The sequence below is a fragment of the Scyliorhinus torazame genome, chromosome 10 (genome assembly GCF_047496885.1).
Source record: "Scyliorhinus torazame isolate Kashiwa2021f chromosome 10, sScyTor2.1, whole genome shotgun sequence".
Taxonomy (NCBI): Eukaryota; Metazoa; Chordata; class Chondrichthyes; order Carcharhiniformes; family Scyliorhinidae; genus Scyliorhinus; species Scyliorhinus torazame.
Genome location: NC_092716.1, coordinates 83,870,982 through 84,936,010, shown reverse-complemented (window position 1 = coordinate 84,936,010; position 1,065,029 = coordinate 83,870,982). Strand labels below are relative to the sequence as shown.

The 1,065,029-nt window shown below is 47.2% G+C and overlaps 8 protein-coding genes across 32 annotated transcripts; 3 read left to right on the top strand and 5 right to left on the bottom strand.

Moving 5' to 3' along the window:
• Positions 1 to 33,643: 33,643 nt before the first annotated feature.
• LOC140430694 (nuclear transport factor 2) lies at positions 33,644 to 98,153 on the bottom strand. Of its 17 annotated transcripts, none has more exons than XM_072518344.1 (9): positions 98,067 to 98,153; positions 97,174 to 97,294; positions 93,350 to 93,434; positions 80,124 to 80,242; positions 79,289 to 79,360; positions 68,037 to 68,135; positions 62,828 to 62,922; positions 54,102 to 54,170; positions 33,644 to 38,112 (listed from the first exon to the last, which is right to left on the bottom strand). In XM_072518344.1, exons 4-9 carry the CDS (start codon positions 80,220 to 80,222, stop codon positions 38,067 to 38,069), a joined length of 480 nt encoding a protein of 159 aa, XP_072374445.1. In that variant the 5' UTR covers positions 80,223 to 80,242; positions 93,350 to 93,434; positions 97,174 to 97,294; positions 98,067 to 98,153; the 3' UTR covers positions 33,644 to 38,066. The 17 variants fall into 17 exon arrangements, 16 of the variants coding, with proteins under 16 accessions (XP_072374445.1, XP_072374447.1, XP_072374441.1 ...); XM_072518346.1 differs by having other exon boundaries at positions 93,355 to 93,434; XR_011949506.1 differs by lacking the exons at positions 54,102 to 54,170; positions 93,350 to 93,434 and adding an exon at positions 54,172 to 54,325.
• Positions 98,154 to 145,684: 47,531 nt separating this feature from the next.
• Positions 145,685 to 146,575, bottom strand: nop10 (NOP10 ribonucleoprotein homolog (yeast)). The gene has a single exon (XM_072518339.1). The coding sequence runs from the start codon at positions 146,470 to 146,472 to the stop codon at positions 146,278 to 146,280; it is 195 nt and encodes a 64-aa protein (XP_072374440.1). The 5' UTR covers positions 146,473 to 146,575; the 3' UTR covers positions 145,685 to 146,277.
• Positions 146,576 to 185,621: 39,046 nt separating this feature from the next.
• Positions 185,622 to 188,618, bottom strand: thap11 (THAP domain containing 11). Its single transcript, XM_072518338.1, has one exon. It carries the CDS (start codon positions 188,508 to 188,510, stop codon positions 187,815 to 187,817), a length of 696 nt encoding a protein of 231 aa, XP_072374439.1. The 5' UTR covers positions 188,511 to 188,618; the 3' UTR covers positions 185,622 to 187,814.
• A 6,691-nt stretch (positions 188,619 to 195,309) lies between these two features.
• On the top strand, positions 195,310 to 303,305 carry cenpt (centromere protein T). Its single transcript, XM_072518337.1, has 21 exons — positions 195,310 to 195,418; positions 198,948 to 199,063; positions 204,581 to 204,707; positions 223,972 to 224,113; positions 224,710 to 224,803; positions 226,247 to 226,368; positions 230,531 to 230,603; positions 237,356 to 237,483; positions 238,562 to 238,634; positions 250,200 to 250,327; positions 265,839 to 266,222; positions 277,486 to 277,626; positions 280,867 to 281,127; positions 281,353 to 281,459; positions 281,721 to 281,849; positions 281,892 to 282,306; positions 282,520 to 282,607; positions 286,916 to 287,071; positions 297,206 to 297,310; positions 300,683 to 300,813; positions 302,269 to 303,305. The coding sequence occupies exons 2-20, from the start codon at positions 198,966 to 198,968 to the stop codon at positions 300,804 to 300,806; spliced, it is 2,895 nt and encodes a 964-aa protein (XP_072374438.1). The 5' UTR covers positions 195,310 to 195,418; positions 198,948 to 198,965; the 3' UTR covers positions 300,807 to 300,813; positions 302,269 to 303,305.
• Positions 303,306 to 303,920: 615 nt separating this feature from the next.
• tsnaxip1 (translin-associated factor X interacting protein 1) lies at positions 303,921 to 461,810 on the bottom strand. Of its 3 annotated transcripts, none has more exons than XM_072518335.1 (16): positions 461,522 to 461,810; positions 447,202 to 447,307; positions 446,501 to 446,613; positions 441,432 to 441,558; positions 433,915 to 434,008; positions 419,857 to 420,053; positions 415,611 to 415,749; positions 402,503 to 402,672; positions 352,428 to 352,560; positions 333,171 to 333,238; positions 330,042 to 330,170; positions 327,109 to 327,267; positions 316,225 to 316,334; positions 308,274 to 308,394; positions 307,048 to 307,154; positions 303,921 to 305,040 (listed from the first exon to the last, which is right to left on the bottom strand). In XM_072518335.1, exons 2-16 carry the CDS (start codon positions 447,232 to 447,234, stop codon positions 304,842 to 304,844), a joined length of 1,899 nt encoding a protein of 632 aa, XP_072374436.1. In that variant the 5' UTR covers positions 447,235 to 447,307; positions 461,522 to 461,810; the 3' UTR covers positions 303,921 to 304,841. The 3 variants fall into 3 exon arrangements, with proteins under 3 accessions (XP_072374436.1, XP_072374435.1, XP_072374437.1); XM_072518334.1 differs by lacking the exon at positions 461,522 to 461,810 and adding an exon at positions 461,174 to 461,284; XM_072518336.1 differs by lacking the exons at positions 308,274 to 308,394; positions 461,522 to 461,810 and adding an exon at positions 461,174 to 461,284 and having other exon boundaries at positions 304,882 to 305,040.
• A 297-nt stretch (positions 461,811 to 462,107) lies between these two features.
• ranbp10 (RAN binding protein 10) lies at positions 462,108 to 679,368 on the top strand. Of its 3 annotated transcripts, none has more exons than XM_072518333.1 (14): positions 462,108 to 462,333; positions 463,004 to 463,115; positions 463,208 to 463,260; positions 594,713 to 594,772; positions 619,431 to 619,453; positions 622,108 to 622,292; positions 622,366 to 622,505; positions 630,632 to 630,740; positions 631,505 to 631,653; positions 640,400 to 640,598; positions 643,085 to 643,209; positions 668,555 to 668,700; positions 670,733 to 670,844; positions 672,044 to 679,368. In XM_072518333.1, exons 1-14 carry the CDS (start codon positions 462,141 to 462,143, stop codon positions 672,172 to 672,174), a joined length of 1,737 nt encoding a protein of 578 aa, XP_072374434.1. In that variant the 5' UTR covers positions 462,108 to 462,140; the 3' UTR covers positions 672,175 to 679,368. The 3 variants fall into 3 exon arrangements, with proteins under 3 accessions (XP_072374434.1, XP_072374432.1, XP_072374433.1); XM_072518331.1 differs by having other exon boundaries at positions 462,110 to 462,333; positions 594,713 to 594,880; XM_072518332.1 differs by having other exon boundaries at positions 462,112 to 462,333; positions 594,713 to 594,880; positions 622,393 to 622,505.
• A 54,693-nt stretch (positions 679,369 to 734,061) lies between these two features.
• On the top strand, positions 734,062 to 809,508 carry LOC140430687 (glucose-fructose oxidoreductase domain-containing protein 2-like). 4 transcript variants are annotated; one of them, XM_072518327.1, is made up of 3 exons: positions 734,062 to 734,302; positions 751,282 to 751,632; positions 806,372 to 809,508. In XM_072518327.1, the coding sequence occupies exons 2-3, from the start codon at positions 751,380 to 751,382 to the stop codon at positions 807,271 to 807,273; spliced, it is 1,155 nt and encodes a 384-aa protein (XP_072374428.1). In that variant the 5' UTR covers positions 734,062 to 734,302; positions 751,282 to 751,379; the 3' UTR covers positions 807,274 to 809,508. The 4 variants fall into 4 exon arrangements, with proteins under 4 accessions (XP_072374428.1, XP_072374430.1, XP_072374429.1 ...); XM_072518329.1 differs by lacking the exons at positions 734,062 to 734,302; positions 751,282 to 751,632 and adding an exon at positions 770,833 to 770,993; XM_072518328.1 differs by lacking the exons at positions 734,062 to 734,302; positions 751,282 to 751,632 and adding an exon at positions 788,800 to 788,873.
• Positions 809,509 to 838,479: 28,971 nt separating this feature from the next.
• Positions 838,480 to 896,257, bottom strand: LOC140384837 (uncharacterized). Of its 2 annotated transcripts, XM_072466796.1 has the most exons (5): positions 896,037 to 896,257; positions 854,206 to 854,363; positions 848,385 to 848,608; positions 845,772 to 845,945; positions 838,480 to 838,838 (listed from the first exon to the last, which is right to left on the bottom strand). In XM_072466796.1, the coding sequence occupies exons 1-5, from the start codon at positions 896,175 to 896,177 to the stop codon at positions 838,666 to 838,668; spliced, it is 870 nt and encodes a 289-aa protein (XP_072322897.1). In that variant the 5' UTR covers positions 896,178 to 896,257; the 3' UTR covers positions 838,480 to 838,665. The 2 variants fall into 2 exon arrangements, 1 of the variants encoding a protein (XP_072322897.1); XR_011933165.1 differs by lacking the exons at positions 838,480 to 838,838; positions 845,772 to 845,945; positions 854,206 to 854,363 and having other exon boundaries at positions 848,473 to 848,608.
• Positions 896,258 to 1,065,029: the final 168,772 nt, after the last annotated feature.

Below are 1,065,029 nucleotides of genomic sequence, written 5' to 3'. Positions count from 1 at the left end.
TTAGAAAACCAGCCACTAAGTTTTGCATAGCAAGTTCCCCACAACCAGCAACATGATAATGACCAGAAAGTCTGTCCACTGAGGGATAAATGTTGGCCTGGATACCAGCGATCACTTTCCTGCTCTGTGAAAATGTCACATGATCTTTCACATCTCTCACCTGAGGGGCCAAGGGGTCTCATTTTAACGTCACATGGGAAATACAGCATCTTCAACAGTGCAGAGCTAACTCAGTATTGTGGTATAATGGTGTTTAGGTTAGTGAGGGTTAATGTAGGACTGGAGAAACAGAACCACCCACATTTTGATGTAGAGAGTCTCATGATACGGTAGAGCATGAAGATAGCACCTAGTTAGTGATACCATGGAAATAGGTGTATAACCGAAGAAAGGCAGCACAGTGGTTCGCACTGCTGCTTCATGGCGTTGAGGACCCAGGTTCGATCCTGGCCCAGGTCACCGTCCGTGTGGAGTTTACACATTCTTTACACAGGTCTACAAAATTGAAAGGCATCAACAGAGTGGATAGTCGGAGACTTTTTCCCAGGGTAGAGGTGTCAATTACTAGGGGGCATAGGTTTAAGGTGCGAGGGGCAAGGTTTAGAGGAGATGTGCGAGGCAAGTTTTTTTTACACAGAGGGTAGTGGGTGCCTGGAACTCAATGCCGGAGGTGGTGGTGGCAGCTGGGACGATAGTGACATTTAAGGGGCACCTTGACAAATACATGAATAGGATGGGAATCGAGGGATACGGACCCTGGAAGTGTTGAAGATTTTAGTTTAGCCGGGCAGCATGGTCGGTGCAGGCTTGGATGGCTGAAGGGCCTGTTCCTGTGCTGTACTTTTCTTTGTTCTCCCCGTGCCTCACCCCCACAACCCAAAACGATGTGCAGGGAGGTGAATTGGCCATGCTAAATTGTCCCTTAATTGGGAAAAAAAATTGGGTACTCCTAAATTTATTTTAAAAATAAATAAGAGACCTTGGAACATGATGGCTGCTGGTGAGGAATCACAAAAATCCATGAAAAAAATAAACAAATTACAGTCTGACCTGAGACAAGTGTACCTAAATTAAAGTCTCAGCTGGAGGTTGCTTAAGAAAGCCCCATTGCAGGTCTGGAAGCTGAAGGGCAGAAGTAAAATCCAATGAGCAGCTGGAAATATCCTCCACCAGAGCTCGTGGTGGTCCATTGCTAGACCTGATCGGATGTTGAGGCAAGGAACCTAGTCAGATCACAAAAGGATGAGTAAAATTCACTAAAAGCCTGAACTAACCTTTGAAAAATAATCAGGACACTAATCTGGCGGAACATACCAATTGTTCAACGTGCACAGCTGGAAGAACACAGCAATCGGGTCCGGAGTCAGTGTCAGCATGTGGCGGCCGAGCTCAAATGAATGAAAACAAAATTGAAACAGAAAGCAGAAAGAAAATCACCTTCAAATCAATTTCCCAAGCTCAGACAGGAAAATTGCTGGCCAAAATTATAAATTTAATAGATTTCCTGCAGAATTGATAGGTTTTGTAGATAAATCGGAGATAACAATGGGAGCGCACTGAAACCTGGAGGAAGAAGTAGAGGAAGAGAGAAAGAAACAGTTACAGCAATACCATCTTGAAAAAAAAATAAAACTATCCTCCCCTGTAAAGAAAAACACCCATGGATAGCAAATCAAAACTACCAGACAAATTTAAGCTCGTGCAAGGGCCAAGCCAGAAGCAAAATTGTCGTCATGGAGAAGAAAATGTTTAGAATACAGGAGTGCATCAGGATTCAATACGAAATCTGACAAAGTGCAAGTTAATACTTTCTTGTACTCATTTGATTCTTGTTCTTATTTGATGAAGTTGTCGAAAAGGTCATCCTAAGATGAGATCTAGACGAATCTTCAACCACACTTGGTGAGGGATTAAAAGCCTCTGACAAGTATTTTAAACTCTGTTATGGAGACCGCATACCTTAAAAAAGGTATAGAACACACACAGTAAAATACCAGAAGGGCAAGAAACCCTTGGGTGAAAAACTTTCTGCTTTCTGTCCGTTAGCCAATTTCATATGCACGCTGTCACAGTCACTTTAATTCTCTGTGCTTTATGGGTACTTGGTCAAACGCCGTTTGAAAATCCTTATACGAGCTTCTTTTTAAAGAAAATGAATTTAGAGTATCCAATTTTTTTTTTTCCAAATCAAGGGACAATTTAGCATGGCCAATCCACCTACCTGCACATCTTTGGGTTGTGGGGGTGAGATCCACGCAAACACGGGGAGAATGTGCAAACTCCACATGGACAGTGACCCAGGGCCAGCTTATATGAGCCTCTAAGTTTGGGGCCAGGACCACACTTGAGGGAGGCAGCACCGAGTGGTTTTTCACATTGTCTGACCGCGATGCACTCCAATAATGGAAATATTGAACATGGAATGTACTGAACAAGGGCATCCCACAGCATACCCCATTTGTGAGACAATTTCCCTCATGCTTCAGCTTGAAGTGTTTTGCCCTGAAAATTGCTGGAAGTGAAAGCCGATAATGGAGCATCTGAGACCTTGGGGAATGGCAGGAAAACAGACCATCTCCTTAACCAATGAGATTGAAGGATTGAGAAACAAACAAAGCAACAACAGAGAAGGAAATAGGACGGATTTCAGTCGAATTACGTACGTAAGTAAACAATAGGGACCGAGCGATTGAATTCTGAGAAAAAAAAAGACAGAAATTAAAAGCAGGAAACAAATATAAAAATTGCAAATATAAATGTTTTAAACACTAAGAACAATTTTATAATAATAAACTTAATTATTGCCACAAGTAGGCTTACATTAACACCGTAATGAAGTTACTGTGAAAATCCCCTAGTCGCCACATTCCATCGCCTGTTCAGGTACACAGAATTCAGAATGTCCAATTCACCTAACAGCACGTCTTTCGGGACTTGCGGGAGGAAACTGGAGCACCTGGAGGAAACCCACGCAGACACAGGGAGAACGTGCAGACTCCGCACAGTGACCCAAGCCAGGAATCAAACCTGGGACCCTGGCGCTGTGAAGCAACGGTGCTACCCACTATTTTATATCCACATAAGAATACCATGCCGCCCGTACAAGAATGAGACTCCACAGATCAGTAACCAAACATGTCAAAGAGAAAGAGGAATAGAGACCTATTGTATCAGGTCCCTGTCCCAATGACACTGCCCTGAGATTTCCAGCGTTTTGCCAAATGGTGTGGTTGGGTCTGTGTTGGTGGGCACTGCAGTCCCAGCATTAAGCTGCAGATGATGTAGAAAAGGTTTCAGTGGCCCTGCCATCTCACTTCTCTCTGGCTTCATCTATGGAATGTCCAAATGAGGGGCACTTAAAAAGCTGGCAGTGGCGTTTTCACCAGGATCCACAGCACAAGAGAGTTTCCACAGAGGGCCTGCCAAAGATCCATCAAGGCAGAAGCCCAGACAAGGTTAGTTAGTGATTTCCTGCCCCCAGCACTACATCCAGCCATCAGCTTCAGCCAGAGGATCCCAATGCCAGTGACCAGTATAGCAGTCACAGGCCAGCCACAATGCTCCTCTTTCTGCCCCAGCTCATCTGACTTGCCAGGGGGCAGACTGCACCAAGAGGCTGCATGGCCGTGGAAATTGCCCTTGACAGGGATATCGTCTCACATGTAGCTTGAGGGAAGATTTGATTCAAGTGTACAATATTAGGACAGGTTTAGATAAGGTAGACAAGAAAGGCAGTCCATCAAGGATGATACAAGGACTAGGCAATACAGGTTTCAGGTTTTGAGCAGGAGATAAAGGGAAGGTATGAGGAAGAACGTTTTTCCATAGTTAGCAGTAATGGGCTGGAATTCACTCCCAGTGAGGGTCATTGAAGCAAAGGTGATGAATGGTTTCAGCAAAGAAGCATGGTGGCACAGTGGTCAGTACTGCTGCCTCACAGCACCAGAGACCCAGGTTTGATTCCAACCTTGGGTTGGACTTTGCACGTTCTCCCCGTATCTACATGGGTTTCCTCCGGGTGCTCCGGTTTCCTCCCACAGTCCAAAGATTTGCAAGTTAGGTGGAATGGCCACCTAAAATTGTCCCTTCGTGTCCAAAGGATGTGCAAGTGAAGTGGAGTTGCAGGAATAGGACGGGGGAGTGAACCTAGTTGAGGTGCGCTTTCGGAGGGTTGGTGCAGAATCGAGGGGCCGAATGGCTTTCTCCTGCATTGTAGGGATACTGTGGAAGGAAATTGGATGAGTATTTGCCAGGCTACAGGGATAATATGGTGAAATGGGTCTGGATTGCTTTACAGAGAACCAGCATGGACTTGATGGGCCTTCCTCTGTGCCATTATGACTCTGTAATTCTAAGTATCTGCATTTCACTGTACGTACCTGGCTCCTAGAACAGTTCAAAATGGAAAATTTGTCTCCAGTCCCCATTTCAAAACTGGCTAAGGATTGGTAGCTTCCATCTCCATTTAGCCATTTCTCCTTATTTCGTGACTAGCTATAAAATAGTGACAAAATGGATCACACGAGTCAGCATACTTACTGCTCATATTCGCAAAATTGTAGAAACTTTCCTCGGATGAATGCCGACAAGTTTGACCATGTGTTAGATTGGTTGCACAGCCATGAGATCACAGGGATAAATGTAATACCTGTAGCTCATTGAGCAAGCCAAAGTGGGACATCTGATTCTACTGTTGTAAATAAATATTGGGAGCAGATTCGCTGGTGGGCCAATTTTGTGACACTTTAAATTTGGCCCACCTAAGTCACGTCCAGTGAGCTGCCCAAATCTCTTACCTGATGTCAGAATCTCATCTCGGTTCCAGTGCAGCAAGTGGCTGAGCAAAATGGTTCAAACACCCGTCGGGTAGCTCAACAAGCAATCAAATCATAGAATCATAGAATCCCTGCAGTGCAGAAGGAGGCCATTCAGTCACGAGTCTGCACCGACCCTCTAAAAGAGCACCTTACCCAGGCCCGAGGCCCACCCCCTGCTCTATCCCTGTAATCCCACCTAACCTTCAGAGACCAAGGGGAATTTAGCATGGCCAATCCACCTAACCTGCGCATCTTTGGACTGTGGGAGGAAACCAGAGCACCGAAGGAAACCCACGCACACACGGGGAGAACGCAGACAGTCACCCAAGTTTGAAATTGAACCAGAGTTCCTGGCAGTGTGAGGCAGCAGTGCTAACCACTGTGCCAACATGCCGCCTGTTGATCTGCTGATTCGCTTTTGCCATTAAGTCCAAATCATTTTAGGCCAAAATATTGATAATTAGGTTTTGGTGCTCAGTAAATTAATTTCTTCCAAAATTTGGAGCGTTATTGTTTTCAAGGAACTCTGAAAGAAGCTCCTGCTAATGTGGGCAAGTATAACACTACTGGCATGAATGAGATAGTATTGTGCATTGTAACCCATTTACCCCAGCTCCATATGTTGATACTGCCAAGGAAGATTGAGTGAAAGAAAACTGGGTGATGCAATGTTGTGAGAAATTGTACCAACCAAGTGGGCAGCACAGTGGCTCAGTGGGAGCAAGCTGCCTCATGGCGCCAAGGTCCCAAGATCGATCCCAGCTCTGGGTCACTGTCCGTGTGGAATTTGCACATTCTCCCAGTGTTTGCGTGGGTTTCACCCCCACAACCCAAAGATGTGCAGGGTAGGTGGATTGGCCATGCTAAATTGCCTCTTAATTGGAAAAAATGAATTGGGTACTCTAAAAAAAATTTTAAAGATTAGAAAATAGTAATTAAAAAAAATTTGTAATTAAGCTTGACTACACTAATATTTCAGAAGAATTATTATTGCAGAGACTCCAGGTATTGCATCACAGTACAAGCTTAATTAATCAATTCATACTTAGATGGTAAAAATATTATTATGCACACATCTCCACCAAGTCCTAGCTTCCACAAAACAATCAAACTTCAGAGTGTTTTTAGGTACCTTCCAAATGATTCCTTAGCTTCAACTTAACCTTATCTAATGCAGACTGGTTGTATGAGGAAACCCCTGCACTACAACTCCCATCATTAAACACTGTTTACACAGATAGTGCGCAGAAAAGTATTAATGCAATGACATTTGAGGTAACATTTGAGGGGCTGTTTAGCACAGGGCAAAATTGCTGGTTTTGAAAGCAGACCAAGACATGCCAGCAGCACGGTTCAATTCCCGTAACAGCCTCCCTGAACAGGCGCCGAAATGTGGCGACTAGGGGCTTTTCACAGTAACTTCATTTGAAGCCTACTTGTGACAATAAGCAATTTTTATTTCATTTTCATTTCATTTCAAGACACGTTTTGGAGAAAGCAGTGAAGCGAGGCATGAGTTTTCTGAGTGCTGTTGAAACACAAATTTACTGCATGTACTACATCCTTCTGCTCTTTCTTGTCCAAATCAGCAACAGTCTACACTGCTTTAAACCCTGAATAATATGTAGATTATTGCTATTTTACTTGAGTGTATTTTGTCAGTTATTAAAGACCAAGTACAAGTGTACCATCAACTACAATTAAGTGATTACAGAAATCGACTCCATTACTGATTGGAAAATTATATTGTTCCTTTCATGCATTACTGATCCAAACCTTTGACCTATTACAGTCTAAGCCATTTCGATTTGTTTCTGCTTTGCTAATTGTGCGGAAACTGTCCTTATCGTGTTTTGGTTTTGTTTACCCAAGATGTTTTCTCTCAACCTCTTTTCTTGATCCAATATAATAATCTTGGAACTCTAATTGTTACCAGGAACATAAAACGAGAAGTTTTACGGTGATCTTGAAGAAAAATGAGCTGGAACCCTATTCTCAGTCTGCCATCTAGTGAGAGGAGATAGGAGCTCACTATGAAGGTCATTGAAGTACAGATGATCAATGGTTTCAGAAGGATGGGCACTTGCCGGGCGACAAGCTGAGAGCGGTGGAATGGCAATGGACCTCTCCACAGAGAACCAGCATTGACTCAATGGGCCCAATAGCCATAATGCCTTTATGACTCCGGTTGTTTGGCTTATGGGCCACTGAAAATAAATTCCAAGCATTTTGAAAAAAAATACATATGTTGTTTGCCAATGCAATTACATGTTACACATAAATCTAAGGCATATCTCACATTCCATCCCCCAAATGAATATAACTGAATTGAATGATAATGAGGTTTGAATAACAGTAATCTTCCAAGATTAGACTTTATGAAGAAATAGCTGATTTCTGACACCCCATGTTTTCTTGTCCTCCACTGTTGCATTACACTGGGCATAGATCTTCAACATTATATTTTCGAGAAGTTACCTCTTATGTTCACCTGGGTTCAATTAACAAAATTGTGTCCACTGCTAGCAGATGCCCGTTAACATCTGTTAGTTCAGCCAAGGGGAACTATCTGAATGTGGAAGTGGGTTGGACCATGCACAATCTCTCTCCCTGAGCGAGAAGATATGGGCCCTGAAATTTCTGGGCTGGGAGAGGGTTTAAGTCAGGATGTGCAACTTCGTCCTGTGTTGGTAATTTGGGACAGATCTCTGATCCACCCCAAAGGCCCTTAATAAATTCTGTCAGCTTTCAAAGTGGGCTGAAAAGTGGCAAATATATGCCCTATTCCAATTCATGTAAACGTTTACTGATTGTACCATTTTGTACACCAAGTTTCACTTCTCCATTACTCCTTTCTTCACTGATTTACATTGGCTCACAGTCCTCTGCCTCAAAGTTGTAATTTGTACCTTTGCTTGTAAATCTTCCTGTAGCTGTGACTATCTCTGTCCTTGTAACACACCTCTAAATCCATCTTTTTGAGTATGCCCCCTCCCCCCCTCTTCATCTCACCATATAGCTCATTTATTATGGAACTCCATTTCCCAACTTGGCCTCCCCATCGTTTTCTCTCTCTCTCTCTCTCTCCTCCTTGAGGTACACTTCTGATCAAGTTTTCAGTCATCATTTTTAATCTCTCTTTCTTTGGCTAGGGATCATCCTTTTTCTTCCCTTATGTTCGCATGTTTCCCCTTCATTAAAGGGTCCGATATAAATACAAGCAGCAGTTGTATTGGTGCTATTTTCTGATGGACACTTGTAGCTTGATGGGACAGTGCAGACAATAAAAGAATGACATTGCAAACATATTTGGTTTGGCACATCTAGAGAGGTTACAAAAAATTGAATTTTGTTTAGGTAGGAAGCCAATTTGACATCATTTCAAGTAACCATGATGACTGTCAGGGAATCTCTTAAAAATACACTAGTTGGCATAACCAATCTTGAGGTGTTGTTCCACTTCATGATCAAAACACGTGATTTGTAAGGGGGATCCAAGATAGAGTAGTGTCTAGAGAATGGGTGCGGGAGGGAAGTGTCCCGGATATTTATAAGGAGCTCATGGGGGCGGAAGAGACACAGACCAAGGAGCTGAGGCATAAATGGGAGGAGGAGTTGGGAGGGGAGATTGAGGAAGGCCTGTGGGCGGACACGCTGAGCAGGGTTAATGGGACTGCAACATGTGCCAGGCTCAGCCTGATTCAATTTAAGGTCGTCCACCGGGCCTACATGACAGTGTCCTGGATGAGCAGATTCTTTGGCGTAGAGAACAGGTGTGTAAAGTGTCTGAGAGGACTGGCAGACCATGTCCACATGTTTTGGGCGTGTCCAAAACTTAGGAGATACTGGCAGGGGTTTGAGGACGTCATGTCTAGAGTATTGAACATAAGGGTGGCAACGAGTCCAGAGGTGGCGATGTTTGGGGTTTCAGAGGCCCCGGAAGTCCAGGGGGAGAAAGAGGCCGATGTTTTGGCCTTTGCTTCCCTGGTAGCCCGGAGACGGATACTTCTAGCTTGGAGGGACTCAAAGCCCCTGAAGTCGGACGCCTGGCTGTCAGACATGGTGAGTTTCCTGGGCTTGGATAAAATCAAGTTCGCCTTGAGAGGGGCGTTGTTAGGGTTCGCCCGGAGGTGGCAACCATTCATTTACTTCTTTGCGGAGAATTAATCATCAGCGGAGGGGGGGCGGTTAGGGGAACGTAGTATAGGCAGGTCTGGGGGGGGGGGAAGGGTTACGGCAATTGCACTATGTACTTTGTTTATTGTACAGTCCTTTTGTTTTCTCATTCTGTAATTCTGCTGTTTACAATGCCAAAAAATACCTAATTATAATTGTTTATCAAAAAAACCCACGTGATTTGTACATAATGCCAATGATGCACATTGAAGCGTTAGCGAATCAGAATAAAGATGACATTAAAATCTTTGAAGCATGTTAGGACACAAGAAGTTTGCGGAATAGTCAAAAATTGGTTGGGTGATAAATCGTGAGGAAGATTGCCTGAGATTGCAGGAGGATATCAATGAACTGGTCAGGTGGGTAGAGCAGTGGCAAATGGAATTCAATCTGGAAAATGTGAGAAAATGTACTTGGGGAGGGCTAACAAGTCAAAGGATTAAATTATGAATGGTAGGACCCTGGAAAATACTGACGATTAGCATGACCTTGGAATGCATAGCCATAGATCTCTGAAGGCAGCAGGACAGGTAAATAAGATGGTTAAGAAGGCATATGGGGTACTTGCCTTTTTTAGCTGAGGCATAGAATACCTCATAGAATACTGTATAAATCACTGGTTAGATTACAACTGAAGTACTGTGTGCAGTTCTGGTCACCACATTGTAGGAAGGATGTGACTGTACTGGAGAAGGTGCAGAGGAGATTTATCAGTGTGCTGGATGATCTGAGCTATGAGGAAGGATTTGATAAGCTGGGCTGTTTTCCTTGGAACAGCAAAGGATGAGGGAGGATCTGATAGAGCTGTATAAGATGAGAGGCATAGATAGTATGGATAAGAGGGCATTTTTCCCATTAGCAGAGGGGTCAATAACCAGGGGGCATAGATTTAAGGTAAGAGGTGGAAGGTTGAGAGGGGAGTTGGAAGAATAAATCTTTCACTCTGAAAGTGGTGGGAGTCTGGAGCTCACTGCCTGAAAGGGCGGTTGAGTCAGAAACTCTCGCAACATTTACAAGTGTTCAGGTATACGGGCAGCACGGCGGCGCAGTGGTTAGCCCTGCTGTCTCAGGGTACCGAGGTCCCAGGTTCGATCCCGGCTCTGGGTCACTGTCCACGTGGAGTTTGCACATTCTCCCCGTGTTTTCGTGGGTTTCGCCCCCACAACCCAAAGATGTGCAGGCTAGGATTGGGCACGCTAAATTGCCCCTTAATTGGAAAAAATGAATTGGGAACACTAAATTTTTTTTTTTTTTTTTTTTTTAAAGTGTTCAGGTATTCACTTGCACTGCCATCACTTCCAAGGCTATGGGATTAGTGTAGTCAGATCTTTGTTGACCCGATGGGCCAAATGGCCTCCTTCTGTGCTGTAAAAGTCTATGAATCTATGATACATTGTTCACGATCCCATGTAGAAAAACAAAAATGGAAACACAGAGGGTGCAATTCTCCCAAAAGATTTTGAAGTGTGATCTCTGGCGGGACACACAGTGAGATTCCTGTTGGGTGGATCATAATCGCAATCCACCAACACTTCAAAATTTCTTTGGAGGGTGCAAAGTTTTACACTGGCACGGAGAGGGGCAGGGCCTAAACACATCAGCAAGTCCGGCTTCACAGAGATCGGATCTCAAAGTGTCAGTAAAGGTCCATCCCCACCACCATCACCGGCATCAGGAATTAATCGCTTCATTGCATGCCTGCCACCCCCACCCCCCCCCCCCCCCCCCCCCGACCCCCGACCCCCAACCATCCACGACAGCATCAACCTCCACTTATCGTCGGCATTCGGGCCCTCTCAATGGGTCTCCCTTCAGGCCCCACTCTTCCCCCCCCCCCCCCCAGCATCAGGCCACCCACCCCCCAAAATGCCAATACCAGCACTCCCCACTCCCAGTTGAGGGAAATGCCGTTGACCCTGTAATCCGCATTCTAAGTTTTTCTACCAAAATGAATCACCTCATACTTATCAGGGTTAAACTCCATCTGCCATTTTTCGGCCCAGCTCTGCATCCTATCAATGTCTCTTTGCAGCTTACAACAGCCCTACACCTCATCCACTACTGCACCAATCTTGGTGTCATCAGCAAATTTACTGACCCAGCCTTCAGCCCCCTCCTCCAAGTCATTGATAAAAATCACAAATAGCAGAGGACCCAGCACTGATCCCTGTGGTACACCGCTAGTAACTGGTCTCCAGTCTGAAAATTTTCCATCCACCACCACCCTCTGTCTTCTATGTGATAGCCAGTTATTTATCCAATTGGCCAAATTTCCCTCTATCCCACACCTCCTTACTTTCTTCATGAACCGACCATGGGAAACCTTATCAAACGCCTTACTAAAATCCATGTATACGACATCAACTGCTCTACCTTCATCTACAACTTAGTCACCTCCTCAAAGAATTCAATCAAATTTGTGAGGCAAGACCTACCCTTCGCAAATCCGTGTTGACTATCCCGGATTAAGCTGCATCTTTCCAAATGGTCATAAATCCTATCCTTCAGGACCTTTTCCATTATCTTCCCAACCACCGAAGTAAGACTAACTGGCCTATAATTACCAGGGTCATTCCTATTCCCTTTCTTGAATAGAGGAACAACATTCGCCACTCTCCAGTCCTCTGGCACTACCCCCGTGGACAGCGGGGACCCAAAGATCAAAGCCAAAGGCTCTGCAATCTCATCCCTTGCCTCCCAAAGAATCCTTGGGTATATCCCATCTGGCCCAGGGGACTTGTCGACCCTCAGTATTTTCAAAATTGCTAATACATCCTTCCTCAGAACATCTACTTCCTCCAGCCTACCCGTCTGAATCACTCTCATATCCTAAAAAACATGGCCCCTCTCCTTTGTTAACACTGAAGAAAAGTATTCATTCAATGCCTCTCCTATTTCTTCTGACTCCATGCACAAGTTCCCACTACTGTCCTTCACCGGCCCTACCCTCACCCTGGTCATTCTTTTATTTCTCACATAAGAGAAAACCTTGGGGTTTTCCTTGATCCGACCCGCCAAGGACTTCTCATGCCCCCTCCTAGCTCTCCCATGCCCTTTTTTCAGCTCATTCCTTGCTACCTTGTAACCCTCAAGCGACCCTACTGAACCTTGTTTTCTCATCCTTACATACTCTTCCTTTTTCCTCGTGACAGGACATTCAACCTCTTTTGTGAACCATGGTTCCCTCACACGGCCATTTCCTCCCTGCCTGACAGGGGCATGCCTATCAAGGACACGCAGTATTTGTTCCTTGAACAAGCTCCATTTTTCATTTGTGCCTTTCCCTGACAGTTTCTGTTCCCATCTTATGCTCCCTAATTCTTGCCTAATCGCATCATAATGACCCCTCCACCAATTATAAACCTTGCCCTGCCGTATGGCCCTATCCCTCTCCATTGCAATAGTGAAAGACACCGAATTGTGGTCACTATCTCCAAAGTGCTCTCCCACAAACAAATCTAACACTTGGCCCAGTTCATTACCTAGTACCAAATCCAATGTGGCCCCCCCTCTTGTCGGCCTATCCACATATTGTGTCAGGAAACCCTCCTGCACACACTGTAGAAAAACTGCCCCATCCGAACTGTTCGACCTATCGAGGTTCCAATCAATATTTGGAAAGTCACCCATGACAACTATCCTGAGACCTCCATACCTATCCAGAATCTGTTTTGCAATTTCTTCCTCCACATCTCTATTACTATTTGGGGGCCTATAGAAAACTCCTAACAATGTGACCGCTCCTTTCCTATTTCTAACTTCGGCCCATATTACCTCAGTAGGCAGATCCCCTACAAACTGCCTTTCTGTCCCCAGAGCCCCCAGCATGGTCATCTCTGGTGGTGAAGACCAGTAATGATTCCCGCTCACTTCACACCGTGCCAGCAGGAGGGAGAACACCAAGAGCCGGGAGGATCCTGCTTCAAATTGTCCCGGGATATTTAATTGGTGATTTAAATATGCTAATCTGGTTGAGACCCAGCAAGAGCATGAACCAGATTACATCAGCTGCAATAGGCTGGGAGCATCACACACTATTCGATGCTCGACGCAAATTCCATTTACAGACTCTCCCGCTATTCTCCCGACACAGCAGGGTTTGCACCGGAGAATCGACACCGTGTCAAAAACAGCAACCTCGGGACCGAGGCTGTACCGGATATCAGATCTTGCTGGATTTTCGGGTTGGTGGGATTGGGCTGTGGGCTCTTCAGGCCTTGCCAGGTTTGTTGGGGTCAAGGTTGTTTGGATTACAGGAAGAGGCCAGCACGCAAGTGGTGAAGCCACACCACGCCAATGCAGCAGCTAGCGAAGTTTTATTTTACTCAATTAAAATTGATACATGGCAGATTCTAAAGATGTCTGGTTTTTGTATAGCCAGATTTGAGACACTGTCTCTGGAGCAAGTGGGATTTTAAATGAAGGGAGCACAAAGTTGAGCGATACATAAAACAATAATTGGAGGATACATTTGTCATGCTGGCAGTATGTCCCTAGAAGACATTTGGTTGATTGTAGGAGAAAAAATACCAACTAAGAAATCTGCTGATAAAAGGGATCAGTTGGATGCATGGGGGTGGAGACACCTTCTCAACATGGTGACCTGATCGCTTCTCGGCCTTTTGGCCAAGATGAGCGTGAGGTCAGGTGTAATGCCTGGATCTGGAATGTCTCTCTTGTGGGGACCATGAATTGGATTCAATTTGAATTTGAATTGTTTTTTGGAGCAGGCAAGGAGCTGGATTAGGGGTTTTCCCCTGTCCACACTCTGAGCTCTGGCTTTGTAACTCTGATAAAGTAATATAAATAAAAAACATGGTGACCTGATCCTTGAGCAGGCTGTCGACCCGGCGCTTTTTCAGGCAAATGATGACTGCAAGTATTATCAGAATAATAGATGACAAACTTGGCTTGTTGATAGAGAAGATAAGTGCCCTTGAGACGGAGCTGCAGAATACAAATAAAGGGTGTGGTGAAATGGAGGAAAGAATCCTGAACATCAAAAATGTTGCTTCCTCAGCCGTAGCTCACATTTAATCCTTGGCTGGCCAGATGCGTGGTATGTCTGACATCCTGGAGGATCTGGAGAACCGAGGTCGGAGGAAGAATGTCCCGGTTATTAGTCTGCCAGGAGTAGAGGGTAAGATCCCGGTTAAGTTTTTGAGTGCCGGCTACCATGTCTCCTTAAGCTGGATGTGAAGGCTGGGTGCTTCAAGTTGGAAAGGGCGCATCGTATCCTGTCTTTAAGGCCTAGGGACAATGAACACCTCCGGCCCATAATCATTCGCTTTCACAACTTCAAAGATCGCCAGAAGGTTCTGGAGGTGGCAAAACACGGCGGGACCTGGCTCCATGAGGGGAGGGCGAGGATCTCATTTTTCCAGGACTTCTGGGTAATGACACAGCTGAAGTGTAGGAGGCTTCAAAAAAGTTAGGAAACAGTTCAAGGCAGTAAGAATGAATTATGCCCGGTTTTATCCTACAATATTGATAGTGATATCCAGCAACTCGGTTTTTTTTTTACAATCTGGCGAGTAAAGTCCCCAGAAGGCAAGGATTTGAATTGAGAGTCTGCAGCTCGTTGAAATATTCTCCGTTATAATGCCTTTTGTCTGATCTCATATTGTCATATATCATGTTTATTGGGAGATATTAACAATTGAGGGCTACACTGAAAGTTTTATCCTGAAGTAATTCAGGGTCCTTCATTTATGGTAGCCGTGCCGTGTGTCAGTTATCTGTCATTTTCTCTTCTTATCCATATCGTTATGATGGTAAGACTGACTGTTTGGTATCCTTTCGTTAATCATGACAGAATCGACCAATACCATCGCTGGAAGATAGGTGAAAGCTCATGGCTGGGCCCAAAATGAGGGAGGAACCTTTGGCTTCCATTCTCCTTTTGGCTTATCTCTTCTCCTTTTCAAGGAGTATGTCTTCTGCTGATAATGATCGTTTGGCCATAAGGTTAGCCTTATGGGTCCTCACTTGAGGAATATCCCTCAGAACTATTATGGTTGTGATTTTTTTTTGTTGTATTTTTGTGTTGAGGTTTGTAAGGTGTTGATTGGATCTTGGAATGGTCCAGACAGGTCACTTATCCAAGAAAATAATACGATAAGGACTTTGTGTGTTTCTGGTGTGAATTGAAATGGGGAGGTGTGTTTTGGTGCACACCCAAATGTGGCGTGAAAATTGTATCCTATATTTCTTCTGGTGGATTGTGCAATGGCGGTAGTTAATTTAAAACTATTTAAAACTCGTTGTGGGGAATTAGTCATCCTATTAAAAGGAAAAAGATCTTATCCTTCCTTCAAAGGAAAATGGATATAGCCTTGTTCCAGGAAACTCATTTGAATGACGGAGCACTTAAAGTTAAAGTGGGAATGGGTGGGGCAGGTTTTCTTTGCCTCGTTCTCGACCAGTAGTCGGGAAGTAGCAAGTTTGGTCAATAAAAATGTTCCCTTCAAGGTGGAAAATTGTATGAAGGGTAAGGGTCTTGTATATGGAGAATCTATTTCGATAACGAATGATATGGCCCTCCAAATCATTCCCCAGGGTTTGTCACTAAAGTCTTCATGGACATTGCAGAGTTGGCCTCAGCTAATTCTTTTGTGGGCGGGGACTTTAATTGCCACTTAAACCTCTCACTGGATAAGCTCCCAGTAACCAGAAATCCTCCAACCCTTCAGGCAAGGTCATTGGTGTCAGTGTTTGAGAAGGTAGGATATTTAGATGTCTGGAGAATACTACATCCTAGAGATAAAGAATTCGCATTTTTCTCAACTCTTCATCAATATCATACTAGAACTGACTATTTCTTCATACCTACAGCAATCCTACATTTGGAATCTTCCTGCTTTATTGGTAGCATTTGATCTCTGACCCCATGCTCTTGTTTTCCTTGAGATTTTACTCAAAGGCCTCCACCCCCAATCTAGGCCATGGCGTTTCAACGCATCCTTGCTTAAGGATAAATCCTTTACTACGTATTTAATGGAGTTTGAGCATTTTTACTCAGCCAACTCCCTTTCTCATGTTACCCCCTCCATTTTGTGGGAGAGTTGCAAGGGGGCTGGTTGTTTCCTGTAGTCACCAAAAGGCATAGAATGTTGGAAAATCAGCGCTGGTTGAATGTTAGATTGGCCGAAGCGAAGGAGTATGGGAGGAACCCCAACCGGCAAAAATTGAGGGAGATTAAGACGGCTTGGGTGGCGCTTGATTCCTTGCTGACCCAGCAGACTGAGAGGAATTAAGTTGCGAAGCAAAAGTTGTATGAGTTCGGGAACAAGCAGAGTAAATACTTGGCTTTCTTGACGAAGAGGGCTGCTTCTAGGGCCATCCCCTCTGTATGTGATTCTAGGGGTAATAGATTAATTAAAACTGTGGACAGAAGGCATTTTGGAATTTAAATAAATAATCTTTATTGTCACAAGTAGGCTTACATTAACACTGCAATGAAGTTACTGTGAAAAGCCCCGAGTCGCCACATGTATTTTTATGCTAAGCTACATAAGACAGGCCAGTCTGGAGATGTATTGACATGTATGGAGCAATTATTTACTTCCCTTGAGCTTCCAACAGCATCGGAGGACCATTAGCTGTTCCTAGAAGGAACCTCTCTAGAAGGGAGGTGGTTGTGGCCATTAGGATGCTCCAACCAGATAAGGCTCCTGGGCTAGGTGGTTCTGGGTGTGAGCTTTACTGAGAATTTAAGGACTTGCTGATAGGTCATTAATTGGTATGTACTGCTATTCATTTGAAGCATATTTGCTACCACCAACACTCTGATCTTTCTTCAACCAAGTTCACAAGAGGAGACGGCAAGGTGCATATCAGGTGCAGAGTTCAGCCGGTTCCTTTCTGCCGTCTTCATCTTTGTGAGAATGGAAAATCCAAACTTGCCCATGTAGGTTAACGTGACAGGCAATAACCAGCAAAATGCTCATTTTACACAGCACTGGATACTCCTCAACGATGCTACTCCAGAATGCTGACAATCGCATGGGCTTGTGGCGTGTTTTTAATGTGCTATCACATGTCAGACGGAGAAGTTCAGTTTCCTCATTTGGAATCAACTGTAAGTTAATAATTAACTCTGGGGTCTCAAACTCAAAGGGGTCTTTCACCCACCTCTTTTTCAAAATCTGAAACTTCTCCTCTACAAACTAGTGACAAAAACTGTTGATTAGTGTAGCCAGATGCAACTGAATAAGGCTTGACAGTTCCCTTACTAACACTAATTTCTTCGATTAAGCATAGCAGTATGGGGAACATGTACTGGTTTTGGCTTTTTTTTGCACTTACCAAACTGTCAATGGCTTTTGAAAAGCATCTATTTCTTCACAGTGCCAAAAGCAAACATCATCCTTGCCTTGCAATTTGAGGTTCAGCTTATTTAGAATTGAAAAGATGTCTGCAAGGTAAGACATAGTTAGCATCCAAGATTCATCATCAAATGAATCAGCCAGGGGGGGGAAGATGCTCTTTTTTTTGTTTTTTTAAATAAATTTAAGAGTACCCAATTTATTTATTTTTCCAATTAAGGGAATTTTAGAGTGGTCAATCCACCTAAGCTGCACATCTTTGGGTTCTGGGGGTGAGACCCACGCAAAAGGGATGAATTCTCAAGGAGGAACGGGTGGATTTCATACCTCTCTCGTAAACTCTGACAAGCACCCGATCCCTTGAACACCAACATACTTGCGTGTGGAACAATAAATGTGTGTGCTCGGCCCCCACAGCAAAACACAGCCTCAAAAAGGCTTGTACTGAATGCGCTGCGTTTAATGAAATAACCACTGCCACCCTACTATTCTTTATTACACTTCCCCCAAACCCAATAGTTTTCTTTCCTCAGTGAAGGAGTAATTAGGCCCCCTCCTTCTGATTGCAAAGTCATGCTATATTTTTTTAAAGTCCCAGCTTAAGACATACCAGCTAACTTCTTACTGTCAAGTACTTGTAGGACAACTTCTTTTAAAGCAGAGAGGTCAAAATAATTGTTAGTGCTAATAAATAATTATCTGTGAACTAGTTCATAAGAAATGGGCACCGGGAACAAAGCATGGTTAAAACTATGTTGAGGAAAATGAATCTGTGTGGGACTGAGATCTTAGGATACCATGATGGTAGAGGAACTGTGTTAAAAAAAATGTAACTTTTGAAATTTGAAGCTGTAGCAGATCATGAAAAGTGTCTCCGAAACAGTTATGCTGCCTCAGTTTGCTACTGAATCTTTCTAGAGCATTGTCTATTGAAATGTCTTTCCTTTCATTTCTTAAATTTTGTTATCCTGCATGGATTAGATTGAAAATATGTTGTGGATGTTCCTTGCTGCTAAGAAAGGAGATACTAGAGTACAGTTCTTAAATCCTTTCCTTAATAATGAAAATTAGTGGTTCGGTGGTTCAAGATGAACAGATGTTGACCTGGTTGAAACTATTTTCAAGATATGATATTAAGGTAAATAAAGTTGCATTCATCAAATGTAGTAATTGTCTGAACTATAGATATTTTGAGTCGGGAATTTCTCCACTCTTCTTAGATTGTACATTTTGTATATTTGCTTTCTAATGTATGCTATATGCATGTCAACCATACATTGCTAAGAGAAGCAGTACACAATTTTATTAAAAATCCTTAGAATCCCTACAGTGCAGGAGGCAGCCATTTAGCCCATCAAATCTGCACCTCCTAAAGAGCACCCTTCCTAGGCCCAGTTCCCAGTCCTATCCCTGTAACCCCACCTAACCCGCACATTTTGGGAAACCCAAAGGGTAATTTAGCATGGCCAATCCATCTATTAATTTAGGAAGAGAATCCACTCACCAATCTAGGAAGAGAATTTGGTGAATGCAAATAATAAATCAAAGTGCAAATACATAAAGATATTATTTAAAGTGTTACATTTCCTGTAAAGACTGATAACTTTTGAAAATAGATTTGAATTTTCAATGACTGACTGAAAGATCACACAACAAAGTTCATGCTTAAGATTGACAAAAATCAACATCAACCAAACATGACTTAGTGAGCACCGAACACATCCTTATTGAACCTCCAAAACAGAAAATCTCACACCACATTTATAGATTACACTGCACTCTCCACAAAATTATAGACTTTACAGGAACCAGTCTGCAGTTACTCCCAGCTTTCAATAGGCTCGCTTCTCCCAATTTCACGGCGTCGTAACATCCAGGGTCCAATAAATATTGTTTCTCTCAGTTTTCTGTGGTTCCCCAATTTGACTTCCAGCATGATTTCCTTCCAGTCAGGGTAAAAATTTCCAGTGTAGTTAAATCACTGTAGGTCCCAGCTCTTCAACCAGGGAATGGACTGTCACCCATATTCTGCCAAGTGGCCAGAGAACAGCCATTTGTTCTGCTGTTTACAGCAGCTGCTGATTTGCTCTTTCTCTATCTATCCAGGGGCTCTGATTAAGTCTACCCAAAGTAAAGCTCCCTTTCTTGGTGCTCAGATATAAAATCTGAGTTTGATAGAATTTGCTTCGAGCCTCCAGTCCCATGGCAGCCAGGACACATTGGCTTATTGCTGGGCAGATTTAGGAGGAGGTTAAATGCTCCATTTTACCTTGAATTATAAGAGACAGTTTAGAACTTAACAATTTTATATAGCCTCACAGGTAGAATTAATAGGCTGACAGGAAATGTTAAATCAGAACAAGCATTAGGAACTGGTCTCTAAGGTGATTCGCTATTGAAAGTCATTTTCTACTTAAATTAGATGCAAATATAAACGATTAGATTCCATGTTGTTATATTAAATGAGAAAAAGGATATTAGCTGGGAACACGGTTTTGTGTAAAAGGAGATGATTTGGATTGGAGTCTTTTTGCTAGGAAGCCTCACTGCGAGACATTAAACTGATGGGAGTATTTCAAGTGGAAACAAAATGTTTGTTGGAGGATGATAATCATGAGCAAATAATGAACTACCTGAAGATATTAATGAGAGGAACAGAAGGGTTCTGGATCGCACCAGCCACTGTTCCAGAGTATCAGGTATCTGCCTGATATCATGTGCTTTTATTCTGGGTGAAGGATTTTCTAACTGTACTACATCCAATCACCTTTATAAAGAGAATAATATTTGGTACAAGAATAAAACATAATACTGTTAGGAAATGGAAATAGATATAGTTTTAAGTCATTTATATTTGTGTGTTATAACCCATGGCTTCAAGTTTACTTTATATTTCTGCAGTTGTGTGTTAAGAGATCGGGTCGAAACAAAAAATAAAATTTGAGATCTATCAAGTCAGGTTCCACTCTAGGACCTGATTTGTCCAATAGTATCAGCTGGAATCTTAACAATGCAAAAAGGCATTAGAAAACTTGCCAACTGCAGTTAAATAGCAAATTAAATGATGCATTTTGGTAGGGAACAAAAAAAGAAACATTGCTTAAACTTTAAAAAATAAGCAACTTATGGGGTTGAAGAGCAAAGGGATCTAGGGATACTTGCCTTGCCTTTCATCCTCCTTGTTTGGAGAATTGGCCACTATGAACAATGTTTCTCCACTGCCCTCACTTCTTGTGTTACGATCCCAGCTTATGATCCTGAACAAGCTCCCATTTCTCATCAAGTCTGCTCCCCACAGCTTTCTCTCTAACATGGAGCCAATTGCTCTGCTCTTTACTTTTAACTGTCTATAACAGGACCTGTTTCAGATTCCTGTCTTTGTCTCCTGGACTTCCTTTTGGGATCTTTTCCCGGTCACCCTCCTGTGTACTGCTCCTTGAGACTCTTCTCAAATGGTATTCCTCGTCAAGTTATCTGACCTAGTTTGATGCTGTTTCACTTTTCTTCCTTTCTGCACAGGGCCAGTTCCCAATCTGAAGCAATTAAAAAAATTAACTGTATATGTGCATAGGGCTGTTTCACAGCCTGAAGATGTGAAAGTCAACATATTGCACTTGTGCAGTTATTCTCCAGCCGGCACATACGCAGAAACACGGAGAATGAAAAAACACAAACTGCGCATGTGCAATCATTCTACAGCTAGTGCATGCGCAGAAACCCTAAGACCTTCTGGGAACTGGAGTTACCAGCCTCTGATGGGCGTCACAGTGGTTAGTACTGTTGCTTCACAGCACCACGGTCCCAGGTTTGATTCCCAGCTGGGTCACCGTCTGTGTGGAGTCTGCACATTCTCCCCATGTCTGCGTGGGTTTCCTCCGGGTGCTCCGGTTTCCTCCCACAAGTCCCGACAGATGTGCTGTTAGATGAATTGAACATTCTGAATTCTCCCTTTGTGTATCTGAACAGACGCCGGAATGTGGCGACTAGGGGCTTTTCACAGTAACTTCATTGCAGTGTTAATGTAAGCTACTTGTGACAATAAAGATTACTATTATTTTTTTAAATTTAGAGTACCCAATTATTTTTTTCCAATTAAGGGGCAATTTAGTGTGGCCAATCCACTTCACCTGTACATCTTTAGGTTATGGGGGGTAAAACTCACACAGACACAAGGAGAATGTGCAAACTCCACATGGACAGTGACCCAGGGCCGGGATCAAACCCAGATCCTCAGCACTGTGGGGCAGCAGTGCTAACCACTGCACCACCGTGCAGCCCCTAAAAAAAAAATTATTGACCACCAATTTAAATTTAACTATTTTTCTTTTCTTTGCGGTTCGTCATACTTGCCCCATTGAGGCCAGTACATATTCTGATATTATCCATCCATGTCACCGTGGTTCTTGCTTGGACATTTCCCAGGTGTTTTGTCGTGCACTTCCTCTTTTGCCAAACACTTTTCCCTCCTGTTCACATCACATGTCCAAATAATGTGAACTTTTGATATCATGGTCTCACATAAGTTCCTCTTTATAACAGCTTTCTCGAACACCCCCTATTTCTAAATACAAGTGAAGAAAAATCAGAAATACCAATAAATGGTTAAAAAAAAAGCACTGGGATTTATTTAGAGAGCATCATAATTCCGTTGTGTATGGGATCTAGGTTAGGGCACACTGAAGTGTACTGAAGCAGTTCTGGTCTCCATACCAGGAAAAGAGGACATCAAAGCACTAAAGAAAATGCATACAAAACAGAACCTTAAGATTACAGCTACTAGGAAAGTTTAAATAAGAAAATGATTGCATTTATATAGCACCTTTCATGACCAAAAGGCATCTTAAAGCATTTTACAGCCAACTGAGTCATTTTGAAGTACAGTCGCTGTTGAATGTGGTGCTATTTTCTTAACAAGAGGGGAAAGATATCTTTTTGATATGGGTATGCAAAGACGAGCGGCAAAATGGTAAGAAACTGAGTATAACCACCAGAAATGTTCCCTTTTAAGTTGCACATGTGAACAGCCATGCAGCATATGCGACAATATTAGGACGACCTCTCACAAGCTGTCCCCATTAAGACATCCTATGTGCAGGATTGTGCAAAAACAGTTTAAAGGCACCATGCATTGAAATAAACAAATTGCACACAAAGACAATTTAGAGCGATCATTTGACAGCAGCAGATTAGTTGGGCTGAATGGCTGGTTTTTGTGCAGTATATTCCATAAAAGTATATGACTATAGGCCACCATGGTTATCAAGTTGTCATTTGGTGTTTTATAGGACATATCTCAGTTCCACGACTCCTGTTCACAACAGTTCACATGATATAATAAAGCAGTAAAGTCAATTTATATGACCATAGACATTTAAAGATCATGAGCTCTCCTCAACAGAGTGTAGTCAGGGTTAAAATAAACAATGAAGCTAATCAGAGAAGTGAGGGGCATATTATTTATTTGTGTGGCTACTGCTTTGTAACATTGTGTCAAAAAATTAACACAAATGCACATTGCAACCACATTTAGTTTGTCAGATTCAAATTTTCTTACTTTTATTGTAGTTTTTGGCATTTGGATGAAAATAATTTTTCATAGTCAAACTGAGTATTGTATCTTACTTCAAGTTAACTTTCAAGTAAAGCTTGTGGTGATATGCATCACTGTAAATACACAAGGGGTTACTGTGAACACACTACACCTAGCTAGACACCAGAGGGAGCACCAGAGACATCATGTCACAGACATTCAACCAATAGGTCAGTAAGATAGGACACGACCAATGGGCAGTCAGGACACACCCAAACGTGACACTACCACAGGAGGGCATTACACCAACCCATATAAAAGGACACAGCACACATGCTCAGTGTTTTTTTTAATAAAATATATTTATTCAAATTTTCAACGATTTTCAACAAAACACTCCAACCAGAAAAAAACCAGAATAAAGCACAAAACAAACAAAAATTATACATGAGATTTCCAACAAAATACAATAACCCCCATTCAACAAATAAACACGCCAGTAAGGAAAAACGCCCCACTCTAACCTAAACAAAACAGAAAAACCAAACCCCCCCCCTCCCCCACCCCTGGGTTGCTGCTGCTGTTGTCCTCCACCTAACGTTCCGCGAGAAAGTCGAGGAACGGCTGCCACTGCCTGGAGAACCCTTGCACAGACCCTCGCAAGGCAAACTTTATCCTTTCCAGCTTGATGAACCCTGCCATATCGTTAATCCAAGCTTCATCGCTTGGGGGCTTCGCATCCCTCCACATTAGTAGGATCCTTCGCCGGGCTACCAGGGACACAAAGGCCAGAACACCGGCCTCTTTCGGCTCCTGCACTCCCAGCCCGTCCAATACCCCAAATAATGCTATCTCCCAGCTCGGCTTGACCCGGGTGTTCACCACTTTGGACATGGTCCTCGCAAAGCCCCTCCAGAACCCCTCCAGCGCCGGGCATGTCCAGAACATGTGGGCGTGATTTGCCGGGCTCCCCGAGCACCTCACACTCCTGTCCTCCACCTCCTCCTGATCTTCATCCAGCTCCTCCCCCAGCTCCTCCTCCCACTAACCCTTTAACTCCTCCACCGAGGCCTCCTCCGCCTCCTGCAGCTCCTGATAGATCGCCAAGACCTTGCTTTCTCCAACCCATACACCCAAAATCACCCTGTCCTGAATCCTTCGTGCTGGGAGCAGCGGACATTCCCTCACATGCGTCTCACAAAGGCCCTCACTTGCGTGTACCTAAAAGCATTCCCGGGAGGTAACCCAAATTTCTCCTCTAGCGCCCCTAGGCTCGCAAAAGTCCCATCGATGAATAGGTCCCCCATTCTTTTAATCCCAGCCCGATTGCAGCTCAGAAACCCCCCCCCCATCCATCCTACCCGGAACAAACCTGATTCTCTCGTATCGGGGCCCCCATGTCGCCTCCACTGCCCCCAGATCTTCAGAATAGCCGCCACCACCGGACTCGTGGCGTACCTTGTCGGCGGAAGCGGCACCGGTGCTGTCACCAGCGCCCCCAGACTCGTACCCACACAAGTCGCCACCTCTGGCCTCTTCCACGCCGCCCCCTCTCCCTCCATTACCCACTTACGGATCATCGCCACATTAGCTGCCCAATAGTAGCCACATAGATTCGGCAAGCCCAGCCTCCCCCTGTCCCTGCTACGCTCCAAAAACACCCTTGGGGCCTTATTCGCTCATACGAATCCCATAATACTCCTGCTTACCAGTTTTTTAAAAAAGCCTTGGGGACTAGGATGGGCAGGCACTGGAACACAAACAGAAACCTCGGGAGGACCGTCATCTTGACCGCCTGCACCCTACCTGCCAGGGAGAGTGGCAGCATATCCCATCTCTTGAAGTCCTCCTCCATCTGCTCCACCAACCGTGTCAAATTGAGCTTGTGCAGGGCCCCCCAGCTCCTAGCTACCTGGGTCCCCAGGTATCGGAAGCTCCTCTCCGCCCTCTTCAGCGCTAGCTCGTCTATCCCCCTTCCCTGGTCCTTCCACTGGGTCTGCAACATAGAACAACAGGTCATCAGCATATAACGACACCCGGTGTTCCTCCCCCCCCCAGACCAATCCCCTCCAGTTCCTAGACTCCCTCAGTGCCATGGTCAGCGGCTCAATTTCCAGTGCAAACAACAAGGGGGATAAGGGACACCCCTGCCTCGTCCCACGATACAACCTAAAGTACTCCGACCTCCGCCGGTTCGTTGCCACACTCGCCATTGGGGCCCTATATAACCTGACCCATCTTATGAACCCTTCCCCGAACCCAAACCTCCCAAGCACTTCCCAGAGATACTCCCACTCCACCTCATCAAAGGCCTTCTCCGCCACTACCTTCACTTCCCCCTCCACCGAGGGGCATCATAATCACATTTAAGAGCCTCCGCACATTCGTGTTTAACTGCCTGCCCCTCACAAACCCTGTCTGGTCCCCATGGATCATCCCTGGGACACAGTCCTCAATCCTCGTAGCCAGCACCTTCACCAACAACTTAGTGTCTACATTGAGGAGCGAAATCAGCCTATACGATCCACATTGCAATGGATCCTTATCCCGCTTCAAAATCAACAAGATCAGCGCCCGGGACATTTTCGGGGGCAGGGTCCCCTCCTCCCTCGCCTCATTGAAAGTTCTCACCAGCAGCAGGCCCAGCAGGTCCACATACTTTCTGTAAAATTCAACCGGGAACCCGTCCGGTCCCGGGGCCTTCCCTGCCTGCAAGCTCCCCAATCCTTCAACCAGCTCCTCCAACCCAATCGGCGCCCCCAAACCAGCCACTTGCTCCTCCTCCACCCTCGGGAACCTCAGTTGGTCCAAGAATCGCCGCATCCCCTCCCCCACCTCCGCGGGCTCAGACCTATACAGATCCCCATAGAAGTCCCTAAATACCTCATTTATTCTCACCGCACTCTGCACCGTATTCCCCCCTCTATCTCTAATTCCACCAATCTCCCTCGCTGCCTCCCTCTTATGAAGCTGATGTCACCCCCTGCATTTTCCTCTACTGCGCCCCTGCTTTTCCCGTGGTCAATAGATCAAATGCCATTTGGAGGTTTCGTCGCTCCCTAAGCAGCCCCTCCTCGGGGGCCTCTGCATAGCTCCCGTCCACCCTTAATATCTCCCCCACCAATCTCTCCCTATCCCTCCTCTCTCTTCTCCCTATGGGCCGTGATGGAAATGAGCTCTCCCCTAACCACCGCCTTCAGAGCCTCCCAGACAACCCCCACCCACACCTCCCCATTGTCGTTGGCTTCCATACATCTTTGAATAGACCCCCGCATCCGCCCACACACCTCATCTGCCAACAGTCCCACATCGAGGCACCACAACGGGCGCTGGTCCCACTTCTCCCCAACTCCAGCTCCACCCAATGCGTGGCGTGATCCAAGATGGCTATAGCCGAATATTCCGTTCCCCCCACTTTCAGGATTAATGCCCTACTCATTATAAAGAAATCTATCCAAGAATAGGCTTTATGGACGTGGGAGAAAAAAGAAAATTCTCTGGCCCGGTACCGGCCTGGCAAACCTCCATGGATCCACTCCCCCCATCTGATCCATAAACCCCCTAAGCACCTTGGCCGCAGCCGGGCTCTTACCCGTCCTGGACCTGGAACGGTCCAGTGCTGGGTCCAGCAGCGTGTTGAAGTCCCCCCCCCCCCATTATCAAGCTCCCTGCTTCCAGATCTGGGATCCGACCCAACATACGTTTCATAAATCCGGTATCATCCCAATTCAGGGCATATACGTTCATAAGTACCACCCGCGTCCCCTGCAACCTACCACTCACCATCACGTATCGACCTCCATTATCCACCACAATATTCATCACCTCAAATGACACCCGCTTCCCCACCAGTATCGCAACCCCTCTATTCTTCGCATCCCTTTCTCAGCCTGACCTGATTTGCCACCTTCAAGTGTGTCTCCTAGAGCATGACCATGTCTGCCTTCTGTCCCTTTAAGTGCGCCAACACCCGGGCCCTCTTGACCGGCCCATTCTGGCCCCTCACATTCCATGTTATTAGCCGGATCAGGGGGCTACCCCCCCCCCCCCCCCCCCAACCGACTAGCCATCCCTTTTTAGGCCAGCCACGTGCCCGCGTCTCCCGCACCCTCCAGTCCCCCAGGCGGCGGACCCCCGCCCCGACTCCTTCTACCTCCAGCTCCCCTTTGGCCAATACAGCAGCAACCCACTGCCCCCCCCCCCCCCCCCATCCAGCCATTTTGCTCCCCCCATTACACTCCCGTAAGTCAGTTGACTCCTGCTGACCCCAGCCGCCCCCACCATTCCAACGACCCCCCAGTGTGGGAATCCCCCACCTCCCCCCGTCGATCAATAAGCGCTCTCCTCCAGCACCGCCCCTCCCTTAGCACGGGTGAAAGCCCGCGCTTTCCATCCAAGCCGGCCCCGCCTCCCATGGCGCAGCTCCTTTTTGCTGCGACCTCGCCCCAGCTCCCCATCCCCGGGCTTCCAACCCCCCTTTCGTCAGCGGGGACCTGCCCCTACAGTACCGGTGCCCACACTCACACACAGCCCCCACATCATATCCACTCACCCCTTCCCATTTCCCCTCTTCCCAACCTGAAATCAGAAGAACACCCCCAAAATACAGTAAACACCCCCCCCCCCCCCCCCCCCCACCGCACAGCAAACCCTCAGTTCAAGTCCAGCTTTTCAGTCTGAATAAAGGTCCACACCTCGCGTCTCAAAATAGTGGTGACGGTCCTGAAACGCGACCCACAATCGCGCTGCTGCAGCATTCCAAACTTCACCCCCTTCCGATGGAGAACTGCCTTGGCCCGATTAAAACCAGCCCTCTTCTTGGCCACCTCCGCACTCCAGTCCTGGTAGACACCGATCACCGTATTCTCCCACCTGCTGCCCAGTTCTTTCTTCGCCCATCTCAGGACGCACTCTCTGTCCATAAAGCGGTGGAATCTCACCACTACAGCCCTTGGCAGCTCGTTGGCTTTAGGCCTCCTTGCCAGGACTCGATAAGCCCCATCCAGCTCCAGGGTCCTCGGGAAAGTTCCCGCGCCCATCAGCGTGTTGAGCATTGTAGCTACATATGCCGCAGTGTCGGACCCCTCCCCTCCTTCAGGGAGACCCAGAATCCGAAGATTCTTCCTCCTCGACCTGTTGTCCAGGTCCTCAAACTTCTCCTGCCACTTCTTGTGAAGCACCTCGTGCGCCTCCACCTTCACCGCCAGGCCCAAAACCTCGTCCTCTGAGGCCTTATGTCGCACCTCCTGAATCCCCCCCCCCCCCCCCCCCCCCCCTGTGGACCTTCTGGGTCTCCACCAGCCTTTCCATCAATGCCTTCATTGGCGCCAGCATTTCTGCTCTCAGCTCCGCAAAGCAGTTTTTAAGGAACTCTTGCTGCTCCCACGATCACTGCGCCCACGCTGCTTGATCTCCACCGCCGCCATCTTGCTTTTCCTCACCCTGCTCTCTTCGCTGCTCCGAAACCACTTTTTTGATCACTCCACTCCTGGTCCACTCCATACAGTGCTAGGGAAACCTTACTATCACCTTCCCACACTGGGAACCGTCGTACAAGTGCCGCTGGGGCTCCTCAAAAGGGCCCAAAAGTCCGTTCTTGGCGGGAGCTGCCGAACGTGCGACCTACCTCGGCATAGCCGCAACTGGACGTAGAGTACAGACAGGGTTGATTGAAACACATCACACCCACCACGTGGATTGTAGCAGACTGGTTTGTTAGTCTGAGTAGCTATAGCAAGATTAACAGGAGAGTCGAATCCAAGTAGGAGAATTGTTAACAGTTTAATAACTGTGTTAAAGCTATCTCCAAGTCTGAACTTTCCTTTGTCAGAGTGCACATCAAGGAAGCAGCTTATGCTACGTCAAGAGCAAAACAAAACATGGTACAAGGAGTGACTGTTTAAATCCATATAGTTTCTACTCAGCAAACCGTAACAACCAGCAAAAGCACCCAGGCAAGATGTTCGCGATTCCGGTTCCACAACGGCTCAGGTGCCACGGCCATCTCAGTGCAAACTGGCGTGCATTCAGGCAAAGGTTTGAGATCTTCCTGGTAGCAGCTGACCTACAAGACGTGGCCGATGCTTAAAAGACAGAGCTTCTACTCACCATCGCGGGTGCAAGAGCAGAAGGAATCTTCAAAACATTCAAGTTCTCCAAAGGGCAAGACAAGACTGAATTCCAGACAGGCCTGGACAAGTTCGAACGATACTGCGAGGAAAAGACAAAGAAACCAACAGAAAACGGTAAAAGAGACGCCAATACTAACCACAAGGCCGGGGTGGGCGAGCAGCGAATGACAATTTTGTTTGGTGGCCATCTTGGAAAAGGTGCCACACATGCGCAGTTGAAAGAGATGCGCAAAATAAAGGAACAGCGAACTGTGCATGCTCAATCGCTTCCTACGTTCTTTGTCACAAGCGTCGTGACGTCAGAGGCCCCAGACCACACCCACTTAAAGGGGAAATGTCCAAAAACCAGAAAAAAAAATGTTAAGCCTCAAAACAAGATTCTTTCACCTAGAACGACAGCACAATGTCTGAACTGCGACCTCCTCAGAGCAACCAGCAGCAGACGATGCAGGTCTGCCATGCTCAAGTAACAACAGAAAGACTATGACAGTCTGCCATGCTCAAGTGAACGACAAGACGACACTGAGGCTCTACCCACTGTATGTGCGACAAGTGACGGCGGCATCCCGCTTCTCATACCAGATGTGCAACGTGACAGACCTCAGCTAGAATGTACAGAGGCACTCGACAATCAGAGTGAGACTACTGGTGACTCCGGTGACACCACGTTACTTCAAACCTCATTCGCACGAGCCTCTCCACAAGCAAATGCATTCCTGAATGTTTTGAGTCTGGACAGGGAGCATCACGAAACTTCAGATGATTCAAGTGAACCTGAAATGACTCCGGACGGGAAGCATCAAGAAATCTCAGCTGGCTCAAGTGAACCTGCAATGTCTCCGGACGGGGAGCATCAAGAAACCAAAGCGGATTCAGGTGAATGAGAAAGGGCTCCAGATGGTGAGCATCGACAAGCCAAAACTGACTCAGGTGAAACAGACGAGACTCCAGACGGGGAGCATCGACAAGCCAAAGCTGATTCAAGTAAGCCGGACATGATTCCAGATGGGGAGCGCCGCGAACTCGGTGACGGCACGCTCAAGGAAACAGCAGATGCCACAATGGACGTTGACACGAGTAACTGTGTGAAGGACTCGTATTATCCACAGGGTGTGGTCCTTGAGCGCAGCAAACACAACAACACAACCAACCAACACAACACAACCTATGAAAACCACATCAAAGTCAATAACAAGAAGCGTACCAGAGGCAACAACGTCGACAAAAGCATGACAAAAACAACACCAATGGAACTATGACTGGTAAGACATGGTACAACTCTGGAAATGCAGGACACTGTTACTGCTCAGCTCAGTACAATGACATACCATGGCAGGACGACACAGATTGCATACATCACTACCACAAGCATCGAAAGAAAAAAGAGAGTCCACATCAGATAACAAAGTGACTTGACCACTTCTTGGTTCCTTCAGCACGGGGACACTGATGGCATTTACAATGCAATGCCACCATCAACATCACCAACTCACCAACCAAACAAGAAAGCCACTCGATCATAATTACTGAACTTTGGGCTTGTACATACGAGTTGGACTTAGTGTAATCATCACTCATCATGATTTGTACATGTCATCACTTATCTACCTATTTTGTTCAATTTTCTTTAAAACTGTACAGAAAATATGTAACACGAAAAAAGGGGATGTGGTGATAGGCATCACTGTCAATACACAAGGGGTTAATGTGAACACACTACACCTAGCTAGACACCAGAGGGAGCACCAGAGACATCATGTCACAGACATTCAACCAATAGGTCAGTAAGATAGGACATGACCAATGGGCAGTCACGACACACCCAGATGTGACACTACCACAGGAGGGCATTACACCAACCCATATAAAAGGACACAGCACACATGCTCAGTCTCTTTCCCGTGGAGACACTTAGTGAGTACAGACAAGGTTGATTGAAACACATCACACCCACCACGTGGATTGTAGCAGACAGTTAGTCAGAGTAGCTATAGCAGGATTAACAGGAGAGTCGAATCCAAGTAGGAGTATTGATAATAGTTTAATAACTGTGTTAAAGCTATCTCCAAGTCTGAACTTTCCTTTGTCAGAGTGCACATCAAGGAAGCAGCTTATGCTACGTCAAGAGCATAACAAAGCTAATTCAAATTTACTTGGGAAATTATGCCAATGTCTGCTGGGACATTGGGCAGCACGGTAGCACAAGTGATTAACACTGTGCCTTCACAGCGCCAGGGTCCCAGGTTCGATTCCCTGCTGGGTCACTGTCTGTGCGGAGTCTGCACGTTTAACATAGAATTTACAGTGCAGGAGGCCATTCGGCCCATCGAGGCTGCACCGGCTCTTGGAAAGAGCACCCTACCCAAGGTCAACACCTCCACCTGATCCCCATAACCCAGTAACCCCACCCAACACTAAGGGCAATTTTGGACACTAAGGGCAATTTATCACGGCCAATCCACCTAAACCTGCACATCTTTGGACTGTGGGAGGAAACCGGAGCACCCGGAGGAAACCCACGCACACACGGGGAGGATGTGCAGACTCCGTACAGACAGTGACCCAAGTCGGAATCGAACCTGGGACCCTGGAGCTGTGAAGCAATTGTGCTATCCACAATGCTACCGTGCTGCCCCAATAACTGTGTCTCCCAGTGTCTGCGTGGGTTTCCTCCGGGTGCTCTGGTTTCCTCCCACAGTCCAATGATGTGTGGGTTAGGTGGATTGGCCATGATAAATTGCCCTACGTGATCAAAAAAGGTTAGAAGGGGTTATCGAGCTACGGGGATAGGGTGTAAGTGAGGGCTTAAGTGGGTCGGTGCAGACTCGATGGGCCGAATGGCCTCCTTCTGCACTGTATGTTCTATGTCTATGTCAACACCCGAGAAATGCAAGGTGCTCTGGGGATTGGAGCGGGGGAGGTTGGCAGAAGATGTCACCCATTCACCCTTAGCTGTCAGTTCCATAATTGCCCCTCCGAAGGGATTATATGAGTCCAATCAGGCAAACTCCAGATTCCACTCCACTATTCTGCCTATCTGTAGATACCCCTCTACGCAAGTGCCAGAGAGCAGGATCTTCACTCCACTCCTGCCAAACACCGAACATCTGAGTGTATGACCAAAGCACAGATTCAGACCTTCCTTTCTTTCACCCTCCAACAGTGCTGCCTTACCCCACTCTCTCAGGCACAAACAGCTAAATATCAAGTACCTACCCCCAATTGATGCACCTTGCTGCGAATGCTCTGCTTAAAAACATTACAGTATAAAATAGAAAATACATAAGGAATACACCTCTTCCCGCAAGCTACTGAAAATAATGCAGGATTATGGAGTTCAATCAAAAAATTTTAAAACATTTTTTAAAAATAGAGAATTTGATTTACTCAGTCACCCTAAATTAGTTGTCCCAAAGTTGTGTCACATATGGAGTATCATCGATTATAAAACATATATCTTCTGACTTATTGAGCAACATTACCACTTAGGGTGGCATAGTGAGCCAGAAATATTTTGGCAATACAATAAATTTCTACCCTGCAACACACTTTGTAATAATAATATGGACAGATGCTTACAATTAAATTGAAATGCATAAGGCACCTGGACATCAGAATTAAACTATAAATAGAATGATCATAGTTCAGAATGATCATGGAATTTTGCCCAGAAGATAAACCTATGCAACTCAGTTATGATTGAATTATGCTTCTCACTTTTGGAATACGCTGCATGTTTAACAGTTAGCAAGCTCTTTACACAGAGCAATTTTACAAAAATACACAATGTTAGTGAGATAGTCGGAGCTGAATACATACAACACTTATGATCAGAATACTTTCAGGAAGGGAATAAAGCAAGATTACTCTAGTGGGAATGGCAGAGACAAAGAAAGCCCTAATTCATCTGCTTTAAATCAAATAGAACTATTCAGTTTCACTCTTCATTCCAATTGCATCCTATCCTCCATTGTACATGTTAAGTATTACCACCATTCTGATTTTGCATATTTGGAAAGGTAGTTCAGATTTCTTCCCCTTTTAAAAAAATTCCTTTCCTGTGGGTGCTCACTGGGCTTTTGTTCTTTGGCACCATGGGTAATTCTAATTCATGTGTATGTTTGAACAATAAGTTTCAATAGGCTACTCACCCTTGGGGAGAATAACCTGGGTCACTGGAGAGCAATATTTCCATTATCCAGACATTGTATATCACAACCAAACAATTGAGCACGCATATTTGAAGAAAATACACATCACGTTATGCTTCAGATAAACAAAACGTTTGCAATTACTTTGAAATCCGTGTGAATTCTTGTAAACTTGATTTAATCTAAACTGTACCACTGTACCACAAATTCTAGCCACTTGGTCAAACAAATTATCGTAATGCAATGTATACTATAATTAAAATGAAATAATGGTACTTTCACCATCAGTTTTGCACATTTACTTATTTGATTAGGACAAATGACAGCTTTTACAAAACTGAAAGTATGGATTATGAGAAAATTTACAGAACCCATGAAGTATCAACTGATGAATGGGAAATCTTCAAATGTCGTCAATATTCACTATGTCAATGCTCTAGCCTGAAACCACATACCACAATGCCTTAATCCACTTTTCAGCTGAAGCAATAACGTTAAGTACAATGAGAAAGCTGTTTGATAAAGTTTATTTTAGAAACCAACAAAACAATGATTTTACACTGCAATAAAATCAATGTGTACCAGTTATTACTGAAACCAGAGCTTTCACTTTCCAAAAATAGGTCATCAGAAGTTTGATTCTGCATACATAAGCCTGAAAAAGCATCACAGCTTCAGGAACATCAAATGGCCCAAGATTGTTATGTCTGGGACTGCGAGAGCACCTGAAAACTGTGCTCTTGTCAACCTTCACCATACAGCAAAGGAAAAAAAGACTAAATTGATATCTAAGAAAATAGTTTTAGATCAAGATTTTTTTTTAAAACAGCAAAATGTCTAAGGCAAAACAACATATCCTTAGTATGGCACAAAGTAACATATTTAAATAATTTCCAAATGTAGTCCTTTGACACAAATTCACAGTACAATAGGTGTACGTTGCACATGGTGCTTTACAGTTGCTAAGAATTCTGCTGAAAGCAGCTTTCAGTTACATCCATATGAAAGGCAATATCAATTAATTCACCCAAATATCCACTTTTCTGCACGTTTGCTTTTGATGTACCTTTCTTTAATTTATTTTTCAGCAACTCCAAAACACTCCAAAATATACACCGTTGATGTATTTCAACATTAAGCTTCATGTTTTGCAGTTCATTAAATTTTACAATGTAGTTATAATTCCACAACAGTATCCTTATAAATTACCAATTTGATTGGCAACTGGTTTTTCTCTCATTAAATGCTTACACTTAAATTGTTAGCTTTTTATGCGTCATTGCAGTAATATTTCCAAAAATTGGTTGAAATGAGGAGTTATTTTGTTATATGATACAAAGGTTACACACCTTTATGTATTCTTAAATTTGCTTAAGTACAACAATGAAAAAGACCAGAAAGGAAACAAAACTTACACTAAAGAATAATACAAACTAAAACCTAGGTAAACCTTTTCTTCAAACTGACTGATTACATTCCATAGCCAGATTGGAAATTAATAACTTTCAATCATGTTTTAATTCAAACAGGAGCTTAATGGGAGTTCTCGACTCTGAATATAGATTCATATTAAGTATAGCAGAGATTATGGCTAGTATTTCAACTTCATAGGCCAAGTCACAAATGCTGATATAGAAGCGCCAATGGTTAAGCCACCAGCAATCTCCCAAGAAGCTTTTTTAAAAAATCAGATAGTCCAGCAGCGCAGCAGCAACCACGCTCAAAGTTCTTAAGTAAGCCACTTGAATCTGTCAACCTTAATTGTGGGGAAATTCTCGGTCAAATTGTCACATACAAGAAGAAACTGTATTGTTGCTTCGGCACTGGGCAGGTTATATGTACCACCAGCAAATCATGGAGTCATTTTTGTTTTGATCATTGTAAAATTAATTACCTCATTGCACTCCTATAGCTGAAACAGAATGGGTGTGGAAAAGCCAACAGAATGCAAAATAAACTAATACAACTCTTCTCTTTCCAGTTCCTCAAGCGGAAAAGGATCCTACGAATTAGAGAAAAACATGGTTACATCAGAATATGTTTGTAAAAAGGAATTAGATGATTCCTGGATTTACTTGAAGGCTGAGTTACTTTTTAATAGTAGTGTGCTATAGTGTTCTTTTAAATTTACATCAGATATTATTCCACCATAGAATGAACTGTGTGACTACAATGAATATTTTACGATATAAATAATGCTTCTATGGAACATATGTCCCATGTTCTGACCATTTAAGAAATGTATAGTAACAAAATGTAAATAGACACCATTGCATCACAAGTAGATTACAAAAGAAACTGCTCCTTGATAAATGGTGACTCAATTACACCACTGTACATATGCCTTTAAAAAACTGCTTTTACAATACTGAGACACAAAATTCTCACTTGAATTGGACAAATTTGCTTTGCCCCAAACTTTCCTCAGTACTCAACATGGTAATTTCAGCTTGCGCATTCATTATTGCAACATATACCCAAATTGGTTCAACGTAGGGCAAGGCACAGAGAAGAGTTTTAAACTGTGATAGCCATCACCTTTAATTGGAATAAAAGGTCAATGAACTAGAATCTATCAAATTAGAATTAACTGACTTTATTCATATTTTAGAAACTTTACATGCAGTTAGGAAAACAAAACTTCTTATGGGACACCAAAGACATTAAATTATTGTCCACAAAATATTAGATACCGCTGGATATCTAAATTTAGAATTATGTTTGGGACAGTCCCCAATATACTTCATTATGTATTATATCAGATTCAAATTTTAAAATTCGAATTCAGCACGTTCCTCAGTATAACATATTTAGTTAATGTAACTGCATTTTCTAACTGTGTCAAGACTCAGATTTAACTGTCCAAACATTTTCCTGACAGTGAGCTCATAAAACAGCTGCTTTATGTTTTCAGTTCTGGATAACTATACTTAAAAAATGGCACCATCTAACAGGATTTTGCACCCCTTTGAATTTATTAGAGATTTATTAGAGATTAATCCTATAGGTTCAGGAGAAAATATGTTGCCTCCAAAACAAACGTGCATTCCCACTTTTAAGAAGAACCCATTCTCAGAGAAACTGTATTGTTAAAATCAAGATGATGTTTCCCAATTTGAGATTCTGTATCTGTGCAAATGGCCTCACACAAATGCAGTTCCCATAAAATCCATAATGTAAATGAATCCAGTGTCAAAAGTTATTTTATAAATATTGTATTTAAAAGAAAAGCTTTCATTATGAAACATACAGACCTAAAAGGTTGCATGCTCAAACCATGGCATGACAGAATGGAAAATCCTACTCCTTATAGCGATTCAATTACTGGTTTTGGAAATGAACTATTTCTAGAATTTAGACAGGAGCTACTTGGTGAGATGCCAGATGGCCCGGTGATCAAGAAACTGCACTTACAACATGCATCACCAGTCAAGAAAAGAAAACCCCCAAATCTGCAACATAAACCTATGCATACTAAATATATTAGGAGAAAAAAATCCAGCATTCTTAAAGACACTGTATCAGTAACATTCACATAATTCTTTAAGATAAATGCTAGTTTTTATTTTGTTCACAAATGCTTATTGCATTACTAGTTGTTTTTTTTTGCATTATACAGTAATCCATAGCTCTGGTACCAAGTGATACAGTCCAATATGAATGAATGGCCTCCATTTTCCTTATTACATTGTGATAATTTATTGGATCTATTTCAATCATAAATTTCATAAAAGAAATAGATGATGCAGAACACAAGTTTTCCAATTTTGTGGTCATAAGCTTAAATGTTGGAGGACCATGGTACTAGAATCCACAACGGTGAAGAATTTCCAGACTCGGAAAACTGACATTCTTAATCCACTTCTAGCTCAACCGACAACTGACCAGAGTGCAACACTGGCAGCAGCAGCCATTGAAAAGGCCAGTTAACACTGCTTCATCTTTCAAGCTGACGAAAATCACATGGTTAGAATAGCAAATGAGGGAGAATTGAAAAAAGAGTATCCACAATAAGTACAACCTAATATTCCAATTACTAGTTTGTTTCACTGAAACCTTCAAAATTTGAAACGTTAAAGCAATGTAACTTTCAAGTTCAAATACAGAAATGTGTTGCTTTAAACCAATTCAATGTTTACACGGCATGTTGAATATTGTACATCACAGCTATAAAAGACTTATGTCACTATTTTACTCTTTTATAGCCTCAATTTGCAGTCAAAAATAGTCTTCAGTTGAACCGAAACAAGTTAGATCATGATATACAAGGTGGAACCCAAATAACAATGTTCGAGTTCACTTGTGTTATATCTGTCCTTTGATAAGGTAAGTGACTAAAATCTTTGCACCAGCACAAAACACCCAATTGCAATTTTTTTCCTTCAACCGGATTATATGGTCAAATACATTTTTTAAATAAAAGAAATGTCCTTAAACCTGCTAGTAAACTAAATGAAACAATTTCCATCTTAAGAAAAGTACATGGTTTATTGTATCATGAGTCAACAAAAGGTATGAACAATTCAAAAAGTTGGACAGGTAGTTGCTGTTATTTATTTTGATTCTTTGGATTGCTATAGCAACTGACCGGTACACAGAGGAAGAAAGAAAGTGTGGTATGACTTATCTTCTGAGGCATGCTGGTACAACACACACTGGGGTACTGTCTTGCCCATGTCAGCTAAAGTAACATTTTCCCAAACATCATGCACAAATGTCTAAATTCAAGCAAACTGTGATTAGATACTACGCATGTTGCAGATTTTACTGTTGCGTACACGCTTGTGTATGATATTTGGAATCCAGTTATTGTGATTAATAGCAGATTAGAAGAGTGGATGTAAGGATGTGCTTGAGGCAGAAGTCTCAGCCAAAGTTATGCAGTGCTAGCCTGAAGACATCGTTGGTGCAGACCCAAGCGTCGTTGATGTTTTTCAGTAGAAATATCTGGTGAAATCCCATAACAGGGTCTTCATCAGCCTGAAAGGAAACAAAACAGATTTAGGTTCTGAAGAAACAAATGTTTCCTTTATTTGTTTGAACTTGCAGTGTGAACAGCTAAAATTGTTAGCATAAAGCTCCTAATATCACAATTGAGTCACGTGAGTAAATTCAATATATTGGTCCTTTGAAGTTCCTGGTTGAGCCTACCAGAAAACATAAGGGACCCATTTAGAAGCCTTCAAGTTGATTCTGGACTCTTCTGGTTGGTTTTGCAAAGAAGCAGAGCTTACATAATCAGCTTCAAGGGCAAAGACATCCAATAGTGAGACTTCCCAAGGCTAATAACCTCAATGCTGACACAAAGGAGTCATATGGGAGTGTCAGTGAGAAGTAGCAGCCTGGACTCCAGAAAGCTATCTTGTCAAATATGCTTCACCCTTCATTACAGGCAGATATCAGAGTTGTGATTGTAGTGCTACACGAGGGTACAAGACCATATCAATTAAGAAATCTCCTGCAGACTCCACTGAAATTGTGGCCTGCAGATCTTTGGTCACCTATCTTACTTAAATTGTTGAGATGCTTAGAGGTGCAAGGCAAGGCTTAGCAAGTACTTTGCATCTTTGTGTATACAAAGTAAGAGGATGCTGACAAAATATCAGCAGGAGCAGAGACAGTAGAGATAATGGATAGAGTGAAAATTAATTGGCCGAATGTACTGGAAAGACTGCCTAAGCTTAGAGTGGATAAATTGCACTGTTCAAATAGCTTATGCCCCAGATTGCTAAAGGAAATGGGGGAGATATAGCAGAAGGGCTCATCATAATTTTCCAATCCTCCCTAGATACGGGACAAGTGACAGAGCGAAGGAAAGTGGCAATGTGTCACTCTTGTTAAAGAAAGGGTATAACAATAATCTTACAAGCCATTCAGTCTAACATCAGTAAGGTTCTAGAGACAATGAGGAAAAGAACAACAGGCGCTTGAGAGGTTTGAGCTAACCAAGGAGAGCTAACACAGATTTGCAAATGGCAGATTGGGTTTGTCCATCGAGTGTGCACCGACCCACTTAAGCCCTCACTTCCACCCTATCCCCGCAACCCAGTAACCTCTCCTAACCATTTTGGTCACTAAGGGCAATTTATCATGGCCAATCTACCTAACCTGCACGTCTTTGGACTGTGGGAGGAAACCGGAGCACCTGGAGGAAACCCAAGCAGACACGAGGAGAACGTGCAGACTCCGCACAGACAATGACCCAACGGGGAATCGAACCTGGGACTCTGGCGCTGTGAAGCCACAGTGCTAGCCACTTGTGCTATCGTGCTGCCCATTAGTTGAAACAATAGAGAAGGTTAATGAAGGGAATGCACTGGATGTTGTAGATATGCATTTTAAGAAAGCATTTGACCAAGTACAACAAAAAAGGCTGGTTAACAGCAAGTGGTTGTTTCAGACTGAAGGATGGTTAGGTTTTTTTAAAACACCTGTATAGATATTGGAATACAGAGTAAAATTTCAAAATTTGTCAGTTATACCAAACTTGGAGTTGTGACAAAGTAAGGATGATACAAATTAACTTCAACAAGACATAGGCTAGCAAAATGGGCAGACAAGTGGCTGATGCAATTTAATGCAGAAAGGTGTGAGGTGTTGTAATTTGGCAGAAGGGATAGGGAAATGCAATATATACTTAATGTCATAGTTCTAAAGTGTGCAGCATCAGTGGGACTTGGGCTGCATATGCATAGATCTTTGAAAGCAGCAGGACATATTGAGAGAGCAGTTCATAAAACATATAGGATTTTGGGCACTGAATATAAAATTTGTTTACCTTCTATTACCGTCAAGATCATGGACCAATGCATTTGTTATCAAATCACCAAAGCGACCTCAGAATTTCAACATTTTATGAAGTATGGGCATAAAGTACAGGATGATATCCATACTAACAGAACATGACCTTGCTGGATTATGCATATGTGAAGCGAAGCAAAGGACTATGGTAGTGCTTTAGAAACAGTGCTTTAATAAAAAAAGAAATAAAAAAAACGATTTTCCAATGTTACGGCATTTTAACTCACCACCACCGTCTCGAGGACAATTAGACATGGACAACAAATGCTGACCTTGCATCATTACAGGACATCCCACAGACGAATATATAAAAAAAACTCTTGGAAATTAACACCAGCCCAGACACCAGTAAAACCAAAATAGCACTAAAGCAGCATAGTAATATTAAGTATATAATTATCACATATTATAGACCATATAATACATAATATAAATATGAAAATCTGTTTCTAACGTACTTGCCAAATTATGATTTTACACGTATACAGGTTTCCGCCAAGCTCTCCATATTCCCTGGTTAAAGATTTAGTGAAGTCCCTCTCCCCCATCACATATACATAGTAATTAGGCCCCCAATCCCCACAACCCCCCCCCAAACCCTTTTACCCCAACCCTCGCACTCACTCTGCGACCCCTCTTCCCAATACCCCCTCCTTCACACTCGCAGCCTTGCTTTTCAAATATTACCCCCCCGCCCCCCCCCCCCCCACAAACTCACGCAGCAGCTTTCCCTTTCCAACAGTCTTATAGCAACAGTGAGTAGCTCTGGAGTCCCAGGCCCTTTCATGGCCAGATATCGACTGACAAATGGTGTAGCCAGACTCTGCAGCATCACCTGTGTAGCTAGTTGTACTGTGTCAAAGCACATTGCTTAACATGTCAATTTTATCCTATTTTAATTCTCATTGGACTTGATTCAACAAAGAACTCAATTTATCAACAAGAAATTATAAATTAACAGCGGAGCAAGTTGCCAAATTAGTTCTAGAATACTAATTAATCAAAACAAAGTTGTTTCTAATCTAGTTCTTAAAAGAACTTTGGTTAATGAATAATTCTTCACAATGACTGCATGTATGATTCTCAATATGACGTTGCATTAAGGTACATTCTTCCACTTCCGGTGGCAGTCATGGAGTGAGTGGTCACACACAGGGCAGCTCCAGCTCGAAGGCGATGGTTTAACCTGAAAATGGGGTAGTTTCGACAGGAAAGTGTAGCAGGTGTGGAGATCCTTCCTCCTCCTCCCCCCCCCCCTCCGCCCCGAGAGTGGCATGTCTACTGAATACCAGACACGCCAAAAAAACAATTAAGGGCCTGGCCGAGGAACTGGAGGAGACCTGTGGCGGAGGGGAAAGGAGGGCGCAAGTGGGAAAGCCCCAGATGGAGCAGTTGATGGCATTTATCAGAGCAGAGTTCCGCCAGCAAAATAGGTGATGCATGAGGACCGGTCAAAGGCCAGTGAGGGAGCAGTAGCACCCCTGAAAGGAACAATGGAGTGAGTGGAGAAATGCCTCGAGGCATAGGGGTCGCAGATATGGGAGGTGAAGAAGGTGGTGTCCGATTATAGGGATCGAGTGGTGTCATTGGAGGCGGAGGTGGGGATCCTGGGGGCCTTTGCAAGTCGCTGAGGACAAAGGTAGAGGAACAGGAGAACAGGTCCCAAAAGACAGAATCTACATATCGTTGGCCTGCCAGAGGTGTGTCAAGGTACCAGCGCCACAAAATACATTGCGAGGATGCTGGAAGATAGAGCACGTGCAGGACCTGGCCCGAGGTGGATAGGGCGCACAGGTCCCTAAGGCAGAAGCCAAGAGTGGGGGAGGCCCGTGGGCGGTGATTGTGAAGCCCCACAAGTTTGTGGAGAAGGAAAAAATCCTGCGGTGGGTCAGGGAGAAGCAGAACTGTGAATAGGAGGGTACTGGGTCCAAGATATTGGCACGGAGCTGGCAAAGAGGCGTGCCGGATTTAACAAGGCCAGGGCAGTGTTATGGAAGGCAGATTCGTTTCAGAGTACTGTACCCGGCGAAACTGTGGGTCACTTACGACATTTGGGAGTGCTATTTTGAAACGTTAGAAGAGGTCAGTGACTTCATAAGAGACCATAAATTGGGGGAGAAAACCGGCACAGATATGGACTGAATGGTTACAATACAGAAAGAAGACAATCTATGATATGATGATTACAGCAATGGCTATCTTTCAGAAGTACTTCATCGGCTTTAAAGTGTTTTGAGATGTCCGATGGTGAAGAAAAGTGCTATATCAATGCATGCATGTCTTTCTTTCTTATTTTATTCGAGAATGTTAAAACTTGGGACACTATTTGTCGGATTATATTTAATGCATTAATTTTGGAAAGCATGCCCTGTAGTCATATTCCATATACTTATAATCCAATAAACAGTTTTACTGTTCTGTTTCCATTGATTACATTGAAGATAAATACAATTATGGATATGAAGTAGTCAGGAGTACATTACTTTGAAGAAGGGTCTGCACGGTCTTCACTGCCTTCTTCTGACTGAAGAACAAATTACTTTGTATTAATATAATCTTGTATGCTCTCAGGGGTTGCTGAAGACTGTCTGTGTGAACTGTGCACGTTCTCCCAGTGTCTGCATGGATTTCCTCCGGGTGCTCCGGTTTCCTCCCAGCCCAAAGATGTACAGGTTAGGTGGATTGGCCATGCAAAATTTCCCCCTTGGTGTCCAAATGTTTAGGTGGGCTTACGGGGATAGGATGGGGGTGGACCTAGGTAGGGTGCACCTTCGGACGGTCGGGGCAGATGGGCCGAACGGCCTCCTCCAGCACTGTAGGGATTCTATGATACTAAAATCACAACAACCAGTGAACCATTTTTAAAGTGCCATCATTGTCGTCATATTCCCAAATAGTAGCCAATTTGTACGCAGCAAAATCCAAATGGCAAAGAGATAAATTATCAGTTACTCTATTTTGTGATCTTAATTGAAGGATAAATGCTGGCCATAACATTTGGACAATGACGCTGCTCTTCTTCCAATAGTGCCATGGGATCTTGTGTCCACAACAGACTTCAGAAGCTTGGTATGATATTGGTACAGACTAAATCTCACATGCAGACCAGCAAAGATGGCAGGATATTTACTCTATAAACTTTCAGCTTGGGAGGCAGATTTACTCCTCTTTGTTCCTGCACTGATGCTGGAAGTCAACAAAGATTACACTTGCTTCAGCAATTCTCATGTATCTCGTCGTCAATATGAACAGCACAAGAGAACAGCTTTGGCCGTATGATCAGCACAAAGAAAACGGGAGTAATATATCAGCCTGCTCCAGAAAAGCTCTATCACAAGCCCGAGGTGTCAGTCCATGACCAAACTTGCCAGCGGTAGATAAGTTCGGGCGGCACGGTGGTGCAGTGGTTAGCACTGCTGCTTAAGGAGCTGAGGACCCGGGTTCGATCCCTGCTCTGGATCACTATCCGTGTGGAGTTTGCACATTCTCGCCGTGTCTGCGTGGGTTTCACCCCACAGCCCAAAGATGTGCAGGGTAGGTGGATTGGTCACGCTAATTTGCCCCTTAATTGGAAAAAAAAAAAATTGGGTTATTCAAAATTATTTTAAAAATCTATAAACGCTACAATCTGCTTGAATAGCCATGTCAATTTTCAAATGGTTTGGGGGAACCACAGATTTGAGCCAGGGAGGTGGGATGGAAGTTTTCGGAAATGGGAAGAGAGGGGGGATTAAGACGCTAAAAGATTTGTTTCTCTGGGGTCAGTTTGCAGGATTGAAGGAGCTGGAAGCGAAGTATGGGCTAGAGCAGGGAGAAGTGTTTAGGTACATGCAGGTTCAGGATTTTGCCAGGAAGGAGATACAGAGCTTCCCAGAGGAACCGGCCTCCACATTGCTGGAGGAGGTGTTGACGACAAGGGGGACTGGAGAAGGGGGCAGTGGCAGCAGGGTACGGAGCTATTTTGGAAACAGGATAAGGCACCACTGGAAGGGATCAAAGCACAGTGGGAGGAAGAGCTGGGAGAGGTTATAGAGGAGGGGGGTCTGGTGTGAGGTGCTCCGGAGAGTGAATGCCTCCACCTCATGTGCGAGGTTGGGGCTGATACAGCTGAAGGTGGTATATAGAATGCAGAAAGATTTAGACAGTTTAGGAGAGTGGTCCAAGAAATGGCTGATGAAATTCAACGTGGGCAAGTGCGAGGTCTTGCACTTTGGAAAAAAGAATAGAGGCATGGACTATTTTCTAAACGGTGACAAAATTCATAATGCTGCAAGTGCAAAGGGACTTGGGAGTCCTAGTCCAGGATTCTCTAAAGGTAAACTTGCAGGTTGAGTCCGTAATTAAGAAAGCAAATGCAATGTTGTCATTCATCTCAAGAGGCTTGGAATATAAAAGCAGGGATGTACTTCTGAAGCTTTATAAAGCATTAGTTAGGCCCCCATTTAGAATACTGTGAGCAATTTTGGGCCCACACCTCAGGAAGGACATACTGGCACTGGAGCGGGTCCAGCAGGGATTCACACGGATGATCCGAGGAATGGTAGGCCTAACATACGATGAACGTCTGAGGATCCTGGGATTATATTCATTGGAGTTTAGGAGGTTAAGGGGAGATCTAATAGAAACTTACAAGATAATGAATGGCTTAGATAGGGTGGGATGTAGGGAAGTTGTTTCCATTAGCAGGAGGGGAGACTAGGACCCAGGGGCACAGCCTTAGAATAAAAGGGAGTCACTTTAGAACAGAGATGAGGAGAAATTTCTTCAGCCAGAGAGTGGTGGGTCTGTGGAATTCATTGCCACAGAGGGCGGTGGAGGCCGGGATGTTGAGTGTCTTTAAGACAGAAGTTGATAAATTCTTGATTTCTCGAGGAATTAAGGGCTATGGAGAGAGAGCGGGTAAATGGAGTTGAAATCAGCCATGATTGAATGGTGGAGTGGACTCGATGGGCCGAATGGTCTTGCTTCCGCTCCTATGTCTTATGGTTTTATAGAGCGCACCTCACAAGGGCGAGGATGAGCCGATTTTTTGAAGGGGTAGAGGATGTGTGTGAGTGTTGCCGGGGGGGGGGGGGGGGGGGGGTGGGGGGGGGGGGTCGCTAATCACGTTCATATGTTTTGGTCCTGTCCAAAGCTAGGGGAGTACTGGAAGGAGGTGTTTAGGGTAATTTCCAAGGTGGTGCGTGTGAAACTGGACCCGGGTTCCCGGGAGGCCATATTCGGGGTGTCGGACCAGCCAGGGTTAGAAACGAGTGCGGAGGCAGATATCATAGCCTTCGCCTCATTGATCGCCCGAAGGCAGATCCTGCTGGAATGGAGAGCAGCCTCTCCACCCAGTGCCCTGGCATGGCGGGGGGACCTGTTGGAATACTTGACCCTTGAGAGCAGCACGGTAGCATTGTGGATAGCACAATTGCTTCACAGCTCCAGGGTCCCAGGTTCAATTCCAGCTTGGGTCACTGTCTGTGCGGAGTCTGCACATCCTCCCCGTGTGTGCGTGGGTTTCCTCCGGGTGCTCCGGTTTCCTCCCACAGTCCAAAGATGTGCAGGTTAGGTGGATTGGCCATGCTAAATTGCCCTTAGTGTCCAAAATTGCCCTTAGTGTTGGGTGGGGTTGCTGGGTTGTGGGGATAGGGTGGAGGTGTTGACCTTGGGTAGGGTGCTCTTTCCAAGAGCGGTGCAGACTCGATGGGCCGAATGGCCTCCTTCTGCACTGTAAATTCTATGATAATCTATGATCTATGAGAAGGTTAAATTCGAACTGAGGGGAAGCTCGGAGGGGTTCTACAAGTCATGGGCACTATTTATTATGCACTTTCAAGAACTGGATAACATTGAACATTAGTTGCGGGGCGGGGGGGGGGGGGGGGGGGGGGGGCTGTGTAGGCTGTGTAGACTAAGGGTGACTATGGGTAATCCCGGATTCCTTTTTGTCATTTGTTTATGTAAACATGCGGGCTGATGTTTGGGGGTTGGTGGGCGGATGGGATCGTTGTTACTGTTATGGGGATTGACATTTGTTGCTGATTATTGTTGATGGGTGTAAATGCGGGAGGAAAATGTGAAAAAGGAGAATTATTTTTTTTTTAATTCAAATGGTTTAGGTGCTTTGAAAAAGGTCAATAAAATTAAGACATGATATTGAAGGGAATGTGACAATATTGCATAGAGTTTGTTCAAAGGTCACAAAACTGTGGTAGATATGGGATGTTTTAACAATGTTGGGACGATTGCTCTTCTTTATATATGCTAATGATTAGGATGCGGTCATTTGCAAGAGGGATGGTTAGAGACTCCAGGAGAACAGACGTCAGGGAAATTCCAAGTTGAGAAATTAGATTATGAATGTGGGGGAAGGAGAGGATGGAATAAATGCACTAAATAGTGAAACTTTAAAAGGAGGAATAGATATTTAAGAGTTCAGATGTACAGAGTTTTCAGAAAATGAAGGCCAAATTAAGAAAGTTATAAAATCAACATAAAAATTTGAGCTTACATAGGTTGGAAAATATATAATTCAGAAGCAAAGCAGGATTGTTCGCCTCTCTTATCATCATTGGTTACGCAAGTTAAATTTGTCCCCAGATTTAGATGCCAATTGGGACAGACATCAAGGGCATGGAGAATAGACTCACTGAGATATCAATTCATCACGAAAAGCAACCATCACTACTTGCTTTCCATGATGTGGAGATGCCGGCATTGGACTGCGGTGAGCACAGTAAGAAGTCTTACAACACCAGGTTAAAGTCCAACAGGTTTGTTTCAAATCACTAGCTTTCGGAGCACTGCTCCTTCCTCAGGTGAATGAAAAGGTAGGTTCAAGAAACATAGATATATATATATAAAAATATATATATATATATATATATATATATATATATATATATATAGACAAAGTCAAAGATGCAAGATGATGCTTTGAATGAGAGCATTTGCAGGTAATTAAGTCTTTACAGATCCAGAGAGAGGAGTAATCCCAGGTTAAAGAGGTGTGAATTGTCTCAAGCCAGGAAAGTTGGGAAGATTTTGCAAGCCCAGGCCAGATGGTGGGGGGTGAATGTAATGCGACATAAATCCAAGGTCCCGGTTGGGGCCTTACTCTTGTGTGCGGAACTTGGCTATAAAGTTTCTGTTCGGTGATTCTGCGTTGTCGCGCGTCCTGAAGGCCGCCTTGGAGAACGTTTACCCGGAGATCAGAGGCTGAATGCCCTTGACTGCTGAAGTGTTTCCCGACTGGAAGGGAACATTCCTGCCTGGCGATTGTCGTGCGATGTCTGTTCATCCGTTGTCGCAGCGTCTGCATGGTCTCACCAATGTACCGCGCTTCGGGACATCCTTTCCAGGAACGTATGAGGTAGACAACGCTGGCCGAGTCGCACGATTATGTACCGCGTACCTGATGGGTGGTGGTCTCACGTGTAATGGTGGTACCCATGTCGATGATCTGGCACGTCTTGCAGAGATTGCCATGGCAGGGTTGTGTGGTGTCGTGGTCACTGTTCTGAAGGCTGGGTAGTTTGCTACAAACAATGGTTTGTTTGAGGTTGCGCGGTTGTTTGAAGGCAAGTAGTAGGGGTGTGGGGATGACCTTGGCAAGATGTTCATCTTCATCGATGACACGTTGAAGGCTGTGAAGAAGATGTTGTAGTTTCTCCGCTCCGGGAAAGTACTGGACGATGAAGGGTATTCTGTCGGTTGTGTCCCATGTTTGTCTTCTGAGGAGGTCGGTGCAGTTTTTTGCTGTGGAGCGTTGCAACTGTCGATCGATGAGACGAGCGTCATATCCCGTTCATACGAGAGAATCTTTCAATGTCTGTGGATGTCTGTTACGCTCCTCCTCGTCTGAGCAGATCCTGTGTATACGGAGGATCTGTCCATAGGGGATGGCTTCTTTCATGTGTTTAGGGTGGAAGCTGGAGAAGTGGAGCATCAGGAGGTTATCCATGGACCAGTTGAACCAGGAACATTCCTCGTCACAATGGACATCTCGGCACTCTACACCAGCATTCCCTATGACGACGACATTGCTGCAACAGCCTCAGTACGCAACACCGACAACTGCCAATCTCCAGACACAATTCTGTAACTCATCCGCTTCATTCTGGATTACAACGTCTTCACCTTCGACAACAAGTTCTTCATCCAGACACACGGAACAGCCATGGGGACCAAATTCGCACCCCAATACGCCAACATCTTCATGCACAAGTTTGAACAAGACCTCCTCACCGCACAGGACCTTCAACCGATGTTATACACCAGATACAGATTACATTTTTTTCCTTTGGACCCACGTCGAAGAATCACTGAAACGACTACACGATGACATCAATAAGTTCCATCCCACCATCAGACTCACCATGGACTACTCTCCAAAATCAGTTTCATTCTTGGACACACTCATCTCCATTATGGACAGTCACCTCAGCACTTCGCATTACCGCAAGCCCATGGATAACCTCAAAATGATCCACTTCTCCAGCTTCCACCCTAAACACATTAATGAAGCCATCCCCTATGGACAGATCCTCCGTATACACAGGATCTGCTCAGACGAGGAGGAGCGTAACAGACATCTACAGAAGCTTAAAGATGCCCTCATACGAACGGGATATGGCGCTCGACTCATCGATCGACAGTTCCAACGCGCCACAGCAAATAACCGCACCTACCTCCTCAGAAAACAAACACGGGACATAACCGACAGAGTAACCTTCCCCGTCCAGTACTTCCCCGGAGAAACTACGACATCTTCTTCGCAGCTTTCAACACGTCATCGATGAAGATGAACATCTTGCCACGGTCATCCCCACACCCCCACTACTTGCCTTCAAACAACCGCGCAACCTGAAACAAACCATTGTTTGCAGCAAACTACCCAGCACCCAGCCTTCAGAGCAACGACCACGACACCACACAACCCCGCCATGGCAATCTCTGCAAGACTTGCCAGATCATCGACATGGATACCACCATTACACGCGAGAACACCACTCACCAGGTACACGGTACATAATCGTGCGACTCGGCCAACGTTGTCTACCTCATACGCTGCAGGAAAGGATGTCCCAAAGCGTGGTACGTTGGCGAAACCATGCAGACGCTGCGACAACGGATGAACAGACATCGCGCGACAATCGCCAGGCAGGGATGTTCCCTTCCAGTCGGGGAACACTTCAGCAGTCAAGGGCATTGAGCCTCTGATCTCCGGGTAAGCGTCCTCCAAGGCAGCCTTCAGGACCCGCGACAACGCACAATCGCCCAACACAAACCTATAGCCAAGATCCGCCTCAACCGGGACCTTGGATTCATGTCGCATTACATTAACCGCCCCCCCCCCCCACCACACCACCATTTGGCCTGGGTTTGCAAAATCTTACCAACTGTCCTGGCTTGGGGCTGGTTTAGCACAGGGCTAAATAGTTGGCTTTTAAAGCAGACCAAGGTGTGACAATAAGCGATTTTCATTTCATTTTCATTTCTCTTTGAGACAATTCACACCTCTAACCTGGGATTACCCCTCTCACTGGATCTGTAAAGACTTAATTACCTGCAAATGCTCACATTCAAAGCATCTTGCATCTTTGACTTTGTCTATATATATATATATGTATATGTTTCTGGAACCTACCTCTTCATTCGCCGGAGGAACGAGCAGTGCTCCGAAAGCTAGTGATTTGAAACAAACCGATTGGACTTCAACCTGGTGTTGTAAGGCTTCTTATTGTACTTGCTTTTCATAATTGTACAGGATTTGATTGATCCTTAATGTTCTTTGAAAAGCTCCACTTAAGAATATTTCCATAACAAAAACCTTACTTTCTGGTATAATTTTAATGAATATTTACTTACCATTTGTACAGTCCCAATTTACAGTGAGTACTGAAGAATCACAGCACAGATAGAGGTCATTTGACCCATCAAGTCAGCGTGGCTCTTTAAATGAGCAATTGGTCTCACCCTCCTCCATACCCCTGTAATTTTTTCTCCTTCGAAGTAGTTATCCAATTCCCTTTTGAAGGCTAAAGAATCTATAGAATCCCAGCAGTGCAGAAGGAGGCTATTTGACCCATCGAGTTTGCACCAACCTCCCAAAAGAGTACTCTACCTAGGCCCAGTTCCCTACCGTAACCCCGCGCATTGATGATAGCAATCCACCTAACCTGCACATCTGTGGACTCAGAGGAAACCGGAGCACCCAGAAGAAATCCACGCTACTGTTAGATCTATATCCAACACCCTATCACACAGTGCATTCCAAATCCTAACTGTTAGTTCTGCTAAAATGCCTTTCCATGTTACTTACTGCAAGCCATATTCAATCCGTGGCCTAAATATTTGATGCAAGTTCAACAAAAGGCAGGGGAGTGACACTAACTCAGTTGCTCTTCTAGGGAGCCGTCACAGACGCAACAGGTGATGGGGCCTCGTTCTGTGATTTAACCAATCTATAAAAGTAAAGAAGTCTTATTACAATTGTACTGGGGATTTGTGAGGCCACACATGGAGTGCCATGATCAGTTTTGGTCTTTTTATCTAAAGGAGGACATCATTTCCCAAGATGGAGAACCGTGTTCAGTTTTGGTCTTTTTATCTAAAGGAGATCATTTCCCTACAGCAAATATAACTTTTCCACGAGACTGGGATAAGGGATTGATTCGAGTAGGCCTATTTTCCATTCTTTACTGTTATACTCAAATTTTTTTTTGTGATGTGAAAGAACAAAGACTATGAAGTTAATTCACTGGGGTACATGGAACAAGTGGAGCTTGGAAAGCACAGGGACAATAGGAATACTGTATCCAATAAATGTGTAATGCATGGAGTATAGAGAAAATGGTTAAGAGTGCATAGGGTAAGTCAATCCTCAAGGGAGAAAACACAGGGATGATAGGAATGTTGAAAACACCATCCAGTCTGCCTGACCCATCAACTCCCAGCAGTTCCTTACTTCCTTATGTACAACGTTTATTACAAATCCTGTTCAACTTGAAAAACGTGCATTTTGGTCAGTGTCAATTCAGCCCGCTTTGCTCAACCATGGCTCTCACTCCATCATCCTGCACTATCCTCAAGACGGATGGTCTCATAAATCAGTCACCTAATTCAATTTTAAGACTCATAATTGAAAAGCTATCCTTCAGTATGTTATGGGAGAACACCAGGCACCCATGGCAACATTACCCTGGATAATCTGAAGCAGCGAGGAGAGATAACTGAAGAAAACCAGATGAACTTTGAGCAACAAGTCTGAATACACTTGACCAACTGGTTCTGAAGCCATTAATATAAATAAGTCATTGTCGTTGGTACATATGTTAAGTTTTGTAACAGCTGGTATGCACTCTGTCAAGATAGAATTACTGTTGCCACTGCAAATTGCTGGTTGATATTGTGTTTCATTTACATAGTTAATGTTTTCCAGTGTTTCCAAATGGGTATTTGGTTTCCATGGATGACAAACATTTCTACTTCGGACAGAAATGCATAAGTTAAATCTGCATTGATGTTATTATACTGATCTGGTGTTTCCTCTTCATTCTTGCCCAGATCCACAAATAAATAAAAACGGGGGACCAAATTTCAGGATAAGGGTTAGACTGTTTAAGACTGAGACGAGGAGGCGTTTCTTCACTCAGAGGGTGTGAGTCTTTGGAATTCTCTATCCCAGTGGGCTGTGTAAGTTCAAGACAGAAATCGACAGATTTCTGGAGAGTGACATCAAGGGATATGGGGATAGTGGCTTTGAGGTAGATGATCAGCCACGGGGAGGCGGTAGCATAGTGGTATTGTCGCTGAGTTAGTAATCCAGAGACTCAGGATAATGATCTGGGGACCCGGGTTTGAATCCCACCGGCAGGTGATGGAATTTAACTCAATAAAATATCTGGAATTAAGAGTCCAATGATGACCATGAAATCATTGTCAATTGTCGTAAAAACCTATCAGGTTCACTAATGGCCTACATGTGACTCCACAGTAATGTGCTTGACTCTTAACTGCCCCCTCAAGGGCAATTAGGGATGCATAATAAATGCTGGCATAACGGTCCCATGAACAATTTTTTTTAAAATCTAAATGAATGACAGAACAGGCTCGACAAGCTGAATGGTCTTCTCCTATGTTCCTATAAATTGGGTGCAAGATAATTAAGTGGCTTGAAAGATCATGGAACTTTGGCCAATATGGATATGTCTCTCAAGTCTTTTATGCCCATCATCTGAACAAATCTCTATCTACTAAACTGGCCATGTCCCAGTCTAAGATAGGAGAAAATGTGCTTTTTTGGGCAATAGTTTCAACAGAGACTAGATTTTTAGGCATGGCAAAAAAAAGTCATTTAATTTTGTCTTTTAATTGTAATTTTCAAAGCATTTTAATAAAATATATCCTCACCTCAGTCACACTCTATTTATTTTAATGTTCTGTTATGACAACGAGCAAATCAAATTAAAAATTGAAAAGCTCCCATCAGGCTCTTATATATGTTGTGACTGTTGTTCATGAGTGACGGTTGAATGAGTTGAAATGTTTTAAGAACCAGACTCCAAAGTCTGATAAAGTTTAATCACCTCATAGAACACAGAACATACAGTGCAGAAGGAGGCCATTCGGCCCATCGAGTCTGCACTGACCCACTTAAGCTCTCACTTCCACCCTGTCCCCATAACCCAATAACCCCCCCAGACCTTTTAGACACTAAGGGCAATTTAGAATGGCCAATCCACCTAACCTGCACGTCTTTGGACTCGACCTCGACCTGACTTTCAATGGCATCACCCTCACCAACATCCACTCAACCATAAATATTATGGTTACAAGAGTAGACGTAGGCTAAGTATTTCACAGGCAGAGACTCACTTCCAAACTCCCCAAAGCCTTCACACAACTTACAAGGGCAAAGTCAGGAGTACATTGGAATTCTCTCCACTTGCCTGGATGAGTGCATCTCCAAAAACATGCAAGAAGCTCAACACCAGCAGTCCATTCAGTTTGCACCCCATCCTCACCTTGAACATTCAATTCCTCTACCACTAGCGCACCATGTTTGTACTGTGTATCACCAACAAGATGCACGGTGTGAGACTCATCCAAGGCTGCTTAGAAAGCACCTCTCTAATCTGCACCCACTGCCTCCTTGATGGACAAGGGTAGCAGGTTCTTAAGAACACAATCACTAACTTCCTGCCCAATTCTCATACCATCATGGTATGGAAATATATCACCCTTCCTTCATCACATAGCATCAAATTCCACTCTACTGCAGTGGTTCACTATTACCTCCAGGACAATTAGGGATGGCAATAAATGTGGGGTTTGCCAACAACCTTTGACTAAAAAGGTGTGGCTGGCAATTCTGATTTATGCAAATTCAATGTTTGAGTATATTCTGATGAGGTTGAGAGAATACTTTGGCGCTCCTTGGCATCAACAAAATGGGTCAAATTTTAGGTTGCACCCAAAGAGACAAACTTCAACTCATTGTGGACAATATCTGACACTCTACAAACAGCACAGCTTTTACTGGTTATTTTTGTTTTTCATTAGTCAACAATTGGTCTCTTTTATATATGATTCATATTAAATCGCTGCAAACCTGCAAAATCTCACACTCTCCATGAAAAAAGTATACTTACACAGCAGTTTATTAAAGATCAAGGTTTAGGTTCGTGCAAAATTAATGCACCATTGTAATTATCAATAAACAGTTAACACGGTCAGCAGCCATACACAAATAACACGTGCAAATTAGCCAATGGTACTGATGCAATGCATGGTATTAAACTGACATGGGTTTTATATACTTTTTTTCTTTTATTGTAATTTAGAGCATCCAATTCATTTTTTCCCAATTAAGGGGCAATTTAGCGTGGCCAAATCACCTGCCCTGCACATCTTTTTGGGTTGTGAGGGTGAGACCCTGCGAAGACAAGGGGAGAATGTGCAAACTCCACAGACAGTGACCCAGGGCCGGGATCGAACCCGGGTCCTAGGCGCTGTGAGGCAGCAATACTAACCACTGCGTTACCGTGCCGCCTGGCACAGGATGGTATACATCCAAAGCTTATGTTTTGCACATTGGACGTGCAAATTATATTCAGTTATATTCACAAACTATGAAATTATTAAAATTCAATGCAATATTCAAGATAAGAAAAACTCACATGGGCAAGATCACGATGCAATGTCCTGCAAAGGCCACACACATGCAAAACTGGAAAAAGTAATGCTTACTGGCAAGGAGGAAAGACAAACAGAGGAGAGAGATGTTCATTTATTAAAAGTTGTGAAGTGCTAGCCTGAAGACCTCATTGGTACACACCCAGGTATCACTAAGACATTTCAACAAAAATGTTTGTTGAAAGCCTATAACTTGGTCGTCATCTGCCTGAGCAAAAGATGAAATAACAAATGGTTACCAAGTTTCATTTCATATTCCTGCATTCTTAAATTACTATCTATTAGAAGATTCCATTTCAAAAGCTAACAGGTTTAAAATTTTTCCCTCTATAAACCCCAGAATGTATTTTTCTTGACAATAATCCAAAGAAGAAACAAATGAGGAAGAGTAAAACCTACAGGTGATCAGTTTGAAGATGTGAATCATGATGATTTCCAAAGTCGACCTGACCCCCAAATCAGTCCCAATTCCAGTACATTTCAGCCAACATATTCACACAAAACTAGTACAAATGATCCATGGATTTGATTCTCATGCATACAATTTTTAGAAACTGGCAGGGAGTCAAGAGTGAATTACCCCTGCTGCACTTGGTCAATTCTCTCACTTTGCCCAGGATTCTTGCTATCTTCTACAATTCCAGCTGTTTTAATTGAAAAAGTCACGTAATTTTTCTGTGGTGGTTAACAAGCACATGGCAAAATTAGATTAAAATTTCAAGTGAGTAGCTGACTTACTGCAAACATCAAGTCAAAGTCAGACAACATCATTCATTCAATCTATGTAAATTTGTGACAGAGTGCAAGTGAAGAATCTATAGGTTTAAATGCATAATTTATTGTTTTTTAATTTAAAGTGCCCAATTCTTTTTTCCCCCCACCTTAACCATTAGCACATATAAAGAGCAATCGTCCCAACATTGTTAAAATATCCATTTAGCTATCAGTCTTGTGACCTTTGACCAAACTCTTAGCAATATTGCCACATTCCCTTCAATACCATGTGTCTTAATTTTATTGATTTTTTTCTAAGCACCTAACTCATTTCAAAATGAACATGGCTATTCAAGCAGAGATTGTAACATTTATGGTTTTTTTTTTAAAATAAATGTAAATAACCCAATTTTTTTTCCAATCAAGGGGCAATTTAGCACGGCCAATCCACCTACCCTGCACACCTTTGGATTGTGGGGGTGAGACCCATGCAGGCACGGGGAGAATGTGCAAACTCCACGCAGACAGTGACCCGGATCCGGGATCGAACCTGGGTCCTCGGCGCTGTAGGGCAGCAGTGCTAACCACCGTGCCGCCCAGATTCATAGATTTTTAGAAAGGTGGCAAAGATAAAAAGACAAAATAGTTTGTGTTTTCCATTTAGGTGTATTGAATATAAATGGAAATGATATTGCATTTCTAGAAGACATTGGTTTAACAACAGTTGGGAATAGTGTGTGCAGCGCTGGGCATCCCATTACAAGGACATTCCTGACAAGGAAAGAGTGCAGTGAAGATTTATCAGAATAATACTAGCAATGCTTCGGGTTGGGGGCAGGGTCAAGGGAAATGCAGATTCAGGGGAACCATAGATTTGCTTTGGGTTGGGGGCAGGGTCGAAGGAGGTGCTGACGACAGGGGGACTGGAGAAGGGGGTAGTATCGGCGGTTCACGGGGCTATTTTGGAGGAGAAGGCACCGCTTGAAGGGATCAAGGCAAAGTGGGAGGAAGAGTTGGGAGAGGGGATGGAGGGGGGGGGGTTCTGGTGTGAGGTGCTCCGGAGGGTGAACGCCTCCACCTCCTGTGCGAGGTTGGGGCTGATACAGCTGACGGTGGTGTATAGAACACCTTACAAGGGCGAAGATGAGCCAGCTCTTTGAGGGGGTAGACGATATGTGTGAACGTTGCCGGGGGGGGGGGGGGGGAGAAAGAGAGAGAGAGAGAGGAGAGAACCACGTTCATATGTTTTGGTCCTGTCCAAAGCTGGAGGATTACTGGAAGGAGGTTTTTAGGGTACTCTCAAAAGTGGTGCACGTGAAACTGGACCCTGGCCCTCGGGAGGCCATATTCGGGGTGTCGGACCAGCCAGGGCTGGAAACGGGCACAGAGGCAGATGTTGTAGCCTTCGCCTCGTTGATCACCCAAAGGCGGATCTTGTTAGGGTGGAGATCAACCTCTCCACCCTGTGCCCTGGCGTGGCGGGGGGACCTGCTGGAATTCCTGACACTTGAAAAGGTCAAATTTAAGCTGAGGGGAAAGATGGAGGGGCTCTACAATTCATGGGCATTATTCATTATGCACTTTCGAGAATTGGATCACATCGAACATTAGGGGGGGGTCGGGGACTGGGAGCGTTGGGGGTCGGGGGACTGTATGTGTTAATGGTGACTATGGGTGATTCCTGATTAGTTTTTGTCATTTGTTTATGTTAACATGCGGGCTAATGTCTGGGGTTTGGTGGGAGGATTGGACCGTTGTTGTTGATTATGGGGATTGACATTACATTCGTTACTGATTATTGTTGGATGTAAATTTGGGAGAAAATGTGAAATTTGGGAGAAAATGTTAAAAAGGAGAATATTTTTAAAGAAAAGAATAATACTAGCAATGAAAGATTATAGACTTGAAGAAAGAATTGAGAAGTTGAGGCTTGTTGGGAACAGTGTATGCAGCTCTTGGGAATCCCATTACAATGAAATTCCTGCCAAGGAATGAGTGCAGTGAAGGTTCATCAGAATAATAGCAGGAGAGAAAGATTATAATCCTGAAGAAAGACTCGAGAAGTTGGGGCTTGTTTTACAATTAGAAGTTTATAATAACCCTAATAAATGTTTCACATATGAATTACGTGATTTTGAAATGTTTGTGATGCTATACAGCAAAGAAGGTTTCTACTGGTCAGAAATTAAATAACAGGGAAAATAGACTCATTATTCACAATCATTAAGAGGTAAATTCAGAACTCTTATCTCACAGGGAATTATTAAACATGATTTTTAAAATTCTTTCACAAGATGTGGATGTCACTGGCTCAGACAGCATTTATTGCCCATCCCTAACTGCCCTCAAGGTGGTGGTGGCGAGCTACCTTCTTTTTTTTGACATGAACTGCCACTTTTATTTTTTTTAAACAATTTTAATTAGGTTTTTTTTGGCATTACAAACAACATCAGTATAAAAACAGTGTACAAAGAAAAGTAAACATAGTGCAAACACTGACACCCGTCCCTCCAAGACCCGCCTATTTAACCCCCTACTCGACACTATCCTAGCAGCACACTCCCCCGCTGATTAATTCTCCGCAAAGAAGTCAAATAATGGTTGCCACCTCCGGGCGAACCCTGACACTGACCCTCTCAAGGCGAACTTAATCTTCTCCAGGCCGAGAAAGCTCGCCATGTCAGTTAACCAGGCCTCTGACTTCGGGGGCTTTGAGTCCCTTCAAGCTAATAATGTGTCGCCGGGCTACCAGGGAGGCAAAGGCCAGAACATCTACCTCTTTCTCCTCCTGGACTCCCGGACCTTCCGACACCCCAAAAATCGCCACCTCTGGACTCATTGCCACCCTTGTTTTCAATACCCTTGTTTTCAATACTCTGGACATGACGTTCCGCAAACCCCTGCCAATATCCCTGAAGTTTTGGACATGTCCAGAACATGTGGACATGTTTCGCCGGTCCTCCCCGCACATTTTACACACCCGTCCTCCACCCCAAAGAATCTACTCATCCGGGCCACTGTCATATGGGCCCGGTGTACCACCTTGAATTGGATCAAGCTGAGCCTTGCGCATGTAGCAGTTACGTTGACTCTGCTCAACGCATCCGCCCATAAGCCGTCCTCCACCTCTCCCCCCAAGCTCCTTCTCACGCTTCAGCTCCTCGGTCTGCGTCTCCTCTGCCCCCATTAGTTCTTTGTCGATGTCCGAGACACTCCCCTCCCCGAGACACTACCTTATCCTGGATGCCCCTTAGTGGCAGGAGTGGGAAGGATGATACCTGCCTGCGCAGAAAGTCCCGCACCTGTAAATATCTGAAGTTGTTCCCTCTTGCCAACCCAAACTTCTCCTCCAGCGCCCTCAAGCTAGGGAGGCTCCCTTCCAGGAACAGGTCCCCCATCCTCTCAATTCCCGCCCATCGCCATACTTGAAACCCCCCCCATCCAGGCTCCCTGGGGAAAACCGGTGGTCGTCACATATTGAGGACCAAACCGATGCTCCCACTGCTCCAACGTACCTCCTCCACTGTCCCCAGATCCTCAAGGCCGCCACCACCACGGGACTAGTGGAATATCTTGCCGATGGAACGGCAGAGGTGCCGTTATCAACGCCCCCAAGCTGGTGCCCCTACATGAAGCTGCCTCCATCCGCCCCCAAACCGAACCCGCCCCCACCACCCACTTACTTATCAGAGCAATATTGGCCGCCCAGTAGTAATTACTGAAGTTTGGCAGGGCAAGCCCCCCCCTCCCCCCGATTCCTCTCGAGCATCGCCTTCTTCACCCGCGGGGACTTACCCACCCAGACAAAGCCCAAAATGATTTTATTAATCCTCTTAAAAAAGGACCGCGGGATGAAAATTGGGAGGCATTGGAATACAAATAAAAATCTCGGTAGGACCATCATCTTAACCGTCTGCACCCTCGCAGCCAGCGACAGCGGTAACGCATCCCATCTCCGAAACTCGCCCCTCATCTGCTCGACCAACCTGGACAAGTTCAGCTGGTGTAACCAGCCCCAATCACGCGCCACTTGTATCCCTAGGTACCTAAAACTGTCCCCCACTAACCAAAACGGTAGCTCCCCAGCCGACCCTCCTGACCTCTTGCCTGGACTACAAACATCTCGGTCTTTGTCATGTTCAGTTTATATCCCGAAAACCGGCCAAATTCCCCCAAAGTCGCCTTGATTTCACCCATCCCTGCCCCTGGATCTGCTACATATAAGAGCAGGTTGTCCGCGTACAGAGAGACCCTATGTTCCACCCCCCACCAAACCAGCCCCTTGAAGCTCTCAGAGCAATTGCCAGCGGCTCTATAGCTAATGCAAACAGCAATGGAGAGAGGAGGCATCCCTGTCTTGTCCCCCGGTGCAGTCTAAAATAGTCCGAGGTCACCTATTCGTCCTTACACTAGCCTCCGGGGCCTGGTACAACAGCCTAACCCAGTCGATAAAGCCCCTACCGAACCCAAACCGTCCCAGCACCTCCCATAAATAGTCCCACTCCACCCGGTCGAACACCTTTTCCGCATCTATTGCCACAACTACCTCAACCTCCCTACTCTCCGGGGGCATCATAATCACGTTGAGCAGCCTTCTTATATTGGCCACCAACTGCCTGCCCTTGACAAACCCGGTTTGATCCTCCATAATCACATCCGGCACACAATCTGCAATCCTGGAGGCCAAAACTTTGGCCAGTAACTTAGCATCCACATTAAGCAGGGAGATCGGCCTATATGACCCACACAGCTCCGGGTTCTTGTCCCGCTTCAATATTAACAAAATAGTGGCCTGTGACATCATCGGGGGCAGCACCCCTCTAGCCCTCGCCTCATTGAAAACCTTGACCAACAATGGCCCTAATATCCCCGAGAATTTCTTGTAGAATTCCACCGGATACCCGTCCGGCCCCGGGGCCTTACCCGACTGCATTGCCTTCAAGCCCTCAGCTATTTCTTCGGCCCTGATCGGGGCCCCCAACCCATCCACCAGCTCCCTGCCCACCCTTTAGAAGGTCAGTCCGTCCAAATAGCACCTCATTCCCTCGGGCCCCGTGGGGGTTTCCTAGCGATAGAGCCTGCTGTAAAAGTCCCTGAACGCCCTGTTTAGCCCAGCCGAGTCCCCTACCAAATTCCCATCGACCACCTTTTCTATTTCCCTGGCCGCCTCCCTCTTCCTAAGCTACTGTGCCAGCATTCTGCTGGCCTTCTCCCCATGTTCATAAAATGCCCCCCTCGCCTTTCTAAGCTGCTCCACTGCCTTGCCTGTGGACAACACCCGGAACTAAGCCTGCAGCCTCCGACATTCCCTTAACAGCTCCACCCCTGGGGTCGCCACATACCTCCTATCTATCTGTAGGATCTCCTCAAACACTCGTTCCCTCTCTGCCCTATCCGTCCTGTCCCTATGAGCCCGGATCAAAATCAGCTTGCCTCTCACCACTGCTTTCAGCGCCTCCCAGACCACCGCTGCTGAGACTTCCCCCGTATCCTTGACCTGCAGGTAGTTCTGCATGCACTTCCTCACCCTCTCGCACACCGCCTCGTCCGCCAACAAGCTCACATCCAGTCTCCATTGCGGGCGCTGGAAGCTCTCCTCACTAACCTGCAGTTCCACCCAGTGTGGGGCATGATCCGAAATAGTGATGGCTCAGTACCCCGTGTCCACCACCCCCGCCAGCAAATCCCTGCTCAGAATGAAAAAATCAATCCGGGAGTAAACCTGATGCACTTGCGAATAAAAAGAAAACTCCCTCCCCGTCGCTGCCTAAACCTCCATGGGTCAACCCCCCCATCTGCTCCATGAACCCTATCAGTTCCTTTGACATTGCTGGCACCCTCCCCATTTTCGAACACGACCGGTCCAGGCCAGGGTCGATGACCGTATTAAAATCCCCTCCCATCACCAACTTGTGCGAGTCATGGTCAGGTATCTTCCCCAGTACCCTCTTTATGAATTCTACATGGTCCCAGTTTGGCATGTACACGTTATCCAAGACTACCTTCCTCCCCTCCAGCTTGCTGCTCACCATGACATAATGGCCCCCACCGTCCGAGGCTATATTGCCCACCTGGAATTGCACCCGCTTATTGATTAAAATCGCCACCTCTCTAGTCTTGGTGTCCAGCCCGAATGAAAGACCTGACTGACCCAACCCTTCCTTAGCCTGACTTTATCCGCCACTTTCAGGTGTGTCTCTGCAACATCACCACGTCCACCTTCAGAGCCCTCAGATGCGCGAACACACGTGCCCTCTTGACCGGCCCATTCAGCCCTCTAACATTCCAGGTGATCAGCCTGGTTGGGGGGCACCGCCCCAACGCATGCGCCGCGCCTCCATCGGCCCGCCTCTTGGCAACCCCCACCCCCGACCTCCTCTCTGTCCCAAAACCTAAGTCCCTCCCTCGTCAGCAGAGTAACTCTCCCCCTCCCCACACCACTTTGTAACCTAACCCCTGCCATATATTAATCATATGCACATCTCCCACTGTGCTTCCGTAGACAACAAACCCAGCTAGCCTGGTGAGCGAGCTACCTTCTTGAACTGCTGCAATTCATCTGGTGCAGATACACTCAGTGTCATTAGGAAGGGAGTTCCAGGATTTTGGCCCAGTAACAGTGAAGGAACGGCAATATAATTCCAACCGAGGATGGTGTGGGGCTTGGAGGGAAAGTTGTATGGGAAACGGTGGGATTCCCAAGCACCTGCTGCTCTGGTCATAGAATCCCTACAGTGCAGAAGGAGGCCATTCGGCACATCGAGTCTGCACCGACCCTCTGAAAGAGCACCCTACCCAGGACCAACCCCCAATCCTATCCACATAATCCCCACCTAGAGGCAATTCAGCTTAGTCAATCCACTTAACCTGCACATCTTTGGGCTGTGGGAGGAAACCGGAGCACCCGGAGGAAACCCAGGCAGATACAGGAAGAATGTGCAAACTCCAGTCTCCCGAGGTCGGAATCCAACCCGGGTCCCTGGCGCTGTGAGGCAGCAGTGCTAACCACCGTGCACTGTATCCGTATTGGTGGCAGACATTGCGGGTTTGGAAGGTGCTTTTGAAGGAGCCTCGAGTTGCTGCAACGCATCTTGTAGATGGTACACACTGCTGCTACTGCGCATCGGCGGTGAAGGGAGTGAATATTTAAGATGGTGGATTTGCCAATCAAGCTGGCTGCTTTGACCCGGATGGTGTCAAACTTCTTGCATATTGTTGGAGCTGCACTCATCGAAGCAAGTGGTGAGTATTCCATTACACTCCTGACTTGTGCCTTGTAGATGCTTCGGCAGTCACTTGCCACAAAATTCCCACCCTCTGACATGCTCTTGTACCCACAGTATTTATTTAGCTGGTCCAAACTCCCATGGTGTTGATAGTGGGGGAATTGAACATTGGCAATTCCACTGAACCATCATGGGGAGATTCTCTATAAAAGCAAATTACTGCGGATGCTGGAATCTGAAACGAAAGAGAAAATGCTGGAAAATCTCAGCAGGTCTGGCAGCATCTGTAGGGAGAGAAAAGAGCTAACGTTTCGATCCGATGACTCTTTGTCAAAACTAACAAACAGAGAAAGTGGAAATATTTACACTGTGGAGTGAAAATGAAAGATCTGAAGGTTATCCAGTCTTGCGGCATATGTAGATGGACTGCTTCAGTATCTGAGGAGTCGTGAATGGTACTGAACATTATACAATCATCAGCAAACATTCCCATTTCTCACCTTATGATGGAGGGAAAAGCATTAATAAAGGAGCCAAAGATGGTTGGGCCTGGGACACTATCCCAAGAAATTCCTGCAGTGATATCCCCGGAACTGAGATGATTGACACCCAACAGCTACACCATTCTGTGCTAGGTATGAGTCCAACCAGTAGGGAGTTCCCCTTCCCCTCATCACCGATTCCTATTGACTGCAGCTAGGACTCATTGGTGCCACCACAAATTATGTCAAATGTTTTCTTGATGTCAAGGGCAGTCACTCTCACCTCACCTCGTGTTCAGCTCTTTTGTCCATGTTTGGACTAAGGCTGTAATGGTGTCAGGAGCTTTCAGGCTCTGGTGGAACGGAGGGTGTACCATGAACATCTAATGAGACAGAGATTGGAGTAGCATTATAATAATTATTTGAAAAAGGAAGAACATAAAAAAGATACAAGGACAAGGAAACATGATTGGGGAGATTACAGTCGTTAAAATGATAAGGAATCATCAGTCACTCCAAATGGCTCCTGTTCTTAAAGTTCTATGATCACGTACCTATGGAGTTCAATTACAGTCCATGGCCAGGAGGCCGTGGCATAACTTTACTTAACACAATAAAAATAAACTCTTATGACAAAAAGTGACCCAGAAAGAAACTACTTGAACAGCATAGTTTGCTATTTTAACCAAGGAACACAAAACTGAAACAGTCCATCAATGGTTATTTCTGTTTAAGTTTTCTACACAACTTAAAAGCTTCACTAGTCAGATCAAAAAATGTACCACAACATAAGCCCTTCAGTTGGCACATGTTAATCCCTCAAGGTATGATCATAATTATTTCCATTATGTAACTGTTAGCTGCCTTTGTCAGTGATGTGGAGATGCCGGCGTTGGACTGGGGTGAGCACAGTACGAAGTCTTACAACACCAGGTTAAAGTCCAACAAGTTTGTTTCGATGTCACTAGCTTTCGGAGCGCTGCTCCTTCCTCAGGTGAATGAAGAGGTATGTTCCAGAAACATATATATAGACAGATTCAAAGATGCCAGACAATGCTTGGAATGCGACCATTCGCAGGTGATTAAATCTTTACAGATCCAGAGATGGGGTAACCCCAGGTTAAAGAGGTGTGAATTGTCTTAAGCCAGGACAGTTGGTAGGATTTTGCAGACCAGGTGGTGGGGGATGAATGTAATGCAACATGAATCCCAGGTCCCGGTTGAGGCCACACTCATGTGTGCGGAACTTGGCTATAAGCTTCTGCTCGGCGATTCTGCGTTGTCGCGTGTCCTGAAGGCCACCTTGGAGAACGCTTACCCGGAGATCAGAGGTGAATGTCCTTGACTGCTGAAGTGTTCCCCGACTGGAAGGGAACATTCCTGCCTGGTGATTGTCGCGCGATGTCCGTTCATTCGTTGTCGCAGCGTCTGCATGGTCTCACCAATGTACCACGCTTCGGGACATCCTTTCCTGCAGCATATGAGGTAGACAGCGTTGGCCGAGTCGCACGAGTATGTACCGTGTACCTGGTGGGTGGTGTTCTCACGTGTAATGGTGGTATCCATGTCGATGATCTGGCATGTCTTGCAGAGATTGCCATGGCAGGGTTGTGTGGTGTCGTGGTCACTGTTCTGAAGACTGGGTAGTTTGCTGCAAACAATGGTTTGTTTGAGGTTGCGCGGTTGTTTGAAGGCAAGTAGGGGAGGGGGGGGGGGGGGATGACCTTGGCAAGATGTTCATCTTCATCAATGACGTGTTGAAGGCTGTGAAGAAGATGACGTAGTTTCTCCGCTCCGGGGAAGTACTGGACGATGAAGGGTATTCTGTCGGTTGTGTCCCATGTTTGTCTTCTGAGGAGGTCGGTGCGGTTTTTCGCTGTGGCGCGTTGGAACTGCGCGTTGGATCACAACGACTTCACCTTCGACAACAAGTTCTTCATCCAGACACACGGAACAGCCATGGGGACCAAATTCGCACCCCAATACGCCAACATCTTCATGCACAAGTTTGAACAGGACCTACTCACTGCACAGGACCTTCAACCGACGTTATACACCAGATACATCGATGACATTTTTTCCTTTGGACCCACGGCGAAGAATCACTGAAACGACTGCACGATGACATCAATAAGTTCCATCCAACCATCAGACTCACCATGGACTACTCTCCAAAATCAGTTGCATTCTTGGACACACTCGTCTCCATCAAGGACGGTCACCTCAGCACTTCGCTTTACCGCAAACTCATGGATAACCTCACGATGCTCCATTTCTCCAGCTTCCACCCTAAACACATTAAAGAAGCCATCCCTTATGGACAAGCTCTCCGTATACACAGGATCTGCTCAGACGAGGAGGAGCGTAACAGACATCTACAGACGTTGAAAGATGCCCTCGTACGAACGGGATATGGCACTCGACTCATTGATCGACAGTTCCAACGCGCCACTGTGAAAAACCGCACCGACCTCCTTAGAAGACAAACATGGGACACAACCGACAGAATACCCTTCGTCGTCCAGTACTTCCCCGGAGCGGAGAAACTACGTCATCTTCTTCACAGCCTTCAACACGTCATTGATGAAGATGAACATCTTGCCAAGGTCATCCCCACACCCCCCCTACTTGCCTTCAAACAACCGCGCAACCTCAAACAAACCATTGTTTGCAGCAAACTACCCAGTCTTCAGAACAGTGACCACGACACCACACAACCCTGCCATGGCAATCTCTGCAAGACGTGCCATATCACCGACATGGATACCACCATTACATGCGAGAACACCACCCACCAGGTACGCGGTACATACTCGTGCGACTCGGCCAACGTTGTCTACCTCATACGCTGCAGGAAAGGATGTCCCGAAGTGTGGTACATTGTCGAGACCATGCAGACGCTGCGACAAAGAATGAACGGACATCACGCGACAATCACCAGGCAGGAATGTTCCCTTCCAGTCGGGGAACACTTCAGCAGTCAAGGGCATTCAGCCTCTGATCTCCGGGTAAGCGTTCTCCAAGGCGGCCTTCAGGACACGCGACAACGCAGAATCGCCGAGCAGAAACTTATAGCCAGGTTCCGCACACATGAGTGCGGCCTCAACCGGGACCTGGGATTCATGTCGCATTACATTCATCCCCCACCATCTGGCCTGCAAAATCCTACCAACTGTCCTGGCTTGACACAATTCACACCTCTTTAAGCTGGGGTTACCCCATCTCTGGATCTGTAAAGATTTAATCACCAGCTAATGGTCGCATTCCAAGCATTGTCTGGCATCTTTGAATTTGTCTATATATATGTTTCTGGAACATACCTCTTCATTCACCCGAGGAAGGAGCAGCGCTCCGAAAGCTAGTGACATCGAAACAAACCTGTTGGACTTTAACCTGGTGTTGTAAGAATTCGTACTGTGCCTTTGTCAGTGACATAGCAATTATGTAAATATAACTGAGCCACAAAATTATAACACAAATTATTCCTCTGAGATATTAAAAAAGAAAAAGTTACATTAAGCAAATTGTATCTACAGCAAACCAAAACACTTTTCACAATTCATCTCATTGGTTATTCAGATGTTACATTATCCATCAATCATTAAGGCAAACACATCGCTAATTAGAAGAGAACAGCTAAGCATGGTCAGTAAAGATGGCAGTATCTAACTCACTCTAAGCTTACAGAGAATCATTCTATTCATGCAACTGAACTGAAAATAGCCACTGCTGCCTACTTCTCAAATTCACTCTCACAACAAATTTCTCCTTGCCCTCAGATCTACACCATGCAAATTTACTTACTACGACAGATTTCCTCAGTTTTGTAGTTGCAAACCATCCGGTGCTTTGTCCTCTGGTTACTCTAACTACAATTTTCCTTTTATTTTTCTGTTTTTTTTCTTCTTGCATTTTTGTGGAGTATTAAGTTGGGTTATTTCTGACTCGTGGCAAGTTCTGCTCCATGAACTGACAGGCTATCCGCCCCTACTTGGTTGAACTCAGTTGGATTCATCTAGAATTTTTGTTTTCAACTCAGTCCTTTCTGTGACCTTATCTGTAATTCTTCTGCTCCAGTGTGATATGGCTTTTTTGATGCACATTCTACAGTCATTGCACAGCTCACTTTAAAGCCTTTGGTAAAATATATTCTTCTATACTGCCCGTTTCATTGTGGTTTTCATTATATTTTGAAAATGAGACAACGAGCGGACAGCTGTTCAAAGGCCTATGACAATGGCATATGAGTGGAACAGAGGAATGCACCGGACTATGAAAGACTAACTGCATTCCGCAGAATTGTTACAGCACAGAAGGAGCTCATTCAGCCCATTGTGCCTGCAACAGCTCTCCGAATGAGCAATTCACTGGTGGCATTTTCCCATCTTCTCCCTGCGATCATGCACATTCTTCCATTTCAGGCGACAGTCTAGTTCCCCTTTGAATAAACCTGTCTCCATCACACTCTCAGGCAATGAATTCCAGATGTTAACTACTCGTTCAGTCAAAAATAATTCTATCATTTTTGCTTTTTTTGTCAATTATGTTCAATCTGTGTCCTCTTACTCTCAATCATTTCACAAGTGGGAACACTTTTTCCTGATCTTCTCCGTCTAAACTCCTCTTTATTTTGAACAGTATCTCACTGGATTCAGTAGAAATACCTTCAGAGCATCAGCTGTCATATAAAAAGAAACGGCCTAGTGGTGATTCTGACAAAAGTAAATTCCACAACCATGATATTTTGTAGTAGAACAGGTCCATCATAGTACTCACAGCTACCGATCCTTTCATACATGAAGAAACTCTGCAACTTCTTTAGAGTTACTCATTTTTTTTAAATACAGCTACATATCCAACTATGGTGCAGAGCAAGTTAATGCAGGCCAGGCCACCCCATCTGTCACATCTAAACATCTTATCTTGCTTGTGCAGAAACATTTGTCACACAAATAAGGAGCTGTAACTTGAGTTGCAATCTTCCACTAAACTTTGCTAGATTGAAACCTGTTGCCGTACTAAATACTCGACTTAGACTCACATTTCTGCGAGATCATGTTTCCTCAAAGTGGAAACGGTAAAGTAGAGTTCCAAAATGGCAATGGCAAAGATTTGAAGCAGGCTGTCCATCAGGGACAAATAACACAAAGCAAGAGAATTATTAAACTTATTTTAAAAGATATTTTAATGACTAACAATTAACTATCATGAATTACCATTAGTTATTTATGGCATTTAATTCAAAGATTGGATGCAGGTATTAATATCATGCTTTTAGACCATACTGCTATTGAAGAACGTATTCAGAAAACTCGTTTGAATTTCTTACTGTGAATCCACGCAGATGAATAGAAACTTTATTTTATAAAAAAGGTTTGGACACCATTCTCTTTGCACAATAGGAAACTGAGAAAAAGGCTTAATAAACACTAACTGAACATCAATGTGGGTTAAAGATTTAAACAAAACTCAAGATCATCAACAGAAGCACTCTTACCTGAAGTTGTCCTACTACCATACTCAGGATGCAACTATCTGGAGTGGGTTGGTGGTCTTGTGCAGTTATGCTGTGTTGTATTTTACGAAATGGAAGGCCCTGTGTTTAAAATGATAAACCTAATGAGAAGAACGACTCCAATTTTATTAGCGGAGAAAACATCATGGTGCACTGCAAATTATGAATACGTGTCTAATAGTACTACTCCTTCAAACTAGACATTATGTTTAAAATGCAAAAAAACTCAGCAGCAATGTATTACTTTGTTTTGTCAACAATTTAATGCATACAAACAAAAAGTGCTTGGCAATTACTCACTGTTTGCAACCTTATGGACAGTACTATTTAAACTACAGCAAAAGTATATTTGATGAAACAAACATGTATATATCCAAAATTGAGAGATACTATACAGGGTTGTATTTAAGAACATTTTCAGAAGAGTCTTCAGGTATGTGCTGTATATGATAAGACTTCAGGTTCTGTATAATACATAAACACGAAAATTATATTCAAATGAAAGATCGAACTGATGACACCATTCTAACGCTCAAATTTATTTTTAAAACGCAAACTGGTTGCTACTGTCACGTTCAATTAAAAGGATATTAGCGGGTTCAGCCTTTTGTTTTGTGTTGCAACAACGGCTGTACAAACTATTAAAGAATGTATGTAAAGGAGTACTTTCTGCTAAAAAAGGGATAATTCTTAGAAAAAATAATTATGATCTTAACAGATTCTTTTGACCTTGTTTTTGAAAAGTAAATGTTCTGCAAATTTGTGGAAGCGTCACCTTTCCATCCACTACACTGCTGCTGTTAAATGAATTACAATAGGTATCGCACAACATTCCAAGCAGAATCAATGCAGTCTCTCGTCCCTGGAAAGCCTTGAATAGTTATCAAACTAATACACCTCAAAATTACATTTTAAACATTTTTTTTTTTTTTTAAAACCTTGAAGTATCCATCCTCCCATTCAGGGAGTGAGATGGTCATGACTCTATAGTCATAGAGGTCTACAGCATAGTTAAGGTCCTTTGGCCCATCGTGCCTGCGTTGGTCAAAAACAACCATCAAGTATTCTAATCCCATTTTCCAGCACTTGGCCCATAGCTGTGTATGCCTTGGGGTCGCAAGTGCACACCTAAATACTTCTTAAATGTTATAAGGGTCTCTACTTCAACCGCCCTTTCAGACAGTGAGTTCCAGACTCCCACCACCCTCTGGAAGAAACGTTTCTCCTCACATCCGCTCTAAACCTCCCATCCCTTACCTTAAGTCCAGCTGCCCGGTCATTGATCCCTCCACCAAGGGCAAAAGTTTCTTCCTATCTACTCTATCAATGCCCCTCACAATTTACATATCTCAATCGTGTCTCCCCCTCAGTCTCCTCTGCTCCAAGGAAAACAACCCCAGTCTATCCAATCTACCATCATAGCTTAAACTCTCCAGCCCAGGCAACGTCCTGGTAAATCTCCTCTGCACCCCTTCCAGTGCTGCCACATCCCCCCCTATAATGTGGATTCCAGAACTGCACATAATGCTCTAGCTGTGGCCTAGCCAGCATTCTATATTGTTCCAGCAAAACCTCTCTGCTCCTAAACTCTAATCCTCGGCTAATAAAGGCAAGTTATAAATACATCATTTATAAACACCATTTATAAGATGATCAGATTTTGTTATTTGCCTCAGCCAATAGAAACCCTGTCCTGCTCACATATTTTATCCATGGACAGTTGGGGCATGAAGTTGTGGTAGGGAGTCATGACATTTCAGCATGCGGCCATAGAAACCTAAAGAGATAATGACAGTCAGCTTCACCGCTTCTCAAGAGTTAAGTTTCTAAAAGAAAAGATCCATTTGTTTCCTTTTTAACATTTTATACTCATTAATGGGATGTGGCCATCTCCGGCTAGGCCAGCATTTATTGCCCATCCCTATTTGCCCGAGAGAAGGTGGTGGTGAGCTGCCTTCTTGAACTGCTGCAAACCCTATGGCGTTGGTACATCCACAGTGCTGTAAAAGAGGGAGTTCAGGAGTTTGACCCAGCACAGTGAAGGAACAGTGATATATTTCCAAGCCAGGATGGTGAGCAACTTGGATGGGAGCATTCAGGTGGTGCTGCTCCCTCATGTCTGCTGTCCTTGACCTTCCAGATGGTAGCGGCTGTGGGTTTGGAGACTTGGTGAGTTACTGCAGTGCATTTTGCAGATGGTACACACTGCTGCCACTGGTCGTCGTTGGTGGAGGAAATTAATATTTGTGGAAAGGGTGCCAATTAACAAGGCTTCTTTGTCCTAGTTAGTGTTGAGCATCTCGTGTGTTGTTGGAGCTGCATCAATCAGGCAAGTGGAGACTACCTTCACACTCTGGACTTGTTCCTTGCAGAGGGCGGACAGGTTTTGGAGGCGAGTTACTCGCAGCAGAACCCTAGCCTCTGACCTGTAATGCAGCCACAGTATTTATATGGCTAGTTCAGTTCAGTTTCTGGTCAATGGTAACCCCCAGGATGTTGATAGTGGGGTTTCAATGATGGTAATGACATTGAATGTCATGGGTCGATGGTTTGATTCTCACTTGCTGGAGATGGTCATTGTCTAGTACTTTTGTGGCACTAATATTAGGACTCCTTCATGCCACATTCAGTCAGATGCTGCCTTGATGTCAAGGGCAGTCACTTTCACCTCAACTCAGAATTATGGGGTATGGCTGTAATGAGGTCAGGAGCTGAGTGACCCTTTCAGGACCCAAACTGAACACTATTAACAGGTTATTGCCAAGCAGGTGCTGCTTGGTAGCATTGCTGATGACCCCTTATGTCACTTTATTAAAGATGGAGTGTAGACTGGGGCGTTAATTGGCTGGGTTGGATCTCTCCTGTTTTTTGTGTACAGAACATACCTGGGCAATTATCCACATTGCCAGGTAGATGCCAGCTTTGTAGCTGTACTGGAACAGCTTGGCTAGGGGCATGGCAAGTTCTAGAGCACAGGTTTTCAGTACCATTGCTGGAATATTGTCAGCACCCATACACTTTGCCGCACCCAGTGCCTTCAGCCATTTCTTGATATCACATGGAGTGAACTGAATTGTTTGAAGACTGGCATCTGAGATGGAGACCTCTGAGGAGGCCAAGATGAATCATCCACTCATTGAAGATCGTTGCGAATGCTTCAGCCTCATCTTTTGCACTGCTGTGCTGGGCTGCTTCATCATTGAGGATGGGGATAATTGTAAAGCCTCCTTCTCCAGTGAATTGTTTAATTGTCCACCACCATCCACAACTGGAAGTGGTAGGACTGCAGAGCTTAGATCTGATCCGTTGGTTGTGGGATAGTTTAGTTCTGTCTATTACTGTCTGCTTCTGTTTTTTGGCACAAAAGTAGTCCTGTATTTTGAAGCTTCACACCTCAATTTTATGTATGCATGGTGCTGCTCCTGGCATGCCCTCCTGAACTCTTCAATGAACCAGGATTATTCCCTGGCTTTATGGTAATGGTAGAGTGGCGGATATGCCGGGTGGAGATTAAAGATTGTACTGGAGTACAATTCTGCTGCTGCTGATGGCCCACAACACCTCATAAATAGAGTTGCTCGATCTGTTCAAAATCTATCCCATTTAGCACAGTGGTAGTGCCACACAACACAATGGAGGGTATCCTCAATGTGAAGACAAGGACTGAGCGGTGGTCACTTCTATCGACACTGGCATGGACAGATGCATCTGCAGCAGGCAGGTTGGTGAGGATGTGGTAGAGTTTGTTTTCCCTCTCGTTGCTTCTCTCAGCACCTGTCGCAGACCCAGTTTAGCAGTTATGTCCTTTAGGATCCGGCCAGCTCTGTCTGTGGGGGTGCTACCACACCACTGTTGGTGATAGACATTGAAGTATCCCACCCAGAGTTCAATCTGTATCCTTGCCACCCTTGGTAATCATTAGGAGATTTCCTTGCCCACGTTTGATCTAATATCATGAGACTTTGTGGGATCCAGAATCAATGTTGAGGATTCCCAAGGCAGCTCCCTACCGACTGTATACCACTGTGCTTCCACCTCTTGTGAGTCTGCCCTGATGGTGGGACAGGAGATACCCAGGGGTGGTGGTATGTGGGACATTGTCTGTAAAGTATTATTTGATATATTCCTCAGACAACATGACTTCTGCAGCAATTTTACTTTCTTTTTTAATTATCTTTTCAGATAAATTATAGTTCAACGGCTATACAGCCAGGAAGTGGAATTGAAACTGATGTACTCCGCTGATAACATCAGGTAGGGGATCTTCACAGCTTGGGAACATTCCTTAAGGGTTCCCCCATTAGCACGTAGTACCCTCACTTCTATTTAATTGAAATGCATCTCTTTTGATATTAAACCTTCAAATAGGAAAGATGGAAAAGTAAAAAGCTGTTCACTTAATATGGATCATATAAGGGATAAAAAGATTGCCCTTATTTCTTTAAAATGTCATTAATCAATTGCTTCTAAACAATGATCAATTTACATAGAATTATCTTTTAAACAAAACAAAACATTTGCCATCACAAATTTCAGGCACCTGTTATTTTAAGTCAGCAGAATCAGGCACTCTTGTAATGTCAACCCAGTGGCTCCTCTGTTCAGTTTAACTTTACTTCCCAACGTATGGACATAATGGAACACAGGGATAGGGATCGGGTTACTGAACTTTTTCATTGTGCAAACTAGATAGTAAACAGAAAATGACTAGTTTGTCCATAATTTTAATCTATCTCATAAAGCTCATGACATAGAAAAATAAAGCATGCCATATTATCGAACAGCAGGATAAATTTACACCTCTGATCATCAATTTGCCAAATAGTTTACACTAATCATAAGGTTAACTCTCACTCACTAACTGACTTTTATTCCAGATTACTACAAACTGGTCAGTTTTTTCCACCTTGACAGGAAGCTGAAGATTTGACCACTGATCTTCCTCCAACTCTTCATATTCAGGATTGGTCAATTAATCAAATAAACTAGATGTGGGTTGTACTGGAAGATTTCTCATTTCCTCCTCCTCTTGGGGGCGGCACAGTGTCACAGTGGTTAGCACTGCTCCTTACAGCACGAGGAACCCAGGGTGACTGTTTGAAGTTTGCACATTCTCCCAGTGTCTGCAGGGGTTTCCTCCAGGTGCTCCGGTTTCTTCCCACAGTGCAAAGATGTGCAGGTGAGGTGTATTGGCCATACTAAATTGTCCCATAGTATCCAAAGATGCGCAGGCTAGGTGGGGTTGCGGGATAAGGTTGGGGAGTGGGTCTAAGGGGTGCTCTTTCAGAGGATCGGTGCAGATTCAATGGGCCGAATAGCCTCCTTCTGCACTATAGGAAATCTATGAATCAATTCTTTGTACCCCTGCACCCCACTCAGTCCACGACATTCAGGTGAATTCTAACACTTACAAAGCAATTTTCTCTCTGGAATGTGATAAATTATCAAATTGAAGAAAAATAAGATACATTGGGAACTCATTTCAATTTCAGAAAGTAATTAACCCTTGAGCTGAATAAACCTTAATACCAACATTTGAACAAAAAGTACCACTCCAATGATCATTTATTTTACTCTCTAGAACTTTCCTGTAAAGTTGGGTTCACCTAAAAATGTATACATGTTATTCACAGCACAAATTAATTGTTTGTTGTTGACGATCTGAAGCTGCTGTTGCATACTTAAAGAGCACAAGAGAACCAAGCTGCCTAAAATTCCAACTATTCAATATTTTAAGCAACATTGTGACAAGTGTTTTCAAGCCATTGTCCTAAATTATCGCCCTAAAGAAGCAATTATTCCCCATCGTCACTAAGTTTAATAGTTCAGGCAGGGAAATTATATCTATGGGATACATTCAAGTGATACTAATGTTGTTCATATACCTTCACAAATCCTACTTAAGAGTCACAACGTCATAGATGTTTACAGTATGGAAACGGGCCCTTTGGCCCAGCTTGTCCATGCCGCCCAGTTTCTATCACAAAGCTAGTCCCACTTGCCTGCATTTGGCCCATATCCCTCTATACCCACCCTGCCCATGTAACTGTCTAACTGCTTTTTAAAGGACAAAGGTGTACCCGCCCCTGCCACGCCTCTCGTAGCTCATTCCAGATGCTCACCACCCTGTGTGAAACCATTTTCCCTCTGGTCTCTTTTGTATCTCTCCCCTCTCACTTTAAACCTATGCCATCTGGTTCTAGACTCCTCTATCTTTGTGAAAAGATGTTGACTATCTAACTTATCTATGCTCCTCATTATTTTATAGACCTCTATACGATCACCCCTAAAGCCCCCTACGCTCCAGGGCAAAAAGTCCCAGCCTAGCCAGCCTCTCCTTATAACTCAGACCATCAAGTCCTGGTAACATCCTCTGAAGTCTCTTCTGCACTCTTTCTACTTTAACAATATCCTTCCTATAATAGGGTGACCAGAACTGAATACAGTATTCCATGTGTGGTCTGACCAATGTCTTGTACAACTTCAACAAGACCTCCCAACTCCTGTATTCAATATTCTGACCAATAAAACATAGCATGCCGAGTGCCTTCTTCACCACCCTGTCCACCTGTGACTCCACCTTCAAGGAGCTATGAACCTGCACCCCCAGATCTCTTTGTTCTGTAACTCTCCCCAACTCCCTACCATTAACTGAGTAGGTCCTCACCCTGGATTCCATGAGATTTAACCTTTTGCAACAACCTACCATGCGGTACCTTGTCAAAGGCCTTACTAAAGTCCATATAGACAATGTCGACAGCACTGCCCTCATCGACCTTCTTGGTTACCTGTTCAAAAAACTCAATCAAATTCATGAGGCATGACTTTCCCTTTCCAAAGCCATGCTGACTCGCCCTAATTAGCCCTTGCCTGTCTAAATGCCTGTAGATCCTGTCCCTCAGAACACCTTCTAACAATTGACCCACTACAGAAGTAAGGCTAACCGGTCTGTAGTTCGCAGGCTTATCCCTACAGCCCTTCTTAAACAACACAACATTTGCTACCCTCCAATCTTCAGGCGCCTCTCCTGTGGCTGTCGATGACTCAAATATCTCAGTTAGGGGGGTGGCAATTTCCTCCCTAGCCTCCCACAACGTCCTGGGATACATTTCATCAGGTCCCAGGGATTTATCTATCTTGATGCGCTTCAATACCTCCAGCACCACCTCCTCTGTAATATGTACACTCCTCAAGACATCACTTTTTATTTCCCCAATTTCGCTAACATTCGACGAGAAATATTCATTTAGGATCTCTCCCATCCCTTGTGGATCTGCACATAGATGATCTTGTTTATCCTGAAGAGGCCTTATCCTCTCCCGTCACCCTTTTACCATTTATGTATCTGTAAAAGCTCTTTGGATCTTTCTTTGCCTTATCTTCCAAGACAATCTCATGTACCCTTTTTGCCCGCCTGATTTCTCTCTTAACTCTACTCTGACAAGCCCTATACTCTTGATCCCAGCTGCCTATGCAAGTAATATGCCTCCTTCTTCCTTTTGACCATGGCCTCAATATCCTGGGTCAACCAAGGTTCCCTCCTTCTACCAGCCTTACCTTTCACTCCAAGAGGAATGTACTCACCCTGAACCCTAGTTAACACACTTTTGAAAGACTCCCACTTACCAACTGTCCACTTGCCTGCAAACAGGCACCCTCAATCAACTTTTGAAAGTTCACACCTAATACCCTCGAAATCGGCCTGGCCCCAATTTAGAATTTTACCTTTTGGGCCAGAACTATCATTCTCCATAGCTATCTAAAAACCAATGGAATTATGGTCACTAGTCCCAAAGTGATCCCTCATCAACATTTCTGTCACCTGCCCTTCCTTAGTCCCCAAGCGGACGTCAGGTTTTGCCCCCTCTCTAGTCGGGCCATCCACATATTGAATGAGGAATTCTTCCTGAACACACTCAACAAATTTCTCTCCATCCAAACCCCTAGTGCTATGGCTGTCCCAGTTAATGTTGGGAAAGTTAAAGTCCCTAACTATTACCGCCCTATTTTTCCGGCAGCTGTCTGAAATCTCTTTACATATTTGCTCCCCAATATCTCGTTGGCTATTTGAGGCCTATAGTACAGTCCTATCAAAGTGGTCTCACCCTTCTTATTTTTCAGTTCTACCCATATAGACTCAGTGGGTGAACCTTCGGATATATCCTCTCTCTGTACTGCGGTGAGGCTGTCCCGAATCAGAAATGCAACTCCCCCTCCTCTCCTATCTCCTGGTCTATCTTTCCTATAGCATCTGTGCCATAGAACATTGGGCTGCCAGTCCTGCCCCTTCTTTAGTCATGTTTCAGTAATAGCTATAATATCCCTGTCCCATGTACCTATCCATGCCCTGTGTTCAACTGCCTTGCCCTTCAGGCCTCTTGCATTGAAATAAATACAGTTCAATCTGTATTGCATGGTAGCATTGTGGATAGCACAATTGCTTCACAGCTCCAGGGTCCCAGGTTCGATTCCAGCTTGGGTCACTGCGGAGTCTGCATGTCCTCCCAGTGTGTGCGTGGGTTTCCTCCGGGTGCTCCGGTTTCCTCCCACAGTCCAAAGATGTGCAGGTTAGGTGGATTGGCCGTGATAAATTGCCCTTAGTGTCCAAAATTGCCCTTAGTGTTGGGTGGGGTTGCTGGGTTGTGGGGATAGGGTGGAGGTGTTGACCTTTGGTAGGGTGCAGTTTCCAAGAGCCGGTGCAGACTCGATGGGCCGAATGGCCTCCTTCTGCACTGTAAATTCTATGATAATCTGTTTCTCAGCCTTCCATTTTTCGCCTTACTGACTTTTGTTTCTATCCTCTCTTTATTACCCTCCAACTTCCTGCATTGGTTCCCATCCCCCTGCCACATTAGTTTAAACCTTCCCCAACAACACTAGCAAACAACCCCCCTAGGATATTGATTTCAGTCCTGCCCAGGTGTAGACCATCCAATTTGTAATGGTCCCACCTCTCCCAGAGCCGGTTCCAATGTCCCAAAAATCTGAATCCCTCCCTCCTGCACCATCTCTCAAGCTGCGCATTCATCCTGTCTATCTGTCATTCCTACTCTGACTAGCACGTGGCTCTGGTAGCAATCCCGAGATTACTACCTTTGAGGTCCTACTTTTTAAGTTTAGCTCCCAACTCCCTAAATTCATGTAGATGCTCATCCTGTTTTTACCTCTATCATCAGTACCTATATGCACCACGACAGCTGGCTGTTCACCCTCCCCCTTTAGAATGTCCTGCCGCCGCTCTGAGACATCCAGGACCCTTGCACCCGGGAGGCAACATACCTTCCTGGAGTCTCGTTTGCGTCCGCAGAAATGCCTGTCTACTCCCCTTACAATTGAATCCCCCATCACTATAGCTCTACCACTCTTTTTCCTGCCCTCCTGCAAAGCAGAGCCAGCCACGGTGCCATGGACTTGGCTACTGCTGCCTTCCCCTGGTGAGCCATCTCCCTCAACAGGATCCAAAACGGTATACCTGTTTTGCAGGGAGAAGACCGCAGGGGACCCTGCACTTCCTTCCTACTCTTCCTCTGTCTGATGGTCACCCATTTCCTATCCCCCTCAGTAGTCTTTATCTGCAGTGTGACCAACTCGCTAAATGTGCTATCCGTGACTTCCTCAGCATCGTGGATGCTCCAAAGTGAGTCAATTCGCAGCTCCAGAGCCGTCAAGCGGTCTAACGGGAGCTGCAGCTGGACACAAGTGCACGTGAAGGAGCCAGGGACAGTGAACATGTCCCTGAACTCTCACATCGCACAAGTGGAGCATGACACATGTCTGGGATCTCCTACCGTGTCTTAAACCTCAGGTTAACTTGTACAACTACAATGCCAAAAAAAAAAACTTATATCACTGGGCCATAATTTTCTGCCAAAGTAACAGTGAGGCTAATGATGCTGGCCTTTATCTATGTGCAAGTGGTACAGCAAATTCAGGTAAGGCAGTTGAGAGGTTTTACATGGAAATTCAAAGTTGCTGGGGCAGGTGTTTTGCTCCAGCATTAACTTCACAAATCGGGTATCGCGCAGTCTGGCTCACCATTGAAGTATACACAAGGATTTTCTAGGAGGAATCAAACTGGTAACCTGGCCATGGGGGTACGAAGTTCAATTACATGTCAACATGATGGCTGCGTCATGCCGATACCTGATGAGAAATCGTAGAATTTACAGTGCCGAAGGACGCCATTCGGTCCACCGAGTCTGCACCGGCCCTTGGAATAGGCACCCCAATTAAGCCCACACCTCCACCCTGTCCCCATAACCCAGTAACCCCACCTAACCTTTATTTTGGACACTAAGGGCAATTTAGCATGGCCAATCCACCTAACTTGCACATTTTTGGACTGTGGGAGGAAACCCGGGGGGAACGTGCAAACTCCGCACAGACAGTGACCCAAGCTGGGAATCGAACCTGGGACCCTGGTGCTGTGAAGCAACAGTGCTAACCACTGTGCTACTGTGCCGCCCCATTTTGCTCTTGTGATCTATACAATACAGTTCAACACCAAGAATCGTCTGCAACCATTCGTCATCCGTATGTTAAAAGTATTTTCAGTGAAAAATACATAATAATAATCTTTAATTTGGGAGAAAATGTGAAAAAGGAGACTAAAAATATATATTTTTTATAAGAACAATAATCTTCATTATTGTCACAAGTAAGCTTACATTAACACTGAAATGAAGTTACTGTGAAAAGCCCTTAGTTGCCATTCTCAGGTGCCTGTTCGGGTACACTGAGTGAGAATTCAGAATGTCCAATTCACCTAACAGCATGTCTTTCGGGACTTGTGGGAGGAAACTGGAGCAGCCGGAGGACACCCGTGCAGACACAGGGAGAACGTGCAAACTCCGCACGGACAGTGACCCAAGGCGGAAATCGAACCTGGTACCCTGGTGCTGTGAAGCAACAGTACTAACCGCTGTGCTACTGTGCCGCCCCATTTTGCTCTCCCAGAGGTTTTGAATAAAATTCTACAAAAAAATTGTTAAAAACTAAAACTCACCCCTATTATTTTCAGAACTATGCCACAGCGTATTGTTCAATTATCAGTTTTAATATCAAAGTAGTAACTCAACAATATACCATAAGAAATGAATTAAATGTGGGGTTTGGCACTTATACTGAAGGAGAAAAATTGAATTTGGTTTAATTCAAATTTACAGGTGTCCATATGAGAGTCTATTCAAACATTATTACTGCTCTGAACAGTTACTGTATTCCAAAATACTTACAATTATTTTTTCCACAATGGCTGTTTTACCTTGGAACTGCTGTCCTTCCCAACTTAGGCATGATGCGTCAATCTACAGCAAAAATACATGTAAGCAATTAAATCGGTTTATGAATTATCTCCCAAGAAGTATGCAAAGTAACAATTGCTCCCTCAGGGCAAACTTGTATATTGCAAGTAGAGAAACTACCTTTTTGTTGGAAGGAGGCACTATGGTTAAATTTAGAGTTTAAGTTTAGAAAATAAATGCTCTGCTTGTCACCCAAGGGTCAACGCTGAACATGCCTAGATTAACCGCAAAATAAACTAAATATAGAATAAAGCTTTCTGTATAATTTGCCAACAATGCACCTTAACCGGAATCTCATTAAGTGCATAGGTCCAGCTGATGTCCAGTGACAAAAAAAGTCTTACTTTCCCGTATAAAAATATTCTACTCTTAATTAAAGTTGCTTAATTCAAATTATCTGACCATTATAGCACTGTGCTAGTCGTTACATTATTTACTGTACCATCCCAAAACACCAAAAATGGCATATAATTATCAGGAATACACTACTATTCATTAAGATCAGAAACACAGAAGTATATCTTATGGAAATAGGACAGGAATAGAGTGTTGTGATTGAAATTATCTGCAAAGGAATGAGGGTTGACTTAAAATTAAATTCAATCAATAAAATCCTTTAATGTAGCAGTTTTAATTCTTAGTAGCAAAGCAATACTTAGTTTCCAAGCATCTCTACAGAAGAGTTACATGTAAAAATTCCTTCATTTTCTTGAATCAAGTCACATTAAAGAAACAAAAAAGTAGGCAGGACCCAGTTCATACTTACATATAATGATCCTAGTTGGCTCCTGTCTGCATCAAAAACTTGATAGTAATGTTGTACAAAGCCACTTCCAATCTGCTCCCAGAGAGGCTTGTCACCCATTCTGATCACAGCCACAGGCACTAAAAATAGAGCAGAACAAAGATTCAGTATGTCACAAACTTAAAATGACTAATGTTCATTTGTTACTGCATTTCCTTTTTTTAATCCAAGAAAACATGAAAACTATAGGTTGCAGGGTTTTCCACTGTTTTCATTAATGTAATGCAGTAGTCGCCTGAAAAGATCCATGTATATCCATAGATCCCGACAGTGCAGAAGGAAGACATTCAGCCCATCGCGTCTGCACTGACCCTCCCAAACTCACTTAATCTGCAAATCTTTGGACAATAAGGGACAATTCTAGCATGGCCAATTCACCTAACCTGTGCATTTTTGGACCGTGGGAGGAAACTGGAGCACCTGAGGAAACCCACGCAGGCACGGCAAGAATGTGCAAAATACACAGTCACCCAAGGTCAGAATTGAACCCGGGCTCCTGGTGCTGTGATGCAGCAATGCCACCCTATGGACCCAGATGGACTGGAAAATCCACCCTAACAGTCTTCCCTTCACATATGTATAATTTTGAATCCATCCTGCTGCAAATAGGACAGGTAACTTGAAATTGCAATTTAACACTGGGATCTGAACGTGATTCCCAAATCTGGGAATGGAAAGATGAATCCCTAGGATTAAATACTCCACCCGGAATTTAATGTTCTACTAACAGAACAAATGCAGACTCAAAAGAGTTGTCAATTTTTTTTTAATTATAAATTTGGAGTACTCAATTCTTTTCTTCCAATTAGGTGGCAATTTAGCGTAGCCAATTCACCAACCCTGCCCTTTTTTGGGGGTTGTGGGGGCGAGACCCACGCAGCCATGGGCAGAATGTGCAAACTCCAAATAGACAGTGACCCAGGGCCGGGATAGAAACAGATCCTTGGAGATGAGGCAGCAGTGCTAACCACTACACCACAGTGCTGCCCAGAGTTGTCAAATTAAGACATTTACAAATAAAAATTAAATTAAAAGAATACAAATGTGCACAAATAAAATGTCTCACAGCCAGCAAAGAGCAAAACCATTTGAGCTTCAAGGAAAATCTAAATTTACTGACCAAGGTGGGTTCGGGCAATAAGCAGATAGGAGGAACAGCTGTACAGAAAAATAAAGCATGGTTCTGCTAGTTTGCCTTCTACTATCAAGTTGCATGATACAATGATAACAAACTTGCTGACTAATCAGAACGGTCAATCTCTATCAACCAATCTACAACATATCCAGAGAGGGGGGTGAAAAAATTATCAGCAGTGGAAACCAATTGGAACCATTGGTCCAACAACTTGTTACGGTATTTGGAGTGGATTTATATGTTGCCTTTAACTTAGTGCAACATCCCTATGTGCTTCACAACAACTTTGTCAAATATTTGACACCAAGTCACACAAGAGAATATTAGGACCAGAAACCTAGTTAGATGTCGGCTTAAAAGCAGCATCTGAAATAGAGAGTGCAGTTGAGGGAGACAGGGAGAGAATTTCAGTGCATAGAGCCAAAAGAGATGCTCTGCTGCTGACATCACCAAATCCCATGAATAAACATTGGAAAAAAGGCAATAAAATCAGTGTTCCAAGCATGTTGCGATGAACTTACTGTATTAAATAGTACAGGAACAGTGTTGTGACTGAAACTATCTGCAAAAGGAATGATGGTTGACTTGAAATTAAATTCAATCCACTCAATAAAATCCTTCAATACAGTAGTTTTAATTCTTAGTAGCAAAACAACACTTACTTTCCAAAGTGATGGAAGGAGTTATCAACATGCTATTAGCGGTACCTACTCAGCAATAACCTGCTCACGGACGCTCAGTTTGGGTTCCGCTAGGGTCACTCAGCTCCTGACCTCATTACAGCCTTGGTTCAAACATGGACAAAAGAGTTGAATGCCAGATGTGAGGTGAGAGTGACTGCCCTTGACATCAAGGCAGCATTTGACTGAGTATGGCATCAAGGAGCCCTAGCAAAACTGAGTCAATGGGAATCAGGGGGGAAACTCTCTGCTGGTTGGAGTCAAACCTGGCACAAAGGAAGATGGTTGTAGTGTTGGAGGTCAATCATCACAACTCAAGGACATCACTGCAGAAGTCCTAGGCCCAACCATCTTCAGCTGTTTCATCAATGACCCCCCTTCCATCATAAGGTCAGAAGTGGGGATGTTTGCGGATGACTACACAATGTTCAGCACCATTCGCAACTCCTAAGATAATGAAGCAGTCCATGTCCAAATGCAGCAAGACTTGGACAATATTCAGGCTTGGGCTGACAAGTGGCAAGTTATATTCGCGGCACACATGTACCAGGCAATGACCATCTCCTACAAGAGAGGATCTAACCACCACCCCTTGACATTACCATCGCTGAATCAACATCCTGGGGGTTACCATCAATCAGAAACTGAACTGGAATAGCCACATTAATGCTGTGGCTACCAGGGCAGGTCAAAGGCTAGGAATCCTATGGAGAGTAATTTACCTCCTGACACCTCCCCAAAGCCTGTCCACCATCTGCAAGGCACAAGTTAGAACGTAAGGGAATACTCTCCACTTGCCTGGATGGTTGCATCTCAAGAAGCTCGACACCATCCAGGGCAAAGCAGCCCGCTTGATTGCTACCCCTTCCACAAACATTCAGACCCTCCTCCACTGCCGAACAGTGGCAGCCGTGTGTATTTTGTACAAGATGCACTGCAGTAACTCACCAAGTTTCCTTACACAACACCTTCCAAACCCACGACCATTACCATCTAGAAGAACAAGAGCAGCAGATACCTGGGAACTCCACCACCTGGAGGCTCCCCTCCAAATCACTCACCACCCTGACTTGGAAATATATCGCTGCTTCTTCACTGTCGCTGGAGCAACTTGCTGGAACTCCCACCCTAATAGCACAGTGGGTGTACCTACACCACAATGACTGCAGCGGTTCAAGAAGGCAACTCACCACCACCTTCAGAAGGGCAACTAGGTTTGGGCAACATATGCTGGCCTAACCAGCGACGCCCACATCCCGTAAATGAATTTTTTTAACGACCAAACAAATGGAAAACACTTGGGATAAGATTACATGCTGCAGGAACAAATTTGCTCTTTAAGATCAATTCAGAGGGCAGCACGGTGGGGCAGTGGGTTAGTACTGTGGCCTCACGGCGCCGAGGTCCCAGGTTCGATCCTGGCTCTGGGTCACTATCCGTGTGGAGTTTGCACATTCTCCCCGTATTTGCGTGGGTTTCACCTCCACAACCCAAAAATGTGCAAACTAGGTGGATTGGCCACGCTAAATTGCCCCTTAATTGGAAAAAATGAATTGGGTACTCCAATTTTTTTTATTTTTTTTTAAAAGATCAGTTCAGCTTCTGTTGTATTGAAGTGGCAAGTAAGTGGGGCTTCAGTTCCAATTTCAAAAACTTCAAACCTTCCAAAAAATTTCAAACATTTCCAAAAGCTAAAATCAGATTTGAAGCAAACCATTTCAAAGTAAAAGAAACTGATCACTGAAGTTACAGGAGATGTAGCCCTCAACATTAACCTAATGTATCTTCATTAGTAATTTTTATTCTTACTCATTTTCTCTCCTTCTGAGAAGAATTATTCCACTCACACCTTCCCCGAGTGGCCATTACTGCGAGCCCTGACATTACTGGCCGAAAACATGGGGGAGGGAGACGACAACAGCTGAACTGGATTCCACCTCCAACTGTGCAATTCAAGCTCCTGAATGATGACCACAAGTTAAGACATGAATGTTTTTCTTTCGCAATTTTGGGACGCAGAAACTAATTCCAGAACCACGACCACCCCAGTGGACGTCAGCAGATACAAACTGAATATGGGACCCCACTGGCTCAGATATTCATAACATGCATAACCTCGAAATCTTGGGAAAGCTGGACCCTATCTGGTCCTTCCTTATCTCTGGTCATCTGCACTCAATGACAAAAGATAGCCAGACATTTGTTTCCTGGTTAAGATTGTCAATTTTGTGGCAAATCATGGGTACTATGCTACATGAAGCTTATTTTTGTACACCCTAGGAAGCTATTGATTTGAAATGAAATGAAAATCGCTTATTGTCACAAGTAGGCTTCAAATGAAGTTACTGTGAAAAGCCCCTTGAGATGAAAAGAGAGAATGCTGGAAATGGTGGTTTCTCTCACTGCAGATGGTGCCAGGCCTGCTGGGTGTTTCCAGCGCTCTCGGTTTTTGTTCCAGATTCTAGCATCTGCAGCATTTTGCTTTTATATTACTGTCGATTTGGGAGAACTGAAAGCCAAATTTTATGGCAGAAAAGACATTTTACCAATACAATACACCCAAGTTTAGGCTCCAAGCTTGATCAATAGGTCATATTGTGAACACAGGAATAACTTCACCAAACATTTTTGTACTTAGGATTTAAAGGCAGCTGTTCAGTTTCTAGACAATTGTAACAAAAATACTCCTCTTGCTGCTCAGTGTCTGTATAGGTTTTACCCCCACAACCTAAAGATGTGCAGGTTAGGTGGATTGGCCACTTTTTTGTTTTTAAAAAGGACCCCCCCCCCCCGAAAAAAAAAAGCTCTTTGCACCTAATGAAATGCTTCTAAAGTTCAGTCATTATTGTAATATGGAAATCCCAGCAGAAGATTTTTGTGTAGGAAGCACCACCCACAAACAAAAATATGATATATGACCGAAGGATAAATATTGGCTTTGACACCAGGATAATGCCCCTACTCTTCTTTGAGACAGTGCGATCAAGAACAAAGAAAAGTACAGCACAGGAACAGGCCCTTCGGCCCTCCAAGCCTGTGCCGATCATGCTGCCCGTCTAAACTAAAATCTTCTACACTTCCGGGATCCGTATCCCTCTATTCCCATTCTATTCATGTATTTGTCAAGTTGCCCCTTAAACGTCACTATCATCCCTGCTTCCACCACCTCCTCCGGCTGCGAGTTCCAGGCACCCACTACCCTGTGTATAAAAAAGCTGCCTCGTACATCTTCTCTAAACCTTTCCCCCCTCGCACCTTAAACCTATGCCCCCTAGTAATTGACCCCTCTACCCTGGAAAAAAGTCTCTCACTATCCACTCTGTCTATGCCCTTCATAATTTAGTAGACCTCTATCAGGTCACCCCTCAACCTCCGTCGTTCCAGTGAGAACAAGCCGAGTTTACTCAACGTCTCATCATAGCTAAAAATCGATCGCTTACGTACGCTTGAAGGGGCAGACGAGGCCTTGTTTTAACATCACATCCTTAAGATTGCACCTTCCACAGTGCAACCCTCCCTTGATATTGTACTGGATTGTCAGCCTAGATATTTGCGCTCAAATCTCTGCTGTTACATTCACTCCCAACTTTTTTTAAAATAAATTTAGAGTACCCAATTCATCTTTTCCAATTAAGGGGCAATTTTAGCGTGGCCAATCCACCTAGCCTGCACATCTTTGTGTTGCGAGGGCGAAACCCACGCAAACACGGGGAGTATGTGCAAACTCCACACGAACAGTGACCCAGAGCCGGGATCAAACCTGGGACCTCGGCAACGTGAGGCAGCAATGCTAACCACTGTGCCACAGTGCTGTCCTCACTCCCAACTTTTTGACAGAAACTAGCAGGTTACCACTGAGCCATGGTTAACAGCAGCAGAATGCTGAAGCACAAGTGGTAGTACATAGAAATTCACTTGAAAATAAAGATAATGATATTGAGAATTTTATTTTCAGAGTACAGTGGCATGTGTGTTTAAATCAAAACCTCTTTTGTCAGTTGATTCTGGATTTGTACAAATAACCCTTCATTGAATTCGCAATCTCAGCCATTTCGTTGAGAGATAGTGCAGACACTTTCCAGGAAAGATGAAACAGTTAATCATATTAGCTTAATTTTGGGGGGAGATTCACGTCACAGGGATTATATTTTTAACAGAAATCAACGCTAGGTCATGCAGGACCTTCATTCTCAAGACATTGGATAGAAGGGAGGAAACAGAGTAAGCGTGATAAGCAGTTTCTCAAATTGGATGAAGGCCGGTAGCGATTTGTCAATGGACTCCGAGAACAGTTCTGTTCACTGCATACGTCAACAATTTCAATATTAGCTAGAGGGATTAGTCTTCAAATGTTTAAGACAATAATAAAAGAGACACAAATAATTTTGAGGATCAAAGGAAGCTGCTTGGGATGATGGGATGGTGGAATGGGCAAAACGTGGCACATCAAATCCAATGTCAGTTAATGAGAATGGTATAATTTTGAATTGGGGAAGGATGGACAAAGTGGTAAAATTGTAAGATTTAGGAATTCAGGTTTACAAAGTATTAGTAGCAGCATCAAAATACTGCCACAAGGACGAGATTTAGCGCAAGTGATTTGTTTAAACATTGGATTTGGAATGTATGACTAGAGTTAGTGATTGTATATGAGACCATATCAACACTGAAGAATAGGCAAGTGGTTGAAGGAAAGAAGAGCAAAAGAATACGGGAACATGGAAAGCATACAGGGCAAGGACTACAGGTTTACACCAGCAGGAGCTGCTTGGGCCATATGGCCTGTTTTAATTTTGTAATTTCCATGCAATTCAAATAATTAAATGACTGATGCAGCAATGACTATGTAAGATAGGCTGCAACGGGACTTCCAGTGGCGGCTATGAGGGAATAAGTCGCGCTTTTGGTGGCTCTCTCTCCGTCAGACTTTTAGACCTTTTCCCCCCGACTTTTTCGAACTTTTGAGCGCTGGAGGGAAAACAACAGCACTGTAGATCTGGATCCATACAGAGTTGTATGGACTTAAGGAGTAGAAGAGAGCAAAAACAGACGAAGAAGGGGCTGAACAAAGGTGGTGTGGAAGTTCAAGTGGGAGGAAAGATGGCCGACAAACGGGCCACGGAACGGACGGTCCAGACAGCACTGGACAACATGGTGAAGATCATGAAGGAAAGCTTTGCAGCACTGAAGCGGGATAATTTGGAACCGCTTCAGAAAGCGGTGGAGAGTCTGGCCCAAAGGCTGGACGCCCAGGATAAGAAGGTCCAGGCACTGGAGAAGACAGTGGAGGAGCAGGCGGATTTCCAAACGATAGCGGTCGTGGAAATTAGAAAGTTGAAGGAGCAACAATCAAGGCTGATGGACAGGCTGAAGGACCTGGAAAATAGGTCTCGCCAGCAGAATCTGAGAATCACTGGGCTCCCGGAGGGGGCCAAGGGAGTGGATGCCACGGCATATGTGGCAGACATGCTGCAGAAGGTGGTGGTGGATGATTTCTTCCCACGTCCGTTGGGGCTGGACAGGGCACACAGAGTGCAGGCGAGGCAGCCGCGAGGGGGGGGCGGGCGATGGTGGTCAGGTTCCATAGGTTCGTGGACAAGGAGCAGGTCCTACAGTGGGCAAAGAACACGAAGAGCTGCTTATGGAACAACAGTGTCCTGCGCATCTATCAGGATCTGAGCCGGGGGTGGCCAGAAGGGCAGCCTACAGACAAATTAAAGGGACCCTGTTTAAAAAGGTCAAGTTCGGGCTACTTTTTCCGGCGCGGCTTTGGGTCACATACCGAGAACAGCAACATTATTTTGACGACCCGGAGGAAGCGATGGACTTCGCTAAGGGGCATGGACTGGTGCCGAACTGAGGACCCATGGACTCACGTTAAAGTTTTTCAAGGGATGTTTGCATTTGTTTGTGGATCGCCCTTCGTGTTAGCGATGTCGTTCGGCATGTTCTTTGACTTAAAATTTGGGGTGTTCTTGTGTTTGATTTTGCCTGTTTGAAAGTTTTAAAGTTAAAGCCAAAGTCATAGTTAAAGGTTAAGTTGTTGGGTGCTGGGGGGCTGTACGGGTTCTTTTTGCTATTTTTCTGGTAATGTTGGGGGGGGGGGGGGTGTGGTAGCGCCCACCTCATTATACAGTTTGAATTGCACTATTGTGGGAGCGAGCTTTGTTCTTGGTTTGTTTTCTCTCTGTTTCGGTCCCAGAGTAATTGCTCGATGGGTGTGGGGGGGGGAAGAGAGAGGACACGACACACAATAGGTGGAAGACATGGTGGCGCCAGGGTTGAGAGTCACCAGGCTAGCTGCTTTGAGCTAGTCAACGGGAGCGAGGTTGGGGGCCACAGAACCGTTGGCAATTGCTCTGAGAGCGGCATGGGGATGGAAGGGAATGGTCCGGGGGGGGGGGGGGGGGGGGGGGGGGGGGGGGGGGTAGAACACAAGGTCTCGCTCTATGCGGATGACCTGCTTTTGTACATGTCGGATCCAGTGGCAGGGATGGACGGGATTATGGAAATCCTTGGGGAATTTGGCCAGTTTTCAGGGTACAAGTTGAACATGGCAAAGAGCAAGATGTTTGTGATGCAGGCGAGAGGTCAGGAGAATAGGCTGAGGGAGCTACCGTTTAAGCTGGTTGGGGAAAGTTTTAGGTATTTAGGGATACAAGTGGCGCGGGACTGGGGCAGGATGCATAGGTTGAACTTGTCGAGGCTGGTGGAGCAAATGAGGAGCGAGTTCCGGAGGTGGGATGCGCTCCCGCTGTCACTAGCGGGGAGAGTACAGAGGGTGACGATGACGATCCTCCCAAGATTGCTGTTTATTTTTCAGTGTCTCCCTATTTACATTCCGTGGTCCTTTTTTAAAAGGATCAATAAAATCATCCTGGGATTTGTTTGGGCGGGGACGTCCCCGCAAGTAAAGAGGGGGATGCTGGAACGGAACTGTAGCGAGGGGGGACTGGCGTTGCCAAACCTCAGCAACTAATACTGGGCGGCTAAAATAGCCATGATAAGGGAATGGATGGTGGGTACGGGGTCGGTTTGGGAGAGGATGGAGGCTGCTTCGTGCAGGGGCACCAGCTTGGCAGCCCTGGTCACGGCTCCTCTGCTGCTCCCACCGGCCAGGTATTCCACCAGCCCTATAGTGGTGGCGGCTCTGCGGATTTGGGGCCAATGGAGGAAGCGCGCGGGGGAAGTGGGAGCGTCGGTCTGGTCCCCAATATGTAACAACCACCGATTTGGCCCGGGAAAGATGGACGGCGGGTTTCGAGCGTGGCGGAGGTGGGAAGGATGGGTGTCTTGTTCCTGGAAGGGAGCTTCGCGAGCATGACGGCGCTGGAGAAGTTCGGGCTGGCAAGGGGAAATGACTTTTGGTACTTGCAGTTGAGGGATTTTGTACGTAGACAGGTCCCGTCCTTTCCACACCTTTCACCAAGCGGGATCCAGGACAGAGTAGTTTCGAGGGGGGAGGTAGGAGAGGGGAGAGTCTCGGATATTTATAAGGAGCTTATGGGAGCGGAGGACACAGGGACCGAGGAACTGAAACTCAAGTGGGAGGAGGAGCTTGGTAGGGAGCTGGAGGGAGGCGTATGGGCAGACGCTCTGAGGAGGGTAAACGCAACCGCAACATGTGCCAGGCTCGGTCTGATTCAGTTCAAGGTACATCACCGGGCCCACATGACGGTGGCCCGGATGAGTAAATTCTTTGGGCTGGAGGACAAGTGTGCTAGATGTACGGGAGGACCAGCGAACCGTGTCCACATGTTCTGGGCGTGCCCAGAACTCAGGGGGTACTGGCAGGGATTTGTGGACGTCATGTCCCGGGTACTGAAAACAGGGGTGGCGATGAGTCCAAAGGTGGTGATTTTTGGGGTGCCGGAGGACCCGGGAGTCCAGGAGGGGATATAGGCCGACGTTGTGGCCTTTGCTTCCCTGGTAGCCCGGCGACGAATACTGTTGGCCTGGAGGGACTCAAAGCCCCCAAAGGCCGAAGTATGGCTGTCGGACATGGCAAGTTTTCTCGGCTTGGAAAAAAAATCAAGTTCGCCTTACGAGGATCACTATCGGGATTCGCCCAGAGGTGGCAACCATTCATCGACTTCTTCGCGGGGAACTAATCGTGGTTGGGGGGGGGGTAGAATAGTGTAGAGTAGGGGGGGAAGAATAGGCGGGTCTATTTGTGAGAGAGGAACTGTTATTTGTACTATGTTTTTGTAATTGATATTTGCACACTAATGTATATTGTTACTGTTTACAATGTCAAAAATACCTCAATAAAATTGTTTGTTTAAAAAAAAGATAGGCTGCAACCCTGCAGGATATGTAGTCTCCCAGAATAGAAAATTAATGGCAGCACAGTAGCAGTGGGTAGCAGTGTTGCTTCATAGCGCCAGAGTCCCAGGTTCAATACCCGGCTTGGGTCAGTTTGTGCGGAGTCTGCACGTTCTCCCCGTGTCTGCATGGGTTTCCTCCCGGTGATCCGGTTTCCTCCCACAAGTCCCGAAAGACGTGCTGTTAGATAATTTGGACATTCTGAATTCTCCCTGTGGACCCGAGCAGGTGCATGTGGCGACTAGGGGCTTTTCACAGTAACGTCATTGCAGTGTTAATGTAAGCCTACTTGTGACAATAACGATTACTATATCCTGGGCACTGTCATTGACAAACCAGGAGATAATTCTGCAGTTGACACTTGCATGCCTCCAGGTGTCTCATGCAAGAGATACTCGTGCACCAGCTGAAATGCTTCCAGCCCGAGAGTGTTGCCGCAGCACTGCTTGCAGCTGTCTATCTAGACTCCTACCTATTCCCCATCTACCATTTTAATAAACAGGCTGGATTTCTTGATGGTTGGTCATGCACAGCTGTGGTAACCTCAGCCCCAGCAAAGTTATGAAGGCAGACAGAGTTGAACCAGTTAGCCACAAGAAAATTGCTATTAAACTGTGAAATTAAATTATTAAATGAAATCAAACCACGCAATTAAATTATCAAAAGTGCAGCCTGAAAGTTCTGAAACTGCTAAGCAATTTAACTGAAGCTTGGAGGTGACTAGCCTCTTTATTATGCAAGATCTGACAACTGTGGATATAGCACTGCTCATTCTTCTTAAATGAACAGTCCAGGGTGCCAGGCAGATTTCTTCTTTAGTTCATTATACTTTTTGTCCCCTGTCCAACCCCACCTCAAAAATGTTGAAAACGTGTAACTTGAATTTAAAAATAATTTTTACATTTCACAACGATGCTCTCAAAGATATGCTTGTACGGCCAAATTAAATGAGTTACAAGTGTCTACGATTAAAGGGTTGCCAACTCTCACAGCCTGTCCGGCATGAAACTGTGAGCAAAGATACTCAACTGCAGGAATCTAAATCTTTATGATGTAAATACAAAAATATTTACAAGTTACAGACAATTTCCACACAATCAGATGGCACATGATCAAATGTCACACGATTAACAACCTCCAGAGTCATTAACCCTACATGTAGTACATAATGACTTTCAAAGTTTGAATGAAAAAATATTAGCGTTTACTTGTTTGTGACAATTTGATGTCAAATTCTATTCATTCAAATAAGACATCATTGGCTTCAAATAGCAATGGATGTTGAATGATGAAGATAGAGTGAACGATTATGGAGATTGACAGATACTCCAGCACTGAAAACTATGGAGATGCTTCCCTCTCCCATGTAAAATGCAAATTTAGTATATAATTGGTATCAAATGAAACGAACATGTCTCAGCTTCCTCCCAAGTGTTAGGATATCTGCATTTCAATTGTTGTACACAACAAATTGGTTGCTGGCATTGTACAGCTAAGGCCTTCATCTGCTCTGTCAGGTCCCATACATCAAAAGTATCAGTCATCTTTTGTTGAATGTTTTGCCGAGTGAACTCTTCATCGCCTAATCCTGACTAACCAGAAGCTGTATGAGCTCCATATTATCAACTTTGGCACGGAGAAAATTGCTACACTGATCAAAAGCACTCATTGCTACTCGTTTATGCAAACATTAGTTTGCAAAAATCACAAGAAAAGTATAAACTGAGCAGCAAATATTAAAAGTTCTAACTGATTTTTTAAAAATACATTTTGAAAACATGGAGACAGGAAAATTATATGATTAAAAGTAAAAGAAAAGATAGAACAGCAAAGGGAGAATAGGGTTATCCCAAGCATAGGTTCAAGAAAGGATGGAAAACACACATTTTCCATTACAGAAACCCATGAGCTGCTGAGCTTTTACATTCACAACAAGATAACGCATGATCAGAAATGGGCAAACCAAACAAATTTCAAATTGTCAGATTAGGTGGTATAATAGTGATATTAACAGACAGTGAAAGATGCATTTGTTACAAGCTCCAATTATTCCTTGCTTGATGCACTTTGCAATGACAGAACTACTGTCATGGATCTTATAAATTTCTCCATCGTGTTTTCTGACCCTTGTTATTCTTAATCTCCATTTATCTATAAAGCATTCATCTATATTTGTACCGCTATTCATCTATGTTACTGCAAAAGCTATGCACAATTTTTAAAAAATATTATGTGTACAGACCTGATGCACAACTACTTTAAACTTTATCCCTACCTGTCCCATTCAGCTTGCATTTACCCAAATTGCTATACCATTCTATTGTCTTGACTTTTTGATTGAGATTTCTAAATCTCACTTTACCTGAATCTTCCCCACTCCTTTTTCATGTACAGCCATACCATAGTCCTCGCAATACAATTCACCAGAACCCTGACCCCAGCCAGTTTTAAGTAGAGCCCATCCCTTCCGGAACAGCTCCCTCTTACCCCAGTATTGGTATCAGTGCACCATGAATCAAAATCCCATCGTCCTTCATTACTCTTTGAGTCGCATGTTTAACCGTCTTATCTGCTTGACCATTGGTGTATGCCTCAGTTTACCAGGAAGGAGCAAAGACATAGAGGTCCATTTGTCTGCTATATCCCCTTAAGCTTTTCTTTATTAACCATTATTTATAATTTAACTTTTCTGAATGCTCCACTAAGTTCAGCAACAATCCGTTCTTGAAGAAAGTGTTGCAAATTCTGATAATTGCATGAAAATCTTCTTCTAACTCATGAGCCACTAGAACAATCCAATGCCCTCGGTGTCCTCAGATCACTATCCAATGATTCCTACTGGAAAAACAAGATGACAGATAAAGACATGACTATGGTTAGGTGCAACGTCCCCCATGGTAAAATAGCTTGTGCAACATACACTGCTGGGTTCACATGAAAAGAGCAAAGCACTAATGTCCTGCATTGCCTGTGAAACCCTTCAGATGATATTGGTAAAATGTTATGGGCCAGGGCTTAGAAACTCCAAAGTGTATTATGAAGCTCACCTGACCTATAACTTTTATGTTGAATTTGCCTGGGATGAGCACGAGAGCCTTCACTTCAGGTGTGATTCATCAGACTTCCTAGGCACTTTTATCAAAAGAAAATTTATTATAAGAATGTAGTTAATATATGTAAAACACTTATCAAGAATTTGTTATCAATTGGGTTTCGTCCCTACAGCCCAAAAGATGTGCAGGGAAGTGGATTGGCATTGCTAAATTGCCCCTTAATTGGAAAAAATGAATTGAGTACTCTAAACATTTTTTTAAATTATCAATTACAAACAAGAAAAAACACACAACAGCTACAGTAATCTATGTACATAATTCTTAATGAATCCCTCTTAGTAGCTGTTCCAATTCAATACAAAATCCAATAAACCAAAACCCCTTTCAGGGTCATGGCCCAACACACTGTAATCTCACTTGAATGGGACTGGTCCTTTCCCTGAGATTCTGGTTCAGCCTCCAACGAGCAGATTCAAAACTCCTTCCGGAAAGTATCTCTATCTTTAAAGTTACCACGGCAATTTGCCATACCCAATGTGCTTTCAGTTCACTGGAACAGCTTTCAAATAAAAACAGAGAAAACAGGGAAGCTGAAACCCAAACATTAAACCCCTTCTCTTCTGACAGCCACAGCCCAGCTCCACCCACAAATGACATCACTGAAGTCGTGCTACAAGCCATGTGGTAAAAACAAAATCTTTCTTAAAGGGACACTCCTATAATAAAAGGGAAGATGCGAGGAGTTTTTAGACCCTAATTTTCACCCCCCCCCCCCCCCAATCATTACCATTATCTACCCCATACAACCAGAGATCCTGTACTTTCAGTAAAGGCCCTAATCCAACTTAAAGGCGGAGACAAAACATGCAACTTGAATTTTTTGAAAAGCAATTCAGTGACAAGACAAAAAAAAAATGAAATTTTTTTGAAGAATATAAGAAGTGTTATATTGTCTGGATGAAATGTGTAGAATCCCTCTTGTGCAGAAGGCCATTCAAGCCATCAAGTCTGCATCTACCCTCCAAAAGAGCGACTACCTAGGCCCACTCAACCGCCCTATTCCCATAACCTAACCTGCATATTTTTGGACTATGGGAGGAAACCGGAGCACCCAGAGGAAACCTATGCAGACATGGGGAGAATGAGCAAACTCCACACAACCTTGGGTAACAAGGTTGGAATCAAACCCAGGTCCCTGGTGCTGCGAGGCAGTAGCGCTGACCACTGTACTGGAAATGTACATCATTTAATTATTTTCTTTAAAAAGACCTTCAATGCAGTCGACGAAGTTGAGGCGATACCACCGCTGGATTAGAAACAAGCTAATTCCATATCTATATTCAGGACATGGACAAAATCTAATTCAAGACAGTCAAATCCATCAGATTATCAAATAAGGGTACAATGCCTTGGACAGGATGTACTGACTTATGGTCAGATTTGATCACCTAGGAGGAAAACATTCAAACAATCTAAGTGGTGCAGAGAAATGTCACACAACCGCTGACATGTGTGAAAGGATTCAATTACATAAAAGGACTTGAGAAATTGAGGCCTGTATAATCTTGAAAGGAGAGTAAATGTGATCTCAAAAATTAACAAGATGTTAGAGGTCTGGCCAGGGCATCCACAATGCAGAACATAATTTTCTCTTACTTAACTGGTTTATGGTGCATTTATCAACTGAATTCTACCTCCAATCCCTTTCATCAGTAATTAGCCACTTTGCCTGCCTTAAAAGTACCCCTTTCCCATTCAACTAAACCAAGCCCAATACAGTAGAGTTTGCACTAGACTTTTGTACGGTCATTAATTAGATCAGCAGAACAATGACACAAATATGAATCCTCGAGTACTACTTCAAGGTATTCCATGATCATGAAATTATTCGAACACAGGCTATTCGACCCATTGTGCCTGTGTCGGTTCTTTGGTGGAGCAGTTCATTCAATTTCATCTCCCTCTCTCCCTTTAGTCCTGTAAATATGGTATTTATCCAGTTCTCTTTTGAATGTTACGACAGAATCTGCTTCCACCATTCGTTTCGGCAGATAAGAGATAAATTTCAGATCACAACTCACGGTATTAAAAAGGTTTCATGTTGCCTGTGGCTCTGGTTTAGCACAGTGGGCTAAACAGCTGACTTGTAATGCAGAACAAGACCAACAGCAAGGGTTCAATTCCCGTATCGGCCTCCCCAAATAGAATGGGCTTTTCACAGTAACTTCATTGAAGCCTACTTGTGATAATAAGCGATTATTATTTTTTTGCCACTGGGAACACACTGGGGGGGGGGGGGGGGGGGGGTGTCCCACCCTCAACTACATCACCTCTCTCCAGTACTGTAAATTCCTTGGATTATTTCTGCCATCAACCATGCCACCTTTTATTCCTTCCATATCTTGCTTGAATGCCAGGAATATTAAGGTCCTCTAAGACCTCTCTATCATAGGCACATGTGTTGACTCGTGCTGGTAGTTCTTCAACGATAATGATCACATTCCTGCATTTCTAATAATCTTCATTAATGTCACAAGTAGGCTTATATTAACACTGCAATGAAGTTACTGTGAAAATCCCCTCGTCACCACTCCAGTGCCTGTTCGGGTACACTGAGGGAGAATTCAGAATGTCCAATTCACCAAACAAGTCTTTCAGGACTTGTGGGAGGAAACCGGAGTACCCGGAGGAAACCCACGCAGACACAGGAGAACGTGCAGAGAATGTGGGGAGACCACACTGTGGGCAGCAAACACAGTAGACTAAATTGAAAGAAGTGCAAGCAAATTGCTGGTACACCTGGAAGGAATGTTTGATGCCTTGGGCAGTGAGGATGGAGAAGGTTAAAAAGGAAGTAATTGAGCAGTGGACGAGGGTGTTGCAGAGCGAACAGTCTCTTCGGAATTCTGACCGGGTTAGGGAGGCAAAGATATGTTTGGTGGTGGGATCATGCTGCAGTTGGCAGAATATAATCCTTTGAATACAGAAGCTGGTGGGGTGGAAAGTGAGGACGAGGGGAACCCTATCGATGTATGTTCCTCTCTCCACACTACTACCAGACCAGCCGAGCTTTTCTAGCACTGTTTTTATTTAAACCTTAATGCTAACTGGTTAAGTTCACTGATAGCACAAAGTTATATTGGTGTATTAAGGTAAAGCGGCAGAGTACTTACAAAATATAATATACCTAATACACCCTGTCACTAGCTATTGTCATAACAATAAATGCAACAACATGCAGGGGTTGTTTAGCACAGGGCTAAATCGCTGGCTTTGAAAGCAGACCAAGGCAGGCCAGCAGCACGGTTCAATTCCCGTATCAGGCGCCGGAATGTGGCGACTAGGGGCTTTTCACAGTAACCTCATTGCAGTGTTAATGTAAGCCTACTTGTGACAATAAGCGATTTTCATTTTCATTTCACATTTTGATTCTAATAAAGTTTGGTGATCAAATACAAGTTTCTTCAATGAACTACATATACAAAGGAGTAAACAATTTTTCAATGTATTACATGTAAAGACCCATACCAAACTTAAAATAAAGAAATAAGTAGATTGTCGTCCTTTAAAAAGATTCACGTTTATTGGCTGGAAGGGTTCTCTTCTAATACGCAAGGGTAGGCATCAAACCCAACCCTCAGAAAGACATTACGTTGAGTGGCATAAAACGCCCGAATAAGATCAAGGGGGAGGTGCAGCTACAGAAATTCAAACATGTATCGTTTATTCAAAGTCGACTGCAAACCGCCACTGAAGTGCCAAGAACTGAAAAAATATAAAACGTGCAAAACAGAACAAAGTACACACAACGAACGTACTTCAATACTTGAAAAGGACGGATTATGGTCGATCCGACACAAAGCGAAAATCCATCGGTGAATGAATGACCACTTATGGTTGCGAAGTGATCACGGTAACTCGAGGAAAAACCAAGTCTTCCTACACAAAAAAAAAATCAGCGGGTTCTTGTTGCGGGTGTGTCAACATGGGACGCTTAAATTTTAATTATTCTGAAACAAACAGCGGCCTTTTAACAGGAGCCTGGGGTTGGGGAGGAGGTTCACTAATGTACCGGTGGAGACACACACTGGACTGGGCTAATACTTCTAGCAAAATAATAGATTGGTTCCTCTTGAACAGAGAGGGAGAAATATGGCATTGTAGTGAAGGGGTGGGGTAGATTGAGGACTGAAGTGACTCGAGCTTTGAGCGGGCGGGGAATCTCCCCCTCTCTCACACTATGGGGAGGCGCGAGAAGCCACTCGCTCACCTCCAGCCGTTTACTTTTTTTTAAATAGATGATTCAAACTTAACGGTGAAGCGTCATTACCGCCGGCAACAGCCTTACTGCCGGCCGCTCAGACTCGCCCGCTCTTCTCTCAGCCCAACGGAGCCAATCCTGAAGCTAGATCACTGCAAGTGTAGACTGGCAACCGAGGGACAGGCCGCCATCATTCAACCTAAAAATATCTCCGCTCTCTCTCTCTCCACCACCCGCCCCTTGACCAAGCCAGGCCCGACCCCCGCCGCCAGTGTCGGCACGTCGGCCGCCTCACACCGCATTGTCATGTGCGCAGCGCGCCCAATAAACCCGCCCGCTCGCCTCTCATTACCGACCCCCATCCCCCTCCCTTCGCGGCCATTTCAGACCCTGACCATCGCAACACCTCGGCGGACTACGAAGAGAAAGGCGAAATAGGCAGACGCTTACCCCAGCGCCCCAAACTCCGGCCGATCGCAGTATGGCGACCAACGGCACCAGGCCCCTCCCAGCCCCTGCGTGTTTGGGGGGGGGGGGGGGGGGGGAGCAGAGAAGGAGGAGGCAACTTCTCGGCCGTTGGGGCACGGCGCATGCTCGAGGCAGCGCGGTGCACCTCGGGACTTGTTGTTCAGTCAACCAGCCCACAGCCGAGAGCGGGAGAGGGAGGAAACTACAATACCCAGGCTGCAATGTGAGCTCAACGTGTGCGGGGGCAAATCTCGAAAGTGGGGACAAATTTGGATGGTGCAAGTGTTAAATTGGGAATAGACATGTTTTTATCGAATAAGATAGGCACTTGAAATACTGTATCATCAAACTTGTGTTTAACTTTTACTGTTCTGTTTTTCCCCTCGCCCACCAATTCCTAATCCAGCATTTCAAACGGGGGTAGACTTTCAGAGTTAACAATAACTGGCCTCTCGTGTAACACCTAAATATCTACTCTTTCTGTCTGATTGTGTACAGGGGACATTTTACCTTCAACTTCCCTTGTGTTTTTCTATTTTCCCTATGCTTAATTGAAGTTTGTGAATCCCAACCGAGGAGTTAAAAAATGATAGTTGTGATCCGTTCATCTAGTTGTAATTCCGAGCTGCTGTCTCTGATATCCCAATGGGCGTTCAGTTACAGTGTTGAAGATTTGAGGACGCTTTTCAGTGCCTCGGTTCAGTCTTCTCCAACTTTGTATGAAATCCTTTAATGGGTTAATAACTAACTGCAATGTTTAGATCATACAGATCAGACAAATTGGAAGTTTGGTACCTGGTTTATTTATACTAGATTAATGTACACCTGGATTCCTGCTGTGGAATAGGATTATTTTTGATTGCTGAATGACTTCTTGTTTGAATAGTTTACTGTTGAGTGTGATGTATGAAAGAATAAGCACTTCACCAAGGTACTGAAATACAAAACAAACATCTGAAAACGTCTGAAAATAAATGTGTATTGCTACAATGTCCAATAAATAAATATTCATACATGATGACAGCACAATTTCGGTCTATGTATAAATTTTTGCTCCTGAGTTCAAGTGCCTACTTCTCCCAAAAAAAAACAAATATGGAGCAGTAAAACTTGCAATATGAAAAGAAAGACTTGCATTTACATGAGGTTTTCCACAACCTTATCACACTTCTGGCTATAAAGGAACAGATCAGCTTAAACATCATTCCATTTTACAACAGTAACTTGTACTCATATAGTACCTTTAAAGTACATCAACAGCCCATGATGCTTCATAGGAATGTTATCAAACAAACATGGACACTGAGCCACATATGAAAATATTCAGACAGGTGACCAAAAGCTTGCTCCAAAGAGCTGTGTTGTCAGGAACATCTTAAAGGTGGAGAGCGAAGTTTGAGAAAGGAATTCCAGAATTTAGGGCTGAGGGAGCTGACGGTATGTCTGTTATAGTGCAACCAATAAAATCTGGAATACACACGAGACCAGAGCTGGAGGAGCACAGTGAGCTTGTGGGAGGTTTCAGAAATCAAGAGGGACAAGGCAAGGGGGGATTTGAAAACAAATTTCAGCGGCTGGACACTCCGTTACTGATACTAAGTGTTGACACCAGGGCAGGATTCGTGGACTTGCTGGGGTGGAGATCGGGTGAGGAAGTGAAACTCTGCTTAGTTGTGGTTCCCTGTGCCACTTGTGTCAACTGGCCCCCAACACCACACCCACCACCCTCGCCCCCACACCACCCTCACCCCCATGGCTCACAGTCTATTCATGTGTCTTGCAGGACCTGCTGGTGATGGTGTCCCCCAGCCACTACCACAACCAGAACCTCCCACCATGTGGCGAACAGCAACAGCCACACCAACATGGAGTTGAAGCAGATGCCTGAAACCCAGGACACCACGCAGCTCGATTCCGATGTGGACACAGATTTCAGATTTCCCGTCACAGCTCTCTCCAACACCCTCCACCATCCCAGAGACACTCACCTCGGTTGGGCACTTTAGTGAAGATGCTCCTGGGACACTCTGATGTACACAGCTGCTCTGGTATATTTGGTGGAGATAGAAACTCCCAAGGGGGCGGACGGTTGGAGGGTGGACGTCCCCAGGAACAAGCTGCCATCCAGACAGGTTTCGGGATTCTGGAGCAGCCAGTCTCATGTACAATGGAGATGCAGTCGCAGAGCCAATGAGGGGTTGTTGGCGAGCATCCAGCACTTTCAGGTGCAGGTGGAGGAACAGGAGCAAGAGCAGGAGGTGTGCCGACCATGTGTGCCACCGAGGCCAACACTGCATGGGTGGCCTTGGGGGTTTGGGCTTTGGCAATGGATCAGCATGTCCAAGGTCTGGAGCAATCTGTGCACATGGTGGCCGAGGCCAAGGACAGGGCTGCCCTCTCACAGGCAACGATGTGACAGAGCCACATTGCAGCGGCGTTTCTGAACATGGCCCAGTCACAGTGGGCCATGGCTGAGAGTGTCGGCAGCATTGCCCAGGTGCTGGCCAACGTGGCGCAGAGGGAAATGGAGCAGTCACTGGCTGATGTGGCACAGACCCTGAAGGTCGTGGCGCAGTCCCAGGCAGAGGTGATCCACTCCCTGTGCTCCATGGCCTCAAGCAGGCAGACACTGGCCAAGATGAGAGCAGACCTCCGGGACTGGTGGCGGGTGCCTCAGGGGTTAGCTCTGCTTGTACCCCTGTCCCAAGGAGTAGCCCGGGGTCCACCAGGCACCCCAAGGGAGGAGGAGGTGATGGAGCCCATGCTGGTGACTCCCGCAGGGGAGGTGCAGGAACACAGCACCTCGGACGTCCCCCATCCCTGGTGCATCTGATGGTCAGCAAGCAGAACAAGTTGGCACCATGTCACCTGGGACACCCGAGCAGCAGCCAGGCCCATCCAAGCCTGGTCGCCCATAAGACAGCCACCAACGGGTCCCAGGTCGCAGGGAATTGCAGCAGGCCACCTCCACTCCAGATGTACCATCTGGAGATCCACCCAGATATAGCATTAGGGCCCGTAAGGCCAGAAAGTTAGACACCAGTTAAGTTGGCACGGGTGCAAGGCACAGTGTAGTGATAGGGGCCAACATGTATATAATTGTTGTGTGGGCCCTGGGTTGGCAGTAACATCGGGTCTGGTCCATGGGATGGAGGTAGATGGCAACCCGCTCTGCTATAAGCTCCGGTGCTCCACATCGTTTGACAACGACTGGCTCCTGCCCACGGTAGCACTTTCCGCCATCCATCTGAGTGATTCCTGCGTGCAAGCTAGCTATTCCATCACACGGTGCCATCGGATCTCTGGGATGGCAGTGGTGGGGACAGTCAAAGGGGAGGGTGGGTAGCCCATCCCACCCCACCCACAACTTTTGTCCATTCTCCCGCCCCCCTTTTTGGCCGGCCCAGACCAGCCCACCTCTCACAGCCTTCTGACAGAGCATCGAGGCAGGTTGTAACATTGTGCACAGGTATTTAATGTTGGGACGTCTCAAAGAGGCTGGGAATCGTCAAGTGTGCCAGGATGAAGGCGTATGCACATTGCCCGGGTATCGGGCACAGATGTGCATGATGCACTGCTGATGGTCACATATCAACTGCACGTTCATCGAGTGGAACCCTTTTTGGTTTGTATAGAGTGGCCTGTCATCTGCAGGTGCTCGAAGGGCAACATGCATTTTGTCGATCAACCCCTGGACCCAGGGCATATCGGCGATGTCGGCGAACCCCGTTGCCCGGGCATCCTGGTTGGCCCGGTCCACATTGAATGCTGTATTGTGCCGACTGGGTCTATAGGGTCTCCATGATGGCGCGCATGCACCATGCACCGAGTTCTGAGATTCTGGACAGGTCCCCAGTCGGCACCTGGAAGGAACCCGTGGCATAAAGGTTCAGGACTACCATCACCTTTACAGCCACCGAAGGTGGGTGTCCGCCCCCATTCCCCCACGGTGTCGGGTGCGCCATGATCAGGCAGATATTTCGCACTGTCCCCCTCCTCAGCTGGAGTCTTCGAAGGCACGCCCGGTCCGGTAGGTCCTCGAATGACAGGTGCCGCCGGGACACGCAAGGCCTCATGCGGCGCCTCCTTTGCACCTCCTCCTCAGCTTGTTGGGCGGCTGGTTCTCCATCCTTTTTTTTTTATAAATTAAGAGTGCCCAATTTTTTTCCCCCCCCAATTAAAGGGCAATTTAGAGTGGCCAATCCACCTACCCTGCACATCTTTTTGGGTTTTGGGGTGAGACCCGCGCAGACACGGGGAGAAACTACACATGGACAGTGACCCGGCCCAGAATCGAACCCGGGTCCTCAGCGCTGTGAGGCTGTAGTGCTAACCACTGTGTTACTCTGCTGCCCTCCGGCTCCCCATCCTTAGTGGCTGCCTCATGTTCTGCTGCTGCATGCTCCACTACTGCTTCCTCCTCCACGAGCCGCTCCAGCTCTTATAGCCGCAGGGCATCCCCCAGACTACAACAAATAGGAGGGAGGCCACCATTGCTGGTTGTATTCCAACATCCATTGTCTGCAGGGGGTGAAAGGTATGGTGTGTACCCCCGTGCCCAACCAGGTCCAACGGGCTACATGGTGCCCCTGGTTGGCACTGCGGACCCTATTCCCGCATGTCACCCTATCCCTGCACCTCTGGCCCCGTCAGTGCCAGGCACCATGGGGGACTCTGCTCCTGGTGCCCGGCCTTGCTGTCAGGGGTACCATCGGCTGCTGCTGCCCTTGCCAGCGGTACGCTCCATGGCACCCGTCCGGCACTCCCCATAGGGGCTACAGTGGGCGTTGCCCTGGGTGGGCCACCTGATGCCCGGCCTGCGGTTAGCAGCTGGTTGGGGAGGGGGAGGGTTTGGCAAAGGGTAGGGTGCGGGGGGCTGGGGTGCGGGGTTGTTGGGGTGGGAGAGTGGGGACTGGGGTGCGGGGGTGGTGAGGTGAGGGCACCCATACGGCCGGTGTGACTTTGCAGAACCACGGCAATGGCGGTCCATGCCTGGACATCGCCCCAAGTCCTATGGGGGGGGTCACCCCGGCCACCCGACCTGTTCCTCCCTATCCCCCACCCCAGCCAGCCCCACCTATGTCCTGCCCGGCAGCCCACAGTTGTGCCTCTCTATGTCCTACCTCATCTCTCTCCCTCATCAGCCACGGCATCAGTTTCATCATTTTTAAAAGCACAAGCCCTCGGGAATTCGCTCCGGTGAAGGCGGAGAATCGCGGAGGCCCCGGTGAATACCGGTCAGTCCTGCTAATAATATGCCAACGGCGTTTACTGCACGTGCGTTCAGGAATGCATTGACGCTCCAGTCGAGGCGACGGAAAATTGTGATTTGGCACAAAAGAGGCGCCCACCACGATTTTGGCATCGGAACAGATTCTCCGCCCAATCATGTTTCCCAATTCCTTCGTCAGTCGACGGAGAACCCCGCCTTAGAATTTTTAAATCAAAGTGTTGCTGATATAAGTGCCAATGAAGACAGCAAGCACAAGGTTGATGGGACTTGGTGTAAGTTCACAATAGGCAACAGAGTTTAGCTTAGCTCAAGTTTATGGAATGTGGAAGAATGGAGGGCATTCAGGAAAGTAGAGTCATAGAATTTATAGTGCAGAAGGAGGCCATTCAGCCCATCGAGTCTCCATCGGCCCTTGGAAAGAACACCCTACCCAAGCTCATGCCTCCACCCTAACCCAGTAACACGACCTAACCTTTTGGACACTAAGGGACAACTTAGCATGGCCAATCCACCTAACCTGGAGTTCTTTGGACAGTGGGAGGATGCCGGAGCACCCAGAGGAAACCCACGCTGACACAGGGAGAAAATGCAAACTCCACACACACATCCGAGGCTGGAATTGAACTTGGGACCCTGGAGCTGTGAGGGAGCAGTACTAAGCACTGTGCCACCATGCCGCCCATATTGAGAGCATTGGAATAGTTTTATAAATTCTTTAATGGAATGTGGGCATCACTGACCAGCCAGCATTTGTTTCCCATCCTTAATTGCCCTTGAACTGAGGGTCTCACTCGGCCATTTCAGAGGGCAATTAAGAGTCAACCACATTTCTGTGGGCCTGGAGTCACATGTAGGCCAGACCAGGTAAGGACGGCATATTTCCTTCCCTAAAGGACATTAGCGAATCAGATGACTTTTGAGGACAATCGAAAATGGTTTCATTCTCATCATTGGACTTTTACTTCCAAATTTCAATCGAATTCAACTCCCGCAATCTGCCATGGTGGGATTCGAAGCCAGATCCCCAGAGCATTATCCTGAGTCTCTGGATTACTCGTCCAGTGACAATACCACTATGCCACCGCCTCCCCAGTAATCAACCTCAAGGCAATTATGTCACGGATAAGGGTTTGGCAGTAGATTAGTTGAGCAAGGGGTCAGGTGAGTGATGTTACAGAGGTTCAAGTAAATAGTGTTGGTGATAGATGGAAATGTGGTCTGAAGCTCACCTTAGCCAAACACAACAAGGTTGCGAACAAATTGGTTCAGCCTCACACAGTTGCTAGGCAGAGGAAGTGAGTCAGTGGTTAAAGGACAGAATCTTTGGTAGGGACCAAAAAAAATAGCTTCAGTCTTCCCACCTTTTAGCTGGAGAAGATTTGTGATCATACAGTATTGACTGTCAGATAGAGGCATCACAAGAGAGGTTGTGGTGAGATACAGCCTGGGTGTCAGCATACGTGTGGAACCTGTTATCGTGTTTTTGGATGGTATCACTTAGAGGCACAGGTAAACGGGAAATAGAAGGGACCCAAGGATAGATCCTTTGGGAACTTCAGAGGTAATGGTGGCACCATATCGTGGAAGAGAAGCCATTGCCAATGATTCTCTATCAATGACAGGTTAAATCGTAATGTAACCAGGCAAGGGCAGCTTGACAAAGGTGGAGAGGCACAGAAAGAAGATGGTGTGGTCAGTAATGTCAAAGGCTCCAGGTGGGTCAAAAAAGATGAATAGGGATAGCTTAGCATAGCAATGGTTATATTTGTGACCTTGATTAGGGATGTTTTAATACTATAGTAGGGTGGAAATCTATTTTAAAGAAATCAAACATTGGAGTTTCTGGAAAGCTAACATGGATTTGGGAGGTGACAATGCAGTCTCTGGGGCGGAAAAGAAAGTTGGAAATGAGGCAGTAGTTTGCAAGCATAGAACAATCAAGGTGGAATTTCTTTTGACAAGAGTGGGTAATAACAGCGGATTAGAAGGAGGAGTAACTGTTATCACTGGGATGTGGAAGGGATGTTGGGTGGTCAAAAACATTGGTGAGAATAGGGAATTCAAGTAGAGTACTATATTGTGTACTTTTAAATTTGTTTATAGAATGTGGGCATCCCTGACATGCCACAGCATTTATTATCCATTCCTAATTGCCCTTGAGAAAGTGATGATGAGCAGGCGTCCTGACCCGCTGCAATCCATGTGGTGTAGGTACAATAACACTGCTGTTAATGAGGAAGAGACAGGATTTTGACCCAGTGAGAGTGAAAGAATAGTGATATAATTACAAGTCAGGATGTTGTGCAACTTTGAGATAAACCTGAAGGTGGTTGTGTGTGCAAGTGCCTGCTTTCCCATTTCTTCCAGTGGTAGAATTTAGAAGTTTGGAAAATGCTATTATACGAGCCTTGCAAGTTGCTGCATTGCATTTTGTAGATGGTACAGCAAACACTGCAACCACTGTATGCCAGTGATGGAAAGTCTGAATGTTTGAAGTCATTGATTGGGTGCAAATCAAGTGGGCTGTTTTGTTTTGGATATGTTGAGCTTCTTGAGTGTTTTTAGAGCTGTACTCACTCAGCCAAGCAGAGAGTATTCTATCACATCTTTGGCTTATGCCTTATAGATAGTAGTCAGGCTTTGGGGAATAAGGAGTTAAGTTGTTCGCCACATAATCCCCAGCCTCTGATTTGTTCTTGTAGCCATAATATTTAGATGGCTGGTCCAGTGAAGTTTCAGTTCAATCATAATCACCTTGCTATGATCCTGAGGGAACCCAGTAAATTTTAAAAGTAACATCAAATTCCCAATTGTTAACTGAAATGATTATGCCACAAGATTTCATATTTTATATGTGCAAGAGTTAAACAAAGCAAGTACTGCTAACCTAACACTAGATTTCACAAACAAAGGCTGAAAATGTTAACAGGACATTCCCTGCTTTATTTTTATTTCCACCCAAGAGTTCCCCAATACTTTACAGGCTCTTTTGAGGGTTCCTTCACTTCTGGGACAAAATCAATGCATGCCACAGCTCTCAGGCATTCATCTTGATTCTCCTTAGCATTCCTGTTATTCTCTGAGGTATGACTTTTCTTGAGGTTCTTCTACTACCACCCAGCAAGGTGACCCCCAGCTCTCTTCACGTATTTCACTATAGTGGACACACCAACCCCAGTATGGGCGTCACTGCTTTCTTGCTCAGTTATTCCAAAATTAGAAAAAAAAACCTGTGTTTCTGAAAGCAGTTTGCTGCGGGTCCACACCTTTTGGCTGATTTCTCTCTCTGCTTGAGTCCAAACTGCAACTGTTTCTGTGAAAAATCCCAGCAATGAACCCAAAACAAAAGTTACTTACAGTCGTCTTACAGTACAAAACTCAAGTATTGCTGAAAAAAGACTTTTTGTCAAAACCTTTTGTCCCACGCTCACCAGGACAATATTTGCAGCTTCTAGTACTCGCAAACTATGACCCGACTGATAACCTTAAATTGTCAGCATTAGTCTTAGAACACTGAAAATTTATTTAGCACATGTTGTCCAATCGAAGAAGCACATCTAATGTTGGATACTGTTTAATTTGATTTGATTTATTGTCACATGTACCGAAGTACAGTGAAAAGTATTTTTCTGCGGCTGAGGGAACGTACACAGTACATACATAGTAGACAAAGAGAATAATCAACAGAGAACATTGACAAATGGTACATCGACAAACAGTGATTGGTTACAGTGCGGAACAAGGGGCTAAACAAAGCAAATACATGAGCATGAGCAGCATAGTGTTCTTATAGGGATTAGTGTTCTTACAGTCCGAGGGCGAGTCGTTGAGGAGTCTTGTAGCTGTGGGGAAGAAACTTTTCCTATGTCTGGATGTGCGGGTCTTCAGACTCCTGTACGTTCTGCCTGATGGAAGGGTCTGGAAGAAGGCAATGCCTGGGTGGGAGGGGTCTCTGATAATGCTGTCTGCCTTCCTGAGGCTGCGGGAGCTGTATACAGAATCAATGTGGGGGTGGCAAGCTTGTGTGATGCGCTGGGCTCTGCAGTTTCTTGCGTTCTTGGACTGAGAAGTTGCCATACCAGGCTGTGATGCAGCCGGATAGGATGCTCTCTATCGCACATCTGTAGAAGTTTATGATAGAGTTGATGTAGATATGCCAAATTTCTTCCGTAAATGCTTTGCGTTTTGCAAGAACAGGCTGGTTGGGTACAATCTGCACCTTGTCCATTGAGAACACGGAAGGGACAAATGTTTGACATAATCCATCACTCTTTGGTACATACAGCCAACATACCTAGCATCACACTGGCATTGAAATTCACATACCACACAAGTTATTTGTGTGGCAGGCAGAACTTATTTTTGGCTTCATGGCAGCAGCCTGTTTGTGGTGAATACCACTTGTATTGCTACTGCATTGTTTCCATTTTGGTGTACTTTCATCCTAAATCATACGGGAAGCGGTATTTTCTGAGTTCGAATTCCTCTATTCCCAACCATCCTACCATCCACAAACCAGCATCCACTGAAAAGTCTGCACCCTTGAAAGCACACCTAGCTGACCTAGCACAGGCGTTTTGCAGGATCCCGAATGGGCTGTCTGCTTTCCACATGCAATGCAAATGCCACAAGGCATAAGACCAACCCAGACCTACACAGCTTTAAAACTGACAAAAAGATGAGAATAGACATCGTTAACAAGTGTGAATGTACACCATTCCTAGTGACAAGCCCAAATTCATATCCACTGCATCTGCCACTGAACAAGACTGGGCTACCTTGCTCAAAAGTAAGCTTAAAAAAATGCCTGGTGAACTTGTGTAAGAGCAATGAACTGTCGCGCAACATGTAAGACAGGGTTCGCCCTACGGCTCTCTGCATCCGCATATATATGGGCTGCCCAAAACACACAAAAGTGATATCTCTTCACATCCTATCTTGTCTATTACCGGTTCTGCACAACATGAAGTGATCAAACCATTGGGCAAATTTTTACAACCAGCTTTGAACAAGTTTTCCACTTACACAGTGAAGGATTCCTTTGCATTTGTGAAGACCATAAAAGACTTGCATATCCAAAGCAATGCTGTGTTCATGGCTGATTTTCCCCTTTCACACTGCTAGTCTATTCACCAATGTTCCTCTTAAGGAGCCACTATATCATGGTGATCTAGACCCAGTACCATTGCGTGAATCAGTATTCATTGAACTTATGAACTTGCCAACTCAGGCAGTTGAGCTCAGTTTTAATGGCACCATGTGTGTCCAAATAGATGGTGTTGCCGTGGAGTCCTCTCTAGGCCGGGCTCTCGCAAACATCTTTGTTGGGTTCCAGGAGAAACATATCTTTGATGGAATGACACCTAATCTCCTAACCCCTGCATATTTCCGATATGTGGACGATACGTTTGCTATATTTAAATCTGCAGCTGCAGGTAATAATTTCCTTACATGTTTTAATGGGTTCCTTCTTGCACTCAAATTTATCTTTGAAGTGAAGCAGTCAAATTAACTCAGTTTCCTTGAAGTACTAGTTGAAAAATCTACCAAGGGGTTCTCTACCAAGGTCTACCGCAAGCATACATTAATTGGTCAAAATACACGTTGGGATTCTTGCAGTTCCACACGGTATAAGATTAGCCTTATCGGCAACCTTGTAAATAAGGCATCAAACCTGCTCACCATGCAAAGTGCCTGTTTCAGCTAAACAAGATAAGTGACAGTGTTCATTGATACATTCTTCAGGGTAATGCCATGATCAATCAGAGACAAGAGGCCTGGTTTTTTTGTAAATGTTTTTTTTGGGGTTTTTGCTTATTTTAAATTTCAAAAAATGCCTGGCAGGTAACTGTCAGTCACCATCAATTGGTGCATTTTCCATGGCAATTCCTCTACCAATCAGAGTCCACCTGCCAACCAATCAGCAATCTCTTCTCAGACAGTATAAATTTGTTAGTTCCCTTACATTGATATTCTTGCGAATTGTCCTGGTGTGTGCACGATGAAAAGTTTGACAAAAATGTCTGTTTTTCCAGCAAATGATCTTCTAGCATTTATTGTTTTCCCACTTCCAACTCTGCAATTACTTTAGGTCTGTTTACCAGGCTTCCAAACCAGCTGTTTTCATTGCCCGATCTTGTAAAAAATTCAATCTCCACAAAACATATAAGTCATGAAACAACATTTTTGCACAACCTGAATGTTGATGGTAAAGGATTCAGCGATGGTAATGCCATTGAGAATGACAAGGGAAAATGGTTAGATTCTCTCCCATGCAAATTATCATTGCCTGGAACTTTTGTGGCACTATTGTTACTTGCCACTTCTCAGCCCAAGGCTGAAAGTTGCGCTGGTCTTGCTGTATGCAATCATTTATTATTCTAGTTGCTCACATGAAGATGAGGTTATATATCAAAAGAGCCAGCTAAATGGTGGAGATGATTGGCTAGTTGAACAGTTCTGCATTCTGAGTAGACCAGATGGTGATTTTGATGTGTTTGTGTTAAGCACTATGATAAACACCCTAAAGTAGAGATGCAACTCCCCAAGGCTTGTTTGGCAGCACCTTCCAAACCCCCAACCTCTACTGCCCAGAAGGACAAGGGTGGCAGAGGCTTGAGAATACCACCACTTGCAAGTTTCCCTCCAATCTACACACCAACCTGAGTCAGAGGACAGGAGGGAGATAGAGAACCTAGTGGTATGGTGCAACATCAACAATCTCTCCCTCAATGTCAGCAAAACTAAGGAGCTGGTCATCAACTTCAGGAAGCGAAGTGTCATACATGCCCCATTTGCATCAATGGTACTGTGGTGGAGATGGTTGACAGTTTAAAATTCCTAGGTGTACCCATCACCAACAATCTGTCCTGGTCCACCCACGTTGGCGCTGTGACCAAGAAAGCACAACAGCGCCTACGTTTCCTCAGAAAACTAAGAAATTCGGCATATCAGATGCATCATAAAAAGTACCCTATCCGGTTTCATCGCAGCCTGGTATGGCAACTGCTCGGCCCGAGACCGTAAGAAACTTCAGAGAGTTGTGAACACCGCCAGTCAATCAAGCGAACCCTTCTACTCATCCGTTGACTCTGACTACACCTTCCGCTGCCTTGGAAAAACGGGCAGCATAATCAAAGACAGCTTCTTCCCTGCTGTTGCCAGACTCCTAAACGATTCTCTTCTGGACTGAACTGATCTCTCTACACATCTTCTCTAGTGTTGTAGCACTATACTCTGTATGCTTCACCCGATGTCTATGTCTGTGCATTTACCTTGTGTATTTATCGTATGTCCTATGTTTTTCATGTATGGAATAATCTGCCTGGACTGTACGCAGAACGATTCTTTTCACTGTAACTAGGTACATGTGACAATAAATCTCAATCGCAATCTAAATCTTGGAACTTCACTATCACTGGGTCAAAACCCTGGAACTCCCTTCTTTTTTTTAAAAATATATTTTATTCAAAATTTTTGGCCAACCATAACAGTACATTGTGTATCCTTTACACAGTAATGTAACAATATAAATAACAATGGCCAGTTTTTTAAACAAGAAATAAATAATATATAAACAACATCAAAATTAAAAAACAAAATTAAATGGCAACTGCCTTGTCCCAAATAAATACTCTCTAAAAATACAATTCAACAGTCCAATATACAATTACCTATAACAACAACCTATACATATTATGCTTATACACTAACATCCCTGAGAGTCCTTCTGGTCTCCACACCCGGGGGCTTGGCTTCCTTCCACATCAACAGTATCCTGCGCCGGGCTACTAGGGACGCAAAGGCCAAAACATCAGCCTCTCTCGCCTCCTGCACTCCCGGCTCTTGTGCAACCCCAGCTTGGTTCGACCTGGACCCCCACTACCTTCGAAAGCACCTTTGTCACCCCCACCCAAAACCCCTGTAGTGCCGGGCATGACCAGAACATGTGGGTGTGATTCGCTGGGCTTCTCGAGCATCTCGCACACCTATCCTCTACTCCAAAAAATTTGCCGAGCCGTGCTCCAGTCATATGCGCCCTGTGTAACACCTTAAATTGTATCAGGCTTAGCCTGGCACACGAGGACGATGAGTTTACCCTACTTAGGGCATCAGCCCACAGCCCCTCCTCAATCTCCTCCCCCAGCTCTTCTTCCCATTTCCCTTTCAGCTCATCTACCATAATCTCCCCCTCGTCCCTCATTTCCCTATATATGTCTGATACCTTACCGTCCCCCACCCATGTCTTTGAGATCACTCTGTCCTGCACCTCCTGCGTCGGGAGCTGCGGGAATTCCCTCACCTGTTGCCTCGCAAAAGCCCTCAGTTGCATATACCGGAATGCATTCCCTTGGGGCAACCCATATTTTTCGGTCAGCGCTCCCAGACTTGCAAACGTCCCATCTACAAACAGATCTCTCAATTGTGTTACTACTGCTCTTTGCCATGTTCCAAATCCCCCATCCATTCTCCCCGGAGCAAACCTATGGTTATTTCTTATCGGGGACCACACCGAGGCTCCCGTCTTACCCCTATGCCGTCTCCACTGCCCCCAAATTTTCAGAGTAGCCACCACCACCGGGCTTGTGGTGTATTTCTTTGGTGAGAACGGCAACGGCGCCGTCACCATAGCTTGTAGGCTAGTCCCCCTGCAGGACGCCCTCTCCAATCTCTTCCACGCCGCTCCCTCCTCTTCTCCCATCCACTTACATACCATTGAGATATTGGCGGCCCAGTAGTACTCACTTAGGCTCGGTAGTGCCAGCCCCCCCCTATCCCTACTATGCTGCAAAAATCCCTTCCTCACTCTTGGGGTCTTCCCGGCCCACACAAAACTCATGATACTCTTCTCAATCCTTTTGAAAAAAGCCTTCGTGATCACCACCGGGAGGCACTGAAACACAAAGAGGAATCTCGGGAGGACCACCATTTTAACCGCCTGCACCCTCCCTGCCAGCGACAGGGATACCATGTCCCATCTCTTGAAGTCCTCCTCCATCTGTTCCACCAACCGTGTTAAATTTAACCTATGCAATGTACCCCAATTCTTGGCTATCTGGATCCCCAAGTAGCGAAAGTCCCTTGTTACCTTCCTCAGCGGTAAGTCCTCTATTTCTCTGCTCTGCTCCCCTGGATGCACCACAAACAACTCACTTTTCCCCATGTTCAGTTTATATCCTGAGAATTCTCCAAACTCCCGAAGTATCCGCATTATCTCTGGCATCCCCTCCGCCGGGTCCGCCACATACAACAACAGATCGTCCGCATACAGAGATACCCAGTGTTCTTCTCCTCCCCTGAGTACTCCCCTCCACTTCCTGGAACCCCTCAATGCTATTGCCAGGGGCTCAATCACCAGTGCAAACAATAATGGGGACAGAGGACATCCTGCCTCGTCCCTCTATGGAGCCGAACGTACGCAGACCCCCGTCCATTCGTGACCACGCTCGCCATCGGGGCCCTATACAACAGCTGTACCCATCTAATATACTCATCTCCAAAACCAAATCTCCTCAACACCTCCCACAAATAACCCCACTCCACTCTATCAAATGCTTTCTCGGCATCCATCGCCACCACTATCTCCGCTTCCCCCTCTGGTGGGGGCATCATCATTACCCCTAGCAGCCTCCGTATATTCGTATTCAGCTGTCTCCCCTTCACAAACCCAGTTTGGTCCTCATGGACCACCCGCGGGACACAGTCCTCTATCCTCATTGCCATTACCTTGGCCAGAATCTTAGCGTCTACGTTCAGGAGGGAAATAGGTCTATAGGACCCGCATTGCAGCGGGTCTTTTTCCTTCTTTAGGAGAAGCGATATCGTTGCCTCTGACATAGTCGGGGGCAGCTGTCCCCTTTCCCTCGCCTCATTAAAGGTTCTCATCAGGAGCGGGGCGAGCAAGTCCACATATTTCCTGTAAAATTCAACTGGGAATCCATCCGGTCCCGGAGCCTTCCCCGCCTGCATGCTCCTAATTCCTTTCACTACTTCCTCCATTTCGATCTGTGCTCCCAGTCCCACCCTCTCCTGCTCCTCCACCTTAGGAAATTCCAGCTGGTCCAGAAAACATATCATTCTCTCCTTCCCATCCGGGGGCTGAGCTTCATATAATCTTTCATAAAATGCCTTGAATACTCCATTCACTCTCTCCGCTCCCCGCTCCATCTCTCCCTCCTCTTCCCTCACTCCCCCTATTTCCCTCGCTGCTCCCCTTTTCCTCAATTGGTGGGCCAGCAACCTGCTCGCCTTCTCCCCATATTCGTACTGTACACCCTGTGCCTTCCTCCACTGTGCCTCTGCAGTACCCGTTGTCAGCAAATCAAATTCTACGTGTAGCCTTTGCCTTTCCCTGTACAGTCCCTCCTCCGGTGCCTCCGCATATTGCCTGTCCACCCTCAGAAGTTCTTGCAGCAACCGCTCCCGTTCCCTACTCTCCTGCTTTCCTTTATGTGCCCTTACTGATATCAGCTCCCCTCTAACCACTGCCTTCAGCGCCTCCCAGACCACTCCCACCTGGACCTCCCCATTATCATTGAGTTCCAATTACTTTTCAATGCACCCCCTCACCCTTAGACACACCCCCTCATCCGCCATTAGTCCCATGTCCATTCTCCAGGGTGGACGCCGTTCTTTTTCCTCCCCTATCTCCAAGTCCACCCAATGTGGAGCTTGATCCGAAATGGCTATAGCCGTATAATCCGTCCCCCTCACCTTCGGGATCAACGCCCTTCCCAAAACAAAAAAGTCTATTCGCGAATAAACTTTGTGGACATAGGAGAAAAACGAAAAATCTTTACTCCTAGGTCTGCTAAATCTCCATGGGTCTACTCCTCCCATCTGCTCCATAAAGTCTTTAAGCACCTTGGCTGCTGCCGGCCTCCTTCCAGTCCTGGACCTCGATCTGTCCAGCCCTGGTTCCAGCACCGTGTTAAAATCTCCACCCATTACCAACTTCCCCACCTCTAGGTCCGGGATACGTCCTAACATGCGCCTCATAAAATTGGCATCATCCCAGTTCGGGGCATATACGTTCACCAAGACCACCGCCTCCCCCTGTAATTTGCCACTCACCATCACGTATCTGCCCCCACTATCCGCCACTATGGTCTTTGCCTCAAACATTACCCGCTTCCCCACTAGTATAGCCACCCCCCTGTTTTTCGCATCTAGCCCCGAATGAAACACCTGCCCCACCCATCCCTTGCGTAGTCTAACCTGGTCTATCAGTTTCAAATGCGTCTCCTATAACATAACCACATCTGCCTTAAGTTTCTTAAGGTGTGCGAGTACCCGTGCCCTTTTTATCGGCCCGTTCAGCCCTCTCACATTCCACGTGATCAACCGGGTTGGGGGGCTCTTTACCCCCCCCCCTTGTCGATTAGCCATCCCCTTTTATCCAGCTCCTCACCCGGTTCCCACGCAGCTGTGTCCCCCCCAGGCGGTGCACCCCCGCCCACCCCACCCCATACCAGCTCCCCCCTCTCCCCAGCAGCAGCAACCCAGTAAATCCCTCTCCCACCCCCCCCCCCCCCCCCCGCTAGATCCCCCACTAGCGTAGTTACACCCCCCATGTTGCTCCCAGAAGTCAGCAAACTCTGGCCGACCTCGGCTTCCCCCCGTGACCTCGGCTCCCACCGTGCGACGCCCCCTCCTTCCTGCTTCCCTATTCCCGCCATAATTATCATGGCGCGGGAACAAAGCCCGCGCTTCCCTTTTGGCCCTGCCCCCAAGGGCCAACGCCCCATCTCCTCCACCTCCCTTCCTCCCTCCCCCACAACCTGTGGAAGAGAGAAAAGTTACCGGGTCGCAGGATTAACAACATAAAACTCATCTTTCCCCCCTTTTTCCCCCCTCTTCGCCCCCCATATTCGCCCCACCACTTTGTTTCAAACGTTCTTTTTTAATAACCCGCTTATTCCAATTTCTCCTCAACAATAAATGTCCACGCCTCATCTGCCGTCTCAAAGTAGTGGTGCTTCCCTTGATATGTGACGCACAGTCTTGCTGGCTGCAGCATTCCAAATTTAATCTTCTTTTTATGAAGCACCGCCTTGGCCCGATTAAAGCTCGCCCTCCTTCTCGCCACCTCCGCACTCCAGTCTTGATATACGCGGATCACCGCGTTCTCCCACCTACTGCTCCGAGTTTTCTTTGCCCATCTGAGGACCATCTCTTTGTCCTTAAAACGGAGGAATCTCACCACTATGGCTCTGGGAATTTCTCCTGCTCTCGGTCCTCGCGCCATCACTCGGTATGCTCCCTCCACCTCCAACGGACCCGTCGGGGCCTCCGCTCCCATTAACGAGTGCAGCATCGTGCTCACATATGCCCCGACGTCCGCCCCTTCTGCACCTTCAGGAAGGCCAAGAATCCTTAAATTATTCCTCCTCGCACTATTCTCCAGCACCTCCAGCCTTTCCACACATCGTTTATGGTGTGCCTCATGTATCTCCGTCTTCACCACCAGGCCCTGTATAACGAGGATGTATATCGTCCTCGTTCTCGGCAGCCTTTGCCTTCACGACCCGAAGCTCCCGCTCCTGGGTCTTTTGCTCATCTTTTAGCCCTTCAATCGCCTGTAATATCGGGGCCAACAGCTCCTTCTTCATCTCCTTTTTAAGCTCTTCCACGCAGCGTTTCAAAAACTCATGTTGTTCAGGGCCCCATATTAAACTGCCACCTTCCGACGCCATCTTGGTTTTTGCTTGCCTTCCTTGCCACTGCTCTAAAGGATCCACCGCAATCCGGCCACTTTCCTCTCCTTTTTCCATCCGTATCCAGGGGGGATTCCCTTCTGGTTTACCGCACAGTACTTTTAGCCGTTAAAATTGCCGTTGGGGCTCTTATTAAGAGCCCAAAAGTCCGTTCCACCGGGAGCTGCCGAAACGTGCGACTTAGCTGGTCATCGCCGCACCCGGAAGTCGGAACTCCCTTCTTTTTTTTTTCTAGTTTATAAATGTTTTACTGAAAATTTTTTCCCAAACAACAATTTTTCCCCTCTTACAAAGCAAACGCAACAATAACAATACAGAAATTTTAAACAATACACAAGTAACAAAACCCCTTTATCTTTGACCTAAACTAACCCCCCCCCCCCCCCCCCCCCCCCTCCCCCTGGGTTGCTGCTGCTGGTCATCTGTCTTCCCTCTAACGTTCCCCTAGGTAGTCGAGAAATGGCTGCCACCGCCTGGTGAACCCTTGAGCCGATCCTCTCAGGGCAAACTTTATCTGCTCCAGTTTAATGAACCCCGCCATATCATTTACCCAGGCCTCCAGTCCGGGGGGTTTCGCCTCCTTCCACATGAGTAGGATCCTGCGCCGGGCTACTAGGGACGCAAAGGCCACAACGTCGGCCTCTTTCGCCTCCTGCACTCCCGGCTCTTCCGCAACTGGTTTGACCCGGGCCTTCACCACCCGCGAAATCACTCCCGTCACTCCCTTCCAATACCCTTCCAGTGCCGGGCATGCCCAAAACATATGTGTGTGGTTTGCCGGGCTCCCGCCACACCTCCCACATTTGTCCTCCACTCCAAAGAACCTGCTCAATCTTGCTCCCGTTATGTGTGCTCTATGTAGCACCTTAAATTGAATCAGGCTAAGCCTGGCGCATGAGGAAGAGGAATTTACCCTGCTTAGGGCATCAGCCCACATACCCTCCTCTATCTCCTCCCCTAGTTCTTCTTCCCACTTTCCTTTTAGTTCGCCCACCGACTCCTCCCCCTCTTCCCTCATCTCTCGGTAAATCTCTGACACCTTGCCCTCTCCGACCCACACCCCTGAAAGCATCCTGTCCTGTATCCCCTGTGTCGGGAGCAACGGAAATTCCCTCACCTGTTGTCTAGTAAATGCCCTCACCTGCATATATCTCAAGAAATTTCCCCGGGGCAACTTATACTTTTCCTCCAATGCTCCCAAGCTCGCAAAAGTCCCATCTATAAATAAATCTCCCACCCTCCTAATTCCCAACTGGAACCAGCTCTGAAATCCTCCATCCATTCTTCCTGGGGCGAACCTATGGTTGTTCCTGATTGGGGACCCCACCAGGGCTCCCCGCACCCCTCTCTGTCGCCTCCACTGTCCCCAGATATTCAATGTTGCCGCCACCACCGGGTTCGTGGTAAACTTTTTAGGTGAGATCGGTAGCGGCGCCGTCACCAGCGCCTCTAAACTCGTCCCTTTACAGGACTTTCTCTCCAGTCTTTCCCACGCCGCTCCCTCACCCTCCAGCATCCATTTACGTATTATTGCCACATTGGCAGCCCAATAGTAATCGCCCAAGTTCGGTAGTGCCAATCCTCCTCTGTCCCTACTACGCTGAAGGAACCCCCTCCTTACTCTCGGAACTTTCCCTGCCCACACGAAGCTCGTGATGCTCCTGTCTATTTTATTAAAAAAGGTCTTAGTGATTAGTATAGGGAGACATTGAAATACAAATAAGAACCTCGGGAGGACCATCATCTTAATTGCTTGCACCCTGCCCGCCAGCGATAGAGGCTGCATGTCCCACCTCTTGAAGTCCTCCTCCATTTGTTCTACCAACCGTGTCAGATTAAGTCTGTGCAAGGTTCCCCAGCTCCTAGCGATCTGAATCCCCAGGTATCGGAAGTTTCTTTCCACTTTCCTTAGAGGCAAGCCTTCTATCTCTCTACGCTGGTCCCCTGGATGTATCACAAATAATTCACTCTTCCCCATGTTTAGCCTATACCCCGAGAAATCCCCGAACCCCCTCAAAATTCGCATAACCTCTATCATTCCCCCCGCTGGGTCCGACACGTATAACAATAGGTCATCCGCATATAACGAGACTCGGTGTTCTTCTCCCCCTCTAATCACCCCTCTCCATTTCCTGGAGTCTCTCAACGCCATGGCCAGAGGTTCAATTGCCAACGCGAACAGCAATGGAGACAGCGGGCATCCCTGTCTTGTTCCCCTATATAGTCGGAAATACTCCGATCTATGTCGACCTGTAACTACGCTTGCCGTTGGAGCCCCATAAAGAAGTCTAACCCAGCTAATAAACCCGTTCCCAAACCCAAACCTCCTTAACACTTCCCATAAATACTCCCACTCCACCCTATCAAATGCCTTCTCTGCGTCCATTGCCGCCACTATCTCTGCCTCCCCCTCCACTGGGGGCATCATTATCACCCCTAATAGTCGTCGCACGTTAACATTCAGTTGTCTCCCTTTTACGAACCCTGTCTGGTCTTCGTGCACCACCCCCGGGACACAGTCCTCTATCCTCGATGCCAGTACCTTTGCCAACAATTTGGTGTCCACGTTCAACAATGAAATGGGTCTATAGGACCCGCACTGCAACGGATCTTTATCCCTCTTCAAAATTAACGATATCGTTGCCTCCGACATCGTCGGGGGTAGAGTCCCCCCTTTCCTGGCCTCATTGAACGTCCTCACCATCAACGGGGCCAACAAGTCCACATATTTTCTGTAATACTCCACCGGGAACCCGTCTAGTCCTGGGGCCTTCCCTGCTTGCATGCTTCCCAGTCCCTTAATAACCTCGTCCACCCCAATCGGTGCCCCCAGGCCTACCACCCCCCGCTCCTCCACTTTCGGGAACCTCAATTGGTCCAGGAACTGCCGCATCCCCTCCTCTCCCTCTGGGGGTTGAGACCTATACAGTTCCTCATAGAAGGTCTTGAACACCTCATTTATCTTTCCTGCCCTTCGCACCGTGTCTCCCCTTTCGTCTCTAATTCCTCCTATCTCCCTCGCTGCTGCCCTCTTTCGCAATTGATGAGCCAACAGGCGACTCGCCTTTTCCCCATATTCATACCTCCTCCCCTGTGCCTTCCTCCACAGTACCTCCGCCTTTCTGGTGGTCAGAAGGTCAAATTCCGTCTGGAGTCGTCTCCTCTCCCTGTACAATTCCTCCTCCGGGGTCTCTGCAAATTCCCTATCCACCCTTAAAATCTCCCCCAGTAATCTTTCCCTTTCCTTGGCCTCTGTTTTCCTTTTGTGGGCCCCAATGGAGATCAGCTCTCCTCTGACCACCGCTTTTAGTGCTTCCCATACCACTCCCACAGGGACCTCGCCGTCGTCATTGACCTCCAGATATCTCTCAATACACCCCCGCACTCTTGCACACACTCCCTCATCCGCCATCAGTCCCACATCTAATCGCCAGAGTGTTCTCTGCTCCCTTTCCTCTCCTAATTCCAGGTCCACCCAATGTGGGGCATGGTCCGAAACCGCTATGGCTGAGTACTCAGCTTCTTCCACCCTAGAGATCAACGACCTTCCCAAAACAAAAAAATCTATCCGGGAGTACACTTTATGGACATGGGAGAAGAAGGAAAACTCCCTAGCCCTAGGTCTAAGAAATCGCCATGGATCCACTCCCCCCATTTGGTCCATAAACCCCTTAAGTACCTTGGCCGCTGCCGGCCTTCTTCCGGTCCTTGAGCTGGATCTATCTAGCCCCGGGTCCAGCACCGTATTAAAGTCCCCTCCTAAAATCAAGTTTCCTACCTCCAGGTCCGGTATACGCCCCAGCATCCGTCTCATAAATCCCGCATCGTCCCAGTTTGGGGCATACACGTTAACCAACATGACCTCCATTCCCTCCAGCCTGCCACTCACCATTACATATCTACCTCCGCTATCTGCTACGATGTTCTTTGCTTCAAATGCGACCTGTTTCCCCACCAAAATGGCCACCCCTCTATTCTTTGCGTCCAGTCCTGAGTGGAACACCTGTCCCACCCATCCTTTCCTTAGCCTAACTTGGTCCGCCACCTTTAGGTGCGTCTCTTGGAGCATAACCACGTCTGCCCTTAGTCCTTTCAAATGCGCGAGCACTCTGGCCCTTTTTATCGGTCCGTTCAGGCCTCTCACGTTCCACGTGATCAGCCTCACTCGGGGGCTACCTGCCCCCCTCCCGTGTCGACTAGCCATTACCTTCTCTAGGCCAGTCCCATATCCCGCCTCCGCGCTCCCGCTCGCTCCCCCAGCGTCGCACACCATCCCCGCCCACCCACTCTTTAGCCATTTCCTTTTGGATTTCCGCAGCAGCAACCCAGTTGTCCCCCCCCCCTCCCCCTCCCTCCCCCCCTCCCCGCTAGATCTCTTTCTAGCATGATTGCTCCCCCCATATTACTTCCGTAAGTCAGCTGACTTCAACTGACCCCGGCTACTCCTGCTCACTCCTCGACCCCCCCCATGTGGGGAACTCCCATCCGCCTTGCGCCTGTCTTCCCGCCTTATTCTTTCTGGTGCGGGAACATCCCTTTACCTGACCCGCCTCTTATGGCGCAGCTCCCTTTCCCCTCCCCCTCCCCTTCCCCATTCTCCAACTATGTCCCATCTTTCCCCCCTCACCGGCGCCCACATTTCCCCAATGTCTCCCCCCTTCCCTGTTTACTTCTCAATTAACTTCCACCATAACATTAACAATAACATTTCCTGCAGCATCAGTCCCTCAGTTCCGATCCAATTTCTCTTCTTTGATGAAGGTCCATGCTTCCTCCGCCGTCTCGAAATAATGGTGTCTCTCCTGATACGTGACCCATAGTCTTGCCGGCTGCAGCATCCCGAACTTCACCTTCCTTTTATGCAACACCTCTTTGGCTCGGTTGAAGCTCGCCCTCCTTCTCGCCACCTCCGCACTCCAATCCTGGTATACCCGTACCACTGCATTCTCCCATCTGCTACTCCGCACCTTTTTAGCCCATCTCAGGACCTCTTCTCTATCCTTAAGGCGGTAAAATCGCACGATTATCGCCCTGGGTGGTTCTCCCGCTTTTGGTCTTCTCGCCGGAATCCGATTTGCCCACTCCACCTCCAAGGGGCCCGTAGGGGCCTCAGCACCCATCAGTGAGCTCAGCATCGTACTTGCGTACGCTCCACAGTCCACTCCTTCCACACCCTCAGGGAGACCCAGTATCCGAAGGTTCTTCCTTCGCGCTCCATTTTCTAGGGCTTCGATCCTTTCAGTACACTTTTTATGAAGTGCCTCGTGCGTCTGTGTCTTAACCGCCAGGCCCAGGATCTCGTCCTCAATATCTGTCAACTTCTGCTCCACCACACGGAGCTCTGTCTCCTGGGTCTTTAATGTCTCCTTGAGCCCCTCAATTGCCTGTAGCAACGGGGTCAGCACCTCCCTCTTCAGCAGCTCCACGCACCGTCTCACAATTTCATGCTCAGGCCCCCATGTCGCCTGCGCTTTCTCCGCCGCCATCTTGTACTTCTCTCTTTCTGACCCTTTGGTCGACGATTCCTCGCGCTGCAGCCGCCGCCGCCGTTTTTTTCATCCTTCGTTTGGGGGGGACTCCCTTCTCACACGCCCCACACCGGGTTGCGTCGTCGAAAAATTCCCCGTTGGGGCTCTTAAAAGAGCCCGAAGGTCCGTCGGAGCTGGAGCCGCCGAAGCGTGCGGCTAGCTCAGCCTCACCGCAACCGGAAGTCCCTTCAGTGGCCTTGATGAGGTCTTTTCACAGTTGTTCCCTCTGCTGCTAGAATTCACTTTTGATACAGGCCCTCAGGTCAGCTTGCAGCTTTAAGCTTGCCCTTCCCCCGCCTGCATGCTGGAAGAGGCCCTGTTTATCCTGCAGTTGCAGCCAAATCTTTTACTGTTTCTGCGTGTGTCTGGCAACCAAGAGACATACCCTTCCTGGGGGACACTGTCGGGGGAATATTGCCGCCTTCTTCCCACACCGGGAAATGTCAAACAAATGCCGTGGGGGCCCTGTAAAAGAGCCCAAAAGTCCGTTCCAAGCAGGAGCTGCCGAATATGCGACCTAGCTCTGCATAGCCGCACCCGGAAGTGACCCGGAACTCCCTTCTTAACAGCACTGTGATGTGCCTACGCCAGATAGATTTCAGCGGTTCAAGAAGGCGGCTCACCATCACCTTCGTAAGGACAATTAGGGATGAGCAACAGATCCTGGTCTTGCCAACGTTGCTCACAGATGAAAGAATTTTCAAAATGTTTTAAAGGTAAATAAAACATTCAAAAATCAAATATGTATGATTAAGCATTCAAGCTCCCATCCTTCGATGATTCAAAGAGCATAAGGCTAGTCATTTTTAATGATACTTCACTTTCTAATGTTCCTGATGGGTTTTTTAGTGCAACTGATTTCATAATAACGCTGATGGGTGAGAATGGGAAATGTTCTTTAGCTTGAGAAGCTAAGAAAATAAAAAGATGTTGTTAAAATTACTCTGACTGCTGAAACACGAGTTCTCGTGGAGGCAGTGGAAATGGGCTTTGTCAAACCTTTTTAGGAAGATTCTATATAATGGATGTGCCAAAGATTGTAAATCCATCGAATATTATGTAGGTAATTATTCCTGTGAGATAATGCGGACATACATACAAACATACAAATTAGGAGCAAGAGTAGGCCATCTATCCCCACATGACTATTCTGCCATTCAATAAGATCTTGGCTCATTTTATTTTAGCCTCAACTCCACATTCTACATACATCTGATAACCTTTGACTCACTTGTTAAGAATCTGCCTACCTCTGCATTAAAAAAATTCAATGAGGGGACGGACGGTCAGAAAGCAGCCCGACACCAGGAACTCGCTGCCGTCCATAAGGGTTTTGGCTTAGTGGTGGCCAGTCCCAGAGGGAGATGGCAGCATGGTAGCACAAGTGGATAGCACTGTGGCTTCACAGCGCCAGGGTCCCAGGTTCAATTAACCCGCTGGGTCACTGTCTGTGCAGAGTCTGCACGTTCTCCCCATGTCTGCATGGGTTTCCTCCGGGTGCTCTGGTTTCCTCCCACAGTCCAAAGACGTGCAGGTTAGGTGGATTGGCCATAATAAATTGCCCTTAGTGACCAAAAAGGTTAGGAGGGGTTATTGGGTTACGGGGATAGGGTGGAAGTGAGGGCTTAAGTGGATCGGTGCAGACACGATGGGCCGAATGGCCTCCTTCTGCACTGTATGTATGTTCTATGTGGCACAGATTCAAAAGTGGTTCACACTGCTGCCTCACAGCTCCAGGGCTCGGGTTCAATTCCGGCCTTGGGTCTGTGCGGAGTTTGCACTTTCTCCCCTTGCCTGCGGTGGTTTCCTCCGGGTGCTCCAATTTCCTCCCAGAGTCCAAAGATGTGCAGGTTAGGTGGAATGGCCATCCTAAATTGTCCCTTAGTGTTCAGGGACGTGTAGGTTAGGTTAAGAGGTTATTGGGATAGGGCGAGGAAGTTGGCTTGGGTAGAGTGCTCTTTCAGAGGATCAGTGCAGACTTGATGGGCCAAATGGTCTCCTTCTGCACTGTAGGGATTCTGTGATGTCAGCTCTCCAGAAAGATAAAGGCCTGAATGCGAACCTCAAGCTGAAGACCCAGTTTGATGAGAAATAAGGGGCGGGTTATTCCGTCCCCAGGACGCCCAAAATGTGTTCCCTGATGGGACAGAGAATCGAGCATCGTGCTAAAATCGAGATTGGTGCCAGGCAATGACCCGAACGCCATGCTCCAACCCTTTCCTGGTGGCATGAATGAGTTCTACACCACACACCAGCATTACGGGGGTTCTACACCGCACACCAGCCTGGAAATAAATGCAAATGTGTCATAATGACCACATCAAAGGGGGGTAGGTGCAGTGAAATCACATGTTTGAGTGATTAGAATGCATTAGTGCACTTTAATCTCTTTGATGTGGGCAATGTTTACACAAATTTGGGTTTCACCACTTAGGCCACTGTAGCATGAAGGGATATGAATGGATTAAAGCTGCAGATGGTTTTTACGAGCCATGAATGGATTGCAAATAGTGGATGTGTAGGAACCAGAGACAGGCACAGCTGTTCTTCTTCAAAGTAAGGACATGTGGAGCTGCAAGTATCACAGCTGTAATGCCATCCAAAGTTCCTGTCTGGACTGCTCTTCAGCTTCCAAACAGGGCACCCTTTTCTGGAGGGGAGGGTCTGTGTATGGGAGCAATTTATGGTGTGTGTTCCTTTAGGCTGGGGCTCCCTCGGGGTCAATGTGGTGGGGTCCCCCTATTACATGGATCCCTGAGGGGGTCCCCCTATTACAGAGGTCAATGTGGGGCGCCCCCATATTACAGGGGTTCCTGAGGGGGTCCTCCTATTACAGGGATCAATGTGGGGTTTCCCCCATTACAAGAATCCCTGGGGGGTTGTGTCACCCCTGTACTTGGAGATGGGGGGCACCCAAGCAGTGCAGGGGTGGGGGGCGTGTTGGATCGATTTGCAGTGTGGGGGTGGGGGAAGCGGTGCTGACCTGCGGTGTGGGGGGCAGGGCCAACTTGCACGGTGGGGGGTAGCCAGCCGCGGAACTCTGAAATGAGGCCGCCTGCTCAAGGTGGCTGCTAAATTTCGGGATTCCTCCAGGAATCTCTCGTATTCACCCGGGAATCTTTTGTATTCCACGGTATGCATAAATTTACATGATGTGGAACACTGAATTGCACCTCGCTTTACGACCGCAAGGGGATCATAAAACTAGTGCAATTCAGCTCCAATGGCAGAACAGTCTCCTAAACAGAGAATCCAGCCAAAAGTATCTCTCCAGAAAGCTTGCTGCCTGTGAGTACTGCATTTTGCAAACTACAGGGACCCTGAATGAATGACTGTACAAAGAAGACTATTACCGGCTGAAAACCAGACACTTTGATCAGCAAGCATGCTGTGAAGAAAGTGCGCTAAAGAACACTATCTGAAGCAAAGACTCTTATCTTTTGACCTTCATCCTTATTATTTTTTACCCCTTTCCATCCCTTTGTGTGTGTTTGACGTGTGTGTCTGAGTAGAGGGTGGGACAGTTAAGGTGGGTAGTAGGAATTAGCTTGTTGTTGACCAGTTGTATTTACTGCATATTTCATGATAGTCCTTGTTATAAATAACCAGTAATCATGTTTATATTTACAAACCTGATTACTGGAATTATTGCATAGCCTGGGCCATTAGAGAATGATTGATTAATTCACTTGTGTTATGACTCCAGGGCACATGGGGCTGGAATTGACTGCGCACTAGCTCAGGGTGCTGTAACAGAGAAGATTTTTAAAAATAAATTTAGCATACCCAATTCATTTTTTCCAATTAAGGAGCAACTTAGCGTGGCCAATCCACCTACCCTGTCCATCTTTGGGTTGTGGGGGCAAAACCCACGCAAAACGGGGAAAATGTGCAAACTCCACACGGACAGTGACCCAGAGCCGGGATCGAACCTGGGACCTCAGCGCCATGAGGCAGCATTGCTAACCATTCCACGAAGGCGCGATGGGCCCCTTGAGGGAGGCAATGGACAACATGGAGCAGAGGCTAGAGGCCCAAATAAGACGGTTCAGGACCTCGAAAAATCAGCCACGGACCAAGGGGACCAGATCGCGGCACTCGAGGCCGAGGTAGCAAGCCTGGCCAAGACCCAGAGGGGTTGAAGATAAAGTCGATGACCTGGAGAACCAATCGCGTCAGCAAAACCCGAGAATCATGGGACTGCCGGAAGAAACGGAGGGGAGAAACCCCGCAGAATATGTAGCAGCGATGCTCGGGAAGCTAGTCGGCGAGGAGGGTATCGCCAAGCCCTCGGAGGTCACTTCGGCAAAGCCCAATGCGGGGAAACCACTGCGGGTGGTAATCATGAGGCTCCACAGGTACCAGGACAAAGTTTGGATCCTGAGGTGGGCAAAGAGTGTGAGCGGGTGCAAGTGGGAAGTACCAGGACATTGGTGCTGACCTGGCCAAGTGCCAGGCAGAATTCAACGGTGCGAAAGCCACACTATACAGAAGAGTGGTGCGGTTTGGTATGCTCCACCTTGCAAAACTTTGGGTCACATACCAGGGTAAAGAACACTACGTTGGGCACCACGGTGACACAGTGGTTAGTATTGCTGCCTACGCGCTGAGGAACTGGGTTCGAATCCCAGCCCTGGGTCACTGTCCGTGTGGAGTTTGCACATTACATTTTTTAAAAAAGGAACACTACTTTGATGCCCCCGAGGAAGCCAACAAGTTTATCCAGAAAAATGGACTGAGCAACCACGATAGAGGACAATGGTCAGAACGCGAGCTGCAAGAATTCGAGAGGGGCAGATGCGACCACAGGCAGAGGCACAGAGAGAAGAGGGAAGGGGGGAGAGAGAGCTCAAGAACTGGCTTTTAAGGCAGACCCAGGCAGGCTACAGCACGGGTTCAATTCCCATACCAGCCTCCCCGAACAGGCGCCGGAATATGGCGACTAGGGGCATTTCACAGTCCAATGTTGTGGGGGTTAAGGTGGATCCGTGCCCATCTATGGTAGTCTTCAGGGTGTCAGAGCATTCAGAGCTCTGGACAGGGAAGAGGGTGTTTGCCCTGACCTTCGCCCCACTGATCACCAAGAAGAGACTTCTGCTAGGCTGGAAGTCAGCAGCAGCACCACACAGGGCCTCGGAGTGGCTCTCAGACCTGGCCGAGCTCCTGAAACTAGAAAAATTAAAATTTTCAATAAGAGGATTTGAGGAGAGATTCCATGACACGTGGAAGAAGTTTACAAATCTCTTTGCAGACCTGTCCTCAACTAACAACTAACTAGGGGGAGGGGGGGAAGTAGATAGGAAGGGGAGGGATCGGAACAGGGGTAGGGAGGCAGGCATCATCGCCTGGATGAAAGGGAGCTCACGTGTAGCAGAGAAGGAACGGGGAGGAAGGCTATTCGCAGGACAGGACATGGATCCCTCCCACATATGCCAAACTGAGAAGGCAGACCATCCAAACCCCTCTTGAGAACTCAAGGAGGAGCAGGACCCCCCCCCCACCCCCTCAGCAAAATAAATTTAATTATAAACAATGTAAAGAGTCCTGGCAGTAATTGTCAATACATATGTAAAGTTTCTAATAACTAAACGTTAAAAATCCAATTAAGAACACTTCTTAAAAACTGTATGATATTGTTGCTCTCTTTGGTTGGCTCTGAATATGGCGGTCAGTATGGTCGCCTTCCTTAATTCTAATTACGTTTGCTCTAGAGTCACCAGGTATCTTTCGATACTGCCACAAGGTTCAAAACCGAATACTGATCAAAGACTCGGTACACCAGTTAGTTAGTTCAAAGTCAATGCTTATTTATTTACACACACAGTTAAATCTACTCATGCACGAAATACTACAGGCTAAACTATCACTACTGCTAAAGCCTATACTTAGCTTCGGGCGCCCACTCAGTCAGAGGAACAATGGTCCTTGTTCGGATCTGAGGCTGCTGGGGTCGAAGTGGTAGAGGGGAAACAGCTAGGGTCATCCGTCTGGTAGCGAGCGTTGACCTTGGACTTACTTGCTTCTGGTGCAGCTGGTGGATGGGTCTCTCCGCTGTGAGAGCCAAGTCCAAGAGAGCGATTCTCTCTCGGGGCCTTCTTCTTATACCCAAAGGGGCTTTGCGCTCTTTTGGGCGGGCCTTAACTTGCCCCCAATCAAATGGGCCATTTCTTGATCATTCCTATTGATTTCATCCAAAAAAGGGGTGGGTGCCCTGATGGCTGGGCGTGTCCTAGGTGGCCGTTGGCCTGCTTTGTTTCGGTCTCCTCTGGCACCGGGGTGTCTGCCTTAGTATCCGTTACTCAAATGTTACTCTTTTGTTCCTGGAGATGGGCCATTAGTATGCTAATGGGCCTACAGTTTTGGTCTTGTCTGGGAGTTGTGTCTCCAATATACAGACAAGCTCTTAACCTGCTTGTTTTCTCAGCATTGTCCATTTTCCCTGCAATCTTTGCAACGTGTCCATTTTGTAATCGGGAAGTGGCCATCTCAGATGGCTACAATATACACTAATATAAATAATGTAGGGAAATGAGAGTAATGGGACTACTGTCACAGATGTGGTGGCAGCATGTGATACTTGCGTTGGTGTTATTGTTTGGTTATTATTATTGTTTCTATATTGTTCTGCAAAGTTTTGATATTAAGTGCAAAAATTCCAATAAAAATATTTTTAAAAAAAAGATTATCTGGGAATTTGAGATGAAAGTAAAATAACAGAAAAGTAACAAGATTAGCAGGAGTCTCGAGACATGGCCATATCAGAAACATTATTTACCAGGGGCTATAGAAATAGTAACTTGTAAAAGCATGGGGCAAGTTTCTCCCTCATCTGGTGCGGCACGCCGTCGGGATTCTCTGTTTCGCCAGTTGGTCAATGGGGTTTTCCATTGTGGGGCAGCCCCATGCCGTCGGGAAACCCCCGGGCTGCCTGCAAAATGGAGAATCCCGATGGCGGAGAATTCAGCCCAAGAAATTGAGCAAGGTGGACAGCTGAATCCACAGAGTGGAATATCAAAGAGATTGAACAATGCAACTGCTAGCACCCTCACTGGGAAGGCAAGCTAGTCCTCCATCCTGCAATCAGGCCGGTCAGTTCCATCCATGATCCAAGCCACAGAGACCTGTTCCATCCAACATTTAGAGCCATGGCAGATTACAGATATTCTCCTCTAAAAGGTACAATTTCATACCTTCGCCGAACCAGGAAGAGACATTTTCCCAGACTTGGTCACCCAAGTGTTATTGTGTAGTAACTATTACCTGCATTTGACCGATAGAGTTAATAAAATTGGATGTTGATTGGGAAAAGAGGTGTCCCAAGTGAGTGGTTTAGCTCAGTTGGCTGGACAGCTGATTTGTAATGCAGAATGAGGCCAAGAGTGTGGGTTCAATTCCCATACCGGCTGAAGTTATTCATGAAGGCCTTATCCCTTGCCTGAAGTGTGATGATCCTCAGGTTTAATCGACCCAAGTCAGCTCTCCCCCTCAAAGGGGAAATAAGCCTATGTTTCATAGTGTATACTAATCTTTTGTTGTGTGTTTTTTTCTTTTTGTTACTTTAATAAATATTCTTTATTCATTGTTTACCCAACGACTGGACTGGTTCCTCACTGGGTTGTTTCTGGTTCCTCACATTATTCCAAACAAAAATATAGCACCAAGAACCAGTGTTTCAAGTTATCCTTCAGGGTTTTAAAACACTCTTGCAGGTAACATCAGTGGGATTCTTAGCAAAAACTTGGGGCTCTTGGTTGGGATTTTAAAAAAGGTGTCGGGGGTTTCTGACATTTTAAACGTACAGTGAGGAAATGTGGCAACAAGTGACAATGTGTTACTTGAATTAAGGACAGTAAGAAGTCTTACAACACCAGGTTAAAGTCCAACAGGTTTGTTTCGATGTCACTAGCTTTCGGAGCGCTACTCCTCTGCAAAGATGGCTCTTGTTCTAGCCAAGGCTTATTTGGAAGTAGACAATATAACCTCAGCAAATTTGAAAAATGTACCGGAAATTCAATTAATGGAAATAGCAGATAAATTGGAATTGGGAATATCTACAGCAGCTAAGATTGCTGAGGTAATTGAAAGCATAGTAACCCATTTAAATATACAGGCAGTGTCAGACAGACCAGTACTTTGAGAAATGGGGAAATTGAATTAGCTAAAATTCAATTACGAAGAGAAACAGAAATGAAGAAATTAGAACTGCAAAAAAAGAGAGAAGTTTCCAAAGGGAATTGGAAGTGCAGAATTTAACAATGGCAGAAAGGAAAGAGAGAGAACACCAAATAAAAATGCAGGGAATTGCAGCCGAAACAACAGAGCTGGATGAAAAAGAAAATAATCTAGACATGAACCTTGTGGAAAGATGTTCAGATTAGGACAGGTGCTACCGAGATTTGTTGAAAGGGATTTTTTAATGCCTTTGAGAAAATAGCCAAACAGATGAAATGGTCATAAGAGTTTTAGACATTGGTCTTACAAAGTAAACTTGTAATTAGGGCTCGTGAAATCTGTGTCATTATCAGAGGAAAGAACTGGGGAATAGGAGAGTGTGAAGAGAGCTACAATGAGTGCTTATGAGCTAGTATTAAGGCTTACAGACAAAAGTTTTGAAATATAAAAAAACAGCCTGGACAAACTGATGTTGAACTTAATAATAATCTTTATTATTGTCACAAGTAGGCTTACATTAACACTGCAATTAAGTTACTGTGAAAATCCCCTCGTCGGCACATTCTGGCACCTGTTCGGTACACAGGAAGAATTCAGAATGCCAATTCACCTAACAGCACGTCTTTCGGGATTTCCTCTGGGGCAGGCTCCGCTGCTGCGTGGTCCTCCTCCTTGAGCAGTTCCAGCTCGTACAGTCGCAGTGCATCCCCCAGGGCTGCAGAGACTGGGAGGAAAGCCACCATAGCTGGTTGAATTCCAATATCCATTGTTTGTAGGGGGTGAAAGGCCGACAAGTTAGCATGGTGCATACACCCATGCCCAACCAGGTCCAAAAGGCTACATTGTGGTCCCAGCTGGCACTGCAGCGCCTGCCCCCCACCATGGGGGCCTCTGGCCCTCGCACCTATCCCTGCTGCTAGGGGTACATTTGGCTGGCGCTTCCCTTCTAAACCCCCCCCCCCCGATTTTTAAAGGCACAAGTGAACCTCGCCTAGCGGAGAGGGACCATCGCGGTAGTCCTGGAGAATTGCGATTTGGCGTGAACCCAGCGCCGCCCACAATTCTGGCGTCAAGACTGATTCTCTGCCCAATCGCCTTTCCAGATTTCGACGTTGGCCAACGGAGAATCCCGCCCCACATTTTGTTCAATGGAGATCTTAAACTATTGATTTAAGCTACAACCAGGTACAAATTAAAACACAAAGACAAGTGCACTTGCAGTCTTTTGCATTATGTGACGATACCGAGCCTCTAAATAAATGCGATTATGTAATTATATAATCAGCCCTCTGAACAAATTCATTTGCAACCTTTTGCCTCTCCTCACAATGCATAAAATAAAACTCCACTTTGGCATGATATTAGTGCTATCCAACAATTATTTTTAAAATGCAACACGATAATAAGAGCACAGAAACAACAGCAATTACATTTTTACTTGGAAAAATACATTTTCAAGCTGAAAGGTTGTTACATGGGCATGAGTGAAGATCCTTGAATAGAAGGTTTAACATGATGTAGTTAGGTAGGCAGATATTCTTTATATCACATATATTCAAATATGATCAATTTATATATCCCAGCAATAAGGAAACACAGGCGAGCAATGGTCTTCTCAATAATTTTGCGGCTTGAAATCTAGAATACAAAATTATGGTTAGAGTGGCAGAATACAATAGGTGCCCCGAATGATTCTTGTGGATTAATTGGCTGCTCCTATTATCTATATCATCAGTGACTGCTTTGCAAAAGTAATTAAGTGAGGTATTTGGAGATTTGTTGAGGACATTAAAGAATTTTTCTTTCGTGCCACCAGTTGAGCACTCTTGCATCACAAGGCATTTATTTAGTTTGTGTGATCTGGGTGAAACTTGAGAACAGTAATTTGTAATTAAGGTTGTGAATTGAATGGCAGCACGGTGGCACAGTGGTTAGCACTGCTGCCTCAAGGTGCCGAGGTTCGATCCCGGCTCTGGGTCACTGTCCGTACGGAGTTTGCACATTCTCTCGTGTTTGCGTGGGTTTTGCCCCCACAACCCAAAGATGTGCAGGCTAGGTCGATTGGCCACGCTAAAATTGCCCCTTAACTGGAAAAAATTAATTTGGTACTCTAGGTTTTTTTTTTAAAGATGGTGAATTGCATTTGGGGCCTTTTGGATAGGATTCTGCAAATCTCAATGTTGGAGTCAGAAGGAAATTTTATTAAAGCTCATTCATAAACAAAACTAATGAATGTACACTTGGTTAAGTTACAGTTTCTGGGGCAGCACGGTGGCAGAGAGGTTAGCACTGCTGCCTCACAGTGCTGAGGACCCGGGATCGATCCCGGCCCCAGGTCACTGTCCATGTGGAGTTTGCACATTATCCCCGTGTTTGCATGGGTCTCACCCCCACAACCCAAAAGATGTGTAGGCTAGGTGGCTTAGCCCCTTAATTGGAAAAAAAAGAAACGGGTACTCTAAATTTTAAAAAAAGTTACAGTTGCGACAGTGATTGCCAGATCATTGGTTGGAATTATAATTTGCCAACTCGGGTATTTGATTTGCAACTTCAAGTGTAGCTTCAATCTTTTTTCTTGCTTGTATTCTCGCAGTTAATCTAGCTGTTTGCAGATTTCTACACAGTCACTATAAAAGTTACTTCATTTGTATAAGGACTCGACTCCTGCAGTGTCAACTCCATTATATATGCTATGGTGAGCCTTAAACATGTTAGATAGTGTTACAATTGGGATAGATCATAGAATTTACAGTGCAGAAGGAGGCCATTCAGCCCATCGAATCTGCACCTGCTCTTGGAAAGAGCACCCTACTTAAACCCACAAATCCATCCTATCCCCGTAATCCAGTAACCCCACCTCACCTTTTTTGGACACTATGGGCAATTTATCATGGCCAATCCACCTAACCTGCACATCTTTGGACTATGGAAGGAAACCGGAGCATGCGGAGGAAACCCACGCAGACACGGGGAGAACGTGCAGACTCCGCACAGACAGTGACCGAAGCCGGGAATCAAACCTGGGACCCTGGAGCTGTGAAGCAACTGTGCTAACCACTGTCTACCGTGCTGGCCACCAACTTGCCAGATATGTTTTGAAGCCAGTACAAAGGAGCATTGCCACACATGAGTTCACATTTTGTATATAAAGGGAGGAACTTTTGCAAATTGGTCAATGTTATAATCCCCATGGAGGCCACAGGGTGTGGACCATTCGGTTCCCCTTAGCCTCCACAGAATAAGAACTTCCCCGATAATGGGGTGGGGCTTCCCCTTTACCGAGGGAGACCTCACAGTATGAAAACTTTTGTGCAGGTAGGGAGGAGACCCTTCAGGGAGAGGAGTATTTGTGTACAGTTAAGAAAAGAGTATAGTTTGCATCTCACTTCCCGTTTCATGCGTATTCTCTCGGCATGGACATTACAATCATTGTAATTAAGGCAAAAGGAACAGCCAATTCATCTAAAAGTTGGTCGGCGCACCAGGAAAACACCCGTGCTGTGTTCTGCCATGGGATCTTTTACATTCACCCAAACACACAATTTTAGATGAGCATCTCGATCAAAAGATGGCACCACTGGATTATGTGTTCAAGTGTCTGGGTTAGGTTTTGAACCTACCATCCTTGAGCTCAGGTGTGAAAAAGCTACAACTGAACTAAGGCTGACTCTATAAAAATGAATGGAAACATGAATTTAGGCGTAAAGTAAATGGTACAAGTCCAAATGTATTCTGTGGTGACTTTGATGGGAAGAATACATTTCACGTTGACTAGCTAACATGAATTAAAAACTACAAATCAAATTTATTAAGAAGTAATTAGTAGAGGGCAGCACGGTGGCGCAGTGGTTAGCACTGCTGCCTCACAGCGCAGAGGTTCCCAGGTTCGATCCCAGCTCTGGGTCACTGTCCATGTGGAGTTTGCACATTCTCCCCGTGTTTGCGTGAGTTTCGCCCCCAGGAGCCAAAGATGTGCAGGTTAGGTGGATTGGCCACGCTAAATTGGAAAAAAAAAATGGGGTACTCTATAAATTTTCTTTTTAAAAGAATTAGTAGAATGAACAACAACAGATTTCCATAGAATCCAAAAATCGCTAGAGCCCCTACAGTGCCAAAGGAGGTCATTTGGCCCATGGAGTTTGCACTGACCCTCCGAATGAGCACACTATTTAGGCTCACTCTCTGCCCTATCCCTGTAACCCCACCTAAGCTTTGGACACTAAGGGGCAATTTATCATGGCCAATCCACCTAACCTGCACACCTTTGTACTGCGGGAGGAAACTGAAGCACCGGAGGAAACCCACGCAGACACGAGGAGAAACTCCACATAGACGGTCACCCAAGGCTGGAATCGATGCCGGGTCACTGGCGCTGTGAGGCAGCAGTGCTAATCACTATATGCCATGCCATTTTAAATTTAGATTTCTCCAACTTATTTTTTTTGACCAAGAACTCATATATATTCCAAAGGCAAAAATGCTTTGCATGTCTAATCTGTGACCATGCATACTTTCCTCATGGGCAGCACGGTGGCTTAGTGGTTAGCACTGCAGTCTCACGGTGCCGAGGTCCCAGGTTCAATCCCGGCTCTGGGTCACTGTCCATGTGGAGTTTGCACATTCTCCTCGTGTTTGCGTAGGTTTCGCCCCCACAATCCAAAGATGTGCATGGTGAGGTGGATTGAACACGTTAAATTGCCCCTTAATCGGAAAATATTAATTGGGTACTCTAAATTTATTTTTTAAAAACATACTTTCCTCAGATTTAATTATAAACAATAGAAAAATGTCATGTTCCAATATATGAACATTCATACAACACTTTAAAATTTTGAACATAAACAGCTTGTTAAAATGGTAACTGAAAATCATGTGACCTTTGGTACAATTAGCTCCAGACAGTCCTGAGACTCAAAGCAAATACGTAATTGGACATTCACAGCTATCTAGGAAATTCACACATCCCTTTAATTGAGGATGGAACATTGTTAAAAGGACTATAGCATTCCAGCCGAATAGTCTTTCAGGTTCATCATGGACAAAAGACGCACTGAAACTCAATGTTTGTTAGACAAACCTGAATGGGTCCCCATTGGCCTTTTATTGTATTCTGATGGTCTCTCTCATCTGAACCCAGATTGTGCAAATTGCAAAATGTCAAATGACAAACACAGGATATTTATTGACCTGACCACCCTCCTAATTTGGAAAAGTCTTTGGACTTGTGATAGGTCACATAGTTGGGCAAGCCCTGTTCATTGCCTTTTAAAACAGCAAAAAATCAGCTGAGACACTAGAAAGCCATCAAAACAGTTGCAGTCAAAACAGTTGCAGTCTATTAAGCAGCCACGGTAATAAGCAGCAATACTTTAAAAGTGGGAGAAAGCCTCTCCTCAACCAGTTCCAACTTCAAATTCATTTGAGTACCAATCTCCACAAAATTACATTTGATCAGGAATTTTCTTTTTTCTCCCATGTACACAAAGTGTACTCCTGGATTGATTTTTTTCGTTTTGAACAGGGCTTTGTTGGCGGGGATGGTGGATGCCGGGTATTCGGCGATTGTAGTGTCGGACCATGCCCCACACTGGGTGGATTTATGGGTGAGCATGGGGAGAAGGCCAGTAGGATGCTAGCACTCCAGCTCAAGAAAAGGGAGGTGGCCAGGGAGATAGGAAGAGTGAAGGACAGAGCTGGGAACATGGTCTTGGACCCAGCGGGGCTGTACAAGGAATGTTACTGTCGGTTGTATGAATCGGAGCCCCCAGCTGGTGTAGCGGGCATAAGGCAGTTCTTGGAGGGGTTGGAGTTTCCGAAGGTGGAGGAAGGGTTGGTGGAGGGGCTGGGAGCCCCGATCGGGATTGTAGAAGTAGTAGAGGGATTGGAGGCCATGCATTCGAGTAAGGCCCCGGGACCGGACGGCTACCCAGTGGAATTTTATAAGAAGTTTTCTGGGTTTCTGGATTCACTGCTGGTAAGGGCATTTAATGAGGCAAGGGAGCAGGGTGTCCTTCCCCCAACAATGTCACAGGCTCCGATCTCATTGATCCTGAAGCGGGAGAAGGACCCAGAACAATGCGGGTCATACAGACCAATCTCCCCACTAAAATGGGCTGGTTTAGCACAGTGGGCTAAACAGCTAGCTTGTACTGCAGAACAAGGCCAGCAGCGTGAGTTAAATTCCCGTACCGGCCTTCCCGAACAGGTGCTGGAATGTGGTGCAAGGGGCTTTTCACAATAATTTCATTGAAGCCTACTTGTGGCAATAAACGATTATTATTATTATTAAATGTGGATCCCAAATTGCTGGCCAAGGTTTTGGCCTTGAGAATAGAGGATTGTATACCGGGGGTGATAGAGGAGGACCAGATGGGACTTGTCAAAGGCAAGCAGTTAACGGCCAACGTTCGAAGGCTCTTGAATGTAATCATTATTATTTTTTAAAATAAATTTACAGTACCCAATTCATTTTTTCCAATTAAGGGGCAATTTAGCATGGCCAATCCACCAACCCTGCACATCTTTCGGGTTGTGGGGGCGAAACCCACGCAAACACGGGGAGAATGTGTAAACTCCACACGGACAGTGACCCAGAGCTGGGATCGCATCTGGGACCACGGCGCCATGAGGCAGCAGTGCTAATCACTGCGCCACCGTGCTGCCCCTTCTTGAATGTAATCATGATGCCCTCCGAGGGGAGGGAGGTAGAGGTAGTGGTCGCTATGGACGCGGAGAAGGCCTTTGACCGTGTGGAGTGGAATTATTTGTGGGAGACCCTGGGCCGGTTTGGGTTTGGGAAGGGCTTTGTTGACTGGGTCCAGTTACTGTACCAGGCGAGTGCGTGGACGAACCGGGTGAGTTCGGACTACTTTAGGCTGCATCGGGGGACAAGGCAGGGGTGTCCACTCTCCTCCCTGTTGTTTGCCTTGGCTACAGAGCCATTGGCGATGGTGCTGAGAGTGTCAAAGGACTGGAAGGGGCAAGTCCGGGTTGGGGGGGGGGGGGGGGGGGGGGGTGGAGCACAGGGTCTTGTTGTATGCGGACAACCTACTCTTGTATATTTCTGACCCGTTAGAGGGGATGGGAGAGATTATGCAGATCCTGGGGGAATTTGGCCGGGGTACAAATTGAACATGGGTAAGAGCGAGGTTTTTGTGATCCAGGCGAGGGGACAGGACAGGAGGCTGGGGTAGTTGCGTTTGAAGTGGTGGGAGGGAGTTTTTGATACTTGGGAATCCAGGTGGCACGGGGATGGGAGCAGTTGCATAAATTAAATCTGGCTCGGTTAGTTGAGCAAATGAAGGAGGATTTTAGGAGGTGGGACATGCTCCTGTTGTCACTGTCGGGAAGGGTACAGGCCGTAAAGATGACGGTTCTCCCGAGACCTTTGTTTGTGTTCCAGTGTCTCCTTATTTTCATACCAAAGGCCCTTTTTTAAGCTGGTTAATGTGTTGATCTCTGGGTTTGTGTGGGCGGTTAAAGCCCCATGAGTAAGGAAATTGCGGCAGGAGCGGAGCCGGTGGGGGGGGCGCTGGTCTGGGTGGAAGATTGGCCCTGCCGAACTTTAGGAACTATTACTGAGCGGCAAACATAGCCATGATCAGGAAGTGGGTAGTGGGGGAGGGGTCGATGTGGGAGCGGATAGGGGCGGCATCATGTAGGGGCACAAGTTTAGGAGCACTGGTTACTGCACCTCTGCCGTTCTCGCTGGCCCAGTCTCGATGTGGGCTCCAATTTGTGGCAATCACCGGTCTGTCCCGGGGAGGTTAGATGGGGGGGTTTCGGAGGTGGCAGAGAGCAGGTATTGAGAGGCTGGGAGATCTGTTTATTGATGGGAGTTTTCCTTGTTTGGAGGATCTGGAGGAGGAGTTTGAATTTCCGGATGGGAATGGGTTTCGTTATCTGCAAGTGAGGGATTCTATGTGAAGGCAGGTTTCAACCTTTCTGCTTCTTCCCCCACAGGGGATACAGGACAAGGTAGTTTCTAGAACGGGGGTTGGGGAGGGGAAGGTCTCGGAAATCTATAAAGAACTTATGGAATGGAAGGGAACCCAGATAGGGGAGTTAAAGCGTAAATGGGAGGATGAGTTAATAACCTTTTATTGTCACAAGTATGAAGTTACTGTGAAAAGTTCCTAGTTGCCACATTCCGGCGCCTGTTCAGGTAAGCTGGTACGGGAATTGAACCCAGGCTGCTGGCCTTGTTCTGCATCACAAAACCAGCTGTCTAGCCCACTGAGCTAAAGTTAGAGGCAGGTCTGTGGGAGGATGCCGTGAGCAGAGTCAACACGTCCTCATCATGTGCCAGGGACAGCCTGATACAATATAAGGTGGTTCACCAAGCACACATGACGGTGGCTAGGGTAAGCAGGTTTTTTTGGGTAGAGGACAGGTGTGTGAGGTGTGCAGGAGGGCCCACAAATCATGTCCACATGTTTTGGGCATGTCTGAAGCTTAGGGGGTTCTGGAAGGGATTTGCAGATGTCATGTCCACGGTACTAAAAACGAAGGTGGCACCGAGTCCAGAGGTACCGATTTTTGGACTGTCAGAAGACCGGGGAGTCCAGGGGGCAAGAGAGGCTGACGTTTTGGCCTTTGCCTCCTTGGTAGCCCGGAGTCAGATCTTATTGGCGTGGTGGGACTTGGAGCCCCCGGAATCGGGGTTAGTGACGTGGCTTGGTTTTTCAGGCTTGAGAAAATCAAGTTCTCCCTAAGGGGATCAGTGTTGGAGATCGTTCGGAGGTGGCAGCCGTTTATCGACTTCTTCGGGGAAAACTAAACTGTTAGCAGATACAACAAGGGAGGGGAGTTAGGGAATAAGGGGGTAGGGGGAAGTTAGTTTAGTTTAGGCAGGAACAGCAAAAAGGGATGGAGGCACTTGGGCAGTGTATGTATAGGCCAATTTGGCGGGGTATGGTTGTTGATTGGGGGGTGTTACGCACTGAATTATGTTTACATTTGTATCTTTTGTTGTTATAAAAACATAAATGCCTTAATAAAATAATTTTTTAAAAAGAAATTACATATGATCATAAAAATTAGGAGCAGGAGTAGGCCCCTCGAGCCTGCTCTGCCATTCAATAAGATCATGGCTGATCTGATTATTCCTGCCTACCCCTGTTAACCTTTTAAAAACCATCAAAAGAGGTCTCGCAAATTACTGAAAAACCTCTGCTTACAAGGCCTTTACTGCAACCAAATAATAAACTCATCTAAGAAACTACAGGCCTGCTATGAAAGAGACTTCAATAATCACAAGTTGCAACAATATTTTTTCCTTCAACAGTATTTAGTCTTGGTGTGTGTGATTATGTGAATGAGTGTGACATTTGGGGCAAGTGTATGATAATAAATAGCCTTTATTTCAAAACTCACAAAAAAGCTTGCTGCTAGCAATATTTAAATTGGGCCAATCACTCTCATGGGAAGAAAATACACATACCTCACATACAAAGCACATTGATTACAGACAGTAAGAAAACACATGAATTTGTCTGTGACAAAAGAAAACTAATTTTCTACTTACACGCCACAGATGTGCATTTTACAATGGACAAAATATGGTCAGTCTACAATAAGAGTGTAACCAAGATTACATAGAGAAATATTTAAAAGTAACATTCTGTCTGAAAAGAAATAAGACAAACTTATTCTCTCAAAGGTATATCTACTTAGTGTTAATATTGTGACTGCTCAACAAAGCATGACTCAATACTTCCATTTTCAGTGCACTTTATTAGCTTAAGAATGTAAAAACATTGACAAAGATGGATGTGCTTATAGAGTCACACCACCTCTAAGTATTTTGTGTAGGTTTATAATTTGTTTATGCATTGAATATACACCTTTAATATACTGTCACAGTTCAGGATTATTTTTGTCATTTTTTTCTGCAGAAAGGATTTTGGAAAAAAAGTTACTTTTAATATGTTTTTCAAATATATATTAATTCAAAATTCACCAAGTGCAACATATTTAATGTGATGGTTAAAGTTGTTTTCCCCTCAAAGAGGGAAAAAGACCTTTAGTCATCATTTTATTTTAAAGAGGATTCATTTTCTCTCAAACATCCTCAAGTCACAGATCATTACAGCAATTTCAGATTCTGAGTTTCTTGGACGAGCCTAAAAAAAGCAAATCACACAAAGTGGTCCATCAAATCAGAATCAGGCTGCCAACCATAACCAATACGAAAAGGGCGGGAAAATGCCACCAAACCCATGAAGCCAAACTCATGACAATAGACATGAGTGATCTAATTCAAACTTCACCAAACTGAGGGAGGTTGCGGGGAGTGTGTGTGATGGGGAGGGGCGGGGGGGGGGAGCAAAAAGACAACCAAAACCTACACCCCAGCCAGATAAATTGCTGGAAAATTTCAATAGCAAAAGTTCCAAGAAAATGGTGTGTGGACATAATCCCAGCAAACTCACGATTTGCTGGAAGTCTCATCTTCACTCAGTGTGGTGGCTCAAGGCAATACTGCAAAGGTGCCTTGTATAAACAAAAGAGGTTTAACTGAGAACAAGCAGAGGTTAATTATATACAGGCACAAAGATCTCTGAAACAGGTCTTTACTCTACCATTCCTGGGTCCACACTACCTGCTCCCAGGGCCCCACACTTGTTCCCCATTGATCGGGATTCACAAGCTTGCGCACCATAGGCCCCAAGCCGGTCACATGGACCATGAGGGATTGCACCCTCTTAAAGGGGCTGCGCTACCACACTCTGGAATTTAAATTCCTCTTTAAAGGTTCTCACAAATCTTTAAGCACCAAGGGCTAGGTTTTTGTCTTCACTCCCAAGGTAGTAATCTAATAGAATGGGTTGTCCACACAATTTTTATTCTTTTTTAAAATAGATTTAGAGCATCCAAGTTTTGTTCCATTAAGGGGCAATTTAGTGTGGCCACTTAGCCTGCACATCTTTGGGGGTCAAACTCACACAAACATAGGGAGAATATGCAAACTCCACATGGACAGTGATCCGGGGCGAGGATCAAACCCAGGTTCTCAGTGCCGTGAGGCAGCAGTGCTAACCACTGCGCCACCGTGCCGCCCGCACAACTTTTATTCTATTGCGATTCAATAAAATTAAATGGGTAAAGTAATGAAGGGTAGACAATCAACTCTGCTAGATGAGGACAGCACGGTGGCGCAATGGTTAGCACTGCTGTCTCACGACGCCGAGCTCAATCCCAGCCCAGGGTCACTGTCCATGTGGAGTTTGCACACTCTCCGCATGTCTGCATGGGTCTCACCCCCACAACACAAAAGATGTGCAGGGTAGGTGGATTGGTCATGCTAAATTGCCCCTAAACGAAATCCTGCTAGATTATCTCTCAAGCAGTGAAGATGAAAATTTACCACACATGTTCATTGTCTGTTGTAGGCATGAATGAGTCTAGAAATAAATTGTTTTAACATTCATAGAACATAACAGCGCAGTACAGGCCCTTCGGCCCTCGATGTTGCGCCGACCTGTGGAACTACTCTAAAGCCCATCTACACTATTCCCTTATCGTCCATATGTCTATCCAATGACCATTTGAATGTCCTTAGTGTTGGCGAGTCCACTGCTGTTGCAGGCAGGGCATTCCACGCCCTTACTGCTCTCCGAGTAAAGAACCTACCTCTGACATCTGTCCTATATCTATCTCCCCTCAATTTAAAGCTATGTCCCCTCATGCTAGACATCACCATCCGAGGAAGAAGGCTCTCATTGTCCACCCTATCCAATCCTCTGATCATCTTGTATGCCTCAATTAAGTCACCTCTTAACCTTCTCTCGAACGAAAACAGCCTCAAGTCCCTCAGCCTTTCCTCACAAGATCTTCCCTCCATACCAGGCAACATTCTGGTAAATCTCCTCTGCACCCTTTCCAATGTTTCAACATCCTTCCTATAATGCGGCGACCAGAATTGCACGCAGTACTCCAAATGCGGCCACACCAGACTTTTGTACAGCTGCAACATGACCTCATGGCTCCGAAACTCAATCCCTCTACCAATAAAAGCTAACACACCGTACGCCTTAACAACCCTCTCAACCTGGGTGGCAACTTTCAGGGATCTATGTACATGGACACCGAGATCTCTCTGCTCATCCACACTGCCAAGAATCTTACCATTAGCCCAGTACTCTGTCTTCCTGTTATTCCTTCCAAAATGAATCACCTCACACTTTTCTGCATTAAACTCCATTTGCCACCTCTCAGTCCAGCGCTGCAGCTTATCTATGTCCCTCTGTAACTTGTAATATCCGACCGCACTGTCCACAACTCCACCGACTTTAGTGTCATCTGCAAATTTACTCACCCATCCTTCTACGCCCTCCTCCAGGTGTTTTATAAAAATGACAAACAGCAGTGGCCCCAAAACAGATCCTTGTGGTACACCACTAGTAACTGGACTCCAGTCTGAACATTTCCCATCAACCACCACCCTTTGTCTTCTTCCAGCTAGCCAATTTCTGATCCAAACTGCTAAATCACCCTGAATCCCATGCCTCCATATTTTCTGCAGTAGCCGACCGTGGGGAACCTTATCAAACGCTTTACTGAAATCCATATACACCACATCAACTGCTTTACCCTTATCCACCTGTTTGGTCACCTTCTCAAAGAACTCAATAAGGTTTGTGAGGCACGCCCTACCCTTCACAAAACCGTGTTGACTATCTCTAATCAAATTATTCCTTTCCAGATGATTATACATCCTATCTCTTATAAACCTCTCCAAGATTTTGCCCACAACAGAAGTAAGGCTCACTGGCCTATAGTTACCAGAGTTGTCTCTACTCCCCTTCTTGAACAAGGGGACAACATTTGCTATCCTCCAGTCTTCTGGCACTATTACTGTAAACAAAGATGACTTAAAGATCAAAGCCAAAGGCTCAGCAATCTCCTCCCTAGCTTCCCAGAGAATCCTAGGATAAATCCCATCCGGCCAAGGGGACTTATCTATTTTCGCAATTTCCAGAATTGCTAACACCCCCTCCTTATGAACCTCAAGCCCTTCTAGTCTAATAGCCTGAATCTCAGTATTCTCCTCGACATCATTGTCTTTTTCCTGTGTAAATACTGACGAAAAATATTCATTTAGCACCTCTCCTAGCTCCTCGGACTCCAAGCACAACTTCCCACTACTGTCCCTGACTGGCCCTACTCTTACCCTAGTCATTTGTTTATTCCGGACATATCTATAGAAAGCTTTAGGGTTATCCTTGATCCTACCTGCCAAAGACTTCTCATGTCCCCTCCTGGCTCTTCTTAGCTCTCTCTTTAGGTCCTTCCTAGCTAACTTGTAACTCTCGAGCGCCCTAACTGAACCTTCATGTCTCATCTTTACATAAGCCTCCTTCTTCCTCTTGACAAGTGTTTCGACTGCTTTAGTAAACCACGGTTCTCTTGATTGACCACTTCCTCCCTGCCTGACAGGTACATACTTATCAAGGACACGCAGTAGCTGTTCCTTGAACAAGCTCCACATTTCCATTGTGCCCATCCCCTGCAGTTTTCCTCTCCATCCGATGCATCCTAAGTCTTGCCTCAACGCATCATAATTGTCTTTCCCCCAGATATAACTCTTGCCCTGCGGCATATACCTATCCCTTTCCATCACTAAAGTAAACGTAATAGAATTGTGCTCACCAAAGTGCTCACCTACTCCAAATCTAACACCTGTCCTGGTTCATTACCCAGTACCAAATCCAATATGGCCTCACCTCTCATTGGCCTATCCACATACTGTCAGGAAACCCTCCTGCACACATTGGACAAAAACAGACAAAATACAGGCTCCCACAAAACTGCAGGTTTAACACACCTCCTGAACTTCCATCTCTACTTAACTTTGTTTGTTACATAAAATTCCTATTCCTACATTTCTACCAGTGTTAATGGGGAAAAAACACCTCCAGTCCCTCTGCACAACTTCCCATTGTCACCAAATTCTCAACCTCCCACCCTGTTCATAATGCACTCAGTCTTGTTGGAATCAGTTGCAATGTGTTTTAGGAGGCACTTTCTACTTTTATGCACTGTTGATGGCCTCTGTTGCAGACAAATACTGATTCTCACTGCAAGTTTGATTTATGCAGCTTTTATTATTTAACTCAGACTTCAGCTATGTGTTCATTTAAACGGTTACATAAAAGTTTCAAGACTCACAACTGGAACAAAAATACTACACGTTTAGAGAGAACTTGGTCAGGCTCGCTCTGGAGGGTGTACACTGTGAGCTTCCAAACTCAGGATCTTGTCTTGCGAATGTTGTTCCCAGGGTTTTCACCCTTGAAATCGCAAGGCTACTGCTTTTTATAAGGCTTTAAGTTGAACAATCCTGTATTTTCTAGGCATCATCTGACCTTGAGAGCCTTGTTCTCAATATTCCAAAACAAAGTGTTATCAGTGAAATATCCAGTAGCTAGCCATCGTTCCGTCTGTTCCCATGAAATTCATTCTGCAGAGGCAATTTTTCACAGACAAATCTGTTGGCCTCTTTTACCATCATGCCTCACTGCATAACGTTGGCCATCTTTCCCATCAGCACTTTCTGTCATAACTAAATGATATAAGTTAAGACTATGGCCAGAATCTTATGCTGCCACTTTGAGGTGAGAAAGGTATTTACTTCAGTGGGATGGTGGCATAACGGAAGCTCCCCACCTTCCTGTCTCTGCCAGAATTAAGTTCTGGGCAGTTACACCCATGGTTGTCCTTCCCAACCTGTTGTTTATTGAAGTCCTTAAGTGGTCAGTGATGGCCACTTAAGGGCCTCAACCCACCACCGTTGGTACTAAACCAGCTACAATCAGGCCTGTCTCCAATGGTGTGCATGACAGGTAAAACTGTCTGGTCAGCTTGTCACCTTTGGGGTTTAGTATAAAGGTGTAACATATGGGATATGTTAATGCATGTCATAGATAATGAGGTATCATTGACATCAGTCAATCTGTATTAGACTCTTGAGAGAAACATAGAAAATAGTTGCAGGAGTCAGCCATTTGGCCCTTCGAGCCTGCTCCACCATTCAATACGATCATGGCTGATCTCAATACCATACTCCAGCTCTCTTCCCCCCTGCCCCTTGATGCCTTTGGAGTCTAGAATTCAAATGATTCCTTCTTAAATATGTTCACAGTGACTGGGCATCCACAGCTTCCTGTGCTCGATAAGTCCACAGATTCACCACCCTCTTGAGTGAAAATATTTCTCCTCATCTCAGTCCTCAATGGCTTTCCCCATAACCTGAGACTGAGCAAGGTTGGAATCATGGCTAGGAGCAACATGCCCACTCTGTAACCAGTTTAGATGTAGTACCAATGAACAAGTATTAAGCAGATACCAGACAATGTCAGGGTGGCACAGTGGTTAGCACTGCTGCCTCATGGCACCGTGGTTAGCACTGCTGCCTCATGGCACCAAGGACCCGGGTTCGAACCCAGCCCCAGGTCAATGTCCATGTGGCGTTTGCACAATCTCCCCATGTCTGCGTGGGTCTCACCCCCACAACTCATGATGTGCAAGGTAGGTGGATTAGCCACACTAAACTGCACCCAAATTTTTTTTTTGGGGGGGCAAAAAAAGAATTGGGTACTGTAATTTTTTTAAAAACATATTAATGTCCACTGTCTGAATAAGAACTAAGCCCTATGCTTAAAATGCAAGATAGAAGGAGCCACCTCGGAACAAAAAACGGGGTGATGCCCCTCGATCAAAGGCCCTCAGCGATTGAGGGACTGCATGTCAGAAAGGGGTTGGCATGCCCTGCCTGCTGACCCCTCTACACTCCTCCCCCAGCAACCCTCATCTTGTGAAGCTCCCCTGAACCATCCCACAGCTGCAACACTGCGCATACACACAACTATACTCTGGAAGTACAACCATGTATCGTTTCTTTAAAATACTGAGCACAAACAAACAAAGAACAGATTGCAGAGATGGGCGTTGGAGAATAGGTTTTATTAAATAAAGTATAAAGTCTGTAAGGATTCAACACCGTCAATCGGGAGCGCCCTCATCCCAGGAGATGTCTACAGGTTTTCACCAATGGAGTTTTGGTATAGCGGAGAATATAGAGCTGGAGCGATTATTCCGGTCTCAGTTTTGCAGGTTCCAAATGCAGACAAGTTATATTCAGGTGAGGATTCTCTGGCTGCAAGTTTTTAACCACACAATTTCAGGCAAGGCAGGGAGAAATTTTGGGCAGCCTTCCTTCATGGATGATTCCCAAAACTGAATTCAAAATCAATAGGTTCAAAGCTTAAGTTTGTTCATGTTAGGTAATTTCCAGGACACCGCCAGAGGCCTTTGACTTTAAACCAACCCCCCCCCCCCCCCCCATGATTAAATTAATTGTAGTTCAAACCGGTTTTCCTTTTTAAAAAATTTATAAAACACGAAGCACTGAGAGAAACCGAGCCTCTTCCTCTCTCCCTGGATTGGAGTCCCCCGGGTTGGCAGCCTGGAGTCGGAGTGATAGAATGACGGCCGCGCGGAGCGCATCGCCGAGGGCGTCCGGCAGACTCTCGAGTCTCGGCTCACAGGATAGGTGGCGGCTGCTGGGTCATTAGCAGGTTGAAGCGTTTCTTGATGGTCACACGGTGTCGGGAATACTTGTCGTCCGGAGAGAAGCGGGCAGGGTGCGCGCTGGAAGTGGAACGTCCCATCGGATCCAACTTCTTTAGGGTGTAAACCCTGTCCCCATTACTGTCCAGGTAAACCTGCAGGAACATGACTTCGTTGAGCTGGGCTGAGTTGCTGCTCCAGGTGATCCAGATGCTGCTGCTCCACGTGGTCGGCAGTGGCTGAGAGTGGGACACTTCCGGGTGACACTCTTCCGGTCCTGAACGCCACGTCCGGTGGGTGGTCAGGTCCTGTCCAGCCCCGCCCCGCCCCAATCCGGCGCCTGCGCAGTGGGGGAGTGCCGGGACTAGCACCTGCGCGGTGGGCAGGCAGTGACGCAATGCCGGACCCTGCGCCTGCGCGGTTATCTGCCCCGCCTCCCCGCCATGCCGGCAGTGCTGAGCCGGGCACCTGCGCGCTGGGGCCGCCCCCGCGCGACAGTGTGGCTCGCGCCGGTGGCGGTTGGTCCGCCAATGGAGGGAGGTATCGGCGGCGATTAGTGAGCAATTGCCGGGCCGCTCGGAGAGGCGGGGGATCGGGCCGGGTACCGGTGCGGAACCGACGGAGGCCGATAATCCATTCCCTTTTCAAGGGTCATGCTGATCAGATCGTTGAAATCTTGTGATTCCCGATAAAAGGCGTGCTTGTTGACAGGCCACACTTAACTTATGACCTTTAAAAAAAAATCCAAATGTCCAAATAATGCAATGTTCTTCCAAATTTTTAAATAAATTCAGTTTGTGAAGGTATGTGGTGGAATTCTCTGTTGCTGAGACGTTGACGCCGGTCGGTGCACGATACATGGACTTCCACAACAGGAAAACTGGGACCGCACCTGGACCGATTCAGCGACTAAAGGCGCTAACACCAGCACCAACGTGGAACACAGTCGATTCCAATGAGAAACGGGGCAGGATTTGCCAGTGATTGACACTCAAGAGGCTGACAAGCTGCAGCCACATATGCACACTTCACCCCCCACACACACTCATCCCAGCCAACAAGATGCCACTGGTTGCGCTGGAGCACGTCCATCCCACTGATGGGTCGGTTGCGGCCAGAGGGCATCTAGGAGGTTGCCCTGGGTGGGAGACCCATGCAACCTGTGGCATGCGCAGCTGCATGCCTGCCTTAAGACCATAAGACATAGGAGCGGAAGTAAGGCCATTCGGCCCATCTCAGCAGTCCCTTATTTTACTCAGCAGTCTCCCGTGAGGCACCTTATCAAAGGCCTTTTGGAAGTCAAGATAGATAACATCCATTGGCTCTCCTTGGTCTAACCTATTTGTTATCTCTTCAAAGAACTCTCACAGGTTTGTCAGGCACGACCTCCCCTTACTAAATCCATGCTGACTTGTCCTAATCCGACCCTGCACTTCCAAGAATTTAGAAATCTCATCTTTAACAATGGATTCTAGAATCTTGCGAACAACCGAGGTTAGGCTAATTGGCCTATAATTTTCCATCTTCCTTGTTCCCTTCTTGAACAGGGGGGTTACAACAGCGATTTTCCAATCCTCCAGGACTTTCCCTGACTCCAGTGACTTTTGAAAGTTCATAACTAACGCCTCCACTATTTCTTCAGCTATCTCCTTTAGAACTCTAGGATGTAGCCCATCTGGGCCCGGAGATTTATCAATTTTTAGACCTCTTAGTTTCTCTAGCACTTTCTCCTTTGTGATGGCTACCATATTCAACTCTGCCCCCTGACTCTCCGGAATTGTTGGGATATTACTCATGTCTTCTACTGTGAAGACTGACGCAAAGTACTTATTCAGTTCCTCAGCTATTTCCTTGTCTCCCATCACTAGATTACCAGCGTCATTTTGGAGCGGCCCAATGTCAACTTTTGTCTCCCGTTTGTTTTTAATGTATTTAAAGAACCTTTTACTCTCATTCCTAATGTTACTGGCTAGCCTACCTTCATAATTGATCCTCTCTTTCCTTATTTCTCTCTTTCTTATCCTCTGTTTTTGTAGCCTTCCCAATCTTCTGACTTCCCACTACTCTTTGCCACATTATAGGCTTTCTCTTTTGCTTTGATGCATTCCCTAACTTCCTTTGTCAGCCATGGCTGCCTAATCCCCCCTCTGATAACCTTTCTTTTCTTTGGGATGAACCTCTGTACTGTGTCCTCAATTACTCCCAGAAACTCCTGCCATTGCTGTTCTACTGTCTTTCCCACTAGGCTCTGCTCCCAGTCGATTTTCGTCAGTTCCTCCCTCATGCCCCTGCAGTTACCTTTATTTAACTGTCACACCTTTACATCTGATTCTACCTTCTTTCTTTCAAATTGGAGATTGAATTCTACCATATTATGATCACTGCCTCCTAAGTGTTCCCTTACTTTAAGATCTTTAATCAAGTCTGGCTCATTACATAACACTAAGTCCAGAATGGCCTGTTCCCTGGTGGGCTCCATCACAAGCTGTTCCAAAAAGCCCTCCTGTAAACATTAAATGAATTCCCTTTCCTTGGGTCCACTGGCAGCATTATTTACCCAGTCCACCTGCATATTAAAGTCCCCCATGATCACTGTGACCTTGCCTTTCTGACATGCACTTTCTATTTCGTGGTGCATTTTGTGCCCCCGGTCCTGACCACTGTTAGGAGGCCTTACATAACTCCCATTATGTTTTTTTTGCCTTTGTGGTTCCTCAACTCTACCCACACAGACTCCACATCATCTGACCCTATGTCGTTTAGTGCTATTGATTTAATTTCATTCCTAATTAACAAGGCAACCCGCCCCCTCTGCCCACCTCTCTGTCTTTTCGATAGGTTGTGAATCCCTGGATGTTTAAATGCCAGTCCTGAACCCCCTGCAACCACGTCTCTGTGATGCCTACCACATCATACCTGCCAGTCACAATCTGGGCCACAAGCTCACCTACCTTGTTCCGTACACTGCGCACATTTAAATATAGCACCTTTAATTCTCTATTGACCGTCCCTTTTTGTTTTCTTAGTGTGGTGGACCTTGGTTTACTGAGCCTTTCTCACTGTGTCATATTTTGTGGGATGGGGACTATCGTAACCTCTCCTGAGTTTTGTCTTTTTGTGCTTTTTTGTATTCCCAAGCAGCTACGCTTCCCACTGATTACTTCACCTCTTGGTTCCCTGACTTTCCCTTCCCCCCAAATCTCTAGTTTAAAGTCCTATTGACCACCCTATTTACTCTTTTCGCCAGAACACTGGTCCCAGCTCGGTTCAGGTGGAGACCATCCCAACGGTATAGGTCCCCCCTGTCCCAAAACTGATGCCAGTGTCCCATGAAAAGGAACCCCTCTTTCCCACACCACTCTTTCAGCCACGTGTTAACTTCCCTTATTCTTGCCTCCCTATGACAATTTGCACGTGGCTCGGGCAGTAATCCGGAGATTATGACCCTTGAGGACCTGTTTTTTAATTTGAATCCTAGCTCTTTATAATCTCTAAACAGGTCCTCTTTTCTAGACTTGCCTATGTTGTTGGTACCGACATGGACCACAACAACTCGATCCTCCCCCTCCCTCTCCAGTATCCTTTCAAGACGGTCAGCGATGTCCCGCACCCTAGCACCGGGCAGGCAACATACCATGCGGGACTCTTTATCCTGCTCACAAAGGATACTATCTATCCCCCTGATAATAGAATCCCCAACAACTACAACTTGCCTATTTACTCCCCTTGAATGGCCTGCTGAACCATAGTGCCTTGGTCAGCTGACTCATCCTTCCTGCAGCCCTGTTCGCCATCCACACAGGGAGCAAGTGCCTCATACCTGTTGGACAGGGTCAAGGGCTGAGGCTCCTGAGTTCCTGACTGCTGGTTTCCTTTATCTGCCTGACTTGCAGTCACACCCTGCTGTCCCTGGCCACTGGCAGGATTTAAACTACTTTGACAGGTGTGACTGCCTCCTGAAACACAGTGTCCAGGTAAGTCTCCCCCTCCCGGATGTGCCTCAGTGTTTGAAGCTCAGACTCCAGCTCATCAACTCTGAGCCGGAGCTCTTCGAGCAGCCAACACTTACTGCAGATGTGGTCGCTGCAGCTCGCAATGGGATCTGCCAGCTCCCACATCAAGCAGCTCAAGCACATCACCTGACCAGCCATCACTAATTAATTAATTAGTTTAATTTAAGTTTAAGAGTTTAGCTGTGTTTTATTTTTAAATTTGGGGCAGATTTGCTATCAACCAATCAGATCACAGCTTCCCTCTGACGTCACTTTTGGGGGGAAAAAATGGAAAACAGGAAGTTACTGTTAGGTTTTTTATACTCACAGAGACTGCTCCTCCTCCGAACGGCTCCCAAAATTAGGCACGAAGAAAGAGAGAGAACAAAACAATCGGGAAAAAGCACCTTCTCCCACTCTTCACCGAATTACCTCACTGCACCAAATTACCAAATTCTCACTCTGTCTGTGTCTCACTCACTCAGGCTGTGTCTCCTTGACCAGCGCAATGCTTACTAAGTGCGCTTTCTGTCTGTCTTTTATACAGACTTTAGGATGACTCACACTAAAACTTCAAAGAGAAGAATACAATGTGTACCTTTGCGCCCCTTAACAGGCCTCAGGTGACTGCCAGATAACTGCCTCTCAGCAATTAGGGTGGGAGCAGCTTCAGCCAATCAGACACTAATCTACACTGCACTTTTAACTGAAAAACAGCAAAATTAGATTAACCACTTACCTTTCCTGGTTACCTCACTGCACCAAATTACCAAATTCTCACTCTGTCTGTGTCTCACTCACTCAGGCTGTGTCTCCTTGACCAGCGCAATGCTTACTAAGTGCGCTTTCTGTCTGTCTTTTATACAGACTTTAGAATGACTCACACTAAAACTTCAAAGAGAAGAATACAATGTGTACCTTTGCGCCCCTTAACAGGCCTCAGGTGACTGCCAGATAACTGCCTCTCAGCAATTAGGGTGGGGGCAGCTTCAGCCAATCAGACACTAATCTACACTGCACTTTTAACTGAAAAACAGTAAAATTAGATTAACCACTTACCTTTCCTGGTTACCTCACTGCACCAAATTACCAAATTCTCACTCTGTCTGTGTCTCACTCACTCAGGCTGTGTCTCCTTGACCTGCGCAATGCTTGGCCAACCCCCCGGCCCTGGCAGAAGGCCCCGGCAAGCGACATGACAGTCAGTGATATGCCATCAATGAACACACGACGATTGGTGAACATAACTGAGGCTTTAATAAACGAAACAGAAAGCCTCCTGGCCTCGGATCCCGAACTGGGGCAGCGGCGGAGCCTAGCCACCTTTATACCGAGCCCGGGGAAGGCGGAGCCAGCAGGCAGTAGTTTACCACATTGCATATAATACAGTGGCAGTTTACCACAATACACAGATAATATACTACAGTGGTTCGGACCCAGCAGGGACAAGCCCAGGCATGTAACAGTACAATACAATACAGTGGCTTACCACATTCACCCCCTGTTAAAAAGAGTCCAGTGGGGGTTAAGTGGACTTAAAGATCAAGTCTGTCGGGGGCCTTGAGGGGCAGCACGGTAGCATTGTGGATAGCACAATTGCTTCACAGCTCCAGGGTCCCAGGTTCGATTCCGGCTTGGGTCACTGTCTGTGCGGAGTCTGCACATCCTCCCCGTGTGTGCGTGGGTTTCCTCCGGGTATTCCGGTTTCCTCCCACAGTCCAAAGATGTGCGGGTTAGGTGGATTGGCCATGATAAATTGCCCTTAGTGTCCAAAATTGCCCTTAGTGTTGGGTGGAGTTACTGGGTTATGGGGATAGGGTGAAGGCGTTGACCTTGGGTAGGGTGCTCTTTCCAAGAGCCGGTGCAGACTCGAGGGGCCGAATGGCCTCCTTCTGCACTGTAAATTATATTCTATTCTATTCTTTCCGCTGTGATCGCCTCAGTCCCGGCTGTGGTGTGGGCACCGGTGTCGAGACCTGCGCGTCCGGGAGCATGTCGTCCTCTTCTTCACCCAGTAGTTGAGTCGGTGGAGAGGAGGGCGGGGGTGGTGATGATGGCCGCCGGTGGACCTGCGGGTGCGAGACCTTGAAGTAGCTGGGTAGTGGTGGAGGGAGATGGTGTAGGATCGGGGGGCGGTGGTGATGGTCGCTGGGGAACCTGTAGGTGCCAAATCCCAGAGGGAGACTGTGTCCTGTCGCCCGTCATGATGTGCCACGTAGGCATATTGTGGATTGGCATGGAGGAGCATGACCTTCTCGATGAGGGGATCTGCTTAATGGCTACTCGCATGCTTCCGGAGGTGGACGGGCTCTGGGACTGTCAGCCAGGAAGGGAGCGAGACCCCGGAGGTGGACTTCCTGGGGAAGGCAAACATACGCTCGTGAGGGGTCTCGTTGGTGGCAGTGCACAGGAGCCACCGGATGGAGTGGAGCGCATCGGAGAGGACCTCCTGTCAGCGAGGGACTGGGAGACCTCTAGACCGTAGGGCCAGGAGGACGGCCTTCCAGACCATCGCATTCTCCCTCTCCACCTGTCCGTTGCCCCGGGGGTTGTAGCTGGTCGTCCTGCTGGATGCCCTTGCTGAGCAGGAACTGACGCAACTCGTTGCTCATGAAGGAGGAACCCCAATCGCTATGGATGTAGGTGGGGAACCCGAACAAGGTGAAAAGACGGTGCAGGGCCTTGATGACGGTGGCAGAGGTCATGTCAGAGCAGGGCATAGCAAAGGGAAATCTTGAGTATTCGTCAACAATGTTGAGGAAGTACACCTTACGGTCAGTGGAGGGGAGGGGACATTTGAAATCGATGCTGAGGCGCTCAAAGGGGCGAGAGGCCTTTACCAGATGTGCTCTGGCCGATAGAAGTGCGGTTTGCACTCCGCGCAGACCTGGCAGTCCCTGGTCACGGTCCTGACCTCCTCGATGGTTGCGAGCCTTGATAAAGTGGAAAAAACGGGTGATCCCCTAGTGACAGAGGTAATTGTGGAGGGCCCGGAGTCGGTCTACTTGTGCGCTGGCACATGTACCTCGGGATAGGGCATCTGGGGGCTCATTGAGCTTCCCAGGTCGATAAAAGATATCGTAGTTGTCGGTGGAGAGCTCGCTCCTCCACCTCAGAATCTTGTCGTTCTTGATTTTGCCCTGCTGTATATTGTTAAACATGAAGGCAACCGACCGTTGGTCAGGAGGGGAGTGAATCGCCTGCCAGCCGGGTAATGCCTCCGATGTCGCACAGCTTCTACAATGGCTTGGGCTTCCTTTTCGACGGAGGAGTGTTGAATTTCGGAGGCATGGAGGGTACGGGAGAAGAAAGCCACGGGCCTGCCCGCCTGGTTGAGGGTAGCAGCCAGAGCAAAGTCCGACGCATCACTTTCCACCAGGAATGAAATAGACTCGTCTACAGCGTGCATCGTGGCTTTGGCAATATCTGCCTTGATGCAGTTGAAGGCCAGGTGGGCCTCAGCCGTCAGGGGAAAAATGGTGGATTTAATAAGTGGAGGGGCCTTGTCCGCATAATTGGGGACCCACTGGGCATAGTAAGAGAAGAACCCCAGGCATCTCTTCAGGGCCCTGGGGCAGTGGGGGAGGGGAGTTCCAGGAGGGGGCGCATATGGTCGGGGTCGGGCCCTAGTACTCCGTTTTCCACAACGTAGCCAAGGATGGCTTGGCGGGTTGTGCGGAAAATGGATTTTTCCTTAATATAGGTGAGGTTCAGGAGTTTAGCAGTGTGGAGGAAGTGGCGGAGGTTTTCGTCATGGTCCTGCTGGTCATGGCTGCAGATGGTGACATTATCTAAGTATGGGAATGTGGCCTGCAGCCCGTACTGGTCAACCATTCGGTCCATTTCTCGTTGGAAGACCGAGACCCCATTGGTAATGCCGAAGGGAACCCTGAGGAAGTGGTAGAGGCGGCCATCTGTCTCGAAGGCAGTGTATTGGCGGTCCTCCAGGCGGATAGGGAGCTGGTGGTACGCGGACTTTAAGTCAACTGTGGAGAAGACTCGATACTGCGCAATCTGATTGACCATGTCAGATATGCAGGGGAGGGGGTACACATCGAGCTGCGTGTACCGGTTGATGGTCTGACTAGTCGATGACCATCCAGTTCTTCTCCCCAGTCTTGACCACCACCACTTGGGCTCTCCAGGGGCTCGTGCTAGCCTCAATGATCCCCTCTTGTAGGAGTCGCTGGACCTCCGACCTGATAAAGACCCTGTCCCGGGCACTGGATCGTCTGCTCCTAGTAGCAACGGGCTTACAGTCTGGGGTGAGGTTGGCGAAGAGCGAGGGTGGGGCGACCTTAAGGGTCGCGAGGCTACAGATGGTGAGGGGGGGGCAAGGGTCCACCGAACCTTAAGGTAAGGCTTTGGAGATGGCACTGAAAGTCGAGTGTTGCTCTGTTTCTCTGGTTCTAAATATGGCGGTCAATATGGTCGCCTTCCTTAATCCTAATTATGTTTGCTTTAGAGTCGCCAGGTATCTCTCGATACCGCCACAAGGTTCAAACCCGAATACTGATCAAAGAGCCAATACACCAGTTAGTTCAAAGTCAATACTATTTATTTACACACACAGTAATACCTATTCATGCACAAAGTACTACAAACTAAACTATCTCTAACGCTAACGCCTATACTTAGCTTCGGGCGCCCACTCAGTCAGAGGAACAATGGCCGTTGTTCGGATCTGAGGTTGCTGGGTTCGAAGTGGTACAGGAGAACAGGTAAGGTCGTCCGTCTGGTAGCGAGCGTTGACCTTGGACTTACTTACTTCTGGTGCAGCTGGTGGACGGGTCTCTCCGCTTTGAGAGCCAAATCCAAGAGAGCGATTCGCGGGGGTTTCTTCTTATACCCGGAGGGGCTTCGCGCGCCTTTGGGTGGGCCTTGAACTTGCCCCAATTAATTGGGCCGTATCTTGATCACTGGTATTGATCTTGACCAATAAAGGGGTGGGTGCTCTGATGGCTGGGCGTGTCTTAGGTGGCCGTTGGCCTTGCTTTGTTTGTGCTTTCGGTTTGGGGAACAGGCGCCGGGATGTCTGGAGCTGTATCGGTTGCTTGAGTGTCTTTCCTTTGTTCCCAGAGATGGGCCATCAATATGTTAATTGACCTACAGTTTCAGTCCCGTTTGGGAGCTGCCTTCCCAATACGCATACAGGCTCTGTGCCTGCTTGCTTTCCTAACATAGTTCCCTACATTCATTGCGAGCATCCATTTTGTATTCTGGAAGTGGCCATCCCAGATGGCTACACGAGCCCCAATAATAGGGCAGGGCAGAGATGGGGAAGGATGTAGATCGTAAAGTTAGTGTACTCTACGCCTTGTACAGTAAGGGTCGCGACACAGTACCCCCAGATTGCTACTGAATGTGATCCGGAAGCCAGGGAGATTTTCTGTGTCGCGGGTAAAATTGGGAGGGAGCAGCGCCTTAGCGTATCTGGGTGTATGAAGCTGTCTGTGCTCCCAGAGTCGAAAAGGCAGGCTGTCTCGTGCCCGTTGATCCGGACGATCATCGTAGATAGAGGTGATGAGGCCAAGATTGGTCGAGCGTGATGGAGGCGAGCTTCGGAAGATGATGGGTAGGCCGGTTGGAGGTAGCGGCGGCCAGCGTACGACCGGGTGAGCAGGGCTATGACATAAATTATAGGTAGCTCTGTAACTACATTTGTGCTCCTCCATTACTTTTGAATAGTTCTGATGAGACAAAAGGTACTCATTGGCTTAGATGCTTGTTTAGAAGAGGCAATTTGTAGAAATAGATAATGTATACACAATGTTTGTTAATATCAAAAAGGACGGGACTTCCGGTGGAGTGGGCAAGCAGGGCGGCCGCAGCAACAAGAGCTCCCGCCAGTGGCCGCGATTCTCGGCGATTTTGGGGAAATCCCCGAGTCTTCATGCACCCCCTGACTATTGTTGGCCTTTGGGACCATGACGAGCAGCCAGCGGGGCCGGTTTAAAAACTGGTGAAGAACACCGCCCGGGTGTCGGGCGGCGGGGCTGAGGTGCTAGGCCCAGCGCGGCGTCGAGGTCAGAGCAGCGGGGGCGGAGCTACGAGGAGGCCGATGCGACAGGCCCGAGGCCCGGGCACTATGTAAGGAGGGTGATCCACGTTGGATGGCTCCCACCTAGGAGGAAGAAAGAAGGCTGAAGCCTGGTCCCAGGGGAGCTCTGGGTTAATGTAGAGGAGAAAGAAAGAAGATTTAAGGAAGTTTGGGGAAAGTTTTTTTTTTCTCTCCACTTTTTTTTTACAAAAAAAAGAATAAGTCAGATTGATGAAGGACAGGAGGGTGAAGGGGGAGAGAGGAGAAAAGAAAGAAAATAAAAAACAATAAGCTGCGAAAGGATGCGAAGAGCAGCGTCGAAGAAAGGAGGAAAGGCGGGTTCGCCGCTGAAGGAGAAGACGAGCAAAAGTGTTGACAGGATGGCGGAAGCTGAACTGCAAGGCGGGGCCGCACTACTTACGGTGGAGAAGATGACCGAGGTGATGGCAGTGGAGTTGGAAAAACAGTTTGCGAGGCACATGGAGGCCTTGAGGAAGGAGACGGTGGTCGCATTGAAGTCATTGGTGGAGGAGCCAATCAGCCCGGTGAGGGTGGCGGTGGCAAAGGCATCAGCCAAGGTGGGAGAGCAGGGCGAGAAGATGAAGGAGGTGGAGGAGGCCGTGTCACGACACAGCGACCAGGTCACCTCGATGGGGACGAGCTGCGGAGGGTGGTGGAGGTTAACAGAGGACTCCGAGCAAAGCTGCAAGACTTGGAAAACCGCTCAAGGCGGCACAATTTGAGAATTGTGGGCTTGCCCGAAGGGACAGAGGGCCCAAGGCCAACGCAATACTTCGCTAAGAAGTTGGCGGAGCTGATGGGGGAGGGTGAGAGCCCCCCCCCCCTGTACGAGCTAGACCGAGCTCATCGGTCATTAAGGCCGAAGCCCAAAGTGAACGAGCCGCCAAGGGCAGTAATTATCTGCTTCGATAAGTTTTGCATGAAGGAGAAGGTATTAAGCTGGGCGAAGCAGAAGCGTGAGGTGCTGTGGGATGGTACTGTGGTTCAGATCTACCAGGACTTTACGGTGGAGTTGGCAAAAAGACGAGCGGCGTTTGGGAGAGTGAAGGCGGCTTTGTACAAGAAGGGGGTGCGATTTGGTGTGGTGTACCCGGCGAAGTTGAGAGTAACATATAACGCCAAAGACTTTTATTTTGAGACAGCGGAGGCGGCTGAGGCGTTCGTGAGGGCAGAAGGCTTGGGACAGACGTGAAGAGCGGAACTGGAAGAGAGACTGTGGACTGTGTTTGAGCAGCTGGAAAATGTATAAATGTTACAACTTTCTTTTTACTGATTTGTATTGCAATTTACTTCTGTTTGCATTGTTACAGAGTTCAAGTTAATGGTGGGTTGATTGGCGTTCTGTGTTGCGACGGTTAAATGTTATGTTAGTGAATTGTAGGGGTTGGATTGTTGGGTTTGTTTTGGTGTTTCTTTCTCTGGGACTGGGTGGAAGGGGGCGAGATGTCTTGGTGGGGGGAGCCACCCGCGCTAGCTAACTAAAGTCAGCTAGTGAACGGGGGTGAGGTGAGAGGAGGGCTGCGGACGTTGGAGCCTGGATAGCAGGCTTCAATGGGCCTACGAGGCGAGCGAGAGGGGGAAAAGGGATGGATGTTGGGGGATGTTTTTGTAGGGGGGGGTTCTTGGGAGGGGGGGAAGGGGTTCGATGTTAACAATGGACAGGGCCGGGTCAGGCTTATGGGGCAGGGCCCGGTGGTATGATGATGGTGGATAAGAAAGATATGGGGTGGGGTGGGGTGAGAGACCACCAGTAAGGATAGTCACGTGGAACGTGAGAGGGCTAGGAGGTCCGGTCAAGAGGTCAAGGGTGCTTGTGCATCTTAAAAGTTTGAAAGCCGATGTAGCAATGCTGCAGGAGACTCACTTGAGGGTGAAGGACCAGGAGGTGAGACTTAAAAAGGGCTGGGTTAGCCAAGTGTTTCACTCCGGATTTGATGGAAGGGCTCGAGGGGTAGCGGTGTTGGTCAGCAAAAGGGTACGCTTCCAGATGGAGAAGGTGGTGGCTGATCAGGGGGGTAGATATGTGATTGTGGCAGGGGCGCTGGAGGAGAGATTAGTGGCGCTGTTAAGTGTATACGGTCCCAATTGGGACGATGTGGGATTCGCGAGGAAGGTGTTTGGGGCCATTCCCGACTTGGACACACATGAGCTGATTGTGGGGGGGGACTGGAACTTGGTGCAGGAGCCAAGGTTGGACAGATCACGGCCGCGCTGTAGCCACCTAAAATGGCTGATTCCCTATTAATTTGGCCAAAACCCGATTTAAAATGGCTAACCGAAAAGGCTGATGGGAAAAGCAGCCAACAGGACACAAACGGACAGCTGCAGACAGAATAGCGTATTCGGCTCTGGGGAAGTCGGCCCAGATCGATACTTAAGACTATTAGCAGCACATCAACACAGACATCTGATGTTTAATCGGCTATCCCCGGGAACAATTGCAACATATTAGCAATTGAATGCCGGGCCAGACCTCTCGGCGCCAGCAGTGGCCGAAACAAAGACAGGTGAACGACCACCCCCCCCCCCCCCGATCGAGGAATCGCCCCATTATTGGAGCATATCGAACCCAGTGATTGGGAACAAGTCCAATCACTTGGGACTCAGGGTCAAGGGTCGCCCCGAGAGGCGGGAAGCCCCTGGGCCCTATAAATTGAGGGGCCAAGTTCAGATCTCTCTCTCTCTCCCTTCTTCTCCTGCTCACAACCTTCGCAAGAAACATCAACAAGAAACCGTAAGTTTGACTCCAGCGATCGCTACCCGATAGAGACTCCTAGCCATCGACCCGTATCAGCCTTTTGAATCCCGCAGGCCAGATCCAATTCGATAAACCATTCGTTTCCCTGACCTGGTGGGCCATCCCCAAAAGTTAAGTATTGGCCAGTAGTGGTAGGTTTTGATATAGATAGTAGGATTATTGTGTAAGTATCTATTGCTGTACATAATAAATGACCGTTGAGTTCAATCTTACTAAGCGGTGTGCTGTCTTATTAATCATAACTCGAGCTTGAACCACGTGGCGGTATCAGAAAGATACCTGGCGACTCGTGAGCAAAGGTGACATAATTAGAGCTAATAAAACTAAGGCTAATAAGAGCAACAGCGCTCACCGGTCCCATCAGGGGGGGCGAAGGCGCTGGCTGGGCTAATGGTGGAAATGGGAGGGGTGGACCCTTGGAGGTTCCTACACCCAAGGGAACGGGAGTACTCGTTTTTCTCAGCGGTCCATAAGGTATACTCGCGGCTCAACGTTTTTGTGGTGGGAAATGCTTTACTGGCTGGAGTCAAGGGGTCGGAATACTCTGTAATTGCAGTGTCAGATCACGCTCCACATTGGGTGGATATGGTGCTGGAGAAGGGGGTAGCGCAGAGACCGGGGTGGAAACTGGATGTAGGGCTTTTGGGGAACCAAGTGTTCTGTGAGAAAATTGAAAAGGTAATTAAGGAATATGTAGGTTTCAATTGTACGGGTGAGGTGTCAAAGGCAGTCATCTGGGAGGCTCTAAAGGCGGTGGTGAGTGGTGAGGTAATTTCGTTTAAGGCAGGGTGGACAAAGAGGAAAGGTTGGAGCGGCAGAGGGTAATAGATGAGATGTTGGAGGTAGATAGGAGGTATGCAGAAGATGGGGACCCAGCGAAGCTGGAAATGAGGAAGGAACTACAGGCAAGCTTCGACCGACTGTCCACCAGGAAGGCGGTGCGCCAACTGAGACGAGCAAGGGGTGCAGTTTATGAACACGGAGATAAGGCAGGTCAGCTCCAGAGGGAGGCAGCGGCAAGGGAAATTCTTCAGGTGAGGGATAGGCAGGGAAGGTGGTGGTGGCTCCAGTGCTGATTAACAAGGTTTTTGAGGAGTTTTATGAGAGGTTGTACAAGTCAGAGCCACCCGGGGGAGACCGTGAGATGCAGGAATTTCTAGATGGGTTGGAGTCCCGAGGCTAGGGGAGGGGGACAGGGCTACATTAGAAGGAGCAATAGTGGAGCAGGAGATAAAGGATGCGATTGGGAGGATGCAGTCGGGGAAGGTGGCAGGGCCGGATGGGTTTCCGGTGGAATATTATTAAAAATTCAAGGACAGGTTGGCACCCATGATGGTGGGGATGTTTGAAGAGGCGATAGGGAAGGGGGTGTTGCCATAAACCTTGGGGAGACATCAATTACACTGTTGCTAAAAAAAGATAAGGATCCGATGGAGTGTGGGTCGTACAGGCCCTTATCACTTCTGAATGTGGACACAAAAGTATTGGCGAAGGTACTGGCGGGTAGGCTGGAGGAGTGCCTTCCGAAGGTGATAGGGGAGGATCAGACGGGGTTCGTGAAAGGGAGGCAGCTGTTTTCGAACATTAGGAGGGTTTTGAACGTCGTTATGGCACCGGCGGAAGGGAAGGAAACAGAGGTGGTTGTGGCATTAGACGCCGAGAAGGTGTTTGATCGGGTAGAATGGGGGTACCTGATGGCAGTGCTGGAGCGGTTTGGGATTGGACCAAGGTTTGTGAACTGGGTAAAGCTATTATATAAGGAGCCGAAGGCGAGTGTCCGCACAAACAATATCAGTTCGAGATACTTTTCTCACCACCGTGGGACGAGGCAGGGATGTCCTATGTCCCCCCTGCTGTTTGCACTTGCGATTGAGCCGTTGCCCATCGCATTGAGAAGTTCGGGAGCATGGAACGGAATAGTGCGGGGGGGGATAGAGCATAGGGTGTCCTTATATGCCGACGACTTGCTGTTTTATATGTCGGAACCGAGTGCGTCGATAGGAGGAATATTGGAGCTACTGCGGGTATTTGGGTCTTTCTCGGGGTACAAGCTGAATCTGGACAAGAATGAGTATTTTGTGGTGTCTCGGCCGGGGGTGGGGGCAGGGGTGGGGGGGCTGCCATTCCGTAGGGCAGGGACTCACTTTAGGTATCTGGGGGTGCAGGTTGCCCGGGAGTGGGGGAGGCTTCGCAGGTACAACATCACTAGTTTGGTGGGGAGAGTGAAAGCCGATCTGGCAAGGTGGGATGGTCTTCCTCTGTCACTGGCGGGTCAGGTACAGGCGGTTAAAATGAATGTGTTGCCGTGATTTCTGTTTATTTTTCAATGCCTACCGATTTTCCTGCCAAAGTCTTTTTTCAGGAAGATTGAGGGAAGGATTCCATCGTTCATATGGGGAGGGAAGGTGGCCAGAGTAAGAAAGGTGCTGCTACTGAGGGGAAGGCAGGCAGGGGGTTAGGGTCTCCCGAACCTGATGTACTACTACTGGGCGGCGAATGTGGAGAAGGTGCAGAGCTGGGTCAGAGGGGTTGATTCTCAGTGGGTCAGAATGGAGGAGAGTTTGTGCAGGGGGTCGGGGCTGAAAGCACTAGCAACAGCGCCGCTCCCGATAGCTCCGGGGAAATACTCAGGGAGTCTGGTAATAATAGCTTCATTGAAAATCTGGAGGCTGTTTCGCCAACACTTCGGGTTGGGGGCAGGGTCAAGGGAAATGCCGATTCGGGGGAACCACAGATTTGAGCCAGGGAGGTGGGATGGAAGTTTTCGGAAATGGGAAGAGAGGGGGATTAAGACGCTAAAAGATTTGTTTCTTTGGGGTCGGTTTGCAGTATTGAGGGAGCTGGAAGCGAAGTATGGGCTGGAGCAGGGAGAAGTGTTTAGGTACATGCAGGTTCAGGATTTTGCCAGGAAGGAGATACAGAGCTTCCCAGAGGAACCGGCCTCCACATTGCTGGAGGAGGTGCTGACGACAAGGGGACTGGAGAAGGGGGCAGTGTCAGCGGTGTACGGAGCGATTTTGGAAGAGGATCAGGCACCACTGGAAGGGATCAAAGCAAAGTGTGAGGAAGAGCTGGGAGAGGTTATAGAGGAGGGGGTCTGGTGTTAGGTGCTCCGGAGAGTGAATGCCTCCACCTCATGTGCGAGGTTGGAGCTGATACAGCTGAAGGTGGTATCCAGAGCACACCTCACGAGTGCGAGGATGAACCGATTTTTTGAAGGAGTACAGGATGTGTGTGAGCGTTGCGGGGGGTCCCCACTAATCATGTTCATATGTTTTGGTCCTGTCCAAAGCTAGGGGAGTACTGGAAGGAGGTGTTTAGGGTAATTTCCAAGGTGGTGCGTATGAAACTGGACCCGGGTCCCCGGGAGGCCAGATTCGGGGTGTCGGACCAGCCAGGGTTGGAAACGGGTGCGGAGGCAGATATCATAGCCTTCGCCTCGTTGATCACCCGAAGGCGGATCCTGCTGGGATGGAGAGCAGCCTCTCCACCCAGTGCCCTGGCATGGTGGGGGGACCTGTTGGAATACTTGACCCTTGAGAAGGTTAAGTTCGAATTGAGGGGAAGCTCGGAGGGGTTCTACAAGTCATGGGCACTATTTATTATGCACTTTCAAGAACTGGATAACATTGAACATTAGTTGGGGGGGGGGGGGGATGGGTGGGAGGGTTGGGGGGGAGGGGGGCTGTGTATATTAAGGGTGGCTATGGGTAATCCCTGATTCCTTTTTGTCATTTGTTTATGTAAACATGCGGGCTGATGTTTGTGGGTTGGTGGGAGGATGGGAGCGTTGTTACTGTTATGGGGATTGACATATCTGTTGCTGATTATTGTTTATTGTTGATGGGTGTAAATGCGGGAGAAAATGTGAAAAAGGAGGAGAATAAAAATATTTTTAAAAACATATATCAGAAAGGACACAAAATGGCTGTTAGCTATTAAAGCAATAATAAAGACACAAAATGGCCGAACTAGTCACTTTCCTGAACAATAAATTACAAACTGTGTAAACTACCTCATGAGAACCAAGCGTGGGTACTTATAGGGAGTATCTCAACAGCTGCTGGTAACAGCTTCACAGAACAAGGAATGCAATGTATCCATAATAGATCAAAGTCCCCAGCTGTAGACAGGACATATCCTTGTGTTAGTTTTGAATGATGTCTGTATGAAGTTAGTTAACCATATATGTGATAACTGGGATGCTAAGAAAATTGATTGACTGCATGTAATGAATTGTGACACAAATATAGTTGATTGATTGTATGTAAATGAGAATACAACTAATTCCGCCCCTTGAATTTGTATATGAACCCATGTGAGCCTTAGCCCAAGTGAGAAAGAGTGCTGACCAGAAGGCTGCGGAGCCTCAGGCCTTTCTCCCAGAATTCTGATATACTAAACTGCTTCTTTACTCATCCTCAGGCCTTCGTGTGAATATTTTCACATCTAACAAGTCCACGAATTCTGCGTTGGTATCAACACTTAGTCTCAGAAATGGAGAATCCCGCCCAATTTATTTTTCTCTACCGCTGACTACTTCCCAAATTCCCTCTTATCTTAACAACTGTGAGAAGCTCAGGGATTTCTTCACCATAGAGATAGCAACAATCCATTTAGTTGCTTTTGTTGTTTCCCGTTTTCACTTGCCCACAAGTGCAATATCTCTTCCATTCTCGCACTGAACTTCTCTGCAGTTTTTCCCCATTTTGTTCCCAACCCTCTCCAAACTCATCTCATTCATTATGGTTCCTACTTTCTGTTTCCTTGTCCTACCCCCAATCCACTCCCTCCTTGAATTGTAACTGTTGAATTGTGAGTACAATAAAATATTTCCACCCCCTCCCCCTCATTCTCACTACATTTCTGACCTGCCAACCTATTTTCCTTAGCCTCAAGCTAACTGCAACCAACCCGACATCACGTTGATATGCTGCATGAAGAAAGAGAGAAAAAATAACATTGAAGTACCTTTAAAAGAGAGTAAGGTGGGTTCCTGGCTGGGTCACAGGTCTTGCTGTGCAGGCAATGGGTGTCAGGTATCATAGAACCATAGAATGATACAACATAGAAAGTGGCCATTCAGTTGATCAGGCCAGTGCATACACTTCGGTAAAGCTATTCAATTCATCCCATCCCACAGTTGTGTATTTTATTACTTTCCAGTGTTTACCAGGCTTGCTTTTGAAAGATACTATTGAATCTACTTCCACCATTCTTTCAGGCAGTGCATTCCAGATCATGACAACTCACTTGTGTAAAAACATTTCCTCAGATTGCCTCTGCTCTTCTGTCAATAATCACCGTAAGTCTGTGTCCTTTGTTAACTTGTCTTTTTTCCACTGGAGAAAGTAATGCAAGTCATTGCCAATGTGGTCTCCTGGACTTTTCTTCCTCTTTATTCAATCATGGGATGTGTGCACCATTGGCTCAGCCAGAATTTATTGCCTATCACTAATTACCCTCGAGAAGGGGGTGGTGAGCTGCCTTCTTGAACCGCCTCAGTGCATGTGATGACCCACGGTGCTCTTAGAAGGGAGTTCCAGGATTTTGACGCAGTAACAGTGAAGGAATGGCGATATAGTTCTAAGCAAGGATGTTTTTGGACTGGAGGAGAACTTTATGGTGGTAGTGTTTCTATGTGCCTGCTTCTTCCCCATGACCTTCTATGTGGCAGAGGTTGCAGATTTGGAAGGGGCCGTTGAATGAGCCTTGGTGTGTTGCTGCAGTGCAGCTTGTAGATAATACACAAATACAACTATGATGCACCAATGGTAGGGGGTGGTTAATGTTGCAGGTGGTGGATGGGGTGCCAATCAAGGGGGCTGGTTTGGATGGTGTTGAGCATCTTGAGTATTTCTGGAGCTGGATTCATCCAGGCAAGTGGAGAGTATCCATCATACTCCTGACTTGTGCCTTGTCAATGGTGAACAGGCTTCAAGGAGTCAGGAGGTGAGTTCCATGTCTCTGAACTGCTCTTGTAGCCACTAGTTTCTCCTGAACTAGGTTTCCTCTGGAAGGTTTAGAGAGGAAGTGGCCAGTTTTCTTTTCTCCCCTTGAAGATTACATACTCCTGTATCAACTGGTCATTCCCCACCCATTATTTTCACACAGATGTTCATGGAGGACAAAGAAAGTTTCTGTAGAGCCATTGGTGGCCAGGTCAGAAGGACACAAACCAGGCTTTTTCACGCAGGAATGCCATTATTCTGTGTGAAATGAGAGAGACTAAGAGCAACACCAACCTTCCCATTCACAAAGATTTGAAAAACCTCCAAGAAAGAGTTTAAAACTACTCTGGCTATTCTGGGAAGCAGTAGCTAATATTCTTGCAGCTGGTATCAATCCACTATCAAGATGGATGTAAGCATGGCGCACGTCCCGCCATCATATCTGGGTGCCATATTTAAAAAGTGCCCAGCATCACAGATACATCATTGAAGAAAGAAGATGGACCTCTTGAAAAAGAAGATGGGTCTCCAGGATCACTGATGCTGGAAGGTGGGCCTCCTCAGAACACTGAAACTCAAAGATGATCTGGAGATTCTCCGTCCACTCAGTGCTGTGATGTTCCAGAGCCCACGGTTGCTGGAGGCCTCCATCTTGAACTCCAGAGGCAGCCCCAGGCTTTGTTCAGGTGCTGTTATAACCTGGCTGAATACTATTGGTTGAGGACTATTGGGTATCCCATAATATATTTTAGTTTATTGACAACTCAACAATACAAAAAAGAGTCAGCAACATACAAATACAACATAGTCACGAAAAACAGTAATATGCTAAAGGCATTTACAAGATATAAAAACCACCAGCTCTCAAGCTAGCATATATACACACACACACAACCATTCCCTGTCCCCAGCGGTAGTCCCACATCAGTGGAAAGGTGCCCAACGAGCAGCACAGACCATTGGAAAAGGACACACCAACATCCTGCCCTAATGGCAGCCCCACATCAGCGAAAAGGCACCCAATCGAGCAGCCCAGACCACCGGAAAAGGACACACCAATACATGGCATACGGCATGGCAGAAGAGAGGGAGAGAGAGAGGGAGAGAGAGAGGGATCTCCCTTCACAAAAACAAATACAGAACAACCACAAGTAACCTCACAAACAATTAAATACAAGTCAAAGCTGCCAGCACTCAAGCCAGCGCACATGCCCCTCCCCCGCCTCCAGCAACAGCCCCACGTCGGTGAAGAGGTGCCCGCAAGCAGCTCAGTTCATCGGAAAAGTGCACGCAGCGCGTGGTTGAGGAGAGAGAGAGAGAGAGAACACCCCTCCCCCTCACTAGCAGCAGGAAGGACCCCTCAACCCCCAGTGCACAGAAGCAGGAGGGCCGCAACTGGCGAGCACTCAGCGCAAAGCCCAAAATAACAATACACAACGAAAATACAATAATAACCATACAATCCTCCAACAATACCAAACTCCTAAACGTCCCACTTATGGACTGACCTGATTAACACTACAACCCTGTATGTATGTATGCTTCACTCTATGTATTTACATTGTGTACCTTGTGTTGCCCTATTATGTATTTTCTTTTCTTTTCTTTTCATGTACTTGATGCTCTGTTGGGCTGCTCGCAGAAAAATACTTTTCACTCTACCTCGGTACACATGACAAGAAACAAAATCCAATCCAAGAAAACACAACCATCATCAGTACAAACAGTACACACAGTCAATTGGGCCACCGTCCTACTGCTCTGAGTTCCAACATCCGGTCTCCAGACATCATCCAGTCCAAAACTGCAAAAGCGAGTGCATTCCAACCAAGATCCGCTCCTCGCTCCACTCCAAGCCGAGAAGCAGAAAGGCAGCCAATAACAAGTATGAGTCCCAGGCATGGCAATTGCAGGCAGGCATTCTCCTCTCTCTCCCCTTGTGATGACTATCACGTTCGCCGCAGGATTCGGTTTGAAATAAGGCAACAGAAATTAATACGACCAGTATTTTAATTCAAAATGGAATAAAACCACTTCAGCTAAAGATCGTCCAGAAGTCACCATTTCCTGGGAGAAACTCCTAGCTAACTTCAACGATCATTAATACATTCCAAACAAATACAGGATAAGGAAAACCTTGCATTGACACCGTAAATTCTCTAGATCACTCCGCTACACCTATAATTATTCAAATCATGAGGACAGGAGGTCTAAAAGGGGTCACAAAAAGTCATTGGCAAATAGGGTTAAGGAAAATTCCAAGGATTTTTACACGTACATAAAAAGCAAGAGGGTAGCCAGAGAAAGGGTTGGCCCACTGAAGGACAGGCAAGTGAATCTATGTGTGGAGCCAGAGGAAATGGGCGAGGTACTAAATGATTACTTTGCATCAGTATTTACCAAAGAGAAGGAATTGGTAGATGTTGAGTCTGGAGAAGGGTGTGTAGATAGCCTGGGTCACATTGAGATCCAAAAAGATGAGGTGTTGGGCGTCTTGAAAAATATTAAGGTAGATAAGTCCCCAGGGCCTGATGGGATCTACCCCAGAATACTGAAGGAGGCTACAGAGGAAATTGCTGAGGCCTTGACAGAAATCTTTGGATCCTCACTGTCTTCAGGCAATGTCCCAGAGGACTGGAGAATAGCCAATGTTGTTCCTTTGTTTAAGAACGGCAGCAAGGATAATCCGGGGAACGACAGGCTGGTTTTCCTTACATTAGTGGTAGGGAAATTACTGGAGAGAATTCTTCGAGACAGGATCTACTCCCATTTGGAAGCAAATAGACGTATTAGTGAGAGGCAGCATGGTTTTGTGAAGGGGAGGTCGTGTCTCAGTAACTTGATAGAGTTTTTCGAAGTGGTCACAAAGATGATTGATGCAGGTAGGGCAGTGGATGTTGTTTATATGGACTTCAGTAAGGCCTTTGACAAGGTCCCTCATGGCAGATTGGTACAAAAGGTGAAGTCACACGGGATCAGGGTGAGCTGGCAAGATGGATACAGAACTTGCTATGTCATAGAAGCCAGAGAGTAGCAATGGAAGGGTGCTTTTCTGATTGGAGGGCTGTGACTAGTGGTGTTCCACAGGGATCAGTGCTGGGACCTTTGCTGTTTGTAGTATATATAAATGATTTGGAGGAAAATGTAACTGGTCTGATTAGTAAGTTTGCAGACGATACAAAGGTTGGTGGAATTGCGGATAGCGATGAGGACTGTCAGAGGATACAGCAGGATTTAGATCATTTGGAGACTTGGGCGGAGAGATGGCAGATGGAGTTTAATCCAGACAAATGTGAGGTAATGGATTTTGGAAGGTCTAATGCACATAGGGAATATACAGTGAATGGTAGAACCCTCAAGAGTATTGACAGTCAGAGAGATCTAGGTGTATAGGTCCACAGGTCACTGAAAGGAACAACACAGGTGGAGAAGGTAGTCAAGAAGGCACACGGCATGCTTGCCTTCATTGGCCGGGGCATTGAGTATAAGAATTGGCAAGTCATGTTGCAGCTGTATAAAACCTTAGTTAGGCCACACTTGGAGTATAGTGTTCAATTCTGGTCGCCACACTACCAGAAGGACGTGGAGGCTTTAGAGAGGGTGCAGAAGAGATTTACCAGGATGTTGCCTGGTATGGAGGGCATTAGCTTTGAGGAGCGGTTGAATAAACTCGGTTTGTTCTCACTGGAACGAAGGAGGTTGAGGGGTGACCTGATAGAGGTCTACAAAATTATGAGGGGCATAGGCAGAGTGGATAGTCAGAGGCTTTTTCCCAGGGTAGAGGGTTCAATTACTAGGGGGCATAGGTTTAAGGTGCGAGAGGAAAGGTTTAGAGGAGATGTACGAGGCAAGTTTTTTACACAGAAGGTAGTGGGTGTCTGGAACTCGCTGCCGGAGCAGGTGGTGGAAGCAGGAATGATAGTGACATTTAAGGGGCATCTTGACAAATACATGAATAGGATAGGAATAGAGGGATACGGACCCAGGAAGTGTAGAAGATTGTAGTTTAGTCAGGCAGCATGGTCGGCACAGGCTTGGAGGGCCGAAGGGCCTGTTTCTGTGCTGTACTTTTCTTTGTTCTCTGTTCTTTGTTCTTTGACAGAACATTCTTCAGATAAACAATACACAAATTCTTCCTTAACTATATAATTCTTGACACTTAGAATAACACCCTCAAAGAACTGTCTGTTTGACAATCTATATATCTAAGAAACATGGCAACACTGTAAAGAGACAGATCTGTATACGAGTCCGTCTTCGCAAATAAATCTTAAGACACCTCACGTTCACGCAGACACTAAGATCATTAAAACATATATGATGATAATACATCAAATTCGCCATTTGGCTATCGGCAATTAACCAACAATAAGTGATAAGATAACAGAAACAGTCCTTGAACGATTAAAAGATTTTATGTATAAAAAGAGGGGCATTTTTGGCAAAGAGGTACCTTCTCACTCCCCTGCGGGAGTGTGGGTCAAAGCTCTGTTCTTCAAGCTTGCCTCATCAAACAAAGACCATCATGGTTTTGTAAGTATGTTTCTATTAAACCTCTTAGAAATGTATTAGAAATTGATAAGAGATACTTTAGGATTTTCCATGTTTTAGATATCTCATTCTCTTAAGAGAAGTTAGTGAGTCGGCAGATATCAAAGGATTGTTAACGGGTTTTATATTATTAGCGGATAACGAAGGACTGTTTTTTAAAAAATATATATATTTTATTCAAGTTTTTTGGCCAAACATAACAATACGTAGTGTTTCTTTTACACAACAATAAAGCAATATAAATAACCGTGGCCAGTTTTAAACAAATAAATAAGTAATATATATAAACAAAAACAAAAAACAAAACTAAATGGCAACTGCCTTGTCCAAAATAAATACTCTCCAAAAATACAATCCAACAATCCAATATACAATTACATATACCAAATACCTATACATATACATTAACATCCCTGAGAGTCCGTCCGATTCCCCCCCCCCCCCCCCCCCCCCGGGTTGCTGCTGTTATCTACTTCTTTTCCATTCCCTCTATCTTTCTGTGAGGTAGTCGACGAACGGTTGCCACCGCCTGGTGAACCCCTGAGCCGAACCCCTGAACACGAACTTAATCCGTTCTAACTTTATGAACCCTGCCATATCGTTTATCCAGGTCTCCACACCCGGGGGTTTGGCTTCCTTCCACATTAACAATATCCTGCACCGGGCTACAAGGGACGCAAAGGCCAACACGTCAGCTTCTCTCGCCTCCTGCACTCCTGGCTCTTCTGCAACCCCAAACATAGCCAACCCCCAGCTTGGTTCGACCTGGACCCCCACCACCTTCGAAAGCACCTTTGCCACCCCCACCCAGAACCCCTGTAGTGCCAGGCATGACCAGAACATGTGAGTGTGATTCGCTGGGCCTCTCGAGCATCTCGCACACCTATCCTTTACCCCAAAAAATTTACTAAGCCGTGCTCCAGTCATATGCGCCCTGTGTAGCACCTTAAATTGTATCAGGCTTAGCCTGGCACACGAGGACGATAAGTTTACCCTACGTAGGGCATCAACCCACAGCCCCTCCTCAATCTCCTCCCCCAGTTCTTCTTCCCATTTCCCTTTCAGCTCATCTACCATGATCTCCCCCTCGTCCCTCATCTCCCTGTATATGTCCGCCACCTTACCGTCCCCCACCCATGTATCTGAGATCACTCTATCCTGCACTTCCTGCGTCGGGAGCTGCGGGAATTCCCTCACCTGTTGCCTCACAAAAGCCCTCAGTTGCATATGCCGAAATGCATTCCCTTGGGGCAACCCATATTTCTCCGTCAGCGCTCCCAGACTCGCAAACGTCCCATCTACAAATAGATCTCTTAATTGTACAAACCGAGCTCTTTATAACGAAGGACTGTTAACGGGTTTTTCTATTGTTAACAGATAACTAAAGACTGTTAATCAATTTATATATTTAACTCTGCAATTCTGTATTAATTGAAAGTATTTTTACAATTGAAATACTTTTATTAAAAATTATATTGTGTTGACTTACTCTCAAAGTTTAAAATACTAGACACTCATTTAGGAAGTCTTAAATGACTAGGACCCACAACGACAGAGGTAACGATTTAGTTATGAATGACGAATCTGAACTTTTCCCATAAAAAGTAACTGAGATCCTGTTTAACTGTCTGAGACCCGGAAAAGCATTCTTTCTTCGTGAGATCTATTTTGAGTCTTAGCAGAGAAACGGATTTCCCTCTTTTGGTGGGTTAACCTAAATCATAGGTTAGTCATCAAGTATTATCAGGTCCGGAATAACCTAAATCCTTTTAACCCTGCTAGCAACAGCAACAGGCTCCCCTTTCGCACCATTCAACCGGTTGTAGTACCGTTCCCCCTTGCTGTAGTCCAGGCGCCAAAGTCCAGTAAAGGCAGCCAGCACACAGAGTAGCACACCAAGTCCAGAAGCATTGTTACAGACAGAGGCAGCAGGAGCTCAGGAGACAGATTCCCCTCCTGCACCTCAGAGCATTAGCTACTCAGGTGGAGTGTGTGCTCCCCCAATGAGGGAAATCATTAGTAGTTTCACCTGCATAAACAGAGCTGGCCAGTGTGGTACTAGCTTGTGTAGGAAGCAGTGGTGAACTGTTACTATTTCTGTATATGTATTATTGTAAATAAAGTTTATTTTCTTTTGGCTCTACAAATTCGTGCTGGATTCTTTGTGGATCTCACAAAAGGTACGTACCGACTTTTGCACGCCATGTTATTCCAGATGTATTCTGGACCAACATATTTTCCTCACTGGCGTCACGGAGAATCAGGCATGGTAGGGGGAGGGAGGGGTGAGTCTCTGGTTGGGCCTTCATCTGTGTCTCATTAGCGGAATGCAAATGAGTTTCACATCGACCTCCAGCGGGTTTCCCGATCCACCATGGTGGACAGCATCGAAGATCACGCTGTAAATTCACGCTAGCGTGAAACTGATTTTGGAGCTTCCTGCTGAATTCTCCCCCCTGCCCACGATTTATCCTGATGGCACGGGCATGGGAGAATTCTGTCCCTCAATTCCCTAATGAATTGCAAAGCTTTTCCCATTGTGCACAGGTTGTAGCAGTATTTGGGAATTAAAACAGAAACATTTTGAAAACACACAGGAGGTCAATCAGTACCTGTGAAGAGAACAGACAAGTTGAGGTCTTGGGTGTGAAAACCTGTCTGTGCATTTCACAGATGAGGCTGGATGTTTACGATATTTTCTGTTTCGAGCATTTTCCGTTTTTGTTTCAGATTTCCAACACCTGCCTGTATTTTACTTTTTCTTCAGGAATTGTACTGAGTAACAAGTTTCCATAACGAAGAAAACACAACAAAGGGTCAAATCCTGTAAAATGGAAATCCTTATTAAAAGTGCCATCGAGATGCGCTAATGGCTGATACAAAGCTAACAGAGGTATGGACACAATTAACACAGGTAACTTGGTTGGACACATTAATTTTAATCATGTGCTTGACTTGGTTGGTGAGCTTTCTAAATTGTTACGCAAGAGATAATGCGACTGTAATTTGACCAAAGAAAGAACTGCTTACATTATTTGGGCTAAGTAGGAATGAAACTAAGAGGTGAACCAAGGAAGAGACGCAGTGGAGGAAGATGGGAGGGTCAATTGTGTCAAAGGTTGCAAAGGGGTCGAGGAGGTCAAAAAGGGCTGACACATCATGGTCCACGTCATGGACACCATGGTCACACAGAACGCCCTTGGTGACTTTCAGCGGCAGTCTCAGTGCTGTGAGTGGAACAGAAGACCGATCAGAGGTGAATGATGTAGACACAGAAGTGGATGACAATGATGGGTTGTAAAATCTGAGAGGAAAGAAACATTGGAAATGGACTGCCACTAAGACAGAGAACTAAATGTTCCAGTGGAGGCTTGGGGTTGTTACACCAGTTTTTAAAATTGTGAGGGAACAATTCCTGTGGAAAAGGAAACAGTTGCTGATGCTAAAATTGGAGCGGCACATTTATGAATAGGCTCAAAATGTCGAACAAGAAAATAGGGGCGTCATTCTCCGACCCCCCAGAGGATCGGAGAATGGCCGTTGGCCACCGTGAATCCCGCCCCCGCCGGTTGCCGATGTCTCCGAAGGGAGAAAAGTCGGCGGGGCGTTAATGGCGCCGCTGCCGCGGAGAATGTCACGGGTCTGCGCAAGGCAGCCGATTTTCGGCCTGCCAATATTCTCCCTTCCGGATGGCCGAAGTCCCGTCGACGTGATGACCGTTCACGTCGATGTGAATCAAACCTCCTTTTCATTGGCGTGACCCGGTGCTCCAGGCTCACACGACCAGCGTGGAGGTGAGTGACGGCCTGGGGGGTTGGCTCTGGGCAGGCGATGGCGTGGCCGCAGTCTGAATGCGTGAGGAGAGGTGTGTCTCGGGTTGTGTGTGTGTGTGTGTGTGCGGCGGGGGGGGGGGGGGGGGGGTGTGGTTAGAGTAGGCTGGGCTCTGGGGGAGTGCCGGGAGGGGGTCCGTGCCGGGGTGGAGGTTGGGGGGGGTCCGTGCCGTGCCGGGGTGGAGGTTGGGGGGGGGGGGTCCGTGCTGGGGTGGAGGTTGGGGGGGGGGGGTCCGTGCCGGGGTGGAGGTTGGGGGGGGGGGGTCCGTGCCGGGGTGGAGGTTGGGGGGGGGTCCGTGCTGGGGTGGAGGTTGGGGGGGGGTCCGTGCCGGGGTGGAGGTTGGGGGGGGGGGGTCCGTGCTGGGGTGGAGGTTGGGGGGGGGTCCGTGCCGGGGTGGAGGTTGGGGGGGGGTCCGTGCTGGGGTGGAGGTTGGGGGGGGTCCGTGCTGGGGTGGAGGTTGGGGGGGGGGTCCGTGCCGTGCCGGGGTGGAGGTTGGGGGGGGGGGTCCGTGCCGTGCTGGGGTGGAGGTTGGGGAGGGGTCCGTGCCGTGCCGGGGTGGAGGTTGGGGGGGGGTCCGTGCCGTGCCGGGGTGGAGGTTGGGGGGGGGGGTCCGTGCTGGGGTGGAGGTTGGGGGGGACCCGTGCCGGGGTGGAGGTTCGGGGGGGGTCCGTGCTGGGGTGGAGGTTTGGGGGGGTCCGTGCTGGGGTGGAGGTTGGGGGGGGGTCCATGCTGGGGTGGAGGTTGGGGGGGGGTTCCGTGCGGGGTGGAGGTTGGGGGTTAGGGGGGGGTCTGTGCCGAGGAGGGGGATGGGAGGGCAAGTGAGTTGGTCCAGCTGGCCAGGTGCCAGCGTCCAACAGTTGGACCCATGCGGTCCATGCCACCTGGCTGGGGGGAGGAGGGGATATGGGCAATGATGACATGTCGTCGTTCCCCTCCCCCCCACCAGGCCGTCATGTTTTCAGATCATCCAGCGATGTTGGCCGCCGTGGTGGCAGCCGCTCATGTCTATGTTGCCCTGGATGAGGAGGAGGAGGCGGAGCGTGCCAGAGAGGCGGCGCAGGCTGCCGCAGAGGGGCAGGCGGCAGCCGCCCAGGCTGGAGGGACACCTGACCGACAGGACGAGGAGGGGGAGGAGGACGTCGCGGCTCCACGGCAACGGAGGCACCCGAGGGCGCCCCGTGTGTACCGGCCCCGGCAGTCATACCAGGACCTCACGGACCGGGAATGCAGGAGGAGACTCCGGATGAGGCGGGAAACCGTGGCACACATCTGCCACCTGCTGGCACACCTGTCACCGCGTGGCACTGGCGGGGGACACCCTCTCCACGTGTCCGTCAAGGTTACGGTGGCCCTGAACTTTTATGCAACGGGGTCATTCCTGGCACCGAGTGGGGACCTGTCCGGCATATCGCAGACATCGGTGCACCGGTGCATCCGGGCAGTGACAGATGCCCTATATGCCATGGCGCACCGCTACATCCGCTTCCCCGTGGACCGGGCCAGCCAAGCTGCCCGGGCCGTGGGCTTCTCTGCCGTGGCCGGGTTCCCCATGGTCCAGGGCGCGATTGATGGGATGCACGTTGCCGTGCGGCCACCTGCAGATAACAGGGCCGTGTTCACTAATAGGAAGGGGACCTATTCGATGAACGTACAGGTGGTCTGCGACCACCGCATGATGATCCTGCACGTCTGCGCCCGTCACCCAGGCAGTGTACACGACTCATTCGTGTTGTCGCAGTCATCCATCCCCGGCATGTACGAGGGACGCCATCCCCGACTGAGGGGCTGGTTGCTGGGCGACAGGGGCTACCCATTGCGATCGTGGCTGATGACGCCTATACGGAGGCCACGCAATGAGGCGGAGAACCGCTACAATGATGCCCATGTAGCGACAAGGGGAGTGATCGAGAGGTGCTTTGGCGTGCTGAAGATGCATATCAGGTGCCTGGACCTCTCTGGGGGCGCCCTCCAGTATCGGTCAGATAGGGTCGGCCGCATCATAGTGGTGTGCTGCGTCCTGCACAACATAGCCCAGCAGAGGGACGATGTGCCGCAGGCAGAGGAGGGCGGAGTGGAGGAGCAGCAGGAAGAGGCCCAGTCCTCCCCAGATGAGGGGGATGGGGGCAATGGTCAGGGCAGACGGGGTAGACACAGGCGGGTGGCTGTCCACCGTTACCGGCTGGCCCAGCGGGCACGGGACAGGCTAATAGACGCCCGCTTCACTGACTAGATGGGCGTGGGAATCGGGTAGTATGGCCACAGACCGCACACCATGGCAACAGCCGACCACCCACACTCCCCACCCATCCACCCACCCAGCACCCTCACCCCCCTCCCCAACCCCACCCACCCGCATGCACAACACCCCCCCCCCATTGCCGATCCACCTGCGGCACAACGGGCCGGGCTCACACAGTTGCGGGTGGACGCGTGTCTATCGCAGGCCATGGAGGATGATGACAACCCGCCCTGCGATGAGCTCCTGGCTCTACATCGTTGGACTATGTCTGACCCATGGCCACAGTACCACCATCCACCCGGACCATCCCTGCATGTGGCTGTGACACTGCAGCGCACGGTCCCGTCCTCTGCCCGGGGGATGTTGATGGCGGCCCAGGGGGAAGGGGGCAGACTCACCTGGGGCTGAGGTAAGACCACCCCTCACACACACACTTGCGCTCAACGTACATGACACGCCCGCACACTTTGGACAGAGCACAAAGGCAGCTTCGGTAGGTGTAACATTGACTTTAATAACCAAAGGAGTTCATGCACGTGCCCAACCCCTAAAACTCATCTGTGCCCTGCACCCGTGCCAACTTACTCAGTGTCTAATTGTTTGGCCTTACGGGCCCTTTGACTACGTCTACGTGGTTCCCCAGACGGTACAGCAGAACTGGAGGTGGACTCCTGTGATTCCTGCCCTCTGACACTGGATCCCTTTGGCGGCCGTTTCCTGGGGCGTCCTGGCCAGGCTGCGGCCCGGGCCAGGGGTCTGCAGGGGTCTGCAGGTTTGCAGCCATGGAGCCCAGGGGGTTGGCAAACCCTGTCTGTGACAGTGCGACGCCGGCTCGCACATGGCCACTGGCGCCGATGCCCTCAGCGATGGCCTGCAGAGACTGGGCCATGGCCTGCTGAGACTGGGCCATGGCCTGCAGAGCCTGGGCCATGCCCTGCTGAGACTGGGCTATGGCGTTGAGCGCCTCTGCCATCTGGCGCTGGCACTGGCTCATGGCCTCCTGTGAGAGGGCAGCCATTTCTTGGCCCACAGACGCCGCCTGCACGGAAGGCCCCAGGCCTCGCAAACCGTTCCCCATGTCTGACACCGTCGCACCCATTGCCTCCACCGCGGATGCCACCCGTGCGGTGTCAGCCTGGGTGGCACGCATGACCGGCACCACTGGGGTGGGGTGGGTGGGGTTGGGGAGGGGGGTGAGGGTGCTGGGTGGGTGGATGGGTGGGGGGGTGTGGGTGGTCGGCTGTTGCCATGGTGTGCGGTCTGTGGCTATACTACCCGATTCCCACGCCCATCTAGTCAGTGAAGCGGGCGTCTATCAGTCTGTCCCGTGCCCGCTAGATGGGCCAGGCTAGATGGGCCAGGCTGCGGCCCGGGCGACTGGGATGGCGAGCTGCCAGCCTGTCCTGCCCGTTGCCCACCCGATGCACCTGGGACGGAAGGGGGGGAGTCCGAGGTGTCGCGGTGTACAGGGACCTCCCCTACAGAGGGAGCCGGGACGGACCACACCACCTCCTCCTCCCTCGGGGTGCCCGATGGCCCCCAGGCCTCTACATGGGTGGGGGATGCGAACGGACTGGCCATCCGACGCCCCCTCGACATCTGGCGCTGCCAGTCCTGGAGGCCCGTGCTGGTATCGACAGGGGTCTGCAGGTTTGCAGCCATGGAGCCCAGGGGGTTGGCAAACCCTGTCTGTGACAGTGCGACGCCGGCTCGCACATGGCCACTGGCGCCGATGCCCTCAGCGATGGCCTGCAGAGACTGGGCCATAGCCTGCTGAGACTGGGCCATGGCCTGCAGAGACTGGGCCATGGCCTGCTGAGACTGGGCTATGGCGTTGAGCACCTCTGCCATCTGGCGCTGGCACTGGCTCATGGCCTCCTGTGAGAGGGCAGCCATTTCCTGGGCCACAGACGCCGCCTGCACGGAAGGCCCCAGGCCTCGCAAACCGTTCCCCATGTCTGACACCGTCGCACCCATTGCCTCCACCGCGGACGCCACCCGTGCGGTGTCAGCCTGGGTGGCACACATGACCGGCACCACTCCCAGCTCCTGGACGCGGGTGGACTCCTCCACCTGCGACCGCAGCCGCCCGTCACCCTCTTCGCTCGTCTCCGGGTCGGTGGTTGCATCGGATCTATGTGTGGGTGTGGTAACTGCAGGAACCCGGGATCCATCTGGGCGGCAGATGTTCGCTTGGGCTGGGCTGCCCTCCGACCGCCCGGTCCCTCTGCTGCTCCTACCTCCACCTGCTGTACCGGGACGGCTGTGTTGTGCGCACCAGTGAGTGTACCAGACGCCTCATCACTAAAGTACCCAACCGTGGTGAGTGTTTCTGCGATGGTGGAGGGTGTTGGTGACAGCAGTGGCGTTGTGTCGTGCTCTTCGTCCCACTCTGAGTCCATGGCACTTTGGGGTGGGGGTTCGTCTCCACCCATCCACTCTGAGTCACTGTCCGGTATTTCGTCTTCCTGGGTAGTGCTGTCCCGGGTAGGGGTGTCCTGGGTAGTGCTGTCCCGGGTAGGGGTGTCCCGGGTAGGGGTGTACTGGGTAGGGGTGTCCTGGGTAGCGGTGTCCTGGGTAGTGGTGTCCTGGGTAGTGGTGTCCTGGCTCGGATGTGACGGGGGCCTGTGGCTGCCCCCCTCGTCGCTGGGTGGTCGCTCCCGCACGTGACGGGGGTGTCGTCTCCCTGTTGCTCCAGGTCTCTCCGTCTCCCGTGGTGTGCGAGGGGCATCCTGCGGGCGTCGCATGCTGGAGGGTCCGGGTCTCTCCGTCTCCCGTGGTCTCCGAGGGGCATCCTGCGGGCGTCGCATGCTGGAGGGTCCGGGTCTCTCCGTCTCCCGTGGTCTCCGAGGGGCATCCTGCGGGCGTCGCATGCTGGAGGGTCCGGGTCTCTCCGTCTCCCGTGGTGTGCGAGGGGCATCCTGCGGGCGTCGCATGCTGGAGGGTCCGGGTCTCTCCGTCTCCCGTGGTCTCCGAGGGGCATCCTGCAGGCGTCGCATGCTGGAGGGTGCGGGTCTCTCCGTCTCCCTTGGTCTCCGAGGGGCATCCTGCGGGCGGTCTGCATCTGCGGGGATGGGTGCCTGGACGTTTGGTCCTGCGATACACAATGAAGCATGCATGGTTAGACATCAGGCAGTGATCAGGTGATACGGGGAGGGGGATATAGGGGAGGGGGGATATGGGGACGGGCTGTCGGTGGCTCACTCGCTAGTACGCCCCCGACCTCTGCATCAGCAACCTCCCGGTCCTCAGGTCCGCCAGCCAGTTCCAGGGCCCTTTCCTCGTGTACGGTCAGTGGCCTCTCATCAGCGGGCCCTCCTCCAGTCCTCACATGCTCCCTATTGTTGTGTGCGCGCTTCTCCTGTGGGTGGGGGGGCAGGGGTAAAAGGCAACAGTGTTAGGCAGGTATATGAATGCACGCCATCGGTTGCGCGTGCATTGCAGAGGTTAAGGTTAGGGCTGGATTCACTTGGGGATATGGGGAGGGGGGATATGGGGGAGGGGGATATGGGGGAGGGGGATATGGGGAGGGGGGATATGGGGGAGGAGGGATATGGGGAGGGGGGGATATGGGGGAGGCTCACCCTGCCTGCTCTGACGAGGTCGTTCACCTTCTTGTGGCACTGGGTGCCTGTCCGTGGTGTCAGGGCCACAGCGGTGACGGCCTCTGCCACTTCCCTCCACAGACGCCGGCTGTGGCGTGGGGCAGCTCTGCGGCCGTGCCCGGGATACAGGGCGTCCCTCCTCTGCTCCACCGCGTCCAGGAGCGCCTCCACATCGCGTGACTCGAACCTCGGGGCTGAGCGACGGCCAGCTATCCAGTCGGGTGTTGCGGTCGGGTGTTCCGGTCGGGTGGGGGGGAGCAGCGCGGCCTTATGAGCCGTCACGCCGTGCAGCACGTATGACGCTGCACGGCGTGAACCACTGCGCAAGCGCGAATCCCGTTACGTCGCTGCTAGCCCATTTCAGGCCGGAGACTATCGACTCATTTTTCCGACGTGACACAAGTCGGATTTGCGCCGTTTTTTGCGCCGATCGGCGGACTTTCCGCCGATAACGGAGAATTTCGCCCTAGATATGGCATTGCTATCAATATGCAGCCATGGATAGTCTGTGCAAAGCTTTTCTTTTAATTTAGTGTAGCCAATTATTTTTCTTTTCCAATTAAGGGACAATTTTAGCGTGGCCAATCCACCTAACCAGTACATCTTTGGGTTGTGGGGATGAAACTCACGCAGACATGGGGAGAATGTGCAAATTCCACAAGGACAGTAACCCGGGCCCTCAGCGCCACAGTCCCAGTGCTAACCACTGTGCCACATGCCGCCCTCGTCTGTGCAAAGCTGAAGGAATCCTTCACTGTGTATGTGGAAAATTCATTCAGAACTGTTATGTTCTTGTGCAGAGATAATTACTGAGTTGGCGTACTAAAGAACATCTAGTTCAAGACTAGTTAATTTTATTATAGTATAATAAACAGTGGGTATGAAACTAATGCTGTAAAACTGGAACTAATACAAACCTTTTTGACCAAGATGGTTTCTCCTCAAAACTCCCCCAGGCTACAGTGTCACGTGCTATTACTTGCCTGACACTTACTGGTCGGAGGTTATACATATTTACACATACACGTGTTAATGCATATCACTCCATCCCCTTACCGTGAGATTTTTGAAAACATGTAATACATTATTTCAATAAATATTACATATGATATGCATAACAATGTATTTTACATCATGTACAGTTATATTATATTATATATACAGTTATATAAAAAAGTAAAGTTGTGATCTTAGCCAGGGTTACATTCTGGATTTTTTCCATCCTGTAGTAACACCAACTGGAATCGTAACAAACCGGAATCCTTCACCCCGGAACCATTCTCGTAAATCAAAGCCACCTCATCATCTGCTGCCATTTCCCTTTGCTACTTGTCACTTATACTATCTGCCTCATCAAATATCCCCTTCTCAAAAGTCTAAATTAGATCCCTCCGAGGATATTTTTGTTCTGGAGTTTGAACACTGTGCCACCGTGTTGCCCTCTCCACCTTTATGACTCAACGCAAGCACATTAACTCTCCAGGGACTTCCCCAGTCGAGCCACAGTGCATTAATCTAGACTGAAAATCACATTCCTCTGGTCAATTTCATCTTCTGGCTCCTAAAAGCTCACAGGCCCTGTGAAACAAAATCCTCTTTGAAAACATGACCACTGCAGCCAAACACACTATAACTCCAGGTTTTTAACCCTGAAATTGCCCCAATATTTAGAAGCCAATATTCCTAAAATCCTCCATTTGTCACAAAACTTAGACATAAAGCCGTTAGCTAAGGTACTTGGGTGCAGCTTGTGGGGGCGAAAGCCACGCAAACACAGGGAGAATGCAGAAACTCCACACGGACAGTGACCCAGAGCCGGGATCGAACCTGGGACCACGGCGCCGTGTGGCAGCAGGGCTAACCCACTGCGCCATCGTGCTGCCCTGTTTTTTTATATTTAGATGTGAACATAATGCATTTTGTTGAAACTCTTCAAAGAACAAATCTTGTGAGCATGGTCGCCAAAGTTGAAGTGGTAGGGCGGCACGGTGGTGCAGTGGTTAGCATTGCTGCCTCACAATGCTGAGGAGCCGGGTTTGATCCCGGCCCTGGGTCACTGTCCATCTGAAGTTTGCACATTCTCCCCGTATCTGTGTGGGTCTCACCCCCACAACCCAAAATGATGTGCAGGGTAGGTGAATTGGCCATGCTAAATTGCCCCTTAATTGGAAAAAGAGAATTTTAAAAACAAAGTTAAAGTGGATTTGCGGCACTGGGAAAGTTTGCCTCTTTCCCTAGCTGGCAGAATTCAATCCAAAAACGTGAACTTTCTGCCCAGATCCTTGCATCTTTTCCAATGCCTCCCTGTTTTTCTACCAAAATCATTTTTTGTTATGGTAAACAAGCTGATATGAACATTTCTGTGGCAGGCAGAAGTCCGAGAGTCAGTAGAGTGATACTTCAAAGAGGGAGATGGTTTGGTGAGCTCGCTCTTCCTAATCTACTGTGCTATTATTGGGCGGCCAACATTCAAAAGATATTAACATTGTGACATAATCCAAGTTTAAACTGATGTCAAGAGGGTGAGCACTGCTACTGCTCACCCTCTCTTCCTGCCTTCATTTGTGCCACGCTAGCCTTTTCCCCCTCTAAACACGTCAAACCCCTTTGTGATTTCTACTTTACAAAATATAGAAACAATCTCGTCAGCATTTTACACTTTCCACTCCTTCACTATTCGATCCTATTTGTAATAACCATTTATTCTTGCCCTCCATGCTTGACTCGACATTTGCCTTGTGGAGGAAGATGGGACTTTGCTGACCTGTTTGTGGATGGGAACTTTGCCAGCCTTAGCGAGCTTGCAGCCAAATTTAATTTTCCTCAATCTAATCTTCACCGTTATTTTCAAGCCTGTGGTTTTGTTCGCTCGCACTGTCCATCCTTTCATTTTAAAAAAAATAAATTTTAGTGTACCCAATTAATTTTTTTTCCAATTAAGAGGTAATTTAGTGCACTCAATCCACCTACCTTGCACATCTTTGGGTTGTGGGGGCGGAACCCACGCAAACACGGGGAGAATGTGCAAACTCCACACAGTGACCCAGAGCCAGGATCAAACCTGGGACCTTGGCGCCATGAGGCAGCAGGATTAACCCACTGCGCCACCGTGCTGCCCCTTGTCCATCCTTTCATTAACAACCTCCTAATACATTGTCCATAAAGTAAGAAATGATTGGGAAGCGGAGCTTGACTCAACCTTACAGGTGACTGGTGGGAGGAAGCCCTTTTTAGGGTCAGCCCCACATCCTCCCGGGCTCGGTTAAGTTTAATTCAGTTTAAAGGCCGACACAGAATTCACTTTGCCAAGGCCAGGATTTTCACGTTTTTCTCCAACACAAGCAACAGGTGCGATAGGTGCTCACTCGCCCCTGCAGACCACATGTTCATGCCCGAAGCTGGCAGGTTTTTGGTCATCCTTCTTTGACAGTCTTTCCAAAGTTCTAGGTATTGACTTTGTCCTTTGATAGTCACATTTTGAGTCTCATCTGCACTAGTCAGTTTAACTAAGATTGAGGCAGACGTCATTGCATTTGCTTCTTTTAATAGCTGCAGGTGGATTTGAATTATCCTGGAAGTCCCCCGGGCCACTCAATGCTTCATCCTGGTTGGGAGATTTAGTGACTGAAATTCTCCAGCCATTGGGATTCTCTTTTCCCGCCGGCAGCGCTCCCCTGTCCGTGGGTATCCAGGCACGACGGGTGCCTTCAATGGGAAATTCCATTGACAAGCGGGGGCGTGGAGAGAATCCCGTCGCCAGCGAATGGCGTGCCACCTAGAAACGTGGGTCTGGGGAACCGGAGAACCCCTCTCAATGTCTTTTCTATATTTGGAGAAGTGTCATAAGTGTTTTTGTAGATGGCAACCATCAGTCTCTTTCTTTAAATAGTGAATTACTGTCCACTATTTTACTGTTTTTTTGTACTGCTTTATTTGTTTCTCTGTTTAGGGGGGGGGTTGCATTATGGTATTGAATTGTACTTTTTTTAACCTGCCCCTTTTGGAAATCAATGAAAAAAAATATTGCAAGAAGTAACTAGTCTTTGAATAAAGGAGAAAGAGCATAAATTTAAACAAATCGCTTCTAATTGGTGATTCGGACCCCGTCGCTCCGCGACAGTTGCGTGCAGTGAAGCTACTTTTGTTGCTCTCGTTGCCGGAAATATGCAGCTTATTGTGCATTAACCAACATTTCAATAAGATTTTTTTTTCATTCTTGCTGTGTCCACAGTAAAGATGCAGCGTTTTAAATTAATGATAAATCATGCAATCACTTTAAATCAGAATGTTATAGTTTTCCTCTCATCCATAAAGCTTCAAAGAAAATATTTTTTTGCTGCTCAAAGGCACTTGACTTAGATGATTGATGTCTGAATGGTCCTTGACGAATGTTACTGCTCTCCGAATTGTATACGGCGCTCAGTCATTCTGTTGAGTACATTGGTCTGAGTTCAGCGACCACGGAGTTCTGCACTTGTATGTGCAGAGTCCACTCTGTAATGGGTGTTTTTCAATATTAGCAACAGGGAGTCTGCGCTCCCTGGCCTCACTATGTTGAAAACTAAATTCCTGGTACGCAGGAAGTCCAATAGCCTGCTGGGGCATTTTAAAAACAAAATGCAACTTCCCGCCAATTTTACAGCTCCACTGTTGTCACTGTGAATCGTAAACACTCAGACTGTATCTGCAAATGCATTTGAAAATTAGGTCATTGACTGCATTAATACACACCAGCCTGAAAGTAAAATTATAATTTTATCATCAAGAGATGGTTAAAGGATCTCCATTTAAGTTCTGTTTTAGATCAAAAACTTTGCAATTGGCCCCAGTTTACCAACATTTGGGATGTTATCCACTTTCCATCTGGTAGGACAGTTTTAAAAATTGTAATCAGCAAAGTTCACTCATTTGCTGGAGGTACTTGCTTCTTGCAGATTAAAATCTGTTTGCAGGGGAGAAGGGTAAAAAGTTGTGCAGAATAGGGAATAAATGTGATTGAGATTGCTGTTCTGAACCTGCTGCCGACATCGATAATCAAATACCAAGGGCTGAATTTTTCTAACTCCGGGCTGGCTTGGGGATGGAGGATACAGGGGTGGTTTGGAAAAGAGCAGCAAGTCCCACAGTTAAGGCTCATTTGGAAGCCTTTTCCGCTGGAAAAGTTTTGTTTGTCCATTGATGGTGGGCAGGTGGTGCCAATGATGGTGGGAGGTGGGCAGCCAATTTGCGTTATTAAAGGATCCAATTGATTGTGATTCAGAGGGTTCGCCAGCAGAATCCCCACCCCCACCCAACCCACCAACTCCAGGTAGCTTCCCTGCAACAAAGGCAGCTGCTTTCCCTGCATAGAGGGACCTGTCTAGATGGCCTCTCCGAATTTTTACTTTACATTTATACCTGAGTGCACCTCCAATTTGAGGTGCCCTCTCAACAGTTCCCATCTCTCTCGGTGGGGCTGCTAAGACTCTAGAAGAGCTGCTGCTCCTAAGATTCGGTCTACAGCATTGGGGGCCGCTAGATAGGATGAACAAGCATGGAGGCAACCAATTGCCGGTTGCCTCTGGGAAAGACAGTTTTCCCAGTCAGCTTAAATCAAATTGTAAGGGTGGCTTGGTGGCGCAGTGGTCAGCACTGCTGCCTCACGGCGTCGAGGACCCAGGTTCAATCAAATTTTCATTTTTCAATCCCGGCCGGGTCACTGTCCCTTTGGAGTTTGCACATTGTGTGAGTCACACCTCCACAACCCAAAGATGTGCAGTTAGGTGGATTGGTGATGCTAAATTGCCCCTTAAATGGAAAAAAAAGAGAATCGGGCACTTCAAATTTATTTTTAAAATTAAAGTTGTGAGCCACTTTACTGCTGTCTTCATAACCACAGAAACAAGTAGTGAAGGTTAATCCAAACACTACCTGTTCATTGTGACCACACCAAACAGAGAAGTGAACCTTAAAAAGTCTTCTACGCCTACTTAGATTCACCATATTAATGCTGTGCTTGTTGTATGAAATAAATGGTCAATAAGAACCCCAATTACCAACGTGTTTCATGCTATTGATATTTGAGAATGTTTCACTGACAGCTCAATATTTGTGACAATATTGCTACAAGCTTTCTGAAGAAGTCACAAGCTGTTAATTACAGGGATGTTCTGCTCCCAGAATACATGTAGTTATTATTCTCCTGTCACCATTAAATGGCATTAATATATTTTTGCACATGTTACCAGTACAAATGAATAATATTGGTTGTCAAAACTTGAATTCCAAATAGAATAAGAGCAGCAAAACTGTAAGAGCTGTCTGTTTTATGGACATAATCAAAGAGAGATAACAGTGAAATAAGAGACTTTATTTCATTTGAACATGACTTAATTACAGCAAATCTTGAGTCGTTTGTTAACATTAGAGGCACTGTCAGTTTGAATTGAACTGACTGGCAGCAATTGGTTATTTTAAATGATATATGTTCAATTTATCACTGTTGCTGACATGGTAGAATGAATTTGCATTAATGTAGCACCTTAACATGTGCTTTGGAAATCCCAAAGCATTTTACAACCGATGATGAATACTTTGGGAATTAAGACACAGTACAATATAGGTAAAAAGGTAATAAAGTTGATTGTAATGGTTATACTCATGGCATATGGCACACCATGAAACATACAATTCCCAAGTAATCAACTACAGATTATTTCAGAGTAAAGCTGCAGTAATCATGTCACAACCATTAATCCTTCAGTTTGAGCATCCACACATAACAATTATTTTAAGTAATCAAAAGAAAAAAAAAACAGAAAATGCTCAGAATATGAAGCAGGTCTGAATGCAACTGTGGAGAGGGAAAGTAGATTCTGACATTTCAGATAGATGTCCTTTTTCTGAAGTGATAACACCATCACAAATGAGAAACGCCACCGATAACAGGCTGAAAGAGACCAACGAAATTCCCCAGTAATGGGCAGAACTGCTTCAAAACTGGCATTTCTGAAAGAAGTGTGTCAATAATCTTCAGCATTTGCTTTTAAAAATACAAATATTTGTAGCGAAAACTATTGATGTCATAAATCAAACCTTGAAACTAATAGTTTTTTAAAACTCTGCTTCTATCACTAGTTTGTGTCTAATACAATTGCACGGACCAGAATATGGCAATAAACTGTTTGAATTTTGTTTGTGGCTAAAATATCACCAAGAATAATGTTTTGTGCTCACCAGCAGATCTCTTTAATTTTACATACAGCATAGGGCTATCAAAATAATTATTTAAAATTTTACAATAATTGTTTCATGCAAGGTGCTCACTCTGAATATTAAATAATGCACTATTATAACATTTGAAACTCATTTAAGATCCTGTGTTGTCGGTTGCAGAATTGTTTTCATGCTTCTTTCAACATGTCAGATGGGCATCAAACAATGGTCGCATTACTTGGCCTATGTTAATAAAGCTGGTACATTCTCATGAATTTCATGATAGCTTTCTGCAGTGATTAAATTATAAATGGCGCTTCCAAATTGCCTTCAAAAAACACATATTTTAACTAATAGCACTGTGTTTTTGTCAAATTTAATTTTAAAATATTTTGAACAGTAAATGACTGAGTTTCCATGCATTATCAAATCATGGGCAGATCTCGATCAGACTATAGATTTACTGATCTGAAAAATGTCCCAAATCACTTTATCGGAAATGTCATAGACATATGGACACATAGCCAAATAACATATTAAAAGGGACGACTTATAGCTTTGTCAGAGTTGTGATTTAAGGAGAATCGAAATGAGGAGAGTCAGACGGAGAGGTTTACAAAGGGAAAAACCAACACCAGTCTAACCCAGCTACTGTTTGAGTATTTAAGTATTGTTCTATCTCTTTGCCTGTTCAATGTTTATAGTCTCACAATCCTATCAAAAACACTAAAAATTCGAAAAGTAAAAATCTTATTAAACCAATTTACAAAGTATTTATTATACTTGTATGGTTATTGTTATACAGGAACTTCATGGAGAGGGCAATATACAAAATCATGTGGAGCTACGAAATTTATAGCATCATTATAATGAAACAAAAACATTGATTCATAACATATATGTATTCGATATGAAATGTTTGCGCATCATTGTTGTGATATACTTGGTTTCCTTATGTGAAGTCATATGAGGCTGACACTCGGGTGGGAAATGAATCCTTTTTTCGGAATCTTGTTGCTTCACTACTACTTCCAATGTTAATTTTCGCCCTGCAACATGCAGAATGCACCTGGACTCTGCCCTGTCGTGTGAAGCAACCATCAACCACAGATGTATCTCTTCTGAGACGTCTGGCACACACAGGTTAAGCAAGTGGTGCCACACTATTTGATCACATCTCAAGTTTCACACGAATAGAAGTACTAATATGCCATGCCATGACGGGACATGATCCTTGTTTGTTCCTTTTGTTTTTAATTTCTCTCCCTCCTTGGGTCGGGCAGCTGCAAAGTGTCCATGTAATATATATATATATATAAACAAGCCGTCACATGCCATGTTTCTTCCTGATGACCGACATGGACAGCAATTTCTCCTTGTTCCTCAGCTCCTCCCGCAGGATGGCCTCGTTGACCTTCAGCTGCCGGATGGTGCCTTTCATCTCCTTGATCTTCACGTCCATCAGGGCGATAATGTCCTTCTGCTCATTGAGCTTCCTGAGCAGCTCCTCGGAGGTGGTGGTGGAGGAGAGCGAGTAGGAGTGATCCAGGCACTCGGGCGCCTCGGGGCGAGGGACAGCGGTGGTGGTGGCAGCGGTGGCGCCGGCGGCCGGGAGGGAGGGCGAGGAGGAGGAGGACGAGGAGGAGAAGAAGTAGGGTCCGGACAGGTCGATGGGCTTGACGTCCTCGGGCCCGGGGCCGGCGGCGGCCGAAGAGGCGGCGGTGGTGGCCGGCGGCTTCTTGCGCGAGCGCCTGATCTTCCTCTCGTTGACCCCTCGGAGCGGGAAGATGGTGGGCACGTTGACCGAGTAGGTCTTCCTGCCGCCGGGGAAGTGGGCGCTGCACACCCGGTGCCCGGTGGTGGGGTAAAAGGTGCTGAAGCAGCCCGTCACCCCGGTGCGGGAGATGTTCTGCAGCCAGATCCGGCGCTGCTCCTCGTCCTTGGGGAAAGTGTAGAAGCGCAGCTCCCTGTCCCGGTGCGAGTTGTTGTAGCAGCCGGGCACGCAGCAGGTGAAGCCGGGCATCCTCCCGCCGCGATCCCGGGGGCCGGCGCCGCCCCAGAGGCCTCCTTATCCCAGGCCCGGCTCCCCGGACTCTCCTGTTCTCACGGTGCCCTCTCTCCCCCCTCCACTCCCCCCGGGTTTATTTATTTTTCCCCCCAAACGCCGACTTGGCTGCAAAGCCCAGGCCGCGCGGCGGAACTACATCTCCCAGAGTGCAGCGCGCCCCGCACGGCTACTTCCGGTCAAAGAGAACACTGCTGCTGCAAAAAAAGTTTCGAATTAAAAAAGTAAACTTTTCCCTCCAAACATACAAGCCCCGCTTACAACTTCTTATTGTGCTTGTGCAACTTTTACTTTCATCCTCATCACACTGAGTATTACTGCTGCAAATTCCTCATTCATTTGTGCTTGCATTGTCATTACACAATACTTTTTCTGGAAATAATAAAAACAGAAAAGGCTGGAAACCTCTTTTTCTGCACCTATTAGCTGTTCGTTCCAAAAGAAAAACTACACCCCGAACGTGTGATATTAAAGCATTTATGCTGGGGTGAAAGTTTACTACAAAACACAGTCCAGGGAAATTACTATTAAGATTGCATTTCAAAAAATAAATCCTTGCTGCATTGTTTGTAGGATGTGCATGACTGTTTCAGAATAGATCACTCGTTTCACTAATCTGTAGCAATAAATTATTTTGTTAAAAAAATATAATATTTAAAATCCCCAATAAAGTTGCAAAGAAGGGATGACCACCCGAATCCCCCCAACTACTCTTAACCCCCCCCCCCCCGACTGACCACCTGAATCCCCCTGACTACTCCCACCCCAAAACTGACCACTCAAACTCTCCTAATGCATTCTACCCTCCCGACCCACCCTACCCTTACACGACCATTGCCCAACCTCACATCTGACCCATTTACCTCATATCCTTACCTTCTCAGGCTTCACAAGGTGCATATAAACACAGGGACCGTTAAACTTACCCAATTGACAGCAGCTAGTGTCATAATACGGGGGCATCGTTTCACTTCCCCAAACAATGCTGCACTGCGTCGTGCAACATGTCGAGCTCATATTTCTCAACAGGCCCAAGTCGGACAATCGGATGAGAAGTATGCAGCTTCCGACCTGGGTCAGTAAAAAGGAGCGGAGTGGCAACCTGACTGTGATTGGATGTCCATGGATGTTCTGGCCCAATATCCCACCTGAATGACAGCAACTCCCAGAATGCATCACTCTGACAACAGCCGAGGTTACACACTCAAGTTTTCTGATTTCTGTCACTAATGTGTCTGAGGTGTGGGGGTAGTTCAAGGTCCGGAGGTGGTGACATTTGTGAGTCGGAGGATTTGGGAGTATAGGGGGAGGGGGGGCGGGGAGAGAGGCCGATGTATTGGCCTTTGCCCCCCTGATAGCCCGGAGACGGATTTTGTTGGGCTGGAGGGACTCGGAGCCGCTGAATGTGTGGGTGAGCGACCTGGCAGAATTCCTGAGTTTGGAAAAGGTCAAGTTCGCTCTGCGGGGGTCGGTAGAAGGGTTCACCCGGATGTGGAAACCATTCATCGATTTCTTCAAGGAGAATTGAGGTGTCAGCAAGGGGGAGTTGTGGGGGTAAGAGAGTTAAAGTGGGGAAAGTGAGACGTGCCAGGATGTTGGTGTCAGGCGGGTTGGAGGGTTGTGATTGTTTATTGGGTTGATGTGTCATTCTTCTGATATTCTGTATTTTATGTATATGTGTTAAATGCCTTGAATAAAACTTTTTTAAAAAGTAATGTGTCTGAGGGACAGGGTCAGGCATGCAACACACTATACTACATTATTATTCATAGAATCCCTACCATGCAGAAGGAGACCTTTGGCCCATCGAATCTACACCAACCCCCTGAAAAAGCACCCTACCTAGGTCCACTCCCCCGCCCTATCCCTGTAACCCTACCTAACCATCACACCTTTGGACACTAAAGGGAAATTTAGGGAACCTGCACATGATGGGTGGCACGGTAGCATAGTGGTTAGCACTGATATTCACAACACCAGGCACCCAAGTTTGATTCCTGGCTTGGGTCACTGTCTGTGCAGAGTTTGCATGTTCTCCCCGTATCTGCAGGGGGTTTCCTCCACGAGCTCCAGTTTCCTCCCACAAGTCGCAAAAGACGTGCTTGATAGACAAATTGGACATTCTAAATTCTCCCTCAGTGTACCCGAACAGGTGCCATAGTGTGGCGACTAGGGCATTTTCACAGTAACTTCATTGCAGTGTTAATGTAAGCTTACTTGTGACACTAATAAAGATTATTTTTATCTTTGAACTGTGGGAGGAAACTGGAGCACCTGGAGGAAACCCACGCCAACACGAGGAGAAAATGCACTCCAAACAGTCACCCAAGGCCAGAATTGAACCCGGGTCGCTGGCACGGTGAGGCAGCAGCACTAATCACTGTGCCGTCATGCCGCCCAAGAATATAAACACAGAATTGGCTAAATTGAACTGGGAAATTTGTGTAATTGGTAGGACAGTAGAGGAGCCATAACAGACATTTAAGATGATATTTCATAACTTTTAGCAAAGATATATTCCTTTAAGAAAGAAAGACCCTATGAGAAGGATGCACCATCCGTGGCTAACAAAGGAAGTTAAGGATAATAGCAAATTACTGCGGATGCTGGAATCTGAAACCAAAGTTAAGGAAAGGATGATGTCAAGTTGCAAGAACAAATATACAATACTGTGAAGATTAGTGGTAAGTCATAAGATTGGACAGATTCTAGAAACTAACAAAATATGACGAAAAAAAATGAAGAAGTGTAGTAGAGAAAGCTAGCAAGAAACATAAAAACGAATAATAAGACTTCCTATAATTATTTTAAGAGGAAATCTAGCCAAAGTGAGTTGTCCGTTAGAGGGTAAGATTGGGAAATTAATGGGAAACAAGGAAATGGCAGAAATGCTGAATGATTATTTGGTGTCTTCACTGTGGAAGATGAAAATCATCCCAAGGATAGTAGAATATCAAGAAGGAAAATCATGAGAGAAACTTAAAACAATCACAATCTTTGGGAAAAGGTACTAGAAAAACAATTGAACAAAAATTTGATGTCCCTTGGACCTGATGGTCTCAAGAGAAGTGGCTGCAGAGATAGTAAGTGAGTAGGTACATTGATTGTCATCTTTCAAAGATCCTTGGATTCTGGAAAGGTCTAAGCAGATTGGAAAATCACAAATGTGACAATTAAAAATTTTTTTTTTTACAGTATCCAATTCATTTTTTCCAATTAAGGGGCAATTTAGCATGGCCAATTCACCTACCCTGAATATCTTTGGGTTGTGGGAGCGAACCCATGCAACACGGGGAGAATGTGCAAACTCCACATGGACAGTGACCCAGAACCGAGATCAAACCTGGGACCTTGGCACCCTAAGGCAGCAGCACTAACCACTGCACCCACCTTGCTGCCCACAAATGTGACAACTTTATTCAAGAAAGGAGGGAGACAGAAAGTAGGAGACTAAAGGCCAGTTAGCTTAATATCTGTGATGGAAAAAGGAGAACCCATTATTGAGGAGGTAATTTTGAGGTGGACATTTTGAAAATCATAATGCAATCAGGCAGAGTCAACATGGTTTAGTGAAAGGGAAATAATGTTTGTCTAATTTATGAGAGTTCTTTGAGGAAGTGACAGCAAGGCAGGTAAAAGGGAACCTGTAGATGTGGTGTACTTAAATTCCAAAAGGCAATTTATAAGGTGCCGCATCAAAGGTTACTTCACAAAATAAGAGCACATGTTGTCGCGGTAACAAATTAGCACTGATTAAGAATTGGTTAGCTAACTGAAAGCAGAAAGTAGAGATGTTTTGGTTGGCAAGCGGTAACTAGGGAAGTGCCGCACGGATCAGTGCTGGGGCTTCAAATATTTATGATCTACATTAACGACTTGAATGATGGGACTGATTATATGGTAGCTAAATTTGCTGATGACACAAAGATAGATAGGAAAGTGGGCGATCAAGAGAACATAAAAAGTCTACAAAGGGATTTAGATAGGTTCTGTGCATCGGCAAAAACTTGGTAGATAATCTTTAAAAAATAAATTTAGAGTATCCAATTATTTTCTTTTTCCAATTAAGGAGCAATTTAGTGTGGCCAATCAACCTACCTGCACATCTTTGGGCTGTGGGGGTGAGACCCACGCAGACAGGGGAGAATGTGCAAACTCCACACAGACAGTGCCTTGGGGCCGGGATCAAACCTGGGTCCTCGCTGCCATGAGGCAGCAGTGCTAACCACTGCACCACCGCGCCGCCCAATTTGGTAGATAATGTGGGAAAATGTGAACTTGTCCACTTGGGCAGGAAGAGTAGAAATGCAGCATATTATTTAAATGGAGAGGTATTGCATAATTCTATATTACAGAGGGTTCTGGGTGTCCTGATACATGAATCACAAGAAGGTAGGATGCAGGTAAAGCAGAATTTTAGGTAGGTAAATGGGATATTAGCATTTATTGCAAAGGAAATTGAGTATAAAAATAAGGAAGTAATACTGCGGCTGTACAGTGCCTTAGTGATACTGCATCTAGACATTTTTGATCTCCTTAATTAAGGAAGAGTATTATCACATTAGATGCAGTTCAGAGAAGGTTCACTCAACCAAATCCTTTTGTAAAAAATAAATTTAGCTTACCCAGTTATTTTTTATCCAATTAAGGGGCAATTTAGCGTGGCCAATTCACCTACCATGCACATCTTTTTGGGTTGTGAGTGTGAGACCCATACAGGCATGGGGAGAATGTGCAAACTCCACTGGACAGTGACCCGGGGCTGGGATCAAACCCGGATACTTGGCGGTGTGAGGCAGCAGTGATAGCCACTGCGCCACTGTGCATCCCTCTCACTCAACCAAAACCTGGGACAGAGGAGTTAGATTATGAGGAAGGGTTGAGAAAGTTGGGCCCATACCCATTAGAGTTCAGAAGGATGAGATGTGTTCTTATTGAATCATATAATATCCTGAAGGGACATGGCAGGGTTGATGCTGCGAGGGTGTTTCCCCTTGTGAGGAAATCTAGAATTGGGGGGCACAGTTTAAAAAAAATCAGGGGTCTCCCATTTAAGACTGAGATGAGAATTATTTTTCTTTTCGTGGGTCGTTATTCTGTGGAATTCTCATGTCCAGAGAGCAGTGGAGGCAGGGTCATTGATTAAATGCAAGGTTGAATTAGATAGATTTTTGATCAACATGGGGCAGGCAGGAAAGTGGAGTTGAGGTCACAATCCGAACAGCCATATTGTTATTGAATGGTGGAGCAGGCCCAAGGGCTGAATGACTTACTCCTACTCCTAATTCTTGTGTTTTGTATTATCAGTTATCCTGTTGCATTCCGTACATCGTTAGTCAAGGATGCAGCTGAAAATATGAAATGAATGTGACATGCGGATGAAAGGGTTGGTTTTAAACTGAGATCATGACATTTCTAAATCCTTTCCTGTACCAAAATGGAAAAAAAGATGAAAATAAATTGGCACAGAACTGCACCCCTTGACATGGCATCTTGCAACTGGAATGCACTATGCCATTGTGCTGCTTGGAAAACAACTTTCATCAGGCCATTTGATGAGTTTTGGATTAAGGCATGAATGTTGGAGCAGCACTTCTGCCAGATAAGGGTGTCCAGATTAGAGGAAAATAAAGCATGTTTATTGAGTTGCATCTGGTCTAGATTTGATGATCTCGGTTATACCCACATGAAATCATATTAATGACCTCGGTTATACCCACATTAAATCATATGTCTGTCCCCTTTTCACAATCTCAATAATCAATCATCATCAGAGTGAAATTGTACAGTGTTGCCATCTCTTCAGGATTGTCAATCTCGGGGAACTAAAGATTAATATCCTCAATACTGCTGTAATCAAGGTGGAAGAAAAGGTCGTAGTGGTTTTAACACTTTATTGCTTTCTTTGAACACTTTTGTTAATTACAGTAAGAAGTCTTACAACACCAGATTAAAGTCCAACAGGTTTGTTTCGAATCACTAGCTTTCGGAGCGCTACTCCTTCCTCAGATGAATCGTTAATTAGTTAAAGATGGTGGGAAAGGACTGCTTGATTGAATGGGGCAATTTGAAGTGAGAGCTTCTGGGGTGATTTTTCTTGGAATATGCCCATCGAGAGTGTTTCTTTAAAGTGGAGTATAGAAGCTGAAGGAGTGACCCGATAGATTTTTTTTAATTGTGAAGGGTTGTGAAAAAAACAACCACATACAATAGGAAGAATGTGTTCTTTCTCACAGGCATAATCTCCACATCCTTTAAATGGATTTAGGTAGTTGCTCGAATATTACAGTGGAGGCAGCAGGGCAGTGTTCAGCTAAATAGCCGGTGTGAACAATAAACAATTATGGAACAGCCATAACCAGTGTCTTTGCTGTAATATTCAAAATGTGACTTCAACATAGTGTTTTTATAAGAGTTCCAACTAATGTGTCAATCGCTCGCTCATTAATAAACGTAGAACTTTCTCAGGGCCTGTTACAGCTCTGCATATTGAAATTAGGTTTCCAACATATATCACAGCTGTTCCACTAAACTAGCCAGCCAGCCAGCCACAGAAGGTTTATAGAAGGTAAAATAAATCTGAACACTTAAATAAAATCTGTACTGAACAAACATAAAGGAAACGGGGTCGCTAATGGAGGACAATTATGAAATTCGCCAGCTGCTGCATCCCAGGAAGGAGCGGCAGAAAACAAACTACATCTCCCAGAGCCCATTGCGGGATTGATGCAGTCATGACCTCGCACTTCCGGCTGCAGCTTCTCGCGAGAACCAGTTGAATTGTGAGGAAGGCGCGAGCGGAGCATTAACGAACTCGATTCGCCGAGCATATTGGAGCGGGCGCCACACTCAAACAGCCCGGACTGGTGAGCAGGTCAACTAACCGTAAGGGTCCGAGTGTCACTCAAACTCCTTACACAGAGTTCAAATACGAGTAGGTATGGAACCCAACACCCGGCGCAGTGTACACTGACCCGGTAACCAGTGCACCCACCCAGGGAACTGACCCGGTAACCAATGCACCTACTCCGGTAAATGACTCGGTAACCAATGCACTTACCCAGGTAATTGACCCGGTAACCAGTGCACCCACCCAGGGAACTGACCCGGTAACCAATGCACCTACCCAGGTAAATGGCCCGGTAACCAGTGCACCTGCTCAGGTAAATGGCCCAGTAACCAGTGCACCTACCCAGGTAAATGACCCGGTAACCAGTGCACCTACCCAGGGAACTGACCCGTTAACCAGGGCACCTACCCAGGGAACAGATCCGGTAACCAGTGCACCTACCCAGGGAACTGACCCAATAACCAGAGCGCCTACCCAAGGAACTGACCTGGTAACCAGGGCACCTACCCAGGTAAATGACCCGGTAAACAGTGCACCTACTCTGGTAAATGAGCTGGTAACCACGGCACCTATCCAGGTCAATGACCTGGTAACCAGTGCACCTACCCAGGGAACTGACCCTGTAACCAGTGCACCTACCCAGGGAACTGACCCTGTAACCAGTGCACCTACCCAGGGAACTGACCCTGTAACCAGTGCACCTACCCAGGGAACTGACCCTGTAACCAGTGCACCTACCCAGGGAACTGACCCTGTAACCAGTGCACCTACCCAGGGAACTGACCCTGTAACCAGTGCACCTACCCAGGGAACTGACCCTGTAACCAGTGCACCTACCCAGGGAACTGACCCTGTAACCAGTGCACCTACCCAGGGAACTGACCCTGTAACCAGTGCACCTACCCAGGGAACTGACCCTGTAACCAGTGCACCTACCCAGGGAACTGGCCCTGTAACCAGTGCACCTACCCAGGGAACTGACCCTGTAACCAGTGCACCTACCCAGGGAACTGACCCTGTAACCAGTGCACCTACCCAGGGAACCGACCCGGTAACCAGTGCACCTACCTAGGGAACCGACCCGCTAACCAGTGCACATACCCAAGGAACAAACCCGGTAACGGGAACTGTACTGGTAACATGGACCCTGACCCAGTAATGACCTGGTAACTAAGAAACTAACTAAGGTAACTGACCTGGTAAGGAGGATGCACCTAGGGAATCAACCTGGTGCAGAAGACACAAATCCTGTATACATGCATTAAAAGAGTTGCCAAGGAACTGACCCCATAACCAGACACGTAACCAGGGAACTGTCCCTGGAAACTAACCTGGTGTGGGTACATAGAATCCCTACTGTATGGAAGGAAGCCATTTGGTCCATCGGTCTGCACTGACCATTTGAAAGAGCACTCTACCTAGGCCCACTCCTCTCCCCTATCCCCATAACCCCGTGCCTTGGTCATGGCCAATCCTAATCTGCACATTGAATTGTGGGAGAAAACCCATGCAGACACTAGGAAAACATGCAAACTCCACACAGACAATCACCCAAGGCTGGAACCGAACGCAGGTCCCAGACAATGTTCGGCAGCAATGCTAACCACTGCTGCCCTTACTCAGGAGATTTAACTAGGAATTTGACTCTGAACTGAGCAGATAACCAAGATGCTAACCTAGGGAACTGATCTGTGAAACTGACCTAGGGCAAGTATATGTAATCTAAAATAATAAGAATGATCTTCATTGTCACAAGTGGGCTTACATTACACTGCAATTAAGTTACTGTGAAAAGCCCCTAGTCGCCACATTCTGGCGCATGTTCGGGTACACAGAGGGAGAATTCAGTATGTCCAATTCACCTAACAGCGGGACTTGTGGGAGGAAACTGGAGCACCCAGAGGGAGCCCATGCAGACACAGGAAAAACATGCAGACTCGGCACAGACAGTGAACGAAGCCGGGAATCAAACCAAGGACCCTGGCGCTGTGAAGCAACAGTGATAACCGCTGTGCTAATCTGGGCAACTGACTAAGATAACTGACCTGGTCACTAGACATAACCCAGAGAACTGACCTGGTAGCCAGGAATTGATCCTGTAACAGGATTGCTGATTTAGGGAATGAACCATCGCACTGACTCAGAGAACTGACCTTGTAACCAGGGTGCTAAGCCTGTCATTTTTGAAGCCATCCAAGGAATTGAGTAGGTAGCTAGCGAACCAACTGCAATCGGGGGAGGACATTGAATCTGTAATCAGGGCACAAGGTGTAACAATCCCATAACCCAAAGAACCTGTGCATTGACTATTATCCTGGCGCTGATTCTATGATCCAGCACCATGTACATTTTCAGGACAGTTGTTCAAGGAACTGACTGCATATTTGTGGCTGAGATCTGAAATTAAATTGTAACCTGAACTTTGACCAATCCTACGAACCACAAAAGAGAATGGTCTTTCATCTCACTGATGCGTGGTCTGGCTTTTCATAAACTGATTTCTACTTTTATCATCATTTGCTGCACCTCAAAAGTAATGCTGGACAAATTTCAAACCTTTTTTCTGATAAGGCATGGGATCATTGGAAATCTTTTCAATAAAGCCACAGTGACACTTCCCGGTCTTAATCACGTAGATAATTACCTGAAAATAGCTGTGTGTTCTTTGGCGAGTATTGCTGTATTAAATTCCAGATCTATTATTGTAGAAAATTCCTGTTTAAAGGCTATACTGCAAAGGGAAAATAACTTCAATATGAAGTAAATATTCTCTTGATGAATATTGAATGAAAACTCTGGCATTGGAATATGAATTTTCAGACTTTAAGGTAGTGATATCAATATTCCTTTTCTCTGGGTTTACAGGTTTATTTTGTTAGAATACTGCTTCCACAGCAACAATCTTTTGCCTGTCCAATCAGGTTACCTATTATCAGATGCAGATTCATGAGTGCTGATATGTTTTCTGTGTTCATCCAGCTGTCTAGTCACATTTGAGCAAGAAAAATAGAATGATGGTGGATATTCAACTCTTAAGGGGATCTCAGCTGAACTGTTCCAATTTTCATGCAATAGCACTTTTAACACTCACCACTGGATAGTGCTGAGCAGTGGAGGAACCAGCAGTATTTTTCCACCCCTTCAACCGGGTGTATTTATCTTTACTGTATAAAATGATCAGATAAATATTTTTGAGTGGGGAACCAAAGCACTTCAGGTTTATTTTGGAGTGTGCAGAGACAATCTGGACAATTTGAAAATTAAGGAGAGTTTAGCATTGAAATAACAGTGTATTCCTGGATTGCGTTTATTTTTGTGTTTTGTTGCTTTTCACAGTCCAGACAATTTACTCATCAGTGAATACATGGCAGGATAGAACATAGAATGTTTCCTAATCAGCAACTTAAACAAATGGGATGCACAGCTTTTAAATTCAATCTGCTTTTAAATTCCAAGAAAATATGAAGGATTTCCAGACTTTCTGGGTTAACTATAGATGACTGGGTGGAACAAACTACTTGCGTTGACTGATTTTGTTTCTGCAGATTTTTCTCATCAAAAAGATGGATTCTTCACCTGAAGATATGACGATGCGCACCCTAATTAAGGGTATGATTGCTGATGAAGTTGCACAGAGTATAGTACGTCAAGGAAGAAAGAGGTAGGAATGTTACCGTCCCTATTAGTTACCTGTCTACCTCTCCAACTCCACTGACATGAGTAACCATTTCCAAGGCATTACCTTTTTTGAGACACACAACATTAATGCCACCTCAGTCACACAGAGGGGTTAGCATTCTAAGGCTCCAGGTTCCAATCTCTGTGGGTGCATGATTTAAAATCTTCCCTCTGTCAGAATTTTACAGCTGCGATGGCTGAGAGGTGAAGAGCAAAGAACAATATAGCACAGGAACAGGCCCTTCGGCCCTCCAAGCATGTACCGGTCATGACCCTCAACAGTTCCTTGTGCCATATTCCCGCTATACCCATCCTATCCATGTATTTGTCAAGATGCCTTTTGAACGCCGTTAATGTATCTACTTCCACAACCTCCCTTGGCAATGCGTTCCAGGCACTCACCACCCTCTGCGTAAAAAACCTGCCTCGCACATCCCCTCTAAACTTTGCCCCATGGACCTTAAACCTATGCCTCCTGGTGACTGACCCCTCCACCCTGGGAAAACGTGCCTGCCCATCCACTCTATCCATGCCCCTCCTAATCTTGTAGACCTCTATCAGGTCACCCCTCAACCTCCGTTGTTCTAATGAAAACAGTCAGAGTCTATTCAGCCTCTCCGCATAGATAATACCCACCAGACCAGGCAACATCCTGGTAAATCTCCTCTGCACCATCTCCAAAGCCTCCGCATCCTTCTGGTAGTGTGGCAATCAGAATTGTGCGCAATATCCTAAGTGCGGCTATACCAAGGTTCGATACAACTGTAGCATGACTTGCCAGTTTTTATACTCTATGCCCTGTCCAATGAAGGCAAGCATTCCTTATGCTTTCTTGACTACCATGTCCATTGTGTTGCCACTTTCAGAGATCTGTGGACCTGCATGCCCAGATCTCTCTGACTTTCTATATTTCTAAGAGTTTGCCATTTACGGTATATTTCCCCTCTATGTTAGACCTACCAAAATGCATTACCTCACATTTTTCTGGATTAAACTCCATTTTCCATTTCTCTGCGCAAGTCTCCAACCTATCTATGTCTTGTTGTATCCTCTGACAATCCTCAACACTATCTGCCACTCTACCAACCTTGGTGTCATCCGCGAACTGGCTAATCAGACCAGCTACATCTTCCTCCAAATCATTTATGTATACTACAGACAACAAGAGGCCCCAACACAGATCCTTGTGGAACACCACTAGTCACAAACTTCCATTCAGAAAAAAACCCTTCTACTGCTACCTTTTGCCTTCTGTGACCGAGCCAGTTCTGTATCCTATGCCTCCTGGTTTTGTATTCTATTAAGGTATTGGTTTTAAAATCCAATGAAATTTCACTGTACAGATTCAAATCTCTCAATGCTATTGTATAACGCTTGAGCTATTTTTCATCACTTGGATCACTTGTGGTCTGGGATAGTGTTACGGATGCTTGGTCAGCTCTCAGCAGTGGCTATGAGACAGCACCAGAACCATAACATTTTTAAGTTTTAAGATAGTGTGGAAAGATTGATTCGTGCCAGGAGTTATATTATCAGAAGTAGGGCGTGGTTATTTTATAAACAAACTTTATTAAAATAAAATAATCTTTACTATTATTATTATACCGGGCAGCACGGTAGCATTGCGGATAGCACAATTGCTTCACAGCTCCAGGGTCCCAGGTTCGATTCCGGCTTGGGTCACTGTCTGTGTGGAGTCTGCACATCCTCCCTGTGTGTGCGTGGGTTTCCTCCGGGTGCTCCGGTTTCCTCCCACAGTCCAAAGATGTGCAGGTTAGGTGGATTGGCCATGATAAATGATAAATTGCCCTTAGTGTCCAAAATTGCCCTTGGTGTTGGGTGGGGTTACTGGGTTATGGGGATAGGGTGGGGGTGTTGACCTTGGGTAGGGTGCTCTTTCCAAGAGCCGGTGCAGACTCGATGGGCCGAATGGCCTCCTTCTGCACTGTAAATTCTATGATCTATGAAAAGAAAATAACATTTAAACTTCAACCCTAACAATAACAGATTGCATTTAGTTTCTTAACCTTAACACTAGTTCCCATTAAACAGCATTCTTAACAGAACATGCAGCTCTTATGTCACTTACACAGGCCAACAAAGGCATTACTTGCATTCAAGAAGCAATTTTTCTGTTCGTGACATTTGCTCAGAAGTCTCCCCCCCCCCATTCATATTTTAGGTGTTTCTTTGGGGTCTTGTACTTTGTGGCCTTGCACTTGGCCTCCTGTTGTCTATTCCTGCCTCCTGTTGTCTGAACCCCCCCCCCCCTTACCTGTTCCCTGCTGCCTTGTTGGCTCCTGTGTGGTCTCCCCGCACAACTCGCTCTGATGGCTTTAAACAGGTCCTGGAAGAAGTTGGTGAATGGACTCCATGTTTTGTGGAAGACCTCATCTGACCCTTGGATGGCAAATTTGATATTCTCCAGGTGGACACACTCTGATAGATCTGCCAGCCAGTCTGCAGCTTTGGGTGGTGCTGCTGATCGCCAGCCGAGCAGGATTCTTCAGCAGGCGATTAGGGAAGTAAAGACAAGGGGGTCAGCCCCTTCCCTATAAATAGCTCTGGCTCGTTCGATACCTCGAAGACTGCCACTTTGGAGCACGGCTCCACCCTCACCCCCATAATCTTGGGCATTGCTTCAAAGAAAGCTGTCCTGAACCCGTTAAGTCTGGGGCATGCCCAGAACATGTGGGTGTGGTTAGCCGGGCTTCCCTGGCAGTGTTCACATTGTCCTCCACCTCTGGGAAGAACCTGCTCATTCACAATCTTTTCAGGTGTGATCTGTGCTGCATGAGGCTTAGCGTGGCAAGTGGAGTTGGACCTGTTCAGTGTTTTGCTTCTGAGTCTCCACCCTATTTCTATCCCTAGTTCTTCCTCCCACTTTTCTCGTGTCTCGTTCAGTGGGGAGCATGCCCTTTCTAATAGTTGTCCGTACGGGTCCCCGCTGTCCCCCCCCCCCCTCCTCGGTTACCTGCGTCCATTAGTACTCTAGTGTTGTGTATCTCTGGTCTGTGGGTATGTTGATTTCTCCTTGCGGAGAAAGTTCTTTCCCTGTAGGTGTCGCAGTTTGTTCCTGTTGGGTAGTTGTAGTTTTTCTGTCAGTTCCTTTAAGGTTGTGAGGTTGTCCTCTATTTAGAAGTCCCTAACAGTCAGTGCCCCCATTCCTGTCTCCACCCACTAAAGGTGGCGTCTAGCATGGCTGGCGCAAACCTGTGGTTGTCGCAGATGGGGGCTGTAGTGGACATTTTGGTTTAGCCGAAGTGTTGCCTCATTTGATTCCAGGTTCGGAGAGTGGCTACCACCACTGGGCTTGTTGAGTGGTTGGTTGGTGGGGATAGGAGTGCTGCCATGACGAGGGCTCAGAGGGTTGTTCTTGTGCAGGAGCTCTCCTCCATCTTTGCCCATTCCATCACTGCCTGCTTTATTGACTTCCCGCCTCTCTCTGCCCTCTTCATTGACGTGCTGCCCCGCTCTCTGCCCTCCCTATTGACGTTCCGCCCCTCTCTCTGCCCTCTTTATTGACGCCCCATCTCTGCCCTTTTTATTGACATCCCGCCCCTCTCTCTGCCCTCTTTATTGACACCCCATCTCTGCCCTCTTTATTGACGCCCTGCCCTCTGCCCTCTTTATTGACATCCCGCCCCTCTCTCTGCCCTCTTTATTGACGTTCCCCCTCTCTCTGCCCTCTTTATTGACATCCCGCCCCTCTCTCTGCCCTCTTTATTGACGTTCCCCCTCTCTCTGCCCTCTTTATTGACATCCCGCCCCTCTCTCTGCCCTCCTTATTTTTTTTGTAATATAAATTTAGAGTACCAAATTAATTTTTTCCAATTAAGGAGCAATTTAGCGTGGCCAATCCACCTAACCACATCTTTGGGTTGTCAGGGGTGAAACCTGCGCAAACACGGGGAGAATGTGCAAACTCCACACGGACAGTGACCCAGAGCCGGGTTCGAACCTGGGACCTCGGCACCATGACGCAACAGAGCTAACCCAATGCACCACCGTGCTGCCCTTTCTGCCCTCTTTATTGACGTCCCGCCCCTCTCTCTGCCCGCTTTATTACCGTCCTGCCCCTCTCTCTGCCCTTTTAATGACATCCCGCCCCTCTCTCTGCCCTCTTTCTAGACATCCCGCTCCCCTCTCTGCCCTCTTTATTGACGCCCTGCCCTCTTTCTGCCCTCTTTATTGATGTCCCGCCCCTCTCTGCCCTCTTTATTGACACCCTGCCCTCTCTCTGTCCTCTTTATTGACGTCCCGCCCCTCTCTCTGCCCTTTTTATTGACATCCCGCCCCTCTCTCTGCCCTCTTTATAGACATCTCGCTCCTCTCTCTGCCCTCTTTATTGACGTCCTGCCCATCTCTGTGCCCTCTTTATTGACACCTCGCACCTCTCTGCCCTCTTTATTGATGTCCCACCCCTCTCTCTGCCCTCTTTATTGACATCCCGCCCTTCTCTCTGCCCTCTTTATTGACGTCCTGCCCCTCTCTCAGCTCTCTTTATTGACACCCTGCGCTCTCTTCTGACCTCTTTATTGACACCTCTCCCCTCTCTGCTCTCTTTATTGACGTCCCGCTCCTCTCTCTGCTCTCTTTATTGACATCCCGCCCTTCTCTCTGCCCTTTTTATTGACGTCCCGCTCCTCTCTCTGCCCTTTTTATTGACATCCCGCTCCTCTCTCTCTGCCCTCTTTATTGACACCCGCTCCTCTCTTCCCTCCTTATTTACCTCCCACCCATCTCTCTGCCCTCTTTATTGACGTCCTGCCCCTCTCTCTGCCCTCTTTATTGAAGCCCTGCGCTCTCTCTGACCACTTTATTGATGTCGCGCTTCTCTCTCCCCCCCCTCTTTATTGACATCCCGCCCTTCTCTCTGCCTTCTCTATTGAGGTTCTGCTCCCTGCCCTCTTTTTTGACGTCCTGCCCCTCTCTCAGCCATCTTTATTGACACCCTGCGCTCTCTTCTGACCTCTTTATTGACACCTCTCCCCTCTCTGCCCTCTTTATTGACATCCCGCTCCTCTCTCTCTGCCCTCTTTATTGACCTCTCTGCCCTCTTTATTGACATCCCGCCCCTCTCTGCCCTCCGTATTTACGTCGCGCCCCTCTCTCTGCCCTTTTTATTGACGTCCTGCCCCTCTCCCTGCCTTCTTTATTGATGTCCGCGCTCCTCTTTGGCCTTTTTATTGATGTCCAGCCCCTCCCTCTCTCTGCGCTCTTTATAGTTGGCTGCAAAGTTGTCATGCCGTTTTAGTGCTGAACTCAAGTGTTGAGTTGTTGATCTATGAATGCTTTGTCGTACTGTTTGACATTTTATTCAGAGGGCGATGTAGTGAATGGCGTAATCAGGACCAAAGGTGTACCAACAATCTTCTTTCTACACAGCTTAACAAATATTTTAACCAGATATAATTTGATCCACAGTTAGTGATTTATGACACCTACTAATTATTCATTGCCAATTTTGTAGAATTTAATTATTTTTCTCTTCCAACAGTACATTACAGAAAAAGGCAAGTACTCCTAAAAAGCTCATTAATATCCCTATACAGAAGTCTCCAACTATGGTTCTTCGCAGCCAAGAGAAAGGAAGACGGAGCTATTCTCTGAGAAATAATACCACTGTGAGTAATCATTTTTTCTGATATTTCATCCCAACCAACATTAGTTGATTTTAATCTAGTATAGTGAAGGGTTTAGAAACATAGGAGCAGCAATAAACCATCAAGCCTGCTCCATAATTCAGCTAGGTCATGGCTGATTGTCTACCTCAATGCTATTTTCCCATAACCCTCAATGTCATTAAGTATCTTGTATTATGATCCAGGCCCAGACCCCAACATTTGCTCGGATACCGGACTGAAACCCCAATATTTTGTTTAAATTTGTAAGACTGGCAGGGTGACATGGCGGCGCAGTGGTTAGCACTGCTGCCTACGGCACTTAAACCGGGTTCGATCCTGGCCCCGGGTCACTGTCTCTGTGGACTTTACACATTCTCCCCGTGCCTGTGGGTCTCCTCCCCACACTCCAAAGATGTGCAGGGTAGGTGGATTGACCCTTAATTGGAAAAATAATTGGATACTCTAAAATTAAAAAAAAGAATTGTAAGTATGTGAGGAAAGGGTACTTCGCTCGGGAGTGATATCTTGCACAAATAGGGATATGGCATATTAAGACAAACTGTATTGCGAACACAGTATTACTACCTTAACATCATAAAGACAATAGTGACTTCAGGTGGGAGCCATGAACTAAATGGTCATGCACAGGGTGGCTCCCACTTATAGAGCGGAGCAGAACTGGCGCGTGCACGGACCTTCATGAATAATCTCAGCCGAGGGGCGGCATGTGGCGCAATGGTTAGCACTGCGGCGTTGAGGACCCGGGTTCAAATCCCGGCCCTGGGTCATTGTCCGTGTGGAGTTTGCACATTCTCCCCACGTCTGCATGGGTTTCACCCCCACAACCTAAAGATGTGCTGGTTAGGTTAATTGGCCACGCTAAATTGCCCCTTAATTGGAAAGCACGGTAGCACAAGTGGCTAGCACTGTGGATTCACAGCACCAGCTCTCTGTCTCTGTTGTTGAGTGCTGTTTCTAGTGCTGGCTGTTGCTGACTTGCCTGCAGGAAGGAGAGAGAGAGAGGGGAAGGAGGAGAGGGGGAACAACAACAGGAAGGTGGCTACAAAAACAAGGTAGTAAAGCCCTTTGTACTGTTTGTTTGTGGGCCCCTCCCTGGCTGAGGGCCCGGCCCTGCCCTGCCCTCCTAACTGTCAGGCCTTCCTCATTCCATCTACTGAGCTTGTTCCGGGTCGGGGATATCGAGTGGTTGCTGAGCCCACTCCCGGGCTGAGGATCCCACACACCAGCAGGGAGGAGATCGGTTCCATTGGGTGGTCGTTCCAGGGTGGAGCACAGACTGTATTTTACTGAGCCCTACGTGGGACGAAGACTTCTTTAAACTAGCGTCACTTACCTCAGTGTGGTGACCTAGGGTGGGAGCACGGACTGTTTTTTTTTTTTTTTTTTGCTGGGCCCCCTCCGGCGGCTGAAGATCCCCAATCCTCCCACCCTCCAGCTTCACCCAGAGTGACAGGAGTCTCTCACCTCGGACACCCCATCTATGGTGTCCCACCCTCCTGTGTTGCTGACCTCCTCCAACAGTGCTCCTTGTTCTCTCTTATCTTCCCTTCCCTGCTTTGCTCCCCCGTATACCTTCCAAGGGGGAGAATACGTCATTCCACCTCGCCTTTCCCCTGACAATCCCCTTCCCACTATCTATTTTGTCAATTAAATTCCAACGCGACAAAGCCCACATTGGGGTGGGCATAGCACTTGCCCTGATGGCCACTCCACCTACGCCAGCGGCGGGGCCGACCAGAGCCGCCTATGCGGGAGTGCTGCCCTCTTCGGCCTCCACTGCTCCTGTAGCCCCACCACCTTTCCGGTTACTGGCGCAAAAGCTGGACGTAAAGTGCTACGCTCACCCCACCGTCACCATAGAGGCATGCATTCGCGCGATGGCCTGGGTCGTCGGCCCCTCGGCCATTGTGGCCGCCTCTCGAATGTAGGGGAAAGTCGTGTTCTTCCTGAGGGCTGAGAGGGCGGTTCACCTCATCCTTGAAAAGGGGCTTGCGGTGGGCGGGACCTACGTGGCAGTGGACCCTCTTGAGGCCACTGCCGAGCAGGTCATATTGTCCAATGTCCCGCCTTACCTCCTCACCGAGCTCCTCCTCCCCCACCTCCAACAACTGGGGAGGTTCGTTCTGAGGTAGCGCCGTCCCCTTTCGGCCTGAAGGACGCCCCCCTCGGGCTTTCATCCTCTTGGCCCGGGAGGATGTGTTAGAGGGGGGATTCAAGGTCTCCCATCCAGGGGAGACCTTCCGCATCTTCTGGTCTGCAGATGGCGTGCGGTGCCACGCCTGCAAGAAGGTGGGGCACGTGCGGAAGAACTGCCCCGCTTCCAAAGCCACCACTGACGCCAAGGTGGCTGCGAGTGGCACCGCCGGCCCCTCCCCCTCCATTGCCATTACCACCCCGACCCTACAGGGGGACACCGTGCTGGCGCAGACTGGCCGGTCGGCTGCCAGAGTGGATGAGGGGGGCATCCACCAGGCCGCAAGGCCCGAAAGAAGGCAAGGCGGGGATCGGCTGCAAATACCCCCGACCCCATTAGCCTAGAGACCACTGCGCCCCGGAACTCTGGCCTGGGGGCCACCATGGACACTCAAGCTCATCCCTGGCCCATTGACGCCTTAGCGTCGGGTACTGGGCCCTTCGTCGTTTTGGCGCGGGTCAGCAAGGTGGTGATGCGCGTGTTCCCAGGCCGGCGCAGAAGAAGGCAACATCTCAAACCCGGGGGCAAAGTGTTGAGGGAAGGGGGGGCGTTGCGAGAATGGAGATTTCTTCGGCGCAGGACCCCCCCCCCCCGCAAGCGGCGCCACTCCTTGGAGGGGGGGGGGGGGGGGGGGGGGGGGGGGAAGAGAAACATCATGAGCCCCCTGCAATGGAGCGGGTGGCGCCCCGAACCCTGCCCCTTGACGTTACACCGCGCACCCGGAAGAGATTAGACAATGTCCATCATCTGTCAACCACTGAGCTGTCGCAGCCCCCCGAGCAGGACATCTCGGTGCCAGGTGCGAGTGAGACCCCCGAGGGCCCGTACCGCCCGGGTCAATTTTGCACCCCAGAGACGTTCCTTTTTACATCGCCGGAGGGCTCTGACGGCTCCCTGACCTCAGGGTCATTGGGTGGTGGTGACGAGGAGCGCCTCCCCTCTCCATCCCAGCCTCTGACGCCGGCAGTCCCTATCTTCACCCCGGAGCTTTTTCCTGAACTGTTCCCAGATCTATCTGGTGGCCCGGCATCGCTAGAGGAGGGGGGATCTGAGCCGCCACCTCCCTCTGGCCTGATACAATTAGAGGAGTCTGCGAGGAACCCGTCTGTCGACGATCCGTGAGGTGGGATCGAGGCAGACCCAGGGCTGGTTGGTGGGACCGTGCCTTCCGCCATAGTCAATGTGGCGGAGGACTCGGTCCCAGGTGGCGACTGCCCGGAAGAGGACAGTTGCTCGGTGGGAGGCACGGGGGATGATTTTGGATCCATCAGCAGCGAGATGGTGGACTCCCTCGTGGCTGACACCGAGTCGCCCCTCATCCCCCGACGGGATCTCCGGGATTTTCTGCGTGCAACCCGCGGTCACCAAAACCGAGTGCAGCTAGCCCTCGACCGGTGGTCGGACTTGGCGCTGCTCATCCGGTCTTCCCGCGCTTACGTTAAAGAGGCGGGGCACCTGGATGCTTCTGAGCAGCGCTGGCAGAAGTCTTTCCTTGCTGGACTCCTGAGGGAGCAGAGGGGCCTGTGCTCCTGAAAAGGTGAAGGTAGCACTTGACTACAGACATGGAGGTGACCTTAGCCAGCCTCAACATTAACGGCAGCAGGGACGTGCTCCGCAGGTTCCAGAACTTCTCGGTCCTCCGGGACGGGAAGTATGCGCCGTGCTTCCTGCAAGAAACGCACACTGCTCCGGGAGACAAAGCCACATGGCTCCTGGAATGGCAAGGGGGGATCTACATGAGTCACCTAACCTCACGTTTAGACGGGGTGGCTATCTTTTTGGCCCCACATTTTCAGCCGGAGATCTTTGGGGTTAAGGAGTGCCTGGCCGGTTGCTGCACTTGACGGTCCGCGTGGGGGTCGAGGTACTTCACTTTGTGAATGTCTACTCTCCCCAGGCTGGCCAGCTGCAGACGACTTTCTTCGAACAAGTGTCCACTCATCTTAGCACCATCGCCGCGGGCGAGTGCATCGTACTGGGGGGTGCTTTTAATTGCACCCTCGGGACAAAGGACAGCCTTGGTACTCAGTGCAGCTCTCGTGCGGTGGTGAAGTTAAGGAACCTGGTCGGGTTCTTTGACTTGGTGGACGTCTGGAGGACTCTCCATCCTGACTCCAGTGTCTTCACTTTTGTGAGACCTGGGGTTGGAACGTCCAGAATCAACCGCCTCTACATTTCAAGGGCATACCTGCCCCGTGTCCCGACGGCCTCTGTGCAGTAGGTGCCGTGCTTGGACCACTGTCTCGTGTGGGCGGGGCTCGCCCGATCTCGCGCTCAGTCACGATCCGCGTACTGGCATTTTAACAACCTGCTGCTGGAGGACAAACGGTTCCTGGGCTCGTTTCGTCACTTCTGGACCGGCTGGAGAAGGAAGCAGGGAGGCTTCCCCTCCTGAGGCTGTGGTGGGACGTGGGCAAGACTCACGTGCGTACCTTCTGTCAGGAGTATGCGAGGAGGTCGACAAAGAGGCGGAAATCCAGGGTCAAGGAGTTGGAAAAGGGGGTGCTCGACCTGGAGTCCCGTTTCGGTCAGCCCGATGAAGACCCGGCCCTGCGGCTGGTGTACAGGGAGAAGAAGGGCGCGCTGCGGGACCAGCAACTTGTCGGGTACCGGGGCACGTATGTGAGGTTGCGGACCCAGATCCTTACAGACATGGACCGCGGCTCCCCCTTCTACTCGCTGGAAAAAAGGCATGGGGTCCGTCAGCAGCTCCTTATGCTGCTGGCTGATGACGAGTACCTCATCTAGGATCCAGAGGAGGTTTGGGCCTAAATCCAAAGCTTCCACAGCGCTCTCTTCTCTCCGGATCCATCCAGCGAGGATGCTTGCAGAGTTTTGTCATAGGACCTGCCGCAGGTCGGCATGGAGGGCGCCGGTCGGCTTGATGCCCCTCTCAGCCTGGAGCCTGGGGGAGCTGACCGGCACCCTCTACAGCCTGTCCAGGGGCCAAACCCCAGGGCAGGTTGGGCTGACCATGGAGTTCTTCATGGCGTTCTGGGGAGCGACTATGCGGGGGTCCTGGTGGAAAGTATTGCAACTGGAGAGATGCCCCTCTCATTAAAAAAAATTATACATTGGATTTCTTCCCCCCCCCCTGCTGCTGCTGACCTCCTACTGCTCGGCAAGATGGTCTAGGAACGGTTGCCACCGCCTGGAGAACCCTTGCACTGACCCTCGCAAGGCAAACTTTATCCTCTCCAGCTTAATGAACCCTGTCATGTCATTGATCCAAGCTTCCACACTAGGGGGCTTTGCATCTTTCCATAGTAGCAAAATCCTCCGCCGGGCTACCAGGGACGCAAAGGCCAGAATACCGGCCTCTTTTGCCTCCACTCCCGGCTCGTCCGATACCACAAATAATGCCAATCCCCAGCTTGGCTTGACCCGGGCGTTCACCACCTTGGACATAGTCCTCGCAAAACACCTCCAAAACCCATCCAGCGCGGGGCACGACCAGAACATATGGACGTGATTTGCTGGGCTCCCTGAGCTCCTCCCACATCTGTCCTCCACCCCAAAGAACCTACTCTACCTCGCCCCTGTCATGTGCGCTCTGTGAGTAACTTTGAACTGTATTAGGCTGAGCCTGGTGCAAGAGGAGGAAGAATTAACCCTACTCAGGGCATCAGCCCACATACCCTCATCTATCTCCTCCCCAAGCTCTTCCTCCCACTTGCCCTTTAGCTCCTCCACTGAGGCCGCCTCTTCTTCCTTCAGCTCCTGGTAAATCGCTGAAACCTTGCCTTCTCCAACCCAAAATCATCCTGTCCTGAATGCCACGTGCTGGAAGCAGTGGGAATTCCCTCACCTGCCGCCTCACAAACGCCCTCACTTGCATGTACCTGAAAGCGTTTCCCGGGGGTATTTCCCGGGGGTAGCCCAAACTTCCCCTCCAGCGCCCCTCCAACGTCCCATCGATGAACAGGTCCCCCATTTTTCTAATCCCTGCCCGATGCCAGCTCTGAAACCCCCCATCCATCCTTCCCGGGACGAACCGATGATTCTCCCGAATCGGTGACCAAACCGAGGCTCCCACCTCGCCCCGTGTCGCCTCCACTGCCCCCAGATCTTCAGCGTCGCTGCCACCACCAGACTCGTAGTGTACCTTGTCGGCGAGAGCAATAACGGTGCCGTCACCAGCGCCCTCAGGCTCGTGCCCACACAGGGCGCCATCTCTAGCCTCTTCCACGCCGCCCCCTCTCCCTCCATTACCCACTTATGGATCATCGCCACATTGGCAGCCCAATAATAGCCACACATATTCGGCAGCGCCAGCCCCCCCCTGTCCCTGCTACGCTCCAGAAACACTCTCTTCCCCCTCGGGGTCTTATTCGCCCACACAAATCCCATGATGCTCCTGCTTACCCGTTTGAAAAAGGCCTTGGGGATCAAAATGGGAAGGCACTGGAACACAAAAGAAATCTCGGGAGGGCCATCATTTTGACCTATTGCACCCTACCCGCTAGTGAGAGTGGCAGCATATCCCATCTTTTAAAATCCTCCTCCATCTGCTCCACCAACTGTGTCAAATTGAGCTTGTGCAGGGCCCCCCAACTCCTAGCTACTTGGATCCCTAGGTACCGAAAGCTGCTTTCCGCTCTCTTCAGCGGTAGCTCGTCTATCCCCCTTCCCTGGTCACCTGAGTGCACCACAAAGAGCTCACTCTTCCGTACGTTGAGTTTCTACCCCAAAATGTCCCCAAACTCCCTAAGGATCCTCATGACCTCCGCCATCCCCTCCACTGGATCTGCAACATACAACAACAGGTCATCGGCGTACAACGACACCCGGTGTTCCTCTCTCACAAACGCCCTCACTCTGTATCCCCCCCCCGGACCAATCCCCTCCATTTCCTGGACTCCCTCAGTGCCATGGCCAGCGGCTCAATTGCCAGTGCAAACAACAAGGGGGATAAGGGGCACCTCTGCCTCGTCCCCCGGTACAGCCGAAAGTACTCCGACCTCCGCCGGTTCGTGGCCACACTCGCCACCGGGGCTCTATATAGCAGCGTGACCCAACTGATGAACCCCTCCCCGAACCCAAACCTCCACAACACTTCCCAAAGATACTCCCACTCCACCCGACCAAAGGCCTTCTCCGCGTCCATAGCTGCCACTACCGCCGCTTCCCCCTCCACCATAATCACATTGAGGATCCTCCGCACATTTGTATTGAGCTGCCTACCCTTCACAAATCCCGTCTTGTCCTCATGAATCACCCCCGGGACACAGTCCTCAATTCTCGTAGCCAGCACCTTCGCCAGCAACTTAGCGTCAACATTGAGGAGCAAGATCGGTCTATACGGCCCACATTGCAATGGATCCTTGTCCCGCTTCAAGATCAAAGAGATCAGCGCCCTGGACATTGTCGGGGGCAAGGTCCCCCCCCCCTCGCCTTATTAAAAGTTCTCACTAGCAACGGGCCCAGCAGGTCCACGTATATCCTGTAAAATTCAACCGGGAACCCATCCGGCCCCGGGGCCTTCCCCGCCTGCATGCTCCCCAATCCTTTAACCAGCTCCTCCAGCCCAATCGGCGCCCCCAAACCAGCCACCTCCTCCTCCTCCACCCTCGGGAACCTCAGCTGATCCAGGAATTGTCGCATCCCCCGCTGGGGACTCAGACCTGTACAGATCCCCATAGAAGTCCCTAAATACCTTGTTTATTCTCACCGCACTCCACACCGTATTCCCCCTTTTTTCCTTGACTCCACCAATCTCCCTCGCTGCCTCCCTCTTACGAAGCTGATGTGCCAGCATCCGACTCGCCTTCTCCCTATACTCACACGCCGCCCCCTGCGTTTTCCTCCACTGTGCCTCTGCTTTCCCCGTGGTCAACAGGTCGAATTCCGTCTGGAGGTTCTGTCGCTCCCTAAGTAGCCCCTCCTCGGGGGGCCTCTGCATTCCTCCTGTCCACCCTTAAAATCTCCCCCACCAACCTCTCCCTCTCCCTCCCCTCTCTCTTCTCCCTGTGGGCCCTAATGGAGATTAGCTCTCTCCTACCCACCGCCTTCGGCGCCTCCCAGACTACCCCCACCTGCACCTCCCCGTTGTTGTTGGCCTCCAAGTATCTTTCAATACAGCCCCGCACCTGCCCGCACACCCCCTCATCCGCCAACAGTCCCACATCGAGGCGCCACGCGGGCGCTGGTCCCTCTCCTCCCCGAACTCCAGCTCCATCCAATGCGGCGTGTGGTCAGAGATGGCTATGGCCGAATATTCCGTTCCCTCCACTTTCGGGATTAGCGCCCTACTCAAAATGAAAAGGTCTATCCGGGAGTAGGCTCTATGGACGTGCGAAAAGAAGGAGAATTCCCTGGCCAGCGGCCTGATGAGCCTCCCTGGATCCACTCCCCCCACCTGGTCCATAAACCCCCTGAGCACCTTGGCCGCAGCCGGCCTCTTACCCTCCTGGACCTAGAACGTCCAGTGCTGGGACCAGCACCGTGTTGAAGTCTCCCCCCCCCCCCCCCCCCATTATTAAGCTTCCTACCTCCCGATCCGGAATCCGACCCAGCATGCTTTTCATAAATCCGGCATCATCCCAATTCGGGGCATACATGTTCACCAGTACCACCCGCACCCCCTGCAACCTACCACTCACCATCACATCATAGAATTTACAGTGCAGAAGGAGGCCATTCGGCCCATCGTGTCTGCACCGGCTCTTGGAAAGAGCACCGTACCCAAGGTCAACACCTCCACCCTATCCCCATAACCCACTAACCCCATCCAACACTAAGGGCAATTTTGGACTCTAAGGGCAATTTATCATGGCCAATCCACCTAACCTGCACATCTTTGGACTGTGGGAGGTAACCGGAGCACCTGGAGGAAACCCACGTACCCACGGGGAGGATGTGCAGACTCCGCACAGACAGTGACCCAAGCTGGTATCGAACCTGGGACCCTGGAGCTGTGAAGCAATTGTGCTATCCACAATGCTACCGTGCTGCCCTCCATTATCCACTACAATATTCATTGCCTCGAACGACACCCGCTTCCCCACCAGTATTGCAACCCGTCTGTTCTTCGCATCCAGCCCTGAATGAAAGACCTGTCCTACCCATCCCTTTGTTAGCCTAACCTGATCTGCCACCTCTAGATGTGTCTCCTGGAGCATAACCACGTCTGCCTTCAGTCCCTTTAAGTGCCCGCACCTCCCGCACCCTCCAGTCCCCCAGGCGGCGGACCCCCGCCCCGACTACCTCTCCCACTTCCAGCTCCCCTTTGGCCAATGCAGCAGCAACCCAGGCCCCCCGCTAGATCCTCATCCCCGGCCCCACCCCTATCCTTCCCTAACACGGGAAAAAAGCCCGCGCTTTCCTGAGCTGGCCCCGCCCCCTCTGGCACAGCTCCTTTTTGCGGCCTCACTCCCCATCCCCGGGCCTCCACCCCCCTCTTTCTCCGCGGGGCCCTGCCCCTCCAACACCGACGCCCACACTCTCCCACAGCCCCCACATCAAATCCATTCACCCAGCACCAAAACAAAAAGAACATTCCCCAAACGCAGTAAACACCCCCCCACGACAAACCCTCAGTTTGAGTCCAACTTTTCAGTCTGTATAAAGATCCATGCCTCATCGGGCCTTTCAAAATAGTGGTGCCGATCTTGGAACGTGAGCCACAATCGCGCTGGCTGCAGCATCCCGAACTTCACCCCCTTCCGATGGAGCACCACGTTAGCCCGGTTAAAACCAGCCCTCTTCTTGGCCACCGCACTCCAGTCCTGGTAAATTCGGATCTCCGTGTTCTCCCACCTGCTGCTCTGCTCTTTTTTGGCCCATCTCAGGACACACTCTCTGTCCATAAAGCAGTGGAACCTCACCACTACAGCCCTTGGCGGCTCGTTGGCTTTGGGTCTCCTTGCCAGGACCTGATGAGCCCCATCCAGCTCCAGGGGCCTCGGGAAAGCTCCTGCGCCCATCAGCGAATTGAGCATCGTGCTCATGTATGCCCCGGCATCGGGCCCCTCCACTCCTTCAGGGAGACCCAGAATCCGAAGATTCTTCCTCCTCGACCAATTTTCCAGGTCCTCAAATTTTTCCGCCCACCTCTTGTGAAGCCTCCACCTTCGCCGCCAGGCACAAGATCTCGTCCTCGTTCTCCGAGGCTTTTTGCCGCATCTCTTGGATCGCCGCCCCTTGGGCCTTCTGGGATTCCACAAGCTTCTCAATCGCCGCCTTCATTGGCGCCAGCATTTCTGTCCTCAGCTCCTCAAAGCAGCGTTTAAGAAACTCCTGCGACCACTGCGCCCACGCTGCTTGGTCTCCACCCGCCGCCATCTTGCTTTTCCTCCCTCGCACTTTCCGCTGCACCAGGATCACTTTTTTAACCGCTCCACTCCTGGTCCAATGCATATACTGTCGGGGGGACCTTGCTGTCACCTTCGCACACTGGAAGCCGTCGAACAATTGCCATTGGCGCCCCTCTGAAGAGCCCAAAAGTCTGTTCCCGGCGGGAGCTACCTAGGCATAGCCGCAACCGGAAGTCGAGATGCCCTCTCATGGCGCAGAGCCACCATTACCTTGCTGCCAAAGAGGGGGGATCTCCGACACCTTAAAAACTGGCTTCCAGTCTCCCACCTCAGCACGGATTACAAGATTTCCGCCAAAGCAATGATTTTGCGCCTTGGCACCGCGCTGGACCACATGATCCACCCTGATAGTCCTACACGGTCCCGGGCCGCACAATCCACGACAACATCCATCTGGTCCGAGACCTGGTCCATCATTCCCAGAGGGCTGGTATGTCGAACGCCTTCCTGTCCCTTGATCAGGAGAAGGCGTTCGACAGGGTGGATCACGAATATTTATTCGGGACTCTGTAAGCATTCGGGTTCGGGAAGCAATTGTCTCCTGGATCCGACTTCTGTACACTGCTGCAGAGTGTCTCGTTAAGGTTAACGGGTCCTTGACGGCGCCCTTTTGCTTTGAGAGAGGAGTGCGTCAGGGCTGCCCTTTGTCTGACCAACTTTATTCTATTTGTGTGGAGCCTTTCCTGTGGAGGAGGCTGTTGGGACTGCTTCTGCGCGGGCTGGGCATTGGGGTGGTCCTTTCGGCTTACGCTAATGACGTGCTCCTCCTGTTCACTGACCCTGCTGACCTGCGGAGGAGGCGAGAGTGCCAGGCTGTGTATGCCGACGCATTCTCTGCCAGGATCAACTGGGCAAATGTTCCGGACTCCTGGTCGGTCCGTGGCAGACGGCTCCCCTCCCAGAGGAGCTCAGGCCTTTCACCTGGAGCAGGACCAGCCTCCTCTCTTTGGGAGTCCATCTTTGCCCGGCTGAGGAATCCTGGCCGGCTAACTGGCAGGAGCTGGAGACCAAGGCCACCGCTCGTTTGAGACGCTGGACAGGACTGCTCTGAGTGCTGTCTTACAGGGGTCGAGTTCTCGTCATAAACCAGCTGATAGCCTCTATGTTGTGGTATCGGCTGGTCACTTTGACCCCTCCCCTGACTTTGTCAAGAAGATCCAGAGAATGCTTGTAGAGTTCTTCTGGGACAAGAGACTGCACTGGGTCACTGCTGAGGTTCTGAGTCTCCCGCTTAGGGAGGGCGGCCAGGCGCTGGTGTGCCTTCGCACCCAGGTGGCGACCTTCCGCCTTCAGACCCTGCAACGATACCTTTACGTTGAGCCCCCTCCACGATGGTGTGCCCTGGCGACGCATTTCTTTCGCCAGGTGCACGGCCTGAATTATGACGTGCAGCTCCTGTTCATAGATCTGCAGGGTCTTCGTTACCCTCTGCAGGCGCTGCCCGTCTTTTACCAGGACCTGCTCAAAGTCTGGAACATGGTCGCCTCGTACCGCAGCTCCCCCCCCCGTCAGGAGTGATGGCTGTCGTCAGGGAGCCGCTGCTCAGGAATCAGCACACCCATCAATACCATTTCGAGTGGCTGGCGGAGGAGCGAGCTGTGGCTGCCGGGGTGACCAGGATCGGGGACGTGCTGGGTGGCGGAGGAGTGGGCTGGATAACATCCCATGAGTTAGCACAACGTGCAGCGGTGGATGTCCGGCTCGCAGCCAATGCCCCCCGAGACCTCAAGACGGTCGTGCTCGGATCCGATGGCCCTCGTGGTTTGGAGGACGCGCAGGTGTGTGGTGGTATCCCGTCTGGCTGAACCCCTGCCCGGACGGAATTCCACATTGGCCCCAGGCCCCGAAACCTCCCTCAGGAGCTGGTACCCCACAATCCTAACCGCCTTGCGGAAATACTCTTTGTGCCTTTTCGCACTGCGCAGAGGGGTTTCCTGTATGGGCTACTGCTGCATACCCTTCACCCCCTTAGCCTCGCCTGTCGTCCGGACATGCCGTGGCGTGTCTTGTAGCCGTCCGGCAGCGGAAATCCCCACAGGAGGTCCCTCTATGGAGGAGTCCCCCCACTCAATCCTGGGGACCTGGGGTGGAGAGTGTTGCATGCAGCAGTGCCGTTCAATCACCGATTGCACCGGTTCACAGACTCCCAAGAAGCCTGCCATTTTTGCGGCCTTGTGGAGTCCGTAGACTATGTCTATGTTACATGTTTTAGGCTGCACTCCCTTTTTAGTTTTCTAACCAATCTTTTGCTGGAGTTTTGTTTGCACTTCAGTCCCACGCTTCTAATCTACAGGCACCCGGTGCGGAGAGAGGCGGGGAAGGCGGAGGACTTCCTTGTGAACCTGCTCCTGGGCCTGGCGAAGCGCGCCATTTATAGGTGCAGGCAGCGGGCAACCGAGGGGGTCGTCCGGCCAGACTGTCTGCCCCTCTTCCGCGGCTACATTTGTGGCCGGGTGTCCCTGGAAAGGGAGCATGTGATGTCCACGGGCACCATCGAAGCCTTCTGTGCCCGGTGGGTACCGCAGGGGTTGTGGTGCCTTATTGACCCCTTTAACTGCACTCTTATTTGATGTTTTTTAAGTTTCCGTTGATCTTTGGTATGTTCGGGCAGTGCCCCTAACAGGAGCGGCCCTTTTTTGCTTTGTCCCTCAGTTTGTTTTCCTTTCTTCTGTTTTGTTGGTGGACCTCAAAAGAGTGGCCAATCCACCTAATCTTTGGATTGTGGGGGTGAAACCCACGCAGACACGGGGAGAATGTGCAAACTCCACACAGATGGTGACCCAGGGCTGGGATTTGAACCCGGGTCCTCAGTGCCGTAAACTGCAGTGCTAACCACTGTGCCACGTGCCACCCCCCAAATTGGTCCCAGTTCTAATAGTTGATGCATTACATGCAGCCTTTACTTTCTGGATCATTTAGACACGTGTCGATGCCTCTTCTGGTCGGACTTCTTCCTTTTTCTCCTCTGACCTTTTTCCTGTGAACCTCCATAACTTGGTGCTGGACTCTTTCAGAGAACCCTTTTAATTCCTCTCTGGCTCTGACTTCCAAGATTCCTCCAACCACATTTGTTAAAACAATTGACTTGCACCATTTGTAATTCGATTAGTTTGGTGAATGCACCATTCAGTTATACGAATAGGCCATTGATAACACCATTCACAGCTACAATAGGCAACCAAGACACAATCTATAGCCGTGTCTTGAACTACAATTAATGAAGTCTAAGGCATGCAGACAATTTGGAGTCTAAATTGTTCATTGGTAACACTTTTGGTAACACAATTATAATCAGAGTTTAGCAATGCAATCAAAAATATCCAAACTACCGTGTAATTTTAAATTGTCCTTTTCCTGTCTCTTACTGTTAAACTATATATTTCCTAGATGGACTCAATCATTTTAAACTGTTACAATTTCCTCAATTCTTTAACTTAATCATTATGAATTGTTCTAACTTCTTACCCTTTGTCTCTGTACATATCCAGTTTCATACAACGTTATCCCTAACTATCCTTTGTTAATGCCTAACCTAATCAATGCAAGTAGCAATCTCTCATGAGAACACTATCTAATGGTTAATAAATTGCTTACCAAAAGTCTGCACAAATATTTAAAAAGTACAGTACTTAAAATTTCATAATACAAGGAAAAATATATGAAAACCCGTATTTTGACTTCCGGTTGCGGCTATGCGGAGCTAAGCCGCACGAATCGGCAGCTCCCGCGAAGACGGACTTTCGGGCTCGATAGAAGAGCCCCAACAGGATTTTTTACACAGCCAACCCGTGGGGAAGAGAGGAGAGAGGTCCCCCACTAACCTGTATGGACCGGACCCGCAGCGAAACGGCCAAAAAAAGGCACTGGACCAGCGGGAGGAGAAGGGTAGAATAAACAAAATGGTGGCGGCCGGGGACAAAGAAGAGATGCAAGAATTCATTAAGCGCTGCTTCGAGGAGCTGCGCAAGGAGATGGTGGCGCCGATGCTGGCATTAATTGAAGGACTTGGTGCAACCCAGAAAGCCCACGAGGTGAAGATCCAGGAGATCCAGGACAAAGTGAGTGAGAATGAGGACGCGCTCTTGGGCCTGGCGGTGAGAGTGGAGCGGCACGAGGCGCTACACAAGACGTGGGCGGGAAGACTCGAAGTCCTGGAGAACAGGTCGAGGAGAAACAATTTGAGGATCCTGGGTCTCCCAGAAGGAGTGGAGGGGGCCGACGCCGCAGCATATGCAGGCACGATGATCGGGGCGCTGATTGGCGCGGAGGCCCCCCCAGGGTTGCTGGAGCTGGAAGGGGCGCACCGGGTGCTGGCGAGGAAGCCCAAGGCAAATGAGCCGCCAAGAGCGATGGTGGTGAGATTTCAACGGTTCACAGATAGAGAGAGGGTCCTGAAATGGGCCAAGAAGGAGCGGAGCAGCAAGTGGGACAATGCTGAGATTAGAATATACCTGGACTGGAGCACGGAGGTCGCTAAGCGGAGAGCGGGTTTCAACCGGGCCAAAGCGGTGCTGCATCGGAAAGGAGTAAATTTGGAATGTTACAGCCAGCGCGACTGTGGGTCACATATAACGGCCAACACCACTACTTCGAAACGCCTGAAGAGGCGTGGACCTTTATATTAACTGAAAAGTTGGACTCTAATTGAGGGTTTGCGAGGGTGGGGGGGTATTTGAGGGTTGAAGTATGATGGCGGTTGTATATAGGGGGGTAAGCACGCGCAGGGAAGGTTATATAGGCTGGGGACGAGAGACTTGGCCGCAACAGAAGCTGCGTCGGGGGGTGCGGGGTAGGCTCTGGAAAGCGCGGGGTTTTTCTCATGGAGGTTCGCAAGACCGCGGGCCAGGGAATTTTCTTTCTTCTCCCACGTGCACAAGGCGTACTCCCGGATAGACTTCTTTGTGCTGGGCAGGGCGCTCATCCCGAGGGTGGAGGGGACGGAGTATTCGGCCATAGCCGTTTCGGACCATGCCCCGCACTGGGTGGAAGTGGGGCTGGGAGAGGAGAGGGACCAACGCCCGCTGTGGCGGATGGATGTGGGACTGTTGGCAGATGAGGTGGTGTGTGGTAAGGTAAGGGGGTGTATTGAAAGGTACTTGGAGGCCAACGACAACGGGGAGGTGCGAGGGGGGTTGGTATGGGAGGCTTTGAAGGCGGTGATCAGGGAAGAGCTAATCTCCAACAGGGCTCATAGGGAGAAGACAGAGGGCATGGAAAGGGAGAGGTTAGTGGGGGAGATTTTGCGAGTGGACAGGAGATACGCAGAGGCCTCGGAGGAAAGATTACTTGGGGAAAGGCGACGGCTCCAGACGGAGTTTGACCTGTTGGCCACGGGGAAGGCGGAGGCACAGTGGAGGAAGGCGCAGGGGGCGACCTACGAGTCCAGGGGAAAAGGCCAGTCGGATGCTGGCACACTAGCTCCATAAGAGGGCGGCAGAGAGGGAAATAGAGGGAGTCAAAGATGGTGGGGGAGCTATGGTCCAGAGTGCAACGGAAATAAATAAGGTATTTAAGGCCTTCTACGAAGAGCTGTACAGATCCCAGCCCCCAGGGGGAGAAGAGGGGATGGGAAGATTCCTGGACCAACTGCAGTTCCCGAGGGTGGAGAACCAAGAGGTGGCTGGTTTGGGGGCACCAATCGGGTTGGAGGAGCTGAGTAAGGGTTTGGGGAGCATGCAGGCGGGGAAGGCCCCGGGGCCGGACGGGTTCCCGGTGGAGTTTTATAGAAAGTATGCGGACCTGTTGGCCCCGTTACTAGTGAGGACCTTTAACGAGGCAAGAGAGGAGGGGTCCCTGCCCCCGACAATGTCGGAGGCGCAATTTCCTTGATCCTGAAGCGAGACAAGGACCCACTGCAATGTGGATCGTACAGGCCGATTTCGCTCCTAAATGTGGACGCTAAGCTATTGGCAAAAGTGCTGGCCACGAGGATTGAGGACTGTGTCCCGGGGGTGATACATGAGGACCAGACTGGATTTGTAAAGGGCAGGCAATTAAATACGAATGTGCGGCGGCTCTTAAACGTGATAATGATGCCATCGGAGGAGGGAGAGGCGGAGATAGTGGCAGCCACGGACGCAGAAAAGGCCTTTGACCTAGTTGAGTGGGAGTACCTCTGGGAGGTGTTGCGTAGGTTTGGGTTCGGGGGAGGGTTTATTAGCTGGGTTAAGCTCCTCTACAGCGCCCCAGTGGTGAGTGTGGTGACGAACCGGCGGAGGTTGGAGTACTTTCGGCTGTACCGAGGAACGAGGCAGGGGTGCCCTTTGTCCCCCCTGTTGTTTGCATTGGCGATCGAACCCTTGGCCATATCACTGAGGGAGTCTAATAAATGGAGGGGGGTGGTCCGCGGGGGGGGGGGGGGGGGAGCATCGGGTGTCGCTATACGCGGACGACCTGCTGCTGTATGTGGCGGACCCAATGGAGGGGATGGTGGAGGTCATGCAGACTTTGAGGGAGTTTAGGGAGTTCTCGGGCTATAAGCTCAATGTAGGGAAGAGCGAGCTTTTTGTACTACAGGCAGGGGACCAAGCAAGAGGAATAGGGGACCTACCGCTGAGGAGGGCGGAGGGGAGTTTTCGGTATCTAGGGATCCAGATAGCCAGGAGCTGGGGACCCTACACAAACTGAATCTGACGAGGTTGGTGGACCAAATGGAGGGGGACTTCAAAAGATGGGACATGTTGCCGCTCTCGTTGGCGGGTAGAGTGCAGTCGGTAAAAATGATGGTCCTTCCGAGGTTTTTGTTTGTGTTCCAGTGCCTCCCCATCGTGATCACCAAAGGCTTGTTCAAGAGAGTAGGTAGGAGTATTATGGGGTTTGTGTGGGCGAACAAAACCCCAAGGGTAAGGAGAGGGTACTTGGAGCGCAGTAGGGTCCGAGGAGGGCTGGCGCTGCCAAACCTAGGGAGCTACTACTGGGCAGCAAACGTGGTGATGATCCGTAAGTGGGTTATGGAGAGGGAGGGGGCGGCATGGAAGAGGATGGAGATGGCGTCCTGCAAAGGAACGAGCTTGGGGGCGCTGGTGACGGCGCCGTTGCCGCTCTCGCCATCAAAGTACACCACGAGCCCGGTGGTGGCGGCAACGTTAAGGATCTGGGGCCAGTGGAGATGGCATAGGGATGCAGTGGGAGCCTCGATGTGGTCCCCGATCAGGGGTAACCACCGGTTTGTCCAGGGGAAGATGGACGGGGGTTCCAGGGCTGGCACCGGGCGGGGATTAGAAGAATGGGGGACCTGTTCATCGACGGGACATTTGCGAGCCTAGGGGCACTGGAGGAGAAGTTTGAGCTACCCCCGGGAAATGCATTCAGATATATGCAGGTGAGGGTTTTTGTGAGGCGACAGGTCAGGGAATTCCCGCTGCTCCCGACACAGGAAATTCAAGACAGGGTGATCTCAGGTGTATGGGTCGGGGAGGGCAAGGTTTCGGCAATCCACCAAGAGATGAAAGAAGAGTTGAAGGGTAAATGGGAGGAGCAGTTGGTGGAGGACCCTGGTTAGGGTCAATTCCTCCTCCTCATGTGCCAGGCTCAGCCTGATACAATTTAAGGTGGTTCACAGAGCGCACTTGACGGGGACGAGGTTGAGTAGGTTCTTTGGGGTAGAGGACAGATGTGGAAGGTGTTCAGGGAGTCTGGCGAACCATGTCCATATGTTTTGGTCATGGCTGGCACTGGAGGGGTTCTGGAGAGGAGTGGCGGGAGCAATATCTCAGGTGGTGAAAGTCCGGGTCAAGCCAAGCTGGGGGCTAGCAATATTTGGAGTAGTGGACGAGCCGGGAGTGCAGGAGGCGAAAGAGGCCGGCATTCTGGCCTTTGCGTCCCTAGTAGCCTGGCGAAGGATCTTGCTAATGTGGAAGGAGGCGAAGCCCCCTCGCGTGGAGGCCTGGACAAACGACATGGCTGGGTTCATAAAGTTGGAAAGGATTAAGTTTGCCTTAAGGGGGTATGCGCAGGGGTTCTACAGGTGGTGGCAACCGTTCCTAGACTACCTCGCGGAGCGCTAGAGGAAGGTCTGTGAGCAGCAGCAGCAACCCTGGGGGGGGGAACGAGATTGTTTGAGGGGACGGACGAGCGGGGGATAACATGGAGGGTGGGGGAAACTGGCACGAACGGGCAAGAGCCAGTGTATAAATCTCTGTAAATATTTCATCTTACCATGTATATATCTTGCTCAGGGCGATTTTGCGTTATTTTGTTACGGGGGGAGGGGGGGTGGGTTCATTGTTTGTAAGGGGAAAAAATTGTTTTGTTTTGTTAAAAAACTTTAATAAATATATTTTCAAAAAAAAAGAAAACCCATATTTCTTGCAGGTCTTCCCTGACCATACAACACTTATGTAAAATGCTTTGGGACATCCTGAGGTTATGAAAGTTGTTTTCCTTAATAACCATGATTCATAATTTGTAGCCTAAATGGATATAGTCTGATGGTGTTCATCCTCCCACTAACTGTCGGGTCATTAGAGATGGGCAACAAATGCTGGCCTCGCCAGCAGTAGCCACATCCTGTGAAAAAATAATTTTAAGAAGGTGAGCACAGTACAAATGTGATTGTGCCAATTGCAGTGACTAATTATAGTAATATGGATTCTGTCCAAAACTATGCAATGTTACATTGAACCTGCATATAAAGTTGCATTTGGAATGCCCGTTAATACCGATAATGAGAAAAATATCTGGTCAATCTCCAAGTTCTTTTTCATTAATAAGGAAACTTTCTTTTTGGGTGAAGGAGACTGCTGGATCATCTAAAATTCATTCAACTGGAAAGAATTCTCCGGCACCAAAGAAAGCAAAAACTGTAGAAGCAATCCCGCCGGAGGCTTTCGACGATTACACACCAAGAAATCTTCTGAAGAAATTCATGCAGACTGGTGGGTAGCAATAACACATTCTTACAGTTATATTTATAGACGGCATATATATTTCCATGCACTGTTCAATGTAAGGATGCTATACGTAAATGAGTAAAGTGGAAAAATAACTAGAAATCTTATTACAAATAGTTGTAATTTGATAAGTTTGTATCGCAGCTTGAATGTGTTTGGAAGGAAGGAGCTGTGCACGGGTACAGTCGGTTTTCAGCATCTAACCTAAGCGGCAATTAGTGTGTTAACTGAAATGTTGAATATTGGCTAATTGTTTAACTATGGTGGGATATTGGAGTCAAGTGTCATCATGTCCTGACTTCATGTCCACAGATGCCCATCTAAGGCCACTGGATAGGATTGAGAGGAGGAAGTCTTGCAGATTTACCAAATCCAATAGCTCAGAGAATTGTTATAATTCTCAGATTTGCTAACTCTGTACATCCAATCTGGTCTGTCTGATTCAGTTACTGGTTATATCAGCTAAATTATTGGAGGAGAGACCAAATCACCCATCACAGCATTACTTGCTCACAGCTATTTCATACTTTAGTACAATTACGCTTCTAAATTCTTGAACAAACTTTCTGCTTTCTTAACAGAGCTGGAATCCTCCTTGGTTAAGGTTGTGAATCCAAAAATGAAAACACCCATGCAAAAGAAACCTCGGCCCACGAAAAAATTGTCATCTGGCAGGTATATAATTTTTTTATTATAAATTTAGAGTACCCAATCAATTGTTTCCAATTAAGGGGCAATTTAGCATGGCCAATCCACCTGGCCTGCAGGCAGGTATATAAATTAATGAAGTAAGAATATGTAGAGCCTAACACTTGATATGGATTGTCAGAAAAGCAGGGCAGCACGGTGGCGCAGTGGTTGGCACTGCTGCCTCACGGCGCCGAGGTACAGGTTCGATCCCGGCTCTGGGTCATTGTCCGTGTGGAGTTAGCATATTCTCCCCGTGTTTGCGTGGGTTTCGCCCCCACAATACAAAGATGTGCGGGGTAAGTGGATTGGCCATGCTAAATTGTCCCTTAATTGGAAAAAATGAATTGGGTACTCTAAATTTTTTTATTTTTAAATGGATTGTCAGAAAATGAAATTATCCTGCCTCTGCTTCTCCCCAAGCCACAGTGCTAAATTGCCAGCTGGGAGACACCATTGCCCCTGAATTCAAAGGTTGCAGAGTCAAGTCCCACTCCAGGAGTTGAGTACAAAAATCAAGGCTGATGCTCCAGCCCAAGTGCTGCGTTGTTGGATGCGATAGTAAGCTGAGGCTCCTGCTGTCCAAAGGTGCCATAAAAGATCCCATTTGAAAGAAGAGCAATGGAATTATCCTTGGTATTATCAATGTTTACTCCTCAATCAATACATGAAAACAGATGATATTGCTGTCAGCAGGGGCTTGTCCTCGGTGGGATCTTGCTATTGTCTCCACATTTCCTACATTACAACTACACTTCAACAGTAATTTGTTGGCTGTAAAGCAATTTGGGACATCCTGTGGTCATGATATAAATGGAAGTGTTTCCCCACAGAATAATGTTTTTAAAGGTATAGGCATCACTTAAATTGTCTTCATTCATATGTGGTCCTTTGCATTAGTTTTTGCAAGCTATTTAACCGTATGAAGCACCACAGGCAAACCTGCTCATGCTTTCATCTCTCGTTTACCTGTACACACTTTTAAATAAGGATCACTGGATAGGGATAAGGAGTGAAAACCATGGTAATTATTTTACTTAGACTGGAAGTCTAAGGGGCATCTTGACAAATACATGAATAGGATGGGAATAGAGGGATACGGACCCAGGAAGTGTAGACGATTGTAATTTAGTCGGGCAGCATGGTCGGCACGGGCTTGGAGGGCCGAAGGGCCTGTTCCTGTGCTGTACTTTTCTTTGTTCTTTGGAAGCACCCCAGATGAGCATAGGCTGAGAATCATGGTACTTTTCAGTTCTGTTCTAGGTGGCTCAATTCCACACTGGTTGCGCTGGATTGTCATTGATGGTGCTCAATAACAATCAGAATTTTAAATGTCATTCTGCAGAAAGGTTAAAATGTGTGCAACAGACTGTTAACGCATCTTGTATAAATGACTCATGTTTTCTTCACTAATGACAGCTTTGGTTTAAGTTTGCCAGCAGAAGATGCCACAGAGGAAAAGTTGTCCAGCGACCGCAAAGTTCGCAAACTGAAGAAGATAAGTATTTCAGAGTTTGAAAAGGCAAGACAACAAAGACTCGAACATTCAGCAGGTATGTGTACGTATGGACTCCGCTAGATGTGATCAAATTGTTGAGAATTTGTTGGGTCAAGAATATTTCCTCTAAAGAGTCACAAGGACATTCCAGTACAGAAGGAGGTCATTCAGCCCTTCAAATCATGTCCATTCTCTTCAAAGCAGTTCAGTCATTCATTTCTCTACCCCATACCCATGCAGGTTTATTCCCTCAAGGGCTTATCATAGAATCATAGAATTTACAGTGCAGAAGGAGGGCATTTGGCCCATCGAGTCTACACCGGCCCTTGAAAGAGCACCTTACTTAAGCTCACACCTCCACCCTATCCCTGTAACACAGTAACCTCACCTAACCTTTTTGGACACTAAGGGGCAATTTAGCAAGGCCAATCCACCTAACCTGCACATCTTTGGACTGTGGGAGGAAGCTGGAGCACCCGAAGGAAACCCACGCAGACATGGGGAGAAAGTGCAAACTCCACACAGTCACTCGAGACCGGAATTGAACCCGGGTCCCTGCTGTGAGGCACCAGTATTAACCACTGTCATCATGCCGGGCATTTTCCTTTTGAAATTATTATTTGCCGGATGACTTCCAGTGACTGGGATGTGCCGAGTAGTCACACATCAGGTGGCTCTCCTCTGAAGTAGAATAATAGGCATTTTTATCCCATGAAACCGGACTAAAACATCCCCTCACCCTTACCAACAAGAAATACAGCAAGAATACCAGGAAGCAGCAGCTCAAGTGGCCGCATGGACACCAGAAATTGTGGCAAGGGACAGGAGTGGCAAGCAAACAGTTCAGCAGACCCATGAGGCGAGGAGTCCCCGGCCACCCCCGAGAGAGGAAGACTGGCAACCCGAAAAGCATCCCCCCACTATGAGGCTCCATAAGTTTGTGGAGAAGGAAAAGATCCTGTGATAGGCCAGGGAGAAGCGAAACTGCGAGAGGGAGGGGAACAGGGTCTGAATCTATCAATATAGCGGAGTGGAGCTGGCGAAGAGACAAACCAGGTTTAACAAGGTCGAAATGGTTTTAATACAAAGGCAGATCCGGTTTGGGGTACTGTACCCAGCGAAACTGTGGGTGACTTTTGAAGGCCAGGAGTATTATTTTGAAACCCCAGAGGAGGCCAATGACTTGATCAGAGATCATAAGTTGAGGGACAATTGAATGTTGATGGGAGACGGAGGAGCTGGAACAATAGAGATCTGAAGATGCGGGTATTTTGGGGGGTGGAGGGTGGGGGGCCGGGTTCAGGGCTAAATAAAAGGAGGTAGAATTGGAAAGGAATGATGGCGGACGATAGGGGGGAGCGGAGGCGCAAGCCTCCGGTAAGGTTCGTAATGTGGAATGTAGGGGACTGAACGAGCCAGTGAAGAGGTCTCGGGTCTTCGCGCACTTGAGCTTGAAGGTGGAGGTGGTGTTTCTGCAGGAGACGCACCTCCAGGTTAAGGATCAGGTCAGGATGGGTGGGCCAGGTATTCCACTCGGGGTTTGATTCAAAGTTGCGGGATGTGGCCATCTTGCTGAACAAAAGGACGGGGTTTGTAGGGGCCAAGGAAGTGCGGGACCTGGGTGGTAGGTATGAGATAGTGAGCGGAGTGCTGGAGGGGATGCCGATGGTGCTAATGAACGTTTATGTGCCGAATTGGGACGACATGGGGTTTGTGAAGGGGTTGCTGGGATCGATTCCAGACCTAGACATGCATGAGTTGATTATGGGGTGTGATTTTAACTGTGTGCTGGAACCGTGGGTGGTTAGGCCGAGCCCTAAGTCAATGGGAAGGTTGAGAATGGTGAACGTGTTGGGAGGGTTTATGGGAAGGATGGGAATGGTGGATCCGTGGAGGTTTAGGAACCTGGGGGAGAGGGCGTACTTCTCGCATGTACACTGTAGAACTGACTTTTTCGTAGGGAGTCGAGTGGTGTTGGTGGGGGTGGGGGCAGACTATGCTAGATTTGTGATCTCAGACCATGCGCCGCACAGGTTGGAGATTAGACCCACATTGAGGCAGGAGCAGAGGCTGGATCCTGTGAGAAGGTGCGGTCGGTGATCAGAGACTAGAGACTGTGGAGTTGAATCAATGGCCACATTTTGGGAGGTGTTTAAGGCGGTGGTTTAGGGGAAGTTATTTCGTTGAAGGTGCACTGGGAAAGGAGGAGGAGTGAGGAGCATGGACAGTTGTTGGATGAGATAGTCGAGGTGGACAGGAAGTGTTCAAGTGCCCAAGGATGGGTTGGCGGAGAGAGAGATTACGGGGCAGTTTGGATAGGTTGATGATGGGGAAGGCAGTGGGCATGTACGGAGGGCGAGGGGGGATGCAGTATGAATATGGAGAGAAGACGAGCTGTATGCTAGCCCATCAGCTACGGAGACGGGCTGTGTCCAGGGAAATTTACAAAAAACATTTTTAAAAAAAAATTTAGAGTACACAATTCATTTTTTCCAATTAAGGGGCAATTTAACATGGACAATCCACCTACCCTGCACATCTTTGGGTTGTGGGGGCGAAACCCATGCAAGCACAGGGAGAATGTGCAAACTCCACACGGATAGTGACCCAGAGACGGGATCAAACCTGGAACCTCAGTGCGGTGAGGCAGCAGTGCTAACCACTGTGCCACCGTGCTGCCAGTGGTCTAGGGAAATTGAGGATGGGAACAGAGAAGGGGAGGTAGTGTCGTAGCTGCGGATAATTAATGAGGAGTATTACGAGAAGTTATATAGGGCTGAGCCAAGTGGTGAGAAGGGGGGTGTGGGGCGGTTCCTGGATGAGCTGGAATTCTCAAGGCTGGATGAGGAGAGGAGGCAGACGCTGGAGGAACCGCTCGGTTTGAGAGACGTGATGGATAGTATACAAAGGAAAAAAGTCGGAGAAGGCCCCGGGGCCAGACAACTTTTGGCGGAGGTCCACCTCGTGGGTGGTGTTCTCGCGTGTAATGGTGGTATCCATGCCACAGCAAAAAACCGCACCGACCTCCTCAGAAGACAAACATGGGACACAACCGACAGAATACCCTTCGTCGTCCAGTACTTTCCCGGAGCGGAGAAATTATGACATCTTCGCAGCCTTCAACACGTCATTGATGAAGATGAACATCTTGCCAAGGTCACCCCCACACCCCACTACTTGCCTTCAAACAACTGCGCAACCTCAAACAAACCATTGTTTGCAGCAAACTACCCAGCCTTCAAAACAGCGACCATGACACCACACAACCCTGCCATGGCAATCTTTGCAAGACGTGCCAGATCATCGACATGGATACCACCATTACATGTGAGAACACCACCCACCAGGTACGTGGTACATACTCGTGCGACTCGGCCAACGTTGTCTACCTCATACGCTGCAGGAAAGGATGTCCCGAAACGTGGTACATTGGCGAGACCATGCAGACGCTGCTACAACGAATGAACAGACATCGTGCGACAATCACCAGGCAGGAATGTTCCCTTCCAGCCGGGGAACACTTCAGCAGTCAAGGGCATTCAGCCTCTGATCTCCGGGTAAGCTTTCTCCAAGGCGGCCTTGAGGACGCGCGACAACGCAGAATCGCCGAGCAGAAACTTATAGCCAAGTTCCGCACACATGAGTGCGGCCTCAACCGGGACCTGGGATTCATGTTGCATTACATTCATCCCCCACCATCTGGCTTGCAAAATCCTACCAACTGTCCTGGCTTGAGACAATTCACACCTCTTTAACCTGGGGTTACCCTTATCTCTGGATCTGTAAACACTTAATTAACTGCAAATGCTCGCATTCTAAGCATTGTCTTGCATCTTTGAATTTGTCTATATATATGTTCACCTGAGGAAGGAGCAGTGCTCCGAAAGCTAGTGTTTGAAACAAACCTGTTGGACTTTAACCTGGTGTTGTAAGACTTCTTACTGTGCTCACCCCAGTTCAACGCCGGCATCGCCACATCATGGCTACCCTTTGTGCAGTTGAATAGCTGTGATTCTCCTCTTGTGTATTGAATAACCAATCTATAATCACTTCTCAGGTTCATGTCTAAATAATTGTTAGCTGTGTAAGATTCCAATGGGAAATTGCTTGTAACTGCTTTAGAAAGGCCACATTGTCTTCAGGAGAATATGAGGGAAAAATGTGAATAAAATAGGCAAGTTGTATTTGTGAGCTAAAGTGTCTGTTTTAATTCCTAGAAACTCAAGAACATGAACAAGTGGAACTACATGAAAAGAGCACAAGACTTCCAGATATCTCCACAATAGTTGGGTAATAATTATATAATAAGCTCAAATTGATGTTGGCATTACTTGATAGTTATTTTAAGGCATTTTGGTGTACTCGCCATATAAATATTGAAAAGTTACTTGCACAATAGTCTTGCATTGACCTAGGAACTTCACCATTTAAAGGTTTATGTCTCATTTTATGGGTGTGATCTATTAATACTCAGTGAAAAAAAAATCCAATGACCAGGTGGAATTGGAATTAAGTTTCTAGCATTAATGTTGCTGAACCTACTTCATAGAATTTACAGTGCAGAAGGAGGCCATTCGGCCCATCGAGTCTGCACCGGCTCTTGGAAAGAGCATCCTGCCCAAGTCACAACCTCCACCCTATCCCCATAACCCAGTAACCCCACCCAACACTAAGGGCAATTTTGGACACTAAGGGCAATTTATCATGGCCAATCCACCTAACCTGCACATCTTTGGACTGTGGGAGGAAACCGGAGCACCCGGAGAAAACCCACGCACACACGGGGAGGATGTGCAGACTCCGCACAGACAGTGACCCAAGCCGGGAATCGAACCTGGGACCCTGGAGCTGTGAAGCAATTGTGCTATCCACAATGCTATCATGCTGCCCTTGGTACTTGTTGGTCCACATTACAATGTTAGTGTAATTACATATTTCTGCTGTGTGTTGTGTCACCACCCAGTTTTGATAGAGCAATAAGTTCTGGAACTGAGTATTAAAAGAGCATTATGTTATAATGGAACCCAATTATTGAACTTGATGCCTGCAGCCCCTTTTGCTTAATTATGCAATTTAATTATTGCAGGCTAACTAATGTAAAATTTGGCTTATGATTAGATAGCTTCAAAGACTTGGGATTTGGAAGTTAAATTAAATGTAACCTTTGTATTGCTTTTAATTCTCGGGATGTAGTTTGGATAGATTGATTGTCTACCCCTAGTTGCCTTGAGGTGGCGGGGGGGGGGGGGGGGGGGGGGGGGGGGGGGGAGGAGGAGAGAGACTGGGACTGTCTTCTTGAACAGCTGGTTATATTTGATAGAGCTTGGTGCCTAGCTGGGCCACTTCAATGGGCTGTCTAAGTGATGGCAGTTAAACAGTTATGTCTATGGCAATCTGACAGCTTCATGGTCATTTTTGGTGATACCAGCTTTTTATTTCTTGGTTTTTAAATCTTTAAAATGGATAAACATGCTGAGAATATAATTAGATAATGGTTAAATTCTAGATTGATGCTTAGTGGTTAACTCTCAAATGAAAATTGCCAGTTGAGTTTACTAGTACAATGAGCAATAAAATATTTACTGTGGAAGACAACAGTTCTCGTTGTAACCCGTTCTATGCACACTTCTGAGAAGAGGGAGATAGCATGAATGGCGCTGCACATCCTTATTGAGGAAACTCCTGAAGAATGAACCCTTCTCATTTCTACATTGTTTACCTTGTGTATTATAATGTGTATGCACTCCATGCCACCCCAAAAACCAGGTGATGATTGCATTGGGACAGTAGAATAAAAGTCTTGCAGGGGAAATATAAATAGTTGAGTGCTATTTTCTGTACTCTATTTCATGTCGCCACACCTTTCCTAAATTTGGTGCCCAGAACTGAACGCAATATTCCAGCTGAGGCTGAAGCAGTATTTTGTACACTTTTATCGTATCTCACTCGCTTTTGTATTTTATGCCCTTTTTAAAGCCCTGGATCTCATATGCTTTAACAGCTCTCACAAACAGTCCTACAGCCTTCAATAATTTGTGTACATATGCCCTTGGGTTGCTCTGCTCCTGCACCCCCTTTGTATCTACTCTTTCTACCACATTGTGTTTCATCTGCCACTTGTCCACTTATTCCACCAACCTGTCTGTGACTGTTTGAAGTTTGACACCATACCCCTCGCAGTTCACAATCTAGCTTTATGTCATCTGCAGATTTTGAAATAGTGCGCTGCACACCAAAGTCTAGGTCATTACTGTAGATCAAGGTGAAAGGAAGTCCTAATACCTATCTGGGGAACCCTGCTATAAACCTTCCTCCAGTTTGAAAAACAATCAGTCACCACCAATCTCTGTTTCCTGTCACTCTGCTAATTCTGTATCTGTGTTGCTACTATCCCTTTTAATCCATGAGCTCTCTTTGCTCACAAGTCTGTTGTGCAGCACTTTAACAAATGTCTTCTGGAAGTCTAGGTACATCACATCAATAGCATTACCTTCAACTACCCTCTCTTTAAACTCCTCAAAAGATCTGTGACAGATCTGTGCTGGCTTTCCTTAATTAACCAGTACTTGCCCAAGTGACTTAATTTAGATCTGAATGATCACATCTAGAAGCGTGAGGCTGAACCTACTGGCCTGCAGCGTTTGTCTTATCCTTACCTCTGCAAATTCCATCCTTGCTTCCATTTGTATCCTTGCGTGCACCTCATCTGGTCCTAGAGACTTAAAGATTTTTCAGTGCAGTTAACCTAATACCACATTTAAAAAAAAAATCCATCAAGTGTTTCGACTATCTCCGTTCATTGTGACTTCAACCACACCGTCCTTCGTTCAAGTTCATAGGAGATGTTAAAAATCTGTTACAATATTGGGAGTGCATTTTGAATACTAAATAGTGGGGGTGGGGAGAAATGAGGAGAGGTTTGTACTAGCAGCACTGTTTTAATTCTTCTGCAGTTCTGGTGAGGGTGCTTTATGGCCTAAGATTGGCTAAGATAGGACAAGATTCTTATTAGAAATGGGGATGGGTTCTTGGCATGCAACCAAGATTTTGTCAAGGCAAACCCCGGTGGAAGAGCAAAAGGGCAATTGGGAGGACAAGCTAGATGGAGAGTTAGAGGCAGGTCTATGGGCGGTCGCCCTAAGCAGGGTCAACTCCTCCTCTTCATGTGCCAGGCTTAGCCTAATACAATTTAAGGTGGTCCACCGGGCACATGAAATGAAATGAAAATCGCTTATTGTCACAAGTAGGCTTCAAATGAAGTTACTGTGAAAAGCCCCTAGTCGCCACATTCCGGCGCCTGTTCGGGGAGGCTGGTACGGGAATTGAACTGTGCTGCTGGCCTGCCTTGGTCTGCTTTCAAAGCCAGCGATTTAGACCTGTGCTAAACCAGCCCCTGACATCGTCGACGTCACATATGACGGTGGCGAGGATGAGCAAGTTTTTTGGGTAGAAGATAGATGTGTGAGGTGTGTGGGAACCCCAACAAACTCTGTCCACATGTTCTGGGAATGCCCGAAGCTCAGAGGGCTTTGGCAGGGGTTTGCAAAGGCAATGTCCCTGGTGCCAAGTACCCGGGTGGCGCCGAGTCCAGAGGTAGCGATCTTTGGAGTGTCAGAAGATCCGGGAGCTCGGGGAGTGAAAGAGGGCCTGTGTCAGCCCACAGGCCCTCACTGTCCTGGCCTTTGCCTCCCTGGTAGGCCAGAGACGGATCCTTTTAATGTGGAGGGACTTGAAGCCCCCCGAGTGTCGAGACCTGGGTTAGTGACATGGCTGGGTTTCTCAGGCTTGAGAAAATAAAGTTTGCTTTAAGAGGGTCAATGTTGGGGTTCTCTCGGAGGTGGCAGCCGTTCGTCGATTTTCTCAGGGAAAATTAAAATGTCAGCTGAAGCAGTATTCCAAGGGGGAGGAGGGGGGTGGATGGATGCTAGATGATTGTGGTGTGTAAAGATTGGGTCGGGTCGGGAAATGTTTATTTTACCATGTCATTGTTATTGTTTTTGTTATTGTTATAAAAATTTGCAAATACTTTAATAAAAATATTTTAAAAATAAAAAAAAGATTTTGTCAAGGCAAAGTATTTGTGGATTTAGAGGAGGTGCAAGCAGAACATCCAGAATGATAACCAAGCATTTGTTGCTTTGGATTGGCTTTAATAGTTTGGATTATATACTTTAAAGAGACATAGGAGAGTCACTGCAGTTACATAGGTTAGCTGATATTGATTGCGATGCTAGCACCAGAGGGTACAAGTAAAAATCCTTAAGCAAAGACATGGGTTAGATTCCAGGAAGTATTTGTTTTCATTCGGTCATCGCCCTTTGGAACAACATACCAAAGCATGATGGATGTGGATTTGCAGGTGCCCTGTTAACGGGACCTTAATTTCTTGAGATAAGAAAATGTTTCAAGTGAATTGTAGGATAATGTAGTCCCTTGTTTTGCTTAATTGTCTTGAGGCACAGGAGAGTAACTTAAACCAGCGTTTTTCCTGAAATGACCATAGTTTTGTTTCTGTGCTTTTGATTTAAAAGAAAATGTATTTATTCAAAGTTTTTCAATAATTTTACAAAACACTCCAAAAAGGAAAATAATACAAAGAAAGAAGGACAACATGCCAACAAAACAAAACAACTGGAGAACCCCTGCAAGGACCCTCGCAAGGCAAACTTTATCTTCTCCAGCCTGAGAAACCCCGCCATGTCATTGACCCAAGCCTCTACGCTTGGGGGCTTTGCGTCCCTCCACATTAAAAAGAGTCTTCTCCGGGCTACCAAGGAGGAAAATGCCTCTTTCGACTCCTGCACTCCTGGATCATCCGTTAACCCAAATATTGCTATCCCCTCGCTCGGTTTTACCCGAGTATCCAAGACCTTGGACGTAACCTTTGCAAAGCCCCTCCAAAACTCCACAAGCGCCGGGCACGCCTGGAACATATGGGCGTGGTTTGCTGGGCTCCCCGAACACCTCACACACCTGTCCTCCACCGCAAAAAACGTACTCATCCTTGCCCCTGTCATGTGCGTCCGGTGCACCACATTCCACCGGATCAGGCTGAGCCTTGTGCAAGATGAGGAGGAATTGACCCTGCCCAAGGCGTCAGCCCACAGGCCCTCATCCAGCTCCTCACCCAGCTCCTCCTCCCACTTGCCCTTCAGCTCCTCCACCGAGGCCTCCTCCTCCTCCTGCAGCTCCTGGTATATCTCCGAGACCGTACCCTCTCCGACCCACATGCCTAAAATCATCATCTCATAGATTATCATAGAATTTACAGTGTAGAAGGAGACCATTCGGCCCATCGAGTCTGCACCGGCTCTTGGAAAGAGCACCCTACCCAAGGTCAACACCTCCACCCTATCCCCATAACCCAGTAACCCCACCCAACACTAAGGGCAATTTATCATGGCCAATCCACCTAACCTGCACATCTTTGGACTGTGGGAGGAAACCGGAGCACCCGGAGGAAACCCACGCACACACGGGGAGGATGTGCAGACTCTGCACAGATAGTGACCCAAGCCGGAATCGAACCTGGGACCCTGGAGCTGTGAAGCAATTGTGCTACCACAATGCTACAGTGCTGCCCTATCCTGCATCACCTGAAATCACCCTATCCTGTATCCTCCGGGCAGGCAGCAGCGGGAATTCCCCTACCTGCCTCCTCACGAACGCCCGAACCTGCATATACCTAAAGGCATTTCCCGGGGGTAACCTAAATTTCCTCTCCACCGCCCACAGACTGGCAAAAGTCCCGTCGATGAATAAATCCCCCATCCTTCTAATTCCCGCCAGGTGCCAGCTTAGAAACCCACCATCTATCCTGCTCGGAGCAAACCTATGGTTGTTCCGTATCTGGGACCAGACTGAGGCCCCATCTCCCCCTGTGCCATCTCCACTGCCCCCAAATCCTCAGTGTCGCCGCCACCACCGGGCTCATGGTATACCGCGCCGTGCACGCTCCCCCCCCCCCCCCCCCCCCCCCCCCCCCCCCACCCGACTGCGCTCCAAGAACAGACTCTTAACCTTCGGGGTCTTATTTGCCCACACAAATCAAACAATACTCTTGCTCACCCGCTTGAAAAAGGCCTTGGGGATGAGAATAGGCAGGCACTGAAACACAAACAAGAACCTAGGGAGGACCGTCATCTCAACGGACTGCATCCTGCCCGCCAGGGAGAGTGACAGCATGTCCCACCTCCTGTAGTCCTCCATCTGGTCCATCAACAGCGCCAGATTGAGCTTAGGCAAGACCCCCCAACTCTTGGCCACCTGGATACCCAAATACCGAAAACTCCTCTCCACCATCTTAAGCGGCAGCTCCTCCAACCTCTCTTCCTGGCCTCTCGCATGCACCACAAAGAGCTCGCTCTTCCCAACGTTGAGCTTGTATCCCGAGAAATTTCCAAACTCCCTAAGGGTCTGCATGACCTCCCCCATCCCCTCCACCGGATCCGCGATGTACAAAAGCAAGTCATCCACGATCCACGTATAGCGAGACCCCCCCGCCCCCTTCCCTGGACCAAACCCCTCCAGTTTCTGGACTCCCTCAGCGCCATGGCCAGCGGCTTAATCCCCCCCATCATAATCACATTCAGGAGCCTCCGCACATTTGCATTTAGCTGCCTGCCCTTCACAAACCCGTCTGATCCTCATGTATCATTCCCGGGACACAATCTTGCCATCCACATTGAGGAGCGAAATCGGCCTATACGAGCCACACTGCAGTGGGTCCTTGTCCCAAAGGATAAGCGAAATCAGAGCCTGCGAGTTTCTGTGCTTTTGTGCTGAGGAAATTGCATAGTTCGAGAGTGAGTCAGTGGTGTACATGGTAACACTGGCTGACTGTGAGGATGTTAATGGACCTGATAATTTTGCTTGTTCCTTTGTTAATTCCTGGCCCACTCAGCTAAGTCCAGAATGCACTTGAAGTTGCAATTCGAAAAGTGTATGACACAGATTATAACATACTGAATTGAAGGTGGAAATGTAATGGTGTTTCAAACAGAGGATATAATATGGTCCATATGATTGTATATTTATTTCAGTTTTGTTAATCCTGAATTTGAAGAGTCCACAACAAAACCAATTCTTTGTAGAAGACCATTAAAACGCAAAGTTATAAATGAGGATGACTTTGAAGAGGGAATGCTCAATTATCTGGAACAAGAAAAAGGTATAAAATTGTTAACATTTTTGGACATCTATAGTTTGTTAACCAATATTACTTTACATTAAAGCATGAATGGCCTGGGGTGACTTGTCACCCAGTTTTGGTTTTGCCACTTTATATTTCAGGAATGAATCGTTATCATGTTGCAAGGTAATGTAGATGTTAATTGGAAAGGCATCCAGTATAAAGCAATGCACAGCTTTTTGCCTCACATATATTTGTAAATTGCAGATAAGTGAAGATAGTCTAATTATAAACTATATAACAAATAAAACCGTTGATGCTTTCTGTGATCTTTCACCTGAATTAGGAAAAGTTAGAAATGTAATATGTTTTGAGCAAGTGAAAAGTAGGAGAGCGAGAAAAAGAACAAGCGAAGATCTCTGATAGGGTGGAAGACATGAAAGATGACATGACAAAAAGGTTCATGGTGCAAGGCAAAAGGGCAGTGATGGGACAAGTAAAACAAAAGGTGTGATCATGAAAAGCAGCCACCTGAAAGCAAAGAGAAAGGAACAAAAGAGAAACGAGAAAAAAGAAACCAGCAAAGAAAAAGGAAATAAAATGAGGACATGGGTTACAATCTGAAATCGTCGAACTCAGTGTTGAGTTCAGAGGCTGTAAAATGCCCAATCAAAAGGTGAAACATTGCTCTTTGAACTTGAATTCAGCTTCTTTGGAACATTGTAGAAGGCCAACGACATATGGGTCAGAGTCGGAGCAAGATGGAGTATTAAATTGATAGCTGACTACAAGCTCAGGGCTATGCTTGCAGACTGAATAGAGATGTTCCTCAAAACAATTACCAGTCTTCCTTTGGTCTCCCCAATGTAGAGCAGCAGACTGCATTGATACAAGGATAGGTGTTACATCTCTTGTATCTATTTTGTTTTTTCTGGTTTATGCTACTCAACACAATATAGTTATATTTGCTCAAAGGAAGTTCACCATGTATGAAATATCTCTGGAAAGTCAAATGTACAATATGTATAAACACTTAGGGGGACAAAATTGGTAAATCACAGGTGTCCCAATGTTCAGTTGCTTCTCTGCTAAAGTGCTTGTTTGTTTTTTTCCAAAGAACCTGAAGAAATTGAAAGATCTGGACCGTTTGAAAAGACTTCAGGCCTGACCGACATTTCAAGAATAGTTGGGTAATAACAAACAAACAATGAATGCTCTTTTTAAATGTTGAAAAGTCAAATTCAGTTCATTATATGGTTTATTATATATCTATAATTATTGATGATTTGGAAATCTGGTTCCATGATTATCCATTTTTCTTTTTTTTAAATGTAAATTTAGAGTACCCAATTCTTTTTTCCAATTAAGGGGCAATTTATCATGGTCAATCCACCTACCCGCCACATTGGTCGTGGGGGTAAGACTCACACAGACATGGGGAGAAAGTGCAAACTCCATACAGACAATGACCCAGGGCCAGGATCGAACACGGGTCCTTGGCAGCAGTGCTAACCACTGCACCACCGTATTGCCCTCAATCATCCATTTTTCTGTGAAAACCAAACATCAGTGATTTGGATGATGCATAAAGCAGAAATTATTTGATATCAGTGAATGTTGCCATTTCTGTGATTTTGTGACTTCCTTTGAACTTGGCCTGGTGCAGTGGGCTTGTTTGTAGACCACATCTTACAGGCCATTCATAATCAAGCATTTTGAAGTCTATAAATATTACAGTAATTGCAAGATTTATTTTATCTTTAGGTGGGGGAGGGAGCAATCAAGTTTACAGGGTAAATGCTGGTGGTGGATTGATACTGTCCTGAATTGATTGTAATTTTCTTGTGTGGATCTGATCTTGGATAATTAGCACTTTTTAAAAGCTCTACATGGCTGAAGTTAGAACAAAACAAAAATAAGTATAATTTTAACATTCCCTGTAATTTCTGTTTGCGCGGACTGTTTAGGATGACATTGTGGTCATGCATGTTTACAATTTATGGCAAGATGTGTGACCATGCACCTGTTTATCTTGGAGGGAACCTTGTATCATTCTCCCAATCTCTCTCAATTTTCTTTCCCTTTTCTCCTTTGTGAAAGCAATGGCACATGCAGGAGTACAACAAGGTGACCAAGCTTCCTGTGTAAGCTTAGATAATGAGTGTTTGATGTTATTTGATAGTGCGGCGGCATCATAGATGAATTTATTCCTTTCTTCTTTTTTTTTTTTTTAATAAACATTTTATTGAGGTATTTTTGGTACAGTAACAACAAAATAAACAATATACATGAAACCATAAACATAGTGCAAAAGCCATTTACCTCCCGTACAGGTCCCACCCTAATTGACCCCCTAATCTAAACTACTTCTCCCCGCCCCCCCCCCCCCCCCCCCCCCCCCCCTGTCTGCCGACGATTAATTTCCCGCAAAGAAGTCGACGAACGGTTGCCACCTTCAGGTGAACCCTAACAGTGACCCTCTCAAGGCGAACTTGATTTTCTCCAAACAGAGAAAGCTAACCATGTCCAATAGCCAGGTCTCCGACTTCGGGGGCTTTGAGTCCCTCCATGCTAATAGTATCCGTCTCCGGGCTACCAGGGAAGCAAAGTCCAGAACATCTGCCTCTTTCTCCTCCCGGATTCCCGGATCGTCCGACACCCCGAAAAGCAGCACGTCTGGACTCAGCGACACCCTTGTTTTTAACACGGTGGACATGACGTCTGCAAACCCCTGCCAAAATCCCCTAAGCTTTGGACATGTCCAAAACATGTGGACATGGTTCGCCGGTCCTCCCGCACATTTTGCGCACCTGTCCTCCACTCCAAAGAATCTGCTCATCCGGGCCACTGCCATGTGAGCCCGGTGAACAACCTTAAATTGTATCAGGCTGAGCCTGGCATATGTTGCCGACGTGTTGACTCTACTCAACGCGTCTGCCCATAGACCATCCTCTAACTCACCTCCTAGCTCCTCCTCCCACTTGTGCTTCAACTCCTCGGTCTGCGTCTCCTCCGACCCCATAAGCTCCTTACAAATGTCCGAGACGCTCCTTTCTCCTACCCATCCTCTGGAAACTACCCTGTCCTGAATCCCCCTTAGCGGTAGGAACGGGAAGGTCGACACCTGTTTACGAAGGAAGTCCCGCACCTGCAGATACCTGAAATGTTTCCCTTCGCCAACCCAACTTCTCCTCCAGCGCCCTCGTACTCGGAAAGCTCCCCTCTATAAACATATCCCCCATCCTCTCAATCCCCGCTCTCCGCCATAACCGGAACCCCCCGTCCATACTCCCCGGGGCAAATCGGCAATTATCACAGATTGGGGCCAGACCGATGCTCCCATGTGCCGCCTCCACTGGCCCCAAACTCTCAGGGCCGCCACCACCACTGGACTGGTGGGGGACCGTGACGGTGGGAACGGCAGAGGCGCAGTTACCAACACCCCCAAACTGGTGCCCTTTCATGAAGCCGCCTCCATGCGCACCCATGCCGACCCCTCCCCCACCACCCACTTCCTGATCATGGCTATATTAGCTGCCCAGTAACAGTTGCTAAAATTTGGCAGAGCCAACCCGCCCTCTCCCCGACTCCGCTCAAGCATTACCTTCCTTACTCGCGGGGTCATGCCCGCCCAGTCAAACCCGTGATCACTCTGTTGACCCGCTTAAAGGACCGCGGAATAAAGATGGGGAGACACTGAAATACAAATAGGAATCTCGGGAGGACCGTCATCTTCACCGTTTGCACCCTCCGAACCAGAGACAATGGAAGCGCGTCCCATCTCCGAAAATCGTACTTCATTTGGTCCACCAGCCAGGCCAGATTAAATTTATGCAGCCGGTCCCATTCCCCCGCCACTTGGATGCCTAGGTACCTAAAGCTTTCCTTTACTAACCTAAACGGCAGCTCTCCCAGTCGCCTCTCCTGTCCCCTTGCCTGGACCGCAAACATCTCACTCATTCCCATATTAAGCTTATACCCCGAAAACCGGCCAAATTCCTCTAGAGTCCTCATGATCTCTTCCATCCCCCCTGTTGGGTCTGAAACGTACCGAAGCAGGTCATCCGCATAGAGCAAAACCCTGTGCTCCACCCACCCCCACCCCCGCCCGCCCGCCCCCCGGACCATTCCTCTCCAGCACCTCGTTGCTCTCAGAGCCATTGCCAATGGCTCTATAGCCAGCGCAAACAACAGTGGGGAGAGGGGGCATCCCTGTCTTGTCCCCCGGTGCAGTCTAAAATAGTCCGATGTTGTCCTATTCGTCTGTACACTTGCCACAGGAGCCTGATACAGTAACCTGACCCAGTCAGTAAAGTCCCGCCCAAATCCGAACCGTCCCACTATCTCCCACAGATAGTCCCATTCTACCCAATCAGAAGCCTTTTCTGCTTCTATTGCGATCATTACCTCCACCTCTCTACCTTCCGGGGGCATCATGATCACATTTAACAGCCTTCTTACATTGGCCACTAACTGCCTGCCCTTAATAAACCCCGTCTGGTCCTCCCCCAAAATGTCCGGTATACAATCCTCGATCCCAGAGGACAAGATTTTGACCAACTTGGCATCTACATTCAACAGGGAGATCGGCCTGTAGGACCCACACAGCTCCGGGTTCTTGTCCCGCTTAAGATTCAGCGAAATCGTTGCCTGTGACATCGTCGAGGAAAACACCCCTCTTTCCCTTCCCTCATTCAACAGCCTCAACAACACCGGCCCCAATATCCCCGAGAACGTTTAATAAAATTCCACTGGGTACCCGTCTGGACCCGGGGCCTTACCCGCCTGCATGGCCTTCAAGTCCTCCACTATCTTCTCCAGCCCGATTGGGGGCCCCCACCCTTCTACCCGCTCCCCGTCCACCTTTGGGAAATTCAGCCCCTCCAAGAAGTGCCTCATCCCTTCCGGCTCTGTAGGGGGTTCCGACCGGTACAGCCTGCTATAGAAATCCCTAAACGCCTTATTCACCACTACTGAATCACCAACCAGGTTCCCATCTCCGTCCTTTACTTTCCCTATCTCCCTAGCTGCCTCCCTCTTCCTAAACTGCTGTGCAAGCATTCTGCTGGCCTTCTCTCCATGTTCATAGATCGCCCCCCTCGTCTTTCTCAGCTGCTCCACCGCTCTCCCTGTGGTCAGCAAGCTAAACTCCGCCTGTAACCTCTGCCGTTCCCTTAGAAGCCCTGCCTCTGAGGTCTCCGCATACCTCCTATCGATCTGTAGTAACTCCTTTACCAGTCGGTCCGTCTCCACCCTGTCCACCTTCTCCCTATGGGCCCGGATTGAGATCAGCTCCCCCCTGACCACCGCATTCAGTGCTTCCCACACCACCGCTGCTCAAATTTCCCCCGTGTCATTGACCTGCAGGTAGCTCTGAATACATTTCCTCAGCCGCTCGCACACCCCTTCATCCGCCAAAAGCCCCACATCCAACCTCCAGTGCGGACGCTGGTTACTGTCTTTACTAACCTGCAGGTCAACCCAGTGCGGAGCATGGTCTGAGATTGTAATCGCCGAGTACCCTGTGTCCACCACCCCAGCCAGCAAAGCCCTGCTCAAAATAAAGAAATCAATCCGGGAATACACTTTATGCACGTGTGAGTAGAAGGAGAACTCCTTCACCCTCGGCTGCCCAAATCTCCATGGATCCACCACCCCCATCAGCTTCATGAACCATCTTACTTCCTTTGCCATTGCTGGCACCCTGCCCGTTTTTGAGCTTGACCGGTCCAAGCCAGGGTCCATAATTGTATTGAAGTCCCCTCCCATGACCAACCTGTGCGAGTCCAGGTCCGGTATCTTCCCCAGCATCCGCTTTATAAACTCCACATCATCCCAATTTGGCGCATACACATTTACTAATACCACCTGCACCCCCTCTAACTTCCCACTGACCATAGTGTACCGACCTCCCAGGTCCAAGACAATTCTACCCGCCTCAAACACCACCCGCTTATTGATCAGGATTGCGACCCCTCTAGTCCCGAGTGAAAGACCTGACTGACCCAGCCTTTCCTCAGTCTAACCTAGTCCGTAACTCTAAGGTGCGTCTTCTGCAACATTACCACATCCGCCTTCAATCCCCTAAAATGCACGAACACAAGTGCCTTTTTGACCGGCCCATTTAACCCTCGAACATTCCAGGTGATCAGCCTAGTTGGGGGGCTCATTGCCCCCCTCTCCGCTGATCAGCCATTCCCTTTTTTAGGCCTGCCTCCAGCCCGTGCTCCGCACCTCCACTGGTCCATCCCCAGGCAGCCCCAGCCCCCAACCTCCTCTCTACTCAGCTCAAGTCCCTCCCTCGTCAGCAGAACAATCACCCCCCCCCCCACCCTCCTAGTAACATCACCCTGTAGCCCAACCCCTTTACTAAACTAAACCAAACATGCACACCCCCCACTGCGCTTCCGAGAGCTAGCTCGCCCAGCTAGCTTGGTGGCCCCCAACCCCGGCGCCAGATAGTCTCCCACCTATTGTTCCCCCCCCCCGCTCATACAAACAAACTCCAACATCAAACAATCTATTGCCCACAGAAAAACACCAAGATCAAAACAAGCACCCCCCCATCCCCCAACAGTGCAAATGAAAACCTTAACTCACTCAGCTCTGCTGCTGGTTCCAAATCAATGCAAATGGCATCACAAACATCTTCCATGAAATGCAAAACGGGAAACTTTTACAAAAACAGAAACAAAAAGAAAAAACAAAAACATGAACGTTGCAGCCAAGTTCAAAAGTTCTCAATCCATCACCAGCCCTTTCTTTTTCGCAAAGTCCAACGCGTCCTCGGGTGACTCGAAGTAGAAGTGCTGATCCTCATGCTGATCCCTATACCCAGAGACGGGCTGGGTATAACAGTCCAAACTTCACCTTTTTCTTAAAAAGGATCGACCTGATCTGGTTGAAGCCTGCTCTCCTCCTGGCCACCTCTACACTCGGGTCCTGGAAACCCGCAGGATGCTTTGGGATGCTATTGTCCCATTTACAGCTCCGTGTCTGCTTGGCCCACTGTAGAATGCGCTCCTTATCTAAGAACCTGTGGAATCTCACCACCATTGCCCTCTGGGGGGTCTCCCATGCGTGGCTTCCTTGCGAGTGCTTTGAGAGTTCTATCCACCTCCAAGGACGGGAGAACGCCCCATCCTCCAGCAGCTTCACAAACATGCCTGCGATGTATGCCCCAGTGTCCGTTCCTTCGGACCCCTCCAGGAGCCCGACGATTCTTAGGTTCTGCCAGCGGGATCTATTTTCTAGGCCCTCCACCTTCTCCAGGAGCTTCTTCTGCTGGTCCCTCAGCATCCCCACCTCCAGCTCCACTGCAGTCTGATGTTCCTCCTGCTCAGTCAGTGCCTTCTCCACCTTCTAGATTGCCTGATCCTGGGCGTCCAATATATGCTCCAACCGCTCAATCGACTCTTTTATCGGGTCCAAGCAGTCCCGTTTCTGCGTAGCAAAGCACTCCTGAATGACTTGCATCAGCTGCTCCATAGACTGCTGGGTCGACAAGCCAGAGGTCCGAACCTCCGCCATGCTGTCTTCTATTGCAGCTACAGCCCAAACCTTCTCTATCTTTTTGTTTCTGCCCTTACGAACACTCCTAGTCCTTCTCTCCATGCACCGAAGTGGGAATTCAGTAAACAATTGCCACTAACGTCCATTTTACACTTTAATAAGTCCGGTAGAAAAACGAGGGAAAGGTCCAAAAGTCCGACCAGAGCGGGAGCCACCAAATGTGCGACTTACTCCTTCATAGCTGCCACCGGAAGCCCTCCTTTCCTCTTTCTATTTGCACAAATGCATAACAATCACTGTGTAGCAATTGGTCACCGGTGCACTCCCAAATGTACTCTTCTTAGCCCAGAGGCACTGAAGCCAATTTTTGGTGGTGTTAAACAAGAATCCAAAGATTCACCCAGATCGAAACATTCGCTCCCTTCTCTCTCCACAGATGCTGTCAGACCTGTTGAAAATTGTCCGGCATTTTCTGTTTTTGTTTAAGAATCCAAATCCTCTACCTTTGCATCATCCCTTGGAGGTGCAACAGCAGAGAAAATTCCAACTGAGGGACAGTGGCTCAGCGGTTAGCACTGCTGCCTCACGGCGCCAAGGACCGGGGTTTGAACCCGGCCCCGGGTCACTGTCCGTGTGGTATCTGCGTGGGTCCCACCCCCACAATTCACAAAGATGTGCTGCGTAGGTGGATTGGCCATGCTAAATTGCCCCTTAATTGGAAAAAAATAATTGAGTACCCTAATTAATTTTTTTAAAATTCCAACCAATGACATTGCTTGTTGGTTCCCTGCGTGACACATTCCTGATTACTGCACAACCACACCCTAGAGGGAAATTGCTGGTGTAAATGGCTTGGTTCTTCAATGGGAAGTGTATTCCCTGACTGAGTCTTTTACAAAAAGACAGCTTTTCTGACAGCTGTCGGGTTTGTAAAAGACTCAGTCAGTGAATACACTTCCCATTGAAGAACCAAGCCATTTACACCAGCAATTTCCCTCTAGGGTGTGGTTGTGCAGTAATCAGGAATGTGTCACGCAGGGAACCAACAAGCAATGTCCCTTCTATCGGCGTGCATACATGGGTGAGTGCCAAGCTTAAAGTGCAACAGACCGGGCGGGCGTCCGGTGGCGGCAATGGAGTGAGTCGTTGCACATTTGGCAGCTCCTGCTCGAGGCCGTTTTTTTTGGTCCTTTCCCTGCTTGTCGGATGGATGTTTGGGAGAAAAGAGGTGCAGAGGTGGTGGAAGAAAGTTACACTCCACTGGTGAGGTCAGTGGATGGATCCGCGGACCAGGTGGGTCGAAAAGGAAGGCGCTGCAAGAGCAAGAAACTCTTTGTGTGACTCAGGGAAAGATGGCAGAGAGTAAGGGATCAGCCCTACCAGCCCAATGGTCGATGGAGCTGTTGGTGGACTTCTGAATAAAAAGTTCAGCCAACAGAGGAGGGAGGCTCAGGAGTACCTGGCAAGGGTGGTAGACCTGCTGAAAGCAGGGATCGACCGTGTGGAGCTGAGGCTGGAGACCCAGGGCCAGGTGATCCAGAGGTGGAGGAGGCAGTGGGGGAGCACAAGGAGCAAGGAGCAGCTTCCCTCATTGGCAGCCAAAACTGGGAAGGTGAGGGATACCCAGAATCAGTTCAAGGAGAAAGTGCTTCCGGAGGCAGAATTTGAGAATAGTGGGGATGCCGGAGGGCATTAAGGGGAGCTCTTATGTGGCCAAAATGTTTGTGCAGCTATTGGGGGAGGGCGTCTTCGACCGGCCCATGGAGGGTGCATAGGGCGCTGATGAGGAGGCCGCAGGCGAATGAGCCACCGAGGGCAGTGAGGCTACACCGGTTTTTGGATAAAGAGAAGATCGTGCAGTGAGCCAGGCAGGTGAGGAGAGGTACCTGGGAAGGTAATAAGCTCTGGGTCTATCAGGACCTGGGCGCGGAACTGCAAAGAGGAGGGCCGGATTCGACTGGGTGATGACTGCCCTCTTTAAGAAGGGGGTGAAGTTCGGGATGCTGTATCTGGCCTGCCTTTGGGTGACCTACAACATCCGCAAGCATTCTTTTGGAATGCCGGAGGAGGCAAGAGGTTTTGAGGGATAATGAACTGGCAGGAGAGGGAGGACATTGAACTTTGGAGGAAGTGTGAGGTGGTGTTGGTTCTCCCTGCCCCTCTTTTTGTTGTATTGTTTTGTGTTCTTTGAGTGATGGACAGGGGAGAACCTCTCATCTCTCAGGGACTGTTTAGCTTTTTTACGGGGTTCTTTGATGGGAGGCCGGAGGACTGTGGCGGGTGAGTGCACCGTTTTTTCTTCTTTTGATTGTTATTGTTGTTTGCACAATGGAAGTGTGCTAGCGACGGCGGGGGTAGGGGAATCAGTGGGAGTAGGATGCTTGGCGCCATGGACAGGGGTTGTCAGGCTGGCTGGGTGAACTAATTCATGGGAGCGCAGTGGGGGATGAACAGGTGGTTAGAGGTTTAGAAAGGGATGGGATTGTTGTTTCGTTTGGAGGGGGCAACTGCTGACTGGGATGGGGCGGTAGATGTGCTTGGCGAGTTGCGGGTCGTGAGCCAGAGGCTGGCCCAAGAAGGGTTATGGTTGATTGGCAGGGGAAGGGAGTGACCTGGTTGGTCACATGGAATGTGAGAGGGCTGAATGGGCCGGTCAACAGGTCGCACACCTAAGGAGCTTAAAGGCGAATGTGGCATTTCTACAGGAAATGCATTTGAAGATTGGGGACCAGATTGGACTGTGGGTAGGGCAGATTGTCACTCGGGGTTGGATATGAAGACGCGGGGAGTGGTGGTGCTGATAAATAAACGGAAATCGTTTGATGTGGGGAATAGAGCAGACTTGGGGGGTGGGGGATTTAAATCGGTTGATGATGATGGGTGTGGGTGGATTTTAATACTGTTATTGAGCCGAGATTGAATCAGTCGAGTCTGCCATCAGAGAGGGTAATGCTGGTGGCGAAGTCGCTAAAGGAGTTCATGGAGCGCATGGGGGAAGTGGATCCGTGAAGATTTGGGAGACTAAGGGTGAAGTGCGGATTGATTACTTCATGGTAGATAAGGCTCTGCTGGCAGGGATGGTCAACTGGGTACTCGGCGGTTGTGGTCTCTGACCACGTGCTGCGTTGGATGGACGTGCAAGTGGACCCAGGAGGGGCCCAGCACCCGCAGTGGAGATTGGATGTGGGGCTGTTGGCAGACGAGGAGGTGTGCGAGCGGATGAGGGCTGCCATTCGGGCTTATGTGTTGAACGACACAGGTGAGGTTTCGACCGCCACACTATGGGATTTGCTTAAGACAGTGGTCAGAGGGGAGTTCAAGCAAGCGTTGTCCTGGTGCCTTCATTTGTGGCGTGATACCCGTGGGACATTGTTGTGTGGACCAATTAATATTGTGTTGCGTTGACTTCTCGCCAGGCCGAGCGGCAGTAAGCTGGCGACAGTTCCCACTCGCTACCACGCGTAGTAATCTTTCCGGAGAATCGTGCCCCTCTGACTCAAGTATGCTAAGATTGTCAGTCAGGCTCACAATGTGGCGCATTTGCCATGTACTGGAAGCTACATACACAATGCACTGTTCTGTCCAAGCAGAAAGAACATGTAAGACCATAAGACATAGGAGCATAATTAGACCACTTGGCCCATCGAGTGTGCTCCGCCATTCAATCATGGCTGATATTTTCTCATCCCCATTCTCCTGCCTTCTCCCCATAACCCCTGATCCCCTTATTAATCAAGAACCTATCTATCTCTGTCTTAAAGACACTCAGTGAATTGGCCTGCACAGCCTTCTGCGGCAAAGAGTTCCACAGATTCACCACCCTCTGGCTGAAAAAATTCCTCCTCATCTAAAGGATCATCCCTTTAATCTGAGATGGTGTCCTCTGTTAGAATGTGCACAGATAAGATATAGTTAGAACATAGAACATACAGTGTAGAAGGAGGCCATTCGGCCCATCGAGTGCACCAACCCACAGGTAGAATGTGCACACATTCTACCTGTTTCAACTAAACAAAATTAATAACCGCCATTTCCTGAATAATTCCCCAAGGCATTTCCTTGATCAGTCAGAGTCAAGCTGCCTGGCTTAAATTTCAAATGATACTTTGCAATTATCTGTCAGTCACCATCAGCTGGTGCATTCTCCACCACCTCTACCAATCAGTGTTCTCCCCTTATTCTGGTATTCTTGCAAAGTTTCCTGATGAGCAGAAGACAAAAAGCTTTGTCATGTCTCTCAAGCAATATTGAAGTTCTGGGCAATGAGTGGGCAGCATGGTTGCACAGTGGTTAGCACTGTGGCTTCACACCGCCAGGGTCCCAGGTTCGATTCCCCGCTGGGTCACTGTCTGTGTGAGTCTGCACGTTCTCCCCGTGTCTGCATGGGTTTCCTCTGGGTGCTCCAGTTTCTTTCCACAGTCCAAAAAAGTGCAGGTTAGGTGGATTGGACATGCTAAATTGCCCTTAATGTCCAAAAAAGGTTAGATGGGGGTTATTGGGTTACAGGATCACAGTATTTACAGTGCAGATGGAGGCCATTCAGCCCATCAAGTCTGCATCATCCCCTGGAAAGAGCACCCCACACCCCCATCCTATCCCTGTAACCACGGATAGGGTGGAAGTGAGGGTTTTAGTGGGTTGGTGCAGACTCGATGGGCCGAATTGCCTCCTTCTACACTGTATGTTCTATGTTCTGACTATATTTTATTTTCATGGACCCTAGTTTTGGTCTCCATATCAAGTATAAACATCTTTACTTCAACTTATTAAACCCCTTTGTAGTTTTAATGATCTCTGTTGGGTCACCCCTCAGCCTTTTTTATAGAGAAAAGAGCTCTGATAGATGATATTGTCTCATTCTGGTGAATCATCTTTGCCTGTTCTCTGGTGTACAAACCAGATCTGTCGAGTATTCTGGATGTGATTTAATCACAATTTTTAGTACAATATATTTTGTATGATGGAATATTAATTGTCAATTGCCTGGGAGTTCTGGCAGTGAATGTTATTCTTGCAACTGACTATGGTTCAGATGGTCAGTTTTACAAAGAACAAAGAAATGTACGATTTTCCTGTCTTACAACTCGTCTTCCAGGTGATGAGTCGAGGATTTCAGCTAAGGTGTAAAGAAAAGTTGAATAGACTTGCCTAGTCTAATGCAAGTGTATATTTGGACAGTAGAACATCAAAGGCCATTTATGATACCTGTGGAAAATGTATTAATAGTATTCTGTCTGTTGCAGATCGATTAATGTTGACATTGATGAATCGGTGACAAAGGCAGTTCTGAGTAGAAGACCAAAAAGAGACAAATTTATCAATGAGGATGATTTTGAAAAAGGTGTACTTTTCTACCTGCAACAAGCAAAAGGTTTAGTAAATGTTTTGCTAAATACCTATCTCCTGCTTTTTGAAGTTTTTTTTTTCTGGGCTCTTCAGTTCCTTTGTGTTAAACTTGTAGACAGGTGAACAGCTTCTCAAACATGGTCACAAACAGACTTCCGGGTGCGGCGATGACCAGCTTAGTCACACGTTTCGGCAGCTCCCGGTGAAACGGACTTTTGAGCTCTTGATAGGAGCCCCAACGGCAATTTTGACGGCTAAAAACACTGCGGTAAACCAGAAGGGAATCCCCCCTGGATACGGATGGAAAAAGGAGGAGAAAGTGGCCGGATTGCAGTGGATCCTTTAGAACAGCGGCAAGGAAGGCAAGCAAAAACCAAGATGGCGTCGGAAGGTGGCAGTTTAACATGGGGCCCTGAACAACAAGAGTTCTTGAAATGCTGTGTGGAAGAGCTCAAAAAGGAAATGAAGAAAGAGCTGTTGGCCCCGATACTACAGGCGATCGAAGGGCTAAAGGAGGAACAAAAGACCCAGGAGCGGGAGCTTCGGGTCGTGAAGGCAAAGGCAGCCGAGAATGAGGACGACATACAGGGCCTGGTGGTGAAGACGGAGACGCATGAGGCACATCAGAAACAATGTGTGGAAAGGTTGGAGGCACTGGAGAACAATGCAAGGAGGAACAACCTGAGGATTCTTGGTCTTCCTGAAGGTGCAGAGGGAGCGGACGTCGGGGCATATGTGAGCACGATGCTGCACTCGTTAATGGGAGCGGAGGCCCCGGCGGGTCCGTTGGAGGTGGAGGGAGCATACCGAGTGATGGCGCGAGGACCGAGAGCAGGAGAAATTCCCAGAGCCATAATGGTGAGATTCCTCCGTTTTAAGGATAGAGAAATGGTCCTTAGATGGGCAAAGAAAACTCGGAGCAGTAAATGGGAGAACGCGGTGATCCGCGTTTATCAAGACTGGAGTGCGGAGGTGGCGAGAAGGAGGGCGAGCTTTAATCGGGCCAAGGCGGTGCTTCATAAAAAGAAGATAAAATTTGGAATGCTGCAACCGGCAAGACTGTGGGTCACATATCGAGGGAGGCACCACTACTTTGAGACGGCGGATGAAGCGTGGACTTTTATTGTGGAAGAAAAACTGGAATGAGCGGGTTATTAAAAAGAACATTTGAACAAAGTGGTGGGGCGAATGTGGGGGGCGAAGAGGGGGGTTAAAAAGGGGGGAAAGAGGAGTTTTATGTACTAATCCTGCGATGTGGTAACTTTTCTCTCTTCCACAGATGGTGATGGGGGGAGGTGGAGGAGATGGGGCGTTGGCCATTGGGGGCGGGGCCAAGGGAGAAGCGTGGGCTTGGTTCCCACGCTATGATAATCATGGCGGGAATAGAGAAGCAGGAAGGAGGGGGCGTCGCACGGTGCGAGCCGAGGTCACGGGGGAAAGCCGAGGTCGGCCAGAGTTTGCTGACTTCTGGGAGCAACATGGGGGGAGTAATTACGCTAGCGGGGGATCTAGCGGGGGGGGGGGTGGGAGGGGGGAATTACTGGGTTGCTGCTGCTGGGGAGAGGGGGGAGCTGGTATGGGAGGGGATGGGCGGGGGGGCACCGCCTGGGGTAGATACAGCTGCGTGGGAACCTGGTGCGGAGCTGGAAAAAGGGGATGGCTAATCGACAAGGTGGGGGGTAGGAAGCCCCCCAACCCGGCTGATCACGTGGAACGTGAGAGGGCTGAACGGGCCGATAAAGAGGGCACGGGTGCTCGCACACCTTAAGAAACTTAAGGCAGATGTGGTTATGTTACAGGAAACGCACCTGAAACTGATAGACCAGGTTAGGCTACGCAAAGGATGGGTGGGGCAGGTGTTCCATTCGGGGCTAGATGCGAAAAACAGGGGGGTGGCTATATTAGTGGGGAAGCGGGTAATGTTCGAGGCAAAGACTATAGTGCCGGATAACGGGGGCAGATACGTGATGGTGAGTGGCAAACTACAGGGGGAGACGGTGGTTTTGGTAAACGTATATGCCCCGAACTGGGATGATGCTAATTTTATGAGGCGGATGCTAGGACACATTCCGGACCTAGAGATGGGAAAGCTGATAATGGGGGGAGATTTTAATACAGTGTTGGAACCAGGGCTGGATAGGTCGAAGTCCAGGACTGGAAGGAGGCCGGCAGCATCCAAGGTACTTAAAGATTTTATGGAGCAGATGGGAGGTGTAGACCCGTGGAGATTTAGCAGACCTAGGAGTAAGGAGTTCTCGTTTTTCTCCTATGTCCATAAAGTCTACTCGCGAATAGACTTTTTTGTGCTGGGAAGGGCGTTGATCCCGAAGGTGAGGGGAACGGAGTATACGGCTATAGCCATTTCGGATCACGCTCCACACTGGGTAGACTTGGAGTTAGGGGAGGAAACAGGAGGGCGCCCACCCTGGAGAATGGACATGGGACTAATGGCAGATGAGGGTGTGTGTCTAAGGGTGAGGGGGTGCATTGAAAAGTACTTGGAACTCAATGATAATGGGGAGGTCCAGGTGGGAGTGGTCTGGGAGGCGCTGAAGGCGGTGGTTAGAGGGGAGCTGATATCAATAAGGGCACATAAAGGGAAGCAGGAGAGTAAGGAACGGGAGCGGTTGCTGCAAGAACTTTTGAGGGTGGACAGACAATATGCGGAAGCACCGGAGGAGGGACTGTACAGGGAAAGGCAAAGGCTACATGTAGAATTTGACTTGCTGACTACGGGCACTGCAGAGGCACAATGGAGGAAGGCACAGGGTGTACAGTACGAATATGGGGAGAAGGCGAGCAGGTTGCTGGCACACCAATTGAGGAAAAGGGGAGCAGCGAGGGAAATAGGGGGAGTGAGGGATGAGGAAGGAGAGATGGAGCGGGGAGCGGAGAGAGTGAATGGAGTGTTCACGACATTTTATAAAAAATTATATGAGGCTCAACCCCCGGATGGGAGGGAGAGAATGATGGGCTTCTTGGATCGGCTGGAATTTCCCAAGGTGGAAGAGCAGGAAAGGGTGGGACTGGGAGCACAGATCGAGGTAGAAGAAGTGGTGAAAGGAATTAGGAGCATGCAGGCGGGAAAGGCCCCAGGACCGGATGGATTCCCAGTCGAATTCTATAGAAAATATGTGGACTTGCTCGCCCCGGTATTGACGAGGACCTTTAATGAGGCAAAGGAAAGGGGACAACTGCCCCCGACTATGTCTGAAGCAACGATATCGCTTCTCTTAAAGAAGGAAAAGGACCCGGTACAATGCGGGTCCTATAGACCTATTTCCCTCCTAAATGTAGATGCCAAGATCCTGGCCAAGGTAATGGCAATGAGAATAGAGGAATGTGTCCCGGGGGTGGTCCACGAGGACCAAACTGGGTTTGTGAAGGGGAGACAGCTGAACACGAATATACGGAGGCTGTTAGGGGTAATGATGATGGTCCCACCAGAGGGGGAAACGGAGATAGTAGTGGCGATGGATGCCGAGAAAGCATTTGATAGAGTGGAGTGGGATTATTTGTGGGAGGTGTTGAGGAGATTTGGTTTTGGAGAGGGGTATGTTAGATGGGTGCAGCTGTTGTATAGGGCCCCAATGGCGAGCGTGGTCACGAATGGACGGGGATCTGCATATTTTCGGCTCCATAGAGGGACAAGGCAGGGATGCCCTCTGTCCCCATTATTGTTTGCACTGGCGATTGAGCCCCTGGCGATAGCGTTGAGGGGTTCCAAGAAGTGGAGGGGAGTACTTAGAGGAGGAGAAGAACACCGGGTATCTTTGTATGCGGACGATTTGCTACTATACGTGGCAGACCCGGCGGAGGGGATGCCAGAAATAATGCGGATACTTGGGGAGTTTGGGGATTTTTCAGGGTATAAATTGAACATGGGGAAAAGTGAGTTGTTTGTGGTGCATCCAGGGGAGCAGAGCAGAGTAGAGAAATGGAGGACCTACCGTTGAGGAAGGTAACAAGGGACTTTTGTTACCTGGGGATCCAGATAGCCAAGAATTGGGGCACATTGCATAGGTTAAATTTAACGCGGTTGGTGGAACAAATGGAGGAGGATTTCAAGAGATGGGATATGGTATCCCTGTCCCTGGCAGGGAGGGTGCAGGCGGTTAAGATGGTGGTCCTCCCGAGATTCCTCTTTGTGTTTCAGTGCCTCCCGGTGGTGATCACGAAGGCTTTTTTTAAAAGGATTGAAAAGAGCATCATGGGTTTTGTGTGGGCCGGGAAGACCCCGAGAGTGAGGAAGGGATTCTTACAGCGTAGCAGGGATAGGGGGGTGCTGGCACTACCGAGCCTAAGTGAGTATTATTGGGCCGCTAATATTTCAATGGTGAGTAAGTGGATGGGAGAGGAGGAGGGAGCGGCGTGGAAGAGATTAGAGAGGGCATCCTGTAGGGGGACTAGCCTACAGGCTATGGTGACAGCCCCATTGCCGTTCTCACCGAGGAACTACACCACAAGCCCGGTGGTGGTGGCTACACTGAAGATTTGGGGACAGTGGAGATGGCATAGGGGAAAGACTGGAGCCTTGGGGGGGTCCCCGATAAGAAACAACCATAGGTTTGCCCCGGGGGGAATGGATGGGGGATATGGAATGTGGCAAAGAGCAGGAATAATGACACTGAAAGATCTGTTTGTGGATGGGAAGTTCGCGAGTCTGGGAGCGCTGACCGAGAAATATGGGTTGCCCCAAGGGAATGCATTCAGGTATATGCAACTGAGGGCTTTTGCGAGGCAACAGGTGAGAGAATTCCCGCAGCTCCAGACACAAGAGGTGCAGGACAGAGTGATCTCAAAGACATGGGTGGGGGATGGTAAGGTGTCAGATATATATAGGGAAATGAGGGACGAAGGGGAGACTATGGTAGATGAACTAAAAGGGAAATGGGAAGAAGAGCTGGGGGAGGAGATCGAGGAGGGGCTGTGGGCAGATGCCCTAAGCAGGGTAAACTCGTCGTCCTCGTGTGCCAGGCTAAGCCTGATTCAGTTTAAGGTATTACACAGGGCACATATGACTGGAGCACGGCTCAGTAAATTTTTTGGGGTGGAGGATAGGTGTGCGAGGTGCTCGAGAAGCCCAGCGAATCATACCCATATGTTTTGGTCATGCCCGGCACTACAAGGGTTTTGGATGGGGGTGACAAAGGTGCTTTCAAAAGTAGTAGGAGTCCGGGTCGAACCAAGCTGGGGGTTGGCTATATTTGGGGTTGCACAAGAGCCGGGAGTGCAGGAGGCGAGAGAGGCCGATGTTTTGGCCTTTGCGTCCCTAGTAGCCCGGCGCAGGATATTGTTAATGTGGAAAGAAGCCAAGCCCCCGGGGGTGGAGACCTGGATAAATGACATGGCAGGGTTTATAAAGCTAGAGCGGATTAAGTTCGTCCTAAGGGGGTCAGCTCAAGGGTTCACCAGGCGGTGGCAACCGTTCGTCGAATACCTCGCAGAAAGATAGATGGAATGGAAAAAAGAAGGCAGCAGCAGCAGCCCAGGATCGGGGGGGGGGGGGGGGGGGGAGGAACCAGAAGGACTCTCAGGGTTGTTAATATATACTGTATAGTATGTATAGGTCGTTGCGACAGATAATTATATATTGGACTGTTAAATTATATTTTTGGAGAGTGTTACTTGTGACACGGCAGTTGCCAATTAGGGCTAGTTTTCATTTTTGTTATTTATTATTTATTCATTTTTTGTTTATAAAATAGGTCATTGTTATTTGTGTTGTTATAATATTGTGTAAAGGATGCACAATGTACTGTGTTGGTTGACCAAAAATTTTCAATAAAATATTTATTTAAAAAAAAACATGGTCACAAACATCCCCACCTTATCTCAAACCCCTCTATAGAAACCCTTAACACGTACTTTCTTCTCCAACCGCAGGGAGTCATAAAGGCCACCCAACCAAGCGGCTACCCCCGGTGGTGATGCCGACCGCCACTCCAGTAAAACTCGTCGCAGTGCAATCAGAGAGGCAAAGGCCACGCCATCGGCCTTCCTCCTCCCCATGAGCTCCGGCTTCTCTGAAACCCCATATATCACCACCAAAGGGTCCGGGTCAACCTCCTTCTCCACTCCCGCCTAGAATTTTTGCAACGCCAAAACATGTGCGCGTGATTTGCTGACCCCACCCCTCACACTCATCTGCTACCTCCTGAAATAACCCACTCATTCTCGCCTGAATCATAAGCATCCTGTGTACTACCTTAAACTGTATCAGGCTCATCCTTGCACAGGAGATGGTCCTGTTTACCCTACGCAGTGCCTCACTCCATACTTTCCTATTGATCTCCTCTCCCAACTCCCCTTCCCATTGCTCCTTGATCTTCACCGCCCGCTCGTCTCCCTGCACCCCCAGCCACAAGGGATATATCCCCAATTCTTCCCTCCCCTTCCACATCCAGAAGCAGCAGTCCCACCAGCAGGATGTAGCCTGGCAACCTAGAGACTCCCTCCAGACCTTTCGCGCAAAGACCCTAACCTGCAGATATCTGAATTCACTTGTCCTCGAGAGCTCCACCCTCTCCTTTAGCTGTTCCAGACTGATAACCCTTCCTCTAAAACTGATCCCTCACCTTGACCAGCCCCACTTCCCTCCACATCCTGTATACACTATCCTGCTCAATCCGATGATTCTCGCACAGCAGCGTTAACATAGACATCCCTTCCACCCTAAAATGCCTCCTCAACTGATTCCTTATCTTCACCGTGGACTGCACCTCCGGGCTCCCTTAATACCTACTCAAGGGGCAGCACGGTGGCGCAGTGGGTTAGTCCTGATGCCTCACGGCGCCGTGGTCCCATGTTTGATCCCGGCTCTGGGTCACTGTCCATATGGAGTTTGCACGTTCTCCCTGTGTTTGCGTGGGTTTCGCCCCCACAACCCACAGATGTGCAGGCTGGGTGGATTGGCCAAGCTAAATTGCCCCTTAATTGGATAAAATTAATTGGGTACTCTAAATTTAAAAAAAAAACCTACTCGAGCCATTGGCAACTCTGCCGTCACCATAGCCCTCAAACTAGACCCCTTACAAGATTCTTCCTGCATCCTAACCCACTCAAACCTGACACTTCTCGCTCATAGGTAGGGATTCAACCCATTGCACCGTCATCTTCAACTACCTATTCAAGGGCGGCTCAGTGGGCAGCATTCCTGCCACATGGCGCCGAGGTCCCAGGTTCGATCCCGGCTCTGGGTCACTGTCTGTGTGGAGTTTGCACATTCTCCCCGTATTTGCGTGGGTTTCGCCCCCACAACCCAAAGATGTGCACGGTAGGTGGATTGGCCATGCTAAATTGCCCTTTAATTGGAAAAAATTAATTGTATACACTAATTTTTTTTAAAAAAAATCTTCAACCACCTGTTCAAATCTGGAAACGTATAGCCCTATATTTTTTGACTTTGTACTTTGATAAGTAGCAGTATCCCAGTGAATTGCAAGTTTTGTGGTATGTTACTCAATGCAAGTTAATATGAACAAATACAATGGTGTATCAATACAGATTATAATCATTACTGTTGAACTGAAAAAGCTTGTTTCGCATTGATAAAATATGGATCTATGGATGAATACTCCATGGAATTAAAGCAAAGTGTAGCTGGCACACGAATAGAGAAATCCATTGAGTAAGTATTGCATCTACTGCGTGCTGTGATTGTGCTGTTTGTGGCTTTACAGTTAAGCTTTACTATTATCATTGATTGTCAGGAAGGGCTGGAGAAGACAGTGAGTCTCTGGCTCAAGAATTAGAATTTTGTGCACCGTTCTGGTTGCCACATTACAAGAAGGACATATTTTTTCTCGAGAGAGTACAAAAGAGATTTACAAGAATGTTGCCAGGACTTGAAAGTTGCAGCTGCGAGGAAAGATTGGGTCGGTTAGTTTTTTTTTCCTTAGACCAGAAACTGAAGGGATTGAGGGATACAAGATTATGAGGGGCCTAGATGAAGTAGACATGAAAGAGCTGTTTGCCCTTACAGTGAGGTAAATTATCAGGGGGCACAGATTTAAGGTGTTTGGTAGAAGTATCAGTGGACATAAGGGAAAATGCCTTCATTCAAGGGCGGTGAATGTCTGGAATTCGCTGTCTGATTTGGTGGTGGAGGCAGAAACTCTCAGTTCATTTAAAAGATACCTGGATCTGCACGCAAAGTGTTGGAACCTGCAATGCTTTGGACCAGTTCCAGAAACGTGGGAATAGAATGGATGGCTAGTTTTTATTTTTCTTTCTTTTTCAGCTGGAGCAAACACGATAGGCTGAATGGCCTCTTTCTGTTCTGTAACTTTTCTTTTTTTATTATTATAAATTTAGAGTACTCAATTTTTTTTCCAATTAAGGGGCAATTTAGTGTGGCCAAACCACCTAACCTGCACATCTTTGGGTTGTGGGGGTGAAACCCACGCAGACATGGGGAGAATGTGCAAACTCGACACGGACAGTGACCCAGGGCCGGGATTCGAACCCGGGTCCTTAGCACCGCAGTCCGAGTGCTAACCACTGAGCCACATGCCCCCCTTTCTGTAACTTTTCTACGGTCCTGTGGCAACTGTTTATAAGACAACAAGTTGAATTAAAAATCAAAGCCAACCCAGCACTGTGTACATGCTGCCACTCGACCAAACCCCTCCGCCGTTATCCTCCTCTTGATCTTAGTGGTCATATACGCTTATCCATTCATCATTTGTAAATTATTTTTCCCTCCGTCTTACGACACTGCATACTGGGTGTTTCCTGCTAGCTAACCTAGTGCTCCTTTTAGATGCTCTCTAAATGGCAGAAGAAAGTGAGGTGGCTTTCCAATGAATGCCACTGGAGTGGACGTGGCTGTCCAGGCCTTGTACTGTTTTTTTTTTTTAAGATGCTGGGTAGCTTCTAAGTCTGTCTGCCTTCTGGCTCAGCTTGAACTATTTGAGTGGAGTAGCTAATTGACTTGTTACATGTTCCTGAGAGACAAAGATCACATCTGTGTCCACTCCTCCATATCCCTTCTGATGGGCACTCTCTTGGCATGATCTGCAATCATGCTGTTAAAACTCTGAATCAGGGTGCTTTCCAGAAGATTCCCAGCAGGATGAATCTAGACCAGACAGTCATGGCCATTGAAGCCGAAAGCCTCCTTAACGTCAAGTTAGAACATTCTGAACAATTAACCAAAGCTGGGAGTAGGACCTCTGCCAAGGAGGGAAATGGGTGGGGTTGGGGGGGCAGTTCGACAATGCTGATGACCCTGAACGTGTCCTGCATTACAACTGAAACAGCAATGTGCTGATATGCTAAATGAGCTCCTTCATACTATTACCTTTTATAGGATGCAAATGAATGTGAATTAACTTAAATGGAAGCAATCCAGGAACTTGATGACTGAAGGTTCCCATGTTGCCTCTGCTTATTTTGCTGATCACCATAAATCTCTGTCCTCGAGTAATCAGCCCTTCAGTCACTGGAAACAGTTTCTCTATTTACTCCATCTAAATCTTTGAGAATTTATATACCTCTATCAAGAATTGCCTCTTGTCTGTTCCGTTCTGAGAATAACCCCAGCTTCTCGAGTATTTACCATGTTAGGAAAACAGAGTTAGTTTTAAGTGATCTATATTTGTATTGTTAAATATTAGAGGTAAGGAATAGATTTAAGTTGGTTTAATTAAGTGTTGCTGTGTAAGGCAGGGTCAACCTATAGTTCGATTCATGCCAGACGAAAGTGTTTGCACTGGGGGATTTTTGGTTTCAGATAAAACTGCTTCTATTATGCTTAGAGAGGGTTACGGCGTGAATAGTACACACGCTTTCAGAAGTATAAAGTTGTTTAGTAACCAGGGGCATAGGGGATGGAATACTTTTTGAGTTTAGTTTTAGCTGAATTCATAACAGTTGATGATAGAGCATCCCTCTCAGGTGTGCCAGAAGAAAAGCCGTACCATGGAGTGATGGTCAAGGAAATGAGTGCAGGAAATCTAAAGAATGGCTAGTTAAGGAAACTAGAGAAATGAAGAGAAGTTGGCAAGAAGTCTGAAGTTAAAGGAGCAAAGAGGAGCCTTGAGACCATGATACTGCTTTGGAAGTCAAAGTCTGACCTGGGAAGAGAAAAGCTGATGAGGGTGGCTACATACAAGTACATAGCTAAAGCAATCGTAAAGTTTGATGTCCTTATTTCCAGTGTTTGAAGCAATAATATTCTGTTGGGTACTGAGTACCTGAGTTTGTGGAGAACTGTGGATGCAGGTTGCAATTCCAGATAAAGGAAGCCTGAAAGGAGAGGTGAAAAGTCTAGTCCTGTATTCCTTGTTAAAAGTGGGGCAGAAGCTTTGTTTGAAAGGATATTTGGAAAACCTGGAGTGAATTTTCAATGCAGCTGATGGAAAACATTGTTTGAAAGAAAGCGTGTCTTTTTGGGAGTGGAGTTTGGAACACTCGTGACAATCATTTGGGTGAATTTGAGGAGAAATCCATGGAAAATTGGTTGAGTGGCACGCCATTTGGTTCAGTTATCTTTGAAAACTAAACATTTGTGAAGCTGAGGAGGGAGTACAGGAGTACACTTGTCATGTTTACTAAGATTTTTCTCCTCTTGCTTGAACTAATTGACAGTCCTGTGACTTCCTCCACATTTTATTAAAAAAGTAAAGTTGTGATCTTAGCCAGGGTTACATTCTGGATTGTTTCCATCCTGTAGTAACACCAACTGGAATCGTAACAAACCGGAATCTCTCACCCCTGGAACCATTCTCGTAAATCAAAGCCACCTCATCATCTGCTGCTACTTCCCTTTGCTACTTGTCAGTTGTACTATCTGCCTCATCAAATATCCCCTTCTCAAATTAAATCCCTCCGAGGGTATTTTTGTGATGCTGTTTGAACAGGTCAAGCGAGTGCCACCGCGTGCTGTTTAATTGTAGATTTAGTAGTCATTAGGGCTAAGGCTGGCAAAATTGCTTGGGAACATCTTTGGAGGCACAAAAGATTCTAATCTGGTGATGTAGGATGTCCTCTGCAAAACCATCTCGAAATGACGCAGCTGCATCAGTTTAACTATTTGGAGAATCATTTCCTCAAAGTGAGTTAGGAGTTTTGGATTAGGAGGTTCCTGCTGGTCACTTGTCTCGCCAATATATTTACCCGTGGAGAAGAAAGACGTCCATACAGAAGGGAGTGCTGTAGGTGTGGGTAAATCCTATTTTTCAAAATAAGTGTGCAATTGGTTGTAGCTTGAAAATTTGTTGTAGCTTGAAAATTATTAGGCTGAAGACGTTTCTTTGGAAAGGTGGACAATGCATGGATTTGGGTTGTTTGGTGATTGTGAGAAAGATCCCAAATAATCATGTCCCATTGGAATTCTTTGAGGTGAAAATCTGCGGTGCAGCTATGTTAATAATATTAAACTCAAAGCAGCTATATTCAGGGTGCATCTAACGTGGCAAACCTCTCCAACATATTGAATTTTTTCTTCAGTTGTTCTGATGATCTCACCAACTGACATTTAGTTGCTGTGTCATGCCTTCACAGGCAGATCAGCTTGAAACCTCTTGAAGGATTTTCCGCTTCTGATTCAAAATCAAATGCCCCTTTTTTTGTTGCATCGTCATCAGCATTATCTTTGGAGTTCTCTCTGAAAAAGGGACAATCTCCTGAAGTGTAGGCCTCTAACATAGTCACTGAAAGAGTTAGTCCACAGGCCTTGTTCAAGTCATAGAATAATACAGCACAGAAAGAAACCATTTGGCCCATTGAGTCTGTGCTGGTTTCTATGCAGATGAATCCAATTGGCACCATGCCCTGATCTTTCCCCATATCCCTGAACATTTTTGTTCAAGTATTTATCCAATTCCCTTTTGAAGTCAATTGAATCTGCCTTGAACACCTTATCAGGCAATGAATTCCAAACCCTTCTGTCTTTGGTACATATGAGCAGGGTAGAGGCCGGATTATCCTACCTCCACCCCTCCTTAGTCAGAGTGAAAAACATAAAAATGATCATCCTAGTATTGACCTCGAGAACAAAAGTAAACTTGACTGATACCTAAATTTAGATATTCAGCAGTGTAAGAATCATAGCGAGAGAGACCCCGAGAATGATCATCGATGTCACAACGTTTTCAGTCCGGGTTCTTGATGAGTTCTTTTTTAAAAAAATATATTTTTTATTAAGGTTTTTTAACAACACAACTTTTTTCCCCTTACAAACAATCACCCCCCCCCCCCCCCCCCCGGGGTAACAAAATAACGCAAATTCTCCCTGAGCAAGATATATACATGGCAAGATGGTATATTTACATAGCTTTATACACTGGCTCTTGGCCGTGCGTACCGTTTCCCCCCACCCTCCATGCTATCTCCCGCTCGTCCATCCCCTCAAACAGCCTCTCGTCTCCCCCACCCCCCCCCAGGGTTGCTGCTGCTGCTGAGCGACCTTCTTCTAACGCTCCGCGAGATATTCTAGGAACGGTTGCCACTGCCTGTAGAACCCCTGTGCAGACCCTCTCAAAGCGAACTTAATTCTCTCCAATTTTATGAACCCTGCCATGTCGTTAATCCAGGCTAGGGGGCTTCGCCTCCTTCCACAATAGCAAGACCCTTCGCCGGGCTACTAGGGACGCAAAGGCCAGAATTCCGGCCTCTTTCGCCTCCTGCACTCCCTGCTCATCCACCACTCCAAATATTGCTAGCCCCCAGCTTGGCTTGACCCGGACTTTCACCACCTGGGATATTACTCCCGCCACACCTCTCCAGAACCCCTCCAATGCCGGGCATGACCAAAACATAGGGACATGGTTCGCTGGGCTCCCTGAACATCGTTCACATCTATCCTCTACCCCAAAGAACCTACTCAGCCTCGCCCTCGTCAGATCCGCTCTGTGAACCACCTTAAATTGTATCAGACTGAGCCTGGCACACGAGGAGGAGGTATTAACCCTACCCAGGGCGTCGGCCCATAGCCCTTCCTCAATCTCCTCCCCCAGCTCCTCCTCCCATCTACCTTTCAGTTCTTCTACTAGCGCTTCCCCCTCTTCTTTAATCTCTTGGTATATTTCCGACACCTTGTCCTCCCCGACCCATACCCCCGAGATCACCCTATCTTGAACTTCTTGTGCCGGGAACAACGGAAATTCCCTCACCTGTCGCCTCATAAAAGCCCTCTCTTGATGAGTTCTGACCTACAAGGTGCAGATTCATGTTCTTTAATTAAGCCAGGGTGTTTATTTGGTATTACAAAGAAATACAAAGTTAATATTTAACAACAGCAACAGATAGAAAATGAGCTCAGCTCCGACGGTTCCTGATTCCGAGCTCTCCGGGGTATAGTCTTTTCTTCTTTGTGTTCTGTTGACCATAGTCTGTCTTCTAGATGTGTGCCAACAATGTCTTGTTTTTTTAAATTTCATCCCCATTGAGGGACCCTTGTCATGCCATATAGGCTGTAGTTTGTCCTCTGCAAACAAATCCTAAGGTCTTCAACTTATCTCTACCATTACTCTTACACGAAGGTAACAGAGTTCAGTATATTGTTGCACATAACATATAATTATAGAATCATAGAATCCCCACAGAGCAGAAGGAGGCTATTCAGCAAATCAAGACTGCACCGACCCTCTGAAAGAGCACCCTACCTAGGTCCAGTCCCCCATCTGTCCCTGTAACCCCAGCAAGTGTCAATTATATTAGTTTAACTCTTGTATCTTTCACAAGCATAAAATATTTGCCCCGGCAATGACCCATAAGAGTTGGTATGCGGGCCGTCTTCCATCTGTAAAGCTTCCCCCTCACAAACATGCATCCTTCAACATTGACAGTTTTCAGTGAAGCTAACCATCATGATTTACAGTCTAGCCTTGACACTACAGTTCCTAAAGAAGAATATTATAGAATTGAGTACTATAGACAGACCATAAAATCTACTAAATCCATCAGTACTGTTGGATTTTAATTCAGGCAATTGTGATGCATGGGCCGCTTTTAGGGATTACTTTTTAGAAGCAACATGTTATAAATTCCAGAAAGCAAATGTCATTGTGGTTGATAATTACCTTGTACATCTTGCTGCTTAACCGTATAGTATTCTGTACTGGGAACTTGGTTCTGTAGCCGTAGAATGTAGTGTACTATGTGGTTAGAAACACCGCACAACAAATGCTCTCCAACAATATATTTTGGTTTGTTAGGTATTCTCTCAGTGTGCCTTTTGAAAAAAAAAAATTAATTCCTAAAATTTAGAGTACCCAATTAATTTTTTCCAATTAAGGGGGAATATAGCGAGGCCAATCCACCTACCCTGCACATCTTTGGGTTGTGGGGGTGAAACCCACGCAAACACAGAATGTGCAAACTCCACACGGACAGTGACCCAGAGCCGGGATCGAACCTAGGACTTCAGTGCTGTGAGGCAGCAGTGCTATCCACTGAGCCACCGTGCTGCCCCTTCTCTCAGTGTACCTGACCCGAGCTTACATTGCAGAGCTCCAATAATAGCTTGGAATTCAGAAAGAGCAGAGGATCATGGACCCACTACCCAATGTTACTGAAGTAAACATCCACACAAATTTATTGCCATTATCCACAGCCATTCAAGACAAATTTATTAGTTGGTTTACTTGCTGAATCTCAGAAGACATTGTTGAGGGCATTATGCAACACACAAAAGTTAAGAGATCTGTCCTGACAGTATATTTGCTGAAAAAAAACAATTATATGAAAAAATGATGGCAGTGGAAAGGTCTCAAAACCAAACTCCAGCAGTAAAAGGTAATTGCCTATTGAAAGAGAAGCATGTACTGAAACTATACTGAAGTTGACGATTTGCAGCTATCTTGATTACCATTTCAAAACAAATGCAAGATCCAAGAAACCTGTCAAAATTTAAAAAAGGTTCAGCATAAAGTTCCTTTTGGGTCCTAGTTACAACAGAATTTAATGATATTTATTTTTACATTGCCTTATTTTTTTCCCCAGAAGGCTTGAGAGGTAGTGGGGGCAAAAAGGATAATCAAATCAGTTCTCGCCTTGTTTTATGTTCACAAGTTCTTCCAATAGATGATGATCAATTTTGGAAAGCTTGGTTGATTAAAGCCCACTACAGCTGTTCGAGGAGCAACCAGGATTTGAATCTGGAATCTTCTAGTCTGCATGGTCCAGCTACAGCCTATTCGAACTGCGCCCTCATGGTTGCCTATCATTTACACTCTTAAATTTAATAAAGGATTTTGCAAAAGAATAGTGTGGGTGACTTGTGAATTTGTTTTCTTAAGATTGCTTTAATCTGTCAACAAACTGGTGACCGCATTGCTAAGACAAAGTGCTCACTTGGTAAAACTGTTGACATGAATTGGCAATTTACCATTAGATTGCTGTGCCTTGTACCCAGATAATTATAACACATGAACTTATGTTAATAGTTTCTGATAAATACAATGAAGTTGGTTGTGATTTCTTTTTAAATAGTTTTGACAAAAAGTAAAATTCATATGGACTTTACTTAACTTCGTAGAATACCTCCAAGCCATAAAGTAATGAGAAAACATTTTTCTTTCATTATCTAGAAAAATCATTCCCTGAGGGAGAGGACGTATCAAGTGACAGCACCAGGAAAGAGAAATCAAGTTCACACACACAGCAGGATGAACTTGCTGCTACTGAACTGTACACTTCACCCTGGCCAACAAAAAGTAATAGGGTGACGGCTGCTTCACCTGGAACTGAAGAAATAAATGAACTTGGTTTGAACGCTGAACTTGACCTAGAAAAAGAAATGGAATTATCAGTGCCAGCTGAAGAAGAAGCTGTAAAGATGGCCTCTGCAGGAAGAGCCAACTCTCACAGTCTCATTCAAGAAAATAATTTGAAAGATACAGACCACCAGATGGATTACACTGCAGAGAAACCTACAGAAGATCTTCAAGTGCATGAAGAATCAGTGAATTATGGTATTGCATTTCAGTCATACTATTGTTCAGTAATGATTGTTGAATTCATGAAATTATGCTGAATGTTAGAATCTCAGTTGAGAACCCAACTATTTGCAATTTGTAAAATTGAGGAAATGTCTGCACTACAGGAGTGGTAACATTGACCAATAGTTATCTTTTATGTTAAAACAAACTTTCATTTGAACACAGAATTAACCACTTCAGCAACAAAGAAATAGCCTTACAGTTAACCGTTAAATAGTTTTTAATTAAAAGAGAAAACCTCCACTTCGTAAACCTGCCACTATATTCCAATTAAGTAAACCAATAAAATTCAAATACCACTTATTAATAAAAGTAACTACCAGGTTTCTACTTGCTTTTCTCTGTGCAGAATCTTTGGAGAGAGAACCTTTCAGCACCAGACTGAAACATTTCTGTTCAGATTAGCGTTCCAGGACCAACTAACTTTTTCAGACAGTCCTGGCTCCACCCATTAACTTCATCTGTACTCAAAGCATAAGGCATTCTTTGGTCTGTTGGCTTGTTTCGCAAGGTCCATACACAATACCTCTCAAATTATCTACACTCCAGGGATGCTTCAAACATGTAAACAAGTAGATCTATCATCTATCAGCAGAACACTTCACCTGCAAATAAATTATTAACTAACTCACTTTTATGACACCTTAATCACGGGTCTTCATGACTATGTATCTTAGGTTTTAATAACTACTGAAAAACAAAAAAATTGACAATTTCTTACTTTCATCACAATTATTTTACATTATTGCAGGGTTTGGCAGGGCAGTTTTCTACGGTTAAAAATATGCCAACTGCCCAACTATTTATTTCAACATTACTTAACCATCTGTTCCATATATATTGGTTCTCCTTGTGAAGATGCAACTGTTTTCTTTGCAACATTTTCAGATAAATATTTTTCTGCTTCCTTTTTGCACTTTTTCCTCTTACCTTCAATGAAATACAGGAATTTGAATTTATGTTTTACACTGGTATTTAATGCAGAATTTGAAATGATATCAAAACTGCAGAACATAAATGGAGGTTGTAACTAATTTTTCCTTCTACAATCCAATCACTAAACATTGAATTTCACACTTTGAGGAAAATGGGGGCTGTATGGAGGGTGAGATACACAATCATAAATTTAGACCTCATAAGGAAATGATAGTTTGATCCATAACACATTCTCTTTGTGACTTCTGCAGAGTGTGAGGAAAGCTCAAGTCATTATTGAATGACAACAGCTTCCATTGTATTCTTTCTGGATTTGAATCCAGCATGGTAAGTTGGGAATGGCCTTCTATCTCCTGACTGTAAAACTGAAAGTGAATCTAATTTGGTTAGCACTAACGCAGTGCCAAGCGAATGCAAATCCACAGTGTGCACAAATTGGAATGAAATGATGTTAAAATAACAGTCCCACCCTGATCACAGGGCAGTTACTTGTGGTAAAATTGACACTGAAGTCTACTTTTAATTTAAAACTACTTAATTCAAACGTGCTCTGTTATTAACATTGCTGAATTTAAGTTATTGGATCAGTAGTAAATTAACTTGTATCAAATTGGTAGTTAAGTAGGTCACAAGTTTGCCTGTGTATGTTATTGATTTTGAGAAATTAATTTCTATGAATTGTTTTGAGTCAGTTCTCAGCTGAGATAACAAATGAAATATTCAAATCTGTTCTTGTTTTTTAATCAAATAACAATGCAAAATTAATTGTGAGGGAAATAAGAAAATAGTGTAAGTGCCGAATGAATATTTAAATAGAATGATTGCTGCTGGTTTTTCCTGAGTGACTTAATGAGTAAATGCACCAATTGGTTTGTCGCTGGGTCACACAGGTCCCCTGTGTGGATATGGCCACTCTCAGCTGTGTAGCTTTAGTGGGGCTTTAGAAAAGACCCTGCCCCTACACCTGCAGAGGGGGAAAAATTAACGTGGGTTCCAGTTCCTCGTTTTGCCATCAGTAACGCATGCTGGAAAATAGAGAGTAGCTGCATGCTTTGAGCGATGGCAGTAATTGATTTGGTTGTGAAGTCCCTCACATTTAAATAGCTTGACAGCATTTATTATCTTGATTCAGCCATAAAAATGGTCTTTTTTTATTTATGTTGCCGGAAGGTAGCTGTGTTGCCATAAGTCTTATCTTCAAAAGCCATTTAATGAAGGATAAATGGGCTATCCTATATCAGAACTTCCCCGGAGTGCTTTCTAAATATTGGATTATTCTTCAAGTACAATCACTGCTATATAGGGAAATGTAACAACAAATTTGTACGTAGCCTGCACATACACCAAATGACAAATAACCAGATAATTCCTCTTTTCCTATGGTTATGTTGGCTGAGGGAGAAATGTTGGTCAGGACACCAGAAGAACTTCTTGCTCTTTAATAATGCTCCAGGAGCCCAGGAGCTGAGCTGGCTAACTGGGCTTCTGTTAATGTCTCATTTGAAAGACAATGGGCTGGATTCTCCACCCCGCCACATTTCTGTTTCACTCAGCTGGCAGGATGCTCCATTATGCCGGCTGGTCAGTGGGGCTTCCCATTGTGGGGCAGCCCCACGCCGTTGGGAAACCCCCGGGCTGCCGGCAAAACGGAGCATCCCACCGGCAGAGAATCCAGCCCAATACCTCCAACATTTGCCCACTACTGCATTGAGCGGCTGACTGACTCATCTTAGAGATGGGTGAGCATGGAGAAACACTTGGGTGCCAAAACTTTGATCAGCAGTGTTAATTCTATATTAACCACATGCGGGTGATGGGCATTAACTGGAGATTCACTTGTGGAGAAATAAAAATAAACAGACTGAAACTGGCTGTTGTGTGAGGAGGTGCATGTTTGTAATATGTATCTCTGTAATCAAATGCTTACTGAAGTGTGTACAAATTGGTTCCAGTGCTATCCAGCACCATGTGGAATTCTGAAATCTAATATGGCAGCAGAGAATAGTTGCCGAAAAGTGATGGTTGGAATCTAGGTAAAAATATTTGGACCGGGGGGTGGCATTTGGAACAGTGGTAGCACTGGGACTACGGCGCTGAGGACCCGGGTTTGATTCCTGGCCCTGGGTCACTGTTGGTGTGGAGCTTGCACATTCTCCCCATGTCTGTGTGGGTTTCACCCCCACAACTCAAAGATGTGCAGGTTAGGTGGATTGGCCATGTTAAATTGCCCCTTAATTGGAAAAAAAAATAATTGGGTACTCTAAATTTATATTTAAAAAAAATAATATTTGGACAGAAAACTAAAATCCTTGTGGCAATTATGGAAAATGGCAGCAAACGGTACAAATTGTCAGGGTACGATTACCCTCCAATGTTCTTGAAGTCTGAACAAGGTAACCAATGGAAGAATAATGGTCCAAACAAAGAGAAAGCAAGGTATGGCCTTGGTGTTATCACTTCTTACTGGAAGTATCATAGATTGACTTCCGGTGGCGGCCATGGTTGCACACGGACAGCTCCGGCTCAAAGGCGTTGGTTTTGGCACTTTTTTACCTGTTAGTGGGGCAGAAAAGTGGAGTGTAAAGTTTAGGCGATTAGGTTCTCTCCAAGAATGGCATGTCCATTGTCTATCATACACGGCAGAAGACAGTTAATGGGTTGGAGGAGACCTGTGGCGCAGCACCAATATTGAGAATGGCGGAGGGGGAAAGGTCGCCATTGGTGGGAAAACCTCAAATGGAGCAGTTGATGAGCTTCATCAAGGAGGAATTTCACCAGCAAAGGAAGGGGTGCACAGCGATTGGTTGAAGGTTATTGAGGGAGCACTGAGGGTTGTTTGATTGGGTGAAGTGCCTCAAGGTGCAAGGGGCGACAATATGTGAGGTGGAGAAGGGGGTGTCCGACTAGAGCAATTGGATTGTGTCGTTGAAGGCAGAGGTGGGGATCCTGGGGGACCTATGCAAATCGCTACGCGTGAAGGTGGGCGAGCAGGAGAACCGGTCCAGACAGCAGAATTGTGTATTGTGGGTCTGCCAGAGGGAGTGAAAGGAATGAGCGCCACGAAGTACGTTGCGAGGATGCTGGCCAGGTTGGTGGAGGAGAAGGTGCAGGACAAGGCCCCAGAGATGGATTGGGCCCACAGGTCCTTGAGGCAGAAGCTGAGAGTAGGGGAGTTGCTGTGGGCGATGATTGTATGGCTGTACCAGTTCGTGGATCAGGAGAAGATCCCGAGGTGGGCCAGGATGAATCGAGCCTGTGAATGGGAGGGTAATCAAGTCTGTATTTACCAGGACATTGGCACGGAGCTGGTGAAGAGGCGTGTGGGATTCAACAAGGCCAAAGCTGTGTTGTACAGATGGAAGATTAGGTTTTGGGATGTTGTACCCGGTGAAACATTGGGTAACATTCAATAGTTAAGAGTACTATTTTGAGAGGAGGCAAACTACTTTATAAGTTGGGGGAAAAACTGAGGGGTGCTGTGGGAAGGAGGGGTTAACTGCACAAAAGTTTGGTGTTATGGCTGTTTTGTGTTGCTGAAGGAGGGGAATTTTTTTGAGAGTTGTAAGTTTGAAAGAGTTAGGATCACTCCTCCCCTCCTGCCTTTTGTCTTGCTTTTGGGAGGAGGTTACTTGTGAATTCGGGTGTTTTCTTTTTCATGTAAGGGATTTGTATGATGGGGCCTTTTATTAGGTGAGATCAATGGTCTTGTTGGTACTCATGCAAACAGAAAATAAGAGTAGCAGGAGGCCATTCGGCCCTTCAAGCCTGCTCCACCATTCATTATGATGGCTGATCATCCAACTCCATAACCGCACCCCCCCCCCCCCCCCCCCCCCCCCCCATATCCTTTGAACCACTTTGCCCCAATAGCGAGATCTAAATGCTTCTTGAAAACATACAATGTATTCAGGGGGGAAGAGGTGGTTTGCGGAGGCCGTGCAAGGAGGTCCTTCGGGAGGGCGTGCAAGGGGGTCCTTCAGGAGGGCGTGCAAGGGGGGCCTTCGGGAGGGTGTTGCCCCACCAGCAAGCAATGCTAGTGAACGGAGGTGAAGTGGAGGAGAAGGTCGCGTGGGGGAGGGGGGATTGCAACGTGGCAGGATGGGAGGTTGAACGTGGTCATGGGTGGAGGGGGAGGCCATTTTGGATGGGTCCAGCTGAGGTTGGGATTAGGTGAGACAGAAATGGTGGAGGATGATGGCAGTCGATAGAGGGGGATGGAAGCATAAGCATGATGTGGATCGTCTGGCGGCTGAATAGACTAGTCAACAGGTCTCAGGTCTTTGCGCAAAAGGGATTTGAGAGCGGAGATGATTTTTTGTTTTGTTTTACAGGAGATGCGTCTCTGGGTGAAGAATCAGGTTAGGCTGAGGAAGGGATGGGTGGGACAAGTATTTACTCCGGAGTTTGTTTTGAAGTCGAGAAGGGTGGCCATTTTGTTGAACAAGAGAACAGAGTTTGTAGGGGCCAGAGAAGTGCGGGACCCAGGAGGAAGGTATGTGATACAGTGGGGTGCTGGAGGTGGTGCCGGGGGTGTTAGCTAATGTATATGCGCCTAACTGGGACAATGCGGGGTTTTTAAAGGGGTTACACTTAAACTGGGACTGATCTCGGACCTGGATGTGCACCAACTGATTATAGGTGGAGACTTTAACTGTATAATGGAGCCAAAGGTGGACAGGTTGAGCCCCAAGTCGATGGGAAGGTTTAGGATGGTGAAGCAGCTGAGAGGGTTTATGGAGCATATGGGGATGGTAGATCCGTGGAGGTTCAGGAGCCGGGAAGGAGAGTGTTCCTCCTTCTCACATGTGTATAAGGTGTATTCTAGAATTGATTTCTTTGTGGTGAGTTGGGCGGTGCTGATGGGGGTGGTGTGGGCGGAGTAAGTGGGAATTGTGATTTCGAACCAGCGGCATGTTGGCTGGAGGTTAGGCTTAGTTCGCGGTAGGTGCAGAGGCTGGTGTGGAGGTTGGATTCGGGTCCTTTGGTGGATAAGGCGGGATTGGCGATTGGGAATTATGCAGAGCTTAATCAGAACAGGGAAGTGTCGACGGAAATGTTGCAGGAGGTGGTTCAAGGGGAGATTATTTTGTTCAAGGCTGAAAGGGATAGAAGGAGGAGGGAGGAGCACAGACGGCTGCTGGACGAGATAGTTGAGGTGGGTAGACGATACTCCGGGCCCCTACGAAGGAGTTGTTGGTGGAGAGGAAGAGGCTGCGGGGCAGTTTGATAGGTTGACGATGGGCAATGTGGTGGGGCAGCTGTGGAGGGTGAGCGGGGTGCAGTAGGAGTATGGAGAAAAGGCGAGCAGAATGTTGGCCCACCAGTTGCGGCGGCAGGTGGCATCTAGGGAAATTAAGGATGCAGGCAGAGAATGGGAAGGTTGTGTCGGAGCCAGGGAGTGTAAACAAGGTATTCCGGGGGTATTGCGAGAAGTTGTACAACGCCGAGCTGGGTGGAGAAGAGTGGGACATGAGACGTTTCGTGGACAAGTTGGAGTTCCCAGATTTGGGGGAAGAGAAGAGGCAAGCATTGGAGGAGCCGCTGTGGCTGAGGGAGGTGATCGATAGCATCAGGGGAATGCAGTCGGGCAAGGCCCTAGGGTCGAATGACTTTCCGGCAGAATTCTTTAAGCTGTTTGCGACAGAGTTTTCCCCCACCTGTTGCGGATGTTTAGTGAGGCAGTTGGGGGTAAGAGAGAGTTGCCAGTGACAGTATCACAGGCGTCACTTACACTGATCCTGAAGAAGTGGAAGGATCCACTGGAGTGTGGGTCATATAGCCCCATTTCATTGTTCAACACTGATGTGAAAGTATCGGTGAAGGTGTCGATGGGTCGGATGGAGAGGTGTGTGCTGGGATGGTCTCTGAGGATTAAACGTGTTTTGTGAAGGGTAGGTAGTTCCCCAGTAACATCAGGAGGTTGTTAAATGTAGTTATGACTTTGTCAGGGGGTGGAGGGCCAGAGGTTATTGCATCTATGGGTAGAGTGGAGGTACTTGTTTGAAATTGGGAAGGTTTGGCTGATGTTTGTGGCGTGGATGTGTCTTTTCTATGCATCCCTGGTGGCAAGCGTGCATACGAACGAGATGAGTTCACCAGGCTTTGGGTTGCACAGTGGAGTGAGGTACGGGTGCGCGCTGTCGCGATTGTTATTCATATTGGCGATTGAACACTTGGTATTGGCCCTTTGGAGGTCTGATGTGTGGTGAGGGATCGTGGGGGAGGGGGTGGGGGGAGCACTGAGTGTCGCTGTATAGAGATCTGTGTTATTTGTGTCGTACCCGCTGGAGAGTATGGGCAGTATCATGGGCCTATTAGAGAGGTTTGGGGCCTTCTCCTGGTATAAGTTGGAAAGAGCGAGGTGTTTTCGGTGAATGTGGCGGGGCGGGAAGCCAATTTACGGGCACTGCTATTTAAGGTAGCTGGAGAGAGGTTTAGGTATTTGGGGATTCAGGTGATGCATGAGTGGGGCACGATGCACGGGTGGAATTTGACAGCGTTAATGGAAGAGGTTAGGGGGGATTTTAAGAGGTGGGACACCCTGCACGTGACATTGGCAGGGAGAGTTCAGGTAGTAAAGATGAATGTAATGTGATGGTTCCTGTTTATTGTTAAGACCCTCCTGATCTTTCTCCCTCAGGTCTTCTGGAGAGTGGAGGCACTGATCTCGGAGTTTGTATGGGTGGGGAAGGGCCAAGGGTGAAGAGGGCTCTATTGCTGAGACAGAGACCGAAAGGGGAGTTGGCATTCCCGAGCCTGGGTGGTGAATGTAGCGAAGGTTGGAAGAGGAGTCCTGCAGGGGGTCCAGTCGGAGGGTCGTAGTGATAGCCCCGTTGCCGTTAGCTCCGGGGATGTATACAGGGAGCCCGTTGCTGCAACCAACGATCAGGGTATGGAACTAGTTGAGAAGGCATTTTAGTTTGGAAAGAATGTCAGTGCTGACGCCATTGTGTGGCAACCAAAGATTCAAGCCGGAGGAGATGGCTAGGATGTATGGGAAGTGGAGGGAGGTGGGGCTGGAGCGAGTTAGGGACATGTTCCTGGAGGGGGTTTGCGGGATTGGATGAGTTGCCGAGGGGTAGTGAGTTCAGGTATATGCAGGTGCGGACTTTGTGCAAAAGGAGTGGAGGACATTCCCCAAGCAACCGGAGTACAGGGCACACATTAACTTGCATGAGCTGAGGGAAAATGTGTCACAGGAGCATAAATCTCTCAAATAAAGAACTAGCAGATGGACCAAAGGCATTCCATGGATATGGAGGGAAGTTTGGAGTCCAAGATGATCGTATGAATAAGTCAGCTGTTGGACACAAATAAATGGGGGGCGTGGCATCAGTGTACATGCTGGGCATGTGACCTGCTCTCTGTCACTCCTTCTGACAGGAAGACTACATTGTTCACATTTTAAAAACGGTCACAGCTGGCATTCTCAACTTAAAGCTGGTTGCGGCCGTTGGGCATTTCTCCCACGCTCTGGAACGCCATGACCGATTGCTCCGCAACTCTCCCGAAACATGCTCGCGACCTACCTGCAGGTTGCGACCCACAGTTTGAAAAACCCTGTATTAAGTCATCACAAAGATTAAGTTGTATCTAAAGAAGAAACAGTGCAATTACAAAGCTTAAATTATTTGTGCACTCAAACTAAACTAGATATTTGTTTTGATGTGTTGAAGTTAAGTACTATGACGTTAAACTTCCTTATGGGCATTCCAGCAGTTTCATATTTCTAATGGGTAAGAATGAGAAATTTTACCCTTTAGCTCAGAATGCTAAGAAAATAAAAAGGGTTAAAAAAGCATTCTGACAGCTGAAACATTGGCTGCTGCTAAGGCAGTGCATACAGAATTCTATTTGTCAAATAATTTAAGTAGGATTCTGTACAATGGATATACTGAAAATAGTATACTACTTGAATGTTATGTGTAGCATTGTCCGATGTGAGATATGTACATAAAGTGAGAGTGAAAAAAGATTGACCTTGCCGTCTTGAAATAAGTGTTGCGGAAAGAATATCTCTCAAATTAAATGGGTGGATGCAAGCCATTAACTATCTGATTGTTTTACAAAAAGATGCATGTGCAAAGAAATTGTTAGGGGTTCTGGAGGAAGGGCGCCACAAGATAACGATTTGTACAGAATATGGAATTTTGATTTCATTTGTTTAAAATTTTTTATTTAAAGAGGAAAAAGGGAATCTGTTAATTTGTGCCCCTATAAAAGGAAACATACATACTTAAAATGTGGTTATTGGATGAGGAGATGCATGTTTGGAATGTGTATCTCTGTAAATAAATGCTTATAAAATGTGTCTGGTTTTGCACCACTGCTATTCTTCCATGACTGCCTTTCTGGACTATGAAGAGCAGTAGTGTGTGAGTGTCTCTTCTATTCTCCAATTTTAGGGTAAGATGGGTGTTCGTAGAGTGCTAAAGGCCCATATATATCTTCGGCTATGTTAGCCCAGAACTCAGAATTGCTAATATTAGAATTTATGTTTATAATTTACATGTGATTCAGGCTTACTAATCCATGTGAAAAGGTGTCCTTCAACCAAGACCATTTGACAAGTATGAACATAGATTAGGTGCTCAACTTCACCATAGAGCATGAACCCCACAATCTCAGACTCTGAGTTAAGACGACCACCAAGTGAATCAAGCCAGTACTGAAGGGGCAAAATGTGTTCAGTTCCTTTTAAGTGAAAACATTGGGAGAAAATTAATGGTACAAAATTTGGGCAAAGGTTTTTGTACAATCAGCCATAATGCAAAACTTGGTTTGTGGTTCACAAGATGTTACATAGAATCATAGAATCCCTATAGTACAAAAGGAGGCCATTTGGCCCATCAAGTCTGCACCAACCCTCCAAAAGACCACCCCACCTAGGCCCAATCTCCTGTCCCATTCCTGCAACCCCACCCTGAGAGGGTGTTGAAAGTGTTGTAAACTGTGCTGCCTGATTTGCTTTTTAAGCTTCCCTGTGTTAATTCAAGTTCACTCCATTTTGTTTATACTTCCAACATTTTTTCAACCTCTAATAGTTTGAGAGGTAACCATTTTCTGTATTGAAGATCAAAGTTGATCTCATTGCTGTTTGTGGAACCTTGCTGTGCACATTCTAGCTTTTGTGTTTGCCAATGTGTCACTGACTATACTTGAAAATAACTCCTTTTCAGTGAAGTACAGAAAGATGGACTTGAAATACTTGCATTTATGCAATACCTATCATGACCTCAAAGCATCGGAAAGTGCTTCACAACCACTGAACTACTTTTGAAATGTCACTGGTGTAATGCATGAAACGCTGCAACTAATTTGCACAAGGCAAGCTCTCACCAACAATAATGTGATTATAAAAATATATATTCATGGGATTTTGGTGTTGCTGGGAAGGTCAGCATTTATTCCACTGAGACTGACTGTTCTCCTGATGCTCTTGAGAATGATGAGTTGGTTTCTTGAACCGCTGCAGTTCATCTGTATGTGAAGGGAGTTCCAAGATTTTAATCCAACGACAGTTAAGGAATGACAATGTAAGTTCTAAATCGGGATGGTGTATTGCTGGGAGGGGAAGTTGGAGATGATATTCCCATGTGTCTGCTGTCCTTTGCCCTTCTACGTTGCAGAGGTTGTGGGTTTGGAAGATGCTGTCAAAGGTGGCAACTTTTCTTTGGTGTCATTGGTGGAGGTGGAATGACCAGATAATGTTTTTGTCAGTTGATTAATACTGATGAGAACACCGGGCCCTTGCTCCTCAAATTGGGTCATTGGATTTTCTGCATTCATCTGAGAGGGAAGAACAGGCTTCAGTTTTAACATCTCACCTGTAAGGCGGCACCTCTGACAGTGCAGCATTTACTCAGTGCTGCACTGGAGTGTCAACCTAGGTTTTTGTGCCCAGGTTTCTGGAGTGGGGCTTGAACCTACAACCTTATTGAGACAAGAGTGCTATTAACTGAGCCATGACTGACTGGTGTGATTGTCCGTGTATTAGAACTTGTGTGCAAGTATATTAGTCCTATACCTTTTCAGTAAAATTTTCTGTTTTTGTTTTGCTAAAACATACATGCCTTAAAAGTCATGCCTTTAGTCAAATTTACAATGCATTTCTGTGAAATGTCTTGTTTGCTGTGTTAATGGTGATATTAATTCAAACAGATTTAATGTCTATTCAAACAGTGGGTAGTTTTTGGACATGAATACCATTCATTCCAAGATATATTATTTTGGAATTTCAGGACAATAGCTCGAAAATTTAAAACGGCATTTTTTAATTTTTGTATATTGTTCCCTTCAGGTATCCAGACAGAAGGGGGTGCCAAGGAGCACCAATCTGAGCATGGAGGATCAGAGTTAGCAGTTGGCATTCGGTATTCTAAAAGAGCCAAAGTGGAAGACGAAACAGCCCAGGATAGTGAATATCAGGCTGACTATAAAGGTAAAAGTGGAGACTTGAGATGAAAATAGTTTGCAACTATTTTGGGGGGGGGGGGGTGGATGGGGGACGGGAAACGGGTCCGGAGGTCAGTCTGAAGGTGCTGCAATCCTCCGTGATCCTCAACGTGCTTGGCCCTCCTAGCTCTACCATTACGTCTAGGTGTTTCCCCAGGATGCACATCTTGAGGTGGAGGCTTCCAGCTGCCTCCCTCGTCCCATGGCCTTCGATCTCCCTGGCGGGTGTCCTCTAGGGCTGGAAGGTCCCCGCTCACATGTCGGTGACACATGCGCAGCTGTGCCGGCGTGTCCCATGTGTTGGCCTCGAGGTGCAGCCTCATCAGAAGGATGGAACTCAGGGGCGCTGGTGGCCACTGTCGCCATTACAAGGGATAGGTCCGGGTTGGCACTCAGCATTCCCTCCTCCCGGTTGGTGCCCATAGGGCCCACCTTGGGAAGGACTGGCAGCTGGTTTGAGTCTCCGCTGCCCCTGCATCACCTGGCTCTGCAGACCTGGCGGTTCCCCATGGTCCACACCATGGTGTCTACGCCCTCAGCAATGCTTCTCAGTGACTGGGCTATGCTCTGCAGCACCTCAGCCATTCCCACCTGGGACAGGCTCCGCAGCGCCTCGGCCATGCCTATCTGAGAGCGGGAGATGTCCCGCAGAATCTCATCAAGGTCAGCCTGGTACTGTGACATCCCCCAGCGAGTCGGACATTCTGCCGAGACCCTCAACCATGGCCGTCACCAACTGTACGATGACTTGGACACCTTCACTCATGGTGCCGAACACGTGCACCAGGCTCTCCACTGCGGTCACCACCCTAGCAGTGTTGGCCTCGGTGTCACGCATTGCCGGCGGCATCTCCTGCGGCGTAGCCTCTGGGACGACTCCTAGCGGCTATGGATCTGCTGGAGTGACACTGACATTCCCCTCTGAATGTCCTGGCCACTGCCTATCATCTCCATCAGCTCCGAGTACCTCTATACCACAGGCTCAGCGTCAGGCTGGGACCCAGCTGAGTCTTGAGATCCAGCATCCCTCCGACCGCTGTCTCGCCTGGGGATTTCCTGCATTCACTGATGTGCATTATTAGCAGTGTGGTGCGCACCAGATTGTGCCCCCGAAGCCTGTCCACTAACTTGTCCCACAAGCTGCGTGTATCTGCGCTGGTGAGGGTGTGGATAACAGACGTGCCGCGACTATAATGGTTGTGCATCCTCGGAGCTCTCCTCCGAGGTGTTCTTCTCAGAGTCAAGAGAGAGGATCCACCTGGGATAGGCCGGCTGGGGGACTTGCGGGAGAATGGACATGTGGTCAGTGAGAGGGATGGGTCAGTCAGTAAGGCAATTACAGCTCGCGTTTGACAGGTCCCCCGGGTGGGGCTCAATGGTTCCTCACCTCTGGCGTCCCACAGCCTCCACGTGGGTGACTGATCTGTCCTCAGTCACCCCAGTCACCTCCAGGGCACGCTTCCCAAAGGAGGTGAAGGTTCTTAAGTCCGGCACCTCTCCACCAGTTTGGGCCTTCTCCCAGCGATTATGGGAGAGCTTTTCCTGAGGAGACGCAGAGAGAGCATCGTTAGCCACACTTGTGGTTCACAGTGATGGGGGGAAGATGGTGAAAGAGGGGTTGGGGGGGGGTTGGTAGAAGGGAGAGCTGGGGTCGCCGGGGGGGGGGGGTGGAGTTTGGGTTTGGTGTCTACTCACTCGTGCTGTCCGGTGTAGGTCGATGACTTTCTTACGGCACTGAAGGCCAACCCCCAGTGGTCACACTCCCCGAGCTGACAGCTGCCGCCACCTCATCCCAGGCAGCACTGGCTGCCTTGTGGCTGACTCTACGGGACTTTTGGGGAACAGGACACCACCACCCCCATCCCCAACAGGATTAATACACTTGCACACATAGAATAAGGCAATGCAGTTTATTAAGAAGCAGCAACAAGTTAACAGATTGCATATAGCAGAACAAAACTGAACTCCAGTACAAGAAGGAAATGTACACTGGAGAAGGTTCCTTGACAGCTCAAGATTAAGCAGACATTGATTCTTCCAACTCCCAAGGGAGAAATGCTGCCTTTAACCAGTGATCTCTGTGATCAAATCAGCTGGAACTGTGATGCTGTCCATAGTCAAAAACCTACTGATATTCACCGTTAAGAATGACAAATGGATGCTTGGGATGGTGCAAAAATATAGCTATTGCAGGTGGAGCCCAACTCAGAAAGGAATTGACAACAGTAAGAGGGGGGAGGAAAGATTAGTTGTGAGAATATTTTCAAAATATCGGAGTTTAGTTCACAATGAGGGTTCATAATTTCTCCAGGGGTCAATGGCTTCCACGCCTTCATGACTCTTTCAACAGCAAGGACTCCATAATTGATCTTTATGAACATAACATTGTCTTATTTAATACCTTTGGTTTGAAATACTTGTAGGTCATTTTCAAAGTGTTTCTTTCAATCTTTAATTTGCATCACATCATAATGTGGGATCTTGCATATCTTAAATTCTAAGCTTTTCTAAATTACTGTATCTAGGTTATTATAGTTGGGTGACCAGTGCATGTCTTTGATCTAAAGTTTGCGATGGGACACGCTACGCAAGGGTACCTTGCACAAGAAGAAAGCACCCATGTTGCAGTAAACAGTGCCAGATTAGTTCGGCAAAGTCTGTGCAAACCATCCAAGGATAAAATGGGCCCCTTGGGATGACTTTGTTTTTGAGAGAGAAGCACTTAACATGTTTCACAATCTCAAAATCCATTCATGGCAGTTAAGTTTCAGCGTTAATCTAATATAAGGAATAGAAGCAGCAGAAGACCATTTGCCCCTTCAGCTTCCTTTGCCATTCAATTAGATCATGATCTGTTTGTAACCTTAACTTCATTTTCCTGTCTGCTCCCCATAACCTTAGATTTTTGATCTACAAAGGAGTCAAACTTAGCCTTGAATATATAGTCACTGTTGCTCTCTGGGGTAATGGAGTCCAAATATTAACGTCCTCAAAGGAATTTGTCTTCATCTCGGTGTTAAATAGGAGACCCCTTAATTTATTATAATAATCTTTATTGTCACAAGTAGGCTTTTATTAACACCGCAATGAAGTTACTGTAAAAAGCCCCTTTTGAAACCGATCTAGATGCCCTCGTCATTTATTATGACAATACCTGAATGGAATGGGGATATTGCTGGTGGAGTTTAAAGAAATTCAATATAGTGACAGTCTTCTTCATCTGCAGAATTGGAGACGGCCAGGAATGTTGAACAGAACTTACCAACGTTAGACGGACAGGACTCGGCTGCATTACAGCACTCTGAAAGAGTGGATGCTGATGAATTGGTGTTAGTTCATGAAATGGGTGATAAAGCAGTGGAAACTGATGACGTGAATGATGGAAGAATGGAAGTTCAAAGCATGGAAGGTGATAAAGTGGATGATGAACGTACGGAAGGTGATGAAATGGAGGAGAAGGACGACGAGAGAGTGGAGGAGAAGGACAGCGGGAGGGCGGAGGAGGACAGCGCGAGGGCGGAGGAGGAGGACAGCGAGAGGGCGGAGAACAAGGACAGCGAGAGGGTGGAGGACAAGGACGACGGGTGGGTGGAGCAGGAGGACAACAAGAGGGTGAAGCAGGAGGACAACAAGAGTGTGGAGGAGAAGGACGACGAGAGGGTGGAGGAGGAGGATAAGAGGGTGGAGGAGGACGAGAAGGTGGAGCAGGCAGAGGACGACGAGAGGGTGGAGGAGGAGGACGATGAGAGGGTGGAGGAGGAGGACGATGAGAGGGTGGAGGAGGAGGACGATGAGAGGGTGGAGGAGGAGGACGAGAGGGTGGAGCAGGAGGAGGACGAGAGGGTGGAGCAGGAGGAGGACGAGAGGGTGGAGCAGGAGGAGGACGAGAGGGTGGAGCAGGAGGAGGACGAGAGGGTGGAGCAGGAGGAGGACGAGAGGGTGGAGGAGCAGGAGGAGGACGAGAGGGTGGAGGAGGAGGACGAGAGGGTGGAGCAGGTGGAGCAGGAGGCGGACAAGAGGGTGGAGCAGGAGGAGGACGAGAGGGTGGAGCAGGAGGAGGACGAGAGGGTGGAGCAGGAGGAGGACGAGAGGGTGGAGCAGGAGGAGGACGAGAGGGTGGAGCAGGAGGAGGACGAGAGGGTGGAGGAGGAGGAGGACGAGAGGGTGGAGGAGGAGGAGGAGGACGAGAGGGTGGAGCAGGAGGAGAGGGTGGAGCAGGAGGAGGAGGATAAGAGGGTGGCGCAGGAGGAGGAGGACGAGAGGGTGGAGCAGGAGGAGGATGACGAGAGGGTGGAGCAGGAAGAGAACGAGAGGGTGGAGGAGAAGGAGGAGGACGAGAGGGTGGAACAGGAGGACGACGACGAGAGGGTGGAGCAGGAGGACGACGACGAGAGGGTGGAGCAGGAGATGGATGAGAAGGTGGAGGAGGAAGAGAGGGTGGAGCAGGAGGACGACGACGAGAGGGTGGAGCAGGAGGACGACGAGAGTGTGGCGGAGGAGGACGACGAGAGAGTGGTAGAGGAGGATGGGAGGGTGGAGGAGGAAGAGGAGGATGGGTGGGTGGAGGACGAAGGAGTGGAAAGCGGTGATGAAAGAATAGAAGACGATGAAGACCGCGATGAAGTGGCCGAGATAGACAACAGTGAATATGAAGATGACAGTAAAGGTAAAATCGTTAAAATTGTGATGCAATCTGAGAAATTGGTGTAACCCAAATGGGAAGCTTTAGAGTCTTTCAGTTTTTGATTGTCTTCAAGTCGTACACAAAATTGATTATTTAAGCTCATTTAATATGTATAAAAGATTATTTGTTTAATATATCTTTTTTTCCTTTCTGAATATAAAAATTTCATCTGGAATCTTGTTTTTTTTAAAAAAGTGAGACCAATTTTCCAGCAGAGTGCGAAGGTATTCAAATCCTCTCCATTACTGACCACACCGCACTTCCTCAAGGTATTGGGTAGCAAGTAAGTAACAAGTGCTTCATCACTGTAAGATATCTAGATATTGCCTAGAAATGATTCTCACATGGAACCAGTTTTGATTACAGAGCTATGCCATTTATCTGTACAGCTTGGAAAACATATGTACAGATATTTCAAATAATTATTCATTTAAATATTAGAATAAATTAAAAATTACTGAAAATCTGACAAGTGAGTTTGCAAGTTTAAGGTATCTTAAGGGGCATTGTTAGGGGCAGCACGGTAGCCTTGTGGATAGCACAATTGCTTCACAGCTCTAGGGTCCCAGGTTCGATTCTGGCTTGGGTCACTGTCTGTGCGGAGTCTGCACATCCTCCCCGTGTGTGCGTGGGTTTCCTCCGGGTGCTCCGGTTTCCTCCCACAGTCCAAAGATGTGCGGGTTAGGTGGATTGGCCATGATAAATTGCCCTTAGTGTCCAAAATTGCCCTTAGTGTTGGGTGGGGTTACTGGTTTATGGGGATAGGGTGGCGGTGTTAACCTTGGGTAGGGTGCTCTTTCCAAGAGCCGGTGCAGACTCGATGGGCTGAATGGCCTCCTTCTGCTCTGTAAATTCTATGATCTCAAATTAGAAAAGTAAGCAAGTAATTCAGCCTGATTATATAGATCCTTCTTTAGAACTTTTTTTAACCTCCATTTTGTTCTCGTGTAAAGTGCAAACTATATTTCTCTAACATAAGGGTGTGATTAAAATATTGAATGGAAAATCGTCCTTAATGTAAAGTACTGAAAGTTCATTCGAGGCGAATACTCAAAATCTCACAACATTCGTATGAACCCAGAGCGCCAACAACTTCCTGGCTACAGTGCTGAAGGCGTTCACAATTATCATTGTGTCATTAAGACTATCAAATGGTTTTTATTCATCAATAACCTGCTCATCGATGCTCACATTGGCTTTCCCCAGGACAACTCCACCCCAGGCCTCATTAAAACTTTGGTGGGTTGGTGAATTGTGAGGAGGATAGCCTTTGATTACAGGAGGATATAGACGGGCTGGTCAGATGCGCTGATCAGTGGCAAATGGAATTCAATCCGAATAAGTGTGAGGTGATGCATTTGGGTAGGACAAACCAGGCAATGCATGATAAACAGCAGGACCCTGGGAAGGATTGGGGATCAGAGGCACCTTGCTGTGCATGTATACTGGTCCCTTAAGGGCAGGTGGATACAGTGGTTCAGAAGGCACATGGTATCCTTGCCATTATTAGCCGAGGCATAGAGTTTTAAGGGCAGGGAGGTTATGCTGGAGCTGTATAAAATGTTGGTTAGGCCACAGCTAGAGTATTATGTGCAGTTCTGGAATCCACACTATAGGAGGGATATGATAACATTTGTCACGTTGCAGAGGAGATTTACCACGATGTTGCCTGGACTGGAGAGTTGAAGAGAGATAGGATAGATTGGGGTTGATTTCCTTGGAGCAGAGGAGACTGAGGGGAACATGATTGAGATGTATAAAATTATGAGGGGCAGAGATGGAGTAGACAGGAAGAAACCTTTCCCCTTGGTGAGGGAAAGGGATCAGTGACCAGGGGAATAGATTTAAGGAAAGGGGCAGGAGGTTTAGAGGTGATGTGGGGGAAAACATTTTCGGCCGGAGGGTGGCAGAAGTATGGAACTCGCTGCCTGAAAGAGTGGTGGAGGCAGAGACCCTCATAACATTTTTAAAAATATTTTTTTTATTAAGGGGCAATTTAACGTGGCCAATCCACCTAGCCTGCACATCTTTGGATTGTGGGTGGGCAGCACGGTGGCGCAGTGGTTAGCATTGCTGCCTCACAGCGGCGAGGTCCCAGGTTCAATCCCGGCCCTCGGTCACTGCCTGTGTGGAGTTTGCACATTCTCCCAGTGTTTGCGTGGGTTTCACCCCACAAACCAAAAAAGTTAGGTGGATTGGCCACGCTGAATTGCCCCTTAATTGGAAATAAATATGAATTGGGTACTCTAAATGTATTTTTTTTTAAATAAAAAAAATCTTTGGGTTGTGGGGGCGAAACCCAAGCAAACACGGGGAGAATGTGCAAACTCCACACGGACAGTGACCCAGAGCTGGGATCGAACTTGGGACCTCGGCACCGTGAGGCAGCAAGGGCTAACCCACTGCACCACCGTGCTGCCTCAACCCTCGTAACATTTAAGAAGTAATTAGATGTGCACTTGCAATGCTACTGCATACAAGGCTTTGGGCCAAGTGCTGAAAAATGGGATTAGTATAGTTAGATGGTTGTTTTTGACAAGTGCAGATGTGGTGGGCCGTAGAGCCTTTTCTGTGCTGCAGTCCTCTGACTCTACGCACAAAGGAACTAAATTCAAGAGGTGAGATGTGTGTGTCTCCCCTTGACACCAAGGTAGCATTTGACCAAGTGTGGCATCAAGAAGCCCTCGTAAAATTGAAGTTGGTGGCAAACAGGCAGAAAATTCTCCACTGGCTTAAGAGTTGTACGTTGCACAAAGGAAAATAGTTGCCGCAGTTGAAAGCCAATCACCTCAGCCTGGGACATCACTGCTGGAGTTCCTCATGCCATGTCTGAGACTCAACCTTTTCAGCTGCTTCATCGATGACCTTCCCTCTATTGTAAAGTCAGAAGTGGGGATGTTCACTAATGATTGCAGCGTTCAGTTCCATTTGCAAGTCCTCGGCTAACAAGATTCAAGCTCAGACTGATAAGTGGCAAGTAACGTTTGATCATACAAGTGCCAGACAGTGACCATCTTCAACAAGAAAAAGTCTAATCACCTCCCCTTGACATTCGGAGCTATTATTACTGCCAAATTTCCCCACTTTCAACATCTTGAGGGTCACCTTTGACAAGAAATTAAACTCGTCAAGCCACATAACTAATGTGGTTACAAGAGCAGTTTAGAGGCTGGATATTCTGTGACAAGTGACTCGCCTTCCGGGAACTCCCCAAAGTCTTTCTGCCATCTACAAGACACCAGTCAGCAATGTGATGGAATGCTCTCGAATTGCTTGGATCAATGCAGCTCAAACAACACTCGAGGTTCAACACCAAAGCAGAGCAGCCCTCTTGATTGACACTGCCTGAAACATTCAGTCCCTCCACTACTGACTCACTATGGCTGCAGTATGTACCGTCTGCAAGATGCATTGCAGTAACTCGTCAATGCTTCTTCGACTGCACATCCAACTCACAATCTCTACCACCTAGAAGGTGCATGGACTGTAGGTGCATGGGAACATTATCACTTCCGAGTTCCCCTCCAGGTCCACCCAACTTGACTTGGAAATATATTGCCATTCCTTATTGTCTTTGGGTCAAAATTCCAACCTAACACTGGGAGTGCATACACCAAGTGATTCAACAAAGTAACCCATCACCAACACCTCAGCGGCAATTAGAGATGGGAAATAAATGCTGACCTTATGGGTGGCACCGTTAGCACTGGTGCCTCAGAGCACCAGGGACCTGGATTCCATTCAATTCTGGCCTTCCGTTTGCACATTCTCCCTCTGTCTGCTTGCATTTCCTCCCACAGTTCAATGATGTGCAGATTAGGTGGATTGGCCATGCTAAAATTGCCTTTTAATCTCCATGGATGCTCAGTTAGGTTACAGCGATTGGACAGGGGAGTGGACCAAAGGAGAGTGCTCTTTTGGAGGGTCGGTGCAAAGTCAATGAGCCGAGCCTCCTGCGCTGTAGGGATTCTATGAATGGCACCCATATCTCATGAACAAATATGTTAAATTCAATTGGGGAGGGGGCTCCTGCTGGTTATCAGGAAAGCTCACAACTATGTTAACAGCTTAACCAGCTATTCCTTGAATAAAGTGAGCCAAAAGACACATCTTTGAATTTGTCTGAGAAAGGAAATACTGTGTAGAAGCTAAGTTGGTCCTCTAACGGAGAGTCTGGCATGCTTGCTACTTGTATGTTTTGTAGGACAATATGGACTAAACTCAAATTCACTGTGAACTTTTTGTCTATTAATATTTTTGTGTAAAAATAAATTGGCATATTGACTTGATGTGTTCACTGGAGTCCGCCTTCTGAAAGGCTGAGGGGAAAATTGAGTTTCTACCACCAGGGGTTTCCCTGATCATAGCTGTTGGGCAGTAAAGGATAGGCATGAATTTAAGGACTCTGTACGCTTAGAAAAGTGATTAGTGACGCTGAATCCAACTGAACAATCTAGTGCCAATCTGAAACACATACATTTGCTTTTGTAATCTAGTTTCCAAGAACCAGATGGTTATAACTATGTTATATAATTAAATCAATGAACTTGTTGCTTGTACCCAACGTAAATATTGTATCCTTTATCAACAGGGCACAAAAACCACTTGTGAAGGTAAAGCAGAATCCAAAGAAACTAACCCCAAAACAAAAGAAACCAATTTTGCCAAGGAGCTTTATAAAGTCTGTGTTTACGCATTATGCCAAAATGAGAGTGAAGAAGGAAACATTTGCAGTGGTTGAACATTGGTAAGTGGTATCAATCATTCAAATTAAAACAAAATTTTGAACAACAAATCTTCACAGCAATCCCCAAAAACTCAGTAATGGAGCAGCACGGCGGTGCAATGGTTAGCACTGCTGCCTCATGGCGCCGAGGTCCCAGGTTCAATCCGGCTCTGGGTCACTGTCCATGTAGAGTTTGCACATTCTCCCTGTGTCTGCGTGGGTTTCGCCCCCACAACCCAAAGATGTGCAGGCTAGGTGGATTGGCCACGTTAAAATGCACCTTAATTGGAAAAAATTAATTGGGTACTCTAAATTTATTTTATTTTTTTAAAAAGAAAAAAAAATTCAGTAATACGATATATGCAATAACAGCTTGTATTTGTATAATGTCTTTATCATAAAATATCCCAAGACGCTTCACAAAAAGCAACAGAAAATAAAATATGACACCGAACCACTTGGAGATATTTGGGAAGCTGATCAAAAGCTTGGTTAAATAGGTGTTTTTTTTAAGGAATGCGTCTTAAAGGAGAAAAGAGGCGAAAAAGGTTTAAGGAGGAAATTTCAAAGAAGGCCAAAAATGGACACTGAAGACACCAGAATTCGAGGTTTATAGGTTACCTTGAATGGTTGTGGGACTGGAGTAGATTAAAGATGGGGAGACCATGGAGGAATTTGGAGACAAAGATAAGAATCTTAAAATCCAGGCGCTGCTTATATAGGAGTCAACATATGTCAGCAAGCACAGGAGCGACAGGTGAACCTGGATTTGATGCGAGTTAGGGCAAGGGCAGCAGACTTTTGGATTACTTCAGGTTTACAGAAGGTTCAATGTGGAGGCCAAACAGGAGTGCATTGGAATAGTCATGTCAAAGGCATGGAGGAGTTGAGTTACGGCAGCAGAGGAACTGAGGCAATGGTGGAGTGAAAATGGGCTGTCTTAGTGATGGTATGGAAATGTATTTGAAAAACACCTGAGGATCAGACACAGTTGTAAAGAGTCTGGTTCAACCTTGGAAGATAACCAGGTAAGATGGATGGAGTCGGCAGCTTGGGAATTGGGTTAATGGCGGAGTACTGAAGACATTAGCTTCAGTCTTTGTGATTTAATTGGTAGAAAGTTTGGTTTCTCTCATCCTAAATGTCAGGCCAGCAGTCTTATAATAATTTAGAAGTCTAACAACACCAGGTTAAAGTTCAACAGGTTTATTTGGAATCACAAGCTCATCAGGTGAGTCAAGGGAGCTACGCTCCAAAAGCGCGTGATTCCAAATAAACCTGTTCGACTGCAGCTTGGTGTTGTACGACTTCTTACGGTGCTCACCCCAGTCCAACGCCCGGTATCTCCCCATCATGATACTATAGAGAAAGGGCAGCATGTGGCGCAGTGGTTAGCACAGGGACAATGGCGCTGAGGACCCGGGTTCGAATCCCGGCCCTAGGTCACTGTCCGTGTGGAGTTTGTACATTCTCCCCGTGTCTGCGTTGGTTTCACCCCCACAACCCAAAGATGTGCTGGTTAGGTGGATTGGCCACTCTAAATTGCCCCTCAATTGGGAAAAAAAATAATTGGGTACTCTAAATTTATTTTTTAAAAATGATACTATAGAGATAGCGGGTGTGCGAGCTCTCTCCGGCGTGTTTGCTCCCTCTCTTGGACGTGTTTGCTCCCTCTCTTGGACGTGTTTGCTCCCTCTCTTGGACGTGTTTGCTCCCTCTCTTAGACAAGTTTGCTCCCTCTCTTGGACGAGTTTGCTCCCTCTCTTGGACGTGTTTGCTCCCTCTCTTGGACGTGTTTGCTCCCTCTCTTGGACGCGTTTGCTCCCTCTCTTGGACGCGTTTGCTCCCTCTCTTGGACGCGTTTGCTCCCTCTCTTGGGCGCGTTTGCTCCCTCTCTTGGGCACGTTTGCTCTCTCGCAGACGCGTTTGCTCTCTCTCTCTCTGAGGTCTTTGCTCTCACTTGGAGGCATTTGCTCTCGAGCACGTTTGCTCTCTCGAGCGCGTGCTCTCTCTTGAGCGCGATTGCGCTCTCGGGCGCATAGGTGCTCTCTTGCACACGTGCATTTGCTCCCTCGCTCTTTCTCGGCGGGCGCATGCGCTCTCTCGTGCTGGTTTAGCACACTGGGCTAAATAGCCGGCTTGTAATGCAGAACAAGGCAGCAGCGCGGATTCAATTCCTGTACCGGCGTCCCCAAACAGGCGCCGGAATGTGGCGACTAGGGGCTTTTCACAGTAACTTCATTGAAGCATACTTGTGACAATAAACGATTATTATTATTATCTCTCTCTCGGGCGCATGCGCTCTCTCTCTGGGGCGCATGCACTCTCTCTCGGGCGCATGCGCTCACTCGCTTTTGGGCGCATGCGCTCTCTCTCTCTCTCTCTCGAGCACCCGCTCTCGTGCTCTTTTGGGTATTGGCACACACTCTCCCGCTCTCTTTCACTCTCACACATAGGGCAAGAAGGTGACATGGTGGTAATCTCAGTGAACCTAATCCAGACTCCCGGGCAAATGCTCTGGGTTCACTGGTTCAAATCCCAACATGACAGCTGGTGGAATTTAAATTTAACAGCGACAATGTCAATTGTGCTGAAAATCCATCTAGTTCACCAATGCCCTTTAGGGAAGAAAATCTACTGTCCTTGCCTGCTGTAGCCAACATGTGACTCTAGACCCACAGCGATGTGGTTGATTCTGAAATGGCCGAGAAAGCTATGCAGTTGTATAACACTATTACAAAGTCTACAAAAAAGAATGAAACCAGATAGATCACCCAGCATCAACATATGCACTGACTATGACAAAGGCAAACCCTGCCGACCTGCACCACCCTCCTTATTAACATCTGGGGACTTGTGCTAAAATTGGGAGAGCTGTTCCACAGACTAGCCAAGCCACAACCTAGCATAATCATACTCAAGGAATCATACCTTACATGTAATGTCCCAGGCACCACCACCACCATCCCAGCAGAGGTGGCAGCACAGTGGTATACGACCAGGATGGGTTTGCCCTGGAAGTCCTCTACATCAACTCTGGACCTCATGATGTCTCATGCCATCAGATCAAACATGGGAAAGAGAACATGCTGATTGCCACCTACTGCGCCCCCCCCTCAGCTCTGTAAACTTCCATGTTGAACATCACGTAGAGGAAGCATTGTGGGTGGCAAGTGCACAGAATTTCCAGTAGCAAGTGTGGCTCAGTAGCACCACTACTGACCATGTCCTAAAGAAAAATATTTAAAAATAAATAAATTTAGAGTACCAAATCTTTTTTTTTTCAATTAAGAGCAATTTGGCGTGGCCAATTCACCTACCCTGCACATCTTTTTGAGTTGTGGGGGTGACATCCGCACAGACATGGGGATCATGTGCAAACTCAGCACGGACAGTGACCCAGGGCTGGAATTGAACCCGGGTCCTCAGTGCCATGAGGCAGAAGTGCTAACCACTGTGCCACCGTGCTGCCCATCCTAAAGGAAAAGCTGCTCGACTAAGTCTATATAGATACATCGAAGTTAGGAGCAGGAGGAGGCCTTTTGGTCCTTCTAGCCTGCTCTGCCATTCATCACGACCATGGCTGATCATCCAACTCAATAGCCTAATCCTGCTTTCCCCCATAGCCTTTGATCCCATTCTCCCCAAGTGCTATATCTAGCTGCCTCTTGAATATATTCAAAGTTTTAGCATCAACTACTTCCTGTGGCAATGAATTCCACATGCTCACCACTCATTGTGTGAAGAAATGTCTCCTTATCTCTGTCCGAAATGGTTTACCCTGAATCCTCAGACTGTGACCCCTGGTTCTGGAAACACCCATCATTGGTAACATCTTCCTTGCATCTACCCTGTCTAGTCCTGTTAGAATTTTATAAGTCTCTATGAGATCCCCCTCATTCTTCTGAACTCCAGCGAGAACAATCCCAACCTATTCAATCTCTCCTCGTATGACAGTCCCGCCATCCCTGGAATCAGTCTGGTAAACCTTCGCTGCACTCCCTCGAGAGCAAGAACATCCTTCCTCCGAGGAGACCAAAACTGCACACAATACTCAAGATGTGGCCTCACCAAAGCCCTGCACAATTGTAACAATGCATCCCTGCTTCTCTACTCAAAACCTCTCGCAATGAAGGCCAACATACCATTAGCCTTCTTTACCGCCTGCTCCACCTGCATTGCTACCTTCAGCGAATGTTGCACAAGGACATCCAGATCCCGCTGCACACTCCCCTCTCCCAATTTACAACCATTAAGGTAGTGATCTGCCTTCCTGTTTTTGCTTCCAAAGTGAATAACCTCACACTTATCTAAATTATACTCCAAATTAAGTCTGCAGCTGGTGGTGAGGGAACCAACAAGAGGGAAGATCCTACTTTAACTCGTCCTCACCAATCTACCAGTCGCAGATGCATCAGTCCACGACAGTATTGGTAGGAGTGACAACAGTTCCTGTGGCAAAGAAGTCCCATATTCACATTAAAGGATATCCTTCATCAGGTTGTGTAACACTATCATCATGCTAAATGGGACAGACTTCGAACAATCTAGCAACTCAAAGCTGGACGTTCATGCGGCACTGTGGGCCACCAGCAGGTGTAGAATTGCAGTCAACCACAATCTGTAACCTCATGGCACAGCATATCCCCTACCTTACCAGTACCATCAACCCCGGTTGAATGAAGAATGTAGGAGGGGATGCCAAGAGCAGCAGCAGGCATACAGGACTCCTTACATGCCAAACCGTGAAACCAGCATGTGATAGATAGACCTAGGAGATCCCATGACTAACCGATCAGATCTAAGCTCTGCTATCTATTTGTTTTTATAAATTTAGAGTACCCAATTAAATTTTTTTCCAATTAAGGGGCAATTTAGTGTGGCAAATCCACCTAATCTGCACATATTTGGGTTGTGGGGGTGAAACCCATGCAGACATGGGGAGAATGTGCAAACACCACACGGACAGTGACCCAGGGCCAGGATTCGAACCCGGGTCCTCAGCGCCGCAGTCCCAGTTCATAACCACTGTGCCACGTGCTGCCTCCTGCCACACCCAGCCTGAATGGTGGTGGCCAATTAGACAACTAATTGATGGAGGAGTATCCACAATTTAAAAAAAGAAATTAATTAATTTAGAGTACCCAATTCTTTTTTTCCGATTGGGGGCAATTTTAGCGTGGCCAATCCACCTAGCCTGCACATCTTTTGGGTTGTGGGGGCGAAACCCACGCAAACACTGGGAGAATGTGCAAACTCCACATGGACAGTAACCCAGAGCCGGGATCGAACCTGGGACCTCGGCGCCGTGAGGTGGCAGTGATAACCACTGCGCCACTGTGCTGCCCCGGAGGATCCACAAATAACCCCACCCTCAATGATGGGGAGCCCAGCACATCAGTGCAAAAGATCACTTTTGAGGCTGAAACACTCGCAACAATCTTCAACCAAAAGTGTTGAGCGGACGATGATCCATCTCTGCCTCCTTCTGAGGTTCCCAGCATCATAAATGCTAGTCTTTAGCCAATTTGATTCACTCCACATGGTATCAAGAAACAGCAGATGCACTGGGTACTGCAAAGACTATGGGTCCTGACTACATTCAGCAACAGTACTGAAGCCACGTGCTCCAGAAGTAGCTGTGTCCTTAAGCAAGCTGTTACAGTGCAGCTACAACACTGGCATTTATTTTTTTTTAAAATAATATTTTATTGAAAATTTTTGGTCAACCAACACAGTACATTGTGCATCCTTTACACAATATTATAACAACACAAATAACAATGACCTATTTTATAAACAAAAAATGAATAAATAATAAATAACAAAAATGAAAACTAGCCCTAATTGGCAACTGCCTTGTCACAAGTAACACTCTCCAAAAATATAATTTAACAGTCCAATATATAATTATCTGTAGCAACGACCTATACATACTATACAGTATATATTAACAACCCTGAGAGTCCTTCTGGTTCCTCCTCCCCCCCCCCCGCCCCCCCCGATCCTGGGCTGCTGCTGCTGCCTTCTTTTTCCCATTCCGTCTATTTTTCTGCGAGGTATTCGACGAACGGTTGCCACCGCCTGGTGAACCCTTGAGCCGACCCCCTTAGGACGAACTTAATCCGCTCTAGTTTTATAAACCCCGCCATGTCATTTATCCAGGTGTTCTTCTCCTCCCCTAAGTATTCCCCTCCATCCCTTGGAACCTCTCAGCGCTATCGCCAGGGGCTCAATCGCCAGTGCAAACAGTAACGGGGACAGAGGACATCTCTGCCTTGTCCCTCTAAGGAGCCGAAAATATGCCGATCCCCGTCCATTCGTGACCACACTCGCCACTGGGGCCCTATACAACAGCTGCACCCATCTAACATACCCCTCTCCGAACCCAAATCTCCTCAACACCTCCCACAGATAATCCCACTCCACTCTATCAAATGCTTTCTCGGCATCCATCGCCACTACTATCTCCGTTTCACTCTCTGGTGGGGCCATCATCATTACCCCTAACAACCTCCGTATGTTCGTGTTCAGCTGTCTCCCCTTCACAAACCCAGTTTGGTCCTCATGAACCACCCCCGGGACACATTCCTCTATTCTCATTGCCATTACCTTGGCATCTACATTGAGGAGGGAGATTGGTCTGTAGGACCCGCATTGTAGCGGATCCTTTTCCTTCTTTAAAAGAAGCGATATCGTTGCTTCTGACATAGTCGGGGGAAGTTGTCCCCTTTCCTTTGCCTCGTTGAAGGTCCTCGTCAGTAGCGGGGCGAGCAAGTCCAAATATTTTCTGTAAAATTCAACTGGGAATCCGTCCGGTCCCGGGGCCTTTCCCGTCTGCATGTTCCTAATTCCTTTCATCACTTCTTCTACCGTGATCTGTGCTCCCAATCCCATCCTTTCCTGCTCTTCCACCTTGGGAATTTCCAGCCGATCCAAAAACTCCATCATTCTCTCCCTCCCATCCGGGGGTTGAGCTTCATACAATTTTTTATAAAATGTCTTAAACACTTCATTCACTCTCTCCGCTCCCCGCTCCGTCTCTCCATCTTCGTCTCTCACCCCCCCTATTTCCCTCGCTGCTCCCCTTTTCCTCAATTGGTGTGCCAGCAATCTGCTCGCCTTCTCTCCATATTCATACTGTACACCCTGCGCCTTCCTCCATTGTGCCTCTGCAGTGCCTGTGGTCAGCAAGTCAAATTCCACATGCAGCCTTTGCCTTTCCCTATACAGTCCCTCCTCCGGTGCTTCCGCATACTGTCTGTCCACCCTCAAAAGTTCTTGCAACAACCGCTCCCGTTCCTTACTCTCCTGCTTCCCTTTATGTGTCCTTATTGATATCAGCTCCCCCCTAACCACCGCCTTCAACGCCTCCCAGACCACTCCCACCTGAACCTCCCCATTGTCATTGAGTTCCAAGTACTTTTCAATGCATCCCCTCACCCTTAAGCACACCCCCTCATCCGCCATTAGTCCCATATCCATTCTCCAGGGTGGACGCCCTCTTGTTTCCTCCCCTATCTCCAAGTCTACCCAGTGTGGGGCATGATCCGAAATGGCTATCGCCGTATATTCCGTTCCCCTCACCCTCGGGATCAATGCCCTACCCAACACAAAAAAGTCTATGCGTGAATAGACTTTATGGACATAGGAGAAAAACGAGAACTCCTTACTCCTAGGTCTACTGAATCTCCACGGGTCCACCCCTCCCATCTGCTCCATAAAATCCTTAAGCACCTTGGCTGCTGCCGGCCTCCTACCAGTCCTGGACTTCGACCTATCCAGCCTTGGTTCCAACACCGTGTTAAAGTCTCCCCCCATTATCAGCTTTCCGGTCTCTAGGTCTGGGATGCGTCCTAGCATTCGCCTCATAAAATTGGCATCGTCCCAATTCGGGGCATACACGTTTACCAACACCACCATCTCTCCCTGTAATTTGCCACTCACCATCACGTATCTGCCCCCGTTATCCGCCACTATAGTCTTTGCCTCGAACATTACCCGCTTCCCCACTAATATAGCCACCCCCCTGTTTTTCGCATCCAGCCCCGAATGGAACACCTGCCCTACCCATCCTTTGCGCAACCTAACCTGATCTATCAGTTTCAGGTGCGTTTCCTGTAACATGACCACATCTGCTTTAAGTTTCTTAAGGTGTGCGAGTACTCGTGCCCTCTTTATCGGCCCGTTAAGCCCCCTCACGTTCCACGTGATCAGCCGAGTTGGGGGGCTTCCCACCCCCCCCTTGCCGGTTAGCCATCATCTTTTTCCAGCTTCTCGCCCAGTTCCCACGCGGCTGTATTTCTCCCAGACGGTGCCCCCCCGCCCATCCTTTCCCGCACCCACTCCCCCCTTTCCCCAGCAGCAGCAACCCAGTAATTCCCCCCTCCCCCCCCCCCCCCCCCCCGCTAGACCCCCCCCGCTAGCGTAATTACTCCCCCCATGTTGCTCCCAGAAGTCAGCAAACTCTGGCTGACCTCGGCTTCCCCCCGTGATCACGGCTCGCCCCGTGCGGCGCCCCCTCCTTCCTGCTTCTCTATTCCCGCCATAATTATCATAGCGCGGGAACCAAGCCCGCGCCTCTCCCTCGGCCCCGCCTCCCATGGCCAACGCCCCATCTCCTCTCCCTCCCCACCTCCCCCATCACCACCTGTGGGAGAAAGAAAAGTGACCATACCGCAGGATTAATCATACAATCCCTCTTCGCCCCCCCCCCCCCCCACTCGTCCCACCACTTTGTCCAAACGTTCATTTTCGTAGTCCAATCATTCCAATTTTTCTTCTACAATAAAAGTCCACGCTTCATCCGCCGTCTCAAAGTAGTGGTGCCTCCCTTGATATGTGACCCACAGTCTTGCCGGTTGCAGCATTCCAAACTTTATCTTTTTTTTGTGAAGTACCGCTTTGGCCCGATTAAAGCTCGCCCTCCTTCTCGCCACCTCCGCACTCCAATCTTGATAGACGCGGATCACCGCGTTCTCCCATTTACTACACCGAGTTTTCTTCGCCCATCTAAGGACCATTTCTCTATCCTTAAAACGGAGAAATCTCACCACTATGGCTCTGGGAGCTTCTCCTGCTCTCGGTCCTTGCACCATAACTCGGTATGCTCCCTCCACCTCCAACGGACCCGTCGGGGCCTCCACTCCCATTAACGAGTGCAGCATCGTGCTCACATATGCCCCGACGTCCGCCCCCTCCACACCTTCAGGAAGGCCAAGAATCCTCAAGTTGTTCCTCCTTGCGTTATTTTCCAGTGCCTCCAACCTCTCCACAGATCGTTTCTGGTGTGCCTCCTGTATCTCCGACTTCACCACCAGGCCCTGTATGTCGTTTTCATTCTCTGCTGCTTTCGCCTTCACGACCCGAAGCTCCTGCTCCTGGGTCTTTTGTTCCTCTTTCAGCCCTTCAATCGCCTGTAATATCGGGGCCAACAACTCTTTCTTCATCTCCTTTTTTATCTCCTCCACGCAGCGTTTCAAAAACTCTTGTTGTTCAGGGCCCCATATGAAACTGCCACCTTCCGACGCCATCTTGGTTTCTGCTTGCCTTCCTTGCCGTTGTTCCAAAGGATCCGCTGCAATCCGGCCACTTTCCTCTCCTTTTTCCATCCGTGTCCAGGGGGAACACCCTTCTGGTTTACCGCACGGTGTTTTCAGCCGTTAAAATTGCCGTTGGGGCTCCTATCAAGAGCCCAAAAGTCCGTTTCACAGGGAGCTGCCGAAACGTGCGACTCAGCTGGTCATCGCCGCACCCGGAAGTCTCCAACACTGGCATTTATCTGGCAGTATGGAAAACTGCCAAGTATATCTTGTCCACAAAAAGCAGGACAAATTCAACCTGGCCAATTACCGCCTCAGCAAAATGATTGAAGGGGTCGTTGAAGCTGCTATGAAGCAGCACTTATTCAAAAATACCATACTCCGAGATGCTCATATGACAAGTTCGAAATAATTTTGAGGTGACTTTTTTCCCAGAGGAAGGTACAGAAGGAAGTAGAGTTTTGAGGAGAAAATGGGATGTGGATGAATGGTGATAAAAGGAAGTGATCAGAGATGGTCTTATCTATGATATAACAAGAGTAACGAGGTCGTGTGAGAATTAAGGTTCTAAATCTGTTGTGGGTATAACAAATGCTACCAACCTTTCTTACAGCTTGGAATTGTATTTCAAACAGCTTTGTGATGATCTTGAAGCTTATTGCAAACATGCTAAACGGAGGACTATTGAAAAAGAAGACTTGGAACTTCTCATGAAAAGGTGAGGGTTCGAATGAAGTCACAAACAATAAGTTCACCAAAGCACAGTGTGTACTTAATATACCTTTAATCAGCAATTGACTCCATTATTTTTAATTAGATAAGTAGGGTTTAGTAGGGTTATTAAGGGTTAGTTTAGACAAGAGACTATAGCATTGTTTGCAACATCAATCTATCTCTTGCGGGTTGCAATACCCATCCTTTTCATATTGATAATTTGGAGAAAATGGTTAGTTAATAATCTGAACATAGGAAGAAGTCTTACACACCAAGTTAAAGTCCAACAGGTTTGTTTCACATCATTAGCTTTCGGAGCACTGCTCCTTCCTCGGGTGAATGAAGAGGTGGGTTCCAGAAACATATATATATAGACAAAGTTAAAGATGCAAGACTATACTTTGAATGCGAGTCTTTGCAGGTAATTAAGTCTTTACAGGTCCAGACGGCGACGGTAGAGTCTCTCAGCGTAGTCTGTTTTTAAAAATCTTTTAAAAAATAATTTTTATTAAAGGTTTTCATAAAATATCAATAACAAAATGAGAAAGAGAAAAGAACCCAACAGGGTTAAGTACAAAACACAATCTAAAAAAACAACCCCCCAAACCCCCCCCCCCCCCGTACCTAAATAATAAATTAACATTAACACCCCGACTTAAGACAACAGATGTATACACCCCCTCAGACCCTCCAGTGTAAATAACATAAACAAAAATAAAGTAACCCCCCCCCGCCCGAGCTGCTGCTGCCATTGACCAATGTCTATCGTTCTGCCAGAAAGTCTAAGAACGGTTGCCACCGCCTAAAGAACCCTTACCGACCCTCTCAAGGCGAATTTCACCCTCTCCAATTTAATGAACCCTGCCATATCGCTGATCCAGGATTACACGCTTGGGGTCCTCGCATCTTTTCACTGAAGGAGAATCCTTCGCCGGGCTACCAGGGACGCAAAGGCCAGAATTCCGGCCTCTTTCGCCTCCTGCACTCCCGGCTTCTCTGCCACCCCAAATATTGCGAGCCCCCAGCCCGGTTTGACCATGGATCCTACCACCCTCGACACAGTCCTCGCTACGCCCTTCCAAAATTCCTCCAGCGCTGGGCATGCCCAGAACATATGGGTGTGATTTGCTGGGCTCTCTGAGCACCTAACACACCTGTCCTCACCCCCAAAAAACCTGCTCATCCTTTCCCCAGCGTAGTCTGTGTTGTAGGTCGACTTGAGTGGATTTGTGAGCTGTCGGGATCGTGTCTGCTTTCTTGCATCTTTGTAGAAACCTAATGTCAGTGTCTGTATTCGTGATCTTCTTGGTACTGTAAAGACTTAATTACCTGCAAAGACTCCCATTCAAAGTATCGTCTTGCATCTTTGACTTTGTCTATATATATTTTTCTGAAACCCACCTCATTCACCTGAGGAAGGAGCAGTGCTCCGAAAGCTAGTGATTTGAAACAAACCTGTTGGACTTTAACCTGGTGTTGTAAGACTTCTTACTGTGCTTGCCCCAGTCCAACGCCGGCATATCCACATCATGGCTACTATCGACTCCGCAAACTGCCGGGTCAAAGTGGAGAGGATCTTCAAGACGATTGCGCGTAAAGACACTGACATTAAGTTTCTACAAAGATGCAAGAAAGCAGACAAGATCCCGAAAGGGATACAGATCACAAACCCACTCAAATCGACCTACAACACAGACTACGCTGAGGAACTCTGCCGTCACCGTCTGGACATGTAAAGACTTAATTACCTGCATAGACTCTCATTCAAAGTATAGTCTTGCATCTTTGACTTTGTCTATATATATGTTTCTGGAACCCACCTATATATATGTTTCTGGAACCCACCTCTTCATTCACCTGAGGAAGGAGCAGTGCTCCGAAAGCTAGTGATTCAAAACAAACCTGTTGGACTTTAACCTGGTGTTATAAGACTTCTCACTGTGCTCACCCCAGTCCAACGTTGGCATCTCCACATCTGGACATGAGCAGCCCTAATATGCAAGACTTTTTTTTCCAGAGAAAGCAATTTAAGAGATCAGACTGTATTTAGAGCCATTGGCTGATACCAGTGGTTTGTGTTTTGTATTGGGCAAATCATGCCTGATTTGTATGACATGCAGACTTCAATAACTATGCAACTCTTTTTAACAGTAAGCTTCCTGTTCAGAATCAAATATAACGTGGACGGTTTGTAGCCTTCTATAAGCATGCTCCACAGACATACAATATTCAAAGTAAACAAGCAAATTACTGCGGATGCTGGAATCAAACAAAAACAGGAAATACTGGACAATCTCAACAGGTCTGAAAGCATCTGTGGAGAGAAAAGGGAGCTAACCTTGTCGAGTTTGGATGACTCTTTGTCAAAGCTAGGTTTTTTTGTGATTGGTGGAGATTGACAAGGATGTTGTGGACAGAAAGACAAAAGGGATGTAAATGGAGGTGATTAAGGTTAAGAAGAGTGCTGATCGTGAGAACAGGATGGCGAGTTGAAATGTCAAACGATGGGAAGATCTGGGTCCTGTTTGCGGACGGATCAAAGGTGTTCTGCAAAGAGTCTGCATTTAGTCTCTCCAATAATAATACTCTTTGTAGAGTAGACCGCATTGGTAGCAGCAAATGCAATAGACCAGATTGAAGGAGGTGCATGTGAAGCGCTGCCTCACCTGAAAAGATTGTTTAGGCCCTGGGATGAAATATTCAAAGTATATTTGTGGGGAAATGGGGCCTTGTGGTAATGTTGTTTGACTAGTAATCCAGAGGCCCAGGCTAATGTCTTAGGGTCATGGGTGCAAATCCCACCATGGCAGCTGCTGGAATTTAAATTCAATTAATTGATAAACTCTGGAATTGAAAGTTAGTTAGTCTCGGTAAGGGTGTCATGAAATTATCACAATACATTTAACCCACCAGGTTGATTAATGACCTTTAAGGAAGGTTTGGCCTACAACAGTGAAGTTGCCTCTTTACTACTCTGAGATTGCCTAGCAAACCATGCAAATACAGAGAAATTGGGCATAAGCAATAAATGCGTGTCAGCAATACCCACATCCAAAATTTGTAAAATTATATTGAACAGTTAATACAAGAAAAGTATGTCTTGTTTTGTAAAAAAAACTTCTGTAGAAAGATCATTTAGATCCGAAACGTTAACTCTGTTTCACTCCACAAATGCTGCCAGACCTACTGAGTTTAACCAACATTTTCTGTTTTTATTTCAGATTTCCAGCGTCTGGAGTATTTTACTTTTTTTAAAAAAAAACTAACGTTCTTTTGGAGTGGATTGTGGATGAAAGACAAAATTCTAAGCTGATCTGATAGAATATAACGGAGATCTTTGTTAAATTTGTTGTTGAATTTCTTTTCTGGTTCTTAGGCAGGGATTTGTGACTGACAAGACACCCTTGAATGTACTGATAGAAAAGCATCTACCAATGGAATGCAGAGAAAAACTAATTCCAATGGCTGTCAGTGGGAGTAAGATAATTCCCAAAAAATAACTACCATGTACGTATGATGATGTCATCACATTTGTTGCTTTTATTTGCCAAATCACAATGTAAAGGTTTACTGCAATTTTTACTGACTTTAGTCTTTCACGAGTTGTATGAGTGGTAGGATCTCTTTACGAATGAAAACATGGCAAGATAATGGCATGATAGCATTATATTTAATCAATAGATCCCATCTACTTTAATTCATGCTTGACAAATCCAATTGATTTTTTGATTGAGTAACAAGGTTGATGCAGGAATTATGTCTGTATGGATCTTAAACCATTTGACAAAGTATCATATAGAAGGCAGGTTAACAAAATTGAGGCTCATGGAAAAGGAGACTCCGTGTCAGCTTGGAGAAAAGAATTGGCTCAAGGACCGAAAACAGCAAAAAACAACAGTAGATGGTTGTTTTTCAGACTTGAGGACAGCACGGAACTGTTTTTTTGATGTATAAATGACTTGGATATTGGAGTAAAATTTTAAAATTCGCTGATAATATCAACTTGGACGTGTAGCAAATAGGATGATACCAATCAGCTGCAATAAGACAAGACTATCAAAATAGACAGCTAAGTGGCAGATGAAATTTAATACCGAGAAGCATGAGGTGATGCATTTCGACAGCAAGGCTAGGGAGAGGCATTATAGCACACTTCTAAAGAGTGTGCAGGGACAGAGGGACCTGGGGTTCGTGTGCATAGATCTTTGGCAACATATTGAGAGTGTGGTACACAAGGCATGTGGGATATTGGCTTCATAAACAGAGGTTTTGACTACAAAAGTAGGGGCATTAGCTGAACTTCTATAGAGCTCTGGTTAGGCCCCAAGTATTGAATTCAGTTCTGGATATCACACTTGAGGAAGGATGTAAACATACTTGAAAGGGTATACAGACGATTTAGCAGATTGGTACCAAGAATAATGAGAAATTTTAGCTGCCGGTTCGGTTTTTCTCCTTGGAGTAAAGGAGGTTAGAGATAAAATAGTGATGACCGGTTTATACAAATTAGGCAAAGAAAAGCTGTTTCCAATGGCTGACCAGACAATGTCTAAGGAACACCAAGTTAAGGTTTTGGGCAAGAGATGCAGGTGGGAGGGATGTGAAGAAGAATTTTTTTCATGTAGTGAGTGATAACGATCTGGAACACGTTGACTATGATGGTGATTGATGGAAGCGGAGACAATCAGTGATTACAGAAGGAAATTGGATGGGCACATGAGGGGGGGAAAACCTGCATGGCTACAGGGATAGAGCAAAGGAATGGGACTGACTGGATTGCTCTACAGAGAGAATTGCATGGTCTCGATGGCTCAAATAACCTCCTGCCATAATTCTATAGCTTTATGATTGTTCCTAATCACCACTGTTTATAATTTCATAATCTCCCTCCCAAAATGAGATCTGTATGTTTATGTATATTTGCATCAATTTTTTAAAACCTTAATTTTTGTTTTTATACAGAAAGCAAGGTGTAGAAGCTCGAGGCTCAGATGGAAGCCCTGCTAAGAGATTCCAAACACGTTTTTTAACATCCTTGTCAAGTTAACATTGGTACTGGTAAATTGGTACTAAGTACTTTTTGCACTAAATGGTGACATGAGTACTCCTAGGTTAGGCATACCACAGTGATTTGCAGAGTAATCTTAGCTACTCAGCTAAATAACCTGTCTTCGCCCAACTCTCCATCACCACTGAGAGTTTCCCCCCTTTCTGAAGCAGTTGTTGAGTGAGATTACCAATTTCATAAGGAATTGTGTATAATTATGTTTTGTGTCTGATACCAGGAAACAGGTTGAGACTGTCCAAAAAGATTTTCAACAGCAAGAGAGCTGTCAAACGCAGGTCTTGAAGCTGAAAAGAAAAAGTATTTTACTCTAATTATAGGTCTTAAAATAAATGTAATTTGCAGCACAGGCAATTTTTCTTACCAAAGTTTTTGCAGTCTTGAAAAGATTTGTATGAAAATTTTACTTTGTTACGATAACAGATAGATTTGTAGAAACTGCATTTAAAAAATTAAGATCTTCTACACCTCTAGTTCTGAGTTTTGCATTTTGACTTGACACATGACGTAATGTTTTGTAACTATTTATTATTGCGTCTAGTTCAATAAAATTTTATCACAGTTGAGTTGACCCGCTTATTTAAGTAATCTTTAAACTCCCATTATTCATATCCATCCAATAACTACTCCGAATACCCTAGTAAGTTTCTTGTAATTTCAAGTAGTTTAAATTACTTCATGTTCTATTGGTTTACAAAGTAAAAACTAATTTGATTTGTTGAATGTATAGAAATAATGGGAAGTGATGAATCATGGCAGTAATTTATGCATCGCTAAGTTCCACTTCTGCAATGTCAGTTGTACAACCTGGTGTATAATTAAACTCTGTATTGTTCATTTCTGTTTGGCATGCTATGGAGTATTTCAGTCTTTTTATCAACTGTAATGTTTGAATACATAATAAAAGCATTAAATTATTTGTAAAATCGTGAAACTGTGACAATTAGAGTAACTTATTTTCTTATTAAGCCCTCCAAATATACATAAACATGGCAGATTCATTTGAATCTCTTGCAACCAGGGGAGAGAATTTCCTCTGGCCCAATTTTTATGCTGAGACTTTCCAAGGCGTTTTGAGCTACATTTTTTAGTTTGGGACAAGCCTGAGACAACGGTTCATTGAGTGGATGCGCCATACGGTGTTATTAAACCAGAATTGGCCTAGTTCAGTTGCTGGCCTGTTGCTAAGTAAACCAATCCCAGCCAGTGGGGATACAAGTTCCCGAACCAGGGAAAGTGAATATCGCAATCTATGCATTTTTATGCCACAGTTCAGCTATGTGCTAATCATCACCATCTACCATGGCATAAAAATGCACAGATTGCGATATTCACATTCCCTGGTTTCCCGAACCAGGGAAAGTGAATATCGCAATCTATGCATTTTTATGCCACAGTTCAGCTATGTGCTAATCATCACCATCTACACATGCATGAAAAATGGTTCCTTAGATAAATTGGCAGACGGCTACAATGCCCAAAGACCAGAAAATAAGTTGCTATGCAGTAAGAAAATGATAGTCACCTCAAAAGAAGTCTCTGACACCAATGACAGTTTTAATATCTGGATAGCTTATTTTAATATTAACACTTGAATTGATGACTAAGTAGGAACTGTCATCTTCAAACTTCTGTGTTAAGAATTCCGTTTAGCACATTTCACCGTTATAAAATCTATTTTAGAAAAATTGCTTCTAACGTATGACCATAATTGAATAATGCCTAATACTAAATTGAAAGGATATGAATGTCAGCTTTAGCACTGTAATACTTTACAGAAAAGCTTCCAATATGGAGTTGTAAGAAGAGCAAAAACAAGTAGGCCAATAATATAATTTATTTTCAAAATGAAAGTAAAGAACGGTGACTCAGTTCAGAAACATCTGTGTGCAACAAGAAGGCTATTTCACAAAGTATCACTCACGATGAAGAGATAAATGTGTCCCATTCTTCTTGTTTATTTAGGTATTAAGCAATTTATTTTATCTGGAGGTTGTGCTATTTTGAAAACAATAGGGAGAATTGTAGTTAAATCAATTGGTCTTGCATCGTTCAAGACATTCAAAAAAACATTTATTATAAAGAGACAATTGTGGAAAGGATATCTAAAATAAGTGTTTAACGTGCACACTAAGAGTATTTCCAAGTTGCACTAATGTGCTATTTAAAAGCAGAATTGCTATAACTATTGATATTATCAACATGGTGCTGATGGCATCTTATTATGCATGGAGTATTACTTAACTGCTAGTTTCCGGTGGATGCCATTTAGGAACAGGCAGCAATCACATTTTTTAAACAAACTATGTTTTCTGGAATTGAATACATGTGTGCTTTTTATGGCCATGTGCAATTTCTACATTAATAATGAAATGTATATTGTAATGTGCTTTTTAAAATATTAAATAAGGCGGTACACAGCAGAACTGATTTTTTTTTTTAACCGAATTGAAATATCCTTCCTTCTGTGCTACTTCTTGGGTCCTATTCTCTTTATGTCACTTGCTTGCAGTCTGTCTAAAACAGTGTCGGTGTCCACAAAAAGAACTTGATCAAGTTGTTCCTTTGTTGTTTGGAAACCCTGAGTTAAATATGAGGCCAATATTTGTGCATCCATCGAAGGGTCAATCTTTTGAAAAGCCCTTTTTAGATCAACCACAGTTAACTCCCTGTGGATAAAGGAAAAGTAAGATAATAAAAATCAATATTTCCTTTAGTTATTTTAGCTTCTCTGGATTATATAATAACCTCTGGGCATCATACAAGTTTGACTGCAATTCAAATGCTTTTAACTTATTCATGTCCTCGCAGGACTATGTCCCCACTGACACTGCTATAAATGACATAAGTAAGTGTTGAGAATGCAAGAGGGAATAGTAGCTTGAAGTTCTGAAGGTTGCCAATGTTAGGGAGAAGAAATGAAAACACTCAAGTGGACCTAAAGCATTGAGTTATCTCAATGGATATTTATTTGATTCACTCTTGAGATGTTCCGATCAGTATGTCAGAATATGGCATTAACAGTTTAAACAACACATTTATGCAAATATAAAAGGATTAGGTTTAGTTAATCTGTCAACTCTGAAGTTCTGTTGATATTGATACAATGAGTACTGCACTCATGGTTTATCTAGTCAGTAGAATCCCTTATTTGTGATTCTGGTCCTTTAATTCCTGCTTTTTTAATGCTCATATTAAGGTGCTGTTCTGAGCAAGGAAAAACAAATAGATAATTATACGGTTGTGAAATTTTTGCCATTTTTATTAATGGACTACACTCCAAAAATCATTAAGATCACAAGATTTTAACAATTTTGTTTGTGAGAAAAATGATAGAAATGTGTTCATTCCAATAAAATGGCAAATATTGTAATTTGTTATTTGCAGCACAGACTGAGGCCATTCGGCCCATCGTGTCCACTGGCTCCTAAAATAGCTACCCAGCTAGTCCCATTCCCAGCCCTATCTCCATAGCCCTCTAAATTAATCCCTTTCAAATATGTATTAAGCTCTCTTGAAACCTCCTTTGGAATCCACCTCTACCCTCTCCCAGGCAACGTGTTCCAAATCCCAACAGCTCTGAGTAAAGAAGTTTCTCATCTCATTCCTAGCTCTCTTGCTCACCATCTTGAAATTGTGACCCCTAGTCACTGACATACCAACTAGTGGAAACAGAATATCCTTCTTTGTTAAAATTGTTCCGAATTAATTTCTCCAATCTTTCCTTGTATCTAAAATTCCTCATTCTTGGTATCATTCTAGTAAATCTGCTCGGCACTCTCTTCAGGGGTTTAACATACTTAAATAAGGTCCAGAACTGAACACACTACTCCAAATGTGGTCTGACCAATGACTTGTCGAGGCGTAACATCATTTCATTGGATAACGGTTTCAACCTCTCCAATCTATTCTCATACCTGGAGCCATTTTTATAACCCTCTTCTCTACTCTACAATGCGTTGTACTCGATGTCCCTATTAATGAAGCCCAGAATACTACCTGCTTTATTAACTGCTCTCTCCACCTGTCCTGCCACCTTCAATCATCTATACACCTAAATCCAGGTCCCTCTGCTCTTGTAACCCTTTAAAATGTTACCCCTTATTTCATATTATATATCCATGTTCTTCCTACCAAAATGTATCACCTAACACTTCTCTACATTGAACTTCATCTGCCATCTATCTGTCCACTTGACCAATTTGTATCCTTTTGAAGTTCTACACTGTCTTCTATCTGCAAACTTTGAAATTGTCACCTGCATACCAAAGTCTAGGACATTAATATAGATCAGGAAAAGCAAGGGTCCAAATGCTGTATAAACAAAATCCATTCACCATTACACTCTGCTCCCTATTATTCAGCAATGCTGCTGTCCCTTTTATTTGATGAACTATTAACTTTTCTCAAGTCTCAGGCCACATAATAGTGTCATGTGATTATGCTACATCAGCTAAATGGGAAAATAATTATTATTTAAGAAAATACCCCACCATTAAATACAACAAGGCAATTGAAGATAACTTGATTCAAAAACTATTTGGAAGTTGAGCGTGACTTAAGAAATCAGAATACCTATTCAATTTGTGTAACCTACAGCTAATTATTTATAATAGCTTATTTACAGATGTGATCTTTGTGCTGGAATAAAATCCATAATTAAATTTGTCTCTTACTCTTTATCTTCCAAGGTATTTCTTAGTTCACTGAGGTACGTGACCTTCTCTGCTGCATATTGGCTTTGCAGCAATGCAACAAAAGCCCCTGCTGTGTCTTCTGTACTCTAAAGCAGCAACAGAAGAAAACAATAAAATGAAAAACCATACTCATAAAAGTAATAGGAGTTTGTCTGTAACAAGTCTGGTAGAAATTTTCCTTGAGCAGGAAAAAAGAGAATTTGTGTTAGATAAATTTGAAATCATGGAATGTACAAAAACTTGCAAAGAAAGTTTTCCTTCTGAATTTTCATTTTCTTTTTATAAATTTAGAGTACCCAATTATTTTTTTTTCCAGTCGAGGGACAATTTAGCGTGGCCAATCCACCTATCCTGCACATCTTTGGGTTATGGGGGTACGGCCCACCCAGACACGGGGAGAATGTGCAAATTCCACACGGACAGTGACCTGGGGCCAGGATCGAACCCGGGTCCTCGGCGCCGTGAGGCACCGGTGGTAATGACTGCGCCACCATGCTGCCCTTCTGAAAGTACCTTTGAAATGATAAATCACAAAGCCATTCTTTTCCCCATTAAGTTGGATTCCTCATTAGTGGAGTGTTATTTGTATTTAGCTTGGACATAACACATCATTTGCGCAGTGAGATTTCATTTTTACAATGCTCATTTTTCTGGGACTAACATGCTGGTGTTTAAATATTCTTGTTGAGAATGAAGCTGTCTTCGGATTGGGATTCAAAATAGTTTACAAGCATTGTCGTAAATCCAAAAGGTTGCTTCATCGAAATAAAAAATGTGTGGAAATACTAGCTTAACAAAATGGATCAAATCTTCTTGCTGTGGGCAATGTTAGGTATATATCCTGCACCCTTCAGCTCAAATATAATTTATGGGGGGGTGGGGAAGCGTGAGCTGACAACGGTCGGTAACTGGGACCCTGGTAAAGGATGGGACACAGTTTATTTCCTTAACTATTGAGGTTTAAGGATTGAGGTTGTGGACCTGTGCACTGCACAGCATCACTGGGTGGAGGGATTTTCCCTGTTAGCTGTGGAAAACAACTTGGTGAACATTTCATAAAGATCCAGTTTATGGTTTTGCTACTTGAACTTAGAGGAAACCCCTGCCTTTGAACCCCAGCCTGTTGGAATATTCTTGAAAAATATTACTTGAAATATGTTCACTGTGTGAAAAAGCAGCCACGACACAACTATTTTTTACATTACCTCTTGAAACAAGACGTTATATTTAATCTTTTTGTCATCTCCAAGTTGGGATGTTGCAGCAGCAATCAGCTCTTGGATATGATTTGGACTCTTGTTAGGCAGGACTGTCTTCAAGACTTGACTGCAAGAAACAATTTTCTATTTTTATTTTCCAGGTACTTACACCAAGTTGGAAAGATACAATGGGAAGCTGTGGGTGTCAACAGAACTCTGGATTTAAGCTTCAGTTCAGGGCTTCACATAATCTAGGTTGATCTCTTAGTGCGGTCATGAGGGAGTATTGCATTGTTCGGGAAACTGTCGTCTGAATTACAGGAGATGAGACAAATACATTATTTCCTTGTTCAGGTGAATGTAAAAGATTGAAATACATTATTCAAAGAAGAATAGGGGAGGTCTTTTGGTGCCCTGACCAATGTTCTCCACTCAACTGACTGTACCAAAAGAGATCAACTGGCTGGCTATTATCTGAATTATTATTTGTAGGGGCTTGCAAGGCAGAAATTGCAGATATATTTATTACCTGGTAATAGTGATTAAACTGAAAAGTAATTAATTGGTTATGAAACTGATACATTTATATAACTTCTAGATATCTGAATGTTCTATCTTTGGTCAGAAGACCCGGGAGTCCAGGGGGCGAGAAGGCCAATGTCTTGGCCTTTGCCTCCCTGGTAGCCCGGAGATGGATCGTATTGGAATGGAAGGACTCGGGGACATCGAAACTGGGGATGTGGGTGAGTGACCCGGCAGTTTCTTAGGCTGGAGAAGATAAAGTTTGCCTTGAGAGGGTCTGTGGAGGGGTGTGCCCGGAGATGGCAGCCGCTAAACCTTCGAGGGTTAACCTTCAAAGCATACCAATATCAAAACCAAACCGAAATTATGTAAGGACACAGGTACATTATCATCAGAATGGTACAAGAAAGCTGCCATCAGACAACTCAATTAAAGAAGCTGGGGAGACCACTGTAATAAATGGCCCAGACAACAGCTATCATACAAACAACATCGACAACAGCTAAGGAGAAATTAACTTGCCAAATGCATATCAGTCTGGGAGCCAGAGATATTTCACTTGACTGGGATCCATTATTTCAGGTGTAGAAATAACATCAGCGATGAATGGGTTTGTCTGGACCAAGGCATGGAATATTAAAGAGATTAAAAGGGTGTTAAGTAGTGACCATCGGGCAGGATGACCTCAGAAAATATGTTCACCATTCAGCAGAATGTCTTCAGAAATGTATTTGGGTATTTTCAATAAGATTTGTGCCTGACACTGCAGTCAGATGGAGGGTAAGGGAGACCACATCATTGTCCAAGCAAGGGACCGCAAAGATCATCATAGAATTTACAGTGCAGAAGGAGGCCATTCGGCCCATCGAGTCTGCACCGGCTCTTTGAAAGAGCACCCTACCCAAGCCCACACCTCCACCCTATCCCCATAACCCAGTAACCCCACCCAACACTCAGGGCAATTTTGGACACTAAGGGGCAATTTAGCATAGCCAATCCACCTGACCTGCACATCTTTGGACTGTGGGAGGAAACCGGAGCACCCGGAGGAAACCCACGTGCACACGGGGAGAACGTGCAGACTCCGCACAGTGACCCAAGCCGGGAATCGAACCTGGGACCCTGGAGCTGTGAAGCAATTGTGCTAACCACCATGCTGCCCACTAATATGGAAGCGCCCAATGTGGACGATGTCCCCATCACACACGCCGTGACCCGAGTGGACGACTGCTATACTGGCCACTGATTAATCCGCTCTACCATCTCCATAACCCTGACGCCAAACCGACACAAGCAGAAAAAACTCTGCCACTGGACCCTATGGTGGCGATATTTGGGATATCAGAGAAGCCGGAGCCAATGGAGGGGAGGAAGGCTGAATTTGTGGCCTTCGCCTCTCTGGTTTCCCGGCGAAGGATCTTGTTGGAATGGTGGTGGACAATGCCACCAGGGGTGGCGGCATGGCTCGGAGACTTATATGACTTTCTCCATCTGGAAAGGATTAAATATGAACTGAGGGGTTTAGCGGAGGGCTTTGAGCAAGGGGGATGTTCGTCACGGGGGGGGGGGGGGGGGGGGGGAAGTGAAAATCTGTACAAACTAAAATTTGGGGTGCATGTTCCCAAGATTATTAATGTTTTGTAACTGTTTGAACAAGTTTGGAATAAAATACTTTTTTTTTTTTTAATTTGGCTGCCCGAAGAAATTTGTCACTACTCGCCGCCTGCTCCACGATGAAATGCAAGCTGTGATCCTCACCAATGGAATCACCACAGACCCAATATGTGTGCAAACTGGGGTCAAACAGGGCTGCGTCATTGCACCAACGCTCTTCTCCATCTTCCTCGCAGCAACACTCCATCCCATCACCCTGAAGCTCTTCGCTGGAGTGGAACTAAGCTACTGGACAAGCAGGAAACTGTTCAACATCTGACACCTCCAGGCCAGAACGAAGACCACCCCAGCCTCTGTCATCACGCTGCAGTATGCAGACAATGCCTATATGTGCGCATACACCAAGGCATATGAAAGAATGGCCTCAGACTAAACATCAGAAAAATAAAGGTTCCCTACGTGCCCCCTCCTGCCACACAAAACTGCCCCCGACCATCAAGATCCAGGGTGAGCCCCTGATCATTTCCCATACCTTGGAGCCTCCTCTCGGCACAAAGCGACATGTATGATGAAATCCAATATCAACCCCAATGCGCCAGTGCAGTCTTTGGATACATGAGGAACAGAGTGTTCAAAGACTGAAATCCAGCACCAAGCTCATTTTCTACAGAGCAGCCGTGGTCCCCGCTCACCTGTATGCATCAGAAACATGGACAATGTGCAGCAGACACCTCAAATCCCTGGAGAGATATCAACAATGTTGCCTCTGCAAAATCCTGCAAATCCACTGGCAGGATAGGTGTACCAATGTGAGTGTCCTCTCCGATGCCAATATCCCCAGTGTAGAGGTACTGGTCACGCTCAATGGACAGGCCACATTGTCCACATACCCGACACACGACTCCCGAAACAAGTGCTCTTCTCCGAGCTCCACAATGGCAAGCATTCATGAGGAAGGACGCTACAAGGATGCTCTGAAAGCCTCCCTAAATACATGCAACATCCTCATCAACACATGGGAATCATGGGCAGCACGGTGGCGCAGTGGTTAGCATTGCTGCCTCACGGCGCCGAGGTCCCAGGTTCGATCCCGGCCCTGGGTCACTGTCCGTGTGGGGTTTGCACATTCTCCCCGTGTTTGCGTGGGTTTCGCCCCCACAATCCATAGATGTGCAGGTTAGGTGGATTGGCCACGCTAAATTGCCCCTTAATTGGAAAAAATGAATTGGGTACTCTAAATTTATAAAAAGAAAAAAAGAAAAAGCAAAAAAAAATCACATGGGCATCACATGAGAATGCATCTGCGTAGGCGCCAATTATCTCGAGCACCACAGGGTGGAGCACGCGGAGGTCAAGCGTAAACAGCGGAAAGAGATGGCAGAATCCAGAGTGTCCCACCCATTCACCTCATCAAACACCACCTGCCAAACCTGTTGCAGAGTCTGCGGATCCAGGATTGGACTATTCAGCCATAGCAGAACCCACCTTCCCAGAGCGGAAGCAAGTCATTCTGAGGGACTGCCCAAGAAGAAGATGGGTTGGTCTGGTCACCTTGACTCAGGCCTACTTTGAACAGCAGACAAAAGCAGCCAGGTTGGGGATTGTCAGTGTTTTCATAGAATCATAGAATTTACAGTGCAGAAGGAGGCCATTCGGCCCATTGAGTCTGCACCGGCTGTTGGAAAGAGCACCCCACTTAAGCCTACACCTCCACCCCATCCCCGTAACCCCACCTAATCTTTTTGGACACTATGGGCAATTTAGCATAACCAATCAACCTAATCTGCACATCTTTGGACTGTGGGAGGAAACCAGAGCACCCGGAGGAAACCCACACAGACACAGGGAGAACATGCAGACTCCGTACAGACAGTGACCCAAGCCGGGAATCAAACCTGGGACCCTGGAGCTGTGAAGCAACTGTGCTAACCACTGTGCTGGCCTTTCAGCCATATTGTGGTGATATTAGCCAGAAGTTTTGGGACGGGGACTTCTGGTGGCGCATATGGAGTGAAAGGCTGCACATTTGGCAGCTCCCGCTCTCGGTGGTCTTTTTGTGGCTTTTGGGCTGGATTTCCACAGGAAGTTTTCAAAAATAAAGGTTTAAAAGCAGAAGGTTTGCAGTCATGAATGGGGTCAACCTGATTTGTGGACATGCAACTTTCATCGGCAGGACCAACTGTTTGGGGAATTGTAAGTTATCAGCCAAATCCGAGGAGTATTGGGGCTGAGGTTTCAGGATAATTTAAAGGCAACAACTAAATCCTGAGGGTTTGGGTTGAATTGAGCAAGGTTTTGGGCAGAAACGTGGGGTTTTGCCTGTGGTTTTTCAGTGGAAGCTTTTATTAATAAGTTGTGGGTTTTATAATGGGGTTTACGGTAAGCCGAGGTTGAATCGTGGAAGGATTTAATTCGGGCTAACCAGTTATACGGCATCATTTACACTAGATTGGAGCTGTTGAATCAGGGCATATTAAACAAGTTAGTGGTTGAGCTAAACCCTGTGTCCGTGTAAGTTTGTCATTTATTAAATCCTAAAGTAAAAAAAACAATAAGGGTAAATGGGAACGTGCGCCTCTTGCACACATCATGGACAATTTTGATGTTTGTGGAGCCTCCTCCCCCATTTACTTGTTTAATTGTCCACCACCACTCACGATTGAATGTGGCAAGATTGCAGAACTTTGATCTAATCTGTTGGTTGTAGGATTGCTTCGTCTGTGTGCCACATGCTGCTTCTGTTCTTTGGCATGCATGTAGTCCTGTGTTGTAGGTTCACCAGGTTGGCACCTCATATTAGGTATGCCTGGTGCTACTCCAGATACGCTCTCCTGCACTCCGGGTTGATGCTAATGGTAGAGTGAGGGGCCTGTCAGGTAACAAGGTTATGAATTGTGGTTGAATACAGTTCTGTTGCTGCTGGTGCCCCCCACAGAATCTCATGGATGCCCAGTTTCGAGCTTCTAGATCTATTCTGAATCTATCCCATTTAGCATGATAGTTGTGCCACACAACACAATGATGGTACCTTCAGTGTGAAGATGGGACTTTGTCTCCACAGGATTTGTGTGATGGTCGGACATACCAATACTGACATGGACAGATGCATCTGTGACAGGTAGATTGATGTGGCTGAGGTCAAGTGGTTAACAATGCTGCCTCACAGAACCCTGGTCCCTGGTGCTATTTCATTCTTGGATGACTGTCTGGAGTTTGCACATTCTCTCCATGACCACGTGGATTTCCTCCGGGTTGTTCCGGTTTCCTCACACAGTCCAAAGATGTGCAGATTGGGTGGGTTTATGGGGTTACAAGGATAGGGCGGGGGAGTGAGCATAGGCAGGATGCTCTTTGGGAGACTCAATGGGCCAAATGGCCTTCTTCTGCACCGTAGAGATTGCATGGATATGGAAGTTGTATTTTTCCCTTGCTTATGGTTCCTCATTATCTGCCGCAGGCCCAGTTAGGAAGATATGCGGGGGACTGTGGCAGTCTGAGCCAATGAATACATTCAAGACTGAGGCAGACAGAGTTTTGAACCAAAGGGGTGTAAACGGTTATGGGGAGCAGGCATGAAAGTGGAGTTAAGGCCAAAGACCGATCAGTCATGATCTTATTAAATGGCAAAGCACGAGCAAGAAGCTTTATGGCCTATTACTACCTCTATTTCTAATATTTTTATGCAACGTTTCAGCACTTAAAATCAGGAAGGTATAGCTTGTATATTTTGCGAACTTGAGCCAATTTCCATCTCTGTGTAGACAATGTTTGTGAAACATTTTTTGCATGAATAGCGCTGTCGACTTGTTAAATTAATTACATCAGGTATGCATGCTATAATACAGCTGAATCTGGAGAAATCAACTTGGTTGGTATTCAGTTTAACTAAAACCTCAAATGCCCACTCTTTATGTATCAATTAAGTCAGAGTGCCAACGGACTGTTTGAGTTTGGAAGGCATCACAGCTAGCATTGACCCGACCATCATGACAAAAACTTGTATTTATAAAGCAGCTTTTTCTTATTCACAGTTGCAGCATCTAGCAGGGATTACTAGATGGTAAACAGCATCAACGAAACAGGTCAATGTTCTCCTTCCTAACCACAGGAACCAATCTGGTGAACATTCACTGCATCACCTCTAATGCAAATATATGGAAATCGGCACACTGTACTCTAAGTGTGGTCTCACTAAATTGTAGCAAGACTTCTTTATTCTTGTAGCACCTTTACTGACATCTCATGCCAGAACACTCAAATATAAAACAGGAATCATCTGTAAAATTATAAACCTGTCTGCCTGGGTTTTGCCCCACTACCCAAAGATGTGCAGGGTAGGTGGATTGGCCATGCTAAATTGCCTCTTAATTGGAAAAAAGGAATTGGGTACTCTAAATTTTTTTTTTTTAAATTATAAAAACCTACAGCACAGAATGAGGCAGTTTGGCTTTCATGTCTGAAAAACTGCTTTCCAGTCTAATCCCACTTTTCTTTTAAGCTTGTACGGCTGAATGCCATAGAGAATCATAGAATCCCTAAAGTGCAGAAGGAGGCTATTCGGCCCATCGCTTCTGCACCGACCCTCTGAAAGAGCACCCTACCTAGGCCCTCTCCCCTGCCCTATCCCAGTGACCCCACCTAACCTGCACATCCCTGGACACTTAGGGGCAATTTAGCATGGCCAATCTAACTAACCTACACATCTTTGAACAGTGGGAGGAAACCGGAGGACCCGGAGGAAACCCACGCAAACACGGGAAAAACGTGCAAACACCACACAGACAATCACCCAAAGCCGGAATTGAACCCGGGTCCCTGGTGCTGTGGGGCAGCAGTGCTAACCACTCATACCACCCACATCATAAAGTGCATTTACTCACTGCATCATCAAGTTACCCAAAACAAAAATGTTTTGTTTATGCTTTGTTTCTTCATCATGGATGTGGGTTGCTGGAAAGGCCACTATTTGTTACCCATCCCTAATAGCGTTTGGCTTACTAGACCATTTCAGAGGGCAGTTAAGAGTCAACCACATTGCTGTGGGCGTGGAGTCACATGTACGCAAGTGACTACTTCAAGAAGCAATTAGATATAGTACGTGGGACGAAGGGGATCAAAGAATATGGGGAGAAGACGGGATCAGACTATTGAGTTGGATGATCAGCCATGATCATAATGAATGGCAGGGCCAAAGAGCTGAATAGCCTCCACCTGCTACTATTTTCTGTGTTTCTCGGCCAGATCAGACAAATGTCCTTTCCTAAAGGACAGTAATATTTTTTATGAAAATCAATGATAGTTTCATGGTCACCATTACTTAGATTAGTTTTCACTTACAGATTTTTAAAAATTGTACTTAAATTCTTCCAGCTGCCATGGTGGGATTTGAATCCAGGTCCCCAGAGCATTAGCCTGGGCCTCTGAATTATTAGTCCAGTGATTTTATTGATATATTTGAATTAGTATTTATCTTTGTATTTTTGTATTTTTTTAATTTTCCCCTTTTTAAAACTATGCCTGGTCTAACATGTGCAGCGGAATGGGCAGCCAATAACCATGGTGTCACCAATCTCCCTTATGGCATCTACAAAGTCCACTCATGACTCTTTTCCCCTCCCAGTTTACAGCTGGTGTTGTTGGAGGCTGCAGAGATCACTCCTCCTGAAAGGAAGTTACTCTGCTTTAGCTCTTTGCCCTACCAGACTAGGGCATGCATCCAGTTAGAGGTGTAGATATTCTCTGGTGTCTCCCATTGCACTACTCATTTTAAAAGCACTTGATTACCCTGGATAATCCGAATACAAGTTTCAATAATTCCAACCTGAACTCCTGTTTGGAATACATTTCTTTTTTGGTGATATCATGAGATCTCAGTTCTTTCAATACATGTGAAATATGTTGAATCTGCCCATGGTACACACTTTCATCCACCTAAAAAAATATTGGAACACAAGCCTGGTTAGACAATAATGCTGAAATATTTTAGCTACATATCAGTTCTTCCATTTTATGTCTCAAACCTTGGCCAATAATTCTAAGTGACTCATTCTCTACATATTTGCTCCCATTGGTTAAATATCATGATGCTCTTCTCTCCAATAAGTTAGATTGAGTAAAATGTCTAGATAGTGATTCATTAAAGCAAGCCTAAGTTCAGTCCCCTTGCAGTGGAGAGTAGTGAAGATGGAACTTGTTACTCTGCTTTTAGACTTGGAATATACTGAGACAGATTTTGCCAAAAGATAGTGTCAGAATTACACACAACTTGAGGCAAGTAAATTGTGATTATCGCAAAATGCTCGTCGATTTGTGCTGCTCCACCATTAGTGTCACAGGAACTGCATCTCACATTTTATCTCCCCATGATTTCCATGAAGTTGCTGCATTTGCACATTAATTTCACATAAAACTTGCCACATAAAATTATGCCTAGTAATTAATAGCATAAGTGCCATTTTAACAACATGATCATTGCTAATGGTCGAAATCCACCTCTCTGGACCGAAAAGTGAACAATTGTAAGATTGGAGTCTCGTTCCTTCAGGTTGAGAATTGTTGTTCTTGATGTTACAAACATTTTTTTTTTTTTTAAATCTCATTTTTCCTTTTCGTCTTTTTTTCTCCCACACTTTCAATCCAATGTTTCTTTTCCTACTTGATTTGACAATTAATTCAACCACTCTAATTCACCCTCTTTCATCCTCAAAATACTCTGTTTGTTCTGTAATTTGAAAGGTCTCTGTTGACGCACTGTATCAGTTCACGCTTCCAGCAACTTTGGAGGCCATCATTTTTAAACTTAAACATGCAGGATCAAGTCTCATGAATGGGGCAGTTTTCAGCTGTGAGATGCCGCATTCAAGCAAAATTACTTTTTGTTGTTATGTCATCCTTTCTCAGCAACGCTGCACACTGCTCTAAACGGACTCCACATCATTATGATCATGAGTTTACTGGCACTGCCATTTATCCAGTTACACAATACCTAGGCATTGTAACAACAGGCTAAATTTGTTGTATAAATTGAATATTGTCATTTCTAATCTTCTGATTAGCACATTAACAATATGAGACCAGATACTAATCATCATGTTTCTTTATTTTATAGTCAGTGAGTGAATGCACAAAGTAACTTACTTAAATTTAACCCAAATTTTCTCTTCCTGAATATGAAAATAATAATAAATCAGGCCACCCTTTCCTAGATAGTGGTTTACATATATTTGCTTTTGGTCAATCTTAGTATTGAAACAGTTGAAGGCACATGCTCAGCCAGGGCATGTAATTCTGAAGGCAGGTTGACTAAACATTACTTGCCTTTCTCAGTAGGTCACACCAACTAACCTCCCCATAGAACATGCAGTGCAGAAGGAGGCCATTTGGCCCATCGGGTCTGCATCGACCCACTTAAGCCCTCACTTCCACTCTATCCCCGTAACCCGATAACCCCATCTAACCTTTATGGCCACTAAGGGCAATTTATCATGGCCAATCCACCTAACCTGCACGTCTTTGGACTGTGGGAGGAAACCGCAGCACCCAGAGGAAACCCACGCAGACACATGTTCTCCGGAAGTCTGGTTTCCAAAATATCGTCAAGATGTTGGTGAGCTGGACCACTAATTGACTTCGCCATCACCCTTCCAAGTGTGGATCCTTACCAAACAGTTAATTTTATATACGTAGGAATAGTACTACATAAATAGTATGGAAGCCTGACAAGGTATGAAATATTAAGTTTTGCCCCATGTCATTATGAATAACATCCCAATCTCCTAGTGGCCTTAGTATTTGTTCTGATAACAGCAGCCAGCTGTATCTTTATGAATTAACCCTTAAGTCCCAATTCCGAGCGAATAATCAGAAACACGTAGATTAAAACAAATCAGGCTAACATCAATTGTGGCAAAGTTATTGGAAACTTCATCATCGGTTGTCCCTTGATTTGAGGGTGACATCTGTTCAGGGTCATATGTTTCTGCCATGGGTCTTCACATGACTCAGCAGGCGGAGTTTTGATCCACATACCTTTGGAAACATGTAGCAGGACATTCCACAAGATAGAGGGATTCAGAGTGCAGAACTTGCTTCCTTTTCTTTCCTTCTCCACCATCACTCTGCCCATCATTAAGGCTTTGGGACATGAAGCATGATGCAGCTTGATGGACAATCTTTTTGTCATTTTGACAAGCTCCCTCAGATCATTAAGGTCAATGCTGCCACACTTCAAGGAGACCTTCGGAGTGTCTATGAAGCATAGGCGGCATGATGGCACATCGGTTACCAATGCTGCCTCACAGGGCCAGGGACCCGGGTTCAATTCCAGCCTTGGGTCACTGTCTGTGTAGAGGACCAGCGTCCCCGTGTCTGTGTTCACGATTCACACATTTTAATCTCTTTATGTGCCACTAACAGCACCTTTAACCTTAATCACATCCATTTACATTCCTTTTGTCTTCTGTCCTTGACATCTATGTCTATCTCCACCTATCGCTGACCCCCTATCCAGCCCCACCGCTCCATGCCCCCCCACAAAAGTATAAATCTGACCCCATTTCCAGTTCTCTCCAGCTTTGACAAAGAGTCACCCAGACTCAAAACGTTAGCTCCCTTTTCTTCTTCACAGATGCTGTCAGACCTGCTGGGATTGTCCAATATTTTCTGTTTTTGTTGTGTGAGAAAAATTGTCCCCTCTGGTGGGTGGTCAATAATCAGTGGCTGTTGATGTGAAATCTTTGGCAACAGATCAAGCCAGGAGATAGGGAGGATTTTTTTTTCACTCAGAGTATTGGGATCTGGAAAACTCTCCCTAAAAAGATGGTGGAAGCTGAATTTAAAAGGAAGTTGGGCAGGTAAGTGTAAGGAAGTTACAGGATTACCGACAAAAAAGGTGTAGGACAAAGCATGACTGCACTTTTAAAGAGCTAGCACAGACATGGTGTGCTGAATGGACTCCTTCTGTTCTGTGCTTCTATGATTCTTCTTCCTTGGTCAAACAGCATAAGAAAAAGGTAAGAGTATACTATACTTTGCCTGGAGCTGGCTCTGCCATTCAATGTGATTGTGCTAATCTTTGATTACAATTCCACATATCCCTGATTCCCATATCGCTAGAGTCCAAAAAGCTATCTATCTTAACCTCTATTGTGCTAAAAGACTGAGCGTTAAAAGTCCTCTGGTGTCGTGCAAGGGCCCTTCCTGTCGATTCCCTTATTTCCCATTTTGTTTATTTTGTCGTTATCATTTTAACCCATGGACAATTAATGTGCGTATACCTTTAAGTCAAGCAGAGACGCATGGAGGAGGCCTCCTGCAAGGGGACCTCTCTCCGGGCCCTCACCATGGCGGCACTCCCATCCCACCCAAAAAACACTCCAGCAGCCCAGTGGTGGTAGCCACCTTCCAGACCTGGAACCAAATACAGCAGCAATTCGGCCTGACCAAAATGGCGGACAAAGCCCCCATATCTGCAACAACCATAGGTTCGCACCAGCGCTCCCTGACACCACCTTTAAAAAGTGGAGACAACTTCCGGGTGCGGCGATGACCAGCTGAGTCGCACGTTTCGGCAGCTCCCTGTGAAACGGACTTTTGGGCTCTTGATAGGAGCCCCAACGGCAATTTTAACGGCTGAAAACACCGTGCGGTAAACCAGAAGGGTGTTCCCCCTGGACACGGATGGAAAAAGGAGAGGAAAGTGGCCGGATTGCAGCGGATCCTTTGGAACAACGGCAAGGAAGGCAAGCAGAAACCAAGATGGCGTCGGAAGGTGGCAGTTTCATATGGGGCCCTGAACAACAAGAGTTTTTGAAACGCTGCGTGGAGGAGATAAAAAAGGAAATGAAGAAAGAGTTGTTGGCCCCGATATTACAGGCGATTGAAGGGCTGAAAGAGGAACAAAAGACCCAGGAGCAGGAGCTTCGGGTCGTGAAGGCGAAAGCAGCAGAGAATGAAAACGATATACAGGGTCTGGTGACGAATGTGATATAAAATAGTTACTTTAGAGATACTAGTTAATGTAATGTAGAAATAAGCCACTTTGATTCTTGCAGTTAGGGACAAAGGAATTCGAGACCGCATGGAAAAAGCAGGAAGAGGTGTGTCTATAAGAGTGAGGCTGCATTGATAGGGGCCAGAGAAAGGGATTGGAAGTGAGCCAATCAGAATAGATTAAACAGGTCAGGAGGGACCTAGGCTGACCTATGTCCGTCGAGTATGTGAAACTTGATACCATTTGAACTGATTTTGCAGAGATTCCTTTGTCTTTTAGTCAGTCGTTTTCTGGAGTGTAAGAGGCAGGATGTCCTGTTACATTTCTGTAAGATGATTCAAGCTTGCAAGCTAAATAAATAACTTCTGTTTACGTGCGAATCCGTCTCAACTTTTATTGAGGCCAGACTGACAGAGAAAGAAATTTGGGGATCAACACTGGTGGTGAAGTCGGAGATACAGGAGGCACACCAGAAACGATCTGTGGAGAGGTTGGAGGCACTGGAAAATAACGCAAGGAGGAACAACTTGAGGATTCTTGGCCTTCCTGAAGGTGTGGAGGGGGCGGACGTCGGGGCATATGTGAGCACGATGCTGCACTCGTTAATGGGAGTGGAGGCCCCGACGGGTCCGTTGGAGGTGGAGGGAGCATACCGAGTTATGGTGCGAGGATCGAGAGCAGGAGAAGCTCCCAGAGCCATAGTGGTGAGATTTCTCCGTTTTAAGGATAGAGAAATGGTCCTTAGATGGGCGAAGAAAACTCGGTGTAGTAAATGGGAGAACGCGGTGATCCGCGTCTATCAAGATTGGAGTGCGGAGGTGGCGAGAAGGAGGGCGAGCTTTAATCGGGCCAAAGCGGTACTTCACAAAAAAAAGATAAAGTTTGGAATGCTGCAACCGGCAAGACTGTGGGTCACATATCAAGGGAGGCACCACTACTTTGAGACGGCGGATGAAGCGTGGACTTTTATTGTAGAAGAAAAATTGGAATGATTGGACTACGAAAATGAACGTTTGGACAAAGTGGTGGGACGAGTGGGGGGGGGGCGAAGAGGGATTGTATGATTAATCCTGCGGTATGGTCACTTTTCTTTCTCCCACAGGTGGTGATGGGGGGAGGTGGGGAGGGAGAGGAGATGGGGCGTTGGCCATGGGAGGCGGGGCCGAGGGAGAGGCGCGGGCTTGGTTCCCGCGCTATGATAATTATGGCGGGAATAGAGAAGCAGGAAGGAGGGGGCGCCGCACGGGGCGAGCCGTGATCACGGGGGGAAGCCGAGGTCAGCCAGAGTTTGCTGACTTCTGGGAGCAACATGGGGGGAGTAATTACGCTAGCGGGGGGTCTAGCGGGGGGGGGGGGGGAGGGGGGAATTACTGGGTTGCTGCTGCTGGGGAAAGGGGGGAGTGGGTATGGGAAAGGATGGGCGGGGGGGGCACCGTCTGGGAGAAATACAGCTGCGTGGGAACTGGGCGAGAAGCTGGAAAAAGATGATGGCTAACCGGCAAGGGGGGGGGGGGTGGGAAGCCCCCCAACTCGGCTGATCACGTGGAACGTGAGGGGGCTTAACGGGCCGATAAAGAGGGCACGAGTACTCGCACACCTTAAGAAACTTAAAGCAGATGTGGTCATGTTACAGGAAACGCACCTGAAACTGATAGATCAGGTTAGGTTGCGCAAAGGATGGGTAGGGCAGGTGTTCCATTCGGGGCTGGATGCGAAAAACAGGGGGGTGGCTATATTAGTGGGGAAGCGGGTAATGTTCGAGGCAAAGACTATAGTGGCGGATAACGGGGGCAGATACGTGATGGTGAGTGGCAAATTACAGGGAGAGATGGTGGTGTTGGTAAACGTGTATGCCCCGAATTGGGACGATGCCAATTTTATGAGGCGAATGCTAGGACGCATCCCAGACCTAGAGACCGGAAAGCTGATAATGGGGGGAGACTTTAACACGGTGTTGGAACCAAGGCTGGATAGGTCGAAGTCCAGGACTGGTAGGAGGCCGGCAGCAGCCAAGGTGCTTAAGGATTTTATGGAGCAGATGGGAGGGGTGGACCCGTGGAGATTCAGTAGACCTAGGAGTAAGGAGTTCTCGTTTTTCTCCTATGTCCATAAAGTCTATTCACGCATAGACTTTTTTGTGTTGGGTAGGGCATTGATCCCGAGGGTGAGGGGAACGGAATATACGGCTATAGCCATTTCGGATCATGCCCCACACTGGGTAGACTTGGAGATAGGGGAGGAAACAAGAGGGCGTCCACCCTGGAGAATGGACATGGGACTAATGGCGGATGAGGGGGTGTGCTTAAGGGTGAGGGGATGCATTGAAAAGTACTTGGAACTCAATGATAATGGGGAGGTTCAGGTGGGAGTGGTCTGGGAGGAGTTGAAGGCGGTGGTTAGGGGGGAGCTGATATCAATAAGGACACATAAAGGGAAGCAGGAGAGTAAGGAACGGGAGCGGTTGTTGCAAGAACTTTTGAGGGTGGACAGACAGTATGCGGAAGCACCGGAGGAGGGACTGTATAGGGAAAGGCAAAGGCTGCATGTGGAATTTGACTTGCTGACCACAGGCACTGCAGGGGCACAATGGAGGAAGGCACAGGGTGTACAGTATGAATATGGAGAGAAGGCGAGCAGATTGCTGGCACACCAATTGAGGAAAAGGGGAGCAGCGAGGGAAATAGGGGGGGTGAGAGACGAAGATGGAGAGACGGAGCGGGGAGCGGAGAGAGTGAATGAAGTGTTTAAGACATTTTATAAAAAATTGTATGAAGCTCAACCCCCGGATGGGAGGGAGAGAATGATGGAGTTTTTGGATCGGCTGGAAATTCCCAAGGTGGAAGAGCAGGAAAGGATGGGATTGGGAGCACAGATCACGGTAGAAGAAGTGGTGAAAGGAATTAGGAACATGCAGACGGGAAAGGCCCCGGGACCGGACGGATTCCCAGTTGAATTTTACAGAAAATATTTGGACTTGCTCGCCCCGCTACTGACGAGGACCTTTAACGAGGCAAAGGAAAGGGGACAACTGCCCCCGACTATGTCAGAAGCAACGATATCGCTTCTTTTAAAGAAGGAAAAGGATCCGCTACAATGCGGGTCCTACAGACCAATCTCCCTCCTCAATGTAGATGCCAAGGTATTGGCCAAGGTAATGGCAATGAGAATAGAGGAATGTGTCCCGGGGGTGGTTCATGAGGACCAAACTGGGTTTGTGAAGGGGAGACTGTTGAACACGAACATACGGAGGTTGCTAGGGGTAATGATGATGGCCCCACCAGAGGGTGAAACGGAGATAGTAGTGGCGATGGATGCCGAGAAAGCATTTGATAGAGTGGAGTGGGATTATCTGTGGGAGGTGTTGAGGAGATTTGGGTTCGGAGAGGGGTATGTTAGATGGGTGCAGCTGTTGTATAGGGCCCCAGTGGCGAGTGTGGTCACGAATGGACGGGGATCGGCATATTTTCGGCTCCATAGAGGGACAAGGCAGGGATGTCCTCTGTCCCCATTACTGTTTGCACTGGCGATTGAGCCCCTGGCGATAGCGCTGAGAGGTTCCAAGGGATGGAGGGGAATACTTAGGGGAGGAGAAGAACACCGGGTATCTTTATATGCGGATGATCTGCTACTATATGTGGCGGATCCAGCGGAGGGGATGCCAGAAATAATGCGGATACTTGGGGAGTTTGGGGATTTTTCAGGGTATAAATTGAACATGGGGAAGAGTGAGCTGTTTGTGGTGCATCCAGGGGAGCAGAGTAGAGAAATAGAAGACCTACCGTTGAGGAAGGTAACAAGAGACTTTCGTTACCTGGGGATCCAGATAGCTAAGAATTGGGGCACATTGCACAGGCTAAATTTGACGCGGTTGGTGGAACAGATGGAGGAAGATTTCAAGAGATGGGATATGGTAGCATTGTCAATGGCAGGGAGGGTGCAGGCGGTTAAGATGGTGGTCCTCCCGAGATTCCTCTTTGTGTTTCAGTGTCTCCCGGTGGTGATCACGAAGGCTTTTTTCAAAAGGATAGAAAAGAGTATCATGGGTTTTGTTTGGGCCGGGAAGACTCCGAGAGTGAGGAAGGGATTCTTACAGCGTAGTAGGGATAGGGGGGGGCTGGCACTACCGAGCCTAAGTGAGTATTATTGGGCCGCTAATATTTCAATGGTGAGTAAGTGGATGGGAGAGGAGGAAGGAGCGGCGTGGAAGAGATTAGAGAGGGCGTCCTGTAGGGGGACCAGCCTGCAGGCTATGGTGACAGCCCCATTGCCGTTCTCACCAAGGAACAATACCACGAGTCCGGTGGTGGTAGCTACACTGAAGATTTGGGGACAGTGGAGACGACATAGGGGAAAGACCGGAGCACTGGGGGGGTCCCCGATAAGAAACAACCATAGGTTTGCCCCGGGGGGAATGGATGGGGGATATGGAATGTGGCAAAGAGCAGGTATAACGCAATTGAAAGATCTATTTGTGGATGGGAAGTTTGCGAGTCTGGGAGCGCTGACCGAGAAATATGGGTTGCCCCAAGGGAATGCATTCAGGTACATGCAATTGAGGGCTTTTGCGAGGCAACAGGTGAGGGAATTCCCGCAGCCCCCGACACAAGAGGTGCAGGACAGAGTCATCTCAAAGAAATGGGTGGGGGACGGTAAGGTGTCGGATATATATAGGGAAATGAGAGACGAAGGGGAGACTATGATGGACGAACTAAAAGGGAAATGGGAAGAAGAGCTAGGGGAGGAGATTGAGGAGGGGATGTGGGCAGATGCCCTAAACAGGGTAAACTCGTCGTCCTCGTGCGCCAGGCTAAGCCTGATTCAGTTTAAGGTATTACACAGGGCACATATGACTGGAACACGGCTCAGTAAATTTTTTGGGGTGGAGGATAGGTGTGCGAGGTGCTCGAGAAGCCCAGCGAATCATACCCATATGTTTTGGTCATGCCCGGCACTACAGGGGTTTTGGATGGGGGTGACAAAGGTGCTTTCGAAAGTAGTAGGAGTCCGGGTCGAACCAAGCTGGGGGTTGGCTATATTTGGGGTTGCACAAGAGCCGGGAGTGCAGGAGGCGAAAGAGGCCGATGTTTTGGCCTTTGCGTCCCTAGTAGCCCGGCGCAGAATATTGCTAATGTGGAAAGAAGCCAAGCCCCCGGGGGTGGAGACCTGGATAAATGATATGGCGGGGTTCATAAAGTTAGAGCGGATTAAGTTCGTCCTAAGGGGGTCGGCTCAAGGGTTTACTAGGCGGTGGCAACCGTTCGTCGAATATCTTGCGGAAAGATAGATAGGGGAGAACAAAGAAGGCAGCAGCAGCGGCCCAGGACTTGGGGGGGGGGGGGGGGGGGGGGGAGGGATGGGGGGGGGATGGGGGGGGGGGGGGTGGCCTGAGACAAGGCAGTTGCCAATTAGGGCTAGTTTTTATTTTTTGTTATTTAATATTTATTTATTTGTTGTTGTTTTTGTTTAAATTTAAAAAGGTCATTATTATCTGTATTGTTACAATGTTGTGTAAAGGATGCACAATGTACTGTGTTGGTTGACCAAAAATTTTCAATAAAATATTATTTAAAAAAAAAATAAAAAGTGGAGACAGGACAGGGGGACAATGACAGTCAGAGACCTATACACCAACGACAGGGTCACAACACTGGATGAACTGACGGAAAGATTTCAGCTAGCTAGGGGAAACGAACCAAGGTACCTGCAACTTAAAAACATCCTACGGAAGGAGACAAGGATGTACCCACGACCACCATGGCAAACACTACTAGAGGAGTTACTTGATGCGAACATCCTAAGTAAAGGAAGCTGTAGTGACATGTAGAACGACTGGTAGGGAGGGCTGACACCATACTGAACACAACGAGAAAGAAATGGGAAGACGACCTGGGGATTGAGATCGGGTGGGGACTCTGGAGTGATGCACTGCATAGGGTCAACTCCACCTCCACATGCTGCAGGCTCAACCTGACGCAACTAAAGGTGGTACATAGAGCCCATTTAACAAGAACCTGAATGAGTAGGTTCTTCCCGGAGGTGGAGAACAGATGGGAACGGTGCCAAGGAGGCCCGGCCAACCACGCCCACAAGTTCTGGTCAAGCTGAAAAATAATCAAGTAGCCAAGAACCAGGGGAAACTAGCCAAGGCATGAGAAGGAGGGAAAGACCCGGGGGGGGGGGGAATGCAGGATGATAGCTAAACTCAAGAGAAAGGAAAGGTGAACTGCAGGGAAGGAGAGGGGGGGGGGGCAAGGGTTGGGGGATGGGGGGGGATGGGGGTGGGGGGGGGAAAGAAGGAAAGAGAGTATTTTCTAAGAACTAGTAGTTGATTTTAATCGTGTTGCAACTCCGGGTCAAGTGATGCTAGAATTGACTGCGCACTAGCGCAGGGTGTTGTAACATTGGGGAATTCCAAAGATCCTTAACCATCTCAGTAAAAAAACCTAATACTATGTTTATTCCCTCTTGGCTTTTGCTTAGCAGCTCCAGAGCAGCTCAGCTACTGTCACAGATGCAGGAGGGTGGACAAAATTAGCCTTATATCTCACCACCCTTATGGTACATGGTGTCCACATTATAGTATTGGTACAAACACAAAGAGGTGGTAAGGTATCCAACCAATAATGTTAGGTAAACATTAATCCATTTAATTGTTATATAATTAATATTTAAAATTCTGCTAACTCTATTGAACAAGAAAATGCAGAAACTCACAATTCCATTGAGAATGCTGAAAAACAAACTGATGAATTCATCTTTCTGATGATTCCTGCAGCCATAATAAATGTTGTAGGCCCAAAGCAGGGCAGAGTCTCCATACTTCTTCTGGAGGAAGTTGTAGAAAAACTCAGGAAGGCTGGACTTTGTCCCACTCTATATATTTTGGAAGAAAATAAATATTCGTTTTTTTAAATGATTTATGGAAATGGGAAACTGTATCAGAGACACAATGATATTATTAGTATCAGTGGATGGAAAATAAATCATGTTCTCTTGTTTCATGGAAGTTTCTTCAATTGCAGAGTTACTATATATCTTTAGAACTCAATTAAAAGGTGTTGTCCAAGTACAAAATAATCCATAACTTAACATTTAAAACATAAATCAGCGTCAATTCTTTTGTTCTGTGTTCAGATCCAGAATGCCACAATTGCCTAGTATCTGTGGTGATAGGCCTGTGCACAGTTCTGCATATAGTTAGTAATGTGATCTCCAAACAGCTGGTGGCGATAGAGATTTGTCATGTGACTCAAGACACTCGCCAGTTGGTAGTAAGACGTACAATGATCCAGTCGCACTAAGAGTAGCTCCAGGAGAATTCAATGAATTCATTTAGTAGCCATTGTCTGTCTAGTAGTTCCTCAGTTATCTTTTCCATGTGTTTATTAATAAATTATCTTTATAGTTAAACAACTATATGTCCTGTATACATCATTACAATGGTTACAACACAGAACACAACAGTACCTTGTCCAGATGTGAGTCTACACACTGAATGTTTGTTAGTGGAGAATGTCACAGATACTTTCAGCCCTGTCACTACTCACTTTCCACCCATGTGTACTGCCATATTTCTTTCTCCCTACCCCATGCCATTCACAGTTGTGGGAATTTCACTGCTGTCTACTGTAGGTGGGAAGGACATCATGGCTTGTGTCCACTTCCAGCAGTGAGCACTGGAAAACAAATAGATTCAGGAACCGTGGTAAATATTCGCTTCCCTATCTGAAAGGGGCTGACTGCCTTACCACGGCCAGCATTTTAGCTGAGATCAGCCAATTCAGTATAACTTGTAATTGAGCCTGCAAGCCATTTGTATAATCACTCACTGAAACCTGCCAAACTATTGGAATATCTTAAAAAGGGTGCTTTTTGATGGCATGGTGGCTCAATGGTTAGCACTGCTGTCTCATGGTGCTGAGCACCCGGATTTGATCCTGGCTCTGGGTCACTGTCCGTGTGGAGTTTGAACAATCTCCCCATGTCTGTGTGGGTCTCACTCCCACAACCCAAAGATGTGCAGGGTAGGTGGATTGGTCACACAAAATTGGCCCTTAATTGGGAAAAAAAATAATTGGGTACTCTAAATTTAGAAAACAAAAGGGAGTTTTAAGTGTTATGTAAATACAATCCTTGACGCTTTGCCATAAATCATGGTCAGAAAGGAGAGTAAGTTCATGGCTGAGGAATATCTCGATTAGCACTGGCAGGAATATTGGAGATAGATAAGAATTTATGACACAGAGGAAGCTGCTTTGTGACACTGATGTTACGGTTGGAGTTTACATTTTCTGCGCACCAGAGGCATGCTAGAATTCTGCAAAACACAAAACATCCATCCATTGACTCTATCTTCACCTCCCGCTGCCTTGGGAAAGCGGGCATACTCATAGACCCCTCCCACCCGGCTTACTCACTCATCCAACTTCTTCCATCGGGCAGGAGATACAAAAGTCTGAGAACACGCACAAGCAGATTCAAAAATAGCTTCTTCCCCACTGCTATCAGACGCCTAAACGACCCTCTTATGGTCTGGTCTGATTAATACTACACTCCTGTATGCTTCACCCGATGCCGGTGTCTATGTATTTACATTGTGTACCTTGTGTTGCCCTATTACGTTTTCTTTTCAAGTACTAAATGATTTGTTTGGACAGCACGCAGAAAAATATTTTTCACTGTACCTCGGTACACATGACAATAAACAAATCCAAATCCAATCCAATCCAATCCAAACAGATGACAAAGATAAATATGGCACATATATACAGTGGCTCCAGTGTGTGTAATGAATATAAGGGGCGGAATTCTCCGAGCCTCTGTGGCGAAATGGCGCTCTGAGCGGGGGCGGAGAATGGGGCCTCAGACCCGCGATCGGATCCGACCCCGGGGCGCGATTCTCTGGCGACCGGAGAATCAGCGCAAGTCGCGCGTGGTCGATGCAGCGCCTGTCGGGAGCCATTGAAAGAGGCCCCCGCGGCGATTCTCCACGGTCGACCAGCCAAGTTCCTGCCAGCGTGGTTCACGTATGGTTCCACCCAGTGGGATCTCGGCGTCGCGGCTGCGGTGGCCGTCCTGGTGGGGGTTGGGAGGATCAGTCTCCGGGGTAGTCTCATCGACGGCCAGGCCCGCGATCGGGGCCCCCGATTGGCGGGCGGGTGTGATCTGGGAGGGCCTACCTTCTTCCGGCCCGCTGTGTGGCTCCGCCATGTTATGCACGACATGAGCGGACCTGCGGCCGCCGCGCACGTGCACCCTGTGGGCTACAGAATCGCTGGGCCAAGAGGCCTGTTGATGCCGGTGTTTTTAGAGAATCCCGGCCAAGATGTCCAGCTGAACTGATGGGTGAGAATATATGACTGCTTTCCTTTTATATTTGTTGAAATATCTCCAAATAACAAACAAGGCTGAGTTACTTTTAAAAAATAAATTTAGAGTACCCAATTGTTTTTTTTCCAATTAAGGGGTAATTTCGAACCCGGGTCTTCAGCGCTGTAGTCCCAGTGCTAACCACTGCGCCATGTGCCGCCCCTACACAAGACTGAGTTACTATCCTCCCAAACAGACAGTTCTTTCTTTTGTAAGAACCTCTCTCTATTATCCGTGAGAAAGATATTACTGAGGTTCCAAACACTGAATTCACATACCTGGAGATCTGCTGCCATCTTTTCGCTCCAGATTTCCTTCAGCACTTTGCTTATACTTTTCTTGGCCAAATTCACATTCTTGATTAGACCATCATGTCGCAGATATGCAAAAACATCTTCTCCAGTACCCTACACAAAATATTCATTTTGCTTATAATGTTTGCTTTACATTCAGATGAAACATTAAATCAAGACCCTGTCTGTCCACTCAAATGCACATAATTGATCCCTTGGCACTACACAAAACACAGAGCAGTTTTCCCACTGTCTGGAGCAAATATTTATTAATATTCAACATCACTAAAAAATAAATTGGTTCTGATTGCTGTTTGTGGGCCCTTTTTGAATGCAAATTAGTTGCTGTATTACAATATTCAATGTTTCAAAAGTAATTAATTGGCTGTAAAGCACTTTGGAACATGCTGAGGTCAAGAAAAACACTATATAAATACAAGTCCTTTCCCGTAACCAATTAACCTCATTCTTGAGATGTGGGCATTGCTGGCAAGACTAGCATTTGTTATTCATCTTCAGTTGCCCTGAGACCATGAAGGTGAGCCTTCTTATTTAACTCCTTAAGTCCACATTGAGAAGGAGCTCCTACAAATGCTGTTAGGTTTTTGTATCAGTTTGATATAACTGATTGATTTGTTAGGACACTTCAGAGGGCAGTTAAGCGTGAAACACATTTATTCAGTTAGATTGTTTAATGCTGACAAAAGTTTTTTAAAAACTATAAATGGGAATTAAAGCTAAATTGGACTGCAAATTTGATTATTAGTAACAGATGTTAACTCAGCTGTTTTAGCAAAGGCCTAAATGCAGATGGTTTTGACACATTAATTAATTAACTTACATCCAAATCTTAGCAATTTTAATTCTGAACAGCGTGGGCTCAGTGGTCACGGGAGCAGCAGGAGTTTTCAAGAAACTGCTTTGCGGATTTAAAGGCGGAGATGCTGGCCCCTATGAAGTCGTCGATTGAAACGTCGATTGAAAGGTTGGTGGAGACCCAGAAGATCCAGGAACCGGCGATCAAGGAGGTGCAGCAGAAGGCCTCTGATAATGAGGACAAGATTTTGGGCCAGGCGATTAGAGTGGAGGTGCACGAGGCGCTGCACAAAAAATGGCAGAAAAAGCAGGAGGACCTGGAGAATAGGTCAAGGAGGCAGAACCTGCGGATTCTGAGTCTCCCTGAAGGCGTGGAGGGATCGGATGCTGGGGCATATGTGACCACAATGCTGAGTACGTTGATAGGCGCGGGGGCTTTCCCGCGGCCCCTGGAGCTGGATGGGGTGCACAGAGTCATGGCAAGGAGGCCGAGGGCGAATGAGCCGCCGAGAGCTATGGTGGTAAGGTTCCACCGCTTCACCGACAAGGAGTGAGGACTGTGTCCTGGGAGTGATCAATGAGGATCAGACGGGGTTTGTGAAGGGCAGGCAGTTTAATATGAATGTGCGGAGGTTCCTGAATGTGATCATTATGCCCTCGGAAGGGGAGGATGCAGAAGTGGTAGCGGCAATGGGTGTGGAGAAAGCCTTTGATCGGGTGGAGTGGGAGTACCTGTGGGAAGTGTTAGGCAGATTTGGGTTTGGAGAGGAATTTATAGGGTGGGACAAATTGTTGTATCAGGCCCCGGTAGCAAGTGTGTCGACGAACCGGCTGCGGTCGGGGTACTTGCCTCCTTGGTAGCCGGAGAAGGCTCATGTTAATGTGGAGGGATGCAAAATCCCCAAGCGTAGAGCTTTGGGTCAGTGACATGGTGGGATTTCTCAGGTTGGAGAGGATAGTTTGCCTTGCGAGGGTCCTTGCACGGGTTCTCCAGGCGGTGGCAACCGTTCCTTGACTTTCTCGCGGAACGTTAGGTGGAGGTCAGCAGCAGCAAACCAGAGGGGGGGGGTTTGGGCGATGGATAGATTTCATTTGTAAAGGGCAGATAACCCACCTTATTTTGTTAAATCATTTAATGGTTAAGCTGTTTTATTGCTATGTTTTCTTTTCGTTGTTTTTCTTTTTGTAGTGGTTTGTAAAAATTATTGAAAAATTTTGAATAAAAACAAATTTAAAAAAAAAGAAGATTTATATGGAAGCTATAGACTTTGACTTGTTTGTTGAGGAATTAAGTAGTATTCATATGAATGCCATTTCTTATGTTAGCTCAATCTAACTAATTAATATTTTTCCAACACTGTTCCGAACATTACCGTTTTCCCTCGGAATGCTTGAAAATTGTTTTTCCAGTTACCTTAAAATCTATTCAACTCATTGGTGGCAATTTGAAACCTACCAAACACGGACGGGTTTGGGTCAGGTGGAAAGCAAAACTGAAAATATCTCAAACCTAATATGAACCTGTTCCGGTTCTAACCGAGATGGGAGAGGCAGAGGAGGAATAACCAACTTGCTCCCAGGAAATGAGTCACTCAGGCAGTACGGTGGTGTAGTGTTTAGCACTGCTACCTCATGGCACCAACGACCCGGGGTCGATCCCGGCCCCAGGTCACTGTCTGTGTGGAGTTTGCACATTCTTCCCGTGTTTGCATGGGTCTCACCCCCACAACCCAAAAATGTGCAGGTTAGGTGGATTTGCCATGCTAAAGTGCCCCTTAATTGGAAAAAAAAAGAATTGGATACTCTAAATTTAAAAAAAAGGAAATAGGTCATTCATGTAATTAATTTAATAACCTCAGGAAACTCAGTAGCTAAACAGAAGCAAGGACTGCTTCATGGAAGAGGCTGCTTTCAGGCCAAAGTAGGGATGCTTCCACACCCACACCTCCCGACTTATATTGGATCATTATTATCATAGAATGCTGCAATCCAGTAAGCCGTTTAGACCAGTTGCCCAATTAGACTCACTTCCCTGCTCTTTTCTCATAGACTTCTGTCAGATTCTTAAATTTCATTATTCAATTCCCCTTTGAAAATTGCTATTGAATCTGCTTCCACCACCTTTTCAGGAAGTGCATTCCAGATCTCGAAGATGATTGTAAAAAAAAAAAAATCATGTTTTAAATGGTAAATGACACAGCTAAGTTACACATCAGTGGTCTTTAAACAAATGTGTGGTGGATATAGTGACCTCACTGATTTCCCAATAATATTAAATAAATGATGACCAGCTCATACCAGTCCCTCAAAGTAGTCTTCATCAGCTTCAATTGGAAAATTGTCCATCTGACTTGAAGACAGGCCACCTATTCAAATTAAAAACAAAAACAAAACATTAATAATGATTTAATAATTGTAAAAATAATCCTTTGTGGAAGGCAGACTGTGACAAAAACTAAGTATCCTTGTCTAAAATTTAACTTGCTATTGGCTTCTTCATTTCTTCCAATGTATATAAGGCGTTGAAAACCAGTTTCAGTCAGAGAAATCACGTCCCAATTAAATTTTGCGCATTGCTGCAATAATTAGTCAATCTATCTGAAAATGAGCGTCCAAGAGAACATAGAACATAGAACATAGAACAATACAGCGCAGTACAGGCCCTTCGGCCCACGATGTTGCACCGAAACAAAAGCCATCTAACCTACACTATGCCATTATCATCCATATGTTTATCCAATAAACTTTTAAATGCCCTCAATGTTGGCGAGTTCACTACTGTAGCAGGTAGGGCATTCCACGGCCACAAAGGTCAAGGCATTCAATCTGAATACAAAATTCTGTACATTTATTTGTCTGTGATATAAAACCTTGAAGGTTTTCCTCAGCCTGACCTTTTCAATTGGTGAGTCAGTCTTAAACCTCCAAAGACAGTTAATTAACACCAGATGACTCCTGTAGTTGCTGTGAAAAGCATTTTAAAAACCTACTGTAGTAGAGCATGTTTTTGTGTGAATTTTCAAAACGTTCATTATTTGTTTATAATGAAGAGCGTGCTAAGATTAAAAATTACAGTTTTGTTTTGTTATGTTACTTTTATTATCACATATTCAATGATTGTTTTTACAATTCTATTTGGCGGACTTCCGGGTGCGGCGATGACCAGCTGAGTCGCACGTTTCGGCAGCTCCCTGTGAAACGGACTTTTGGGCTCTTGATAGGAGCCCCAACGGCAATTTTAACGGCTGAAAACACCGTGCGGTAAACCAGAAGGGTGTTCCCCCTGGACACGGATGGAAAAAGGAGAGGAAAGTGGCCGGATTGCAGCGGATCCTTTGGAACAACGGCAAGGAAGGCAAGCAGAAACCAAGATGGCGTCGGAAGGTGGCAGTTTCATATGGGGCCCTGAACAACAAGAGTTTTTGAAACGCTGCGTGGAGGAGATAAAAAAGGAAATGAAGAAAGAGTTGTTGGCCCCGATATTACAGGCGATTGAAGGGCTGAAAGAGGAACAAAAGACCCAGGAGCAGGAGCTTCGGGTCGTGAAGGCGAAAGCAGCAGAGAATGAAAACGACATACAGGGCCTGGTGGTGAAGTCGGAGATACAGGAGGCACACCAGAAACGATCTGTGGAGAGGTTGGAGGCACTGGAAAATAACGCAAGGAGGAACAACTTGAGGATTCTTGGCCTTCCTGAAGGTGTGGAGGGGGCGGACGTCGGGGCATATGTGAGCACGATGCTGCACTCGTTAATGGGAGTGGAGGCCCCGACGGGTCCGTTGGAGGTGGAGGGAGCATACCGAGTTATGGTGCGAGGATCGAGAGCAGGAGAAGCTCCCAGAGCCATAGTGGTGAGATTTCTCCGTTTTAAGGATAGAGAAATGGTCCTTAGATGGGCGAAGAAAACTCGGTGTAGTAAATGGGAGAACGCGGTGATCCGCGTCTATCAAGATTGGAGTGCGGAGGTGGCGAGAAGGAGGGCGAGCTTTAATCGGGCCAAAGCGGTACTTCACAAAAAAAAGATAAAGTTTGGAATGCTGCAACCGGCAAGACTGTGGGTCACATATCAAGGGAGGCACCACTACTTTGAGACGGCGGATGAAGCGTGGACTTTTATTGTAGAAGAAAAATTGGAATGATTGGACTACGAAAATGAACGTTTGGACAAAGTGGTGGGACGAGTGGGGGGGGGGGGGGGGGGGGGGGCGAAGAGGGATTGTATGATTAATCCTGCGGTATGGTAACTTTTCTTTCTCCCACAGGTGGTGATGGGGGGAGGTGGGGAGGGAGAGGAGATGGGGCGTTGGCCATGGGAGGCGGGGCCGAGGGAGAGGCGCGGGCTTGGTTCCCGCGCTATGATAATTATGGCGGGAATAGAGAAGCAGGAAGGAGGGGGCGCCGCACGGGGCGAGCCGTGATCACGGGGGGAAGCCGAGGTCAGCCAGAGTTTGCTGACTTCTGGGAGCAACATGGGGGGAGTAATTACGCTAGCGGGGGGTCTAGCGGGGGGGGGGGGAGGGGGGAATTACTGGGTTGCTGCTGCTGGGGAAAGGGGGGAGTGGGTGCGGGAAAGGATGGGCGGGGGGGGCACCGTCTGGGAGAAATACAGCCGCGTGGGAACTGGGCGAGAAGCTGGAAAAAGATGATGGCTAACCGGCAAGGGGGGGGGGTGGGAAGCCCCCCAACTCGGCTGATCACGTGGAACGTGAGGGGGCTTAACGGGCCGATAAAGAGGGCACGAGTACTCGCACACCTTAAGAAACTTAAAGCAGATGTGGTCATGTTACAGGAAACGCACCTGAAACTGATAGATCAGGTTAGGTTGCGCAAAGGATGGGTAGGGCAGGTGTTCCATTCGGGGCTGGATGCGAAAAACAGGGGGGTGGCTATATTAGTGGGGAAGCGGGTAATGTTCGAGGCAAAGACTATAGTGGCGGATAACGGGGGCAGATACGTGATGGTGAGTGGCAAATTACAGGGAGAGATGGTGGTGTTGGTAAACGTGTATGCCCCGAATTGGGACGATGCCAATTTTATGAGGCGAATGCTAGGACGCATCCCAGACCTAGAGACCGGAAAGCTGATAATGGGGGGAGACTTTAACACGGTGTTGGAACCAAGGCTGGATAGGTCGAAGTCCAGGACTGGTAGGAGGCCGGCAGCAGCCAAGGTGCTTAAGGATTTTATGGAGCAGATGGGAGGGGTGGACCCGTGGAGATTCAGTAGACCTAGGAGTAAGGAGTTCTCGTTTTTCTCCTATGTCCATAAAGTCTATTCACGCATAGACTTTTTTGTGTTGGGTAGGGCATTGATCCCGAGGGTGAGGGGAACGGAATATACGGCTATAGCCATTTCGGATCATGCCCCACACTGGGTAGACTTGGAGATAGGGGAGGAAACAAGAGGGCGTCCACCCTGGAGAATGGATATGGGACTAATGGCGGATGAGGGGGTGTGCTTAAGGGTGAGGGGATGCATTGAAAAGTACTTGGAACTCAATGACAATGGGGAGGTTCAGGTGGGAGTGGTCTGGGAGGCGTTGAAGGCGGTGGTTAGGGGGGAGCTGATATCAATAAGGACACATAAAGGGAAGCAGGAGAGTAAGGAACGGGAGCGGTTGTTGCAAGAACTTTTGAGGGTGGACAGACAGTATGCGGAAGCACCGGAGGAGGGACTGTATAGGGAAAGGCAAAGGCTGCATGTGGAATTTGACTTGCTGACCACAGGCACTGCAGAGGCACAATGGAGGAAGGCGCAGGGTGTACAGTATGAATATGGAGAGAAGGCGAGCAGATTGCTGGCACACCAATTGAGGAAAAGGGGAGCAGCGAGGGAAATAGGGGGGGTGAGAGACGAAGATGGAGAGACGGAGCGGGGAGCGGAGAGAGTGAATGAAGTGTTTAAGACATTTTATAAAAAATTGTATGAAGCTCAACCCCCGGATGGGAGGGAGAGAATGATGGAGTTTTTGGATCGGCTGGAAATTCCCAAGGTGGAAGAGCAGGAAAGGATGGGATTGGGAGCACAGATCACGGTAGAAGAAGTGGTGAAAGGAATTAGGAACATGCAGACGGGAAAGGCCCCGGGACCGGACGGATTCCCAGTTGAATTTTACAGAAAATATTTGGACTTGCTCGCCCCGCTACTGACGAGGACCTTCAACGAGGCAAAGGAAAGGGGACAACTGCCCCCGACTATGTCAGAAGCAACGATATCGCTTCTTTTAAAGAAGGAAAAGGATCCGCTACAATGCGGGTCCTACAGACCAATCTCCCTCCTCAATGTAGATGCCAAGGTCTTGGCCAAGGTAATAGCAATGAGAATAGAGGAATGTGTCCCGGGGGTGGTTCATGAGGACCAAACTGGGTTTGTGAAGGGGAGACAGCTGAACACGAACATACGGAGGTTGTTAGGGGTAATGATGATGGCCCCACCAGAGGGTGAAACGGAGATAGTAGTGGCGATGGATGCCGAGAAAGCATTTGATAGAGTGGAGTGGGATTATCTGTGGGAGGTGTTGAGGAGATTTGGGTTCGGAGAGGGGTATGTTAGATGGGTGCAGCTGTTGTATAGGGCCCCAGTGGCGAGTGTGGTCACGAATGGACGGGGATCGGCATATTTTCGGCTCCATAGAGGGACAAGGCAGGGATGTCCTCTGTCCCCATTACTGTTTGCACTGGCGATTGAGCCCCTGGCGATAGCGCTGAGAGGTTCCAAGGGATGGAGGGGAATACTTAGGGGAGGAGAAGAACACCGGGTATCTTTATATGCGGATGATCTGCTACTATCTATGGCGGATCCAGCGGAGGGGATGCCAGAAATAATGCGGATACTTGGGGAGTTTGGGGATTTTTCAGGGTATAAATTGAACATGGGAAAGAGTGAGCTGTTTGTGGTGCATCCAGGGGAGCAGAGTAGAGAAATAGAAGACCTACCGTTGAGGAAGGTAACAAGAGACTTTCGTTACCTGGGGATCCAGATAGCTAAGAATTGGGGCACATTGCACAGGCTAAATTTGACGCGGTTGGTGGAACAGATGGAGGAAGATTTCAAGAGATGGGATATGGTAGCATTGTCAATGGCAGGGAGGGTGCAGGCGGTTAAGATGGTGGTCCTCCCGAGATTCCTTTTTGTGTTTCAGTGTCCCCCGGTGGTGATCACGAAGGCTTTTTTCAAAAGGATAGAAAAGAGTATCATGGGTTTTGTTTGGGCCGGGAAGACTCCGAGAGTGAGGAAGGGATTCTTACAGCGTAGTAGGGATAGGGGGGGGCTGGCACTACCGAGCCTAAGTGAGTATTATTGGGCCGCTAATATTTCAATGGTGAGTAAGTGGATGGGAGAGGAGGAAGGAGCGGCGTGGAAGAGATTAGAGAGGGCGTCCTGTAGGGGGACCAGCCTGCAGGCTATGGTGACAGCCCCATTGCCGTTCTCACCAAGGAACTATACCACGAGTCCGGTGGTGGTAGCTACACTGAAGATTTGGGGACAGTGGAGACGACATAGGGGAAAGACCGGAGCACTGGGGGGGTCCCCGATAAGAAACAACCATAGGTTTGCCCCGGGGGGAATGGATGGGGGATATGGAATGTGGCAAAGAGCAGGTATAACGCAATTGAAAGATCTATTTGTGGATGGGAAGTTTGCGAGTCTGGGAGCGCCGACCGAGAAATATGGGTTGCCCCAAGGGAATGCATTCAGGTACATGCAATTGAGGGCTTTTGCGAGGCAGCAGGTGAGGGAATTCCCGCAGCTCCCGACACAAGAGGTGCAGGACAGAGTCATCTCAAAGAAATGGGTGGGGGACGGTAAGGTGTCGGATATATATAGGGAAATGAGAGACGAAGGGGAGACTATGATGGACGAACTAAAAGGGAAATGGGAAGAAGAGCTAGGGGAGGAGATTGAGGAGGGGATGTGGGCAGATGCCCTAAACAGGGTAAACTCGTCGTCCTCGTGCGCCAGGCTAAGCCTGATTCAGTTTAAGGTATTACACAGGGCACATATGACTGGAACACGGCTCAGTAAATTTTTTGGGGTGGAGGATAGGTGTGCGAGGTGCTCGAGAAGCCCAGCGAATCATACCCATATGTTTTGGTCATGCCCGGCACTACAGGGGTTTTGGATGGGGGTGACAAAGGTGCTTTCGAAAGTAGTAGGAGTCCGGGTCGAACCAAGCTGGGGGTTGGCTATATTTGGGGTTGCACAAGAGCCGGGAGTGCAGGAGGCGAAAGAGGCCGATGTTTTGGCCTTTGCGTCCCTAGTAGCCCGGCGCAGAATATTGCTAATGTGGAAAGAAGCCAAGCCCCCGGGGGTGGAGACCTGGATAAATGATATGGCGGGGTTCATAAAGTTAGAGCGGATTAAGTTCGTCCTAAGGGGGTCGGCTCAAGGGTTTACTAGGCGGTGGCAACCGTTCGTCGAATATCTTGCGGAAAGATAGATAGGGGAGAACAAAGAAGGCAGCAGCAGCGGCCCAGGACTGGGGGGGGGGGGGGGGGGGGGGGGGGGGAGGGATGGGGGGGGATGGGGGGGGGGGGTGGCCTGAGACATGGCAGTTGCCAATTAGGGCTAGTTTTTATTTTTTGTTATTTAATATTTATTTATTTGTTGTTGATTTTGTTTAAATTTAAAAAAGGTCATTATTATCTGTATTGTTACAATGTTGTGTAAAGGATGCACAATGTACTGTGTTGGTTGACCAAAAATTTTCAATAAAATATTATTTAAAAAAAAAAAACAATTCTATTTGGCAGATAAAATCAATCTTAGTTTAATGTGTTATTCTAAAACCTTACGAGAGAATAAAATGAAGGCATTGAATAGAAGTCATTCCTGAGATATTATGAATAAAAATTTCTGTGTTTCTTTTTGAGGCAGCTATTAACTTTACTGGGGCAGCACGGTGGCGCAGTGGGTTAACCCTGCTGCCTCACAGACCGGCAGGCAGGAAGGTGGTTTAAAGTGTGTCTTCTTCAATGCCAGGAGCATCCGGAATAAGGTGGGTGAACTTGCGGCATGGGTTGGTACCTGGGACTTCGATGTTGTGGCCATTTCGGAGACATGGATAGAGCAGGGACAGGAATGGTTGTTGCAGGTGCCGGGGTTCAGATATTTCAGTAAGCTCAGGGAAGGTGGTAAAAGAGGGGGAGGGGTGGCATTGTTAGTCAAGGACAGTATTATGGTGGCACAAAGGACGTTTGATGAGGACCCGTCGATTGAGGTAGTATGGGCTGAGGTTAGAAACAGGAAAGGAGAGGTCACCCTATTAGGGGTTTTCTATAGGCCTCCGAAAAGTTCCAGAGATATAGAGGAAAGGATTGCAAAGATGATTCTGGATAGGAGCGAAAGCAACAGGGTAGTTGTTATGGGGGACTTTAACTTTCCAAATAGTGACTGGAAACGCTATAGTTCGAGTACTTTAGATGGGTCCGTTTTTGTCCAATGTGTGCAGGAGGGTTTCCTAACACAGTATGTAGATAGGCCAACGAGAGGCGAGGCCGTATTGGATTTGGTACTGCGTAATGAACCAGGACAGGTGTTAGATTTGGAGGTAGGTGAGCACTTTGGTGATAGTGACCACAATTCGATTACGTTTACTTTAGTAATGGAAAGGGATAGGTATATACCGCAGGGCAAGAGTTATATCTGGGGGAAAGGCAATTATGATGCGTTGAGGCAAGACTTAGGATGCATCGGATGGAGAGGAAAACTGCAGGGGATGGGCACAATGGAAATGTGGAGCTTGTTCAAGGAACAGCTACTGCGTGTCCTTGATAAGTATGTACCTGTCAGGCAGGGAGGAAGTGGTCGATCAAGGGAACCGTGGTTTACTAAAGCAGTCGAAACACTTGTCAAGAGGAAGAAGGAGGCTTATGTAAAGATGAGACATGAAGGTTCAGTTAGGGCGCTCGAGAGTTACAAGTTAGCTAGGAAGGACCTAAGGAGAGAGCTAAGAAGAGCCAGGAGGGGACATGAGAAGTCTTTGGCAGGTAGGATCAAGGATAACCCTAAAGCTTTCTATAGATATATCAGGAATAAAATAATGACTAGGGTAAGAGTAGGGCCAGTCAAGGACAGTAGTGGGAAGTTGTGCTTGGAGTTCGAGGAGATAGGAGAGGTGCTAAATTAATATTTTTCATCAGTATTCACACAGGAAAAAGACAACGTTGTCGAGGAGAATACTGAGATTCAGGCTGTTAGACTAGAAGGGCTTGAGGTTCATAAGGAGGAGGTGTTAACAATTCTGGAAAGGGTGAAAATAGATAAGTCCCCTGGGCCGGATGGGATTTATCCTAGGATTCTCTGGGAAGCTAGGGAGGAGATTGCTGAGCCTTTAGCTTTGATCTTTAAGTCATCTTTGTCAACAGGAATAGTGCCCGAAGACTGGAGGATAGCAAATGTTGTCTTCTTGTTCAAGAAGGGGAGTAGAGACAACCCTGGTAACTATAGACCAGTGAGCCTTACTTCTGTTGTGGGCAAAATCTTGGAAAGGTTTATAAGAGATAGGGTGTATAATCATCTGGAAAGGAATAATTTGATTAGAATAGTCAACACGGTTTCGTGAAGGGTAGGTCGTGCCTCACAAACCTTATTGAGTTCTTTGAGAAGGTGACCAAAGAGGTGGATGAGGGTAAAGCAGTTGATGTGGTGTATATGGATTTCAGTAAAGCGTTTGATAAGGTTCCCCACAGTAGGCTACTGCAGAAAATACGGAAGCATGGGATTCAGGGAGATTTAGCAGTTTGGATCAGAAATTGGCTAGCTGGAAGAAGACAAAGGGTGGTGGTTGATGGGAAATGTTCAGACTGGAGTCCAGTTACTAGTGGTGTACCACAAGGATCTGTTTTGGGGCCACTGCTGTTTGCCATTTTTATAAATGACCTGGAGGACGGTGTAGAAGGATGGGTGAGTAAATTTGCAGATGACACTAAAGTCGGTGGAGTTGTGGACAGTGCGGAAGGATGTTACACGTTACAGAGGGACATAGATAAGCTGCAGTGCTGGGCTGAGAGGTGGCAAATGGAGTTTAATGCAGAAAAGTGTGAGGTGATTCATTTTGGAAGGAATAACAGGAAGACAGAGTACTGGGCTAATGGTAAGATTCTTGGCAGTGTGGATGAGCAGAGAGATCTCGGTGTCCATGTACATAGGTCCCTGAAAGTTGCCACTCAGGTTGAGAGGGTTGTTAAGAAGGCGTACGGTGTGTTAGCTTTTATTGGTAGAGGGATTGAGTTTCGGAGCCATGAGGTCATGTTGCAGCTGTACAAAACTCTGGTGCGGCCGCATTTGGAGTATTGCGTGCAATTCTGGTCGCCGCATTATAGGAAGGATGTGGAAGCATTGGATGCAGAGGAGATTTACCAGAATGTTGCCTGGTATGGAGGGAAGATCTTATGAGGAAAGGCTGAGGGACTTGAGGCTGTTTTCATTAGAGAGAAGAAGGTTAAGAGGTGACTTAATTGAGGCATACAAGATGATCAGAGGATTGGATTGGGTGGACAGTGAGAGCCTTTTTCCTCGGATGGTGTTGTCCAGCACGAAGGGACATAGCTTTAAATTGAGGGGTGATAGATATAAGACAGATGTCAGAGGTAGGTTCTTTACTCAGAGAGTAGTAAGGGTGTGGAATTGCTTGCCTGCAACAGTAGTGGACTCGCCAACACGATGGGTATTCAAATGGTCATTGGATAGACATATGGACGATAAGGGAATAGTGTAGATGGGCTTCAGAGTGGTTTCACAGGTCGGCGCAACATCGAGGGCCGAAGGGCCTATACTGCTGTAATGTTCTATGTTCTATGCCATGAGAATACCCCTTAAGAAGTGCAGGCTCATCTATGACAGCAGTCTGAAACGTAGGAGCAAATGTAGCTAGAGTAAAAAGGGTGAAGGAAATCTAATAGATAACACCGACTTCAACTATCCAGATTATTAGAGCACTGGAATCCTGACACTGACTAAGTTTCAAACAGGTTTTTTTCAGTGTGATGCACTAAGTGTCAAGAACCACAAAGACATGTGAGACTTTAACTCAGGCTTTAATATACTACATGGGAGGCTTACCCGACACAGACGACCCCAGACAGAATGGGGCCGGTCCCAGAAGAGGGTTCTTATACTAACTCCCGGGGGAGTGGCTAAGGCGGAGCTCTCCGTGGCCAGGTCGGGTTACCTACCAGTGACCGAACCTCTGCAGAGCTACAGTACAATACACAGTATTACAGGGCCACGTTACACACAACTATTATATACTATGTACAATGGTAGGGAAGTACAGTGGTGTATCACCACATTCACCCCTTGTTTAGAAGGAAGTCCGGGGTGAAAATCTGGAGCAGTGAACAGAGTCCATCAGGAGGTTCCGTGTCGTCAAAGGTCGAGACGAACGATGGGTTTGGTCGATCTCTTGGAACGTCGGAGCTGCGGCGCTGAGGTAGTGTCCGGTGGTATCCGTGCGGTCGGTGGTGCTGGGTCGCGAGGCGGCATGATGTCCCCCACCGCTTCGGCTGGCTCGAGGCGAAACTGCAGGATGACAGCGGCTGGCACGGAGTAGTAACAGGCCGAGGGATCGACGGGAGCAGAGAGGGAGCGGGGTGGAGGCTGTGGGGCGGGGGCGGCAGGGGCCCCAGAGGGGGCCAGGTCCTTGATGGAGACGGTCTCCTCACGCCCGTCGGGGTACGCTATGTACACGTACTGTGGGTTGGCGTGGAGGAGATGGACTCTCTCCACCAGGGGCTCCGCCTTAGAGGTCCGCACGTGCTTGCGGAGCAGGACGTCTCCCGGGGACAGGAGCCAGGATGGAAGCGATGTCACGGATGCCGATCTCCTGGAGAAGAGAAACATCCGCTCATGAGGGGTAGCATTCGTTGCAGTACACAAAAGAGACCGGATGGAGTGGAATGCGGCAGGGAGGGCCTCCTGCCAACGGGAGACTGGTAGGCCTTTGGACTTGAGGGCTAGCAGCACGGCCTTCCAAACAGTCGCGTTCTCCCTCTCCACCTGTCCGTTCCCCCGGGGGTTGTAGCTGGTCGTCCTGCTCGAGGCAACGCCCCTGGCGAGCAGGTACCGACGCAGCTCCTCGCTCATGAAGGAGGAGCCCCGGTCACTGTGAACGTAATTGGGGTAACTGAACAGCATGAAGAGGTCGTGCAACGCTTTGATGACGGTGGCGGAGGTCGTGTCGGGGCAGGGAATGGCGAAGGGGAACCGCGAGTACTCGTCGATGACGTTGAGGAAGTACGTGTTGCGGTTGTGGGTGGGGAGGGGCCCTTTGAAGTCAATGCTGAGATGTTCAAAGGGGTGGGTGGCCTTGATTAGGTGCGCCTTGTCTGGCTTGTAGAATTGCGCTGGCACTCCGCACAGACTTGGCAGTCCCTAGTCATGGCTTTGACCTCCTCGACTGAGAAGGGTAGGTTGTGGCCCTTGATGTAGTGGTAGAACCGCCTGACGCCCGGGTGACAGAGGTCATTATGTAGTGCCCGCAGCCGGTCATCCTGTGCGTTGGCACAAGTACTACGGGACAGGGCATCAGGAGGATCATTGAGCTTACCTGGCCGGTATAAGATAGTATAATTGTAGGTGGAGAGTTCGATCCTCCACCGTAATATCTTATCATTTTTGATTTTACCTCGTTGTTTGTTGTCGAACATGAACGCAACTGATCGTTGGTCAGTAACGAGGGTAAATGGTTTCCCAGCCAGGTAGTGCCTCCAGTGCCGGATGGCTTCCACTATGGCTTGTGCCTCCTTCTCAACAGAGGAGTGGCTGATCTCGGGGCCTTGGAGTGTGCGGGAAAAGAAGGCAATGGGCCTGCCCGCCTGGTTGAGGATGGCACCCAGGGCAAAGTCGGAGGCATCGCTCTCGACTTGGAATGGTGCAGACTCGTCTACCGCATGCACGGCGGCTTTGGCGATAGTGGTTTTTAGGAGGTGGAAGGCCTGGCAGGCCTCGGGCGGGAGGGGGAATGGAGGAGGGGTCGGGCCTTGTCAGCGTACTCGGGCACCCACTGGGCATAGTAGGCAAAGAATCCGAGGCATTGCCTCAGTTCTTTGGGGCAGGTGGGAATGGGGAGTTCGAGAAGGGGGCGCAGCCGGTCGGGATCAGGGCCGAGGACACCGTTCTCCACCACGTAGCCGAGTATGGCGAGGCGGGTGGTGCCGAAAACACATTTTGCCTCGTTGTACGTGAGGTTGAGGCGTTTGGCAGTTTGGAGGAATTTTGTGAGGTTGACGTCATGGTCCTGCCGGTTGTGGCCGCAGATGGTGACGTTGTCCAGATACGGGAAGGTAGCCCGCAGTCGGTTCTGGTCCACCATTCGGTCCATCTGCCGTTGGAAGACCGAGACTTCATTGGTGACGCCAAAGGGTACCCTAAGAAAGTGGTAGAGGCGGCCGTCCGCCTCGAAGGCCGTGAAGTTACGGTCCTCCGGGCGGATAGGGAGTTGGTGGTAGGCGGATTTCAAGTCTATGGTGGAGATCACCCGGTACTGTGCAATCTGGTTGACCATGTCAGATATGCGGGGGAGGGGATACGCATCAAGCAGCGTGTACCGGTTGATGGTCTGACTGTAGTCAATGACCATGCGGTGTTTCTCGCCAGACTTGACTACCACCACTTGGGCTCGCCAGGGGCTGGTGCTGGGAGCAATGATATTTTCCGAGAGAAGGCGCTTAATCTCCGCTCGAATGAATTGGCGGTCCCCGAAACTGTAACGCCGACTTTTAGTAGCCACAGGCTTGCAGTCGGGGGTGAGATTAGCAAACAGTGAAGGGGGGGGATCCTGAGCGTGGAGAGACTACAGGTGGTACCCGGGGGGGGGGGATCAGGGAAGAACTGGGGGTTGGAGACCGTGAGGGGGGGGAGGGGGCTGTTAAAATGCAAGGTGAGGCTGCGCAGGTGGCATTGGAAGTCCAGGCCGAGGATCGCGGGGGCGCAGAGGTGAGGGAGGACCATGAATTTGAAATCCTGGAACACCGCGCCGTTCACTGAGAGGGTGACGACGCAGTAGCCCGAAACCTCGGCCGACTGGGAGTTGGAGGCCATGAAAATATACCTGCGCGTGGGTAGTACCTTGAGGGAGCAGCGGCGCACGGTGTCCGGGTGCAGGAAGCTCTCCGTGCTGCCGCTGTCGAAGAGGCAGGTGACAGTGAAACAGTTTACCTGAACCTCCATGGTGGATCTGATGAGCTGATGCGGTCGGTCCTGGTCGAGGACGATGGATGCGATGGTGGAGCTGTTGGAGAAGGGTGCAAGATCCGAGGAGCGGCCTGTGGGAGAAGGTGGCGGCGCCCAGGCGTCGTAGGCTGCTGCTGGAGGCCAGGTTGCTGTTGCTGGCTGCATCTCCTTTGTTTGCAGCATTTCGGTCGAGGGCGCAGGATCGGAAGTGACGATCGGCGGTGGACCGGAAGTGACGTAATTCGGTGTTCCGGGCGGCGCCCATGCAGACCACGTGGAGAGGGGGCCAGAGGTCGAGTGCCCAGGACCAGAAGTGACGATCGGCGGCGGACCAGAAGTGACGATCGGCGGCAGGGCGGACCCGGAAGCGACGATCGGCGGCGGACCGGAAGTGACGATCGGCGAACAGGAAGTGACGATCGGCGAACTGGGAGTGAAGTGAGCTGGGCCGGGGATGATCAAAGATGGCGGCACCCTTGCGTCGCACATGTTGAACAGCGAGCCGGGAACGGAGGATGGCGGCACCCCCGGAGTAGTAGGCCGCGAGGCAGCAGTGGAGCGGCAGACGTTTGCAAAGTGGCCTTTCTTGCCACAGGCTGAACAGGTAGCATCTCTAGCAGGGCAGCGTTTCCTGGGGTGTTTTGCCTGGCCACAAAAGTAACACTGGGGCCCAGGCATTATTTTTACTGCTGGTGTGGCTGGGTGGGCCGTGACTTGCAGGGGTTGTTGCTGGGCGGGCGGCAGGGAGGTAGCGGCCACGTCGGGAACGTGGGCAGGCGTATAGGAAGTTCATGCAGGCGTGTAGGACGCATTATTGTCGTAGGCTGCCTGTTGGGCCTCTGCCATAGTGACTGCCGTGTCCAGAGTCAGGGTAGTTTGTGCCAGTAGGAGTTGGCGAATTGGGACGGAAGCGATGCCAGCTACAAAGGCATCAAGCACCAGGGCCTCAGTGTTCTGCTCAGCGGAGACTGCTGGCGCGTTGCAGGTGAGCGCGAGGGCACGGAGGTCCCGAACAAACACGGATAGGGGTTCACCCGGCAGCTGGTGACGGGAGGCGAGGCGGTGGCGGGCGTAAATAGAATTAACAGTTCGTGCAATCCGGCTTTTGAGCTTCACGATGGCCTCGGCATAGGTCGTTGTTCCTGTGATGAGGTCGAAAAGCCCGTAGTCGAGCTGTGAGTACAGGAGGTTGAGTCGGTCGGCGTCCGTTTTGGCGAAGGCGGAGGATGCTTCCAGGTAGGCCTCGAAACACCGGAGCCAGCAGTTGAAAAGGTGATCCGCGCGTGGAGCGTGGGGTCGAGCGAGAGCTTGTCGGGTTTCAGAGCAGCCTCCATTATAACTGTAGTATATTAAATTGATGCACTAAGCGTCAAGAACCACAAAGACATGTGAGACTTTAACTCAGGCTTTAATATAGTACATGGGAGGCTTACCCGACACAGACGACCCCAGACAGAATGGGGCCGGTCCCAGAAGAGGGTTCTTATACTAACTCCCGGGGGAGTGGCTAAGGCGGAGCTCTCCATGGCCAGGTCGGGTTACCTACCAGTGACCGAACCTCTGCAGAGCTACAGTACAATACACAGTATTACAGGGCCACGTTACACACAACTATTATATACTATGTACAATGGTAGGGAAGTACAGTGGTGTATCACCACACAGTGCTCCGCACATTCTTTTAATCTCGCCTTTTTAGTTTCCACTTTACCACATAATGTTCCACAGTCGCGAGGGTAAGCATACAATCTTTCTCAGCCCTTTGCCAATGTCACCCTGACGTCATTGACAAAGCGATGGAGGCCCACACGCCCTCTTCCTGGGGGGCACAGCAAGTCATTATTTTCACAATAATCTTTCACAATTGAAAAGTCATTGTGCCAGCCTTTATCAGGTCATCTGGCTGAAATATTGACTTTTTAAAAAATATTTTTATTTGGTTTTTAACATGTTACACATAAAACAAAACCCAAAACGCAAGAACAACAAAAAAAACACTCCCTCTACCAACCAACCCACATATAACCCAAAGACTAATTCCCCCCAATCCCAACCCCCCTCCCAAAATCCTGACCCCCTCCCCCCTCTTAGCAGCTGATGGCAACCAACTCTTTCAAGTGAAGATTAAGTAAACCTAATTTCTTATGGAATCCCTCAATCAGCCCCTCACGGTGAACTTCACCTTTGCAAGATATAGGAACTCCATCAGGAACCTCAGACACACTGAAGCAGAAGGTGGAGAAGCTGTCCTCCACCCCAACAGGACCCGCCTGCGAGCAATCAGCAAGGCAAAGGCTAAAACTTCCACCTTTGCCCCTGCCTGCAACTATGGCAGGTCAGACACCCTAAATATAGCCCTCATGGGGACTGGGTTCCAGATCCAAGATCACTGACATGGTACTGAAAAAGGACCTCCAAAATTTCTCCAACTTCGGGCAGGACTAGAACATATGCACATGGTTGGCCAGGCCTCTCCGACACCGCTGGCAAGGAGCCTCCACCTCCTCAAACAACCGCTCATCCTTGACCTCTTCAGGTGCGCCCTGTGCACCACCTTTAACTGTACAAACTCCAGTCTCGTACACAAAGTTGAGGCATTCACCCTCTGCAACACCTCACACCACAACCCCTCCTTCAGCACCACCCCAACACCTCCTCCCACTTGGCCTTAACCCCCTCCAACAACGCCGTATCCTCCCAACCCTATCACCGACAACAAGGCAGGTGGTGTCACCGGAAACATTGGGAAAGCCTTCCTTGCAAAATCCTGCACCTGCATATACCTAAAGGCCTCTCCCAGTGGAAACCTAAACTTCCACATTCCCCCCCCTCCCCCCCCCCCCCGAGTGGAACACCTGGGGCACCCAACGCTTTCTCAGCCTCATCTGGTCCCCCAGCTTCAGGTGTGTCTCTTGAAGAAACACGATGTCCGCCTTCAAATTCCTTAAATATGCAAAAAAATTTGATTGTTTGACTGGGCCATTTAAACCCCATCTGTTCCATGTAATCAACTGCGTTGGGGGGCTCCCGACCATCCTTCCTTGCCGTTCAGCCATACCCCTTCTTCAGCCATCTCCCCCAGGTCCATGCCTCGCACTCCCTCGGGCTCTCCCCAAGATGTCCGCTGCCATCCCCTCTTAACCAACTGCACCACATCAACAGCACCCATGTCAGCACTCTTTCCCACAACCGACCTTCATCCACAACTCCCCACAACCATAACAGAAAATAAATCACACTTACCTGCTCTGCAACCATATTCATTGAATACAACAATCCACCTATCGTGTGAACCCACATTCCCCACTTTATCATCGCCAAAGTTCAGTGTCCTCACACACCTCCCAGTCCATGGCCTCTCAAATTAATTTGCCTGTTCCAGCGTATCAAAATAAAACTTTAGATTCTGGTGAGTGACCCACAGATGAGCAGGATACAACACCACAAACTTCACCCTTCTTTGTAGAGGGCAGCCTGACCCAATTCTAACCAGCGCCGCTTGACCAGTTCTGCACCAAGGTCCTGGTAGATCCTCAGCACGTTTCCTTCCCAGTTGCACTTTTCGTCTGCCTCACCCATTTCATTATATTCTCGTCGAGAAAACGATGAAGCCTTACCACCATCGCCCTTGGCCGCTCCCCCATCTTTGGCCTCCTCCTCAGCGCCCTGTGCGCTCGATCTACCTGGGGGACGATGGTCAGTGACCCCCCACCCCCCAGCACCACCAATTTCTCTAGCATATTTGCCACATACATTGTGGCTAGCGTTCCTTCAATCCCCTCAGGCATCCCCCCGATCCTGTGATTCTGTCTCCTGGAACGTTTCTCGAGGTCCTTCACCTTCTCCCTCAACCTCTTTTGGCTGTCCACCACAAGTACCATTTCTAACTCCAATGGGGCCAACCGGTCTTCAGGCTCCCCCATCCACTCCTCCACCTTCTGGAGTGCCAGACCCTGCGCCTCCAACCTCTGCTCCACTCTCTCGATAGCCGCCCTAAGCAGCTCCACCACCTTTGCCATGTCCTCTGAGGCCTCCTTCCTATGCTGCTGGAACTTAGATTTTAAAAAATTCACAAGCTGTTTGGTAGACAACTGGGAGGGCAAGGATGCTCCAGCACCCTTGGTCATCTTTTCCGGTGTTGGACCTCGAATACACTCTCGGTCAAGTTGCTGCCTCTTACTTATTACACTCCTCGTCTAGAAAGCCATAAATTGGCCCCACTGGTGCAGTATTGCAATCCTTCAGTGCTCATGCACCTCACACCAGCAAATACCTCCTCGATCGGTTGGGAAAGGACAAAAAATCCCACCTCGGGTGGGAGCCACCAAATGAGTGACCACTCATTCCATGGCCACCACCGGAAGTCTCGCACCTATTTAAAATGTGAAGCTAGGCTGCTGCTCCAGTGCTCGGGGTGGGTGGGGGAGCCCCCAAGGTGGGCGGACTCATTTGTGGGGGTCGCCCGTGGGCTGGGGGTTGATGGGCTCAGCGCCCGTGGGTTCAACATGCCACCCCCTAGATCATGTACACCCATACCAGCTGCAACCTCAGCTGCAGTCTGTCCGCCCCACCGAACACCCCCAGGACAGAACCTTGTCTATGGTAATATGGTGAAAGTCACTTTAACGCCCACTGACCATGACGGCATCTGGCTGCACAGCTAAAGATTATTGCTAATAGGGAATTGGAAATGTTAATTATGTGAGCACTCCACAGCTGCCAAGTGGACTCCCGTGGGTAGATGTGCCACGTCAGAGCAAGTGTTGCTGCCTGGCATCCCGATCAGACTGTGAGGTCTGGATACTTTGCATGAAAACTGGAGACATCAACACCACAGAGGCAGCAGCCAACAATCAAACACCCAAGAGCTGGGCTTCAGCACTGGGGATTGTCCCGCAACCAGAGGGTGGGTGTGTAGATCCTCGAGGGAACCTGAGCCCGGTTCAAGAAATGTTCCCAGCGGGGCCTGCCGTCCGGGGTCTGGTGCACTGCGGGTGCCTGTGTAAGGCAGGATCCTCCAGTACAACCAGCTCATTGGATGGTACCCTGAGAGATGATAGGGAATGTAAGGGTGGGGGAGGCTTGGGTAACCGAGCGTTCTTACGCCTCTGGTTCATTTCAGGGCTCGAGCAGGGACTTGTGTGGCATATCCCAACCAACAGTATACAAATGCATCCATAAAGTCACGGATGCCCTTTTTGTCCGGGCAGCTGACTTCCCATAGGATCTTCTCTGTGCATTGCATCACCACAACTCCTATTCATGCTACTTGATTAAAACAATTTCCAAATCTTGCAGTCAAAAATATCTCAGTGTACTTCAGTATAATAATTATAATTAAAATGCAAACTGTGTACGTGTAGTGATTGTTATCACTGTGATTTCCCGTTGGTGCAAGTCTGGCATGTGAAATTTTAAAGCGAGGTTTTAGCTTCTCCAAGGTGCTGTCTGAAAGGAAGGTATGTGTGCATTGCAACAAAACTCTGCTTTACCACAAATCTCTTTTTGCAAATGTCTGTCTTTTAAGCTGTGGCAGGCCTTAAAATGCTGCTGAATCTCTGAACCAAAGATTTCTTGGTAGCTAAGGTTTACCCCGAACATTTTAATTCAGAAATTTTTAATGACATCAGCGAGTTCATCTCGAGTGGGCGTGAATTGCATTCCATCCCAATTATGTTTGAAATTTTGCCTCAGCTCAAATTTTTTGATAGATTATTAGCAAAGTGATGGAAACAGAATGTTAAAACAATGTTCTTTCATCTCTGAAACCTAAGTTTGAATCCAATTCAAACTGATGGGATGAGTTGGTATTGTTTACTATTTACCAGGGTGGCATGTGGCGCAGTGGTCAGCACTGTGACTGCGGCGCTGAGGACCCGGGTTTGAATCCCGGCCCTGCTTTAAAAGCCAGCGATTTAGCCCAGTGTGCTAAACCAGCCCCTTCCAGCATTACAAAAAAATGTAATGCTGGAAGATTCTGTTAAAATGTTCCGTGCAAGTACAGCAACTAAAAATAGATGTGCAGAAACGATGCATCAGGAAAGTGGCGCAAAAATGCTCGGGTCCGTTGAAGTTGTGGCACATCTTAAAAGTCGCATGCTGGAAGTGAAGGCCAGTTTGCACAAGCGCACCTTAAGAAAACGTGTGGTGGGCAGCACGGTGGCGCAGTGGTTAGCATTGCTGCCTACGATGCTTAGGACCCGGGTTCAAATCCCGGCACTGGGTCACTGTCCATGTGGAGTCTGCACATTCTCCCCATGTCTGTGTGGATTTCACCCCCACAACCCAAAGATGTGCAGCTTAGGTGGATTGGCCACGCTAAATTGTCCCTTAATTGGAAAAAATAATAATTGAGTACTATAAATTTTAAGAACTATTTACCTGCCATTTTAGTTTTGAATACTTCAAGTTCTGCACTCAGCTTGTCTCGTTCAAGAGTGATCCTCTTGTTAACTTCGAGCAGAGTGGTGTACTCCTGTTTCATCTGAAAATACTGCTTCTGGAGACTTTCATTCTAAAAGAATAAATACATTTCTATATAGAGCTGATAAGACTAACATTCCATAATTATTTGTGCTTATTCACTCAGAAATCAGTAACAAATGTCTTTCTTCGAGGAATTAAAGAATTCAAGGAGCTGAAAATGCATCCAATGCATCGTGGACTATCCTTACATACCATAGACATTTGAAAGCTTGCTGTCAATAAGCTCGGCACAACATCGAGGGCTGAAGGGCCTGTTCAGTGCTGTACTGTTCCATGTTCTATGTTATTTTAAAAGTATACCTGGAGCTTTTGATTTAGAAATGTAATTGCTGATGACTATTCCATGCATTAAAGAATGTAGATAAACAGTTCATTGAATTTCTCAGTTATCATCTCCAACCGGCAGCACGGTAGCATTGTGGATAGCACAAATGCTTCACAGCTCCAGGGTCCCAGGTTCGATTCCGGCTTGGGTCACTGTCTGTGCGGAGTCTGCACATCCTCCCCGTGTGTGCGTGGGTTTCCTCCGGGTGCTCCGGTTTCCTCCCACAGTCCAAAGATGTGCGGGTTAGGTGGATTGGCCATGCTAAATTGTCCATAGTGTCCAAAATTGCCCTTAGTGTAGGGTGGGGTTACTGGGTTATGGGGATAGGATGGAGGTGTGGACCTTGGGTAGGGTGCTCTTTCCAAGAGCCGGTGCAGACTCGATGGGCCGAATGGCCTCCTTCTGCACTGTAAATTCTATGAAATAACAGTGCCACTTGACAGCATGCAATTTCTTTTTGCTAACAAAGTAAATAAGAGTTTCAATTTGAGCTAGGCAGCCTATATAGCGTCATTCATTCTCTCTCATACTGCACAGTAGAGTCCAGGCAACCATACACTCACTCATCATCTATTGATGTTCTACTGCAGTTTTCAGCGTGTTTAAGTCCCTTGGTTCTGCACTAGATGGTTTCTTGTCAAAGGGGTTGCGTTCTCTGCTAATGAAGTATCTTCAAAAATACCGCTCTACAGTTGTATTGTGTGATTGCTATTTACCATTTTCTCCAATGAGTTAGATGAATGGCATATGAGAAACATTATCATTAAGCCTCAGCATATAGGAAAGAAAGAGGTGTAATTATACAGACTTTACAGCACATGAGTTTGTCTCTGGGCAGATCCTGTAGATGGGCCCAAGCCTTCCTCCAACTACTCCATTTTACCATGAAATAAAGGAGACAGTTTGAAGAATAATCATTTTCTAAAGTCTAGCGGTCATAACATTTTCTCCCTAGAAATGATATGACTAATGTTATACTATTATCAAAATATACAGAAAAACACTTTAACCACTGGTTCACTACATACGGTACAGGTAATATTTTTTGCTTCCTTGACCCATTTCACCTTCTGTTTTGGCCACATTACAAAGCTTAAAGTGTCACAGCCGATCTCATGTAACATTTAGGATGTAAAGTCTAGTTTTCATGAGTTCTCAGAGTTGTTCCAACTCCCTTGCAAAGGAGAGTTCACTTTACTACTGGTGGCTTCACTTTAATTCGCTGCAGAAGATTTCCTTTCTTATTTTGCAGTTTTTACAACTTTTTATAATTTCTTTTTTAAAATAAATTTTGAGTACCCAATTCATTTTTCCCCCAATTAAGGGGCAATTTTGCGCGGCCAATTCACCTCCGTGCACATCTTTTTTGGATTTGTCCCGATCATCATTCTCATCCATGTTTGCAGGTTTTCTAAGTCCAAGTTTGTGAAGGGGGTATCAATCAGCCACCTATTTGGATTATCCTCATCCTGTTTAAATTCAGGATCACTTTTATCTTTCAGTTTGCTTTCATGATTTAACCCTCTAATGTTCTTCTCTTGGAGAAGCACATTTAATACTGTCTCCTGTTGTGCAGTTTGTTCCACTGCAGAGTAAAATATTCTTCAGCTGTTTTAAGGAATTTGTTCAGGTTATGCTAATGATCAGACAAAAACATCTTGATACATTTTCCTACTCAGTTCAGAAATCATTTAAAATTATTTTTGCCTTTCATCTTTCCATTCAGCACATGCTTTGTTTAGTTCTTTTCTAGTAACAGTGATAGCTTTGTCATTCTGAGAGTTATGATCCTTGACCAGACCCAACGGTTGTTGGTAAGATGATTTAGGGGCCATTAATGTTTTGTTTAAAGTAGACAAAGTTTGAGATTCAAGACATTTGCTAATAGAATAAAACTACAGGATTCCATGGGCTTTGAACAAACTAAAATACATTTTGTTATACAAGGTCAGAAAGATAAAACAATTTATAATACAAATCTCATACTCAAACATTCAGGGTAAGTATGAGGCACATGCAAATTAACATGCAAATTGTGGTAGGACACAAATTGTGGCAGTGTGACCAAAACAGGTTCTATTGATATCTCGACAACCCACCAGGCTGTTAGTCACACTTTGAGTCAACCAACCTCACTGAAACATTGGGTGGGATTCTCCCTTCTGGGGACTAAGTCCCCACACTGGCGGGAAAACCGGCACCAACCACTCCGGCATCAGCAATCCCCCGAAAGTGAGGAATTCTCCGCATTTTCGGGGGCCAGGTGGACGCCGGAGGGGTTGGCGCCGCTCCAGCCAGCGGCAAAGGGCCGCCGTGAGTTTGCGCATGCGCGGAACGGCCGGCGTATTTCCGCGTATGCGCGGAAGTTCCCTTCTCCGCGCCAGCCTCCGGGCAATATGGCGGAGGCCTACAGGAGCCCGGCACAGAGGAAAGAAGTCCCCCCATGGAACCAGCCCGGCCGCAGATCGGTAGGCCCCGATCGCGGGCCAGGCCATCATGGCCCCCCCCCCCCCCCCCCCCCCGGGGTTGGTTCCCCCCGCGCCCCCCGAGGACCGCACCCGCACACTCACCTGCCAGGTCCCGCCATGCCTGAAGTGAGTAATTCACGCCAGCGGGACTGGCCAAAACTGGACGGTCGCTTGGCCCATCGGGGCCCGGAAAATCGCTGGGGGGTGCTGCTGTCAACGGCCCCTGACCGGCGTGGCGGGAATCCTGCCGCTGCCCGAAAAACGCCGCCGGAGAATAGGGCAGCCGGCATCGGGGCAGCAGGACGCGACTCGTGCCTTCCCCCAGCGGGGGTTCGGAGAATCCCGGCCTCAGTATCTCACACAAGGATTTTCAACTTTAAAAAAATATAAATTTAGAGTACCCAATTATTCTTTTACAATTTAGCATGGCCAATTCACCTACCCTGCACATCTTTTTGAGTTGTGGGAGTGAGACCCACGTAAACACGGGGGGATTATGCAAACTCCACACGGACAGTGACCTGGGGCCGGGATCGAACCCGGGTCCTCAGCTCCATGAGGCAACAGTGCTAACCACTGCGCCGCCCTAGGATTTTCAACCTTGACCTTTGAAGATCTTGCCTTGGATTTCTTTCCAAAAGTCACTCCAACTTTGATAGCTTCAATGACGGCTCACCTTGCAGGGTTTCAATCTCGCCTTCTGAGATTCTGTTCTGCTAGATTCCCAAATACATTCAGACATCAATTTACATGCACAATTTCAGCTTTTACTCCAAGCCAAGCAGAGTGCTGTTGATCCAAAGGGATACCTTTGCCCCAATGGCCCTCTTCAATTAACCGGTCTTCTCCTGAGCCCTCTTTACTTAAAGGCTGCTCGTTCTCCAACTTGGAGATGTTTCTCTGCTTCTCTATAATTGGATTTAACTGGGACCTGCTTCTGTCTTTGTCCTTTACCTGGGACCTCTCCTTATCCCCCTTCCTTGTTCCTTACTCTGGGACACTTCTTGGCTATGGTACCCAGCCACCTGACCTGGGCTTTTTGAGCCCTTCTTCTTTCCTCTCTAAGCACGCAGGGCCTGAAGAATGTAGAGATGCAGAATTGTGCATGTGCAGCCTGCTCCCAGTCTGGTAAGGAAATATTAATACTGTCAGGACTTGAGGACCCAACCTCCGAACTCAGCAAGGTAAGTATAGGTTTTCATGACGCTGAGTTTTAATTCCCATTCAAAATATGTATTCTTCTTTCCAGCTCTTTTCTTCTTCTTGGGCAGACGCCCAGCATCGGGGATGACTAGCTTCGACTCTGGGGAGATTGGTTTTGCGATGGTTGAATAGTCCGATCCTGGATCCGGAGACTCTGTCATATGTTTGGCAGGTGGTGCTTGATGAGGTGAGTGGGACGCTGTGGATTCTGTGCTCTCCCTCCGCTGTTTACACTTGGCCTCTGCATGCTCCACCCTACGACGCTTGAGGTGATTGGCGCCTTCACGGATGCTTTTTCTCCAATTTGTGCATTCTAAGGCAATTGGTGGGGATGTTGCATTTATTTAGGGAGGTTTTCAGAGTGTCCTTGTAGCTTTTCCTCTGCCCTCCTACTGATCACTTGCCATTACAGAGCTTGGAGTAGAGCACTTGTTTTGGGAGTCTTGTGTCGGGCATGTGGGCAATGTGGCCTGCCCATCACAGCTGGTCGAGCGTGACCAGTGCCTCGCTACTGGGGATATTGGCTGAGGAGAATATGCTCCCATTGGTAGCCTATTCTGCCAGTGGATTTGCAGGATTTTGCGGAGGTAGCGTTGGTGATATCTCCAAGTATTTGAGGTGTTTGCTGTACATTGTCCATGTTTCGGGTGCATACAGGAGGGCGGGGACCACGGCTGCTCTATAGATCACGGGCTTGATGCTGGGTTTGAGGTTTCGGTCTCCATATAATCTGTTCCTCAGGCCTCCAAAGACTACACGGGCGCATTGGAGTCGATGTTGGATTTTGTCGTCAATGTCTGCTCGCACTGAGAGCAGGTTCCCAAAGTATGGGAAATGATCCACATTGTCCAAGGGCTTACCGTGGATCTTGGTGGTTAGGGGGCAGTGTTGTGTGGGAGGAGTGAGCTGGTAGAGAAACTTTGTTTTCTGGATGTTAAGTCTGAGGCCCATTCTCCCAAATGGGAGTGAATGCATCGACGATGGTTTGTTGCTCAGCCTCTGAATGTGCGCACACACAGCCATCGTCTGCACACTGCACTCAATGACAGAGGTTGGGGTGGTCTTGGTTCTGGCCTGCAGTCAGAGGCTGAACAGTTTTCCGCTTGTCTGATGGGTAAGCTCTACTCCAGCGGGGAGCTTCAGGGTGTCGGGGTAGAGTTGCTGCAAGGAAGATGGAGAAGAGCATTGGTTCAATGATGCAGTCCTGTTTGACCCCAGTTTGCACACATATTTTGAGGAGGATGCTCCACAATCCCTCACGGTTTACAGAACTGACGGCCTTTGCGAGATCGAAGAAGACCATGTACAGAGGTTGATGTTGGTCCCTGCACTTTCTCTGGATTTGTTGCACACTGAAGATCATGTCCATTAAGCCTCTTGATGGGTTGAAGCCACACTGAGACTCAGTGAGGAGCTCTTCAGCCATTGGGAGGCGGCAGTTGAGGAGTATTCTCGTGATGACCTTTCTTGTGACGGTGAGTAGGGGAATCCCTCTGTAATTTCTGCAGCGGGACTGTCTCCTTTCTTGAAGATGGTCACAATTAAGGCATCTCGGAGATCATCCAGCATGTTCTCTTCCTTCCAGCCAAGGGTGATGAGGTTCTGGATTTTTGACATGAGTACATCTCCACTGCATTTTAGTTCTTCAGTGGGGATTCCTCCTGTGCCAGAGGCTTAGTGGTTGTTCAGCTGTCAGATTTTTTTTCCAACCTCACGGCGAGCTGGGGCTGCGCTGAGATGGTGGCGGATAGCGTGTTGTAGGATGGTGTTGAGAGCGCTTGTGACGAAGTCAATATCTTGGTTGAGGAGGTCCTCGAAGTGCTCTCTCCAGAGTGCGCTGACTGCGTCTCTGTCCTTGATGAATGCCTCCCTGTTTCTGGCTCTCAGTGGAGTGGGACCCTGGGTACTTGGACTGTAGATGGTTTTGATTGCACTGAGGAAGCCGCGCATATCGTAGTTGTTGACAAGCTTCTGAGTCTCCTGTGCTCTTTCCACTAATCATCTGTTCTTTAGGTCGCAAGTTCTTTGTTGCACCTCAGCCATCAGTTGCCTGGAGGCTTGTTTCCTCTCACTCGAGTTTTGGTGGAACTGCCAGTTCAGGAATACCTTTCGCTTGCGGTCAAGGCGATCTTGGATCTCCTGATTGTTCTCGCCGAACCAATCTTTGTGTTTCCTGGTCGAGAGCCCGAGCGTCTCCTCGCAGGTGCTGATTATCATGGCTTTTAAGGTGGACTACGCGCCGTGTGCATTCTGCGGCTCTGGTTCATCGATTGTCACCAGGTTAGCTCTTAATTGTCAGGGTCTTTCAGTTTAGCGACTTTGAGTCTCCTGTGGCAGAGTTTCTTCTGCCTGTGCTGGTATGGGGCCAGAGTGATGGAGATGGTAGAACGGATTTTCGGTGGTCAGTCCAGCAGTCGTTGGTTCAGTTCGTGGCGTGCGTGATGCGGACGTCTTTGTTCGGACAATGACAGTCTATTCGGTGCCAGTGCTTGGATTGGGAGTGTTGCCATGAGGTCTTCTGTTTGTCCCTCTGGTGGAACAGGGTGCTTGTGATGACAAGGTCATGTTCTAAACATTTTGTCAGGAGGAGGTCTCCGTTGGCGTTTGTTTTCCCCACGCCTTCCCGGCCTAACCCGCCTGCCCAAAGATTTGCGCCCTTCCTGACTCTAGTATTGAAGTCACCGAGGAGAATCAGCTCGTCTCCCTTTGGGATGTGGGATAGCATTTGGGCGAGGCTAGAGTAGAATGCCTCTTTTATTTTGTCCGTTGCATCTAAGGTTGAAGTGTAAGCACTGACGGCTGTGATGTGTTATTTCTGGGCCAGGGTGAGCCATAGGGTCATGAGTAGTTCGATCATCCCTCAGGAGGGTTAGTTGAGACGTCTGAACAATTAGTTTTTTTACAGTGATGCCAACCCCGTTCTTCTTCTGGTTTGTCTTTCCAGAAAAGGGTGTATCCGTCATCTTGTTCTTTAAGCTGGACATCTCGTTCAGGGCATCAATGTCAACGTTATGGCGTTGGAGCTTCCAGGCTCTGATGGCAGTGCAACATTCAGATCTGTTGTTGTTGGGGTTGTCCATGAGGGTCCCGATGTTCTTGGTCCTAAAATTCATTTGGGTGGGTGGGGTGGGGTTGGGGTCGAAGATGCTTATGTTTGGATTCTTTTAACATGGGGTGGTCGCTGCACTCCAACCACCGCACAGTCCTAGTGGAGCAAGGTCTTGGCCCAGTGGCAGGGAAATCGAGATGACTGGAGACCAGGCTTTGTTGTAGGACGAGAACTAACACACATAACAGAAATGTGACGTCACTGACAGGCAGATGAGCAGAGGTTGATGAGTGTGTCCAGCTCTATTCTATCAGTATTGGTTGTGGTGATGCCATTCTCTTTCAGAGCACTTCTTTCCTTTGTTTCGTCAGCCGTTTTGAGTTCCATTGCCATGTGCTTTGTCACCTCTTGTTCAGGTTCTGCCTGCATTGCATTTTTAATTCAGACAGCCTTCATTCATTTCCAGCTTCCATTAACTCATTGTTGTAACATTTGAGCTTTTAACTTTAAGGACACATCTTTAGATTAAACAATAATTGACACAGCAGAACCATAGAAAGCCATGGATTTTTTGTATATGCCGGATTTCTCTTGTGCATTTTCAGGTTCAACAGCTTCTCCAAGCATCTCTGGAATCACAAGAGATGGCAATACCTTATGCCTAGCCAGCTAATGTCCTCATATGAAATCAAGATCTTTAACAGATATATTAGGCACGAACCCCATAATTACAAAACCTGAGATTAAACCACATTTTAAATCAACACTCTACAATACGGTGAGTAAACAACTTCTATCAATCATCGGTGTCAAAACATTTTTATTTGGTGAGTTTTTTCGAAGAAAAATCCCATTTCCTGCCAACATCAGCAATTGAGCTGACCACATATCTCTAAGTGTAACAACCATGTTTGCCTGCTTTACCAAACAAAAATGGGGTGACTTCACTCTTAAACACACTGCTGCCTCCACAGCTCTGGGACCCAGATTCGATTCCAGCCTTGGGTGACTGTGTGGAGTGTGAACTAATTGTTCAGACCTCTCAACTAACCCTCCTGAGGGATGATCGAACTACTCATGACCCTATGGCTCACCCTGGCCCAGAAATAACACATCACAGCCGTCAGTGCTTACACTTCAACCTTAGATGCAACAGACGAAACAAAAGAGGCATTCTACTCTAGCCTCGCCCAAATGCTATCCCACATCCCAAAGGGGGACGAGCTGATTCTCCTCGGTGACTTCAATACTAGAGTCAGGAAGGGCACAAATCTTTGGGCAGGCGCGTTAGGCCGGGAAGGCGTGGGGAAAACAAACGCCAATGGAGACCTCCTCCTGACAAAATGTTTAGAACATGACCTTGCCATCACAAGCACCCTGTTCCGCCAGAGGGACAAACAGAAGACCTCATGACAACACTCCCAATCCAAGCACTGGCACCAAATAGACTGTGTCATCGTCCGAACAAAGACGTCCGCATCACGCACGCCACGAACTGAACCGACTGCTGGACTGACCACCGAAAATCCGTTCTACCATCTCCATCGCTCTGTGTGCATGGGGTTCTCCCGGGTGCTCTGGTTTCCTCCGACGTCCACAGTGTGCAGGTCAGGTGGGGTTACAGGGATAGGGGGGTGTTATAGGCCAGGGTTTAGAGAACCCCAAAGTGTATCATGGGGTTCCCCTGACCCATAATTTTTAATAGATTGTGGTATGGGGGGCACACGGCCCACTATACAGGTGTGGTACAGCAGAAATGGAAACCTTTTTTTTAAAGCAAAACAATGTTTATTCTATGAACTCAAGTTAACCTTTTTAAAACATACAGTGAACATCTTAGCAACCATTAATTCAAATACAACCCCCAAAGAATACAACACTAAGTAATCCTTAAGCTGTCCTTTTAACATCCATAAGACTTAAAAATGAAATTTTAACAGAAGCACATCAGGTTAAAGTCACTACTGAGAGCAATTATTAGTTTTAAATCACCAAAGGATCGATTTACAGTTTTAGATTACAGAGAGAAAGACTAATACCCCTTCTGGCTGTGATTGCAGCTATCCAGCTCTGAAAACGAAACTAAAACACACCCTGCAGCAAACAGCCTAAAAACGAAAGTAAAAAGCCGACAGACAGCCCAGCTCCACCCACTCTCTGACATCACTGCAGTAGTAAACACCCATTTCTTAAAAGTACTCTCACTACAGATATTTATATACATACCCATTCATAAACACCCATTTCTTAAAGGTACTCTCACATGACACCTCCCTACAAGAAAAAACAATAAACCATCAACTTCAAGATGGTTTCATTTTTCACGTTCACACTATCCTTTAAGAAATGCACACAGTAAATATACATTATCGTTTCAAAAAACAACACACACAAACAGATATAATAATAGTGTCCATTTTTGTTCTTCTTCCTCCAACTGGAGTCCTTCTTGATTGACAGTGTCTTTAAACAAGAAGGTCTCTGCACAATCCATCCATTTCTCTATGCCTTGGCATTTCTCTTTAAAGTCAGATACTTTAGTTCAATTTGATCACAGAGTCCCTTGCAATTCTCCAACACATGAGCATTGGTTATCACAGTTTTCAGGCAGTCAAATGCCTGTTGAAATTCCACTGTCCATTGAAATTTTCGACGTTTCTTCAGCAAGTTCATCAGTGGAGCAATCACGCTACAAAACCTTTGCACAAATGTTCGATCAAATGCACTCATGCAAAGAAATCGCATTATTTCCCTTCGTCTTGAGGGTATCGGAAACTCCTCAATAACTGTTGGTTTCACATCCCATGTGATCATTCGACCCTGTCCGATTGAATGGCCAAGGAAAGTGACTTGGGCTTTTCCAAATTCATTTTTGGCTAGGTTTATCACCAACCCCGCCTCCTGAAATCGATTGAATAACTCCATCAGATGTTTCAAAAGTTCTTTCCATGTCTGGCTGAAAATTACCAGATCGTCGCTGTATACCGTACAATTGGGCAATCCTGAAACTACTTTGTTAGTTTTTTAAAAAAATATTTTATTGAAAATTTTTGGTCAACCAACACAGTACATTGTGCATCCTTTACACAATATTATAACAACACAAATAGCAATGACCTATTTTATAAACAAAAAATGAATAAATAATAAATAACAAAAATGAAAACTAACCCTAATTGGCAACTGCCTTATCACAAGTAACACTCTCCAAAAATATAATTTAACAGTCCAATATATAATTATCTGTAGCAACGACCTATGCATATTATACAGTATATATTAACAACCCTGAGAGTCCTTCTGGTTCCTCCTCCCCCGCCCCCCCTGATCCTGGGCTGCTGCTGCTGCCTTCTTTTTTCCATTCCATCTATCTTTCTGCGAGGTATTCGACGAACGGTTGCCACCGCCTGGTGAACCCTTGAGCCGACCCCCTTAGGACGAACTTAATCCGCTCTAGCTTTATAAACCCCGCCATGTCATTTATCCAGGTCTCCACCCCCGGGGGCTTGGTTTCTTTCCACATTAGCAATATCCTGCGCCGGGCTACTAGGGACGCAAAGGCCAAAACATCGGCCTCTCTCACCTCCTGCACTCCCGGCTCTTGTGCAACCCCAAATATAGCCAACTCCCAGCTTGGTTCGACCCGGACCCCCACTACTTTTGAAAGCACCTTTATCACCCCCATCCAAAACCCCTGTAGTGCCGGGCATGACCAAAACATATGGGTATGATTCGCTGGGCTTCTCGGGCACCTCGCACACCTATCCTCCACCCCAAAAAATTTACTGAGTCGTGCTCCGGTCATATGCGCCCTGTGTAATACCTTAAACTGAATCAGGCTTAGCCTGGCACACGAGGACGACGAGTTTACCCTGCTTAGGGCATCTGCCCACAGCCCCTCCTCGATCTCCTCCCCCAGCTCTTCTTCCCATTTCCCTTTTAGTTCATCTACCATAGTCTCCCCTTCGTCCCTCATTTCCCTATATATATCTGACACCTTAACATCCCCCACCCATGTCTTTGAGATCACTCTGTCCTGCACCTCTTGTGTCGGGAGCTGCGGGAATTCCCTCACCTGTTGCCTCGCAAAAGCCCTCAGTTGCATATACCTAAATGCATTCCCTTGGGGCAACCCATATTTCTCGGTCAGCGCTCCCAGACTCGCGAACTTCCCATCCACAAACAGATCTTTCAGTTGCGTTATTCCTGCTCTTTGCCACATTCCATATCCCCCATCCATTCCCCCCGGGGCAAACCTATGATTGTTTCTTATCGGGGACCCCCTCAAAGCTCCAGTCTTTCCCCTATGCCGTCTCCACTGTCCCCAAATCTTCAGTGTAGCCACCACCACCGGGCTTGTGGTGTAGTTCCTCGGTGAGAACGGCAATGGGGCTGTCACCATAGCCTGTAGGCTAGTCCCCCTACAGGACGCCCTCTCTAATCTCTTCCACGCCGCTCCCTCCTCCTCTCCCATCCACTTACTCACCATTGAAATATTAGCGGCCCAATAATACTCACTTAGGCTCGGTAGTGCCAGCCCCCCCTTATCCCTGCTACGCTGTAAGAATCCCTTCCTCACTCTCGGGGTCTTCCTGGCCCACACAAAACCCATGATGCTCTTTTCAATCCTTTTAAAAAAAGCCTTTGTGATCACCACCGGGAGACACTGAAAAACAAAGAGGAATCTCGGGAGGACCACCATCTTAACCGCCTGCACCCTCCCTGCCAGTGACAGGGATACCATATCCCATCTCTTGAAATACTCCTCCATTTGTTCCACCAACCGCGTTAAATTTAACCTATGCAATGTGCCCCAATTCTTGGCTATCTGGATCCCCAGGTAACGAAAGTCCCTTGTTACCTTCCTCAACGGTAGGTCCTCTATTTCTCTACTCTGCTCCCCTGGATGCACCACAAACAACTCACTTTTCCCCATGTTCAATTTATACCCTGAAAAATCCCCAAACTCCCCAAGTATCCGCATTATTTCTGGCATCCCCTCCGCCGGGTCTGCCACGTATAGTAGCAAATCGTCCGCATACAAAGATACCCGGTGTTCTTCTCCTCCTCTAAGTACTCCCCTCCACTTCTTGGAACCCCTCAACGCTATCGCCAGGGGCTCAATCGCCAGTGCAAACAATAATGGGGACAGAGGGCATCCCTGCCTTGTCCCTCTATGGAGCCGAAAATATGCAGATCCCCGTCCATTCGTGACCACGCTCGCCATTGGGGCCCTATACAACAGCTGCACCCATCTAACATACCCCTCTCCAAAACCAAATCTCCTCAACACCTCCCACAAATAATCCCACTCCACTCTATCAAATGCTTTCTCGGCATCCATCGCCACTACTATCTCCGTTTCCCCCTCTGGTGGGACCATCATCATTACCCCTAACAGCCTCCGTATATTCGTGTTCAGCTGTCTCCCCTTCACAAACCCAGTTTGGTCCTCGTGGACCACCCCCGGGACACATTCCTCTATTCTCATTGCCATTACCTTGGCCAGGATCTTGGCATCTACATTTAGGAGGGAAATAGGTCTATAGGACCCGCATTGTAGCGGGTCCTTTTCCTTCTTTAAGAGAAGCGATATCGTTGCTTCAGACATAGTCGGGGGCAGTTGTCCCCTTTCCTTTGCCTCATTAAAGGTCCTCGTCAGTACCGGGGCGAGCAAGTCCACATATTTTCTATAGAATTCGACTGGGAATCCATCCGGTCCCGGGGCCTTTCCCGCCTGCATGCTCCCAATTCCTTTCACCACTTCTTCTACCTCGATCTGTGCTCCCAGTCCCACCCTTTCCTGCTCTTCCACCTTGGGAAATTCCAGCCGATCCAAGAAGCCCATCATTCTCTCCCTCCCATCCGGGGGTTGAGCTTCATATAATTTTTTATAAAATGTCTTGAACACTCCATTCACTCTCTCCGCTCCCCGCTCCATCTCTCCTTCCTCATCCCTCACTCCCCCTATTTCCCTCGCTGCTCCCCTTTTCCTCAATTGGTGTGCCAGCAACCGCTCGCCTTCTCCCCATATTCGTACTGTACACCCTGTGCCTTCCTCCATTGTGCCTCTGCAGTGCCCGTAGTCAGCAAGTCAAATTCTACATGTAGCCTTTGCCTTTCCCTGTACAGTCCCTCCTCCGGTGCTTCCGCATATTGTCTGTCCACCCTCAAAAGTTCTTGCAGCAACCGCTCCCATTCCTTACTCTCCTGCTTCCCTTTATGTGCCCTTATTGATATCAGCTCCCCTCTAACCACCGCCTCCAACGCCTCCCAGACCACTCCCACCTGGACCTCCCCATTATCATTGAGTTCCAAGTACTTTTCAATGCACCCCCTCACCCTTAGACACCCCCCCTCATCTGCCATTAGTCCCATGTCCATTCTCCAGGGTGGGCGCCCTCCTGTTTCCTCCCCTATCTCCAAGTCTACCCAGTGTGGAGCGTGATCCGAAATGGCTATAGCCGTATACTCCGTTCCCCTCACCTTCGGGATCAACGCCCTTCCCAGCACAAAAAAGTCTATTCGCGAGTAGACTTTATGGGCATAGGAGAAAAACGAGAACTCCTTACTCCTAGGTCTGCTAAATCTCCACGGGTCTACACCTCCCATCTGCTCCATAAAATCTTTCAGTACCTTAGCTGCTGCCGGCCTCCTTCCAGTCCTGGACTTCGACCTATCCAGCCCTGGTTCCAACACCGTATTAAAATCTCCCCCCATTATCAGCTTTCCCATCTCTAGGTCCGGAATGCGTCCCAGCATCCGCCTCATAAAATTGGCATCATCCCAGTTCGGGGCATATACGTTTACCAAAACCACCGTCTCCCCCTGTAGTTTGCCACTCACCATTACGTATCTGCCCCCGTTATCCGCCACTATAGTCTTTGCCTCGAACATTACCCGCTTCCCCATTAATATAGCCACCCCCCTGTTTTTCGCATCTAGCCCCGAATGGAACACCTGCCCCACCCATCCTTTGCGTAGCCTAACCTGGTCTATCAGCTTCAGGTGCGTTTCCTGTAACATAACCACATCTGCCTTAAGTTTCTTAAGGTGTGCGAGTACCCGTGCCCTCTTTATCGGCCCGTTCAGCCCTCTCACGTTCCACGTGATCAGCCGGGTTGGGGGGCTTCCTACCCGCCCCCCCCCTTGTCGATTAGCCATCACCTTTTTCCAGCTCCTCACCCGGTTCCCACGCAGCTGTATCTCCCCCAGGCGGTGCCCCCCCGCCCTTCCCCTCCCATTTCTGCTCCCCCCTCTCCCCAGCAGCAGCAACCCAGTAATTCCCCCCTCCCACCCCCTCCCGCTAGATCCCCCGCTAGCGTAATTACTCCCCCCATGTTGCTCCCAGAAGTCAGCAAACTCTGGCCGACCTCGGCTTCCCCCCGTGACCTCGGCTCGCACCATGCGACGCCCCCTCCTTCCTGCTTCTCTATTCCCGCCATGATTATCATAGCGTGGGAACCAAGGCCGCGCTTCTCCCTTGGCCCCGCCCCCAATGGCCAACGCCCCATCTCTTCCACCTCCCCTCCTCCCCCCATCACCACCTGTGGGAGAGAGAAAAGTTACCACATCGCAGGATTAGTACATAAAACTCCTCTTTCCCCCCTTTTTAACCCCCCTCTTTGCCCCCCACCTTCGCCCCACCACTTTGTTCAAACGTTCTTTTTAATAACCCGCTCATTCCAGTTTTTCTTCCACAATAAAAGTCCACGCTTCATCCGCCGTCTCAAAGTAGTGGTGCCTCCCTCGATATGTGACCCACAGTCTTGCCGGTTGCAGCATTCCAAATTTTATCTTCTTTTTATGAAGCACCGCCTTGGCCCGATTAAAGCTCACCCTCCTTCTCGCCACCTCCGCACTCCAGTCTTAATAAACGCGGATCACCGCGTTCTCCCATTTACTGCTCCGAGTTTTCTTTGCCCATCTAAGGACCATTTCTCTATCCTTAAAACGGAGGAATCTCACCACTATGGCTCTGGGAATTTCTCCTGCTCTCGGCCCTCGCGCCATCACTCGGTATGCTCCCTTCACCTCCAACGGACCCGCCGGGGCCTCCGCTCCCATTAACGAGTGCAGCATCGTGCTCACATATGCCCCGACGTCAGCTCCCTCCGCACCTTCAGGAAGACCAAGAATCCTCAGGTTGTTCCTCCTTGCGTTGTTCTCCAGTGCCTCCAACCTTTCCACACATCGTTTCTGATGTGCCTCATGCGTCTCCGTCTTCACCACCAGGCCCTGTATGTCGTCCTCATTCTCGGCTGCCTTTGCCTTCACGACCCGAAGCTCCCGCTCCTGGGTCTTTTGTTCCTCCTTTAGCCCTTCGATCGCCTGTAGTATCGGGGCCAACAGCTCTTTCTTCATTTCCTTTTTGAGCTCTTCCACACAGCATTTCAAGAACTCTTGTTGTTCAGGGCCCCATGTTAAACTGCCACCTTCTGACGCCATCTTGGTTTTTGCTTGCCTTCCTTGCCGCTGTTCTAAAGGATCCACTGCAATCCGGCCACTTTCTCCTCCTTTTTTCATCCGTGTCCAGGGGGGATTCTCTTCTGGTTTACCGCACACTGTTTTTAGCCGTCAAAATTGCCGTTGGGGCTCCTATCAAGAGCCCAAAAGTCCGTTTCACCGGGAGCTGCCGAAACGTGCGACTCAGCTGGTCATCGCCGCACCCGGAAGTCACGACTTTGTTAGTGAACCATTGAAATGAAACTGGGGTATTTTTCATGCCAAATGGTATAACTTTGAATTGGTATATACCATCTGAAGTCACAAAAGCTGAAATCTCCTTCGCCCTTTCGGATAAAGGTACCTGCCAGTAACCTTTAAGTAAATCCAGTTTGGAAATAAAAGCTGATTGTCCCACTTTCTCAATGCAATCCTCCAAACGTGGGATAGGATAAGAGTCCGTTCTTGTAACTGCATTAACCTTTCTATAGTCCACACACAACCGTTGGGTACCGTCCGGTTTTGGTACCATCACTATGGGTGAGCTCCATTGGCTGCAACCCACTTCAATTATGCCATTTTAAAGCATACTCTCAATCTCTTTGTTAACCTGTGCCAATTTTAAAGGGTTAAGTCTATAGGGATGTTGTTTGATTGGAACAGCATTTCCCACATCTACATCATGGATAGCCATTTTAGTACTTCCCAATTTATCTCGACAAACTTGCCCATGTGGTATCAATAACTCTTTCAGGTCAGTTTGTTTTTCCTCTAGGTAACTCAACAATTTATCCCAATTTTTAAGAACATCCTAGTTTTCCAATTTAATGTGAGGTATGTCAAATTCACAGTCATCTGGATTTGGTTCGTCATTTTGAGTTAGAATCATTAAAACCTCCTCCTATTTCTCTCCTTCCCTTTCAAAGTACCGTTTAAGCATATTCACACGACACACTCGGTGCGTCTTCCTTCTATCTGGTGTTTTTACCACATAATTCATCTCACTTAATTTCCTTTCAATCTGATAACGTCCACAAAACCATGCTTTTAAAGGTTCACCTACCACTGGTAACAACACTAATACTTTATCTCCACTGGCAAAACTACGAACTTTGGATTTCTTGTCCGCTATCCGTTTAATTACATTTTGTGCAACTTTTAAATGTTGTCTAGCCAATTCACTGCTCTATTTAATTGTTCCCTAAAATTTGACACGTAATCCAATAATGTAATTCCTGATTTCTCACTCACCAATTTTTCCTGAATCAATTTAAGTGGTCTTCTTACCTCATGACCAAAATTAGTTCAAAAGGACTGAATCTGGTGAACTCATTAGGTCCATCACTAATTGCAAACAATACAAATGGAATTCCTTTATCACAATCCTCTGGATAATCTTGACAATAAGCCCTTAACATTGTCTTTAATGTCTGATGCCACCTTCCTAATGCTCCCTGTGATTCCGGATGGTACGCAGTTGATTTAAATTGTTTTATTCTTAAGCTATCCATAACTTCTTTGAATAACCTCGAGGTTAAATTTGATCCTTGATCCGATTGTAATTCTGTTGGTAGTCCATATCTAGTAAAGAATTTAAGTAATTCCTCCACAATCTTTTTAGCTGTAATATTACGTACTGGAATGGCCTCTGGAAACCTAGTAGACACATCCATTATAGTCGAAAGATATTGATTCCCACTTTTTGTTTTAGGAAGCGATCCTACGCAATCAATTAGTACCCTTGTAAAAGGTTCCTCAAATGCTGGAATGGGTATTAAGGGTGCTGGTTTTATCACTGCTTGAGGTTTCCCTATCACTTGACATGTGTGACATGATTGACAAAATTTAACTTCATCTTTACGTAGTCCAGGCCAATAAAAATGTTTTTGGATTTTAACTTGAGTTTTCTTGTTCCCAAATGACCTCCCACTGGTACCTCATGTGCAACTTGCAACACCTCCTTTCTATACCCTACCGGCAATACTACTTGATGGACTTCTGCCCACTTTTCATCCGCCTGCATATGTACAGGTCTCCATTTTCTCATCAAGACATTACTTTTACGGTACAACACTCTGGTATACACTCGGATTCCTCTTCTGTGTATGCTTTCTGATACATCCGTTTTATTTCTACATCTTTCTGTTATAACTCCGCCAGTTTTCCTGAACTAAAAATATCCGCCTCATCCTCCACCTGTTCTTGTTCTTTTTCAACCATCTGATCAAAAATTGTTTCTGATAATTGCACTTCAACTTCATCTTCACTCTTTGATTTCTCCTCTTGTCTTAATCTGTGACTTTGCAACCTTGTTACCACACAATCCGGAAAAATCCCAGGATATTCGTCCTTCAACACTTCAGTTGTCTGATTTTCCACTGGCTTATCAACCACAGGAGGCATCACTCCCACCTGTGATCCAGCTATATCATTACCCAAGATAAACTGTATTCCTGGACAAGATAGTTTCTCTATTACTCCTACTACCACTTCAACACTCTTCACTGGACTTTCCAACCTTACCTTATATGATGGAACACTACTCCTCTCACCCTGAATTCCACATATTACCACCTTTTCTGGCAACATTCTTCCCAAACTACATAACTCTTCATCTCTAACCATTAAAGGTTGAACAGCTCCCGTATCTCTTAAAATTGTGACTTCTTTACCTGCTCCTCCTGATAGACATGAGTAAACTTTACCCACACAAATAAATTCTTTAAAGACATCTGGCACCTTCTTATCAATCACCTCTTGATCAGGCTGTACAATCTTTTGCACCTCCTTCGCTTCACTTGGGCTTTCCACTTTAACAAACCCCACTGTCTTATCCTGTTTTACCACATCAGCCTTCCCAGTGCTTTTCTTCAACCACCAACACTGTAACTTTACATGGCCTAGTTTATTACAGTGAAAACATTTGAAACTTTTGATTTCTTTTCCACCATCCTGGATTTCTTTTTTAGTCTGAGGTACACTTTCCTTATTATCTCCCATCAGATCGCCTTTACATTTATCTCTTGAGTATTTCTCATGTCCCCAGTTTCTATCCCTCACAGGCTGAAACTGATGTTGGAAACCAAACTTTGATTTATGAACTAATTCATAATCATCTGCCATTTCTGCTGCTAATCTCGCAGTTTTAACCCTCCGCTCTTCCACATGAGTTCTCACTACATCAGGAATTGAACTTTTAAACTCCTCCAAAAGTATAATTTCTCTGAGAGCTTCATCCGTTTGGTCTATTTTCAAAGCCCTAATCCACCTATCAAAATTACTCTGTTTGAGCCTTTCAAACTCCATGTATGTTTGACCAAATTCTTTCCTTAAATTTCTAAACTTTTGTCTGTACGCTTCAGGCACTAGTTCATATGCACCTAAGATGGATTTTTTCACCTCCTCATATGACTCCGATACCTCCTCCGGGAGTGATGCAAACACTTTACTAGCCCTACCTACCAGCTTTGTTTGAATCGGTAATACCCACATGTCCTGTGGCCATTTCATTTGTTTAGCTACCTTCTCAAATGAAATGAAAAAGGCTTCTACCTCCTTCTCATCAAACCTTGGCAATGCTTGGACATATTTAAATAGATCCCAACCAAGCCTTCGACTATGATGCTCTTTCTCACTATCATCATCACTATCATCCAACTGTACGTTTCCCTTTACGCCTGCCAATTTTAACTGACTATCATGTTTTATGGCCATTTTCTCAAGTTCAAACTCTCTCTTTATCTTTTCCCATGATCTGTATCTCCCATTCTCTTTCTTTTTCCTCTCTATCTCTTTCGTATTCAAGCAGCTTTAATTCTTTCTCATGTTCCATTTGTTTAATTTGTAACTTAATTTGTGCCATTTCCAATGAGTCAAACTGTATCTCAGGCAACTTTAAATGCTTAGCCACTGCCATAATTACCTCATTTTTCGCATTTTGTCAGGTAATGTTAACTACAATGTTTTTGCCAAATCTAACAGTCTGCTTTTAGTCTCTGTCCGTAAGGTACTGCGTGTGACCGTCTCCACTCCCAAAAACATTCAGAGCCTCTGAAAGAGCCATTGTCCACAACACACTCCCTACTTAAACTAAAATACCGCACCTGAAAAGCAAGCACAATATGCTCACCCCTCACTGTCTTTATGTTCACTAAGCCAATCCAATAGATAGACTTTTATCCCCCACGAGCCCCCAATTTGTTATGGGCCAGGGTTTAGAGAACCCCAAAGTGTATCATGGAGTTTACCTGACCCACAACTTTTAATAGATTGTGATATGGGGAGCACACAGCCCACTCTACAGGAGTGGTACTGCAGAAATGGAAAAGTTTTTTTGAAAGCAAAACAATGTTTATTCTATGAACTCAAGTTAACCTTTTTAAAACATACAGTGAACATCTTAGCAACCATTAATTCAAATACAACCCCCAAAGAATACAACACAAAGTAATCCTTAGCTGTCCTTTTAACATCCGTAAGACTTAAAAAAGAAATTTTAACAGAAGCACATCCGGTTAAAGTGAGTACTGAGAGCAGTTATTAATTTTAAATCACCAAAGGATCAATTTACAGTTTTTAGATTACAGAGAGAAAGACTAATACCCCTTCTGGCTGTGACTGCAGCTATCCAGCTCTGAAAACGAAACCAAAACACAACCTGCAGCAAACAGCCTAAAAACGAAAGTAAAAAGCTGACAGGCCAGCTCCACCCACTCTCTGACATCACTGCAGTAGTAAACACCCATTTCTTAAAGGTACTCTCACTACAGATATTTATATACATACCCATTTATAAATACCCATTTCTTAAAGGTACTCTCACATGACAGGGGGTGGAGTGGACTTAGATAGGGTGCTCTATTGGAGGGTCAATGCACACCCGATAGGACGAATGGCCTCCTATAGCACAGAATTTATGGATTCTATGCTCTGATCTCCTCTGACAGTAAATAGATTAGAAGCTACCGGTTTGACACAAACTCCATCTACCCCATTTTCTAAAGAAGCACTATGTAATCCTACAAATGCTACAGCTTTCCCTTATAATTTCCAACAGTCTGCTTTTATATGCTCCCACTTACAGAAAAAATAACATGTTGATCCTCTTTGCCAGAATTATCTTGCTGTTATAACCTGCCTGCTTACCATTGGCTGGGGACTAATGACAATCCCACAATCCTGTGGGAGTATGAGCTTCCCCAATGAGGGGGGCGGAGAAACCATTTGTAAACTCCAAGTGTAAATAAAGCTGGCCAATTTGGAACCAGCAGGAAGGAGTGTGCAGCAAGGGAAGTTGCTACTGCTGTTATATATATATGTTATTGTAAATAAATGTTATTACTTTGTATCCTTAAAACTCGTGCTGGATTCTTCGTGGCCCTCACAAAACTGGCGATGAGGGTTAAAGTGAATAGCTGTCTACACTGCTGAAGCCACCTCCCTGGATTTTTGTTGGATACAGGTTGGAAGTTGTTTTCTATTATACCATGCCTCTGTACGGACGTTTGGATGTTTTTGATGCTGCGCTGGAAAGCTGGAACCAGTACACACAACGGATGCGTTACTATTTCCGGGCAAACAATATCACTGAAAACGAGCGCCAGGTGGTCATATTGCTCACCGCCTATGGCCCGCATACGTTTGGGGTGATTATGTACCCAGCTGCGCCGGACACCAAAACGTTTGATGAACTTGTGAATATAGTGGGGCAACATTTTAACCCAACCCCGTCCACGTTAGTCCAGCGTTACCGGTTTAATACCGCTGAGAGGACCCCTGGAGAATCCCTTGCCGATTTTCTATCCAGGCTACGCAGGATTGCGGAGTACTGTGACTATGGTGAGACCTTGTCAGAAATGTTACGCGACCGTTTGGTTTGGGGTATTAACAATGCGGCCACCCAGAGAAAGTTGTTAGCTGAGCCAAAATTGACTTTTCAACAGGCTATTCAAATAGTATTGTCCCGAGAGAGCGCAGAACGAGGAGTGCAGGAGCTACAGGGAATGGAAGTGGGGCGCAATCCCTTCCGTCTGAAAACGCACTCCTGCGGTACCTTGGGCGAGGCGACGTCCGGACCGACGCCAGTGGCCGTCGGACATTCCTCCCCGAAGGGAGCCTTCTCCAGAACCAATGGATGAGGAGCCATATCCATGTCAGACTTGTAGGCGCCGACCCCGTCGAGGACGCCGGTCCTGGGGGCGCCAGAGGCGCCGTCGTTCCGACCGAAACTGGGGCCAGCCCAGGGGTCGTACCTTCCATGTGGATGAACCTGCGGCTACTCCCGAGGACGCGGAGACGGAGGACGACTGCCTGCAGCTGCATTGTGTGGCAGCTCCCCATGTGGCCCCCATTAAGGTGACAGTACGGGTCAATGGTCACCCGCTTGAGATGGAGTTGGACACCGGCGCAGCGGTCTCCGTGATCGCCCAGAGGACATTCGATCGCATCAAGCAGGGTATACAGACCCTTACATTAACCGACTCACAGGCCAGGTTGGCCACCTACACGGGGGAACCACTGGACATTGTAGGAACTACAATGACCCCTGTTGTTTATCGACGCCAGGAGGGGCGTTTCCCACTTATCGTGGTGCGCGGCCATGGGCCCAGCCAGTTGGGTCGGGACTGGTTGCGCCATTTGCAGTTGCAATGGCAGCACATCCTCCAAACAGTTTCTGAAGGGTTGACTGAGGTGCTAGGACGATATCCAGATGTATTCCAGCCTGGTTTGGGGAAAATAAAAGGGGCCGTAGCCCGTATCTAAGTCGAACCAGGAGCCACGCCGTGCTATTTCCGGGCGCGCCCGGTGCCTTACGCCTTGCTCGAGAATGTAGAAGGGGAGCTCACTCGTTTGGAGAGTTTGGGTATTATCAGGCCCGTCCATTTTGCTGACTGGGCAGCACCAATTGTACCTGTAATGAAGCCAGATGCCACAGTGCGCTTGTGTGGCGACTATAAACTTACAGTGAATACGGCTTCCCGACCCGACCGATATCCAATGCCTCGCATAGAGGATCTCTACGCGAAGCTTGCAGGTGGACTCTCGTTCACAAAATTAGGTATGAGTCACGCCGACCTGCAGTTGGAGCTGGACCCTGCCTCCCGACCATATGTAATGATTGATACACACCGGGGCCTGTATGAATATACACGGTTGCCCTTTGGAGTATCCTCTGCTTGCGCAATTTTTCAACGTGTTATGGAGGGCATTTTGAGAGGTTTACCATGTGTTGCTATCTACTTAGATGACGTTTTGATTACAGGGACGTCGGAGCAGGAACATTTGGAAAATCTGGAGGCTGTCCGTAGACGCTTTTCGGAGGCTGGAGTCCGTTTACGTCGCACAAAGTGCGCATTTCAGGCTAAGGAAGTAGTCTACCTAGGTTATCGGGTGGACCGCGAAGGTTTGCACCCCATCGCAGAGAAGGTGCGTGCAATTCAACAGGCCCCCGCCCCGACTGACACTTCGCATCTTCGTTCTTTTCTCGGTCTCGTAAACTATTACGGGAAGTTCCTCCCCAATCTGGCAACTACGCTGGCCCCGTTGCACCTTCTGCTAAAGAAAGATCACTCCTGGGTTTGGGGTCAGCCGCAAGAAACTGTTTTCCAGCGGGTAAAGCAACAATTGTCATTGTCTGGGTTACTAACCCATTATGATCCTGGAAAGCCTTTGCTCGTCACATGTGATGCACCCCGTATGGTATTGGGGCCGTCCTGACCCACAAGATGGAGAATGGGGCCGAGCGACTGATAGCTTTCGCCTCCCGCACATTGACTGCAGCGGAGAAAAAGTACGCACAGATCGAGAAGGAGGGCCTGGTTTTTGCGGTGAAACGCTTCCACCAGTACGTGTATGGCCGCCATTTCACTATCGTGACTGATCAGAAGCCTCTGCTGGGACTTTTCAGAGAGGATAACCCAATACCGCCCTTGCTTCCGCATGGATCCAGCGCTGGGCTTTGTTGCTTGCTGCATATGAGTATTCTCTGGAGCACAAACCAGGAACGCAGATAGCAAATGCCGACGCGCTGAGCCGATTGCCTTTATCGACCGGCCCCATGTCGACCCCCACGACCAGTGAGGTGGTTGCAACCCTAAATTTTATGGACACCTTGCCTGTCACGGCATCACAGATCCGTGAGTGGACCCAGACGGAGCCAGTCCTATCAAAGGTTCGGCACATAGTCCTGTATGGTAGGCAGCATAGACAGCTCCCAGGTGAGTTGCGGGCATTTTCCTCCAAGCTGTCAGAATTCAGCGTGGAAGACGGCATCCTCTTGTGGGGGACACGTGTGATTGTCCCGGAAAAAGGCCAGGAGCTGATACTAACAGACTTGCACAATGGGCATCCAGGTGTGACCAAAATGAAAATGTTGGCCTGGAGTTATGTCTGGTGGCCAGGCCTCGACACCGACATGGAGAAGGTGGCCCAAAACTGCTCCATTTGCCAGGAGCATCAGAAGCTTCCGCCGGCCGCGCCCCTACATCACTGGGAATGGCCAGGGCGGCCTTGGGCGCGCTTACATGCAGATTTTGTAGGCCCTTTTCAAGGATCCATGTTCCTTCTATTAATTGACACCCAGTCTAAATGGCTAGAGGTGCATAAGATGCAGGGGACAACGTCCTGCGCAACAATTGAAAAGATGCGTTTGTCTTTTAGTACGCATGGCCTCCCCGAGGTGCTCGTAACGGATAACGGCACTCCATTCACGAGTGAGGAGTTTGCGAGGTTCACGAAGATGAACGGCATGCGCCATATCCGCACTGCCCCTTACCACCCGGTTTCAAATGGGTTGGCAGAGCGCGCAGTGCAGACATTCAAAAGAGGCCTAAAGAAGCAGTCTTCCGGATCAATGGACACGAGACTGGCTCGCTTTTTGTTTACGTATAGGACCACCCCCCATGTGGTGACTGGGGTAGCTCCCGCAGAACTCCTAATGGGCCGGAGACTTCGCACCCGCATTAGTATGGTTTTCCCGGACATTGGTGCAAAAGTACGCCGCACACAAGAACGGCAGGGACAGGGATTTTCTCGGCATCGGCTGATTCGGCAGTTTGCGCCCGGTGACCCAGTGTTCGTTGGGAATTTTGCTGGTGGTGCCCAGTGAGTTCCTGGCGTAATCATTCGCCAAACGGGCCCTATATCTTATCAGGTGTAAGGCCAGGGTCGTCTCCAGTGCAAACATGTAGACCACGTTCGGTCCAGAAGACTATCCCCTCAAAAGATTCCCCGCCCCCGGAGCTCATTTCTACAGCCGCAGAGACCAGAGGCAAGGGAAGGTAGTCCTCACAATCTTCCACTGGTGCCTCACTCGAAGCCTGCGCAGGTCGTTACAGAACCGAATGGAGATAGAGACGTGACATGACGGAGGCAGCAGACTCTGGCTCCGAGATGGAGACACAGGTTGCATCAGAGGGGGAATCCTCGGGTCCACAGGCCGTGGATGTACAACCGTTGCGCCGTTCATCACGGAAGCACCGGTCTCCGGCTCGTTACACGCCGCCTGATCCAGCGCCGCGTGCAAATGGTGTCCGGCCTGCGTCAAAACGAGTCCGACGCCCTCCTTCGCCAGGGTCTTCGGTGGATTCCTTGGACTTTGTGGGGGAGGGATGTTATAACCTGCCTACTTACCATTGGCTGGGGACTAATGACAATCCCACAATCCTGTGGGAGTATGAGCTTCCCCAATGAGGGGGGCGGAGAAACCATTAGCAAACTCCAAGTATAAATAAAGCTGGCCAGTTTGGAACCAGCAGGAAGGAGTGTGCAGCAAGGGAAGTTGCTGCTGCTATATATATATGTTATTGTAAATAAATGTTATTACTTTGTATCCTTAAAACTCGTGCTGGATTCTTCGTGGCCCTCACAAAACTTACATAAATGTATTTTTTACCACTCTTGAGTAGTGTGTATTTGTTAAATTTTTGCTATCTTCCTCACTGATCAATGTTCTGCCCATTAATGGCGTAGCGCCAAGTTTTGAGGTGCAGGAGTTCTAAGAAAATGTGTTGTTCATATCATTTCCAAATCTATTTATTACATTGCTTTCCTATGTATTAATCATTTGACTCCCCAAATGTCTGTACAACTATGGCTTTTTAGGTGAAAAATATTAATGCCACTTGACATTTTATTTTGAACGATGTGGGAATTTGAATCATTAGTTTTTTGCAATGCTAGAATTTCATTATCAACAGTTTAATTATTGATGTCAAACCTATTAGAAGCCTATTAAGCCAATGACTTAATGTAAATCATTCTCCCCCTCACACACTCACTCCCCCTCACACACTCTCTCCCCCCACCCCCTCACACACACAGACCCTCCCCCCTCACACATTCTCCCCCCACCACCTCATGCACTTTCCCCTCCACCCCTCACACACTCTCTCGTCCTCACCCCCTCATGCACTCTCGCCTGCAGCCACTCACACACTCTACCCCCACCCTCTCACGCACTCTGCTCTCCACTCCCTCACTCTCTCCTCACCACCCCCTCACACTCTCTCCTCACCACCCCCATACACACTCTCTCCCCCAATCCCTCACACACTCTCTCCCCCACCCCCTCACACACTCACACCCTCACACTCTCTCCTCTCCATCCCCTCACACTCTGCTCTCGACTCACTCACAATCTCTCCCCCACCCCCACACACTCTCCTCCCCACCCCCTCACACTCTCTCCACCCCAGCCCCTCTCACTCCCTCCTTTCCACCCCCTCACGCACTCTCTGCTCTCCACCTCCGCGCAAACTCTCCTCATTCCCTCACACTCTCTTCCCCCCACACACTCAACCCCCAACCCCCTCACAGTCTCTACTCTCCAACCCCTCACACACTCTCTCTCCCCACCCACTCACACTCTCTTCCCCCACCCGCTCACACACTCTCCCCCCCCACACACTCACACTCTCTCCTCTCCCCCTCACACACTCTTCCCCCACACCCACTCACACATTCTCCCCCACACCCACTCACACACTCTCCCCCACACCCACTCACACTCTCTTCCCCTCACCCCCTCACATACACTCCCCCCCACCCACTCCCCCCCACCCACTCACACTATCTCCTCTCCCCCCCACCCCGTCACACGCTCTCCCCCCACCCACTCACACTATCTCTCCCCCACCCCCGCACACTCTCTCCACCCCACCCCCCTGATGCACTATCAATTACAATTACGACGAGACGAGAGTAGAGAGTAAATGAGACTTTATTATGCAGAGATGTGTTGCCTCCTGCAGCTGCTACCGGAGAGCCCACACATTTATACTCCGCCTACTGGGAGGAGCCAGCAGGCAGGGATCTAGCCCCGTACCTGTAGTACAGGAGCCTTACTGTATTATCTCTAATACACGTATTATACAAACAGTGGTGACTACCACATTCACCCCCTGTTAAAAAAGGAGTCCAGCGGGGGTGGTGGAAAAACTATTTACAGGTATTTGAGAATTTTTAAAATGTACAGTTTGGTGGAAGTTTACAAATTTAGCCGGTCGGGTGCCTGGATCCTCCGCTGTGAGTGTCGCAGTCCCGGTGGTGATGTAGGCGCCGGCTTGGTCGCCTGTGACTCCGGGAGCGTCCTCATCTTCATCCCCGGGTGGAACCAATGGGAGGACGGATCGTCCTGGGGCGGGGGCTGTAGTGAGGTGCGCTGGGGGGAGGATGGGTGGCGCCGGGGCAATCGGAGGAGGGGTGAGGAACCAGTTGGTGCCAGGTCCCTGAGGGAGACTGTGTCTTGGCGGCCGTCGGGGTACGGCGCGTAGGCGTACTGCGGGTTCGCATGCAGCAGCTGTACCATTTCGACCAACGGGTCCGCCTTGTGAAGCCGCACATGCTTGCGGAGGAGAATGGGTCCTGGAGCTGCCAGCCATGTTGGGAGCGAAACCCCGGAGGTGGACTTCCTAGGGAAGGCAAGGAGGCGTTCATGGGGGGTTTCATCAGTTGCAGTGCAAAGTAGCGATCGGATGGAGTGGAGCGCGTCAGGGAGGATCTCCTGCCAGCAAGACGGCCTTCCAGACCGTCCCGTTCTCCCTCTCCACCTGCCGTTTACCCGGGGGTTGTAGCTGGTCGTCCTGCTCGACGCAATGCCCTTGCTGAGCAGAAACTGACGCAGCTCATCACTCATAAAGGAGGATCCCCGGTCGCTGTAACGTAAGCGGGGAAACCGAACAGGGTGAAGATGCGATTGAGGGCTTTGATGACTGTGGCAGACATCATATGGGGGCATGGGATGGCGAAGGGGAATCTGGAGTATTCATTGAACTCGTTCAGGAAGTACGTGTTTCGGTCGGAGGAGGGGAGGGGCCCTTTGAAGTCCATGCTGAGGCGTTTAAAGGGATGGGAGGCCTTCATCAGCTGCACACTGTCTGGCCGGTAGAAGTGCGGTTTGCACTCCGCACAGACCTGGCAGTCTTTGCTGACTGCCCTGACGTCCGCAATGGAGTAGGGTAGGTTGCGGGCCTTTATGAAGTGAAAGAACCGGGTGACCTCTGGGTGTCAGAGACCATCGTGTAGGGCCCGGAGTCGGTCCATTTGTGCGCTGGCACATGTACCTCGGGAGAGGGCGTCTGGGGGCTCGTTGAGTTTACTGGGGCGATACAAAATCTCATAATGGTAGGTGGAGAGCTCGATCCTCCACTTTAAGATTTTATCATTTTTGATCTTGCCCCGCTGTGTATTATTGAACATGAAGGCAACCGACCGTTGGTCAGTGAGGAGAGTGAATCTCCTGCCGGCCAGGTATGCCTCCAATGCCGCACAGCTTCTACGATGGCTTGGGCCTCTTTTTCGACAGAGGAGTGCCGATTTTCGGAGGCATGGAGGGTGCGGGAAAAGAATGCCACAGGTCTGCCTGCCTGGTTGAGGGTGGCGGCCAGGGCGACATCTGATGCTTCGCTCTTGACCTGAAAGGGGAGGGTCTCGTCGACCGCGTGCATCGTAGCCTTGTCAATGTCAGCCTTGGTACGGTTGAAGGCCCGGTGGGCCTCAGCCGTCAGGGGGAAAACTGTGGAGTGGATGAGTGGGCGGGCCTTGTCTGCATAGTTAGGGACCCACTGGGCAAAGTAGGAGAAGAATCCCAGGCATCGTTTGAGGGCCTTGGGGCAGTGGGGGAGGGGGCGTTCCATGAGGGGGCGTATGCGGTCGGGGTCGGGCCCTAGAAATCCATTTTGCACAACATAGCCAAAGATGGCTAAGCGGTTGGTGCTGAACACGCACTTCTCCTTGTTATACGTGAGGTTCAGGAGTTTGGCGGTGTGGAGAAATTTGAAAAGGTTAGCGTTGTGGTCCTGCTGTTCGTGGCCGCAGATGGTGATGTTATCTAGGTACGGGAAGGTGGCCTGCAGTCCGTACCGGTCAACCAATCGGTCCATCTCCCGTTGGAAGACCGAGACCCCATTAGTGACGCCGAAAGGAACCCTAAGGAAGTGGTAAAGGTGGCCGTCTGCTTCGAACGCAGTGTATGGGCGATCCGCCTTGCGGATGGGGAGCTGGTGGTAGGCAGATTTCAGGTCCACTGTAGAGAAGACCCGGTACTGTGCAATCTGATTGACCATATCAGATATGCGTGGGAGGGGGTACGCGTCGAGCTGCGTGTACCGATTGATGGTCTGACTGTAGTCAACAACCATCCTGTGTTTCTCCCCAGTCTTTACTACTACCACTTGGGCTCGCCAGGGGCTGTTGCTGGCCTCAATGATGCCTTCCCACAGTAGCCGCTGGACCTCCGACCTGATGAAGGTCCTGTCTTGGGCACTGTACCATCTTCTCCTGGTGGCGACCTGTTTGCAATCCGGGGTGAGGTTTGCAAATAGGGAAGGTGGGTCGACCTTAAGGGTCGTGAGGCGGCATACGGTGAGGGGTGGTAGGGGTCTGCCGAATTTTAGAGTTAGACTTTGGAGGTTGCACTGGAAGTCCAGGCCGAGTAGCAAGGCAGCACAGAGGTAGGGGAGGACGTAGAGCCGGAAGTTGCAGAACTCTACGCCCTGGACGGTGAGGGTGGCGATGCAGTACCCCCGGATTTCCACGGATCCAGAGGCCAGGGAGATTCTCTGGGTAACGGGGTGTACTGCGAGGGAGCAGCGCCTTACCGTAGAGGGGTGGATAAAGTTCTCCGTGCTCCCGGAGTCGAGTGGCTTGTGGCCATCGACTTTCACCATCGTCGTCGTGGTTGCGAGGTTGTGCGGCCGGGACTGGTCGAGCTTGATGGAGGCGAGCTGCGGCTGGTGTTGGTGGGCCCGGGCTGGTCGGCGGCGGTGGCAGGCGATGACCGGCCAGATGAGGTGTCCGACGAGCAGGGGTCCTGAGGCGCGGTCCAAAATGGTGCCGAAGATGGCACCACCCATGGGGCGCACATGGCGGGCGGCGTTAAAGATGGCGGCGCCCACGGGCCGCACAAAGTCTGTTGGGTGGGAAGATGGGCCGCACGTGGGCTGCTGGGACGAAAATGGAGGCGCCCACGGGTCGCACGTGGGGGTGCAGGTACAATGGGCCTGGATACAACGGTGATTGACCGGGCCTGGCACATCGCAGCAAAATGTCCCTTCTTCCCACAGGTCTTGCAGATTGCACTCCGCGCCGGGCAACGCTGCCGGTGGTGCTTTGTCTGCCCGCAGAAATAGCACTTGGGCCCCCCGGAGTTGGCTGGCTGCCGCGCGGCGCAGGCTTGGGGTTGGCTGGGGGCGGCCGCTGGTAGGGCCCACGATGTCCATGAGGAGGGCGCCATGCGATCGGGGGCATACGCTTGTACATTACGGGAGGCTACCGTTAATGAGGCCGCGGGTTGCTTGGTCGCCGCAAGGTCGAGTGTACCCCCTTCTAAGAGGCGCTGGCGGATGTATGCCGACCCCATGCCCGTAACGAAAGCGTCCCTCATTAAGAGTTCAGCATGTTCAACGGCCGAAACTGCCTGGCAATCGCAGTTCCTCTCCAGGATGGGCAGGGCATGCCCAAAATCGTCCAATGACTCACTGGGGAGTTGTTGCCTCGTGGACAGGAGGTGTCTGGCGTGGAGTTTGCCGATCGGCCGGATGTTGTTCCCTTTCAGAAGCGCCCATGGCCTCAGTTTAGTTAGGCGTATCCCGGATAAGGGGAAAAATATCGGAGCTCACCCGTGAGTACAGGATCTGGAGTTTCTGTGCTTCTGAGGGTTGTTCTGTCGCTGATCCGATGTAGGCTTCAAAGCAAGCTAGCCAATGGTCGAAGGCCGACGTGGCGTCGCCTGCTTGAGGGTGAAGCTGTAGGCGATCTGGCTTGATGCGTAGTTCCATCACTGTAAAATCTCTGCTTAATAAATTGATGCACTATCAATAACGACGAGATGAGAGTAGAGAGTAATCGAGGCTTTATTAAGCAGAGATGTATTGCCTCCTGCAGCTGCTACCGAAATGGCAGCAGCTGCAATGGCACACACATTGATACTCCGTCTACTGGGCGGAGCCAGCAGGCAGGGATCTACCCCCGTACCAGTAGTACAGGAGCCTCACTGTATTACCTCTAATACACGTATTATACAAACAGTGGTGACTACCACACCACTCTCTCCTCTCCACCCCCTCACAAACTCTCTCCTCTCTACCCCCTCACACTCTCTCTCCCCCACACCCTCACACACACTCCCCCCACACCCTCACACACTCTGCCCCCCACACCCTCACACTCTCTCACCCCACCTACTCACACACTCTCCTCCTACCCTGTCACGCTCTCTCCTCTCCACTCCCTCACGCACTCTACCCCCCACTCCCTCGCACACTCTCTCTGCTCCACACCCCACACTCTCTTCCCCCCATTCCCTCACACACTCTTCCCTCCACCCCCTCACACTCTCTCCCCCACCAACCTCACACACTCTCCTCCCACCTCGTCATGCTCTCTCCCCATCCCCTCACACACTGTCCTCCACCCTCACACACACTCTCTTCTCTCCACCCCTTCACGCATTCTCCTCCCCACCCCCTCACACTCTCTCATCCCACCCACACACTCCCCCCACCCCCTCACACACTCTCTCCTCCCCTCCCCCTCACACACTCTCCCCCCACCCCCTCACACACTCTCCCCCCACCCCTTCACACTCTCCACCCACCCACTCACACACTCTGTCCTGCCGTCCACTCACACTCTCTCCTCCCACCCCCTCACACACTCTCTCCTCCTCTCCCCCTCTCCCCCACACAGTCTCCACCCACCCCATCACACTCTCCCTCCATGCCCTCACACACTCAATCCTCTCCACCTTCACACACTTCCCCTTCCCCCCATCCCCTCACACACTCTCCCCCCCACCCCCTCACACATTGTCCCCCCCCCCACCCCCTCACACTCTCCCTCCACACCCTCACACACTCTCCCTCCACGCTCTCACACACTCCCCCCTACCCACTCACACACTCTCCCCATCCCCTCACACTCTCCCTCCACCCCCTCACACTCGCCCTCCACCCCCTCACACACTCTCCCTCCACGCCCTCACACACTCTCCCCCCTACCCACTCACACACTCTCCTCCCCACCCCCTCACACACTCACGCACTCTCTCCCCCCACCCCCTCACACACTCGCCACCCCCCCCCCACACTGTCTCTAACCCCGCACAGACTCTCTCCACCCCACCCCCGCACCTCTCCTCCCTCACACTCTCTCCTCCCACTCCCTTACACACTCTCCCCTCTCCGCCCCCTCACACACTCTCCTCTCTCCACCCCGTCAAGCTCTCTCCCCCCACTCCCTCACACACTCTATCCTCTCCACCTTCACACACTTCCCCTTCCCCCCATCCCCTCACTCTCTCTCACCCCACCCAGGCACACAGTCTCCCTCCACCCCTCACACACTTCCCCTCCCAGCCCCTCACACTCCCCCTCCCCCTCCACCCCCTCTCACACTCTCCTCCCACCCTGTCACACTCTCTTCCCCCAATCCCTCACACACACTCTCCCCTCCACGCCCTCACATACTCCCCCCCACCCCCTCACACACTCTCTCCTCCCCATCCCCCTCACACACACTCTCTCCTCCCACTCTCTCACACAATCTCCCCATCACTACCTCATGCTCAAGCTCTCCCCACACCCTCTTCGCGCCCTCCCCAATCCCCTTATGCTCTCCTCCCCCAGCCCCTCAAGCTCTCGCTCCCCACCCCCTCACGCTCTCGCTCCCCCACCCCCTCACGCTCTCCCCCCACCCCTCAATCTTTCACTCCCCCCACCATTAACGCTCTCTCGCCCCAACCCTTCACACTCTCTGCCACACCCCCTCATGCTCTCGCCCCATCCCCTCATTTACGCCCGCTGCCCCATCCCAACATGCACCCTCGTTCCCCATCGCTTAATACATCCTCGCTCTCCCAGCCCCTCACTCTTCCCCCCCCCCCCAATCACCTCACATTTTCGCTCACCCACCCCTTCACCTGCTCTCTTCCCCACTATTTAACCCTCTCTCACCCTCCATCCTCTCATGTGCTCTCTCTGACACAGTCTCCTCCAGTCACTTCAGACGTCAATGGGCTCTACTCTGATTGCTTTGCGCCTCTCTTTGGCTTGTGGAGACACCGCTCCAGCCTACCTGGGCCCCGCTCCAGCTGCCTCATGTCCTGCTACTCAAGGTGCCTCGCGCTCCAGGTCCTGGAATCTACTTCATATCTTACCTTCCACCACGTTGCTGCTCGTCCAATCACAGGTTGGTTTCTCTCTTTGCATTTGCTACTGATGGGTTCACCAATGAGTGAGCCTATCAGCAGAAAATGCAGGGAGGATTCAGACTGTCATTGGATGAGCAGCTTTACAGCACTTTTCAGATCTGAGTCACCTGAATGCACAACAATCTGACGGGCAGCATCGTGTTAGTGTTGGACAATTATGCTTTAACTGCAATACTGCTATTCATTCTAAGATCCTGTTATCACTTCAGTTTTACTGTGGGTTTTGAAATAAAGGCTTACTGCTAACATGCTTGAGAGCCATTTTGTAATTGTCAGCCATTATCGCAGCTGTTCTTATTTTAGAAACACTCCGATCTTCCAAGTGGGACCTTGTTCCAAAAGAAGCACTGTTCTTAACTTCTTCCATTTGCAACACTTCTCTTAGATTTTCAAAATCTTGTGCAACTTTCATAGACCTATCTCTCTTTCTTCAGGTACCTTGCCCAAAGAGACTGTTGGTGACCTTGGACCTCCATGTTAATCTTGCTCTGAAGGCATGCAGCTCTCCATTGGTACGTTCAGCCAGTTTGCAAGACTCCTTAGAAACACTGATCTTGGTTTACCATGATCACTTTTACCATTGATATTTCCCAGCATCATCAGATTTTCTAAATCATGATTTCTTATTAAGTGCCCAATAAATTCCAACAGTCTTTTCCTGATCTTGGTCAAGAGTTTTTTTGCTCTCAGATTTTACTCGCACCTTTTCATTCACGTGACTTGTCCAATAACCACAACTTTGCAACCTCAATTCTTCTTTGCATTGCTTCAGTGATCACCCAACACTCAGTTTGATATGCCAGAATTGGTCTGATGTAGTATTCCAGAATTTTGAGCTTTGTTTTTCATGGCTAATTTTGAGTTGATCATAATCTTTTACATGTACCTATACCACCGATCAAATGTCAACTCATTTTCTCTAGCAAATTCCACACGTCTGCCGTCGTTCCTTCATTAAATTTTCAAATTTCTGCTATAAGCCTCTGATTCATAGACATTGAGAATGGCAGTTTTAACCCTTTCATAGTCACTTAACTGTTTATCTGAAAGTATTGAATATACCTCTAACGTCTTCCCCACCAACACACTCTGAGGTAAGATCACCCAATTTCCTTTTGGCCATTACAGCTTTGTAGCAATTTTCTCAAATGACACAAAATACATTTCAATTCCTTACATACTGAATTTAGGCACTAAATGAATACTCCTTACAAAATCAAAAAATTGGTATTAAATCTGAGTCATCAAATATTCCTGCACCCCTGTTTGCGATATCAAAGTCTTTCTCTGTCAAGTTCAAATATCCTTCTAATTTATCTTGTTTCAGTTTCTCTTTGAAATTCAAGTTCAAGCTTTTGCATTTCTCTTTCTTTTTCCTCTTCTTTTTCTAAATTCAAAGTTTTGACTTTTCGACTCCAATTCACGATTTACTCCTTTTTCGAAATCCAGTTGTTTCTTTTTGCAGTTGAATTCTAGATAACTCAACCAAACAGCCATCGGGATCATCTTTTTTCCTCCTCGAGGTTGAAGTGTTGAGCCAATGTTTCAATAATTTCAGCCTTGTTAGCTTTTACTTTTAAAGCTACCCTTAGACCCACCTTCAAAATAACCCTTTTGCTAGGCATTCACAGAGAGGCCTTCTCTCTCCAGAAATGTCTAAGCATGGAATGCAGCCATGTTGGCTTTTTACTGAATACAGTAAAAGTAAAGGTGAAATCTGTTGTTTTAAAAATCAAGGTTGTCCAACTTATATCCTGCAGCCAGTCTTACGTCCTTATAGCATGCAGTATTAATCAGACATGCAGTGTCAATGACTACATAACCTTATCTTTCTAATTCTCGTCTTTAAGATAAATGGTGATTGTTAATAACAAATACAGCAAAATCATTGTCTTGTCATTACAAGTGTTTGAGTAGTGGCTAACAATTTTTCGTTTTAAACTGTTCAAACTTTTTACAGTCCAGAACCTTGAGTAAGCACTTAGTCTTCACTGCGGTAATGGTCACATCAACAACCAATCATCAGTCCCATCAGTCAAATGTTCGAATGGTTGAACCATGTTCGGGGTCTGGGTTGGTCTCTTTCTATGCTTGTGATGTTGCTTTCGTGTTTCCTGTATCTTCCAAACCTGTTTGGTATCTGGTTGAACAGCAAGAATCACCACTTCCCGACCACTGAAATATTGTTGTTTCTTAAACAATGTCCTGTTCCTCCTGACATTGTTGCCATTATTCTTGAACTTGGCCTTGTGAACACACGCATGTGTCTGTTCTATTTTGAATGGTAGTTGTGTTGCACACACTGTGCTGCAGTTGCTTGTCTTGTTGTCAAGCAGAACTGCACGTTATGCCATGCAAGTGCCATGTGTCATCGAATTGTCCAGTGGTATAACTGTCATAGCTCTGAGTATTTTCTGTGGTACCCGAACCTTTCTTGGTGCGCTAAGGATCAGTTCAAATTCAACTTGTCTATTATCCGTGCCCTCAGGATTCTCTGATGTACCATCATACTCTGTAACATCAGTTCCTGTCGGATGTTCAAGTGTATGCTCGAACTCTTGGTATCCCAAGTCGGGAACCAACTTGTCCATGAAGTCTTCATCTCCTTGTTGCCGTTTTTTCATTGCTGTGATCTCCAGTGACCTGTTCACTGTAGCATTACTATCATCAGCCTTTCTACAATCCTTTTTTTTCAGTTTTCCCATTTTATTTCACAACGACTGTACATGAAGGCACAGTACCACAACAGATCAATGTACAGGACGTTCTCATGACCAGCATCCAAGGTGCCTCTATATTGTTGGGTCTTAGATAAAGCTGTAAAAACAGAAGCGTCAGTGTCCATTTGTCATGCAAGTTTCAACAAAACCTGGTCAAAACTGCATCTTCAGAGGGGCAGCACGGTGGCGCAGTGGGTTAGCACTGCGGCCTCACAGCGCCGAGGTCCCAGGTTCGATCCCGGCTGTGAGTCACTGTCCGTGTGGAGTTTGCACATTCTCCCTGTGTTTGCGTGGGTTTTGCCCGCACAACACAAAGATGTGCAGGTTAGGTGAATTGGCCATGCTAAATTGCGCTTTAATTGGAAAAAAATGAATTGGGTACTCTTAAATTTTTTTTTATTTTTTAAATACTGCATCTTCAGCAGTTTTCACCTCGACCTTTGCCTCGTCTTTCATTTTTTACGCTTCAGCCTGTGCATACACTTCATCAGCCACTTAGTTCTCATGTCGACAAGGATCTCAAGACCTCAGAACCGAAAGCGCCATTCTACAATCCTGTACAACTTGAATGCTACTAGCAGTCGCTACTTCACTACTTGCAAATAATGTGTCTCGACCTTCCTGGTCCTCTTCACATTGCTCATCATCCGATTCCTCATCGGTGTCTCTGCTGTAACCTACAGCGGTTAGACTTTCCCAGTCTTCTTCTGCTGGCTCTTCAAATAAACATGCTAGACTTTCCCTGTCTTCTTCTTCTTGATGCATCACTGTATCCATTGCATATGCTCTCTGGACCAGATCCAAAGCTGTACAAGCTTGCACACTTACTACCGATATCTGTTCATCGTTGACCACCTCAAAGTCTAGAGGCATTTCAATATCTCCATGGCTCACCAACAGACGCCATGTACCTTCCGAGATGACCGTGTTCTGTGGCCATCTGGGATGGCCACTACCCGATTACAAAATGGACACTTTGCAAAGATTGCAGGGAAAATGGACAATACTGAGAAAACAAGCAGGTTCAGGGTTTGTCTGCATTTGGAGCCGCAGCTCCCAGACAAGACCAAAACTGCAAACCATTAGCATACTAATGGCCCATCTCCGGGAACAAAAGAGTAACATTTGAGTAATACTAAGGCAGACACCCCGGTGCCAAAGGAAACCAGAACAAAGCAGGCCAAGGGCCACCTAGGACATGCCCAGCCATCAGGGCACCCACCCCTTTAGTGGAGGAAATCGATAGGAACGATCGAGAAACGGCCCAATTAATTAGGGCCAAGTTCAAGGCCCGCCCAAAAGCGCGCGAAGCCCCTTTGGGTATAAGAGGGATCCCCCAAGAGAGAATCGTTATCTTGGCTCCGGCTCTCACCGAGGAGAGACCTGCCCAAAAACTGCACCAGAACAAGTAAGTCCAAGGTCAACGCACGCTACCAGACAGATGACCTTAGCTGTTCCCCTTCACCACTTCGACCCCAGCAGCCTCAGAACCGAACAACGGCCATTGTTCCTCTGACTGAATGGGCGCCCAAAGCTAAGTATAGGCTTTAGCAGTAGTGATAGTTTAGTCTGTAGTATTTGTGCATGAGTATATTTAACTGTGTGTGTAAATAATAAGCATTTGACTTTGAACTAACTAACTGGTGTATCGAGTCTTTGATCAGTATTCGGGTTGAACCTTGTGGCGGTACCGAAAGATACCTGGTGACTCTAGAGCAAACGTAATTAGAATTAAGGAAGGCGACCATATTGACTGCCATATTCAGAGCCAAATAAAGAGAACATAAATTAGCAACATTTACTGGCGACCTCTGACGGGACTCGACCTAGAAGCGGCCGAGTCACTCTGCGAGAACCCAAATTTGAATTGGAATCCAATTAGAAACAGAAAAACCACGGGCGCGATTCTCTGCTCCCGCACCGTTTCAGAGAATCACCCTTGGTCGCCAAATTTTCCCGTGACGCCGGTCCGATGCCCTCCCGCATTACACGGAAGCAACCAGATTGGCACAATCACGTTTTGCGCGGCGCGGTCCAGTGAATCGCCCGAGACAGCCAAAATGGCGATTCACCGGTACCCTCGCGATTCTCAGTGCTGGATGGGCCGAGCAGCCTGCCCAAAATGGCGGATTCCCCCGGCGCCGTCCACACCTGGTCGCTGCCGGCGGGAACAACGCGGGAACGCTGGGGGGGGGGGGGGGGGTGGCCTGCAGGGGGGACAGGGGAAATCCTGCACCTCAAATGGGGTCTGGCCCACGATCGGTGCCCACCGATCATGGGCTGGCCTCTCTGAAGGAGGGCCTCCTTTCTTCCGCAGCCCCGCAAGATCCGTCGGACATCTTCTTGCGGGGCGGACTCGGGGAGGACAGCAACCACGCATGCGCGGGTGACGCCAGTTATGCGGCGCTGGCCGCATCATGTATGCGGCGCCGCCTTTACGCTGCGCCAAGTCCTGGCGCGCGTAAATGACGTGGCGCCGCTCCAAGCCCATTTTCGGGCCCTGAATTGGTCGGGATAGGGGCCGTTTCGTGCCATCGTGAACCTCGACGGCGTTCACGACGGCACGACCATTCTGTCTCCAGAATCGCGTTCCACAAGTGTAAGAACGATACTGATCAAACCTCCGAGATTCGGAAGAGTGTTAATGCATGCGTACTAACAGGGATATAAGGTAAACCGGAGAGATTTTGTTGCGTAAAACCGTCGGGAGTTCTGTAGGCCGGAAAATAGCGTAGGCCGTACCCGTGTTTACATCACCACTTTTATCATCCCCTGTTCCAAATTCAGTAGAGAACCCAGAGATAGAGAAAATGGCAATGAAACGCCTTATGAACCCCCAAGAATTTGAAGTCGCAGCGACCAATAGAGTAGGACAGTGTCCCGTATGGGAAGAGGAAATTAGAAAGTACCTCAAAGGGAAAGGATGGCCTCTTTGGAATGAATTCTGTGCAAATGATGAAACAGGTCCCGGGAGTACAGGACATACTTGGTGGGAGAACCTGTCAGAGATCCACAAGAAGAGCTTAGGGAAAGCTCGCAACGCAATGGCAATTGTGTCCTGCTTGGCACAATTGCGAGGCACAGAGGAGGTCGTTAGGACGCTCCGTAGAGAGATTGAGGAGAGACAGAAATAGTGAGGGAGATGTGAGCGAATTTGAGAAAGAGAATAAGCAGTTAAGAGAACAGTTAGCAGCGAGGGGCAGAGATGTGGATGATGCCAAGTTGGCACACCAGTCTTGTCTCGCCCATTTGAGTAGTTTTCAGACCCAGTATGATAAGGCCTACCAGGACATGCAACGCACAGTCTTGGTAAGGCAAGAAACTGAGCAACAGGTAGAGCAATTGTAGAAGCAGTGCAATGATTTGAAAGCAGCCCTACGAGCCCTCCACTACGGGACAAAGGCAGAGCTCTGTAGATCACGCAAAGTGCCGGAAGCAAATTGCAGAATTGCAATCTCGGCTTTCTGTCCAGAATGGGTTTCAAAGTACGTTTGGACCCCAGTTAGACCAGGAAAACGGCCCCGATTGGCAGGAGTTAAATGAAACTGCCCACAGATACGTACATGGGACATGTACGCAAGAAAAACCCCAAAAGCACCCCAACCCCCGTCTGAAAAGGCAGAACACACCCCCATGAACCCTGTAACCTCACACCGCAGGGCCGCAGCAGAAGGAAACGCAGATTTCCTATATACAACCCCGTTAACCGTGACCCAATTACGGGACGCGTGTGGAAAAATTACACCGTTCCTTCCCACATCAGACCCCCAGAGTTAAACAGCAGGCTGCCATGTACGGCCTGGACGAAAAGGAGCAAGTGAAACTCACAGTTTTAAGCCTCGACCCTTCAGTCGTGGCAGCCCTTCCCGACCCACAGACTGTAGGAGGAGGCACACTCCAAGAGATGCACACAGCGATCCTAGATGCGATCGGCTACAACAGAGGAGACCCCGTAGAAGGCCTAAACAAGTGTAGGCAAAAGAAAACAGAGCACCCCACAGCGTTTACTGGACGCTTGTGGATACATTTCACAGCAGTTTTCGGAGAGTTAGCCCGCGCCCATTTGTCCGCGGATAATATGGCCAAATGGATTCAAATCCTAGTCTCTCAGGCGACAGAGGCGGGACAGAGAGCTGGCGCAAATTACGACCCCTCAGGCGAGGCCCACAACGAGAAATGGGTTTTGAAGAGATTGTCCCGCACTTGGGAACAATCCGTCCAAGGCAAAGTCGCATTTGCAAAGCCAGAGGAAGAGCAGGCAGACATGAATCCAGTTAGGACGCACCAGAACCCGCATGGGTAAATGAGGGCAGGAACAGCCCACCGCAACCAAAATCCCAGTAATGTTACAACTGTGGACAATTAGGACACTTTGCACAAGAGTGCAACGCGCCCAAAAAGCAGCAGAAAAACCAACAGACAAGCACCCTCAATAAGAATAGGGCAAAGCCAATCCATGGCGTTAGCGCCCATTCAGAGAACACAGACATGAACGGCACCGACTGACGGTGTTCGGGCTCCCCAACTTGGGTCTGCGACACCCTTTGGGACAAGTCCGGTAGACTGGTAGTAGCAGGCAAAGTCCGGAGACACCACGTAGAATTTCTTTGGGACACAGGAGGGCCCGCACCACACTCAATTCCTCCACTATGTTTCAGCGAGACACGTGACCCACAACAGACACCATCACACTCAGCGGCTTTACAGGTCATTTACAACAAGGACACATCACAGCCCCTGTAGCGATACAAATAGGGAACATTACAACTAAACACCCCGTAGTTTTGGTCGATTTACCCCAGACAGTTGAACACATCCTAGGAATCGATTTTATGAGCTCCCACAACCTCTCTTTTGATCCAGTTAATAAATGTGTATGGAGAATGGCAAAGGCAGCACGAGCCCCCGCCATGCTCACAGTTGGAGAGTATGCAAACAGAATCAGCGCAGGAGACTTCTGGTTCGACCCCCGAGCCATTAGTCAGGACAAACAGGTTAGGGAAGTCCTGCAGCAACACAAAGCAGCATTTGCACAGCACAAGCACGACTGTGGCAAGATAGCTGGCTTAGTGAATATTACAGGTCCCGACCCCAGACCCCAAAAGCAGTACGGTTTTCCCCAAGAAGCAGAGGAAGAGATCTCCAAAGTAATAGAGAGTCTGCTTGATCAAGGCGTCCTCAGATCAGTAGCCTCCACGAATAACGCACCAATTTGGCCCGTCAGGAAACCGGATGGATCATGGCGACTGACCATTGATTACCGGGAACTGAACAAAGTAACCCCAGTAGCAGCCCCCACCGTAGCCATGAGTCTGAGATCATGCTCAAACAGGGACTCCAGTCAAAAACATTTTCGGTTTTGGACATTAGCAACGGCTTTTGGTCCATTCCATTGGATAAAGCGTGCCAATACAAATTCGCATTCACATTCTAGGGACAACAATATACGTGGACGTGCCTTCCACAAGGCTTCCACAACTCCCCCTCCATTTTCCACTGACAGCTGGCAAATGGACTAGCAAAAGTTTCTCGACCCAATTGTCTGGTCCAGTATGTAGATGCCTTGCTACTACAGACAGACACAAAGGGAGAGCACATTTCGCTTCTCGCCGAACTCCTAGGACTCCTAAAACAGACTGGATGTAAAGTCAACCCCAAGAAGGCCCAGATTTTGCAGGAAAAAGTGATTTACTTGGGTACAGTAATCACTCATGGTAAACGCGAGATCGAGCAAAAGAGAATTGACTCGATCGTCAAATTGCCCCTTCCCCATAATGTGTCAGCCCTCCGGTCATTTCTAGGACTAGTTGGCTACTGCCGAAACCATATCGATGGTTTCGCCACAAAAGCAGCGCCCCTATCCGAACTTCTCAAGAAGCAGGCACCTTGGGAATGGCTTCCACAGCACACGGATGCCGTGGATGCTTTAAAGAGAGCCCTCAGCAGAGCCCCCGCATTACAGGTCCCAGATCCACTTTCCCCGTACGAAATCAAAGTTACAAGCACCGACCGAACCCTTTCGGCCGTGCTCCTCCAGGAACGCCATGACCAATTACGCCCCGTGGCATACGCCTCATGCGTGTTAGATCCTGTCGAGCAAGGATTTTCTGCCTGCGAAAGGCACCTGCTCGCAGTTTATTGGGCAGTACAGTACTTCGCCCACATTACAGGACTCAACCACATCACCATTCTCACTGAACACACCCCAACACAGCTATTAGACGGTCGACTTAAAGATGGCATAGTCAGCCAAATCCACGCAGCCCGTTGGACCCTTCTTTTACAGGGATGGGACATTACAGTTAAAAGAACCAAGACCCACACTTTCCTAGCCGATAATTTGCAATATGCAGGTACCCCACAGAGTGTGAGATCATCACCACACAACACAACACAGGCCCAATTATACCCAAGTCAGCTCCCAGGAAAGCAGGCAATACACCCCAGAGATCCCAGCCCACAGACACGTGCGCACCCCTGAAAATGTATGTGGATGGCTCCTCCAGTTTTGAATGGAAAGAGAATCACTGGTTGCGGCATTTATGTAGAGGACGCGCAGGGGCGCGCGCGCCCTAGATTAGATTTCACTAAAGTTGCCAGGACATCTACCTTAACGGAATTCCTGCCCCTGTGGGAAACTAGAGGATTTGTTTCCGCAGATGGAAAGCCCCTACCCTCAGCCCCATTACTCCGGCATATCCTAGAGACAGCTAAAGATAGGAAATACGGTATAATTAAGGTTCGCAGTCATCACCGTTCTTCCCCCCCGGTAACGTTAAAGCAGATGCCCTAGCGAAGGCAGGTTCCAGACATGGTTACTTTTGGAACCCCCACCTCGAGAGCACCTCAGTACACGCGGTTCAGGTCTCACAGACCAACATTCAGGATCTAGCGAAAGCCCAAAAGGAAGATGAAAAGCTCAGAGAAGTTTTAAAAGGAACCTTCCCAGCCCTGTACGATAAGTTTAAGAACGCAATAACCACACATGACGGTGTGATTTTGAAAGATGGCATTTATGTAGTTCCCAGCCAGGACAGGAATCAGATTATTTGTCAGTTCCATGACAATCATGGACACCAAGGCATTGAATCCACCCTAACCCACCTCAGACCTCTCTGCTGGTGGCCTGATTTAAAAGCCGATGTTACTCACTACATTGAAAATTGCTTGATCTGTGCCCAGAACAATGCGGACAGATATACAAGAAAGGCTCAGCTTCGTCACACCCGCCACGTTATTGGCCCCTGGACGAATTTGCAGATAGATTACATAGGATCCTTACCCCCCTGCAGAAATGGTTTTAAGTATGTGTTGGTGGTCATCGACACCTTCACAAAATGGGTGGAAGCTTTTCCATCCAGGACGAATACGGCCAAAATAACAGCTAAAATACTAACACAGCACATCTTTACAAGATGGGGTCTCCCACGCAGTATAGAGTCCGATCAAGGCTCCCATTTTACAGGACGAGTAATGAAAAATGTCCTCACAATTTTCGGAATTAGGCAGAAGTTTCACATAGCCTACCACCCCCAGTGAAGCGGCATTGTAGAGAGGATGAACAGAGCTCTAAAAGCCACTCTCAGGAAAATGGTACAACAGATCAACAGCACCTGGGATTCAGTTCTCCCATTTGCTTTGATGTTCTTACGAAACACGGTATCCACGTCCACAGGATACACCCCCCACACCCTCATGACTGGACGCCCCATGAAAGGGACAGAGTATTTATTAGGACTGGATTTGGCCAGCCCCGCAGTCACTGCCCTCACGTATGAAAATGCTGTACAGGAGCTTATTGAGAACATAAAGGCAGCCCAGCTCGCAGCAGCTGTGAGACTTGGGACCAGGAGGAAACAAAGCAAAGCTTGTTTCGATAAAACGATGCATGCCACCGAGTTTGTAGTAGGGCAGCAAGTGATGCTTTCCCTATACAACCCCAGTTCATTCCTTTCCCCAAAATTTTCTGGACCGTACTCCATTTCGGACAAAGTATGCCCCTGGGTATACAAGATCACATATCCCAATGGCAAGTCTGCGTGGTTTCACAAAAAACCAGCTTAAGGCTTATGGCTCACAGAACAACCATGCACACCACATCTCGCTTGCAGCAGCAGATGAGCACACCCCGCCCAAAGATGACGCATTCCTACCCTCCCCCAGCCAATCCAGCCCGTCCTCAAACACATATTCAACTCCACCCACAGAGGCACGACTCCGCCTCTCCCTTCCTTCAACCAGCAGCGACAGCGACAGCAATGACGACAGCCACAGCACACCACGTTATGGTTACACCCCTGCACCAGGCCCCACTCCCAGCGAATCCGAGCATGATTCCAGTGACCCCTTCGAAATCACACACATCAAAGCCCTTGACCCAGACCCACCGCCCGATGATTACGGATTAAAACCTAGTAGCTTCAACCTCGACACATGATTCTGGCACCGAGCCAATTTGTTCAAGCTCATCCGGAATGATGAGATGGACCCCAATTCGCCCCAAGCAGCTTTAGCCAAACTACTCCAGTCAAGAGTATGGCAGCCGGGAGAAGATGATGACATTGAGTCTGACTCCCACCAAACGAATCCCTTTGCGACCCTGTTCGCTACTGAGTAATGAGGTGTCCACATGATGGCAAAAAGGAACCGATGGAGAGATGCGGTGTCCTTTCTAATGGAACCTGCACCATGTTTGTTGTGTGTTTTTTCGTTTAATGTACATGTTAAATGTTGTTTGTGAATTTGAAAGTATTCATGGCCCCACGCCACCACCCTTTTGACGCCCAATGGCTGTTAATGGAAGAAGTTTGTCCACAGACAACCATTCAGAGGAACTAGTTTGTCGACAGACACCACTCATAGCTACTCTTCTGATTCGATCACAAGAGGCAGCCCCCACGACGACCACATTCGTACCCGTTCTTGCCGGTCGCTCAGGCAGTGGAGAAACGGCACTGGTCCCCACCCTGCCTGAGGACCCCCCTTTGGTCAGCTATGCTCGGGTAGAGCACAAACGGCACTGGTCACCATCCTACCTGGGGATTCCACCCATTCTTACCCGCCGCGGCCCATACGCACCCCATTTTGGCACTTTCAGTTCAAAATTCTTTTGTTTGTTTCTGGTGACCCTTAGGTTGCTTCCGTATGCTATTTACATTCTCAAACACTAGGATGGTAGATCGCACAGGCTGCGAGACGGCTCGCACTGTCAGTAGTTTTCTCGGATGTCTTGTCCAAATATTTGGTTTAAAATTTTTTTTTTTAAATGAGGGAGTCACAGATGGTGACCAATTATAATGGGTAATTGGCAACAAAGGACAGGCAGACAGCCATACGAGATCTTAAGCAAGATAATAACAGATATTATGCTTGTGTCCACAGAACTCCGGAATCTCAGCAATCCCAGAGGAAGAAAAAGAAGACCGACAAAAGGAAAGATGAGGGCAGCCTTCATGCTTTTCACCTGGATCTTAGCGGGATTCCTTCAGTTGTGCGCGGATGCTACCCCCCTGACCCCTACCACACAGTCCGTGAATGGTTCCCACCCCTACCATACACTGTACCCCAAGATAGTTAACCCCTCGAGTGAATTAAAGTGCATCCGTTTTTCTTTATGTGTGTTTTGTTCAATAAAGAAATATAAGCCTCTGTGCTTGACTGCCAAGCCAGAGAAACTTGTGTTGCTGCTATTTGTACAGTTTAAAATGTTGGGTTATTCTTGATTGTTTGAGTGAGGATAGTTTATTGAGGATAGTTAGAGGTTCCAGTTTTTTATTTTGTAATGCATGCCTGAATGTCATAGTGCCCCGTAGAGTCTTATAATGATGTATGTATGTAAAATGATTTTAGGTAAAAATTGCGATTCATAGGATAGGGCAGTGTAGAGCCCGTGAAGTGTTTATGGGTGCCCTGCTTGGTCAGAGAACGGAGACGACGCGGTAATGTGATCGCTTCACGTTGAGGATCACAAGGAGGGAGTGCAGCCATCTGGGATGGCCACTTCCCGATTACAAAATGGACACTTTGCAAAGATTGCAGGGAAAATGGACAATACTGAGAAAACAAGCAGGTTCAGGGTTTGTCTGCATATTGGAGCCGCAACTCCCAGACAAGACCAAAACTGCAAACCATTAGCATACTAATGGCCCATCTCCGGGAACAAAAGAGTATCATTTGAGTAAACGATACTAGTCCAGACACCCTGGCGCCAGAGGAAACCAGAACAAAGCAGGCGAATGGCCACCTAGTACACACCCAGCCATCAGGGCACCCACCCCTTTATTGGAGGAAATCGATAGGAACGATTGAGAAACGGCCCAATTAATTAGGGCCAAGTTCAAGGCCCGCCCAAAAGTGCGCGAAGCCCCTTTGGGTATAAGAAGGATCCCAAGAGAGAATCGTTCTCTTGGCTCCGGCTCTCACCGAGGAGAGACCGGCCCAACAGCTGCACCAGAACAAGTAAGTCCAAGGTCAATGCACGCTGCCAGACAGATGACCTTAGCTGTTCCCCTTCACCACTTCGACCCCAGCAGCCTCAGAACCGAACAACGGCCATTGTTCCTCTGACTGAATGGGCGCCCGAAGCTAAGTATAGGCTTTAGCAGTAGTGATAATTTAGTCTGTAGTATTTGTGCATGAGTATATTTAACTGTGTGTGTAAATAAATAAGCATTTGACTTTGAACTAACTAACTGGTGTATCGAGTCTTTGATCAGTATTCGGTTTGAACCTTGTGGCGGTATTGGAAGATACCTGGCGACTCTAGAGCAAACGTAATTAGAATTAAGGAAGGTGACCATATTGACCACCATATTCAGAGCCAAATAAAGAGAACACAAATTAGCAACAGTTCCCATTGTAGTCCACCAGTCGACATCTCGACTTCCCTGTGGTCGGTGTCTTATTTGCTTGCAGCAATGAATTCCGCGAAATCATATTCGCTTGGGCACCCGTATCAATGTTAAATGCTGTTGCTATGCCATTCAGATTGAGCTTTACAGTCCATCTTTGACTGATCTTTTGTTTGTAGTGGATTCCTCACCCAAATCCTATGGAGCAACCTCAGTGACTGTCGCTACCAGGAAGCTGTCCTCTTCTTCGAACTGCTCATGTTCGCTGTCTTTGGTTGAGTTATCCATCTCTTTTTCTTCTCTGTGGACACTTCTGATCTTCCTGTAGTCAGTGTGAGATTCTTCATTTCCTGGACTAACGGCTTCTTCCATACTGTATACTGTCATGTTAACACTAGTGCAAAAGTGTTGTTCTGCTGCTGGAGGAGATTCACTCAGTTTTCTGTACTTTAAATCTGTTCTTCCCATTGCCGGGCACTGTCCCTTTAAGGGGGTGGAGCTACAACATCCTGACGACATCACATCAGTGACGTCATGTGCACACTTCCAGTGCGCATGCGCGAAACGATCCTCGGCTGGCGTGCGCTCTTTATTCATATGCCCAACTTTGTGCGCATGCGCAGAACGGTCATCTCCCGAATTGCGTCTTCTTTTAATATGGTCCGCACATGTGCAGAATGTTCAAAGTCTGAACAACTCGTTTTCTTTTTCTTTTTAAAAAATAAATTTAGAGTACCCAATTATTTTTTCCAATTAAGGGGCAATTTAGAGTGGCCAATCCACCTAGCCTGCACATCTTTTGGGTTGTGGGGGTGAAACTCACGCAGACACGGGGAGAATGTGCAAACTCCACATGGACAGTGACCCAGTGCCGGGATTTGAACCCGGGTCCTCAGCACCGTAGGCAGCAATGCTAACCACTGCGCCACCGTGCTGCCCACCACACGTTTTCTTAAGGTGCGCTTGTGCAAACTGGCCTTCACTTCCAGCATGCGACTTTTAAGATGCGCCACAACTTCAACGGACCCGAGCATTTTTGCACCACTTTCCTGATGCATCGTTTCTGCACATCTATTTTTAGTTGCTGTACTTGCACGGAACATTTTAACAGAATCTTCCAGCATTACATTTTTTTGTAATGCTGGAAGGGGCTGGTTTAGCACACTGGGCTAAATCCCTGGCTTTTAAAGCAGACCACAGGCAGGCCAGCAGCACGGTTCGATTCCCGTATCAGCCTCCCCGAACAGGCGCCGGAATGTGGCGACTAGGGGCTTTTCACAGTAACTTCATTGAAGCCTACTCGTGACAATAAGCGATTTTCATTTCATTCATTTTTCATTTTTGCTTTGGCAGTCATTTACTTGGCTTTTCCTCTGTTGGAAGCCCACAATACTCATCAATTTTTTCCATGACTACTTTGAACTGATTTTTCTCAACCTCATTCTCAAAATAGAATAAGTTACACAGTTTTTCAGCCAGCCGTCCAGCCATTTTTAAGAGGAGTGCTAGTTTCCTTTGTTCTGAGGCATTAACAAGCGAGGAGGCATAAAGAAAAAGTTTAAACTGCTGTTTGAAGAACACCCAGTTTTTCCACAATTTACCATCTGTTCTCAGGTGATCCGGATTCTACAGAGTCTCCATCTTGCTTCCCGGATGTTCTTTTAGATGTAGGCTTGATTGCATCGCTCAATCGTCTTGTTTCTTGTTTTATGGTGTCTTTGCGAATCTACTGACTCTAGTTTTTAGGGATAAACTCCTGGTACCATGTGTTGTTGTCTGCCTTGCTCTAACCAGATGGCCCGATGTGTAGTGTTGACCAGAGAACAGCAAGTCTTGTAAACTGACAAAACTATTTATTTAACACTACAATTGGATTCAACACTTATCCCCAAGAAGTAACAGCTGATTAAACACACATAAACTATTCTCATCTAATATCCAACTCATTAACTACTCTCTTGCTTTCTCACTATCTTCAGTACTCCTAGCCAGCTCTTGCTCCTACCACCTACTCCAACCTTCTCCCCGTCATCCCTTACATACTGCTAGGATTGCTCCCTCTAGTGTCTGTTGTTATGTTCTCTATTCTGCTTTACCTGGATGGCTCGGATACGTAGTGTTGAATAAAGGACGCAAAGATTTGTTAACAAACAAAACTAGAAATGTATTTACACTACTAACTAAGATTTGTTCACTTTCCTAAAGTTAAGGTTATTATATATAAAACTATGCTATCTCTAACTTACAAAAGTATACAACTGCTCTCTCTCACCTCACTATCTAATCCTTTTACGCTCTAATCTTCTTATCACTTTCTCATCCCAGAATCCCCAAGTCAGATGATATATATGACTGTTCTGTGGTTCCCTCCAGTGGTACGAATCATTATCATTAACTTGTTAACCCTTTACATCCCATTCAATATATATATCCTGACAGCTGCCTGTACATATTTCATTAACCCTTACATTACCTTCATGTATGATAATACCACAAGAGCTGCAGGCCAATTGGATTACAGGAAGTCCCCAATGGAGGTTATCACTAAAGCGGGGTGGGGGGTCCCCCAACTTGCCCGACACTAGCCTGCACAGCTAAATTGGGTGACATGGTAGCACAGTAGTTAGCACTGTTGCTTTACAGCGCCAGGTTCCCAGGTTTGATTCCCAGCTTGGGTCACTGTCTGAGTGGAGTCTGCATGTTCTCCATGTGTCTGCGTGGGTTTTTTCTGGGTGCTCCAGTTTCCTCCCACAAGTCCCGAAAGAGGTGCTGTTAGGTCATTTGGACATTTTGAATTCTCCCTCCGTGTACCCGAACAGGCGCTGGAATGTGGCGACTAGGGGCTTTTCACAGTAACTTCATTGCGGTGTTAATGTTAGCCTACTTGTGACAATAAAGATTATTATATGATTATTAAGCTCCTGGGCTTCCCATGTGGGGTGGACCGACTCTGTTGTGGGGTGAAATAGTGGATGCGATAGGATGAACCTTTTATCTGGCTACTTAAGAATCTCAATAGGGCCCAGGGCGGGCAAGCCATCTGACGACTACATTGCTGCCACCCCCTCCAGAGGGCAGCACGGTGGCATTGTTCTGACACTGTTCACATGGTATAAAGATTTTATGACACATAATCAAATCAAAAACATAGCAAATGTTTGCAGGTTACATTTTAAATATGGCAAACATAAACGCAAACATACCTTTTCAGTTAGTTCATTATAGTTTTTATCCAAAGCCTCAAAATCCCTTCTTGGAACCACATCCCCATATTCTGCCTTCATTGCATTTAGCTCCACTTGCAATGCTTTGAGGTCCTCACGAGCCACCTTCAGTGCCAGTTTCAACTTGACTGTATCCTCAACTGCTTCAGCTTGCAAAAAGAAAACAAATACAACTGCTTAAAGGGGATTGTCTTACTAGTGCATGCACAAAGTTGATATATTTTATATCTAGAAAAATCAAATCAGTAAAACAAAATTAATCAGCTGATCAGAATTTGCAGACAAATACTATCCACATTTGCATGACATGTTTTTCAGCCCACTACTTAAACTGAGATGTGGTATGGTGGTACAGTGGTTAACACTGCTGCCTCACAGTTCCAGGGTTCCAGGTTCAATTCCAGCCTTGGGTGACTGTCCATGTGGAGTTTGCACGTTCGCTCAGTGTCTGCGAGGGTTCCTCTGGGTGCTCTGATTTCCTCCCATAGTCTAAAGATGTGTAGGTTAGGTGGATTGGCCGTGCTAAATTGCCCCTTAGTGTCCCTTAGGTGGGTTACGAGGATAGGGTGGAAGCGTGGGCTTAAGTAAGGTGCACATTCCAAGGGCCAGTGCAGACTCAATGGGCCAAATGGCCTGCTTCTGCACTGTAGGAATTCTATGATTCTATGAGATGTTAACCAGTTTATGTTAAACAGATTAATTCTTAGATTAAAATAGCCAGGAAGCTAATATTTGCTAATATTGACAACGCAATGTAATTTTCATTTTTGGCTGTGTCAAACTGGCTCTATTCTCATGATTAAATTTAAATATGCAGTGAAATTTGATACTACGATGCACATATTCTTACTAAATTGTGCATTTTTTAAAAAGTTTGAGGTGGGTCAGTAAAGTGAGTATGTAACACGAAGCATATTATGAATATTCATAATATTCATAAAGAAAAATTAATTTTTTTTCAATTAATGGGCAACTTAGCGTGGTTAATGAGTTAGTGAGTTAATCAATAACTGGTAAAATTAATGTATTTTAGTAACCATTTTTCACAATCAAAGATGTCGTGTTAGTTAAATTAGAGACCAATCATATTGTTCAAGTATCTCATTCAAGCTATTATAAAATCGACACATGTCAGTAGTTTTCTTTTTAGCCCATCAGAGTGCACTCTCACCTCTCCCCTTCTGTCCCTATCCAGATAAATGTATTGTCCAGGGGTTCCAATTTACATATCCAAGCTTTTGGGTCCCCATTGGATAGTTGTGCATTTAATCAGCTAAGACCGAGGTGGCACGGTGACACAGTGGTTAGCACAGTTGCCTCACAGCACCAAGGACCCAGGTTCAATTCCAGTCTTGGGTGATTGCCTGTGTCGAGTTTGCACAATCTCCCTGTGTCTGCTTGGGTTTCCACCGGGTGCTTTGCTTTTCCCACAGTTCAAAGATGCGCAGGTTAAGTGGATTGGCCATTCTAAATTGTCCCTTAGTGTTCAAAAGGTTAGGTGGGGTTACAGGGATAGAGTGGGGGAGTGGGCCTAGGTAGTGGGCTCTTTCAGAGGGTCGCTGTAGACTCGTATGACTGAATGGCCTCCGTCTGCGCTAAAGGGATTCTATGATTCTATGAAACTGTGTCGAATACCACACTTGAAAATTGACTGTTTTTGTTCCTTGTCCAGCTGGAACCACACTACCCACTAAGGATTTCCATACGTCCATAAGATGTAGGAGCAGAAATAGACCATTCGGCCCATTGAATCTGCTTTGCCATTCAACCATGGCTGATGTGTTTCTCATCCCTATTCTTCTGCCTCCTCCCCATAACCCCTGATCCCCTTATTAATCAAGAACCTATCTAGCTCTGACATCCAGTGATGGGGATGTGCTGAGTAGTCGCACATCAAGTGGCTCTCCTCGGAAAGACAGAATAATAGGCACTTTTAACTGAATTACCCCACAAAATCGGACTAAAACATCCCCTCACCCTTAACAACAAGACATACAGTAAGAAGTCTTACAACACGACTTCCGGTTGCGGCGATGACCAGCTAAGCCGCACGTTTCGGCACCTCCCGTTTCAACGGACTTTTGGGCTCTTATCGGGAGCCCCAATGGAAATGTTTTATGGCCAAACCAAGTGTGAGGCGACAAAGGAAAGAGTCCCCCCGGGTGTGGATGGAAAGATGCAATAGTAGTGGCCAGATTGCGGAGGATCCTCTGGAGCAACGGCAGAGAAGAGAAGGGAGAAGCAAGATGGCGGCTGAGGGAGCCCAGTTGGTATGGGGCCCGGAACAGCAGGAGTTCCTCCGATGATGTGTGGAGGAGCTCAAGAAGGAGGTGCTGGCGCCGATGTTGCTGGCGATTGAGGGATTGAAGGAGACGCAAAAGACCCAGGCGATGGAGCTCCGTGGAGTGAAGGCAAAGGCAGCCGAGAATGAAGACGAGATACAGGGCTTGGTGGTGAAGACGGAGACGCACAAGGCACTACATAAGAGGTGCATAGAAAGGCTGGAAGCCCTGGAAAATAGCTCGAGGAGGAAGAATCTAAGTATTTTGGGTCTTCCCGAAGGGACAGAGGGAGCTGATGTTGGGGCGTATGTGAGTACGATGCTCCATACTTTAATGGGAGCTGAGGCCCCGACGGGCCCCCTGGAAGTGGAGGGAGCATACCGGGTCCTCGTGAGAAGACCAAAGGCAGGGGAAATACCGCGAGCAATAGTGGTGAGGTTCCACCGCTACAAAGACAGGGAGATGGTCCTGAGATGGGCTAAGAAGACACGGAGTAGCAGGTGGGAGAACGCGGTGATCCGCGTGTATCAAGATTGGAGTGCGGAGGTGGCGAGAAGGAGGGCGAGTTTCAATCGGGCCAAGGCGGTGCTCCACAGGACGAAAGTAAAATTTGGAATGCTGCAGGCAGCAAGATTGTGGGTTACACACCAGGGCAAACACCACTACTTTGAGACGGCAGAGGAGGCGTGGACATTTATTTAAGAAGAGAAGTTGGACTAGATTTGAGGAATTGATGTTTGGAAAGAAGTAGCGAGGTGGTGGCAAAGAAATGCAAAGGGGGGAGAGGGGGAGGGTTTATCTGTAAAAATGTTAGACGGGAGATTTTTTTTTTTCCTTTTTCTTCCCCCCACGAAGAAATGTGGGCGCCGGTGGGGAAGGGGACAGGGAAGGGGAGAGGGAGCTGCGCCACTAGGGGCGGGGCCGAGAGGGAAGCGCGGTTTTTTTTCCCACGCTATGGAAATTGCGGCGGGAAAAGTGGGCGCAGGAAGGAAGGGGGCCTCACACGCAGGGAGGCCAAGGATAAACGCGGGAAGCCGAGGTCAGCCAGAGTTTGCTGACTCCCGGAAGCAATATGGGGGGAGCAATCAAGCTAGAAGGGAATCTAGCAGAGGGGGGACTAACTGGGTTGCTGCTGCTGAGGGTAACGGGGAGCTGATACGGGATGGGATGGTCGGGACGGGAGGGCGCCGTCTGGGGGACAAACGGGTGCGTGGGATGAGGAGCTGGTTTAAAAAAGAGGATGGCTAGTCGACGATGGGGGGGGGGGGGTAAAGGGCCCCCCAACCCGGTTGATCACGTGGAACGAGAGAGGGCTGAATGGGCCGATTAAGAGGGCAAGGGTATTTACGCACTTAAAGAGACTGAAGGCGGATGTGGTTATGCTTCAGGAGACGCACCTGAAATTGGAGGATCAGGCCAGATTAAGGAAAGGATGGGTGGGACAGGTATTCCACTCAGGCTTAGATACAAAAAATAGAGGGGTGGCAATACTGGTGGGGAAACGGGTATCGTTTGAGGCTAAGACCATAGTGGTGGACAGTGGGGGCAGGTACGTGATGGTGAGTGGCAGATTGCAAGGTGAGGCGGTGGTGCTGGTGAACGTATACGCCCCGAACTGGGTTGACGCGGGTTTTATGAAGCGTATGTTGGGGCACATCCCGGACCTAGAGATGGGAAATTTGGTAATGGGGGGGGGGGGGGGGGACTTCAACACGGTGCTGGACCCAGGGCTGGACCGGTCCAGATCTAGGACCGGGAGGAGGCCGGCAGCGACCAAGTTGCTTAAGGGGTTTATGGAGCAGATGGGAGGAGTAGATCCCTGGAGATTTGCTAGACCGAGGAGTAAAGAGTTTTCCTTCTTCTCCCACGTCCATAAAGTATACTCCCGGATAGACTTTTTTGTCCTAGGAAGGGCGTAGGAACGGAATATTCGGCTATAGCCGTTTCAGATCACGCCCCACATTGGGTGGATCTGGATCTAGGAGAGGAGAAGGAGCAGCGCCCACTTTGGAGATTAGACATGGGACTGTTGGCGGACGAGGGGGTATGTGGAAGGGTGAGGGGATGTATTGAAAGATACCTAGAGGTCAATGATGATGGAGCATTCCAGGTGGGAGTAGTATGGGAGGCGCTGAATGCGGTGGTTAGGGGGGAGCTGATTTCCATAAGAGACCACAGGGGGAAAGAAGAGGGTAAAGAAAGGGAGAGACTGATCGGGGAGATTCTGAGGGTGGATAGGCAATATGCGGAAGCCCCGGATGAAGGGCTATACAGGGAAAGACGGAGACTACAGGCGGAGTTTGACCTGCTGACCACAGGTAAGGCGGCGACGCAGTGGAGGAAGGCACAGGGAATACAATACGAATATGGGGAAAAGGCGAGCCGATTGCTGGCCCAACAACTTAGGAAGAGGGGGGCAGCGAGAGAGATCGGAGGAGTTAGGGTCGGGGAGGGAAGGATAGAGCAGAGAGTGGGGAGGGTGAACGGGGTGTTTAAGTCATTTTATGAGAGGCTGTATAAGTCCCAACGCCCGGAGGGGAAAGAGGGAATGATACACTTCCTGGACCAGCTGGAGTTCCCGAGGGTTGAGGAGCAAGAGGTGGCAGGTTTGGGAACGCAGATTGAGGTGGAGGAGGTGATTAAAGGAATTGGGAACATGCAGGCAGGAAAGGCCCCGGGACCATATGGGTTCCCGGTGGAATTTTACAGGAAATATGTGGACCTACTGGCCCCACTCCTGACGAGAACCTTCAATGAGGCTAAGGAAAGGGGGACACTACCCCCGACAATGTCGGAGGCGACGATATCGTTGATCCTGAAACGAGACAAAGACCCGCTGCAGTGCGGGTCATACAGGCCCATCTCCCTCCTAAATGTAGATGCCAAGTTACTAGCCAAAGTGATGGCGACAAGGATAGAGGACTGTGTCCCAGGGGTGGTACATGACGACCAGACAGGGTTTGTTAAAGGGAGGCAATTGAATGCCAATATACGAAGGTTGCTGGGGGTGATGATGATGCCCCCACCGGAGGGGGAGGCGGAGATAGTGGTGGCGATGGATGCAGAGAAGGCATTTGATAGAGTGGAGTGGGACTACCTGTGGGAGGTACTGAAGAGATTTGGATTTGGAGAGGGGTTCATCAGATGGGTTCAGCTCCTGTACGGGGCCCCGGTGGCAAGCGTGGTTACAAACAGGCAACGATCCGACTATTTCCGATTACATAGGGGCACAAGACAGGGGTGCCCCCTGTCCCCGTTACTGTTCGCGTTGGGAATCGAGCCATTGGCCATAGCGCTGAGGGGCTCTAAGAAGTGGAGAGGGGTGCTCAGAGGAGGAGAGGAACATCGGGTGTCATTATATGCGGATGATTTGCTGCTATATGTGGCGGACCCAGTGGAGGGGATGCCAGAGATAATGCAGACACTCAGGGAGTTTGGAGAGTTCTCGGGATATAAATTGAAGAGGGGAAAGAGTGAACTTTTTGTGATGCACCCCGGGGAACAGGGCAGGGGGATAGACGATTTGCCGCTGAGGAGAGTAGCAAGGGATTTTCGATATCTAGGGATCAAGGTGGCCAGGAACTGGGGAACCTTGCATAAACTTAACTTGACGCGACTGGTAGAGCAGATGGAGGAGGACTTTAAGAGGTGGGACATGGTGCTCCTGTCATTGGCGGGCAGAGTACAGGCGGTTAAAATGGTGGTCCTCCCGAGGTTTCTTTTTGTGTTTCAGTGCCTCCCCATACTGATTACAAAGGCCTTTTTCAAGAAAGTGGACAGGAGTATTATGAGCTTTGTGTGGGCTGGAAAGACCCAGAGGGTAAAGAGGGGGTTCCTGCAGCGCAGTGGGGACAGAGGGAGACTGGCACTGCCGAGTCTGAGTGACTATTATTGGGCCGCCAACGTGTCCATGATATGTAAGTGGATGAAGGAAGAAGAAGGGGCGGCGTGGAAAAGGCTGGAGATGGCGTCCTGTAAGGGAACAAGTTTAAAAGCACTGGCGTCGGCGCCGTTACCGTTCCCTCCGAAAAAATACACCACAAACCCAGTAGTGGGGGCGACTTTGAAGAGTTGGGGGCAGTGGAGACGACATAGGGGAGTGACGGGTGTCTCGGTGTGGTCCCCGATAAGGAACAATCACAGGTTCGTCCCGGGGAGGATAGATGGGGGATTCCAATCTTGGCAGCGAGCAGGAATTGGGAAGTTGAAGAACTTGTTCTTGGACGGGACGTTTGCGAGTTTGGGAGCATTGGTAGAAAAATACGGGTTGCCACCTGGGAATGCCTTCCGATATATGAAAGTGAGGGCATTTGCGAGGCAACAGGTGAGGGAATTTCCGCAGCTCCCGGCGCAAGGGATCCAGGACAGAGTGATTTCGGGGGCATGGGGCGGTGAAGGTAAAGTGTCCGATATATACAGGGAAATGAGAGACGAGGGGGAGACGATGGTAGAGGAGCTGAAGGGTAAATGGGAAGAGGAGCTGGGGGAAGAGATTGAGGAGGGGCTGTGGGCAGATGCCCTAAGTAGGGTAAATTCCTCGTCCTCGTGTGCCAGGCTTAGCCTGATCCAATTCAAGGTTCTACACAGGGCGCATATGACGGGAGCAAGGCTGAGTAGATTTTTTGGAGTGGAGGATGGTGCGGGAGGTGCGCGGGAAGCCCGGCGAACCACACTCACATGTTTTGGTCATGTCCGGTATTGCATGGGTTCTGGGTGGGTGTGGCAAGAGTGATCTCAAAGGTGGTGGGGGTCCGGGTCGAACCGAGCTGGGGGTTAGCTATATTTGGGGTTGCAGAAGAGCCGGGAGTGCAGGAGGCGAGAGAAGCCGATGTTTTGACCTTTGCGTCCCTAGTAGCCCGGCAAAGGATTCTACTTATGTGGAAAGAAGCCAAACCCCCGGGCATGGAGGCCTGGATAAACGACATGGCAGGGTTTATAAAATTGGAGCGAATAAAATACTCACTAAGAGGTTCGGCTCAAGGGTTCACCAGGCGGTGGCAACTGTTCCTTGACTATCTCGCAGAGTGATAAGGGAAAACAGGAAAGACAGCAGCAGCAACCCAGGGGGGTGGGGGGGGGGGGGGTGTATTCGGTGTTTGGGTTTTTTTTTTCTTTCCACCTAGTTGTTTATATTTATTTTTTCAGTATTATTATTTCTCTTTTCTTGTTCTTTTTCTGCACTTGTTGTTAGTTTAATATATTGTTTAAATAACGGTCAATGTACATTTTGTTACAAAGTTGTAAAAATGGAAAATTCTTTTTGATCGAAAAACTTTAATAAAATATATTTTTTTTTAAAAAGAAGTCTTACAACACCAGGTTAAAGTCCAACAGGTTTGTTTAGACTTTAACCTGGTGTTGTAAGACTTCTTACTGTGCTCACCCCAGTCCAACGCCGGCATCTCCACAACAAGAAATACAGCAAGGATGCCAGGAAGCAGCAGCTCAAGAGGCTGTAGAGATGCCAAAAACTGCGGCAAAGGGTCAGGAGCGGCAAGCGAGCAGATCAGCAGACCCTTGAGGCAAGGGATCCCTGGCTACGTCAGAGAGAGGGAGACCAGTGACCCGATAAACTAATCCCCCCGCCAGGTGATGGATGGAAGACGGTCCTCACCAGGGAACTGAAGGAGATGAGAGACGATATCAAGGCCGAAATAAAGGCGGCAATAAGGTGGCAGTGGTGGAGGCGGCTCAACAGGATGGGAAAGAGATTAGAGACCCAGGGAAGCACAATAAAGGAGCTGGAGAAAGCCTCGACCTACCAGAGGGACCGAATCATCGCCCCGCAGGCCAAAATTAAGAGGTTGGTGGCAACCCCGGGGAGTCTGAAAGGGAAGGTGGAGGACCAAGAGAACCAATTGGGGCAGAAGAACATCAGAATAGTGGGCCTGGCAGAGGGAATCGAGGGCAGGGACCCGACCGACTACAGGGCCAAATGCTGGTTAACCTAGTGGGGAGAGACGGCTTCCCCAAGCCGCCGGAGATCGTCAGGGCTCACAGGTCGCTCCGGCCAAAACTGAAGGCAGGGGAGCAGCCGAGAGCGGTCATAGTCAAGCTGCACAAATACCAAGACTGGAAAAGCATCCTTCCCTGGGCCAGACAAATGAAGGCTTGCAACTGGAAGGAACACAAAATCAGGATATTGGGGTGGACCTGGCAAAGTACAGAGCAGAATTTAAGGCAAAATCAGCCCTGCACAAAATCAAAATTAAATTTGGGATGCTGTACCCAGCCAGGCTCTGGGTAACATACATTAAGCAAGGAACATTACTTCACTGCCCCTGCAGAAGCGGACGAGTCCGTCCAAAAGAATGGTCTCGATAGATGCAAAGGAGACAACTTTAAAGAAGGCACAGAAGAGGCAAAGAAGGACCAATGGGCAATTTGTACAGGACTACATCGCCTCATTATGAATAGGGGAACCAGTTTGTAGAAAGGTGGGGGTGAGTGCAGCAGAGCACAGGAGAGGGTGAGGCAGAGATACCAACAGAACGGGCATAAGTTGGGCAGACGGACTCCAGTTGGTGGCCATCATACTAGCAGAAAAGCTAGCACCAGGAGGTATGAGTGAGGGGGATGCATCTTCCTCTAGGGAGAGGGCATTTAGCAGGGGGTGTGGGGGGCACAACACTGGGAGGGAAAACAGAGGGGTAAACAAAAGGGGGGGTATGGGAGGGGTGGCCATGGGGTGTAGGGGGCCAGCAAGTGGGGAGGAAACAAATTCACAGGGGGCACAAAATGATGGGGGGGGGGGGGGGTGCTCTTGACTGGCTTCAGCAGGTCACTCTTGGAAACATGGACCAAGACGGCACCACAAGTAGCCACTTTGGAGGGTCCCCAAACAAAGGGAAACCCCAGATGCAGGGGCTCACCCACATGGGGTACACACAGTTGGTGGCCATGTTGCATGGCCCCTGGACAAAGGGAAACCCCAGAGCGCAGGGACCAGGCCTCATGGCGATTACAGTGACTGTGGCGATTTTGGATGGCTCCCTAACAAAGGGAAATCCTGGAGTGCAGGAGCGCATCCGCAAGGTAAGTATGATTAATCCCGCAGGAGGGTGGGTGACAAAAAACCCCCATCAGGATAGTTACCTGGACTTAACGTCAGGGGACTTAACGGCCCAGTGAAAAGGGTCTTCGCCCACCTGAAAAAATATGAAAGCTGACATAGTCTTCCACCAAGAGACACATAAGGACTGACTGTGGATAAGAAAAGGATGGGTAGGACAGACGTATCATTCATGTTATGGGACAAGAGCCAGGGAATAGCCATACTGATAAGTAAGAGGGCAATGTTCACTGCGACAAAGACGTTATGGACTCAGGAGGACAGTACGTCATGGTCAGCGGTGTCCTCGACGGGGCACCGGTGGTCCTGGTCAATGTGTACATGCCGAACTGGGACGACACTGAATTCATCAAGAAGACCATGGCGGAAATCCCCGACATAGATACGCACCAATTGATCATGGGGAGGGGGGACTTTCGAACTGTGTACAGGACCCACTGACGAACAGGTCAAATCCCAGAACGGGGAAACGGCAGGCATGGCTGGAGAACTGGGAACATTTATGGAACAGATGAGGGCTGTGGATTCATACTGTTCATGCAGCCAGGTAAGAGGGAATTTTATTTCTTCGCACAAGTACACAAGGTCTATACCCATACTGATTTCTTTGTAGTGGGAAATCGGTACTTCCAGGATAGAAAGAGAGGAGCACTCCGCGATTGTAATCTCCAACCATGCTCTACACTATATGGATGTGAAGTTTGGGTCGGGCCATGTCCAATACCCCACATGGAGGTTGGACACGACCCTCTTGGCTGACGAGGTCTTCTGCCAGAAAACACCACAGGTCATAGATGAATATATCACTAACAACCGGAACGAGGAGGTCTCGCCCTCCATGATCTGAGAGGTGCTGAAAAGTGTGATTAGAGGAGAAATTATCGCCTATAAGGCACCCAGAGACAGGGAAGAGGGGGCGGCTAGATAGCAACTGATCGACTCCATTCTGGTGGTTGACAGAAGATACTCCGAGGCTCTGACTGTAGAGCTCCTGGCGGAGTGGAAAAAGCTGCAAATGGACTTTAACCTGCTCTCCACCAGGAAGGCAGCACACCAACGCCGCCAGACACGGGGCACTCTCTACGACCACAGGGACAAGGCTAGCCGCCTGCTGGCTCACCAGCTGAGAAAGCAGGTAGCCAGGAGGGAAGTAGAGCAGGTGAAGGATCATGGAGACGGACTGGTAGCTGAACCAAAAAAGGTCAACAAAGTGTTTGAGGCCTTCCACCGGGGTCTGTACACCTCTGAACCCCCCAACGGGGACTCGGGGATGAAACAGTTCCTCGATGGACTGGACTTTCCAGTTGTTGGGGATGATAGAGGAGGGGGCTGGGAGAGGTCATGGAGAGCATCAGCTCCATGCAGGTGGGGAGGTGGGACCCGGCGTGTTCCTGGCGGACTTCGACACCTATAGGTTAAGAACTTGCAAGGAGCGACAGCATTCCCACGGTCCCCGAGATACACAATGCTAGAGGAGCTACTGGACGTGGGTAAGCTGGGAAGGGTGAACTGCGGGGACCTGTAAGGACAACTATTAGAAAGGGCACGCTCCCCACTGGATGAAACACAGGGAAAATGGGAGGAAAAACCAGGGATGGAAATAGGGTGGGGACTCTGGAGCGAAGCACTGAACTGGGCCAACTCCACCTCCCAGTGCGCAAGGCTAAGCCTCATGCAACTGAAAGTAGTGCACAGGGCACACCTGACAAAAACCTGAATGAGCAGGTTCTTCACGGAGGTGGAGGATAAATGTGAATGGTGCCAGGGAGGCCCAGCCAACCACACCCACATGTCCAGGGCAGCCCCAGACTTTGCAGGTTCTTCAAGCAATATCGAAGGTTGTGGGGGTGAGGGTGGAGCCGTGCCCAAGAGTGGCAGTCTTCGGGGACCAGCCAGTACTATTCATGGGGAAGTGGGTCAACGCTCTTGCCATTGCTTCCCTAGTCGGCCGCCGTAGAATCCTGCTTGGCTGGCGACAGGCTGCAGACTGACTGGCAGATCTGTTAGAATTCCTCCACCTGGTGAAGATCAAATTTGTTATCTGAGGGTCAGAGGAGGCCATTCACCAACTTGTTCCAGGATCTGTGGGGTGGAAGAGAAACACAGGACTGTAGGGAACAGACAGGGAGGGAAGGGGAGGGGGCAGAGAGAGTAGGGGGAGGTTGGAGAACAGCTGAAATGGATAATAGGGGGCCTACAGCAAGGCCGTAAAGAACAGAACCGCTCCCCCAAAAAAATCAGGTTGGGGTGGAAGGGGGGGGGGGGGCGGTGTGTGGCAGGACCAATCAACAAAGCAGGGGGAGGGGAAGGAAAAAGAACCACATATATGTAAATAGATGACAATTGCCCACTGTATAATGAGACCTAAGAAAATATCGTAAAGCAACAAAAAGAGGGACGGGGGACCAGGGCGGGGGTGCCGGTCGATACCAATGGAAATTTCTTGTATATTGTATCTGATGCGTTCATCCTTGGGTACTGTACAGTGCATAAAATGAAAAACTGCAATAAAAACATTCTCAAAAAAACTATCTATTTCTGTCTTAAAGACGCTCAGTGGCTTGGCCTCCACAGCCTTCTGCAGCAAAGAGTTCCACAGATTCGCCATCCTCTGGCTGAAGAAATTCCTCTTCATCTGTGTTAAAGGATCGTCCCTTCAGTCTGAGGCTCGGGTTCTAGTTTCTCCTACTAATGAAAACATCTTCTCCATGTCCAGTCTATCTAGGTTCTCGGTATTCTGTAATTCTCATCCTTCTAAACTCCATTGAGTACAGATCCAGAGCTGAGTATGAGACGTCCCAATGATAGATCTACCCCTAATAACAATTCAGGTTAGGTAACCAAAACTTACCAATGCTTTGGGAATATCAGACTACCAAAACTGCCTCACACAGTTTACTTGACTCCAAACATCCAAAACCTGTTACCTTGAAACCACCTGGATCTCAAAGTGACCCTATTTCAAACATAAGTTGATCATTACTGCGGGACTCTTATTTTATCTTCTAATAAGAATCGGTAGTCTGGTTGGTGGGAGGTGTCAAAAATACGACTTTATTATTGTTAATTACTCACTTGAATAAAAACTGAAGAAAAACGTAAAAACTAAATATCAAACAATACACAAAAAGCACGAAGCATAAAAGGAAATCACTTTAACACAAACAAACAGACAGATGATTCAAGAATTCAGGAACAAAGATTCCACCCTTAGGTCCTACTTTTAAGGGAATTCTTATCTCTGGTTTATCCCCTCATTTACTTTCATTGGCTTCTAATTTTCAGCTGAGACCTCCTTGTTTGTTCAAATAAATGCCTGTTACTTGGAGGATGATTTGTTAATCAAACATTGGACATTACTCAAGATTGATGACTGGTACCTATTGAAACTAGCTTAGCGTCTTCGTGCGCAATCATAGGAAAAGTACTGAATATGTTTTCCCACACCTGCCATGTTACACAGCTTGGCGGAGACCTTGCTAGAACTGATTAGTTGATGAGACAGAGAACAATACGTTCTCAGTGCTGAATACACTGGAATACAATGGTTAATTCATTATATGAGACACTGACCGATTTCAGACAGTCAAGACACTTTTAATATTTTTGCCTCTTAGCTACAAGCATTGAACTAGCACCTATTTGAATAAAACTATGATTAAAACTAGACTCTATCAGTTACTAGTTGGTCATTAGACAACTGAAGTTTACAATTCTGAATATCATCTTTCACCTTCATGTTTATGAGAATCTGTTGACTGTTCTTGCTGATATCGGAGATTATTCATATCTGAAATCAGAAGTTTACGTGCATCATGTTGTTCTCGATATCGTTCATATTCAGCTGCCAGTTCTTCCTTAAGTTTTCTGACCTGAAAAAATAATAAAAATAAATACAAATCAGTACAATGGAATTTCTGTACATCTTTCGTTTTTGAAGAAATTTATTTTTGTGAGAGTTTTGGCCTCATCTAGGCCAGGAATGTTGGAAATTGGAATACTTTTGATTTGGTGTCAACATTAAGTAGTGCAAATCACAGCATTATTAGATTAAGTTTTTCACTTTACTTCAAAATATTCCGCAACCCAAATAATTGGGTACTCTAGCTCTAAACACAAAAAAGGAAAAAAAAGATTCCATGGCAGTTTTCCTGGTGTCCTGCCCAAAGCCCACTCATCAACCAAGGAAATGTAAAAAAAAGGGGTGTGGTGATGTGCCTATGGGCTATATCAGAGTTGGCTGGTGTGAGACCTCCAACCAGCAGGTGGCAGTGCAGAAACACCATGCGGTCTCCAGGCCAAGGTCATGTGACCTGGGACCTGGATATAAAGAGGGGCAAATCCGGCCATCTGCAGAACAAAATATAGAGGGTAATAGACGTACATGTAATTGGTCAGCACAAGGAGTAAGCTCCAGAGGAGTAGCAAGACTCCACGATAACGTGCTCTGTATCAGATTGTCATCCTACTGCACGAAATACAATAAAAGGATCTTGGTTTGGACAGATCAAAGTGTTTGGTGAGTTCTTCTTAAAGTACAAGGGACCAAACACAACATGGTACCAAATGTGCTGAAGATTTGAGGTTGGCAACGACAGTGACAATGTTAGGCATTCTGCTTGAAGACCGGTCTCGTGAACTGCAACCTGAGACAACCCAACACGTAAAAAGAAATGCTGAAACCAGGGGCTGGTTTAGCACAGGGCTAAATTGCTGGCTTTGAAAGCAGACCAAGGCAGGCCAGCAGCACGGTTCAATTCCCGTACCAGCCTCCCCGAACATGTACCAGAATGTGGCGACTAGGGGCTTTTCACTGTAACTTTATTTGAAGCCTACTTGTGACAATAAGCGATTTTCATTTCATTTCAATCTCGAGATGAATGGACTGAGGGTCCCCCACCAGCTTCAGATATCCGGTAATGTAGGTGGGAAATGGTGGCTGTTCAAACAGCAGTTCGAACTTTATGTATCGGCCGTGGGCCTGCAGGCCCAGCCTGATGAAAGGTGAATCGCATTGCTGCTAACATTGGCAGGTTCACAAGGGCTCAAACTATATAACTCATTTGTCTTTGAAAGTGAGGGGGATCAGAAGAACTTTGATGAAGTGATAAAGCGCTTCAATAAGCATTGTTTCCCCAAGAAGAATGAAACATTTGAGCGCCATATGTTTTGTATGCATACCCAGAGACCTGGTAAATAATTTGAGATTTTGTCACAGACTTGAGGCTGAAGGCCCAGTCATGCAACTTCAGTGACTTAAAATCTTAATCCGTGGCCAAATTGTTTTTGGTTTCTTCATGATAAGCTTCGGGCAATATTATTACGGGAGCAAGATTTTGTGCTGGAAAAGGCAGCGAAGATTAGCCAGGCGAGCGAGATTGCTGCACAAAGAATACACAGTGTCCCAGAGCCGGGATCAAACCTGGAACCTCGGCACCGTGAGACAGCAGTGGTAACCACTGTGCCGCCGTGCTGCCCATTTGAGTAACATTTAGGGATGCAAAACAGATCGAGGTCACAGCCTTGTTCATCATCGGTGATCACCACGCAGTCAGCCGCTGCTATCGCACTTTGACCCCCGGGTTCAGGTCCCAACATTCCCGGGCCGCATGCGCACTAATGAGCAGGCATGCATGCGCAGTGCACCCGCATTTCTTTAGCCGGTCGCAACCGTTATTTTCAAAGCAACTCGCAGCCAGCATTGTTAAAAGCCGGTTACTGCGGCTGTTATGCATGAATTCCCATGATTGGTAACGCCGCGATGGCTTGCTCCGCGACCCACCCGCGGGTTGCGACGCCCACTTTGAAAATGCCTGCCTTAAGCTCTATAACCAAAATCCCCAACAGCAGACGGTATCTAGAACTTTGAAAAAGGAGATAAACCCCTGATGGTAAATTTAATTTTCTCCAACTGCAAAAAGGACATTACGTCATGAAGTGAGTGGTCAAGGGCAGCATGGTGGCGCAGTGGTTAGCACTGCAGCCTCACAGCGCTGAGGTCCCAGGTTCGATCCCGGCTCTGGGTCACTGTCTGTGTGGAGTTTGCACATTCTCCCACATTGCCCCCACAACACAAAGATGTGCAGGGTAGATGGATTGGCCTCGCTAAATTGCCCCTTAATTGGAAAAAGTTAATTGGGTACACTAAATTTTTAAAAAGTGAAGTGAGTGGTTGCACACAGGGCAACTCCGCCTCGGAAGCATTGGTTTGGGCGCTTTAAACCCGTTAGAGGGGTAGTTTCATAGAATTTCATAGAATTTACTGTGCATAAATATGGTGTGGAATGTGTAGGGGAAGAGGTTCTCCCCAAGATTGACATATTCTGGCTACCAAACCCGGAAAAATAATAATATAATAATCTTTATTTCACAAGTAGGCTTACATTAACACTGCAATGAAGTTACTGTGAAAAGCCCCTAGTCGCCACATTCTGGCGCATGTTCAGGTACACAGAGAGAGAATTCAGAATGTCCAATTCACCTAACGAGCATGTCTTTCAGGACTTGTGGGAGGAAACCGGAGCACCCGAAGACATCCCACGCAGACACAAGAAGAAAGCACAGACAGTGACCCAAGCCAGGAATCGAACCGGGACCCTGGCGCTGTGAAGCAATAGTGCTAACCACTGTGCTATCATGCCGCCCCACTCCATTCCTATAAAGGGAAGATTTCACTTTGTTTTTCTTGGCTAGGTCTTTTCTTGGCTAGGGCTGCACTCATGTCCTGGTATAATCTGACAGAGTGGCCATCCCATGTAAAATCCCAGTGCTCTCTTGCCCATCGAAGTACCAACTCCTTCACCTTAAAGTTGTGAAACCATGCAATGAGTGCACACGGGAGATCGCCAGAAAGAAGCTTAGGTTGAAGCGAACCGTGAGCCCAGTCTAATTCTGGGCGATGGAAATAGATCTCACCCACCATTTTGTGGAACTAGTCTGAGAAATACGGTGTAGGGATGTGACCTTCGATCCCCTTCGGTAACCCCACAACACAAACATTTTGTCTTCTGGATTTGTTCTCCATTCAGCTTGGATGTCAATGCCATGCTATCCTTGATTATAGTGGCACGGTTGGACTCCAATTAGGTGATCCTATCATTATGGTTAGACAATGTATTTGACATGCCCATGATTGTGGCTCCTTGTGCTTCGTCGGTCTGGCAGGCGATTTTGAGAGATGAACGAATGGGTCCAAGGCCTTCTCGACTGATCTTTCAAGATCCGAAGTCAAGCATCATTGATTTTTCTCAAGCTCAACCGCCAGAATATTGCTGAGTACTTCAGCCATTAGTGGAGTGAATGGAAAGAAGCTGCTGTCGCCATCTTACCTCCAGTTAATCCGTGGGAGGCTTCAGAGTCTGCCGTTGAAATTTAGGCTGGTTCTTTTACGGCTTTGCTTCCTCTGGGCATCGTAGAGGTCAGGGAACTCTACCCAGGTTTTATCGGATACATTAAAGACACGTGGCACCAGGAAAAGGGTTTCCAGCGGGAGCGTCTACCCCTCACATTGTGCCACCAAAGTCCTTTTACCCATAAATTATGATCAATTTGGAGATAACTACGGCCCATCCATGGACCAATCCCCTGAAAAGAGCTGACATATTGAAAGAGGAAGGGAGCAAAGACAATTATGACAAAGAAAGAATATCTTGAATAAGCTTTAAAAACCTGCTCGTTAGGCTATGGTAGCAGTACTGGGGTATCATTCAGATTGTTCAAACATGACAGATGACATTTTATTTGAAAATAAATAAGATGCTTCAATTTATTATAAATGGAAAACCAAACCAAACAGCAGCAAAAGAAGGTAAGACTGACTGCAGCATAATGAACTTTTAATTTTTGGATAACAAACAACCACCCATATTTGGAAGTACATTGGATAGCCTTAATCTCAATCTAATTTTTTAGTTTTCATGATATTCAACATACTGCTGTGTTCATAAAATATACGGTCAGTCTCACGTGAATTAACTGACCTGGGTCTCGAGGGAATCCTGCATCCTCAGTAAATTATCAATTTTGCCCAGTAGCTGTATTCTTTCATTCTTCAGTGATTGTATCTCAAATCTTTCCTCTTCTCGTAGGGCATTAATCCTCCGTTCACAGGTCTCTGATGTAGCAACTAGCAAGCTTTTCAGAGGCTCCAACTCACGGATTCTGTTTCGCAGGTGAACTGAAGTAGAAATAAATAGATGTTGCTTGGTTAAAGACAGGAACCTGAGGGAATTGCAATTATCTTGCTTGCTCTACTTGCAGAGGTTTTAGAAAAAAAAATATAATCACGAGCCACTTTCAGACTGAATTTTCAAGAAATAAAAAGGGCGGGATTCTCCGACCCCGCGCCGGGTCGGAGAATCGCCGGCGGGCCGCGCGAATCGCGCCACGCCGGCCCGCGATTCTCCGCGACGGTGTTTATGACGGCGTGGACACTCTGCCGTGGGATTGGAGAATCCCGCCCAAAATGGTCTAATACACAAGGTGTGACTGTTTTATTACCATAGACCCTGATTTGGAGAAACAGGTGTTGCAATTATCTTTTCTTCACACACTTTCTCCTCCTCCAATCTTAAAATTTGCTGCAGCAAACACATAAAACTTTAAGGCACGTTACTTTGGAAAATCAGGAATTTAAAATCGGTTGGAGAAGTTGTGTTTTAAATAAGGAAAAATTGGTCCCATGGTCTTAACACCATTCCAAGTCCGAAATTCCACTAGTTTTACAAACATGAGCACTTTCACCAACTCCCAAGGCAGATTAGAGGGCACCGTTCCCCTCAGAATAAATAAAGCAAATAATATCCTTTTCAGTGTATCTTTTTTTAAAATTTAGAGTACCCAATTATTTTTTTCCAATTATGGGGGAATTTAGCGTGTCCAATCCACTTACCCTGCACACCTTTGGGTTGTGGGGGTGAGACACACACAGACATGGGAGAATGTGCAAATTCCACACGGAGAGTGACCCAGAGCCGGGATCGAACCTGGATCCTCAGTGTCGTGAGGCAGCAGTGCTAACGCCACGGTGCCGCCCCCACTTCAATGCATCTAATTGTCTTCTCACATTTTCACTCAACACATTAATGTTTTCCACTTGAAACTGCTTTTTGAGAAAAATTACTTCACTTTGTGATGGACATTACTAACATACAGCAAAAACTCTCAAATCGTGCGTACTAAAGAAATAAAAGATAAAGGAATGAAGAAAAGAGGAGATCGCAGGTCTTTGACAATAACTTGTAATCAGTTGAGGTCAGCAAACGCAGCCAGAAATGCAGGTCACATCCAAAAATGTCTTGGTCTGTTTGGTTAAACTGAGCTTCAAAGGTGCAAGACCATAAAAATTCAATCCTTATAATATGTTTTTTGTAGATAAAGCTAGGTGAAAATCAATAACAATAGTGTACAGCAACAGCAGCAACAAAAAAGACAAAATAGAGATCAGGTAACAGCAAATCTGGGTTTTGAAAATTATATAGGGAAGAAAAGATTAAGAAGGCTAAATAATTATATAGTGAAGGAAAAAGACAAGTTAGATTAAATGACAGTGACAGGGAATTTTATGTAAGATGAGCAGAGGGCAGTAGAGCGGAGCTGCTGATTGGCTGTTGCGGGGAACATTTGCATCCGTGCATTGCGGTCACTGCATCCAGAAAGTGTACCTGAGCAAGACACCCGAGGTGTTCAAGTCAAGGCAAGCATCCAGCAGAGGGCAGTAGAGCAGAGCTGCTGATTGGCTGTTGCGGGGAAAATTTGCATCCGTGCATTGCAGTCACTGCATCCAGAAAGTGTACCTGAACAAGACACCCGAAGTGTTCAAGTCAAGGATCCAGCAGAGGGCAGTAGAGCGGAGATGCTGATTGGCTGTTGCGGGGGAAAATTTGCATCCGTGCATTGCGGTCACTGCATCCAAAAGGTGGTTTGTGGAGCAGCTGCTGTCAAGTAACAGTTAAACCCAAAACACTTCTTCAGTGTTTCCCTCCCTACCTCCTCCTCTAACCAAAAAAAAAAGACAATCACTGTAAGGATCCCAGCCGAGTAAAGATCAAGAGGGAGACTCGAGGGCAGGTAGAAGTAGAAAGAAGTTGAACCGTGACGTTCTGCAGGTAAGTGATTGGCTGTGACTGGTAAGTAGTTTTTCTTTTCCCTGAGGCGCTATCGTGCGGGCCGCAGTGGTTGATGAGTGAGTGCTTGCTGAGAAGGGGAGTAAATTTTTTTTTTTTTTTAAACTTACTGTTGGGAGTGTAAAAATGGCAGGAGATCCCAGACCCGTGTTATGCTCCTCTTGCTCAATGTGGGAGTTCAGGGACGCAGCCGATGCCCCTGACTCCTTCATGTGCGGGAAGTGTGTCCAGCTGCAGCTCCTGTTAGACCGCATGACGGCTCTGGAGCTGCGGATGGACTCACTTTGGAGCATCCGCGATGTTGAGGAGGTCGTGGATAGCACGTTCAGTGAGTTGGTCACACCACAGATTAGGATTGGTAAGGGAGACAGGGAATGGGTGACCAAAAGGCAGAGAAAGAGCAGGAAGGCAGTGCAGGTGTCCCCTGCGGTCATCTCCCTCCAAAACAGGTATACCGTTTTGGATACTGTTGGGGGAGATGACTCACCAGGGGAAGGCAGTAGTAGCCATGCTCTTGGCGCCGTGGCTGGCTCTGCTGCACAGAAGGGCGGGCAAAAGACTGGCAGGGCTACAGTCATAGGGGATTCAATCGTAAGGGGAGTAGACAGGTGTTTTTGTGGTCGAAAATGAGACTCCCGAATGGGATGTTGCCTCCCGGGTGCACGGGTCAGGGATGTCTCAGATCGGCTGCAGGACATACTGAAGGGGGAGGGTGAACAGCCAGTTGTCGTGGTGCATATAGGCACCAATGATATAGGTAAAAAATGGGATGAGGTCCGACAATCAGAATTTAGGGAGTTAGGAGATAAGTTAAAAAGTAGGACCTCAAAGGTAGTAATCTCAGGATTGCAAACCAGTGCCACGAGACAGTCAGAGTAGAAATTCACGAATAGTCAGAATGTATACGTGGCTTGAGAGATGGTGCAGGAGGGAGGGGTTCAGATTTTTGGGACATTGGAAACGGTTCTGGGGGCGGTGGGACCATTACAAATCGGATGGTCTACACCTGGGCAGGACTGGAACCAATGTCCTAGGGGGTGCTTTTGCTAACATTGTTGGGGAGGTTTTAAACTAATGTGGCAAGGGGATGGGAACCAGATTAGGAAATTAGATGTCAGTAAAGAGGCAGCAACTAAAGCCAGTAAGGTACTAGATAATAAACTCAATGTGACTAAGGGAAAGAGTAGACAGGGAAAAGATGATGAACGCAAAGGGACAGGTGGTCTGAGGTGCATTTGTTTCAATGCGAGAAGTGTAGCAGGTAAGGCAGATGATCTTAGGGCTTGGATTAGTACCTGGGAATATGATGTTATTGGTATTACTGAGACTTGGTTGAGGGAAGGGCAAGACTGGCAACTAAATATCCCAGGGTATAGATGCTTCAGGAGGGATAGAGAGGGAGCTAAAAGGGATGGAGGAGTTGGATTACCGGTCAGAGATGATATCACAGCTGTGATTAAGGAGGGCACGATGGAGGATTCGAGCACTGAGGCAATATGGGTAGAGCTAAGAAATAGGAAGGGTGCAGTAACATATGTAAACAGATTATAGAAAAATGTAGGAGCAATAGGGTGGTCGTGATGGGAGATTTTAACTTCCCCAACACTGAAAGGGACTCATGTAGTGTTGGAGGCGTAGATGGAGCAGAATTTGTAAGGAGCATCCAGAAGAGTTTTTTAGAACAGTATGTAAATAGTCCAACTCGGGAAGGGGCCATACTGGACCTGGTATTGGGGAATGATCCCGGCCAGGTGGTTGAAGTTTCAGTCGGTGATTACTTTGGGAATAGCGATCACAATTCCGTAAGTTTTAGAATACTCATGGACAAAGACGAGAGTGGTCCTAAAGGAAGAGTGCTAAATTGGGGAAAGGCCAAGTATAACAAAATTCGGCAGAAGCTAGGGGATGTGGATTGGGAGCAGCTGTTTAAGGGTAAATCCACATTTGAAATGTGGGAGTCTTTTAAGGAAAGGATGATTAGACTGCAGGACAAACATGTCCCTGTGAAAATGAGGGAAAGAAATGGCAAGATTAGGGAACCATGGATGACGGGTGGAATTGTGAGACTAGCTAAAATGAAAAAGGAAGCATACATAAGATCTAGGTGACTTAAAACTGATGAAGCTTTGGAGGAATATCGGGAAAGTAGGACAAATCTCAAACGCGCAATAAAGAGGGCTAAAAGGTGTCATGAAATATCTTTGGCTAACAGGGTTAAGGAAAATCCCAAAGCCTTTCATTTGTATATAAGAGCAAGAGGGTAACTAGAGAAAGGATTGGCCCACTCAAAGACAAAAGAGGGAATTTATGCGTGGAGTCAGAGGAAATGGGTGAGATTCTTAATGAGTACTTTGCATCGGTATTCACCAAGGAGAGGGACATAACGGATGTTGAGGCTAGGGATGGATGTTTAAATACTCTAGGTCAAGTCGGCATAAGGAAGGGGAAGTTTTGGATATTCTAAAAGGCATTAAGGTGGACAAGTCCCCAGGTCTGGATGGGATCTATCCCAGGTTACTGAGGAAAGCGAGGGACGAAATAGCTGGGGCTTTAACAGATATCTTTGCAGCATCCTTGAGCACGGGTGAGGTCCCGGAGGACTGGAGAATTGCTAATGTTGTCCCTTTGTTTAAAAAGGGTAGCAGGGATAATCCAGGGAATTATAGACCTGTGAGCTTGACGTCAGTGGTAGGTAAACTGTTGGGAGAAGATACTGAGGGATAGGATCTATTCACATTTGGAAGAAAATAAACTTATCAGTGATAGACAGCATGGTTTTGTGCAGGGAAGGTAATGTCTTACAAACCTAATAGTATTCTTTGAGGAAGTGACAAAATTAATTGATGAGGGAAGGGCTGTAGATGTCATATACATGGACTTCAGTAAGGCGTTTGATAAAGTTTCCCATGGCAGGTTGATGGAAAAAGTGAAGTCGTATGGGGTTCAGGGTGTACTAGCTAGATGGAAAAAGAACTGGCTGGATAACAGGAGACAGAGAGTAGTGGTGGAAGGGAGTGTCTCAAAATGGAGAAAGGTGTCTAGTGGTGTTCCACAGGGATCCGTGCTCGGACCACTGTTGTTTGTGATATACATAAATGATCTGGACGAAGGTATAGGTGGTCTGATTAGCAAGTTTGCCGATGATACTAAGATTGGTGGAGTTGCAGATAGCGAGGAGGACTGTCAAAGAATACAGCAAAATATTTCATAGAATTTACAATGCAGAAGGAGGCCATTCAGCCCATCGAGTCTGCACCGGCACTTGGAAAGAGCACCCCACCCTAGGTCAACACCTCCACTCTATCCCCATAACCCAGTAACCCCACCCAACACTAAGGGCAATTTTGGACACTAAGGACAATTTATCATGGCCAATCCACCTAACCTGCGCATCTTTGGACTTTGGGAGGAAGCGGACGGTCGCCTTTACCACTTCCTTAAGGTTCCCTTCGGCGTCACTAATGGGGTCTTGGTCTTCCAACGGGAGATGGACCGAATGGTTGACCAGTACGGACTGCGGGCCACCTTCCTGTACCTGGATAATGTCACTATCTGCGGCCATGACCAGCAGGACCACGACGCTAACCTTTCCAAATTCCTCCACACCGCCAAACTCCTCAACCTAACGTACAACAAGGAGAAGTGCGTGTTCAGCACCAACCGCTTAGCCATCCTCGGCTATGTGGTGCAAAATGGAGTTCTAGGGCCCGACCCCGATCGCATGCACCCCTCATGGAACTCCCCCTCCCTCACTGCCCCAAGGCCCTCAAACGATGCCTGGGGTTCTTCTCATACTACGCCCAATGCGGACAAGGCCCGCCCACTCATTCATTCCACCGTTTTCCCGCTGATGGCCGAGGCTCACCAGGCCTTCAACCATATCAAGGCCGACATCGCCAAGGCTGCGATGCACGTGGTCGACAAGACGCTCCCCTTCCAAGTCGAGAGCGATGCATCAGACGCCACAGTCTGCCAATTTGACTACCTGCCCATGAACCCAACACTTTGTCTCCTGCCACCCTGCTGTTCTCGTAACCAAGCCAGTAATTCTCCTTCAATCCTTTCAGCTTTACCTAAGGTTCTCTTATGATGGACTTTTTCAAATGTTTTTTGGCAGTCCATATAAATAACATCCATCGGCATACCCTATCTAGTAAATTAGGCACTCTTCAATAAACTGAATCTGGTTCATCTGTATGGCCTACCTTTCACAAATCCATGTTGGTTATCATAGATTATCATAGAATTTACAGTGCAGAAGGAGGCCATTCGGCCCATCGAGTCTGCACCGGCTCCTGGAAAGAGCAACCTACCCAAGGTCAACACCTCCACCCTATCCCCATAACCCAGTAACCCCACCCAACGCTAAGGACAATTTTTGGACACTAAGGGCAATTTATCATGGCCAATCCACCTAACCTGCACATCTTTGGACTTTGGGAGGAAACCGGAGCACCCGGAGGAAACCCACGCACACACGGGGAGGATGTGCAGACTCCGCACAGACAGTGACCCAAGCCGGAATCGAATCTGGGACCCTGGAGCTGTGAAGCAATTGTGCTATCCACAATGCTACCGTGCTGCCAAAATATTGATAGATTGGAGAGTTGGGAAGAGAATTGGCAGATGGTGTTCAATCCAGGCAAATGCGAGGTGATGCATTTTGGAAGATCTAATTCAAGAGCGGACTATACGGTCAATGGAAGAGTCCTGGGGAAAATTGATGTACAGAGAGATCTGGGAGTTCCGGTCCATTGTACCCTGAAGGTGGCAACGCAGGTCGATAGTGGTGAAGAAGGCATACAGCATGCTTGCCTTCATCGGACGGGGTATTGAGTACAAGAGTCGGCAGGTCATGTTACAGTTGTATAGGACTTTGGTTAGGCCACATTTGGAATACTGCGTGCAGTTCTGGTCGCCACATTACCAGAAGGATGTAGATGCTTTAGAGAGGGTGCAGAGGAGGTTCACCAGGATGTTGCCTGGTATGGAGAGTGCTAGCTATGAAGAAAGGTTGAGTAGATTAGGATTGTTTTCGTTGGAAAGACGGAGGTTGAGGGGGGACCTGATTGAGGTCTACAAAATTATGAGAGGTATGGACAGGGTGGATAGCAACAAGCTTTTTCCAAGAGTGGGGGTGTCAATTACAAGGGGTCACGATTTCAAGGTGAGAGGGGGAAAGTTGAAGGGAGATGTGCATGGAAAGTTTTTTTACACAGAGGGTGGTAGGTGCCTGGAACGCTTTGGCACCGGAGGAGGTAGAGGCGGGCACGATAGCATCATTTAAGATGCATCTAGACAGATATATGAACGGGCAAGGAACAGAGGGAAGTAGTTCCTTGGAAAATAGAAGACAGGTTTAGATAAAGGATCTGGATCGGCGCAGGCTGGGAGGGCCGAAGGGCATGTTTCTGTGCTGTAATTTTCTTTGTTCTTTGAATATTTATTATTTAGAAAAATTCAGAAAAGAAAGTTTGGAATAGCATTTAGTCCACGTATTACAGTGTGGTAGTCACCACTGTTGTATATATCACATGCAAGATGTAATACGGTAAGGCTCCTGTACTACAGGTACTGGGGTAGATCCCTGCCTGCTGGCTCCGCCCAGTAGGCGGAGTATAAATGTGTGTGCTCACCGAGCTGCAGCCATTTCGGCAGCAGCTGCAGGAGGCTACACATCTCTGCTTAATAAAGCCTCGATTACACTCTTCTCTCGTCTCGTCGTACTTGATAGTGCATCAATTTATTAAGCAGAGATTTTACAACGATGGACCTCCACATCAAGCCGGATCGCCTACAGCTGCACCCTCCAGCAGACAACGCCAAGTCGGCCTTCGCACATTGGCTAGCTTGCTTTGAAGCCTACATCGGATCTGCGACAGAACAGCCCTCAGAGGCACAGAAGCTCCAGATCCTGTATACGCCGCTGAGCTCCGATATCATTCCCCTCATCCGGGACGCGCCTACCTACGCTAAGGCCATGGCGCTACTGAAAGAGATCTACACTCAGCAGACCAACAAGCTCTATGCTAGGCACCTCCTTTCCACGCGGCATCAACTCCCCGGTGAGGCTGTGGAAGATTTCTGGCGTGCCCTGCACGCCCTGGTGAGGGACTGCGATTGCCAGGCCGTTTCGGTCATTGAACATTCCGAACTCCTAATTAGGGACGCTTTCGTTACGGGCATAGGGTCGGCGTACATCCGCCAGCGCCTCTTAGAAGGGGCTACCCTCGACCTCGCACCGACCAAGAAACTCGCAATCTCACTAACGGTCGCCTCCCGTAATGGACAAGCGTACGCCCCCGACCACACGGCGCCCCCCCCCTCCTGGACATCGTGGACCCCACCAGCAAACACCCCATCGTGGACCCCACCAGCGCGCCCCCCCAGCCAACCCCAAGCCTGCGCCGCGCGGCAGCCAGCCAGCCCCGGGGGACCCAAGTGTTACTTCTGCGGACAGACGAAGCACCCCCGGCAGCGCTGCCTGGCGCTGAGCGCACTCTGCAAGGCCTGCAGGAAGAAAGAACATTTCGCTGCTGTGTGCCAGGCCCGCTCGATCGCCGCTGTAACCAGGCCCATTGTTCCTGCACCACAACTTGCGGCCCGTGGGCGCTGCCATCTTCCTCGCCTCAGACCACATGCGGCCTGTAGGCGCCGCCATCTTGCTTGCCTCAGGACACGTGCGGCACGTGGGCACCGCCATCTTCCCCTGATCAGGCCTCGTGTAGCCCGTGGGCACCGCCATCTTTAACTGGGCCCGCCACGTGCGCCCCGTGGGCGCCGCCACCTTCCCCGCCTCAGGACCCCTGCTCGTCGGCACCTCATCGGGCCGCTCATTGCCTGCCGACCAGCCAGGGGGCTTCCAACACCAGCTACAGCTCGTCTCCATCACGATCGGCCAGTCCCAGCCGCACAACCTCGCAACCGCGTCGACGACGGTAAAGGTCGATGGGCAGAAGACATCACGCCTTCTTGACTCCGAGAGCACGGAGAGCTTAATCCACCCTGATACGGTAAGGCGCTGCTCCCTCGCGGTACACCCCATTAACCAGAGAATCTCCCTGGCCTCCGGATCCCACTCTGTGGAGATCCGGGGGTACTGCACCGCTACCCTCACCATCCAGGGATTAGAGTTCAGCGACCTCCACCTCTACGTCCTCCCCAACCTCTGCGCTGCCTTGCTACTCGGCCTGGACTTCCAGTGCAACCTCCAAAGTCTAACCCTGAAGTTCGGTGGGCCCCTACCATCCCTTACTGTATGCGGTCACACGACCCTTAAGGTCGACCCACCTTCTCTGTTTGCAAACCTCACCCCAGATTGCAAACCCGTCGCCACCAGGAGCATACGGTACAATGCCCAGGACAGGACCTTCATCAGGTCCGAGGTCCAGCGGCTGCTGCGGGAAGGCATTATCTAGGCCAGCAACAGCCCCTGGAGAGCCCAAGTGGTAGTTGTGAAAACTGGGGCGAAAAATACAGTCAGACCATCAATCGGTACACGCAGCTCGACGCGTACCCCCTCCCACGCATATATGATATGGTCAATCAGATTGCACAGTACCGGGTCTTCTTGATAGTGGATCTGAAATCTGCCTACCACCAGCTCCCCACTCGCAAGGCGGACCTCCCGTACACCGCGTTTGAAGCAGACGGTCGCCTTTACCACTTCCTTAGGGTTCCCTTCGGCGTCACTAATGGGGTCTTGGTCTTCCAACGGGAGATGGACCGAATGGTTGACCAGTACGGACTGCGGGCCACCTTCCTGTACCTGGATAATGTCACTATCTGCGGCCATGACCAGCAGGACCACGACGCTAACCTTTCCAAATTCCTCCACACCGCCAAACTCCTCAACCTAACGTACAACAAGGAGAAGTGCGTGATCAGCACCAACCGCTTAGCCATCCTCGGCTATGTGGTGCAAAATGGAGTTCTAGGGCCCGACCCCGATCGCATGCACCCCTCATGGAACTCCCCCTCCCTCACTGCCCCAAGGCCCTCAAACGATGCCTGGGGTTCTTCTCATACTACGCCCAATGCGGACAAGGCCCGCCCACTCATTCATTCCACCGTTTTCCCGCTGATGGCCGAGGCTCACCAGGCCTTCAACCATATCAAGGCCGACATCGCCAAGGCCGCGATGCACGTGGTTGACAAGACGCTCCCCTTCCAAGTCGAGAGCGATGCATCAGACGTCGCTCTGGCCACCACCCTCAACCAGGCAGGCAGGTTCGTGGCATTCTTTTCACGCACCCGCCATGCCTCTGAAATTCGGCACTCCTCCGTTGAGAAGGAGGCCCAAACCATCGTAGAAGCTGTGCGGCATTGGAGGCATTACCTGGCCGGCAGGAGATTCACTCTCCTCACTGACCAACGATCGGTTGCCTTCACGTTCAACAACACACAGCGGGGCAAGATCAAAAATGGTAAAATCTTGACGTGGAGGATCGAGCTCTCCACCTACAATTACGAGATTTTGTATCGCCCCGGTGAGCTCAACGAGCCCCCCGATGCCCTATCCCGAGGTACATGTGCCAGCGCACAAGTGGACCGACTCCGGACCCAACACGACACTCTGTCACCCAGGGGTCACCCTGTTCCTTCACTTCATAAAGGCCCGCAATCTGCCCTATTCCATTGAGGAGGTCAGGGCTATCACCAGAGACTGCCAGGTCTGCGCGGAGTGCAAACCGCACTTCTACCGGCCAGACCGTGCGCATCTCGTGAAGGCCTCCCGCCCCTTTGAGCGCCTCAGCGTGGATTTCAAAGGGCCCCTCCCCTCCACCGACCGAAACGCCTACTTCCTTAACGTGGTTGACGAATACTCCAGATTTCCCTTCGCCGCCCATGCCCCGATATGACGTCTGCCACCGTCATCAAAGCACTCAACACCATCTTCGCCCTGTTCGGTTTCACCGCCTAAATCCATAGCGACCGGGGATCCTCCTTTATGAGCGATGAGCTGCATCAGTACCTGCTCAGCAAGGGCATCGCCTCGAACAGGACGACCAGCTACAACCCCCGGGGAAACGGGCAGGTGGAGCGGGAGAATGGGACGGTCTGGAAGGCTGTCCAGCTGGCCCTACGGTCCAAAGATCTCCTGGTCTCCCGCTGGCAGGAGGTCCTCCCCGACGCCCTTCACTCCATCCGATCGCTACTTTGCACGGCGACTAATGCAACCCCCCCATGAACGTCTCCTTGCCTTCCCCAGGAAGTCCACCTCCGGGGTTTTGTTCCCAACGTGGCTGGCATCTCCAGGACCCGTTCTCCTCTGCAAGCACGTGTGGCTCCACAAGGCAGACCCGTTGGTCGAGAAGGTACAGCTACTTCATGCAAACCTGCAGTACGCCTACGTGGCGTACCCCGACGGCCGCCAAGACACAGTCTCCCTCAGGGACCTGGCACCAGCTGGGTCCCCACACCTCCCACCCTCTGCCCCGGTGCCACCCTTCCTCCCTCCCCAGCGCACCTCACCACAGCCCCCGCTCCAGGACGATCCATCCTCCCCTTGGTCCCACCCGGGGATGAAGATGAGGTCTACACACTCCCGGAGTCACCAGCGACCGAGCCGACGCCTGCATCGCCATCGGGACTGCGGCGCTCACAACGGAAGATCAAGGCACCCGATCGGCTGGATTTGTGACCTTTCCCCAAAATGTTAACCTTAAAATGCATGTAAATAGTTTTCCACTACCCCCGCTGGACTCTTTTTTAACAGGGGGTGAATGTGGTAGTCACCACTGTTGTATATATCACATAAGAGATATAATACGGTAAGGCTCCTCTACTACAGGTACAGGGGTAGATCCCTGCCTGCTGGCTCCGTCCAGTGGGTGGAGTATAAATATGTGTGCTCACCAAGCTGCAGCCATTTCGGCGGCAGCTGCAGGAGGCTACACATCTCTGCTTAATGAAGCCTCGATTACACTCCACTCTCATCTCATTGTAATTGATAGTGCATCATACAGAAACCCCCCAGAAAAGTACAAGAAGGTTTATGATGGAGACTGGAAGAGATTGGAGATGAGAGGGGGAGATTGGCCATTAGACATTAAGATTTTTCTTAAATCCTACACAATTCGGAGTTGCAGAGGTTAAAAGGAACTCAATGAATTAGATTATAATCAATGTCAAATTTTAGGAGTAGCAGAATTTTTTAATTTGATTTTTAATTGCCAATCTCCAGATATTGTCCCCTTCCTCCCTTGAACCTTTTGGTTTATTTGATCTGTCTTCTTCTAGTTCACACAAGTTGCCATTTTTCTTGTCAATGTTTTGACAATGAGCATTATGAGATTATTCCCCATAAAGTACAACACAACTAATCTACCTTGGCTCAGTCCACTGGCTAATCTTCCCGTCACTTGCCATTTTAATTCATGTTCAAATTTCTGTCCTCGGCCTGCCACATTGTTCTGGTAAAACCCAATGCAAGCTGGAGGAAAAGCATCTCATCTACCAATTAGGCACTCTACAGACTTCTGGAATCATATTGAGTCCCAACAACTTCAGACCATGAACTCTGTGCTCCATTTGGAGTACCCACCACCCACAGTGCCAGTATGTATCTTGTCCTCAAGTTTTTGTTTTCAGACAATGCTGACCTTTATTCTGTTATCAATACCCATTCTAACCAAGTGGTGGTCTTATAACATATTGCCACTGCTTTTGAAAGTTGTTCCATGACACCTTTGTCATTTAATTTCTCCTGTCCTCTAACCTATCCCTGAAACTTAATTTTGCTCCACCTGCCCCTTTTAAACAACATAAAATCCATATTGAACCTCTCTTCAGTTCCAAAGAAAAGTCATATTCGACTCAAAACATTAACTCAGTTTATCTCTCCACAGATGCTGCTATATCTGAGTTTTTCCAGCACTTTCTGTTTTTGTTACTGTTATACCCTGCCTGCTTACCATTGGCTGGGGACTAATGACAATCCCACAATCCTGTTGGAGTATGAGCTTCCCCAATGAAGAAATGTTATTTCTTTGTATCCTTAAAACTTGTGCTGGATTCTTCGTGGTCCTCACAAAAGCTACGCCATACAATAACATACAAGGAGGAGTTGCAATGCCTAAATGCAGGAATCGGAACCGTTGCATTTCATCGCCCGAACCAAGGGAGACTGGCACTAGCGATTCCTGCTGCTACCCTGGCTGAGTTCAGTAAACTCAAGTCAGGCTATGATTCAAACTTAGCACATTTCTGGTCACAGAATCTCAGAATTGTTACAGCACAAAGGACACCATTCAGTCCATCACATCTGCACTGGTTCTCCCGTTGAGCAATTCACCTAACATCAGCCCTCTGCCTCTCCCTGTAACCCTGTACATTCTTCCTTTTCAGACGACTGTATAGTTCCCTTTCAAATGCATCAATTGAAATTGTCTCCATTTCACTCTTAGGAGTGCATCCTGGACCTTAGCAACTTGATGAGTGAAAAAATGTTTTCAGATCGCTTTTGCTTCTTTTGCCAAGTACCTCAAATCAGCACCCTCTCATTCTTGATTCTTGATTCTTTCATGAGCGGAACAGTTTCTCCCTATCTACTCTGACCCAGGCACCTTATGATCTTGAATATCTCATTAATGTTCAATTACTCAATGGACAAACCTACTGAGCCACGGGGACAGTCTTGTTAGTAATATTTTTAAACAACATTTTTAATTGATCCTTGAGCAAAAACATTGATGCTATACTTAGCTCTGGCAATGTTCATGGAATCAACGGCCACTTTTAAACTAATGTGGTCAAATGATCAGTTTACAGCTACCTGCTGCTTCGCCACAAGAATATAATTTACAAAAGAACTAACTGATAATTAGGAGTTTTAGTCCTTTTTAGTATACACATCATCCAGAAGTATAGTACTTAGTACAGGTTCCACTATGAGTAACAGAAATGACATACCTAGAGTAATTTCATATTCATTCTTTATGGCAGACAGCAATGGTTTGTAGGTTTTTAGATCCTCAATGAAATATTCAAAGACCTCACGGTAAGCCTTTGTGAAAAGCAGAATAATTAATATCGCAGCAATGATAGACAGGGCTCTGAATCAATACCTCAACAATGCAAGAAACACTCAGAATAGGTTGTGAGGAAGTAATTTAATTTAAAAAAAAATTAGAGTACCCAATTATTTTTTTTCCAATTAAGGGCCAATTTAGCGTGGCCAATCCACCTAACCGGCACATCTTTGGGTTGTAGGGGTGAGACCCACGCAGATACGGGGAGAATGGAGCCGTGATCGAATCCGGGTCCTCAGTAGGCAGCAGTGCTAACCACTACACTACCGTGACGCCCGAGGAAGTAATTTTAAACATTACATTTCAAGTCCATCTGCTAATGCTGTTTTCACTCCAAATATGCTGTGGTACTTTCTTCAATTCTTTTGCAAGAAATTAGTGTTAGTGTTAAGAAAGCCAGCGTCCTGCAGATTACTGATGTAGAATGATGGTGACATACATGCTTCATTTTCTCTCAAAATAAATCTCTAGCTGACAACTGGAAAGTTCTACACAATTAGCGGAGGAGGAATGTTATGTAAGTGCAAGACCATCTTTCCATTTGTACATTAAAATCAGCATATTCAAAAACGTATTAATTTTGATGTTAAAATACCACTGTGGATTCTAAAGGGTTAAGACCATTACATCACAGGCCTAGAAACCTCTTGCTCTGCAGTATTCGTCTCACACTGATCACTCGCTTCATTATGTCTGACATAGCTGCATGCTGGTTCTCAGTTCCACATTACCATCTAATTATCAGTTATTCCAGCATGTATTGGCTTTTAGAACCATACTTTATGTAAAATAATATAAGAAATAAATCATGTATTTCTTTGGAACATGCACTGATAGCAATAGACATATTAATTAATTATTCTTGGAGCAGCACCTTAAGAAAATTATCTCAGGCAGCAATCTATCAAAAGTACAAGGCTAATTATAAGGGGATGGGTGGTTGTAGAGCAATTGGGCTGTAATTAAAAAGCAGATGTACAGTTTAATGCAAAGACGATCTCAGCATTGCAAATAGCATATGGGGAAAAAATGGCTAAATTCACACAATTAGGTCTCAGTGCTTCACACCCTATCAGGGAGTGGTATTCAGCAGAGTTAGCCAATGTTACACCAGGGGAAAACAAAACAATTTTATACAACATTTAATAGAAGAAAACCACCCAGAGCAGTTTGTAGAAACTAGCTTGAGTGGTATATGTAAATGAGTTTAGTAGGTTTTCAATCTGTTCATGTGGTGTGAGGCACTAACAAAGAAGTAAATCCACCATTTACCCATGGACATTTGCAGTACCTTTGCTAATCTTCATGATATTTGTTAATTTTATTGCCTATAGGGCAGCACGATGGCGCAGTGGGTTAGCCCTGTTACCTCACGGTGCTGAGGTCCCAGGTTCGATCCCGGCTCTGGGTCACTGTCCATGTGGAGTTTGCACATTCTCCCTGTGTTTGTGTGGGTTTCGCCCTCACAACCCAAAGATGTGCAGGCTAGGTGGATTGGCCACGCTAAATTGCCCCTTAAATTGGAAAAAATTAATTGGGTACTCGAAATTTAAAAAAAATAAAAAATAAAAATGTTATTGCCTATAATTTTTCCTTCCTTAGTTTTGCTGGAGTAAAGTTCCATAGGTTTCAACTTTTGAGTATCCTTTGATAATCTGTTTATTTTCATATATAAGGTTCAAAGGGAGTGCCAGCGGGCTCAGCGTTTGTGAGGTATCACAGCCAAGTCCAATTGTATCCTTACCAAATATTCACACTCGATTATGGTTCACTGGATAGAATTAGGAATGGGAATAATTAATGCGTTTTTCTGTCACTGCATAATTTACTGAGGCCAATTATATTACCTTTCCTGTCACACTGGCTGAGATCCGACATCTCCACAACACAAGTAATTTTTTGTAATTATATCAGCAGCAATATGGACCCCTTAAAACTGCCAATGGTGTTATTGTGAAAGAAAATAAGTAGAATACGGAAATATTAAACAATTGCTTTTGTTACTATCCCACTTGATGTTATAATTGGATGGTATGATCCCTGAATGGAACACTGGCTCGAAAAACCATAACTTCAACTTTTTTAAATAAAATGTTAGCAAACAGTCATAGAACCACTAATTAGCTTTGACAACAAGAAAAAAAACATTAAACATGAAAAAATTGGATTATGAAACAATACTCCTTTTTTCCCCCATTAGCTTAATTACACAGAATTTAAGATTAACATGGATGACAAAGTACAACTTAATATACAATGGTCAGTGGAGTTTGCAAATTCTCCTCGTGTTAGCGTGGGTTTCGCACCCACAACCCAAAGATGTGCAGGATAGGTGGATTGGCCACGCTAAATTGTCCCTTAATTGGAAAAAAATTAATTGGGTACTCTAAATTTATTTTAAAAAAGATACAATGGTCTCATTACCACACAAAGTCCTTTTTAAGCACACAAGATAACTGTGGTAAGGCACACTCCTCTCTGAACGTCTATGAATTTCTCCTCAAAATCCTCCCAGATAATTCTTATACCATGTGCCACCTTGTCTCACTGAACTTCGGCTTCCACACGAGTGACTTGAAATTTCACTTTCAAAAGTCATACTTTTGAATCTTCTTTTAAATTATGCTTTCTTTCCACTGCTCCCATCAAGGTTTCGCTTTTAGGTTTTCCATCTCTCCCTTCAGGTTTCCTTTGTCTTAAAGGCTTTTACACAAACTCTGAGGTTCAGCCACCGATTTCCACAATTATTTCAAATAATGTCTCCCAAACTGTAGTACTTTCTCACAAACCTTAGCACCACTGCAGATATCTTTCTGGCCTCTCACGATGCAATAAGTTTGCATCTCTTTGTGAGTCTATTGAACAGTGACCTGTTCTGGTTCCCAATTTCCTCTGTTCCGTTAACTCTTGGCTTCTTGGAAACTTCTCTTAATTTCTCCAATTTCCTTTACTATTTGGACTTTAAATTTCTGGCATCTGTTTTCTTAACCATTACTCCTTAATATGGCTTTTCTTCTAGAAAGACTGAGGGAGATGTTCTCTTTAGCTTTCTGAAACCAACTGCTTTTAGCAGAGCTGTGAGAGCTGCCATCTATCTCTCTCTCTATACCTGTCTCCAACTGCAATCAAATTAGCTAAACTAAAACTTAAAAGCTTCTCTACCTTACAAGGCCCCAGTTGTTAGCAACCGCTGCTGGTTTATTTATTCTACATGCTGTAACCCACTCTAAGCACCAAAGAATCACAGGAATTGAAAACACCCCCCCCCCCCCACCCCCACATAAAAACAGCATGAATCTAACTAAAGGTTTTACCCTTCCAGGCAGCGAACTGTTAAATTAAACCCACTTAAAACTATACTTCATTTTTAATGCTTACCAATAAAAAATATAAATATCTTAAAACAACCGTTATTTTGCAAACACTTTGCATCGGTATTTACAACATAGGGAGAGATCGGTGTGCTGGCAATCCCAAGGAATCTAATATTGAAACCAGGGACAGGGACTCAACAAAACAAAATTAGCGTAAGAAAAATAACAATCACGAATAAAGTAATAGCACGATGGAGATTACAACCCCAGGTCCAGATGGTTTCCATCCCAGGGTTTTAAAGGATGTAGGTGAGAGTATTGCAGACGTCCGAAATAGGGGGCGCGATTCTCCGAAATGGAGACAAACCGGAGTGTTTTACTCCGGCATCAGAGCCCGCTCCCAGCCCCCTATTCTCCCGCTCCGGGGGGCTAGGAGCGGCGTCGCGTCACATGCGCGGTTGCCGTCCTCCCCGAGGCCGCCCCACAAGAAGATGGCGGATGGATCTTGCTGGGCAGCGGAGGAAAGGAGGTCCTCCTTTAGAGAGGCCGGCCCGCCGATCGGTGGTCACTGATCGCGGGCCAGACCCCATCGGAGGCTCCCACCCCCTCCTCAGGCCACCCCCCAGCATTCCCGCGCAGTTCCCGCTGGTAGCGACCAGGTGTGAACGGCGCCGGCAGGAACCTGTCGTGTTGGGGTGGCCGCTCGGCCCATCCGGGCCGGAGAATCGCCGCTCGCCTTTTGCAAAAGGCGAGCGGCGATTCTCCGAGTGGCCAGGCGTGATTGTCGCAGCGCTGGTTTGGGGGGGGGGGGGGGGGGGTGGGAGAATCGCGTGCGGGTGTCGGGGCAGTGTGGCGGGACACACGTGGTGCCCCAGCGATTCTCCCACCCGGCGTGTGGGGGGGGGGGGAGAATTCCGCCCATAGTTTTTCAACGTTCTCTCGAATCACAATCCTGTGATTCTCTGGTGCTTAGAGAGCGTTACAGCATGTAGAATAAATAAACCAGCAGCGGTTACTTAACAACTGGGGCCTTGTAAGGTAGAGAAGCTTTTAAGTTTTAGTTCCTTTAGATCAAAAATCTGAGCACATCACTCCACTATTTAATAAATAGAGAGGGAAACCAGGGAATTATGGACCACTTGGCCAAATATCTGTTGTCAGAAGTTGCTAGAGTCTACAATTAAGTTTGAAGTGACTGAACAGCTTAAAAATTCTCAGCCAATCAGAGATAATCGAGGGCAGCACGGTAGCATTGTGGATAGCACAATTGCTTCACAGCTTCAGGGTCCCAGGTTCGATTCCGGCTTGGGTCACTGTCTGTGCGGAGTCTGCACATCCTCCCCGTGTGTGCGTGGGTTTCCTCCGGGTGCTCCGGTTTCCTCCCAAAGTCCAAAGATGTGCAGGTTAGGTGGATTGGCCATGATAAATTGCCCTTAGTGTCCAAAAATTGTCCTTAGCGTTGGGTGGGGTTACTGGGTTATGGGGATAGGGTGGAGGTGTTGACCTTGGGTAGGTTGCTCTTTCCAGGAGCCGGTGCAGACTCGATGGGCCGAATGGCCTCCTTCTGCACTGTAAATTCTATGATAATCTATGATAACCAACATGGATTTGTGAAAGGTAGGCCATACAGATGAACCAGATTCAGTTTATTGAAGAGTGCCTAATTTACTAGATAGGGTATGCCGATGGATGTTATTTATATGGACTGCCAAAAAACATTTGAAAAAGTCCATCATAAGAGAACCTTAGGTAAAGCTGAAAGGATTGAAGGAGAATTACTGGCTTGGTTACGAGAACAGCAGGGTGGCAGGAGACAAAGTGTTGGGATCATGGGCAGGTAGTCAAATTGGCAGACTGTGGCGAGTGGTGAGGCGGTCTTGTGGCCAACAGGTAGCGTTCCTACCTCTGAATTATAAGCTCCAGGACTTGATGATCAAGGAAGGCATGTTTATAACTTGGCCAAACAGGTTGTGCATCAACTTGTAAATCCTTCCAACATATGTCAATGGTAGGTGGTAAGAGTCATGTGATGGAAAGAAATTGGAACCATTACCTTCACTATCCATAGATCCAGGCTACTACATCCATGTAAAAGTGTGCGTTGTCACAGCAACTCAAAACTCCTTGTGTGGAGTAGATGGCAACGGTAGCGCAGTAATTAGCTCTGCTGCCTCACGGCGCTGAGGACTCGGGTTCGGTCCCGGCCCTGGGTCACGGTGGAATTTGCATATTCTCCCTGTGCTTGCATGGGTATCACCAAACAACCCAAAGATGTGCAGAGCAGATGGATTGGCTATGTTAAATTGCCCTTTAATCAAAAAATAATAATTAAGTACTTAAAAAAAAATTATTTTTAATTTTTAAACTCCTTGTGCAGGGTGGCCAGTTAGTTTGATAGCTGCTGTGGATCAGATTAGTGTCAATGGCACAGCGTTCAATTTCGTTTGCAATTGGGATGGATGTGGAACCTGCCTCCATGCCCCACCCGTGGTGGAGGTTGTGGCTCTGTGGGTAGGACCTGCCTCCAGGCACAGACCCATGAACTATTAGGGGAACTCTGAGCTCCATTATTAATTTAATTGTTGTAAATTGTGTACAAATCTCCACCCCCTCTGCTTTATTGTCACTGTCAGGTAGCAGGGTGTAGGAGCCTGTGCCACTGATTTCTACACTTCCTCTCAGAATTGCTCCATCTCCTTTGATGGGATGGATAATTAGCTGCACAGGGCACATTTGTTTCTCTTAGAAAACATCCTTTTCAAAGAATGTGCAGCTGCCTTATTACTTGTTATTGTTAAATGGAAATGCTTTTTTCTGGAATAGTCACAAAGGAAAGAAAATCTTTTGCAGATTCTTGAACATCCATCCTTTATGGCATTAGTGAAAGGTTCCCTTTATTGCAGATAGAATATAGTGATTGTCTCCAACTAAATGATTTTAATTTCTGCTTGTAGCTAGTTTAACATAGTTAATGGCATAATCAGCAGTTGTGCCACATTGCAATTGGACAATGAGATTTTTGATCCATGATTGTGTTTGGAGGAAGTGGGTGATAAGAGTTAGTACAAGAAAATTAATGTTATTGTGAGAAAAATAATTCATTAATTTAGCCATTTAAATGTGTAATTTTTCCTCAATAGTCTCTCTTCTCAAAGCCATGACTCTCTCTGGTATATCATTTTACAGGCTTTGGTAGCCCTCTGCTCTAACATCTAAGTGGCCATACTGACTTTAGTAGGCTAGTTGGTGCAAAGATCACTCGGTAACAATCAAGAACAGTGAATCCTTCTAATATTCCCTCCTTTCTGGAAAAGGAACAAAGAGGCCAAACGCTGACCCGTCTGCACTAATCATTACCATAAGCCCTCTTGAGATTGGTTAAAAAAAACAATTCAAATCAATAATTATAATTCAAATTGCATTCAAAAGAATTAGCCAGTATTTTTTTTATTCCACTTGCTTAATCTGGGTGACTGTATAATTTGAAATGTTTTTTTAAAAATTACTTTGAATTCGCAGCAGTAGACTGTGCTTAATTGCATATCACATGGATCATGTACTGACTAAGGTAAGAAACCTAAGGTAAGGACCTGAGGAAGGAGCAGCGCTTCGAAAGCTAGTGACATCGAAACAAACCTGTTGGACTTTAACCTGGTGTTGTAAAACTTCTTACTGTGCTCACCCCAGTCCAACACCGGCATCTCCACATCAAGGTAAGAAATGTAACTGTACTTTAAAACGCTGAAAGTGTTAAACCTGATGTTATAACCCATATTGGACTTAGGGGGTGCTTGCAGAATACAAGCTCTCCCAATAATGGGGCGGGGGACCCTTAACAAGTTCATGTGCCTTTGTAGAAATAGAGTCAGCTAGAGGTCGAGAAGACCCAGTAGGGAACTACTGAAGCTGTACATAATAGTTAACATGTTAAATAAGTTTTATTTTTCTCTACAACTCGTTGTCCCTAACAAAGAAAATCGAATGGTAAAGTGTCAGATTAACTGCTTTATATTTCTGTGGTAAACTCATACATTTATGTATCACAAACCTAGAAACTACATATCAGAATTGGCTTTAAACGCACTTGTATCTTTACTTCATGAGCATTGGGCCCACTCAGGTCCAAGACCTGGAGCTCTTTCCTCAGGTGTGTTTCCAGCTGTTCCAGGAATCGAGGTTTTGGAGCATTGTTTGTATTTGTCACATCAAATCTATAGGATTAAAACAAAAAAAAGTGTCTGAGGAGAAGGTTAAGCACCTGCTCCAATGCATCCCAACCTACCTAGCTCAGCTTCCTTCAGGTACAATGTAGCAACAGGCACCACCATAGCAATTTTACTCACTACATGTTTTCTAAGCTATTGTGAACGAGAAATGTTCTTTCATTTTTGTGTTGTTATGTTACTTTGTGTAACATTAGCCGCTACTTTGTGTAGGCGCTGTTGAAGAATACTCCAGACCTTGAGGTAAGTTGAATGTATTTATTGAGCAATTAACAAAGCTCCTAAATGAGTTCTACACTCTGCTGATCTGACTCTAGTAACACAGTACACTCTACTAACTATATGAACTTACTCTAGGCCACATGTGGTGGTGTGACAGTGCTGCTTACTACACACATCTTGCTCCCTAGGTTTCTGCCAGTGGAAGGGGGAGAGGGCCTGTGTGTCTTGTCTTTTATATTGGTTGTGTGACATGTCCACGGCTGGACTGTGGGTGAGTGCATCAGCCCCCGGTCCAGATAACATTATGCATGGATGTCAGGGGTACAGGGTCTGAGGTCCGGTGAGTGGGGGGCCCCACTCCGGCTGGGTGTGCGTGGGCAGGGTGTTCCGGGTGTGGGGGAGGGGGGATAAATGAGGGAATGGAGGATCCCGGGGTGGAAGACATCACCGTTTTTCAGTCTCACAACCTCTCCCAATTCCTTGCAGATATTGAACGGTATGGACGACATTTTGAACCCTGCGGAAGTTTGCCCTAGTGGTTCTGCTGGCAGGGCCCCCATGCCTGAGGAACTGGGGCAAGGGTTTGAAGGTCGGCCCGCATTGCGGAAGAAAGTGTCAGAGGTGTCATACTGATTGTAGTGAATGATTTTTAATGTATCACACACAGGTGTTCGCCACTGCCTCATTCTCCCGATGGAACTGCCCCACTCCCCCCCATATCCCCCCAACCCCTAACCCCCAATGCACACAAATCCCCTGACCCCTTATCCCCTCCCTCTTCCCCAGTATCCTCTCAGTGATGCTTGAGATGATTAGCCTACCTTGCTCTAACCTGCGTCGAGATGTTTCCACAGGATGCACATCGGAGTTGGAGGCAGCGTGCTGCTTACCAGGTCCCGTGTCCTCTGGGGCCGGAGGGCCCCGGTGCACCTGACAACGGCACATGCACAACTGTGTCACCCTGTCCTGGGTGCTGGCTACGAGGTGCGGCATCGTCAGCAGGGTGGAGCTGGTGGCCACCATCGCCACTCCATGGGCCGGGTCCGGGTTGGCACCTAGTGCCCCCTCTTCTTGGTTGGTGCTCATAGGGCCCTTGGGTTCACCTCGGAGTGGCGGGGCAGCTGGATTGAGTCCTGGCTGCCTCTGCGTCGTCTGGCTGCCCAATGTCTGCACCATGGTGTTGTCATCCTCGGTGATGCTCCTCAGAGATTGGGACATGCTCTGCAACGTTACGGCAATGCCCACCTGTGACTGGATCAAGCTCTGCAGTGCCTCAGATATTCCCACCTGAGACTGGGACATGTCCCACATCGCCTTATCGGGATCCACCTGGTACTGGGTCACATCCCCCAGCGGGTTGGACAGTGTACCGAGTCCCTCAGCCATGGCCATCATTTCCTGCGCCACACCTTGGTCACCTCCACTCATGCTGCTGACATCGTGCACCAGGCTCTCCACTATAGTTGCCACCCTCGCTGTGTTGGCCTCGGTGCCATTCATTGCCAATTCCTCCACCCGTAGCTTCTGGGGCTCCTCCTATCCGCTATGGACCTGCTGCAGGGTTACTGACATCCCCCCTCTGAATATCACAGCTGCACCTTCATGTTTGCATCAGCACCAGGTAAACCTGTTCCAGAAGCTCGACATCTGACTGGGATCCAGCTGGGTTCCAATAGCAGACCTCCGACTGCTGTCTCGCCTGGGTGTTCCTGCCTCCACCTGGTGTGCATCTGCAACAATGTGGTGCTCACCAGAATGTGCCTCAGAAGCCTGACCACTAATGTTGCCCACTGAGGTGCATGCCTCTGCACTGATGGAGGGTGGAGATGACAGCTATGATGCATTGATGATGGCATCCTTGGAGCTCTCCCCTGAAGTTTCCCCTGGGAGGTGGGGGAGTGGGGAAACCACCCCAGATGGGCCGGCGCTGTCAGCTGGGGGTCCTTCGGGAGAATGGACATGTGGTCAGTGGGAAGGATGGATGATTCGCTATGGCATTAACAACTCACATGTGACAGTCCATTTGGATGGGGCCTGGTAGACCCTCACCCCTGCACTGTGCGCTGACATCCGCATTGGTGACTGCTCTGTCCTCGGCCATTCCCTAACCTCCAGGGCCTTTTCCTCGAAGGTGGTGAGGATTCTGATGTCTGGTACCCCACCGCCCCGGGACAACTTTTCTCGCCAAGACACAGAGAGGGCATCATTAGCCGCATGAGTGATTCAGGGTGGGAATGTTCTGGGAGGAGGGGTGGTTGGGGAGGGGGCTTGAGAAGAAGGTTTCTGGGAGGGGTTTGGGTAGGTGGCAGCATAGGCAGCATAGGTGGGCCAGGGCATGGTGCTGGGTCCTGTACAGCCCAGTGCAGGTTGTTGACCTTCTTGTGACACTGGGTGCTGGTCCTCCTGGTGACGCTGCCCGAAGGGACGGCCACTACCACTTCCTCCCAGGTGGCACTGGCTGCCCTGTGGCTGATACTCCGGGACCCTCGGGGGAACAGCACATTCCTCCAGCCTTAATTGCCTCTAGGAACCTCCCCAGGTCAGCATCCCTGAATTGTGTGGCCGGTCGTCTCTGCGTCATGGCTGTGAGCTGAGTGGGGTTGACTGTGCAAGAGCAGTTAATGTGTTGCTCTACCTTGTTGGGGGGGGGCAGGGTTGCTTAATCATATAATTAAATCGCAGGGCAAAAGCTTATCAAATTTGTCATGACATGCAGACATGCACATAATGAAATACAGAGAGGTAGCTAAAGAACAGAGAACAGGACATAACCAATCAGCAGGCAGAACACTTGGGGGTGGTTCCCACTATAAAAGGCACGAGGCACTCACACTCCGCCTCTTTTCACTGGGGACATCTACAGAGTGAGTCAGGGAGTATATATCACATAACATCTCCAGCACGTGGCTAAGAGCTAGTCTGGTTCAGAGTAATCACACTTGGATTAGCAGAGAGTCGAACTCACAGAGAACTGTGCTAACTGTGTGACAGGTTCAATAAATCAGACTGAACTAACTTCAAGGTCTGGAGTATCTTTCAGTTAAAGCTGCATCCAGTTGCAGCCCGTGTTATCTCAGTGAGCTTAACATGACAAAATTATCAATGACAAAGGAATTTAGAGCTTTGTGTATTGTGTTGTTTAATTAAAAGTTATCATATGAGAATTTCTCCCCTGCTTTCTAAATGGTCTTAATTCATGCTAGGGTACATTTCCATTCATGGTTTCCAGTATCTTGTCCAACTAATCATTCTTGATGTGTATTTGTCAACAGTGAGTAGGTTTTTGCTATCAGGAATGGGACATTAAACCAGGGCTCAGTTGTGTCTCACCTGGTACTCACACACGTACAACCTTATATTGTGGCTGGAAGGTCAGCACTTGAAGGATTACATTATTGATGGCACGTTGCATAGAATTGCATTGTAATCCCTTGATTTTATAAAGTTATGGGGTGATCAAATTAAGAGGTTTAAAATGAGAAAAGGATTTGAGGGAATGGACAGAGAGCTGTTTGCCATGGTGGGGAAACTAGAACAAGAGGACAGAATTTTCAATTTTTATATATATATAGGATCGTGTGTGGCTTGGAGGAGAACTTGTAGCTGGTGAATGCATCTTATGCCACTGTCCTTCTCCACATGGTAGAGGTCACAGGTTTGGAAGATGCTGTCGAAGGAGCCTTGGTGAGTTGTTGCAGCACATCTCATAGATGGTACACACTGCTCACATTCTGTATCGGTGATGGTGGGATTAGAAATTGAGGAATTAGAGCTCGACCATTCAGAAACGAAACCAAGATAATTTGTTTCCATACAATTGTGATGCGGTGCGACGCCAACACCGCGGGTTCAATTCTCATACCAGCTGAGGTTATTCATGAAGGCCCTGCCTTCTTAAGCTTGACCCTCACCTGAGGTGCAATGATCCTCAGGTTAAATCACCATCAGTAAGCTTCTCTCACAGGGGAGAGTAACCAATGGTCCTCTGTAACTGTGGCGGCATTTACATTTTATGGAAATATCTCCCGGAAAAGGTTGTAAACGCAGGGGCAATTGACAATTTCAAGATCAAGATCAACAATTAGGTAACAGTAGCATGAAGACATTTCTTTACACAGAAGGTTGCGAATCGTTGGAATTCTCTACTCCAGAGAATTGTGGATACACAGTTGTTGTGTATATTCACAACTGTGATTGATAGGTCTTTGGACACTCAGGAAATCAAGGAATATGGTGACATGGTGGAAAAGTGCAGTTGACTATGATTTTGTTGACTGGAGCAGGCTCAAGGGGCTATGTGGCCTTCTCCTCCCTTATTTCCGATATTCTTATGTATCAAGGGATGTGGATGAAAACTGGTGTTGGGGTACAGATTAACCAGAATCAACTTATATAGAGAAATAGACTCAAAGAAATGAATAGCCTGCTCCTGTTCTCATTTTCTGAATGGAAATCATGGATATCGCTTTACCTCTCTAGCCCAGGGAACAGAGACCAATTGCTGCACATCACTGCCATCCAAGCTAAGATAAACCGGAACAGACTTGGATTGGACCTGGTCAGTTCTACATTAGGGAGGGCATTGATCAAAGGAAATAGTCTGGAGCTCCAACAGCATATTGTTTAATCTCCCATTTACAGTTTAATGTTTAAAAAGTAATAATCTCTTTCTATTCTAAACTGTAACATGGACTCCTGTCTCTCTTACCCATGGTATCTGTTGTAATTTGATTGCTGAAACGTTTGTTTTTGTTGAACAATCTCTCCACCCACGTGCCCAGGCCAGCTGGACAGGTATCGGTCATTCTTTACAACACTTGGCTGGAAAAATATTAAGTGTAAGATCAGAATGTTAAATAGAAAAAAATCATATCTGTTAAAAAAGATTATTTTCATTGAAGAACAACCAGAAGAAGAAAAAGATGCTAATTTTCTACGTGGACAGCAAATCCCCTTTGTTCTTCTTGGGCCTCTTGTCTGCTCAGGCCATGCTTCAGCTGTCTCCAGGATACATGCTCGAAAACCTCCAATACAGCTCAGTGATGACACAAAGTTACAAAGAAAAATGGGGAAAACTGAAATTTACACGTCCTCAATATGCAATCCAAATGATACAAAGTGATCAAGTAATCCGGCCAGGAAGGAATACAGTCTTGTCTTGGAACGAAAATCCATAGCAATGCTTAAGACGTTTATCATTGTAACTAAAACCATACTGCGTATATAAAATAAAATTAGCTAAAGCAAATAAGTCTATTTCTCCATAATGCTGTAGAGGTTTACAGAGAGGTTCGTCACATCCTTCTAAACTATGTTTTGCTCAATTGATCACTGTGTTACATTGTATTGTGATCGCTTCTTTTTGGTCCAGATTTTTCTCAGACTATTTTAAGTAATGAAAATGCTTACCAGCAGCTGTTTCTGTGGAAGGTGGTATTTCATATTCTTGCCGGTTAGCCGATAAGTCAGACAGGTGGGTGAAGGTACAGTCACATTTAATTTGCTTGATGTTCCTCTAGAAAAAGATGATCTCTAATGTTAACAATGTTAAATTAGATTTCTTTAAAAGAATGAAGACCTCGTCTAGTTGCAGACTACAGGAAACAGAATAATAAAGTAATGTTATGGAACAAAAGGCAAATTTAAGACTTTTTTTCCCTTTACATCTTTAACTTTAGCAGACCTGATGAAAGGTCATCGACCTGAAACATTAACTCTAGTTTTTCTCTCTTCACAAATGCTCCCAGATCTGCTGAGTATTTCCAGCATTATCTGCTTTTATTTCAGATTTCCATCATCTGCAGTATTTTGCTTTTGTTGTATTGCAAGGTTTACTCTATTTCAAATGAGACATTATATTGATAACGCGGGTATAAAAGATCCTGTGGTCCTACTGAAATTAAACCAGGAAATTATCCTGGTTCCTTGTCCAATATTAATCCTCAAACAACACCCAACAGATCAATTGGCTATTTAAACAGATCAATTGGCTATTTTTTTTTGCTGCTTGTTAATACCACAAGACATAGGAGCAGAATTAGGCCATTTGGGCCACTGAGTCTGCTCCACCATTCAATCATGGCTGATGTGTTTCTCATCCCCATTCTCCTGCCTTCTCCCCATAACTTCTGATCCCCTTATTAATCAAGAACCTATCTATCGGGGGGAATGGATGGGGGATATGGAATGTGGCAAAGAGCAGGAATAACGCAACTGAAAGATCTGTTTGTGGATGGGAAGTTCGCGAGTCTGGGAGCGCTGACCGAGAAATATGGGTTGCCCCAAGGGAATGCATTCAGGTATATGCAACTGAGGGCTTTTGCGAGGCAACAGGTGAGGGAATTCCCGCAGCTCCCGACACAAGAGGTGCAGGACAGAGTGATCTCAAAGACATGGGTGGGGGATGGTAAGGTGTCAGATATATATAGGGAAATGAGGGACGAAGGGGAGACTATGGTAGATGAACTAAAAGGGAAATGGGAAGAAGAGCTGGGGAGGAGATCGAGGAGGGGCTGTGGGCAGATGCCCTCAGCAGGGTAAACTCGTCGTCCTCGTGTGCCAGGCTAAGCCTGATTCAGTTTAAGGTATTACACAGGGCACATATGACTGGAGCAAGGCTCAGTAAATTTTTTGGGGTGGAGGATAGGTGTGCGAGGTGCTCGAGAAGCCCAGCGAATCATACCCATATGTTTTGGTAATGCCCGGCACTACAGAGGTTTTGGATGGGGGTGACAAAGGTGCTTTCAAAAAGTAGTAGGAGTCCGGGTCGAACCAAGCTGGGGGTTGGCTATATTTGGGGTTGCACAAGAGCCGGGAGTGCAGGAGGCGAGAGAGGCCGATGTTTTGGCCTTTGCGTCCCTAGTAGCCCGGCGCAGGATATTGCTAATGTGGAAAGAAGCCAAGCCCCCGGAGACCTGGATAAATGACATGGCGGGGTTTATAAAGCTAGAGCGGATTAAGTTCGTCCTAAGGGGGTCGGCTCAAGGGTTCACCAGGCGGTGGCAACCGTTCGTCGAATACCTCGCAGGAAGATAGACGGAATGGGAAAAAGAAGGCAGCAGCAGCAGCCCAGGATCAGGGGGGGGGGGGGGGGGAGGAACCAGAAGGACTCTCAGGGTTGTTAATATATACTGTATAGTATGTATAGGTCGTTGCTACAGATAATTATATATTGGACTGTTAAATTATATTTTTGGAGAGTGTTACTTGTGACAAGGCAGTTGCCAATTAGGGCTAGTTTTCATTTTTGTTATTTATTATTTATTCATTTTTTGTTTATAAAATAGGTCATTGTTATTTGTGTTGTTATAATATTGTGTAAAGGATGCACAATGTACTGTGTTGGTTGACCAAAAATTTTCAATAAAATATTTAATTTAAAAAAAAAAGAACCTATCTATCTCTGTCTTTTTTTTGATTAAGGGGCAATTTAACGTGGCCAATTCACCTAACCTGCACATCTTTGGGTTGTGGGGGTGAAACCCAGGCAGACATGGGGAGAATGTACAAACTCCACACGGACAGTAACCCAGGGCCGGGATTCAAGCTCAGGTCCTCAGTGCCGCAGTCCCAGTGCTAACCACTGCACCACATGCTGCCCCTCCATCTCTGTCTTAAAGACACTCCGTGATTTGGCCTCCACAGCCTTCTGCGGCAAAGAGTTTCCACAGATTCACCACCCTCTGGCTGAAGAAATTCCTTCTCATCTCAGTTTTAAAGGATCGTCTCTTCAGAGGCTGTGCCCTTGGGTTCTAGTTTTTCCTACTAGTGGAAACATCTTCTCCATGTCCACTCTATCTAGGCCTGTCAGTATCCTTTAAGTTTCAATAAGATCCTTCCTCATCTTTCTAAACTCCAACAAGTACAGACCCAGAGTCCTCAACTGCTCCCCATATGACAAGCTCTTCATTCCAGGGATTCATTCTTGTGAACCTCCTCTGAACTCTTTCCAAGGCCAGCACATCCTTCCGTAGATACGGGGCCCAAAACTGTCTACAATACTCCAAATGGGGTCTGATGAGAGCCTTTGACAGACTCAGAAGTACATCCCTGCTCTTATATTCCAGCCCTCTCAACATGAATGCTAACATTACATTTGCCTTCCACACTGCCGACTGAACGTGCATGTTAACCTGAAGAGTATCTTGAACAAGGACTCCCTTTCTTAAGTCTTTTCTCATTTAGAAAATAGTCTATACCTCCATTCGTCCTACCAAAGTGCATAACCTCACTTTTCCACATTGTATTCCATCTGCCACTTCTCTGCCCACTCTCCTAACCTGTCCAAGTCCTTCTGCAGGCCCCCTGCTTCCTCAATGCTACCTGTCCCTCTGCATATCTTTGTATCATCTGCAAACTTAACAACAGTGCCCTCACTTCCTTTTTCCAGATTGTTAATGTACTATGTTCTTTCATTTTTATTCAGCTTTGAGACAGCTGGGAGTAGTAACTTAATCAAATTGACCCTGTTGTGATATCATTAAAAAGAAAGAGTACAGTTGTATCCTGTAGTTTCCAGTTATTATGTTGCATCAGTGAAGGACTTTGATGTTAAATTATAGTGTCCCACCTGCCTAACATAAAATGGAAAAGGCCAAATGAATGCTGAATACCAAAATAGACACAAATATTTCCCTTTACAATTTGGTAGAAAGTACCTTTATTTTAACTTCAATAAGAATTACACAAACATGTTCTACATAGTGTAATTTGTTGTGGGTTAGAATGACCATCATCGAATTCAGCTCAAGCCTGATGATTTTTCGTGACCTTACATTCGATCCTAAATGGTGAAGTTTATAGACATGCTTCTTCATTAAAGCAATCACTGATTGGGAGAGGTTTTCACTAATAGAATTAAAAGTCTTTTGTGATGACAACTAGCAAAAGACAAAATGGATGCTGGAGATCTGAAATATAAACCGAAAAGGCTGGAAAAAATGAGCAGGTCTTGTGGCATCTGTGGAGAGAGAAACAGAATTAACATTTCAAGTGACATTTGGCATGTCACCTACGACTCTCACCAACTTCTAAGATGCACCATGGAAAGTATTCTTTCTGGTTGTATGACAGCTTGGTATGGATCCTGCTCTGCCCAAGACCGCAGGAAATTACAAAAGGTCGTGAATGTAGCCCAGTCCATCACGCAAACCAGCCTCCCATCCATCGACTCTGTCTACAATTCACGCTGCCTCGGAAAGGCAGCCAGCATAATTAAGGACCCCACGCACCCCAGACATACTTTTTTCCACCTTCTTTTGTCAGGAAAGAGATACCAAAGTTTGAGGTCACGTACCAACCGACTCAAGAACAGCTTCTTCCCTACTGCCATCAGACTTTTGAATGGACCTATCTCGTATTAAGTTGATCTTTTCTCTACACCTTGCTATAACTGTAACATTATATTCTGCAGTCTCTCCTTCCTTCCCTATGTACGGTATACATTGTTTGTACAGCATGCAAGAAACAATACTTTTCACTGTATACTAATACATGTGACAATAATAAATCAAATCAAAAAGTCCAATATTTAAATGGAAGTTAAGAGGGGCAGAAACGTGATGGGTTTTATTGTTGTTGATAAGGGTCAGGTGAAGGAAAAAAGGGGTGGTCAAGGAGGTGTGAGAGAATGGGGGAGATTAAATTATAAATATATCATGGAACAAAAGGCAAAGAGAGTGGGACTGGTAGTGAAAAAGAAACAACCATTGGTCCAGAGTAGGTGTTAATAACAGAATAAAGGTCTGAAAACAAAATAACAGAATGTGTTGATAGGAGAATAAAAGTCAGTACTGTACTGACCTTCATTCGGCTATTAACACTTACTCTGGGCCAATGGAATGTGTGCATTGCTGGCTAGGTCAACATTTGTTGACTGTCCCTAACTGCCCTTGAGAAGTTGGTGAAGTGCTGTTTTCTTGAAATGCTCCAACCAGCTGGTTTAGGTACACCCATGGTGCTGTTTAGGAAGGGTGTTGCAGGAATATGACCCAGCAACAGTGATAAATTGGAGATATAGTTCCAAGTCAGGATGGTGTGTGGCTTGGTAGGGATCTTTGGGATGGTGGCGTTTCCATGCATCTGCTGCTGTTATAACCCTCAAGGAGGCCACGGGGTGTGGACCATTTGGTTCCCCATGACCTCCGCAGAATACAAACTTCCCCTTTAACGAGAGCCCTCACAGTATAAAAACCCCAACCTGGGTGCAAGTAGATAGGGAGGGAGACCCTTCGGGGAAAGGAGTATTTGTGTATAGTTAGTAAAAGAGAATTGTTTGCATCCTACTTGCCGTTTCATGCGTATTCTCTCGGCGTGGATACTACACTAGTGCTGTGTGTTACGAGTGTTACGAGGATACTACACGAGTGCTGTGTAACTGGACCATCTCGTTTAGGCCTCCATCCCGCCCGCAGAGATGCCCCACGTTGAGAAGTTGATGAAGTGCTACTTTCTTGAAAGCACGTTCGAGACAGGGGCGGTTGACTGGGAACAGTACATCAGGCATATGCGATAGCTTTTCTGGATGAACAGGATTATAGGGGACGAAAGGCAGACGATGGTTTTACTCATGGCTTGTGGTGGGCTGACCTACAGCATAATCAAAGGCTGGCACACCCAGATACCTGGTCTTTTGCCTCTTTGCTCGCCCTAGTCGGGAACCATTTCCACCTGAAACCCCTACAACGCGCTCGCCAGTTCAGTTTTCATACCGCCACGCAGGCCCAGAGCGAATTGACCAGCAACTTTTTGGCTTGATTAAGGAAACTGGCTGAAGCCTGTGAACCCGGTTTACCGCTGTGTTAGAGTTTCTGAGAGACTGTTTTCTCTGCGGCCTTCGCGACCTGGCAACTCAACGAAAACTGAAACCCACCTGGACCTATAACGAGCGGTTGAGGTAGCCATCACCCGTGACAACAGACAACGCTGATCAGGCCGTCCAGGAACTCCAGGGCATCGCTGTCCTAAATTTAGGCTGCCCGACTGACCACTGTTTGGGTTTTCCGCAGTCTGAGGGAGACGGCCCCCGACAATGGGACGAACCCCACAGAGAAGCTAGCTACCTCCACAGAGGCCCTGGATGCCGCTGCACATTTCCCCCCGGGCATGAGGACTCGGATGTCTGCTACCAACAGGCACCGACCCATCAATGGCGCCACACAGGCCCGCCCACCCCGTTGCTTGGCTGGGCGCAAACATTGCCCACAAGACTGGGCTACTATTGTTAGACGTTTTAGTTGCTGTGATATGAAGAGTCTAAAGTTCTGTTCCTTTTTCACAAACACCCATTTATTTCATTCCAACAGCCTTTGCACAAAACTCTCACTATACATCACCTGACAGAGGCCACCTGAAGCCCCTTTACATATCAGTGTCAATTAATGGATACTTAACATAAATGAGACAACTAATTGCAAAGTCTCTTAACCCATTACTTAACAACTATATGGAGGAGGAAGACGCCGCCTATCAGCAGCAGCACTGCGTGATGACCCCACGGGTTGCTCCCATCCACGTGACCTTACAGGTGAATGGAAACTCCATCGCGATGGAGCTGGACGCCGGAGCAGCGGTCTCTGTGGTCAGTCGCCGCACTTTTAACATGATTCGGTCTGGCCTCCAGATGTGACGTTGCAGGATATCAGCGCCTGTTGGCCACATATACGTGGGGAGCCAATGGCAATTTTGGGCATTTTGGTGGTCCCCATCACGTAGAGCCAGCAGTTGGCAAGCCTACCACTGGTGGTGGTGCATGGTAGCAGACCGGGTTTGCTGGGTTGCGACTGGTTGCAGCACCTGCGGTCGGATTGGCAGCGGGATTGCCGCATGTACCCGCATAGACCAGAAGGGGTCTTGGCAAAGTTTTCCGGTGTGTTCCCAGAGGGGCTGGGCACAATACAGGGGACCGTGGCCAGGATCAGTGTGGACCCGTTGGCACAGCCATGCTATTTTCGCGCCTGGCCGACCCTGTGTACCCTAAGGCTGAAAGTAGACACCGAATTGGATTAGTTGGAGCTTTCATATGCGCCGATCCCTGACGCAGCGCGGCCCTGCCCATCCCGTTGTTCCACGCGGAAGCGCCACTCTCCTGTCCCGTATATAACGACCGAGCGAGTGGTCCCTCGCTCTAATGCGGACGTCACTTCAGGCTTCAGCAGGAAGGGGTGATAAAATCCCCATGGAGGCCATGTGTGTGGACCATTCGGTTCCCCGTGATGTCCACAGAATACGATCCAGTAATGGGGCAGGCTTCCCCTTTTAACAAGGGATACCTTCACAGTATTATTTCCTTGGATGGTGATGGCTAGCACAAGGGGACATAGCTTTAAATTGAGGGGAGATAGATATAAGACAGATGTCAGAGGTAGGTTCTTTACTCAGAGTCGTAAGGGCGTGGAATGCCCTGCCTGCAACAGTAATGGACTCGCCAACATTAACGGCATTTAAATGGTCATTTGATAAACATATTGATGATAAGGGAATAGTATAGATGGGCTTTAGATTGGTTTCAGGTCGGCGCAACATCGAGGGCCGAAGGGCCTGTACTGCGCTGTAATTTTCTATGTTCTATTAAAACCCTGACCTGCACCCAGATCGGGGAGGGAGACCCTTCGGGGAGAGGAGCGTTTGTGTATAATTAATAAAAGAATATCGTTTGCATCCTACTTGCCGTTTCATGTGTATTCTACAACTGCCCTTGTCCTTCGAGGTGGTAGAGGTTGTTGGTTTGGAAGGCGCTGTTGAAGGAGCCTTGGTGAGGCGCTGCAGTGTATTTCATAGATGGTACATGCTGTTGCCACTGTATGTTGGTGGTGGAAAGAGTGAAACTTCAAGGTGGTTGATGGGATGCCAATCAAGTCCTGAATGGTGTCCAGTTTCTTGAGTATTGTTGCAACTGCACTTTATCAGGAAAATGCAACTTTACTTTTGAGGAATAATGTTTTAAAACTTTCAATCGACTGGAAATTTGATACTTAAAGACACAAGACAACAAACTGCTTGAAATGCTAGACCATCTTCCAAGGTGAATTAGAGAAAAGCAAACCAGAACCTCTTCAGAAAGGAAATGTGAAGGGTGGCACGGTGGCAGTGGTTAGCACTGCTGCCTGATGCCGCTGAGGACCCGGGTTCGATCCCAGCCCCAGGTCACTGTCCATGTGGAGTTTGTACATTTTTCCCGTGTCTGCGTGGGTCTCACCCCCACAACCCAAAAAGATGTGCCGGGTAGGTGAATTGGCCACGCTAAATTGCCCTTTAATTGGGAAAAAAAAGAATTGGGTACCCTAAATTTAAAAAAAAAAGGAAGTGCGAAGAAAGACACTTTCAAAGGAAAAGTAACAGACATCAAAACCCAATGTTCAATGCTGAATTTTACACCCAACAGATGACCCCCTGTGATGAACGAAATAACCCCATTTCCTGTTCTTTCTACTATCTTGAAATGTGTCCAAAGGTTTCTGAGATGAAAGATCAAAATATGATTACTTGTTCTACAGCAATGACTGCAAGAAGGTTAATTGATTTTCTTTCTACAAATATAAAGACAGGAGATTTTTAAGAACTGGCTTTACTAAATCAGTGACAGAGAGAAGTCACCTGGAAAAACTGCTGAAGGGAGCTGTACGGAACCTCTCTCAAGTTCCGAAAAGCTTAATCTCTACAGTATAAAATCCAACCCAAGAGATCGTCACTGTCCATCAGAAAGAACCTCAAGAGAAACCCATCGATTCCTGGAAGATGGATTACAGAATTAAAAGGAAGGAAATTGTCTCTAGCAAAGTGCTATTACCTGAACTTCAGGATTTTAAAGGAAACCGAAAACCGAAAAGGTTGTAACAACTCATCAACTGGAGAGTACTCCATTACACTCCTAAACTTGTGCCTTGTAGATGGTGGACCAGTTTTGAAGAGTCAAGAGAATTATTCTCTGAAGTATTTCCAGCTGCCAACCTGCTCTTGTAGTCACAGTATTTATATGACTGGTTCAGTTCAGTTTCTGGTCAATGACGACATCCAGAATGTTGACAGCTGGGTTTCAGCAATGGTAATCCATTGAATGTCATGGGGAGATGATTAGGTTCTCTAAGCCTGGCAATTATTTGGCAAAAATGTTACTTGCCATTTATGAGCCAATGGCTGAACATTTCCTGGTCTTTCCGCATATGGACACAGACTATGAGTATCTAAGGAGTCAAAAATGGTGCTGAATATTGTGCAATCATTTACAAATATCCCCACTTCTGACCTTATGAAGGAGGGAAAGTCTTTGATGAAACAGCTGAAGATGGCTGGGCCTAGAACACCATACTGAGGAACTCCAACATTGATGTCCCAAGTTTATGATTGATCTCGAAAACCATAACCATCTTCCTTTGTGCAGGTATGACTCCAACCAGTAGAAAGTTCCATCCTCCCCGCCATTGCCTCTTACTCCAGTTTTGCTGGGGCTCCTTGATACCACAGAGAAAAACTGTGTTGATGTCAAGGGCAATCACTCTAACCCCACTTCGCCACTTCAGCTCTTTTGTCCATATTTGGACTAAGATTGTTATGAGGTCAGAAGCTGAGTGGTCCTGGTGGGATCCAAGTTGATTGTCCATGAGCAGGTTATTGCTGCTTTGATAACACTGTCAAAGACTCCTTTCATCACTTTGCTGATGATCTGTCTGTTGGACGGTAACTGGCCAGGTTGGATTTGTCCTGCTTTATGTGGACAGGACATATCCTGGTAATTTTCCACATTGCAGGATAGATATCAATGTTATGGCTGTACTGGAAGAGTTTGGCTAGGGGTGCAACTAGTTCTGCAGCACGAGTCTTCAGAACTATTACTGGAATGTTTTCAGGACCCAGTGCCTTCAGCTATTTCTTGATATTATATGGAATGAATTGAATTGGCAATGATTTTCATTTATTCATTCATGTGGCCAGCATTTATTACCCATCCCTAATTGCCCTTGAACTGAACCGAATGGCTTGCTAAGCCATTTCAGAGGGCATTTGAGAGTCAACTACATTGCTGCGGGCCTGGAGTCGCATGTAGGTCAGACCGGGTAAGGGCGGCAGATTTCCTTCCCTAAAGGATATTAGTGAACCAAGTGGGTTTTTACAACAATCAACAATGGTTTCATGGTTATCATTTGACTTTTAATTCCAGATATTTATTGAATGCAAATTTGACCATCTGCCGTAGTGGGATTCAAGCCTTGTTATAAAGCATTATCCAGAGTCTTGGGATTATTAGTCCAGTGACAATACCACTGCACCACCTCCCCTGTAAGGAGCTGGAATTTCTCATCATTGAGTCTGGGATATTTGTGGAGATTCCTCCTCCAGTTGGTTATTTAATTGTCCACCACCATTCACAATTGGGATCTGATCTGTTGGTTGTGGAATCACTATTGCATAGATAAAAAGCAAATTACTATGACAACAGCAGCGAAAACCGCCTGGGAGAAGCAAGCGACAATACCAACTCCAGATCCATTCGCGTATTGCCCTCTGTAATTGTTTCCCTGGTGCCAAGATATATATATGTACCCCCCCTCCAGTTTCCCACCCCCCCCACAAACAGATGCCTACTTATGTGCTAAAAACAATATTGCCAATTGTACAGAGTTGCAGTTGTTGAGCTAGCACATAATACCCTACCAGTTATTTTATTCTAACTTTTTGTTGTTGTTGTTGTTGTTTGTTTTGGTTTTTGCGCGTGTTTCCTTCACTTCTATATATATATATATATATATATATATATATATTCTATTTTGTGTACATAACGATAAATATTCTTTGTTCAAAAACCCAATAAAAAACATATATGATTTTAAAAAAAGCAAATTAATGATAATGCTGGAATCTGAAACAAAAACAGAAAATACTGGGCAATCTCAGCAAGTCTGATAGCATCTGTGGAGAGAAGGGGGCTAACATTTTGAGTCTGGATGACTCTTTGTCAAAACTGGAGAGAACTGGAAATGGGGTCAGATTTATACTGTAATGGGAGGGGGGGGGGGTTGGAGTGGTGGGGTTGAATAAGGGGCCAGTGATAGGTGGAGATTGACAAAGATGTTGTGGACAGAAGAGAAAAGAGATGTAAATGGGGGTGATGAAGGCTGCTGACAGTGGCACATAAAGAGATTAGATGTATGAATGGCAGAACAAAGGTGAGCAGTGTGTTAAAGGGCAACTAGGAACAGTTGGCCGAGGTTGACTGCAGGGCGGGGAGGAACAATGGTGCGGGAAAAACAGATCAATGGAAGAAATTAAAATAAAAGTAAATTGACAGAAATAAAAATGGTGTGAAGGTGGAGGAGAGAGTTCACAATCAATGTTAAGTCTGGGAGGTGGTGACGTGCCTAATTGGAAGATGAGGTGCTGTCACTCCAGTTTGTGCTGGGCTTCACTGGAACAGTGCAGCAGGCCAAGGATAGACACGTGGATATGAGAGCAGGATGGTGAGTTGAAATGGCAAGCGACTGGCAGGACTGGGTCCTGCTTGCGGACGGACCAAAGGTGTTCTGCAAAGCTGTCATCCAGTCTGTGTTTAGTCTCTCCAATGTAGAGTAGACCGCCTTGGGAGCAGCAAATGCAATATACCAGATTGAAGGAGGTGCAGGTGAAGGGCTGCCTCACTTGAAAAAAGTGTTTAGGGCCTGGGATGGCGAGCAGGGAGAAGCTAAAGAGGTATGCGTTACCTTGGGTGGGAAGGTGAATGGGAAGAGGGTGAGGTGTGGTGATGGAGGAGTGGACCAGGGTATCCCAGAGGGAACGGTCCCTGCAAAATGCTGCCAGCGGGAGTGAGGGGACGATGTGTTTGGTGGGGGAATCATGCTGGAGTTGGCAGAACTGGCGGAGGATGATTCTTTGTATGCGGAGGCTAGTAGAATGAAAAGTGAGTACAAGGGGATCCTCTCTTGGTTCTGGGAGAGGAGAGGGGTGAGGGAAGAGGCGAAATGGATCGGGCACAGTTGAGAGCCCTGTCGACCAGGGTGGGTAGGAAACCATGATTAAGGAAGAATGAAGACATGTTGGGCAGCACGGTAGCATTGTGGATAGCACAATTGCTTCACAGCTCCAGGGTCCCAGGTTCGATTCCGGCTTGGGTCACTGTCTGTGCAGAGTCTGCACATTCTCCCCGTGTGCGCGTGGGTTTCCTCTGGGTGCTCCGGTTTCCTCCCACAGTCCAAAGATGCGCAGGTTAGGTGGATTGGCCATGATAAATTGCCCTTAGTGTACATAATTGCCCTTGGTGTTGGGTGGGGTTGCTGGTTGATGGGGTGGAGGTGTTGACCTTGGGTAGGGTGCTCTTTGCAAGAGCCGGTGCAGAGTCAATGGGCCGAATGGCCTCCTTCTGCACTGTAAATTCTATGATAATCTATGATGTCAGCAGGACCGTTTTGGAAAGTGGCATCATCAGGACAGATGCGACGGAGGCGAAGGAACTGGGACAATGGGATAGAGTCCTTACAAGATGTGGGGTGTGAAGAGCTGTCGTCGAGGTAGCTGTGGGAGTCAGTGGGTTTGTAATGGATATTAGTGGACAATCTATCCCCAGAAATTGAAATAGAAAGGTCAAGGAAGGGAAGTGTCAAGAGACAGACCATGTGAAGGTGATAGAGGGGTGGAAATTGGAAGCAAAATTAATACATTTTTCAATGTCCAGACAGGAAGATGAAGTGGCACCGAAACATGTCATCGATGTACTGATAAAAGAGTTGTGGAATGGGATCGGAGTTGGAGCGGAACAAAGAATGTTCCACATACCCCGTAAAGAGACAGGGAAAACTGGGACTCAAGCGGATACCCATAGCCACACCGTTGGTTTTGAGGAACCATTGCATGTTGCTTCGGTTGTTTGACAAGTAGCCCTGTGTTGTAGCTTCACAAGATTGACATTTCATTTTTATCCCAGGAATCAGCCTAGTGAACCTTCACTGAGCTGCTTCCAATGCAAGTATACCCCTCTTAAGGTGATCAAAACTATATGCAGTACTCTGGGTTCGATCTCACCAATACATTGTACAGTTGTAACAATAGTTTCCTCCATCCTCCCTTGAAATGCCTTCCTAATTACTTGCTGTACCTCCATGCTAACTTTTGTTGACTCATGTATAAGGGCACCCACATTCTCCTGAATTGGATTCTGCAGTCTCTCTATTTTTATTTTCTATTCTCGCTGCCAAAGTGAACAAACTCACATTTTACCATGTTATACTGCATCTGCCACATTTTTACTCACTCACTTATATCCTTTTGCAGACTTTGTATCCTCTTTACAACTTGTTTTCCTACTTACTGTTGTACCTTCAGCAAATTTGGCTACAGTGCAGTTGATTCTTTCACCCAAGTCATTAATATAGATCATAAATAGTTGAGGGGAGGAAAGTGGGCCTGGGTGGGGTGCCTTTCAGATGGTTGGTGCAGACTCGATGGGCCACATGACCTCCTTCTGTACTGTAGGGATTCTATGGATTTGCCCAATTCATGGAATTTACAGTGCAGGAGCCCATTCGGCCCATCGAGTCTGCACCAGCCCTTGGAAAGAGCAATCTACTTAAGCCACGCCTCCACCCTATCCCTGTAACCCGAATAGTTTCCGAGTACTTTTTGTTGAGTGATCAAACCAATTTGGTTTGCGCCTTGTGCTTCACAGCTCCAGGGTCCCCGGTTCGATTCCCACTTGGGTCACTGTCTGTGCGGAGTCTGCACGTTCTCCCCGTGTCTGCGTGGGTTTCCTCCGGGTGCGGGTGCTCTGGTTTCCTCCCACAGTCCAAAGATGTGCAGGTTAGGTGGATTGGCCATGCAAAATTGCCCTTGGTGTCCAAAAAGGTTAGGTGGGGTTGTTGGGTTACAGGGTAGGGTGGAGGCATGGGCTTAAGGGTGGGTGCTCTTTCCAAGGGCCGGTGCAGACACAATGGGCCGAATGGCCTCCTTCTGCACTGTAAATTCTATGAACTTCTATGCAAGATCAACTCTGAACAGCCGTGATGTGATGTACCTTTATTTCATATTTACAGTCCCAAGATTCAGGTGCGTTAGTAAAAAAAAAATGGATACTGTGCCATATACGGAAATATTAGGGTCTATTCTGTCTAGTGATAGTCAGGCTTTAAAAAAAATTACACGGAATAAAATGGTCCCAATTATAAAATCGTCAGAGCCACTGATGTGGGTGCAGCCTGAACCCGGCCGACATTTCAAGAGGATACTCAGGCACTACAACCAGCACCCAGAGGCGGAGAAACCGCTGGGGTGGGCACTGGACTGGCAAATCCCAACCGAGGGAGGGGGCAGGGAGCTTCTCGCTTCTTCCTCCAACCCCGGCCCGGCAACACCCTGCCACCTGTCAGCATAGCCATCCCACCTGCTCTGCTCACAGCCTTACCCTTGGTTCAGGGGAACCAGTGCTTTTTGACGGTCGCCAACAGTCTTTGACATGGTTGAATAGAGCGCGGATCCCAGAGAGGAGCCTCTGCTTGTGTATTACTCATCACCATGGTAACAGCTAAAGGCCCGCAGCCCGATAGGTCCCCGCCTGTCCTTTTGATGCCTGTCGCTTATAGCCACCGATAGCCGGCAGAGTCCATTAAATTATTTAATTCAGGCAAAATTCTATTGAATCTGGATGAGGCCAAGGGTCCTTTAGCCATCGCATACTTTTCTTAAAAAATATATATATATTTTATTATACATCAAATAACTGGATCATTAATTTGACCTCAACCTTTCCTACCGGTGATTGGCAGTTATGTAATCAAGGAGATTTACTGAACACGATTTCCCAGAAAGGGACCGGGGGTTTGCAGCCTCCGGTTTGTAGCAGTGAGAATAAAGTCTCGTCCCCAGCCGCACATCCTGCTAATTGTGGAAGCTGGGTCGTCCCAAGGCCGCAAGACGACTCGCCTCTTCTGTCGTCCATGAGCTCCATTTTCTACTCAGTGAAGCGGCTGAAAGTAAAATTACAGCGACTCCTCTTGACCATTTCCCCCGACCCGACTTTCTGGTCGATTATGACAGTTTGGGCGAGAGGACTGCAATTCCCAACATTCTCCTCGCCGGCGACCCGCCTCCCTTCACCTTACGTAATCACGTTCCGATATCACTGCCAACCAATCAGTTGTCGAGTCTAACGACGCGTCGACGCGTGGCTCGACTGCCGCGGTGCGCCAGGGGAGTTGTAGTCGAGGCCCCGTTGGCAGGTGCTGGAGGGTCGCGGCAACCGGACTCCATTCCCCGTGAGCCTCAGCGCGCGACTGTTCCCCCTCCCCCCGCGGCCCCGAGCTGCGCGGCAGCCAATCAGCTGCCTGTATAATACGTTCGTTATCCGGGGTATACACACAATAGGATCCAAGATGGCCGAGTTTGGAGCTTCAAACCACGGGGACTCAGCGTTGAATTACCAAGAAAAAGAGTTAAACGAGAGACTAAAGCGCCTCTACCCTGCTGTGAACGAAGATGAGACCCCACTGCCTCGATCGTGGAGCCCGAAGGACAAGTACAACTATATCGGACTGTCACAAAACAATCTCCGTGTTCATTATAAAGGTATTCTCGGTGGAATAATCTAGGTTAATCCTGTAAAAAAAGGGTACCCGTCGGGCGATCGTGGTGTTAATAAGTGTTTTTTTAATGCTAGTTTTAAGTGGCGATGATTGGCACTGTGACAAGTAAAGATCTTGATGTAAATCGACGTCACTGATCTGTCCCATGGCTCCTGAAAATATTTTGTTTTAACAAGTGTATTTAAAATAATATTATTCCAGACATTACCTCTTTCCAAATGTGATTTTTCAATGGTACCCCATTTCTGGCGCTGTGCCCGCTTGTTGAAGTGATTACCAAATGATTTTTGAACAAAGTGCAGATCGTTTCAATGGTGGCAGTGCAGTATCGTATTTTGTAGTTATTTAAAATAAACACCCCCATTTATTGGCTGAGCTTTGTTTAAAACTAACAATTCTGTTTGTAGTCATCTGACGGCATCGCCACTTTTATATATTCAGATATGGCATATATTTTATCTGTTCGATGTTTCGACAGCGGCTATGTTAACGTGGATTTGCAAAGAAAAAAAATATTTGTTTCCTTATTGGCCCTCTTTGTTTTCACACTGACGCAATTCCATGGCGAGAGGTTGTTGTCTTTGAATAATTCAGCTGCTAAAATTGCGTCAGGTGCCTCCGAAGGTGATTATTGTTTTTTTTTGCGAAATCAGGTCACGGAAAAAATCATAAAGATGCTGCATCGGTTCGTGCAACGCACCCGATCCCCGCTGCTTGTGGCATATATTACTTCGAGGTGAAGATCGTTAGCAAAGGCAGAGATGGGTAAGTCCATTTGCTGCTGACATTACGTGACTTTTTTTTTTCATGGCTGCGGACGATTCCTGTTTAATAATTGCAGCTTTCATTCTTTGCAGGTACATGGGAATCGGATTGTCAGCCCAGGGTGTCAATATGAACCGACTGCCCGGTAAGTCATGTTTTCTAATTATTGTTGGTGTTAAAGGCATGGAGACCTACATGGTTTGAGAACAAAATAATCCAAGCAAATGCAATTTATTTTTGCCTATACTTTTTCATTTGGAATGCCTGACGGTTACGATTGCCTAGAACGAACCAGGTCCCCCTCTCAGATGTAATTTCGTTAGATTTTTTTCAGACCCAGTAAATCCAGGGTCGTGGTCACGTGCCCGTCCCTGGTATATTTGTTGACATGATTAGCATACGATCACGTGATAACTGCATGCATTCCGGGGAATTGGCTGTCTTTGCAGCCCAAGCAGCTGAAAGAAAGTGTTTTTGTTAATAAGAGAGCTGTTGGTGTATTAATGTCGATGTCGACCCAAGCTGTCCAATATAGCTGCACGATTTTGATTTCTCAACCATTAGTTTTTGAACTTTTTTTGCCTGAAGGACCTACTTTCAAATGGATTAATATGAACTGCCCTAAATTATATTGCCGCAAACCTATTTTTACAGCTTTCTTCTTTGAATTTAAAATCTTAACATTAAAAAGCACCCTTCCCTTGAACAAGCCTGAACTCACTCGGTGTCCATCATCATGATAAGTGAGGTTCTATCCTGCTGCTCTCAGCAGTCCTCCATTCCCCAGAAAGCTGAATTTACCCATCTACTCTGCATTGTATTTGTTTCAAAATTTAGAGTACCCAATTCTTTTTTTTCCCAATTAAGTGGCAGTTTAGCATGGCCTGCACTTACCCTGCACATCTTTTTGGGTTGTGGGGGTGAGACCTACGCAGACACAGGGAGAATGTGCAAACTCCACACGGACAGTGACCCGTGGCTGGGATCAAACTGGATCCTCGCAGCCATGAGTCAGCCGTGCTAACCACTGCACCACCACCCCCACTCTGCATTGTACATACGATGGCCGCACTCCACCCCTGCTTCCAAACGTGCTCCCATTCACTCCTTATTTTCTCACTGCATCACTTTCTTGTGGATAGCCTGAAAAATCTATCCAATCCCAGTTTGGGAACCATTGTCCTAAGTTTGTTAAAAGAATATTTTTATTCTCTTTCACATTTTCATCATATTTACAACAACAAATAATTAACAATAACGACAAATAGTGTCAATCCCATAGCCAACAATCCCCTCAACCCACCCCCTCTCAAACAGCACCCAACATTTTGAATACAAAGCACCAATGCAAAAGAATCATCATTAACTTTTACATTCCAAACCCCAATGCCCCCCCCCCCCCCCATGTTCAATGTCATCCAAATCATGAAAATGCATGATGAACAAGGCCCATGAGTTGTAGAACCCTTCCATCCTCTGCCTCAACTCAAACTTTACTTTTTCGAGCTTTAAGAACGCCAGCAGATTCCCCCCCCCACCCCCCGTGGAGTAGCTGACCTCCACCCCAACAGAATCTGCCTTTGGGCAATCAGCGAGGCGAAGACCAAGACATCTGCCCCCAGCCCCGGCCAATCCGACACTCTGAATATGGCTTCTAAGAGACCTGATTGGAGTTTCACATGCACCACTTTTGAGATTACCCGAAAGACTTCCCTCCAATACCCCTCCAGTTTTGGGCAGACCCAAAACATGAACATGATTCCTCCCCAGCTTCACAAACATACTCCAGCCCCTCAAAAAGTCTGCTCATGTGTGCCCTATACACCACCTTCGACTGTATCAACCCCGACCTCACGCATGAAGTTGACGCATTCGAGCATTGTTCCAAGTTGTCCAGATCTTGTGATGTATGCATAATTACATCGAAAAGATGACATTTTCTGAAAAAACTGGAATTAACTTAATATTTTACCTCTGCCCTAAGTGAAACAACATATTATAAATAATAGAGATGAACACTTGACATAACTCAGTTACATTCAAATTAGCACACACGCAATATTTCGCGTGGCATTACAATTTGACTAGTTGCTGGTATCATCTTTTCCAAGCTACAATATTAAATTGATTGTGATTAGCAAAACTATCTTTTTTTAAAATTGAGAAATGCTCTGGGTTTGATCCCAGCTCCAGGTCACTGTCCTTCTCCCTGTGTCTGCTTGTGTCTCACGCCCACAATCCAGAAAGATGTGCAGGGTAGGTGGATTGGCCCTTGATTGGAGAAAAAAAAGTGAGAAATGCTGCCAGATATGGGCAACTTTGAGTCTTTATGACCAATTACAAATCAAGGGATTGGTGAAATATTCAGAGACAGCAGGAAAAGTACTGGCTTGTTAGCTATGTGTCTCGTGTGTATTTTTTCAGGAATTGGGTGATGAGTTTAATTGCATTTTTGCCTGGATAATATAAGAAACAGGAGTAAGAGTTTATTAATTCTTCATCTGACACTCCGTATTTCAAAATTCCTTCCATTCCTCCATCAACGGTAAAAAGCTACTGCATAGAGCTTTCTTCCCCTCCCCTAAAAGGTGATGACTCACAATGTCGGCATCTATTGATTCATAATCATCTCAGATCTTGCCCAAATCCATTTAATGTGTGATTCTAGACAATACATGACTGCGGGTACATTGTTTGAAAGTGCTTTTGTAGGGGAATTGCAATTTGCTTAATTCCACTCTTGCCTATTGTTGTCATGTCTGGCTTCCTGAAGCAGAAGTTTGATTCTCATTCAGAATAGAAAATCGGATTTATTGACCTCGGTATGCTGAGATGAGGAGATTCCGTGTAGTACCTGTTGAGATTAGCACAAACTGTAGGTCAAACCTGGAATCATTTGAGCACTGGAGCAGGCTATTTCATTCTTCTAGCTCTTCTAAAGTGCTCTCCAACTAGTCCCATTTCCCTGCTCTTGACCCTCATCCATGGAACTTGTTTCCAAGTGTGTGTGTGTAGATTTGAATCTGATTTCCTTTGGTGTTGTATCTGCATCAACCACCCTTTCAAAACCTACATATCAATTTCTAATTTGAATATATATTACATCTCCCTATACTCTGAGGATAACCTGCACCACATGGCTTTGGAACATTAGGATGGTGCTTTTATTTTCAGGGAGTACAAACAGCTTTAATTTGATAGACCAGAAGCCATACTTCTGAATCTTGACGTCTTCACAGTAATGTGTGTAGTTCTCCAAATGTGGAAAAATATATTTTGGGCTCTTAACAAGATAGTGAAGAGAATTATAAGAAATAGGCTGAAATGGAGCAGAAGGTTGAAGGAATAATTTTGAAAGGAAGAGCGAATTCAAAGTGATTTGGATGAGGATCCACAGTCAAGGTCCTAAATAATGCCGGCAAGTTAGACCTCCAGTATGGGAGAATGCAGTAATATAAAATTAAAGATGTGGTCGTGACGATACACTGAGCTTGACAAGGCAAGGGCTGATGAAAGTGCGGTACTTGAGGCAAGAGGTGACATAGGCCATACATACTCTAAATTAACTGACATTTATAAAAGAGGCATGGGGATGTGGGTGCAGTGCTAGAAGTGTGGCCTTGACAACTGGTCTGTGGGTCAGCACAACAGCTTGGGATTGATCAGAAGGCCAGGGTTATTCGTTACCTCGTTCAACCTGAGCAGTTATGTGGGGAAGTAGAACTAATAATGAATGGACTTAATTTTGTTTAACTTCGGGTGAGTACTGGTGGTTGGCACTGCTGCCTCATGGTGCTGAGGACCCGGGTTCGATCCCAGCCCAAGGTCACTGTGTGTGGAGTTTGCACATTCCCCCCCCCCCCATGTCTACGTGGGTTTCACCCCACAATCCAAAGATGTGCAAGTGAACTGGCCACACTAAATTGCCCCTTAATTGGGAAAGAAAATAATCGGTTACTCTTTTTATAAAAAAAAAATTTGTTTAACTTTGAACTATAGAATGATACAGCACAGCAGATTTGACCCATTGTGCTCAAGTTGGCTCTTCTGAAAGTGCTGTCCAATTAGTATCCTTTTCCCCAGAGCCATACAGATTTTTCCCTTTCAAAAAGCAATTGGATGAATAATTGAAAGTTACTATTGAATGCTCTACCACCCTTTTGGGCAGTGCATTCTAGATCATAACTTACTGCTTAAAATCACTTTTGCCATCTCGCCTCTGGTTCCTTTGCCAAGTACCTTAATGTTTTTAATTGTTATGCCGAGTGCAAAATAATACATTTTCCTGGAGTGAAATATTGTGACAGTTTAATCATTGGGTTATTGTTTTGGATATTAACAGTTGGATAGTTATGCATTATGATCATTCATGTTCAACAGAATATCAAATTGCAAACTGGGTCAAAGTTTGACGTGCAATGGCGTAATTATGTTCCAAGAAATGTGCAAGAAATTATTTTGAAAAAGATATGCAATGTGTTTCAGCAAGATAATATTTTACATCATTAACTTAAATATGTAGCTAGTTATTTTGTACATTTATTCAAAGTTACAAATCTTAAGAGCTTTAGGTGGATTCTACGTGTGATGGTGTGCTGAAGTTAATTGTTCTTCAGTCTCCAGTAACAAATTTCCATACTTTGATAAAGTCGGGACACATCTTAAAGATATGTTTGTGTTTGCACAGCAGCCTTCTTAGTTTAATCTAATTGGACAGTGATCTAATATCATTGCCGTTGATTTGAAGCTGCACTTGAATATTCAAAATTTAGCCGTATGTGCATAGGTTGGAATTTATTAGAGGATGTGTTTTTAGCATGTATAAATTGACTTGGTTAACTTCCACCTTATGGTCATTCTGCAATATGCTTTGGCTTTTTTGTGCTCTCTCTACACTAGTGAAGGTATATCAGCACTTGAGAAACATAGCATTGGTGCAAGCATTTGAAACTCAGACCTCAGCAATTGTGATCCTGGGGCCTACTGAAGATTGGAGCAGAGGAATATTGCTGATCATAGAAGCAAGAGACTAAGAGCACTCTGATCTTCCTGACCTACAAACAGTGCTAGTAAAAGACACTTGCTACCTTCAGCCAGCAGCTCTCATTTGCCTTTTGTTGCCAAGTTTTCCTAGAACTGGGGGATCTGGATGGCAGTTGTTAAATTTAAATAAGGATCTTAACTGCATTGTGGAAGCCTGAGTTGAATATAATTAAGTGCACTTCTCCCAAGATGGGGAATGCATACACTTTTTAAAATTCATCACTGCAGAAAAATGTCAACAAGCATGTATGTGCTGGGTTGGGGTGTGTTTCCTTTTTTTTGGGTGTCCCACCCTATCTGTGGGGATGTTAATATTGTTTTATACTTTCTGTGCCCATTGACTATCAACTTCTGCTGCATACATTTTCTTTTAGCTAAAAAAGTAATGACTGTGCTGTCTTTGGACTGTTGATTGCTCGCCTGGGGGATGTGATCTGCTCATCTGGGGAAGTGAGCTGCAATGGAAGAATGCTTCTGTGGTTTGGGTTTCATAGATTTTTATAGAATTTACAGTGCAGAAGGAGGCCATTCGGCCCATCGAGTCTGCACCGGCTCTTGGAAAGAGCACCCTACCCAAGGTCCACACCTCCACCCTATCCCCATAACCCAGTAACCCCACCCAAAACTAAGGACAATTTTGGACACTAAGGGCAATTTATCATGGCCAATCCACCTAACCTGCACATCTTTGGACTGTGGGAGGAAGCCGGAGGAAACCCACACACACACTGGGAGGATGTGCAGACTCCGCACAGACAGTGACCCAAGCCAGAATCAAACCTGGGACCCTGGCGCTGTGAAGTAATTGTGCTATCCACAATGCTACCGTGCTGCCCAAATCCACCGTCTGGTGAATTTTGCTGTTGGATATCCTTTTTGCTGTTCAGCTCCACAGGACTGCCTTTCATATGGTTCAATGTCTACCCGTCTGAACGTAGCCAGACCATTTTCAATCATTGCTTTTCTTCCCACCTGCACAATCAATTTCAAAATCTCTCCGGATCTATCTTTAGGAGCCTCCTTTCCAACTCCATGCTGCTACTTGGTGATGTTCACAGACGGTGCATTCATGTGTACACAGGATACCCAGACAAATTTCTCCACCAGTTCTCTGAACTTCCTTCCTCTGTTGTCCTCTTGATGAGTTGCGGCTAAGCACTGAGAAGACTGAAGCTAGATTTATGGTTCCGTCTACTCCCTCATCAGGCGCATACTCTGAACCGATGAAGAGTTTCAGACCTCACTAAAATTCTTAGTGATCTCATCCTGCAGCGCATCCTGTCTTTGCTGTCCTTCAGATATTTTTCTACTGAAGCTTTTGTAGATAGTTTAGTCAGGCCTTGACTTGGTTGCTTTAATGCTATCCTTTCTTTCCATCCTCTGCCCTCCATACGCGCTAACCTATCCAGAACTCTGCATGTTTGCTTCAAACCAAGTCCACTTTCTCACCTTCCAAGTTCTTCCTGATGTACATTGACTCCCCAACCCACAGTGCTTCAAGTCTTTGCTTTACTTGTCTTTATCATAGAATCAGAAGGCCATTCAGCCCATTGAGCCTGCACCAGCCATTAACAGCACTAACTTGAGCACATGCCTCCACCCTATCCCTGTAACCCAGTAACCTCACCTAACCTTTTGGACAATAACAGCAATTTAGTATGGTCAATCCATCCAACCTACACATCTTTGGATCTTTATCTTGAAATACTTATTATTGTTGTCTTTAATTTATTTTTAAATACTTCAGTACGCTCAACCTTCCTGAACTCTTCTTTCTCTCAATCGTGTCAACTGGTTCAGTTCCATTTTTCAAACATCAGTGATGTGTACTGGGCCTTTTTATCAATATATTGAAGATGCTATGTAGGTGAATGTTTTTGTTCTTTTTAGAGGATTTATGGAAGTACGGATTGCTTGGTTTACTTTTTAATTAATCTTTTCTTGGTCCTTGTCATATCATTGGGACTGCTTCTGTTGCCATGGTATCTCATGCCTCCCAACATTTTGGGGTAAACTTGATCATAATTGCTCTTTGGATAAGCAGCTTACACTGTACCTACTGGCTTGTTTACAGGGCGGCACAATGGTTAGCACTGTTGCTTCACAGCTCCAGGGTCCCAGGTTCGATTCCCGGCTTGGGTCACTGTCTGTGCGGAGTCTGCACGTTCTCCCCGTGTCTGCGTCGGTTTCCTCCGGGTGCTCCGGTTTCCTCCCACAGTCCAGAGATGTGCAGGTTAGGTGGATTTGCCATGCTAAATTGCCCTTACTGTGCAAAAAGAAAAGGTTAGGTGGGATTACGGGGATAAGGTGGAGGTGTGGGTTTACGTCGGGTGCTCTTTTGAAGGACCGGTGCAGACTCAATGGGCCGAATGGCCTCCCTCTGCACTGTAAATTCTATGATTCTTTTCTGGCTATTATAATTTCTATAATATAACATTTTATTTTCTCCTTTCCAATCAATTTCCCACAGTTTTTCCCCTTTTCAAGGTGTTGACTTTGTTGTGTGGTATTTCTCCAGGGTGCCAGTTCTGATTTGTGATCACGACTGAGATCCATAAGACTAGAAACAGAAGTCGGCCATTCTGGCCATCCAGTCTGCTCCACCATTCAAATGAGATCATGACTGATCTGGTATGATAATCCTCAACTCCACTTTCCAACCATTTCTCCATAACTCTTGATTTCCTTTTCTGCTTAAAAATCTGTCTATCTCAGCCTTGAACAAAATATACAAGGGATCTAAATATGCAAGGATATGTGTCCTATCAAAAGGACAGGCAGATGGGCAAAGGGGGCGGGGTTGCATTGTTCGTAAGGAATGAAGTTAAATCGATAGCAAGGAGCGATTATAGGATCAGAAGGCATAGAATCTCTGGGTAGAGTTGAGGAATCTCAAAGATAAAAAGACCCTGATGGGAGATATGTACAGGCCCCCTAGCAGTAGTCTGGATGTGGGGCAGAAAATAAATCAGGAGATAGAGAAAGCATGTAAAAAAAAAAAAAGGCAATATCACAATAATCATGGGGGACTTCAATATGCAGGTGGACTGGGAAAATCAGATTGGTAGTGAGTCCCAAGAAAAGGAATTTGTGAAATGTTTTTAAGAGATAGTTTTTGGAGCAGCTTGTGGTAGAGCCCACTAGGGAACAGGCAATTCTGGATTTGGTGATGTGTAATGAGGCAGACTTGATTAAGGATCTTAAGGTGAAGGAATCCTTAGGGAGCAGTGACCACAGTATGATAGAATTTACCCTTCAGTTTGAGAGGGAGAAGCTGGAATCAGATGGTAACATTATTACAATTAAATAAGGGTAAATGCAAAGACATGAGGGAGGAGCTGGCCAGTTGATTGGAAAAGGAGCCTAGCAGGGAAGACAGTGGAACAGCAATGGCAAGAGGTTTTGGGTGTTATTCGGGAGGCACAGCAGAAATTCATCCCAAGGAGGAGGAAATATGCTAAGGGGAGGAAAGGCATCCATGGTTGACGAGGAAAGTCCAGGACAGCATAAAAGAAAAAGCATTCAAAGTGACCAGGAATAGTGAGCAGCCAGAGGATTGGGAAGCCTTGAAAAGCGAGCAGAGGACAACTAAAAAAGCAATAAGGGGAGAGAACATGAAATATGAGTGCAAGCTTGCTAGTAATATAAAACTAAGGCTAGTAAGGCAAAAATTGACATTGGACCACTGGAAAATGTGGCTGGAGAAGTAATAATAGGAAACCAAGAAAGGGCAGATGAACTGAATAGTTACTTTGCATCAGTCTTCACGGTGAAAGACACCAATGGGATACCAATGCTCCAGGAGAATCGGGGGGGGCAGAGGTGAGTGTAGTGGCCATCACCGAATGCGAAGGTTCTGGGGAAACTGAATGGTCTGAAGGTGGATAAGTCACCTGGACCAAATGGACTACACCCCACGGTTCTAAAAGATCGCTGAGGATATTGTGGAGCCATTGTTGGTGATCTTGCAGCAGGAATCACTGGAGGCAGGAAGGGTCCCAGAGGACTGGAAAGTGGCTAATGTAACACCACTGTTTAAGAAGGGAGGGAGGCAGAAGACAAAATTATTGTCTGGTTACCTTGATTTCGGAGATTGGTAAGATTTTAGAGTCTGTTATTAAAGATGAGATCGCGGAGTACTTGGAAGTGCATGGTAAGATAGGACTAAGTCAACACGGCTTTGTCAAAGGGAGGTTATGTCTGACAAATCTGTTATTGAGGAGGTAACAAGGAAGTTAGACAAAGGAGAACCAGTGGACATGATTTATTTAGATTTCCAGAAGGCCTTTGACAAGGTGCCACATAGGAGATTGTTAAATAAGTAGAGCCCATGGTGTTAAGGTAAGATCCTGGCATGATTAGATGATTGGCTGACTGGCAGAAGGCAGAGAGTGGGGTTAAAAGGGTATTTTTCAGGATGGCAGCCGGTGACTAGTGGTGTGCCTCAGGGGCCTGTGCTGGGATCACAACTTTTCACGATATACATTAATGATCTGGAAGAAGGAACTGAAGGCACTGTTGCTAAGTTTACAAATGATACAAAGATCTGTAGAGGGACAGGTAGTATTGGGGCAGCAAGGGGGCTGCAGAAGGACTTGGACAGGCTGGGAGAGTGCATTTCATCTGCCACTTCATTGCCCAATGTGGAAAAGTGTGAGGTTATGTACTTTGGAAAGAGGAATTTAGGCACAGACTATTTTCTAAATGGGGAAAAGCTTAGGAAATCAGAAGTACAAAGGGACTTGGGAGTCCTTGTTCACGATTCTCTTAAGGTTAACGTGCAGGTTTAGTTGGCAGTTAGGAAGGCAAATGCAATGTTAGCATTCCTGTCAAGAGGGCTAGAATACAAGACCAGGGATGTATTTCTGAGGCTTTTTAAGGCTCTGGTCAGACCCCATTTGGAGTATTGAAACCTATAGGATACTGCGAGGCCTGAATAGAGTGGACGTGGAGAGGATGTTTCTACATGTAGGAAAAACTAGAACCAGAGAACACCATCTCAGACTAAAAGGACGATCCTTTAAAACACAGATGAGGAGGAATTTCTTCAGCCAGAGGGTGGCAAATCTGTGGAACTCTTTGCCGCAGAAGGCTGTTGAGGCCAAATCATTTGGTGTCTTTAAGACGGCGATAGAACTCGAAGACCTGGAGAACAGGTTGAGGAGAAATAATCTGCGGATCCTGGGTCTCCCAGAAGGAGTGGAGGGGGCCGATGCCGTGGCGATAATGGGCGCGGAGGCCCCTTCGAGGTCGCTGGAGCTGGACGGGGCACACCGGGTGCTGGCGAGGAAGCCCAAGGCAAATAAGCCGCCAAGGGCGATGGTGGTGAGATTTCACCGGTTCAAGGACAGAGAGAGGGTCCTGAAATGGGCCAACAAGGAGCGGAGCAGCAAGTGGGACAATGCAGAGATCCGAATATACCCGGACTGGAGCACGGAGGTTGCAAAGCGGAGAGTGGGTTTCAACCGGGTCAAAGTGGTGCTGCACCGGAAAGGAGTGAAATTTGGAATGCTGCAGCCAGCGCGATTGTGGGTCACATACCAGGACCAACACTACTACTTCGAAACGCCTGAAGAGGCGTGGACCATCATACAAACCAAAAAGTTGGACTCTAACTGAGGGTTTGTGAGGGTGGGGGGGGGATGTTTGAGGGTTGATGTGTGATGGTTGTTGTATATAGCGGGTCAATCACGCGCAGGAAATGTTACATGGGCTGGGGGAGAGAGACAAGGCCGCGAGAGGAGCTGCGCCAGAGGGGGCGGGGCAGGCTTTGGAAAGCGCGGGAAGAAAGGCGGGAAGGGGAATGAAGGAACGCATATTGATTGGGAGACTCCCACACGGAGTTCAAAGGGACGGCGGGGGAAGCGGGGGGTCAACAGGTGTCAGCTGACTTACAGGAGTGATATGGGGGGGGTCAAAAAAGCTAGTCAGGGGTCTAGCGGGGGGAAGGGGAGGGAAAAGGGTTGCTGCTGCACTGGCCGAAAGGGAATGGGACACAGAAGAGGTGGTTGGGACGGAGGTCCCCTGGCTGGGGGACTGGAGGGTGAGGGAGACGCGGACACGGGACTGGCCCAGAAAAGGAGATGGCTAGTCGGTGGGGGGGAAATATTGGTGGGAAAGCATGTGTCATTTGAGGCCAAGACTATCGTAGTGGATAATGGAGGGAGATATGTGATGGTGAGTGGTAGGTTGCAAGGGATGTGGGTGGTGTTGGTAAATGTATACGCCCCGACCTGGGATGATACTGGATTCATGAAACGCATGTTGGGGCGCATTCCGGACCTGGAGGTAGGAGGCCTGATAATGGGAGGGGACTTCAATACAGTGCTGGATCCAGGGGGTCTCCTAGGGAGAAGACAGAGGGCATGGAAAGGGAGAGGTTAGTGGGGGATATTTTGAGAGTGGACTGGAGATACGCAGAGGCCCCGGAGGAAAGATTACTTGGGGAAAGACGACGGCTCCAGACGGAGTTTGACCTGTTGACCACCGGGAAGGCGGAGGCACAGTGGAGGAAGGCGCAGGGGGTGACCTAAGAGTATGGGGAAAAGGCTAGTCGGATGCTGGCACACCAGCTCCGTAAGAGGACGGCAGCGAGGGAAATAGGGGGAATCAAAGATGGAAGGGGAGCCACGGCTCGGAGTGCGACGAAAATAAACAAGGTATTCAAGGCCTTCTATGAAGAGCTGTACAGATCCCAGCCCCCAGCAGGGGAAGAGGGGATGAGACGATTCCTAGACCAACTGAGATTCCCGCGGGTGGAGGAGCAGGAGGTGGCTGGTTTGGGGGCACCAATTGGGTTGGAAGAGCTGAGCAAGGGTTTGGGGAGTATGCAGGCGGGGAAGGCCCCGGGGCCGGAAGGGTTCCCGGTGGAGTTCTACAGAAAGTACGTAGACCTGTTGGCCCCGCTACTAGTGAGGACCTTTTAATGAGGCAAGTGAGGAGGGGACCCTGCCCCCGACAATGTCGGAAGCGACAATTTCTTTGATCCTAAAGCGGGACATGACCCACTGCAATGTGGATCGTACAGGCCGATCTCGCTCCTAAATGTGGACGCTAAGCTATTGGCAAAAGTGCTGGCCACGAGGATTGAGGACTGTGTCCCGGGGGTGATACATGAGGACCAGACTGGATTCGTAAAGGGCAGGCAATTAAACACTAATGTGCGGCGGCTCTTAAACGTGATAATGATGCCATCGGAGGAGGGAGAGGCGGAGATAGTGGCAGCTATGGACGCGGAAAAGGCCTTTGACCGAGTAGAGTGGGAGTACATCTGGGAGGTGCTGCGTAGGTTTGGGTTCGGGGGAGGGTTTATCAGCTGGGTTAAGCTCCTTTACAGAGCCCCGGTGGCGAGTGTAGTGACGAACCGGCGGAGGTCGGAGTACTTTCGGCAATACCGAGGAACGAGGCAGGGGTGCCCCCTGTGTGTGTCTCTTCTTCCCCCCCCCCCCCCCCCCCCCGTTTGCTTTGGCGATCGAACCCTTGGCCATGTCATTGAGGGAGTCTAATAAATGGAGGGGGGTGGTCCGAGGGGGAGAAGAGCATCGGGTGTCTCTATATGCGGATGACCTGTTGCTGTACGTGGCGGATCCAATGGAGGGGATGGTGGAGGTCATGCAGACTCTAAGGGAGTTTGGGGAGTTTTCGGGCTATAAGCTCAGTGTAGGGAAGAGTGAGCTCTTTGTATTACAGGCAGGGGATAGGGGACCTACCGCTGAGGAGGGCGGCGGGGAGTTTTCGGTATCTGGGGATCCAGATAGCCAGGAGTTGGGGGGCCCTATATAAACTGAATCTGACGAGGTTGGTGGACCAAATGGTGGAGGACTTCAAAAGATAGGACATGTTACCGCTCTCGCTGGCGGGTAGAGTGCAGTCGGTCAAAATGGTGGTCCTTCCGAGGTTTCTGTTTGTGTTTCAGTGCCTTCCCATCGTGATCACCAAGGGCTTTTTTAAGAGAGTAGGTAGGAGTATTATGGGGTTTGTGTGGGCGAATAAGACCCCGAGGGTGAGGAGAGGGTTCCTGGAATGCAGTAGGGACCGAGGAGGGTTGGCGTTGCCAAACTTGGGGAGCTACTACTGGGCAGCAAATGTGGAGATGATCCGCAAGTGGGTTATGGAGGGAGAGGGGGCGGCATGGAAGAGGATGGAGATGGCGTCCTGTAAAGGAATGAGCCTGTGGGCGTTGGTGACGGCACCGCTGCCGCTCTCGCCGACAAAGTATACCACGAGCCCGGTGGTGGCGGCAACGCTAAGGATCTGGGGCCAGTGGAGACTGCACAGGGATACAGTGGGAGCCTCGGTGTGGTCCCCGATCAGGGGTAACCACCGGTTTGGCCCGGGGAAGAAGGACGGGGGGTTCCAGAGCTGGCATCGGGCGGGGATTAGAAGAATGGGGGACCTGTTCATTGACGGGACATTTGCAAGCCTAGGGGCACTGGAGGAGAAGTTTGAGTTACCCCTGGGAAATGCCTTTAGATATATGCAGGTGAGGGCTTTTGTGAGGCGACCGCTCAGGGAATTCCCGTTGCTCTCGGCACAAGAAATTCAAGACAGGGTGATCTCGGGTGTATGGGTCGGGGAGGGCAAGGTGTCGGCAATACACCAGGAGATGAAAGAAGAGGGGGAAGTGCTAGTAGAAGAGTTGAAGGGTAAATGGGAGGAGGAGCTGGGGGAGGAGATTGAGGAAGGTCTGTGGGCTAATGCCCTAGGTAGGGTTAATTCCTCCTCCTCGTGTGCCAGGCTTAGCCTGATACAATTTAAGGTGGTTCACAGAGCTCACTTGACGGGGGCGAGATTGAGTAGGTTCTTTGGGGTAGAGGACAGATGTGGAAGGTGCTCGGGGAGCCTGGCGAACCATGTCCATATGTTTTGGTCATGCCCGGTACTGGAGGGGTTCTGGAGAGGAGTGGCGGGAGCAATATCTCAGGTGGTGAAAGTCCGTGTCAAGCCAAGCTGGGGGCTAGCAATATTTGGAGTAGTGGATGAGCCGGGAGTGCAGGAGGCGAAAGAGGCCGGCATTCTGGCCTTTGTGTCCCTAGTAGCCCGGCGAAGGATCTTGCTAATGTGGAAGGAGGCGAAGCCCCCTAGCGTGGAGGCCTGGATAAACGACATGGCTGGGTTCATAAAGCTGGAGAGGATTAAGTTTGCCTTGAGAGGGTCTGCGCAGAGGTTCTACAGGCGGTGGCAACCGTTCCTAGACTATCTCACGGAGCGTTAGAGGCAGGTCGGTCAGCAGCAACCCAAGGGGGGGGAATGGGGGAACATCTTGGGGGGGAATGGGGGAACATCTTGGGGGGGAATGGGGGATTGCTTGGGGGGATGGATGAGCAAGAGATAACATGAAGGGTGGGGGAAACTGGCACATGCGGGAGAGAGCCAGTGTATAAAGCTATGTAAATATACCATTTTGCCATGTATACATCTTGCTCAGTGCGATTTCTTGTTGTTTTGTTACGGGGGGGGGTTATTGTTTGTAAGGGAGAAAAATTGTGTTGTTAAAAAACTTTAATAAATATATATTTTTAAAAAAGACTGCGATAGATAGGTTCTAGATTATTAAGGGAGGAAGGCATGAGAATTGGGATGAGAAAAATATCACCAAATAAATTTACAGTACCCAATTATTTTTTTTCTAGTTAAGGGGCAATTTAGCGTGGTCAATCCACCTAACCTGCACATCTTTGGGTTGTGTGAAACCCACACGGACACTGGGAGAATGTCTCTGTGGAGTTTGCACAATGACCTGGGGCCGAGATCGAACCCGGGTCCTCGGTGTCCTGAGGCAGCAGTGCTAACCACTACCCCAGCGTGCCACGCCCAGTTGCAGTGTAAACATCAGAAATCTTATGTTTTAAAATTAATTTATATTCTTTCTGGTAAAGAATGGAGAGAACTGCAAATTGTATTATATAATCACATGTCTAGTCAATGCTAATTTGAACTAAATCGCAGAACACATTCAATGTATGACTGATTGAAAATCCATTGGCAGCAAAAGTGTTGGTATACAACAGGATTCACTTTGTTTTGGTTCTAGACTTACTGTAATTGCACTTCTGAAGTTAATGTATTTCATGACGTATGGTTTTGACGTGATTCAAATCTAGTTACTGATCCATGTGACCCTAATTATTGTTAGATGATGGGCATGAGCTAATTTTATTGTTGTAGTATGTATATGTGTGTGTTTGTGGGGCTTGTGGAAAATGAGCCACAAATGCTTCTGACTCCAGTTCCTTGTGCATTGCTGACGGCTACTGCACATATAGTTAGAATCATAGAATCCCCACTGTGCAGAAGGAAACCATTTGGCCCATCAAGTGCAAACTCCACACAGTCGCCCAGGGCTGGAATTGAACCTGGGTCCTTGGTGCTGTGAGGTCCCAGTGCTAGCCACTGTGTCACCATGCTGCTCAACAGCTTCCTCCACAAGCAAGGGTTGGTTTTCACATGCATGCTGATCATGCACTGACGCCATGACCCTTTATACTGTCAGCTAAATTGCTGGTCACCAAATATTGGTTTGAGTTACAATGTCATCCGTGTCAATATTGGTTGGACCAAAGTCATCCCCACCATAGGCCATATTTCTGGGGTGAACCAGACTTTCCACTGGCTCCATGTCCGTTTTGATCTTCAGCTAAATCCTGTAATCTGTCACTATCGCACTTTGCTGCTCTCTAACTTTTTTTTTTTTGCTCAGTCATTTTACTGCCAGAACTTTGATGCATCTTTTTGTTCCTCATGACAAGACTGCAGCAACACTTATCTTCCTGGCTTCTTTTCATCTGCAGTGCATAAGCCCTACTTGTATGTCATCTTCATCTTTATGCTATCCTGTTCGTGCTGACCTACACTTGCTACCTGCCTCTCAAGTATTTGTTTAAGATCCTAGTCCTCGCCCTTCTTCGCATGTCCTGCTCTAAGTCGGTGACCATGGACCTATATTGAAATGGCCCATGATTCTGATTGGCAGAGTACGGAAGTGGTTTGCCATTGCCTTCTGCGGCTTGGCTGACCAGGAAACCCTCCTGCGCTTGACCGCCTGCAATGAGGTACATTGGAAGGATTTGCATGTTGATCGACCTGTTTGGCCACATTATGAACACAAAGTGGGATCTGACCCAGAGGTAGGGACACAGCCACTGTGCCAAAAGACCTACCTAGCCGTCGCCCTACACCTGCACTCTCTTCCATCCCTTTGTTCGTTCTCATTCTTTCTTTCTCTGACTCCAGCTTTCCGAGCAACCCACTTCCTTGCCACATAATTTGTAGCAGAGGCTACAAATGCCTCACTCGTGTTGTCTGAAATTCTTAGCCTCTGGAACTTTTTCAAAAATCATTCCTCTAACCATGTTTTCAATAATGCATCCTAACTTCAATCCCAACCAGTTGTCTTTCATCTATATAAGATTTCAGATGCCTTGGGGTACTTCTTTACATTAAATGTGCTTTATAAATGCAATTTATTATTGTTATGAGCAAACATGCTCCGATCAACATTGCTTAACGTGCTTTATCATAGAATTTACAGTGCAGAAGGAGGCCATTCTGCCCATCGAGTCTGCACCAGCTCTTGGAAAGAGCACCCTACCCAAGGTCAACATATCCCCATACCCCAGTAACCCCACCCAACACTAAGGGCAATTTTGGACACTAAGGGCAATTTATTATGGCCAATCCACCTAACCTGCACCTCTTTGGACTGTGGGAGGAAACCGGAGCACCCGGAGGAAACCCACGCACACATGGAGAGGATGTGCAGACTCCGCACAGACAGGGACCCAAGCCGGAATCGAACCTGGGACCCGTGCACTTGTACCAGTGCCTATTACTCTTCAATTTGGAAAATAACAGTTATAGTAGTTTCACATTTTGATAAGTTAATTTTATATACATTAAAAATATGTACTCTGCCTTCCTATCAACTATTCCACTACATTTCGATCTCTACGTTCCTGAAGAGTATAAACCTCTCACTCTACAATTACACCATGTGAGTGGAGTCTCTCAGTAGTATGATTGGTGTGAGGATATAATTACAATGTGAACAGTTTACAGAAACCGTTCCATCATTATATGGACATTGGAATTTATTATGGAAATATAAAATTGAGAGAATACATAACTTTAAAATTGGGACTCAGCTGTACCTGGATGCCCTAGTCTCCTCATCTGTCATTCTCTAAGACCTGCTTTTACTCACCATGTGGAACACGCATACTATATGTATGTTTTTTTTAATGAATTTAAATTAATTTTTTTCCCCCAATTTAAGGGGCAATTTAGCATGGCCAATCCACCTATCCTGCACATCTTTTGGGTTGTGGGGACGAAACCCACGTCGACACGGGGAGAATGTGCAAACTCCACATGGACAGTGACCCAGGGCCGGGATTCAAACCCGGGTCCTCAACGCCGTAGGCAGCAATGCTAACCACTGTGCCACCATACTGCCCTACTATATGTATGTTTACCTTTTTGCTTGGGCAATTGCTTTATTTTTTAGATGAGCACTTGAAGCGCCATAGCGTACAAGTGCTGGAAAATGGGATTGAAGGAGCGATTGAATAAACTTGGTTTGTTCTCACTGGAACAAAGGAGATTGAGGGGCGACCTGATCGAGGTCTACAAAATTATAAGTGGCATAGACCGAGTGGATAGTCAGACTTTTTCCCAGGGTAGAGGGGTCAATTACTAGGGGGCATAGGTTTAAGGGGCAAGGTTTAGAGGAGATGTACGAGGTAAGTATTTTTACAGAGTGTAGTGGGTACCTGGAACTCGCTGCCGGAGGAGGTGCTGGAAGCAGGGAAGAAGCAGGGAGGTGGTGGAAGATTAGTGACGTTTAAGGGGCATCTTGACAAATACATGAATAGGATGGAAATAGAGGGATACGGACTCAGGAAGTGTAGAAGATTGCAGTTTAGGTGGGCAGCATGGTCGGCACAGGCCTGGAGGGACGAAGGGCCGGTTCCTGTGCTGTACTTTTCTTTGTTCTTCGATAGGTAAAAGCAAATTACTGTGGATGCTGGAACCTGAAACAGAAAATACTGGACAATCTCAGCCGGTCTGACAGCATCCGTGGAGAGAGGAGGGCGCTCGTGTTTCGAGACTGGATGACTCTTTGTCAAAGCTTTGACAAATGTTTAAATACTTAAATCACTGGGTGGGTAAAGTAAGATGGTATATAGGGTGTGTTGACCAGAAGAATAAGCAAGAACAGTCATGAACACCAAAAACAGTGAGTAATGTGGTGAAATGAAAAGACAGACTTCCCTGCTGGAGTTTAGTTTCTTTTTTTAAAAACACTTTTCACTGTGTTATTTAGCCACGCTAGTCCTAAAATGGCTGAATTATACTTTCAACATTTACACTATTAATCTTATCAAATCTTATTACACTATTGATCTTATCAAATACAGGGTTGCATTAAATCATCAGCTTAGGGAAGTGACTCTAAAATTTGATAATTCATTAATGGTTGACAGCAAATCTTTTCTTTTTTTTTGTCACCCTTGCCTGAATGTTTGTGTGATTCAGCACATGCAGAAGGAAGTGGAAAGAGGCAACCAGGCCCATGAAGCCTGCCTCATCCGCACATGATGCAACTAATGTACATAATTTACCCATCACATGACCACAATCTCCAAAGGTAGACAAATAGAAACATATGACTAATTTAGAAAAAATGCTGCAAAATTCCTTTCTTAATGGCTTTAAGCAATCATGGACCTACACTCCTCTATTAATCATCCTAGTTGAATCACAGGTCATGTATTTGGATATATCCTCTTGACATGTGAAACATTTAAGGTGTTGCTGCTAACTTTAGCCTTAGTTTAATTGCTCTGTTCTATCACCTTTGCTCTTGAGTCGCCAGGTATCTTTCTGATACCGCCAAGTGGTTCACGTCCGAGAATGATCAATAATCCAACACACCGCTTAGTAAGAGTTAAATTAACGCACACTTATATACAGTAATCCATACTCATGCATAAATTCTACATCTAAGCTACTAAGCTACAACTAACAGGCCAATACTTAACTTGGAAATGGCCCACCAGGTCAGGGAAACAAATGACCTTTCGTTTGGGTTCTGAGCCTGTGGGATTCGAAGCTGGTACAGATCGATAGCTAGGAGTGCCTATCTCGTAGTGAGCGTTGAAGTAAGACTTACGACTTGAGCGGCTGTTGCAGAAGGCTAGCAGAAAGGTCGATTTGAACTTGGACTCTATTCTTATAGTCCCCAGGGGCTTCCCGCCTTTCGGGGCGGACCCTGTACCTGGTTCCAAGTGATTGGACTTTGTCCCAATCACTTGGTTCGATATTCTCCAATGCTGGAGCGATTCCTTGATCAATGGGCGGTCTTGGGGTGATCGTTCACCTCCCTTAGTGTAGGCTCCTGTTGGCGCCAAAAAGTCTGGGTTGTCTTTGTGTGTCTAAATTGATGCACATTGTTCCCGGGGATTGCTCATTTAATATTCAGATGGCTGGTGTTTTGTTGTGCTGATGGCTGCAGGTATCAATCTTGTCTGGCCTTCCCAGAGGCGAATACACAGTTTTACCTGCAGCTGCTTGTTTTAGTCCTGTTGGCTGATTTTCCCATCAGCCTTTTCCGTTCGCCATTTTAAATCGGGGTTGGCCATTCTAAATTGCGAATTAGCCATTTTAACTGGCTACATTGGGTTGCAGCAGATCCATACCCACCAAACGTTTTGATTATCTGTTGCATTTAATTAACATTTGTAACCCTCTTGGCGCTCACCCAAGATGTGATTTTTTTTTTTTTTTGGGACAGTGCATGGTAACATTCGAGGATGATATCCACAACTGCCTGATCTGATATGGGCATACATATACACTTATACTGATCTCTATTCTGAATTGAATAATTTTCCTTCCTATTAACTGACCGCTTAAGAATTCTTTGTTATTGATGTCACCGGTCATTCTTTTGTTTGATGTAGCGACTTGCAAGGCCTCCTAAGTGTTGAATTATCAGTTCCTAAATAAAGGATCTTTCAAAGTTGATGGCCCTGCAGAATATTAAGTTATTGACTTTCATGCAGCGGAGATCCACCTCTCCAGGTCCCTGGATCAGCTCTCTTTATCCCGGTCATTTGTAATGGCTTTTAAATGTGCTGAGTTGGTTCCGTCTCTGCTTGCATGTGATGTAAAACACACACATATTTTGCAATGGGCTGGTTTGGTGTCTGTTTAGAGGCCAATAGTGATTTTTCTTAAAATTGAAAAACCCTGAATACCCTGCTCTACCTTCACTTTGTTTTATCCATGTTGAGAACCAATTCAGGAAATAAAAACTCAAGACTAAATTATTGTCAGCGCTAGCCTTCAGATGAAATATTAAAATTAGAACCCATCTGTAATGCAGGAGCCCCTTGTGTCTTAAATCCTCCCGTGAGCAATACATTCAGAAACCGATTAACATGCTTTACATCTCACTTTAGTTTGAGATATTAGGAGCAGAGAATGGCCATTGTGCATTTTCATAACTGTTGCTGTGCTATAAAAGTAAGTTGTAAGAATCACTGATGTTGCTATGTTAGTTTTAACATTTTTTATGTCAAAAGTATAAATAGCCAAGCAAAGTATTGCATCTCATAGTCTTGCCATCTTGGATTATTATTTATTTGTTCTTCTCAAACCTTCTCTTTTTCTCTCCTGTACTTTCCTGACCTGTCGCCTGATTTAATACTACTTTTTCCTTTCTTACTTGCAATTAACATTTACATTCAGTTACAGGCAGATGGGCATCAATTCACTTGTGCCCCATAAATAGACACCAAGTTAAATTGTGGTTGTTGGGTTAGGAGGTGTTTGCTTGTAGCATGTAATTGTGTAAATAAATGCTTATAAAAATGTGTAGGCTTCAGTGCAGACATCAATTGATTCAGGCATAACAATGGAGATATAAGATTGGAGGAAAGAATCTGTTTTCTGGTTCTTCTCCCTTTTCGGGAGCCCTTTATGACCCTGAAAGCCACAGAATGTGCAGATTGATTGTGTGTCGGCATGTCATTTGGGAAGATGGTGTCCCACGTCTATTCATTATTGAGCGCTAACCAGTGTAGACAGAGGCATCTAAGTCTGCTGACTCAACAGCGATCAGTCTTCTATTAGTTGGTACTTGTTCTACATCTGACCGCTTGGGCCAAGTTCTCCAGAATGTCGAGACCTTTGCAAACCTTTTAAATACTTCCAAGTGCGATTCTTGATTTTTATGTAAGCTACTTGTATCTTGTGCTGGTGCCACTAGCTTCTGATATAGGAAACTCTCTTGCAGCCAGTGGCAACCCCAAATTAAACTTGCCACCTTTGCTAAGTCGGAGGGCCTGGCTTTAAATATTTCCTTGTCACTTGCAACAAATCTGGTAAGTTTAGTTTGGTTTGTTGTTGACTGTATAAATCACTACCGAATAACATAAAGACAAGATGAAAAGGGCTGGGTGAGATGAGAAACTATGTGTTTGTTAACTTTAATACTTTGTTTTAACAATGAACTGCTTGACATGGTATTGGTGACATCTATTTGGAATAAAGCGAGATTGGTAAGCAGGTATGCTTATATGGCTGTGTTTAATGGGTATTGCATGATGTAATGTTACAGTCATAGCTATGACTGTAACATTACATTCTGCAGGGTGCGGTATGCGTTGTCTGTATAGCATGCAAGTATCAATACATTTCACTGTGTACGAAAACATGTGACAATAATAAATCAAATCAGAATGTTGGAATAATGGCCCTTGACTTGTGTTGCAGATACTTTTAAGTTTTGTGTTTAACTCTTTTTCAACATTCAAAATCTGGTGACATTTTTCTATGAATCCCTGTCCGAATTTTAAGTAGTGTAAAGTAAAAGATCCGTTTGGAAACAATATTTCTGAAGAAAAAATAAAGATCTGATCTTGTTGCATGTTTTTTATGTTAACTGAAATGTTGCAGTGGTCTTCAAAGAGTTAAAAGTAAGTTGACCCCAACTATTGTGCTGCAGTGAAAGCAAATGTTTTTACAATTTAATTTTACCAATTAAGGGGCAATTTAGCTTGGCCAATCCACCTACCCTGCACATCTTTGGATTGTGGGGGTGATACACTGGGAGAGTGTGCAAACAAACTCTGAATGGACAGTGACCCGGGCCGGGTTCAAACCTGGGTCCTCAGTGCCGTGAGGCAGCAGAGCTAACCACTGCGCCACCATGCCGCCCATAGTGAAAGCAAATTAAATTTACCTTCTAGTAGACTGGGATAAATATAACCAGAGTGGGATAAATATCAATTGGGATGGATGTATCTGTGGTTTATTATGGTGCTTGGCCTGGCTGCAATCTATTAGTACAGTTACCTGGCAGCTATGCTCATAGAATTTTATTTTTGAATGGAATCTGGTATTGGGGGTGGGATCAATGGAGCTTTTTTATTGTCTTCCATCAACACATTTCTAGAGCTGGCATTTTTTTGGTATTTCTATAGATAAATAATGTTTGTGCCAGAGATTTGAATACTTTTTGCCAATTGCCAGCGCAAGCACTCCAAAGTCAAGTGTTATATTCAACACCTCTTCCACTGTTTCACAAATTCTGCTTCGCCTCAAACTCGGGAGATCTAGGTGTCACCCATGTATGTTTGTCATGTCACCGCATCTGTGCTGCTCACATCTGTGAATGGGACTACTGAACTGTGGACTCTCTCTCACAAGAATTGGCTTAAAATGGCCCCATAATACCCTTGGGTCATCTCAGTGCATAAGGAGAAGACCTGCATTCCATTGGCCTGAGCTGAAGTCAAGACGTTCCCCCAGCTGCTTGTCAATGTGATTTCCCATCGAAGCCACCCCACGCTGCAGGGAAACCCACGGGCGGGTTGCGCCACCAACGAGAAGAGCGAATTCCAGCTACTTGTCACAAGTAGGCTTCAATGAAGTTACTGTGAAAAGCCCCTAGTCGCCACATTCCGCGCCTGTTCGGGGAGGTTTCATCTATTCTGCTTGTTCCTTACCCTTCATATCTTTCAGTCACAGTGAAGGATAAACACTATTCTGTTGTGTCAAAGCAAGGAAGTGAAGTTGGAGCAGAAATAGGACAGTTAATCTTTCAGTTGGAACGTGAGACATAACTAGAATGGAACATTGTGGAAACTTCATTTTGATGTTTCGAAATCTGCAGAACGAGCATAGCTTTGTCCCACTTGTGTGACATTAATATTCAATTTGCCTCACTTTACGTTCTGTTGTTCTATTCATCCTTTACTTTGTTTGTGCCTGTTGTATCTCTTACCGGACAGTCTGGGTTGAAGATTTTACTGTAACTTGGACAATACTGAATTGCTTAAAAAGAGAAGCTTCTTTGTTCAAAGCAACAGTGTTGTTGTGATGGGAAACTTGTTATGGGCTGGGGTTTAGAGACCCCCAAAGTGTATCATGGAGTCACCTGACCCGCAACTTTTAATAGATTGTGGTCTGGGGAGCACACGGCCCACTCTACAGGTGTGGTACAGCAGAAGTGGGAAAGTATTTTTAAAGCAAAACAATGTTTATTCTATGAACTCAAGTTAACCTTTCTAAAACAAACTGAACATCTTAGCAACCAGTAAATCAAATACACCCTACAAAGAATACAACACTAAGTAAGCTGTTCTTTCAACACCCAGAAGACTTAACAAACATTTAAACAGTAGCACATCAGAGTTTACATTCACTACTGAAAACATTTATAATTCTGAATTCATTACATGATAAGAGATAGTCCTTCAGTGCAGAGAGAACACCAGTACAGCTGCTTTGTCTGACTTCAGCTGCAACACACTGAAAAACGAAACCAAAAAGACAGACGCACCCAAGCTTTACTCAAAGTGAAACTAAAAAGTGGAACCAGAGCCCTGCTCCACCCACACTCTGACATCACTGCACTAACACGAGCAGCCAAACATTTCTTAAAGCGACATTCTCATGACAGACTTCAAGTTCCCCAATATTGACTGGGACTCATTTAGTACTAGGGGCTTGGATGGGGCAGAGTTTGTAAGGAGCATCCAGGAGGGCTTCTTAAAACAATATGTAGATAGTCCAACTCGGGAAGGGGCTATACTGGACCTGGTATTGGGGAATAAGCCCGGCCAGGTGGTAGAAGTTTCAGTCGGGGAGCATTTTGGGAACAGTGACCACAATTCAGTAAGTTTTAAAGTGCTGGTGGACAAGGGTAGGAGTGGTCCTAGGGTGACTGTGCTAAATTGGGGAAGGCTAATTATAACAATATTAGGCGGGAACTGAAGAACCCAGATTGGGGGCGGATGTTTGAGGGTAAATCAACATCTGACATGTGGAAGGCTTTCCAATGTCAGTTGAAATGAATCCAGGACCGGCATGTTCCTGTGAGGAAGAAGGATAAATACGGCAAATTTCGGGAACCTTGGATAACGAGAGATATTGTAGGCCTCGTCAAAAAGAAGGGCAAGAAGGCTGGGAACAGACTAAGCCTGTGTGGAATATAAGGAAAGTAGGAAGGAACTTGAGCAAGGAGTCAGGAGGGCTAAAAGGGGTCACGAAAAGCCATTGGCAAATGGGGTTAAGTAAAATCCCAAGGCTTTTTACATGTACATAAAAAGCAAGATGGTAGCCAGGCAAAGGGTTGGCCTACTGAAGGACAGGGGAGGAAATCTATGTGTGGAGCCAGAGGAAATGGGCGAGGTACTAAATGAATACTTTGCATCAGTATTCACCAAAGAGAAGGATTTGGTGGATGTTGAGTCTGGAGAAGGGTGTGTAGACAGCCTGGGTCACATTGAGATCCAGAAAGACAAGATGTTGGGCGTCTTGAAAAATATTAAGGTTGATAAGTCCGCTGGGCCTGATGGGATCTACCCCAGAATACTGAAGGAGGCAAGAGAGGAAATTGCTGAGGCCTTGACAGAAATCTTTGGATCCTCGCTGTCTTCAGGTGATGTCCTGGAGGACTGGAGAATAGCCAATGTTGTTCCTTTGTTTAAGAAGGGTAGCAAGGATAATCCAGGGAATTACAGGCCAGTGAGCCTTAAGTCAGTTGTAGGGAAGTTACTGGAGAGTATTCTTCGAGACAGGATCTACTCCCATTTGGAAGCAAATTGAGGTATTAGCGAGAGGCAGCATAGTTTTGAGAAGGGGAGGTCGTGTCTCACTAACTTGGATGGAGTTTTTCGAGGAGGTCACAAAGATGATTGATGCAGGTAGGGCAGTGGATGTTGTCTATGTGGACTTCAGGAAGGCCTTTGACAAGGTCCCTCATGGCAGACTGGTACAAAAGGTGAAGTCACACGGGATCAGAGGTGAGCTGGCAAGATGGATACAGAACTGGCTAGGTCATAGAAGGCAGAGAGTAGCAATGGAAGGGTGCTTTTCTGATTGGAAGGCTGTATCTAGTGGTGTTCCGCAGGGATCAGTGTTGGGACCTTTGCTGTTCGTAGTATATATAAATGATTTGGAGGAAAATGTAACTGGTCTGATATGTCAGTTTGCCAACGACACACAGGTTGGTGAAATTGCGGATAACGATGAGGACTGTCAGAGGATACAGCAGGATTTAGATTGTTTGGAGACTTAGGCGGAGAGGTGGCAGATGGAGTTTAATCTGAACAAATGTGAGGTAATGCATTTTGGAAGGTCTAATGCAGGTAGGGAATATGCAGTGAATGGTAGAACCCTCCAGACTATTGAAAGTCAGAGAGATCTAGGTGTACAGGTCCACAGGTCACTGAAAGGGGCAACACAGGTGGAGAAGGTAGTCAAGAAGGCATACGGCATGCTTGCCTTCATTGGCCGCGGCATTGAGTATAAGAATTGGCAAGTCATGTTGCAGCTGTATATAACCTTAGTTAGGCCACACTTGGAGTATAGTGTTCAATTCTGGTCGCCACACTACCAGAAGGATGTGGAGGCTTTAGAGAGGGTGCAGAAGAGATTTACCAGAATGTTGCCTGGTATGGAGGGCATTAGCTATGAGGAGCGGTTGAATAAACTCTTTGTTCTCACTGGAACGACGGAGGTTGAGGGGTGACCTGATCGAGATCTACAAAATTATGAGGGGCATAGACCGGGTGGATAGTCAGACTTTTTCCCAGGGTAGAGGGGTCAATTACTGGGGGGCATAGGTTTAAGGTGCAAGGGGCAACGCTTAGAGGAGATGTACGAGGCAAGTTTTTTTTTTTACACCGAGGGTAGTGGGTGCCTGGAACTCGCTGCTGGAGGAGGTGGTGGAAGCAGGGACGATAGTGACATTTAAGGGGCATCTTGACAAATACACGAATAGGATGGGAATAGAGGGATACGGACCCCGGAAGTGTAGAAGATTTTAGTTTAGCTGGGCAGCATGGTCGGCACAGGCTTGGTGGGCCGAAGGGCCTGTCCTGTCCTGTACTTTTCTTTGTTCTAGACTCTCACAAGTGCCTTACTGAGGTGGTTGGATTATGTTCAATAGTTGCACTGGCACTTTAATTCTCTGACAACTGATACTGGTACTAATATAGGCTTTATGGTTAATGATGTGGCTGTATGTAGAATAATGATTGGCTGGTTCTAGTGGTAAGGCAGATGTGTCTAAGATACAGCTATGTGTTATTATATAGTCCTCTAAAACCACTGTAGTCATGTGAATATTGTTTATACTTTTGGGAACTGACCCAGAGAGGTCAAATGGTTTATTTAAAATAAAATGTGCTTGCTGTAATGGAAAAATAACGTCAACTCGGGAATGTTTTAAACAACAGTCTGGATAACTGCAGTTCATCGAGAAATGGAATTTGCATAAAGCAGGTATAAGACCGGTTAATTATTGTTTTGTGAGCGCGGTTCTCCCAAAAGGGATGTAAAGTCCCCTAACGAGCGCATGTAGCTGCGTGTTTCTCGGCGCTCGAAGTGCTGAGAAACACATGGCTTTTCCATGTGACTCGCGTTGAATAAGGGGCCCGAATGGGGAATGCGAGGCTGAGACCGCACATAGCCCCGTTTCGTACAGTGGGGAGCTGTGTTCGCCGGAACTCCCTATTGTAATGAGAGATCGGGACACCATTTTTAAATGGGTGACAGTCTATGTCTGTCCCCGATTGACCTCGAAGATGGTGGTGGTGAGTTGCTGCCCTGGACCACTGCAGTCTGTGTAGTGAACCCGGCACCTACCCAGTCAATACTAAATGTAGTGATTTTCAATCTCTTACTGGTTTGGAGCTTTGTATTTATGTTCCTGTGTCAGAAACAGATTTATGACAATGATTTTAAGGTTTTGGAAGGGGGGGGCGGGCGGAAGCGAGCGAGAGACCCCCCCCCCCCCAATCACCATATTGTTATGGCCCAGTGTTTAGAGAACCCCAAAGTGTATAATGGAGTTCACCTGACCCACAACTTTTAATAGATTGGTATTGGGCGCACACAGCCCACTCTGCAGGTGTGGTACAGCAGAAATGGAAAAGTATTTTTAAAATCAAAACAATGTTTATTCTATGAACTCAAGTTAACCTTTTTAAAACATACAGTGAACATCTTGGCAACCATATATTCAAATACAAATCCCAAAGAATACAACACTAAGTAATCCTTAACTTCCCAAACAACATCCAGAAGACAGAAGAAACACCTTTTAACAGAAGCACATTAGGTTGACATTCGCTACTGAGAACATTTATAATTTTGAATTCACCAAATGATCAAGAAATGGTCTTTTCATGGGAGAGAGAACAGCAGTACACCTGCTTTGACTGGCTTCAGCTCCAACACTGAAAACAAAACTAAAACACACCCTGCAGCAAACAGCCTAAAACAAAAGTTAAAAAGCTGCCAGACAGCCCAGCTCCACCCACACCCTGACATCACTGATAAATACCCATTTCTTAAAGGTACTCTCACATGACAATATACCACGGGGAAGACATTTGTCATATTGGGGAAAAGAATTACCACTGTTGTTGTGTTTTGCTTCATTAGAATTTAAGACCGCCACAGGGAGGACAATTGGCCTTTATTTCCCTTTTCTCTGGTCTAGTATCACCTCGTATGGATCAGTGTCTTTTTAGCTTCATGACATTCCTCTAAAATGCCCACAATGATAGAGGTGCTATATCAGTATGAGCTGTTATATATGATGTCTGAAAAATAATGCACTGAATCAATCGTCTTTTACATCCCTGGAAGTTTGAAACCTAGTGGGACGGGGAGAGAAGGCTGTACCACAAAGGATACTTCAGAACCTTTACCTTGTTTGGTGCTGCATATATTTTCTGAGTATGCGGGTAATCTTCTTTTCTCTTGAACTGACTATGCACTAAGTTGCTTTTAATATGAAAGAAGTGCAGTTCTGATTGCAATGTATAATGTTGCAACAGAAGGTAACTATACACTGTGCACACAAATAACTTTTTAAGACTTGTAGGTAGCGAATTGTCATGTGAGAGTACCTTTAAGAAATGGGTGTTTATCAAATAGCTGCAGCAATGTCAGAGTGTGGGTGGAGCTGGGCTGTCTGTGCTTTACTTTCGCTTTGGGCTGGCAGCTACAGAGCTTGTTTGGTTTCGTTTTGCAGATTAGGAGCTGCATCCAGAGAAACCAAGGTGTAATTCTGGACTCTCTCTGTATGAAAGGAATGTCTTCAAATCACTTGCTAATCTAAAAGTGTTCTCAGTAGAAAATTTAAACCTGATCTCTGTGTTAAGGAGGGTATTTGTCTTATGGATGTTGCAAGGAAAGATTAAGGATTACTTATAGAGTACTGTCTTTGGGGGGAGTAGTTGAGTTGATAGTTGCGAAGATGTTAACTGGATTCATAGAATAATAAGTGTTTTTGTTTAAACATACTTTAGCTCTCTGTTGCACCACACCTGTAAAGTGGGCCCTTGTGCTCCCCATAACCAAAATCTATTGAAAGGTTATGGGTCAGGTGAACTGCATGATACACTTTGGGGTTCCCTAAACCCTGGCCCGTAATAGAAGGCAGTGCCCAATCTGCATTTGCCCGTGTAGCTTTTGCAGCATTTTGCTGGCATGACAGGAGCACCTGAATCTGCAGTATATTAAGTCAAACACCTCCAAGCATTTGAGATTCTGAACTGGGGGCAGCAATTGGTAAATGATCTTTACTACCCATTAATAATCTATAATTTGAGTTTACATTCTTTACTTCTTAGAGACAATATAGCAAATGGCTATTGTGACTTTGCTGTACTGATATTATTGTACAGTACAAAGTCTTACAACACCAGGTTAAAGTCCAACAGGTTTGTTTCGATGTCACTAGCTTTCGGAGCGCTGCTCCTTCCTCAGGTGAAGGAAGGATCAGTGTCTTTTTAGCTTCATGACATTCCTCTAAAATGCCCACAATGATAGAGGTGCTATATCAGTACGAGCTGTTATATATGATGTCTGAAAAATAATGCACTGAATCAATCGTCTTTTACATCCCTGGAAGTTTGAAACCTACTGGGACGGGGAAAGACACTCACCTGAGGAAGGAGCAGCGCTCCGAAAGCTAGTGACATCGAAACAAACCTGTTGGACTTTAACCTGGTGTTGTAAGACTTTGTACTGTGCTCACCCCAGTCCAACGCCGGCATCTCCACATCATGGATATTATTGTAGTCCCATGATAGTACAGTCAACAAGTGAATTTGGGCTAAATTTTAAAATGTTTATTTAAAAAAATATATATATTTTTTCACATTTTCTCCCAAATTTGCACCCACCAACAATAAACAATAATCAGTAAAGAATATGTCAATCCCCATATCAATAACAACGATCCCATCCTCTCACCAAACCCCAAACATTAGCCTGCATGTTAACATAAACAAATGACAAAAAGGAATCACCCATAGTCACCATTAACAACAACAATTCCCCCCCCCCCCCCCCCCAAAACTAATGTTTGATGTTATCCAGTTCTTGAAAGTGCATAATGAATAATGCCCATGAATTGTAGAACCCCCTCCATCCTTCCCCTCAGTTCGAACTTAACCTTCTCAAGAGTCAAGAATTCCAGCAGGTTCCCCCGCCACGCCAGGGCACAGGGTGGAGAGGTTGCTCTCTATCCCATCAAAAATGTTTCTTTTTAACATGGGAAATAGAACCTATATTTGAGTCGAGACTTATTTCAGTTCCAATGCCTGTTTCTTATTTTTGTACTGAATGCTCGGCCAATAAATTTGTGGAAACCATCGAAAAGGATCCCTTTCAACATTTTTAAGAATGCCAAGGGCTCTTGCTAGCACCTTTTGGCTGAGTTGGTGCACCTAAGTAGCATGGCACACACTGGCAGAAAATAAGAAGCAAATAAAAATGGGGAGTAAAAAAGAGAACTTGCTTATATTTATATTTCAGCTCATTGTCTTCAGGAGACCCCCAAAACGTTTCTCAACCAATGTTGAAGGTCTGCCTGTGGTGTTGCAATTGAGTACGCTCCAGAGGCAATAATTAATTTGGGGTCAGATATATTGAAGGGTTTTGAATCTGGAAGAGTTTGCAGAAATAGGGAGGGACCAGGCTACAAAAGAATTTGAAAACCAGGACAAGAATTTTAAAATCAAGACTCTGGTTGACCAGAAGTAAATGTAGATCAGCCAAGCACAGCCTTGACAGCTGAATGGAACTTGGTGCAAAGGCACGGGTAGCAGAATTTTGAATGATCACGGATTGCAGAAGTTAGAATATAGAGTAATTTTTCTGTTCCAGTTGCATTTCATCCCAAGTGACAGAGTCAGGTATAACATCCTAAATCTATAAGAGCGGCTGGGTTGTTTGCAAATCCTATTGGAACCCTGATTTGTGTTTTGTCCCATGATCCATGCTGCCTTAAATATGTAGTCTGCTGAGGTTCTATTTAACAATGATTCAATGCTGTGTAGTTGGTACGTAACTACAGTACTGCTTTTTTTGACGTTGGCAATTACCTTCTCTCGTAACATGTTACAGTAACGTTTAGAACATGGAACATAGCACAATACAGGTCCTTCGGCCCACGATGTGCTGCCATTTATCCTAATCTAAGATCAACCTAACTTACACCTCTTCAATTTACTGCTGTCCATTTGCCTGCCCAAGAGTCGCCTAAATGTTCCAATGACTCTGACTCCACCACCTCTGTTGGCAGTGCATTCCACGCACCCACCACTGTGTAAAGAACCTACCTTTGACATCTCCCCTATACCTTCCTCCAATCACCTTTAAATGATGTCCCCTCTTGACAGCATTTCCGCCCTGGGGAAAAGTCTCTGGCTATCCACTCTACCCATGCCTCTCATCACCTTGTACACCACTATCAAGTCAACTCTCTTCCTTCTTCACTTCAGTGAGAAAAGCCCTGGCTCCCTCAACCTTTCTTCATAAGACATGCCCTCCAGTCCAGGCAGCATCCTGGTAAATCTCCTCTGCACTCTCTCCAAAGCATCCACATCCTTCCTATAATGAGGTGACCAGAACTGGACATAATATTCCAAGTGTGGTCTAACCGGGATTTTATAAAGCTGCAGCAAAACCTTGTTGCTCTTAAACTCAATCCCCCTGTTAATGAAAGTCAACACACCATACGCCTTCTTAACAACCCTATCAACCTGGGTGGCAACTTTGAGGGATCTATGTACGTGGACACCAAGATCCTTCTGTTCCTCCACACTTCCAAGAATCCTGCCTTTTACTCTGTAACCAGCATTCAAATTTGACCTTCCATAATGAATCACTTCTTCACATTTATTAGGTTGAACTCCATCTACCACTTCTCAGCCCAGCTGTGCATCCTGTCAATGTCCTGTTGTAACCTGCAACAGCCATCAACGCTATCTACTACTCCACCAACCTTTTGTGTCATCGGCAAATTTACTAACCCACCCTTCCACTTCCTCATCCAAGTCATTTATAAAAACCACAAAGAGCAGAGGTCCCAGAACAGGTCCATGTGGGGCATCACTGGTCACCGATCTCCAGGCGGAATACTTTCCATCCACTATCACTTGCTGTCTTCTTTCGGCCAGCCAATTCTGTATCCAGACAGCCAAATTTCCCTATATCCTATTCCCCCTGACTTTCTGAATGAGCCTACTATGGGGAATCTGATCAAATGCCTTACTGAAATCCGTATACACCACATCCACTGCCTGACCTTCAGTTTATGAGGCACAAACTTTATGCTGACCTGAAAGAGACAGTGTCCTTCATTTTGTCACTGGCATTGTATCTATCCTGCTGGAGAAAAGACTCAAGCTGCTAGACTTGTTTCTAAGATGCGCAGCTATAGTTTGTTTGCCTCCAACCGAGTTATATGTCTGTCTGCCTGACTTGGATTTGTTTTTGCCATCATGACATTAAATAATCAAAATGGTCTCTTTTTTCTAAATTAGAGATGTTTTTCTGTCTCCGAAACATCATGACTGTAGGTTGTGTCAAATGACTCGGGTAAGTTATTAACTTATTCGCAACCCTTGCTGTGCTGTATGTTCTGTGGCATTGGAATGCTGTTAAACCTGATGGTGGCTACTTTTGGATTTTTGCCTTCATTTCCACTAAGACAGCTTTGGATCACAATTCCTACTCTTACATCTTGAAACTAGATCATGAATACTGTGTGTGACAGTTTGACCTTTCCACTGCTGATGCCTCGACCCTCTTATTTGCTATTCAAAAAAAAAAAATGAAGCTTCACCTGTAGAGGTGGATTTTAATCCCCATTTTAGAGTTTTTTTTGATCCTTCATTGCACATTGAAAGCTCCTGCTATAATTTTTATTGGGATAAAAATTTGGCTTGGGCCGTGACGTAAAGCATGCATTATCATGTCAGCCAGTTGGAAAGACTCCCCACCTTAATAGTTCATTCACTTCAGTAAAATTGAATATCAAACATGGGTGTATAACAAGCAACTCATGCAATAACTTCTGTTTCCCCTCCTCGTAACTTTATAGTGTTGTAGGATGCTGACCTTTACTGATTTTTTTACCGTTGCATTATTTAAGCAGTTTGCTTTTTAAAATTTAGTTCATCAATGCTATATGTTTCGCAGTTAAGTGTGATACTATTTTTCTCTCCAGCTGTTAAATATGTATCAGCAGTGCACCATTCTGAGAGGAACTGAGTAACTCGTACTCAAAAACTGGCTACTGTGGATTTGGGTTCTGAAATTGTCTTGGTGTTCTTGAGGTGGGAAGAAAATATACTTGGAGGATGGGGCTGCAGTGGCCAATTCCTCCTTTACCTCAACTAAATGGCTATGCATCAAGTCCAGGGCTTGACAGAAAGTGTAGGCAGACATTACAGTTCCGTTAAATCCACAGCCCTGCTGGTAGACATCATGATGACTCATTTTACATAAGAACTAGGAGCAGGAGTAGGCCAACTGGCCCCTCAAGCCAGCTTGGCCATTCAATAAGTTCATGGTTGATCTTTTTGTTGACTCAGCTCCACTTACCCACCCGCTCGCCATAACCCTAATTCCTTTTGAACAGTAAAGCGGGTAAGTGGAACTGCGTCTACAAGAAGATCAGCCATGATCTTATTGAATGTAAAGATTTTTTTTTTAAAGTGCAGGAGAAATTAATGGGATTGAATGCTGAGAAATCCCCAGGACCTGGTAATCTACATCTCTGGGTACAAAATGAGGTGGCCATGGAAATAATGGTTGCGCTGGTTTTCATCTTCTCACATTCTGTCGATTCTGGAACAGTCCCAGCAGATTGGAAGGGAGCAAATGTAACCCCATTATTTATACTTTTTTAATAAAGAAGGAGGGAAAAAACAGGAATTACAGACCTGCTAGCTTAACATACAATAGTAGGAAAAAGTGCTATGATCTATTCTAAAGGATGTGGTAACTAGACAGTTAGAAAATATCAGCAAGATTAGACAAAGCCAACATGGATTTATAGAATCATAGAATCAACAGTGCAGAAGGAGGCCATTCGGTCCATCGGGTCTGCACCGGCCCTTGGAAAGAGCACTCCACTTAAGCTCATGCCTCCACCATATCCCTGTAACCCCACCTAAACTTTTTGGTCACAAAGGGCAATTTATCATGGCCAATCCACCTAACCTGCACATCTTTGGACTGTGGGAAGAAACCGGAGCACCCGGAGGAAACTCACGCAGATATGGGGAGAACGTGCAGACTCCGCACAGTAACCCAAGCCGGGAATCGAACCTGGGACCCTGGAGCTGCAAAGCAACTGTGCTAACCATTGTGCTACTGTACTGCCAATGAAAGGGAAATAATGTTTGATAAACCTACTGGAGTTTTGAGGATGTAACTAGTAGAATAGATAACCGTGAACCCAGTGGATGTGGTATATTTGGATTTTCAGAACACTTCTGATAAAGTCCCACATAAGAGGTTAGCATGCAGAATAAAGTGCATGGGATTGGGGGTATATACTGGCATGGATTGAGAATAGCAGACAGAAAGCAAAGTAGGGATAAATGGGTGTTTTTCAGAGTGGAAGGCGGTGATAGGGTACCACAGGAATCAGTGTTTAGACCCCAGTGATGTTGATCAACAGTTTAGACGAGGGAACCAAATGCAATATTTCCAAGTTTGTTGATGACACAACTGAAGTGGAATTGTGTGGTGATGAATATGTTAAGAGGCTTCAAGTTGAGTGGGCAAAGATATGACGTTATCAACTTGGATAGAAAAACCAGAATGGCAGAGTATTATTTAAATGGTGATACTGGGAAATGTTAATGTACAAAGGAACCTGGATGTCCTCGTACATCCGCCATTGAAGCAAGCATGTAAATGCAACAAGCTGCTCTGAAGGCAAGTGGCATGTCTGCCTTCATTGCAAAAGGATTTGAGTACAGGAGCACTGATGCCTTCCTGCAACTGTACAGGGCCTTGGTGAGACCACCTCTGGAGTATTGTATGTAGCTTTGGTCTTGTTGAAGATAATACGTACTGGCCACAGAGGGACTGCAGCAAAGGTTCACCAGACTGATTACTGGGATGGCAGGATTGTCGTATGCTGAGAGATTGGGTCTACAAGACCTGTGTTCATTGGAGTTTAGAAGAATGAGAGGGGATCCCACTGAAGCGTAAAAAATTCTGACAGGGCTGGACGGACAGGATGCATGGATGCTGCTTCCCCTGATTGGGAGGCATCTGGAACGAGGGGCACAGTCTCTGGATACTGGTTAGGCCTTTTTGGACTGAGACGAGAGATTTCTTTCACTCTCGGGCCTGTCGGAATTCTCTACCACAAGGCTGTGGTGGCCAAGTCGCAATGTATTTAAGAAAGAAGCAGATTTATAGACCATGGAAGTGCCGAGGGTTATGAAGAGAGTGGGAGGTACAGGATTAGCCGTGATCACATTGAATGGCAGAGCAGGCCAAATGGTCTGTTCCTCTTTTCTATCTTTCTATGATCGTAAGGTTGAAGCAGCCACACACATGGGAGAGTATGTCCAGCTCTGAGCCAGCTTCTAGTGCACTGTCATCAGACAAACAGAACATTGTGAATTAAGTACTTGGAATTAAGTACTTGGAGACCTTCATCTTTGCCTGAGTTGCTTCAGATTGAGTGCTTCGTGTCCTTGTGATATCTGATTTCAATGCCATGATTACCATTATGGAATACATAAAAGAGTATGGTGGAGAAAAAAGAGGGATGGATGGAATCGCCATACAGCCCTGTTAACTTGAATTAGTGACTGGGAATTGGTCAGACGACTCCATGCAGGGCACTCAAGAGCATGCTGTCATGGAACTGTTGTATCATTATGATGAATTTCTCCGATTGACCAAATTTATCCATTGCTTTCCAAGTGCCCTCTCAGCTGACAATGTCAATTAATGTGATGCAAAGTTCCATGATCTGCCTTGGCTTTTCTCCTGGAGCTGTCTAACTGCAAACACCATATCAGTGGTTCGTTCCTTGACCTGTTCTGAAACCACGCTGACCTAGCAGTAGATCTTGGTTGAGATGTTCCACTAAGTGGCTCGGAAGGATTCTGGTGATGATTTTGCTGGTGGTGGTGAGGAGTTATATTCTTCTATGATTGGTTGCAAATTTTATTAGTTCCTTTCGCTTTGTGCAGATGGACAAGGGCGGCATCTTTGTATTCTTGTATGATGGTTCCTTGCTTCCACATAGACTGAAAGGCTTCAGTGACCAGGATTTGACCTGCAGCCTTGTAGACCTCAGCTGGGATAGCATCAGTTCCTGGAGCTTTGACTGCTTCTGTCGCTTCTAACATTGTGGGAGGATCACCATGAAAGCAGTTGATGGTACTCTGGCAGCTTGGTGATTACTGCTTCATTCATGAGTGAAGACCAATTGAGCATGTGGCTAAAGTTAATCTGTCCATCTTTCTAGAATTTGGGCTTTTTTTGTGAGCAGTGTTGACCTGCTGGTACTGAGGATTGATGAAGCCATGGACTGGGATCCGTAAACCATTGCAGAACCTCTTCCAATCCTTATGGTCTGCATTTGACTGAAATTCATCTGCTTTTTGATTCAGCTGAGTGTCTTGCATCTCTACCTGTACAGAGCATATATGTAAATAATAAAACCTGTTGTCATTCCAAAAGAAGGAACTATTGAAATTTATTTCCTACCTAATTATATGGGCTATTTCATTTTAACAACTTTAGCAGCACTGTAGAATCACCATCTGCAACCATGTAGTGGTATGTTTTGACATTTGTGATAAGATCTTGAGCCTAACATAGGATACGTAGAAACTGGCCAATTAGCCCAACCAATCCATGCTCGACTCAAGGCTCCTCTCATGTTTCTTATTTTGATCTATTATTGGAACCCACTTTTCCCTTCTGCCTCATGTATGCTTGTCTAGCTTCCACTTGCATGCAGTTATACTATTTGCTTTAGCTACTCCCTCTACTACTTCAACCACTCCCTGTAGTAGCATGTTCACTTTCTCACTACTCTTGGTTAAAATGTCTTCTGAATTCTATAATTAGGATTATTATTATTTTATTAGTGGCTATCTCATGTTGATGGTCATTCCCCCTAATTGGAAACATTCATTCTCATTCTCTCTATCCACCCTCTCTCTATCCACCCTCTCTCTATCCACCCTCTCTCTATCCACCCTCTCTCTATCCACCCTCTCTCTATCCACCCTCTCTCTATCCACCCTCTCTCTATCCACCCTCTCTCTATCCACCCTCTCTCTATCCACCCTCTCTCTATCCACCCTCTCTCTATCCACCCTCTCTCTATCCACCCTCTCTCTATCCACCCTATCAATATCTTTCATCATTGTAAAGATCTGTTGGGTGTCACTCCGCTTTCTATTTTGAAGGGGAAAGAATCCAGCTCATCAATCCTTCCGTTATCACCCCTCAATAAATGTTTCCAGAGCTCGCATTGCACAGCACCCTTCAATAAATGTCTTCAGGACTCACATTGCTGGCTGCAGAGAAACCTTATTAATCTTCTGACTATCAAATCCCCCTATGGGCACTGCATTTCTACTGTTGTGTTACCATGCGTAGTTGTTTGACCCATGGTTCTGTAGATATGCTGTAGACTTTGCCAATTAGGGAAGTACAGAGCTTGGATAGGCATTTGTCGCGAGAAAAATGAACTACTGATGAAGAATAGCAGCAAAGCTATGCATACAGGTTGTTTCTGATTGGTCCAGTTTAATGGGAGAGAAAGAAGGGAAAAGATAGAAAATGTGCGACGGTTTTTTCTTTCAATGTTTTTAAATCTAATTTTTAAAAAATCCATATCATTTGAGTTCCATGCCTCATCCCAGTTTTGGACTCTATTAAAAATACTTGTTTAAATAATGGCCATTGGGTAGGAATTGAAAATGTAAGGGCACCCTTTTGGTTAACCTCATGTGATGTTTTACATTTCACAGTTCTATGAAATGGCTGGACTTTCAGTAAAGAGCTCAAGTGCTGACTGAAGACGGTCAGTGCGAATCTACTTTGTGTAAATCCAGTGGACTGCCCTGGACTGATACTTTAAATCCCATGCTGTGGAAATAAACCCTTTTTTTTTTTTTTTTTTTTTTTTTTTTTGGCAAGTTATTTAGCAGTATTAATATTGAGGTGGAATATACTACAAGCAAGATGATCCCTATTAATCACTAATACAAAAGTAAAATATGCACGTGCTGGAAATCTGAAATTAAAAGCAAAGTCCTGGAAACACTCAGCAGGTCTGGCAGCATTCGTACAGAGAGAAACAGCTAATGTTGATGACCTTTTATCAGATCATTATTTTGGACTAAAACAAACATATTTCCTTAGAAATAAACTGGGAAAGTTGCATGTTGGGTTGCATACCAATGTCGTGTGTAGAAAAATGGAGATCACCTGGTTGCATTGTGCAATTTCTAAATTTCAGCAGCCCACTTGACTCAACAATTTCTTATTTCTGATGATGTTTTAAATGTGACAGATGTGTGACTGGACATGCTGAGGGCAGAGTTCCTAACCGGTCAGGCAAAGGGAAGATTAAATAATTATTGTTGAAGTTTTCTTTTAAGTGTGTTATGTGCATTGCTCAACTTCTTTCTTCAATCGGTCGGTGCATATAGCTCATAGTCTGCATAGTCTCCCAGGCTGGCCACACAAAATATGAATTTCTCCCTTGATGCTTCAAGTACAGCTATTAATAATTTTCATAACACGTATAAATGGACTTTGTGTTCCAGAGTTGAGTAGCAGGATACAATTCTGGTTTGAAAAGATATTAAAACAGTTTAGCAGTCTGGATTCCCTCAGAACGTCAATGTGAAGCCATCTGGTTTGGAATTTGGATTGAGGCCATTTATGTTCCTCAACTTGCATTACTGCGCTAGGTGAAACTGCTTCACAGCAGGTGCAACATGTAAAACATGGTTTATTGTGTTCCGTTATTTTTCAATTGTTCTAACCTTCTACTGTTGTTTTGGGAAACTCCCTGAAATTTGAGAATCACTGCAGTTGAGAATTGTTTGCTATGTACAGCTTTTACTAAATGTAATGGATTAACATGTGAATCAATCACTTACTGTGCTTGCCAAGTAAGTATCACAAAACTAGCGTTGGCATAGTTGGTTGTTAATATTTTGTGATTTTCATCCTCCATGTTTTAACTGGCCTCTTAATCTTTTGCACTATTTCCTTGTCTTGCATTCGTCCTACAGTTTTATTGTTAGATCCAAGCTGGTCCATACTTTTATTTAACTTAGTCCTTCATCATTCTATGTTCAGATTTGTTGGTAGCCTCTATTGCCATCTGAATCATAGAACCCCTACAGTGCAGAAGGAGGCCATTCTGCTCAACCAAGTCTGCACTGCCCCTCTGAAAGAGCACCCTACACAGACCCACTTCCCCCACTCCATCCCTGCAACTCCACCTAGCTGATGGACACTATGGGACAATTTTAGCATGGCCAATCCACCTAACTTGCACATATTTGGACTTTGTGAGGAAACCAGAGCACATAGAGGAATCCCATACAGACATGGGGAGAATGTGCAAACTCCACACAGACCGTCACCAAAGGTCAGAATCGAACCTGGGTCCCTGGTGCTGAGACAGCAGTGCTAACCACTGTGCCACACTGTCCTTCATTTTAACTACAAATTTAGGTTGGATAAATTTCCCCATAGAGCACAAGGGACTGAAGGGAGGTTATAAAAAGATTTAGATAAGGTAGATGAAGAAAAGCTGTTCCCATTAACTGATGGTAAAAGAACTAAGTGTCACGGATGTAAGGTTTTGGGCAAGGGATGTGGGGAATGATAACGACCTAGAACTACTGGTGGAAATTAAGACCACCAATGATTTCAAAAGGAAATTCGGTAGGCACTTGAAAGAAATTAAATTTACAAGGTTATGAGAATTGACCGATGGGTAGGGGTGCAGATTGGATTGTTTACAGAAAGCCAGTATGGACTCAATGGGCCAAATGGCCTCATTCTGTGCCACACAGAATCGACGTGGAACTCCCCATTTTAAATAATTTCAGGAATTTCTTAATTACTGTCACTTTCCTGTCATAGCGTTGGAAGTGCGGACAAAACATTTGCCTTGGATACTTACCAAGTTACGGTAATGGGGTAAGAACAGTCCCAAAGACATTACTGGCCTGTATTGTCCAATTTAATTAGTACTTTTCCAAACCTCCTCCAAATGCTTGATTCAATTAATCTCTCCACATATAAGCTAGAGGTGACCGGGGGCAGGGGGGGGGGGGGAGAGAATTAATTGGGCACTTTAAATTCAAAAAGAAGACATTTTGTGGAGTTAATTTTATACTGGTGACATCCACAAAAGTTATTGCACTCTTAAGGATCTGTGATTCCTACTTCCAGTGGTATTTACTCTGCTTGGCAGAATTTTCTAGGGGATTGTCATTGAAGAAGTGTGCATGTGAATGTTGTTCCTGACACATTTTGACCAAGATTTTCTCATTGTCTGGTTGTTGGTCATACTGTAAATTTATAGTTTCTTTGACTTAGGAGTAATTCAGATGAAGTTGACACTCTGCATAAATCTAAATTAAACTCTAGAATTGTGTTCAGTTTTCAAACTCCCAATAAATCTAACTCATTAAATCTTCTCCAGTTAAGAGCAAATTGCTGTCCGTGGTGGATTTGGATAGCGTGGCTGGTAGAACAGGGCTACAAAGTTGTTCTGGTATCTGGTATAGAATTGTTGGAAAATCATGATGGCATATATTACAAATGCTGGTGTATAAAGCAAAGCAATAGTTAATTTTGAGATTTACTGTAAATAATTAGCAAAAACTGTGCTCATCACTACAATATCTGTCAGCAGTGGCTCAGTGAAAAGAGGAAAGAAAAGCATTTGTATAGCACTTGACGAATTGTACACCGCTGTAAACAACAATGAAACGCAACACCCAGAGGCCTTGTTCATCATGGCTGGGGATTTCAACCAGGCCAACCTCCAGAGTGTACTGCCAAAATTCCACACATCTCCTGTCCAACTAGGGGGGAGCCAACACTCTCAACCACTACTACAGAAAAAGCATGGGAGCCTACCGATCCATCCCCTGATCGCATTTCGGAAAATTGGACCATAAGACGATGCTCCTTCTCCCGGCATACAAGCAGAAACTTAAGTGGGAGAATCCGGTTAAGAAGGTCGTGCAGTGCTGGTCCGAGGCAATAGAAGGCCCATATTTAAGAACTCCATGACCAACCTGAGCGAGTATGCCACCACCGTCACAGACTTCATCAGCAAGTGTGTAGAAGACTGCATACCAAACATTCCCCAACCGGAAACCATGGCTTAATCAGGAGGTTGACTCCCTACTGAAGGCCAGGTCTGAGGTGTTCAAGACAGGCGACCCTGACCTACACAAGATATCCAGGTACAACTTCCGCAAAGTCATCAGGGATGCCAAGATACCATATCAGACTAAGCTAGAGTCACAAACTAACGTCATGGACTCTCATCGGTTGTGGTAAGGCTTAAACAACATAACGGGCTATAAAGCAAAGCCAAGTAGAATCTCCGGCAGCAGCGCACTACTCCCCGATGAACTCAATGCATTCTATGCTCTGTTCAAGCGGGAAACCATCAAACCGTTGTCAACTGCCCCAGCAGCCTCGGACACCCCATACCTACCGTCACAGCCTTTCCCTACTCCATTCCCAGATGCTTCAACAAGACCACCATCATACCGGTGCCAAAGAAGAACCAGGCAACTAGCCTCAACGACCATCGTCCGATGGCCTTGATTATTATGAAGTGCTTAGAGAGGTTGGTAATGAGACACATCAACTCCATACTCCCAGAATGCCTTGATCCACTACAATTTGCATACCGCTACAACTGGTCAACAAGACCCCATCTCCATGGCCCTTCACTCATCCCTGGAGCATCTCAACAAAGACTCCTACATCAGATTCCTATCCATTGACTGTAGCACCGCCTTCAACACCAGAATCCCAAGTGAGCTTGTATCAAAGCTCCAAATCCTAGGTCTTGGCTCCTCCCTCTGCAACTGGATTCTGAACTTCCTAACCCATAGACCACAATCAGTAAGGATAAACAACAACACCTCCATGATAGACCTCAATACTGGGTCCCCGCAAGGCTGCATACTGAGCCCTCTATCATACTCCCTCTCCACCCACGAATATGTGGCAAAATTTGGCTCCAACTCCAGTTTGCAAATCACACAACCGTAGTGGGTTAGATCTCGAACAACAGTGAGTCCGAGTACAGGAGGGAGATAGAGAAACTAGTGGAGTGGTGTAACGACAACTTCTCTCCCTCAATATCAGCAAAACTAAAGAGCTAGTCATTGACTTCAGGAAGCAAAGTACCGTACACACTACTGTCTGCATCTATGGAGCCGAGGTTGGGATGATTGACAGCTTCTAATTCCTCGGTGTGCACATCACCAACAATCTGTCCTGGTCCACCCACATTTATGCTACGACCAAGGAAGCATGACAGTGCCTATGCTTTACACTGCGGGTTACTGTAGATTTCTATCTCTAGCTCCAAGCAAGGCAAATCTTCCAGCCTCCTTTCCCAACAAAAACAGTTTCCAACCTGAAAGTGAACTTCCAACCACATTCCATGCACTGAATAGTTTCTCTGCTTAAAGGTGCTGGCCTGGCCAACTACTCGGTCTATTCCCAAGCTCAACTGCATGTTTGTGTGAGGAAACAAAACACAAACCCAAAACACAAGAACGGACCCCTTGTAAAGCCTAAGCTCATAAATGTGGCATTTTCAAGATGTTCCCAACAGAAATGCAATTTAAAAATTTTCTTTCACCTTCAAAACAACCCTTTGATTCTGCGACTTGCACAAATAATTTGTATCTCTAATGGAGTTAATGGTCCTGTGTCCAGACTTGCTCGTTCCACCAAGAAACTCCCTTGTTTACAAAGGTGCTTTAAATTTCTTGATCTAGGAACTACATTAATAATTGAAATCGCTTATTGAACTAACTGTACACCTCCTGCCCCTACCAACTTCAGAGATCATCCATTGTTTTAAGTTTTCTAACTTGCAGCCCCAACATGAATTAAAAAAAATATATATATTTCTTTATTCTCTTCCTTTTTCACATTTTCTTCCAAATTTACACTGACAAATATGTCAATCCCCATTTCAATAACGACAATCCCATCCTCTCAACAAACCCCAAACATTCGCCCGCATGTACACATGAATAAATGACAAAAAGGAATCCCCCATAACCACCATTAACAACCCCCCCCCCCCCCCCCCAACTAATGTTCGATGTCACCCAGTTCTTGAAAGTGCATAATGAATAATGCCCATGAATTGTAGAACCCCTCCATCCTTCCCCTCAGTTCAAACTTAACCTTCTCAAGAGTCAAGAATTCCAACAGGTTCCCCCCGCCACGCAAGGGCACAGGGTGGAGAGGTTGCTCTCCATCCCATCAGGATCCGCCTTCGGGCGATCAACGAGGCGAAGGTCTCGTGGGCCCGGATCCAGTTTCACGTGTACCACTTTAGAAATTACCCTAAAAACCTCCTTCCAGTGACCCTCTAGCTTTGGACAGGACCAAAACATATGAACGTGATTGCGCCCCCCCCCCCCCCCCCCCAAACATTCACGCACACCTTCTACTCCTTCAAAGAATCGGCTTATCCTCGGCCTCGTGAGGTGTGCTCTGTATACCACCTTCAGCTGTACCAGCCCCAACCTCGCACACGAGGTGCAGGCATTCACTCTCAGGAGCACCTCCCACCAGAACCCCATCTCCATATCCTCCCCAACTCTTCCTCCCACTTTGCTTTGATCCCTTCCAGTGGTGCCTTCTCCTCTTCCAAAATAGCTCCGTAAACTGCTGATACTACCACCTTCTCCAGTCCCCCTGTCATCAACACCTCTTCCAGCAATGTGGAGACCGGCTCCTCCGGGAAGTTCTGTATCTCCTTTCTGGCAAAATCTCGAACGTGCATGTATCTAAACCTTTCTCCCTGCTCCAGCCCATACTTCGCTTCCAGCTCCTTCAATCCTGCAAACCGACCCCCCAAGAAACAAATCTTTCAGTGTCTTAATCCCCTTCTTCATTTCCGAAAATTTCCATCCCATCTCCCTGGCTCAAATCTGTGGTTCCCCCGAATCGGCATTTTCCTTGACCCTGCCCCAACCCGAAATGTTGGCGAAACTTCCTCCAAATTCTCAATGAAGCTATTATTACCGGACTCCCTGAGCCCACTATCGGGAGTGGCGCTGTTGCTAGTGCTTTCAATCCCGACTCGCTGCACAAACTCTCCATTCTGACCCACTGGGAATCAACCCCTCTGACCCAGCTCCGCACCTTCTTCACATTCGCCGCCCAGTAGTAATACATCAGACCCAAGCCCCCTGCCTGCCTTCCCCTCTGTAGTAGCATCTTTCTAACTCTGGCCACCTTCCCTCCCCATATGAACGACGTAATCTTTCCCTCAATCTCTCTGAAAAAATCCTTTGGCTGGAAAATCAGCAGGCATTGAAAAATAAACCGAAATCGTGGCAACACGTTCATTTTAACTGCCTGGACCCGACCCGCCAGTGACAGAGGGAGACCACCCCACCTTGCCAGATCAGCTTTCATTCTCCCCACCAAACTAGAAATGTTGTACCTGCGGAGCCCCCCCTACTCCCGGGCAACCTGCACCCCCAGGTACCTAATGTGAGTCAAGCCCTAACATGAATTAAAGATAGAATTTACAGTGCAGAAGGAGGCCATTCGGCCCATCAAGTCTGCATCGGCTCTTGGAAAGAGCACCCTACCCAAGCCCAAACCACCCTATCCCCATAACCCAGTAACCCCACTCAACCAACACTAAGGGCAATTTTGGACACCAAGGGCAATTTAGCATGGCCAATCCACCTCACCTGCACATATTTGGACTGTGGGAGGAAACCGGAGCACCCTGGAGGAAACCCACGCACACACTGGGCGAACGTGCAGACTCTGCACAGACAGTGGCCCAGCCGGGAATCTAACCTGGGACCCTGGAGCTGTGAAGCAATTGTGCTAACCACTATGCTATCGTGCTGCCCTAAACATAGGCTAGTTAATCTTTGGACTGTAATTATCCTAGGCCTGTTTACCAGTCTCTCGACCAAGTGTTTCCACTGATCCGCATATAAAGTTCAATTTGTAAACCTATTTTATAAAACAAATGACTTATGAAATTGTTCATATGTTTTGAACAATGAACATTGTCGATTGAGCTCTTCCAAGACCCGCACACGGGAAAAGGAGTAGACCACTGAGTCCCTTGAGTCTGTTAATTTGCATTTCCGATCTGATTTACTGAAAAGCAATCTAAAGGACGACCAATTTTTTATTTTTTTTATTTTTTTTATTTCTCTCCTTAACCCAAAGGCCACTGAATCCATTGTCTGGTCTTCACTCCCACCCTGGCCAGAATTAGTCCACTGTGGGACCAAGGATCAAAATTAGGGTCTTACTTCGCTGCAACACTCGCAGTGATCTGGGAGGTCTGAGTTTGTTGTGAGTTTATCCATTGAACAGCAAATCCTGATTTTTGAGACTGAATATCAAGCATTTAAGCAAAGGAATGAGATGTAGAATTAAGGCAGCAGCGAGTGAAACAAAACAAAAAAGAAAACTTTGCATGTGTCCTATAGTTTTGGGGGCGGCACGGTAGCACAGTGGTTAGCACTGCTGCCTCACAGCGCCAAAGATTTGATCTTAGCCATACTGTCCGTGTGGAGTTTGCATAATGTCCCGTATCTGCATGGGTTTCATCCCCACAACCCAAAGATGTGCAGAGTAGGTGGATTGGCCATGCTGAATTGCCCTTAATTGAAAAAAAGAATTGGGTACTTTAAATTTGAAACTAATTTCTCCTGTAGTTTCACTCATTGAAGAACTATCGATAGGTCTATGTCATTGTTATTAATAGCCTTTTGAATATATTAAAATGTGACTTTCTAATAATCGTATTCTCACATGTGGAAAAAGAGGCCCTTCCAAACAAATAGACTTAAGTAAAACAATACTCCCGATGGAAGCAATAAATTTATGTAATTACAATTTATAACTACTACTTAATCTCACTGCAGAATTAAGCCCATTCTCACCGGTGTAATTTGGATTCACTGCATAGCTTTAAGATTTTGGGGAACTTTGCTGTTTTGCAGGATCCACATATCGTTTTTACTGCAAGTCTGTCCAAATAGACTGAACAGGAAAATCACAAAGAGGTGAGAGTTAGACATTAATTCTTCAAAGACTGCAGTGCTTTTTTTTCTTTCTTGCTTCCGTTCCTTGCCATTCCTTGGCTGGTTTGATATAGAGAATCGTTGTCAAGGGCATTATAAAACCACTTGCAGGAGCTAACTCAAATGTGACAATCACCTCATGGTCAATATAGTCTGTTGACAGTCACTGTCAAGGCTCATGGATGAGGAATGACCTAACAACTTGGACAGGTTGCACCGAAGCACAAAATGGGGGTCTAACATGGGAGTAGAGAGAGGGAAGGGGGAAGTTTTAAGGAACTCTAGAGACTGAATTACTTTTCAGTTTGACAAATATTTTACTGAGTGAGCACTAGTGATCAGAGACTGAAAATCTTTCACAATATTTTAAGATTCCTGATGTTAGTTTTCCCTTCATATTTTAGTAACCGCTTCCCAGAGCAAAATGAAATAAGGTGTCCGTGACACTATTGGACTCTCTCTGACTCTCCTATTTAATTAAAGCTGCAGTGTATAATACGCACACGTTCATGAATTTCAGACTACAAATCGTTTGGGGGAGAGGAGGAGAGGAAATAGTTGATTTTGTATTGAAGCTGACCAAACACAGACTAGTGTAAAGGAGAGGAATCCCTCCATAGGGATCCCTTCCTTGGCTTGCGTCACCAGGACGCAGCTGCTTCACTGTTGGCTTGATATGTAAAGACCAATGGGGCTCCATAGAGGAACTCTTAATACCTGTTAAAGGATTTGTGGTTTTAACAATTTGGGAGTAGAATATCATGAATTCTAGAAATCTGAAATTACAGAACATGTTGGAAATGCTTGTTCTGATGAAAGATCAACAACCTGAAACATTAACTTTATTTCTCCCTCGTTGATGTAGCCTAACTTGCTGACTACTTACAGCATTTTCTGTTTTCATGTGTGCTAGGTATTTATCATTCACAGTCTTTAACCATTTTTGCAATATCGACTTTTTGGGGAAAAAAGTACTTTACACCCAGGTTTAAGTACAGGTTTCAATTTTGCCCATGGTGTACAGCAGAACATTTTCCCCAAGAAATGAAAAAGTTGTAGCACCAGTTTACTAAACAGCATTGGCCATCACACTGGGGAGTGCTGTTTGATGAGCCTAAAAATCAGAGTAGAAAAAATTTCAATCGTTTTGAATAATTTTAAACGTTTTATTTATTTGCTGACTTCAGTGTGTGTTAGCATTTGTTCCCGGGCCCAAACCTCACTACATTGTGAAGTACACAAGGGTACTTGATTTTATCTTCGGATAAAGTGCTTATTTCAGAATGCACTAGGTTTGCAAGAGGAGAAGCAGGGGGAACTAAACTTGACATTTGTTATTTACTTGTTTGGCATCTGACGCCAGATCTGCCAACAAACGAGCAGTACCACACTGTAAGCGCAAGCGTAATTAATATGCTGGAACCTGAAGAAGCCTGTGATACTGTCATTTGACAAACCAAAGTCTTGCATTGATTGTGTTTATCAATTTTTGCAATGCTGTATCCACACCTTGTAAACTCTTCCTTTCAGAGTAAATATTTAGAATCCCAAACGAGAACCCAACTATTTTCAATTTGTAAAACTGAGAAAATGTTACTGCACTACAAGAGTGATAACACTGACAAATAGGTATCTTTTATGTTAAAACAAACTTGAATATAATCACCGAATTAGCAGCAGATAAATAGCTTTACTGATAACAGTTCTTGAGCAAAAGAAGAATCCTTAACTTCCTTCCTAAACCTGCCACTATATTCCAATTAAGCAAACCAATATATATTAAATACCACTCGTGAATAAAGTTAACAATCAAGTTTCCACTTCTCTCTGTGCAGAATCTTTGGAGAAAGAAACTTTCAGGGCCAAACTGAAACACCTCTGTTCAGATTAGCATTCTCGGACCTACTGACTCGTCAGACAGATCTGGCTCCTCCTATTAACTACATTATCTGTACCCAAAACAGGAGGCATTATTTTGTCTCTTACAAGATATCCCTTGACTTGTTTCACCAGGAACAAACACATTATCCCTCATAAATTATCTACACCCCAGGGTTCCTTCAAACACAAACAATATTCCATTAGCTATCCATCTGGTTCTAAGATCTATTGGCAGAACACCATCTACAATTTAATGATTGCCTCACTTTTACGACACCTTAATCACCATTAGCAGTCATTCTGTCTGTATGTATCCAGATTTTAATAATACTGGTGTTAAGATATGACAATTTCTTACATTCATCGCAAAACACAAAGTGGTGTTCAGTAATTCATTGAAGTTGTGTTATTCTTTCCTACCATGTACTCCTGGGAGGTTTGAAAGTTTAGTGACTCTGGCACAGTCACCATGTTACTCTGGGACCTGAGTGATGTCTATTGGGAATCTGGTGATAACATCCAGACTAGCTGGCACAGGCATATAAATGGACATCCAAGTAATCCTAAACTGATAAAATCTATCATTTATTTTGTACTTTACATATCTAAAGGCAGTTGCTCGAACAATGTGGAATTTAAGGAAAGATGTGAGTAGGATTGATCAAACTCTGTAAAACAATACGTTGCTCAGTTGATTCAATGGATTTTTGTCTGCACATGACAGTACTCTGTATCAGCACAAAAAAAGCGTTCTAAAAAATCTTTTCACTCTACTTTTTGTTTGTCTTTAATCATTCCAGCCCCCAACATTTCACATTAACTAGTTGAGAAAATCACTCCAGGCTCTTTTTTTTTAAAGTGCAATTAATCTGGCAGTAGGTGCCATATGCCCTAGGCCAGGTGGGGCCAGTGAAGGAAGATGGGCTAAATAAAGAAAAGTTCGATCAAGATATCACTATGGCATTTTACTGTTTCTCGTATTAATTTATAGTGTGAAGATTTTGTTTTTAACTTCCGTCAAGTACAATGTCTTATGGGAATATTTTGACTCAGTGCTGAATTGTATTTCTCGAAAGTTTACTCCTTTTTGTTCTTTCATCTATTTTCTGCTCTTTCCAGAAGGTGTTGCCTCTTTGGTGAGATATGATTCACAGGCACTGGGCACACTTTTGTGCAAGTGGTTGCTTTTTGCAAGTGATTCCTGATTAATGTTGGGAGGCTGGATGACTGTAGGGGTGGAGCAGGAATCAGCTGAGTTACACCCATCCACAACTAACTAGCAGGGTTTTTCTGGATGGTGATCAAGGAAGGAGACTTTTTGCTTTTCCATCTCGCTTTACTAACATGTGCCTCGCACTGATTGTGCTCCAGCTGCTGCCTGGCTCAAATGAGCGAAATCATCACAGACCAGGGGTTGAAGATAGTATCTTTATCTATATGACTCAGCTGCATACTGGATGAACTTGTCAAGACACCGGGGAGGTGCTTCTTGGCAACTGCAGTATTTTGCCCCTTAACACACATAATGCTTCAGAGTAGGGAGTGACTCTGCATTTTTAAAACTACAATTCTTTAGTAGTTTAGGAAGTAATGTATTCAGTAGCTTGATAGCTGTTGAATCTTGATTCTGTTGACAAAAGTTGGGAGTTTCAGACCCACTGATGGGTGGAGGAAGATGATGAGTGAAGAATGTAGGAGAATGTGTTCCTTCTTCCCTTCCGCTAGTGCATTGTAGTACCTCACTATAAACCAGATCCCTTTTCTCCCTTCCCCTCTTTCACAGTGCTAACCACTGTGCCACCCCTAGGTATGATGATTTGTTGTTCTTTTGCAACAGTCCATATTTCATAGTCCTGAACTGTTTAACGCCACTCTCTTGGGGTATGATGGAGAGAAAGTTATGAGTGTGATTTTCATCCTTTTCTCCCCTGTAGGAATGCGGTTGTAGCTCTTCAGAAAATTGAGACTAAACTTGGCACCTGGTTCCCACTGTAGATCAGCCTTTTCTTGGAGATTTTACATTAATGGCCCAAGCACCTACCATCTCCTGTTTCCTCCCACAAGTCAAGTGATGTGCTTGTTAGGTGAATTGGACGTTCTGAATTCCCCCTGTACCCGAACAGGCGCTGGGGTGTGGCGACTAGGAACTTCATTGCGGAGTTAATGTAAGCCTACTTGTGACAATAATAAAGATTATTATGTTTAAGAAGGGAGCAACTTAGAATATAAACCTTGGGCTCTAATGCTGGTTGTGGAGGCATGACCTGCACCTTTGTGGTTCCAGTAGATAGTGTGTGTGATGGCTAGAAATAAAACTGAGGGCAGTCCTATTAAACTGGACTGGTGGAGTAAAATCCCTGGAGGAAGGTATCTATGTAAAATACAACCAGCAGAGATGATTGTCATTGTTGCAGTCAGAGTATGTGGACTGTGACTTTAGTACTGTGACCAAGGTGTAAATCTGATCGGTGTTTATTAAACTGAAATTGGGGGAAAGAAGTTCAGGGATTTGGGAGCCGACAACCTGTTCGAACAGCAGTTTGCATGGATGTATGTTTTGAGGTGTTTTCATTGAGGAAGGGAGTAGCGATGACAGTTTTGAAAGCATGGAGAACCATACCTGAAGATGGGGAACTCTTTTACATCATCAACTGCCATGGGTTCAGGAAGGGAAGTTGGGTTCAAGTTGTTTTTGCACCAGGTAATTTCAAGTTGGTCCACCATGGACTTTTGGGGGAGTTGTTTCCACCCAGGCTGCCAGGTAATTAACCCTATCTGAAAGGTTTGCGTAGATGATGGATGAACAGGTGGCTGGTTCCAGGTCTTGCTGCTGCTTTTCAATGCATGAATATCATTCAGAGGCTGCTTGTCTTTTTCACCTGAGGAAGGAGCTGTGCTCTGAAAGCTAGTGATTCGAAACAAACCTGTTGGACTTTAACCTGGTGTTGTAAGACTTCTTACTGTGTCTTTTTATTCATCCCTTTTAGACAAGCATCTGGTCTCCACATTTTTTTCCACCATCTCTCCTCAAGGTGCTAATTCAGATTGTTGTATGCTTTGGCATGTGTGGACATGGACAAACCTGGTACCCATTCCACATGGTCCCTCTTCTGTGTAAACCTGAGCACTGAATATCAACAAGCTACTTTACTTTGCAGGTCATTATCTTCAAGCCCACTATATTCCTCACCTTATGTCTACTCATGCACTTTTTCAGCAAGGGTCACAAGAATAAACGTGCAGAATTTGTGTTTCTCTTAATCCTCCAAGTTCGATTGCTACTTTATCTCGCAATGCATTGCAATTACTAATAGCCCTGATTGTGGTTGAGACTGGAAGCTTTGGACAAGGTATGGGGTGGGCGCTGTGTGGTCGGTGGTTGTTGGAACTTGTGGCATCTTTGTGTAAGATGTGAAAATGCATGAATCTAAAATGTGAGCTGGATGTAACACTTTGCAACCTCTGCATCTCTCCAAATGCATCCAACCTATAATTGTACTGAGATTGCAGAAACCTGTTTTGGGTAAATATAAAATGGTGCGACTGTTGGCCTGATTTTCTCCAAGCATACAACCTATAATAAAGTTATTCATAAAGGTAACAAGGACAAATAGATGATTGAGGATATTCACACTATCTAATTCTTCTTTCCATCAAAGTAATCCTATTACTAGCAACAACAAAAAAAAATCAAGTTTCTTTTCAGTGACTTCAGAATTTTATCTTCGGTTACTTTATACTGAAGACCATTCCCGATATTAATCACAAAATGCATCTTCTGTTTCTGTAAGAACTTGCCGCCTTAAATCTGAAGCATCTTCCAAATATTTTTTCTTCTTCCGTTCAATCCACTAATAATCGTATCCACTTCCTGGTCCTTCTGTGCATCACTTCCAGAACTTGTACATTACCTGTGGATCTTAGTGTCTCCAACTAAGCTGTATGTAAGGTACAGCCTTGATCAAAAAAATTTACACTTGAAATGACTACTGATTTGTAATTTTACATTGTATTTGTTTTAAATGGTGCTCTCCAATTACTAAATATAGTCAATGTTGAATCCATTGACATTCACCGATTTCTCTGCCTTTACTTTACTTTAGCTAGTTCAGTGCCATTCAATAAGTATGTAATGACTTCACATTTTTTATTCCAATATGGAAAATCATGTTCATTCTTTTGTAGGGCTGCACACTTGCAAACGTTGCCTCGGATCTTCTTTAATTTTTGCTTCATTCGATTCCGCTATCTCTTCCCACTTGGTATCATCTGTCAATTTGACTGTTGCATTTAGTTTCTAAATTCGGATCATGAATGTAGTCCAGAAACAGCCAGGATCCCAATGCCAATCCGCTGGGCACATCATTCAATACTTTTTTCAGCCTGATGTCACTCCTTTAACTCGTATTTGCTGTTTTCCCCACTTTAATTTTCTATCCATTTCCAAGTTTTATCAAGGAACTTCTGTAGCTGCTTTCCTTTTGGAACACTTCCTTGAGGCTTTCTGGAAACCTGCCTACATACTACATCAGGAAGGTTTCCAATATCCACTTTTGTTGTAATTTCCTCAGGTTAAGGAGGTTGGTCAGATATGATACTGAACGGCATTTGGAACAGTATTCAACCTCTTCCTATTGATTCTTAGAATTGTTTTCTTTGTCCTGCTGCCCCACCAAGTGAAACACTTATCCCATAGATAGTTCTTGCTGGTTCTAAACCTATATGTAAGGATTTCTTTAATGTTTTTGTTCCACCCTGCCATAATAATCTCGCCCAATATGAACTCTTCATTCTTCAGGCACCTGCTTAATTGACCATACCAAGAACTCTGGTCTCTTGTGTATCACCCAGTTCCTTTGCCTTGCCATTAATGGCCATGCCTTCAAGCATCAAATAATAGACCGAGCTAAGCGATCCCACAACAAACACATCAGATCTAAGTTCTGCAGTCCTGCCACATCCAGCCATGAATGGTGGTGGGCAATTAACTCACTGGAGGTGGAGGCTCCACAAATATCCCCATCCTCAAAGATGGAGGAACCCATCACAACTGTGCAAAAGACCAGGCTGAGGCAATCTCAATGATCTTCAGCCAGAATTGTCCAGTGGATGATCGATCTCGATCTCCGTAGGTTCCCAGCATTGCAGATGTCAGTCTTCAGCCAACACGATTCACTCCACAAGAAACAGTTGAAGGCACTAGATAGTGCAAAGCCTATGGGCCCTGACAATATTCCAGCAATAGTACTGAAGACTTGTGTGCCAGAACTTGCTGCAACCCTTAGCCAAGCTGTTCCAGTACTGCTACAACAGTGTCATCAACCCAGCAATGTGGAAAACTGCCCAGGTGTGTCCTGCGCATAGGAAACAGGACAAATGCAACCCAACCAATCCGTCTACTCTACATCAGTGATCTTCAAAGTCGGGGGCGCGACCCGCGGGTGGGTCGTGAGCGTGTGTCAGGAGAGTCACAGAGCTGTCCGTCGCGGCGCTCCCAATTCCGCAGATTCGTCCGCAGCAGCCCGCTATTAACTATGCCGGCTGCAAGCGGCCTTTTTAACCTTTTAAAACCACTGCGCATGCGTGCCCGCTCATCGCTGCACATGCGCAGAGATTTGCACATGCGCACCGGTGAGCGGGCACGCATGCGCAGTGCAACTGCATTTTTTTTGTGGTAAAAAGGCAGCTCGCAGCAGGCATAGTTAAAAGCCGACTGTTGCTTGCTCTCCCCGGTTCCGAAGTGCTCGATTCTTCTGAACGAAGCTACGGCTGGGTTTCTCCCGGCAACTAGCACCATCGGATCCACATGCAGAGATCCAGCGCCATAGCCTCCACCTGGGAACTCGCCTGTATCTACAGCGCCCTCATCCTGTACGACAACGAGGTCACTGTCACCGAAGACAAACTCAATGCCCTGATTAAAAGAACTGGTGTGACCCATTGAGCCTTTCTGGCCTAGTCTGTTTGCCAAAGCATTGGCTAATATTGACGTCAATAGTCTGATCTGCAACGTTGGTGCTGGGAGCAGTGCCCCAGCTGCTGCAGCAATTGTTTCCACCGCTGCCCCTGTTGCTGCTGAAGAGAAAAAGGAAGAGGAGAAACAGGAAGAATCTGAAGAGTCTGACGATGACACGGGCTTTGGTCTCTTTGATTAAACGTGCCGTGCAACAACATTGTTACAATTTACAAGATATAAATAGAAATTGAATATAAAAGCCGGCTGCTGCGGCTGAAGACCGTGAATTTGCGCAATCGGAGACGCAGAAGAATTTTTTAAAAAAAAATTCTATATAATCTTCCTGCCTGAGGGAGGCAGAGAGCAGGTCACGGCCCCCGAACGTCGTCACCACGTGCTTTTGAGCGCGATTGAGATTTCTCCATTTTGCCAGCAGCAAACGAGGTAAGAGAAAATGGTGGGTCGTGAAGGTCGACTGGCGTGGGTTGCGAAGGCCAGTTGGCGTGGGTCGTGAAGGTTGGCCAGTTGGTAAAAATGCGTCCCCGGGAAAAAAAAGTTTGAAAATCACTGCTCTACATCATCAGCAAAGTGATGGAATGAGTCATCAACTGTGCAATCAAGCGGCACTTACTCAGCAATAATCTGCCCACGGCCACTCAGTTTGGGTTCCGCCAGGATCACTTAGCTCCTGACCTTATTACAGCCTTGGTTCAAACATGGACAAGAGAGCTGAATGCCAGGCATGAAGTGAGAGTCATTGCTCTTGATATCAAGGCAGCACTTGACTGAGTATGGCATCAAGTAGCCCTCGATAAACTGGAATCAGGGAGAAAGCTCTCCCCTGGTTGGAGTCCTCCCGCCACAAAGGAAGATGGTTGTGGCGGTTGGAGATCAATCATGGCAGCTCCAGGGTAGTTCCTAGGCTCAACCATCTTCAGCTGTTTCATCAATGACCGTCCTTCCATCATCATAAGGTCAGAAGTGGGGATGTTGTGGATGACTGCACAATGTTCAGCGCCATTCGCGACTCCTCCGATAATGGAGCAGTCCTTGTCCAAATACAGCAAGACCTGGACAATATCCAGACTAGGGCTGACAAGTGACAAATTGCATTCGCGCCACAGAAGTGCCAAGCAATGACCATCTTCCTACAGAAGAGAATCTAACCATCGCCCCATGACATTCAAAGGCATCACTATCGCCGAATCCCCCCATAATCAACATCCTGGGGTTACCATTCATCAGAAACTGAACTGGACTAGCCATATTAATACTGTGGCTATCAGGGCAGGTCAAAGGCTAGGAATCCTACGGCAAGTAATTTGCATCCTAACGCTCCCCAAAGCCTGTCCATCATCTACAAGGCACAAGTCAGGCGTATAATGAAATACACTCCACTTGCCTGGATGAGTACAGCTCCAACAAATTTCCAACAAGCTCAACATCACCCAGGACAGAGCAAGCTTGATTGCTCCTCCTTCCACAAACATTCAAACCCTCCACCACCGATTAACAGTTGCAGCCATGTGTATCATCTACAAGATGCACTGCAGTAACTCACCAAAGTTTATTTAGACAGCACCTTCCAAACCCATGACCACTACCATCTAGAAAAACAAGAGCAGCAGATATCTGGGAACACCGCCACCTGGAGGTTCCCCTCCCAAGTCACTCACCATCCTGACATGGAAATATATCGCCGTTCCTTCATTTGTCGCTGGGGCAAAATCCTGGATCTCCCTCCCAAACAGCACAGTGGGTGTACCTACACCTTGGGGACTGCACTGGTTCAGGAAGGCAACTCACCACCACCTTTTGAAGGGTAACTAGGGCTGGGCAATAATTCTTAAATATACGTTACTCCCTTGTGTGGTGACTGTTATTGGATTTTTGCAGATTTTAAAATCTATACGGCCTTGTGGAACAATTTGGGGAGAGTTAGCTCTGAGTTGAGTTTGTTTGTTTGGAACTGTTTAAAGTAGTGATACTGTCTTTAGCCATTGTTGTGATTAGATTACTTTTACTTTTATTGCTGTTTTATTTTATTTCTTAATAAAAATGTATTTAAAATCATAAAATATCTGTGACCTTTTGAACCTTTCCTCACATTCTTCCAAATTGCAAAATACAGTTGAGGGCTGTTGTTTCAAATTTTTCCTCTCTGATTTTGAACAACTCTGCATTCACCAACGACTGTGAGCTAAACACTGTCCATATTTTACAAGGCACAAGTCAGGAGTGTAATGGAATGCTCTCCACTTGCTTCGATGAATGTTGCTCGATCAATACTCTGAAACTCTACACCATCCAGGACAAGGCCTTTTGATTAGCACTACATCCACCACCTTCAACATTCACTCCCTCCACCACCAACCCACTGTGCATGTAATGTCTACCATCCACAGTGTGCTTTGAAGCAACCCTCCAAAGCTATTTTAACAGCACATTTCAAACCTATAGCTTCTACCAGCTAGAAAGACAAAGGCAGCAGATGGATGGTAACACCAACACTTGCAAGTTCCCCTCCAAGCCACACACTGTCCTGATTGGAAATATATCATTGTTCCTTCACTGTTGCAGTGTCTCCTGAAACTTTCTCCGCAACAGCAATGTAGGTGTACCTACACCACATAGACTGTACAGTTCAAAAAAGCTGCTCACTATCAATTCTTCACAGCAATTATGGATGGGCAATAAAGCTGGCCTAACCACTGATGTCCACATCCCATAAATGAATTTTTAAAAAGACAGGAGCTAGCTTTTCCCTACCCTGAAGTTAATTTTAATAAGGGAATGAAAAGAAGGCCCCCTTTGTCTTAGCAATGCACTGGAGAATATATTACTAGAGAAACATACAGGAAATGTTCTGGGACCCCACAATTGTTTGGCTATCTATCTTGACTTGGAATACACCTGTTGGGCCATCGAGCACCGAACTTTCCAAGGCAACCAGAGTCTGGGGAAGGTCATAATGTAAGCATAATCCATCTGGGCATCCACTTCAGTATGCCACTTGGCAGTCCAGGAGATATCTCTCTGAAAATATATATATCGTAAATGGTCCATAGAACTGCAGCTGTTCTGGCAAGCCAAGGCTTCTAATTCTGCTCCAACCTAGCTATGCACCTAGCACTGGGAAACGTGTTTGTGATGGACAGTGATGCTGCAGAAACTTCTGATCTTGTTTATCTGAATTGTGCCCTATTGTCACATGCCTGCAGCTCCTCTGATGGATATGGGTTGGAAGGGTCATGGAATTTTTTGGCCCACTAGATTGTACATAAATGTTACTGATTATGTAAATGAAATCTCGCTCATCAAGTTGTTTGTCCCCATAAGGACCGATCGTAATTTGAATGAACCATTTTTAAAGGCACACAGTTAAATCTGCAAGAAGGGAACACAAAGAACTGGGGGGTATCACTCAAGGTTTTTGTAAACATGTTTTTACAATTTACAACAAAAACAATCCACCCAACATATTAAACTCCCCACCCCTCCCTCAGCAGTCAGCGGTAACCAACTCTCCAAAATGCAAAATGAACAAATCCCAACTATTGTAGAACCCATCACTCGCTTTTCACTTACTCCAGGGCCAAAAACTCTCATTAGGTACGCCCGCCTCGCTGAGGCACAAGGTGGAGCAGCTGACCTCCACCCCGACAAGACCAGCCTGTAGGCTAAGATGTCTGCCCCTGTGCCCATCTGCAACTCCGGCCGGTCAGACACCCCAAATATGACTTCATGGGGACCGGACAAACCAACATGCAGAACCCCCGATATGGTGATGAAAACTGCCCTCAAATCTTTCCAACTTCAGGCAGGCCCAAAATATGTGTACGTGGTTTGAAGGGCCCCTCCCACATTACTCAGACATCCTCTACCTCCTCGAACAGCCGACTCATCCTTGACTTTGTAAGGTGCGCACTGTACACTACCTTCAACTGTATCCGCCCCAACCTCGCACCATAATCCCTCTTCGAGCGCCACCCCAGCTCTTTCTCCCACTTCACCTTAACCCCCTCCCTGGACACCTTATCCTCCAAAATCTTCCCGTAAATTACCGAGATGGCCCCCCTCTCCAAAAAACACCGCCCCACTGATACCACCGTCTCCAATAGCGAGGACGCAAGCGCTATCGGGAAGGTCAGGAAGACCTACGTCGCAAAGTCCCGCACCTGCATGCACCGGAAATTCTCACCCCAACCCACACTTCTCATTTAGTTCTTCCAAGCTCACAAACTGCCCTCCCAAAAACAGATCCTTCACCTCCCTAATCCCCTTCTCGTCCCATCCCCGGAACCTCGCATCCATCCTCCCTGGCTCAAACCCATGATTTCCCCTAATCGGCATTCCCCCCGACCTTGCTCCAAACCTGAAATACTGCCGAAACTGCCTCTAAATCTTCAGTGTAGCTGCCACCACCGAGACCACCCCCAAAATTCCCTCTGCAATATCACCTTATCCTGGCCACCTTCCCCATCCAGACACACTAAGAGATCTGCCTATCCACTCCCGCCCCTGGAAAGGAAATCACAAATTACTCCGCTTTCCCCTAAATTCAACTTAGACCCAGAGAATGTCCGAAATCTCTGAAGCAAGCCCGTCATGCCTGGCTCCGAAATATATAACAAATCATCTGCATACAAGGACAACCTATTTCTCTCTCTTTCCCCCCCCCCCCCCCCCCCCCCCCCACACACACACACACACACACACACACACACACACACACACACACACACACACACACACACACACACAACGACTACCACCTTCTACAACCCCAAGCTCCTCAGTGCAATGGGCAAGGGCTCTACAGCCAATACAAACCGAAGTAAGGACATCGGGTGCTCCTGCCTCATTCTCCAGTGCAATGCAAAATACCCTGAATTTGTATAATTTGCACGCACACTCACCATCGGCTCCTTATGCAGCAACTGTACCCGTGCCGCAAACTTTGGCCCGATCCCAAATTTCTCCAACACCGCCATCAAATAACTCTACTCCACCTGATCGAATGCTTTCTCTTCGTCCAACACCACCATCACCTCCGACTCCCCTCCCTTGCCAGAGAAAGAACCACATTCAGCAGCCTCCTCCTATTCAATGACAACTGTCTGCCTTTGACGAACCCTGTCTGATCCTCCCCAATCACCCTCGGAAGGAACACCTCCAATCTTAACTCCAGCGCCTTTGTCAATACCTTGCTATCCACATTCAGCAGAGATAGGGGCCTGTATGCCCTACACTCCACTGGATCCTTATCCTTATCTTTATTAAGCAACAGTGAGATTGAGGCCTGCCCCATCATTTTCAGCAAGACCCCCCCCCCCCCAATCCATCGCACCCGCGAGCATTTCCACGAACAACTGCACCAGCTTATCTTTGAATCTTTTATAAAGTTTGACTAGGAATCCATCAGGCCCCGCCTGCATCCCTGCCCGCCTAAGTGGGCTGGTTTAGCACAGGGCTAAATCGCTGGCTTTGAAAGCAGACCAAGGCAGGCCAGCTGCACGGTTCAATTCCCATAGCCTCCCCGAACAGGCGCTGGAATGTGGCGACTAGGTGCTTTTCACAGTAACTTCATCTGAAGCCTACTTGTGACAAGCGATTTTCATTTTCATTTTCCCGATTGCCACCTTCACTTCCTCTACCGCCATCGACTCCTCCAGCCCTGCCCTCTCCATCTTAAAACTCCTCAAACACCTTGTTAATCTGTCCGGAGCCACCACCAACTTCCCTGTCTTATCACAAACCCGAACTATCTCCCTCCTCGCGGCACCCCTACAAAGCTGACTTGCCAATATACGATCCCCCGCCTCCCCGTACTCATAAGACAGCCCCCTCGCCCATCTCAATTGGGCTTTCCCTGTGGATAGTAGGTCAAACCTCGCCTGCAACTCCTTCCTCTTTGCTAGGAGCCCCAGATCCGGGTCCCTGCATACTGCCAATTCACCTCCCAAATCTCCTATCAACCGTTGGCGTTCCTTCCTCTCGTCCCTCTCCAACTTGGCCTTAAATGAGATCATCTTCCCCTCACCACTGCCTTCAGAGCCTCCCAAACAACTGACGGCAAAACCTCCCCTGTGCAATTGAACCCCACATACAACTCAATCACCTTCACTATCTTGTCACAGAAGCTCTGATATGCCAATATCCCCATACACATCCTCCACCACGCTTCTGGATTGCCCCATTTCATCCAATGGGGATCCGAGATCACAATTGCTGAATAGTCCACCCTCTTAACTCCGCCGAACAGTGCCTTCCCCACCACAAAAATGTCAACCCTTGAGAACACTTTGTGCACTGGTGAGAAAAATGAATATTCCTGGGTGACTCTGGTGTAAACAACCCCACGGGTCAACCCCCCCCCCCCCCCCCAAATCTTCCTCATGAGCCCAACCAACCCCTTTTGCCCCCTCCCCCTACTATTGAATCCCAAATGAAACACCTGGCTCATAATGGTCCTTGCAGAATCACCACATCAGCTCATCAAGTGCGGTAAAGCTCTCGCTCTCTTCATTGGTCCCCCTAACCCTCGGGTTCCAGGTCACTGTTCTGACTTGGCTATTCTCACTATTCTAACCTGCCCCCGCCCCTCCTATCCACCATCACAATTATCCCAGGCTCCGGCCAGACCTACCCCATCATTTTGTTACCGTCAACCCTCTCTTTCCCCTGCTCCCAGAATCCCCACCCATCCACTTCCTTTTGCAAACTCCTCACCCAGTGTCGATCCCCTCTCCCCACTATTCACGTCCCCACCCAGGTCCATTGAAACCTGTTTGACCAGGCTCCAATAACCATGGCCCCTCCCCGCACCGCACTCCCGTTCACTTGCCAACCTACATTTGCTACCCCGGTGACCCCTGCCAGAGCCCCTCCTCCTCCCCATCCCATCCTCAGTAACCTGGCCCCTCATACTCAAAACCCCACATCCTCCAAACATGTAACAAAGAACAACCACACCCATAAGGAAAAACAAGAACACATGTAAATAAAACCCCGCCCCCATTAAGAGACCGAAACAAAACCCCAATCCAAGGAAAAATCTCAATAATAAGTAACATTCCCAGCCCAACTCTCAACTCTCATCTGTCCCAGTCCTTCCGCCTTAACAAACACTTCTTCGTTCTCAAAATAAAAGTCCTTTGAATTGTGAATCACCCTCCGCTTCGCTGGGTAGACCAATCCGAACATCACTCTACTGGCATACATTGCCGCCTTCACCCGTCCAAGGCCGCCTGCCCTCTCGCCAACTCTACTGTCAGATCTTGGTATATGCGTATACCAACACCTTCCTACTTCACATCTCGTCTCTTCTTCGCCCAACTCAAAACCTTCTCGTTCTCGTGATAGCTGTGGAAGAAGACTGACTGACTGCTTTTGGTGGTTCATTTGTTTTAGCCTTCGGCCTGCGCGACCGATGCGCCCTGTGCAACTCATAGAAGGAGGGCTCTTCCCCCTCCCCATCAACTCAGCAAACATCTTTGCAAAGTTCTTGGTCGGCCTCAGGCCCTCCACCTCCTCGGGCAGACCCACGATCCTCAAATTGTGCCTCCTCAACCTGTCCTCCAGTGTGACTCTTAAGACCTTTATTGACCTTTGCCGCTCCTCACCCATCGAGATGAACTGGTCGCTGTGTTGTGACGGTGCCTTCTCCACCTCATTCAGCTTCTCTCCTTGCTCCCGTACCTCGACCGACCTCTTTGTCACTGCCACCTTTATCGGGGCAATCGCCTCCTAATAATAATCTTTATTGTCACAAGTAGGCTTACATTGCAATGAAGTTACTGTGAAAAGCCCCTAGTTGCCACATTCTGCCGACTGTTCAGTTACACGGAGGGAGAATTCAGAATGTCCAAATTGATTGATTAATATTTATTGTCACATGTACCAAAGTACAGTGAAAAGTACTGCGGTCAAGGGAACGTACACAGTACGTACATAGACAAAAGAATAATCGCCAGAATACATTGACAATGGTATATCAACAAATAGTGATTGGTTACAGTGCCGAACAAAGACCAAACAGGAGCAGCATAGGGTGTCATGAATAGTGTTCTTACAGAGAACAGATCAGTCCAAGGGAGAGTCTTTGAGGTGTCTAGTAACTGGGGAAGAAGCTGTTCCTATGTCTGGATGTGCGGGTCTTCAGACTTCTGTATCTTCTGCCTGATGGAAGGGTCTGGAAGAGGGCAAAGCCTGGGTGTGAGGGTTCTCTGACAATCCTGTCTGCCTTCCTGAGGCAGCGGGAGGTGTATACAGAATCAATGGGAGGATGGCAAGCTTGTGTGGCTGAGTTCACCACACTGCGGTTTCTTGCGATCTTGGGCCAAGTAGTTGCCATACCAAGCTGTAATGCAGCTGGATAGGATGCTCTCAAAGGTACATCTGTAGATGTTTGTGAGAGTTGATGCCGAAATGCTGAATTTCTTTTGTTTCTGTAGGAAGTAGAGACGTTGTTGGGCTTTCTTAACTGTTGCATCAACGTGAGTGGACCAGGACAGACTGTTGGTGATGGTGACCCCCAGGAACTTAAAGCTATCGACCATCTCCACTTTGGAGCCAATGATGTAGATGGGGGGGGGGGGGGGGGGGGGGGCGTTTGTGCTATGCTTCTTGAAGTCGATGATCAGTTCCTAGGTTTTTCTAACCTTTTTAGAGAGGGGTTGTTTTCGGTACACCATGCAACCAAGTGATCTATCTCCCTTCTGTAGTCTGATTCGTCGTTGTTTGAGATACGACCCACCACAGCCGTATCATCTGCAAACTTATAGATTGAATTGCAGTTGAATCTTGCCACACAGTCGTGTGTGTGTATAGGGAGTACAGTATAGGACTGAGCGCACACTAGCAGAGCCCCGGTGTTGAGGACTATTGTGGAGGAGGTGCTTTTACCTATCCTGACAGATTGCGATCTGTTGGTGAGGAAGTCGAGGATCCAGCTGCACACGGAGGGCTCATGTCCAAGATTGCATAGTTTGGTTATTAGTCTTGTTGGGCTCTCGCCTAAGGGAAATTACCTAAAAGCACGTCTTTCGGGACTAGTGGGAGGAAACAGGCGCTCCCGGAGGAAACCCACGCAGACACTGGGAGAATGTGCAGACTCTGCACAGACACTGACCCAGCTGGGAATCGACCCTGGGACCCTAACCACTGCTACCGTGCTCCTCCACCCAATCGCTAAGTGAAGCCGCCATCTCCCTTCGAAGCACTTCAAAATGTTTGGCAAACAGTCATTCAAACTCAGCCGCACCACCTAGGTCAGAATTCCGACCGTGATGGGAGCAGCCCCACCCGGCAACCCAGTCCCCACCATCTTTACTCCTATTGGACTCACAGCAATACTCGCCAGCGGACTTTTGCTTGCCCCTTCTTTCCAAGACCTTTCTTCTGGGACTTCGGTGTTCCCCCAACTCCTTTTGACTTCACACACTAGCTCATCCAAAACTACCCCTGAGACCAGACATAAAATTCCAAAAATCAAAGACTGTAGCAGGAGCCACCTAATGTGCAATCTCCACCTACATGTCACCATTGGAAGTCCCAATACATGTTTTCAAAGAAAGAAAATGGCTAAGAAAAATGGCGGACCCAGGTGAAATAATTGAAAATCAGGAAATGATAGGTAGACTTAGTTACTTTGTATCACTGTTCGCAGTAGCAAATGAGGATAAAAGTACCAAAAAAAACTAACTAAATCAAAGCATTGAACTAACTGGATTCAACATGTTTTTAAAAAAAAAAATGGCAATAGAGGAACTGATGAAATTAAACATAGACAAATATACAAACACTTATGCTTTCCAACAGGGGATTTAAAAAGGGAGTAAATTGTTGATCTGTCAATCTCTATCTTCCAAAAGGACCTCATCCCTTTAAAAAAAAAATCTATGTCATTTGTACCAATGTGTACCACCACCACAGTCTGTTCACCATCCCCCTCAATAATGTCCTGTAACTACATTGACCCTAGCACCAGGGAGGCAACATACCATTCTGGAGACTTTTAAAACCACAGAAATGTCATCTATCCCCCTCACAATTAAATCCCCTATAACTATTACATTGCTACACCTTTTGCTTCTCCCCTGTGCAACAGAGGCAATTGTGGTGCTACGAATTTAGCTGCTGATGTTATCCCCTTGGAGGCCATTCCCCTCAACAGTATCCAAAACAGTATATCTGTTTTGCAAGGAAATAGCCACAGGAGATTCCTGCGCAGGCTGTTTATTCCTCTTGCTCTGCCTGGTGGTCACTCATTTCCTTCCTGCCTGTGGAGTCTGAGCCTGCTGTGTGACCACCTCTATCTATACATGCAATCCATTAAAAAAAAATGTATTTTATTACAAATGTATCAAAACAGGTTACAGCAAATAAACACCCCAGGAAACATACTTCCCAACAATCAACGATACAGTGTGTACAGATTTTTCCCCTTTTTCACCCCACCGCGACGTACAGCCCCTCAAACATGGTCACAAACATCCCCCACCTTTCCTCAAACCCCCCTGAAGAGCCCCTTAACTCATACTTTATCTTCTCTAATCGCAGGAAGTCGTGCAGGTCACCCAACCAAGCCCCTACCCCTGGTGGCGATGCTGACCGCCACTCCAGCAAAATGCGCACCGTGCAATCAAAGAGGCGAAGGCCAAGACACCGGCCCTTCTCTCCATGAGCTCCGGCTTTTCTGAAACCCCAAATATTGCCACCAAAGGATCCGGGTCCACCTCCTCCTCCACTATCCTGGCTAAGACCGTGAACACTCCCGCCCAGAATCTTCCCAATGTTTCACAACCCAATAATATGCACGTGTAATTCGCTGGCCCCCACCCACACTCATCTGCTACCCCCTGAAAGAACCCACTCATTCTCGCCTGAGTCATATGCACCCTGTGCACCACCTTAAACTGTATCAGGCTCATATTTGTACAAGAGGAGGTCCCATTTACCCTACGTAGTGCCTCACTCCATACTCCCCAATTGATCTTCCCTCCCAACTCCACTTCCCATTTCTCCTTGATCTTCACCACCCGCTCGCCTCCCTGCTCCCCCAGCCACTTGTGTATATATATCCCCAATTCTTCCCTCTCCTTCCACATTCGGAAGCAGCAGTCGCTCCAGAAGGGTGTATCCAGGCAACCTAGGGAACCCCCTCCAGACCTTTCGCGCAAAGCCCCTAACCTGCAGATACCGGAACTCACTCCCCCTCGGCAGCTCTACCTTCTCCCTTAGCTCTTCCAGACTGGTGAACCCTTCCTCAATACAAATCCCTCACCTTGACCAGCCCCACTTCCCTCCGTCTCCTGTATACACTATCCATCCCCCCCCCCCGACTCAAACCCATGATTCTCTCACTGTGGCATTAGCACCGACATCCCTTCCACCCTAAAATGCCTCCTCCACTGATTCTATATCTTCACCGTGGACTGCACCACCAGGCTCCTTGAATACCTGCTCTGAGCCATTGGCAGCGCTGCCACCATCATAGCCCTCAAACTAGACACGCATGCAATTCATGATGCTCTCCGCCTCGCAGATACTTCAGTGTCTCCAGCTGCCGCTCCAGATCTGAAACCTGGACTTCCATGAGTTGCAGCTGGAAACGTGTCCTGCACACATGCTGGTCCTGGGAATTGGAAACATTCCTGGTCTCCCACACGAAGCAAGACGAGCAGACCACGGCTCGGAGCTTTCCTGCCATGTCTTATCCCTTTAAGTTAAATTAATTCTTTAGTATCAAATAATATTAACTCATATCAACTAGAGCCCTACTTCTCTGCTTCTTGTTATTATAGAATATATAACTGTGCTCACCTAATCAGCTGTTTTGTTTTTCTTAGGAGATTTAAACTTGTAGTATGCTTTTAGCCACCTGGTTCAACTCTCAGATTCACTTTTTCTTTACTCCTTTATCCTCTCGGCTTCATGTTCCCTAACTGTTACCTTCTTCAGTTATTTAAGTTTCAGCATTTAAAGATGGTCCCTAACGTCAGCTACTCACCAACCAATCAGCATATCTCTTTCCTGTGATGTCAGTCTTGAGCTTTTTTCAAACACGCTGCCTGAATTGCTCCCGAGCCTCGAGAAGGTGTTCTTGCAGGCCTCTCGCTGTGTTTATCCTCCTCCCGGGAACAATTTGTCCCTTGCAGATCCAGGTGCACTCCACCCTCAGGAATCAAACTGAATCTTGTACTCATCTGCCGCTCTTTGTGAACCCCCGGCTCCTCTGCCGCTCTTTGTGAACCCCCGGCTCCTCTGCCGCTCTTTGGGAATGATAGAGCACGAAAGATAAGAAAGATAGATGACATATAAGTTGGCACGGCTGTAGTAGTTCGCGCATAGTTTTTGGGGAGGGGGGAGGGTGGGTGGGGGGGGAGGGGTGGTGGTGGTGGGAGAGTCGGCTTCAGGGCAACTCTGACACATGAACATCCCACATGCATACACCCTCACCTAATTTCCCTAAAAACAACAGGCCATGAGAGCCGCAGTGTGAGACTGCCTGATGTGGCAGCACCGCCAGTGAATGAACCCAAACCATTCACCATCTCTCTCTCTCTCTCGCTCTCTCCAAGATCTTGGGGCCCATGCGAAGGAGTCCCCATCACACAAACTGGGATCGGATCACTGGCGGTCAGTGGTATGTTATCTAAAAGACCGAAGTCAGACTTTGTCACACAATAAAGAGCACCAGACCTCATCTCCAGGACACTGTCCTTATCTGATGAGGCCTGCCGTCTTCCCCCTTCTCCTCCACTGTTGCGCAATGTTGCACAGGACGCAGCAGGCACCACGATGCCCGAGACCTTCTGGGCACTGTCTTGGAGAGCCCCATCAGAGCAGTCCAGGCAGCGGAAAAGCATCTTTAGGACGCCAATGCACCACTCAATGACTGTCCTGGTTTGCTGAGTGAGCGTCGTTCTTACGGTTCTCCAACTTGGTCTTGGGCTCTGCACAGGTGTCATCAGCCATGACCTCAGCAGGTAGGCCTTGACACCCACTAGCCAACCCCTCACCTGAACTTGTCAGGAACCTCTGAGCGCACCAGTATGTAAGCTGCCTGGGTATCGCACGCAGACTTTTATGATGTGCCGTTGGTGATTGCACAATAGCTGCACGTTCAGGGAGTGGAAGCCCTTCCTGTTAATGAAGGGCACCCCCTGTTGAGCTGGTGAGGACAACATGTGTGCCACCTGGACTTGGGACATGCCAGAGATGGCAGAAAATCTTGCAGCCTGGACATCCTGGTGGACCTGTTCCAGTTTATAATGGCTGTAAAATGCCCGGGTGCAAAGGGCATCTGTCACATCTCGGATGCAGCTGTGCGCGGATGATTGTGAGGCCCTACACTGGTCCTGGCTCGAGCACTGGAATGAACCAGAGGCACAGATGTTTAGGGCCACAGTTAACCTTTTCCTAGCCCCTGTGGTGCCAGGTGCACCACCATTTGGCACAGGTGTCACACTGCCTCCTTAATGAGTTGGTGGCGGCACACACAGTCCGGCACCTCAAAGGGCAAGCACCAACGGTATAAATGTGGCATCGCCTTCGCACCATCTCCTCGGCCTGGTGGTCAGCCAACAGTTGAGCCTCTCTGGCTGGTCCTACTGCTCTGGAGCAGGCTCCTGCCATGCAAGGCCCTCTGGGTTAGCTCTGACACTCTTGCCACTGTGCGTCGGTAATGGCAGCAGCGGCCAGGTGGATAGCTAGCATTGCTGGCTGAGTCCCAAAATTTCTCTGCAGGGGGAGGGAGGTGAAGAGACAGACTGTCACCAAGCGCCGTAGTGTGGCGACTAGGGGATTTTCACAGTAACTTCATTGCCGTGTTATGTAAGCCTTCTTGTGACACTAATAAAGATTATTATTATGTGATGATTCCCTTGATCATCCAAAGTCACCAAATTACATGGTCACCCTGACTTGTATTGCTGTGTCACCCACCCACCCATTTGAGGTCATGCTGTCCAAATTGCATCCCTGTCCCCATCAGTGACTGGCATCCAACCCTTGATGTAGGAAGCCTCTATCCTCGCCACCCATTCCTGCCAACTGGGGCACTGGTGAATGCCACTGTAGTTGTTGGGCTCTGCGGCCCCTGTCCTGTTTCTGCCAATGGGGTCTAGTGTGAGTGACTCATTGAGTGAACTTTGTGTCTTCCTGCCAGAAGGGTGGCAGCTGGTTGTGTGGTGGACACGTTCATACTATGCAGGCATGCGACTCTATGCTAAGAGATTGTCATTTGGGCCCATTCGACAGATGGGGGTAACCAAAGGATGTGTGCCTTTTCTGGCAGCTTAGTTGCAGTGTAATGTAGAGCCTGGGTTTTACACCGAGGCTGTGACAGGGATATGGTCAGGTTTCTTGGGAGGGTCCAGGATGGACTCGTACGGTTTGATACCAAAAGGACGCTGTAGGCCTGCAGGGCTTGTAGACATTGACTGATCCTTATGACTGGGTCCGCTGATAGAGACTGTGTGGCACTGTGCCAGGGAAGGTTCAAGTGGCACTAGTGCATGTGTCCTTTATTTGGAGTTAGCTCTGTTAATCTCCTGCTTCCTCTGGTGTGCAGCTGTGCACCCGAGTGTCAATAACCGGTTGTCTGTTCATGACCATGACCATGCCCATCCTCTTTATTATACAGCTGAGACATGGGGGCCTCCAGATGGGCGGGCTGGTTGGGTTTCCACATGATCAGGAGACCTCCGAGCATTTCCTTAATACTGGCAGCAGTCATTATTCTCAACAGTCAGGAGTCTAAGTTACACCTAAAGGGTGGGTTGCAGCAATGGGAGGTTGCACCTGGGCACCTGATCCTGGGGGGATACTCAGTCTACACACTACCAAGTTGGTCCCTACTAGTCCCAGAGCTCCAGCCTACCCCCAGAAAGCCCGCTTTAATGTAAAAAGCTTTCTTCGCTCCTTGTTCTCCTTCACAGGCCGTGGCACCTGGGCCCCAAATCAAATCACGCCGCGTGACTCTTCTTTCCCCATGTTGCAACTTCCGACCCATATTTTCTCCTTTATTATGTTACAAGAGATCAAATTTGTGTGTTCTCCACCTAAAGACAAGTGATTATAAACATGTAAAAAAGGACAAAGGCAGGAGAATTGGTGTTTTGGCATTAGTGCTTGTGCCCCAATAGATTTTCACAGTCAGAATTGTTGGATTAGGTGTCTACTTGGAAGACACAATTCTGTAAATAAATGCTTAAAGTGTAAAGATAAGTTTTATCCCCCATACACTTCAGCGGATCCGACACAAACAGCAACAGATCGTCCAAGTACAGTGACACCTGGTGTTCCCTACTCCTCATGATCTCCTGCTACTCCACTGACCCTGTGAGGGCCATTGCCAAAGGCTCATCGCCAGCGTGAGCATCAACTGCGACAGCGGACACCCTGCCTCGTTCCCCTATGCAACCCAAAACTCCGTGAACTCACCTCATTTGTCTTTACACTCGCCACCGGGGCCACATACAACAGATGCACACACACAACGACCTCTGGGCCAAACCTAAACCCTCCCAAGATCTCGGCATGGGTACCTCCACTCCACCCGATCGAAAGCCTTCTCTGCATCCAAGGAGACCACTACTTCCAGTACCCACCCTGCTGACTGGGTCATAATCACATTTAACAGACTCCTGATGTTATTGGAGAGCTGCCTGCCCTTTGCGAAACCCTTTGGTCCTCAACGACCACCCCTGGTACACACCCCTCCATCCTCCCCATCACTAACTTGGTCAGCATTTTCACATCCGTGTTTAAAGTGAAATAGGCCAATATGACCCACACTCCAGCAGGTCCTTCCCCTTCTTTGGGATTAGCGAGGTCGACACCTGTGTCATTGTCTCCGGCATCTCACCCTTTTCCAATGCCTCGCTAAACATTCCGAGCAAATGTGGTGTCAGCTCCGTCGCAAACTTGTTATAGACCTTCGTCAGGAAGCCGTCTGGGCCCGGGGCCTTCCCCGACTTCATCCCCTTATAATATCCATCACCTCTCTCAGCCCCAACGGCTCTTCCTCCAGCCTTGGGAACTCCAGCCCATCCAAAAATCTCCCCATATCTCCCTCCTTGCCGCCCAGCTCGCCATGTACAGCTTGCTCATAATATTCCCTAAACGCCTCGTTAGTCCTCCCCGGCTCCGACACTATCTCCCCCTTCCCTGTCCGCACCCTCAGAATTTCCCTGAATGCGGCCGATCTCTGGTATGCCAGCATGTGGCTCGCCATTTCTCCATATTCATATTGGAACCCCCTCATCCTCTTTACCTGCCCCACTGCTTTCCCCGTCAGCCTGTCAAACTGCCCCATTAGCCTCTTTCTCTTCTCTTGGTGGGAGCTTTTGAATATTTCCTGTCAACCTCGACTATCTCACGCAACAACTGTCCTTACTCCTCCCTCTTCCTCCTCCTATTCCTGTGCGCCTTGAAGGAGATAACCTCCCCCTGAACCACCGACTTCAATGCCTCCCAAAACGTGGCCGCCAACCTCCACATAATCTCTGATCACCGACCGTACCTTCTCACACAACCCCTTATCCGCAAAAAACCCCAAATCCAGCCTCCATCCCAGCCTCTGCTCCTGCCTTGAACTAAGCCTGCCCTCCAGCCAATGCGGCGTTTGATCTGAGATCATAATTCCTGCGTACTCTATCCTTTTGCTCAGCAAGATAGTCACCCCCAGCACGAGGATGAGCGTGATTCAATTCAAGGTGGTGCACAGGGTGCATTTGACCTGGGCTAGGATGAGTGGGTTCTCTCAGGGGGTGGCTGATGACTGTGGGCGAGGCCAGCAAACCATGCACACATGTTCAAGGCTGCGTGGGCCAGCAAAATAAGCAAAATAAGTTCTGGGGCTGTGAGAAGTTGGAGAGATACTAGGAAGCGGTGTTCGGGATGCTATTGCAGATTGAGGGGACTGAGGTTAAGCCAAACCCAATGGTGGTGATCTTTGGGGTGTCGGAGAGTCCGGAGCTGATGGAGGGGAGGAGGGCCGATATCGTGGCCTTCGCCTCTCTAATTGCCCGACGAACGATATTGCTGGATTGGCGGTCGACAGCTCTGCCGGGGGTGGCGGCCTGGCTGGGGACATGTATGACTTCCTGCGGCTGGAAAAGGTTATGTTTATATTGAGGAGATCAGCGGAGGGCTTTGAGACACGGTGGGGGCTGTTCATTTCAATGTTTGAGGAACTGTATGTCACAGAGAGGAAGGGGTGAAAAGGCAGAAAAACTGTACAAACTGAACTATGAGGATCTTGAGAATTTAATTGATTTGTGTTGTATTTCTGTGTATGTTTGGAATAAAATAGATTTATGAAAAAAAACGTGGTTGAAATGGACATTTTGGTTTTGGATAACCAGATGCCTGCAATCAGTTGAATTAAACATGCAATCAAATGGATGCACATAACTATCTGAGAAGCCAGTGTAGACAACCCCATAGCCTTTGACAAATAACTTGCGCTCATTTTATCAACTTGCCAAAGATGAGCTGGTTAGGTGAATTGGGCATGATAAAATTGCCTTTTGGTGTCTAGAAATGTGCAGGTTAGGTGGGGTTGTGGGGATAGGGTGGGGGATGTGGGCCTAGGTAGGGTGCTCTTTCGGGGGGGTCGGTGCAGACTCTGGGCAGAATGGCCTCCTTCTGCACTGTAGGGATTCTATGGTTTGCTGTGTTTCTTTTGATCACGTGAATTGAGTCCAAATTTTGCAGACTCAGTAGTAACTCAGTGGTTAATTTATGGAATATTTATCCAAACATGCTTTAGACTCCATACTTCTGATTCAGCTTCACCACGTCCATCCATCCAACATCATGGTTTAAATATTTAGTAAAATTTTCTGACCTCTATTCTTAGCCTAATGTAGCACCGTGGTTATTTCCCAGACAGCCAACAGTTTTGGCTCCTGTTAATTGATTTAGTTCCTAACATCATTGTTTCTCTTGTTCAAACCGTTTTGATTGCCTGTGGGATTTTTTGTAACAAACCATGAAGGTGTGTCCCATGAGAACAGTGCTCTTTTTACAGTGGTCCGATCATTTCTTAAGACTTGTGCTACATTGCTCTTTACCTTGGCAACTGCCGTGAGATGGTACAGCGTTCTTTTTTAATTCTCTCACCAAGTCTCTTTCCTGCTACACCTTGTTTAACGTTACACCCTTTTCTCTATAATCATAGTGACTATTTTTAGCGTGAGCTTACATTATTTAGTATAAAGTGCCAATTCCATTCATCTGCCTCAGTTGGTAAGTGCTTGGATATCTTTAGAAGATTACGATCTAAAGTCTAGACACTTTAATAACCCTATTGCCTAAAGATATTGAACAGTAATGAATACTGTAAACAGCTGGGCACCCCGTGCTGGTCTCTGGTGAATACCACCACTTGCAGCTTCTTTTGTACCATGTCTTGAACAACTGATCAAATCAATAATTCCATTTAAGATTCCGTTTAGATCTGTTTTGTGAAATTCCTGAAAGTGTGACTTTGTGTTGTAATTGAGGCTTTTACAAAGGATGTAAAGTCTGAGATGATTGCACACCTGCATTCTCGACTCTGCTTTGTCACCAATTCTCATGCCCTATTAAAGTTTGACCAAACTGCCCACACATTCTTTTTTTTAAAGATAGTTTATTGGAGGTATATCAAATATGTACAGAAACAAAAACAATCAAAGAGCCATAGCAAACAAACCGTGATGTAATAACATAACAGTATAATAATATAATATGGTAAACCCAATGATTATACAATCCCGCCTACCCCCCCGCTCCCCAAGGAGTTTTTTAACCAGTATATCCCTCAACCCCTCCCCTGCTTTAGTATGTCTTGAAGTCGATGAACTGCTTCCACTTCATGGAGAATCCCTCGAACATCCCTTTAATGGCAAACTTAATCTTTTCCAAATGGAGGAATTCAGCTAGGTCCTGGACCCAAGTCCCAACCCGTGGCAGTTCAGATGCCCGCCAACTCAGCAAGATCCATCTTCGGGCTAGTAGGAGGCGAGCCACCGCATCGGCTTATTTCCCCACCAGAGCACCTGAATCATCAGACACTCCGAAAATTGCTACCCACGGGGATGGTGTTACCTCCATTCTAAATACCTTGGCATCACCTCTGTAAGCCCCCACCCCCTCCAGAACCCCACCAATTTTAGACAAGCCCAGAACATGTGTGTATGGGAACCCAGCACACTACAAGCATTGGTCGTCTACGCCTGAGAAGAATAGGATCACCCTGGCTGTAGTCCTATGCGCCCTGTGCACCACATTGAATTGAATAAGACTTAGTCTGGCACATGTCAAGGAAGCACCTCCTTCCAAATTTCCCCCTTGCATCGCCACCCCCCCTTCCCATTTTAGCTGAATAGACTCCACTCTTGCTTTCTCCTTTTTGGTCAGCTCCGCATAGATATTGGAGATCTTGTCTTTCCCAATCTCATCCTCCGATAAGAGCCCAAACTGTAGACCTGGGGGTGGCAACATTGGGAACAAACCCACCTCCTTATCGGGCCGTAATATGAAGGTATCTGAACCCATTTCCGTTGGGTAACTGGTAAACCTCCACCAACTCGGTAAACTCTGCATATTTCCTTCCCATGAACATGACCTCAAAGCACCTAATCCCAGCTGGTCCCACTCCCTAATCATAGATTCATCCCGGCTCTTGCTGGGATAAATCTATGGTTATTGCAAATCGGTGCCTTCATATACATGCACTCCATCCCAAAGTGCTGCCGGCACTGATTCCACACCCTCCGTATAAAAATTTCCACCGGATTTGCTGAATATCCATTTGGTGAGAATGGCAGAGGTGGCGAAACCAGTGCCCTCAAAGTGGTCCTCTTACATGAGGCTTCTACTCTTTCCATGTACCGACCCTTGGTCGTCCATCCATGTCAGGGCCATGACGATGTTTGCAGCCCAGTAATAATTTTGTATGTTTGGGAGCGCCAGGCCACTCCCTCGCCTATTACTCTTCAGGAAAGCTCTCTTGGTTTGAGGAATCTTCCCTGCCCACGCAAAGCTCAAAATCAGCTTGTTAACCTTCATAAAGAACGTTTTCATAGAATCATAGCATCCCTACAGTGCAGAAGGAGACCATTCAGCCCATGGAGTCTACACGACCCTCTGACCGAGCACTCCGCCCAAGCCCACTGTTCTGCCATATCCCAATAACCCCTTAACCTAACCTGCACATCCCTGGACACTAAGGGGCAATTTAGCATGGCCATTTCACCTAACCACATCTTTGGACTGTGGAGGAAAGCGGAGCACCCGGACAAAACCCACTCAGACATGGGGCGAAAGTGCAAATTCCACAAAGACAGTCACCTGAGGCTGGAATTGAACCCGAGTCCCTGCGCACCACTGTGCCATCGTGCCACCCCTTCCTGCCAATTTGGGCAGGAACATTGGGAAACTCTGGAATATAAACAAGAATTTTAGCAGAACCACCATTTTTATTGACCGAACAAACTCAATCTCACTAATCAGAATGGAAGCTTACCCTCTTACCGGAATCACCCATAGTCACCATCAACACCGCCCCCCCCCCCCCCCCGCCCAACTAATGTTCAATGTTATCCAGTTCTTGAAAGTGCATAATGAATAATGCCCATGAATTGTAGAAACCCTCCATCCTTCCCCTCAGTTCAAACTTAACCTTCTTAAGAGTCAAGAATTCCAACAAGTTCCCCCGCCACGCCAGGGCACAGGGTGGAGAGGTTGCTCTCCACCCCACCAGGATCCGCCTTCGGGCGATCAACGAGGCGAAGGTAACAACATCTGCATCCGCACCCGTCTCCAACACTGGCTGGTCAGTCACCCCGAATATGGCCACCCGGGGGCCCGGGTTCAGTTTCACACGCACCACTTTATCTCCGTTCTGGCAAAATCTCAAACCTGCATGTTTCTAAACATTTCCCCCTGCTCCAGCCCATACTTCGCTTCCAGCTCCTTCAATCCTGCAAACCGACCCCTAAGAAACAAATCTTTTAGTGTCTTAATCCCCTTCTCCTCCCATTTCTGAAAATTTCCATCCCACTTCCCTGGCTCAAATCTGTGGTTCCCCAGAATCGGCGTTTTCCTTGACCCTGCCTCCAACCCGAAGTGTTGGCGAAATGCCTCCAAATTCTCAATGAAGCTATTATTACCAGACTCCCTAAGTACTTCCCCGGGGCTATCGGGAGTGGCGCTGTTGCTAGTGCTTTCAGTCCCGACCCCCTGCACAAACTCTCCTCCATTCTGACCCATTGGGAATCAACCCCTCTGACCCAGCTCTGCACCTTCTCCACATTCGCCGCCCAGTGGTAATACATCAGGTTCTGAAGACCCAAACCCCCTGCCTGCCTTCCCCTCTGTAGCAGCACCTTTCTAACTCTGGCCACCTTCCCTCCCCATATGAACGATGTAATCCTTCCCTCAATCTCTCTGGAAAAAATCTTTTGGCAGGAAAATCGGCAGGCATTGAAAAATAAACCGAAATCGCGGCAACACGTTCATTTTAACCGCCTGTACCTGACCCGCCAGTGACAGAGGGAGACCATCTCACCTTGCCAGATCAGCTTTCACTCTCCCCACCAAACTAGAATTGTTGTACCTGCGGAGGCCCCCCCTTCACTCCCGGGCAACCTGCACCCCAGGTACCTAAAGTGAGTCCCTGCCCTACGGAATGGCAGCCCCCTCCACCCCCGGCCGAGACACCACAAAATACTCACTCTTGTCTAGATTTAGTTTGTACCCCGAGAAAGACCCAAACATTCTAAGCAGCTCCAATATTCCCCCTATTGACACACTCGGTTCCAACACGTATAACAGCAAATCATCGGCATATAAGGACACCCTATGCTCTGTTTCCTTCCCCATTGCAGGTGCCATAACGACGTTCATATCCTTCTAACGTTTGAAAAGAGCTGCCTTCCTCTCACTAACCCCGTCTGATCTTATGTGCAGGATAGGTTGATTGGCCATGCTAAATTGCCCCTTAATTGGGGGAAAAAATATTTGGGTACTCTAAATTTATATTTTAAAAATAGTCCGGACGCTCACCTTCGGGGCCTTGTACAATAACTTGACCCAGTCTACAAACCCCTGTCCAAATCCAAACCGTTTCAGTACATCAAACATACGCCTACTCCACTCATGATCACTTCCAATAGCCCCCGTATATTAGTCGATAATTGCCTACCCCTAACAAATCCTGTCTGGTCTTCCCCAACTACATGTGGCACACAACCCTCAATTTGTGGGGCCAAAATATTTGCTAGACGCTTTGCGTTAACTTTGAATAGTGAGATTGACTGGTAATAATAATCTTTATTGTCACAAGTATGCTTCCATTAACACTGCAATGAGGTTACTGTGAAAAGCCTCTAGTCGCCATATTCCACCGCCTGTTTGGGTACACCGAGGGAGAATTCAGGATGTCCAAATTACCTGACAGCACGTCTTTCGGGACTTGTAGGATGAAACCGGTAAGACCCACACTGTTCGGTGTCTTTGTGCTTCTTTCGAATAAGTGAGAAAGATGCCTGCAACAGCGTTGGGGGGAGAGAGAAGAGAGAGCTCTCCCTCCCCCAGTGTACATCCGCACCAACAAAGGACCCATCAGTGGCCAAAATCGCTTGTAGAATTTGGCAGGAAGTCCACCTGGGCCTGGGGTTTTCCCGCACTGCATCGACCCCACACACTCCATCACCTCCTGCAACCCTACTGAAGCCCCAGCCCCTGCACTCTTGCCTGTTCTACCCTCGGAAACTCCAGCTTATCCAGAAAGCATCTTCTCCCCTCGTCCCCAGGTGGAGGTTCCGACCGGTATAGTATCCAATAGAAAGTCTCAAAAATTCCATTAATCTCCTCCGTACCTGTTACCTCTTTGCCCTACTCGTCTCTCATCCTACCCATCTCCCTCGCTGCCGGATGTTTCCTTAATTGGTGAGGAAGCATCCTTGTGGCCTCTCCCCATATTCATTTCCAACCCCTGTAGCTTTATGCAGTTGCCTCACTGCAAGTGGAAACAAGTATTAGCTTCAACTGGAGCCTCTGTTGCTCCTTCAGTATCAACTCCTTAAGTATCAACTCCTTGGGCGATTCCGAGTATTTATGACCAACTGCCAAAATTGCCACCATCAGCCTTGACTACGAGGTCCGCTTCACCCTCAGCCTTTGCGCATGGATCGAGATGAGTTGGTGCCGCTCTCGCTCTCTTCCAAACACGGAAGTAGCAACGTTATCAAAAACAGGAAGAATAATAGAGAAAGGGGAAAAGAGAAACACAAATAAACAACAGACGAACTAGCAACAGCACAATCTAAACCCAAGCAAACATATTTGCAAACAGTAAAGCTGTGACCTGATTGGTTGCTAGGGAATCTGTGTTAAATTTGAAAAAAAAAAATTGAATAAACTAATTAATTAGTTAGGTAGAGGAATAACTAAACCTGAGGACAGCGATTCGTATGTAGCATTTAATTTTACAGTAAAAATCTAGTGTCAGTGACCATATACTCAATTGTAACTTAATCTAATAACAATTTAAGTATTTATTTTAAATTAATTAACTGGCACTTAAATGTCATTCAGCATGGTGCAGTGCTCTAACTGAGATGTGGGCGATCCGTGACGCTTCCAGCGTTCCGGTCTACTACGTCTGCCGGAAATGTAACCAATGGCAGCTCCTCACAGACTGCATGGTTCGGTTGGAGCAGCAGTTGGATGCACTTAGCATGCAGGTGGCAGAAAGCGTCATAGATAGGAGTTATAGAGATGTGGTCACACCCAAAGTGCAGGCAGACAGATGGGTGACCACTAGAAAGGACAGACAGTCGGTGCAGGAATCCCCTGTGGCTGTCCCCCTACTGTTGAAGGGGATAGCCTATCAGGGGAAACAACAGCAGCCAGAACAGTGGCACTACAACTGGCTCTGTTGCTCAGCAGAGGAGAGAATTCTATAGGCGCTTCTGTGGACATGAAAGAGACTCCAGGATGGTATATTGCCTCCCTGGTGCCAGAGTCAAGGATATCTCTGAACGAATACAGGACATCCTGAAGGGGGAGGGTGAACAGTCCGAGGTCATAGTACACATGGGTACTAACGATATAGGCAGGAAGAGCGATGAGGTCCTGCACAAGGAGTTTAGGGAGTTGGGTAGCAAGCTAAAAAGCAGGACCTCTAGGGTTGGGAGGATTTAAACTAGTATGGCAGAGGGTTGGGAACCAGAGCATTAGCTTAGAAGGTGTAATAACTGAAGGGGAAATTAAGAACAAAAATAAGAGAACAACATCACCCTGTCTACTCAAACGCAGTGGTTTGAAGTGTATTTGTTTCAACCTCAGAAGTATAGCAGGCAATGCAGATGAACTTAGAGCACGTATTAGTATTTTGAACTATGATGTTGTGGCTATCACAGAAACGTGGTTAAAGGAAGGGCAGCTGAACGTTGGAGGATATAGATGCTTCAGGAGAGAGAGGGGTTTTAAAAGGAGTGGGGAAGTAGCATTACTGGTTAAGGAGAATATTATAGCTGTCCTGTGGGTGGACACCTCGGAGGGCTCATACAATGGGGCAATCTGGGTACTCAGGAACAGGAAGGAGGCAATCACTGTTGGGGTTTAATACAGGCCCCCCCAACTGCAAGCGAGAGATAGAGGAGCAGATAGGTAGAGAGATTTTGGATCGGTGCAAAAGTAACAGGGTTGTTGTGGTAGGGGATTTTAACTTCCCTATATTGACTGGGACTCACTTAGTGCTAGGGATTTGGATGGGGCAGAGTTTGTAAGGTTTATCCAGGAAGGCTTCTTTTTTTTTTTTTTATTAAATATTTTATTGAAAATTTTTGGTCAACCAACACAGTACATTGTGCATCCTTTACACAATATTATAACAACACAAATAACAATGACCTATTTTATAAACAAAAAATGAATAAATAATAAATAACAAAAATGAAAACTAGCCCTAATTGGCAACTGCCTTGTCACAAGTAACACTCTCCAAAAATATAATTTAACAGTCCAATATATAATTATCTGTAGAAACGACCTATACATACTATACAGTATATATTAACAACCCTGAGAGTCCTTCTGGTCCCCCCCCCCCCCTCCCCGATCCTGGGCTGCTGCTGCTGCCTTCTTTTTCCCATTCCGTCTATCTTTCTGCGAGGTATTCGACGAACGGTTGCCACCGCCTGGTGAACCCTTGAGCCGACCCCCTTAGGACGAACTTAATCCGCTCTAGCTTTATAAACCCCGCCATGTCATTTATCCAGGTCTCCACCCCCGGGGGCTTGGCTTCTTTCCACATTAGCAATATCCTGCGCCGGGCTACTAGGGACGCAAAGGCCAAAACATCGGCCTCTCTCGCCTCCTGCACTCCCGGCTCTTGTGCAACCCCAAATATAGCCAACCCCCAGCTTGGTTCGACCCGGACTCCTACTACTTTTGAAAGCACCTTTGTCACCCCCATCCAAAACCCCTGTAGTGCCGGGCATGACCAAAACATATGGGTATGATTCGCTGGGCTTCTCGAGCACCTCGCACACCTATCCTCCACCCCAAAAAATTTACTGAGCCGTGCTCCAGTCATATGCGCCCTGTGTAATACCTTAAACTGAATCAGGCTTAGCCTGGCACACGAGGACGACGAGTTTACCCTGCTTAGGGCATCTGCCCACAGCCCCTCCTCGATCTCCTCCCCCAGCTCTTCTTCCCATTTCCCTTTTAGTTCATCTACCATAGTCTCCCCTTCGTCCCTCATTTCCCTATATATATCTGACACCTTACCATCCCCCACCCATGTCTTTGAGATCACTCTGTCCTGCACCTCTTGTGTCGGGAGCTGCGGGAATTCCCTCACCTGTTGCCTCGCAAAAGCCCTCAGTTGCATATACCTGAATGCATTCCCTTGGGGCAACCCATATTTCTCGGTCAGCGCTCCCAGACTCGCGAACTTCCCATCCACAAACAGATCTTTCAGTTGCGTTATTCCTGCTCTTTGCCACATTCCATATCCCCCATCCATTCCCCTCGGGGCAAACCTATGATTGTTTCTTATCGGGGACCCCCTCAAGGCTCCAGTCTTTCCCCTATGCCGTCTCCACTGTCCCCAAATCTTCAGTGTAGCCACCACCACCGGGCTTGTGGTGTAGTTCCTCGGTGAGAACGGCAATGGGGCTGTCACCATAGCCTGTAGGCTAGTCCCCCTACAGGACGCCCTCTCTAATCTCTTCCACGTCGCTCCCTCCTGCTCTCCCATCCACTTACTCACCATTGAAATATTAGCGGCCCAATAATACTCACTTGGGCTCGGTAGTGCCAGCCCCCCCCTATCCCTGCTACGCTGTAAGAATCCCTTCCTCACTCTCGGGGTCTTCCCGGCCCACACAAAACCCATGATGCTCTTTTCAATCCTTTTTTAAAAAAAAAAAGCCTTCGTGATCACCACCGGGAGGCACTGAAACACAAAGAGGAATCTCGGGAGGACCCCCATCTTAACCGCCTGCACCCTCCCTGCCAGTGACAGGGATACCATATCCCATCTCTTGAAATCCTCCTCCATCTGTTCCACCAACCGCGTTAAATTTAACCTATGCAATGTGCCCCAATTCTTAGCTATCTGGATCCCCAGGTAACGAAAGTCCCTTGTTACCTTCCTCAACGGTAGGTCCTCTATTTCTCTACTCTGCTCCCCTGGATGCACCACAAACAACTCACTTTTCCCCATGTTCAATTTATACCCTGAAAAATCCCCAAACTCCCCAAGTATCCGCATTATTTCTGGCATCCCATCCGCCGGGTCCGCCACGTATAGTAGCAAATCGTCCGCATACAAAGATACCCGGTGTTCTTCTCCTCCCCTAAGTACTCCCCTCCACTTCTTGGAACCCCTCAACGCTATCACCAGGGGCTCAATCGCCAGTGCAAACAATAATGGGGACAGAGGGCATCCCTGCCTTGTCCCTCTATGGAGCCGAAAATATGCAGATCCCCGTCCATTCGTGACCGCGCTCGCCACTGGGGCCCTATACAACAGCTGTACCCATCTAACATACCCCTCTCCAAAACCAAATCTCCTCAACACCTCCCACAAATAATCCCACTCCACTCTATCAAATGCTTTCTCGGCATCCATCGCCACTACTATCTCCGTTTCTCCCTTTGGTGGGGCCATCATCATTACCCCTAACAACCTCCGTATATTCGTGTTCAGCTGTCTCCCCTTCACAAACCCAGTTTGGTCCTCGTGGACCACCCCCGGGACACATTCCTCTATTCTCATTGCCATTACCGTGGCCAGGATCTTGGCATCTACATTTAGGAGGGAAATAGGTCTATAGGACCCGCATTGTAGCGGGTCCTTTTCCTTCTTTAAGAGAAGCGATATCGTTGCTTCAGACATAGTCGGGAGCAGTTGTCCCCTTTCCTTTGCCTCATTAAAGGCCCTCGTCAGTACCGGGGCGAGCAAGTCCACATATTTTCTATAGAATTCGACTGGGAATCCATCCGGTCCCGGGGCCTTTCCCGCCTGCATGCTCCTAATTCCTTTCACCACTTCTTCTACCTTGATCTGTGCTCCCAGTCCCACCCTTTCCTGCTCTTCCACCTTGGGAAATTCCAGCCGATCCAAGAAGCCCATCATTCTCTCCCTCCCATCCGGGGGTTGAGCTTCATATAATTTTTTATAAAATGTCTTGAACACTCCATTCACTCTCTCCGCTCCCCGCTCCATCTCTCCTTCCTCATCCCTCACTCCCCCTATTTCCCTCGCTGCTCCCCTTTTCCTCAATTGGTGTGCCAGCAACCTGCTCTCCTTCTCCCCATATTCGTACTGTACACCCTGTGCCTTCCCCCATTGTGCCTCTGCAGTGCCCGTAGTCAGCAAGTCAAATTCTACATGTAGCCTTTGCCTTTCCCTGTACAGTCCCTCCTCCGGTGCTTCCGCATATTGTCTGTCCACCCTCAAAAGTTCTTGCAGCAACCGCTCCCGTTCCTTACTCTCCTGCTTCCCTTTATGTGCCCTTATTGATATCAGCTCCCCTCTAACCACCGCCTTCAACGCCTCCCAGACCACTCCCACCTGGACCTCCCCATTATCATTGAGTTCCAAGTACTTTTCAATGCACCCCCTCACCCTTAGACACACCCCCTCATCTGCCATTAGTCCCATGTCCATTTTCCAGGGTGGGCGCCCTCCTGTTTCCTCCCCTATCTCCAAGTCCACCCAGTGTGGAGCGTGATCCGAAATGGCTATAGCCGTATACTCCGTTCCCCTCACCTTCGGGATCAATGCCCTACCCAGCACAAAAAAGTCTATTCGCGAGTAGACTTTATGGACATAGGAGAAAAACGAGAACTCCTTACTCCTAGGTCTGCTAAACCTCCACGGGTCTACACCTCCCATCTGCTCCATAAAATCTTTAAGTACCTTGGCTGCTGCCGGCCTCCTTCCAGTCCTGGACTTCGACCTATCCAGCCCTGGTTCCAACACCGTATTAAAATCTCCCCCCATTATCAGCTTTCCCATCTCTAGGTCCGGAATGCGTCCTAGCATCCGCCTCATAAAATTGGCATCATCCCAGTTCGGGGCATATACGTTTACCAAAACCACCGTCTCCCCCTGTAGTTTGCCACTCACCATCACCCCCCGTTATCCGCCACGAGAGTCTTTGCCTCGAACATTACCCGCTTCCCCACTAATATAGCCACCCCCCTGTTTTTCGCATCTAGCCCCGAATGGAACACCTGCCCCACCCGTCCTTTGCGTAGCCTAACCTGGTCTATCAGTTTCGGGTGCATTTCCTGTAACATAACCACATCTGCCTTAAGTTTCTTAAGGTGTGCGAGTACCCGTGCCCTCTATCGGCCCGTTCAGCCCTCTCACGTTCCACGTGATCAGCCGAGTTGGGGGGCTTTCTACCCCCCCCCCCCTTGTCGATTAGCCATCACCTTTTTCCAGCTCCTCACCCGGTTCCCACGCAGCTGTATCTCCCCCAGGCGGTGCCCCCCCGCCCATCCTCTCCCATACCAGCTCCCCCCTCTCCCCAGCAGCAGCAACCCAGTAATTCCCCCCCCCCCCCCCCCCGCTAGATCCCCTGCTAGCGTAATTACTCTCCCCCCCCCCCCCATGTTGCTCCCAGAAGTCAGCAAACTCTGGCCGACCTCGGCTTCCCCCCGTGACCTCGGCTCGCACCGTGCGACGCTCCCTCCTTCCTGCTTCTCTATTCCCGCCATGGTTATCATAGCGCGGGAACCAAGCCCGCGCTTCTCCCTTGGCCCCGCCCCCAATGGCCAACGCCCCATCTCCTCCACCTCCCCTCCTCCCCCCATCACCACCTGTGGGAGAGAGAAAAGTTACCACATCGCAGGATTAGTACATAAAACTCCTCTTTCCCCCCTTTTTAACCCCCCTCTTTGCCCCCCACATTCGCCCCACCACTTTGTTCAAACGTTCTTTTTAATAACCCGCTCATTCCAGTTTTTCTTCCACAATAAAAGTCCACGCTTCATCCGCCGTCTCAAAGTAGTGGTGCCTCCCTCGATATGTGACCCACAGTCTTGCCGGTTGCAGCATTCCAAATTTTATCTTCTTTTTATGAAGCACCGCCTTGGCCCGATTAAAGCTCGCCCTCCTTCTCGCCACCTCCGCACTCCAGTCTTGATAAACGCGGATCACCGCGTTCTCCCATTTACTGCTCCGAGTTTTCTTCGCCCATCTAAGGACCATTTCTCTATCCTTAAAACGGAGGAATCTCACCACTATGGCTCTGGGAATTTCTCCTGCTCTCGGTCCTCGCGCCATCACTCGGTATGCTCCCTCCACCTCCAACGTACCCGCCGGGGCCTCCGCTCCCATTAACGAGTGCAGCATCGTGCTCACATATGCCCCAACGTCCGCTCCCTCCACACCTTCAGGAAGACCAAGAATCCTCAGGTTGTTTTCCAGTGCCTCCAACCTTTCCACACATCGTTTCTGATGTGCCTCATGCATCTCCGTCTTCACCACCAGGCCCTGTATGTCGTCCTCATTCTCGGCTGCCTTTGCCTTCACAACCCGAAGCTCCCGCTCCTGGGTCTTTTGTTCCTCCTTTAGCCCTTCGATCGCCTGTAGTATCGGGGCCAACAGCTCTTTCTTCATTTCCTTTTTGAGCTCTTCCACACAGCATTTCAAGAACTCTTGTTGTTCAGGGCCCCATGTTAAACTGCCACCTTCCGACGCCATCTTGGTTTTTGCTTGCCTTCCTTGCCGCTGTTCTAAAAGATCCACTGCAATCCGGCCACTTTCTCCTCCTTTTTCCATCCGTATCCAGGGGGGATTCCCTTCTGGTTTACCGCACAGTGTTTTTAGCCGTCAAAATTGCCGTTGGGGCTCCTATCAAGAGCCCAAAAGTCCGTTTCACCGGGAGCTGCCGAAACGTGCGACTCAGTTGGTCATCGCCGCACCCTGAAGTCCCCCCAGGAAGGCTTCTTGATGCAATACATAGATAGTCCAACTATGGAAGGGGCAGCACTGGACCTGGTATTGGGGAATGAGTTTGGACAGGTGGTTGAGGTTTCAGTACGGGAACATTTTGGGAACAGTGACCACAATTCTGTATGTTTAGGGTACTTTTGGATAGGGATGATGGTAACCCTCGTGTTTAGGTGCTAAACTGGGGAAAGGCAATTTACAATAATGTTAGACAGGAATTGCAGAATTTGGATTGGGTGCAGCTGTTGGAGGGTAAATCAACATCGGACATGTGGGAGTCTTTAAAGCGACAGTTGATTAGGATTCAGGAAAGTCTCATTCCTGAAAGAATGAAGGATAAGTATGGGAAGTTTAGGGAGCCTTGGATGACGAGGGATATTGTGAACCTTGTCAAAAAGAAAAAGGCTTTTGTACCATCTAGAAGGGTGGGGACAGTCAAAACCCTTGAGGTGTATAAAGAAAGTAGGAAAGTACTTAAGCAGGAAATTAGGTGGGGTCATGAAAAATCCTTGGCAAGTAGGATTAAGGTGAATCCCAAAGTTTTTTATTCATATGTAAAAAGCAAGAGGGTGGCCATGGAAAGGATTGGACCACTTAAGGACAGTGGAGGGAATCTATGTGCTGAGGCAGAGGAAATGGGCGATGTACTAAATGAGTACTTTGCATCAGTGTTCACCAAAGAAAAGGACTTTGTGGAAGATGACTCTTGGGTAGGGTGTGTGGACAGTCTGGGTCATGTTGATGTCGAAAAGGAGGAGGTATTGGGTGTTTTAAAAGATATTAAGGTGGATATTAAGAATACTGAGGGAAGCAAGGGAGGAAATTGATGGGGCCTTGACTGACATCTTTGTATCCTCATTGGCTACAGGTGAGATCCCAGAGTACTGGAGAATAGCTAATATGGTACCACTGTTGAAGAAAAGTATCAGGGACAATCCAGGAAACTATAGGCCGGTGAACCTCACGTCGGTAGTAGGCAAATTATTGGAGAGAATTCTCAGACAGGATTTATACCCATTTGGATACAAATGGATTCATTAGCGATTGACAGCATGGTTTTGTGAAGGGGAGGTTGTGCCTCACTAACTTGATCAAATTTTTTGAGGAGGTTACAAAGGTGATAGATGAGGGGAGGGCGGTGGATGTTGTTTACATAGACTTCAGTAAAGCCTTTGACAAGGTGCCTCATGGCAGACTGGTACAAAAGGTGAAGTTACACGGGATCAGATGTGAGGTGACAATATGGATACAGAACTGGCTCAGTCACAAAGGCAAAGGGTAGAAGTAGAAGGGTGTTTTTCTGAATGGAAGGTTGTGACTAGTGGTGTTCTACCGGGATCTGTTTGTAGTACGCACAAATAACTTGGAGGAAAATGTAGCAGGAATGATTAGTAAGTTTGCGGATGAGTGGCAGATAGTGTTGAGGATATCCGAGGATACAACAGGACATAGGTTGGAAGGGCAGCACAGTGGCGCAGTGGGTTAGCCCTGTTGCTGCACGGCACTGAGGTCCCAGGTTTGACCCCGGCTCTGGGTCACTGTCCGTTTGCACATTCTCTCCATGTTTGCGTGGGTTTCGCCCCCACAATCCAAAGATGAGCAAGCTAGGTGGATTGAACACACTAAATTGCCCCTTAATTGGAAAAAAATAATGAATTGGGTACATTAAATTTATTTTTAAAAAAGGACATAGGTTGGAGACTTGGGCAGAGAAGTGGCAAATGGAGTTTAATCCAGACAAATATGAGGTAATGCATTCTGGTAGGTCTAACATAGAGAGGAAATATACTATAAATGGCAAAAACCCGTAGGAATTTAGAAAGTCAGAGAGATCTGGGCGTGCAGATCCACAGATCTTTGAAAGTGGCAACACAAGTGGGCAAGGTAGTCAAGAAAGCATACGGAATGCTTGCCTTCATTGGACGGGGCATCGAGTGTATAAAATCTGGCAAGTCTTGCTGCAGTTGTACAGAACCTTGGGACAGCCGCACTTGGAATATTGCGCACAATTCTGGTTGCCACACTAATGGAAGGATGTGGAGGCTTTGGAGAGGGTGCAAAGAGGGTTCATTGGGATGTTGCCTGGTCTGGAGGGTGTTAGCTATGCAGATAGGTTGAATAGACTCTGACTGTTTTCATTAGACCACAGAGGTTGAGGGGTGACCTGATAGAGGTCTACAAGATTGAGGGGCATGGATAGAGTGGATGGACAGACACACTTTCCCAGGGTGGAGGGGTCAGTCACCAAGGGGCATAGGTTTAAGGTCCATGGGGCAAAGTTTAGAGATGTGCGAGGCAGGTTTTTTACACCGGGTGGTGAGTGCCTGGAACGTGAGAGGTTGTGGAAGCATATACATTAATTGCGTTCAAAAGGCACCTCGACAAATACATGGATAGGATGGGCATAGAGGGATATGGCACCAGAAAGTGCTGAGGGTTTTGGTCAAGGGTGGTATCATGGTACAGGCTTGGAGAGCCGAAGGGCCTGTTCCTGTGCTGTATTGTTCTTTGTTCTTTGTACTGCAATACGGAGCAGCTTTCACCCCTCAATGTTTAAAGTACAACCCTGCCTCATTCGGCCACCTGGTTGGGCATAGCGGATGGAAATGCGCATCCTCGCGCGGAGCCACCAAGTTCACGACTGTCTATGGCATGCATGCCACCGGAAGTGAAACTACCCACATATTCAATCAAACTTTGAAGTGGTGCCCAGCAGCTCAACTTGGACCATGACTATGATTTTAATTGTGTACTTTAAACAATATAGTGAAGTCCTGGAGTTTCTAAGTCTGTTTTTGTTGAGAGCAACTTGAATTGAATTAAGATCATGAATGCAGTATATTCCCTGAAGTGGGTCTTTATCCCCTCTTTCCATTATATTGATGCCAATATAGTAAATGAACCAAGTGACAATACCATGTACTAATTTCACAGAATAGCAATAAACCTGCTTGAAACAACCGGCTGTACAAGTTTGCTTTATTGACCTTGTCAATTATGTTCATCTTTAACAGTCTATATGTCCTGTAGACATGGAAAATTCAGGAAAATCTAGGGATTACTTAATATAACTGTCTTCGATTTTGCTTTCCTCTTCTGAAGAAGCTGATTCTTCTCTGAAAGAAATATATTTCCAATCAGTCAGTAACTTCCTGGTACATATTCTGAGCACTATTGCTTCATTTTTGAACCTGAAAAACAAGCATCAGCAGGCTATTTGAAACGGGACTATGTTGTACCTAATCTGCCCTGCTAAATATTAGCATTTTCCAGTAAGGGTTACTAGATATTAATTATGGTTGATATTCCTAAACTGTTCCTTTAGATTAATTTACTCAGCAATGACCAAAATTTAAACAGCCAACCTTTCATTTTGTATTGCACCAGGGGTAACATAATGCATAGGCTATCGAGGAGAAAAATCATTTCAAATCATCACTTTTCCTAATTTTATATACTTTATTGTTCATCAAGCACTGATGTTCCTGATTTCCCATTGACTTTGGGTTAGAAAAGGAGTGACGGCAAGATCTTCACACCAGTCTCGTTATTCAGCTGCTTATGGTTTAATGTTATCTGAAGCCTTTCAATCCATTTACAGTATAGGTTTTACACCACTGAGAATGTATTCTTATGTCACCAGTATCAAGCTTCCAACATAAACCTGCTGAACTTTCAAAGTGTCTATTTGAGTGTTATGAGAGCTGGCTTTGGCTTGATGCCTCTACAGACGGATTTCACAATGAAGTGCGTGTAAACCATTGTAAGTTGTGCTCTTGCTTTATATTGACTAGTGATTCTCTGGTAGAATTGGGAATCTTTTTAATTTAAAAAAAAGGTTTCCAATTAAGGGGCAATTTAATGTGACCAATCCGCCTAACCAGCACATCTTTGGGTTGTGGTGGTGAAACCCACGCAGACGTATGGAGAAAGTGAAAACTCCACACGGACGATGATCCGGGCCGGTCTCGATCCTGGGTCCTCTGTGCCATGAGGCAGCAGTGTTAACCACTGCACCACCGTGCCACCCCATAGTATTGGGAATCATGCTGCTTAATGATATGACGCAGTTTACAAGTGAAAGAATTGGGAGGAATGCTATCTTTCTGCCATCTTCACAATGCACATGAAGCTCATCTTTTTTTAAAATTCACTCGGGGATGTTGGCGTCGCTGGTTAGGCCAGCATTTATTGCTCATGCCTAATTGCCCTTCAGAAGGTGGTGGGTGTTGTGTTATGCTGCTTCAGATAACACTAGCTGCTTCCTTGTTGTAGCCTCTACGAAAGGATGCTCCAGACTATGAAATGAGTTCAACGTGTTTATTGAACTATTAACACAGTTCTTAAATGAGTTTGACACTCTGCTAATCTACCTCTAGTAACTCAGTCTAACTATACCAGCTTGCTCTAAGCCACGTGCTGGGGTGTGATGCTGCTGATCAATCCTGTCTAACTCTCTAGATGTCTGTCTGTGGAAAGAGGCAGAGCCTGTGTGCCCTGTCCTTTTATATGGGTCGTGTAGTGCCCCTGTGTGGTAATGCCACCTCTGGATGTCCTGATTACCCATTGGTTGTGTCCTGTTCTAATGACCCATTGGTTGTATGTCTGCATGTCATGACATCTCTGGTGTTCCCTCTAGTGGTTACTTATTTGTGTATTTATATTAACTCCCTGTGTATATACAGTGATGCATATCACTACAGTGGGGAGTTGCCTTCCTGAACCGCTGCAGTCCTTGAGGTGTAGGTACACCCACTGTATTGTTAGGAAGGGAGTTCCAGGATGTTACCCCAGCGACAGTGAAGGAACGGCGATATATTTCCAAGTCAAGGTGGTGAATGACTTGGAGGGGAACCAAGTGGTGGGGTTCCCAGGTATCTGCTGCTCTTGTCCATCTAGATGGTAGTGGTCGTGGATTTGGAAGCTGCTGTCTAAGGAACCTTGGTGAGGTCCTGCAGTGCATCTTGTTCTACCACAAAACTGCTGACCATGAGGGTGAGATTTATCTATATTTCAATGAGGTTTGGGATTTGAACATGGTTTAATAGCTTGTTTTATTTATTCTCCAGTAGGCTTCTGAGCTATATTTGTGTCCTTCCCTCAGTTTTCCTCCCCTACCCTTTTTTTTCCAAGTTAAACACTATGTTGATTTTGGTTAGTTGAATTAGTTTCTCGTGTATCACTGGGATGTAATGATGTATGAGGGTAATGTGTGCTTGAGTAGTTATCAAAACAAGAACATAATGTGCTCCTGCAGTGACATTGTTGGCTGCATGGGTGGTTACACTAGTGTGCGAAGGGGAAAGGAATTCTCTCCTGTCTGGACTCAATCCAAGATTTATGCCTGAATTTTCAAGTGTAGGATTGAACTAGATTTTAGGACAGTTTTGTTCAAGGCAACTTGCAAATGTTACTTTCTGACTTAAAATATCCTTAAAAAATTATCCTGGGAATGATGAAAAGTACTGAGCTTGATCCTATCCGAAGCCAAACATGTATAAGTGTTTACTTCCAGTAAGGATAAATGCATTATGATAAAGGAACATTGATTTCTGTTTTTCCCATTTCAAGCCTGAGGATTCCAACGCCACATCTGGTTCTAGATTCTCCAGCTGGAGAAAACAATCTCTCTGCATCTACCCTGTCAAGCTCCTTCAGAATCATGTTGTTTTGAAAATATTTTTGTTAGTGTTTCAAGTAACAGTTACAGAACACAATACAAAAAAAGACGAGGAAGAGAGCTGGGTTTCACTCATAGGGTATCCTATAACGACAAGAAGAAAACTGTACATAGGTCTGAACAACCAGCCTCGAGCCCCTCATTGTCACCAAAGCCATGACTGGGGCTCTAACGCTGGATAATATTTACATTTTTACTTTAAAAAAAATTTTAAGTACCCAATTTTGTGAAGGGGAGTTCGTGCCTCACTAACTAGATCGAGTTTTTTGAGGATGTGACAAAGATGATTGATATGGGGAGGGTGGTGGATGTTGCTTATATGGATTTCAGTAAAACATTTGACAAAATGCCTCATGCAGACTGGTACAAAAGGTGAAGTCACACTGGATCAGAGGTGAGGTGGCAAGATGGACACAGAACTGGCTCAGTCATAAAAGGCAAAGGGTAGCAGTAGAAGGGTGTTTTTCTGAATAGTGGTGTTCCACGGGGATCTGTGCTGGGGCCTCTGTTGTTTGTAGTGTACATAAACGATTTGGAGGAAAATGTAGCAGTTCTGATTCGTATTTTCGCGGATGACACCAAAGTTGGTGGAGTGGCAGATAGTATTGAGGATTGTCAGAGGATACGGCAGGACATAGATAGGTTGCAGACTTGGGCAGAGAAAAAGCAAATGGAGTTAAATCCAGACAAATATGAGGTAATGCATTTTGGTAGGTCTAACATCAAGGGGAAATATACTGTAAATATCAAATTCTTAGGAATATAGAAAGTCAGAGAGATCTGGGCGTGCAGGTCCACAGATCTTTGAAAGTGGCAACACAATGGACACGGTAGTCAAGAAGGCATACGGAATGCTTGCCTTCATTGGACAGGGCATAGAGTATAAAAACTGGCAAGTCATGCTACAGTCGCATAGAACCTTGGGACAGCCGCACTTGGAATATTGTGCACAATTCTGGTCACCACACTAAAGGAAGGATGTGGAGGCTTTGGAGAGGGTGCAGCGGAGGTTTACCAGGAAGGTGCCTGGTCTGGATGGTGGTTGCTATGTGGAGAGGTTGAATAGACTTGGACTATTCATTAGAATGACAGAGGCTGAGGAGTGACCTGATTACAAGATTATGAGGGGGCATGGATAGAGTGGATGGGCAGGCACTCTTTCCCAGGTTGGAGAGGTCAGTCACCAGGAGGCATAGGTTTATGGACCGTGGGGCAAAATTTAGTTGGAGATGTGCGAGGCAGGTTTTTTTGCACAGAGGGTGAGTGCCTGGAACACGTTGACCAGGGGAGGTTGTGGAAGCAGATACATTAATGGTGTTCAAAAGACATCTTGACAAATATATGAATAGGATAGGTATATAGGGATACGGCACTAGGAAGTGCTAAGGACTTTGGTCAAGGGTGGTAACTTGACCGGTATGGGCTTGGAGGGCCGAAGGGCCTGTTCCTGTGCTGTATTGATCTCTTTCTTTGTTCAATTCTTTTTTTTTCCAATTAGGGGGAAATTTAGCGTGGCTAGTCCACCTATCCTGCACATGGAGTCATAGAATTTACAGTGCAGGAGGAGGCCATTCGGCCCATCGAGTCTGCACCAGCCCTTACAAAGAACACCCTACTCAAGCCTACTAATCCGCCTAACCTGCACATCTTTGGTCTGTGGTAGGAAACCAGAACACCCGGAAATCTCTTCGATATTTATGCCTCAACAAACATCACAAAAGTTTGTGATCATTATCGCTGCTGTCCATGGGACCTTGTGCAAAGTTGTTGCTGCATATCCTCCATTGCAACAGTAACCACACTTCAGAAGCATTTGATTAGCTGTAATCTTATTTGGGACGTCCTGAAATCATGGAAGGCATTATCTTAAAGCAAGGTTTACCTTTTCCCTTTTTTAAAAATAAACTTTATTGAGGTATTTTTGGTATATTAACAACAACCAACCCCCCCCCCCCCCCACTCCCGCTGATGATTAATTTCCCGCAAAGGAGTCGACCAACAGTTGGCGAACCCTAACAGTGACCCTCTCGAGGCGAACTTGTTTTTCTCCAAACAGAGAAAGCTAGCCATGTCCGATAGCCAGGTCTCTGACTTAGGGGGCTTTGAGTCCCTCCACGCTAATAGTATCCGTCTCCGGGCTACTAGGGAAGTAAAGGCCAGAACGTCTGCCTCTTTCTCCTCCTGGTTCCCGGGTCTTCTGACGCCCCGAAAATCGCCCCCTCTGGTCTCAGCGCCACCCTTGTTTTTAACACCGTGGACATGACATACGCAAACCCCTGCCAAAATCCCCGAAGCTTTGGACATGTCCAAAACATGTGGGCATGGTTCGCCAGCCCTCCCGCACATTTTGCGCACCTGTCCTCCACCTATCCTCTCCAGCCCCTCGAGGCTCTCCGAGCAATTGCCAATGGTTCTATAGCCAGCGCAACCAACAGTGGGGGAGAGGGGGCATCCCTGTCTTGTACCCCAGTACAGTCTAAAGTAGTCCAATGTTGTCCTATTCGTCCTTACGCTCGCCACAGGAGCCTGATACAGTAACCTGACCCAGTCAGTAAAGCCCCTCCCAAATCTGAACCGTCCCAGTATCTCCCACAGAGTCCCATTCTACCCGATCAAAAGCCTTTTCTGCATCCATTGCGATCACTACCTCCACCTCCCTACCTTCTGGGGGCATCATGATCACATTTAACAGCCTTCTTACATTGGCCACCAACTGCCTGTCCTTAACAAACCCCGTCTGGTCCTCCCCAATAACGTCTGGAACACAATCCTCGATCCTGGAGGACAAGATTTTGGCCAGCATCTATATTCAACAGGGAGATTAGCCTGTAGGACCCACACAGCTCCGGGTTCTCGTCCCGCTTAAGAATCAGCGAAATCGTTGCCTGTGGCATCGTCGGGGGCAACACCCCTCTTTCCCTTGCCTCATTCAACATCCCAACAACACCGGCCCCAATATCCCCGAGAACATTTTCGAAAACTCCACTGGGTACCCGTCCGGACCCGGGGCCTTACTCGCCTGCATGGCCTTCAAGGCCTCTACTATCTCCTCCAGCCCGATTGGGGCCCCCAGCCCTTCTATCCGCTCCCCGTCCACCTTTGGGAAGTTCAGCCCCTCCAAGAAGTGCCTCATTCCCTCTGGCCCTGTAGGAGGTTCGACCTGTACAGCCTGCTGTAGAAGTCCGTAAACGTCTTTATTCACCCCTACTGAATCACCAACCAGGTTCCTGTCTCCGTCCTTTACTTTCCCTGTCTCCCGAGCTGCCTCCCTCTTCCTAAGCTGCTGTGCAAGCATTCTGCTGGCCTTCTCTCCATGTTCATAGATCGCCTTTCTCAACTGCTCCACCGCCCTCCCTGTGGTCAGCAAGCTAAACTCCACCTGTAACCTCCACCGTTCCCTTAAAAGCCCTGCCTCTGGGATCTCCGCATACCTCTTATCAATGTGTAGTATCTCCTTTACCAGTCGGTCCGTCTCTGTCCTGTCCACCTTCTCCCTATGGGCCTGGATTGAGATCAGCTCCCCCCTGACCACCGCATTCAGTGCTTCCCACACCACCGCTGCTGAAATTTCCCCCGTGTCATTGACCTGCAGGTAGCTCTGAATAGATTTCTTCAGCCGCTCGCACACCCCTTCATCCGCCAAAAGTCCCACATCCAACCTCCAGTGCGGGTGCTGGTTACTGTCTTTACTAACCTGCAGGTCAACCCAGTGCGGAGCATGGTCTGAGATTGTGATCACCGAGTACCCTGTGTCCACAACCCCAGCCAGCAAAGCCCTGCTCAAAATAAAGAAATCAATCCGGGAATACACTTTATGCACGTGTGAGTAGAAGGAGAACTCCTTCACCCTCGGCTGCCCAAATCTCCATGGATCCCCACCCCCAAATCAGGTCCATGAACCCTCTTAGTTCCTTTGTCATTGCTGGCACCCTGCCCGTTTTCGAGCTTGACCGGTCCAAGCCAGGGTCCATAACTATTGAAGTCCCCTCCCATGACCCATCTGTGCGAGTCCAGGTCTGGTATCTTCCCCAGCATCCGCTTTATAGACTCCACATCATCACAATTTGGCGCATACACATTTACTAATACCCCCTTTAGCTTCCCACTGACCATAATGTACTGACCTCCCACGTCCAAGACTATTCTACCTGCCTCTTATTGATCAGGATCGCGGCCCCTCTAGTCTTTGAATCTAGTCCCGAGTGAAAGACCTGACTGACCCAGCCTTTCCTCAGTCTAACCTGGTCTGCTACTTTAAGGTGCGTCTCCTGCAACATTACCACTTCCGCCTTCAATCCCCGAAGATGCACGAACACGCGTGCCCTTTTGACCGGCCCATTTAACCCTCAAACATGCCAGGTGATCAGCCCAGTTGGGGGGCTCATGCCGCCCCCCCCCCCCCCCCCCCCGCCCCCCCCCATCAGCCACCACCTTTTTTAGGCCCGCCTCCAGCCTGTGCTCCACACCTCCACCGGTCCATCCCCAGGCAGCCCCCAACCTCCTCTCTGTCCCTCAGCCCAAGTCCCTCCCCCGTCAGCAGAACATTGCCCCCCCCCCCCCCTCTAGTAACAACACCCTGTAACCCAACCCCTTTACTAAACTAAACATGTGCACACCCCCACTGCGCTTCCGAGAGCTAGCTCGCCCAGCTAGCTTGCTGGCCCCCTCCCTGGCGCCAGAAAGTCTCCCACCTATTGTTCTCCCCCCCCCCCCCCCTCCCCCCCCCCCCCCCCCCCCCTCCTCCTGCTTATACAAACTAACATTAAACAATCCACATTTTCCCAACAGAAAAACACCAAGATCAAAACAAGCACACCTCCATCCCCCAACAGTGCAAATGAAAACCTTAACTCACTCAGCTCTGCTGCTGGTTCCAAATCCATGCAAACGGCATCACAAACATCTTCCATGAAATGCAAAACAAGAAACCTTTTACAAAAACAGAGAACAAAAAGAAAAAACAAAAACATGAATGTTGCAGCCAAGTTCAAAAGTTCTCAATCCATCACCAGCCCTTTCTTTTTCGCAAAGTCCAACGCGTCCTCGGGCGACTCGAAGTAGAAGTGCTGATCCTCATGCGTGACCCAGAGACTGGCTGGGTATAACAGTCCAAACTTCACCTTTTTCTTAAAAAGGATCGACCTGATCTGGTTGAAGCCTGCTCTCCTCCTGGCCACCTCTACACTCGGGTCCTGGAAACCCGCAGGATGCTATTGTCCCATTTACAGCTCCGTGTCTGCTTGGCCCACTGTAGAATGCGCTCCTTATCCGCGAACCTGTGGAATCTCACCACCATTGCCCTCGGGGGTTCTCCCATTCGCAGCTTCCTCGTGAGTGCTCTGAGCCCTATCGACCTCCAAGGGCCGGGAGAATGCCCCATCCCCCAGCAGCTTCACAAACATGTCTGCGATGTATGCCCTAGCGTCCGTTCCTTCGGACCCCTCCGGGAGCCCGATGATTCTTGGGTTCTGCCAACGGGACCTATTTTCTAGGTCCTCCACCTTCTCCAGGAGCTTCTTCTGCTGGTCCCTCAGCACCCCCACCTCCAGCTCCACCGCAGTCTGATGTTCCTCCTGCTCAGCCAGCGCCTTCTCCACCTTCTGGATCACCCGATCCTGGGCGTCCAATCTATGCTCCAACTGCTCAATCGACTCTTTTATCAGGTCCAGGCAGTCCCGTTTCTGCGTAGCAAAGCCTTCCTGAATGACTTGCATCAGCTGCTCCATAGACTGCTGGGTCGACAAACCAGAGGTCCGAACCTCCGCCATGCTGTCTTCTGTTGCAGCTACAGCTCAAGCCTTCTCTATCTTTTTGTTTCTGCCCTTACGAACACTTCTAGTCCTTCTCTCCATGCACCGAAGTGGGAATTCAGTAAACAATTGCCACTCACATCCGTTTTCCAATTCCAGTCCGGTAGAAAAACGGGGGAAAGGTCCAAAGGTCTGACCAGAGCGGGAGCCACCAAATGTGCGACTTACACCTCCATAGCCGCCACCGGAAGTCCCTTCCCTTTTCAATAATATTGCCATGGGTAGGTAATAAAATCAGCAATGCCATTCTTGTTTTAAAAAAAAAGATGTAAATTCAGGGCACCTTTCTGCACACATGCAGCATATTACTCTCCAATTTATTGTTCCTAAAACTCTTTCCAGCAGCATATTTTGCATTCGCACCAAACAAATAGGTTGCCAAGAAATGTCCCTCGATGTCTGTTGTACCATTCATTAGATTATAAATCTGTACCTCAGCTCTATTTACTTGGCTTTTTTCTCCCATACTATATGCCCAAAAATCCATTAATCTTAATCTTGGGAAATTTGCATATCAAAAACCTCTTCCGTAAAGAAGGGGCAATATACCCATGGACTCCACACAGACAGTGACCCAAGCCGGGAATCGAACCCGGGACCCTGGTGCTGTGAAGCAACAGTGATAACCACTGCTACTCCCACAAATGATTAGTCGGTGCGTTTCTATGTCAGGGATTTCCGCCATGGTTTTCCTTATGAATACTGCATCGTCCCACTTGGGAGCTACACGTTAACAAGGACCACTGGTGCCCCATCCAGGTCACCGTTAACATGACGTACCATCCCCCTTGGTCCATAACGTCCTTGTCGCTATAAACACCATTCTGTTATTTAGCAGTGTGGCTACCCCCCTGGCTTTTGTCCCCTGGTAAAAGTGGTACGTCTGTCCCACCTAGCCCTTTCTTACCCACAGTCGATCCTTCTCCGTCAGGTGCGTCTTTTGGAGGAAAACTGTCAGCTTTCATACTTTTCAGGTGGGCAAAGACTCTGAATCTTTTCACTGGGCCGTTACATCCCCAGACAATTTCAACCCCTCCCCCACCTTTTGCAGGATCAACCATGCTTACCTTGTGGATGCGCCTCTGCACTCTGGGGTTTCCCTTTGTTAGAGGATCATCCAAAATGGCTGCGGTCACCGTACTCGCCACAAGGCCAGGCGCCTGCACTCCGGGTTTGTCCAGGGGCCACCCAACATGGCCAGCAACTACCATGTGGGTGAGTCCCTGCACTCTGGGGTTTCTCTTTTTTTGGGAACCCACCAAAGTGGCTGTCTGCGAAGTCTAGCAAGAAGATACATGCATGCTTTTTTGCACACCCGTTTGTTTCTCTCTCTCTCTCTCTCTCTCTCTCTCTCTCTCTCTCTCTCTCTCTCTTTCCCCCCCCCCCCCCCCCCCCCCCAATTCACCATGTGGTTTGGGTTTTGCTTCTTGCACTCTCCCTGTTTACCCCCTAACTATCCCCCTGACTGGTAGAGTATGGTTGGAGATTACACTCGCTCTCTCTCTCTCTCTCTCTCTCTCTCTCTCTCTCTCTCTCTCTCTCTCCTCTCTCTCTCTCTCTCTCTCTCTCTCTCTCTCTTTCCCCCCCCCCCTTTTACACGTCACTTTGATTCCTGATATTACATTGAATATTATTGTTTTATAATCTGTATAGTGGGAACAATCTTGGCCATTTTATTTGAGCTTCTCTACGGCAAAAGCGTGTGTGAAGAACCTAGGTACTGTCCAGTCCAGTTTCTCAGTCTAACAACTGGTGTTGATCAGATCTGAATTCTAACAGCCACTGTGATTTAAACTTGAGGTTGAAATAAGGAATGAAATAGAATCTTGCTAGAAATGAAAGGACAAGAAAATTAAATCCTGGGGCTTTTTATTTCCCATTAGCCAGATATATTAAATTTGCTATGTTTTGCAAATGTTCCCCATTCATTCATTACCTTTGCTATTTCTTCAGCTCCGGAGAACCGCCTTATCACCCCATCAATTAATTTTGTCTTTAATTTCCAGGTCAGAGTCCGTTGGGCAACTACTCCAATGTAACTAAACTAGTATTTCACAACTTATAGTAACATGGCACCCAGTCATCGCTCTGTGGCTGGTATAGCCTTAAAATACAAAAGAAACAGGAAGAGCAGTTTTTCTATTTGTTGCTGGTGAGCATTCAAGCATTTTAACTCTTGGTTGAGTATTTAGAACACAAAATGTGGCTATGTTTATCATGTGGTTATTTGGGTTTGCTGCTTTTGATTATTATCTGGAGAAGAGGAGACAAAACAAAATTGTCAGGACATGAGTGACGCTGGTAAGACAGCGTTTGTTGCTCATCCTTAATTGTGCTGTGACAGTAATTGAGTCTTCTTGAGCTACAGCAGTTCTTGTGGTGGTGGTGGTGTTCACAAAATGAAGTTGGGTTGGGGATGCCAAGATATTGAGCCAGCAATGACAAAGAAACTGCAATATACATCCTGGTTAGGGAATGTACGACCTGGAGGGAAGGTTGAGGTGATGGTGACATGACTGCTGCTTTAGACAACACAGAAAAAGTGATGTTGCTGCAATGCATCCTATAATATATATTGTACCCATGGTTTGCTGGTAAGAGAAATATGTATGTTGAATCCAGTGGCAGTGGTTCCAATCAAGTAAGCTACTTTATCCTGGATGGTGTTCCTCCTTGACTGTTGCAGTATACCCATCCAAGGGAGAAGGAGTTGTACCCATCACATTCTTGACCCTTGTTGATGGTGGATAAACTTTGATTTTCTTTTTAAAAAATAAATTTAGAGTACCCAATTCATTTTTCCCAATTAAGGGCCAATTTAGCGTGGCCAATCCACCTACCCTGCACATCTTTGGGTTGTGGGGGCAAAACCCACGCAAACACAGGGAGAATGTGCAAACTCCACACGGACAGTGACCCAGAGCAGGGATCGAACCTGGGACCTCTGCGCCGTGAGGCAGCAGTGCTAACCACTGTGCCACCATGCTGCCCTGATTAACTTTGATTTTCAAGGTTCAACCATTCATTTCAGGGTACCCTGCCTCCTGCTCTTGAAGTTGCCGTAGTGATGTGGCTGGCCTACTTTAGCTTCTGGTCCATGGTGACCTGTTTGATCTTGATGGTAAGTTGGGGAAGGAAATCAGTCCTTGGGTGATTGCACAGTGAAGTAGGAAACATGAAAAGATGTATTGAGAGCTATAGCTGATATTCTAGCATGGTCTTCCATAGCTGAATTGAACAGCCCAGAAATCTAGTGACGTATTGACTGATAGTTTTCATGTGATATGGAAAATGGTGAGACACGTGAGAACACCACCCACCAGGTACGCGGTACATACTCGTGCGACTCGGCCAACGTTGTCTACCTCATACGCTGCAGGAAAGGATGTCCCGAAGCGTGGTACATTGGCGAGACCATGCAGACGCTGCGACAACGAATGAACGGACATCGTGCGACAATCACCAGGCAGGAATGTTCCCTTCCAGTCGGGGAACACTTCAGCAGTCGAGGGCATTCAGCCTCTGATCTCCGGGTAAGCGTTCTCCAAGGCGGCCTTCAGGATGCGGGACAACGCAGAATCGCCGAGCAGAAGCTTATAGCCTAGTTCCGCACACATGAGTGCGGCCTCAACCGGGACCTGGGATTCATGTTGCATTACATTCATCCCCTACCATCTGGCCTGCAAAATCCTACCAACTGTCCTGGCTTGACACAATTCACATCTTTTTAACCTGGGGTTACCCCATCTCTGGATCTGTAAAGATTTAATCACCTGCTAATGGTCGCATTCCAAGCATTGTCTGGCATCTTTGAATCTGTCTATATATTTGTTTCTGGAACATACCTCTGCATTCACCTGAGGAAGGAGCAGCGCTCCGAAAGCTAGTGACATTGAAACAAACCTGTTGGACTTTAACCTGTCTTACTGTGCTCACCCCAGTCCAACGTCGGCATCTCCACATCATGGAAAATGGTGTAAAGGAAGGTAGATGATCAGCCATGATCTGTTTGAATGGTGGAGCAGGCTCGATGGGCTGAATGGCCTACTCCTGTATTACTATGATGACACTTGCCAGGCTAGTCACTTGCTACTGTTTTGTCAAAAGGAGAACCATCTGTACAAATTGTGATTGTTGAAAACCATTGCAAGGGCGTGTGGCGCAGTGGTTAGCACTGCTGCCTATGGCGCGGAGGACCCGGGTTCCATCCCGACCCCGGTCACTGTCTGTGTGGAGTATGCACATTCTCCCCATGTCTGCGTGGATTTCACTCCCACAGCCCAAAGATGTGCAGATTAGGTGGATTGGCCATGCAAAATTGTTCCTTAATTGGGAAAAAAAAGTAATTGGGTACTCTTTTATAAAAAAATTTTAAAAACATTTTTAAAATTTAGATTACTCAATTAATTTATTCCAATTAAGGGGCAATTTAGCATGGCCAATCCACCTAGCCTGCACATCTTTGGGTTGTGGGGGCGAAACCCACGCAAACACGGGGAGAATGTGCAAACTCCACACGGACAGTGACCCAGAGCTGGGATCGTACCTGGGACCCCCGGCGCCATGAGGCAGCAGGGCTAACCCATTGCGCCACCGTGCTGCCTCGAAATTTTTTAAAAAAGAAAACCATTGCAGGCGCCTTGTGCTGACTGACCTATTCTCCACAAACTGCTGCTCTTCCCGTTGCAACTGAATCCTTAACAATAAGCTAGGTGGTTCCCTGAACGGAGAGAGGAAAACTAGAGGAAGAGTGAAGTCAAGAAACTGCCTTAATCACATCTTCTCAGCTAAAGGTAATGTAGGTTGACTTTGAAAAGAAGTAGAGGCAAATTGAGAAAGAATTTAAAGAAAGCAAACCTGAGTAAGTTTGGAGTAAAAAAACAACAATTTTACTTGTTAGTGGCAGGAATACTTTGCTTGCACAAAAATTCTGATTTTCAAATCCAACCCAATATAGTACATCAGTAGCAATATTGATCCAGAATTTGCTGGAAAAATGAATTTAATGTGCTGACATTCGTGTGCAAACCATCCAGCAGTTTGAGGCAAGGAAGAGATGCCTTGCAGAAACAGCATTTTGCTGTCGATCTCCTCGTAAATTTTAAGAAATCTTCTATATTGAGCAGTAAATAAAAATTGGACTGTTATTTAGCATAAAGATCCATTTAAGGATGATATTTATAATCTTGCAGTGTCACTCAACGCATCTGACCCAGAACAGGAAGCTCAGTTTAGGGTTTCAGTCTTGATGTCGGAAATTGTTCTTTAAGATTTTTTAAATGTATGCAATTTACCATTAATTTTCTCTCTCTTTACCCTCTGTCCTTTAATCCCATTTTCTCTTTCCCTCTGTTTATTTCTGTTTCTTTTTCCTCAAATCTCATTGGTTAAAGAGACGGACTGTTTTTCCGCTCACGTTTTCAGCAATTTGCGGCAGTGTTTTTGAGCTGACTGGGGAGGGAAAAAGTCTCTGAGTTCCCTGCCAAATGTCCCACTTGTGTAAATTTTTTGGGCCAGTATTTTTTCACTTTCATCCCCTTCATGACCCTGTTCAGCAACATCCAGCAATAATGCTTTCATGTGATGTCCTGTGCATTGTTGTCTATTCTAATCTCTTTTCTCGTTATCTGACCACTTTGAAGCTTTTCTACCCAGTAATCATTTAAACTGAAATTGAGAATAATTGAAATCTGAGATGCAGTATTTATCCCTTCACTTCAGATATGCATCTCAGTATGTACTGTCAGCAAATTCCTTCCTCAGCTGCAAAAGCAACCCCCCCCCCCCTGCGGAATTCAGTATTCTAGCCCTGTATTCTCCTACTGTCTTTGTTTCTCCTCTTAACAGGCGAATGTAAACCTGAGTCAAAACAGTGCTCTCTCAACTCCACCGTTGCTGTTAAGAGTCACAGCTCTTGAGTTTATCTGCTTGCAGGGAAGTTGCAAAGGGCAGGGTCACCTGCCAGTGTTTATCTTTGGTGCCCTCTCTGGAGTACAGGGATCTGAGCAAGGTCAAAGTACATCTTGTTACCTCTTAGTAAATATTTTGGAGTTTCCACACCCCAGTTGTTGCATAAGAGGGGTGATTAGAGCAGGATATTTGTTTGAGTACAGCCAAGTGCATTGTATGCTGGAGCAATGGTCAGTTTGCTAGCTGAACTTGGACAAAAAGTCATGTTATTCTCATTTCGTGAAAGTTGTTCCACAAGACCATTTTCTTAGAGTAAATAGTAGTCATTTTATTTTGCTTTCAAATGTAGTCTTAATAATGAGGAATATGGTTATTGGCTGGTCTGGGTACATTGCATAATTGTTCAAATGCTGGAACCTCTCTGTCGGTAACCCTATGTCGAGGGCTATAATTGAATACGCTTATGATTGATTACTATTTCTAATGTTCAACTCCTCTATGTAATTGTGTGGATTTAGATGTTTTGTTACCCATATCTTCTTATCAAAACAGTTAAAAATATATATAAGGCCAAACGGTACAAACACTAATTTTGTGTTGGAGAAACAGGGTACCCTCCCCTCAGTACCAATGTACGGGGAGGGGGGGGTGGATATTCTGATTATTAAAACCGTTCACAACACATTTCTATAAGAAACAAATGGTACAAGCACTAAACTTTGCGCTGGAGAGACCAGATACCCTCGCCTCTATACAAACAGAAGGGCAAGGAAGGGGGGTGGTGGGGAGAGGGGAAAGGAGGGTGGTGGGGAGGGAGGGAGTCGGGGTGTTGGTGGAGGAGGGAAAGCCCAATAGGGCACTGCCTGAATTATCTATGGAGGCAGAAAAACAAAAGAATCTTCAATTGTGATGTGCCAAACTACGGGTCCCCCAGAGGAGATGAGTGGGGACACAGTCAGGCATGAGTGAGCCCCGCACCCTGCTACAGAGCGCCTCGTGTGCACCCTGTGCTCCCGACAATGGGTGGCTGACTGCCTTCGGGCCCGAATCCTCCACCACACTGGGTGCGGCGGGCGACACGGGCCCACGAACCAACCCAGGGGCTGCCTTGATCCCGCCACCGGGATCAGCGACAGGCGGGATCTCCTCGGGGTCCTCCCAGGGCCCCGTGCCAGCAGGAGGTGGTGGTGCAAATGCCTGCCCCGCCCTTGTCGCCTGGTCACGAGAAGGCCCTGAAAATAACTCCGGAAAAAGGTCGGGATGGTGGCAGAGGTGCCCGAAGACAGCGGTTGGGACAGAGGGTCTTCCAAAGTATAACCCGCTAAGAACCTAAGAAGCAGGGGGTCATCGCTGACCCCCTTCCCTGAGAAATTGAACAAGTCCAGGGTTACAAATTGTACTGGATGGAACGGGCCCTCTCGGGTCCCGTCCAACACTGAAGCACCCTGCTCGGGGGACAGTGGCAGCTTCCTCACTATCCCCGCCTCTTTTCTTTCGGGGACTGGGTGTGATATTTATGGGAAAAAACTTGGATTGACGCCGTTTGCGGGGGAGAGGGTCACACACCGGGGAGACCTCTATCTCTGGACCCTCCAGACTGACTCCTTGTCCCTCAATGCTTCTCTCCAGAATTTGTGGCTGGCACAGAGCACCCTCTGGTTTGAGGTCATGCACCTCACTACCGCCACCCAGAGGGGCCTGCGCAGAAGTGTCGCCGGGCCCGGCATCCAATGGCGAAATGTCACCGGGCTGAGGGTGTTGCTGGGTAATGGTGGGGTGAGGCGTAACTGCTGCACCTGAGTCAGTAGCTAGGGGCACTGGGTCAGTCGGGGTCAGAGTCAGAAGGATCCAAACCTGACCGCTGGCGAAACACCCTGTTGGTCTTTCTCTCAGCCTTGCAAAACATTCACTTAAGAGACTGAATTGGATGAATGGTAATCGACAACCGATTGGTTGTCTTGTCACTAGCGTTACAAGATAGAAATTGAACTGAAACACGTTAGGACACAACAAACAATATCTCCAGAACAAGTCTTCGGGAGGTTTGAAACCTGGTTATGTAATTGCATCAAAAGAAAAAGCTATTCATGTGGTGGTGGGGGTGCACCTTGATGATTGTATAGATGGCCTGTGAAGCAGAAAGTGATAGAAAAAATTAACTGGGTGCCCAGTGGAATAAAAACAGCATTCTGTCCCTATCCATATTTGTTAGCGATCGTTGAAGACATTTGCCTAGGCTGTGATAAGCACACATTAATATAGCCCAAAATACGGCAGAAATTCAAAATTCCCTGCATATTCAAGGGACTGAATATTCCATATGGAAAAAATATATAATAACTTAGAATGGCAAACATGGGAGCAGCAATCCTGCTGAAAATCCATTTCTCCCGACAGGAGAAATACTGGAATATGCAGAATTGAAGAGGCTGCTGTTGGAGTCAAGTCATGGCCATCCTGCCCTTGTCAAAGAACAAAGGTATGCCAATCCTAATTAGCACACACTAGCCCTTCACCTTGGGGACTACCACTCAAAAGAGACAGCTGATCCATTCTATGCAAATTAGGGGAAAGGATTACACCATCAAAACCTCAGAATAGAGATAATACCATGTTCTACATAAACGCCCAGCAGCAACCATATGATAATGGATGAGAGTCTGAATCGCATGCTGAACCCACAAGCTAGGCTTGGAAAGTGACCATAGCAGCCAAGGAACATTGAAAATAACTTTAGCCTTGTGGATGCTTGGTGGTCCTTGCACCCCACAGGGAGAGGATTTTCGCTATATTCGAATCCATGGGACATATTTTAGGTTAGATTGATTCTTTGTGTAGCAGCTGCTGTTGTCTAGAGTCCATGGTTGTGAAGTAGGACTTATTGTTCTCTTGAAGCAAGTAAAATTCCAGCTTCCTTCGACATCCACGTCATTGCCACCAGAAATCTTCTATTGGCAACCCAGCATTCTTCATTGCCTGTTAATCTGCTGCATGTGTACGTGCGTTAAACACATGCACTGCAGCGAAGAAACAGTAAATATTCTGAAACTAAAGGGGTTTCCAGCGAAGAATGACCGATCAAGTGACCTGAAAAATATGGAGTTAAGATAGTTCAGAAAATGCTCTAATTTAGACTGGAGATTGGCTAAAATGACCTGTTTTGCATGAATACACCAGTGCAGAATATTATAAGTGAAGTGAAAAGCCCAGCAAGCGTTTTGCATGCACCTCGCCTTGTTGGATATATCCAGGAGAGGGTGTGACTAAATCTGCCCACTTGTACAAGTTTTCTGATTATATATTTGTGGGAACTAAGTGTGAGAACTACCATTGTGGGAACTAATACAGGTTACCACAAAGACCGAGACCAGCATTACTGTGCCCTCCGTTCCACATCCCTGACTGCTAGGCCGGTCTTCAGAAATGCAGTTTGCCTTAGCGAAGTCTAGCAAGAAGATACAAACATGCATGCTGTCTTGCACACCCGTTTCTCTCTCTCTCTCTCTCTCTCTCTCTCTCTCTCTCTCTCTCTCTCTCTCTCTCTCTCTCTCTCTCTCTCTTTCTCCCCCCCCCCCCCCCCATATCGCAAACCCCTACTCCCACCACAGATTTGCAAAGCAATATTAAAATGTATAATGAGAATTTTAAATAAACTCGCAAAGCTAAAGGATGACACGACACCAGAGCCCAAGGGGATATATCCTAGGATTCTGCTGGAGGGGATTGCAAAGCACATGACCATTCTTTTGAATACACACGTTGGAGGATTGGAAAGGCTAATGTAGTTGCATTTTTTAAATGATAAAATCCATCTCATCTAGTTAGTTAGCTAACAATTATTTCAACATCTGTGCCAGTGAAATTTGAGTATTTAATTAAGGATAATTGATAGTTAGATGACGAGAAAAGCATTAGAAGTATAGCGTGAGGGCGGCATGGTGGCACAGTGGTTAACACTGCTGTCTCATGGCGACGAAGACCTGGGTTCGGCCCCGGGTCACTGACCATGTGGAGTTTGCATATTCTCCCCGTGTCTGCGTGGGTCTCACCACCGCACCCACAGATGTGCAGGGTAGGTGGATTGGCCAAGCTAAATTGCCTGTTGATTGGGAGAAAAAGAAGCGTCTAACATAAATGTTTAAAGAAACAATTGTGCTTGGCAAGTATCATATGATTCTTTTGAGGATGTAACCAACATGGCAGGTGAGAAGAATGCAATGGATGTCATGCAGAAAAATCTTGACCGGGTACCATATGGGAGATGATTGTTGGAGCCAGTTAGCGTAGAAAACTTGACTAACAATTGGTTAGAAGGAGAAAGCAGAAAGTGGCTCTAGTGCTTGGAAGTGGGTAGTAGTATCTCAAATAAAGCCTGGAACCAAAAATAAAAGCAGAAAAATGCTGGAAAAACTCAGCAGATCTGGCAACATCTGTGGAGAGAGTAACAGTTAACGTCCCAAGAAGAGCTCTGAAGAAGTCCTAAAGACTCTGTTCTCTCTCCACATATGCTGCCAGACCTTTTTGATTTCTTCCACCATTTCTCTGATTTTACTTTAGATTTCCAACATCCACAGTATTTTGCTTTAATTTTAAATCTGTAACCACTTTTAGTCATTAAATCATATCAGATTGCAATCTTGATTAATAAGCGGGTGATATTTGAGGTGGGTAGAAGTTTCGGATGTGGGAGGTCGATATATTATGGTTAGTGGTAAACTGGAGGGGATGAAGGTGTGCTGGTTAATGTGTACGCGCCAAATTGGGATGATGTGGAATTCATAAAGAGGATGCTGGGGAAGATACCGGACCTGGACTCGCACAAGCTGGTCATTGGAGGGGAATTTAATATAGTTATTGATCCCGGCCTGGTTCGGTCATGCTCAAAAACGGGCAGGGTGCCAGCAATGGTAACGGAACTGAAAGGGTTCATGGAGCAAATGGGGGAGGGTGGGGTGGATCCATGGAGATTTAGGCAGTTGAGGATGAAGGAGTTCTCGGCAGTTGAGGGTGAAGGAGTTCTCTTTCTACTCCCACGTACATAAGGTTTACTCTCTGATCAATTTCTTTATTTTGGGTAGGGCCTTGCTGGTCGGGGTGGTGGACGCGGGGTACTCTGCGATCACAATCTCGGACCATGCTCCACACTGGGTTGACCTGCAGGTTAATAAAGATAGCAATTAGCGCCCGCAATGGAGGTTAGATGTAGGGCTGTTGGCGGACGAAGCGGTGTGCGAGAGGCTGAGGAAATGCATACAAACTTACCTGCAGGTGAAAGCCTTTTTCCTCGGATGGTGATGGCTAGCACGAGGGGACATAGCTTTAAATTGAGGGGAGATAGATATAGGACAGATGTCAGGTAGGTTCTTTACTTGGAGAGTAGTAAGGGCGTGGAATGCCCTGCCTGCAACAGTAGTGGACTCGCCAACATTAAGGGCATTTAAATGGTCATTGGATAAACATATGGATGATAATGGAATAGTGCAGATGGGCTTCAGATTGGTTTCACAGGTCGGCGCAACATCAAGGGCCCAAGGGCCTGTACTGCGCTGTATTAAACGATACAGGGGAAGGCTCAGCAGCGGTGGTCTGGTAAGCGCTGAAGGCAGTGGTGAGAGGAGAGCTGATCTCGATCCGGGCTCACCGGGACAGGACGGACCGACTGGCAAAAGAGATTCTACAAGTTGACAGGAGGTACGCGGAGGGCTTTTAAGAGAACGGCGGAGGTTACAGGCGGAATTCGGCCTGTTAACCACAGGGAGGGCAGTGGAACAGCTCAGAAAGGCGAGGTGGGTGATCTATGAGCATGGAGAGAAGGCCAGCAGGATGCTTGCACAGCAGCTCAGAAAGAGGGAGGCAGCTCGAAAAATAGGGAAAGTTATTGAAGGGAACTTGGTTGGGGATTCGGCTGGGGTAAGTAAGGCATTTAGGGATTTCTACAGTCGGCTGTACAGGTCGGAACCCCCTACGGGGTTGGAGGGGATGAGGCACTTCCTGGAAGGGCTGACTTTCCCGAAGGTGGACGGGGAGCTGGTAGAAGGACTGGGGCCCCGATCGGGTTGGAGGAGATAGTGGAGGGCTTGGAGGCCATGCAGTCGGGTAAAGCCCCGGGACCGGACGGGTACCCAGCGGAGTTCTATAAAAGGTTCTCCGGGATATTGGGACCGGTGCTGATGAAGGTGTTTAATGAGGCAAGGAAAAGAGGGGTTCTGCCCCAGACAATGTCACAGGCTACGATTTCGCTTATCCTGAAACGGGACAAGAACCCGGAGCTACGTGGATCCTACAGGCCGATATCACTGTTGAATGTAGGCACCAAACTGTTGGCCAAAATTTTGTCCTCCAGGATTGAGGATTGTGTACCGGATGTTATTGTGGAGGACCAGACTGGGTTGGTTAAGGGCAGGCAGCTGGTGGCCAATGTAATAAGGCTGTTAAGCGTGATTATGATGCCCCGGAAAGTAGGGAGGTGGAGGTAGTGGTCGCAATGGATGCGGAAAAAGCTTTTGACCGGGTTGAATGGGATTATTTATGGGAGGTTCTTGGGCGGTTTGGATTTGGGAGGAGCTTTATTGACTGGGCCAGGTCCTGTGGCAAGTGTACGGACGAACAGGACAACTTCGGACTATTTTAGACTGCACTGGGGGACGAGACAGGGATGCCCCCTCTCCCCACTGCTCTTTGCACTGCCTATAGAGCCGCTGGCAATTGCTCTGAGAGCCTCAAGGGGCTTGAAAGGGCGGGGTGGCACAGAGTCTCGCTTTACGCGGATGACCTGCTCCTGTATGTTTCGGATCCAAGTGAGGGGATGGAAGAAATCATGGGAATTTTAGGGGAATTTGGCTGGTTCTCGGGCTATAAGATTAATATGGGGAAGAGCAAGATGTTTGCGGTCCAAGCGCGGGGTCAGGAGGGGCGAGTGGGAGAACTGCCGTTTAGATTGGTAGGGGACAGTTTCAGGTACCTAGGTAGTCAAGTAGCGCGGGATTGGGACCGGCTACATAAATTGAACGTGGCCCGGTTGGTAGATCAGATGAAAGATGATTTCCGGACATGGGATGCGCTGTTAGACGTTTTAGTTGCTGTGAAATGAAGAGTCTAAAGTTCTTGTTCCTTTTCACCAAACACCATTTATTTCACTTCCACAGTCTCTGCACAAAACTCTTAACACCACACCACCTCACAGAGGCCACCTGAAGCCCCTTTACATATCAGTGTCAATTAATGGATACTCAACATAAATGAGACAACTAATTGCTGTGTCTCGTAACCCATTACTTGTTGTCTCTAGCTGGGAGAATCCAAACGGTGAAAATGACGGTCCTCCCGAGATTCCTGTTTGTATTTTAGTGTCTCCCGATCTTTAGAACATAGAACAATACAGCGCAGTACAGGCCCTTCGGCCCACGATGTTGCACCGAAACAAAAGCTATCTAACCTACACTATGCCATTATCATCCATATGTTTATCCAATAAACTTTTAAATGCCCTCAATGTTGGCGAGTTCACTACTGTAGCAAGTAGGGCATTCCACGGCCTCACTACTCTTTGCGTAAAGAACCTACCTCTGACCTCTGTCCTATATCTATTACCCCTCAGTTTAAAGTTATGTCCCCTCATGCCAGCCATATCCATCCGCGGGAGAAGGCTCTCAGTGTCCACCCTATCTAACCCTCTGATCATTTTGTATGCCTCTATTAAGTCTCCTCTTAACCTTCTCTCTAACGAAAACAACCTCAAGTCCATCAGCCTTTCCTCATAAGATTTTCCCTCCATACCAGGCAACATCCTGGTAAATCTCCTCTGCACCCGTTCCAAAGCTTCCACATCCTTCCTATAATGAGGTGACCAGAACTGTACGCAATACTCCAAATGCGGCCGTACCAGAGTTTTGTACAGCTGCAACATGACCTCATGACTCCGGAACTCAATCCCTCTACCAATAAAGGCCAACACACCATAGGCCTTCTTCACAACCCTATCAACCTGGGTGGCAACTTTCAGGGATCTATGTACATGGACACCGAGATCCCTCTGCTCATCCACACTTCCAAGAATTTTACCATTAGCCAAATATTCCGCATTCCTGTTATTCCTTCCAAAGTGAATCACCTCACACTTCTCTACATTAAACTCCATTTACCACCTCTCAGCCCAGCTCTGCAGCTTATCTATGTCCCTCTGTAACCTGCAGCATCCTTCCGCGCTGTCGACAACACCACCGACTTTAGTGTCGTCTGCAAATTTACTCACCCACCCTTCTGCGCCCTCCTCTAGGTCATTTATAAAAATGACAAACAGCAACGGCCCCAGAACAGATCCTTGTGGTACTCCACTTGTGACTGTACTCCATTCTGAACATTTCCCATCAACCACCACCCTCTGTCTTCTTTCAGCTAGCCAATTTCTGATCCACATCTCTAAATCACCCTCAAGTCCCAGCCTCCGTATTTTCTGCAATAGCCTACCGTGGGGAACCTTATCAAACGCTTTACTGAAATCCATATACACCACATCAACTGCTCTACCCTCGTCTACTTGTTCAGTCACCTTCTCAAAGAACTCGATAAGGTTTGTGAGGCATGACCTACCCTTCACAAAGCCATGCTGACTATCCCTAATCATATTATTCCTATCTAGATGATTATAAATCTTGTCTCTTATAATCCCCTCCAAGACTTTACCCACAACAGACGTGAGGCTCACCGGTCTATAGTTGCCGGGGTTGTCTCTACTCCCCTTCTTGAACAAAGGGACCACATTTGCTATCCTCCAGTCCTCTGGCACTATTCCTGAAGCCAATGATGACATAAAAATCAAAGCCAAAGGCTCAGCAATCTCTTCCCTGGCTTCCCAGAGAATCCTAGGATAAATCCCATCAGGCCCCGGGGACTTATCTATTTTCAGCCTGCCCAGAATTGCCAACACCTCTTCCCTACGTACCTCAATGCCATCTATTCTAATAGCCTGGGTCTCAGCATTCTCCTCCACAACATTCTCTTTTTCCTTCACCATGTGCTGGGTGAATCCTGCATCCGACACCTAGCACAGAGCCTGATTTGGGGCTGGCTCGCGAGCGCTTGACACGTTGCACCGGGCAGGAATCCGCTTGGCTCTTCACCAGAACTGAGAGAGAAGGAAATGTGTTAGATACTACACTGTAGCTGGGTGAGATTGGAACCAAAATGTAGCAACCTTCTGAGCAAGAAATAGATGACCAGCTGTGGGGAATGGGGGAGAAGGTAGGAATGTATTTACATTGAGGCAAAAATGTACATGATATTTTAAAAATGGTTACGATGGAGGAGAAAGAGGCGGCACGGTGGCGCAGTGGTTAGCACTGCTGCCTCATGCCGCCTCAAGGGCCCAGGTTCGATCCCGGCCCCGGGTCACTGTCCATGTGAAATTTGCACATTCTCCCTGTGTCTGCATAGGTCTCACCCCCACCACCCTAAAAGATCTGCAGGCTAGGTGGATTGGCTACGCTAAATTGCCCCTTAATTGGAAAAAAAGAATTGGGTACTCCAAATTTTTTTTTTTAAAAGATGGAAGAGAATGGTCACAGTATAAAGTTAACCCAGTGAAGTTTGAGTGAGACCCAAGATATCCACCAAAGCGGAGAGAATGCCCAGAGGAAGCAGGCGTCAGTCAAAGACCTAACTCGGTCTTGGAGGAGCTGGAGCTGGAGTTGGAGTTATATATAGATAAGCTGCAGAGCTGGGCTGAGAGGTGGCAAATGGAGTTTAATGTAGAGAAGTGTGAGGTGATTCACTTTGGAAGGAATAACAGGAATGCGGAATATTTGACTAATGGTAAAGTTCTTGAAAGTGTGGATGAGCAGAGGGATCTAGGTGTCCATGTACATAGATCCCTGAAAGTTGCCACCCAGGTTGATAGGGTTGTGAAGAAGGCCTGTGGAGTGTTGGCCTTTATTGGTAGAGGGATTGAGTTCCGGAGTCGGGAGGTCATGTTGCAGCTGTACAGAACTCTGGTCCGGCCGCATTTGGAGTATTGCGTACAGTTCTGGTCACCGCATTATAGGAAGGACGTGGAGGCTTTGGAGCGGGTGCAGAGGAGATTTACCAGGATGTTACCTGGTATGGAGGGAAAATCTTATGAGGAAAGGCTGATGGACTTGAGGTTGTTTTCGTTGGAGAGAAGAAGGTTAAGAGGAGACTTAATAGAAGCATACAAAATGATCAGGGGGTTGGATAGGGTGGACTGAGAGCCTTCTCCCGCGGATGGATATGGCTGGCACGAGGGGACATAACTTTAAACTGAGGGGTAATAGATATAGGACAGAGGTCAGAGGTAGGTTCTTTACGCAAAGAGTAGTGAGGCCGTGGAATGCCCTACCTGCTACAGTAGTGAACTCGCCAACATTGAGGGCATTTAAAAGTTTATTGGATAAACATATGGATGATAATGGCATAGTGTAGGTTAGATGGCTTTTGTTTCGGTGCAACATCGTGGGCCGAAGGGCCTGTACTGCGCTGTATTGTTCTATGTTCTATATCCCTCTGTAACCTGCTACATCCTTCCACACTATCGACAACACCACCGACTTTAGTATCGTCTGCAAATTTACTCACCCACCCTTCTGCGCCTTCCTCTAGGTCATTGATAAAAATGACAAACAGCAACGGCTGTACATTGTTTATTCCACGGTCCTTTTTTAAGCGGGTCAATAAAGTTATTGCGGGCTTCATGTGGGGGAGGCAAGTCCCCGCGAGTGAGGAGGGTAATCTTGACCGGAGTCTGGGAGAGGGCGGGCTGGCGCGGCCGAACTTTAGCAATTATTACTGGGCGGCTAACATAGCCATGATTAGGAAGTGGCTGGTGGGGGGGGAAGAGTCGGCATGAGTGCGTATGGAGGCGGCTTCTTGTAAGGGCACCAGTCTGGGGGCGTTGGCAACTGCACCTCTGCCGTTCCCGCCAGCGCGGCTCTCCACCAGCCCCGTGGTGGCGGCGGCGGCCCTGAGGGTCTGGGGGCAATGGAGGAGATATGTGGGGGCAGTGGGAGCATCGGTCTGGTCCCCAATCTGCGATAATCACCGGTTTGCCCCGAGGAGTATGGATGGGGCATTCCGAATATAGCGGAGAGCGGGGATTGAGAGGATGCGGGACTTTTTTTTACAGAGGGGAGCTTTCCGAGTATGAGGGCGCTGGAGGAGAAGTTTGTATTGGTGAGGGGAAGCTAATTTCGATATCTGCAGGTGCGGGACTTTCTGCGTAGACAGGTATCAATCTTCCCACTCCTGCCGCTAAGGGGGATTCATTGCAGGGTAGGAGAAGGGAGCGTCTCGGACATTTACAAGGAACTTATGGGGTCAGAGGAACTTATGGGGTCAGAGGAGACGCAGACCGAGGAGCTGAAGCGAAAGTGGGAGGAGGAGCTGGTAGGAGAAATAGAGGAGGGCCTTTGGGTGGACGCGATGAGTAGAGTCCATGCGACCGCAACCTGTGCCAGGTTCAGCCAAGGTTGTGCAATTCAATTCAAGGTTGTTCACCGGGCTCACATGACAGTGGCCCGGATGAGCAGATTCTTTGGGGTGGAAGACAGGTGTGCAAAATGTGCAGGAGGACCAGCGAACCCATGTCCGCATGTTCTGGGCATGTGCAAAGCTTAGGGGAATTTGGCAGAGGTTTGCTGAGGTCATGTCCAAGGTATTAAAAACCAGGGTGGCAATGAGTCCAGAGGTGGCGATTTTCGGGGTGTCGCAAGATCTGGGAATCCAGGAGGAGAAAGAGGCAGACGTTCTGGCCTTTGCTTCCCTGGTAGCCCGGAGACAGATGCTATTAGCATGGAGAGACTCAAAGCCCCCAAAGTCGGAGACCTGGCTATCGGACATGGCTAGCTTTCTCTGTTTGGAGAAAATCAAGTTCGCCTTGAGAGGGTCACTGTTAGGGTTCGCCTGGAGGTGGCAACCATTCATCGACTTCTTTGCGGAAAATTAATCGCCAGCAGAGGGGGGGGGGGGGGGGGGGAGATTAGGTTAGTGTAGATTAGGGGGTTAATTAATGGTGGGACCTGTTGGGGAGGGAGGTGGTATTTGCACTATGTTTATATTCTCATGTACATTGTTTATATTGCTGCCGTTACAATGACAAAAAATACCTCAATAAAATATTTATTTGGAAAAAAAATCATATCAGAGGACACCGATTTTAAGGTGATTAACAAAAGACATTGACAGAGCCATCTTTTTTTTTTTTTTTTTTTTTACAGAGTGTTGTTGTGGTCTGGAATGTACTGCCTGAAAGGGTATTGGAAGCATATTGAATAGAGTAAAATCCAGATGAACAGGATCCCAGGGGACCTGCCCATAAATTTGTGTTAAGCAGAGTTTCGTGACAACCAAGAAGGCCCCATTCCCACAGGAATGCAATTGCGTCTATGTAACTTAATATGCCGACAATTATGGTCTATGTCAAAAACAACACATTTAAATGCCAAATGAAAACACAGTAAATATGTGGAAAAAGTATTTATTCAATTTGATGTACAATGGCCTGACCTTATAAAAGGCCGGAGTTTTGTATTAAGAAATGTTGGGAGTTAGATGCGGTAAATCTCCATAAACTTCTTCTGCTTAACATGCTGTTTTGGATGTGCGCGATTCAGTCCACTGTGTCGTCAATGCAATCAAATGTATTTTGGTCTTTTCATGCCGCAGTGCATTCTGGAGCATCTCCACGGCATTGGCTAGGGAAACAAGAGAGTGGGTGGGCATTCATCAGACCCTCTGGCTCCTCATTTGAAAAACATTACGCATTTATAATGGCATCATCTGTTCCATAGTGCAGTGTGTGGTATCATCCACCTTCCCATAACTTTCAATGCTTTGTGGTGAAATTTCCACGACAGTCTCCTGCAGATGAGTGAAAAGTGTCAGTCATCAAGTTGGCTAGCTTTACACTGCTCTTCTCGTTCACCGCATCTCGTGCAGTTGTAACCTACTTGAATGCAGTGGTGGAAGCATTTGGCAATTGTGACTTCTGTTATCATCTTCCACAACTTCTTCACCATTAACATGGCTTCTGGAACAGTTCAATTGTGTTCCTGCTTATTATCGATGGACTCAATAACCTGAAAGATTGCCCGGCAATGGTAGTTTTTCAGGTTCCTAATCACCTCCTGATTCATTGGCTCGAGCTTGGCTGCGCTGTTGGGAGTCATAGACCATTAGCTATCTGGGTGTGCAGGGCATTTGTAATGACTATTTTCTTTTTCTGTCCCTGATACATTCTGTTCACTTCCCTGATCCACACCTCAAATGCTGCAGTCATCCAGGTAGTTTTGTTAGCCTTGTACTACATGGATAGTGTCTTGACTTTCGCAATAGCAACATGGTTTCTTGGACTTTGTATCACAAGAAGCAGGAGCCTTTTGGTGCCATCCATTTTGCATTGATCAAAGCCGTGACCTGTTCCTTGCTTTGCTCTCCACCATTACATTCTTCACCGTCGAACATCAAAGAGTGGCCTGGCGAAAGACGGTAAAGCAGTTCAGTTTCATCTATGTCAGAAATGTCTCGGTGTGCACTTATTAAAGATGTGGGCGAGAGGGGCCATTTTGGAGCCAATCATCTGTCATATCTGCCGTCACCGCAGCACAGCACAAAAAACAATGTTGTGCCTTATCTTTAATGGGTCCAGCCATCTGTCACAGAAGGTGAACTGCACGTGGCCAGCTTCTTTGGCAGGGCGATTTCTCTTTCCTGCAGAAGAAAGAGAACATGGTCTGCTTTGGCTGCCTTCAACCACATTCCTCTTCCTTGCAGGAGAGAGTCCAAGAAACCATATTGCCTGCTTTTAAACTGTTCCAAGATGTTCCTTGTGTTCCATAATAGTGGACAAATTCAATGGTAGAATCTCACTCCTTTTGCACCACAGCTTCACTTTCTATCTGACTGACAACATTTTACTTTCTGACCGGTTTAGCCATACTCTCAGGCTTTGCACACCCTCTCTCAGAACGACCTGCATGTCAACTGAAGGCTTGTCCAGTGGTCCCATGATTCCATTCTCCATAGGACAAGCTTAGACAAATGTGACTAATCTGGGGTCACCAGTGTGGGATTTCAATTCATCATGAACACCATTCTATGCTATTTGCTATTCTGCTAGCACAACCAGAATTTCATGTTCATGGAATTTGACTTTTGCAATTTCACTGTTACAAAGTAACGTTTAAAAGGGAGTGGGATAAATGCTTGAAAGAAAAAATGTCGGGCTCGGGGGGGGGGGGGGGGGGGGGGGTGCAAATCGTTTATTTTCTTCTATGCTGTATCACTCTTGGATTCTACAAAACAGAAACCCAAAGGGAATGATGTTGAAACTTGTAAATTATACAAAACTAGATGGATTTAATTTTTGGAATATCAAAACAAGCTGCAAAGGGATGTTGATATAATGAGGACTCGGCTAAATGAAATCGATGGATGTCAGTAAGTGAATTGATCTTTTTTTTATAAACCAAAATGTAATTGTAATCTGAATTTAAGTAGACTCATTGTTGTGGAAGAATATAGGAATTTAAGGATATAGATTCACATGACATTAAAGCCAGAACCTAGGGATGATGTTTTAAAAACAGTTTATGGAGTTCTTAGTTATCACACGAGGTATAGAACATGAAGACCAAGAGGTGTGGATAATCTGTTTGAAACTTTAATAATACCTCTGTTCAAGTACTGGGTACAGTATTGAGTTTCAAATTTACTAAAACGGATTGTTGGAAGAAGTGAAGATAGGAAAAAAAAGACGATGTGGAAACTCCACTTTTTCAAAAAAATCTATGAATATACAACTGGTTCACCTAAAAATGTGAAACGGTGGAATTAACATTTCTAGTAGGGTCTCCTTCCTGAATGCCTTTTCAGATGTGCTGTATCGGCTCTATTTCCAGAATTTTCTCTTTGGTTCATGTTCAATGCGGTGGGTAAAATGGCTACTGTCCTAAAATCTATACAACAAAAAATGACATCAGAGGTCACAGTGGTAGGCCACAGGAATGAAGGCATTCCTCCTTTTATATAAAAAATAACAAGGCAGATTGTACACTTACCATTTACAAGTTTGGTCTATAAATAAAATCATCATACATGAACAAAAACGTTGTACATTCTAGTCTGTCCAAATTTCATCTGTCCCTGCAGATGAATTTCACTTAAGTGTTCAGGTCTTGGGTATGAGTGCAGGTTGTTGGCTGTTTGTCTGCTGGTTCCTGGGGTGACGTTGCCACATGCGTGTTGCTGCTGATCTGTTGCATTTATTGGGTATTGGTTGACCTCTGAGACTGGTGGTCATTCGGTTCCTTGTTCAGTTGGTGAAATGAAATCTCTGTCAGCTGTCTCCTGTGAAGGACCAGCTTCTCTGGTTGCATATATTTGTCTACGGTAGCAACAATATATCTGACCATTCACTTTCATTGTATACAAAACAGGTTACAATTTCATCACACGGGTTCCAAGTTGCTGAGTAGGTTAACTTTTGAGTGCATTCAATGTTTGCACTCTGACCAGCATTCCAACTCTGAGCTCTGACAATGATTTAGCAGCTTTATCAAATGAAGTTTGGGTTTTTGTTTTTGTCTTGATTTTGTCACTCAATCTTATTCTACTTCGGATGTTTTTTAGCTATTTGAAGAGTTGTTTTAATGCGGCATGACATTAGTGACTGGACTACTTTCTTAAAGGGCTAGGTGTACCCTTTATGATTTCAGCCCATCCTTTCATCACTCCTTCCTGTGACACTTGGCAGAGTTGCATCACGTTGTGTGGTTTCCTTGATCTGAACAAGACTCTCGCCTCAGATTCAATTTCTCTACTGAGTTGATGATTTTGAGAGCATGTTGTGCTGGTGCTTGTTGAATCTGGAAGATTTCACACACCATACTAGCATAATCAACTTCCTACAAAGTGAGTGAAGCCCTTGACAGCATGTCAGCAATGTACATCTGTTTCTCTTGTAAAAATGATCTCTTTGGAATGAAGTAATGTCCTTTGCAGATGCTTTGGAGCAGATGGAAGCAGTTTGGAAAGATGTTTTGAAGTAACTTGTGGTCAGACTCTACCATCACTTTCTTGCTCCCAAATAGAGAATGATTAAAATACTCACAACAAAAGACAGTAGCCAAGTATTCTTTCTAAATCTGTGTATCGTATCGGTCAGTTTGTGTGAACACTATGTACATACTACTGGTTGTCCTTGCCGCACAAGCATTCCCCTGAGTCCTGTTTCGCTGGCATCACATTGCAGAGTGACTTTGCCTTTGACATTGTAGTTCCCCAGCATTGACATTGGCACGAGTAAAATCTGCTTTTTGTTTTGTGCTGCAATATCATTGAACATCTTTTGCAGTATGCTTGCATAGAGGTTCCACAGCCTAATGCTTACACCTTATCAGAATCAGGACAAAGTCCTTTCGTTGTCAGTACATGACTTATGCACAGTCATCTTCTGTTGCAGTTTTTTCTTGTTCAGTTTAATCTGGTGCTCTCTCTAGCTGCCTCGCTAGATTCTGATCATGGTTTGTGATGGTTTCTTCCATTGTGCCTCCACATCCATAGGCCAGCAGGTCATCGACAATCACTTCCACTTCCACAAGATCATTGGCTATCTCATGCTGTTTGCATTCTGGAGCAGTAGAAGTGCCAATTGGCATGTGCAGCTTATCTGTACCTTCCAAATGGCATCCAGAACATAGGAAATTGCCGCTTTCATCCAACTTCACTTGTCAGCATCCATCCTTTCCATCGAGGGTGGTAAAGACCTTTCCCTTGGCAAGCTGCGGCAAAATTTCCTGTGGTTGGTATGGGCTGAAGAGGTATCTTCCAAGCTTTATTGAGGTCCTTTGGATCTATGTACATTCAGCTTTTAATGTTTTTTCATTGTAACCATGCTGCTAATCCAGCTTGTTGGACCTGTCGCTTTATTGAATACTCCCATCTTTTCAAACTCCTCTATCTTGTCTTTCAGTCTGGACTGAAGATGCAGAGTTGGTCTGCTCTCATCTGCTTCAAGATAATATTCACCAGGAAGACTTCCAAGACCTATGAAAACATCTTTAATTTGTCAGGATTTGTTCAGAAGCTGGTGGCTTTGTACCATGTGAGATGCTGCAAATTTATGAATAATCATTCCAAGCTTTTGACTTGTTTCAGCGGAGATGACTGAATTTTACTTTGTGTCTACTATTTGGAATTGCAAAGCTTTTCTTCCCATTGCACTGGCCCTCTGCTTCATTTGTCCGATTGGATCATTCCATTTAGCCTCAGCTGTACCTACGATTGCTTCATTTTCAGGTCGCCATCTTGAGTAACTTCACATAACTCTGTGAAGCTCATTATATTGCACACGTGACACTTCAAATTAACTTGCTGCTATCCTTCTGCAGTCATCAGTTCAACAGTCTCGAACCACTTATTTTTTAACCTTGCAACTTGATGGTGCTAACATGTTCTATGGCAGTGTTTTTCAAACTTTTTTTCCCAGGACCCATTTTTACCAACCGGCGGAACTTCGGGACCCATGCCAGCCGACGTTAGCGAGACATGGCAGCTGACATTAGCGACCCATGCCGGCCGACCTTCTCGACATACCATTATTGCTTACCTTTAATGCGGCAGGTGGGCCTGCTTGGTCCTCACGCTACCTCTTGCTTCGTCATTCAATGTTACATTTCAGCTAAGGACGTCAGCTGTCGATTTAAGTTCTTGCTGCATGCTTTGAAAAAAAATCAAGAGATTTGTCCTCGTCCTTGACATGCTTAGTCTTCGAATGCCTTTGAAGATTTGAGGGTTTTAAACTTCATTTGTCAGCACTTCCCTGCATATAATACACATGGGCTTTGCATCCTGATTTGCATTGGCACATTTCGCGCCATACGTCAAGAAATCATCTTTATACTGCTTTGTTCCCGATTTCAGTTTCTTCTTAATTGTTTGTTCACCAGAGGCTTTGGAGCTCGGGCTACAGTTCACACCAGCACTGCCTTGTCCTACCGTGGACTCTCCTGAGAAGCTCTCTCCAGCAGATTTAGTTGTGTGATCCTATTCTGTTTGCATCTCTGGCCCTCTCTACCTTATTACAAAATGACCCATCTTCAGTACTTCACACAGTCCTGTTGCTTGCTTACTGGCAGCTACAAAATGGAATACTCTCACCTCTATGATTTTGCGGCCAAAGCATTGACGTGCCCCCGGCATGACCTTCTCTCTGCTGCTGCCCCTGGTGGAAAGGCTCATCATTCATATTTTAAGGCCGGTCACGCCAGCATTCTTTTTTTTTAACTTTGAAACTTTATTTCTAATACCTAATTTTTTCCAAATTTATGACTTTGCTGCTACAAATTAAATTAACTTCAATTGAACATGTGCAGCCTTACGTTTACACACAAATTTTGTTTTAAATATGTTACCATTTCTTTAGCAATTTAACCAATTATAAAAAAGCACACACTCTTTGTTTTTACTTTACAAACTACCTTTCCAGTTCACCTTCACCTCCAGAGGAACAGAGACTGGAATGTTCAAAGTTATACTGACCACCCAGCAGTTGACGTCCTGTAGAAAGTTGCAGACTGAAGTTTGATTGCATGGTATTTAATCACTGTGTTTCTGTTTCAATTAAATCTTTTGAACCTGAAAATGGCATAGCTTTTAACTTCCTCCTGTAGGAATGTTGATTTGTTGCACATCATGGATGAAGCTCTGAGTAGGCTGGTCTGTTTTTGTACTTCTGAGTTGCAGTCATTTAAGTGTGGTAAACTTAAGAGTTCTTCTGAGGTTTGACTTCACTATGCGTTTCAAAGTATTATACAGACATAAATTCCTTCAATACAGTACAATGTTCCGCCCCATGACAGAATTTCCTTATGATTTTCACTGCTTCAAGTATGTGGGCATTGAAGTTAATTCCTTTTGTGGTGGAATCTCTTGTCTTTGATCCAGGAATATAGGGCAACAGGACTAGATGCCGATTTAATTCTGCTTTTGAGCATTTACTTAATCATTTCCCTAGCTACTGAAAACATTTGTGCTGATCATTTATTACCATGGAGTGAACTATATCAGGTGAAATGAAATGATCTACGATAGACAGATGTCCACAAATGTAATGTTTACTTCCCTGCTCTCCCCAGCACCATCACCACCTCCATGTGTTCAGTTTGTCTGTCAAGCTCACAAATAATGAAAATAACAATCAAGCAGGCATTCTAGCCCCAGAGAAGTTTGGTTTATCCCCCCCTCGTACTCGGTTTACAGATCATTTTAAATCTGGTGCGGGAGCAGAAGGACCTGCGAGTGTATGTGCCCAAATTGTCGAAGGCGGTAGGGCAGGTTAAGCAAACTATAAATAGGGTACACAGGATCCTGGACTTTATGAATAGAGGCATAGAGTACAAAAACCAAGGAGGTTATGGTGAACCTTTATGAAACACTGGTTTGGCCTCAGTTGGGAGTATTGTATCCAATTCGTGGCACCATGCTTTAGAAAGGATGTGAAGAATTCGAGAGGGTGCAAAAAAGCTCTGAGAATGGTTCCAGGGATGAAGAACTTAGCTGTACCTGTTTTTATATGAGAATAGAAGGTTGTCAGGCCAGAGTAAACTAGGAGAAACTGGTTTGAATTGGCAGAAGGGTCAAGAACTAGAGGACACCAGTTTATGGGTTTTGGCAAAAAAAAACAACGGTGACATGAGGAAAAACTTTTACACAGCGAGTGGTTCGGATTTGACAGTGGAGGAGGCAGATTCAATTGTGGCTTTCAAAAGGGAATTGGATAATAATCTGAGGAGGAGAAAGGCAGTGGATTTTGGGACTAGCTGAGTTGATCTTGCAGAGAGCCAGCATGGACACGGTGGACTGAATGACCAACACCTTTGCTGAAATTATTGTGAATCTATAAAAGTATTTGTTTCAAATGGCAACTTGAAAATTGAACAGCTTCTAATCTCATGGTAACCTGTTTTAGTGATGTGTGTGTGCACCTGTCTGTGTGTGTGCGCACGTCTGTCTGTGTGTTTATTTGTTTTCCCTGCCCCCCCAGTTATTAGAATTTCATGTAGGAAAGTTCGGATAAGAACAAAGAACAAAGAAAAGTACAGCACAGGAACAGGCCCTTCGGTCCTCCAAGCCGGTGCCGACTATGCTGCCCGTCTAAACTATAATCTTCTGCACTTTCAGGGTCCATATCCCTCTATTCCCATTCTATTCATGTATTTGTCAAGATGCCCCTTAAACGTCACTATCGCCCCTACTTCCACCACCTCCAACGGCAGCGGGTTCCAGGTACCCACTACCCTCTGTGTTATAAAAAAAAAAACTTGCCTCGTACATCTCTAAACCTTGCCCCTCGCACCTTAAACCTATGCGCCTTAGTAATTGACCCCTCTACCCTGGGAAAAAACCTCTGACTATCCACTCTGTCTGTGCCCCTCATAATTTTGTAGACCTCTATCAGGTCGCCCCTCAACCTCTGTCGTTCCAGTGAGAACAAACCGAGTTTATTCAACCTCTCCTCATAGCTAATGCCCTCAATACCAGGCAACATCCTGGTAAATCTCTTCTGCACCCTCTCTAAAGCCTCCACATCCTTCTGGTAGTCTGGCGACCAAAATTGAACACTATACTCCACGTGTGGCCTAACTAAGGTTTTATACAGCTGCAACATGACTTGCCAATTTTTATACTCAATGCCCTGGCCAATGAAGGCAAGCATGCCGTATGCCTTCTTGACTACCTTCTCCACCTGTGTTGCCCCTTTCAGTGATCTGTGGACCTGTACACCTAGATCTCCCTGACTGTCAATACTCTTGAGGATTCTACCACTCACTCTATATTCCCTACCTGCATTAGACCTTCCAAAATGCATTACCTCACATTTGTCCGGATTAAACTCCATCTGCCATCTCTCCGCCCAAGTCTCCAAACAATCTAAATCCTGCTGTATCCTCTGACAGTCCTCATCGCTATCCGCAATTCCACCAACCTTTGTGTCGTCTGCAAACTTACTAATCAGACCAATTACGTTTTCCTCCAAATCATTTATATATGCTACGAACAGCAACGGTCGCAGCACTGATCCTTACGGAACACCACTAGTCTCAGCCCTCCAATCAGAAAAGCACCCTTCCATTGCTACTCTCTGCCTTCTATAACCTAGCCAGTTCTGTATCCATCTTGCCTGCTCACCCCTGATCCCGTGTGATGTCACCTTTTTCTACCAGCCTGCCATGAGGGACCTTGTCGAAGGCCTTACTGAAGTCCATATAGACAACATCCACTGCCCTACCTGCATCAATCATCTTTGTGACCTCCTCGAAAAACTCTATCAAGTTAGTGAGAAACGACCTCCCCTTCACAAAACTGTGCTACCTCTCGCTAATACGTCCATTTGCTTCCAAATGGGAGTAGATCCTGTCTTGAAGAATTCTCTCCAGTAATTTCCCTACCACTGACTTAAGGCTCACTGGCCTGTAGTTCCCTGGATTATCCTTGCTACCCTTCTTAAACAAAGGAACAACATTGGCTATTCTCCAGTCCTCCGGGACATCACCTGAAGACAACGAGGATCCAAAGATTTCTGTCAAGGCCTCAGCAATTTCCTCTCTAGCCTCCTTCAGTATTCTGGTGTAGATCCCATCAGGCCCTGGGGACTTAGCTACCGTAATATTTTTCAAGATGCCCAACACCTCGTCTTTTTGGATCTCAATGTGACCCAGGCTATCTACACACCCTTCTCCAGACTCCACATCCACCAGTTCCTTCTCTTTGGTGAATACTGATGCAAAGTATTCATTTAGTATCTCGCCCATTTCCTCTGGCTCCATCGATTCCCTCGCCTGTCCTTCAGTGGACCAACCCTTTCCCTGGCTACCCTCTTGCTTTTTATGTACATATAAAAAGCCTTGGGATTTTCCGTAACCCTATTTGCCAATTACTTTTCGTGACCTCTTTTAGCCCTCCTGACTCCTTGCTAAAGTTCCTTCCTACTTTCCTTATACTCCACACAGGCTTCATCTGTTCCCAGCCTTCTCGCCCTGACAAATGCCTCCTTTTTCTTTTTGACGAGGCCTACAATATCTCTCGTTATCCAAGGTTCCCGAAATTTACCGTATTTATCCTTCTTCCGCACAGGAACATGCCAGTCCTGAATTCCTTTCAACTGACATTTGAATGCCTCCCACATGTCAGATGTTGATTTACCCTCAAACATCCACCCCCAAGCTAGGTTCTTCAGTTCCTGCCTAATATTTTTATAATTAGCCTTCCCCAATTTAGCACATTCACCCTAGGACCACTCTTATCCTTGTCCACCAGCACTTTAAAACTTACTGAATTGTGGTCACTGTTCCCGAAATGCTCCCCTACTGAAACTTCTACCACCTGGCCAGGCTCATTCCCCAATACCAGGTCCATGAAAGCCCCTCCCCGAGTTGGACTATCTACATATTGTTTTAAGAAGCCCTCCTGGATGCTCCTTACAAACTCTGCCTCATCCAAACCACAGTCCAAAGATGTGCAGGTTAGGTGGATTGGCCATGATAAATTGCCCTTAGTGTCCAGAATTGCCCTTAGTGTTGGGTGGAGGTTTTGGCCTTGGGTGGGGTGCTCTTTCCGGGGGCCGGGGTGGACTCGGTGGGCCGGGTGGCCTCCTTCTGCACTGTGAATTCTATGATAATCTATGATTAATCTAGGACAAAGGTCCGGCACAACATCGTGGGCCGAAGGGCCTGTTCTGTGCTGTATTTTTTTATGTTCTATGTTCTGGCACCAGGGAGACAACATACCATTCTGGAGTCTCTTTCACGTCCACAGAAGCGCCTATCTGTGCCCCTGACTATAGAGTCTCCTATGACTATTGATTTCTGCGCTTTGACCCCCCTCTGCTGAACATAAGAGCCAGCCGTGGTGCCACTGCTCTGGCGGCTGCTGTTTTCCCCCTGATAGGCTATTCCCCCCAACAGTATCCAAAGCGGTATACCTGTTCGAGAGGGAGACAACCACAGGGGATTCCTGCACTGACTGCCTGCCCCTTCTGGTGGTCACCCGTCTCTCTGCCTGCACCTTGGGTGTGACCACATCTCAATACCTCCTATCTATGACGCTTTATGCCACGTGCATGCTCCTAAGTGCATCCAATTGCTGCTCCAACCGAACCACGCGGTCTGTGAGGAGCTGCCATTGGTTACACTTGCTGCAGATGTAGTCGACCGGAAACGCTGGAAGCGTCACAGATCTGCCACATCTCACAGTTGGGAGCACTGCCACCCCGCTGAGTGACATTTAAGCACTAATTCATTAATTTAAAATAAACATTAGAATTATTGTTAGATTGAGTTACAATTAACGATATGGCTCTGACGCTAAATGATTTTTACTGTAAAATTAAATGCTAAATACTGATCGCTGCCCTCCGCGTTTAGTTACTCCATTATCTAGTTAATCAATTAGTTTGTTTTGCAATATTTTTTTTTTTTTTCAAATTTAACATTCCCAACCAACCCATCAGGTCACAGCTTTACTGTGATGTCACTTAGAGTCTCCCCCCCCCCCCCCCCCCCCCCCCCCCCCCCACCCAACACACAATTTGAAACGGTAATAAAAATAAAAATCACTTGCCTTCCCAGGATACTCTTTGGTTCTCTCCCTGCAGATGAACAGTTACAGGCCAGGTGAAAGAGAACAAAACGGTACAGAAAAAGCACCTACTCCCACTCTGCACCGAATTAACTCACTGCACCAAATTACCAAGTTCCAATTCCCACTCTGGATGTGTCTCATTCACTCAGGCTGTGTCTCCTTCACCTGCGAGAATCTTGCTGTTGCTGTTCATATTCCGCCATCCATGTGAAAATGCTACATTTGTTGTCAATGGGTACAAAAATGTGGAAGTATTCCATTCTTGAGCATCTGTTTTCCGCAAAGAATGTGACTTCAATCTGTGACATAAGCATTCAGCTTGGTAACAAATAAAATTTGATATTAGCAAGTGGAGGGAAAGAAAGGCACAATGTCCCACAAATCTGTGACTAGTTGAGTGTGATTTTGGAAAAGTTGGACCAACGTATGTTCATATTGTCAGTATACTACCTGGAATGAAGTTGCCTAAAATAAACTCATTTGATTTGGGATCTAGTCAATAAAGTAGATTGATGTAGTAGTGAGGGGTATACCATGGACTTTGTGGGTGTAACTTTCCAAAAGGACGTGTTAATGTTTTTGGTCTGTCCTACTTGCCAAGTCATTAGAATAGAATCACTCTCTTACAGAATGATTTCTGGCATTAAAGGAAAGAACCATGGAAATTAAATTGAAATATAAACGGAAGCTTTGGAAAGAAGTTCTGTTGGAAGAGGAAGGTTCAGAGAAATTATGCTACGTCTAATCCCAAAGTGATTTTGGTAACCCACCACAAACCTATATGTTTGGCAATGAGCATAGAACATAGAACATAGAAAATACAGCACAGAACAGGCCCTTCGGCCCACGATGTTGTGCCGAACCTTTGTCCTAGATTAATCATAGATTATCATTGAATTTACAGTGCAGAAGGAGGCCATTCGGCCCTTTGAGTCTGCACCGGCTCTTGGAAAGAGCACCATACCCAAACTCAACACCTCCACCCAACACCAAGGGCAATTTGGACATTAAGGGCAATTTATCATTGGCCAATTCACCTAACCCGCACATCTTTGGACTGTGGGAGGAAACCGGAGCACCCGGAGGAAACCCACGCAGACACGGGGAGGACGTGCAGACTCCGCACAGACAATGACCCAAGCCGGAATCGAACCTGGGACCATGGAGCTGTGAAGCAATTGCGCTATCCACAATGCTACCGTGCTGCCCTTAAGAACAAATAAATCTACATTATCATTTTACCATAATCCATGTACCTATCCAATAGCTGCTTGAAGGTCCCTAATGTTTCCGACTCAACTACTTCCACAGGCAGTGCATATAGAGGAATGGATGAAAGAAATACAAGTACATTTGTTCAGGCCCAAATAATCATCTCTGATACTAAAGCTGTGAAAAATGAAAATATGTTTATAATATAGCTGTAATATTTGACGAGATACGTTCTGAGCTGGGCACCTGCTTCAGTTTGGTCCTGATCCACTGGTCCAGAAGGACACGTTTCACATTTGTACACCAATGGATTGATCAGCACTTTTGACGAGTTGTTTGACATATATACACGGTACTTAGAAGCAACTGTTTCTTGTGAGTATTGATGCCTACATGCCAGTGTTAGGCCTGAGAATGTGATTTAAAATTAGCTGCTTTTTAAGAAACGAATGCAGAGAATTTGGGATTTTTGTTTATAGTTCTGTAAAGCTGATCAGCATTGACAGACATTGTCATAAGGGATCCTTAGTCAGTTTCATATAATGCTATATTGTTGATGGAGGAAACGTGGACCTGGAATGGAATGTACTGCTTCCTGATCCCTTTCCCTCGGCAGTGAATTTGTTGACCTGTAGTGTTATCAAGTGGAGTATAAGGGCATAAAGAGGTTTTATTAATGTCACACCACAGCACAGCTCTATTGCTGCGGCTAATAAGTACTAATTTGGTCAGGAGATATATTTAGCCGACTATGAAGTGTGTTTGTATTGGACTGTGTAATCGGACACCTTTCATCGCCTTGTGACTAGACTCTTTGTACACTGTCAAAGTTAAAATGTTCAGTTTAGTCTAACAGCAACAAGTACTGTACCGTATTTCAGATCTATTACAGGAGACTGACAGTTATTAGTCCACTCAGTAATTCAGAACTTGTGTGGCCTTGTTGCTGTTTAAAAGTACACTGCAGCAGTTATCTGCCTCGCTGCTTTTAGTTGCAGAAAGTGTGTTCTATTAGTTATAATGAACACCATGCGACTGTAGCTGTAGAACAGAGTGAATCCTGGTACAATTATTGTTGTTAAATTTTCCTTGCTTTTGCATATATAAACTTATAATTCAGTTGGTAACAGTCTTGTCTCAGAGATAGATGACTGTGGGCTTGAACTTGTGATATTCAGGGCAGTATTGAGAGTGCTGTATTGTCAGAGGTGCAACTCTTTAAATGCGATATTAAGTTAAGGTCCTGAATCTTCATTTGAATGATAGTGAGATCTGAAGAAGGTAAGGGGCTTTACTTGGTGGCATAGTCAACATCTTTCGAACAATCTGAAAATCATTAACTGATAACTTGCCTTTGTGGGATGATTACTGTATACATTTAGTAGCATAGTTGCTGATTTATCAGGTGGAACTGCACTTCAAAGAGATTTATTGTTTATGAACCTCTTTGAGACATGATGAGGTATTATGTAAGTATGTATCTATGTTTGATTCCATATTTTCAATCTCTCCACCTGGTAAATGGGCTTGAATGAAATTTTGTAATTGAACTTGCCCCTCAGACAGTAAAATAATGCCTGTACATGTTATTTTCAAACATTATTAATAGCAATAGGTCAGGTGCAAGGTATCTGATATCTATTCCTTATCTCCTCAATTTGTGCTGGTCTTCCTTCCTCCCATATGGAATCATAATACTGGAACACTGCTGGCCTGTAATTTCAATTTTGCACATCCTCCGTTTTCAAAGTCCATGCAGTCAATGGTTATTTATTGTGGTGTGATTGTCCTGTTCTGTAGCACGTGTCCGAATTGTGTTAAGCTTCGGTGTGTTGTGCTGATTTGCTTTTGAACATGCAAAACTGACCTAAGGTTGACCAGTCATTTAAAAGAAAGCTGCAGTTTTTATTTTTGAGCTACAGAGACCAATAACGGCCTATCTATCTTTGGCATCCTCACTGATAATGGAGCGAATTGGTCAGCAGATAGTGTACAGAACAACCATTTATGCTGAATGACCTACTCTTAACTGTGACGTGAATGGCTTTTGGAGAACAGCCGCTGTTTGGATTTCTAAATGACTGCCAGTATTTTGTGTTCTCATTCATGACTTACATAGAAACATACATAGAAAATAGAAGCAGGAGGAGGCCAGTCGGCCCTTCGTGCCTGCTCCACCATTCATTATAATCATGGCTGGCTCAATAAACTAAGTTCAATAACCTAATTCCACCTCTTCCTTCACCCTCTCCTCCCCCAAATATCCCTTGATCCCTTTACCCACAAGAGCAATATCTAATTCCTTCTTGAAATTTTGAAATTACGCAACATTTTGACCTCCGCTACCTTGTGTAGTGAATTCCACAGATTCACCACTCCGGGTGACGAAATTTCTCCCCACCTCAGCCCTAAAAGTTTATCCCTTATCCTCAAACTATGACCCCTAGTTCTAGACTCCCCCCACCCTCTGGAACATTCTTTCTGAGTCTCCCCTGTCTAATCCTGTTAGAATTTTATAACTTTCTATGAGATCCGCTCTCGCACTTCTAAACTCCCATGAATATAATCCTAACTGATTTAGTCTCTCCTCGTATGACAGTCCTGCCATTTCAGGCATCACCCTGGTAAACCTTTGCTGCACTCCCTCCATAACAAGAACATCCGCTCTCCGATAAGGACACCTAACTGTACACAATACTCCAGGTGTGGCCTCATCAATGCCCTATACAATTGCAGTAAAACAGCCCTATTCCTTTACTCAATTGCCTCACTATGAAGGCCAACATACCTTCTTTACTGCCCTCTCTACCTGCGTACTTTTAGCGACTAATACACTAGGACACCAAGGTTTCATTGAGTGTCCACCTCTCTCAATTTACACCCATTCAAATAATCTGCCTTCCTATTCTTGCTACCGAAGCGGATAACCTCCGATTTATCCACATTATACTGCATCTGCCATGCTTATGCCCACTCATTCAGCCTGTCCAAATCCTGCTGAATCATTTCTGCGTCCTCCTCACAGCTCTCCCTCCCAACTTTGCATCATCTGCAAATTTGGAGATCATACATTTAGTTCCATCGTCCAAATCATTAATATATAATGTGAACAGTTGGGGCCATAGCTCAGATCCCTGCGGTCCACTGGTCACTGCCTGCCATTCGGAAAAAGACCCATTTATTCCAACTCTTCGCTCCCTGTCTGCTAATCACTTTTTTATCCATCTCAAGACACTACTGCAATCCCACACGCTTTAACTTTACATAGTAATCTGTGCGAGACCTTGTTGACGCCTTCTGAAAGACTAAATAAACCACACCCACTGGTTCTCCCTGGTCAACTCTACGAGTTGCATCTTCAAAGAATTCTACTAGATTTGTCAAGCATGATTTCCTTTTTGTAAATCCATGCTGACTTTGTTTGATTATACCATTGCTTTCCGAATGCTGTGCTATGAAATCCTTGATAATGGATTCTAGCAACTTCGTAGGCTCACTGGTCTATTGGTCCCTGTTTGCTCTCTGCCTCCCTTTTTGAATAGCGGGGTTATATTAGCTACCCTCTAATCTGTAGGAACCATCCCAAGGTCCAAATAAGTTTGCAAAACAACCACCAATGGATCTGCTATTTCTAGGACCACTAGTACTCTGGGATGAAGATTATCAGGCCCTGGAGATTTATCTGCCTTCAATCCCATTAATTTCCCCAAAACCATTTCTCTACTAATACAATTTCCTCACTGGAACTTGTGTTTCTCCGAAACTTCTGGTACATTATTCAACTCTTCCTTTGTGAAGATAGAAACTTTTGCAGTCAGTTTTTATGCTCTCCGCTAGCTTACTTTCATATTGTATTTTCCCCTTCTTAATCTCCTTCTAATCTTGTGCCAAATAGGGATAAACAACTTTTGGAGTTCACCTATTCATTCCTTGAATGCCTGCCATTGCCTGTCCACCATCCTTCCTTTCAGTAATCTTTCCCAGTCCATCACAGCCAATGCATACCTCATACCATCATAGTTACCTTTATTGAGATTCAGTACCCTGGTAAAACATAGTTTGATAACAGCATCTAACTTTGTAAAAGAATTAATGTAAATACTAATTTTTGGTTTGTAATCCATTCCGTTGGGGAGCCCTACACTTCTGAAATCAGTAACTCTAAACTGACCGCTTTGTACTGTGCAGCTTTCATGAATACCTTTGGCGAGGTCACTCTTTTCCCACTTGAGGTCAAATACATTAGCAGGAGGTAGAAAAAACGATTGCTGTATTGCTAAGAAAAGCTGTGGCTGCCATTTCCCTTTCAGTGGCTTATTGCTGCCTTAGCAGCTGTAGAATTGTATTTTATAGAGACTACCATGGAGAATTCCATCTACATTTCTAAATTTAAGATGTAAAAATAAGTCTGCCTTCTCTCTCTCTCTCTCTCTCTCTCTCTCTCTATCTCTCCCCGCCCCCCAAAGTATTTGAATTGCAGATTGACCATAACGGAATGTAACGCTTATCAGCTTAATTTCCTTAGTGTCTACAAAGAAACAATGGTTATTCCATACAGGCACACTGCTGAGAAATCCAACCAAGCGGGCACAAATTTGGTGGAGCAATGGCCTGACACCTGAGCCAGATTTAGCTTCAACTTTGGTCCTTCAGTTTGTTCTTGGAAATGAGAGGTCACTCTTGCTTGCTTCTTTGAATAAAGTGCCCTTAAGAGGCCGCAATATTTTTACCTGAGCACATTGTTTAAATGGGAACAAATTTAAACTCTACCTTTTCTCCATTCCATGTTTTGCAGGGTGGGACAAGCATTCATATGGTTACCATGGAGACGATGGACATTCTTTCTGCTCTTCAGGTACAGGACAACCATACGGTCCCACTTTCACCACTGGAGATGTAATTGGGTGCTGTGTTAACCTCATAAATAACACCTGCTTCTACACAAAGAATGGCCACAGCCTCGGTAAGCCATTACCTACCACTTGCAAGCCTGTTGGAATGAAATGTGATTAAGGAACTCAATCACATAGGGTTTACTTTACAATTCAAAACAAGTTGGAGATTGAATATTTTTGCAAATCATGCTGCATTTTCTCTTCAATTCTCTTTGCAGTAAACATGTCTTTTTAACTTGAGTGAAAAATGCAAGTGTCTACTTATTGAATCCTTCACTGCTTTCTAATACAAGGTGTAATACAATGAGTATATCCAATGGTTCAGTGATTTAAGTGACTGGAAAATGTCTGATCAGAACTAAATTGGCTAATCTCAACCTAGATAGGGATGGCACAGGGGCAGCATGGTACAGTGGTTAGCACTGCAACCTGCAGTGCCAGTGACCCGTAGTTCAATTCCGGCCTGTGGAGTTTGCACTTTCTCCTCATGGTCTAAGTAGGTTTCCTCCGAATGCTCCGATTTTCCTCCCACACTCCAAGATGTGCAGGTTAGGTGGATTGGCCATGTTAAAAACAATGCCCTTTAGTGTCCAAAAGATTAGGTGTGGTTACTCTGCTACAGGGATAGGGTGGGGATTGGGCCTAGGTAGGTTGCCCTTTCCAAGGGTCTGTGCAGACTTGATGGCCGAATGGCCTCCTCCTGCAGGGATTCTATGATTCTATGAGAGTGACAATAGTACAGATGGTCTCTGTACAATCTGGGTTGAAGGGGGAAGAGGAGAAAGTCTGCTGCAGGTCCATGCTCATGCTGGCCATCCCGTTGCATCTTGTGTGTCTCTTTCTATAAATTGCCATTGTACAGATAGAATCTAATGACGTTGACAACTTTGCACAGTCAAATAGCCTGCCATTTTTTCCCATTATTCTTTCATGGGATGTGGGTGTCACTGGGAAGGCCAACATCTGTTGCTCATCCTTATTGTTCTTGAACTAAGTGACTTGCTGGGACATAACAGGGAGCAATAAAGAGTCAACCATGTTGCTGTGGATCTGGAGTCACATGTAAACCAGACTAAGTAAAGATGGCAGATTCCCTTCCCTAAAGAACAATTAGTGAACCAGATGGGTTTTTGCAGCAATCGGTAATGATTTCATGGTCATCATTACTGAGACTTGCTGCTTTTTATTCCAGGTTTATTAAAGGAATTCAAACTCTACCAGTTGTCATGGTAGGATTTGAACCCATGTCCCCAGAATGAGCCTCTGGATTACTAGTCCAGTGATATTCCCACTTCTCCCCAATGAGCCAATACCCCTTGTGTAAGTTCATGCATGAAAGGTGGGCAGTTGGGCAAGGGACTGGTGGATTGATATCATTGCTGTCAGAAGTGGGGAGGTGGAGGGGGATTGGCAGAATGTTTTTGAAAGTAAGTATTGGCAGTGCTTTCATTTGCCTGGCAGATCATTTTGGCCAGCCAAAGTTAGAATGCTTTTTGAATGTTACCCAAGTATTTTGAGATAACATGAGCCTTCCTGTCCATGGAGGAAGGAACATCTACCTACTCTGCCACCTATGCCAGAAACACATCTCCACTGGACCATAGATTGGCAGTAGAATTGCTCCTTCTACATGTGGGAGTGTAGCAGGCAGAAATCAGCAGTCATTTACACTGGAAATCCTGCCAATCAATAAATCATGCTCTACAATCCCCACAACCCCATCTAACCTGCACACCCCCTGGCCATTAAGGGCAATTTAGCATGACCAATCCACCTAATTTGCACATCTCTGGATTGTGGGAGGAAACCAGAGCACCAGGAGAAAATCCACGCAGACACGGGGAGAATGTGTAAACTCCACACAGTCACCCGAGGCCGAAATTGAATCTGGGTCCCTTGCGTTGTGAGGCAGCAGTGCCAACCACTGTGCCACCATACATACCCTTAATTGTATTTTTTACAAATTCATTACATGTATGTTAGACAGGAGGAAGATTCGGTTCAGTTCTCATGTTGATTTAGAAGTTCCAAATAACCTGGCAGTGGAGACTAATGCAGTGTCTGGTCCTGTAGATTTTGTTTGCTGTGTGCTGATTAATGGGGCTGATTTACTCGAGCCAGGATTAGGCTCCGTTGTATTTGAACCTCTTAGCTGAAGCTGATTGGTACCTGAATGGCTGAGTATTTGAACCAGATGCTTGTGTGGAGTATTTGTACAGCACATCAAGTCTTGATAGTTCAGATTCAGACTGTGTCCCATTCCAAAGCAAAGTCCGCACTTCAGGCCACAACACCACCTAAATTTACATAACACATCTCACATGTTAAGTGCCCTGAGCGTAATAAGGACTTATTGAATCAGATGACTTAAAGCTTGACCACAGAGGTTGGTTTTGAGGAACATCCTAAAAGGAGTGGGCAAGATGTTTGGGAAGGAATTCCAGAGCTCGGAGCCAAGGCACCTGAAAGCATAGCCAACAGTCATAGAAGAATTTAAAATCAGCGATGCACAAGAGACTAGAATTGAATGAGTGCAGCAATTCCAATGGCTCGTAGGGGTGGAATGAGCTGAAGTGATGGAGCAAGACCATGGAGGGTTTTGAAGATGAGGATTTTAAAACTGAGACATTTTCAGACTGGGAGTCAGTGAAGGGCAACAAGATTTGGAGTGATTTACAATATGGCCGACAGAAATTTGGATAAGTGTAAGCTTATGAAGGTTGGAAGACGGGAGACAGGCCAGGAGTAAATTGGATTAGTCAACTCTGAAGACATTGTTGAGGATGTCGAAAGCAGATGAGCTGAGGTAGAGTCTTAAGAGTTGAGCAGTGTTGCAAAGATATAAGTTCACAGTCTTGATAATGGTGCCAATATGTGGTTGAAAAATATTCACCTCACCATTTCCTCTCTCCAACCTCCCTTGTCCCCCACTCCAGTAGATTCACTAGTCCCACCATGCTAAAACTCTTAACACCTTTAAAGACTTACCTGCACACAGCAGTTGGTGCCATTAAAAAGGGGCATGGTCTTTCCACTACATTTGTTCACCACTCTCAGTGAATGGTTGCGCCAAGGAATTGCTGCTACAGGTCGGGTCAGGAAGAATCGGCTACAAGGATGGAAAAGGTAGGGCTATAATTCTTTTCAGCTGCAATCGCTCCAGCATCACCACTGACCGGAAGATCTAGTTCATATTTCCATTTCTGGAGAAAAGCACACCCAAAGGTCATCAATATAAGATCGTCACCAAGAAACCCAATATAGAATTCGGAAGAAACTTATTTACCCAAAGTGAAGAGAGAATGTGGAACTTGCCATCTCAGGGAGTGGTTGGGGCGAATAGCAGAGATGCATTTGCGGGGAGGCTAGAGAATGGAAAGTTGGGTTACACTGACTGATTTGGAAGAGGAAAGATGAATGAAAGCTCAAATGGAGCTTGAATGCCAATGGCAATCCGTTGGGTTGAATGACATGTCCCTGTGCTCTATGTCCTATGAAAACTCATCTTTGGGTCAAATACAAACACCGAGGTCTTACTTCGCTTAAGACAGGTGTTCGAGGTGGAAATGGTGGTAAAGAAACAAAATTAGTGTACTGAGCAAAAGACAAATGGCCTTCGTCTTCCAAGTATTTTTTTGGAGGAAAGCGCTGCACGTTCAGTATTTTATGTTGATCAAGTAGTATGGCAAATAAGGGACAGTGGAGGGGTTCAATTAATTGCTTGTAAGAGAGAGCTGAGTGGTGTTGGCATACATGCAAGAACTTGATCTTGTGTTTTTGGATGATATTGCCATGGGGTTACTTGTTGATTAGAAGGAGAAGCAGGAGCAAGAATAGATCCTTGGGGATTCCAGAAGTACCATTGGAAGTGATTCTCAGGCCACAATTCAATAGATAAGAATGGAACCAAGCAAGGAAATTGTGCCCAATTTAAGCATTGGATGAGAGACATTGGTTGAGGATGATTTGGTCATCTGTGTTGAAGGCTGAAGATTGGTCAAGAAGGATGAAGGGTAGTTTATCATGCTAGTGTCACAATGTATGTTATTGACTTTGACAAGGACTTTAATCAGACTATCAAAAGACTAGTTTGGAGTTATTTTCAATTGACCTTGGTGTTCCTGTTTACCAAGGAGACGAGCGATAGCATGTTGCCTCTCCAGGAACCAGCATCCCTTCATCAATCTGAATTTCTCGGTTTCTAATTAGGGTGGTAATATGCTATGAATTGTTTGCAAGCTCTAGTTTTAATGGAACAGATGTGAACAATAGCTGCATGATGTGTAAAGCAATTTGTTTATTAATGTGTCGACATAGACATGCTTGGTTGAGTCTAGGCAAGGTTTTTCAGGGGTGCATGACCAAAGGAGTTGAGGCATAGATCAGTGACAATCTAAAGAAATGCAAAAACGACTGAAGGGACTGTCCCTGTGTTCCTATCTTAACCTAGTAAGCTGCTCAAAAGCCTGAACAAAATATTTTTTCTTCACAAAATACAAGAAAATTATAGTGTAGAATTTGGGACAAGATGTCTTTTTCCTTTGTCTCATCTCCTCCCTTCTGATTCAGTGCACCATTTGGGTTTCCTTTTTGAATTTGGGCAATCTTTTGAAATTGACTGGCATGGCAGTGAGATTTCTTGCTGAAATATGTTTTTTATTATCATTGTACCCTATTCTAGTCACTGAACGTACTGTACTGAATCAATAACTGTTGAACACAACATTGTATCTGTTTAGCTTTTGCACAGCTCCATCTGGTGATTAGGATTGAATATTCAAGCACTCAGTTGGATTTTAGCAATTGCTTGAAACAATATTACAAGACGTTTAAAAATATTTGGGGGATCTTAATTTGTCTATCTCGAAAGATCCTTAATTTCAGCATCAAATAGTCCAGAAATTTCACTTCCATTACTTTTCCAGAAAGTCTATTCAATAAACATTTATTTGTGTAAAGAAGAATTTTTAACTCTTAAATTTGACATTTATTATTTTTGGGTCTGAATGCAAGGATGAAAATTTTAAAATTGAGGTGTATTAAATCAGGAGCCACTGTATGCTAATGAGCAGAGCGATGATGGTGAATGGGAATTGGTGTGAGCTAGGATACTATATCAGAATTTTGGGTGGTCACCAGTTTATTGAGGGAAGGAGGCCAGCCAGGAAATTATTGTAATAGTTAAATCCAGAGTAACAAAAGGAAAAATCCAGTGTTGGACAATATTACAGAGCTAGATTTAGGCATTCTCGATGATTGAGATTATGGGTTGAGAAGATTGGCTCATAGAGTCAAATAGGATGGCAAAATTGCAAACAATTTAGTTAAGTCGCAAGGCAGTAAATAGTCAGGGAGAGAAGAGAAGCCATTGCACAAGATTCTCTGGCTATGATTAGATAGTTAAGAATTGGATGAGGCGAGTGCAGTTTCACCTAGCTGTGCAACAGTGGGGAAACATTGAAGGAGAATGACGTGGTCTATCTACTGTGTTTAAAAACTTGCAGACATGTCGAGAAAGGTGGGGAGGGATAGTTTAGTGGAAATAGCATTGAAGTGGTAGAAGATTCTCATGAACGAAATGAGCCCAGAGCATCCATGAGGGGAGATGAGAGAAAAACTTGAGGAAGATCTAAGTCCATACGTGAATACCCATAAGGGTGGTGAAACATTTCTAATACTTAAGGATAGTCATTGTGGCGCCTTAACCGAGAGCAACTATTTCATTGTCTGCCATAAATTAGTTATCCTCGACTTCCGGGTGCGGCGATGACCAGCTGAGTCGCACGTTTCGGCAGCTCCCGGTGGAACGGACTTTTGGGCTCTTAATAAGAGCCCCAACGGCAATTTTAACGGCTAAAAGTACTGTGCGGTGAACCAGAAGGGAATCCCCCCTGGATACGGATGAAAAAAGGAGAGGAAGGTGGCCGGATTGCGGTGGATCCTTTAGAGCAGCGGCAAGGAAGGCAAGCAAAAACCAATATGGCGTCGGAAGGTGGCAGTTTAATATGGGGCCCTGAACAACACGAGTTTTTGAAATGCTGCGTGGAAGAACTCAAAAAGGAAATGAAGAAGGAGCTGTTGGCCCCGATATTACAGGCGATCGAAGGGCTAAAGGAGGAGCAAAAGACCCAGGAGCGGGAGCTTCGGGTCGTGAAGGCAAAGGCTGCCGAGAATGAGGACGACATACAGGGCCTGGTGGTGAAGACGGAGATGCACGAGGCACATCAGAAACGATGTGTGGAAAGGCTGGAGGTGCTGGAGAACAACGCGAGGAAGAACAACCTAAGGATTCTTGGTCTTCCTGAAGGTGCGGAGGGAGCGGATGTCGGGGCATATGTGAGCACGATGCTGCACTCGTTAATGGGAGCGGAGGCCCCGGCGGGTCCGCTGGAGGTGGAGGGAGCATACCGAGTGATGGCGCGAGGATCGAGAGCAGGAGAAATTCCTAGAGCCATAGGGGTGAGATTCCTCCGTTTTAAGGACAAAGAGATGGTCCTTAGATGGGCAAAGAAAACTCGGAGCAGTAAGTGGGAGAACGCGGTGATCCGCGTATACCAAGACTGGAGTGCGGAGGTGGCGAGAAGGAGGGCGAGCTTTAATCGGGCCAAGGCGGTGCTTCACAAAAAGAAGATAAAATTCGGAATGCTGCAACCGGCAAGACTGTGGGTCACATATCAAGGGAGGCACCACTACTTTGAGACGGCGGATGAGGCGTGGACTTTTATCGTGGAAGAAAAATTGGAATGAGCGGGTTATTTTAAAAAAAGGAACGTTTGAAACAAAGTGGTGGGGCGAGTATGGGGGGCGAAGAGGGGGGTAAAAAGGGGGGAAAGAGGAGTTTTATGTTATTAATCCTGCGATGTGGTAACTTTTCTCTCTCCCACAGGAGGTGGTGGGGGGAGGAAAGGAGGTGGAGGAGATGGGGCGTGGGCCAAGGGGGAAGCGCGGGCTCGGTTCCCGCGCGATGATAATCATGGCGGGAATAGGGAAGCAGGAAGGAGGGGGCGGCGCACAGTGCGAGCCGAGGTCACGGGGGGAAGCCGAGGTCGGCCAGAGTTTGCTGACTTCTGGGAGCAACATGGGGGGTGTAACTACGCTAGTGGGGGATCTAGCGGGGGGGGGGGGGGGGGGGTGGGAGGGGGGAATTATTGGGCTGCTGGGGAGAGGGGGGAGCTGGCATGGGGTGGGATGGGCGGGGGGGCACCGCCTGGGGGGACACAGTTGCGTGGGAACCGGGTGAGGAGCTGGAAAAAGATTATGGCCAATCGACGGGGGGGGGGGTAAAAAGCCCCCCAACCCGGCTGATCACGTGGAACGTGAGAGAGCTGAACGGGCCGATAAAGAGGGCACGGGTACTCGCACACCTTAAGAAACTTAAGGCAGACGTGGTTATGTTACAGGAAACGCACTTGAAACTGATAGACCAGGTGAGACTACGCAAAGGTTGGGTGGGGCAGGTGTTCCATTCGGGGCTAGATGCGGAAAACAGGGGGGTGGCTATATTAGTGGGGAAGCGGGTAATGTTTGAGGCAAAGACTATAGTGGGGATAGCGGGGGCAGATACGTGATGGTGAGTGGCAAACTACAGGGGGAGACGATGGTTTTGGTAAACGTATATGCCCCGAACTGGGATGATGCCAAATTTATGAGGCGTATGCTAGGACGCATTCCGGACCTAGAGGTGGGAAAGTTGGTAATGGGGGGAGATTTCAATACAGTGTTGGAACCAGGGCTGGACAGGTCGAGGTCCAGGACTGGAAGGAGGCCGGCAGCAGCCAAGGTGCTTAAAGATTTTATGGAGCAGATGGGAGGAGTAGACCCGTGGAGATTTAGCAGACCTAGGGGTAAGGAGTTTTCGTTTTTCTCCTATGTCCACAAAGTCTATTCGCGAATAGACTTTTTTGTTTTGGGAAGGGCGTTGATCCCGAAGGTGAGGGGAACGGAGTATACGGCTATAGCCATTTCGGATCACGCTCCACATTGGGTGGACTTGGAGATAGGGGAGGAAACAGAAGGGCGCCCACCCTGGAGAATGGACATGGGACTAATGGCAGATGAGGGGGGGGGTGTCTAAGGGTGAGGGGGTGCATTGAAAAGTACTTGGAACTCAATGATAATGGGGAGGTCCAGGTGGGAGTGGTCTGGGAGGCGCTGAAGGCAGTGGTTAGAGGGGAGCTGATATCAATAAGGGCACATAAAGGAAAGCAGGAGAATAGGGAACGGGAGCGGTTGCTGCAAGAACTTCTGAGGGTGGACAGGCAATATGCGGAGGCACCGGAGGAGGGACTGTACAGGGAAAGGCAAAGGCTACACGTAGAATTTGACTTGCTGACAACGGGTACTGTTCAACCCCCGGATGGGAGGGAGAGAATGATGGGCTTTCTGGACCGGCTGGAATATCCCAAGGTGGAGGAGCAGGAAAGGGTGGGACTGGGAGCACAGATTGAAATAGAGGAAGTAGTGAAAGGAATTAGGAGCATGCAGGCGGGGAAGGCTCCGGGACCGGATGGATTCCCAGTTGAATTTTACAGGAAATATGTGGACTTGCTCGCCCCGCTACTGATGAGGACCTTTAATGAGGTTTTGGAGATGAGTATGTTGGATGGGTGCAGCTGTTGTATAGGGCCCCAGTGGCGAGTGTGGTCATGAATGGACGGGGATCTGCATACTTTCGGCTCCATAGAGGGACGAGGCAGGGATGTCCTCTGTCCCCATTATTGTTTGCACTGGCGATTGACCCCCTGGCAATAGCATTGAGGGGTTCCAAGAAGTGGAGGGCAGTACTTAGAGGAGGAGAAGAACACCGATACCGGTATCTCTGTATGCAGATGATTTGTTGTTATATGTAGCGGACCCGGCGGAGGGGATGCCAGAGATAATGCGGACACTTCGGGAGTTTGGAGAATTCTCAGGATATAAACTGAACATGGGGAAAAGTGAGTTGTTTGTGGTGCATCCAGGGGAGCAGAGCAGAGAAATAGAGGACTTTCCGCTGAGGAAGGTAACAAGGGACTTTCGTTACTTGGGGATCCAGATAGCCAAGAATTGGGGTACATTGCATAGGTTAAATTTAACACGGTTGGTGGAACAAATGGAGGAGGACTTCAAGAGATGGGACATGGTATCCCTGTCACTGGCAGGGAGGGTGCAGGCGGTTAAAATGGTAGTCCTCCCGAGATTCCTCTTTGTGTTTCAGTGCCTCCCGGTGGTGATCACGAAGGCTTTTTTCAAAAGGATCGAAAAGAGTATCATGAGTTTTGTGTGGGCCGGGAAGACCCCGAGAGTGAGGAAGGGATTCTTACAGCGTAGTAGGGATGGGGGGGGGCTGGCACTACCGAGCCTAAGTGAGTACTACTGGGCCGCCAATATCTCAATGGTGAGTAAGTGGATGGGAGAAGAGGAGGGAGCGGCGTGGAAGAGATTGGAGAGGGCGTCCTGTAGGGGGACTAGCCTACAAGCTATGGTGACGGCCCCATTGCCGTTCTCACCGAAAAAATACACCACAAGCCCGGTGGTGGTGGCGACTTTGAAAATTTGGGGACAGTGGAGACGGCATAGGGGAAAGACGGGAGCCTTGGTGGGGTCCCCGATAAGAAATAACCATAGGTTTGCCCCGGGCAGAATGGATGGGGGATTTGGAATATGGCAAAGAGCAGGAGTAACGCAACTGAAAGACCTGTTTGTGGATGGGAAGTTCGCAAGTCTGGGAGCGCTGACCGAGAAATATGGGTTGCCCCAAGGGAATGCATTCCGGTATATGCAACTGAGGGCTTTTGCGAGGCAACAGGTGAGGGAATTCCCGCAGCTCCCGACGCATGAGGTGCAGGACAGAGTGATCTCAAAGACATGGGTGGGGGACGGTAAGGTGTCAGATATATATAGGGAAATGAGGGACGAGGGGGAGATTATGGTAGATGAGCTGAAAGGGAAATGGGAAGAAGAGCTGGGGGAGGAGATTGAGGAGGGGCTGTGGGCGGATGCCCTAAGTAGGGTAAACTCATCGTCCTCGTGTGCCAGGCTAAGCCTGATTCAATTTAAGGTGTTACACAGGGCGCATATGACTGGAGCACGGCTCAGTAAATTTTTTGGGGTAGAGGATAGGTGTGCGAGATGCTCGAGAAGCCCAGCGAATCACACCCACATGTCCAGCACTACAGGGGTTCTGGGTGGGGGTGACAAAGGTGCTTTCGAAAGTAGTGGGGGTCCAGGTCGAACCAAGCTGGGGGTTGGCTATATTTGGGGTTGCACAAGAGCCGGGAGTGCAGGAGGCGAGAGAGGCCGATGTTTTGGCCTTTGCGTCCCTAATAGCCCGGCGCAGGATACTGTTGATGTGGAAGGAAGCCAAGCCCCCGGGGGTGGAGACCTGGATAAATGACATGGCAGGGTTTATAAAGCTGGAACGGATTAAGTTCGTCCTAAGGGGATCGGCTCAAGGGTTCACCAGGCGGTGGCAACCGTTCGTCGAATACCTCACAGAAAGATAGAGGGAATGGAAAAGAAGAAGGCAGCACAGCCCAGGAGGGGGGCGGGGGGGGGGGGGGGGGGGCGGGGAGGAACCAGAAGGACTCTCAGGGTTGTTAATATATATGTATAATATGTATAGGTCGTTGCTATAAATAATTGTATATTGGACTGTTAAATCATATTTTTGGTGAGTGTTTATTTGAGACAAGGCAGTTGCCATTTAGTTTTAGTTTTCGTTATATATTATTTATTCTTTGTTTATAAAACAGGTCATTGTTATTTATACTGTTATATTATTGTGTAAAGGATACACAATGTACTGTGATGGTTGGCCAAAAATTTTCAATAAAATATTTTTAAAAAATAAAAATAAATTAGTTATCCTCCACAGTTATAATTGGTCAACCTCCTGCATTTCCTTTTGATAGGTCAGTAGTCCAGAGTTACATGGGAGGAATAGTCTTGTCTTCCTTGGAACATGTATAATAAGTTAGGTTGTAAAACTGTTAAAAAGGATGGCAACCACTTCAGCAAGCAGTACAGAAGAGAATGATTATTGTGTTAAATTATTGATTAGAGGATCATGTTGTTTCTCAGCACTTATTGCCCTTGGATACAGCCTCGCTGGCAGTGGTACAATTTATTAGCCCCATTCGCCAAACTAAGCACAGCTCTGAATTTCATCCATTGGAGCAGAATCAGAGAGTGTGACAAGTAGAAAGGAATAAGGAATCTATTGGCCTTGGCTACTGCAACTGGATGAACATGGGCATTGTAGTTGTTGGAATGGGTTGTTTACCCACCGTTTTGGGTGAGCAATTTCCAAATGCTTCACAAACCCGTGTTTCACAGGCTACCGACATGATGCTGATTTGTTCCGATTTTAAATGTCTATAATGGAAATGCTGTCAAACTGACTTTAATGAAGTCTTCGAAGACTGACACTTAATGAAAGAAGCTGGTTTAGAATAACTTCCAAATAGTGCAGTATTCTTTTAATCAGGAGCTTTGCTGATATACAACGGAGTTTGAGTGACAAACTCACCGGAATCCAATTTTTATAAATTAAGCTGTCACATTTATCACTCATAGAATACTTGTGTTTTTTTTAACTCGTTGTGATACTGATGTTAAAATTCAGCACATTTGAACAAATCTTTAAAGAGCTCTATGGCCCACAATAAGAACAGCAGCAGCATGCGTTTATATGACTAATATAATGTTTTCGATATTTATCATACTGAAGTCTGATAGGTAAAATAAATAATTTCTGTTATTAAATTTTTAAAATATCTTTGAAAGCTCTATGTGCAGTTACTGATATTATGTGGACGAATGCAGCAGCCACTTGTACAATATTGCTCAAACTGCAGTCAGGTAAATGACCAGATACTGTTTATGATAGGATTGGTTTATGGCAGCACGATGGCACAGTGGTTAGCATTGCTGCCTCACGGCGCCGAGGTCCTAGGTTCGATCTGGGTCACTGTCCATGTGGAGTTTGTACATTCTCCCCGTGTTTGCGTGGGTTTCGCCCCCACAACCCAAAGATGTGCAGGCTAGGTGGATTGGCCATGCTAAATTGGCCCATAATTGGAAAAAATGAATTGGGTACTCTAAATTTTAAAAAAATAAGAAAAGGATTGGTTTATAATAATAATAATCTTTATTATTATCACACGTAGGCTTACATTAACACTGCAATGAAGCTACTGTGAAAATCCCCTAGTCACCACACTCTGGCGCCTGTTCGGGTACACAGAGGGAGAAATCAGAATGTCCAAGTTACTAACTAGCACGTCTTTTGGGAATTGTGGGAGGAAACCGGATTACCAGGAGGAAACCCATGCAGACACTGGGAGAACGTGCAGACACGGGGAGAACGTGCAGACTCCGCACAGACAGTGACCCAAGCCGGGAATCGAATCTGGGACCCTTGTGCTGTGAAGCAACAGTGCTAACCACTGTGCTACCGTGCCACGGAGGAGTTGGGCGAGCAATGTTGCTCAGGATACTAGAAACCAGTTTATGAATAGTGCGTGTGCTATTTTAACGTCTATTTGTGCCACTGGAATAGAGAGTTAGAATCTCTGCTTCAGTGCATCGTTGTGGGGTCTGCGCCTAAGCCAAAGCAACACTGCTTCACTGTTGGATTGGAGCTTTGACTACCTCCTGAAATCCTAAAAGGGTACAGTTTGACCCTGGTGATCTTTATTTCATTAATTGATTTAATTTTCTTACCAAAGGATAGCTAGGAATATATTTTGCACCTCATTGCAACTCTTCACTTGAATGCATGCGAGGATGGCCATAGATGATGAACTACCTTCTCTATCTCCTCTCCATCAGCCAATCCACTTTTAGAAATTGCTGACCCCTATGGTGCCTCCTTCTATAGCAAGCACAAAATTTACAAGCTGTATGATGATGCCCCCATTTTGTTCAGGTTTTTCTAAAAAGAAACTTCATGATCAGTTGAGGGACCTATGGTTTTCAAGGTGGCTGGACCAGTTGAAGCATCTGTTTAAAAAAACACATTGGATGCTTGGCTTTGTAAATGGCGGCAGAAACAAAAGCAAGGAAGTTAAAGTGCTGATTAGGCCTCAGCTTGAGTATTGTCCACACTTTGGACAGGATGTTAAGGCGTTGGCAAGAGTGCAGAGGAGATTTACTAGAATAGAATTAGGAATATTGGAGTTAAGTTATATGAAGAGATTAGAGAAATTGGGTTTGTTCTTCTTGGAGCATTTAATAATGGTGTTTGAAATCTTGAGCAGTTTTCATAAAGTAGATAAAATATTGTTTCCACTTTTAGAAAAGAGATCGATTTAAGGTAATTGACAGAAGAATCAGAGGTAATAGAGGGTTGATTAGGGTAATGCAGTTGATGTGATAGAATATGGGCTTCCAAAAGGTATTTGATTAAAGTGCTGCATAATCGACCTGTCAGCAAAGTTGAAACCTGAAACATGAAATGGGCAGTGGTAACAAGAATGCAAACTGGCTGATTGACAGAGTGGAGGCGAATGGTCGTTTCATAGCCTGGTGGAACATCTACAGGAGGGGGGAGGGGGCTGGTACTAGGTTTATTGCTTTTCTTGCTACATGGGATATGCAATGCACAATTTAAAAAATTTGCTGGTGACATCCAATTTGGAAATATTGTGAACTTTGAGGAGGATAATATGCAGTTTGGTGGAATAGTCACTCGTGGCAGATGAAACTTAATGCAGGAAAGTCTGAAGTGAATTTTTTTGGGGGAAAGAACGAGAAGAGGGTGTCACCAGCAAATTTTTTAATTGTGCAGGAATAGACACCTCGGGGTGTATAATATATATTATATATACACAATCGTTGAAGGTTGCAGGGCAAGTTGAGGAAGTAGTTAAAAAGGCATGTGGGATTCTGGTCTTTGTCGAGTACAAAGCAAGAAAGTTGTGATGAAAATTTATAAAGCACTAATTGCACCTCAGTGGGGTATTGCGGCCACATTTGGGCATTCCACTTTAGGAAGAATGTGAAGGCTTTATAGAGGATGCAGAAAAAGTTTATGAAAATGATCCAGGCATGAGAGACTTCAGTTAAGAGAATAGAATAGAAAAGCTGCAAGTTGTTCTGAAAGAAGTTTGAGAGACGTTCAAAATCAAGAGATGAGGAGAAACTTTCTGTTGGTGGAAAGGCCAAGAACCAGAGGACATGGATAGTGACTGGCAAAGATGACACTGGCATGAGGAAAAACTTTCTTATGCAGCACGTGTTTAGGATTTGGAATGAACAGCCAGAGAATGTGGGGGAAGCGGATTTAAAAAAAAAAAAAAAATGTATTTTATTACAAACTTGTATCAAAGCAGGTTACAGCAAGTAAACACCCCAGGAAACATACTTCCCAACAGTCAACTATACAGTTTGTACAGATTTTCACCCACCCCCCTGTGACGAACAGCTCCTCAAACACGGTCACAAACAGCCTCCACCTTTTCTCAAACTCCCCTGTTGAGCCCCTTAACTCATACCTTATCTCTCTAACCGCAGCAGGAAGCCCTTCTGGTCACCCAACCATGCCGCTTTCCCCGGTGGCAATGCCGACCGCCACTCCAGCAAAATCTGCCGCTGTGCAATCAGAGAGGCGAAGGCCACGACATCAGCCTTCCTCTTCTCCATGAGCTCCAGCTTCTCTGAAACCCCAAATATCGCCACCAAAGAGTCTGGGTCCACTCCCACCCCACTATCCTGGCTAAGACCGTGAACATTCCCGCCCCGTATCTTCTCAATTTTTTGCAACCCCAAAACATGTGTGTGATTCGCTGCCCCCCGCCCACACCTCTCACACTCATCTGCTACCCCCTGAAAGAACCCACTCATTCTCGCCCGAGTCATGTGCACCACCTTAAACTGTATCAGGCTCATCCTTGCACAAGAGGAGGTCCTATTTACCCTTTGCAGTGCCTCACTCCATACTCCCCAATTGATCTCCATTCCCAACTCCGCTTTCCATTTCTATTGCTTTTTTAAAAAAATAATTTTTATTGAGGTTTTCACAAAATATCAACAACAAAATTAAAAAGGAACCCAATAGAATTAAATACAGAACAAAATAAAACAACCCCCGTGCCCCCCTCCCCCCTATACATAAATAATAAATGAACACAAAGCAAACATAGCAAATATATACACCCCTCAGATCCCCAAGTGTAATCAAACAAAATAAAATAGACCCCCCCGGGTTGCTGCTGCTGACCATTGTCTACCATTCTGCCAGGAAGTCCAAGAACGGTTGCCACCGCCTGAAGAACCCTTGTACCGATCCCCTTAAGGCGAATTTCACCCTCTCCAATTTAATAAACCCCGCCATATCGTTGATCCAGGATTCCACGCTTGGGGGTCTCGCATCCTTCCACTGAAGAAGAATCCTTCACCGGGCTACCAGGAACGCAAAGGCCAGAATACCGGCCTCTTTCGCCCCCTGCACTTCCACCTCCCCTGCAACCCCAAATATTGCGAGCCTGCAGCCCGGTTTGACCCTGGATCCTACCACCCCCGACACCGTCCTCGCTACGCCCTTCCAAAATTCCTCCAGCGCTGGGCATGCCCAGAACACATGGGTGTGATTTGCTGGGCTCCCTGCACACCTAACACACCTGTCCTCACCCCCAAAGAATCGGCTCATCCTTGTCCCGGTCATGTGTGACCTGTGCAGCACCTTAAACTGTATGAGGCTGAGCCTCGCACACGAAGAGGAAGAGTTCACCCTCCCAAGGGCATCTGCCCACGTCCCCTCCTTGATCTCCTCTCCCAACTCCTCCTCCCACTTACCTTTCAACTCCACCACCAAGGCCTCCTCCTGCATCACCTGGTAAGTTGCCGAGATCTTCCCCTCTCCAACCCCACCCCCCCCCGCCCGATAGCACCCTGTCCTGTACTGTGCATGGCAGCAGCCGTGGGAATTCCACCACTTGCCGCCTGGCAAACGCCCTTACCTCGAAATACCTAAAGGTGTTCCCCGGGGGGAGCCCAAACTTCTCCAGCTCAGCCAGGCTCGCAAACTTCCCATCCACAAACCGGTCCCCCAACCTTCTTATCCCTGCCGTGCCACCCCGAAAACCCTCCATCTATTCTCCCTGGGACAAACCGGTGGTTCGCCCGTATTGGGGTCCACACCGAGGCCCCCACTTTCCCCCCCCTGTGCCGCCTCCACTGCCCCCAGATTTTGAGGGTAGCCGCCACGACCGGACTTGTGGTATACCTCATTGGAGGGAGCGGCAGCGGCGCCTTTGCCAGCACCTCCAGACTCGTACCCCCACAAGACGCCGTCTCCAGCCTCTTCCATGCAGCCGTCTTCCCCCTCCATCACCCACTTGCGCACCATCGCCACATTGGTGGTCTAGTAGTACCCACAGAGGCTGGGCAGTGCCAGCCCCCCCCCCCCCATCCCTACTCCATTCCAGGAACATCCTTCTCACCCTCTGAGTCCCTCGCGCCCACACAAACCCCGTTATGCTCCTGTTGACCCGCCTAAAGAAGGCCTTCGGGATAAGAATGGGGAGGCACTGGGACAGGAACAAAAACCTTGGGAGCACCGTCGTCTTAACTGACTGCACCCTACCCGCCAGGGACAGCGGCAACGCGTCCCACCTCATAATCTCCTCCTCCATTTGCTCCACTAGCCTCGTGAAATTAAGTCTATGCAGGGCCTCCCAGCTCCTGGACACATGGACCACCAAATACCTGAAGCTCCTCTCCGCCCTTTTTAGTGGGAGCTTGCCAATCCCCCTCTCCTGGTCCCCTGGGTGAACCACGAACAACTCGCTCTTCCCCATGTTGAGCTTGTACCCTGAGAAATCCCCGAACTCCCTGAGGATCCTCATTACCTCCAGCATTCCCCCCACCGGGTCCGCCACATATAGCAGCAAGTCGTCCGCATAGAGCGACACCCTATGCTCCTCCCCACCCCGCACCAACCCCCTCCAGTTCCTCGACTCCCTCAGTGCCATAGCCAGGGGTTCAGTCGCCAGTGCGAAGGACAGGGGGGACCCCTGCCTCGTTCCTCGATGCAACCTAAAGTACTCAGACCTCCTCTTGTTCGTGGCCACACTCGCCATCGGGACCTCGTACAACAGCCTAACCCACCTGACAAACCCCTCCCCAAACCCGAATCTCTTCAGCACCTCCCACAAGTACCCCCACTCTACCCTATCGAAGGCCTTCTCAGCATCCATCGCCACCACTATCTCCGCCTCCCTCTCCCTCGCCGGCATCATAATAACGTTCAGGAGCCTCCGCACATTCGTGTTCAACTGCCTCCCCTTCACGAACCTGGTCTGGTCTTCGTGGATCACCTGCGGCACACAATCCTCAATTCTCGTGGCTAAGACCTTCGCCAGCACCTTGGCATCTACGTTTAACAACGAAATCGGCCTGTAAGACCCACACTGCAGGGGATCCTTATCCCGCTTCAGGATCAAGGAGATCAGTGCCCGGGACATCATCGGAGGCAAAGCCCCCCCCCCCCCCTCCCCTTGCCTCATTGAAGGTCCCAACTAGCAACGGGCCCAACAGGTCCGCATATTTTTTGTAGAATTCGACCGGGAAACCGTCCGGCCCCGGTGCCTTCCCCGCCTGCATGCTCCCTATCCCTTTGGCCAGCTCCTCCAGCCCAATCGGGGCCCCCAATCCCGCCACCAGTCCCTCCTCCACCTTCGGAAACCTCAATTGGTCCAGAAAGCGGCCCATCCCTCCCTCCTCCAGTGGGGCTCAGACCGATACAGTTCCTCATAAAAGTCCCTGAAGACCCCATTGATGCCAACCCCACTCCGCACCACACTCCATCCCCTATCCTTAACTCCCCCTATCTCCGTGGCTGCATCCCGCTTCCGAAGCTGATGTGCCAGCATCCGACTTGCCTTTTCCCCATACTCATAAATCGCCCCCTGGGCCTTCCGCCACTGCGCCTCCGCCTTCCTGGTGGTCAACAGGTCGAATTCGGCCTGGAGGCTACGCCTCTCCCTCAACAGTCCCTCCTCAGGCACCTCCGCATACTTCCTGTCCACCCTCACCATCTCCCCCACCAGCCTCTCCCTCTGCTCTCTCCTCTCCTTGTGGGCCCTAATAGAGATCAGTTCTCCCCTAAGCACCGCCTTCAGCGCCTCCCATACCATCCCCCCTCGGACCTTCCCGTTATCATTGGCCTCCAGGTATCTCTCTATGCTTCCTCGGACCCACTCACTCACCACCTCGTCCGCCAACAGCCCCACCTCCAACATGCGCTGCATAAAACCCGCATCGTCCCAGTTCGGGGCGTACACGTTGACCAGCACCACCCTCGCCCCTTGCAGCTTACCACTTACCATTACGTACCTGCCGCCATTGTCTGTCAAAATGCTCGACGCCTCGAACGACACCCTCTTTCGCACCAAGCTCGTCACCCCCCCCCCCCCCCCCCCCGATTTTTGGCATCCAGCCCCGAATGAAACACCTGCCCTACCCACCCCTTCCTCAATCTTACCTGGTCTGCCACCTTCAGGTGTGTCACCTGGAGCATGACCACATCCGCCTTCAGGTGCTTGACCGGCCTGTTCAGTCCCCTTACATTCCAGGTTATCAGCCAGATCAGGGGGCTACCTGCCTCCCTCCCCCGCCGACTAGCCGTAACCCCTCCTCGGCCAGCCACGCACCCCATGCCCGGCCCGTTCCCCACGGCGGCAGACCCTGTCCCAACCCCCTCTACTCGCCCCAGCTCCCCCTTGACCATACCAGCAGCAACCCGGTGCCCGCCCCACGCCCCAAGCTAGGACCCCTCCTAGCTGCTTTGCTCCCCCCATTGCACTCCCGCAAGTCAGCTGACTCCTGCTGACCCTGGCCACTCCCGCCTCTCCTTCGACTCCTCCATTGTGGGACATACCCTCCTCCTCCATTACCCATCAGCAGGCTCTCCGCTTCCCCCTTCCATCCCAAGCGCAGGAAGCCCGCGCTTTCCACCTGCCCGGCCCCACCACCTCAGATGCAGCTCCTTTTACAGGCCCAGTCCCCACCCCACCCCACTCGGGCCTCCCCCTCCCCCGCGGGGCCCCATTTCTCCGCCCCCCCCCCCCCCCCCCCCCCCCCCCCCTCTACCGGCCACCCACACCAAACCACTCGGCCGGAACAAAGGCCCACGCCTCCTCCGGGGACTCAAAATAATGGTGCCGGTCCTTGTAGGTGACCCACAGTTGCGCCGGCTGAAGCATGCCAAACTTCACCCCCTTCCTGTGCAGCACCGCCTTCGCCCAGTTGTACCCTGCCCTCTTCTTCGCCACCTCCGCACTCCAGTCCAGATATATTCGAACCTCCGCGTTCTCCCACCTGCTCCTCTTTTTCTTGGCCCACCTGAGCACACACTCCCGATCAGCGAACTGATGAAACCGCACCAGCACTGCTCGTTAGCCTTGGGCCTCCTCGCCAGCACTCTATGGGCCCCTACCAGACTCCGCTCCCACCAGCGAGTTTAACATGGTGACCACATAGGCCCCCACGTCCGGCCCCTCCGGGAGGCCCAGGATCCGCAAATTCTTCCGCCTCGACCGATTCTCCATCTCCTCGAACCGTTCCTGCCATTTCTTGTGGAGCGCCTCATGCGCATCCACCTTTACCGCAAAGCCTAAGATCTCGTCCTCGTTGTCGGAGATCTTTTGTCGGACCGCGCGGATCGCCAACCCCTGGGTCGTCTGGGTCTCCAGCAGCTTGTCGATAGAAGCCTTCATCGGCTCCAGCAGGTCCGCTTTGATCTCCCTGAAGTTGTGCTGGATAGCCTCCTGCTGCTCCTGCGCCCACGGCACCACGCTGCCTGGTCCACACCCGCCGTCATCTTGCTCTTCTTCCCTCACACTTTCTTTGGGTTAAGCACCACTTTTTTAGTCGCCCCGCTCCTGGTCCAAGCCATATGCTGTCAGGGGAATATTGCAATCTTCTTCCCACACCGGGAAATGTTGAAAAAATGCCGTTGGGGGCCCTGAAAAGAGCCCAAAAGTCCGTTCCAAGCGGGAGCTGCCGCACGTGCGACTTAGCTCTGCATAGCCGCAACCGGAAGTCTTATAAGAACATAAGACATAGGAGTGGAAGTAAGGCCATTCGGCCCATCGAGTCCACTCCACCATTCAATCGTGGCTGATTTCAACTCCATTTACCTGCTCTCTCTCCATAGCCCTTAATTCCTCGAGAAATCAAGAATTTATCAACTTCTGTCTTAAAGACACTCAACGTCCCGGCCTCCACCGCCCTCTGTGGCAATGAATTCCACAGACCCACCACTCTCTGGCTGAAGAAACTTCTCCTCATCTCTGTTCTAAAGTGACTCCCTTTTATTCTAAGGCTGTGCCCCCGGGTCCTAGTCTCCCCTGTTAATGGAAACAACTTCCCTACATCCACCCTATCTAAGCCATTCATTATCTTGTAAGTTTCTATTAGATCTCCCCTCAACCTCCTAAACTCCAATGAATATAATCCCAGGATCCTCAGACGTTCATCGTATGTTAGACCTACCATTCCTGGGATCATCCGTGTGAATCTCCGCTGGACCCGCTCCAGTGCCAGTATGTCCTTCCTGAGGTGTGGGGCCCAAAATTGCTCACAGTATTCTAAATGGGGCCTAACTAATGCTTTATAAAGCTTCAGAAGTACATCCCTGCTTTTATATTCCAAGCCTCTTGAGATGAATGACAACATTGCATTTGCTTTCTTAATTACGGACTCAACCTGCAAGTTTACCTTTAGAGAATCCTGGACTAGGACTCCCAAGTCCCTTTGCACTTCAGCATTATGAATTTTGTCACTGTTTAGAAAATAGTCCATGCCTCTATTCTTTTTTCCAAAGTGCAAGACCTCGCACTTCCCCACGTTGAATTTCATCAACCATTTCTTGGACCACTCTCCTAAACTGTCTAAATCTTTCTGAAGCCTCCCCACCTCCTCCATACTACCTGCCCCTCCACCTATCTTTGTATCATCGGCAAACTTAGCCAGAATGCCCCCAGTCCCGTCATCTAGATCGTTAATATATAAAGAGAACAGCTGTGGCCCCAACACTGAACCCTGCGGGACACCACTCGTCACCGGTTGCCATTCCGAAAAAGAACCTTTTATTCCAACTCTCTGCCTTCTGCCTGACAGCCAATCGTCAATCCATGTTAGTACCTTGCCTCGAATACCATGGGCCCTTATTTTACTCAGCAGTCTCCCGTGAGGCACCTTATCAAAGGCCTTTTGGAAGTCAAGATAGATAACATCCATTGGCTCTCCTTGGTCTAACCTATTTGTTATCTCTTCAAAGAACTTCTCATTGATCTTCACCACCCGCTCACCTCCCTGCTCCCCCAGCCACTTATATATATCCCCACATTTTCCCTCCCCTTCCACATGGGGAAGCAGATTCAATTGTGTCTTTCAAAGATCATTGGATAAGCACCTGAAGATAACAGGATTGCTGGTCTACGGGGTAAGGGGGAAAGTGGGATTAGCTGGTTCTCTCTTGCAGACAGCATGGACATGACAAACTATGCAACTCCTCCTGTGTTCTGCTCTATGATTCGAAGTGACATTAGGAAAAACGTTTATGGGGCGGAACAGTGGTTAGCACTACTGCCTCATGGCGCTGAGGACTCTGGTTCGATCCCGGCTCTGGGTCACTATCTGTGTGAAGTTTGCACATTCTCCCAGTGTCTGTGTGGGTCTCACTCCCACAACCCAAAGATGTGCAGGGTAGGTGGATTGGCCACACTAAATTGCCCCTTAATTGGAGAAAAATAATTGGGTACTCTAAATTAATTATTTTTTTTAGAAGGAAAGAGATTCAATCAACTTTGTAAAGGGAATAAGTACTTGAAGGAGAAAAGTTTGCAGAATGAAGGAGATACATTTGCAGGGTTGAGAATACGGGACATGGGAATGGCTAATTTGGATGGGCTCTTTTAAAGATCCAGAATTGCCACACTTTGTGCTGTAACATTTTCGATTCTATACAAAATATTAAAGTTGAGAGAATCTCGTGTACATAGAATTTACAGTGCAGAAGGAGGCCATTCGGCCCATCGAATCTGCACCGGCTCTTGGAAAGAGCAGCCTACCCAAGGTCAACACCTCCACCTTATCCCCATAATCCAGTAACCCCACCCAACACTAAGGGCAATTTTGGACACTAAGGGCAATTTATCATAGCCAATCCACCTAACCTGCACATCTTGGGACTGTGGGAGGAAAACCGGAGCACCCGGAGGAAACCCACACGCACACTGGGAGAACGTGCAGACTCCGCACAGACAGTGACCCAAGCCGGAATCGAACCTGGGACCCTGGAGCTTTGAAGCAATTGTGCTAGCCACAATGCTACCGTGCTGCCCATGGTAGGGAAGAATAATGCAACTTCAATGAATTACTGAACACCACTTTGTGTTTTGCGATGAATGTAAGAAATTGTCATATCTTAACACCAGTATTATTAAAATCTGGATACATACAGAATGATTGCTAATGGTGATTAAGGTGTCATAAAAGTGAGGTTATCATTGAATTGCAGATGGTGTTCTGCTAATAGATCTTGAGAACCATTGTTTCCAGATGGATAGCTAATGGAATATTTTTATGTTTGAAGGAACCCTGGGGTGTAGATAATTTATGAGGGATAATGTGTTTGTTCCTGGTGAAACAAGTCAAGGGATATCTTGTAAGAGACAAAATAATGCCTCCTGTTTTGGGTACAGATAATGTAGTTAATAGGAGGAGCCAGATCTGTCTGAAGAGTCAGTAGGTCCGAGAATGCTAATCTGAACAGAGGTGTTTCAGTTTGGCCCTGAAAGTTTCTTTCTCCAAAGATTCTGCACAGAGAAAAGTGGAAACTTGATTGTTAACTTTATTCACGAGTGGTATTTAATATATATTGGTTTGCTTAATTGGAATATAGTGGCAGGTTTAGGAAGGAAGTTAAGGTTTCTTCTTTTGCTCAAGAACTGTTGTAACTGTTATCAGTAATGCTATTTATCTGCTGCTAATTCGGTGATTATATTCAAGTTTGTTTTAACATAAAAGATACCTATTTATCAGTGTTATCACAAGTTATCACTCTTGTGGTGCAGTAACATTTTCTCAGTTTTACAAATTGAAAGTAGTTGGGTTCTCGTTTGGGATTCTAAATATTTACTCTGAAAGGAATAGTTTACAAGGTGTGGATACAGCATTGCAAAAATTGATAAACTCAATCAATGCAAGACTTTGATTTGTCAAATGACAGCATCACAGGCTTCTTCAGATTCCAGAACATTAATTACGCTTGCGCTTACAGTGTGGTACTGCTCATTTGTTGGCAGATCTGGCGTCAGATGTAGTGAGGGGTGTATTACTTTCTTTTGTAATTCTTTCTGTATGAAAAATTGTTTTTCATTGTAAGGCAGAGAGTATTAGAGCGGTGGTAATACAGCAGAAATGGGATGTAACCATTCACCCACAGTCCTGCCCCTCATGGATCCACTCTGCGGTGTGAAGGGAATATTCTCCTCAAAGGGGTGGTGCTGGTGTCCTCCTCAGTCACCAGCCAGCACCCATTTGGCTGCCAATCCTGAATGATAACAGCATGGTATTGGGTGCTAGCCTGCTGATATATTTATAGTCCAGAAAGTGTGCATAAGATTGTAGGATTCTATCCATTTCCTCTGGATTAATGTGTGTATAAGTGAAGTGAAGGATGAGTTGTCTTCTAGTCAGCCAATTGGTGTGTGGTTTGTTTTAGTCTTGACACAAACAATTGAAATTCATAATGTTTCTTTAAGCTAAGCTGCCAAAAAAATTGTTGTAGATAGAACATTTTACAGATATTACCTGGTAGGGAATGTGCACCCTTTAAAAATAGAGGCACATCTCACTTCAGTACGTTGTGCCATAGATTACAGGAGCAGGGACGTTATTTGTTGGAGCTGTAAAAACATTGCTTAGGCCACAGCTGGAGGAGTACTGTGTGTATTTCTGATTATAGGAAGGAAGTGATTGCACTGGAGAGAATGCAGAGGAGATTCACCCAGGATGTTACCTGGGATGGAGCATTTAAACTATGAAGAGAGGCTGAATAGACTCTGGTTGTTTTCTTTCGGGCAGAAAATGCTGAGGAGGGACCTGATTGAGGGGTATGGACAGGGTGGATAGGAAGCAGCTGTTCCCCTTAAGTTGAACGGTCAATAACGAGGGGGCATAACATTGCGGTGAGGGGCGGGAGGTTCAGAGGCGATTTGAGGAGAAGGTGGGAGTTTGGAATGCACTTCCTGGGAGGGTAGTTGAGGCGGGAAATCTTACAACCTTTTAAAAAGTATGTGGATGAGCACTAAAAATGGCAACTGCTTGAAAGTGCGATTAGTGTAGATTTAGTATAGTTTCATCAGTGCAGATCGATGGGCTGAAGGGCCTCTTCTGTACTGTGTGACTCATCAACTCTTTGGATTAGTGTCATAAAGGATGAATTTAATTGTATACAGGGCCTGTATACAAGGGTTCAAGAGCGCCACCTTGTGACAATGCTCTCTGGTGCAATTGTAATGAGATCTGCAATGCAGAATCTATTACTGTGAGATTACATGCTATCCCAGCTACTGAGTAGTTGTTGCTTTTAAAACTATTAATTGGTGTTTTGGATTTATTTTACAGGAATAGCATTCACAGACCTGCCTGTAAGTATAAATAACTTTTTTCCCTCATCCTGAAACCTACTAAAAATGTTCTGTAAATAAAATATGTACCAGAAGCAATTTGTTGTGAAAGTTGGGTCCAAGGTTGCAGAAGGATGTCTTTTTGATGTGTTTTTTTTTAAATGTTCTAAAAATCCAATTTTAAAATTCTGACCCTGATATTCCAGTTATAATAATGGCAAAACTGCCAGCGTTTGCCATCATTCCTCTGTAAAACTAACAGCAACATCTGGTGAATATACATGCACAGTTAAACACAGAATTCCAAAAGCTGCTGTCATTGATTTGCCTCGCCTCCATGGGGTGTGCTGTTGAGATTCTTTCCACTTTTTACACTATTGATCTTGCTTTAAAAATTCTTGAGGGTTTTTTCTTGTTGAATGAGATGTAAGTGGATTTTTAACCGTGTATTAATTCATAATTACTGCTGAACAATCTTTATGCTCCTGTAAAACTAATTTTGTTTGTGGAATGTCAAATTTCCCCATTATGATCAAACATTTGGTAATTATTTCCAAAAAATTTGTTTGATGTTTCAACTTCTCCCTTAATCCCAAGTGTATACCCCAATCTTTAACGGTTAATCAAAGCTTTATATTTCCTGGTTTAATGCCTTTGAGAATTCTTAATTCTGATGTGCTGATTAGCCTATGTTATGATATCACTGTTGCTGGATGCTGTTGACCTCTACTAGCTGATACCAAAATGAAATTTAAGTCCAGGATGATCAAATCCATGTCACAGGAATCACTGAATCGTAATGGGCAGCTTTCTTCCAAGGCCAGCAACAACCACCATCACTGCCACTGACTACAAAATCTGGACCAATGTTGACTAAGATTTTATGCTGCTTAGGGCATGAGAGTTCCACTTTTCCACTGGATGGAAATATTAACCGTACTTGTGATATTTTAATTCTAATGAGGATTTTATTTCAAAAGTAAGTTCTGTTCTAATGTTTACTCCACAATAACAAAACAGAAAAGACAGTAGTAAACTTTTTGTCTGAGTAATTATTATCATATCAGGTATTATTTTTATTTAATTATTACTATTATTATTGCTATCCCTTGTTGGAATAGTGGAGATGTTGCTTTTATAAATATTTCTATTGTCCTTTTTCACATTTTCATCATATTTACAACAATAAATAATTAACAATAGCAACAAATACAAAGGCAAACCCCTAGACAACAATCCCCTCATCCCACCCACCCTCAAACAGCTCCCAATATTTTGAATACAGAACACCAATGAAAAAGAATCATCATTAATTTATACATCCCAACCCCCCCTCCTCATGTTCAATGTCATCCAATTCGTGAAAATGCATGATGAACAAGGCCCATGAGGCGTAGAACCCTTCCACCCCCTCAACTCGAACTTTACTTTCTCGAGTGTTGGGAACTCCAGCAGGTGCCCCTGGCACGCTGAGGCACAGGGCGGAGAAGCCAACCTCCATTTAGACCAATCTAGTTATATACATAATTGTCACTACACATCCCGTATTAAAATTGTTATCTATTATGACATACCTTTTAGCAAATTTCACCTGATGGTGTTGAGCTGAAGCCCGAGTTGATGTCCCTTTTGCTCTGCCACCACGCTCTTAGCAGATACTCGGACTAACAGTCGTTGGAATTCCGTCATTCGATTCCGCAAAGTCATTGGAGTTTCCTTGTCTTGTATGGCTCAGTTTACACTGAGTTAGCTGGGAAGCGAACTTAGACTTTTGAGGTCTTGCAGATAATGTATGCTCGCTACAAGGAATTGGAATTCTTCAGCAGAAAAAAACTTCGCAGCGTTTGAAAGTTGTTGATTTCTGTATCAAGCCCTGATACTTTACCAATGATTCTTGTTAGTGGGGATGGCATTGGCTGGTTTGATATTTTGAAACAAAAGCTTAATTAACTGAAGTCTAGTCGCTGTTGATGTGTTCGTGTCTATGCAGTTTGCATACACTGAGTATACATTATCATCTGCCCCAAATTACATTTAAGTAGCTATAGAGCCTGCAGCCAACCCAAACAGTCCACCAATGGAATGTATAGCTTTATGTGACTTGGTGTCAAATTTTGCTTTATGATGCTACTGCGCAAAGTGTCTTGGGACATTTTATTACCTTAAAGGCACTTTGTGAATACAAGTTGTTGCTGTATCATCTGAAGAGTCACTTTGTCACCGTGTTTCCAAGATGTCCTTTTATGTGTGAACAGAAAGATAATTGCGCAAATGATTCTTTTAAATTTTAAAATTACTTACTTAAAATGCCGAACATGTGCAAGAATGCTTGTAAATGGTGCCCAACTACTGCCTCGTGTCTGCCATGCTAAAGTAGTGGGATCCTGACATGAGCAGGCCAGGTTCCCTTATTTGATTGGTAGCATTTACAAGAAAAGAGAAAGAAGGGGGGAAATTCCTTTTTGGTAGATGTAATTTAAAAAGGCCTGTGGCAAAAGTTAATGGAATTATGTAGAGTGTTTAATGAATGAATCGCCAATTCGCTACCGCGCATTTTGAAGAAGTTGAATTTCATACCCAGAAGATTATTTTGACAAATTGATTGATTTGCTGACTACATTTGTATTTGAGGTATTAATGTTGAATTGAGGAGTGACAATATTTTTGTCTTTCAGCCCAATCTGTATCCAACTGTGGGACTTCAAACACCAGGCGAGATAGTAGATGCCAACTTTGGGCAGCAGCCATTTGTGTTTGACATAGAAGATTACATGCGTGAGTGGAGGGCAAAGATTCATGGCACAATTGAACGATTTCCCATAGGAGACAGATTAGGGGAGTGGCAGACGATGATGCAAAAGTAAGAAATGCTGTTCCTTGCCTATGATATGTAAGAGGGTTAGCTGATCACTTTGGTACCACATTTAAACTAGCTCATTATGTGAGAATTTGTTTTATAGCATGGTGTCGTCCTACCTGGTGCATCATGGGTACTGTGCAACAGCAACTGCCTTTGCCAGAGCAACAGGGCAGACCATTCAAGAGGAGCAGAGTTCAATCAAAAACAGGCAGCGTAAGTCTGGCAGCGATGTGTATGTGTGTAACATTTTGAAATTTCTATTTTTAAGTCCCTGCTGTCTGGGTTGCTATCTGCACTGCCCAGTATGGAGCTGAGCCATACAAATTAAAAAGATTCCAACGGCTAAATTATCTAATATCAGTCAAGGTGGCATTAGCGGTACTTCAGCCTGTACACCTCTGGGCTACAGACACAAAAGTGAACAAGACCACCCAAAAATCCATATTCAATGGCCCTGTTTTCCAGTGAAAATGGTTGTTGTAGTGTTTTCTACAGTAAAACAGTCTGCTGCTATGTGGGTAGATTTTCAACTTGCCACCCAAGAGTAAAACTAGTATTGTCCTAAAAAGCAACAAAAATTGAACTCTTGCCAGTTTCCATAATAAGCACCTGAACAGCAATATCAGTTCTACCCCATGGCAGCAAGTTGGAAATCTTCTCCACGTTACATGATGAATGACCAGTTGAGCAAGGTACTGAAGGCTGTTAGGGGCCATCGAGTCGCACCATAGCATGAATGTGTTCTGGGTGAAAGGGGGAGAAAAAAATCAAGCGGTGGAAAATATAAATTCTACCGTTTGAATCAATAAGAACTTTCTATCTCCTTTACATCGGTCTTGCCACAAAGCAAACCTCATAGAATAGTTTTCTCTTCCTGGAATTGGAAAGCATAATCAGATCATGCTGATTTTACCAACCCTTTTTAGATGAGTTTAATGTTTTCACTTGATTTCTATATTTCTAGTAAAGGGAAAGGATACGAAGTACAATACGGCTATAAGAATGAAATAGGTGAAAGTGAAGTGATGCGCTGGAAGCAACTAAATAGGCAGGTGCCTTGTGAATATTACGCACTTGTATGACCAAAGAGCTATTTGAAATATTCACATCAAAATAAAGCTACAGCAAGGACTGTTAAACAATGAAGTTGAGCTGTCACTTGGAGTCTGCTGATGGAGTCTACCATGCTTCCAAAAACAAACCTTCACAAAATGGCTGTTTAGCCTTGTATAATGTTTTCCTGCTTTGGGCAATGAATAACTGACCCACCAGCGTGTCTTCAATACAATATTTTGGTTCCAATTGCCTCTGAGTGTTATATAGCTTTGCTTTTTGTTAATAACCTAAACCAGGAGATATTGTCCGCCTTTTGCAGGCGCAAAACTCAGTCTTGCCTTCTATTTCCATAACTATAGGTGGATTGAGAAGTGGCAATTTAAAACAGCTGCTTGAGTTATTTAAAAACACCATGCTACTCTGAACAGGTAAAGAAGAATTTATGCTACCAGTGTCAGTTTGGTTCAGTGATACCCAGTTTCATTCTGAGTCAGAAGCTTATCGTTTCAATGCCATTCTAAGATTTGAGCACCTAATCCACGCAGCCACTTCAGTGTAGTACTTGGGAATATTTTGTTGTCAGAGCTGCTGTCTTTCATATTCTACATCAAATTAAGGCACTGAATATCTGATTAAGAAAAGTGAGATTGGGAGACCAGGGAATTGATCTAACATCTGATGGGAATTTAATAGTCTATGGTTAAGGAGAGAGTGACTGGACATGGTGACATTTTTCAACTGATCAGAGAGAATCGGCATGAATTCAGTAAAGGATAGGTCCTGATTGGAGAGCTTGGTGAATGTTTTGAAGAAGTAATGGACAGGGGAAAATCTCTGGATGTTATTTCCATGGACATCCAGAAAGCATTTGATAAAGCTCCTGATAAGAAGTTGTGAACTAAAGGATCCCAAGGAATGGAGGGTTAATTATTGATCTGGTTAGGAAATTGATTGAGTGGCAGGAAAAGGGTATTGGCACTACTCTAATTAGCAGCGTGTGATTTGTATTTGTAATGTCACATAGTCTATGGGGCCTCAATTACTTGACATAAAAATGACTTTGATGAATGCCAAATATACAAGCTTGCCAATGACAAAGATAGATGGGATTGTAAGATCGATGGGCAGCACAGTGGTTAGTTGCTTCACAGCTCCAGGGTCCCAGGTTTGATTCCCGGCTTGGGTCACTGTCTGTGCGGAGTCTGCGCGTTCTCCCCCCGTGTCTGCCTGGGTTTCTTCCGGGTGCTCCCGTTTCCACCCACAGTCCAAGGATGTGTAGATTAGGTGGAATGGCCATGATAAATGTCCCTTAGTGTCCAAAAAGGTTAGGTGGGGTTACGGGGTAGGGGGGAGACGTGGGCTTAAGTAGGATGCTCTTTCCAAGAGCCGGTGCAGACTCGATGGGCCGGATGGCGGCCTCCTGCACTGTAAATTCTATGTATGTAATCATGACAAAGATAATGGCATTGTAAGCAGTATGATGGAAGCATAACATTTAAAAGATATTAGATTAAGTGAATGGGCAAAACTGTGGAAAATGGATTTCAATGTAGACAAATGTAAGGACATCCACTTTGGACCTAGAAAAGATTTGAACATTTTCCAAATGGCGCAAAGCTAGAAACAGTGGGGGTCCAAAGCGATTGGGGTGCAGGCACTGACTAAAACGCCATGAACTAGTACAGAAAATAATCCAAAATCAAGGAATGTTGGTCTTTATATCTAGAGGACGAGAATACAATGGGGTAAAAATCATGCTACAGCCCTGATTAGTGTTTTTCAAACTTTTTTTCCGTGGTCCCATTTTTAACCGGCTGACCTTCGCGACCCACGCTAGCTGACCTTCGCGGCCCAAGCCGGCCGATATGTTGCTGACAAAAATTGAGGAAATGGTTTTGGGTCCCTTTGGCCCCAATGGTCCATTTGGCCTCCCGAACTTGTTTAAAAAAAAAAGAAGAAATGCAGCCGCACCGCGCAGGCGTGCCCGATCATCGATGCGCATAGTTTTGCGCATGCGCACCGATGATTGGGCACGCATGTGCAGTGCGGCCGAATTTTTTTATATGTTGGTGGCCAGTTTGAAGGCCGCTTGCAGCCAGCATAGTTAAAAACCGGCTTCTGCGGCTGTTGCGCGCGGATTTGAGCGATCGGGAGCGCCGCGACGGACGACTCCATGACCCTCCCGACCCCTGCCCGCAACCCACCCGCGGGTCGTGCCCCCGAGTTTGACAATGCCTGGATTAGATCACACCTGGAGTATTAGAGCAGTTCTGGGCATTCTGCTAAATCTGGAAATTTACCAGGATGATCCATGTAATCTAAGGATTAATTAACGAAGGAGAGATTACACAAACTCAGACTAGGGCTATATTCCCTGGAAATGTGCGGGATTTAACCGGGCCAAGCCGGTCCTCCACGGAAAGGGGGTGAAGTTCGGGCTGTTGCAGCCGGCGAGGCTGTGGGTTACGTATCAGGACCGACACCACTATTTCGACACGCCGGACGAGGCGTGGACTTTCATCCAGAATGAGAAGTTGGACTCGAGTTAATGGACTGCAGTATGTTGTGGGGGTTGTTGGTGGGGGGGGGGGGGGGGGTGAGGCGGTGTTTGGTTGGGGTCTTCCCCGCGTTTTCTTGTGTTTTTGTGGCCCCTTTGCCTGGGGCTCTCGGTACTTTGGGCAAGGTCGCTGTTGGGAGGAGCTGCGTCGCAGGAGGTGGGGTCGGCCCAGACCGGGAGCGCGGTTTTTCCCGTGAAATAGTGGGGGTGGCACCTGAAGCTGGGGGCTGGTGGGGGCGGTACTTTGTTTTGTTTTCCTTCTCGGTTCACACGGGGTGTAGGGGGGGGTGACTCTCTCTACTCCACTTAAGGGGGTGGGGGGTTGGAGATTTGTAAGGGGAATCCACAGGGGGATTGGAGGTGGAGGCGGGAGCGGCCGGGGTCAGCATGAGTCAGCTGACTTACGGGAGTGAAATTGGGGGGTAGGGTAGGGGGGTTAAGCTGATGCTCGGCGGGGCGGGGGGCACTGGGATGCTGCTGTGCTGGCTGAGGGGGAATCGATGTTAGATGGGAGAGTCGGGGCGGGGAGCCTCCGCCTGGGGGGCTGGAGGGTGCGGGAGGCGCGGGCACGTTGCTGGCCTAAAAAGGGAGATGGCTGGGAGGTGGTGGGGGGGACGGCGATGTGAGAGGCCTGAATGGGCCCGTCAAGAGGAGAGAGGCCAACGCCCGCTGTGGCGAATGGATGTGGGCGGACGAGGAGGTTTGTGGGCAGGTTCGGAGGTGTATCCAAAGCTATGTGGAGACCAATGATAATGGGGAGGTTTTGGTGAGTGTGGTCTGGGAGGCGCTGAAGGCAGTTGTCAGGGGGGAGCTAATTTCAATCTGGGCCCACAGAGAGAAGAGGGAGAGATTGGTGGGGGAGATACTTAGGGTGGAAAGGAGGTATGCGGAATCCCCCGAGGAGGGGTTGTTGAAGGAGCACCGGAGCCTCCAGGAGTTTGACTTGCTTACCATGGGAAAGGCCCAGTTGAGGAAGGTACAGGGAGCAGTGTACGAGTATGGGGAGAAGGCAAGTAGAATGCTGGCGCATCAGCTGCGGAAGAGAGAGGCGGCTAGGGAGATTGGGCGAATTAGAGATTGGGGGGGGGGGGCGGGGGACGACGACACACGGTGCTGAGCTCGGCAAAGATTAACGAGGTCTTCAAGGACTTCTATGGTAAATTGTGCGAGTCAGAACGGGGGGGGGGCGAGGCGAGGGGATGGGGCAGTTCCTGGACCGACTGAGGGTTCCAAAGGTGGAGGAGGGGTGGGTAGAGGGATTGGGGGCCCCGATTGAGATGGAGGAACTGGTTAAGGGGTTGGGGGTATGCAGGCGGGCAAGGCCCCAGGACCGGATGGGTAACCCGTAGAGTTTTGTAGGAAATTCTCGGAGCTGTTGGGCCCGCTGTTGTTGAGAACTTTTAATGAGGCTAAGGAAAAGGGAATCCTTCCCCCGATGATGTCGCAGGTTCTGATCTCGCTTATCCTCCAGCAAGATAAGGACCCGTTGCAATGCGGCCCCAGTAGGCCGATCTCGCTCCTGAATGTGGATGCCAAGCTGTTGGCCAAGATCTTGGCCACTAGGATTGAGGACTGTGTCCCAGGAGTAATTAATGAGGATCAGACTGGGTTTGTGAAGGGCAGGCAGTTGAATACGAATGTGCGGAGGCTCCTGAATGTGATCATGATGCCCTCGGAGGGGGGGACGCAGCAGTGGTAGCGGCAATGGATGCGGAGAAAGCCTTTGATCGGATGGAGTGAGAGTACCTATGGAAAGTGTTAGGCAGATTTGGGTTTGGAGAGGTATTTATAGGATGGTTCAAATTGTTGTATCAGGCCCCGGTAGCGAGTGTGCTGATGAACCGGCTGCGGTCGGGGTACTTTAGATTACATCGAGGGACGAGGCAGGGGTGCCCCCTGTCCCCCCTGCTGTTTGCCCTGGCGATCGAGCCGCTGGCCATGGCGTTGAGAGAGTCCAGAAACTGGAGGGAGCTGGATCGGGGGGGGGGGGGGGGGGGGAGCATTGTGTCTCACTGTATGCGGATGACCTGTTCCTGTATATTGCAGATCCGGTGGAGGGGATGGGCGAGGTCATGCAGATTCTTGGAGACTTTTCGGGGTATTATCAGCTGAATGTTGGAAAAAGCGAGCTTTTTGTGATATATGCGAGGGGCCAGGAAAAGAGATTGGGAGAGCTACCGCTCAAGATGGTGGAGAGGAGCTTTCGTTACTTGGGCATCCAGGTGGCTAAGAGCTGGGGGGTCCTGCACAGGCTCCATTTAGCACGACTGGTGGATCAGATGGAGGAGGACTTTAAGAGGTGGGACATGCTGCTGCTTTTCCTGGCGGGCAGGGTGCAGTCCGTAAAGATGGCGGTCCTCCCCAGGTTCTTGTTCGTCTCCCAGTGCCTTCCCATTCTCATCCCCAAGTTCTTTTTCAGGCGAGTAAATAGGAGTATTACGGGATTTGTGTGGGCAAACAAGACCCCGCGGATTAAGAGACTGTTCTTGGAGCGCAGTCGGTGGGGGGGGGGGCTGGCGCTGCCGAACATTTGCAGCTATTATTGGGCAGCGAATGTATCTATGATTCAGAAATGCGTAATGGAAGGAGAGGGGGCGGCGTGGAAATGGTTCGAAGTGGTGTCTTGTAAAGATACTAGCTTGGGGCACTGATAACGGCACCGCTTCCACCGACGCGGTATACCACGGGCCCGGTGGTGGCGGCGACATTGAGGATCTGGGGGCAGTGGAGACGGCACAGGGGGTAGGTAGGGGCCTCAGTCTGGACCCCGATATGGAACAATCACAGGTTCGTTCTGGGTAGAATAGACAGTATTAGAATAGACCTAAGCTGGCACAGGGCGGGTATCAAAAGGATGGGGGACTTGTTTATTGATGGGACTTTTGCTAGTCTGAGGGCGCTGGAGGAGAAATTTGGGTTGCCCCCGGGGAATACTTTGAGGTACATGCAGTTTTGGGCGTTCGTGAAAAAGCAGGTGGGGGAATTTCCATTGCTACCTGCCCGGAGTATACAGGACAGGGTGGTCTCGGGCGTGTGGGTAGGGGATGGCAAGATATCGGAAATATATCAGGAGATGGAGGAGGCCTCGGTGGAAGAGCTGAAGGGCAAGTGGGAGGAGGAGCTAGATGAGGGCCTGTGGGCTGACGCCCTGGGCAGGGTCAATTCCTCCTCATCTTGTGCCAGGCTTAGCCTGATTCAGTTTAAGGTGGTGCACCGGGCGCATATGACAAGTGGCGAGAATGAGTAAGTTCTTTGGGGTGGAGGACAGGTGTGTGAGGTGTTCAGGGAGCCCAGCAAATCATGTCCATATGTTCTGGGCATGCCCGGCACTTACAGGATTTTGGAAAGGCTTCGTGAAGGCTATGTCCAAGGTCTTGGACACTCTGGTAAAACCGAGCTGGGGGATAGCGATATTTGGGGTATCAGACGATCTGGGAGTGCTGGAGTCGAAAGAGGCTGGAGTTCTGGCCTTTGCCTCCTTGGTAGCCCGGAGAAGGCTCTTGTTAATGTGGAGGGACACGAAGCTCCCAAGCGTAGAGGCTTGGGTCAGTGACATGGCGGGATTTCTCAGGTTGGAGAGGATAAAGTTTGCCTTGCGACGGTCCTTGCAGGGGTTCTCCAGGTGGTGGCAACCGTTCCTTGACTTTCCCGCGGAACGTTAGGTGGAGGTCAGCAGCAGCAGCAAACCAGCGGGGGAGGAGGGGGGGGCTGGTGGACTGACTTCATTTGTAGAGGGCAGATGCCCCAAAAATGGTTAAGTTGATTTTTGTTTTATTGTTATGTTTTCTTTTCATTGTTTTCTTTTTGTAGTGGCTTGTAAAAATTATTGAAAGATTTTGAATAAAAACAATTTAAAAAAAATGTTTTAAAAAGATTTTCAAGATACTTAGTGGAACCGATACAGTAGTTAGAGAAACTATTTCCAGTGGTTGAGGAGATTCGGACTAGGGGACATAGTCTTTAAATACTTGAGCCAGAGTGTGAAGTTAAGCATGTTGGATTTGGAACTCCCTTCTGCAAATGACAATTAATGCTAGGTCAATTGTTAAATTTAAATTTGAGATTGATGGAGATATGTTAACCAAAGATATTAATGCATATAAGGCAACGGTGGGTTTATGGAGTTATGCAGTCTTGATCTCATTAAATGGCTAAGTAGCATCCTTTTGTTCTTATGTTCCTCCTGTAGGTGGATGCAGAATATTCAATTTCTATGTATTTAAGGACGAGTAGGGAGTTCTCTTTGGTGTTCTGACCATCATTCAGCCCTCAGCCAGCTCAGATTAACTAGCCATTTATCACTGCTGTTTGATACCTTGCTGTATGCAAACTAGCTTCTGTGTTTGCCTCCATAATACCATTAACCATAATGCAGAAGTAATCAGTTACCTTGAAATACTTTCCTATTTTTCATTAAAATTAGTTGAAATTGTTGGTGCAAAACAAACGTCTTTAAAATTGTTTGAAAGTTGAAAACTGGGATTTAAACAAAGCCTTTTTACTCTAAGAGTCTGTGTTTCATTGCTCAATTCATTTGAAGTGGGAATGGTTTCCAAACAGCAGTTTCTGACAAAGCTGTTTCTCCTGCAGTACAAGATTGGATGGGGTCACTAATGTTCCAACATTTTAGAAAGAAAATATTTTTAAAATATTATTTTTAAACAAAAATGGAAAGAATGAAATTGGGCTTAATCAGTAAATGCAGTCATCGCCTTCTCTCTTTCAGGAATACAGAAGCTAGTTTTAGCAGGGAGAGTGGGTGAAGCTATAGAAGCAACACAGCAACTATATCCTGGGCTGCTTGAGCGTAACCCAAACTTGCTCTTCATGTTAAAGTAAGTACATTCATACACCAGATTTGCAATGCATTTGATTGAAGATGGCATGTGGCCAGTGGAGGTTGTGGTTTCACCCAAAAGCAGGCTCATTGCTGAAAGTACATCTATGGTGCATGCCTGATGGACTTACTGGGAGGCACAAATGATTTACAACTTCGGGCCATTAGAATGCAATCTGAGCTGGTCAATGTCCGTTAAGTGTGAACAGGGCAGCTTGATGAACAGAGTGTGGGAAATCTGGCTACTCCATGGATGATCGGAGCTGGAATTGATGGTAACGCTTGGAGGGGTTGGGGTAAAGTGTGCAGGAATAGGGTATGCATAGCAGCATGGAACAGTACTTGGTGGGCCAGGCGGAGCATTTATGGTCTTTTGGCTTCTTAAAAATCCGCCAGAGTTTTTAAGAGCATAGTCTAGCGGTCTTTTATTGGAACAACAGTTAAGTTGCTCACCACCTGGTAAAAATAGTTGTGCACCTCGCATGTTCTGCTCATTTATACTTGCAAAATTACAAATGGGGTCCTTTAGCCTGGGTAGGACTCTGATTTTCATGTGCATGTAGCTTTCCTGCCTGTTTCAACAAGTGGTCTTGGACGTCCAAAGGACCACTTCTGTTCCCTTGGCATTATTGTCTACTGCATCATTTGTAAACAGCTGGCACTTTAAAATCACTCTTGGGATGTTTTCGATTTATTTTGATTCTTTCATGCTGTCTGTTATTTTGTTTTGCTCCGGGATTACTCTTTGCTAATTTTGTGTAGGTGTCGGCAGTTTGTGGAAATGGTGAATGGTACAGACAGTGAAGTGCGCTGTTTCAGTGCCCGTAGCCCCAAGTCCCAAGATAGCTACCCTGGATCACCCAACATGAGCCCTAGGCATGGAACTAATAACTCTCACCTCAACAATGCAGGTACAGTACTGATCCATTTCTGCCCTTCAGTTCAGGCAATTTGTTATTTAAACTCTATGTGCATTGGTGTTTCCGGAGACTTGGGCACATAGGCAATCTGCCTAAATAATAGCATTTATTAAATTTCTGCTAACCAGATGGTGAAGTAGGAAGCCAGATACCAATCTTTTATGAAGACAAATTTATTTACAGGAATCAACATTACAAATGTTTGTCTCCTTAACCAACGCCCAATGTCCAAGAAACCTCTCTTGATTGTCTTTTGAGTGCAGCAGTAAAAGAAATTAACAGCCCCTTAAAGGAGCACTGTAACAAAAATCAAAAAGTCTGACTCCCGTGAGACCCGAATCCACAATCTGTGAATGTCTTATCTGCCATTGACCAGAAGTCCAAGCACTGGCCATTGTGCCGCAGAGCCACACAAGCCTATCTTTAAACTCATTTTTAAAAAGTATATCAATTAAACAAATGCTTTATAAAATTGACAACCCCATAAAGGGACACTATTACAAAAGCAGAACTTTCAAAGGAAACTTATCTAATTAAACCAAAGTGTAATTCCTGGGATTGACTCTGCACTCCAGGCTTATGTGCTCAAGATACTTAATCAGTGTCCCCTGACTGTATACCATTGACCTTAATTGAATTAACATACCGTAAACAAATTCCCTTTTGGAAATCAAAATTTACAATATAAATAGTACTTCAAAACAAATCACAGAAAAGAGTACGAAAGAAAAACGATTTTCCATATTCTGCACACCACATCATAATGCAATTTATCCCTCTTCTGGGACCTCCAATAGTCACTTCGTGGAAGCATTTTGTAAAACAATTGATGACCTGCATCAACCAGTTTATCTTGGAGATTTATTTTTTCCTAACATTTCTCCACTAGCAAGGTCGATCCTTATCTTTTTTTCCAGTCACACCTTTTGTTGAATGTACATTATCCCATAGGGAACGATTAATGATGTAACATTCAATGGATAAACTATTCTCAGAAAATCCCTTTTTATAGAATTTCCCCTCAAATATTTGAGAAGTAAAACCCCATAACTGTTTCTTCTACAAGAGCCACTGTTACTGCAACTATAAGACCATAAGTCATTGGAGCAGAATTTGGCCACTCGGCCCATCGAGTCTGCTCCGCCATTCAATCATGGCTGATATGTTTCTCATCCCCATTCTCCTGCCTTCTCCCCATAACCCCTGATCCCCTCATTAATCAAGAACCTATCTCTGTCTTCAAGACACTCTGTGATTTGGCCTCCACAGCCTTCTGTGATAAAGAGTTCCACAGATTCACCACCCTCTGGCTGAAGAAATTACTCCTTATCTCAGTTTTAAAGAATCGTTCCTTTAGTCTAAGATTGTGTCCTCTGGTTCTAGTTTTTCCTACAAATGGAAAGATCCTCTTCACGTCCACTCTATCCAGGCCTCTCCGTATCCTGTAGGTTTCAATAAGATGCCCCCTCATCCTTCTAAACTCCAATGAGTACAGTCCTAGCGTCCTCAATCTTTCCTCAACTAAAGTATTTTTGACCGCCTTTTTATTTTCTTAGCTTCCCAGGCCAAATGACAGCATTTTCCATTTCACCCACCAAATAAATATTTAAAGCCAGCAGTTCTACACCAGCTAGAAGATTGACATGACAAGTGTCACTAAAATTGACTAACTTCACAGCCTTTGGGTCCCCCAGGCTGGAAACTTGATGCGCATCTCTCTGTATTAATTTTTAGAATATTTTATTTTCCCTTAAAACATCTCCAACTGTAGCGTGTTTCTTCATAATACTTAGTCCCAATACATAAACTGGTATCTGGCGTTGTTTGAGAGCATAGCCAATTCAATTATCCATCAAGCCTCTTAACTGCTCTGCTTCTTCTTTAGATGTAACAACTTTCTGTGACGACACATTTTAAAAGATACAAAGAAGACTTTTATAGATAAGTTTGTTGTTTCCAATTTACCCCAAACATATTCTGCTTAATGTCTAAATACATTGAAAGACCCCCCCCCACCCACTAAAGCCTGACTTCCAACCTTGAATTCTCCTTTAATCTTACTTATAACTGATTGCTCTAATTCCATAGCACCTCCCCATTGAAAATCATCAACACGAATCATAAAGGTGCCTAAGAGCTTCCCTTTGTGGTACCAGTAGAACATTGCTGGATCTGTTTTCAGTTGAATGCAGCTTACTTTCAGCAAGATGAATCTAACCAAGAAATAATATACCCTCGACGCCTCATTCATTCCATAAATGCATTTGTTCAATTTCCACAACTTGCTTTCTCCCTCGCTTGCCTCTTTAGGCTGTTTTGGAAACAATTCTCTCTGAATTTTCTTTCCATGCCAAAATGTGGCTTTTATATCGATTGACAAGAATATGTGGTCAAGAGAGCTAAGAAAACTGTCAGGATTTCTTTTCCCACTGTGGGGCAGTCCATTCTAAAATCTTGATATCAAGTCACTCTTCAAAACCCTGAGCCACTAGTCGCACTTTTTTAGCCTTACAAGTCCCTACTGGGATGACTTTTGCCTTGCACGTCTATCTATATGATAAGGTTAGCTGTCTGAGTCGACTCCAAATTCCTTCCAAGCATTTAACTCTTTATTTTGTCTCTCTTGTTAATTTGCCTTTTAATTTGCTGGCAGCCACCAAAATTTCCTGGTCATATTACTTCTGTTTCTCCCTAAAATAGTCACACCCCTCTATTCACTGACTCTATCACCAGAGTGTCCGCTCTAGGCAGTTGTCCTTTGGATATGATGGCCCTGTCCTGTGTGACCAGTTGATAAGGCCGACCCCCCATCACAAAAAAAAACACCTGAAGTGAATTCTGTCTGGACCATTCATGCCAAGGTAGTTGTTAATTAGCATTTTGGTTGATTAGTTAAGATTTTTTTTGGGGGGGAAATATTTTTATTGAATATCTTTAATTTACAAACAAATACAAAAACATAACACAAAAACAAGAGCAGCCCCAACAGTGACAAGCTTTTTAAAATACATAACAAATGGTTGCCATCTTATATAGAACCACCCAATCGACCCCTCAGTGTGTATTTAACTTTTTCCAAATACAAAAATTCCAGGAGGTCCCCAGCCATACCGAGGCACTGGGTGGAGAAGTTAACCTCCACTCCAGCAGAACCCGAGGCGAAGGCTAAAACATCTGCCTCCGCTTCCGCCTGCAACTCTGGCAACTCTGACACCCCAAATATGGCCTCTCGGGAACCAGGCTGCAGCTCCCTGTATTATTGGCCAGGGTTTAGAGAACCCCAAAGTGTATCATGGAGTTCATCTGACCCACAACTTTTAATAGATTGTGGTATGGGGAGCACACAGCCCACTCTACAGGTGTGGTAAAGCAGAAATGGAAAAGTATTTTTTAAAGCAAAACAATGTTTATTCTATTAACTCAAGTTAACCTTTTTAAAACATACAGTGAACATCTTACCAACCATTAATTCAAATACAACCCCCAAAGAATACAACACTCAGTAATCCTTAAGCTGTCCTTTTAACATCCATAAGACTTGAAAAAGAACTTTTAACAGAAGCACATCAGGTTAAAGTCACTACTGAGAGCAGTTATTAGTTTTAAATCGTCAATCGATTTACAGTTTTTCAATTACAGAGAGAGACTAATACCCCTTCTGGCTGTGACTGCAGCTATCCAGCTCTGAAAACGAAACTAATTAAAACACACCCTGCAGGAAACAGCCTAAAACGAAAGTTAAAAAGCTGACAGACAGCTCAGCTGCACCCACACTCTGACATCACTGATAAACACCCATTTCTTAAAGATACATTTCTTAAACACCCATTTCTTAAAGGTACTCTCACGTGACACCTGCCTAAGATCACCGACAAGGTGCCGAAGAAAGAACCTCAAAGGTTTGTTAACTTAGGACCTGCCTGGAACATATGTATGTGATTTGCTGGGCCACTCTCACATCATTCGCACTTATCTTCTCCACTTATCCCCCCATACACCCAACCCTTCTGTGCCCTTGTTAAGTATGCCCTATTCACCACCTTCAGTTGTATGAGCCCAAGCCTCGCACACTATGATGTGGCGTTCACCCTTCGTAAAGCCTCAAACACACCCCTCCTGCACTTCATCCCCTAGTTCCTCCTCCCATTTTGCCTTAATCTTCTCCAATGAGGCGCCATCCTCTGCCAGCAGCCTCCCACAGATGCCTGAAGTGTTACCCTCCTCCAACCTGGCCAGCGACAGCACCCTCTCCTCCAACAATGCGGGTGGCACAACCAGAAGACTTTAAGCCTGTATGAGCCCGAGCCTTGCACACGATGACGTGGCATTCACCCTCCGTAAGGCCTCACAGCACACCCCCTACTCCACTTCCCCTTGCAAGTACCTGAACGCTTTCCAACTGCGCGAGCCCGTACTTCTCCACTCACTCCCCCAAACTCGCAAACTGCCCCTCCAGGAACAAATCTCCCATTACTGCCGCTCCCTTATCCTCCCATCCCCTTAACCTTAGCATCCACCCTCGCCAGCTCAAACATATGGTTGTCCCTGATCGGTATCATCCTCGATCTTTTCCTTGCTTTAAAGTGCGACCGTAATTGCCTCTATATTTTTAGCATAGACATCACCGCTGTGTTCCCCGAAAACTTCCTCTGGGAGAAAGAGACCAGGGCTGTCACCAGCACCCACAATGCCCCCCCCCCCCCCCCCCCGCCACACACACACCAACCCCCACCACCATCAACCCAACACCTTTTCCGCATTCGCCACCCAATAATAGTAAAGCAGGTTCGGCAGCCCCAACTCCCTTGACTGCCGGTCCCTCTGTAGGATCACCCTTCGTATCCTCGCCACCTTCCCAGCCCATGTAGATGACAAAATCATGCTTTCCACCCCAACAAAGAACGCCTTTGTTAGAAGTACCGGAAGGCATTGAAACAGTGGCAAGATATTCATCTTCACCGGTTACATTCACCCTGCTCACCAAGCTTGTAAAATTTAACTTCCGAAGCTGCACTCAATCCCTTGCCACCTGAAATGTGAGTTTGTCAGCCTGAACAACAAAGCCCCCATATTAGTCAGAACTTTCGTCCCAATTCAGTTTATACCCGGAAAAAGCTCCGAACCACTATATTATCCCCATTATGACCCCCATCATCAGGACCAGATCCGTGACGTACAGCAACAGGCCGTTAGCATACGGAGACGCAGTAGCCTGAGCTTACATTATTTGTCCGGACATTAGTCTGTGTCTCCTGGTACAACAACTTAACCCACAACACAAACTTCGGCCCTATCCCGAATCACTCCAGCACCGCAAACAGATACCCCTGCATCCAACACCACAATCACTTCCTGCTCATCCCCCTCTGCCTGCGACAGCACCACATTCAACAGTACATTGGAAAACAATTGCCTACCCTTCACGAATCCCATCTGATCCTCCCTGATGACATGCGGGAGACACCCCTCCAACCTGAGCGGCAACACCTTTTGCTAAAATCTTTGCGACCATGTTCAACATGAGATTGGTCGGTATGACCCACATTCCACCGGGTCCTTCTCTTTATTCAAAAGGAGTGAAATGGAGGGCTGACTCATCGTTTCTGGGAGCACTCCCTGAGCCACCACATCCTCAAATGCTTCTCCCTGCCGCTGGACCAACCTGTCCGTGAACTTTTTATAAAAATCCCACCGGGAACCCATCCTGTCCCGGTGCCTTTCCCGTCTGCATATTTCCAATTACCTTCATGACTTCCTTTGCCCCAGCAGCTCTTCCCTCCCAGTCCTCCTCCACCACCCTTGGACACTCCAACCCCTCCATAAAAATCAACCTCGTCCGAATCATCCTCTGGAGGTTCCGAGCTGTATAACATTTTGTAAAACCCCTCAACCACTCTTATTCACCTTCTGAGGCCAAAACCAACTCACCCCCTCTCCTGTATCTGAATGATTTCCCAGGGTGCCATCTGCTGTCTCATCTGGCATGCCTGCTGGCCTTCTGCCCATTCTCATAAACTGCCCCCCTAGCCTGTCTCAACTGCCGTGCTGCCTTACCCGTGGACATCAGGTCAAACTGTGCCTGCAACAGCTTCCTGCTCGCCAAAAGGATCTTCCAAATACTTCCCATTCACTTCCAAAAACTCATCTACCAACCGCTGGAGTTCTTCCCTCGCTTCCCTTTCCCCCTGTACCTTGTATGCAATCGCCTCCCTCACCACCACCTTCAGGGCTTCCACAACACCAACCTCCCCATTCCTATTGAACTCTCCATAATCTCCAACATCGTGGCCATCTTTACACAAAAGTACCGCTAACAGCCCCGCATCCAAACTTCACGCCGGCCGTCGAGCCATCCCCTCCTTCAAAACCACATCCACAGGGTGCAGAGCATGGTCAGCAATTGCAATCGCAGTATACTCTGCTTTCCTTGCCCCTGTGATTTGTGCCTTTTTCATGGAAGGCTTGTTCGGCAAGGGTATCTCACTAGAGACTATATAAGTACTAATAAAGTGTAAAGTGGCTTGCCTCAGCTATTTGCAGGAAGTCATTTTAGTGACCTCAAATGTGTTGTCATCCCTGAACTAAAAACCAATAGAACCTTCATACTCTAACCTTACTTCGATATTTACTACTGAGTGAATCAAAATAACATTTCAACCAAGCTGTGCCACACGTTGTCAATGTACAACCATAATCTCGTATGGTTCAATAAAACAGATTTATGACTAATACAGACTAAAGCTTCTTTGGGCGAGTACATTTCCATCAGACTGATCGTTAACATCATCTTCAACTTTGGAATGTATCGCTTCAAATCTCCTGATTATTGCATAATGGTATTTTGAGTCACATCTGTTAACTGTTCCTTGGGCATTTGGGGTTCATTTGTCTATTATTGCTACCCCAATCCTGTCATTGTTGTGATATACAGATCGGCCAAAAGTGTTTTCATCCTCATTCCTTCTGTCTGTAACTTCCATTGTGCTGATGCCTGCACCTAGTCTCTGAATGATCTCGAAAGGACACCTCATAGAGCCCTGCACCCTTTGCAGGATATCCCATTTGCACCATCAAGGCCACTGGAAATTATTGCTTCCCTATAAACATTTTTACAGCAGTAGATAATTGATCCAAAGGGTGTCTTTCTGTGAAACATATGGTCAGTTAAGACAGGAGCTTTCCTATATACGACACCTTGGCACAATGCAGCAATTTAAATGAAAGCACTGAATAAGGACTCTCCAAATTGAATTTCTGCAATCTTTTAATACTATCTTAAAGTCCATGTTATATTCCTCTGGACTAAGCTTTCTCTTTCAAAATCTACCCAAGTCTGACTATGCCTCATAGGCATCTTATTGATGATCTTTCTTGTAAATTTCACCCATGAAGCTTAATAGAATATTAAAACCTTCATCAGTATCCAAATGACAGGCATCCAGCTCTCACAATACTTGAATACTCATTTTACTTTGGTAGGAAATGACAATGCCAAGGCCACAACTTGTTTTCTCCGCAGTAAGGACGTAATCCATCCCCACCATTTCATCACCACTGGTCTTAAAGTTCATATTTGGAATACATTGGTGGGTAATTATAGCCTGACTATTTGCATTTGCTTCCAGCCATTCTTCGCCCAAGTAACTCTGATTGCAATCTCCTGGCTTTTTTTTTTAAAAATCTTCACCGTTCGACAGCCGTTCTTTGTTACTATGTTAGACCTCTGATAGCCAGATGGTGAAGTGGAAACCAAATGCCAATCTTTTACTTAATAAATTTATTTGCAGAGTGAAACATTCCAAATGCCATCTTCCGCCCTGACCCTGAGAAGTCTCTCTTAAATGTCCTCCAAGGTATTTAATCAATCCATGCCCACCACCACTATATCTTTAATCTTATAATTTATAATAACCTTTATTGTCACAAGTAGGCTTACATTAACACTGCAATAAAGTTACTGTGAAAAGCCCCCTAGTTGCCACATTCCTGTTTGGGTACACAGGGAGAATTCAGAATATCCAAATCACCTAACAGCACATTTTTCGGGACTTGTGGAAGGAAACCAGAGCACCCTGAGGAAACCCATGCAGACACGGGGAGAATGTGCAGACTCCACACAGATAATACAATTAACATACTGTTAACCATATTGATCTTTTATGGCAGTGAGGAACAGTGATTACTTTTCAAAATTTTTCCTCTGCCACTTCATGATGGGAAACCAAGACTAGGATGGTCCCACATTTGTTACATAATATTCACAGCCCTGATCCCCAGCTACTATAATTGCCAAAAATAAGGAGCAGCATTTTATTTATTGCAAACATGACTCTGAAATTCATGTTCTGAAGATCAAGCCCAAGATTCATCCAGTGATCTTTCTGCACCAGGCCAACGTGTTTCTAGTTCTCTCAGCTGTTGGGATTTGGTCTGTTTTGCTATTGTAGTACTGCATAGATTGTTGCCTTGCACAGGCAAGGAAGCACTCTCCATGCCACACGGGTATCTTGGGTGTCCACATTAATCCTGAATTTCTGATCATGTGTCTCCACATTTGCGGAAAAATAAATATTGAGCTGGATAAGGCTTTCGGTCAGAAGGATCTTCTTAGCCTACTGATCAAGGAGCAGACCATGACTGTTAAAAGGATAAACATAAAAATGATCAAACTCAATTTAAGGAATGTTCATGAGATGCACCTTTTTCTATACTTAAAAATTTATTTTCTGGCTTGCAGGAGCAGATAGCCCAAACTGCAGCAATGGGGTTGTGCCGTCAAAAAGCAAACCAGTACACAATAAATATCCAGCTATAAGTTCCTCATCTTCATCTTCTTCGTCCTCTTCCTCACCCTCCTCTGTAAACTATTCTGAGTCCAATTCTACAGACTCTTCCAAATCGCAGCAGCACAGTAGTACAAGTAACCAGGAAACCAGGTATGTCTATCGCAATCCTAACTGCAATCAAACCAAATGTTTATGATTTTTTAATAAAAGTGGTGGCAGTGACTTTGTGAATTATTAACATGGTAGTTAGTTGTCCATTGTATTCTGTGATCTGTGAAGTGACCAAAACATTGTTAAAAGTTGTTAAATCCCTTTTTAACAATACAAATGGAAGTTGACATACAGTCATTATAAATCGGGGATCCTGAGCTCCTATGATGTGAAATGGTGTTATCTAAATGCAACCTGTTTCTTTCTGCAAATCTAAAGTGCAGTGTTGGAGCTACTGTAGGCATAACGTTGATCACAATGATGTGTGAACTAATGTGAGATAGTTATGGTATGCTTGCAAAATCAAACTCCAGATGGTTTCTTCCCCTACAACCTGATGTATCTGTGCATTTGTGACTACACAGCACAATGTCAGAGCTTGTGTCCTAGCAGGAAGAATGCTGAAACATATCAAACTGGTGATGGTTTGTGAATCTGTACTATCTTACCAGTCTTCTACTTTATAACAGAATTTCATTATCAAATCGGCAGAGTTGTCAAGTACAGGAAGACACTAAAGAACATTTTTTAGGATGTAAGAGTGTTGTGTGAAGTATGAGTCATGATCATGTTCTGTTTTCAGCCTTCCAACTCAAAACAGTCTTTAAAACGCTACAGCAGAAAGGAGAGAAGAACTATGGGGCAAACTAGTACCTATTTGAAATAGAAGCAGAAGATGCTGGGCATAATCTGGTCTGTCAGCATATGTGGAGAGTTGATCCTGAAGTACAATGTTTTTCTCTCTCTCTACAAGTGCCGTTGAACCTACTGAATATTTCCAGTCTTTTCCCTTTTTATTTCAGATTTCCAGAATCCACAATTTTGCTTTTATATTAGCAAATATAGTGGGAAGCTGTAGCTTTGTCACATTTGGAGCTGAATCAATTTCATTTTTTTTCTATGAAAATCAAAAAGATAAAGATTCTTGAACTAAGTTTTTCTAATATGTACCTGCTGAGATTTAGAATTTCCAGGTCTTCACTTTGTGCACTCTTGTGACGCACAGTTCAATATGTACAATGTGCCTGATCCCAGTTAAAACCAGAAAATGATTGGCCAAGTCAGTAGGGTATTTTGACAATTCATACCCAGTCTCATTAGCTTTGTATTAGAGAAAGCTGTGATTGATTTATGAGGCTAAATTGTTTTTGATTTATTACCACTGTGAAAATACCTGTGCTTCATGACTGTGAATTGTGTGCTGATTTTAAGAGGAAAATCAGTCATTGCATATAGTGAGTTAGTACACTTCTTTCTCACCACTGATACCTGGGCTGAATTTTCCTGTCGACTTCAGGACTTCAACATTGGATCATAAAGCAAGTCCTGAGCCCGCAGTCTGGGCAGCAGGACCAGATCAATGATTTTTACTGCAGATAACCTAATGTTTGGCTGCCTCAGGGCTCTTCATCCAATTAAGAATGACAGACGGGTGCCTGATGCTGCCAGGCATTCACAGGACCGGCAATTCTGAAGCCTCCGCAGTGTGTGGGTGCTACTAAGTAAGGCAGGTCGCAGTCATTGGGGATACCTCGCGTTTGAGGCTCCCTCGAAGAAGCAACCTAAAAATAAAAATTTGGGAAAGCTTGGGGTGGGGGGTGGGGGGGGGGGGCGCCATTTGCAAGGCAAACCACTTCTTGAGGGATTGCGGACCCTGCCGACTGCACTTGACCACTTACCCTCTCCTCCTCTCTCCCCCCCCCCCCCCCCCCCCTCCCCGTTCTGTGATGCCTCAGGCTCTGACAGGGAAGCTGCCTCTGCAAAGCTGGTGGCCTGTCTACACAGCAGGGGACACTCGCTGTCGGGAAAATGCTAGAAGTCTCATAAAATTATCTTTAATAGGGCCGTTAATTATGTAGATTGGGTGCCCGCCTTGCAGCCCACCATTGGGACAAGTTTCCCGGCAGCAGGACTGTCAAGAAGGAAGCCATCCCAACCCATGTTCCCCCTGCTATTTTATTGGAAACATCCCAACTCCACCATCAGTTCCTAACACCTAGGAGCCAGTAGTATTCTGCATCTGGATGTGTGGAGAAAAACTCCTTTTGAAAAAGAAGTGTTGCATGCCCAATTAACTTGATAGAGGCCTTATGTCTGAGATTCCCCTCCTGGTGAGTTGCCGGTCATAATAAATAATGCGATCAGTCAAATGCCCTCTGCTACCCCTCCACTAAAAAAGATGCCAACCTAAATTGGAAAAAGACTTCTGGCCTGTTTTCATGCATGTTTGAACAACCTGGCTGTAGGCCTCTTGAGTGAAGGTAGAAGAAGAAAAAGATGAAAATCTAGCTTTTTATGTTTTGCTGGGGTTGGAAAATGCCTGTTCTTCATAACTGGTGCCCATCTCAATAGACCTGCATCTGAAAGACCCATTGAAGTGGATTGGAAAATTTTGCCACCTGATTTTGTGTGTTATTGTTCAACAGCGACAGTGAAATGGAAATGGAACCAGAGCACTACACCAACGGAGTCTTGGAAAACACCTCCACTAGAATAATGAATGGCAACTATAAGCACGAAGAAATCCTGCAGACGGATGAGTCCAGCATGGGTAGGATGAGGCAGAGGGCAGGGGCATGCATGCTGTGAGAGCGAAAGAAGGGACAGGTGTTGGATCTGTAGACAAATGTTTGAGAAGGGACAATGTGAGGAAGAATCTGTGCAAACTGAACACGTGTATGAAGAGTTAGCAAAGTGAGATTCTGCAGTCAACTATTTTTTGTCACTTTTTTTTCCCAGACCCACAGTGCTCCTTTTCCTGGCTTTAGTCCCTCCTTGAATCCAGCTGCTCTGTCATGGTCTGTCCTAAAAGTGGAATTTATCCACTCTTCACCCAAGAATTGTGAACCCATCACCACCAAAAGGAATACATAACTGAGATTTTTGAATCATCTCTTTGATCACAAGGCTGACTGCATCAACATTCCCAAAGCTGAGCAATCTTTTGTTCTGCCTGACATGCTGTACCCTCTGGATCTGCTGCTGCTTCTTTAGCCCTCCATCATCCTTTGTGACTGAAGGATGCTAGATGGCTTTCAATATGTACCCATGTTCCTTTTGTCCTCCACAACAAGTAGTAATGTAAATTCCATGATCATGAGATTCTTCATCCAGCTGATCAGGTGTAAAGCTATCACTGTAAACCGTAAGCGACTGCACACTAATGGAATCAAAATGTAATAAAGCACCGATGGGAGTCATTTAGCTTATCATGCTTTGCTGGCTCTTTGGTGGGGCAATCCAATAAGGCCCAGTGTCAGATACCTTTTTCACTTCAGGTAACTATCCAGTTCATTATCATTGAATCTGCTTCCAGCACCCTTTCTGGCAGTGTATTCCAGATCACAACAGCTCACTTAATTTAAAGAAAAGTGTTCCTTATGTTTCCTCTATTCTTCTGCCAACCTCCATAAGTCTATGTCCTCTGATTGCTAACTCTTTTGCCACTGGTAAGAGTTTCATTTGATTTACTCTATCAAAACTGTTGAGAATTTTGAACACCTCTGTTAAAGTGTCCTCCACTTCGAGGAGAGCAACGTCAATATCTTCAGTCTCTACGTGTAACTGAAGACCTCCACTCCACTATTTCAGTAAATCTTTTCTCCAACTCTGAAGAGCCTTGACATCCTTCCTGAAGTGTGATGTAACGATTGAATGTAAGAGTAAAGCAGAAGCCTAACTAGTTTTTAAAAAATAAATACAGGGTTAGCATAACCGCCTTGCTTTTGTATTCTACTATTTCTAAAACTAATGATTCCATCCGTGTTCCTAACTTCTCAACTTGATCCACCAGCTTCAAAGATTTGTGTACGTACATTCCCAGTCTTCCCCTGTTCTACACCACTTTTAAAATTGTACCATTTACTTTAGATTGTCTCTTTTCATTCTCTTACCAAATTGTAACACTTCGCACTTGCATATTACATGGTATTAGGCAGCGTATACGGCATAGGAATAGGTAATTCACCCAAACAACTCTGTGCCAATGTTTATGGTCCCCCCAAATCTTCATATAAAGCTATCAAAATATCCTTTTGTTCTTCTTTTCCAAATATGCTTATGTAGCTTTCTCATCCATTCATCTGTACTAGTCACCGCAACTACTTGTTGTGGATTTCATCATTCTTACCACTCTCTGGGTAAAGACGTTTCTCCTGAATTCTTCTATTAGTGACCAACTTGTATTTATGGACGCTAGTTATGGTCCCCTGCAAAGGAAGCATCATATGTACATATGCTCAATCAAACCTTTTCATAATCTTAAGACTTCTTGAGATTTTTATCAGGTCACCCCTCCGCCTTCTGTTGTGATTAATACCAGGACTGAGTGGGTATATCTTTTTAAGTAAATCTTTCTTGTACCTTCATTCCTTTTATAAAATGGAGGCCAGAACTGTTCACAGTGCTACTCAAAGTGTGATCTAACCAAGTTCTTATAAAAGATTGAAATAACTACTGTGTTTTTTAGTGTTGTTGAAATGGACAGCATTGCTTTGTTTGCTTTTTACGGCCATATTTACCTGAATCACTGTTTACAGCCACATTAAATTTTATCTACTGTATGGTCTTTTTCACTAATGCTCCTGAAATATGCAGCTTTCTCCTAAATATTTACTACTTATCCAAGTTTCATGTCATCTGTGGACTCTGAAATTCCATCCTGTATACCCAAATCCAGATCATTAATGTACAGGTACGATGTCCAAAATCCAGCACTGTAGGGACCATGACCCATTCTGGATTTTGGATCAGGTAATCGGGCAAGGCACTATTTTTACCAGCAAATTGAGGCCTAATTTCCTGCAGGTTTTTTTATGTCCGACCCGATGGATTCCTGTGGTGGATTCAAGATTGAGTCTGTGGGTCTTGGAGGTTCAACTAAAATGAAAAGCTTTATTTAGAAGATGTTAATGCTGCAGGCTGCAATGTTCGACTGCTCACTTGCCCACACAAATAATCGATGATGTCACACAATCATTCTCTTAAAGTGCCCTTGTTCGACTAAAAGGCTGCTTGTGAGGAAACACTGGGAATACACATTTCCTCCCTTTCGAATCAAAAGTCCCTGACACAATAAACAGTATAACATTAATAATCAATTAGCAACATGAACAATCAGTCAGCAACAGCAGTCAATACTTCTGACGTTCCAGAGGTTGTCAGCAAACCTCGCACATCTGTTTGCTGCAACCTCTGGTGTCATTGGCTTGGTGTGAATGTTGTTAGTGGTTATCTTAAACCAGAGTTGATGTAGTGTTCTGAGGTTGACTCTGTTTGATTTGCAAGTGCGATGCTGTTCTCCCCAATTGGTTCAGTTAGTTTCAGGTTCTTGGGAATCTCTTGGCACAGCTGGATTTGGACTGTCGGTTCTGCATCTGACGGGTTGGTTGTTGTCACCAAAAGTTGATCTGCAATCCATATTACATCATCTCAGGTTTTTACCATGTAGGAGACTGGTCCTGTCTGTGATAAGATAGTGGCAGGGATCCACTTTTCACTTGATATAATCTCTTGCCAGAACCACTTGACCCTGCGAAAAACACAATACATTTTGCCTTGTTCTCTCTCCGTATGACCTGATTCCTGTTGCTTGTTCTCAACAATTTATTTTGTCCTGGGTGATTTTAGCAAATTACATTGAACCATTAACAACGCTAGAGAAACTTGGGTTGTTGAATGCACAGTATTCCTGTACATGAGCAGGAATTGACTCAAATGTTAACTTGTTCTCTGGTTAACTTTAACAAATGTTTCATCATCTGTACAAATGTTCTGCCAGCCCATTTGTGACAGTGTGATTGGAGCAGACCGAATGTGTTGAATTTCTTTTTAACTTTTTAAAATCTTTATTGTCATAAGTAGGCTTACATTAACACTGCAATGAAGTTACTGTGAAAAGCCCCTAGTCGCCACATTCCGGCGCCTGATCGGGTACACAGAGGGAGAATCCAGAATGTCCAAATTACCTAACAGCATACGGGACTTGTGGGAGGAAACCGGAGCACCCGGAGGAAACCCACGCAGACACTGGGAAAACATGCAGACTCCGCACAGCGACCGAAGCTGGGACGCTGGTGCTGTGAAGCCATAGTGCTAACGGCTATGCTACCGTGCTTCTGAACTCTTGGGATATAAATTGCGGTCCATTATCACTCACCAGTTGTTCAGAGTAACCAAATCTGCTAAAGATTTCATACAATCGCTCAATTGTTTTGTCCGATGACGTTGACTTCATGACGGCAACTTCAGGCCATTTCGAATGAGCATCGACCAGAAAGAGAAACATGCCCCCTTCAAACGGTTCGGTCTAATCAACATGTATTATTATCAGGCCACTTCTGGCCATTCCCACAGGTGCAACAGGGCTAATGGTGGCAGTTTCTGCAATTCCCGCTTTCTTCTCGATTTTGGCATCTTGCCCCAGTCACCAGAAGTAGCTCCTGGCTACTTCTATGAAGTAGCGCCTTCATCCTTACAATGCCACAGTGGCCTTTGTGTAATTGGTTTAATACACATTTTCTTAATAATGATGGAATGATGACTCTCATTCCCCAGAGGAGACAATCTACCTGTATGGATAATTCAAGTCTTTGGATGGAATATTTAACTTTAACTCAGTTTTTTCTTGAAGTCATGCCTCAAAGCACCATGTTCATAACCTCTGACAGTACTGGATCACTTGCATGCTTCTTCTTGTCCTGTGGTTATAGGAGTGTTATCTACTCGAGGTAGAAAATGTTTTCACACAAACTGCTTATCAATGAACTATTTGATAAGAGTAGTCGGAAGAGTCCAACAGCATTGCCTTGAAGGTTTGACTGACGATACTTGATCATGTATGTGTGTGCTGATGAGAACTATACCCATTTCTGCATTCTGCTTACTACCAATGATGGAATCCTGGTATGAGGATAACAAAATGAATAGCAGTCCTCATGCCAACCACTGGGGAACACTTGAATTATTCCTTTCACCTGTAAACCAACCTTTAATTCACTGCTAATCTCCATTTTCTGTCTCAGCCAGTTTTCTTATCCACTCTGCCATTGTCCCTTTAAATCTCCATAGGCTTTAATCTTTCTAATAAGTCTATTCTGTTATTTTTTTTGTTTTCTGAAAATCCATAAAAGCACCATCTATCGCACTAAGCCCATCAACCCTGTCCATTGCTCTGGCAAAAGACTGTCTCAGTCAAACAATATTTGCCTTCAACAAATATTTGCTGATTTTCATTTATTAGCCCATACCTTTCCAATTAATATTGTCTCTAAAAGCTTCCCCACCACTAACGGTAGACTAACCCCTGGCTTTATCCCTTTCTCACACAGTCCTTTGGCACCTCCCCCATATGTAAAGAAGGTTGTGACCAGCTTTAATTTCCTCCAGTAACTTTGAATGCATTCCACCTGGACCAGGTGACTTTCCTACTCTCCGTATTCCCAGCCATTTAAATATATTTTCCCTATCTTTATTTTGTATCCAATATTGCTTTACATTCTTCACTGCAACATCCATTTCGCTACCAAATACAAGGGACTCATTTATTATTTTACATTTAGCCCCTGCCTCCAGAAAAATATCTCTTTTGGGGAAATTTGCAGTGAGTTCAATTTTTCTTTATTATGGAGCAAATTTTAATTTCATCTCCAGTGTCAACAAAGAACAGGCTTCCAACTTTCTTTTCAGATACAAGACCACCAAGCGTCCATTCCTGCAGCCACACATTCTCCAGAAACACCGGTTTGCTTCCTTTTCACTGCCTTTTTGCTATTAGTATTTTTATCTTGAAGGGGATGTGGGCTTCATTGACTAGGCCATATTTTTATTGACCATCCCTAATTTCCCTTGAGATTCTATGATTCTATAAGGTGGCGATGAGCCGCCAACTTGAACTGCTGCAGTTCATAGAGTGCAAGTACACTCTCCGTACTGTTTGGCAGGCAGCACCAGGATTTTCACCCAGTGACAGTGAAGAAATGATGATATAGTTCCAAGTCAGGATGGTGTATGGTTTGGAAGGGAACCTGCAGGTAGTGCTGTTCCCATGCATCTGCTGTCCTTGTCCCGTCTAAGTGGTAGAGGTTGCGGGTTTGGAAGTTATGTTTTTTGAATTTTCTTTCATACTCCCCTCTTACTCCCCTTTTTAGATCTCTTTTTGTATTCATCTATTAAGAACCTTGTGTTTGTCATAAGTCTTTTACATTGTATCTTTATGGGGGAAGCAGTAGCATAGTGGTATTGTCACTGGACTAGTAATCCAGAGACCTAGGATAATGATCTGGGCACTCGGGTTCAAATCCCACCAGGGCGGGTGATGGAATTTAAACTCAACAAAATATCGGGAATTAAACCATTGTCAAACGTCATAAAAACCCATCTAGTTCACTAATATCATTTAGGAAAGGAAATCTGCCATCCTTACCTGGTCTGGCCTATATGTGACAGCAATGTGGTTGACTCTTAAACACTCTCTGAAATGGCCGAGCAAGCCACTCAGTTGTATTCAACCGCTGCCAAAAAGGAATTAAACTGGACGGACCACCCAGCATCAAACCAGGCACCGGAAACGACAACGTCAAACCCAGCCCTGTCTTAACATCTGGGGGTTTGTGCCAAAGTTTGGAGAGCTGTCTCTCAGACTAGTTAAGCAACAGCCTGACATAGTCATATTTACAAAATCATACCTTGCAGACAATGTCCCAGGCACCACTATCACCATTCCTGGGTATGTCCTGTCTCACCGGCAAGACCGAGTCAGCAGAGATGTTGGTGCAGTGGTATACAGTCGGGAGGTAGTTGCCCTGGGAGTCCTCAACCTCTACTTTGGACCACATGAAGTCTCATGGCTTCAGGTTAAACATGGGCAAGGAAATCTGCTGATTACCACATTCCTGCCACCATCAGCTGATGAATCAGTACTCCTCCATGTTGAACACCACTTGGAGAAAGCACCGAGGGTGGCAAGGGCACAGAATATGCTCTGGGTGGGGGACTTCAATGTCCATCACAAAGAGTGGTTCGGTAGTACCACTATAGACCGAGCTGGCCGGGTCCTAAAAGGCATAGCTGCTAGACTGCGACTGCAACAGGTGGTGAGGGAACCAACAAGAGGGAAAAACATACTGGAGCTCATCTTCACCAACCTACTACTGCAGATGCATCTGACTATGATAGTATTGGTAGAAATGGCCACCGCACAGTCCTTGTGGAGACCAAAGTACCTGAGGTTACCCTCCATTATGTTGTGGGGCACTACCACCATGCTAAATGGGATAGACTTCGAACAGATCCAGCAACACGAGACTGGGCATCCATGAGGCGCTGTGGGCCATCAACAACAGCAGAATTGTATTCAACCTCATGGCGTGGCATATCCCCCACTCTACCATTACCAAGCTAGGGGATCAACTCTGGTTCAATGAAGAGTGCAGGAGAGCATGCCAGGAGCAACATCAGGCATATCGAAAAATGAGGTGTCAACCTGGTGAAGCTACAACATAGGACTACTTGTCAAGCTGCAAGTAATAGACAGAGCTAAGCGATTGCACAGCAAGTACATCAGATCTAAGTCCTGCCACATCCAGCCATGAATGGTGGTGGAGAACTCGCTCAAACTTCCCCATCCTCTATGATCGAGGAGCCCAGCACATATATGTGCAAAAAACAATCTTTAGCCATACGTTCCAAGTGGATGATCCATCTCCGTCTCCTCCAGAGGTCCCAGCATCACAGATGTCAGTCTTCAGATTCACTCGATGTGATGTAAAGAAACGGCGGAAGGCACTAGATACTGCAAAGGCTATGGGCTCTGACAATATCCCGGCAATAGTACTGAAGACTTGTGCTCCAGAACTGACCGGACCCCTAGCCAAACTATACCAGTACAGCTACAACACTGGCATCTGCCCAGTAATGTGGAAAATTGCCACTGTGTGTCTTATACAGAAGAAATGAGACCCATCCAACCTAGCCAATTATCGCCCTATCAGTCTACTCTCCATCACCAGCAAAGTGATGGAAGGAGTCATCAATAGTGCTATCAAGCGGCACTTACTCAGCAATAACCTGCTCATGGACACTAAGTTTGGGTTCCACCAGGATCACTCCGTTCCTGACCTCACTACAGCCTTGGTTCAAAACTGGACAAAAGAGCTGAATGCCAGAGGTGAGGTGAGAGTAACTGCCCTTGAAATCAAGGCAGCATTTGACCAAGTATGGCACCAAGGAACCCTAGTTAAACTGGAATCAATGGGAATTGGGGGGGGGGGAGAAGACTCTCCATTGGTTGGAGTCATACCTAGCACAAAGAAAGATGGTTGTGGTGGTTGGAGGTCAATCATCTCAGCTCCAGGATATCACTGCAAGAGTTCCTCAGGGTAGTTCCTAGGCCCAACCATCTTCAGCTGTTTCATCAATGACCTCCCTTCCATCATAAAGTGAGAAGGATGTTTGTGGATGACTGCACAATATTCAGCACCATTTGCGACGACTCGGGTAATGAAGCTGTCCACTTCCAAATGCAGCAAGACCTGGACAATATCCAGGCTTGGGCTGACAGTTGGCAAGTTAAATTTGTGCCACACAAGTGCCAGGTAATGACTATCTTTTACAATAGAGCATCTAAAACAACCGCCCCTTGACATTCAATGGCATTACCATTGCTGAATCCCCCACAATCCACATCCTGGGGGTTACTATTGATCAGAAACTGAACTGCACTAGCCATCTTAATACTGTGGCAACAGGGCAGGTCCAGGGCTAGGGGTCCTACGGTGTGTAACTCACTGATACCCCCCACCCCCCAAGCCTGAAGTCAGGAGTGTAATGGAATACTCTCCATTTGCCTGGATGAGTACAGTTCCAACAATACTCGAGCTCAACGCCATCCAGGACAAAGCAGCCCACTTGATTGCTTCCCCTTCCACAAACATTCAAACCCTCCACCACCGACGAACCGTTGCAGCCGTGTGTACCATCTACAAGATGCACTGCAGTAACTCACCAAGGTTCCTCGGACAGCACCTTTCAAACCCACGGCCACAACCATTTTAGAAGGACGAGAGCAGAGGATACCTGGGAACCCCACCGTCTGTCGGTTCCCCTCCAAGTCACTCACCACCCTGACTTGAAAATATATTGATGCTCTTTCACTGTCGCTGGGTCAAAATCCTGGAGCTCCCTGCCTAACAGCACAGTGGGTGTACCTGCACCTCCAGGACTGCAGCGGTTCAAGAAGGCAACTCACCACCACCTTCTGAAGGGCAACTGGGATGGGCAATAAATGCTGAACTAACGAGCGACTGTCACATCCCGTAAATTATTTTTTTAAAAAACGAAACAGTTCCTGTTTGAATACTTCCCTTCGTAGAATTTGTGCTTTGCCTCCTGATTCTTGATTTTAATCCACTTGGGTCAGGTCTGTTCAACACACTGGATTTAGCCCTCTTCTGGTTAAGTATTTTCATGCTTAATTATGCCGGCCCCACCTCCCATCAAAGTCATGAATTACATCCCATGTGACTGTAATCATGGTAAACCATCTCGCTCGCCATCCTCCATGTGTCCACAGCATTTGACAGAATTGACCACACATCACTCTCCTGCAGTACCTCTATTGTGTCATTCAGGTGGGTGGACTGCCACATGGTTCCTTTCTTGTCTATCCAGTCATAGCCAGAGAACCTCCTGTAGAGATTGTCATTTAACTTTTCGTCTTCAACTCGACAGAAACTTGTGCTCATCATAATCGCTACTGCCCATATCCTAACCTGCACCAAGTCCCAATTATTTATCATCCAGTGCTTGCTGACCCACATTTACTCTCTATCTGGATCACTTAATTTTAAAATTCTCATTCTCGTTTTTAAATCTCTCCATAGTCTCCCTGTCCCCTATCTTTGTCACCTCTTCCAGCTCAACAAGCCTTTGAAAACCGTGTACTCCTCCAATTTTTGACCTCTTCTGCAGTTCCATTTTTAATCATTTTAATGGTTGCCATTGTCAAGGCCTTAACCTGTGGCATTTCCTCCCTAAATCTCTGTACCTCACCACCTTTCTCCACCTTTCAGATTCAGCTTTCAATTTACCTCTTTGCCCTTGGTATTTGTCCTAATTAACTCCTTGTGTAACTCGGTGTCAAATTTTGTTTGCAATTTTGTAAAGTGCTGTGGACATTTTACTATATTAATAAAGTTATATAAATGCAAGTTGTTTCTGTAATGATTCCAAACCTGATGATATTCTGATCCATATTCCCTGAATGCACCCCACATGCCCCAACCACTCCCTGTGAGAACTAAATCCAATACAGTTTCCTTTCTTGGGTTGAAAACACAGCTCACCCCCCCCCCCCCTCCCCTCTCATCCATTTCATGTTTGGTTGGGGAAGACCAGCTTTAGCTATCCACTTGGTAAATCTAGGATAGGTTCGCACAAACCTGATTACTGCAAAGGAATTCCAGAACAGGAACAAGCGTACTTCATGTTCCCTCCCCTGTCCCTTCACTCCTCTCTGTCCTGTCTGTTTTCCTATCCCCAGCTCCCTCTGGCTCCAGATATCACTACTGACCTTACCCATGCATGCCTTGACCATTGCACTTGGTTTTGATGTCACAGGAAATTGACTAGGATTGTCTTTTTTTTTTAAAAAGGATTGCGGTATTACTTTCTAACAGAGAATGAATTAAACCTTCATGTTCATGTCCAAGTAACCTGTGTTCTCCGCCACTTGAAGACCATTATTTTTCTTGACTTCCCCCATGTGCAGGTGAAGTTATGAAAACAAAATAATATGGCATTTTTTGTCCATTTTTGTGATACTGTTTCTCAACTCCACTTCTCTATTGCATTCTTTTCACCTCTAATTTTTGCTTGTGAATTTTTAATGGGATGTGGAAGTTGCTGGCTAGGCCAGCATTTATTACCCCTGGACATGTAAATAAGGGCAACAGGGGAAGCTATTTCAGAGGGTAATCAAGAGTCAACTACATGTTGGTCTGGAGTCACATGTAGGCCCGACCAGATAAGAGCAGTAGATTATTGGAGTTTTAACACAGTATCAAAATTAACACAATACAGAACAAACAGAAAAAATAAAAAAACAACAGCAATCGAAGCAACACATTATTTACAGGTTGTCACCACATCTGTGACCCTAGTCCCCGCGGTCATGTTTCCTTATTAACAATTGTATACATACAGATAATGTTATATTTACATTTATAGTGACTGGGAGAGTCATGTCGAACCTCTCGTTTTCAGGAGTGGGTAGGCCATACCACTTCCCCAGTTTCTTATAAGCAAGAGCATGTGTCCCCCTCGGTGTAGGGTCCCCCCTCCCCGTTTTGTCAGGGAGCGAAAGAGGCCGAGGTTTTGGCCTTTGCCTCCCTGGTAGCCCGGAGTCGGATCCTTTTAATGTGGAGAGACTCAAAACCCCCGAGTGTGGAGACCTGGGTTGGTGACATGGCTGGGTTTCTCAGTCTTGTGAAAATAAAGTTTGCCTTGAGAGGGTCCATGATGGGGTTCTCTCAGAGGTGGCAGCCGTTCCTCGACTTTCTAGGAGAGCATTAAAATGTCAGCAGCAGCAATCCGGGGGGGGGGTTAATTATTATATAATAACGTTCAACTTGTTTTATTAAATGTTGCTAATGGTTATATAAAAAATTTGTTTTGATAAAAATATGAATACAAATTTTTTAAAAATTCTTTTTAATGATCCAAAGCTTGGTGGGGTAGAGCATGCCAACCGGACCTTGCTTTTGTACAGTGTGGATTTGGCCCCATTGAATTCTGCCCAGTGCTTGGCCAGGTCTGGGTGGAATGTCCTTCCCGTTTGCATTCATATTTCACCCACCACACGATCCGCTCTTTATGCTGCTACTTGTGGAGCCTCACAATCATGGCCCGTGGTGGCTCCCCATCCTTGGGCTGCTGCCAAAGCGACCTGTGGGCACGGTCAACATCCAGGGGCTTGGCGAAGCCCTCCTCGCTAACCAACTTCGTGAGCATTGCTGCCACATACTCCAATCCCAAGATCCACCGGTTTCGCCGATCGGTTCTCCTGTTCGTCAGTTTTCTCCTTCAGCCCTTTGTGTCTTGACCAGCCTCGCCACCTCCGCTTCGAGGGTCGCGGCCCGATCCACCTGGTCATGGCGATTTTTCAAGGTCCCGTGTCGTTGCCTCTTGGGCCTCGACCATCTGCTCCATTTTGCTCACGGCCTCCTTCATGGTTGCCGTTGTGGCCTCAACTGCCAACCCCATGGCCGCCACGATTTCCTCCTTCATTGCTTGGAGGTGATGAGACCCATAATTTTCTCCATCGGTCCCGGGGTCTGTGCTGGAAAGTCGGTGGGACCATCAGTTGTCGGTTCCTTGCCGCCACACGGGCTCCCCTGCTCCAAGGTTTCCCTCTCCTCCTCTTTGGAAGTTTTTCGGCTGAATTGCAGGTTCTTTGGCGCTTTGGGCGGTTGATTTGGGGGATTTTTCGTTCTTTTGGGTTAAACCAAGGTTTCTAGACGAGAGCCACCTTTGTTTGACTGTTCAGCTCATGGCCGCCACCAGAAGTCCAGATGGGGCTTTACAACAATTGACAATGGTTTCATGGTCATCCATAGACTTAAGTCCAGATTTTGTATTGAATTCAAATTCCACCATCTGTCAAATTCCACCATCTGGTTCCAGAGCATTGTGCTGGGTTTCTAGATTACAAGTCTAGTGGCAAAACTACTGTGCCATTGCCTCCCCAATTAGGTGGGTGTTGCTGCTGCTGCCCCTGTTGACTTTATTTACATGTATTCTAAAGCTTCCCCTCCCTCAAATTCATGCCCAACCCCTCCCCCCAACCTAATCATGCAGTCATTGCTCAACCATACCTCTCATCAATCCCACTACATTGCATGCCCTCCCTCAGAATTTCAGACAGGCCCCTTTAATATTTCTGGCTTTCTCTATACTCCCCTGAATTGCACAACCTTCACCATGCACTGTGATCTCCCACAAATGTGTTGGCCTGGATTTCACGGTCAGTGGCAGTCACTGCACTCAACACTGACCTCGAGTAAGCAGCCTAAATAGATAAAGCGATCTTTGTGATGTGGATTTCACCTTCCCAACATTAGTTTGAATCTGACACCAAGTCAAGGGAATCTCCAGGCATCTAGCAACAATGATGTCATCAGCGGGGTAAGCAGCCAATTACATTGAAGTATGATAGAATGCTAACCAGGAAATAAAATGCACTGATTATCACTTTTGATTGCATTTTATAGAGAGCACAATAAATAATGGGGGCATTCACGGGATTAAGGTAGAAGCTGAAGTATCATAAACTTATTTTTAAATAATATAAATATGGAAAATTTCAAATCATAGAACCATAGAATCCCTACAGTGCAGAAGGAGGCCATTTGGTCCATCGAGTCTGCAGCAATCCTCTGGAAAAAGCACCCTACCACTCCCCCACCCTATCCCTGTAATTGCACCTAATCTGCACATTCCTGTGCCCTAAGGGGCAATTTTATCATGGCTACTCCACCTAACCTGCACTTCTTTAGACTGGCCGGTGCAGCCGGTGGGAACACTGCACGTAGGGTCGGGGGCGGCTTGTGGGGCGGGGAAAGCGCTCCTTCACCTGGGGGGGCCTCCGTTGGGGTCTGGCCCGTGATCGGGGCCCACCGTTTGGCGGGCCGGCCTCTCCAGCCCAGCCTTATTTTATTGTGCGGCTGGCCCCTGAACCCCCACTCCATGTTGCGTCGGGGCCGGTGCGCTGAGGAAGTCCCCTGCGCATGCGTGGGTTGGCGCCGCACCCATTTGGCACTGGGAAGGTAGGCTGGAGCGGCGTGAACTGCTCCAGCGCCGTGCTGGCCCCCTGCGGGGGCCAGAATCGGTAGTGCCCACGCCCTTCACGACGGCGTTCACGACGATGCGAACACCCTGGCTCCATTTTGGAGAATCGCGCCCACTATATCTATTGGTTTGCCTATATCTATATTGCTCGTGACCATCTCAAATAATTCTAATAAATTTGTCAGGCATGATTTCCCCTTCATGAAGCCATGCTAACTCTGTTTGATTATATTATGTATTTCTAAATACTCTGCTGTTACATCCTTTATTTATTTTTTAAAATTCAGAGTACTCAGCTATTTTCTTTTCCAATTAAGGGCTAATTTAGCGTGGCCAATCCACCTAACCTGCACATCTTTGGGTTGTGGGGGTGTGACCCATGCAGGCACTGGGAGAATATGCAAACTCCACACGGACAGTGACCCAGGGTCAGGATAGACCCCAAGCCCTCAGCGCCGTAGGCAGCCATGCTAACCACTGCGCCACCGTGCCGCCCCTTATTACATCTGTTTTTTTGCTCCCTTTTTGAATAAGGGTGTTATATTGGCAGTTTTTCAATCCTCTGGGACCTTTCCAGAATTTAAGGATTCTTGGAAGATTACTATCAGTGCATCCACAATCTCTGCAGCTACTTCCTTTAAAATCCTAGGATGCAACCCACCAGGTCCAGGGGATCAGCCTTTAGCCCCATTAGTTTCCCCAGTACTTTTTCCTCTAGTGATAGTTATTGTAATTATTTCTCCTCCCCAACTTTTGCCTCAGCGCCCCTGTTTTTGGAGTGCTATCAGTGTCTTCTATTGTGAAGACTGACACAAAATATTTGTTCAACTCCCCTGCCATTTCCTGGTTTCCCCATTATTATTTCCCTGTCCATCTTTATATTACTTGCAAGTTTACCATTATAATTTATCTTCTGCCTCTTTTTTTGGTCATTGTTTCCTAAACTTTCCCAATCCTCTGGCTTACCACTAATCTTTTTTTAATAAATTTAGCGTAGCCAATTATTTGTTTTTTTTTTCCAATTAAGGGGCAATTTAGCAAGGCCAATCCACCTGACCAGCACATCTTTGGGTTGTGGGGGTGAAACCCATGCAGACATGGGGAGAATGTGCAAACTCCACACGGACAATGACACGGCCGGGATTCGAACCTGGGTCCCAGTGCTAACCACTGCGCCACATGCTGCCCAAGCTTACCACTAATCTTTGCCACATTTTTTTTCTTTCAGTTAATATTATCTTTAATTCTTTGGTTAAACATGGTTGATTTATCCCCTTCGAATCCTTCTTCCTCACTGGGATATATCTTGGTTGTGAGTCATAAAGTCCATAAACGTCTACCATTGCTGATTGACTATCTTTTCTGTTAAGCTCCTTTCCCAGTCCACTCCAGCCAACTCTGCCCTCATTCCTTTGTAATTACCCTTATTTAAGCTTAGCACAGTTGTTTACAACTCCAGTTTCTCAGTCAAACTGAACGCTAAATTCTACCATGTTATGGTTACTGTTTCCTAAGGGATCTTTTATTTTGAAATTGTTTATCAGACATGCCTCATTGCACATTACCAAATCCAAAATAGCCTGATCCCTGGTTTGTTCCATTCCAGGAAACTGTCCCGAGATATGAATTCCTCCTCGTGGCTACTTCTGTCAAATTGATTTTCCCAATCCACATGAAGGTTAAAGTCACCCATGATTAATGTACTCCTTTTTTACATGCCCTCATTATCTCCTGATTTATTCTCTGTTCTACAGTATAGCTACTGTTATGGGGCCTATAGACTACCACCCCCTACGCCATTTAGTGCCAAGCCTTCGCTACTTTACTAGTATCCGGTCTGCAAGAGCACTCGTCCTAGCACAGTTCTGATGTAGGCTGTCCCAACGGTATAAGCCCCACTTTCCCTCGTACTGATGTCAGTGCCCCACGAACCAAAACCCACTTCGCCCACAAAGTCTTTGAGCCAATAAAGAAAATGAGTTTCTCTTCTCAGAGTCAAAGGTATTTTTCAGTAGTAATTATGAACGAGAGGCACCATTTATAAACCCAATTGCACCTCGTTCAACAAAATGGAGCTTTACCAGGTGTCTTTTCAGTGTGGCTAATCGCATAGAAGGGCAAGTTCTTGTTGGTGCTGAGATTTTTTATTGATACCTCACCGCACATCCTCTGGAGAAATATTGAATCACTGAGAACAATTTCTGGATTTCAGATTTTAACTGCACATTGCAGACTCTAGAATTTGCTATCAATTTCAGACACGTGTTGACTGACTACTAACAGTTTCGCAGTCATTACTACCACTAACTCCGGGCCATTGTTTTCAATGTTGTGGCCATTTTGGAGACATGGATAGAGCAGGGACAGGAATGGTTGTTGCAGGTGCCGGGATTTAGATATTTCAGTAAGCTCAAGGAAGGTGGTAAAAGAGGGGGAGGGGTGGCATTGTTAGTCAAGGACGGTATTAGGGTGGCAGAAAGGACGTTTGATGAGGGCCCGTCTACTGAGGTAGTATGGGCTGAGGTTAGAAACAGGAAAGGAGAGGTCACCCTGTTAGGGTTTTTTTATAGGCCTCCGAAAAGTTCCAGAGATGTAGAGGAGAGGATTGCAAAGATGATTCTGAATAGGAGCGAAAGCAACAGGGTAGTTGTTATGGGGGACTTTAACTTTCCAAATATTGACTGGAAACGCTACAGTTCGAGTACATTAGATGGGCCCGTTTTTGTCCAATGTGTGCAGGAGGGTTTCCTGAGACAGTATGTAGATAGGCCAACGAGAGGCGAGGCCATATTGGATTTGGTACTGGATAATGAACCAGGACAGGTGTTCGATTTGGAGGTAGGTGAGCACTTTGGCGATAGTGACCACAATTCGATTACGTTTACTTTAGTGATGGAAAGGGATAGGTATATACCGCAGGGCAAGAGTTATATCTGGGGAAAGGCAATTATGATGCGATGAGGCAAGACTTGGGATACATCATTTGGAGAGGAATACTGCAGGGGATGGGCACAATAGAAATGTGGAGCTTGTTTAAGGAACGGCTACTGCGTATCCTTGATAAGTATGTACCTGTCAGGCAGGGAGGAAGTGGTCGAGTGAGGGAACCGTGGTTTACTAAAGCAGTCGAAACACTTGTCAAGAGGAAGAAGGAGATTTATGTAAAGTTGAGACATGAAGGTTCAGTTAGGGCGCTCGAGAGTTACAAGTTAGCTAGGAAGGACCTAAAGAGAGAGCTAAGAAGAGCCAGGAGGGGACATGAGAAGTCTTTGGCTGGTAGGATCAAGGATAACCCTAAAGCTTTCTATAGATACGTCAGGAATAAAAGAATGACTAGGGTAAGAGTAGGGCCAGTCAAGGACAGTAGTGGGAAGTTGTGCTTGGAGTCTGAGGAGATAGGAGAGGTGTTAAATGAATATTTTTCGTCAGTATTCACACAGGAAAAAGACAATGTTGTCGAGGAGAATACTGAGATTCAGGCTACTAGACTAGAAGGGCTTGAGGTTCATAAGGAGGAGGTGTTAGCAATCCTGGAAAGTGTGACAATAGATAAGTCACCTGGGCCGGATGGGATTTATCCTAGGATTCTCTGGAAAGCTAGGGAGGAGATTGCTGAGCCTTTGGCCTTGATCTTTAAGTCATCTTTGTCTACAGGAATAGTGCCAGAAGACTGGAGGATAGCAAATGTTGTCCCCTTGTTCAAGAAGGGGAGTAGAGATAACCCCGGTAACTATAGACCAGTGAGCCTTCCTTCTGTTGTGGGAAAAATCTTGGAAAGGTTTATAAGAGATAGGATGTATAATCATCTGGAAAGGAATAATTTGATTAGAGATAGTCAACACGGTTTTGTGAAGGGTAGGTCGTGCCTCACAAACCTTATTGAGTTCTTTGAGAAGGTGACCAAACAGGTGGATGAGGGTAAAGCAGTTGATGTGGTGTATATGGATTTCAGTAAAGCGTTTGATAGGTTCCCCATAGTAGGCTACTGCAGAAAATACGGAGGCATGGGATTCAGGGTGATTTAGCAGTTTGTATCAGAAATTGGCTAGCTGGAAGAAGACAAAGGGTCGTGGTTGATGGGAAATGTTCAGACTGGAGTCCAGTTACTAGTGGTGTACCACAAGGATCTGTTTTGGGGCCACTGCTGTTTGTCATTTTTATAAATGACCTGGAGGAGGGCGTAGAAGAATGGGTGAGTAAATTTGCAGATGACACTAAAGTCGGTGGAGTTGTGGTCAGTGCGGAAGGATGTTACAAGTTACAGAGGGACATAGATATGCTGCAGCGCTGGGCTGAGGTGTGGCAAATGGAGTTTAATGCAGAAAAGTGTGAGGTGATTCATTTTGGAAGGAATAACAGGAAGACTGAGTACTGGGCTAATGGTAAGATTCTTGGCAGTGTGGATGAGCAGAGAGATCTCGGTGTCCATGTACATAGATCCCTGAAAGTTGCCACCCAAGTTGAGAGGGTTGTTAAGAAGGCGTACGATGTGTTAGCTTTTATTGGTAGAGGGATTGAGTTTAGGAGCAATGAGGTCATGTTGCAGCTATACAACACTCTGGTGCGGCCGCATTTGGAGTATTGTGTGCAATTCTGGTCGCCGCATTATAGGAAGGATGTGGAAGCATTGGAAAGGGTGCTGAGGAGATTTGCCAGAATGTTGCCTGGTATGGAGGGAAGATCTTATGAGGAAAGGCTGAGGGACTTGAGGCTGTTTTCGTTAGAGAGAAGAAGGTTAAGAGGTGACTTAATTGAGGCATACAAGATGATCAGAGGATTGGATAGGGTGGACAGTGAGAGCCTTTTTCCTCGGATGGTGATGTCTAGCACGAGGGGACATACCTTTAAATTGAGGGGAGATAGATACAAGACAGATGTCAGAGGTAGGTTCTTTACTCAGAGTAGTAAGGGCGTGGAATGCCCTGCCTGCAACACTAAGGACATTCAAATGGTCATTGGATAGACATATGGACAATAAGGGACTAGTGTAGATGGGCTTTAGAGTTGTGTCACAGGTCGGCGCAACATCGAGGGCCGAAGGGCCTGTACTGAGCTGTTGTGTTCTATTGTTTTATCCAATCCCTGTTTGATTATATCACATTCACTCACCTGCCCCCTGAATCCCATCCATTCACCATTAATTCTAACTATTCCAATTGTTTAACCCTTGTATAGTTATGTATTAATCATTGCTGTATTCTGAGGTTGTTCCTTTCTCCCATGCCACTTCTGCTGATAAATATCCAGTCCTATTCTGATGGTGTGGACCAGTGTCAGGCAAGATTCTTTGAAAGCAAGAACTGCATTTTCTGACTCGGCCTGATCTTTTTCTCTTTCAGTAGTATTCAAAGTTGAATACAGCCAGTTTCAGTAGCCAGTACCCATATTGTTACTGCTTTCAATGTCACTTAAGTTTACAAAATGCCATGAGCATTTACAATTTTTGCCAACTCAATCTTTTTTTTTAATAAATATTTTATTGAAAATTTTTGGTCAACCAACACAGTACATTGTGCATCCTTTACACAACATTATAACAATACAGATAATAATGACCTTTTTTATTTAAACAAAAAAAAAAAAAAAACAACAACAAATAAATAAATATTAAATAACAAAAATAAAAACTAGCCCTAATTAGCAACTGCCTTGTCTCAGGCCCCCCCCCCCCCCCCCAAGTCCTGGGCTGCTACTGCTGCCTTCTTTTTTCCCCCATCTACCTTTCCGCAAGATATTCGACGAACGGTTGCCACCGCCTGGTGAACCCTTGAGCCGACCCCCTTAGGACGAACTTAATCCGCTCTAACTTTATGAACCCCGCCATGTCATTTATCCAGGTCTCCACCCCCGGGGGCTTGGCTTCTTTCCACATTAGCAATATCCTGCGCCGGGCTACTAGGGACGCAAAGGCCAAAACATCGGCCTCTCTCGCCTCCTGCACTCCCGGCTCTTGTGCAACCCCAAATATAGCCAGCCCCCAGCTTGGTTCGACCCGGACTCCTACTACTTTCGAAAGCACCTTTGTCACCCCCATCCAAAACCCCTGTAGTGCCGGGCATGACCAAAACATATGGGTATGATTCGCTGGGCTTCTCGAGCACCTCGCACACCTATCCTCCACCCCAAAAAATTTACTGAGCCGTGTTCCAGTCATATGTGCCCTGTGTAATACCTTAAACTGAATCAGGCTTAGCCTGGCGCACGAGGACGACGAGTTTACCCTGTTTAGGGCATCTGCCCACAGCCCCTCCTCGATCTCCTCCCCTAGCTCTTCTTCCCATTTCCCTTTTAGTTCGTCCACCATAGTCTCCCCTTCGTCCCTCATTTCCCTATATATATCCGACACCTTACCATCCCCCACCCATTTCTTTGAGATGACTCTGTCCTGCACCTCTTGTGTCGGGAGCTGCGGGAATTCCCTCACCTGTTGCCTCGCAAAAGCCCTCAATTGCATGTACCTGAATGCATTCCCTTGGGGCAACCCATATTTCTCGGTCAGCGCTCCCAGACTTGCGAACTTCCCGTCCACAAATAGATCTTTCAGTTGCGTTATTCCTGCTCTTTGCCACATTCCATATCCCCCATCCATTCCCCCCGGGGCAAACCTATGGTTGTTTCTTATCGGGGACCCCCCCAATGCTCCGGTCTTTCCCCTATGTCGTCTCCACTGTCCCCAAATCTTCAGTGTAGCTACCACCACCGGACTCGTGGTATAGTTCCTCGGTGAGAACGGCAATGGGGCTGTCACCATAGCCTGCAGGCTGGTCCCCCTACAGGACGCCCTCTCTAATCTCTTCCACGCCGCTCCTTCCTCCTCTCCCATCCACTTACTCACCATTGAAATATTAGCGGCCCAATAATACTCACTTAGGCTCGGTAGTGCCAGCCCCCCCCCTATCCCTACTACGCTGTAAGAATCCCTTCCTCACTCTCGGAGTCTTCCCGGCCCAAACAAAACCCATGATGCTCTTTTCTATCCTTTTAAAAAAAGCCTTCGTGATCACCACCGGGAGGCACTGAAACACAAAGAGGAATCTCGGGAGGACCACCATCTTAACCGCCTGCACCCTCCCTGCCATTGACAGTGCTACCATATCCCATCTCTTGAAATCTTCCTCCATCTGTTCCACCAACCGCGTTAAATTTAGCCTGTGCAATGTGCCCCAATTCTTAGCTATCTGGATCCCCAGGTAACGAAAGTCTCTTGTTACCTTCCTCAACGGTAGGTCTTCTATTTCTCTACTCTGCTCCCCTGGATGTACCACAAACAGCTCACTCTTCCCCATGTTCAATTTATACCCTGAAAAATCCCCAAACTCCCCAAGTATCCGCATTATTTCTGGCATCCCCTCCGCCGGATCCGCCACATATAGTAGCAGATCATCCGCATATAAAGATACCCGGTGTTCTTCTCCTCCCCTAAGTATTCCCCTCCATCTCTTGGAACCTCTCAGCGCTATCGCCAGGGGCTCAATCGCCAGTGCAAACAGTAATGGGGACAGAGGACATCCCTGCCTTGTCCCTCTATGGAGCCGAAAATATGCCGATCCCCGTCCATTCGTGACCACACTCGCCACTGGGGCCCTATACAACAGCTGCACCCATCTAACATACCCCTCTCCAAAACCAAATCTCCTCAACACCTCCCACAGATAATCCCATTCCACTCTATCAAATGCTTTCTCGGCATCCATCGCCACTACTATCTCCGTTTCACCCTCTGGTGGGGCCATCATCATTACCCCTAACAGCCTCCGTATATTCGTGTTCAGCTGTCTCCCCTTCACAAACCCAGTTTGGTCCTCATGAACCACCCCCGGGACACATTCCTCTATTCTCATTGCCATTACCTTGGCCAGGACCTTGGCATCCACATTTAGGAGGGAAATTGGTCTGTAGGACCCGCATTGTAGCGGATCCTTTTCCTTCTTTAAGAGAAGCGATATCGTTGCTTCAGACATAGTCGGGGGCAGTTGTCCCCTTTCCTTTGCCTCGTTAAAGGTCCTCGTCAGTAGCGGGGCGAGCAAGTCCTAATATTTTCTGTAAAATTCAACTGGGAATCCATCCGGTCCCGGGGCCTTTCCCGTCTGCATGTTCCTAATTCCTTTCACCACTTCTTCTACCGTGATCTGTGCTCCCAGTCCCACCCTTTCCTGCTCTTCCACCGTGGGAATTTCCAGCCGATCCAAAAAATCCATCATTCTCTCCCTCCCATCCGGGGGTTGAGCTTCATACAATTTTTTATAAAATGTCTTGAACACTTCATTCACTCTCTCCGCTCCCCGCTCCGTCTCTCCTTCCTCGTCCCTCACTCCCCCTATTTCCCTCGCTGCTCCCCTTTTCCTCAATTGGTGTGCCAGCAATCTACTCGCCTTCTCTCCATATTCATACTGTACACCCTGCGCCTTCCTCCATTGTGCCTCTGCAGTGACTGTAGTCAGCAAGTCAAATTCCACATGCAGCCTTTGCCTTTCCCTGTACAGTCCCTCCTCCGGTGCTTCCGCATATTGTCTGTCCACCCTCAAAAGTTCTTGCAGCAACCGCTCCCGTTCCTTACTCTCCTGCTTCCCTTTATGTGTCCTTATTGATATCAGCTCCCCCCTAACCACCGCCTTCAACGCCTCCCAGACCACTCCCACCTGAACCTCCCCATTGTCATTGAGTTCCAAGTACTTTTCAATACATCCCCTCACCCTTAGGCACACCCCCTCATCCGCCATTAGTCCCATGTCCATTCTCCAGGGTGGGCGCCCTCCTGTTTCCTCCCCTATCTCCAAGTCTACCCAGTGTGGGACATGATCCGAAATGGCTATAGCCGTATATTCCGTTCCCCTCACCCTCGGGATCAATGCCCTACCCAACACAAAAAAGTCTATGCGCGAATAGACTTTATGGACATAGGAGAAAAACGAGAACTCCTTACTCCTAGGTCTACTGAATCTCCACGGGTCCACCCCTCCCATCTGCTCCATAAAATCCTTAAGCACCTTGGCTGCTGCCGGCCTCCTACCAGTCCTGGACTTCGACCTATCCAGCCTTGGTTCCAACACCGTGTTAAAGTCTCCCCCCATTATCAGCTTTCCCGTCTCTAGGTCCGGGATGCGTCCTAGCATTCGCCTCATAAAGTTGGCATCGTCCCAGTTCGGGGCATACACGTTTACCAAAACCACCATCTCTCCCTGTAATTTGCCACTCACCATCACGTATCTGCCCCCGTTATCCGCCACTATAGTCTTTGCCTCGAACATTACCCGCTTCCCCACTAATATAGCCACCCCCCTGTTTTCGCATCCAGCCCCGAATGGAACACCTGCCCTACCCATCCTTTGCGCAGCCTGACCTGGTCTATCAGTTTCAGGTGCGTTTCCTGTAACATAACCACATCTGCTTTAAGTTTCTTAAGGTGTGCGAGTACTCGTGCCCTCTTTATCGGCCCGTTAAGCCCTCTCACGTTCCACGTGATCAGCCGAGTTGGGGGGCTTTCCCCCCCCCCCTTGCCGGTTAGCCATCATCTTTTTCCAGCTTCTCACCCAGTTCCCACGCAGCTGTATCTCCCCCAGGCGGTGCCCCCCCCGCCCATCCTCTCCCGTACCCACTCCCCCCTTTCCCCAGCAGCAGCAACCCAGTAATTCCCCCCTCCCACCCCCCCGCTAGACCCCCCGCTAGCATAATTACTCCCCCCATGTTGCTCCCAGAAGTCAGCAAACTCTGGCTGACCTCGGCTCGCACCGTGCGACGCCCCCTCCTTCCTGCTTCTCTATTCCCGCCATAATTATCATAGCGCGGGAACCAAGCCCGCGCCTCTCCCTCGGCCCCGCCTCCCATGGCCAACGCCCCATCTCCTCTCCCTCCCCACCTCCCCCATCACCACCTGTGGGAGAAAGAAAAGTTACCATACCACAGGATTAGAACATAAAACCCCTCTTCGCCCCCCCCCCCCATTCGCCCCACCACTTTGTCCAAACGTTCTTTTTCATAATCCACTCATTCCAATTTTTCTTCTCCAATAAAAGTCCACGCTTCATCCGCCGTCTCAAAGTAGTGGTGCCTCCCTTGATATGTGACCCACAGTCTTGCCGGTTGCAGCATTCCAAATTTTATCCTCCTTTTGTGAAGTACCGCCTTGGCCCGATTAAAGCTCGCCCTCCTTCTCGCCACCTCCGCACTCCAATCTTGATAAACGCGGATCACCGCGTTCTCCCATTTACTGCACCGAGTTTTCTTCGCCCATCTAAGGACCATTTCTCTATCCTTAAAACGGAGGAATCTCACCACTATGGCTCTGGGAGTTTCTCCTGCTCTCGATCCTCGCACCATAACTCGGTATGCTCCCTCCACCTCCAACGGACCCGTCGGGGCCTCCGCTCCCATTAACGAGTGCAGCATCGTGCTCACATATGCCCCGACGTCCGCCCCCTCCACACCTTCAGGAAGGCCAAGAATCCTCAAGTTGTTCCTCCTTGCGTTGTTTTACAGTGCCTCCAACCTCTCCACACATCGTTTCTGGTGTGCCTCCTGTATCTCCGACTTCACCACCAGGCCCTGTATATCGTTCTCATTCTCAGCTGCTTTCGCTTTCACGACCCGAAGCTCCTGCTCCTGGGTCTTTTGTTCCTCTTTCAGCCCTTCGATCGCCTGTAATATCGGGGCCAACAACTCTTTCTTCATTTCCTTTTTAATCTCCTCCACGCAGCATTTCAAGAACTCTTGTTGTTCAGGCCCCCATATGAAACTGCCACCTTCCAACGCCATCTTGGTTTTTGCTTGCCTTCCTTGCCGTTGTTCCAAAGGATCCGCTGCAATCCGGCCACTCTCCTCTCCTTTTTCCATCCGTGTCCAGGGGGAACACCCTTCTGGTTTACCGCACGGTGTTTTTAGCCGTTAAAATTGCCGTTGGGGCTCCTATCAAGAGCCCAAAAGTCCGTTCCACCGGGAGCTGCCGAAACGTGCGACTCAGCTGGTCATCGCCGCACCCGGAAGTCCTGCCAACTCGATCTTTACCATTCATAGAGCTTTCAACATTGAAAAGCTGCTCTTCAACAGGTGTAGCTGTGAGTAATGAATTCAAATTTCAGAACATATTTAATTTTCCCTCTGGCCTGTCACTTGTACCATGCCTTTTCATCTCTGTTACTCGCTCCTTGCTGCTTTAGGCAATTCACTTGCTAAATGTTTGCACCGAGTCTTCAGGCCAGATACTAGTTACTTCCAGTTGTGCACTACATTTTAAATATATATTCCTCCATTCCGTCCCCACTAACCTCTCAACCCACTCCACTAATTAATTTTGTGCCACTCTTCTCAATCCCACACCTCTAGATCCACCAAAGTATTGGTTTGATAAATGCTTTCTTTTTCCCCTGTCTTCACCTTCCAGGCAACAGCCCCACTGAAATTTTTATATGCCTCATCTCATACACTTGCCACCGAAAAGTGCAGTCTGAGGTCCTCTTTCCCCACCAGACCTGTGCGTATAGCTAACACAGGAAAATATTACCTACATCCTTCAGTTCCCTTTACCATCACTATCCCCATAATTGTTAATTCTCATCTGAAATAGCAAAAGAAAACCGAGAAACAAGCATAAATGAAGAGAAAGGAAAATAAGTAGAAGGCAGAACACAGCCGAAGAGAAGAGAGAAAAAAAGCAGAACAGAGAAAGGCAAGCTGAAGAGTGGAGATAAAACCCTCAAAAAGATCTTATCCTCCAATATACCATGACAAATGCTGCAAATACTAATATTAAGACTTACACGTTGAAGGCATTTGCTATAAGCATTACTGTCACATTTTAGCTAACCTATGACTCGAAAAACAATGCACCAAGGTGTGTGTCTGTGTCGGTACTTAATCACACTAATAACTTGACATTAATTTATTTTAATGTGATCTCTATGATGGCCAAACGCTAAATATTTTGCCACTGGTCCTTTGGCTAAATTAGAGTTGTTGACTTACATGAAGTCCCGATTGTTTTAAAATAAAAGCCTAAAGTTTGTATCATAATGATGGGACTTCAGTCAGTTTTTTGATGATATCTCTCCCATTTATAGAGCACAGCTGCCCTCAGCGCCAGCTCTGTGGAGGAAACCAAGCTGCAACAGAACGCATGATCCAGTTTGGACGGGAGTTGCAAGCCTTGAGTGAACAACTTTGTCGTGAATATGGAAAGAATGCTACACATAAAAAAATGTTGCAGGTATTGCATGTACTATTTAGTTTGAAAGTCCGAGCAGAGAATTAACTTGATTGATCCCATTGTCGACCGTCTGATAAGCAGCTTCTAAAAGATACATGTTTCCCTCCTAAGTGATACAAAATATTCCACTTCATTAACTGTACCATAGATTATTATAACTGTTCTGGAATAATAACCAGCACAATTCTTCATCTGGCTGGCCTGGTGAGAAGTGATTAGTTTGACGGCAAATTGTGGCTGGGATTTAAATTTATTCACAATTGGAAGTCATGCCTAATCTACCAAGAGTGCTAGTTGTCACCTGCTGCATTTTGACTGTTTTGACTATATTATCACAGCATTTGGAAAAGGATTGCATTTGAGTATTTTTTAAACTAATCTCACACAGCTCAAAAAAAAGCCTTGTGACAAAGATGGCTGAAGTGCTAATGAGGGCATTAAAGTTTTTCATCAAAAGACTGTAAACAATAAGTCTGTCAGCTTGTCTCTGTAGTGTGGGTGCCATGGTGGCACTGCGGTTAGCACTGTTGCTTCACAGCTCCAGGGTCCCAGGTTCGATTCCCTCTTGGGGTACTGTCTGTGTAGTCGTCTGCACGTTCTCCCCGTGTCTGCTTGCGTTTCCTCCGGGTGCTCCGGTTCCCTCCCACAAGTGCCGAAAGAAGTGTTGTTAGGTAATTTGGACATTCTGAATTCTCTCTCTGTATACCCTAACAGGTGCCGGAGTGTGGTGACTAGGGGATTTTCACAGTAACTTCATTATTAGTTGATAAGACACCTCACAGCTATTACTTTGGTCCTGGGCATTAGACATGGGTTGTTTGCAGTTTGTAAAAAAGGGGAGCTACGGAGAGGAGCAGAAATGCTCACTGGCAGAAAAGTTTCTTAAACAGATGTAGTTGCAATGGCAAGTTGTCAAACTTGAAAGATTATCAAGAAAAACAAGCCACTAGTGTGGGAAAGTTTACATTTTATTGCCTTTATGCAAGGAAACAAAATAAAGTTACATAGATTAACTAAATGGGTCTAAACTTAACTATTGCCCAGTATGTTCAGATGCTGCAACTTCAAGCAGCTTAACTATTTGTATGTTGGCCTTGTATTTTAATGTTGTGCTCTCACAGGCATCTCTCCAGTCTTTTCAAAGGAAGGCCAAGAAAGCATTTTGTAAGATGGTCAAATAGGAATCATTTAAGCTACTTTGTTTCACAACTAGGAACTTTCAGAGCAGTTATGATTGGATTTTGTTTGGTTGCACCAGTACAAGCTATATTCATGTAGTAGGAGAAACAGTAAACTGGCTATGCTTATCCACTTTAGTGGCTCACCTTGCTTGACTTAAATAAAATAACTTCTAATTACCCTTATGAGGCTGACCAGAGTCTTGCAACTCTCTGTTCTTAACTTTATAATCATGGAGCTTTTCTAACCCTATTTATTTTTTATCACTCTCTGCTAATGACCACTGAGGCAGGCACATGCCAGACAAGCCCAGCTATGACACCCTGGACCAAGAACCTTCAATACAATAGGTTCAGGTGCTGAAATAGAATAATATATTTTCTAGGTTTTTAATTTTTCTAATTTGTGCGAATACTCTTTGTTTTGAAACACAAACATTTAAAGCATTTGGACTTTTTTCTCCCCCCAGATCCTTTCTGAGCAAACAAATATCAAAAATTCTCAAAAGATGACACCCTGAATCTGTTATTTTACATTTTTCTCCATTTGGATCAAGCAATGTACTTATGCATCAGAACATTGTGTCACAAAGAGATGGAGAAAGAGCATTGTTCACGCCACTGACATCTTGATTGCTATATTCCCCATAGCAATGTGGCAATAAAAAGCCAGAATGCTCTTGCATGCTGCAGTCCAGCAACCCTTAGCTTAAGATCAACACAAGGCCTTAGAGCAGACTTTTTTTTAGGATGCAAGCAATATTTATATTTGAGAAAGAAGGTACAAAACGTTGGAGGCAGGAAAAATTGAAGCTGTTTTTGTGGAACAATTTTTTTTAATCTTTCTTCTCCAGGATGCATTTAGCCTGCTAGCATACTCTGATCCTTGGAGCTGTCCAGTTGGTCAGCAGCTCGACCCTATCCAGAGGGAACCTATCTGTGCTGCCCTTAATAGTGCTATTTTAGGTAAGCAGCAAAGTTATTTTTAAAGTATGAATATCTTCAACAGCTTTTGAGTTCTTTTGTATAGTGATTGAGGTCAAAATTAGACCTCATTGCATCAGTTTACAAAGCCCAGTTTCGGGGCTCAGTGTTCCACAGCCGAAGGAAGATGTTCCAACCAGATTGAGTCAGGCTGTTTCTCAGGCAAAAGGGCTGGCCACATATAACAGATATTACAGCCCTTATAATATGGCCATGAGGGACTAAACACCTTTGCTAGCACTCTTCTGCCCTGAGAAATTGCATTCCAATGAGTGAGAAGGAGGCTGGTCTGCTCCACTTCAGATTCTTCGATTTTGCTTGTGGCCACCAACAAAGGAAGTACTCTGTTTTTGGTAAAATCCATTCCTGTGGAGCCAAGAGCACTGAAAGCGTTTTCCAAAATCCATGCTATTTCCAGTCAGCCCAGCCAACATATGAATCCACCCTGTCTGACTCTCCTTCAGGCCTCTTAACACAGTGAAACAAGTGATCAAATCATATATTTTATGAAAGATAAGTGTTTGTCCAGGTCGCAAGAGACTTCTCCTACTCTTCAAAATATCCACTCGATAGAGGGCATATGGGACCTTGGATTAATGTCTCGCCCAAAAGACCATACCTCCGACAGTGTGAAAGGAAGTTGTTGTTTTGAGGGTTTTTTCCTGACACATGCTAGCTAGTTTTCAAACCACCGGGTTAAAATAGGTTAACAAACAAAAATAAATATTGCAACTTCAAGTGATACCTGACCTTGGAATGTGTCACAGCCTTGCGTCAGCTGCTGGTTTCCTGCTGTCTAGTAACCTCAACCCCTAAATTAAGTCGCACATACTAATAGCAACATACTAATACTGTATGTTAGCATACAAAAATGCTAACTGGGCAATGCGGAAACAACTTCCTCATGTAGCATCCAGTGGCTGTGAGGCTAAAGTCAATAGCTGTGATAAATGTTGCTTATTCTCAGCTGAGTTGCTGCATGGAATGCCAGGTAAAATGGGAGAAAATCTGTCATAATCTAATTATCCCCCGTTATGAGTCCTCCTTTTGGGAGGAGAAAGTGTGAGTCAAAACACAATACCTTTGATAAAGAGTAATGAAAATGGCAATCTATAGGGTTTGTTGGGCTGTAGTGATGCAATGGTAAAACCTACCTTGTTTGTTTGTTCTCTGTTGCCTAGAATCTCAGAATCTGCCAAAGCAGCCACCATTGATGCTTGCACTGGGCCAAGCCTCCGAATGCCTCCGACTGATGGCACGTGCAGGGATTGGATCCTGTTCATTTGCCAGAGTGGACGACTATTTGCACTAGCTGCTGTGGCAGTGGAAAGACCTCAGATACTGCCCCTTCACCTCCTGTTCAAGACCGACAACAGCCCCTCCCCTCTTCTCGAAGACCATCGCACTGCCCACCGGACGGGTGCTGACCGATCTATTTTCTTGCCAGCATCCTTGTTACATTTTATCAGGTTACACGACTGAATGCATTGCATTTTGAAAGAGATCATGGGTGCAGTTGTGCACGGTACAAACGTAGCATATTTCTCTTTGATTTCTTAGTCACTGAGCCACCAGTATTTAGCCCTGGAGGTTTTGTCCTGTGCAAGCCTCTGTTGTTTACTGGTTATCATTAGGGCTGTAACAAAACTCACATTTTGAAGCTTTAATCATTTATATTATTTAACAGGGCTCAAATAAAGCCTTAGATTTGTAGCAGCCAATACCCAATGCCATTTTATTCCCCAGCATTAATCATACTGCTTCACATCCAGACCACAGCTTCACGTTCAGTCCCTATTTCCTTCGGCAGAAAACCTATCGACACTCAAAGCTTTTGTATGTACTATTGCCAAAGCTTTAAGCCCCCTTCTCTTTCACCCCAATCCTTTGCCAAAAAAAACACAGATCTTGGTTTGTTACAGCCCCAGTAATCAACCACATTTGGTTTACATCTTTTATATGTTCTACATGTGTATATTTGTGTAGAACAATGCTGCTCATTATCACTTTGCTGTTTGGTTTTGCTTTTCTGCCGTTCAGCCTCTATAATTGCATAGCCATAACTTCCACTTGTTTCTTATTGGAGGTGTTGCTATAAAACCCACATTAGGTCAGATTACAAAGAATGTAGAGTTCGGAATAGCCTCGTACTTTGAGCTCTTGAGTTCAAATCACATTTCAAACTGATGTCCCCATCAGGCCTTCCCTTCCAATTTCAGTGTCACCAATTCTCTATGCCATTTGTCAGGAAGAAATAGAACCGTGTTGGGAGTGGGAGGGAAATAATGGTAGGCAAGTATAATTCGAATGCAAAGCTAATTAACTTTCATGGGGCTGAGGAAACCAAGGCGAATGCTGTTCCGGCAGTTGAAAAAGTATACATTTCAGCAGATTTACTACACAGCATCCTGCATCGAAGGATGTTGATACGTTTTCTTATAATACAATTACGGAAAGTTAGTTGGCTAGTGACTTGTTCCACTGTTACCACAACACTGATTCCACACTTCTAATTTACCACTACAATATCATTAATTGAGCAATCCACTTGGATTTTTTGCAAGCTATTCAAACTTCAAGATAAACCATGCCTGTCTGATCAGTTGCACCTAAAAGTCACACGGAAATGATCATAAAATTATTAGTGTAACATAGGACTAACTCTCCAGGAAAACATCAGGATGAAAGAATTCCAGAGATGAACCAAGACCTTTATTGTGCTGTCGATTCCTGTAGCTGTCATGAATGTCATAAATTAGAAATATAAGTACTTAGAAGTCCATTAGTTCTGTAAATCAGTAATTATCCAAAAGAAGAATGTTGCCCATTGGACAATAAGCAGTGATCATGAATCAAGCAGATTCTGAATAGTTATTCTAAATGATAGCCAGTAAAAACAGAATAGGAACTGGGCTATTTAACTTCTCAGTTGTGAACTGCATTGTGCAACTGTTCACTTAGCAGGGTGGGATTCAAGTGCTAGCTTTTAATCTTTTAAGAAACAAATAGACCATTACCTCCTTGTAAATTTACTTTATATTGGTGCTATTCTAATTCAGATTCAGTGAGTCATTGAGTTAGCATTTGAAGCTAAATCCAGTTCTTTTGTCCCAGAATTAAAGCAGGTATAGTTTCCAACAAATTTCTAAAAAGAAATATGGGAGTCTCTGTAACAGTGCACAATCAGACATTTAGATTGTGCACATTATCGTAAAACACTGCTCCAATAAATGTGAGGTTTAATGCTCAAGGATCGCGTGATCCTGTGTTAATTTACTTGCCTTCCTGCTGTTCATTTGCCCGAGTGCCTGTAACAGAACTTGGTGATCAGAGTAGAACTAGGGAGCCAAAATGACAATATATGTTAGTTGCAGGAAATAATGATGTTCCTAAACACGACTTCAGTGAAAGGTGGAACCACTTTGGCAATACTTGAAAGGTAAGATAAGAAGGAAAATGGAAAGCTTGTGCAAGACCACTAATGTCTGTGAGCAAAGCTAAAAGGCCATCTTAGGGTTCAGATAATGCAATGCCCTCCACTTCCAGGAGGGTTTTTTGTCACATCATGGATGAGAAAAAGTAGTTTTGTATTAATTAAAATTTACCAAACCTCTGCAAAGAATGTAGTGGTGCAGTGTAAGGTGGATTATTGATAAAAACACACTTCTACAGCATCAGCACAGTTGTCATGTGAAACCAACATTTTGCTAAAATTGAACTTTCCTTTTTGGCTTTTAGCCAGCGATTACTTAATGTTACCGATCAACATTAGCATTACAATTCTGTTACTTTGTTTTTAACAATTCATTCCATGTTTACTTTTCATTTGGTTCATTATTTTTCCCCACATGATTTCCCTTCCCGTCCTCTCCCAGCTGCTATTGGACACTGTTCTCTGCCAGGGGACAGCGAAACAGCTTTCCCAGGTCTCTGCCTATTCCACATTCATCTGCCACAGGGGGGTACGCAGAACTGATCTATTATGAAGTCCGACATCACTTTTGCTCAGTCAACCCCTGAAGCTTGTACGGTATGGCAGTGCAGCATGACTATCCATTGCACTGCTCTGTGGTGCGGCATATGGGAAAAATTTGATATTTTTTGGATGTTTACTGAGAATTTTAGTTATTGAATTTTGACCGGGAATTTCAACATTGCGTGGTTGATTTTTTTTTAATGTACATGTTAATATTTAAGCACTTGTGCAACCCATAATGTTCAAATAATAGACTGTTGTAAATGCAAAATCCCTGTTAACACATTGATGTTGCTAAGTTTCAGCTCGTTGAGAGACGCAAGAAACAAGATATTTCTTGTCATCAAATGCCAAGCTTAGATAGGCAGATATGCACCCAAACCTATACACACGTTGAACACAAGCCTGATTGTGGAACAATCCTGCCATCATTCAAAATTAAATTTTGCACCTGTGGGATTGGGATAATTTGATCACTCTAAACTGTTTTTCTCCTCAGTTGGTTTTCCCATGAGGCCCCTTTGATGGGTGTCTTGCTGTGATTGCCTGACTGAAGATGTGACAGGGCCCATCAGTTTGTTCATCCAAGCATGGCCTTGGCTAACAATTAATGAAACTTGCCAATGCTTCTCCACCAAGTCGGGTTTCCCAATGAAGCTAGGATATGAATTTAAGGCAGTGAGATTGAGTCTGGGATGTATGGAGGAGAATCTATTGAGGATATATCAGCAGCTTCTGGAGTTTTTTGCATCACATGGGAATGAGAATTACCAGCTACTCCTTGATTGAGCCCGATTTCATTTGCTGAATAGGTATTGATGTTTTAAAAGGGTTTATGAAAATATGTATGCATAGAGAAATACCTGATCCCCTCAATGTATAGTAGAGCATAAAACAGGATGGACTGTGATTGGAAATAATGAGGGAAGTGGGGCAATAATTCACTGGGCTGCAAGAACCACAAAGTCTTTAGAATTTTAAAGGAAACAACATTCCTATTTAGATTTATTTTTTAATAGGTTTGGAAGCTATTATAAACCATATATTATCCCTGTCAGCTGATTGATCTTGTACACCACTGTTGGACACCCCAAGCAGTTTTCAGTTTTAGGCACCACCAGGTTCATGGGGCATTGGAGCCCTTTTTAAGTTCATCTCTAATCATTTGAAGGTCCAGCTTTTTAAGATGTATGACAATATTGTTTTAGGTGCCCTGATTAGACTTGCCTTAAAGTTAATGCCTTATACTTGGATTTTTCATGGGAGTAGTTAAAAGAGCAGTCTATGGAATTGATCCACAATCTGAAATTTAATAAAAACATTTTCAAAATGATACTGGCAACTGTTCTCCGTTCACAGTTAGGTGTATATTATTGCTCTAGCTTTGTTTGTAGAGGAACTTGATTAAGAGCAGGCTGCATGCATCAGCCATTCTTTGTAGATTTTCCCCTTTCATGATACAATATATTCAGTGATTATGAAGCATTTTATGATCAATCCACTTTGGGGAGGACCGGAATTTCACATTCAAATCTTTGCTTCTGCCTGCTTCTGATTTCCACTACAGCTTAAAACTAAATGTTAAGTGTAGACTGAATGACACCAATACATTCACAGCTGTTGTAGTTTTCAGAGATTGCTGGATTGTTGCTTTCTGAAAGTTAATAGTCTAGATAACGGAACAGGTGAAAAAAAAACTTTTCCTTTTTTAGTTGTGGGATGTTCCATTTAAGGCCACCGTAACCTGTTAACAAACCCAACTTTATTTTGCATTAACTTTAAAGTGAATTTTATCAGTGACCATCTTGAGTGTGTTCTATTTCAGATTCAATTTTGTTTGTGGGGGGGGGGGGGGGGGGGGTGGTTATAGAGATTAATTCAGACATTTCTCTTTCAAAACCGTGTCTCAATTTAAAAAGCATAAAGCTTATGCTGCAAAAGATCAACAATTTAGTTGTTTGAGAATGTAGACACGTTTGTACAGTGTTGTCCAATAATAATTGCTGACTAGCCCCAGCTGGGGCTCCAGTGATGCTACTTTAGCCACATGCACTAAATTAAGTAGAAAATGCCTTGCACACAATTCAAGTAAATGTGAGTGGTTTGTATTTACTTAATATCTACCACCATTCAGTAACTAAGGAAATAAATAAAACACTCAGCAATCAAAAAATACTTTCACATTCTGCTTTTTGTCTTGCCATTTTACCATCAAATTCACAAAGGTTTGGAGTACATGTGCATATGCCATATGAATGAATATTGGGATCACATGTCCATCTCTTCACTGATCAGAATGGAATGGAATTAGCCAAATCTGGATTCTCAATTGGACAGATATGACAAGTGGCTAATGTGTTGGACAATACTTACTTGAAAATTAAACAAATGATTTTTGTAGCGATCAATTCCCAGGCTCTCAGAATTTTTGTGACTGCATTTCCATCAAGACACATTGAACCAGAAACAAGAAAAAATTGGACCAGTTTCTATTGCTGTACAGCTCGCTGTCTGTTATTAACTGATAATGTAAAAATTAGCATGACATCAGACTGCCCTTACTGGAGGTCTGCCTAGACATTGGGAGTCTTGAAGTGTCCTACAATTAAAGAACTACTCTCATTTTTTCTTAAATTAACCGGGCTGTCAGCTAATTTCTTTTGAAGACTAGCTGCTGGTGACCTTTTATCTCTAAAATAAATGCACTCGCCAAACCAGAATCTAATTGCCAAACTACCCCCTCCCCTTTCAATAATAGGAGTCAAAAATAAATTAAAATGGCAAACCAATGGGCATTTAACTGTACAGAACATTGATTTGCTGGCAAATTGCTAACTTTGGAAAGTCTGGACAAATGACATACTGTAATTTAGCAACATGTATTCAGTATTGTATATTTACAAATAATTGATTGACCAGCAACAGCTGTGTTGGAGATAGTGCAACTGTTTGGTCACACTTTCAGCCCAGTTGTCACTGTAAGCTGGAAAACTGTATTGTGTACTCGGTAGGTGTGAATGTGAATGGAGGTGTCATACTATATGACAAGCTACTAACAGCTTTGTGAAACCATGTATTTTCCGTTCTTTTTTAAAATGTCTATCAATCAGTGGTGAGGTTGATGTTGTCACCTTCATGAGACAATCTAAAATGATCATTTAAATTAAAGTTTGATTTAGTTTTCTGACATTCGTCATTGGAAACAATACTAATTTGTATATTGTCTCACTAACATCTTAAGGCTGCAACACCATTTTAAATTTTATTTCTGGCTGCATGTGTTCCGTCCCATTGTGTTTCTCCTTCCCCCTCGACGCCCACCCCTCCCCATGCAGCTAGCTACTCTTGACACAACTCGAGTGTTTTGCTTATTCGGGAGACAGTGCACAAACTCTGGCACACTGAAGAAAAGTGGTATAATTTACCCCTCCTATCTTCTCTTCCTGCCAAATATCCCTAATGAGTTTGGATTCTGGATATAACCAGACAGCAAGGGGCGGCACAGTGGTTAGCACTGCTGCCTCACGGTGCCAAGGAGCCAGGTTCTATCCCGGCCCTAGGTCACTGTCCGCGTGGAGTTTGCACATTCTCCCCGTGTCAGTGTGGGTCTCAACCCCACAACTCAAAAAGATGTGCAGGGTAAGTGAATTGACCACTCTAAATTGCCCCTTATTTGGAAAAAAAGAATTGGGTAGTCTAAATTTTTTTTTTAAATAACCAGACAACAGTTTAGAAAGAGAAGCATGCTGCAGTTTAACAGTAATTTACATTTGCACTCACACACAACCCTGAGGTTGATGCTTTTTGAGTTTGTACAGGCACTTTGAAATATGGGAACAGGAGGGCTCATTTTCCTGATGTTATGAAGTGTACTGAAGCATGGCTTTGATTTTTTTTTGTGTGCGCTCTTTTCCCTTGGTTGGTCTCTGCAAAACTATGCTGATTTTTTAATTTTAATTTTTTTTAGAATAAAACAATACAAATGGTGTGACACTATTTAAAGATTTAAAAGTTCTGTTAATCTAGTAATTCTAGTTTTGTGTACTTAACTGTGCTCAGCTTGAAACTATAGTCATTTTGTTTAAAGGAAGGGAAGGGTGATAATAAAATTTTAAATTCTGTATACAGTATAAAATGTATACATTGTAATTTAATGATTTTCTTTTGTTGCTCCAAACTCAGGTATGATGCATACAATTACAGCATGGAATGTGAAGCAAGCTGTTTCATTTTACCAACACAATACTCATGAACTAATTTCTGCTCCATGCTCAATATCAGTTTAGTTTTGTTATGAATTCAATAAATGAACACACAAATTGTGCACAAGTACAATGGTTGTTCAGTTTGAGCATAGTAAGTATTTGTGAAGCAAAAATTACCCAGTACGAGCATGAACATTGAGAAACTTTTAAAACAAAAGCAAAACACAAAAAAACAAAGTATGTACTAGAAATATGTTAAAGCAAAATGTATTCTGTTGTATTTTGACAGAATTATTTTTATTAAAATACACAGTCATGTGCTAAATTGCTGTTGGATTTTTTAATAACTTCTGCCCATAGATTTTTTGCAGTTGGTCGTGTGTACACTTGGTTAAAATGATGCACATTCAATTCTCAAACCCAGGTCCCAAATGCGGAATGAGTTGCTCTCCTGCAAAGACGGCATGGAGCTTTAATTTTCTTTTTAAATTTTAGAGTACCCAATCCTTTCTTCTCCAATTAAGGGGCAATTTAGTGTGGCCAATCACCTACACTGCACATCTTTGGGTTGTGGGGTGAGACCCATGGAGAATATGCAAACTCCACATGGCTGGGATCAAACCCTGGTCCTAGGTGCCATGAGGCAGCAGTGCTAACCACTGCACCACTGTGCCTTTACCATGGAGCTTTATAGGACAATTCTGAATTTCAGCGGTCGCTTGCCTTTTATTTAAATTGTATTTTTGATGCAGAATAAGTATAAAAAAATGTAACAGTCTGCAGCTCCTTTCACTGAAGACGTTGCTTGGATCATTTAATTGACAGTGAATACAAACTTCCAACACAATTTCCACATTCTGTTAAGATTAAATTTAAATATATATTTTTTCACTGGAGCAGAGGGGATCAAGGAAGATGGTGGTGGCAGGATAATCTAGATGAGGTTTTCAAAATAATGAAAGATTTTGGGGGCGTTTCTCCAATATGGAGGCCAAGTGTTCACGCCGTCGCGTTTCACGACAACCCGAACCGGGCCCGGGCATGACCTATTCTGGTCCCCACAGGGGGCCAGCACGGCGTTGGAGCGGTTCATGCTGCTCCAGCGTTCTTACGTGGCGCCAAATTGGCACTGCGCCAACCCGCGTATGCGCAGTCGGGGCAGCCCAATCCTGAGCATGCGCAGTTGGGCCACGCCATCCTGCACATGCATGGGGAACATCTTACGCACGCCGGCCCCTCACCAACATGGCGGCGGTGTTCTGGGGCCGCGCGCGGAAGGAGGTAGGCCCGGGGGGTGGGGAGAGGCCGGCCCGCTGATCGGTGGGCCCCGATCGCGGGCCAGACCCCATCGGAGGTCACCCGGTGAAGGAGCCCCCCTCCCTCCCCCACAGGTCGCCCACCCCCCCCAGAGTTCCCGCTGGCAGCGACCAGGGGTGGACGGCGCCGTCGGGAACCTGTCGTGTCGTAGCGGCCGCTCGGCCCATCCGGGCAGGAGAATCGCCGCTCGCCGGTTCTCCAAGTGGCCCGGTGAGAATCGCGTGCCGCTGGTTTCCGGGGGGGTGGGAGAATCGCGTGCGGGGGTCAGGGTGGCGTGGCGCGATACGCGCGGCGTCCCGGCGATTCTCCCACCCGGGGGGGGGGGGAGAATAGCGCCCTCAGTGATGGTAAATAGGATTGTTTACAATAAGTTGTAAATGGCTAACAGAGATATAAATCCCAAGATTAGCACTAAAAGAGTAAAGGGAGAAACTGGAAGAATTTTTAAATCATGGAATGTTTTGCTATAACTAGCACAATGTAAAATGGAATTGTTAGGCGTTTTAAAGGAATAATATAAAAGAATGAGAAATTAGATGATACTTGATAGCTGTAGTTGGAACAACTGCGTATGTTGGATTTAATTGACTCATACTGTCATTACTGCTTCTGCAATGCTGTATTTAATTTTTAAGGAACCTCTTGGGATTTCTAAAATTTAAATCTTAACAGTATTTTGCTTTTCACCGTTCAGTAGTTTCAGAATAATTATGAAGTTATTTAGAGAGGGATATAAGCATCAAGTTCAGCCTTTGGTAAGATTCTGTGAAGCACAGTTTTAAGTCCCGAGAACATTTATCCAACATCCGTGCTTTCAGTCAGCAGGATTGAGACATTGTCTGTAATGAGGTGGCAGTGTATTCCCATGGATAATGTTTTTGGCTCATTTTCCTTAGTAACCTACTGCTGAACACAGAATCGCACACCAATCAAGCACTTCACTGATGGACCACCAATTTAGATTTGGGTCAGATCAGCAAGCACAATGCCAGTGTGTTTAGATAGAACACAAGCAGCAAAAGTATCTGTTTGCAAGCACTGTTTATTGTCGGTTGTTGGAAAAGGGAAGGAAAAAAAATACATGGAAAATAATCATCAAGAAGAAGCTAAATTAGTGATGTACATACTGTTCGTTTGGTGATGATTATTTTAAATTTAAGATTACAGCATTGAGGGGCAGCATGGTATCATAGTGGTTAGCATTGCTGCCTCACAGCGCCTGGGACTCTGATTCAGTTCCGCCCTTGGATGACTGTCTGTGGAGTTTGCATGTTCTCCCCATGCCAGCGTGGGTTTCCTTCAGGTGCTCCAGTTTCATACCACAGTCGAAAGATGTGCAGTGTAGGTGGATTGGCCGTGCTAAATTGCCCCTTAGTGTCCAAAGATATGTAGGTTTGGTGGAGTTGCGGAGATAGGGCGGGGGAAGTGGGCTTAGGTAGGGTACTCTTTTCAAAGGGTCAGTGCAGACTTGGGTCAAATGGCCTCCTTTTGTACTGTCAGGATTCTATGAGAAGGAACTTCTCCTGTTTGCAAATGTCAGCATTCTTTCCAATTTATTTTGTGTTTTTGACAATAGTTTAAGAGCTGGGGAGCTTACTCCAGACTTGAGAGTATAAGCTAGATTCGTACACCAGTGGAATAATGAAGCAGTGCTGCATTGTCACAAATGGCATCTTTCAGAGGCTAGGATAAATTGAGGTTCCACCTGCCTGCTTAAGTCGACGTTATTATCTTGCACTGCTGTAATAAGAATGGCAGATTCTGCAGTATCTCTGCTAATATCCTTCACTCAGCAAGTACCATCAAAAGAAAAAAATATTTTCGTCATTCATCTTACTCCTGTTGATGGAACATATTTGCAAAATAATTGTTGCTTTTGTCTGTATCACATTCACTGCATTCTTATCTTTTGCTATGTCAAATGTTTTGGTTCTACATAAATGCAATCTTTTTCTTGCTACAAGGGGATTCTTAAGAATTTCAACAGTTCAGTTCACCTTTCATTAACTTTCCTGATTACTTTTAGCCTTTAGACATTTGTTTTAGATTTATTTATTTGCCCAATCAATTAATAATTTTATGTTAGAATACCAGTGCCCTAATTCTGAAGTTGTATGCTATGGCTTGTTCCACCACCCTGCTGAATACCAATGCAGACAAAGGTACGATCAAGAGGATATAGATAATGCTGAATGTCGGGGCCCTGCATGCCGTCAAAAGGATTAGTTTATGTCTGTCATCCGCTTCGCTGCTGGTGGCGCAGACGATGTAGCGCATGCATTAGATATACTGGGGCTAGTCCTCCACGTCTGCATCATAAAGCTCAAGCGTCCCAAACAAGGGCATTTCCGGATTTTTCCTTTTGCTTCTTACCAAAGTTGTTGGGGAATTTCGAAAAGGCTGCTCCAAATCCTGTGCTGCTGGATCCTTGTCACCAATGTAATAATTTCAGGAGTTGTGGAGTGTCCTCAGGAGTTGTGGAGTGTAAGGCCAAACTGGTTTATTTTAAACTGGAAAAAAAGCTGCCACCACGGATCCTGGACTGGGAGTTCAATTTAAAGGTCCCGCTAATGAGCCCAGCTTGACATGCATCCGCCCGGTCACCACAGGAACTTGTATTCTATGAAGCCCACAGGGCGATCAATCAGCGATTTTCCCCCGTGGTCCTCATGCGGGTCATCACAATAATCTTCTTGAGAATGGAATAGGAGGGAAGAGAATTGATTTGAAGGAGATACCCCACAAGTGTCCGACGATTGTGAAGTGAATCAGAAACTGGGATTAGAGACCATTGAGGGAGAGAGGGTGGTGGGCTTCAAAATTAGGTGAACTGTGGCAGAAACTGCAGAGAACAGGAGGATGAAGGGACAGCTGAATGGAGGGTGGATGGTATAGCTGTGGCTTCAGGAGACAGCAGTCATGAGCAGATGATCTCAATATGACCAGCACAAACACCCTTCATTTTTCATATTTTAAGTCTGAATGGTGATCTGAGATTGACATTGGAGTGGTTTCAGTTTTCCAAAATAGATAGTTTGGTTTTGGCCAGGTAAAGGAAATTGGTATAAATTTAAATAACTCAAACTAAAACTGATGATGCACAGTTGGACCCAGTGAAACAAAGAATTTGAATTTATTTGGAACCTTTCACAATGAGGGGTAGTACGGTAGCACAAGTGGTGAGCACAGTTGCTTCACAGCTCCAGCGTCCCAGGTTCGATTCCCCGCTGGGTCACTGTCTGTGCAGAGACTGCATGGTCTCCCCGTGTCTGTGTGAGTTTCCTCCGGGTGCTCCGGTTTCCTCCCATAGTCCAAAGATGTGCAGGTTAGGTGGATTGGCCATGCCAAATTGCCCCTTAGTGTCCAAAAAGATTGGGTGGGGTTACAGGGATAGGATGGAGGTATGGGCTTGGATAGGGTGCTCTTTCCAAGGGCCGGTGCAGACTTGGGCCAAATGGCCTCCCTCTGCACTGTAAATTCTATGAATGAGCTACAGCGTCCCAAGGAGACTTCTAAAATTCTTAAGGGCTTGATAGAGTTGATACTAAGATAATATTTCCTCTGGCTGGAAAATCCAGAACTAGGAGTCACAGTATCAGAATAAGGACCTGGTTATTTAGAACAGAGATCTGGAAAAATGTGTTGTCTCAATTCTGATAATGAATCTTGAAATTCTCTTCCGCAGAGGGCAGTGGCTGCTCTGTTTTTGAGTATATTCAAGACTGATATCAGTAGAATGAAAGGACAAGGGGATAGAACAAGAAGTTGGAGCTAAGGTACAAGATCAGCTGTGATATTGAATGACAGCAGGCTCGAAGGACTGAATGCCTATCATTGACTGCTCTCATTTCTTAAGTTGCTCCTGTTGTAATGTCGTAGTCAACATGTGCATTTAACTTCAGGGCTGCAGAGATGGCCATTATAAATGTAGAGCAGTGAGAGTGGAAGACTGAAATGGGAGGGACAATGGTGTTAAAATATCAGTGCGAGATAGTTTTACAGAAGATTGGCAGACACCAAGCAGCAGCTTTCAGGAAAGGATGGGGAGGAAAGTCTGAGAGCACTCCCACCTAAAGCCGCCCCTCCATACAACTTGAACAAGAACTAAAAACAGAAAATGCTGGAAAATCTCTGCAGGTCTGGCAGCATCTATGGAGAAAGGAACAGTTAACATTTGGAGTCGTACAGCACAGAAAAGGCCCTATGGTCCATTGAGTCTGCGCCGGTCAAAAACACCACCTAACTATTCTAATCCCAATTCCCAGAACTTGGCCCATAGCCTTGTATTCCTTGGGTTCGCAAGTGCACATCTAAATACTTGTTAAATTATATGAGGGTCTCTGCCTCCACAACCCTTTCAAGCAGCAAGTTCCACACACACACCACCATCTGGGTAAAAATGCTTTTCCTCCCATCCCCTCTAAACCACCTGCCCCTTAACTTAAATCTATGCCCCTTGGTATTTGATCCCTCCACCAACAGGAAAAGCTTCTTCCTGTCTACCTATGCCCTTCATAATTTTATACATCTCAATCATATCCCCCCTCAGTCTCCTCTGCTCCAAGGCAAACAATCCAAGTCTATCCAATCTCTCTTCATAACTAAAACTCCAGTCCGGCAACATCCTGGTAAATCTCTGCACCCTTTCAAGATCTATCACGTCCCACCTATAATGTGGATTCCAGAACTGTACACACCATCCTGGCTGTGGTCCAACCAATATTTTATACAGTTCCAGATAGCCTCCCTGCTCTTAAACTCTATGCCTCAGCTAATAAACGCAAGTATACCAACAGCCTTCTCAGCCACTGTATTTACCTGCTCTGCTACCTTAAGGACCGATGTACGTGCACACCAAGGCCCCTCTGATCCTCGGTGCTTCCCAGGCTCATGCCGTTTATCATGTATTCCCTTGTCTTGTTAGTCCTGCCCAGGTGTATCACCTCACACTTATCCGGATTAAATTCCATTTGCCACTGATCAGCCATCTGGCCAGCCCCTCTATATCCTCCTGTAACCTAAGGCTATCCTCACTTTACCAACCTGCCAATTTTCGTATCATCCGCAAACTTGCTGATCAACCCTCCTACATTCATATCTAAATCATTTATATAATCCACAAACAGCAACACTGGATCTCACTGGACACAGGCTTTCAGTCAGAAAAACACCCCTCGACCATCACCCTCTGATTCCTGCCACTCAGCCCATTCTGGATCCAATTTGCCAAATTTCTTTGGCTCCCACGGACTCCTTTGTTATCAGTCTCCCATGTGGGACCTTGTCAAAAGCCTTTCTGAAGTCCAAGTAGACTACATCAAATGCATTTGCTTCATCACACCTGATCACCTCTTCAAAAAAATTAATCAAGTTGGTCAGACGTGACCTCCCCTTAACAAAACCATGCTGCTGACTGTTCTTGATTAATCCCTGCCTCTCCAAATGCAGATTAATTCTGTCTCTTAGAATTGCTTCCAATAGTTTCACCACCACTGAGGTTCAACTGACCTGTAGTTTTCTGGTATATCCTTTCCTCCCTTTAGAGTCCATATGGCTCTTCAGAGCAAATATTTTGAGATTCAAAATGCAGCCAAAGGATTTAAATCATAGGTTTAATTGCTGTGCTAATTTGATTGGCATGTAACAGGATTATAAGTAACCTGAATTGGAAGATTCCTTCAAATGTGCTGGACCTACTATTTCCTGATCAATTGCAGGATTCTTCTGTACTTCCAACAGTGCCAGGTGACAAAACATAGAATTTACCCATCAAGTCTGCACCAGCCCTTGGAAAGAGCACCTCACCCAAGCCCAGTAACCCCACCTAACCTTTCTTTTAGGGTAATTTATCACAGCCAATCCACTTAACCGGCACATCTTTGGACTGAGAGAGGAAACCGGAGCACCCGGAGGAAACCCACACAGACACGGGGAGAACATGCAGACTCCGCACAGACTGACCCAAGCCGAGAATTGAACCTGGGGTCCTGGAGCTGTGAAGCAACTGTGCTACCCGATATTGAATAATTATCCATTCCCTCTGGATTCTTGTCAGTAATCTGGTGAAATGCAGAATTAGTAACTCAATTCACAAATGTAATTTTGTAGAATGGCCGTCTTCTATGCTGTAACTATTTGGCCTTCATGTTAGTGCCAACTCTCTGCAACAGTAACTTCCCTAATCCCACTCCTCTTTCCCAGCAGCCCTAAATCACTGTTCTCTGGGTCTGGATCCTTCCACCAATGGAAACTGTCTCTCTGGCTCTGGTTTGTCCAGACCCCTCATAATTTTGAGCACCTCTATCGAATAACCTCTCAATCAACTCTTCAAGGAGAATAGCTTAGGTTCTCCAAACTGTACACATAACTGAAGTTCCTCATCCTTGGAATATGAATCTTTTCTAAACCCCTTCTAATGCTTTCAAAGTGTGTTCAGAACTGTTTATACAGGTTTATCATCATTTCCTTGTCTTTATAAAGCCCAGGATACTGCTGGCTTTATTAACCTTGCTCTCAACTTGCCCTGCCACATTTAATGATTTATGTATCTGAAGTCCCTCTACAATTCCTTTAGAATTGTGCCCTTTATATTGCCTCTACTCGTTCTTTCTCCCAAAAGTGATCACTTCACACTTCTCTGCATTAATTTCATTTGCCTCTTCTCCACCCATATCTATGTCCTCTTGAAATTTAACACTACTGTTCACTGTGCTTCCAAGTTTTTTGTCATCTGCAAATTTTGCAGTTGCGCCCTTTACACCCAAGTCTAGATCAATATATAACAAGAAAAGCAGGGATTCTAACACAGACCTGTGCGGAATACCAATATAAACTTTCCCCCAATCCAAAAAGCAACTGTTTACCACTACTGTTCCCTGTTACTCAGTCAAAGCTGCTATTGCTCCTTACTTTACTTACAAACTGTCCTGTAGAACTTAACCAAATGCCTTTTAGAAGTCCATACACACCACATCAACCATATTACCTGCATCTACTCTCCGTTACCTCACGAAAAAACTCAAGCAAGTTAATTAAGCATGATTTTACAGAAAATCTGGGCTGGCTTTCCTAAATGCACATTCACCCAAGTGATTTAATTTTGTGCCAAATTATCATTTTGAAAAGCTCCATCACTGAGGCTAAACTGACTGGCCTGTAGTTGCTGGGCTCATCTTCATGCTTTTTTGAAGAAGGGTGTAATATTTGCAGTTCTCCAGTCCTCTGGCACCACCCTTGTAACTAAGGAAGATTGGAAAATCATGGCCAGTGCGTCTGTAATTTCCATGTATCCTTGGATGCATCTCGTCCAGTCCTAGTAACCTAACTGCATTAAGTACACCAACTTATCTAATATATCATCTTCATCAATTTTTAGCCAAGTGTTTCAACTACCTACTCTTTCACTATGACTTGGGCAGCATCTTCTTCCTCGGTAAAGACGGCTGCAAAGTTATCATTCAGTATCAAGCAATGCCCCCTGCCTCCATGTTTGAATCTCCTTTTGCATCCATAATCGGCCTCACTTCTTTTACCACCCGTTTATTTATATGTTTATAGAAGACCTAGGATTCCCTTTTATGTTAACTGCCTGTTACTTCTCATACTTTTGCTTCTTTCACGTGTTATTTTTTCGCTCTGGACTTTCTACATTGAGCCTGCTTCTCAATTGTGTGGTTCATATGGCATTCTTTTACTGCTACATCTTACTCTACCTCTTTCATCAACCAGGGCTTCTGAATTTGTTTGCCCTACCATTCCTTGCGGGAATGTCTGTACCTTGACTGTAGCCAAACCATCTCTTTAAAGGCAAAGTTCCATTACAGTTTTGTGTGCCAATATTTGATTCCTGTTTATCTGAGCCAATCTGCCTCTCTCTCTCTCTCCCTCTCTCTCCCCCCCCCCCTCCCCTTGAAGTTGGGGTTCCCTCAGATAATTATTGTTCCTCTGGATCATTGCTTGTCCTTTTCCAGAGCCAATTTAAACCTCATAGTACAATGATCAGTAAACCGTCTATTGGCACTTTGATCCACTTGAACCACTTCATTCCCCAGAACAGGATCCAGCAATGCCTTCTTCGTCATTGGACCAGCAATGCACTGATGTAGAAAATTCTCCTGAACACACTGTAGAAATTCTTGCCCCTCTCTGCCCTTTACATTATTGCTATCCCAGTCTATATTAGGATAATTAAAGTTCCCCATTACCACAACTTTAATTTTTGCATCTCTATAATTTTCTTAAATTTGTTCCTGTATATTTTTCCCACTAGATGGTGGCCTATACAATACACCCAGAAATGTAATGGTAAATCTATAGCTCTAATTCTAATCAAATTGATTCTGTCCTTGACCCCTCAGGAATATCCTCTTTCTCCAGCAATGAAATGTTCTCTTTAATCAATACTGCTGCCCCTTCTTTCTTTCCTTCCTTATCTTCTTGAGCACCTTGTATTGTGAAATATTTTAATAACCTGTTCCACCTTTGCTTGAGACAGGTCTCTGTTATTGCTGCATTATCATTTCCACCTGAATATCTGTGTCTGCAGCTCACCAAACTTATTTACCTCATTTCATGCATTCACGTTCATGTAGAGGAGCTGTAATTTAGAACATTTCCCATTCCCCCTTACTCTGACCCCATCTAAAAGCTTACTATTTCCTACTCTATTGCTACCTTATCTCTCCCAGTTCTCTGTGCACATTGGTTCGTCACTCATTTAATACAGGGAAAATGCAATCTGCAAGATTGCAAGTTTTATTAGATTATAGCTTGACATGGAATGGAATTCGGACTTTTGCTCCAACTGATGCCCTTAATATCAAATTCAAAGAGTTAATTACATATTATCACTTTAGCAATCAAGAAAAGCACTGCTGCCTCACAGTGCCGAGGTCGCAGGTTCGATCCCGGCTCTGGATCACTGTCCGTGTGGTTTGCACATTCTCCCTGTGTTTGCGTGGGTTTCATCCCCACAACCCAAAGATGTGCAGGCTAGGCAGATTGGCCACGCTAAATTGCCCCTTAATTGGAAAAAATGAATTGGATATTCTTTTTAAAAAAATTTTAATGAATTGCTTATCATAACCTTATTTTGGAGGTGACTTAAAAATTACAGATCCAAATTCAAATACAAGTTAATTGAGGTTTTGAAAACACAACAGCCCAATACATAATTGAGGCTGCAACACTATTTAACACATGGTCCTTTCTGAGTAATGTGATTTTCTTTTCAGCCTACCTAAACCTACTGCAGATTACAATTTAAAAGTTTATCAACGGTTATAAAATAAATGTCCCAAAGTGGAAATAGAAAAGGAAATTAATTCCAGGTCCTGGGGAGTGAGATTAGGGAGACGTGACTGAAACTTGGGTAAAAGAGATGGGTTTGGAGAAGGGCTCAAAGAGCTAGAGTGTGAAAGTCATGCTATATATGGAGTTATGTATTTCATTTCCTCCAGTTACAGAAACATAGTAATGGGAGAGGCAATTTCGCCATTGGAACCTGTTCCACCATTCAGTTAGATCATGGCTGATCTGTATCTCAATTCCATGTATCTATCTTTGTTCCAAATCCTTTTAAACCCCTGTGCAACAAAAATCGAGCCATTGCAATCATGAAAATTTCAATTGACTCACCATCCACAGCCATTTGGGGAGCAAGTTCTTTGTTTCCATTACATTGTGTGTTAAAGTACTTGATCACACTACAAGCTTCCTTAGCTTTAATTTTAAGATGTCCTCTTATTCTGGATTCCCCTACCACAGTCATCACCCTCTTAAGAGTTCCAGATCATTACCACTGCTGCGTATTTTTTTAAAGTTCCTCTCATTTCCCTCTATCTCTTGCCCAAACCTCTGTGTCTCTACTGAGAACTACATTCTTTGTCTACCTTATTTAAACGTGTCATAATCTTGTAAAACTCTTATCAAGTCTCTTGCTCTCAGGAAAACAACTCCAGCTTCTCCAACCTCACCTTGTAGCTAACTTGCTCATCTTTGGAACCATTCTGATAAATTTTCTCTGCAGCCTCTCAAGGACTCTTGCATCCTTCTTAAATATGGTGACTAACATTGGGCCATTGGAAATCATATTTAATTATTATTATCTTTTTAAATGTCCATTTATTGGGATTTTAAAAATTTTACACCAAAATTTGGATCAAACAAAGGAAAGCAGAAAGTGCAGAAGGATATCTGTAGATATCAAGGTTCAGCACAAAATAGTTATTACATAATTGGGAACAAACGAACCCACAAGGACCAATTCCCCAACTAGTTCCATCCACGGCTAAATGACCTGTCTGAACTCATACAGGATGCAGGCAACATTATAGATCTCCCATCATACCCATAGCTACAAAACAAAATGACACAAAACCCCAGTGTTAAGGGGGAAATTGACTAACTCTTACAATAAACCTTATTCTTCTGACCAGCACAGGCAGCCATCCTACACCTTTTGAGACGGCAAAATGACAATAACAAAAACAAAGCAAGGACCGGGCTTAACTAAACCTCCATCCTCAGCTTAGGATCTCCCATAGAAGAAGTAAAAAGAATCCCTTCCTACCTCCCAACCCCAGATCAAAGGAAAAAGCAAATCACTGGAGTACCAGTAGCCCCCACCCCCCAGAAACAAAAGGAATATAAACTGATCCCAATCATAAAATGGGGAAAACCCACTCCAGGACAGGAGGGCCGTCAGTGACCCCCAAGCTGACCCCTCCCCCACAACCAGGACCACTCAAAAAAAGAATAGGCATACCAAAAGCCAACCTAGGCCTACATCTGAGTGTTCATTACACCAAGGCTCAGAATCCAACACCACCACAGACACCAATAACTGTCAAAAAGGGAAAAATGACTGAGGATGGAGTCAACAAACCTCAGTCCCCAACAGGATAATATGCAGTCTGCAAGAAAAGGTGCAGCCAAAAGTTTAAAAAATCGTTTGACTATGGGGGAACTTCCATAGCGAGGACAGAGCTAACCTTACCACCCTCCAATTCTCCCCTGCACCAGCTCTGCCCATCTCCACTCCCCCACCCCCAAAGGATATATTAGGATAAACTATGCACAAATCTCAGAATCAATATTTGGGTTAACATAATGAAACTTTATTAAATCAGGAAAACCAACGGTGCAGGACATCACACCCAAAATATTTACTTCCCTGCAAACAGATAAATTGACAACATTAACAGACAACAACATGACTATCAGGGAGTAAATTCCAGGATAACAACTGAGGAATGAGGGCAGTCATCAGGATAAAAACCACTCCACTGGCGAACGAAAAAGTAGACATCCAGGATAAAGCAAGATCTGAAACTGAGAACACGCTTCGGGAGCTTTCAAGGATTCCAACGATTTGAACACAAAACTTCATTGCTTCCAACGTACCAACTTGACTGAATCCAGGCGGTTAACTACCTCGGGTCCAGCAGGGAGGAGCAGTCCAGCTGGCTCAAGTGGCCCCCAACCCCTCAACCTACAACAGGGCCACACAGAACCAGAGGTTGGAAGGTCAACCCAACTCCAGGCCTTGGAGACAGGATTAAATGTGCTCCATTGAATTTGAGCTGCCTGGTCTCTAGATCGAGATTCCCAAAAGATGGCGACCAATTCTCAAACCCACCTGGGAACTTCACCACCTCACTGGAGATACCAGGCTCCTCATTGATTTTCCTTCGGCCTCATCCGAACCCCTCTAGATGGATAACGGGCCATAGAGCAGGCACTCAAGCATGCAGAGGCGGGCTTTCACCAGAGTTAGTGCTCTCCTTGCAACAAGAACCTTCTTGTATGTTGCCACCTCCTCCATAGAAATGCCTCACAACTCTTGAAATTGAGCTTTAATGTACTACAGAGCGGAAACTATCAGATGGATCACCTTATTGCTGGCATCCATCATCTCTCAATGTACATTGTATCATCAGAGTGGATATGTGCACAAGGATGAAAACAAAAGATTGAAAGATGAGCAGAGCCGCAGCTCGTGAAGACCCAGCTGCTGCCACGCTCACATCATGAGGTCCCCCTCACTTAATTATTTTAAGTATCTCAACTAGATCACCCCTCAACTGTATAAACTATGAACAAATCTTAGAATCAATAAAGGCAAGTCTATGCAACCTCTTCATAACTAACCCTACCCTGGTATCATTCTGATGAATCTGCCCTGTGACTATTGGCAAGGATGTTCAGAACTCCCCTGTTCTTCTTAAGATAATGCCGCAGAACCTATTATGTCCAGCTTAGAGTTTAATATGTTATGTAAAAGGCTGCACCTTCAACAGTACAGCACTGAAAGTGTCAACCGGGATTATGTTATCAAGTCTCTGGAGTGGTCTTGGCCCACAACCTTCAGAATTAGATCCAAGCATGCTACAGTGCATGAAGACTCACATTTACTAGCAATAAGAAACACATCTTTCAACTTTTCTGTAAAGAGGCACTCAGGCAAAATATTTTCAATGAACCCCCTTCATTGAATTCACACCTTCACTCCCATGTTCTCTTTAATTAGGATGTGGAGATGCCGGCGTTGGACTGGGGTGAGCACAGTAAGAAGTCTTACAACACTAGGTTAAAGTCCAACAGATTTGTTTCAAATCACTAGCTTTCGGAACACTGCTCCTTCCTCGGGTGAAGAATCTTTAATTAGGAGCATAAAAACAGGAGTAGGCCATTCCACCCATCAATTCTATTATATTGTGGTCACTCATCCCTAAAGATTATTTTACCACTGGATTATGCATTATTAATTAATTTGGTTGCATTGTTTATCTAACTTTTTGTTTTCCCCTGTAGATACTAATAATGGAAGCAATAGTAAAGTCAGACAGATGTTGCAAATGAAGAGTTGACTGTTGTTGCAGTTGTATGCATTCAGGCTAGTGGTGAGTGCTTCATCACACTCCTAACGTGATCTATTTAGATGGAGAAGAGACTGAGGGATTGTGAGTTGAGTCACTCATTACAGAGTACCTGGCCTCTGTACTGTGCGTATAGTCAGTGTTGTTCTGTCTCATACTGTTAAACTTTGCCCCCCTAATATTGATAGTAGAGAACTCAGCAATAGTGGCCAGTTGATGATCAATAGTGTGTTCTGATCCCAGTTGATGTTACAACTGGGCAAATCAGATCCCAGGATGGAACCTGGCTTGATAGATCCTAACTTTTATTTTTTTAGAGACATGGATGAACAGTCACAGGACTGCTGATGAACTTATAATAAATGAATAAAAAATATTTTAAACAAAAGATGAATTATAATACACTACTCCTTCCCCCCAGCTATACCTTTTCAGAGATATACAGATTCATAAGGATACCACAAGTTACAAAATGTATCTTATTCTCTAATGCTCTCTGTAAGATTCCTGGCTTGGATCACTGTGTGGAGTCTGCTCGTTCTCCCTGTGTCTGCATGGGATTCTTCCGGGTGCTCCGGTTTCCTCCCACCAGTTCCGAAAGACGTGCTGTTAGGTAATTTGGACATTCTGAATTCTCCCTCTGTACTGAACAGGTGCCAGAATGTGGCGACTAGGGTTTTTTCACAGTAACTTCATTGCAGAGTTAATGTAAGCCTACTTGTGACAATAAAGATTATTATTATAAAGTATATGGTCCATGTAAACCAATAGGCGAAATGTGGTCAGCCACACCGCATTCTGAAACCAAGTGACAGATGCCACCCAAAACAACTTCTTTGGATTTCCCATCAAATCCCCAACTTCCTGTTGCACTGGAATTCTGACTTTCACATGAGTGTTTCCAAACTCCACTCTCAAAGAACACGCCCTTGGAATCTTCCCCCAACAAGACCTTCTCTCAATGTCTTCACCAAGAAGTCAGCTTTAGGATTTCAACCTCCCTTTTTGATATTCCTCTGCCCTGGATTGCCACGTGCATTCAAGCTGCTACCCAATCTCTCCGGTGCCCAGCCATACCAACAGAACAGCACTGCCTCACAGGCTGTATTGATGTGTCACCAACCTTCTGATCACCTCTAATGTCTGACTTCTCACCTAGCTAGCTTTAAAACTGGTTCCTGCAGCGGTTTCTTTAATTTGGAGCCTTTTTTCTTCTTTTACTTGAATTCCCCTGACAAGGACCTTGAACAACTTTCCTATTCTTTGTTCCTGTCATGCTGAGACATTCCTGGTTTCTGGGATTTTGTCTTTAGGGTCATCTGCTCTCTGCAGGTTCCTGCCATGAGTCCAGCTTCTTCTGGCACTGGCTTCCAACTAACTCAAACGTTCTTTCTACCCTGGTTGTGAAGTAACAGCCTAATTTTCTTTTAAACCTTGTTTACTTTCATGTCCTAAACCCTCATTGCCATGCAGGCATCTTAACCCACCTGTTACACTGATTTTTCCTTTCAAATACAGAAACCCAAAACTAAACTTATTTCTAAAACCCACAAATACAAATTATTTAAAACGACCTCTGTTTCCTAACAGTAGATGGTTGGGGTGATCAAGTTCTTTCCCTTTAGTCAGAAGGTCCTGACTTATGCTGTTGTACTGCTCCCTGTGAACTGACAACACTCCAGCACTTTGCCCAAGATAAGCATGCTTCATTTTGTGAGTCTGGATACTGAATGACAGCAAGCTCCATAACTGGGACAGAGGGGCATTACAATGGAGGCCCATTCTGTCCTCACTTAATATCCATACACATGCACTTTCTAGTAGGAACCACAGAATAGGCGTTAAGAGTGGGCAGAGTTTTAGTTCTATAGATCAGGATTACTGATGTCCGATCCCGGCTCTGGGTCACTGTCCGTGTGGAGTTTGCACATTCTCCCTGTGTTTGCATGGGTTTCGCCCCCACAACCCAAAGATGTGCAGGCTAGGTGGATTGGCCACGCTAAATTGCCCCTTAATTGGAAAAAATGAATTGGGTACTCTAAATATATTATAAAAATAAAAATAAACAAAAAAAGATTATTGATGTCAATTTGTGCCATTGCTACTACTTTTCTGGCTAAGAACAGCTAACTTGACTGCAGGAATCAAAAGGAGATCCTCACATTATATGGCCCATTTAAGTACGAGAAGAGAATAACTATGTCGGCACACTTATTTGTTTTGTTCAACATCTGTTTGTTGATTTACATGTTCAGCTATTTAATTCTTCCCATTCTCATCTCCAATAAGTGCTCCACACCCTTCTATTTATCAGACATTACACCCATTATGCAAGCAGTAATATGAACGAGGGTAAGAACAAAGTATGAATTGAGTACTCTAAATCTTGTTTTAAGATTTCACTTGATGTTAGACTGTTTGCATGTTCCAGTGACATTAAGGACGTGGAGTATGATTCCCTTTATGGTGCCTCCATTATTACTTTGTGGTTCTACTATTGTTGATGTAGTGACATTGGATTTAAAGTCATGTATTGTGCAAAGTGAATTCTTTTTCAAGTATTTGAATAAAATCGGTCAATCCCCTGTGGTGTAACAAATGATACAATGGAGAATGGGTGTTTTTCTGATCTGTCTTTTCTGTTTTCTTGTTGCTGTTTCTTCTGTGTTTCTCCTCTTCTTGGCTTCTTCCTCTCTTTCTTTCTATTTTCCTCTCTGGCGCCTTTTTTAATTTTCACACTGTTCCTTTCTGATTCTCTTACTATACTTTTCTTTCACTTGTTTTTCTCCATTCCTTTTCAGTGAGAAGTGGTGGTTCAGTGAGAATCACATGATCAAACATAGTATTATCTGGAAGAAATTGGAGAGGGAGAGAGAGACGGACAATCTCGGGACCCTAAAATCCTCCAAGCCTCCTCACCCCCTCCCCTCTTCCCCTTTACAATGACTGTCTGAGTGCCATCCAGCAAGCCAGTTCTGCTGGCAAACCTTGCTTTCTACGCTCACTCCTGGCCACATCAGGAGCCCCTAGACCCCAGACCTATGCCGGGAACATTAGGGAGACTATGTTCAGCTGCCCTCTGCTCATCACACACTTCCCCTTTGGCCCCAAGAGGATTCTCAGTGGTGAGGCCCTGCTCTTTAATGTTTGATTATTGGTGTTACCTCTATGGTGGTGATGCTCCTAGAGTTCAGGTACACTATTCAGGCATCAAAGTTTGTTGGACATGCAATGCACTAATCGTCCTCTGAGACATAGCATCTGGGCCTTCGAGGAGGCACTTGTAAGTTGAGAATATTTTGTTTATTAAATGGTCAACAGTAACAAAACTTGAAAATCAACTACATAAGATTCCACACATCACACTAACCATTAAACAACAAGGAAACACCAATGTTCCATATTGGTACCAATACAAAGCTGTACCAACTCATGTCCACAAAAAAAACCGCATGTATCGCCCCTCACAGGTTCCCCAACTGAAATGGAGGATAAGCCTGAGAATGTGTTATCATGTCCAGGACTTTGTAGTAGAAATGATCTGTCCATCAATATGTTACTTGTTCCACGTATCAGTGTCATTCTCTGCCCAGGAGCCAAAGCTGTGCAGACCCTCCCACACGGCCCAATCTCACCGGAATCAAATCCTGGCATCCACATTTCAACTGGCGCTCAAGGTGCAGTTGAACATCCTTGACTTCCAGTGTGTTTAACCTGCGGTAACATGTCAGTTACATGCAGCACTCACCACACCGGCAACAAAAGCATCAGCAATCTGCAAAAGCATTTCTCCAACATCGTCATCAGAAGGCCCATTTGGATCAATGTCACACACCAGGTCCCGCAGTGTCTTCTTCCTTAAAACTGGATTGCCTTCTTGACTTATAAGTCCCCCTGAGCCCGGTGTTCCAGGACCAGATATCTTAGAAAAAATTGTTCTTCTTTCTGGCTACAGAAAAGGAAGGAAACAGCAACAGCAGCCTTCAGGCATCTACAGCCACCAGGAGGAGCAAGCAGCAAACACAACGTGCAAATATTTCAGTTTACTGACGATATAAAAAATACATAAGACAATACAATGAGGACACCAATCACTTGGCACCCAGAACACACTCACCAACCCCTACCCCCCAATGACCTACATCAGCGGAAAGGCTCGCCGGCCCATCCCAACGGAAAAGGCTGTTCCAACACGGAGCATGGTGGAGGAGAGAGAGAAAAACATCCCACCCCACCCAAGAGGGGCACAGTTCAGCTCAGAATAGGTCCAGCACATTATGAACCAAACCAAATACCGAGCAACCACTGAAGGAGAACACAAAACAGGCAGGAAGACAACGAAGACACCAACCACGCCGGTGGAAAGGCACTCAATGAGTGTATGGGAAAGTATATGTGTGAACGTCAGTGCATGCATATCGGCGAGTTTGTGTGCAGGAAGAGTATATGCGTGAATGACTGTGCGTCTATGCCTGTTAGAGTATGCGTGCGTAAGAATGAGCAGCATAGATCACCAGAAAAGGTCACGCAACACCGCAAAGTGGAAGGAGAGCAGAAGCAGGCGAGGGAACACTCCACCCCCTCACCAGCATTAGTAGCGGGCACCGAAGGAAAACACAAAACAAGCAGGAATATAAAGAGGACACCAGCTGCACACCAAATATAAAATTAAGACAAAAAACAAAAAGAATACAACACCAGCTGCCAAGACAGTGCAAATCCCCCCCCCACCCCACCCCCCACCCCACCACGGCCTAGCAGCAGACCCACATCAGTGGAAAGGCACCCAATGTGTGTTCAGTAAGTATGTGTAAAGATTATATGCGTGAATGACTGCGCGTGCATGCCTGTTTGAGTACGTGTGCGTGAGGTCGAGCAGCACAGACAAGCAGAAAAGGTCACGGCGACATGGGGCACAGCGTAGGAAGGAGAGGGAACATGAAATGAAATGAAACTGAAATGAAAATCGCATATTGTCACAAGTAGGCTTCAAGTGAAGTTACTGTGAAAAGCTCCTAGTCGCCACATTCCGGCGCCTGTTCGGGGAGGCTGGTACAGGAATTGAATCGTGCTGCTGGCCTGTCTTGGTCTGTTTTCAAAGCCAGCGATTTAGCCCTGTGCTAAACCAGCCCCTTCTACATCCCACCCATTCTCCAGCACTGGTAGTTTGCCAGGGGACCAGGCTATAGAAGTGAGAGGGGTTGCAGCAGACAAGCACACAGCTGCCAGAAAAAAAAAACCAGCACACTGCCAGCAGTGCAAAACTGACACCCCCACCCCACAGCCCCTAGAGTGGACCTGCATCAGTGGAAAGCTGCTTAGCGAACCAACTACCATAAGGTCGCACCGACATGGAACATAGCGGAGGAGGGAGAGAAAACAAAAACCATTACCCTCTTCAGCACTGGCAGTGCTTCATTCCAGCGACTCCCAAGTCACAGAGGCAGGAAGGGCTGTAACCAACAAAGAAAATAATCCACAGTTACATGGTATCTATCAGACCATTCCTCCCCCATCCCCCCCTCCCCTCCACGAAACATAGACCTAACAAGGAACAACAGCAACCTGCACACGAGGTGGCTACTGAACATAAAAAGTCACCTGTCACCCATTAAAGTTTCCTGATGCAACCTCCTGGCTGCGCAGTCGATCCAGGCCACCGTCCCTCCTCTCCTGCAGTATCGGTGTCCGATCTTCCATCACCACCCTGTCCGAGGACCGGCCCACAGGAACACTGGGGGCATTAACAGTCCAGAACCGAATACACAGGCAACAAACAAAACAGAGCTTTAAAAACATCCACGGGCGGCACAATGGTGCAGTGGTTAGCACTGCTGCCTCACAGTGCTAAGGACCCAAGTTCCATCCCAGCCCTGGGTCACTGTCCATCTGTGGTTTGCACATTCTCCCCGTCTGTGTGGGTCTCACCCCCACAAACTAAATGATGTGTAGGGTAGGTGGATTGGCCATGCTAAATTGCCCCTTAATTGGAAAAAATAAATAATTGGATCCTCTAAATTTAAAAAAAAAACATCCACAGACTGCTCGAATAAGTCCTCCTGCATCCTCAGCCCGGTAGTCGGCCCGCCAAAATCCTCCTATTGCTGCACTCCAGGTAAAAGAGACTGAAAGGTCTCTTCTACCTTCTACCTCATACTCTTCTACCTTCTTTCTTCTTTCTCTTCATCCAGAAAGCAGCAAGAATGCTCACGGGGAAGAGGCAGCAGGTAAGCAGAAAAGGCAGCAGCAAACAGCAAATAAACTCTCAGCTACAGGCATTTGCAGCCAGCAGCAAGCAGCAAACACAACCTGCAGCTGGGAAGTGCCTCTCACAACTAACAAGGCAAACTCCTCATTTGAAATAGTCTTCAGCTGTGAAGCTAGAGGCTGCTCACAGTCACAGGGGGTGGACTTGGCTTTCAGGAGAGAAGCTGCAGCAGGGCACTGCCCTGGAAGAGGACAGCCAGGCTGCAGCTGTGGTTGCTCGTTATGGGTCTCCACAATATTTGAAGATAGCTTGAAGGCCTCACAGACGAAAAGCCTCTCACCCTTTTTCCCAGGGATGACCCCCAATCTTCAGCCCCTGACCAAGCCCAACCCCCCACCCCCCAAGGGGATCCGCCCCATCCCAAACACTGGGGAAGCAGTCCCGGTGTCCCATAAGCTGAATGCCAGTAAATGGAAAGGGCTATTCACCTCCTCACGTCCCCTCAGTAGCCATTGCACTAGCTTCACATTTTTGAAAAGAAATATTAAATGTTGCCTGCATAACTTCCCACTGGGGAGTCAGATAATTCCCAGGAGGCAGCTGCACTAGGCGACATGGTAGCATAGTGGTCAGCACTGTTGCTTCACTGCTCCAGGGTCCCAGGTTCGATTTTTTGGCTTGGCTGACTGTCTGTGCGGAGTCTGCACTTTCTCCCTGTGTGTATGGGTTTACTACGGGTTCTCTGGTTTCCTACCACAGACCAAAGATGTGCAGGTTAGGTGGATTGGCCATGGTAAATTGCCCTTAGTGTCCAAAAAGGTTAGATGAGGTTACTGGGTTACGGGGATAATAATAATAATAATCTTTATTGTCACAAGTAGGCTTACATTAACACTGCAATGAGGTTACTGTGAAAAGCCTCTAGTCACCACATTCCGGCGCCTGTTCAGGTACAGAGGGAGAATTCAGAATGTCCATATAGGGTATATATGTCCATATAGGATAGGATGGATGTGTGGGTTTAAGTGGGGTGCCCTTTCCAAGGGCCAGTGCAGACTCAATGGGCAGAATGGTCTCCTTATGCACTGAATTCTATTCTATGATGACTCAACTTCAAACTTGTTAATGAGAACTCACCATCGGGAGCGGGCTGGGTGAATCGTAAACTGGTTTGTGCCTGGCATGAATCTTGATTTTGCCCTCTCCCGCTATTCACCCGGTGCACCCCAAACCACAACGGGTACTTATAGAGGCTTTTACAGTCCGCTTTTAAGTTCCTTGCAAGTTTACTCTCATACTCAGTTTTCCCCTCCTAATCAATCACTTGGTCCTCTTTTGCTGAATTCTAAACTGTTCCCAATCCTCAGGCTTGCTACTTCTTCCAGCATCTATATATGACTCCTCTTTAGATCTAATACTAGCCTTCATTTATTTTTTAAATCATGTTTGGTGCACTTTGCTGGTTGTGTTTTTGCACCAGAGAGGAATGTATAACTATTGCAATGCAAGCATTTGTTTCTTAAATATTAGGCTATTAGACATAGCCTATCCACCAATATGCCTTTCAATGAAGTTACCCAATCAATCATATGCAAATCACCCCTCATATCTTCATAGTTTCCTTTGTTTAGCTTTAGGACCCCAGTTTTGGATTGCACTACTTCACTTTCTAACCTAATGAAGAACATGTTCTGGTCATTCTTCCCTAAAGGACCCCACACAACAAGATTATTAATTAACACTTTCTCACTGCATAATATCAAATCTTAGAATAACCTGTTCCCCAGTTGGTTCCTCAACAAAAAACAACAACCAAGAATTCACCCACCACAGTATTATTGCTCATGTGGATTGCCCAATTTATATGTAGATTAAAGTCACCCATGATTACTATAGCACCCTTGTTACCGGCATCTCTCATTTCTTCTTTAATGCTGTCCCTTACCTTTACTACTGCTGTTTGGAGACTTATAGACAACTCCTACTGTTTTCCACCCCTTGTTGCTTCTTACTTCCCACCAGACTGGTTCTACATATAGATTTTCTGAGCCAATATCCTTTCTCACTATTGCAGTGATTTCATCCTTTACTAACTACCCCACCTGCTTTTCCTTCTAGTTTGTCTTGCCTAAATATTGAATACCCTTGGATATTTAGTTCCCAGCCTTGTTTGGTCTGCAACCATGGGCGGGATTCTCCGACCCCCCCGTCGGGTCGGAGAATCGCCGGGGGTCGGCGTGAATCCCGCCCCTGCCGGCTTCCGAATTCTCCCACCCCCAAATGTGGCTGAGGCGTGAATCGCGCCGCCCGCCTCGGAGAATGACTCGGGGCCGCCCGAATTCTCCGGCCCGCGATGGGCCGAGTTCCCGCCTGTTTTTGCCAGGTCCCGCCGGCGTAAATCAAGGTAGGTCCCTACCGGCGGGACCCAGCTCCGTGGGCGGCCTCCGGAGTCCTCGGGGGCGGGGGGGGCGATCTGGCCCCGGGGGGTGCCCCCACGGTGGTCTGGCCTGTGGTCGGGGCCCACTGATCCACGGGCGGACCTGTGCCGTGGGGGCACTCTATTCCTACGTGCCGGCAGTGTAGGCCTCTGCAATGGCCGGCGCTAAGGCGAACCCCCCTGCGCATGTGCAGGGATGACATCAGCAGATGCTGATGCTCCCACGCATTTGTGGATACGCGCCGGCGCAATCCCTTCGGCCACGGCTGGCATGGCCCCAAAGGCCTTCCACGACGTCCAGCGGGGCGCAAACCACTCCGGCGCCGTCCTAGCTCCTGAAGGTGCGGAGGATTCCGCACCTTTGGGGAGGCCCGACGCAGGGGTGGTTCCCGCCACTCCACTGCGCCGTTTCTGCCCGCCCCGCCGATTCCCGGAGAATCCCACCCTATATCTCTGTAATCGTGGGCGGGATTCTCCCGTACCCGGCGATACGGGGGGTCCCGGCGGGACGGAGCGGCATGAACCACTCCGGCGTCGGGCCGCCCAAAAGGTGTGGAATCCTCTGCACCATCAGGGGCTAGGCTGGCCCGGAGTGGTTGGTGCCCCGCCGGCCGGCGTGGAAGGCCTTTGGCGCCGCGCCAGCCAGGGCCGAAGGGACTCTGCCGGCCAGCGCGGGTCCGCGCATGCACAGGGGGGGGTTCACCTTCGCGCCGGCCATCACGGAGGCTTACACAGCTGGCGCGTAGGAATAGAGTGCCCCCACGCCACAGGTCCGCCCGCGGATCGGTGGGCCCCGATCGCGGGCCAGGCCACCATGGAGGCACCCCCTGGGGCCAGATAGCCCCGCGACCACCCGAGGACCCCGGAGCCCGCACGCGCCGCCAGGTCCCGTCGGTAGGGGACCAACTATAATTTACGTCGGCGGGACCTGCATAGAATGGGCGGGACTTTGGCCCATCGCGGGTCAGGGATTCGCCGGGGGAAGCCCGGCGCGGCGCGATTCCCGCCTCCGCCAAATCTCCGGCACTGGAGAATTCGGCAGCCGGCAGGGGCGGGATTCACGCTGCCCCCCCCCCCCGACAATACTCTGACCCGGAGGGGGGTCATAGAATCCCGCCCCGTATCTTTTTTTTTTAATTAAATATTTTATTGAAAATTTTTGGTCATCCAACACAGTACATTGTGCATCCTTTACACAATATTATAACAACACAAATAACAATGACCTATTTTATAAACAAAAAATGAATAAATAATAAATAACAAAAATGAAAACTAGCCCTAATTGGCAACTGCCTTATCACAAGTAACACTCTCCAAAAATATAATTTAACAATCCAATATATAATTATCTGTAGCAACGACCTATACATACTATACAGTATATATTAACAACCCTGAGAGTCCTTCTGGTTCCTCCTCCCCCCCCCGCCCCCCCCGATCCTGGGCTGCTGCTGCTGCCTTCTTTTTCCCATTCCGTCTATTTTTCTGCGAGGTATTCGACGAACGGTTGCCACCGCCTGGTGAACCCTTGAGCCGACCCCCTTAGGACGAACTTAATCCGCTCTAGTTTTATAAACCCCGCCATGTCATTTATCCAGGTCTCCACCCCCGGGGGCTTGGCTTCTTTCCACATTAGCAATATCCTGCGCCGGGCTACTAGGGACGCAAAAGCCAAAACATCGGCCTCTCTCGCCTCCTGCACTCCTGGCTCTTGTGCAACCCCAAATATAGCTAACCCCCAGCTTGGTTCGACCCGGACTCCTACTACTTTTGAAAGCACCTTTGTCACCCCCATCCAAAACCCCTGTAGTGCCGGGCATGACCAAAACATATGTATGATTCGCTGGGCTTCTCGAGCACCTCGCACACCTATCCTCCACCCCAAAAAATTTACTGAGCCGTGCTCCAGTCATATGTGCCCTGTGTAATACCTTAAACTGAATCAGGCTTAGCCTGGCACACGAGGACGACGAGTTTACCCTGCTTAGGGCATCTGCCCACAGCCCCTCCTCGATCTCCTCCCCCAGCTCTTCTTCCCATTTCCCTTTTAGTTCATCTACCATAGTCTCCCCTTCGTCCCTCATTTCCCTATAAATATCTGACACCTTACCATCCCCCACCCATGTCTTTGAGATCACTCTGTCCTGCACCTCTTGTGTCGGGAGCTGCGGGAATTCCCTCACCTGTTGCCTCGCAAAAGCCCTCAGTTGCATATACCTGAATGCATTCCCTTGGGGCAGCCCATATTTCTCGGTCAGCGCTCCCAGACTCGCGAACTTCCCATCCACAAACAGATCTTTCAGTTGCGTTATTCCTGCTCTTTGCCACATTCCATATCCCCCATCCATTCCCCCCGGGGCAAACCTATGGTTGTTTCTTATCGGGGACCCCCCCAAGGCTCCAGTCTTTCCCCTATGCCGTCTCCACTGTCCCCAAATCTTCAGTGTAGCCACCACCACCGGGCTTGTGGTGTAGTTCCTCGGTGAGAACGGCAATGGGGCTGTCACCATAGCCTGTAGGCTAGTCCCCCTACAGGACGCCCTCTCTAATCTCTTCCACGCCGCTCCCTCCTCCTCTCCCATCCACTTACTCACCATTGAAATATTAGCGGCCCAATAATACTCACTTAGGCTCGGTAGTGCCAGCCCCCCCTATCCCTGCTACGCTGTAAGAATCCCTTCCTCACTCTCGGGGTCTTCCCGGCCCACACAAAACCCATGATGCTCTTTTCAATCCTTTTAAAAAAAGCCTTCGTGATCACCACCGGGAGGCACTGAAACACAAAGAGGAATCTCGGGAGGACCACCATCTTAACCGCCTGCACCCTCCCTGCCATTGACAGGGATACCATATCCCATCTCTTGAAATCCTCCTCCATCTGTTCCACCAACCGCGTTAAATTTAACCTATGCAATGTGCCCCAATTCTTAGCTATCTGGATCCCCAGGTAACGAAAGTCCCTTGTTACCTTCCTCAACGGTAGGTCCTCTATTTCTCTACTCTGCTCCCCTGGATGCACCACAAACAACTCACTTTTCCCCATGTTCAATTTATACCCTGAAAAATCCCCAAACTCCCCAAGTATCCGCATTATTTCTGGCATCCCCTCCGCCGGGTCCGCCACGTATAGTAGCAAATCGTCCGCATACAAAGATACCCGGTGCTCTTCTCCTCCCCTAAGTACTCCCCTCCATTTCTTGGAACCCCTCAACGCTATCGCCAGGGGCTCAATCGCCAGTGCAAACAATAATGGGGACAGAGGGCATCCCTGCCTTGTCCCTCTATGGAGCCGAAAATATGCAGATCCCCGTCCATTCGTGACCACGCTCGCCACTGGGGCCCTATACAACAGCTGCACCCATCTAACATACCCCTCTCCAAAACCAAATCTCCTCAACACCTCCCACAAATAATCCCACTCCACTCTATCAAATGCTTTCTCGGCATCCATCGCCACTACTATCTCCGTTTCTCCCTCTGGTGGGGCCATCATCATTACCCCTAACAACCTCCGTATATTCGTGTTCAGCTGTCTCCCCTTCACAAACCCAGTTTGGTCCTCGTGGACCACCCCCGGGACACATTCCTCTATTCTCATTGCCATTACCTTGGCCAGGACCTTGGCATCTACATTTAGGAGGGAAATAGGTCTATAGGACCCGCATTGTAGCGGGTCCTTTTCCTTCTTTAAGAAAAGCGATATCGTTGCTTCAGACATAGTCGGGGGCAGTTGTCCCGTTTCCTTTGCCTCATTAAAGGTCCTCGTCAGTACCGGGGCGAGCAAGTCCACATATTTTCTATAGAATTCGACTGGGAATCCATCCGGTCCCGGGGCCTTTCCCGCCTGCATGCTCCTAATTCCTTTCACCACTTCTTCTACCTCGATCTGTGCTCCCAGTCCCACCCTTTCCTGCTCTTCCACCTTGGGAAATTCCAGCCGATCCAAGAAGCCCATCATTCTCTCCCTCCCATCCGGGGGTTGAGCTTCATATAATTTTTTATAAAATGTCTTGAACACTCCATTCACTCTCTCCGCTCCCCGCTCCATCTCTCCTTCCTCATCCCTCACTCCCCCTATTTCCCTCGCTGCTCCCCTTTTCCTCAATTGGTGTGCCAGCAACCTGCTCGCCTTCTCCCCATATTCGTACTGTACACCCTGTGCCTTCCTCCATTGTGCCTCTGCAGTGCCTGTAGTCAGCAAGTCAAATTCTACATGTAGCCTTTGCCTTTCCCTGTACAGTCCCTCCTCCGGTGCTTCCGCATATTGTCTGTCCACCCTCAAAAGTTCTTGCAGCAACCGCTCCCGTTCCTTACTCTCCTGCTTCCCTTTATGTGCCCTTATTGATATCAGCTCCCCTCTAACCACCGCCTTCAACGCCTCCCAGACCACTCCCACCTGGACCTCCCCATTATCATTGAGTTCCAAGTACTTTTCAATGCACCCCCTCACCCTTAGACACACCCCCTCATCTGCCATTAGTCCCATGTCCATTCTCCAGGGTGGGCGCCCTCCTGTTTCCTCCCCTATCTCCAAGTCCACCCAGTGTGGAGCGTGATCCGAAATGGCTATAGCCGTATACTCCGTTCCCCTCACCTTCGGGATCAATGCCCTACCCAACACAAAAAAGTCTATTCGCGAGTAGACTTTATGGACATAGGAGAAAAACGAGAACTCCTTACTCCTAGGTCTGCTAAATCTCCACGGGTCTACACCTCCCATCTGCTCCATAAAATCTTTAAGTACCTTGGCTGCTGCCGGCCTCCTTCCAGTCCTGGACTTCGACCTATCCAGCCCTGGTTCCAACACCGTATTAAAATCTCCCCCCATTATCAGCTTTCCCATCTCTAGGTCCGGAATGCGTCCTAGCATCCGCCTCATAAAATTGGCATCATCCCAGTTCGGGGCATATACGTTTACCAAAACCACCGTCTCCCCCTGTAGTTTGCCACTCACCATCACGTATCTGCCTCCGTTATCTGCCACTATAGTCTTTGCCTCGAACATTACCCGCTTCCCCACTAATATAGCCACCCCCCTGTTTTTCGCATCTAGCCCCGAATGGAACACCTGCCCCACCCATCCTTTGCGTAGCCTAACCTGGTCTATCAGTTTCAGGTGCATTTCCTGTAACATAACCACATCTGCCTTAAGTTTCTTAAGGTGTGCGAGTACCCGTGCCCTCTTTATCGGCCCGTTCAGCCCTCTCACGTTCCACGTGATCAGCCGAGTTGGGGGGCTTCCTACCCCCCCCCCTTGTCGATTAGCCATCACCTTTTTCCAGCTCCTCACCCGGTTCCCACGCAGCTGTATCTCCCCCAGGCGGTGCCCCCCCGCCCATCCCCTCCCATACCAGCTCCCCACTCTCCCCAGCAGCAGCAACCCAGTAATTCCCCCCTCCCCCCCCCCCCGCTAGATCCCCCGCTAGCATAATTACTCCCCCCATGTTGCTCCCAGAAGTCAGCAAACTCTGGCTGACCTCGGCTTCCCCCCGTGACCTCGGCTCGCACCGTGCGACGCCCCCTCCTTCCTGCTTCTCTATTCCCGCCATGATTATCATAGCGCGGGAACCAAGCCCGCGCTTCTCCCTTGGCCCCGCCCCCAATGGCCAACGCCCCATCTCCTCCACCTCCCCTCCTCCCCCCATCACCACCTGTGGGAGAGAGAAAAGTTACCACATCGCAGGATTAGTACATAAAACCCCTCTTTGCCCCCCACATTCGCCCCACCACTTTGTTCGAACGTTCTTTTTAATAACCCGCTCATTCCAGTTTTTCTTCCACAATAAAAGTCCACGCTTCATCCGCCGTCTCAAAGTAGTGGTGCCTCCCTCGATATGTGACCCACAGTCTTGCCGGTTGCAGCATTCCAAATTTTATCTTCTTTTTATGAAGCACCGCCTTGGCCCGATTAAAGCTCGCCCTCCTTCTCGCCACCTCCGCACTCCAGTCTTGATAAACGCGGATCACCGCGTTCTCCCATTTACTGCTCCGAGTTTTCTTCGCCCATCTAAGGACCATTTCTCTATCCTTAAAACGGAGGAATCTCACCACTATGGCTCTGGGAATTTCTCCTGCTCTCGGTCCTCGCGCCATCACTCGGTATGCTCCCTCCACCTCCAACGGACCCGCCGGGGCCTCCGCTCCCATTAACGAGTGCAGCATCGTGCTCACATATGCCCCGACGTCCGCTCCCTCCACACCTTCAGGAAGACCAAGAATCCTCAGGTTGTTCCTCCTTGCGTTGTTTTCAAGTGCCTCCAACCTTTCCACACATCGTTTCTGATGTGCCTCCTGCGTCTCCGTCTTCACCACCAGGCCCTGTATATCGTCCTCATTCTCGGCTGCCTTTGCCTTCACGACCCGAAGCTCCCGCTCCTGGGTCTTTTGTTCCTCCTTTAGCCCTTCGATCGCCTGTAGTATCGGGGCCAACAGCTCTTTCTTCATTTCCTTTTTGATCTCTTCCACACAGCATTTCAAGAACTCTTGTTGTTCAGGGCCCCATGTTAAACTGCCACCTTCCGATGCCATCTTGGTTTTTGCTTGCCTTCCTTGCCGCTGTTCTAAAGGATCCACTGCAATCTGGCCACTCTCTCCTCCTTTTTCCATCCGTATCCAGGGGGGATTCCCTTCTGGTTTACCGCACAGTGTTTTTAGCCGTCAAAATTGCCGTTGGGGCTCCTATCAAGAGCCCAAAAGTCCGTTTCACAGGGAGCTGCCGAAACGTGCGACTCAGCTGGTCATCGCCGCACCCGGAAGTCCCCGCCCCGTATCTTATTGCGAGTGCTTTGTGTATTCAGATACAGTAGCTTTAGCTTTGTCTTTTTAACATTTCTACACATTTTATTTTCTACTAAGGCCCGATTTGCTACTAGCCCTTTTCCCCTCTGCCATCCACTTTTGCTTTCTACTTTTCTATCTTTCATTTCTATCTTTGTTTCCCTCGCTTGTGTATCCTCGTGCCACTCTAGTTTAAACCCTCCTCCAGAGTACAGCGAATGTCCTATATTTCCCAGAATCAGTCTGAATTCTTCGGAATCAAAATCACTCCCTCCTCCACCATCTCTCCAGCCACACATTCAACTGGTCTTTTATCCTATTCTTGATCTCGCTAGCATGTGGCACTCAGAGTAATCCTGAGATGACTGCCTTAGGCATCCTGCTTATTTCCAACTTTTGATATTCTGCTAAGAGGATCTCATTTCTCTTTTTAACCTATGACATGACCCCTGGCAGTTCACCCTCACCTTCAGAATGTCCTGCAGCTGCTCAGTGACATCCTTGACCCTGGCGCCAGGGAGGCACCTCCTGCATATGTGGTCACCCTAGACACTGGAAGTGTCCCTTGTGGTGATATACTTCACTGTAAGTACACAAAGGGTTAATGTACATACACTACACCTAGCTAGACACTAGAGGGAACACCAGAGACATGTCACAAAGGCAGTCAACCAATAGGTCAGTAAATTAGGACAGGACCAATGGGCAGTCACGATACACACAGAGGTGACACTACCACAGGAGGACATTACACCAACCCATATAAAAGGACGCATCACACATGCTCAGTCTCTTTCCAGTGGAGACTCTCAGTGAGTACAGACACAGGGTTGATTGAACATCACTCCCACCACGTGGATTGTAGCAGACTGGTTAGTCAGTCTGAGTAGCAGGATTAACAGTAGCGTCAAATCCAAGTAGGAGAATTGTTAATAGTTTAATAAACGTGTTAAAGCTATCTCCAAGTCTGAACCTTCCTTTGTCAGAGTCACATCAAGGAAGCAGCTTAAGCTACGCCAAGAGCATAACAAAACATGGTTCCAGGAGTGAACTGTTTCAATCCATATAGTTAAAACTCAGCAAACAGTGACTATGAGCAACAGCAGCCAGGCAAGATGATGTTCGAGATTCCGGTTCCACAACAGCTCAGGTATCATAGATCATAGAATTTACAGTGCAGAAGGAGGCCATTTGGCCCATTGAGTCTGCACCAGCTCCTGCAAAGAGCACCCCACCCAAGGTCAACACCTCCACCCCATCCCCATAACCCAGCAACCCCACCCAACACAAAGGGCAATTTTGGACACTAAGGGCAATTTATCATGGCCAATCCACCTAACCTGCACATCTTTGGACTGGGAGGAAACCGGAGCACCTGGAGGAAACCCACGCACACACGGGGAGGATGTGCAGACTCCACACAGACAGTGACCCAAGCCGGAATCGAACGTGGGACCCTGGAGCTGTGAAGCAATTGTGCTATCCACAATGCTACTGTGCTGCCCAGGTACAAAGGTTATCTCAGTGAAACCTGGCGTTGGTTCCGGCAGAGATTCGAGATCTACCTGGTAGCGTCCGACTTAGATGGCGTGGTGGATGCAGAGAAAATAAAGCTTCTACTTACCATCGCGGTCCAGAAACAGCTGAAACCTTCCAGACCTTGAAATACTCAAAGGGGCAAAACAAGAGTGATTTCCAGGCAGTCCTGGACAAATTCCAAGAATTCTGCGAGGAACATACAAGAAGAAAAGGTAAAAGAGGCGCCAAAACTCACCGCGAGGTAGACTTGCAGCAACGAACGGCAGTTTTGAATTGCAGCCATCTTGGAAAAGGTGCTGCACACGCGCAGTTGCACGAAGAGCGCACAGAACGGGAAGGTCCATTGAGAACAAGGCCCCGAGTAAAGGAACAGCGATCTGCACATGCGCAATCATTTCCTACGCTGTACGTCACATGCTTCATGACGTCAGAAGCCCCAGATCACGCCCACTTAAAGGGGAAATATCCCAAAACACGAACAAAAAATGTAAAGCCTCAAAATCAGATTCTTTCGCCTGTAACGACAGCACAATGCCTGGAATTCGACCAGTAGCTGTAAGTAACCTCCGCAGAACCCTGCAACAAGCAGTTAGCACCTCCCAAAGAGATGATACAGTCCTTGAAGACTATGACTCAGACCTTGAATTCTTCTTTGGACATTGCGAGCCCAATGCCAGCTCCGACACAAAACGTGATGATATGGTCTTGGAAGACAAAGACTCAGACAAAGCTTTCACCTTGGGAGGCTACCCCAGTACCAAATCCGAACCGCAATTAGACATGTTGTACATTGACGACACTGACGACGATGTGTTCTTTGGATTTGAGGATCTTCAGCCCAGCATATATGACATCCCGATTTTCGTGAGTGCAGGATGGTGCTGCGGCCTGTCACCAAGAGACAGAGAGCGGTACAAGCCCACAGAGAGCAGCCTGTTGCCACACAGAGAGTGGTCCACACACCGCAAATGGTCCCCGACTCCACACAGAGAGTGGTCCACGGACTGCGAAGGGTTCCCGACTCCACACAGAGAGTGGTCCACGCACCACAAAGGGTCCCAATGTCCACACAGAAAGCGATGAAAGACTCCACAGCGAGACAACTGCACATCTCCACACACGAAGTGACTCCTGTGACACAAGCCTCCACAGCGAGCTCGTGGACAGCCTCCATGATAGAAGCAACGCAAGACTCCAGAACGCAGTCCTTGCATAAACAAGAAGTGATGACAGTCTCCACAGCGAGACCAATGCACGATTCCACACAAGGAACGCTGCAAGACTCCACAGAGGGAGTGACACAAGGCTCCACAGCAAGCTCGTGGACAGCCTCCACAATAGAAGCAATGCAAGACTCCAAAGCGCAGTCCTTGCATGAACAAGACCATGAGGGTTTAGCAACCTCCTCTGAGCAACCAGCAGCAGACAATGCAAGTCTGCCACACTCAAGTGAACAACAGAAAGACTATGACAGTCTGCCACGCTCAAGTGTACAGCAAGCAGACTATGACAGTCCACCCAGATTATTTGAGCCACCAGAAGAAGACTCTGACGGTCTACCCAGCTCAAGTGAAAGACAAGAAGACACTGAGACTCTACCCACTGTATGTGAGACAAGTGACGACGGCATCCCACTTCCCATACCAGATGTGCAATGTGACAGACCTCAGCTAGAATGTACAGAGGCACTCGACAATCACAGTGACACTACTGGTGACTCCAGCGACACAACATTACTTCATACCTCATTCACTCAAGCCTCTCCACAAGCAAATGCATTCATGAATGTTTTGACTCCGGACAGGGAGCATCACGAAACTTCAGAAGATTCAAGTGAACCTGCAGTGACTCCGGACGGGGAGCATCAAGAAACCAAAGCCGATTCAGGTGAACCAGAAAGGGCTCCAGACGGGGAGCATCGACAAGCGAAAGCTGATTCAAGTAAGCCGGACATGACTCCAGACGGGGAGCGCCACAAACTCAGTGACGGCACGCTCAAGGAGACAGCAGATGCCACAAAGCACGCTAACACTGTGTGAAGGACTCGTATTATCCACAGAGTGTGGTCCTTCAGCGCAGCAAACATGGCAACAAAACCAACCACCACAATAACAACATCAAAGACAATAGCAAGAAGCGTACCAGAGGCAACACCGTCAACAACAAGCACGACAAAAACAACACCAATGGAACTACGACTGGTACGACATGGTACAACTCTGCAAATGAGGGACACTGTTACTGCTCAGCTCAGTACAATGACATGCCATGGCAGGACGATGCATCTTACCAATTCACATTTGCTGCACTACCAACAGGCAACCTGGCTTTCAGGACAGATGCCATCAAGAATTACCACCACAAGCATCGAAAGAAAAAAAGAGCCCAAATCAGACAACAAAGTGATGTGACCACTTCTTGGTTCCTTCAGCACGGGGACACTGATGGCATTTACAATGCAATGCCACCATCAACATCACCAACTCACCAACCAAACAAGAAAGCCACTCGACCATAATAATTAATGAACTTTGGATTCATGCATATGATTTGGGCTTATTGTTGAATGATCACTGTTATCATAACTTGTACAGAGTATCACTCATCTACCGAGTTTGTTCAATTTTCTTTAACACTGTACAGAAAATAAGTAACACGAAAAAAAGGAGGATGTGGTGATATACTTCACTGTAAGTACACAAAAGGTTAATGTACATACTCCACACCTAGCTAGACACTAGAGGAAACACCAGAGGCATGACACACAGGCAGTCAACCAATAGGTCAGTAAGAGAGGACACGACCAATGGGCAGTCACGATACACACAGAGGTGACACTACCACAGGAGGGCATTACACCAACCCATATAAAAGGACACATCACACATGTTCAGTCTCTTTCCAGTGGAGACTCTCAGTGAGTACAGACACAGGGTTGATTGAGTATCACTCCCACCACGTGGATTGTAGCAGACTGGTTAGTCAGTCTGAGTAACTATAGCAGGATTAACAGTAGCGTCGAATCCAAGTAGGAGAATTGTTAATAGTTCAATAAATGTGTTGAAGCTATCTCCAAGTCTGAACCTTCCTTTGTCAGAGTGCACATCAAGGAAGCAGCTTATGCTACGTCAAGAGCATAACAAAACATCCCTGACTTCCGACATCACACAGGAGGAGCTTTCCACATAGAGACACTGCCCTGCCATGACTTAACTTTGAATTACTCCCTGAATGTTCACTTCCTGTAGTTGAAAGAATATTGAACATACTCAGGATCTTACACTCTTATATTTAAAAAACTGCTTAATATAAGTTAAAGAAACCATTTCTACTTAAAGCCTATACATTAGAAATACTCTCTTGGTCCTACTTAGTTGTAATTGAGGCATTGGTTCAGTTTTTCACTAGATGTGGTTTGCCAAAAGACATTCAGGCTGGCCAGAGGCCAAATTTCATATCAGGTGTGTCAGAAGATCATGGGCGGGATTCTCTGTTCCCGAGACCTCCAGAATACGTTCCCCGATAGGATGGAGAATCGGGCATCAAGGCAAAATTGTGATCGGCACTGGGCCAGCATGGGTGAGATTATGGAACTCTTGAGGGAGCTCTGAAACTCCTCAGGATACAGATTAAACCAGAGCAAGAGCGAAATCATCCCGGTGAACCCCCAGGGGGAAGAAGCAGAGTTGGGAACATGGGGGGCAGGATTGTGATGGGGTTTAGTCTGGTTATGTAAGAAAAATATTGAACTGCCCAGAAAACTGCGAGCAGGTGCCTTTCACAGGCTGAAAATCTCTGTTCCACAGGATCTAAAAGTCTGGAGGCGTAAGCTGTCTTAACTGTTCGTGCCGTTCCTGGAGGAGCATGGCCGAAAGGGTGCGGTCGGTGCTAGGTATCTCTATAGCGTAGGGGAAAAGCGGGTCTGGAACCTGTAGTGCGGGGGCTGCAATGAGGGCTCTTTTCAAAGCATCCACAGCATCCGTATACTGCGGAAGCCATTCCCAAGGGGCTCCTTTCTTTAGGAGTTCCGAGAGGGTGCTGCCTTGCTGGCGAAACCGTCAATGTGGTTTCGGCAGTAGCCAACCAGTCCTAAAAACGACCGGAGGGCTGAAACATTCTGGGGAAGGGGCAATTTGGCAATCGAGTCAATTCTTTTGTGCTCGATCTCGCATTTAACGTGCGTGATAATCGTACCCAAACATATCACTTTGTTTTCCAAAATCTGGGCCTTTTTGGGGTTTACTTTGCAGCCAATCTGTTGTAGGAGTTCCAGGAGTTCGGCCAGAAGCTCGACCTGCTCTGCCTTGGTGTCTGTCTGCAGTAATAGGTTGTCCACATACTGGACCAGACATTCGGGGCGAGAAAATGTTTACAAACCATTTGCCAGCTGTCGGTGGAAAATGGAGGGGGAGTTGTGGAATCCTTGTGGAAGGCATGTCCACGTGTACTGCTGACTTTTAAAAGTGAAGGCAAATTTGTATTGGCACGCTTTTGCTAATGGAATGGACCAGAATCCGTTACTGACGGCCAAAACCGTAAAGTATTGTGAGTTGGTTCCCTGTTTGAGCATGGTCTCGGGACTTGTGGCTACTGTGGGGGCTGCTGTGGGGGTGACTTTGTTGAGTTCCCAGTAATCGATGGTCAGTCGCCATGATCCATTGGGCTTTCTCACTGGCCAAATCGGGGCATTATTAGTGGAGGCTACTGATCTGAGTACGCCCTGCTCTAATAAGCTGTCAATCACTTTTGAGATTTCTCCCTCTGCCTCTTGGGGAAATCCGTATTGCTTTGGGGGTCTAGGGTCAGGTCCTGTGATTTGAACGGAACCAGTCATCTGGCCACAGTCGTGTTTGTGGGTCACGAATGCTGTCCTGTGCTTCTGCAGAACTGCCCTAACCTGCTTGTCTGTGCTAATCGTGGTCGGGTCAAACCAAAATTCGCTGACCGCGCTAATCTTGTTTGCGTATTCACCTATTGTGAGCGTTGCGGGGGCTCTTGCGGATTTTGCCATTTTCCAGACACACTGGTTGACTGGATCAAAGGACAGGTTGTGGGAATTCATAAAATCGATGCCCAAAATGTGTTCTGCTGTGTGGGGCAGGTCGACTAAGACTATGGGGTGCTTGGTGGTGATGTTGCCGATTTGAATGGGTACAGGGGCGGTGATGTATCCCTGTTGTGAGTGGCCTGTAAAGCCGCTGAGGGTGATTGTGGCTGTAGTGGGCCACATGCTTTTTGGAACATGGTGGAGGAATTTATTGTGGTGCGGGACCCTCCTGTGTCCCAGAGAAATTTGATGGGCTGTCCCCGTACTTTCGCTGCAACTACCGGTCGGCCGGACCTATCCCAAAGGGTATCGCAGAACCAGGTGGGAAAGCCCAAACACCGTCAGTCAGTTACGTTCAGGTCCGTCTGGTCTGAACGGGTGCTCACGCTATGTATGGGCTCTGTCCTATTCTTATTCAGAGTGCCTGCCTGCTGAGTTCTCTGTGGCTTTTGTGGGGCATTGCATTCTCGTGCAAAGTGTCCTAACTGTCCACAGTTGTAACACTCCTGTGGCTTTTGTGGGGGGCTATTCCTGCCTTCGTTCACCCATGCGGGGTACTGGTGCGTTTTCACCGCTTGGATGTCTGCTTCTGCCTGCTGTTCCTCGGGTTTCCTAACTGCGGGTTTGTTTTGGGCAGATTGCTCCCAGGTGCGGGACAATCTCTTTAAAACCCATTTCTCATTATGCGCTTCTTCTGAGGAGCCATAGTTGGTACGGGCTTTTTGTCCTGCCTCTGTGGTATGGGAGATAAGGGTGCGGGTCCATTTGGCCATACCGTCTTGGGACAAATGGGCGCGGTCTAAATTGCCGAAAAAGGCTGTGAAATGAATCCACAGGCGTCCACCAAACACTGTAGGGTGTTCTGTATTTTTCTGCCTGCACTTATTCAGGCCTTCTACGGGGTCATCTCTGTTGTAGCCGATCGCATCTAGGATCGCTGGTGCATCTCTGCAAGGGTGCCTCCTCCTACATTCTGTGGGCTGCTACGACCGAAAGGTCTAAACTCAAAACTGCGTGCTTCACGCGCTCATCCAGGCTGTACATGGTCGCCTGCTGCTTTACTCTAGCAAAGAGGTGGTGGGGGTCTGAGGTGGGGAGGAACGGTGTGATTTTCTCGCACGCGTTCTGTAATTGGGTCACGGTTAAGGGGGTGGTATAAAGAAATTCTGTATCTCCGTCTGATGTGACTGTGCGGTGGGTGATAACTGGGTTCATTGGTGCCTGAACTATCTGCTCTGTGGGGGGTTGGGGCGCTTTTCTCTTCTGGGGCTTTCCTTGCGCACATGTTCCCTGAACATATCTATGCGTGGTCTCATTTAATTCTTCCCAATCCTGGCCACCTTCTGTATCTAACTGGGATCCAAATGTGCTCTGGAATCCATTCTGAACTGAAAGCAAAGACTGCAGCTCTGCAATCTGCTTCCTGCGCTTCGCATGATCTAGTGAGCTTTGTCTGTGCTCCGTGGTGGCAGCATGGAGTGCTCGTAATGCTGCTTTCAGGTCGCTACACTGCCTTTGCAATGCCTCTGCCTGTTTCTCTGTTTCCTCTCTTACCAGGACTGCACATTGCGTGTCCTGATAGGCCTTTTCGTACTGTGTCTGGAAGCTGCTTAGGTGCGCCAGACAAGACTGGTGTGCCCACTTGGCATCATCCACCTCTCCGTCCTTTGCTGCTAACTTCCTTCTCAACTCTATGTTCTCTTTCTCAACCTCACTTACATTGACCTTGCTCATTCGATGTACTCCTTCTATCTCTTTACAGATCGTCCGAATGACCTCCTCTGTGCCTCGCAATTGTGCCAGACAGGACATGATTGCCATCGGCTTGTGAGCTTTTCCCAAGCTTTTCTTATGAATTTCTGACAGGTTCTCCCACCAAGTATGTCCTATACTCCCGGGTCCTGTTTCCTTATTCTCACAGAATTCACTCCAAAGGGGCCATCCTTACCCTTTGAGGTACTTCCTGATTTCCTCTTCCCAAACGGGACACTGTCCTTCTCTGCTGCTGGTCGCTGCGACCACGAATTCTTCAGGTTTCATGACGCGTTGCATTGCCTGCTTGCCATCTTTCCTCTCTAAATACTCTCTTAAAATTTGGAATGAGGGGTACTAAGGCGGTGCTGTAATTATGGGTACGGCTTTCGCTATTTTCCGGAATACAAACTCCCGACAGTTTTTCGCAACAAAAATCTATCAGTTTTACCTTATAGCCCTGTTAGTTACGCATGGATTAACACGTTTCCGCATTATGAGGATTGATCAGAACTGCTTGAACACTTGTGGTTTTTCTGTTCCCAATTGGATTTCTAATTCAAATTTTTGGGTTCTCCCGGAGTGGTTAAGCCACTTCTAAGTCGGGTCCCGTCAGGATGTCGCCAGTAATATGTTGCTAACTTTTGGTTGGCTCTTAATTCGTAATTTGCTCTGTTTGTTTAACCTTTGCTCTAGAGTCGCCAGCTATCTTTATACCGCCACGAGGTTCAAGTTCAAGTACTGATCAATAACTCAACACACCAATTAGTAAGATTCAAATCAAAACACATTTATTATATACAGTAAGTCACTACTTTTGCATATAACTCTACTTTCTAGACTATTTCTATCACTAAAAGGCCTATACTTAGCTTCGGAATTGGCCCACCAGGTCAGGGGAACAAATGGCCTTTCGTTCAGGTCCTGAGTCTGCAGGATTCAAAAGCTGGTATGGACTGGTAGCTAGGAGCACCTATCTCGTAGCGAACGTTGACTGGAGACTTATTTGGTTGGTGCGGCAGCTGGGCAGTTCACTCTCAGGGGTTGATTCGCGTTGTTGAGTGACCCTGCCAAGAAGACCGATTTGAACTTGGGGGCTTTACTTTATAGTCCCCAGGGGCTTCCCGCCCTTCGGGGCGGACCCCGTACCTGGTTCCAAATGGTACAGGGATGGTGCAGGCGGGAGGGTTTCAGATTTTTGGATAACTGGGGCTCTTTCTGGGGAAGGTGGGGCCTCTACAGACAGGATGGTCTACATCTGAACCTGAGGGGCACAAATATCCTGGGGGGGAGATTTGTTAGTGCTCTTTGGGGGGGTTTAAACTAATGCAGCAGGGGCATGAGAACCTGGATTGTAGTTTTAGGGTAAGGGAGAATGAGAGTATAGAGGTCAGGAGCACAGATTTGATGTCGCAGGAGGGGGCCAGCGTTCAGGTAGGTGGTTTGAAGTGTGTCTACTTCAATGCCAGGAGTATACGAAACAAGGTAGGGGAACTGGCAGCGTGGGTTGGTACCTGGGACTTCGATGTTGTGGCCATTTCGGAGACATGGATAGAGCAGGGACAGGAATGGATGTTGCAGGTTCCGGGGTTTAGGTGTTTTAGTAAGCTCAGAGAAGGAGGCAAAAGAGGGGGAGGTGTGGCGCTGCTAGTCAAGAGCAGTATTACGGTGGCGGAGAGGATGCTAGATGGGGACTCTTCTTCCGAGGTAGTATTGGCTGAAGTTAGAAACAGGAAAGGAGAGGTCACCCTGTTGGGAGTTTTTTATAGGCCTCCTAATAGTTCTAGGGATGTAGAGGAAAGGATGGCGAAGATGATTCTGGATATGAGCGAAAGTAACAGGGTAGTTATTATGGGAGACTTTAACTTTCCAAATATTGACTGGAAAATATATAGTTCGAGTACAATAGATGGGTCGTTTTTTGTACAGTGTGTGCAGGAGGGTTTCCTGAAACAATATGTTGACAGGCCAACAAGAGGCGAGGCCACGTTGGATTTGGTTTTGGGTAATGAACCAGGCCAGGTGTTGGATTTGGAGGTAGGAGAGCACTTTGGGGACAGTGACCACAATTCGGTGACGTTTACGTTAATGATGGAAAGGGATAAGTATACACCGCAGGGCAAGAGTTATAGCTGGGGGAAGGGCAATTATGATGCCATTAGACGTGACTTGGGGGGGATAAGGTGGAGAAGTAGGCTGCAAGTGTTGGGCACACTGGATAAGTGGGGCTTGTTCAAGGATCAGCTACTGCGTGTTCTTGATAAGTATGTACCGGTCAGACAGGGAGGAAGGCGTCGAGCGAGGGAACCGTGGTTTACCAAGGAAGTGGAATCTCTTGTTAAGAGGAAGAAGAAGGCCTATGTGAAGATGAAGTGTGAAGTTTCGGTTGGGGCGATGGATAGTTACAAGGTAGCGAGGAAGGATCTAAAGAGAGAGCTAAGACGAGCAAGGAGGGGACATGAGAAGTATTTGACAGGAAGGATCAAGGAAAACCCAAAAGCTTTCTATAGGTATGTCAGGAATAAGCGAATGACTAGGGAAAGAGTAGGACCAGTCAAGGACAGGGATGGGAAATTGTGTGTGGAGTCTGAAGAGATAGGCGAGATACTAAATGAATATTTTTCGTCAGTATTCACTCAGGAAAAAGATAATGTTGTGGAGGAGAATGCTGAGCCCCAGGCTAATAGAATAGATGGCATTGTGGTACGTAGGGAAGAGGTGTTGGCAATTCTGGACAGGCTGAAAATAGATAAGTCCCCGGGACCTGATGGGATTTATCCTAGGATTCTATGGGAGGCCAGGGAAGAGATTGCTGGACCTTTGGCTTTGATTTTTATGTCATCATTGGCTACAGGAATAGTGCCAGAGGACTGGAGGACAGCAAATGTGGTCCCTTTGTTCAAAAAGGGGAGCAGAGACAACCCCGGCAACTATAGACCGGTGAGCCTCACGTCTGTAGTGGGTAAAGTCTTGGAGGGGATTATAAGGGACAAGATTTATAATCATCTAGATAGGAATAATATGATCAGGGATAGTCAGCATGGCTTTGTGAAGGGTAGGTCATGCCTCACAAACCTTATTGAGTTCTTTGAGAAGGTGACTGAACAGGTAGACGAGGGTAGAGCAGTTGATGTGGTGTATATGGATTTCAGCAAAGCGTTTGATAAGGTTCCCCACGGTAGGCTATTGCAAAAAATACGGAGGCTGGGGATTGAGGGTGATTTAGAGATGTGGATCAGAAATTGGCTAGCTGAAAGAAGACAGAGGGTGGTGGTTGATGGGAAATGTTCAGAATGGAGTACAGTCACAAGTGGAGTACCACAAGGATCTGTTCTGGGGCCGTTGCTGTTTGTCATTTTTATCAATGACCTAGAGGAAGGCGCAGAAGGGTGGGTGAGTAAATTTGCAGACGATACTAAAGTCGGTGGTGTTGTCGATAGTGTGGAAGGAAGTAGCAGGTTACAGAGGGATATAGATAAGCTGCAGAGCTGGGCTGAGAGGTGGCAAATGGAGTTTAATGTAGAGAAGTGTGAGGTGATTCACTTTGGAAGGAATAACAGGAATGCGGAATATTTGGCTAATGGTAAAGTTCTTGAAAGTGTGGCTGAGCAGAGGGATCTAGGTGTCCATGTACATAGATCCCTGAAAGTTGCCACCCAGGTTGATAGGGTTGTGAAGAAGGCCTATGGAGTGTTGGCCTTTATTGGTAGAGGGATTGAGTTCCGGAGTCGGGAGGTCATGTTGCAGCTGTACAGAACTCTGGTCCGGCCGCATTTGGAGTATTGCGTACAGTTCTGGTCACCGCATTATAGGAAGGACGTGGAGGCTTTGGAGCGGGTGCAGAGGAGATTTACCAGGATGTTGCCTGGTATGGAGGGAAAATCTTATGAGGAAAGGCTGACGGACTTGAGGTTGTTTTCGTTGGAGAGAAGGTTAAGAGGAGACTTAATAGAGGCATACAAAATGATCAGGGGGTTGGATAGGGTGGACAGTGAGAGCCTTCTCCCGCGGATGGATATGGCTGGCATGAGGGGACATAACTTTAAACTGAGGGGTAATAGATATAGGACAGAGGTCAGAGGTAGGTTCTTTACGCAAAGAGTAGTGAGGCCGTGGAATGCCCTACCTGCTACAGTAGTGAACTCGCCAACATTGAGGGCATTTAAAAGTTTATTGGATAAACATATGGATGATAATGGCATAGTGTAGGTTAGATGGCTTTTGTTTCGGTGCAACATCGTGGGCCGAAGGGCCTGTACTGCGCTGTATTGTTCTATGTTCTATGTTCTAAATGATTGGACTGCGTTCCGATCACTTGGATCGACTTGTCCAATACTGGAGTTGTTCCCTGATCGCTGGGCAGTCCCTAAATGTCCGTTAGCCTTCCTTTGTCTTCCTTTGTCTTGGCTTGGCTTTATTCACCTTAAGTGTTGCAATTGTGCCTTGGAATCGCTCATTACTATGCAGATGGCTGCTGGTTTCCGTGCTGTCTGGTTTTTTCAAGTTCCAATACACAGGATTTCTGCACTTGCTTGTTTTTGCCTCTGTTGGCTGAATTTCCCTTTAGTCTTTGCGGTTCTCCATTTTAAGTTGGGAAGTGGCCAACCCAGGTGGCTACACCAGGCAACATCCTGGTGAACCTCCTCTGCACCCTCTCTAAAGCATCCACATCCTTCTGGTAATCTGGCAACCAGAACTGCACGCAGTATTCCAAATGTGACCCAACCAAAGACCTATACAACTGTAACATGACCTGCCGACTCTTGTACTCAATACCCCGTCCGATAACGGCAAGCATGCTATATGCCTTCTTGACCATTCTATCGACCTGCGTTACCACCTTCAGGGTACAATGGACCTGAACTCCCAGATCTCTCTGTACATCAATTTTCCCCAGGACTCTTCCATTGACCATATAGTCCGCTCTTGAATTGGACCTTCCAAAATGCATCACCTCACATTTGCCTGGATTGAACTCCATCTGCCATTTCTCTGCCCAACTCTCCAATCTAGCTATATTTTGCTGTATTCTCTGGCAGTCCCCCTTGCTATCTGCAACTCCACCAATCTTAGTATCATCTGCAAACTTGCTAATCAGACCACCTATACTTCGTCCAGATCATTTATGTAGATCACAAACAACAGTGGTCCGAGCACGGATCCCTGTGGAACACCACTAGTCACCCTTCTCCATTTTGAGACACTCACTTCCACTACTACTCTCTGTCTCCTGTTGCCCAGCCAGTTCTTTATCCATCTAGCTAGTACACCCTGAACCCCATGCGACTTCACTTTTTCCATCAACCTGTCATGGGAAACTTTATCAAATGCCTTACTGAAGTCCATGTATATGACATCTACAGCCCTTCCCTCATCAATTAACTTTGTCACTTCCTCAAAGAATTCTATTAGGTTTGTAAGACATGACCTTCCCTGCACAAAACCATGCTGCCTATCACTGATAAGTCTATTTTCTTCCAAATGTGAATAGATCCTATCCCTCAGTATCTTCTCCAAGTTTGCCTACCACTGACGTCAAGCTCACAGGTCTATAATTCCCTGGATTATCCTTGCTACCCTTCTTAAACAAAGGGACAACATTAGCAATTTTCCAGTCCTCCGGGACCTTACCCATGCTCAAGGATGCTGCAAAGATATCTGTTAAGGCCCCAGTTATTTCGTCCCACGCTTCCTTTAGTAACCTGGGATAGACCCCATCCGGACCTGGGGACTTGTCCACCTTAATGCCTTTTAGAATACCCAAAACTTCCCCCTTCCTTATACCGACTTGACCTAGAGTATTTAAACATCCATCCCTAGCCTCAACATCCGTCATGTCCCTCTCCTTGGTGAATGCCGATGCAAAGTACTCATTAAGAATCTCACCCATTTCCTCTGACTCCACGCATAAATTCCCTCTTTTGTCTTTGAGTGGGCCAATCCTTTCTCTAGTTACCCTCTTGCTCCTTATATACGAATAAAAGGCTTTGGGATTTTCCTTAACCTTGTTAGCCAAAGATATTTCATGACCCCTTTTAGCCCTCTTTATTGCGCGTTTGAGATTTGTCCTACTTTCCCGATATTCCTCCAAAGCTTCATCAGTTTTAAGTCGCCTAGACCTTATGTATGCTTCCTTTTTCATCTTAGCTAGTCTCACAATTCCACATGTCATCCATGGTTCCCTAAACTTGCCATTTCTATCCCTCATTTTCACATGGACATGTCTGTCCTGCAATCTAATCAACCTTTCCTTAAAAGACTCCCACATTTCAAATGTGGATTTACCCTTAAACAGCTGCTCCCAATCCACATTCCCTAGCTCCTGACGAATTTTGTTATACTTGGCCTTTCCCCAATTTAGCACTCTTCCTTTAGGACCACTCTCGTCTTTAGGACCACTCTCGTCTTTGTCCATGAGTATTCTAAAACTTACGGAATTGTGATCGCTATTCCCAAAGTGATCACCGACTGAAACTTCAACCACCTGGCCGGGATCATTCCCCAATACCAGGTCCAGTATGGCCCCTCCCCGAGTTGGACTATTTACATACTGCTCTAAAAAAACTCTCCTGGATGCTCCTTACAAATCTGCTCCATCTATGCCTCCAACACTACATGAGTCCCATTCAATGTTGGGGAAGTTAAAATCTCCCATCACGACCACCCTATTGCTCCTACATTTTTCTATAATCTGTCTACATATTTGTACCTCTACTTCACGTTCGCTTTTGGGAGGTCTGTAGTAAAGTCCCAACAATGTTACTGCACCCTTCCTATTTCTTAGCTCTACCCATATTGCCTCAGTGCTCGAATCCTCCATAGTGCCCTCCTTAATCACAGCTATGATATCATCTCTGACCAGTAATGCAACTCCTCCACCCCTTTTACCTCCCTCACTATCCCTCCTGAGGCATCTATACCCTGGGATATTTAGTTGCCAAGTGAATAACTTGCTGATGTCGCCTTCCCAGAAGGTTTCTCATCTTCATTGTATGTGTGGTTGAATCATCAGAGTGTGCTCAAAATTATTCATAGTGCTGTGTCAGTATACTAACCTATCACATTACCAGACTATCTTTCAGTCTGTCATTCCCTATCTGTATATTTTAGGTGTGTGCACTCATTATTTTCCACTCAATGTAATAGACAGACCACTTATAAAGCTGCTTTTGGGTCTGTTTATTGAAGGAATGCGGGAATTGTCTGAATTTCTTTCCCCCCCACCTCGGAATTGTTTCCCTAGACTCTTTCAGCAGGCTTCTCCGTTTCTGAGACTAAGAGCTGGATTCTCCGTAGCCCGACGCCAAAATCGTGATCGGCGACTGGGCAGAGAATGGATTCTGAGGCCGGAATTGGGGCAGGCGCTAGCTTGACACTGGTCTGCCGTGCTCTGTCCCCTCCAAACCGGCGTCATCGAGCCACATGCCGTGCGGCACTATAATGCAGTTGGTGCGTCATCGGCCGGCCCACCTGCGATGCTCTGCCCCCAATAGGCCGAGTTCACGACCCGGCACAGACCACGTGTGGTCCCAGCGGTCGGGAACCTGGCGTGCCGGCTGTAAACGGTGTCCAGCGTTGCCACACTCGGCAGGGATCCATGCTGGTGGGCAGGGGTGGGGTTCTGCTGGGGTGTTGACAGGGGGTGGGCTTTGGGGTCACGGTTAGCGGGTTAGGGTTTGAGCAAGGCTGGCACCATGTTTTCCAGCGCGACCAGTACAGGTTGTCAGCCCTGCGCATGCGCGACCCGGGGCCCGGCGAATCTCTGGCCGTTTTCGGCGTGATCCGCGGGCGTTTCATGCGGCGCCAGTGCTAATCGTGTTAATCTTAAATTCTGTGTATAATTGTCAGGAACAGAAAATTCTGCTGCGTAAAGTTTACTATCTGTTATAAAGAAGGATGAACAGAGTCACAGGATCGCAAATTATTTTTAACAATAGAATTGTTTTTATTAAACATGAAAAAAATGTATTATGATACAATACTCCGTTATTTCCCATTAGCTTAACAATTATACACATAATTTAAGATGAACACGAATGACAAAGTACATCTTATTTTTTTTAATTTTATTTTATAAATTTAGAGTACCCAATTAATTTTTTTCAATTAAGGGGCAATTTAGCGTGGCCAAACCACCTAGCCTGCACATCTTTGGGTTGTGGGGGCGAAACCCACGCAAACATGGGGAGAATGTGCAAACTCCACACGGACAGCGACCAAGAGCCGGGATCGAACCTGAAACCTCGGCGCCGTGAGGCAGCAGTGCTAACCACTGCGCCACCGTGCTGCCCTCCATCTTATTTAAAAAAAAATGTATTTCATTACAAACATGTATCAAAGCAGTTACAGCAAATGAACACCCTGGGAAACATACTTCCCAACAAACACCTATATAGTCTGTTCAGATTTTTTTCCCTTTTACACCACCCCCCCTGCCCACGACGAACAGCTCCTCAAACACAGTCACAAACATCCCCCACCTTTTCTCAAACCCCTCTGCAGAACCCCTTAACTCATACTTTATCTTCTCTAATTGCAGGAAGTCGAACAGGTCACCCAACCAATCCACTTACAAAGTGCCTCTTAAGCTACAATGATATCATTATCACACAAAGTCCCTTTTAAGCACACAAGATAACTGTGGTAAGGCACACTTCTTTCTGAACCCAAGCAAATGTCTATGGATTTCTCCTCAAAATCCTCCCAGATAATTCTTATACCGTGAGCCACCTTGTCTCACTGAACTTCGGCTTCCACACGAGTGACTTCAAATGTCGCTTTCAAAAGTCATACTTTCAAATCTTCTTTTAAATTATGCTTTCTCTCCACTGCTCCCATCAAGGTTTCGCTTTTAGGTTTTACATATCTCCCTTCAGGCTTCCTTTGTCTTAAAGGCTTTTACACAAACTCTGAGGTCTAACCACCGATTTCCACAATTATTTCAAATAATGTCTCCCAAACTGTAGTACTTTCTCACAAACCTTAGCACCACTGCAGATATCTTTCTGTCCTCACACGATCCAATGTGTCTTTACTGAACAGTAATCTGTTCTAGCTCCCAGTTTCCTCTGTTCCATTAATTCCAGACTTCTTGGAAACTTCTCTTAATTTCTCTAGTTTCCTTAACTAGCTGGACTTTAGACTTATGGGGCGAAATTCTCCCCCAACGGCGCGATGTCCGCGGACTGGCGCCAAAGACGGCGCCAATCAGACGGGCATCGCGCCGGCCCAAAGGTGCGGAATGCTCCGCATCTTTGGCGGCCTAGCCCCAACATTGAGGGGCTAGGCCGTCGCCGGAGGGATTTCTGCCCCGCCAGCTGGCGGAAATGGCGTTTGTTTCCCCGCCAGCTGGCGCGGAAATGCGGCGCATGCGCGGGAGCGTCAGCGGCCGCTGAAAGTTTCCCGCGCATGTGCAGTGGGGAGAGTCTCTTCCGCCTCCGCCATGGTGGAGGCCGTGGCGGAGGCGGAAGGGAAAGAGTGCCCCCACGGCTCAGGCCTGTCCGCGGATTGGTGGGCCCCGATCGCGGGCCAGGCCGCCATGGGGGCACCCCCCGGGGTCAGATTGCCCCGCGCCCCCCCCCCAGGATCCCGGAGCCCGCCCACGCCGCCTGGTCCCGCCGGTAAATACCAGGTTTGATTTACGCCGGCGGGACAGGCAATTTCTGGGAGGGACTTCGTCCCATCCGGGCCGGAGAATTGAACGGGGGGTCCCGCCAACCGGCGCAGCCCGATTCCCGCCCCCGCCCAATCTCCGGTACCGGAGACTTCGGCGGGGGCGGGATTCACGGCGGCCAACGGCCATTCTCCGACCCGGCGGGGGGTCGGAGAATGACGCCCATGACATCTGTTTTCTTAACTATTACTCCATAACATGGTATTTCTTCCAGCAAAACTGAGAGAGATTTCCCCTCTACAGCCTTCTAAAACCAACTGCTTCAAGCAGAGCTTTGAGAGCTGCCTTCTCACTCACTACCTGTCTCCAATTGCAATCAAATTAGCTAAACTAAAATGTTAAAGCTTCTCTACCTTACAAAGCCCCAGTTGCTAAGCACCCACTGCTGGTTTATTTCCTCTTCATGCCATAGCCCTCTTTAAGCACAATAGAGTCACAGTTGAAACTGAACCAACCCCCACACATAAAAGCACCTTTGTCCCCCATGAATCTAACTATATATTTTACCCTTCCAAGCACAGGAATAATTAAATTAAACCCACTTAAACTATACGTTAGCTCTAATGTTTACCAGTACAAATATAAATCCCTTAAAATTACCTTTATTTTCCTAACACTCTATCCTGCATAATCAGAAACATTTCTAATAATTGATTCTGGACTCCTAAGAGCTCAATAATTTCATGCTATAAACTCTGTTCTCCCCCCCCCCCCCCCCCCCCCCCCCCAAATTTTGTTTAATTTTCTTTGCACTTTTTCATCTCATTTTTGTTTTCAGACAGCAGTGCACCCGCTCTAAACAATTTCTTTTTTTCCTTTTATTTTGGGGTATAGGGGGCGGGATTCTCCTGCACGGGCCGGAGAATCCCCGTGAACAGGCCACGCCGCCCCGGCGTCGGCACGCGATTGTCCGCAGTTGGCGCGGCGCCGGTCGCGGGCCGTTCTATGCGGCCGGCCCGCCGATTCTCCGGCCCGAATGGGCCGAGCGGCCGGAGGAAAAGAGCCAAGTCCCGCCGGCGCTGTTCTAACCTGCTCTGGGCCGGCGGGACCTTGCCGTGTAAGGGTCGGGTGGTGGCCTGTCGGGGGGGGGGGGTGCCTCTTATGTGGCCTGGCCCGCGGTCAGGACCCACCAATGGGTGGGCCGGCCTCTGTGGCTGGGGGCCTCCTTTCCTATGCACCGGCCCCTGTAACCCTGCACCATGTTGCCACATCGTCATGCCACATGATGGTGATGGTGGTGGTGGTGGGGGGAGGGAGTTGCTTTAAGGTAGTTATGGAAAAAGACAAAGATGGACCAGAAAGAAAGGTTCTGAATTGATGGAAGGTCGATTTTAATAGGATAAGACAGGATCTGGCCAAACTGGGCTGGAGTAGCTACTTGTAGGAAAATCCACATCAGAGCAGTGGGAGTAATTCAAAGAGAAAATAGAGAAGATACATGTTATCGTAAAGGGTAGGACCAGCAAATTCAGAGAACCCTGGATGTTAAGGGATAAACAGGATTGGATAAGGAAAAAAAGGGAGGCCTGTGGCAGATACAGGGCCACAGTCCAAAGATGTGCAGGTTAGGTGGATTGGCCATGATAAATTACCCTTAGTGTCCAAAATTGCCCTTAGTGTTGGGTGGGGTTGCTGGGTTATGGGGATAGGGTGGTGGTGTTGACCTTGGGTAGGGTGCTCTTTCCAAGAGCCGTTGCGGACTCGATGGGCCGAATGGCCTCCTTCTGCACTGTAAATTCTAATATAATCTATGATAATCTATGACAGGGAGCTCAAAATAGTGGAAGTCCTGGAGGAGTATAGAAAGTGCAGGGAGGTACTTAAAAAAAGAAATTAGGAGAGCAAAGAGGGGCATGAAAAAACATTGGCAGGTAAATGAAAATCCCAACTTTTTTTATAAGTATGTTACGGTCGAGAGGGTAATCAAGGAAAGAGTAGGGACCATTAGGGACCAAATGGACAACCTGTTTGTGGAGCCAGACAGCGTAGATGAGGTTTTAAATGCATTTTTTGCATCTGGGTTCACTATGGAGCTGGACAATATAGGTATAGAAATCAGGGAGGGGGAATTAAGATATAATTGAACAAATTAGCAATGGGAGGAGAAGGTATTCAAGGCATAAAAGTGGATCAACCTCCAGGCCCAGACAAGATTTAGCCAACCTGCGGTATGATGCAAGGGAGGAGATTGTAGGAGCTCTGATGCTAATTTTCAAATCCTCTCTGGCCATAGGAGAGGTGACAGAGGACTAGAGGACAGCTAATGTGGTACCATTATTCAAGAAGGGAAGTAGGGAAGAACCAGGTAATTACAGGCCAATAAGTCTAATATCAGTGGTAGGGAAATGATTGGAAATAATTCTGAGGGACAGAATTAATCTCCACTTGGAGAGTCAAGGATTAACCAAGAATAGTCAGCATGGCTTTGTCAGGGGGAGATCATGTCTAACAAATTTGTTTTAATTTTTTAAGCAGGTGACTAGCGTGTTGATGAGGGCAGTGCAGTTGATGTAGTCTACATGGACTTCAGTAAGGCTTTTGACAAGATCTCGCATGGGAGACTGATCAAGAATATTAGAGCCCATGCAATCCAGAGCAATTTTGCAAATTGGATCCAAAATTGGCTTAGTGGCAGTACCAGACCAGACTCCTCCAACAGTTGCTAGGATAGGAAACAGAAACCCCAATATTCTATTTAATTTGTAAGACAGTGAGTAAAGGATACTACACTCCAGGAGTGATTCCACGCACAAATAGGGATGTGGAACATTAAAACAAAATGTATTACTAACACAGTACTAACCTAACTTAAACATCATATAAGAAAATAGTTTACAATTACAAAACAGTGCTTAGTAATAACATAAAACACTTTGGGCGCTATTCTCCCCCCCCTCCCCCACGGCGGGTATGAGAATCGGCGGGGCGCCGTGCGAATCGTGCCACGCCGCCCCGACCCCCGCACGCGATTCTCCCACCCTCCGGAAACCAGCGGTGCGCAATTCGCACCGGGCCGCTCGGAGAACCGGCGAGTGGCGATTCGCCGGCCTGTATGGGCCGAGCGGCCGCTACGACACGACAGGTTCCCGCCGGTGCCGTCCACCCCTGGTCGCTGCCGGCGGGAACTCTGCGAGAATGCTGGGGGGGGGGTGGCCTGTGGGGGAGGGAGGGGGACTCCTTCACCGGGGTGGCCCCCGATGGGGTCTGGCCCGCGATCGGGGCCCACCGATCGGCGGGCCGGCCTCTCCCCCCCCCCCCACCCCCGGCCTACCACCTTCCGCGCGTGGCCCCAGAACACCGGCCCCATGTTGGTGAGGGGCCGGCGTGCATAAGACGTCCCCGGGCATGCGCAGGATGGCGCGGCCTAACTGCGCATGCGCAGGATTGGGCTGCCCCAACTGCGCATGCGTGGGTTGGCGCGGCACCCATTTGGCCTCCATATCGGAGAATCGCCCCCTAGATCTCCTAACCACTATCTTTTTAAAAAAAGTCTCCAATCAAGCAAAAAACATCTCAGGTCAAAACCCACTTTTCAATATAGTTGGCAGACCCAAGAAAACTTGCTGCCTTCGATAAACTGCTTTGAGAGATAGGGAGATCCTTCAGGAACAGCCTCAGATTCTTGCCTGTGTCAAATGACTTTTAACTTCCCAGCATTTGGCAAACAGTTCCTGTTCTGTTTGCAGTCAAATATTTAACTCACTGTTTTCAGAAGCGGCTAGTCTGTTTATGGACAAATCTAAACTAAATTCAACACCAGACTGCTTCAGCCCCCGGCTCTTCTCATTAACTACATCATATCTATCCCACTAACTAGGTTATGACTATCTGACAAAGGCTACTCACCAGGGAACCTTCTTTCTATAAACAAAATTCCATTCGCCCTCCTTCGGCAAACAATATCCATGGCTGGAATGAATTATGAATTTTTATGATTCTTTAATGGTACCTCTGTAGCCACAAAGCCTGGCTGTCTTTCAAACCAGAATGTTTAAAGACATTACTGCAGCAGTCACAACTACACCCTATCCCAGGTTTTTAATCATTACTGCGCCAGATACATATAATACAATATATATCTGAAATTCCTACATTAATCACAGGCAGAAGGCAGAGGGGTGATGATCGAAGGTGGTTTTGTGACGAGAAGCCTGTATCCAATGGTGTACTGTGTAGCCATGTAAAATGGCTGCGTTCCGATTAATCTGGCCAAAACCCAGTTTAAAACGGCTAACCCGAAAGACTGCTGGGAAAAGCAGCCAAGAAGACACAAGCAGGCAGCTGCAGACAGGTTTGCATATTCAGCTCTGGGAACGTAGCCCAGATCGATACTCAGGGCTATCAACAGCCCATCAACCCAGGTATCCGCAGTTACATTCAGGACTGTTTACACCTAATCTACTCAGACATCCACAGCTAAATCGGCTATCCCCGGGAACAATTGCAACATATTAGCAATTGAATACCGGGCCAGACCTGTCGGCGCCTGCAGTGGCCGAAACAAAGACAGGTGAGCGACCACCCCCCGATCGAGGAATCGCCTCACCATTGGACACATCGACCCCAGAGATTGGGGACAGAATCCAATCACTTGGGACTCAGGGTCAAGGGCCGCCCCGGGAGGCGGGAAGCCCCTGGGCCCTATAAAAGTGAAGGTCCAAGTTCAGATCTCTCTCGCTCTCCTCTTCGCCTGCTCGAGACCTTCGCAAGACCAGCCACCGGCAAGTGTAAGTTTGAATCCAACGATCGCTATCCGGTAGAGACACCTAGCCACCGACCTGTAGCAGCCTTTTGAATCCCGCGGGCCAGATTTGATTGGACAAGCCATTCGTTTCCCTGACCTGGTGGGCTCTTCCTAAGTTAAGTATTGGCCAGTAGTGATAGGTTTATTATATAAAAAGTAGTATTAGGGTATTAATATTGCTTGTTGTATATAATAAATGACCGTTGTTTTAATCCTTACTAAGCGGTGTGCTGTGTTATTAATCATAACCTGAACTTGAACCACATGGCGGTATCATAAAGATACCTGGCGACTCATGAGCAAAGGTGACCTAAACAGAGCAAATAGACTAAGGTTAAAAAGAGCAACAACTGCAGGGATTGGTGCTGGGGCCCTTGCTGTTTGTAGTCTACGTTAATGATCTAGACATGAATGTGGGGGTATGATCAGTAAATTCACAGATGTCGTGAAATGCAGCATTAATGTAAGCCTACTTGTGACACTAAGAAAGAGTATTATTAAAATGCGATGGTGTGGCAAATAGCAAGGAGGAAAGCTTTAGGTTACAGGATGACATAGATCGGTTGGTCAAATGGGTAGAATAGTGGAAAATGAAATTTAATCCTGAAAAGTATGAGGCGATGCATCTTGGGAGGATTCGAAGGCAAGGGAATACACGATGAACAGTAGGATGCTAGGAGGTACAGAGCACCAAAGGGACCTTGGCGTTCATGTCCATAGATTCCTGCCGGCAGAACAGGTAGGTTAAGAAGACGAGGCATAGAATATAAGAGCAGGGAGGTTATGACATAAAACGCATGGTAGGCCACAGCTACAGTACTGTGTGCAGTTCTGGTCATCGCACTATAGGAAGTCCATGATTGCACTAGAGAGGGTGGAGAAGAGATTCACCTGGATGTTGCCTGGGCTGCAGTGTTTCAGCCATGAAGAGAGGTTGGTTAAGCTGAGGTTGTTTTCGTTTGAGCAGAGAAGGCTGAGGGGAGTCCTGATTGAGATGTACAAAATTATGAGGGACATAGGTAGGGTACCTAGGAAGGAACCTTTCGGCACAGACACGATGGGCCGAAGAACCTCTTCTTGTGCTGTAAAACTCTATGACTCTTTTCTTGCCCCAACTCAATTTCCTTAGGCCTGTAAGACCGTAGGCATGATTCTCCAAAAAAGGGAACAAAGTTCCCTAGCCAGCACGTTTAGCCACGTGTTTCCCGGCGCTTGCAGTGCCGAGAAACACATGGCTATTCAACGCTTATAGAAGGAACCTGAATGGGGAACGTGTGGCCGAGGCTAGACATAGCCCCATTTTGTACAGTGTGGAGCTCCTCCTGCCAGAACTCCCCAGTGTAGCAAGTGATTGGGACGCCACTTTAAAATCTCCGAGGCCCAAAAATGATCCCCAACCCCTCCTCCAGCCCAAACCCACAATGGGATGGTGTCCCCGGCCCCCCTGCAAACTCCCCAACACCCAGACAGGGCAACCTGGCCTGATCACGCGCATGCAAAATATGCCTGTTTGGCAGTACCTGTGCCAGCTGACAGTGGCACCTTGGCAGTGCCAGGCTGGCACTGCCAGGGAACCCAGGTAGCACCAGCAGTGCCAGGGCACTACCCTGCCCAAAGGGAATGCACCTGGGGGCCTCCAATCCCCTGGGAGACACCCACGAGTGGCATTTCATCTGGTCCCTGTTTGTAGGGACCAGTGCTGAACTTGCTCGCCCGAGGTCACCGAGGCGAAGGGGATGGATCCCAAAGCCTCAGGTACCTCAGGAATCTACACATTAGTTGATCCGATTTGCCAAAAAGTCATTCTGCCCACAATGGGTGGGATTTACATGGCAATGTCTCGCGAGATCCGTGGCGAGCCGGATAGATTCCGGGAGTGGGGTGTCCCGGCTTTTATCGCCCAAGCTGTGACGTGGTGCGCTGCTTTTCCGGTGCAGCGTGGCTGTTGGATTGCGGCCCTTGTCATTCACTATCTCCTGCCTTACACCCTATTGTCTGTGTTCCACCCATCCCTTGCTGATAACGTTTACATCTACAACTTTTCCCAGTTGTGATGAAGGGTCATCAACCTGGCACGTTAGCTCTGTTTCTCTCTCCACAGATGCTGCCTGGCCTGCTGAGTATTTACAGCGTGTTCTGTTTTGATTTCAGATTTTCAGCATCGGCAGTATTCTACTTTTCGATTAGTTCCTCACAACCCTGTTAAGACACAGTCCCGACGACAGATGAAGTTCGCTGCTGACGTGCTATCTCATGTTGCACACCCTTTGCATTTTAATGTTTGCCCCAGCTGTTTGCATCTTCCTTTCTTCTAAGCTTTGGAGAAAAAGACAAGTTTTAATTTTTTTTTGCAATGTCTGGATGAAGTTTGAACTGGTCCCGTAATACGGTAACAAAATTCAAGGGAACCAACAAAAATCCAGTTCCAAAAAGAAACAAATGTTTCACCATAGTCACCAACAAGGTCTCCGCAGGTCGGTGCAGACAGATGTTCCTGGAGTCTAGGTGGGCGTGTCCGCTATGCTAATATCCGGCAACTAGCCTGCCAATGAAGTGACAAATGTGGAGAGCTGATCAGACGACGACCAGATGAATAAAACGCATGCGCAGTTGTAGGATGGCTCGGCGCCGGGTGACGGAGTAACGCCTGCGCAGTAGCCGTCAGTGGTGTGGAGGGCTCAGCGGCGCGAGCCGGTGTTGAGGTGCTGGAGCGGCCCTGACTGCGGCTTCCCCCATGGCAGCGAGTTCAGGCTCGGTCACCTCAGACTGATCTCTTGGTGCCTGTGGATCCGCCGCCATCCTGACCGAGCCGAGGGCGGAGCTGCGAGTTGGGAATGAGCCCGAGGCAGCGGTTACGATCGCAGTGATTCACCGGCGGCCCACGGTAACGATTGGGTTTGGGATTGGAAGGCGCCCGTGGCAGGCTTGAATGTGTTGGGTGGTGTTGGCGGTGGAGGGAGGGGGCAAGGCCTCCCCGTTGCCGCGGTGATCGGAACGCGTGAGCCCAACCTGCCCGTAAGGCAAACCTTTTGTTGCAGCCTGGGGTTGAGGTTCGGAGCTGGGGTTCAGGACTGGGGCTGAGATTGTGGGCAGGGTGCTTTGTTACACACACGGGCTGCGGACTCGCGTTCATGATCACCTCAGTGAGAACAGCAGTGATGCCGACACCTTCTGGAGGTAGCACTCGGGCTGTGGGGTTGGACGATCAGGAATAACTTCAACCCAGACTGGCGGCTACGATTTTATTGTCACTGTTGCTATCTGGAATGGGATTTTTAATCCCACTTGGTGAGGAAAACATTCTGCTTGTACGCTCAGGAAATGAGTTGGCGATGCCGTCGTTGGTGTGACTTTGCTCATTTGTAGTACCCAGGTCGGGACTTTGTGGTATTGGGCAAGATTTAGAAACATCACAGGTGGGAGGAGTGGTTTTGGAGTGCTTCTCAGGAATACATTTACGTACTTTGTGTAGAGTGGTAAATTGTAATTTTGTCCTGATTTATATCACGAGGCGTTCTTATCGCAAGTTAACTATTTAGGATGGTCGCCAGACTGAATTTTATTCTCTGGTACGTTTAGGTGAATTGCGAGTTGTCTGGTAGGGTGTGGAAGATCATAGCTGTGCTGTTGTGAATATTTTTGTCAGGGACAGAATGTCTTACTTGTGCAAGTCCTTACAATTCAGTGTGACAGTTTTTATTTTATAATGAAGGTGCTGAAGAAACCTTTCTAATCGCAGTATTGCTGGTGTAAATGACTTGAGTGGTGAAATTAAAACAAAATGTTGGATAAACTCAGCAGATCTGACAGCATCTGTGGCGAGAAAAAGAGTTAACAGGTCGAGTCCATGTGGCCCGGAATAGAAATATAATGAAATTATATAGTTGGAGAGGCTATTCTGTATTTATTTCAGACTTTCAATACTTTACTTTTATTTGGGTGAGATTGTAATTTTTCTACCTTTTTTATCAATTATTCCTCTGGTACAGTATTTTCTTCAGAAATAGCAATGGTTTTTATTTCTCTCACATCCCTTTCCCGCCCCCATCACTGGTTAGTTGGTGCTCCTGGTACCTAGAATTATTAATTTGGGGCATAATTCACGACAGAGACATGGTTAAGGGAGGGGCAGGACCGGCGACTCAACATTTTGTGGTATAGGATCTTCAGGGGAGATGAGAGAATGTAAAAGCGGAGGTGGTGTATCATTGTTAATTAAGGAGTCAGTTACTGCAGGAAGGAGGGACGATATCTTGGAAGGTTTTTCAAATGAGGCTTTGTGAGTAGAGTTTATGAATAACAATGGGGGCAGTCTCATTGTTGGGAGTGTGGGAGTGTATTTTAATCCCCCCAAACAGTCAATGGGTAATAGAGGAGCAGATGTGTAGACTATTCATTGAGATGTGTAAAAATAATAATACTAGAGTAATCATATTAGGGGATATCAACTTCCCTAACATTAATTAGGATAGTCATAGCGTAAAGGGTTTAAAGGGGGTGAATTTCTTGAAATGTATTCAGGAGAGCTTTTTATGTCAATATGATGCGGTGCTGGATCTAATTCGGGGGAACAAAGCTGGACAGGTGCTCGAGGTGGCAGTGGGGGAACATTTTAGTGATTGCGACCACAACATAGTACAATTTAAGTTTGTTATGGAAAAATTGGTTTTGGATTGAGGGAAGACAGATTTTATTAAAATCAACCAGAAGACTGGAAACAGCTTCTTGTGGGAAAATCTACGGCAAAGCAGCGGGGGGCATTGCAAAACGAAATGGGGAGAGTACAGGCTCAATGTGTTGCTCCTACATTTCGCTCTGAAGAAAACAAGCCAAGAGAACCCTCTATGTCTAGGAATATTCAGGACTGGATAAGAAAGAAAAGAGGCTTTTAGCAGGTACAAAGGAAGCAAATTACAGAGGCCTTAGTAGAGTGTAGAAAGTGCAGGGGGACCTTAGAAAGCAAAAAGGGGGCATGAAAAAGCACTGGTGAGTAAGATATGGGACATTGGTAAGATGTTAAACTAGTGCTTCACATCTGTTTTCACTTGGGAGAAGGAGGATGTAGATACAGAATTCTGGGAGAGGGAGTGAGGTTGCTGAACAGTTTGACAGGGGGTGAGGAGGTATTGAGATTTTGGCAGGCTTAAAAGTGGATAAATCTCCACCAGATGGGTTGTAGTCCAGGTTGTTGTGGGTGGTAAGGGAGGAATTTTTAATTTCTCTCTAGCCACAGGGGAGGTGCAGGGGATTGTAGGACATCTAATGTGGTTCCCCAGTTTTCAAGAATAATAATCTTTATTATTGTCACAAGTTAACAGTGCAATGAAGTTACTGTGAAAATCCCCTAGTCATGGGCAGCATGGTGGCGCAGTGGATTAACCCAGCTGCCTCACGACGCTGAGGTCCCAGGTTCGATCCCGGCTCTGGGTCACTATCCGTGTGGAGTTTGCGTGGGTTTCACCCCCACAACCCAAATATGTGCAGGTAGATGGATTGGCCATGCTAAATCGCCCCTAAATTGGAAACAAGAATTGGGTACTCTAAATTTTTTATTTTTTAAAAAGAAAATCCCCTAGTTATCACATTCCGGCACCCGTTCGGGTAACGGAGGGAGAATTCAGAATGTCCAATTCACCAAACAAGCGTGTCTTTCGAGACTTGTGGGAGGAAACCGGAGCATCCAGAGGAAACCCACGCAGACACTGGGAGAACGTGCAGACTCCACACAGACAGTGACCCAAGCGGGAATCGAACCTGGGACCCTGGCGCTGTGAAGCAACAGTGCTAACCACTGTGCTACTGTGCCGCCCATAAAGGTGGTAGAGATAAACCAGGGAATTACAAACCAATGAGTCTCATATCAGTAGTAGGGAAACTACTATAAAGGTTGCACGGTAGCCTTGTGGATAGCACAATTGCTTCACAGCTCCAGGGTCCCAGGTTCGATTCCGGCAATTCCTATGATTCTATTGGAGAAAATTCTGAAGGAGTGAATCATTCTCCACTTGGAGAGACGAGGTTTGATCAGGGATAGTCAGCGTGGCTTTGTCGGAGAGAGGTCACGCTTAGCAGGTTTGATTTAATTTTTTCGAGGGGGTGATTGGGTATGCAGATGAGGGTAGTGCAGTTGATGTAGTTTATATGGATTTCAGTAAAGCCTTTGACAAGGTCCCACATGGGATCCTGATAAAAAAGGTAAAAGCACATCTACAAAATTTCCTGTACTGATGCACTTTGGAAGGAGTAACAAGACCAGGGAATACTTGATGAATAGCAGGACACTAGGAAGCTCAGAGGGATCTTGGGGTGCTTGTCCACCGATCCCTGAAGGTGGCAGGACAGGTTAATAGGGTAGTTAAGAAGTACTGTGTGCAGTTCTGATTGCTTCACTATAGGAAGGATGTGATTGTGCTGGAGAGGGTGCAGAGGTGATTCACCAGGATGTTGCCTGGGATGGAGCAATTGAACTGAGAAGAGAGGCTGGACAGGCTCTGGTTGTTTTCTTTAGAGCAGAGAAGGCTGAGGGGGGACCTGATTGAGGTGCACAAGATTATTAGCGGTATGGACGGGTGGATAGGAAGCAGCTGTTCCCCTCAGTTGATGGGTGTGTAACAAGGGGACATAATTTTAAGGTAAGGGGTAGAGGTTTAGAGGGGATTTGAGGAAAGATTTATTTCACCCAGAGGGTGGTGGGAATCTGGAATGTACTGCCTAGAAGGGTGGTACAGGAGGGAAACCTCACAACCTTTATAAAGTACGTGGATGAGCACTTGAAATGTCATAACATTCAAGGCCATGGACCAAGTGCAGGAAAGTGGAATGACTGTAGATTTAGTGTAATTTAGTTGGTGCAGATGCGATAGGCCGAAGTGCCTCTCCTGTGCTGTATGACTATGACTACTGATAGGTGCATTGAAACGTTGATGAACAAATTATGAAGGAAAATGATTTTTTTTGTGGTGATTTCATCTTGAATGGCCCTAATGATAAAATCTTGTTTTAATGAATACTCCTTTACTCAAAGATGAGTGTGAGGTCAGGTGTAATGCCTGGATCTGGTATGTCTCTCTTGCTGGGACCATGAATTGGATTCTATTTAACATAGACATAGAATTTACAGTGCAGAAGGAGGCCATTCGGCCCATCGAGTCTGCACCGGCTCTTGGAAAGAGTACCCCACTTAAACTCACACCTCCAGCCTAGCCCCATAACCCAGGAACCCCACCCAACACTAAGGGCAATTTTGGACACTAAGGGCAATTTATCATGGCCAATCCACCTAACTTGCACATCTTTGGACTGTGGGAGGAAACCGGAGCACCCGGAGGAAACCCACGCAGACACGGGGAGGATGTGCAGACTCCGCACAGACAGTGACCCAAGCCGGAATCGAACCTGGCACCCTGGAGCTGTGAAGCAATTGTGCTATCCACAATGCTACCGTGCTGCCCACAAAAAACCATTTGAATTGGTTTTTGGAGCAGGCAAGGAGCTGGATTAGGGGTTGGCCCCTGTCCGCACTCTGAGCTCTGGCTTTGTAACTCTGATAAAGTAATAAAAAAAAGAAAAGGACTGCCTACATTTATCTAGTGCTTTTCATGACCAATAGGTGTCTCAAAGTGCTTTAAAGTCTGAAGCACATTTGAAGTGTAGTTGTTAAGTAATGGGTTAAGAGACATTCCAATTAGTTGTCTCATTTATGTTAAGTATCCAATAATTGACATTGATATGTAAAGAGGCCTTTGGGTCAGGTGATGTGAAGATATAGTTTTGTGCAGTCTGTTAAAGTGAAATAAAGGTGTTTGTAAAAAGGAGCAGTACCTTTTGACTCTTTATACAACAGCAGCTAAACGTCTTGCAAATGGTAGCAGAGGATAGTTGCTGTGCAAATATGAAGGGTTGAAAGATACAACTTTTCCAGACCAAACCAAGGAGTGAGTGAGAAGAAAAAGAAGATATATGGCTGAATCTAGGATAAAGATAGCCGGATATGACTACCCCACCTTAATTTCTGAAAGGGGATCGTACGACCAATGGAGAAGTGCAGTAGTTATGTGGACTAAGGTAACTGTCTTGGGAAAGAGAAAACAAGGTATGGCATTGGCTCTTTCTCTTCTTATGACAGTAAAATCTGAAGCAAAGTGTTTTCTGAGCTGGAATTGAAAGAGTTAGACTCAGAAGAAGGTCTGGAGACTATTACATTATATGGATAAGATTTATAAGAAGGATGACTTGTTAAGTGCATAGAAGCATGGTCGGATTTTGATAGGTTCTGGAAAGTAGAGGATTTCTCCATGGAAGACTATTTAATGGAATTTGGCAGGTTATATAAAAGGCTGCAGAAACACGACCTGGAATTTCCACAGTCTGTGTTGGCCTTTAAATTACTTGACTGTGCTAGAGTGAGCAACATGGATAGGCTCCTGGTTTTGACAGGAGTTCAGTTTGCGTATAAGGATACCTTATTTGGTCAGATGACCGAAGCTTTAAAAAAGTTTCTGGGGGAACATTCGATTCCGATGGCTCTGATGACCCAAATAGGTCAGTCTGCAATGAAGCAGAATAGGAAGATGCACTACGAACAGGATGGCAAAATTGCACGGCTACAAACAGGTTCCAGGACTATAGAAGGAGATCGGGACCTGGAGATCGGGACCTGGAAATTATGAAGACAGAAACCCAGTTAGAACCTACAATAGGAAGATGAACCCCAGAAATGTCCGGGGTATGATAAATCGATGTTTTCAATGTGACTCTCAATACCATTGTGTTTTCAACTGTCCAACATGTTTATAATAGTGTTTGAAGTGACACATGACATGAAAAAGTCAGAAGAGGAAAAAGATAGTGACCAGAAAGAAGGCATTGTCCTATTAACAAGCAGTTTTACGCCGGTAATGAGGGTGTTGGTTGCAGAATCCTTCAATTGTGCTGGATTGGACAGTGGCTGCACATCTACTGTGTATGGAATTGACTGGTTAAAATGTTACCTGGACTCCTAGAATGCTGAAAATCATAACCAGGTTAAGAAATTTGGAAGTTCCACAAGTTTCAGGTTTGGGGATGATAATACTCTGAAGTCGCTGAAAAGAGTGGTGATTCCTTGCAATATTGCTGGAGTGAATCATTTCATTAGCACGGATGTTGTATCAAGTGAAATATCTTTGCTTCTGAGCAGACCGTTGATGAAGAAAGCACACATGAAACTGGATATGGAACAGGATAAGACAACAGTTTTTGGAAAGACAGTGGACTTACAATTTACACAGTCGGGACGCTATTGTATTCCATTACTGACAAATAATATTTCAAGTACAGTTGTTAAGATGTGTTATTGACAGCTGAAAATGGGACTTTCGCTGATAAAAAGCTTGTTGTATTAAAACTGTATAGGCAATTGGCGCATCCGTCTCCTCGGAGGTTGAAAAATTTATTAAAGGATGCAGGGGTAAGGGATGACGACTATACTAAACTGATAGAACAGGTTAGTGATCACTGAAGTTTGTAGGAAGTACAGAGGGACACCAGCACGACCGATCGTACTCCTACTTTTGGCCAGAGATTTTAACGACATTGTGGCCATGGGCCTTAAAATCTGGGATAAAGCCAATAATATATTTATTTTGTAGATTTAGCAACCAGATTTAGTCAATCAACGATTGTACAAATTAAAGAAAAGAGAGTAATTCTAGATCAAATCGTGGAAAAATGGATAGGGACAGGAATGGGCCCACTGGCAAAATTCCTTACGCACAATGGGGGTGAATTTGCTAATGATGAGTTTAGCGATATGTGTGTAGACGTGAATATCACAGTTATGAATACGGCTGCGGAAAGCCCATTTAGTAATGGTGTGTGTGAAAGAAACCATGCTGTAATAGGTGAAATGCTCCAGAAAATTTCAGCTTGACCATGGGCGATGCATGCAAAGAATTCATTGCAGATGGTTGGGGGCTATAGTCCTTATCAATTAGTGTTTGGTAGAAATCCTAAAATTCCGTCCATTTTGGATGACCACCCTCCAGCTTGGGAGGGGACTACAATTAGCTCTGGTTTTGCTGAACATTTAAATGCATTACATAGCAGTAGAAAAGCTTTTTTGGAAGCAGAAGTCTCAAAGAATTCGCAGAGCTTTAAGACATAACATACGGCCATCAGATGCCGTTTTTCAGCAAGGAGGCATGGTATACTATAAGAGAGACAATTCTAATGAATGGAAAGGCCCAGGGAAGATCATAGGCATAGATGGCAAAACAAATATTTTGCAACATGGTAATCAAACTGTTAGGGTCCATTCATCAAGGATAATGGGTACAGATTACAAATTTTCAAATTTAGACAGAGCAGACAGACATGACGGGGAACCAGAGTCATCTGGTACGCATGTGTTACAGAACTATGAGGACCAATTAACTGATATAGACAGGGTTTCTGTGGAGGAACACAACACATTTGGTGAATTAAAACAGGCTATTTTTCCGAAAGGGCAACTGCCAAAAGTTGGTACAAAAGTGACATACTTGCCTGAAGGGTCTAGTCAATGGAAGGATGCAACTGTTATTAGTAGAGCAGGGAAGGCCACTGGAAAGTATAAACATTGGTTGAATGTACAGCATTCAGGGGAAGGAGTCAAGACAATGGATTGGGAAAACAAAGTTCAAAAATGGAGGGCACAGAAACGCAGTGCCAGTTCAGATAGTACATCGGATAGTGAACTGGTCCGCAGGAGAAGGTCGAGAACTATTGAAAGGACATCCCACAGCAGAAGGGAAAGATCAAGCAGTAGCAGTACAGAACCAGATACCAGGCGGGAGTGGGGACCTAGTTTGTCAAGATCTCGGAACATGAGTAAGACTACGAATACTAATAGGAGTAGAAGCCCACATGCATGTGAGATTTTGGTGGCTTCAAATAAATTAGATGAAAAAGTTATTAAAGAAGCTAAACAGCAAGAATTGCATAGTTGGAGTGAATTTCGGGTATACACGGAAGTACCGGATAGGGGACAAAGAGCTCTATCCCACAGATGGATTTGCACGGAAAAGGTTCTTCCGGATGGAACTTGTAAGGCAAAGGCCAGGCTCGTGGCAAGGGGATTTGAAGAAAACTTAGAAGATCAGGATTTAAGGATAGATTCACCTACAGCAGGAAAGGTTATTTTAAAGATCTTCTTGGCTCTATTAGCCACAAAGGCATGGGAATGCAAATCTATAGATAAAAAAGCTGCCTTTTTGCAGGGGCATCAGCTCCAGAGAGACATTTTTCTCCGTCCTCCTAAAGAAGCAGCTAACACAGAAGGGGTACTCTGGAAGTTGAACAAATGTGTATATGGATTAAATGATGCATCGAGAGTCTGGTATTTTTCGGTAAGGTCAGTTTTGTTAAAGGTAGGCTGTTGCCAGTTGAAAGCAGATCCTGCAATGTTTTACTGGCACTATAAAGGAAATCTTTCTGGCATTTTTATGATGAATGTCGATGATTTTTTTGTGGGGTGGGACTAGTGATTTTGAAGCTATTGTAATCTCTGGTTTGAGGAAAGAATTCAGGGTTGGAAGTCAGGCTCCCGGTGCATTTAAATATATTGGACAGACTAAGTTAGGGGCAACTTTACGTCAGCAATCTTATTTGGAAAGCATCACCCCAATAGCAATTAGTCATGGCCGAGTTTCACAAAAAGACGCAATGGTTTCAAAGATAGAAAAAGAGCAACTGCGAAGTTTAATTGGGCAACTGAACTGGTTAGGTAGACAGACTAGACCGGACGTGAGTTTCAATGTCTCAGAGTTGAGTACAAAAATGAATGATCCCAAAGTGGAAGACATAATAAGAGCAAATAAAGCGTTGGCCAAACTAAAAATGCAGGAGTGTATTTTGATGTTCCCGCTTTTAGGTGACCGTCAGCACTTGAAACTCCTAGTTTATAGTGATGCGTCCTACGCAAATTTCTGTGATGGGGTTTCAAGCGCAGGAGGTTTTATAATTTTCCTTTTGGGGAACAATGGTAAATGTTGCCCACTTGTGTGGGAACAAAGAAAATAAGGAGAGTGGTAAAAAGCACTTTGGCTGCTGAGACGTTAAGCCTTGTAGAGGCAGTGGATATGGCTTTTTATAGAAGTATGATATTGACAGAAATTTTGGGATTAGGGGATTTGGGTAATATACTTGACTGTCACATTGGCAATAAATCCCTGTGGGGAAAATGTGCACTCTACAAAAAGTGTCAATGAAAAAAGGTTAAGGATAGACATCGCAAGTTTGAAGCAGATGTTGGACAGAGGGGAGATAGCAAAAATTAAATGGGTCGACAGTAGCTATCAATTGTCAGACTGTTTTACCAAAAGAGGGGCTAGTTCACAGAAACCTTTGGATATTATTAATGAAGGGCACCTGTTTCTGTGACTGTTTTTTAGTTCGTCCAAAAAAAATGGGGAAAAAAGAGAAGGGGGGAATTGCGTGTGTGTTTTTGAGTTTCCTGTAATTTTGTTTTCACCTAATTATATTTTTTCTCCAAGGAAGGGGAGACTGTTAAGTAAAGGGTTAAGAGATATTCCAATTAGTTGTCTCATTTATGTTAAGTTTCCAATAATTGACATTGATATGTAAAGAGGCTTCAGGTGACCTTTGGGTCAGGTAATGTGAAGATATAGTTTTGTGCAGAGTCTGTTAAAGTGCAATAAAGGTGTTTGTAAAAAGCAGCAGTACCGTTGACTCTTTATACAAAAACATCTTACATAGTCACTGTTGTAATGTAGGGAAAGCATACAATGTTGCAAAGATTAGTGGTAGGCTAGAAGATTGGGAAAATTTGGATGACTTCTAAAAAAAAAAAATAAAGAGCAGGAAAGTAGATTGAAAATAAACTGAAGAGAAAGTTCTGGAAAATCTCTTGCAGGTCTGGCAACATCTGTAGGGAGAGAAAAGAGCTAATGTTTCGAGTCCAGATGACCCTTTGTCAAGCAAGACATACTAAACAGGCAGCAAGAGCATTTACAAGTGTATACAAAGGAAGACAGTAGCTAAGTAAACTTTGCTCCCTTCGAGAAACAGGGAAATCGCTGAGTCTTTGAACAAATATTTTGTACCTTCCCTGGCAATGGAGGACACTAAATAAATAAGTGGAGGACATTGTAACCTCCCTAATCAAGAAAGGAGGGAGACAAAGCAGAAAACTCAAAGCCAGTGAGCCCTAACACCTGCCACTGAGAAAATGCTGGAATCTGTTATGAGGAAGCAATGGCAGAGTGAACATGGTTTTGTGAAAGATAAATCAAATTTGACAGATTTATTAGCATTCTTTTGAGGACATAACATATCTGCAAAGTGATATAGATATGTTAATTGAGTGGGCAAAAATTTGGCAGATAGCATATAAGGTGGGAGGAAAATGTGTGGTTATGCACTTTGGTGGGGAGAATAGAAGAGCAGAATATTATTTAAATGGAGACTACAGAATTCAGTAAATGAAAAATCACTTATTGTCACAAGTAGGTTTCAAATGAAGTTACTGTGAAAAGCCCTTAGTCGCCACATTCCGGCGCCTGTTCGGGGAGGCTGGTACGGGAATCGAATCCGCACTGCTGGCCTTGTTCTGCTTTACAAGCCAGCTGTTTAGCCCACTGTGCTAAACCAGCCCCTGTGATATATGGGTGTTCCCATAGATGAAACACTAGGTTAGCATGCAAGTACGTGAGTAATTAGGAAGGTTTATGTAATAACCAGCACGGGACATATGGTGCGTCGATGATTCTTTCCCTGTGCTTTTCTGGGAGTACGATCGCCCCCGCTAGGGACGGGGTAGCTTATCCGTACCTGTATGAAAGGTCGGCCAGTGTGGCACCAACTGCCAAGAAGAGAGTGAATCGCTTCTCGGCCTTTTGGCTAAGATGAGCGTGAGGTCGGGTGTAATGCCTGAATCTGGTATGTCTCTCTTGTGGGGATCATGATTGGAGTAGACAAGGAGCTGGATTAGGGGTTTGGCCCTGTCCGCACTCTGAGCTCTGGCTTTGTAACTCTGATAAAGTAATTTTAAAAAAAGGGAGAGAGAGTGCCCGGTGAGGTTAACTGGGCCTCATGTAAGTAACTGTTGTAAAATAAATGCCTGGTACATTTCAAATGGACATGCTAACCGTGGTGCACTATGCACGGAACACAGCAAGTTATCTTTTTGCAACAGGGCTTTGTGCAGGTTTGAAAACAACAGACAACAAAAAAAAAGTACTTTTGGGCGACAGCTCCCTAGCATTTTGGAGGGCGCCACGAGTCTCCATTTTCCAAAATAGCACTGAATGTAGGAGATATAGTTTGTCGAGCTGTATGTTGTTGGGCGCCGATTCCCATATGGCCCCTCTGTGGCTTGGAAGGAACGTCGCAGCGATTCAGACCTTGGATTGATGGGCCAGCCGCCGCAATGTGTGCCGTCTCTGGGCTCAGCTGATGCCAATTCCACCTCTGTGTGCTACATGGGGATGTCGGACCTGACTTGCTCACCAGTGAGACGCACGTTGACTGGTCCTGCTCATCTGTTCGACAGTGACCTACTGGAGCCTAAACGTTTTTGTCGTCTGGCTGTTCCGGGTGCTGCACCGGTTTCTTCCTCTTTCTCTGCCTCGGGATTTTCTTCTCCGTCGTCTTCGCCTCCTCATCGTCCTTCGAGAGGGGTCTTCGGACTTTGGGGGGAAGAATGTAATAACCAGCATGGGATATGCTGTGTGGGGTTGATTGTTTCCCCCTGCTCCTCTGGGTAAGAGCTCCCCTGCTAGGGGTGGGGTAGCTTATCCGTCCGTACCTGTATAAATGGTCGGCCAGTGTGAAACTGACCATTCAGAGAGAGAATGCCCAGTGAGATTAACCGGGCCTCCTCTATGGAGTCTCGTGTATGTAACTTGTAAAATAAATGTCTTTACTTTTACACTCGCTGTGGACTCCCCGTGCCTTACTAAAGCACACTCCATGTTTCCCTTTATTGTAAGAGGATTGAAGTATAAAAACTTGGCCTTGGGATAAAGCCAATGGCTGATATATCTGGAGGTAGGTTGCAGATCAGCCATGATACTGAATGGTCTCGAGTGGCTTAGTGACCTACTCCTGTTCCTATGTTACATTAGCCATGATTGCTAGCCCATGTTCCTGTAATACCTATTTTCCCATCATCCTTATTTCAGACCCCTCCATGCTTTGCCTTGCCTAACTCTCTAGCCTAACAACCCTTTGGCGAATGTGCACCCCTCTAATTCTGCTTCTCTTATTTTATTTGCTCCACCAATAATGGCCATGCCTTTAGTTACCTGAGCCCGAGTCTCTGGCTCTCTTTCCAAAGCCTCTCTTTTGCCTTTCTGTCCTCCTTTAAGATATTCCTTAACATCTGCTACTTCTGACCAGGCTTTGGTCACCTGTCTCTTATGTGTTTGTGTTCCTGTGATGCACCTTGGAACATTATTAAAGGTACTATATAAAAGCAAGTTGTGTGCATTAAGTGAAATGCCAGTAGTGGCTAATTTAGTGATGAAGCAAATTATCTAATTTAACTTGTAATGGATTTACAGAATTTTTTGATGAATATCAGATTGTTATCACTTTTATAAGCCCACAGCTGGGTAAATCCGGGATTAAGGGTTATGGTGTTCGGGCCGGAAAGTGGAGCTGAGTCCACAAAAGATCAGCCATGATCTCATTGAATGGCGGGGCAGGCTCGAGGGGCCAGATGGCCTGCTCCTGCTCCTTGTTCTTATGTTCTTATATCTCATCCACTTGCTATCAGACAGACAAAAGCTTAATCTTCAATTGTACAGATTTTAACGTTATTGTATTTGAAAGGGTACACTCCAAGCAAACTTCACATTGCACTGTTTACATTGTCTGCATTTGGAGTAGAAACTGGATAAGTGTTTTGACTTGCTATAGCAGTATCGTAATTGTATATTATTGAGGCATGTTCCTGCAGGAGGATTTCTCAAGCTTTGTGTAAATGAGCCCTCTTGCTCATTCTCCAGTTTCCTGAGAGAAACCATGATGCTTCCCTGGTTCTTAGTAGCTAGAACATTACATTCCAAGTAAAATGTAAGTGGTTAGGGCAGCATGGTGGTGCAGTGGTTAGCACTGCTGCCTCTCGGCGCTGAGGACCTGGGTTGAATCCCAACCCCGGGTCACTGTCTGTGTAGAGTTTGCACATTCTCCCCGTGTTTGCATGGGTTTCCTCCCGGTGTCCGGTTTCCTCCACCAGTCCCAAAAAGACATTCTTGTTAGATGAATTGGACATTCTGAATTCTCCCTCAGTGTATCCGAACTGGTACCGTAGTCCTGGCGACGAAGGGATTTTCACAGTAACTTCATTGCAGTGTTAATGGAAGCCTACCTGAGACACTAATAAAGATTATTATTGAAGAAGGCATTGGTGCCATGGACATCAATGTAAACTAGACCAGGTGCAAATGGCAGGTTATGTTCCCTGAAGGTCATTGGTGTACCCATTGTTTTTTTACATCAATAAGACCGCTTTATGGACAACCGATTTACTGAATTCAGTTTCAAAGTTTGCCATGATTTGATTTGAACATATGGGCCACCCGTCTTACCACTTGTCACTTACCACCAGTGAAATCCAGATCCATGCCTTTTCACACGTACATAAGAACTAGGAACAGGAGTAGGCCATCTGGCCCCTCGAGCCTGCTCCGCCATTTAATGAGATGATGGCTGATCTTTGTGGACTCAGCTCCACTCTCCGGCCCGTACACCATATCCCCAAATCCCTTTATTCTTTAGAAAGGGCTCACGTCCAGGCTCACTTAAGCCCAACACACTGGCATTGATCCCATTCAAAACACTATATTACATATCCTGCCTTTTACTAAATCTGCCATGCATGTTTCCTCATCCACTGGCATCCCATTCTGAAAAGTAATGATTTCAATACATTTTTCACCCTAACCTGTAGCTTTCCAGTGAACTGATTTTTCTTTGTTCTTCCTGATAATTTCCTCCCAATATGGCAGGGAAATTACTTGGTCTGCTCAGTGCCTTGTGACTGAACGGGCCAAAATGATGCATGTGATCAAGTTTTGGAAATAGTCTGGTTGCTTCTCCCATCTCTGTGCTGGTGAATCCAGAGTGGGATGTTCCAGATGATCTTGGATGTGATAGTCAGCATAGGTTGTCAGGGGGAGGTCATGTGCAACAAATTTGATTGAATTTTCTGAGGAGGTGACTAGGTGTGTAGATGAGGGCAGTGCAGTTGATGTAGTCTACAAAGACTTCAGTAACTTTAAAAAACATTTTTTTAGAGTACCCAATTCATTTTTTCCAATTAAGGGGCAATTTACTGTGGCCAATTGACCTATCCCGCACATCTTTGGATTGTGGGGGCGAAACCCACGCAAACACGGGGAGAATGTACAAACTCCACACGGACAGTGACCCAGAGCCGGGATTGAACCTAGAACTTGTGCCGTGAGGCAGCAATGCTAACCATTGTGTCATCGTGCTGCCCTTCAGTAACATTTTTGACAAGATCCTGCATGGAAACTGATCAAAAAGGAACCAGCCCTTGGGATTGAGGGCAATTTGACAAATTTGATCCAAAATAGGCTTAGTGGCAGTAGGCAAAAGGTGCTGGTCGAAGGTTGTTTTTGTGACTGGAAGCCTGTGTTCAGGGATCGGTGCTGGGTCCCTTGCTATTTGTCGTGTACGTTAATGATCTAGACACAAATGTGGGAGGTATGATCAGTAAGTTCACAGACCCAAAAATTGGTGGCGTGGTAAAAAGTGAGGAGGAAAGCCTTAATTACAGGATGATATAGATGGGCTGCTCAGATGGACAGAGCAGTGACAAATGGAATTTAACCCTGAAAAGTGTGACATGATTTGTATGCATGGGAATACACAATAAGCGGTAGGATGCTAGGAAGCACAGAGGACCAGATGGACCTTGGGGTACATATGCAAAGATCCCTGAAGGCAGCATGCCATAAGGTGGTTCAGCAGACATTTAGGATACTTGCCTTTATGAACCGAGGCATGTAAGAGCAGGAAGGTTATGTTGGAACTGAATAAAACGCTCATTAGGCCACCGCTGGAATATTGTCTTTAGACCTGGTTGCCACATTTAGGAAGGATGTGATTGCACTAGAAAGGGTGGAGAAGAGATTCACCAGAATGTTGCATGGGCTAGAGCATTTCAGTTATGAAGAAAGGCTGGCTAAGCTGGGGTTGTTTTCCTTTGAACAAAGAAGGCTGATGGAACTGTACAACATTATGAGGGACATAGATAAGGTAGGTAGGAAGGAACTTTCCCCCTTTTTAGTAGAGGGACCAATAACCAGATTTAAGGTAAGGGGCAGGAAATTTAGAAGGGATTTGAAGAAAGGTTTTTTCACCCAGAGAGTGGTGGGAATCTGGAACTCTGCCTTCAAGGGTGGTAGAGGGCACGGCGGGGGGGGGGGGGGGGGGGGGGGGGGGGGGGGGAGTTTGGAATAAAACTGTCATCAGATATCTAAATTTCTGTAGCCAATAAAGATAGATGTGAACATCTGTCGGCATAGGTAATTTAATTATCACTATAGTAGCCATTATGCTATCTGTGCAGATGTTATGCCAACTATTCATTCCATCGCCTTTCACCATTTTCCACCCTGTATTTAGTAATTATGTCAGCTACTGTGGACCCTTTCAATGGTTAAGCTAGCAGCTAGTCATCAGGGAGAAAATTATGTAAGAAACTGTCTTCCTGCACCAAGTTGTGAAGATATCCTCAGAATGGGATCTTCGTGCAATTTCTTGGGCAAAATGGAGAGGCTGTCATTCTTGGGCATCACACAAATATCTTTTCTGTAATATGTGCATGACCCAGATACAAAGATATGTAGAGGGACAGGTAGTATTGAGGTAGCAGAGGGCCTGCAGAAGGACTTGGACAGGCTAGGAGAGTGGGCAAAGAAGTGGCAGATGGAATAAAATGTGGAAAAGTGTGAGGTTATGCACTTTGGAATGAGGAATCAGAAGCACAAAGGGACTTGGGAGTCCTTGTTCAAGATTCCCTTAAGGTTAATGTGCAGGTTCCATTGGCAGTTAGGAAGGCAAATGCAATGTTAGCATTCATGTCGAGAGGGCTAGAATATAAGATCAGGGATGTACTTCTGAAGCTGCACAAAGCTCTGGTCAGACCCCATTTGGAGTATTGTGAGCAGTTGTGGGCCCTGTATCTAAGGAAGGATGTGCTGGCCTTGGAAAGGGTCCAGAGGAGGTTCACAAGAATGAGCCCTGGCATGGAGGTTGTCGTATGAGGAACTGTTGAGGACTCTGGGTCTGTACTCGTCAAAAGTTTAGAAGGATGAGGGGCGGATCTTATTGAAACTTACAGGATACTGCGAGGCCTGGATAGAATGGACGTGGAGAGGATTTTTCCACTTGCAGGAAAAACTAGAAGCAGGGCACAAGCCCAGACTAAAGGGACGATTCAATAAAACAGAGATGAGGATGGATTTCTTCAGCCAGAGGGTGGGGAATCTGTGGAACCCTTTGCCGGTGAAGGCTGTGGAGGCCAAATTGCTGAGTGTCTTTAATTCAGAGACAGATAGGTTCTTGATTAATAAGGGGATCAGGGGTTATGGGGAGAAGGCAGCAGAATGGGAATGAGAAAAATATCAGCCATGATTGAATGGCGGAGCAGACTCGATGGGCCGAGTGGCCTAATTCTGCTCCTATGTCTTATGGTCTTGTGTATACTTTCAAAAATTTAACCTAGAGGATTAGTGTTGAATAGCCTATCTTTTTAACTTATTTCTTGGGTTCAGATGTAAAGTAATTGTACCCCGTGTTTAAGGAAGTGACTTCTGCACCTTACAGTCCTGTTTGTTTTTCTATTTACAGCATGTACAGAATTACAGCCGGTTCTAAATCTGGAGAGGTGATCTGCTTCCACTTTTTCTATGAAACCTCGTTGCCAATAGAAGCAAACTGAGTGGAAAATGCTCCCAGGGGTTGGTGTGTTTGGGACAGGTACCACTGCGCGGGTTTTGGTGCCACTATTGCGTGCTGAAGGCTTCACCATTGAGGCACTCTGGGGAAGAACGGAGGAAGAGGCCAAGCAGCTGGCGGAGGAAATGAATATTTCATTTTACACAAGCCGGACTGATGATGTTTTGCTCCACCAGGATGTGGATCTTATCTGCATCAATATTCCTCCTCCTCTCACATGCCAGATTGCTGCTAAAGCATTAGGTACAGTATTTCCTTTTTCTGATTACTTTAAGCAAGATCCTGATGCTATTTTGAGATTTTTAAAAGACTCCCCGCTACATCACTTTTCTGTGTGTGCTAATTGTGTGAATAAAACAAGTGAGTTGAAATTTTATTAAAAAGCTACATTTTAAAAATGCTGTGTCTTTGTAAGAATTGGGACACTTTTTCTGATCAGAAAGTGGCATGTTGTCAGCTCTAGCTCTGGTTATGTTGCTGGCAAGATCACAAAAACAATCTGTTTGTTTTCCCATCCTGGCTGGGAACATTGGCTTGCACAACCTGACAACCTGTTATGATAGCAGAGTCCATCTGCCTTTTTATGGTGCAGATTTTTTGAGCTGGAGTACAAATTAAATGTCAGGTTCAAATGTTTCAGATAATTCACGCACACGTTAAAGGTACCTTTATAACTTCCATTGTCTTAATTGATTATAATAATATTGCAAATGTAACCATATATTTACTATAAGGTTGTAGGATATTCTTATCAACAGATGAATACAGCTGCATCAGACTCGCAAAATGTTTATTTATATATGTATTGCATCATCGCTTCTCGGTCTTTTCGCTAAGGTGAGCGTGGGATCAGGTGTAATGCCTGGATCTGGTATGTCTCTCTTGGGGGGACCATGAATTGGATTCAATTTGATTTGGTTTTTGGAGCAGGTAAGGAGCTGGATTAGGGGTTTGCCCCTGTCCACACTCTGAGCTCTGGCTTTGTAACTCTGATAAAGTACCTTTTTATACGCAGCAGTTTAGGATTTACTTAAAGTAATTGTGGTTCTTGGCATTATGTTGTGTTTCCATGCATAAAGAGATCATGGGAAGGTTGATCTTTCACATACACAAAATAATACACTTAATTTGCTGGTAGCTTCAACCAGTTGTATAACCATTTCAGACTGGATGCAAATTTCTCTAGGCTGTGTAGCGGAGGAAACCTTTACTCCAAAGGGCATTATGTTGCGCAGAGGCAGCATTATTTGAATGACCACCTGGATGAGGTACCAGAGAGCTATCAACCGCTATGACGCTGTACCTCCAGCATGAAATGGGGGAAGGGAGAGAAACAGTCATGTTCTCTTCTGAGTTCCACATTAGTATTACTTCTTTCTACAATCAATATAATTATATGCCAAACCTCCACTACTAGGTAAAAGTTTGTATGGAAGTTGTTGGATGGGATTATTCTACTTATGAAAACTTGTATTGTTCGTGTTATGCAGTCCTCGCTTTCTAGAATAAACATCATATTCAATAACTTCCTATGCAATGTCCTTTGAGGATAAGTCCGTTGCTTTCCTTAAATGGAAAGCTGATATATGTCTGTAGACATTTGGCTCATCTAGACAATACAAATGACATTTTTGGGGTGCGACTCTGGGCTAAGTGTTGTGGATTCAAAGACCTTTTATCATAAAATATCAGTACTTCACAGATTTCCCAGGCAAAGATAAATTAGCTTATTTCTTCGGCAACCGGTTGCACTAAGTTTATTGCTAAACTGAGGAAACAGCCAGACAGGAAGCTGGAGCAGCAGGGCATACCCTGAATTTAAGTGCACTGAGATCATGTGTAAACATAATGTTATCTTTCTGCGTGCTGCAGCATTAAAAACACATCGGAGATTGTGGATATTTGAATGTCCGATTGTGGTAAATGTATAGATGACGCCAGTAAATTAATAGATTATTTTGTAATTTAGATCCTTTGGTTCTTCCCTTCTGACGCTGTTAAAGGAATTAAATCTGTAAATATCTTTTATTAAAGTAAGTGTTCAACCACAGTAGTTATACTCCATTTCAAATTTTGAAGTTGTCAGAATGATAATTTTTTAAATCAAAATAATGGTGGGACTAAAGCATTTGCTATTGTTTATGTGCAACTTCAGACAAGGGCAGATGCTTGGTTAAACAATGAAATCCAAGATGTGCAGCTCCACTATTAACATAATGAAAATGGCACCTTATCTGCCTCGCTGCTAAAATCCGTTTAATGGCATGAAGTTGCTGTGATTGCATGGTAGAAACTACTAGCTCAAAGACTGAATAGAATGTGTAAATTAGAGTCGGTGGATTCAATCTCTCAGAATTATTACGATGCCACAGCCATTTGATCCATTGTGTCTGCACTGGCTCTCCAAACGAGCAGTATGACTGGTGCCACCCCCTGTCTTTTCCCTGTACCTCTGCACGTTGTTTCTATTCCAATAATCATCTAATGCCCTTGAAAATGCGTCGATTGAACCTGCCTCCACCACACTTCCAGGAAATGCATTCCAGAACTGAACCACTTGTGTAAAAAAGTTTTTTTTTCTCGCATCACATTTGCTTTTGCAGATCACTTTTTAAATCTGTGCCCAGTTCTGGGTGCCACACTTTAGGAAGGATGTGAACGCATTGATGAGAGTGCAAAAGAGGTTTAAAAGAATGATTTCAGCAATGAGAAACTTCAGTTATGAGAATAGATTGGAGATTCTGTTTGGAGAGAAGAAAGCTACAACGAGATTTGATAGAGATGTTAAAAATCATGAGGGGGCTGGGCAAAATAGCCATAACATAAGGTGGATACCATTCATGGCCCTGTTCTGGAAAATATTGCAGACAATTCTTTGTCTTGCCATCCACAGAAATATTTTTAAAATTTATCTGTCTTGCGTATAACTTCTGCTCCTGGATTTAGATTTATTGTCACGTGTATCGAGGCACGGTGAAAAGTATTGTTCTGCGTAGATTCCAGACAGATCGTTCCATATATGAAAAAGCATAGGACATACGATCGATACACAATGTAAATGCCTAGACACAGACATCGGGCGAAGCATATGGAGTGTAGTACTAATCAATAGAGAAGATGTGTGGAGAGATAAGTTCAGTCCATAAGAAGGTCATTCAGAATTCTGGTAACAGCGGCGAAGAAGCTGTATTTGAATTTGTAAATGCGTGTTCTCAGACTTTTATATCTCCTGCCCGATGGAAGAAGTTGGAAGAGAGAATAACTCCTTTCTTAACTGCGAGCTTTGGTTCTGTGCTTTTATATTGAATAAAGTGTCTGGCATGTGCTTGGTTTTACAATTTAAACATCTGTGCATGTATTTAAATGAACTTATGAAATTTCTTCTGACTGCACAGTTCCTTCAGGCAGCAGGGTGGAAACATAGGATTGAGGCAAGCTCTATATTCATGTGATCAGACCCAATCTGGCAGGCAGAAAAAAGCATTAGAAATTACTGTGGTGTAAAGCGCTTGGGATTGACCCATTTCTATTTTTAAAGTACCCCATTTTCTTCCCAATTAAGGGGCAATTTATCGTAACCAATCCACCTACCCTGCACATCTTTGGGTTGTGGAGCTGAGACCCACGCAAACAATGGGAGAATGTCCAGACTCCACTCAGACAGTGACCTGGGGCCGGAATTGAACCTTGGTCCTCAGCGCCGTGAGGCAGAAGTGCTAATCACTGTGCCACCGTGCTGCCCCTTATTGAGGCTTTATAACACAAATATAATACCGAGTCACATTAGGAGAATTTGGCCAGATGACCATTCTGCCCAACCCATTCTATTTTTGATTGGTTTGTATATATGAAACCTGTTTCTATGCAGCTATAATAGGATTGAACAACCAGTGCATTTGTGTCCAGAATATTAATTATTTAAGAAATTAACATTCAAGAAGTCTTGGGTGTCCATGTTTAACTCCGCATCTGGTATATAATTTTTCATGCCAGTTGTATTCCTACTGCAACCTTAAGACAGCAGTCATTTGCCCATCATTGTTGAACTGAAGTGAATGAAATATGATGTGACTAATGAGGTTAAGATACTGTGCGCTTTACCAATATTGAAAGATGCAGTCCTTATTTGAAATATTATTTATCTACCATTTTATAAACCTGGGGTTACAATTAAAATTCATAAAACAATGAATTCTGAATGATAAGTGTACTAATTTATTTTGCTAATATGCAAGCAGTTTATTGTTCCGATCCCTTCCCAACGTGTTCATAATTTCTAACAAAAACAGAAAAGGCTGGACAGAGTCATCATTAGCTCTATTCTCGCTCCACAGATGCTGTCATACTGCTGAGATTGTCCAGCATTTTCTGTTTGTTTCAGATTCCAGCATCTGCAGTAATTTGCTTTAATCTTATTATTCATAATTTATATATTTTTCTTTTGAAGTTGCCATAGTCATTGCTGTGGGTCTGGCGTCACTTGTAAGCCAGACCATTAGTGAACCAGATGGGTTTTTATGACAATTGACAAATGCTTTCATGGTCATCATTAGTTCCAGGTTTTTATTGAATTCAAATTTCACCATCTGCAGCAGCGGGATTTGAACCTAGGTCCCCAGAGCATTACTCTGGGTCACTGGTTTACTAGTCCAATGACATACCACTATCCTACTGCCTCCCCTGTACATGTTGCATTTCAGCATTGGTCCAGTTAATTGATGCAAAGATAATAGTTAAACTCAGAATTCTTATTTTAAAATTTCAACTTAAAAAAGGCCAGGGAAAATGGGTTCTTGGTTTCTCATAAGTATTTCTAAGGATTTCTTTCAAAATTGTAAAAAATGTTTTTAGCTTTATGTAATGATCTAAAGGAAGAACTAAAATGGTACCAAAACAATGTGAATAAACTATTTATTCAATTTTCCATGGAAATTATTGGTTTTAGATTGCTGAATTTTAAAAAAGTCACAGATTTGAGTGATTTTTGTGGTGCTTTAGCTTAAATATCCAGTTCAGCTGAGTAAATGCAGCCAACATGATTAACATAACCTTAAAAGTCTTGCACAAGCCTTCATCTATAATCTCCTAGCTGTCAATATGTCGTAACGTAAAACAACCACACATGGTGATGCAGCTATCATGTGGCACTGTTGAAGTAGGAGACTTTAGAGGTGTGACTTTACCTACATGTTCTACATAAATGCCTCTTAATTATGTTGATCCTCCTATTATGACTTGGATTTTATAGTAGTTAAGGAGACAATAAAACAAAATGGGTGGGAGGGAAGAGAAAGTATCCAGAATAATGGATTTGGCGCTGATCAAGAGAATAACAACACAATAATTTGTACAGCGACTTTAACATTGTGAAACACCTTGGGACATGTCATTGAGGCTTTATTTTTCTATTTTTAATAAATTTAGAGTTTCCAATTAAGGGACAATTTGGCGTGGCCAATTCACCTAAACTTCACGTCTTTGGGTTGTGGGGTGAAACCCACGCAGACACGGGGAGAATATAATAGTGGGATCAACATAATGAGCAAATTCCACACACAGTGACCCCGGGCCGGGATCGAACCCGGGTCCTCAGCGGCGTAGGCAGCAGTGCTAATCACTGCACCACCCTGCTGCCCCTTATTAAGGCTTCATAACACAAGATATAATATTGAGTCACATTAGGAGAACTTGGGCTAGATGAAAGGAGGTAGTTTTTAAGGAGTGTCTTAACGGAGAAAAGCAAGGTGAAGAGGTTTAGGAAGGGAATTCCAGAGTTGAAGGCCTGTTCAGCTGAAGGCATGGCTACTGATGGTGAAACAATTAAAATGAGTGCTCAGAAGAACCGAACTAAAGGAGCCCAGATATCTGAAGATTGTTGAGCTGTAGGAGATTACTGAGCCGGAAAGGGGTCAGGCTATGGAGGAATTTTCACACAAGAACGAGATTTTCAAAATCGAGGCCTTTTGTAACCACAAGCCAGTGACGGTCAGTGAGCACAAGGATGACGATTTACCGAATTTGGTGAGTTAGTGCAGGAGCACTTTGGATGACCTCAAGTTTACAAATTGCAGATTGTGTGAGTCTGACCAGGAGTGAAGTCTGGTGTCAATAAAGGCATGGATTAGGGTTTCAGCAGCAGTAGAGCAGGTGAGGTCGTAGGCTCCTATTTCGCAGCGACATCATCCGAAAACACAATGACAGTTCCCACATGTAAACTGACACCTGGCCTTTCCTCACTCGACCTCATCACTGTTTCTAAATTACCAAATTCCCAATGAGCAGACATTTCCTCCAATTAAATATTTGCACAAACTGAAACGATTATCTTTGCTCTCCGCCCCAAACTCTCTGCCTTTGCCATGGACTCGATCTCTTTCTCTGGCAACTGTCTGAGGCAGAACAAAATTGTTCACAATCAGTGTCCTATTTGACCCTAACATGAGCTTTTAAACACACCATTACCAACCACGTATTTCCATCTTCATAGCATTGTCCGACTTCACCTCTTTAGCATGGGCAATCCGCCTACCCTGCACATCTTTGGTTTGTGGGAATGAGACCCACCCAGACATGGGGAGAAACTCCACATAGACAGTGACCCCGAGCTGCGATTGAACCTGGGTCCTCAGTGCTGTGAGGCAGTTGTGCTAACCACTGCGATTTTCAGCTGCTTTTTAAAGTCTAGCCCCTTTTGGATAGTACGTTGTTTTACCCATACTCCAGTCCATCCCTTGGCATATCATTCAGGGATTTTCCAAAATTGCAATATTCTGCCAGTTTCCTTTTAGTCTGGCGATGAAGACCACAACAGATTCTCTCTAGAACCCCCCAGCCAAATTTATGCCTCCTGCAAGATGGAGAATTTTGGATGATAATGATTCCTAACCAACTGCACAAGTTCATTAAGTGATTTTGAATCCGGGGCCTCAGGTTGGGGCGAGCTTCTTATTACACTGTACGTCTGGATGCCGCACGCTCTGAACAAAGTAAATATCTGATTCTTTTTCCCTCTCCGCCCCCATATTATTTGCTTTGACAAACTTACACATACGCTCTACATATTGCACCCAATCTTCATCTGCATCAAATGGTTCAGGCTTGATGGCACCATGTAGTGTGCTGAAATTGCTTTGAATCAGACTTCTTCTTTTGCCCTTGCAATCTGAGGGCTGACTTATTTTACTCCTTGTTGTCAATATGATAATAGAAACTCCAGGCGACCACCAGTGGATGAAAACAACTATTTATTTACAGACCGAAAACTATTCACAAGTGACAATTTTGCAAACGTGGCAAATGAAGAACTCTTGCACTCCTTCTATCCAGACCTTGACTGGGGTTTTAAAGGCCTGCCTTCCAGCTGGAATCGTGTCAGAGCCTGCAGAAAAGTCGTGGAAGTCAAGGAGGGATAGTTTGAATCAATTGCAGTCACCTAGGCTCTCGGTTATGACTTTGGGTCAATTACTAGAGGGCATAGGTTTAAGGGGCAAGGTTTAGAGGTGATGTACGAGGCAAGTTGTTTTTTACACAGAGGGTAGTGGGTGCCTGGAACTCGCTGCCGGAGGAGGTGATGGAAGCAGGGACGATAGTGATGTTTAAGGGGCATCTTGACAAATACATGAATAGGATGGGAATAAGGGATACGGACCCCGGAAGTGCAGAAGATTTTAGTTTAGACAGGCAGCATGGTCGGCACAGGCTTGGAGGACCGAAGGACCTGTTCCTGTGCAGTACTTTTCTTTGTTCTTTGATAAGAGGCATTTCAATACTTTTGACAGGGATGGAAACTTGTGGGGTATTCAAATGTGGAATTTGGTAGGCAACATGTTCAAGAACTTTGGAGAGGAAAGGGTGGATGGGTCAAGGACTTTTTTCAGGAGAGGGGTGATGACTGCAGATTTGTAGGGGACAAGGACAGACCCAAGAAGAAAGAACTGTTTTTTAAAAAAAAAAAAAAAAAAAAGTTTATTAAAGTTTTTTAACACAATTTTGCACCCTTACAAGCTTTGGATACTTGTGGGGGGGACGACTTACCAGGGGTAAGCCATGGGGTACGGGCCTCTGGCACGGAGTCTGTCCCTGTTGCTCAGAAGGGAAGGGGGGAGAGGAGCAGAGCATTAGTAATTGGGGACTCTATAGTCAGGGGCACAGATAGGAGATTTTGTGGGAGCGTGAGAGACTCACGTTTGGTATGTTGCCTCCCAGGTGCAAGGGTACGTGATATCTCGGATCGTGTTTTCCGGGTCCTTAGGTGGGAGGGGGAGCAGCCCCAAGTCGTGGTCCACATTGGCACCAACGACATAGGTAGGAAAGGGGACAAGGATGTCAGGCAGGCTTTCAGGGAGCTAGGATGGAAGCTCAGAACTAGAACAAACAGAGTTGTTATCTCTGGGTTGTTGCCCGTGCCACGTGATAGTGAGATGAGGAATAGGGAGAGAGAGCATTTAAACACGTGGCTACAGGGATGGTGCAGGCGGGAGGGTTTCAGATTTTTGGATAACTGGGGCTCTTTCTGGGGAAGGTGGGACCTCTACAGACAGGATGGTCTACATCTGAACCTGAGGGGCACAAATATCCTGGGGGGGAGATTTGTTAGTGCTCTTTGGGGGGGTTTAAACTAATGCAGCAGGGGCATGGGAACCTGGATTGTAGTTTTAGGGTAAGGGAGAATGAGAGTATAGAGGTCAGGAGCACAGATTTGACGTCGCAGGAGGGGGCCAGCGTTCAGGTAGGTGGTTTGAAGTGTGTCTACTTCAATGCCAGGAGTATACGAAACAAGGTAGGGGAACTGGCAGCGTGGGTTGGTACCTGGGACTTCTATGTTGTGGCCATTTCGGAGACATGGATAGAGCAGGGACAGGAATGGATGTTGCAGGTTCCGGGGTTTAGGTGTTTTAGTAAGCTCAGAGAAGGAGGCAAAAGAGGGGGAGGTGTGGCGCTGCTAGTCAAGAGCAGTATTACGGTGGCGGAGAGGATGCTAGATGGGGACTCTTCTTCCGAGGTAGTATTGGCTGAAGTTAGAAACAGGAAAGGAGAGGTCACCCTGTTGGGAGTTTTTTATAGGCCTCCTAATAGTTCTAGGGATGTAGAGGAAAGGATGGCGAAGATGATTCTGGATATGAGCGAAAGTAACAGGGTAGTTATTATGGGAGACTTTAACTTTCCAAATATTGACTGGAAAATATATAGTTCGAGTACAATAGATGGGTCGTTTTTTGTACAGTGTGTGCAGGAGGGTTTCCTGAAACAATATGTTGACAGGCCAACAAGAGGCGAGGCCACGTTGGATTTGGTTTTGGGTAATGAACCAGGCCAGGTGTTGGATTTGGAGGTAGGAGAGCACTTTGGGGACAGTGACCACAATTCGGTGACGTTTACGTTAATGATGGAAAGGGATAAGTATACACCGCAGGGCAAGAGTTATAGCTGGGGGAAGGGCAATTATGATGCCATTAGATGTGACTTGGGGGGGATAAGGTGGAGAAGTAGGCTGCAAGTGTTGGGCACACTGGATAAGTGGGGCTTGTTCAAGGATCAGCTACTGCGTGTTCTTGATAAGTATGTACCGGTCAGACAGGGAGGAAGGCGTCGAGCGAGGGAACCGTGGTTTACCAGGGAAGTGGAATCTCTTGTTAAGAGGAAGAAGAAGGCCTATGTGAAGATGAAGTGTGAAGTTTCGGTTGGGGCGATGGATAGTTACAAGGTAGCGAGGAAGGATCTAAAGAGAGAGCTAAGACGAGCAAGGAGGGGACATGAGAAGTATTTGGCAGGAAGGATCAAGGAAAACCCAAAAGCTTTCTATAGGTATGTCAGGAATAAGCGAATGACTAGGGAAAGAGTAGGACCAGTCAAGGACAGGGATGGGAAATTGTGTGTGGAGTCTGAAGAGATAGGCGAGATACTAAATGAATATTTTTCGTCAGTATTCACTCAGGAAAAAGATAATGTTGTGGAGGAGAATGCTGAGCCCCAGGCTAATAGAATAGATGGCATTGAAGTACGTAGGGAAGAGGTGTTGGCAATTCTGGACAGGCTGAAAATAGATAAGTCCCCGGGACCTGATGGGATTTATCCTAGGATTCTATGGGAGGCCAGGGAAGAGATTGCTGGACCTTTGGCTTTGATTTTTATGTCATCATTGGCTACAGGAATAGTGCCAGAGGACTGGAGGACAGCAAATGTGGTCCCTTTGTTCAAAAAGGGGAGCAGAGACAACCCCGGCAACTATAGACCGGTGAGCCTCACGTCTGTAGTGGGTAAAGTCTTGGAGGGGATTATAAGGGACAAGATTTATAATCATCTAGATAGGAATAATATGATCAGGGATAGTCAGCATGGCTTTGTGAAGGGTAGGTCATGCCTCACAAACCTTATTGAGTTCTTTGAGAAGGTGACTGAACAGGTAGACGAGGGTAGAGCAGTTGATGTGGTGTATATGGATTTCAGCAAAGCGTTTGATAAGGTTCCCCACGGTAGGCTATTGCAAAAAATACGGAGGCTGGGGATTGAGGGTGATTTAGAGATGTGGATCAGAAATTGGCGAGCTGAAAGAAGACAGAGGGTGTTGGTTGATGGGAAATGTTCAGAATGGAGTACAGTCACAAGTGGAGTACCACAAGGATCTGTTCTGGGGCCGTTGCTGTTTGTCATTTTTATCAATGACCTAGAGGAAGGCGCAGAAGGGTGGGTGAGTAAATTTGCAGACGATACTAAAGTCGGTGGTGTTGTCGATAGTGTGGAAGGATGTAGCAGGTTACAGAGGGATATAGATAAGCTGCAGAGCTGGGCTGAGAGGTGGCAAATGGAGTTTAATGTAGAGAAGTGTGAGGTGATTCACTTTGGAAGGAATAACAGGAATGCGGAATATTTGGCTAATGGTAAAGTTCTTGAAAGTGTGGCTGAGCAGAGGGATCTAGGTGTCCATGTACATAGATCCCTGAAAGTTGCCACCCAGGTTGATAGGGTTGTGAAGAAGGCCTATGGAGTGTTGGCCTTTATTGGTAGAGGGATTGAGTTCCGGAGTCGGGAGGTCATGTTGCAGCTGTACAGAACTCTGGTCCGGCGGCATTTGGAGTATTGCGTACAGTTCTGGTCACCGCATTATAGGAAGGACGTGGAGGCTTTGGAGCGGGTGCAGAGGAGATTTACCAGGATGTTGCCTGGTATGGAGGGAAAATCTTATGAGGAAAGGCTGACGGACTTGAGGTTGTTTTCGTTGGAGAGAAGAAGGTTAAGAGGAGACTTAATAGAGGCATACAAAATGATCAGGGGGTTGGATAGGGTGGACAGTGAGAGCCTTCTCCCGCGGATGGATATGGCTGGCACGGGGGGACATAACTTTAAACTGAGGGGTAATAGATATAGGACAGAGGTCAGAGGTAGGTTCTTTACGCAAAGAGTAGTGAGGCCGTGGAATGCCCTACCTGCTACAGTAGTGAACTCGCCAACATTGAGGGCATTTAAAAGTTTATTGGATAAACATATGGATGATAATGGCATAGTGTAGGTTAGATGGCTTTTGTTTCGGTGCAACATCGTGGGCCGAAGGGCCTGTACTGCGCTGTATTGTTCTATGTTCTATGTTCTAATAAAACCCCCCTTGTAACAAAATAGAAAGAAAACGCACATAGCAAGATATATACATGGTAAAACGATATGTTACAGAGCTTTGTACACTGGCCCCCTCCCGTACATGCCAGTTTCCCAAATCCTTCATGTGTTCTCTTGCTCAAACACCCCCTAGGCAAACCCGCCCCCCCCCCTCCCGGGTTGCTGCTGCTGCTAACAGACCTTCCTCTAACGCTCCGCGAGATAGTCTAGGAACGGTTGCCACTGCCCGTAGAACCCCTGCGCAGACCCTCTCCAGGCAAACTTAATCCTCTCCACCTTAATGAACCCAGCCATGTCATTTATCCAGGCCTCCACGCTGGGGGGCTTCGCCTCCTTCCACATGAGTAAGATCCTTCGCCGGGCTACTAGGGACGCAAAGGCCAGAATGCCGGCCTCTTTCGCCTCCTGCACTCCCGGCTTGTCCACTACTCCAAATATTGCTCGCCCCCAGCTTGGCTTGACCCGGACTTTCACCACCTGAGATATTGTTCCCGCCACTCCTCTCCAGAACCCCTCCAGTACCGGGCATGACCAACACATATGGACATGGTTCGCTGGACTCCCTGAGCACCTTCCACATCTGTCCTCTACCCCAAAAAACCTACTCAACCTCACCCCCGTCAAGTGCGCTCTGTGAACCACCTTAAATTGTATCAGGCTGAGCCTGGCACACGAGGAGGAATTAACCCTACCTAGGGCATCAGCCCATAACCCCTCCTCAATCTCCTCCCCCAGCTCCTCCTCCCATTTACCCTTCAGGTCCTCTACCAGCGCTTCCCCTCTTCTTTCTTCTGGTATATTGCCGACACCTTGCCCTCCCCGACCCATACACCCGAGATCACCCTGTCTTGAATTTCCTGTGCCGGGAGCAACAGGAATTCCCTCACCTGCCGCCTCACAAACGCCCTCACCTGCATGTATCTAAAAGCATTTCCCGGGGGTATCTCAAACTTCTCCTCCAGTGCCCCTAGGCTCGCAAACATCCCATCAATGAACAGGTCCCCCATTCTTCTAATCCCCGCCCGATGCCAGCTCTGGAACCCTCCGTCCATCCTCCCCGGGACAAACTGGTGGTTACCCCTGATCGGGGACCACACCGAGGCTCCCATTGCATCCCTGTGCCGTCTCCACTGGCCCCAGATCTTTAGCGTTGCCGCCACCACCGGACTCGTGGTGTACTTTGACGGCGAGAGCGGCAGCGGTACCGTCACCAGCGCCCCCAGGCTCGTTCCTTTACAGGACGCCATCTCCAACCTCTTCCATGCCGCCCCTTCTCCCTCCATCGCCCACTTACGGATCATCGCCACATTTGCTGCCCAGTAGTAGCTCCCTAGGTTCGGCAGCGCCAACCCTCCTCGGTCCCTACTGCGTTCCAGAAACCCTCTGCTTACCCTCACAATTCGCCCTCACAAACCCCATAATACTCCTGCCTACTCTCTTGAAAAAGGCCTTGGTGATCACGATGGGAAGGCATTGAAACACAAACAGAAACCTCGGAAGGACCACCATTTTGACCGACTGCATTCTACCCGCTCGCGAGAGCGGTAACATGTCCCATCTTTTGAAGTCCTCCTCCATTTGCTCCACCAACCTCGTCAGATTCAGTTTATGTAGGGCCCCCCAACTCCTGGCTATCTGGATCCCCAGGTACCGAAAGCTCCCCTCCGCCCTCCTCGACGGTAGCTCGCCTATCCCCCTTTCTTGGTCCCCTGCCTGTACTACAAAAAGCTCACACTTCCCTACATTGAGCTTATAGCCTGAAAAATCCCCAATCTCCCTCAAAGTCTGCATGATCTCCACCATCCCCTTCACTGGATCCGCCACATACAGCAACAGGTCATCCGCATAAAGCGACACTCGATGCTCTTCTCCCCCTCTGACACCCCCTCCATTTCCTAGACTCCCTCAATGATATGGCCAAGGGCTCAATCGCCAATGCGAACAGCAGGGGGGACGGGGCACTCCTGTCTCGTCCCACGGTACAGCCGAAAATACTCCGACCTCCGCCGATTCGTCACCACACTCGCCACCGGGGCTCTAAAGGAGCTTAACCCAACTAATAAACCCTCCCCCGAACCCAAACCTACGCAGCACTTCCCAGAGGTACTCCCACTTTACTCGGTCAAAGGCCTTCTCCGCGTCCATAGCTGCCACTATCTCCGCCTCTCCCTCCACCGATGGCATCATTATCACGTTTAAGAGCCGCCGCACATTGGTGTTTAGTTGCCTGCCCTTTACAAATCCCGTCTGGTCCTCGTGGATCACCAACAGGACACAGTCCTCAATTCTCGTAGCCAGCACTTTTGCCAGCAACTTAACATCCACGTTGAGGAGCGAGATCGGCCTGTACGATTCACATTGCAGTGGGTCTTTGTCTGGCTTTAGCATCAAAGAAATCGTCGCCTCTGACATTGTCGGGGGCAGGGTCCCTTCCTCCCTTGCCTCATTAAAGGTCCTCACTAGTAGCGGGGCCAACAGGTCTGCGTACTTCCTGTAGAACTCCACCCGGAACCTATCCGGTCCCGGGGCCTTCCCTGCCTGCATACTCTCCAAACCCTTGCTCAGCTCCTCCAACCCAATTGGTGCCCCCAAACCAGCCACCTCTTGCACCTCCACCCTTGGGAATCTCAATTGGTCTAGGAATCGTCTCATCCCCTCTTCCCCCGCTGGGGGCTGGGATCTGTACAGCTCCTCATAGAAGGCCTTGAATGCCTCATTTAATTTTGTCGCACTCCGCACTGTGGCTCCCCTTCCATCCTTGACTCCCCCTATTTCCCTCGCTGCCATCCTCTTACGGAGCTGGTGTGCCAGCATCCGACTCTCCTTCTCCCCATATTCGTAGGTCGCCCCCTACGCCTTCCTCCACTGTGCCTTTGCCTTCCCTGTGGTCAACAGATCAAACTCCGTCTGGAGACGTCGCCTTTCCCCAAGTAATCCCCCCTCAGGGGCCTCTGCGTATCTCCTGTCCACTCTTAAAATCTTCCCCACTAACCTCTCCCTTCCCTTTATCTTCTCCCTATGAGCTCTAATGGAGATTAGCTCTCCCCTGATCACCGCCTTCAGCGCCTCCCATACCACCCGCACCTCCCCGTTGTCGTTGACCTCCAAGTACCTTTCGATGCACCCCCTCACCCTCCCACACACCACCTCATCTGCCAGCAGTCCCACATCCAACCGCCACAGCGGGCGTTGGTCCCTCTCCTCCCAACTCCAGTTCTACCCAGTGCGGGGCGTGACCTGAAACGGCTATGGCCGAATACTCCGTTCCCTGCACTTTCGGGATCAGTGCCCTGCCCAGAAAAAAAAAATCTATCCGGGAGTAGGCTTTGCGGACGTGGGAGAAAAAAGAAAATTCACTGGCCTGCGGCCTGGCAAACCTCCACTGGTCCACTCCCCCCATCTGATCCATAAACCCCCTAAGCACCTTGGCCGCCGCCGGCCTCTTTCCAATCCTCGATCTGGAGCGATCCAGTGCTGGGTCCAACACCGTATTGAAATCCCCACCCATTATCAGGCCTCCTACCTCCAGGTCCGGAATGCGCCCCAACATGCGCTTCATGAATCCGGCATCATCCCAGTTCGGGGCGTATACATTTACCAATACCACCCACGTCCCCTGCAACTTACCGCTCACCATCACATATCGCCCTCCGTTGTCCACTACAATATTCTTGGCCTCAAATGACACCCGCTTCCCCACCAATATTGCCACCCCTCTATTCTTTGCGTCTAGCCCTGAATGGAATACCTGTCCTACCCACCCCTTTCTTAACCTGACCTGATCCGCCCCCTTCAAATGTGTCTCTTGGAGCATGACCACGTCTGCCTTCAGTCCCTTTTAAGTGCGCGAACACTCGGGCCCTCTTTACCGGCCCATTCAGGCCCCTCACATTCCACGTTATCAGCCGGATTGGGGGGGGGCTCCCACCCCCCTGCCGACTAGCCATCTACTTTTCTAGGCCAGTCCCGTGTCTGCGCCACCCTCACCCTCCGGTCCCCCAGCCGGGAGACCCCCGCCCCGACCACCTCTTCTGTGTCCCATTCCCCTTCGGCCAGTGCAGCAGCAACCTTTTCCCCCCGCTAGACCCGTGTCTAGCTTTTTTGCTCCCCCCATATCACTCCCGTAAGTCAGCTGACACCTGCTGACTCCGGCTTCCCCCGCCGTCCCATTGACCTCCCCGTGTGGGAATCTCCCAATCAGTGTGCATTCCTCCATTTCCCCCTCCCGCATTTCTTCCCTAGTGTGGGCAAAAAACTTTCCTAAGCCTACCCCGCCCCCTCTGGCGCAGCTCCTGTCGTGGCCTTGTTTCTTTTCCCCCATCGCAATCCCCCTCTCTCCCCCAGCCCATGTAGCATTTCCTGCGCGTGCTTAACACCCTATATACAACAACCATCAAACATCCCCACCCTTACAAACCCTCAGTTTGAGTCCAACTTTTCGGTTTGAATAAAGGTCCACGCCTCTTCAGGCGTTTCAAAATAATGGTGCTGATCCTTGTATGTGACCCACAGTCGCGCTGGCTGCAGCATTCCGAATCTCACTCCTTTCCGGTGCAACACCGCCTTGGCCCGGTTGAAACCCACTCTCCTCTTTGCAACCTCCGTGCTCCAGTCCGGGTATATTCGGATCTCCGCATTGTCCCATCTGCTGCTCCGCTCTTTCTTGGCCCATTTCAAGACCCTCTCTCTGTCCGTGAAACGGTGAAACCTTACCACAATCGCCCTTGGCGGCTCGTTAGCCTTGGGCCTCCTCGCCAGCACCCGGTGTGCCCCATCCAGCTCCAGAGGCCTCGAAGGGGCCTCCGCACCCATCATCGCCTTGAGCATCATGCTCACATATGCCCCGGCATTGGCTCCCTCCACTCCTTCAGGGAGACCCAGGATCCGCAAGTTCTTTCTCCTCGACCTGTTCTCCAGGTCTTCGAATCTTCCCGCCCACCTCTTGTGCAGCCTCGTGCTCCTCCACTCTCACCGCCAGGCCTAAGATCTCGTCCTCATTCTCACTGACTTTTTTCTGCACCTCCTGGATCTTCGTGGGCCTTCTGGGTCATCCCTAGTCCTTCAATCGCCGACAACATAGGCGCCAGCATCTCCTTCCGCAGCTCCTCGAAGCAGCGCTTGATGAACTCCTGCAGCTCCGGCCCGCATTCCGCTTTGTCCCCGGCCGCCGCCATTTTGCTTTTTTTTCCCCTCGCTTCTCCCGCTGCTCCAATGCCGTTTTTTTGGCCATTTCACTTCTGGTCCGGTCCATAAAAGGTGTCGGGGGACCGTGCTCTTCCCTTCCCCACGGATCGTCGTCAAAAAAATTCCCGTTGGGGCTCCTCTAAAGAGCCCGAAAGTCCGTGATAGCGGGAGCTGCCGAATTGTGCGGCTTAGCTCCGCATAGCCGCAACCGGAAGTGAAGAAAGAACTGTTAACCACATCAGCTAATGTGGGAGCCAGGAAGAGAATTTTGGGCTATGAGTAGTTTAGTGGCAATAAGGTCAAGAGAACAGGAGGTGGGTTTGGTGTATGTGCCAAATTAGTAGAGGGCATGAGGGGAAATAAGGAATCTAGAGAAAGATACAAGTTCAGAGGACTGGTGGAAACCTTGGTGTTCTACCCTGTGGAGGGTGTCTCTGGAGGGGGAGTTTATGTTGTCCAAGGACATCCTCTAACCCTTCTGTGCCTGTTGGGCACCGTAGGAGCTGGTGTGCCTTATCGACCCCGTTAATCATATCTTGATTTGATGTCTTAAGTTTCATTTGTGATTCGTCTTTTGTATATGGCAGTTATCATTTGGGACTGTCTCTTTAATTTATCCCTCAGTTAATTTGATCTTGTTTACTTTGTTCTTTTGTGTTCCTAAAGTAATTGGACTAGTGGGAAGGGAGAGTAATGACAGTGGCAGCTAGTCAGATGGTCTCAATCTTGGTGCCCAAGAAATCCATGAGCTCCTGGTAACTTATTGATGCTGTAGGTGGACAAAATAGGGGAACGGGTTTAAAAGGACATCTTGCAGTAGAGAAAAGAAACCAGACACTGGGCAGTATTTTCTGTTCCGCCACACTGGTTTTCTGGTACGGCGAGATTCTCCGTCCTGCCAGCCGGCCAATGGGATTTCACATTGTGGGCAGCCCCATGCCGTCGGGAAATCCCCAGGCATGGGTGTGCTGCCGGCCTAACAGAATCCCGACAGCGGAGAATCCAGCCCTTTATCTTTGCAGACAGGAGCAGAAGCTGTTATTGCTTTGTGGTCCGTCCAAATCTGGCAGTGAATCAGTTGTCCGATATATCCATTCAGATAGGCATCCCTTGGACTTAAGGGAGCAGAGAGGAAGTCTGTACCAGGAGAGGACAAGGACATCCACCGTGAGATGCAATGATGGTTGAGCAGACCAACAGAAGTGTTGTGGTGAACATGAGGGCCAAAGGCTACATGATTAGTGTTATAACCTGCCTACTGACGATTGGCTGGGGACTAATGACTATCCCACAATCCTATGGGAGTATGAACTTCCCCAATGAGGGGGGGGCGGAGAAACTCCTACTATAAATAAGCTGGCCGGTCCAGGGACCAGGAGGAAGGAGAAGGTAGCAAGGGAAGTTACTGCTACTGTTATGTATATATTGTTATAGTAAATAAACGTTATTATTTTGTATCCTTAAAACTCGTGCTGGATTCTTCGGGGCCCTTACAAAAATTAGGATTTTGAAAGTGAAGTTGTAAGTGAATTGGGAGACTTTTTGCAGGTTTGATATAGAGGTAAAAAAATGTTTTGTAATTTCTAAGCAATTGTCCATGGCTGAATAAAGTGCATTCAAGTTTCACACTGCCCCTATTTTCCACTTTCTTGTTGAATAAGGAAATAGTTGGATATCAGTAAGCCAGAAAGCATCAGTAAAGTTGACACTTAAACTTTTCTTCTAATTTTAGAAATTGCATTCATGTAGCTATGCTTAACATCTCTAAACATCTTGGGGGCAAAAAAAAAAGGTGGAGAGAGTGGTGATATTGCAGGTGGTTGGAAATGACGGGGAAAAGTAATGAGGCAGAGTGGGATTTTGGAATTGGATGTAGGCCTGACTGTGCAAGAATATAAAAATGAGAGGGGATCCAAAAAAGGCTTGAATCTGAACAGTAAGGCAAGTTTATAAAAAAAAAAAAAAAAAAAGTTAATTCATGGAACGGGGTCGTCAATGGCTTGGCCGCATTTATTGCCCAGCCATAATTGCCCTTCAACTGAGTTGGCCATTTCAGAGGGCATTTAAGTATCAGCCACATTCGCTGTTGATCTGGAGTCACATATTTAGGCCAGACCAGGTAAGGATGGCAGATTTCCTTCCTTAAAAGGCGTTAGTGGGCCAGATGGGTTTTAACGCGAATCACCAATGGTTTCCTGGTCATCGTTAGACTTTTGATTCCAGATTTTTTTTATTGAATTCAAATTTCACCATCTGCTGTGGTGGGATTCAAACCTGGGCCCCCAGATCTTTACCTTGGGTCTCTGGATTACTAGTCCAGTGACAACACCACTACACCACCATCTCCCCATTGGGGCTGATGGAAATGGAGAGAAACAAACCATGCGGGAATTTGTACAACAAAATAAGGATTTTCAATTGATTCAGGGTGGATGGGTCAAGGACTTTTATGCCACTGAAGGTTGACAAACGCAGGTGTATTGAGAAGCAGAGTTAACTCAGTAGGGATGCAAGTGGCCGTGTTTTGGACAAGTTCGAGTTCATGTAGGGTGAAGTTCAGAGGGTGATGAGGAAACAATGGAGCAGTTGAACCAGGAGATGACATATGGGTGAGTTTCAGCAGTGGAGGAAGGTGATGTTGCAGCAACTTGGCATCTGTAATGAAAAGGATTTTCAGTTTTGTTTGAGTCAAGGAGGACACTGATCCTATGCAATATCAGCCTCGGCCAGACAAAGCGAGAGGGACAGAATTGAAGGTTTGGGTGTGGAGTTCCTGGCGGCAGCCATGCATTATAGAGTCAGTCTTGCTGGTGAGTTGGGAAAAGTATCTCTTGCCTCATTTGCAAATAAGGAGTGACCTTTGTAAATATTTCTCCTAATCAAAAAGGAGCAGTTTTTATGTTGGATAATTTAAACATTTTTGCATTTTATTTTCTCATCAACCATGAATGGCAGGAAGCTACACAATGATACACAATTTCTAATATTTGTATTAAGCATCCAATTTTAAGAAAATGTCCTTGTATTTTTGTAGACTGACAGGATATGGTACTGATAAAATTAAACAACCAGAGAAAATGGGTGAGGTACGAAATTAATACTTGCATCAGTATTCACCAAAGAGAAGGAATTGGTGGATGTTGAGTCTGGAGAAGGGTGTGTAGATAGCTTGGGTCACATTGGGATCCAAAAAGACGAGGTGTTGGATGTCTTGAAAAATATTATGGTTGATAAGTCCCCAGGGCCTGATGGGAACTACCCCAGAATACTGAAGGAGGCAAGAGAGGAAATTGCTGAGGCCTTGACAGAAATCTTTGGATCCTCACTGTCTTCAGGTGATGTTCCAGAGGCCTGGAGAATAGCCAATGTTGTTCCTTTGTTTAAGAAGGGTAGCAAAGATAATCCAGGGAACTACAGGCCGGTGAGCCTTGCGTCAGTGGTAGGGAAATTACTGGAAAGAATTCTTCGAGACAGGATCTACTCCAATTTGGAAGCAAATGGATGTGTTAGCGAGAGGCAGCACACTTTTGTGAAGGGGGGGTCGTGTCTCACTAACTTGATAGAGTTTTTTGAAGAGGTCACAGAGATGGTTGATGCAGGTAGGGCAGTGGATGTTGTCTGTATGGACTTCAGTAAGGCCTTTGACAAGGTCCCTCATGGCAGACTGGTACAAAAGGTGAAGTCACACAGGATCAGGGGTGAGCTGGCAAGATGGATACAGAATGGCTCGGTCATCGAAGGCAAAGTGTAGCAATGGAAGGATGCTTTTCTGATTGGAGGGCTGTGACTAGTGGTGTTCCGCAGGGATCAGTGCTGGGACCTTTGCTGTTCACAGTATATATAAATGATTTGGAGGAAAATATAACTGGTCTGATTCGTAAGTTTGCAGACGACACAAAGGTTAGTGGAATTGCAGATAGCGATGAGGACTGTCCGAGGATACAGCAGGATTTAGATTGTTTGGAGACTTGGGCGGAGAGATGGCAGATGGAGTTTAATCCGGACAAATGTGAGGTAATGCATTTTGGAAGGTCTAATGCAGGTAGGGAATATACAGTGAATGGTAGAACCCCCAAGAGTATTGAAAGTCAAAGAGATCTAGGTGTACAGGTCCACAGGTCACTGAAAGGGGCAACACAGGTGAAGAAGGTAGTCAAGAAGGCATACGGAATGCTTGCCTTCATTGGCCAGGGCATTGAGTATAAGAATTGGCAAGTCATGTTGCAGCTGTATAGAACCTTAGTTAGGCCACACTTAACATAAGAACTAGGAGCAGGATTAGGCCACCTGGCCCCTCGAGCCTGCTCCACCATTCAATGAGATCATGGCTGATTTCTTGTGGACTCAGCTCCACTTTCCGGCCCGAACACCATAACCCTTAATCCCTTTATTCTTCAAAAAACTATCTATCTTTATCTTAAAAACATTTAATGAAGGAGCCTCTACTGCTTCACTGGGCAAGGAATTCCATAGATTCACAACCCTTTGGGTGAAGAAGTTCCTCCTAAACTCAGTCCTAAATCTACTTCCCCTTTTGAGGCTATGCCCCCTAGTTCTGCTTTCACCCACCAGTGGAAACAACCTGCCCACATCTATCTCATCTATTCCCTTCATAATTTTATATGTTTCTTTAAGATCCCCCCTCATCCTTCTAAATTCCAACGAGTACAGTCCCAGTCTACTCAACCTCTCCTCGTAATCCAACCCCTTCAGTTCTGGGATTAACCTAGTGAATCTCCTCTGCACACCCTCCAGTGCCAGTACGTCCTTTCTCAAGTAAGGAGACCAAAACTAAACACAATACTCCAGGTGTGGCCTCACTAACACCTTCTACAATTACAGCATAACCTCCCTAGTCTTAAACTCCATCCCTCTAGCAATGAGGGACAAAATTCCATTTGCCTTCTTAATCACCTGTTGCACCTGTAAAGCAACTTTTTGCGACTCATGCACTAGCACACCCAGGTCTCTCTGCACAGCAGCATGTTTTAATATTTTATCATTTAAATAATAATCCCTTTTGCTGTTATTCCTACCAAAATGGATAACCTCATATTTGTCAACACTTGGAGTATAGTGTTTAATTCTGGTCGCCACACTACCAGAAGGATGTGGAGGCTGTAGAGAGGGTGCAAAAGAGATTTACCAGGATGTTGCCTGGTATGGAGGACATTAGCTATGAGGAGCGGTTGAATAAACTCGGTTTGTTCTCACTGGAACGGCGGAGGTTGAGGGGCGACCTGATAGAGGTCTACAAAATTATGAGGAGCATAGACAGAGTGGATAGTTGGAGGCTTTTTCTCAGGGTAGAGGGGTCAATTACTAGGGGGCATAGGTTTAAGGTGTGAGGGGCAAGGTTTAGAGGAGATGTGCGAGGCAAGTTTTTTACACCGAGGGTGGGTGCCTGGAACTCGATGCCAGAGGAGATGGTGGAAGCAGGGACGATAGTGACATTTAAGGGGCATCTTGACAAATACATGAATAGGATGGGAATAGAGGGATACGGACCCAGGAAGTGTAGAAGATTTTAGTTTAGATGGGCAGCATGGTCGGCACAGGCTTGGTGGGCCGAAGGGCCTGTTCCTGTGCTGTACTTTTCTTTGTCCTTTGTTCTTTATTATCTCAAATCATTTGAATTGGTATTGCTGTTTGTGCTGCACTTGCAATATTGAAGAAAAATCTTAAAATAAATGTTTTTAAGATAATCCAAAAGAAAGGTGCTCAACATTTAAAAAAAAAAAACCATCGCTCATATTTGATTACCTTTATTGGCAAAGGAAACTGAGACTAATGGTTTCAACTATGCATGGCAAGACTGTTGATCTTTATTGATGCATTACGGTGCTGTACATGGAGAAGATAAAAGAATGAAAAGATCCTCCTAAGCACGTTACTGATTTCAGTCCTTTGATATCACTTGGATTCTTCTAATCTGTTCCTTATGCATTTCCAGGGTGCATGATATCTATATAACATATCACACTTAATTGACATACCAAGGGTGACATGTGGCACAGTGGTTAGCATTGCTGCCTACGGCGCTGAGGACCCGGGTTCGAATCCCAGTCCTGTGTCACTGTCCGTGTGGAGTTTGCACATTCTCCCCGTAGCTGCGTGGGTTTCACCCCCACAACCCAAAGATGTGCAGAGTAGGTGGATTGGCCATGTTAAATTGCCCCCTACTTTGAAAAATAAATAATTGGGTACTTTAAATTTATTTTTAAAAAACACTTAATTGAGATTGATATACGTAGAATAGAATCCCGACAGTGCAGAAGGTGGACATTTGACCCATCGAGTCTGCACCAACCCTCTGAAAGAGCAACGCATGAGGGATGCAATAGCACAGTGGCTATGATCCAGACATATTTGTTTTATTTTTTTAAAGAGTTAAATTTGGTATTTTTAAAAAACAGTTATAAGTAACAGTGACCATAAAACTACTGGATTGTCATAAAACCCATCTGGTTCACAAATTACCTTCAGGGAAGGAAATTTGTCATTCTTTCCAGGTCTGGCAAATCAGTAAATCCAGATCCACAGCAATATTATTGCTCTTAACTGCCCTCCGGAAAGGTATTCAAGAAATTGGCTCATCACCATTTTCTCAAGGAAAATGAGATTGTCAGTAAATGCAGTCCTTACCAGTGACACCTACATTCCTTGAATAAACATAATAATTATTTCATATGTTAGAGCCATGTTTGGGCATAATATTCAAATCAGGCTACTGAAATTAAAGTTTTGCTCCCAAAACCAAATGTAAATTTTTCACACATGTCCCTCCACTCATGATTCCCTGCAATGACAAAGTCTGCTGTTGGGTAGGATGGTTGGAACTATGTTCTAATTCTAATCATGAGAGACCAAAGTCACTGCACCAACCGTTTGTAATTACATTGCTAAAATTGGTTCTTAACCCTTGGTTGATTCATAGATCTATGAAAATGTGCATCTCCCATCAGGATTAGAGAGCTGCTTTTAACCAAGTTAAGTTAATGTGGGCAGACAGCATGTTGATGTCCTGACCCAAACAATAGAAGAGGCAAATGTAAAAGTTTCTTAGCATGTTGTATGACTGTACCGTTTATGGTTAGCTTTTAATTCTGTGATGATCTGACTTGCAACTGATTTCTAATTGGAGGTCATAGAATCCCTACAGTGCAGAAGGAAGCCATTCAGCCCACCGAGTCTGCGCTGACTGCTCGAAAGACACCCTACCTAGGCCCAATTCCCACTCTAGCCCTGTGTCCCCACCCAATCCTTGGACACTAAGGGGCAATGTAGAATGGCCAATCCTCCTAACCTGTACATCTTTGGATTGGGGAGGAAACCGGAGCACCCGGAGGAAATCCGCGCAGACGCGGGGAGAAAATGCAAACTCCATACAGTCACTCGAGGTCGGAATCGAACCATTGTTCTAACCACCACAGTGCTAACCACTGCCACCGTAGACTGGTCACTGTCTACAGTGCTGCATTGGAATAATTGAAATTGCTGCACATCCTTCCCTCCACTTGCTCCCCTATCTAAACTTCCTTTAATGCCTTTGCCCTGGCTCCAAACTTGGACTTTGTCTACTTTCTCTCCTTTTATGCTCTCTCTGAGCTCATCTTGTTCATAGACCCATTTCCTGTTCCCATGATCCTATTCCCACCAAACCTCTTATCACCCAACCTCTCCCCTGGGCCCCCATGCGAGTTGATATTGTACTTGGCGACTTCCGGTTGCGGCTATGCCTAGGTAGATCGCACGTTCGGCAGCTCCCGCCGGGAACGGACTTTTGGGCTCTCTGGAGGGGACCCAACGGCAATTATTCGACGGCTTCCAGTGTGGGAAGGTGACAGCAAGGTCCCCCCGACACTATATGGATTGGACCAGGAGTGGAGCGGTGAAAAAAGTGATCTTGGAGCAGCGAAAAGTGAGAGGGGAAAAAAAACAAGATGGCGATGGGTGGAGACCAAGCAGCATGGGCGCAGTGATCGCAGGAGCAGTGGTCGCAGGGGTTTCTTAGATGCTGCTTTGAAGAGCTGAAAACCGAAATGCTGGCGCCAATGAAGGTGGCGATTGAGAAGCTAGTGGAGCCCCAGAAGACCCAAGGGGCGGCGATCCGGGAGGTGCGGCAAAAAGCCTCGGAGAACGAGGACGAGATCTTGGGCCTGGCGATGAAGGTGGAGGCGCACGAGGCGCTGCACAAGAGGTTTGAGGATCTGGAGAATAGGTCGAGGAGGAAGAATCTTCGGATTCTGGATCTCGCCGAAGGAGTGGAGGGACCCGATGCTGGGGCATATGTGAGCACGATGCTCAATTCGCTGATGGGCGTGGGAGCCTTCCCGAGGCCTCTGGAGCTAGATGGGACTCACTGGGTCCTAGCAAGGAGACCCAAGGCCAACGAGCCGCCAAGGGCTGTAGTGGTGAGGTTTCACCGCTTTATGGACAGAGAGTGTGTCCTGAGATGGGCCAAGAAAGAGCGGAGCAGCAGGTGGGAGAACACGGAGATCCGAATCTACCAGGACTAGAGTGCAGAGGTGGCTAAGAAGAGAGCGGGTTTTAATCGGGCTAAGGCGGTGCTCCATCGAAAGGGGGCGAAGTTCGGTATGCTGCAGCCAGCGCGATTGTGGGTCACGTTCCAGGATCGGCACCACTATTTCGAAACGCCTGATGAGGCATGGAGTTTTATACGGACTGAAAAGTTGGACTCAAATTGAGGGTTTGTTGTGGGGGGACGTTTACTGTGTATATAGGGTTTATTACGTTTAGGGAATGTTCCTCTGGTTTGGGGGCTGGATGGGGATGGGTGAAGGGATTGGATGGGGAGAGTGTGGGCGTCGGTGTTGGAGGGGCAGACCCCCATGAAGGAAGAGGGGGAGTGGAGGCCCGGGGATGGGGAATTGGGGTAAGGCCGCAAAAGGAGCTGCGCCAGAGGGGGCGGGGCCGGCTCAGGAAAGCGCGGGTTTTTTCCCACGCTAGGGAATGACGGGGGTGGGGGCCGGGGGGTGATGGGCGGTGCTGGAGAGGAGCGCACACTGACTGCCAGGGAGGGGGAGGGGGGATTCTCACATTGGAGGGGGTCAATGGAATGGCGGGAGAGGCCGGGGTCAGCAGGAGTCAGCTGACTTACGGGAGTGTTATGGGGGGAGCAAAAGGGCTAGATGTGGATAGAGGGGGTGGGGGGTATAGGGTTGCTGCTGCATTGGCCAATGGGGAGCTGGAAGTAGGAGAGGTGGTCGGGGCGGGGGTCCGCCGTTTGGGGGACTGGGGGGTGCGGGAGGCGCGGGCATGTGGCTGGCCTTAGAAAAGGAGATGGCTAGTCGGAGATGTCTAGTCGGCGGGGGGGGGGGAGCAGCAGCCCCCCAATCTGGCTGATAACTTGGAATGTGAGGGGCCTGAACGGGCTGGTCAAGAGAGCCCGGGTGTTCGCGCGCACTTAAAGGGACTGAAGGCAGACGTGGTTATGCTCCAGGAGACACATTTGAAGGTGGCACATCAGGTTAGGCTGAGAAAGGGATGGGTAGGACAGGTATTCCATTCAGGGTTGGATGCGAAGAACAGAGGGGTTGCAATACTGGTGGGGAAGCGGGTGTCGTTTGAGGCAATGAATATTGTAGTAGATAATGGAGGTCGATATGTGATGGTGAGCGGTAGGTTGCAGGGGGTGTGGGTGGTACTGGTAAACTTATATGCCCCGAACTGGGATGATGCCAGATTTATGAAGCGCATGCTGGGTCGGATTCCGGACCTGGAGGTAGGAAGCTTGATAATGGGGGGGGGGATTTCAACACCGTGCTGGACCCAGCACTGGATCGCTCGAGGTCCAGGATGGGTAAGAGGCCAGCTATGGCCAAGGTGCTCAGGGGGTTTATGGACCAGATTGGGGGGAGTGGATCCATGGCGGTTTGTCAGGCCCCAGGCCAGGGAATTTTCATTCTTTTCCCACGTCCACAGAGCCTACTCCCGGATAGATTTTTTAAATTTTGAGTAGGGCGCTAATCCCGAAAGTGGAGGGAACGGAGTGTTCGGCCATAGCCATCTCAGACCACGCCCCGCACTGGGTGGAGCTGGAGTTAGGAGAGGAGAGGGACCAGCGCCCGCTGTGGCGTTTAGATGTGGGATTATTGGCGGATGAGGAGGTGTGCGGTGGTGCATTGAAAGCTATCTGGAGGCCAATGACAGCGGGGAGGTGCAGGTGGGGGTAGTCTGGGAGGCGGTGGCCTGGGGAGAGTTAATCTCCATCAGGGCCCACAGGGAGAAGAGAGAGAGCAGGGTGAGGGAGAGGTTGGTGGGGGAGATCTTGAGGGTGGACAGGAGATATGTAGAGGCCCCCGAGGAGGGACTACTCGGGGAGCGGCAGAACCTCCAGACGGAGTTCGACCTGTTGACCACAGGGAAAGCAGAGGCACAGTGGAGGAAAGCGCAGGGGGCGACGTATGAGTATGGGGAGAAGGCGAGTCGGATGCTGGCACACCAGCTTCGTAAGAGGGAGGCAATGAGGGAGATAGGTGGAGTTAAGGATAGGGGGGGAATACGGTGCGGAGTGCGGTGAGAATAAATGAGGTATTAGGGACCTCTATGGGGATCTGTACAGATCTGAGTCCCCAGCGGGGGAAGAGGGGATGCGACGATTTTTGGATCAGCTGAGGTTCCCGAGGATGGAGGGGCAGGAGGTGGCTGGTTTAGGGGCGCCAATTGGGTTGGAGGAGCTGGTTAAAGGATTGGGGAACATGCAGGCGGGGAAGGCCCCGGGGCCAGATGGGTTCCCGGTCGAGTTTTACAGGAAATACGTGGACCTGCTAGGCCCGTTGCTAGTGAGGACTTTCAATAAGGCAAGAGGGGGGGACCTTGCCCCCGACAATGTCTGAGGTGCTGATCTCTCTGATCCTGAAGCGGGACAAGGACCCACTGCAGTGTGGGTCGTATAGACCGATCTCGCTCCTCAATGTGGATGCTAAGTTGCTGGCAAAAGTGCTGGCTACGAGAATTGAGGACTGTGTCCCGGGGGTGATTCATGAGGACCAGACGGGATTTGTAAAGAGCAGGCAGCTAAACACTAATGTGCGGAGGCTCCTCGATGTGATTATGATGCCCTCGGTGGAGGGAGAAGCGGAGGTAGTGGCAGCTATGGACGCGGAGAAGGCCTTCGATCGAGTGGAGTGGGAGTATCTTTGGGAAGTGTTGCGGAGGTTTGAGTTCGGGGAGGGGTTCATCGGCTGGGTCAGATTGCTATGTAGAGCCCCGGTGGCGAGTGTGGCTACGAATCGGCGGAGGTCGGAGTACTTTCGGCTGTACCGAGGGATGAGGCAGGGGTGCCCCCTATCCCCCTTGGTGTTTGCATTGGCAATTGAGCCTCTGGCCATGGCACGAAGGGAGTCCAGGAAATGGAGGGGACTGGTCCGAGGGGGAGAGGAACATCGGGTGTCGCTGTATGCGGACGACCTGTTGCTGTATGTGGCAGATCCAGTGGAGGGGATGGCGGAGGTCATGTTGATCTTAAGGGAGTTTGGGGACTTTGCGGGGTATAAGCTTAATGTAGGGAAAAGTGAGCTCTTTGTGGTGCATCCAGGGGATCAGGGAAGGGGGCTAGACGACCTGCCGTTGAAGAGGGCGGAAAGGAGCTTTCGGTACTTCGGGATCCAGGTGGCTGGGAGTTGGGGGGGCCCTGCACAAACTCAATTTGACGCGGTTGGTGGAGCAGATGGAGGAGGATTTCAAAAGATGGGATGTGCTGCCACTCTCGCTAGCGGGCAAGGTGCAGTCGGTTAAAATGATGGTCTTCCCGAGGTTTCTCTTTGTGTTCCAGTGCCTTCCCATTATGATTCCCAAGGCCTTTTTCAAACGGGTAGGTAGGAGTATCATGGGTTTTGTGTGGGCAAATAAGACCCTGAGGGTAAAGAGGGTGTTTCTGGAGCTTAGTAGGGACAGGGGAGGGCTGGCTCTGCCGAATTTGTGCGACTATTATTGGGCAGCAATTGTGGCGATGATCCGTAAGTGGGTAATGGAGGGAGAGGAGGCGGCGTGGAAGAGGTTAGAGATGGCGTCCTGTGTGGGCACGAGCCTGAGGGCACTGGCGACGGCACCGCTGCCGCTCTCGCCGACAAGGTACACCACGAGTCCGGTGGTGGCGGCGACGTTGAAGATCTGGGGGCAGTGGAGACGACACTAGGGCGAGGTGGGAGCCTCGGTTTGGTCCCCGATTCGGGAGGACCATTGGTTTGTCCCGGGAAGGATGGATGGGGGATTTCGGAGCTGGCATCGGGCAGGGCTTAGAAGAACGGGGGACCTGTTTATAGATGGGACGTTTGCGAGCCTGGGGGCGCTGGAGGAGAAGTTTGGGTTACCCCCGGGAAATGCTTTCAGGTATATGCAAGTGAGGGCGTTTGTGAGGCGGCAGGTGAGGGAATTCCCGCTGCTCCCGGCACAGGGGACTCAGGACAGGGTGATTTCGGGTGTATGGGTTGGAGAAGGCAGGGTTTTGGCGATCTACCAGGAGCTGAAAGAAGAGGAGGAGGCCTCGGTAGAGGAGTTAAAGGGCAAGTGGGAGGAGGAGCTTGGGGAGGAGATAGATGAGGGTCTGTGAGCTGATGCCCTGAGTAGGGTTAATTCTTACTCCTCTTGCGCCAGGCTCAGCCTAATACAATTCAAGGTTATTCGCAGAGCGCATAGGACAGGGGCGAGGTTGAGTAGGTTCTTTGGGGTGGAGGATAGATGTGGGAGGTGCTTGGGAAGCCCGGCGAATCACGTCCACATGTTCTGGTCGTGCCCGGCATTGGATGGGTTTTGGAGGGATTTCGCGAGGACTATGTCCAAGGTGGTGAAAGTCCAGGTCAAGCCGAGTTGGGAGTTGGCACTATTTGGGGTAACGGACGAGCCCGAAGTGCAGGAGGCGAAAGAGGCCAGTATCCTGGCCTTTGCGTCCCTGGTAGCCCGGCGGAGGATCTTGCTATTATGGAAGGACGCGAAGCCCCCCCAGTGTGGAAGCCTGGATAAATGACATGGCAGGGTTTATTAAGCTGGAGAGGATAAAGTTTGCCTTACGAGGGTCTGTGCAGGGGTTCTTCAGGCGGTGGCAACCGTTCCTAGACTATTAGGAGGAGGTCAGCAGCAGCAGCAACCCAAGGGTGGCGAGGGGAGGAGGCCTCTTTCGGGGGGGGGGATTCGGGTGGGTGGGGGGGGCTTCCCTACGGGTATCTTTGAATGTCATATGGGGGGGTTACTGTATACGGAGAAATCCAATGTAAAAGTTTTGTATAATCTTTGACTGTTGTGTTTGCGTTTCTTTCTTTTTGTTATTGGGGAGGGGATTTTGTTAAAAATTTTGTTGGAAAATTTGAATAAACACATTTTATTAAAAAAAAAAGATATTATACTTGGCTCTCTTCAGGTGTAATCCCGTTCTCTTCTTTAACTCTCCTATCCTCAAAGACGAACACCTTTTGTATTCCGTCCGTAGAAACTATCATTTGATCTCTAACTTGCCATTCCTCTCCCCAGTCCTCCAACGTGTTGTCGCCTTCCATATCCATTGCCATCTTTTCCAGAAATCCATGTTTGAATGCCTGTTAATATGTATCTGCCCTGCCAGAGTATTGAAACTGCTTTTATCAAAGTCACTAATGCGATCCCATGTGACTGTGAGAAAGGTAAGCTTTCCCTTCTCATCTTTCTCGACCAGTCTGCAGCCTTTGAAATGGTTGACCGCACCATTCTCCTCCACTGCCTCTCCATGACCATCCAGCTGGGTGGGACTGCTCTCGCCTGACCTAATTCTTGTCTATCTGACTCTCGCCAGAGAATCACTGACAATGATGCCTCTTCCGGCTTCTGCACCATTACCTCTGGTGTCCCCCAAGAAGCAGTCCTTGACTTTCTCTTATTTCTCATCTTCATGTTGCCCCTTGGCAGCATAATCCAAAGGCATGGTTAGATTTTGCAGGAATGCTGATGATTCTACTTTTCCACCACCTCTCTCAACTCCTCCAAAGTTGCTATATTATGGATGTTTATCCAACATCCAATGCCGGATAAGCAGAAATATCCTCCAATTAAATATTGAGAAGATTGGTGACATTCTTTTCTGTCTCCGCTCCAAATCCTGTTCCCTAACTACCAATTCTATCTCTCACCCTGACAGCAGTCTAATATTAAGCCAGTCTGATCGCAAGTTTGACGTCACATTCGATCTTGAGTTAAACTTTTGATTTCATTTGCCATCTCTAAGTCCTTTTTTCCATCTCTCTAACATCATTAGACTTTGCCCATGTCTTGGCACATCTCCTGCTGAAACTCTCATCCATACTTTTGTTAACTCTAGACTTGATTGTTCTCCCAAATTTCACCCTCTGTGAGGTCATCAAAAACTGCCCATGTCTTAACTCTCAGCAAGCCCCATTCCCTTACCACCACAATGCTTGCTAAGACAACTTTCATTGGCTCCCAGTCAAGCAGCGTGTTAATTTTAAAATTTACATCCTTGTTTCAAAACCCCTCCTGGCAGTCCTCATTCCCATATCTGTAATCTCTTCCAGCTACACAATCTTCCAAGATATCTGTGCTCCTATAATTCTGGCCTCTTGTGCATCCCCAATTGTAATTGCTCTACCATTGGTGTCTGCCTTCAGTTACCAAGGCTCCAAGCTCTGAAAATCCCTCCCCACACCTCACTGCCTCTTTTCCTTGTTTTCTTCTTTTAAGACACGTGATAAGATCTACCCCTTTCCCTAGCTTTACATCATCTAGCCTCTTGATAAAGCTTGGTGTTTTAAATTGCTCCTATGACATGCCTTTGAATGCTTCATTACGATAAAGGAGCTATATAAATATAAGTTGTTGAATCAGTGCAACACCACTGAATAGTTCAGCAAATAATTTCCCTAAGCAACATTTTCCAATAAAGTGTGTCTGATATTTTGGGGGTAATTTTCACTAGAGGATTGAAAGTTGTAGATAGTCCATATAATCATAATAGTGCCTCAGTACTGTGAAGACTATGGTAAATGTTTGTAGACAATACCAATATGGTAGAGTAGCAGAGCGGCTTTACTTTAATTAGCACTTTGTGATTCAGTATTTATCTCTGAGTACAAGCCCATTCACAATCTGTGGAGGTGTTAAGCCAAGCCAATTTCATGTAACTGCGTGTTTCATGATGCCAAGAAAACTGGTTCTTCAGCTATTTCTGAAATCATTGGCTTGCTAAAGACAAAGTTAAGGGTTTGGGAGAGACCGCACAATACCGCAAGTGTAAGGAGTAGAAGGTGAAAAATCCAGTATTGCATTAAGTGCTAGGTATAGCACACAATATTGTTTTTTTTTTTTAAATTTCCAATTCAGGGGCAATTTTGCATGGCCAATCCACCACCCTGCACACCTTTGGGTTGTGGGGGTGAGACCCACACAGACACTGGGAGACTGTGCAAACTCCACACGGACAGTGACCCGGCGCCGGAATTGAACCCGGGTCCTTGGTGCCGTGAGGCAGCAGTACTAACCACTGTGCTGCCCCTCCATATAACATTGTTGAATGAAAATACTCTTTAGTTTTTGTCAGTGTAGATTAACACATGAAAGGTTCCAGTTTTACCTGTTGGCTGCAGGCTCTATGAAATAGCCCTGTTTTGTGTTGGGAAGTAAAGCCAATTAAAGAACTTGTGAAGCAATTTAAATTTCTCCGTTTCCACTGCTCAAGTTTTGGAAATGTTAGTTGAAGGATGGCTTGGCCTTTATTGTAGAAAACAAATTGTTGGGAGCAAGGAAGATCTGAATAATGTGAGAGAAAGATGAGGGGCTGGATTTTCCAATAATGGGGTTATGTACCTATGCCAGTGTAAAAACGCTGACGTTTCATTCTGGACTTAAGGAAGTCCTGAGTGATTCTCTCATCTTCAGGGGCCTGGCAGGGCCCCGGAGTTGTTGTCGCAGCTCTGGCTGCGGATACGGGGCCCCGTACCTCTGGTTGGGAATCCACGCATGCGCACAGCGGCGGCCTGCATGGACTCGGACCGCAGAGCGGCACCAAAAATGCAGCCCCCCCCTCCCCCCAATATCGCATGCACCCGTCGGCCCGTGACGCCCGATCTATCCCCTAGCCGTCCATGAGGCTCCCCACCAGGGCAATATTCCGCGGACTGAGTTCTCGACGGCCGTTAGGTGGTTAGAACCACGCCGTCAGGAACTTGGAGAATTGCGCCGGGGGGGGGGGGGGGCGCTCTTGTCAATAGCCACCTACCCTCGCCGCGAAGTTCACGCACGATTCTCCGGGGATCGATCTCTAGGCCTTTGTGCAGAAATCCAGCCCAAAATTAATTTCCTGTGTTTATAAAAAAAAAAAATCCATGACTCATCTTTCCCTCACATTATTCATATAACCTTTTGTAGCATAGTTTTTCTCCTTGCTTGATATGAACTAGAAGATGGTGCCAAATCAAGGCATCCAGCAACAATGATACCATCAAGCAGGGTAAACAACTAATCACGTTGAAGTATTCTTACAGACAGCAAACCAGAAATAAAAAAAACTGAATCCATTCACTTTAATTTTAGCCAAGTAAATTATTGGGGCGTATGCATGGGATTAAGATGAAATATCATATACTGTAATCAAAGTATGTGGAATTTTTATCATAGTGGAGAAATTTGACAGTCAACAAATATAAAATTACCCCTTCAGGACCACTGAGGCTGGTTAGCAGTGGAAAAATAACTTATCAAAAGGGTTTTACAGCAAGACTGTACAATGATCGCATTCTGGGGTTGACTTTAGCACACCAATGGAGAAGCGTTGAATCACTTGCAACAAATTCTAGAGATCTGCATCCAACTACACGTGTATGGATCCAGAAATTGCTGTTGGTTTCAGTGGAGTAAGTGCAGACATTCTTGCTGTCATTACTACTGCTGATCCCGGCTGTTTTTCAAAGCTCATGGGAAACCGTGCAGGTACTATGGGTGGAACTCTCCATTTTGAGACTTGAGTGCAGTGGCAGGCAACGTAGTGTCTACCCTGCCAACCAGAATGGCGAGCTCCCATGCCAATTTCTCTGCTTGGAAACTCATTAGTTATGTGGAGGTAAGTTCCCCATTGACTATCTTGGTGAGCCAGCAGCTGATTTGTCTGCCTGTCCTCAGCTGACTAGTTTGAAGGTCTCAGTACCATATTTATCAGTCCAGCAAGCACACATCACTCTCTCCAGCCCATCTGCCTTCACCAGACTGTGCAGGATGTCAGCAGCCCTGAGGGAAAAGGCTAGAAGTCTCATGAAGTCTGTTTCTCGATTCAACCCCCGCCCCTCAATGTAAAACCTCAATGCATTCTATGCTCGGTTCGAGCAGGTAACCAACAATCCGCTGTCAAGTGAACCCTCGGAAGGCGACTGGCCCGGACAGGATCCCTGGTCGTGCACTCCGAGCCTGTGCGGACCAGCTGGCAGAGGTGTTCGCGGACATCTGTAACCTGTCCCTACTCCACTCCGAGGTCCCCACCTGCTTCAAGAAGACCACCATCATATCGGTGCCAAAGAAGAACCAGGCAACGTGCCTCAATGACTACCGTCTGGTGGCCCTGACTTCAGTCGTAATGAAGTGCTTCGAGAGGTTGATCATGAAGCGCATCACCTCCATACTCCCAGAACGCCTTGATCCACTGCAATTCGCAACCGTCCACAGCAGACACCATTTCCCTGGCCCTACACTCATCCCTAGAGCATCTTGAAAACAAGGACTCCTACATCAGACTCCTATTTATTGACTAAATCTCTGCCTTCAACACCATAATCCCAGCCAAGCTCATATCAAAGCTCCAAAACCTAGGACTTGGCTCCCCACTCTGCAACTGGAACCTAGATTTTCTGACCAACAGACCACAATCAGTAAGAATGAACAACACCTTCTCCACAATAGTCCTCAATACCGGGGCCCCGCAAGCCTGCGCGCTTAGCCCCCTACTCTACACCCTGTACACACACTACTGCGTGGCAAAATTTGGTTCCAACTCCATCTACAAGTTTGCTGATGATATGACCATAGTGGGCCGGATCTCAAATGACGACGAGTCAGAATACAGGAGGGAGATAGAGAACCTAGTGGAGTGGTGCAGCGACAACAATCTCTCCCTCCATGCCAGCAAAACTAAGGAGCTGGTTATTGACTTCAGGAAGCAAACTACTGTACACACCCCTGTCAGCATCAACGGGGCCGAGGTGGAGATGGTTAGCAGTTTCAAATTCCTTGGGGTGCACATCTCCAAAAATCTGTCCTGGTCCACCCACGTCGACGCCACCACCAAGAAAGCACAACAGCGCCTATACTTCCTCAGGAAACTAAGGAAATTCGGCATGTCCACATTAACCCTTACCAACTTTTACAGATGCACCATAGAAAGCATCCTATCTGGCTGCATCACAGCCTGGTATGGCAACTGCTCGGCTCAGGACTGCAAGAAACGTCAGAGAGTCGTGAACACCGCCCAGTCCATCACACAAACCTGCCTCCCATCCATTGACTCCATCTACACCTCCCGTTGCCTGGGGAAAGCGGGCAGCATAATCAAAGACCCCTCCCACCTGGCTTACTCACTCTTCCAACTTCTTCCATCGGGCAGGAGGTACAGAAGTCTGAGAACATGCACGAACAGACTCACAAACAGCTTCTTCCCCATTGTTACCAGACTCCTAAATTACCCTCTTATGGACTGACCTCATTAACACTACACCCTGTATGCTTCATCCGATGCTGGTGCTTATGTAGTTACATTGTATACCTTGTGTTGCCCTATTATGTATTTTCTTTTATTCCCTTTTCTTCCCATGTACTTAATGTTGAGCTGCTCGCAGAAAAATACTTTTCACTGTACCTCGGTACACGTGACAATAAACAAATCCAATCCCAAAACTTGAGGTGCCCATACCCCACGTGGACCTCTACCCATCGCATCAGGAGTTTTATTCCATCCCCTTCCAGTAAACAATGTGGTATCTCGTTTACCCCCTTGTTTGTGAGTTTATCGTTCAGGCGTGTTGGGATTCAGTTTCCCTTCCCTCTGTCTTCATCCTGTTCGTCGTCTTCATCCATCTCCTTGCCTCTATGCCTTCCAGCGCGAGTTCTTTCCCCCTACCACCCGTCCTCACCTCATACTTTACTCTCTTGGACCTTTGTTGCAGTGGTTATATCAGCCCCACAACACAGTGCTGTCCAGTTCTCTATCTCCCACAGTGTGTGGCACCAGAGGGTAAGGAGACCCCTGTACTCCCCAGCTACAGGCGCAGTACTTAAGCGGGACAGTGACACAGGAGGGTCAATGGATCCAGCAGCACACTGCTGACAATGAAGACCAGCTTTGCATGGAGATGGAGGGCAGGAACTGGTCTGCCCTGGCGAGAGTGGTGAACAGCGAATCAGGATAATCACTGCACTATAGCAGAAAAGCTTTGATCATGCGACCTGATCGAACTTGCCTTATCCGCACCACTCTTTAGCAATCAAGTTTGAAGCTGACATGATTTCCTGCTGGCAGGATGCAAGGTATGAAGGCCTGATGGGACACCAGTGGGCAACTGTTTTAATTAGCATTCTTGAGATGTAAATGAAAGCAAATGGTGTTTGCGCTACCTGCCAGCAGGATGACAGACCTGCCATCGGGAGAATTGCAATTTAATTATACACCGGCAGGTTTCCAAATTTTTGGCTCTCGCCAGATTTTCTGTGTCCACCCCCCACTGGCGGGTTGGGAGTGTTCCGCCTTTTCACTGGGAGGAAATAATGGGATTTCTGAGAATTGAGGTGATTGGAGTTGGCAAAGATTTGGTCACATTTGTGAATAGTTTCTTCATTAAAATATGAACAAAGAAAGAGAGTGTGCTGTTTATTATAAATCCTAATTAAATTATACTTTTCCTTTTTGCCTTTTTTAATCAAGTAAAAAATGCAAATTCTTTCCTCCCCAAATAACTTGGTTGCAAAATCCCGGTGAACAAGCTAGTGTAAACTATGAAATGAACTAGTCAATGATTGTCAGGTTCCAAAATTTGGTTTTGAGTATGGTGCCCTGAACCCTGTGTACTGAATTTTCTGAGCTCTTTTCTAATGCGCTCTTTTTTTTCTTGTAGTGCACAGATGATTTGTCGCAGGCTGTAATTTAAAGGGCCAATTGGCTTGCAGGGGACCATCTCGGTTGTCTCGCAACTGCATAGTTTAAAGGAAATAAGCACCCCGCTTAAAAGAAATCCCTGCATTATTACTTCACCACGTAGTACCCAACGGCGAGCTGGTCGTACACTTCACGACTAGTTGTTTTTTTTTTTTGTTGCTGGTGAGCCACTGTAAGAATGAGCTTTCTACACTTGTGATGGGGGGGGGGGGGGGGGGGGGGGGGGAAGAAAGAGAGACACCCTGCTGCTTGTACTAATGGTATTAATAAAGTAGTTCACTCACAGATGGGCTACTCTTTGTATCTTTTAAACATATCTTTTATAAACCATGGCATGCGCAGTGTTTCTAATTCCAAGACTTTTATGATGGCCACTTACAATGAACAGTTGATTTATATTGACAAATGGCAGTAGTTCCTCCATACTAAAGGCTTTTTCCTGCTCCTCAGCTATTGCCGGATGCACATCTGCGAGGAAGGAATATGACAAAATATCAGGTTCTTGTGACCATTAGCTCCAGTTTCCTGTTGGATCCAATTCCTGTCTATAAAGGTGGTGGTTTCAATTATATCATCTCTGTTTTCAAACATATTCTCAAATATGGTCTGATCCATTTTTCAAGTTCTTGTGCTTCCTAAACTGATGTGGCTGATGAGAGTTCTGCAGAATGACAAAAACACAGAGGCTGGGAATATCTGTTCCCTGCCGCTGGTCGTATGGTAAAGGGGAAAGACTCACAAACCAGGCCCCACTCCTAGTGCCAGCAGAGACCAGTAGCAATTCTCCGCTGGCGGGAGCACTTGGGCTTAACAACGGAGAATCCCAGTCAGAGCCTTGTGGTAAGCATTGTCTGTAAGCAGCTGGATTCATTGTTTTTCCAACAATGTGAAAGAATAAATGTAGCATAATGAGCCCGAGTTGCACTGCCCAGGAAATATTTCAATAGGGTCTTCTGATTTCAGTTAAGTTGTTTTTTTTTGTCTGTTTAGTCTAGTTGTCAGAGTAACTGACGTGACTTAATTGAAGAGAAACAGCAATTATTATTGATTAATCGAAAATGCAGTATTTGTGGCTTAATTCTAGTTGGGCCATATCATAACCTCTTCTAGCACAAGCTCGTCTGTCAGTTTCAGTTAATCCTACATGAAGCATGATTTCTGTATCATAGGCTAAAGGTGCTCCATTCGGATCTTCAATGTCAAATGCAGAATTTACATTAGCGGCTGGTTTAGCACACTGGGCTAAATAGCTGGCTTTTAAAGCAGACCAAGGCAGGCCAGCAGCACGGTTCAGTTCCCGTACCAGCCTCCCCGAACAGGCGCCGGAATGCGGCGACTAGGGGCTTGTCACAGTAACTTCATTTGAAGCCTACTTGTGACAATAAGCGATTTTCATTTTCACATTATATACATCGGATTTCTATTTTTTTTAAGCAATTACAGCTTGTATAGCACCTATATTGTAATAAAACATCCAAAGGCGCTTCATAGAAGCACTATAAAACAAAGCATAATACTGAGCTATATAAGAATGAGTTCAGATGACCAAAAGTTTGGGCAAAGAAGTGAATTTTAAGGAATGTCTTAAAGGAGGAAAAGGAGGTAGGAAGAGATTGCCAGAGCTTGGGACCGAGGCAACTGAAGGCATGGTTACTAAGGGTGGAGCAATTAAAATCGGGGCTGCACAAGAGGCCACAATTAGAGGAATGCAAATATCTGAGGGGTGTGGCCTTGGAGGAGATTATGGAAATCGAGAGGGGTGAGGTCCTTGAGGGATTTGAAAATTAGGATACTTAACTTGAGGCATTGTCGGATCAGGAGTTGATTGTGAGTGAATGGGACTTGGTGTATATATACATGGATCAGAGTTTTAGATAACCACAAGTATGAGTGGAAGGTCAAGGGTCTGCGGCAGGGCTGCGCTGGTTTAGCACAGTGGGCTAAACAGCTGGCTTGTAATGCAGAGCAAGGCCAGCAGTGCGGATTCAATTCCCGTACCGGCCTCCCCGAACAGGCGCCGGTGTGGCGACGAGGGGCTTTTCACAGTAACATTATTATTATTATTATGTGAACCAGGCAGCCACCAAGCCTGGCAGGATTTGAAGGGGGGGAGCGGATTGATTGCTGGCTTAAAACAATTGGAACCAAAAGCCAGCTGGAAATCAAGAAAGCTTGCCAGTAGGTCAGAGGTAGCCGTTCTCGCTCTCAGTTTCTGACAGTTGCCGAGTGGGAAGAGATTGCAAAATGGTGATTGGAGGAGCTGCTGCTCATTGACTGTATGAGAAAGAGTGAGTGACAGACCCAACTACTTGTGGAAAAGAATCTGACTTTGTGTGGTTGGACTCTGGTGAGCCTGCAGGTTACACCTGCCGGTGGGACTCCACCACAGCAAAGTTGATAATAGATTCTTTTATACTGATTTTATAACTAATGTCATGTTTATCTATGCCATTCTGTGCGGAAGCAGGTCTGGTTGTTTAAAAACATGAAAACCGCTTTCAGGCACTGAGAACCCCAACATATGTGCTCTTTCAAAACAACAAGGGAACTGGATGCTACTCATAAACAGGAAACGGGGACGTTCCATCTGACCATCATGAATTATGCAGTAATTTCATAATTTTTCAGAGTTCAGCAGTTATGTTAAATGTTAGCTGGCCTATGATTTCCACTAAGTCTTGAGAAAGTAACATGCTTAATATTACAAATAACTTATTTTGATTTCTCAGCATCTTCTACTTTGCAGATTGAGGTTTAAGTGATGTCTAGGGAATTCCTATTTACATGGATTTGCAGTCCTGGAAAAAAACTTGATACTGTGTACAGAATATTGGTCAGAAGCATTTACTGCATGCTGCAATAAATGCACTATATTGGTATTTATTTCTTTTGATTCCTTTTATCAAAATAACCAATTAAAAAAATATTTCATGTTTCAACCTGAAAAATAATGATCAGGGGGTCTAAGGCTACAACAATTTTTCTCAAATTTATGAGGGAAATTTAAATTTAATCCAATGAATCTGATGTTGAATATTTTATTTCTGCAAGTTTGATCTACTTATTCCAGACTGGCATTTACACCGACAACATTTCTGTCCCTGTTAAAATCGCAGTTACAAATTGTTGCAAAAATACATATGCTTCTGGACTGTGTTGACGGACAACAGGGTTTTCCAAACTTTTCCAGCCGCAGAACCCTTTTGACGCCAAGAGTACTGAAGAAACCCCTAACTCTAGAAACATCGTTATTACATTGAAGAATTAAACCACAAAAAATTATTATTATTGTGTTATACATACAAAGGTACAAAAACAAAATTAAAGATGTTTCTATGTCTTACATCTATACATTTAATATCATTAAAAAAAGTTCTGTTACTCAACAAATACTTCCAAGTCTAACCTTTTTTTGTCATTTTTAATAGGGGCACACACTAGCTCATCCATTCACCCTCTTCTCGGGGCCCCTGTGGCCTCGTTCTTCTCGGCCCATACAGCCTCGACCCCAGCCCCGGATCCTTTTGTCCCCCCAGATCCCGGCTCTTCTCTGGCCTCAAGCCGGACCGACCGTGAAACCCCAGAGTTCCACGGAACCTAGTTTGGTAACACTTGGTACACAGTATCAAAATAAAGCCCATTTTTTCTCAATAATAACACAGCTCAGTCTCTTCCATCTATCAATCTCAATTATTAAACAATCATTCTGAAATAATAGATTTGTTAGAGGTGCATAGCTGCAAAGGAAATTAAATATTCCGCACAAGATCAATTTTTTGTGATAACTTGTGCATTAATATATACAGTTTATTATTGAAATCTCTGCTGTGTCTTTGGAAAAATGCTGGGAATAAATTGATTTACCATCCTTTATGGAAATGAGCATTGGTTCATAGAAACTTTCAGAGCACAAATCAGAAAATACATTATTATTTGTGTTAAATGATGCTCAAATCATATTCTTGGAACAATAACCGAAGCACAACGATTTAAAAAAAATAAATACTAAAAGCACCAATACAACTGTTGAAAGTTTAATACTGAGCCAGTCTTTTAAAGGGCCTTAACAGCATGCACAATCTTTTAGTTTGCCTGAATTACTTTGTGAAGATATCAGCACATTGCAACCTGTTGAATTAGTAAAAGTGAATGCTCTATATATATATATTTACACATCATAAAGCATTCTTATATTAATACAAGGATGTGGATACCATATTGTATCTGTCAGTGTGAAAATTATGAGATTGGTCTCCCTATTGGTTGTTTTCACAAGCTTCTCTAAAGACGGGAAGAAAAAAAGAGTAGTAAAGACAAATGTAGGTCCTTTCAAATCCGAAATCGGGGAAATTATAATGGGGAACCAAAAAACAACAGAATAATTAAAAGAAAACCTTTAAAGTACCCAATTTTCTTTTCCAATTAAGGGGCAATTTAGCATGGCCAATCCACCTACCCTGCACATCTTTGGGTTGTGGGGGTGAGACCCACTTAAACACTGGGAGAATGTGCGGTATCCACACGGACAGTGACCCGGGCCGGGATCGAACCCGGGTCCTCAGCGCCATGAGGTAGCAGTGCTAACCACTGCACCGCGTTGCCACCTGAAACAGCAGAAGAATTGAACACATATTTTGGGGTTCTGTCTTCACAAATGTTAGGGAACCATGGGCGGGATTCTCCAATAATGGGATATGTCCCCACGCCCGTGAAAAAACAGGCGCGAATCACTCTAGACTTAGCTGGAGAAAGTAGAGGGTGATTCTCTGATTTGCAGGGGGTTAGCAGGGCCCCGGAGTAGTCCTCGCAGCTCCGGCTACTGCTATGGGGCCCTGCACTTCCGGTCGGGGCTCTGCGCACGGCAGCGGCCTGCGGCGGCCATCCCACACCGCGGACCGGCACCGAAAACATAGGCCCCCCCCCCCCAAAAAAAAAATCTCGCGTGCCCGCAGCTGCCATGCCGAGTTTCCAATAGGTGGAACCATGAAAGAACCACGCTATCAGGAACTCAACCAGCTGCACTCGGTGAATCGCCGCGGGAGCCTCTTTCAGTGGCCACCGACCGGCGTTGCGCGCGATTGCCGCCGATTCTCCGGGGACCGGAGAATCGCGGGAGCGGCGTCGGACCCGATCTTGGGTTTGACGCCCATTCTCTGCCCCCGCGCCGGTGGCATGGAGGCTTGGAGAATCCCGCCCCATGAGTCTAGTGAGAGGCCAGAATTGAAGGAAATTAGTATTAGGAAGAAAATGGTGCTGGAGAATTTTCTAATAATAATTTTTACTGTCACAAGTAGGCTTCTATTAACACTGCAATGAAGTTACTGTGTAAAGGCCCAAGTCGCCTTACTCCGCCGCCTGTTCGGGTACACAGAGGGAGAATTAAGAATGACCAAATTACCTAACAATACGTCTTTCGGGACTTGTGGGAGGAAACGGGACCACCCACTGCTACTGTGCTGCCCAAATTAATGGGGTAAAGGCCAACAAGTTGCCAGGTCCTGATAATCTACATACCAGGATATTAAAGGAAGCACCCCTGGAATTATTGGATGCATTGGTGGTCATCTTCCAAAATTCTATACACTCTGGAGCAGTCCTTACAGATAGGAGGATGGCGAATGTTACCCCACTATTTAAAAAGGGAGGTAGAGGAAAAAGGGAGAATTACAGACCAGTTAGCCGTACATCAGTAATGGGGAAGATACTAAAATCTATTATAAAGGAAAGCATATGTTTATGAAAGGCAAATCATGCTTAAGAAATCTATTGGAGTTTGCTTTGAGGATGTAACAAGTAGAATAGATTAGGGAGAATCAGTGGATGTGGAGTATTTGGACTTTCAGAAGACTTTTGATGAGGTCCTTCGAGTTTAGTTGGCAAAATTAAATCACATTGCATAGCGAGTAATGTGTTGGCATGGATCAAGAATTGGTGGACAGACAGGAAACAGAGTGGGAATAAATGGATCTTTTTCAATTCGGCCGACAGTGACTAAATGGCTGTGATCAATGCTTGGGCCCCAGCTGTTCACGATATATATAAATGACCTGGATGAGTTTACTGACGACTCAAAACTGGCCAGAATTGTGAGTTGTGAGGAGGATGCAAGAAGGTTTCATGTCGAGTGAGTGGGCAAATACATGGCGGCTGCAGTACTTGGCATGGAAAAACAAAAAGAAAGATTATTATCTAAATGGTGAGATATTGAGAGGTATGGATATGCAAAAGGATCAAGTGTCCTTGTGCACTAGTCAATGAAAGTGGAGAGGCAGGTGCAGCAAGCAATTAGGAAGGCAAATGGTATGTTGGCCTTCATTGCAAGAAGATTTGAGTTCAGAAGTAGGGATGTCTTACTGCAATTACACAGGGCCTTGGTGAGACCATACCTGAAGTAGGCCATCTTGGTGATGGAGAGAATATAGTGTTGGAAGTTCATCTCGGGTTTACATAGAATGCTGAGGTGCATAGAATCTGGTTGATTCTCCAACCATGGCCAGGTAGAGGGATGGAGCCAATGGCTAACGAGTGGATGGGACTAAAGACAGTGGCTTAAATTTTCCCAATATTTGACGGAAGGAAATTTCTGCTTCTCTATTACTGGGCATCTGAGGAGTGTGACAAATCGGAAAGAGCAGAAGAATGGTGACATGGAGCTGGGTGTAATTGGGTGCCACAATGGCACAAGTGGTTAGCACTGCTGCCTCACAGCACCAGAGTCCTGAGTTTGATTCTGACCTCGGGTGACTATTTGTGGAGTTTGCACATTTCTTCCCGTGTCTACATGGGTTTCCTCCGGGTGCTCTGGTTTCCTTCAAAGTCTAGAGATGTGCAGGTTAGCTGGATTGGCTATCTACATTGCCCCTAGGTGGGGTTACGGGGATAGGTGGGGGATTGGACCGAGGTGGGGTGCTCTTTCAGAGGGTTGGTGCAGTCTTTTTAAAAATAAATTTAGAGTACCCAATTCATTTTTTCCAATTAAGGGGCAATTTAGCGTGTTCAATCCACCTACCCTGCACATCTTTGTGTTGTGGGGGCGAAACCCAGGCAAACACGGGGAGAATGCGCAAACTCCACACAGACAGTGACCCAGAGCCTGGATCGAACCTGGGACCTCGGTGTCGTGAGACTGCAGTGCGGGTTGGTGCAGTCTTGATGGCCTGAATGACCTACTTCTGCACTGTGGGGATTCTATTCAATTGTCATATGTGATGAATATGACATTTTTTGGATGATGCTGCAAAGAGACTAGGTTAGAAATAGGAATGGGCCAAGGCTGGGGGCTCCAGGGGTAACTGAGTTAGATAATCCACTGCAGGTGATTCTCTGCTGTGGCTGGATAGATAAGAACAGATCAAAGCAAATTACTGTGGATGTTGGAATCTGAAACAGAAAATGCTGGAAAATCTCAACAGGTCTGACAACATCTGTGGATGTTAGATAAGAATAGTATTGGGCAACAGGAGTCTCACTGGGCTTGGTGGGAAAAGGTGTTGGAGGAGGATGGTATATATGGTCAACTGTTGCGAATAAATTGAGATGGATAAGGAGGGATAGTTTGCCATGATCACAGTTGCAAGGATGCCATTTGTTGCACTCCTGTTTTTCTAATGGATTCAAATTTTCAATAAATAATGTAGAATTACACAGTTTACAACTCTGAAACAGACCATTTGGCCCAACCAGTCTTTGTGGCTTACGTGCTCCACGTGACCTCCATCTAACCACGGTAGCATTGTGGATAGCACAATTGCTTCACAGCTCCAGGGTCCCAGGTTCGATTTCGGCTTGGGTTACTGTCTGTGCGGAGTCTGCACATCCTCCCCGTGTGTGCGTGGGTTTCCTCCGGGTGCTCCGGTTTCCTCCCACAGTCCAAAGATGTGCGGGTTAGGTGGATTGGCCATACTAAATTGCCCATAGTGTCCAAAATTGCCCTTCGTGTTGGGTGGGGTTACTGGGTTATGGGGATAGGGTGAAGGTGTGGACCTTGGGTAGGGTGCTCTTTCCAAGAGCCGGTGCAGACTCAATGGGCCGAATGGCCTCCTTCTGCACTGTAAATTCTATGATCTATGATCTAACCCTTTCAACATTACCTTCTATTTATTTTTCCTTTGTTCTTATCGAGCTAGCTTCCCTTTACATGCCTCTATAATTATGTTTTTTAAATGTATAATCAAATTAAAAATGCCTCACCGCCACCCACTAACTATTGAGCTTCTAAATTCTTCAATTCTAATTGTAATTTATAGAAATACATTGAGCAATCCTCCAGGCTGCAGTTCGAAGCAGGAGGGAATAAGACTTCCCACTGCCAGAATTGACCAGAAATCCTCTGTGCAGTAACCTATTTTGTCTCTGATTGAAAGGCTATGAATAGAGTACTTTTAGTTATTGTAGTTTATTGAAGGACTATCATCCTTTTGTTTCAAATACAATTTACATTTACTGGAATCAGTACAAAATTGCCAGTCTTGTCACTAACTCAGAGCACAGATGAGATACAATAGGGTCAATTGAAATGAGCAAAAGAAGGAAACACCAGGAGAGTTTTTAATGCTGTCACGTTTGTCATGAACTATAAATGCTTTCCAAAGGCAATTTTCCCCAAAATGTTCTACTTCAGCAAATAGTTTAATTTCACGAGCAGTCAGTTTGATCACATTGGATGATGTGTGGCTGTCTTGTGCTTAATGATATCCAGCCAGAAGCTTTGCTGTTTTTAATGTGACCCCAGTGATCTTTTCATAAGAATGGATAACTGCAGAGGAGAATGGAGTGATTCTTCAATCAATTGTGTTTTTATTATTATTTAGGGTTTTTTTTTTCCAGCTAAAGTGAACTGGACCAAGATCATTGATAGTGTGGCAACATTCTTCCCAGTTTAAAGCTGAACAGTCCAGACTGTTAAGTTTTGAACATCTTTATGAGCCTTTAGTGCTTTGTGAAAGCATCCGTCTTGTATAATATATACATGATTGAGGAACTGTACGTTTGTTAGTTTCTTTTGGAATGTAACAAAAGCTGATTTGAATTGAAACTTTGTTTTATTGCTGTTTTAACTGCTCTAGAAACTTCCTTTTGCATTTTTCAGAAACTACTCAAACTTTCCACAAATCTTTTTTAAAATGTTGGATTGAATGATTCAGAGCACTGTTCGGCACTGCATCTCTTAAACGCATAAATGTACCACAAATGTTCATTTTTATATGATCAGTCAGAAAAAAATACTTTGTATGTATTGTTTTTTGTACACATTTTCTACATTTTAAACCTGCAGCAATCTGTTCAAGTACTTTATCTAAAGCTAAAGTAAACCACAATAGTTAGAATGGGGGAGTGTGTGTTGCAGCTGTATTGTTTCTTGCAGCCTGGCTTCATACAATGCCAGTTTTCTACCACAGCTCCTATTCAACCTTGTAACCTTGACATTTGGCTATTTTATCTTGGGTGGGAACTTGTCAAATAAAATCATGTTTCATTGGAAATATGTGGGAAGAAATGCATCTGCAACTTTGAACTGCTGTAGATCGCTTGGTTTAGTGCACAGAAAAAGCTTTAGTACATATGAAGCTGGGTTATTAAGCAGAGCCTGTTTCAAAGCATATCAGATTCTGCCCAGCAACAAATGTGGGAAAGAAATGACCTGTGATTGGAGGAATATCTCCTTTCAGAATTGCTTGCTAAACTTACCACAGTGATTCTGCGGGCTCGATGTATGGCTTGCCGTGAAGAGTCGATAGTGGATTGCAGGCCATGAGTTGTACAAGCCTGTTTTATAAGGCCAAAGTGGGAAATATAGGAAACTAAACAATGGGCTTCCTTTCTGATTGTTTGTGTTTTAATTTGGTATCTGGGTGATTTCGCTCAGAAATCGTTAGTTGAAGTCTGGGACCGAAAGAGATTTTTCCAGGAACTGTAAAGCAGCTGGAACTAGTAACCAAGAGCTATCAGGACCGAGGTGTGTTTCTGATTTGGAATTTCTGTGCAAGAATGCGGTGTGCTGTGAGACTTACGCTTGAGCTAGGGGGACCTTAATCATGAGGTGTTGAAGGAAAGTTGGAGGATCGTTTAGCTGGAGGCTAGTGGAAATCTCAATCCTTGGAGACAGCCCGTACCAGCCTCCCCGAGCAGGCGCCGGAAGGGGCTTTTCACAGTAACTTCATTTGAAGCCTACTTGTGACAATAAGCGATTTTCATTTCATTTTTTTTAATTTCACAGTGGGAACACTAAGGAGGATCAAAGTGGATTCTTCAGAATTGTGGTACACCTTGATTTCGTCCCAGGAGAAGTGGCAAGATCCTGTAAAATATAGGGGAATGCTTGGGTGGAAATAAAAATAGAACAGGGAGTGTTTTGTTGAGATTTTCAAGTTAAAAGTATAAGTATTTTGTCAGTGGTACTTTATTTAATTTTTGTACAGTAAAAATGTTGTTTAAAACATGTAATCTTGTGGCATAAGCCTTCCAGTTAATAACTAATTCAAATTTTGTAAATGTTATTGGTCTCTACTGATATCATGATATTTGTGTTTCAATTTTGATGAAATGAAACTGTTGTGATTTATAAGATAAAATAGGAGCACGAGTAGACCATTCAGCCCATTGAACTTACTCTGCCATTTGATAAGATCATGGCTGATTTGATTGCAGCTTTAACTCCACTTTCTGCCTGCCCCTAAAACTCTTGTGTCCTTTGTTGATCAAAAATCTGAATATATTCAAATCTGAGTTAGATAATGACCCTGGCAGCCACTGCTCTCTGGAGAAGAAAATTGCAAATGGGTGATCCCTTTTTTTGAACTCGATTTCTCAAGTTCTCGATTTCCCCCATGAGAGGAAACATTCTTCTAGAATCTGTCAAGCCCCTTCAAAATCTTTTTTTGTTTCAATCAGATCACCGCTCATTCTTTAAAGCCCAAATGAGTATAGACACAACCTGCGCAACCTTTCCTCACAAGAAAACGGCTCATCCCGGGAATCAAAGTGGCGAACCTTCTCTGAACTGTTTTCAATACGAGTATAACTCAAGTAAGGAGACCAAAACTGTACACAGTACTCCAGGTGCGGTATCACCAATGCCCTGTACAGCTATAGAAAGACCGTGCTCCTTTTATGCTCCATTTTCCTTTTAATAAAGGTCAATATTCCATTTGCCATCCTAATTACTTGCTGTAGCTGCATGCTAACTTTTTGTGATTCATGTACAAGGGTACCTTATACTGTACTGCCACATTTGCAGTCTCCCTCCACTTAAATAATACTCTAGGTATGATAGACTCCAGTATTATTTCTCTAAGTTCAGAAATAGCAATGTAGAGGTTTTTCTTTAAGCCCCCATTATCATTGCAATAGATGCATATGAAGCCAGACCACTTATAGTCCTTGCGTTTCTCTGCTTTTTGTCAATACATGTCAAACTATTTACTCACAGCATAAGTTGATGACAGAGTGTCGATTTGAAGGTAAAATTTCAAATGTTTACAATGGCAGGTGGGAGGATAACTGATTTTTTAAAAGGTGTATTGAAGAAAGTGGTATGAAATCTGCCAAGTGTTTAGACAATATTTGATTGAAATATCACATAGTGTGTATTTGAAAAATGACTCGTCAATAGAGAACTGAGGAAAATGAGAATTCTGACCTCCAGGAGATGGTAGGTTTCCCAGGATCAGACTGTTGATGTTTACTTTGTGATATCCAGGTAGAATGCTTTAATTATGAATTTTATATTGTGGATGCAAAATTAAGTGGGACAGTAATGTATATCAAATGTGATTTAATAAATGGATGAAGTGGTATGTAAAGCTTTGGGTGGTAATTGTAATTTTAAAATCAATCACGTAGGAGATGAAAACGTATTTCAATGTAGCTGCAAAGCAATCTTCAAAAATAACTGCAGCGTTTATTAGCAATTGTTAATACATCGGGAGTGACGTTTTGTATTGGTAGAATTGTGAAGACCCAGCACCAGGTAACTTGTATTGCTGTGCAAATGTCTGAAAAACACTCCGACTGTTGTTTTCAAATGACCTTTTTGTTCAACACCGAGGATAAAAAGGAGATAAATCAGTGGTTTCTGAAACGGGATAAGAAAAATCCCATTGTAGTTATATAAAAATCCTGGCGCTTAGGTCACTGCTCAAGAGAATGCTTTGGCAAACTTAGTGGAGGTGTGCAATTCCTCTTGTGGTGAAGTGGGAACTTTCTCATAACTTTCGTGGACCAACATCATTTGTTTGTATCTGAGCAAATGTGTTTTATGTTTTGTTTTAGGATGAAAATTCTGATTTGGTGTCAAAGGATGTTTTTGTTAATGATAGGGTATTCTATCTATTCCAACCTAACTATAATTTATTCAATTATTAAAAGGTCATTTGCAATAGTACTTAAGTCAGTGCTTCCCAAACTATTTGGCTTGGGGGCACAGTGGTTAGCACTGCTGCCTCATAACACCAGGGACCCGGGTTCAATTCCCGCTTTGGGTCACTGTCTGTGTGGAGGTTATACGTTCTCCCCGTGTCTGCGTGGGTTTCCTCCGGGTGCTTCAGTTTCCTCCCACAGTCCAAAGATGTGCAGGTTAGGTGGATTGGACATGATAAATTACTCCTTAGTGTTCAAAAGGTTAGGTGGGGTTATTGGGTTACGGAGATGGGGTGGGTTGTGGGCCTAGGCAGGGTGTTCTTTGAGAGGGTCGGTGTAGACCCGAAGGGCCGAATGGCCTCCTCCTGCACTGTAGTGATTCTATTCTATGATGCTATAATTCCAATATTGTTTTTTAAAAATATTTTTATTCTCCTTTATCACACTTTCTCCCAAATTTATACCCACCAACAATAAACAATAAGCAGTAACAAATACAATGTCAATCCCCATAACAATCCCATCCTCTCACCAAACCCCCAAACATGTTAATATAAATAACAAAAGGAATCATTAACACGTACAGCCCCCCCCCCCCCGCCCCACAAATGGTCGATGTTATCCAATTCTTGAAAGTGCATAATGAATAATGCCCATGAATTGTAGAACCCCCTCCATCCTGCCCCTCAGTTCAAATTAACCTTCTCAAGAGTTAAAAATTCCAACAGGTCCCCCGGCCACGCCAGGGCACAGGATGGAGAGGTTGCTCTCCATCCCAACAGGATCCGCCTTTGGGCGATCAACGAGGCGAAGGCTACAACATCTGCCTCTGCACCCGTTTCCAAGTCCGGCTGGTCCGACACCCCGAATATGGCCTCCCGAGGGCCTGGACCCAGCATCACGTGCACCACTTTAGAGATTACCCTAAAAACCTCCTTCCAGTAATCATCCAACTTTGGATAGGACCAAAACATATGAACGTGAACCCCCCGCCCCCCCTGCAACGTTCACACACTTCTTCTACCCCCTCAAAGAGCCGGCTCATCCTCATCCTTGTGAGGTGTGCTCGATATACCACCTTCAGCTGGAGCAGCCCCAACCTCGCGCACGAGGTGGAGGCCTTCACTCTTCGGAGCACATCCCACCAGAACGCACGAGATGGAGGCGTGCACTCTCCGGAGCACCTCCCACCAGAACGCACGAGATGGATGCGTTCACTCTCCGGAGCACCTCCCACCAGAACGCACGAGATGGAGGCCTTCACTCTCCGGAGCACCTCCCACCAGAACGCACGAGGTGGAGGCGTGCACTCTCCGGAGCACCTCCCACCAGAACGCACGAGATGGATGCGTTCACTCTCCGGAGCACCTCACACCAGAATGCACGAGGTGGAGGAGTTCGCTGTCCGGAGCACTTCACACCAGAACGCACGAGGTGGAGGCGTGCACTCTCCGGAGCACCTCACACCAGAATGCACAAGATGGAGGCGTGCACTCTCCGGAGTACCTCGCACCAGAACGCATGAGGTGGAGGCGTGCACTCTCCGGAGCACCTCACGCCAGAACACACGAGGTGGAGGCCTTCACTCTCCGCAACACCTCACACCAGAATGTACGAGGTGGAGGAGTTCACTGTCCGGAGCACCTCGCACCAGAACGCACGAGATGGAGGCGTGTACTCTCCGGAGCATCTCACACCAGAACTCTATAATTCTAATATGACCCAATTTTAACACTTGAGAAATGAATGCGATCTGAGGTGGCAACAAAACCACAATAAAGTATCATAACGTACAGTATATAATTATTAAAGTCTCTGAAGCTATTTCAGGAAACATAGTTATGCCACGGAACACCTGATCGAAATTGCCCTGGCCAATCAAAGGGTCCATTGCCAGGAGTTCGACTTGTAATTGGTTACTTCCCACTGCCAGGATAATAAGCGTGGGTGGGCGATTGAAACAAGCCAGAAAGTAAAAAGTAATGATAAAAGCAATTTTTAAATCATTTTAGAGACAGCAAATTAAAGATGCATGAAATTAACGTGGAAACTGAAATATTATAAGCTTTTAAAACCGATGGATTTATTTTTATTCATATCTGGAAATAGAACATTCCATAAAAAAATATAAAATATAAAATTAGTTTTTCAGGGGCAGAGAAATTGTTGAGCAATTTGGAACTTGGTATGCCATTTAAAAAAAACAATTACACCTCAGGGCGCAACTTTTTCAAGGGTTTTAACATTATTTGTATGTTCGCACAGTGAGGCCAGTATGTCAATTCGAATGCTTTCCATCTGTGGAGATTTCAACAACACACCCTGTGACAGAATGGGGAATTACTGTTTTCTGCACTTTAACTGATCATATGTGGACTTCAGAAGTTGTAATGATGGTGAACGCAGACTGTTTTGTTGTCATTACAATGGTAAAATTCAGGTCACTAATGCTGTATAGTTTCCGGGACTTGTTCCATCTCTCTTTTTAATTATTGGAGGAGCATTTTGCTGGATTCTCCGGACCCCAGCCGCGTATTTTATGGCTGCGCGCCATTCGCTGACCGTGGGATTCTATCATCCCACTGCTTGTCAATGGGATTTCCCATTGTAACCACCCCATGCCGCCACGAAAACCCACAGGCAGGGGTACGCTGCCAGTGGGAAAAATGAATCGCAACGATCGGAGAATTCCAGCCATTAGCTGTCTGCTAGTCCTCTTGGCACTAGTCTCTTCTGTAATGATTTGTTATGTATTTATTCAATAGTGCCTCTCTCAAGTCCCTCACCCAAAACCAACCTTTGAAACCATCAACCCACCAGAGAACAAAGAAATATAAACATACATTTTAAAACAAATCCCAACCACTCCCCACATACCACCTCCAACATCCAAACACCCCACATCAACCCCGATCAACTTGCACCCAACCCATGTTTTTTTACATTTGTGGGAAGGCAATAATGTAGTGGTGTTGTCACTGGACTAGTAATCTAGAGACACATGGTAATGCTCTGGGGTCCCGGGATCAAATCCCACCATGGCAGAAAATGAAATTTGAATTCAATTTTTTAAAAAAATCTAGATTTAAACGTATGATGATGACCATGAAACCATTGCTGATTGTCATAAAAACCCATCTGGTTCACTCCATCGGAACATGTATTCGAGCCTGCTCCACCGTTCATTATGATCATGGCTGATCATAGAGTTCAATATCCTAATCCCGCCTTCCCCCCCCCATATCCCTTGATCCATTTTGCCCCCAAAACTATATCTAATTCCTTCTTGAAATTAACACACTGTTTTTGCCTCAACTACTTTTTGTGGTAGTGAATTCCACAGATTCACCAATCTCCAAGTGAAGAAATTTTGCCTTAGCTCGGTCCTAAAACATTTACCCCTTATCCTCAAACTATGACCCCTAGTTCTGGGCTCCCCCACCATCGGGAACATTAACTCATCTAAACTGCAATGAATATAATCCTAACTAATTTAGTCTCTCCTCACATGACAGTCCCGCCATCCCAGGAATCAGCCTGGTAAACCCTCGCTGCACTCCCTCCATAGCAAGAACCCTCCTCAGTTGGGAAACATTGACAAATAAGTAATTTGTTACAGTGACCCCCCAGGAACTTAAAGCTATCGACCATCTCCACTTCGGAGCCACTGATGTAGACAGGGGATCGTGCTACACTTCCTGAAGTCAGTGATCAGTTCCTTGGTTTTGCCGACATTTAGCGAGAGGTTGTTTTTGGTGCACCATGCAACCAAGTGTTCTATCTCCCTCTGTATTCTGATTCGTCTTTGTTTCAGATACGACCCACCACAGTCACATCATTTCTGGCGCTGCTGCCCCAGGCTTCTGTCCAAGGATGAAATTAAGGAGGGCAGGGTTACGGACACGTATGGGGAGCTGATGAAGATTGCCATCCAACATGGCATGGCGACTCTCTGCGAGCTCTCTCACCCAGACCCTTTTCTTTTATCTCTTATCACCGTCTGACTGACTAAAACTCTTTTCCACTTCATATATAATGACCAATAATGTTCTTCTCTGCTCTTGCTCATGTATTTGCTTTGTTTGGCCCCTTGTTCCGCACTGTAACCAATCACTGTTTGTCGATGTACCATTTATCAATATACTCTGTTCGATTATTATTTTTTTGTCTACTCTGTACGTACAGTGTAGATTCCCTTGGCCGCAGAAAAATACTTTTCACTGTACTTCGGTACTTGTGACAATAAAATCAAATCAAGAGGGAGTGTGCTCCCATAAAGGTGGTCGGGCGCAGGTGGGAGGAGGAGTTGGCGGGGCTGTTGGGGACCGGAATGTGGCGAGAAGCTCTGCGGAGGTGAATGCATCCTCATCGTGTGTTATCCAATTTAGGGTGGTGCATAGAGCTCACATGACTGTGTCCGGGATGAGCCGGCTCTCCTTGGGGGTGGAGGATAGGTGTGTGCGGGGGAGGGGCCGGTGAACCATGTATATGTTTTGGGCATGTCCAAGGTTGAGGGTGTTTTGAAAGGGATTTTCGGATGTAATATCAAAGACTTTGGTAGAGGTAGCTGGTAGAGGTAGCTCCGAGTCCGGAGGTGGCGATATTTGAAGTTTTGGAGGATCCAGGAGCGGCTTTTTCTGAGGTACAAGTCTCTTAAGGATATCTTTTTGATGAGACATGAAGGAATAACACTTCACACACATACATCTCAAAACTACAGAATGCATAACCAATGGGTTATTTACAATATTTCTATTGAGTGACTTGGATGAAATCAATTTACTTACAATCATTTCATTCTTCCATGTTCTTAGTTTCTTGTATTATGGTGCACCACCTAAAAACCCACGGCTAGGGGACCGGAGAAACCAGCCCGTTATTTGCAAGTTAACAAAGATAGCGTAGGAATTTTGTCTGCCACAAGTCGAAACTGGCATTGAGTTGCTGATCTCGGCTAATTTGCTGCTCAAGATTAATGAAGAAAGGGAGATTGATTTCTGTAAGTGTGTCTTGCACCATCCCTTGTATCTTGTGTACTTGGAAACCAACTGTGAAAGTAGTTCATTGCTTATTTGTAGAAAATTTCCTACAAGTGTTTCAAACTATTCTGAGGTATACTGTACTTAAGTGCTATAAAAAATGTAGTTGCATACTAAATGTTAAACATGTATGCTTTATTACAAGATTGTCTGATGTTTTTGGGCCATTAATTTGATTCCAGTGGGATAAAGTGTTATTTGCCATGAAAAGCAATCTACTTTTGTAGAATGTATTAAATGTGTTTGGAAAATGAGTCGGTAGCTGAGCAAAATAGAATCAGGTGCCATTCAAGATTACTTGGGTGGCAAGGAATGAATGACCTTTTGTTTTCAAACTGGTCTGGTTTTTGAGTTGGGGGTGGGGAATAAACTTGAGTCAGCAAATTGCAATAATAATTTGACGGAACCGTAAAAGTTTAAATAGAGAGATGTGTCTCTGTGTTCTAATTTTTATTTTGTCTGTGATCTGTAACCTTTTTGACCATACATGGATAATATAATTTAAAACATCAATTGTGAAACTTGTGTTGGAGTTAAATGTAAAATTTCATGTTTTCAATCGTTATTATTGTAGTTGTTTGGGCATTTTTATAGTGCTGTGCAATATGCAGAATTTATGATAACTTTTTTTTTTTCTTCCTTGTCCAAATAAAAGGTATTGGAAAGAATGTGATCTGTGAGAAAGCAGCTACTTCAGGGGATGCCTTCAAAATGGTGAAAGCAGCTCGTTACTATCCTAAACTCATGAGCATTGTCGATAATGTGCTTCGGTTTCTACCAGCATTTGTCAAGATGAAGCAACTAATTGAAGAAGGCTACGTTGGCAATGTCATGATCTGTGACGTACGTGTATATTGGGGCAGTCTTCTCAGTAGCAAATATAACTGGATCTGTGATGAACTGATGGGTGGCGGTGGACTTCACACAATGGGCACCTATATTGTAGACCTCCTGACTCACTTGACCAATAAGAGGGCTGAGAAAGTCCATGGCCTCCTGAAAACCTTTGTGAAACAAAATGACAACATTCATGGAATCCGACACGTTACTAGTGATGATTTCTGCTTCTTCCAGATGTTAATGAATGGTGGTGTGTGTAGCACTGTTACACTCAACTTTAATATGCCTGGCCCATTTATCCATGAAGTCATGGTTGTGGGATCAGCAGGACGTTTGGTTGCTCGAGGAACAGACTTATATGGACAAAAAAACTCTTCCTTCAAGGAGGAGCTGCTGCTTGCTGATACCATGTCAATAAATACGCCTGGGCTGCTAGAGAAAGCATTCAGCGATATTCCCCTCATGTATTTAAAAGGTATTGTTTACATGGTGCAAGCCTTGAGCAAGTCCTTTAAGGATCAAGAAGATCGGCGCACCTGGGCACACAAGCCAGTTTCAATGGCTGCTTCCTTTGAAGATGGCCTTTATATGCAAAGTGTTGTGGATGCTATTAAGCGATCGAGCAGATCTGGAGAATGGGAAGTTATTGCTGTGATAACAGAAGAACCAGATTCCAATCTGAATCTATGTGATGCCTTGCAACGTAATAACCTGTAGTAAAGAGCAGACAAATGTCATCAAAAACCGATCCCAATTTCAATTTAAATTAAGATCATATTTAAGGTACCGAAACAATTTCAGGCTAGTTTAAGTACATGAAGGGTATTGTATTTATATTTCTGTAGTTTCAGCATACACCGTTACAGTTGCTCTAGTGTAAAGGTAAATGAAATAATCCTATTCCATTCTGGAATTCTAAAAATCCAAAATTTGATCAATGTGTCTTTCTGTTGACTAATTCAGCAAGCTGCCATTTAACAGTAGTTGATAGGCAAAATATGAGAATTACACAGGCATTGAAATGATGCATGCTTGGTCATTCCTAAAGCCACCCTGGAGGTGAAATTGATGCATTCAACATTACAAAATCAAAGCCTATAGGCAGAAAAATGCAAGTGTATATCCATAGAAATTCAAGTAACAGTTCCAATAGTAAGACAGTCTTGAAAACTGTGGATGGCTGTAAATTGTGCATTTTCCTGTTTTGCATTGTTGCTTATGTGTGGACCAGTTCATTTAAAATTCCAAAAGAAACTAAGCCTCGATCCTAAACATTTTCCCTCTTCCCTGAGGTTAAATTGCACATTTAATGGGAGGGTAAGTCGAGCTCTGTTTGTGAATTGGATGTTTGTTGTGAGCCAGATCATTCTCAACCTGATGAATACTGATTCTGATCTTGGAGACGGTGATGTCATGGGCATACTTATTTCTGTAGAACCCAACGTGATCACTACAAGGGTGTCCATTAACTTTTTTTGGAGGGAGAAAAAAAATCATCTTATTCATATAGGAAACAGAAAGCACAAACAGTTTCGAGTAAGTTCTGGTGCCTTTAAGCTTTTTAATTCATCGGATTTGCTTAAATTTTGGTAAATAAAGTAAAACTGTCTGTGATGACTTGAACTGTGTAGAATTAAGATGTCTAATTATCTGTTGTGCCTTATGTGGGCCAGTCTCTACATCCCTGTCCTGCCTTTACGTACAAACCAAATGTCCGAACACTCTATAGCCCGGCCAATTGTCAGACGTCATTTTTTTAGTGATCATTTCAAGGCAAACAATTATTCTTTAGTATTTAAGCAATTAAATAAGATTTTTTTTTTCTTTCAATGCAATGTTTACAAACTGATGATTCTGTTCAAACAAAGGTTTATTAGTTCATTAAACTGGCTAGTAATTGGACATGGGGAAAAACAAATACTGAGCATAAGTCCAGCCCATAAAAATACATGTTTTCTGCATGAGAAAGACTAATTAGAAGGGTGGGGGTGGGATATGACAGGGAAATGATTCTCGTTTAAGATTTTCAGAATGTATATTCTGTATTTGAACAGCATTGCAAAAATGGCTGGAATGTTTTTGTACTGGGCTGCATTTGTTTTCCACTTGAATATTGACAATATGAAATACAACTACTGTAATAACCATAAAACATATTTTATGGACCTGTAGGTCTTAGTTTTTAAATACATCCAAGTTGTACATTTTTTGTCATGGTTTTAAAAAAAATCTAAATTTACTTTTTTGAACTGTTTGTATATGTTGACTCCAAAGAGAGATATTTATTACAGTCTTTAGTATTTTTATTAAAATGTGTTTGCTTTACAAGATTGTTCAAGATGGGAAATGAATTAGTGTTCAAATATGCAGCAAAACTGTTTCACTGAAATAGTTGAACTGTACAGAAAATCGGTTGACTATAGATATTTATTTTTCGTTAAATTCACATATATATGGGTTATTTATATTGAGGTTTGTTTTCCATTGATAGGGTTCAAACATTAAACTTAGTTTTCCTATGTAAATTGCTAAAAAATGAAAATGTTTATTTAAGACTATTTTTGTTAAAGTATTGGTATCCTGGTAATATATAGAGCTTTGGGAAGTAGTTTTGTGTCCATATGTCACATAATTGCTTATAGATTTACTATACAAAAGACAAATTGATATGCGATTAAAACTTATGGACACAAACCTATTCATTCTTAGCGGGTGTTTTTTAAGCAGTACAAATAAAGCGTGAAACAAAACACTGAAGCAACATCTGTCTTGGGTTTGATTACTGTTCTGTTCTTCTGCATCCAAAAAATGCAGGTTTTGATATATTTGGGTTCTGTGTGTGCTCTGTTATGTGTTCTGTCTTTGAGTTCTAGCATGTTGGTAAAACTGTTGAAAGTTTCTGAGCCAGTAAACTATTTACTGTGTGTCAGAAATAAAAATGGATTTTTAGAACTGATGTTTTGGTTTGCTTTTTTAAAAAAACAGACTACTGAATAAACCTTCATAGTGTGCTCCATGCAGTTCACTTCACAGCATGGGGATTAGCCTGTTTAGTGGTATGTTTCCGTCAAGTGGCTTTGATAAATCACACTTTCTTTTTTTTTTTAATAAACATTTTATTGAGAGATTTTTGGTTTTACAACAACAAAATAAACAATGTACATGAAACTATAAACATAGTGCAAAAGCCATCTCCAACCTTACAGGTCCCACCTTTATTAACCCCCGACTCTAAGCTAAACTACTTCTCCTCCAGCGCCCTCAAACTCAGAAAGCTCCCCTCTATAAACATATCCCCCATCCTCTCAATCCCTGCTCTCCGCCATCTCCGGAACCCCCCATCCATACTTCCCGGGGCAAACCGGTGATTATTACAGATTGGAGACCAAAGCGATGCTCCCTCTGCTCCCACATGCCACCTCCATTGCCTCCAGACTCTCAGGGCCACCACCACCACGGGGCTGGTGGAGTACCGTGCCGGCGGGAACGGCAGAGGCGCAGTTACCAACGTCCCCAAACTGGTGCCCTTGCATGAAGCCGCCTCCATAAGCTCCCATGCCGACACTTCCCCCACCACTCACTTCCTGATCATGGCTTTATTCGCCACCCAGTAATAGTTACTAAAATTTGGCAGCGCTAGCCCGCCCTCTCCCCAACTCCGCTCAAGCATTACGTTCCTTAACTCGCGGGGTCTTGCCCGCCCAAACGAAGCCAGTGATCACTTTGTTGACCCGTTTAAAAAAGGACCGCGGAATAAAGATGGGGAGACACTGGAATACAAACAGGAATCTTGGGAGGATCGTCACCTTCACCGTCTGCACCCTCTCAGCTAGTAACAACGGAAGCACGTCCCATCTCCGAAAATCGTCCTTCATTTGGTCCACTTGTCGGGCCTGATTTAATTTATGCAGCTGGTCCCATCCCGCGCCACTTGGATGCCTAGATACCTAAAGCTTCCCCCTACTAATCTAAACGGCAGTTTCCCCAATCGCCTCTCCTATCCCCTCGCCTGGACCGCAAACATCTCACTTTTCCCCATATTTAGCTTGTACTCCGAAAACCGGCCAAATTCCCCTAGAATCTTCATGATATTTTCCATCCTCTCTATTGGGTCCGATACATACAGAAGCAGGTCGATTGCATAAAGCAAGACTGTGTTTCAACCCCCCCCGGACCAGCCCCTTGACACTCTCACAGCAATTGCCAGCTGCTCTATAGCTAGCGCGAACGACAGTGGGGAGAGGGGGCATCCCTGTCTCATCCCCCGGTGCAGTCTAAAGTAGTCCAATGTTGCCCTATTCGTCCTTATGCTCGCTACAGGAGCCTGATACAGCAACCTGACCCAGTCAATAAAGCCCCGCCCAAATCCGAAAAGTCCCAGTACCTCCCACAGATATTCCCATTCTACTCGATCAAAGGCCTTCTCTGCGTCCATTGCGACCACTACCTCCACCTCCCTACCTTCCGGGGGCATCATGATCACGTTTAATAGCCTTATATTGGCCACCAACTGCCTACCTTTAACAAACCCCGTCTGGTCCTCCCCAATAACGTCCAGAACACAATCCTCAATCCTGGAGGACAAAAGTTTGGCCAGCACTTTGGCATCCACTTTCAACAAGGTTATCGGCCTGTAGGACCCACACACCTCCGGGTTCTTGACCCGCTTAAGGATCAGCAAAATCGTGGCCTGTGACATTGTCGGGGGCAGCACCCCCCTCTCCCTTGCCTCATTGAACGTCCTCATCAACAACAGTCCCAATATCCCAGAGAACTTTTTATAGAACTCCACTGGGTACCCGTCTGGCCCCGGGGCTTTACCCGACTGCATGGCCTTCAGGCAGACCCTCCACTATCTCTTCCAACCCGATCGGGGCACCCAGCCCTTCTACCAACTTCCCGTCCACCTTTGGGAAATTCAGCCCCCCTAAGAAGTGCCTCATCCCCTCCGGCCCCGTTGGGGGTTCCGACCCATACAGCCTATGTAAAAATCCTTAAAACGCCTTATTCGCCCGTGCTGAATCTCCAACCAGGATCCCACTCCATCATTTACATTCACTATCTCCCTGGCTGCCTCCCTCTTTCTAAGCTGCTGTGCAAGCATTCTGCTGGTCTTCTCTCCATGCTCATAGATCGCCCCCCTTGCCTTTCTCAGCTGCTCCACTGCGCTCCATGTAGTTAACAAGCCGAACTTCGCCTGTAGCCTCCGCCGTTCCCTTAAAAGCCCTGCCTCTGGGGTCTCCGCATACCTCCTATCGACCTGTAGTATCTCCTTTACCAGTCGGTCCGTCTCTGTCCTGTCTACCTTCTCCCTGTGGGCCCATATCGAGATCAGCTCCCCTCTAACCACTGCCTTCACTGCTTCCCAGACCACCGCTGCTGAAATTTCCCCCGTGTCGTTGACCTGCAGGTAGTTCTGAATACATTTCCTCAGCTGCTCTCACACCCCTTCGTCAGCTAAAAGTCCCACATCTAACCTCCATTGCGGACGCTGGTTACTGTCTTTACTAACCTGCAGGTCAATCCAGTGCGGAGCATGGTCTGAGATTGTGATCACCGAGTACCCAGTGTCCACCACCGCTGTCAGTAAAGCCCTGCTCAGAATAAAGAAATCAATCCGGGAGTACACTTTATGCATGTGTGAGTAGAAGGAGAACTCCTTCACCCTCGGCTGCCCAAATCTCCATGCCCCCCCCCCCCCCCCCACCCCATCTGCTCCATGAACCCTTTTAGTTCCTTAGCCATTGGTGGCACCCTGCCTGTTTTTGAGCTTGACAGGTCTAAGTCAGGGTCAATAACTATGTTAAAGTCCCCTCCCATGACCAGCTTGTGCAAGTCCAGGTCCGGTATCTTCCCCGGTATCAACTCCACATCGTCCCGATTTGGCACATACACATTTACTAATACCACCTGCACCCCCTCCAGTTTTCCACTCACCATAATGTACCGACCTCCTACATCCGAAACTATTCTACCCGCCTCAAACACTACCCGCCTCAAACACCCACCGCTTATTGATCAGGATCGCAACCTCTCTGGTCTTTGAATCTAATCCGGAGTGAAAGACCTGACTGACCCAGCCTTTCTTCAATCTAATCTGGTCAGCAACTCTTAAGGTGCAACATTACCAAGTCCGCCTTAGGTCCCCTCAGGACCTTTTTTGGGCCAGCCTCCAGTCCATGCTCTGCACCTCCACTGCCCCCAGGCAGCCTCCGCCCCCAACCTCCTCTCTGTCCCTTAGCACAGGTCCCTCCCTCGTCAGCAGAACATTTTCCTCCTCCCCCCCCCCCCTCCTTTAGTAACAACACAATATAACTCAACCTCTTTAATAAACCTAACATATGCACCCCCACCCCCACCCCACTACACTTCCGTGAGCTAGCCCGCCCAGCTAGCTTGGTGGCCCCCACCCCTGGCGCTGAGAAGTCTCTCACCTATTGTTCCCTCCTCCCCCCCCGCCCCCCTCATATTCCAATGACAAACAATCCCAACACAATTGCCCGACAGAAAAAACAGGAAGAAAAAAAAACGCTAACAAAGATCAAGTAAGAGATCCAAAATCTAAACACGCACACCTCCATCCCCCAACAGAGCAAATGTAAACCTTAACTCACTCAGCTCTGCAACTGGCCCCAAATCAGTTCAAAGGCATTACAGACAGCTTCCACAAAACTAAAAACGAAAAAAAAAATTATTTTAAAAACATGAACGTTGCAGCAAAGTTCAAAGGTTCTCCGTCCACCACCAGTCCTTTTCGCAAAGTCCAGCGCGTCCTCAGGCGACTAGAAATAAAAGTGCTGTTCCTCATACGTGACCCAGAGACGTGCCAACCGTCCGAACTTCACCTTTTTCTTAGGGTCGACCTGATCTGGTTAAAGCCCGCTCTTCTCCTGGCCACCTCCACACTCGGGTCTTGGTAGATCCGCAGGATACTGTTGTCCCATTTACAGCTCCGTGTCTGCTTGGCCCACTGTAGAATGTGCTCCTTATCCAAGTACCTATGGAATCTCACCACCATTGCCCTCGTGGGGGGGGGGTCTCCCATTCGCAGCTTCCTCGCGAGTGCTCTGTGAGCTCTGTCCACCTCCAAGGGTCGGGAGAATGTCCCATCCCCCAGCAGCTTCTTAAACATGTCTGCGATGTATGCCCCAGCGTCCACTCCGGGAGCCCAACGATTCTCAAGGTCTGCCGGCGGGACCTATTCTCTAGGTCCTCCACCTTCTCCAGGAGCTTTTTCTGCTGGTCCCTCAGCACCCCACCTCCAACTCCACCGCAGTTTGATGTTCCTCCTGGTCCTCCTGTGCCTTCTCTACTTTCTGGATCGCCTGATCATGGGCATCCAATCTAAGCTCCATCCGCTCAATTGACTCTTTTATCGGGTCCAAGCAGTCCCGTTTCTGCTTAGCGAAGCCTTCCTGAATAACTTGCATCAGCTGCTCCATTGACCGCTGGGTCGTCGAGCCAGAGGTCTGGTCCTCGCCTGCTTTCTCCCCCTGCAGCTTCAGCCCAAGCCTTCTCTGTCTTTCTGTTTCTGCATTTACGAGCACTTCTAGTCGTCCTCCTCCATGCACCGATGTGGGAATTCAGTACACAATTGCCTCTGTCATCAATTTTTCAATTTAAGTCCCGTAGAAAATCGGGGAAAAGGTCCAAAAGTCCGACCCGAGCGGGAGCCACCAAATGTTCGACTTACTCCTTCATACCGCCACTGGAAGTGATAAATCACACTTTCAAGAGTTTTCAACCATCACAAGTTGCATAAATTTACCACTTTCATACTGCTGCTGTCGTTCGCCTGTCAAGACAAACTTTGGGAGAAGAATATTAACTCATTGATCTCTTCCTGTTCACAAGTCATTTCTATATTTTTGTTCTGAGGAGGTCGGCATTGCTGAGTTAGTGATGGATTGGATTAGATATCTTTGAAGGAAAACTCAACTGAGAAAAAAAATAGTCTGTTGAAACATTAATGGTCCTTTTTTATACAATATCCGAGACATTCATTCCCAAGCTCTCACTTGTGTGCTACACATGGCAGGATGCAAAATTGAAGGTTCTAGATGGCACTTGTTTGAGTGATCCTTAATGATTAAACCTCCAGTGATTTCTTGCACCTTTTATTTTATTCTAGTCACGGCCTGTAAAACATTAGTCTTAATATAGTTTGAAACCTGATTTCCCTTATTACTATGTTCATTAGAGCTGGTTTAGCTCAATGGGCTAGACAGCTGGTTTGTGTTGCAGAACAAGGTCAGCAGCGCGGGTTCAATTCCCGTACCAGCTTGCCCGAACAGGCGCCGGAATGTGGCGTCTGGGGGCTTTTCACAGTAACTTCATGTGACGTCAAATTATTATTATTATGGAGCTTGGGTCGTTGCATTTTTATGGTTCTGAGGTATCTTCTAACCTCGTTACTTTCATGTCAACTAGGTTATATTTGTTCCTCCAGATGATTTTTCAGTGAGTGAACCATTCTGTTCCATTTTGACCTTGTACTTAGAAGTTTTGTTCTATTGCTAATTTGTAAATCCGCAGCATTCTATGATTTGGTTTATCTTTCAATTTTGATTCTGCTGTGCTCTCTGCATTTCATATATTTTTTCTGACAAGGCTAATTGGAGGGCTGTGACCAGTGGTGTTCCACAGGGATCAGTGCTGGGACCTTTGCTCTTTGTAGTATATATAAATGATTTGGAGGAAAATGTAACTGGTCTGATTAGTAAGTTTGCAGACGACACAAAGGTTGGTGGAATTGCGGATAGCGATGAGGACTGTCTGAGGATACAGCAGGATTTAGATTGTCTGGAGACTTGGGCGGAGAGATGGCAGATGGAGTTTAACCTGGACAAATGTGAGGTAATGCATTTTGGAAGGGCTAATGCAGGTAGGGAATATACAGTGAATGGTAGAACCCTCAAGAGTATTGAAAGTCAAAGAGATCTAGGAGTACAGGTCCACCGATCACTGAAAGGGGCTACACAGGTGGAGAAGGTAGTCAAGAAGGCATACGGCATGCTTGCCTTCATTGGCCGGGGCATTGAGTATAAGAATTGGCAAGTCATGTTGCAGCTGTATAGAACCTTAGTTAGGCCACACTTGGAGTATAGTGTTCAATTCTGGTCGCCACACTACCAGAAGGATGTGGAGGCTTTAGAGAGGGTGCAGAAGAGATTTACCAGAATGTTGCCTGGTATGGAGGGCATAAGCTATGAGGAGCGATTGAATAAACTCGGTTTGTTCTCACTGGAACGAAGGAGGTTGAGGGGCGACCTGATAGAGGTATACAAAATTATGAGGGGCATAGACAGAGTGGATAGTCAGAGGCTTTTCCCCAGGGTAGAGGGGTCAATTACTAGGGGGCATAGGTTTAAGGTGAGAGGGGCAAAGTTTAGAGTAGATGTACGAGGCAAGTTTTTTACGCAGAGGGTAGTGGGTGCCTGGAACTCGCTACCGGAGGAGGTAGTGGAGGCAGGGACGATAGGGACATTTAAGGGGCATCTTGACAAATATATGAATAGGATGGGAATAGAAGGATACGGACCCAGGAAGTGTAGAAGATTGTAGTTTAGTCGGGCAGTATGGTCGGCACGGGCTTGGAGGGCCGAAGGGCCTGTTCCTGTGCTGTACATTTCTTTGTTCTTTGTTCTTTGTTCTGGGGGAGAGCCTGGGTTTATTGATAGATTAATGAGCAGCACCAAGCTATACAGAGCAGATCTTTGGCTCTGCTCATGGTCTGCTGAGGTAGAAATTGGGCAATACATTTAACCTCTACACCACTGGGATGGGATTTGTGTGTCCTCTTGCTATCTAATGACTCCAGTTAGAAAGTGTGAAGATGTGAGCTGAAACTAATCCCCTCACAGTTTCAACAATCAGCCCATAATAATTGGTGAAATTCTACGTGGTGATGGCTGTTTAAAGACTCAGTGTTCAGTAGCTTAGGGTGAGGTTTGCATCAGACACAATCACCAAAATTCTTTTTTTTGTTGAAAATATGTTTATTTTTAAAAATTCATATTAAACAAAATCCCCGAAACAATCAAACATAAATACACAGTAGAAGAGAGAAACAAAAACACACACAAACTTAAACGCAACAATTAAATTAAACCCCCTAAACAGGGGACTAACTCCTAAAGAAAAGAAATGACTGCCATCTTAGGTAGAACTCTTCCACCGATTGTGGACCTTCTCCAAATGTAGAAACGACAGGTGGTCACCCAACCAAGTCGAGGCACTAGGTGGAGATCTCCACCCAAGCAGAATTCGCATCCAGGCTACAACGAGGCAAAGGAGAGACATCCACTCTCACCCCAGACTAAAGCACCGGCGAATCCAACGCCCCAAATATGGACACCAACTGACATGGATCCAAATCTATATTGAGTATCACTGACATGGTGTTAAAGAAAGAGGCCAAAAGCTTATCAACTTGGAACAGAACCAGAACACGTGTGTGATTAGCTGGCCCCCAAGAGCAGCACTCACAATTATGCTCCACCCTGGAGAAGAAGCCACTCATCCTAGCTCTGGTCAGGTGCATCCTGTGCAAAGCCTTGAATTGAATCAAATTTGGCTGAGCACATGAAGACGTGGTGTTGACCCTGTGCAGCACCTCACTCCACATCTCACCATTAAGAATGAGACCCAATCTACCTTCACATTTCATCCTCTCCTCGCTCAGCGGAGCAGAATCTGTTGAAAGGACATGGCCATGTATGTCCGAAATAAACAATAAACGACTGCCTGTCTATGGAGTCAAACCCCCGTCTTCATGAAACCAGTGCATTTTAAAATTTCATCAGGGCTTAACGGGGATTCCAACTCATCGCTCCTCTCCATCTTCACAGTTGGGATGGATAGGCTGTCCAAAAAAATGAGACATGGTCGATCCATCCACCAGAGGTTCCAATCTATAAAGATCACGGTAGAACGATTCAAAAGCTGCATCAACCGGAGGAGGGCGGAAACAAGGTTATTGCTCGAATTGGATATCTGTGTGATCTCCCAGGAGGCCACTGCTGTTTAAGCTGGTGAGCCAAAAGACACGACTGGTCTTCTCCCCATATTCATAAAACATGCCCTTTGAGCATTGCAACCAGCTCACCGCCCTGCCCAATTCCAACTGTGTTTGCAGCTTTTTCCTACTTGCAAACTACTCCAGTGTAGGGTCAAGTGAGTACTGGTGTCCACATCAAGAATGGAGTCCACCAGCCTCTGCTGCTCCACTTTCGCTGTCCTTACCAAGTGCACTTTATAGGAAAAACTTTCCCCTCCTAAGGACCCCTCACAATGTATAGGGTGAGATTGACTTGGTTTTGTTAAATTTTATATAGTCCTCTATGGCAGTGGAAACATTTCTTATCCGCTGATAGTGTTTTGTCTAACTTCCATGGTGGATGTTGGGTAGTGCCAGATTCTACCATAAAATCAACAAAGTGCGGGGCATGGTCCGAGATAACAATTGCTAAGTACTCAGCCGCCACCACTGAAGGGAGGAGAGACCTATCCACCACAAAAAAACAATCTGCAAATATACCTGATACATGCAAAAAAAATGAAAAATGCTTCCCGTCAGAGTGCAAGAAGCGCCAAGGATCTAACCCCCATCCCCCTCCCCCAACTGTACCATGAAAGATAACAAAACCCTGGCCACCCCGATGGAGCAAGAAATGTGGGCTTGGAATCATCCAATCTAGGGTCCATTACACATTTTGCGTGAGGACCTGAACTGAGCTGATGCAAGCCTAAATCTGGGAGGGAGGCTAGTCGGGTATTAATAAAATTTGTTCAGGGCGTAAGTATTAACCATAATCACCAGGGTCACAGACAATAATGTGTCTGATGTTGGGGTCAGCCAAAATCTTAAGAGGCAGAAAACTGAACTCTTGCGAATTAAAATTGCTGCACTCCTGGTCCTACCATCAAAACCTGAATGAAAGACCTGTCCCACCCACCCCTTTCGCAGCCTGGTTTGACCTCTGACCCGCAAATAGGTCTCTTGCAAAAACACCGCATCGGAATTTAAGCTAGAAAATACTCTCAATCTTTTCACTGGGCCATTCAATCCCCTGACGTTCCAGGTGACCAAACAAATTGGGAGTCTTCCTCCCACCCTCGGAGTAAGCCATTTCCATCAAGAGAGATTATGCAAAGGATACTTGAAAGGTACAGCAAACAGGCCCACCCAAGATAGCCTCTCAACCAAATGAAAAGAGCGGACAAAGAGAAATCTACAGACACAGTCACCAAACTAACCCCTCCCTCCCAACCCCTTTTCCCTTGAATACTTGTGTACATAATGCTACTGGACGTCCCACCTAAATTACTTTGCATAGCTTTCAGGCTCAAGATACAATTCAAGTGGCAGTTTTCCTTAAAGAATGAGTTACATGAGCTTTGTTGTAAAATTTGTTGTAAAGCTCTGGACCAAATATTATCAGATTTTGTATGATATCTATTCTATTTTTCCTAAATCTGCATCTATATTTATAATGGGTTTTACCTATGTAAATTGAAATTTCTAATGTCCAATATAAGGGCTTAAACAAAATACATTTTAATTGTATATTTCACAATGGCATGATTAAATCTATCCAATAAATTTTATTTCATCTTGAAAACTTTAATTTCCCTAAAGGTTGGATTTGGAATTCAATACTTTTCATCAGAACTGTGATTCTGGTACGGAATTTGGTTTGTGTTGTCTTGAGTTAGTGCTATGTTTTTAATTCCCTGGGATGCATTACTTTTGATCTCCTATTGTTAAGATAGGAGAGAGAATGAAATCAAAAAAAGTGACAACAACTAGCATCTATCTATTTTGCTCCTTTTAGGGATGTGAGTATCATTGGCAAGACCAGCATTTATTGCCCACCCCTAATTGCCCTTGATAAGGCAGTGGTAAGGTGCACTCTTAAATCGCGGCAGTACATGTGGTGTAGGTACACCCACATTTTTGTTAAGGGAGGGAATTCCAGGATTTTTATTCAAAAATGAAGAAATGGCGATAAAGTTCCAAGTCAGGATGGTATGTGATTTGAAGGGGGATTTCCAGGTGGTGGTGTTCCCATGCATCTGCCATCCTTGTTCTTCTAGATGATCAAGGTTAAGGGTTTGGAAGGTGCCTTAACGAATTGCTGCAATGCATCTTGTATTAAAAGATTGATCCAGAAGATGAGATCGCAGGGGATTGGCGGTAGAGTACGAGATTGTATTGAGGATTGACTGACCGACAGAAAGCAGGGGGGTGAGATAATTGAGTCCTTCTCTGGCTGGCGAACTGTAACTGGCGTGATGCCGCAGGGTTCAGTTCTCGGACCTTGTTCTCTTTCCATTGTTTTCTTCCTTATGCCCTGCTGGGCTTTTGTTTCTTTTTTTTGTATTTTTGAAGTGTACTAACCAAGTTTTTGCAATAAAACTCAATCTCACACTACCACCGGACTTTCGTCTCTTATTATTAAAAATAAAAGATCCTACAGACCTCAACCGTTTACAATTTATATAAATGATCTGCAAGCATGGATTGAGTGTAATATAGCAAATTTTGTGGATGATACCCGAACTGGGGCAGGAATGTGGTGAATAGGGGCTTTTCACAGTAACGTCATTGCAGTGTTAATGTAAGCCTACTTGTGACAATAAAAAGATTATTATTATTATTATTATTAAAGGAGGCAGTGAAGAGGAGATTTTACAGACGGATATTAATCGGCTAGGAGATTGGGCCAAAATTTGGCAGATGGAGTTTAATGTAGATAACTGTGAGGTTACCCATTTTGGCCGAAAAAATAGAAAGGCAAAAAATAGAAAGGCAAATTATTAAATAAATGTAAAGCAGATTCAAGATGCGCTTGGGCAGAGGGATCTCAGGGTCTTTGTTCATGAATCGCAGAAAGTTGGTATGCACGTACCATACCAAAAGGCACGTGGAATGTTAGCTTTTATTGCAAAAGGACTGGAGTATAAAAGTAGAGATGTGCTGTTGCAATTGTATAGAGTGATGGTAAGACCACATCTGGAGGTACTGTGTCCAGTTTTGGTCTCCTTATTTGAGGAAGGATGTGGTGGCATTCGAGGCAGTTCAGAGGAGGTACACCAGATTGATTTGTGGATGAGAGGGTTGACATATGAGGAGAGATTTATCAGTTTGGGCTTATACTCGCTGGAGTTTAAAGGGGTGAGGGGATCTGATCGAGGTGTATAAAATACTAAATGGGACTGATAAAGTAAACTTAGATCAAATGTTCCCTCTTGTGGGGAAATCTAGAATGAGAGGTCACAGATGTAGGTTGAGAGGCAATAGATTTAGAACGGAGATGAGGAGGAACTACCTCTCGCAGAAGGTGGTGAATTATTGGAATTCCGCTGCCCATAGTGGGGTGGAATCTGAGTCAATAAATGATTTCAAGAAAGAGATGGATATAGTTTTGATTTTTTTTAAAAACGGGTTAAAGGGATATGGGCAACAATTGGGGAGGTGGATTTGAGACGAGGAAGAGATCAGCCATGATCTGATTGAATGCCAGAGCAGGCTCGAAGGGCTGAATTGCCTACTTCTGCTCCTAATTCCTATGTATACATGGCTGCAGCGGTGATAGAGGGAGTAAATGTTTGAGATGGTGGATGGGGTGCCAATCAAGTGGGTTGCTTTGTCTTGGATATTGGTGAACACAAATGCACTCATCCAAATAAGTGGAGAATATTTGATCACTCCTGATTTGTGTCTTGTAGGTGATGGACAGGCTTTGGGGAGTCGAGGGGTGAGTTAATCACTGCAGAAGTCCCTGCCTCTGACCTGCTCTTGTAGCCACATTATCTAAATGATTGGTCCAATTAGTTTCTGGTCAGTGGTAATTCCCATGATGTTGATGGTATGAGATTCAGCAATGGTAATGTTGAGCTAACATTTCAATATGGCGCCGGAGTGTGGCGATTCTCTGCGAGCTCTCTCACACAGATTCTCTTCTCATATCTATAACTGTACTAATCTCTTAAAACTTAATTCTAACACTAACACTATGACGAACCTCACTCTTTTATGTTCTCTTGCAGGTTTGAAGACTGAGTAGTACTACACTCCTGTATGCTTCACCCGATGCTTGTGTCTATGTATTTACATTGTGTATTTTATATTTGCCCTATTATGTATTTTCTTTTCATGTATGGAATGATCTGTCTGAGCTGCAATCAGAACAAAACCTTTCACTGTACCTTGGTACACCTGACAATAAACAAATCCAATCCAAGCCGAACGTTAAGTGATGGTTAGCTTCTCTCTTGTTGGAAATGTTAATTGCCTGACACTTATCATTAGGGGTAGATGGTGACCTATTAGTGTCTAGTAATTCAGAGAAAACCAGTAATCCCAAGTAATGCTCGGCATCCAGGCTCAAATCCCACCATGGCAGGTGGGATTGATTAAAGGTCTAATGATCATGAAATTGTTGTAAAAACCCATCTGGTTCACTAATGTCCTTTGGGAAGGAAATCTGTCATCTTTACCTGGTCTGACCTCCAGGTGACTCCAAGCCCACAGCAATGTGGTTGACTCTTAAATGCCCCCTGAAATGGCCTAGCAAGCCACTCAATTGTATCAAATCACTAGAAAGTCTCTAAGGAATGAAACCTGAACCTCCCAGCATCAACTTAGGCAACAGAAACTATTGACCCTGCAAAGCCTTTCTTACTAACATCTGGGGTCCTGAGTCAAACTTTTGAGAGCTGTCCCACAGATTGTCAAGCTACTGCTTGACATTGTTATATTCATGGAATCATACCTTACAGACAATGTATCTGAAACCACCATCAGTATTGCAGAGGATGACCAGCAGAGGTGTCACAGTGCTGTACTGTCAAAAGGAGTTACCCTGGGAATCCTCAACATTGACTCCGGACCCCATGATGTCGCATGAATCGGATCAAACATAGGCAAGAAAACCTCCTGCTAATTCCATGTACCGTTCCAGGGGCACTCTGCCCCTTCTCCTTCCCCCCCCCCCCACACACACACACACACACTCAGCTGATAAATCAGTACTTCTCCGTGTTGAACACCACCTGGATGGTGGCATGGGTGCAGATTGTACTCTGGTTACAGGACTTCAATGTCAATCAACAAGAGTGGCTTGATAGTACCACAGACTGCTGGCTGAGTCCTAACGGACATAGCTTCTAGACTGGGTCTGCAGCAGTTAGTGAGGGAACCAATGAGGAAAAACTTACTCTACCCAGTCCTCACCAATCTGCCTGCAGCAGATGCATCCGTCCACTACAATATCGGGAGGAGTGACTGCTACACAGTCCTTGTGGAGACAAAGCCCTGTCTTCACATTGAGGATAGCCTCTATCGTGTTCATAGAATTTACAGCGCAGAAGGAGGCTATTCGGCCCATCAAGCCTGCACCGGCTCTTGGAAAGAGCTCCCTACTTAAGCCCACACCTCCACCCTATCCCAGTAACCCCACCTATCCTTTTTGGACACTTGAAGGCAATTTGGCATGGCCAATCCATCTAACCTGCACATCTTTGGATTGTGGGAGGAAACCCACGCAGACGAGGGGGATATGTGCAGGCTCCGCACAGACAGTGACCCAAGCCGGGAATCAAACCTGGGACCCTGGAGCTGTGAAGCAACAGTGCTAACCACTGTGCTACCATGCCCCCCAGTTGTGCAGTATGACTACCATGCTAAATGGATAGACTTCAAACAAATCTTGCAACTCACGACTGGGCACCCATGGGGCGATGTGGGACATCAGTAACCGAATCCACAACAATCTGTAACTTCATGGTCCGGCTTAACCCCACTCCACAATTACTACCAAGCCAGGGGACCAACCCTGGTTCAATTAAGAATGCAGGAGGACAAGTTTGGAGTAGCACAAGGCATACCTGAAAATGAGGTGTCAACCTGGTGAGGCTACAAGACACAACTCCTTGCCTGCCAAACAGTGTAAGCAGCTTGCTACAGACAGATGTAAGTGATTGCACAACCAACTAATCAGATCTAAGCTCTGTGGTCCTGCCATGCCCAGTCGTGAATGGTGGTGGACAATTAAGCAACTCACTGGAGGAGGAGGTCCCACAAATATCCCCATCCTCAATGATGGGAAGCCCAGCACATCAGTGCAAAAGATAAAGCTGAAGTATTTGCAATTATCTTCAACCAGAGGTACCGAGTGGATGATCCACCTCGGCCACCTCCGGAAGTCACCAGCATCACAGGTGACAGTCTTCAGCCAATTCAGTTTATTCCTTAATGATCAATATAGAAATTATATCTATTATATTTCATATTTGTGGCAGTAATGTTATTAAATACCTTGGTTTAAAATACATTGATGCAGTATGTGCTGCTAAACTGTAATTAAGGTATCATAAAAGGTGGGATAATTACAAATGGAACATTGTTTTGATTACAGGAGATTCTCTGGAGTGTAGAGGATTCATGAGGGAGTGGTGTTTAGTCCTAGTTAAGCAGGTCATGGAACTTAGTGGGATACAGATGATGTACTTAATGAGAGGAGCCAGGTCTGCCTTTAGTTTTGCAGTTTGCTATAGGATTTTAAGTTGAACAGCAGTTTGCCATAAGAATTGAGTCTGACAAGACAGAAGTGTACTGGATCTGCTCTTGAAAGGATTTCTCTCTATAAATATCCACATGAAGATTACAGGTGATCCTGTTGTGGTAACTTTATTTAAGAAATGGCACAGGAAGTATATTGGGTTGCTTAATTAGAGTTAGTGGAAGGTGTAGATCGAAAGTTCAGGTTTTTCCCTTTTATTTAAAAACTGTTTAACTGTAATTTTAATGCTATTTCTTTGAAGTTAATGTGGTTAATTCTTCGTTAAATTAAAGTTTGTTTTAACATAAAAGATACCTATTGGTCAGAGTCATCACTCCAGGGGTGAAATATCCTTTCCTAACAATTTTAGAAAAATTGTTTGGGGTTCTTGTTCTTGTCCGGTATCCTAACAAAAATTGAAGTCTGGTCCGGTATCCTAGTAGCACGTGGTATCAAACACCAGCTGAAGGCACTGGATCCTGCAATGGCTATGGGCCCTGACTACATTCCAGCAATAGTACTGAAGACGTGCTACAACATTTGCCGTGCTCTGGTTAAAAGGTAGGACAAACTCAAAAAACATCCAATTACCACCATATCTGTCTACTCTCAATCACGGTAGCATTGTGGATAGCACAATTGCTTCACAGCTCCAGAGTCCCAGGTTCGATTCCCGGCTTGGGTCACTGTCTGTGCGGAGTCTGCACATCCTCCCCGTGTGTGCGTGGGTTTCCTCCGGGTGCTCCGGTTTCCTCCCACAGTCCAAAGATGTGCAGGTTAGGTGGATTGGCCATGATAAATTGCCCTTAGTGTCCAAAATTGCCCTTAGTGTTGGATGGGGTTACTGGGTTATGGGGATAGGATGGAGGTGTTGACCTTGGGTAGGGTGCTCTCTCCAAGAGCCGGTGCAGACTCGATGGGCCGAATGGCCTACTTCTGCACTGTAAAATTCTATGATCAGTAAAATGATGGAAAGGGTCATCAATAGCACTATAAAGTGGCACTTAATTGCCAATAACCTGCGCACTGATGCTCCGTTTGATTCCACTAAGATCACTCTGCTCCTGTCCTCATTACAGCCAAATGTGCCCCCCCACATTCAAGTCCAAATTGTTAATATATAAAACAAACAGCAGGAGTCCCACACCGAGCCCTGCAGAACACCACTTGAAACCGCTTTCCATTCGCAAGGGAAGCCATCAACGTTTAATCTTTGTTACCTGTTTCTAAGCCAACTTTGGATCCAGTATGCCACATTACCCTGTATCCCATGGACTTTTACATTCTTGACCAGTTTGCCATGTGGGACCTTGTCAAATGCCTTACTAAAATCCATGCAGACAACATCCACTGCACCACCCTTGTTGATTTTCCTTGTCACTTCCTCAAAGAATTCAATCAAATTTGTACGGCATGACCTTCCCTTAATAAAGCCATGGTGACTATCCCTGATTAGTCCACGCCTTTCTAAGTGACAGTTTATCCAATCTTTCAGGATTGATTCTAACAATTTGCCCAACATCTGAATAAGACTAACTGACCTATTATTGTTTGGTCTTTCCTTCACACCCTATTTAAACAACGGAACCACATTTGCATTTCTCCAGTCCTCCAGCACCTCCCTGTGTCTAGTAAAGATTGGAACATAATTCTCAGAGCATCTGCTATTTCCTCCCTAACCTCCTTCAACATCCTAGGAAACAATCCATCCGGCCCTGGTGACTTATCTACTTTCAAGGATTTCAACTCCTCCAACACTTACTCTCTTGTTTTGGTTATTTTATCCAAATACTTTACACTGTTCCTCTTGGACTACTATATCCACATCATCCCTTTTCTTTCTGAAAAAAATGTTTCAACCTCTTTCCATATCCTCTGCATTTTCACACAGGTTCCCTTCTTCATCTCTGATGGGTTCCACTTTTTCCTTAGCTATCCTTTTTCTCTTTATATACTGGCAAAACATCTTTGGGTTTCCCTTAATCTTGCTTATTAATATTTTTTCATGCCCTCTCTTTGATTTCCTTATTTCCTTTTTTATTTGATCACTGTACTTTCTATACTCCTCTAAGCTATCTGCAGTGTTGAATTTTTTTGTGACTATCATAAGCTTTCTTTTTCTGTTTAATCTTCCCCTCTATTTTTCTAGACAACTATGGGGGTCTAAATTTGGGAATAGCATTCTTATTTTTGATGGGGACATGTTTGCTTTGTACCCTATGGATCTCCCTTATTGGTGCTTCCCACTGGCTTACCACTGATTTATCTTTTAGCTATCTCATCTGTTATGGGCCAGGGTTTAGAGAACCCCAAAGTGTACCACAACTTTTAATAGATTGTGGTATGGGGAGCACACGGCCCACTCTACAGGTGTGGTACAGCAGAAATGGAAAAGTATTTTTTAAAGCAAAACAATGTTTATTCTATGAACTCAAGTTAACCTTTTAAAACATACAGTGTACATCTTAGCAACCATTAATTCAAATACAACTCCCAAAGAATACAACACTAAGTAATTCTTAAGCTGTCCTTTTGACATCCAGAAGACTTTTTAAAAAAACTTTCAGCTGAAGCACATCAGGTTAAAGTCACTACTAAGAGCAGTTATTAGTTTTAAATCACCAAAGGATCGATTTACATTCTTGAGATTACAGAGAGAGACTCTAATACACCTTCTGGCTGTGACTGCAGCTATCCAGCTCTGAAAACGAAACTAAAACACACCCTGCAGCAAAAAGCCTAAAGCCAAAGTAAAAAGCTGACAGACAACCCAGCTCCACCCACTCTCTGACATCACTGCAGTAATAAACACCCATTTTTAAAGGTACTCTCACTACAGATATTTATATACATACCCATTTATAAACACCCATTTCTTAAAGGTACTCTCACATGACACATCCAATCTACCTCGGCCAAATCACTTCTCAGTTTTGTGAGGTTTGCCTTACTCCATTTCGAAACTTTTGCTCCTCATTTATCTTTGTCCTTTTCCATAATAATACTAAATCTAACTGAATTGTGGTCATTATTCCCATATGGTCATCCGCTCGCTGTGTTTTTTGAAAACTCACCACTATTCTTAGAAGTCCCCCTATACCAAAAAGGGCCGACATTCTAAATGGTGATCAGGGATTCTCACTCCCCGACTCCGATGCAAGCTTCAGTGGGTGCGATTCAGGTCAAACTATATTTTCAAGTTATCCCCCGGTATAACCCATACCTTCATCGAAGATTTCATCTACTTACCGCTTAGTAGCATCGATCCTGGGTCCCGCATTGCTAAGTAAGTAAAGTAGACTAATAACCACTGTTTCAGGTTAAAACTTTTAAGTTATTTTATTATTATAGATTTTTTCCTCTTTTTAAAAGATGCAATCACTGTCTTTACAGAAAAGTAAAAAGATCTTGCTTCTGGATCCTTCTGGTTGGTTGAAGGGACCTTCAGGCCCAACTTGACAATCAATCTTCTTTAAAGTCTGGTCTCCTTTGGATGTATTTGCTGATGAGCTCAGTTGCTGTGTCCTATCTTTCCCATGTACAGAGCTGTGAGAGCTATCTCTGAGCTGACTCTGCCTACTTTTAAAATTCTAGTCTTCCTTAGATGTATTTAGCTATTTTAGCTCGGCTGCTTTGCCCTGTCTCTTTCCCATGGCCGAGCTGACTGTAATCTGTCTCTGCTTCTCCCCTCTCTCTCTCTCTCTCTCTGAGTTCTGCTTCTGGTTCAGGTACTCGTTGCCCTGGTCACGAGGTTTATATTCACTTTCTAACAGATATTAAGTTTTTATGACGTTATTGTAAAGTAACTCTTATTTTCTTTGATTGTAAAAAGTATCTTTTAATCCAACTAAGTATTCATTTTGACATGACTTCATCTCATAGATTTGATTACATTGTGTCCTTTGTGATGTTCAAAATGCTTTGGTTTCAAGAGGTGTTACTTTTAATTCCTGTCATTTCTATAGTTTTATTTTCCAATTGTGTCCTCAGCTCATAATTTTGACTTTGATTTTGGCTTTGAATTATGTTTCTCGTAGACTGATAAACCTGGTATTAGCAAATTGTCACACCTAGAACTATCACAAAATTCAACTGAACCTCATCCATTCTTTTCCAGATCCTTACTAAGTTAGTTACTTTCAATGAAGGTGTGAGCCATTGTTTTTGGCTTCATTCAAAATCCTGTTTGTCTTGTTTGCTAAGCCTGCTTGACCAAGGCTATCTGCATTTTACAATCCTTCCCTGGCAGCTGCTGTTAACCCTTTGTGGGGTCTTTCCCTGTATCCTCTCATGTTTCTCTCAGACCAGATATTGCCAGACTTCCATGTTTCAAATGACACATCTTTCCATATTTTCAATAACAGCTGTCACTTCACCCACTTGCCCATCTTCATTTCCCAAGACTAAATCCAGAATTGCATGACCTCTATTTGGGCATGTCATGTATTGTTTTAAAAAATATTTCTGGACACAGTACCTGAATTTTTCATCCTCGATGCCCCTTACATTGTTTGAAACCCAGTTGATATTGGGGTAATTAAAACTTCCTACTATTATTGCCCTCTTATTCCTACAGTCAGAAATTTGTATACAAAGGAAAGGGTAAAGTCACCATAGTCCCAGATGACCATGGACTGTTTTTCCCTTTGAGGGGGAGAGCTGACTGGTGTTGATTTAACCTGAGGATCACCACACCTCAAGCGAGGGACAAGGTTGTGAAGGCAGGCCTTTATGATAACCTTAACCAATCCAGGAATTGAAACCGTGCTGCTGGCCTCACTCAGCGTCACAAACCAGCTGTCTGCCCAACAGAGTTAAACTGGCCCCCTATCTCCCTCACTTTCTGGGGGTCTGTAGTTTACTCCTAGTGACTGTCCCCTTTTTATTCCTAAACTCAACCCATAAAGCCTCATTTGTTAACCCATTCAGTATATCATCCCTTCTCACAAATGTAATTGATTTTTTAACCATACTACCCCCCTCTTTTTTTTGTCACCCACTCTATCCTGCTTGAAAACTCTATATCCAGGGATATTGAACTGCCAATTTTGTCCCTCCTCTAGTCAAGTATCCGTTTTTGCAAAGACATCCTGCTGCCATATGTCTATCTGTGCCCTTAGCTTATCTGCCTTGTTTGTAATACTCCTTGCATTGAAGTATAAATAGTTCAACTCCGTAAATTTCCTTTGCTGGATGCTTTTTAACCTTTTATTTTGTTTTTCTGCTGACTACATCACTTATTAATGTTCTACCTCCCATCTCCTGATCTGAATCTGACCCACCTAAGCCTACATTTGGATTCCCATCACCCTACCATACTAGTTTAAAACCTCCCCAGCTGAACTATCGAAACCCCCCCCGCGGATATTGGTTCCAGCTCTGCTGGGCTGCAACCCCTCAGGCTTGTACAGATCTGATCTTCGCCAGAACGGTCCCAAAGCTTCAAGAATCTAAATCCCTCTAAATACCTCCTCGTACACAATTTCTCCAGCCAAGCATTCATCTGAGCTATCCTCTTACCCCTGCTCCCACTAGCGCATGACACTGGGAGTAATCCTGAGATTAATGCATTTGAGGTCCTGCATTTTAATTTATCTCCTAACTTCCTATATTCAGCTTGCAGATCCTCATCCCTTTGTTTACCTATGTTGTTGGTACCTATGCATACCACGGCCACTGGCTGTTCACTCTCCCTCTCCAGAATGTCCGCAGCCGGTCTGTGACATCTCTGACCCTGGTACCAGGGAGGCAATTTACTATCCTGGATTCATGTCTGCGGCCACAGAAGTGCCAGTCTTTACCCCTTACTATTGAATCCCCTATCACTGTAGCCCTGTCCCTCGTTTTCCTTCCCTTCTGTGCAGCAGAGCCAGCTGTGGTGCCATGAACTTGGCTGTTGCTGCTTGTCCCTGAGAGACTATCCTCCCCAACAGTAACCAAAGCAATTAAGCTGTTTGAGAGGGCGATGACCAAAGGTAAAATCCTTTGTCTGATGGGTCACCCATTTGGGCAGCACGGTAGCACAAGTGGATAGCACTGTGGTTTCACAGCGCCAGGGAACCAGGTTCGATTCCCCACTGGGTCACTGTCTGTGCGGAGTCTGCACGTTCTCCCCGTGTCTGCGTGGGTTTCCTCCGGGTGCTCCGGTTTCCTCCCACAGTCCAAAGACGTGCAGGTTAGGTGGATTGGCCATGATAAATTGCCCTTGGTGACCAAATAGGTTAGATGGGCTTATTGGGTTACGGGGATAGGGTGGAAGTGAGGGCTTAAGTGGATCGGTGCAGTCTCGATGGGCCAAATGGCCTCCTTCTGCATTGCATGTTCTGTTCTATTTCCTTTCTGCCTGTGCAATCTTCACCTGTGGTGTGACCACCTCAATGAACATGCTATCCACAACATTCTCAGCATCATTGATGTTCCACAGCAAGTCCACTCACAGCTCCAGCTCCAAAATGCTATTAGTCAGGAGCCGCAGCTGGACACACTTCTTGCACACATGGTTGTCAGTGATACTGGAAGTGCCCCTTATTTCCCACATTGCGTGAGAGGACCACAACACTGAGGTCTCCTGCCATGACTTCTCTCTAGACTAAGCTAGTTGCTCCATTGAAGAGAATTTAATTAAGCTAGGAAACTTCCTTTATTTATATTATAATAAAAGTCCCTACCTATATTTAAGCTAATATATTTTACTTTAAAAACAGCAAGATACTCTGCAGGTCTTGCTTACCAATATGCTGTTTCCTTTGGGACTGTCACTTTCTGAACTGTGACGTTACCTCCAAAAGCCGCTGTTGGTGGCCCAGATGGTCCCTGCTACTGCTGCAAGGTAAGTAAGACATGCCTTACCTTTTTGCACCCTTTTTATCCTCCCCATTGTACCTCGGGTTCTCTGTCCAGGTCCACAGCTCTGCTCTGCTGCTGCTGTAGGGTAAGTTGATGTATGCTCAGTTTTGGTCTGCTGGATCTGTTTTGGTGGTAGCATGGTCGAAGTGCCACAATAGGATGGAGGGTGTCCTTGGTTTGAAGATGGGACTTTGTTTCCAGAAGGACTGCATTTTGATAACCCCTACCATTACTGTCATGGACAGATGCATCTGCAACAGGTTGATGACGACAAGGTCAAGAAGATTTTCCCCTCTTGGTTCTCTCACCACCTGCCACAGGCCCAGTATGGTAGATATGTCCTTTAGGACTTGGCTAGCTCTATCATTCGCAGCTGAGCCACTCCGTGATGGATGATGGCTTGAATGACCTCCTTTTGTGCTGTAAAATTCTATGACATTGAAGTCTCCTATCCAGATTATCCTTGCTATTCTCAGTGTGTCTTCCAAATAGTGATCAACCCAGTGGAGCACTAACCGTTCAGCTGAGGGAGGGTGGTAGGTGATAATCAACAGAGTTTCCTTGTCCATGTTTGATCTGATGCCATGAGACTTCCAGGGTCAATGCTAAAGACTCCCAATGTCACTCCTTCCTGACTACATAGCAGTATTCTGCCACCTCTGTCATAGAATTCATAGAATTTACAGTGCAGAAGGAGGCCATTTGGCTCATCGAGTCTGCACCAGCTCTTGGAAAGAGCACCCTACCTAAGCCCACACCTCCACCCCTATCCCCATAACCCAACAACCCCACCCAACACTAAGGCCAATTTTGGACACTAATGGCAATTTAGCACGGCCAATCCACCTAGCCTGCACATCTTTCCTGCCAGTAGGATCAGGGATGACAAGGGGAGAGTCTGGGTCATTAACAAAATCTGGAATTAAAATTCTAGTGATGACTATGAAAACATTTTTGATTGTCGGAAAAACCCATCTGGTTCACTAATGTCCTTTAGTGAAGGAATCTGCCATCCTTACCTGGTCTGGCCTACATGTGACTCCAGACCCACAGCAATGTGGTTGACTCTTAACTGCCCCCTCAAGGGCAATTAGGGATAGGTAATAAATACTGGCAAAATCTGTGACGCCCATGTCCCGTAAACGAATAAAAAAAACATTCAGTTTTGACTATGTCAGGTTGTTGACTAGTCTGTGAGACAACTCTCTGAATTTTGGCATATGCCTAGATGTTAATGAGGAGGGCTTTGCAGGGTTGACTGGGCAAGGTTCATCATTTCTGGTGCCAAGGTTGATGATGGGTGGTCCATCCAGTTTTGTTCTTCAACTTTTCTGTCACATTTTGATAGAACTTTGCGCAAGGAAGGAGACACATCCTGAGTGAGTGAGACTCATCCAGAGTGGGAATTGGAACTTGGTAATTTGGTGCAGTGAGGTAATCAGGAAAGTTAAGTGGTAAGTCTTATTTTGCTGTTTTTCAGTTAAAAGTGCAGTGTGTAGCTTTGTGTCTGATTGGCTGAAGCTGTCCCCATCCTAATTGCTGAGAGGCAGTTATCTGCCAGTCACCTGAGGCCTGTTTAGTGGCACAAGGGTGTACATTGTATTCTTCTGTTTGAAGCTTAAGTAGTGTGAGTCACCCTGGTTAGCTGAGGTCTGTATAAAAGACAGACAGAAAGCGCACTCAGTAAGCTTTGCGCAAGTGAAGGAGACACAGCCTGAGTGAGTGAGACACATCCAGAGTGGGAATTGGAACTTGGTAATTTGGCGCAGTGAGGTAATTGGGTGCAGAGTGGGAGAAGGTGCTTTTCCCCTACCGTTTTGTTCTCTTTCTTCTGGCCTGTAACTGTTAATCTGCAGGGAGAGAACCAGAGAGCATCCTGGGAAGGTAAGTGATTTTTATTTTTATTACCTTTTCAAATTGTGGGGGGGGGGGTACTGTAAGTGACATCACAGTAAAGCTGTGACCTGATTGGCTGGTTGGGAATCTGTTAAATTTGGAAAAAAAATATTGCAAAACAAATCTAATTGATTAACTAGATAGTGGAGTAACTAAACCGGAGGGCAGTGATCGGTAATTAGCATTTAATTTTACAGTAAAAATCATCTAGCGTCAGGGCCATATAGTTAATTGTAACTCAATCTAACAATAATTCAAGTGTTTATTTTAAATTAATTAATTAGTGCTTAAATGTCACTCATTGGAGTGCAGTGCTCCAACTGTGAGATATGGCAGATCTGTGACGCTTCCAGCGTTCCGGTTGACTACATCTGCAGCAAGTGTAACCAATGGCAGCTCCTCACAGACCACGTGGTTCGGTAGGAGTTATAGAGATGTGGTCACACCCAAGGTGCAGAGATGGGTGACCACCAGAAGGGGCAGGCAGTCAGTGCAGGAATCCCTTGTGGTTGTCCCCCTCTCGAACAGGTATACCACTTTGAATACTGTTGGGGGGAATAGCCTATCAGGGGAAAACAGCAGCAGCCAGAGCAGTGCACCACAGCTGGCTCTGATGTTCAGCAGGGAGGGTCAAAGCACAGTAGGGCAATAGTCATAGGGGACTCTATAGTCAGGGGCACAGATAGGCGCTTCTGTGGACGTGAAAGAGACTCCAGGATGGTATGTTGCCTCCCTGGTGCTAGGGTCCAGGATGTCTCAGAACGGGTAGCGGGCATCCTGAAGGGGGAGGGCAAACAGGCAGAGGTCGTTGTACATATTGGTACTAACGACATAGCCAGGAAGGGGCATGAGGTCCTGCAGCAGGAGTTCAGGGAGTTAGGCAGAAAGTTAAAAGACAGGACCTCTAGGGTTGTAATCTCGGGATTACTCCCTGTGCCACGTGCCAGTGAGGCTAGAAATAAGAAGAAAGGGCAGCTAAACACATGGCTAAATAGCTGGTGTAGGAGGGAGGGTTTCTGTTATCTGGACCACTGGGAGCTCTTCCGGGGCAGATGTGACCTGTATAAGAAGGACGGGTTGCATCTAAACTGGAGAGGCATAAATATCCTGGCTGCGAGGTTTGCTAGTATCACGTGGGAGGGTTTAAGCTAGTATGGCAGGGTGGTGGGTACCGGAGCAATAGGTCAGAAGGTGAAAACATTGAGGGAGAACTAGGGAATAGGGCCAGTTTGGCTCTGAGGAAGAGCAGACTGGGAGATGTTGCTGAAAACAGCGGGTCTGGTGGCAGATGAACCTAGAGCTTGGATTAGTACTTAGAACTATGATGTTGTTGCCATTACAGAGACCTGGTTGAGGGAAGGACAGGATTGGCAGCTAAACGTTCCAGGAATTAGATGTTTCAGGCGGGATAGAGGGGGATGTAAAAAGGGTGGCGGAGTTGCACTCTGGTGAGGGAGAATATCACAGCTGTACTACGGGAGGACACCTCAGAGGTAGAGATCAGGAATAAGAAGGGTGCAGTTACAATGTTGGGGGTTTACTAGCCAGTGGGAGATAGAGGAGCAGATAGGTAGACAGATTTTGGAAAGGAGTAAAAGCAACAGGGTTGTTGTGATGGGAGACTTCAACTTCCCCAATATTGACTGGGATTCACTTAGTGCTAGGGGCTTGGATGGGGCAGAGTTTGTAAGGAGCATCCATGAGGGTTTCTTAAAATAATATGCAGATAGTCCAACTAGGGAAGGGGCTGTACTGGACCTGGTATTGGGGAATGAGCCCGGCCAGGTAGTAGAGGTTTCAGTAGGAGAGCATTTCGGGAACAGTGACCACAATTCAGTAAGTTTTAAAGTGCTGGTGGACAAGGATAAGAGTGGTCCTAGGGTGCTAAATTGGGGGAAGGCTAATTATAACAATATTAGGCAGGAACTGAAGAACCTAGATTGGGGGCGGATGTTTGAGGGTAAATCAACATCAGACATGTGGGAGGCTTTCAAATGTCAGTTGAAAGGAATTCAGGACCGGCATGTTCCTGTGCGGAAGAAGGATAAATATGGCAAATTTCGGGAACCTTGGATAACGAGAGATATTGTAGGCCTTGTCAAAAAAAAAAGGATGCATTTGTCAGGGTTATAAGGCTGGGAACAGACGGAGCCTGTGTGGAATATAAGGAAAGTAGGAAGGAACTTAAGCAAGGAGTCAGAAGGGCTAAAAGGGGTCACGAAAAGTAATTGGTAAATAGGAAAATCCCAAGGCTTTTTACACGTACATAAAAAGCAAGAGGGTAGCCAGGGAAAGGGTTGGTCCACTGAAGGATAGGCAAGGGAATCTATGTGTGGAGCCAGAGGAAATGGGTGAGGTACTAAATTAATACTTTGCATCAGTATTCACCAAAGAGAAGGAATTTGTGGATGTTGAGTCTGGAGAAGGGTGTGTAGATAGCCTGGGTCACATTGAGATCCAAAAAGACGAGGTGTTGTGCATCTTGAAAAATATTAAGGTAGATAAGTCCCCAGGGCCAGATGGGATCGACCCCAGAATACTGAAGGAGGTGAGAGAGGAAATTGCTGAGGCCTTGACAGAGATCTTTGGATCCTCACTGTCTTCAGGTGATGTTCCGGAGGACTGGAGAATAGCCAATGTTGTTCCTTTGTTTAAGAAGGGTAGCAAGGATAATCCAGGCCGGTGAGTCTTACGTCAGTGGTAGGGAAATTACTGGAGAGAATTCTTCGAGACAGGATCTACTCCCACTTGGAAGCAAATGGACGTATTAGCGAGAGGCAGCACGGTTTTGTGAAGGGGAGGTCGTGTCTCACTAACTTGATAGAGTTTTTCGAAGAGGTCACAAAGATGATCGATGCAGGTAGGGCAGTGGATGTTGTCTATATGTACTTCAGTAAGGCCTTTGACAAGGTCCCTCATGGCAGACTGGTACAAAAGCTGAAGTCACACAGGATCAGGGGTGAGCTGGCAAGATGGATACAGAACTGGCTAGGTCATAGAAGGCAGAGAGTAGCAATGGAAGGGTGCTTTTCTGATTGGAGGGCTGTGACTAATGGTGTTCCGTAGGGATCAGTGCTGGGACCTTTGCTGTTCGTAGTATATATAAATGATTTGGAGGAAAATGTAACTGGTCGGATTAGTAAATTTGCAGACGACACAAAGGTTGGTGGAATTGCGGATAGCGATGAGGACTGTCAGAGGATACAGCAGGATTTAGATTGTTTGGAGACTTTGGCGGAGAGATGGCAGATGGAGTTTAATCCGGACAAATGTGAGGTAATGCATTTTGGAAGGTCTAATGCAGGTAGCGAATATACAGTGAATGGTAGAACCCTCAAGAGTATTGAAAGTCAGAAAGATCTAGGTGTACAGGTCCACAGGTCACTGAAAGGGGCAACACTGGTGGGGAAGGTAGTCGAGAAGGCATACGGCATGCTTGCCTTCATTGGCCGGGGCATTGAGTATAAGAATTGGCAAGTCATGTTGCAGCTGTATAGAACCTTAGTTAGGCCACACTTGGGAGTATAGTGTTCAATTCTGGTCGCCACACTACCAGAAGGATGTGGAGGCTTTAGAGAGGGTGCAGAAGAGATTTACCAGGATGTTGCCTGGTATGGAGGGCATTAGGTATGAGGAGCGGTGGAATAAACTGTTTGTTCTCACTGGAACGACTGAGGTTGAGGGGCGACCCACAAAATTATGAGTGGCATAGACAGAGTGGATAGTCAGAGGCTTTTTCCCAGGGTCGAGGGGTCAATTACTAGGGGGCATAGGTTTAAGATGCGAGGGGCAACGTTTAGAGTAGATGTACGAGGCAAGTTTTTCACACAGAGGGTAGTGGGTGCCTGGAACTCGCTGCTGGAGGAGGTGGTGGAAGCAGGGACGATAGTGACATTTAAGGGGCATCTTGACAAATACATGAATAGGATGGGAAGAGGGATACGGACCCAGGAAGTGTAGAAGATTTTAGTTTAGAAGGCCAGCATGGTGGGCACAGGCTTGGAGGGCCAAAGGACCGGTTCCTGTGCTGTACTTTTCTTTGTTCTTTGAACTGAGTGGGTTGTTAGACTATTTTAGAAAGCTCATTGCTGTGGACTTTGAAGCTTGGGTTTGATATTTATGGAGGCAAAAATGAAATGTGCTAAGAGGGGAAAGGAAAGGATAAATAAAAGTCTTGGGCTTGGGTCTGAAGGATTTTGGTAAAATACAAATGCAAATGAGCACAAGCAATGGAGAAAAAGGAGGGAGGATTCTGGAGTTCTGTGGAGAGTTCAAAGGGACGCAATGGGAATGGGGGAGATTGGTGGTGGCTACAGGATGAAATGGTAAGAGACCGCCTGAGGGCCGCATATTCATTGCAACCCCTACCATGGACGACTTTTCCCACTAAAATAACCAACAAGAAGAGAAAAAAATTAAGAAGCTGAGAGAAAGAGACAGGTGGAGGAAACAGCAAATGAAAGAACCAGGTAAGAGAGTGAATATTGGCTGGATTTTCTAGTTTTCAGCAGCAGAGGATGGCGAAATGGGAAGTGTACAATCCGCAGGCCTTTGCTCCTACAGCATGGTGAATCGCTCATCAGCTGGCCAATTAGCGGCGCTCGGAGAAAGTCCAGAACAGACACTGAAGCAACTGAACAGCAGCAGGTGAGGGCATGATTTTTCCATTCTGTGGACTGTTGTGTCAGCAGTGTCGCATTCAGGACTCTTGCTATGGAGGAAATAACAGCTGAGCACATCTGTCCCAGTCCCCTTCTGCAGAAGTGTTAAGAAAAAGAGTCATATTGTACCTTTTAACGTTGTCTCTCCACTGAGGTTGAAAGACCAGCTGACTATTCCTGCACATTGTGTCAAATTCTCACCATTTTATTGTTATCAGGCTAATAGGAGGGGCTCAGATCACGTTTCGACTTTGACTTCCTGTTTTTCATTGGACTTGTTCTGAGACATTTTGTCAGAGGATGTGGCTCACTCCATTCCCCTCTCTGGATTGCCAGGTTGTAAATGGTGCAGCAGACCCATGCTGATTGCGCATGCCTGCACAGTCTAAGCTCATTTTGAGCAGACCAGTGACCTGCTCAGTGAAGGCCCTAGTAGACCCGTGGCTCTCATTGTGACGCATCCGAGCCCCTCTATGGAGATTCCTCATGGGATTATGAGCCATCTATTCAATAGATATCCCTTGCCTCCAATAACCCAACCTTCCAATGGCTGTGTTGGACAGAACATCTCTGGCACTTTTTGAGTGCCTATGGTTGGAAGTGTCGTGACTCCCAGGATAGCGGGCACACACTTGTATGACCCTTTGACAATGGTTATTGTATTGATGTATACCTTTGGAAACAGTGCTTTAATTAGGTGAGGGTTATCGAGAGGTATGGATCTGAGACAGAAATTAAGTTGAGGCATGTAGATCTGCCATGATCTAATTGAATGGTGGGTTGATTGCACTACTATGAAACCACCTCTTTTATTTTAGCTTTGCTGAGAAATATATGAATGTTTTTAAAATTGTAATTAAATCTTGTACAACAATAGTCATTCTGTTAACACAAAAATACAGTTTCCCATACTTATCAGACTAATTCATTGTGCTTCAAAGCTTTTCCATCCATCTTTGCACAAAGGTTTTTTTAATGAGCATTGCACATCTCTCTAATTCTATGTCTGTTATTGCTGACCAAGTTTCCAGGTTTCCAAAATCCATATCCATTGTCCAATTAAATGACAAAATGATTTTACATACTGAAAGATAGTTCAAGAGGTGACTCTTTGCAGCACTTTTGATTTTTCTCACAAATTAACATTTTGGCTGTGGAGACAGTGGGGGTACCAAAGGAGCTGAACAAATACTAAGCATCTTGTTAATATCCAGAGAGACTTGTGCTGACTTGTTGGGCGCAGATTTTTCTGGTGTACCTAAAGACAAACTTGGTGAAGTCCGCAAAAGGGAATCTTCCTTATTTTCATTACCTGTGAATGTAAAATGTGATTATTATTTTACAAATTATGTTTGTTATCTGACTAACAGATGCATGTAAATAAAGTGCAGGGGCGAAATTCTCCGCAATCGGCGCGATGTCAGCCGAGCGGCGCCAAAAACGGCGCGAATCAGTCCGGCAGCACGCCGCCTCAAAGGTGCGGAATCCTCCGCATCTTGAGCGGCCAAGCCCTAACCTTAAGGGGCTAGGCCTGCACCGGACTGATTTCTGCCCCGCCAGCTGGCGGGAAAGGCCTTTGGTGCCCCGCCAGCTGGCGCGGAAATGACTTTGCCGGGCGGCGCATGCAGGGAGCGTCAGCGGCCGCTCACGGCATCCCCGCGCATGCGCAGTGGAGGGGGAGGAGGAGGAGGGAGGAGGAGGAGGAGGGGGAGGGAGGAGGAGGGGGGAGGAGGAGGAGGGGGGAGGAGGAGGAGGGGGGAAGGAGGAGGAGGAGGGGGGGAGGAGGAGGGGGGGAGGAGGAGGGGGGGAGGAGGAGGGGGGGAGGGAGGAGGGGGGGAGGAGGAGGAGGGGGAAGAGGAGGAGGGGGAAGAGGAGGAGGGGGAAGAGGAGGAGGGGGAAGAGGAGGAGGGGGAAGAGGAGGAGGGGGAAGAGGAGGAGGGGGAGGAGGAGGAGGAGGAAAGGGGGAAGGCGGGAGGAGGAGGGGGAGGAGGAGGGGAGGAGGAGGGGGGAGGAGGAGGGGAGGAGGAGGGGGGGAGCCATTTAGGGGCGGGGCAGTGTTCGGTGTAGAGGGGGGGGTAGGTGATGGTTGCAGGGGAACCGGTGGGTGCCAGATCCCGGAGGAGGACTGTATCCTGTTGGCCGTCGTGGTGCATACTGAGGGTTGATGTGAAGGAACTGGACCCTCTCGACCAGCGGGGTCGGACTTATGGCTCCTCACGTGCTTTCGGAGGAGGACAGACCCCGGTGTTGTCGAGACTCCGGAGGTGGATCTCCTGGGGAAGACAAATAGGCGGTCATGAGAGGTCTCGTTTGTGGCTGTGCAGAGGAGCGACCTAATTGAGTGGAGCGCGTCGGGGTGGACCTCCTGCTAGCGGCAAACTGGGAGACTTCTAGACCGTAGGGCCAGAAGGACTGCCTTCCATACCGTCGCGTTCTCCCTCAACACCTGTCCGTTTCCCTCGGGGCTGTAACTGGTAGTCCTGCTTGAGGCAATGTCCTTACCGAGCAGGTACTGACGCAGTTCGTCGCTCATAAACGAGTCACTGTCGACGTAAGTGGGGAAACCGAACAGGGTGAAGATGCTCTGTAGGGCCTTAATGACAGTGGCCGCGGTCATGTCGAGGCATGGGATGGCAAAGGGGAAGCGTGCAATCTGATTCACCATGTCCGCTATCCGGGGAAGGGGGTACGCATCGAGTTGCGTATACCGATTTATGGTTTGGCTGTAGTCTACAACCATCTGGTTCTTTTCCCCGGTCCTGACGACCACCACTTGGGCTCTCCAGGGGCTATTACTGGCCTCAATGATCCCCTCCCTCAGGAGCCGCTGGACCTCTGACTTGATAAAAGTTCTGTCCTGGACACTGTACCGCCTGCTCCTGGTGGTGACGGGTTTACAGTCGGCGGTGAGGTTCGCGAAGAGCGAGGGAGGGGTGACCTTAAGGGTCGCGAGGCTACATACGGTGAGAGGGCGTAGGGGCCCGCCGAACTTCAGGCTCAGGCTCCTGAGGTTGCACTGGAAGTCCAGTCTTAACAGGAGAGGAGCACAGAGATGGGGGAGGACATGCAGTTTAAAATTGGCGTACTCGCCGCCCTGTATCGCAAGGTTCACGACATAGTACCCCCAGATCTGCACTGAATGTGATCCGGAAGCAAGGGAGATTCTTTGGGATGCGGGGGAAATCTGGAGAGAACAGCGCCTTACCGTGTCTGGGTGTATGAAGCTCTCCGTGCTCCCAGAGTCAAACAGACAGGGCGTTTCGTGCCCATTGTCCCGGACGGTGATCATCGAGTTCCTGAGGTGCTTAGGCCGGGACTGGTCGAGGATGACAGCGCCGAGCTGCGGGTAGCCGACGTGGTCGGAGGTAGCGGAGTGGTCCCAAGATGGCAGCCCGCGTCGGTCGTACGTGTCGGGCGGCGTTGAAGATGGCGGCCCCCGTCGGTCGTATGTGTTGGGCATCGTTGAAGATGGCGGCCCCATGAGTCGCACGTGTCGGGTAGGGTTAAAGTTGGTGTCCCCCACGGGGCTGATGATGCGTCCGTAGGGGGCGGTACCGGCAGGCACGCAGCCATGCTGCGGGGTCTGCGGGCCTGTGAGTCTGTGAGCCGGGCCTGCGATTTAGGAGCTTTGGATCTGGCCAGGCAGACTTTGGCAAAGTGTCCTTTCTTGCCGCAGTCGCTACAGGTCGCGTTCCGGCCGGGCAGCGCTGCCTGAGGTGCTGGCCGCAGAAATAGCAGGGCAGCGCCCCGGGTTGGGTGGGCAGTTGGGTGGCACAGGCCTGGGATACCCTCTGGTCGCATGTCCACGAGGGAATCGGGTGGTCGGAGGGGAAAGCATTGAGGCTCTGGAAAGCTACTGCTAAGGGGTTTTACCGTTTTACCGTCTCATAGAACATAGAACCTAGAACATTACAGCGCAGTACAGGCCCTTCGGCCCTCGATGTTGCGCCGACCTGTGAAACCACTCTAAAGCCCATCTACACTATTCCCATATTGTCCATATGTCTATCCAATGACCATTTGAATGTCCTTCGTGTTGGCGAGTCCACTACTGTTGCAGGCAGGGCATTCCACGCCCTTACTACTCTCTGAGTAAAGAACCTACCTCTGACATCTGTCTTATATCTATCTCCCCTCAATTTAAAGCTATGTCCCCTCGTGCTAGACATCACCATCCGAGGAAAAAGGCTCTCACTGTCCACCCTATCCAATCCTCTGATCATCTTGTATGCCTCAATTAAGTCACCTCTTAACCTTCTTCTCTCTAACGAAAACAGCCTCAAGTCCCTCAGCCTTTCCTCATAGGATCTTCCCTCCATACCAGGCAACATTCTGGTAAATCTCCTCTGCACCCTTTCCAATGCTTCCACATCCTTCCTGTAATGCGGCGACCAGAATTGCACGCAATATTCCAAATGCGGCCGCACCAGAGTGTTGTATAGCTGCAACATGACCTTCTTAACAACCCTCTCAACCTGGGTGGCAACTTTCAGGGATCTATGTACATGGACACCGAGATCTCTCTGCTCATCCACACTGCCAAGAATCTTACCATTAGCCCAGTACTCAGTCTTCCTGTTATTCCTTCCAAAATGAATCACCTCACACTTTTCTGCACTAAACTCCATTTGCCACCTCTCAGCCCAGCGCTGCAGCTTATCTATGTCCCTCTGTAACTTGTAACATCCTTCCGCACTGTCCACAACTCCACTGACTTTAGTGTCATCTGCAAATTTACTCACCCATCCTTCTACGCCCTCCTCCAGGTCATTTATAGAAATGACAAACTGCAGTGGCCCCAAAACAGATCCTTGTGGTACACCACTGGTAACTGGACTCCAGTCTGAACATTTCCCATCAACCACCACCCTTTGTCTTCTTCCAGCTAGCCAATTTCTGATCCAAACTGCTAAATCACCCTGAATCGCATGCCTCCGTATTTCCTGCAGTAGCCTACCATGGGGAACCTTATGAAACGCTTCACTGAAATCCATATGCACCACATCAACTGCTTTACCCTCATCCACCTGTTTGGTCATCTTCTCAAAGAACTCCAGGTTTGTGAGGCACGACCTACCCTTCACAAAACCGTGTTGACTATCTCTAATCAAATTATTCCTTTCCAGATGATTATACATCCTATCTCTTATAAACCTTTCCAAGATTTTTCCCACAACAGAAGTAAGGCTCAGATAACCCCGGCCTATAGTTGCCGGGGTTATCTCTACTCCCATTCTTGAACAAGGGGACAACATTTGCTATCCTCCAGTCTTCTGGCAATATTCCTGTAGACAAGGATGACTTAAAGATCAAGGCCAAAGGCTCAGCAATCTCCTCCCTAGCTTCCCAGAGAATCCTAGGATAAATCCCATCCGGCCCAGGTGACTTATCTATTTTCACACATTCCAGAATTGCTAACACCTCCTCCTTATGAACCTCAAGCCCTTCTAGTCTAATAGCCTGAATCTCAGTATTCTCCTCGACAACATTGTCTTTTTCCTGTGTGAATACTGACCAAAAATATTCATTTAGCACCTCTCCTATCTCCTTGGACTCCAAGCACAACTTCCCACTACTGTCCTTGACTGGCCCTACTCTTACCCTAGTCATTCTTTTATTCTTGACATATCTATAGAAAGCTTTAGGGTTATCCTTGATCCTACCTGCCAAAGACTTCTCATGTCCCCTCCTGGCTCTTCTTAGCTCTCTCTTTAGGTCCTTCCTAGCTAACTTGTAACTCTCGAATGCCCTAACTGAACCTTCATGTCTCATCTTTACATAAGTCTCCTTCTTCCTCTTGACAAGTGTTTCGACTGCTTTAGTAAACCACGGTACCCTCACTCGACCACTTCCTCCCTGCCTGACAGGTACATACTTATCAAGGACACGCAGTAGCTGTTCCTTGAACAAGCTCCACATTTCCATTGTGCCCATCCCCTGCAGTTTTCCTCTCCATCCGATGTATCCTAAGTCTTGCCTCATCACATCATAATTGCCTTTCCCCGAGATATAACCCTTGCCCTGCGCTATATACCTATCCCTTTCCATCACTAAAGTAAACGTAATCGAATTGTGGTCACTATTACCAAAGTGCTCACCTAATACTGTCCTTGACTAACAATGCCACCCCTCCCCCTCTTTTACCACCTTCCCTGAGCTTACTGAAATATCTAAATCCCGGCATCTGCAACAACCATTCCTGCCCCTGCTCTATCCAGCTCTCCGAAATGGCCACAACATCGAAGTCCCAGGTACCAACCCATGCCGCAAGTTCACCCTCCTTATTCCGGATGCTCCTGGCATTGAAGAAGACACACTTTAAACCACCTTCCTGCCTGCCGGTACACTCCTGCAACTTTGAAACCCTACTCATGACCTCACTACTCTCAACCTCCTGTATACTGGAGCTACAATTCAGGTTCCCAAGCCCCTGCTGAACTAGTTTAAAGCCCCTTCTAGGTCGAGGGCGCCCTTTTCGAGCTGGCGCTGTCTGACATAGTTGGACCGGACTCCAGCCACATAGGTGTCCCGGATGGCGAGTTCCATATACTGCGAGGCCGTGACATCCTTGTAATTGTAGTTTCGAGCGAGTACCCTCAGGTCGCGTAGGTATTCCTCCAGCGATTCCCCGGGGCGTTGACGGCGAGTGGTGAGGAGATGCCAGACAAACACTTCGCTCACTGGCCTCACGTAGTGTCTTTTGAGGATCGCGACCGCGTCTGCGTACGTGGTCGCTTCCTTGATAAATACGGAGATTCGGTGGCTCACCCGGGCGTGGAGGAGACTCAGTTTCTGTGCCTCTGTGATGGCGGGCGAGGAGGAGGCGGCGAGGTAGGCCTCAAAACAGCAGAGCCAGTGCAAAAAGATTCCTTTGGCTTCAGCTGCCTGTGGGTCGAGTTCCAGTCGATCAGGTTTGAGGGCGGCTTCCATAGCGATATCTTAGCTGATTAAATTGATGCGACCATCAATTCACACAAGACGAAGAGTAGACGTGAAGTGGTTTTAATCAGCTAGATCTGTGTCTGCCTGCGACTGCTCTGTACTGAGTGCCGCCTACATGCTGCAGATCTATAGGCGGAGCCCACAAGGGCATCAACATAATACAATACAATGTAATGCAATACAATGCTGAATGGTAGCAGTAATACATTCACCACACAGTGTTAATTATGTAAACCTACTTGTGACACTAATAAAGATTATTATTATATTATCATTGCATTGATCTTATCCTTGGGCCCTGGATAAGGTGATAGCCTCTACTATCTTGAGACCATAGAGGAGCAGAAAAGATTTTTCTGACACCCCGCCTCTGTCAAAAATGTTAATGGATCAGCAATTTCAGGTGGTGTAAATTGCCACTATCAGAGATGTGAATGAAACAATTTTCACTGACTGTAGAAATAATGTATTTTACTAGCTTTAAAGAGAAGCCTCTTGGACAAAAGCATTGGGTAGGAGTATTCATCAACTGAAGCTAACATAGGCTGTTTAAATTGAAACAGCAAAGAACAGGAGCAGCTAAGCATTTGCTTTTATGATCAATTTTGTGCACAGCACAACAGTCTCAGTGATCATGTATAATGCTGTAGAAGTGTGACATTGAAACTAAATTAGTATGTATCTCAAGTTGTTTATACTATCAGATCTTGGAGTTTTGTTTCAGATTCCTTACTAGTGGGAACATTAGCACTGGAAACCGGCCTTTCCAAACCTTCGGGCCCACATGTTGAAACAAGAGAAGGGATAGCACGGTGGTGCAGTGATTAGCAAATACAAATGCCAGTACTTGGAGGGATCGCATATGATCTGCGGAAGAACCAACTGCCTGCATTGTGCATCTTGATCCTCTTAAAGTGTTTACGGCTTATATATGCGTCATCACAAACATTTATTTATTGTTGTCTGCCCCATTCGTGTCAACAAACTTGCTGTTACTCCATACCTTTCTCATCTCTGGTTCCTAAATATCTCCATCACCTCCCAGAACCTTACTCCTCTGTGCCTGCTAATATCTCTTTCCATTTGACACAAGACCTGAATTCCTTAGCTTGTGCCAATTGGTCCCTCCCCAGGTCAAGCAATTATATTATTGACATGTTCTGCTTCTCTCTCAGTTCAACTATTCCATCCTCCCAGAAGCTTGGATGTGGATGGCACAGAAAAAATATATAATTTTTAACAATGAGGAAACATATTAAATTATTTAATGAAATGAATTCTGCATTTGCAAGGTTTGGATTACCTGCTGTTTGAGCTGTTGGATGGCTTGGAACAGGCACTTTTGTTTTGTTCTCACTGATATTTTCTTGTATGGTCTGTTCTTTCTGATCAATCTCAGTTGTAGTAAGTACATTAAATTCTGGGTTATCAAAATTGATGTACTGGTACAGCATTCTCCGCTGTTTCCCTATAGATACTACACACAAAGAATAGTGCAGAAGAAGCAAACCAAAAAGCACAAAATAGAATTAAAATTGGCAAAATTGAGTTAAATAGAACATTAATGGCTAGCATCATATATTAAGGATCCCTGAATCACTTGGCTCAATAGAATCTTTGTTGTTAAATAACAGCAGATAATGTATTGATAGCTAAACCTTTATCATTGTAAATGCTAATTAAAAATGCTCCCAGATTAAGGTCAATTAATCATTAGCATAGCCCACCTTGTGTAAATTTAAACCTGAGAATTATTTTGTTGATCCCTTAGAGTTTGCAATGATGTTTTACTGTATAAATTCATACTACATACCGAAAAAAAGACATGGGCAGCACGGTAGCATTGTGGATAGCACAATTGCTTCACAGCTCCAGGGTCCCGGGTTCGATTCCGGCTTGGGTCACTGTCTGTGCGGAGTCTGCACATCCTCCCCGTGTGTGCGTGGGTTTCCTCCGGGTGCTCCGGTTTCCTCCCACAGTCCAAAGACGTGCAGGTTAGGTGGATTGGCCATGATAAATTGCCCTTAGTGTTGGGTGGGGTTAACCTTGGGTAGGGTGCTCTTTCCAAGAGCCAGTGCAGGCTCGATAGGCCGAATGGCCTCCTTCTGCACTGTTAATTCTATGTAAATATCATCTTTCACAACTTTTGGATGTTCCAAAGTGCTTTGCATCCAATAAAGTACTTTGAAGTGTGGTCAAACAAACAGGGTGGAGAGGCTTTGTGAAGTCAGGAGGTATGGTTTTGTGCTTTACAGTAAATGCACAGATCCATTCTGAGTGAACGAATACCCGGCGATACATTACAGGGAGCTGTGTGGATCGAGGAGTGGAGTGAGGCCTGCGCAATGTGACAACTGGCCAGCCTGACCGGGTCTGGGCTGGGCAGCAGGAGTGAAGAGATTAGAGAGGTGATCAAGCATTTCTCCAAACACCAGTACTGAGCCAAGGAGACAAACTGCAATGAAATCGCACCAGCTCTTTCTTTTCCTGACTGACATCGGGCACAAAAACAACAGGCTGCAGCTGGATTTTTAAATAAAAAAAAAAAAAATTCCAAGATGTGGCAACACTCTGCGAGCTCCCCCCTGCAGATCCTCTTCGTACATCTTTTATAATCATTATTACAATGTGTTCTATAATTATTAGAATATGTTCTATGTTATTCATGTATGGAGCAATCTGCAAGGAAAGTAAGCAGAACAATACTTTTCACTGTACTTCAGTACACGTGACAATAAATAAATCTAATCAAATCATTATAATGTAGGAAACACAGCAGCCAATTGGTCGACACTAGGTTCCACAAACAGCACTGCCATAATGTCCTGATAATTTTTTTTGTGGTATGTTGGTTTGTGCATAAATGTTGGCCAGGATTACAGGGAGAAAGGACAATATATATAGATGTGGTTTTAACAAGGAAGCATAAATATCTAGCTCTGTTTACTTGACAATCTGTCTTGGATGAACTGCAATTTCCTCCAAGTTAAACACTGGGTATTCTGAAGCCATTATCTTTGGCTCCATGCTACTAATTCCACCTCATTTTCCGCCCTGGTCTCAAGCTGAACCATATTGTTCACAACCTTGACTTCCTATTCAATCGCAAGTTGAGCTTCTGATCTAGTAATCTCTCCATCACAGAGAACAAGCGTCCCTCTGCCCACCTTAGCCCCACTTCAGTCACCTGCTGTTGTGAGCCCTTGCCAGTTCCAAACTCAACTGGCTTTCTGGTCATTCTACCATCTAGCAAACTTCACCTCATCCAAAACTGTATTGCACTTATTCAAGCAAAAATCTTCAGATGCTCTGAATCCTGGGATTTTTTTCAAATTGAAAAAAATAACAGTTTGGGATTTCACACCATTACTTCCATTTTAGAGAAAATAAAAATTAATTCAAAGATGTATTCTTTTTTGATCGCCTATTATTGGCACAGCTGAGTTTATAACCATGTTAAATCTGACAGTGACTTCACATTTGGGGATCCCTGATCAGGTAAAGTGTGTCAAAAAACTAACTTGTGAAGATGGTCCACTTCCCACATTAGTCATCTTTTAAGCCTTCTTCAAGTGAATGCTAATTTAGTGTTAATTTGTGCTGAAATATTGAGACTTTTGTGTAGCTGATCTGGCTCAAGATGATTGGGAGTAGTACTCAAAATAATTTCACGTAGGATCCTTAAACCGACAGAGAAGTAAGATTTTCATCCCATTGTTCTAGATTGGATTCTAACCAGAAAAGAAGCAAAGTGTGTTAATTGCAATGTCCTATCGCCCAAATGTTCGGTTTGTTAATAGATCCATGCTGGTAAATTACAACTATTAAAAAAAGCTTGTTTGGAGATTTAAAAAGCTCACAGTATCAGTTGGTCTGATATTTAAGAATTTATTAAGGTTTTGTTTATTTTTCTTACATATTTTGTTGCTGCTTTCCAGAGTTGTGGTAGATGTTTTTGGAGAGATTGTTGTACTATTTAGCACTACCACCCCGTCATTGCGTCTCTTTTTCTTAAGGGCTTTCTTCTGCTGCAAAGCAACTGTTGAAAGATCTGTTTTACTGCTATCACACTCGATGTCTTTGTATGAATGTTCTCTTGTAAAGTCTGGGTGTTGAAAAATGTGCAACTCTGCACTGGCCCTAGAAATGCAAACAAAATACATTGCAGCTTATCAACCCAGTCACTAGTAAATTGAAGATTTCGTAGAAATAATTAAAGGCAGAATCTATGCCATGAATGAGGCTAAAAAATAACTCAACTGCTGTAAGCAAGTGTGTTATTTAAGTGCCATGTACACCTCCAGGTATTGTTTATAATGAAAAAGTGGTGTAAAATGAGAATTCTATATTAGTCTAGGTTGTTGTAAATCCAGAATAGACTTTTATAAGTCTCATCATTTTATGTCACGTCCACTTAATTTCTCTCCAGAAATATTATCACATCTGGAAAATCTAACTAGGTGGTATTAAAGAAACAATTCATATATAGTAACAGCTCCAACAATTGTACTTTAATAAATCCCCACTGAAAGTGCTCAAATTCACAGATCCTGATAATTTTTTGGTGCAGTGCTCTAACTATTAATCAAAATATTAGAAAATGTTTAACGATGCTGGCATACAACTGTATGATAACCTTGGGGTCAGAAGTGCACTCTGTAAACTATTGAATTACAGACTTACAATGAATCACAAATTATATATTCTGGGGTTTTGGGAAATTAGTGCTAAAACACAATGGAATAAATAATACAAATGAAGCCGCTGAATATGAAAAATATATTCATTAATCCACATTATTGGCAGAAAAAGGTTTGCTTCCTTCTGTCGTTGCCCCATAAAGTCACCAATAACATTTTCATTTGTGAAATTCAAATATCCTTCATACTTTTGATATTTGAAATAAAAGAAATCATCTGGAAAGTAAATTACATTATGAAAATTATTTTGAAAAAGCAAATAACAGAAAAATATTAATATATACAGTCTAAAGATTGATATAAATTATGTTCCTATAGCTGTTGATGGCTGATGTGATGGAAAACAAGAGGATTGCCTATGAATTCTGTGGACCACACACAATACCAAAATGTGGACTTTTGATCACTGTTCAAAGCCCTTGCTGGATAGTTAGTAACTTGGGATCAATTTCAGACAATAAACCAGAAAGGTTCAGGACCCACTCTTACAATCGGCAACAAATCTCCTCCCAGCGGGAGGCATGGGGCCAGATTTTGTGGTGACCTTGAAGAAAGCTGCCCACACAGATCTAGCAATGTTTGGTATTTACTTTTCCTGTTGTTAGTTTGAATCTGGTGTCAAGCCAAGGCAATCTCCAAGCATTCAGCAAGAGTAATGCCATCAAGCAGGGAAAATAACCAATCGTACTGAAGTATTCTCAGACAGTAAACCAGGGAATGAAAGACACGGATTATCCTTCACTTAATTTAATTTTACACAGGGAGAAACAAGTGATTGTAGTGTTTACATGGCATTAAGTTGAAAGGTGAAATATCATAAGTTTAAAAAAAAAATTTAGAGTACCCAATTCATTTGTTTTCCAATTAAAGGGCAATTTAGCGTGGCCAATCCACCTGCACATCTTTGGGCTGTGGGGGCAAAACCCACGCAAACACGGGGAGAATGTGCAAACTCCACACGGACAGTGACCCAGAGCCGGGATCGAATCTGGGACCTCAGCACCATGAAGCAGCAGTGCTAACTACTGCACCACCGTGCTGCCCTTAAATATCAACATTATTTTTATTATAATGGGACATTTGACATTCCACAAGTTTAAAATTAGTTTTTCAGGGCCAGAGGTTTGACAGCTGTAATTACGAACATACTACACTGTTTGAAAACTCAGTTACAGCTCATTCAAATATCATTCTGTTACTTTTATAGCAAGTTCTCATCAGTTTAGTGATTTCTAATTGATTGTTCCCCATGGAGGGTAGAATCAATGACAGCATCGTCCAAATTTTCATGTTCAAATGCTCAGTTGTAGACTCCAAAAGCTGCTGTCAGTTTCAGTGGAGGGGATGACTGCTAAACTGACTTTAACAGTTATTACCACAGAAGAATCCAGGCCAAGATTCTAATTCGACTGTAAAATGCTTGACCTCGCTGTTTAGCTGAGAATTTAATCCCAATTGAGCCAACTGAACCCTGGTCAAAATCCTGGAACTCCCTCCCTAACAGCACTGTGGGTGTACCTACACTTCAGGGACTGCAGCAGTTCAAGAAGGCAACTTGCCACCACCTTCTGAAGGGCAACTAGGGATGGGCGATAAATGCTGACCAGCGACGCCCACTGCCGGTAAAAATTAATTTTTTTAAAACCATGATGACTGTATGGAGAGGAACTCAGATTATCACATGGCTGTAATTTTTCAATGTGTACCATTTTATTTTCTTTAACTACCTTTGTATTTTTTTCTCGAAATCTGAAAACTCCCTTTTTATTCAATAAAATAAACATTAAAAAAAAGATATTTAGAAAACCCAATTTTTTTTTCTAATTAAGGGTCAATTTAGCGTGCCTAATTTCACCTACCCCACACATCATTTTGGGTTGTGGGGGTGAGACCCACGCAGAAATGGGGAGAATGTGCAAACTCCACACGGACAGTGACTTGGAGCCAGGATCGAACGCAGGTCCTCATCGCCGTGAGGCAACAGTGGTAACCACTGCATCACCGTGCTGCCCTATCAATAAAATCAACATATGGATGCTGGAAATCGGAAATAAAAACTGAAAATCAATAGATTAGGCAGCATTGGTGGAGAGTTGACATTTCAGTTCATTGGCACGTTTTGTGGTACTTTCATTCGTACTTTTTGTTGTACTGTTTTTCTCTCCACTATCCTGTTATTTCCTATCACCCCTCAGCTGTACAGAAATTGCGAGACAAGCTGTTCTTGGGGTTTGGCTCCTGATACTGAGTTGGTTAGTATGAGATATGAGAGAACAACCCAGTGATGATGCTTTTTATTTTCTCCCTACTTTGAGGACCAGGAGGTCAGTGTGTGGCAATTGTTGCAAAGCATGGCAAACTATAAATCACTACATAAATAAGAATTGTCTTTGTTTTTAAAGTGTACATTGAATTTTGTGCATGTATTCCTTATAATTAACAGAATTTTAATAATATATTGCTGACCGTATTTTAACTCTCTGTGGCTAGTATAATGAGGAATACAAATATTTTTGGCACTTAAACAAATGAGTTTGTCCCTTGTCTAAGCCAAATCAATTTTTTTCTGACAGTCTGAATCCCTGGTTTCAGGTTTGTTTATTGTGCTCTGCCTTTATATTGCTTAGACTGCAGGATGTCAGCCATTTTTCCCAATGTCACTATAACTATCAGCAGAACAACAGAAAGTAATTCCCTTTTTTCTTTGCAGGAAAGTATTAAATTATTGGTCAACATCTCCTAGTATTTTCATGTTTTTCACCCAATTTCTCCTCTCGCAGCCTACAAGATGAAGTCCAGACTGGATAGTAATAACAGTCATCTGCAAACTCCCCAGGTTTGAGTCAAGACAGTGGCTTTTGCAGGTTATTCAATCATAGCTGATATCCAACAGAGTCAGATCCTTGCTTTACATGACATTCACACGTAAGCACTATCTAGCAGCAGTTGCTGGATACCAATCTGATGCATACACACTTCATTTTCTTTCCCCTGAAACTGGAAATTTTTGATTTTATGACATAGTGTGGCACCATTACTCATTAAGCCAAGGCTGAAGGAAATCCCTCCTGATTTTAAGGCCATGGCTGCCAACTTGCCACATAGGGAAGCATTGGCACAAAATTGCATGCAATTAGTCTGTTACATGAGCCATTTACAAAGAATGTAGAAACACAAAATTCATAGCGCATGAGGCCACCATTTGGCCTATTTATATAGCCACAAACTGCAACAATACGCAACCTAGACTACTGAATCATTGTTTATGAATTTTTTTTAATGGTTTTATATAAGTTTCATTATATGGCTCAATGTGGAAACATTTTGTTAGCACATATTATAGTAACCCTATTTTGTTAACATGCCTAGCAGTTTATGAAATGTTGTATCCATTACAGGAAAATGATCCACTACTGGAAATGAATACAAATTATACTGTAATATAATTTTTCTACAATTCTTTTTAAACATAAATTTGAGCATTTTCTTTAGGATTAATTAGTAAATGAACAGAATTATGATAGAATTTAAACAACAGAAATCATATTGTATCTAATCTATTGCATAGGAATTGCATATAAAATGTAGAAGAGGTATACTGCAATTTATTAGGATGTTTTATGTGCACACTATATTCTTCTTTTCTCCTGAGTGTAATAATGCAATTCGGAACGAAGATCTCACTGGATCTTTCACTGGAAGATTGCCAAGAAAGTGTACTGCAGCTGGGGAAATGTCCAAGTTAATTAGATGTAAATATATGTACAATGAATATGATATTTATAATAAATATGCTAGCACAATTGTAGGTCTTGCTTCAAATACCACATTGTTATAATGTCCAAAAGGCTCTGGTGAATACATCATAACAATCTCCAAAGGCACTAATAGTTTTATGAAGCAATTATTTGCCCTTTTTTGATGGTGGCTGTAAGTTTTTATTATCTCTTTGGCGATTTATTTGGAGTATTTTGGAAATAATTATAACTACTGTATTAATACAGTAATTAAAGAATGTTTTAATACCATATCCTTGTCAGAAAACTAATTTTATTAGCTGTTTCATTTCTTCACAGCCTTGTTTGTCTCTCCCTATTTCTGTAACCTCCTCGAGCTTGAGAAACCCCTTTTTCACAATCTCCATTTCTCTGATTTCAGTCTCTTGTACGTCCCCTTTCCTTCTGCAACAACATTGGTGGGGCCATGCCTTTAGTTGTGATGTTCTCACTCTTTGGAATTCCACTCTTTAAAAGCTTTGTGTCTCCCTCTCCTCCTTCATTAAGACTCATCTATTTGACTGAGTTTTTGGTTTCCTCTCCTCATTGTCTCCTTTGACTGGCATCTATAATCCAGACATCTTTGTGAAGGTCTTGGGACATTTTCTGTTAACAGTGCTAAAATGCAAGTTGCCGATTAGAAATTATACTACTGTTGTTTTAAACACTTGCTGCATTCATTTGACCATTCTGTGCAATCTTAGTGGAGACATTCTCATTTGAAATTAATGGGCTAATCCCACTGTTAAAATAATGGCCAAAGGACTGTCATATGTGCATGTTAAATACTGATTGTTCTTCATAATTTTCAGTCATAAATATTAACACATTCTCTATTCCATTAAGAAGATTCTTACATTTAATTGAAGATCATGCTGTGCATGGAGATGACTTCTGCATTGCTGAAAGCATGTTTAATAACACATACTTATTTCAATTAATTAGATACCAAGGGTCCCAGAGGATTGTTAAAATCAGGTCCCATATCAAACACATTCAAAAGAACATATTAAAATTGAGCACATTCAGTTAAGCCGATTATTACATTGAATCATTTTACTTTATCAAATTTAACTTAATGGAGCAAATTAGGCAGAAAACCTATAGAACAACAATGAAATAAAATACCTTTTCCTCCAAGCTCCTAGGAAAAGTGTCTCAAAATATTAGCACAATATTTGCAATTATTACTCAGTTTCCATTAAAACATGACTTTCATTATTTTTGATAATGATGCTGTTTGTCCCTCTCAACAACATACTTTGCCATCTTCTTTTTAAATCCATAGGTGCACAGTAAGCTGTGAAGCATGGACATACTCTGATAGTTCTTTAGCTCAGGCAGAAGTTCCCCATAAAGTTTCATTTCTTCTTCATAAACTTTTGCATTCACAATAACTGCTTTTCCTTTCTCATCCCACTGAAAGGCAGTGATAATATCATACATTTTGTGGTGTCAAAACAATTGTTATTACAAAATCAAATTCAAATTGCAAAGCAATATACCATTACTTAAATCAAGTTGTATTCCAGAATTTGAAATAGATCCTTACTGAACCACACTATACAAAAACAATTATTGTCTTTGCTCCAACAAAACTATTAATTATTTTATTTTAAACAAACCCGCAGAATATTGCTATCTACTACTACCACCTTGAAACAGGGTCAATCCAGACAGCTGCAATATATTTCCAGAGGGCAGTCACATTAAGCCACTATGCCACTTTTATACTGATTTCATTTCACTTTGGTCAGTGAAAACCTGGAATTCTGAGTTATATTCATGGTACCAAAACAAAAAATGCTGGTGGTGTGAATTGGGACACTGGCCTTTCATCTCTAGACTATATAGGTCTGAATCCAGCCCATATTTTTATAACAAAAGAATTTCCTCTTTGCTCACTGAATGAACTCCACAGTAAAATGAATCCAGTCCCTAGCTGGTATACCTCTGCAAGGTGAATTTCAGGGATGCATACGCTGTGCATACCTAACCCTAACCATGTTGTTCCTCCCACAGGTATCGGGCTCTTCGCTGTGCCAGGGTCCAGGACACAAATTGTGGATGTGAACTATATTTAAATATGCAAACCCTTCCTACATTATTCAAGAAGAGAAGTAAGGAAAAAAACAGATAATTGCAGGCCATTCAGTCTGACATCAGTGGTAGAGAAATTATTGGAAAAAATTCTGAGGAACAGAATTAATCTCCACTTAGAGAGGCAAGGATTAATCAAGGATAGTCAACATGGCTTTGCAGCAGAGAACATGCCTAGCAAATTTGATTTAATTTTTCAATAATAATAATAATCTTTATTATTGTCACAAGTAGGTTTACATTAACACTGCAATGAAGTTACTATGAAAATCCCCTAGTCGCCTGTTCGGGTACATTGAAGGAGAATTCAGAATGTCCAGATTACTTAACAGCACGTCTTTCTGGACGGTGACCAGATGTGAAGATGAGGGCAGTGCAGTCTATGTAGTCTACATGGACTTCAGTAAGGCTTTTGACAAGGTCCCGCATGGGAGAATGATCAAAAAGAGCCCATGGGATCCAATTTGGCAAATTGGATCCAAAATTGACTTAGTGGCAGAATGCAGAGGGTATTGGTTGAAGTTTGCTTTTGTGACTGGAAATCTGTGTCCAATAGTGTACCGCAGGTATCAGTGCTGGGTCCCTTGCTATTTGTAGTGTACATTAATGATCTAGATGTGAATGTGGGGGTATGATCAGTAAGTTCACAGATTACATGAAAATTGCTGGTGCAGTAAATAGCGAGGAGGAAAACCTTAGATAACAGGATGATATAGACGGGCTCATGAGGTGGATAGACCAATGGCAAATTGAATTTAACTCTGAAAAATATGAGGTGATGCATTTTGGGAGGACTGAAAGGCAAGGAAATACCCAATGAATGGTGTGGCGCTAGGAAATCCAGAGGACCAGAGGGACCCTCGGGTGCATGTCCAAAGATCCCTGAAGGCACCAGGACAAATAGAAAAGGTGGTTAAGAAGGCATATGGGATACTTGCCTTTATTAGCCGAGGCAGGGAGATTATGATGGAGAGTACTGTGTGCAGTTCTGGTTGCCACACTATAGGAAGGATGTGATTGCACTAGAAAGGGTGCAGAGGAGATTTGCAGGATGTTGCCTGGGCTGGAGCGTTTTAGCTATGAAGAGAGGCTGGATGGGCTGGGGTTGTTTTTCTTAGAATTATGAGCTATATAGATAGGTAGATAGAAAAAACATGTCCCCTTTCTAGAGGGGTCAATGACCAGAGGGTGTAGATTTAAGGTAAGGAGTAGGTGATATAAAAGGAATTTGAGGAAAATCTTTTTCATTCAAAGGGTGGTGGGAATCTGGAACTCACTGAACGCAAGGGTGGTAGGGACAGGAACCCTCACAACATTTAAGAAGCATTTAGTTGAGCACTTGAAAAGCCATAAGTATACAAGGCTATGAAGCGTTGGAAAATGGGACTAGAATAGATAGGTTGTTGATGGCCAGCACAGAGTGGGCCGATGGACCTCTGTGCTGTAAGTTACATTAGACGTTTTAATGATGAGCATTATTGTTTTATTTGCAAACATTTACAGATTGTTTACTCTCATTTCCTCACTTGGTACTAGACCAGCCCCCAGTATTTTCTAGGGTACCAGACAGAAACCCCAACATTTTATTGAATTTGTGAGATTGTGAGGAAATGATACTTCGCACAAATATAGATATGGTATATTAAAACAAACTTTATTATTAACAAAGTTTTAAACCAACTTTGATATCATATGATAAATAGCTTACAATTATTAGTTAAACAACGCTGAACGATAAAATGAAACACTTTAACACCTAACAGCTATCTTTTAATCTCCAATCAAGCAAACCCATTTCAGGTCAAAATCCACTTTTAAATACAGTTCGAAAACACAGGAATGCTTGCTGTACAGAGATGTCTTGGATAAACTGCACTGAGAGCGAGAGATCCTTCAGGAAACTGCCTGCAGATTCTTGCTTGTGTGAAACTACTGTTTAACTTCCCAGAATTTGGCAAAAAGCTCCTGTTTTATTCACAGCAAAATCTAAAATTGAAAGTCAACATCAAGACTGCTTCGGCCCTTGTCTCCTCCCATTAACTACATCATCTCTACCCATTAACTGGGTTGTGACCATTTTATTAAGGCTAACCACATCCCACAATTATCCAAATGCCAGGGAACCTTTGTATAAACGAAATTCCATTAGCCCTATTTAGGTTATCATAGAATTTACAGTGCAGAAGGAGGCCATTCGGCCCATCGAGTCTGCACCGGCTCTTGGAAAGAGCACCCTACCCAAGGTCAACACCTCCACCCTATCCCCATAACCCAGGAACCTCACCCAACACTAAGGGCAATTTTGGACACTAAGGGCAATTTCTCATGGCCAATCCACCTAACCTGCACATCTTTGGACTGTGGGAGGAAACTGGAGCACCCGGAGGAAACCCACGCACACACGGGGAGGATGTGCAGACTCCGCACAGACAGTGACCCAAGCCGGAATCGAACCTGGGACCCTGGAGCTGTGAAGCAATTGTGCTATCCACAATGCTACCGTGCTGCCCTTATACTTGGTTGGAATGAATAATGATCTAATTTTTACAATGCTTTGATTATCTTTTCTGCAGCCACAGTGTCTGTCTGTCTTTTAAATCAGGATGTTTAAAACCCTTACTGCAATAGATACATACACATACTAACCCAGGCTTTTAACCATTACTGCACCACATACATATAATGCAATATATATCTGAAATTCCGACATTCATCACACTATTATAACTGGGTAGTTTTGACGATGAAATTTCCACCTCCCTTCTTCCTGCCACAAGAAAACCAGCTGCAGCAGGAGCTAACTGTGCATCAAAGGACAAAACCTTCAGCTGCTCTGAATCTGAGACTGCAATTTATGCAGTAGAAATTTAGAACACGGGTGGCTCAATTGGTGAGTCACCTCTGAATGCATTATTAATTGGCAAATTCCAGGACTTCCAGTGGCGGCCATGGAGAGAGCGGTTGCACATTTGGTAGCTCCCGCTCAAGGTGTATTCTTTCGATCTATTCCCCGTTCATAGGGTGAAAGTTTGGATGGAAAAAGGTGTAGGAGTGCGAGAAGAAAGTGTGACTCCTCTGGTGTGGCTGGTGGATGGATCCAAGGACCAGGAGTGGGTCGAGAATAAGGGAGCTGGTGAAGCAGGAGAATCTTCGTGCACCAGAGGTCAAGATGGCCGAGGGCACAGGGCCTGTCCTACCAACTCAGTGGTCAACAGAGCAGCTGGTGGAATTCTTAAATGAGTTCAGCCAGCAGGGAAGGGAAGCTCAGGAGGATCTAGCCGAGGTGGTAGAGCCGCTTAAAGCCGGGATTGATTGTGTGGATCAGAGGCTGGAGTTCCAGGGCCAGGCAGTCCAGAAAGTGGAGGAGTCGGTGGGGGAGCACGAGGAGCAGCTCATCTCATTGGCGACCGAGATGGGGGCAATGCGGGAGACCCAAAAGAGGTTGAAGGATAAGCTGGGGGATCTGGAGAACTGCTCCAGAAGACAAAACTTGCGGATCGTGGGAACGTCCTTCAATGCGAAGGAGCAGAGGCTGGCACATATGTAGCCAAGGTGTTGGAAAAGCTGATGGGGGAGGGGGTCTTTGACTGGACCCTGGAGGTCGACCAAGCGCACAGGGCGCTGATTAGGCCACAGGCGGGCAAGCTGTTGAGGGCGATGGTGGTGCGGTTGCACTGCTTCTTGGACAAGTAGAAGATTTTGTGGTAGGTGAGGCATACGAGGAAGTGTATCCGGGAGGGGAACAAGTTCCTTTTTTACAAGAGATGCATTTAAAGATATGGGATCAGACAAGATTGAGAAAAGGTTGAGTAGGGCTGGTGTTCATTGAAGGTTTGGGAGGCCGAGGGTGAAGGGGTTTTCATATTTTTCCCATGTGCACCAGGTGTACTCCCAGATTGACTTTTTGTGATGGACAAGGTGTTGTTGGCGGGGGTGGTTGACTCGAAGTAATCGGTGGTTGTGGTTTCAGACCATGTGCTGTACTGGGTGGACTGGGAGGGGGGTCATGCCCGCAGTGGAGGTTGCATGTGGGGTTGCTGGCGGATGAGGAGGTGTGCGAGCGGGTGAGGGCTGCCATCGGGGCGTGTGTAGAGTTCAATTATACGGGGGAGGTCACGCAGATTTGAGCACGCAGGGAAAAGGCAGAACGTGCAGAGATGGCAAAGTTGGTAGAAGAGATTCTGAGGGTGCACTAGAGGTATTCAGAGGCCCCAGAGGCAGGGTTGTTGTGGGCGAGGCAAAGGCTCCAGGTGGTGTTTGGATTGCTGTCCATGGGTAAGGCGGTAGGGCAGTTGTGGAGGGCCAGGGAGGCAATATACGAGTACGGGGAGAAGGCGAGCAGAATGCTGCCCCACCAGCTTAGGAAAAAGGAGGCATTGAGGGAGATTGGTAGAGTGAAGGTCGGGGAAGGTGGACCCGGAGCAGGTGAATGGGGTGCTTGAGGAGTTTTATGGGAAGTTATACGAGTGGGAGCCCTAGGCCAGGGGGGAGGGAATGCGGTGGTTCCTGGATGGGCTGGGATTTCCCAGGGTGGACAAAAAGCTGGTGTAGGGATTTGGGGCCCCCATTGGGTTGAGGGAGGTGATGGAGAGTATGAGGGTGATGCAAGCAGGGAAGGCCCCAGGCTGGAGTTTTATAAAACGTTTGGGGGGGATCTGGGGCCGCTGCTGGTGAGGGCATATAACAAGGCTAGGGAGAGGGGAGAACTCTCGCCTACACAAGGGGTTTCAAACTCAGGGTCGCGACCCACAGGTGGGTCACGAGTAGATGTCGGGAGGGTCGTGGAGCGATTGGTTGTAGCATTCCTGATCGCGAGAAGAGGTTCCCAACTGCTGTCCCCGATTGGTTGCGGTGTTTGAGGGGGCGGGCAGCGCGAGGATGGGCTGTGTGCTGGTCACCGTGCGCAGAGTGTTGGTGGGGGGGGGGGGGGGTGGCGGTGGATGGGCTGGCTGACGGGCATCCACGTGGTCGCGAAGCTAACAGTGGTGGCCCCAGCTTGGAGCTGCGCTCTGGTGCTCGCCCTTTCCATGCTGCTCTGCTCGTCCCCCGCCAGCGATCGGCAGTATGCAGCCTGCGGCTACTTGGTCAATCCATTCAACGGCCAGCACAATGTCCGTTTGCACTCCCACGTCGGTAAATACTGGTCGGGAAGTGGTCTGTGACTGGGGTGGATACAGTGAGAGGAAGCCAGGCCAGGTTTCTCGGAATACTGCTTAACCCAGGCCAGTCAATAGGACTGACATATGTGAACACTGGAAGAAACAGTCATCACTTTGTGTCGACACTCTCTGGAAACCAAGAAGTCAGAGCTTTTGGTGAGAATGGGGCAGGAGGTGACTTGGATGTTTGGATAGTACAATGCAGTGGAACCAGTAAGAAATAGTGTGACATTGTGTGTGTTTGACAAGTTACTTCATCTCCTCTAAAGTGGTAGTTTGTAAAGTAAAAACAAGAGTATGCTTTTTTATAATTGGTTAAATTGCTAAAGAAATGGTAACATATTTAAAACAAAATTTGTGTGTAAATGTAAGGCTGCACATATTCAACTGAAGTTAATTTAATTTTTAGCAGTAAAAAGTCATAAATTTGGAAAAATTAGGTATTAGAAATAAAAGCTTCAAAGTAAAAAAAAAGAATGCCGGCGTGACCGGCCTTTAAATATGAACAAATGAGTCTTTCTGCCAGAGGCAGCGGCAGAGAGAAGGTCATGCACCCGGCACATCAATGCTTTGGGCGCAAAATCATAGAGGTGAGGGGAGAGAGCTTCACAGGAGAGTCCACGGTAGGACAAGGCAGTGCTGGTGTGAGCTGTAGCCCGAGCTCCAATGCCTCTGGTGAACGAACAATTAAGAAGAAATTGAAATCGGGAACAAAGCAGTGTAAAGATGATTTCTTGAGGTATGGCACTAATTATGCCAATGCAAATCAGGATGCAAAGCCCATGTGTATTATATGCTGGGAAGTGCTGACAAATGAAGTTTAAAACCCTCAAATCTTCAAAGGCATTCGAAGACTAAGCATGTCAAGGACGAGGACAAACCTCTTGATTTTTTTTCAAAGCATGCAGCAAGAACTTAAATTGACAGCTGAAGTCCTTAGCTGAAATGTAACATTAAATGACGAAGCAAGAGATAATGTGAGGACCAAGCAGGCCCACCTGCCACATTAAACGTAAGCAATAATGGTATGTCGCGAAGGCCGGCCGGCATGGGTCGCTAATGTCAGCTAGCATGTCTCGTGAACGTCGGCCGGCATGTGTCCCAAAGGTCCACCGGTTGATAAAAGTGGGTCCTAGGAAAAAAAAGTTTGAAAAACACTGTCCTACACTATCGCAGGCATCCGTCTCCCTGATACTGAAGAAAGATAAGGAACCGGAGCAGTGTGGATCCGATCATTTGATACCGTTGTTAAATGTGGATGCTAAGAGTTGGTGAAGGTGTTGACTTCCCGAATTGCGGATTGTGTCCCGGGGGTGATAGGTGAGGACCAAACGGAGTTTGTGAAGGAGAAGCAGTTGCCGGCAAATGTGAGGAGGTTACTTAACGTGATTATGATGCCCCCAGAGGGGCAGGAAGTGGAAGTGGCGCATGCGATGGATACAGAGAAGGCTTTTGACCGGGTGGAGTGGGAATATCTGTGGGAGGTGTTGGCACGGTTTGTGTTTGGTCAGGGGTTTGTGGATTGGGTCCGGTTGCTGTATAAGGCATTGGTTGCAAGTGTGCAGACGAACTGGATGTGTTCAGGATAATTCGGGTTGCACTGTGGGACAAAGCAGGGGTGCCCGCTCTCCGCGTTGCTTTTTGCCTTGGCGATAGAGGGCTGGCGTTACCAAATATAATGCATTACTATTGGGTGGCTAACATCGTTATGGTCAGGAAATGGGTAAGTGGGGAATATGTCGATATGGGAGTGGATGGAGGCGGCTTCTTTCAGGGGAACGGGTTTAGGGGCATTGTTGACAGCACCTCTACAGTTCTCGCCGACCAGGAACACCATAACCCCAGTGGTGGTGTTGGCCTTGAGGTTATGGGGGCAGTGGAGGCAGCACTTGAGACTGGAGGGTGCCTTGGTGCGGGCACCGATTTGTGACAACCATAGCTCTGCATCGGGAGGCTGAATGCGATGTTTCGGGAGTGACGGCAGGTGGGGATCGAGCGGTTTGGGTATCTGTTCGTAGGGGGCAGATTTGCGAAATTAGAGGACCTGGAGGAGGAATATGAGCTGCCCAGGGGGATGGTTTTAGGTGCTTTCAGGTCCGGGATTTTGTGAGGATGGAGGTGCCTTCCTTTCCCGGGTTGCCGCCCTTGGTGCTGCAAGATAAGGTGCTGTCGTGGGAGGGAGTAGGTGAGGGGAAGGAGTCCGAGGTTTACAAGGAGTTGATGGATAGGGAGGGGGTCACGGTGGGGGACATGAAGTGGGAGGAGGAGCTGGGGGGGTGCGGGATAGTGGGAGGCAGCTGGGGACCAGGACGTGGGAGGAGGCTCTATAGAGGGTGAATGCGCCCTTATCGTGTGTAAGGTGAAAGAGGCCGATGTCTTGGCCTTTGCCTCCCTGATAGCCTGGTGACGGATTTTGCTTGGGTGGAGGGACTCTGAGCTGCCGAAAGCAGGGGTGTGGGTGAGTGACCTGGTAGAATTCCTGAGGTTGGAAAAGATCAAGTTCGTCTTGAGAGGATTGGTTGATGAGTTTGCCTGGAGGTGGAAGCCGTTCATTGACTTCTTTAAGAAGGATTGAGGTGTCAGCAGAGGGGAAAGGGGGGGGGGGGCTAAAATGGGGGAGGCAGGACGGGGGGAGGGGAAGAGCAGGGGGAGGTGTGGGTGCTAGTTATGTATTATGTTGTACAATTTTGCTCTGTTCTCATTTGTTTTGTTTGTTGTTTATATAAATGCCTCAATAAAATATTTTTTTTAAAATTAATTGGCAAATTCCTCGAGAAAGGCAACATTGTTAGCTTGTGTAGAAAGTGGATATAAGAGAGGAAATGTCATATTGACCAAATAGTGGACATATTTGTGAAGTTAGAAGATGAATGACACTTGTTGCAGGGCACTAGTTTAGCATCTAGTTTGTGCTATACCCAATCTCCCACTCCTCAATATCGACCCTAGGAGTCAAGATTGGCAGCAGCACAAAGAGAAATCACACAGCTAGGATGGAATAAATCAAGGTCTAAATTTAAATATATAGATAAGCCTAAAGTGTAATACAGAAATCTTTTAGCCCCTCAAGTCTTCTCAGTAAGATCCTAGTTGATCTACTACCTAACTACATGTGTGCTTCTATAATAATCATCTTTATTGTCACAAGTAGGTTTACATTAACACTGCAATGAAGTTACTGTGAAAAGTCCCTAGTTACTGTGAAAAGCCCACATTCCGGCACCTGTTCAGGTACACAGAGGGAGAATTCAGAATGTCCAATTCACCTAACAGCACGTCTTTTGGGACTTGTGGGAGGAAACCGGAGCACCTGGAGGAAACCCATGCAGACACAGGGAGAACGTGCAGACTCCGCACAGACAGTGACCCAAGCCGGGAATCAAACCTGGGACCCTGGTATAATGGACCAGGGTTGAGAGAACACCAAAGTATATCATGGAGTTCACCTGACCCACAACCTTTAATAGATTTTGGTTATGAGGAGCACAAGGGCCCACTTTCCAGGTGTTATGCAACAGAGAGCTCAGGTATTTTTAAACAAAACAATGTTTATTCTATGAATCCAGTTAACATTTTATAAACACACAGTAAACATCTTATCAACTACCAACACAGATACCCCCTAAAGATACAGTACTCTATAGGTAACCCTTAGTAACTTTCCTAACAACATCCATAAGCCAAACACCCTTTTTTCCGACAATACAGTAGGTTTGCATTCCTTACAGAAACAGGTATTACTTTGAAGTTAACATGTGGTCTGGATACATTCTTTAGCATGCAGAGAGAGAGAGACCAAAATACACCTAGGTCTGAATGCAGTTCCCCAAAACGAAACCAAAATAAAAAACTGAGCCACAAAGCAACTTCCAGCTCAAAACAAAAGTAAAAAGCAGAGCCAGAGCCCAGCTCCACCCAATGACATCACTGCAGGCATTTGAGAAGACAAACATTTCTTAAAGTGACACTGGCGCTGTGCTGCCCACTATGTCCCATTTTGCTTACTACATATTTCCAAATCTCACCGGTGAAAAGCTGGGCCTAACTTCTACACTATGCACTGAATGTTTGAAACGTCAAGGTGACCAGGAGCTGACTCTAAGCTATTTCACGGGTGTGCTGGTTCTGTGACTGTAATCAATACTGCCTCACTTCGCGGAAACAAATCCAGGATCCTGGATAGCTCAATCCGTTCATGAAGTAAAATGCGTAATGTTTAATGAATGGCGCAAAGTGAGTGGAATAGAAGCCATGTGAAAGCAAGTGGAATAGAACCTGGGGCAGCGCGGTAGCATAGTGGTTAGCACAGTTGCTTCACAGCTCCAGGGTCCCAGGTTTGATTCCCGGCTGGGTCACTGTCTGTGCGGAGTCTGCACGTTCCCTCCGTGTCTGCGTGGGTTTCTTCCGGGTGCTCCGGTTACCTCCCACAGTCCAAAGATGTGCGGGTTAGGTGGATTGGCTATGCTGAATTGCCCTTAGTGCCCAAAAAATGTTAAGTGGGGGTTACTGGATTATGGGGATAGGGTTGATACGTGGGCTTCAGTAGGGTGCTCTTTGTAAGGGCGCGTGCAGACTCGATGGGCCAAATGGCTTCCTTCTGCACTGTAAATTCTATGATGATCAATGAATGTTGGGCAATAACTCGGGGCAATGGATTCAAAATATATTGAAATAAATCCAATTACATTTGGCCATATACTCATTCAGGCGAAACTGACAGTAAATAGCTCATGAATATTGAAATAGAACATTGGCTTATTGAAACCCCTAGGAGGCCTTGTTGTGTAGTGGTAGTGCCCCCATCGCTGGACCAGAAGCTCCTGATTCAAGTCCAATGCATTGAGGGACAAGGAGTCAGCCTGGAGGGGCCTCCAGAGATAGAGGTTTCCCCGGTGTGTGACTCCCGGGTGTGTGATTCCCCGCCCCCCCCCCCCTCCCCTCCGGCCCCCCCGCAAACAGCGTCACTCCAGGTTAATTTCCATAGATGTCACTCCCAGTCCTCAAAAGAAAACAGGCAGGGGGTTAGTGAGGAAAGCCCAGCAGCTGCCGCTGATCCCAAGCATGGTGCTTCGGGGTCGGACGGGGCCCCCCACCCAGTACAATTTGTAACCCCGGACTTGTTCAATTTCTCAGGGGAGGGGGTCAGCGATGACCCCCTGCTTCTTAGGTTCTTAGCGGGTTATAGTTTGGAAGATCCTCTGTCCCAACCGCTGTCTTCGGGCACCTCTGCCACCATCCCGGACCTGTTTCCGGAGTTATTTTCAGGGCCTTCTGGTGACCAAGCGGCGGGGACGGAGCAGGCATCTGCACCACCGCCTCCCGCTGGCCCGGTACCCCGGGAGGAGCCTGAGGAGATCCCGCCTGTCGATGATCCCGGTGGCAGGATCAAGGCAGGCCCTAGGTTGGTTGGTGGGCCCATGTCGCCTGCCGCACTCAGTGTGATAGAGGATTTGGGCCCGGAAGGCGACTGTCTGAAGGCTATCAACTGCCCATTGTCGGGAGCAGAGGGTGCACAGGTGGCTCTCTGCAGTGGGGTGCAGCGCTCACTCGTGCCTGACACTGTGTGGCCCCTCACCCCCTCTGGTGGACTCCTGGAAACTGGCACATCATAATTGAAGGTTCTTTTGTTTTTCTGCTGCTGTAGATAGTTCAGGCAGTGTCCTATAGGCCCTCCCCTCCACCAACACCCCGACTCCCTCCCTCCCCACCACCCTCCTTTCCCCTTTCTCCTCATTACCCCCCCTTCCTTTCCCTTCTGTTGGTATAGAGGCGAGGGTATCTGGTCTCCCCAGCGCAAAGTTTAGTGCTTGTACCATTTGTTTTTTGTACAACTGTGTTGTGAACTGTTTTAATAATCAGAGTATCCAACCCTCCCTCACCGTATGTTCGTACTGAGGGGAGGGTACCCTGTTTCTCCGACACAAAATTAGTGATTGTACTGTTTGGCCTTTTTACTGTATATATTTTTTACTGTTTTAATAAAAAGATTTGATTGTCAGTCATTGATATGCCATCAATGAACACACGACGAGTGGTGAACATAACTGAGGCTTTAATACACTAAACAGAAAGCCTCCTGGCCTCTGATCCCGAACTGGATCAGAGGCGGAAACCAGCCACCTTTATACCGGCCTGAGGGGAGGCGGCAAAGGTTTACCATACTATACATAATACAGTGGCCATTTACCGCAATACACGTATTATACATTACAGTGGTTTACCACATTCACCCCCTGTTTAAAAAAAAAAGACTCCAGCGGGGGTGTAGCCAGGTAAAATGGCTAACTCCTGATTTAGAATGGCTAACTCCCGATTTAAAATGGCAAATGGCAAAGGCTGATGGGAAAGTCAGCCAACAGGACACAAACGAGCAGCTGCAGGTCGAGTGTGTATTTACCTCTGGAAAGGCCAGACAAGATCGATACCAGCAACCATCAGCATAACAAAACACCAGCCATATGCATATTAATGAGCAATCCCCGGGAACAATGAGCACCATTTAGACACATAAAGCCAAACCAGACTCTTTGGCGCCAGCAGAAGTCTACACAATGGGAGGTGACCGACCACCTCAAAACCGCCCATCGATCAGGGAACTGCTCCAGCATTGGAGAAAATCGAACCAAGTGATTGGGACAAAGTCCAATCACTTGGAACCAGGTACAGTGTCCGCCCCGAAAGGCGAGAAGCCCCTGGGGACTATAAGAATCAAGCCCAAGTTCAAATCGCCCCTCTGCTTCTCTTCTGGACCGGGTCACTCAGCAACGCGAACCAACCCTTTTTTAAAAAAAAATTTTTTTTATGAAGGTTTTTTAACAACACAATTTTTTCCCCTTATAAACAATAACCCCCCCCCCCCCCCCCCCCCCCCGTAACAAAATAACTCAAAATCTCACTGAGCAAGATATATACATGGCAAGATGGTATATTTACATAGCTTTATACACTGGCTCTTGGCCGCACGTACCGTTTCTCCCCACCCTCCATGCCATCTCCCGCTCGTCCATCCCCTCAAACAATCTCTCGTTCCCCCCCCCCCCCACCCAGGGTTGCTGCTGCTACTGACCGACCTTCTTCTAACGCTCCGCGAGATATTCTAGGAACGGTTGCCACCGCCTGTACAGACCCTCTCAAAGCAAACTTAATTCTCTCCAATTTTATGAACCCCGCCATGTCGTTAATCCAGGCCTCCAGGCTAGGGGGCTTCGCCTCCTTCCACAATAGCAAGACGCTTCGCCGGGCTACTAGGGACGCAAAGGCCAGAATTCCGGCCTCTTTCGCCTCCTGCACTCCTGGCTCATCCACTACTCCAAATATTGCTAGTCCCCAGCTTGGCTTGACCCGGACTTTCACCACCTGGGATATTACTCCCGCCACACCTCTCCAGAACCCCTCCAATGCCGGGCATGACCAAAACATATGGACATGGTTCGCCGGGCTCCCTGAACATCTTTCACATCTATCCTCTACCCCAAAGAACCTACTCAGCCTCGCCCTCGTCAAATGCGCTCTGTGAACCACCTTAAATTGTTTCAGACTGAGCCTGGCACACGAGGAGGAGGTATTGACCCTACCCAGGGCATCAGCCCATAGCCCTTCCTCAATCTCCTCCTCCAGCTCCTCCTCCCATTTACCTTTCAATTCTTCTACCAGCGTTTCCCCTCTTCTTTCATCTCTTGGTATATTTTCGACACCTTGCCCTCCCCGACCCATACCGCCGAAATCACCCTATCTTGAACTTCTTGTGCCGGGAGCAACGGAAATTCCCTCACCTGTCGCCTCACAAAAGCCCTCACCTGCATATATCTAAATGCATTTCCCGGGGGTAACTCAAATTTCTCCTCCAGTGCCCCTAGGCTCGCAAATGTCCCGTCAATGAACAGGTCCCCCATTCTTCTTATCCCCGCCCGATGCCAGCCTTGGAACCCCCCGTCCATCTTCCCCGGGACAAACCGGTGGTTACCCCTGATCGGGGACCACACCGATGCTCCCATTGCACCCCTGTGCCTTCTCCACTGGCCCCAGATCCTTAGTGTTGCTGCCACCACCGGGCTTGTGGTGTATTTTGTCGGCGAGAGCGGCAGCGGTGCCGTTACCAACGCCCCCAGGCTCGTTCCCTTACAGGACGCCATCTCCATCCTCTTCCATGTCGCCCCCTCTCCCTCCATGACCCACTTACGGATCATCGCCACGTTTGCTGCCCAGTAGTAACTCCCTAGGTTTGGCAAAGCTAACCCTCCTCGGTCCCTGCTGCGTTCCAAGAACCCTCTCCTAACCCTCGGGGTCTTATTTGCCCACACATACCCCATAATACTCCTACCTACTCTCTTGAAAAAGCCCTTGGTGATCACGATGGGGAGGCACTGAAACACGAACAAAAACCTCGGAAGGACCACCATTTTGACCGACTGCACCCTACCCGCCAGCGAGAGCGGGAGCATGTCCCATCTTTTAAAATCCTCCTCCATTTGCTCCACCACCCTCGTCAAATTCAGTTTATGTAGGGCCCCCCAACTTCTGGCTATCTGGATCCCCAGATACCGAAAACTCCTCTCTGCCCTCCTCAGCAGTAGGTCCCCTATCCCTCTTTCTTGGTCCCCTGCCTGTAATACAAAAAGCTCACTCTTCTCTACATTAAGCTTGTAGCCCGAGAACTCTCCAAACTCCTTCAGAGTCTGCATGACCTCCACCATCCCCTCCATTGGGTCCGCCATGTATAGCAGCAGGTCATCCGCATATAGCGATACCCGATGCTCCTCTCCCCCACGGACTATCCCCCTCCATTTCTTAGACTCCCTAAGTGATATGGTCAAGGGTTCGATCGCCAATGCAAACAACAGAGGGGACAGGGGGCACCCCTGCCTCGTCCCTCGGTACAGCCGAAAGTACTCCAACCTCCGCCGGTTCGTCACTACACTCGCCACCGGGGCGCTGTAAAGGAGCTTAACCCATCTAATAAACCCTCCCCCGAACCCAAACCTGTGCAATACCTCCCAGAGGTACTCCCACTCTACTCGGCCAAAGGCTTTTTCCGCGCCCATAGCTGCCACTATCTCCGCCTCTCTCTCCTCCGATGTCATCATTATCACGTTTAAGAGCCGCCGCACATTGGTATTTAACTGCCTGCCCTTTACAAATTCCGTTTGGTCCTCGTGAATCACCCCCGGGACACAGTCCTCAATCCTAGTGGCCAGTACTTTCGCCAATAGCTTAGCATCCACATTAAGGAGCGAAATCGGCCTGTATGATCCACATTGCAGTGGATCCTTGTCTCGCTTTAGAATCAAGGAGATGTCGCCTCCTACATTGTCTGGGGCAGGGTTCCCTCCTCTCTTGCCTCGTTGAAGGTCCTCACTAGTAGCGGGGCCAGCAGGTCCACATATTTTCTATAGAACTCCACCGGGAACCCGTCCGGCCACGGGGCCTTCCCCGCCTGCATGCTCCCCAAACCCTTACTCAATTCCTCCAACCCAATTGGTGCCCCCAAACCAACCGCCTCCTGCTCCTCCACCCTCGGGAACCCCAGCTGGTCCAGGAATCGCCTCATCCCTCCCTGGGGGCTGGAATCTGTACAGCTCTTCATAGAAGGCCTTGAATACCTTGTTTATGTTCGTTGCACTTCGAACCGTGGCTCCCCTTCCATCTTTGATTCCCCCTATTTCCCTCGCTGCCGCCCTCTTACGGAGCTGGTGCGCCAGCATCCGACTAGCCTTTTCCCCGTACTCATAGGTCGCCCCTTGCACCTTCCTCCACTGTGCCTCCGCCTTGCCCGTGGTCAGCAGGTCAAACTCCGTCTGGAGCCGTCGCCTTTCCCCAAGTAATCTTTCCTCCGGGGCCTCTGCGTATCTCCTGTCCACTCGCAAGATCTCCCCAACTAACCTCTCCCTTTCCATTCCCTCTGTCTTCTCCTTATGAGCCCTGATGGAGATCAGCTCTCTCCTGATCACCGCCTTCAACGCCTCCCATACCACCCCCACTCGCACCTCCCTGTTGTCGTTGGCCTCCAAGTACTTTTCAATACACCCCCTCACCTTCCCACACACCACCTCATCAGCCAGCAGTCCCACATCCAGCCGCCACAGCGGGCGTTGGTCCCTCTCCTCTCCCAGCTCCAGTTCCACCCAGTGCGGGGCATGATCCGAAACGGCTATGGCCGAATACTCCGTCCCCTCCACTCTCGGGATGGGCACCCTGCCCAGAACAAAGAAATCTATCCGGGAGTAAGCCTTATGTACGTGGGAGAAAAAAGAAAATTCCCTGGCATGCGGTCTTGCAAACCTCCATGGGTCCACTCCCCCCATCTGATCCATAAAACCCCTGAGCACCTTGGCTGCCGCTGGCCTCCTTCCCGTCCTTGATCTGGAGCGGTCCAGTGCTGGGTCCAGCACCGTATTGAAGTCCCCTCCCATTATCAGTCCTCCTACCTCCAGGTCCGGAATGCGCCCCAACATGCGGTTCATAAATCCAGCATCATCCCAGTTCGGGACGTATACATTTACCAACACCACCCACGTCCATTGCAACCTACCACTCACCATCACATATCTCCCTCCATTATCCGCTACGATAGTCTTGGCCTCAAATGACACATGCTTTCCCACCAGAATTGCCACCCCTCTATTTTTTGAGTCCAATCCCGAGTGAAATACCTGTCCTACCCATCCCTTTCTTAACCTGACCTGGTCCACCACCTTCAGTTGTGTCTCTTGGAGCATTGCCACGTCTGCCTTCAGTCCCTTCAAGTGCGCGAACACTCAAGCCCGCTTCACCGGCCCATTCAGGCCCCTCACGTTCCACGTTATCAGCCGGATTGGAGGGACTCTCACCGCACCGCACCCCACCGCACTAGCCATCTCCTTTTCTGGGCCAGTCCCTTGTCCGCACCTCCCTCACTCTCCAGTCCCCCAGCCGGGGGACCCCCGTCCCAGCCACCTCTTCTGTGTCCCGTTATCTTTCGGCCAGTGCAGCAGCAACCCTTTCCCCCCCCCCTCCTCTTCCTCCCCCCCCCCCCCCGCCGCCCCCGCTAGATCCCCGTCTAGCTTTTTTGCTCCCCCCATATCCCTCCCATTAGTCAGCTGACATCTGCTGACCCCAGCTTCCCCCGCCATCCCTTTGACCCCCCTGTGTGGGAATCTCCCAATCAATGTACATTCCTTCGTTCCCCTTCCCGCCTTTCTTGCCGCGCGCGGGAAAGAAAACCCCATGCTTTCCAAAGCCTGCCCCGCCCCCATGGCGCAGCTCCTGTCGTGGCCTTGTCCCTCTCCCCCAGCCCATATAGCATTTCCTGCGCGTGGTTGACCCCCTATGTACAACAACCATCATACTTCAACCCTCAAACACCCCCTTCCCACACAAACCCTCAATTAGAGTCCAATTTTTCAGCTAGTATAAAGGTCCACGCCTCTTCGGGCGTTTCGAAGTAGTGGTGTTGGCCATTATGTGTAACCCACAGTCGCGCTGGCTGCAACATTCCAAATTTCACTCCTTTCCGATGCAGCACCGCTTTGGCCCGGTTGAAACCCGCTCTCCGCTTAGCGACCTCCGCGCTCCAGTCCGGGTATATTCTGATCTCCGCATTGTCCCACTTGCTGCTCCGTTCCTTCTTGGCCCATTTCAGGACCCTCTCTCTGCCTGTAAACCGGTGAAATCTCACCACCATCGCCCTTGGCGGCTCATTTGCCTTGGGCTTCCTCGCTAGCACTCGGTGTGCCCCATCCAGCTCCAGCAATCCCGGGGGGGGCCCCTGCACCCATCAGCATCCCGATCATTGTGCCCGCATATGCCGCGGCATCGGCCCCCTCCACTCCTTCTGTGAGACCCAGGATCCTCAAATTGTTTCTCCTTGACGTGTTCTCCGGGTCTTCGAGTCTTCCCGCCCACGTCTTGTGCAGCACCTCGTTCCGCTCCACTCTCTCCGCCAGGCCCACGAGCTCGTCGTTGTTCTCACTCACCTTTTTCCTGGATCTCCTGGATCTTCACCTCTTGGGCTTTCTGGGTTGCTCCAAGTCTTTCAATCATTGCCAGCATAGGTGCCACCATCTCCTTGCGCAGCTCCTCGAAGCAGCAGTTGATGAACTCTTGCATCTCCTCTTTGTCCGTGGGCGCCGCCATTTTGCTTTTTTCCCCCTTCTTCTCCCGCTGCTCCAGGGCCGCTTTTATCGCCGTTTCGCTGCGGGTCCGGTCCATGCAGGTTAGTAGGGGACCTTTCTCCTTCCTTCCCCACGGGTTGGTTTTTTAAAAAGTGCCGTTGGGGCTCCGTTAGCGGGCCCAAAAGTCCGTCTTCGCGGGAGCTGCCAAATCGCGCGGCTTATGTCGCATCGCCGCAACCCGTCGCGAACCAACCCTTGACAGTGACCGGTCCAGCCACCGCTGATATCCAGTAAGCCTTACTTCAACGCTCGCTACGAGATAGGCGCTGCTAGCTACCAATCTGTACCAACTTCGAATCCCGCAGGCTCAGAACCCGAACGAAAGGCCATTTGTTTCCCTGACCTGGTGCTCCAGTTCCAAGTTAAGTATTGGCCTGTTAGTCGTAGAAGTAGCTTAGACGTAGAATTTATGCATGAGTAGTGATTACTGTGTATAATAAATGTGCTTTGATTTAAATCTTACGAAGCGGTGCATTGGATTATTGATCATTACTCGGACGTGAACCACGTGGCGGTATCATAAGGATACCTGCCGACTCAAGAGCAAAGGTGATAAAACAGAGCAATTAAAGTAAGGCAAAAGTTAGCAATATTATTTGGCGACATCCTGACGAGGCCCGATCTAGAAGTGGAAAATCACTCCGGGAGAACCCAGAATTTGAATTAGAGATCCAATTGGAAACAGAAAACCACAAGTGTTCAAGCAGTTCTGATCAATAGTCATAATTCGGAAGTGTGTGTATGCAAGCGTAACTAACAGGGCTATAAGGTAAAACTGATAGATTTTTGTTCCGTCAAAACTGGCGGACGTTTGTATTTCGGAAAGTAGCGAAAGCCGTACCCGTATTCACAGCACCGCCTTAGCTCCCCTGTTCCAAATTTAAAAGAAGCATTCGGATAGGAAAGATGGCAATGCAGTGCCTAATGAACCCAGAGGAATTTGCGGTTGCAGTGACCAGCAGCAGTAGAGTAGGACAATGTCCCATTTGGGAGGAAGAGATCAGGAAATATCTCAAAGGGAAAGGATGGCCCCTTTGGAATGAATTCTGTGACAACGAGGAATCAGGTCCCGGGAGTATAGGACATATTTGGTGGGAGAACCTGAGCGAGATCCACAAAAAGAGCTTAGGGAAAGCTCGCAAGCTGATGGCAATCGTGCCCTGCTTGGCACAATTGCGAGGCACAGAGGAGGTTGTTCGGATGCTCCGGTAAGAAGTTGAGGGCATACATCGGATAAGTAAGGTCGATGTAAGCGAGGTAGAAAAGGAGAATTTAGACTTGAGAAGGAAGTTGGCAGCAAAAGATGTAGAGGTGGATGATGCCAAAAGGGCTCACCAGACTTGTCTGGCGCACTTAAGCAGCTTCCAGTCTCAATACGAAAAGGCCTATCAGGACACGCAACGTGCAGTCCTGGTACGAGAAGAAACGGAAAAACAGGTAGAGGCATTACAAAAACAGTGTAGTGACCTCAAGGCAGCATTAAGAGCACTCCATGCTGCCACCACAGAACAAAGACAAAGCACATTAGATCACGCAAAGTGCCGGAAGCAGATTGCAGAGCTGCAATCACTGCTTTCTGTTCAAAAAGGTTTTCAAGAAACCTTTGGAGAAAGATTAGATCAGGAAGACGGCCCTGATTGGGAAGAATTGAATGAAACAGCACAGAGATGTGTTCAGGGAACATGTGCGCAGGGAAAGCCACAAAGGGAAAAGCGCCCCAACCCCCCACACAGCAGATAGTTCACGCTCCAATGAACCCTGTAACCACCCACCGCACAGCCACATCGGACGATGCGGAATTTCTATATTCCACCCCCTTAACAGTGACCCAATTACGGGACGCGTGCGGTAAGATCACACCGTTCCTCCCCACCTCAGACCCCCACCATTTCTTTGCCACAGTTAAACATCAGGCGACCATGTACGGCCTGGATGAGAGAGAGCAGGTAAAGCTCACAGTTTTAAGTTTAGATCCGTTGGTAGCAGCAGCCCTTCCCGACCCACAGAATGTAGGAGGAGGCACCCTTGCAGAAATGCATACCGCAATCCTGGATGCGATCGGGTATAACCAAGGTGACCCCGTAGATGGCCTCAACAAATGTAGGCAAAAGAAATCCGAGCACCCCACAGCGTTCGCTGGACGCCTGTGGATCCACTTTGCAGCAGTCTTTGGAGACTTAGACCGTGCCCATTTGTCCCCAGACAACATGGCCAAATGGACCCGCACTCTTACCTCCCATGCCACAGAAACAGGACAGAAAGCCCGCGCGAGTTATGATCCCTCAGAGGAGGCCCATAATGAGAAGTGGGTAGTGAAAAGATTGTCCCGCACTTTGGAGCAATCTGTTCAAAGTAAACCCTCAGTTAAGAATACCGAGGAAAAGCAGGCCGGCGCAGATATGCAGGCAGTAAAAATCCACCACGACCCCGCATGGGTGAATGAGGGAAAGAACAGCCCCCCCACCCAAGTCACAGGAGTGTTACAAGTGTGGACAGTTGGGACACTTCGCAAGAAAGTGCAATGCCCCTAAAAAGCCACAGAGAGCCCAGCAGACGGGCACTCTGAGTAAGAAAAAGACAGAGCCCATTCATAGCGTTAGCGCCCGTTCAGATCAGACGGACTTGACCGGAACGGACTGACGGTGTACGGGCTCCCCCAGTTGGGTCTGTGGCACCCTTTGGGATAGGTCTGGATGACCGGTAGTTGCAGCAAAAATTCAGGGACAGCCCATCGAATTTCTCTGGGACACAGGAGGGTCCCGCACCACAATAAATTCCTCCACCCAGTTTCAAAAAGACACGTGGCCCACTACAGCCACTATCACCCTCAGCGGCTTTACAGGCCACTCACAGCAGGGACACATCACAGCTCCTGTACCCATTCAAATCGGCAACATCATCACCAAACACCCCGTGGTTTTAGTTGACCTGCCCCACGCAGCAGAACACATTCTGGGAATAGACTTCATGAATTCCCACAATCTTTCATTTGATCCAGTCAACCAGTGTGTCTCGAAAATGGCAATGTCTGCAAGAGCCCCCGCAACGCTCAACATAGGAGAGTACATGAACAAAATTAGCGCCGTAGGCAAATTTTGGTTCAACCCGACCACGCTTAGTACGGACAAGCAGGTTAGGGCAGTTCTGCAAAAGAACAGGGCAGCATTCGCGACCCACAAGCACGACTGTGGATGGATGACTGGCTCCGTACATGTAACAGGACCTGACCCTAGACCCCCAAAACAGTACGGAATTCCCCAAAACGCAGAGGGAGAAATCTCCAAGGTAATAGAAAGCTTATTAGAGCAGGGCGTACTTAGATCAGTAGCCTCCACTAATAAAGCCCCGATTTGGCCAGTGAGAAAGCCCGATGGATCATGGCGACTGACCATCGATTACCGGGAACTCAACAAAGTCACCCCCGCAGCAGCCCCCAGAGTAGCAACAAGTCCCAAGACCATGCTCAAGCAGGGACTCAATTCCCGATTCTTTACGGTTTTGGACGTCAGTAATGGATTCTGGTCCATTCCATTGGCAAAGGCGTGCCAGTACAAATTTGCCTTCACCTTTAAAGCACAGCAGTACACGTGGACATGCCTGCCACAAGGATTCCACAACTCCCCCTCCATTTTCCACCGACAGCTGGCAAATGGTTTAGCCAAATTCTCTCGCCCCGAATGTCTGGTTCAGTATGTAGACGACCTACTATTGCAGACAGACACCAAGGAAGAGCACATTGAGCTTCTGTCCAAACTCCTGGAACTATTACACTCAATCGGTTGTAAAGTCAACCCCAAAAAGGCCCTGATTTTGGAAGAAAAGGTGATATCTTTGGGAACAATTATCACGCACGGTAAACGTGAGATCGAGCATAAAAGGATTGACTTGATTGCTAAATTGCCCCTTCCCCAGAACGTTTCAGCCGTCCGATCGTTTTTAGGACTGGTTGGCTACTGCCGAAACCACATTGATGGTTTCGCCAGCAAGGCAGCACCCCTCTCAGACCTCCTAAAGAAAGGAGCCCCCAGGGAATGGCTTCCGCAGCATACGGATGCTGTGGACTCTTTAAAACAGGCACTCATAGCAGCCCCCGCACTACAAGTTCCAGACCCACTTTCCCCTTACGCCATAGAGGTAGCGACCTCAGCCGTGCTCCTCCAGAACTGCAGGACCAGTTAAGGCCCGCAGCTTGCGCCTCCAGACTTTTAGATGCTGTGGAGCAGGGATTTTCAGCCTGTGAGAGGCACCTGCTCGCAGTATTTTGGGCAGTCCAGTATTTTTCATATATTACCGGACTGAACCCCATCACAATTCTCACCGAGCACACCCCCACCCAACCTTTATTGGACGGACGACTCAAGGACGGTACAGTTAGTCAGATTCGAGCAGCGAGATGGACCCTTCTCTTGCAGGGACGGGACATCACTGTTAAACGGACAAAGACGCACACCTATTTAGCCGACAATTTACAGTACCCCGGAACCCCCCATGAATGTGAAATTATCTCTCCACACCACAATACAGGCCCCTTTATCGCTAAAACACCCCCCAGAAAGATAGATAGTTCAAACCAGAGCCCCCAGCACACGGACACGTGTGAGCCCATAAAGATCTATGTGGATGGATCTTCCACAGTCTTGGATGGGAAGCGCATAACAGGTTGCGGTATCTATGTCGAGGACGCGCAGGGACGCGCCCTCGAGGAAATATCGTTAAAACTACCCGGACACTTAGGCGCGCAGGCAGCAGAGCTCGCGGCCATCGCGTATATAGTTGAACACCCAGATTCCTTCCCCAGCCCGGCAGACATATACTCGGACAGCCTATATGTCTGCAACAGCCTCACGGAATTTCTGCCCCTGTGGAAAGCAAGAGGATTTGTTTCCGCAGACGGAAAACCCCTCCCCTCAGCCCCATTGCTCCGTCACATTTTAGAGCGAGCCCAGAACAGGACGTTTGGGATAATCAAAGTCCGCAGTCACCATCGTTCCTCCCCCCCTGGAAATGTGAAAGCCGACGCACTGGCTAAAGCAGGTTCCCGGCATGGATATTGTTGGACACCCCCCAAAAGCGCACCAGTGAGTGCAGTTCAGGTCTCACAGACATAGATCGAGGATCTAGTGGAGGCCCAGAAGCAGGACACCAATCTCAGGGAGATTGTAAAAGGCAACTATCCAGCTCCCTATGAGAGATTTAGAAATGCACTGACCACACGTGACGGTGCGGTGTTAAAAGACACCCTTTATGTGGTCCCTGAACAGGACAGGAATCAATTGATTTGCTTGTTCCATGACAGTCATGGACATCAGGGAATCGATCCCACTACAGCCCATCTCAAGCAGCTTTGTTGGTGGCCGAATTTGAAAGAAGATGTAAACCATTACATAGAGAATTGTCTTATCTGTGCCCAGAATAATCTGGACAGATATGCCAAAAAGGCTCAACTCAGCCACACCCGACCCGTTAATGGCCCCTGGACTAACCTCCAGATCGATTTTATAGGACCATTGCCCCCTTGCAGGAAGGCTATAAATATGTACTTGTGGTAATTGACACATTTACAAGATGTGTGGAAGCATTCCCAGCCCGCACAAACACTGCAAAAACCACAGCCAAGATTTTGACCCACCACATCTTTACAAGATGGGGAATCCCCCGCAGCATTGAATCAGACCAAGGTTCCCATTTTACGGGACGCGTCATGCAGAACGTCCTCACGATATTTGGCATCACCCAAAAATTCCACATAGCATACCACCCACAGAGTGGTATCGTGGAGCGCATGAATCGGACCCTAAAATCCACCCTCAGAAAAATGGTCCAGCAGAACACCACCACTTGGGACTCAGTTCTCCCTTTTGCGCTGATGTTTATACGTAACACAATTTCCACCTCCACAGGTTACACCCCACACACTCTCATGACCGGACGCCCCATGAAAGGCAGAGAGTATTTGTTAGGTTTGGATTTGACCAGCCCCGAAGTGACGGCCCTCACACATGAGAAAGCAGTAGAACAATTAGTAGAAAATGTTAAAACGGCTCAGCTAGCAGCCTCAGTAAACTTGGGCACCAGAAAGAAACAGAGCAAGGCTTGTTTCGACAAGACAGTGCATGCGACTGAGTACAGTATCGGACAGCAAGTGATGCTCTCTGTATATAACCCCAGCATATTCCTGTCACCAAAATACTCGGGTCCGTATTCCATTGCGGATAAAGTAAGCCCTTCCGTTTATAAAATAAAGTACCCCAACGGTAAGACCGCGTGGTTCCATATAAACCAGCTGAAGGCATATGGAACACAGTCGAACCACGCACACCACGTCATGCTCGACGCAGCACACCACACCCCGCCCACAGCCAACGTAACCCTACCAACCCCCACCACGTCCAGCCCAGCCACGGACTCGACCCCACCCGCAATATATACTCTGCCCCGGAACGCCCACAGACTGCAGCAGCAGAGACAGCGACTGTGACTCGGACGATAGCCACAGAAGGCCTCCCTACTATCCCCATGCAACAGGACCCACACCCAGCGATTCAGACTACGATCCAAGTGATCCCTTCATGATCACTTTCCTAAATAAACCCCACCACCGACCACCGAACCATAAGACATAGGAGCGGAAGTAAGGCCATGCGGCCCATCGAGTCCATTCCACCATTCAATCATGGCTGATTTCAACTCCATTTACCCGCTCTCTCTCCATAGCCCTTAATTCCTCGAGAAATCTAGAATTTATCAACTTCTGTCTTAAAGACACTCAACGTCCCGGCCTCCACCGCCCTCTGTGGCAATGAATTCCACAGACCCACCACTCTCTGGCTGAAGAAATTTCTCCTCATCTCTGTTCTAAAGTGACTCCCTGTTATTCTAAGGCTGTGCCCCCGAGTCCTAGTCTCCCCTGCTAATGGAAACAACTTCCCTACGTCCACCCTATCTAAGCCATTCATTATCTTGTAGGTTTCTATTAGATCTCCCCTCAACCTCCTAAACTCCAATGAATATAATCCCAGGATCCTCAGACGTTCATCGTATGTTAGGCCTACCATTCCTGGGATCATCCGTGTGAATCTCCGCTGGACCCGCTCCAGTGCCAGTATGTCCTTCCTGAGATGTGGGGCCCAAAATTGCTCACAGTATTCTAAATGGGGCCTAACTAATGCTTTATAAAGCTTCAGAAGTACATCCCTGCTTTTATATTCCAATCCTCTTGAGATAAATGACAACATTGCATTTGCTTTCTTAATTACGGACTCAACCTGCAAGTTTACCTTTAGAGAATCCTGGACTAGGACTCCCAAGTCCCTTTGCACTTCAGCATTATGAATTTTGTCACCGTTTAGAAAATAGTCCATGCCTCTATTCTTTTTTCCAAAGTGCAAGACCTCGCACTTGCCCACGTTGAATTTCATCAGCCATTTCTTGGACCACTCTCCTAAACTGTCGAAATCTTTCTGCAGCCTTCCCACCTCCTCCATACTACCTGCCCCTCCACCTATCTTTGTATCATCGGCAAACTTAGCCAGAATGCCCCCAGTCCCGTCATCTAGATCGTTAATATAGAAAGAGAACAGCTGTGGCCCCAACACTGAACCCTGCGGGACACCACTCGTCACCGGTTGCCATTCCGAAAAAGAACCTTTTATCCCAACTCTCTGCCTTCTGCCTGACAGTCAATTGTCAATCCATGGTAGTACCTTGCCTCGAATACCATGGGCCCTTATTTTACTCAGCAGTCTCCCGTGAGGCACCTTATCAGAGGCCTTTTGGAAGTCAAGATAGATAACATCCATTGGCTTTCCTTGATCTAACTGATTTGTTATCTCTTCAAAGAACTCTAACAGGTTTGTCAGGCACGACCTCCCCTTATTAAATCCATGCTGACTTGTCCTAATCCGACCCTGCACGTCCAAGAATTTAGAAATCTCTTCCTTAACAATGGATTCTAGAATCTTGCCAACAACCGAGGTTAGGCTAATTGGCCTATAATTTTCCATCTTTTTCCTTGTTCCCTTCTTGAACAGGGGGGTTACAACAGCGATTTTCCAATCCTCTGGTACTTTCTCTGACTCCAGTGACTTTTGAAAGATCATAACTAACGCCTCCACTATTTCTTCAGCTATCGCCTTTAGAACTCTCGGATGTAGCCCGTCTGGGCCCGGAGATTTATCAATTTTTAGACCTCTTAGTTTCTCTAGCACTTTCTCCTTTGTGATGGCTACCATATTCAACTCTGCCCCCTGACTCTCCTGAATTGTTGGGATATTACTAATTTCTTCTACTGTGAAGACCGAAGCAAAGTACTTATTTAATTCCTCAGCTATTTCCTTGTCTCCCATCACTAGATTACCAGCGTCATTTTGGAGCAGCCCAATGTCTACTTTTGCCTCCTGTTTGTTTTTAATGTATTTAAAGAAACTATTACTATCATTCCTAATGTTACTGGCTAGCCTACCTTCATAATTGATCCTCTCTTTCCTTATTTCTCTCTTTGTTATCCTCTGTTTGTTTTTGTAGCCTTCCCAATCTTCTGACTTCCCACTACTCTTTGCCACATTATAGGCTTTCTCTTTTGCTTTGATGCATTCCCTAACTTCCTTTGTCAGCCATGGCTGCCTAATCCCCCCTCTGATAACCTTTCTTTTCTTTGGGATGAACCTCTGTACTGTGTCCTCAATTACTCCCAGAAACTCCTGCCATTGCTGTTCTACTGTCTTTCCCACTAGGCTCTGCTCCCAGTCGATTTTCGTCAGTTCCTCCCTCATGCCCCTGTAGTTACCTTTATTTAACTGTCACACCTTTACATCTGATTCTACCTTCTTTCTTTCAAATTGGAGATTGAATTCTACCATATTATGATCACTGCCTCCTAAGTGTTCCCTTACTTTAAGATCTTTAATCAAGTCTGGCTCATTACATAACACTAAATCCAGAATGGCCTGTCCCCACGTGGGCTCCATCACAAGCTGTTCCAAAAAGCCCTCCTGTAAATATTCAATGAATTCCCTTTCCTTGGGTCCACTGGCAGCATTATTTACCCAGTCCACCTGCATATTGAAGTCCCCCATGATCACTGTGACCTTGCCTTTCTGACATGCACTTTCTATTTTGTGGTGCATTTTGTGCCCCTTGTCCTGACCACTGTTAGGAGGCCTGTACATAACTCCCATTATTTTTTTTTGCCTTTGTGGTTCCTCAACTCTACCCACACAGACTCCACATCATCTGACCCTATGTCGTTTAGTGCTATTGATTTAATTTCATTCCTAATTAACAAGGCAACCCCGCCCCCTCTGCCCACCTCTCTGTCTTTTCGATAGGTTGTGAATCCCTGGATGTTTAAATGCCAGTCCTGAACCCCCTGCAACCATGTCTCTGTGATGCCTACCACATCATACCTGCCAGTCACAATCTGGGCCACAAGCTCATCTACCTTGTTCCGTACACTGCGCGCATTTAAATATAGCACCTTTAATTCTCTATTGACCGTCCCTTTTTGTTTTCTTAGTGTGGTGGACCTTGGTTTACTGAGCCTTTCCATACACTGTGTCATATTTTGTGGGATGGGACTATCGTAACCTCTCCTGAGTTCTGTCTTTTCGTGCTTTTTTGTATTCCTAAGCAGCTACGCTTCCCACTGATTACTTCACCTCTTGGTTCCCTGACTTTCCCTTCCCCCCCAATCTCTAGTTTAAAGTCCTATTGACCACCCTATTTACTCTTTTCGCCAGAACACTGGTCCCAGCTTGGTTCAGGTGGAGACCATCCCAACGGTATAGGTCCCCTCTGTCCCAAAACTGATGCCAGTGTCCCATGAAAAGGAACCCCTCTTTCCCACACCACTCTTCAGCCACGTGTTAACTTCCCTTATTCTTGCCTCCTTATGCCAATTTGCACGTGACTCGGGCAGTAATCCGGAGATTATGACCCTTGAGGACCTGTTTTTTAATTTGAATCCTAGCTTTTTATAATCTCTAAACAGGTCCTCTTTTCTAGACTTGCCTATGTTGTTGGTACCGACATGGACCACAACAACTGGATCCTCCCCCTCCCTCTCCAGTATCCTTTCAAGCCGGTCAGAGATGTCCCGCACCCTAGCACCGGGCAAACAACATACCATGCGGGACTCTTTATCCTGCTCACATAGGATACTATCTATCCCCCTGATAATAGAATCCCCTACAACTACAACTTGCCTATTTACTCCCTCCCCTTGAATGGCCTGCTGAACCATGGTGCTTTGGTCAGCTGACTCATCCTTCCTGCAGCCCTGTTCGCCATCCACACAGGGAGCAAGTGCCTCATACCTGTTGGACAGGGTCAAGGGCTGAGGCTCCTGAGTTCCTGACTGCTGGTTCCCTTTACCTGCCTGACTTGCAGTCACACCCTGCTGTCCCTGGCCACTGGCAGGATTTAAACTACTTACTCTGACAGGTGTGACTGCCTCCTGAAACCAGTGTCCAGGTAAGTCTCCCCCTCCCGGATGTGCCTCAGTGTTTGAAGCTCAGACTCCAGCTCATCAACTCTGAGCCGGAGGTCTTCGAGCAGCCAACACTTACTGCAGATGTGGTCGCTGCAGCTCGCAATGGGATCTGCCAGCTCCCACATCAAGCAGCTCAAGCACATCACCTGACCAGCCATCACTAATTAATTAATTAGTTTAATTTAAGTTTACGGGTTTAGCTGTGATTTTAAAAACATTTGGGGCAGATTTGCTATCAACCAATCAGATCACAGCTTCCCTCTGACATCACTTTTGGAAAAAAAAACTGGAAAACAGGAAGTTACCGTTAGGTTTTTTATACTCACAGAGACTGCTCCTCCTCCTCCGAACGGCTCCCAAAATTAGGCCCGAAGAAAGAGAGAGAACAAAACAGTCGGGAAAAAGCACCTTATCCCACTCTTCACCGAATTACCTCACTGCACCAAATTACCAAATTCTCACTTTGTCTGTGTCTCACTCACTCAGGCTGTGTCTCCTTGACCAGCGCAATGCTGACGACCCCGATTTTGTCCCCACACAGCTAGACACCAATTACTGGCACCGAGATAACTCGTTCAGACTCGTCCACAACGACGAGAGCAACCCCACCTCACACCATGCAGCCCTTTCAGCCCTCATACGCTCAAGAGTTTGGCACCCGGGAGAAGAGGACGACCTTGGGTCTGACTCCCAAACCGAGAACCCCTTTGTGACCCTGTTCGCAAACGAGAACTGAGGTGTCCAGATGATGTTTTAAAAGGAACCGCTTGGGAGAAGTGTTGTCCTTTCTGATGGAACCTGCAGAATGTTTTATGTTGTTTGTACGTTTGTTAAATGTTGTATGTCTGACAGGAGAATTTTTTCTCACTGCCCCACGCCTATTCGGCCGAAACCTCTGAGGACTTGCCTACAGAGACTCACCACTGCCAGACACTAGTTCAGCAGAAACCTCTGAGAGTTTGTCTGCAGAGCCTGGTTAAGGAACCAGACGCCCGTTCGTAACTGCCCTTCTGGTTCGAAGGAAAGAACCACTACGGCAGCCCCACCACGATGACTACATTTTCTGTCCCTTCTTGTCGGTTGCTCAGGCAGTGGAGAAACGGCTTGGGACCCGCCCTGCCTGGGAACCCCCCTCTGGTCAACTACGCTCGGGTAGGAGAGATACGGCATTGGTAGCCGTCCTACCCGGGGACTCCATCCAACTATTACCCGTCATGGCCCATACACACCTCATTTTGGCACTTTCAGTTCCAAAAGTTTTGTTTTGCTTTAGGTAACCCTTAGGTTGCCATCCACATGCTATTTACATCCTGAAACATTTGGATGGTAAATTGTACAGTCTGCGAGACGGCTCGCACTGGTTCATTATTGGGAAGTGTGTCTTGTCCTAAAATTCGATTTTTGAAAAAAAATGAGGGAGTCACACCTAGTGACCAATTATAAAGGGAGTAATTGGCACTACAGGACAGACACACTATCGTACGAGATATTAAACAAAGATAGTTACAGACACTATGCTTGTTTCCACAGAACTCCAGAAGCTCCAGGACCGGAGAAGAGAAGAAAGAAAAGGAAAGAGAAGAGCCATGAGGACTTCCTTCATATGGATCACCCTCATGATTATGGACATTTGGTTGCGCGCGAACGCGAACCCCATGACTTCAAGCCCCCCAGCCGTTAATGTTTCACTTCCCCGCAGTACCCAGAGCCCAGTCATCAGCGACACCACATCATCCTGGTGTGCCAGGTTTATAACCTGGTACTCCCTGTCCTATGTAATAGAAACTTTACTAGCATTAGCGATACTCTGCTGCATTATGCAGACTATGCGTCTACGGAAATGGAGGAGAGCCTACCGCGCTCGAACCCCGGTATATAGGATCAGATCCCCTATGTTCGGATACGACCAGACCCCCGACCCCCGCGATCTATAATAAAGTGCATTCACTTGCGTTTATTGTAAATAAAGAAATGTAAAGAACTGTTCATGAGCGAATTGTATGATCCTGAGCTTGACTGCCAAGCCATGAAAGACTGTGTGTGAAATGCTATGATTTTGTTGCATGATTGAGGAAGGTAGGATAATGAAATGTTTTTTTTTTTTTAAATTAAATATTTTATTGAAAATATAGCCAACCCCCAGCTTGGTTCGACCCGGACCCCCACTACTTTTGAAAGCACCTTTGTCACCCCCATCCAAAACCCCCGTAGTGCCGGGCATGACCAATACATATGGGTATGATTCGCTGGGCTTCTTGAGCACCTCGCACACCTATCCTCCACCCCAAAAAATTTACTGAGCCGCGCTCCAGTCATATGCGCCCTGTGTAATACCTTAAACTGAATCAGGCTTAGCCTGGCACACGAGGACGACGAGTTTACCCTACTTAGGGCATCTGCCCACAGCCCCTCCTCGATCTCCTCCCCCAGCTCTTCTTCCCATTTCCCTTTTAGTTCATCTACCATAGTCTCCCCTTCGTCCCTCATTTCCCTATATATATCTGACACCTTACCATCCCCCACCCATGTCTTTGAGATCACTCTGTCCTGCACCTCTTGTGTCGGGAGCTGCGGGAATTCCCTCACCTGTTGCCTCGCCAAAGCCCTCAGTTGCATATACCTGAATGCATTCCCTTGGGGCAACCCATATTTCTCGGTCAGCGCTCCCAGACTCGCGAACTTCCCATCCACAAACAGATCTTGCAGTTGCGTTATTCCTGCTCTTTGCCACATTCCATATCCCCCATCCATTCCCCCCGGGGCAAACCTATGGTTGTTTCTTATCGGGGACCCCCCAAGGCTCCAGTCCTTCCCCTATGCCGTCTCCACTGTCCCCAAATCTTCAGTGTAGCCACCACCACCGGGCTTGTGGTGTAGTTCCTCGGTGAGAACGGCAATGGGGCTGTCACCATAGCCTGTAGGCTAGTCCCCCTACAGGACGCCCTCTCTAATCTCTTCCACGCCGCTCCCTCCTCCTCTCCCATCCACTTACTCACCATTGAAATATTAGCGGCCCAATAATACTCACTTAGGCTCGGTAGTGCCAGCCCCCCCCTATCCCTGCTACGCTGTAAGAATCCCTTCCTCAATCTCGGGGTCTTCCCGGCCCAGACAAAACCCATGATACTCTTTTCAATCCTTTTAAAAAAAGCCTTCGTGATCACCACCGGGAGGCACTGAAACACAAAGAGGAATCTCGGGAGGACCACCATCTTAACCGCCTGCACCCTCCCTGCCATTGACAGGGCTACCATATCCCATCTCTTGAAATCTTCCTCCATCTGTTCCACCAACCGCGTTAAATTTAACCTGTGCAATGTGCCCCAATTCTTAGCTATCTGGATCCCCAGGTAACGAAAGTCTCTTGTTACCTTCCTCAACGGTAGGTCCTCTATTTCTCTACTCTGCTCCCCTGGATGCACCACAAACAACTCACTTTTCCCCATGTTCAATTTATACCCTGAAAAATCCCCAAACTCCCCAAGTATCCGCATTATTTCTGGCATCCCCTCCGCCGGATCCGCCACATATAGTAGCAAATCGTCCGCATACAAAGATACCCGGTGTTCTTCTCCTCCCCCAAGTACTCCCCTCCACTTCTTGGAACCCCTCAACGCTATCGCCAGGGGCTCAATCGCCAGTGCAAACAATAATGGGGACAGAGGGCATCCCTGCCTTGTCCCTCTATGGAGCCAAAAATATGCCGATCCCCGTCCATTCGTGACCACGCTCGCCACTGGGGCCCTATACAATAGCTGCACCCATCTAACATACCCCTCTCCAAAACCAAATCTCCTCAACACCTCCCACAAATAATCCCATTCCACTCTATCAAATGCTTTCTCGGCATCCATCGCCACTACTATCTCTGTTTCTCCCTCTGGTGGGGCCATCATCATTACCCCTAACAACCTCCGTATATTCGTGTTCAGCTGTCTCCCCTTCACAAACCCAGTTTGGTCCTCGTGGACCACCCCCGGGACACATTCCTCTATTCTCATTGCCATTACCTTGGCCAGGACCTTGGCATCTAGATTTAGGAGGGAAATTGGTCTGTAGGACCCGCATTGTAGCGGGTCCTTTTCCTTCTTTAAGAGAAGCGATATCGTTGCTTCAGACATAGTCGGGGGCAGTTGTCCCCTTTCCTTTGCCTCATTAAAGGTCCTCGTCAGTACCGGGGCAAGCAAGTCCAAATATTTTCTATAGAATTCGACTGGGAATCCATCCGGTCCCGGGGCCTTTCCCGTCTGCATGCTCCTAATTCCTTTCACCACTTCTTCTACCTCGATCTGTGCTCCCAGTCCCACCCTTTCCTGCTCTTTCACCTTGGGAATTTCCAGCCGATCCAAAAAGTCCATCATTCTCTCCCTCCCATCCGGGGGTTGAGCTTCATATAATTTTTTATAAAATGTCTTAAACACTCCATTCACTCTCTCCGCTCCCCGCTCCATCTCTCCTTCCTCGTCCCTCACTCCCCCTATTTCCCTCGCTGCTCCCCTTTTCCTCAATTGGTGTGCCAGCAACCTGCTCGCCTTCTCCCCATATTCATACTGTACACCCTGTGCCTTCCTCCATTGTGCCTCTGCAGTGCCTGTAGTCAGCAAGTCAAATTCCACATGCAGCCTTTGCCTTTCCCTGTACAATCCCTCCTCCGGTGCTTCCGCATATTGTCTGTCCACCCTCAAAAGTTCTTGCAGCAACCGCTCCCGTTCCTTACTCTCCTGCTTCCCTTTATGTGCCCTTATTGATATCAGCTCCCCCCTAACCACCGCCTTCAACGCCTCCCAGACCACTCCCACCTGGACCTCCCCATTATCATTGAGTTCCAAGTACTTTTCAATACACCCCCTCACCCTTAGACACACACCCTCATCCGCCATTAGTCCCATGTCCATTCTCCAGGGTGGGCGCCCTCCTGTTTCCTCCCCTATCTCCAAGTCCACCCAGTGTGGGGCGTGATCCGAAATGGCTATAGCCGTATACTCCGTTCCCCTCACCTTCGGGATCAATGCCCTACCCAGCACAAAAAAGTCTATACGCGAGTAGACTTTATGGACATAGGAGAAAAACGAGAACTCCTTACTCCTAGGTCTACTAAATCTCCACGGGTCTACACCTCCCATCTGCTCCATAAAATCTTTAAGCACCTTGGCTGCTGCCGGCCTCCTTCCAGTCCTGGACTTCGACCTATCCAGCCCTGGTTCCAACACCGTATTAAAGTCTCCCCCCATTATCAGCTTTCCCGTCTCTAGGTCCGGAATGCGTCCTAGCATCCGCCTCATAAAATTGGCATCATCCCAGTTCGGGGCATATACGTTTACCAAAACCACCGTCTCTCCCTGTAGTTTGCCACTCACCATCACGTATCTGCCCCCGTTATCCGCCACTATAGTCTTTGCCTCGAACATTACCCGCTTCCCCACTAATATAGCCACCCCCCTGTTTTTCGCATCTAGCCCCGAATGGAACACCTGCCCCACCCATCCTTTGCGCAGCCTAACCTGGTCTATCAGTTTCAGGTGCGTTTCCTGTAACATAACCACATCTGCTTTAAGTTTCTTAAGGTGTGCAAGTACCCGTGCCCTCTTTATCGGCCCGTTCAGCCCTCTCACGTTCCACGTGATCAGCCGAGTTGGGGGACTTCCCACCCCCCCCCTTGTCGATTAGCCATCACCTTTTTCCAGCTTCTCACCCAGTTCCCACACAGCTGTATCTCCCCCAGGCGGTGCCCCCCCGCCCATCCTCTCCCGTACCCGCTCCCCCCTTTCCCCAGCAGCAGCAACCCAGTAATTCCCCCCTCCCACCCCCCCCGCTAGACCCCCCGCTAGCGTAATTACTCCCCCCATGTTGCTCCCAGAAGTCAGCAAGCTCTGGCTGACTTCGGCTTCCCCCCGTGACCACGGCTCGCACCGTGCGACGCCCCCTCCTTCCTGCTTCTCTATTCCCGCCATAATTATCATAGCGCGGGAGCCAAGCCCGCGCTTCTCCCTTGGCCCCGCCCCCCATGGCCAACGCCCCATCTCCTCTCCCTCCCCACCTCCCCCCATCACCACCTGTGGGAGGGAGAAAAGTTACCACTCCGCAGGATTAGAACATAAACCCCTCTTTGCCCCCCACATTCGCCCCACCACTTTGTCCAAACGTTCTTTTTAATAACCCACTCATTCCAGTTTTTCTTCCACAATAAAAGTCCACGCTTCATCCGCCGTCTCAAAGTAGTGGTGCCTCCCTCGATATGTGACCCACAGTCTTGCTGGTTGCAACATTCCGAATTTTATCTTCTTTTTATGAAGCACCGCCTTGGCCCGATTAAAGCTCGCCCTCCTTCTCGCCACCTCCGCACTCCAGTCTTGATAAACGCGGATCACCGCGTTCTCCCATTTACTGCTCCGAGTTTTCTTCGCCCTTCTAAGGACCATTTCTCTATCCTTAAAACGGAGGAATCTCACCACTATGGCTCTGGGAATTTCTCCCGCTCTCGGTCCTCGCGCCATAACTCGGTATGCTCCCTCCACCTCCAACGGACCAGCCGGGGCCTCCGCTCCCATTAACGAGTGCAGCATCGTGCTCACATATGCCCCGACGTCCGCTCCCTCCACACCTTCAGGAAGACCAAGAATCCTCAGGTTGTTCCTCCTTGCGTTGTTTTCCAGTGCCTCCAACCTTTCCACACATCGTTTCTGATGTGCCTCCTGTATCTCCGTCTTCACCACCAGGCCCTGTATATCGTCCTCATTCTCGGCTGCCTTCGCCTTCACGACCCGAAGCTCCCGCTCCTGGGTCTTTTGTTCCTCCTTTAGCCCTTCGATCGCCTGTAGTATCGGGGCCAACAGCTCTTTCTTCATTTCCTTTTTTATCTCTTCCACGCAGCATTTCAAGAACTCTTGTTGTTCAGGGCCCCATGTGAAACTGCCACCTTCCGACGCCATCTTGGTTTTTGCTTGCCTTCCTTGCCGCTGTTCCAAAGGATCCGTTGCAATCCGGCCACTTTCCTCTCCTTTTTCCATCCGTGTCCAGGGGGAATTCCCTTCTGGTTTACCGCACAGTGTTTTTAGCCGTTAAAATTGCCGTTGGGGCTCGTATCAAGAGCCCAAAAGTCCGTTCCACCGGGAGCTGCCGAAACGTGCGACTTAGCTGGTCATCGCCGCACCCGGAAGTCTCGGATAATGAAATGTTTAAGTGAGTGTAGTGTATTAAGAATAGTTAGAGGTTCACAGTTTATTGTTTTGTAATGCATGTCCCTGTTTGACATAGCGTTAGTTAAAATGTTTTTACATAGCTGTGGTCAGTGCAGAGGCCATGAAGGAAGTGTCCCCCCCAGGTCAGGGAATGGAAAGCAACATAGTTATGTGATCCTTCACGCTTCGCATTAGGATCACAAGGAGGGAATGTAGCCAGAAAATGGCTAACTCCTGATTTAGAATGGCTAACTCCCGATTTAAAATGGCGAACGGCAAAGGCTGATGGGAAAGTCAGCCAACAGGACACAAATGAGCAGCTGCAGGTTGAGTTTGTATTTACCTCTGGAAAGGCCAGACAAGATCGATACCAGCAACCATCAGCATAACAAAACACCAGCCATATGCATATTAATGAGCAATCCCCGGGAACAATGAGCACCATTTAGACACATAAAGCCAAACCAGACTCTTTGGCGCCAGCAGAAGCCTACACAATGGAAGGTGAATGACCACCTCAAGACCGCCCATCGATCAGGGAACCGCTCCAGCATTGGAGAAAATCGAACCAAGTGATTGGGACAAAGTCCAATCACTTGGAACCCGGTACAGGGTCCGCCCCGAAAGGCGGGAAGCCCCTGGGGACTATAAGAATCAAGCCCAAGTTCAAATCGCCCCTCTGCTTCTCTTCTGGACCGGGTCACTCAGCAACGCGAACCAACCCTTGACAGTGACCGGTCCAGCCACCGCTGATATCCAGTAAGTCTTACTTCAATGCTTGCTACGAGATAGGCGCTCCTAGCTACCAATCCGTACCAACTTCGAATCCCGCAGGCTCAGAACCCGAACGAAAGGCCATTCGTTTCCCTGACCTGGTGGGCCAGTTCCAGGTTAAGTATTGGCCTGTTAGTCGTAGAAGTAGTTTAGACGTAGAATTTATGCATGAGTAGTGATTACTGTGTATAATAAATGTGCTTTGATTTAAATCTTACTATGCGGTGTATTGGATTATTGATCATTACTCGGACTTGAACCACGTGGCGGTATCATAAGGATACCTGGCGACTCAAGAGCAAAGGTGATAAAAGAGAGCAATTAAATTAAGGCAAAAGTTAGCAACAGGGGTGAAGTGGACTTAAAGATCAAGTCTGTCGGGGGCCTTGACCTTCCGCCGTGTCCCGGCTGTGGTGTGGGCACCGGTGTCGAGACCTGTGCGACCGGGAGCGTGTTGTCCTCTTCTTCACCCAGTTGTTGAGACGATGGAGTGGGGGGGGGGGGGGGGGGGGGGGGGGGGGGGGTGTATGAGCAGGGGTGGTGGTGATGGTTGCCGGTGGGCCTGCGGGTGCCAGTTCTTGAGGTAAGTGGGGAGAGGTGGGGGGGGACGGTGTAGGGTTGGGGGTGGTGGTGATGGTCGCTGGGGAATCTGAAGGTGCCAAATCACGAAGGGAGACGGTGTCCTTCTCGACAAGCGGATCCGATTTATGACTCCCCGCATGCTTCCGGAGGAGGACAGGCCCTGGGACTGTCAGCCAGGAGCGAGACCCCGGCGGTGGACTTCCTGGGGAAGGCAAACATACGTTCGTGAGGGGTCTCGTTGGTGGTAGTGCACAGGAGCGACCAGTTGGAGTGGAGCGCATCGGAGAGGACCTCCTGCCAGTGGGAGACTGCGAGACTTCTAGACCGTAGGGCCAGGAGGACGGCCTTCCAGACCGTCGCGTTCTCCCTCTCCACCTGTCCGTTGCCCCGGGGGTTGTAGCTGGTCGTTCTGCTGGAGGCGATGCCCTTGCTAAGCAGGAACTGACGCAACTCGTCGCTCATGAAGGAGGAACCCCAATCGCTATGCATGTAGGTGGGGAACCCGAACAGAGTGAAAAGACTGTGCAGGGCCTTGATGACGGTGGCGGAGGTCATGTCAGAGCATGGGATGGCAAAAGGGAATCTTGAGTATTCGTCAACAATGTTGAGGAAGTACACGTTACGGTCAATGGAGGGGAGGGGCCCTTTGAAGTCAATGCTGAGGCGCTCAAAGGGGCGAGAGGCCTTCACCAGGTGCGCATTGTCTGGCTGATAGAAGTCCGGTTTGCACTCCGCGCAGACCTGGCAGTCCCTGGTCATGGTCCTGACCTCCTCGATGGAGTAAGGCAGGTTACGAGCCTTGATAAAGTGACAAAAACGGGTGAACCCCGGGTGACAGAGGTCGTTGTGGAGTGCCCAAACCCGGTCTACTTGTGCGCTAGCACATGTACCGCAGGATAGGGCATCTGAGGGCTCATTGAGCTTCCCAGGTCGATACAAGATATCGTAATTATAGGTGGAGAGCGCAATCCTCCACCTCAGAATCTTGTCGTTCTTTATCTTGCCCCGCTGTGTATTGTTAAACATGAAGGCAACCGACCACTGGTCAGTAACGAGACTGAATCGCCTACTGGCAAGGTAATGCCTCCAATGTCGCACAGCTTCTACAATGGCTTGGGCTTCCTTTTCGATGGAGGAGTGTCGAATCTCGGAGGCATGGAGGGTACGGAAGAAGAAAGCCACGGGCACGCCCCCCTGGTTGAGGGTAGCGGCCAGGGCAAAGTCCAATGCATCGCTTTCCACCTGGAATGGAATGGACTCGTCCACAGCGTGCATCGTGGCTTTGGCAATATCTGCCTTGATGCGGTTGAAAGCCAGGCGGGCCTCAGCCGTCAGGGGAGAAATGGTGGATTTAATAAGTGGACGAGCCTTGTCCGCGTAATTGGGGACCCACTGGGCATTGTAGGAGTTGAACCCCAGGCATCACTTCAGGGCCTTGGGCAGTGGGGGTGGGGGAGTTCCAGGAGGGGCATGCGGTCGGGGTCAGGCCCTAGGACTCCGCTTTCCACAACGTAGTCAAGGATGGCTTGGCGGGTTGTGCGGAAAACGCATTTTTCCTTATTGTAGGTGAGGTTCAGGAGTTTAGCGGCGTGGAGGAAGTGCCGGAGGTTTTCGTCATGGTCCTGCTGGTCATGGCCGCAGATGGTGACATTATCTAAGTACGTGAATGTGGCCCGCAGCCCGTACTGGTCAACCATTCGGTCCATTTCCCGTTGGAAGATAGAGGCCCCATTGGTGACGCCGAAGGGGACCCTGAGGAAGTGGTAGAGGCGGCCATCTGCCTCGAAGGCAATGTATTGGCTGTCCTCCGGGCGGATAGGGAGCTGGTGGTACGCGGACTTCAAGTCAACTGTGGAGGAGACTCGATACTGCGCAACCTGACTGGCCATGTCAGATATGCGGGGGGGGGGGGGTAAGCGTCGAGCTGCGTGTACCGGTTGATGGTCTGACTGTAGTCGATGACCATCCAGTGCTTTTCCCCAGTCTTGACGACCACGACTTGGGCTCTCCAGGGGTTGTTAATAGCCTAAATGATCCCCTCTCGTAGGAGTCGCTGGACCTCCGATCTGATAAAGGTCCTATCCTGGGCACTGTATGTCTGCTCCTAGTAACGACGGGCTTACAGTCCGGGGTGAGGTTAGCGAAGAGCGAGGGTGGAGCTACCTTAAGGGTCGCGAGGCTAGACGGTGAGGGGGGGCAGGGGTCCGCCGAACTTTAAAGTAAGGCTCTGGAGGTGGCACTGGAAGTCGAGTCACAGTAACAGGGCAGGGCAGAGATGGGGAAGGACGTAGAGTTTGAAGTTAGTGTACTCTACGCCTTGTACAGTAAGGGTCGCGACACAGTACCCCCGGATTACTACTGCATGTGATCCGGAAGCCCGCGAGATTTTCTGAGTCACGGGTAAGATTGGGAGGGAGCAGTGCCTTACCGTATCTGGTGCCCGTTGATCCGGACGGTCATCATAGATTGGTGAGGTGATGAGGCCGGGACTAGTCGAGCGTGATGGAGGCGAGCTTCGGAAGGTGATGGGTAGGCCGGTCGGAAGTAGCGGCGGCCAGCGTACGAGCGGGTGAGCAGGGCTCCCGGGAGGCTGCGGAGTGGTCCCAAGGTGGCGGCCCCATGGGTCACGCGTGGTGGGTGGCATCAGAGATGGCATCAAAGATGGCGGCCCCCATGGGTTGCGCGTGGCAGTTGAAGCACAAAATGGCATTAAGATGGCGGCCCCCATGTGTTGCACTTGGCAGCCGAAATCGCAGATGGCGGCGAAGATGGCGGCACCCACGGATCGCACATGGCGGGTGGCGCGGCAGCTGGGGGCGGCCCCGACAGGCAGCAGGCAGCGCTGCTGGGCATAGAAGCTTTAGGGAGAGATTGGGCGTGGCAAGCTTTCGCAAAGTGTCCCTTCCTCTCACACCCGTTGCAAGTCGCATTCCGTGCAGGGCAGCGTTGTCTGGGATGATTACCCTGGCCGCAAAAGAAGCACTTTGGGCTTCCGGCGTTGGCGCCACGCCCGGGTCGGATGATGGCGACGTCCACGAGGGTGCCGCGCGGTCAGAGGTGTAGGCCTCTATGTTCTGGAAGGCCACCTCCAGCAAGTTTGAGAGCTGCACTGTCCCTGGGAGGCTGAGTGTACCCCCTTCTAGCAATCGCTGGCGGATGTAGTTTGATTTCATGCCTGCAACATAAGCGTCCCTGACCAACAGCTCATCGTGTTGGGTAGCCGATAGCGCCTGGCAGTCACAGTTCCGGCAGAGTACCCGCAACGCACGCAGGAATTCTGCTCATGATTCCCCAGGGCGTCGTCGTCTTGTGGCGAGAAGGTGGCTAGCATACACCTTGTTCACAGACTTAACATAGTGACCCTTCAGCAGCATTATCACCTCCATATACGAGGGTGCGTCCCTGATGAGAAAAAAGACTTGCAGGCTCACCCATGCATGGAGGATCTGCTTCTTTTGGAGGTCGGTGAAGTGTTCGGTGAAGGATCCGAGGTACGCTTCAAAGCAGCTTAGCCAGTGCTCGAATGTTGCAGTGGCGTCGGCTGCCTATGGGTCCAGCTCCAGGCAATCAGGCTTGAGTGACGAATTCATATTTATGTTTAGTGTATTAAATTGATATGCCATCAATGAACACACGACAAGTGGTGAACGTAACTGAGGCTTTAATACAAAAACAGAAAGCCTCCTGGCCGCTGATCCCGAACTGGATCAGAGGGGGAGACCAGCCACATTTATACCGGCCCGAGGGGAGGCGGAGCCATCGGCAGTGGTTTGCCATACTACACATAATACAGTGGCCATTTACCAGAATACACGTATTATACATTACAGTGGTTTACCACAGTCATCGAATGAACCTTCATAAAGCGGCCCAACAGGCTGATGATCAGCTCCGGAATCCTTCCACCATTTACCCCAGTATTTCCTCAGAAACGTACAAAAAAAGTGTTGGTGTTAAGATTATGCTTTTAAAAAACTAAAGCCCTGAGGTGCAACTGGCATACAAAAAGCTGTCTCATAGCTGTTTAAAAACGATTTCAGCTTTTTTCACCAATGCCAATCTCACAGTTGTGAACCAGGGACTAGGACCCAGATCGACTTTTGAGGTAAAGTAAAGTTAAGCTCCTTTGAGGGAATCGTCATCTCTTACTACCTTTGGTGTGAGACCATATGGATGGAGAGCGTTAAGCCAACCGTGGTTTACGACAATCCAACTCGCTGTTTGTGGCAGGGGTATCCATGGAGTTATCCCATACGTCTGACACCATAACTCAATTTTAATTTCTATTATTTCGGCTTTGACAAAACGTCATCCAGACTCGAAACGTTAACTCCGTTCTCTCTCCACAGACGCTGTCAGACCTGCTGAGATTGTCCAGTATTTTCTGTTTCTGTTTAAATTTCTATACGAATTTCTAAACGTTAAAATTACTAACTTTGGGGTGGGGGTTGCCGGCTCAGCGCCTGGACGTGGCAGAACCGCAAAGCTACGGGTGGGAACTGCAGGGGGTCCTATAGAGTCAGGCACGACGCCCCCCGTGTGAATAATGAAAGGCTGACAGCTGCGCCGGCGATGAGGGCCCAGCTGCGCTGCGGGCCGCCGTGCGCACTGGGCCCCGTTGCTATAGTGACAGGAGATGGAGCGGGGCTGGTTTTACTCACGTTCAGAGCTCGCACCTCCGGCCTCTCCATCAGCGCCGACAGTTTGGCGAAGAACCGCGACACCGGCACTTTGCGCGGGTTAGACTCAGATTTGCTATCGCTGGACGACATCCCACCCGGCCCCCGATAACGGAAGAGCATTGACACATGGCCGTTTGGTGCCTGTTCGAGGGGCTGGAAAGTTCTGGAGTGCCGGGCTCGAGCCGCCACTGTGACTCCTGGCAGTCTTATGAATGCAGGTAAACATGACAGGACCAGTGTTTCTAATTTCAAGTTTCAACCAAAGATTGTTTTGAATTTATGGTATGAATATTTCTTCTAATGTTTCGATTTCTCTAAAAACATGTTCAAATACTTTCAGTTGGAACGGTTTTGCAATTATCTTCCCATTTTTAAAAATTCCTCCTTTGCAAAGTTTAAGCTTCTTAAAAAAAAAAGTTAACACTTCATACAATGCGGCTTTCCTTACTTGCAAACTAAAACAACTTCTGGCCTCCATACCACAAAACGCATGTTAAGGTGCAAAAGGAATTCACATGGATTGTACCAGCACTAAAAAGTTACACATATCAGAGAACACGGGACAGCCTGGGGCTCTTTTCTCTGGAGAAGAGAAAGCTCAGGGGCGCTTTAAAGCTCTTCAAAATGACGAAGGGGTTTGATTATTTCGATTTGTGAGGAAATCCAAAACCAAGCACCATAAATGTAAGATAATCATTAAATTCAATGAGGATGTTCTGTAACCTGCAAGACTATGCATCGACAGAGGCCATTCGGCCCATGAAACCCATGCTCGCGCATTCTGTAAGAACAATTTAGTTAGTCCCATTCTCCAAATCAGTGCACCCCCCCCCCCCAAAAAAATTCAGGTTCTCATAGATTTTCCTCTGAATGGTACAATTGAACCTGTGTCCACCACCCTTCAGGCACTGCATTCCAGATCCTAACAACTCATTGCATAAAAACATTTGTCCTCTGGTCACCTTTGATTTCTTGGCCAATCATTTAAAGTTGGAGTCCTCTTGTTCTTGAACCTTACTCCAATGGGAACAGTTTCTTTATATCTTCTCTGTCCAGCCCCCTTCTCTCGCTTCACACTTCTTTGTGCTAAATTTCATCTTCCGTATGTCCACCCTTTCCACCAACCTATCTATGTCCTATTAAAATTTATCACCATTTTCCTCACATTTTACTATACTTCAAGTTTTGTATCTCTTCTTCTTCACTGTCTTCTTACTCTTCCTCCTGGGGAGGCTCCAGTCTTATGGTATGTGAAATGTGAAAGATATAAGGGGTTGATCGTGCCACAAGATGTTTCCTGTCTTGTTAGGCACAGTAAGATAACATGGGCTGCAACTGGATGCAGCTTTACCTGAGAGATACTCCGCACCTTGAAGTTAGTTCAATATGATTTATTGAACCTGTCACACAGTTCGCTCAATCCTCTGTGAGTTCGACTCTCTGCTAATCTAGTGTGATTAATCTGTCTGACCTAACCAGACTAGCTCTTAGCCACGTGCTGTATGAGTTATATGATATGTACACCCTGACTCACACTGTAGATGTCACCAGTAGAAAGAGGCGGAGTGTGAGTGCCTCGTGCCTTTTCTAGTGGGAAACCACCCCCAAGTGTTCTGCCTGCTGATTGGTTATATTATTTGTATTCATTAGCTGCCTGTTTGTATCTCATTATGTGCATGTCTGCATATCATGACATCTCCCCTTTAGAAATGTTTTTCTATGGCCTATGTGAAAGTATTTACATGTGTAGGCCGAAAAACGAACTTATTTACATACAGTAGCAGATGGGAACATATGTATACGTGAAAACAGGTGTCTAAGGTGCGAAAACAGAACATAACAAACAAAACAAGTGTTCATAAGTCCAGTCTCTGGGGCTTGCGTCTGATCCTGGTCGACCGCTGGAGAGGTGGTGGTGGGGACGACGGCGCCTTGATAGGCGGGATTGAAGCCTGACTGGTGGCCTTGGGGTTCGAGGTATCAGGAGGTGGCACAATAACGGATGGAAACAATGAAGAGTGTGGTTGCGGGCGGGCAACTGTGCGCAGTGCCCGTCTGCTGCGCCACACAACAGAGCCATCAGCCATACGCACAACATACGATCGGGGAGCAGCCTGTCGAACAACAACAGCTGGAGCTGACCAGCCTCCATCAGGTAGCTTGATCCAAACCGTATCCGCCGGGAGTAGCACAGGCAAATCAGTGGCATGAACATCATAGCTCTGCTTTTGCCGGTCCCTGAGCTTCTGCACCTTCTGCAGAACCAGGAGGTGATCCAGGTCAGGCAAGAGTATGGCTGGAAGAGTCATCCACAGGTCCCTGTTCATCAGGAGTTGAGCCGGTGACATGCCGGTAGACAGAGGGGTTGCCCTGTATGCAAGCAGTGCTAGGTTGACGTCAGAAGCAGAATCCGCGGCCTTGCAGATGAGCTGCCTCACTATGTGCATCCCTTTCTCAACCTTCCCGTTGGACTGCGGATAATGCGGGCTGGAAGTGACGTGATGAAACTGATATACCTGGGCAAATCTTGACCACTCTTGGCTGCTGAAGCAAGAACCGTTGTCACTCATGACAGTGAGTGGAATACCAAGCCTGGAGAACGTCTCCTTGCAGGCCTTGATGATGGTCTTGGATGTGAGGTCCGAGAGCTTCACAATTCTGGTTAGTTAGAAAAATAATCAATGATTAACACACAATCATGACCATTGGCATGAAAGAGGTTGATTCCTACCTTGGACCATGGGGAGGTCACGATTTTGTGCTGCTGAAGCGTCTCCTTGTCCTGTGCTGGCTGGAAGCGTTGACAGGTCGGACAGTTGAGGACCATATTTGAGATATCTTGACTAATCCCAGGCCAGTAGACAGCTTGCCTGGCTCAGCGCCTGCACTTCTCGACACCCAGATGTCCCTCATGGATTTGCCGGAGCACCAAGCTCTGGAGACTGAGTGGAATGACAATGCAGTACAGCTTTAGGAGGATGCCATCAACTACCGTCAGATCGTCCTTCACATTGAAGAATTGAGGGCACTGCCCTTTTTGCCAGCCATCGGTGAGGTGGCGCATGACATGCTGCAGAAGAGGGTCTTTGGCTGTCTCCTCGCGAATGCGAATCACCTTTTCATCCGACACCGGGAGGTTGCTGGCACACAGCTGCACCTGTGATTTGATCTGTTGGACGAATGCCGGCGGGTCAGCAGGCAAGGTTATGGAGCGGGACAAGGCATCCGCAATAATGAGCTCCTTGCCAGGCATGTACACGAGTTCAAAGTCATACCTCCGGAGTCTGAGGAGGATGCGCTGCAGCCGGGGCGTCATGTCGTTCAGGTCCTTGTGGATAATGTGGATCAGAGGCCTGTGGTCCGTTTCGACAGTGAACGTCTGCAGGCCGTAGACATAATCGTGGAACTTGAGAATTCCAGTAAGCAGGCCCAGGCATTCCTTTTCCATTTGGGCATACCGCTGCTCGGTGGGTGTCATTGCCCGTGATGCGTATGCAACCAGTGCCCAGGATGAGGCACCACGCCAATGCCGTCCAGGCTCGCATCTGTCGAGATTTTTGTTTCCCTGTCAGGGTCAAAAAATGCCAATATAGGTGCAGCGGTGAGCTTGGCTTTCAGCTCCAACCATTCTGCTGGATGAGCTGCCTGCCACTCAAAGGCAGTAGACTTTTTTACCGGGTGTCTGAGAGCCGTGGTGTGTGAGGCCAGGTTTTGGATAAACTTGCCCAAGAAGTTTACCATGCCTAAAAAGCGCAGTACCGCCTTCTTGTCTTCAGGGGTCTTCATGGCTTTGATGGCCTTGACTTTGTCTGCGTCCGGGCGCACACCCTGTTGAGATATCTGGTCACCTAAGAACTTAAGTGTCGACATGCCAAAGCAACACTTGGCCCTGTTCATCTTGAGGCCATTGGCATGGACACGGCGGAATACCTGCTGGAGCCGAGAGATGTGCTCTTCGGGGGTTGTGGGCCCTATGATAACGTCGTCCACATACACACGAACCTCTTCAATGCCCTCCATCATCTGCTCCATGATTCTATGGAAGATCCTCGAGGCCGAGACAATGCCGAACGGCATACGATTATAGCAGTACCTGCCAAACGGTGTGTTAAAGGTGCAGAGCCTTCTGCTGGACTCATCCAGCTGATTTGCCAGAATCCCTGTGATGCATCTAGCTTTGTGAAAAAACAGGCGTGTGCCATCTCACTTGTGAGTTCCTTCCGCTTCGGGATGGGGTAGTGTTCCCTCATTATATTCTGGTTGAGATCCTTGGGATCAATACAGATGTGCAGCTCCCCCGAAGGCTTTTTCACACATACCATCGAGCTGACCCAGTCAGTCGGTTCTGTAACTTTAGAGATGATGCCCTAGTCCTGAAGAGCCTTGAGCTGTGCCTTCAGGCGCTCCTACAGTGCAGCCGGGACCCGGCGTGGTGCGTGGACCACAGGCGTGGCATCAGGCCGTAACAGGATCTTGTACCGATATGGCAGAGTGCCCATCCCATCAAACACATCCGATAACTGAGCTAGGATGTCGTCAATGCCGGGTTGAAGATCCCCGTTGGGGGAGGTCATTGTGTAGACCCGCTGCACAAGGTGTAGCTGCTTGCATGCCTGTGCGCCGAGTAGGGAGGCCCTGTCTGTCTTGACGATCTCAAACCGTAGCCTTGCGTGATTGCTGTTGTTGCAGATGAACATATGGTAGGATCCCAGTGCTGTGATGGCATTGCCGTTATAGTCCAGAAGCTGGCAGGCTGCTGGAAGGAGCTTGGGTGGCTTTTTGATGTGGTTGAAATCTGCCTGTGAAAGGAGATTGGCAGACCCACCTTTGTCCAGCTTGAACTGGATTGAGCATTGACTTACTTGCAGCACCGCACGCCATTTGTCTGCAGAATCCACAGTGAGGATGGACAGGCGTCGTGATGAATTCGGTGAGGCATGTTCACATGTGGTAATGATGCCCAAATGGTAGGGGGACTCCAGGCAGTCGTCCTCTGGGTCCGTTGTACTGCCAGGATCAGAATCCTGTAAACCTTGCTGTACACTCCGAAGGCGTCTGCGTTGGAATTGGGAGCGCTGGCTCTTAACTGGTGGTGCAGACCTGCACACGGCTGCATAGTGTCCAGGCTTTCCGCAATTTAAACATCGCCTGCCTCTTGCAGGGCAGTGTTTCTTTAAGTGGGCGGTGCTGCAGTTCGGGCACGTCATGACGTCGCTACGCTCCGTGCGTCGTCGCACATGCGCAGTGCGGTCGGCAGACATTCGCACCTACGCAGAGTGGTGATCGGCCACTTCATTGGCCCAGTCGCATCGCGCTTGCGTGGGGCTCCGGGAAGAGCATGCAAAATGGCCGCTTTCATCAAGGCTGAGGCACTGCATCCGGGCAGTGGCCTACACACTTTCTCTCTGCCTCGTGGGAGGCAAGTTTCTCCTGTTCAGCCGATTTAGATTGGGAATACCGGTTTTTGGCGTGCTCATGCACTGTACATGTTTCAATTGCGACTGGCAGGGTCATATTCTTGATTTTTAAACGCTGCTCTCTCAGAGAATCAGAGTAAACTCCAAAAATGATCTGGTCCCTGATCATGGAGTCAGCAATATCACCAAAGTTGCAGGACAGCGCTAGTAGACGGAGATTAGTTAGGAAGGAGTTGAAAGGTTCATCTTTACCTTGGAGGCGTTGTTTGAACATATAGCGCTCGAAGATTTCATTGGTGTCCAATTCACAATGACTATCAAACTTGTCCAGGACGGTCTGAAACTTTGTCTTGTCCGGCCTTCGGTGAAGTTCAGGGAGTTGAAGAGTTGGATGGCTTGATCCCCCGCAGTTGAGAGGAGAAGCGCGATCTTCCTTGTATCAGACGCACCCTCGAGGTCTGAGGCTTCGATGTACAGTAGAAACCTTTGCTTGAAAGTCCGCCAGTTGGCACTGAGATTGCCGGAGGTCCGCAACTGTTGAGGTGCCTGGATCTTCTCCACGGTGCCGGGATACATTTGCTGGTCGTCACGGAACATCATGTTGTGTTAGGCACAGTAAGATAACATGGGCTGCAACTGGATGCAGCTTTACCTGAGAGATACTCCGCACCTTGAAGTTAGTTCAATATGATTTATTGAACCTTTCACACAGTTAGCTCAATCCTCTGTGAGTTCAACTCTCTGCTAACCTAGTGTGATTAATCTGTCTGACTGAACCAGACTAGTTCTTAGCCACATGCTGTAGACGTTATATGATATGTACACCCAGACTCACACTGTAGATGTCACCAGTGGAAAGAGGTGGAGTGTCTTGTGCCTTTTATAGTGGGAAACCACCCCCAAGTGTTCTGCCTGCTGATTGGTTATGTCCTGTTCTCTGTATTCATTAGCTGCCTGTCTGTATCTCATTATGTGCATGTCTGCATACCATGACATTTCCCAGGAGCATTATAAAACAAAATATGACACTAAACCAAAAGGACATATTAGATCAAATGACCAAAGGCTTGGTCAGAATTTATATCATTAAAAATAATATTTAATTGGATAAAGAATTGTTGCTTTAGACAGTGTCCTATTATTTGCATTAACAGATCCAGCAGAGGTGGCTGCACAGTTGCCTGGGAGTTTCCAACATTAACTCTGGACCACATGAAGTCTCGGGGTTTCAGGTCAACCATAGGCAAGTAAACATCTTGCTGATTACCACATAGTCTAGATTTAGTCCACAGGAATGAAGATGGGTCAGCGGATGAAGTAGCATCGGGGAACTATTTTGGAGATAGTGACCATACTATAGTTAGATTTGGCATTATTATGGAAAAGGACAAAGATAGAAGAAGAGTAAAAGTTCTAAAATTGGAGGAAGACAAATTTTATAAAGCTGAGAGATGAGCTGGCAAGAGTGGACAGGATACAGCTATTGGAAGGAAAAACATTGTCAAAGCAATGGAGGTATTCAAAGGTGAAATTCCACAGGCACAATGTAGACATGTCCCCACATAGAAAAAGGGTGGTACTGTCAAATCTAGAGTCACCTGGTTGTCCTGAAGCATTCAGGCCAAGTTTCATCAGAAAAAGAAAATTTATGGCAGCCACAAAAGATTTAATACTGTAAAAAACTTAGAGAAGTATAGAAAGTACAGGGGTGAAGTAAAATGGAAATCAGGAAAGCAAAGAGAGGATACAAAAAATATTTGCTGGTAAAATAAAAAAACAATCCTAAGATGTTTTACCAATCTATTTTTTTTTTTTATAAATGTTTTATTGAAAATTTTTTCCCAAACAACAATTTTTCCCCTCTTACAAAGCAAACGCAACAATAACAATACAGAAATTTTAAACAATACACAAGTAACAAAACCCCTTTATCTTTGACCTAAACTAAACCCCCCCTCCCCCCCCCCCCCCCCCCCCCCCCCCCCCCCCCTCCCCCCCCCCCCCTCCCCCCCCTCCCCCAGGGTTGCTGCTGCTGGTCATCTGTCTTCCCTCTAACGTTCCCCTAGGTAGTCGAGAAATGGCTGCCACCGCCTGGTGAACCCTTGAGCCGATCCTCTCAGGGCAAACTTTATCTGCTCCAGTTTAATGAACCCCGCCATATCATTTACCCAGGCCTCCAGTCCGGGGGGTTTCGCCTCCTTCCACATGAGTAGGATCCTGCGCCGGGCTACTAGGGACGCAAAGGCCACAACGTCGGCCTCTTTCGCCTCCTGCACTCCCGGCTCTTCCGCAACTCCAAATAGAGCTAACCCCCAGCCTGGTTTGACCCGGGCCTTCACCACCCGCGAAATCACTCCCGTCACTCCCTTCCAATACCCTTCCAGTGCCGGGCATGCCCAAAACATATGTGCGTGGTTTGCCGGGCTCCCGCCACACCTCCCACATTTGTCCTCCACTCCAAAGAACCTGCTCAATCTTGCTCCCGTTATGTGTGCTCTATGTAGCACCTTAAATTGAATCAGGCTAAGCCTGGCGCATGAGGAAGAGGAATTTACCCTGCTTAGGGCATCAGCCCACATACCCTCCTCTATCTCCTCCCCTAGTTCTTCTTCCCACTTTCCTTTTAGTTCGCCCACCGACTCCTCCCCCTCTTCCCTCATCTCTCGGTAAATCTCTGACACCTTGCCCTCTCCGACCCACACCCCTGAAAGCACCCTGTCCTGTATCCCCTGTGTCGGGAGCAATGGAAATTCCCTCACCTGTTGTCTAGTAAATGCCCTCACCTGCATATATCTCAAGAAATTTCCCCGGGGCAACTTATACTTTTCCTCCAATGCTCCCAAGCTCGCAAAAGTCCCATCTATAAATAAATCTCCCACCCTCCTAATTCCCAACTGGAACCAGCTCTGAAATCCTCCATCCATTCTTCCTGGGGCGAACCTATGGTTGTTCCTGATTGGGGACCCCACCAGGGCTCCCCGCACCCCTCTCTGTCGCCTCCACTGTCCCCAGATATTCAATGTTGCCGCCACCACCGGGTTCGTGGTAAACTTTTTAGGTGAGATCGGTAGCGGCGCCGTCAGCAGCGCCTCTAAACTCGTCCCTTTACAGGACTTTCTCTCCAGTCTTTCCCACGCCGCTCCCTCACCCTCCATCATCCATTTACGTATCATTGCCACATTGGCGGCCCAATAGTAATCGCCCAAGTTCGGTAGTGCCAATCCTCCTCTGTCCCTACTACGCTGAAGGAACCCCCTCCTTACTCTCGGAACTTTCCCTGCCCACACGAAGCTCGTGATGCTCCTGTCTATTTTATTAAAAAAGGTCTTAGTGATTAGTATAGGGAGACATTGAAATACAAATAAGAACCTCGGGAGGACCATCATCTTAATTGCTTGCACCCTGCCCGCCAGCGATAGAGGCTGCATGTCCCACCTCTTGAAGTCCTCCTCCATTTGTTCTACCAACCGTGTCAGATTAAGTCTGTGCAAGGTTCCCCAGCTCCTAGCGATCTGAATCCCCAGGTATCGGAAGTTTCTTTCCACTTTCCTTAGAGGCAAGCCTTCTATCTCTCTACTCTGGTCCCCTGGATGTATCACAAATAATTCACTCTTTCCCATGTTTAGCCTATACCCCGAGAAATCCCCGAACCCCCTCAAAATTCGCATAACCTCTATCATTCCCCCCGCTGGGTCCGACACGTATAACAATAGGTCATCCGCATATAACGAGACTCGGTGTTCTTCTCCCCCTCTAATCACCCCTCTCCATTTCCTGGAGTCTCTCAACGCCATGGCCAGAGGTTCAATTGCCAACGCGAACAACAATGGAGACAGCGGGCATCCCTGTCTTGTTCCCCTATATAGTCGGAAATACTCCGATCTATGTCGACCTGTAACTACGCTTGCCGTTGGAGCCCCATAAAGAAGTCTAACCCAGCTAATAAACCCGTTCCCAAACCCAAACCTCCTTAACACTTCCCATAAATACTCCCACTCCACCCTATCAAATGCCTTCTCTGCGTCCATTGCCGCCACTATCTCTGCCTCCCCCTCCACTGGGGGCATCATTATCACCCCTAATAGTCGTCGCACGTTAACATTCAGTTGTCTCCCTTTTACGAACCCTGTCTGATCTTCGTGCACCACCCCCGGGACACAGTCCTCTATCCTCGATGCCAGTACCTTTGCCAACAATTTGGCGTCCACGTTCAACAATGAAATGGGTCTATAGGACCCGCACTGCAACGGATCTTTATCCCTCTTCAAAATTAACGATATCGTCGCCTCCGACATCGTCGGGGGTAGAGTCCCCCCTTTCCTGGCCTCATTGAACGTCCTCACCATCAACGGGGCCAACAAGTCCACATATTTTCTGTAATACTCCACCGGGAACCCGTCTGGTCCTGGGGCCTTCCCTGCTTGCATGCTTCCCAGTCCCTTAATAACCTCGTCCACCCCAATCGGTGCCCCCAGGCCTACCACCCCCCGCTCCTCCACTTTCGGGAACCTCAATTGGTCCAGGAACTGCCGCATCCCCTCCTCTCCCTCTGGGGGTTGAGACCTATACAGTTCCTCATAGAAGGTCTTGAACACCTCATTTATCTTTCCTGCCCTTCGCACCGTGTCTCCCCTTTCGTCTCTAATTCCTCCTATTTCCCTCGCTGCTGCCCTCTTTCGCAATTGATGAGCCAACAGGCGACTCGCCTTTTCCCCATATTCATACCTCCTCCCCTGTGCCTTCCTCCACAGTACCTCCGCCTTTCTGGTGGTCAGAAGGTCAAATTCCGTCTGGAGTCGTCTCCTCTCCCTGTACAATTCCTCCTCCGGGGTCTCTGCAAATTCCCTATCCACCCTTAAAATCTCCCCCAGTAATCTTTCCCTTTCCTTGGCCTCTGTTTTCCTTTTGTGGGCCCCAATGGAGATCAGCTCTCCTCTGACCACCGCTTTTAGTGCTTCCCATACCACTCCCACAGGGACCTCGCCGTCGTCATTGACCTCCAGGTATCTCTCAATACACCCCCGCACTCTTGCACACACTCCCTCATCCGCCATCAGTCCCACATCTAATCGCCAGAGTGTTCTCTGCTCCCTTTCCTCTCCTAATTCCAGGTCCACCCAATGTGGGGCATGATCCGAAACCGCTATGGCTGAGTACTCAGCTTCTTCCACCCTAGAGATCAACGACCTTCCCAAAACAAAAAAATCTATCCGGGAGTACACTTTATGGACATGGGAGAAGAAGGAATACTCCCTAGCCCTAGGTCTAAGAAATCGCCATGGATCCACTCCCCCCATTTGGTCCATAAACCCCTTAAGTACCTTGGCCGCTGCCGGCCTTCTTCCGGTCCTTGAGCTGGATCTATCTAGCCCCGGGTCCAGCACCGTATTAAAGTCCCCTCCTAAAATCAAGTTTCCTACCTCCAGGTCCGGTATACGCCCCAGCATCCGTCTCATAAATCCCGCATCGTCCCAGTTTGGGGCATACACGTTAACCAACACGACCTCCATTCCCTCCAGCCTGCCACTCACCATTACATATCTACCTCCGCTATCTGCTACGATGTTCTTTGCTTCAAATGCGACCTGTTTCCCCACCAAAATGGCCACCCCTCTATTCTTTGCGTCCAGTCCTGAGTGGAACACCTGTCCCACCCATCCTTTCCTTAGCCTAACTTGGTCCGCCACCTTTAGGTGCGTCTCTTGGAGCATAACCACGTCTGCCCTTAGTCCTTTCAAATGCGCGAGCACTCGGGCCCTTTTTATCGGTCCGTTCAGGCCTCTCACGTTCCACGTGATCAGCCTCACTGGGGGGCTACCTGCCCCCCTCCCGTGTCGACTAGCCATTACCTTCTCTAGGCCAGTCCCATATCCCGCCTCCGCGCTCCCGCTCGCTCCCCCAGCGTCGCACACCATCCCCGCCCACCCACTCTTTAGCCATTTCCTTTTGGATTTCCGCAGCAGCAACCCAGTTGTCCCCCCCCCCCTTCTCCCTCCCTCCTCCCCTCCCAGCTAGATCTCTTTCTAGCTTGATTGCTCCCCCCATATTACTTCCGTAAGTCAGCTGACTTCAACTGACCCCGGCTACTCCTGCTCACTCCTCGACCTCCCCATGTGGGGAACTCCCATCCGCCTTGCGCCTGTCTTCCCGCCTTATTCTTTCTGGTGCGGGAACATCCCTTTACCTGACCCGCCTCTTATGGCGCAGCTCCCTTTCCCCTCCCCCTCCCCTTCCCCATTCTCCAACTATGTCCCGTCTTTCCCCCCTCACCGGCGCCCACATTTCCCCAATGTCTCCCCCCTTCCCTGTTTACTTCTCAATTAACTTCCACCGTAACATTAACAATAACATTTCCTGCAGCATCAGTCCCTCAGTTCCGATCCAATTTCTCTTCTTTGATGAAGGTCCATGCTTCCTCCGCCGTCTCGAAATAATGGTGTCTCTCCTGATACGTGACCCATAGTCTTGCCGGCTGCAGCATCCCGAACTTCACCTTCCTTTTATGCAACACCTCTTTGGCTCGGTTGAAGCTCGCCCTCCTTCTCGCCACCTCCGCACTCCAATCCTGGTATACCCGTACCACTGCATTCTCCCATCTGCTACTCCGCACCTTTTTAGCCCATCTCAGGACCTCTTCTCTATCCTTAAGACGGTAAAATCGCACGATTATCGCCCTGGGTGGTTCTCCCGCTTTTGGTCTTCTCGCCGGAATCCGATTTGCCCACTCCACCTCCAAGGGGCCCGTAGGGGCCTCAGCACCCATCAGTGAGCTCAGCATCGTACTTGCGTACGCTCCACAGTCCACTCCTTCCACACCCTCAGGGAGACCCAGTATCCGAAGGTTCTTCCTTCGCGCTCCATTTTCTAGGGCTTCGATCCTTTCAGTACACTTTTTATGAAGTGCCTCGTGCGTCTGTGTCTTAACCGCCAGGCCCAGGATCTCGTCCTCAATATCTGTCACCTTCTGCTCCACCACACGGAGCTCTGTCTCCTGGGTCTTTAATGTCTCCTTGAGCCCCTCAATTGCCTGTAGCAACGGGGTCAGCACCTCCCTCTTCAGCAGCTCCACGCACCGTCTCACAATTTCATGCTCAGGCCCCCATGTCGCCTGCGCTTTCTCCGCCGCCATCTTGTACTTCTCTCTTTCTGACCCTTTGGTCGACGATTCCTCGCGCTGCAGCCGCCACCGCCGGTTTTTTCCTCCTTCGTTTGGGGGGGACTCCCTTCTCACACGCCCCACACCGGGTTGCGTCGTCGAAAAATTCCCCGTTGATGCTCTTAAAAGAGCCCGAAGGTCCGTCGGAGCTGGAGCCGCCGAAGCGTGCGGCTAGCTAGGCATCACCGCAACCGGAAGTCCCTTCAGTGGCCTTGATGAGGTCTTTTCACAGTTGTTCCCTCTGCTGCTAGAATTCACCTTTGATACAGGCCCTCAGGTCAGCTTGCAGCTTTAAGCTTGCCCTTCCCCCGCCTGCATGCTGGAAGAGGCCCTGTTTATCCTGTAGTTGCAGCCAAATCTTTCACTGTTTCTGCGTGTGTCTGGCAACCAAGAGACATACCCTTCCTGGGGGACACTGTCGGGGGAATATTGCCGCCTTCTTCCCACACCGGGAAATGTCAAACAAATGCCGTGGGGGCCCTGTAAAAGAGCCCAAAAGTCCGTTCCAAGCAGGAGCTGCCGAATATGCGACCTAGCTCTGCATAGCCGCACCCGGAAGTCGTTTTACCAATCTATTAAGAGCAAAAGAATAACAATGGAAAAGGTAGGGCCTATCAGAGATGTACATGGTAACTTGTGGATTGAATCAGAAGATGTGAGCAGGGTTCTCAATGAGTACTTCATTTGTCTCTGTCTTGATTAAGGAGACGGAAGATTAAGACATACTAGTTAAAAAAGGAGGATTGTGAAATATTAGATAGAGTAAGCATATTGAGAGTGAAAGGACAGGCATCCTTGATGATGGATAAATCACCAAGGCCGAATGGATTGTATCCCAGGTTGTTGAAGGACGCCAGGGAGGAAATAACAGATGTTCTGAGGATAATTTTCCAATCCTCATGAGATACAGGTGAGGTACCAGAGATCTGCGATTGTTGTACCATTACTTAAAAAGGGCACGAGGGATAGGGCAGAAAACTGAAGGCCAGTTAGTCTGACTTCATTGGTGGGCAACTTATTGGAAATAATTCTGAGATACAGGATAAATTGTCACTTAGAAAGGCATGGATTGAGGACTTCCGGTTACGGTGATGTGCTGAGCGAATACACATCAGACCAAACCAGACCCAAATATGCACTTTTAGTGAATTTTGCTTGAAAATTAGAAGGCGAACTAACCTCAATGGTGAGAAGAAGGCAACCATACAAAATGCCAGCAAACAAGAGCTTGAGGGGTCGAAGGGGTGGCAGAAGTGGTGGGAAGGGCCACGAGCAGAAGGTGAACGAGCCGGTGGACCCACGAGACGAAAGGGCCCTAGCCACCTAGGAGAGAGGGAGACCAACGACCCCCCCCCCCCCCCCCCCCAACCTGGAGACAGATGGAAAATCTTCCTCCTGAAGGAGCTGACCACCATGAAAGAGGTGGTCAAAATCAAAGTCAAGGTGGCGGTGACAGAGCAATGGTCACCATACAAAAGACAATCGACGGGTTGGGGAAGAAAGTGGAGGGATGGGAGAGGACAACCCACGACCTGACAAAAGCCTCAATGGACCAGAGCGTCAGGATCGTCGCCCTGGAAGCAGAAGTTAAAAATTGGTGGCGGCCCAAGGGAACTTAAAGGGAAAGTTGAGGACCAAGAAAACAGGTCCTGACGACAGAATATTCGGATTATTGGTCCTGCCAGAAGGCATCGAAAGCTCTCTGCTTATGTCGCCAAAATGCTGGGCAACCTTGTCGGAAGACACAGCTTCCCCAACCCTCCAGAGCTCGACAGAGCACGCAGGTTGCTCAGACTGAACCATAAGGCAGGCAAGCAGCCGAGGGCAATCAACGCGAAGCTGCACTGATATCAGGATTGTAAGAGGATCCTGCGGTGGGCATGACAGACTAAAGGTAGTACCTGGGAGGGACCCAAAATCCGAATTTACCAAGACATTGGGGCAGATCTGGCAAAACGCAAGGCTGAGTTTAATCAGGCGAAGTCGGTCCTGTACAAGAACGGGGTGCGATTTGGTATGCTGTTCCCAGCCAGGCTCTGGGCCACGTACCAGTACAAAGAACACTAATTCAACACACCAGCGGAGGCAAATGAATTTGTGTGGACCAACAGCCTGGACAAGGGGCAGGCGAGGTAACGGTGAAGGCTGATCAGAGGAGGATCACTAAAGAAATAGAGACTCATTAGACAGTTAATATGTTGCGTGGGACTGTGCTGTCTCGCTTTGATCAAAAAAGACCTGGTCACAGGAAAGAGCAAGGTCAGGGGAATGCAGGTAAGGGTATAGGCAGAGAAAGCGGACAGTCAGCGGGCATAAGTTCAAGGGTAGACCAGCCCCGGAAGAGGAGCCACCACACTAGCAGGGATAGCTCGCACCGGAAGACAGACTCCAATGAGGGCCACGGCGCACTTCCCAGTGGGGAGGGAGCGCCTGGTCACGTGCAGGGGGCGGGACTCATAGGGGGAGATGGGGAAAGGGCGACGCAGGTAGGGGCAGGGTGAATCAATACAAAAGCAACTGGACGGGAAAAAAGAGTTGGTTTTCGGATTGGCTTCAGCAGGTAAGGTGCAGGTTGAGTAGACAAGGTGGAGCCGCAAGCAACCACTTTGGAGGGTCCCTAAACAAAGGGAAACCCAGGAGTCCAGGGGCGCACCCAAGTGGCGCACACCCCATTGGCAGCCATGTTGGGTGCCTCCTGGACAAAGGGAAATCCCAGAGCACAGGGTCCCAACCTCATGGGGAGAACGATGACCGTGGCCATTTTGGACAGCCCCCTAACAAGGGCAAGCCCCGGAGTGCAGGGGCGCATCCACCAGGTAAGTATGATTGATCCTGCAGGAGCGGGGGGAAAACAACTCCCCATCAGGATTATCACCTGGAATGTCAGGGGACCTAACAGCCCAGTGAAAAGACCCAGAGTCTTTGCCCACTTAAGAAGTTTGAAAGCTAACGTAGTCTTCCTGCAGGAGTCACACCTGAGAGAGAAGGACCGACTGCAGGTAAGAAAGGGCTGGATGGGAGAGACGTATCACTCGTGTTACGGGGCGAGGGTTAGGGCAGTAGTCATACTGATTAGCAAGAGGACAAAGTTTACAGTGACAAGGATGGTTACAGATCAAGGGGGATGGTACGTCATGGTCAGCGGTGTCCTGACTGGGCACCGGTAGTTCTGGTAAATGTGTACGCATCCAACAGGGACGACATAGACTTCATAAAAAAGACCATGGCGGAAATCCCCGACATTGATACACACCGACTGATCATGAGGTGACGACTTCAACTGTGTACAAGATCCACTGATGGACCGATCGAACCCCAGATCGGGGAAAAAGACAGGCATGGCTAGGGAACTGGGAACATTCATGGAGCCAATGGGGGCAGTGGACCCATGGTGGTTCCTACACCCCGGTGAGAAGTAATTCTCGTTCATTTCATCGGTGCACAAAGCATACACAAAGACAGACATCCTTGCAATAGGAAAATCGGTGCTTCCAGGAATAGTAAAGGTGGAATACTCCACAATAGTTATCTCCAACCACGCTCCACATTACATAGATGTGAGGATGGAGACGGGCCGTGCCCAATGCCCCATGTGGAGGTTGCACATGGACCTCTTGGCCAATAAGGCGTTCTGCCAGAAAACATCACAGGCCATAGGCGAGTACGTTACTAATAACCAGAACGGGGAAGTCTCACCTTCCACCTTCTGGGATGCACTGAAGAGCTTCTGACGGAGAGAAAAAAGCTACAAATGGACTTTAACCTTCTATCCACCAGAAAAACGGTGCTCCAACTCCGCCAGACACGGGGGACCTTCTGTGAACACGGAAAAAAAGCTGGCCACCTACTGGCTCACCAGCTGAGAAAGCAGGTAGCCACGAGAGAGATTGTCCACGTGAAGAATAGCAGAGGCAGACTGTTAACCGAGCAAAAAGAGGTCAACCGAGCTTTCAAGATCTTCTACCAAGAGCTGTACACCTCCGAACACCCCGACGGGGGATGAGGAGATGAAACGGTTCCTCAATAGACTAGACATGCCAGTCATGGGGCGATAGGTTGGGGGACCTGGAAACACCAAAAGGACTGGGAGAGATCATGGAGAACATCAACTCCATGCAGGCGGAGAAGGTGCCAGGACTCGACGGATTCCTGGTGGACGTCTATAAAAAATTTGCACCAGCCCTGACCCCACACCTACGGAATATGTTCGCAGACTTGTTAGTGAGGGGCACCTTGCCTCCAACGCTAACACAGGCCACGATATCGCTGATGCCCAAATGGAATGCAGTTCATATAGACCCATTTCGCAGCTCACTGTAGACGTGAAGATACTCGTTAAAGCCCTGGCCAAGAGACTGGAGAACTGGGTACTGGAGGTGTCGCAGAGGACCAGATGGGCTTTTTAAAGGGTAAACAGCTAAATGTGAACATCAGGCGGCTGCTGAATGTAATGATGACCCCATCCGGGTAGAGAACACCTGAAATGAAAATCGCTTATTGTCACAAGTAGGCTTCAAATGAAGTTACTGTGAAAAGTCCCTAGTCGCCACATTCCGGCGCCTGTTCAGGGAGGCTGGTACGGGAATTGAACTGTGCTGCTGGCCTGCCTCGGTCTGCTTTCAAAGCCAGCGATTTAGCCCCAAGAGGTGATATTCTCCCTGGATGCAGAAAAGGCCTTCGACAGAGTCAAGTGGAATTACCTCCTTGTGGTACTGGAACGGTTTGAGCTAGGAGCAGGGTTCACCGCGTGGGTGAAACTCTTGTAGAACGCCCCCAAGGCGAGCATTCAGACCAACACCACTAGCTCTGAATATTTCTAGCTGCACAGAGGCACAAGGCAGGGATGCCCACTTCCCTGCACCTGTTCCTGTTCGCCCTGGAAATTGAACCCCTGGCGATTGCTCTGCGAGACGTAAAAAGCTGGAAGAGCATCCAAAGAGAGCACAGAGTTTTGCTGTATGCATATGACCTGCTCCTCTATGTCTCGGACCCACAGAACGGCCTGAAAGCATTCATGCAGCTCTTGAAAGTGTTTGGAGCCTTCCCGGGATACAAACTCAATCTGGGCAAGACTTAGGCATTCCCGGGGAACCCGAACGAGGGAGGGACCAGAGCTGGAGGGACTAACATTCAGAATAGCCCAAAACAAATTCCGCTACCTGAGGATCCAGATAGCCCATGACTAGACACGGATCCACAAGTGGAATCTGACCAGTCTGGCGGAGGAAGTTAAAAAGAACCTACAGAGATAGGATGCACTCCTGCTTTCCCTGGCAGATGATCAAGATGAATGTACCGCTGAAGTTCTTCTTCCTGTTCAGATCCATACTGATCTTCATCCCCAAGGCCTTTTCCCATAAGGCAGACAAAATGATCATGGCGTTTGTGTGTGTTGGGGGGGGGGGGGGGGGGGGCATGAACCCAAGGATCCCCGAGTCGACACTGCAAAGGAGGAAAAATATGGGCGGTCTGGCCCTACCAAATCTACAATACTACCGCTAGGCAGCCACATCCGGGAGGATGAGGGATGGATACGAGAACCCAACATGGAATGGATGAGACTGGAGGAGTGCTTCTGCAAGGGAACGACCCTCCAGGCCCTCGCCATGGCAGCTCTCCCATCCCCCTCCCCCCCCGACAAAGTACACATCCTGCCCAGTGGTGGTAGCCATACTGAAGACATGGAACCAAAATTACCTCTTTGAGGTACTGGAACGGTTTGGGCTAGCAGAGGGCAGTAGAGCGGAGCTGCTGATTTGCTGTTGCAAGGGAAATTTGCATACCTCCATTGTGGTCACCCTATCTTGAAGGTGTACCTGAGCTAGAGACCCTAGCTGTTCAAGTGAAGACAAGCATCCAGCAGAGGGCAGTAGAGTGGAGCTGCTGATTGGCTGTTGCATGGGGAATTTGCAGACATTAGTTGTGGTCACCCTAACTTGAAGGTGGTTTGTGGAGGAGCTGTCGTCAAGTGACACTTAATCCCGAAACACTTCTTCAGTGTTTCCCTCCCTACCCCCTCTAACCAAAAAAAACCCAACCGCTGTAAAGGTCAAGAGGAAGGCTCGAGGGCAGGTAGAAGTAGAAAGAAGTTGAACCGTGACATCACAGCTTGCAGGTAAGGGATTGGCTGGTGACTGGTAAGTATTTTTTCTTTTATTTTCCCTCGGGTGTTATCGTGCAGGGCGCAGAGGTTGCTGAGTGAGTGCTTGCTGAGAAGGGGAGTGAATAACAGGTAAGCTCTTTCTTTCGTTTTCTTTTTTTTAATCTAGAGGGGATGGTAGGGAAGGTAGTGCAATGTTCTTCCTGCAGAATGTTTGAGGTGAGGAACGCCGACAGTGTCCCTGCTGATTTCATCTGTGGGAAGTGCGCCCATCTCCAGCTCCTCAGAAACCACATTAGGGAACTGGAGCTGGAACTGGATGAACTTCGGATCATTCGGGAGGCAGAGGTGGTCATAGATAGAAGCTTCAGGGATGTAGTTACTCCGAAGAATAAATATAAATGGGTGTAGGTGAGAGGGGCTGGGAGGAAGCAGTCAGTACAGGGATCCCCTGTGGTCGTTCCCCTTAGTAACAAGTATACCGCTTTGGATACTGTTGGGGGTGGGGGGGACTTACCAGGGGTAAGCCATGGGGTGCAGGTCTCTGACACAGAGTCTGTTCCTGTTGCTCAGAAGGGAAGGGGGAGAGGAGTAGAGCATTAGTCATTGGAGACTCCATAGTTAGGGGGATAGATAGGAGATTCTGTGGGAACGAGAGAGACTCGCGGTTGGTGTGTTGCCTCCCAGGTGCCAGGGTGCGTGATGTCTCGGATCGTGTTTTCGGGATCCTTAAGGGGGAGCAGCACAAAGTCGTGGTCCACATAGGTACCAACGACATAGGTAGGGATAGGGATATAAGGCAGGAATTCAGGGAGCTAGGGTGGAAACTTAGATCTAGGACAAACAGAGTTATTATCTCTGGGTTGTTACCCATGCCACGTGATAGCGAGACAAGGAATAGGGAAAGAGAGGAGTTGAACACATAGCTACAGGGATGGTGCAGGAGGGAGGGTTTCAGATTTCTGGATAATTGGGGCTCATTCTGGGGTCGGTGGGACCTCTACAAACGGGATGGTCTACACCTGGACCAGAGGGGTACCAATATCCTGGGGGGGAATTTTGCTAATGCTCTTCGGGAGGGTTTAAACTAATTCAGCAGGGGCTTGGGAACCTGAATTGTAGCTCCAGTATACAGGAGGTTGAGAGTAGTGAGGTCATGAGTAAGGTTTCAAAGGAGTGTACCGGCAGGCAGGAAGGTGGTTTAAAGTGTGTCTTCTTCAATGCCAGGTGCATCCGGAATAAGGTGGGTGAACCTGCGGCATGGGTTGGTACCTGGGACTTCGATGTTGTGGCCATTTCGGAGACATGGATAGAGCATGGACAGGAATGGTTGTTGCAGGTGCCGGGGTTTAGATATTTCAGTAAGCTCAGGGAAGGTGGTAAAAGAGGGGGAGGGGTGGCATTGTTAGTCAAGGACAGTATTACGGTGGCAGAAAGGACGTTTGATGAGGACTCGTCTACTGAGATAGTATGGGCTGAGGTTAGAAACAGGAAAAGAGAGGTCACCCTGTTAGGAGTTTTCTATAGGCCTCCGAAAAGTTCCAGAGATGTAGAGGAAAGGATTGCAAAGATGATTCTGGATAGGAGCGAAAGCAACAGGGTAGTTGTTATTAGGGACTTTAACTTTCCAAATATTGACTGGAAACGCTATAGTTCGAGTACTTTAGATGGGTCTGTTCTTGTCCAATGTGTGCAGGAGGGTTTCCTGACACAGTATGTAGATAGGCCAACGAGAGGCGAGGCCGTATTGGATTTGGGTAATGAACCAGGACAGGTGTTAGATTTGGAGGTAGGTGAGCACTTTGGTGATAGTGACCACAATTCGATTACGTTTACTTTAGTGATGGAAAGGGATAGGTATATACCGCAGGGCAAGAGTTATACATGGGGGAAAGGCAATTATGATGCGACGAGGCAAGACTTAGGAAAACTGTAGGGGATAGGCACAATGGAAATGTGGAGCTTGTTTAAGGAACAGCTACTGCGTGTCCTTGATAAGTATGTACCTGTCAGGCAGGGAGGAAGTGGTCGAGCAAGGGAACCGTGGTTTACTAAGGCAGTCGAAACACTTGTCAAGAGGAAGAAGGAGGCTTATGTAAAGATGAGACATGAAGGTTCAGTTAGGGCGCTTGAGAGTTACAAGTTAGCTAGGAAGGACCTAAAGAGAGAGCTAAGAAGAGCGAGGAGGGGCCATGAGAAGTCCTTGGCAGGTAGGATCAAGGATAACCCTAAAACTTTCTATAGATATGTCAGGAATAAAATAATGACTAGGGTAAGAGTAGGGCCAGTCAAGGACAGTAGTGGGAAGCTGTGCTTGGAGTCCGAGGAGAAAAGAGAGGTGCTAAATGAATATTTTTCGTCAGTATTCACACAGGAAAAAGACAATGTTGTCGAGGAGAATACTGAGATTCAGGCTACTAGACTAGAAGGGCTTGAGGTTCATGAGGAGGAGGTGTTAACAATTCTGGAAAGGGTGAAAATAGATAAGTCCCCTGGGCCGGATGGGATTTATCCTGGGATTCTCTGGGGAGCTAGGGAGGAGATTGCTGAGCCTTTGGCTTTGATCTTTAAGTCATCTTTGTCTACAGGAATAGTGCCAGAAGACTGGAGGATAGCAAATGTCCCCTTGTTCAAGAAGGGGAGTAGAGACAACCTGGGTAACTATAGACCAGTGAGCCTTACTTCTCTTGTGGGCAAAATCTTGGAAAGGCTTATAAGAGATAGGGTGTATAATCATCTGGAAAGAAATAATTTGATTAGACATAGTCAACACGGTTTTGTGAAGGGTAGGTCGTGCCTCACAAACCTTATTGAGTTCTTTGAGAAGGTGACCAAACAGGTGGATGAGGGTAAAGCAGTTGATGTGGTGTATATGGATTTTAGTAAAGCGTTTGATAAGGTTCCCCACGGTAGGCTACTGCAGAAAATACGTAAGCATGGGATTCAGGGAGATTTAGCAGTTTGGATCAGAAATTGGCTAGCTGGAAGAAGGCAAAGAGTGGTTCTTGATGGGAAATGTTCAGACTGGAGTCCAGTTACTAGTGGTGTACCACAAGAATCTGTTTTGGGGCCACTGCTGTTTGTCATTTTTATAAATGACTTGGAGGAGGGTGTAGAAGGATGGGTGAGTAAATTTGCAGATGACACTAAAGTCGGTGGAGTTGTGGACAGTGCGGAAGGATGTTACAAGTTACAGAGGGACATAGATAAGCTGCAGCACTGGGCTGAGACGTGGCAAATGGAGTTTAATGCAGAAAAGTGTGAGGTGATTCATTTTGGAAGGATTAACAGGAAGACAGAGTACTGGGCTAATGGTAAGATTCTTGGCAGTGTGGATGAGCAGAGAGATCTCGGTGTCTATGTACATAGATCCCTGAAAGTTGCCACTCAGGTTGAGAGGGTTGTTAAGAAGGCGTACGGTGTGTTAGCTTTTATTGGTAGAGGGATTGAGTTTCGGAGCCATGAGGTCATGTTGCAGCTGTACAAAACTCTGGTGTGGCCGCATTTGGAGTATTGCGTGCAATTCTGGTCGCCACATTATAGGAAGGATGTGGAAGCATTGGAAAGGGTGCAGAAGAGATTTACCAGAATGTTGCCTGGTATGGAGGGAAGATCTTGTGAGGAAAGGCTGAAGGACTTGAGGCTGTTTTCGTTGGAGAGAAGAAGGTTAAGAGGTGACTTAATTGAGGCATACAAGATGATCAGAGGATTGGATTGGGTGGACAGTGAGAGCCTTTTTCCTCGGATGGTGATAAAAGAACAAAGAAATGTACAGCACAGGAACATGCCCTTCGGCCCTCCAAGCCCATGCCGACCATGCTGTCCGACTAAACTACAATCTTCTAAAAGAACAAAGATGTTTAGCACGAGGGGACATAGATTTAAATTGAGGGGAGATAGATACAAGACAGATGTCAGAGGTAGGTTCTTTACTCACAGAGTAATAAGGGCGTGGAATGCCCTGCCTGCAACAGTAGTGGACTCGCCAACACTAAGGGCATTCAAATGGTCATTGGATAGACATATGGACGATAAGGGAATAGTGTAGATGGGCTTTAGAGTGGTTTCACAGGTCGGCGCAACATCGAGGGCCGAAGGGCCTGTACTGCGCTGTAATGTTCTATTTTGCTTTAACTGGGATGTCCCCCATGGCCCCCACCTGTGGCAACCATAAATTCCCACCAGCCATGTTCGATGCCATTTTTTAAAAATAGAGACAGGATGGGGGGACTTTTACATGGGGGACAGATTGGCGACCTTAGACAAACTGACGGAAAACCTGGAACAACTGACAGGACAGGAACTTGGGCACCTTCAAATTAAATATTTTCTCCACAAGGAGACGACAAGGTACCCCAGGGCCCCAAGAGACACACAACTATAGGAACTTTCATGTGAGAGTACCTTTAAGAAATGGGTGTTTAGAAAAATATCTGTAGTGGATGTACCTTTAAGAAATAGGTGTTTATCAGTGATGTCAGATTGTGGGTGGAGCTGGGCTGTTTGTCTGCTTTTACTTTCACTTTAGGCTGTTTGCTACAGGGTGTGTTTAGTTTCGTTTTAGATTTGGAAAAGCTGCAATCATAGCAAGATGTATAATAATCTCTGCAAGCTCATGAATGTTCATTTGGAGATTTCAAAGGGGTAACTGTTCTCAGTCGTGAAGTTAAACCTGATGTCGTTCTGTAAAGAGGGTTCCTTTTGTCTTATGGATGTTGCAAGGAAAGATTAAGAGTTACTTAGAGAGTATAGTATTCTTTGGGGGATTTATTGGTGTTGATAGTTGTTAAGATGTTTACTGTGGGCTTATAAACTGTTAACTGGTTTCATAAATAAACAGTGTTTTAATTTAAAAGTACTGTAGATTTCTGTTGCATCACACCTGCAGAGTAGGGCCGTGTGCTCCCCATAACCACAATCTATTCAAAGTTGTGGGTCAGGTGAACTCCATGATACACTTTGGGGCTCTCTAAACCCTGGCCCATAACAAATTTGGGGCTCGTCCGGGATAAAAGTCTATCTATTGGATTGGCTTAGTGAACTTAAAGACAGTGAGAGGTGAGCATATTGTGGTTGCTTTTCAGGTGTGGTATTTCAGTTTAAGTCGGGAGTGTGTTGAAATGAAATGAATGTAATGAAAATCGCTTATTGTCACAAGTAGGCTTCAAATGAAGTTACTGTGAAAAGCCCCTAGTCACCACATTCCGGCGCCTGTTCGGGGAGGCTGATACGGGAATTGAACCGTGCTGCTGGCCTGCCTTGGTCTGCTTTCAAAGCCAGCGATTTAGCCCTGTGCTAAACAGCCCCATGTGGACAATGGCTCTTTCAGAGGCACTGAAGTTTTTTGGGGTCGAGATGGTCACACGCAGTACCTTACGGACAGAGACTAAAAACACGCTTTTAGATTTGGCAAAGACATTGCAGTTAACATTACCTGACAAAATGCGAAAAGATGAGGTACTTACCGCAGTAGCGGAGCATTTAAAATTGCCTGAGATACAGTCTGACTCATTGGAAATGGCAAAAATTCAGTTACAAATTAAACAAACGGAATATGAGAAAGAATTAAAGCAGCTTGAATTCAAAAGAGATGGAGAGGAAAAAGAGAGAGAAGAACGGAAAACAGACAGAATAGCCCTAGCAGAACAAAAAGAAAGAGAAAGGGCGATACAGATCGGGAAAAAGATAAAGAGAGAGAGTTTGAACTTCAGAAATGGCCATGAAACATGACAGTCAGTTAAAATTGGCGGACGTAAAGGGAAACGTACAGTTTGAGGATAGTGATGAGGATAGAGAGAAGGAGCGTCAAAGTTGAAGGCTTGGTGGGAATCTATTTAAATATGTCCACGCAGTGCCAAGGTTTGATGAGAAGGAGGTAGAAGCCTTTTTCATTTCATTTGAGAAGGTAGCTAAACAAATGAAATGGCCACAGGACATGTGGGTATTACTGATTCAAACGAAGCTGGTAGGTAGGGCTAGTGAAGTGTTTCTATCACTATCAGAGGAGGAATCTGAGTCGTATGAGCAGGTGAAAAAATTCAACTCCGGTGCATATGAACTAGTGCCTGAACCCTACAGACAAAGGTTTAGATATTTAGGGAAAGAACCTGGTCAAACATACGTGGAGTTTGAAAGGATCAAACAGAGTATTTTTGATAGGTGGATAAGGGCTTTGAAAATAGACCAAACGTATGAAGCTCTCAGAGAAATTATACTTTTGGAGGAGTTTAAAAATTAAATTCCTGATGTAGAAACAACTCATGTGGAAGAGCAGAGGGTTAAAACTGCGAGATTAGCAGCAGAAATGGCAGATGATTATGAATTAGTTCATAAATCAAAGTTTGGTTTCCGACATCAGTTTCAGCCTGTGATGGATAGAAACTGGGGACATGAGAAATACTCAAGTGGTAAAGGTAAAGGTGATCTGATGGGAGATAATAAGGGGAGTGTACCTCAGACTAAAAAGGAAATCTAGGAGGATGGAAGAGACATGAAACGTTTCAAATGTTTTCACTGTAATAAACTAGGCCATGTAAAGTCACAGTGTTGGTGGTTAAAGAAAAGCACTTGGAAGGCTGATGTGGTAAAACAGGATAAGACAGTGGGGTTTGTTAAAGTGGTAAAGGAAAACCAAGTGAAGCAAAGTAGGAGCAAAAAATTGTACAGCCTGATCAAGAGGTGATTGATAAGATGGTGCCAGATGTCTTTAAAGAATTAACTTTTATGGGTAAAGTTTACTCGTGTACCAAAAGGAACAGGTAAAGAAGTCACAATTTTAAGAGATACGGGAGCTAGTCAATCTTTAATGGTAAGAGATGAGGAGTTATGTACTTTGGGAAGAATGTTGCCAGACAATGTAGTAATATGTGGAATTCAGGGTGAGAAGAGTAGTGTTCCATTATATAAGGTAAGGTTGGAAAGTCCAGTGAAGAGTGGTGAAGTGGTAGTAGGAGTAATAGAGAAACTATCTTGTCCAGGAATACAGTTTATATTGAGTAATGATATAGCTGGATCGCAGGTGGGAGTGATGCCTACTGTGGTTTATAAGCCAGTGGAAAATCAGACAATAGAAGTGTTGATAGACGAGTATCCTGGGATTTTTCCGGATTGTGTAGTAACAAGGTCGCAAAGTCACAGAACTAATAAACACGGACAGTAAGGAGGGGGGGGGGAAATGTGGGAACATCTATGGACGGTTACTGGATAGGGCAAGACTACCACTGGACGAAGCCAGATGAAAATGAGATGATGAACTGGGGACGGAAGTGGGTTGGGGACTCTGGAGCGAAGTGTTTGTTTGTAAATACCAGGTACACCATAGATTGAGCTGTTACTCTGTAAAAACTGGAAAATACCAATAAAAATATTTTTAAAAAAGAAAGGCATGGATGATATGCCATCAATGAACACACGACGAGTGGTGAACGTAACTGAGGCTTTAATACACTATACAGAAAGCCTCCTGGCCTCTGATCCCGAACTGGATCAGAGGCGGAGACCAGCCACCTTTATACATGAGCCCGAGGGGAGGAGGCACAGGCCGAGCCAGCAGGGACAAGCCCAGGCATGTAACAATACAATACAATACTATACAGTGAAATGAAATGAAAATCGCTTATTTTCACAAGTAGGCTTCAATGAAGTTACTGTGAAAAGCCCCCCTGGTCACCACATTCTGGCACCTGTTCGGGGAGGCTGTTACGGGAATTGAACCGTGCTGCTGGCCTGCCTTGGTCTGCTTTCAAAGCCAGCGATTTAGCCCAGTGTGCTAAACGCCCCTGTTTACCACATTCACCCTCTGTTTACCACATTCACCCCCTGTTTAAGAAAAAGGAGTCCAGCGGGGGTAAAGTGGGCTTAAAGATCAAGTCTGTCGGGGGCCTTGACCTTCCGCAGTGATCGCCTCAGTCCCGGCTGTGGTGTGGGCACCGGTGTCGAGACCTGCGCGTCCGGGAGTGTGTTGTCCTCTTCTTCACCCAGTTGTTGAGTCGGTGGAGAGGGGAGGGGGGGGGGGGGGGCGGTGTATGGTAGGGGTGGTGGTGATGGTCGCCGGTGGGCCTGCGGGTGCCAGTTCTTGAGGTAGGCGGGTAGAGGTGGGGGAAGACGGTGTAGCGTCGGGGGTGGTGGTGATGGCCGCTGGGAAACCTGCAGGTGCCAAATCCCGAAAGGAGACTGTGTCCTGTCGCCCGTCCTGATGTGCCACGTAGGCATATTGTGGATTGGCATGGAGGAGCAGGACCTTCTCGACGATGGGATCTGATATATGGCTCCTCGCATGCTTCCGGAGGAGGATGGGCCCTGGGACTGTCAGCCAGGATCCGGAAGCGAGACCCCGGAGGTGTACTTCCTGGGGAAGGCAAACATACGCTTGTGAGGAGTCGCGTTGGTGGCAGTACACGGGATGGAGGGGAGCGCATCGGAGAGGACCTCCTGCCAGCGGGAGACGGGGAGACTTCTAGACCGTAGGGCCAGGAGGACGGCCTTCCAGACCGTCGCGTTCTCCCTCTCCACCTGTCCTTTGCCCCGGGGGTTGTAGCTGGTCGTCCTGCTGGAGGCGATGCCCTTGGTGAGCAGGAACTGACGCAGCTCGTCGCTCATGAAGGAGGAACCCCGATCGCTATGGATGTAGGTGGGGAACCCGAACAAGGTGAAAAGGCCTTGATGACGGTGGCAGAGGTCATGTCAGGGCATGGGATGGCAAAGAGGAATCTTGAGTACTCGTCAACAATGTTGAGGAAGTGCATGTTACGATCAGTGGAGGGGTGGGGCCCTTTAAAATCGACGCTGAGGTGCTCAAAGGGGCGAGAGGCCTTTACCAGGTGCGCTCTGTCTGGCCGATAGAAGTGCGGTTTGCACTCTGCGCAAACCTGGCAGTCCCTGGTCACGGTCCTGACCTCCTCGATGGAGTAAGGCAGGTAGTGAGCCTTGATAAAGTGCAAAAAGCGGATGACCCCCGGGTGACAGAGGTCATTGTGGAGGGCTCGGAGTCGGTCAACTGGTGCGCTGGCACATGTACCGCGGGATAGGGTATCTGGGGGCTCATTGAGCTTCCCAGGCCGATACAATATATCGTAGTTGTAGGGGGAGAGCTCGATCCTCCACATCAGAATCTTGTCATTCTTGACCTTGCCCCGCTGTCTGTTATTGAACATGAAGGCAACCGACCGTTGGTCAGTGAGGAGAGTGAATCGCCTGCCGGCCAGATAATGCCTCCAATGTCGCAGAGCTTCTGCAATGGCTTGGGCTTCCTTTTCGATGGAGGAGTGTCGAATTTTGGAGGCATGGAGGGGTACGGGAGATGAAAGCCACGGGCCTCGCCACCTGGTTGAGGGTAGCGGCCAGCACGAAGTCCGACGCATCGCTCTCCACCTGGAACGAATGGACTCGTCCACAGTGGGCATCGCGGCTTTGGCAATATCTGCCTTGATGCGTGTGGTAGTCAGTATTAGAGGTATTATGGTACTCTGTAATGCCGGAAGACCATTGGTGTAGAAGGTACTCTGTTCTCATTTGTTAAGCCTGTCTGCTGGCTCTGCCCAGCAAGGCGGGGTATAAGAGCCTGTGTCGCCCCAGCAGCTGCCTTCTGTACCTGCTCTGCTGGGGGAAACATCTAGTGTAATAACGCCTTCAATTGTCTTCGATCTCGCTTCTGGAGTTATTGTTCGAGCATCAATTTATTACACTAGATTTTAAAGAATGGAGCTCTGAATCAAGCCGGAGTGTCTGCAACTCAGCCCACACGCGGCAAACTCAGCGGCAACCTTCAAGCACTGGCTGGCGTGCTTCAACGGATATCTCGGGACAGCCGAAAACACTCCCACGGAAGACCAGAAACTACTAATTCTGCACTCAAGGGTGAGCACAGAGATCTACCCCCTCATCGAGGATGCGGACGACTTCGAGGCCGCAATGGATCTGCTGAAAGGACATTATATTCGCCCTGTAAACCGGGTCTATGCCCGACATCTACTAGCGACGAGGCACCAAATCCCCGGGGAATTGCTGGAGGAATTCTACCGTGCGCTCCTGGTGTTAGGGAGAAACTGCAGCTGCCCGCAAGTTTCGGCGAGCGACCACACAGAACATTTGATCCGCGACGCTTTCGTTGCAGGTATGCTGTCGTCCAAAATCCGCCAGCGATTGCTGGAGAAAGAGACACTATGCTTCAAGGAGGCTCGGGCCCTTGCCAGCTCCCTCGATGTGGCCTCCCGAAACGTCCGCGCTTACGTCCCCGACCGCGCGGCAGCCCCCTGGGCAGCGTGGAATCCCCCCGCGGCCGATCCCGATGCATCTTCCATCCCCCCACAAGCTTGTGCTGCGAGACAGCCTGGCAACCTTAGGGGCCCGCTGCTATTTTTGCGGGCAAGCCAAGCACCCCCGGCAGCGCTGTCCGGCCCGCTCATCGTTCTGCAAAGGATGTGGCAAAAAGGGCCACTTTGTGGCGGTATGCAGGCCCGGGCGGTCGCTGCGGTCCCTGGAGGCGAATACGGACCGAACCACAACCCTCTCCACGGGCCACATGCAGCCAGTGGGCGCCGCCATCTTCCTCCTCCTGGGCCACGTGCGGCCTCCGGGTGCCGCCATCTTGTCTCTCGGACACCACGTGCGATGGATGGGCTCCGCCATCTTGTACCCCCCGCAGCCATGTGCGACCAGTGGGCGCCGCCATCTTGGCTGGTCTCTCAGGACCCCAATTCAGATGACCACATACTGCCCAAAGAGAACATCCAACTGCTGCCATGACTATCCTCGATGACCCTGGACCAGTCGCGGCCCCGAACACTCTCAACTGCAACGACGACGGTGCTCATCAATGGGCATGAGACATCCTGTCTGATCGACTCTGGGAGCACGGAGAGCTTCATACACCCCGACACGGTAAGGCCGTTCACCCCGTTAACCAAAAAATCTCCTTGGCCTCCGGGACTGATTCAGTAGAAATCAGGGGGTTTTGCGTAGCGAATCTCACGGTCCAGGGAAGGGAGTTTAAAAACTACCGGCTCTACGTCCTTCCCCACCTCTACTGTGCCACACTCCTCGGCTTAGATTTTCAGTGCAGCCTCCAAAGCCTAACTTTCAAATTCGGCGGCCCTATAGCCCCCCTCACCATCTGCGGCCTCGCGACCCTCAAGGTCGATCTGCCTTCCCTGTTTGCGAACCTCACCCCGGATTGCAAGCCCGTCGCGACCAGGAGCAGACGGTACAGTGCCCAGGACCGGACCTTTATTAGGTCGGAGATCCAGCGATTACTGCGGGAAGGTGTCATTGAGGCTAGCAACAGACCTTGGAGAGCTCAAGTAGTGGTTGTAAAGACCGGGGAGAAGCATAGGATGGTCATAGACTATAGCCAGACCATCAACAGATATACGCAGCTTGACGCGTACCCTCTGCCTCGCATATCCGACCTGGTCAACAGGATCGCGCAATACAAGGTCTTTTCCACGGTGGATCTAAAGTCCGCCTACCACCAACTCCCCATCCGCCCTAGCGACCGCAAATACACTGATTTCGAAGAAGATGGGCGGCTCTACCACTTCCTAAGGGTTCCCTTCGGTGTCATTTATGGAGTCTCAGTCTTCCAACGAGAGATGGACCAAATGGTTGACCGGTACGGTTTGCGGGCCACATACCCGTACCTTGATAATGTTACCATCTGCGGCCACGACCAGCAGGACCACGACACCAACCTCCGAAAACTCCTCCATACCGCAAAAATCCTCAACCTCACATATAACAAGGATAAATGCGTGTTCAGCACCGACCGCCTAGCCATCCTCGGCTACGTAGTGCATAATGGAGTTATAGGCCCAGACCCTGAACGCATGCGCCCCCTTATGGAGTTCCCCCTCCCTCACTGCTCCAAGGCCCTGAAATGCTGCCGAGGGTTTTTCTCTTATTATGCCCAGTGAGTCCCCAACTATGCGGACAAGGCCCGCCCGCTGATCCAATCCAAGGTTTTTCCCCTGTCGACAGAGGCCCGCCAAGCCTTCATGCACATCAAAGCAGACATTGCAAAGGCCACGATGCACGCCATCAACGAGTCCCTCCCCTTCCAGGTCGAGAGCGATGCATCCGACGTAGCTCTGGCGGCTACCCTCAACCAACCGTGGCCTTCTTCTCACGCACCCTCCATGCATCAGAAATCCGCCATTCCTCAGTTGAAAAGGAGGCCCAGGCCATAGTAGAAGCTGTGCGGCATTGGAGGCATTACCTGGCCGGCAGGAGATTCGGTCTCCTCACTGACCAACGACCGGTTGCTTTCATGTTCGATAATGCACAGCGGGGCAAGATAAAGAACGATAAGATCTTATAGTCGAAGATCGAACTCTCCACCTACAACTATGAGATCCTGTATCGTCCCGGGAAGCTAAATGAGCCTCCTGAGGCCCTATTCCACGGCACATGTGCCAACGCACAAGTGGACCGCCTCCGAGCCCTCCACGAGGACCTCTGCCACCCGGGGGTCACTCGATTCTTCCATTTCATCAAGACCCGCAACCTGCCCTACTCCATCGAGGAGGTCAGGACAGCCACCCGGGACTGCCAAATCTGCGCGGAGTGCAAGCCGCTCTTTTACAGGCCAGAGAAAGCGCATCTGATAAAAGCTTCCCGTCCCTTTGAACGCCTCAGTATGGACTTCAAAGGCCCCCTCCCCTCCACCGACCGCAACACGTACTTCCTGAACGTGATTGACGAGTACACCCGGTTCCCATTCGCCATCCCCTGCCCCGGCATGACCGCAGCCACCGTCATAAAATCCCTCCACAGTATCTTTACGCTGTTCGATTTCCCCGTCTACATACACAGCGATAGGGGGTCCTCCTTTATGAGCGACGAACTGCGTCAATTCCTGCTCAGCAAGGGCATTGCCTCGAGCAGGACGACCAGTTACAACCCCCGGGGAAACGGACAAGTAGAGAGGGAGAACGGAATGGTCCAGGAATCTCCCAGTCTCCCGCTGGCAGGAGGTCCTCCCGGATGCCCTCCACTCCATCCGGTCACTGCTGTGTATCACGACCAACCAAACACCTCACGAACGTCTCCTTATCTTCCCTAGGAAGTCCTCCTCTGGGACCTCGCTCCTGACCTGGCTGGCAGCTCTGGACCCATCCTGCTCCGCAAACACGTGCGGGCGCACAAATCGGACCCATTGGTCGAGAGGGTCCATCTCCTCCATGCTAACCCTCAGTACGCCTACGTACCCGACGGCCGACAGGATGCGGTCTCCCTACGGGACCTGGCGCCTGCTGGATCCACACCCCCACCCCCAGCACCAGTCCCACCCTCCCTCCCACCGGCGCACCCCACAGCCGTCCCCTCCCCAGGTGGATCGGTTCTCCCACCGGTCCCGTTGAGGGGGGATGAAGCAGCTGCCGAAGAATCCGAAGCCACACTCCCGGAGCCACAGATGCCCGAGCCGCCGCCTGCATCACCACCAAAGCTACGACGATCACAGAGGACTACCAGGGCCCCCGATTGACTCATTGCTTCATTCTGAAATGTAAATAAATTTTGTAAACAGTTGTGATGTAACGAGGCGAAACACTGTACGGAGGTATACCAGGTACCTTCATAACCTTAACTTCTACCACTCTGTAATGCGAGGCCACCACCCACGCCGGAGCCACCACCCCCACCGGACTTTCTTTTAACAGGGGGTGAATGTGGTAGTCAGTATTCGAGTTATTACGGTACTCTGTAATGCCGGAAGACCATTGGTGTAGAAGGTACTCTGTTTTCATTGGTTAAGCCTGTCTGCTGGCTCCGCCCAGCAAGGTGGGGTATAAGAGCCCCTGTCGCCCCAGCAGCTGCCTTCTGTACCTGCGCTGCTGGGGGAAACATCTAGTGTAATAAAGCCTTCAATTGTCTCCGATCTTGCTTCTGGAGTTATTGATCGAGCATCAATGCGGTTGAAGGCCAGGCGGGCCTCAGCCGTCAGGGGAAAAACGGTGGATTTAATAAGCGGACGGGCCATGTCTGCATAATTGGGGACCCACTGGGCATAGTAGGAGAAGAACCCCAGGCATCTCTTCAGGGCCTTGGGGCAGTGGGGGAGGGGGAGTTCCAGGAGGGGACGCATGCGGTCGGGGTCGGGCCATAGGACTCTGTTTTCCACAACGTAGCCAAGGCTGGCTAGGTGGGTTGTGCGGAAAATGCATTTTTTCTTATTGTAAGTGAGGTTCAGGAGTTTAGCGGTGTGGAGGAAGTGCCGGAGGTTTTCGTCATGGTCCTGCTGGTCATGTCCACAGATGGTGACATTATCTAAGTACGGGAACGTGACCCACAGCCCGTACTGGACAACCATTCGGTCCATTTCCCATTGGAAGACCGAGCCCTCATTGGTGACGCCGAAGGGAACCCTGAGGAAGAGGCGGCCATCTGCCTCGAAGACAGTGTATTGGCGGCCCTCCGGGCGGATAGGGAGCTGGTGGTACACGGACTTCAAGTCAACTGTGGAGAAGACTCGATACTGCGCAATCTGATTGACCATGTCAGATATGCGGGGGAGGGGGTACGCATCGAGCTGCGTGTACCGGTTGATGGTCTGACTGTAGTCGATGACCATCCGGTGCTTCTCCCCAGTCTTGACGACCACCACGTGGGCTCTCCAGGGGCTGTTACTAGCCTCAATGATCCCCTCTCATAGGAGTCACTGGACCTCCGACCTGATAAAGGTCCTATCCCGGGCACTGTATCGCCTGCTAGTAGCAACGGGCTTACAGTGGGGTCAGCGAAGAGCGAGGGTGGGGCGACCTTAAGGGTCGCGAGGCTACAGACAGTGAGGGGGGGGCAGGGTCCGCGAACTTCAAGGTAAGGCTTTGGAGGTGGCACTGGAAGTCGAGCCCCAGTAATAGGACAGCGCAGAGATGGGGAAGGACATAGAGTTTGAAGTTAGTGTACTCTACGCCTTGTACAGTCAGGGTGCCAGGGAGATTTTCTGGGTCGTGGGTAAGATTGGGAGGGAGCAGCGCCTTACCGTATCTGGGTGTATGAAGCTGTCTGTGCTCCCGGAGTCGAAAAGGTAGGCCGTCTCGTGCCCGTTGATCCGGACGGTCATCATTGATTTTGTGAGGTGATGAGGCCGGGACTGGTCGAGCGTGATGGAGGCGAGCTTCGGAAGGTGATGGGTAGGCCGGTCGTAGGTAGCGCGGCCAGCGTACGATCGGGTGAGCAGGGCTCCCGGGAGACCGCGGAGTGGTGCCAAGATGGCGGCCCCCATGGGTCGCGTGTGGCGGGTGAAGTACAAAATGGCGTTAAACGTGGCGGCCCCCATGGGTCGCACATGGTGGCTGAAATCAAAGATGGAGGCGCCCACGGGTTGCACATGGCGGGTGGCGCGGGTGCTGGGGGCGGCCCGACAGGCAGCAGGCAGCGCTGATGGGCCTAGAAGCTTTAGCAAGAGATCGGGCCTGGCAGGCTTTCGTAAAGTGGCCCTTCCTCCCACCTCCATTGCAAGTCGCGTTCCGTGCAGGGCAGCGTTGTCAGGGACGATTACCCTGGCCGCAAAAGTAGCACTTGGGGCTTCCGGCGTTGGCAGGCTGCTGCGCGGCACAGGCTTGCGCAATATCTGGGTTGGATGATGGCGGCGCCCACGCGGTCCATGAAGGTGCCGCGTGGTTGGAGGTGTAAGCCTCCATGTTCTGGTCGGCCACCTCCAGCGGGTTTGAGAGCTGCACTGTCTGTGGGAGGCCGAGTGTACCCCCTTCTAGCAATCACTGGTGGATGTTGCTCGATTTCATGCCCGCAACATAAGCGTCCCTGATCAACAGCTCCGAATGTTGGGTAGCCGATACCGCCTGGCAATCGCAGGTCCGGCAGAGTACCCGCAAGGCACGCAGGAATTCTGCTCGTGACTCCCCAGGGCGTTGACGGCTCGTGGCAAGAATGTGCCTAGCGTACACCTCGTTCACAGACTTAACATAGTGTCCCTTCAGCAGCATTTTAGCCTCCGTACACGAGGGGGCGTCCCTGATGAGAAGAAAGAGTTGCCGGCTCACCCGTACGTGGAGGATCTGCTTCTTTTGGAGGTCGGTGAAGTCTTCGGTGAAGGATCCGAGGTACGCTTCGAAGCAGCTTAGCCAGTGCTCGAAAGTTGCAGTGGCGTCGGCAGCCTGTGGGTCCAACTCCAGGCGATCAGGCTTGAGTGATGAATTCATATTAGATGTTTAGTGAGTTAAATTGATATGCCATCAATGAACACACGACGGTGGTGAACATAACTGAGGCTTTAATACACTAAACAGAAAGCCTCCTGGCCTCTGATCCCGAACTAGATCAGAGGCGGAGACCAGCCACCTTTATACATGAGCCCGAGGGGAGGAGCCAGAGGCGGAGCCAGCAGGGACAAGCCCAGGCATGTAACAATACAATACAATACAGTGATTTACCACAATGGATTGATCAGGGATAGTTGGCATTGTTTTGTTGGGGAAGATTGTGTCTTACTAACTTAATAGAATTTTTTGAGGAAGTAACAAGGAGGATTGATCAGGGTTGTGCAATAGTGGATATTGTCTACATAGATTTCAGTAAGGCATTTGACAAAGTCCACATGGCAGTGGGGTATATGCCAGGACATAGCTTAGAGCCCGATTAAAATTCAATATCCTAAATTAAAGAATAGAACACTAAATTACATACATTCCAACCTCAGACAAGCTGTTGAAATTCAGACAGACCAAAGTCAAAAACACAACCAAAAGACAAGCTGCCAGAACATGTCTGGACCTGCCCCGTAAATCACCCATCAGGAGATCATTGCACCCTATTGATATGCACAGGCCTATTGTCAGTAACCTAGATCGAGCCAGACTGTTTGTCATCGATACTTTCAGCTGTTACCATTATATGGGAACAGCCCACAGCACCAGAGATAGGACATCTGAGGCGGGCTCAGGTGTCCTGTCAAATGGTCATCACCCAGACCATTGGGTGCTGAGAGCCCCTCCCGAGGCATTATTGGCAGAAAGCCAAAGGAAATGGTAAAAGGGCGTGGAAGGAGGGGGGCATAAAAACAGGCACACAAGGCACATCAGGAGCGGAGACTTCATGCAGAGGCAATCAAGACGACTGACCAGAGAAAGAAGGAAGAAACAGCGTGCGAGACTCAACTATATGATGCCGGACCAGAGACTCCAGAATCAGACCCAAAGTTCAATCAAGCCATCTTTGCGGGTGGTATATCCGAACCATGGGTGTTTCTAGTATTATATATTTTGGGTTAATTTACAGGTTAATTGTGTGTTTAATAATTTTAATAAGGAATTTGCGACGGACCTGGCACCACACCGTTGGGGGCGTTTAATGAAGCACTGGAGAAGGGGGAGTTGCTGGAGACAACGACGCAGGCAGTAATCACAATAATCCCGAAAAAGGGGAAGGACCCGGTGGAATGTGGTCAGATAGGCCCATATCGCTATTGAACACGGATGTGAAAGTATTGGCTAAGTTGTTGGCAGGGAGGATGGAGGATTGTGCCCCCGGGCTGGTTGCAGAAGATCAAACAGGCTTCGTGAAGGGCAGGCAGCTCGCGAGTAATATAAGATGGCTGTTGAATGTGGTGATTAATCCGCCAGGGGCTCTGGTACCGGAGGTGGTGATGTCCATGGATGCGGAGAAGGCATTTGATCGGGTGGAGTGGCGGTACTTGTTCGAGGTTGAGATTTGTGGCATGTGTGCGGTTGCTGTATGTGGCACCAAGGGCGAGGGTGAGGACGAATGATATGAGCTCACAAAGCTTCGATTTACACATAAGGCAGGGGTGCCCGCTGTCGCCGTTGCTGTTTGCGCTGGCCATAGAGCCATTGGTGATGGCTCTTAGGGGATCGGCAGAGTGGCGGGAGATTATGAGGGGTCAGAGGGAGCAATGGGTGTTGCTCTACTCCGATGACCTCTTGCTGTATGTTTGGGATCCATTGGAGAGCATGGGAAGGATTATGGACCTGCTGGGGTGGTTTGGAGGGTTCTCGGGGTACAAACTGAATGTAGGGAAAAGAGAGGTTTTCCCGGTGAATGAGCTAGGACAGTGGGCTAATTTAGGGGGGGATGCCAATTACAGTAGCGAGGGATAGGTTTAGGTATGTGGGGACTCGGGTAGCGAGGGAATGGAGGGGCTCTATAACTGGAACTTAACAAAGCTGGTGGAGGAGTCCACGGTGTTAAAGAATGGGTTAACAAACATTCCAATTAGATGTCTCATTGATATGGGCAGCACGTTAGCATTGTGAATAGCGCAATTGCTTCACAGCTCCAGGGTCCCAGGTTCGATTCCGGCTTGGGTCACTGTCTGTGCGGAGTCTGCACATCCTCCCTGTGTGTGCGTGGGTTTCCTCCGGGTGCTCCGGTTTCCTCCCACAGTCCAAAGATGTGCAGGTTAGGTGGATTGGCCATGATAAATTGCCTTTAGTGTCCAAAATTGCCCTTAGTGTTGGGTGAGGTTACTGGGTTATGGGGATAGGGTGGAGGTGTTCACCTTGGGTAGAGTGCTCTTTCCAAGAGCCGGTGCAGACTCAATGGGCCGAATGGCCTCCTTCTGCACTGTTTAAAAAAATAATAAAAAAATTCTATGAGACGATTCCTAGACCAACTGACGTTCCCGAGGGTGGAGGAGCAAGAGGTGGCTGGTTTGGGGGCACCAATCGGGTTGGAGGAGCTGAGCAAGGGTTTGGGGAGTATGCAGGCGGGGAAGGCCCCGGTGCCGGACGGGGTCCCGGTGGAGTTCTACAGAAAGTACGCAGACCTGTTGGCCCCGCTACTAGTGAGGACCTTTAACGAGGCAAGAGAGGAGGGGACCCTGCCCCCGACAAGGCCGGAAGCGACAATTTCTTTGATCATAAAGCGGGACAAGGACCCACTGCAATGTGGATCGTACAGGCCGATCTCGCTCCTCAATGTGGATGCTAAGTTGTTGCCAAAAGTGCTGGCCACGAGGATTGAGGACTGTGTCCCGGGGGTGATCCATGAGGACCAGACGGGATTCGTAAAGGGCAGGCAATTAAACACTAATGTGCGGCAGCTCTTAAACGTGATAATGATGCCATCGGAGGAGGGAGAGGCGGAGATAGTGGCAGCTATGGACGCGGAAAAGGCCTTTGACCGAGTAGAGTGGGAATACCTCTGGGAGGTGCTGCGTAGGTTTGGGTTCGGGGGAGGGTTTATCAGCTGGGTTAAACTCCTTTACAGAGCCCCGGTGGCGAGTGCAGTGACGAACCGGCGGAGGTTGGAGTACTTTCAGCTGTACCGTGGAACGAGGCAGGGGTGCCCCCTGTCCCCCCTGTTGTTTGCATTGGCGATCGAACCCTTGGCCATGCCACTGAGGGAGTCTAATAAATGGAGGGGGGTGGTCCGAGGGGGAGAAGAGCATCGGGTGTCGCTAGACGCGGATGACCTGTTGCTGTACGTGGCGGACCCAATGGAGGGGATGGTGGAGGTCATGCAGACTCTAAGGGAGTTTGGAGAGTTTTCGGGCTATAAGCTCAATGTAGGGAAGAGTGAGCTCTTTGTATTACAGGCAGGGGACCAAGAAAGAGGGATAGGAGACCTACCGCTGAGGAGGGCGGCGGGGAGTTTTTGGTATATGGGGATCCAGATAGCCAGGAGTTGAGGGGCCCTACATAAACTGAATCTGACGAGGTTGGTGGACCAAATGGAGGAGGACTTCAAAAGATGGGACATGTTACCGCTCTCGCTGGGGGGTAGAGTGCAGTCGGTCAAAATGGTGGTCCTTCCGAGGTTTCTGTTTGTGTTTCAGTGCCTTCCCATCGTGATCACCAAGGGCTTTTTTAAGAGAGTAGGTAGGAGTATTATGGGGTTTGTGTGGGCGAATAAGACCCCGAGGGTAAGGAGAGGGTTCCTGGAACGCAGTAGGGACCGAGGAGGGTTGGCGCTGCCAAACCTAGGGAGCTACTACTAGGCAGCAAATGTGGCGATGATCCGCAAGTGGGTCATGGAGGGAGAGGGGGCAGCATGGAAGAGGATGGAGATGGCGTCCTGTAAAGGAACGAGCTTGGGGGCGTTGGTGACGGCACCGCTGCCGGTCTCGCTGTCAAAGTATACCACGAGCCCGGGGGTGACGGCAACGTTAAGGATCTGGGGCCAGTGGAGACGGCGCAGGGGTGCAGTGGGAGCCTCGGTGTGGTCCCCGATCAGGGGTAACCACCGGTTTGTCCCTGGGAAGATGGATGGGGGGTTCCAGGGCTGGCATCGGGCGGGGATTAGAAGAATGGGGGACCTGTTCATTGACGGGACATTTGCGAGCCTAGGGGCACTGGAGGAGAGAAGTTTGAGTTACCCCCGGGAAATGCTTTTAGATATATGCAGGTGAGGGCTTTTGTGAGGCGACAGGTCAGAGAATTCCCGTTGCTCCCGGCACAAGAAATTCAAGACAGGGTGATCTCGGGTGTATGGGTCGGGGAGGGCAAGGTGTCGGCAATACACCAAGAGATGAAAGAATAGGGGGAAGCGCTAGTAGAAGAGTTGAAGGGTAAATGGGAGGAGGAGTTGGGGGAGGAGATCGAGGAAGGTCTGTGGGCTGATGCCCTGGGTAGGGTTAATTTCTCCTCCTCGTGTGCCAGGCTCAGCCTGATACAATTTAAGGTGGTTCACAGAGCGCACTTGACGGGGGCGAGGCTGAGTAGGTTCTTTGGGGTAGAGGACAGATCTGGAAGGTGCTCAGGGAGCCCGGCGAACCATGTCCATATGTTTTGGTCATGCCCGGCACTGGAGGGGTTCTGGAGAGGAGTGGCGGGAGCAATATCTCAGGTGGTGAAAGTCCGGGTCAAGCCAAGCTGGGGGCTAGCAATATTTGGAGTAGTGGACGAGCCGGGAGTGCAGGAGGCGAAAGAGGCCGGCATTCTGGCCTTTGTGTCCCTAGTAGCCCGGCGAAGGATCTTGCTAATGTGGAAGGAGGCGAAGCCCCCTAGCGTGGAGGCCTGGATAAACGACATGGCTGGGTTCATAAAGCTGGAGAGGATTAAGTTTGCCTTGAGAGGGTCTGCGCAGGGGTTCTACAGGCGGTGGCACCCGTTCCTAGACTATCTCGCGGAGCGTTAAAGGAAGATCGGTCAGCAGCAGCAGCAGCAACCCTGCGGGGGGGGGGGGGGGGGGGGGGGGATGGGGGGGGGGGGGATGGGGGATTCCTTGGGGGGATGGATGAGCAGGAGATAACATGAACGGCGGGGAAACTGGGACGTGCGGGAGAGAGCCAGTGTATAAAGCTATGTAAATATGCCATTTTGCCATGTATATATCTTGCTCAGTGCGATTTTGTGTTATTTTGTTACGGGCGGGGGGGGTTATTGTTTGTAAGGGAGAAAAAATTGTGTTGTTGAAAAGCTTTAATAAATATATATTTTTAAAAAAAGATTGATCCAATAATTGGCACTGATATGTAAAGAGGCTACAGGTGGCCTTGGGGGCATGTGATGTGAAGATAGAGTTTGGTGCTGAGTGTGTTCAAAGAGAAATAAAGGTGTTTGGGAAAAGGAGCAGAACTCTTGACTCTTTACTCAACAGCAGCCTGAGGCTAACATTGGTAGCAGAGGATGGTTGCGGTATGAATGTAAAGATACTTTTCCAGGAAAAATTTTTTTTTTTTCAACCAAGGAGTGAGTGAGAAGGAAAAAAGAAAATATGGCTGAACCTAGGATAAAGATGGCCGGATATGACTATCCACCATTATTTTCTGAAACGGGATCGTACGACCAATAGAGAAGTGCAGTTGTTATGTGGACTAAGGTAACTGCTTTGGGAAAGAGGAAACAAGGTACGGCATTGGCTCTTTCTCTACCTTATGAGAGTAAAATCCGAAGCAAAGTATTTTCTGAACAGGAATTGGCAGAGTTAGACTCAGAAGAAGGTCTGGAGACTCTATTGCGTTTTATGGATACGATTTATCAAAAGGATGACTTGTTAAGTGAGTAGCCTGGTCAGAATTCGATAGATTCCAGAAAACAGAGGGTATCTCTATTGAGGACTATATAATGGAATTCAGCAGACTATACAAAAGGCTGTACAAACAACGCCTGGAATTTCCACAATCTATGTTGGCATTTAAGTTACTAGACTGTGCTAGAGTGTCCAATATGGATAGGCTCCTGGTTTTGACAAGAGTTAAGTTTGCAGATAATGATACCTTATTCGATCAGATGATAGAGGCCTTAAAGAAGTTCCTGAGGAAACATTCAATTCCTATGGCTCTCATGTCACAAATGGGTCAGTCAGCAATAAAGCAGACTATGGAAGATACACTACTGACAGGATGGCGAGATTGTATGGCTACGAACAGGTTACGAGAATATGGAAGGAGATCGGGACCCGTAAATTATGAGGACAGAAACTCATTTAAAACTTATACTTGATGGAGGGACATGGAGAATGGAAATAGGAAAATGAACCCCAGAAATGCCCGGGGTACGATAAATTGATGTTTTCGGTGTGACTCTCGATACCATTATGCTTTCAACTGTCCAACATGTTATAATAGAGTGTTTGAAGCTACACATGACATGGAAGAGTCGGAAGAGGAAAAAGATGGTGACCAGAAAGAAGGCATTGTCCTCTTAACAAGCAGTTTTACTCCGGTAATGAGGGTGTTGGTTGCAGATTCCTTCAATTGTGCTGTATTGGACAATGGCTGCACATCTACTGTGTGTGGAACTGACTGGTTAAAATGTTACCTGGACTCTTTGAATGCTGAAAATCGTAACAAGGTTAAGGAATTTGAAAGTTCCACAAGTTTCAGGTTTGGGGATGATAATACACTGAAGTCGCTGAAAAGAGTGGTGATCCGTTGCAATATTGCTGGAGTGAATCAATTCATTAGCACGGATGTTGCATAAAGTGAGATACCTTTGCATCTGAGCAGTTGATGAAGAAAACGCACATGAAACTGGATATGGAACAGGATAAGGCAACAGTTTTTGGAAAGACGGTGGACTTACAATTTACACAGTCGGGACACTATTGTATTCCATTACTGACAAATAATATTTCAGGTGCAGTTGTTAAGGATGTGTTATTGACAGCTGAAAATGGAACTTTAGCTGATAAAAAGCATGTTGTATTAAAACTGCACAGGCAATTTGTGCATCCGTCTCCTCGGAGGCTGAAACATTTATTGAGGGATGCAGGGGTAAGGGATGGAGACTATACAAAGCTGATAGAACAGGTTAGTGATCGCTGTGAGGTTTGTAGGAAGTACAGAAGGACACCATCATGACCGATAGTAACCCTACCTTTGGCCAGGGATTTTAACAACATTGTGGCCATGGAGCTTAAGATCTGGGATAAAGCTAACAATATATTTATTTTGCATTTTGTAGATTTAGCAACCAGATTAAGTCAATCAACCATTGTATGAAGTAAAGAAAAGAGAGTAATCCTGGATCAGATCATGGAAAAATGGATAGGGCAGGACTGGGCCCACCGGCAAAATTCCTTCCAGACAATGGGGGAGAATTTGCTCATGATGAGTTTAGGGATATGTGTGAAAACGTAAATATTACAGTTATGAATATGGCTGCGGAAAGCCCACTTAGTAATGGTGTGTGAGAAAGAAACCATGCTGTAATAGATGACATGCTCCGGAAAATTTTGGCAGATAGACCAAATTGCAAGTTAAATGCAGCCTTAGCGTGGGCGGTACATGTGAAGAATTTGTTGTAAATGGTTCAATTAGTGTCAATTAGTGTTTGGTAGAAATCCTAAAATTCCATCCATTTTGGATGACCAGGCTCCAGCTTGCGAAGGGACTACAATTAGCTCTGCCTTTGCTGAGCATTTAAATGCATTACACAGCAGTAGAAAAACTTTTTTGGAGGCAGAAATCTCTGAAAGAATTCGCAGAACTTTAAGGCATAATGTCCGGCCATCAAATACCGTTTTTCAGCAAGGAGACATAGTATACTATAAGAGAGACAATTTTAATGAATGGAAAGGCCCAGGGAAGATCATAGGCATAGATGGCAAAACAATTATTTTGCAACATGGCAATCTGACTGTTAGGGTACATTCATCAAGGATAATGGGTGCAGATGACAGATTTTCAAGTTTCGACAGTGCAGACAGACATGATGAGGAACCAGGGTCATCTGGTACGCATGTGTTACAGAACCATGAGGACCAGTTAACTGATATAGACAGGGTTTCTGTAGAGGAACACAATTCTTCTGATGAATTTGAACAGGCCATTTTTCCGAAAGGACAACTGCCAAAAGTTGGTATGAAAGTGACATACTTGACTGAAGGGTCTAGTCAATGGAAGGATGCAACTGTTGTTAGTAGAGCAGGGAAGGCCACTCAAAAGGATAAACACTGGTTGAATGTACAGCATTCAGGGGAGGATGTAAAGACAATGGGAACACAAAGTTCAAAAATGGAGGACACAGAAACGTAGTGCCAGTCGGGGACAAAGAGCTCTATCCCACAGATGGATTTGCATGGAAATGGTTCTTCCAGATAGAACTTATAAGGCAAAGGCCAGGCTTGTGGCAAGGGAATTTGAAGAAAACTTAGAAGATCAGAATTTAAGGATAGATTCACCTACGTCAGGAAAGGTTATTTTAGATATCTTCTTGGCTCTATTAGCCACAAAGGCATGGGAATGCAAATCTATCGATATAAAAGCTGCCTTTTTGCAGGGGCAACAGCTTCAGAGAGACATTTTTCTCTGTCCTCCTAAAGAGGCAGCTAACACAGAAGGGGTACTCTGGAAGTTGAACAAATGTGTATATGGATTAAATGATGCGTCCAGGGTCTGGTATTTTTCAGTACGGTCAGTTTTGTTAAAGTTAGGCTGTTGCCAGTTGAAAGCGGATCTGGCAATGTTTTACTGGTACCATAAGGGAAATCTTTCTGGCATCTTTATGATGCATGTAGATGCTTTTTTGTGGGGTGGGACTAGTGATTTTGAAGCTATTGTAATCTCTGGTTTGAGGAAAGAATTCAGAGTTGGAAGTCAAGCTTCCGGTGCATTTAAATATATTGGACTGGAAATCGGGCAGACTAAGTTAGGGGCAACTTTACATCAACAATCTTATTTGAAGAGCATCAGCCCAAGTCGTAGTCGGCTTTCACAAAAAGACGCAGTGGTTTCAAAGATGGAAAAAGAGCGACTGCGAAGTTTAATTGGGCAACTGAATTGGTTAGGTAGACAGACTAGACCGGACGTTAGTTTTGATGTCTTAGAGTTGAGTACAAAAATGAATGATAAAGCGTGGTCAAACTAAAAATGCAGGAGTGTCTTTTGAGGTTCCCGGTTTTAGGTGATCTTAGGCACTTGAAACTCATAGTTTATAGTGATGCGTCCAATGCAGATTTATGTGATGGGGTTTCAAGTGCAGGAGGTTTTATAATTTTCCTTATGGGGAACAGTGGTAAATGTTGCCATTTTGTGTGGGAAACAAAGAAAATAAGGAGAGCGGGCAAAAGCACTTTGGCTGCTGAGACTTTAAGCCTTGTAGAGGCGGTGAATATGGCCGTTTATATATCTCAGATATTGACAGACATTTTGGGATTAGGGGATTTGTGTAACATACCCATAAAGTGTCACATCGACAATCACTCCCTGTGGGAAAATGTGCACTCTACAAAAAGTGTCAATGAGAAAAGGCTAAGGATAGACATCACAAGTTTGAAGCAGATGTTGGACAGAGGGGAGATAGCAAAAATTAAATGGGTCGACAGTAGCTATCAATTATCTGACTGTTGAACAAAAAGAGGGGCTGGTTCACAGAAACGTTTGGATATTGTTATTGAAGGGCGCCTGTTTCTGTGACTGTTCTGATTTTTTTCCTTCCAAAGAAAAATGAAGAAAAAAAGAGGGGAAATTGTGTGTGTTTTTGAGTTTCTTGTAATTTTGTTTTCACCTAATTATTTTTTTTCTCCAAGGAAGGGGAGACTGTTAAGGAATGGGTTAAGAAACATTCCAATTACATGTCTCATTGATCCAGTAATTGGCACTGATAAGTAAAGAGGCGACAGGTGGCCTTGGGGGCAAGTGATGTGATGATAGAGTTTGGTGCTGAGTGTGTTCAAAGAGAAATAAAGGTGTTTGGGAAAAGGAGCAGAACTCTTGACTCTTTACTCAACAGCAGCCTGAGGCTAACACAGGGAGGATCCTAAGAGGTGGGATACACTGCTCTTAACGTTGGTGGGGAAGGTCCCAAGTGGTGAAAATGAATATTCTGCTGAGGTTCTTGTTTATTTTTCCGGCTCTCACGATCTTTATCGGAAAGTGGACACAATCATTTCGGACTTGTTATGGGCGGGGAAGGTGCCGAGGGTGGGGAGCACCCTGCTACAGATGCAGAGGCAGCAGGGGGGATGGCGTTGGCAAACTTGTTGATTATTATTGGATGGCGAATGTGGACAAGGTGCGGCAGCGGTGGGAAGGAGAACGGGTAGAGTGGGTTAGGATGGTGGAGGAATTTTGTAAGGGGTCTAGTTTGAGGGCTATGGTGACGGCAGCATTGCCAATGGCTCCGAGTAGGTATTCAGGGAGGCCGGTGGTATAATCCACGGTGAAGATATGGAATCAGTTGAGGAGGCATTTTAGGGCGGAAGGGATGTCAATGTGTAGCCATCTGGGATGGCCACTTACAACTAGGTACAGAGAAACTCGCAAAGCCTAGCGGGTAAAATTTACAAGCCAAGACTCAGGCAGGCTCAGAGCCTGAAATGCATATTTGCAAGCAAGAAGTCCACACGGTATCGAAACTCCAATTAGCATTTTAATGGGGCCAATTAGATGGCCCATCTTCACCAACAAAGGACTGGTACTCGAGCGACCGGTACAGTCCCAGACATTTCGGCGCCACTCCCTGTTCAAGGGTAAACAACGGGGTCAGTGACCGCTTGGGACACGCCCAGCCATCCAGATCTTTTCAGATCCCCGCCCACTTATTGGTTAGGAATCGAACAGAGTGATCAGTGATCACCCAATTAGTGGGGCCCAAACTGGAGGACCGCCCAAAAGAGCGCGAAAACCCCCAAGTATAAGAAGAAGAGTTCGCCACATCTTCGTCCTCTCTTGGACCTGGTAGCCATCTCCAATTGCAGCAACACCAGAAGCAATTCCAAGTTCAACGCTCACTACCAGACGGACGAGCCTAGCTGAGCAGCAGTTACTCCTTCGAACCCGATAGATCCAGAATCGAACAGCGGCCACTGTTTCTCTGACCTAAGCCAGGTGCCCGAAGTTAAGTACAGGTCTTATCCGATAGGTGTAGTTCACTAGTAGTGTTTATGTTGCATGACTAATTGTGTGTAAATAAAGTACCCTTGACCTTGAACTAACTAACTGATGTTTGGCTCTTTGATCGATAGCTGGTTGAACCTTGTGGTGGTATCATTTGATATCTGGCGACTCTAAGCATCAGAATATAGATAACATAGAAAGAAGGGCAAACTCACTGATTGCCATAATTGTAACAGAGCCACAGAAAGGACAGAGTACAAGAGTAAAAGAAGAAAATGCAACAAATGTTAATGTCATAGTGCGAGAATCATGGGTTTGAGCCGGGGGGGATGGATTGTGTATCTTGGAGTTGGAAGGAAGTGGGGCTGGTCAAGGTGAGGGATCTGTATTTGGAGAAAGGGTTCGCCAGTCTGAAGGAGCAAAGGGAGAGGGTAGAGCTGCCGAGGGGGAGTGTGTTCAGGTATCTGCAGGTTAGGGACTTTGTGTGAAAGGCCTGGAGGGGGTTCCCTTGGTTGCCGGGATACACCCTGCTGGAGCAACTGCTGCTTCTTAATGTGGAAGGGGAAGGAAGAATTGGGGATATATACAAGTGACTGGGGGAGCAGGGAGGTGAGCGGATGGTGAAGATCAAGGAGAAATGGGAAGCGGAGGTGGGAGGGGAAATCAATTGGAGAGTATATAGTGAGGCACTGCGAAGGGTAAACGGGACGTCCAGCTGTGCAAGGATGAGCCTGATACAGTTTTCTCTTGCTACCCGCTTGCTCCTAATGTATGCATAAAAAGCCTTGGGATTCTCCTTGACCATGTTTGGTAAAGACATTTCGTGGACCCTTTTAGCCCTCCTAATTCCATGTTTAAGTTCCTTCCTACTTTCACTGTACTCAAGGGCTTTGTCAGTTTTTAGATACCTAAACCTATCATAAACTTCCTTTTTCCTTTTAACTGAGCTTCCAATTTCCCTTGTCATCCATGCTTCGTGAATCCTGCCATATCAGTCCTTCATTTTTGTGGGCACATGTCATCCTGCACTTCAGTCAATTGGCCTTTAAAAGCCTCCCACATGTAAGATGTTGGTTTGCCCTCAAATAGCAGCTCCCAATCCACATTCCCCAGTTCCTGTCTCATTTGGATGTAATTATCCCTCGCTCAATTAAGCACCCTGACCCGTGGGCCACTCTTGTCCTTATCCATGACAAAATCTTATGGAATTATGGTCGCTAAGCCCAAAATGCTCCCCATCGAAACATCAATCACCTGGCCTGGCTCATTCCCCAATACCAAGTCTGGGATGGCCCCCTCCCTGGTTGGATTATCAATATGCTGTATCAAAAAGCCTTCCTAGACACATCTAACAAATTGCTCTCCATCCGAGCACCTGGCTGTAAGGGATTCCCAGTCAAGATGGGTGAAGTTAAAATCACCCATCACAACTACCCTGCTTTTTTCACATCATTTTAGTATCTATCTACACAACTGCTCCTCTGTTGGGAGGTCCATAGTATACTCCCAACATTGTGATTTCACCCTTCTTATTTCTGAGCTCCAGCCATAATGCCTGACTACAAGATCTCTCCAATGTGTCCTCCCTCAACTCAGCTGTGACCTGTTCCCTAATCAGCAATGCAACTCCCCCACCTCTTGTTTCCCATTCTGTCCCATCTAAAACAACGATATCCCGGAATGTTAAGCTGCCAGCCCTTTAACCATGTCTCTGTAATTGCAATTACATCATAGTTCCATGCAGTAATCCAAGCTCTCAGTTCACCTGTCTTACCTGTTATACTTCTTGCATTGAAGCATACGCACTACAGACCTACACTCCTGCTGAGCTTTGCGGCTTCCCTCTACCTGCGCTTACTCTGCGCTATGTTTATCTCAGTCTCACTTTTTTCCCCAGTCTCTACACTTACTGGCCTGCTGCTCTGGTTCCCACCCTCCTACTACACTAGTTTAAACCCTCCCGAACAGCACTAACAAACCTCCCGACGAGGATATTGGTGACCCTCCAGTTCAGGTGCAACCCGTGCCTTCCCCAGAAGACACCCAGTGATCCATATATTCCCCGGAGCTAATGGCTGCAAAACCATCACCATGGCCCTCAGAGACTGGATTGCCTGCAGCACTCCTCTTCCATCCATCTCCTCCCCCCCCCCCCCCCTCCCTTCTCCCACCACCACCATCATTGTGTCAACTTCTCCACATTCGCCACCCAATAGTAGTGCAACAGGTTAGGGAGCACCTACCCTCGTTTCTGTCTCAGCCTCTGCAACAGAGCCCTCTTTACCTGTGGCACCTTCCCTGCCCATATGAACTCCGAGATCACTGTCTCCCGCCTCTGGAAGAAGGCCTTGGGGATTGGGAGGGTCTGGAAAACAAACAGGAACCTTGGCAGCACAGTCATCTTCACCACTTGTACCCTCCCTGCTAATGTCAGGTGCTACGCATCTCACCTCTTAAAATCCCCCTTAACTGGGCAGCATGGTGGCACCATGGTTAGCACTATTGCCTCATGGCGCTGAGGTCCCAAGTTCGATCCCGGTTCTGGGTCACTGTCCGTGTGGAGTTTGCACATTCTCCCCGTGTTTGCATGGGTTTCGCCCCCACAACCCAAAGATGTGCAGGGTAGGTAATTTGGCCACGCCAAATTGCCCCTTAATTGGAAAAAATTAATTGGGTACTCTAAATTTAAAGAAGATCCTCCTTAACCGCCTCCATTAACATTGTCAAATTCCACCTGCGCATCGTGGCCTATTCGTGAGTGACCTGAATCTCCAAATATCGAAAACTTTCTCTGGCTGCCTTAATCAGTAACGCCCCCAAATTGACCTCCCTGCCCGCCGCATTCACCGGAAACACCTCGCTCTTCCCAACATTTAGCTTATACCCGGAGAAGGCCCAAACCTCTCCAATAGTCCCATGATCCTGCCCATACTCCCCAGCGGGTCCAACATAACAACAGATCATCTGCGTATAATGATACCAGGTGCTCCCAGCTCCCCTGCACAATACTCTGACACCCTGCAGAACCCCGAAGGGCCATTGCCAAGATTTCGCAAATCCCCTTCTCTGCCAAGAGACCTGAATCTAGCTTCCATCCTGGCCTCTGCACCTGCCCCGAGCTAAGCCTCTCCTCCAGCCAATGTGGCGTTTGATCCAAAATCATAATTCCCACATACTCGGCCCCCACTACCCCCATCAGCACCGCCCGACTCACCATAAAGAAATCAGTTCTAGAGTACACCTTGTCCATGTGCGAGAAGGAGTATTCCCAGACCCCCCTCCCGGGTTCCTGAACCTCCATGGATCAACCATTCTCATACGTTCCAGAAATCCTCCCAACTCCTTCGCCATTCTCAACCTTCCCATTGACTTGGGGCTCGACCTGTCGACCTTCGGCTCCATCACACAATAGAAATCTCCACCCATAATCGGTGCGTATCAAAGTTCAGGATCGCTCCCACCAACTGCTTTATGAACCCTGCATTGTCCCAATTAGGCGCATATACATTGACTAGCACCACCAGCATCCCCTCCAGAACCCCACTCAGCCTTACCACAAATCTTCCCCCTCCGGGTCCCGCACTTCCCTCACCCCACAAATCCCGTCCTTTTGTTCAACAAGATGGCCACTCCCCGCGATTTTGAATCAAACTCCAAGTGAAATACCTGCCCCACTCATCCCTTCCTCAACCTAACCTGATCCGTCTCTGCTTACCCTGTAGACAAAAGGTGAAACTGTGTCTGCAGTTGTTTTCTACTGGCCAAAGGTTCCAGTCTGCATACTCCCCATCTACTTGCAAAATTTTGTCTACCAACCGCTGCCGCTCCTCTCTTGCCTCCCATCCACCTGTGCCTTAATCAAAATGATCTCGCTCCTTACCACCGCCTCCCATACCTCCGATGACGAGACCTGCCCATTATTATTGAATTCCACATAATCATCAATCACGGACATCCGGTGGTGGCCATGGTGTGAATGGTCACACACAGGGCAGCTCCCCCCAAGGAGTGGTATGTCTGCTGGTTACCAAACCCGGGAGAAGTAGTTGAAAGACCTGGCCAAGGAGTTGGAAGAGACCTGTGGCGCAGCAGTCAGTGGAAGGATGGCAGAGGGGAAGGGCTGGTGCGAGCTGGAAAGCCCCAGATGGAACAGTCGATGGCCTTCATTTGGATTTTGTTTATTTTGTTTGTGTACCAAGATACAGTGAAAAGTATTTTTCTGCGAGCAGCTCAACAGATCATTAAGTACATGAAAAGAAAAGGAAATAAAAGAAAATACATAATAGGACAACACAAGGTACACAATGTACACACAAGGAAATAAAAGAAAATACATAATAAGGCAACACAAGGTACACAATGTAACTAGATAACACAGGCAACAGGTGAAGCATACAGAGGTGTAGTGTTAATCAGGTCAGTCCATAGGTCGTTTAGGAGTCTGGTAACAGTGGGGAAGAAGCTGTTTTTGAGTCTGTTCGTGTGTGTTCTCAGACTTTTGTATCTCCTGCCCGACGGGAGAAGTTTGAAGAGTGAGTAGGCCAGGTGGGAGGGGTCTTTGATTATGCTGCCCGCTTTCCCCAGGCAGCGGGAGGTGTAGATGGAGTCAATGGATGGGAGGCAGGTTCATGTGGAAGGGTTCCGCCAGCAGAGAAAGGAGATGCAGAAGGATCGCTCGAAGGCCATCAAAGGGGCTGTGGCACCCCTGAAGGGCTCGATGGAGAGGGTGGAGAAATGTTTGGAGGCATACGAGTCGCAGATCCGAGAGATTGAGAGGGTGATGTCAGACCACAGCGATCGGGTGGTGGCATTGGAGGCTGAGGTGGGGTTCTTAGGGGACCTTTACAAGACATTGAGAGCAAAGCTGGAGGAGCAGGAAAATAGATCGAGAAGACAAAATCTACGTATAGTCGGCTGGCCTGAAGGAGTGGAAGGTGCGAGCGCCATGAGGTATGTTTCGAGGAAGCTAGCGGGGCTTGTGACGGAGTGGGTGTTGGATAAAGCCCCTGAAGTGGACAGACGCCTACAGCAGGGGAGCCATCCTGGGCGGTGATCATGAGGCTCCATAAGTTCGTGGAGAAAGAGAAGATTCAGCAGTGGGCCAGGGAGAAGCGCAACTGTGAATGGGAGGGGAGCAAGGTCTGAATATACCAGGAAATTGGAGCTGAGTTGACAAAATGGCGGCGGGGTTCAACAAAGCCAAGGCGGTGCTATATCAATGGTAGATCAGGTTTGGGGTGTTCTACCCGGCGTAACTTTGGGTGACGTTTGAAGGCCGCAAATACTATCTTGAGACCCCAGAAGAAGGGATGTGGGGAGGGGGGGAGGCGTGATAAGGCGAGGCTGGAGAAGAAACATGGTCAGGGATGGTGAAAGGGGCCATTTTGGATGGGCCAGGTATAGGATGAAGTTAATGGGGGTAGAGCCAAAAGGGGAGGATGGCGGACGGTAAAGGGGAATGGCGGTGTAGACCCCCGGTATGGCTGATAACGTGGAATATGCAAGGGCTCAATGGACCGGTCAAAAGATCTCGGGTCTTTGCTCACCTTAGGAACTTGAAAGCGGAGGTGGTCTTTCTGCAGGGGATGCATCTCCATGTGAAGAACCAGGTTAGGCTAAGGAAGGGGTTGGTGGGTCAGGTTTTCCACTCAGGGTTTGATTCAAAGTCGGGGGAGTGGCAATTGTGATAAGATAATGGAGTTTGTGAGCGCACAGGAAGTGAGGGACCCAGGTGGGAGCTATATGATTGTGAGCGGGGTATTAAAAGGGTCTCCGGTGGTGTTGATGAATGTAGGGTTTGGATGATGTAGGTTTTATGATGGCAGCAATCCTGGACTTGGCCACGCACCAGTTGATTATGGGAGGAGATTTTAATTATGGCCTAGAGTCGTGGGTAGATAGATCGAGCCCCAGGTCAATGGGTAAGGTAAGAATGGCAAAGAAGCTGGGTTGGTTCATGGAAAAGATGGGTATGGTGGACCCTTGGTGCTTCAAGAACCCAGGGGAAAGAGAGTATTCGGTTTTTTTTTCATGTGTACAGGGTATATTCCAGAATTGATTTTTTTGAAATTAGGAATGCCATATCTATGCTGCGAAAATTCTCCATGTGCACAAATGGAAAAAAAATTCTCAGTGCTCTCACAGTCCCACAGAATCCAGTTCAAGGCTGTTATAAAAAAATCACTTATAAAGTCACAAGTCATTGGAGAAATCATGAGTCAGGATTTCAGATTAGAATACGTAACACTTCTGTGTAACTCAGCTGATGCTGGCAACAGCTCTGTTTTATGTTTCTTGCTCTAACTTACTATTACAGAGTGTGATTTTGAGTACAGAGTGTTCTTATAAGCTTTTCTCCTATGCAATTGTTTGACTCGTGTCTGTTGAGGGTTCTGAGCATGTGTGGATTTTTGTGCTTTTTCATCTGCAAGAGGGTGATTTGTCAGTGGGACCTGATTTACTAGTGTTCCTGTTTTCATAGCTATTACTGTTACTACTGTTCTGCTGAGTTGGTGTCAAACATTTTTATTTATTTATATAAAGAAGTTCCTTCTTTTAAACAACACATTTAACTACCTCCTTTGTGGTCTCAAGTTACCGCACCTTTTAAAAACTAAATTTCGAGCACCCAATTCATTTTTTCCAATTAAGGGGCAATTTACTGTAGCCAACAGTATCTCTGGCAGGAGCGCACCCCTCCCCGATGAACTCAATGCATTCTATGCTCGGTTCGAGCAGGTAACCAACAATCCGCTGTCGAGAGCCCCAGCAGCCCATAATTCACCCATACCCACCATCACAGCTTCCGAAGTCAGATTGGCCTTCCTGAAAGTGAACCCCCGGAAGGCGACGGGCCCGGATGGGATCCCTGGTCGTGCACTCAGAGCCTGCGCGGACCAGCTGGCAGAGGTATTCGCGGACATCTTTAACCTGTCCCTACTCCACTCCGAGGTCCCCACCTGCTTTAAGAAAACCACCATCATACTGGTACCAAAGAAGAACCAGGCAACGTGCCTCAATGACTACCGTCCAGTGGCCCTGACTTCAGTCGCAATGAAGTGCTGCGAGAGATTGATCATGAAGCGCATCACATCCATACTCCCACAACGCCTTGATCCACTGCAATTCGCATACTGCTGCAACCAGTCCACATCAGACGCCATTTCCCTGGCCCTACACTCATCCCTAGACCATCTCGAAACTCCTACATCAGACTCCTATTTATTGACTACAGCTCTGCCTTCAACACCATAATCCCAGCCAAGCTCATATCAAAGCTCCAAAATCTAGGACTTGGCTCCCCACTCTGCAACTGGATCCTCGATTTTCTGACCAACAGACCACAATCCGCAAGAATGAACAACACCTCCTCCATAATAGTCCTCAACACCGGGGCCCCGCAAGGCTTGCGTACTTAGCCCCCTACTCTACTCCCTGTACACACACGGCTGCGTGGCAAAACTTGGTTCCAACTCCATCTACAAGTTTGCTGATGATACGACCATAGTGGGCCGGATCTCAAATAACGACGAGTCCGAATACAGGCGGGAGATAGAGAACCTAGTGGAGTGGTGTAGCGACAACAAACTCTCCCTCAATGCCAGCAAAACTAAAGAGCTGGTTATTGACTTCAGGAAGCAAAGTACTATACACACCCCTGTCTGCATCAACGGGGCCGAGGTGGAGATGGTTAGCAGTTTCAAATTCCTACGGATGCACATCTCCAAAAATCTGTCCTGGTCCACCCACGTCGACGCTACCACCAAGAAAGCACAGCAGCGCCTATACTTCCTCAGGAAACTAAGGAAATTGGCAGGTCCACATTAACCCTGACCAACTTTTACAGATGCACCATAGAAAGCATCCTATCGGGCTGCATCACAGCCTGGTATGGCAACTGCTCGGCCCAGGACGGCAAGAAACTTCAGAGAGTCGTGAACACCGCCCAGTCCATTACACAAACCTGCCTCCCATCCATTGACTTCATCTACACCTCCCGCTGCCTGGGAAAGAGGGCAGCATAATCAAAGATCCCTCTCACCCGGCTTACTTACTCTTCCAACTTCTTCCATCGGGCAGGAGATACAGAAGTCTGAGTACACGCACGAACAGACTCAAAATCAGCTTCTTCCCCACAGTCACCAAACTCCTAAATGACCCTCTTATGGACTGACCTCATTAACACTACACCCTGTATGCTTCATCCGATGCCAGTGCTTATGTAGTTACATTGTATATGTTGTGTTGCCCTATTATGTATTTTCTTTTCTTCCCTTTTCTTCCCATGTACTTAATGATCTGTTGAGCTGCTCGCAGAAAAATACTTTTCACTGTACCTCGGTACACGTGACAATAAACACATCCAATCCACCTAGCCTGCACATCTTTAGGTTGTGGGGGCGAAACCCACGCAAACATGAGGAGAATGTGCAAACGTCACATGGACAATGACCCAGAGCCGGGATCGAACCTGGCACCTCAGCGCCGTGAGGCAGCAGGGCTAGCCCACTGCGCCACCGTGCTACCCTTTACCGCATCTTTTTGGCAATAAGGAGAAAACAGCAAGAAAAAAAAGTTTTTCCATGTTCAGCATGGCAACATGAGGTTGCATTCAGTGAGTAGCAAGTTTTCCTCATCCGTTTATTCAATGTAATTTCAGGTTAGCAGCACCACAGCTATGTTCTGGGCTGTCGTGAGTTTTGTAAGGATCCTCCTGTTTAAACCTGGTTTTCCCTGTGTATTCCCTTAATTCTCTGTTATTCTGGCTTTTATAATTTTTGTACCCAGACAAAATAATTACCTATGCCTTTAAGATGGACTTGTCCTTTAAAAAAAAAAAGGAATCCAGCTGGATATGTTGACATCGGTGATGACTCATCTGGATGGACTTAGCTGGCAGCCAATAAGCTGTTTTAAATTCCCTGGTCTTAACTAACATTTGATGCTGATTGGTGCTGGCCACTCCAGAATGTTCTGCAAAGGCAGTCTTGTTCTCAGTACTTTAGGTTTCATTTTGATCATGAAGCTAGAAGGCCATAGCCCTGATCTCTCTCTCTTACCTGATGGCCTCTGACTAAAGACCTTGCTCTCTGCACGGCCTGTGAGAATGTTTCTAAGTGTTAGTTTTGGTTTGAACTCAGAGCTGAAGGAAGCTCTTTTGAATGTCTCCCACGAAAGGTGGAACTCTCTCGAAACACCTCGGCTGGGGCTTACGCCAGGTAAACGGATCAGCCAGCTTTCCTCTCTACCCAGCTTGTGAGTGTTTAATGCCTGAAGACCGAGCTGGAGGGAACTTTGTGGGTTTCTCTCCCTGTAAGGTTACCAGACCTCTCTAAGATGTTGTGGAAGCGGCTTCTCTGATACTCCATTTATTTCAGACAAGCTGTGGGTCATTCTGGTGGAGTTGGAAACAAACACAACTTTTTTTTTGAATAATATTTTTATTCAGATTTTCAAATTTTAACAATTGAACATAAAGGGCAGCACGGTTGCACAGTGGTTAGCACTGTGGCTTCACAGCGGCACGGTCTCGGGTTCGATTCCCGACTGGATCACTGTCTGTGCGGAGTCTGCACATTTTCCACGTGTCTGCGAGTGAGGCACCCCTCACTCGCAGCGCCCCAGCCCCCTTAGAGCAAATTGCACCTTTTTCCAATACAATAATTCAATTAGATCCCCCAGCCATACCAGGGCACAGGTCAGCAAAAGCTGACCTCCACCCCAACAGGACTCACCTGTGAGCAATCAACAAGGCAAAGGCTAAAACATCTGCCCCCGCTCCCATCTGCAACTCCAGCAAGTGCAACACCCTGAGTACGGCCCCCAGGGGACTAGGCCTAAGTCCACATGTAGAATTGTCAACATGGTGCTGAAGAATGATCCCCAAAACTTCTCCAACTTCGGGCAGCACCAGAACATGTGTACTTGATTGGCTGGGCCCTCAAACAACCGGCTGATCCTCAACTTTGTCAGGTGCTCTCTGTGCTCTACCTTCAGCTGTGTCAACGCAGCCTCGCACATGAGGTTGAGGCATTCACTCTCTGCAGCACCTCACACCTGTCCGTCCGGTTAGAAAATTGGGGTTCAGGACGACAATTAAAGCTTTATCCCCTTTCCCCAAACTCTGAAATGATTCAAAGTGATAACCCTTATTGATGAAAGTGGTTATATTTTATTCAGTACAAGTAAACCTGATAATATTCTGATGACTGGACAGAAATATTATAGTACAGCAGCCTTACCATTACATTCTGGGTAGGATCCTGATTGCCATATAATCACTCTGGTCGCACCAGTCAGTTCTGCACATTCACATGTGAGTCCTCTGATAGCCCTCCATCTGCTCAAAGGTTCAAAGCATCCTTTTCCAAAACATTTTTTGAATATACATTCTTTCATCTGCTTGGAAACATTTTGATGCAAGAGCTGGCATCTCCACTTCTGGGAGGATCTTTTTAGTTCCACACTGTCTTTTCACACAATTTACTGATTTCTGCTGAAGATTTTATTCAGTGAAGGTCCAAACGACAATTCCTCCCCAAGTCAACTCTCAACTGCTTTTACCTAGGGCGCATTAAATAACAGCATTAAAAATATAATTCCGTATGCCAATGAAATTAAAGAAGTATACAGTCAGTTATGATATTTCAATTATTTTTCATTAATTGGCAAGAAACTTGAAGTAGAGATTTTCCAGGATTCTTACAATTTGTACTGGGACAAGAATGGCACAATAGGGCAGATAACATATTCCAAGGTTCTCTCATGTAATGCCGGAGGCCTTGGTGCAAGAGATGGGTAAGAGGAGACAAGTCCTATATTCACAGTTGCAGCAGCTAACAGGTGGGGGACAGGCACAGTTGTGTGTACTCACCCCAGGGAAGAGATGGTGCTCGCCACCATTAGAGCAACCATGAGTACGGCTGTGGTCAGTGGTGGGGCTAAAGCATGGAAGGAGATAGTATGGTCTGATCTAATCCTCCTTTTCAAATGTCATTTTCCCCATATCCAGCAATCTTTTCCGCCTATACAGGTTGCAGATAATTTGAGCATATACCTCCTGCCTCTCCCGATGCCCTCTCATCACCACAATCCTACCTTCTCCCGCGGATGGAAATGGCTGGCACGAGGGGACATAGCTTTAAACTGAGGGGTAATAGATACAGGACAGAGGTCAGAGGTAGGTTCTTTACGCAAAGAGTAGTGAGGCCGTGGAATGCCCTACCTGCTACAGTAGTGAACTCGCCAACATTGAGGGCATTTAAAAGTTTATTGGATAAACATATGGATGATAATGGCATAGTGTAGGTTAGATGGCTTTTGTTTCGGTGCAACATCGTGGGCCGAAGGGCCTGTACTGCGCTGTATTGTTCTATGTTCTATGTTGTGCATTTCTCCTTTCAAATACACAACAACTGCAATCTTTCCAGGCAGATGGGGAGGAGCAAGGTGTGGAAAAGGAAGAAGACTGATGATGAAGAAACTGTCACTTGTTGTCACACTCACGCCACTAGCTCAGATACTGACACTGCATATACCTTACAGGCTTGCTCAGAATCTGCTAGGACGGCACGGTGGTGCAGTGGTTAGCACTGCTGCCTATGGCGCTGAGGACCTAGGTTTGATCCCGACCCCGGGTCACTGTCTATGTGGAGTTTGCACATTCTCCCTGTGTCTGCTTGGGTTTCAGCACCACAACGCAAAGATGTGCAGGGTTAGGTGGATTGGCCATGCTAAATTGCCGCTTAATTGGAAAAAAATAATTGGGTACTCTAAAATTTAAAAAAAAGATAGGAGTGGAGGTTATTGATGAAGACTTCAAACCAGTTAAGGGGGGTGGTTGGTCAACACAGCACCCAGGGTGTTGTACCTAAATGCGAGCAGTGTACGAAACAAGATAAATGAGCTTGTAGCGCACATTGAAATAGGCGGATACGATATTGTGGGTATCACAGAGACATGGCTGCAAGGGGATCAATCCTGGGATCTAAATATCCAAGGAAATGTGTCCAATCAAAGGCAGATGGGCAGAGAGGGTGGGGTTGCCTTGTTAGTAAGAAATTAAATTAATTCAATAGCAAGAAGCAATATTGGGTCGGAACGTGTAGAATCTGTGGGGTAGAGTTGAAGAATCGCAAAGGAAAAAAGACCTTGATGGGAGTTATGTACATCCCCCCCCTGGCAGTAGTCAGCAAGTGGGGCAGAAAATAAATCAGAAGATGAAAAAGGCATATAAGAAGGACAATATTACAATTATCATAGGGGACTTCAATATGCAGGTGGACTGGGATAATCAGATTTCTCGTGGATCCCAAGAAAAGGAATTTGTGGAATGTTGACGAGATGTTTTTTTTGAGCAGCTTATGGTAGAGCCCACCAAGGAACATGCAACTCTGGATTGGTGATGTGTAATGAGGCAGACTTGATTAAGAAACTGAAGGTGAAGGAACCCTTAGGGGCAGTGACCACAATATGATAGAATTCACCCTGCAGTTTGAGAGGGAGAGGCTGGAATCAGATATAACGGTCTTACAATTGAGTAAAGGGAACTACAAAGACAGGAGGGAGGATCTGGCCAGAATTAATTGGGAGGGGAGCCTATCAGGGAAGATGGTGAAATAGAAATGGAATCCTTCCCACCTCAATAATTAGTTAAAAAAAATATTTTTACTAAAGATTTTCCATTTACAATAAATTATATAACCAATCCACATCATCCACCGCAGATGTTACACAAAACAAACAGAACAAACATCCAACCAACTGTACACACCTCATCCACAAAGAGAAGAAAAAAGCAGGACAAATCCAACCCGGCCAATTACTGCCCTATCAGTCTACTCTCAATCATCAGTAAAGTGATTGAAGGGATCATCAACAGTGCTATCAAGCAGCACTTACCGATCAATAACCAGCTCACAGATGCTCAGTTTGGGTTCCGCCGGGGTCACTCAGCTCCTGACGTCATTACAACCTAGGTTCAAACATGGACAAAAGAGCTGAACTCCAGAGGTGAGGTTAGAGTTACTGCCCTTGACATCAAGGCAGCATTTGATCGAGTAACAGCATCAAGGAGTCCCTGCAAAACTGAAGTCAATGGGAATTAAGGGGAAAACTCTTGACTGGTTGGAGTCATACTGTAGCCACGTAAAATGGCTGATTCCCGATTAGAATGGTCAAACCCCGATTTAAAATGGCGAACGAAAGAGGCTGATTGGAAAATCAGCCAACAGGACTCAAACGGACAGCTGCAGGTAAAACAGTGTATTCGTCTCTGGGGAAGTCAGCCCAGACCGATACCTGCAGCCATCAACATCACAACAACCCAGCCATCTGCAGAGTAAGCAGCCATCCCCGGGAACAATTGCTACAAATTAGCAATTGAAAGCCGACCCAAACCTTTCGGCGCCAGTAGGGGCTGACACAAAGGAAGGTAAACGACCACCCCCCGATCAAGGAATCGCCTCATTATTGGAGCATATCGAACCAAGTGATTGGGACCAAGTCCAATCACTTGGAACCAGGTACAAGGTCTGCCCCGAGAGGCGGGAAGCCCCTGGGGACTATAAGAATAGGGGCCAAGTTCAACTCGACCCTTCTCTTCCTGCTCGCAACCTTGGAGACCCTTCGACAAGAAAACTGTAAGTGTTACTCCAGCGATCGCTACCAGATAGGCGCTCCTGACTATCGACTTGTACCAGTTTTTGAATCCCGCAGGCTCAGAACCAATTCGAAAGACCATTCGTTTCCCTGACCTGGTGGGCCATTTCCAAAGTTAAGTATTGGCCTTTAGTGGTAGGTAGTAGTCTAGAAGTAGGATTATTGTATACGTATTAATTGCTGTATATAATAAATGAGCGTTGATTTAACTCTTACTAAGCGGTGTGTTGCATTATTAATCATTACTTGGACTTGAACCACGTGGCGGTATCAGAAAGATACCTGGCGACTCATGAGCAAAGGTGGCAGAATAAGAATAAAGTAAACTAAGGCTAAACGAGCAACAATACCTAGCACAAATAAAGATGGTTGTGGTTGTTGGGGGTCGGTCATCTCAGTTCCAGGACTGCTAGAGTTCCTCAGGTTAGTGTCCTAGGTCCAACCATTTTCAGCTGCTTCATCAATGACCTTCCTTCCAACATAAGATGAAATGTGGGGATGTTCACTGATGATTATACAATGTTCAGCACCATTCACGACTCCTCAGACACTGAAGCAGTCCACGTGCAAATGCAGCAAGACCTGGACAATATCCAGGCTTGGATTGACAAGTGGCAAGTAACATTCGCGCCACACGTGCCAGGCAATGACCATCTCCAATAAGAGAGAATCAAACCATTGCCCATTGACATTCAGTGGCATTACTATCACTGAATACCCCACTATCAACATCCTGGGGGTTACTATTGACCAGAACTGGCCATACAAATACTGTGACTATAAGTGCAGGTCAGACGCTAGGAATCCTGCAGTGAGTAACTCGCCTCATGACTCCTCAAAGCCTATCCACCACTTACAAGGCACAAGTCAGGAGTGTGAAGGAATATTCCCCACTTGCCTGGATAAGTGCAGCTCCAACAACACTCAAGAAGCTTGACACCATCCAGGACAAATCCAGGACTCTTGGCTGACACCTGTTCCACAAACATTCACTCCCTCCACCACCACCGATGCACGGTAGCAGTAATGTGTACCATCTACAAGATGCACCAAGGCTCCTTAGGCAACACCTTACTAACCCATGATCACTACCATCTAGGCTATACTTCTATTTATGCTAATAATAAATATCACATTGTGATTCTACTTTAAATTAGTATGAAGGCGTAGTAGTAAAATCTGCTGTTTCCAGAGGATTAAACAAGACTCTTCTGGAGACCAAGTGGTGCATGAAATTAATCGCAGATCCTGCAGCTGAATAAATGAGACAAGAGGGATATATTTGAATAACAAACCAAAAAACAGTGGTCTGAACTATTGTACAAGGTGCAGAAATCAAGTTATCTCATGTGTTTTCAAAGATGCAGAAGACTACACGTAGCTTAAATTAAGCTATTTAATCCAGTGCTCTCCAAACTATTTTCCAATATGACCCCACATTAACACTTGAAAAGTAACATGACCCCAGATGCCAGAAACAAAACAGCAATAAAGCAGCACAGTGATATTTAGTGTAGATACTAATTAAAAGATCACACATTATAGATCAACATATTATACATTATATATGAAAATATAAATATGAAAATCATAGTGCCACAACGGTGAAATTTGGCCACAAGTTTTGTGTGGTCGAATTTGATATCTTAGATCAGGAAGTGGGTAGTGGGGGAGGGGTCAGTGTGGGAGCGGGTGGAGGCGGCGGCTTGTAAGGGCACAAGTTTAGGAGCACTGGTAATGGCACCTCTGCCGTTCTCGCTGGCTCGGTACTCCACAAGTCTGGTGGGGGTGGCAGCTCTGAGAGTTTGGGGGCAGTGGCGGAAGCATATGGGAGATGATCGAGCGTCGATGTGGGCTCCAATTTGTGGCAATCACCGGTTTGTGCCGGGGAGGTTGGATGGGGGGTTTAGGAGGTGGCAAAGAGCAGGGATTAAGAGGCTGGGGGATTTGTTTATCGATGGGAGCTTTCCTTGTTTGGAGGATTTGTCGGAGGAGTTTGAATTGCTGGGTGGGAATGGGTTTTGCTATCTGTAGGGGAGAGACTTTGTACAAAGGCAGGTTTCGACCTTTCTGTTTCTACCGCCCCAGGGGATACAGGACAAGGTAGTTTCAAAAACGGGAGTAGGGGAAGGGAAGGTCTCGGTAATTTATAAAGAGCTCATGAGTGGGAGGGAACCCAGATAGCGGAGGTAAAGCGCAAGTTGGTAGATGAGCTGGGTAAGGAGCTAGAGGCAGGTCTGTGGGAGGATGCTCTGAGTAGAGTCAACACGTCATCATGTGCAAGACTCAGCCTGATACAATTTATGCTGGTTCACCGGGCACACATGGTGGCCCGGATGAGCCGTTTTTTTGGGGTAGAGGACAGGTGTATGAGGTGTGCGGGAGGACCTGCAAACCATGTCCACATGTTTTGGGCATGTCCGAAGCTCAGGGGATTCTGGCAGGGATTCGCTGATGTCATGTCCACGGTGCTAAAAACGAGGGTGGCCCCGAGTCCAGAGGTGGCGGAAGATCCGGGAAGTCCAGGGGGCGAGAGAGGCTGATGTTTTGGCCTTTGCCTCCTTTGTAGCCCGGAGATGGATCCTATTCTGGAGTAATTCGGAGTCCCTGAAATTGGGGTTATGGGTTAGCGACATGGCTAGGTTTCTCAGGCTTGAGAAAATTAAGTTCGCCCTGGGAGGATCAATGTTAGGATTCGTTCGGAGGTGGCAGCCGTTTATCAATTTCTTTGGGGAAAACTAAACTGTTAGCAGATACGGTAGGGGTGGGGGTTAGGGAATGGTGGAGTAGGGGAGTTAGTTTTGTTTAGTTCAGGCGGGATCAGCGAGAGATGATGGAGGGACTGGGGAATTGTGTGTTTAAGCCATGTTGGCTGGGTATGGTTGTTGGCTTGGGGGGCTGTTATAACCTGCCTACTTACCATTGGCTGGGGACTAATGACTATCCCACAATCTTGTGGGAGTATGAGCTTCCCCAATGAGGGGGGCGGAGAAACCACTAGTAAACTCCCAGTATAAATAAGCTGGCCAGTTCAGGAACCAGGAGGAAGGAGTATGTAGCAAGGGAAGTTGCTGCTACTGTTATGTATATATGTTATAGTAAATAAATGTTATTACTTTGTATCCTTAAAACTCGTGCTGGATTCTTCGTGGCCCTTACAAAACTGGCGACGAAGGTAAAAGTGAATAGCTGTCTACACTGCTGAAGCCACCTCCCTGGATTTTTGTTGGATACAGATTGGAAGTTGTTTTCTATTATACCTTGCCTCTGTACGGACGTTTGGATGTTTTTGATGCTGCGCTGGAAAGCTGGAACCAGTACACACAACGGATGCGTTACTATTTCCGGGCAAACAATATCACCGAAAACGAGCGCCAGGTGGTCATATTGCTCACCGCCTGCGGCCCGCATACGTTTGGGGTGATTAGGAGCCTTATATACCCAGCTGCGCCGGACGGCAAAACGTTTGATGAACTTGTGAATATAGGGGGGCAACACTTTAACCCAACCCCGTCCACGATAGTCCAGCGTTACCGGTTTAATACCGCTGAGAGGACCCCTGGAGAATCCCTTGCTGATTTTCTATCCAGCCTACGCAGGATTGCGGAGTACTGTGACTATGGTGAGACCTTGTCAGAAATGTTACGCGACCGTTTGGTTTGCGGTATTAACAATGCAGCCATCCAGAGAAAGTTGTTAGTGGATCCAACATTGACTTTTCAACAGGCCATTCAAATAGTCTTGTCCCGAGAGAGCGCAGAGCGAGGAGTACAGGAGCTACAGGGAATGGAAGTGCATGCCTTGGGGTGCAACCCTTTCCGTCCAAAAACGTCCCCCCGCACTCCTGCGGTACCTTAGGCGAGGCAACGTCTGGACCGACGCCAGTGGCCATCGGACATTCCTCCCCGAAGGGAGCCTTCTCCAGAGCCAATGGATGAGGAGCCGTGTCCGTGTCAGACTTGTAGGCGCCGACCCCGTCGCGGACGGCGGTCCTGGGGACGCCAGAGGTGCCGTCGTTCCAACCGAAACTGGGACCAGCCCAGGGGCTGTAACTGGGACCAGCCCAGAGGCCGTACCTTCCATGTGGATGAACCTGCGGCGACTACTCCTGAGGACGTGGAGACGGAGGACGACTGCCTGCAGCTGCATTGTATGGCAGCTCCCCGTGTGGCCCCCATTAAGGTGACAGTACGGGTCAATGGCCACCCGCTTGAGATGGAGTTGGATACTGGCGCAGCGGTCTCCGTGATCGCCCAGAGGACATTCGACCGCATCAAGCAGGGTATACAGACCCTTACATTAACCGACTCACAGGCCAGGTTGGCCACCTACACGGGGGAACCACTGGACATTGCAGGAACTACAATGACCCCTGTTGTCTATGGACGCCAGGAGGGGCGTTTCCCACTTATCGTGGTGCGCGGCCATGGGCCCAGCCTGTTGGGTCGGGACTGGTTGCGCCATTTGCAGTTGCAATGGCAGCACATCCTCCAAACAGTTTCTGAAGGGTTGACTGAGGTGCTAGGACGATACCCAGATGTATTCCAGCCTGGTTTGGGGAAAATAAAAGGGGCCGTAGCCCGTATCCAAGTTGAACCAGGAGCCACGCCGCGCTATTTCCGGGCACGCCCGGTGCCTTACGCCTTGCTCGAGAAGGTAGAAGGGGAGCTCACTCGTTTGGAGAGTTTGGGTATTATCAGGCCCGTCCGTTTTGCTGACTGGGCAGCACCAATCGTACCTGTAATGAAGCCAGATGCCACAGTTCGCTTGTGTGGCGACTATAAACTTACAGTGAATATAGTTTCCCGACTCGACCGATATCCAATGCCTCGCATAGAGGATCTCTACGCGAAACTTGCAGGTGGACTCTCGTTCACAAAATTAGATATGAGTCACGCCTACCTGCAGTTGGAGCTGGACCCTGCCTCCCGACCATATGTAACGATTAATACACACCGGGGCCTGTATGAATACACACGGTTGCCCTTTGGAGTATCCTCTGCCTGTGCAATTTTTCAACGTGTTATGGAGGGCATTTTGAGAGGTTTACCACGTGTGGCTGTCTACCTAGATGATGTTTTGATTACAGGGACGTCGGAGCAAGAACATTTGGAAAATCTGGAGGCTGTCCTTAGACGCCTTTCGGAGGCTGGAGTCCGTTTACGTCGTACAAAGTGCATATTTCAGGCAAAGGAAGTAGTCTACCTAGGTTATCGGGTGGACCGCGAAGGTTTGCACCCCGTCGCAGAGAAGGTGCGTGCAATTCAACATGCCCCCGCCCCGACTGACACTTCGCATCTTCGTTCTTTTCTCGGACTCGTAAACTATTATGGGAAGTTCCTACCCAATCTGGCAACTACGCTGGCCCCTTTGTACCTTTTGCTAAAGAAAAATCACACCTGGGTTTGGGGTCAGCCGCAAGAAACCGCTTTCCGGCGGGTAAAGCAACAATTGTCGTCGTCTGGGTTACTAACCCACTTTGATCCTGGAAAGCCTTTGCTCGTCACATGTGATGCATCCCCGTATGGTATTGGGGCCGTCCTGTCCCACAAGATGGAGAACGGGGCCGAGCGACCAATAGCTTTCGCCTCCCGCACATTGACTGCAGCGGAGAAAAAGTACGCGCAGATCGAGAAGGAGGGCCTGGCAGTGGTTTTTGCGGTGAAACGCTTCCACCAGTACGTGTACGGCCGCCATTTCACTATCGTGACTGATCATAAGCCCCTGCTGGGACTTTTCAGAGAGGATAAGCCAATACCGCCCATTGCTTCTGCACGGATCCAGCGCTGGGCTTTGTTGCTTGCTGCATACGAGTATTCTCTGGAGCACAAACCAGGTACGCAGATAGCAAATGCCGACGCACTGAGCCGATTGCCTTTAACGGCCGGCCCCATGTCGACCCCCACGACCGGTGAGGTGGTTGCAACCCTAAATTTTATGGACACCTTGCCTGTCACGGCATCACAGATCCGTGAGTGGACCCAGACGGAGCAAGTCCTGTCAAAGGTTCGGCACATAGTCCTGTATGGTGGGCAGCATAGACAGCTCCCAGGCGAGTTGCGGGCATTTTCCTCCAAGCTGTCAGAATTCAGCGTGGAAGACGGCATCCTTGTGGGGGACGCGTGTGATTGTCCCGGAAAAAGGCCAGGAGCTGATACTATCAGACTTGCACAATGGGCATCCAGGCGTGACCAAGATGAAAATGTTGGCCCGGAGTTATGTCTGGTGGCCAGGCCTTGACACCGACATTGAGAAGGTGGCCCAAAACTGCTCCATTTGCCAGGAGCATCAGAAGCTTCCGCCGGCCGCGCCCCTACATCACTGGGATGGCCAGGGCGGCCTTGGGCACGCTTGCATGCAGATTTCGCAGGCCCTTTTCAAGGATCCATGTTCCTTCTACTAATTGACGCCCAGTCCAAATGGCTAGAGGTGCATAAGATGCAGGGGACACCGTCCTGCGCAACAATTGAAAAGATGCGTTTATCGTTTAGTACGCATGGCCTCCCCGAGGTGCTGGTCACGGATAATGGCACTCCATTCACGAGTGAGGAGTTTGCTAGGTTCACAAAGATGAACGGCATCCGCCATATCCGCACTGCCCCTTACCACTTGGCTTCAAATGGGTTGGCAGAGCGCGCAGTGCAGACATTCAAAAGAGGCCTAAAGAAGCAGTCTTCCGGATCAATGGACACGAGACTGGCTCGCTTTTTGTTTACGTACAGGACCACCCCCCATGCAGTGACTGGGGTAGCTCCCGCAGAACTCCTAATGGGCCGGAGACTTCGCACCCGCCTTAGTATGGTTTTCCCGGACATTGGCGCAAAAGTACGCCCCACACAAGAACGGCAGGGACAGGGATTTTCTCGGCATCGTCCGATTCGGCAGTTTGCGCCCGGTGACCCAGTATTCGTTCGGAATTTTGTTGGTGGTGCCCAATGGGTTCCTGGTGTAATCTTTTGCCAAACGGGCCCTATATCTTACCAAGTGCAAGCCCAGGGTCGTCTCCAGCGAAAACATGTAGACCACGTTCGGTCCAGAAGATCATCCCCTCAAAAGATTCCCCGCCCCCGGAGCTCATTTCAATAGCCGCAGAGACCAGAGACAAGGGAAGGTAGTCCTCACAATCTTCCACTGGTGCCTCACTCGAAGCCTGCGCAGGTCGTTACGGGACCGAATGGAGATAGAGACGCTGACATGACGGAGGCAGCAGACTCTGACTCCGAGATGGAGACACAGGATGCATCAGAGGGGGAATCCTCGGGTCCACGGGCCGTGGATGTATAACCGCGCCGTTCATCACGGAAGCGCCGGTCTCCGTCTCGTTATACGCCGCCTGATCCAGCGCCGCGTGCAAATGGCGTCCGGCCTGCGGCCAAACGAGTCCGACGCCCTCCTTCGCCAGGGTCTTCGGTGGATTCCTTGGACTTTGGGGGGGAGGGATGTTATAACCTTCCTACTTACCATTGGCTGGGGACTAATGACTATCCCACAATCCTGTGGGAGTATGAGCTTCCCCAATGAGGGGGGCGGAGAAACCGCTAGTAAACTCCTAGTATAAATAAGCTGGCCAGTTCAGGAACCAGGAGGAAGGAGTATGTAGCAAGGGAAGTTACTGCTACTGTTATGTATATATGTTATAGTAAATAAATGTTATTACTTTGTATCCTTAAAACTCGTGCTGGATTCTTCGTGGCCCTTACAAAAGGGGGGGGGGGTATTATGCATTGAATTATGTTTACATTTGTTTTTGTACTTTCTGTTATTTTAAAATCATAAATGCCTTTATAAAATGTTTTTTTTAAATTTGATATCTTAGAAACAGTGGATCCCGTAGTGAGAAAGGAAACCTTAAGAGGGCAGCATACGTTTATTCAAGCTGCATAATGTTCTTTTGTTGAAAATGTAATTCATATAGGTTCACTTTTATGTAGCCTCCTCCGCTATTATGTGAATTTATTTTCGGGGCATTTTGGTACATTGTTTTGAAAAAGCAGGTAATTATCAGTTAAGTGCAGTTCAATGACTCTATGAAGTCAAGTACCGGGCCAAAATTTGACTTCTCATACAACTTACTAACAAAATCAACTTGCATTTATATAACACATTTAATCTTCTCTCGCTGATCCCACCTGAACTAAACAAAACTAACTCCCATATCCACCCCCCATTCCCTAACTCCCTCCCTCCTACCGTATCTGCTAACAGTTTAGTTTTCCCCAAAGAAGTCGATAAACGGCTGCCACCTCCGAACGTACCCGAACATTGACGAAGGCACTTCACAGTCACATAAAGACATATTAGAACAAGTTTGGTCAAAGAAGTAGGTATTAAGGATCATCCTAAAGGATTAGAGGTGCTGAAATGTGTATGCGAGAATTCCAAAATTAGCAGCCTAGCCAGGGGAAGCAACCCCTCAATGTCTACCCTTTTATGCTCTTCAAAACCTTGTATATTTTAACGTGTTCACCTCATTTTTTAAACTCCAGAGAGTATAAACTCAATTTACTCACTCTCTGTGGTGATCCACTGTGTTAGGAGATGTAAGGTAGGACCTGCACTACAGGTTCGCCAGTAGCTCCTGCCGGCTGGCTCCGCCCAGGGAGAACTGTATAAATATGCATGACCTCCAGTGCCCTGCCATTTCGCCAGCTGCAGCAGGAGGCCTCGCATCTGACTGTAATAAAGCCACAGTTGAACCCAACTTTAGTCTTTGTGCAATTGATGGTGCATCAATTTATTACAGTCAGATTTTCCACAGAATGGATATCCGAATTAAGCCCGATCGCCTGCAGCTGGATCCTCACTCGCCCGACGCCAGGAAAGACTTTACTCACTGGCTAGCATGTTTCGAGGCTTACATCAACGCGGCGGACCCCGCGCCAACGGAGGCTCAGAAGATAAACGTCCTGTACTCCAGACTGAGCTCCAGCGTGTTCCCGTTGATCCAAGCCTCCGGATCCCACTCCCTCCCGATCCGAGGCTTTTGTACAGTCACCCTCACGGTCCAGGGCGTCGAATTTAGTAACTTCCGCCTCTGTGTCCTTACACAAAAGCGATGGAAATCCTCAAAGAACACTACACACACAAGGCGAACACGCTCTTCGCCAGGCATGTACTTGCCACCCGCTTGCAACTATCTGGTGAGTCCATCAAAGACTTCTGGCGGGCCCTAATTCCACTCGTCCGGTACTGTGACTGTCAGGCCGTCACAGCCGCCGAACACGAGAATCTCCTCATGCCTTTGTGACGGGGATTGCGTCGGACCGCATCCGAGAACGATTGCTGGAAGGGGCCACGCTCGAACTGGGGGAGACGAAAACCTTGGCGCTCTCCATGACGGTCGCATCCCGTAACGTACAATCGTACCTCTCCCGCCGCGCTGCCCACCCTTCTACCCCTTCCTACCCCTCCTGGACCCCGCCAACGACCTCCTCAGCCGGGGCCCTGCCTTCGCAATACGCCTGCGCTGTACGCCGATCCGCGCACCCCGGGGGTCCCCGCTGCTACTTCTGCGGTCAGCAGAAGCACCCCCGCCAACACTGCCCGGCCCACACTGCAGTCTGTAAAGCCTGCAGTAAAAAGGGCCACTTCACGGCTATGTGCGAGGCCCGCACAGTCGCTGCGATCGCGCCTGCTATCGCCCCCTCCCCCACGCCAGACGCACGATGGGACCCGCCATCTTCTCCTCCCGAGTCCAAGTGCAACCAATGGGCGACGCCATTTTGTCCCGACCCCACAATGTGCACACCATGGGCGCCGCCATCTTGTCCCGACCCCGCAATGTGCGCACCATGGGCTTGTTCCCCACAGGGTCCCCGGACATCCCGACATGGGAACCGCACCTGCTCGCCACCCGAAGCATCCGATGGCTACCAGCAGCTCGCTTCGATGAAGCTGGACCAATCTCGCCCGCACAACCTGGCCACCGCATCGACGACGGTTAAAATCAATGGCCACGCAACCTCGTGCCTGCTGGACTCCGGGAGCACCGCAAGCTTTGTTCATCCAGATACGGTAAGGCGCTGCTCCCTCGCGGTCCACCCTGCCAATCAAAGGATCTCCCTAGCCTCCGGATCCCACTCCCTCCCGATCCGAGGCTTTTGTACAGTCACCCTCACGGTCCAGGGTGTCGAATTTAGTAACTTCCGCCTCTATGTCCTTCCTAATCTTTGCGCTGCATTCCTGTTGGGCCTGGACTTCCAGTGCAACCTCCAGAGCCTCACCCTCCAATTCGGCGGGCCCTTACCCCCCCCTTACCGTTTGCGGTGTCGCGACCCTCAAGGTCGATGCCCCCTCCCTTTTTGCCAATCTAACTGCAGATTGCAAGCCCGATGCCACTAGGAGCAGACGGTACAGCACCCAGGACAAGACCTTCATCAGGTCCGAAGTCCAGCGGCTGCTTAAGGAGGGTATTATCGAGGCCAGCAACAGCCCCTGGAGAGCCCCAAGTGGTAGTGGTTAAAACTGGAGAGAAACACAGGATGGTAGTGGACTACAGCCAAACTATCAATCGGTACACGCAGCTTGACGCCTACCCCCTCCCACGCATATCTGATATGGTCAATCAGATTGCGCAGTACCGGGTCTTCTCAACAATTGATCTGAAATCCGCCTACCGCCAGCTCCCCATCCAGAAGTTGGTCCGGCCATACACTGCCTTCGAGGCGGACGGTCGCCTCTACCACTTTCTTAGGGTCCCTTTCGGTGTCACAAATGGGGTCTCGGTCTTCCAAAGAGAGATGGACCGAATGGTCGACCAGTACAGTTTGCAGGCCACTTTTCAGTACTTAGATAATGTCACCATCTGCGGCCATGACCAGCAGGACCACGATGCCAACCTCGGAAAATTCCTCCGCACTGCCACTCTTCTCAACCTGACCTACAACAAAGAGAAGTGTGTTTTCAGCACGACCCGGTTAGCCATTCTTGGCTATGTAGTCCAAAACGGACTTCTGGGGCCCGACCCCGACCGCATGCGCTCCCTCATGGAACCTCCCCTCCCCCACTGCCCCAAGGCCCTCAAACGCTGCCTGGGGTTCTTTTCCTACTACGCTCAGTGGGTCCTAAACTATGCGGACAAGGCCCGCCCACTCATTCAGTCCACACAATTCCCCCTTGCGGCCGAGGCACAACATGCTTTCGCCCGCATCAGAGCAGACATCGGCAAGGCCGGGATGCGTGCAGTGGACGAGTCACTGCCTTTCCAAGTAGAAAGCGACGCTTCAGACGTCGCCCTTGCCGCCACTCTAAACCAGGCAGGCAGACCCGTGGCATTCTTTTCCCGCACCCTTCATGCCTCTGAAATTCGACACTCATCCGTCGAGAAGGAGGCCAAAGCTATCGTTGAAGCGGCAGTGGAGGCATTACCTGGCCGGTAAGAGATTCACTCTCCTTACGGACCAACGGTCGGTAGCCTTCATGTTTAATAACACACAGCGGTGCAAAATCAAAAATGATAAAATCTTGCGGTGGAGAATCAAGCTCTCCACCTATAATTACGAGATCTTGTATCGCCCCGGTAAACTCAACGAGCCCCCAGACGCCCTCTCCCGAGGTACATGTGCCAGCGCACAAGTGGACCAACTCCGGGCCCTACATGACATCCTTTGTCACCCAGGGGTCACTCGATTGTACCATCTGGTCAAAGCTCGCAATCTGCCCTACTCCGTCGAGGAAGTAAGGACAGTCACCAGAGACTGCCAGGTCTGTGCAGAGTGCAAGCCGCACTTCTACCGGCCGGACCGTGCACGCCTCGTGAAGGCTTCCCACCCCTTTGAATGCCTCAGCGTGGATTTCAAAGGGCCCCTCCCCTCCACCGACCATAACACATATATTCTCAGTGTGGTCGATGAGTACTCCAGATTCCCCTTCGCCATCCCATGCCCCGATATGACGTCTGCCACCGTCATCAAGGCCCTCAGCACCATCTTCGCTCTGTTCGGTTTCCCCGCCTACATCCACAGTGAAAGGGGATCCTCATTCATGAGCGATGAGCTGCGTCAGTTCCTGCTCAGCAGGGGTATAGCCTCCAGCAGGACGACCAGCTACAACCCCCGGGGAAACGGGCAAGTAGAATGGGAGAATGGGATGGTTTGGAGGGTCGTACAGCTGGCCCTATGGTCCAGGAACCTCCCAGCCTCTCCCTGACGCTCTGCACTCCATCCGGTCACTATTGTGCACCGCCACTAATACCACACCCCATGAACGTGTTTTTACCTTCCCCAGGAAGTCCACATCCGGTGTGTCGCTCCCGATTTGGCTCGCTGCTCCAGGACCGGTCCTTCACCGTAGGCACGTCCGACTCCACAAGGCGGACCCCTTGGTGGACAGGGTTCACCTGCTCCATGCCAACCCTCAATATGCCTACATTGAGTTCCCCGACGGCCGCCAAGATACTGTCTCAGTCAGGGACCTGGCACCGTCAGGTTCCACCCCAACACACACCCCCATCAATGCGCTCCCCCCCCCCCCCCCCACCTCCCACCGCGCCGCCAATATTGACCCCACCAGACCACTCCCTCCCCTTTTTCGCACAAGAGGACGAAGAGGACTTCTGCACGCTCCCGGAGTTCCCCAATGACTGGCCAGCATCAGCACCGCCATCGGTACCACCTCCACCACCGCCAGCACCGACTTCGCCGCCACCGTTACGGCGATCCCAACAAAGCACCAAAGCACCAGACCGGCTGAACCTTTGACGGACTCCGGACCGTCAACATGGACTTTTCTTTCCCTACCACTGTACATAATTCCACTAATTGTATATAGTTTCATGTCACCCCCGCCGGACTCATTTTTAACAGGGGGTGAATGTGGTGATCCACTGTAATAGGAGATTGAAGGTAGGACCTGCACTACAGGTTCGCTGGTAGCTCCTGCTGGCTGGTTCCGCCCCGGGAGAACTGTATAAATATGCATGACCTCCAGTGCCCTGCCATTTCGCCAGCTGCAGCAGGAGGCCTCGCATCTGACTGTAATAAAGCCACAGTTGTACCCAACTTTAGTCTTTGTGCAATTGATCGTGCATCAGTCTCACCATAGGAAAACCTTCTCATCCCACGATCCAATTCAGTGAACCTTCACTGTATTGCCTCCAATGCAAGTATATCTTTCCTTAAATATACTGCGCATAGTATGAAAGGTATGCTCTCATCAAAATTGTACAATTGTAGCAAGACTTCCTTATTTTTATACTCCAATCCCCTTCCAATAAAGGCCTTCCTAATTGCTTGCTGTACCTGTGTGCTTATTTTGTGTTCCTTGTATGTATACATGCTAGTGTCTCTGAACATTAACATATACAAGTTTCACACCTTTTAAAAAATATTCTGCTTTTCTATTCTTGCTACAAAAGTGAATAACCTCACACCTTTCCACTCTTCATCTGCCACCTTGTCGCCCACTCACCTAACCTGTCTCTTTGAAGTTTCTTTGTGTCCTCCTGGACCTTACAATCGCCCCTAGCTTTGTATCATCAAACTTAAATACATTACTTGATCTCAACATCTAAGTCATGAGTATAATTTATAAATAGCAATGGTTCTGGTACTGATCCTTGCGGCACTTGTTTGTTTGTGCCTCCGTGGTCTGTAAGCCTATCCTTTAAAAATACCACAAAGAAAACTAGTGGCTGATCCACACTGCAAATACTTGAAAAAGAACTGAAGAAATCCAGTGGAGGAAGAAAAATTGTTGATCTACACTGCAGCCATCCAAAAAGGATTAAGAAGATAAAAACATTGCTACATCAAAGCTGGAAATGGAGGGGTGCCAAATAATAGTAGTAACCTCCAAAGGAACCAAAGTTTAAACAAAGGTTTTGGTGAAAGCAGCATCAAAAGAAGCTTGCCACATGCTCTGCCGAAAAGTTCTAGAATAGTACTCCCTCTACTGAGTAGCAGTAAAGTAACAAATACCCTACTATAATTAATTGAGAGCTAGGCGGGTTTTACAACATGCCTTACAAAGCTCAGAAAGGAACAGGCTGAGCTCAGGGTTACCATGTTTGAAAGAGAAAAAAAACGCATTCCTTCCCAGAGTAAAAAAGTAGGGACTTTTGGCATCACGGGCCTGCATGATGCGAACACGGAGTGATGGAGCTCATACGCTGAAAGATTCAAATATTTTGTCCAGACTGTCATAGGAGTGTCCCTTTAAGAAAGGTTTTTGTCTTATCACATGGCTTCAGTGATGTCCCCACTGTTTTGTTCTCTCTCTTTCTTCGGGCCTAATTTTGGGAGCCGTTCGGAGGAGGAGGAGCAGTCTCTGTGAGTATAAAAACCTAACGGTAACTTCCTGTTTTCCAGTTTTTCCCCCCAAAAGTGACGTCAGAGGGAAGCTGTGATCTGATTGGTTGATAGCAAATCTGCCCCAAATTTAAAAAAAAACACAGCTAAACTCGTAAACTTAAATTACTCTAATTAATTAATTAGGGATGGCTGGTCAGGTGATGTGCTTGAGCTGCTTGATGTGGGAGCTGGCAGATCCCATTGCGAGCTGCAGCGACCACATCTGCAGCAAGTGTTGGCTGCTCGAAGACCTCCGGCTCAGAGTTGATGAGCTGGAGTCTGAGCTTCAAACACTGAGGCACATCCAGGAGGGGGAGACTTACCTGGACACTGTGTTTCAGGAGGCAGTCACACCTGTCAGAGTAAGTAGTTTAAATCCTGCCAGTGGCCAGGAACAGCAGGGTGTGACTGCAAGTCAGGCAGGTAAAGGGAACTAGCAGTCAGGAACTCAGGAGCCTCAGCCCTTGACCCTGTCCAACAGGTATGAGGCACTTACTCCCTGTGTGGATGGCGAACAGGGCTGCAGGAAGGATGAGTCAGCTGATCAAGGCACCATGGTTCAGCAGGCCATTCAAGGGGAGGGAGTAAATAGGCAAGTTGTAGTTGTAGGGGACTCTATTATCAGGGGGATAGATAGTATCCTTTGTGAGCAGGATAAAGAGTCCCGCATGGTATGTTGTTTGCCCGGTGCTAGGGTGCGGGACATCTCTGACCGGCTTGAAAGGATACTGGAGAGGGAGGGGGAGGATCCAGTTGTTGTGGTCCATGTCGGTACCAACAACATAGGCAAGTCTAGAAAAGAGGACCTGTTTAGAGATTATAAAGAGCTAGGATTCAAATTAAGAAACAGGTCCTCAAGGGTCATACTCTCCGGATTACTGCCCGAGCCACGTGCAAATTGGCATTGGGAGGCAAGAATATGGGAAGTTAACACGTGGCTGAAAGAGTGGTGTGGGAAAGAGGGGTTCCTTTTCATGGGACACTGGCATCAGTTTTGGGACAGGGGGGACCTATACCGTTGGGATGGTCTCCACCTTAACCGAGCTGGGACCAGTGTTCTGGCGAAAAGAGTAAATAGGGTGGTCAATAGGACTTTAAACTAGAGATTGGGGGGGGAAGGGAAAGTCAGGTAACCAAGAGGTGAAGTAATCAGTGGGAAGCGTAGCTGCTTAGGAATACAAAAAAGCACGAAAAGACAGAACTCAGGAGGGGTTACGATTGTCCCCATCCCACAAAATATGACACAGTGTATGGAAAGGCTCAGTAAACCAAGGTCCACCACACTAAGAAAACAAAAAGGGACGGTCAATAGAGAATTAAAGGTGCTATATTTAAATGCGCGCAGTGTACGGAACAAGGTAGATGAGCTTGTGGCCCAGATTGTGACTGGCAGGTATGATGTGGTAGGCATCACAGAGACGTGGTTGCAGGGGGTACAGGACTGGCATTTAAACATCCAGGGATTCACAACCTATCGAAATGACAGAGAGGTGGGCAGAGGAGGTGGGGGCGGGGTTGCCTTGTTAATTAGGAATGAAATTAAATCAATAGCACTAAACGACATAGGGTCAGATGATGTGGAGTCTGTGTGGGTAGAGTTGAGGAACCACAAAGGCAAAAAAAAACATAATGGGAGTTATGTACAGGCCTCCGAACAGTGGTCAGGACCAGGGGCACAAAATGCACCACGAAATAGAAAGTGCATGTCAGACAGGCAAGGTCATAGTGATCATGGGGGACTTCAATATGCAGGTGGACTGGGTAAATAATGCTGCCAGTGGACCCAAGGAAAGGGAATTCATTGAATGTTTACAGGAGGGCTTTTTGGAACAGCTTGTGATGGAGCCCATGAGGGGACTGGCCATTCTGGACTTCGTGTTATGTAATGAGCCAGACTTGATTCAAGATCTTAAAGTAAGGGAACACTTAGGAGGCAGTGATCATAATATGGTAGAATTCAATCTCCAATTTGAAAGAAAGAAGGTAGAATCAGATGTAAAGGTGTGACAGTTAAATAAAGGTAACTACAGGGGCATGAGGGAGGAACTGACGAAAATCGACTGGGAGCAGAGCCTAGTGGGAAAGACAGTAGAACACCAATGGCAGGAGTTTCTGGGAGTAATTGAGGACACAATACAGAGGATCATCCTAAGGAAAAGAAAGGTTATCAGAGGGGGGGATTAGGCAGCCATGGCTGACAAAGGAAGGTAGGGAATGCATCAAAGCAAAAGAGAAAGCCTATAATGTGGCAAAGAGTAGTGGGAAGTCAGAAGATTGGGAAGGCTACAAAAACAAACAGAGGATAACAAAGAGAGAAATAAGGAAAGAGAAGATCAATTATGAAGGTAGGCTAGCCAGTAACATTAGGAATGATAGTAAAAGTTTCTTTAAATACATTAAAAACAAACGGGAGGCAAAAGTAGGGCCGCTCCAAAATGACGCTGGTTATCTAGTGATGGGAGACAAGGAAATAGCTGAGGAACTAAATAAGTACTTTGTGTCAGTCTTCACGGTAGAAGACATGAGTAATATCCCAACAATTCCGGAGAGTCGGGGGCAGAGTTGAATATGGTAGCCATCACAAAGGAGAAAGTGCTAGAGAAACTAAGAGGTCTAAAAATTGATAAATATCTGGGCCCAGGTGGGCTACATCCTAGAGTTCTAAAGGAGATAGCTGAAGAAATAGTGGAGGCGTTAGTTATGATCTTTCAAAATTCACTGGAGTCGGGGAAAGTCCCAGAGGATTGGAAAATCGCTGTTGTAACCCCCCTGTTCAAGAAGGGAACAAGGAAAAAGATGGAAAATTATAGGCCAATTAGCCTAACCTCGGTTGTTGGCAAGATTCTGGAATCCATTGTTAAGGATGAGATTTCTAAATTCTTGGAAGTGCAGGGTCGGATTAGGACAAGTCAGCATGGATTTAGAAAGGGGAGGTCGTGCCTGACAAACCTGTTAGAGTTCTTTGAAGAGATAACAAATAGGTTAGACCAAGGAGAGCCAATGGATGTTATCTATCTTGACTTCCAAAAGGCCTTTGATAAGGTGCCTCACGGGAGACTGCTGAGTAAAATAAGGGCCCATGGTATTTGAGGCAAGGTACTAACATGGATTGACGATTGGCTGTCAGGCAGAAGGCAGAGAGTTGGGATAAAAGGTTCTTTTTCGGAATGGCAACCGGTGACGAGTGGTGTCCCGCAGGGTTCAGTGTTGGGGCCACAGCTGTTCTCTTTATATATTAACGATCTAGATGACGGGACTGGGGGCATTCTGACTAAGTTTGCCGATGATACAAAGATAGGTGGAGGAGCAGGTAGTATGGAGGAGGTGGGGAGGCTGCAGAAAGATTTAGACAGTTTAGGAGAGTGGTCCAAGAAATGGCTGATGAAATTCAACGTGGGCAAGTGCGAGGTCTTGCACTTTGGAAAAAAGAATAGAGGCATGGGCTATTTTCTAAACGGTGACAATATTCATAATGCTGAAGTGCAAAGGGTCTTGGGAGTCCTAGTCCAGGAATCCCTAAAGGTAAACTTGCAGGTTGAGTCCGTAATTAAGAAAGCAAATGCAATGTTGTCATTTATCTCAAGAGGCTTGGAATATAAAAGCAGGGATGTACTTCTGAAGCTTTATAAAGCATTAGTTAGGCCCCATTTAGAATACTGTGAGCAATTTTGGGCCCACACCTCAGGAAGGACATACTGGCACTGGAGCGGGTCCAGCGGAGATTCACACAGATGATCCCAGGAATGGTAGGCCTAACATGCGATGAACGTCTGAGGATCCTGGGATTATATTCATTGGAGTTTAGGAGGTTGAGGGGAGATCTAATAGAAACTTACAAGATAATGAATGGCTTAGATAGGGTGGACGTAGGGAAGTTGTTTCCATTAGCAGGGGAGACTAGGACCCGGGGGCACAGCCTTAGAATAAAAGGGAGTCACTTTAGAACAGAGATGAGGAGAAATTTCTTCAGCCAGAGAGTGGTGGGTCTGTGGAGTTCATTGCCACAGAGGGCGGTGGAGGCCGGGACGTTGAGTGTCTTTAAGACAGAAATTGATAAATTCTTGATTTCTCGAGGAATTTAGGGCTATGGAGAGAGAGCGGGTAAATGGAGTTGAAATCAGCCATGATTGAATGGTGGAATGGACTCGATGGGCCGAATGGCCTTACTTCCGCTCCTATGTCTTATGGTCTTATGTCATTTTGTGGGTGGAGCTGAGCTGTGGTTGTGAGTTTTTCTCAGCAGATTTGACTGCTGTCGACTCTGCGAGAAAGAATTATTTTGTTCCTGTCTTTCTATTTTCATTTTAAAGAGTTGGTCCAGGAACAAAATGATTGATTATAGCTACATGCTTTAGTAACTTAAAATATATAGTTTGCTTTCCAGAAGGGCTTAAACCTGCTGGTGAGACAGGGTCAGAATCTTAGGGAAAGCCAGTCTTATTCAAGTGAGAATGCAGAGTGCTGGGCCACACCCTTGAAAAGGGGTTAATGGTTTATTGGATTTTGTTTTTGAATTGGAACTGTTAAGGGGGAATTCATTAAGTGTTATACATAGATTACTGTAGCTGTGTGTTGTCTTTATGTTTGTAATTGATAAAAAGTCTTGCTGTTTGTTTACATATATAGTTAACTAAGTTCTTAGAATAAAGCTTGTTTTGATTAAAGTGTCTAGAAAGACTGATGAATCACACCTGAAGGGAAAGATCATGGGCGAGATTATCCGACCCCACACCGGGTCGGAGAATCGCCGGGGGCTGGCGTGAATCCCGCCCCCGCCGGTTGCCGAATTCTCCGGCACCGGAAATTCGGCGGGGGCGGGAATCCCGCCGCGCCGGTTGGTGGGCCCCCCCCCGCGATTCTCCGGCCCGGATGGGCCGAAGTCCCACTGCTAGAATGCCTGTTCCGCCGGCGTGGATTAAATCACCTACCTTACCGGTGGGACAAGTCGGCGCGGGCGGGCTCCGGGGTCCTGGGGGGGGCGCGGGGCGATCAGGCCCTGGGGGGGTGCCCCCACGGTGGCCTGGCCCGCGATCGGGGCCCACCGATCTGCGGGCGGGCTTGTGCCGTGGGGGAACTCTTTTCCTTCCGCCTTCGGCGGAAGAGACTCCCTCCACTGCACATGCGCGGGGATGCCGTGAGCGGCCGCTAACGCTCCCACGCATGCGCTGCCCGGCAGTGTCATTTCCGCTCCAGCTGGTGGGGCACTTCCGCCAGCTGGCGAGGCGGAAATCAGTCCGGCGCGGGCCTAGCCCCTCAAGTTTAGGGCTGGGCCCCCCAAGATGCGGAGGATTCCGCACCTTTGGGGCGGCACAATGCCCGACTGATTTGCGCCGTTTTTGGCGCCGGTCGGCGGACATCGCACCGATACCGGAGAATTTCGCCCCTTGTACTCATCCTAGCCAAATTCAACATAAAGGTTGTAGGTCAGGTGGAATTCATTATATGCTTTTTGTTTCTAAACCCTGGCCCATAACAGTTTGTCCCTAGTTGGAACAAGGTCACTTTAAGAATTCCATCACTTGACGTAATGATTATGTCACTGGCAGTTTGGAGGGGCCAACAGTCAGACTATCTTTACAGCCTGTTGAGTAAGCACCTTTCCAATAAAGCTCCTGTTTGTTTGTACGTTCATGGTCTGCAAGCCCATCTCTTAAAAATACCACCAATACCTTTTGGAAATCCAAGTACAGTAAATCCACTAATTCTGTTATCTGCCCTACTAGTTACAACCTCAAAGAACTCGAGCAGATTTGTCAAAACACAATTTCCCTTGTGTAAAACCATACTGAATTTGTCTGCTTCAACTGGGCCAGAATTTTACATTGCTCATGCTGGCAGACGTTGCACCCGTAAATATGTGAAATCATGCGAGCTGTTGGACACGCGTCCCAACATCATCGTGCACGTGAGCAATATTTCAGTGGGTGGGCGCTCATGAGTTGGAAATGTGCCCACCGACAATCAAGCAGGCAATTTATTCCATTAAGAAGCCAATGGAATGTGATTTTAAGTGACCTGTCTGCTTTTACGATTGGTGCGTGGGTCAATTGGCCAAACAGCCTTTACCTTTTAGCTTCAACCGCGATCCAGGGCAGTTTGTATGTCAGGGCTGAAATTAATTTTTTTAAATTATCTGGAGACGGAGGTGTGTTGAATGTGCTGCCTAGAGATTCTTTGCATAGTTTTTCTGTTGCTATTTGTTTTTTTACAGGTGTGCAGCTCCCTGAGGCAGCTCCACAACAGCTGTCCCTCTGAGGGAGTACCATTGAACCGCCAGCCATAATGATCCTTTTTCTCAGCAACCGCCCTCTTCTCAATCTCCCCGGCAGTGCTCAGCCTTTCACAGAGTACGTTTAATGCTGCACGGCCATTAATTGGCCAGTCGGCATGAAATTATGCTCAGGGACTGCTGCCGGCTGGATCATGTTTCGCACTTGCTTCCGGACCTGCCAAGTGCGCATTCCTGACCGTGGAAATTTCAGGCCAATGATTTTCTAAGTGCCTTGTTAAGACACCTACCCCGCGCCCCTCCCATTGGTTTCAGCACCCTTCCTCTTCTCTTGTGGTTTCCCCACTCCCCCCCCCCCCCCCCCCCCCCCCCCCCCCCCACCCCTCCGGGGTTGCGCAGTCCTCTTTTTATTTCCCCCCTGGCTTACTTCTCATTGCTGGCCTCGTACAGGTTTTGGAACAGGCTGACAAAATGCCCCCAAGTATCCAAGAAGCCTTCCTCTGACCCTCAGATCACGTACTTAATCTTCTCCAGGTGGAAAAATTCAGAGGTCAGCGAACCAGTCTGCAGCTTTGGGTGGTGCTGCCGATCGCCAGCCAAGCAGGATTCTCCAGAGTGCGATTAGGGAAGCGAAAGCAAGGGCGTTAGCCCCATTTCCCATGTGTAGCTCAGGCTGCTCCGATACCCCGAAGATTGCCACTATTGGGCATGGCTTCACCCTCACCCCCACAACCTTGGACATTGCCTCAGAGAAGGCTGCCCAGAACCCAGCAAGCTTGGGGCAAGCCCAAAACATTTGGGTGTGGTTGGAAGGGCCCCTCTGGCACCGCTCATATTTGTCCTCCACCTCCGGGAAGTACTTGCTCATTCGGGTTCTGGTCAGGTGCGCTCTGTGCACCACTTTGAGCTGCAGTAGGATTAGCCTTGTGCAGGAGGAGGTGGAGCTTACCCTGCTGAGTGCTTCGCTCCACAGTTCCCATCCTACCTCTGTCCCCAGTTCGTCCTCCCACTTTTGTCTGGTCCCGTCCAGTGGTGTTCGTGCCCTGTCCAGTAGCTGTCCGTATATTTTCCCACATAGCCCCCCCATTCTCGCTGCTTGTGCATATGAGGTCCTTTAGTAGTGTGCTTTCTGGGACCCCCGGGGTACCCTACTGTCTCTTTGTGGAGGAAGTGCTTTATTTGGAGATGTCTCAATTCCTGTCCTTTTGCTAGTTTCCACTTCCTCGTCGGTTCGTCCAGTGTCGCCAGTCTGCGCCCTATGTAGAAGTCCCTGACCATCAGTGTGCCCCTGTCCCGCCTCCATCTTTTGAAGATGCTATCTAGCATGGCTGGGGGAATCTGTGATTGCCGCAGATGGGGGCCATTGGGGACATTTTGGTTATCCCGAAGTGCTGTCTCAACTGGGTCCACGTTCTCAGCGGGATCGCTACCACTGGGCTCGTTGTGTACTTTGTTGAGGAGGATGGGAGTGCTGCTGTGGCCAGGGCCCGGAGGGTTGTTCCTTTACAGGATGCCTCCTCCATTTGTACCCAATCTGTGTCGGGTTCTTATACCCATCCCCTCACTTTTTCTGCCGTTGCTGCCCAGTGGTAGTATTGTAGGTTCGGTAGAGCCAGGCCCCCTCTGACTTTCCTTCTTTGCAGTGTCGGTTCGGGAATTCTCGGGTTCTTACCCCTCCACACAAATGCCATGATTAGACTGTCTACGTTTTGTAAAAAGGCCTTGGGGATGAAGATCGGGATGGATCTAAACAGGAAGAGGAACCTTGGCAGTACGTTCATCTTGATCGTCTGCACTCTTCCCGCCAGGGAGGGTGGGAGTGAGCCCCACTGTTGAAGGTCTTTTCTTACTTTCTCCACCAGGCTGGACAGGTTCCACTTTTGGATCTGTGTCCAGTCTCTGGCTATTTGGATCCCCAGGTAACGGAATCTGTTCTGGGCCGTTTTGAACGGGAGCCCCTTCAGCTCTGTCCCTCCCCCTTTTGGGTTCACTGGGAATGTCTCGCTTTTGACCAGGTTAAATTTGTAGCCCGAGAAGGTTCCAAACTCTTTCAGTATTGAATTCCAGAGTTAATTGCTTTCTATTAAATTGTTTTAAATGTTAGTGCTATCCATTGTGATCCTTATGCAAAATCTCTACACATCTGCCAAACTTTCTATATTGTTCTTGCCAAAGCAATCCAATTTTTGTGCGAAACTTGCTCTTTAAGGACAATAGTAGTCAACTTCTACACAAACTTGAATTCTTAACTACTAAAAAAGAAACCTAATTTTTTCCCCATTAGCTTTTGATTAGAAAATGGAACGGTTGGGATAACTTTTGGTGGAGACAAGTCAAATGTTAAAGTGTAGCTTTGTTTTTAGCTAAGATGCAAAGCATAACAATATAAATGTATTGTACTGTAAATATCTTGCAACAAGGCTATAAATACCAATCCTGAAACGATCACACCTACCATATCAATGGTACTGGGTGGAGTGACTCATTCGCTGTCTAATGACGTTGCTGCATTGGCAGAACAATGTACCATTTGTCACAAATCGCTCTGCACATTGTTAACAAAGGTGTGTGGAGTTACATATAGGATTATAGATAGGTGGGAATTAGTTGGAAAGCCTTAATTAATTTGAGCACTTATAACATCATCATAAGCTACCAACTTTTAAATCTTTAACAATTTGTTATTCTCCATTCATTTTTTAAAAAAAAATTTAAAATATATTTTATTAAAGGTTTTCGATCAACCAAGAATTTTTCCATTTTTACAACTTTGTAACAATATATACATTGATCGTTTTTAAAATAATATATTAACTAACGGCAAGTGCCAACACAAATAAAAGAAAAACGAAAAGAAATAGTAACATTGAGAAGATAACTATGAACAACAAATATGTAACAACACACAAAAAAACCCAAAGACCCGAATGCACCCCCCCCCTCCCCCCTGGGTTGCTGCTGTTGTCTTTCCTATTTTCCCTTATCGCTCTGCGAGATAGTCGAGGAACGGTTGCCACCGCCTGGTGAACCCCTGAGCCGAACCTCTTAGTGCGTACTTTATCCGCTCCAATTTTATAAACCCTGCCATATCGTTTATCCAGGCCTCTAAGCCCGGGGGTTTAGCTTCTTTCCACATAAGTAGAATCCTTCGCCGAGCTACTAGGGACGCAAAGGCCAGAACATCGGCCTCTCTCGCCTCCTGCACTCCCGGCTCATCTGCAACCCCGAATATAGCCAACCCCCAGTTTGGTTCGACCCGGACCCCCACCATCTTTAAAATCACTTTTGCCACACCCACCCAGAACCCGTGCAATACTGGGCATGACCAGAATATGTGGGTGTGGTTCGCAGGGCTTCCCGCGCACCTCCCGCACCTATCCTCCGCCCCAAAAAACCTGCTCAATCTTGCTCCCGTCTTATGCGCCCTGTGTAGTACCTTGAATTGGATCAGGCTGAGCCTGGCACACAAGGACGAGGAATTTACCCTACTTAGGGCATCTGCCCACAGCCCTTCCTCAATCTCTTCCCCCAGCTCCTCCTCCCATTTTCCTTTCAGTTCGTCTATCATCGTCTCCCCCTCGTCTCTCATTTCCCTGTATATATCGGACACCTTACCAATACCCACCCATGCCCCCAAAATCACTCTGTCCTGGATCCCTTGCGCCGGGAGCTGCGGAAATTCCCTCATCTGTTGCCTCACAAATGCCCTCACTTGCATATAACGAAATGCATTCCCAGGTGGCAACCCGTATTTTCCTGCCAGTGCTCCCAGACTCGCGAACGTCCCGTCCAAGAACAAGTCCTTCAGTTGCTCAATTCCTGCTCGCTGCCAAGATTGAAATCCCCCGTCTATCCTTCCCGGGACGACCCTATGGTTGTTCTTTATCGGGGACCACACTGAGGCCCCCGTCGCTCCTCTATGTCGTCTCCACTGCCCCCAAATCTTCAGAGTCGCCACCACCACTGGGTTTGTGGTGTACCTTTTCAGGGAGAACGGCAGCAGCGCCGTTGCCAGTACTTTTAAGCTAGTTTCCCTACAGGACGCCATCTCCAGCCTTTTCCACGACGCTCCTTCGTCCCTCATCCACTTACATATCATAGACACGTTAGCGGCCCAATAATAATCACTCAGACTCGGCAGTGCCAATCCCCCTCTATCTCTACTGCGCTGCAGGAACCCCCTCTTTACCCTTGGGGTATTTCCGGCCCACACAAAGCTCATGATGCTCCTGTCCACCTTCTTAAAAAAGGTCTTTGTAATCAGTATGGGGAGGCACTGAAACACAAAAAGAAACCTCGGGAGGACCACCATTTTAACCGCCTGCACCCTGCCCGCCAATGACAGGGGCACCATATCCCACCTCTTAAAGTCCTCCTCCATCTGCACTACCAGTCGTGTCAAGTTAAGCTTATGCAAGGTTCCCCAGTCCCTGGCCACCTGGATCCCTAAATACCGGAAATCTCTTGTTACCCTCCTCAGCGGCAGCTCGTCTATTCCCCTGCCCTGTTCCCCGGGGTGCATCACAAACAGTTCACTCTTCCCCATATTCAGTTTGTATCCCGAAAACTCTCCAAACTCCTTGAGTGCCTGCATTATCTCAGGCATCCCTTCCACTGGGTCAGCGACATATAACAGCAGATCATCCGCGTATAATGACACCCGATGTTCTTCTCCTCCTCTAAGTACCCCTCTCCACTTTCTAGAGCCCCTCAGCGCTACGGCCAATGGCTCAATTGCCAACGCAAACAGTAACGGGGACAGGGGGCACCCCTGTCTTGTGCCCCTATATAGTCGGATGTAGTCGGATCGTTGCCTGTTCGTAATCACACTTGCCACCGGGGCCCCGTATCGGAGCCAAACCCATCTAATGAACCCCTCTCCAAATCCAAATCTCTTCAGTACCTCCCACAAATAGTCCCACTCCACTCTATCAAATGCCTTCTCTGCATCCATAGCCACCACTACCTCCGCCTCCCCCTCCGGTGGGGGCATCATCATCACCCCCAACAACCTCCGTATATTGGTATTCAATTGCCTCCCTTTAACAAATCCTGTTTGGTCACCATGCACCACCCCAGGGACACAGTCCTCTATCCTTGTCGCCATCACTTTGGCCAATAACTTGGCATCTACGTTCAGGAGGGAGATGGGCCTGTATGACCTGCGCACTGCAGCGGGTCTTTGTCTCTTTTCAGGATCAGCGATATCGTCGCCTCCGACATCGTCGGGGCTAGTGACCCCCTTTCCTTAGCCTCATTGAAGGTTCTCATCAAGAGTGGGGCCAGCAGGTCCACATATTTCCTATAGAATTCCACCGGGAACCCATCTGGTCCCGGGGCCTTCCCTGCCTGCATGTTCACGATTCCTTTTACCACCTCCTCTACCTCAATCTGCGCTCCCAGTCCTGTCCTCTCCTGCTCCTCAACCTTCGGGAACTCCAACTGGTCTAGGAAATGCATCATTCCCTCTTTCCCTTCCGGGGGTTGGGCCTTATACAACCTCTCGTAGAATACCTTAAATACCCCGTTCACCCTCTCCGCTCTCTGTTCCATCCTTCCCTCCTCGTCTCTAACTCCTCCGATCTCTCTCGCCGCCCCCCTCTTCCTAAGTTGTTGGGCCAGCAGTCGGCTCGCCTTCTCTCCGTATTCATACTGTACTCCCTGTGCCTTCCTCCACTGCGTCTCCGCCTTACCCGTGGTCAACAAGTCAAAGTCCGTGTGTAGTCTCCGTCTTTCCCTGTGTAGCCCTTCGTCCGGAGCCTCCGCTTATTGCCTATCCACCCTCAGAATCTCCCCAATCAGTCTCTCCCTTTCTTTACCCTCTTGTTTCCCCTTATGGAAATCAGCTCCCCTCTCACCACCGCCTTCAGCGCCTCCCAGACTACTCCCACCTGGACCTCTCCATCATCATTGACCTCTAGGTATCTTTCGATACATCCCCTCACCCTTCCACATACCCCCTCGTCCGCCAACAGTCCCATGTCCAATCTCCAAAGTGGGCGTTGCTCCTTTTCCTCCCCTAGTTCCAGATCTACCCAATGTGGGGCATGATCTGAAATGGCTATAGCCGAGTACTCCGCTCCTGCCACCTTCGGGATCAGCGCCCTTCCCAGGACAAAGAAATCTATCCGGGAGTACACTCTATGAACGTGGGAGAGGAAGGAAAACTCTTTACTCCTCGGTCTAGTAAATCTCCAGGGATCCACTCCTCCCATCTGCTCCATAAAGCCCTTAAGCACCTTGGCCGCTGCCGGCCTCCTCCCGGTCCTAGATCTGGACCGGTCCAGCCTTGGGTCCAGCACCGTGTTGAAGTCCCCCCCCATTACCAACTTTCCCATCTCCAGGTCCGGGATGCGCCCCAACATACGCTTCATAAAGTTTGCATCATCCCAGTTCGGGGCATATACGTTCACCAGCACCACCGCTTCACCTTGCAATCTGCCACTCACCATCACGTACCTACCCCCACTGTCCGCCACTATGGTCTTCGCCTCAAACGATACCCGTTTCCCCACCAATATTGCCACCCCTCTATTTTTCGCATCCAAGCCCGAGTGGAATACCTGTCCCACCCATCCTTTTCTTAATCTGACCTGATCCGCCAGTTTCAGGTGCGTCTCCTGAAGCATAACCACGTCTGCCTTTAGCTTCTTTAGGTGCGCAAATACCCTTGCCCTCTTAATCGGCCCATTCAACCCTCTCACGTTCCATGTGATCAACCGGGTTGGGGGGCTCTTTACCCCCCCCCCCTCTCGTCGACTAGCCATCCCCTTTTTTAAACCAGCTCCTCACCCGGTTCCCACGCAACCGCTTGTCCCCCAGACAGCACCCTCCCGTCCCGACCATCCCATCCCGTAACAGCTCCCCATTTCCCTTATCAGCAGCAACCCAGTTAATCCCCCCCCCACCAGATCCCGCTCTAGCTTGATTGCACCCCCCATATTGCTTCCCGGAGTCAGCAAACTCTGGCTGACCTCGGCTTCCCCCGTTTATCCTTAGCCTCCCTGCATGTGAGGCCCCCTCGTTCCCACGCCCCCTTTTCCCGCCACACTTTCCATATCGCGGGAACAGATCCTGCGCTTCCCTCTCGGCCCCGCCCCTAATGGCGCAGCTCCCTCTCTCCTTCCCCATCCCCTTCCCCACCGGCATCCACATTTCTTCGTGTGCCCCCCCTTCAAGGGGAAAAAATTCCCCCATCTGATTTACAATTTCTTGCCACCACCTCACTACTTCATTCCGAACATCCTTTCCCAAATCTAGTCCAACTTCTCCTCTTGAATGAATGTCCGCGCCTCCTCTGCCGTCTCGAAGTAGTGGTGTTTGCCCTGGTGTGTAACCTACAGTCTTGCCGGCTGCAACATTCCGAATTTCACTTTCTTCCTGTGGAGCACCGCCTTGGCCTGATTGAAGCTCGCCCTCCTTCTTGCCACCTCCGCACTCCAATCTTGGTAGACGCGGATCACCGCGTTCTCCCATCTGCTGCTCCATGTCGTCTTAGCCCATCTCAGGACCATCTCCCTGTCCTTGTAGAGGTGGAATCTCACCACTATTGCTCGCGGTGTTTCCCCTGCCTTTGGTCTTCTCACGAGGACCCGGTACGCTCCCTCCACTTCCAGGGGGCCCTTCGGGGCCTCAGCTCCCATTAAGGTATGAAGCATCACGCTCACGTACGCCCCAACGTCCGCTCCCTCTGCCCCTTCGGGAAGACCCAAAATCCTTAAGTTCTTCCTCCTCGAGCTATTTTCCAGGGCTTCCAATCTCTCCATACACCTCTTGTGTAGCGCCTCGTGCGTCTCCGTCTTCACCACCAAGCCCTGTATCTCGTCCTCATTTTCGGCAGCTTTTGCCTTCACTCCACGGAGCTCCATCTCTTGGGTCTTTTGCGTCTCCTTCAGCCCCTCAATCGCCTGCAGCATCGGCGCCAGCACCTCCTTCTTGAGCTCCTCCACACATCGCCGGAGGAACTCCTGCTGTTCCAGGCCCCATACCAACTGGGCTCCCTCAGCCGCCATCTTGCTTCTCCCTTCCCTTCTCTGCCACTGTTCCAGAGGATCCTCCACAATCTGGCCACTGCTATCACTTCTTTTCATCCACACCCGGGGGGACTCCTTCCTATGTCGCCTCACAATGGGCTTAGCCTTTGAAAATTTCCGTTGGGGCTCCCGATAAGAGCCCAAAAATCCGTTGAAACGGGAGGTGCCGAAACGTGCGACTTAGCTAGTCATCACCGCACCCGGAAGTCCTTATTCTCCATTCATAGTTGTCTGATCTTGCCAAAACTGGAATTCCATATTTCCTCATTTGGTCTACCCAAGGTTCGATACCTTAGTTTAATAATAATCATAATCTTTATTAGCGTCACAAGTAGGCTTACATTGCAATGAAGCCTACTGCAATGAAGTACTGTGCTAAGCCCCTAATTGCCACATTTGTGCACCTGTTCGGGTACACCTAGGAAGAATTCAGAATGTCCAATTCACCTAACAAGCACGTCTTTCGGGACTTATGGGAGGAAATTGGAGCACCCGGAGGAATCCCACGCAGACACGGGGAGAACGTGCCGACTCCACACAGACAGTGATCGAACCTGGGACTCTGTCACTGTGAAGCAACAGTTCTAACCACTGTGCTACCGTGCAGCAAAATCTCCCTACTTTTTAATTCTATAAGTTAGTAAATAACTTTAATGTACAGCATCACATGAATGGTGTTAAGTGTCCCCTTTGGCAGTAAATAAACTGTTCAGATTATCGTACTATATATACTTATTCTATCGGTGTTACAGGGTAAAGGTGAAGGAGTGTAACTAGCTGAATTACTAACGCAGAGAGCCAGCACAAACTCTATAGTCTGAATAGTCTTCTTCTGTGTTGTAACTATTCTATGATTTTATTCTACCTTGAGATTGGGGTGATACCTAAGCTTTTGTTGATTCAACTATATGTATGCAAATTGTTAGGTGTCATACATTCCTGTGTCTGATGTACATCAAAAAACATTTGGAACATACCAATCAAGGAGCTGCATAACTTTACCCAGTGAGGCTATTAAATTAATTTGTTGTATGGCAACATTTGTTGTCCGCTAGTGTTATGAACACAGCAGGTGCTAATTGCTGAGCAAACTAAATCCCAGAGGGAAATGTGGCTTATGGGCCATTCCTTTTTTTGTATTTTGAAAATGAGAAGTACAAATCTCAGCAGTAGGAAGTCCAGTAATACTTTTGGGATTTTAAAAAGTTAAAAGTAAAAGGTATATCAACAAGAAGAAAAGAAAACTTAAGCACACAGGATTACACTTACACAGTTAAAATCAGTGTTACAAACATTCCCCCAAAAGACTCCCTACTTGGTCAGACTCGCACGTAAACAACTTCCAGGCAACACTCCCTTATAAATGTTTAAATATAAAAATCCAGTAATAATACCGAAGACAAACTGCTGTTGCTTTCAGAAAGGCATATCACATAACCTCTCAAACTCGCTTCCACTCTGCTGTGGAATACCAAGACTTCAGAACAAGACTGCTCTTTCCAGCCCAATACTTTTGTGGTTTGACTTAATGGGTAATTCAAATTGCACCTTCTCCCAGCCCAGAGCTGTTCCAATGAGATCTCCATCATGTAGCCAGCACCTAAGATCTCCACAGTAACTCTAAAATACGTTTTTCCTCTTTTATCTCAGGTTCCATGTTCTCAGCACTTCTTTGAACTTAACTTTCCAAATATTAAATCTTTCATGTTTCTATTATGTCTCTGCTTCCAGATCAATAAAAATGTTGAAACCCTCTTCTGTTTACCCATGGAACTCTTGTAAGATGCAGAATGTTTCTTGTCATCTCTGACTTCCCTTTGATTTTCAAACAAATTGTCAACTTTTCTAAAAATGCAACGTTTAGATCCAACCTATTTACCTTTACCTCAAACCCACCATAATATCTCATTACAAATGCACAAACCGAACACCTCTATCTTAACATGTATTAAACCTCCCAGTCAACCTGTCTCTAGTACACATGCACACACAGCCTTCTTCACAGAATAATACAATATTCCTCAAAAATACTTTAAAAATAACATCCGTTCTCAAACTAGTTATTGTGATTTATCTCATTTTTAGGGTTACTCCATGCAGTAGGTTGTTTAATCCCTAGTTGATCGCTTATTCCTGACATGGTTGATAAAACTAGACTTTGAAATAGCATTGGTGAATAATACCTGACTTTTGTCATCTACTGCCAACTAATCATTGAAACTGGCTGGTAAATAAATTGACGACTACTGTTTGTGGCTAAGATCAAGTATATAAACTTTCTAGTTGAGTACAGACAACAGGAAACTGGAAATTTGTCAACATCACAATACTTGTGGACAAAACGTCAACAGATATTTTAATTGGAGAAACTAGTCAACTAAACTCCATCCAAATAGACTACAGTTTGTTTTTGTGTTTTTTAATATAAGAAATACCTTTTATTCAATCAAGAAATCATTATTATAAGTCTATTTGCATCTTTGTTCTGTGATTTCACCTCACTTTCTTAAACATGTATATTGATTGTAAGGACCCATTCTCCTGTTCTTCAGGCTCAGACATCAAAAAGCAGAAACATAATCACTCCGTTCAGTTTCAGTAAGCATTTATTATCAGTACTATTATGTGACTGGGCTTTTATGCACGCTGCACTAAATCCACACGATAAAAATATTTGTATCAGCCATTCTCTTGACATCACCTGTGCTGAGATTTCCTTGTCCTACTGTTGTCATTCTTCAATAATGTTAAAGGGTCAAACACCAGGCAAGGTTCATCATGTATTTAATTTAAATAAACCTCATCATATTCTTTATTTTAACATGGAATATGTATTAGTAATTGTAGAAAATGTAGCAAGATAAGATTACTGACACTTAAAAAATTTAAAAAAAAAAAAATTTAGAGTACCCAATTGTTATTTTTTTCAAATTAAGGGGAAATTTACTGTGGCCAATCATCCTACCCTGCATATCTTTGGGTTATGGGGGTGAGACCCAAGCAGACATGGGGAGAATGTGCAAAATCCACATGGACAGTGACCCAGGGCCGGGATTGAACCCAGATCCCCAGCGCTATGAGGCAGCAGTGCTAACCACTGCGCCACCATGCCGCGTTGAGTTAAGTGAACACTGAACGGGAATCGGCCATTTTCCGGCCGTTTTTGGCGCAGGGGCCAGGAGTTTCACCCCATGCCGCTGCTAGCCCCTCACCGGTCCCGGAATTGGTGAGGGGTCAGCACCGATTCTTTTCATCGCAAACCTCCATGAATTCTCAGTTCGAGCCGGCACTTAGCAGCTGAAACTGAAAATTCAGCCCGTGGTCTTTTGTTAGGAAACCATTTTTTTAAGGAGCAGTGTGTAGCATTGGGTTAGGTATTGTCCTTTCACTTTTGGGATCTGGGTTCAAATCCAGTCCAGAGTGATCAGGTGACATTCTTTTGCGTCAGTTGGCTGTGATTGTCTGGTGGTGAGAATCCAGTTCATGCGTCCTCCCTCCAAATTGGTGCCTCCAACCCCTGAACCCTCACTGCTTTCTGGATCCCTTAATCAGTCTGACTTTCTTTTATCCATCCTGGCTTCTTTCTGTTTTACTGCTCTTTCTATTGATTGTGTTGTTACTGTACATCACTCGTTGATTCCTCCTGTTTGATTTGGCTGAGGTGCTGCTGTTGGTGTCTCCAGCTGGATTTGTGCTACTTCTCTCTGCTATCACACAAAGATTCTTTTTTGAACACAGTTGGTTGTCTCTGAAAGCAACTTACAGTCACCAGGAAAAGAAGCTCGGTAATTTTCAACTTTGCACTGTGGCACATTATGGGTATATCCTAGCAGGGCAAAATCAGGCATGACGGAAGAATGGGGGACAGCTGCATATCCATGGACCTTCTGTATGGTGAAGTAGCTGGAGCCAGACAACTAGGGGATGGGGGGGGGGGGGGGGGAGGAGGAGCTCAAGTCTCCACTTCAAGGATGCTTGCAAGTATGACATGAAGGCCCAAAATATCAACTATCTCAGCTGAGTCACTAGCATCCTACATTTCGGCAGATTCGTGAGTCCGATTTTTTAAAAAAGCCTGCCAGAAAACCAAAACTGCCTGAAGGTCAACAGTGGCGTAGCAATTGCCAGGAGAATGTTCTTGCTTGAAAAATGCTAAGTGAAAACCCTGCAATTTTAGAATCAATTGGATGTTTTGTGTGTGGGAGGGGCAAGGGTTGGAGGGGGTTTGGAAGTTTGTTGGGGGTGGGGTGGGGGAGAGGTTGGAGGAGATGTTAAAGGGAAGGTTGGGGGGGAGCAGGCTACATCCACCTCTGATGTGCACCCTCCTGGAGACACACCTAGAGGTAGCACTAGATGGCAGTAAACCTGGCACCCCCTCTGGCACCCTGGCAGTGCCAGATTTAAGGGTGCCAGGTTGGCAGTGCTAGGATGCCATGTCCCTGACCACCCAGGGGCTCCAATAAAATTCAGTCTAAGTATGAATTCAGTAATTATACCTGGAATGGCAATTGGCTCAATGCTGCGATAGAATAGAAGAATTTGGGTAGATATATTCATGGGACATTAAAACCTGCACCTCAAGTTGATACAGTTGTTAAAGAAACTAGAAAGTTGCAAAGGGTAGATAGAAATATCCTGGCCGCGAGGTTTGCTAGTGTCACACGGGAGGGTTTAAACTAGTATGGCAGGGGGGTGGGCACGGGAGCAATAGGTCAGAAGGTGAGAGCATTGAGGGAGAACTAGGGAATAGGGACAGTGTGGCTCTGAGGCAGAGCAGACGGGAGAAGTTGCTGAACACAGCGGGTCTGGTGGCCTGAAGTGCATATGTTTTAATGCAAGGAGCATTACGGGTAAGGCAGATGAACTTAGAGCTTGGATTACTACTTGGAACTATGATGTTGTTGCCATTACAGAGACCTGGTTGAGGGAAGGGCAGGATTGGCAGCTAAACGTTCCAGGATTTAGATGTTTCAGGCGGGATAGAGGGGGATGTAAAAGGGGAGGCGGAGTTGCGCTACTTGTTCGGGAGAATATCACAGCTATACTGCGAGAGGACACCTCAGAGGGCAGTGAGGCTATATGGGTAGAGATCAGGAATAAGAAGGGTGCAGTCACAATGTTGGGGGTATACTACAGGCCTCCCAACAGCCAGCGGGAGATAGAGGAGCAGATAGGTAGACAGATTTTGGAAAAGAGTAAAAACAACAGGGTTGTGGTGATGGGAGACTTCAACTTCCCCAATATTGACTGGGACTCACTTAGTGCCAGGGGCTTAGACGGGGCGGAGTTTGTAAGGAGCATCCAGGAGGGCTTCTTAAAACAATATGTAAACAGTCCAACTAGGGAAGGGGCGGTACTGGACCTGGTATTGGGGAATGAGCCCGGCCAGGTGGTAGATGTTTCAGTAGGGGAGCATTTTGGTAACAGTGACCACAATTCAGTAAGTTTTAAAGTACTGGTGGACAAGGATAAGAGTGGTCCGAGGATGAATGTGCTAAATTGGGGGAAGGCTAATTATAACAATATTAGGCGGGAACTGAAGAACATAGATTGGGGGCGGATGTTTGAGGGCAAATCAACATCTGACATGTGGGAGGCTTTCAAGTGTCAGTTGAAAGGAATACAGGACAGGCATGTTCCTGTGAGGAAGAAAGATAAATACGGCAATTTTCGGGAACCTTGGATGACGAGTGATATTGTAGGCCTCGTCAAAAAGAAAAAGGAGGCATTTGTCAGGGCTAAAAGGCTGGGAACAGACGAAGCCTGTGTGGCATATAAGGAAAGTAGGAAGGAACTTAATCAAGGAGTCAGGAGGGCTAGAAGGGGTCATGAAAAGTCATTGGCAAATAGGGTTAAGGAAAATCCCAAGGCTTTTTACACGTTCATAAAAAGCAAGAGGGTAGCCAGGGAAAGGGTTGGCCCACTGAAGGATAGGCAAGGGAATCTATGTGCGGAGCCAGAGGAAATGGGCGAGGTACTAAATGAATACTTTGCATCAGTATTCACCAAAGAGAAGGAATTGGTAGATGTTGAGTCTGGAGAAGGGGGTGTAGATAGCCTGGGTCACATTGTGATCCAAAAAGACGAGGTGTTGGGTGTCTTAAAAAATATTAAGGTAGATAAGTCCCCAGGGCCTGATGGGATCTACCCCAGAATACTGAAGGAGGCTGGAGAGGAAATTGCTGAGGCCTTGACAGAAATCTTTGGATCCTCGCTGTCTTCAGGGGATGTCCCGGAGGACTGGAGAATAGCCAATGTTGTTCCTCTGTTTAAGAAGGGTAGCAAGGATAATCCCGGGAACTACAGGCCGGTGAGCCTTACTTCAGTGGTAGGGAAATTGCTGGAGAGAATTCTTCGAGACAGGATCTACTCCCATTTGGAAGCAAATGGACGTATTAGTGAGAGGCAGCACGGTTTTGTGAAGGGGAGATCGTGTCTCACTAACTTGATAGAGTTTTTCGAGGAGGTCACTAAGATGATTGATGCAGGTAGGGCAGTAGATGTTGTCTATATGGACTTCAGTAAGGCCTTTGACAAGGTCCCTCATGGTAGACTAGTACAAAAGGTGAAGTCACACGGGATCAGGGGTGAACTGGCAAGGTGGATACAGAACTGGCTCGGCCATAGAAGGCAGAGGGTAGCAATGGAGGGATGCTTTTCTAATTGGAGGGCTGTGACCAGTGGTGTTCCACAGGGATCAGTGTTGGGACCTTTGCTGTTTGTAGTATATATAAATGATTTGGAGGAAAATGTAACTGGTCTGATTAGTAAGTTTGCAGACGACACAAAGGTTGGTGGAATTGCGGATAGCGATGAGGACTGTCTGAGGATACAGCAGGATTTAGATTGTCTGGAGACTTGGGCGGAGAGATGGCAGATGGAGTTTAATCCGGACAAATGTGAGGTAATGCATTTTGGAAGGGCTAATGCAGGTAGGGAATATACAGTGAATGGTAGAACCCTCAAGAGTATTGAAAGTCAAAGAGATCTAGGAGTACAGGTCCACAGGTCATTGAAAGGGGCAACACAGGTGGAGAAGGTAGTCAAGAAGGCATACGGCATGCTTGCCTTCATTGGCCGGGGCATTGAGTATAAGAATTGGCAAGTCATGTTGCAGCTGTATAGAACCTTAGTTAGGCCACACTTGGAGTATAGTGTTCAATTCTGGTCGCCACACTACCAGAAGGATGTGGAGGCTTTAGAGAGGGTGCAGAAGAGATTTACCAGAATGTTGCCTGGTATGGAGGGCATAAGCTATGAGGAGCGATTGAATAAACTCGGTATGTTCATACTGTAACGAAGGAGGTTGAGGGGCGACCTGATAGAGGTATACAAAATTATGAGGGGCATAGACAGAGTGGATAGTCAGAGGCTTTTCCCCAGGGTAGAGGGGTCAATTACTAGGGGGCATAGGTTTAAGGTGAGAGGGGCAAGGTTTAGAGTAGATGTACGAGGCAAGTTTTTTACGCAGAGGGTAGTGGGTGCCTGGAACTCGCTACCGGAGGAGGTAGTGGAAGCAGGGACGATAGGGACATTTAAGGGGCATCTTGACAAATATATGAATAGGATGGGAATAGAAGGATACGGACCCAGGAAGTGTAGAAGATTGTAGTTTAGTCGGGCAGTATGGTCGGTACGGGCTTGGAGGGCCGAAGGGCCTGTTCCTGTGCTGTACATTTCTTTGTTCTTTGTTCTTTGTAGTGGAATTCTACATTTTATCTCAAGAGGCATAGAGTATAAAAGTCAAGAGACAATGATGAGACTATATAAAATCTTCATCAGACCTCAGTTAAAATACTGTGTGTAGCATTGGGATTTACACAATAGGAAAGATCTTCAAGTTTTAGTGAGGGTATAACACAGATTTACCAGAAATTATGAAAGTTGCAAAGGGTAGATAGAAAAAGATTGAGGAGCCCAGAATGTGGGCCCATGGATGGAAGATAATATATAAGAAATTTAGAACAGAGAGAAAAGAAACTTCACACACAGTAATGGAGGTTGTGGTACTTGCTTATAGGGTCACTGGTGAGGTAGATACAATAGCATTCAAAATTATATTGATAGCTGGATGAAGGAAAAGGAGTTGAAGTGGACTTTCCCAAAGAATGATCCCATGAAAATAATAAGTAAATCAAAAGGCACACTGAATGTTTGTTATAGCGATTGATTTGTGCAAGACCATGTTTGATCATTAAAACTAAATAATTTCTTTCAGTAATAATTGCTAAAGCCAAAATCCATTGTAGCCTGAATTGTGCTCAGGCAGACCCTAATTTTATTAATGCCGAAGTTTTTAAAAAATGACAGCATTCCACCTCATCATAGGCTGTTCGGGTAGCACAATCTTTGAAATTTTGGCCAAGTCCAATGTAAATTGTTGTGAGAGTTTTTCTTGCTGACTTATTAACAATGTTTGATGGTGTGAAACATTTGAAAGTTCAAAACAAATAAAAATTTGAAATTAGTTCTTGACTTTTATTTGTAATCTTTTCACTGAAATTAAAAAGGTAATAGTTTTAAATTATTGTATAAAGAGGATTGCTCTTTATTGAGTTTTGGTAAACAGCAATTAAATATCATCTAAACACTTTAGATATTTGGAATTTTATAATAAATAGCAAGTGCATTTCTTCCTGACTTGTCAACAGTCAATGAGTTTAATTAAATGTTCCTGGTTTTTGCTTCTCAATACAATATTTAAAATGTTTTAATGGAAGTGTTTCTACGTGCACCAAAATTAATTGTCCCCTGATAAACCAACTTGTGAGATGATAGGTGCTGGTCCTGAAGAAGGCTACTGTTTAATTATCAAGCATCTGCGTCTCATTTTTATTCTGTTGCTGTAACTAGCTGTAGGTGGTGACTCTTACCACTGCTTCCCAAAATGAGGTTGTTGTAGCCATGTCTGATTCCACATGTGATTGATGTCAATTTGAGAGGATTACATTTGTCTTTGTATAGAATCATAGAATCATAGAATCATAGAAGTTTACAGCATGGAAACAGGCCCTTCGGCCCAACCAGTCCATGCCGCCCAGTTTTTTACCATTAAGCTAGTCCCAGTTGCCCGCACTTGGCCCATAACCCTCTATACCCATCTTACCCATGTAACCATCTAAATGCTTTTTGAAAGACACAATTGTACCCGCTTCTACTACTACCTCTGGCAGCCCATTCCAGACACTCACTACCCTCTGAGTGAAGAAATTGCCCCTCTGGGCCCTTCTGAATCTCTCCCCTCTCACCTTAAACCTATGCCCTCTAGTTTTAGACTCCCCTACCTTTGGGAAAAGATGTTGACTATCTACCTTATCTATGCCCCTCATTATTTTATAGACCTCTATAAGATCACCCCTAAGCCTCCTACGCTCCAGGGAAAAAAGTCCCAGTCTATCCAGCCTCTCCTTATAACTCAAACCATCAAGTCCCGGCAACATCCTAGTAAATCTTTTCTGCACTCTTTCTAGTTTAATAATATCCTTTCTATAATAGGGTGACCAGAACTGCACACAGTATTCCAAGTGTGGCCGTACCAATGTCTTGTACAACTTCAACAAGACGTCCCAACTCCTATATTCAATGTTCTGACCAATGAAACCAAGCATGCCGAATGCCTTCTTCACCACCCTGTCCACCTGCGACTCCACCTTCAAGGAGCTATGAACCTGTACTCCTAGATCTCTTTGTTCTATAACTCTCCCCAACGCCATACCATTAACTGAGTAGGTCCTGGCCTGATTCGATCTGCCAAAATGCATCACCTCACATTTATCTAAATTAAACTCCATCTGCCATTCGTCGGCCCACTGGCCTAATTGATCAAGATCCCGTTGCAATCCTAGATAACCTTCTTCACTATCCACTATGCCACCAATCTTGGTGTCATCTGCAAACTTACTAACCATGCCTCCTAAATTCTCATCCAAATCATTAATATAAATCACAAATAACAGTGGACCCAGCACCGATCCCTGAGGCACACCACTGGTCACAGGCCTCCAGTTTGAAAAACAACCCTCTACAACCACCCTCTGCCTTCTGTCGTCCAGCCAATTTTGAATCCAATTGGCAACCTCACCCTGGATCCCGTGAGCTTTAACCTTCTGCAACAACCTACCATGCGGTACCTTGTCAAAGGCTTTGCTAAAATCCATGTAGACAACGTCTACTGCACTACCCTCATCTACCTTCTTGGTCACTCCCTCAAAAAACTCAATCAAATTTGTGAGACATGATTTTCCACGCACAAAGCCATGCTGACTGCCCCGAATCAGTCCTTGCCTCTCTAAATGCTTGTAGATCCTGTCTCTCAGAATACCTTCTAGCAACTTACCTACTACAGACGTTAGGCTCACCGGTCTGTAGTTCCCAGGCTTTTCCCTGCTGCCCTTCTTAAACAAGGGCACAACATTCGCCACTCTCCAATCTTCAGGCACCTCACCTGTGGCTGCCGATGATTCAAATATCTCGGTTAGGGGACCCGCAATTTCCTCCCTAGCCTCCCACAACATCCTGGGATACATTTCATCAGGTCCCGGGGATTTATCTACCTTGATGCGCTTTAAGACTTCCAGCACCTCCTCCTCTGTAATATGCACACTTCTCAAGACATCACTATTTATTTCCCTTAGTTTCCTAACATCCATGCCTTCCTCCACCGTGAATACCGATGATAAATATTCATTCAGGATCTCACCCAACTCTTGTGGCTCTGCACATAAATGCCCTTGTTGATCCTTAAGAGGCCCTACTCTGTCCCTAGTTACTCTTTTCCCCTTTATGTATCTGTAGAATCTCTTTGGATTCTCCCTTGCATTATTTGCCAAAGCAATTTCATGTCCCCTTTTTGCCCTCCTGATTTCCCTCTTAACTCTATTTCGACAATCTCTATACTCTTCAAGGGATCTACTTGATCCCAGTTGCTTATGTACGTCATATGCCTCCTTCTTCTTTTTGACCAGAGTCTCAATATCTCGAGTCATCCAGGGTTCCCTACTTCTACCAGCCTTGCCCTTCACTCTAAAGGGAATGTGCTTACCCTGCACCCTGGTTAACACATTTTTAAAAGCCTCCCATTTACCAGCCGTCCCTTTGTCTGCCAATAGTCTCCCCCAATCTACCTCTGCAAGTTCCTGTCTGATACCATCAAAATTGGCCTTGCCCCAATTAAGAATTTTAACTCTTGGGCCAGACCTATCATTCTCCATAGCTATCTTAAAACTAATGGAATTATGGTCACTTGTCCCAAAGTGATCCCTCACTAGCACTTCTATCACTTGCCCTTCCTTATTTCCCAAGACGAGGTCAAGTTTTGCCCCCTCTCTAGTCGGTCCATCCACATACTGAATGAGAAATTCCTCCTGAATACACTCAACAAATTTCCCTCCATCCAAGCCCCTAATGCTATGACTGTCCCAGTCAATGTTGGGAAAGTTAAAGTCCCCTACTACTACCACCCTATTATTCTTGCAGCTATCTGTAATCTCCTTACATATTTGCTCCTCAATTTCCCGCTGACTATTTGGGGGCCTGTAGTACAGTCCTACCAAGGTGATCTCTCCCTTCTTATTTTTCAGTTCCACCCATATAGACTCAGTGGGCGAACCCTCGGATATATCCCCTCTAAGTACTGCCGTGATGTTCTCCCTAATCAAAAACGCCACTCCCCCTCCTCTCTTACCTCCTGTTCTATCCTTTCTATAGCATCTGTAGCCCGGAACATTGAGCTGCCAGTCCTGCCCCTCCCTTAGCCATGTTTCAGTCATAGCTATAATATCCCAGTCCCATGTGCCCGTCCATGCCCTGAGTTCATCCGCTTTGCCCGTCAGGCCCCTTGCATTGAAATAAATGCAGTTTAATGTAGACCTTCCTTGCTCTCTGCCCTGCTTTCTCTGGTCATGCTTTACACACTCTCCCTTCCTGCCTTTTGTTTCTGTCCCCACTGACTTCCTACATCGGTTCCCATCCCCCTGGCACATTAGTTTAAACCCTCCCCAACTGCACTAGCAAACACCCCCCCGAGAACATTGGTTCCGGTCCCACCCAGATGCAGACCGTCCGATTTGTACAGGTCCCACCTCCCCCAGAATCGGTCCCAATGTCCCAGGAATTTGAAACCCTCCCTCTTGCACCATCTCTCAAGCCACGTATTCATCCTAGCTATCCTGTCATTCCTACTCTGACTATCACGTGGCACTGGTAGCAATCCTGAGATTACTACCTTTGAGGTCCTACTTTTTAGTTTAACTCCTAACTCCCTAAATTCAGCTTGTAGGACCTCATCCCGTTTTTTACCTATATCGTTGGTGCCTATATGCACCACGACAGCTGGCTGTTCACCCTCCCCCTCCAGAATGCCCTGCAGCCGCTCCGAGACATCCTTGACCCTTGCACCAGGGAGGCAACATACCAACCTGGATTCTCGTTTGCGTCCGCAGAAACGCCTGTCTATTCCCCTTACGATTGAATCCCCTATCACTATAGCTCTGCCACTCTTTTTCCTGCCCTTCTGTGCAGCAGAGCCAGCCACGGTGCCATGAACCTGGCTGCTGCCACCTTCCCCTGGTGAGCCATCTCCCCCAACAGTTTCCAAAACGGTAAATCTGTTTTGGAGGGAGATGACCGCAGGGGATCCCTGCACTGCCTTCCTACTCTTCCTCTGTCTGTTGGTCACCCTTTCCCTATCTGCCTCATCTCATCTCATCTATGTCATCTCAAAATGAATTTTGACACTATCCTAGAATATCTTTGGCATCAACACGTTTGGGCATACACTGCCTTTTGGAGATTGGTTTTGTTTAAAATTTTCATCATAAAAACTAGTGTGTAAATGCACAAACTAGGGCAGCACGGTGGCACAGTGGTTAGCACTGCTGCCTCACGCGCTGAGAACCCGGGTTCAATTCCAGCCCCGGGTCACTGCTCGTGTGGAATTTGCACATTCTCCCCATATCTGTGTGAGTCGCACCCCCACAACACAAAAAGATGTGCAGGATAGGTGAATTGGCCACGCTAAATCGTCCCTCAATTGGACAAAAAGAATTGGGTACTATAAATTTATTTTAAAAAGTAAACGTACAAACTATAAACTAAATAATAATGTAAGCCAAATAATAATGATAGAGTAAGAAAATCAATACCCACAAAAAGTGACTATCTGTAACAGCTTTTCATATTAAATATGCATCCCTACAAATGGTCCTGAGCAAAGCCTCGAGTAAGTTGAGAGAAATGATTTGACTTTTATTTCAAATTTTTATTCACAACTGTTATGTGAACCTAGAAAGTTATTAATTTAGCAGTTACATTTGTGCAAAAGTTCCTTTTGTTAATGTAGTGTAAGGTGTTACTAGAATGGTAATGATAATGGTGGATGTAGGCTGTGATGTAACAGTGACATCAGCAGTCTTTTGCTAGAGACTCTACAGCAGGTTGAGCAGGCAGCACTCAGGAGAGATGTGCCTCCTAAGTAGCGTACATAGTGTAAATAAACCAGTTTGAAGTAATAACCCGAGTCAGGTTTCTGTTTATTTTAATCATTTATGGGATGTGGGCGTCGCTGATCAGACCAGCATTTATTCCCCATCCCTGGTTGCCCTTCAAAAGGTAACGTGGTGGTGAGCTGCCTCTTGAACCGTCCCTGAGGAGTAGGTACACCCACAGTGCTGTTCGGGAGGGAGTTCCAGGATTTGGCCCCAGCGACACTGAAGGATTGGCGATATATTTCCAAGTCAGGGTGGTGAGTGACTTGGAGGGAACCTCCAGGTGGTGGTGTTCCCAGGTATCTGCTGCTCTTGTCCTTCTAGATGGCAGCAGTCGTGGGTTTGGAAGGTGCTATCTAAGGAACCTTGGTGAGTTATTGCAGCGCATCTTGTTGGTGGCAAACACGGCTGCCGCTGTTCGTCAGTGGTGGAGGGTTTGAATGTGTGTGGAAGGGCGAGCAATCAAGAGGGCTGTTTTATCCTGAATGGTGTCAAGCTTCTCGAGTGTTGTTGGAGCTGCATGCATCTAGGCAAGTGGAGAGTATTCCATTACACTCCTGACTTCTAGATGGTGGACAGGCTTTGGAGGGTGAGTTACTCATCGTAGGATTCCTAGCCTTTGACCTGTCCTGGTAGCCACTGTATTGATGTGTCCCACCTCTGCAGGTCCTTTTTAACTTCCTGTGCCAGACTGGTCAGGTTCCATTTGTGAATCCATGTCCTATTGTGGGCAATTTGGATCCCCAGGTAGTGGAATTTAATTTGTGCTTGCTTGAACAGCAGTCCCTCCAGCCCCTCTCCCTTTTGGTTCACCAGGAAGATTTCACTCTTGCTTAGGATGGGTTTGTAGCCTGAGAAAGCCCCAAACTCTTTCAGAAGCTTCATGATCCCTTCCATGCTGCCTTGAATGTCCGAGACGTAGAGGAGCAGGTCATCCACATAGAGTGAAACTCTGTTCTCTGTCCCGTCTCCGGATCCCCTTCCAATTTCTCACCGTTCTGAGGGCGATCACCAGCAGCTCAATTGCCAGGGCGAATAGAAGCAGGGACAGCGGACATCCCTGCCTTGTTCCCCTGTGCAGCTGGAAGCGTTCAGAGCTGGTGGTCCGTATGCTCGTCATGGGGCATTGTACCGGAGTCTCACCCAGGAGGTGAACCCTGTTCCAGCCCAAACCGCTCTAGGACCTCAGTGAGGTACTTCCACTTGACTCTGTTGAAAGCCTTTTCTGCGCCCAGGGAGATGATCACCTCTGGTTTTCTCTCCCCAGATGGGATCATTATCACGTTCAGCAGGTGCCTGATGTTCGCTGTTAGCTGCCTACCCTTGACAAAGCCTGCCTGAATTTCGGGCCAGGATTTTTGGGTCTGCATTAAGCAGTGAGATGGGCCAATAGGAGCCACATTCAGTCAGGTCTTTGGCTTTCTTGTGTATCAGCGAAATAGTGGTTTATGCTAGCGTTGGAGGTAAGGTGCTCCTTGCTAGCATGTCTGAAAACATCTCCTGCAGATGCGGGGCCAGTGCTGCCACAAACGTTTTGTAGAAGTCTGCCAGGAACCTGTCCAGTTCCTGCGCCTTCCCCACCTGCATGGAGTTAATGCTCCCCATAACTTCTCCCAGTTCTAGCGGTGCTTTCAGCCCCCTCTTCCTATCTTCCCCCATGACTGGCATGTCTAGTCAATCAAGGAACTTTTTCATCCCCGAGTCCCCTTTCTGGTGGCAGCAGGTTAAAGTCAATTTGTAGCATTTTCCTCTTCTCCAGCAGCTCTACAGTCGGGGCTCAGTGTATCATCAGTCCACCTACAGTATGGAGTCGACCAGTTGTTGCCTAGCCACCCTCTCCTCCCTGTTCCTACGTGCTTTTAATATCTCCTCTGATCACAGCTTTTAGCACCTCCCAGAACGTGGAGGACGAGACTTCCCTGTTCTGGTTGTTACCAATATATTTGTTTATGGCCTGTGATATTTTCCCGCAAAAGGCCTTGTCGGCCAGGAGGGCCATGTCCAATCTCCATGGGGGGTGTTGGGCACGGCCCGTCTCCAACCTCACATCCATGTAGTGTGGAGCGTTGCTGGCAATTTACGATTGCAGAGTATTCTGCCCTTACTATCCCTGGAAGCACCGATTTCCCCACTACAAAGAAGTCAATCTGGATGTATACGTTGTGTACCTGGGAGAAGGAGAACTCTTTCTCCCCTGGATGGACGAACTGCCTTGAGTCCACTGCCCCCATCTGCTCCATAAATGTTCCACGTTTTCTTGCCATGTTTGACGTCTTCCCAGTTTTGCGATTTTGTCCGTCAGCAGGCCCTGTACATAGTTAAAGTGCCCCCCCCCCCCCCATGATTAGTCTGTGGGTGTCTATGTTGGGGATTTCTGTCATGGTCTTTTCCCAGTTGGGAGCCTATATGTTCACCAGGTCCGCCAGTGTCCCTTCCAGGACACCACTTAACCATGCCGTACCGTCCCCTGGGTCCGTAACCGTTCATATCGCAGTAAATGTCACCCTCTTACTAAGCAGTAAGGCTACCCCCCTAGCTCTCGTCCCGTAACATGAATGGTACCTCTGTCCCACCCATCCCTTTCTTTCCCGCAGTCGGACCTTCTCCCTCAGATATGTCCCAATGGAGACAGACTGTCGGCTTTCATACTTTTCCGGGTGGGCGAAGATTCTGGATATTTTCACTGGACCGTTAAGTCCCCTGACAATCCAGGTGACTATTCTGATAGGGGTTTTCTGACCCTCCCTCCTGTGGGATCAACCATACTTACCTTGGGGATGCCCCCTGCAATCCAGGGTTTCCCTTTGTTAGGGGGCCATCCGAGATGGCCGAGGTCACCATATTCGCCTTGAAGCTGGGCCCATGCGCTCCAGGGTTTCCCTTTGTCCAGCGGCCACCAAACATGGTGCCACTATATGGACGCCATGTGGGTGAGCCCCTCCATTCCGGGTTTCCCTTTGTTTGGGGACCCTCCAAAGTGGCTGCTCGTGGTGTCATTTTGTTCCTTGTTACCTGATGTGGCCTGTTGTAGCCAGCATAGAGCGTTTCCCCCTTTGTCCCTTTGTCCCATCGGTGGTTCTGCTTCTCTCCCCTTCTGCTACTCCCCCTTCCCTACTCTTGCGCCCCCCCTCCCTTCCCCCTCTCCCCCCAGTCTACCGCCCCCGGGGGGTAGATTCACCCACCCAGGGGAGAAGGCACATAATGTATACACTCGGATTGACTTCTTTGTAGTGGGGAAATCGGAGCTTCCGCAGATAGTAAGGGCAGAATAATCAGCGATCGTGATCTACGACCATACTTCGCATTACATGGAAGTGATGTTAGAGACGGGCTGTACCTCATGGAGGTTGGACACATCCCTCCTGGCCGATAAGGCTTTCTGCGAGGAAACATCACAGGTCATAGAGGAGTATATTACTAATTACTAGAACAGGGAGGTCTCACCCTCCACGTTCTGGGAGGCGCTGAAGGCTGTGATCGGAGGAGAAAGTATTGCTTAAAAAGTACAAAAGGACAGGGAAGAGAGGGCAGCTAGGCGATAGCTAATCGACTCCATACTGGAGATAGACTGGCAATACTCCGAGGCCCCCGAGAGTTCCTGGCGGAGAGGGCGAAGTTACAAATGGATTGCGACCTGCTCTTCACGAGGAAAGCAGAGCACCAACTCCGCCAGGCACAGGGGATCCATCAATAATAATAATCTTTATTAATGTCACAAGTAGGCTTACATTAACATGAGAATCCTTTAGTCACCAAATCCAGCGCCTGTTTGGGTACTTTGAAGGAGAATTCAGAATATCAAATTCACCTCACAGCACGTCTTTCGGGACTTGTGGGGGGAAACCGGAGCACCCGGAGGAAACCCACGCAGACACGGGAAGAACGTGCAGACTCCACACAGTCAGTGACCCAAGCCGGGAGTCAAACCCGGGTCCTTGGCACTGTGAAGCAACAGTACTAACCATTGTGCTACATGGAGACAAAGCCAGCCGCCTGCTGGCTCACCAGCTGAGAAAGCAGGCAGCCACAAGGGAAATAGCTCAGGTCAGAAACAGCAGAGGTAAACTAGTAGTAGAACCGGAAAAGATCAACGAGGTATTCGAGGCCTTCTACTGGGCCAGTACTGTAGCCACCTAAAATGGCTGATTCCCGATTAATTTGGCCAAACCCCGATCTAAAATGGCGAACTGAAAAGGCTAATGGGAAAAGCAGCCAACAGGACACAAACGGACAGCTGCAGACAGAACAGGATATTCGACTCTGGGGAAGTCGGCCCAGAACCGATACCTGCAACCATTAGCAGCACATCAACCCAGCCATCTGCAGTTTAATCGGCGATCCCCGGGAACAATTGCAACAAATTAGCAACTGAAAGCCGATCCAGACCTCTCGGCGCCAGCAGTGGCCGAGACAAAGAAAGGTGAACGACCACCCCCCGATCAAGGAATCGCCCCATTATTGGAGCATATCGAACCAAGTGATTGGGACCAAGTCGAATCACTTGGAACCAGGGTCAAGGTCCGCCCCGAGAGGCGGGAAGCCCCTGGGAACTATAAGAGTAAGGGGCCAAGTTCAGATCGACCCTTCTCTTCCTGCTCGCAACCTTCGTAAGAACCATCGACAAGAAACCGTAAGCTTGACTCCAGCGATCGCTACCCGATAGAGACTCCTAGCCATCGACCTGTATCAGCCTTTGAATCCCGCAGGCTCAGACCCAATTCGAAAGACCATTCGTTTCCCTGACCTGGTGGGCCATTCCCAAAGTTAAGTATTGGCCTGTAGTGGTAGGTAGTAGTCTAGAAAGTAGGATTATTGTATAAGTATTTATTGCTGTATATAATAAATGATCGTTGATTTAACTCTTACTAAGCGGTGTGCTGCCTTATTAATCATAACTTGAACTTGAACCACGTGGCGGTATCAGAAAGATACCTGGCGACTCGTGAGCAAAGGTGACAGAATTAGAGCTAATAAAACTAAGGCTAATAAGAGCAACAGTACACCTCCGAGCCCCCTGCAGGGGACTTCGGGCCGAAACAGTTCCTTGATGGACTGGACATACCTGTTGTGGGGAGGATAGAAAGCAGGGTCTGGAAGCACCACAAGAACTGGGAGAAGTGATGTAGAGCATCAACTCCATGCAGGCAAGGAAGGTGCCAGTACCAGACTGATTCCCGGCGGACTTCTACAAAAGATTTGCGGCATCAGTGCACCTGCGGGAGATGTTCACGGAGTTGCTGGCGAGGGGAACTTTGCTGCCTAAACTGGCACAAGTCTCAATCTCGCTGATACCCAAAAAGGACAAAGACCCAACAAAATGTGGGTCCCATAGACCCATTTTGTTACTAAACGTAGATGGAAAAATACTGGCCAAAATCTTAGCCAAGCGACTTGAGAACTGTGTACTAGAAGTGGTGGCAGAAGACCTGACGGGCTTTGTTAAGGGTAGACAGCTAACATTGAACATCAGGCACTTGCTGAACATGACAATGACTCCAGCCAGGGAGGGAACACCAGAGGTGATCATCTCCCTGGACACAGAAAAGGCCTTCAACAGAGTTGAATGGAAGTACCTGATAGAGGTACTGAAGTTGTTCGGGCTTGGAACAGGTGAAACTCCTATACAGCACTCCCATGGTGAACGTACGGACGAACACCACCAGTTCTAAGTACATCCAGCTACATAGAGGCACAAGGCAGGGATGCCTGCTGTCCCCACTGCTGTTCGCCCTAGCGATCGAACCACTAGCAACCGTGCTAAGAGCAGCAAAGAACTGGAAGGGGATCCGAACGAGGAGACAGAGAGCTCAGAGTCTTGCTCTATGCGGATGATCTGCTCCTCTACATCGCAGACCCACAAAGCGGCACGGAGGGAACCATGGTGCTTCAAAAAGAGTTTGGAACCTTCTCGGGCTACAAACTCAACCTGAGCAAAAGTGAGATCTTCATTGTGAACCCACAAGGGGAATGGGTAGAGCTGGAGGGAACACCATTTAAACAGTCCCAAAATGAATTCCGCTACCTGGGGATTCAAACTGACCATGACAGGACACGGATCCACAAGTGGAACATGACCAGCCTGGTGGAGGAAGTTAAAAAGGACCTGCAGAGGTGGAACACACTCCTACTCTCCATGGCAGGAAGGGTGCAGGCAATCATGATGAACGTAGGGCAGCACGGTGATGGACTGCTGCCTCATGGCGCCGAGGTTCCAGGTTCGATCCCAGCCCTGGGTCACTGTCCATATTGAGTTTGCACATTATCGCCATGTTTGCGTGGGTTTCGCTCCCACAACCCAGAAGATGTGCAGGTAGGTGGATTAACCACGCTAAATTGCCCGTTAATTTGAAAATATTAATTGGATACTCTAAATTTATGGGGGAAAAAAATCAAGGTGAATGTATTGCCTGTAATGATATGCATATAGGTACATCAGTGAACGGTTAATCATTACATCTCAGTGTAATTCAAATACTAGAGGGCACCACCAGTTCCCAGTATAAATATTGACCTCAGGGAATCTTGGGTAGGGTTAGCAGAGGAGAAGTATTGATCACAGCTCAAGGAGCAGTTTAGACTAGAGAGAAGTAGCACAAGGACATCATTAGTTAATACTGGATTAGAGAGTTTTGTTTAACAGACTCAATCTTACTTTATTAGTAGTTATAGCTCTGTAGTGTGTGCAAACTCTATTTAAATTAATCGTTATTCAATAAATTAGTTTTGCTTCAATCTAAAGATTGGTGGTTTCTTTATCATCAACTCATCAGACAATTCTGGACCACAAGGCAAAGAATAACAACATATTACCACAAAATGTAATATAACACTGCCCAGGTTCCTCTTCCTGTTCAGATCCATACCAAGTACACCCCCAAGGCCTTTTTCAACTCAGTGGAAAAATTGATCATAGCATTTGTGTGGGCGGGGGAAGAACCCAAGGATCCGCAAAAAAGTCCTGCAAGAACAAGAAGCATAGGGGGCCTAGCGCTCCCAAACCTGCAATATTAACACTGGACAGCAACAGCGGAAAGAGTAGAGGGATGGATAAAGGAATCGGAGGCTGAATGGGTAGGAATGGCGAAGGACTCCTGTACGGGATGTCCCTCCGGGCCCTGGCCATGGCAGCGCTCCCATCCCCACCTAGACACTCGACCCGCCCAGTGGTGATAGCCACACTCCGGTCGTGGAATCACTATGACAACACTTTGGTCTAACCGAGATGTTCATTAAGGCCCCCATCTGCAGCAACCACAGGTTTGCGCCAGCCAAAATGGATGGCATTTTCAAACGGTGGAGATTGGACGGGGTGACGTTGACAGTTAGGGACTTCTACACAGATAACAGACTGACAAAACTAGAGGAAGTGACAGAGGGATTCCAACTGATAGGGGGAAACAAATTAAGATATATGCAGATCAAAAACTTCTTACGTAGGGAAACAAAGACATACCCCTGACCACCGCAACAATCGCTATTAGAGGACCTACTAGACATGGACATTCTAGGGAAGAGAAACTGCGGGGAACTGTATGGGTGACTACTGAGAAGGGCACGTTCACCACTGGATGAGACAAAGGAAAAATGGCAGGAGGAGCTAGGATTTGAAATAGGGTGGGGACTCTGGAGCGAAGCACTGCACAGGGTCAACTCCACTCTCTTGCAAAAGGCTAAGCCTGATGCAGCTAAAAGTGGTACACCGAGCACACTTTACCGGAACCCAAATGAGCAAGTTCTTCTCGGAGGTGGAGGATAAATGTGAATGGTGCCAAGGAGGCCCAGCCAACCACGTCCAGATGTTCTGGTCATGTCCCAGACTTGTCGGGTTCTGAACAGCCTTCTTCAAGGCAATGTCCAAGGTTGCGGGGATGAGCGTGGAGCCATGTCCGAGAGTGGCAGTCTTCATTGTATCAGAGCAACCAGAACTCTTTATGGAGAGGAGGACCGATGCCCTTGCCTTTGCCTCCCTAATCGCCCGCCGGAGAATCCTGCTCGACTGGCGATCAGCAGCACCACCTAAAGCTGCGGACTGGCTGTCTGACCTATCGGAATTTTTCCAAATGGAGAAAATCAAATTCGCCATCTGGGGGTGGGAAGAGGGCTTCCACAAAACATGGGAGCCATTCACCAATCTGTTCCAAGACCTGTTTGTAGCCAACAATCAATAAGCCGGAGGGGGATCCAAAGAAGGACCACAGACACAATCGGGGGGAAAAAAGAAGAGGGGGGTGGAAGGAGGGCTGTGGTAAAGGGGGAAGGGTCGGAACAAAGACGCACAGAGCCCAACCATGCTCAACACGAAACAGCACATGTGGCACCATGCCACCCCGCCAGTACCAGGTTGGAAGACCCAACGAGCAAAGAAGGCACGCCAGATGACGGGAAGGGGAGGGGGGTCGGGAGAGGAGGGGGAAGTCAGGACCAGGGGGCCTAGCCAAAACTAGTCACTTGCTGAGAAATACAAATTGTAACAAATGTATATAGTGAGCGTTAACTGATGTATATAGTTTTTGTGTATGTTCACGTTCATCTTTGCTTTGTATAAAAAGAAAAACCCTAATAAAAACATTTTTTTAAAAATTAACTTGGGGATGCTTCACAGATCTGATTTGCATTTTTCTACTGGAGACCATGAGGCCTCATTTATAAAGACTATAAGAAAGTAGAATATGAATTACATATCCATGAATGATTTATTTGAAGTTTCAGAAAATAAGCAGTAAAGTGGTAAGGACGTTTTAGTATGCTGACTAATGAATTTGCAGTTCGTTACACAAAGTGTAATGTTTATTACCATTTCTCCGTGCTAATTCAGTTTCCATTTTTTGGAATGGCGAAGTGGCTGATGGATCATTCCCACTTTATGGTTCAAGCTCGGACGTGATGATATTCCAACTGTCATAGATCAAAACTGGGAGAAAGGTTGCCCATTCTCATGGGACTCAGTGTCATTGTATAAATCATAAAGGGGAGCAAGTGCTATTTGTTCATTATTTTTAGAACGGTCTGAATGTTTTGGATGAATCATCAGTGCTATGGGCTGATGAGTCTCCAAGGAATTCCTGTTTTACTTTATTATTGTGATGTGCCCATCCGCTACAGAAAGTAACATTTATTTTTGTCTGCTGTAAAATGTTTACAGCAGCCAAAAATGTATTCTTCTATACAGAATTGCTTTTGTGTTCAATGTTATAATAATTATAAATAAAGAGGACCCTCACTGTACACAAGAGCAATCACAAACTCAGCTAGTACTTCCCTTTCAAGTATTTACAAATATATGTCCACCTAAGATTATAATTTAGCAGTATTTCAACAATTAAGCTTACAATTCTTAAGAACTTTTTGTAAAGAGGACAAATTCTCAGCTTTAACTACAGTGCTTGTATGGATATAGTCATGTAACTAAAACCTAAACATGCAGAAAGAAAACAGTTATGCTTGCTGCAAAAACAGTGTTTACTTTTAAAAAAAATATATTTTATTGAAATTTTTTTCTAAACAACATTTTTCCCTCTTACAAAGCAAACAAAACAATAACAAAGCAGAATTTTTTAACAATACACAGGTAACAAAACCCCATTATCCATTGACCTAAACTAAACTAACCCCCCCCCCCCCTTTTCCCCCTGGGCTGCTGCTGCTGGTCATCTATCTCCCCTCTAACGTTCCCCTAGGTAGTCGAGAAATGGCTGCCACCGCCTGGTGAACCCTTGAGCCGATCCTCTCAGGGCAAACTTTATCTGCTCCAGTTTAATAAACCCCGCCATATCATTTACCCAGGAAAAACAGTGTTTACTATGATGAAACGATTAACTAAATTAGTTAGGTAGATCGGAGTACCTTTCAGCAAACATTTACTGGATTCAATTTGTTTTTAAGTATTTAGATTTATAATTAACATTGTTACAGATTTACTGACTTTCCATTGTTACAGCTTGTTGAAAATATCGTGCAAAATGTAATTTATTTTCCAATGGGATGCTCTGTCCATTCCGGAAGACTATTAAATATGCACTTTTTTCATAAATTGAAGTGTGATGTGGTATAAATTTTGTAAAATACTTTTTTTATCTGAGTTGGAGCAGTTTTTGAGAAAAATCAGAGGTTAGATCTTCAAAATAGAGGAGCTGAAATTCCTCTGGAGGAAGACTAAGGGTGGACATTTTGTTTCAAAATACATTACAGCTTCCCAGCCCCTTATTAGCTAAAAGTGAATTACCTCAAGACCCTCTAGTACTCCATCTATTGGTTGATTGGCAAAGGTATTTCAGCACTGTTTAACAACATGAACCAAAATCCTCTCCATGTGATGGATTGTCTCACTGCTTGAGAGGTTCATCTAACAGCCTGCTTAAAAATTGGTAGCTAAGGGAAAATGGTTTCAAGGGACTAGCTGCAATATATGAGCCATTTGATAAGGAAAAATATGACGAGATACAAACTGCTGTGATTGCTTAGGCTACGGTTTTCTACGATTTGCATTTATATACATCAAAAACTGTTGCAAATGAATGCAAAACTGATAGTGTAGTTCAAGATTTGAATTTCCCTTTAGGAAACTGTCTCAGTGTAAGTTTTTTTAAAAAGTGTACTCAATTATTTATGTTTTTCCAATTAAGCGGCAATTTTGTGTGGCCAATCCACTTAACCTGCACATCTTTGGGTTGTGGGGGTGAAACCCACATAGACACTAGGAGAATTTGCAAACTGCACACAGACAGTGACCTGGGGCCGGCATCGAACCCGGGTCCTCAGCGCTGTAGGCAGCAGTGCTAACCATTGCACCACCGTGCCGCCCTCAGTCTAATTTTTTTACTGCAATCGGAAATCCCAGTTGCTGTCCATTCTCTCCAAGCCATGTTTGAATGAATCACAATCAGAGGCAGGCCAAAAATATAACTCCAGTCTTGCTAATATATATATATTATATATATATATCAGTCCTACAGCTGTGTTTCATTTTCTCCAATCCAAACCTTTGACCAATATTGTAATGTAACGCACACCTTCAAGGGAAGCCATGCCACTGCCTGTTGCAGCACCAAGCCACATGGACCAGGAATGTCCCTGCTTCAATCTCCAGCCTCTTGCTGAGTTATCTAACTTAAAGTTGGAGTTCTATAGTTAGTCTCAGCTCTTCTAAACTAGGGTGGAGAAAAATTACCTAGGGTTTCTGCTGTTTATTGCTGGTCAGTGATCTTTGCTACACTATGTGTGTGCATATCAGATAACAACAGAATCAGGTTCATTGGGCATGTATTCCAGTAGTAATTTTGGATGTTTTCTAAAATATCTGGGGGAATTTTAACTGGCTGGGAAATGGGTTTGGCTGCCTGGAGGGAGTTAAATCTGCTAAAAGTGGAGCCGTGTTAAGAACCCACCATTATCCTGCCCACATTCTGAACTCACCTGAGTGGGTTCGAAGGTGAGCAAGGACTTCCTGTACAGCTGACAGGAACTATTAAAATATTCAAACACCAAATTAAGTCTATCTTTAACCCTGCATTCTGGCTATAACAGCCAGGCGACAGATGTCAGGTTCTTGCTGCATCATGCTGAAGTGCAGGAGGCGAGAGCACACCAGGGAGTGATTGTTTATTGAAATTGCTGGGCTGACAATAAAGACTGAAATTTTGGCAAGCTTGTGGTTAGCCACAGTGAAAGACTTGTGTTTACAGGATTACTAATGTCAGTTTGAAATCACTAGCTTCAGAGGTAATTGCAACTTTTTCCAGTTACTTTCAAGTGTCTTGGAATACACTGACCTGCATCTCAACTTCCTGGCGGTCAGATTTCACTGCAGTATGGGAGCAACTTCAGAAGAAATAGCCTGGACCTCTGAGGTGGGATAATAGGATCAGGCACTCCCATCATCAACAACATTGGCAACAGCAGTACGAAGATGAGCAACACCATCAGCCCAACTGCATTCACCACAGCTACACACTACTCCAAGGGAGGGAGGGGATACAGACAGATTGCACCAGCTGGAAGAAAATGATACCTATAATGTATGTAGGCTGGGGGTAAGCTAACAGTCCCTCAGGCTCTCATAACAGGTTGTGGAAGATTTTTGAAGCAGACCTCCTCTGAGGGGAACCACACATTGCCAGTGGCCTTCAAGGTCAACATAGCCCTCAGTGTCTTACAGAGAACTGCAGAAGACATCTCCAGGATATCACAGCTGTACACAAGTGCAATACCCAAGTCACCAATGCCTTGTTTGCCAAGGGCATTAATTATATCAACTTTGCCGCACAAATTCAGAGAACCTGGCTTTGAAGCATTGGCTGGATTTCCACAGGTCCCGGGGATGTCTGATTGCCTGAGTGTGGCAATCAAGATGCCCTCAGATCAGCCAGATGTATATATCAATCAGATAGTCTTCCCTCTTTTAAGCTAGTTTGTGGCCACTGCAAGATCATCATGCATATATGCACCAGGTATCGAGAGAGCTACAATGACGCCTTTATTCCTCAATGATCACATCTGTTGCAGGTGCTTTCTCCACCAAATGTCCTTAGCAACTAGCTCTTGGAAAAGAAAGGTTACCCATTGAACACCTGGCTGTGGATTCCTGTGAGAAATCTCGCTACCATTGAACCTAAGGAGATATAACAGGAGCCATATAATCAATATTAGTGGAAACAATTGGACTGTTCAAGTTGTGGTCAGGTGCTTGGACAGGAGCCCACCTAGGATCTGCAAGATTGTGAATTGATTGACACTGCAGAGTTGAACTGCAGCAAGATGACAGTGGAGAAAAGCTGGCATCCGCCTCAGAGAAGGAAGAGGAGGAGCCAGATGCAGAAGAATGAAGTGCCCAAGGTACTTTCAGCTCCACACCTTAATGCCAGAGAAGCCCGTGATGAACTCATCCATTCATTAATATGTATGCGTGCAGCTCTCTGAGAATTCCATCTGAAATCCTGTGCCACCTCCTCCCCACTTATTCCAATAGTCAACTAGCCAACGATCACACTCGCACCCTTCCCTTCTCATCATGGCTGACCATAGCATTTATCTGAAGGACAGTGTCCAGAGTGAATGAAGGATACGATAAAATAGAAGCCATGAGAAAGAAGTTCATATGAAGCCAAGTACTCATTGAAACAAAGAACATTATTGTTACATAACACTCTAAGGAGTACCCAAATGAATCCCGTTGTGCAACTAAGACATTGTTCTCTTCTGTTTTCTATGACTTACATATTGCTACCCTGTGGCTCCAGCTGAGCTGGAGGCAGACCAACTGCTCTCCTGCTCTGAGACATGAGATAGCCTTGGTGGTGTGTGCTGGGCTTTGAAGCCCTTGAGGGCCATGCCAAATGCAGCCTATCTTCACCTATGGAGGGGTCTACGCAATCATTAGGACTGGAGATAACATGTGCAGCTCAGTTAGAGGATTGGGGGCTAAGGTGAACAAGTGGGAGCAGCTTGAGAAGAGTCTGTACTTCCATGTGCCCAGTCTCTATCTTTGTTCTAAAACCCATCAGCACTTCCCTGCCTGTCAGGAACTGGAGACTGTCATGATATATATATAAACATATCATGGTGCAAATACACACACACACACTGATGGACAGATCAACGGACCAATCAACACACACGCAACATCACAGCCAATCACCAGTGAGAGCACACGCACTATAAAACAGGGAACACCACAGTTCCCGCTCATTCCAGCAGGAGATAGCTCAGAGCTCACAGCGTGCCACTCAGACATACACCATGTGCTGAGTGCCACTCTAAGATGGTGCAAGGGCTGGGTCCACAGGTTAACTGGTAAAATACGAACCACAGCCAGAAGTATACAGTAGATGTTATCAAGAATAATAAAATAGAGTTGTACCATCTACAACCATGTTGGTTCGTTTGTATAGCGGAACACCCAACACGACATAGTACCAGATTTGGAACCCAGCAACTGTGAGACCTACCTGCACATCTTCAGCGATCCGCCATCCTGCGCCATGGACACCATCAGCCCGCCGCAGCCGCTCCAAATCGCTGGAAACCTCGGCGTCAACTGGAAGCTGTTTAAACAGCGCTTCCTAGAAGCCACAGACAGGGAGAATGCATCGGACACCAGGAAGATCACCCTCCTCCTCTCCACGGCAGAGCAACACGCCATCCACATCTACAATTCCCTGGCATTCGCGGAAGGCGAGGACAAGACGAAGTACAAGATGGTCCTTCTAAAACTTGAGCAACACTTCAGCGTCAAAGTGAATGAGAGCTTCGAGAGGTACCTCTTCCAGCAGTGCCTGCAGGGTAAGGATGAGCCTTTTCAATCTTTTTTGACACACCTCCGTATCCTCGCGCAGTCATGCGGCTATGAGGCCACCTCCGATTCCATGATTCGGGACCAGATAGTATTTGGGGTCACCTCGGGCACCCTACGCCAGCAGCTCCTCAAAATAAAGGGCCTCACCCTAGCCACCACCATCGAAACCTGCGTCCTCCAGGAAAACGCGTCCAGCCGGTACTCCCAATTCCAGGCAGCCGAATCGGCACGGCAGGGATCCCACGACACCGAGCGGGTCCACTCCAAGTTCCTCCCGGCCCGCGGCCCAGACAAGGGTGGCCATTTTGCGCGCTTTCCGTGGCCTCCTGCGCTTGTACGCGCCAAAAGAGACAACGACGCAGAGGGACGTGACACGCAGGCGCGCTCTACGCAGGACCGAACTGCGCATGCGCGGTGGTGCAACGAACGCCATGACGTCACGACGTGCAGCAACTGTGGATCCGCACATTGAAAGTGTCAATGTCCAGCGAAAAATCGACAATGCCTCCGCTGTGGCAAGATGGGCCACTACGCTGCCTGCTGTCGAGCAGCTCAACCTGCCAACGCTCCCCAATTCCGCTAGCCTCGCAGAGATGTGCGGGCCATTCAGCCTCCATACACCAAGTCATACCCTGACGACGTACAGACCGGTAATACCGACGACCGGGAAGCCTTCCGCGTTGCAGTAATTGACAGAAATCGGATGTCCCCAAGTAGGACCCACCAGCCGATGCCAGTGCACAGCGTCAATCCGGGTGATGAATGGTGTGCCACCCTAACGGTCAACCGATCACCAATCACATTCCGTTTCGACATTGGTGCCTCCACCAATCTCATTGCATGGTCAGCCTTCTACACCTTGAAGGTCAAACCACCGATTCGGCCATCCCGCTGTCAGTTGGTCGATTACAACGGTAATGTTACCCTGGCCATGGGATTCTGCCAGCTCGAGGTTACACACAATTCATACACAGCCACACTGTCTTTTGAGATAGTTGGATCCTCGAATGACTCCCTGCTAGGCGCACAGGCGTGCAAGGTTCTCCACCTCGTTTAGCGGGTACACACTCTGTCTCCAGAAGGCACGTCCGATTTCCTGGATGCAGACTTTAGGGCACAGCTCCATTCGCTCCTCGCCCACAACCAGGAGGCTTTTGAGGGCATGGGCACACTGCCCTACACTTACAGAATATGGCTCAAACCGGACGCCACCCCGGTCATTCACGCACCTCGTAGAGTCCCAGCACCACTCAAGGACCGCCTCAAGCAGCAGCTGCAGGATCTCCAGGACCAAGGAGTGCTTTCCCGGGTCACGGAGCCCACGCCATGGATCAGCTCCATGGTGTGCGTAAAAAAGCCCTCTGGCGAACTCCGGATCTGCATCGACCTGAAGGACCTGAACAATAACATCATGAGGGAACACTACCCATACCCAAACGGGAAGAGATCACGAGCGAAATGGCCCGGGCTAAAATTTTTACAAAGCTTGATGCCTCAAAGGGTTTTTGGCAGATTCAACTGGATCAGTCCAGCAGGAAGCTGTGCACCTTCAACACTCCCTTTGGTAGGTACTGCTACAATAGGATGCCGTTTGGCATCATCTCGGCATCCGAGGTGTTTCATCGAATCATGGAACAGATGATGGAGGGCATCGAAGGGGTGCGCGTCTAAGTTGACGACATCATCATCTGGTCCACCACACCACAGGAGCACATCAGTCGTCTCCAGCGCGTCTTTGCTCGGATACGAGAACACGGCCTGCGCCTCAACCGAGCCAAGTGTTCTTTTGGCCAAACTGAGCTAAAGTTTCTGGGGGACCACATATCCGGTCAGGGGTGCGTCCGGATGCAGACAAAGTGACAGCTATTACAGCCATGCCGCAGCCGGCAGACAAGAAGGCAGTGCTACGCTTTCTTGGGATGATCAACTTCCTGGGGAAGTTCATTCCCAACCTTGCCTCCCACACAACGGCTCTTCGGCACCTGGTGAAGAAGACTACAGAGTTCCAGTGGCTGCCCGCACACCAGAAGGAATGGGAGGAGCTCAAGATCAAGCTCACCACAGCCCCGGTATTGGCGTTCTTCGACACTACTCGAGATACAAAGATCTCGACTGATGCCAGCCAGTCCGGCATTGGGGCGGTACTCCTGCAACGGGACGACACTGCATCATGAGCCCCGGTCGCCTATGCCTCGCGGGCCATGACCCCCATAGAACAGCGCTCTGCGCAGATTGAGAAGGAGTGCCTGGGTTTGTTAACCGGCATAGATAAATTCCACGACTATGTGTATGGTCTACCTCAGTTCACCGTGGAAACCGTCCATCGCCCCCTGGTCGGCATCATACAAAAGGACCTTAATGAGATGACCCCCTCGCCTCCAGCGCATTCTGCTCAAGCTCCGGAGGTACGACTTCCAACTGGTCTACACCCTGGGAAAGGACCTCATCATCGCGGATGCCCTGTCCAGAGCAGTGAGCACACCACCCGAATCGGGGGGGTTCGGCTGTCAGGTCGAAGCGCATGTAGCCTTCACATCAGCCAATCTGCCAGCTAATGATGCAAGTGTGGCCCGTATTCGCCAGGAGACGGCGGCTGACCCCCTTCTACAACGTGTGATGCGCCACATGACGGAAGGGTGGCTCAAAGGACAGTGCCCACAATTCGACAATGTCCAGGACGACTTGGCCGTCATTGACGGTATCCTCCTAATGTTGGACCAGATTGTGATTCCACACAGCATGCACAGGCTGGTCCTCGAACAATTACACAAAGGCCATCTCGGGGTTGAGAAGTGTAGGCGGAGGGCCCGAGAAGCTGTGTACTGGCCGGGCATCAGCGACGACATCGCCAACATGGTGCTCAACTGCCCCACCTGCCAAAGGTTTCAGCCGGCGCAACCCCCTGAGACTCTTCAGCCCCATGAGTTGGTAACGTCCCCCTGGGCGAAGTTGGGTGTGGACCTTTTTCATGCGCTCGGCAGGGACTACGTCATCATAATTGACTATTTTTCAAATTATCCGGAGGTCATATGCCTGCACGATTTGACATCATCAGCTGTAATCAGAGCATGCAACGAAACCTTCGCTCGCCATGGCATTCCGCTTACCATCATATCGGACAATGGGCCCTGTTTTGCGAGCCAAGAATGGTCTTCTTTTGCCGCTTCGTATGGCTTCACACACATGACGTCCAGCCCTCTGCATCCCCAGTCAAATGGCAAGGCGGAAAAGGGCATCCATATCGTGAAGTGGCTCCTCTGCAAGGCTGCTGATGCCGGATCTGACTTCTGTTTAGCCCTGCTGGCCTATCGCTCGGCCCCACTGTCCACAGGCCTCTCACCAGCCCAGCTGTTGATGGGTCGCGCCCTCAGGACCACTGTACCGTCCATTCATGTTCCTAAACCCGACCATGCTCCAGTACTACAAAGTATGCGACACCAGCGTGCTCAGCAGAAGGTGGCACATGACACTCGGGCAACTGATCTTCCTGCCTTGGCGCCTGGAGACAACGTCCGCATACACCTACCAGAGGGTGGCTGGTCGGCAACTGCCGAAGTTCTCCACCACATGGCTCCCTGCTCGTTCTTGGTTCGCATGCCTGATGGCTCCATTCGCCGGCGTAATCGGCGGGCCCTTCGGCTGCTTCCGCGCTCGCTACGTGATCATGCACCGGTGCCACGCCCTCCTGTTGTCCCTAATGTCGACTTCGTGGAGCTTCCTGCCACTATGCCTATTCCTCTTTCGCCCGTTCCTCAGCCGGTGGATCCTGACCCACCCTTGAGGCGGTCAACCCGAATTCATCGCCCACCTACTAGGCTGGACTTATGAGCCTGTTTGCACATTGGACTCACTGAATTGTTATGCAACAATGTTAATGTGTTTCAATTTTTGTCGTTCCAGGAGTTCTCTTTCGATATTTGATGATTGCACTTGTTTTGTTTATGGTACAACCTCGTTGCTATGTTGCATCTGACACCTTCCTATGTATATAGTTTAGCCTCATGTACATGTTGTAGATATAGCACATACATATTCAGCTGCATTCAGTACACACCAATATTTATTACCATACAGGCACATATTCTTGTGAAAAGGGGGGATGTCATGATATTCATATAAACATATCATGGTGCAAACACACACACACACTGATAGACAGATGAACGGACCAATCAACACACACGCAACATCACAGCCAATCACCAGTGAGAGCACACGCACTATAAAACAGGGAACACCACAGTTCCCGCTCATTCCAGCAGGAGATAGCTCAGAGCACAGAGCTCACAGCGTGCCACTCAGACATACACCATGTGCTGAGTGCCACTCTAAGATAGTGCAAGGGCTGGGTCCACAGGTTAACTGGTAAAATACGAACCACAGCCAGAAGTATACAGTAGATGTTATCAAGAATAATAAAACAGAGTTGTACCATCTACAACCGTGTTGGTTCGTTTATATAGCGAAACACCCAACACAACAGAGACCATTTGGTTACAAGTCAGTAAGGCATTGTGTGAGCTACTGAAGTGAGGTTTTGTTCAATTTTATGTCATGTAGTAGCTAGAGTGCGCTGCCATTGGTCTGGGCCAGCATGCACTCGATAGCTGGCCCCAACTAACTGTCTATGAGGATGACTATTCTTTCAGTGTATCAGCGCAAAGGACTGAGACACATGGCACTCATGCTTGAGGCGGACTCTTCCCTTTGCTCTCAGTGTATGCACTGCTTCTGGAAATTCAGACAAAAGCAGATACACTTCCCATTGCTGCTCCAGAAATTATTTATTTGTTGATGACACTGAGGCTCAGCATCCAAGTCCAGTAGAACAGTGTTTGGAGTGTCTTGTGCCCTCAGAGGGGGCTCTCCATTGCTGTCCCTGTCTACAGCACCTGCTGCTGCTCACATGTGATGTGTTTCTCACTATGTGACAACCTACCTATCTGTAATGCACCAAGGTGTGTGGATCTATGCTGGCAGAGGCTACACAAAAATCATGATCAAATGTTTCTGGCCATTCCTGTCAGTAGGACCTTCCAGTCCCACCGATGGTGATCCCCTACCACGGAGAGTGTGAAAAATGGGAAAACCCCCACTGATAGCAGCGGGACCTGAAGATCCTATCACCGGCAAATGATGCTGTAAAGTACGCCACGCCGGGGGTGGGGGTGGGAGAAGAGAAAATCCCACCCTATGTGTCGGTGTATCCTTGGATTACCCATCTTCCTCTGAGGACTCCTCATAACATCCATTGGGGCCTGTGGCATGAGTTAGTGTTGAAAGTGAAAAAGGGTATAACTCAGCATAGTGCAGATTATGGCAGTTGAGTGATTGGGGGTCATCTATTCAACATTATTCACAGTTAAGTGCCAAGAGACAGTGCACCATGTACTGTCACCAACTCTCTGGCCAGGCCCATCTCTACACTACCGATGCCCATTACCTGTGCCACCCTCCCAATTTCCAGGGTGTCATCCTCTATTGCAGTCAGAATGGCCATGGTTATAGGTTTACCCCTAGTTCTGTCATAACCTACATTCGCACGGGACTTACGGGGTGGGGGTGATTGTATCCTTTGTGGAAAATGAATATAGGGGGTAGAGGCTAGGTGTGGGCCGTGTGTGGGGGGCCTACGAATCACATCCACATGTTCTGGGCGTGTCTAAGACTGAGGGGGTTCTGGCAGGCGTTCTCGGACATGATGTCCGAGGTGCTGGGTGTGGAGGTAGTTCTGAGTCCAGAGGTAGCAATATTTGGGGTGTCAGAAAACCCAGGAGTCCAGGGGATGAGAGAGACCGATGTATTGGTCTTTGCCGCCCTGATAGCCCGGAGATGGATTTTGCTAGGGTGACGAGACTCAGAGCTGCCGAAAGCGGGAGTGTGGGTGAGAATTCATCTGTGGTTGAAGAAGGTCAAGTTCGCTTTGAGGGGGTCGGCAGAGGGGTTCACCCGGAGGTGGAAGCCGTTTATTGATGTTAAGGAGGATTGAGGGGTCAGTAAGGGGGAGGGGGTAAGGGGGTTAAAATGGGGAAGATGAGATGTGGTGGGGGGTTGGTGTCAGTGGGGCACTAGGGTGTGGTTGTTTATTGAGTTGTTCTGTTGTTCTTCTGAGTTTTTGTGTGTATGTGAAAATGCCTTGAATAAAACATTTTTTAAAACAAAGCAAGCCCAACTCAGGGCTTGACATAACAAATCCTCCCAGCTAAGATTGTAATGGGAGTGAGATGCTGCATTACGCAGATTAGCGTAAATATGTAATTAAATTCCATCTTCGTTAACGACAGTTTTCTTCTGAGTTATATTGGCGACGAGGATTTATAGAAACTCCGGACTCGCCCTTCAATTTGCCTATCCACCGGAAGTTCATATTGAATATGTCATATCGCTTAAATGCTGTTGTTCAGTAAATTGGATGTCTTTGATGCGGAGCTGGAGGATTAGAATCAATAAGCATAGCGCATGTGATACTTCTTCCAAGCAAATGGTATATTGAGGAAAGACTGACAAAAGGTTCTCCTTCTGGCCTCCTGCAGGGCCCAGACATTTGCCTATCCGGCTGCACCGGATTCCAGGTCGTTCGATGAACTCATAGCAATGGTTTTGGACCACTACAACTCCAAGCTGCCTGTCATTATGCAAAGATACCACTTTAACATGGCGAAAAGCTCTCCTGTTAAGTTGGTTACTGGCTTTTTAACTCCTTTGTGGTGCTTGGTTGTGCACTGTAAGTTTGGGCTGTCCCTCTCGGAAATGTGAAGGGACAAACTCGTGTTAGCGGAAACTACACCAAATTTAAAGTGGGCCATTGACCTTTCACTCTCACGCGAACACGCGGAGAAGGATGTTAAGGAACTGCAAGGGTCTATTGATTACGGTGTGCATAGCTTGGGCCACCTCTCCTTTCGGACTCCATATCGGTCATGGGATGGTACGGGGGTCCGGCGAGAGCAGCCCCAGAAGCAAGTTTGTGTCATAATTTGGTTTTCATTGGATACTTAACCCGAAGATGACGGTAAGAGCTGGCCACCGTGCCGCCATTGTGGTTGATGGGCCCGTGCGGGTCAGGGCCACCCAGTGTGGTGCAGGGCACGCCATTCCCGACAGCAGCCGAGGTCGCCCCGGACGGATGAATCATGCTGCTGATCTTGCAGGATACCAAGGCTCGATTGGTCACCTATACGGGGGAGCCATTGAAAATTGTCGGGGCCACCGTGATGCCAGTGACGTATGGGCATCAGGCAGTCTGCCTACCCCTGGTGGTTGTACATGGTTGGGTCCAAATTTACTAGGAAGAGAATGGTTGCGAGTCCTTCAATTCGATTGGCAACAAATCTTCTGAATGGGCTCCAGCAATCTTTATGATCTGTTGAATAACTATCCGGGGGTTTTCCATGAAAGTCTGGGGAGGATTAAGTGTGCCAGACCCCACATCTATGTCAATCCTGCTGCTCTGCCCCAGTACTTCCAGGTGAGGTCAGTTATGTATGCGCCATTTCCTACGGTGGATGCAGAACTGCAATGTTTACATGTTACAAGATCTGGGGATCATTCAACGCGTATAGTTTTTTTAATATACATTTAGAGTATCCAATTATTTTTTCCAATTAAGGCGGGTTCCTGTCAACTGCTTCATGTTTTGCAAAGGCAGTTGTAAACCTCGCCAACATGACAGGGGAATTATTTACGTGGGAAAACATATGGCAGGGAAGCCTTTTAAATGTATTTAATTTGGGCAGGAAGCTTGAGGGGCAGGGAAAATCAGAGAACAAGATCTCTCCGCCACGATTCTCTTTTCAGAGGTCTTGTGAGATTTTCCACCTGTGTCGCCATTTTCACCCGTGGTAATTGCCGGCAGAAAATTCGGCATAGTAGAAATTCTCCTGAACACATTCTCTGCCCTTGATCGAAATATAGACTGGCATAGTAGTAATTATTGTAAAGTACCTCATAATTCTTTCTCTGAAACTTACCCATGAGTTGGTGACCTATAGACTACAATAAGCAAAGTAATTACACCTGAAGACCGCCTTCAAATAACCCCATTCTGTGGCAAGGCCCCCCTACCTATCACCTCCTCAAACATTCCCATCATCAGCGGCGCCAACATGTTCTTAAACTTCTTATAATATTCCACAGGGAATCCATCCGGACCTGCCACCTTCCCTGACTGCATCAACCCAATTGCCTCATTTACCTCCCGCTGTCCCACCAGCCCCTCCAGCCCTGCCGTGTCCTCCTCCCCCAATCTCGGGTACTCCAACCCGTCCAGGAACTCCCTCATCTCTCGCTCCTCTCCCAGAGGTTCCGACCTATACAACTTCTCATAGAACTCCTCAAAAATGTTACTGATCTGCTGCGGGGCCACCACTTGCTTCCCCATATTATTCCACACCTGGACTATTTCCCTCGCCACTGCCTCCCTTTGGACCTGGCCAGCCAACATACCCATGCCTTCTGCCCATGTTCAGAGACTGCCCCCCTTGCCCTTCTCAACTGGTACACCGCTTTCCTGTGGACACCCGGTCAAACTTTGCCTAAAGCTCCTTCCTCCTGATCAAAAGGGGACACTGGTCTCCCACGTACATCCTATCATCTCCAGCGCCTCCTCTATCAGTTTTTGGCACTCCTCACTCTCTTCCCTGTCCACCTTAGCCTTAAACGAGATAATCTTCCCCCTTACATCTGCCTTCAGAGCCTCCCAGACTACCGACTGCAAAACGTCCCCAGTGCAATTAAATCCCACATATTCCTCGATCACCTTCTCAATCTTATCACAAAAACCCCGGTCCCCTACTTGTCTCCATTTTTATAATAGGTTCTCCGTGACTGGCTCACTGCTTTCCAGTGGAGAGCAGGTCGAATTCCATTTGTAATTTTTTTCTCTCTGCTAGCAGCTCTACGGTCGGGCCGTAGAGTACTGCCCACCCACCTCCAGAATGGAATCGATGAGGCGCTGCTTGGTGACCTCCCCCTTGTCTCTATGAGCTCTATACGCTACTATTTCTTCCCTGATCAGTGTTTCCCAGAATGTGGTGGGAGAGACCTCCCATTCTGGTTGCAGCTCACATATCCGTCGATGTCTAGTGTCATCCTTTCACAAAAAGCCTTTTTGGCAAGGAGAGCTGTGTGCAGGCTCCATGGGTGTCGCTGGGTCCCGCCTGTTTCCAACCTCACATCCACATAGTGTGGTGCGTGGTCTGAGATTATTACTGCTAAGTATTCTTCCCTACTATCCTTGGAAGTACCAACTTCCTACCACAACAAAGTCTATCTGGGAGTAGGCTTTATGGATGTGGGAGAAGAAGGAGAACTCCTTCTCCCTCGGTTGGTTAAATCTCCCACAGATCCCCCTCCCCTCCCACCATCTGTTCCATGAAGACGGTCAATTATTTCGCTATTCTTGATTTAGCCCCTGTTCTGGGGCTGGACCTATCTGCCTTCAGGTCCAGTACATAGTTCTCCCCCCATGATCAGGTGGTGGGAGTCGATGTTGAGGATTTCTGCCATGGTCTTTCTGACGAACTGGGCATCATCCCAGTTTGGGACATGTACGTTTACTAATACCACCTTCTAGGACCCCACTAACCCTTATGTACCCTCCCGCTGCGTCCATCACCGTGCTCGTCGCTGTGAAAGTTACCCTTTAATTGAACTGTATTGCCACCCCCCTCGCCCTCATATTGAAGCACGCCTGATATGCCTGTCCCACTCAACTTTTCCTTATCCTCATTTGATTCTTCGCTTTAAGGTGCGTCTCCTGGAAGAATATAAAATCAACCTTCAGGCTTTCACAGTGGGCGAAGATTCTGGATCTTTTCATTGGGCATTGAGTCCCCTCACGTTCCAGGTGACTATCCATCCCCCCCAATGGGGTCAGCCATGTTTGTCTTGTGGACATGTTCCTGCATGCCTGGGTCCATACAAGATGGCCGCCGCCTCCTTCCACCCACCCCTCAATCTGTGACCTGTGTGACCAATCTTATTTGCTACATTGTGCATTCACGTACTGTGGTAAACCACTGTTAGTGTATTATATGTATTGTGGTAATACTGTTACTGTACTACATGTATTGTGGTAAACCACTGCCTGATGGCTCCGCCTCCGCTCAGGATCGGTATAAAGGTGGCTGATCTCCGGCCCTGCCCCATTTCGGGATCAGTGGCCAGGAGGCTTTCTGTTTAGCTTATTAAAGCCACAGTTTTGTTCACTACTCGTCTTGTGTTAATTGATGGCACATCATGTACATGCACCGCAACTTTACTTACCCTCTTTCCACTGAATCCATCTAATGGGCGCAATACTCTGGATAGATTTCCAAGTGTGATAGCGAGTAGGAACTGCCGATAGCTTCCCTGCACGCGGCGCAGCAAGGCCAGGTACGCTATTCAACATTAATTGGTCCATTTAACGAGACCCCACTGGATTCTAGCTGCAAATGAAGGTTCGCCAGTCAATTTGCCGGGACTGTGCTCGCCAACTCCCTGATAACAACGTTGAGCAGCACTTAAGCATCACTTGCACAGCCAGCCCCACTCAGCGCGCAGCCATGGCGCCGAGACGACCAGCCCCACGATTCGGGGCTGCAGACCTGGAGAGGCATCTCGATCTGGGGGAGGCATCTCGATCTGATGGAGGCCAGGAGGGATGTCCTGTTCCCCCGAGGGTTCCGGAGGGTGAGCCCCAGGGCCACCTGGGACAAATTGGCGACGGCCGTGAGCTCAGGGAATGTGACGAGGAGGACCGGCCCCCCCAGTGTCACAAGAAGGTCAACGACAGCACAGGTTAGTTGACACCAATGCCTCCCTCCACGCAAGCATCCACCCCCATCCCTTCATGTGGCCCCCAACCCTCCCTTCACCACCCTCTCTCTTCAACCCTTCCTTTACACCCCCCCCCCACCACTGTGAACCACATGTGTGGAAGCGGCATCCTGCAAGGGTGCGAGTTCAGAGGCATTGCTAATGGCACCCCTGCTGTTCTCGCTGGCTCGGTACTCTACAAGCCCTGTGGTGGTGGCAGCTCTAAGGGTGTGGGGGCAATGGAGGCAGCACATGGGATTGAAGGGGGCGTCAGTGTGGTGTCCGATCACCGGTTTGTCCCGTGGAGGCTGGATGGGGGCTTCAGGAGGTGGCAGCAGGCAGGGATCGAGAGATTTGGGGATTTATTTATCCAGGAGGGCTTTTCGACCTTGAAGGCACTAGAGCAGGAGTTTGAGCTACCGGGCGGGAATGAGTTTCAACACCTTCAGGTCCGGGACTTTGTATGAAGGCAAGTTCCTAGCTTTCCTCGCTTCCCCCTGAGGGGACTACAGGATAAGGTGATGTCAAAAACTGGGGTTGGAGAGGGGAGGATTTCAGAGATATACAAGGAGTTGATGGAGTGGGAGGGGGCCGATCAGGGAGGTGAAGCGGAAGTGGGAAGAGGAGCTGGGAAGAGAGCTGGAAATGGAAAAAGCCTTGAAGAGAGTCATTCATCCTTGTCCTGTGCCAGACTTAGCCTGATCCAGTTCAAAGTGGTCCACAGGGCCCACATGACGGCAGCCCGGATGGGCAGGTTCTTTGATGAGGTGGAAGATAGATGTGGGCGGTGTGGGGGTAGCCCGGCTAACCATGTACATATGTTCTGGGCATGTCCGAAGTTGAGGGGATTCTGGCAGGGATTTGCAGACGTTATGTCAGAAGTCCTGGAAAGGAGGGTTACTCCGAGTCCAGAACTGGCAATATTTGGGGTATCGGATGATCCGGGGGCCAAGGGGGGGAGAGTGGCCGATGTCCTGACCTTCTCCTCTCTGGTGGCCCGGAGACAGATTTTGCAGGGATGGAGGGACTTGGAGCCCCTGAAGTCAGGAGTGTGGGTCATTGATATGGCAGGGTTTCACAGCCTGGAAAAAAAATCAAGTTCGCCTTGAGAGGATCAACTCTGGTTCGCCCAGAGATGGCAACCGTTCATCGACTTCTTCAAAGAAAATTGAACGTCAGCAGTATATGTGTGTGTGGGGGGGGGGGGGGGGGGGAGAAAATAGGAGGCATGGCAATGTTAGATAAGGACAGGGAACTCAGTATATGGGTAATTAGGGAATAGGGCGTGGGCAGTAGTTATTTCGTTTTTTTCCGTGTGTCGGCCCACGCGGTTGTTTAAGAAATGTTAATGTGAGGGCAGCACGGTGGCGCAGTGGGTAAGCCCTGCAGCCTCACGGTGCCAGGGTCTCCGGTTCGATCCCGGCTCTGGGTCACTGTCCGTGTGGAGTTTGCACATTCTCCCCGTGTTTGTGTGTGTTTCGCCCCCACAACCCAAAGATGTGCAGGGTAGGTGGATTGGCTTTGATAAATTGCCCCTTCATTGGAAAAAATGAATTGGCTACTATAAATTTATTTTAAAAAAGAAATGTTAATGTGTTAAACTGTGAAAATTACAAATACTTCAATAAATTATTTTCTAAAAAAAAAAGTGTGTCCAAGGCATGGTGCAGTCGGTGACGGCCATGGCTGAGGGCCTTGGCAGAACATTCGACTCGCTGGGGGATGTGACCCAGTACCAGGATGATCTTGATGAGGTGCTGTGGGACATGTCCTGCTCTCAAATGGGAATGGCTGAGGTGTTGCGGAGCTTGTCCCAGTCTCAGGTGGGCAATGCCGAGGCGCTGTAGAACATGTCACAATCACTGAGGAGGGTGTTGACACCATGGTGCAGACATCGCAGAGCCGCCAGGGTTGGCAGAGCCAGATGATGCAACCAGGGTGTGAACAAGCACTCAGCAGACAGGCGGGGTCAGACTGTGGCATCGATTGAAGAGCACTGGCGTTCAGCATCTGAGGGTTATCATCACCCCCTGCCCTCAACAATGACGTGCTGGCGGTGCCGACACACTCCCAGTCCCAGGAAATGGGGGTGGGTAAGGTAGTGATGATGGATCAGTCCATGTCCAATATGAAGTGGGTGAGTATGAGGGCCTCCCTGGCCCTCTGGACTTGGCGGACCCTCGCAGCTGTTGCCTGTCCTGCAGCCTTTGGCTGATCCTCTGGTTCCTCCCTCAGATCGTCTGCCAACCCTTGCTGGACTGGCACTCCTCATCCATCTCTTCCTCCTCGGAGGTGAGCACATATTCCTCATCCCCAACTTCCAGCACGTCGCCCCGCTGCTGTGCCAGGTTGTGGAGGACAAAGCAGACCACCACAAAGCGCGCGATCCTCCGGGCGGTGTACTGCAGGGCACCAGCGGAGCGGTCGAGGCATCGGAACCGCATTTTGAGCAGTCTGATGTACCGCTCAATGACAGCCCAGATGGCCTCATGAGCCTTGATGTATCGTGTCTCCGCTTTGGTCTCTGGCCTCCAAACTAGCGTCATTAGCCAGGTCCCCCCCGTACCTCCCCTCCACACCTTCCCCTGGCTGCCCACCCCTGCAGAGGGTTCCCCCCCCCCACCTCCCAGCAGAGGGTTCCCCCCCACCTCCCAGCAGAGGGTTCCCCACCATCCCCTAAGCACTGGGGTGGCAAGCCCAGCGCCGCTGAGCTCTTTGCCTGTGAGCCTCGGCGCCCCGCAGAAGCCCTTCCGCCAGGTTCACGTTTTTCAAAAGTACTCATCGGTGCCAGCGTGACCTCTTGCTGGGGAGGCCATTGCATATGGGATTGCTCCCGTTAATTGTATGCAAATAGGGCTTAAGTGGTGATAATTGGTTTCTCGCAATGCTACAGCAGGATCCCGATTTTGCCTATGGGAGTGGGCCGGATGCATCGCAAACTGCTTGGCACCTGGCGTGCTTCTCGTTTTAAGCCTCTCCCGCAATTCACCAGCCTCGTTTTGCTCAAGCGAGAGTGCAACGAGGCCGGAGAATCACGTCCAATAACTTTGTACTTCCTCTTCCTAGTTCTATCTATTTCTCCCAAGGTTCTTGGCATTCCTCTCTAGCTGCTGCTCACATCCCTTCCAAGTTAATTTAAATCCTTCCCATAGCACTAGCTAATTGTCCCGCAAGGAACTAAGCCCAGCTCTGTTTCGGTGCAAGCTGACCAGTTTATACAGATCCCATCTCTCCCCAGATCTGATCCCAATGTCTCAAAAATCTAAAGCCCTCCCTCCTGCACCATCTCTGCAGCCACACATTCACCTCCTTTATCCTTCTATTTTTATCCTCATGTGGTACTGGGAGTAATCCAGAGATTACTACTTTTGAGGTCCTGCTTGCTAATTTCCTGACCAGCTTCCTAAATTCTGACTGTAGGATCACATCCCTCATTCTATCCAAGTCATTAGTACCAATGAGGAGCACAAATTCTGGTTGCTCCCCCTCCCCCTCAGGTTGCTCTGCAGCCATTCAATTATATCCTTGATCCTGGCATCAGGAAGGCAACGTACCACTTTGGATTCACCCCTGCAGCCACAGAAATGCCTGTCTTTTCCCATAACTATTGAATCTCCCATCGCTATTTCTCTCCAGTCTTCTTTGTGTCCCCCTGTATCAGCTAAACGAGCCGAGCTCCATGGACCTGTTGAGGAAAAGTTTAGGATTTTTCTCTGTGTCTTTTTTTATGTACATTGCCATTGTGGAAATATAAATTTTAGCCAAAGTTAGTGCCCTGCATGAAGGAAAATGGCAGCCAAAGTCAATGTGAAGAAATTAGTTGAGTGATTTGATTTGTTTTATGATGCTTGCTAGTTTTTGAATTATAGTTTTGAAAAAGATTGTGGGTTATTATTGCTTGGTCTTCTGCTGCTTATTCATTCCATGTTTGAACTATTTGAACTATTTGACAATTTATCAAATTCCAATTTAAACAGCCAGTTACTTTTTCCACTGGCTTAACACCCACCAACATTGAGTTTGTAAATCATGAAGTATTTTTAACATACTCCTCTTGCTTGTAACTAAAATCTTCAAATACTTCTTGATTTACTCAGACTTTATCATTCTTTGTGAAGTTATGTCACTTATTAAGCATTTGCGATAAGCTTTTGAAAACATTTTGCTCAATTTTCAACAGGAAAGGTTTTGTTGAAAAAACCCACCACAAATAATTCTTACTTAGATGAGCTATCAGGTGAGTTTTCAAGTCGGTTTTAGTTAAAAATCACATTTTCAATAGGTATTTTGTTGAAACTGATAGCAGTTTCTCTAATTCAACAAACAGGTGATGAGGTTACAAGTTGACCACTTAACGGATTGCAGGGACTGTACCTTTTACAGAAAGGAGTCTTAAACTTGACTATGGCTTGTTTTGCACTATATTTTGCACTAATTTGAATGACTAAGCAAATAATTTTAAAAGGTTATTCATTCACTATCAGTTGCCTTGAGTGGGTTGATTAAATGATTTAATCATTACATTGCGAAACAAATTAGGCAAGGACACAAGACTCTGCTCCCCCAACGTTGTAATATAAAAATTGTTTCTCTGAAGATGGAAAGGAGGAGCACACATTACAATGTTTACAAAGATCCTTTGTGCATTAAGTTCAGTACAAACTGTTTAATCTCAGGTCACAATGATACAGTCCTTCCAGTATTGCTGACTGATCTTTTCTGGAAAAAAAACAAAGCTATCTTTGGAATGCTGTATTATGTAATATAAGAAAGAATAACACAAAACCCTCTTTGTCCCATTGCAGTACCTTTGTTTGAAGTAGAGTTTAGTGGCCCAGAGGAGTAAAAAACGAGAGGTGAAAGCAGCTTATTTATTGGGTGGCATGATGGCGCAGTGGTTAGCACCTTTGCCTCACTGCACTGAGGTCCCAGGTTCGATCCCGGCCCCGGTCGGCTGGCCGTGTTGAGTTTGCACATTCTCCCTGTGTCTGCGTGGGTCTCACCCCCACAACCCAATGATGTGCAGGGTAGGTGAATTGGCCCCGCTGAATTGCCCTTAAAAAAAAAATTCAAAACAAGAAGCTTATTTTATTACACAGTAAACGATATATACAGTACACTCCCAAATCCCAGCTGGGACTACCCTTGCTTGGCTCCCACCTGGGCTGGCTTTTACGCTAGAGTCCATTACTCCGCTGATGGGCCCCACTCCTCAGCGAAGAAACTTGTATTCTATAAGGCTCATGGGGAGGTTAATTGGGCCGTCCCCGTAGGTCTTGTGTGAGTTCTAACATAGAGGGCGTCATTCTCCGCCGGCGGGAGTCTCCGTTTTGCCGGCGCCCGGTGGTTTCCCGACGGCGTGGGGCTGCCCCACAATGGGAAACCCCATTGACCGGCCGGTGTTACGGAGACTCCCGCCGGCCGGTCGGGGCAGAAATGTGGCGGGGCGGGTAGGAGAATTTCGCCCAGAGTCTCTGACAAAGGACATGTTTTTCATTCCTAAAATCTGAACAATAAAGTGTTCGACAATCTATAATATTTGTTCCAGTTGAACTCAGTACCGCCCTCCCCTATTTTCTATATAGCAAATACTGACTTCTTATTTACCTTTCTTTTGTCTTGAAGAATAAATCTTAGGAACAAAGGTATGTTTCCTCTCCTACTGTTTGATTGTATCCATTTTTCTTAGGACAGCAATGCTGAATATATCAAACAATAAATGTTCACATTTTTAGTACAGTTTCATGGTACAATGTTCAATAGTGTGTTTAGTGTCCACATTTCTTTCGTTTAAAAAAGCGAATTTACTATCTAATAAAGGCTATCATTGGACCTTGTTAATAGCTAACTATAGTCCGTGTGGCAGGAAAAGCACACTCATAATTAGGTGATTATCAAATTAGACCATACAGATCGGTTTCTAATTTAAACATTCCCACAACTATAGATAATGGGAAGCTCCAAAAGCAAATGAATAGTGCTGGGTGGTTAATTAATTTGAATTATCTCTCAATCATTCAAGAAGATACAGCATCTTAATTGAAGGATCTCTCTGTGATTCCAAAATAGAGCTTAAAACAAGTGAAAGAGGAAAGTATTCTGATGTGCACCAAGACGCATTTGGATAGATTTTCAATTTGCCACTGGGGGTAAAATTGGCATCATGCTTTGGCCACTGTTTCAAGAAGCTTCTCTGTTCTCATCTCAACTGGAATATCTAGTTATCGTCACCATTATGAAAAAACATGAATACCATAATTGATGACAGCAGGACGCTACACATTAAAAACACTTGGGCAGAGATTTTCAGTTTCTGAGACTAAGGGCGGGATTCTCCTCCCCGCCGCGCCACATTTCTGCCCCGACTGACCGGTGGGATTTTCCATTACGCTAGCCGGTCGACGGGGTTTCCCATTGTGGGGCAGCTCCACGCCGTCGGGAAACCCCCGGGCACTGGCATAACGGAGAATCACGCCGGCGGAGAATCCCGGCCTAAGTGTTGACGCCAACGCAGAATTTGTGCACTTTCACAACAAAAAAACTGCCGCCACACCTGGACCGATTCCGCTACTGTTGAAGGGACTAGCACCGGCGCCACGTGGAACATATTCAATTCTAATGAGAATTGGTACCATATTTGCCGGTTTCTTGATTGACACTGAAAGGCTGACAAGCTACAGCTGCATATACACACTCACCACACACACCATCCCAGCCAACAAGGTGGCAGTGAGGAGAGCAGCCCCATGGTTTACTGATGCCGAGCTGGAGACCCTCTTGGACATAATGGAGGAGCGGCAGATGACCTTCTACATCGGCCCGGGAGGAGGCTGCCAGCTGCCGCCATTCGCTGTGCCTGGGCGCAGGTGGTGGAGGCCGTGACTAAACTGTGCCCTGTACCCGTGTCCAACATTCTGGCCTTACAGATCCTAACGCTACATCTAGGTGGTTCCCCAGACAGTACAGCAGGAGTGGAGGCGGTCTGCTGTGATACCTGCCCTGTGACCTGGCTCCCTGTTGGTGGCCGTATTCTGGGGCGACCGGGCTTGAATAGGCCTGGCTGCTGCTTGGGTGTCCCAGGTTATGTTGTGCCACCCTTTTCGGCCCACCAGATGCACCAGGGACAGGAGGGCGGGGGGGGGTGAGTCCGAGGTGCTGCAGTGTACCGGGACCTCCCCTGCGGGAGGCAAAGGCACGGGCCCCATCACCTCCCCCCTCGGGGTGCCCGATGGCCCCCGGGCTACTCCATGGGAATGAGATATGACTGCAGCTATTCCCCGAGGCTCTCCTGCAGTCCTGGAGGCCCGCTCTGGTCTCGGACAGGGTTCGCACGCTCGCGGCCATGGAGCATAGGGAGTCGACCATCTCCGTCTGGGACTGTGCCATTACTCATTGACTGTGCCATCACCTTCTGCGTTTGTGTCACATCAGCCAGTGACTGCGCCATTTCCCTCAGGGACTGGGCCAACTCCCTCTGTGTCTGCGCTACGTTGGCCAGCTCCTGGGCAATACAGGCGACGTTCCCAGCTATGACCAGCTGTGGCTGGGCCATGCTCAAGAGCTTCGCTGCAATGTCCAGGTGGCTCTGGCACTTGGTTGCCTGTGAGACGGCAACCCTGCCCTAGGCTTCAGCCAGCACCTACAAGAATACCCTGGGCCTTGGACATGCTGATCCATGGCCAAGAGGGGGAGCCAATCACACAACTTGTGGCTGTGCTTATTAATAATAATAATAATAATAATAATAATCGCTTATTGTCACAAGTAGGCTTCAATGAAGTTACTGTGAAAAACCCCTGGTTGCCACATTCCGGCGCCTGTTCAGGGAGCCAGTACGGGAATTGAACCTGCGCTGCTGGCATTGTTCTGCATTACAAGACAGTTGTTTAGCCCACTGTGCTAAACCAGCCTCTAACCCCTCATAAAAGACTTGCAGAATATTGTGAGTTCTGAGTTCATAGAGTCAGAGTTTTTACAGCACGGAAAGTGGGCTTTTGCCCATCATGTCCACATCGATCATCAAGCACTAACCTACTCTAATCCCATTTCCCAGCATTTGGCCCGTGGCCTTGTATGCTAGGGCACTTCAAGTGCTCATCTAAATACTTCTTGAACGTTGTGAGGGTTCCCACCTCTACAACCCTTTCAAGCAGTGAGTTCCAGATTACCACCACCCTCTGGTTGCAAAGGTTTATCCTCACATCTTCTATTCAATTGGATATGAGTGTCGCTGGCTCAGCCAGCAATTATTGCCCTTCCTTAATTTCCCTTCAACTGTGTGCCTGGCTACATTTCAGACGGCATTTCTAATAATAATCTTAATAATAATCTTTCTAAGGGCAGCACGGTGGCACAGTGGTTAGCATTGTTGCCTACAGCGCTGAGGACCCGGGTTCGAATCCCGGCCCTGGGTCACTGTCCGTGTGGAATTTGCACATTCTCCCCGTGTCTGTGTGGGTTTCACCCCCACAACCCAAAGATGTGCAGGATAGGTGGATTGGCCATGCTAAATTGCCCCTTAATTGGAAAAAATAATTGGGTACTCTAAATTTTTTTTAAAAAAATCTTTATTGTCACAAGTATGCTTACATTAACACTGCAATGAAGTTACTGTGAAAAGCCCCTAGTCGCCACATTCCGGCGCCTGTTCGGGTACACAGAGGGAGAACTCAGAATGTCCAATTCACCTAACAGCACGTCTTTCAGGACTTGTGGCAGGAAACTGGAGCACCCGGAGGAAACTCACGCAGGCACGGGGAGAATGTGCAGACTCCGCACAGACAGTGACCAAAGCCGGGAATTGAACCTGGGACCCTGGCGCTGTGAAGCAACAGTGCTAACCACTGTGCTACCGTGCTGCCCCATTTTAGAATGCAGTGCTGCTAGTTCGTGAGCCTGACAAATCTTAACTGTTTATTCCAAAGACAGCTGCAAAAAACTGCACAACCTCCTCAGGGCTGTCATGGTGAGTAGGCAGACTGTGCCATGGGCACCAACCCCCGTCCCACACAGCCGTAACCCTACCCCTCCCACTACACCAACTGGAGGGCGACTGAACACCATATGCTGGCACCCATACTTGCCGCCATAGCCGGGTGCCCTGACCACTGAAGCCACCAGCTACCCACCCCCTGAGCTGCATGCGCGGACTGTCTAACATTTTCTGTTTCTCTCTCCCCCCCCCCCTCCAAGGATATGGCAGCCCCTAACCGCAGAAACGGGAGAAAACAGGAGGGGGAACAGCCGGACCAGCGGCCCCTCACCACAGCAGAGCAGTGGGCCCTGGACATGGTCGGCGGGCATGAGGGGAGGACCGTGTTTGTCCTCAGGCGAGGAAGTGAGATCCTGCTGAGTTACGGTTACCCATGACGCCACCCTCACCCCCCAACCACACTGAACTCCACCTCACTCCCACACCCAACTCGCGGTCTAATTATGCGTCCTGTCTTGTGTTTTTCAGGACCAGCTGGTGATGGTGCGGGTCTTTCTGGTACCACCAGCCACAGTCACAGCCAGAGCCCCGGGTGCTGAGCAGATACGAGTATTTTTTTTAAAAAAATGAATTTAGGCCCAATTTGTTTTTTCCAATTAAGGGGCAATTTAGCGTCGCCAATCCACCTAACTTGCACATCTTTGGGTTGTGGGGGTGAAACCTATGCACACATGGGGAGAATGTGCAAACACCACCTGGGTCCTCAGCGGCGTAGGCGGCAATACTAGCCATGTGCCGCCCCTAGCAGCGACGGGGATACCAACACAGAGGGGACCCATATACCCGAGACCCAGGCAACACTAGCGCTCGAGTCTGATTTCCCATCACAACTGTCTCCAACACCCTCCACCATCCCAGAAACACTCACCTCGGTTGGGCGCTTTAGTGAAGAGGTTCATGGGACACTATCTGGTGCTCACCACACAAATGCTCTGGTACATCAGGTGGAGGTAGAACTCCCAAAGGGGCGGACGGTCAGTGAGTGGGCTGTCCCTAGGGACTAGCTGCTGTCCAGACAGGTTTCGGGCTTCTGAAGCGGACAGTCCCATCGATCGTAGGGATGCAGTTGCAGAGCCAGGGACTACATGAGGGGATGTCGGCGAGCATCTAGCACCTGCAGGAGGTGGTGCCGACCATGTGTGCTGTTGGGAGCGCCGCAGTGGTGGCGGCGATTCCGGTGCCGGTCTGGTCCTCGGTGACTCCGGGAACGTGCCGAAATCCTCTTCATCTTCGGGCGTGGGCAGGGGGACGACGGATTGTCCTGGGGCGGGGGTTGTGGCGGGGCGCCCCGGGGAATGGGAGGGTGGCGCCAGGCCGGAGGGGTGTGTGTGTGTGGAACCTGCTGGTGCCAGGTCCCTGAGGGAGACAGTATCTTGGTGAGCGTCGGGGTACGCTACGTAGACATACTGTGCGTTGGCGTGGAGTAGCTGTACCCTTTCAACCAATGGGTCCGACTTGTGGAGTCGTACGTGCTTATGGTATGAACTCCGTTCTGGACCACATAGCCGAGGATGGCTAAGCGGTTCGTGCTGAACACACACTTCTCCTTGTTGTAAGTGAGGTTGAGGAGAGTGGCGGTGTGGTGAAATTTGGCAAGATTGGAATCATGGTCCTGCTGATTGTGGCCGCAGGTGGTGACATTGACAAGGTACGGGAAAGTGGCCCGCAGCCCGTACCGGTCGACCATTCGGTCCATTTCCCGTTGGAAAACCGAGACCTCGTTGGTGACGCCGAAAAGAACCCTGAGAAAGTGGTAAAGGCGGCCATCTGCCTTGAAGACAGTGTATGGGCAGTACGCCTTTCGGATGGGGAGCTGGTGGTAGGCAGATTTAAGGTCCACAGTTGAGAAGACCCGGTACTGTGCAATCTGATTGACATATCAGATATGCGTGGGAGGGGGTATGCGTCGAGCTGCGTGTACCTATTGATGGTCTGGCTGTAGTCCACGACCATTCTGTGTTTCTCCCCAGTTTTCACCACTGCCACTTGGGCTCTCCAGAGGCTGTTGCTGGCCTTGATGATGCCTTCCCGAAGCAGTCGCTGGACTTCGGACCTGATGAAGGTCCTGTCCTGGGCGCTGTACGTCTGCTCCTGGTGGGGACGGGTTTGCAATCTGGAGTTAAGTTTGCAAATAGGGAAGGTGGGTCGACCTTTAGGGTGGCGAGGCCGCACACAGTAAGGGGTGGTAGGGGCCCGCCGAATTTCTATGTTAGGCTCTAGAGGTTGCACTGGAAGTCCAGGCCGAGTAGTAAGGCAGCGCAGAGGTTGGGGAGGACGTAGAGGCGGAAGCCGGGAAACTCCACGCCCTGGACAGTGAGAGTGGCTATGCAGTACCCCCGGATCGCCACGGAATGGGACCCGGAGGCCAGGGAGATTCTCTGATTGGCGGGGTGTACTGCGAGGAAGCAGCGTCTTACCGTATCGGGATAAATGAAGCTCTCGGTGCTCCCGGAGTCCAGCAGGCAGGAGATCTCGTGGCCCATCGATTTTCACGTTTGTAGAGGTGGTTGCTAGGTTGTGTGGGCGAGACTGGTCATCGTGACTGAGGCGAGACGTGGCTGATCGTCGATGGTGGCAGACGATGGGGTGCCCGGGGGGGCATGGGTCCTGGTAAGATGGCGGCACCCATGGGCCGCACGTGCCGCGGGGGAGACAAGATGGCGGCGCTTGATGTTTCTGGGGTGGACAAGATGGCGGCGCCCACGGGCCGCATCTGGTGGGGGTTGAACAAGATAGCGGCGCCCACGGGCCGTGCGTCGTCCTAGGAGGGGAAGATGGCGGCATCCACTGGCCGTACGGGGGGCTGGTTGCAACAATAGCGGCAGCTGAACGGGCCTGGCACACCGCCGTGAAGTGCCCCTTCTTGCCGCAGGCCTTGCAAAGGGCGCTCCGGGCCAGGCAGCTTTGTCGGGGGTGTTTTGGCTGCCCATAGAAGTAACATTTGGGGCCCCCGGGGTTGGTTGGTGTGGCGCACAAAGACTCCGTGAGACGAATAGAGTGAAGTCGATGAGGCTTTATTAAGCGTGTCTGTTCCCCAGCAGCCCGATAGTAAACTGGCCTGCGGGGGAAGGCACCGGCTTCTTATACTTCGCCTTCAGGGCGGAGTATGAGGTCAACGGCCAACCAGGACCCGGGATCTGTCAGCCAATGACATTAGGGCTTCCAGTCCCACATGACCCCCAATACATACTACCACATTCACCCCTTGTCAAAAATGAACCCGGCGGGGTGATGCTTCGTATGGTGGTAAGGGTTTACAGGGCTGGTCCTGGGAGGATAGAACAGTTACATGGTAGTACAGTATTGGACAGTATCGTCCTGTTACAACTATTTACAGAGGATATAGGAAAAACAAAATGTTCATTGGACAGTCCATCTTTGTTTTACATCGACGCCACGAGTCGGTCGGGCGGTCTGGTTGTCCGTGTCGATCGCCTCGGCCGCGGCGGTGGTGGTGGTGCTTGTACCAGCGTTGTCGCCTCCGGGAGCCGCACGGTTTCAGCTGTCGGTGCAAAGGGGAGGGGGACTGATCCTCCTGGGAAGGGGGCGGTCGCGGGGTGCGGCGGTGGCAGGAAGGGGGGCGGTTGGGTTGATGGTGTCGGGGGGGTGTGCGTGGTGCCGGCGGGCGCCAGATCCCACAGGGAGACCGTGTCCTGTCGGCCGTCGGGGTACTCCACGTAGGCGTACTGGGAGTTTGCGTGGAGGAGGTGAACCCTTTCGACCAACGGGTCCGCCTTATGTGCCCGCACGTGCTTTCGGAGCAGGATGGGTCCTGGGGCCGCCAGCCAGGTCGGCAGCGACGTTCCAGTGGAGGACCTCCTAGGGAAGACAAGGAGACGCTCGTGAGGCATTTGATTAGTGCTCGTACATAATAACGACCGGATGGAATGGAGAGCGTCCGGGAGGACCTCCTGCCACCGTGAAACTGGGAGATCCCTGGACCGTAGGGCCAGTAGGACGGCCTTCCAGACCGTGCCGTTCTCCCTTTCTACTTGCCCGTTCCCCCGGGGGTTGTAGCTGGTCGTCCTGCTTGAAGCTATGCCCTTGCTGAGCAGGAACTGTCGCAGCTCGTCACTCATGAAAGAGGACCCCCTGTCGCTGTGGACGTATGCGGGGTAACCGAACAGCGTGAAGATGCTGTTCAGGGCTTTAATGACTGTGGCCGCGGTCATGTCGGAGCAGGGAATGGCAAAAGGGAAGCGGGAGTATTCGTCCACTACATTAAGGAAATACGCGTTGCGGTCGGTGGAGGGGAGGGGCCCTTTGAAATCGAGACTGAGGCGTTCAAAGGGGCGGGAAGCCTTAATCAGGTGCGCTCCATCTGGCCTGAAAAAATGCGGTTTGCATTCTGCGCAGATGTGGCAGTCTCTTGTGACTGTACGGACCTCCTCTAAGGAGTATGGGAGATTGCTGGACTTGATGAAGTGGTAAAACCGAGTGACCCCCGGGTGGCAGAGGTCCTCGTGGAGGGCTTGGAGGCGGTCAATTTGTGCGTTGGCACATGTCCCGCGGGATAGGGCATCGGACGGCTCGTTCAGCTTTCCAGGCCGGTACAAGATCTCATAGTTGAAGGTGGAGAGTTCGATCCTCCACCGCAAGATCTTGTCGTTCTTGATCTTGCCCCGCTGTGCATTATCGAACATGAAGGCTACCGACCGTTGGTCAGTGAGGAGAGTGAATCTCCTGCCGGCTAGGTAATGCCTCCAATGTCGCACAGCTTCCACTATGGCTTGGGCTTCCTTTTCCACTGAGGAGTGGCGGATTTCTGAGGTGTGGAGGGTTCGGGAGAAGAAGGCCACGGGTCTGCCCGCTTGGTTAAGGGTAGCCGCTAGAGCTACGTCAGAGGCGTCGCTCTCGACCTGGAAGGGGAGGGACTCGTCGATGGCGCGCATCGTGGCTTTTGCGATGTCCGCTTTGATGCGGCTGAAAGCCTGGCAAGCCTCTGTCGACAGCGGGAAAGTCGTGGTCTGTATTAGGGGGCGGGCCTTGTCTGCGTACTGGGGGACCCACTGGGCGTAGTATGAAAAGAACCCCAGGCAGCGTTTCAGGGCTTTTGGGCAGTGCGGGAGGGGAAATTCCATGAGTGCGCGCATACGTTCGGGGTCGGGGCCTATTATCCCATTGCGCACTATGTAGCCCAGAATGGCTAGCCGATCGGTGCTAAAAACGCACTTGTCCTCGTTGTACGTGAGGTTCAAGGCTTTGGCAGTCTGGAGGAATTTTTGGAGGTTGGCGTCGTGGTCCTGTGGATCGTGGCCGCAGATGGTTACATTGTCGAGGTACGGGAACGTGGCCCGTAACCCATGTTGATCAACCATTCGGTCCATTTCCCGTTGGAAGACCGAGACGCCGTTTGTGACGCCAAAAGGGACCCGTAGGAAATGGTATAATGGCCCGTCTGCCTCGAAGGCTGTGTACTTGCGGTCACTTGGGCGGATGGGGAGCTGATGGTAGGCGGACTTGAGGTCCACGGTGGAGAAGACTTTATACTGGGCAATCCGATTGACCATGTTGGATATGCGGGGGAGAGGGTACGCGTCTAGTTGTGTGTACCTGTTGATGGTCTGGCTATAGTCAATGACCATCCTTTGTTTCTCCCCTGTCTTCACTACTACCACCTGCGCTCTCCAGGGACTATTGCTGGCCTGGATTATGCCCTCCTTTAGTAGCCGCTGGACTTCGAAGCGAATGAAGGTCCGGTCCTGGGCGCTGTACCGTCTGCTCCTAGTGGCGACGGGTTTGCAATCCGGGGTGAGGTTCGCAAACAAGGACGGGGGTTGCACCTTGAGGGTGGCGAGGCCGCAGATAGTGAGTGGGGGTATGGGGCCGCCGAATTTAAACGTAAGGCTCTGTAGGTTACATTGAAAATCTAAGCCCAGCAAGGTGGGGGCACAGAGTTGGGGAAGGACGTTAAGTTTGTAGTTTTTGAATTCCCTCCCCTGTACCGTTAGGGTAACTATGCAGAATCCCTGGATCTGTACGGAGTGGGATCCTGCAGCTAGGCAAATCTTTTGTGCGCTGGGGAAGGTAGTTAAGGAACAGCGTCTTACCGTGTCGGGATGTATAAAACTTTCCGTGCTCCCGGAGTCGACTAGGCATGGCGTCTCGTGGCCGTTAATTAGGACCGTTGTCGTCGTCGTCTGGAGAGTCCGGGGCCGAGCCTGATCGAGTGTAACCGAAGCGAGCCGTGGTTGTAGTAGTGGGGTGGGGTCCGTTGTTGCCGTCCAAGATGGCGTCGGGGATGGACAAAATGGCCACCCCCATACATCGCCCGTGGCTGAGGGGTCACAAGATGGCGTCGGGGGTGGACAAAATGGCCACCCCCATGCGTCGTACAGGTCGGGGGCGGTCCAAGATGGCGGGGCCCTTCCTCCCCTCGTGGTGGTCGGGACCCAAAATGCGGCGTCTGCGGGTCGCACATGGTGTGCTGGGGGGTCTGGGGGGCGCTAGGACCGCGCGGAGTTCCTGCATTGCGAGCGCCCGGGCCCCGGGCGCTAGGACCGCGCGGAGTTCCTTGACTGCGAGCGCCAGGGCCGCGGGCGCTAGGACCGTGCGGAGCTCCCTTGCCGGGGACAGCGGTGGTCGGGGCCCAGGCCGGCGGGTCAGTACTGCGAGCGCTGGGACCGTGAGGAGCTCCCTCGCCGGGGACGGCGGTGATCGGGGTCCAGGTAAGTTGCGCCGGCGGGTCAGGCGTGGGGTGCGGGACGGGGGTGAGGGCCCAGGTCGGCAGTGCCGGCGGGTCAGGCGCGGGCCGGGGGTGAGGGCCCAGGTCGGCGGCGCCGGCGGGTCAGGCGTGGGGCGCGGGACGGGGGTGAGGGCCCACGTTGGCGGCGCCGGCGGGTCAGGCATGGGGCGCGGGACGGGGGTGAGGGCCCAGGTCGGCGGCGCCGGCGGGTCAGTCGTGGGGCCGCGAGCGCTGGCACCGCGCGGAGCTCCCTCGCCAGGGACAGCGGTGGTCGGGGTCAAGGTAGGTGGCGCCGGCGGGTCAGGCGTGGGGCGCGGGACGGGGGTGAGGGTGGGGTTCGGGATGCGAAAAACCCCCTCCTCTCCGTGGAGAGTGTTGGCCGGCACCCAAATCGGGAGCGCCGGCGGCGGGTCATACATGGGCTGCGGGGAGGGGGGTTGGGGAGCGTAGGCGGCGTGCAGGGCTCCCAGTTCTCCCGGGACCGCGGTGGTCGGGACCCAAAATGGCGGCGCCTGCGGGTCGCACATGGCGTGCTGGGGGGGGTTGGGACGCATAGGCTGCCTGTAGGGCTCCCTGTGGTCCCGGGACGGCGGCGACCACGCGGGATCGGCACACCACCGCATAGTGGCCCTTTTTCCCGCAGCTTTTGCAGATGGCTGCGCGGGCCGGCCAGCGCTGTCGGGGGTGCTTCGCCTGGCCGCAGAAATAACAGCGGGCGCCCCCGGTGCGACTCGGCGTTTGGACTGCGCAAGCCTGTGGGGTGTCCGGGGGGGGGGTAGGGGGTTTGCCGCGGCGGGTACGTACGGAGCCCAATGGCCTGCCGCGCGGTCGGGGCCGTATGCGCGGGTATTACGCGCGGCTACGTCCAGCGAGGCTGCCAGGGCCCGTGCCTCAGAGAGTCCTAGCGACTCTTTTTCTAGAAGTCTTTGGTGGATTTGGGAGGATTGCATACCTGCAACAAAAGCATCGCGCATTAACATGTCCGTATGTTCGTTTGCATTCACCGACGGGCAGCTGCAGGCTCTTCCCAAAATCAGCAGCGCGGCGTAGAACTCGTCCATCGATTCTCCGGGAGCTTGCCGTCTTGTCGCGAGCTGGTAGCGAGCGTAGATTTGGTTAACTGGGCGAACGTAGAGACTTCTCAGTGCTGTGAACGCCGTCTGGAAATCGCGGGTGTCTTCAATGAGGGTGAAAATCTCCGTGCTCACCCTCGAGTGCAGGACCTGCAATTTTTGTTCGTCTGAGACTCGGCCTGTGGTCGATGTGATGTAGGCCTCAAAGCAAGTCTGCCAGTGTTTGAAGGCTGCTGCCGCATTCACTGCGTGGGGGCTGATCCTCAGGCATTCTGGAATGATCCTGAGCTCCATAGTCCTTTTTAGGCACGCTTAATAAATTGTGGCGCACAAAGACTCCGTGAGACGAATAGAGTGAAGTCGATGAGGCTTTATTAAGCGTGTCTGTTCCCCAGCAGCCCGATAGTAAACTGGCCTGCGGGGGAAGGCACCGGCTTCTTATACTTCGCCTTCAGGGCGGAGTATGAGGTCAATGGCCAACCAGGACCCGGGATCTGTCAGCCAATGACATTAGGGCTTCCAGTCCCACATGACCCCCAATACATACTACCACAGTTGGCTGCTGTGCAGCACAGGCGTGGGGTTGACTGAGTGGGGTCCCCGATGGGGCGGCTGTCTGCGGACTCCACGATGTGTAGGAGGGGTGGGCCGCGCGGCCGGGGGTGTAGGCCTGAATGTTGCGTGAGGCGACCGTCAGCGAGAGCGCAAGCTTTTTGGTTGCCGCGAGGTCAAGCGTGGCCCCTTCTAAAAGGCGTTGGCGGATGTAATCTGACCCTATCCCCGTAACAAAAGCGTCACTCATAAGCAAGTTTGAGTGTTCCGTGAGGATATGGATCTTCTGAGCTTCCGTAATTGGGTCTGGTGCAGACCTGATGTAAGCTTCGAAACAGGCTAGCCAATGTTCAAAGTCCTTTTTGGCGTTGCCTGATTGCGGATCCAGCTGCAGACGATCCGGCTTGATGCGGAGGTCCATCTTCTGAAAACATTAGTGTAATAAATTGATGCACGATCAATTACACAAAGACGAGAGTTGAATGCAACTGAGGCTTTATTACACTAAGATGTATGGCCTCCTACAGCAGCTGGTGAAATGGCTGCTATACGAGGAGCACGCATATTTATACTCTGCCTACTGGGCGGAGCTAGCAGGCAGGGAACTACCCCCGTACCTGTATTACAGGGCTTTACCACAAATCACCAAATATATACATCAGTGGTGACTACCACATGTGCCACCCAGGCCTGCACCGCACGGGTGGCATCCACGGTGGAGGCCTTGGGGGCAAGGGTTTTGGCTATGGATCAGCATATCCAAGGCCTGGGGCATTTTGTGCCAGCGGTGCCGAGGCCCAGGACGGGGCTGTTCTCTCACAGGCAGCCAGCCAGAGCCACCTGGACATTGGAGCGGCGCCGCTGAGCATGGCCTAGTCAGAATAGGCCGTGGTTGAGAATGTCGGCTGAGAGTATCGGCAACATTGCCCAGGCGCTGGCCGACGTGGCACAGATGCAGAGGGAGATGGCGCACTCCCAGAGGAAGGTGGTGCACTCCTTGTGCTTCATGGCCGCAAGAGTGCAGACCCTGCTCGAGACGGCAGCGGGCCTCCAGGACTGGCAATGCCAGGTGGCAGGGGAACCTCAGAGGATAACTCCACTTGCAGCCCCGTCCCATGCAGTAGCCCGGGGGGGCCACTAGACACCCTGAGGGAGGAGGAGGTGATGGGGCCCGTGCCGATGACTCCCGCAGGGGACATGCCAGAACACAGCAGCATCTCAGACTCCTCCACCCCTGTCCCTGCCACATCTGGTGGGCAGCGGGCATAACAGAGCAGCACCTGGGGCACCCAAGCAGCAGCCGGGCCCATTCAAGCTACCCCAGAAGACGGCCGCCAAAGAGGACCCAGGTCGCAGGACGGGAATCGCAGTAGGCCGCCTCACTCCTGATATACCATTTGGTGAACCACCTAGACGTGGCGTTGGGCCCATAAGGCCAGAAAAGTAGACACCAGTTAAGTTGGCACAGGTGCAGGGTACAGTTTATTGATAGGGGCTACGGCACAAATCTGTATATATGTTTTCACATTAAACACCTGTGCACAATGTTACAACCTGTCTTGGTGCTCTGTCAGAAGGGTGTGAGAGTTGGGCTGGTCTGGGCTGGCTGCAGAGGGGGCGTGGATAGGGGGTGTGGTAATTGACGGACGTTGTGGGTGGATGGCTCAGGGACCGCACTTCAACCAGCACTCTGGTCACCCATCCCCATTCGACCCCCGCCCCGTGCATCATCCCCACTTCCGCCACCCCAGGGAATCGATGGGACTGTGTGATGGAATGGTCAGCTCGCATGCAGTGATCGCCCTGGAGGAGGTTGGAAAGTGTTACTGTGGACAGGAGTTAGACGTTGTCGAACAATGCGGAGCTCCAGAGTTCATCGCAGAGTGGGTTGCCATCATGCTGCATCCCATGGACCAGGCCCGCTGTTACTGCCAACCCAGGGCCCACATACTGTAGTGCGGCAGGTATGTATCATAGAACAGGGGTTAGAACATAGAACATAGAACAATACAGCGCAGTACAGGCCCTTCGGCCCACGATGTTGCACCGAAACAAAAGCCATCCAACCTACACTATGCCATTATCATCCATATGTTTATCCAATAAACTTTTAAATGCCCTCAATGTTGGCGAGTTCACCACTGTAGCAGGTAGGGCATTCCACGGCCTCACTACTCTTTGCGTAAAGAACCTACCTCTGACCTCTGTCCTATATCTATTACCCCTCAGTTTAAAGTTATGTCCCCTCGTGCCAGCCATATCCATCCGCGGGAGAAGGCTCTCACTGTCCACCCTATCCAACCCCCTGATCATTTTGTATGCCTCTATTAAGTCTCCTCTTAACCTTCTTCTCTCCAACGAAAACAACCTCAAGTCCGTCAGCCTTTCCTCATAAGATTTTCCCTCCATACCAGGCAACATCCTGGTAAATCTCCTCTGCACCCGCTCCAAAGCCTCCACGTCCTTCCTATAATGCGGTGACCAGAACTGTACGCAATACTCCAAATGCGGCCGGACCAGAGTTCTGTACAGCTGCAACATGACCTCCCGACTCCGGAACTCAATCCCTCTACCAATAAAGGCCAACACTCCATAGGCCTTCTTCACAACCCTATCAACCTGGGTGGCAACTTTCAGGGATCTATGTACATGGACACCTAGATCCCTCTGCTCAGCCACACTTTCAAGAACTTTACCATTAGCCAAATATTCCGCATTCCTGTTATTCCTTCCAAAGTGAATCACCTCACACTTCTCTACATTAAACTCCATTTGCCACCTCTCAGCCCAGCTCTGCAGCTTATCTATATCCCTCTGTAACCTGCTACATCCTTCCACACTATCGACAACACCACCGACTTTAGTATCATCTGCAAATTTACTCACCCACCCTTCTGTGCCTTCCTCTAGGTCATTGATAAAAATGACAAACAGCAACGGCCCCAGAACAGATCCTTGTGGTACTCCACTTGTGACTGTACTCCATTCTGAACATTTCCCATCAACCACCACCCTCTGTCTTCTTTCAGCTAGCCAATTTCTGATCCACATCTCTAAATCACCCTCAATCCCCAGCCTCCGTATTTTTTGCAATAGCCTACCGTGGGGAACCTTATCAAACGCTTTGCTGAAATCCATATACACCACATCAACTGCTCTACCCTCGTCTACCTGTTCAGTCACCTTCTCAAAGAACTCAATAAGGTTTGTGAGGCATGACCTACCCTTCACAAAGCCATGCTGACTATCCCTGATCATATCATTCCTATCTAGATGATTATAAATCTTGTCCCTTATAATCCCCTCCAAGACTTTACCCACTACAGACGTGAGGCTCACCGGTCTATAGTTGCCGGGGTTGTCTCTGCTCCCCTTATTGAACAAAGGGACCACATTTGCTGTCCTCCAGTCCTCTGGCACTATTCCTGTAGCCAATGATGACATAAAAATCAAAGCCAAAGGTCCAGCAATCTCTTCCCTGGCCTCCCATAGAATCCTAGGATAAATCCCATCAGGTCCCGGGGACTTATCTATTTTCAGCCTGTCCAGAATTGCCAACACCTCTTCCCTACGTACCTCAATGCCATCTATTCGATTAGCCTGGGGCTCAGCATTCTCCTCCACAACATTATCTTTTTCCTGAGTGAATACTGACGAAAAATATTCATTTAGTATCTCGCCTATCTCTTCAGACTCCACACACAATTTCCCATCCCTGTCCTTGACTGGTCCTACTCTTTCCCTAGTCATTCGCTTATTCCTGACATACCTATAGAAAGCTTTTGGGTTTTCCTTGATCCTTCCTGCCAAATACTTCTCATGTCCCCTCCTTGCTCGTCTTAGCTCTCTCTTTAGATCCTTCCTCGCTACCTTGTAACTATCCATCGCCCCAACCGAAACTTCACACTTCATCTTCACATAGGCCTCCTTCTTCCTCTTAACAAGAGATTCCACTTCCCTGGTAAACCACGGTTCCCTCGCTCGACGCCTTCCTCCCTGTCTGACCGGTACATACTTATCAAGAACACGCAGTAGCTGATCCTTGAACAAGCCCCACTTATCCAGTGTGCCCAACACTTGCAGCCTACTTCTCCACCTTATCCCCCCCAAGTCACGTCTAATGGCATCATAATTGCCCTTCCCCCAGCTATAACTCTTGCCCTGCGGTGTATACTTATCCCTTTCCATCATTAACGTAAACGTCACCGAATTGTGGTCACTGTCCCCAAAGTGCTCTCCTACCTCCAAATCCAACACCTGGCCTGGTTCATTACCCAAAACCAAATCCAACGTGGCCTCGCCTCTTGTTGGCCTGTCAACATATTGTTTCAGGAAACCCTCCTGCACACACTGTACAAAAAACGACCCATCTATTGTACTCGAACTATATCTTTTCCAGTCAATATTTGGAAAGTTAAAATCTCCCATAATAACTACCCTGTTACTTTCGCTCATATCCAGAATCATCTTCGCCATCCTTTCCTCTACATCCCTAGAACTATTAGGAGGCCTATAAAAAACTCCCAACAGGGTGACCTCTCCTTTCCTGTTTCTAACTTCAGCCCATACTACCTCGGCAGAAGAGTCCCCATCTAGCATCCTCTCCGCCACCGTAATACTGCTCTTGACTAGCAGCGCCACACCTCCCCCTCTTTTGCCTCCTTCTCTGAGCTTACTAAAACACCTAAACCCCGGAACCTGCAACATCCATTCCTGTCCCTGCTCTATCCATGTTTCCGAAATGGCCACAACATCAAAGTCCCAGGTACCAACCCACGCTGCCAGTTCCCCTACCTTGTTTCGTATACTCCTGGCATTGAAGTAGACACACTTCAAACCACCTACCTGAACACTGGCCCCCTCCTGCGATGTCAAATCTGTGCTCCTGACCTCTATACTCTCATTCTCCCTTACCCTAAAACTACAATCCAGGTTCCCATGCCCCTGCTGCATTAGTTTAAACCCCCCCAAAGAGCACTAACAAATCTCCCCCCCAGGATATTTGTGCCCCTCAGGTTCAGATGTAGACCATCCTGTCTGTAGAGGTCCCACCTTCCCCAGAAAGAGCCCCAGTTATCCAAAAATCTGAATCCCTCCCGCCTGCACCATCCCTGTAGCCACGTGTTTAAATGCTCTCTCTCCTTATTCCTCATCTCACTATCACGTGGCACGGGCAACAACCCAGAGATAACAACTCTGTTTGTTCTAGTTCTGAGCTTCCATCCTAGCTCCCTGAAAGCCTGCCTGACATCCTTGTCCCCTTTCCTACCTATGTCGTTGGTGCCAATGTGGACCACGACTTGGGGCTGCTCCCCCTCCCCCCTAAGGACCCGGAAAACACGATCCGAGACATCACGTACCCTTGCACCTGGGAGGCAACATACCAAACGTGAGTCTCTCACGCTCCCACAAAATCTCCTATCTGTGCCCCTGACTATAGAGTCCCCAATTACTAATGCTCTGCTCCTCTCCCCCCTTCCCTTCTGAGCAACAGGGACAGACTCAGTGCCAGAGGCCCGTACCCCATGGCTTACCCCTGGTAAGTCGTCCCCCCCACAAGTATCCAAAGCGGTATACTTGTTTCTCAGGGGTACGACCGCAGGGGATCCCTGCACTGACTGTTTTTTCCCAGTCCCTCTTACAGTTACCCACCTATCTCCAATCTTTGGTGTAACTAATTCCCTGAAGCTGCTATCTATGACCCCTTCTGCCTCCCGAATGATCCGAAGTTCTTCCAACTCCAGCTCCAGTTCCCTAACTCGGTCTTGGAGGAGCTGGAGATGGCAGCACTTCCTGCAGGTAAAATCAGCAGGGACACTAACTGCATCCCTCACCTCAAACATCCTGCAGGAGGAACATTGCACTCCCTTCCCTGCCATTCCTCCAACTTTCTACCAAGATCTGGCTAAAAAATAATAATAATATAATAAAATATGGTACTTACCTCAGACCAATGGGTTTTATTATTAGGTTAGAGGAGGAGGGCGGGTGGGAGACACTACACGTGTAGTGTCTCGGGTTTCCTCTCCACCAGAATTTATTGGGGAGGGTCTTCCCAGACGTCCGCAGGTCGACTTCCTGTTCCTGCCTAAAAAACTAATTTAAAATAAAAAAAAATAAAAATTCTCAGCTCCTGCTGAAATTGACTAACCAGCCAGCTGTTCTCACGCCGCCGAAATCGACTGGCCTGCCCCTGCAAAGACAAGTGCTTTTAAAGGTTGACTTACCTCTCAGCAACCTCCTTCCGCAATGCTCCCGCTGAAACTGACTCACCACTCACCAGCTGTTCTCACGCCGCCGAAATCGACTGGCCTGCCCCTGCAAAGACAAGTGCTTTTAAAGGTTGACTTACCTCCCAGCAACCTCCTTCCGTAATGCTCCCGCTGAAACTGACTCACCACTCACCAGCTGTTCTCACGCCGCCGAAATCGACTGTGGTTGATTGTGTGGGGATGCGGTATCTGTGCCCCTAGCCAGTCTTCACCTCTGTCGGTGAACCTGGAGGCGATCAGAGCGTCCCGTGTGCATTGGCCTTGGCGCACACGTTGGGTGGCTTCCCGTGCCCCATGTCCTGTCCATCCTCCCCCTCCCCGCATATTCCTCGCCGCGAGGAGGCCTGGGTTCATCCTCCTCCTCCAGCTCGTTGCTCCTCTGCAGCACATTGATCCTCTGCTGCGCAATGTTATGGAGGATGCAGCAGGCCGCCATGATGTGGGCAACACTCCCAGCGCTATACTAGAGGGCCCCTCCAGAACAGTCCAGGTACCTGAACCGCATCTTCAGGAGGCCAAAGCACCACCTGATCACGCCCCTGGTCACTGCATGGGCGTCGTTGTAGCGGATCTCCACATCAGTCAGTGACCTTCGGCTAGGTGTCATCAGCCACAACCACAGCGGATAACCCCTGTCGCCCAGGAGCCAAACACCCAGCCGGGGGTGCACCTCGAAGAGGCCTGGAATCATTGAGTGTGCCAGGATGAAGGTGTCGTGCACACTGCCCGGGTATCGGGCGCGGACATGCATAATGTGCATTTGATGGTCACATACCAGCTGCACGTTCATCAGTGGAACCCCTTTTGGTTTGTGTAGCGCGGCCTGTCACCTGCTCGTAGGGTGACATGCATCCCGTTGATCGACCAGTGGACCCAGGGCATCTCGGTGATGGTGGTGATTCCCGTTGCCTGGGCATCCTGGTGGGCTTGGTCCACATTGAAGTGGATGTATTGTGCCAACTGGACAGATAGGGCTCCGAAGCAACATCGATGAACCTGCCCACCGATCTCTGTGAGATTGGGACAGATCCCCACTCGGCACCTGGAAGGACTCCGTGGCGTAAAAGTTCAGGGCGACCGTCACTTTGAAGGCCACCGGGAGCGTGTGTCCTCCCCATTCCCCCGCGGTGCCAGGTGCGCTATGATCTAGCAGATACGTCGCACTGTCTCCCTGCTCAGCCAGAATCTTCGACGGCATGCCTGATCCGGAAGGTTCGCGATGACAGGTGCTGCCGGTACATGTGAGGCCTCATGCAGTGCCTCCTTTGCACCTCTCCCTCTACCTGTTGGGCAGCTGGCTCTCCATCCTCAGCGGCTGCCTCCTGTTCCTCTGGGGCAGGCACTGTTGCTGCATGCTCTACTGCTGCAGCTTCCTCCTCCTCAAGCAACTCCAGCTCGTACAGCTGCAGTGCATTCCCCATGGCTGCAGCGACTAGGAAGAAGGCCACCATTGCTGGCTGTATTTCAATATCCATTTTCTGCAGGGGCTGAAATGCCGACATGTTAACATGGTGTGTACCCCCGTGCCAAACCAGGTCCAATGGGCTACAAGGTGGCTGTGGTTGGCACTGCGGACTCTGCCTCCGCATGTCCCCCCCCCATTCCCGCACAGATGGTCCATCGGTGCCCAGCACAGCAGGCGCCTCTGGTCCTGGCCCCTGTTCCTGCTGCCAGGAGTATCGTTGGCTGGTGCTGCCCTTGCCAGAGGTACACTCCACAACCCCTTGTCTGGCGATCCCCTGTCGGGGCTGATGAGGGCATTGCCCTTGGACAGGCCGCGTGATGCGGGTTCATAGAACATACAGTGCAGAAGGAGGACATTCGGCCCATCGAGTCTGCACCGACCCACTTAAGCCCTCACTTCCACCCTATCCCCGTAACCCAATAACCTCTCCTAAACTTTTTGGTCACAAAGGGCAATTTAGCATGGCCAATCCACCTAACCTGCACATCTTTGGACTGTGGGAGGAAACCAGAGCACCGGGAGGAAACCCACGCAGACACGCGGAGAACGTGCAAACTCCGCATAGACAGTGACCCAGTTACTTATCATCCCCTGCTGCTCTCTTCTCCAATACAATTAATTATTGAGGGAAGAGGTGATATATTCTTGCCAGTGCCAAACGATCACTGTGTGTCACCAAGAGTTACGCAGACAACTCATTTCTGTTTTTTCCCTCTTTCCTGTTTCTGGGAGAAGGATGGGAGCACTTCATTCTAAGAGGGTGATTTGTAGTAGAGTTAGTGCCAGCTGTTACAAACTAATTAGGCACGAATAAATCTCATGGCCCCCAGAATGCTTAGACAAAGATATTGGAGCTGACGGTGTATTTTTTCACATCTCACCATGTGCTGTGGAATGCTATTGCTTTGGGGTTTTAAAATAAATTTTCGAGTACCCAATTCATTTCTTCTAATTAAGGGGGAATTTAGCGTGGCCAATCCACGTACCCTGCACATCTTTGGGTTGTGGGGGCGAAACCCACGCAAACGGGTGGTGGCTGGTTGGGTGGGGTATGGCGGAGGGTGGGGTACGGGGTTGGTGGGTGGGGGCTAGGGTTCAGGGGTGGAGGGTGGGGTGTTGTGACTGTGGGTGGTGGGGGCACCCATACAGCTGGTGTTACTCTGCAGAACCAGGGGCCAAAGGGTGGTCAGTGGGGTGCGCAGCAGGATGGCTGCCTTGCAGGCTGCAGCAATGGCAGTCCATGCCTGGGCACTGCCCCAGTCCCATGGGGGTGGGGGGTCATCCAGGCCCTATGCCCGTCCACTGAATCCTCCCCCTCCTGGCCCTGGCAGGAACCGACACCCCAGCCTGCACGGCCAGTGTCAGGACCGTCAGACCATAGTCGCGCCTCTCCATGCCGTACCTCCTCTCTACCTCATTGGCTACAGCAGTCAGGAATTTGCCCAGTGGAGACAGAGAATCGCGGAGGCCACGCAGAATACCGGGTCGGGCCCACTAATGATATGCCAACGACGTTTACTGTACGTGCAGAGTGGAATGTATTAACGCCTCTTTCGAGGCACAGGAGGATTGCAATTTGGCATTAAACCGGCGTCCATCACGATTTTTGGCGTCAAAACCAATTATCGCCCAATCGCGTTTCCCGATTCAGGCGTCAGCCGATGGAGAATCCCGCTCCCATCTGTTTGATCAACCCTTGCGCCAACCCTCAATCTCATTCCTGGTTCAGTAGTTTTCCACATGTCAATCTGAAGTCTGGGGCGGATTTACAATGAAGCGCCTGGTGCCTTGGCACGGGGCCCCCAAAAGCTCAGGGCCCCAAAATGCAGGCTTTTTGATTGATGTCTCTCACAGCCAATCCGGTATTGCCATACATTGCAAACCTGCCCACTATTGGAAAATAAATCACTATTCTCAACCAAGCACAAATGAGGGGGCGGGCCTCAAAATGATCCACTGCAGCTAAGTTCTGCACAGGGCAGATACTGTGGTGGCAATTCACCCGTTTGGAACTACATTATCCATGCTGCATGCGGTCCAGAGTCTGCGCAGTGAGGGGCATCAGCCTGGAATCGGGGAGATTGGCTGCGGTGCCTTTTTAAAAAAATATATTTTATTGAAAGTTTTTTCTAACCAACATTTTTCCCTCTTACAAAACAAACGGAACGATAACAAAATAGAAATTTTTAACAATACCCAAGTAACAAAACCCCATTATCTATTGACCTATACTAAACTAAACCCCCCCCTCCCCCCCCTTCCCCCTGGGTTGCTGCTGCTGGTCATCTGTCTTCCCTCTAACGTTCCCCTAGGTAGTCGAGAAATGGCTGCCACCGCCTGGTGAGCCCATGAGCCGATCCTCTCAGGGCAAACTTTATCTGCTCCAGTTTAATAAAACCCGCCATATCATTTACCCAGGCCTCCAGTCCGGGGGGTTTCGCCTCCTTCCACATAAGTAGGATCCTGCGCCGGGCTACTAGGGACGCAAAGGCCACGACATCGGCCTCTTTCGCCTCCTGCACTCCCGGCTCTTCCGCAACTCCAAATAGAGCTAACCCCCAGCTTGGTTTGACCCGGACATTCACCACCTGCGAGATCACTCCCGTCACTCCCTTCCAATATCCTTCCAGTGCCGGGCACGCCCAAAACATATGGGCGTGGTGTGCCGGGCTCCCGCCACACCTCCCACATCTGTTCTCCACTCCAAAGAACTTGCTCAATCTTGCCCCTGTTATGTGTGCTCTATGTAGCACCTTAAATTGAATCAGGCTTAGCCTGGCGCATGAGGAAGAGGAGTTTACCCTGCTTAGGGCATCACCCACATACCCTCTTCTCTCTCCTCCCCTAATTCTTCTTCCCACTTTCCCTTTAGTTCTCCCACCGACTCCTCCCCCTCTTCCCTCATCTCTCTGTAAATCTCTGACACCTTGCCCTCTCCGACCCACACCCCTGAAAGCACCCTGTCCTGTATCCCCTGTGTCGGGAGCAACGGAAATTCCCTCACCTGTTGTCTAGTAAACGCCCTCACCTGCATATATCTCAAGAAATTTCCCCGGGGTAACTTATACTTTTCCTCCAATGCTCCCAAGCTCGCAAAAGTCCCATCTATGAATAAATCTCCCACCTTCCTAATTCCCAACTGGTACCAGCTCTGAAATCCTCCATCCATTCTTCCTGGGGCGAACCTATGGTTGTTTCTGATAGGGGACCCCACCAGGGCTCCCCGCACCCCTCCCTGTCGCCTCCACTGTCCCCATATGTTCAGTGTTGCCGCCACCACCGGGTTTGTGGTATACTTTTTAGGTGAGAGCGGTAGCGGTGCCGTCACCAGCGCCTCTAAACTCGTCCCTTTACAGGACTTTCTCTCCAGTCTTTTCCACGCCGCTCCCTCACCCTCCATCATCCATCTACGTATCATTGCCACATTGGCGGCGGCCCAATAATAATCTCCCTAGTTCGGTAGTGCCAGTCCTCCTCTATCCCTACTATGCTGAAAGAACCCCCTCCTTACTCTCGGAACTTTCCCTGCCCACACAAAGCTCGTGATGCTCCTATCTATTTTATTAAAAAAGGTCCTGGTGATTAATATAGGGAGATATTGAAATACAAATAAGAACCTCGGGAGGACCATCATCTTAATTGCTTGCACCCTACCCGCCAGCGATAAAGGCTGCATGTCCCACCTCTTGAAGTCCTCCTCCATTCGTTCTACCAGCCGTGTCAGATTAAGTCTGTGCAAGGTTCCCCAGCTCCTAGCGATCTGAATCCCCAGGTATCGGAAGTTTCTTTCCACTTTCCTTAGCGGTAAGCCTTCTATCTCTCTACTCTGGCCCCCTGGATGTATCACAAATAATTCACTCTTCCCCATGTTTAGCCTATACCCTCTATCATCCCCCCCGCTGGGTCCGACACGTATAACAGTAGGTCATCCGCGTATGACGAGACTCGGTGTTCTTCTCCCCCTCTAATCACCCCTCTCCATTTCCTGGAGTCTCTCAACGCCATGGCCAGCAGTTCAATTGCCAACGCGAATAACAATGGAGATAGCGGGCATCCCTGTCTTGTTCCCCTATATAATCGGAAATACTCCGATCTATGTCGACCTGTAACTACGCTTGCCGTTGGTGCCCCATAAAGAAGTCTAACCCAGCGAATCAACCCGTTCCCAAACCTCCTTAACACTTCCCATAAATACTCCCACTCCACCCTATCAAATGCCTTCTCTGCGTCCATTGCCGCCACTATCTCTGCCTCCCCCTCCACAGGGGGCATCATTATCACTCCTAATCGTCGTCGCACGTTAACATTCAGTTGTCTCCCTTTTACGAACCCTGTCTGGTCTTCGTGCACCACCCCCGGGACACAGTCCTCTATCCTCGATGCCAGTACCTTTGCCAGCAACTTGGCGTCCACGTTTAATAGGGAAATAGGTCTATACGACCCGCACTGCAACGGATCTTTGTCTCTCTTCAAAATTAGCGATATCGTCACCTCCGACATCGTCGGGGGTGGAGTCCCCCCTTCCCTGGCCTCATTGAACGTCCTCGCCATCAACGGGGCCAACAAGTCCACATATTTTCTGTAGTATTCCACCGGGAACCCGTCCGGCCCCGGAGCCTTCCCTGCTTGCATGCTTCCCAGTCCCTTAATAACCTCGTCCACCTCAATCGGCGCCCCCAGGCCTGCCACCTCTTGCTCCTCCACTTTCGGGAACCTCAATTGGTCCAGGAACTGCCGCATCCCCTCCTCCCCCTCTGGGGGTTGAGACCTATACAGTTCCTCATAAAAGGTCTTAAACACCTCATTTATCTTTCCTGCCCTTCGCACAGTGTCTCCCCTTTCATCCCTAATTCCTCCTATCTCCCTCGCTGCTGCCCTCTTTCGCAGTTGGTGCGCCAACAGGCGACTAGCCTTTTCCCCATATTCATACCTCCTCCCCTGTGCCTTCCTCCACAGTACCTCCGCCTTTCTGGTGGTCAGAAGGTCAAACTCGGTCTGGAGTCGTCTCCTCTCCCTGTACAGTTCCTCCTCCGGGGTCTCTGCAAATTCCCTGTCCACCCTTAAAATCTCCCCCAGTAGTCTATCCCTTTCCTTGGCCTCTGTTTTCCTTTTGTGGGCCCCAATAGAGATCAGCTCTCCTCTGACCACCGCTTTTAGTGCTTCCCAGACCACTCCCACAGGGACCTCGCCGTCGTCATTGACCTCCAGGTATCTCTCAATACACCCCCTCACTCTTGCACACATCTCCTCATCCGCCATCAGTCCCACATCTAATCGCCAGAGTGTTCTCTGCTCCCTGTCCTCTCCTACTTCCAGGTCCACCCAATGTGAGGCATGATCCGAAACCACTATGGCTGAGTATTCAGCTTCTTCCACCCTAGAGATCAACGACCTTCCTAAAACAAAAAAATCTATCCGGGAGTACACTTTATGGACATGGGAGAAGAAGGAATACTCGCTAGCCCTAGGCCTAAGAAATCGCCATGGATCCACTCCCCCCATTTGGTCCATAAACCCCTTAAGTACCTTGGCCGCTGCCGGCCTTCTTCCGGTCCTTGAGCTGGATCTATCTAGCCCCGGGTCCAGCACCGTATTGAAGTCCCCTCCTAAAATCAAATTTCCTGCCTCCAGGTCCGGTATGCGCCCCAGCATCCGTCTCATGAATCCCGCATCGTCCCAATTTGGGGCATACACATTAACCAACACGACCTCCATTCCCTCCAGCCTACCACTCACCATTACATATCTACCTCCGCTATCTGCTACGATGTTCTTTGCTTCAAATGCTACCCGTTTCCCCACCAAAATGGCCACCCCTCTGTTCTTTGCGTCCAGTCCTGAGTGGAACACCTGTCCCACCCATCCTTTCCTTAGCCTCTCTTGGCCCGCCACCTTTAGGTGCGTCTCTTGGAGCATAACCACGTCTGCCCTTAGTCCTTTCAAATGCGCGAGCACTCGGGCCCTTTTTATCGGTCCATTCAGGCCTCTCACGTTCCACGTGATCAGCCTCACTAGGGGGCTACCTGCCCCCCTCCCGTGTCGACTAGCCATTACTTCTCTAGGCCAGTCCCATATCCCACCTCCGCGCTCCCGCTCACTCCCCCAGCGTCGCACACCGTCCCCGACCACCCACTCTTTAGTCATTTCCTTTTGGATTTCCGCAGCAGCAACCCAGTTGTCCCCTCCCCCCCCCCCCCCCCCGCCGCCGCCGCTAGAGCCCTATCTAGCTTGATTGCTCCCCCCATATCACTTCCGTAAGTCAGCTGATTTCAACTGACCCCGGCTACTCCTGCTCACTCCTCGACCCCCCCGGTGTGAGGGAACTCCCATCCGCCTTGCGCCTGTTTTCCCGCCTTATTCTTTCTGGCGCGGGAACATCCCTTTACCTGACCGGCCTCTTATGGCGCAGCTCACTTTCCCCTCCCCCTCCCCTTCCCCATTCTCCGACTATGTCCCGTCTTTCCCCCCTCACCGGCGCCCACATTTCCCCAGTGTCTCCCCCTTCCCTGTTTACTTCTCGAATAACTTTCACCATAACATTATCAAAAACAATAACAATAACAATTCCCTGCAGCATCAGTCCCTCAGTTCCGGTCCAGTTTCTCTTCGTTGATGAAGGACCATGCTTCCTCCGCCGTCTCGAAATAATAGTGTCTCTCCTGATACGTGACCCATAGTCTTGCCGGCTGCAGCATCCCAAACTTCACCTTCCTTTTGTGCAAAACCTCTTTGGCTCGGTTGAAGCTCGCCCTCCTTCTCGCCACCTCCGCACTCCAGTCCTGGTATATCCATACCACAGCATTCTCCCATCTGCTATTCCGCACCTTTTTAGCCCATCTCAGGACCTCTTCTCTGTCCTTAAGGCGGTAGCATCGCACGATTATCGCCCTCGGTGGTTCTCCCGCTTTTGGTCTTCTCACCGGGATCCGATTTGCCCACTCCCTCCATGGTGCCCGCAGGGGCCTCAGCACCCATCAGTGAGCTCAGCATCTTACTTGCGTACGCTCCACAGTCCACTCCTTCCACACCCTCAGGGAGACCTAGTATCCTAAGGTTCTTCCTTCGCGCTCCGTTTTCAAGGGCCTCAATCCTGTCAGCACACTTTTTATGAAGTGCCTCGTGCGTCCGGGTCTGAACCGCCAGGCCCAGGACCTCGTCCTCCATATCTGACACCTTCTGCTCCACCACGCGGAGCTCAGTCTCCTGGGTCTTTAAAATCTCCTTAAGCCCCTCAATTGCCTGCAACATCGGGGTCAGTACCTCCTTCTTCAGCAGGTCCACGCACCGTCTCACTACTTCATCCTGCTCAGGCCCCCATGTCGCATGCGATTTCTCCGCCGCCATTTTGTTCTCCACTCCCTCTGACCTTGTGGTCGAAGATTCTTCGGGCTGCAGCCGCCGCCGCCGGTTTTTCCTTTCGTCGTTCGGGGGGGACTCCCTTCCCACACGCCCCACACCGGGTTATTCGGCCGGCAAAATCCCCGTTGGGGCTCTTAAAAGAGCCCGAAGATCCGTCGGAGCTGGAGCCGCCGAAACGTGCGTCTAGCTCATCCTCGCCGCAACCGGAAGTCCTTGGCTGCGGTGCCTGATGGGAGCTGTACAGCAGCTATTGACATCCAGCTTCGGGAATTTGTATCCAAGAAAGCGGGAGCGGCTGCAATTGGAGGTGTGGAACTGTAAATCCCTTTAGTAAATGGCCTTTAGTATAGAATTGCAGCACCAATTGCTGCACGCTCTTTATGCTTCCCAACCTAATGAATATTTAATAAGGGTCAAGACTTGGGCCATGTAAAGCCAAATTCTTTAGGAATATAGAGGTTTCTTTAGACCCCAGAAGTTTTGTCAATCACTTTGTTTATCCTATTTGAAGCATAACCACAATATCCAAAACAAAAAGGCTCTTTATATTGCAAAATGATGGAGACTTCAGTTGTGGCATTTAGGTGGAGGTCGCATGTTTTGTGGCTCCTTGCAGAGTGTCTTTTACGGCCTTTTTACAGTTTTCAGTGAAGATTTGTTTGTGGGGAGTCTTAGGGCACTTAAAGAATGGCAAAAGCCAGCAAAAAGAATATTGGGAAGAAGGCAGTAAGTGAAAGTCCGCCACCGACTGTGTTGAGAGGTGCAGCGGGAGGAAAGATGGCAGGAGAGAGCCCTTTGGGTGGGGCTGTGCCAATTACAGTGGAGAAAATGACAGAGTTGATGGCTAGTGAGTTCGAACAGCTGTTCACAAAGCATTTTGAAAAGCAACAGATAATAATCTTTATTGTCACAAATAGGCTTACATTAACACTGCAATGAAGTTACTGTGAAAAGCCCCTAGTCGCCACATTCCGGCGCCTGTTCGGGTACACAGAGGGAGAATTCAGAATATCCAAATTACCTAACAGCACGTCTTTCGAGACTTGTGGGAGGAAACCGGAGCACCCGGAGGAAACCCACGCAGACACGGGGAGAACGAGCAGACTCTGCACAGCCAGTGACCCAAGCCGTGAATCAAACCTGGGACCCTGGTGTGTGAAGCGACAGTGCTAACCACTGTGCTACCGTGCCACCCTGGGGCGGATGGCCTTGTTTAAGATGTAGGTTGGAGAGACCCTACTCCCGGTGAGAGAGGAGTTGGTGAGAACGTCAACGATGTTGCAGGAGCAGAGGAAGCAAATGAAAGGGATGGTGGAGGGCTTGTCATGGCATAGTGACCATTTCACCTCGGTGGATGAGGAGCTGCAGAGGGTGGAGGAGATTAACAGAGGGCTGAGAGCCAAGGTTGAAGATCTGGAGAATAGGCCGGAAAGGCATAACCTGAGGATCGTGGTTGTGCCAGAAGGGTTGGAGGGGCAGAGGCCTACATAATATTTTGCTGGTATGATACCGAAGCTGATCGTTGGCGGGGGGGGGGGGGGGGGGGGGGAAGAGAGGAGCCCTCATAGCACGAGTTGGACAGGGTCCACTGGTCGCTCTGGCCGAAACCATAGCTGGATGAGCCGAGGGTGGTGATCGTCTGTTTCCATAATTTCCAGGTGAAGGAGAGAGTGCTGAGATGGGTGAAGCAGAGGAGCAAGGTGGAGTGGGAAGGCAAGGGTATACATATACACCGGGACTTGACGGAGCTGGCCAGGAGGCGAGCGGCCTTCGGATGGGCTAAGGCAGCGTTGTATAAACGCAACATGCGGTTTGGTGTGATCTACCCGATGAAGCAGAGGGTCATGCACAGTGGCAGACAGAAACTTTTATTTTGAGACGGCGGCAGAGGAGGCGTTTGTGAAGGCAGAAGGCCTGGGATCGGACTGAATTTGGGCTCATCGTCAGGGTTCTGGGAGCCATTGAAGGCGAAGGCGGATAGGGAGGCGCGAGAAGAGCGGCAGCGTCTAATAGAGATTTGGGAGGTGGTTGGAAGATACATGGGGTATCTGGAGCCAGGGCTGTTGGTGAGGAGGGAGGAGTTCGCAGGTGAAGTTTGACCTGTTTACGGACAGGGCCGTTTGGCAGTTGAGACGAATGCGGGGGGTTGTGTATGGGTATGGTGAGAAGGCCAGTCAAGTCGGCAGGAGGGAGATTGTGCGGATTAGGGATGGGACAGGATGGTGGTGGCTCCAGAGCAGGTGAACACGGTGTTTGAGGACTTTATAGGGGGTTAAACAAGTCGGAGCCACCGGAGGGTGAGTCGGGGCTGAGGGAGTTTTAGGAGTGACTGAAGTGGCCAGAGGTGGGAGGAGGAGGAGAGGGCAAGGTTAGAGTGGCCATTAGGGCTGGAAGAAGTGAAGGTAGTGATAGGGAAGATGCAGTTGGGTAAGGTGCCAGGACTGGATGGGTTCCCGGTGGAGTTCTATAAAAAGGACAAGTTGGCGCCACTGATGGTGGAAACTTTTAGGATGCGATGGCAAAGGTGGGGGGGGCTGGTGCATTTTACTGGAGACTGATGCAGTCATCTATTTCGTTGTTACGAAAAAGGAGAAGGACCTGGTGGAGTGTGGGTCGTATAGGCCCATTTCTCTACTGAATGTGGGTGGCAAGTTAATGGTTAAAGTACTGGTGGTGAGACTGGAGGGGTGCTAACCACTGCGCCACCGTGCTGCCCTGGATTGGAGGTATCGGTTTGTGGTACTGGAGAAGTTTGGGATTGGGTCCAGGTTTTTAGCTTGGGTAAAATTGATAAGGATCCGACAGTCTGTGTGTGGATGAATGAGATGCAGCCGGAGCACTTCTCAATATTCTGGGGAATGACTTCCAGTTGCGGCTATGCGGAGCTAAGTCGCACATTCGGCGGCTCCCGCAAAAACTGACTTTTGGGCTCTTCAGGGCCCCCAACGGCACGTTTTTGACGTTTCCCGGTGTGGGAAGGAGATTATAACAATTCCCCGATAGTATATGGCTTCTACTAGGATCGGGGCGACTAAAAAGGTGGTGGTGGACCCGAAGAAGGTGCGAGGGAAGAAGAACAAAATGGCGGCGGGCGGAGACCAGGCAGCGTGGATGCAGTGGGCGCAGGAGCAGCAGGAGGGTATCCAGCGCTGCTTCAGAAAGATTAAAACGGACCTGCTAGAGCCGCTGAAGGCTTCTATTGCTAAGCTGCTGGAGACACAGACGGCCCAGGGGGGTGGCGATCCGCGAGGCCCGACAAAAGATCTCCGACAACGAGGACGAGATCTCAGCCCTGGCGGTAAAGGTGGAGGCGCACGAGGCGCTCCACAAGAAACGGCAGGAGCGGTTCGAGGAGATGGAGAATCGGTCGAGGCGGAAGAATCTGCGGATCCTGGGCCTCCCGGAGGGGCTGGAGGGGCCGGACGTGGGGGCCTATGTGGTCACCATGTTGAACTCGCTGATGGGAGCGGTGTCCTTCCAGGGGCCCCTGGAGCTGGAAGGGGCCCATAGAGTGCTGGCGAGGAGGCCCAAGGCTAACGAGCCTCCGCGGGCGGTGCTGGTGCGGTTTCATCGGTTCGCTGATCGGGAGTGTGCGCTCAGGTGGGCCAAGAAGGAGAGGAGCAGCAGGTGGGAGAATGCGGAGGTTCGAATATACCAGGACTGGAGTGCAGAGGTGGCGAAGAGGAGGGCCGGGTACAATCGAGCAAAGGCGGTGCTGCACAGGAAGGGGGTGAAGTTTGGCATGTTGCAGCCGCGTGACTGTGGGTCACCTACAAGGACCGGCACCATTATTTTGAGTCTCTGAAGGAGGCATGGGCCTTTGTTCAGGCCGAGAAGTTGGACACAGATTGAGGGTCGGGATGGGCGTTTGAGGACTGCGGTTGATATGTTACTTTTTTGCTCTTGGTTTCTTTTTCTTTGTGTTTTTCTCCTTCTGGTCGGTGAGGGTGGTTAAGGCGGGTTGGGCACTGTTCTGGTTGGGTTGGTCGGGGGGCTTTTGGAGGGGGGTAAGCAAACGGAACAGGGGTGGATGGCCGGCGGTGAGATGGGGTCCCATGGGGGAGGGGGAGGCCCGAGTCGGGGGTGAGGGGACTGGGCCTGTAAAAGGAGCTGTGTCAGAGGTGGCGGGGCCAGATGGCTGGAGGGGGCGGGGACGTGAGGGTTGTTTCCCGTGCTTAGGATGGAAGGGGGAGAGCCTGTGGATGGGGAACAGAAGAGGAGGGTGTGTCACACAATGGGAGGAGTCGAAGGAGAGGCGGGAGTAGCCGGGGTCAGCAGGAGTCAGCTGACTTGCGGAAGTGCAATGGGGGGATGGGTCCTAGCCGGGGGGGGGGGGGGGGGGGGGGGTCGAGACGGGGGTCTGCCGCCGTGGGGAACGGGCCGGGCGTGGGGTGCGGGTGCGTGGCAGGCTGAGGAGGGGTTATGGCTAGTTGGCGGGGGAGGGGGGCGGTTAGCCCCCTGATCCGGCTGATAACCTGGAACGTAAGGGGACTGAATGGGCCGGTTAAGCGGGCTCGCGTGTTCACGCACCTGAAGTGGCTGAAAGCGGATGTGTTTATGCTCCAGGAGACACACCTGAAGGTGGCAGACCAGGTAAGATTGAGGAAAGGGTGGGTCAGGTGTTTCATTCGGGGCTGGATGCCAAAAATCGAGGGGTGGCGATCTTGATGGGAAAGAAGGTGTCATTCGAGGCGTCGAGCATTGTGGCAGACAATGGCGGTAGGTACGTAATGGTAAGTGGTAAGTTGCAGGGAGAGAGGGTGGTACTGGTCAATGTGTATGCCCCGAATTGGGACGATGCGGGTTTTATGCGGCGTATGTTGGGTCGGATCCCAGACTTGGAAGTGGGGGGCCTGATAATGGGGGGAGACTTTAACACGGTGTTGGATCCTGCACTGGATCGCTCCAGGTCTAGGATGGGTAGGAAGCCGGCAGTGGCTAGAGTGCTGAGGGGGTTTATGGACCAGATGGGAGGGGTGGACCCTTGGAGATTTGCAAGGCCGGGGACTAGTGAATTTTCATTCTTCTCACATGTCCATAAGGCTTATTCCCGAATCAACTTTTTTATTTTGAGCAGGGCGCTGATAGCGAGAGTAGAGGATACTGAGTATTCGGCGATAGCAATTTCGGACCACGCCCCGCATTGGGTGGACTTAGAGCTGGGGGAGGAGAGGGACCAGCGCCCGTTGTGGCGCTTGGAGGTGGGGCTGTTGGCGGATGAGGAGGTGAGCGAGCGGGTCCGAGGAAGTATAGAGAGGTACCTGGAGGCCAACGATAACGGGGAGGTCCGAGTGGGGATGGTATGGGAGGCGCTGAAGGTGGTGGTTAGGGGAGAGCTGATCTCCATTAGGGCCCACAAGGAGCGGAGGGAGAGGCTGGTGGGGGAGATGGAGAGGGTAGACAGGAGGTATGCGGTGGTGCCTGAGGAAGGATTGTTGAGGAAGAGGCGCAGCCTCCAGGCTGAATTCGACCTGGTGACCACCAGGAAGGCGGAGTTGCAGTGGAGGAAGGTCCAGGGGCGATTTATGAGTATGGGGAAAAGGCAAGCCGGATGCTGGCGCATCAGCTTCAGAAGCGGGACGCAGCTAGGGAGATCGGGGGAGTTAAGGACAGGGGAGGGAGTGTGGTACGGAGTGGGGTTGGCATCAATGGGGTCTTCAGGGACTTTTACGAGGAATTGTACCGATCCGAGCCCTCACGGGAGGAGGGAGGGATGGGCCGCTTCCTGGACCAATTGAGGTTTCCAAAGGTGGAGGAGGGACTGGTGGCGGGACTGGAGGCCCCGATTGGGCTGGAGGAGCTGATCAAAGGGATAGGAAGCATGCAGGCGGGGAAGGCACCGGGGCCGGACGGTTTCCCGGTCGAATTCTATACAAAATATATGGACTTGTTGGGCCCGTTGCTATTTAGGACATTCAATGAGGCAAGGGAGGGGGGGGGGGGGCCTTGCCCCCGATGATGTCCCGGGCACTGACCTCCTTGATCCTGAAGCAGGACAAGGATCCCCTGCAGTGTGGGTCTTACAGACCGATTTTGTTGCTAAATGTCGATGCCAAGGTGCTGGCGAAGGTCTTAGCCACGAGGATTGTGTGCTACAGATCATCCACGAAGACCAGACGGGTTTCGTGAAGGGGAGGCAGTTGAACGCGAATGTGCGGAGGCTTTTGAACGTTATCATGATGCCGGCGAGGGAGGGGGAGGCGTAGATGGTGGTGGCGATGGATGCTGAGAAAGCCTTCGATAGGGTAGAGGGGGGGTACCTGTGGGAGGTGCTGAAGAGGTTTGGGTTTGGGGAGGGGTTTGTCAGGTGGGTTCGGCTGTTGTATGAGATCCCGATGGCGAGTGTGGCCACAAACAGGAGGTCATCCGAGTACTTTCGGTTGCACCGAGGGACGAGGCAGGGTGACCCCTGTCCCCCCTGCTCTTCACACTGGCGATTGAACCCCTGGCTATGGCACTGAGGGAGTCGAGGAACTGGAGGGGGTTGGTGCGGGGTGGGGAGGAGCATAGGGTGTTGCTCTATGCGGACGATTTGCTGCTATATGTGGCGGACCCGGTGGAGGGAATGCCAGAGGTACTGAGGATCCTTAAGGAATTCGGGGATTTCTCGGGGTACAAGCTCAACATGGCTGGAGACAGCGTCTTGTGTGGGTACGAGTCTGGGGGCGCTGGCAACGGCGCCGCTGCCGTTCCCTCCAAGGAGGTATACCACGAGCCCGGTGGTGGCGGCTGCCCTCAGAATCTGGGGGCAGTGGAGGCGGCACAGGGGGGAAGTTGGGGCCTCGGTGTGGACCCCAATACGGGGGAACCACCGGTTCGTCCCAGGGAGAACAGATGGAGGGTTTTCGGGGTGGCACAGGGCAGGGATACAAAGGTTGGGGGACCAGTTTGTGGACGGGAAGTTCGCGAGCCTGGGTGAGCTGGAGGAGAAGTACGGGCTACCCCCCCGGGGAACACCTTCAGGTATCTACAGGTAAGGGCGTTTGCCAGGCGGCAGGTGGTGGAATTCCCGCGGCTACTGCTACACACAGTACAGGACAGGGTGCTCTCGGGGGGTGGTGGGTGGGAGTGGGGAAGATCTCAGAAACTTATCAGGTGATGCAGGAGGAGGAGGAGGCCTCGGTGGTGGAGGTAAAAGGTAAGTGGGAGGAGGAGTTGGGAGAGGAGATTGAGGAAAGGACGTGGGCAGATGCGAGGCTCAGCCTCATACAGTTTAAGGTGCTGCATAGGGCACACATGACCAGGACAAGGATGAGCCGTTTTTTTGGGGGTGAGGACAGGTGTGTTAGGTCCTATGGGAGCCCAGCAAATCACACCCATATGTTCTGGGCATGCCCAGCGCTGGAGGAATTTTGGAAGGGCGTAGCGAGGACGGTGTCGAGGGTGGTAGGATCCAGGGTTAAACCGGGCTGGGGGCTTGCAATATTTGGGGTGGCAGAGGAGCTGGGAGTGCAGGAGGCGAAAGAGGCCGGTATTCTGGCCTTTGCGTCCCTGGTAGCCCGACGAAGGATTCTTCTTCAGTGGAAGGATGCGAGGCCCCCAAGCGTGGAATCCTGAATCAGCGATATGGTGGGGTTCATTAAACTGGAGAGGGTGAAATTCGCCTAGAGAGGGTTGGTACAAGGGTTCTTTAGGCGGTGGCAACCGTTCTTAGACTTTCTGGCAGAACGATAGACATTGGTCAATAGCAGCAGCAGCTCAGCGGTGGGGGGGGGGGGGGTTATATTATTATTTTTGTTATTTACACTGAAGGGTCTGAAGGGTTGTGTTAAATAAATTAACATTAACACCCCGACTTATGTACAGGGGGGAGGGGGGTATGGAGGGTTGCTTTTCTGGATTGTGTTTTGTACTTAACCCTGTTGGGTTCTTTTTTTTCCCCTCATTTTGTCATTGATATTTTATGAAAATCTTTAATAACAATTTTTTTTTTTTTTTTTTAAATCAGAGCGGAATTCATCTCGATTCAGGCCCATAGGGAGAAGACTGAACAGGCGGAGTTGGACAGGCTGGTAGGGAAAATTTTACAGGTGGACAGGAGATATGCGAAGTCTCCAGATGAGGAGCTCCTGAAGGAGTGTCAAAGACTTCAAAATGGAATTTGGGCACCAGCCACAGGTAAGGCAGAGGGGCAGCCGAGGAGGATAAAAGGGGCGGTGTACAAATATGGGGAAAAAGCTAGTAGGATGTTAGCACATCAGCTGAGGAAACAGGAGGCGGCGAGAGAAATTGGGACGGTAAAGGATATGGAGGGGGAAGGTGGTGATGGATCCGGGGGTGGTAAATGATGTGTTTCGTGATTACTATAGTCGACTTTATAAATCGGAACCCCAAGCCGGGGAGGAGGGTATGAAGCAATTTCTGGGGGGGGGGGGGGGGGGCTAAAGTTCCCAAAGGTAGATGAGGAGCGGGTGGAAGTCCTGGGGGGCCCAATTGACTTCTCGGGAAGGTGATAGACGGATTGGGGGCGATGCAATCGGGTAAGGCCCCAGGACCTGATGGATAGCCGATGCAGTTCTACAAAACGTTTTCTGGGTTACTGGGGCCGCTCCTGGTTAATGAGTCAAAGGAGTTGGGTGTGCTTCCCCCAACATTATCACAAGCATCGATCTCTCTCATTTTGAAGTGGGATAAGGACTGAGAGAGCTGTGGATCACACGGCCGATCTCCCTTTTGAACGTGGTTGCTAAATTGCTGGCAAAGATCTTGGCCACACACATAGAGGACTGTGTTCCAGAGGTAATTGGGGAGGATCAGACGGGATTTGTGAAGGGTAGCCACCTGACGTCCAACATTAGACGGCTCTTAAATGTTATAATGATGCCAGCAGAGGGGCGAGAGGTTGAGGTGGTAGTAGCCATGGATGCAGAAAAAGCCTTTGACCGGGTGGAGACCCATGGGATATCTGAGGCAGGTTTGGTTCGGGCAGGGATTTGTTGATTGGGACCGGTTGCTATACCAGGCTCCGATGGCGAATGTAAGTACGAATATTTTAGTCTTTGTAGGGGGACAAGACAAGGATGTCCGCTCTCCCCACTGCTGTTTTCCTAGCCATAGAGCCCTTAGATCTGGCGAGGGATAGTGAGAGGGGGGGTGGAGCATAAGGTCTCGCTCTAAGCGGACGATTTACTCCTTTATATCAGAGACCCGTTGGGTGGGATGGCTGGAATTATGGAGGCACTGGAAGAATTTGGGCAGTTTTCAGGCTACAAGCTATATATGAGAAAGAGCCAGGTGTTTGCGATTCAGTCACGGGGGCAGGAAAGGAGATTGAGGGAGTTACCTTTTAAAGTGGTGGGGAGGAGTTTCAGGTATCTGGGGATTCAGGCAGCTAAGGATTGGAGGCAGCTTCACAAGTTACATTTGGGTAGAGCAGATGATAATCACCGTTTTGCTCCAGGGGCGGGGGGGCATCTTCATTCAGGAGGGTTTCCTGAGCCTGGAGGTATTGGAGGAGGAGTTTGAGTTGCCGGGTGGGAACAGATTTCAGTACCTGCAGGTAGGGAACTTTGTTTGGAGGCAGGTTCCAAGCTTTCCTCGCCTCCCCCTGAGGGGACTACAGGATAAGGTGATGTCAAAAACAGGAGTTGGGGAGGGTCTCGGAGATATACAAGGAATTGATGGAGTGGGAAGAGGTCCCAATCGGGGAGGTGCAGAGGAAGTGGGAGGAGGAGCTGGGAGGGGAGTTGGAAGTAGGAATATGGGAAAAGGCCTTGAGGAGAGTTAATTCATCCTAGTAGTGTGCAAGGTGGTTCATATGACTGTGGCCCGGATGAGTAGGGGTTTTGAGGAAGTGGAGGATAGGTGCGGACACTGTGGAGGAAGCCTGGTGAATCATGTACATATTTCTGGGCGTGTCTGAAGTGGAGGGAATTCTGGCAGGGATTTGCAGACATCATGTCAAGAGGTCCTGGGAGGGTGA

Bases quoted from the DNA above. Each gene is read 5' to 3' on its own strand.
- LOC140430694 (XM_072518340.1), bottom strand. The intron at 68,136-79,288 runs GTAAGTATTTTG...TTTTAAACACAG, and splicing joins CCATTGTGGAAAAAATAATT to GGCCTTCCATTTCGTAAAAT. The intron at 38,113-54,101 runs GTGAGTTTTTCT...GTTTCCTTTCAG, and splicing joins TGCATCGTGATCTTGCCCAT to GCTGATGAAGACCCTGTTAT.
- nop10 (XM_072518339.1), bottom strand. From the start codon at position 146,472: ATGTTCCTGCAGGTTTACCTGGACAGTAATGGGGACAGGGTTTACACC.
- thap11 (XM_072518338.1), bottom strand. From the start codon at position 188,510: ATGCCCGGCTTCACCTGCTGCGTGCCCGGCTGCTACAACAACTCGCAC.
- cenpt (XM_072518337.1), top strand. From the start codon at position 198,966: ATGGATTCTTCACCTGAAGATATGACGATGCGCACCCTAATTAAGGGT. The intron at 237,484-238,561 runs GTATAAAATTGT...TTTTTTCCAAAG, and splicing joins TTATCTGGAACAAGAAAAAG to AACCTGAAGAAATTGAAAGA. The intron at 281,850-281,891 runs GTGGAGCAGGAG...GCGCAGGAGGAG, and splicing joins GGGTGGAGCAGGAGGAGAGG to GAGGACGAGAGGGTGGAGCA.
- tsnaxip1 (XM_072518334.1), bottom strand. From the start codon at position 461,226: ATGTCAAAGACTGTTGGCGACCGTCAAAAAGCACTGGTTCCCCTGAAC. The intron at 352,561-402,502 runs GTATGTTTGCGT...TTATTCTTTTAG, and splicing joins ATAATGAACTAACTGAAAAG to AATGAAAGTCTCCAGAAGCA. The intron at 333,239-352,427 runs GTAAATAGTTCT...TAATTTGAATAG, and splicing joins ATTCAAAACTAAAATGGCAG to GTGGCCTGTCTTCAAGTCAG.
- ranbp10 (XM_072518331.1), top strand. From the start codon at position 462,141: ATGGCCGAGTTTGGAGCTTCAAACCACGGGGACTCAGCGTTGAATTAC. The intron at 643,210-668,554 runs GTAGGATGAGGC...TCCCATTTATAG, and splicing joins GACGGATGAGTCCAGCATGG to AGCACAGCTGCCCTCAGCGC. The intron at 668,701-670,732 runs GTATTGCATGTA...TTTCTTCTCCAG, and splicing joins CACATAAAAAAATGTTGCAG to GATGCATTTAGCCTGCTAGC.
- LOC140430687 (XM_072518327.1), top strand. From the start codon at position 751,380: ATGCTCCCAGGGGTTGGTGTGTTTGGGACAGGTACCACTGCGCGGGTT. The intron at 751,633-806,371 runs GTACAGTATTTC...TCCAAATAAAAG, and splicing joins GATTGCTGCTAAAGCATTAG to GTATTGGAAAGAATGTGATC.
- LOC140384837 (XM_072466796.1), bottom strand. From the start codon at position 896,177: ATGCTCTTCCGTTATCGGGGGCCGGGTGGGATGTCGTCCAGCGATAGC. The intron at 854,364-896,036 runs GTGAGTAAAACC...ACTGCCTTTCAG, and splicing joins CGGAGGTGCGAGCTCTGAAC to TGGGATGAGAAAGGAAAAGC. The intron at 848,609-854,205 runs GTATGTTGTTGA...TTGCATTTCTAG, and splicing joins TTTAAAAAGAAGATGGCAAA to GGCCAGTGCAGAGTTGCACA.